Source organism: Hermetia illucens, chromosome 3 (assembly GCF_905115235.1).
Source record: "Hermetia illucens chromosome 3, iHerIll2.2.curated.20191125, whole genome shotgun sequence".
Lineage (NCBI taxonomy): Eukaryota > Metazoa > Arthropoda > Insecta > Diptera > Stratiomyidae > Hermetia > Hermetia illucens.
This window is the reverse complement of record NC_051851.1, coordinates 148,928,466-150,081,898: the sequence shown is the minus strand read 5'-3', so window position 1 is coordinate 150,081,898 and position 1,153,433 is coordinate 148,928,466. Positions and strand designations below refer to the sequence as shown.

The 1,153,433-nt window shown below is 43.1% G+C and overlaps 22 protein-coding genes across 47 annotated transcripts; 9 read left to right on the top strand and 13 right to left on the bottom strand.

The window, feature by feature from the left end:
* Positions 1-2,011: 2,011 nt before the first annotated feature.
* On the top strand, positions 2,012-20,862 carry LOC119653046 (centrosomal protein of 104 kDa). Of its 2 annotated transcripts, XM_038057508.1 has the most exons (10): positions 2,013-2,192; positions 2,246-2,368; positions 10,016-10,183; positions 10,249-10,696; positions 10,754-11,341; positions 11,529-11,667; positions 11,858-12,933; positions 19,610-19,752; positions 19,811-19,912; positions 20,000-20,862. In XM_038057508.1, the coding sequence occupies exons 2-10, from the start codon at positions 2,329-2,331 to the stop codon at positions 20,131-20,133; spliced, it is 2,838 nt and encodes a 945-aa protein (XP_037913436.1). In that variant the 5' UTR covers positions 2,013-2,192; positions 2,246-2,328; the 3' UTR covers positions 20,134-20,862. The 2 variants fall into 2 exon arrangements, with proteins under 2 accessions (XP_037913437.1, XP_037913436.1); XM_038057509.1 differs by having other exon boundaries at positions 2,012-2,368; positions 11,553-11,667.
* Positions 20,863-25,242: 4,380 nt separating this feature from the next.
* Positions 25,243-31,660, bottom strand: LOC119652737 (DNA-binding protein RFXANK). Its single transcript, XM_038057035.1, has 2 exons — positions 31,503-31,660; positions 25,243-25,919 (listed from the first exon to the last, which is right to left on the bottom strand). Exons 1-2 carry the CDS (start codon positions 31,544-31,546, stop codon positions 25,304-25,306), a joined length of 660 nt encoding a protein of 219 aa, XP_037912963.1. The 5' UTR covers positions 31,547-31,660; the 3' UTR covers positions 25,243-25,303.
* A 40-nt stretch (positions 31,661-31,700) lies between these two features.
* Positions 31,701-33,170, top strand: LOC119652738 (NADH dehydrogenase [ubiquinone] 1 beta subcomplex subunit 9-like). The gene is made up of 3 exons (XM_038057036.1): positions 31,701-31,897; positions 32,001-32,143; positions 32,916-33,170. The coding sequence occupies exons 1-3, from the start codon at positions 31,803-31,805 to the stop codon at positions 33,107-33,109; spliced, it is 432 nt and encodes a 143-aa protein (XP_037912964.1). The 5' UTR covers positions 31,701-31,802; the 3' UTR covers positions 33,110-33,170.
* Positions 33,171-39,997: 6,827 nt separating this feature from the next.
* LOC119651330 (dolichol-phosphate mannosyltransferase subunit 1) lies at positions 39,998-41,013 on the top strand. Its single transcript, XM_038054871.1, has 3 exons — positions 39,998-40,212; positions 40,278-40,488; positions 40,546-41,013. The coding sequence occupies exons 1-3, from the start codon at positions 40,112-40,114 to the stop codon at positions 40,954-40,956; spliced, it is 723 nt and encodes a 240-aa protein (XP_037910799.1). The 5' UTR covers positions 39,998-40,111; the 3' UTR covers positions 40,957-41,013.
* A 4,909-nt stretch (positions 41,014-45,922) lies between these two features.
* LOC119652176 lies at positions 45,923-46,662 on the bottom strand. The gene is made up of 2 exons (XM_038056121.1): positions 46,447-46,662; positions 45,923-46,384 (listed from the first exon to the last, which is right to left on the bottom strand). Exons 1-2 carry the CDS (start codon positions 46,627-46,629, stop codon positions 45,923-45,925), a joined length of 645 nt encoding a protein of 214 aa, XP_037912049.1. The 5' UTR covers positions 46,630-46,662.
* Positions 46,663-54,862: 8,200 nt separating this feature from the next.
* LOC119651925 (cytochrome b561 domain-containing protein 2-like) lies at positions 54,863-60,889 on the top strand. Its single transcript, XM_038055755.1, has 3 exons — positions 54,863-55,135; positions 60,094-60,289; positions 60,466-60,889. The coding sequence occupies exons 1-3, from the start codon at positions 54,977-54,979 to the stop codon at positions 60,762-60,764; spliced, it is 654 nt and encodes a 217-aa protein (XP_037911683.1). The 5' UTR covers positions 54,863-54,976; the 3' UTR covers positions 60,765-60,889.
* A 6,641-nt stretch (positions 60,890-67,530) lies between these two features.
* LOC119651821 lies at positions 67,531-68,794 on the top strand. The gene is made up of 3 exons (XM_038055611.1): positions 67,531-67,884; positions 67,946-68,141; positions 68,457-68,794. The coding sequence occupies exons 1-3, from the start codon at positions 67,708-67,710 to the stop codon at positions 68,759-68,761; spliced, it is 678 nt and encodes a 225-aa protein (XP_037911539.1). The 5' UTR covers positions 67,531-67,707; the 3' UTR covers positions 68,762-68,794.
* A 6,689-nt stretch (positions 68,795-75,483) lies between these two features.
* Positions 75,484-101,213, top strand: LOC119653176 (ADAMTS-like protein 3). 6 transcript variants are annotated; one of them, XM_038057725.1, is made up of 7 exons: positions 75,484-75,689; positions 94,136-94,294; positions 94,367-94,571; positions 94,860-95,053; positions 95,133-96,185; positions 96,241-96,391; positions 100,939-101,213. In XM_038057725.1, the coding sequence occupies exons 2-7, from the start codon at positions 94,259-94,261 to the stop codon at positions 101,091-101,093; spliced, it is 1,794 nt and encodes a 597-aa protein (XP_037913653.1). In that variant the 5' UTR covers positions 75,484-75,689; positions 94,136-94,258; the 3' UTR covers positions 101,094-101,213. The 6 variants fall into 6 exon arrangements, with proteins under 6 accessions (XP_037913653.1, XP_037913651.1, XP_037913655.1 ...); XM_038057723.1 differs by having other exon boundaries at positions 94,078-94,294; XM_038057727.1 differs by having other exon boundaries at positions 75,484-75,696; positions 94,244-94,294.
* Positions 101,214-101,720: 507 nt separating this feature from the next.
* Positions 101,721-176,532, top strand: LOC119650957 (myosin-VIIa). Of its 3 annotated transcripts, XM_038054200.1 has the most exons (16): positions 101,721-101,826; positions 101,902-102,446; positions 137,102-137,160; positions 157,272-157,532; positions 157,596-157,945; positions 158,007-158,207; positions 158,266-160,351; positions 160,409-160,714; positions 166,040-167,226; positions 167,283-167,546; positions 167,601-168,017; positions 168,074-168,310; positions 174,829-175,521; positions 175,589-175,735; positions 175,802-175,922; positions 175,986-176,532. In XM_038054200.1, exons 3-16 carry the CDS (start codon positions 137,143-137,145, stop codon positions 176,190-176,192), a joined length of 6,495 nt encoding a protein of 2,164 aa, XP_037910128.1. In that variant the 5' UTR covers positions 101,721-101,826; positions 101,902-102,446; positions 137,102-137,142; the 3' UTR covers positions 176,193-176,532. The 3 variants fall into 3 exon arrangements, with proteins under 3 accessions (XP_037910128.1, XP_037910127.1, XP_037910126.1); XM_038054199.1 differs by lacking the exon at positions 101,721-101,826 and having other exon boundaries at positions 101,888-102,446; XM_038054198.1 differs by lacking the exons at positions 101,721-101,826; positions 101,902-102,446; positions 137,102-137,160 and adding an exon at positions 146,269-146,387.
* A 28,872-nt stretch (positions 176,533-205,404) lies between these two features.
* LOC119652348 (suppressor of hairless protein) lies at positions 205,405-232,844 on the bottom strand. Its single transcript, XM_038056376.1, has 5 exons — positions 231,781-232,844; positions 214,317-214,865; positions 213,913-214,247; positions 213,626-213,833; positions 205,405-206,272 (listed from the first exon to the last, which is right to left on the bottom strand). The coding sequence occupies exons 1-5, from the start codon at positions 232,027-232,029 to the stop codon at positions 206,006-206,008; spliced, it is 1,608 nt and encodes a 535-aa protein (XP_037912304.1). The 5' UTR covers positions 232,030-232,844; the 3' UTR covers positions 205,405-206,005.
* An 8,765-nt stretch (positions 232,845-241,609) lies between these two features.
* On the bottom strand, positions 241,610-709,586 carry LOC119651713 (protein sickie). 7 transcript variants are annotated; one of them, XM_038055427.1, is made up of 17 exons: positions 644,402-644,535; positions 620,909-621,172; positions 610,247-610,417; positions 515,949-516,268; positions 445,354-445,484; positions 438,048-438,156; positions 436,468-437,985; positions 355,520-356,028; positions 355,308-355,452; positions 346,806-347,072; positions 346,626-346,652; positions 335,272-335,534; positions 335,040-335,191; positions 250,827-252,652; positions 250,491-250,746; positions 249,953-250,432; positions 241,610-242,967 (listed from the first exon to the last, which is right to left on the bottom strand). In XM_038055427.1, exons 2-17 carry the CDS (start codon positions 620,981-620,983, stop codon positions 242,848-242,850), a joined length of 6,369 nt encoding a protein of 2,122 aa, XP_037911355.1. In that variant the 5' UTR covers positions 620,984-621,172; positions 644,402-644,535; the 3' UTR covers positions 241,610-242,847. The 7 variants fall into 7 exon arrangements, with proteins under 7 accessions (XP_037911355.1, XP_037911357.1, XP_037911356.1 ...); XM_038055429.1 differs by lacking the exons at positions 620,909-621,172; positions 644,402-644,535 and adding an exon at positions 709,507-709,586; XM_038055428.1 differs by lacking the exon at positions 346,626-346,652.
* Positions 709,587-778,673: 69,087 nt separating this feature from the next.
* LOC119651714 (ankyrin repeat domain-containing protein 29) lies at positions 778,674-815,996 on the bottom strand. Of its 2 annotated transcripts, none has more exons than XM_038055434.1 (9): positions 815,858-815,996; positions 806,174-807,029; positions 806,000-806,129; positions 805,854-805,916; positions 795,941-796,051; positions 779,889-780,086; positions 779,725-779,823; positions 779,370-779,663; positions 778,674-779,202 (listed from the first exon to the last, which is right to left on the bottom strand). In XM_038055434.1, the coding sequence occupies exons 4-9, from the start codon at positions 805,863-805,865 to the stop codon at positions 779,011-779,013; spliced, it is 906 nt and encodes a 301-aa protein (XP_037911362.1). In that variant the 5' UTR covers positions 805,866-805,916; positions 806,000-806,129; positions 806,174-807,029; positions 815,858-815,996; the 3' UTR covers positions 778,674-779,010. The 2 variants fall into 2 exon arrangements, with proteins under 2 accessions (XP_037911362.1, XP_037911363.1); XM_038055435.1 differs by having other exon boundaries at positions 806,000-806,118.
* Positions 815,997-816,187: 191 nt separating this feature from the next.
* Positions 816,188-816,868, top strand: LOC119651715 (40S ribosomal protein S21). Of its 2 annotated transcripts, XM_038055436.1 has the most exons (4): positions 816,188-816,290; positions 816,369-816,426; positions 816,512-816,703; positions 816,771-816,868. In XM_038055436.1, exons 2-4 carry the CDS (start codon positions 816,377-816,379, stop codon positions 816,778-816,780), a joined length of 252 nt encoding a protein of 83 aa, XP_037911364.1. In that variant the 5' UTR covers positions 816,188-816,290; positions 816,369-816,376; the 3' UTR covers positions 816,781-816,868. The 2 variants fall into 2 exon arrangements, with proteins under 2 accessions (XP_037911364.1, XP_037911365.1); XM_038055437.1 differs by lacking the exon at positions 816,771-816,868 and having other exon boundaries at positions 816,512-816,707.
* A 7,291-nt stretch (positions 816,869-824,159) lies between these two features.
* Positions 824,160-825,614, bottom strand: LOC119652720 (tRNA (adenine(58)-N(1))-methyltransferase non-catalytic subunit TRM6). Its single transcript, XM_038057013.1, has one exon. The coding sequence runs from the start codon at positions 825,497-825,499 to the stop codon at positions 824,198-824,200; it is 1,302 nt and encodes a 433-aa protein (XP_037912941.1). The 5' UTR covers positions 825,500-825,614; the 3' UTR covers positions 824,160-824,197.
* Positions 825,615-825,635: 21 nt separating this feature from the next.
* Positions 825,636-832,860, top strand: LOC119652721 (PHD finger-like domain-containing protein 5A). Its single transcript, XM_038057014.1, has 4 exons — positions 825,636-825,824; positions 825,893-826,083; positions 832,620-832,705; positions 832,765-832,860. Exons 1-4 carry the CDS (start codon positions 825,773-825,775, stop codon positions 832,769-832,771), a joined length of 336 nt encoding a protein of 111 aa, XP_037912942.1. The 5' UTR covers positions 825,636-825,772; the 3' UTR covers positions 832,772-832,860.
* Positions 832,861-841,875: 9,015 nt separating this feature from the next.
* Positions 841,876-843,084, bottom strand: LOC119650941 (kynurenine formamidase-like). The gene is made up of 4 exons (XM_038054171.1): positions 842,895-843,084; positions 842,737-842,835; positions 842,465-842,678; positions 841,876-842,405 (listed from the first exon to the last, which is right to left on the bottom strand). Exons 1-4 carry the CDS (start codon positions 842,998-843,000, stop codon positions 841,937-841,939), a joined length of 888 nt encoding a protein of 295 aa, XP_037910099.1. The 5' UTR covers positions 843,001-843,084; the 3' UTR covers positions 841,876-841,936.
* Positions 843,085-843,281: 197 nt separating this feature from the next.
* Positions 843,282-868,589, bottom strand: LOC119650944 (kynurenine formamidase-like). Of its 3 annotated transcripts, none has more exons than XM_038054174.1 (4): positions 868,366-868,589; positions 849,314-849,412; positions 849,036-849,249; positions 843,282-843,819 (listed from the first exon to the last, which is right to left on the bottom strand). In XM_038054174.1, the coding sequence occupies exons 1-4, from the start codon at positions 868,475-868,477 to the stop codon at positions 843,375-843,377; spliced, it is 870 nt and encodes a 289-aa protein (XP_037910102.1). In that variant the 5' UTR covers positions 868,478-868,589; the 3' UTR covers positions 843,282-843,374. The 3 variants fall into 3 exon arrangements, with proteins under 3 accessions (XP_037910102.1, XP_037910104.1, XP_037910103.1); XM_038054176.1 differs by lacking the exon at positions 868,366-868,589 and adding an exon at positions 859,151-859,339; XM_038054175.1 differs by lacking the exon at positions 868,366-868,589 and adding an exon at positions 852,299-852,510.
* Positions 868,590-875,042: 6,453 nt separating this feature from the next.
* LOC119650943 (kynurenine formamidase-like) lies at positions 875,043-883,179 on the bottom strand. The gene is made up of 4 exons (XM_038054173.1): positions 882,908-883,179; positions 876,055-876,153; positions 875,776-875,989; positions 875,043-875,622 (listed from the first exon to the last, which is right to left on the bottom strand). Exons 1-4 carry the CDS (start codon positions 883,017-883,019, stop codon positions 875,178-875,180), a joined length of 870 nt encoding a protein of 289 aa, XP_037910101.1. The 5' UTR covers positions 883,020-883,179; the 3' UTR covers positions 875,043-875,177.
* A 7,248-nt stretch (positions 883,180-890,427) lies between these two features.
* LOC119650947 (kynurenine formamidase-like) lies at positions 890,428-901,987 on the bottom strand. Its single transcript, XM_038054180.1, has 4 exons — positions 901,630-901,987; positions 891,430-891,528; positions 891,138-891,351; positions 890,428-890,978 (listed from the first exon to the last, which is right to left on the bottom strand). The coding sequence occupies exons 1-4, from the start codon at positions 901,739-901,741 to the stop codon at positions 890,534-890,536; spliced, it is 870 nt and encodes a 289-aa protein (XP_037910108.1). The 5' UTR covers positions 901,742-901,987; the 3' UTR covers positions 890,428-890,533.
* A 4,803-nt stretch (positions 901,988-906,790) lies between these two features.
* On the bottom strand, positions 906,791-937,601 carry LOC119650946 (kynurenine formamidase-like). Of its 2 annotated transcripts, none has more exons than XM_038054178.1 (4): positions 937,289-937,601; positions 907,810-907,908; positions 907,533-907,746; positions 906,791-907,388 (listed from the first exon to the last, which is right to left on the bottom strand). In XM_038054178.1, exons 1-4 carry the CDS (start codon positions 937,398-937,400, stop codon positions 906,944-906,946), a joined length of 870 nt encoding a protein of 289 aa, XP_037910106.1. In that variant the 5' UTR covers positions 937,401-937,601; the 3' UTR covers positions 906,791-906,943. The 2 variants fall into 2 exon arrangements, with proteins under 2 accessions (XP_037910106.1, XP_037910105.1); XM_038054177.1 differs by lacking the exon at positions 937,289-937,601 and adding an exon at positions 913,175-913,364.
* Positions 930,197-931,393, bottom strand: LOC119650942 (kynurenine formamidase-like). The gene is made up of 4 exons (XM_038054172.1): positions 931,181-931,393; positions 931,022-931,120; positions 930,756-930,969; positions 930,197-930,699 (listed from the first exon to the last, which is right to left on the bottom strand). Exons 1-4 carry the CDS (start codon positions 931,284-931,286, stop codon positions 930,246-930,248), a joined length of 873 nt encoding a protein of 290 aa, XP_037910100.1. The 5' UTR covers positions 931,287-931,393; the 3' UTR covers positions 930,197-930,245.
* Positions 937,602-946,978: 9,377 nt separating the features above from the next.
* LOC119653199 (nesprin-1) lies at positions 946,979-1,152,935 on the bottom strand. 7 transcript variants are annotated; one of them, XM_038057765.1, is made up of 31 exons: positions 1,152,609-1,152,935; positions 1,150,207-1,150,995; positions 1,104,069-1,104,130; positions 1,096,931-1,097,203; positions 1,096,642-1,096,689; positions 1,096,357-1,096,529; positions 1,096,008-1,096,290; positions 1,093,356-1,095,950; positions 1,078,812-1,086,851; positions 1,073,588-1,078,747; positions 1,073,369-1,073,522; positions 1,066,907-1,067,067; positions 1,065,885-1,066,850; positions 1,065,528-1,065,701; positions 1,065,171-1,065,408; positions 1,062,329-1,065,108; positions 1,051,961-1,052,266; positions 1,051,402-1,051,553; positions 1,021,885-1,022,854; positions 1,021,559-1,021,771; positions 1,021,170-1,021,430; positions 988,066-988,194; positions 973,711-973,875; positions 967,801-973,647; positions 964,132-964,437; positions 963,747-964,004; positions 960,762-963,652; positions 960,050-960,673; positions 955,234-955,375; positions 954,351-954,424; positions 946,979-948,012 (listed from the first exon to the last, which is right to left on the bottom strand). In XM_038057765.1, exons 2-31 carry the CDS (start codon positions 1,150,910-1,150,912, stop codon positions 947,781-947,783), a joined length of 34,383 nt encoding a protein of 11,460 aa, XP_037913693.1. In that variant the 5' UTR covers positions 1,150,913-1,150,995; positions 1,152,609-1,152,935; the 3' UTR covers positions 946,979-947,780. The 7 variants fall into 7 exon arrangements, with proteins under 7 accessions (XP_037913693.1, XP_037913694.1, XP_037913690.1 ...); XM_038057766.1 differs by lacking the exon at positions 1,096,642-1,096,689; XM_038057762.1 differs by lacking the exons at positions 1,150,207-1,150,995; positions 1,152,609-1,152,935 and adding an exon at positions 1,124,362-1,125,658.
* Between the last annotated feature and the right edge of the window lie 498 nt (positions 1,152,936-1,153,433).

The following is a 1,153,433-nucleotide window of genomic DNA, read 5'->3' as shown; positions in this document are numbered from 1 at the left end:
TTCGTCCATCATATGTCACGTTTGGGAGTCAGATCGTGCTCCAGCCATCGGCAGACTTGAAAAAACCGTTCGACTCGGATATAATACGTGTATCCGAGAAAACTCCCACAGCGAATCCGCAACACACCTTTAATCCGTCAGTGAAGAATACTGGGTTATATCCTTGTAAGACGCCGCCACTCTTCTACTCTGCTCTGGTTGGAAACTCCACAGCAAAGTTTCTCGTGAAGTTCAGCTTGTGTGTGGCATAGTTCGTGGGGAATGCCCAGATTTCCGAGGTACTTTGTCTAAGATGTTACTATGGCCGAAGGGCTTTGCTGTCAAATATTCAGATTTACGCAGCCGTTCCGCTCGGGCGTATTTGATGTGGAGGTCTAGGGGGAGAAAACCAAGAAGTAAATTGAGATCGTCTGCCAGGCTGGACTGCAGGGCCCGTGGTCCTTTGAATCTTATCAAGCTTTGTTCTATTGTACTTTTCGCCCAGCGGTTGCCACTATACAATAGAACCATACTGTACGACACGATGTCTCACCGTAGGGTCAAAACTATTACTGTACAAGACAATGATCTTGCCAATCCTCATGTATTCCTCGGAAACTGGGGTTCTTAGCAAGAAAAATTGCGAACTCTTGGCCGCGTTCGAGAGAAGAATCCTCCGAAGAATTTTTGGCCCCCTACATGAGGATGGACGATTCCGTAGCTAACGACGAAATCTATAAGCGATACCATGACTTTCAAGTTATGGATAAAATCCGGCTCAATAGGTAACAGTGGGCGGGTCACTTAATCTGTATGGATGAGGATGATGCAGCCCCGAAAGTCTATAAGGGCGATATCTATGGTAGAAAAAGAAGACGAGGCAGACCCTGCCTGAGATGGAACGATGGCGTAAGTTAGGACGCCAGACAGGTTTTAGGGATATCGAATTTGTGGACCTCGACGCAAAACCGGGATGTCTGGAGTTCCTTATTAAGGCAGGCCTAGACAAGATACCGATTATTGCGCCGTTGATGATGATGATGATGAAACGATAGGACCTACCACAGAAGGAGTGCAGGAGTGCATCGAAGGATTTAACCCCTGAGATATTCTTGAGCAAGTTGAAAAGTCTTTACTGCAGGAAGTCGACAAAAGGGCAAGCAGGATAGATATGACTATAATCTGCAAGGATATAAATGAGGCCGCCTGGAAGGAAGAGATTCAAGATTGACATACTATAGTTAATAGGTGTGCTATAACCAGTAAAAGGACGCAGTACAACTTCATTCTGTGATACATAAACATATCTGGGATATTCCATTAGACGGGGGGAATCCAGTACAATGAACCATTTGGGTCTAACTGCTCCCCCACTTCATACAAGTCAAGGATTATAATTGTCCTTATAAGGACACTACTTAAGCGGTTATTATAAAAATTGGACCAAACAACATATTTGTCTTCAGTTTGGAATTGGAAGGATGCTTATATCGACTTCGTTCCAAAGGGATATTGACGAGATGTTGGCATAAATGACGAAGTACGATACAGGAGCAAGTAGCACATAAGATAAAAAGTTATACACAAATTAGCGTCAATTTCTTTAGAGGACCTGGGCCATTAGCTCCGGAATTTTGGAAGGCCCGGTTTCGCTCATTACTGATGTCCTGTTTTGGTTTCTACTCATGCAACCCCCTACAATTATACAATGTCGTAATTTTCCAGAAGTATATAGTTTAAGCATATGAGGATTCAGGATAACACGCAGGCCATAAAGAGCTGAGTTTTCTCTCCTGTGAATTGCCGCTTTTTAGCCTGAGTGCTCCATTGTTTGAAGGAACATTTCACATGTGCCGCATGAACAAATAAACAAACAACCGCTGAATATGAAGTACATCTGCCGGAATGCCATTTGAGTCCTTCTAAACCACCCCCTAAGTAATATGTATACAAGAGGGATACCACGTGTTTTGAAAATGTCACAATCATCTGCGGGGATCTCGCGCATGTCTAAACTCTTTCCCTTAGACATAGTTCCATCTTCTTGGGATATCACTACCAGAAATTATTTTAATCAATAACGGGAATCCATTAGAGAAGCTCAGACGCGTTTCTTATTACCTCAAAAGTGAAGATTATAAAGTGAAGTGGTTAAGTGATTGGGTGAGCTGATGTCGTAACCACTGTATAATGCGGGGTTGATCCTTTGAGAAGTTTGTGCCTGGATTACGCTTTTTCCGGTGGAATATAAAGTTGAATTCTGTAGTTCTAGAGTGCGGAGACGCAGTTCTGCCGAACGAAGAGTGAGTTATTAGTGGCACCAAGAGGTTCTCCTTGATTGAATGGAGGATGGCAAGGAAAATACCGTTTAATGTTGTATTCGCCTCAGGTGAGTTTGGATTCTTGCACATAACTCTAAGGGAATCCTGATTTAAAATTCAACCTGACCTACCTATGAGCCCACACATGCCGACCACCACTGAGGAGACAAATCGATAGGCCTCAAAATCAGCCCGCAAACGTTCAATTATTCAACAGATTTTAGTGTTTTGTCTCTTTGGGGGAAAATTCTGAAAAATAGCTGACCTTGCCTCTTGTTAATAACAATCCCGGCATTATGTATGCAGAGTCCTTTCAGAACGGCAATGCACCTTCCAGGTGCTTACATACATATTAATAGCGTTTTGTGCGACTTGATGATATCATCAGCGTTTCGACTCGTTAATAATTTACTTTGATTTACATGTGGAGGGGATATCACGTAATATTTTTTGAATAAACTCTTCTTTGGAACGGTAGCGAAATCCAGCAAGGAGGTTCTGTTTTGGGAGATGTTATGCAGACAATATTAATTATGGTGTGTTATGTAGTTTGAAGGAGCTATCAACAACACTTGGGGACTGAAGTGGAATCCCTTTATCTTAGTAGTGTGAGGACAATCGAAGCATGGTGTGAACCACTCCACGTTTTCAGTATCTTGAGGATAGTCAAAGGAAGGAGGTCGAAAAAAATCTACGATAGTCCCAACTTTACAATAGACACGTTTTCAACAACGTCCTAGAGATTGCCGAAAAATGTATGGAGCACTCTGGAAGTATCGCTCCTGATTCACCGCCTCGTGTTAATGAGTGGAATCTTTTACATAAGTACGCGTATGCAAGATACAAGAACGAACGCTTTTGAGAGGCGGCGGTATCTTCGGACATCTGAGGGTCAGACATAAGGTTTTTCGCGTGGATGAGAACCATTCGCTGATACACTTTTGCATTAGGTTCAGTGCCCCATCAAAAACCTTTATATAAAATAATTGCGCAATGCATGCTTTTATCACAATGCGGGGCTATAAAGCCCAAAGTGTGCACTCATGTACGAAAATGGAGGCTTGATAGTGAGTTTTTTCCACTTCATGAGTTTTAAATAATGTGCTTTGACGGTGAAAAAAACAACTTTAGAGAGTTTTCTTTGATTGATTAGATATTCGTAGCGATTGATAATTACAGAAGCAACAAAAATCGTAAATCCAATTCGAAATCGCCTTTTCTATTTCAATTATTCAGATTTCAATTTATATTATATTCAGCAATGTCCTTAGGCAATTTTTACTCCACACTCCAAGGTAGGAAAAGGTTACAGCAGAAATACTCTCCCAATCACAGTCTCCGACTGCTTATTTCTTCCTTCAGCAAACCCCTCTGTATTTTTACGATTGCGGAGCCAACCGCAAGCCAATTCTGCTTCGACGTGCCATCTCCGCAACTATATTTTCCTGGCTCGCCCTCCTGCCCAGTGCTTAATTCAGATTCTTCCTTCCCACTGCGAACTTTGGGGAGTGAAACATCACATGCTCTGGATCATCCGGTATGCCACCGCATTTAGGACAATTCGGTGAATCATCCAATCCTAAGGGATGCAGATACTGACTGTAGCAACGACCATGCTTCGTAAGAAACTGGGTAATGTCGTAGTTGCTCTCCCCAGGTTTCATCTCAAACTATACCCTAATGTTAGGAATAAGCCTGTGCGTCCAGCGACCTTTCGTAGACTCGTCCCATCTGCGTTGTCAGAGATCATTCGACTATGGACTTACCGCATTCCTACGTTCTGTGTGCCCTTCCATACCTCTTGCATGGTTCACCACACTCATATCTTTCGCCAGAATGTCAATTGCGGTTGTACAAATCAGTACTGCCAGTACTGCCTCTTCTGTTGCGGTTCAAGTGCCGCGATGGCACGGACTGCCTCTAGGTATTCCCTAAACCTTCCACTTCCATTTTCACAGTATTCTTCTTTCTGTGGCTCGTTAAGACTGCTTCTGCTTTCTCATCCGCCGAGACTACCCCAGTTCTTTTTAGCTAGGACTCTTCCGTCCTCACTGTTTCCGTCGCGTAGACCTCCACATCCTCTGGGTGTTTTGTTGTAGGTCATCCGTAAAGCCGACAATTGTAGTCTCCTCTGAGACGTGCAGAGCAAGCACCTCATTATATATGACATTCTGCAGCAGGGGATCCAGTACCCAACCCCCCGTTGTGACGATGTATTCTTTCACTCGAATAAGACCAGAAAGACCTCTCTAAAAGGTAGTTTTCGACCAGATTCGCTAAATATTCAGGAAAACTTTAGTCAGTCAACCACCCTTTAATTGGGTTCCAGTTGGTGAAGTTGAACACACTTTGGACATCCAATGCCAACACGACATAGCAGTTGCCAGAAATTAGCGCGCTTTTTGCCAGATTCGCCATCATGCTTATTGTATCTACTGTAGAGTAGGCACGCTGGAAACCCCATATAGGCACTTCGACAAAGCATTGCTGTCTTCGACGATGGGTAGGAGTCTGTTGTGGATGACTCTCTCCATCATCTTCCCCATTGTATCCAACAGACAGGTAGGACGATATGATGCTGGATCTCCAGGTGCCCTATTGGATTTGGGAAACAACACCAACTTTTGCTTTTTTCACTGAACAGGGAATATTCCTTCTTTTAGGCATGCTTCAAAGGTATTAACGAAAGGGTCGAGCCTAGTCATCACTGTCAGCCTCAAAGCTCTGTTAGGGATGCTGGGATGAGCTGTCCCATCGTTTGCTTTCCGCTGTTTGAATGGTGAGGAATCAGAATGGGAACAATCTCTTTCAGGCGGGGCAGGCAGGTCACTAAAAGCGATCCTTGCAACCTTTTCATCTACACCCTGTCTTGCGACTGTTCGAAGCAATTGTTTTTTACTACTCCGAATGGTCTCTTCTAAGCGGCCACGCAGTTATCTCCGTCTCTTCTCTCTACCATCGCTCCCGGGTTTTCTTGCCTTCTGTCCTTGTTCCGCCAGTAGTTGAGTTGCCTGCTGAGGAGCAGTCACCTTCTGGGGATAGCAGCATTGTATGCTTCTATCACCCATTGTGTGGTTTGGGTCATTTTTTCTCTTGTCGTACCATTCAGCGATATATCGAGCTTGAGTGCCGCGTAAAACGTGTAACTTCAAAATCGTTCGCACTAAAGTATCCCACCCAAATTTGCCACGCGACCCTACTGGCTACAACGGCGGGTACACTATAGACCCTACGTCCCTTCTTCTGTGTATGAGGTTCCGACATTCGCGAGTACCACATCTAGCCCCAAGCATGCTTCGGGAAGAACACGTCCTCTCACCTTTTTGTCCGAATATTTCATTCAAGAGCCTATGCATTAAAATCCCTCGCTATGATTTTCGGCCAATGTTTTCTTGTGACCAGAAACAAAGCGCGACGTACTTGGCTCTGACGAATCTATCCTCCGCATGCCCCATTATCTCCTGGAGGGCTTGCTTTCCGCCAGCCCATAGCGTTATTTGGTCTGACTTTTTCTATACATAGCCTCTAGCCGGCGCAGATCTTCAGAGTCAGCCCGTAACGTTTATATCCAAAGAATTGGTTTTCTAGTTATCACTACATGACTCTAGCTAGAGCTGAACAATCGCAAAGAAGATACCAGGTGGCCTCATCCTCTTCTCCGCAACCTTGACAATGCACATTAGAGGATATGCCCAGTCTAGTGGCTTCTAGTGGCCAGCGTCCCATGCAAATTGCTGTAATGTTGCACGCGCTTGCGCCCGTTTATCCAAAAGCCCCTGCGACCGAGTTTTATTTTAGGATAACCAGACCCTCTTTCACGTAGCGCAGGTAGTAACCCTTCGCCTAGGTTCTTTAGAGCATTTCTGTACTACTCCACGAGCAAGGAAGATGTCTTCTTTGAATACAAGGCTGCAATGGAGGCTTCGATTTCGGTCAGAATGACTATGTTTTGTTTGGAGCTCGGATCATGCTATCTACAGACCTCCAATATTGTCTTGGAATACACTGGCGAATCTTGAAAGATCGTACAACATGGCTATATTGTTCGTATCCAGGAATACTTTCTTTCAAAATGCCCAGAGTTCCCATGGTTACTTCTGTTGCCCAGCATCTCTCGCGCAGTCTGTCAGCACTGCATGATATAGCAAGTATAGTAAGAGCATCTACAAAGCAGGACTGTAGTGCCCAGGTAATACCTGCAAATGTGAGCCTTTGGATCGTATTGAGCTTGGCCCTATTGCATTCCTTGGATGGATGTAGGTACAACATCTCAACATCAAGTATTTCACACAATATGCGCACGTGAGAGTGCAACGAGTCGCAGATCATTAGCGCTTCATTACTCGCAGTGATACAATCCCGGCGATCATCAGGGAACGTGTTTTACTTGAGGTCATCCCGGAAACTGGTGACCAAGGGTCGATGGGGGCAGAGGTGGCGGCATCTACAACACCACGCCGCACTGCGGGCAATAGTTTTAATACACGCTGAAGCACCTTCCTTCACTGTCCGGCAGAAGTCTCCGCTGAAGTTCGCGACGCGTACCAAAGAAGTTCTATAGAGTTTTCGGTGTGGTGCAGAAGATTCGCTTTCTTGTTATTGGTTTGAGGGACCGAGATCCACCATAGAAAATTCATCTGGGACGTCGGCGGGACTCGCTAAAGCAGAACATTGCTAGGCTGATTCAAATCAAACTGGCAATGCCAACAGACGGGTGAAAAATAAAGTGCAGAAGGTTGACCGGAACTATGCCATCCTTAGGCAGACACCGACGGTTGAAATTCTGGATACATTGAAGCAGAAACCTCATGTCGTATACAGTCGATTATGACGGCATCACCCCAGACGTGTTCCAAATGTAACGGATGCGAGGAATCAGGAGATTTTTTTCAGATCTCTTAACGAATCCCAACAGAGCGTCCACACAGTGCAGTTTTCGGTGACAGTGCAGTTTTCGGTGACGGAAGCGAAAGAATATTGTGGTGAAATTTGGGGGAGATCCGCCCAGCATGCATCCGTCATACCAATACGCCCTGCATGAATTTTGTGGATGTTACCGAAGAGGAGGCCGACAAGCCATAAACAGCTCGAAGAACCGGAAGCGTCCTGGTCTGGATTGAGTGCAAAATTTCTGGTATAAAACATTTACCAATATACACAGTTGGTTGGCAGACAGCATAAATTAGGTCGAAGGAATTTCCACCTTTCCTCACTACCTTGTCCCTAAAGAGGACAGGGTGAAGGTCCCCGCGGGCACAAGACTTACTTGCTTATCATCCCTCTGCAAATTCATAATGTCCATTATTAATGAAAGGGTCAATACGCCCCTCAAAACCAATAACATTTTGTCCGAGGAGCAGAAGTGCTGCCGAGTCGGGTCAAGGGATTGGAAAGAGCAACTCATTATCGACTTGGTAGTTGTAGGACAAGCAACAAGGGGCCAAAGAAATCTGTTCAATTACTATATCGATTATACCAAGGCTTTCGACAGCGTTGCACATACCTGGCTAGTCGATAACTACATCTGTATCACATTGATTCCAAACTAATAAAATGTTTGGCGAAAGTCATGGAAGGGTGGCACAACACCTTATCAGTGCGTTCATCTGAGGGTACCAATACCCCAGAGCCTATCTGGATGCGCAGGGGCATCTTCCATGGGAGATTTGTCGAATTCCCTTTGGTGTTGCATGGCACTGAAACCCATTTCATGGCTACTGAATGAAACCAAAGAGCATGGTTTAATAAAGTATGGTCTACGTACTGAGTGCGAGCTGACATAATTGATGTACTTAGATGAAACGAAGCTGTTTGCTGGTAGTGAGGACCACCTTAGAAGTCTATGGCGAATAGTAGAAATTTTGAGCCGTGATATTCGGATGGAATTTGGATTGGACAAATGTCAAATCCAGGTCATCCACAAATGTCATTACAAGCTGCTTGCCGGACTTAGCGTTGGTGGTCTCCTCATCCAAGCTATGACCGAGACAGACTTCTACAAGTACCTAGAAATTCTGCAAGAAACCCATGCTCGAGTTGGTGATCTGAAGGATGCTCTGCTGTTTCCTGAATTCCCGCGACTTATAAAGTTGGAATTCGGAATATTGTCGTGGCCGAAAACCTATCTGGAAAACGTCCAGCGGCGGATACGGGCTACTATGTCCAAATTTCGAATGCATCATCTAAACTCTGCCGTGGAGCGGGTGAACCTGCCTCGTAACATCGGGGGTAGGTGTATGATTGATGTGACGGTACAACATCACCGCCAAGTCGATTCGCTACACGCTTATTTTTACAGCAAAGAGCAGGCGAATCCCTTGTATGTGGCTGTTTCTAAGGCATATATAGCACACTGAACTATTATTATCTAAAAAAAAAACACAAAAACGTTCCTGAACGAAGCTTTATTTTGCTTTATCCGATGGGCAACCTCCAGCTCAGTAAATAGAGGTAGAAAAAAAATATGCTCAATGAATGTCTAACAACGAATGTAACCAAAAGGTGATCGGAGAAGAGCTGAACTACCAAAGTTAAAAAAACTAAGCTATCCCAAATATGCTAGAAGGCGAAAATTGAGCAACCAGTTGACACGTTCTTAAATGTAGAATATGGAAAGGTCCTTTCGGATACTACACCCACCCCTTCACGTCATGTACAAAACTTCACGTATCATTGGGATCATCCGGAAAATTCATGAGAAGTACCAAAAAGCATACGCTCCACAAAATTGGGAAAACACACAAGAAAATACCTGGTCGACCATTTACACGGAGTTGAAAAACTCATACCCGGGTGCTGTCATTGAGGAGGGAAAATATAGGATGGATCACATCCTTATCCGATGTTTACTGAGTCTCAGATGTCGATGAAGCGTGGCTTAAGGGGCTCTCTTCCTAACTCGACATCTTCCGACCATTAATTATGGAGATGTCCCTTAGGTGCTGGTCGACCTGCATGGTAGGCGTTCGTCAATTTTACTGTTTTTGGGATAGCTCTGCCCATGTGGTTGACCATAGTCAGTTCGGACAAACATTCTGACCATCCTCGATATATACGTTCATTATAAATAGACCGTGAGGCGTATCTTTGGGCAGATTTAACGCCAGTGAGCCTGTGGAAAGTAACCGGGTCCAAACTTTCTTTTTGGTTTGTCGGGCGGGAAATGAGTTCAGTCTCTGAATTTCGTCCTCGACTGGGTTCGACGTGGATTTGACTTCATTTCCTTAGTTTTGGGTTGCCCGCCTTTTGTGTTGCTATGGGGTCATTTCTATTCCAGCAGACTTTCCTATCCTTTCTTGAATATGTTTAGCGAGAGATGCCTTCACACGCCGAGCACTTTCTTGCTCTGACCTTCATTTATGTTATGTTTGAGGCTTTAGATCTCACAACGAAGCCTCTCATAAGCATTGAGGATGCGGAGAAACTGACGTGCTATGTCTGTTAATTTTCTGAGTCCCACCAAAAAAGAAGGATGAAAAACAAAACATTTCCTTTGGAAGCGAGATGCGATGTCCGGCCATCCCCAATATTTTGCTCTTTCTCGTTCTGGATGTCGATCGAGATTTAAAGCAGAACAATTATGGTTTTATGTGAATATAAAATTAGGATCAAAATTGTTTGATTATTGACTGATTCTTAAGTGAGGATATGCAATGTTTCCCATTTTTGCCTTTTTATCTAAACTTCTTTACCTAAATTCTACGTTATATTTTTAGGTGAGGATCCAGACTTTCCAGCTAGCGAATTAAATACGCATGGTCCGACGGTGCATGGTTGGCGAAGCCCACCTGAAAGCGCAACTACTCCATTCGATATTATCCTGAGGTTCCAGAAGCCGGCGAAAATATGTCGAATCCAAGTCCTTGCCCATCAGTATTTGATTCGTAAGTGACCCTTTTTATCCTCTTTCGTCCACTAATTAACGACATCTCTATCCTTTTTTATTTAGCCCAAAAAATCGAATTATGGCTCCACTATTCACCAAAAAGCATGCCCAGTACTCCATCAAGTCAATGTTTCGATTATCTAGGATTCGTTGCATTATCAGATAATTCATCGACCAATTTCAAATCCCGCGAGTTGCAGAGTGTCACGGTATCTCCAAGGAATGGGACTCATCTGAAACTTCGCCTTGGACCGCCACATAAAAATGAATACAATACAATGGGGCAAGTGGCTTTGATAGCAATTAATGTTCTTGGAGAGATAATCGAGAAGCCAGAAGAAGGTTCAGAGTCTGCATCGACAGCAGGAGCTGCACCTCTTTCTGATTCGAATGAAAACGCTCTTGCGTCAATATGTGATGATTTACTATTTTCTATGTATGTTGAGGAGAGTATTGCAGATATTATAAGGGAAATGGAGCGGAAGAAAGGGAAGGCTGTTAATGATGAAAGGTTGTGTTATACTGTTCTGATTTTTTTTAAAAATAATTGAAATTTTTTTCGATACAGGTTCGAGTATGCAAGGAAGCTTAAACTATGTATGACTGCACTAAGGAATGCTGGTGAAAGGTTAGGTCGATATTCTTTGGCTAAACGACAGGCTGTTCAACAGGAAGACTTCACAACCGCTAAACTACGTAAGGAACAAATAGAGATGTATAGGGATTCAGTTCTAAAGCACCTAGAGACCGATAAACTGTTAGAGAAAAATGGAGTCCTAAGTGAAAACGATGAATGCTCTGACCTTTATTCGTCCAAGCCCACATTGCCGTCCCCGCCTAGTCTTCAGGATGTCGCAAACCTACTGGCCGAAGCACATTTTGCCGCGACTCTAAGCCCAAAAAGTCAACATGACGATAAATCTTCAACAGATGGAGGAAGTTCCAGTCAAACAACCGACACACATCCTTCGACTAGCCAATCTACGAAACGTTCCCACGATGAAATTCCTAATTCACCACAACTCAGCCGAATCGGGCGAAGTCCAAATCGAGGTTCACCAATCTCAAGCCAAGGTTCCTTACGTAGACGCAACAAAAGCGCCCCCAAAAATAGCTATGAAGACTATGAAGAACGAGCCATCCCAGCCCTGAGACAGTAAGCATCTATTTTTTGGCCTGCTGGAAACTGGATGTCTATTACGAGTAGATGATAGATGGATGTCGTGGTCATATGATTTCCTTTAGAATCAGTATAATATCTACGTTTATGTACTTTGAATTTTCATTTGGAATGCGCTCTATATTTCATTGTGTTCTTTCTCTTAATTTAACAAATATTTCAGTTCACATACTAATGAATTTTTAAGGGAATGTCAAGGTACCGCGCTGTTGGATAGCGATCCCAATCGAGGCAGGTCACGATTAAATGATCGCGAACGAAGACAGGCAGCGCTTCCGATTTTGGTGTTTGGAATCGATTTGGTAAGTAGTAGCAGATTTAGCCACGCTTTAGATTCCTTAGATACCTTTCTATATCGTAATGTCTAGCAAACATTCTTATTCAAATCTGTCCGAATTGCAGCTGAGATAAAACTACAAATCAAGATGTCTTTCTTCTCCTTTTTGTCGTTTCTATTGAAATGGTTTGACTATATTTGATTTTCCCTTTTAGGTTGAACAATTTTACTCCCGCCAATTTCAAGATCGTGAAGATGGTCTTGTTCGCCTGAGAAATTTTCTAAGAGGCCAAGAGGGCGACTATACAGCTGGTGCCAATAAAATAGCACGTAGTGCAGCCTTGCTGCTTCATCGCGCAGTCCGTGACGCGGTCTATTCTGTCTTCAGCCAAGCAACAGAAACCGTTCGAGTGCTCTTTCTTGAGTTTGTCCCAAGTCGGGTTTCTCCAAATGAAGTAGCACGCTGTGTTGACCGACTTCTTCCAGAGCTTTTGGCAAAGAGTGGCGACCCTTCGGCACGTATTCACACTCTAGCTCAGCACACAATACTCAGTATAGCCGCCTGCCCGGAAGTAAGAGAACAGCATCTTGTTGCACCGGCCTTGTCACGGACTGTTGGATCGGGAACTCATCCACGATTGGCCTTAAGTAGAATGCAAATGTTGGAGCAGTTGGTTCTGAGCCAAGGAATTAGCACGGATAAACAAAGCGGCTTAACCTGTCGAGCCTTATCTGAGTGTGGATGCTCTGGCATACACCATCCAGCTGAACCTGTGAGAAAAGTAGCTGAACGAGTCCTTCTCCTGGTGTATAAGCTCAATCCAAGACTAGTTAGAAAACAGCTTCCTCCGGATGACGATATAACCAGGCGCAACTTACTTTATCGGCAACTGTTCACGGAATTCGATAAACTTGATATGCAGCGCAAAAAGGAAATGCTGGAAGCGAATAAACAATGTGCGGGCAATGGAGGTGGTGGAAATAACCCAGCGTCACCCTCATCAAATCGCAGTGAGAAACAAGGCCTTTCACCGAACGAGCTTAAATCTAAAAATAATCGTAGTAACTTTAATTTTCAATCGAGACCACAGGATGCCCAGTCGAGTCCGATGCGACGTTCTGAGACACGCATCCTTAAAAGTAAAAGTGGTCATTCGATAAATGATACAGAGAATGGAACAGTGAATGGAAAGCAAGAATATAATGAGAAAGTGAAACAAACCATGAATTCACAGGGATCGAGGAAGAGTTCAAATTCGAATTCGGAGTCACTAGAGGAACCAGAAACAATGTAAGTCTGTTATATACGTAGCATTAGCATATACATATATTATATTCACATCAGCGGATCTTTCAATAACCTATAAACCACCACCATCAAGCCGTCGTATATCTCCCCCGTCTAACTGGTTAGCACTTCTTTAAACTACAGAATATTGGTCAAGTCTATAACCGGTAGGAATTTCGAGATGTCTCCTAGGTTCTTCAGCCTAGTGTCTGGTCTTAAGCACCCTCTCAATGGCCAAGAATACTAGGCATTGTGCCAGAATATGTATGGAGCTGTCATCACTCCCCCACAAAATCTTCAGTGGCTGTCTGACAGCTTCCCCAATATAATTACCAGTGAGTATTCTCATTATGATCCTAAGGAATCATCTTGGTGAGGTTTAAAAAATCCTGCGTGCGCTTAGATTCGTATCACGCCGTGGGCATCCTGGATTCCTGGTAAGTTCGCCCAGTGTAGTTTCCTCAACCGTTCCTCTTCATGACTGAACACCATGGCGTTGAACCCCTTCCGATTCCGCAAAAGGGTTTTGGTCCATATAGCCAATTTCTTTCTTGGCTAGCTCATCCGCGGCCTCATTAAATTCTAACTCAGTATGGCCCGGGACCCAGGGTAATCAGACAATATTCAATTTAATAAGGCATTCCCACACCAATTCAAAATTCACCTGGTTGGACCTAAGTGCTTTGATAACCGCATGACTATCGATCAAACTGAAAACGATAGTTTCTTGGAGCTTGAAGGAGGCACACCAATCTCTAACGTATATTTCCGCTTAAAATATTCTGGTGTACTTCCCTATTAGTTCAAAATACGTTTTCCTTGAACCAATAGCCCTCGTTCACTGTCCCTCTGCTGCGAGGGACTCGTCAGTACACTAGGCGATCAGTTACTGGTCCAAGCTCTATATGAATACCACGCTCTCCAAGTTTGCCCTGTTGCTCCATCGTTTTTCAAATTTTTTGTCGAAATAAAACCTGGTTGTCATGTTATCGCTTGTTCTCAACAATTCGGGATACTGCTTAGAAAGAATGTCAATCTTCCTTCAATTTAGGCAGGTTGCTTGATATCATCCTGAAGATTACCCTTGCTTCCTGCAATTGTATATATCCCAGAAGGACTTCCATGGATGCCTTTAGGTATGTCCTTATTAACCAAATAATAAACACACAAGCCATTTTTTGAAATTTATGTAACTCCCCGGCTATTGTGCGGTGTTCGGTTCTATCTGCGGAGATTATTGCAATTTGCCTACTATTGCAACATATATTCTGCGTTATATTATCGTGGTTCGTCCCCAATTCTTCCCTTTTATGGACCTGTAAATCATCAAAGCTCTTCTAACTTTCCGACATATGTTCCCAACATGTGTCTTTCAGAATAATTTTTGGTCTAGTATAATTCTCGTCTAACTTCTATCGCTCTCAAGCTTGTGCTTCCTAGTAAATGATGATAAAGTGGTCTTTGCTGGATGCGCCATAGAACAGGGTTCACTGAAGTGCACTTTAACTCCGCCCGGGACATCCCGAGATGCCTGCACTCCTCCTCTACTGTTCTGCGCCAAGTGTGCATGGCCTAGCTAGTAATGAAATTGTCGCCCCTACTTAATGTGCAGGTCTGTGTACCGACCAAGTTTTTCGTTTGAAATAGTATCAAGCCAGTATACTCTGATGATACATTACAGACATCGGACATCCAGTCACGATAACAAATCCCTCTGCCACCAGTGAGATTTGAACCACGACCTTTCGCTACGACAACGCAGCGCTTCAGCCTCCTGAACTATCCACTGAGATAACTGCACTTCCAAATTTTAGGAGAGTAGCGAAGGCGTCAAAAACCAAGTTTCCTAGATATACAAATTGATCGACTCCTTGGATGTTCTGCCCATTAATGTAGATAGAGATGACGCGCCAAAATGAGAGACTTGGTTTTGTTTGTGTTTATCTTTAGTCCAACTCCACTTTCCTCTCTTTCTAAATTCAGAGCCATTTTACAAAGTCCATGACCCGGTGAGAGTGTAGTCGAAATGTTTAAGGAAAAATATTTTGGTTCATTGAACTCCTCCTCGTCCTCCGGGCAAGGCACCATGAAAAATGTTACCGATGTCATTTCTTCTTGTTATCGGTGACGTTCCGGCTTCCTTGTCCCGAGAACGTGGAGGTTCAATTACTCTAAGAGAATGTCGCATTGCATTCTGTCGGTCAAGTTTTCGAGGAGTTCATTGATTATTTTAACTATTGTCGATGCGACGGTGTGGAAAACGCAGATGCTCCTTCAATTATTGCACTCAAAAAGGGTCCCCTTTTTTTGGAACCTTGACGATCATCCCCTTCTTCCACTCTCTGAGAAAAGTCTAGGGTTTCCAAAGTTTCCGTACAAGCAGCAGTAGTCAATTTATAGAAACTGCGGGGAGACGGTAAAGCCCCTTTTGAGAACATCAATGGCTGATATTATTTCTCTTCTGTTTAGAGGAACAGTGCGCATCCGCACGTTACGAGGAATAGCCATTCCATCCACAAAAGGCGGAACTACAGTTAAATATCGTGATGAGGTGTCGCTTCTTCTTTTTAAGCTGCCCGTCATCGTGGCTAAGTAGGCAAACGTTAACTTCCTCCACAGACCATCGAAATTTTGTGACCACATGCAAGTTTTTTCGTGATACGATATCCACTTTTCAAATTATGGCATTTTGCGGCATCTTCCGCTTCTCTAACCAGCGGTCCTAGGGGTTTAACGTGAGCACCTGTCGTGTACGCACAATCTCACAGTCTTCTTCAAATACTAATTGAATTGGAGACGACAATCAGCGTTCCACCATGACTGGCAGCATTCCTACAAGTGGATGCGAGGCCTATCTACCACCTCTACCGCAACTAAGGCGTACGGTGCCCGAGTTGAACAGTGCAACTTCATGCTTGAATCCACGATATAGGCACAACCAGAACGACTATGAAACTCCCACAACCGCAAATAACCGGACCAGGAGCGCATCATCCAGGATTTCTCCTGGAACATTTGCTATCAGTACCCACGGTGCCAACAACCTCTGAGGCTTCGTAGCAAGAGTTACTTCAGATGTGTCCCTTGTAGACGCGGGTCTGATCGTCCTTCTCGAGTACATTTGGACATTTGGCACTCTCCTATGGGTTGACTAGAATCAGCTGGGTGCGGAAAACCGCAACTAAACCTTTCTACCGCTCTACGTACAACACAACACGTAGGACATTACAAGACAACACTAACACAAAACACACGGAACTAGTCGCTGTCCACTATTGCCACTATGCCATTCGCCCATCATCCTGCAGATGAAGCACCGTGGAGGGACTACCTCCTTCGTCGGAAAGCAGCATGTCCGTATGCATTGGCACATCGAAGCGTATTATTGTTAGCTAAGTTTGGGGTAAAATCGCAGTACGCTGGACAGATACAGATACTGACTGGGTTTCGTGAGAAGAGAAACTCATTCAAGCTACTATGCCCTGTCAAGAGAAAGTCCACCTCAAGCCTAAAGACCACAACAGAACTTCCTTTGCAGACACACATTTGGGGTGTGCCCCGACCTTTCCCATATTCGCTCCATCTATGCTACCGCTTAGATGTTGCACCCTCGTCTAACAACCTTTTGACCACTAAGCGGTCCTAACTCTTCCACCTGGTCCGCTCTAACTAAATCAATTAGCAGCAAAGGTATACCCCTCTTAATACTGTAGGCCGTGGTACGCCGGGCTAATTCTAGATCATAAGGAGAAAAACCTGCGTGGCGTCGGTCGAAATGGTGTGACACATAGGAAGACACGCTAACAATGTTATTCGTTGACAAGCATGGGACAGTTTCCTGTCCTGCACCGTTATCCCAAATTTACACAACAACATATATGTATCTATCTTTTCTGGTAAGATCCCATTCAAGACTCATCACATAAATAATAATTCGATTAAACGCGTCGTAAGTTGGATCAGATGGAGGCACAAGTGCATTCGTTCCGCGATTATGACTCCCAAGTATGCCACTTTTTGTCGGTATTTCAAATTTACTCCGTTTGACTTTACTATGGGCGGATGACTAGGTTGGTTTTCAGCAACATCATAACGGTTTTCTCCGTTGGGATCGTGAAAACGACATTAAGAGACCACGCGTTTACGATGTATAATCAATACCCCGCTGCTCGAGCTCAAATCAGCTGTTCCCTTCAACAAGAATGAGGAGACCATCCCCGTAGACAACGCATTCAATCGCCGAAATAAGCTCACCCAACAGTTTATCTATCATCAGGTTCAAAATGAATGGACCTGCGATATGTGCCTGTGAACAGCTGCGTTCCACATTAATCCATATATGCTCACTGACACCTTGGACGAATACTTTACTACTATGGACGTAGCCACAGAGCTAGTTGGACCCTAATCTAGCACTTTGTCAGGGTCGGGGTAAAGATATAAACGACTGAGGATTAACTTTATCCTTCTCCTTCAAGAGCACAACCGCTCTGGCAGTCTTTTAGAATGCAGGGAAGTAACCCTCTCGTAAATAATTCTCAAGCAGACACTGAGATGGGATGGCCCAGCAGATGGCTTTGCATATCTCGCATGCCAGTCAGGTGATTTCCGAGACCTGAGCCTCTGCATGCTCCCCTCGATCTCATAACAACTCAGGGAAGGAATTTCTTCCTTGTGGTAGCCGTCGGAAACTCGACACCGTATTTGTGTCTGCTACCACTTGGCTTTGTAAAGTACAAAAGCAGATTGTCATTAGTGTAGCAAGAGGGAGAGGAGTATTCCTGAGAGTCCCACCAGCTTACTTGGAAATCTTGCTCAAGTTGAAGCGTAGAAGAGCGTGCGCACATTCCCGAAACCAATCATAGTCCATTATACCAGGGAAGGCTTTGACTGTATTTTTAAGCTACAACCGACAGGACGTAAGGGGAATTTCACGTTAGTTCTAATTTTGTTGTCCATGACCTACACTATTTTCAGTACAATTGGATTGTTGCGCCTCTCTGCTCTCTTTCTTGCTAGGGTGTTGCTCTAGAGTCCCACTGGGTCAGATCTTCAGTTCCAGCCGGTATCATTGACGCAGAAAGCAACTTTAACATTCTATAGCTAGAGATCTCTCTGAGATCCTCAAAGAGTGGTTCACCTAGTGTCCTTAACCTGGCTAGAGCTGGGCAATCGCAGAGGAGCTGTGGTAATGCGAATTATAGACAAATCCTCCTTGACTTTACACAGGCTTCTATCCATAGACTGTGCTCACTAAAGGAGCGTCAAGAGTAGACCCTACCTGGCCAGTCCGACAGCTCGCTTATCTTCCCTCTAAATTAAAATAGGATCCCCTCAAAAGGATATGTAGTAGGTTATGTCTGGTATCTCTTGCCTAGTTCTGGTCACGAATGACGACGTGTTTAGTACATTACACATTTCTGCGAATTGCTAAGGATAAATTCAACAAGGAACTCACCTTTTCGATTGGCGTCGCTGCTCCCCAGATCTTACGGTGGGCGTTGGCACGGCAGCCAGGACGGTCAGGAGATCTGAGTGGCCTAAGTATTTTAAATTGGAGATATTAATAATGCCAGCTCTTTCACAAGAGGAATACTTTCCCCCCCTTTCCGGATGGCTCAAGTTGTTAGGGTGCTGGGCTTTCGTAGCGGAAGGCCGCGGTTCAAATTTCACTGGTGAGAGAGGGATTTATTATCGTGACTGGTTATCGGTATACTCATTGCTCGTCAACCAGCACTATTCCATTGTTGTCCTTAGAAATCGTCCTTACAATTAGTGCTGACCATTGGCTCTATTAATGCTTGGAGATCTTCTCTAATATCGGAGTATCGTCCTCCTCTTCCGACATGGTACTTTCTTGTCACTCACTGTTCGCCTTGAACTTTAGGAGATTCAAGTCTAGGCCGCACAGCGTCTCTTTCTCAATGGGCAGTAGGTTCACTTTCGCTCCTTGATTTTGCCCTTTCGGCCTCTATGTCCTCCGCGACTCCTTTGGAGATCACGGTAGGTTTTTCACCCGATGTCCTCTCCAAAGTATCCTTTTTCGATTTTTTCTTGTGCGCATGGACCGGAATGTTACCGAATCTATAGTTGATGCAGCAGTTATGACTTTTAATTGCTTCTTGGGGTCGGTTGTCTACCCTGATCGTGAGGACTGTGCCTTTCCTCATATGTGAAAATTCTCATTTTGAGGGAATAGGAGGTCTACAAACTCTTCCGTTTCAATCGCTATGGATCTGGGAAGGTAGAAGGTAGGATATCATCCCTAGCGAATGATGACATTTCTGCTCCGTTCCGGCCCAGCAATTTAGGGACTGTGTGTGGCTCTGACACATTTGGCCGTGTCCTCCTTTATGAAGTTTACCACAGTATAAGACCTGGTCCAAAGCGTATGCCGGTGAACACAAGTTTGGCACTTCATCTCTTACACATCTGCATGATCATAAGGTCTTCCATTATTTCCTGCTCCTTGCGAGTGCGCATTTGCTTCGGAAATGGTTTTGGTAGTATGGCCAGTCAGATGTCTTTCATTGCATTAGCATAGTTCACGCTGGGTCTTCTGGCTCCTAAATTCGCTCCTCGCCTACCCTTTGGGTTCCGGTTTGGGGTTCTTCGGAGCATTCCCCTCTTGCAGATTAACCTTTGTAAATAAATTTATTAAAAACTAAACATTTTCCAGACGGTGCCCGTTTTGTGATTGGACCGGACATGGAGATCAAAGCTTGCTCGACAAACACTACTGGAAAGTTTGCCCATTTCTTACTAAATGTCCGCAATGCAGTCAGGTCCTGGAAGTTGCAGCGCTAAACTATCATTTAACAAGTTGGTATTACCCAACTATTGCTTGACCAATAAAAAATATTTACAATTATTTTTCCAGATGAATGTGAGGCAAAGGCGAACTATATCTCGTGTGAACGCTGTACGGAGTCAGTCCATAAAGGGTTGTATGAGTTGCACTTGATGGAAGATTATTGTCGAGGTAAAGCTAGATACCCTTAACTTATTTGGGCCTTATATTTTGGTATGCCATGGTGTCAACTGACCAATTAAATCATTTTATTTGTAGAAATTCGGACGGGGGCTGCTCGTTGCCCGCTGTGTCACGATGACGTCCACCTTCCCTTGGACGGTGGCTGGAAATTACATTTACTCAGCATATCCGGTTGTCCGGGTAATGCAAGACGAAGATCAAAAATTTAAAACCCAAACAATTGGAGGTAGATTACGCTGCAATTTGAATTGTACTTAGGGATCTGAGTCCTTTCTATTACTGCTGAGAAAACATTTGAAAATGCTCTTGCCTTTTTAAGAATATAAAAAATATGAATTCTAGGGAAATGTGCAATTTTACAACTATTTTATTATTAAAATTAAAATAAATGAAACTGAACAGTGTCTCCTCAGCGCTTCATAATCGGAACTAAAAAGGACGAACAGTTAACTTAGTTAATGTGAATTTTTTTCTATGTATGCGAATCGATTTTTGTACACTTAGTTAAATGTGGCATGTAGAGAGGTTGTAGGAATTTGTATGAGATTTAGTTAATTACAGAATATTAGCAAGCAAAAATTAGATACTTTCATGTAGTTCGAATGGAGTAAAAAATTTGAAGATGTACCCCAACAAAAACGGAGTTCCATTCAGTGACGCTGAACCTCAGGACCTAGTCCTCTTAACGCTGTCAAACTGACTCCTTTTATCGAACTACCTGAACGTGACCTACATCAATGTATTATGGTGCAATTAATTTAGATATGTTAGATTTGTTTAGTATATTTTATGGGAATTACAAGCAGGTTTGCATCGTACAATCTTGTTTTTAGTTCGTTTTTAAATGTTCCCTTTTTTATCCTAGTGATTGCAAAATAATTCTGAACATTGTTTTCGAGAGTAACTTTTTACATAAATAAAATCTAATATGAAATTTAGTGATCTTTTTTATATTTTCTAACTTAACTTATTCAGAACTACAAATAAATTTCACCGCTCAGAGCAATGAAACTCCATCCTCCGTAAGAACGTACTTGAAATTTTTGTATGCGGCCAGTTTTCCTCAACTGGCTTGCAGAGTTCTACTATACGTCCAAATGGCGTGCTTCAAACAACTTTTTTTCTCCATAAGCCTTGGTAAGGGGAACATTAGGTACTCCGGGTCCAGGACAGAGGCAACTCATCAGACGCTGCCCCCAAGCAAAAATCGCGACTTGTAGAACCTACAACGAGGAAAATGAAGACCCGTGGGGACCTTGCATACTAAGTACCAACTAGATGGACCGCATTGTACGGAAAGCGTTGAGGATTGCCCCCTTTTCACAATAAGAGAGCTCGAAGAAGCGGTTCTCACCATGAAAAACAAGAATATGCCAGGTCTAGATGGTATTCTGGCGGAAGTTTACAAACTGGTGTTCCGCCAACGACCAGACTTACTGCTCGGGGTATTCAACGCTTGCCTGAAGGAGGGCATTTTTCCTTATCACTGGAAGGTAGCGAGACTTGCGCTAATTAGCAAAGACCCTGAGCTGCCGTCTGCATACCGACCGCTGTGTATCCTTGATTTGGGCAAGAAAGTGTTCGAAAAGCTCATCCGGAGTAGACTCAGTGAAGTGATTCGTGCTACCAGGGCTTATCCCCAAGACAGTTCGAGTTCAAAGCAGGGAAATCCACGATACTGCTATGGAGGTCGTGGTTGCGGTTCATCGCGCCGAGGCACACAGCCGCCACTCTCGACGAATAGCGCTCCTCATAACGCTTGATGTGAGAAACGCCTTCAAATCCGTAAGATGAACAGATATGGTAGGCATATAAGAAAACTCATTCCACGTGCCAAGCTATCTGAAAGACCGCTCCCTGCTCTATGAGACGCCAGAGAGCCAGAGGACGATGCAGATCCATCCCAGGGCCGGACTTCTGGAACTTTTTTTTCCTTACGATAGTCTGCTAAAACTCCACATGCTATAAACGTCGCGCCTGGTCCGGTTATGTAGGTAACATTGGAGTACTTTTTGCCGAACGCACTGTTCAAAAGGTGCAAAAAGCAAATCTGGCATATTAATGCAACTAGTAAGCGGATGGATGACTGCTCATGGTTTATGTTGTTAACCTTGCTGCGCCATAGGAGGATCGACTGGAGAAAGTTTGGTCAAGTAATTACGAACAAACTCTCCGGTGCCCAAATTGGCAAGATTGGCACGACAGACGAACTGGAATCAAAAGTCGAAGCTCTGGAAAAGAATTTAAAATGTCACGCCCTGCTAAACACAGTAGGAAGACACTGCGAACGTGGTGGAATGAAGATCTCTCCAGCCTTAGAAAGCTGACCTGGGAAGTCTTCAACAGACATAAATATTGGCAGCTATGCAAGGAATGTCTGAAAAAGTACAAGTTGGTCATCAAAACCGCCAAGAGGCGGTCTTGGTTGGACTATTGTCAGAACATCGAAAGCAGCGAATCCGCGAGGAGCCTTGCTTGGTGAGTTTGCAACGACCTCAGCCGTGCGAGACTATCAAATCGATAATTACCGAGGATAAGATCGGCTGGGCTGTAAATAACTTCTCCGCATATAAATCTCCGAGCCCAGATGGCAGAATGCCAGTCATCTTACAGAAGTAGCAAGAAAAGATTGTGCCGTGGCTTGTTGAGATTTACCGCAGCTGGAGATTTGGAGAATGTATTCCAAGCAGAGGTATTAGTGATACTGGAAGTCTGTCGATGGCTGGAGCATGATCCGAGCTACAACATAGCTATTCCGACCGCCAGCCAAGCGGCTATTAAGGCCTTGTATTCAGCAACGACATCCTCCAGGCTGGTGGGGTAATGCAGAAACGCGTTGAACAGTCTTGGCGGCACGATCAAGGTCACCCTCCTCTGGGTTCCTGGGCACAGAAACATAGAGGGGAATGAGCGGGCTGACGGATTGGCCAGGCGGAACTCGGCTCTTGACAGTCCTTGGGCGGGTACAGTGGGTGCCTCGCTGGTGACAGTCAAGGGCGGAATCTAGTCGCACTACTTAACAGCCGGGGAGGCTTAGATGGCGAAAGCTTACCACCTGTGCCCAGTCATAAAAGATTTGACTCGCTTATAACATAACCCGACCACGAGAGCTCCTGTACCAGACGCGTGCAAATGTGTACAAGATTACGGCGGTCTGCACGGAGCACTGGCCCATAGGGAACCATGTCACCAAGTTCGGCATACCCTACGATTCGCAATGCCGAAGCTGCGGAGAAGGGGGGGGGGGGGGGGGGGGGGCTCAGGCACTTCCTCTGCGATTACTCAGCTCTAGCTAGACCCCGGCTATGAACACTGGGTAAACCATTCTTTGGGGACCTCAGAGAAATTTCTAGCCACAAGGTGGGAGAGTTGCTTTTCGTCGTGGCTCTGAAGATCTGTGCCAGCTAGACTCTACCTTTCTGCCCTCATTACAGCAGTTATGGTCTTAAGAGTTTGTGGCATCAAAACAGCGCACTACAGCGCTAATTGGACAACTCGAAGCGGCCATTGATACCTACCTACCTATCATATTATCGTGATGGGGCGATTCAAAGTTAGTTCATCTCTGCAGATCATGTGCCCATGTTAAAAATCATCCAGGAGTTATTCCCGCAACAAGAGGAGAACAATGAAAGCTTTCAGCGGCCTTTGGCAATACTGCCAGAGTAGGCGAAGTGCTGGAGATCTGCGGTAGAATTGGAGACAGCAAAGCTCCAGGTCTGGATGGCATGCTGAACAGAAAATCCTAGAACACGACCTCTCAGATCGGCAGTATGAGTTCCCCAAAGACAGATAAACCATAGACGTCATCAAATTCGTTACTGATTTGACCGAAGATACAGAAAATATTGTGTGGTGGTGACCCTGGACGTGAGAAATGCATTCAATTCGGCCAATTGGAACCTAATACGGAAATCGGTAGCAAAAAATGGTTTTCCCGCCTATTTCGCTGTTAGTGTCGATAGTTATTTACAAGAACGGAGGCTCTGATATGACACCTTTAACAGAACCCAGGAGTACGTTGTCCCCTCGAGTGTCCCACAGAGCTGTACTACGATGTTAGTAATCTTTCGGTTCCAGAGAACATAGCGGTGGTTGAAATTGCAAAGCTTTTTAAAGATGCTGAATTATATGCATGCGTAGCAATCAGTGCTGTTAAGGGTTGGCTAGAGTTCAGACTTGACGTTTGCGGAGGAAAAACGGAAGCGGTTCTCATCACCAAACACCATAAAAAAAATACGGCCATATTCAAATTGGGGATTATATCATCATTATCCAAGCCTACCATCAAATACTTGGAAGTGATGATATACGTGAAGCTTAGTTATAAGCACCAAGTGCAGTATACTTGTGATGTTGGAATTTTGCGGGATTTTCTTTATTAGACAAAGCCGGGTTCGATAAATGGTGGCTCGATGCAAAATATAAGAAAAAAACCTTATTTTTGTTCCAGCTGGTGATAGATTCTCGGTTCACTGTCTGGGTCGAAGCGTTGAACAACAGTATACCGGCAAGTCAGCTGACTAGGGGGCTTGGTCTGTTGCTGGAAGTTTTTAAAGTCGGAAACTAAAGCAGAGAGAGTTTGTTTCGGGTCGGTTGCGGTTTTTAAAATCTGAAACAAAACTAGATAAAATAGTGTAGGCTTGAAATTTGCTTTCAATTGATGTTGAGATAGTCGTAAAATGCTAGCGGCATTTTCCTAGAATTTTCGGGACTTAGAAACTGCGATCAGACGATGGAAGAGAATAAAAAGTGAAGAAAAGGAAATTGAGAAGCAAGTGGAGGAGTGATCGCGGAAATTGCCATGGGTTTCGTGGTCGTTTGCTTTAGCGAGTGGCCCGGAAGGGCTGCTTTAGCAATCAAATGAGGGCAATGAGTTCAAAAAAGTGCAGCGTGAACAAATTTTAAAACATTTTGATAACTTCAAAGCCTGATATTCACTTTATTATTGTGAGAGTGAAGGGAAATAGCAGTACACTGTTTCCGGGGAGGGGTCGCTTTTAGGCATATCTACAGGGGATTTAAGCGCTGAACACACCGCAGTGAAGGTGAATGAGCTTAATCAAAAATTCCATTCACCAAAAAGAAATGAAAGAAAAGTGACCAAAAATTTGCCAATTATATCTGCTCCTCAGCCAATATTGATCGTTACTCGTGAATTCTGCACCGGCAGGATTCGATGATTCTAGGTTAAGATTACATTTTAGTTTCATCTAGAATTTCTATGTACATACATTATGTACATATCCTAGCGAGAATTCAATATCCTGGCAAATAAATTACGAATATTACGACAATTTCATTCTTTCTTTTTCCAATTCAGTGGCAATTCAAAAACTTTATTACACCTAAACACATACATATTCTCAATTTTAACATTCATAACGACAACAACGCCACAATATAATGTTCAAGCACAGCTTGCGATAAATTACATCTATTCCTTACTGCTAAATTATACGCGGTCTCTCCATCTTCATTTGATACCGTCAAATCGGGATGATATGAAAGCAACTCATTGCAAGTATGGGGATGATTCCCAGCTGCAGCATACATCAAAGCAGTGTTTCCAACAATATCCATATGATTCACAGAAGCTCCCTTTTGCAGTAATAGACGCACGATTTCATGATGTCCTCCTGCAGCGGCAAGTAGTAGTGGAGTAACCAGATCTGGGGCGAGCCTGTTCACTTTGGCTCCATGCGATACGAGCAACATGGCTGATGAAATTTGTCCATAGTAGCAGGCCCAGTGTAAGGGGGTGTATCCATTCTTATCTGGTGTATCGAAATCTTTTTCAGCCTTTACTTGTTCCTCAGTTATTTCACCCTGACCTGCTCGTTCATGGAAGCTTAGACTGACCTCTGTGCAAAAGTTAGCTTCTGTATTGCCACGCTGGAGATTTGTGAGAACAGTTGTATGTGGTTTGTAGGGCAGAAAAGCACTTTTTCGTTTGCCACTTGTCAGGGAAAGAGGATGAAGATCCCAGTTTGATCTGTTATAGAGGAAATTGTAAATTAGGGATCCATATAACTAGATAAATCTTAAATTGAAACCTTAAGACATAATATTTAACATGCCAGACAAATCCTTTTAATTTCAACTTGCAAAGCTCTAAGTATATTAAACTGAGCTGATACGACACAGCAATCTTGAATCTATACGGCACAAGATAATTTTTATCATCGGCCTTTTCAATGGGAGGGATATTTTACATTGTATTTTGGCGTTCAAGGCCCATGGCCTATGCCTGGCCACCCTTTGCATATTAAACGACACTGAGCGGTACGAATCAACAACCTTTATTACCTTTTTATTAATTTAATTTCTTTTAAGATAGCCTAAGTTCGATGATCTTATTAAGAAATAGAGGAAACAGAGGACTGTCGCTCTGATAATAGCTAATAGTTTCTCCGGAATGCCCCTCCTGCATAGAGCACACCAAATACGCTTCTTGTTCTAAAATGATCCGTAAGATGTTGATGTGATCAATGCAAGAGAATCCGGAGCGGAAACCAGCTTACTCTCTGTCGATCAAGCCTTCCAGGTGTTGATGTGTGCCAGGATTTTTCTAGCTATTCTCTTTACACTCAAGACGATGCCCTGCTTTGGAATCTTAACGATCGTCCCCTTCTTCCACTCTTTGGGAAAGATCACGGATTCTCAGCATTTCCCTACGAAGGGAAATAGCAGATTTCCAGAAACTGTAAGTGCAAAAATGAATAACTCAGCAGGGAGACTGTCAACTTGTCTAAAAATGGAATGATGGCCTCATGCTACACAGTCTCAGATTGAATGTAAATAAAACTGAATTTTTCAGTCAATGAGGAACTGCCTGTTGCTTCGTGTATTAGCGCAACCTGGATGAAGTGGCTTTCAACAACTGGTGTTCTTAGTGTGGGCCGACAATAGACGGCGTCTTGCAATAATGGCGACGAAGATGTTATGTTGAACTAGTGTCGTGACACGCCTTGAACCGAAATAAGGATATGCACGATAGATATGAGGTTGCACGGACCGTAAAAAAATTGCGATAAAGGCGTATTTGATGGTATCTTTACGTAGTTCGTGCTAACGAAGAGCATGGGATCAAGCATAGCCAACGATTACGTTCACACGAAAATAACCAAGTCCAAAAATTGACAGATATCGCAAATATGACAAGACGATTGAAAAGTTTATTGCTAAATAACTTATTAACATAAAGGATAAGGATGCATAATGATGGCGGCCAAAGGGTAGTATAGGTCCCAGGGCGAAACGTAGACTGGTACCCACGATGGAGCATACAACCTGGGAAACGCCTGTTAAACCAACACCAACAGCTCTACTAGCAAACCCTATCTTCACCTCCACGTGGTGATCGCTGCGAGTTCTTTCTTAATGAAAAACTGCAGACAGAGAACGATGAACGCGAGTCTCCCGTGCCTAAAAAAGGGGCAAACTGTACCAATTGGTCCTCCAGGTTGGGGGTTGGGTAGGGCTGACAACCCTACACGGAAAACTGGAGTTACGAAGCGGGGGGGGGGGGGGGGGCAATATAGACCCAAATCACTATCTTGTTGGCATAGTGCTCCGTGTGTGAATTACAACACCACCTACAAACCCCTCTGACAACCCATTCTCTGTAACAACTATAAGGGGAAATGGATGCCGCAATAACCGCAGCTAAAAGATGTCTTGGAGATGAAGCATCAACAAATGATCTTCACAATCACCTGAAGGGCGTTATCATTGATATTGCCACAAAGATACTTGGCCGCAGCCGCAAGAAAAGTCGGAAGGGCTGGTTCGACGATCAGTGTAACGTAGCAACGGAAAGGAAGAATGCTGCATAGCGAGTAATGTTGCATTCTCAAAGAACGCCAACACGCGCAGAGACTTTACAGAAGTCCACCAATCGGAGAAGCGACTTCAAAGACGGAAAAAGGAAGCTTGCACCAGGCGTGGAAGTTTTCCCAATAAGTCAGCAAGATGAAGCCTTATACACCTCGATCATGCCGAGACAAAGAGGAAAATCTGATTTCCGACAGAGTGACTATATTGGAGCGATGGGTTGAGTATTTTGATTAACTGCTCAACAACTAAAATATCGGCGAGTTGGAGGTCCCGCCAACTGAAGATGACGGCCAATTGTTGCCACCACCAAGTATAGAGAAAAAGGCCAATGCAATCCATCAGCTTAAAAACATAAATCGCCAAGGGCCGATGGAATTACAGCCGAATTGGTTAAATGTGGAGGCGACCAACTCCACCAAGCAGTTCATCAACTGATTCTTAAGGTGTGGGACAACGAATGAATGCCTGACGATTGGCAACGAGGCATTATTTCTCCCATACATAAAGGGGGGATATCACGCAGTGCAGCAATTATGAAGGTATCATGTTGCTGAGTACCATCTATAAGATCTCCACTATCTTCCTAGACCGGATAGCCCCATACGCCCAGAACATCATTGGCCCATACCAAAAATGCTTCACTCCAGGTAAATCAACTACAGATGAGATTTTCTCTCTGTGGCAAGCGGTGGAAAAACTGCTGGAATATGGCCATCAGTTGCACCATCTTTTCATCGACATTAAAGCCGCCTGTGACAGCACAGTCAGTGTAAAACTGAACACGGCCATGAGAGAATTCGAACGACGAAATTGATAAGACTGACTAGGCTGTCCCTGACAAATGTCCGAATTCAGATAAAAGCAGCAGGATCACTCTCAAGACCATTCAACATCAACAACGGTATACGGCAAGGGGATGCCCTATCATGCGTCCTCCTTAACCTGGCCCTAGAGAAAGTGATCCGTGATTCTGAAGTAAATGCGAGAGGCACCATCCTCTAGAAGACTATAATTTTGCTAGTCCTTATTTATTCCTCGGAGACCTGGGTTCTCAGCAAAAAAAAAACGCGGACTCTTGGCCGCGTTCGAGAGAAGATTTTATAGTCTACATAACGGCGAAATCTATGAGCGATACCATGACCGCCGTCTTGTTGTGGACAAAATCCGGCTCAACAGGTTGCGGTTGGCCGTATGGAAGAGGAGGATCCAGCCCGTAAAGTCTGTAAGGGCAATATCTATGGTAGAAAAAGAAGAGGAGGCAGACATTGCCTGAGATGGAGCGATGGCGTAGGTCAGGACGCCAGACAGCTTTTAGGGATATCGAAGTGGTGGACCTCGGCGCAAAGCGGGAGTCTGGAGTTCCTTACTAAGGATACCGGTTTTTGCGCCGTTGATGATGATGCATACAAGCTATTGAACAGTGAATTCCTCAGCAGAACCAACCAAAGTATTGGGGTTGACCACAGGGTCTTCTTCCTATAAATACAAATCTCAAATTTGCAAAGGAAGCTGCTGGATGGGGAAATCCAAGACGTAGCTGAGCGAGAGGTGGTTTTAGAGAGTAAAAATCCCACTCTCTCAGGGCACGTGAACTCTGGGGCTAGTCTTCCGTAAATTTCTACCTCAGACACAATAGAGACAAAATGGCAAGATTTTAGTTTTCCTAGATGGAGTCAATACGATTGAAATTTTAGTGTCCTTGACGAAATAAACACATATTTTATAATATTTGAAATAATTAGACGGTTTTTGCTTTTTTGCTAATTTTGTTTTCATAATTCGGTAGTGCTAAACGTCGTGAAGGAAACAAGTGGATAACGAAATATAGGTATATGCGAATAAAATGAAAAATACTAGTCAAAGAGCAAAAACCGTCTAATTATTTCAAATAATTTATTCGTTAGGGACAACGCAAGATATATTTTACAGCATTGAAAGGTTGAAAATAATTGTCCCGAAAAAAGAAACAAATTCCAATTTCCTTTTAAGTCAATGATGTTTTTCTAATTCTTCGTATGTGTATTTCAGCAGCCACTTGAATCCTTCTTCAGGGGAGTAAGCCCAGAAATGTCCTTAATCGAAATATATGCTTTTTTAATATAATTAGCTTAATTGTTTCTTAATTTACATATTCCCTTTATGGTATCCGTGAATACATGAATACGTGAATACAGAGTGTTTGTTGTGTTGGTCCTCTTTGAGCACCGTTACCCTCTCCATTTTGTGGTCTTGTTCTATAATATGCCGTGCGACTGCAGAATTGATATGTGTTTTTTCTGTCCCGTTTTATTAGCTCAGCTTCTTTTAAATGTTCATTGATCCGACTGCTGACTAGTCGTTTGGTTTGCCCTACGTAGGTACATGGGCAATTTTCACGAGACATTTATTTATCTAATGAGGACAATACACAGAAAACAAATTGCTTATTACATAGCGTCCTCAGAGGGAGGAGCAAGTGAATGGCTTATTTTATGCTTTAAGCTAGAGAGGGAAATAGAATCAAATGACCCAAGACCCCCTCGGGATCGGTGAGTGGAAGTAAATCTCGAGTTCCGCGAAGGGTATATCAAAAATGTCCGCACTACGTGTGTTATGAGACGAGGCGATACGGAAAGTAATATCCGAGTTGGCGGAGCAGTCCATCAGACACTTGCAGAGTTTGGAAAGAGTACACATATGAAGGAAGATACGGCGTTGTTGCAGGGAGGGTGCGGAGTTGTGACGGATAATCTATCCGTGAAAGGTTCCTTTTGTAAAAAAGGGTCCGGGTGAATTTGCGTTGTACAATTTCAAAAGCGCGGCAGTCACGGATGTGGAAGGGGGACCAGACTACACAGCAATATTCAAGGATGTTTCTGACAAGGGAGTTGCAGAGTGTTAAGGATGGCTGAATTGAGGTAAAGTCGGAGGAGGAACGTAGGATAAAACCAGACATTTTGGAAGCTCTATTGATGATGTTAACGAAGTGAGATTTGAAACGAAGTTTGCCGACGCATATTATACCCAGCTCTTTGAAGGAGGTCAGTAGTGAAAGGGGTTGTCCACTGAGAGAATAGGAAAAGGATGTTGGCGAGGGTCTTGGAGAATAGCGCATCCAGTGGCATTTGTTGACATTCAGTGTTAGCTTGTTGACCGAACACCAACGCACTAAATTTTCAAGGTTGGCCTGTAAGAGAGCACAGTCCAACGGAGACGAAACAGAGGCAAACAATTTAAGGTAATCTGCGTAAAGCGTAAGGCGAGGTCATTGACAAAAAAACAGGAAAAGTAGCGGGCCAAGTATAGAGCCTTGGGGAACACCAGAGGAAGGAGAGAAGGAACGAGATGAGTAACCATGAAAAGAAACTTTGCGGGAACGGTATGAGAGATAGGAGGAAAGCCAGGAGATGACTGAGGGAAGGAAGTTGAGTAATGAAAGTTTAGAGAGGACACATCCTGTAGATGCCGTTTTTTCCTCTCATTAAGAAAATTACATTGAAATAGCATATATTTAGATTACGGACATTCCTGGGCTTATTCCGCTAAAGAAAAGCAAGTGCAAGTGGCTGTCGAAATACGTGTACGAGGAATTAAAGGAACATCATTAACTTAAAAGAAAATTGGAATTTGTTTGGTTTTTTCGGTCATGAATCCAGTCAATGCAAGCACACCGAGCACAACACTAAATTTTGTACGTTTCGCATACTTTACTATCAATATAAAGAACAATGCCTAAATATTTAAATATTGTATCATTTACCTGCTTTCCTCATTATCTGAATTTGGAGGTGTATACGATGACATTTTCAGCAAATTATCGTCTCACCATCTCAAAAAACCTTGGTAAACAAAATAGCCAGCAATATTGACAGTGACTTCATCCCTTCTTCAATGATAACAAAACCAGGTGTCTGTCTGGAGTAGTATTCTAGTGTATATTACACGCAACCAATCCACTTGGAACAACTTCGTCGCCAGTCACTGTCAAATATACGTCAATCGTCCCAGCCGCAAGTTCTTTGCACCGGATTTCATCTACAATCCCTTTATATACTCCGAAATGGCCGTTCCTACGGGCATAGTTACCCACAGTAGAAAGGTTTGCAGCCTTTACAAAAGGGCTCTGCGAAACCTGGAGGCGTGGTACGATAGACGGTGAGTGGAGACGATTGGACAGTGACAGACATGGAGTGCACTTACATAAGAGACCAATTTGCTTGGGTGTTTTGGAGCTAATGCAGGTCGTTTGTCCTTGCAGGCATATTTTCCGGTACCGCGCAGTATTGTTGCGGCAACGTTTCGAAGAGAATAAGAATGTCAACGACCCAGTTAAGGCCAATGAATTGCTGTTAGCGGGAGAGAAGGAACTGTTCGAAACACAACACTTCCAGCCAAAGAAATGTGAGTGCGACGTCCTATTGTGGGAAAGTATAATATTGGGATAAAAGTTTAGGATTAGTACCACGAAAAGTTGTTGGTATCAAGAAGCGAAGTTATATCATTTCAGAAGAGCGTACTATTTAGAAAGAACCCGTACAAGTTTTTCTTTAGGTTAGGTGGATGTATACATCCCACTCCAATAATTCCAAACAAACTTTTTCTCTTTTGGTGAAAGACGTCCTCTGCAGGCAGGCATTTCAATATTATCTTAATTAGCTTACTAATTTCAGGACGAATTCAAAAGTTACCTTTATTGTAGCTGCTTTAGGTTAAATAGAATAAGATGTTCCTTGGATAAATCTCCCATAATCCTAAGAAATGACCATTTACCACGTCTGAACTTATTTTGTATGACTGATATACCGAAGCATCTATTCAATATTTACACCCCCCCATTGTCCGCATTACTTTTAAAATTGCTTCCCAGCGTCCTTAGGGCGATATACTATGATCCGATTTACGAACTAAATTCAATATTTTCACCGATTTCATATTATGATTGGAATTGGTTGCCAATATGTTATTTGAAAGTCCTTAATAAACGAGTAGATTTGCTTTTATTAAGATACATCAGTATTCAGTATTCCAAAAAAGTTCTCGCCAGTTTTATTTTGAAATAAAATGTAAATGATAGCTTTCCAATTGCATTAAATCAATTAATTCCACAATTTGTATCTGTATTGTAGAACACATGAAACTACTAAGTAACATTTATTTAATTTCTTTATTCCAGTTGCAAACAGTCCCGGCGGTTGTGCATTTGAACGTGAAGTTATACCCCCAGATTGGGTACTCGACTATTGGCATCCACTCGAGAAGGCTCAATATCCCGAATACTTTGCTCGGCGTGAACAACGCAAGAAGGAATTCGTTGCATGGTGGGAGAAGAAATACGGAAAACCAGATCCAAAGGATCTTCATCATTAAATAAAGTGTAACTGTATAAAGCGGATCTTTAAGAGAAATATAGTGAATTTTTGTTCAGCCCCGACCATTAGTTGTTTTAATTAAATCTATCACAAGTGATCCACCTTCGTCATATGTTCCAATGAGTCTGATTTTCGGAAAAGGCTTAAAGTGAGTGTTACAAATGAAATAAAAAAGTATCTCAGACTGAGGCCAACATTTTGATGCTGTCTTCCGACTGAAGTTGGAAGGGAGGAAAATTAAGAGAACAGCGTGACTGAAGCGGTTCGCAGATGTTTAACGCTCGATTATATAATTCGCAGAACATGACATGACTACCAATTATATTGATTGCTCAGTAGTTTGGGCCAAAGCTTGGCCAGAGTTGAAATATTTTATTTGAGGATTGATCCACTTGATGTTCGACCGGACCAAATGGGGAGCAACGAGGGGTCCATGGACCAAAAAAAAAGAGGGAGTAATCCTCAAACAAAATATTTCAGCTCTGGCCAAGCTTGGGTCCAAAGTACTTCCTCCTTTAAGATACCAAATTCAGGAATAGATTCTCACAACATTTCCACATCCTAAAAGCCGAGGTATACGCTCTCAGTCTATCCACCAGAACCAGGATCTGCACTCCGTATTTAGAGTACACCAACTCGCGCCTCGCGAGTATTGTTCTAAATAGCGATGCTTCTCGCTAAATAAGAAAAACCTGCCGTGATCTCGGAAAATCTGCCCCCTCAGCCTCGATCCTTCCTCACGACATTTCTCCTCCTCCTCACTTGCAAACCACTTCTTCGAAGCCTACCATTTTTACTAACCCTCTCAAACCGAATCGTCCGCATTTCTAGCTTTTACTAAGCTCAATATGATTAAAAGCATCATACTTAAGACCAACAATAAACGCTCAACCGGCTTTGACCGCATGCCTACGATCGTCCTTAAAAAATGTACTAATTTCAGCCCTTTGCTGCAAATCCTAATAACTTACTGCATCCTGAATGCCCACTTTCCTACAAGCTGCAAATGCGCACGTGTCTTCCTTATTCTCAGAAAACTGAAAAATCGCTTCCAACCTAACAGCTACCGACCAATATCTGTACTCCCTTCCCTAGCAAAAGTCTTTGAACTTGCTATCAAAACGTTCATAGACGACAAGATCGACTCGAACAATTCCATGCCTGATTTTCTGTTCGCAAACCGCCCCTCACATTCGGTTGATCACACCTTCCTCGTCCTAAAAACAGACATCCTAGTCAGCCTTAACAATAAAATCCCCACCATAACTTGCCTTCTCGACTTAAAAAAACTTTCAACTCAGTCTGCCAGTACGGACTAGTTCATAAATTACAAGATTCCCTTCATCCTCATGTTTGCAGGCTGGTACTGAACTTCCTAGGTAATCGCTCGGCGAAAGTAGTCGTCCACGAAGCCACCTCTCTGTCCTACTCCAGCCCGGCTGGCATCTCACAAGGCTCAGTCCTAATCGCCAAACTTTTCTCTTTCTTCACGGCAGAAATCCCAAAGCCACTCTCATGCCAAAATACCATCTAGATCCCACAATATGCTGACGACCTCACTATCTACACCGCAACCAAGAAAATTCCACTAGGAGAATTCTGCCTATCTTGACGAGTTTTGTGTTTGACTAAATGGAAACTCGCACTGAATCTCATCAAATGGTCGACTGTGTTTAGAAAAATCTCCTCGTAAGTCAACCAAACCCCTCGGATTATCTTCGACCTTCTAGAACGTGGCAGCATAACATATTTGACCCAGAAGGGAGAGTCTCTCTCTTCACCGGCCCTTACTCCTCTTCACAATATGTGAAGTCCAATCCCTCTTCTTTTAGACGACACTAACCTCATTCTTCCCCTCTTTTTGGCACGCCTGTCCTTTCTCTCTCTGTTGCCTTTTCTCCCTATCTCCCTTTATTTTTCTTACCGTTCTCGCTACCCCAATTGGATGTTCCAAAAATCTCCCGCAATGTTACAGGTCTTTGTGTCAAGGAGTTGCCAGAAATCGTATTTCCTGGTATTAGGTCCACCAACCTGTAGCGTGTGAGCAGTAGGGAAATGAATCGCCGGGCCAGCGGAGATAATAGTAAGCTTCATCAACCAGCCATCAAATCGATTAATTTGTTTAATGGCGAAAAATTGACTGACGGTTTCGTCCAGAGCAGAGGCAACTCACCCACGGACTACACGAGAGGAAGTATGTTGCTTCCCAAGTGGTCCGGTACTTCACCAAGTTGGTGAGGATTCAGGACTTCTTCAACCCTCAAACAAAAGATCCACTTCGACCTAGTTTAGGTCTGAACACACGACGATTTGACCTGAATATAATTCAAACTTATGTCGTGTTTGTGATTGTACAGAACAGAGTAGAAACTTTAATGGTGGATAGTACTACTTGTTCAAGGAAAATTGGTGCATAGAATGGGCAATTTACTTTTTACCGTTCTCGAGTTATAGCGTTTTTTGTGAATAGTGTCAAAAAGCTTGACCTTCCCAACAAAATCACAACTTTACATTCCCTCCATCCTAGATTTGTAACCATTTTTGGAAACTACATAAAAATCATCACTTCACTTAACTTGAAAGAAATTTCAAAATCAATTTTTTATCTAAATTTCAATATGCATTATTGTAACGGTATTTAAACTTACAAACCTTTAAAGCTGGCAAAAATTGCCTCATTATATTAGCTTTCAAATAAAATCTAAAAATGGTGGGCTTAATATAGGAAATTTACGAATATTACACATTAAATGGAAGAAAAGGTGGTCTTGATATGGAGCAAATTCGCTTAGATATGCTGCTCCTCGGACACCACCTTGTCATGGTGGGGGAGCCTGTGGTAATTTACTACTACACTAAGGGTATCCAAGAACATATGAAGATGAAAGCAATGGATTATGACTCTCCAAGTGGCACTTCGAGTTCACCCGCTACTTTGATAAATCAGATCATGGCCAAGGCACGGATTTTGGATGCCACATCAACTGTATGTCCCCCAACCGAGAAATCTATGGAAGATAGGCTCTCCACTTTAGTGGAAAACCTGCACCTGATGTCTACGGTGCGACCAGCCATAGAGGAGAGTACAGCAACTCTCTTGATGAGAGAAACTGGAAACCTGACTACGGCCGGCCTGTCGGTGAAACTGTTGCCTAACTCTTCCAGAAAACGAGAGAAGGCAGAAGGAGTCTTCAGTCGGAAAAGAGAAGAGACTACAGGCTTGTGTGTGAGAACCTCCTCTTTCACTTTTACCATGTGGAAACGGCGACAACGGAAGGCCTTGCGAAAGAAAGCGAAGTTTCTTGAAAACGGGGAATATGGGTGTTGTTACACCACGAAGTGTAGCGATATCCAGAGAAATCGGACGCAAGAAAGCGGAACTTTCGGCGGAAGATGAGGACAAGCTGGTAACCCCGATAAGATCCACACTGGACGCAGCAGATTTTTCAGTGAGCGGCACTTATGTCTATAAACATATAGGTAAGTCAAATTAACCTACAGCATACAAAAGCCTCTTCCTATCTCCTGGCTACAAGGATTTGCAAATTTGCAGGACTTTATACTCTCATATATTTCTTGTCCACGAGGCATTGGTTTCGTTTTAACAAAATCTGTGATATTGGATCAGTAAAGGAGACTAGGATCCTCTTCGATGAGAGATCCTCGATACCGAGGGCCTGCGATCTGATGTCAAAATTGTTAGAGGCAACCATGTTGAGACAATTCTGTTCTCAGGAACTAGTTCCGATCAACGTACAATACCAAGTTAATGGAGAGGAGAAACATCACTGTTGCCTCCGCTTCTTTATCCTATGATTCTTTGTGTCCACCGCCGACGTAAGGGATCTGGTAGTGTATGCAGAATCAAGTGGCTTCGAACTCCTAATAGGTTGTGATGCGAATGCTCAGCATATTTGTTGAGGCAATAGCAAATGCAATCCTCGAGGAGAGACGCTATTTGATTTTATCACTTCAGCTGATCTGATGACCGCGAACGTAGGGTACGCCCCAATCCTAATAAAATGGATTGGACTTAATTCAATGGCAATAAGGCGCAGCTCCAGGCAGAAGATCAATTGGAGAAAGCTTGTCCTATTTCTCGTAGCCAAAGCGGTAGAATGGTTTCATGATGGAAACGAGAACTGCAAAGATTCAGAAAATCAACCAAACCAACCAACTTCTAAATCGTGCTTGCAAGAGCAATAAGAATGAAGACTGGTTAAACTTCTGGAAATCACAGTGTGAATATAAGTGTCTTCTGTTCACTCCTTGGTGGAGTATAGGGCATCCACACAATCAGATTTTGATTCAGTTTCACTATCATCACACTTTACGCTGTGCAAGTGATACGTTCACAACAGCGAGACAAACACAAGACGAACACAAACACCCATGACGACTAGGATTTCAACCAAAAGCAGCAGGATTGGGAGGCTGACGCTCTACGCCCTCAATCTATCCAGCAATGATAAAAGAGAGTATATAGCATTTAGCAACTTCTATTAATTATTTTCCGTGATGATGTTTTGCTCTGGCCTGCGTGCCTTCCTTTTGGCAGAAGGTTAAGGTAGTCTTCATACCTAAGTTTGGAAAACGTGAGTATTAAAATCCAAAGAACTTCAGACAAAAGAGTTTGATTCATTCTTCATGAAATCTTTGGAGAAACTGGTTGAGTGTCACATTCGCGTGAGGGCGCATTCACGAAATAAAAACCAATATACTTACCAGCATTGAAAGTCCTGTCAGTCTGCTCTTCTCTCAAAGATAGAGGACGCAGCTTTGAATGCGATGGGGATGTTCGTGGACAGTGAAAGAGCGTTTGACTGTGAGGCTTTCGAAAAATTCTGTGATGTCGTCAGAGAGCATGCTGTTAATGAAACTTTAATTAAGTGGATCTGTGCTATGCTAACGCAGAGATTGCTGTGTGCTGAAGTGGGTGTTAATCGCCACCTAAGAACGGAAGCGACGAAAGGCTGCCCCCAAGGAGGTGTGCTATCGCCACTTCTGTGAAGTATGTTGATTGACTTAGTACAACTGCGATTGTGGCGAGCCCTAAGGAGGCAGTACCTGTGCAAAATGAGGATGCTGCTATGTCCGCGGTGACAACATCGTCCATCGAATCCACGGCGACTCTGGCCGCTGCCGAGAGTGAAGCCATCATGTCGACGATAAGGTCAACGTTATGAAGGATCAAGTTCGTTGATCGATACATGAAAGGACTAGATTATTGTGTGTAATTTTGCACTAAAGGGAAGGTACTTTTTACAGAATAAATGCGCTATGGTGCGTAGACTTGGAGACTAATTTAATCCAAACGAGATCACTATATGCAGCTTATAATGGAGCGATATTTGATGTGTTAGCTGCAAGGACACCTTCGATCCACCCTGATGGGCATGTGGAATTTAGCTATAAATTTACTACTACTAACGGGGTAGATGTCCGAATCGGCTCAGAGCTGATCCTTCTCCGTTCATTCCTCGCGCGTTAGGTTTTGTGAGTTAGTCTTCTCCCTTATTAGGCAGTTTGGCAGTTTTGCTTCTTCTGGATTAAAACATTCGGTGGTATAATTTCGCCCTGATCCTTCACAACTTTAATAGAATAGTTTACCCTGGGTGGGTTTTGTTTTGTTGATTCCTGAGTCAAGGCACGTGATAAGGTTTCTGTGTCCTGCCTGTGTCCTATTACCTATATGTGAGAATCAAGAGCTCCCGCTCACGTCTCGACAAACTGCTAGCATTCGGGTTAGCTCCAGCACGTGCCATCGGGTTCCATATATTATCTCGCCCAGTCGGTGTTCACGACTGGGTATTATGGGAGTTTGGTTGGTTGACAGCTTTGGTGACCGTTTTGGTGCCAAGGGGATGCAACTCTGGACTCTCGCCGTAACAGAGTTGACGCGCCACAATTGTTGCATCCTTAACAGAAGTGGGCTTTTAAATTGAGAGAATATGCAACGGTCTTTCAGTCTGAAGTGTATACGGTCCTAAGGGCGGCAACTTGGATAATTTACGAGCGGATGACGGATAGGCGCATCACAATCTGAAGCGATAGTCAAGCTGCATGGAGGGCGTTAAGCAGTCCTTTGATTACTTCAAAAATCGTTCAGGAAGGTAGAAATCGATTGAACTCGGTTTCTAGATTCAATACTTTCGAACTACTTTGGATACCCGGTCATTTTGGTATAGAAGGAAATAAAATTTCGGAGTCTTTAGCAAAAGAGGGTTCAATTTCCCCCACACCCGGATCGGAACCAGTATTTCGGGGGTCAATAACATTGGCCAATACTGCTATCAAAAGCTGGGAACAAGCTTCCCATCATGGCAAATGGCAGTGTCTTAATACTGCGAAACACACCAAACTTTTTCTGTCAGAACCAAACAAACATATAGCAAAGAAAACTTGTTGTTTCTTTTTCGTTGGTGTGGGTATTTATTCTTGCAAATACCGATATTTCGGGAACCACTTGTTCCCTTCATCAGTGCAAACAAGTTTGCACTGATGAAGGGAACAAGTGGTTCCCGAAATATCGGTATTTGCAAGAATAAATACCCACACCAACGAAAAAGAAACAACAAGTTTTATTATTTCAATTAATTAATCGTTGGAAACACCGCATAATTTCACTCTGATATAGCAAAGGTTATCCTGTCGAAAAGCAGGAAGACTTGCAGAAGTATTGTGGGCATGCTGACTGGCCATAACGAAAAACGTGCATAGAAGGTTTCTCACACAAGATTCCGAGCTCCCGGCATTCTGATTTATCGGCTGTAATCCTAGTAGATTCTAATAGGTGGCGCTATGATCACTTAGTGGATTCTTTCCCAGAGGAATGTATGAAACCTCACACAAGCCTACAATTACTTGACCCCAACCCAATTAATCAGAAATGTCAAATAAATTCCATGGAACGTCAGAATTTGTATTGATAAGTAGATTAGGCTTTGGGATATTTGTTCAAAGTTGTGTACGTCCTGTTTGTTAAACAAATGTTGAAACAATGAGTTCTGAAAACAAATATTCCATATTGCTCCCGACTTACAATGAGAAGGATAATTTGCCAATAATCGTTTGGCTGATCGTGAAGTATTTGAGTGCGGAGTGAGTAGTACACGTAAACAATGTTACAAATCACGTATGCTTCATGAAAGTGCACTTATTGACAGAAATCTGAACTACGAGGTGATCATAATTGATGACGGGAGTCCTGACGGAACCCTTGACGTAGCCAAGGACTTGCAGAAGATCTATGGAGAAGACAAGATTGTCCTGAGGCCGAGAGCCTCCAAACTGGGGCTGGGGACCGCCTACATACACGGCATCAAACACGCCACCGGCAATTTCATCATTATCATGGACGCTGACTTCAGCCACCACGTATGCATTCATACCTAGAAACATTTCCCCAAGACACTCAGATAACTATATTTTCAGCCAAAATTCATCCCTGAATTCATTAGTCTGCAGAAAAAACATGACTACGATGTGGTTTCCGGTACTCGCTATGTTACAGGAGGCGGAGTATTTGGGTGGGACTTTAAGAGGAAGCTGATATCCCGGACAGCCAATTTCCTATCTCAGTTGCTTTTAAACATTTCCTCCTCCGACTTGACCGGGTCATTCCGTTTATATAAAAAGGACGTTCTGCAGAAACTCATTGATGGCTGTGTGTCGAAGGGTTACGTTTTCCAAATGGAGATGTTGGTGAGAGCCAGACAGTATGGATACACGGTCGGTGAAGTGCCTATAACTTTTGTAGATCGACTCTATGGCGAGTCGAAACTGGGCGGGACTGAGATTATACAATTCGCCAAGAATTTGTTGTATTTATTCGCGACCACGTAATATCAATTGCATTTGTTTTTTGTTTAGAGTCACAAATAAATAATTATATTTTCGTGATCGGATACTCTCTTATTGGACACAAATCATTTAGAAGGTCAATCAGTGAAAACACAACACCACGATCCAACTTCGAAGCAAATTAAACCGAGCAAGTTGCTGGATAGTTTCACACCAGAGGAACTCAGAGATACATTGCGAATTCTTGAGACTGCATAGTGCCGTGGAGTTAGTTAGATTAGGAATAGTGATTCTAGCAATTGTGTTCCATGAGCTCATATGCATAAAGGCGACAAACTCTGCTGTAGAAATATGGTTGCCATTTATCCCTTGGTAGGGTGTACCGCGTCAACCACACCTACAAACGATCGTTCACGATTACTTGTAATGCGATTTCCTGCGAAGTTCGCATTCCCTCTCTACTGTTCTGGGCCAAAAGGTTGAGAAAATTTAGTTTAGTGGGTTAGCCGCAACTCCAAGCACTTAGGCCTTTGTAAGGTTCAATATCGCCTGTTCCATGGCCCCGACTGTGGTCTTCGCGAATCTGAGAACATTCGCCAGAGGCAAAGAGTGCGCAGAATCCCCAGTGAAAAAAACTTGTCCGAGGTGTCTTCTTCTAGAGTCTGAGAAAGCCGGGCAGTGCAATATGCATATCCTCTTCCTCGCATTATTTCTATATGGTAGTTTAAGGGACAGTGTCCCGTGAAAGGCCTTCTAGAGTTTCCATGCCTCACTTTTTAAGGAACAACAAAAATGCCGCTCTAACGGCCCCACAAAGGGTTCTTTCAAAAAGATTTCAACCTACCGGCTAGAGTTCACATTCTTTCGGCTGCGTGAATCCTTACGACTTCACCCTTCCGAGTAGACTGGACAGTATATTGCACCACCATTGTGGATCGCGACCCTTGGGGAGCCAATTTGTCAGTTTCCTCATCGTCAGTAATGTTCGGGTGCCCTGGCAGTAGCAGCAACTGTTAGGAACTCCACACTATCTGGCTTGATATGTAGTTTAGGGCTTATAGCGCTAGCCGACTGTCAGAGCAGATTCGAATGGTGCAACCCCACCATTTTCGTCCAAGCATTCTTCTGCTGCAAATAAAATGGGGCGGATAAACAGATTTCCGCAGAACACTCCTGCCCCAATTCGTCCTCCATGACTGACCCTGTAATCCCCCGTTTTTCTCTTTTGGTGAATACGACAGAGTACGTCTGGATGAATCTGCAAAAAATATGATTAGGGGACATCAGAGCCGCTTGACGTTTGTCAAGGAATTTCGAGATGGACCCATGACCGTATAATTAGCTAACTTTCCACGCGCTAATGGTATCGTTGCGTCGTTGGCTACTTTCCGTTTACCTCCAAATGAAGGTGGGAGGGGGGTTGGATCTAGGATAGTTTTGAGTGGCGCGGTCGGCGTAGTACTCCTTGCTCCAATAATACTATGAATGTATATATTCAATGAATCTGTTGTGATGAAAGTCCCCATGTCTTATCTGTCGCACTGCTACAGCACCAGAGCAGGAGATGTATTTCTAAATACTTGACTATACCAGCTCGATTTCCGTTCCTGCTAAGTAAGCCAGCATTAAGCTGCCCCACCTGAGGTTCCTAATGAATATAACTAGTCTAGTCTTCCTACTGTTCACCGTGAGTTCGTTGCAGAGGCACCAACTGTGGATTACATGCAAAGTTGCATTTAAGCCGTCACATACTGTGTCCGCAAACTTGCCGATAAATATTCCAGCTAAATCGTCCGTAAATGCTTGTGCTTTGTGTCCTCCAGGAACTATAGCAAGGTGTCCATTATCAGGAGCCAAAACAGAGAAAAGAGAACCCCTCACTGTAGGCAGCCATTAAGACATTCTGCCTCAATAGACTTCTGGCCGACCAGCATATGTGTAGGATCCACCATCACGTGTAGGATCCAACTGATTAACAGCAGAACGATTCTATACTATCTTGCCGCGAATGAGGCATAATTGAAGGCACTTTCGATATCCATGTTGCTTCCTGATAGCCGTGTTGCCTTTAGTGAAGTGGTCACTTAGGAATGAACGTATCCCTTGAGAACCGATCTACTAGTCTTTCTAGTACTTCTAGTAGAAAGGACGTTAGACTGATCGGTTGGGAGTTTTTTGCGTCCGTGTAGGTGGGTTTCCCTGGTTTTGGAGTAAACCTTCACATTACGCCAGATAATTGGAATATAAGCGTGTGTTAGGCATGTACGTTATATGTTCGAATATGTAAACCCAGGGCATCCATTCCCTCTATTACTAACGCAAGTGCACTTCAAGCAATTGCTTTGCCGTTTTTTTCACCTATTCCAGTATACCGCCCGACTTGTAAATGTAGACAACCCAGCTTCTCGGTTCGTTTTTTGACAAGAATCCGCTTCAGCTTTGAAGTTGCAATGAGAGAGTTAATCTCCTCGCAAAAGCGTCCCCATGATGATCATTTTGCCGATCTTATGCTCTTCTTTAGAGGTTTCTGTGCCTCTTTATAATAATGGACCATACTTCAGAGCACGATTGAAGAGGAATCTTGTTGCTTTTCTCTGTTGCTCTCTGCTTGCTTTATTCAAAAGCTTCCCTCATGCTAGTTGTGATCACCTGGGTTGTTTTCTCAACTCCTCCCGGGGATCGTAACTCGGGCGCTCTATTTTACGCTTCTATTTTATGTATCGCCCAATCTGTCTTGCGCGGAATTCTGGAACTAATTTAGGATCGGCAATCATCTGATTAAAATGATTTGCCAATACTCTGTGGGTGCTCTTGAACCGCTTCAGTCAGAAGTTGTGAACCTTGTCAACTCCTGGCGCCTTCCAATTATTTGCCTTTTCAAGGGCTGCTTCCACATCAGCTTCAGTTACGTCAGGCATGGTCATTTCGGGCAGGGCCTCGCATGAACGCATACGGTGTGGGAGCCACGCTGCTTCTAAATTGCAACAGCTGGAGCGAAACACTTCTCCAAAAGTCTTCTGCCTAATCCAGATCGTGGTTATTTTCACGACCTCAGTTGGTGAGATTTTTATAGAATCCCCGTTGGTTTTGGAAAAACAAGGTGTTGTCTGTACTTCACTGAAAGCTTTTGTGATACCTATGGATGCGATTGGAGCATACCGCAAGTGTCTGCTTCAACACCTCGAGGATTTCTTCGATTGTCACATCATTGGGCAGATGGTAGTTTCCAATGATGTTGGTAATGCATCTGTGCACTCTTAGTGATGGATTTCCAAGAAGTGCTTGCGTGACTCGACCAATCTCCTTTCTCAACTTTTCGACGATTTTGTTGAGGCAAAATACCCAGAACGGTAAATTTCTCCTGCGCGTACCTCTGTTATTGGCTCCAAGATGTTGATTATTGAGACGAATAAACGTGGCAGCTGCAATGTAGATCAAGCTGTGAACCTCTGCCGCAAAATTTCGCTAGCCAAAAGATCAACCAAAATTCTATCAACGGCAGCATGATGTTGGTAGTTGCTGAAGTAAACTTTAGTTTTGGGATCCTTGGCCTAGCGTCTGGGAGAATCTCAGTATATTCTGGAACGCGGTCAATGCATCATTATAAATTGGGTCGACATCCCCAGTCACTAAGCTTCTCCTGGTTACCGGGTTCATGGAGTGCCTTATAGGTGGAGTATTCGAGTTGCTTCCTTGTTCAGCCCGGAAAGTTGATGACTCAAAACTGAGCTTAAGTGAAACTTCGTGGAAAATTGGACAACTCGATTATTTTTCACTATCACCCGCTATTGATTGACAACGTTCAGCTCCGGAACATGACTTAGTTCCGAAAAGCGGGTTATGAACGCATCATGGAGTCGGTGTCTGTACCCTGATGGATTCCTTTCCAAATCCGTGATACGGCAATAGGCACGGACGATAAATTCATTGAGTTGGTTCGTCCAAATCATATGACGCCTAGGTCTTCCGTCCCTGGTGGTTGACGGCATAATCGCTAAACATCCAAGGGCAAAGAGCCGCTCTGGTGTTGTTGAGCGGCTCTTAACCATGTTGGGAACTGTCTTCGTGTCCCTGTGGTCCTATTAAAAGAATTTAAACAAATGTCCCCAATGTTATTCCCACGAGTAATGGGGAGCCAGTCCGCCCTGCAACAGAACCCCAATGTTGCAATGCCCCATGGTTAATGAAGGTATTTGGAGGGAAGCCGCTGAAATACAGCGTAACGTCATCTGCAATTCATCCGATAGGCGCGTCGATTCCTTCGCCCCGAATTACAAATTCGAACAAATTCCTCAAGCTAGTACCAAGATCTAGTGATTCATAAGCACATTTGAATCGTTTATGGTGGACGGTGAAGCGATAAACGTTGGCAAGTGCTAGTAAAGACAGTTCCTAATACTGTAGGGTCCATAAGAAGAGTTAGAGACTATTTATAGAAGCTGTAATGGAAAATTTTTCGGATATGAAACAGACGATGATGAAGTCGAGATATGAGCTAATCACGCTGAGAAGGTTCAGTATATTTACGCCAGTTTCGGGTGAGGCAGTGTTATCCTTAGCGCTGTTACGCCACACACGCTGGTGCCAATATTTTCCATATTGTGTCAAAAGTCGTGAAATTATGGCGTCTCCATAACAGCCGTTCATTGGTGGTGGTTAATTTTATGATGCACGATGTAGGGCGGATATGCCCTGCGTCTTCAGCGCGACGGATGCCAGGAGGTAACACTACCTATTTATAGATTAATAATCTAAATAAGGAATCTTTTATGTGGTAGAGATGTTTATTCATTGTATTTGTTTGCCAACATGTAAAACACGCACATACATTCGACAGAAGGATTTTTTTTTATACAGTAAAGCTGAGATTTCAAATTTAGATACTTAATAAATAGCTTGCAGTCTCACACACTCTCAATGACTAAACAAATCATTCAAATTCAATAGAATGAAAAACGATTTGAATGGGCCAATCAAAGTTAAGATTATGGTAACGCCAGTGGAAACTTCAAATAGGGTCAACACCTCTCCAGATATATAGTACGGATACCCATAAAATAACGCCATGAGAGCAGACACAAATCCGGATATTCCAAAGATTGTGTGTAACGTTTTGACGGTATTTAATCCTATGATCCTTTCCAGTCTCGGAGAGGAATAGTTGCAAAGGCCCACCATTAAGTTCAGTAGTGTCGTCACTGTCGCGATGATGCCTAAAACAGGTAAAAGATGCAGATAAACTACAATTGGCTTTCATTAAAGCATTTAAATAACCTAAAACTCCATGCGTAGTTACGAAATGCTTCCGGTTAATCCTAGAAATTATCAGGAAAGCTCCAGAGACTCCTAAAATAGCTCCGATAACTTGGAGTATCCAATGAAAAATACGCTTGAGTTTAAATGGAATGTATCTCGACCAGGCATTTTCAGGATTCAAAATCAATATGCCTTCCGCCATTAGCAATTGAAACTAGAAAAGAAAAGCTCTAGAGGAAATAGGTATGAATAATCTAAATATTCTTTGCAACTTACTCCGCAAATGCACAACCAAGCGTGAAGAGGAATGACTGTTAAATTTCCATGGAAAATACGCCAGGACATGTAAACGGTGATTAAACCGATCAAGTTATGATTGATGGTGTTCAAGATAGATTCGAAAGTTTTTAAAAATTTTCTTTCAGTGGAGTTACGAGGCTGAATTTCAATGGAATCCATTGTGGAGATACTTCTTCTGACCGTAACGACCAATAAGTCTGAACTCACTGTTTACCTTTCATTATCCAACATTATCGGGACAATTATTCATTTGATAACATTCATTAGTACAAGCAGATTATTACGGTTTATCAGATCCAATTATGATTATCACTAATAGCGTTAAGAGAAATTTTGTATTCAAAGTAGCCCCTGATAATGGCTGGCAGATCTCAATGGATTTAACTCGGCTAGTTTAGATATTTTGGAGTGAAGAGGGTTTTTTGAACACTCCATTTTTGCCGAGAGCAACTGTTGGAAGTCACGTTCAATGGCCCGCCTTTCTTATCTGATACGTGCGGAATATAGCCAGGAAGCTACTTGAAGATTAATCAAAACTATCAAAACTGTCTTGTTATTTTATGTAGGGGAAAGTATACTTGAACGTGGTGCTTTTTGCAAATGAATCAGTCAGGAGTGGGCGATTATCTGCTACTGTCTGAGTTGGGCATGGAAATATACCTGTAACATAGAACAGTTATCGGAATATGATGATTGATAAATAAAGGTAGTGCTGTGATGTGTTGGATACATTTTACCATAAAAGATAAGAAATAGTGAATGTCGAGAATGGGACGAAAGTAATCAATCTTGTGTAAATCGAATGTCTTCTATTGAAATTGTCTCTCTCAACAGCTGAGGGTGTCCTAAAAAAGTAGAAAAATTCTTCGACCTGGTAAAATTATATTAGCAAGATACAACGACCGAGAGGCCGACGCTTGACCAACTCCATTGTAACTTAATCTGGGTGTTTTTCACTTCTGCAGAGTTTCCAATACACTGAACAGTTGCTTACAGAAAAGAAAGTTTGTAGATTTTGACCCGACACTCTTTCTTTTTGGAAACGACAAACTCAGATATGTTTGAGAAAGGACCTTTCATTTGATACCACACACGGCTACATAAGGAGAAAAAAATGTTACACCCTTTGCGCCACTCCCATAACTCCGCCGTGCTATTAACATAGTATGCTGGTCCCAAGCCTAGATAACGGAGGAGGGTTTGCGGCAACGTACTTTGTACTATCCTCAGTAAAACAAAAATAAAATGCTGAGAGAAAAAGATAAATAGACTATAGTTGGAGTTATTCCACTATGCTAAACCCTACCTGATCTCTCTTGGTGACAGGTCCTGTAACAAGTTGACCAAGAAAATGCATCCAACGTCATTAGAAACAAGATGATCGGATCGAGTAATAAGCCTCGGAAGAGTGCTAGGGCGTCTACCTCAGTCGACGGGGCAGAACGAGTTCCGGTCCTGTTGAGAAATGGGCAAGGGGTCTTGACGCATGGACGGCGTCAGGATGTAAGTAAGTCCGAACAAAACAAAAACGTGTCTGCACGCTAAATGTTGACACCCTAACTGGAAAGACCGAGGAACTCGCAAGAGCCCTTCGGAAAAGGCGCATTGATATCTGCGCCCTGCAAGAAACCCAATGGTTTGGTGCCAAAAGTTGTGACATTGAACGCGAACGCGGTGAAAATGGCTATAAACTTCTCTATTTTGGCAGCCCATCTCGGAAGGTTTCCGTGATGGCATTAAAGAAGTCGAACAATTTGATGATCGGCACTATTGACTTCCTTACCGCGTGCGTACCACAGACAGCTCGATCTGATGCCGAGAAAGATTCCTTCTGGCAACTTCTCGATGAAAAGACTTGTCATCACTCCCTCATGGTCATTTGGGTCAAAAGGCAAACGGTAGCAGGTGCTATGGGGAAAGGGGTTTGGAGAGAATTATACTTCAGGAGAATTCCTGTCGTATCTGACTACAGCTCGGTTGGTTGCGGTTGGCCCCCTAGTGGGAATTTCATGGGGGCTGTGGTTGTGCTCGAGCGAGAAGAGACCTTCGGGCCTCGACGTGGTGTTGCGTATCAACACGGGTGCCGTACTCCATAGTTCGGTAGAGATTTGGGTAATTCTTGCATCCACCAGTATGAATGCTAAGCCATGCACTTGGTATAGACTGATACCGTTGCGCTTGTCTGAGCGGGACTCTGATTGCGGTCACAAAATCAATCCGTGTCTGAAGAGGACCGTAGGATTAAGTCTCCACGATAGGTACCTACGTAAAACACCGAGGACTTCACTGTCAGCGCAACTGGTATTCAGAGGTGGCGGGGAGGAAGAAGCAACCTGTCGGCCGAACCAAAACCAAGTGGCCGAGGAGAACTTCCATAGTGGTGGCACCGGGAGACGGTGTGTCGCATTGGCTCGTCGGCCGTGATGCAGTAGGCGAATGCTCCAAAGGCCTAATTAGGGCGATCAGACCGGAGTCTGCACGGGGACTCATCTGAAGTGGCAATGGTCACGAAACCTTACCAGGGGTATACTGGTACCATGGGAACCGGGATTGCCCCTGAATTCACATACTTCAGGTGAACTCCTGTTGTATTTGCGTTCAGCTCGGTTGTTTCCGGTTGACCCCCTAGTGGGAGCTACAGGGGGGTTGTGGTTGCGTTCAAGCGAACAGAAACCTTCGGGTCTCAGCGTGGTGTTGCGTTTCAACACGCGTGCCGTACTCCTTAGTTCGGTAGAGATTTAGGCAGGTCTTGTATCCACTAGTATGAATGCTAAGCCATGCACTCGGTATAGACTGGCGGCGGGGCTCTGATTGTGATCACAAAGTCAATCCGTGTCTTAAGAACGCCGTGAGATGAAGTCCACGAGACAGGTACTCACATAAAACACGATGACGTAGCTGTCAGCGCAACTGAAGTCAAGGAGGCAATAAAACGAATGAAATCGGGGAAAGCAGCAAGACCTGACGACATCGCATTTGAGTTCTGGAATGCGAAGAGCTGGAACCCAACACTGTGAGTAAGTGAATTATTTAATTGGATTACTCAGGAAAGTAGAACACCATCTGGCTGGCAAGAAAGTACCACAGTTCCAATATGGAAAAAGAAAGGTAGCCCAAGAGAATGTTCAAATTACCGTCCGATCCGGTTACTTTCCCATACCATGAAGATTTCTGAACGCATTCTTGACAACCGTATTCACGAAATCGTTGAAATAACCATGAATCAAGCCGGATTTGTCAAAAACTGCGCACTTAGTGCTAGAAGAATTGATGCCACCACGATCCGAAAAGTATGGCGATGCTATCATAGGCGGCTTTAAAAACGATGAAAAGATTGCCATTATAGAATGTATTATTTGAGCCAATTAATCCAGAAAAGGCAAATGAAATTCCGTTCTCGTCGCGAGCCGCGGCCACTACAAAGATTATTTAAACATCACCAAGAAGATTCGTAGGATCATAATGAAAATACTCACGGCAGCAAGAGATATCTGTGGAAACATCTCAAAATTTCTGTCAGTTATATGCTTTTGTTTCGGAGGTGGAAATCTTCCAAAGACATTGGTACATATGTTCCAGCGTGTGGGATTTCTACCCACTAAAACCACCCCCTAAAATCTGTCCTCTTCCCCGCGGAACCACCACAAAGTATTTCATTGCGGGGTGGACATGGCTTTAGCCTCTACCTTTCCCCATCGATTGCATTCACATCCGTGCCTTTCTCGCCTCCTCTGCCTCTCTTAATCTGCACTGAATTCGCCCTACCATGTGGTTCACTGCATTCCAGCTCTCTTAGCACACAAGCATTTTTCCAATTATATTTTCCGGTGCTAGTGTTCCTCCCAACGTCTCCTCTAGACTCTGGCTTTCCTCAGAGAATCTAGGACAATGAAAGAGAACATGCTCGGGGTCCTCCGAAATATTCCTCCAGTTGGGTGAGCTGTCCAGTTTAAACCTATAGAGGTATTTACGGTAACTGCCATGTCCTGCGAGAAACTGCGTGAGTTCATAGTTTATTTCACCACGTTCTCTGCGTTCACTCCTTGATGCTGGGAATCAATTTGTGTGTCCATCGAGCCTTTCTTGCCTGTTCCCAGCGTTGCTGCCACCTGCTTAAGGATTCCTCCCTTTCGTCGTTTTTCATTTGCAGCTCATCGGCCAAAATGTCGATCGGCATTATTCCGGCTACTGCATATACCGCTTCGTCCAAGATGGTTCTATAACCACAGCACACTTTTAGGGCGGTCTTTCTATACACTGCGCTCATCTTTTGAGCATTGCATGCGGTATGCAATGCAGTTGACCAAATTGGCGCTGCGTAAAGTAGTATAGAACTCACTATTCTAGCTATAAGCAGTCTACGAGTGCATCGCGGGCCTTCAACATTTGGTATCATCCTTGCCAGGGCCACGCTAACATTGGACGCCTTGGTGCAAACATTTTGTAAGTGTTGCTTGAAATTCAGCCTCGCATCGATTATCACTCCAAGGTATTTAATTGCGCGCAGTGGTTTCCTTACGTCGCTTCGTGATAAGCACCGCCTCTGTTTTATCCTCTGCGAGTACAAGACCTGCATCTTTCAGCCACTCCTTTATAGCAGTGAGTGATTCCACGTTCGCCAGATCTTTTGCAACAACAATCACCGCTATGTCATCGGCGTAACCCACTATTGTGGCCGCGCTATCAACTGGGACGTTGAGGATATCATTATATATTATGTTCCACAATAGCGGTCCCAGCACAGAGCCCTGTGGAACACCCGCGGAGACAATGTATTCTTTGGTTCCATTATCTGTGTCGTACCAGAGCATTCTATCTGTTAAGTAGCTGTCGAATAGCGCAGTTAAGTAACTTGGTACACCAATCCCCGCCAATGACCTCCTTATATGGTTCCAACTGGCAGAGTTGATCGCATTTTGCACGTGAACGGTAATCACAGCACAATACTTGCCAGTGCCATCTGTTCCGTTGATTGCATTTTCAGCTAAACCAGTGACTGATTTGATGGCGTCGACTGTTGATCTGACCGTACGGAAGCCGAATTGTGGGTCTGGCCTCCCAGATTTTCTACAGCCGGGAGCAATCTGTTGTAAATTATTATCTCCAACATTTCGTCCATAGTGTCCAATAGACATATAGGCCTGCAGGAAGATGATTCACCGGGAGGCTTACCAGGTTTAGCCAACAACACCAACCTTTGGTTTTTCCATGTCTCTGGAAAGATCCCATCCGCCAAGCATGCTTCAAAGAACTCTACGAATATTTGTGGCCCCGACTTGCCAGCTTAAGAGCTTTGTTTGGGATGCCGTCGAGGATAGGGGATTTGTTGTCTCCCATTCTACCGCAAATCTCCAGCACTTCTTCCTTCGTTACTGGGGGTATTACAGCCACATTTAAAGGTGCATGTAGACTGTAACCCTTTGTGTTCTGAGGGAACAAGCCTTGAACGATTTTCCCCATCACAACCCTGTAGGCCCTTCCCCATGGGTCAACATCTGCCTCTGTGCAGAGCTGCTTGAAGTAGTCCCTCTTGCTTTGCTGTATAGCCAGCTTTTGGTTTATTCGAGCTTTCATGTAAGCTGGATATTTCACCTCCTTGTCAAGCCTACCCATTGCTCTCTGAGCCGTTCGTTTGGTCCGATGGCACACCGACTGGAGGTCTAACAATTCACTATTTCACCAGCAGTTGAGTCTTCTACTGGGAAAAGTATAACGTTTTGGCATCGAAGAGTCGCACGCCCTCGTGATACACTTTGGCTGTTTCCGATGTATAGTGTCTTGATTCAACCACACATCTATGAAAGTTTGCTCGTCAATAGCTGTCGCAGACCAACCTGACGATTTCGTCGTTATGTAGGCTACGGAATCGTCCATCCTCATGTACGGGGCCAAAAATTCTTCGGAGGATTTTTCTCTCGAACGCGGCCAAGAGTTCGCAATTCTTCTTGCTAAGAACCCAAGTCTCCGAGGAATACATGAGGACTGGCAAGATCATTGTCTTGTACAGTAAGAGCTTTGACCCTATGGTGAGACGTTTCGAATGGAACAGTTTTTGTAAGCTGAAATAGGCTCTGTTGGCTGCCAACAACCGTGCGCGAATTTCATCATCGTAGCTGTTATCGGTTGTGATTTTCGACTCTCGATAGGAGAAATTATCAACGGTTTCAAAGTTATAGTCTCCTATCTTTATTCTTCCCGTTTGACCAGTGAAGTTTGATGTTGTTGGTTGGTTAGTTTTCGGTGCTGACGTTGCCACCATATATTTTGTCTTGCTTTCATTGATGTGCAGCCCAAGATCTCGCGCCGCCTACTCGATCTTTTTGAAGGGATTTTGTACATCTCGGATCATTCTTCCTATGATGTCGATATCGTCAGCATAGGCCAGTAGTTGGGTGGACTTAAAGAGGATCGTACCTCTTGCATTTACCTCAGCATCACGAATTGCTTTCTCGAGGGCCAGGTTAAAGAGGACGCATGATAGGGCATCCGCTTGTCGTAGACCGTTGTTGATGTCGAATAGTCTTGAGAGTGATCCTACTGTTTTTATCTGGCCTCGCACATTGGTCAGGGTCAGCCTAGTCAGTCTTATCAATTTCGTCGGGATATCGAATTCTCTCATGGCCGTGCACAGTTTTTCCTCATTTTTGGACGAACATATTTCCAACCGCGTGACTTGCTCTTCAGGTAAAAGAGTATTGCCTGGGGAGCACTATGGGCATACTGTTTACTGAGGTTCCAGGACATATCGCGAGCTAGTGAAGGACTAACAAAGGTCAGATCCACAACCGATCCGGACCTCCCTTTCCGGTAAGTATTAACCTGACCATCGTTAACCAATATGGTATCTAACTGCGCGAAACCTCCAAGAGACAACGCTCTTTTATATTTGTCAGTGAACTTCCCCATTCTGTGGCTCATGTATTGAAATCACCGGCGATGACTTCTGCTTTCCGTCCTTTTGCATCCAGAACTAATCTGTTCAGCATGTCCTCGAATTCGGCCAACGTCAGGCTCGAAGGAACATAGCAGATGTAGACGTATATGTCGTCTATTTTTGGCCATACGAACCCACTCATGCATTCTTGTATGGTTTGGTCCCCGCATGCCCACAAGGCCGCCCCATACATTATGGTTAGGGTTTCGCTTATTATAGCTGCTTGCACCTCTGACTCATGGGTGTACGCACCTACAGTGATTGAGGTTGATGTGGACCAACCTCATTTTCTCACTGCACTTAGCTCCTTTTCGGACTCGCTATCCAGGCCCTCCGTTCCATCACACAACATGCATTTGGGATCCTCGTTACAATCCCGAACAATGTGACCTATTTCACCCCAACGTCTGCATTGGCTAGACCGATCAACCTCACTTGTGCATACTCAGTTATAGGCTTGATCAACAAACTACAGCTAATAGATACAGTTTAGTTCCTTTAGGACGCTGTCCAACTTCTCCCTAAAACCATTTTTATTACAGTAGAATGCCTATAATTCATACGGTCAAGGAACTGACTGATTTGGTACGAATTATCGGGATTACACTGTATTATGGATCCCATTGCTTGTTCTGGGAAACTTGACCCAATAGTTGATAGTATAAACAAGAATACTGGACGTAGCTAGTGTTAAATTTCTCCAAGCAGCGCTCGGCACCAATATTCTGAATGCATAGCGTAAACATGGGAATGGGAGTTTTCGCGACCATGGGGGCACGATGGAGGGACTTTCGACTAAGAGAAGACAGTTGATATCGCCGGTAGTGTGACTAATGGATTCGATATCGCAATGCTTACTGAATGATCCAGCTTTTGGGACTTTACGGGGTTTAGATTTCTTTGAAGATAAGTCCGTGATTTAGTCATTTCGATTGCTTCAGTGGAGTCCATTTGAAGATGCTGATAAGTCCGGAAGAAGACTATCGAATTATGAGTAACAATTTGATGGTCTCCTCTTGGTCTCTTAGCAGTTGATTCCATGGAATCATAACCCTCCTCGGAACATGCGAATAGGGAAGGAGTATGACTGGGATCCTTTAGCTTTCCTAGTTCTTTCCCATTCGCTGTTACAGTGACCTAAGTCTCCAGTATAAAATCAATTCATTATGATTAACGTTTCAGATAAGATACTGAAAGGTTGCATATTCATGCTCAAGATATCCATGCTTAAGATATCCATTTCAAGTGCGTAAACGTTTTTTCTCCGTTTCTCATTGAGTTATTTACGTTATTTAATTATCGTGGTAGACGCTCCATTTGATCGATTATTATATGACAAGACGTGCAATAATTTCTTATTTTTAAATATTCTTATCTGGTGAATCGTGTGACAAAGGTTTGATCGTTTAATATACGTTAGTCCACGATTGTTGGGGCAAGAAATAAAATGCTGACCAGACACGCTTTCGCTGGTCAGTTACCATTCATTCATTCACTATCGCGTACGTGCTCCTCGTCGTGCTCGAGTGTATCTTAAGATTTATTGTAGATTATAGTAAAACAACGTAAAAAATGGAACCTGATAGTCGTAGTATTTTAGAAAAATTGGAATTGTTATTAAATACGCTGAATCATATGCTAATAGGGTTTGTGTCAATCTATATGACGTGGTATGGCCTCTCTCATAATTTGAGCTCGGTACCGTTGCATGCTTGGTTGTGTACGATAGGGGTAAGGATTAAGGACGAAAGGAAAACAATTTTCGTTTTAGGGAATTTATCTTTAAGATACATTTAGTGATGGTGCATTTTGAGTTATGTATTCGCGCGATTTATCCATGTGCAATATTAATGTTCACGAGGCGAGCAAGGACTAATTAAGCACAAGGAAGTGGAATTGAGATGGTAATCAGCGTAGTCATCCACTTCAAGTTACATTTGACAAACCATGTGAATTTTCGTTAGTAAGTACGAACTTCTATCTATTTTATTCATCGTTCTCTGGGGTTCCGTTACGCTTCATCGGATCCTGTGAAGTGAAATGCCAAATGGAGTCAGCTCTCCTTGCCTGCCCTTTTTAAAGCTGAAAACTTTTCAAGGATAGATTTTCAATCCTGCTGGGTAGGATGCATGCCAAAATAGCCAAGTAACTTGGGAACGAATCTAGCTCCAAAGCCGAATTCAGTGTGAAAATGAGGTAAGGGGTGGCTGGCTATTATCCTTTAAATAGCTCAAAAAAGTTGATTGAAATAGGCCGATCAGGCGGGTCAGTTCTGTGTATATTTCAAAGAAGACCATGAACTGGCTTTTCTATACGTTTTTCTCACACTACCTGCTCTAGTACGAGCTTGAAACGCAAAATCAACTGACAATCAAAAAGGAAATCACAATATCAGTAATCGAGTCAGATCTACGAGTTCCAAGACCCAATTCAAAGTACCGGGTTGGCGAAATGAAGGAGAAAGGACTACATATCGCAACGAATACTTTGCCAACGTTCGGCTATGTTGGAAGTTCCTTGATTATCCTCTTAAAGTTAGGATATTCATCGTCGATTCCAAATTTAGCAGACATTGCCTCACCTCCGCTCTGAATTCAATTGTCCGGCTGACTTCTTCGTGCCTAAGCTTCTTATGGGTGACTGCCATCATCCTTTAGACTTCGGTCCATATTTCCCTTAATTTCAACATATATGTTCCATTATGTTCTCAGGTGTAAAGTGCTCCCCTGTTGTTGCTTCCAATGCAGCCCTCTGGGTTGTGAATCTCGGACAATGAAATAAAACGTGTTCTGCGTCCTCTGGAATATTCGGGCACTTTGGGCAATATGGAGAAACATCATGCCCAAATCGATAGTGATATTCTTGCTGAATTCCGTGTTCAGTCAAGAACTGGATTAGGTCGAAACCCACCTGGCCGTGGGGTCGCTCGATCAATTTTCGTATATCCCATATGATTCTCTAGGTCCAGCGGCCTTTTTCTGATTCGTCTCATTTCTCCTGCCATTCCGTGATAGTTTCAAATACTTGAGTGCAAACATGGAATGAATGCTTTTTATTCCAACTTTGATCTTCATCGACGTGCACTTTCTCCGCTTGGTAATAAGTACTACTCCCGTCTTATTTTCTGTGAGAAGTAGACCAGCATTCTCTAACCAGGACTTAATGTCATAGACTGCTTCATTAGCACAAAGCTTGACCTCTTTAAAAAGAACAAAACAACCGTCAAAACACGCCCGTGAAACCAATTTAGGCCACAACAGTAGCGAGGTTTAACGTCAGTACTTCGATATATATAGTAATCAAGACAAGAGTCGGCCAAAGACGGACCCTTGTGGAATTCCACATGTCATTCATTTCATTTTTTCATCTAATTCGTAGTATAGCAGCCTATCGATCAGGAAGTCGGTGCATCAGGTACTTTGGCCCGCCTAAATTGATTAGGGACTCAAGTATTTTGCCTCATTTCGCGGAATTGAAGGTGTATTTATATCAAGTGTGATCACTGCACGGTATTTGTCTTCGTCAAGTGCGACCTTAGCTGTGTTAGGCACCAGACGCTGCATCCATTGTAGACCTCCCCTTTTGAAAACTGAACTGATTCTGAGAGAGAGACCACCTTTTTTCGGCATTTGGAAATAATCTGTGACAGATTATTCGTTAAAATAATTTGCCAATATTATTTAAAAGGCATATCGGTCTGTATAAGGAAGGTTGACTCAGCGGTTTGTCGGGCTTGGGTATGAGAATCAGCCTCGACCTTTTCCATTCTGTGGGAAATGTTCCTTACCTAAGACATGCGGTGAAATACCTCGGTAAGCATATTTGGCGCTATATTCACAGCTGTCTTAACGGCCTTGTTGGGGATACTATTCAAGCCAGCAGCCTTAGTTGCTACTATTTTTTTTGCAGCTTCAAGGACTTCTTCCTCGCTTACCACAGGGATTTCGGCGGGATCCGGATTTTGTGGGAATCGGTTCATCACTATCTTGTTTAGTAAGTTAGGGCAAGTAATCGATGGAGAGCGTTTGCCTTTGATTTGTATAAGTGTTCGCTTTTATTTCGTTGACTGCGTTTCCGGGCCTTAAGGCAGGTCTTGCATTCTTCGATTTCAGGATTCTACTCGAAATTCTGTGTTCGTTTCTGGGAGCCAGTACACCGTGACATGGACGCGTTACATGCTCATTGTAATTTTTCGCCAATCTGGGAAGCCTTATCATTTGCGTTTCCTTCTAACGGTTACGCAAAAACTCAAGCCTTCGTGAACACTTGTTTGCGACGTATCATTGGGGTGCATTTGCCTGATACTATTTCAAACAAAGAATTTGGTCGGCGTACAGGTCATTTATCCGTGGACAACATGACTGCTCACATATCAAGAAGGAGCTGGTTACGCCATGCAGTTAAACCTACTCTCTGAAGAGGGCCGATGAGTGAGTCGTCCAAGAGCACATAGCGCAGAATATTTGAGAAAGAGCGCGGGTATCTCGGGAAGTCCTGGGGGAGCTGAAGTGCATTTCAGCGAACCGCGAAAGATCGCGCGTAGGTGTGACTAACGTGTATGAATGGAAACCGTATATATTGCCGAACTGCTGTGAGGATAGTTCCAAAAGACAATGCGGTTGAGGTTCACTTGAATCAACCGTGTATTCCCATTACTGTCGTTTTAATTTAAGAAAGTTATCGCTTCCAGCAAAGGACTTACACATGTCCTAGCTAACATGTCTTCCAATAGCTTCTGGATTGCCTCTGGTGTTGAGCGCCGCGTGTGTGTTAAAATATATTTTCTCGAAATCCGTAATCGACAACTCCTATAGCTCTTGCAGCTTGCACTGCTTCAGTAAGGCAATATGGATTCGTGCCTTAGGTGACAGGTACTTGGCTTTGGAATGATAATGTCCAAATGAAGATCCATGGAAAGAAACGCCTCTACCATCAATTTCTTGACGATAAAACGTTAGCCAATAGGCAAATTTACAAGAATGCCTACTAGGGAGCAAAGAAAACGATCGTTGTTACCGGGAGGGTCCATTACAAAGACCTTTGCGATAAACGGGGTTATCGGGACAGCGCATATGAGTATGTTCTAGGAGAATTTCTGGAGGCTATGCTCTCGGCCCTGTTATTTACGGTTGACCCTCTTGCGATAGATTCGTGATAGTTGTGTTAGATACGCCTTGCATCCACTGAAGCGAATGTTGAGCGTGCACTCAGTATACTAGTTCCGCTGTGCCAGTCATGGAGGGGCTCTGATTGCAGCCTTCAAACAAATCCATCGCCGAAGAGACACGGGGGATTATGCCTACTCAGCAGTTACTTACGTTAAATCCTCAGGACCTTCATGCCAGCACCGCTGAAGACGAAGAAACAATAAAACGAATCAGATCCTGGGATCCAACACTGTGGCTCAATGAGTTCTTCAGGAAGGTAGAACACCATCTGACTGGCAAGATAGCACCACAGTTCCAATATGGGAAGAAGATGGTTCCATTGAATTCATGAAACTTGAGTTCCTATCTCATCAGTTTTCTGTGAAGGTTGGGGTCTACCTTCATTTTGAAAGTTGATATCTCAACATAAGGTGCATATTTTAGAACTCTTTCCACTGCCATTAGATATTTTTGCTCGATGACAATACGTTTCATTGAGAATCAGGCTTGAATTTAGTTTAACAAAGTTTATGATGCCTACCTGACGTTGAAGAACGATCGCGCTTCGAAACGTAAGGTAACAGGAAGGTCAGCTGTAGAATGGAAGTTGGCACTGGTAGACAACAACTCCGCAAAAGAAACGTTGCTAGACTTAATGTTATCTCATCCCCTCTCTCTGCCATTTGTATAAGCACTGTTCATATACTACGTGCTTTAAATTTTAATGGATGGCAAAGGGTTTGAAAAAGTCAGTATTAATTAGGTTTCTTCTATTTGACTGACTAGTAAGTTGGTTTCAGAAATGGTGCTGTCGTTGTTATTGAATCCGTTTTGGGTTTTGGCCTTCAGAATACAAGCAGTGATGGGCTACCTTCTCCTATTAAATCCGCCCAGTGTTGGTTTTCTCAAGAAACCTTCGTATGTATATCGTTTTAGGTAGTTATTATCCATGCTTTGGGCATCCGGTTGATGATCGGGGGTACTTAGCAAGCAAGACGAGACCCAAGGTATCTGCGTAAACCCGATACAATATGAAAACCTCCAGATATTACTTTAGATCAAACGGGAAAGTTCTAATCCCAGTGCTGATAGAGGAATTTGTGTCGTCAGTGGATGTCGGATATCAGGAAATTTAACTGGAAATGAGTACCTGAATCAAATCAGGGTGGAAATCCTGGGCGAACCCAATGTTGACAACATTAACAGCCAATCGTCAGTTCATCCAGGGCGAGAAAGTTTCTCTTCAATTGGTCCGGTCCGCCATCCCTTAGTTGGCGGATTCAGGACCTCCTTAATCTCTAAACCCCTCCCCTAGTCTGCCGTTACGGAAATGAGATGTGCACGTTTCATACTCTATAGATCCACACTGGATTGTTGCGCTACCGATCATGATTGGAGTCTATAGATCTTGCCAATAATCTAGATGCCTTAGGTTACGTTAAATTACTGGACAATGTTGTAATCTGTTTGATATTCTGCCAAAAATTTACATAAATTTAAATGCGCACTATTAATTCAACGTTTAATTCTTTCGAAATTTAGTATCAATTTTTGATGGCTGAAGCGATCATGTGCTTTTATTCAGGTAACGCTTGGACGTCTCTACTTTCGACACGAGGAAAAAGGCATATCCATTGGGTCCTTCAAGTTTTGGGATCTGGGTTAGCACTGGCTGGCTTCATTATTATAGTAGTACACGTCACAGGCGAGCACTTTACTAGCATCCATGGAATTCTTGGTAAGATTTATATTTTTTAATGTATTTTATTACTATTAATCGAGATAAGCAGATTTACTAATGTTTGGACCATCTCACAAGTCCAAAACTTTTATTCAAAAAATGTTAATCTACTTTTTTGATAACAAACATTTTGAGAATCTAATCAATGACCTTTGACATTCTTCTCATTCCAGGTTTGGTCAGCACTATATTTCTACTGATCAATTTGGCTATGGGACTGGCGGCATTTTTCTCAATCAAATTAAGGAATTTGATTAAGCCCATTATATCTAAGACGTTACATGTCTTCTTGGGACTCACCGGCTTCGTTTTGGGAATGGTCACGCTTTACTACGGAATCATCAAACTTAAACGATCTGTCGATGAGACGTTTGTGACAATGCTTGCAGTTTTCAGTTTAATCACATTAGTTTTATCTTCGATTGGCACACTGAAAACATTATTTAGAAATTTAGTTAATTGTTGTAATTAAGTGCCATGATATACTCGATATGTACAGTATAAGTAGTATTGCTAAGTGTAAATACAGAAGAACGAATGATATCTACCTAGTGCGAACCTCGGTTTATACGTTCATTACAAATCTTTTTATTTGAATAAATCTTATTTTTATATTTTAATTTGTTTTCCTCCATTTCTATCTATCATCATAAAGGAAGCATGTGACCCTTCAAGAAAACTATACGCTAAGAGCATAATCGTCTGGAATAAAGTATCTGTATTTCACCTCAATCAACAGAGGTTATCTGGTACCATGGGACCCGGGAAAGCCCTCTGAGTTCATATCCCTCAAGAGAATTCCTGGGGTATGTGTTTTGAGCCCGGTTGTTTGCGGTTGGCCCCCAAGTGGGAGTTTCATGGGGGTTGCGGTTACGTCCACTCGTATGAATGTTGGATGCGAATGCCGATAGTCCCCACCAAGTGCTACAGGTATCTGGACTATGGACACACGTCAGCAGCTCGCAAGGGTCCGAACAGGTGGGCAGCATGCCGGAGATGCGGCCAGGGGGTTAATAAAGCGAAGACATGCAATGAAAGCAAGAGCAGGGATCGTGGCGCGTCCGGTGAGAGCGACGCATACTCTGCAGGCTCGTGACGGTGTCCGATCTTTAGGGCAGAATTGGAGAGAGCTAGGGTGCGAACGGCATGATCCGCATTTTACAAATTAACATGCACCGGGTTGCAACCGCTCACCAATTGCTAGCACAGTTCGCTGCGGAAGTAAATGTTGATCTAGTGCTGATTAGCGAGCAATACCGAAACAAGGGCTCGTCCTCGAGCGCGGAGGGACGAATCCTGGTAGGCCAGGGCTATTGAATGGGGCATGCCCCAGTCAGACTCCAGAGGTAAAGGGATTCTGGAAATGGTGACGAGAATCGGGCTTGTAGTTTTAAACACCGGATCCACGCCAATGTTTCGGTGCCCAGGCAGTGAAGGAATCATTCCTGACATCGCTTTTACGTCGAAATCTCTCATCGGTGGACGCCTGGCGAGTCCTAGAAGACTTCTCGGCAAGTGATCATCAGTACATTGCGTTCGAAGTGGTTAACGCTACTTGCTGGCGAGCACCAACGCGACGCTCCCCCTGTCTGTGGAGTCGCGAGGGTGAACATCGGAAAGTTTGTCAAAGCTCTTGGAGCAGGGAGGGCCGCGCTGAAGGGTGCTCCGGGGGTGGTAGTGTCGCAGCTGACACCGCCATAAATTCAGTACTGAACCTAAACCTGTGTGAGGCTTCCATGCCCCGGAGAGGTCCCAGACTTCTATGCACTGGTGGACGGTAGAAATTGCCGACCTACGGAGGGAGTGTCATACGCTCCGCCGTTGGGAAAACGTCAATGAGGAGGCATGTGCCATAAAGGCACAGTATAGATCAGCAAAAAGGAGACTCCGCAACGCCTTGTTAACGAGGTGAATGAGGACCTGTGGGGACTTGGCTATAAGCTTGTCACCCGGAAAATCAGGGCTCTCCGGAGGCCCTGTATACTAAGTACCCACCAGATGGACCGCATTGTGCGGGCATTGTTCCCCAGACACTCTGTACGGGTTGATGTAAATAGCGCGGGAAGCGTCGGGGATTGCCCCCTTTTCACAATGAGAGAACACGAAGAAGCGGTTCTCACTATGAAAAAGAAGAACGAGCCGGGCCCTGATGGCATCCCGGCGGAAGTTTACAAACAGGTGTTCCGCCAACGGCTAGAACTGCTGCTTGAAGTATTTAACGGTTGCTTGAAGGACCACATTTTTCCTTGCCGCTGGAAAGTGGCCACACTCGCGTTGATCAGTAAGGGTAAAGGAGACCCGGAGCTCCCGTCTGCAGACCCACCGCTGTGTATGCTTGACACGGCCGGAAAATTGTTCGAGAAGCTCATCAGTATTAGACTCGCTGAAGCGATCCGCGCTGCCGGAGACTTATCTGCAAGACAGTTCGGGTTCAGAACAGGGAGATCTACAGTGGATGCTGATATGGAGGTCGTAGATGCCGTTCACCGAGCCGAGGCACACAGCCGCCGATCTCGACGGATAGTGCTCCTCATAAGGCTCGACGTCAGAAATACCTTCAATTCCGTAAGATGGACAGATATGTTAGGCACATAAGAAAACTCATTTCACATACCAAGCTATTTCTTGCGGATATTGAGGGATTATCTGAAAGACCGCTCGCTGCTCGCTGAGACGCTAAAGGGCCAAAAGAGGATGGAAATCACGTCGGGAGTAGCACAGGGATCCATCCCAGGGCCGGACCCCTGGAGCGCTTCTTATGATAGTCTGCTGAGACTCGATATGATCGAGGAGTCGCGCTTGGTCGGTTATGCAGAAGATGATCCGGCACTTGTTGCCGGACGCACTCTTGAACAGGAGCAAAGCAGACTTGACATATTGATGCGACGGGTAAACAGATGAATGACTGCTCACGGTTTCAGCCTTGCGCTGGAAAAGCTGAAGTAGTCATCTTGAGCAGAAAGAGAATCCCGACCCTGCGTTCCATATCGATCGGCGAGTTGACTATAGACTCAAAACCAGCGGTGAAATACCTTGGTTTAATGCTCGACTCGAAGATGAGCTTCTTCGAACAAATCAAAGCAGCAGCGGACAGGGCTGCAGCTGGAGTTGCGGCCTTGAGTCGGCTAACGGCGAATGTCGGGGCCCTATATCAACTAGGAGACGTGCCTTTATGGGAGCAACGCAGTCGGTTCTGCTCTATGGTGCGGAGGTATGGGCTGATGCCCTTGATAAGGAGGAGTATCGTAAACGCCTTCCTCAAATGCAGAAGCGTCTACTTATCCCACCGTCTCCGAACCGGCTAGGACGGTGACTTGGGTTCTAGCAAGAAAAATTGCGAACTTTTGGCCGCGTTCGGGAGAAGAATCCTCTGAAGAATTTTTGGCCCCCCACATAAGGATGGACGATTCCGTAGCCTACACAATGACGAAATCTATGAGCGATATCATGACCGTCCGGTTGTGGATAAAATCCAGCTCAATAGGTTACGGTGGGCGGGTCACTTAATCCGTATGGATGAGGATGATCCAGTCCGGAAAGTCTATAAGGGCAATATCTATGGTAGAAAAAGAAGACGATGCAAACCCTCCCTGAGATGGAGCGATGGCGGAGGTCAGGATGGCTGACAGCTTTTAGGTATATCGAATTGGTGGACCTCGGCGCAAAACCAGGATGTCTGGAGTTCCTTATTAAAGCATGCCTAGACCGCAACCGGTTGTTGCGCCGTTGATGATGGTGATGAAACACTCCTTCACTTTTACGATTTAATGCGTTCTTTTGTATTTTATTGTTTGCCGGTAGCATTGCGGGCCACTTCCTTGACCTTGGAATATTTCCTGCGGTTATCCTTCTTGGAAAAATGCATTAGGGGCCGCAACCGCCTTCGTTGACCTGCGTTTCCCTTTCAGCTCATTATTTTTTGTGATGTTCCTGGTAAGATCTTTCTTTCTTGTCACATTTAAATTATCTGTAGCATTGGATGCCATGGTGGCCAAGTTGTCCACCACCGAGACACTGCGGCCGAGGGATAACGGCAGCCGGGATCTCGTTCGCTCACTTCCAAAAGGCGCGGGTACTGGGCAACAAGTCTAGTTTCTAGCTTGATACTGTCCTTTCAGCGTCTATGGTCTCCAAGATTACTTCGGGGACTTCTCCTTGTGAATATGCACAAGCACATTGTCAAATCTATAGTTGATATGCCAATTTAATCGTCTAATTGTCTCCAAGATTTTGCATAATTGCGTGTGAAGATCATCATTTTGAGCGATTAGGAGACCCATAAGATCCTTCTCCCAACACAAGTCGACAATTCTGCTACTTTTCCGCCTGGCGAATTAGGTAGTATGATGACAGTGTCCTCCGTCGCACAGTCTATCAGCATATAACCTGATCGAACTATGAACACGAGTGCCTTCGATAATTTATTGCTCCTCACAAGTGAATATTTGCTCAGGAAATGGTTTCGGCAGAATGGCTAGTTCAATGTTTTTGGCCGCACTAGCATAGCTAGTGCTACCGACTCCTGTCTTCACAACTGACTTACCCGGGATTTCCTCACTCTTGGGGTTTGTGTTTGTAGGAGCATTCCCCTCATGTAGGCTGAGTTACGCTGCTCTCCCCTATTCTGGCTTTGGTAATGAAGGTCTAGGTCTTTTTAAGATCCTCTTCTGGTTTTAGGCTTTCCTTTAGATAACGCAGGTGCCACTTAGAATCTGTGCCGCTGAGTCCCGTCTCTTTCTTGACGCCTAATATACTGATCTCAGACGTACTTTTGCTAGTCCTTGCTTTTTGAGCAGTGGTTTTTGTTGGTTGGAATCTTTGCCAATGCTGACTTTGGCTCCGCTAATTGATTCCCCAGCTTCTCCCTTTTTAAGTGTAATTACCTGGCTCCCAGTGTTCTGGAAATGTGCCTGCCTGGTGGACCAGTTTGGATGCGGTAGGTTTTGTTTGTTTGTAAATTGCCCGTTCATGTTTCTCCAAGCAGTATGGGGGTTAGGAGGTCTCCCCTGACATAGTGGATACAGTTCACATGACACCCTGAATTGGGAAGGTGTTTTTCGACTTCCCAGTCTAGACTCGTAGCATTTTGTTAATAGTAGGACAGCAGCAGGACGTCTTCTCGATCCCTGATGTTACCGAAGAGGAACTTTGGGAAATCTGAAGACGTATTGGGGACAGCAAGGCTCCGGGATTGGACGGAATTCCGAACAGGGCTCTGAAGGTGGCGGTCAAGGCCAGACCAAGATGGTTCGCAAGCACATTCGAATCGTGCATGGCGGAAGGAGTGTTTCCCGCCCAGTGGAAGAGGCAGAAGCTGGTGTTGTCACCGAAGCCCCGAAAACCACCCGGCGTGCCCTCTTCATATCGCCCTATTTGTCTCTTAGACACCATAGGAAAGATGTTGGAGAGGGTGATAGACAACAGGCTGCTCCCGTTCATCGGGCTTGCGGGTGGTCTTTCAGAGCGGCAATATGGGTTTCGGCGAGCCCGTTCTACGGTTGATGCAGTAGCAAAGGTCGTGGAATTGGCTCGAAATGCAACGGCCATGGGCAAATGCTGTGCTCTGGTGACGCTGGATGTCAAAAATGCTTTTAACTCAGCCAACTGGAGCTGGATTAAGGGCCCTTTGGCCAAACTGGGTGTTCCTAGCTACTTGGCTCGGCTCATCGAGAGTTACCTTTCGGACAGACTTCTCTGGTATGAGACGGACGACGGGCCGAAGGAGTACATTGTGACAGCAGGTGTGCCTCAAGTTTCTGTATTGGGACCGCTGCTGTGGAACATAATGTACGACGGAGTGCTTGGCCTTCGCGTGCCGGAGGAGACAACGCTGATTGGTTTTGCGGACGACCTGGCGGTAGTCGCAATTGCAAAGCATCCCGAGGACGTGGAGCTTTATGCAAATGAAGCCATTCATACCATCAAGTCATGGTTACGAATGGCTAAGCTGGACCTGGCGGACGAAAAGACGGAGGCGGTCCTCATTACCAACCGTAGGAAGAACAACACGGTTACCATCCGGATTGGTAATCGTGAGGTCGTCTAAAAATCGGTTGTCAAATACCTGAGGTGATGATCGATGCCAAGCTGAGTTTCAAGGGACACTTGGATTATGCGCGAGAGAAGGCAGTAAATGCCAGCTCATCCCTTGCAAGGATGATGCCTAACGTGGGAGGGCCGAAATATACTCGCAGGCTACTCATCGCGGGAGTGGTGAGGTCGATCCTGCTATACGCGGTCCCTGTCTGGGCGGGAGCGTTGAACCACGCTGTCAACCGGAGGAAGAAAAGTTCGGCATACCGGCCAATTGCGCTGAGGGTGTGCAGCGCATTTAGGATAGCGTCGCCGGAGGCAGTGTGTGTTATCGCAGGAATGATCCCTATAGATCTTCTAGCGAGCGAGGCACACTGGCTTTACGAAAAACGGGAGGCAAATCCAGCCGAGGTGAATGCGGATTTCCGAAAACCATCAGGAGAGAGTTGTGTGGCAAGTGGCAACAACGATGGGATAACCCCGACAAGGGCCGGTGGACCCATACGTTGATCCCCTGATAGGGTAGGATGATGATAGTAGAGTGATTTCGTACAGGTTGTGGATATCGTGGTCTTGGTAGGCGAGAAGGTTGACTCCTGAAGAGCCATATATCACTCTTGAAGAGAGACAGGTTCTCTCCCAGAGAGCTATATTCCATGTCAGTCACTGCCCCTACAAAGACGTTGCATACGTTCATTGTTAGTTGGCAACTTTACTTACTTTCGGAATTTTTCGGGGAATCACAGGCCCATTGTTCGAAAAAGCAAAAGCTGATGTTTACTGAAGCTACCCCTCCACATCGGCAAAGTTACGAAATAAAGCTTTCAATTTAAAAAAATTTCCATGGAAATTCTAAGCTTAGGCGCCGGAAATCAAAGTGATTATCGCTCACATGAAGCTTAGTCAAACCAATAAATTTTTACAACCAGAACCAGATACCGCAAATATGGCATTATCAGTCAAACTTTCTTCAGTACTACCAGTTCTTATCAGCGACATGAAGATGTTCTGCCTCTTCTGATGGTATACACCGTCCACATTACGTTTCTGATTATGTTTGGCAGAGGCAATAATGTGAGATAATTAATTAGTCAGTCAACGCCTCACCCATCCATTCCAAGCTCACTTATTTATCGATTCAAAGTACGTTTAATCTATGAATGTTTTATAAATTCATTTCGTAGCGCATCTATCAAAGTGGAGGATTTTCGGAATCTTATCGCGAAATTAATCATATTACGGTGGAGGAGGAAATTCTAGCTAGACACTGAGGCGATTCCAAAATGCCTTAGAGGTTCTTCTCTAGTAGTTTGCCACCTGACCGTCATTCAGGTGTTTTGATTTCGTCGGTGGCGGTGGTCAGCTGGTGGTTTCCAAACGCTATGGAGATAGATTTTCCACCGAGGGATGAAAGACATCCTTTGAGATTGAAGATAGAAATTTTTCTTAATACTTTGAATCATGTGTTTATTGGCTTTGTTTCTATTAACATGACATGGACGTGTTTTCAAAACGGTTGGACAGTGATGACCCTTCATGCGTGGCTTTGTACGATTGGGGTGAGTAGGCAAGGAACTTTTGCGATATGGGTTTGCTGAGCTGGTTTTCCTTTCGTTTCAGTATAACCTCCTCCTGGCGGAATCTATTCTTTGTTTCTATCCTGCAAATGTTTGGACTGACATGTATTCGGTTCGCGCCAAAACCGGAGTCCATTGGTTCCTCCATGTGGTCGGGTCAGGAATGGGTTTGGCCGGGGCTATTTTGATGATAGTACATGAAAAGGGACAGTTTCATTCGACCGTGCATGCTGTTTTTGGTAAGACTTGAGAGTGTCCTTAATTTTTTTTCAGAATTTGAGTGAAGTTTTTCTGGTGTGCTTCAGTGAAATTTTAATCCTTCGAGGTGTGTCAAATTGTGTGGTCTAAATAACTGATTTATCTTAAATAATATTTAAATAGGAAATGGATTCGCATATTGACAGTTATTAAATTAAATTAAATTAAAATTGACGGATATTTAAAAAAAAATAGATTTGCCATTCATGAGATTATGCAACAAATTTTGTACGCCTCTTCTGCCAAGCATGCCTAGCAGGAGACGTCTCTTAATGCTGACATTTTGTTATTTTCAGGATTTATTGCATCCTTTCTACTATTCTTCAATCTGGTTACCAGCGTGGCAGCTTTTTTCCACCATTGCCGGGGTCGAAAATTACACCCGTTCACCCACACAGCTCTTCAAAACTTCATCTACTCTTCATTTATGGCAGGAATGCTGAGTCAGTGTTTAGGATATTATTATATGGAATCCGTAGATGAGATCCTAATCAGATTAATGATCTCTTTCACAGCAATCACATTGGTATTAACCGTCCTAGAATATACTGTTTCATACGTAAAACAATGTCATACACCAGTGGAAGATTTAGAATTGTAGTTGATGTAGACTAATAAATATTTATTTATTTATTGAAAGTTGTTTTCTTTCGAGATAAGTCTGATAATTTGCTACCGCCCACTCGTGATCAGATTTGCGGATTATGCAACACCAAAGTCTAGGTATGAGCAGTTTTAGACAAAGTGACACTCATGATCGTATTTCTTCGGAGGTTTCGTCAAACGTAATAGCCTTGACCATAACTTTCTTGTGATAAGATATGAAAAGAAGAAAAATTCGGACATGGTTTTTAATTAAGAACAAGATGATTAGTGGTGCTAAGGTTAAGCTGTGTCTCCTAACCCAGATTCATTCTGCAAATTTTAGTTTTAATTGCCCTCCGTCGTGACGAAACATAACCAGGCGGACCAAAGTTAGAAAACCAGTTGAGCGGATGGTACTCCTCAGTTATGTGGTAGACAACCACCGGTCAAAAGTTCTACCGTAGAAAATAAATACCTTTTGACAGCTTTGGGGGTTCGAGCCTAATATGGCTCCATTTTTTGAACTCAGCAAGAAATGTCAACGACAAACTACTGGTAATCACATTTGGTATACCACTGTATACTCTGGTTTCACTAAACTACTCACTTATATTGTGTTAATTGCAGGAATATCAAAGCTGAGGCACAGCCTAAAATAAAGCATCGAGAGGCAATGTGGACGCTCGATTCTATACATAAAAGCAAGATGGACATTTTCATGTTTTCCGTCAATTGCCGGGTTTTATTTATGGTTTTCCCTTTAATTAAGAAGAACAACTCATCGTCCTGATATCATTCAACTTCCGGCCCAAACTCCAACTCCAATTACATTCCATCCAAGCGTGAACATTCTAACTAAAAGACTCGTAGAAAACAAGCTCCTAAAATAATATCAAAGAATATTGGCGCCTGATAAAGTAAGTCAATAAGAAAATTTAAAAATTAATTTTCTTCCCGCTTGGTTGCAAATTGGGTATTGATAGGGAAGTTTGATAAAAATCCAAATATAAATTCTTGACACTTATATTTAAGAACCTACGAAGAAAAGAATCGAAATGAGTCAATCCGCAGGTGAAAAGTTAAGTCAGCTGGTAAAGCTGGTCTTATCGATAGACGATCTCGACGGATTTAATATGACAAGTGGTTTTTCGCTTATTATTCATTGATTTGCAAAAAATGGACAGCGGCGTAGGGAAGCAGCATTCTGAAAGTAGAGGAATGCGATGATAAATAGGGATGATGATGGGAATGACCTGGTGTTTAAGAATTGGCTAAAAATGTTCTTGGCTTATCCTTAAAGGCGATTAAAAGCGGGTTAGCAATCCTCCAGGGCCCTGGAGTTTTCTTGGAGGCTTCAGTTTTCTGATCAGTCCATTCGATGTTGGGGATACAGGGCACATTTCCAGAAAGGGTGACAAGACCTCAAGTTCACAGGGGTTCTGACAGAAACGTACAGTGTTTTAAGAATGGCTTTGCCCATGACATCGAAAAAAAACTCTCTCTACGCACATCATAACATAGAGCTACAGGCAAGTAGACGTGAGTGAGTCTTGGCTTGCGTACGACTTTTTTGTGGCACTTCATTTTGGATTACATCAGCGTCCCCATATTAGGTGCGGACTAACTGTGTCATTATGGGCTGCTGGTGGATATGCAGTATAGGTCCCCGATGGACTTCATAATCTCACTTAGGTCGTCAGGGAAAATTTCAACTTGCCGATCTACGTATTCCAGCGCTTCTTCATAAATACCGCAACATCACTACCGAGCATAGTCTCTCTCCATTCCACTCATTCAAGACTTTACGTATTATTTAGCAAACTGTCGTATTTTCCCGACCTTACATCTCGCCAAGGCTTACCATCAAATCCCTGTAGCTTCCGAGCATATTTCAAAGACAGCAATTAGTACACCTTTTAGACTCTTCGTTCTCACGGATGACTTTTGACCTGTGCAATGCGGCGCAAAGCTTCCAGAGAATCATCCACTCTGCACTACGAAATTCTTCTATTCGTCTACTTAAATGACATTCTGGTTGCATCATCGACCGTGTCCGAGTATTTGGCACATTTTGAGTGCATTTTCCAACATCTCCTCGACAAAGGCCTAATTGTTAGCGTTGAAAAGTGTAGATTCCTCCAGCAGCAGGTGAAATTTCTAGACCATTCTATCACCCCCGATGACGTATAAACCGACCTAGACAAGGTGCAAGCGATCGCGAGCTTTTGTTGCCAGGGACCGTCAAAGACCTTGGAAGGTTCTTGGGTATGGTAAACTTCTACCGTCGATGCCTGCTCAAAGCTTTTCAACCCCAGATAGTATTTAATGCTTTCTGTTTGGTCCTAAGGGCAACGAATCGCGGGAGGTTGTGTGGTCTTTAGAAGCGGTCCAAGCGTTTGAAACGATCAAACAACACCTGGTAGATGCTACACTCTCGGTATTCCCTCAACAAGATGTACCTCTAACCGTGTTCGTTGATGCCTCAGACATTGCAGTAGGCGCTGCTCGTGATCAAATAGTGAACTAAAGTTGGCCACCTTTGGGTTTCGTCTCAAAACATTTGAATCCCGCTCAACAGAATTACAACGCCTGTGATCGTGAAATACTAGCTGCTTATCTGTACTAGTACTTTCGTTTTCCCCTTGAAGCCAGATCAGTTACCGTGTTCACGGACCATAAGTCTCTAAATTTTGCCTTAAAGCAGAAGCCCGCAAACCTTCTTCTCGCCAATTACGGTGCTTAACCTATATCAGCCAGTTTACATTGAACAGCCAACATGTGTCAGGTAAAGAGAACTGAGCCACTGCATTGACTCGGATCTCTGAGATCAACATCTCAGCCGCAGTCAATTTTTCCGCAATCGCTGTGGTTCAGAAGGATGACACAGTTCTTCAGAGCCAGCAGTCGGTCTCCAAACATAAGTTTAAGGAGTTCCCCATCTTCGACTCACCTTCATCTATCTATTGCGAGGTCTCCAAAAGGGCACCTAGGCCATTTTTTTCCGGCCGCTTTCCGGAGTGTTTTGCTCGCTGTAGGATCTTGCGCATCCTGGGATTCGGACAGCGAACCGGCTAGTCTCCAGCAAATATTTCTGGCCGTTCATGAACAAGGGCGTAAATTCTTGGGCCAGTGAGTGCCTCGCATGCAAGGTCCCTAGGTATGTTAAGAAGGAATTAGGTGTATTCCCTAAGTCAACAAAGTACTTCCCCCTCTCTGCGAGATTTCTGGCGCGGCAGGATTCGCGGCATTCGAAATTTATTTCGAATGTTGCGCATGGGAGCGGACAGATGACGCCACCGGCGCTTTCCACTCAGTTTAGACCTCGCCACAGGAGTGGAGAGCAGAGTGCCATGACTTGACGGCAAGACGTAAAAGAAAAGAATAGAGAGTCTTCTGTCTTCGAGATTGGTAATTGTGGCAATTAATATTAATTTAATTTCATGTTGTATATAATTAAGTGGTAAATATAATTTAATATCATAAAAAGATAAAGTATTTAGCTCTTAAAGATTCACGATCGTTGATCGGTTTACGCGATGGCTTGAAGCAACACCTTTGAAGGACATTACAGCACAGTCATGTGCTGACGCGCCCTCTGTCGAGAGTGGATTCCGCGCTTTGGTGTTCCCACCGCAATCATTACAGACAAGAAAATGCAATTTGAATCCACTCTTTTTTGAGGGCTTGGAAATCTCTGTGGATTTAAACGCCAGGGGATAACCATTTACCATCCGCAATCCAGTGGGATGATAGAGAATTGGCTTCGGACGCTGAAGGCAGCCATTATGACGCGTGATGAGCCGTCTAGGTCACAGGTCTTGGCTTTCATACGGTCGCCCACGAAAAGTTTGCTGCCAGCCCTGCCGATCTAGTGTACGAGATAAATCTACCATTACCCGGCGACTTGGTCCTCGACTAGAAAGATGGGCTTGAAGAGACTAGATTGTTGCGCCTGCTACGGGAAGCCGTTCCCAGAAGGCTATGCAACCTCGCTTAACCCCACAATGTCCAACTTATATAGTACTAGAATGTTCGCTGAAATTGGAGAAAGTGAGCATCGTAAGGATACTCGACACGATTGCCAAGGAGCGTACCCACTTTTCCACCGAAAAGTCCGTCGAAACTGAGAATCTTATTTTCTTAAACGAGTTTGGGGCTATCTTCGGCAAAGACCATATTATCATATCAACACCTTTTTCTTCTTCCTTGCCTTTGCCCTGTTCGGAGTCAAGTTGAGAGGCTCTCAAATTACTCTCTAGCGTATCAATTCATCGACCTTTTGGTTGTTTTGGATGTGATCATGACTTGTTGCGCCACTGATCCAGCGCACCATCTTCATCTCCATTACTACGAGGTACTGTTCATTATATTTCGTAGTTGGCGAGCACCCAGAATTATAGAGTTTGTTTCATTTTATACGGATCTCCCACCGGCAATCACTTCAATTTTCGACAAGTTGTTCGAGATTAGCTAACAAATTGTGAGACGTTGGGAAAACATCATTAGCTTAGAGCAGTGTTTAGAGCGTTGGATCTCTCGTATGGGAGTGCCCACCATAAGAACATAGAGGAACTTCCCCCGGACATCACCGTATTGTGGTGGGGTAGTCTGAAGTAGTTCACTCTTGCAGAAAGGGTGTCAAAACTCATGAAGATGAAAGCACCGGATTTCAACTCTTTCGGCAATCAAGTCGCCATCGAGGTACGGATTTGGCTCTGTGAGTGATATGACATGCACTCAGTGCCTACGGCGCGGTGATCCAGAAGGGAGAGTACAGCGACTATCATAATGAGGGAAACTGGAAACCTGGCTACGGGTAGTCTGTCTGTGGCACTGTTACCTAATTCTCCTTGAAAAAGGGAGAGGAAGGCTAAGCAGAAGGGGACTTCAGGTGCATAGAAAAGGAGACTGCAGGCTAAACGTTGCTTGTCAGAACCTTCTTTCCCGCCAACTACCAGAAAAAACAGAAAATAGGGAGGTTGGAGATGTGAACACAACTGGTCTAAGGTTTGTGAAAGAAGGGAAAATTTTTTGGTGATGAGGACACGGGCGGTACTGCACCACCAAGTGTGTCAATGTCGGAAGTTCGGTACAAGCTGATAATCGCGGCGGTGCCCACACTGGATGTAGCAGATTCTCCAGTTAGGGGTTTTCACATAAGACAACACATGTTTCTACAAACATGAAGGTTGGTCAAATTAATTTACAGCATGCCAAAGCCTCTTCCTATCTACTGGCAGTATGACTTATATATATCTGGTAAAATATTCATGGGTTCGATTTAATAAAATCTGTGGTATTGGATCAGTGGAGAGGACCAGAATATTTTTTAATGACAGATCCTCGACACAAAGAACTTGCGTTCTGATGTCAAAATTGTTAGAGGCAACTATGCTGAGGTAATTCTGTTATATTCTGGACCTAGTTGGAGCTATAATACAATACGAGATTACTGGCAACAGGGGAACTGCCCTTGTTGCCTCTGCTTCCTTACCTTATGATTTTTTGTGTCCTCCACCGGCGCAAGAACTAAGAGATCTGGTAGTGTTGTGATGCGAACACTCAACATAATTGTTGGGAGAGTAACAAATGCAATCCTAGAGGAGAGGAGTTATTTGATTTTATAATATCATCTGGTCTAATGACCGCGAAAGTAGGGTGCGCCCGTATGTTCGTAGAGCCAAGATGAAGTGAAGTAATTGACCTAACAATCTGCACTTTGAGATTGTTACGAGTTGATTAGCGCTGCTAGACGAAGTCTCACTCTTAGAGTCTCGCCGTTACATAGAGTTTGTTTGCCTATTGGGAACAGACTGTAATTCAAAGATCGAATCCTAGGAACTCCTTGGCAGCAGAGTGTAGCTCTCTCTAGGGAACTAAGGACTCCTTTGGAAACAGAACGTCAATTGGAAACTCTGAATCGCACACTTTTAGAGTGCTTTGAAAAGTTTTGTCTTATTTGCGATGAAACTGAGACTGGCTTATTGAGGTCAAATGGAGTTCAAAACTGGCGGACAACCGAAAGTCTGAAGCAGGTGCAAGGGTATAAAAAGTCTCTGTTAAAGAATTAGTACCATTCTGGAGTAAGTCACGACCCTATCAAAGTGCGGGAAATTTGGAAATTTTTAGAACTTCCAGTACTTATTTAAAAGGTATGAACTTTGATTATCCCAGAAAAAAACCTCTCCCAAGAAAAGTGGTCTGGTATTAAACTGATGTTGTCTTCAGCATTCTCTAAGGCACTGTCCGCTTCGCTAATTGTAAGGCTTTGTACAATTTACAGTAGTTTCGGAATCAGATATAATATCAAATATTGAATATTACATGACCTCCAAATGGAATTTTATTACATTTTCGTGTCTGTAAAGTGAAGTGGATGATATCAGATATTTTACGATTTTATTACAATCAATGAAAAATTTTGGATATGAGACAATGCAAAGGATCTTACAATGTATATAACCTCGAGAAATACTCCATCTTGTCTATCTGAAATCATACAGGCACTTGTTGACAATTATAATAAAAAAAGAATAAAAACAATTTTAGATACAATGATATAAAGAAAGATTTTAGTTTTACGATCAATAGTTCTGCATGCTTCAGATTCTTTTTTTCTCCAATCTACAGAACATCTAGATTCATAGGCAACTGAAGAACTTACTTTACATTAAGAAGTATCTTTCGTTTGCGCTTTTGTTCCGCAGTCTTTTCGCGGCGTTCGATTTAAATGGATTAAATTAATTTGTGGCGCGTTGGTTCAATTTAGTTAAGCAAATAAAAATTGCGATAGATTAGGAAAGTTTAAATGAAGAAGTGTTCGTTGCGGAATATAATCTGTTGGGCTTAAGGAGTGGGTTTTAATTTAACAGTTGAGTGTTAACGTTCAGCATAGCGCACGTATGCCAGTGTAATAAGTGTAATTGTTCTATCAACTGAATAGTGTGAGAAGTAGAGTAATTTCTTTATATAGAACTTAGATGTTACTATTTTCGCCTTCAAGCTACAAAGCTAGTTAGAATATGGACACGAGAAATTGCGTATCATGAATAAAATGGAGCCAAAGGATATTTCTACATGTGACGCGCTTATGAGGATAAGAATTGGTTGAAGTGGTTGAAGTTTTAGGCAGGATATTTTGCGAATATTTACCAAGATACACATGTTCCACAATACGATGAACCATCCCATCCTCCTTGCGATCTCGCCGAAAACCTACAATGCTTTTTTCAAATATTATTAGACTAAAATATTTCTACTTGGAGTGCCTGCTAATAAAAGGCTACCCCCAAACAGTCATGTTTCTCCGGAGAATATTTGGTGATATTCATTGCTCAAGTGGTGTAATCCGACTGGCGGAAAACCGATCCAAGACCTTCCTGACGTCCTGATTTGAAAATGTTTGTAGAGATCCAAACAGGACAATATGGTAGGCGTGACAACATATCCTTTCCAAACTATTAAAGTTTTGGGGAGTAACCTAACTTTTATGATATACAGGTGGCATTATATCCTAAATGAGACATAGCCCATGGATCACACATAAAATCGATTGTTATCGATTTGCCATATTATCATATATTTTAGCCCCTTTCATCTATTCCCTAGAAGCCCACACTCCTCCTCACGTATTGATCCACTCGTCGACCACCATGGAAAGGTTAATTCCTTTATATGGCATAGCCAGCAATGGAGTTATCGATCTTTATTAAAATGTGACCTATCCACTTCCACTTCAGCCATCTAGTCCACACGTTTACTGTTAAGTGGATCGTATACGATGTAATTTTTCGTTCGAGATTATGTCAGACCAGAGGACCTCGACGAATAAAAATTTTAAGGTTGGAGTAACGATGCGGTCTCTTTTCATGTGATACTTTCATAACTACAGAAGGAAAGTCGGCGCTGGGAGGTTGGATCCTCAACTCGATGTTGACCTGTTGGTTTATCTCCTCTTGTATAGAGGATTGCAGAGACAATCTCCCCCGTCGTTCTACAATGATCTCAAAAGGTGTCTGCTTGCTTGGTGTAGGTATCCAGAGTAGATGCCGGTCTACTTTGGGTAGATCATCTTTGGGATGACAGGAAGTACGCAAAGACCTTTCTAATTATTGCACTCAAGACAGGTGCCCTCTTTCGGAACCTTAACGATCACTCACTAGGAAAGATGTCACATTCTCGAATTTAAAGGGACACAATAATTCTGCAGAAACTTCAGGGGTTGTATAGAAGCGTTCCGCAAGAAACCCGTCAACCGACCTTGCTCCGTTTTAGTGTGTTGATGGTCGGAGAAGTAAGTCTTTATGCGTAAAGTGCTGACTTGATTTGCTACTTCATCCACAAAACGTGGGACTTCAACGGATGCTATACGGTCGAGAATCGGTATGAGGTGGTCCTTTTACCCCTTGAGCTGCTCGTCATCGTGGATGAGGACACTATTGTTAACATTACTGACCAAACAATTGAAAGACTTGCGTTTGCGTTTCTTTTATGATGCGGTACGGAAATCTGTCGTATTTCGTACAACATCTACCCGCTTGAGAACAATAATAAACTTTACTTTGCAAGGACATACGCTAATTGCCGCTTTCCCACATTTGCCGCGGTATCGTAGCTCAACCATGTCACATTCGCCTTCACTCACAGTGGAGATAGTTCCCGTTTATTCCGTTCGTTGATCCACTTCCAGTCAGATCTTTTGGCGCCCCTTCGGGACGTAATCGAAGAGTTCACTCGCGCCGCAGGTGTTGAATTTAGGAAGTCGGAGAGAAACGACCGTTAAGTGATAAATGCACTCGAGGCCGATGTCAGCATTTCACACACCCAGAACATAGCTCATGATCGCAATGCTTTCCACCTGCTTAGATGTTCGTTGTTGGACAGCTGAAACTCAAATAACCTTATGGAAGGCTCCGTGGAAACAACAAATAAGCAGTCGATAGAAGTTGACGAAAGCAAGATCGTATTCACTCCACGTTAGCATCTACCTATCACGAGGGCAATGTTACTTTTGGAAAGTGCCTCCCAGCAGCGTACTGTCGAGATGCTCTTCATTGTAAATAAAATTCTGCACCCACTATTTTGTTTGATGTCGGTTCACAGTATATTAGGCCGCGCCTGGTATCCGGTCTGCGCCTGCCTTAATAAGGAACTGCAGACATCCCGGTTTTGCGTCGAGGTCCACCAATTCGATATCCCTATAAGCTGTCTGGCGTGCTGACCTACGCCGTCGTTTCTTCTCAGGCAGGGTCTGCCTCGTCTTCTTTTTCTACCATAGATATTGCCCTTATAGACTTTCCGACCTGGATCATTCTCATCCATATGGATTAAGGGACACGCCCACTGTAACCTATTGAGGCAGATTTTATCCACAACCGGACGGTCATGGTATCGCTCATAGATTTCGTCGATATGTAGACTACGGAATCGTCCATCCTTATGTAGGGGGCCAAAAACTCTTCGGAGGATTCTTCTTTCGAACGCGATTAAGAGTTGACAATTTTTCTTGCTAAGAACCCAAGTCTCTGAGGAATACATGAGGACTGGCAAGATCATTTTCTTGTACAGCTTTGATCCTATGGTGAGACGTTTCGAGCGGAACAGTTTTTGTAAGCTGAAATAGGCTCTGTTGGCTGCCTATCTTTATTCTTCCTGCTTGACCAGTGCAGTTTGATGTTGTTGGTTGGTTGGTTTTTGGTGCTGACGTTGCCACCATATATTTTGTCTTGCCTTCATTGATGTGCAGCCCAAGATCTCGCGCCGATTACCGCCTGCTCGATCTGGATGAAGGCAGTTTGTACGTCTCGAGTGGTTCTTTCCATGATGTCGATATCGTCAGAATAGGCCAGTAGTTGGGTGGACTTGAAGAGGATCGTACCTCTTGCATTAACCTCAGCATCACGGATCACTTTTTCGAGGGCCAGGTTAAAGAGGACGCATGATAGGGCATCCCCTTGTCGTAGACCGTTGTCGATGTCGAATGATCTTGAGAGTGATCCTACTGCTTTTATCTGGCCTCGCACATTGGTCAGGGCCAGCCTCGTCAGTCTTATTAATTTCGTCGGGATACCGAATTCTCTCATGGCCGTGTACAGTTTTACCCTGGCTATGCTATCATAGGCGGCTTTAAAGTCGATGAACAGATGTTGCAACTGTTGTCCATATTCCAACAGTTTTTCCATCGTTTGCCGCAGAGAGAAAATCTTATCTGTTGCTGATTTGCCTGGAGTGAGCCCTCTTTGGTATGGGCCATTGATGTTCTGGGCGTATGGGGCTATCCGGCCTAGCAAGCAACTTATAGATGGTACTCAGCAACGTGATACCTCTATAATTGCCGCACTGTGTGATATCTCCCTTTTTATGTATGAGACAGATAATGCCTCGTTGCCAATCGTCAGGCTCCTTATATCAGACGATTATGTGTTCATTAGTTTCTCTAACTTTACAAGTGTTACAAATGTCCGAAACTATGTTTCCAAACCTCTTGAGAAAGACTTTATTATATGTGTGATTGGTTTGAAGACAAATCAGTAATTTTTCCTCGGAAGCTGTAAGTATACGCGAGGCCTCCGGTTTAATTAAAGGTAAAGTCGCGTGAATGTTGGCGAAAAAATGTCCTTTCATCCGCGACGTTGCTAAAAAGTCATCCTCCCACTCCTTGTATGAGTGTTCCTGAACGGCCTTTAGAACATCAACAGGGCGAGGACTGGGCCAATCTTGCGACTTGCGGACCTCTACATGGGCAAGTTCATTCAATGGGTGCCCCGCATGAGTCGGTGAGCAGAGATTTTTCAGTGACTTAGAACAGTAGTCAGAAGCCAGGGCATGTATTTTGCCCACTAGGTAGTGCGATCGCGAAGTTTGTTTATGTAATTTACACGTCTGTAATGAAGGCAACCTTCTCCTGGCTCATCCGGAAAGCCATCTCGATGGCCTGCAGGACAGCAAAAAGTTCAGCTGCCAAAACCGAAGTAAGATTTAAGGAAAAGCATGAGACCAAGGTCCGGTCGGGACCAACCACCGCACAGGCCGAACCATCACACTTGAAGGCAGAATCTGACGCCAGGGTCAGACGATCTCTAGATTTAAGGCCATCGGTCAACCTACCACAAGCAGCCGCCACCTGGGCCCTGCCACAGGTTCTTCCCAAATCATAATACAAGACAACGTCAACCTTATTTGAAATCACGGCAACTTCATTGAGAACTACAGTGTCCAACAGGTTCCGGAACGACCTACATATCGGGAGCAGACCATTGTCAGTATCCGGGTTTCGTACTACCAAATTATAGGTTTTAGAATTCTTTACCTTTAGTTTAAGAAGTTCTTTGGCTGCTAAGAGAAATCTTCTGAGACAGAGCGGCGGCTTCTTAGCTAAAGCAAAAATCTGGTCCAAGAGGGTGGTTCTGGTCTGCCCCAGGCATCTTCTCAGAATAAAAATCACTCTCTATTTTGTTTTCAAAGTATCTGAGCGGATTTATAGTGGACGTAGCTGCATACTCTAAGGTATAAGATATGATTAATGCAAGAGGATCCAAAGTGAAAGCCTGCTTGTTCTCTATCGATCAAGCTTTCGATGTGTTCTTTGATTCACTCTAGGGTTATTTTAGTTATTATCTTTCCGACGGCAGGAAGCACGCACATACCCCTCCAATTCCCACACTCAGAACGGGTGCCCTTTTGGAATCTCAACGATCATCCCCTCAGCACTCTCCGGGAACACGTTACGGTGACTAGCCAATTCATCCAAAGGAAGAGGAATTTCACCTGATATGATACGGTTAAGAACTGTGGAGAAGTGTTCTTTCCACCTCTTTAGCTATTCGTCATTGTGGATGAGAAGTCGACTGTTAACGTCCTTCTCAGGACTATTGAATGATTTGCATCCAAGTACAAGTTCTTTCGTGATACGGTGTACTATTCTGAAATCATTGTGGCATCTATGGTTCTTTGACCAGTGCAATAACCAATTCCCTTTTGTCAGGGCGCATACTACGTTGAACTTCTCGGGATTTCGCTCGGTATTGGAGTTCGAGCGCGTCACGTTCGCCATCATTGACAACGGTCAATAGAGCCTTCAATTCCTTCCATTCATCGATCCGCTTCCATGATTCTGACAGCCAGATTTTATGACACCCCTTCGGGACGTGGCCGACGACCTGTGTACCTGAGAAAAGAGTAATGGCAGCCCAATGCTCATCAATGTCCTTAGGCGGGTTACTCGGTATATTTGCAGTCCGATGAGCACGATAGCTTTCTCACTAACGAGCGACAGTTGAGTCATATAATGTCAATGTTGAACTTAGGGGGTTGCAGCTCCCCAACTCTGCGAAAAGTGGGGGTCGCAACAATGAAGCGAACGTAAGCGACCATCAGGTGGTGATCCCTTTCGAGGCCGATGTCAGAGCATCTCTTGTTATGCATGTCCAGGAGGCAACTGTTAAATCTACAGTTGCTCGTACGGTGTCTGTTTTTAGAAACCAAACTGATCTTATGGCAAGCTTTGTGCTCCAACAACAAGGCAGTAGAAGTTGCAGAGATCCACGAACCTCGCATCATTATCATTACGGTCGCCAAGGTCGTGTTTCCTCATTCAATGCCTGACCAAGGTGTTGTCAGAGCCGACTTTGGCATTCAGATTACCCATCACGATCACAATGTCATCTTTAGGGAGCCTCCCCTGAACTGTGTGTAATTGCTCGTAGGAAGCATTCTTCCCCACTATATCGGAAATCTCCATTGGTGCATAGCACTGTAAGATTGTGATACTCCTCAACCTGGACCGGAATTGTGCGGTCAGAATCCTGTCAGAAACCGGTTTCCAGGTCAAGAGAGCATGCCTTGCGTCAGTTCCTATTCCAGGCGTTGTTGACGTTTGGGTAACAATAAAGTTACAAAATTTGCATGCTGCTAGCCCACAATTTTCTATCCCTTTTAGCCGCCTCTTACGACAAGCAGGGAAGACATTGTCTGTACTCTCGTTGTGGAGAGCACGAGAGACACAGAAACGGCCAGGAAGAAGAAAAGGAAGAAAGAAAGGAAGAGTGCTAAGTTGAAATCGATATTAGCACGGTACATCATTGAGGACACAGCACCACATGCCTTTGGATAGCTTAAATTCTAACCACGACCTGATGTATCGTGTCCTCCCATTTTTCTCGTGGTTTCCCTCGTGCCTCGTTGTTGGCAGAACAGAACCTATTTCAGCTAAGAGCCACTGTTCCGGTTGAAACGTCTCATCAAAGAGTCAAAGTAAGTCGTATATTCCTCGAAGATTTGGGACCGTCGCAAAAAAAAATTGCGAATTCTTAGTCATGTTCCATAGAAACCTCCGTGGAATTTTTGGCCCCTCTCCGGAGGACGAACAGTTCCGCAGCCTATATAACGAGCAATATCTATGGTAGAAAAAAAGACATGGCAGACCCTGCCTGAGAGAGAGCGATAGTGTAGGCCAGGAGGCCAGACAGTTGTTGAGGATATCGATTTGGTGGACACTATCGCAAAACCAGGATGCCTGGAGTTCCTTGTTAAGGGAAACCTAGACCGGATGCCGATGGTTGCGCCGTTAGTGATGGTAGTGATTCCTCTAATGTCATGTATGCTATGTTGGATTGACTTTACCTGTAGAGTCCCTTCTGTGTACACGAAGTTTCCCTGAGAGTTAGGGCTTAAGAATACACTCAAAGTGTTCCCTGATTGCTGTAAGAGACGACTAAAAGCGGTAGAAATTTTTGGGCTAGAAACCTGTAAATTTTGAAACTTTATTGCTACCGAAACGTCAACAACGCGCGGATATGGACTGACTGATAGCTACTACTTCTGACTGTCGAAAACGAACTATGATTAAAAATAAAACTAGGTAACTCTCCTACAGATTAGGAGCAAGCTACCTAGTTTTATTTTTATTTAGAAGAACTACAAGCATCGGAACGATAACTATTTTGAACTATGATTGATTTATGCAATTCACGCGCTCTCGTCAGGTGCTCGATTTCTCCAACTGGGGGAACCAAAGAGTGGGAATTTCCACCATATGAGTTAGACATTGTGGACCTAAGCGTAGTAACATGTTGGGATTCTGGAGGGTATTCTTTTTCCTTTTGCCACAATTACGGCAATGGGCTTTTGTGCTCTGGAAAGCCAAGTGATAGCAGACGCAGATCCGATGTTAGGTTGTTTCTGACAACCACCGCAAGGAGCGCTCTCTTGAACTGGGAGCTGGTTTCTGACAGGATTCTAAATGCAAGATTCCGGTCCAGGTTAAGGGGTATCACAATTATACAACGCTACGTACCATGAAGACTTGCGGTATAGTAGAGAAGGATGCTTTCTATGAGCAATTACACGCAGTCCAGAGAAGGTTTCCTAAAGATGGTGACATTGTGATCGTGATGAATGATCTGAATGCCAAGGTGGACTCTGATAACACCTTGCGTGGACATGTGATGTAGAAGCATGGTCTTAGCACCGTAATAATAGCCGTTGCGGGTTTGTGGTTTTCGGTAGTTACTACCTTCTTGTCATTGGTGGCACATTATTCGAGCGCAGAGCTTGCCATAAGATCAGTTGATCGACCACTTTGCGATCAGCACTAAATACATAAGAGGCGCATGATATCGAGCTTCAAAGAAATCACCGTGGCGGCATTCAAAGTGATGATTCCGACTTGATCTGATCTAGTCTCCAAAAAAGAAGCTAGACCATATATTCCGGGCACTTTTCGTAAGGAAGTACTTCAATCGGTAGATGATCTGGAGCGCCCCATCATTCAGTAAGACGGAAGCAAATATTTTTGGCAACCCATTATAATTACAGAGCGGGAAATGCAGTTGGAATCCGCTCTCTTCTCGGTGCCCTGAAAACTCCCCGGTTTTAAATGACGACAACCGAATATCATACGCAATGCAATGGGCTGCTGGAATACTGTCATTAGACACTGAAGGCTGTGGAGGAATCCATACCACCATCTGATGGTTGCTTATGTGCGTTTGCGTGTTGCATCTATAACATCTAGCAGGTTTGGAAGCTGCGATCCGCCAAGTTTAACATAGCCCGATTACAAATCACAACTATTGTTCGAAAGTGGGAGCGGTAGAGCTATCTTGCTGATTGGATGACAGATACCCTGTGAAGCCTGCCTGCGGATATTGACGAGCACTAGGGCGTCATCGCAAATGATTTTTTCTCGGGTGCTACGCAGGGTGTTAGCCATGTCTTGAAAGGGCATCATAAGATTTGCGCCTGCGGATACGGACTGTTCCTTCAAACGAAAAAGAAATCATCTCGGCTATCAACACACTTACGCGTTCTCTCCGCATAGCTATTAACTGCTGCCCCTGCAGTTTCTGCAGATCTGCTATTTCCACTGAGTATTCGAGATTTTTCCTACAAAGTGGAAGAAGAGAATGATCGTTTGGTTCCAAAAAAGGGCACTCGTTTTAAGTGCGGCAAGTGAAAGGGTATATGCGTGCTCCTTTCCGTTGCAAAGATAACAGCTAAACTAATCGCGGAGTACATGAAGCTTGGTCGACAGTTCTGGACATCAGTTGCACTACTTTTTCATCAATTTTAAAACCGCCTATGACAGCATAGCTAGGGTAAAACTGTACACGGCCATGAGAGAATTCGGTATCCCGACTAGGCTGACCCTGACCAATGTGCGAGGCCAAATAAAAGCAGCAGGATCACTGTTGAGACCATTCAACATCAATGACAACAGACAAGGGGACGGCCTATCATGCGTCCTCTTTAATCTGGCCCTGGAGAAAGTGATTCGCAATGGAGATGTAAATACGGGAGGCAGGGGGAGAACAACCTGAGATGTACAATCTGCCTTCATCCAGATCGAGCAGGCGGCGCGAAATCTTGGGCTGTACATTAATGAAGGCAAGACGTAGTGTATGGTGGCGACGTTAGCGCCAAAAACCAAAGAACGAACAACATCGAATGCACTGGTGAAATGAAAACAATGAAGATAGGAGACTACAATTTTGAGGCCGGTGAAAATTCTCCTATCTAGGGTCGAAAATTACAACCGATGACAGCGATGACGATGAAACCCGCACACAGTTGTTGTCAGCCAACAGAGCCTATTTCAGCTTACAAAATGTTCCGCTCGAAACGTCTCACTATAGGGTCAAAGTTCTTACTGTACAAGACTATTATTTTGCCAGTCCTTATGTATTCCTCGGAGACTTGGGTTCTTAGCAAAAAACTGCGAACTCTTGGCCGCGTTCGAGAGAAGAATCCTCCGAAGATGGCCCCCTACATGAGAATTGATGATTCCATAGCCTACATAACGAGAAAATCTATGAGCAATACCACGACCGTCTGGTTGTGGATAAAATCCAGCTCAAAAGGTTGTAGTGGGCGGGTCACTTAATCCGTATGGATGAGGATGATCCAGCCCGGAAAGTCTATAAGGGCAATATCTATGGTAGAAAAAGAAGACGAGGCAGACCCTGCCTAAGATGGAGCGATGGCGTAGGTCAAGACGCCAGATAACTTTTAGGGATATCGAATTGGTGGACCTCGGCGCAAAACCGGGGTGTCTGGAGTTCCTTATTAAAGCAGGCTTCGACCGGTTACCGGTTGTTACGCCGTTGGTGGTGATGGAAGGTAGCCCAGCAGAATGTTCAAATTACCGTCCCATACCATGAAGATTTTTTAACGCATTGTTGACAACCCTATTCGAACGAAGATGTTGCGTTGAACTAGTGCCGTGACACGTTTTCATCACTTGTCAAGATTGATCTGAACATCAGCGTCGATAGTAAACGACCAAAAGGCCGACCGAAACAACGGTGGCGTGATACGCTGGATGGGGATTTAAATGCTTCGCTGAATCTAGATCAGGCTTTTGATAGGATCAACTGGCGAAACCGATCATCACGAGCTGATCCCGCTTGTGAATGGGAAAAAGGCTGGAGAAAAAGAAGAATGTAGTGGTGGACGACTCTGATTACTCCTTTTCTGTTACAGAAGGTGCACACGGAGGAGCTTTCCTCAGGCAACGTTGTCGGAACGATGCTGAGTGGCGATGGGAGACGGAGTCGGGTTGCTCTTGTTGCGAAGAAGATGCATCTCGACCAGTGGAGGAACCGGATGGCAAGGGGTTCCTTGAACTAACAATTACCTTCCTCATCTCCGCGAATGAACAAATTAGCTATAAATCTACTTCGGATGGTCGAAGGCATGTCCTTTTTTGGCATCTTTATGCTGGATAATTAAATTGTCTTTTCCCCGTTTTAATGAGCTTGTTTAGGTCCTGGAGTCAAAGGTTTTCATATAGTCCAAAGACCAAGGCTTTCCCATAGGGTGACATACGTCATTGATATATATGTTAGGTTTCCAATTTTTATTTGGTACGATATGCAATTCCAGGACTTTTTCTCTTCTACTCTCATCCATCTTTTTCAATTTCATAAATTCTAACTTAATTTAAATTTAGCACGACCCAATTGTAAATATTTAAATGATGTTGTAACATAACATCAAAAGTGCGCCTTCATGATTTCTCTTCCTTCCGCCATTGGAGCTCCGAAGTGTGGCCACGATGATAGATTAATTACGGAACCGCAGCATCCAAACATAAAAACATTTTATGGAACATCATAAAAATTTAAAAAAATTAGTCAACAAAAGTGGGTTCAGGCAAAAAAGTGTCTCAATCAGAAAATTGCTGTGTCTCAGATGAGCACGAGTTGATAGAGGGAAGAGGGATAGAGGATGATTGAATTCTTTGTTTTTAATCGAACATCTGCAAGTTGATTAAGATGCATAAATTAACTAATGCCATTAGTCCGATTCACCCACACATCAACAGCCGGTTGTAATAAAATTATCAAAGTATTTCCCAATCGAAGATTTGATAGATTTTGTAGAATTTTTAGGGATTTCTTGTGGAGGGTATCTATTTTGGAGGGCAGCCAGATACTATGCTCGCAAGCGGTTCGAAAAGATTTAGTATCGCGATAGATACTTCTGATTCATTAGATCTCTGGGATTTGTGTGCTCCAAATTTTTTGCGAATTACTTTTAGCCGTCAGTGGAAAATTCGCGGATTTTATGGAGCAATTTCAGGTCTTTTATTGACCTCTTGTGTGAAGACCAAAGGCCAGTACTTCACTTACCATATGGAAAGATAATTTTCATCGTCCTAAATTTCACAATTAAATTCACAGATCGGAATTCTTTGTTCTGCTCGTCAAAGATCAGGGACCGGCCAGACTGAATTAAGATAAGATGCTCGGCCGATCATATCCCACAAGTAATTTCTCGTGTTGGGGCAAGTAGCCCTGTCTAGTCTGCTGCTACCAATTCTGACAATTCCGGGCAGCAGGCCGTAAAAACACAACATAAAAGCTATTAGTCCGATTTGTTCTAGTTCACATTTCTACATTAAATTCGTTGTTAATGTATCTGACTCCACACCACGCAGATGGAAAAGTTTTTAGCAGGATTTTTTTATCTTTTTATCTTCGGGATTTAAATGTTAAGACTCTGATATTGTAAAAATCTACTCCACTACCGAACTTAATAGGCAGATGATTGATATTTTCAACATGAGATTAATGTTTGTTGTTTGGTGGATTTGTGTATTCCTAGGGAGTCCGTAAATTCAAGGCATTCGTTCTACATCACAAATTCGTATAATAAAAATGTCATTTTGGACAAGTAATTATTGGAATTTATGTGGGGTATCAAGGTTAAATGGTGGATATGTAAGTGGTGTAATGGGGTCTTTTTGGGCGGACCGTAGTAGCACTGGTGGCAGTTTGGATTGGCACGGGTTTAATTGCACGACAAATTGAGAGATTCAGCCTCACTTCAATTTTTAAATTTATTAATCTACTTTAGAATGTTAATTGCATTAGCAATATGTGCGATATAAGTGGCAATCTGATGGGAGCCACACTTGCTCAGAGAGCAAGCTCGTTGTTGTATCTTCTCCTCAAGAAATCTTTTTATTGAAAACAACAAGATAATAATTGCTCTTAAAAACTGGGCATGATGGGGTTCACTTGCAAAAAGCACTCAACTTAAGCCGATCACCGTTTTCTTATGGGAGAATGCTGCAACAATGTAGTCTGTCTTAAGTAAACGATTGTGTTACTTACCAGGTATTTGGACCATTTTCGTAGTGGGAATACCCTGTAAAGATAACATTGGAACTATTAGAAACAGCCTTATGCATATCCGAGTATATTTTATTGTAAGGAAATTCAAAAACCATGTAAGGAACGAAGGATTTTCAACATTTATTTGGATTTGACCCACCTCAGTACCTCGGGTTGGCTTGGAGACTGAGTGAGCACTTCATCTATCAGGACAACCATGTCATCTCTTTTGACACTGGAAACATAGGAAGTAACAATCGAAGGTACCTTCAAGGTCACGAGTATAGGATGGCTGGCCCGTCCACTGGGACATTCGAGGAGGACACATTCCTGGCGGCTTTACAAGGAGATCACGGCTTTAAGAGAATGACGATTGGAAGAAGACGTTTTACTGAGGCATGTGAACGCAAAATAACGATGACGTTTGCACGACAGTAGGTAGCAAGTAAATGTGAAGTTTGAAATCGGGTTGCCTTTGAGTAAGAAGGCTATGATAAGTCTAAGGAAACCTTAGAAGGACCACGCGAAGAAAGAAACGAGAATGGCACAGGAATCCGATTATAGAACTGGCCCGAGATATATGCCATTTCATTGGCAGCAGAAGAATGTCTGCGACAAAAATGGTCCCACCATTCGAATCTGTGCCGACAGTCGGGCGGCATTATCAGCACTAAACAGCAACGACATATCAAGCCAGTTGGTGTGGAGTTGTCATCAGGTGCTGCTGAAACTTGACCAACTGAAAGAAACATTTCTGATGTGAGTGCCGGAGCAATCTAACATCGCTGATAATGAGGAGACTGACAGACTGGCTTGTCGAGGGTCTGTATCCACAATGGTGGGGCCAGAACCAGCTTTTGGAATCCGCCCATCCACTGTCAAGTCTACTCTGAAGGGTAAAATTGCAAGGATTCACGTAGCCGAGTGGACAAATTTGGACTCTTGCCGGCAGGCGAAAATCCGCATTTTTATTGTCCCTTAAGAAGTGGGACATGAAAACCCTAGTAGGGCTTTTAACGGAACACTGCTCCGTAAACTGCCATATGGAGAAGATTGGGGTGGTGGTTTTGGCTATGTGCAGTCAATGTGAGGAGGAGACGGCCCTGTACTTTTTATGCAGCTACCCAGCCTCTTCAGATCTCAGACGAAGACACCTTCTTCAATGAAGAATCTGCACACTCTTTGCCTGTAGAGAATGTTCTCAAATTCCCTAAAGCCTGCGAACACCGTAGGCGGGAAGCCATTGAGTAGGCGATTTACGGGGATAGTACAATGGGCCTAACAATGGCCTGAGTGCTCGGAGCTGCGGCTCCCCCCAGTAAACTAAACTAAAGCGCCCTATTCTAATATGAAGCTAAATTAAACTAACTTATGAACTACCTTAACAGCTTAACTTAATCTAAGGACTAAATTAAGTTATCACTAGAGAAGTATTCTAAGAAAAATTGATACAATATTCTGGAATAAAACTCGAAAAAACCTCCATTTGTTGAAGTTAATATAAAAATGGTCGGACGGGGGAGGAGCTAGGATGAGGATTGGGGATGGGAAGCTAGGATTGGCGCTGGGGATGTGTGGGTTTTGAAAATTGTGATGAGTAATAGTTGCTGATGTAGAAGACTACTCTACCATCGGGGTCGAAAAGGTGGTTTCGGGTCTCAAGAGATAACAGAATTGAAGGGAACATATAAGTTCGCAGAAGATTCTCTTCGACGATCTTGATCCCTATGGCGTGGGAGATAAGGGGATTAGAATGAAACAGACATATTGAGAAAGTTAAGGGCATGACGGGGTAGGACGGTGTCGATGCGGGGCGTTTGGCAGGTGTCGTAGAGGATTCGATTGGAGATGTATTTGGAGCGGTCTTCGTTTTTGTAAATGCTGGAACAGTGACATAGGATTCTGCGCTCTTTGAGTTGTTCGATTTGGGTAGGGGAAGTTGGAGTTGGACTTGGGATTTCTGCCCGTCAAGAAAGCTAAGAATTAGCTTGCAGGGTTGCCGATGGGAATGCAGGACTTCAGAAAGCTAATAAACAAGTCCGTATTGCCATACGGAGTTGAACGCCTTCTTTATGTCGAGGAGGCAGGCTATATTCGGCGCCTTTCGATTGTGGCTCAGGAGGACGTCCGATCTGAGCACGCGGAGTGCATGCTCAACCGAGTGTTTAGGTCGGTTGGCGAATTGAAAATCGGGGAGTGAGTGGTTGGAGTCACAGTGCTTGTCGATGATTGCTTTTATAGTTCGCTCGAAGATCTAGGCGGAGGCTGATAGGATCGAGATAGGCCTGTAGCTATCGGAATTTAGAGGATTCTGGTTCTTTTTTTGAGATAGGAACTATTTTAGCACTCTCCAAATTTGTTGGGAAGTGGGCATTGATTAGGCAGTGGTGGATCATGGAGAACATGATGGGAGCAACGCTAGGAGCGCATTTCTTTAGGACGACGGATTTTGGCAAGTCCAGCTGATGAAGGGAACAAGTGGTTCCCGAAATATCGGTATTTGCAAGAATAAATACCCACACCAACGGAAAAGAAACAACAAGTTTTTATTACTTCAAGTCCAACTGATTTTTTATTTTTTGAGTTGGCGATGGACTCCATGACGGAGTCTGGACTGACAATATAGATGGGGAAGATACATTCACGCTGACTTGAGCCTGCGAATGTTTGATTGAAGGGATTTTGTGTAGGTTAAGGGATGTGGAAGGAAGGGAGGGAAAGGAGTTGGGAGATTTTTCCGCTTATCTCGTTGGCGAAACGTGGTTCAAGGTAGTGAAGGGGGATGTTTTGGAGTAGGACCGTGTTTTGTTGGACAGATTTGCTTAAGACACGGGCAGGTTTTCCTGAGTTACCCGTATGTGCCACGGTTCAGATCGGTGTTGGAGAGGTGGTTGTGGAGATATTGGGTGTAGAGGACCAGGACTCTTTCACGGATGGACCCGTCCAGTTCACAGATTTTGGAAAGTAGGTGAGAGGATTGTATTTTATATCGTTTACAATATCGTCAGGAAGGTTTATGAGGTTGCGGTAGTTTAAGGGACGCCCGGTAAGTGCAGCTTCTTCGAAATACATAGACGACCGGGTAAAAGCGGGATTCGTTATTGCGCGTCCAGAGGGACGAGAGGCAGTAGTGAGGAGCGAGTGGGTGAGAGGCGCAAGTTTCTGTGCATTTCTTATTGGACAATACGCGTGATGGATACAATCACGGCCGTCAGCTTTTTGATTTAATCCGCGGATCGCGGCTACCGATGTCGTACTCCTGACAGTGCTGTCAGATCCAGACTGCGAATCGGACTCGCAGTCGTTTGATAGGGTCGTCCGACGCAGTGTCGCCGTCGTCGGGCTATGTATCGTCTTCCAACGCTTTTTCCGCGTCACTTTCGTAAACCCGTCGGGCTGTAGAGCACTCATTTTGCTCTGCTATTAGTGTACAAGACAATGATCTTCCCAATCCTCATGTATTCCTCGGAGACTTGGGTTCTTAGCAAGAAGAATTGCGAACTCTTGGCCGTGTTCGAGAGAAGGCTCCTCCGACGAATTTGTGGCCCTATATGAGGATGGACGATTCCGTAGTCTACATAACCACAAAATCTATGAGCGATACCATGACCGTCAAGTTGTGGATAAAATCCGGCTCAATAGGTTACGGTAGGCGGGTCACTTAATCCATATGGATGAGGATGATCCAGCCCCGATTGTCTATAAGGGCAATATCTATGGTAGAAAAAGAAGACGAGCCAGATGCTGCTTAAGATGAAGCGATGGCGTAGGTCAGAACACCAGACAGTTTTTAGGGATATCAAATTGGTGGACGAAAAACCGAGATGTCCGGGAGTTCCTTATTCAGGCAGGTCTAGACCGGATACCGGTTGTTGCGCCGTTGATGATTGATGATGAAAGTTGAAACCACGAGCAGTCATACATCCGCTTACCCGTCGCATCGAGATGCTAAGTATGCCTGTTCGACAGTCCATCCAGAAACAAGCATTGCGACATCATCTGCATAATCGACTAGGCGCAACTTTTCTGGCATGTTCAGTCTAAGCAGTCTATTATGAGAAGCGTTCCAGAGATCATTTTTTCCCCTTGTTCATCAGCGCAAGCCTCGCCACCTTCCAACAAGAAGGGAAAATGTACTCTGTTAGGCAAGCGTTGTATGCACCGAGCAGTAGGTCTAGCCGGTATTGGAACACCAGCTTGTATGCCACTGCTGGGATACCATCGGCTCTTGGCACCTTTTTGTTTTTCATAGAGAGGGCTGCTTGTTCCAACTCTTTTATCGAGGAAAGTCGGCGCTCTCTGAGTCAACGTCATCATCCCGTGCGGGGCGCATAGAGAATAGTGCCCGTAAAATGCGGTTCATCTGTTTGGCCTTGAGTAAACAGGGTTTCCAGAGAGCACCGATTTTTTGGGTCACCAGTTTGTACCCAAACTCAGCAAGCAGATCCTGCCAGCGGTAAGCTTTGCTCCTATTTATTGCGCTGCGAAATCTCCTTGTGGCCGATCTGTATTCTGTGATTACGGTACATACACCCTCCCGGTCGCTTAGACGTTGTTTCAAACGGTGGAGTTTGTGACACTGCTTCCGAAGCTCTATAATTTCCGTCGTTCACCAATACAAAGAAGGTTTGCCACGTCTCTATGCCCTCCCAGGCATGGAAGCTGCACAGGCAGTCGTTATCAGGTTCATAACTGAATTTACGACAGTGTCAGCTGCAGCGCCACCACCCCCAGAAGTGTCTTCCAGTGCGGTCCCAACTGTTCCAATAGTTGCGTCAAATCTCCCGGTGAGCACTTCCGCGACGTTCCACGCATAGAAAGAGCGTCGGGTCGGAGCACACCGAGAGTTTGAGTCAACCAATTCGAAGGCAATGTATCGATGATTCCTTGTCGAGAAGTCTTCCAGAACTCACCATCTGTCTACCAGCGACATTAGTGACTCCGTCAGGAAGGTTATGTCACGAATGCTTCCCTCGCAGCCTGGGCGCCGGAACGTTGGGGTGGATCAGGTGTTTAAAACTACAAATACTGTTTTTGCCGGCATTGGGAAAATTCGTTTCCCTCCAGCCTGAGTGAAGCATGCCCATTCGATTGCCCTCACATTGAAGTCACTCCCGATCATGATCATCCCCTCTGTGTCCAAGATAGCGTCCTTCAGAGCAGCAAGCCTGCGTCGAGAGTCCGACATCGTCTCATTCGGTGTTAGGTAGACACTGAAAAACGCTACCCCTAAACACCGAATCCAGGCAAAGCCGTTCCCTCGGCATATGATGGTTTCTTCTACTTCGTTCTTTTCTGTGAGGCAGTCAAGGTCTCGGATTTTCAGTGAGCACGTAGCTTCTAGGCCCACCAATCCGACTAGGACTAGGACCCTTGCTTTTATAAATGAAAGACACTTCCGCTCCGCTATTTTCGGATTGGATCTTGTACCGTATTTCGCTGAGGATTTCCGCAAAGGTCTTGCCATCCGTCGGCTTAATAAGCACAGCTGGCGGTTTAGTTTTCCTTCGTCTCACCACCTTTTCGTTTAGTGCTCCATCCTTTTTGTCCGCCTTTCTTTTAAGCATAGTTTTTTTGGTGACGTGACGTGTTGTTGCCTCTTGTCCCTGTTCGCATTCTTCTTTTGAGCCCTGGGGAGTACCTGAATGAAGTTTCCTTCAGATGCCCTTTCCTTCTTTCGTGTTTGCTCCAGTGCGCTCCGCAACGGGCTATCTGCGATCCGTCTAGAGCTCGCAGACTTCTTAGTGGGAGACGGAGGGATTCTTTGTATTCTGTATTTAAGTTTTTGATAGCACATCTGTTATTATTGGTTCTGCAGGTGTTTTCTAGGTTTTATGCTCCATGCTCCAGGAGTTAGTTGCTTTCCACTTGGGCCGGTCCAACATTAACTGGATGTGGACTTGGGATCCCTCATGTTCCAAACAAAACTCCATTATAGGTGTCAATGACGCTTTCGCTCCCTTTGATCCTGGTATATGGATATGGGGAAGCTTTAATAATTGCTCAGTGGGGGTGATCCCAAATATTTTAGTGATATTCTGCGGTTTGCAACTTCGTCGACAATTTGTCACAATGAGTTCTAATTAATAGATAACATGGTTAATCCTGATCATTCCCAAACACCCCTTAGTATAAACTTATTCATCTATGATAGAAATGACTCCATTGACCAGTTCCAGAGTTTGAATTTCAGTTCATTTTATTTGCTCTACAGATCTACGTTAAAATAAGCGCAATTCAGATAATTAATTCCGCTCTTACCTACATACAAGTATCTGTCCTGGGTCTGCTCCACCAACGACAATGTGTACACAGATTTGTACATGTAGTGTTTGAAAAGTAAATGAAGCATAACATCAAATATCGCGAAAACATTACAGAGACAACGTTCCAGCATGCGGTATCAAGTAATTTTTTTCTGTTTAAATTTGGTAAGTTTTCATCTTTTCCACAGTCAAAAAGATAAATGTTTATAGATTGTAATTCCTTTCATCCACCTGCAGATAATTATATTAAATTGCTTTGAAGTGAGTACAAGTTCCAGTAACGGCAGTGATATCGTGAGTTGCGGAAGTGCGAAATGTCGGAAAATATCGGAGACGTATAGTAAAGCCAATCTTCCCCATGGATATCTGCAGATAGCGACAATACCAAGCGGCGCGTTAAATATATCTGTGAGACACTTGGGCCACAGTGGAAATCGTCTGGGTAAGCAAAGAAAGATACAAATAAATACTTTGGCTTGTGATGTAATAGTTTGCCAGCGTAAGAACAGAAAGATACCATTGTCAGTAACGAGGGAGTCATCTAACGTAGGTAGAGATGCTCAGCTCCGGAGAATATCTAAAAATTGAAATTGTTTAAATCTAATGAATAATTGCCTGAGTAATTTGCGGCTTTTATTTTCGACCAATATCTTTGAGCGTAAGGGGCATCTGGCGTACATAATTCAACCCAGCTGGCCTAAACATCGTTTGATTTTTTCTACCTTTGCAGTTATAAAGAGTGTGAATGATGATCATTACATAATCAACGGAGAAGGCGGCATATCCTCCAGTGGGACCTATGAATATGACGGCGTATCGTTTGATTACCAGTGGACAAACTTCACTAAATCGGGAAAATCGAAGAAAGAATCTTTTGAATCAATATTCGCTGCTGGACCGTTGCTGAAACCAGTAGATATTCTGGTAAGACGGACGGGACATCATAAGGATGCATCGACTGACATTCCAATCTTCTAACATTTTTTCTCACTCATATCCTTAGATCCTAGTAAAAGACAAAAACCCTGGCATCATCTTTGAATACTTACTGCAAAACCAAGTCGAAGAATCAAAATCCGAACTAGATTACTATGAAGACTACGAGAACCAGGACTGGAACGAACCAAACACTCCACAGGATTTTGTCAAATCAATTAAAAACAATGAAGTTCAGGAGGTAAACCAAGCAATCCCTGTCCCAAGAAAAAGACGACATAAATACATGTGGAAGATCATTAGCTTCAGCCCATGCAGTAAAACCTGCGGTGGAGGGATACAGGCTCCAATATTTCGATGTATCCGTGGTTCCCCAACTAGATTCTATCCTGCAAGGCGTTGCGCGCATCTTGAAAAACCAGTTTTCAATGAGAACATCTATAAGTGCAACATGCAACCCTGTCCGGCATATTGGTATGCAGATCTTTGGCAAGAATGTAATTGTATCCTTGCGGAAGGATTCCAAACGCGTGACATTCGATGTGTTCAAGCTATGGCCAATGGTGTTGTTGGCGAAGTGACAAATTCAAGTTGTACTGATCCAAAACCAGATGAGGTACGAAAATGTGAGTGTCGCATAGAAAGGAGAAGAGTCATGACAGGACGTCGCCACTATCCTTCTCCCCGGGGGAAGCACATCACTAACCCCAGCTATCGAAAAACGCCCAGTAACCATAGTATGGGCGTCTGGATGACATCCAACTGGTACAGCAATTGCACTGCAACCTGCGGAGCGGGCTTTGAATATCGATCGATTTTCTGTGATCGAACACTTTTACACTCAGATCGGTGCAACCCGACATTAATACCCGACACGGTACGTCCTTGTGTCAGCAAAAAAGGATGCGAAATTGGCGAATGGGCTACAACTGATTGGGGTGTTTGTAGCGGTGAATGCTTCAACTTGCAAAGAAGGCGTCAAGTGTTCTGCGTCAAGAATAATGCAATTGTTGACAATGTTGAGTGCAACTCAACTACGAAACCACCTGCTTCAATGGGTTGTACATTGGACGATGTAAAATATTGCCGACCAAGATGGTATTATTCTGAGTGGACAACGGTAAAGCTTGGATATTTTTAAAGGTTGTAGATGCTAATGTTTGGTATTTTCACAGTGTTCAAAAACGTGTGGAGGTGGTATGCAGCGGAGGTCTGTTAGGTGTTTGGAGATCAACCGAAAGGATAACATTCTGCAGGAGTCACAGAAATGTCTTTATGTTGAAAGAGAGCCTATTTATAGTACTTGCAATACAATGAAGTGCCCAGGTATGTATTGATACTTAATTGACACTGAGACTGAAATAATTCTGAGAGTGGAACCTAAGGTCTTTTTCATCTAGCTGAATGTTCTAAAAGGGATTTCAGAAATCCTCACACCTCAGACCTCTGACCATTCCTTGGAATGGTTGCACTAAGATCTACATTCTAAGCTGGTATCCGACAGCACAAACATAGAGTCTCTAACCGGCTATGAAAATTCTCGCTTGGGAGTGGTAGCATACAAAATACTAATTGCACGATTCCAATTCAGAATGAGAGCTTCAAACCCAGAAGCTCAAACCGATTCACTTGTAGTGTAGTTTGCATTATTTGACAGCAAAATGCTGTCCAAAATTCATGCAGGATTTCATTGGACCAAGACGTCATCTCGACTACGCTGATGACATCTATTTGGTCTCTCTCCTCTGGAAAGAAAGGTGAGCAGAGTCAGACTGCGGATAAAAAACACTTTTTATTGTTTTTTATATATATATTTTATAAGTGGTCATGGCAATCTTCCTATCTGCGGTAACACGCAGAACACCGAGGATGTCGATCAATTTGTCAACTTTGGTAGAGGCGTTTATGTGGATGATGGCACGAAGCTTGACGTCACCCGACACATTAAGACCCCTAAACCCGCCTTCCAAGTTTTGCCTTAAATTTGGTAATGCAGATATCTCAAGGCAAATATTAAAGCGAAGTTGTTCTGCGCCAATATTCTCCCAGTGTTGTTATATAAGCGCTGCATATCCTATGTCACCACCGCTGTTACTTGGAAGCTCTAAACCTTCGTCAACACCTCCTCCGCAGTGTCATCGAAGTACTTTGGCCTGAGAGAAACTCAAAAGAAGTGCTGAGTCGTCAGGTCATTCACCGATGCATGATTTAATTAGAGGGCGGAAGTGGTAACAACTGACAACACTGATGGCTATGCCATCAAATAGAACCCGCTTTTCCAGAGGGGGAACGATTGAGTCGCCCTTGGAACACATGGCACAGAACTACAGAGGAATAGCGGGAGTTTCTGGAGAAGATCGTATTTCATCGAACTTTCTTCGTCTGCAGCCTTTGTCCCGTTCTGAAGCGGGGTCGGGTCGTCTGTATCGGTTGCTCTATTTTGCTTGGTTATAGACCTGATCTGGATAGAGTCGTGAGGGTCTCAAATCACTGTCTAAAAGATCAACGCATCGCTGCTTCGGTCGGCCTTGTGGTCGTTTCAATGCTCAACTCAAATTGCTTTCCCTAATCCTAGCTGATCCGGAATAGTATGAAAAATTTAGAGATGCATACGTCGAGAAATGCTTTGCCAGCTGTGATAGACTTTTACTGGAGTAGTAATGCTACCGCTGGCGTTGGAAGCGCACGAAGGCACCATGATAACACTCAGATGCACATGCTCGTATCCTGATGATGGCAACACGAAAGTCTCCACTGGCTTGAGTACAGAAAGAACCACTTTTGATCGAAGACAATTTCTACAGTCGGTTTTGACGGAGTGTTAAATCGACCTTTATTTTACTAAGCTAGTGGTAACGTTTGCTTCGGAGAGGGATAGATGGTGCACGCGGTTCAACACGGTTTTTCGCAATAGATAAGTGATATAAGACCGGACGGATACAATTGTTGCAAGAAAAAATTCAATTCCAATGATCCGAAACACGGGATGACCCTCTTAACACAGAATGGCGCCACTGCTGCATGTAAAGGGAACAGCAGATCACACACTCTGACAAATTTTCGTGACAATCGGTCAAGCCGTTTCCGAATAAATCGGGTGTGACAGACAGATAGATATTTAGACAGATTGTGATGATTGTGATAAATCATCCACTGCTAGTATGGCCCTGGCGAGGATGATGCCGAACGTGGGAGGGCCACGGCATACCTCTAGGTTGCTTATAGCCAGGGTGGTGACCTCAATCATGTTCTATGCGACCCCAGTTTGGAGCGAGGCGTTGCGGATGTCAGTTAATACTAGCAAACTGAATACAGTCTACAGGAGAACAGCTCTGAGGGTATGCTCTGCCTTCAGGACTGTTTCAGATGATGCAGCATTCGTCATCTTTGGAATGATGCCGATTGACATCTTGGCAGATGAGATGGCGAATATATACCATGCGAAGTCAATCTTCCCCTTATTGCAGACGAAGAACGCTGAGAGGGAGAGATCCATAAATAGATGCCAAGAGCGGTGGGACCGCTCGGGAGAGGGGCGGTGGACTCACAGGCTCATTCCTGCCATCAAGGAGTGGTTGGAGAGACGACACGGTGAGATTAACTATAATTTCACCCAGTTTCTCACGGGACATGGAGGATATCTCCAATACCTTCACAGGTTTAAATTGGAGACCTCACCCGACTGTCCAAATTGTGAGGGAGTCCCAGAGGAACCAGAGCATGTATTCTTCCACTTTCCGAGATTTGTGGAAGAAAGGAGGAATCTAGAGGAGACTCTAGGAGAGGTGCTGGTACCAGAAAATCTGGTGCCGAAAATGCTAGCACATCAAGAGAATTGGGATGCGGTCAACTCCATGATCGCATCTACCCAAAACAAACTGCTAAAGGCAGAGGAGAGGAGAAAAGCGCGGTCACGTACGCCGCGTATAGAAGAAATGGGATTAAGCTAGAGTGAGCTGACTCCGCCCCGTGATGTAATACCTTATGGTGGTTCCGCGGGGCAGGGAGGGAGTCGGGGGTGGTTTTAGCGGGTAAAACTCGCACACGCTGGTGTGTCCAGACCAGTGTCTTCTGAAGATTTCCACTTCCTCCAAAAAAAAAGACAGACAGACAATGGTGGTAATAACAAAGCACCCGGTCTGGATGCTGTTCCCAATATAGCTCTTGAACTCGCTGTTAAGACCAGAACCCGACTGGTTTATCAGCGTTTTGGAAACATGCATGGTAGAAGGAGTTTCTCCGACCGGTGGAAGAGGCAAAAACTAGTTTTCCTCCCGAAGCTGAATAAGCACCCAGGACACCCATCATCATACCGACCGATTTGCCTCATCGACACGGCAGGAAAGATGCTCGAAAGGGTCATCTACAACAGACTGCTCCCTATCATCGAATATAAGGAAGGACTATCCGAGCGACATTTCGGATTTCGTCAAGCCCACTCAACGGTCGACGCCGTAGACGTTGTTTTAAAGCTGGCTCCAGATGCGATGTCGCCTAAAAAATGCTGTGCCGTGGTGACGTTGGACATCAAAAATGCGTTCAATTCCGCAAGTTGGGAGTGGATAAAAAGCTCAATGGCTAAAACGGGTGTCCCTAGTTATTTGACTAAGCTCCTCGATAGTTACCTTTCGGGAAAGACGCTTTGTTAAGACACGAATGAGGGATCCAAGCAGTACACCGTCACCGCAGGAGTACCACAGGCCTCAGTGTTAGGACCTCTCCACTGTACGTCATGTACAATGGGGTCCTTGTCCTTCCCATGTCAAAGGAAGCCACGATAAACGGTTTCGCAGATGATCTAGCTGTGGTTGTCGTCGCGAAACAACATGAAGACGTTGAAATGTACGCTAACGAAACCATTAGCGCCATAAAAGCGTGGCTGGAGATGATCCAGCTTAATCTTGCGGAACAAAAGACGGAGGTGGTCTTGACTACCAATCGTAGGAAGAGGAATACGGTTAATATTCGTGTTGGTCATGTCATCACTTTGAAACCAGTTATCAAATACCTAGGGGTGGTGATTGACGCTAAAATCAATTTCAAGGGACATCTGGACTATGCATGTGAGAAAGCGGCAAATACCAGCGTATCATTAGCGCGGATGATGCCTATACCGAAAGGCGAGAAGGCGAGAGTTGATGGAGAAGTGGCAGCAACGGTGGGACGACTCGCAGAGGGGAACGCAGAACCCACACTTTGATTCCACGTATTGAGGACCATGTCCTGACGCAATTTCTGTCAGGACATGGTGGTTGCAGGAAGTACCTGTACCAATTCAGGCTGGATGATTCTGACCTGACCTGACCTGAGGACCCGGAGCATGTTATGTTCCACTGTCCACGATTTTTCTCAGAAAGGAGGAGTCTGACCGACTCTCTGAAAACCAACCTAAGCCCGCAGAACATGGTCGGGGAAATGTTGAAGTCGGAGGGAAACTGGTGTGCGGTGAACTCCGGAGTCAAAAGAATACAGGAGGAACTTGGAAGAGCGGAGCGCGCAAGGAGGACGCGAAGAACGGAAGGGTTGGTCGCTTAAAGCGCCGTCTACCCCGCAAAGTAATGCTTTGCGGCGGTTCCGCGGGGAAGGAAGAAGGAGAAAGTCGTGGTGGTTTTAGTGGGTGAGAATCCCACACGCTGCTGCAACCTGGCGCGGCAGTGTCTTTGTAAGATTTCCACCTCCATCCATAAAAAAAGACAGACGAACACACGGACAGGCAGACCCCGTCTCGATTCTAATAAGGTTTTGTTTCACACAAAACCTTAAAAATAAGTCTTTTGAGAAACCTTGCGATTTTATCTTAGATTTAATTAGTTAGTCTGCAATCCTTATTTAAAGTTTATAATAATCATTTGATATGCTCCTTTCATTTCCAGAAATGCTGATGGATTCGCGTATTGACTTGGTTGAAAATCAAGTCCTGGAATGCAGTGACCTCTTCAAAAATTGTGGTTTAATAAACAAAGCTAAATTTTGTAAGTTATCTTACTATCAGAGACATTGCTGCTTAACCTGCAAAGGATATTTGTAATTACGTTGCCTTTAATCAAAAATCATCTATTTAAAAAAAAAACACTAAAATCTGTACAATTTCATAAAGATGTATCTTGTTTTTAACAAAAGATTTAATAAACATATAAACTTATCTGGCTTAACTTTGATTTTTATATTAAATTTGAGGAAAATATCTATTTGTTGAGGCGAAATTTGTATCTTATAATTGTATATTCGAACCATGGGGCATAACTACGCTAGGGGGCACTGCAGATACTCTATCTAAATGCTGTTTAATAAAGATTGCAGTGGTTTATTCTTGGCTGGTTCACTTGTATAATTAAGGATTACCAGTTTTTGGAGATGTTTTCCACTTTGTATCTCAGATAAGGTCTATATGTGGAAGTAACGATTTCGGGCGCCAAATTCAAATTTGTATCTGCGGCGAAAATCTGCCGGTCAGAGAACATACTTCACCTGATGGTTTTCCACTCACCTGTGGAATCATTCGGTAAACAAACAAATACACAGAAAAATACGCCGGCGACTGATAATATTGTGCATCTTCCCTGCCGCTTTGCACCTCAGAATCACCTAAACTTTTTACCTGAGTCGTTGATCGGCACTCGGAACAGGTGTGTGTATGATACGTTGGTGAGAATGCGACACGCAATCTATTTGGATTGGGAAAAGCCGCCGCGAACCGTGAAGCCGCTGGCTAGCTTCTGGGCCAATTAGGTGATGCAGGGTGGCACGGGGCGATAGCACAGGTAAGCAATAGTCCAGGTGAATGAAGAGTAACCAGCGAGAGACGGTTAGTTTTCTTTTCACCGTCGTCATTCCAGGTTGTGTATTCCGTCCAGATATCCGTTCAGACCAAGCTCAGCCTCAGTTCTTGGTCCGTTCTACTTTCTTCAGGTGATTCTTTTCCGTGGTAGTATGTGTATGTGTGCGCAACGGTAGTTTGATCAACAACCAGCCAGTCTTCATTAGGCCCCGACTTCCAACTATTTAATTTCTCTAATTAAGGCGAGACGAGAATGCGCGAGTGGTGATACGTGGAAAAGCGCAGTGAAAAATTTTTGCGATTTTCAGAAAAGCATTTTAGTGAAAAATTGAAGAAAGGAAAGAAAAAAAAATCGTAAGTGAAGTGCAACCAAGTTATCCGACATTGTGCACATTGAAGACGTGTGAGTGCGTTCACCTTTCATGCGCGAGGCAATCTTCTTTGGATGCTGAAGTTACCTGAGAGAAAGAAAATGGATAATTGAGTGCTTAGCAGCATTTTGAGGATTAATTAACGTGACCCTCTCTGATACCGCAAGATCAACCAAAGGATATAGCCTGGGCGTGACTTTTTCACTCTAAGGGTAAAGTCGCTTCGAAGAAGGTATGTAACCTATTCTATGCTTCCTAGACCATCTTATGTATTTCTAACCACATTGCTTAGATACTTAACTGTACACTTTGCGATTTTTTTCACCAGTCTATATGGTTTCGCTCTTTTGCTCTTCTTCTCAACGCTTTGTGGTGACCAGTGAATTGGAGAAAAGGCGTTTATAGCCAGTTAAATTCCTAATTTTGAATTCCAGCCTCCTCGAGCAGTCTATCTATACGGAACAGGTAAAAAGAGGTGCAAAAAAAGATAATAACAAAATGAGATGAATAGCATCATCGCCGTCATACTATAACCTCGTCATCGCCGTGTTATGTCGTGCCGTGCCTCACGGTCCACATCAACACATCACAGAGGTTTCTGTCTGTTCAACAACCGGCTTTGAAGGGGATTACTATTACTGGCGATGAAGCAACAGAGTTGCCATTGAGATCTAGTTCATGTTCTGTAGATACCTTTTAGCCCGGAACAAGTTCTTCTACAAAGCTTCGTTTATAAGCCACTCGGATGAGGAAGATTTGGTCAAAGGTTCCCTAAACCATTTGGGCCCATACATCCAAAACCCAAACTTACTCAAAAGTGAAGGTTCAAATTTGAGGCCCTGTCCGCTCTTGGAATACTCAACTTGGTACACATGTGGAGCGTGGTGTAGAGGCCTCTGAGCACTCAGACCTTACTGGTCCATTATGTTCTACGTAGAACAGAATCAACTGAAAGTACGTTGACCAGAATAGAACCTTCCAAAAAAGCGGAATCAATGAACCAGAACTAACGAGGTCCTAAACCGTAGGTTCCTCTTAGGCAAACCACAAAGGTTCCAATCACATTGTGAAGAATATTCTCCCATTAAAAGGTAACCGCAGCAACTCTGCCTGGTCATAATTTGCACTTCGAACCAGCCGCATTTAGCAGTCAGGCATGGCTTGTTCCATACGTGCCTGTTGGTAACTCAACACCTGGAATAGCAGCAGCAAGTTCACGAACACACCGGCGGAACACCTCAAACCAGTGTTTGTTTCGCTTCTCAATCTACACTCATATACCTTTCTTGGCTGCTCCTATGTTTGTTCTTCAGACTGACTCTCTCCCTTAATAGATTGCTTTAAGCCGCCAATCCTATCTAGATTGATGGAGGTAAATTACGAAAACAGGCTTCTAAGTATGGTCGTGTCACTGCACAATTTGGTTATTATTTACTGGATGAATCGGGGGAATGCGATCAATATTTGGAATAATTACGTAAGAAAAATATACGTCTAAGATTGAAGATATTTGCAGAGAATTTAAAGCCAATATCAATAATATCTAAATCTTTACACGATTTTAGATTCAAACTATTACATCCCCAAAGAGAAGCATCACTTCTGGCCCCTGTAATTTTCATTTATCTTCCTTGATCTCGAACTATGCGCACTTTGCGAACGCTTCCCTCAAGATCTCCAGTATCTTTAGTTGGTGCACAACTATTATCCGGTTTAGATGCCGTTATTATTGATAACTACTTAGGAAAATCGTTTTAGAGAGGTGGAAAAACTCAGATCATGGGCTCTCTTTACACAAGTACATATATCTCAACCTCCTGACAAGTTAGCTAACAGTAATCGCTAAATTGCTAAATATAGAAGTATCTATTCATTTTACCAAATGGTGAAGATATGTTTGGAGAAAATACACACACATACATATATCTAAGATAAGTGGGAAATGTTCTCAGCCGGACTTAACTCTGGCATTGGTTCAAGGTTAGGAAAAAAAAAAGTTGCAAATGATGCAGCAGCATCATTTCTTTTTTTTTTTGGGCGTGGATATCGGTAGATAGTTTGATTTTATTTAGATGATTTTCAAATTGAAGAAGAGATAAACTCATCATTAGATAAAAAAGAACAAGAAAATAGTATGATTTTCTCGAAAATTAGCGCAGTAGTAATAACAAATCACTTCCATTCTGGGGTCAAAACTGGTATTTTGGGAACCAGTTGCTTTCTTCTCAGTGATTTCTTCAACATGTTTTGAATGATCCCAAGTCTGAATGAGGAGCAGGAGCTGGAACGCCTTCTTATATGTAGTTAATGGGGGAAACCTTAGGTCCGGTGGAAAAATTAAATGGGGATGAAAGTATGCTCCAAAGGTCCCAAAGGTCCCAAAGGTCCCAAAGGTCTCTTCTGTGTCCAAACGCTTCTAGATAGCAATATCTAGATCGCTCACCAGTTTTGAGATAAAATTCCAGCCGCAGCAGCTGGACAGATTGGATCTGACTGAAATCAAATGATGGGATTACCTTGCTGGCGGGGGGGGGGGGGGGGGGGAGGGTTCTAGAAAGGAACCTTAAACTGAACAATAATTAAACCTCACGGACAACTTGACTACCGTGCTGTGGACTGAGTAGTGAATGGACTTAAAGCGTGGTTGCCAAAGGTCGCTAATGCTTTGGAAGTTCGACATCTTGGGGTCACGACGACTTGAAGAATGACTCCGCCTGCTGCAGCTGTTTTGCTACAATCTTTGGCGACCACTTCAGCAGGTTCTCATAGGTAGCGGATGAAGTGACTGGAAATGAACCTCTTTATCATTCGATAATACTACGAGATAACAATGACGGTGGTAGGTAAAACATATTACCATCCATTGTTGCACCAAAGATTTGTCGAGCGCTTCCCGGCCCGGAACAATCCCGGCCATCATCAGGGAACTTGTTAGACTCGAGGTTATCGCGGGAACTAGTGACCCGGAGTCGATGGAGGCAGAGACGGCATTAACATCACGTCACAATGCATGCAACAGTTTCAGTACTTGCCGAAGCACCCTTTTTCACCATTCTTTTGAAGCCTCCGCTGAGATTAAAAGGGGTAGAAATTTGTGTGCTAGCAACCTGAAAATTTTGTAACTAAACTGTTACCGAAACGTCAACAGTGCCTCGGATAAGGCCTGACCGGACGGCAACGACCTTTGACTATCGAAAATGGGCTGTGATTGGTTCCTGGAATGTGTGCACGCTCCTCCATAACGGTAGAGACGGTTCTCAGAATGCTAACTTTCTCCAACTTCTGCGGGAATTCCATGGATATAAAGTGGATATTTTGGGTCTAAGCGAAGTAAGATGGTGAGACTCTGGAGAGTACTCCTCTCCCTCTAGCGGCAATGTGCTTCTATACTCTGCAAAGCCTAGTGGTAACAGACGCGAATACAGTGTCGACTTGCTTTTGACGGCTACCGTAGGGCACGCTTTCTTGACCTGGGAGCCGGTTTCTGACAGACGATGTAGTGGAGAAGGATGCTTCCTACGAGCAATTAAACGCGGTTCAGGGGATGCTTCCTAAAGGTGTGATTGTGATAATCTGAATGTCAAGGTGGGATCTGATAACACCTTGCTTGGGTATATGGTGGGGAAGCACGGGTTTGGCGACCGTAACGGTAATGGTGGGAGGTTCGTGGATTTATGCAACTTCCATCGCCTCATCATCAGTGAAGAACTGTTCGAGCAGAGAGCCTGCGATAAGGACTGTTAGGTTTCAACTGACCGACGCTGTACGACCAAACAGATCGCCCATTTTGCAATCAGCAATAGATTTAGGAGTTGTCTGGATGTGCGTAACAATAAAGGCGGTGGAATCGGCCTTGAAAGGGATTACCATCTGATGATCGTTTACGTTCGCTTGCGCGTTGCGTCCGCCACTTCTCGCAGGGAGCTACGACTACCTAGGTTCAACGTCGACTGCTTGTACGACCCAGCTGTCGCTCGACAGTGGGAGAGCGATCTTGCTAATCGAGCGGCAAATCTACTAAGTAACACCCTTGAGAATATTGATGAGCATTGGGCCGCCATCAAAAATGCTCTTTTCTTAGGTGCTGCACAGGTCGTGGACCACGTCCTGGAGGGGCGTTATAAAATCTGGCTGACTACGGAGTCGTGGAAGCGGATCGATGAACGGAAGGGTTTGAAGGCTTTACTGACCGCTGCCAATGATGGCGGGCTTGACACGCTTGAATTCTGATAGCGAGCGAAATCCTGAGAAGTTCAGCATAGTATACACCGTGGTAGGAGAGTATTTGCTATTGCGCTAGTCAGGGAATTGGAAAATGCCGCAGATCGCAATGATTTCAGATCTTTTGATGGTGCAGTGAAGGACGTCAACGGTCGACTTCTCATCCACGATGATGAACAACTGAAGAGGCAGAAAGAACACTTCACAATAGTCCTTAACGTTATTATATCCGATGAGGTTCCTCCTCTTGTGGATGAAATGGCTAGTCACCGTATCATGCGGATACGGACTGTTCCTCCAAGCAGACGGCACAGATACCCCTCCAATTGTGAAAATTGGGGGGGGGGGGGTATCTGTGCCGTCGCAAAGATAATAGCTAAAATAATCCTGGAACGCATCAAAGAACATCTCGAAAGTTTGATCGACAGAGAGCAGGCTGGTTTCCGCTCCGGACCCTCCTCGATCGACTACACCTTGCGGATACTCCTTGACTACGATGGTGACATCTGGTTGCTCTCTCACCGGGTGATGGACCTTTGCTAAATGGTTCTGGATTTGTACAGAGAGTCAAATAAGTTTCGACTGAAGATAAACACCAACAAAATGGTTCTCAGTCTGATGATCAAGATCAAGTGGGTGTGACACGGAACGCCCCATCAAGGGGTGAATGGCAACAATAATGGGACCTAAGCTATAAAAGTTGCTGTTCCAAGAGTTCGTGCAGCCGTATGGAGAAATTTGAATACGTGGTGGTAGACAGACACTTTTTTGAAAGAAACGAGGCCGCCAGAGTGGCATTCCTTAAAAGGGGGACATGGAAATCATAATCGGACCTCTAGCAACACAATAATTCTTAAAATCGGGGTAATGGTATCGTCCAATGTGTAAAGAAGAGGATGCGGTCCTACAGCCGGCTGAACCGGCAGACGTTACGCGAAGATACACGTGCTATCTCTCTCTGGAAGACGATTTTCGATTCTCAAACATTGCAGGCAGAAGTCAAATAGTTTTTTCAGGTGTGCAATGGGTCCAGTGACAGCCGGCGACCAGCTCCATTTAAAAATTCAACGTTGATAGACTTGACACTTACTGAGTTGGGAAATAAATGCCATAACCGCATATTGACAAAAGCAAAGGCCACTATTGAGTCCATCCTGCAGGCAACATTGTTAATGGAACCTGGAAAAAAAGAAACGACTGGCTTGATGAGGAGTGCCAAGAAATAATGGATCAAAAATGAAGGTTACAGACCTACTAGATAAGATCAAAATGATGATCTTTGGAGAAAAGCCAGCAGAATACAAAGGGAAAAGAAAATAGACCACTTTGACAGCGACCTATGCAGCATTAACGACAATTTTGTAGGCACAAGACGAGTTAGCAAAGGATAAAGCTTGAGTTGAGAAAGATGGTAGTAGCATCACATACATATTTGGCGAGTAAGTTATCCAATGACGGAAACAAACAAAAGGGAGAACATAGTTTGCGGATAAATCATATTACTCGATCTTCCTCATCATAAGGCAATCATCCGATCTGCAGTATATGGTGGTTGTGAAACTTGATTGAATTAATTCAGGCTTTTGAAGTATTTGGAGACTACTGGAGTATCTGGTAGGAACTGAATTGAGGAAGAATATCAAACGATATGACGCTTTCCGATCATGAGCGCCCGAGTTACGATCCCTAGGAGACGCATCAAATCCACTGCTGGAATTGAGAAAACATCCCATGTGATCACAACTAGTAGAGAAGCTTTCGAAGAGAGCTGCCCACCTATGATGCCAAAGAAAGGTAAAACCCCGTGGTTTTTGGCGAAATAGAGGAGAACGACAAAGGTGGTCCTCAACCGAGCTCTAAAGTCTGCTTCAGCCCTTGGCTGGATTCGGTATAAAGGGGCTCAAAAAGCTCTAAAGAAGAGTATAAGCTCGGGAAAGCGATCATCATGGAGACGCTTTTGCGAAGAGACCAATTCTCTTGGGGCAACCTCAACGCTAAAGTGGATCCTCGTCAAAGAACGTAACCAGCAGTTGGGGTATCTACGTTTGCAGTGCGGGAGGTACACCCAAAGGGAAGAAGAAGCGCAAACCATTTGCTTGAAGTGGACTTCCCAGGCAGCATCAAAAATTTCATATTGGTCCCGACAGACACATGGTCCTCAACTGGAAGATCCGACTCTGGCATTCAAAGTAGTTTCACTGACACGAGTGAAGTGGACATTAAACTCATTTAACTCCTGATGGCGTTATTCCTAATCTAGCAATAGAGAGAATGGACGCCCTGGGTCTGCACATTCGGAATATATACAGTGCTTGCGTAGCACATGTTTATATTTCAACCAGCTGGCAGGATGTAACGGTATTCCTCATACCAGGCAAACCGACCTACATAGATGCAAAAAGCTTCCGACCGATCAAACTAACTACCTTTCTACTAAAGGGACTGGAAAGACTAGTAGATCGGTTCGTAAGGGTTACACATATCCCTAGGTGGTCACTTCACTGTAGGCAACATGCCTACCAGAACGGCAAAACTACGGAGATAGCACTCCATGAACTAACGGCAAAAATTGAGAAGGCGAAGTCCGATAAAGAATATGCCTTAAGCGCATTCATGGACATCAGAGTCGCGTTCAATTATGCTTCATTCGCGGCGATCTGCAACGCGGCAAGACAGCGTGGAGTCGATCCGCTGGTAATCAGTTGGATCCCTTACATGCTAGACTGGAGAAAGATCCACATATTGGTCGGACAGAAATCTATTGAGGCAGGGTGTCTTAGGGGTTGCCAACAGGAAGAGGTTCTCACTCTTGGATTCTTGTTATGGACATCTTGCTATGGCTCCTGGAGGAGACAAAGTTTTTCGCACATGCATTTCCCGACGATTTAGCCGTAATAATTTTTGGGAAGTTTGCGGACAGAGTATATAACCGCCTGATTGCAACACTGCATGTAATTCCCAGTTGGCGCCTCCATAATGGACTCACGGTGAACGTTAGGAAGACCGGACTAGTAATGTTCACTAGGAAGAGCTACCTACCTTAGCAGGCGCAGAAATCCAGCTAAACAGTCAAATATTTAGGAGTACATTTCGACTTCAAGTTAACGTGGAAACACCATATCCACCAATGCCAGACATCCTAAAGATTTTTCTGGTGCTGCAGGACTGCGATAGGTAAGACCTGGGGACTTTCACCAAAACTGATTCATTGGATGTATACATTCACAATAAAACCCGTTTTGATGTAAATTTCTTGGCAAACATCAGGTGGCTCTAATGCCCGCAGATCATATGGTTTGCAAATTCGCCCTCCGAAAGACATACTCCGTCATTATCACCAAAAGAGAAGAATGTTCGATAGATGGACATAAATCTTTTGGGATTACAGACTTTATAATCGTCACCGACAGTCCAGTCATAGAAAATGGATCAGGCGCGGTTGTGTTCTCGGAAAATCCGATTATGGAACTGGTTCGACTTCTTGACAACCATGTTTCAGGCGGAGATACATGTAATTTTATTGGCAGCAGAAGAATGTTTGCGGCAAAAATTCAGGGGTCGCACCATTCGAATCTGTTCCGACAGTCGGGCGGCATTATCAGCATTAAACAGCGACGACATATCAAGCCAGTTGGTGTGGAGTTGTCATCAAGTGCTGCTGAAACTTGGCTGACTGAACAAAATATTCCTGATGTGAGTGCCGGAGCACTCTAACATCGCTGGTAATAAGGAGGCTGACAGACTGGCACGCTAAGGTTCTGGAACCACGTTGGTGGGGCCAGAACCAGCTTTTGACATCCGGCCAGCTACTGTCAAGTCTACTCTGAGGGGGGAAATTGCAAGGATTCACGCAGCCGAATAGATAAATTTGAATTTCTGCCGGTAGACGAAAATCTTTGTGAAAGAACTCGGGGTCATTTTTGTTGTCCCTGAAGAAGTAGGGCTTTTAACGGGGCACTGCTCCTTAAACTACCACATGGAAAAAATCGGAGTGGTGGTCTCCGCCATATGTAGCCAATGGATGAGACACTTCGTATGCAGCTGCCTGGCCTCCTCAGATCTCAGACGAAAGGACCTTAGTAAGGTTTCCTTCAACGAAAAACGAAGTCTGCGAACGCTGTAGCCGAGAGGCCAACGAATAGGCGATCTCCGGGGATAGCACAATGGGCCTAACGAAGGTATGAGTACTTGAGGCTGCGGCTCCCCACCACTAAACTAAACTAACTAACAGTCGCCGCCGACAGCACTTCGTTATAAGGAAAAATAAGTTTGTATTGACGGACGTCATCATTGAACCGAGATGATTGGAGGCAACGTATTTGGACAACTACGGCTCAAAACGGTCTGTGACACTGTAGCAGTAATACTGGAGAACGCAAGGTGCAATACGGTTCCATTTATTAGCGCTTCTCAGTATCGCTCTAACAATGTTCTTCGGAGAGAGCTCACCTGCATCTGCATGTCTAAGCATCAAATGAAGTAATTTGTATCTGCTTGATGTGTTTGGCTTACAAATTTCTACCTCCTCCAGTTCGAGCTGGGTTTCATTATGGCGGTTATCTTGATTTAAATTTTTTTTGTACAAAACTAAGCCTATTTGTTATTGTTAATCGACAAAAATTATCATTTTCAACAAAAAAAGTTCAAATTTTCAGCTAACATCTGTAATTACTTGCAACGGTAATCCATCAAGCATCTTTCGCGCGTCTGCATTTCAATGATTTTGTCTTCATTTGCATATGCATGTTGAAAGTCCAAAATATCTTTAAATATTCAGTTATAATCAGGTGTAAATTACCATTATATTTTTCAATTAGCAACAAAACGGAAACATTTAAATCGCGCTCTCATTTACATTGTTTTGGATGTTTTTTATCGATTAGAAAACGGAGAATATACGAAAGATATTCAACAGAAAGTTACTATTATCTAAAGATTTTGTTAATTTTATATGCAGAGTTTTGGCCAGAATTGTTAATTTTATCTTTAAACTCTACGAATTAGAGTTTCACTTGGTTCCAGATGGCAGCTGGGTTTTATGCGAGTTTGTGCTTTTGTAAATTTATACTATTATGTCAAGTTATCAGCTAGCTTGATTTATGACCATTGAGTAACAGAGATATGATCAAATCAACTATTATTAACTTTATTTTGGCAGATATGGTTATGGAGGGCATTTTTCGGTTAGCTTGAAAATTTTTTCAGAATTTTCGATTGAGAAGTTTCTGAGAATGGGTCCGTGAAGGAAATTATCAGTTTCCAGTCCCAGCTTTCCTCCCTCTTGGATCAAATGTTCAAAATGCTTCGGAAAGTGCTAATCGAGTCCTGTCATTTGATACCTCACATGATTATACTCGGTGAAAAAAAATTTTACACGTCCCTATTGCATTGGGGGAACTCCCTAAGTTTAACGAAGTTATCCACTGCCTTGCCTTGAACCACTTGCCTTACGCAAAACCTTAAAAATGGATGTCCTGTGTTCCGCAACGCAATTGATAGAAGATAGAGAGAGAAGAAGAGAGAGAGAGAGGATGGAGAGATGTAATGTACAAAGTTACTGACCTGAGAAAAAATTCAGGAGACTAGTGTTTCGTCTAGAGCAGAGGTAATTCATCAGGTGAGTCTGATGACTTGCCCTCCACTCTCTACCCATCTGAATTTTCTTGAACTTTGAGTGCTAGCCCAAAAGTAGGAGTCCATGGACCACAAAAATTGGAAAAGGTCTCTCTTCGGTTGGTCGGGTCCGCCATTCGCCATCACAGGGCTTCCTCCATTCTTAACAAAAATTGATCTAAGAAGAAAATCGGAGCTTTGCCTCTAGGGTACATTGTTCCCAACTGTTCATTATTTCTTTCCAGGGTCTTACCAGTCGTGTTTCTTGGGTCTTTCCATCTGGTGTGTGCTTAGGAATTATTGTGCATCTATATCCTTCATATAGCCAGTTCACTGAGACTTTATCAATGTTATTATAATGGATGCAGCTGGGTCGTTATAAATATTTGACATCTCACGGTTGTACTGATGCATAAGGCTGATGTAACAGCGTTACAGGAAATGCGCTGGACAGAGACCGGCCATACAGTAAACCATATGTTCGGAGTAGACCTTTTAGTTAGCCAAAATATGAAAGAATTTCTCGTCCTCCCAAATCAAATTAACATTTTTCCAAAACAAACCCTAATCTAAACTATGTGTGAAAAATAGGAAAACTATATATGAAATATAGTTTTTTTTAGATTATGACATAATTTGGTCCTGTAAATTTAATTAGGAAAAATGTTGACTTTATTTAGAAAACGTTTAATTTGAAAAAGTTAATTTCATTTGGAAAATAGTGAACTTGATTTGAAAAGACGTGAATTCAATGTGGAAAGCCTTTAATTTCATTTGGAAAATTGTTAATCTCATTTGAAGTGGAAATGCTATGGATATAAGCCTTATCAACGTTCGAATCGGAGAAGGATAGCTTCTACGAGGCACTAGAGCGGACCCTCGAAGGTTGTCCCAAATTTGATATCAAAATCATACTGGGAGCTTTTAACAGCCAAGTAGGGACGGAGTCTGCCGATACGTTGACTGTGGATTATCCAACTAGCAGTTACACACGAAGTGGTTCCTGGAAGTAACTGGTTTGTGCCGAAAGCGGTCCACAAACAAACACAGGCTCCACCAGACGGGACCACTTTCAACCGAATTGACCGCGAACTAATGCGGCCACCTCTTAGCCTTAGTCAACAGAGGTCCTAGGGATGAGGCATCAAAAAATGGTCTTCATAACCATCTGAAGAACGTCATCATTTATACAGACACAAACATATTTGGCTCTAGTCGTAAAAGGAACGGAAAATGCTCCATACCGGGCAATGTTGCACTTTTAAAGAATGCGGGCTTGTACAGAGCCCTATCGTGAACTTCGTCGAACAAAGAAGCGACTTCATAGACAGAAAATGGAAGCTTGCACGAACCAGCAGGTTTTTGAACTCAAAAAGTACAGTTGAGCAACCGCACCAGCCGTGCAAGTTTTACCAAAAAATAAGTAGGATGAAGCCTTACACAGCTCGATGCACATCCTGTTGAGACAAAGAGGGAAATCTGATTTCTGACAGATAGGACATATTAGTGCGATCGGTTGAGTATTTAAATGCACTGCTCAACAACCAAAATATCGAAGAGTTGGAGGCCCCGCTGATTGAAATCATCATTGGCCAATACGAAAGGGGCTTCCCTTCAGCAAATCATCAGATCAGATTTTTTGTCTGCGGCAAGCGATGGAAAAACTGTTGGTCGTCAATTGTACCACCTTTTCATTGACTTCGAGGCCGCCTATGATACCAAAGCCAGGGTAAAACTGTACACAGTCATGAGAAAGCTCGGTATCCCGACGAAGTTGGTAAGACTGACTAGGTCGACCCTGACTAACGTGCGAGAGCAGGCAAAATCAGCGACGTCAATAACGAGCTAAGACATGGAGATATTTGCGAGAGGCACCATCCTGTTCAAGTTCACCCAACTACTGACCTATGATGACGATATCGACATTATGGGATGAACAACCGAAGATGTAGAAACTGTCTTTATCTAGATCAACCAGACGGCGACTGTTGCTGGATCTCGGGCTGTACATTAATGAAGACAGGGGAAAGTACAGTGACAGGCAACGTCAGAACCAAAGACCGAAAAAATAACATAATCAAATCGTGCTGGTGAAATAAGAGCAATAAAGAATGAGATCGTTGATAAATTTTCCTATTTAACGTCGGAAATCAAAACGAATTACAACTATGACAATGAAATCCGCGTACGGTTGATGGCAACCAGCACCATAGGGTCAAAGCTCTTACTGTACCAACCAATGATCTTGCCAGTCCTCATGTATTCCTCGGAAACTTGGGTTCTTACGAAGAAAAATTGCGAACTCTTCGCCGCGTTCTAGAGAAGAATGCTCCAAAGAATTTTTGCCCCATAAATGAGGGTCACCGATTCTGTGGCCTTATAACGACGAAATTTTATGAGTGATACCACAATCGCCTGGTTCTGAATAAAATTCTGCTTAATAGGCTGCGTCGAGCGGGTTACTTTATCCGTATGAGTGAGGATGATGCAGTCTGGGAAGTCTATAAGGGCAATATCTAAGATAGAAAAAGAAGAGCAAATCGTGGCAGACCCTGCCTTAAATGGTGCTGTTGCAAAGGTCTGGACCCCTTGACAGCTTCAGTCATAAATTTAATTAGAGACGCCGCTAACAATTCCTTTCCAGCTCAAGGTGTGTAAGGATGCATTGTACTGTGAAAAGGAACAAGTAGAATACGCAAGCACTGCTGAGAAAGGAGACCAGTTAACAAAAATGTTACCAGGGAGGAAGCGGTATCTCTAAATTAACGTCTCCCCCCTTTTTTTATGTAAACACCACATTAATGGTCATCAATTTCGTTTTATCCATTTCTTCTGCATTAGGCGCGTGCCATAATGTTAATATCATTTGCATATGCCACCAACTGAGTGGTCCTAAAAAGTAGCGTGCTGGACTTAGGCACATAGATACTAGCGCGCTAATTGAGTAGCATGGAGCATCATGCTCATGTTATTCATGCTAATTATAATATGTTAATGTGGATCGTGGGGTTTAAGACCAAAAGATGATAGACAACATACTTTATCGAAAAATGCAAACTGTAGGTGCAATTTTAAGATATATGTATATCACCAAAATCTACCGATGTTTGGGCTAGCCAAAATCGGTGTTCTGGTAATTGTGGTAGGACTTTAGGACGCTTTTTTCGGAGCAATAGGTTAGGTTTTGTTAGGCATATGATGGGGATTGCCGTTCCGAGCAGTCATTCCACCGATAAGTTTATTATACTATCCTAAGGTGCTTCTATTCAAACAGCTCCTCACCTGCGTCGGACACAGAACGTGTAGGTTCTTTCTTGAAAAAGATCGTCCAGAGATATCTCCTTATTAAGGACCGACTTCTGGATATAAAGTGCAGGGCCACGCCCTCTTCTTCTGCAAGTTGCGCAAGAGATTATTGAGCTTACGTCCCGATGTTTTCCAGGGACTAAATTAGGAAGCAGTGCGTAGTTGGAAGGGGCGTAGTACCCCGCGGTGTTCGTTTCAGTTTGTATTTAGACGAGCTTCACCGACATTCACTGAATTTCCATCGTTAAATTTTCAAAATTTTTTTTTTAAATGAAAACTGAGTATGGTATGGAGTATGGAATTTATGGATTTGAATTCTCCAAGTGGTAAAAAGTCACAGACTTCGAATTTATTCGCAATTATGAGTAGTCAAGACGCGAATTTGAGAGACCTCACCAAATTCGTGCCCTCGCACGGAGAAATCTATGGAAGGCGTGACTTAAACTTTAATGGAAAGCTCACATTTGGTGCCTAGCACAATAAACCGGTCTACGGCCGGCCGCCCGCTATAATACTTATATAATGAATCGACTTGTAGGCAGAAGAGGAAAGATCAGTCAGGGGGGAGCTACAGGCTACACCTTGCTTGTCAGAACCCTCTTCTCTACCCTTACCAGGAAGAGCGGGAAACGGGGAGTTGGTGTCGTGGCTGAAGATGAAACTCCTTGCGAATGAGAACATGGACATTACTACACGGCCCGGTGTGGTAATGGCCAGAGAAATCGGACGCAAGGAAACGGAATCTTCGGCCGAAGGTAACCCCCGGAGGGACTCATACACAGGAGATTATTCTGTTAGTGATAATGTGCGCAGGAAGTGTGAAATCAGCATATCTGTGGTTGGCAATACTCTATTGTGCTCCGTACTAGGGCTTTCATCCACGTTACCCGCGGGTGCTAGTATCTATGTGCTGGAGGGAAAGGAGCGATTTCAACGAAGTTCCTACCATAGGAATACGAACACGGAGGCGGAAAAGAAGAGGATGTATGCACAAGCTCCAGCCTAATTCCTGACTGCTACTGCGGGAACTTCTTTCAAAGATGGCAAAATGTTAGAAGTACAATTTACCATCCCCGGGAATGCCGGTGGAAAAAATGTTAGAGCCTAGCACGCAGCCAAGACAAATCATTTAGAGTGGCGATGGGGTTACCTTAAAGTGAATCCAGTAGGTGATCCCAGCTTTGAGTTCTGGCAATTGGTCAAAGTTCACTATTGTGAATATCGAGCTATGCACGATAGAACATGTCGAATGCTGGATACCTGGCAGGGGACATCATGCGTAAGCTCGGTGAACAGAACCCATCATTGTAGAGTATTGCGTGGAGCTCATATCTCCGCTAGACCTTCGGTTTATCGATTTTGAGAAAGCTTTGAACAGCGTCAACAGGGAGTATATTTCGAATGCCCTACCATATTATCAGAGCGACATATCATAATAATAATCGTTGGCACAACATCAGGGCCTTGAAGTGTGTTAGAGCACTTAATTCAAGACCATAACGGTACACTACAGTACACTATGGACATTATTACCCTGATTTGACTCATGTACTCATTCACAGCTGACACACAACTGGTCGGATACCATCCGTCAAATCGCGATACGAATCTTACTGCCACCAGTAAGATTCGAACCGTACGACAGCCTTGTGCTCTAACCAACTATCTCAACTATCCGGACACCGGATAGGGCGACATATGATGGCGCAAAATGTCACGTTCTGCATCGAGGTATTTCACGGTGAGCTATGACATCAAGAATTGACTGGTGTTGCTCTATCTGACGGCCTTATCCTTTGGATAATCCGAGGTTTACGCCTACGATTCTGCTTCGCGATTTCAAACAACTCCAGTTCCTTTCGACTTTTTTGGTTTGATCTTAACCCATAAGGTGTGCAGTCTCCTCTCTCTCTCTGGCATTGAGAGCATCTCTCATTCTGCAGGTTCCCAAAATGTTGCCCAGGATTTTAAACCAAAATCTAGATTTATTTCGAGGTTGACTTAACAAGGTTTTGGTTTCCTAAAAGTTTTATCGGGATGATCGTTTATAAAGCTGTTTTTCAGAGTCCGGTTGAGGATTGCTTTTAAACGAAAGAGTTTGCCAAATCTGAGTTCTGTGATGGTGCTGCTCCCTTTTTTGGGTTCACTTCGAAAATTCGTCTCCTGGGTCGTGCAATCAATTGCAAGATATCGGTTGACATCGGTGACTTCCTAACATTACACTAGGTATTGACATTGCAATTCCGACTAACTTCTTGCCTAGTCGCAAGCCGGACGATAACTAGATGGGATCCAAAGAGCATATTCTTAAGTAAGTATGCTATTACTTGGTTTCTCCTTTTAGAAAGGCTAATAGACTTGGGTTGCACTTAGTCCGGAAATTTTGGATGCTAATTCAAAGATTCTAAGGAGCATAGTGGGAATAGTGCCAGGGAAATTATGAATAAGGTATAGTATTTCAATAGGATGGGAGGCTGCCATTCAAAAGAGAAGCACTATCAAAAGTAGCGCTATAATTAAAATACGCAGTCTCTGAGGCTTCATGCAACTGTCAAAAATTTACTACGTTTTGTCCTTCAAAAAAGTATCATATGTGTCTGAGTCATATATTGAATTCCGCCGAACCACAACAGTTACGAAACTTTAGTTTCCTTCGAGGTTCTCTGAACTTGACATGGTCCTAATTTTCCGCAAAGTTCCGCCCTGTGACTGTGACTGGAGGACAGACCTTTTTTTAATAATTCATAAGTACTCACCAGTATATCATTCCTAACATATAATTAACATATCTAATAGCATTGAAGAGCACACAAAAGACCTTCAAACTTTTCGGAGATTCTTCTTTCGGCAAACATGCAATTGTCCAGTGAACTGATGCATGAAGGCCCTGCCTCTGAATGATATTTTTAAAGAGCTTTTACCACAAATTCCACCTGTATCGCGAGTAATTTAAACAACTTTCAACTGATGCAGCACTAATTCCACGTTGGGTATCGAATGGCCAGGTGATGTGCTCAGTTGAAAGTAGAACACGGGAAATAGGAAAATTGTAAATACAAACATACAAAGGGCATGGCTCGGCTTTATGTGGTGTTTTATGCATAACGTTTCAAGTGAGTATTGAATTTCGAAGCCAACTTTGTGGAAAGTGATTGTGTTGCCAACAAATACTCTTTAATGGTTGGAATGATTTGCTCAAGCTTCCTACATATGTAGCCACGTTTGTGATAGGTATACGCAGGCAAAAATATAGATATTGTTTTCATTTTCATGGAAACGCAAGTTTATTGTTTAAAATTAGATTTGTGGTTTAGTGTCTGTTTACATTGTTCAAATACGTCTCAAGCATGGAATGAAAGTGAAATTTCATTTAATGAACTTTCCCGAGAGCGGAGATAACGAAGCAAATTTTTCTACCAAATTTGCTTAGTTATCATCATAAATTCTCTACCTAAAATGTGGTAAAAATTGAATCTTCAACCCCAAATCTTCTTAGAGGGGTTCCCCTCTTCAAAGCTGATGAAAACTCGTGGGGGTCAAAAAGTTATCGATCCTCAAAGTGGGTTTTTTTATATCATCGTCGTAAAGTTTGGAAATTTAACCATACTCAGTGTGGGAGAGGGGATGGGGAGTATATAGTATGCACAAGAAGGATGAAGTTCCTCCATCTTCAACCCCGTTAAAAAATTGCAGCGGCTAACTTCCTTAAAACATTACGGTGCTCCAAAGTAGGGCTGTTTTCATGTCGAAACAGTAGGTACCTGCAGGGGCAAAGTGGGGTATGAAGGGAAAAGCGGAGGGGCCCGTTGAGAAACCGTGGCGGGCACCCCCTTCAAAATGTATGACACCGCAACTGATAAAGCCTGTTTTGCCAGCCATGCTTTCGAAAGGGATAAGGAGGGTGTATAAGAAGAAGAAAAAGATCCCATCGTTCTACCATCGCAAAAAACCTATACCCACCTCCCCCTACTTCTTAAAAAGAGAGCGTCCCGAATATTTTCTTATCATAAATAAGTTGCACCGGTGAAAAGGGGTGAAGAAACAAGACGGCGGCCGCCCTCTGTAATCGTGCATCGCGACGATTCGTGATATGAAACTAATCCCTTTTCGGGGTGCCATAACTTTTCCAGGAGGGATGACCGCCACAATCCTTCCATGGTGTTAGAAAGGGAAACCTTCTTTTCCCTTCTGCATACTTTCTTTACCCCCTCCCTCTCCGAGGTGACGCTGACAATTCAAGCTTTACCATAATGATATAACCCTCCACCTATTTGAAGTGCCACAACTTTTTAAGAGCAGATGACCGCCGCGATTTTTCAACGGGGTTTGAGAGAGAAGATCTTACGCTTCTCATATCACGCTCTCCTTTCCGCCTAAGGTGATGGGATTCGAAGCTAAGTACCACCATAACAACATGTGAACCCCCTTTGGGGCGCCCTAATTAATTAAGGGTTAAAGTCGAAGAACCTTCCCTTTCCTCTTGTATACCCTCCCTATCGTCTCTCCTGAATGCGGTAGGGTTGAAAATCCGAATGTACCATACTGAAAAACCCAAATTGAGGGGCCATCACTTTTTAAGAGGGGGGGGGGGGGAGATGACAGCCTCCAGCTTGCATCGGGTTTGAAGAGCTTCCTCTTCCTCACCAACTTCGGGATGCTTCAGTTATGAAAATATTAACGAAAATAATTTTTGTTTTCGATCCTAGATCCTATAGAACTATTTGAATGAAAGCAAGCTACCGTTTTTGAAACAACTGGGTTCTCTTAAATATTAAAAGGAAGAGTAATAAGTTGCCACAGCGGAAGCTTGTATCGTAGACTGAATGGTGGCTCAACTGTGAATGAGCACCTGAGTGGAGCCAGGGTAATAATCCAGATCGAGCATAATGCTGACTACATTTTCTTCTAGGGTATCATTACGGCCCCTAAATAAAGTGCTTTTACAAGTTTTAAGACCTACGTCCAAATTGGGCTATTCTTTTGATTAACATGGCTCGGAGAAATACTAGGCCATCCAGCAGAGTTTACTAGGCCGTGTGAATACCAGTCCTATTGAGGAATAATCATCGGTTCTCGATGTATCGCCCAAGCCACAAACCCGTGTCTGCACACTCAAAATTCGCGCGCTTACTGGTGAGATGGGGTACCCTGCGGGAGTTCTTTGGAAGTCAGGAGTCGATCTCAACTGAAACTGGAGTCATAGTGTTAAACGTTCATATTTGCAGTTTGCCTCTACTATTATTGGAACGGAGGAAGCTATGTGATAATTAGGGGATGCCACCCTAATATAGTAACGTAAGAAAATGTGACAGTTGTTAGCTCATGTGCAACCTATTGCGGATCGGTTTGCTAATCATAAGTCCACGCCATCCCGGGGCGTCGTTGTCAATGCGGATCACTTTAGTTCACCGCCAGCCTGACTAGTTGTTACAATTATGACGACACAACCGGCAATAGCCGGCATTTTTTAAAAGAGTGACAGTACACCACGCTGGCAACTAAAATGGGAGATTTTACTATAAATCCCTTTGCAAGAAGCGCGGAGCTACGATGGTCCTCCACCGAAAAGGTATTGCTCCAGCGGGAAGGCCAGTAGTGAGAAAGGGGTGACACGTAGGGGGTAATAATTCCAGGGCTAAAAAAATAAGATGCCATCGAGTTCTAGGTAGAATAAAAGACCTACGAGAAAGGATCGCAAGCTAGTGGCTGCGTTATAATCCCTCGTGGGAAGGAAGGATTCACGAATTCACCAACCAGGGCAGAAACGAAAGCCATCTCACTGGAGAGGATGGACCTCATTTAAAGACAAGAGAAGAAAGGCTACGCAAGAAGTGCCGGATAATCTAACAGAAAATAAATAAATACCACAGTCCAGCGAAACATCTTTATGAATGTACAAAATGGCAAAATGGCGATGAGGAAACTCTTGGACATTATTACACACCAGCGAAACTCCTGGAAGATATCGGAAGAAGGACTGAGTAAAACGCATGCCACGAACGCAGCTGACTAAAACGCGTTGCTCTCAGCCCACCTGAGGGGGGAAAAGCAATTAATAGAAGGAGATGCGGGGCAAATAAGGTAGATCAGCCACCAAGGAAGCAGTAAGAAGAATTACGCGAAGTGGCAACCAAATAGACCAAGCAGCGTCGAAAAACGCAAGATTTCAACAAAAACAACGTTGAATAGCGACCCGTGTACGCTGTAAATTGATGTCAACTATGATGGCAACATCAGTACCAAAGAAAAACGGACAACTGACGATCAGAAGCCCTCTCATTAAACTGTTTCAACTAAATAAAGGGGGGAAAGCCATTTTCTAAGCCTTGGGCAAGAACCCGAAATTGGGTGACGTCCCGAATCTAGATGGCAGCGGTACCCAATACGTTGAGATTTTATGAAGCTGGGTCCTTGGGTCCTCCGATATTGTCCGTTGATTAGCACTAGCTCAACTTCTACCTCCGCACCGGTTGCATGCCGGTAAATGTTAATTCGTAGGTCGCAGATAATGGTAGCCGGAAACCGGAAACCACTCTGAATTCGCAGTGTGCGCAATACTCTTAGCAGACGCGTCACGATTCCTGCAGAGAACGCAATTTTATTTTTCGTTCCATGTTTGCTTGGTGACCTACCTAATCACGTTCCTGGCAAGTTGCAGACGTGTGCCCGCCTGTAACACTTGGTGTGGGGGTTATTTGTGTTCGTATCCTAGATAGATCCAATTTTAATTTTCCCGCTGTTAAGGAGGTATTGTTCGGCGACTTCCACCACAGGCAGTGTTTAACCTCAAGAATTCATTGAAGTGATACCTACCCGGACATTGGTTACTTCCGGATATTCACGCTTGACGGCCTTCTTCACTTCGACTTTTTCTGTGAAACAGCTAAGATTTCGGATTTTTAAAGAGCACATGTGACTAGACTAGAAACCAGAGAATTCTTTCACAGAGCCTTTTGACCGCCTCGCTGAGTGTACTCTAGGTAGTTGTCTTCGGCCCAATTCAACGAGGACTCGGCTTCGTTCGTTTTCCGCATGGGAGATACTTCTGCTTCACTGTCTTCGGGGTTCATTTTATACTGCCGGTTTAAAGAGCAGAGCCGACGGTCTAGTTCTTCTTCGTTCTCTCATTTTTTCCGTTAGCGATTTACCATTCGTAATTCGTCTTGCCTCTGGACAGACGATTTATCTGACAACATAGCGTGTTATTTCCTTTTGAACATCTTTGCCTTCTTTTTTGGATCCTGGAGACTGCTTGGATGAAACCTCCTTTAGACGCGTCTTCATCTTTCTACTTTTTGCCCAGCTCGTTTTGCAGTGGGCTGTCTGCAGTTTGTTTGGCAATTACAGCGTTCTCAGCGGGAAGTGCGGTTGTTTTTGCTTTTCGCGCATCTCCAGTTGTTGTTAATTTTCGCCTGTAGAAGGAAATGCTGTCCAGGGATTCTTCTAGTTCCATCAGCCCATTGTTCACGCCTTTCTTGACATTCTTCTGGTGAATGTTACCGATCGCATGCGCTCCCCCACCGTCGCGCATTTCTGGACGAGCGTTTCCACTTCAGCTCTAGCAAGGACAGTCGATGGGCGTTCCCACTCTGCGTGTGTCTGACCCTTCCTCGTCAGGTTTAGTGATTTTATTTGAGCTTTTTTCCGGAACAACACACTGGCCGCACTGGCTGTCGAATTATTTTGCAGGAGTTTCCTTTTATTTGTGCGCATTCCGGTCTCTCGTTTCAGCCCTTGATGCCTTTTGCGCTGGGCGCTACGGTGAACGACACATTTTCGTGCTGTGCCCAAATGCAGTCACCTCTTTCATCGATTATATGAATTTTATTGTTTTTCTATTGCATAGATATTTTCCCAATGGACCGTGCGCTAGCGAGTGGGCTGCACTAGTCAGAAGCGGGTGTATCTCCGGGGCAAAGCCCCTAACCCAGTTGCCTGAGGTCTGATCTACGTTTAGCCGATCCCGGAACTCACAGATTGATCAGCATTAGCTTCAGGTGACGGTCTACTAATACCGGTTTAATGTATATTACCCGAACACATTCCGAAGGAGCTGACAACTTCTACCTTGGCAGAGCTAAGCTCACATCACCTCATAATCTGTGAGCTGTCGATGGCTCCGAGCACAAACAATATATCCTAACGTGTACCAGTCATTCACGATTCCCTTTTCACCGAGACGTTTTCTCAAAGCTACTATCTTGGGTGCCGGTATACAGCTAGCTAGGAGGTCAGTTACGGACCTGGTGGTTTAAAGTGACTACCTGACGAGTTGATTTAACCCCACATTCTTCTTAAGACAAGGGTTGATTTTGTGACCACAATTAGAGCCCCGCTCGTCAATACAGAATGCGTGGCTTAGCATTGGTGCTGGTGGATGGAAGATCTACTCAATCTCTACCGAACTGTGGAGTACAGCACTCGTGTGGAAACGGAACACCGAATTGATCCCCGAAGGTCTCTTGTCCGCTTAGACGTAACCACAACTCTCATGAGACTCCCACTAGTTCAGTTCCAAACATTCCGGTTTTGCGCCGAGGTCCACCAATCCGATATCCCTAAAAACTGTCACAATCTGACGGTCATGGTATCGCTCATAGATTTCGTCGTTATGTAGGCTCCGCAATCGTCCTTCCTCATGTAGGGGACCAAAATTTCGCGTTCAAGAGAAGACGCGGCCAAGAGTTCGCAATTTTTCTTGCTAAGAACCCAAGTCTCCGAGGAATACATAAGGACTGGCAAGATCATTGTCTTGTACAGTAAGAGTTTTGACCCTATGGTGAGACGTTTCGAATGGAACAGTTTTTGTAAGCTGAAATAGACTCTGTTGGCTGCCAACAACCGTGCGCGGATTTCTTTGTCATAGCTGTTATCGGTTGTGATTTTCGACCCTAGATAGGAGAAATTATCAACGGTCTCAAAGTTGTAGTCAACTATCTTTATTCTTCCCGTTTGACTAGTGCGGTTTGATGTTGTTGGTTGGTTGGTTTTAGGTGCTGGCGTTGCCACCATATATTTTGTTTTGCCTTCATTGATGTGTAGCCCAAGATCTCGCGTCGCCTGCTCAATCTGGATGAAGGCAGTTTGGACGTCTCGGGTCGTTCTTCCCAAGATATCGATATCGTCAGCATAGGCCAGTAGTTGGCTGGACTTAAAGAGGATCGTACCTCTTGCATTTACCTCAGCATCACGGATCACTTTCTCGAGGGCCACGTTAAAGAGGACGCATGATAGGGCATCCCCTTGTCGTAGACCGTTATTGATGTCGAATGGTCTTGTGAGTGATCCTGCCGCTTTTATCTGGCCTCGCACATTGGTCAGGGTCAGTCTTATCAATTTCGTTGGGATACCGAATTCTCTCATGGTCGTGTACAGTTTTACCCTGGCTACGCTGTCATAAGCGGCTTTAAAGTCGATGAAAGGATGATGCAACTGATGTCCAACAGTTTTCCCATCGCTTGCCACACAGAAAAAATCTGATCCGTTGCTGATTTGCCTGGAGTAAAGGCTCTTTGGTATAGGCCAATGATGTTCTGGGGGTATGGGGCTACCCGGCCTGGCAAGATAGAGGAGAATATCTTATAGATGGTACTCAGCAACGTGATACTTCTATGTGATATTTCCCTTTTTATGTATCAGACAGATAATGCCTCTTTGCCAATCGTCAGGCATTGATTCGTTGTCCCATACCTTGAACACAAGCAGTTGATGAACCACTTGGTGTAACTGATCGCCTCCATATTTAACCAATTCGGCTGTAATTCCATCGGCTCCTGGCGACTTATGATTTTTAGGCCGATGAATTGCACGGACTGTTTCCCCTATACTTGGTGATGGCAGTATTTGTCCCTCGTCTCCAGTTGGCGGGATCTCCAACTCGCCGATGTTCTGGTTGTTCAGTAGCTCACCAAAGTACTCGACCCATCGCTCCAATATGCCCATTCTGTCGGAAATCAGATTTCCCTGTTTGTCTCGGCTGGATGAGCATCGAGGTGTATAAGGCTTCATCCTGCTGACTTGTTGGTAAAACTCCCGCGTCTGGTGCGGTTGCTCCCTGTATTTTTCTAGTGCACAGACTTGTTGGTTCTTCCAGGCTTCCTTTTTCCGTCTGTGAAGTCGCTTCTCCACTCGACGGAGTTGGTGATAAGTCTCCGCGCGTGTCCGCGTTTTTTAAGAATGCAACATTGCTCGGTATGCAGCATTCTTCAGTTCCGTAGCTAGCTTATATTCATCGTCAAACCAGCCGTTGGGACTTTTTTTGCGGCTGGGGCCAAGTGTCTTTGTACTCGTATCAATGATAACCTTCTTCAGGTGGTTGTGAAGATCATTTGTTGATGCTTCATCTCCAGGATCTCTGTTGACTGGGTTTATTGCGGCATCCATTTCCCTCTTATAGGTGTTACAGAGGGCTGTGTTGTGAATGTCTTCAGTATTCACTCTCACTTGATTGTCAGAGGGGATTGTAGGCGGTGTCGTAATTCCAGCTCGGAACACCACGCCAACGAGATAGTGGTCCGAGTCCGCTCAACTGCCTCGTAGAAGGTATCCTTCTCCGACTCTGCAGTCTCCTCTGTAGGGGCATGGACGTTTATGAGGCTTATATTTCTAAATTTGCGACGCAATCGCAGAGTGCATAGCCTTTCGCTTATATTTTCAAAGCCGATAATAACATGTTTCATTTTTTGGCTGACTAAGAAACGTACTCCGAGCACACGGTTTGCTGGATGGCCGCTATAATATATGGTGTAGCGGCTCTTCTCCAGTAAACCGGTCCCTGCCCATCGCATCTCTTGCAACGCTGTTACATCAGCCTTATATTAGGACAAGGCATCGGCTAACTGCTGAGCAGCATTCGGTCTGTACAGGGAGCGCACATTCCATGAGAAAACGCGCAAATCGTTAATCTGTTGTCGTTGCCGGGTCCGTCGTTGTAAAATCCATCCTATCCGAGGCTCCTTTCGTGGCTTCGTAACATCGGTTTTCCGTGTAGGGTTGTCAGCCCTACCCAACCCTCAACCTGGAGGACCAGTTGGTACATTTTGTTCTGTTTTTAGGCACGGGAGACTCGGCTTCATCCTTCTCCGTCTGCAGTTTTTCATAAAGAAAGAACTCCCAGCGGTCACTACGTGGAGGTGGAGATATGGTATGGTAGTAGAGCTGTTGGTATTGGTTCAGCAGGCGTTTTTCAGGTTTTATGCTCCATCGTGGGTACCAATCCACGTTTCTCCCTGGGACCTATACTACCATTTGAACGCTACCCATGGTACCAGTATACCTTTGTTAAGCCTTCGAACAGTATAGCGTTTGCCGATACCAAAACGTGGATGTTCTCCTCGGGCACTTCTTTTCGGTCTGGCTGACAGAGTTATAGCCCTCGCCTTCCCCGACGCCACCTAAGAGCACCAGCGAGGAGGTTAGAACTTACTGGCGCACTTAGGGGACGTTTCTTCCGGTATCATGAGCAACCTTTTCTAGGTCGCAGACGATCCCTGGATATAATAATTCCCTCAGAAACAGCTTCCCAGTAATCTTAAATATTTGATCTTGAAAATTTGAGAAAATTTTATTATTTCACTTCACCTACGCCCACAACAACGCATGTCGCATATCAAATTTAAAAATATCTTCTTATCACAAGGCGAAATTGCTATTCAATTTATCATCCATCGGAGAAATCAACTTGCCGGTGAGAAGTCGTATAAACAAAGTTATACTAGGGAATTCCTCCACCGTTCCCAGATAAGGGGTTGTAATTGTTATTTTGCTATAAAAAAATGTCGGTGCATTATGTAAAACGATCGAAGAAAATAACTAGCAGGTCCGCGACAGATGATTGATTTGATTAGACCAGGCATATGATCGAGTGGCGTAATAGGGGGATGATAAGCGAAAAATACATTTAAATGCCGTCCCCAACATAAAGCCTGCAGAGCTATCGGAATGACCTTTAGATAAGATTTATTGCAGTGACGAAACTACAATGTTCGAGTGTAATAAACATAACATGATGCTTTATCTTCGTCGGATTAAAGATAGATAAGAATGATAGATATGCACAGAAAGAATAAAACGAGTGTGTGTTTTGTAGTATTGGAATGGCAATAAAGTTAAAACATTCCTGATTCGGAATAAATTTATTAATAAAGTCTGGAGTAAAGATGAAAGAATTTTGTGCTGCTTTTGGAGGCCAGCAAATTGAGATAGTATGAAGGTTTCGATTGTTTAGTTTATCAAAAACTAGATAATAAAATTCATACCGTTGGCAGGTTGGGTTTTCAGCTGCTCTTCTGGAAAAACTCGTCACCTCATTTATAATTATCCAATTGTTAGACTGTACTAGAAAACCCACCTAAAGAAATATTGTTTCGCCATTTCGTTCGCCATATCCATTCTACGTATGTACGAGTGTGTATAAATCCAAAGTTGGCAATAATAAAAGTAGAAATTCTCCAGATACATATTAGTCAGCTTTTTCGCATGTGAATTTTTGTCTCTTGCCACACGCATATGCTCATATTGTATCTAATTGCAACAGGCATACATATATTTGCTTTGATTAATAGATAGTTACACAGACAGCGACTGGAAACCTGTTCTAGCCGCAATTGTTAAGTCTCTCTCCCGACGCTATTAAGATTGAACCCAAGAGTTTCCTCCGCGACTAACAACGGCTACGTTTTCATTAGTAATTTCCTCCGTGGCTCGGGTCTTTGGCGAAGAAAACCAGAAAGGTGAAATACATATCACCACATCAAGTAAAATAACCTCAAAAATTTACCGCTAATTAAAATCTAGAGTAATGTCTACGACGGTTAATTACGCGCACACACGGAGCATTCTTCAGGTGCCCCTCAAGATACAGATACTTACCACGAAGATGGTATACTTAAAGTGATGGAACATGATTTTTCTTTTAATACTTTTGGCATAATTTTTGGTTGGAAATGTTTGGTGCCGAGAAGGAAAAATTTGGTGCAAAGTACAGCAAAATTCTCGTAAATATTGATTAAGACATTTAAGTGAAATTATGGTGTTTTCTCGGTTTTTGGGCTTTTGGAAAATTGGAATGTCTACGGCAGCGTATCATTGGTAAAGTGAGAATTTGTTAATAGCATACTCTCATCTATCTTAATTTTCGATTTTGTTTGAAGATCGTTGCTGAATCTTGTTTTGATTCTTTTTGTGTATTTTTTCGCCAATTAGATACAGACTTGAACGAGATATAACGGTAATTGCTTTTCATCAATGGTTGTAAAACTTGATATACGCGGTATCAAAAGGTTATTAGATAATGCGAACTTGTTATTGTTCCTGCCTTTAGTTTCGATGAAATTTTTTCGAAATTTTTGCGATTCCGTAGAGAAAGTGTGTGATGGAGCTCAATCAAAGATTTTTTCCACTATCTTTTATAGCTCATAACTTAACGAATGTTTGTCAAAATGATGCCACCTTCTTACCTGCCCTCTTACTGGGTCACACAGTGTTGGACTCCCGACGTCGTCGGACTAGCGACTAAACACCTCCCCATCGCCAGAGAGCTAGCCTTGTTTGTCACCGTTTGTCACATTACTTCGGGCTAGTCCCCGAACTCTCCCGCCTTGCGGAGCCTTCAAATCAGGGAATTCATTTCACCAACGAGAGGAGAGAGGAGCAAGGAAACTATCAGTTCAACGAACCCCCCGCCATCTGGCTCTTCCACCGGTCGAGCTCTATCTTCTTAGCGATGAGAAGGACTCGAACGTAATGGGCAACACGGCTCCACTTGTCAGCACTGCTCAGCATCTCTTCGACAATGTTGTCTGGAGAGAGATCCATGCTAAATAAAGCTGCTGACGAACCCCATTCCACCTTCCACAAGAAAAAAAAGTGTGATTGGCTCCATTGCAAAATACAATCCAGCGATCGCTCCTTTCCAATCTTGTGCAGTTAAGACTGAAAATGTCCAAACCCACTTAAAAATTGGGTAAGGAAATAGTTAGTCTCACCATGCTTCCGATTCAGCCACGCACCTAAGTTGCCGATGAGCCGCGCACTCCATTTGCCTCTAGTTTCATTTTTTCAAGAGAGCCGCCAATTGTCTAGAGTACGTTGCCGTTCTTCACGAGCAACAACCTCCCTTGGCTCATCTCCCTTGCGCTACTATATGGCATGACGCTCCTTAGCAAGGAGGACAACGAGGATCACGGTTCAGAAATAGCGCACTACGTAGACGCCACCCGCTCTGTACTTGCGCGAGACGCTTACGATATACTTCCCTGACAAGAGCGTCAGTCCATACCTTTACGCCGTAGAGCAGGACAGACTGCGTTGAACTCATTAGGAGACGCCGCCTGCTAGACGTAGGATCCCCAAGAGTCAACTCGAGGTACTTTACCGCTGGTTTTGACTCGATTATCGACTCGCCGAACGATATGGGACGCAGGGTCGGAAGTCAGGATGACTACTTCGGTTTTTTTCCAGTGCAAGGTTGAAGCCATGAGCTTACCCGTCGTTCCAATATGCCGAGTCTGCTTTGCGCCTGTTCTCCATAGCCGACCAGGCCCGATTCTTCTGGCATGTCGAGTTTAAGTAAACTATTATAGCTAGCGTTCCAGAGGTCTGGCCCTAGGATGGCTCCCTGTGCTACCCCCGACGTAACCTCCATCCTCCTCTGACCCTCTAGTTTTTCATAGAGCACGGAGCGGTTCCTCAGATAATCCCTCAATATCCGTAAGAGATAGTTCGGCACGTTGAAAGTATTGTCTAGTGTGCCTAGAATGTCTCTATATCTTACGGAATTAAAGGTGCTTCTGACGTCAAGCGTTACGAGGAGCACCACCCGTCGAGTTCGGCGGCTATGTGCCTCCGCTCGTTGAACAGCATCCAGGAGTTGCATGAGAGCATCAACTGTTGATCTCCCTGCTCTAAAACCAATCTGCCAGGGAAATAAATCTCCGCAGCACGTATCGCTTTAGCGAATTTACTTTTGATGAGCTTTTCGAGAAATTTTCCAACAGTGTCAAGCATACATAGTTTACGGTGTGAGGACGGCAACTCGGGGTAGCCTTTCCCTTTGTGGATCAGCGCAAGCCTCGCCTTCTTCCGACGAGCAGGGAAAATGCTCTCTGTCAGGCAAGCAATGAATGCGCCGAGTAGTAGTCGGGTTCTGGCGCCTTCTTACTTTCCATAGAGAGGACTGAATGTTCCAATTCTTTTATAGAGAAAAGTGGGTAGTCCTCTGCGCTCTCAGCGTCGACGTCATCATCTCCTACGGGGAGCGCAGGGAATAGTGCCCTTACAATGCGGTCCATCTGCTCGGCCTTAAGTGAACAGAGTTTCCGCAGGGCCCTGATTTTTCGGATTATGAGTTTGTAACAGATCCTGCCAGCAGCGGGCTTTGCTCTTGTTTATTGTGCTGCGGAGTCTCCTTTTGGTTGATTTGCACTCCGTCACTATGGGACATGCCTCCTCCTGGCGTTATGTTAAGTGGCGAAGCCTGTGACACTCCTCCCGGAGCTCTGCGATTACCACTATCCACCAATACCACGTCTCGTCATTATCAGGTTCATAACTGAATTTACGACTGTGTCGGCTGCAGCGCCACCACCCCCAAGGAGTACCCTCCAATGCGACCCCACCTGTTCCAAGAGTTTGGACAAACCTCCCGGTGTTCACTTTCGCGACGTGTCATGCACAGAAAGAGCGTCGGGGTGGCGTACACCGAGAGTTTGTGTCCACCACTTCGAGGGCAATGTATTGATGGTCGCTTGCCGAGAAATCTTCGAGAACTCGCGACCCGTCCATCAGCGACACCAGTGATTCCGACGCGAAGGTTACGTCTGGAATACTTCCTTCGCAGCCCGGGCGCCGGGACGTTGGGGTGGATCAGGTGTTTAGAACTACCGGTCCCGTTCTTGCCGTCATTTCCAGAATTTGTTCTCCTGTGGAGTCTGTGTGAGGCATGCCCCATTCATGTGCTCTAGCATTGAAATCACCACCGACCAGGATCCGCCCATCTGTGCCTAAGATAGCGTTCTCCAAAACACCAAGCCTGCGCCGAAAGTCCGGAATCGTCTCATTCGACGTAAGATAGACACTAAAAAACGTTATCCCTGAACACCGAATCCAGACAAAGCCGTCCGTCCTCCCTCGATCTTGGGTAAAAACCCTAAGGAGGCTTCCGTCCCGAACCCAGATAGCAGCGGTACCTGATATGTCAGGGTGCCATGAAACTGGGTCCTTGTTTTGATAGTGCTCATTCATAAGTACTAAATCAGTTTCGGTCTCCGCAGCGAACTGCGCTAGCAATTCGTGAACGGTTGCACTCCGGTGCATATTGATTTGTAGGATACGAATCATGATGACCGCGTCCTAGGTCTTTCCAATTCTGCTCTGAAAAGTGGACACCGCCCTGAGCCCGCAGTGTGTTGCCAACGTTCTCATCAGTCGTGCCACAGTCCCTGAATGGGACGCAGCTTTCCTTTTCATTGCACGTGTTCGCTTTATGGCTGACCGCATTTACGGCATGTTATCTTTCTGTCAAGTCCCCGACAGGTTGTAGATATGTGCCCATAATCCAAACATCTCTAACATTTAGTTGGGGCAGCTCGGACTTGTATCCTACACATTACCCAACCAATTCTTACTTTACCGCTGTTTAGAAGCTTCCTCGCGTATTGCTCGGCAACTTCCACCACTGCAAGTTTTTGGCCTCGGGAGTTCGCAGAGGTGATACCAATCCGGGCATTGGTTACCTCCGGACATTCGTGTTTGATGGTCTCTCCTACCTCGTTCTTTTCTGTGGGTTCCAGGCTGGAAACCCAAGCTTTTTCTCCTAAAAGCCCCTTGACTACTTCACAGAACGTAACCTTACTTATTGTCTTCGGGCCTAGTTCGAGTAGGACTCCACCACCCTTCGTTTTGCGAATGAAAGACATTTCTGCACCGTTATCTTCGGGTTTAATCGTGTCGGCTTAATAAGCAGAGTTAGCGGTCTACTCCGCATTCGTCTCCCCAACTTTTCTTTTTGTGCTCCGTCATTTGTGTCCGCTTTAATTTTACGCAGAGGTTTTTCTAATGGCGCGACGTGTTGTTGTCTCTTGTTCCACTTCGCCTTCTTCTTTTGAGCCCTGGAGAGTACCTGAGTCAAGTCTCCCTCAGATGTCCTTTCCCTCTTTTGTTTTTCCCCAGTTCGCTCTGCAATGGGCTGTCGCAGACAGCCGTTTGTACTCCGTTTGGTGCTCGTAGTGTTCTCGTTGGGTGGCACGGTTGTTTCTGCTTCCTGCGGATTTTCTCTTACTCTCCATGTCCGCCTATAATATGAAATCCTGTCCAGAAGCTCCTCCAGTTCCATCAGCCCGTTTGTCACTCCTTTGCTGATGTTTTTCTGGAGGAACGTCGCAGATGGCATGCGCTTCACAACTGCCGCGCATTTCTTAATAATCCTTTCCTCTTCAGCTTTCGCCAGAGTAGTCGAAAGCCCTCCCACTCGGCTTATATTCGAAACCATTTGGTTAGCTTCGGCAGTTTCCACTACGCGTCTTTCCGCAATTATAGCACTGTGTGGTATGGTCTGGGTTCCTGTCCCCGTTGCAGGTATCGCATCATTTTGCGAGTTCTTCTCTGCGTCTGCGCGTCCCGATATCTCGTCCGGTTTTTAGCCTTTGTTGCCTCCTTCGTTGGGCGCGGAGGCGAGCGGCGCATTTCCGTGCTGCGAATAAAAGCAGCCACTTCACCCTCCGCTTCCACTCTCTCCTCGTTTGATTTGTTTTTTGTCGCCATTTAAGTTGTTTACCAGTGCATCGTGTGCAAGGGAGTGGGCCGCGATAGTCAGAAACTTGTCGCGGACAAAGCCCCTACTCCAGTTCCTTAAGCCTAACCTAAGATTAGCTGATCCCGGAACTCATGGACGGACCAGTGCTCGCTCGGAGCAACGTGGTCTACTAATACCGGATCAATGCACACTACCCGACCAGTGTCCCGAAGGGGTTGGCTCCTGATAGACGCCACAACTATCACCTTGGCAGAGCTAAGCCCAGATGACCCCATTGACGTCGACAAGGAGTTCAGCAAAAATCAAGTCAAGCTGATCTGTCTGAAGTTCTTTGGATTAGAACTGTCATCTTTCCCAGGCCCCTTAACCTTCTGCCAAGAGGTAGGCACAAAGCCCAAAGCAAGATTTGCTAGAAAAATATTTCTTAGCAATCGCTCTAAATGCTCCATACCGTCCTTTAGCATTGCTGGATGGATGCCACCGATGCCAGGTGCTTTAAAGTGTTCAAAGGACAGTGTGGCAGCTTTCACCTTTTCATTGACAACAATCGCTTTGATAATGTTTCAGTTCACCTGTAGCATTTGCGTGTTGAAGGGGTTGCAAGAACCGTCAAGTCTCCCCCTACCACTTCTCTCACTCGTTCTCCCGGATGGTGTACTTCCAGGGGAGTCTGTACTCATTTCAATCTGGACCTCGTGAAAGTACCATCGGGGTTTCTAAGAGAGTCCAACTTGGTCGACTCATCAATTTTAAGGACTCTGCACAGCCTAGAAGTCTCTCTTTCGCCTTCCTTGTTTTCCACAGTACGCTTTAAAGGAGTCTTATTTGTATTATCTTTTTTTGAGTTTCGGAAGTTTAACCATTCTTCATTCTTATTGCTTTCGCAAGCACGGTTCAGAAGTCGCCTGGTCGATTTCCTGAGTCTCTGCAGTTCCCGGCTCCACCAAAGAACCGTTTTACCGCTTTAGCCTCGGGAAATGGGACAAGCCTCTTCATAGCAGTGTGCAATTCAGAGTTTCCAATTCATCTTTAAGCGCCAAAGGAGTCCTTAGTCGTACAGCGAGCTGTACTTTATTGCCAAGAAACTCATTGAACCTTGTCCAATCTGTTTTCCTAAGGTTTCGTCTTTGTACTGCAGACTGTTGGCCCGCAATAGTCAGATTGAATTGTAGGTATCGGTGATCTGACAGTGAGACTTTATCTAGCATCCGCCAGTCTCTAATCAACTCTAACACTTTTAAGGTACAGATTGTTAGGTCGATTATTTCACTTCTTCTTGGTCCCCCGAACGTAGGGGTGTCCCTACCTTTGCAGTCATGGGACCAACTGAAGTGATGAAATCAAATAGCTTCTTTCCTCTAGGATTGCATTTACTACTGCCGCAACCAATATGTTGAGGGTTCGCATCGCAACCTATTAAGAGTTCAAGACCACTTGATTCTGCATACGCTACCAGATTCCTTAGTTTTTGCTGCGGTGGAGGATACAAAGAATCAGAGGATAAATATGCGGAGGCAACTATGATGTTTTTCCTCTCGCTATTAATCTAGTATTGTACGATGACCTTAACTAAGTGCTGGGAACAGAAATATCTCAGCATGGTTGCCTTTAATCGGCTTGATATCAGGACACAAACTCTGGGTCTTGTGGATCTTTCATCCTAGAAGATCCTAGCCCCCTTTACTGAGCCAATGTCACAGATTGCAGCCACCTGCAACTGTTGCTTGGTCAGCCGCCAGCGGATAGGAGGAGGCTTTAGCACGCTGCAAGTTAATTTCACCAATCTCTATGTTTTTCGACATAAACTTTGCCTAATATGTAATGGAAGATTGTCAGAAGCGTATGCCGTGGTCCGCATGTGACGGGGTTTCCCTCACACCGTACCGCCAGAGACTCAATCTGTTGATTTCCCTGAGAAAAGCCGCACTTGAAAGTACTGCAATTCCCATGTCCTCAAAAATCTCATCACATTCCGCAGATCATTCGTCTGTTTTCCACTTAACACCTCCACTGGTTTGCAGTGTCCGGTTTGCATAGATTCGATCACTCGAAATGGCATCAAGTCAGTTCCTTTTACGTCTCGGGCTTCCTTTTATTCCGCCTGTTTTTTAAACGATTTAGGAAAAGTTACTGGCAGATAGGATTCACTCTGTAGTCCTTCACCAGTGCGAACCCCCATACGCACTATCCTCGGAGCACAGCTCCATTGTGAAAGAGCGCACCGAAGATGCTGCAATTTCCTCCATATTGTGTGCGTCGAAGATTATCATTGTTGTTCACTCTCAAAATGGAGATGATGCTCTATAGTTTCCTGAAATGATTGAATTTCAATCTAACTAGAAAAAAGTGGAGCACCATATGGTGACTTCCCCTGAGTACATACAGACTCCTTTGGTCCAGTTCGAAGGTAAACTCGACAGACGCCGGCTCACATCTGTCCTCCGAAGCATCATGATCTAAAGCAGCTACAGGTGTTGTTGACTCCGAATATATAAATTCAAAAACCTGAGGTGGGTATGGATTATATCGACCGTAAAACTCTCGGTTTGGACCTTGACTAGTTAGACGGAAGCCTAGAGGGCCCATACATCTTGACATTGAGATCAGCCATCATGATCACAATGTGCCCTTTAGGAAGCCTCTCCTGAACTGCATTGGGTTGCTCATAGAAAGCATACTTCTTCTATGTATTCCAAATCTTGATCGGTGCGTAACACTGTTGTGCATAATTGTGACGCTCGTTAGCCTGGACTGAAATCTCTGTCAGAAACTGGGTCCCAGGTTAAGAGAATGCCCTTGCAGCAGTCATCAGCAATAAACCAAGCAATATCGTAATAGGGACAGGAGCCTAGTGTTCTACTGCACTTGAGTCATTGGGAGTACCTAAGCCACCTAAGTGTAGGATTAATCCTACGGTCCTCTTAAGACGCGGATTGATTTTGTGACCACAATCAGAGCCCCGCTGCGACAAGCAACAACGGTCCCAGTCCCAAGTGTATGGCTTAGCATTCATACTGGTGGATGCAAGAATTACCTAAATCTCTACCGAACTATGGAGTACGGCACCCGTGTTGATACGCAACACCACGTCGAGGCCCGAAGGTCTCTTCTCGCTTGAGCACAACCACAGCCACCATGAAACTTCCACAACCGCCAACCGCAACCAACCGAGCTGTACTCAGATACGACAGGATTTCTCCTGAAGTATAAGAGTCCAGGGGTTACCTCGGTTCCCATGGTACCAGTATACCCCTGGTAAGGTTTCGTGACCGAAGCCACTTCAGATGAGTCCCCGTGCAGACTCGGGTCTGATCGCCCTTGCTAGGCCTTGGAGCATTCGCCTACTGCATCACAGCCGGCAAGCCAATGCGATACAGCGTTTCCCGGTGCCACCACTTGGAGGTTCTCCTCGGCCACTTGGTTTTGATTCAGCCGACAGGGTTGCCGCCCCGTCTTCCTCCCCGCCACTCGGAGCACCCGTAATAGGGGCAGCAGTAGAGTTCAAAAACCTCACTTCGATTAGGTCCAGAATGTGTAGCCTCATAAGTGGGATTCCCGAGCATGTTGTAGAGAGGGGCCTCTATGCCATTGCCGAGGACTGTGTGCACATTCCAGAACCCAATCATCCGCGGCGTTGTTGATAAGTTTCGTAATCTGCAGGGTACTAGCCAAATATTTATCCCTTTTAGTCTCCTTTGAAGACAACGAGGGAAGACTTTTAGTGGATTCTTAAACCTTAATTTCCATGGTAGTACCACATCAAAGTGAGCAATTAAATGCATATGCAAAATGAACTACGCACAATTGAAACAGTCGGCGAACCAAATATTCTGACATCAGAAATCCATTAAAAGGTTCCTATTTTCTTTCATTTGCTTTTTTCATTTAGGAAAAATTATAAAAACATCTTGAAAGTTCACTTGAATGAGTATTTTACTATCTTTTTATTTTTTTACTAAGTGGTATTAAAATATAGTTTTTATTATTATTTACAGAGCTACACCAGCATTTTTACTGTAGTCAATGAAGCGTGACAATGGTTATAGTTACACGGGTAAGTTATGTGGTAATAACAGTGTCAAGAAATGATCGTAAAATAAGTTGATTTGAAGATTCATGAAGTTTTTCAGAAATATATATTTTTGAATGGTTAGCAACTATCAAAACAATCGATTATATCCTGAAATACGTCACTTCGAAATTAAACCTGGTACATCAGATACATGCCGTACCAGGCGGCGTACCAGGTCTAGTCCTGCACTGAGTTACAAACGCGGCGCTACCCATGCCCAGTCACTTATTATGAGTTAAGGATAATGGTATGACCCATTGGATCAATTAAGAATTTCTGTGAATAAGTAGTCACGAAAAAGTAATGGGAATGAGAAAGTAACCCTTTCTGTTCGATTCCCGCTACCACTTTTTCACAATCCGGAGTATCCGATGAATTGGAATGCCATTGCGGATTTGTTCCATGGGACCCCAGTGATAAGAATACGATGTCCATCAAGGTTGAGAGTCTTGCAACAACATTTATGTGGAACTAAACTAATATCTCTACGATGATATCCGAATCACTGAAATCTTCGAAGTGATGAAGTGGACACTTGTGGTATGTTCTAATCGTAACCACAGGGATCAAGAGAGTAGAGGACAAGCAACACATACTAATTTAAGCCCAAATGACCACTAGGAAAATTTGGTTTTTCATTGATTTCCCAGACTAGCCTGTCAATTTTTTTGGCGAATCAACCGCTTGTGTTTCAGATGAAAAACAACTATAGATTTTTTGGTCACTGAAATTCCAAAATGCATCACAAGCTACCGCAGGACTAATGAAAGTATATAACCAAACATCCTCACGGTATGTAAGTGCCCTATATCATCATAATGTCTAACTGTACGAAAGACTAAATAAGGGAATGCCTGCCTACATTTCTAACAGGCTATTGCTATTACACAAAGTGAAGGAAGATGGTTTTGGAGGGGTGGCTATCGCCTTCAAAAGTGATATCGCATTTGATGAAGTTAAATACGATAATAACCAAATGTCATCATTGCGGAATCGTATAACCTTCAATCCAACATGGCTGTGGCATCGGTCTAATTTCCCCTCGCCCTTTAAAAAAGAAATTAGGAAACTAATTGCGTTTCTATTGAACCGTCCCAATACGATGACCCTTGGCAACCTGGACGCCAGGTCCATAGCCTTTGGGGATACTGTTAATTAGACAAAAGGTAACATACTACTAAGCGAGTTTTGTAATTGTGACTTTCGAGTACTAAATCGCGGAGATAAAACCTTTGCAGTGACAATCTTAAAAAGGAGTTTCAGGTCCTCAGTCCCGGATGTCCAACTCTCTCCTGGCGCTGGAAAACCTTAGAAGACACTTACTCAAACAGTCATCACAAGCCAATACTCCTATAAAGCAAATCATTTACAGTCCAACCGGGTTTCAAAATTGCCAGAAACAAACGAAATAATCTAATTGGAAATATGCAATCGCAGGACTCCAGCCTTCAACACATAGTATTGAAGAGAAAATCAAACTTGCAACATTTAAGACACGGAGAGGCACGAAACCCAAGGCTTGGTGGAATGGGGATCTAAAACCATACCTCTCAGAAAAAATTAGTTCCCTCAGGGATTTCAGGTGGCTGCCTAACTTCGGAACTTCCTCAGAACAAGAAACGCCTTAGAAAACTGAAGAAAAGAAATTAAGAAAGCCAAAAATAGAAACTAAGAAAGCCTAAATAGTTCCTGTTGGTTTGTTGAACATACCTGCGCATATCTAGCTTGCTTAGAGCCCCCCTCCCCCCACATATTGATTTTTGGATCTATCTTAGATAGTCGGCGCTACCCACTGCCTGTGGCGTGGCTCTTTTCGCCGAAGCCTCCACAACATCATTCCTCGCAATGCATCTAGGGCACATGACAGGAGACATATTCTATCGGGTCCTATAGACGGTCCACCCGATCTTGATTTTGCCAGTTTTCAATAACTTGTTTGTCCTTGACCATCTAGGCTTTATTGCGTGGATAATTCAGTCAGAAATTTGAAATTTGCACACAAATCCCTTTATACAAATGTCCTCTTTGTCATAAGTTTGTTTAGGTCGGTACACTCCACAGTTACTCTGTCGGTCAGTTACCTCTCCATGGCTCCTTTTATAAGGACTTACCTACCAAGCTCGTTATTGAACGGCTTTTAGTTTTATGTGTATCAAAGTTCCAGGAGGAATTCTCATTTTTGCATTCTTCTTATTCTTGAGATATTGTCGCTCAGGTGGCTTACCGCCGAATGTCCTTCGTTTTCGGCGGAATTCTTATCTAAGGCTCTTATTACCCTCGATAACAATCGCGCTCGGACCGGCTTCTTTTGTTTGATTTTTTTTTTCGTCTCCCCAATTTCTCAAACATTTGCTGTTATCCTCTGGGAATTGTTTTGTGAACCTGATTTGAATTCCAGACGTAATACTCCCTGCTGCCTCTTTGCAGCTTGTGCGCTATTTTAAAGTTGGACTCTCTCCTACTATATGCTCCATTATTCCTCCCCTTCTCTTCATCCCCTTTCCCTACCCCACACATTAGGTTTAACTGGATAGTTTGCTCCGTGGGTACCTTTTGCGATGAAGTCACTTTGGGAGTTCACAACAGGCCTGCATTTGTTTGCGTTGAAGCGTTAAACTCAGTTTGTTCACGGCCTTTTCCCAGCGGTATTTCATAATTAGGACCATTATCTTGAAGTAGTGTGCACGCGTACTCGACAAACTCGTAGAGCGTATTCAGTGTGTTACCCGTCCTGGTTCGTTCACTCCTTATCACATAAATCCTTCAAGTGTTCTTTTTTCCTTGGAACTACCAACCTAACACCAGAAAAATCGCAAAAATTTCAACTAAATTTTTGACTACCGATCCTAATGAAGCAGGCACTATCACTGCCAGTGACAGTGACCTGCCCAGAACTGAGCGATTTAAATATTTCGGATCAATCCTATTAGCCAATAGTGAACTGCGTTATGAACTTGTTTCATGGTTAGTGCAACCTGGCGTTTTTTGTGATGACGTATCAATGAACGTCCCAATTCGAAAATTGAGCGTGTCGTCCGCTCGACTAGAAAACAATGAACGTCGTCTCGCGGTAATAGAACTGAAAATGTTATGTTGGATCAGTTGCGTAACACAACTTGATCAAGTCCGAAATGAGCATATTCGCGATCGATATGGGGTGCACCGATCGTGGAAAAATTGCGAGAGAGGCGTCTTCACTTGCCAAGATTGGTGTGAACGACGAAGTTGATGAGAAAAGACCAAAAAACCGGAACAGCAGTGGCTTGCCATGCTGGGTGGTAATCTGAAAGCCTCGTGAAAGCATCCAGATCAGGCCTTTGACATAACAAAATGGTGCAGCCAATCAATGCGAACCGACCCCGTTTCTGAACGGAATAAAGGCTGAAGAAAAAGAAGAATCGCAAAAAAATTCCGCAGACCATATCCCCCTGTACGCCTCTTGAGTTTTATGGTGTAACTCAGGTGTTTCATCTAGTTTACAGTATGCTGCCTTAAACTGTGGTTCACCCGACTTGGCATTACGGCAAGTGACATGTTAGATTCCGAAACATGTAGGAAAAATTTCCCCAATCGACAAGTCAACGCATCGCCCATACGAGGAGGAACATGCTCATAACACTAGCCCTGTAGGTGGAAACTCCAAAGAAGCCAAATTGTTAGTGTACCACATTTTCGTAAGGAGCTTGCATAAATCGCTAGCAAACAGTTGTTACACATTACTTCTGAGTGTTTACTCCGAAAGTCCTTGCGGTTGCCAGCTTTGTCTACAAATGGTCCTGTTTCTGCTGTCCCACCGATGATCATATGATATGTCCATACACGCATACAACCACTATCAAGAGTTCCTTTATCCGCACAATGCGCCTAATGGGAGATCTGGCAACTGCACAATTGTCCGTCTGTTTGTCTGTTATATGCAATCTGTTCAGAAGTGGTTACACCTATTGACTGTGTTGAGTTTAAGGGAGGTTTCCCTTACATGTAAGGAAAAAGGGTACATTTTTTTCGCGGTGTATAGTTATGAGGGATATCAAATTAAAGCTTTCGATTAGGATATTACGCTGGTCGGACATAGTTAGTTTAGTTAACTGGGGGGAGTCTTAGCTTCTTCATTGAAGAAAACCTTGCCAAGGTGTCTTCGTCTGAGATCTGAGGATGCTGGGCAGCTGCATAAAAAGTGCAGGGCTGTCTCCTCCTCCTCCTCACATTGGCTGCACACAGCCGAAACCACTACCCCAATCTTTTCCATATCAGGATTTTCGCTTGCCGGCAAGAGTTCAAATTTCTCCACTCGGTTGCGTGAATCCTTGCAATTTCACCCTTCAAAGTAGACTTGACAGTAGATGGTCGGATTCCAAGAGCTGGTTCTGGCCCCACCATTGTGGATCCAGACCTCGGCGAGCCAGTATGTCAGCCTCCTCATTACCGGCGATGTTAGAGTGCCCCAGCACCCACATCAGGAATGTTTCGTTCAGTCGGCCAAGTTTCAGCATCACCTGATGATGATGACTCCACACCAACTGGCTTGATATGTTGTTGCCATTTAGTGCCGATAATGCCGCCCGACTGTCGGAACAGATTCGAATGGTGCGACCCCTCCATTTTTGTCGCAGACATACTTCTGCTGCCAATGAAATGGCATATATCTCCGCCTGGAATATGGTCGTCATTTTTCCGAGGGGTCGGGCTCAGTTCTATAATCGGATTCTACGAGAACACCCCTGCGCCCGATCCATCCTCTATGACTGACCCGTCGGTGAAGATTATTAGGTCTGTAATCTGAAAAGACTCATGGTCACTTGTCGACCATTCTTCTCTTACGGTGATTACGACAGTGTATGTCTTTTCAAAGACGAATCTGGAAACCACATGATCGGTCGGCATCAGGGCTACCGGATGTTTTTCAAGGAATTTCCAGATAGACGCATGACCGTTTGATTGGCCGCCTTTCCACGCCCCAATGGTATCGAGCCTATATGCGTCGTTGGCCGCTTTCCGTTTCACCTCCAAGTGAATGGGGAGTAAATTTAGGGTAGCTTCAAGTGCTGCAGTCGACGTAGTACTCATTGCTCCAGTAATACTTAGGCAATCAAGTCTCTGAATCTGCGTTAGCAGCTTCCTGCTGTTAACAAAGTTCAGTCTTGGCCACCAGACGATGCATGCATACATCAAAATGGGTTTTATTATGGATGTATACATCCAGTATATCCGTTTAGGTGAAAGTCCCCAGGTCTTACCTATTGCATTCCTACAGCACCAGAGCAATCTGCAGGATTTCTGATATTGTTCCTGGATATGGTGCTTCCACGTTAACTTAGAGTCGTAGTAGTAGTAGAGTACTCCTAAGTACTTGACTGTTTGTGCCAGCTGGATTTCCGCCCCTGCTAAGGTGGGTAGCGTATAGCTGCCCCACCTGACGTTCCTAGTGAACATAACTAGTCCAGTCTTCCTAGCGTTCACCGTGAGTCCATTGCGGAGGCACCAGCTGTGGATTATATGCAGAGTTGCATTCAAGCGGTGACATACTGTGTTCGCAAACTTTCCGGTAATTATTACGGCTAGGTCGTCCGCAAATGCTTGCGCGAAGACTTTTTTGTCCTCCAGGAGCCACAGCAGGGTATCCATCACCAAGATCCATAACAGTGTAGAGAGAACACCTCCCTGTGGCCAGCCCCTGAGACATCTTGCTTCAATAGACTTCTGGCCGACCGATATGTGGATTTTTCTCGACTCTAGCATGTAAAGGATCCAACTGATTAGCAGTGGTTCGATTCCACGCTGTCTTGCCGCATGACAAATTGCTGCGAATGAGGCATAATTGAAGGCACCTTCGATGTCCATGAATGCGCCTAAGGCGTATTCTTTTTCGGACATCGGCCTTTTCAATTTTTGCCGTAAGTTCATGGAGTGATGTCTCCGTGGATTTGCCTTTCTGGTAGGCGTGTTGCCTATGGTGAAGTGGCCACTTAGGAATGTGTGTGTATATCTTATGAACCGATCTACTAATCTTTCTAGTCCTTTTAGCAGAAGGGACGTTAGGCTGATCGGTCGAAAGCATTTTGCGTCTGTGTAGGTGGGTTTTCCTGGTTTGGGAATGAACAACACCTTCATATCCCGCTATTTGATTGGAATATAAGCGTGTGCTAGGCATGCACAATATATATTCCGAATTTGTAGACTCAGGGCATCCATTCCATCCATCGCTGGTCGAACATACTAAACATATCTACATTAAGAGCTACGTATAAATGGAACAATCGTACACATAAATATTCTTTCCTTATGAATCCACGAAGCGCCAAGTTGTGGTTTCAAATTTGTCTATATCAGGGTCTTAGCTTATTAGTTTACATCTGTTCCAAGGATGTCGGTGAGTAGTACTCAGTAGTCTCTCTTCTGCTCCTTTTTCTTTGGACATGATTCGGTTTTCCATGCTATTCTCTCTACTGTGTGTGATTTCGGGGACCAATAATGTTCGAGGGGTTCCTGACACTCGTCTTGGATGCATTCGGCCAATTAGGGATTTTTCCTACCAAAGGATACAGTAAGGGATACTTATTTCCATGATCAAATTTTGATGCGTGATTTTGGTTGTTTGCTGATTTCACTTTCGCTCTAGTTTTGAAGTTTTCCGGGAGATTATTACACCAGTACTTTCTATGGCTTTTAGAAGTGAAGATGACAGCAGGGTCTAAAATTGTTCCTAAATACTTGGAGCACGAATTTGTGTGATATTCCCGCTTATTTGCAGGTATTACTTTTTTAGCTTTCGATGATCAACTGTCACGCACTTTCAACTGATTACTTGGTACACTGACGGATCCCTCACTGCAGAGGGAGCGGGTGGCGGTGTCATTGATCCAAGGAAAATGTACTTTGAGCCAATGGGCAGGTACATTAGCATATTCCAGGCGGAAATATACGCCATAGACAGATGTGCCTCCTTTAATCTGCAAAGGAACTACAGGGGGCAGAACATAGCTATTATCACTGATAGCCAAGCAGCGATCAAGACACTTAGGACCAACCAGGTGAACTCTAAACTAGTGTGGGAATGTCTTGAGAGACTGAATACACTCAGCTCGTCCAACAAGGTCTGGATACTTTGGGTTTCAGGCCATGCTGGGTTGGAAGGCAACGAGGCAGCGGACGAACTAGCCAAGAAGGGAGCAAGGACGCCTTTACACGGGCCACAACCCTTCTGTGGAATCGGAAACGGTTTCATGGTTATGACTCTAAGAAATGAAGAGGAACGGTTGAGGGAACTATACTGCGCGGGCCTACCAGGGATGGAGCAGTCCAGGGTGCTTATTGGGGGATACGAACCCCTGCGCACAAAGGATTGCTTAAACCTCACCAAAAAGAACCTCCGAATCATAATGGGAATTCTCACTGGTCATTGTCGGCTGAACTATCACCTTAGGAAGCTAGGGATATCTACGGACACTGCCTGCATGTTTTGTGAGGAGTATGACGAAACCTCTATGTACGTGCTGGGACAGTCTCCAGCACTTGTGCAAAATAGGTCGAGGCATCTGGGAGAACACTTAATACCAGATGCAAAGCTGAAAGATCTAGAAGTAGGGAACATACTAAAGTTCCTGACGGTTATAGGCCTGCTTGATATACTATGATCAATAGGTACACTATAACCAGTAAAAGGGGCACAATAGTTCTTTAAGAACGCGGTGCAACTTTCCCTTAACAGAATAATGATAACTTTCACGTTTCAATGAATTCTCCTTTTCTTTCCCTATGGGTTATGAGGGCCTTGTTATTCAAGACCGCAGCGCTGGATTTCTGTCACTTTTATTATTAGCATCTGGTCTAGTTCTCCTTCCCCCATTGTCACTTTGGTCCTGACATGCACACCTTTGTACGTCGCCTAGCCAAGCGGCTCAGGGAAAAAAATATGATACGATAATCCTCATTCAGGTCTGCCATGCCGATTTTTGATAGTCCGAATATCCTTGCAATGAATTAATCTAGATTGTTAAGAAATTGATTCAGATCTTTCTTGTTTATCCGGTTTCTAATTGAAGATCGGCGTTCACCAGTGAAGAGTGCGTTAGCTTTCTATTGAATTTGAAAATTTCTCTCTTCACCATTGTTACATCCTGATGGATTCCCGCATCCTGAGAAGTGGGAGGGAGATCATTTGTGTTTGCATAGACATATATACTCCAAGTGTATCTCCCACAGCCAATCCCTTTTATTCTCTAAGCGTTATCACCACTATTTCCCAGCTTCTCGTCTCGTGATGGGAAAATATATGGAGAATGTAAAGGTAAACAATGGTGTCTTTTTTTGTCTGATAAGAATTTGAATAACTCTTTCCCCAACCACCAGGTACTACAATCTTGGCTAAATATTTAAATTAGATAAGTCAAACTACACTTTCATTGTTATATCCAAGTGCTAACATACACTCACGTACGCTAATGCATGCTCTTACGTAGTTACTTTTCATAACGCTGATCTGGTGGGTCTTTTATGAAAACTCATAAGTTGCGGCCCCCGAGTCTTCCGAGCCTGGGGGTCAGGTTCCACTCTCTGACGCTAGACGATTCGTCCGTCAGCGGGAGCAGCGTTTGCTAGTCAGTAGCAGTCAGCAGTTAGTGGTCTTTCTCGTTGTCGGTACATTAACCTGAGACACTCTTTTACAATACTCAGCTAACTGGAACCGATACTTCCGCTTATGCAATGCACGTAGAGCTTGTTACTTTTAGAATTTCATACAAATATGAATGCGGTGAACGTGATTTGGGGGGTTGCCAATTTGAAGGCCCAGGTTCCGACAGTTTATCGCCGAAAATAGAATATTTTTATGTTGACAATTAATAAAATATTGTTGTAGGAAGCGGCAGTGTAAGTGCGAATTGAACTTTCTCCGAGCACTTTCTTTTGTCTGCTAATGCTTTTAATTTCACATTTATTGAAGAACAGATTGAAGATTGCTTTCATATTACTCCTCGGGCACGCATTCATCAATTAGTGAGACATGAAACTTCAGTTACTTATATTGTGGCTTCAAAAGATGACGATCAGTTGACATTCACTCGGATAATTATACAAATTGCGGAGACAGTGATAGTGTGCCATTGTGTGAAATAAATGAATTAGTCCAGATAAAAATCTCAGATTTTAAAATGACTAAAGAAGATAGTGCCATGTTGGATGAGAATTGCAACTACATGTATCCGATACTCGTAAGTACAGTTAGGAAAATTCTCAAGAACCCAGGAAAAATGAAAAGTGAACCCCAGAAGGATCTTCTGATTCCTCCTAGCATGAGTGTGAAAAAGTAGCCCAAAATTGGTGTGAAAAAGCGATAAGAAACTGTGGCCACTAACAATGGTAACCCCAAATTTTGGAAAATTCCATTGAAAATATAAAGGCAGGGAAATGACTGCTCTTTATGCTCTTTCCTTTATTGAAAAAAAAAACAGATTATTTTACACTAAAGTGCGCTTGATTGGCACTCACTTGCCTTTGTGTGATTCATTTAATTGGGGCAGTTACCTTGCTGGTGAGTAAGAATTTAAGTGTGTATCCAGCTAGATTTTTATGGTGGCAAAAATGGATGATGGAGTTTTGAGAAAAAGAAAAAAAAATGTATAGAAAACTTGGAAATTTGACTCAATCGGGGCACATTTTTTAAAATTTCGAAAGGTTTGGATCAACTGAGAAGGGATTTTAATGTTTCTACGATCGATGCTTTTACTATTTATGATTCTTCCTGGCACTTCGAAAGGAAAATCCTCCGCCTCTCCGGAAAGTGAGATAGAAACTCGACGTGGAGATCAGTGAATAGTATAAATTTATGAAGGAATAAAAGAATATTCCCGAAAACACTTGGTCCTTGATGGTCCTGCCATGAAAGTATGATTTATTGACAACAAGACGAAGTAAATGCCAAAGCTGCGAATCAAAGAGTTGGGACGGGAGATCAGTAATTGCGTCCGTTTGAAGACTGTTGCATTATTCAGCCCTCCATCTCAGATAAATGATATGCCGCTGGGTGACGTTTCGTATTAATCAAAACCTTATTAAAATCGATTCAATCTCTGTCAGTTCGCCTCTCTTACAGTATGTCGAAATTTTATCTACTAAAATCGCCCCAACTTTCCCCCAACCCGCCTCACGTGAATCCATCAAGTGTTACATCATGGTGGAGAGCTATTTCTGACATAAGCAGTGCCACTAACCGTTCTGGCCTCCCCCGATTTCCGCAGTTTACATTGCATAGATCAAAACACGGATCTCATCCTACTCTACCTGGCATGCTAACATTCTTTGCATCTGATTTTTCGGTACCAGTATTTCACCTAGAGGTTCTTCATCTGATCCACGAGCCTGACACACGAGGAGAATACTTTATTTGGGTCCTGCGAGACTAGATTACAATTTGGACCATCCGTTCCAGTGGCTAATTGAAACCTGTAGAGATACTGACGGTATCCATAATCTTACGTGAGACACTGAGGTGAATCTAATTGATCTCTCCATACAACTTATAGTTCTCTCCCTATCGGCATTCTTTATCTGCGATAAAGGAGAGATAAACTTCACATTCTATATGTATCATTTGTATCATCACTTCCGAGGGCCATACATGTAGTGGATGTTTGCCACAAGGGCACTTCACGTCCTACTTACATCAAACTAAGCTTCGCATTTGCCATCACTCCTAACGCGGGCATAGTTTCTCTTACGGCACTTGGTGATGAGAACCAGCATCAATCAAGCACTCGCTAACCAACCGTCATTGATTGCTTTGCATAAGTACTACTCAGCATCATCTAGGGCAACCATACTAGTGGTATGTCATCTGCGTAACTCGCCACCGTGGCGTTTTTTGGCACAGGTAGGCTAAGTATTTTATAGTACATAATGTTCTCCAGCAGATAGCGCAGTGCCCAGTCTGATATGAGACATCCTTAGAGAATACGTAATCTTTGTGCCCGTTATCGGTGCCATATCAAAGCCTTTTTTTCTTCGACAATATCAGCAAGATAGCTGGGAGCACCAGTTGTCATTAGGGGCTGCCTGCAATTGAATGCATTTTTCACGACCAAGGTCACTACTGCGAAACATTTGCTAGCCTTACCCCTTCCGTCGGAGTCAGTAACCAATAGTTGACCTAAATTTATAGAATTCCCACTGCTGATCTCATGGTCCCTTGGCTTATAATGTCTACAAAACGTATGAGTCGATAGCTCGCCTGGAGGTTTACTTTCTGAGACAGGAGTGCCGGCTTCTGCCGCTACTATGATACTGGAAATATCTCGTCCGATATATACGAGTATGCTTCAAACAACTCAGCAAACATGTTCAGTCTAGACTTCACAGAGATGTTTAGAGTTTTCTTCGGTATTTCATCCAGGCTTTGATCCTTATTCTCCTCAATTCTACCGCAGATTTTCGGCAGTTTGTTCTTGGTCACTGCCCAATTTGGCGTCTTTTTCAAAAGCCTCTAAACGCCATCGGTGCTCCTCTATTGCTGGCGGAATAACCCAAGGCGAGTAACATGTACCCACATACCATGTTTATACCCTGAGAACGGCCTTTGAATTATCTTATCACAATTCTGTACGCACTTCCCCCCCCCCCCCCCCTCCCTCTGAGCAGACTTCCTTAAACAATTCTCTCTTGCTTTGCTGGACAGTCTGCTTTAAGTTGCCGTGTACTTCTTTTCAGGCATGCTCTTGTTGGTCGGTGCTACCTATCGTCTTATGAGCCATTCATCTAACTCGGTGGCAAGTCGACTCAGGTTAGGCGGTTAACTATTATATCAATAATTGGGTTTTCTGCTACGATACGTTTATCGTCTTGGCATGGGCGTGTTGCATTAGCGACGCATTGGGTTATATGAAGAGTGTTTCCTCTATAGGAGCTTGTCTTATCAGGGCCGCGATTTCGTCCAGGGCAGACGCCACGTCTGATGCGTTGTCTCTGTTCGCATGTCGTCTAATTTTGTAAATTTGGGTTTTAGTCTAGAACAGAAGAGTCCCTGAATTAGAAGCCGAGGAAGAAAGCTTCTTTCCAATTGATGCTATGCGCCATCAAGTTAAACAAAATTTACTACCATGAATATTTGCTCATTCCGTTGCTTCTGTACACCAATCTGATATTTTCCTCGGTATTGACCCCTCTTTCCTCCCTCTTTTTTTGTTCCGTTGACAAGCTAGGTCAGCTCGTCGTGATCGGCTGTACCACTTTGCTTTGCCTAGGCCTGATCTAGATGCAGTAGTGAGGCTTTCAAATCACCATCCAGCGAATCAAGCTACCGTGGTTTCAGTTGGACTTTTGGTCTTTTCCCGCACTACTTTTAGCGAATGAATTCTCGTTAGCGCGAATTATGTGACCATACCATCGAAGATGCCATTCTCACAATTTTTCCACGATCGATGCAACCCCATATCGATCGCAGATATCCTCATTTCGAACATGATCATGGCGTGTTACACTACTGGTCCTACCCAACATATTCGCCTCCACTACTGCGAGGCGCCATTCATTGTGTTTTTTAGTCGATCAACACTCAGAACCATAGAGTACGACATGGTTAACGACGAATTTTGGATTTGCAAAGTTCGTTGATGCGTCAATCACAATGAAAGCCAGTTATGGAATGCCACTTCATCTAAGTTGCGTTAATGTGTAAAGCAATTTCCTAACGCAATTCACCATTAGCTGATAGCAGTGATCCAAGATACGGCCCGTTTCATTAGGGTCGGTCGTTGAAAATTCTATTTTATTCAGATTCAATCTGAGACGGTGATGTATAAGGCGGTCATTAAATTTTTTAATAAATTGCACCCTTGCGCTCGTCCCTCTACTTCTGCACTCGAGGGCCCACGCGTTAAGGTCCTTACTTTGGAACGAATGATTGAGCTATTTTAAGTGGAATACGTAGACATTGTTGTGTGCGCTACAACACAGCGAGTGACAGTCGAATTAATTAATGTTTGCAAAGGAGGTGATTTCATCGCCCTAGATACAACCATTTTTGAGGTTGTGGGTAAAACAAAACTTTCAGAAGTTGGCTGGAAAACCCCCGTTTTTGTTTTTTTTTATTAGGGTAGGCGAATGCGTTTACGCACAGATTCTTGGACTCTCGCATCAGCACGCTGGCGGACTACCAACTAAACACCTCCCTGTCATCAGAGAACTAGCCTGGAACCGTTTGACACATTACTTCGGGCTAGCTCTCCCGGCTTTGGAAGCCTTCAAGTCAGGGAATTCCTTTCACCAACGGGAGGGGAGGGGATGAAGGGAGTTGTTGTTAGTTCAGGGAACTCCTTACCGTCCGATCCCTCCCCCGGTCCAGTTCAATCTTCTTCGTAATAAGAAGAGCCCGAACATAATGCGCAATACGATTCCAGCTGCCAGCGCTCTTCAGCATCTCTCTGACAATGTTGTTTGGAGAGAGCTCCCCTGTGTCTGCATAAAGCTGCTGACGAAAGCCGTTCCACCTCCCGCAAAAGAAAAGGTGTGTTCCGGGCCACCCGCCACTCCATTGCAGAAGACATAATCAGGAGACCGCGCCTTCCCAATCCTGTGCAGGTAAGACTGAAAACCTCCATGCCCACTTAGAAGTTGGGTAAGGAAGTAATCAATCTCACCGTGCGTTCGGTTCAACCACGGGTCTAATTTGTCGATGAGCCGCGCAGTCCATCTGCCCCTTGGCTCATTTTGCCAAGAAAGTTGCCACTCGGTAGGGGTGCGTTGACGTCCTTTACGGGCAACTACCTCTTTTAAGTTTTCGCCTTTACAGCGGTAGATAGCTTTGCGCTTCTTGGCAAGGAGGGCAACGGGGATCACTCCCGCGATAACCATCACAGCCGCAAAAGCTCCTCGCGTCTGCACTTGAGCGAGACGTTTACGATGCACCTCCTTGTCAAGGGCATCAGCCCATACCTCCGCACCATAGAGCAGAACCGACTGCATTGCTCTCATAAGAAGAGGAAAACCCCCGTTAAGTTCATCCTAGGAGTACTTATTCCGATAGCCCAGCATAGAGAAAAATATCGCGCAAACGCCTGCCAAGTTTCATGAGAATTGGGCTACTAGTATCAAAGTTACACCATTTCAAACTTTCCAATTTCGCGTGAATTTACTGCATCATGAGCCATGAAAATAAGATGTTCGAGTGAAATACTAAAATTCTATTCAATAAGAATCGACTTCTCCCCAGCCCTTTTTAAGGTTTTGTGTAAAAGAAAACCTTATTAAAATCGGTTTGCTGTCAATCTGTCTGTCACATGCATTTTTCGCGTAGACGGTTATATCAATTGATTCCTAATTTGGTGGAAAGGTAGGAATTATGAACGTTCACGCATACATTGAGTTACATCCTTCTGCGTCGCATTTTTTTCATTAAATATAGTCATGTGGGGTATCAAATGAAAGGCCTCGGTTTGTACTTGCCTTAGTTTTGAAATTTGTTGAAAAAGCGGTGAGTGGGAGGGGTGGAAAATGATTATTTCTTTAACGGATACATTCTCAGAAACAACCCAACCGGAAGATTTGAAAGAAATACACAAAACCTTTCGTACCTGAAACGTCCAGCTTCCGATTCCCCGACTTATTACATGTAGTAATTTCTGAGAACACGGGATCCACTCTATCATACCATTGACACAGTCGTAGGAAGAAAATAGAGACATGTTTCGAATTATCAAGATCTTTCTTCTGATAAACGACATGGGTATATTAGAGAAATTAGTGTCTTTGACATCCTCCACTCATTTGCTATATGAATGCGATTTCATAGTTCCAAAACGTCTTAGGAAGTTTTTTAATCGATGCATCCGTCAAAAGTGCATGTGATAGGCAGATGGCTATGTATGAAACCGATATAAAATCTCGGTTCACAGAGTCGTAATCACAGGATTTCCAGGACCTGCCTTATCGAAAAAAAATAATAGCCACCTTTTCCGTTCACTACGTAAACCGGGGAGTAAAATGAAGATGTCATCCAACGGTCGCACGATTAATCAACTCACCGTTGAGGAGCTACAAGAAATATGTAGGATGATCGGTAACAGTAAAGCTCTAGGTTTGAAAGTCGTTGACAGTGAAGAGTAGATCCATCCATTTCGCGAGTACTCACCAGGGGTGCCTAGAAGAAGGTATATTTCTTGCTCAGTGGAAAAGCGGAAATTGAAATGGTTACTCAAACCTAATATGTCATAAGGAGACCTAATAACCCGGTTTGCTTGCTGGAAAATGTTAACTACATTGGTACTGGCCTGTCAGAGTGTTAGTATGGCTTTCAAGCTGCCCATTCTACTTTGACGCGGACGGTTTGCCAAAAGTTTACCAATCACACAGCGACCCTTGCGTCAATGTTACTGAAAGTTAGCGGACATAATTGAGAATGAGCGAACCCTCATATTTTTTTGGCACACAATCAATTGGAGAGAAGTGTCTCCCACGTTGTTTGTGCCTGGATTTCCCTTGATCAGTTCTATTAAGGCAGAGAGCAGAGGTTACCACATGGATATTTCGATTATCTATACAGCACCTCAGACCGTTTAAGCTGACCTTCACAATAACTAATAATAAATTGGTTTCATTCCCTGCTGACCGATACCCCGGTCTGTATCCTACATAACCTTCCAAAGGCAACGGTTGATACAATAGCATGAAGATGAAAATTCAATACGAACCCAAGAAGTGACCCTTTAGAGGAAAAATTCTGAAATGATCCCTTGCGGATAACCGCCTATTTATTGTGGTAATAGTCGAAAAGATGCGAAACTAAATCTACAAAATAAATGATATTGGCACGTATAGGACCCTCGTTGATAAGTCAAAACATGGGTCAGTGGCAAGAAGAAGCCAAAATGGAGAACAGTTTGGGAAAGAAAGCATGATGGCCTCGAGTAGGTTGTTGCTTTGCCCGCACGTTGAATCTAATTTTCACCAGATCGTTATTCGTCAAGTGGTCGACACAGTTCCAAGAGTTCTGAAGTGACGTCTGAAGGAATCCACGATATACTTCTGAAACTCAAGAATACCTTGCAATTAAGGAATAGCAAGAAAACTATATACAGGCGGAGCAAACCCAGTGGCACAGGATTACGGAATGTCATTGTATATCTTTGGGGTAGGGACGAAATAGCTAACTGGCCGGTAACCCATGTGGTTATTGTATTAGTGTGCCGATAGCGCTTAGGTGGTTTTCTTGTGTTTATTTCTCATCCCATTGGGAAAAACTATAAGCAGTTGCGCCGTGCCACATGTCCGCAACCACGTAGGCGCACACCAATGCACTGGATCACATATACCAGACCTTATACCCGAACCTTTTCTCCCGCCATTACCGCCGGCAGTCGAAGATGCGCAACGACTTTTTTCCACCATAAATTTCGAACAGTGCGCTGGGAGTTGAATCTCTTGTATACAGTCTTCGTGAGGAAGAGCCTAACAAATCGATCACATTCCCTTAAATACTTTGAACCTACGCACGCTGCCGATACTGACGACAAAAAGGTACTGAAAAGAATAGATAGATAAGTAAACAAATACAGTGGTATCCCGATAATTCGTACGGTTAAGGGGATTGCAATTTAGTACGAATTACCAGGAGTACAAAATAAAGAAAATTAATGCTAGGGACCGGCAAATTCGTACGAGTATTAACAAATAATGTGAATAGACATCAAAGCGGCACGATTTCGTCAATCGGATAAGATTCAAGGCTGAAGAAACAAATAAATAATTGATAAATAGAAGACGCGGTAAAAATATGACAATCACCTCAATATATACATTTATGATGTTCATCATTGAGGGTGACTTAAAAAGGGTAATACCAGCTTTACGAAGGAGATTTTTTTGTCTACTTGAAAACGTTCGACCTTGGAAAATTTCCGAACTTGACTGCAAGTCCATTTAAGGAAGGAGAAGGGAAGAGTCAATCTGAATGGCCGTGAAACGATCAGGCGTCTCAGGGAATAGGTACAGAATTTTCATGAGTTGTTAATAGCAACCACTATTATATCAATGTTTCTTATGCATCACTGGTAGCGCCCGCGGATATCCGGAAGATTGGAAAGATTTGACTTTCGAATTTCAACAATGAACGCATATATGGTACAGCTGTCTTTCGACTGTTACAGACCTTTCCCCTTGATCGGATCCTAAATATGGAAGAGGCTAACTAGGGAAATTTGAAAACGTAAGGAACTGAAGATTGAGTTGATCGTTACGTTAAAAATTGCGTAGGTTATAAAGAGACCGTTACATGCGGATACGCACTGCTCCTCCAATCGAAAATGAAATCAGTGAATAGACGAATACGAACGCTGCGCATGACGGGGGCGTATTGTTTCTTGTATTTTCTGTTGTATTCCCGATTCGACTTATCAGAAAATCGTGGAAACTTTGAATATTTCCAGGAAGCGAAAAAGATGATTGTCAAGATCTTAGGGAAGGCCACCTGTCTTGAATGCAATAGGAGGTATTCGCATACTTCTTGCTGTCGAAAAGAGAAACGCTGAAATAATCTCGGTGCTCAGCAAAAAACACTTCAAAACGACAGCTTTGCTCCCCTTTTTCTATACTGACCACATCAATACCGATCATATCATCCACTTCAGGGAAGCTTACGACAGCGTAAACAAGGAGTGTAAAAGAAAACGAGGCAGACCCTGCCCAAGATGGAGGGATCGGATGGGTCAGGACGCCAGACAGCTTTTAGGGATATCGAATGGGTGGACCTCGGCGCAAAACCGGGATGTCTGGAGTTCCTTATTAAGGCAGGCCTAGACCGGATACCGGTTGTTGCGCCGTTGATGATGATGATGATGCAAACAAGGAGTGTCTCTGTGTGTCTCCATTCCGGAGAAACTAGTAGTTACTATCAGAGCGACATATGATGGCGCAAAATGACACGTGTTGCATCGAGGTAAAGTCTGGAAGAAATCTATCTGCATTAATTGCCCATTAATGCATTAAGTATCGAAGGCGCATATCGATGTTGCCTGATGCAGTTACCACAACACTAAAATCTAATTGAGACTGTTCTGTGTTGGTGTATTTTTGTGTTATTATATTGGAGTAACACATGGCAGGTGACCCCCAAGGTAACTCGAACATCTGCCTGTGTCGTATTATCGGAGTATGCTGGCTTGAGACTATTACAAAGGAAGAGCTTGGTTGGGGCACAGACCTGGTACTCGTAGGACATACGATTGGAAGGCGGAAGTATTGCTGGCTACGCCATGCAGTGGAATCCAATCTTCCAATACGAGTGGGTCCCCTCAAAAGCACTTGGTGCAGAACAGTAGAGAAGGACAGCGAGCATCTCGGGAAGCCTCGGGAAGAGCTGACGCGCTTTACACGGTCAAGGAGTAAATGGCAACTATATATGTATGCATCATTCGGAAATTTAGGTGCTTATTGTTCTGTAGAAATATTTCTCTAATACTTACCGAAAAGTTTGTTTGTCTACAGTTTCGCTGACCAGGCTAACGACTCGAGAATTCCTAAAAGAGCTTCAAATGAAAAATCGACGGCTTTAGACCGGTTAGGAAGCTGAAAAAATGATAGGAGAACGTAGTCCTTCATTATAGGTCATAGGGAACTGGCGGAAGTGTCATTGAACCGAGAGGACTATTGGCATGAGATTCAGGAACCCAAGGCCTGAAACGGGCTTTAGCTTTACGAAAAAAAGCATCGAAAATGGTATCCGACCACGGGAAGCTGTTCCTTCGAATTCTTCTATCATTACAGTGAACCAAGTTACCTATTTTGACGTAACTATAAGCTCTTTTGTTACATTAGTAGGGCACTAAACTTTCAAAGCCCTTTATCCCATTCTCCACCCCACAAACAGTTAATATTTTCTCTTTTAGCAGTCAATTAAACTGTTGATCACTTGATCATCACTTCAGAGCCGATGTCTCTCCTGGACATTCCAATTCTACAATTCCACAAATCCTCATAGCTTACAATTATTTTTTTTTGGACAGAGAATATAGACTACTTCACAAGCAAAGTGGTCCAGCATCCGAACCCTAATCTTGTCATCATCCATTACCTTTTCCACCCGCACGGTAATGATTAGAGGTTCGTCTAACTTTCCATCAAATGTTGCATTGATGTCGTTGTCGAATCGTCATTAATTCATATAACCGTCTAATTTGTGAGATTCGAAGGAGTGATTATATGGTTACCATTTACCCCTTGATAGAATATAACCATAGCTATGCGCCACCGCTCGCGGTTTCCTGAAATGAGCTTCAGCTCCCGCCATGACTTCTCGAGACGTCCACACTCCTCCTTTATTGTGCTACAGCAAGTGTTCTTGGGGCGACCCACTCGTTGGCCATCTTCGGAGAGTGGATTTCACGGTATGGCGTAGCCAGCAATGCAATCGTTCTCCCCTATATTTTTTGACCTATCCAATGCCATTTTTGATCATATCGCATTCGGGTGCCAGGCCTGTTTTTAGTAATGTCAGACTAGCGTACCCCGATAATACGACGCAGGCAGGTGTTGACGAAAGCTTGGAGCCTTTGAGTGATAGTGGGGGTCATTTTCCATATGCTACCCACCTATAGCAATATAGAAAGAACACTAGAACAAGACAGTCTCAACCTGATGCGGGTGTTGAGGCAACTGCAGTTCCAGGTTTTATACAAGCTAGCCAAAACGGATCTAGTGCTGTTAATGTGTCAGGCAATATTCAGCTTGGTACCACCGTCGGCAGGAACCACGTTTATAAGATATGCAAATTGATGAATACTCTGCCCATTAATGCATAGAGGAAAATTACGATGGCAAGACAAACTGAGTACTTTGGTTTTGCTGGTGTTTGTGTTCAGTCCAGCTCTACTTGCCTCTCTTTCCAAATCCAGACCCATGTGGCCAAGGTCCATGACCCTGTTAGAGAGCAAACAGAAGTCATCTTAACATAACCTAACGTCACGTAAAATATGAACAATGCAATAATTTTTGTTTCAAACCAGGTCAAGGAGATGATAATATTTTTCAGTCCTGAATGAAATATCAGGAATCCAATAAAACAACGGCTCTTATAACACTATATTAATCATTCATTTTATATAAACTTTCAGGGTGACTACATCTGGATCGAACCCGTATCGGGTAGAGAATTCGATGTAGCCATAGGAGCTCGTGTTATATCAGCTGAGGGAAGACGCATTCAAGTCCGAGACGACGACGGAGTAGAACAATGGCTATCACCCGAGAGAAGAATCAAAGCAATGCATGCCTCCTCCGTACAAGGAGTAGAGGACATGATATCATTGGGCGACCTCCATGAAGCTGGCATCCTAAGAAATCTCTTAATTCGCTACAATGAGAATTTAATATACGTAAGTCCACTAAACTCCTATAATTCTCATGAGAACTTGTCTAACTGAAACCTTTTATTTCAGACCTACACCGGTTCCATTCTCGTCGCCGTCAATCCCTACCAAATTCTCCCCATTTACACTGCGGAACAAATAAAAATGTATAAAGAGCGTAAAATTGGTGAATTGCCACCGCATATTTTTGCAATAGGCGATAACGCGTATACAAATATGAAACGATATCGTCAGGACCAGTGTATTGTGATATCGGGAGAATCGGGTGCTGGTAAGACTGAAAGTACTAAATTAATTTTACAATATTTAGCTGCGATTAGTGGTAAACATTCATGGATTGAACAACAAATATTGGAGGCGAACCCTATTTTGGAAGCATTTGGTAATGCGAAAACGGTTCGCAATGATAACTCGTCAAGGTGGGACCGTACCCTTGTTACCTTTAGATTGATCGTTTTCATATACTCTTTGTACTTCCAGGTTTGGAAAGTATATTGATATTCACTTCAGCGCAAATGGGGTTATAGAAGGTGCTAAAATAGAACAGTATTTACTAGAGAAATCTCGAATAGTGTCGCAAAATCCTAACGAACGAAATTATCACGTCTTCTACTGCCTTTTGGCAGGACTCTCCCCCGAAGAAAAGAAAAAGTTGGACCTGGGGGTCGCATCAAATTACAAGTAAGTGAAAATATGATCCCATCCCGCCTGAAATATCTAAAAAGACCTTCCTTTCTAGATATCTAACTGGAGGAAATTGCATCACGTGCGAAGGACGTGACGACGCAGCTGAGTTCTCAGACATTCGGTCCGCCATGAAAGTCCTATTATTCTCAGACCAAGAGATATGGGAAATCTTGAAGCTCCTAGCTGCACTCCTGCACTGTGGCAACATTAAATACCAGGCGACCGTAGTAGACAATCTTGATGCAACGGAGATTCCAGAACACACGAATGTGGAACGCGTTGCAGCTTTGCTAGGAATTCCAACTCAACCTTTAATTGACGCGCTTACTAGTAAAACTTTCTTTGCTCACGGCGAAACTGTGATTTCCACGTTGTCTCGAGATCAATCGGTGGACGTACGCGATGCATTTGTCAAGGGCATTTACGGGAGACTTTTTGTCCTCATTGTGAAAAAGATAAACAGTGCGATATACAGGCCACGGGCTACGTCCAGGAACTCGATTGGAGTGCTTGATATTTTCGGATTTGAAAACTTCGATCAGAATAGCTTCGAACAATTCTGTATAAATTTTGCCAATGAAAACCTCCAACAATTCTTCGTTCAGCACATCTTCAAGCTAGAGCAAGAGGAATACAATCATGAAGGAATCAACTGGCAACATATCGAATTTGTGGACAACCAAGACGCTTTAGATTTGATTGCTATCAAACAGTTGAACATTATGGCCTTGATCGACGAAGAGGCCAAGTTTCCAAAAGGTACAGACCAGACTATGTTGGCCAAATTGCACAAAACTCATGGAGCTCATAGGAACTACTTGAAGCCTAAGTCGGATATCAACACTAGTTTCGGATTGAATCACTTTGCAGGAGTTGTATTTTACGACACCAGAGGTTTTCTTGAAAAGAACAGAGACTCGTTCAGTCCTGATCTATTACAGTTGGTTAGTGGATCTACCAATAAGTTCCTGCAGCAGGTTTTCGCAAGTGACATAGAAATGGGTGCAGAAACAAGGAAGCGAACTCCTACACTATCCACGCAATTCAAAAAGAGTCTCGACTCTTTAATGAAAACTCTGAGCTCGTGTCAACCATTCTTCATTCGATGCATCAAACCTAATGAATTTAAAAAGCCAATGAAGTTCGATAGAGGTCTTTGTTGCCGTCAGCTGCGTTACTCCGGAATGATGGAAACCATTAGAATCAGAAGAGCTGGCTATCCTATTCGGCATGGATTCCGAGAATTTGTGGAAAGATATCGCTTCTTGATTAATGGTATTCCACCTGCTCACAAAACCGATTGCCGAACAGCAACAGCAAGGATTTGTGCGTTGGTTCTAGGAAAATCAGATTATCAGTTGGGCCACACTAAAGTCTTTCTAAAAGATGCTCATGATCTGTTCTTAGAACAAGAAAGGGATCGTGTATTGACCCGGAAGATTTTGATCCTGCAACGCTCTATCAAGGGATGGGTCTATAGACGAAGATTCCTTAGGATGAGATCCGCTGCGATCACAATTCAGAAATATTGGAAAGGATACGCACAACGCCAACGATACAAGCAAATGAAAGTGGGCTACATGCGCCTACAAGCTCTGATACGATCTAGAGTCCTAAGTCATAGATTCCGCCATCTGCGAGGTCACATTGTAGGTCTTCAGGCTCATGCTCGCGGCTATCTTGTTCGTCGTGAGTACGGCAAGAAAATGTGGGCAATTATTAAAATCCAGTCGCACGTTCGTAGAATGATTGCAATGAGAAGGTATCGTAAGTTGCGTGAGGACTATCGACAATATAATGAAGTCCTTCGGTTGAGGAGACTTGAAGAACAAGAATTGAAACACCAAGGCAACAAGCATGCGAAGGAGATCGCCGAGCAACATTATCGTGATCGTCTGCACGAACTCGAGCGTAAAGAGATCGAGAAAGAAATGGAGGAGCGAAGGCGTGTTGAGGTGAAAAAGAACATCATCAATGACGCAGCGAGGAAACAAGACGAGCCAGTGGATGACAGTAAGCTCGTTGAAGCCATGTTCGATTTTCTACCCGATTCAAGCAGTGAAGCTCCAACACCGCATGGAGGACGGGAGACGTCTGTATTCAACGATTTACCACACTCGAATTCCATAAACCAAGACGTATGGCAATTCGCCCACTTTATTCAATTTGACAATTAAATTATGTTCCATTTTCAGGATATTATCGGTCCAATGCATGTATCTGAAGACGAGGAAGATTTGTCTGAATTTAAGTTCCAAAAGTTCGCAGCCACTTATTTCCAAGGAAACATAACGCATCAGTATTCAAGAAAACCGCTCAAACATTCACTGCTCCCGCTACACACTCAGGGAGATCAACTTGCCGCTCATGCTCTATGGATAACTATTTTAAGATTCACCGGGGATTTGCCAGAGCCGAGATATCATACAATGGATCGTGATAATACGTCAGTTATGTCAAAGGTTACGGCAACGTTGGGGAGGAATTTCATAAGGAGTAAGGTGAGTGTATTAAGTATTTCTTATGTGGAACGAAAATATCGGGTTAGTCCAAAGAGTTTAACGTTATTAGGATATGTGGAAAAGGTCACCCGCGGTTCATCGATAAAGGTGCCTCTTTATTGTCATTTGACCCTGATAGCAGTATTAAAAAATATGTGCAGTCTAATAATCTAGGACCTAGAGAAGCATCAGATGGAAACAGCTCATGATGTATATTCTCAGCTTTCGTGGTGACAGGATTTGTTCTATGTTAGCCTTGATAAAAGCATTGTTCCAAGAACTCTTCTTCAGAAGGGGAGTTGTCGGTGTCGCAACTCTGAAAAATGCAAAAAAGTGTGTACTATTTGGTTGGAAGTTCGTGTAAGAAAGAAAAGGAGATTAGCTTCCTCGAATTTCAAGAGCACCGGCGAGCGCTTTCGGAAGTATTTCTTGAGATTCCAGTGAAGAAGATGAATTTGTCATACTGAGCCAGTTTTCGTAATTTCCATGAACTTTGACTAAATGCAAGATATCCTAGAGTGTCGATGTCGTCATCCTCGTAGACAACAGACTGCCAATAATATCATGGAGTGTTGTCGGGCTCTGCATCTGCTGCTTTCCACTCTTGGTTCACGGGGGCCCAGGGAACAAAATAAATTGACGTACACAGGCCGCGTGTTATCTACGTCATGGAACATGACGACATCATGTTAGCCTTGTGAATTGTTTACTAGACCACACGCGGAGTAGCATATTATTATGACACAGATATTATGACAAATCTCACCCCGATCAGTTTCTAGGCCTGAAGTAAATGGCAAAGGATGTCCAACTGAGGGTCATTGAGGCTACAATAGATCATCTAGACCCAAACAAGAAGGAAGACATAGGACTGACAATGGGAGACCATTACCTTAGTGCGCTAAAATGAAAATGAAACCTTCTGAAGCTGCATTGTGCTTGCCAGGGTGAGCCACTGGCGACGGAAAGAAAACTTAGGCGCACTATGAAGGACAGAGCATCTGGAAGATACACCTCACAGGATATTCTCGTAAGCGGTGGGGGAAGTCAGCTGATTTGTCGCACTAGCTACTGCTTGACTTCATTGAGCAGTATATATTCGTACTGTCCCGTTGAAAAGGAGGCACTTTTTTTAATATTCATTTAATTGTTCACGGTGCGGTGGAAGGCCAGCTCTGGTCCCATCATTGCCATTGCCTTACATACCAGTAAAGAGTTGGCAACTCTTCCCTCGTTAACGAAAAAAAAACGCCTCTGGCCCCACTATTATGGAACCACTACATTTTCCATACCAGCCAAGGGCCGGACCTTTCCTAACCAACCAATACTCCATTGCCATGAAACCAAAAAGTGAGGCTCGGATATCATCATCATAGTCATTAACGGCGTAACAACCGATATCCGGCCTAGGCCTACCTTAATAAGGAACTCCAGATATCCCAGTTTTGCGTCGAGGTCCACCAATCCGATATCCCTAAAAGCTGTCTGATGCCCTGACCTACATGATCGCTCCATTACAGGCAGGGTCTGCCCCGTCTTCTTTTTCTACCATAGATATTGCCATTATAGACTTTCCAGGCTGAATTATCCTCATCCATACGGTTTAAGTGACCCGCCCACCGTAACCTATTGAGCCGGATTTTATCCACAACCTGACGGTCATGGCATCGTTCATAGATTTCGTCGTTATGTAAGCTACGGAATCGTCCATCCTCATGTAGGGGGCCAAAAATTCTTCGGCCAAGAGTTCGCAATTTTTCTTGCTAAGAACCCAAGTCTCCGAGGAATACATGAGGACTAGCAAGATCATTGTCTTGTATAGTAAGAGCTTTGACCCTATGGTGAGACGTTTCGAGCGAAACAGTTTTTGTAAGCTGAAATAGGCTGTGTTGACTGCCAACAACCGTGCGTGGATTTCATCGTCGTAGCTGTTATCGATTGTGACTTTCGACACTAAAGGGAAATTATCAACAGTCTCAAAGTTGTACTCTCCTATCTTTATCCTTCCCGTTTGACCAGTGCGGTTTGATGTTGTTGGGAGGATTGGTTTTCGGTGCCAACGTTGCCACCATGTATTTTGTTTTGCCTTCATTGATGTACAGCCCAAGATCTCGCGCCGCCTGCTCGATCTGGATGAAGGTCTCGGGTCGTTCTTCTCATGATGTCGATACCATCAGCATAGGCCAGTATTTAAGAGAGAAGTTAAAGAGAATTGTACCCTTCGCATTTATCTCAGCGTCGCAGCCAGGTTAACGCATAATAGGCAGATTCAAGATCAAGAAATTCAGACGGAGTCAGTAGAAATTAAGCAGCAGCCGAAGAGAAAACGCGGACCGAACGCATTCAGGTTTCGCAATAAATCATCAAAGAGACAGATAAACACCGCGACAGAAATAACTGTTTGCATCGTCAACAGCAAACACAATTCCAACATTGGCGGCATTTTCACCATCTCGACACTCGGTTGTGGAGGATTAAAGGCAGGAAACAGAATCACAAACTCAAACTAGCGATGGCAAATTCTTCAACCATATACACTTTCGGCTATATGCAAGTGGACGTAGGTCTGAGATTTCGACCAGCCATAACTGGCGCAGACTATGTAGGCCACTATGGGTTGCTAGTGTATCTGCAGAATAGGTCTCTTATAGACCCCCAGGTCTTCAGGAAAACTTGCCACCTGCTCCACTGTCAGCTTCTCGATCATTTTTGAAGAGGAAGCTGACCCCCGCATTTGTGCGCTTCTTCAAAAATACAGCAACATAACTACCGAAAGTAGCCTCTCGTAGCAGCACTACTGACTCTCATATCTTCTCGAAGGTGCTTCCATTACCACCCCAGAAGCTCGCTGTTGCTACAATAGAATTTGACACGCTTTTAAAGCAGGGTATTTGCAGACCATTAACTAGTTGCTGGCTTAATCCAATGCACATGGTCCCAAAGTTCAACGGCGAATGGAGACCATGTGGCGAGTACAAACGTCTCATCATACCAGGTCGCTACCCTATACCACTCATCCACGACTTTGCTCATAACCTCGCTAATTGCCGTGTTCTCACGACCTTGGACTTAGCCAAGGCGTACCATCAGATCCCTGTAGCTTCAGAAGATATTCCGAAAACGGCAATATGTACACCCTTCGGACTCTTCGAATTTAGACGGAAGACTTGTTCTGCGCAATGCGGCTCAAACTTTTCAGAGGTCCATCCACTCTGGCTTGCGAAAACTTAACTATTGCTTCGTCCATCCAAGTACGGACGATGTTTTGGTCGCTTCTTCCTCTGAGCCTGAGCATTTGGAACATCTCTAATGCACTTTTCAACGTCTCCTTGAGGCCGGTCTTAACGTTGAAAAGTGCAAATTCTTTCAATAGCAGTTGAAGTTTTTAGACCACATGATTTCCCTTGAGGGAATCCAACTAGATCCAGACAAGGTTCACCCCATCATAGACTTCTCATAACCTAAAATGGTTAAGAATCTGCGAAGGTTTTTGGGCATGTTAAAATTCTATCGTATTCGTCGATGCCTCAGCCATCGCGGTAGGTGTTGCTCTTCACCAAAAAGTGAACCAAACCTGGCAGCCGTTGAGTTCCTTTTCTAAGAAATTGAATACAGTTCAACAGAACTACAGCACCTATGATCGTATATGGCAATAAGGTACTTCCGATATTCCTTAGAAGGCAGGCCGTTCACAGTGTCCACGGACCACAAGCCTCTTACCTTCACTTTTAAGCAGAAGTCCGATCACTTTGGCATCTGAGCTTCATAAACCAGTTTACTTCGGACGTACCGCATGTGTCTGGCAAGGATAATATATTTGCAGATGCTTTGTCACGCGTTTCAGAGGTTAAAACCCTTGCCGCGGTCGATTTTTCGGCAATCGTCAAAGCACAAAAGGATGTCGCAGTACTTCAGAGCCTCAGGGACAAATTTCGAGAGTTTTCCCTTTTCGGCTCAAGCGAAATAGTTTGTGAGCCCTCTGCCATATATTTCGGCTACTTTTCGCGAGGAAGTATTTTATGACCGACATTTACGCATGCGTAAAGTGTGCGCCGAGGCCCTTTGTCGTGAATGGATTCCACACTTTGGAGTTCCGACCGAAGTCTTTACTGACCAGGGAATGCAGTTCGAGTCTACCCTGCTCTCGGAGTTGGGCAAACTCCTGGGCTTCAAGCGCCACCGGGCGACTGCGTACCACCCGCAATCTAATGGGATGCTGGTACGTTGGCATAGGACACTGAAGACCGCTACAATGGCACACGATGACTCCTCGTGGTCGCAAATCCTGCCTTTCGTTTTACTTGGTCTACGTACAACCCATCGCGAAGAGTTTACTTCCAGTTCCATCGAGTTGGTAAGCGGGTAAAATTTGAAACTATGCAGCGATCCTGTATTCGACCCTTTCCACTTTTTTGGGTTTGATTTGGGTTCCTAAATTTAGCGGACCAGTAGTTGAATTTACCGCTGAAGTACGGTATTAGCTGTGGGTGGCATACTGTAGAGGCGCAAGTTTTACAAAATTGCACAGTAGTAATTTGAGATTACTGCACGTAATTTTCGAATACAAAATTAGCATTTCGGAGGTCCAGGAAACGATATGGCATGTTTGTCAGGCTACGAACTTACACTACTTTCAGCAGCAACAGATATACTGCACGTTGCAGACAGATGTTAACGAAAGTTTGGAGCTTTTGAGTGACAGTGGGGGTCATTTTCCACGCACTACTCTCATACCATAGAACATTAGCACAAAATGATCTCAACAACAGTTCGGTGCCATCGTCGGCTTGGACTAGGCTCCCTTGATATACAATTTGATCGGCATTTTCGATGCTCTACCCATTATAGAATATGAATTGCAATGACCAGTGAGGGTTAAGGTCTAAGTGCACCAGACTGACAGCCTCGATTTTGTTTATGTTTATCTTCAGTTCAATTCCACTTGCTTCCCTTTCCAAACTCAGAACCATTTGGTCGAAGTCCAAAACCCAATGAGGGGGCAAGCAATTGTCATCGGCGTAGTCGAGGTATTTGAGGAAAATTGTCATTGTCCATTGATCTCCTGGCAGGATAAAGAACATCACCGACAACAAGAAGAACAACATCGGTGACAAGGCGCTACCATGGTACACTCCGCTTGGACCTCAAATTCCTCTGAGGTTTAACCTCGCTCTAATAATAGTTGTTAGTTTCTCTGGAATGTCCCTTCTGAGTCGACAGGAGAATTAATAATTCACAATTTACATTTGCAGGGCGTTTGACAAAGAATCATCATTTACAACAACAACAAAATACTGCCCTCACTCACTCAATATATTTTTTTAGGAATTCCAAGAAGCACAACTTATGGGACTCGACACCGATGCCTTCCTGAAACAGAAACCCCGCTCTATACGTCACAAACTAGTCTCCCTTACTCTAAAACGAAAGAACAAACTCGGCGAAGATGTACGTCGACGTCTTCAAGATGAAGAATACACAGCAGACAGCTATCAATCTTGGCTGGAATCTCGGCCCACCTCCAACTTGGAGAAGCTGCATTTCATTATAGGTCATGGCATCCTCCGCGCTGAGCTACGAGACGAAATCTACTGTCAAATTTGCAAACAACTGACAAACAATCCATCCAAATCATCACATGCCAGAGGTTGGATTTTACTTTCACTTTGCGTAGGATGCTTTGCTCCGTCTGAAAAATTCGTAAATTATCTACGAGCGTTCATTCGAGAAGGACCTCCAGGATATGCTCCATACTGCGAGGAGCGTCTTAAACGGACATTCAATAATGGAACAAGGAATCAGCCTCCTTCATGGTTGGAATTGCAGGCCACAAAGTCCAAGAAGCCTATCATGCTCCCCATTACGTTTATGGATGGAAATACTAAGACACTTTTGGCAGATTCAGCGACAACCGCTAGAGAGCTTTGCAATCAGCTCTCCGATAAAATATCTCTGAAGGATCAATTTGGATTCTCCCTTTATATTGCACTCTTCGATAAGGTATCATCACTAGGCAGCGGTGGAGATCACGTTATGGATGCTATCTCCCAATGCGAACAATATGCCAAAGAACAAGGGGCTCAAGAACGTAACGCTCCGTGGCGTTTGTTCTTCCGCAAAGAGATTTTCGCACCGTGGCATGATCCAACTGAGGACCAAGTTGCTACCAATCTTATCTATCAGCAAGTTGTACGTGGAGTTAAGTTTGGAGAGTATCGATGTGATAAGGAGGACGATTTGGCAATGATAGCAGCTCAGCAGTATTTCATCGAATATGGAACAGATATGGCAATGGAGAGATTGTTTACGTTACTCCCTAACTTCATACCGGATTATTGTTTGACCGGAATCGAGAAGGCAATGGATCGGTGGGCTGCTTTGGTTCTGCAAGCTTACAAGAAGAGTTATTATATTAAGGAGAAAACTGCTTCGTTGAAGATCAAAGAGGATATAGTCAGTTACGCAAAATACAAGTGGCCGTTATTGTTTTCAAGATTTTATGAAGCGTACAGGTAGGTTTTCATCCATATAATCCCACAGCAGAAGTTTTTTCCAACATTTCTTTCAGGAACTCGGGACCAAATCTCCCTAAAAATGATGTCATCATAGCAGTTAATTGGACGGGCGTCTATGTGGTTGACGATCAAGAACAAGTTCTTCTAGAGCTTTCATTTCCAGAGATAACTTCCGTATCAAGTCAAAAGACGAACAAAGTGTTCACACAGACATTTAGTTTATCCACCGTTCGCGGTGAGGAATTCACATTCCAAAGTCCAAATGCCGAAGATATACGAGATTTAGTTGTATATTTCCTGGAAGGGCTGAAGAAGAGGTTTGTTGCCGCACTCCTGAAAGCTTCTGTATTGAAAACATTTTTTGATTTCAGATCAAAGCACGTTATTGCACTGCAAGATTATCGTGCTCCAGGAGAAGGCACCAGTTTCTTATCATTCCTTAAAGGAGATTTAATCATCCTCGAAGAAGACTCAACAGGAGAGACCGTCCTCAATAACGGATGGTGTATTGGAAGATGTGAACGTACTCAAGAGCGTGGTGATTTCCCGGCAGAAACGGTTTATGTGCTTCCAACTCTCACCAAACCGCCACAAGATATCTTAGCATTGTTCAGTGTCGAAGATGCTCACCACGGTCGAAGACTAAGTATGGTGTCAAACGGTGGAACGGAACCGCGTGATAGGCCACATACCTTGGTTGAATATGCATTGGATCATTTTAGGTTACCACCAAAGAGAACGATGTCGAAAACATTGACGTTGAGTTCAAAACGCGACGAAATTTGGAGGTAAGATTTAGAGTGAAAGCAGTTTTGAATTAGGCATGATGTGACGATTTTTTTAGGTATTCACGGGAACCTCTAAAGCTTCCTTTGTTGCTGAAACTTCAAGCTAAGGAGGAACTTGCCGAGGAGGCATGCTTTGCTTTTGCAGCTATTTTGAAGTATATGGGCGATTTGCCTTCTAAAAGACCACGAATGGGGAATGAGATTACAGATCAAATTTTCGATGGTCCCTTGAAACATGAGATATTAAGGGACGAAATTTATTGTCAGATAATGAAGCAGTTGACGGATAATAGGTAAGTCCTTGTGATATAAAGTTGAAATCATTACTATTTTTGTTTAAGAAAAAGCAATTCCCTGCGTTTGGCATACCTTTGGGGCAAAATCGGGCTAACTAAAAGCAAATCTTTCTTCTGGTCTACCTCAGCACATTGAAATCATGCGAACGCCGTACTTTCTAGGCTCGACCCAATTCCAGGAACTTCCTTTGTTTTGGGACTATTGTTATGTTTGCCACGCTCCAACTTGCTTCCGGCCTTACCATCTCTTTCATGAGGTTAGCGGTGCATACCGGGCGGTCGCGAAACTCGTCCAATCCAAAGTGGTGTAAATGTTGTACTTCCTACAACCACCGTGTCCCCTGAGAAATTGTCAGGTTATGATTCAATTCCCGGTGCTTTATCTCTCTCAATGCACAAGACCAGTGCATGGGTCCAGCGGCCTTTTTCGGTGTTATCAAACCGTTACTACCATCTTCTACACAGCTTCTTCCTATTGGCTTTTCGGAATTTCGTGGAGAATCCCTTCTACCTCCTTGTCTGGTAAAGACAGTCTACCTTATTGGATAAAAGATCCAAAGGGATGAATCCTTCAATGAAGCTTCTGAACCGGTAGGAGCAACCACGACATTTTAATGTGTGTGAAAAACTTTGTTGTCGGTTGTGCAAGCAAATACGTCTTTGGAATCTTTGTATTATAGATTTCAAAGGCGTAAGAGCTACCTCAGCTGATCATTAGTGTTGTCAAAACTTTGTGGGTGCGGTTGCCGGGAATTACCTCTGTGGAAGAACTTCCTCCATGGTAGGAAAGCATTCGTCCACAGTATCAGCGAGCGTGTGAGGGTTAATCTGGAGCGCGGTTGCTGATAAGGATCTATCGCAGGTTCATTTTAATGGAACTTGATGATGTATGGACTGTTGGGTGAGCTTACCTCCGTGGTTCAATGCGGTGATTACGCGGATGATTGCTTCGTTCCTGTTGGGAGAAACAGCCAACTCGAGCTGAAGCAACTGGGTACGCGCACCGTTTAAGCCAGTGTCACGGTCTTAACGGAAAATCCCGTCACGATGTTGCTGAAAGGCAACCTACATTGTCCGCCTCTAGTTAAGTTGAACGGAGCAAATTTAAAATACTGGCAGAAAGCGAAATACTTGGAAGTCAAGCAAATTAATATGTACATTCAAGCGTCCTCATAAGATGTGAATGTGGTCTTAGCAGGAGAGCTGCTGGATCCATATATGTGGGACTCTTCCTTCCATGTTTTAAGGTTCAATCTGTTGTATGATTTTTCAATGACAGCGCCCGGCAGGAAACTGCCCTATGCCTGTTAGCGAGTGGCATTGTTAGCTAGGTAGAGAGGGGCGTAGCTTTGTTGCTAATGGATTTAGCTAATGCTGATAAAGTAAAGACGTTAACATCTAACTGGCACCTTAGATGGAGCAAATATGGGCAAGGTCTGGTCACATATGAGTACGTTAAAGGTGTGTCTGCTAGAGGAGATTCTGTCCTGGATTTCGGGCTCGATATGGGCTTCCTCCTGACGGGGCATGGTAGATCGAAAGACTTTTTCTTCTCGTGGGGCAGATTCAAAGGACTGGTTTCATGATCTTTGTGTCTGTCCAGCGTACTGTGACATTTGCAATCTAGACGACCTGGGTGGGTGCTTCAAAGCTCTCATGCATACGTGCGTGCTGCCCTTCAGCGGCGGAAGGAGTTGCCCGACGCTACTTCATTTGAAGTATGATGGGCGAATGACCATAGTGGCCGCGGTGGACAGCCCCAGTTTCTTGTATTTTGTGTTTCATTGCGGTTCTTCGTACAGGTCTTGCCATTGGGGAGTATCGCCTCTACGCACTCGAGGGGGCGATCAGACCTGAGTCTGCAAGGGGCTCATCTCAAGTGGGTTTTGTCACGAAGCCTCAGCGTACGTTATCTGGTACCATGGGAACCAGGATAGATCTTTAAGTGCATAAGCTCCGGGAAAATTCCTGCGATTGTGCAAGTTTTACGGTGGTCGTGCCATTATCGCCGGCAGAGCTACTCCTGGACTTAAGCGCCGTGCAACTCGGGCATTGTACTCTTTAATTCAGGCAAAGGTGTTAGATAAGCCTCGCATCCACTAGTATCAATGCTGAGCCTGCGCCCAGTGTAAATCAGTAACCTGCCAATTCCAGTCATGGTGGGGATCTGATTGATCTGATTATGCCTATATGACAGGTACTCAATTTAAACTTTCAGGACCTCCATTCCCGCAATGGAAGGCTGAACTGAACTGCACAGCCTCAGTTTGTCATGATTGGCCGGTATGCCTAGTTCATCTTCTGCCGGTTTACAGTTTTGATCAACGCTTGTGCTCAAACAGAAGTCACATATGTATAATAGGAGGGATTTTACCACCCTGCGATAAGCGCCTGGCGGCTATATTGTTACCTGCTCTCTGCGCGATATCCGCGATCCTTTGCTTTCTAGTCCAAGTGCCTCGTTCAGCTCTACTTGCCATGGGTCGTCACTTCCAGATACCTAATGATCAATTTTGAAACGACCTTTTGTCTAAAAAGCCGAATTTCGGCGGCAACGTTTTTCCTGATGATGGTAACAGCGTTTCGCCGTCATTCGTCAGGTTCAGTTTAACTATTCGTCACCGTAATTTTATGGCATGAATGATTTTAATAATAATAATCGTTGGCACAACAATCCATGTTGGATAAGGGCCTTGAAGTATGTTAGAGCACTTCATTCAAGACCGTAACGGTACACTAAAGAACACTGTAGGAGGCAATGTGGTCAGCATTGCGCTCGCCCGAGATTATTACCCTGATTTGATTCAGATACTCATTCACAGCTGAGTGGACTGGTATCCGACGTCAAATCACGATACAAATCCCACTGCCATCAGTGAGACTTGAACCGCGATCTTCCGTACGACAGCCTTGTGTTCTTGAATGAATGATTTTACTTCTGCAAAGTTACACGTCGCCGCAGTGTTTCGAAACTATCACCATCTCCAGGTTGTCTGGAAAACCAATCAACCAATCAATCAATGTCGTCAAGCACTCTATCGTATATGATGTTCCATAGCAGGGATCCTATTGTGGAACCTTAGGAAAAACCTGCTGTCACAGTGAACTTTTTCGGCCCTTTGTGCGTTTGAAACCAGAAGGGTTTTCTGAGAGGTAACTCTTTATTAACCCAACTAAGTAACCAGGCGCATCCAGTTTGGTCAAATTGCTCCCAATTCAACCTGGCCGAGTTAAACGGGTTCCTGAAATCTAATGTTCGGCACCCCATAGTAGTTAATAACAAATTCTCCCGAGTCAGATCTATGACCATTGCTACCGTATCACCGTAAAGCGGGCTTGTTAAAACCCATACTATCGCTCCGGTAGACAAGCCACTCAGATATTTTTGGAGCCTCTCGGTAACTCCAGGGATCGAGTAGACGTTGTGTAAATCATTGTTCGAATACTACTTTCCCCTTGTTGCGAAGAAAGAACTGATCTATTTAGAATAAGAGTTGGGGCACGTCATTTAAGATGATTTTCGTGTATCTTAATCATTACAAGCTTGCAAGCAGCGCCCCACTGGTTAGTTCCTTCAAGATACATCTGCCTGTAACACTTCCTTCACCTTTGGATATATTCTGTTTAAGGCTACTTCGAAGATCTCGATATTCTTCTTGCCAGAAGCTGGCATCCTGGTTTTCTCTTGGTTTTTGACAAAGTCTTTCCGAGATTTCACGATTTCATAAGCAGTTCCGGCGTGGCATTGGCGTGATACAGCCCACTCACCTTTTCCAGCGCCGTTCTGTTCGGATGGTGATCTCCTTCTATAGCTGCCATGAATCTTTCCTCCTTGAAAGCCCTAGTGGACCCCACTACTATTGCGCCTTCGGTTGGCGCTCGATTTTTAATGACTGCCTCAAATTTTCCATCGATGCTTCTCAAAATTCTCAGAACACCAGCCGACTCGAAAGTCCACCCGTGGAAATCGGCAATTATTTTATGGATGCGATTCCTAGTGTCTAAACCAACACTGTCTAGTACCTCCTCATATTGTATATGGATGGACTGATATGGACTCCGTTGATTTTTCGCTTACAAAGTAAGCTCCCAGATTTCCCTTTTTTTTAAACATTTTTTCACTTGTCATTCACTGCCACTTCTATATTCGAATCTCGAATGGTTTATGAGAGCAAATCTCGAGTAGGCTTGCAGTGGTTGAGGTTGATTTACTGCTTATACATATCAGACACCTGCAATTACTTGTAAGGCTTCGTTGAAGAACATGCACCGTAGACCTCTAAATTTTCTTAGCACTTCCACCAGCTTTTCGATCTTTGACACTGACTCGTACATTCTGCTGCGAAATGTCCGACGTCGAAACGTCTGAGTCATCATGTCGAGGCGTCTGAGGCATCATGTTGAAATAGGTTGCGCCGGCATATGATCCAACCTATTTAAATTTGACAGTTGATTTCACCGGTATAGACGGCCCCAAGCCCGTTTGAGGGAGGAGCACGGAAAAGTCACTACAGTCTGAATGGCTGTCTACCACCTTGGCGTCTCAGGGAGTAGGTGGTGCCAAGTTCATCTGGACTAATTGTATGTACTTGTAAGTCGGGAAATTAGTGTTCTATAGAGGTAGTAACTCCCCTGTGAGCTGGGGATGTAGAATTCACCCAGAGTATTCCCTGCTTGTCGTAAAAGGTGACTAAAATGAAAATTTGTGGTCTAATAACCTGAAACTCTGAAACTGATTAAGCCTTGGAAACGACTACCACGCCTCAGAATTGGACTGATCTTTTGACTACGACTTTTTGTTTTAGTGAAGGGGTTATGATTGGTTTCTGAAATGTACGAACGCCACTCAACAACGCTGTCGACGTTTCCGAAAATGTTCACTTCATCCAATTGGCTGGACATTCTGAGGTTAAGAGATAAGAGCGGTTGCTGAGACTCTGTAAAGCACTTCTCTCCCTCTTGCGACATTAGTGTGAATTTGAGGTGGGAATAATTCTTACCGCGTTCGCTAGTCACGCCTTCATGTCCTGGGAAATGGAACTGTTCATCGCAAGTATAGCTTCATGTCCTGGGAAATGGAACTGCTAATCGCAGCTATAGCTGTTTCTGCAGATTTGCCGCTTCCACTACTTCGTAAAACGTGGGAATCTGAGATCTTTTCCAGTGAGTGGAAGAAGAGGATACTGATGATACTCTTGATTGATTTGGGGAAGGCTTTCAACACGGTTCGCAGGAAGTGTACCTGAAATGCTCTACGTAGTAGAGGCGATCCAGAGAAATTCATAGTTATTATCAGTGCGGCATATGAGAGTGCAAAGTGTTACGGCTATATTGAGGTAAAATTTCTTTAGAAGTTTCAGTGTAAAATGGAGTCCGACAAGGTTGCATTCTATCGCCGATAATATTACTTCTTGTTGTGTGACGTTCTCCATGTTTTCTTGCCCGGAGAGCAACGATATCTTTCCTCAGATACCTAGACTATGCTGATGACATCTGTTCGCTCTCTAACCCGCTCTTGGGCCTTGGACGAATGGGTTTCGATTTGGAAAGAGGAACAGGCATAGACCGAATGAAGATAAACACCAACCAAGCTAAGATTCTGACTGGTTATAACACTCTTCCAATCCGCATTAACGGGCAGAACCTCAAAGGTATCGGATCAATTTTATTGAAAAGGGTAAGATCTATCTTCCCTGTTTTGTCTTAAATCCGGAAATGCAGATACCTAAAGACCAACCAAGTAAAGGTTGTTCTGCGCCTCTATGCTGTTATATGGAAACAGAATAAGGAAAGTGACCTCCACTGTTACTCAAAGACTCCGAGCTCGTCACTCAACAACGCTATCCACGTTTCCCACAATGTTCACTTCATCCAACTAGCTGGACATTCTGAGGTTAAGAGATAAGAGCGATTGTTCGCTCCTCGTCTAGATCTTAGAAAACTATCTGCTGACTTCTCGCTAGATTTATTTAATTCCAGCATCAGATCCACTTTCGGTTTTCATCTGATATTGCGCATTCTACCCACCTAAGTCGACCAATTCAGGATCTGCTTTCATTTTTCGAAGGATATCGACATAAGACATCTTTTTTCCTAGAAATAAATATTATTTCCAGATGCATATTTTCTTTGTCCTTTTGTTGCTTTCTGCTACTCCTGCTTTATTCATTTCTCGGGATTGCAAGTTCGCGATTCTTTCAGTTTTGCCGGTGCTAAGGCCACCATGGAGGAATTAGCAACAGTTGAAGGCAATCTTCGCCAATGTTTTGCGATCATAGTTTAGTACTATCCCAGCGTGATCCGGCCAAAACAATCGATAGTCACCTGCCCCTATATTTAAAAAAGCCACGTAAAGAGCATTCATTACCGGATACCTGCCGCTGACTTGAGTGTCAGTAAGACAATCCCTAGGGGATGTCCAATGTCTCTAGACGCCCTTTCTCGCCCTTTAGCCCTGAAGTTGACAATAACCACTGTATTACTAAAACCATTTCCTTGAACTATTCTTTCTACAGGAATCGCCTATCTGAAGAACGAGGTTGGGAGCTCATGTGGCTTGCCACTGGTCTCTTTGCATGCAGTCAAGGACTCCTCAAAGAACTGACACTATTCCTGCGAACTCGTCGACATCCAATTTCACAAGATTCACTTCATCGTCTCCAGAAAACATTGCGTAACGGCCAACGCAAATATCCGCCACATCAAGTTGAAGTTGAGGCCATACAGCACAAAACTACACAAATTTTCCATAAAGTCTACTTCCCCGATGACACAGATGAAGCGTTCGAAGTCGATTCGTCAACTCGTGCCAAAGATTTTTGTCACAACATTTCACAACGTTTAAGTCTACGATCGAGCGAAGGATTTAGTTTGTTTGTGAAAATCGCTGATAAGGTGATATCTGTGCCAGAAGGAGATTTCTTCTTTGATTTTGTGAGGCATTTAACCGATTGGATTAAGAAGGCACGACCAATTCGTGATGGTTCGAATCCACAATTCACATACCAAGTGTTCTTTATGAAGAAGTTGTGGACGAACACAGTGCCAGGGAAGGATCGAAATGCTGATTTGATATTCCACTATCATCAAGAATTGCCTAAGTTGCTAAGAGGGTATCATAAGTGTTCGAAGGAAGAGGCAGCCAGGCTCGCTGCCTTAGTTTATCGAGTTGGATTTGGTGAGAACAAACAGGAGCTACAGGCGATCCCGTAAGTATTACTAAATGTTTTAATATGAAATATAACTGACAGACTGACCACCACCTACAACCAACAGGCAAATGCTTCGGGAACTAGTCCCAGCGGATCTTATAAAAATTCAAAGTGCGAACGATTGGAAGCGTTTGATTGTCGCAGCATATAATCAAGACGCTGGCATGACCCCCGAAGATGCCAAAATAACATTCCTTAAGATCGTATACAGGTGAGTTGTGGAGAGAATAGTCTCTATAAATTCAGAAAGTAATCTTTCGAACTCTTTAATTTCCAGATGGCCGACATTCGGTTCAGCCTTCTTTGAGGTCAAGCAGACGACGGAGCCCAATTATCCGGAGATGTTATTGATAGCGATCAATAAGCACGGAGTCAGTCTGATACATCCTCACACGAAAGTAAGACTGGACAAACTTTTATAAAGCTTTCAATGCATTTATCTGTTTCCTTTTTTTTTCCAGGATATTTTAGTCACACATCCTTTCACTCGAATATCGAACTGGTCATCGGGAAATACATATTTCCACATGACTATCGGAAATCTGGTTCGTGGATCCAAACTTTTGTGTGAGACATCGTTAGGTTATAAAATGGATGATTTGCTTACATCGTATATAGCTCTAATGCTTACAAATATGAACAAACAAAGGACTATAAGGGTTAACTAGGTATAGACTAAATTTAAAATTACTTATGTGTGTATGGCGCCACAAATAAGAGGTTTTTCTTCCGTCCAATAAAGTGCTATACTAAGAACTCCCTCTTCATCTCTGACCCAAACGACATATTTGACAATCATTCAATGCCTTTAACTTATAGTTTTTATCTTTACGACTTTCCGCTTGCTCCACTTGGTTTTCCCTTTTTTGTCGATTTTATAAAAGTTTTTAACTTGTTTTCACGTGTTTTGTTTACTTTTGTAAGTTAAAGCGATTGATTAGGTTAATTTAACGAGAAGAAAAAATGTAGTAATTTATATATATTAAAATGTTTATAAATAATGGAAAAGTGTTTTGTTATTCTAAATTAGGAACGCTATCTTAAATTGGTTTCGGCTACTCTCCAATGTCTGAATTGACTGAAAATTTCGAACTAAGGTCAATGCTACACAGTGCAGGGTTTGATAAGGACTCAACATTTCATTTAGCTTTTGTCCCGTTGGATTGCGGAGTCGGGTCATTTGAATCATATTTGCCATTTCTCTCGGTTGTATCTGGAGCTGCATCCAGGTGAAGTCGAAAAATGTTCGACCACCGTCTCCAGTATCAAGCTATCGCTGCTTCAGACGCCTCTTGAAATCTTTTCCACCGACTTCGATACTCAGGCCTATCTTTGCTAGCAAGTGATCCCAAAAATACCCTCGAGTGGTCACGACCCTTCCATTGAAAGTGCCTTTCTCGGATTTTTCTCGATGATGGGAGCAAGACCCTATCTGATGCAACGCAAGAAAGTTGTGTAGTGAAGCCTTTGGTAGCTGTCTAGCCCTCGGATCCATAGGTAGCTTGTTGAACCCAATGTAATCTCATGGACTAGTTCACTATTGACTGACGAGTAACTTGCTGTCACTGACAGTGGAGATACCAAGCGAACAAGGATTTCTGGTATTGAATATTGCTGTACTGGGTGGTCAAAGGGTAGTATAGGTCCCGGGGCGAAACGTGGATTGGTACCCACGATGGAGCATAAAACCTGGGAAATGTCTGCTGAACCAACACCAACAGCTCTACTACCAAACCCTATCTCCACCTCCACGTGGTGACCGCTGGGAGCTCTTTCTTGACGAAAAGCTGCAGACGGAGAAGGATGAAGGCGAGTCTCCCGCGCCTAAAAACGGGACAAATTGTACCAACTGGTCCTCCAGGTTGGGGGTTGGGTAGGGCTGACAACCCTACACGGAAAACAACCTGTTACGAAGCCACAACAGGAGCCTCGGATAGGACGGATGTTAAAACGACGGACCCGGCAACGACAAAGGAACAACGATTTGCGCATTTTCTCATGGAACGTGCGCTCCCTGTACAGAGATGAAGCTGATCAGCAGCTAGCCGATACCCTGTCCCAATATAGGGCTGATGTAACAGCGTTGCAAGAGATGCGATGGACAGGGACCGGTTTCCTGGAGAAGAGCCACTACACCATATATTATAGCGGCCATCCAGTAAACCATGTGCTCGGAGTAGGTTTCTTAGTCAGCCAAAAAATGAAACCTGCTGTTATCGGTTTTGAAAGTATAAGCGAACGGCTATGCACTCTGCGCTTGCGAGGCAAGTTTAGAAATATAAGCCTCATAAACGTTCACGCCCCTACAGAGGAGACTGCAGAGTCGGAGAAGGATAGCTTCTACGAGGCAGTAGAAAGAACCCTCGAAGCCTGTCCCAGATATGATATCAAAATCATACTTGGGGATTTTAACAGCCAAGTAGGGAAGGAGCCCGTATTCAGGCGATACGTTGGCTCCCATAGTTTACACGAAAAAACAAATGATAACGGACTGCGAATTATTCAATTAGCAGGGTCACACGAAATGGTTGTTGGAAGTACCTGGTTTGCGCGGAAAGCGGTCCACAAACATACGTGGGCCTCTCCAGACGGGACCACTTTCAACCAAATTGACCACGTGTTGATCGAACGCCGCCACCTCTCAGCCTTGATGAATGTCAGAACATATAGGGGGGCCAATATAGACTCGGATCACTATCTCGTTGGCATGGTGCTCCGAGCTCGAATAACAATACCACCTAGAATCCCCTCTGACAATCAGGTGAGAGTGAACACTGAAGCCATCCACAACACAACCCTCCGCGACACCTATAAGAGGGAAATGGATGCCGCAATAACCGCAGTCAATAGAGGACCTGGAGATGAAGCATCAACTAATGATCTTCACAACCACCTGAAGAACGTTATCATGGATACGGCCACAAATATACTTGGTCCCAGCCGCAAAAGGAGTCGGAACGGCTGGTTTGACGATGAATGTAAGCTAGCAACGGAACGGAAGAATGCCGCATACCGAGTAATGTTGCATTCTCAAAGAACGCGGGCACGCGCAGAGACTTATCACGAACTCCGTCGAGCGGAGAAGCGACTTCACAGACGGAAAAAGGAAGCCTGGGAGAACCAACAAGTCTGTGAACTAGAAAAGTACAGGGAGCAACCGCACCAGGCGCGGAAGTTTTACCAACAAGTCAGCAGGATGAAGCCTTATACACCTCGATGCTCATCCTGCCGAGACAAAGAGGGAAATCTGATTTCCGACAGAATGGGCATATTAGAGCGATGGGTTGAGTACTTTGATGAGCTACTGAACAACCAGAACATCGGCGAGTTGGAGGTCCCGCCAACTGAAGACGACGGACAAATACTGCCACCACCAAGTTTAGGAGAAACAGTCCGTGCAATTCATCGGCTAAAAAATCATAAGTCGCCAGGTGCCGATGGAATTACAGCCGAATTGGTTAAATATGGAGGCGACCAGTTACACCAAGTGGTTCATCAACTTGTGCTCAAGGTATGGGACAGCGAATCAATGCCTGACGATTGGCAGCGAGGCATAATCTGTCTCATACATAAAAAGGGAGATATCACACAGTGCAGCAATTATAGAGGTATCACGTTGCTGAGTACCATCTATAAGATATTCTCCACTATCTTGCTAGGCCGGATAGCCCCATACGCCCAGAACATCATTGGCCCATACCAAAGAGGCTTCACTCCAGGCAAATCAGCAACAGATCAGATTTTCTCTCTGCGGCAGGCGATGGAAAAACTGTTGGAATATGGATAACAGTTGCACCATCTGTTCATCGACTTTAAAGCCGCCTATGATAGCATAGCCAGGGTAAAACTGTACTCGGCCATGAGAGAATTCGGTATCCCGACGAAATTAATAAGACTGACTAGGCTGACCCTGACCAATGTGCGAGGCCAGATAAAAGCAGCAGGATCACTCTCAAGACCATTCGACATCAACAACGGTCTACGACAAGGGGATGCGCTATCATGCGTCCTCTTTAACCTGGCCCTCGAGAAAGTGATCCGTGATGCTGAGGTGAATGCAAGAGGTACGATCCTCTTCAAGTCCACCCAACTACTGGCCTATACTGACGATATCGACATCATGGGAAGAACCACCCGAGACGTTCAAACTGCCTTCATCCAGATCGAGCAGGCGGCGCGAGATCTTGGGCTGCACATCAATGAACGCAAGACAAAATACATGGTGGCAACGTCAGCACCGAAGACGAATCAACCAACAACATCAAACCGCACTGGTCAAACACAAGCACGAACAAGAATAAGGATAGGAGAATACAACTTTGAGACCGTTGACAATTTCTCCTATCTAGGGTCGAAAATCACAACCGATAACAACTACGATGATGAAATCCGCGCACGGTTGTTGTCAGCCAACAGAGCCTACTTCAGCTTACAAAAACTGTTCCGCTCGAAACGTCTCACCATGGGGTCAAAGCTCTTACTGTACAAGACTATGATCTTGCCAGTCCTCATGTATTCCTCGGAAACTTGGGTTCTTAGCAAGAAAAATTGCGAACTCTTGGCCGCGTTCGAGAGAAGAATCCTCCGAAGAATTTTTGGCCCCCTACATGAGGATGGACGATTCCGTAGCCTACACAATGACGAAATCTATGAGCGATACCATGACCGTCCGGTTGTGGATAAAATCCGGCTCAATAGGTTACGGTGGGCGGGTCACTTAATCCCGGAAAGTCTATAAGGGCAATATCTATGGTAGGAAAAGAAGACGAGGCAGACCCTGCCTAAGATGGAGCGATGGCGTGGGCCAGGACGCCAGACAGCTTTTAGGGATATCGAATTGGTGGACCTCGGCGCAAAACCGGGATGTCTGGAGTTCCTTATTAAGGCAGGCCTAGACCGGATACCGGTTGTTGCGCCGTTGATGATGATGTACTGGGTGGCTTGCAATCAAGCACCTCCTAGGTCTACGAAGACCCTATCATAACCGGGTACCCAGAGTAGTTCCACCGTATGGAATGTAGAAATAGAGTTCAAACGATTTCTACATTCCTGAACAAAGTGATCAAAGGACTGCTCAAAGCCCTCAATGCAGCTTGACTATCCCTACAGCTCGCGATGAGCCTGTTTTACTTCAGCCTAAAAGACCTCTGCATATTGTCCTGAGGAAAAAGGCCACTTCTCGTTTTCTCAAGAGGTAGACTCCTGTTCCAGAACCCTGTTATGTTTTTCAGCCATCAGTGTAGAAGACGTCAATATATCCTAACACGCATTCTTCCGGTTCGTCCCAGTTTTCTCTTCGTTTCAAGACAGCTTCATATTTTCTACCAAACGGATGATGTGCTCATGGCACCGGTGATACCACACAGTTCTTTGCAGTGAGGTTAGTTTACCGCCAATTTTTTTTTTGTTTCGCATCAACCCACTAAAATAAGAATCCATAAGCGAACATCGGCATAATGATAGCAACATATATTCACATTACTACCTGAGGCCTAAGTCCCCCTGTCGAGGCTAAGTTCCACCTACGCCCGTCAGCTATGAGAGCTCGTTTCATCTTTACCTCTACATGTTTGTTCCAGAGAAATTTCTTGTCTAGAATAACTCCCAGATATTTAAATTTTTCAGAGAGTTAACGGGTTGTATCCCTCATCTTCGTGAGGCAAATACTATTCAATTCCTTCCTTTTTATGGATAATACCATTGTGGTTTTATTTGGATTTACTGCCTGATGCACCAACTGTCAATCAACTCAATGGCGCGTTATGTATTTCTACATATCGTTCCGAGATCTCCACCAACAACTAGCACAACCAAGTCAACTGCATAAATTTGAGCGTGTATTGGCAGATTTTGCAGTTCGCATTGAAGTGAGTCGATCAACATACTCCTTCTTGAGGTCAGCCTTACGACGCGTCCGTTGTTAGGTAGCGATCAACACCTACATCAGCACAGCAATCTCTACGTTAGCATAGCATCTATCCACTTAATTAAAGTTTCATCAGCACCATACTTTCTGGCGGCATCAGAGAGCTTATGGAAAGGCGCATAGTCAAGCGCCCCTTCAATGTTCACGAGCCCCCTCATCGCGTACCCGCCTTTCAGAGTTGCCTCCTCTATCTTTGAAAACAAAGGGCAGACTCACAAGAATTTTCCACGCTGGTAAGTGTGTTCTGGCTGATACCTTAGCGCCTTCTCACGAATGTGACGCTCAACCAGTCTCATCAGACATTTCAACGAAAATATTGTTACGTTGATCTGTCTGAAGTTCTTAGGATTTTAATAGTCATCTTTCCCAGGCTTAGGTATGAAGGCTACGTTAACCTTCTGTCAACAGCAAACCCAGACCAAGATTGATAAAAGCTCTTTTAGCATCGCTGAATAGATGCCAACCATGCCACGTGCTTCGAAGTGTTCAAAGGATAGTATATTTATTTTTTCAATTAAGGCAATATACAGAAAAGTGAATTCCCAGTGAAATATTGTCCTCAGAGGGAGGAGCAAGGAAATGGTTTAGCATGCTCTTAAAGCTAAGAAAGGAGTCAAGCTGTAGGGCGTTGTAGGACCTGCATAGCCTTGGGAACCGGGAGTGAAAGTAAATATCGAGCTCCGCGAAGGGTACTTCAAAAATGGCCGTGCTACATGTACTCTGAGAAGCGATGTGGAAAATAATACCAGAGTTGGCAGAGCAGTCTATCAGGCAATTACAGAATTTGAAAAAAGTACACATATCAAGGAAGATGGGGCGATGCTGCAGGGAAGAGAGGGAGCCGTCGTCCGGGGTTGTTTGAAACAGAGGGTGCGGGTGAATTTACATTGTACAGCTTCGAGGCTACACAGCAATATTCAAGGATGTTTCTAACAATGGAGTTGAAAAGCGTTAAGGAAGGCTGACTTGAGGTAAAGTCGGAGAAGGAACTTAGGATAAAGCCAGACATTTTGGAAGCTCCATTGATGGTTTCAATGAAGTTGAAACTGCAGTGAAGTTTGTCATCAAAGATTATATCGAGATCTTGAAGGGAGGTCAGTGGTGAAAGTTGTTGTCCGCCAAGAGAGTAAGAAAAGGATATTGGGAAGGGTTTATATGAATAGCACATCCAGTGGAATTAGCTGACATTCAGTGTGAGCTTGTTAACCGAACACCAACGAACTAAAGAGCAATCCAGCGGAGACGAAACAGAGGCAAATAATTTCAGATCATCAGCATACAGTAAACATGGACAGGTAAGGATGGAGGGGAAGTCATTGATAAAAAACAGGAAGAGGAGGGGGCCAAGAATGGAATCTTGGATAACACTAGATGAAGGGGAGAAGGAACATGGTGAGTGTAGATGAAAAGGAACTTTGCAGTATGAAAGGCAGGAGGAAAAACTTTTGTTGAAGATAGTACATACAGGGAGAGAAATGTGTTGTTTACAGTTAACAAGGAAGAGGGTTGGAAGCCTAACGGGACAAGGTCCCCCATTGGTCTTAAGATTACCAATGAGGAGCTTAACTAAGGAAGGCGTGAGCAGAGGAATGGCAAGGGATTTAAAGTCGCCTCAATCAAGAACAGGAGTTAAGGGTGCAATGGTTGAGGGAGTAAACACGGAAGAGAAGTAAGAATAAAGAACGCCGCAGGATTGTTGTGGAGAGTTGGAAGCGAAATCACCAAAGCTGGTGAACAAGGGGAAGATTGCGTGGGGTTACGGGAATGGCGAGTGTGGGACGAAACCAATTTCAAGTTACCGCAGGCAAGGGCAGCCTCGACATTCAACAAGTGTGCTGTTTTAATCATTTACTTCACAGTGGAGTGCATAGCCTTGAAATGAGCAGAGTCATTCTTTGAAGTCCGAAACTTCTTCTGCAAAGAACATTTCAGGCTTCTGAGCGGGGGTGACTGTCAATTATGACATACGGAATGGACGAGGAAATAGAGAAATGTGGCACTCGGGGAGATTGGAAAGGAAGAGATCGAGAGTGTGGCCCAAGAAGTTTTTGGAGGTGTTGAAATTCAAGGCAGAACAGGTGTTCATAAAGGAAGAGAAGAGAAAGAAGGAGGAGTAGGACGACTAGACCAATTGAGCATGTGGAGGTTAAGATCTCTGCAGAGTCGCGGTCTCTGTCGCAGGGGAAAATGAAAAACCCTTCGGGGAGCTCCTTTTCATCAAACCAGGTTTCAGAAATACAAATTACATGTTACCAGAGAGAAGGGTTACTGATTATGTCAAATTTGAATGGGTAAGGGACTTTAAAAGAGACTATCATTCGGTCGGGGTTGCTGCCTTTTGTCAGTTTGATACAAGACAACGGTGAAAGTTCACCGACCTTGCTTTTTATGTAATCCAGTACCTCATCCGTAGAAGTGACAAACTTGAAACAAGCAGCTGTTTTGGTGGGGAGGCTATCTTTAATATGGGACCGCTGGCATGATTGAATGAAGTGCGAGGATTTAGAGCAGTAGCAGGGAGTGGAGCTTCGTCGGCAACGGGGAAGCAGCTGTCAGTTCTGGAGCACTGGAAGTTTAAGCAGTTTTCATTCTCATTGCTTTTAGAAGTCTGATTCGAAAATCGTCTAGTTGATTTCCTGAGTTTTTGCAGGTTATCGGTTTCACCATGGAACCGTTCTATTGCTTTAATATAATAATCGTTGGTTCGATAATCCATATTGGATCAGGCCCTTGAACTGTGTTAGAGCACTCCATTTAAGATTGTAACGGTACATTACAGGATTACATTACCTTGTAGGAGGAAATGTGGTCAGCATTGCACTCGCCGGAGATTATTAACCAGATTTGACTCAGGTACTCATTCACGGCTGAGTCAATCGCCATCCGGACTTTGGTCTCGGGCAATAGGACAAACCTCTTCAAACCACTCTAAAAGTGTGCGATTTAGAGTTTGAAATCGATCTGCCAAAGGAGTCCTTAATCGCTTAAGGAGCTGTACTTTGTTGCCCAGAAGTTCATTGAACTTTGTCAATTTGTTTTCCAAGGATTCCGTCTTTGTATTACAGACTGTTCACCTCTAATAGTCAAATTAAATCCTAAGTAACGACAATCAGAGAGTGAGACTTCTAGCAACTTTGTAGTACAGATTGTTAGGTTGACTACTTCACTTCTTCTTGGGGATATGAGCGTAGTGAAACGCCCTACTTTCGCTGCTGAAGTGTTTAAATTAAGCAGCTTCTCTTCTCTAGGATTGAATATGCTACTGTGCTGACAAATATACTGAGCGTTTGCATCACAATCAAGGGTCACTTGATTCAACATAAGCTACCTCCTGGATCTTTCAACGGCGGAGGGCACAGTCATATGATATACAACTATGACGTTTCTCCTCTGTAATTATGGTATTGTAAGGGGTTACAGGCTTACATCACTAACTTCCATTGCTCCCGCTTTTCCTGGCCTTCAAAGCCTGTGACTCGTTACCACTTGGAATGTTACAATGCATTGCTCCATTTTCATGTGTTTTCTACTCCCCCCGACAAGGTGGTGCCCGTGGGGAAGAACACACTGACACAGAACCATAAAGTCGACTCTTTTCTCGCAAAATCGCCATTTAAATCTAATAAATTATCGGGGGCTACCTGAACCATCCACAGTGTTTGTGATAAAGAAATAATAGGAGATGCGGTTATACGAACCGACCATCACGAGAAACGGAATATGATGGGGACTGTTTAAACAGTTTAGGCCATGAGTGTTCGCAACAGAGAATACGTGAATTATGGTAGCTGAAGAGATTAAATATGGTTAGCCAACTGCCGCTCATCTCCCGGAATATATGAGGAAGCAATAAACAATTGATTGCGTAGGTTTTATATGCACTTTTCACTTGCTTCAGTCGCTTTGCCTTGTTGTTCGACAGTTCCTTCATTAACGATGTTAGAGTAAAAAGCGGAACGAAAAAACATAAGCACCATCAACACTTTAGAACCTGATATAAAGCAGTGGCAGCACAGGGTGAACTGACTCAAATATAGGGTTTACTTAAGTCAGCCTCTCGTTCATGATGATCGTTAGGGTAATGATGAACTATATCCTGTGTGAGACGACCCTACTCTGATAAAACGATGCGGATTTAGGTTGATCTTGCCTAAAAACAGCTCTGCCAGGAATTGTACGAACCTTGTCTGTTAACTATTATAGCTTGGGATCGATGGTAATTAACTACAGTCCTGACCAGTTCAGTATGTGAACTTGACCTTAATGGTCCTCGCCGAAACTTTTGAATCCCACATTCGTCTCAACAAAATAAGGATGGGAACGAAAAAACCAACAAAAACTATGAACAAACGAAACTCAATACCGCGCATAAACTAAGTCATTAGGTGGCTACCAGGTTGACAACGATGATAGCCACAATATCATTCCCTAGAAAAATGAAGCTGGATCAGCCTTGTATTGGAAACAACTGACGACAGAGGCGAGTAAGACGTAAGAAAAAAGAGAGATTTTAGTAGCGCAGGAGTCAGATGGTATCTGCGGTATTTGAAAGTTACTGAAAAGTTGGAAAATTCATTAAGAAAATTTAGGAACCATCTAAGTATTCTAAGAGATATTAGCCTGCCTGAGGGAAGTATTCCCAATAAAATAACTCCTCCTTCTTCCACAACAGTGTAGAAACTTCACGAAATTTAGGACGAAAAATAGGAGCCAGGAAATCCGGCATCAATTATGGTTATAAATGCTAAGACAATAGATCTCCAAATCTCCCTAAGTCGTCTTACTCACAGCTACTTGTTATGAAGAGGAAAGGCATTTCCGTCAAGTAAATGTTTGAGAAGTAAAAGGCTAAACTTATGATTGCCGGTATACACTTTCGACGAGGATTAATATTGGCAGACTGTGCAACTGATTCCACAGTAGAATGACCTTGAGCCTTAGCTGTTAAACTCTCAAGATGGAAGCAGGCCGGGGTGAGGATGGTGTACTATATTGAGAGTGTTTGGACGTGCTGGGGAGCGCAAAGGCAAACTACTCATGATTGCAGTGGACACTTGATCGTTAGAAACAAGAGTGATAGGAATTTTAGTATATTCCCTACTTCTGAGTATTCCAACCTGGCATCTGGTATTAAGTATTCTCCCAAGTGCCTCAAGCTACTTTGCACCAGTGCCGGATACCGTCCCACAACTTCTATGGACGCTTCACCGTGGTCTAAGTGGCGAGCTACTGCGATACAAAGGCACTACCATTTCTATTCGGTTGGGCGCATCCACCCCTTAGTGGGGTATAGCACGTTAACCACTCCTACGCGCCATCTTTCGCAAGTACCTCAAATGCATTTTTGCTCCCTCTACGATTTCTAAAGACGCCTGCGCTCCTTCTTTACTGTTCTGCGTAGCCCGCAATGCAATTGTCGCCTCCTCCTTAATGTGTAACGCATTCACAACCTCTTCTGCCTTTCGATCACAGTGCGTTCGAGTGCCAGGCCTGTACGCCAACCAGGTCGTTCGTTTGTAATTGGATCAGATCAGCGTACTCCGATGATACGGCGTACACAGGTATTGACGAAAGCTTTGAGCTTGAGTAACAGTGCTGGTCACTTTCCATATGCCATATAACAACACAGAAAGAAGATTAGAACATAACAGTCCCAACTTGGTCTTACTGATCAGATAAATGCATTTTCAGATTTTAAACGAGGCAGTGAACGCGGATCTAGTGCTGTTAATGCATCGGGCAACACCCAGTTCAGTTCCACCGTCGGCAGAAACTCCGCTTCCTTTGTTTGTTACGGCACACACTATGCTGCTCTTCCTCATATTGTTTGGTATCAGAATCCGACCGCGTCACGGCCGCCATCACTCGCAGCGGTCAATAGACCCTTCAATCACCTCGGTGACTCTGTCCCAACACTTGATTGTATTCATTCGCATGCAGCCAGCTTTGGGTTTCACAACTAAACAAACGCAAGTATCCCACTTTCCCTCTTAATTGTGGTTTAAGAATACACTCAAAAGCCTTCCCTGCTTGTCGTAAGAGGCGACTACAAGGGAAAGAAATTTGTGGGATAGCAACTTGCAAATTTTGAGACCCTACTACTACCGAAAATTCGGATAGGAGCTGATCACACGGCAAAGACCTTGAGGGAGAATTTCAGCGATATAAACTGGGCATTTTAGGCCTAAGCAAAGTAAAATGGTGGGGCTCTGGAGAGTACCCCTCTCCTTATTCCGGGAATGTGTATTTGTACTCTGGAAAACCAAGTAGTAGGAGACGTGAATCCGGTGTTAGGCTGCTTTTGACGGCCACCGCAAGGGCTCTCTTGACCTGGGGGCCGGTTTCTGACAGACTTCTAAGTGCTAGATTTCGGTCCAGGTTAAGGAACATCACAATTGTATGTACAATGCTATGCACCAACGGGGACCTTCGATGTAGTGGAGAAGGATGCCTTCTACGAGCAATTTAACGCGGTTCAGGGGAAACTTCATAAGGTTGACATAGCAATCGTGATGGCTGATCTGAATGCCAAAGTGGGATCTGACAAAATCTTGCTCGGACATGTGATGGGGAAGCACGGTCTTGGCGACGGTAACGATAATGGTGGGAAATATGTGGATTTGTGTAACTTCCCCCGCCTCGTCATCGGTGGCATACTGTTCAAACACAGAACGTGCCATAAGGTCAGTTGGGTTTCAATTGACCGACGTCGTACGAGCAATCAGATCGACCACTTCGCGATTGGCAGTAGATTTAGGAGTTGTCTCCTGGATGTGCGTAACAAGAGGAGCGCTGACATCGGCCTCGAAAAGGATCACCATCTGCGTGTGTTGCATCCGCCACTGCTCGCAGGGTTGGGAAGCCGCGATCCCATAAGTTCAACATCGACCGTTTGTACAAACCAGCTGTCGCTCGACATAGAGAGCCATCTTGCTGATCAAACGACAGATCTGCTGAGTAACGCGCATTGGGCCACCAAAAAAAAATACTCTTTTCTCGAGTGCTGCTAATTGCGGAGTCGTGGGGGCGGATCGGTGAACGGAAGGGTTGAAGTCTCTACTGACCGCTGCGAGTGATGGTGGGCGTAACGCCCTCGAACTCCGATACCGAGCGAAATCCCGAGAAGTTCAGCGTAGTGTAGGCCGCGGCAAAAGAGAATTTGCTATTGCGCTAGTCAGGGAAACTGAATATGCCGCAGATGGAAATGATTACAGAACTGTATACCGCATTACGAAAGAGCTTGCACGGAGTCGCCAATTGTTCGATAATCCTGCGAAGGACAATAACGGTCGACTTCTCATCCACGACGATGAATAACTGAAGAGGTAGAAAGAACACTTCACCAGGGTCCTTAACCGTATTACATCCGGTGAGGTTCCTCCCCTTGTGGATGAAATGGCTAGTCACCGTAACATGCGGATACGGACTGTTTCTCCAAGAAGAAGAGAAATCATTTCGGCCATGAATGCGCTCAAACGGAGAAAAGCCGCTGGGTTTGACGGTCTCCCCGCACAGTTAGTTTTCGCTGCACCTGCAGTTACTGCTGATCTGCTCCTTCAACTCATACGAAAATCTTGAGAATCCGAGATCTTTTCCAGAGAGTGGAAGAAGGGGATGTTCATTAAGATTCCAAAAAAAGGTTCCCATTTTGAGTGTGACAATTGGAGGGGAATCTGTGTGCTCCCTCCCATCGCAGATAATAGCTAAAATAATCCTGGAACACATCAAAGAACATTGCGAAAGCTTGATTAACAGAGAGCAAGATGGTCTCCGCTCGGGATCCTCCTGCATCGACAACAGTAATATCTTACGGATCATTTTGGAACAGTGCGCATAATCTAGACCTTCGCTGCGCCTGCTCTTCATCGATATCGAGAAAGCTTTCGACAGCGTGAACAGGGGGTGTATTTGGAGTAATCTACGTAGGAAGGCAGAGAAACTAATAGCTATTACCAGAGCGACAGATGATGGCGCCAAATGTTACCTACTGCACCGGGGTAAAGTCTCGGAGCATTTTGAGGTGCAAAGCAGAGGTCGCCAGGGTTGCATGCTGTCACCGATATTATTTCTTCTTGTTATAGATGGATGAAAACAAAAAGAGGTAAGTAGAGTTAGACTGAAGATAAATACCAAAAAAACCACGTTCTTAGCCTGATGGATCATCGTATCTTCCGTATCTATGTTAATGGGCAGAACATCGAAAGCATTGATCTATTTGTATATCCAGGAAGCGTGGTTTCTGCCGCGGCAGCACGGAACTAGATGTTGTCCGACATATTAACAGCTCTTCATCGGTTTTTGTTGGGTTGTCTAAAATCTGGAAATGTAGTTATCTCAACACTAAGATCAAGCTGAGATTGCTCTGTGCTAGTGTCCTTTTAGTGTTGCTGCATGGGAGTAGCACATAGAAAGTGAACTCCACGGTTACTCAAAAGCTCCAAGCTTTCGTCAATACCTGTCTGCGTCGTAATTTGTCAGAGACAATTTCAATGTCACTCAAGGGAGTATTGGTGTCAGTATGTATTCCAAATCTTTACTTACTTTTCTTTGGGTATATATACCTCAGAGGATTTTAAAATTGGCTGTAATAGTTACATTTTTCCCGTCTGTAGATGGAATCAAAGATTTCCGAATCCTCCGAAGAATTTTTCGCACCCTACATGAGGATGGACGATTCTATGAGCGATACCATGACCGTCTGGTTGTGGATAAAATCCGGTTCAATAGGTTACGGTGGTCGAGTCACTTAGTCCGTTTGGATGAGGATGATCCAGCCCGGAAAGTCTATAAGGGCAATATCTACGGTCGAAATAGAAGACGAGACAGACCCCGCCTAAGATGGAGCGTTGGCGTAGGTCAGGACGCCAGATAGCTTTTAGGGATATCGAATTGGTGGACCTCGGCGCAAAACCGGGATGTCTAGAGTTCCTTATTAAGGTAGGCCTAGACCGGATACCGGTTGTTGCGCCGTTGATGATGATGATGAAAGATGGAGTCCATCAAGCAAGAAATTCGTCATATCTTACGTTTTTACTACCTGTGAGGTAAAAATGCAACGAAGGCGGTTGAAAAAAATTGTCAAGTTTATGGGCCCGATACCAACGATTCGCAAAGCGCGTTCTGGTGTAGCGGATGGATTCCAAAAAACGGGATGTTTGGGTGCCATACAAGTTGACGCAAAAAATCTCTTGGACCGAATCAATGCCTGCAATGCATTGCTGAAATGGAACGAATTCGACTCATTTTTGAAGCGGATGGTGACTGGTGATGAAAAGTGGAACACGTACGAAAATCTCAAGCGAAAAATTATCGCCAAGACCGGATTGGCGGCGAGGAAGATTTTGCTTTGTGTTTGGTGGGATTGGAATCATTCACTATGAGCTGCTGAACTTATGCCAGACCCTCAATTCGGTCCTCTATTGTGAGCAACTCGACCGTTTGAAGCAGGAGATTGACCAGAAGCCATCAGAATTGGTCAATAGGAATGGGGTTGTGTTTCACTAGGACAACGCTAGGCCTCACACATCTTTGATGACCACCCAGAAGCTATGGGAGCTCGAATGGGATGCCCTATCGCACCCACCGTTTAGTCCGGACCTGGTACCAAGTGATTACCATCTCTTCCCGTCCATACAAAACGCTCTTGGTGCTACTAAGTTGGCCTCAAAAGAGGCTTGCGAAAACTGGCTGTCTGAGTTTTTTGCATAAGGAGGGGGGGGGGGGGGGTATAAGGGCGGATAACGAAGTTGCCTTCTAAATGGCAACAAGTATGCGAACAAAACGGCGCATATTTGACTTAAATCAGATAATTCTAAGTATGTTAAATAAAGCGTCAAATTTCGATCACAAATACGACATTTTTTTTTCCCCAACACAATATATGAGACTGAATTGACTGAATTTTAGCAATTTATTTCGACCCCTTGCTATCTTCACCGAAATCCAAAGTCAAAATATGCGTTCGTATATTCCCTTACATATGACCTCTTATGCTGGTGTAACCACTAATTTGCATTGGACTGCCCCAATCATCATTCGTCCCCTAAGCGTTCCAAATGAGTGCGCACTTGAGTATGAAGATGAATACACTCATCGGAATTTCAACTAAAGTGGATCAAATCCAGAACGTCGTATTCCCAGAGCATCTAAGACATTTTTCTCAGGCTCAATTCCGTCTTCCTAAAACTATGAATAGAAAGCAAGTTCCGCAATTGTGATTGAAAGACAGAAAATGAACTAAAAATCAGAGAATTCAGAAAAAAATGAAAACAATTCGAATCACCCACAATCCCACGGTCACTTTGAATTATTATGTGAGATTTGACTTCGTTACTGAAGGGACACTGCATAGTTATTCATTTACTACCCCGGGCAAAAAATCGCATCTTAAAGATTTTCTCACAGTGATTAAGGCTGATGTGAATCTTAATTACTCCCATTGTTAGCGTGGAATAGGTGCTTTCGCGGGTGGAAACTGTGGGAAATTGAGAGTTCAAATCAGAGCTCAAAACAGGAGTCAGCGAATTGATGTTTTCATGGTAGTTTCACCTAGGCTTCACCGTTAGCAGAATTTGCAAAAATTAGGTGAGATCACCAAAATATATACGAAAAGGGGTAGAAATTGTATCTAAAATTCTTTGAATTTTTTACTCCTTAGAAATTGAGATTGAAAGCAAATCACAATGGTGGCGGACGCTGTAGGAGCTATAAAATGAGGCACAATTAAACTCAGGTGGGTCGTAAAATGCAAAGTTCAAAAATTTGCATTAATAACAGTTGTAGGAGCTGAATCTCAATAAAACTTGTACACACAACCACATCTGAGATTGAGATCCCTGTCAGATTTCCTCCCGAGGAAACGATGTTTTTCACATGAATCTGAAACAATAGAAATGATCTTATTTTTGCGGTAGATATCGCCAGTTACTAGCGCTGGGAAAAACTGAAAAATAATATCCAACACGCAAGATTTGCATTGAAATACACAAAACCTCGTACTCTGTAATTACAGGCGCGTGGGAAAAGTTGGGGTAATTTTTCTTTGGATTTGTTTGATGTTTGTCCGAGTTGTGGCTGTTCTTGGGTCAAATCACTGAAAATGACGAAATATCATTTTGATAACTATGTAGAAATGCTTTTGATGGATATTTGTTTAACTACGGTTTCCGGTCTTTGTAAAATTGTAATTGGGAAGCTGTTTTGAACTGGATCGTCTCTGACCGTTTATTCAGAGGGAGAGTTGACCGAAAAGCAAGCAATGCGTGCCCAAATGTGCTGTTATGCAGATTTATGTAAATTTTTACACAATTTACGATGTAAACTTTGGTCTTGATACTAATTAAAATTACAATCCGTCTGGTCCAAATATTACACAGAAGATATAGTGCACAATTTACCTGGGCCTTAAAGGGGATCTATTCTATAAACACCAACAGTACTAGGAATAAAAATAAAGCAACAACGGGACCTTGCTTATTGGGTACCTACGCGGCACCCTCGGTTCAAAATAGGGACACACTAGACGCACCAGACCCTTTAGTTAGCGTCGATTTACTATCTGATATAAAATTCGTCACATTAACTTGCTTCATGCCGAGGCATTCGATAGGATGATGTGAGCCTAGCCCTACCAAGGTGGTAGTTGAGGTGTGTATCAGGAGCCAGCCCTGGTCGGGTAATGTGGATTGATTAGTAGACCGCGTTGCCCCGAGCGAGTGCTGATCTGTCCGTGAATTTCAAGATCAGTTAAGCGTAGGTCACCCCACAGGGGGCGTCAGCGTCCTTTAACGGACGGTAGTAGCCACGAGAAAACTTCCCGGTGAAGAGCGAATCGCGAATGACCGGGTCACGTAAGGACACACGGGTAGTCTCCGGAGCCGTCGACAGCTCTCTGTCGACGTCAATGTATCAGGAGCCTTCCCGAATCTGGTCGGGTAGTGTACATTGAACCGGTGTTAGGAGACCGCGTTGCCCCGAGCGAGCGGTGATTTGTCCGTGAATGCCGGGGTCAGCTAAGCGTAGATCAGGCCTCAGGGAACTGGGGTAGGGGCTGCGTCCCCGAGGATACACCCGTTCCTGACTATTGCGGCCCGCAAAAATGCTCGTTCACCACGGCGATCAGTGAAAAAGGCAGCGAGGGCTGACATACCCGATGTGACACCTGGCGCCTAAATAAAGAGGAAGCCTTATCAAGTGGCATGACTGACAGTGCGGAGATGGCAACTCCAATACCTTGTAGTGCCCCTGTTTCCCTGAAGCCCAGTCAGAATCGCTAGTCTTCAGCAGATGAATTCGGACACAAACCGCTTGCAAGTGCATTCGAGTCTCCTAGCTAGAGCCGAAAAGGAAAAGCTCATCAGGAAATGCGCAACAATGGTGAAGTGTATGTTGTCGGCAACGTTAATCCAGAGGAACGTCAGCGAAGGCGTCAACAACGGGCTGATGGAACTGGAGGAATTACTGGACCGCATCTCCTTCTATAGGCGAACGTGGAGAGCAGCGGAAGACGATTGGAGAACAGAAACAACGACACTCCCCGCTGAGAACGCTGTTTGCGTCAAACGGAAGCGAACTGGGGAAAAAGCGGAAAGTGGACGTGCCTAAAGGAGACTTTATCGAAGTAGTGTCTAGGGGCCAAAGAAAGAAGGCGGAGGCCTCCAGAGACATGTCTGTCCAAAGACAAGGAGGCTGCAAAGCAAAAGCCAGGAGCAGAAAAAACGAGGAAACGAAAAAGGACTATATCGTCGGCTCTGATCATTAAGCCAACGGAAGGCGAGACATTTGCGGCAGTCCTTATTGAAATCCGCTATAGGATGAAACCCGAAGAAATCGGACCCTGTGACCCATATCGATTGGCGAGTTGACAATAGAGTTAAAACCAGCGGTTAAATACCTGGGTTTAATGTTCGTCTCGAAGATGAGCTTCTTCGAGCAAATCAAAGCAGCAGCAGATAGGGCTGCAGCTGGAGTCACAGCTTTGAGTTGGCTAATGGCGAATCTTGGGAGCTCTATATATACTAGGAGACGCCTCCTTATGGGAGCAACGCAGTCGGTTCTGCTCTTTGGCGCGGAGGTATCCGCTGATGCCTTTGACAAGGAGGTGCAGATGTGGGGAGCTTTACGAGTGGCGTCTGCTTATCGTACTGTCTCCGCCGTGATGGTGATCCTCGTTGCCCTCTTTGCCAAGAAGTGTAAAGTTATCTACCGCCGTAAGGGCGCGGACTTAAGAGAGGTGGTTGCCCGTGAAGAACATCAACGCATCCTTATCCAGTGAAGCAGATTCACACCGCTAGCTCTGCCTATTAAACTGCCGCCATAAGATAAAGCCGTCGAACAAGGTCTAAAGACAACAAAGAAAGCTACGTTCCGTGAAGCGGTCCAAGGGCAACTGGGAGAGAAGGCACTGGCGTCTAGCCTGGAACCCACGTGTACTACGAAAATTCGAGATGTTGACTGCCTCACAGGCCGAAGTAGAACAAACTATCAAGCGCGAATGTCCAGAGGTAATCAATGTCCTGATTGGTATCACCTTTGCGGATTCTAGAGGCTGAAAACTTGGTGTGGTGGAAATTTCCGTACAATACACGAGGAAACTCGCGTTGAAAATCAGAATGGATTGGGTTGTATATAGGATTCGGATTCGGACCGCTCCATCGAGTGTCACAGATGCTTAAATTATGGGCACAAATCTGCAACCTGTCCGGGACCTAATAAGAGGGCAACATGACGTACATGCGGTCAAGTAGGTCATAAACCGAATACCTGGAATGACAAGGAGAGTTGCATCCTGAGCCTCCGACTTATCAGGTACCACTATTATCTGGGTTCGAGACGCCACCCATCCGAGACCGAAGGGATGACTTTTTCTGGATTCGGTGCTTAGAGCAGCATTTCCAAGCGTACATATATCTAACACCGAATGAGACGACACCGGACTTTCAAAGCAGGCTTGACATTTTGGAGGATGCTGTCTTGGATACAGAGGGACGGTAGTTGGCAGTGATGTCAACACCAGCACATTTAACTCCAGAGGAAAACTGGTTCTCACACGGCATCCACTCCAACGTTCCACCGCCCAACCTGCGAAGGAAGAATTCCTGACGTAACCTTCGCGTCGGAATCACTAAAGTCATTAGTGGACGGGTGGCAAGTTTTGGAAGACTAATCGGTAAGCGGCCATCAATACATCGCGTTCGAAATGGTTGACGCCACCTCTCCGTGTACACCAGCCCGGCGTTTTTCCTGTATGTGGAACATCGTTAAGGTCAACACCGGAAGATCCGTCAAAGGTCTTGAAACGCTATCATTTAAGCCTGATGACAGCAGCCTGCGGAGCTTCTATGCCCAAGAGAGCACTGAGATGTATTCCTACATTACTCTGTTAAAACTGGACATGTCCGAAGAATAGTGCCAGGTGAACAGGTGCAAAGCAGACTTGGCATACTCATGCTGATGGATGATTGTTTTCAGCGTAGCGTTGGAAAAAATCGAAGTAATTGTTTTGACCAGAAAGAGAATCCCAAACCTGCGTCTCATATTTAGGTATCGGTGAGTTGATTATAGAGTCAAAATGTTAACCGTTGATTTTGACTTGGGTTGACATTTAGCGAACTTAGTACATGATCTAGTAGACCTATTATACGACATAGCCGAAATGAGCAGAATTTATAAGCTTGCCTTGAGTATTCAAAAGCATACAGCGAACGAGCAAGGAGGTTGGTCCCTATACGGTTCACGGAGCGCTTGCGGGGAAACAAAAGGGTGGTCGAATAGGTATCAGCAATTTGCAGGTGTTAGGAAAAGTACGAAACCTGAATCAACCATGTGCATATTTGTATGATAACTGACAGCTGGTACTAAGGCAAAAGGGAAAAAGTTGTTACCGAAATATGGGTATATGCGCCTCCTCGCCGGCTATCCTGAGATATAGTGGATTCCATGAGATGAGATAGTGGATTCCATGACATAACCCGTAATGGAGTGATTGCCCTTTTTCAATGTGTCACCACCACTTCCATTTTTTTATCAACACACCATCATCAGGGGTATTTTGCCCCTGTGCCAGATAAGTTCTTCATAATACCAAAATACCCCGATTACACGACGCCGATGTTAATTCTTGAAATCTTTGGGTTTCCGTAACGTGGTGTAATGGTGAATCTTCATGTACTATTCCAATGTAGGATACAGGAAACATTGGCGCAGAACAGTTTCAACTTGATACAGTTGTACTTCAAAATTTTGGACACACTAGTGATTTAGCATCGTTCAATATCAAATTTGGTGCTGCCGTCAGTAAAAACAACGTTTTCTAGATATACAAATTTATCAAGGTCTACGATATATAGGAAGCGTGGAATGATTTCGCTAGTGTTCATCTCAGTCTAACTGTGCTTTCCTACTTCTCGAAATTTAGAGCCAACCAAGGTGCACGACTCATTCAGAAACCAAGCAGTGGCCATCAGCGTAGTCGAGGTTTGAACGAAGATGATTCCTCAAAATCCTCCAGTTAGAGTAAAGTGAAGAACGTGACCGAAAACTATAAGAAATAATACCGAAGACAAGATGCAGTCGTGGTAGATTCCACTTAGGAATTCATATAGTCCCGAGATTTTACTTTGATGGAATACCGTTCTACGCAAAGCCTTCCGGATAAATTCTGCGTTCGCGCAGTCCAAAGCTAGAAGAACAGGTGATTTCTGCCATAGATATTGCCCTTATAGACTTTCCGGGTGGGATCATCCTCATCCATACGGATTAAATGACCCGCCCACCGTAACCTATTGAGCCGGATTTTATCCACAACCGGACGGTCATGGTATCGCTCATAGATTTCGTCATTGTGTAGGCTACGGAATCGTCCATCCTCATGTAGAGGGCCAAAAATTCTTCGGAGGATTCTTCTCTCGAACGCGGCCAAGAGTTCGCAATTTTTCTTGCTAAGAACCCAAGTTTCCGAGGAATACATGAGGACTGGCAAGATCATAGTCTTGTACAGCAAGAGCTTTGACCCTATGGTGAGACGTTTCGAGCGGAACAGTTTTTGTAAGCTGAAATAGGCTCTGTTGGCTGACAACAACCGTGCGCGGATTTCAGCATCGTAGTTGTTATCGGTTGTGATTTTCGACCCTAGATAGGAGAAATTGTCAACGGTCTCAAAGTTGTATTCTCCTATCCTTATTCTTGTTCGTGTTTGTGTTTGACCAGTGCGGTTTGATGTTGTTGGTTCATTCGTCTTCGGTGCTGACGTTGCCACCATATATTTTGTCTTGCCTTCATTGATGTGCAGCCCAAGATCTCGCGCCGCTTGCTCGATCTGGATGAAGGCAGTTTGTACGTCTCGGGTGGTTCTTCCCATGATGTCGATATCGTCAGCATAGGCCAGTAGTTGGGTGGACTTGAAGAGGATCGTACCTCTTGCATTTACGTCGGCATCACGGATCACTTTCTCGAGGGCCAGGTTAAAGAGGACGCATGATAGTGCATCCCCTTGTCGTAGACCATTGTTGATGTCGAATGGTCTTGAGAGTGATCCTGCTGCTTTTATCTGGCCTCGCACATTGGTCAGGGTCAGCCTAGTCAGTCTTATTAATTTCGTCGGGATACCGAATTTTCTCATGGCCGTGTACAGTTTTACCCTGGCTATGCTATCATAGGCGGCTTTAAAGTCGATGAACAGATGGTGCAATTGTTGTCCATATTCCAACAGTTTTTCCATCGCTTGCCGCAGAGAGAAAATCTGAAGTCATCACCGATCCTTAATGGGACACTTACGACATGGGGAACGACGTCCCTGAAGTGTCCGGACAAGTAATATAGTAGTGGTCCTAGCCAACACTATACCTGCGTCCTATCCTTGATAACCACTAGCGGCCGATACACGACGGGGCATACAAGGAACCATCCGAGACATCAACAACTCTTTACTAAATTCGATGGGATGATGTGAGCCTAGCTCTACCAAGGTGGTAATTGCGGTGTGTATCAGCAATCAGCCCTGGTCGGGTAACGTGGATTGATTAGTAGACCACGTTGCCCCGAGCGAGTGATGTTTCGCCCGTGAATTCCGGGATCAGGTAAGAGTAGGTCAGGCGTCAGGGAACTGGGATAGGGGGTGTTTCCGAGTGTACATCCGTTCCTGACTATTGCAGCCCGCTCCCTTGCACACGATGTGCTGGTGAGTTTTCCATAAATTAATAAAAAAAAAAATCGACGAAATAACTGGGAAGGAGGAAGAACTGAGTGCGTTTGGGCGCAGTACAAAAATGCTCGTTCACCGCAGCGATCAGCGAAAGAGGCATCGAGGGCTGATATATCCGATGTGACATCGCCTAAAAAAAGAGGAAGCCTTATCAAGTGGCGCGACTGACAGTGCGGAGGTGGCAACTCAAATACCTTGTAGTGCCCTTGTTCCGAAAGAAAGCCCATTTAGAATCGCTAGTCTTGAGCGGATGGATCCGGACCGAATGCAAGTGTATCCGACCGTCCTAGCTAGAGCCGAAGAGGAAAGGCTCATCAGAAAATGCGCAGCAGTCGTACATTGGCTACAAGATGAAACCCAAAGACAACGGAGCAGAGGTGTCTTCCATACGGGAAACGAGTAGTGGCGGAGTCCTCGTCGAACTGGGCCCGAACACAACTAGCAAGAGTACGTTCTGCGAAGTGTCGGAAATGCGGCCAATTAGGTCATCAAGCGAAGACCTGCAATGAAAGCGAAAGTTGCGTTCTCTGAAGGGATCGTGGCGGGTCTGGTGAGAGCGTCGGACATATTGCGGGCTCGGGACGGTGTTCAATCTTCAGGACGGAATTGGAAAGGACAAGGGTGTGAATGGCATCTCAACTTATCGGGTACCGCTGCCATCTGAGTTCGGGACGAAGTTCAATTTCGTGTTTTTGCTGAAGGCCAAGGAAACATGTTTGTCTGGATTCGGTGTTTAGGGATAACGTTTTTTAGCGTTTACCTGACGTCGATTACAGTTGGAGTCACGGGTTTGAGTCGGCTAATGGCGAATGTCGGGAGTCCTATATTAACTAGGAGACGTCTTTTTATGGGAGCAACGCAGTCGGTTCTGCTGATGCCTTTGACAAGGAGGTGCATCGTAAGCGCCTTGCTCAAGTGCAGAGGCGGGGAGTATTTGCGAGTGGCGTCTGCTTATCGCACCGTCTCCGGACCGGCCGTGATGGTGACCGCGGGGGTGATCCCGGGAAGATCACGGGAGAAGGAGAGGGAGCGTAAAGCTATCTACCGCCATAAGGGCGACAACTTAAGAGAGGTGGTTACCCGTAAAGAACGTCAACGCACCCTTACCGAGTGGCAACTCTCTTGGCAAAATCGGCCAAGTCGCAGTTGGATTGCGCGGCTCATCGACAATTTAGACCCGTGGCTGAACCGAACGCACGGTGAGATTGATTACTTTCTTACCCAACTTCTAAGCGGGCATTGAGGTTTTCATTCTTACCTGCACAGGATTAGGAACGCGCGATCACCTTATTGTGTGTTCTGCAATGGAGTGGCGGACGACACTGAACACATCATTTTTTCTTGCGAAAGGTTAAATATGGAGGCGACTAGTTACACCAAGTGGTTCATCAACTAATGCTCAAGGTATGGGACAGCGAATCAATGCCTGATGATTGGCAACGAAGCATTATCTGTCTCATACATAAAAAGGGAGATATCATACAATGCAGCAACTATAGAGGTATCACGTTGCTGAGGTTTCACGCCAGGCAATTCAGCAACAGATCAGATTCTCTCTGCGGCAAGCGATGGAAAAACTTGGAATATGGACACCAGTTGCACTATCTATTCATCGACTTTAAAGTCGCTTATGATAGCATAGCCAGGGTAAGATTGTACACGGGCATGAGAGAATTCGGTATGCCGACGAAATTGATAAGACTGACTAGGCTAACCCTAACTAATGTGCGAGGCCAGATAAAAACAATAGGATCACTCTCACTCTACGACAAGGAGATGCCTATCATGCGTCCTCTTTAACCTGGCCCTCGAAAAAGTGATCCGTAATGCTGAGATAAATGCAAGAGGTACGATCCTCTTTAAGTCCACCCAACTACTGGCCTATTCTGACGATATCGACATCATGGGAAGAACGATCCGAGACCTACAAACTACTTCATGCAGATCGAGCAGGCGGCGCGAGATCTTGGGCTGCACATCAATGAAGGCAAGATAAAGTATATGGTGGCACTTTCAGTACCAAAAACCAACCAATCAACAACATCAAACCGCACTGCTCAAACGGGAAGAATAAAGATAGGAGAATACGACTTTGAGACCGTTGATAATTTCTCCTATCTAGGGTCGAAAATCACAACCGACAACAGCTACGGTAATGAAATCCGCGAATGGTTGTTAGCAGCCAACAGAGCCTGTTTCAAGCTTACAAAAACTGTTCCGCTCGAAACGTCTCACCATAGGGTCAAAGCTCTTACAGTACAAGACAATGATCTTGCCAGTCCTCATGTATTCCTTGGAGACTTGGGTTCTTAGCAAGAAGAATTGCGAACTTTTGGCCGCGTTTGAGAGAAGAATCCTCTGTGAAGAATTTTTGGCACCTTACATGAGGATGGACGACTCCGTAGCCTATATAACGATGAAATCTATGAGCGATATCATGACCGTCAAGTTGTGGATAAAATCCGGTCAATAGGTTACGGTGGACGGGTCACTTAATCCGTATGGATGAGGATGATCCAGCTCGGAGAGTCTATAAGGGCAATATCTATGGTAGAAAAAGAAGACGAGGTAGACCCTGTCTAAGATGGAGCGATGGCGTAGGTCAGGACGCCAGACAGCTTTTAGGGATATTGAATTGGTGGACCTCGGTGCAAAACCGGGATGTCTGGAGTTCTTTATTAAGGAAGGCCTAGACCGGATACCGGTTGTTGCATCGTTGATGATGATGATGAAAGGTGGGACGGCTTTCGTCAGCAGCTTTATGCAGACACAGGGGTGCTCTCTCCAGACAACATTGTCAGAGAGATGCTGAAGAGCGCTGGTAGCTGGAATCGTGTTGCGCATTATGTTCGGGCTCTTCTTATTGCGAAAAAAATCGAACTCGACCGACAGAGGGATCGGATGGTAAGGGGTTCCCTGAACTAACAACTCCCTTCCTCCCCTCCCCGTCCGTTGGTGGAGGAAATTCCCTGACTTGAAAGTTCCCAAAGCTGGGAGAACGGGAGGGCTAGCCCGAAGTAATGTGTGAAACGGTTCCAGGCTGTTGCACCTGCACCTGGGCAATGGGCATGATACGCTTTTCTGACGCTTTATGTTCTTGTTTCTTGAATTGAACCCTTCCATTTCAGTCGAGTTTGTCAAATTTTCTATTGAAGCTCTACAACGTTTCCGAACTCTGCCATGTTATTAACATAGTATGCTGGTCCCAAGCCCAGTTAGAGGAGGATTTGAGGGACGTTCTTTATACTATTCTCAGTAAAAGAAAAATGAAATGCTGAGATCAGGGAAAGAGATAAATAGAGTATAGTTGAAGTTATTCCACTATGCTAAATCCTACCTGATCTCTCTTGGTGACAGGATGCCGAGAAAGATGTCTTCTGGCAATTTTTCGATGAAAAGACTTGTCACGTGCCTACTGACGACTATATTATCATTGCCGGTGACCCTAATGGTCATGTATTATAGGTGAAAAGGCAGACGGTAACAGGTGCCATGAGGGAAGCGGGTTCGGAGCGCGCAATGAGGGTGGCGAGCATATAATCGATTTTGCGAACACACATGACCTTGTACTTATGAATACATGGTTTATCAAACGATTGTCTCATCTTCCTACATTTTATAGTGGAAACAGTAAAACGCAAATCGACTATATTCTCATAAGACGCCAACATTTTACCACTGTCACTGATTGCAAAGTCGTTCCCTATGAGAACATCGCACCTCAACATCGACCATTGATTGCCGTCCTGCGAATTAAATCACCGATAAAACAGCGTGAGGAACGCACTGCACATTAAATGGTGGCGATTTCGTGAGGAGAAAGAAGAAATGATCTCACTCACACGATTGCCGACCATTACGAATATGGAAGGATCGTGCAACCAAATGAAAGACACGGTCTACAAAGCGGCCTCTGCAACCCTCGGGGTCACCAAGCCGGGTAAGCGGTACATCAACCGAGATACTTAGTTTTGGAATGATGATGTTGAAATGAAGGTCCGTCAAAAGAAACGCCTTTACCACAAATTTCTCGACGATGAAACACCGGTCAATTGGCAAATTTATAAGAATGCCAACCGGAAAGCAAAGAAAGCAGTCGCTGTCACCCGAGCGGACCATTACAAATATATTTACGATAAACTGGACACTCGGGATGGCGGGAGAGATCTGTATCGACTTGCTAAAAGCCGTAACGAACGTACACAGGATATCGAACACTTCTGTTGCGTTAATGGCAAAAACGGTACTTTGCTTACCAACCGTCGAGCCGCAACGGATAGATGGCGAGAATACTTCGAGCAGATTTCAACTGAAGAATTTGCTCATCATCAGCCACTTACACAATCATTGCCGATATTTGGACCAGTTCCACCTGTCAGCGCAACTGAAGTCGAGGAGGCAATAAAGCGAATGAAATCGGGGAAAGCCACAGGACTTGACGACATCGTATCTGAGCTCTGGAAAGCGGAGAGCTGGGACCCAACACTGTGGTTCAGTGAATACTTTAATCGGGTTATTCAGGAAGGAAGAACACCATCTGACTGGCAAGAAAGTACCACAGTTCCAATATGGAAAAAGAAAGGTAGTCCAGCAGAATGTTCAAATTACCGTCCGATCCGGTTACTTTCCCAAAACATGAAGATTTTTGAACATATTCTTGACAACCGTATTCGCGAAATCGTTGAAATAACGGTGAATCAAACTGGATTTGTCAAAAATTGCGGAACTACTGACGCAATACACGTTGCGCGGTTACTCATAGAAAGACACCGTGGGAAACATCGCCCTCTTTACATTGCATTTCTGCAACTCATCTGGTATGCTTTACGACGACACTTAGTGCCAGATGAATTCGTGCGCTGAGTTCAATTGCTCTAACACCATCCGAAAAGTAAAGTACGAAGTATGGTGGGTGTATCAAAACCGCTTCGTGTTTCTGTTAGTGTTCTTCAAGGAAGCGCAATCTCACCACTCCTCTTTGTTCTTGTTATGGATACCGTCACACGGGATATCCAACGTCCAGCGCCCTACAAACTGCTTTATGCAGTTGATGTTTTCCTAGCATCTGATAGCGAAAATGATCTCCAGTAACTTGTCCAAAAATGGAATGATCGCCTCATGCAACACGGTCTCAAATTCCATCTAAACAAAACTGAACATTTGACGACCGATCCCCATGAAACAGGCACAATCACTGTCAGCGGCAGTGATCTGCCCAGAACTGAGCGATTTAAATACCTCGGGTCAACGATATCAGCCAATGAAGAAATGCGTTATGAAATTGCTTCACGCATTAACGCCACCTGCATGAAGTGGCCTTCCACAACTGGTGTTCTTTGTGATCGACGTATCAACGAACGTTTCAAATCGAAAATCTACCGCAATGTCGTCCGTCCTGTCGTTCTCTATGGTACTGAGTGTTGGCCGACTATAAAAGACAATGAATGGCGTCTTGCGGTAATGGAAACGGAAATGTTGCATTGGACTACTGGCGTGACACGGTTTGATCACATCCGCCATCGTTATGGGGTTGCACCGATTGTGGAAAAATTTCGATGGTATGGTCACCCAATTCGTGCTAACGACAATTCACTTGTCAATATTGATCTGAACATCGAAGTCGATGGTAAACGACCAAAAGGCAGGCTACGCTTGATGGGGATTTAAAAGCCTCGATATTGCACCCAGACCAGGCATTCGATAGAGCTAAATGCCGAAACCGATCACGACGAGCCGACCCCGCTTGTGAAAGAGACAAAGGCTGAAGAAAAAGAAGTTCTATAGAGTTTTCGAATCGAGTTCTTGAAGCTCCATTTCTGGTTAGGATTTCCTAAGAAACTCGCTTAAATAGTGCAGGTAATATCACAAAAGTCATAACACTTTGAAGTGCAATATCACATTAGCATCACCGAGCGAAATAAAAAAAACACCAAAATATGATAACACCACTCAAATTATAACATGATCGCCTCACCACCCAGTAGAGAATTGATGATGATATTACTCTTATGATATCATATTACAAAATATCATCAAATATCACCATTCTTCGTAGTACAAGTGACGGTGGCTGTTGTCGGGTACCAAGCTAGAAATCTGATTTGTGAATTTGTTAGTGTTATGATCCCCAGTTCTTTTTGCTGGCATTAGAGTCGAAAAATGATTTCGGGCTTGAATGTGATAACTTTTACCTATGGGAATTCTTCCCAATACCAAGCAAAGCTGATAAATGACAAATAAAGCTCGTTCGTATTGATTTCTTTCTTCCCTTGCATGAAAAGCCATTTTCCATTTAAACTTACTTTACAATACCCTACATTTTATACTAAGAATGTGATGTGATATATGCAGAGTAAATGCCACTCTAACGATAAGTAATATTTAGTAATATTCGTTGCAATATGTGATGTTGGTGATGTAACATTACATGTGTGGTTAGGATAATGAAGGATAATGTTTGCGATGTTATTTGGAAATATCACTTTTCTCATGATGTGATATGATATCACATTACCTACTAAAGTGATGTTCCACGCAGGTCAGGTGAAGACAAGTTTTCGTTTGGCACAGTAACGATTGAAGGTAGCATTTGTCTTTAAAAAGACATCGAGAAGATGTTCGGAATTTTTTGGAGATTGATGACTGGAAATTACAAATAAAAATTTTAAATGCAGACTGTTTACCCTAGCAGAGGACACACGTTATACATACCTTGCAACTCTGAAATCCACTGGAAAACTAACACAAACAAATATTTATATTGAAAAATAATTTATTTCGTTATCAATATGTTGCAGTTTCTTTTTTGGAATTTTATATAAAACTATTTACAATACTCCTTAAATCTAATCCTATTCAGAAAAATAAATTGCCATAAATCTTTCATCTGCTAAGTCAAGGATTGAAAGAAGGGGTCTGATGTAAAGTAAGAAGAGATCTAGGTAAGCTGGAACAGAAAAGCGCAACTAACTATTCTTTCCATAAGAAGTATAGACACCTATGCAGCATTGCCGGGAAAGCGGGGAGTGACTTAAAAACAAAACGTTCATAAGACGTTTATGAGATTACCTAAATTGCAATAATACAAAAATCACTGTCAGGGCGTGAAAATACATCGAAATACAGTATAACCCAGAAAATTGGTAGGACAAAAGCTTAAACGTCGATAGAATAGAGCAAAATACAAAAATCTCTGAAGCAACACGGAATGTACTGACAGCGGCTGCTTCTCTCTCGCTAAATATTTCCACTAAAATAAATAATATATATTCGAGGTTAAACGATATTACTGTATAGTCTAGTGTTATAGAATATTTAAACTTAGTGTCGAGGTGCTTGTGGTGGTGGAAACGGTTTCATGACAGACCACTATGCGAGTTCCACGCTACATCCGATATGGATGGTAACGACTGTTGCTGTTGCGGACTGTTTGTCGAATTGTTATTGTTATTGTTGGCACTACTATTGTTATTGTTATTTTGTCGGGTACGCATCACACTTTCGGCTGGCGTACAGTGCGGCCGTGGTCCTGGCTCCGGAGTGTAGGTGAATGTCAATCCGGTTGCATAGATGATACCATCATTTCGCACTAATGAGATAGGCACTTGCGTTGGCTGACGTACCTGGTTTGAGTTAAGGAATCATGAGGAAATATTTGTTGAGCTCTATAAATTCTTGTAAGTGCCTCAAGAGGACTGTACAAAGCTTCAAGTGAGATTATGTACAAAAGCAGAACACCAAGTGAAATAGATACAGGATGAGGAAGCCAACTATTAACTGTGTTAATATGGTTTTATTTTCAGAACATAAATATGTACACTTCAATAATGAATGAATGGTAGATCTAAAATACAACAATTCTATAAGCAACACGTTGATCTATAAAAAAATTAGTAATAACGCTGAGCTACATCAAGCAGAAGAACTTAAAACCAAAGCAAAAAGTATATTGCTATAGTAGAAAAAAAAGTTAAGTAACAAATTCATGAAAGTTAGTTCTTCCATTACTCGTGGAACTTTTGACGAACGTTGAGTAAAAAGTACATATCACACCAAACCAACATTGATAACTTAGTTTCACTCTGACCACAACTTCAAAAGTTCTTTTCTAAATTTCAATGGAGACATATGGGGACAGCCTAACTTAGTATTAAAGAAGCAGCAAAATAGGGGCGCTAACACCTTTCAGAGATTCAATGTGACGACAACGAGAATTCCTGCAGTAAGCAGAGACGAGCTAATAGAGGTCTGCAGCAGAATAGGTGACAACAACGTTTCGGACCTGGACGGAATATCGAATAGGACCCTTAAGCTCGCCTCTAGACCGAACATGATCACTGAATTGTTCGGACCGTGCATGACTGAAGGGGGATATTTCCTGCTTATTTCCTCCTTAAGGCTGGTAAACCTCCAGGTAAGCCACCCTCCCATAGACACGTATGTCTTCTAGACACTGTGGGGATAATCATGGAGCGGATAAACCATAATAGATTGCTCCCGGTCTGTCAGATCGCCAGGTTCCGTAAAGCAAGACCAACCGGCGATGCTGTTAAATTGGTTACTGGTATAGCTGAGAATGCGATCCACGGAAAAAGTGGTACCATCAAATATTGCGTTGTGGTGACCCTGGACGTGAGAAATGCGTTCAATTTGACCAATTGGAGCTTTATGCACGATTGGTATTCCCACCTCTCTCACTGCTGCTGTCAATAGCTCCTTGCGAAAACAGATTCTCTGGTATAACACCGATGAAGGCCAGCAGGAGTACGATGTTCCCGCGACTATCCCAAAGGCCTCTGTACTTGACCCAACAACGTGGAGCATCGTGTACAAGACCATCATCACCAAACGGTATCCGGTCTAGGCCTGCCTTAATAAGGAACTTCAGATATCTCGATTTTGCGCCGAGGTTCACCAATTCGATATCCTTAAAAGCTGTCTGGCGCCCTGGCATAGGCCATCGCTCGATCTTAGGCAGGATCTGCCTCGTCTTCTTTTTTTACTATAGATATTGCCCTTATAGACTTTCCGGAGTGGATCATCCTCATTCATAAGGATTAAGAAATATATAGGCTAGCAACCTGCGAATTTCAAAAATTCGACTGATCCCATGTCGCAGTCCAGGAGAGGCTTCTACAGGTGACATTAGGGATCGTGATAAATGACCTGAATGTCAAGGTGGACTTTGACAAAATCTCGCTCGGTCCGTAATGACAATGGCGAGAGGTTTATGGATTTCTGCAACTTCCACCGCAACTTGCGTGGTGGCACATTGTTCGAGTACAGAGCCTGCCATAAGGTGAATTCGGTTTCAACTAACTGACACTGGACTAGCAATCACACTGACCGCTTTATGTAACAAGAGAGGCGCTGACATCGGTTTCGAAAGGGATCATCATCAGGAAGCTGCGAACCCCCCAAGTGCAACATCAACCCAGTGGATGATCCAGCTGCCGCTCGACAGTGGGAGATTTATCTTGCTTATTGGACGCCATATGCACTGAGTAACCCGCCAAAGAAATGCTGTTTTCTCGGGTGCTACACAGACCACCGGCCACGTTCCAAAACGACGTTATAAGAGCTGACTGACTGCGAAATCGTGAAAGCTAATCGATGAACGGAAGCATATAAATGTATTGATCGCTACAAGCGACGGTTGTGACGCGTGCGAAATCCCGAGTAGTTTATCGTATTAAGCGCCGTGATAAATTTGGGAATTTGTCATTGCGCGCTGGTTAAGACGGCGCACTACGCTATGATTTCAGAAATATATACCGCATTGCGAAAGAACTTGCATGTGTGAAGGATGTTAATGGTCGACTCCTCATCCAGGATGAGAAGAGGGGGGAAAGGCACCACGTTCGGTAACCGTATCAGTGAAGTTCTTCCAACATGTGGATGCGGACCGTTCCTCCAAGCAGAAGGGAAATTATCTCGGCCATCAATGCACTCAAATGGAGTAAGACTGTTCGACAGGATACCCGCAGATATTTATCGTTACACCTGCAGTTTCTGCTATTTCCACTCGTACGGAAATCCTGGGGATTCAAAACCTTTCCCAGGCAATGGAAAGATGATTTCGAGTTGTTATCGATGACCTTCTTCATGCTGCCTTGTCCGGAGGACTTGGAGGAGTTCAATGGGTCATGACATCTTTCTTCAAATATTTCGACTACGCTGATGACATCTGTTTACCCTCACACTAGGTTATAGATCTTGTGCAGAAGGTTCTGCATTTGCAAAGAAAGGCAAATGGACTTGGACTGAAGGTAAACACCCACAAAGCCAAGATTGAATCCACTTTTCAAGATTACCGACGAGTGGGTCGCCCCAAGAGCACTTGACGCAGGACAGTAGAGGAGTGCGGCCGTCTCGAGAAGTTCTGGGGGGAGCTGAAGCACATTTGAGGTAATCGCGTAGGTGTGATTGACGCGCTATACAATACCACGGAGTGAATGGCAAACATAGGATTTAGATGGTCTGTAAAGGCTTCTGAGCCTGTAAGAGGAACTTCGTGAGAAAATGCCGTTTTCGACCGAAAATCGTTCTCTGGATGTACACGCTGTTGTTCATCCCCCCCTAAGTTCTTCTTCTTTAACTGTTATCCCGTCCGGAAGAGAGGTTGGGCCGTATCGATCGATTGTGCCACTTTGCTCGGTCATAGGCCTGATCTGGATGGGGTCGAAAGGCTCTCAATCACCATCCTAATGTAAGGGTTTTATTGTACAATGCTCGGTTCTGAGTAAAAAATGTAATGAAGCTGAGCTCAATAGGATCCATAGAGCCGCATGTGCTACTGGGGCTCCATAGTCCTTCTCCTCCGGGACTACATTATTAAATCCGCAGTATTGTTAGATTCATTGAGTCTAGCTGTTGGATAGCGAAGCTTTACGAACATAATAACATCGATGCGAGTATTTTCTCGGATGCGCGCTGTACACACCAGTACAGCTGCTGACTTCAAATGGCGGAGGCTCACCCGGCAATCTCATCTCTATGGTTTTACGTGGATACCTGTCTCGCGGACTTAATCATACGCTTTTTTTACGACACGGTTCGATTTTGTAACCACAATCAGAGCCCCGCTGTGACAAGCTATAACGGTACCAGTCTATACTGAGTGCATGGCTCAGCATATTGGTGGATGCAAGACCCACTACCGTGTTGAAAGGCAACATCACGTCGAGGCCCGAAGGTCTCTGTTCGCTTGACCGTAACCAAAACTCCCACTAGGGGACCAACCGCAACAACCGAACTGAACTCATATACAACAAGAATTCCAATGAAGTATGTGAATCCCGGTTCCCATGGTACCAATATACCCCTGGTAAAGTTTCGTGACCTATTATCACTTCAGATGAGTCCCCGTGCGGACTCGGGTCTGATCGCCCTAGTTAGGCCTTTAGAGCATTCGCCTACTGCATGTCGACCGGCAATCCAATGTGATACAGCGTCTCCCGGAAGTTCCCCTCGGCCACTTGGAGGCTTACCCAGAAGGCAAGATTCGTTGCACATATGCAGTGAAACCATAGTCGAAAAAATATTTCCTACCTACCAAACATCTTATCACTCTGTATGTCCAACACAAAAATGCTGAAGGAATTCATATGTCACAGAATACTTTTAGCTACCATCTGCCAAAAGGCGGTAAGTGCCGCCTTACTATTAGGAAGTTTACAAACATGAGCGAGGCAACAGAGTGGTTGTAGCTGAACTAATGTGCATTATAGTATACTGATCGTTAGCTGGCTTTCTGAACCGTAAAGTTTGAGTTTCCTTTGAGTGGTCGGCGGATCGGGCCAATTGAAGGGAAACTTTCTCCCTCCTTTCTGGTCCATGGGTTTTAGCCGAAAAAGGAGGCCCATAGGCCAGAAATGAGGGAGAAAGTTTATCTCGAATTGGCCCGTTCCGCCATTCAGAGGGCGACGGATCTAGCAACCCCTTAATTAAAAAAATAAGTAACTAGTTTAGCTTCGGCCGGCTTAGACGAAAACTTGCATGCGGTTTTCAAATTAAATATAATTCGCACCCATGGCGTGTTTTTTAATTAATCTAAGTGAACAAACACCTTTAAAGCACTTCGGTCACGTTGCTCCCAGGCCAGACTTGAGGCAGCGTTTGGTAAGTTGCCTCTCACCTAGACAAAACCATAGTCCTGCGTCCAATGTAAGTGGTTCCATACACTATCAAACAAATTGCGCAACGCAGGCTTTAGCGCGATAATTTGCCAATTTATGGGCGTGTTTGCCGCGTTGTGAATAGAGTAATATCGTCGCAATGTGCAAGGAGGGCTACAGAGAGAACAGCCCTTTGCGTCTCCACCCACGAGGCGACGAGGCAGGACAGACCCCGATCCTGTCAAGAAATGGACAATAGTTATTGACGCATGAATGGGGTTAGAACGTAAATAAATTAGTTCGAGCAATACGTGTCTACACGCCAAATATTAGCTAGAGACCTTCGAAAAAGCCGCGCTACAAGAAACCCGATGATCTGGTACCAAAAGCTGCGACATAAGGTAGGACCCAAACGCGATAAAAATGGATGTAACCTCCCCTATTTTGGTAGCCCACATATTCAATAAGGTATTGGCACAGCCGTCTATGAGGGTTTCGATGATGCCCTTTGGAAACTTCTCGTTGCAAGGACCTGTATCGTACCTGATGATGACTATATATCATTGCAGGCGAGCTTAATGGTAATGTGGGCGAAAAGGCACATGGTTAGAAATCGACTATATTTTCATAAGACGGCGATATTTTACTGCCGTTAGATGGCGAGAATATTTCGAGCAGACTTAAATGGAAGAATTTGTTCATCCTCCAATTTCGCAAGCATTGCCGATATTTTTAGCAATTCGAATCCAATCGGGCTATTGAGAAAGGTTCCCATATGGAAAAAGAAAGGTAGTTGAAAAGAGTGTTTGAATTACCGTATGATCCGATTGCTGCCATCAAAATTTTTAAACGCATTCTTGACAATCATATTCGCGAGATCGTTCAAACAATCGTGAATCAAGCCGTTTTTCTATCAAGAACTAGCAAACCGTTGATGCAATATACAGTGCACCGTCACTCATGTGTGCCACACGAACTCATCTGGTATGCTCTATGACAACACCTAGTTCCAGAAGATCTGGTGCGCTGGGTTCAATTGCTCTATCACGATCCGAAAAGTAAAGTACGAAATGTGGCGGGTGTATCAAAACCGCAACGTGTCTCTGTTGGTGTTCATCAAGGAAGCGCCTTCTCACCACTCCTCTTTATTCTTATTATGGACACTGTAACACGGAACATCCGACTGTTTTATGCAGATGATGTTTTCCCGTCGTCTCATAGCAAAAATGATCTCAAGCAACTTTTCCAAATATGGAAGATCACCTCATGCAACACGATCTCAGATTGAAACTGAATTTTTGACGACCGATCTCCATGAAGCAGGCGTTATCACTGTCAGCGGCAGTGACCTGCCCAGAACTGAGCAATTGAAATATCTCGGAGCAACGCTATCAGGCAATGCAGAACTACGTTATGAAATTGCTTTACGCATTAGCACAACCTGGATGAAGTGACCTTCCACAACTGGTGTTCTTTGTGATCGACATATCAACGAGCGTCTCAACGTTGCAGTGTCGTCTGCCCTATCACCTTCTATATTTCTGAGTGCAGGCTGACTATAAAAGACAACGAACGCCGTCTCGCGGTAAGGGCGACGAAGTGATTGCGTTGGACTAGTGGCGTACACGCCTTGATTCACATTAGAAATGAGGATATGCGCGACCGATATGGGGATGCACCAATCGTGGAAAAATTGTGAGAAAGGCGTCTTCGATGGTATAGCCACGTAATTCGTGCTAACAAGAATTCATTTGCCAAGATTATAAGAAGAAGTAATTGACCAAAAGTCCGATCGAAACAGCGGTGGCTGAAAGGAGAGCTAAAAGCCTTGCAACTGCATCCAGAGCAGGCCTTTGATAGAATAAAATGACTCCGCCGATCATGACGATCCGACCTCGCTTGTAAACAGGACCAAGGCTAAAGAAGGGGAAGTGATGAAGCTACAGCAGCGGGACAATACAAGGCCAAATACAAACACCCATGATGAACCGGAATTCGAACTCAGGATAACGAAAAAAGAGTCTAACCAACCAGGCACCATACTTGAATTTCATCTCCAGTAGCCCTGGAGATAGCGAGGAAACGTTGGTTTATGAAAGTTAAAGTTAAGTGTTTTTAGTATAAACGCGAGTTTGTACTATTTCGTGAACAATGATTAGAAAAATTTTGCAATGCAATTGTAAAGTGGAGTTCATTATGAAGAATGAAGTTCAAAATAAAGGGAAGGTATGGCTTTGAAAAAGTGGTTAATAGTTAGTAAATGGAAGCTAGTGCTATGGAATCCTTGTCGCAACTGGATGATCCCGATTTACGAGTTAGAGCAGCGTGAGGCGCAGTAGCTCTAGCCAGGTGCGGTGGTAAACACGGGATCAGGGGCGAGCAGCTAAATAGCTTTAACTCGGCTTCCAGTGCAGGGTGGGCGCTGTAGCACTGGCCTGACCCGTGGGGAAGGTGGAGAAGCTAAGAAGTTATCCTCCTTATTCCAATCCTGGAGAAGCTGAAAAGCTATACTCCTTATGAGCAGCAAGAAAACTGTTTGGGCTCAGTTCCATTCCACAACACTAGATAGATACGACCTAGTGGCCATTAAATTACGATCCCAACAAAGTGTTAATTATTATTAATTATTTTCGTGGATATATTTACAAATGATAAATGTGCTACAACACACCAAAACATTGAAAGTATAAAAAGGAAAATAAAAGTACCAAAAAGCTGGATGCGCTTAATAAATACCATGCAAATCATCAGTCATTGTTAGTCCCAAAAATGTGAAGTTTTATGTAAAATGGGCAAGGGATGGGCATATCACTAGCAATATTATCAATCAACAAAACAAATAAAGTAATTCGGACTTACCCAGAGCCATTCACCACGAAATTGTGAAATTTCCGGGACGACACACAGCAATGTTTCAGTACATCTATACATGGTTTCGGCCTCAACATCTCCAAACCACACTTGCAAATGTGGCGTGAAATTATCACCACTTAATTCTAACATGGCCACATCGCCACCACCATTCAGATTCAGGGAATTGACTATTGGGACCGGTGTCACAGGTGATCTGTAACGAAAAAAAAAGAAAAAACGGAACGATTCTTTAGAATTTCCATCCTAGGACAAATTTTCAGTGATTAACTTACGATACAGGCCCCATGCCTTCGTAGAATTGATATTCAGCCTTGTCTGTTGATATAATCGTCCAGCAAGCACCGTCGTTGATCATTTCCTTGTTGGCTTCTTTTGGACATGGTGATGCTTGAAATTGGATGATTTTCTCCTGGGACAGGCAGAGATACATTCGTTCGGTGTCTTTCATGTAAAACGCGCATTTGTGAAGCTGCGACACAGGATCATCAGCTTCTAAGAGAGCCATTTGTTTGTCGACTTTACGTATGATGAGACGAGGTAATGCCATGCCAGTTACGGAGCACACCAGCTTCACCGTTGATCCGTAATGTACGTAGCCATCACGTACCTGTGAAATTATTGAAAGCGGGGCTTGAAGTATCTAACCTGAGGAATATTTGAGACAGTTTTGAATTACCTGAAACTCTTCCGATTCACTCTCGTTATCGTCAAGCAGATGAATCGTAAATGCACCCCATTGTGTCGAACTTGCATGAAAGTGTCCACTTTCTACATGCAAATATCGTGTCGAAACAGTCTGTGATCTCAAACGATTAAATAAAGCAACATTTGTTCCACTGGCTATGCACAGATCGGCATTTTTCAGTGATTGTTTCTTTTTCGATGGCTTCGATATGACTTTGATCCGTTTCGAATTGAATACGCCAATGTCATGACCATTGCCATAGAACATTTTCACTGACAGCATGAAATGCTTTCTTTTGTCCGAATCTGATATGTAGAGAGTTTTCGCGGCGCAATATTGTTTGCCATTGTTCAAATCGAGCTGTTGCATGTCCTGATCTGAATTGCCGATCCCGATGAAAGCGCACAGCTGAGCACCTTGCTCGCTTTCACCTTTGCGTAGCATCTCCTCTTGACGACGACGCCAACCGTTTCCGAAAAGGTATATACATGGAGGCGGGCAGAAGAAACGTTTTTCGTTGCCATAGGATTTTTGAGCGACCTGTAATGAAGGTTGATGTTTTAGAAGGTTTTAGAATTACATAGACTCAGAGACATTGTCCCTTTTCGGCACACAGAAAATTTTAAGGAAATAGTCTCTTGTAAACATTGTAAGTTGGAAACTAGCTAGAGTAGGGATGTATCCAGAGTAGAATTTCAAGCAAGTGAAGTCAAACAATTTGTTAACCCAGATACCAGGATTGAGCGAGGGAAATATTCGACGAAATATCTACCCCAGCTGTCTAGCTTGGCATTATCTTGTTATACTGAAATGATTTTTTTATTCTTTAATACTTTTAAGTTAAGCGCTTCAAATCAAAGACTAGTTTGGAGATAAGAATTGACATTCAAGGCACACGAGACATCACCCAACACAGGTTCTCCAAACCGTGCAGGCAGTTCAGTGTGATTCAATCGAGTAAATAAGTTAGCTGCGTCATATCCATCAGTTAAATATTTTAGTTGATTCCATGATTTGGATATTGTAGGCTCTATTCGGAGCATCTTTTTTTTATAAGGGTAGGTGAATGGATTTACGCACACAATATTGGACTCCCGGTTCGTACCGTCGTCGGACTACCAACTAAACACCACCCCATCGTCAGAGAGCTATCTTGGAACCGTTTGTCACATTACTTCGGGCTAGCCCCGAACTCTCCCGCCTTGCGGATCCTTCAAATCAGGGAATTCCTTTCACTAACGGGAGGGGACAGGAGGAAAGGAACTGTCAACTCAAGGGACCCCCTGCCATCCGGCTCCTCCGCCGGTTGAGCTCTATCTTCTCAGCAACCAGAAGGACCCGAACGTAATGGGCAACACGGCTCCACCTGTCAGCACTCCGCAACATCTCTTCGACAATATTGTCTGGAGAGAGATCGCATGTGTTTCAATAGAGCTGCTGGCGAACCTCATCCCACCTTCCACAAGAAAAAAACAGTGTGATGGGCGTCGTCCACAACTCCATTGCAAAACACACAATCCGGAGATCGCGCCTTTCCAATCTTGTGCAGGTAAGACTGAAAACCTCCATGCCCACTTGAAAATTGGGTAAGAAAATAATCAGTGTCAACATGCTTCCTATTCAGCCACGCACCTAAGTTGCCAATGAGCCGCGCAGTCCATCTACCTCTAGTTTCATTTTGACAAAAGAGCTCCCACTCGTCTAGGGTGCGTTGCAGTTCTTCACGAGCAATAACCTCCCTTGGCTCACCTCCCTTGCGTTCGTGCTCCCCGTCTCTGTACTTGCGCGAGACGTTTACGATATACCTCCTTGCCAAGAGCGTCAGCCCATACCGCTGCCCCATAGAGCAAGACAGACTGCGTTGAGCTCATCAGGAGTGCAAGGTTGAAACCATGAGTTGTCATCCATCCGCTTACCCGTCGCATCAATATGCCGAGTCTGCTTTACGCCTGTTCGATAATGCGTCCAGCAACAAGCGCCGCGGATGTGTGCCCATAATCCAAACATCTGTAATATTTAGTTGGGGCGGCCCGGATTTATAGCCTACACACTACCCAACCAATTCTTATTTTCCCGTTGTTTAGAAGCTTCCTCGTGTATTGCTCGCCATCTTCCACCACAGCGATTTTTGGGCCCCGCGAGTTCGGTTACCTCCGGACATTCGCGTTTGATGGCTTCTTCTACCTCGATCTTTTATGTGAGGCAGTCAAGGTCTCGGATTTCCAAAGAAGACGCGAGTTCCAGGCTGGAAACCAAAGCTTTTTCTCCCAGAGACCTTCACTGCTTCACAGAACGTAACTTTATCCTAGTTCGCCTAGTCTGTGAACTCGAAAAGTACAGGGAGCAATAATACCAGGAGCGCGAATTTTACCAACAAGTCCGCAGGATGAAGTCTTTTACACCGCGATACTCATCCTGCCGAGGCGAAAAAGGAAATCTGATTTTCGACCGTATGGGTATATATTTTTTTCTTTTTCGGGATTGGGTAGGTGAATGCATTTACTCACGGAGTATGCGTTGAACTACCAAATAAACACCTTCCTATCATCAGAGAACTAGCCTAGAACCGTTTAACACATTACTTCGGGCTAGCCCTCCTGCTCTTCCGGCTTGGGAAGAGGAGGAAGGGAGATAATAGTTCAGGAAAACCTTTGCCATACGGTCCCTCTATCGGTCAAGGTCAATCTTCGCAACAAGAAGAGTCCGAACATAATACGCAACACGACTCCATCAACTAGTGCTTCTCAGCATCTCTCTGGCAATGTTGTCTGGAGAGAGCTCTCCTATGTTTGCATTAAGCTGTCGACGAAAGCCGTCCCATTTTTCACAAGAGAAAAAGTTTGATGTTTGGCGTCGTCCACACAACTAGGAGATCGCGCCTTCCAAATCTTGCGCAGAAATGACTGAAAACCTTCATGCCCACTTAGAAGTTGAGTAAAGTAGTGAAGCGAAGAAGTAATCAATCTCACCATGCACTCGGTTCATTCGCGCAGTCCATCTGCTTCTTGGCTTATTATATATATTAAGAGATATATTATATTATATATTAAGAGAATTGCCACTCGGTAAGCTTCTCGTCTCTGCACTTGAACAAGATGCTTACGATACATCTCCTAGTCAAGGGCATTAGTACATATCTCCGCACCATCGAGCAGAACGGACTGCGATGCTCCCATAAAAAGACGTCTCTTGGTAAATACAAGGCTCCCAACATTCGCCATTAGCCGATTCAATGCCGAGATACCGGCTGCTGCTTTTCTAATTAGCTCGAAGAAGCTCATCATCGAGTCGAGCATCAACTAGCCGATCGATATGGGATGCAGGCTCGGGATCATCTTTCCTCTTTCTGGCCAAGATGACTCATCATCATCATCATCAACGGCGCAACAACCGGTATCCGGTCTAGGCCTGCCTTAATAAGGAACTCCAGACATCCCGGTTTTGCGCCGAGGTCTACCAATTCGATATCCCTAAAAGCTGTCTGGCGTCCTGGCCCACGCCACCGCTCCATCTTAGGCAGGGTCTGCCTCGTCTTCTTTTCCTACCATAGATGTTGCCCTTATAGACTTTCCGGATGGCATCATCTTCATCCATACGGATTAAGTGACCCGCCCACCGTAACCTATTGAGCCGGATTTTATCCACAACCGGACGGTCATGGTATCGCTCATAGATTTCGTCATTGTGTAGGCTACGGAATCGTCCATCCTCATGTAGGGGGCCAAAAATTCTTCCGAGGATTCTTCCCTCGAACGCGGCCAAGAGTTCGCAATTTTTCTTGCTAAGAACCCAGGTTTCCGAGGAATACATGAGGACTGGCAAGATCATAGTCTTGTACAGTAAGAGCTTTGACCCTATGGTGAGACGTTTCGAGCAGAACAGTCTTTGTAAGATGAAATAGGCTCTGTTGGCTGACAACAACCGTGCGCGGATTTCATAATCGTAGTTGTTATCGGTTGTGATTTTCGACCCTAGATAGGAGAAATTGTCAACGGTCTCAAAGTTGTATTCTCCTATTCTTATTCTTGTTCGTGTTTGACCAGTGCGGTTTGATGTTGTTGGTTGATTCGTCTTCGGTGCTGACGTTGCCAAGATGACTACTCCGGTTTTTCCAGCGAAAGGCTGAAACCATGAGCAACCATTCACCAGTTCATACGTGGCATCAATAAGCCAAGTCTGCTTTGCTGCAACGCCGTCTTCATAACCGATCAGGTGCGACTCTTCCGCATATCGACTCTTAGCAGAATATCGTAAGAAGCGCTCCAGAGGTTCGACCGTAGGATGGATCCCTGTATTACTGCCTCTAGCATCTCATAGAGCGGGGAACGGTCTTTCAGATAATCTCTCAATGTATGCCTCGGCTCAATGAACCGCATCCACAACTTGCATGACAGCATCAACTGTCGATCTCTCTGTTCTGAACCCGAACTACCTTGGGGGTAAGTCGGGCACTTTCCCGATCATGTCAAGCATATAAAGCGGTCGTTAGGCAGAACTAGTTCGTCAACAATAACCTTTAATGCTTTCGGGTACGTAATTGGAACTGCATTGATAATTTTTGGGGCTTGCACACATTGATTATTCCGAATAAGATGCTGGCAAAATTGAGGGTTTCCGTTGCAATTTCTCTCCACACACGAAGTGCATGTACTTCATTTCGTACTCCTTCTCGTACTTTCGGCGACCTGGTTTGATTATGCTTCAGGTTAAGATTGTTAATTCTTCGAGTCGTCAAACGACCTCCTCGATTTGATCGATGCAGCTTCGGACGAGCCGAGAGTATGTAGGGGCGTACTGGGAGTAGGTTCATCCAACTGACGAGGATCTGTTTGCCTGCTGGTTATGTGTTATGGGCAAGCGGGTTTGGCAGACGATGAACCGGAGCAACAACTCGGGTATTGCCCTTCTTGCAATGGAAAACGTGCTAACAGGACCCTAAAGCAAGACGGAACAGCATAGACCGAGAGCTATGTGGATTGGTCTTTAGTATATGGACTCTGAGCACCTTCAGTTTCAAATAAAATCATTATCCTAGTCATCGGGCTAGCCATTGTGAAAGTTTTCCCTGGATTACTAGTGGAGCTAAAATATGTACTGAAAAAACTAAACTATAAAACGGAAAATAAAGGAGGGGGAGATGGTGATGCCATCGGAGGAGACAGTAGCCATCAAGGGCACTACCGTTGGTGCTAGCGGTAGCACCGCTCTGTTCAAACCAACAACAGGAACCTTCGAGAGCGACTCGGTAGACGGACTAGCGGAAGTTTACTGAGTCCTGTTCAAGAACTAATACATATTCCGAGCAAGATTGTGAAAAATAGTAAGCCCGGTACTGTCGACGAGCGGGATAAAGGGGACATCGTTAAATACCTACTGATTGTCGAAAAATATAACAACAAACGCCTGGGGAGCCAGCAGAAGACAAAGGCCGCCGCCGCCGCCAATCGATCTAAATATAAGGTCAAACTGAAATACACACACTAAGCAATTTCTGCTAACAGGTAAGCCGGTCGACGAAGCGCGAACTGGGAAACCCTTTCAGGAATTACCTACGTGTAAAGCTAGCGGAAAGCGATTCCGTTAGCAGTAAACTGGCGCCGGAGGTGTGAATCAGTGTTGTTGGCTTGTCGAAGGTGGTCATCGAGGATCTTCTGGATGGCAAAGGGGAACCGGGGAGATTCATCCCCCGTTTTGAATCCTATTAAGTGGTTCGTGAGTTCCATGGCATAGAGATTTTTTCGGTTCGTGCACGCCAAGATCAGTGACACCTGGGAGGCCTTAAAGCTCGAAGCCATTTCATACAGAGAGATCCCCAGGAGACCGGTCGGCATCTGGTTGCCGGTGATCGGCATGGATAAGGGCAAGCTCGTGCAATCCTTGCGCTTTCAAAACCCCAGGATTCCATGGCCCATGGGTGGAAGTGGAACTCCAGGTGAATAATCAACCTTTTCTACTCTGCATAAATGGAGAGTATCTGGAAGCAATGGAAAAAGACAGTGCGATGTGTAGTCAGGAACGCAAAGGTGAAAGCATTCAATTCCGCAGAACCGGACGACGACCTAGATCCAGTCGATGTCACCGACGAGCTCTTGGAGAAGATGAAGATAATGCGGAAGGCCAAATCGGAGGGGGTGTAACCACCAAATATTACAATTTATTCCACAGCACAAGAGACTTTGATCGGGATAGACTTAGAGCATGTATCGTCGTCAAGAAGAGCGTGCAGACTTTTCTGTGTCCGGGCCTGACTTCCAGTGACCTAATCGGCGTTAACGAGGAGAAACCGGGAGCGACGAACGTGTACATCTTCACACTTATGTGGCTCACGGACGGCCATCTCCACCAGCGGAACTACAGCATTTGACGTCCACTATCGCAGCAAAGAAGACCAACCTTTTAATAGGCTGCGGAACCAATGCAAGGCATACGGTTTGAGGCAACCCGGAAATCAACGAAAAAGATGAGTCTCCCTTTGATTTTATTATCAAGACAAATCTATCTTTTTGAAAGACGGACAGTGCACCAACATTTCATTTTCCCAGAGAACTGTAACGGTTGCGGGCAGGTCTTTGATATCACTCTAGTAACCAACAATGGGAAAATTGAGAACTGAAGAGTCTAACCAGAGATCCTTCTCAGATCACAGTTGGATACTTTCAAGTCTAGATCTTACTGTAGGCGTCTCCAAGCTTTTTAGAGACCTCAGAAGTATCTACTGGAGATAATTTGGCCAAGTTATCAATAACAAGCTCCCCAGTCCACAAATTGGTAACAGTGGCACGACAGGCGAACTGGAGTCAAAGGCCGCGGCTCTGGAAAATGCTTTCGAAACCGCCTTCAAAGTTTCATGCCCTGCTAAATAAAGCAAGGAAACATTACCATCGTGGTCGAATGAAGATCTGTCTTGCTTTAGGAAGCTGATCAGGGAACAAAAATATTAGCAGTCATACAAGGACATTCCTGAAGAGTTGCAAGTCGGCCATCAAGACTGCCAAAAAGCGGTCCTGGCTGGACTATTGTCCGAACATTGAAATCACCGGCGAATCTGTGAGAGTTAGTAAGACTCTGGCCAAGAAACATAGGAGCTCATCCTTTCTTAAAAAGTCGAAAGGCTCATGGACGGAATCTTCTGGTGAAACCTTGAAGGTGATGGTTCAGATGCGTTTCCCCGCCAGCGAGGAGGAGTGCTATAGAAGCAGCACCTAAACACGACGGCTTAAGGCAGAATTATATTTGATTCTTAGCCCTTATATAGGGAACTCGCGAGTCTGAGTTTGACCAGAAGGAAGCAATTTTGATGCCAAATACTAAGGGACTGGAATTTAAGGGAAATTTTGAAAATGGCCAATTCGTGTGCTCTTCAAATGCACAAGTATTTAATGTAAGATGCCTTTCATCAGTAGTGGTATAACACTCCTTATTAATAGGATCACTAACAAAGAAAGGAGACCATGTGAAGGGTTCATACCCTTGCCCTGCACAAGGTGTACAAAAGAGCGAATTATATTGTCCTCTTTGCTAACTAGACTCTGCAATTAGGTCACTTCATCCAATGAGGTCTTCCGCTTTAAATATTCGCTTTTCATCAAACTATCACAAAACAAATACTCCTTCCTCCTCCTCCCTCCCTACTTCTTGCCCTATTTCAATTAAATCCGTCCTCGTGTGTAAGTGCCCCAATTCACCCAAGTCGCCACCAGCTGAAACCTGTTGTTAAGGCTCCTTAATGACACGTGCGCGTCCGATAGATGGTTTTTTCCACAACTCGACATAATGATTTAAGTAATTTCAATTTAAATTCTTCATGACAGTGAAATTGTTAGCTTCATCCCTCCGCCTCCTTCCCAGGATATACATTTCTCACAAAGGACGAGCATTAAACATAGAAGCCACGTACATCCAATGCTAAATTAAAATCAATAGAGAATTTTATCGGCAGCATATGTTTGTGTGTTTAGATGTTCTGAGAAAGTTTTGCTTCGAAAGTTCGATTAATTGTTGACTTGAATAATTGAAGGATCACCTGTTGGATTCGCGTTGGTGCATGTTGTGTTTGTGAATAAGTTATTTGTGTTGTCTTTATCGGGGCATTAGGGGTTTGAAAAACATGAAGAGGATTTGCTAGGAGTGGATGTAGATAGAGTTCTTGAAGGCGCTTTCGTAATTTGTGCATGTCCAAGTTTCTGTAAGAAATCTTAATTGAAGTAGAAAGATTTACGGGGCACGTACGCTTAACGACTTAGCGCTCTGCAAGTGAAATCATGAGTTCAAAACAACTTTTTTAAGCCGTCAAAAAAGGCAAAATCATGTTAAATAGGCATCTGTTTTGGCGATGACTTTCTCATTCGTCGTGAACCGTTGTCCACCCCAGAGCTATTTTTTGGATGGATTTCGTTTGAGTCCTAGAGAACTGTGGCTATAAAAAAAATTTAGATTTTGGGGGGGTCCTAAGTCTGCATTCATTTGATGTCGGGCCGGGCCAAACGCAAAGCAACTTAGTTCCACTCTTTTTAGGCTAGGGACTTCTTGTTCAGTCTTCATAAACTTTTGAACCTTAGGTGGTAAACCCAAAAATAGGGGGCGGATAACGTTCGATATAATTCGCACCCATGTTGTGTTCTGCGAATTATAGAGAGGAGAGAATAACACCTGCGAACCGCTCCGGCCACAATGCTTCCAAGGCAGAGGGGAGGCAGCGTTTGATGAGTTGCCTCTGCCCTGATACGAAACTGTAAGCTATCTGCATGCAAACTTCCCCGTCAATGGGTAGTGTAGGCCCCAGGGCGAAAAGTTGATGGGCACCCACGATAGAGCAGTTAGCAGTATCGCATGAAATGGTTATTGGAAGTACCTGGTTTGCGCGGAAAGCGGTCCACAAATATACGTGAGCCTCTCCAGACGGGACCACTTTCTACCAAATTGACCACGTGTTGATTGAACGGCGCCACCTCTAAGCCATGATGAATGTCAAAACATATAGGGGAGCCAGTATAGACTCGGATCAATATCTCGTTGGCATAGTGCTCCGAACTCGAATAACAACACCACCTACAATCCCCTCTGACAACCAGGTGAGAGTGAATACCGAAGCCATTTTACCAACAAGTCAGCAGGAAGAAGCCTTATATACCTCGATACTCATCCTGCCGAGATAAAGAGGGAAATCTGATTTCCGACATGATTTTCATGAACTGCTCAACAACCAAAATATCGGCGGGTTGGAGGTCCCGCCAACTGAAGACGACGGACAAATGCTGCCACCACCAAGCATAGAAGAAACGGTCCGTGCAATTCATCGGCTTAAAAGCCATAAGTCGCCAGAAGCCGATGGAATTACAGCCGAATTGGTTAAATATGGAGGCGACCAATTACACCAAGTGGTTCATCAACTGATGCCCAAAGTATGGGACAGCGAATCAATGCCTGACGATTGGCAACGAGGCATTATCAGTCTCATACATAAAAAGGGGGATATCACGCAGTGCAGCAATTATAGAGGTATCACGTTGCTGAGTAGCATCTATAAGATATTCTCCACTATCTTGCTAGGCCGGATAGCCCCATATGCCCAGAACATCATTGGCCCATACCAAAGAGGCTTCACTCCCGGCAAATCAGCAACAGATCAGATTTTCTCTCTGCCACAAGCAATGGAAAAACTGTTGGAATACGATCATCAGTTGCACCATCTTTCCATCGACTTTAAAGCCGCCTATGACAGCATAGCCAGGGTAAAACCGTACACGGCCATGAGAGAATTCGGTATTCCAACGATATTGATAAGACTGACTAGGCTGACCCTGACCAATGTGCGAGGCCAGATAAAAGAAGGAGGATCACTTTTAAGACCATTCGACATCAACAACGGTCTACGATAAGGGGTGCCCTATCATGCGTCCTCTTTAACCGGGCCCACGAGAAAGTCCCCTGATGCTGAGGTAAATACAAGAGGTACGATCTTATTGAAGTCCAGCCAAATACTGGCCTATGCTGACAATATCGACAGCATGGGAAGAACGACCCGAGGCGTAAAAACTGCCTACATCTAGATCGAGCAGGCGACGCGAGATTTTGGGATGTACATCAACGAAAACAAGGCATAGTATATGGTGGCAACGCCAGCACCAAAAACCAACCGACCAACATCAAACCGCACTGGTCAAACGGGAAGAATAAAGATAGGACACTACAACTTTGAGGCCATTGATAATTTCTCCTATCTAGTGTCGAAAATCACAACCGATAACAGCTACGATGATGAAATCAGAACCTATTTCAGCTTACAAAAACTGTTTCGCTCGAAACGACTCCCCAAACATGTAAAGGGAGGCTCCCCATACATGTAAAAGGGGATGTAAATTTTTTTTCATCGAATATAATCATATGCGAGTAAGGAGTGAAAATGTACACACTTAAAATGAGACAGGACTCATTTTCGGAAACTACCCAACCCAAAAATCCGAAAGAAGTCAGGAAGGTGCGCTTAGATGAAATCTAACCCTCAAAATATGTCCCATTCCGATATCTGCTCAAATAAACTTACTAATTGTGTATTGTCAACTTTTAGAAATTTACTGAAAAACCCGCCTTGAGTCCATCATGGGAGTACAAAATTCCACCAACATAGAGGACAATATTAAGCAATAAGTCTCTTCCTTGAATTGACAATCAAAATGAAATCATGTTACTGAATACCTGAGACTTTGACAATTATCTAGTGAGAAATTACGGTGTCTAAAAAAAACCCCTTTTTAGTGCCATAATCGCCTTCTCGTGGATTTGCTAAGGACTTATTGAACGCCTCTCGTATGACAATGCTTTCGATAATCGTCATACCACAAGTGGGTATACTCATCCCCCGTTCGTAAGGGTTCATTTCTTAAGCATTTGCAAACGCAAATTTTCATTGAGAAATTGAAATTCACCCCCTCAAAACGATCTTAGATAGCTTACTCCCGAAGAGCTGCAGTTGTCATTGGCCACCACTTTCGGCGTTAGGATTTTCAAACGGGAATTAACCACCCTTAGCTATTGAGGAATGCATCCAAGAAAATCCCGAAAGCTTGATCGACAGTGAGCAGGCTGATTTCCGTCCTGGATCCCCCTGCGCTCACCACATCAACACCATGGAGTAGTGTGTGGAATTTAGATCTTCGCTGCACCTGCTCTTCATCGATTTCGGGAAAAATTCCGATATTCGATTATCAGAGCGACATATGATGGTACACTATGTCACGTGCTGCACCGAGGTAAAATCTCAGAGGATTTTAAGGTCCAAAGTGAAGTCTGCTAGGGTTGCATCTTGTCGTCGATATTAAAGTGAAGTCTGCTAGGGTTGCATCTTGTCGTCGATATTATCTTCTGTCATTGATGACATTCCTCATGCTCACGGAGGACTTGGAGGAGGTCAATGGATCACGACATCTTTCCTTAAACACCTCCATTACGCTGATGACATGTTTGCTCTGCCACAATTGGTGTAAGGTAGCTTTAGTCGATTTTGACCTTATGAGCATAAAACTCTTTCTCTTAAAGTTATCTAATGTGCACTTTAGTTGTATTCTTCCATGATTTCATATAGCATTGGATATGCCTAATAAGAGGCTTGCCAACTGCATACAAGGAATATTATTATGGTCTTTTTTCTAAAGGGAGTCACTTTACTCTATTACCTACCTTGCGTAACTAAAGGAAAAAGTGCTCTGTCTGCTAGGTCAGAATGGTGGAAATCTGTTGACTTGAAGGCAGAGGTAGAAGTGATTAGGTCTCCTATCGAAAGGAACATCAGCAACTGGCCAAATACTTCACCTGAGCTCTTTAATCAACCCGATCTCAATGATCAGACCATCGAAGCCGTCGATCAATTTGTATATCTAAAAAGCGCCGTTTCTGCCGATGGCGCCACCGAACTGGACGTCAGTTGAAGCATTAACTGCGCTAGAGAATAACAAGCTCAAGTTGGGATTGTTGTGGGCTAGTGGTGTTTCGGTGTTCTGCTAGTGCAGAAAAATAGAGGAGTGAGGACTTCGACATGATCCTCGTAAGGTGGCTGCTGCGGTCTCTAAGATTCGCCCGTCCTAATTAGGACATGAAGACCGGAGTCGAGATCCCTGCGCACGTCAGCCACCTTTTTCGCCAGGTTAGCAGTTCGTGGTGGCGTCAGCTTCCTCACTGCGTCCTTGAGCATATGCAACAATCCAGTAGTGTTAAGGCCCAACCTAACATCGAGTACAGCATCGTCGATGAGTCTCAGATTCTCCCCGTGTATCAGTTCCGCGGAACTTGCAGAAAATTCTCCGCGATTGGCTGTTCCGGTGCTAAGTAGAACGGGTGGTAGAACTTGTGACCACTATAGTGGCCTTAGAGTCGATGCCTTCTTTCAAGCCTCTCATTGGATCGCGGGTGATGCGCGATTGTTTGATGGCTTGAAATGAAATGAAACTTCATTGTTATCACTTGGTATCAATAATTCGGGAAATCGCCTATATCAATATCAATATCAATCTTTTCCGATTTAGGCAGCTCACCGCTTCGCTGATACTCTGGGACATTCTTACTCTTCTTTCCTTCATTTGTATGTGAAGATGAAGGAGTCGCACCCAGAAGGACCGCCAGACATATCGTTGGGCGTGTTTTTATTGCGCCACTCATAAACCCGCAAAACAACCTTTGAAATTTGTGTAAATCCTTAACTTTTGTGCCCAGGTTGCTTTCGTCTGCGCAGATTACCGACCCATAGGTAATCAGTGACGTTTCGAATTGGGAAGCTTCGAAATTCAGCTTTAGTTTTGTCTAGCAATTCACAATAATAATCAGAATTTATCCCTCTTAGTTCGTAGAGGAAATCAACTAAAAGCATAGCATAACGGGCCAATAACCTCCGAAAAATTTCCAAACAGGCCTTTTTTTGATCAGAAGAAAAAATCCAAGGAAGCCATCGTGCTGAGATCTTTGAGAATCTAAGTTCATCCCTAGTGATGGAATGTACAGTCCCGTGATTTGGATCTACCGAAGAAACAAGTTCGTCGACGATGAGGCGCCACTTATTTTCTCATCTTTGAGAAGCACTTTTATGCCGGCGGCTATCCGGCTACTAAGAGAAGCAGCGCGCAGGGTCATAAGACCTCGCAGACCACCCACGAATCAGAGGTCCAAGTGGCTATAATAAGCGAACCCTATTGGAGCCCCAACAAAAATTTATGAATAGCCGATGCGACAGGTGGGGCGGCCTAGTGCGTGTGCGAGGACCAAGTCATACAGGAATGTATGAGGCAGTCCGCAAGTGGGTTGGTATGGGTAAAAGTAGTCCGGATATACGTTTACAGCTGCTATGCTCCTCCAAGCCTGACGTTGGCTGAATTCGAGGACATGTTGGAAAGATTGGTTCTGGATGCAAAAGGACGGAAATCAAAAGTCATCGCCCGTGATTTTGAGCATTGCCTTTTGGAGGTTTTCGCGCAATTAGATATCATATTGGCAAACAACGGCCAGGTTAATACTTACTGGAAAGGGGGATCCGGTTCGGTTGTGGATCTTACTTTGGTTAGTCCTTCATTAGCTCACGATATGTTCTGGATCGTCAGTAATCAACAGGCAATAGTCTTTGACCTGTAGAGCAAGCGGTTGGAAATTTGCTCGTCCAAAAATTAGAACAACGTCTGATTGGTCTGCGAAAGCAATCGACGAGCAAACATTCATAAATGTATGGTTGGACCAGAACACTATACCAGGTATATCCTTGGAAATAGCCTTTCATATGACGGAATGTATCGCGAAGACATGCAACTCATTGATGCCGAGTTGTTATACTGCCCCCAGTAGAAGGCCCAACTGCTGGTGGAGTAGTGAACTGTCTGATCTATGGTTGGTGTGTCATCGGGCCAGATGAGCGGCTCAGGGAGCAATGGGTAGGATTGGCTAGGAGGTGAAGTAGCGCGCTTACAACGAAGCTCGAAGAAACCCGCAGCTGGCTATACAGCAAAGCAAGAGGGATTGCTTCAAGTAACTCTGCGCAGAAGCGAGTCTAGACTCCTCACAGGGATATGAGGGGGAGATTTAGAGGTCAGGCAGCTCCGCAAACTACATGCCCCGATCTCCTACTGAAAATCGTTTAGAGTTTGTTCCTTCAGGAGAGCACCCTCAGTAATGATAAAAGAAGTACTGAAAATTTGCGGTAGGCTGAGAGGCAACAAAGCGGCAGGCTTCATCGGCATACCAAACAAAGCCCTTAAGCCGATGTCAGACATATTCGCAGAGTTGTTTGAAGCATGTTTTGGGGAATGAGGTTAGTGTTGTTGCCTAAACCTGGCAAGCCTCCTGGTGAACCGTCTTCCTACAGATTTACGCCTATTGCACATTATGGGGAAAATGTTGGAGCAAATAATCTACAACAGATTGTTCGCGGTTGTAGAGAGTCTGGGGGCTCATCGAACCGACAATTAGGCTTCCGTACGGCCAATCAACGGTCGACGCCATCAATTCGGCTAGTTGGAGCCTTTTAAGTTACTTAATTGCGCTAGTCGACAGCTATTTACAGATAGAAGGATCTGGTACGACACAGACAATGGAACCAACGAATACATTGTTTCCGGGGTTGTTCTTGGACCGCTATTGTGGAACATCATGTATAATGATGTTCTCAACGTCCCAGTTGCTAGTGAGACCACAATAGCGGGCTACGCCGATGACATAGCTGTGATCGTTGTTGCAAAAGATCTGGCGGATGTGGAATTATATTCATCCGAAGGAAGCACTGCATTCGCGGAGGATAAAACAGAGGCGGTACTTATCACGAAGCGGCGCAAAGAAACCACTACCCATATCATCATATCATCATCATCAATGGAGAAGCATATCATCACTTTAAAGTCAGCAATTAAATACCTTGGAGTGATGATACATGCGATGCTGAATTTCAGGCAATAATTGCAACATGTTACATGGCCCTGGCAAGGATGATGCCAAATGTTGGGAGCCTAGGATGGTTATAGCTAAAGTGGCGAGCTCTATATTATGCAGCGCCAATTTGATCAACTGCATTGCTACCGCATGCAATGCTCAAAAGATGAACGCGGTTTATAGAAAGACCGCCTTAAGGGTGTGCTGTGGTTATAAAACCATCCCGAATGAAGCGACCTATGCAATAGCCAGAATGATGCCGATCGACATTTTGGCCGATGAGATGGTACGCACCTATGATAGACCCGATACGTCCTCCGATTGGCACGTGGACAGCTCATCCAATTGTCACAGCTGCCACAGTATTCCGGAGGACACGTAGCATGTTTCTTCCATTGTTCTAGACTCACAGAGGAAAGGAGAAGTCTGGAGGAGACATTTTTAGGAACAGTGGGGCCGGAAAACATAATTGGGAAAACGCTTGCGTGCCAGGAAAACTAGAATGTAGTGAACGATATGGTAGGGCCGATACAGTGCAGGTTGAGAGAGGCAGAGGAGGCGAGAAAGGTGTGAAGGGAGAGGTTAGAGCCAAGTTCTACCCGCGGCGAATACTTCGTGGTGGTTCCGCGGGGAAGAAGATAGGAGTTAGTGGTTGGTTTTAATGGGTAAAAATCCCACACGCTGGAACATGTGTACCAGTGTCTTTGGAATATTTCCACCTCCGAAAAAAGAAACCGATAGACAGACAGTAAACTGATTTTTTTTTATACAAAATCTTAAAAAACGACGGTAGAAGGATAGGTGGTGACGCCAGGCGCATCATCGGAGGACGGGCTTCTGGCATCAAGTCTGGAGACAGTAACCATCGAGGGCAGTTCAATCGGTCAAAGCCAAAGCACCGTTATGCTGAAGCGTGGTCCTCCGGGACGAGATGACAAGCGATTAGTGATTTCCAGCTTGAAATCTGCTATTGTCGAGCTGAGTGTGATGGATGAGTACCAACCATAATACTCACAACCCAACATCGTCGACGTCGGAGATCCCCTCAAAAGTCAGAGTTAAGAAGAACGAAGACATCCTCTAAGGTCCTGCTCAAGAGCCAGGTGGTCCGTAGGTTCCACCTTATAGCATACAAGGACCGATTCTCCAGAGACTTTCTCGTTTCGTGCGTCGCTAAGATCAGCGACGCCTGGGAGGGCATAAGACTGAATGTCATCCTCTATAGTGAGAACCCCAGGAGACCGTTCAATCGTATCTGGTTGCCGGAGATCCGCATGGATAAGGCCAAGCTCGTTAAAAACCCACGTCTTCAAAACCCCATTAAAACCTTGTACTCAACGACGAAATCCTCCAAGCGGATGGGGCTATGTAGAAACGCACTGAATATTAGAGGCGAGCGCTAAAGATTGACTTGCTCTGTCTCCCCTGTCAGAGGAACTTAGGGGAATGAGCGGGCTGACGAACTGGCCAGGCGAGGCTCTGATCTTGGCCGTCTTTCCGTAGGCACAGGCTGTATACCACTGGGTATTGTTAAGGATGGAATCTACCCGCACAATTTAATAACCACGGACCTCAGATGATGGATGTTCGCCAGCTACGCCAAATTAAGGAGGATTTGGCTAGGCTACAACATCATCTAGCAAATACATACAGGATTGCGGCGGTCTGCATAGAGCACTGGCCTGCAGCGGATCATTCTCATTGTCAGAGCTGCGGAGAAAACGAAGACACCCTCAGCACTTTCCTTGCGATTGCCGAGCTCTACTCAGAGCCAGGCTACGGAAACTAGATTGACAATATTTTGAGGACTTCAGGATCTCTAGCTAAAGGATGGGAGACCTGATTTCCTTTGTGAAACTGGACTCTCACTCTTTGCTCTTATCGTAGAAATCGTGGTCGTACTAGTGTGCGGCATCAAAACGGCGCACCGCAGCGCTAATTGGGATCCTCGGAGGGGCCACTGATACCTATCTACCTGCCTTGCTGTCAGAAGTCTGTTAGTAATGGGCTCCCAGGTCATGAGACCGCGCCTTGCGATAGCCGTCAGAGACAGTCTGCAGCCACTTAGGTTTCCAGAGTCATCCAAGGGGTTGTGGACGTCTCGGCAGCACTTAAATTTCGAAATTGGCAGGCTCTTTCCCCACAAATGTCTACCCCTTTAGTCCCCTCTTACGACAAGGAGGAAACACTTTAAGTGGATTCTTCAGCCCTAACTCATGGGGCAAACCTGGAGAAGTCTGTCTAAATGTTTCCTAGGAGATACCAGGAGCGAACTATGGGCAGAGTCCAACAATATGTTAGTGAAAATATAACAAAAGGACCTGAAATATGGAACCAACTTTACTTAAACTTCGACCCAAGTGTCCAAGTCCCACCCAAGCGGAACGAGAAGCCTCGTGAGATCGCTACCTTGCAAACATCTCGCGACCAAGACCAACTAATTAACCGGCAATTTCCTCCCATTCTATTGTTGCCCACAGTTCGCGGCTCTAGCCGTCGACTCGAGGTTCCAATTATCTTATAATCACGTCGCCGATTAGAATTCGCGTCTAATTACCTTTGCATGCAGGATTACGATGACCATGTCGTTTCGCTCGCGCAGGTAGCGCTCCATTGCCTCGCGGGTGAGCCTCTTGTCCTCGATGGGTGGCCGGTACACGTTGGGGTTGGACAGCGGGCCGCCTGCAGCACCGCTCGGGACCAGGGGTCCGCCGCCCATACGCGGTATGAGGGCGCCGTGGTGCATTCCGGATGGGGGTGGACTCGGGGGCGACTGCGAGTACGGGCCAACGCCAAAGTGAGGCATAACTTGACGATTTCGTTGCGCGTCCAGATTGCAAGTTATTTCACCAGCGAAACGTGCATTTCCGCCTGCGGCACTATCAAATCAACTCCATCGCGCGAGCCGTCTAAGCACTGCACATGGTTCCGGCCGAATTACCACAAAATAAACAGAAACTTCGCGGAAACCAAAACAAAATGCCAAACATTCACCGACAGCGGACGTTGCACATAACCAAACTTTTGTACGTCAGCTGTCACTTGGTCGCGTCAGTTTCGAATGCGCTTGACACCGCTCCGCCAGGTGGACCGCCCAGTCCCGATCCTGCCGCCCTTTCGCGACTCCAAGGTCCAACTCTGATTAATGAAAACTCCCGCACGGTCAGTGGCGAACGTAAACACAATCTGGCCCGAACCGCACAAAACACAAACGTCCTCCAAGCACGGCGAACACGAAGCGTCTATCAACCGCGACGCGAACAAATTCTTGAATTCATCTCCGCCGAGGGCCCGTCGCGTAATTAATTGCAGCCGCGCGAAAGAGAAGGGACGTGGCCAATGAACTGGCGAAGGCAGTGGGCGCGCGGGAGTGAGCAGTTCCACCGGTGTTCCCGCGGACTGTGGGAAAGCACGCACACACTCAGCCAGCAGCGGCCACCTGTTTGCAACTGGAATTTTCCCACGGTCCTGGTGGCATGGGAACCGGGCGAAAAGCGACACTTTCTCCTTGGGGATGTGCAGATTTTAATTTCGGGCGGAGCTTCTTAGACGCCTTCGGGGGATTTTGACAGGATTTCGGGGGAGGAAAGACGGAAACGAAGCCAGGACGTACTCCGCGTATTATTTACTATCCCGTACCGAGTTTTGGGCCGTAGTGTACTTAGTGAATTATGAGAGAGCCCCGGTGAACTGCCTCTGTGATTTGGAAGCGGAGAGCGGCAGTGTTCATCCCGGAATGAATTCATTCTTAACTGCCAGCGCCAGCTGTTACGTTGTAGACGACTGGTAGACGCTGTAAATAGTAAACATAGGAGTGACCATAGGCGTAGATGATTTTGGGGTAGTCGAAGTGTTCAAGAAGAGTTTTATGGAGAAAAGAGTTGGAAAGTTTGCTAAAAAGTAGAGGAAGCTTCTATGTTATGCAAAATCAAGCTAACTAACTTAGACACAGGATTTTTAATTAAAATATTCTCACAAAAGAATAGAAAAGGCAAAATGGTTCTTGGGTTTTTATCCCAGAGGAACTCTTCAGAGCGAAAAATAAGGAATTTTCGCTAAAGCCATAGTTCTTTAACGGTGTTAGCCGCTTTCTAAGCTACAATTAATGTTCCAAAACAAAAAAGAAATCGAAGGGATACTAGACGCCCTGCCGGGAGTACTTTGTCCACAGATAGATCATCCAAGTCTATATTGGCCCCTATATATGTGGCGGCATTCAATTAGGACGTGATCAATTTGGGTTACCATTAGTTGCTTTATGCAAGCCATCGGAGCTGACATTTCGATTGAAAGCGGAGTCCGCTTCTACTTGATTATTTAAATCTCCAAATATAATACTTGGGACATGCTTCCAGGGTTCCTGTTACTGCCTCGTAGAAGGTATCCTTCTCTATCGCGAATACCAATCCACTTTTTCGCCCTGGGACCTACACTACTCTTTGATCGCGTTTTCCTTTACCGCGTTCCAATTTGCTTCCAATCTCAGCATCTCTCTCGAGATTATGGGGGCTCCCACCTATTCCCTCTGCCATCCAGATGAAGCTATTACCATCTTTGAAAGGCTGCATTCTGTCGATCAAGTTTTCGAGATGTTTTTGATGCGTTTCAAAATTATTTTAGTTATTATCTTTGCAACGCAAGGAGCATGCAGATACTCCTTCCATTGCCACACCCAAAACGGATTCCCTTCTTTGGGATCTTGACGACCATACCCTTCTTCCACTCCCTGGGAAAGGCATCGGGTTTCCAAGATTTCTATACGAGTGGAAGCAGCAGGTCAGCGGTAACTTCACAGGACCATCGAAAGATTTGCGACCACATTCAAGCTCTTCCGTGATGTAGTGAACATTCCTGAAATGATTACCATCTGTGGCATTTTCCGCTTCTCTGACTACCCCGCAGCAACCAATTTCCTCTTGTCACGGCGTACACTACGCTGAATCTCTCGGGATTTCGCTCGGTATCAGGATGGGAGCGCGTCACGTCCGCCAGCGCTCGGACTGGTCCGTAGAGCTTTCAACTCCTTCCGTTCATTGATCCGCTTCCACGACTCCGCAGCCCACCGGATCTCATAACGCCCCTTCAGGACGTGGCCTGTATAGCACCCGAGAAATGAAGACTTTTGCTGGCGTCCCAATGCTCAACGATATTCCTAGGCGGGTTACTCAGTATATCTGCTGTTCGATCAGCAAGATGGCTCTCCGAGTCTCGAGCGACAGCTGGGTCATACAAGCAGTTGATGTTGAACTTGAGGGTCGCAGCTCCCCAACCCTGCGAAATATGTCAGACGCAACATGCAAGCGAACAGCATGATGATCTCTTTCGATATCGATGTCAGCATCTCCCTTGCTACGCCGTTCCAGAAGACAACTCCTAAATCTACTGTTTATCACGAAGTAGATGGTATGATTGCTTGTAACGCGCCGGTTAGTCGAAATCCAACTAGGTTAATGGTAGGCTCTGTGCTCGAACGGTGTGCTATCCACGAGCCTCCCACTATTACCGCTGCGGTCCCTGAAACCATGTTTTCCCATCACAGGTCCGGCATTCACGGCAATCACAATGTCACTTTTACCGAGCCTCGCCTGAACTACGATCAATTGCTCGTAGATAGGATCCTTCTATACTATATCGGAAGTTTCTTTTCGTGCGTAGTTTTGTACAATTTTGATCCTCCTTAACCTGCATCAGAATCTTGTAGTTAGAAATCTGTCAGAAACTGGCCAACTGGTCAAAAGAGCGCACCTTGCTGTAGCCGTCAGGAGCATTCAGACACTGGAGACCTGTTTGATACCATTTGGTGCCATTGCCGCAAAAGGGAAAGGAGTACCCTTCTGAGTACCATAATTTTACTTCGCTTAGCCCCAGAATGCCAAGCTTATATCGCTGTAATTCCCGCTCAAGTTGGAGAAAGCGAGCATTCTGTGGACCCTCGCTGTTGTTTTCGATGAGTGCGCATATTCTAAAAACCAATCATAGTCAGTTTTCGCTAGTCAGACGTCGCGTCGTTGCCATGAGGTCAGTCCCTATCCGAGGCGCGTCAGTAGCAGTAAAGTTTCAAAATGGTTGCTAGTCCACAAATTTCTATCCCTTTTAGTCGCCTCTTACGACAAGCAGGGAACACTGACTGTATTCTTAAGCGAATCGCGGCTTATGGATAACATGTTCCGGGTCCTCAGGTGTAGCGCCGCATTCAGGACAGTTGGGGAATCGTCCACTCCGAAGTGATACAGGTAATTCCTACTTCCACCTTATCTCGGAAAGAACTATGTTAGGTAATTCGATTCCTTGCGTTTCTGCGAGACCCATGTCTCAATAGACGGGATCACTTTATTTGTCCAGCGACCTTTTCCTCCCTCCCTAGAGGCTTTTCGGAAGTCCGCAGTCATATCGGGCGGATTCGTCCTCCTTTTCTGGAAGGGACAGTGTGCCTCATATGCTAGAAGATCCAAGGGAGTCATTCCCGCGATGGCATACAATGCCTCACTCGATACTGCTTTATGTGCACTACACACCCTAAGCGTGATTGGTCGGTATGCCGAACTCACCCATCTCCGGCTCACCGTGTTGTCCAGTACTCTTGTCCAAGAGCCGCGCATAGCACGATGGATTTGACGACCCGATAAAGAGTTGGCGACTATATTTTCGTCCTTCAGTATGGGCCATCACCCTTGCTTTAAATGAACTAATCTTTGCTGCCTTTCCCGCACATAGTCCAAGTACCTTTTGAAGTTCAACTTGGCGTCAATCATTACCCCCAAGTATCTAATAATCGGAACCTGAAATTTGACAGTATTATTTTTCCTGCAATTGGTAATAAGGACCACCACCGTCTTTTCGTCCGCCAGGTCCAACTTAATCACTCCTAACCATTCTTGGACGGCATTAATGGTTTTACTTGCATAAAGTTCTAGGTCCTCGGTGTGCTTCGCAACTACTACCACCGCCAGGTCGTTCTCCAGGGGTCGTCAGCAACCTTCAACGGGTCGACTATGATGCAAGCAGTGACGTCCCCAAGATGTCCGAGCAAGTAGTTCTGACCCCTAGCTGGCAGTATACATGCGTCCTAGATAGTAGCCTGGAGAAAGCCTCTCCCCCGTGAATGACCGGTACACATCAGGACACACTGGGAGTCACCGGAGATGTCGACGTCAATGAGGTGATGTCGGTCTAGCTCTGCCAAGGTGGTAGTTGTGACGTGTATCAAGAGCCAGCCTCTTCGGGACCCTGGTCGGGTAGTGTACATTGAACAGCGAGCGCTGATCCCTCCGTGCGTTCCGAGATCAGCTAAGCGTAGTGCAGGTCTCAGGGAACTGTGCCCCCGAGGGTACACCCGTTCCTGACTATTACGGCCCGCATCCTTGGACACGATGTGCTAATGAATTTTCCATGGAGAATAATTCTTATTATACAAAAAAAAAATCGACGAAATAGCAGAGAAGGGGGAGGAGCTGTTTAAGTTTGGGTGCAGCACAAAAATGCGTTGCCCACCGCAACGACCAGCAAAAGAGCCAGTTAGGCCTGAAATACCCGATGTAACATTGGGATCCCAAATAAAGGGGAAGCCTTACGAAATGGCGTGGCTGACGTTGGGGGGAGCGGTGACAACTCCAATACCCTGTAGTGTCCCTGTTCCGGAAAAAAGCCCAGTCAGAATGGCTAGTCCTGAGCAGGTGGATTGGGACACGAATCGAGTGAAAGTGCAGTCGTGGTGAAGCGCATGCGGTCCGCAACGTTCCTCCAGAGGATTGTCAGCAAAGGCGTCAAAGAAGGGGCTGATGGAACTAAAGGAATTGCTGAACGTCATCCGCTTCTATAGACGAACGTGAAGCGCAGTGAAAGACGCTTGGAAAACAGAAACAGCCACACTTTCCTCTGAGAGCACGACGAATCGCAGATAGCCCACTGCAAAGTGAACTGGGGAAAAAGCGGAAAGAAGAAGATGTGCCTGAAGGAAGCTTTATTAAAGTAGTTTCCAGGGCCCAAAAAGCGAAGAAGAATAAAATGAAACAACTGGCTACGTCGCCAAAGACCCGTCTGTCTAAAGACAAGAATTCTACAAACCAAAAGGCAGTAGCAGAAAAGACGAGGAAACGAAGAAGTACTAGATCGTCTGCTCTGCTCATTAAGCTGACGGAAGGCAAGACATTTGCGGGTGGAGGACAGCATGCCGGAGATGCGGTCACGTAGATCACCAAGCGAAGACCTGCAATGAAAGCGAAAGTTGCAGAGATCGTGGCGCGTTTGGTGAGAGCGTCGTACTCACTGCGGGCTCGGGACGGTGTCCAATAGTTAGGACGGAACTAGAAAGTACTAGGGCGCGAATAGCATGATCCGTAATCTACAAATTAACATGCACCGGAGTGCAACCGCTCACGAGCTGCTGGTGCAGTTCGCTGCGGAGGTAAATGCTAATTTAGTGCTAATCAGCGACCAATACCGGGACAGGGCTTCTTGGCCGCGTTTGAGACAAGAATTTTTGGCCCCCTACATGAGGGTCGACCATTCCGTAGCCTACATAACAACGAAATCTATGAGCGATACCATGACCGTCTGACTGTGGATAAAATCCGGCTAAACAGGTTGCGGTGGACGGGTCTCGTAATCCGTATGGACGAGGATGATCCAGCCCGGAAAGTCTATAAGGACAATATCTATGGTAGAAAAAGAAGATGAGGCAGAACCAGTCTGAGTTGGAGCGATAGCGTAGGTCAGGACGCCAGACAACTTTTAGGGATATCGAATTCTTGGACCTCGGTGAAAAATCGAGGTGTCTGAAGTTACTTACTAACGCAGGCCTAGACCGAATACCGGTTGTTGCGCTGTTGATGATGATGAAGTACCAGCGCAGCGCTAACCAACCAAGCCTTAACAGCATTGATTGCCTCCCCACTGCAGGGTTTTCCTCATTGTGTCTAGAAGACATGTGGATCCATAGGAGATTAGTTCACCTGGAGGTTTACCAGCCTCAGACAACAGTGCCAGTTTCTGTCCCTTTCTTGGTGCAGAAAATATCCCCCTGCACATGATCGCTTTGAACAAATCGGCGAACATATCTAGTTTAGATTTCATGGCAAGCTTAAGGGCCGTATTCGGATTGCCATTCAGACTCGGGGTTTTACTCTTGCCTGTTCTACGGAAAATTTTCAGCAGCCCGTCTCTGGTGACTACTGAAATTGCCGTCACATTCATAAGTCGCTGGAAGTTTTCAGGGCTAATCCCCAGATGATTTCTAACAAGAAGAAAATGCAGATGATCTACGGAGTTGAAAGAGCTCTGAATCATCCCATCGTCCCAAGAGTTTACGTCTGCTTCCGAACAGAGCTCCTTAAATCATTCCCCTTACTCTGCTCGATGACGGACGATGAGGGTTTTGCGGACTGCCTATATGGAAGTGTTCTTTCCTCCCCAAAAGACCGATCTTATTTACCGCCCTCAAGACTGAGGAATTAGCACCTGCTATGCATGGACGTTTCACATGCATGGGACGATCACATGGACCTCTATGAAGGTCTGCGCATTCTAAGCTTTCGCATACCAACCTGAAATTTTTCTCGGTTTCGAGCATGCTGATGTTCTCCATTGTGGTTTCACCCACGAGGACATAATACGTGCCAGTGCAAGGGTGACAAAGCTCAGGTCTACGAATGAGGAGGAGTCTCCTTTGCGAAAAGTGTTCAGATCACCTTCGTTGGCTTCTAATAGACTGTGGCCTATTGTATTTGATTCTCTGCTATCTCACTCAAGGGTCCAAGCGTTGAAGTCAATCAATCACTTTTGGACTACGTCTCCTTGCGTCGAAAACGCACCATTATCTGTCTGATGCGTAGCATTTGTATGGTTTGCCGGTTCGTTTATATTGGCATTCTCCATCTCAGACTCGTGGGTTGTCTGCCCAAGTGCTGACTGTGCAATGATTGAGGTTTAGGTCAGTGCCTTCCTAAATTCCGGGCATTTACTACTTCTAGCAATATGTCGGTTATCCTGTCCCTCCTTTTCTTCGCATAATAGTCGTTTGGGGTGCCGATTGCATTCCCTGCCAATATTGTCTTTACCCCGCCGCCACGCGGAGAATTGAAGAGCTTCGCCTGAATGGACCAAACCCTTGATCTCGGAGTATCTCTTGCAGTCATCCTTCTTGGACAGATGCGGTGGGTGGCGAAACCGCCTTCGTGGGTCAACGATTTCTTAGCAGTTCGTTACTTTCGGCTTTCGTTATCGGTGATTTTGGCAAGGTTTTGCTTCACTTAAACACTTTTTCTTCTATATTTAAATCACTTGTAGCACGGTGGCTAAGTTATCCACCATCGATGCATCGAGATATATCGATGGTCGGGATCCCGTTGGCTCACTCCCAAAAGCCACTAATTTCGGGGTTGCGAGTCCCTGCACCGTAACTTAACCCCTTTTTTTTCTTCCCTGTTATATTTTCTGGGTATCCTTCCTAGTCATTTCGATCCACGCACCAGATGAGCAAACACGTGCCCATCCACAGTCAGAAAAGAAAGTACGTGAACACATATTTACACATCTATAAGTATGCTCCTATCCCCCACTTGGGGTCCCGTCTGATGGAAGATCTGACAAATCCTCACAGGTCTGCCTGTTGTCTGTCTGTCTGCCATATACACCTTCCTCAACAAGAAGAGACGGTCCTGCACTTCATATGCAGTCGCCCAGATCTCAGACGAAGATACCTCGGTAAGGTTTTCTCCAAAGAAGAATTAGAAAGTGAAGTTAGTTGAGATTTTGCTGTATCAAACTACCACCAGTTAGCGCTGTTGGTGTCGGATAATAAATAATAAATACTCCTACATCCACCCGGCGGTGGTTCGAAAAATTACGGTCAGGCGACGTAAACCTTCAAAATGAGTCACGCGAACATGCAGGACCATCGATTGACAACGACCTGCGTTTGCTAGTCGAATCCGACACACGTCAGTCTCGGAGAGATATTGCAGAGAAACTGGGCGTACACTATTCGACAGTTTCCCGGCACTTGCAACAACTTGGAAAGGTGAAAAAGCTCGACAAACGAGTTCCGCATGTCCTTACGGAGTAAAACATGGCGCCTCGAATGGAAATTTGCAGTTTTTTGCTCTCCCGCAACAGAAGCGATCCCTTTTTGCACAGAATAGTGACATGTGATGAAAAGTGGATATTATACGACAATCGTCGCCGATGAGCACAATGGCTAGATGCTGATGGGCTACCGAAGTTTATGTCGAAACCGAGGCTTCATCCGAAGAAGGTAATGGTGACTGTCTGATGGTCTACAGCTGGAGTTATCCACTATTCTTTTTTGGCACCTGGAGAAACGATAAATGCACAGAAATACTGTGCCCAACTTGAGGAAATGCACCAAAAATTGAGTATTCAACGGCCGAGATTAGGCAACAGAAATGGTGTGATACTCCTTCACGACAAGGCATGACCTCATGTATCCAGAAAAACGGTTCAAAAGTCGACCGAATTGCCTCATCCATCATATTCGCCGGCCATTTCGCCAACCGACTACCATCTTTTTAAGCATTTAGATCATTTTTAGGCGGAAAAACAATTTAGGAATGAAGAGGCTGTCAAAATTGCCTTCGACGAGTTTATCAACACCCGAAAATTGGACTTCTACGAAACTGGTGTACATATTCTTGTATCTCGCTGGGAGAAGTGTTTTGAATCGACTGGCACCTATTTTGATTAATTAAATAAATTTTTGTAAGCTTTACAGTCGTTTCAAATTTTAGTGCCAAATCGGCCATTTCATGTGCAACAACGTAATATATGAAATTTAAAGGGTTTCACTGCCAGGATTCGATTGAGGAGTTCATAGAAATGATTATTGCTTACCTGTCATTTTTGAATATTTTTCTATGTTTGTTAGTCAATCAAGCTCAAGTGCTGCCAGATTCTTCTTCTTTTCGAATTTATCTTATCAACTTCCTATAAACATGTTTTCGATAGGTTAAACAGGTCTTCATTCCATCCAGACCATTATTGAGTTGGGAATCAGATTTTTTATTCTTCAATTTATAAAATATATTCGGGAACCGAGAATGTCTCCTCAATAATGACTAACGCACTATAAGGTGGGATAAAAAAAGAAATAAAAATAAAATGTGGTGCTATTGCTGACAGGAGGACAACTGGTTGGACGGTCTCACGAACATATAATAATTTTGAATTTTGTTCAAGTTACTAACCTATTGGAAAGGTTTTATTTTGTTTTCAATGGCTATGAATTTCTTGAATAATCAATCGGTAATTGAGATCTGCTCGCTGGGGTATTATTTTAACCATGGGAAAAAGTTTCTTGTTTCTTCATTCTTCCGTCGTATTTAGATCCCTTCGTACTTATCTTTTTTTTTCTAAGAAAGAAAAGATCAAAGTTAAATATGAAATTCATAATTTTAATAATAATATATTATTACAATCGCAGTACACAATATTTTTTTTTTATCAATCGAATAGAATTATATTTTCATTTTATTTTCATCACTTCATTTATATAAAGTTGGCAAAAATACAATAGTACTTAAAACTCAGTTATTTATATATAATTTATTATTATTTGCCTTTAACGTCTGCCTCGTGTTTCAAATCATTTATTATCAAACCCTCACGTTGTTGTTAATAATATTCCTCATTGTTATTAATGCTTCGCTTTTTTATCTAACTATTCCCTTTAGTCGTAATCATGCGTAATTATATATTGTCTAGCCTACATAAAATACTTATGTCGGCCGAAAAGCGCGTTTTTCGTAGTAGTATAAGTGGTTGCTTTCTTTTTTCCCTATGAAGTTGTCATTATGTTTCTTTTAAAGGTTTTTAGAACTAGTCAATGTGTAAATGTAAAACGTGTATAAAAAATGGAATCATCTACAATTGTTTGTTTGATTTTCATGTTTTCATCTTTTCTTATTCAATCAAAATAACGAAAATGCGTTTTGCTGTGGTGTTACAGTATTTTAAGTGAGAACTATATTTACATTCTATATTTGACCTTGGAGTCGCCTAAGGGTTGTTGTTAATCTGTTAATCGTGGTTGCTTTACTTTATGTTACCGAGAAGTACCGATTGGTTATTTAGGAAAGAAATTGAGTTAGTTTTGTTTTTTTATCAGGACATGTTCATTTGTGGAGGTTTTCATTGCGATTTTCTTGCCATGCTTCATGCTAACTTTAACAATTGTTGCTTTCTTAGAGTGATCAATATATTTTCTTATAACAGTTGCAAAATATCAGTGAAAGCGTCTTCTATCTAAGATTAAGTATAATATTAAAGATAAATAATAATCGAGAAATTGTTGATTGAATTACTCGCTCGCAAAGTTGCTTTTAATTCCACGTCATTGCTAATTACCCGCTCTTTTTCCTTTTATATTAAAACGACAATGTCTTATTCGATTCCGCATTGAAACGTGTTCGTCACTGGTACCAAAAGCATCGAATTACTCATAAATTTCCACATTTTTCTCTTTAATAAATAACCAAATATGGAAACAATCTCAAACTCCATCCACAAATGACATATTCGACTTTGGATTTCTGTGTAGTGTTTTGGTTTCTTTATGTTTCAACTAACTTAGTTTGCCTCTTAATGTGAAGGCATTTCACACACCCTTCATTTATTCTGCCCCTGCCGAACTGTCCGGTGTTATATTTGAATCTAAACTGGCACAATCCGATTCCTGTTCTTGATTTCCTGAGTAGTTTGCCGCTTCCTGGAGGCGCATTAGCATATTGAGCTGAAATGAGAGGAAGACACAAGGGTTATAATTTATTCAGTGCACAATCGATCTTTGAAAATATAAACCAAACAAGTCGGAAAAAGGAAACTAGGGGATCAATTTAATCCACGAAAACATTATTAATAATAATAACCGCCGTAGCCGGTGCCAAGTCCGGTTGTGAAAGAAGGAGGAATGGATAGCTTCAGTGGCTGTACAGCACCGCAGCGTCTAAGGGGGTAGGTAAGGAAAGTGCAGGAACTTTGCAGATTATTTACTAAGGAAGCTATCACTACACCTGGCAGTTAGATATAAAATGCAAACTCAAAAATGAGAAGAAGACGAAATTTAAGGTTCGGTACGGATAACCGGCGGGAGTCGTCTGACTTGGTGCTTAGGTCGGGCTCCCATAATGGACGGCACGGCGTCGAAACCGCTAGTCGTGGGGTGGTTCGACGTCTAGACGCCACGAGGACCAGAAGCATTGCTCCGCCTGCTGCAGATGTTTCGCCGGAATCTGTGGCGACCACTTCATCAGGTTCGCGTAGGCAGTTAACCGTGACGCGACTGATGAGAACGTTGCCTATACTGCAGGCTCGGGGCGGTGTCCAGTCTACAGAGTAGAATTGGAAAAAGCTAGGACGCGGTCAACATAATTCACATCCTACAAATCAATATGCACCGAAGTGCAACCGCTCATGATTTGCTAGCGCAGTTCGCTGCGGAGACCAAAGCTGATTTAGTACTCGTTAGTGAGCAGTACCAAAACAAGGACCCAGTTTGATGGCACCCTGACATATCAGGTACCCCTTCCATCTGGGTTCGGGACGGCACCCTCCTTAGGGTTCCTACCCAAAGACGAGGGGACGGCTTTGTCTGGACTTGGTCTTCAGGGATAACGTTTTTTAGTGTCTATCTTACGCCGAATGAGACGATGCCGGACTTTCGACGCAGGGTTGATGGGCGGATCCTGGCCAGGGATGACTTCAATGCCAGGGCACTTGAATGGGACATGCCTCACACAGACTTCAGAGAGACACGAATTCTGGAAATGCCGGAGAGAACAGGACTACTAGTTCTAAACACCGGGTCCACCTCAACGTTACGGCGCCCGGGCTGAGAGAGAAGCATTCCAGACGCAACCTTCGCGTCAGAAACACTGGCGTCGCTGATGGACGGGTGGTGAGTTCTGGAAGGCGCTTTTTCTGTGCATAGAATGTCGCGAAAGTGAACACCGGGAGGTTTGTCAAAACTCTTGGAACAAATGGGGCCGCGCTGAAGGTCGTGTGGGAGCATATAGCCGCCGAACTCGACGGGTGGTGCTCCTCGTAACGCTTGACGTCAGAAACGCCTTTAATTCTGTAAGATGAGAACACGTTCTAGGCACACTAGACGATACTTTCCAGGTGCCGAACTCTCTCTTACAAATATTGAGGGACTATCTGAGGAATCGCTCCCTGGTCTATGAAACATTAGAGGGTCAGAGGAGGATGGAGGTCACGTCGAGAGTAGGACAGGGATCGATACATCCATCCATCCGACCTCTGGAACGCTTCCTATGATAGTCTTCTTAAACTCGACATGCCAGAAGAGTCGCTGGTCGCCTATGCAGATGAAGTCGCGGCGCTTGTTATTGGACTCACTGTCGAACAGCCGCAAAGCAGACTCGGCATATTGATGCGACGGGTAAGCGGATGGATGACTACTCATGGATTCAACCTTGCACTGGAAAAAAACCGAAGTAGTCATCCTGACTAAAAACAGTAAATAATCGAGTCAAAACCAGCGGTAAAGTACCTCGGGCTGATTCATGACTCAAAGATGAGCTTTTTTGAGCAAATCAGCTGGAGTTTCGACGTTAAGTAGGCCAATGGGGGACATTGGGGGTCCAACGTCTAGTAGGCGCATTGCTCCACCTGTTGCAGCTGTTTCGCCACAATCTGTGGCGTACCACTTCAGCAAGTTGGCGTAGACAGCGGATGAAGTGGACTGAGGAAAGGAACCTCTTCATCATTCGCTCTTACTACAAAATACGCCCCCGTGTTGCACCAGAGATTCATCGAGCGTTTCCTGCAATTCGCGCACGTGACTCTGCAGCGAGTCGCAGAATAGTACCACTTTATAACTTGCAGCGACACAATCCCGGCCATCATCAGAGAGCGTGTTTGACTTGAGGTCATCGCAGAATCTGGCGACCAAGAGTCGAAGGGGACAGAGGCGGCGGCATCAACAACTCCACGCCGCACTGCAGGCAATAGTTTCAGAACTCGTCGAAGCACTCTTCTCCACTGTCCAGCTGAGGTTTCCGCTGAGGTTCGGGACGAATTCCAAAGAGCGTGTATAGAATTCTCGCAAATGGATCCTTTGTATAGACCAGGTATTTCCAGGCTTTATGCATCTCCAGCAACCCCGAGGATTCTATCTCAAATCAATGATGAGATTTCATCTCGACTGTGTGCTGATATGTCGCTGCTGCAACTACACTTGGGTATTGTGGTGCAGTTGCCGCTGTCAGATTGCATGGTCTGAAGATTCGCTTTCTTGTTATTGGTTTGAGTGACCGAAGAGGTCCACCATGAAAAACGTCGACCGTCGGGAACGTCGGCGGGATTCACTAAGACAGGACATTGCTAAGCTGGTTCAAATCAGTTCTGGCAATGCCAGCAGACGGGTGAAGAATAAAGTGCAGAGGATTTACAGGAACTATGCCATCTCCAGTTACACACCCGTAATTGAAATTCTGGACACGCTAAAGCAAAAACTTTCTGTCGTATGCAGTCGGTTACGACGATATGGCGAAAGTCACTCCAGACGTGTCCAGAATGAAACGTACGCAAGAAACCAGCGCTGTTTTTTTTTCAAATCACTCAATGAATGCCAGCAAAGCGTCCAGACAGTGCAGTTTTCGGTGACGGAAGTGAAAGAATACTGAAGTGGGCTTTGGGGTTACCCGCCCAGCATGCTGAGTGGATCACCGTCGAAGACACCTGCCATTTCAATACGCCTGGCATGAATTTTACGGATGTCACCGAAGAGGAAGTTCGACGAGCCATAAACAGCACGAAGAACTGGAGGGGCCCAGGCCTGGATCGGGTGCAGAACTTCTGGTACAAAAAGTTTACTAGTATACATTGTCGGCTGGCACACAACATAACTCAAGTTAATAGTCGCCTGAAGGAATTTTCACCCTTTCTCACTGGAGGGATTACCTTCCAAAAGTACATAGAGAAAAAGTCAGTACGTAGTAGAAAAAGTCAGCCAGGCGAAACAAACAACGCCCGTTCCAAACACGAAAAAGGGAAAACCGGGTAAGACGCTGCATGAACGGTTGAACGAATCATCAGTCCAGCAAACCCCCAAAAGAAAAAAAAAGCTCAATTCGCAAAAAGTGGAGCACGTGAAGAGGACGACTAAAGGTGCAGGCGAAACTCAATGCCGATGGGGAAGAATGGCACCTCGAAAGGGACAAGGACGGAGGAAGATATAACTGGAGGTGATCATCATCTTCAAATGAGGCGAAGGGTCATACGTTGGCATTCTCAGGAAAGTGAACTCACTAATTTGGGAGACAATGCCAACCGCATTAGACGTCCCCCCAAGGATGTAATCATGAACCAAATTGGAAAGTTGTTAGGACACGAAACCGGCATAAGGGCTAGAAGACTGCAGATCACCATAGTCTGCAGCGATATAGATGAGATCACCACGAAGGAGGAGGATGGTGAGGCCTTGAAAAAAAGTAATTCAATCTTTTGGGACTGAAAGAATCAGCGGTGAAAACGTTAAGGAATAGAAACATACCTACGATCGAAGACAAACCACTATCATCAAACTGTTAGCAGCAGGGAGAGTAAGAAAAGGCTGGGCTATCTGTCCGAAAGCAGGCAGCAATAGCTGCCCGCAATTCAGGAGCCAATTCAACCTTACCCAATGCCAGGCGGCGCAAGAACTACTCCTGCAAAATTTCCGCGAGAAAAACATCGATGTGGCCATAATTAGTGATATCGAAATCACGGTGGTGGCATTTGGGTGAAAGATCAAACGGGCCAAGTAGCATAATGAGAGAACAAGCCTTCTAGGAATTAATAGAGTACCCGCAGGATGGATTTGTCAGAGTAAAAGTGAAAGGAATCCACTTAGATAGCTAATATGTTCCATCCACCGCTACAGTTGCTGAGTATGACCAGATGCTCAGTGTTGTCCGATAATCATAGCAGGTGCTTTTAATGCGTGGGCTCTTGAATAGGGCAACCGAAGAACGAATGTGAAAGAATAAGTTTTGTTCGAAGCATTCACGGTAAGCGGGTAACAGTAAGCGGCCAGGAGTCTATAGTGGACCTGACATGGCCGCTTTAGCCAGTAGAGTCGCTTGACAAGTCAGTAGGAGCTATATTCCAGCGACCACCAGGCAATCTGCATGGAAATCAAGAGCGAATCAATCAATGCTGGGTGGTTTGCCCGGCTGCAGGGTGAAAGCTTTTTAGAGGGACTCGTTTTCCGCAACGATCAAGTCTGATATATCCTTAGATTTTATGGTCAAAGAAAAGAAACTCCGAGTCACCCGGTGAGGTACATCGCATGGTGTGATGCTACTATGCCTAGAAAGCAACTGTTCCGAATTAGGCAGCCCAATTATTGGTGGAAAAAACGAAATCGCAAGTTTGCGAGCCGCATGTTTCCGGGCAAGAAGGTTTTATCAGAGGCTCAGGGGAAAGCCCGGTACCGACCGTCGGGAGGAGACATACAGGAAACTGCGTGGCCGCTTAAAGGAAACCATTAAAGTAGTAACAAAACAGCTTCAAACAGTGTGTGAGTATGCCGATATAAACCCTTGGGGTTGGACCTACAGGGAGGTAATGAAAAGGCTGTTCTTTCACAACGAAAACAGCGGAAGGCAAATAGTTGTCCAGCTCAATTAGGGCATAATACATCCAGTACCTGCGGAGGAGCTGCGAGTTGCTGTAAGTGGTAGGACCGTCGATGACAAGACCCCAGGTTTGGCATCTCTAACAGAGCTTTGAGTTGGCAATGACGACTGAGCCCAATCTTTTCGCTAAAACCTTCGAGGTGTCCTTAGAGGAAGGAATATTTCTGCTCAGTGGCAGGAATATTTCGTGCTCAGGCAATGATTCTGTAGCTTCGGCGCCAAATTGTTCGGAGACTAAAACCGTTCAGAAACTGGGAAATTATGGGAACCAAATTCGTCGAGGTGCTATGCATTTTCTGGAAACCGTATTGATGGTTGGAGAATTTAATATGAGCCGCGGACAAGAGGGTGATGGCCTTGGCACAGGTCCGACAAGAAGCCCTTCTTAACACCATCAAGCGGGCTGTTCCTCCTTGCCTGAAATTTCAACGAAAAAAGGGATAGTATAAACCCGGCAATATTTTCACTCCGCGCCCAGTTTTTTCGCATAATTTTTACCCCTGGTCCGGATTTTCTCTCTGCCCTGCCTTGATAGCCAATAATGAGCTGAAATTACGATAAGATTCGCCCAATGTTGCATTGCACGATTTTAACGGGTACTACACCCACGATCATAGCCGTTGCCTCACTAGGATTACAATTTATGTGGAACAGGCGCAAAACAGACGTGGCATATTGAATCGACGAGTGGACGATTGTTTATTGTTTCAGCCTTGCGCAGGAAAAGCCGTAGGAAAAAGTAGTCATCTTGACCAGAAAGAGAATTGTGACCTCGCGTCTCATATTAATCGGCAAGTTGACTACACAGTCAACGCCATTGGTTAAATACCTCAGTTTAACGCTAGACTCGACGAAGAGGTTCTTCGAACAATTCAAAGTAGCAGCGAACATGGATGCAGTTAGAGGCTCGGCCTTAAGTCGGCTAATGGCGAATATTCTTGTATCTAGCTGGAGACGTCTTTGTATGGGGGCAAAGCAATATTGTCTGCTCTACGACGCGGTACTATGAGCTACACTTGACAAGAAGGTGTATCGTAAGCGCCTTGCCAAAGTGCAGCGACGGGCGAGTGGAGTCCGTCTATCACGCTATCTAAGAATCGGTTTTTACTGAGAGTGGTGATCCCCTTTGCCTTCTTTGATAAGGAACCTAAAGTCATTAACAGCAGCTAAAGAGAAGGCTTAAGATAGGTGGTTGCGCATAAAGAACGGCAAAACACACTAACCGAGTGGCAACTCTCTTGGCAAAATGAGGCGGATGGACTGCGCGATTCATCAGCAATTTAGATCCGTGGTTGAATCGTAAGCACGATGAGATTGACTATTTCCTTACTCAATATCTAAGTGGGCGTGGATGTTTTTAGTCGTATCTGCATGAGACTAGGGAGGCACGATCCCCTGATTGTGTGTTCTGCAATGGGGTGGCGGACGCCGCTGGTCACGCATTTTTCCCTTGAGGAATTTGGGATGGGTTTCGTCAGCAGCTTTATGTAGATTCAGAAGAACTCTCTCGAGACAACGTTGTCAGAGAGATGCTGGGGAGCGTTGGAGGATACAGTCGTTTTGTACATTACGTTAGGGTCGTTTTTGCTGCGAAGAAGATTGAGTTCGGGCGGTGAGTGGATCGAATGGCAAAGGGCTCATTGAACTAACAACTGCCTTACTCCTTTCCCCTCTCCCCCTAGTGAAAGGATCTAACTTGAAGGCTCCCTAAGCCGGGAGAGTACCACCGACCCTAAAAATCTGCTATAGCAGTCGTAGGATAATGTCCTGATGGCAATGTCTTCTTGAGGACGCTGATCCTGCACTGTATGCAATTCCGTTTTCTGGCTTTTTCTGCTATGCTCAAAGTTTTTATTGATGGGTCTGGACCAGAATTTCGGTTTCGATTCGGTTTTACAACTGCAGAGCTGAGTGCAAAAGTATATAACTGGAGAAAGTGCGCACTATGGGACTCTCGTACTTCATGAACTTTACCACTGGATGTTGAACTAAACCATTTATCATTTTTTTAAGATTTGTTTTTTAAAAATCGCTTCCAATTTAGAATACAAATAGATTGAAAATTAAACAACTCACCAATGGATCTTGATTATCACTATTTCCTGGTGCATCTGCTTCCAAACCAACATCTTCAGCATTAATCTGCCTCAAAGGCGGAACTGAATCCGGTCCATATGGCCATGGATACGTGTCCCGAATAAATGTTGATGGATCATTCCAAGCGCCTCCTCGTCGACCATACAACTGCACACCTTCCCTAACCGCTTCCACTAAATACGGAGCCAAATGATAATTCCAAATGTCGGTAAACCAAACTTGGGATTGTTTTAAATCTAGTGGGCAGGATAAGAATAGTCTTGGACCGATGGTGACATCACTTGAGCTATGATTTTCTAGGAACCGATTAATGTGTTGCCAGACGGTGGGCAACCAAGCCAGCACCGAATTTAATTCGGGTTGTTGGGTGTGACTGGAGAGCTCAAGAGTGAAGAGACGTCTTCGCAGGAAGCGCCCCAGGAAACCTTTTACGGGCTCCATGTGGTTGGCGGTGAGAACCTAAAAATAAGGACATTTTAATTTAACCCTAGACTTTAATTTAGGCTCCTTTTCTCACCCATCGGAAGTTATGATGCAACTGTAGATTTGTTGTATTGCAGGTCGCTTGTGACATTGTCCCAATAATGCAGGGCAGTTTTGCTGCTGGTCCGGCACTCAGTAGGGACGAAAAGACATCACCAAGTGCGGATGCATGATGTAAATTATCTAAAATAATCACAGATGGAAGTTCTGAGGCTCCGTTGGACATTGAAGCTTGCTCGGCTATATGACCTAGATATTGTCGTAGCTCTTTGGATGATTTATGATCGACACTGGAAACAGGAAATCATTAATTAATTGTTCGTTCAGAAAAAGGATATGTATTAGTGATCCTTGGGAAGTTCAAACTTACTTGAAAGTAGCGATTGCTTCTGATAAGTTACCCCGTCCAGACCTGGCTACAAGAAATTCAGCTAGTTTTCGTGCTAGATACGATTTTCCTGTACCGCTCGGCCCGCATAGGATCAATCTTCTATGCTCGGTCAGTAGACTTATATACCTATGGACTATGCTTCTCGGGATTAAACTATCGAATGCTAGACAGCCGACTCCTTGCAAACAAATGTATAAAGTCCTTACATTCCCGACTATATAACCGCAAGGCAAAAGTTCGGGGAAACCCATTTCTGGTCCGCGCTTTGCTTCTCCCAAATGATAAGACGTTATTGAATCTGTATTGAGTCCTAAATTCGTTCCTGGGTCGACTCTTGATACATAATCCTTGAAGGTTTTTCTCACGATGTAATCTAGGTTCTGCCACGTAGTCTTTCCAGAAATATATGTGTACGCCACCACGAATTCATTCAAAGTTGGATCCGGGAATCGTTTCAAGTCCCGTTCTTCTTCGAATTCTCCATCATCGCCTTCAAGGTCCTCGCCCGAATGTTTGCTGGAGCAGTAGTAGTTATCCGATTCTAGTATTTCTTCGGCATATTTCGGGAAGGATTCAGGCTGTCCAAGGTAAACAGCTATAGAAATTTTCTTGCCGTCGGTATGATCGGTTACTTCCTCGACGGCTGTAGCATTTGGTAGATGCGTAGGGCTTGGAACTTCGATGGCAGGTGGTGGAGGTGTCAAGTCAATGTGGGAGGTTGGACTTAAAGGTGGAGGTGGAGGTTCAGGAGCAGGTGCTGGAGGGATGTTTTCTTCTTCGACTTCCTCTTCTAGACTTTTTGGAAGTTCCATTGGAGGTCTGTTTCCTCCATCTGCTAGACTGTACCGTCGACATTCTCCTATAGAGCCATTAGGGCTGGTTGCATTACCTAAAGAGGCCTCACTCCCAGCTAAGGATCGACTGGTCACTAGTTTCTGTAGCCGTTCGTTATTTTGTTTGAGTGTTATCATCTCGGCACGCATTTTCATTACCGTGTCTTTTAGGTTTTCGAGTTGAGACGCGGAACTTAAAGCCTCTAGTCGGATATCAGTGAGGACAAGATCCTTTTCGCGTAGCTGTTTTTTGAGGTCTTCCACAATTGGATTGTTCTGAACATCTATGGCATCTACAGGTTTTGCGTTTTCAATGATAGGAACGACTTTCTGCGGGCTCTTGGTTGGTGATGGGGGAGGAAGAGCTGCTACATTGTCGCTGGGAAGTTGTGCAGGGTTTGATCCTGCGTGCGAGTGATGGTGATGATGATGTTGTTGCTGGTGGTGCTGTTGTTCTAGACCACTCTGCGTACTACTCATATGGCGACTTGTTTTGGAAATTTTAGCATTTCGCGAGAAAGCTTTAGTGAATGAACTTCTCAGCCAACCTTTCTTCTTTTTCTTATCCTGAGCGGAACATCCTGAGCTCACTGAATTCAGGGAGCACATAGAATCCGAACTGTGGTGTCGCTGCATTCCTGCCGCATTTTGATTTCCTCCTGCTCCCATGTTAGCTATGCCTCCATTGGCTGTGATAGGTTGCTGGGATTTGGACTTGGCTTCAATTGATGTGGACGATGAGATTTGCGGGGGCCGGATCAGAGCATCTGCGGTCTGGCAATTGGTTTGCACTCCCATGCTTTGCATGTGAGCAGTCGTAAGACCAGCTTGAATCGACTGCTTGCGGAGTAGTTCAATTGTTTGACGCATGTCGGTAAGTTCACCATCCTTTCTCTCAGCAGTGGCTGTTAGTTGTTGAAGGCGTTGGGTCATGTTGGATAGACTTTGCTCGAAAGCCGCAACGACGTGTGCCTGAAATGGTAAAGCAATAACGGGCAATTAGAGAGATGTGGATTAGAAACGAGAAAATGAAGTGATTATTGATCCTGAGTGCCATCAATTAGGGTATTATCGGCCAATTAGCAGACAACTAAAGTAGAGGAGAAATTGCAGGGAAATATTGTAGCGAAAAGAAAGCACTTGCCAGACATGTTTATAAGTCGCAAAAGGCTGATGCCATTCCATTTGTGGGATGTAATTGGGTGGCATTTTACAAATTGCCATTTTACCGGACGTTAAAATATTCATAATATTAGAGGAGAAATCATCTATGATAATTTCTCAGCTATTCCAGCGCGCAAAAGCGTTTTTCTCCATTACTGCACCATTCATTTGTATATTGCCTCTAATTTAGCATGACTCCCATACTGGTCATTATAACTCACACTCATCAGAAGGCTCCGAAGATTGGCTGTTCCATTAGTGGCCAACTCAATAATTTATCATTTTATTAAATTACCAGCAATTAGAAACAATCAACAATGATGTCTTTTGCAGAGAAAGAGCCCAGAGAGCGGGCTTGAAAAACGATAGTTCAAATCAGTGGAAGATGGAGGCGTGCGCGGATAGGCGTAAGTATCCAGTAGCACTAAAGATTTCTTTCTTGACCAGCAACGACTGGCCCCCACATAAGTCGAGATCGATTGGGTTTCTTTTCTTGGGGTTTTTACGAGTCTAAGCTTGGACCATCTGAGTCTCCACGACTCAGATTGCAACAGATCAAATCAGATGATTCATGCCTCGTCCGCGGAGGGAATAAAAACCATAACGACCGACGACGTATTGCCTGCTAGGCCAAGTTAAGCCAAATTGTAACCCAAGCTCGGAGCTGGTGTATCTTGAAAGCCACAAAAGATTCTTTTCGTTTTAGTGTTGCTGTTGCTTGGTTGCTCCATTTAGTGGTTAATGCCCTTCCACAGCACTCAATCTAACGACATCGTACTGCTTCTAGGCAAGGATAGATGCTCTCTGCACACATCATTTGTTCACTGAATAAAATAAACACTTCGACAGCCAACTCAATCCATATCCAATTGTAAATGATAGGAAAAGAATTGTAGGAAAAGGCGCTCTGGGGCATTTCTATGACTTCCAAACAAACTGAATTGGAAATTATTGCTGGGCTTTGTTATTACAGACGGAGGATAATAGAAGAACTGAGACGACCATGAACATGATGACGATGACTTCCCTTACTGAATCGAAGATACATTTCACATATCATTCGCTAGTTGTGATTAGGAGGATTCAATTGTGCATATCGACGATGTGCGTGTACGAGTGCAGAATATGAGGATGGGACAATCACGACGGCTGGGCTTCTTCTGGTGTGGCTGAGTCATATGTCCTATATCCTGCAATGGATCTCTAAGCGTGTGGAAGGGAATTTTAAATTATTCCTGTCACAGGCACACACGATGTAATCAATATTCATGTGCATTCGTTGCTAATTTGGAGGGTATATAGCGAGGTTTTCGCAGTTGCATGTATAGATGTCCATCAGAGTTGATTCCAGCAATGAATCAAACTAACGATTGGCGCCTTTCCGTTAGAACGAGAAATAAGTAAATTTCTTGAAACCTTACAGTTCTCTGTGTGGCCTTTTTGGCCTCCCGATCCTATGGGGACGAATTTTAACCACTTTTTATTTTAATGACCTCACGTCTGTTGCGCGGAGTTAGGTCTTTCCATGTGCCGGAAGATCAAAGATAGTGGCTACGTGATAACAAGCTGACTATATTTAGTTAAATACCGACCAAGGTGTGGATGTGCGCCAGTGGAAACAAAGAAAGTCGGCGGTGTCTATTTCATTGGGACCTAAAAATCGCAGGGGAAGAGAAGAGCAGTAATACAAGTGAGGCCTTCCTAGGAGGTGCAGGCAAATCGAAAAGAGGAGCAAGGCGACAATGAATGGATATTCTGGGTTCTGGATGTTCTTGCAGAATATTTCGCCAGCAACAACAGCAGTCTCAACTTCTGCTTAAGGAGGAAGTCCCATTAAAGAGGAGCGCGGAAGCCTGCAACAAGGTTGAGAAAAGGTAGGGAAAAAATATCTGAAAAAAAAGATATGACATACGCGGATATTCCCTGAAAGTTCAAGATGGATTTGATGCTGGTAGACCGAATCTATCGAGGAAATCTCTCGGCAAGACAGTGGAAAACATCTCCTGTACCCAAATTGAAAGGCTGAATTAAGAGTTGGCCATTCAATATAAGGACATTGACGGATGCACAGCAAAGGAGTACATTCCTATCGGCTTAGAAAACAGGTTAGGAATGAACTGCTCAGAAAGGCTTCACGATAGTGAACTATCAGTTCACCGTCAGAAATAGATCTCGAATTACTCTCGACGGTTAATAATTTAAGAATAAGCTGTGTCTTTTTTCGACGCAGGAAGCTTGAGCAATCTTTCAGATTCCTTAAATTCACTCATATAATAGGCGTATGCATGGCCAGCAGTGTCAGGTCAAAAAGCTACAGGGTATGTGGAAAAGAAAGCTATATATTCAAGGAATGTAAAGAAGTGGGAGTAAATTCAGCACGTATGTATGTTGAACAATAATATCGTCCGGAAGCAATCTATTTTCAAAACATCCAATTCACGACAGACTGGATCAATTGGGGAGAAACTGTCTACTGGAAGCAAGCACAATTCCGCTTGGGTCTCGTGTTAGGCCACCAGATGTGTCGACGCCGGTTCAGTGCATCGGCGGTGGATGCGTCCCATGCGACGGTAATGTAGTGTGTAGTTCGCGTCTCCGCTGCGCTACTACATAACTCTAGCTGAAACCACGCGGGTTCATGGGAGGACTCCTGGACGTGATTCTGCCAATAGTGTTACCGGGCGAACTTGACGGTTCGGTGAATGGTTTTAGTCTTCACGAGTAGACCCATTTGGGTCCGCCCCGGACATCGAGCTTGAAGGAGTGTGCCCGTCGCTCCAGGAGTTTGAAAGAGCGCTCATATAGTGCTGACGGCAGCGTCTGAGAAGCGTCCACCCTAGTAAGGTCTCGCAATCATGTCTTGGGGTCCCTGGGGAGTTCGAACTCCGGTGTCGTGTCTCGGGAAGCTGTAGTCGGCTGCAGTTTGAAACGGCGTCCTTAAGTAGACGCAGTAGGCAGAAGTCGTTTACCCTATTTAGTCTTAAGTATAGGGTCGGCGGGGATCCACAGATCCTCCCCGTACACTATCTCCTCGGGGCTGGCACATGATTGTGAAGTAATTTTTGTCAGAGGTATTGCCTCAGGCCACCGTGTAAACCTGTCGATTGTGAGGCAATACTTGCGAACATGCCAGTCTCGCAAAGGGCCATTGTTGTCATGGTGGGTGCTATGGAAGTGGTTGTTTGATGGGGGGAATATGCCTACTTTTTACGTGTTTATTAATTTTACACCTCTCGCGTGCGATAAACTGTCTTGTCTAAGACTTTACATTCTCGTTCATAGACGGTCAGAAGTGTTTTCCGGTGATTAACCGGGTTTCGCAGAATAAGTAGGAGTTTCCACGGTGGTTCAGGTTGTTGGTGTTTCAGCATTCAATTCCACAGTGGTCAAATACTGCAATTGTGTTTTGTGAAAGCAGTGAAGTTGTCAAAAGCGATAGCGATTTGAATTCTACGTGCCAGGATGTAACAAACCCACCACGAATCCTAATGATCTTGACACCGGTGTCAAGAAATCAAGTCAACAACAACTACGACGACACAACCATCAATAGCCGACATTTTTAGAAGGAGTGGCAATCCACCAGGCTCATTGCTTCTTCTTGAAATGGGAGATTCTAATATAAATACCTTTGCAAAAAGCAGAAAGTTACGACGGCTATCAGTAGATTACGACGGTCAACAATAAGTGACCGTCGTAATTTTCCGCAAACAGAAGGAAAAGTCGACTAGCAGTGAAAAAGGGAGTGGCATAGTGTAGGGTAAGAGTTCTGGCGGCTAAAAAGGATGGAGGCCATCGTGTTCGAGGTCGAAAAAAAGGCCACAGGAAAAGATGCAAGCTCTGAGCTGCATGATACTTTTTTGTCGGGAAAAAAGACTGACGAACTCTCCAAGCAAGCGGAAACGCAAATCATCTATCCGAGAAAATGCACTTCATCAGAAAAACAAGAGTGGAGGAAAAAAGCTATTCAAGAGGTATGGGGTGGTTTTATGGAAAATTAAGGCTGCTACCATCGTCGTGTACAACATATTTATGGATGTCAAAAATGACAGAAAGAAGGCTATCACTCACCAGTGAAACTTCTGAAAGATAGCTGAAGAGGAGCTGAAGAAAAACACATCGCTAGTGCAGCCCCTAGTCGCACAACACACAATACCCTCGGCCCACCAGAAGGAGAACAAACAATCGAGATGAGGGAAAGCAGCGTGGATTTGTAGCCAAGAATGCGGCGAGAAGAGTTCCGCGAGATGGTAACCAAACGGACCAAGCAGCGTCGAAAAAAAGTAAAAATTCTTCGACAACAACGAAAGTTGAATAGTGACGGCAATGACTCTACGGCTGCAAAGTCAAGGCCAACTACGACGGCAACATCAGCGCCCGAGGAAAAGAGAAAGGGCAAAGCACAGCCAAAGGCCACTCTTACCAAGCCGAACAAAGAAAGATCTTTCGCGGGAGTTCTTCGAGCTGTCACCAACAATGACAAACCAGAAGATGCTGGGGTACAGATTAAATCCATTGGACGGACCCGAACAGACGGTACATGTACTTATCAAGCTTGGGTCGAAGATTGACAAGAAGAGTGCGTTCTGGGAGACAGTTTAGAGCGTTCTAGGCGCGGGAGCAGAACATGCATAGCAACTGCTCACGACCTAATGGGGGGCAGGTGGTGCAAGAAAGCAGAGCTGACTTGTTTTGCTCAACGAGCGATACCGAGTCAGGAGTCAGGGAAAGTGGAGGAAACAGAAGCTTGTGCTAATCCCGAAGCCAAATAAACCTTTGGGTAATCCTTCGTCTTATAGGGCTATATGTCTGCTAAACGGCATCGGCAAACTCTTCGAACGGGTTATCTTCAATAGGCTTGTACCAATCACAGAAAAGGAGGGTGGTCTCTAAGACAAGCAGTTCGGATTCCGAAAGGCAAGATCTACTGTCAATGCCATCAGCACGGTGACGGAAATTGCGGAAAAGGCAGTAGATCTTGTGCGGTAGTTACTCTCGACGTGAAGAATGCCTTTAACACGGCAAAATGGAGCAAAATAATTGCGGTTTTAGCCAAACTGGGCTCTCCTAAATACCTGGCGCACATGGTCAGGGAATTTCTCCGGGAGAGGATATTGTGTTACAATTTGGACGATGGACCTAATATACCTATCGTCGGCAATTAGTACGAAGTGAATCTATTTTAGAATGGTAAAAAAGATGGGATGATTCACCTAAAGGACGCGGACACACAGGATTATTCCAGATGTCTCAAAATGAATCAAACGAAGGCACGGTGAGGTTAGTTACCACCTAACTCAATTCCTAAGCGGTCACGGAGGATACCGTGCATACTTTTAACACTTCGAATGTGACGACTCACCATATTGCCGACATACATGATGATTCCTGAGGATGCGGAACATGTTGTTTTTAACTGCCCGCGGTTCGCAGCACACAGAGCGGAGGGGGAAATTGACGCCGGGGTACGGTTAACACCCGAGAATATCGTGGACCACATGCCAGCCTCTGAAACATTTTGGAGGGCGGTGGAAAAATTAATGAAGGCGATCCACAATCTGCTGAGGAAGGAGGAGCTTCGGAGGAAAGTTACAAATAACGACACGAGGGGCAGTTCGTAACTGATCCCGCCCTGCGAGGTAATACCGAAATGGCAGTCCCGCGGGGTAAGCGAAGGAGAAGGAGGTGGTTTTAGTGAGTAAAAGTCTCATATAACCGTATGGCAGGAGCCAGCGGTAGGTTTTGAACCTTTCCACCTTCCACTATGCGTTGGAAGGAAAAGACAGTCAGACAGTAAACCGATTTTAATAAGGTTTTGTTTTCCATAAAACCTTAAAAAGTGCAGGTCGGTTAGCATCAAAGTAAAGTTCAAAAGATACATCTTAGTTTTGACATTCGTTGGAAGGGTGGGGAGCGCGGGGGGTTGAAAGTGATCACTTCTTTAAGGGGGTCATTCTCAGAAACTACCAAACCGAAAAATCTGAAAAAAATCAGGAGGCTGCTACTATATGGTGCCTGGGCTCCGAAATACCTTCCATGCCGATATCTGTTTAAATAAAGTTAATAATAGTATATTACTACAATTTTTTGTAATAGGTTAGAAACCCCCCTTAAGTTCATCCTAGCACCATGAAATTTTGCAGTGGTATAGGCTATAATATAGAGCATGATCTTACCAAGTTTGGTGGAAATCGCACTATTACTAACAAAGATATAATTTGTTGCTTCTTTGAAAATTGAAGACTACGAATGTCAATATCACCCGAAAGTGGATACTCTCACATAATATATGGATATTTTACGTGCTACGTACTAAGAAATACACAAAACCTTTCGTACCTGAAGCGTCCAGCTTCCGGTTTCCCGACTTGTTTCTCTTTGAAACAGTGGCTTAAAAACCATTCCATATGCCATGGAAATTCCGAATTCAGATCGTTTCTTGGAACTACTGCGCCAGGACTGGAACATTTCCGGTCAGGAAGGAAGGACTTGTACTGATGAGGAGGAAATGAAAATTCAGCATCATGTACCATAGATTGCGCACATTTCAGGGGGAGATGACTACACATGTGCCTCCTAAGCATGACGTAACAACTTCAAGAGGTTTCCCAATCAAATCAACCAAAAAACTGTTTGATTGATTCCAAAAAAAAAACTATGTCAACTCCATATTCGACAAAATATCCATCTAAGTGTAATACATCACAATTTAAGATTGACATCAAGCCCATATGGAACTCCATATACCATAAACATGTTCAGCTTTCAATAACAATTAACCCTTTTTATGGACATAAACTAGTTTCCTATACCATTGTAGGCACTCCTCTATCACTTGACCATCGCATCAACTATTCAAAACGTTATTTGAATTGCATACGAACCACATTTTCGAATAAATGGGCAGATTGGTAACTTCTTCATATCCAAAAAGCCAAATGTATAATTTTACATTAGTAACAATGGGAGACAATGATTTCCTCTTCTGAATACGAAATGAATTTAAATGCGGGACAATTCATCGGGTCACACCTGCATGCATATCATTAAAATTTATGAAGATTTACCAGACAATTCGATGGCTCAAAAGTGCGGCTTTTATCTGAACTCCAAAGTGAAGTTTTCGTGCATCTGCATTGCTTCGAACGTAACAAAACGTCAAGAGATGCACTGGGAGAAATTTCAATTACTTGTCTTTTATAGCCAATCTATCTTCCAATCACATAAACGTATCTAAGTATCTTATGATAGAAAGCTTTAAAATTCTCATTTCATAAAGCAATTTCTTGGGACTTCTAGGTCAGCCCCTAAAATTTATCTCTAAGTGCACAGAAATATTTGGGAGTCATTTTCCCAGAAACCTTGATCAAAAATAGTTAATGAGCTTAGAACAACTTTTATGGTAAATGCTCGAAACTGACCTAGGTTTAGATGGAATACATTGAAAGATACACTTAGCGGACGCCTACGCTTCGACCCAGTAAGGAGACCTTGGAACGTCTAAGTAATGAATGAAATGCTGATTTGTTGCGCTCGTTTTCAATGGGTAATCAAAAAAGATGAATTGTCTCTGTGTAAGCGGCTTATTAAGTAAATATTTTGGCGGATTTTGTGATTGAAAGGTGATGAAATGACGGAAATAGGAAACATTGAACGCTGACAAATATGGAATATGATCTTGGATGAGGTTTTTACGTTCCGAGTTAATGCTGAGTTAACTAAAGTAGACTCAATGGGGACGGCGTACCCCATGATCGTGATTATATCTACTACTTGCAAACAGATTTTCCATAATAAGTGACAAGTTTAGAATATAAAGTTTCCATACAAAAGAAGGTTGTGACAATAATTTTAGGTCGTATTTTGATGTAGATAAATCACGTCCTTTCCGAATATCGAAACAAAGACCATGGTAAACAAAGGCAAGCACTCAAACTCCGGCAACGCTTATTATTAGTATCGATGGATGCGTTATGTTTCTTACCTTCATTAGCGAGAGTGGACAATTTAAAGATATTGGAGAAGTTAATGCCTTGAGATGTGGAACGTGTGGTGAAAAACTACTCCAAAGATGCGGTTGGCAATTAGGAATTGACTGAAAGCAGCCCTACTTGTAAAAAGGGTAAAAAACAGACAGCAATCCCTAAATTGCATAATGCCTTTTCTAACGAAACCTTATCTGGGCCTGGGATAAGGCCAGATATACCAGCTGCGACGTTCGGTTATGGTAAAAAGATGCGCAACAGTTTTCTGAGTTATGTCCACGCTCCTTGATAACGGTGTCAAAAGGTCCTAGAGTGCCTCCCTTGCATGGTTTAAGCCGGAAACCGAAAGCGGCTACCAATTAAAAAATCTGCGTTTTAATAAGGGTAGGTTGTAAAGTTCTCCCTCCCTTGTGGCGAAAACTGGGCGCTTCAGGTGTTATAGGTTTTGTGTATTTCTTTTATAAAGACATTTGTGTGCACTTGTCCAAACTTTGACCGAAATTTGGTGTGAATCGATGCAACCGTCTCCGAGAAAAATGTGTGCGACAGACAGACAGACGAACAGGCAGGCAGACATTAAACCGATTTTAATAAGGTTTTTGTTTTACAAAAAACTTTAAAAAGCAAGAGTGAAGCCAAGGGAAACGTCAACATCGACACCAAAACAAGATATTCACGGCAAGACACTTATGTTGTCTATCTTTTTTTTTTTGGAGGTGGATTTTTCAAAAGACTTTGGCCTGGGCACGCCAGAGTATGGGACTCCCCTTACCCCGTGGAACCACCGTTAGGTACTATATCACGGTGCGGAGTTTGCTTATTTTAGCTAGGTCGCTTTCCTCACATCTTCTGCTTTTCGCAGTTTATCCTGGATTGCTGCGATTATGGAGTCAATCGCATCCCAATCCTCCTGGCGAGGTACCATTTTCCGGATAAAATTTTCTGGTGATAGTACTTCACCTAGAGTTAGTTTCTTCTAGGTTCCTCCTTTCTTCCACGAATACGGGGTCCTCTGAGACCCCGCCGCAGTTTGGACAATCAGGTGATGTGTCCAATTTAAGCCTGTACAGGTATTGACGATATCCTCCATGACCAGTGAGAAACTGGGTGAAATTATTATTGATTTCCCCATGTTTTCTCTCAAGCCACTCCCCGATGGAAGGGATCAACCTAAGTCCAATGATCCTTTTCTGATTGGTCCCATCGCTATTGCCATCTGCTTATGGATCTCTCCCTTTAGGTTTTTTCACCTACGATAAAGGAGGGATGGACCTGGTATTATATATGTTCATCATCTCAGTTGAAAGGATGTCAATCGGAATCATTCCCGAGATGACGAACGCTGCATCATGTGAAACAATCCTGAAGGCTGTTTTTAGGAGGTTTATTTGTATTAACCTCGCACAAAATGCATGTGGGGTCCCTATTGCAATTCTTGGCAATATGTCCTTTTTCCCCACACCTTCGACATCGGTCGGATCGATTGATGCAACTGATGCGTGCCTTCGCGAAGTGCCTAAACATCAGGCATTTTAAATACCTCTTTAGAAAGATCTATTCCTTTAGTCGGCAAACAACCCATCCAATTCGAACCTTCCCTACAACCAACAACTTCTGTGCTGCCTCCATTGGCAGTCGCATTGTGGCCTAGGTTAGGGAACTGTTCTCCGTGAGCCTTGGCAAGATTATGTTGTCTATCTGGTGAGACCAGCAAGGTGTGCTGAGTCGCTGCAACCCAATGAACCTGTGGCAGCTGAACGGGAGCAAATGGTTGAACTTGGCACGCTAAACCTGCATAGGCCGAAAGACAAACAAATGTGACTGAGAAGTTTTGCCTCACCCACTTTACCCTCCGGACATGGTACCTTCGGACTATCATTTGTTTCGATCGATGCAAAGCGGTTTACAAGACCAGCACTTCAAAAACTACTCGAAAGCCGAAAATTGGGCCAGAATGGAAATTTTCTAACAGAAGGATCCATCTTTTGCCCGAAAGATGTGTTGAACATGATGATTACAAGTTTGCCTTGTACCTAAATGCAAACTTCAGAGCTTCGTTGAAGATACTATTCGATTCGGTGTTTTTATCCTTCTTGGATAAGACCGCTTCAAGTCCTTTACCATGAAGAAGGTATTCCGAACCTAGAACTTGCTTTCAAATTTTCCATGGCTATAATCCTCTCGAACTGACCGATGTCAATCTGATCTAGGTAATCTCGTTCATAACTTTTTTTTCTATTCTTTGTCTACACGACAGTCCAGATCATTCATTTTAAGGAAGGGGTTAGTCCCCAGTGTGTTCTGAACTGCTCGCAAAACGCGTAGCTCAACGATATACCACCACTTTGAGTCTGCGGGATAGATTTGACATTCAGTGTCTTCTGGTTCGGCACGATTTCTCGATGGAGTTCCGCAAAAGATGTCCCATCATTTGGCTTGATTATAAAGGTCCCTTTTAGTGGTTTGCCTTTCTCTTTTTCTGTGATGTAACTGTTGTTATCGCGATCGGCTTCAACTTTGCTCTTGGCCATTACGGTAGTTGTCGCAAGGGGAAAAAAGTCTTCCCTAGGAAAAGGAACTGGTTGTCTCATGTTTGTTTCAAACGACTTAAACACTAAATAGTTACTAAACAGCATTACCATCAACCTGCGTCCAAACAAAAAGGATCAGGAGGTGACTTAAAGGAAAAAAAGAGTGACAGTTCCTAAAGAAGGAGAACAAGGCCAAGTTCGACCATTGGCGAGCGAAGTAAAGCGGAAGGAAGTGGAAATGGTAGATGGATAAGGTTGCAAACCAGGAGGTGAAAGGTGCGGAATGATTCCTGATTTAAATAAAGTTACCAATGGTATCCTAAAAACAGGTTTAAAATAAAGAAATTTGTCTTAAAAGGTCAAAACGAAACAAATGTGGAAATATTGTATTTGCTTCGTATTAGTGAGGTCACATATGTAATTGCTTCGTATTAGTGAGGCAACATATTTTAAGTTTCGTTTCGCAGTTCGTTCTGCTTTACGGTGTAGAGCTATGGATTGACCCTCTTGGCAAGGAGGTGTAGCATCAGCGCCTTACCACAGTGCGGAGAGGAGGAAAGGATGGTGATCGCGGGAGTGATTCCAGTTGTCCTCTTTGCTGAGTAACGTGAAGCCATATACAGCCGCAAGACCGAAGATTTGAGAGAGGTAGTTGCCCGTAAAAGACGTCATCGCACACTTATCGAGTGGAAAATCAGCCAAGAGCAGACGGACTCCGCGGCTCATCGGGAATTTAAATCCATGGCTGAACCGGAAGAATGGAGAGATTGCCTATTTCTTTACCCAACTTCTAAATAAGCATAGAGGCTTTCAGTTTTATCTGCACAAGATTGGGAGGCATGATCTTCTGATTGTGTGTTCTCCAATAGAGTGGCGGACGACGCTGATCATACCTGTTTCTCCTTGGACAGTGGATAAGTTTCGTTGACAATCTTATGTAGACACAGAGATTTTCACCACACAACGCATTACGTTCGGTTTCTTTTCATTGCGAAGAAAATTGGGTTTGACTGGCGGAGCGACCGGACGACAAAAGGTTCTTTGTATTAACAACTCTCTTCCTATTCTCGCCGTTCGTTGATGAAAGGCATTCCCCGACTGGAAGACTCCCCAGGTTGGGAGAGCAGAACTAGCCTCGAAGTAATATGTCAAACAGTTCCAGGCTAGTTCTCTGATGATGAGGAGGTGTTTAGGTGATAGTCCGGCGGCGTCCAACACTACCTTTACCTACCCGATTCCAAATAAAAAATTTGCAGAACAGCCTCAATTCTACTGTATTTCGTAAGTTTATACGCTTCCAGTTCTGGGGATGCGGTCCAAAGAAAACGCTACGAACGAAATTAACAGCTGGTAAATCTCACACTTTTCCTTGTGTCTATTAACCGGTATCTGAGGTATGCTCCCTACTGGAGACAACTACATCTTTTTTCTTCCTTTTCTTTCTGTTCATATAGGGTTGTGCAATTATTTTTTGTCAACATCCTTTGTTTTTACCTATTATAATTTGATGGATCATCTTCCAAATTTTTGTTGCGGTGTTAGTGATGAACCTTCTTTAAGGAATATAGTTAATACTGTTCTTACTGTTGAAAGCATACCGAAGAAGGTGTAGTTACCGAAATGCGGATTTTGGTAAATAAATTATATCTCTGTGAATAAGTGAGTTACGCCTCCAGGTGATCACTCTCCTTCTTCCTTCTAAAAACTCATTCCCCCCATTTACCCGTCCCCCTCCGCGTGATCTCCAAAGAACCAAAGTAAACACATGATGAAGGACACGAAGAACATTTTTGAGGTCGCAAGATTGAATGGACACACCGATCGGACCATCAGCAACTCGGTCAGCAAAGAAAAGAGGATATTTAGTGGCAAGCACTCACCAATTTGACTCCGGATCGACAGCCCAGACGGCGAATATATTTGGAATTCAACGAAATTTCTTTTTCGTTGAAACCAAAACTGGGGGAAACATGGTTTGAACGTCATTTTCGGCAGTAGGTACAGACCAGCTCAAACTCCTTGATTCAAATCGGTTAAATGTCCTGGACGTACGAAATTCCCATGCAGATTCCAGAAAAGTATACATCTGGCAAATGAAAAGGAACGTGGAATCACGTCTGGGAAAATACCTGAAGGATGCAGAGTTGATGAAAGAAAGTATCTGACGGTCTTCAAATCAAAGGTAGCGGAACATATCGTCCAAAATAACAACATGGTTTCCTGAGAGAACGTAAGATTGGTGAAGCACGTAAGGGATATAAGGAAAGTTTGAAGGTTTATAGAACACAGAAAGATGAACTTCTTAACAAGGATTAAGGCAGCAGTTACTCCTGGCTTTTCAAACTCATCAGGAGGCGCACTCATGGGAAGAGTGAATGGGGGTTTAATTACCCCCAGATACCTAGGAGAATCAGTGTAAATACATTTCTTTTCCAAACTAAGCACTGAGGAAGACGACAAGTAGTCGCCAAGATATGTATATTTGCAACCAATAAAAATATTAAGTGAAGGAATCTAGTTTTTATTCTTGTTACAGAACTTTACTAGAACGCTTTAAACTTAGGATAAGCGGTACTTTTCGCAAGCAATCATCTGAAAGTTTTTATTGCGCTTGAAAACAACAATCATTGGCGCAACACTGTTTTCCAACTATACATGAATTCATAAAAGTTTTTCATTACTGAGATGTAACGCTAGGTAAAGTGAATTTGGTGGTACACAGCATGGGCATGAAATTTATAGGGAAAGCAGGAAAAGAAAATGATAATGATCATTTTTTTATGTTTAAAGTTTATTTATGTATTATCCATGGCTCGAGCTTCTTTATTCATATTGAAACAAGAAATTAAAAGCTTTTGCCAGTTATCCTTTTTGAAGAAAAAATACAAAATAAAAAGTTTTTCGTTAATGAAATATAGAAATTGCAGACAAATATATGGACTTTCACCAGCCCCGATTCAAGGCAATTACAATCCATCATCAATTTCAATTGAGATCTAATCGATGAACTTCAATTAACAAATCAGAACCATCTAGACGTGATCATTAAAGAAAACATGATGGAACCATATATGTAAGCCCGCGGGGTATGCACCAAACAATTATTGTATGTGATTGCGGTTATTAGCATAAATAAAGCCAAACATTCTATTTCATATCCAATTTGCAAAGTAATTTCAAACATTTCTTGTAGTTCTGTGGCCTGACTTGGCTCCCACTCAAAGAATAACTTTTCAAATTAATTTCTCAATTATTTCATTGAATCTTGTATCTACATATGTAGCTGTAGAAGTACATAATCAAGATCTTTCATTTTGCAAACAAGCAACGTCTAAGCTTCATTTTACGTTACGTTTGTGTATTCAGGAATGAAATTTTCATTCAAACCGAAGGCGAATGATGACATCAACAAATACATTATTGAAAACCAGTTGGAGTAGAACTAATGCGAGATTTAAGATCTGTTGTGTTTTTATTAGATTTTTTTCTCAGTTTTTTTTTCGCCTTAAGTAAGTGGATGTCACGTTAATAGTTGCCAAATGACTTAAGTCATCAAACATTTGTATTTTTTCATCGTTATCTAGATATTTACATGCGAATAGCTCTGAATGCTGTTGGCAGAATGCTACGATCAAGGTTTGTTTGGGGGTCTCGATCAGAATTTGCTTTTTGAATTTCAATCGATTGTAACGTTCTTTTTCATGTCATTTAGAATATATGGAAAGTGATGAGAGTCAGACTGGTGAAAAAATGATTTATGCGCCAAAATTGAATTTTTGAATAATTCACAACGTCTAGATTCCGGAGGCGTATACGAGCTTGTTCTAATATCGTTAATTATAATACAATTAGAATAAAAAAGATTGATATAATGGGTGGATGCTATTAGTAGAAGTCTTGCATGTTTAATTATGAGGTTTGAATTTTAAAGTCTTTTTTCTTAACGGAGCTTCATAAAAAAGGGTGTTTCTTTTATAAAATTTTGTGTACTGAAGTTCTTCTATAATAGGTCAACGAACGATCAAAGGATGATCATAAATTTTAGATAGAATTTATATTTTTTGCTGAAGACTATTTTTTACGAAATCACAGCAAGTTTGAATTCTTTGCAAAGGGTCTAGAGTATAGGAAAATATCCAGCCTCTAAATACAAAGAGTATCCAAGCTTAATTCCAGTCCAAAAAATGATCATACACCTTCGTCAGCACCTGTCTGCGACGTGCCATTGGGGCACGATTTAGCGGCGAACAGGTCAGTTATCCGTAAATGTGTTGATCAGAAAGTTGAAGTGGCAGTGGATAGGTCACCCGAGGAGGAGGAGTGTGAGCTTCTAGGAAGGTGATATAGGGAGCTGAAACACACCGCAGCAAACAGTCTTTGGAAGGAGGGGGGGGGATTGATGAGCTATGCGCCATTCAAGGGTAACTGGCAACCATATTAGTTAAAGGATCGATTGATTAGTGCGTTTGCTGTGTCGAAGGAAATGGGAGGCGCAGGAACTTTTGACTGGTCGCAAACTCGGTGATCAGCAACCTCCTATTCCTTTGCTTCTGTGCAGATTGCGGGAGGGCAGTGCTTCGAGAGTGTCCGAGCTTCTGAGCTGCTCCTGAGATTACTTTGGTTACGGTGTCTGCTCGAAGACAGAAGATCTTAAGAGAGCCGTAGGTTATGGATCTCACACAGTTAGCCTTGGTAGCGGAGAAAGTATACGAAGCGCGTGATGTGACTTACATAGCAACTATTAAGCAGTCGAAGTCACTCTTGGAATTGTCCGTTCTCCGTTCGGAGTTGGAAGAATTTAACTTTGGCCGAGATTTTCGTTCGTTGTCAAGGCGGATTCTGTTTTTACCATCTGCGATTTTGAAGATGTGCAGACCACTGTATAGGTGGTAAGAGGTAGGTTTCGGAAAACTAATGCCGAGACTGCCAACAGCGGGAATCAATAGCAAATATCAGCATTGCATGTTCTAGACAAATCTGCAGGCTACCTGTTCCCTGTCGATACCGGGATTAAACCTAAGATTAAGACGTCAGCACAACAATTGCTCAATAAATGTAGGCTTCCAGCGGAATTTGCCTTGGAAATTTCATGTGGTCACCGTGATCCGGTCTATAATCCATAATTTTGGTTTAGTGGTTGACCTCCCCACCTGTAGCTGAAAGAGCTTGTCGACCTACCCCTGACTACCTGCTTAAGATGGGTCATTGTCATCTGTCAAGCAGCCCTTGATCGGGTAATGTTCAGTTGGCTCGTAAAAAGGAAGGAATTCCGAAGGTTCCCCGAAACACTGAACTACTACCGCCGTTTCACCCCAAATCTGCAAGCCCCACTCAAAGGAGAAATGACAACGAGGCGATCGATTGGACTGGCTCCGCTATCCTATGCGAAAGCATGATTAGTGCCACATTGTTAGCCTACCATGAGCCAAACAGACACCTTGGTCTTAATTACTGATACGTCCACTATGGCAGTCGGAGTTCTTCTTGAACCAAAGCAAACTGACCGCTGGTTGCCTATTTTCAGCGAAAGATGCAACTGCAGCAAGTATCACCACTAGTTCCTCATGATGTACAACAATTTGCCGAGAGAATTTGGCTTGTGCTCGAAAGGTTTTTTGCGGTTTTATGCGCGCGGTTTTTTTTCGGTACTGTCGCATTATGCTGGAGAGGTTTTTACGTTCGCCTGATTCAGTTTGGATTTTTCATTATGTTCTACCGAGCACTACTGCCACCGATCAGTTTGAGCAAAGTTCGAGTCCGCCCTCCACAGGTCACAAGCAAGCCTAACAAGCTGTGGACGTACCCGTACCATGCCTTATTATGGACATTTATTCATGTGCTGCGAAGATAAAGCAAACTGTCTACCCTGTTGATTGGCCTGCGAAACAATGACAAGGAGAACCCGCTTGAATCGCTTCCCGAGTTAGTATTCAGAACTTCTTTTCGATTACCCAGTGAGTGGTTCGTCGAGGAAAGCGATACGACATCGTTCGAATTGACCTCATCTGTCACTCGCTGGGTTGTCCCAGCTGGTGTGTTTTTGTTGGACTCTCATTCCAGCTCGTTGTCAGATTTGGCTTGGATCTTCTTTCTAGCTATTGCTGGAGCCCAACCGTGTTGGTACGTCAGCCAATTTGTTGCAGCCACCTGACGACGCGAGTAAGCTTTGCAGGTGGAAATAGCAAAACTCCTCCAGAAAATTGTCCCAATTACAGCTCCGAGGACGATCGAGAACGCCACAACGAAACAACGGGAGGACGCGCAGTAGCTCAAAACCAAAATTGTACGATGGGTTCGGTTACTACCATCAAAAATTTGGCGCAGAAGCACGCAGATGTCACGCTGGGTGAAAGTCAAGCTCCAATCAGCAATCTTAATGGCGGAAACCGCTGCTGGCACAGCATTCCGGGTTTTCATCAACGATACATGGACAAAGGAGACATACCTAATCGACACGGGGGCAGCTGTCTCAGTCTTGCCACTATTCACCCCTGTAGCGACTGTCGTCGGCTCAACGCACTCACTGTATCTAACAGGTGCGGTGTGGCGAACATAGCGGACTTCAACGTGGGACTACATGGCAAACATATTTTCTTCAAGCTTGATCTGGAACGAGCTTACTTCCAGATTCCAATAGCCGCTGCAGACATACCTAACACAGTAATTATAACGCCATTTGGGTTGCTCGAATTAACTCAAATGTGTTTTGGCTTTCGGAATGCTGCACACACCTTCCAACGATTCATTCTATTTTCAGTGATCTACCCTTCGTCTTCGCGTACCTGGATGATTTTTTTGTTGCCCCAAAAAACGATTTAGAGCATGAGTAGCACCTCAGGATAGTTTTCAAGAAACTCTCAGAGCACGGAATCAACCTCAACCCTGGGAGAATGATCTTGGTCAGTTAGAAATCCACTTCCTATTCTACAATGTTACCACTACCTAGCAAAGTACAGGTCAATCCAGGACTACACATGCCCGAGGGCGATAATACAGCTCCGAAGATTTCTCGGGATGCTAAACTTCTACCGAGGATGCCTTCCACATGCAGCCACTACGCAAAGGAGCCGCTAAACACAGAACAAGTCTCCGATTCTCTGAACCAATGCAAATCAGGTCTTCAGAGGGCCACATTTAAAAAACATAAAGTAAAAATTTAAATTAGACTATGATGCCTCAAATCACGATATGGAAGCTGTACGAGTTAACGGAACTTGGCAACCGCTTGGGTTCTATTCAAAGGTATTCAACGAAGCACAGGGCAAGCACTCTACGTATGATAGAGAATTTCTGGCTATCTACAGTGCCATACGTCACTTTTAGCAGCGAGCGGAAAGCGGGCAATTTACCATCCGCACAGACTACAAAGCTTTAGTGTTCGTCTTCAACCAGAAGATAAAGACCGAACCAAGGAGAACCAGGCAACTCATTTACATTGACAAGTTCACCACCGAGAGGAGGCTCTAGAGCGGAACCAACAATACAGTCGGTGATGCACTTTCCAGAGTGGAAGAAATAAGTCTACCTAGAGATGCAACCAGCGCACAGCCTAATTCGAACCTTCAACTCCAATGGATAGACATTCTCGGAACGGTAACCTCTATTCTGTGTAAAACAACTTCAAAAATACGGTCCTAACTGCTAGTCGACTTAAGAAGAAGTATCCTCGACAGCCTTCATGAACTCAGCTACTCCGGCCTCCGAACCACTCGAAAGCCTCTTTCTCAACACTACTTCTGCGAGTCGTTTCGTGCGCGTCCACCTCGGCACCATAGGCCACCATAATAGGTAAAGGACCTACGTCCGAGGGAAAAGGGTTCTGCCTGACCTTAATCAACAGATGCAAACATTGAGCAGAAGCTATTCCAGTCGAAGAAACTTCAGCTAGAATAGCGTCAGGGCATTGTATGACCACTGGATAGTAAAATTCGGTGTACCTTAGCGCATTACAATGGACCATGGACGTTAATTCGAGGCGAACTTATTCAATAGTCTCGTCCAGTTCCAAGCCACGCCCTACCATCCACAGGCTAACGGATGTGTCTAATGCTGGCATCGATCGCTGAAAAGCGCTATCATGGCTCAGTCCGATGATTCGCAATGGATTCGATATTTGCCCACAGTTCTATCAGGCATTCGTTCCACGTCGAGAGAAGATACTACCACCTACTGACCCAAAGATCTCTCCTCCTGTAAGGACATCTTTCTACGAGCTGGCGTCAATAGACTTCTGGAACCACCTTATGACGGACTTTTCAGAGTTGTGAAGCGTTCGGAGAAGCACTACACTATCCAGCTATTTGACAGGGAGGCAACAATTTCAACAAACAGGTTTCAATCAGCGTATTTAATACGAGACCTAGAAGCGTATTTAATACGCCGCCAGAGCTAAGACTAAGACTATACTGCCAAGAGCGGTCAACGAGTCAAACCAAAGGTCCGCTTCAATGTCGAGCATGGTAAAGGCATTGGAGGGAGCCATCTGGCGGCCCCACTAATTCTCGGAAATGCTCCTAAGTAGCCCGGGGAATTCACAAACAGGAGCTTAACATTTAGCTACTACGAGTAAATAGCGCAACGATCACTAGTTTTCACTCACACCATTTTCTCCACACAACACTGTCAAAGGGGGCAGGTACCATTAGATGGAAAAAATATAAAAGTGCGGGAGAAAATCAGACCGGGGCCTGCTTTGTTTTAACTCGTTTGTAGATAAATTAATGTAAATAAATTTAAATTTAAATAAAAGTTGTTTCAACTTCTATAATATCATGATTTGACAGCCTCCCCTCCCCTCCTACTGGTAGGAAAGGAAAAAGGAAGAAGGGCCCCCTTTTAAACACCGTCGATGAATTATAACGGTCATTGGCGATCGGTTTTTGTTTTTTTTTGGCGATGGCAGAAAAGCCGGAACATTTCTTTCATCTATGTTATATACTCTCTTTGTCTTCTTTCCTTCCGCAGGTGGGGTTGACAAACCCAATTTTAGGATGACGATATAGAAATACTCCCTATTTGAACTACCATCAACTTTTCAAGAAGGTGACGGTCACGAGTATTCAATGGGGAGTGAGAGGACGTCCTGATTCTTTCTTCATACCTTCATTTATTCTCGCGCGGTTGTGGCGCCTACCGTTTTGAGATGAAAATAGCCTTATTTTGAGGCGTCATGGGTTCATGGCGAGGAGGGGGGTGGGTGACCAATAAGATTAGAATGGGGGGCACCTTCTCTTTCTTCTGCACATCCGCACCATCTTTTTTTCCTCATGGGGTAGGGTTGATACATCAAACTTTATCTATTTTTAAGGGGGCTGATGGCCATTAGGTTCTCTTTCTCCTCCGCCTCACTGGATGGGGTTGAAAATTCAATCTTTATCCATAATATTAAGCGGGTTCCATTAGAAGATGCGGTGGAAAGTGGAAGAGTGAGGTTGAATTTCGTCCTTTATTTTCGCATTTTTTGTCTGATGCATCCCTTTTTTGCAGTGGGCCTAACGGGAACATCGCGGGGCGTGGTTTAGAAACGCATGAAAGGTGTGTTATGAATAATCCTAAGGTGACCTCTTAAATTCGATAGAGGGCAATGATTCATAAAAACGTAAATATCGTATTAGGTGACCAATCAGTTTACCTCTGATGAAAGTCAAACCGAAGAAGCAGGTTGTGTGTGAATCATGGACCTCAGTACTTATTAAGCTAGATGGTATGTTTTTGATAAAAAATCGCCAATTTATCTAGTATTGTCATTTTAGTAAATGTTCAATTATTGGAGCCGTAAATTTAAAAATTGATAAGACTTTTTCTCGGTGCTAATCGGTATATTTCACGCTATCGAAGACTATTTACTTTCAAACCTGTCGTCATTGCGATTTATCTATAGAAGAACCAGACTAGGCCGAGATATATATCTATTTAGCCAAATATCATCAAATTGTTCAAGTAATTTTCGTGAAAATTGCCAAAAAAAATTTGTGTACAAAATTTATATCTGATTGATAAAGATTATCAACAATTTTTTTTTACCTATATCTTACAGATAAAAACTTACGTACATGTGTTGCAAAATAGATTAGATTGGCGTTAGGATTTGATAGGTCTGATTTCGATTTCGAAGTTGTGTCTTAAGGCCGTAAACATACTGACTCAATACGTTCGATTTAATGGGGCCTTAAATTTTTTACAATTGTTTCAGAAAAAGTATCAATAATCATCGAAGTAGTGAGTCTCAATCAATTCTGGTCAATTAAACAAGTTAGTACTGGGTTCCGTGGATTATAAAGATTAATGAGATTATCAAGAAAGAATAGGTTTTCGTAATTTACAATGTTATGGTTTTGATTTGGGGGAGCGATAATTTTCAGGTGATAAAGATATTACTTGGTTTTCTTGCAACATGTTTGCATACACGTATGGAAGCGGTGGGTTTCAAAATACGATTTTTGTGAAGCAATCGACGGCCTTAGAGGCCATCTTTTGAAATAAATTTTATGAGAATCAAATATCTTCCAATAATATGGGAAAAACCTATAAATGTAAATTTAATTTATTTCACATTCAACTTCGAGGTGTGATCTGTCTCCTAAATCATATCATTATCTTGTTTTGATTTACGTCGTTACTGATCAAAGCCTGCGTCACCATCGGCATTATCATGAATTCAAATTAAACTAATTGATAACAGGTTTCGGAGACTGATATAAGCAGTTCTATATTTATTTGCGAATATTCCAACCGCTTGCCATTTGCAATAAACAAAAAATTTCCATGGAAGGCCAACATAAGCACCAGAGATGGTGAATGAAAACTTGTACAAACAACGAAAATATATGTATCTATTTTTTTCCGTATCTTATGCTTTGAATCTTCCTTTCGAACGTGTCCGGTTTTATTTAGCATCTAATTTAGTTGATTACTGCATGTGGAGATAGTTTTGGAGAACACTAGAATTTCGTGAAACAGACAGTCGGGAAGGTTAATTAAATGTAAAGTGAGGTCTCTTGTCGTTGGGCTTGCAACTTAGGGAAATACATATGTGGCCTTTGGGGTTTCATGCGATACATCAGTGAGTGCCTCATTTGAAATTTAAATCTGATTAAGTTTACGTTTGATGTTCAGATCTAGTTTATGATAGTCACGAGAGATACGTGTAGCTTTTTGTTGTTTAGACGAGCATATGCACATGAGAAAATTTGGAGTAAATTTCCATTTTTTCGGGAAATTTGGAATCAGCTTAGAAATAGGTTCATCTGATTATCTGGGTGTTTCATATTTACAGCAATAGTCAGAAAATCTTCTAAAACGTGAAGATGGAAATTAATTTCTCACTATTAGAAAGATGATATGATTAGATATAGTATATTTTCAAAAATTATAATACTTTTCAAACCATAGGTCCAGGATGGCGTGTAGAGGAATAAGGCCTCCCGTCCTCTTACCAACCCATCTTGAAAATTGCGCCGATAATTGCCTTATCAATAAGCGTATTAAAGGCATGAAAGTAGCCCATTTTTGGGGCACCCAAACTTTTTAAGGCGGGGTGACTACCGTAAACTTTTAGTAGAACTAAAGAGGAGAACCTACCTCTTCTTCGTACATATTGTTCGTCAGCATCCCCCGACAGTAGGGTCGTTAAATCAATCTTTAAATCAATCAATTAATTATCCCGTCATTAAGACAGTATAACATTTTAAGGGGCGCGAACGCTGCAATTTTTTAACGGAGTTGAAGAGAAAGGGCATCCACTTTTCCCCCCATACTCTTTCCATCCTCGGAATGGATGGGGTTCAAAACTAAACACTTCCTCGACGACATCAAAATAGCATCACTTAAGGGCAAATGACCGCCGCAGTTTTTCTAAGGAGTTAGATGGGGAAGACTTTCACCTTTCATATGTACTCCCCGCATTTCCAAATAATGTCGAAACTAAGACTGGCATCGGAGAGTACTGATCAAGTCCTTTCATTTGATACCCAAAATGACCACATTCAGTGAGATAAAATTGTACACCCCCCGTTTTCCATGTAGGAGGACCCCCTTAATATCAACGTAGAAAGATGTCACCGTATGTCTGGGCGTTCATAGTTCCCATCTTCCCACTAAATTTCATGTCAATCGGTATGGTCGTGTCTTTGAAAAGTGTGTGTGACAGACATACGCAATTGTTGTAATAGACAAACACCTGGAGGATGTTATCTGGGCATGTGAGACTCCAGTTAGGCTGATCAAGGTTTGGTTGGTGTCATATAGATTAGAGTTGGCGGAACACAAAACTGAAGCTGTGTTGGTCAGCAGCCGTAACCTTAAAAAAACCTACGGTTTCGTGTGGGACAGCATGAGATAGAGTCCAAGTCTTTCATTAAATACCTCGGCGTTATGCTAGATTAGATTGAATTTCAAGGAACATTTGAGCTACGTGAGCACAGTTAGATACTAGACAGCTACCACATTCCCCCTTGCCCCTCAGCGGGGGAAATCAGTACGAGTACGCACGATTTCAGCTGTGTTTGACATACCCCCCGGACTTGCCAATGTATTGGTGAGATCGGCAAGTTTTTCCTTATGTATAAGTGAATACGTGAAACAACTTTTTGCTATATGGATGCGCACGAATACGATTTGACGAATGTTATGCCTTCTCCTTGTTTAGCGTCTCTGATGTGTACAGATAAGCTTCTGCAGCGCATTTGCAAGTCGGGTCATTTTAGTCTGGGTACTGCCTATAGTAGATCTACTGTGGTCCTGAGTGTATAACCGAATACGAGGACCCGGAGCAGATACTCTTCGTATGTACGAGATTTGCAAATGAGAGGGAATAGCTTCAATTTCTCTTGAGAAGGCCCTTGCAACTGGAGACGATCATTCCGTACATGCTCGAATCTCAAGAAGTGTGGGATGCGGTTTATGGTACCATGAGCTGTATTCAGGAGGAACTTCGAAGGTTAGAGGGCTTATGAAAAGCAGCAGGGAGGAAACAAATCTCACCGTAGGAGTAACCCGGTAGGGCTTTAACCCGCTCCACGAAGTAATGTCTTTAGATAGTTCCGTGGGCCATAGCGGGTGAGGAGAGGTGGTTTCAGTGGGTTAAAGTCCCACACTGTGGCTTTCGATTCTTTCCAGTTCTGTAAAAAAAACAGGCAGACATTGAACCAATTCGAATCAGGTTTTGTTTTGCAAACAAATGCAAATAGGGTCGAAAATCACAACCGATAACAGCTACGATGATGAAATCCGCGCACGGTTGTTGTCTGCCAACAGAGCCTATTTCAGCTTACAAAAACTGTTCCGCTCGAAACGTCTCAGCATAGGGTCAAAGCTCTTACTGTACAAGACAATGATCTTGCCAGTCCTAATGTATTTCTCGAAGACTTGGGTTTTTAACAAAAAAAGTGCGAACTCTTGGCCGCGTTCGAGAGAAAAATCCTCTGAAGAATTTTTGGCCCCCCATATGAGGATGGAAGATTCCGTAGCCTGCATAACGACGAAATCTATGGGCGATACCACGACCGTCAGGTTGTGGATAAAATTCGGCTCCATATGGGTGAGGATGATCTACCCCGGAAAGTATATAAGGACAATATCTATGGTAGAAAAAGAAGACGAGTCAGACCCTGCCTGAGATGGAACGATAGCGGAAGTCACGACGCCAGACAGCTTTTAGGGATATCGATTTAGTGGACCTCGGAACAAAACCGGAGTGTCCGGTCCTCATTAAGGCAGTCCTAGACTGGATACCGGTTGTTGCGCCGTTGATGATGATGATTTCCTCTGAAAAACGGAGAAGTCCCCGCGAGAAGAGGCCCTAGTACGAGTCAAAAGGCAAGGGATTGCCATTCTATGCAAAGACATTGATGAAGTTAAAATGAAGGCGAATATCCTCGAAGCTTTATGAAACGATTTGGACTGTTTCGATTGCAAGAGTTAGGAATCAAAGGCCTTACGAAAGCGTATGGACGCAACCAAATAGTAACCACTTGCATACTGGCAGAAGCAGCTTTCAAATTGCTGATAGTTAGTAAAATGGAAATAAATTGGTTTGGAGGGAGGGGCGATGAAGCGGGAGTATGCATTGATGACTGCAACGTATTGAAAAGGTGCAGAAAATATGGAGTGTAGATCAAACGTTGGAGGACTGTAAAGCTGTAAAGCCTTGCCAAAGGAAGAAGGAGGAAGCTCCCCAGGATATAAAAGAAACTGCGGCGTAATAAAGAAACGGGGTCGATAGAAAACAAACTCGATTATTCCCATGCAACGCAGGACCTATGTTCACCAACTATTATATCTATGAGAAGAAAGTGGGCATAATCAGTAAGCTAGGTAACCGGCTAAACAGCTATAGGGATGTTGGCAACTCCAGATATCCAAGAAATGATGACTTTCTCAGAAATAGGATTCATAAGGGCAAAAATAGTTGGCGTTTTAATTTTCAGCTGGTATGCTTGATCCAATGCGATGATGATACAATATGACGAAAAGCTGGGTGTGTTAGTTTTGGATGTTAAATGTCAAAACAGCAAAATCATATCGGACGTTTTTGAGGCGTAGGTTGTGGATTGGGACAGTCAAATTACTAACACCAAGGGCCTTGTACTGGTCGAGGCTTCGCAGAACTAGACCTAGTATTTGCAAAAACCAGAAATGCATCAACTTTTTGAGTGATAGGCTCCGGCTTAATAATCGATGTGACATCTGTATGTGAGTACCACATTGCAAGGAGAATGGTCTACTTTTCTAGCTAGCGCTATACTCATAGTGACCATTAGGCAATTTTCCTCCAGATTGAAGGTGGACCATGCAGTAGTGTGTATTCCTGCGAATGAGGAGCTGGAAATTAAGAATGGCCCCTGAAAACATTTGAACGAGATATGTGTGTGTGTGCTATTCGGAAGCAATGACCTCGATGGCGCGGCTCCAGAAAAGGTAGCAGAAATAATGAGGCGAATAACAAAACGAGATTCTCGCAAGAAGGATTTGCCAACAATTCGGAAAGAGATCAGACTTCGGCGAGAAACAAGAAGCATACGTGAACATTCAAGGTAGGCTAAAGCGGGCTAGAAGCATCAGCAAGCCGGAGTGCAGATGGCTTGGTTGCAGTTATCGTTATAAAACAACCAGAAGATGTTAAAGTGTGCGCTAATGGAACGATTGCCACCATTGAACCGGGGCATCAGATAGTGCAGCTTGACCTAGCGGAACAAAAGACGGAAGCGCTCTTGATTATCAATCGTAGGAAAACGGTGCGATTAGAATCCGCAGCACCGGTTTGGGAAGAAGCACTAGTATGTGAGAGCAATCAAAAGAGGGCAAACATAGCGTATTACCCAGCGGCGCTAAGGGTGTGCAGCGTCTTAAGGACATTCTTAGGCGAGATCTGGTGTATTATTGTGTGAATGGTCCGGATGGAGATTCTAACAATCTGCTGGATGAGAAGGAGAATGAATCTACGTAAAAAGGATACCGAAGAGCAAGGCGGGAGCCACTCGAATAGGGGTAGTGATAGTGGGGTGAAATACACTGATCACGCGGCGAAAGTAATTCCTGTCTGATACAACTCCTGTCGGGGCAGCGTGGTGCCAGGAAGTACCTGTACCGATTCAGGTTGGAAGATTCTCCGTTTCTCTCCGTGAAAGACTGTCTAACTTCGCAGAATAGCATTGGGGAAATCCTAAAGTCGAAGAATAGCTGGTGCGGAGTAAACTCCGTAGTAAGGAGGATTTAGGTGCTTAATATAATGGAGAGCGTAAGGAGAATGCGAAGAGCGGAAGGCTTGGTCATTTAAAGTACAGTCCTCCTCGCAGTCCTCCACCACTACACTACTGTGTCTTCCAAAGATTTCCAAAAAAAAATTCTCTCTAGAACAAGATAGCTACGAGAAGATGGTCTCAACTGGCCTATCCATGGCTCTTCCCCTTTATCTCTGTTCTTCCTGCCTCTGCAGTTACCGAAGACGGGGTAACAAGGATTAGACGAATTTCCGCGGTCAAAAGTGAAGGAAGCATTTAATGAAAAAGACAGAAATTGACCTCCCTTCCAGAATTTCGGAAACCACCCCGTTTAGCCACTTTTTGTCTCATACCACTCCGGCACTTTTTGAAATGTGAGAATTGTAGTTCCAGCATTTAAGGCTTCAGTAGACAGGAAATCTAAAGAAATAACTATTTTTCTCTAAAGACTGATGAGCATCAACACGGATAAATGTAGCGTAACTCTATATTCTGAAAGAAGTAAATTACAACAAAAAAGAAATTAAAATGAAATACCTCAAAAGGTGGACAACTCCTTCGATTACTACCTCCTCGCATAGTAGCCAGCTCATACCAAGGAATAAGCGGTTTACTTCTGAGCGTTGTCTGACATCCAATCTTCCAATCCAACGGATCTGCATACTCGTTGGCATTGAAATTCGATGATTCCCATGACTTAATAGAAGTCTGCGCTTCATACGGTAAACTCTTTGTATCTTTTCCTCGACCACGTGTGTGACCCAATGTGTGATATCTTCTTTCACCCATATTCATTGCTGTTGTCGCGGGAAATGTGATCCCAGCTTCGGGACAAGTTCTATGCCATGATGATGTTGTTGGTCCATGTTCAAGATTCTCCGCACTGGAACATCGATTGGTCACATCCGATGGACGGTAGTAATTTGTTGTTGGACTATAGAAATCTAAAGTTTTCTTTGGTTCGTACACACTTAATGGACTATCAGTACAGGATGTTGTACGTCGGTAGCTGAGAGTGTTCGATCGCAGTGGAGGTCGACGCAATCTGCTGTTCTGTGATAGATCTTGCAGCTCTAAGGAATATTTGGATGGAAGAGAGAGGGGTGGTGAGTTTGCTTCATGCATTGAACTCGATAATGAATCTCTTATCGATCCGCTTTGGGAGCCATCGTTGTTGGAGAATGATGAGGCACTTTCACCTAGAGTTGAATCTGGAGTCCTTGAATTCCTTCCGTTTTTCAAGGATTCGAATGAAGTCCTGGTCATTTGTTGGGCATTCTGATAGTCACTGAGGGTGCTGGGCACGGGTGGTCTAAACGTAACGTAATGCTGACTATGATTGGTGTATAAAGGCTCGGAGTAGGTTGTCGTATTTAGATAGATATCGCTGTTATCGGTGCCATTGTTACTACCGTAATTGAAGTCACTTTTTAACGATACGGTCCGATAGCGTTCATAGTTTTCTGCTCGACTTCGACTCCGATAGAGTCCTCGCGATCGTATTGTTGCAAATCCATCGTGGACTTGAGTTTGTTGACGAACCACAGGCATAATCACTGAATGTTTTCATACTTTTTGCACTCGATCTATAGAAATTTATTGGTTTATGGTGGATACAACATATCTGATTGTACGCGTTAGACTACGTGTGTTCGTCGTGAAAGGACTCATATCATTCAATTTCATTTTTTTTAGCACTGAGAGATATTTCGAGTCAAAAGTGGGTACGTGGTGTCTCATTTCATCGGAGGGAAAGGGATGCTTCAGAAAGGAAGTATTGGTTCCGGCTCACCTTTGGATAGGGAATACTGTGGATGTAGATTGGGATGCGATGGCCTCCAATCAGTGGGGTTAGATCAAAGATTTTCTTGATAAAATACGTATCTCAAGCTATCTGGCTGAGATTGACTAACTTTTCTAATACTTCAAAGAGGGACTTTTTTTATAAGACCTATATCCACATCGTTTTGTTAGTGGAACTTAAGGAAATTTAAATGGCTTTCGGGACGGAATTGTTGACAACAAATTAAATAATGAGCGATCCAACATTAAGCCGGTCTGCCAGTTCGTAGAGAAGAGCATATTGGAGAAAAATTTGGGGCATAGAAATCCATCACTGAAGGATCATTCAATGCAAAATTCAGATTGTATAACTTCGGTGAAAATTGCTGGTACTATCCAGACATTCCCAGGAACCGACGTAACTGTTTGATGAAGTCAGGTCGCCAAAATTCCCACTACCGATGTTGTTCCCAAAGTATCGAATCCCGTTCGTTACGCACTTGCTCCTTCAGATATTCAATGTATGTTAAGTACGCCTCATACAGAGCAGAAAATGTGGGCCGAAAATTTCTTTCAAGAAAAACAACTTATCTAGGCATACAAAGGTTTGCAATGCATTGCATACTCCGGAAAACAAGTTCAAGGACTAATATAGCGGTCGCCTTCGAACTATGAGGGTAGTTTTATCCTTTGACGCCTTATTCAGCAGAATTTGTCAGAAAACATCCATCAAATCTAGACTTATGGTGAATCTAGCTTCCGAGGAATGGCTGAAATTCCCTTGGTGAAGATAACCATGTTTCACAATAGCACTCTTCACTTCACGCGCAGTACGACAAAGATGCACTTTGTCAGATTTCACCACAAGGGCGACTGGGGAAAGATGCATCCAGCCTCTGATCGATCTCGACACGGAGGAGTTTCTCGATAGGGGAAGGGGCTGACAAGCGTCTTTATTTAGCCTCCTACTTCGAAGAACAGAAAACTGTCAATACCAGCATTGGTTCTTGCTTGTTTCTGTGTCATCAACTAATGCCGGATCAAGTCCTCGATATTTTTAACCGAGCATTGGTAGATGCGAAAAAGTTTGTGCGAGGTCAGCTTCAAGCAAGATCAGTATCAAGATACAAATTTTGGATGTACGACCGGAAAACGGAAATAATATAGATCCCGTCCAATCACAAAACGTGTTAGAAGACCACATTGCCTACTGTTGAGTAAGTCCTGAGACTGATGTATAACTCGTGCCATTTATTCCGACCGTCGTTATTTATTTTCTGCGTAAATTCAAAAGCAATTTGCAATGAAGATTGGGGCTTACGTACAAAAAACGGAAGTCATAACTGGCTGGTTGGTGAGATCAACGGAGTAGTATGCGACCCGCGATAGTTGGAAAATGTCAAGTCTGCATCTGTTTGTCGACTTTTCTCGGCTAGATGAAGTGCAACAGTATGGTAGCCGTCAAAATCTTCGATTTGACACTCATCAGCTCAAGAATATAACAACTATTTAATGAATCCGTAAATCCCTGACGATAAAGGGCCTTACGAAAAAAGGGAAATTCGGTTCGTCTGACAGTGCCAGTCCAATGCTCCCTGTCTGAATAAGATGTGGGCATGAGAACACAGCAGGCCAAAGTTATCCTGGCCAAATTTTTCACGCTGGGCAGAAACTGGTTGATTTGCTCCCCGCGTCTCCGCGCTAGCCTTTCATAAGTAATGGACCGTTTCTCGTATGCATAATTCAGATATTCTTCGAATTTAGGGTCCTGTGGATCATCATGTTTAGTTATCGGCTTTGAAATGATAGTGTGCTGACCAACTTGAATCTTAATCGTATTCATTTCCCGAAGGTTAGTAATCAAAATTACGTTAAGTTTTTATGGTGTATACTTTAATATCTTCAGGTTGCATCACACAGCAAGCAAAGGGAAGCAGGCCCGCAAAGAGAAAATCAGGACCCGGTTTGAAAACTATGTGGAGTACTAGGCCCCGGGGTGAAAGTTATATGGGCCTGAAGGACAAATTATACGACCTTCATTATGTATTTTTTCACTGAAATTTCTATTCCGGGTCCTCATGAAAACTTCCAACCTGGGAGGTAGCTCTCTCCTCTATCTACCTCCGCCCTCCTCCTTTGTAGGGCCTGCAACGAAGACTTTCTTAATTAACAAGAAAAACGCGGGTCACCCACAGTGGTATCTTGAATCTTTAGATACAAGACGGACGCGTATGCTCCTTATTTCCCCTATTCCGTATTCTCCCGGAGAGATAAATCTCGGTTCGTCCCGTCAAGTAGTATGCATATTAAGTGGGGACACTCATTGTAATTAATGAACTCCTACTCCACCTCCGGTCGCTTGAATTTAATGTATGTTAGGGGTGCAATCCACTAAAGCTCTTGGAGAGCGTTTCATTTTAAGCTAATTCCAACGTCATGTATATGGTATCAACCGTAGAATTTGTTTGTCGAAGATCAAATTGGCACTCCGTTGGATCCTTCCTAGATTTTGTGTTCTAAACAGTTCCTTCCAGAATTTTCTTTGTGGTATTAAGACGGTAGATCGACCGATATGAAAGCAAAATCAGTCTTACTTCTTCCATATCTTTTTCCACCATGCGAATCCATTAGGTATGGTCTTGCGGCGGGTTTAAGGAATCTGGCAGGAATGTCGATTGAACTGGGTGCTCTTTCCTCGTTTAGTATGCTCCCAGCCACTAGAGGTATGGAGAACGAAGACGTCCGCTGCTGTTTTATATTTTTGTGATACATTCCTTGCGGAAGAAAGAGGACCGTACGCAGGTCAGCTGGAATGTTGACATCATTACCTTCGTAGTCCTGCGTGCCGAATCTATCATTGTGCAAAGCACTTTAAAGCATTCTCACTTCTTCTGGCAGGGTTTTCTTGCTCGGAAGCATAAGCTTAGATGACAACAAAACCTTAAAAATGACAAACTTTTCTGGTATTCAAACGAGGGAAAGGGAAAACTCTGTTCTCCAATGCTGGATGAACGTTTAATCAAAAACTTTGAAGTGGATGTGGGACTCAGTTGAAAAACAACTTGAGGGAATGATGTCATTTCTATCGAGTAAACTAAAAATAAAATTGGTGCTGAAATAAGCTATCTTTTACTTTTTTTGGCGAGATTTGCAAAACTCGTTAGTTCTTCCTATTCACTCCTTAGTGAAGTATAGGGCATTCACATAGTCAGGCTGAATATGTTTCAGTTTCACTATAATCCACTTAACTCTGTGCAAGTGACAAACTTACAGTAAGGAGGAAAACTCAAGATGAACACAGACACCCATGATGGCAGACGCTTTACCCGCTGAACCATCGCGCCTCCTAATACCCGTTGATTTTGTTGATTGCAATCCTTTTTATTGCTGGTAATGCTGAAGACTGGACAAGTCAACTGATTGGTTGATTATGGAGAGGTATCCAGTTCAAAGAGTACATATGGTAATAAATTTTTTCATTCGTCCTAGACGGAACCTTGATACCATCCACAATTAACCTGCCAGGCGGCACTTAATATTGGAGAAAGAGTCACTTCGTTTGCTAACCTGAATGGGTCTCCATCTGGAGAAATTGCGTTAGTGCGTTTCCGCACACTAGTTCAGGCGCGATTTCAAATCTAGTTGACGAAGGTTCACTTCTTCAGTTGTTCGGTACAATAAGGAATCATAAAACGACACCCATTAAAAGTATTAACGATTATTGCAGATGTTTACAGACGGGGTGATGTCGCATTTCCCATTCTTCGAAAGTAACCCTATGGCTAGCCAAGCGGCAGCTACTTCGGTCGACCTTTCGGTTGTTTTCTATTGACTTTAATATTTAGGCCAATTTCAGCGCGGCTTAAGTGACCAATTCATTGAAGATGCCTCTATCAACATTTTTCCACGAATCCCATATCGACCATGGGTGCCCTATTTTCCGGCGTATTACGCCCCTAATCCAACGCAACATCTTTGTCTTCTTTAAAGCAGAAGTAGACGGGGAACAACTGGCAACATCATGACTGGCAAAAAAGCATCATACGCCCGATGCACGAGCAGGGGGCAAACTTCACTATGGTAACTAACATTTGAGTCCTGTGAACACCAACCAGAATCTTCGAAAGAAAAATTGAACGCATATACGGAAAAAATCCTTGATGAATGCCGAGGAGGGAAAATTAGACCAACTCCGTTATAAAGAAAAATACAACTCCAATTGGGGTGTCAACTACAGGCTACACAAAACTTCTATAACAGGTTTAATCAGATAACAAGATCAGACTAGGGCTTTCAAACATTTTTCTGTTGAGAGGAATATCCTGGTCTCCGTTTTGTTGGATTAGAGCTTCGGTCCCTTGCGAGTTGACACTGGCGACCACCTATCGGGTTTCCCTTATGTTTTAAGGTGGTAGAAGAATCACTGTGCTGTCAGCTGTTAGTATAACCAACTTATTGAAGTTAGATTCGTGATTATATACAAACAGACCAGGGGTTTCTGTTGCCTGTATTCATCATAATTTATCACCTCAAAGGCTTTCGAGATCCGGAAAGACGATGCAGACCACATACGATTAAGGATTGTCTGTCCTAAAGGAGTATTTCATTAGATCATTAAGCTACTAAGGGTTACCCTCTAGATAGAAAAAGGAGAAAGAGTCTGTCCAATGTGAATGCGCACTTCCGAAAACCACTGGTGAATGCATAGGCTTACCCCGCGTCTTGGGGAGTGTGTCAAGTAAAACTGATCACCTAGTGGAGACCCTTTTAGAGCAGCATAAACACTCTTGCCTTCTGATTAGATGAGCCCTCCGATCACCTTAAATGCTAGACTGTAAGATTGTAAGATCCCAAAATATAAGTAGAGACCCATTGAGGTCAGAATGTACGTTGTTCACAGCTAACGCTGCAAAAGAAAGAGGGATCTGACGACTGGATCGAGCTTGGAAAGTGTCATGACTACAAAACAATAATCTATTGGCCTAAATCGATAATCCCCGCTGTAAAGTTATTTTTCGCAATACCTATAATGTAAAAGTGGGTTGGGAGGGGTCGACCCGACGCTCCGGTGCAAAGTAGTGCAGCAACGCCTTTGTAAGTTTTCTACCTTTATTCATAAAAAAAAGAGTATCTTTTCCAAATTACTTCCAACGCCATAGATATTCTCAAAACAGATTGATTTTGTTGAATCGTGCACCTAGTCAGCTACGAAAATCGTGACTTGAAATTTTTACCAATCGAGTGAAACTGTTCTAAGTTGCAAGTGTAGCTTTCTAATCGTCGATTGTCGCTACATAGTTTGGTAGATTCAATAAAAAATTGAGGCATCCATAGTAGCATTTAAGATTTTCCGGTTCGGTTAGTTCTTCACAATTCGAATTTTTCTTAGAGGGCACTAACCGGGTCATCTTCTCTATTATTTATTCCATGCCAGATTTAATCTCTTAAAATTGAGTTAAAAGATGAAGTAATGAACTTGGAGTGCCGGATATCAGATAGCATCTAATACACTATAAGGCAATAATCATGACTATCTCTCCTCCACAAAACGGCTTACCAACAATTCGCTTAATGAAACTATCAACCACTAGGCTTAACTACAAGATAATCCATTGGATATAGATACAATACAATTTAAACAAATCTTCAAGATAAACTTCTTGAACCCATTCCCTGTCAAAATATTGAGTTTGTTCACCACAAAGACAGATCAATAATCCACTTTTGAATTACTCTCTTATATCACTGTATCTTTTGAACCACAATTTGAACCGTTACCTAAATCAAATATTATAATAGATAACGATTTGGAAATTGCAATGAAGTGCTTAGATTGGACTGGGGGGAGCCAAGAGAATCATCTCGTGCTCAAAAAGGCAGAAAGGTAACAATAGCCTAACAATTGCTTGTCATCTTTGTGACTCAATCTAAAAATCTACAGATGCATCTGGCAGTTGGGTTCGTTCACATCTAGAAAAAAAGGTTGGAGCAGAAGAGCTAAATCACGAAATAATTAATTTATTTTCGTTAGCGCTAATAAGAAGATACCTTCTGTGCTGATAATACCTTACACCTTCAATCTTGAATGGAGGTAGAGATGTAGATGGAATAAATGATGTACATTCATCAGCTTGACATCATGGGGGGTGCTCAATTGCTAGGTAATATGTCTTGGACTCATGTATCTTCTTGTATCTAACATTCATCAGGAAGAGTATAGAACAGTTAATTAAGTATTTTTATTAACTGCCTTGTGCAGATGATGATGATTGACCTGTGGATTGACCTATTTAAACGACAACCAACAGGTTTTCGAGTTTTATGGGCTTAGGATGTTTTGAGTGATGTATCTTGGTCAGATATATAATTTTTTGTATCTATTTTGTAGTACGGACTCAGTGCAATGGTTTACAAAAAAATATTCGATATATTTGGTCATAAAAAACTCCTATAAATGATTTTATCGAAAGTTCCAATTATGATGAAGTTAATCGTGTTTATTATCTTATTTATGTTAAAGGATTTTTACGAGCAATAAACTTGAGAATTCTTCCCAATTTCAAGCATTTGTTGGAACATTTTATGGACATTTTAGAAATTTACTTTTATAGTAAATCAATTCATTGTAGGATTTTCCAGAGTATAGAGAAAAAGTTCCGCCAGTAAAAGGAGGAGAACTTTCCAAGCAAGCAAGCTACCCTTAGCGGAAATGTATTGAGGGCCAGCGGAACTTTTATGAAACGGAGTCGTTATCATCATGATGATCATAAATTATTAGATGAGGTCACCTCACCTCGGCTGGGTCGGTTATGCTTCAGGTTGAAGCTGGAAACTGTCTTCACCCATTGGGGCAAATTTGGAGTTAGTTAATCTAGATGGAAAGGTTCCATTTGGCTTTTGGTCATGTTTTAGGGGCAAGTGGAACTGGTGGATGGATGAACTGAAGCCACAGCTCAGGGAATGCCCTGTTTGCCTCACGAAAAGTGCTAAAAGGCCCCGAAGCCAAGGTGAAACATCATACCACCAAGGGGGGAACTTGGAGGGCCAAAGGGGAACTTAGTCCTAGTATGTGGACTCCTCAAGCCCTCGGCTTCAAATAGGACCTTTGAGCCTTCCTCCCAGAACACTTATGGGAACCGATTTGGTTTCTATTTTAAAAATCACAAACGAAAGGGGGCATTAGGCAAAGGAGAGATGATGGCCAGGGACATAATTGGAGAACGAGTCAGGAGACAGCGGAAGAGAAGTTTTACGGTCGGTTTAGAGTTTGAAATCGGCAGTCGTGAAACTGGGTGTAGGCGAACTAACATAGGAAAGGACTTCAGTCATTGTCGCCGGAAGCATTGAAATCGAAAAAAGTTCGCTAGAGTCCTTGTCAAAAATCAGTACCAGAAAGAATATAGCTGATATTCTGAGCAAAACTGGCAAGAATAGAGAGGTGAGTACGCTCGATGAGCGGGATGAAAAAACGGAAACCACATGCCGGGCAATTCCTAGTGAAATCGAAAAATAAGTGCCTGAGAAGCCAACAGAAGACATGGTTCACTGTAGCTAAACGACCGATCTCAATAGGAGATCGATCACACTAACAAACCGAGTAAAGTATGCAAGATTACGAAAAACAGGCGACCTCATCGAAAAACAAGGCAACCAGGGTCGCTCAGTAGCGCATGCTTGTTGAAGCCCTGCAGCGAGGTGGCTAGGCGACACCTACAGATAGCATTAGTGAATGGTAATTTCACTATTGACAAACAAACAATTCGTCAGAGTTTTGGAACAGTGTAGAGATCAAGCTATATGAAGTGGTCATCTAATATATTTCTATATTGAGTTGGAAAAATAGAAGCTGATACCATGCCTTGGCCCCACTCTGAAGGTCTGATTATTGGGTGTAACATGCAAAAACCAGTTCTCCTCGAATTTTCTCAACTCATGCATCGCTAAGATCAGCAAAGTGTACTGATTATCTAAATCCCGTATCATAAGATTCCAAGGCAAGTCGAATTTGGTTGCCAACTATCTGCATTGAAAAAGACAAGCTCTTCCAACGTTTGCATCTAAAAAATCCCACGGTACTAACAGACAACTGGGTAGTATCAAACAAGTAACAACCCAAGAAGAGTTATCCGCCTTTCCTCCTCCTGATTGATGGAGTTTGTTTGAAGGCACTGTAAAACGGGCACCATAAACCACGGTTTTGGACTACCAACGCTAAGATCATGGTGTTTCTATTTTCGAAATTAGATGACAACCTAGAACCATTCCAGCACACTAAGGAGATGTAGTAGAAAATGAAATGAACCTTTGCTTTCTGAGTTCAAGGGTATGTAAGGATTGTGAGGAAGCCATTGATATCACCTTATTTACTAACAATGAGGTCTTCAGGGTGCAGAGCTGGGGAGTACTCAAGTAGGGGCTTTATATGGATCACAGTATGTGGAGTAGGTATAGGGTATCCACACAGTCTATGATGAACTGAGGTTCGAACTAGGGGCAAGGAGATCGAAAAGCTGGCACTCATTGGATAATTTTTAATATAAATCTGAAGGTAAAAATTCCCAAATCATTCACGGGAGTAGGACTGAAGGATAGAAATTTGACTAGGGCTAAATGGATGTTCAGCATTCATACCATAGCAAAACTGAAGTGAAAGATTGAGATATCAGAAAAGGCAACTGATCTTCTTTTTTCTTTCTTTAGCCTTTGGTTCATTCACAAGCGGGGTCGCTCGTCTTGATCGGTTGGGCCATTTTATTTTATCAAAGGCCTGATCTGGATGTAGTCATGAGGCCGCCATTAAGGCCGTCTCATTGGTCGCGTACCATCAACTTCGATGTTCAGACAAATTTTGCCAAGTGAATTCCCGGTAGCACGAAGTACGTGACCATAACATTGAAGACGCCTTACTCACAATTTTTCCACGATTCCTGCAACCTTATATCGATCGGGGTTATCCTCATTTCGAATGTGATCACAGCGTGTAACGCCACTAGTCTGATGCAACATTTTTGTCTCCTTGACCGCAGCGGATACTACTATCGAGATGGGAGGAAGATCTGTCTAATCTTAGCAAGATTGACAATATCTGCTACAGGCATAAATAGAGCCAGCCATGCCAAAACTGTCTGAAGTTGTTGAAGAGTGAAATCAGGACGCCAAGAGACGGTCATGGATGTCAAAATCTTGAAAGCATCAGCAAAATTCAGTAGGATTCTGGCCAAAGAAAGCAGGAAATAATTTTTTCCGACGATGGTTTCTGGACGGAACTTTTTGGAGCTTTCAGTTTAGCCCCACTTTCGGCAAGCAAGAACTTTTTTGGAGGTTATGCAGTCCCGGTTACCAGGAAACATGGGTAGGGCTCTCTCAACAAAAAAAAAGAATTAGTTGGGCAAGAAAAACCTTTTCACCATATAAATTTCGTGACCTAGACGAGATATCAATAGCTATGTTAAGCTTGTGAAGCAGCAAGCCCCAATTATTCGGTAGCTGCTGAACATTTACTGGAGTTGCTCTGTACTCATCGTACTAAACACCTAGAGATGCGTGCGGATCACTTTCATATCGAAGGTTGGCAGATGCGGTCAGCAATAAGAGGATTTTAGGCCAATCGATGGCACTTAATTAATTAAGGATAATTATGGGAAGATGGTCTCTTTGCAAACCTCAACAACCGCTTTTCATTAGATAATAAGCACGATTTAACGGAAGGTATACCACAAGCAAGAAATCTTATTTCTTTTTCTGGCCATAGAGGGAATATTCAGCAATCAAGGCTATTTAGGATGGTCTTACTAGAACATGGTTAGAAGGGGTGTTACCTATTGGATATTGCTAAGAATAAGAATAATCCACTCAGTGATGGGGAAAGTGAAATAACCAAAAAAGTGAGCAGAGAGATGCCCCAGAGCGGTGTCAATTCAACGATGCTCTGGTTAATACTCATGAATAATACAACAAGGAAGCCATATGCCAATGATGTGGTAATATTGATATCGGAGATGTTACCCACCATTCTCAACAAGACTTTGGAGAGAGCACTGGAAGAAGTGGTCCTATGAGCGACTGAATGTGAACTTGACAGAAATCTAATCGAAAATGCTTTTCAGAAAAAAGTTTTATTTCCATCACGCGCAAAGGAAGGGCTAGATACTGTCATTTTCTTCTAATGTGAAGTATTTGGTACTGGATGCCAAGTTAAATTGGAGACCAAACATAAAATAGCGGGCTAAGAAAGCCGACACAATTTTCTACGTTCGCCAAAAGGCTGTTCAATCAAAAATAGGGACTTCGTCCGAAAGTAGTTCGTTCTATGGACGTACATCATAGTTCGTCCGATCCTCAACTATGGTTCTGTTGTATGATAGCTTGCGCTGAGCAGGGAGGACTAGCCTTAAAAGATTCAAAGAACCGCTTGTGTGAGTACTGTTGCGACCTTGTTCCTTGAAGGTATTCTTTTCACTTTAACTCACTATCGAATAAATTTTATCGTGTAGTCCGGACAGGGAGGGGGGTAGAATACTGGACAACGAAATTTTATGGTTACTGTACCCTGATAGGCCTGCTACGAAAAGGACTTCGGGCTTCCCAAAAAAAAGCGCTGTGCGTAATTTGGGTTTCAAAAGGATATTTGTTATTTGTTTTTAACTAGGGCGCAGTATTTTTCACCCGGGGATCTAAAGTTGGTATCGAGTTGAAACGGGAGCTTTCTTGGATACACAGAATACATCTAAACCGTACAGACTTCAATGGTATTCTAAGATATTTCAGGCGGTGATATTGGTGGGTTGAGGTCTAATCCGCCTCCTAAGCGAAATATAGCTACTTCCGACAATAAAGTGGTCCAAACTGGTGGGCCAGTGCCGACACGAACTGATCAGTCTGAGTGGTTCGATCAAAGTCTTTCTCCTCTGGGTTCCAAATACAGGAATAGAGATCTGCACGGAGAGCACCCCTGCCACCAGGCTCGGCATACTCTATTATAGTACGTGCCGCCACAATTGCTATGAGGAAACCGAGAACCTCATGCACTTCCTTTGCGATTTTCAACCTCTCCCTGGAACCAGGCAACGGGCAGTGTGTAAACCCTTCTTGAACGACTCCATGGAAATCTAATTGTAGGGTGACTAATCTAGAATTTATAATGGTCCAACTTATTCGATGCATGAATTAATTCACGGAATCAATGCAACATGCGATGCAAGCACGTATGCCAGACGCTGATTCTCCAAACTCTTCCTGCCTCTTCCGCCCTAAAAACACATGACGCAGAATAGTAGAGGAAGAGTGCAGGCATCTCGCCAAGTTCTGGGGGGAGTTGAAGCTCATTTCAGCGAACCGCGAACGTTGCCGCTGTACTCCACCAAGGTTTAGATAACAACCATATATAATCCCCACTAACGAACATGACAGTAGTCAAATCCTGAAGTTTTATAACCTTCTTCCGTGCGAAAAAGGGTGTTTTTCTTTGTGCTGCTGTTGATTCTGAGGTGATCAATTACTGAGGCGGCGATCTTTGCCATTGGAATTGCAACCGATACATCCCTCATTCAGATCTACATCAATCAACTTTTCAGAGAGTGCTTCCTTGCCAATCAGTCCCATTAGATAATGTAATAGTGACTTCCACTACAAACCTCCTCCTCCCTTTCACTTTAATAATAGAAAGAAATTTTGAGTTAGCTATCGGATTTCAGGGTTTTCTAAGAAAAAGTCATTTACGTTTTGCTTTCTATTTCCAGCCATGAGAGTATCTAAAAAATCCCACCATGAGTGGTACCATCATCTTATACAAGCTTTCTGATGTCATATTTCTAAATACCGCATCACTATCACAAAACCTTTGACATGAGTGAAAGACGTAAGGCTCACACATGATTATTGAAACTAAATAGCCCGCCTTGCAGCTGACACACTTTTCATGCCCTAAGCAATACACATGATATGTTTGTAATAACAACCACATTCTTGATAATCATGTTGATATGACAAGCAACATCACAATCTCCCTTAGAAATCAGTTGTAAAAAACTATACTTTTTATGTACCTTTTTCCCATATCTCCTTACATGTAAGATGATATTGAACTCGAGGGTCATTCAGTAGATTACAAGCAAGCAGCATTTGAAGATAGCACAAATATCAATATTGCAGTATCAGTGCCCAGCAGTCTATCAATTAAGCTTTCTAAATGAAAATCAACGATTTATTAAACTGAAATTGGACCAATTAAACTATTGAATCGAAATGCATCTAGTGTGCTTGGTAAATTGATAGCGAAAAAAGGAAGAAATTCCTTCGTTAATGGGAGACTGCTAGAAGACGTTCGGGATTCTTATCATGATCCTCATCGCGGTCATTATCGTAATTTCCGATGGCATTTGCCTCGTACCTTTTCATTTATTTATTAATGAAAAAAAATTAGCGTTCAATCATGGACTATGCAATTAGAATATCAAGTGGTTCACTTATTTAGATTTCTAATTACGGAGTATCTGAGCTTGGCGGATGGATGCGCTTTAATGATAATTTGTAATGGACTTTCTCTTGAAAGTTCAGAAGATGCTGATAATGAAATGGGGAAAGGCACTCCAAGTGAGTATTGTAGCTGGGTATGTACATATGTATGATATATGCATGTTCACATATGTGTATAGTTTATGCAATGTTTATTCAGTAGCCGCTCAGCACTTGACTCGAGAAAGGGCGGCACCATCAGAGGATAGTCATAAAGTATTATGAAAAAAGAAACACTTGTTAACATGTCTTCCGATTGATTGGTTTCGTAATATCGTCTGTGGAATCGAAAAATGGTTTATTCTTTTGAATCGCGGAATATGCAATATGAGAGTAGACAGAGGTATCTCAACAGACCACGGTTGAACCCAATTTTTACTCCCGCGAAACCAGAAGGAAATAATACGTCCTCGCTGAGAGAAAGACGACAACCAGCGTACTAAATATAAGAACCGAGCAGCTAACTGCGACTCGGACGATTAACTCGTGGAAGATAGGTTGGTGCTGAAAAGAGATTTCCACAACATAGAATGAGACTCAAACTATATGTTGACAGCACAAAGGCTATCTATATAACGACCTCAAGGAAGGCTCTCAGCCAGGCTTGCAGAGAGGGGCGGGGGTGATTCTCCTTGGGTCAAGAGGCATAGAGACTTTAGTTAGATAAATATTTTAATGCTACAGAGGGGGCTGACAGGGCCTTAAGGAGGGTTCATATAATATTCATATTGGTGCGAGTGCCAAACGCGCAGAACTCAGATAGCCCTTAACTGGAGAAGAAAAATAAAACCAGTTCTGCTTCACCGTTTGAAGAAGTGGGCAGTATTTACATTCTGAGACTACTCTCGAAGCGCTAACGCATAGATTGCAAGCTAGTGCAGCACGGTACAACAAAGGGGGGTCTATATGTGCATAGCTGCTAAGATCCTCTAAGTCATATTTTGACAGTGTTCGAGAGCATGATTCGGTAGCTTGCTCTCCGACGCCTGTGACTGCTGATAACCAGAAAAAAAAAAGCGAACAAAGTACATTGTTTGCTTTTGCAGCATAAAATGGGGTGCTGACCATCGACTGACATTCATTAGCGCTATGTTGGTACACTATATGACTTAGCACTTAAATGACTTATATTATGGTATTGAGCATTTGAGCCACCTAAGCCAGAGGCCACCCAAATCGGCCGAAGAGAGCAGAGTTATTCTATAAATCTGAAGAGATTACAAAATTGATCGTGAAAATCTGCCGCAAACTTGCAGGCAGAAACTTCCATACTTCGTTTTTGCATTCCCTCCACGCTCGTTACCGTACAAGAGCCACACTTCACAGAGCAAAGAAAATTATACACTCCTTTCCTCAAATAAGTTCTCAATCAATTTCCCCACAATCTCAGACCGTATCGCCAACCGTCTTCGCAGCAATACTCACATACACCAATTTTTCGCAGTTGCCCGAGATGAGGCGCTGTACAAAAAGCAGTTGCTAATACACAACCTAGACATGTATATGGCCGGACAATTTAATTTATGGAGAAAACAAGGAGAAAAAGTGTTACTCACAATTTATAGTTATTTGAAAATTTTTTGTTTCGGATAATGTAAAGGCTTTCTGAGGATTTTGCCATTAAAATTTTAAAAGGGCCTCTAACCAAAGTAGATCTGAAGGAAGGCCTGGAACCAAAGAGGCCAGAACATCAGCCCACAAGAGGAGAATGCCACTAAGAAACCAAAACCCGAATTCAAGAGGGAGAAAATAACAGGTAGGTTGGGATGTAGGGAATAGCCTGGAGGCCCGCCATTAATTATGCTATTGTGGTCAAACGCATTCGATTGGTCGGAGCAAATACACACTCGTGAGAGGCAGGCAATTATCGAAGACCTTATCGTCAAGCAAGGTGAAGAAGAAGACAAACTCCATCCCATCAGGGTAGATGGCCGACCCCTAGAACCCATGAGCATCACTAGGATAGACCAGGTAAACCTCCACCATGAAGCAGTTTAATGTGCAGTGACTACAAGGGCAACCTCCGAGGACATAATTGGAATAGGCTAGGTAGATGAGGCTGAAAAGGCAGGATAAGGCAGGGAAGTTGAACGACTTAGACCTGCATCTTCCAGGGTTCAAGGCGGACAGCGATATGCTGGAAAGCGTCATAACTCTAAACACTAATGGAACCAATGATCAGCACTAAGATAGCCCAGGTAAACCGCCACCATGCAGGAGCTTAATATGCAGTGACTACAAGGCCATCTTCCGAAGACAACATTGGAATAGGTTGGGTGGGTCTACCGTTTGCAGATTCGTAGTCTGCAAGGCGAAAGTCTGCAGGTAATTTGTGGCGTCTCTTGTAAAAACCAACAGTTCGCATCATTCTCAAACGCAATTTAAAATATATATATATATATATTTTAGAGTTCCTGGTAGGAGAGCTTCAAGTTTCACTGGAAGTTACTTCCCAGCAGACGACATCTGGATCTGGAGTTAGTTGTTAGACTATTGAAGCTCTGAGGAATAAGGCGCTACCTCTTTTCCTCGGCTGCACACCGCGAAGACTGGGAAAGCAGCAACACTAATCGAAAAGGTGACTACCTTGTTGAATTTATTTGTAGTAATAAGTTAGAAATATACAACTTAGGTAACACTCAAACCCTCGTAGCCAGCACTAGACAAGCGGGACTAGAGATAATTCCAGGAAAAAGTCTGGTGAAAGGACTGGTGTCGGGTGAGCCCTCACTGTCGGATTACAAAATGATCAGATTCGGCTTTGAGGGAAACTCAGAAATAAAAAAAAAAGGCAACGAACCCAAGGAGACCAGAATGGGACTCCTATGCAAAGCATTTGAACTGTAATATGGCTCCTCTGCCAAGGGGGCAGTGATATCAGGGGCGAACTAGAAACAATGATGTAAGACCGCAATAGAATTGCATATGAATCCTGCTATCTGACTGAGATAGTTATCTCATCAGAGGATATACCCAAGTATAACAGGAATATAGCCAACACAGGTCCGGAAACTCTACAATTGGACAAAACAAACAGGCGATTAGTCGAGGTACAAAAAAGAATTAACCACGTTTAGTAACGCGATCAGGGAAGCAAACCAGAGCATTCAGGCCATACAAAGCTATAGCCAAAGACAGGGCAATATTATCTTCCTATCTGAAGAAGGAAGATGCGAAATTTACCGAGAATGTTGAGGAGAGATACATTCGCTTTTCAGAACTCATTTCCCGGGACCCTTCCGCACGGAGGAAGAAGATAACATTCTTTCTGATATCCTAACAACAAATAGAAGGGAAGAACAGGAAAACTGAAAACTAGCAAAGTGGTATGCTCGGAAGCTAGTGCAAGATGGACACCGCGGAAAATACCCGGAGTAGAGTTTCCCAGTACTACTTTAGAGAGGTCTAGAAATCGTTTCGTCTCGAAGAGTAGCAAGGGGCAGCATAAAGTTGGGATATGTACCAATGGTATGGAGGCTTTATTCTGAAAGCGGGTAATATCCCGAATTACTGACAAAAAAAAGATCGAAACGCGTTGGAGTAACAGGGCAAACTGGGAGAAGGTGGCAATGACCTACGACTGAAACCAGCAAAGACTATACTGACGGATCTTTCATAGGAGAGGAAGCGGGCGCCAGGATCATTGATCTCTGTGATCCAGGCCATGGTAGATTAGAAGTAGCGGACGAGTTTGGCAGGAAAAAAGCGCATTGCTCAAGTGCGGCGGGGAGCTTTGCAAGTGGCGTCTGCGTATCGCACTGTCTCCGAACCGACTACGATGGTGATCGCGGGAGTGATCCCCATTGCTCTCCTTGACAAAGGAGCGCAAAGCTATCTACCACCGACAGGGCGAGAACTAACGAGATGTGGTTGCCCATGATGTCAACGCACCCTCATCGAGTGGCATCTTTCATAGCAAAATGAGCCAAGGAGCAAATGGACTACGCGGCTCATCGAGAATTTAGACCCGTAACTGAACCGAACGCACGGTGAAATCGATTACTTCCTTACCTCGCTTAGCGCATGGAGGTTTTCAGTCTTACCTGCACAGGATTGGGAAGGCGCGATATCCTGATTGTATGTTCTGCAATGGAGTGTTTGACAACGCTGAAGACACCTTTTTCTCTTGCGAGAGGTGGAACGGCTTTCGTCGGCAGCTTTATGCAGACACAGGGAGAGAGCGCTGGCAGCTGGAATCGTGTTGCGGATAATGTGCGGGCTCTTCTTATTGCGAAGAAGGTTGTACTCGACCGGCAGACGGACTGGATGGTAAGGGGTTCTCTGAACTAACAACTCCCTTCCTACCCTCCAATCCCGTCGGTGAAAGGGATTCCCTGACTTGAAAGATCCCAAAGCCGGGAGAGTGCGAGGGCTAGCCTGAAGTAATGTGTCAAACGGTTCCAGGCTAGCTGTTTGATGATGGGGAGGTGTTTAGTTTGTACTCCAACACCGTAACGTTGCGGGAGTCCAACACTCTGTGTGTAAACGCGTTCACCACCACGTTGGGAGAAGGGACTCCAAAAAAAAAGATTGGTGTTGTCGGGTGAAGTAGCACCTGATGAGTATCTCCTTCTGTAAGCAGGAGTGCTTTTGCTATATTCCCGTAACTTCAACTAAAAACTTTCTGTATCTAATGACAGACATTAGCATGTCAGTTCAATAACCTCACAAAAAGCACTATCCAAAACTCTACTTCTTATCTAAGTAAGTGGTTCACATGCAGCTTTGAGCAAATCCTTTATTCTCTCTACAAAAAGATACCACCTATCTGATTTCCAACTATACAATGTGTAATGGAATATTCACAACTTATGATTACGCAATACCCATGCATCCATGCACTTGCTATGCTCTTCCACATATCCGTGATTTTGAATAAAAGCTGCATTGCGATAAAAACTGTATACACAAAGTATTATTAGATTGTAACCAGACCGATGCAACGTACTAAGTAAGTACTATTAAAACAATCGTGTCTCCCATAATCGTTAGTGTGTGTTTTTATCATAAATATTATGTATCTTTGCAGCAGTTATCCATGTTAGCTTTGCTGGTGAAACGAGGCAAATAAACGTGGACGTAAAGAGTTTGATATGTAACAAGGAAAATTAGGTTCACGTTGCCTACGAATTAGCTCCTTCCATATGTTTATATAATGGCCATCCTATGGTTATGTTGTTTCTAATTAGACCCAGATGAACTGAACTCACATGAGATATCAGAAAAAGACAACAGAAATCCGGCAGCGAGAAAAGGTCCGTCCTAACCAATTATTGTATCTGCAAAATAATTGCCTCAAGCCATATCTTTTCAATTCTCCGAAAATTGTGTTACGGCAGGAAGGTGGGTGACACATGTGTTCCAATTCCTGTTCATGTTATGTGACTTCTTTGGTAAAGCACTAAACACAAATGTGCCGGTGTAACGCACATCATCACATTACGACCTTTCATCCTCCCGGCTGGTCATCTGTAGGAGAGCAGGAACCGGTTTGTGGCAGGTGTCAGCAGGTGTGCCGTGATGTGAATGGGAAAAGGACCTTTCCCATTCTGTTGGGAAGTTATAGGCGATCTCATGAGAAATAGCTACCTGAAGTGGCCGTGAACAGTGCGTATCTATAACAATCCAAGGTTATTTTTTTTAACAATTGGAGGGTGATATGCATGTCTTTATTATGTGTTAGAAGGGGTGACTAAGGATGTCCGTGTTCAGAAGAATCGATCCTTTCATCTGAGAATCGGTTGCGAAGTTCTGAGACTATTTGAAATAAATAAAATACTTATTTTTTCTTATTCGCTGGTGTTGATATTTTTATTTTTGCAAATACTGATATTTCGGGAACCACTTGTTCCCTTTATCAGTGCTAACAAGTGATGAAGGGAACAAATGGTTCCTGAAATATCGGTATTTGCAAAAATAACAATATCAACACCAGCCAACAAGAAACAAGTCAGGAAACCGGAAGCTGGGCGCTCCGGGTATGAAAGGTTTTGTTTGCTTCTTCTGTGAATATATTTGAGTGCAGAACTATCCCATTTGTACGTAGCCCGTTATGTATATGTATTTAGCATGTCTGACTACCCACTTTAGTGTGATATTGATATTTAGTTGCCGTTAATTTACACGGTAAAGTCAACTTTGAGCTACTGTAACTTTGTTAGTAATAGTATGATTTTGATCAAACTTGGGGATAATATGCTTCATATTATATTTTACACTATTATCAACTTTTATAACTCCGCAATAAACTTAAGGGGGGTTTTACTCAATTTCCCCCAAAAATATGGTAATATACTATTATTAACTTAATTTGAGCAGATATTGATATGAAGAGTATTTTGAGGCTTGGGCACCATATAATGACAGCTTCATGAATTTTTTTTTAGATTTTTCGGTTGGGTAGTTTCTGAGAATGGATCCGTTAAAAAAATCATCACTTTCCAGCCCTCCCACTCCCCGCCTTTCTAACAAATCTCAAAACTAAGACCGGCTTAATCGAGATCTTTCATTTGATACCCCACATGACTATATTGGGTGAAAAAACATTTTACAACCCCCTTTAACATGTTTGGGGACCCCACTTCAATCTCAACGTAGAAGGATATCACTCATTGCATGTTTGGGCGTCCACAGTTCCCACCATCTCACAAAATTTCGTGTCAACCGGTATAGTCGTTTCTGAGAAAAGTGCGTGTGACAGACAAACGGACAGACACACAGACGGACAGACATTTCAAGCGGATGTGTACTGAAGCTGACTCTGACCCAAGGGGTGGCGCATATAGGTCGGTGATGTCATCACTAAAAGGGGAGCGCTTCCCACCGATTACTCGTCCAGAATTGTTGCAGAATATAGTGAACACACACACACACTTTAAAACCCGACGAAGTTCCGATAGTGGTTAATGGGGAGGTTCTAGACGCAGCAAAAAGGTTGACTGAAAAAAGACTCCAGAACCGGATGGAATCCCCAATATTATTGTCCTGAAAGTAGGCGCCAGGTACGTTTGCCCAAGTTTTCACGGCATGCCTTAGGGAAGGAGAATTCCCCGAGCAATGAAAGCTACAAAAGGTAATACTCATTCCGAAGGTAGGTAAACCATTGAGTGACCCCTCCTCATATAGACCGATATGTCTGGTCAATACCATTGGCAAACTATTTGAACGAATAATATATAACAGACTGCTCGCTGTTGCGGAAAAGGGAGGAGGCCTTTCCGACAAACAATTCGGATTTCGTAAGGCAAAATCAACTGTTGGCGCAATCAGCATGCTGACTGGCTTGACTGCAATAAAAAAAGGAAAATGCTACGCAGAAATAACCCTCGACGTAAAAAATGCGTCCAATAGTCCAAAATGGAAAAAAATTATCGAGGCACTCGACAAGATACAGGCCCCGAAGTACAGTGTACGCATTGTGGTTGAGTTTCTCCTTGGGAGAAGACTTTACTGCGACTCGGACAATGGGCTAAAAATATTCCCGATAACTTGCGGAGTGCCACAGGGTTCTGTCCTGGGTTCCTTGCTGTGGTTGGTTATGTATGATGGCGTGTTGACGCTATGCCTACCAGATAACGTGACAACTATTGGCTTCGCCGATGATATCGGAATAACAGTGGTTGCAAAGCACCAAGACGAGATCTAGATCTATGCAAATGAAGCGATATGGGAAATCCATTTCTGGTTGAGAAATTCCGGCCGTTCACTTGCTGAACACAATACAGAAGTAGTTCTCATTAGCAAGAGAAGAAAGAACACAACTGTCAAAATCAAAGTTGGCGAAAAAACAATTTACTCCCAACCATCGTTCAAATACTTGGGAGTAATCATTGATAGAAGACTCAACTTCAAAAGACACATTGAGTACGCCGCAACTAAAGCGTCTGCCATGGCTGCAACGATCTCGAGGTTACTACTGAACGTTGGTGGGCCAAGACAAAGTCGGCGTGTTCCGCTCTGTAGGGTAGTCAGCTCTGTGCTACTCTACGCAGCTCCAGTTTGGGCAACTGTTCCGAATAAGAAAGTGGACTGCCGAAAATTGGGAATGGCGTATCGGCTAAGTGCACTCCGGGTATGCAGTGCGTCTCGGACAACATCAGGAGAAGCAGCATATGGCGAATGAAGGCCGGCGACTCTACGACAAAACATATGCAGCTGAAGAGTCTAGCGTATTTCGACAGCAGCTGGCACGGTGGGAATCTATCGAAGGGCGGCAAAAGCGATGGGACGAGTCACAAACTGGTCTTTGGACATACCGCATCATTCCGGATATTCGGAGATAATTTGAACGAAACCATGGGGTCAAACACGGCCATGAGTGAATTCGGTATCCCGACGAAATTAATAACACTGACTAGGCTGACCCTGACCAATGTGCGAGGCCAGATAAAAGCAGCAGGATCACTCTCAAGCCCATTCGACATCAACAACGGTCTACGACAAGGGGATGCCCTATCATGCGCCCTTTTTAACCTGGCCCTCGAGAAACTGATCCGTGATGCTGAGGTAAATGCAAGAGGTACGATCCTCTTCAAGTCTACCCAACTACTGGCCTATGATGACGATATCGACATCATGGGAAGAACCACCCGAGACGTACAAACTGCCTTCATCCAGATCGAGCAGGCGATAATCGGCGGCTAGATTTTGGCCTGCACATCAATGAAGGCAAGACAAAATATATGGCAACGTCAGCACCGAAGACGAATCAACCAATAACATCAAACCGCACTGGTCAAACACGAAGAAGAATAAGGATAGGAGAATATAACTTTGAGACCGTTGATAATTTCTCCTATCTAGGGTCGAAAACCACAACCGATAACAGCTACGATGATGAAATTCGCGCACGGTTGTTGTCAGCCAACAGAGCCTATTTCAGCTTACAAAGACTGTTCCGCTGGAAACGTCTCACCATAAGGTCAAAGCTCTTACTATACAAGATAATGATCTTGGCAGTCCTCATGTATTCCTCGGAAACTTGGGTTCTTAGCAAGAAAAATTGCGAACTCTTGGCCGCGTTCGAGAGAAGAATCCTCCGAAGAGTTTTTGGCGGCCTACATGAGGATGGACGATTCCGTAGCCTACACAATGACGAAATCTATGAGCGATACCATGACCGTCCCGTTGTGGATAAAATCTGGCTCAATAGGTTACGGCGGGTGGGTCACTTAATCCGTATGGATGAGGATGATCCCACCCGGAAAGTCTATAAGGGCAATATCTATGGTAGAAAAAGAAGACGAGGCAGACCCTGCCTAAGATGGAGCGATGGCGTAAGTCAGGACGCCAGACAGCTTTTAGGGATATCGAATTGGTGGACCTCGGCGCAAAACCGGGATGTTTGAAATTCCTTATTAAGGCAGGCCTAGACCGGATACCGGTTGTTGCGCCGTTGATGATGATAATGGGGAATTAAGCTACGGGTGAACACAATTCTTAAGTAGACATGGAGGTTATCATGCTTATTTACATCGATTTAGTCACGACAAATCACCATGTTGCCCAAGATGTGGCAACGTGGCTGAGAATGCGGAACATGTCATATTTGATTGCCCCAGGATCACCGCGCACCGAACAAGAATGGAAGCGGTCGCAGACAGGCGTTTAACACCCGAAAACATTGTGGAGTTCATGCTGGAGTCAACGGATGCCTGGAACCAGATTGAAAGGGAACTGCAAGCTATTCACCAACAGCCTAGGCAGGAAGAACTACGACGAAAACAAGGAAGGGAGGGAACCATAATGAGCCGCAATTAAAAGCTGATCCAGGCCCGCGACGCAATACTTTATAGGAGTTCCGTGGGGAGAGTGGAATGAGAAGGAGATGGTTTTAGTGAGTAGAAGTTTCACATAACTGCGTGGCAGGAGCCAGCAGTAGGTTTTGAACCTTTACACCTTCCAACGCCGAAAAAAAAAGACGGACAGACAGACAGACAGATTGAACCGATTTTAATAAGGTTTTGTTTTGCAAACAAAATTAATCGCTGGAAACACCGCATAATCACACTCAGATATTCTGAGACTAGTTTCGCGCGTACTTTCTCCTTCAAAATCTTAAAGATATCTGTTTTGGAAAGCAGCGTCAATTCGTCTGTAAGAAGATTGACCGTTAACGGTTTGCATTTCTATGATAATCGTAATCTGATATTCGAAATAATTATGCAATCCCATTCAAGATTTTAGTAATACTCAAGAGTTTTTTCTTAGAATTCGCATGAAGCAAAAACTTTATGATAGTCTCATGGCCGTTGAGATTAAAGAATTAAAATGCCAGATACACGGGTCCACTTAAATCCGTTCGCTTCTTTCAGGAAAAGTCTCATACACTAGAGTTTTGGAAATTTATGATCTTCTTCATCTTGACTTCAAACTTGTTTAGATTGTCCATTTTATCTTTTTAGCGTTCTTCATATAAAAAGATGAAGCTCAGCTATAATTTCTTTATGTTTAACTTTTTGCCGGATTTATCCAGAGAATATATGGACAAAGATGCTCACATAACAACAGAAATAGGTACTGAGTGCGTTTGCATCTTTAAATTTTAATCTCCAAGACCACCAAATAACAATGCTAGCCTAATTCAACCAAAAGTATGGTGAGTATCTATTGCTAAAAAAATGACAAGTAACCAAGAACTTTATGGCTGGCTTTTTAGTCTTCAACCGAAAGTAAACAAGTTTCAATTAAGTAAATAAGTAAAATGCGAAGAAAAAGATACAGACGGTCTTAAATATTTAATTGATAGCCACTTGAAATGAGAATGGAAGGCAAAAAAAGCTGGAAATGCCGAACCAAATTGAAAAAGCTTTTATACGGACACAAACTGCGTGTGTCTTTGGAAATGTTATTGAAAATATTAAAGATAGATGCTTGCTTCTACTGTAATTATTTCAATTGAGGGAAAATTGCAAAACGCACGTCGTCCTCAATTGAAATATGTGAGGCGGATGGACGACCCAACGGACGGACGGACGGACGATGAAGCACAAGTGTTCAATGGTTCAGTTATCTGTTTACAAAAAAGGAAATTGTATCTTTTATATCGATCCGTACTTTGAGAATGCTACTTTTCTCTAATTTCTAATGAATTTTCTTAACAGACTGGTAGATAGTGTTGTCGATTGTATGGAGGAGTTTCAACCAGCCTTGTATGTCCATAGCCTTGTCATCCGTTTGGCTGCATTTTTTTTGCATAGGCGTGAAGAAGTTCCATATGAAGCACGAGCATAGTCATAAAGCATGTCCTTATCTATACTTTCTTAAGTTTCACTTCAGGAAAAAACACTCGACAACACCATCGTATCGTTAGTATGTGAAAAGCATGTGGAAACAAGAACACAATGCAGAATTCAAGTAATGCGGAACTATTGTGATACATTGTGAGGTTAACCAATCACTGGCTACAGTCGAGCGGTGCGCTAGGTACTTGCGTCCATTCTGTGGCTCGTTGGTCATCTCAGTTCAGCATCATCCTCGGCTACCAACTTCCCAACTATCTATCATGAGGAGGAAAAAAAGGGTTCATACTTGCACGTATGCACACATATGCATCCATTCTGGTCCATGGTGGTATCTCAGTTATCATCCTCCATGTCTTTTTTCTTCATATCCACTCGTCGTAATACCAAGTACAAATGGGGAAAATGGCTTGATCTGTTGGTGCACCAAGCACACCAGCATCACAAGAAAACAGGCAAACGACAATCGCCTGATTAATATTTATGACATGATGTTGTAGATAGAGATACAGTACCACCGCGCGAGATGCAACTGCAAAAATGTTATATTATCATTTTGACATCATTTATCCATCCATGAAGAAATGATTAGTGTGTTGAGTAGTTGACAATGCCTGAATTGTTTCCTCTCGATAAGATGAATTTATTATACGATCTATCTGTATCTGTGTGCAATGTATCTACCAGCATCTTGCCTTTATAATGCAATACTTTAAGAAGAACTACAGATACATTTTTCAATGCTTCATTGATGCCGTTATTTGCATTTATTTTTCTATTTAGATTGATTGAGTGACCTCAAAGAAAGCAGAACTGGAAGTAGTTTTTCCTTGCACCCACGACAAGTTCAAGAGAAAATAATGCAAGTTGGAGAATGTAGTGGACCAGTTGGGTCAAAAAAGGTAGCTTGATTTGGTTCGCATGAAAGTCATACCAAATTTGGCAGGAACTATGGGAATGGACACAGTTAGACGGTGCTTCGTGCTGAAATGAAGCATTCTCTTGATGCCGGGGATGGGTTTCACCTATAAAGTACGCCCATCTGGACTTCACGAAGATAACTTTTTGATCTAAATGGAATTTCTCTTTTGCAAATTTGCTGTTCTTGTCACCTTGGCTATGGACTGCTTTTAGATTCTTGGAGAAAAATTTCTGAGAAATGATTCTTCTTGCTCTCCGTTAGATCTTACTCGCTTTATTGCTTACACAAAATTCAGCTGCAATCAACCCAGGACTATAAAATACTCATGTAATACTGTGTTCTCTTCTTGCCTTTGTGTTGATCAACATTTTTAGGATTTGTCTCCTCGTCCAATAACCTGAGCAAATTCCCGGGTGCTACCCGACCAGTTAAAGGACTAACACGAGGTATATAAGAAGAAATTATCTTCCTACATCTTTCCTGAACGCAAGTTGTTACTATTCTGATTCACGGTTCAGAACGGCCAAGTAGGTTCCACTGCATGGCGTAGCCGCTAATGCAATTATCGCCCCTATTTAATGTGTGACCTATCCACTGCCACTTCCGCCTTCCGGTGAGATCGCCCACAGATAACCAGTTTGTGCCCCGACCAATTGAAGTGTTTGAGGAAAGATATCATTGTCCACTGAACTTTACCAATAACAAGAAGAAATAATATTGATGCATCCCTGAGGGACTCCACTTTGGGTCGCAAATTCTTCTGAGATTTTACCGCGTGGCAGGATGTGACATTTTGCGCTATCATATGCCGCTTTGATAACAGCTATTAGCTTCTCCAGGATACCCCTCTGCGTAGAGCATGCCACATACACTCCCCGTTCACACTGTCGAAAGCTCTCTTGAAATAGATGAAGTTGACATGTAGGGAAGGGGTCATTTTGATGTGGTCAATATAGAAGGATCCGCGTGGAAACGAGGCTGCTTTTTGTCGATTAAACTTTTTAAAGTGCCCTTTCATGCATCTCAGGATTACTTAAGCTATTATCTTTGCCATGACAGAGAGCACGCAGATACCTCTTCAATTGGAACACTCAAAACGGATGTACCTTTTTGAAATATTAACAATCATCCCCTTCTTCAACTTTCTGGGAAAGGTTTTCGATTTCCAAGATTTCCCAAGTTGGAGATATGCAGAAACTGCAAGCGATAAATAACTCTGCGGGGAGACTGCTGAGCCCAGCGGGTTTACTCGGTTTGAGTGCATTGATGGCTGAAATGTTTCCGCATGTTACGGTGACCTTCCATTTGATGTGAAGTATTTCGTCCACCTCTTCAACCTGTCGTCATCATGGGTGAGGAGTCGACGGTTAACGTCCATTACAGGTATCGATAGGTAAACATTTCTGAAATCATTGCATTTTGTGGCTTCCCCCGCTTCCCTGACCAGCGCTATAACAAATTTCTTTTTGTCACTGCGCACACTACGCTGGACTTCCCGGGATTTCGCACGATATCGAAGTTCGTGAGCATCACCCCTGCCATCGCTGCGGTCAGTAGAGTCAATCCCTTCTTTTCATCGATCCGCTACCACAATTCTGCAGTCGGCCTGATCTTATGACGCTCTTTCGGTACGTGGCCAAAAAACCTGCGTAGCACCCGAGAAAAGAGCACTTTTGGTGGGTGCCCAATACTTATCGATATTCTCCGGCCGGTTCCCAGGATACCTGCCATCCGATTGGAAAGATAGCTCTCCCACTGTCGAGTGGTAGTTGTAGCATATAAGCAGTCGATGGGGAAGTTGGGCGGGGTCACAACTCTCCAATCCCTCGAATAGTGGCGAATGCAACTGACAAGCGAACGTAGGCCATTATCAAATTGTGATCTCTTTCGGAGCCCGTATTGCCGCATATCCAGAATTCCGCTTCAGATAACCACTAAGTCTACTGCTGATCGCGAAGTGCTCAATCTGATTGTTCATACGGTGTTGGCCAGTTGAAATTCAATTGACCTTATGGCAAGCTCTGTGCTCAAACAATGTGTCACTAATGACAGGGTGGTGGAAGTTGAAGAAATCCAAAAACTATCATCATTATCGTTACGGTTGCCAAGACCGGGTTTCCCTATCATATGTCCGAACAAATTGTTGTCAGAGCCTACCTTGGAATTCTGATCTTCTATCACGATCACAATGTACCTTTAGGAAGCGCCTCCTCAACTGAGTGTTATTACCCGTTGGAAACACTCTTCTCCATTATATCAGAAGTCTCCGTTGGTGCATAGTATTTTACAATTGTGGCGCTCCTTAACCTGGACGGGAACTTTGCAGTGAGAATCCTGTCCCAAACCAGCTGTCAGGGGAAGAGAACAATCCACAGTCAGATTCGTGCCTGCTACCACTTGGCCTTCCTGAGAACAAAAGCATATTGACATAAATGCGGCAAGAGGGGGTAGGCTGCTCTTAAGAGTTCCAACATCTTATATTACTTAAACCCAGAATGTCTAGCTTATATAGTTGGAATTTTCGGTTGTTGGAGAAAGCGAGCATTCTAAGGACCTTCGTTACCGTTGCCGAGGAGGAAAAACCTATCGTAGTTCGTTTTTGATAGCCAAAGGTGGCAGCTGTGTCTCTACCCGAGGTGATTTTGTAGTTGAAAAGTTTTGAAATTTGAAGATTGCTAACCTGCGAATTTCTGTCTCTTTTAGTCGCCTCTTACGACAAGCAGGGAAGATTTTGAGTTTATTCAAAGCAGCAACTCACGCGACTGGCATTAAATGCATAATATTCATCGATCGATCGATTTCATAAAAACTTCACACGAAAATCCTGATGGCGTTGACCAGGGACTGGCGACCTGCTTACCTGTAGTTTTCCGATTAAGTTCGGGATCCTCGGTTTTGGCCTAATTTCTATCCAGCAGCTATTTAAATCGTTTGAAAGCCTGTTTTGAATTAGCGATTCGGAACGCAAGTCAGTGGCCCTTTCAATGCTAGCTCAAATTTACTTTACCAAATTTACCATCTCAAGTCAGTTGGTCTTTCAACAATTTGTCCACCATTCTCTAGAATTCATTCAGATATTTAGTACGATGATCAATAATTCGTCAAATTACTTAGCTAAACATTCACTTTATATTTGATGAAGCTCATCGAGACGCGTTTGCAATACCCTTTTTAACGAGAAGCCTCAAATAATGATCATGTATAAAGTCAGGTTTTACTGACCACTGGTGCTGAAGCCCTAAAAACCACTTGACGTACCTTTTTCACATCAACTTATACTTTTAGACACTACCAATGTGGAAGATGTTGGAGAGGACTGCTACCCTTTATCGAGTTTATGGGTCAACTATCAAAGCCACAGTATGAATTTCAATGAGCCCGTCTCTGGTCGATGCGTTAGCAGCGTCATCGATTGGGCTGGGGAGACGATGTCCGTTGGTAATTGCTGCCCGATTGTGACCTTCAATGTCGAAAATACCTTTGATTCGGCGAACTGGGGTTGGATTAAAGGTATTTTGGTTGAATTAGGAGTTCTTTGTTATCTAGCTCGGTTAAACGAAAGTTACCTCTCGGAAAGGTCTGATACGAGACGGACGAAAAACCGAAAAAGTATATTGCGACAGTGAGTGTTCCTCGAGGTTAGCGATGGTTGTAGTTGCGAAAAACTTCCAGAACTTGGTGGAGGTGAGGCAATTCATGCCATCAAATTATGATTACGAGCAGTTATACTGGTTTTGACGAAGGAAAAGATGGAGATGATCCTTACGATAACAGGGTCTTCGTAAACTTGGCCCAATTTCACAATTATATGCAGAAACCAAACCGGGAGATCGACGATATTAGGGCAATGTCGTGGAGACCATGAGAGAGGACCAGAAATTATACCAAAGTGAGCTGTATTCATATACTCTGGTGCCCGACGCGGGAGGTCAAAACCCACAAGTCGAAGCTAATGATTTCTATGCGTGGGTCATTCAGGCAATCGACCGAGCGAATGTCAAAAGGAAGAGAAGTTAGAAAGAGACGCTTAAGTCTTACCCAGGTAAACCTTAGCTACCTAACTTCTACTTTGACAAAGCGAATTCTTGGTGTTTTAGTAAGCTTTATTGCAGATTAGATGTGCATAGAGGGAGAAAATAATGGCTCAAAAATAAGCAAAGGGTTACTGAGTTGGAAAACGGTGGTTTTGGAGGCGGAAACGCCCCCAGAGAAGTAACATAGATTACCTAATGTTACAAGAAAACATGCATCCATCCCACCATTCCCAAAAGGGTTGCGCTTCCGACTAAATTAACAAACTAATACGGAACAATAACAACCTTATTTTATGTAAGGCGGTTTTACCAGAAATTCGAATACTTTTTTTTCTTCAGCTATTGCGCTGTTCTGTTGAAGATCGATTCATTTAGGTCGTCTTCAGATCGTTATGAAGCATATCAAAACACTATTTCCTCGAGCGACTTTAGAGCCTTTTTTGTCGGTTTGGATATTGAATCCTATTGACTTGAGAGAGTGAATTGACTTGGTCCGACGATGGAAGGCCTTTTGCAGGTAACCTCCCCCTCCCCTCGATTGGCGCAATGCTCTCATTCCAGACGAGGTAATAGTAAGTTGTATAACTCGCAGGCGGTGTCTGTCAGGTCTGCTAAGACTTAGAGCTACAGAGTACCGCATGGCGAGCATATTCGTTTATACTTAAATTGCAAGAAGAGTTATGGAGTGCACTCCATTCAGGTTTTCGAAATCTGTTTTGGCACAGTTCACTTAATTGAGGGCAGAGCAATATTGAACACCATATTCATTCAAGCTCCTTTCCTTCTTGCAGCCACAAGCGTGTCAGATGGCATAAATTTAAGGGGTCAGTTGACATAGTGACACCAATAACTATGAATCGGTCTATAAAACCCGTTCAATATGTTTGCCATATAAAAGTATCTAATAACGAACATAGGCATCCCTTTATGATTTGGGTTTCATTGAAACAGATTACATAGTTGTCATAAGAAAAGCAGCTAGCAGCATTCCTAACATCATATTGTATCCTAATTCGCATAGTGACTCCGAATGGCATCTATTAATAGCGAGATACTTCTATCTCTAGTTCCGATAACTATTTCATAAGGGCAAAGTAGCGATGCTGGAGAGTAAGATGCAATGGCAGTAGGACTTTCAAATTTCAATCAAACGAGTGAAAAGCGACTTAACCCGATTGTCATACAGGAAAAACTGCAAGATTGCTTTGTACGAAACACTTTGAAGGATTCAGATCAGACATGTAGATCCAATAGCAAAAGAAATAATAGGACAGGGACAGGAAGGATACGATATTATTGGATTGACTACAAATGTGCAGACGTACTTAACAAATGTGCAGACGTACTAAACAGGGAGAACTAAGCCTACAATCGATACATAGCAAGACCAACACGGTGGAAAATGCGACAATACCACGAACTGCAGCTATAGCTACCAAAGTGCGACAAACAAATCGAATCCAAATTAGCAGCTTGAATCAGTCTTAGCGGCGTGAATCAGTCTTTCCAAAAACGAGGTGAGACACATCACCGGCGACTAAAGAGACTAAAGGTTACCAGAATATTGCTATAAGTTTGTTAATCAGGTTCCAGCAATCATCTCATAAGGAGAAAATTTGTATAATGTCAAGATGGTTATAGAAAGCTGATGTCGATTTCATAAGTTGACAAGGGCGAGTCCTAACTTTAGCAAGAAATCTGATCGGGGCAATAACTCTGGATGCAAAAGGAATGCAAAGAGAAATAATAGCGTATTCTGACGATGCAAGAATTGCGTGCGTCCCTTTCCATACGTCAAAATGTCTCCAAAGTTTTCTTGAATCTGGAGAGTTGAAAGAACGGAACTAAATGTCTAGCTAAAATAAAAAAGGTGGCACCAACAAGACAAAATTTGATATTGGGACATTATCTCTCCACCTTGGGATAAGATTTCCGGAGACGAGAAACCAAAAGGATATCCCAGTCTTTTCGGTAATAAAATCGAACAAGGTACGCAGGATAATATACAAGATTACGCGCGATCGGCACGAGGCACTTGCCTATAGGGGAGCATGTCGTCAAACTTAACATCACCTACAATTCGCACTGCCGAATCTGCCGAGAAGAGGGAGAAACCGCTCAGGCACTTCAGCTCTTGATACGGACACTAGGTAAACTATTCTTTCAGGACCTCATAGAGATAGATCTTTAACAAGGTAGGGGAGCTGCTTTCCTTCGTGAATGCTTCGGACTGGCTCTGAAGATTTGGGCCGGCCAGACAATAAAGGGGAACTAACCTGTCGCCTTCATTACGAAGTTTCGAATTATGCTAACTTCAGAGGTGAATAATGGCAGATAACATACCAGTAGGGAAGCCATGAACATGATTGGATGATTTAATTGATGACGATACCCATATCTGGGCTGTATCAGTCTTCCAGCCGCATTCTCCACTTGGTAAGCCCAATCAAAAGTGGCTACTGCCATCAATGAAATCCTCCAATCCAACTTCCTTACTGGCATGACATCTGTCATTATCACACTAGAGGCGACGTGTCTTCGGAGGCGCAGGTTGAATTTGGGCTGTTGCGTCATGGATGGCGAACGTGTAGAAAAGAGAGAATAGGAAGAATGTAACATATATGTATGTTTAGCTTACGGATCGGCTAAGTATTCCCTTGCGATGACTGAATTCGATTGTCAATGAGAGTTTTTCTGTAGAACATTGATGTTGTTTTCGGCAACTTGTTTACCAAAAACCTTATCAGCTTTTTCTATATTGAGAGTGACAGTATGTCGTTTTGCTTTTGAACAGCAAACAGAGGATCTAATATTAACTCTTTCGGTTCTCAGCTGAGTAATAATGCCATTCTGTGAGCCATCGTAAAGCCAACAGTTTTTTTAACTAACAATATTTTTTTCTCTGATATCTGACACCTTTTAAAAAAATGACAAAAATAAGGACAGTGAATCCCACGTTGGGCGCCAATTTGAAAAATTAACTCAGTAAGGATTCTTCAGTCGTCAACAAGTGGAGGCTGTACCAGCATTAAGTGAACTTTTTGAGAGCTCAAATTTAAAATGATTGACTTAGGTCAATAAAAAGCGAGTACGTATGGCTTGATGCAGATGCTACTATGCTAACTCCAAGTCCATATGCTACCAATGTTGGATAAAATTGAAAAAAAAAATGTCAAGTTATGATAATATCAATTGGATCAATCTCGGCAGCTGCCCTGTTTGTAAATAACCATTTCAGGCTACCTTCTTTCGGGAACATAGGAGTTTGTAAACAGTGTAGCCTTATCATAGTCCAAAATGACCAAAAATCCCATTGGCTTTCCACCTGCCACCCATATCTTATGACTTTGGTCAGTAACTTCGTTATCTGTTGAAAAGGAAATGCCGAATTGCTTAATAGCTTTAAATCTTGATATTTTTTGGAACTCTTGTTAATTAACTTTTGTTCGGGCCTATATCCAGTTCTGTGAAGTAAACCCCATAAATTAGTGAAAAAAAGCCCAATTTGTATCCTCTGAATCCAGAGACATCACAACAGTGGTCCAATCAGATATGTTGCATACACTCTTTTCCACTTTCTTTAACAATCTTCTCATATGTTCATATGGGGCACGGTACTATCTTGATCATATCTCATAAAACCACTAGAACATTTCCAACAAAATCACTATCACATAAGACGGCCGATTAGAAAATTGATCTCATAATTGATTATTAGCACTCATGCACACGTCCCAATTGATTATTTGGAACATTGGACGCAACACTGCGAACAATATGTTTCCTATTTACGTTCGTTCACACGGGGTTGGAACACATACCACGTACTACGCATTGATGAATAACAAACATTCAACGGACTCGGAGACATTCAGACGTACTAACAAACAACAAACTCGCCACAACAAAATACTAAAAGAGACTGAGGGGCACTGAATCCGAAGCCAGACAAGTGGCGCGAATGTTTGGGAAGTCGTAAGAATAGCGTAAGTACGAGCATGGAGAAAAGATAGTCAGTCAACTTGATTTCTTATCACGTCCTTGCCCGTTCTCTTAAGAGCATAGTCGTCTGCTCGTGGTGAAGTCTTAAGACCCCGCGTGACCGTATCTTTTTTATTGAGCATAAAGTACTTCGATTGAATCATGTTTCGGTTTATAGTAAAGTGGTGGAGAGAAAACTCATCATCATGTTCTCCCTGGGATTAGGGTAGAGATGGCTGCAGAGAGGTATCGATACCTGAAAATATGTCTCAATGTAGTGAATAGCTGTAGGACCCTGAATATGTTGAAGATACAGATTTTTTTGGGCTTCCTAGCAAATCAAGAAGGGAGTTATTTTGAAAGAGGTAAAATTATGTTGATTCACAAATAAAGCCTGTTTAAGAAAAAAGTTTATGCTCTGTAACATACGCTTACTGGCATCTTATCACAAGCATTTTCATTTTTAAGGTTCTGTGGGTTTACCGTCTGTCTGTCTGTCCGTCCGTCACACGCCCATTTCTAAGAGACGACTGCACTTATTTATATAAAATTTAGTGGGAAGGTAGGAACTGTGAACTCCACGTATCTAGTGAATAACATGGCTTTACGCGGAGTTCAGGCGGTTCTCATACATAAGAAGGGGGTGTAAATTCTTTATCTCCGAATATAGCCATGTGGGGTATCAAATTAAAGGTCTCGATTAGTATTCTTCGAAGCTTACTTCGGACATTTGATGCAATAGCGAGATGTGCGGGGACTGGTAAGTAATCATTCTTTCTCACGTACCTATAATCCAATCGAAAAATCTTCAAAAGACGAAGAAACTCCGAAAAATTGTCCACACCGATATCTGCTTCGATAAGGTAAAACAAGTATACACTCTAGGACTATCCCGGTGGCACTTTTCAAGTTTTGACAGGTTAAAGCTTATTAAAATTATATTCTATTTGAGACTATATCTAAGTTTTGAGGAGAGCCGGAGCATATTGCTACAAATCGCCGTTATTGGCGCGTACACGTGATTGGTGTATTGTCCTCACAAAGAGTTCTCCAGTAATTTTATATGTGGAGTCCGGCAGCTGGACTATCCTATGCTTCCAAATATGAAGTCAGTTAGGTTCTAGAATATACCAAATGTTCAGACTTCTCTGGGGTCCTAAGTGCACTCGAAAAAGGAATCTGGTGAGTTCTTACAAGTCAAAGTTTTCGGTAGAAGCGGTGGTCGGTTATCACCGAAACTCTGGTAGGTATGCCAACTATTATGAGGTTAATTTCTTTAAATTGTTTGAATAATGTCTCAAGTTCTCTCTTGTAGAGAATCATTTTCATCATTCGAGTATAAAATTTATTCCTGAGGGTGATTTCAGGGTTTCCTATTAGCTGCAATTGCGTGGTAGCAATCTCAGATTTTTAGTTATCTGCATTATTTGAGGGGCCAAAATTGATTAAAAGTTTATGGAAGAGATCATGGTCCAAATTACATCGAGAAGATACTCGTTTTTGGATTTGATAATATGATATTTTAAAGAAATGTGATCACCTTAATTATTTCTTAAAAGGCATCAATCTAGAATATGGCACTACACGAAACTCGAGTAAATAGTCAAGCAACAAAAATGAATGAGAGTCCCTATTCCGTCTTCATGTAAATGGAGATTTTTGTTGAATCTGCCATATCGTTGTTTTTTTAGTTAGGAACGTTTGTTTACTACCTAATGAAATAAGTGAATTGGCAAAGAAGATAGACTAGGATCTTGCAACAGCCCCATAACTTCTAGTGTCCATGGCTTTTTTGCAACACAAAAACTCGGCGATTTGGTGCCACATACGTTGAGCGACAGAACCGAGCAATATGTATATGATCAAAGATATATCTTCAGAATTTTTCTGGGAGATGCGATATTGTGCCTTTAAGTCAGCATAAAACAATAAAAAAAATGGATCGCATTAGGAGACATACCAAAGCCTAGAGTTAAATAGGATCTGCGCTCTGAGCCAAAGAAGATCATGGCCTGCATCTGTTAGACTGGAGAGATGTGATTTTTTGAAATATATTGCAAAAGAACAAGACTGTCGACAAGAATGATTATTTCATCCAACTGCACTGCACGTATATGACCATGTCGCAGAAAGGAGCTGATATACATGGCCAAGTTACCCCCTCTTATGGCAACATGATACCTCACCCAGCATTTATCCATAAAGATGCTTTCAAGGAACTTGAATTATATGAATTATGATATTTTACCGTATCTGCATCCACAAAATCAACTGAAATGGGAAGCCCTATAGCATCTACCATCTTTCCCAGATTTTGCGCTGGAGAATTCTTAACGTTCTTTGCTTCATGCTAAACCAAATAAGGGATGCAACAAGCAAGGACAAAAAAGAAGCTTCACAACTTCTTCTTCCCCCGACTCACTGATTTTGGCGAAACTGGGCCAATCAATTAGTGGGAAGATGAGACCAAGCTGTGAGCAATAATGGAAAATACATAACTGATTAAGGCGCTGCTTTCATTTTTAATTTCTTTTTGCTGAAAGAAAAAAACTTATCTTTCTCTCTAATTTTTTTGGACTATATCTTCCTAAAAACTACTAACGACTGGAGAGATTTGTCTCGCAGCTTCTAGCAAACCGGTATTTTACCCTTAAAAAACTTGACCCTTAAAAAACTTGACCCTTTAGAAGTTGACTAGGTACAGATTGAAGGACTCATGGATGGCAGTTTGGTTTTCATGTCTAAACCACCTCTGGGGCCTGTGCTCCTATCACTATATTGCTTTTTCTTCGTCAACCTTTGTTTCGGCCAGAAGCGAAATCGATTTATCTTGATTGGTTGCGCCAATTTGCTCCGTCAAGGTCCTAATTTGGATGGAGTCCCGAGGCTCCCAAATCACCGTCCAGCGTTTCCAGTCACCGTTGTTTCGGCCGGCCTTTTGGACGTTTCCCATCGACTTCAATGTTCACACCGAACTTGTCAAGTGAGTTCCCGTCAGCGCGAATCACATGTCCATACGATCAAATACACCTCTAGCGCATTTTTTACAAAATCGGTGCAACCCCATATACATCGCGGATATCCTTATTTCGGGTGTGATCATGGCGTGTTACTTCACGAGTCCCATGCAACATCTTCATCTCTATTACCGCGAGGTGCCGTTCAATGTATTTTATAGTCACCGACACATAGAATCATAGAGGGCGACAGGGCGTACGACACTGCCGTAAATTTTGGATTTGAGGCCTTCGTTGATATGTCGATCACAAAGAACGTAAGTTGTGGAACGCTATTTGAACCAAGTTGGCTATTTTTAACTCAAAATTTGCGAATGTGAAACAATGAGCTTTGGGGCTATATCACAGTTTTGGCCTTGGTTTATACTGTGAAGACTTCTAAATTATCTCCATCTAATGGTGGCAGCCCAAGAGCAGTTGTGAACGATATTTTTTTTTGTGTTTGGGGATTCTAAGTCCGCCTTTAAATGATATTCGAGCTGCCGCAGAGGGCAACTTGCTCCCACTATCTTGGTGCACGGACGCCTTTTTTGGGCTTATCAGCCAAATACTTAAGAAAAGAAGAAGAAGACCGTCGGAAAGAGGCGGTTGAAGTTCTCCTACCATATGATAGAGCTATCTCCTTTCTATTGCTTGTGGGGGCTCCCGAATTGGTGTTTTTTAACCCAAACTTCGTGAAGCTTTCTAATTAATGCTAAGTGATGTGATTCCCAGTATTACCCTACCATGCACCAATCCAGGTTCCTTGAGAAATACCCCATATTTCAGCCATGTTATCATATGATGACCTCACTGCAATAGTGGGTGCAGGCAAGTGTAAAGCGGAAGGAGTGGGGAATGGAAAGATGCTAGAAGAGAATAATAAAAGCAGGCGGGATGATTCAACCCCCAGTTGAAAAGTATGAGGAAAGTATAAACTGATGCACACCATCTTTGGGAAACCTCTGAATGGGCAAAAGGAAATTTTAAGGTGACACAGAGGAAGTTTCAAGTGTCATGACATTAGTAGTCAGGCAATAGCGAAAAAACAGAGGAAAATTAATGAAGAATTAGACAAAGCAAGAAAAAAGGAGGATCTGGGAAGTTAAAGAACGGAAAGAGGAAAGACGAAGCATTTTCTAAGGTATAAACTCGGTCAACTAAACCAAGTGATCCTAATATGGATTTCGAACATTATCGATAATAAAGACGTTGGCAGATTAGTTTGCCAAGGATCTCGTTTCACCATAGTGGGATAAGACTTAGCGTTTAGTGTCTTGCCATCCGCTATCAAATCTGTTCAGAAAGAAGTGGTCGTGGGGCTTACCACAATTGGATGAAAATATTTGAACTCCAGTTTGGAGCCAAAAACCCAAACGCTCTACCAGCGGAAGGAGGCTAGTGCTGCTAGAGCGATATTTTTTGACTCTGCTAAAAAAAGGGACATGCAAATTCTAGTAGTGTTTTCAATGGGATGCTGCTCATTAAACCATTACTTGAAAATGTAGGTTTGACTATTTGTTGTATTAAGCGATTGGATATATGACTCCTCAATTTTTTGAGCCTGATCTGAGGTATATGTTGTAATCACAGTTAAGACAGGCATGTACCATAAAATTCCCAAACCCTTTATGAAAGGTCTAACTACCAGCAGTGATAGAAGAAAACAAATGGAAAAGATTTGAAATGACTATAATCAGAAAAAAGCGAGCATGCTTTTCCAACATGACTGAAAATTGAGTCGACTTAGAGATATATGGCAAAAGGAAGAGTGTCAGCTTCTCCGGAAATGCTGCGGAAAATGAAACACATTGTCCGAAACCAGCTATCTCTATATAGGGGTTTATGGCAACCATATGTATACCTTAAGAAGAAAAATTACATATTCATTTCGCTTTTACGGAGAATTCCTGGCTCCCTTCTTGAAATCCGGAAAAAATAACGTCCAATACATGCACGGAATTTCATAGTTCCACCGGTCCTACGGAATTCCATGACAATCTGCGCATTGAACGCTATGTCTGGGGATGATCAAATGAAAATCAGAAAATTGAAGAATTTTTTCCGTTTGGGTCCACTCCCATTTAATTGCAGTTCCTCTAAAGTACCCGTCAATGTGCGCTAGATAGCCCATTTGGGAGTCTGGTCCTTGGGACTTCGGTTTGTCATGCGCCTTTATTAAAAATCGCATGTCTAGCATCTGACGTACTGCAGTTAAACTTTTCTACCTTTTGCTATCTTTTTAAATTGAAACGCCCTTTTTGGGATACGGGTCTTACCCCTATCTACCTTGACACAGCCAGACAAGGGTCTTCGTGAATGAAAGGAGTCAGATAAACAAGCGATTTTTTGAAATATAATTCGCTTCATTAAAAAAAAGAAAGAAATTGTAAAGGTAGAAATAAGATGATCGAATTCCTATTGAGGTTAGGAAAGCAAAAGAAATAATAGAAAAAAAAAAACAAAATTAGAAAAGCAGCCAATTTTGCTAGCCCCTCCAGGAAAATCTTCCCGATAGGAGTAACAATTCAATCGAATTATCAGCCAACACACAAAAGAAACGTGGAACATCAAGAGCTTTTCATTTTGTTTGCCATGCTCCAGTCTTTTTATTCCACAATTGATAGTCTGATCCTCTCACAAATAAAGCAACGAAACTGTCCAAACACATGTATTACTTCTGCAGGCTGAAGTTTTTAATAATAATCGTTGACACAATAATTCAATTGGATCTACCCGTTGAACCGTGTTAGAGCTCTTCATTCCAGACCGTGACGGTACACTAGGAGTCAGTGAGGTCAGTTATATGCTCGCCCGTGATTATTATCCTGATTTGACTCAGGTACTCACTCACAGCTGAGTCGCCTAGGATCCAACATTTAATGGCAACACAAATCTCTACGCGTGACAATTTAACTTTTTTATTGTTTTGCTATTCAAACTGTTACCAAAAATGGTAATCATCTTTCGTTACTCCTTAGCTTCCTGTTTTCTATGAACATACTCCTTTGGATTTCTTTCTTAGTCAGAAAAAGAATCGTTATTGTGATAGTTTCTCTTCAATAAAGAGGCTGATCTCCCCTCAAGACAATTCGATTTTCCTCCTGGCGCTGGTCGGTCATGAAACATAATCGCATATGCTTATTGCCGTCATTTTACTATCCATCGCTAGTCAATATCTTCACCGTCCAGATAGTTGACCGTAACACCAGCAATAGCATAGACAAAAATGATTTTTTGTACAGAATATAGGGAGTTTTGTGGATTATAAAACAAGTGGATACTATAATACATTTGGCTGAAAGTTTCTGGGTAGGTTGCGAGCAGATAGGCCATATATGTTTGAGGAGGAGAGAGGAGGGAGCGAGGGCGCATCGAACTAAAAGAAGGCTTTTACAAAAGTTTGATTGCATATTGCTACTCCAACTGTTATGCTACCCAAATCAAAGTTCTAACTTTTTGGTGTTGGTGGATACCTTTCGGGTTGTTTTGGCAAAGGGGTCCAACATTAGCCTAATTTGAAATCCCACAACGTATCTATGAATGCTTTCATACACGTTATATAAAACGAAATTCTAGGAAATAAGGATTGCTGGATAAGGAATCTTCATTCTATTTAAAAATCTTTTTCATTGAAAACGCTGTCGAGTCGGAGCGCTTCAGAAATAAACAATAGTCGATGAGGGACTGGACTTTCCGAAAGATGATTTGAATTATATTCTCTCACAGAATATATAACACAATATACCAGATGCCATTAACATATCGGGAAAAACTGACACAATTCTATGATATATACTAAAACTTTCGATACTTTCCATCGACTGCATCACCTTCGCCTCCCTTGGTTGCATAATTCACATGTCCAAACTGAATTACTCATATCTTCCTGTGTATTTTCGTGGCTTCTGGAGCCATCTAAACGATAAAACCTCTTACCCTGGCTTTTTTCCAGATATTCCTTTAGTAGACTAGTAGTAGATTGTCTAGGTCTTGGAGTGTTCATTGGCGTCTATACTCCATTGGAAATAAATATCTTTTATTCCTTCTCCATGCTACGTGCATGTCTAAATTGATTTTCTTCTTTAAAAGTTTTGATTTGTGACAAGAAAATGTTCAGGAAAAAAAGCCGATTTTGGTATACATGAATAGAGAGCTTAAAAAGGTGTATATGTGCCTGTTTTGAATATGACAATGCAGACTTACTGCAATGTATGAAGATAAAAGATATCATACTATGAGAAGTTTACCAAAGATTGTTTTCGTTCCAATTTGATGTATTTGATATTCACACATGATAATTGAAAGATAGTGTGAAGCACATGTTTTCTAGGTGAAGATAGCAGTATACCCCCAAATGCTACGATATACAATAAGAGTGTGAACGGTTGAATGAGAATGACATGTGATCAGTTACTTGTTAGTATCTAATCAAAGAGATTCAAATATCTCTTCTCTGGCTAGCATTTGATAATAAGCTAGACTATAACTGCCTTAGTATCTTCACTTTCATTTCGAAGAGCGTGCTTGAAAAACTTAACGAAGCTTCATTATATTTCTTCTGCAACAAGATATACTTCTTTACATGTAGTTTGTGGTTGCGCGCACATAAATACTATACCACATACAAGAAGATTTAATTGTATGTTAGCCTTAGAATTCCAATTTCAATTTGCTCCAATTATTATAGAGTGGTGAGCATAAACATCATCGTCTTACAGAATAGCCAAACCGCAACTTAGCACAATAGATGTGCGAATAAGATACAGATTAGGTAAGTCGATACTCGAGAGTCGAGATAAACTGAGCTTGTGGGGCTTTGTATGATATGAATCCCATCCAATTTAGGTTAGAAGGTTATTCGACTGCGAACCTAATCATGAATAACAGCATCATATTCTCGAGATGGCAATGAGAGATATTTACGAGCAGTTTAATAACAAGAGAAAGGACAATGCACCCACGCTATGCAACATTGGCTAGTTCTTACCACAAAGAACAAAGGAGAATACAATACGTTTCCAGACCAATACTTGTTGATGTCTCCCAGCTTCTGATCCAGAAATCTTAAGACAAATTAACTTGTTCTGTTGATATGATAATGATATTACTCAAAATATGTAGAAGAACATAAAATCCCAAACGAGTCATCATCACAAGATACACTCCTATGCAATGAGAATATATTATTAAAATAAGATTTTTGTTGACGCGTCGCTTTGGGGTGCTTAGATCTAGAGCACGTACCACATTACTCGGTTGACGAAAAGATTTGTAAACAAATCTTTAACGACATATCTTTGCGTACACAACTCGGTCATATTTAACAACTGATATGAAAATAATGACAATGACGAAATTATTTAGAGCATAAAAAAAGTTATTTTTTTTTGGGTGGGAAAGTTGGAAATGTATCTGAAAGAGGATTTTACTTTTTTGTAATTTTCTTTTTTCCAAATAACATTTTTTATTGGTTCGGATATAAATTTTTTTATTGGTCGATTGCATGGATGAATATTTGGCGTGACTTATTCGTAATTTCAAAAGTTTAACCAGAAATAAAAGTACGAGTATTTTGATAGAAAGGATGACGTTGATCGTAACGTATGTACTCTAGCATTTCCCTGTATTTTTTCGGAAAAAAACCCAGAGCAATGTGCGCTGTTTTATGGTTTTTTGGAGTATTTCAAAAGTTGTGTCATTCAGCAGACATCCAGGCTGACTTTATGTTTCCTGGGCAACTCTCTCTCTCTCTCTGGGCAAACATCACAACTTCCAGGGGCCTTGGAATGTATTCCAATTCTCACATCAAATATTTATGCAGAAGTTCTGAAATTATTGATGCAGATGGAACGCGAAGTTTATGTGACTGCAGAAAATCACCTGAATTAGGGGCAGCGAAAACAATATTCTGTTAAGTGAGTGGCTAAAATGGGCTAACAACAACACTAACAAGTGAAAGAGGCAACTTTATACCATTACAACTTTGTTAATGATAGTAGGGTTTTCACCAAATTTTCCAGTATGGCGCTCCATTTTATAATTCTAGGATGAGCTTTAAGGGAGGATATTTTCGTAAATTTAAAACTTGAATAAGTTATCGGGCTTAGATGTCATATACAGTCACCATGAATATTGTTTCAGATTTTTCCGTTTGGGTAGTTTCTGTGAAGCTGCTTAGAAAAGGAGATGCTTAAAGCCAGTACGCTCCGATCCATAGAAAACTTATAACGAATGTGCAGAAGGTTGCTCCTAGGGAAGAACGGTCGGCATCCGGTAATAATATCAACCGTATCTGATCGTACGTAGGGTCTAACAAAAGTTCGATAAATTGGCACTTTCATTTCTAATTATTGCTGGGATTGTTGGGTTTTTATCAAGGAATAGGAACCAACCTTTTCTGTTCCGCATAAATGTAGAGTGACTGGAAGCACGGGAAAAGATGAATGATAAAGTATGGTTCAGTATGGTATGGTTCAAAATCAGAAACGCAAAAGTGAAATTGGTCCGCTCCGCGAAACCGGATCTGGATCCAGTTGATGCCACCAACGAGCTTTTAGAGGAGGTGAAGGTCGATGGTCCGATGGAGACTAACGAGCTCCCTACAATAGCAGATAACGCTGATGGTAGCGCAGATAGATCTCCACCACAGGAAGCGCGCCAGCGAATCTGCTGATTTTCCACCTAGAAGAAGACATCAAAGTCGCATTAATAGAGGATCGGAGGAGGCCAAACCCTGTGTAAAAGGGCATTACATCATCCTTCGATTTCTCCAGCTCAGAGAACTGGGACCGTTGGGAGCAAGTCCCACCGTACTAATCAACAATGAGACTTTTAGGGTGGAGAAGTAGAGAGTGTTTGCCCAGAGTTAATTCTTAGATCACTATTACATACTTTTCAGTTTAAATCTCGCTGTAGAGGTTTCCAACCCCAGGAGGATCGACTGAAAGAAAGTTGGTCAATTTTTCAAGAACAGACTTTTCGGTGTGCAATTGGAATGACAGAACAACTGGAGTTAAAGGACGGGATTCTGGAAAGGCATTCCAAACCGTCTTCAAAGTATCGTAAACTGCCAAATACAACAAGAAGACATTGGCAGCGGGGAGGATGGAACATCTGGCGAGCCTAAGGAAGCTAATCAAAGGTAGTTTCAACATCTACTAAAGGGACATCCAGGAACTGTCTGAAGAGACACAAGTCGGCCATCAAGACTGCCGGGAAGCGGTTCCGGTAGAAGGCCGGCTTAAGGCCCCGGTGAATCTGCGAGGCTCAATAACATTCTGGCCAAGGAACATAGGAGCCCATCATTTCTTAAGAAGTCGGAAGACTCCTGGACATAATCTTCTGCAGAGATTCTCGAGCTGCTAGTTCAGACCCACTTCCCCGCCAGCTTGGAGGGGATAAAATCGGTCCAACCATAAACAGCTTCTCCACATATGAATCTCCGGGTCCAGGTGGCATAATGCCAGTCATACTATTGAAACAACAAAAAAGTGCTGTACAGTAGCTTGTCGCAATTTACAAAATTTGCTTGCAGACAAGTCAAAAAGGAACTTCGACGCTACAATCCACACCAAGCCGCTGCGTTAGTTTACACTGCTGAAAAACCAATAACTTTTTCGTGCTCTACCCATTGAAGAAATGCATTAGAATCAACGGAAATTAGGTAGAAAAATCATTAACTGAGAAAAGTAAAACTTTTGTTAGTCCCCTCTTAAAAGTTCACAGAAGGCGCCTTCGATTCCTTCGATATGTAGGATGGCAGGAAACGTGGACTAAAAGCGCTTTCTAAACATTTCAAAATGTGAAGCAGAGCAAGAATTGAGGTCACTCTAGCGCAAGTTGTTGATAAGAAGTGTAACCTAAAAACGTCATTCTTCCTTTTGCTTGGGTGCTGCGCAATAAGTCGCGAAAGGATGAGAAAGAATTGAAGAAAAGTCAAACATAACCGTATACCCGCATATATGTGGCCGAATTAAAGGGTATGGGGAAAGGAGGAGGAACACCAAAGCAACCAAATGTGTGGCTAAAAGCTTCGTAGGTAGGAAAATAGTGCCCAAAACGCAAACACCAGCAAGAGAACTGATGTTCAATCGAAAAGAGCGTGAGAGTTGGACTACGGTTGAGCCGAAAAAGGCTAAAAAAGGAAGGTAAAAAATGAGATTTGTTCCGGGAAATAATTTTTAACACGAGCAAAATATCATAAGCAGGCATACTGAAAGTGAAGTTCCCTTTCAAACTGGCCCCATCCTAAAGATTTGGAGGTAGTGTCATCGGGTCCGAAAAAACAAAATTAGGTACTCACACTGGAGCTGAAAACGCCTGGTCAGGGAAAAACCGAACATTTCCGCAGTTAAATGAGGAATTTATTTGACAAAAGTGCTGCAGTGCGTTCTCAAAAGCATGAAATTTTTATCCGGTGCCAGGAGCCAAACGGGATCACTGCTATGGCAAGGATTTACATTTAGAAAAGCGGTTTGGGCTGTAGGATGTACAGAAGATATCCATTGTTGGTCACCGTGACCATCCGACTACAAGCAGAGACAGAGCAGGAAACTGGAAAGGTCCTTATAGGATAGGTAAACCAGCAGATTTTTTTGAGGAGATAGTCTCTTTTGTACGAACATTTAACGAGGCCATATATAAGGGCTGCTGATTGGTCTGGCAATACAAACAGTGCAGGGAAAAGGATTACATTGCCCGAAAATATGACATGAGCTTCAAGTGCATGCTGTACAGTAGGAAAGAGAGGCTGGATTGCAGGCATAGTCCAAAAAGCGGCAAGTATGCTAAATTCAAAAACGCAGTGTATACGGTGGAAAAAAAAATGATTCAAATCAGACTCAACCACTGTAAGGCCGCTCAAGATTTGTTCCCGAAGACCATCTGTGAATCGGAGGTGTAAATGGTTATACCAAGCGAAATCCATAGAAATCCTGGGAGAGATGTATAAGATAGCCTGCAAGTGGCTTTATATGGACAAATATAGGCAATAAATATGTCTATAGTTTCTATGCTGTTGGACAGGTTGGTCCTGGAGCCGAAAGGATGGAGAACGAAAGTCATTACCGGTGACTTTAATGCATGCGCCACAGGAGAGGAAGTTCACTGATGAATGCGAGAGGACGTTGTCTCTTAGAGGCCTTTGCGCAGTTATTGGCTAACAATGGTTAAGTTAGTATATGTCAGAGGGGATGAGGCTCGGTTCGGCTGGGGACTTTCTAATTATTCACAAGCTTGCGTTATGTCCTACAATATTAGTGAACACTATACCTCTGTATTTAAACCGGAAAAGCAGAAGGCAAGGTAGTGCCTGCCAGTCCAAGAATGAGGAGCACGAGAGGTCGGTCATGCAAAGCCATTGATAATTCACAGAAAGGAATGGTATAAGCAAATTTTGCACAGGTGCTTACCTTTCGATCTCGGAGAACCTAGAGCATATCTTCTTCCATCGTCTTGCATTCAAAGAAGAAAAGAAGAGTCTAAGAGAGATTTTAGCAGGGACAGAATCACCGTAAAGTCTTGCATGCCATTAGAACTGAAATGCAGAGAGAAGTAGGAGAGGCTAGAATGACGCACTGAATAACTTCAGAGGAAACTAGAGCGGTGTCCACTTTGCGGTTGTTCCAGAGGGCAACAGTTTGGCGGTGGTTTCAATGGGTAAAGATCTCACGGAACATAAGTATGTGCTAGCGTCTTGTGAAGTTCTACCTTCGGTGTCATTCGCGGAGCAATTACATGTCAGCGCTATAGCACATTTCTCCTACTAAAGTGCGTAATGGAAAAACAGCCGTGGCATTATCTTGTCAAATTTGAACTGAAATATGCAGATACAACGGTCAGAATTCACCGAAGCCTCCGAGGCTTCAAGATGTCATTAATGTTGAACCCGCGTTAAGTTGTCTGAGGCATCAGGGCCCGAGTGGCGTGAGGGTTGGACACGTGCAAAGCATAAATGAGTACAGAGTGTTTAAAAAATAAAATCTTAGGAAAACGGTCTAGAATAGCAGAAGGTGGGAGGACATAATCCACGCGGAGAGCGAATCGTTTTTAATATTGTCCAACTGGGTGATGCGGCCATTGGACGGAGAAAAGTTAAAGCAAATTATCCTGAAGGCTAAGGGTCGATTGGCCCTCTTGCTCCATTGAAGAAGAAGAGAAGTACTTATATTTGACAGGCCGTACTTTTGCTATTTTGAGATGCATCTGCTGGAGATGAAAAAAAGAAACTGAAATATTAAGATTCTTGGCCATATTTTTAAAGTGATTATCATGGCAGCATGAAAAAGCGTGTGAAAAATCTCATTGGACTGCAGTAAGGTGCTGATAGGTCTGTATTCCATTTTCCATCCGGCTAATGTGATAAGGCAACTCTAACGTTTTACGAAAAATTAAAATTCAATACATTTCCTTGGGAAATTCCTTCTGAAAAGGAAGGAAAAGGAGGAATGGTCGCTCGGATATATTTTTGATGAAAGTAAGATAGGGTAGACGAATTTCTTATCCAGTCCATTTTTATTCTACAATAATAAGCGATATAGCGTGCAGACATCCGGCATATTACAAGCTTTTTGAAGAAGCAACTTCTAGAAAAAAAAGTCTACTCCCATAGCACCTAATTACATATTTTCTTGGATGACTTTGCAAGGTTCATTGACAACTAGCGGGACCTTGCACAAGAGATGAGGATATCGCATCTAACCATTTACCACAGAAGTGGGTTCCAACAATTGACTAAATAGACCTTGGACGCATCATTTATTTTAAAAAGCGAGAGCAACATTGCTTGGACAAAGTCATTAACGGAGTTCAGAAGTGGATCATAAATAGCAGGTTCTTTAACAAGGTGCCCGTTGTTTCGGCCGGTCTTTTGGTCGTTTCTCATCGACTTCGATGTTTAAACCAATCTTAGCAAGTGAATTTTCCTTAGCGCGAATTACGTGACCATATCATCTAAGACGCCTCTCCCGCAATTTTTTTCACGATCGGTGCAATCCTATATCGTTCAGGGCTATCCTTACTACCGATGAGCAGGGTAAGTCAATAGTACAACGCAACGTTTTCGTCTCCATTACCGTGAGGTGCTCGTTATCTTTTATAGATGCCTCAGAACCATAGAGAGCGACCGCGGGGATGACTCTGCGATAATCTCTGGATTTGAGATTTGATGCATCATCCAGGTTGCGATAATGCGTGAAGCAATTTCATTTCGCGATTCACCATCAGCTAATAGCATTGATCTGAGATATTTAAATAGCCCAGTTCTGGGTAGATTTGGCCTGTTTCATTAGGATCGGTCCTCAAAAATTCTGTTTTATTCAGATTAATGAGGCGATCTTTTCATTTTTGAACAAGTTGTCCGAGGATAGCTTTGCTATGAGACGTTAGGATCACATCTTCTTCATAGAGTATTTTGTAGGGTGCTGGGCATTGGCTGTTCCGTCGGACAGTGCTCATAATAAGAACAAAGAGGAGAGTTGAAAGGACGCTTCTTTCAACATCGGCAGAGACACAGTTTTGATATACCTGCGACACTTCGAACGTTACTCTTCGCATTCAACCCAGCGCACGAGTTCCTCTGACACTAAGTGTTTCCGCAGAACAGACAAGTTCGCGTGGCATATTGTCAAATTCTTTCTCTAGATTTGGAAATGCAATGTAAAGAGCGCAATGTTTCTCACGATGCTCCTCCATGAGTAATTGCGGACCGTGTATTACCTCAGTAGTTCTGCAGTTCTTAACAAACCAGGGTTGGTTTACGGTTATTTGTATAATACCGCAAATACAATTGTTAAGAATGCTTTTAAAACTCTTCATGGTATGGGATGGGTGTGAGGTACTTCAGACAAACTTTCCTTTTAGTTTATTTTTACTCAACAATAAAAAATAAATCGCGCTTCAAGTATGAAAGGTTTTGTGTACTTCTTATATAAGAACATTTGAATGGACATTTATCCCATTTGTGCGCAGGTTGAAATGTTTATGCGTATATATAATATTAGGTTAGATCATTCGCTTTAGTGTGATCTTGATATTTAAAGTTTTAAATTGCAGTAAATTTTCACAAAAAAGGCAACAGGATTATGCCCCATAGCACAGTCCATATTACTCCAACTTTGATGATACTTGGATGAACGAGTCTTCTAAAAAGTATAGTTATATATTATTACTAACTTTATTTGGGCCGATATCGGTATAGAGGGTGTTTTGAGCCTGGATTCCGCATAGTAGCAGCTTCGTGATTTTTCCAAATTTTTGGGCTGCTGCGAATGGATCCATGACAAAAATTATCAATTTCCGGGACTCATTCCTTTTGTATGAAATATCAAAACTAAGGCCAGCGTTGGAAAGTATAAAGCTAATCGAGACCTTTCATTTGATGGCCCGAACGACTATATTCGGTGAAAACAAATATAAGAATACACTCCCCCCCCGAATGAACCTTCCTTCAACCTGGTGAATACTGTTTGTCCCTCGGTTCGTTTCGCAAGGGTTAGCTCCAAGGAAATTAACTTTAGACCTCGCCATTCGTTTCCAGTGAAAAGGAGTTGGACAGTTGCTAACTTAACAAGAAGTTTACTACAGTTCAACCCTCAAAGAATGAGAGATAGCAGATAGCGGGATGCGAAAAGGATGCGAAGCGTTCATGATGAGGATAACCATACATTGAAGAGGTTTAAACGGTAAGCTGTTTTTGTTGTTGTACAATTGCTTCCCTAGTTACAGCCATCTTGAAAATAACATTCTTCCGAGTCCAATGCGGAGACGAGACCATTGTATAGTAGAAGGACGAGCTTCCATTACTTATGGTAAGTAACTATCCCCTCTTGAAGCACCAAAAAGAAAGCTTCAGATAACGATAAAAATCATTAAGTTCAAGCGTAATGACCAAATAAATTGTTTAGTAAATTCTGAATATTATGCAACAACTAATAGTGGAGGTAATGCTTAACAAAGAATTCAACATGAATAATTTCTTTACATTGGCTCTGAAGGTATCTTTCCTTCAGAAAAGGAAGGTCAACTCAGAGTGAAAAGAAAGAAATACCGCGCAGAGTATCTTTGTTATACTTCACAGGGATGAACATTTTTAGAGTGTAGAATGCTTCGTAACCTCCTTCTTTCTTTGTTAGAAGCTATGTTCATGTTTCATTCATTCAAAAGTGGAATGGAAGCAAAGTTCCATAGAAACTGCCGGGTTGGAAACGACAAAGCCCAAGGTTCTACCGAGTGTCCATCGAGCAGCCCCTAAAACAACGAAAATTGAATGCTATCCTTCTCCAAGTACTCGTAGTTCCCAAAGAATATCCGCTGACCACACAGGCCAAGCACTACATTTTTTGTGTGTAAATACAAACATCCCACCAGGAGATAATTTCAGTCATTAGGTGAAAGCAAGGACCTCTCATTTATTCACAACCATTACAGATATTGAGGTCAAAAGTAGTTCCTCATTAAAAAAATCGAGATACTTTCCAAAGCTGTGAAGATAAACTCAGTCACAGACAGCGTGGGAAGCTACTGTCAATATGGTAAAATATGAAGTAAAATGGAAAAATTTAACCCCAAAAAATACTTCACTTCCATTACCATAATTACCACTGAACTATTTGCCAGAATTCTACCATTATCCACTTTGTCATAACAATAAAATCAGATCCATTTCCTCCCTCGTTTCACTCTCAAAATCAAAAACAACCAAAAGCAAAGAATGCAACTGGAAAAATATCAAAAACGTGCACTGGCACTTATCCAATTTTCCATATATCCGTTGGAAGAGAGAATCCTTACTCCAAGTTGCCAAGAATATAACAACCCACTCGACATCTCCTACCTAACCAAGGATATTCATTTCAATAACAAGAGTAGTAGCAGCAACAAAAAAAAACAAAACAAAGGAATGAAATATAAAAAATGAAAATAAAAATTTGTTCTCTGCAGATTTTCCGTCGCGAAGTGGAGTGAATGCAGCAAAAGAAAAACTTCAATTACGACAGGACACGGTCAAGGAAAAGCCAATGTCGAGAATTGCCTTGAAGAGCTGGAAAATGCCATATACGAGTACATATATACATGCCTCAAGGGAGGATAAATAGTTAAAGGGAAAAAGTTGAATTTATAGCGGGCAAACCTATAAATTGACGGAGATGTAAGAAATATGGCGCCACCGGTATGACTTGGGGACGAAAGTAGACTAGGAGTGAAAGTTTCACAATGTGTGAGTGATACATATGGAAATACCAGTTTAAATTTGCATTTATTATTGATCGTTTTTAGATTGATGTGACAATAATGCTTTGAAAGTGGTCCTTTAAGTAAGTTACTGTTGTTCACAGTGATTGTTCTAAATGACCATAAAAGTTCATCTAAAAGGGTTGTAACAGTTTGAAAGGCGTAAAAATGCGGAAATTCGGCCTAATTCTGCTGTTATCTTCCCTTTTGAGGTTTTGTCTAAAACAATGTCTTAATAAAAATCGGTTCTGTCTATTTGTGTGTCTTTTTTCGAAGGTGGAAATCTTCAAAAAGCACGCAATAACACAACTTAAGGGGGATTCGCCCTACACCCGAAAAAGGGGTAGACGTTTTTTCACCGAAAATAGCCATGTGGGGTATTAAATGAAAAGTCTGAATTAGCACTTTTTGAAACAGGTCTTCCATTTTAATATTGGTTGTAAAGGGAAGGAGTGCGGGGGACCGAAAAGTGTTAATTATTTCAAGGACCCGTTCTCTGAAAGTAGCCAACCGAAAAATATTAAAAAAAAAACCATGATGATCCATGCATGTGGTCTCCACATCTCAAAAAACCGTCCCTTTCGATACCCCTTTAAATTAAGTTAATAAAAGTCTATTACTGCTATCTACCCCCCTCCCTTTTAAGTCCATCCTAGGTCCATAAAATTACAGTGACATAGGTTTTAATATTGGGACATTATTCTAGAAAGTTTGGTGGAAATTCAACCATAATTAACAAATTTACAATGGGTCAAGGGTCCCTAAGATCAATGGTAAGAAGAGCTAAATGCATTGTGGTTAGATCCATATAGAACCTGTCAATTAGTTCAACCCTACGCGGTCGAAGATTATTAACACTATCATTAGGCAGCTTGATGTGATTAGGAGCATACACATGGTTTACATGGGATTACTTCACATAGTATAGACTTCAAGGAGGAATTACTGCGGCACTTGGATCCAAACCAAAGATCTAAGATGAAGTAAGCAATCTCATCTGTGGAGGGAGTGGAAAGTTTATGGAGAGGAAAGGGGGCGGCGTTCCTTCTTCAAACCCGATGAAAACTCGTTAGTACCCCCCCCCCCTTAGAAAGTTATGACACGTCAAAGTGGGTCTTTTTTTAAATAATTGAATTTTCAACCGTTCTCCGTGAAGGGGAGAGGATGGCGCGGGTATGTTAAACAAAGGGGAAGATCCTCCCTTTCATATACCGCCTTTCTGCTTCCGATAATAAGCCATAACAATCACTAAAAGGAACGGCTCTTCGAGAAGGGACTATTTTCATACCATTAATAAGCTTATTGGTAGGGCACCCAGGTTGCAGAGGAAACCACCTATTGCACATCGCGATGAAGGTTATTAATAATACAGAAAATAGCCGCCCCAATTTTTTTCAACGGTACTATAAAAAGGGAGTCCTACACACCCTCCTTTTCTTTCCTCCTCACACCCTCTTTTTCCTTCCTCCCCCTTCTTTCCTTTTTCAACAGAATTTGAGGAGGGAATTCTTAGCTTTGAAAATTAATCAAAAATCACTGGTAACTAGAGAGAGTATCATAGGTAACAATTTCCGCATGCTATAACTAGATATAGCTTTAGAAAACAGCCAGAAGTGAGGGTTAAATTGTCAGCCTCTCCCCCTGAAGGAGTGGGGTGTTTACGGGGGGAACATCTCCCTCTTCAACCGTGATGTTACCTGGTGGCGAACACATTTTTTGAAAAGTTATGTGTGTTTTTTTTTTTTGTATAATCATTGGAAAGTTTAAATTTTTACCTTACCCCAGGAGGAAGGACGGCGGTGAAGGCATGTAAGAGAAAAGGGAAGATCCTCTTCTCTCTAGAATTGTGTCGGCCATCCTCCCTTTAAAAGTTAAGGTATTTCGAAGTAGAGTTAATTTCATATCATAATGGTAGGGTTTAACTTTGAACACCATTCCCGCAGGGGGAAATTGGAGGAGGTCCTCAATCTCCCTAAAAAAATGTGACGCTTCAAATGGGGGTGTTTTGATATTATTATACTAAAGTTTGATTTATCAGCGCCACCTTTAAGAGAAATGGTGTAGAGAGGGTGTCATACCACTCGCATTAAATATGTCTGGATATGCATCGTTGGAACTGATATCCAATGAAGTCTGAGTTCTTTGAAAAAAATAGGTTCGAAAGACTGCAAATGATAGGCTGTTTATGCTCTTATCACGCACATCCCATATTTCCTCACATTAGGGGTATTTTTGGGGAAACATTCTTCTGGTTTCCTGTTCTTGTCTTTAGGATGGCCGTCGATTACCAAGAAACTAACCTGTTAATTTGTCAAGAGACGTAGGGGCATTCATCTAAACTGGCACCAAGCCCGGTTGTAAAAGGAGAAGCCATAAATAGCTTCAGTTTGAATGACTGTAAGCCTCCGCAACGTCTTAGCGCTTAGTGCTTAGCAGCCTTATAGATTACTCACTGAGGAACCTATTGGCAGTTAAGTGTAAAATGCACACCTATTAAATGAGAAGACGGAAAAACTTAAAGTTTTGTATAGATGACCTGTTTTAAACAGTTTGGCATCAAAGTCAGTGGGGAGGCTCGGGTACTGCCGAAAAGGATGGCGGTTTCTCCGATAATCAGTTCGGTTTTCGAAAGAAGAAACCTACAACGGATGCAGTTGTCCTAGTAGCTAAGACCGCACCTGACAAGGACAAATATTGTGCAGTGATTACACTTGATGTGAAGAATGTCTTCAATTCCGCTAGATGGAGTAAGATACTTGAGTAACTAATCAACTTAGGCGTGACGAAGAATCTGGGGCGTATCGTCGCCAATTTCCTAATCGATAGGGTTCTGCCTTGCGAATCAGATGAAGGAATGACATTATACCAAACGACATGCGGAGTTACACAAGGGTTCGTTCTAGGGCCACTCTGGTCGATTATTATGTATCATATAACGGAGTACTGACGCTAGAGTTTCCTACTGGTGCCTCCATTGGTTTCGCGGACGATATTGGTGTGACAGTTGCTGCAAGCCTTCACGAAGAAGTCGAGCTTTATGTAAATGAAGCAGTCTACGAGATTAAACACAGGTTAGAGAATGATGGTCTACAGCTCGTAGACCATAAGACGGAAGTAGTACTTATTACCAAGCGGAGAAAATGCACTTCCATGAAGGTCAAAGTTGGAACGCAAATAATTCATTCAAAGCTTGCGCTTAAGTACTTAGGCGTAATGATTGTCCAGAGGTTAAACTTCAGATTGCATGTGGAGGGTGCAGCAACCAAGGCATATAACATCGGAGCTCTGGTTGCGAGAATGCTACCAAATATAGGTGGCCCAAAGCCAAGCCGTCGACTCCTTATTTCGAAGGTGGTCATTTCGATCCTATTGTTGGCAGCCCCAGTATGGCCAGGTGCCCTGAAAAATACAGCAAATAAGAGAAGGACTGGAGCTGCGTATCGCATAAGTGTACTCCGAACATGTTGCGCTTACAGAACAATATCCAGTGGAGCAGCTTGCGTGACAGCAGGAATGGTCCCGATTGAGAATCTGGCGAAAGAAAGACAACGATCGAGCGTATCTCACTGGAGAATATCCTGCGCGTCAACGACAGTTCGCACGAACTGAAAAGGAATGGCAGGAGAAGTGGGACGAGTCAGAAAAAGGCCGCTGAACTCACAGAATGGGGATATGGGATATCTGGAAATGGATCGAGTAACCCCGCGGCGAAGGGAAAGGAAATATCTTTTATTGATTTAGAATTAATTAGGAAGTCTAATTATATGGATCAATTGATATAAATATGACAGTAATGTTGAATGGGGTATTTTCAAATTTTGCATAGCTTTCGTTCGATTCCCGAAAGGACACCAAGTTAAACTGGCTTGTTCGGAAGGGTGATGCCCTTCTATATTATCCTGAAGTTTTGATCACGTTAAAAAGTTAACTCCTGTTTTCATTATAGCTACAAGATCCCCAAATTTCGAATAAGCTTAAAGTCAACTGGGAGTCGTCTTCTGTAATTACGCCCCCAACTGTTCTATCTTATGTGCAAATTTGAAGTAAATTAAATTCTTACTCCATCCTTACATGTCTGTTCAGCAAAACATGGAATACCAGCTCGTAATGGAGCATTCAACTGAAATTCGCTTACAGCCCCCTATCTCGTGTGCTGCCAGACATATACCCTTCCAGTTTCATCTATTTCAATAGCACAATTCAATCAACAACAACTTTATCGCTAATACTAACTTTAAATTACAGTCAAAATGTACTCACGTTTGTTGATAGCTGACTCGACAAGCTCATAACTTGGTCCCTAGCATCAGATAATTCCCTTTTCAGCCGGCGAACTTCATTCGCTTGTCGTTCCTCTGCCGAGCCATACAGGGAACTTCCACCTGACAGCAAGGATGCAGCACTTCCATGCACTAAAAAAAAGCAAATTTGAAATGTTACCCATTCTAATATCCACCCAGGCACATTGCATGGGAAGCAAGGATCGACTTACCTTCGTCATTCTTCTTGGGATATGTTAAACGATGACAGCCTGGCATTTGACCCGGAACAGCATGTGTAGGCGACAAAGGTCCGGTGAATCCTCGATTCGGTGGTGTCGGAGAGGTTGGCTGGCTCCATGGAACTACGCCGCCACCATGATGTCCATTTGTCCCGGGTTGAACTGTGCCCACAGGCAAGCAATAGTATGGCTCAATTTCCACATCCGGACCACGATTTAACATCGAAGGATACATCTTTTCCGATTTAGTTGATCTGGAATAGTTTGGAGTTTAGATGGTGATAAAAAAGTATATTGAAATCGATAAGGATTTTTTTTGTACAAGTTTTCGGTGCAATTTTGGATGAAAGGTGCCGATAAAGTTGAGCATAATGTGGACAACGGCCGCAAATAATACAGAAAGAAGCAAATGTCATTCGGCTTAAGCGGGTGCAAGTAATGTCCTTAATTGCGTACCTTCCCCAAAATAATCATCAAGAAAATATAGCCAACTAATGGGTGACAAAAAGACGAGAATATGCCATGACAATTCACAATTTGATGAGGATGACCGCTCTGACCCGCGGTCATTTTTTCGCTGCAGTTAGTGCACACAGAATTGCATTCTTGACCAAGCAGTGCTCACTTGCCCATCAACTGAAAACAGAGCGAGGAGCAGCCTCTGCCTTTGTTAAATTTAGAATTGCAGTGATTGGACAATTAATCTTTAGTAACAATTTGAATGGTTTTAATCGTCCGTGAATGCATGTATGCCAGCAAGTTGTAAATAACTCTTTCTCCGTCCGACAAGACTTATCACTGCCAGAGATCTGATGAGAATCAATTTAGCGTAAAAGGGGAGGCCATCTCGGCCTCCTCATTCATTAACTGAGCCTTTCATTGCATGTTTGCATGTGGATATTTATTAAAGCCAAACTAAAATGGGCTGTCCAAACAAAACAAACATCAATAGCACGAACGTCCATACTATCCAGACTAAACCCTGCAACACTCAGCCGTAATAATGGGTGTCCTGCATCCAAGTGCAATTCTTGTCGTAGTCGTCATCGGTTGAAAAATATGCACTTGCACTTGTTATTTTAACCCTCTCGTAAACAAGAAAGTGCTCGGTCTTCCATGGGATTTTGTGATATTGTATTGTGTTCCGGAACATCCCGAGGCATTTTGCAATTATTTATACGGGTCAACGCCACGGGGGAATGTGATTTATGCGAGAGAATGGAGCTGAGTGTAAATGATGACTAGAGTAAAATCAAGGCTGCATGGACCGGAGCTTGGTGTTTAATTTCGGGCAAGGAAGTACTTTCGCCAAACCCAAAATGAAAAATTGTATAATAAATGTGCGGAGTCAATGTGTCAGCGCTAGTTTGACTGCTTTTGTTTGCAGTCGACGCACTGGGGGATGATGTAGTTATTGATCCATAATGGAAAAGGACCAAAATGATTTGTAATTTATAGACATAGTAGCCACTTACCCCTTTGGGGGTATAGCGCATCTACCCAACCTATGTGTCATGCCCGCGGTTAGCTGAAATGCGCTTCGATTCCCTAGGACTTCTCGAGATTTCCGTACTCCTCACTTGTTCTATGCCAAGTGCTCTTTGGGCGGCCCACTCCTCGACTGCATTGTGAATTCCACTGCAATTTTCACCCCTCTTTAATGTGTGACCTATCCACTACCACTTTCGTCTTCCGATTGCATCGATGTCACAGACAGGTCTTCACTAAGGTTTGGAACTTATGAGTAACAGTGGCGGCCACTTTCCATGAGCTCCACCTATAGAGTAACACAGAAAGAACACTAACACGAAATAGTTTCAATTTGATCTGGTGGCATTTGGCTTAGGTCCATGACCCGGTGAGAGAGTAATGTCAGATGTCATCAATGTAGTCGAAGTGTTTGACGAAAGATGTCATCATCCACTGAATTCCTCCACACCCTCCGAACGAAGCAGCATGAAGAACGTCACCGACAACAAGACGAAATAACATCAATGGCAAGATGCAACCCAGACGGACCCCGATTTTCACCGGAATGCCCCCTATGCGTAGAGGATGACATGTTAGACTGGGGTACTCTTCCAAAATGATCCGTAGGATGTTGATGTAGTCAATGGAGGAGGATACGGAGCGAAAACGTCTGTTCTTTGTCATCACGCTTTCGAGATGTTCTTTGATGCGTTCCAGTAATATTTTAGCTTCTATCTTTATGACAGCAGGGAGCATGCAGATCCCTTTCAATTTTCAAACTCAAAACCGGCGCCCTTTTTCCGAATCTTACCAATCATCTCTTCTTCCATTATCTGGGGGAGGTGTCGGATTCCAAGCATATCCGCATGAGTGGAAGTAGCAGATCTGCTGTAGTGTGTGCGGATGGACCATCAAGCCCAGCAGCTTTACTCCGTTTGAGTGCATTGACCGGAATCTCTTCTCTTCTACTTGGAGGAACAGGCGCATTGATATCTGCGCTCTGCAAGAGACGCGATGGTCTGGCGCCAAAAGTTGCGCCATTGAACGCGGACGCGGTAAAAATGGCTAAAACTTCTCTATTTTGGTAGTCCACACACTCAATATGGTGTTTGGCATTGCCATCTTAGAGTGTTTCCATAATGTAATTAAAGAAGTCGAACGCTTTGAGAATCGGTTGATGATTACATCAGCAGATCGCACTATTCAGTTCTTCACTCCGTACGCACGACAGACAAGTCGACCTGATGCCAACAAAGATGCCTTCTGGTAACTTCTCAATGAAAAGGCTTGTCACGTGCCTGGTGACGACTATATAATCATTGCCGGCAACCTTAATGTTCATGTGGATAAAAAGGCAGGCGGTAACAGGTGCCACGAGGGAAAGGGGTCCTGTGAATTAAGCCACCGATCAAACAGTGTGAGGAACGCACTGGCCCACCGCGCATTAAATGGAGGCGATTTCGTGAGAAGAAAGAAACAAGTCGGGAAACCGGAAGCTAGACGCTTGTGTATTTCTTTTAAAAAGAGATTTGAGTGTGCATTTGTCCCATTAGCATGTAGCACCTAAAATATGCATATATTATGTAAAAATAGCCACTTTCAAGTGATATTGACATTCATAGTCTTGAATTTGCAGAGGAGCGACAGTTTTGACTTAGTATAACTTTGTTAGTAACACTGCGATTTTCAACAAATTTGGCAGGATCATGCTCTATGCTGTAGCCCACATTGTGATTCTAGGGTGAACTTAAGGGGAGTTTTCCTTTCAATTACTAAAAATTATAGTAATGTACTATTATTAACTTTATTTGAACAGGCATTGGCATGGAGGGTATTTCGGAGCCTAGGCACCATATAGTGGCAGCCCCCTGATTTTTTTCAGATTTTTCGGTTTGGTAGTTCCTGAGAATGGGTTCGTTAAAAAAAATTTACATCCCCCTTTTGCATGTGTGTTTACACAAAACCTTAAAAATGATTTCACTTACGCGATTACCAACCATTAAGAATATGGAAGAATTGTGGAACCAAATGAAAGACACGATCCACAAAGTGGCCTTTGCAACCCTTGAGGTCAGGTAAGCGGTACATCAACCGAGATACTTGGCTTTGGAATGATGATGTTGAAATGAAGGTCCGTGAAAAGAAACGCCAGCGTTATTGGCAAATTTATAAAAATACCAACCGGGAAACACAGAAAGCGATTGCTGTCACCCGAGCTGACCATTACAAAAATCTTTACAATAAACTGGACACACGGAATGGCGAGAGAGATCTGTATCGATTTTCAAAATGCCGAAACGAACGCACACAGAATATCGAACACTTCTGTTGCGTTAATGACACAAACGGGATTTTGCTTCCCAATCGTCGAGCCGCGACTGATAGATGACGAGAATATTTTGAGCAGATTTCGACTGAAGAGTGTGCTCATCCTCCATTTCCACAATCATTGCCGACATTTGGAGCAGTTCCACCTGTCAGCGCAACTGGTGCTCGAAGGTGGCGGTGAGGAAGACGGCGCGGCAACCCTGTCGGCCAAGTGGCCGGGGGGCCAGGGCGATCAGACCCGAGTCTGCACGGGGACTCATCTGAAGTGGCAATTGGTCACGAAACCTTACCATGGGAACCGGGATAGCGCCTGGACTCATATACATCAGGAGAATTCCTGTTGTTTGTGCGTACAGCTCGGTTGTTTGCGGTTGGCCCCCTAGTGGGAGCTTCGTGGGGGTTGTGGTTGCGTTCAAGCTAACGCGGGTCTCAGTGTGGTGTTGCGTTTCAACGCGGGTGCCTGACTCCTTAGTTTGGTAGAGATTTAGGTAGGTCTTGCATCCGCCGGTATGAATACTGAGCCATGCACTGGGTATAGACTGGTACCGTCGTAGCTTGCTTCGGCGGGGCTCTGATTGTGGTTTCCATGACAAGTACTCACGTAAAACCCCTAGAACTGACTGTCAGCGCAACTGAAGTCGAGGAGGCAACAAAACGAATAAAATCGGGGAAAGCCACAGTAAAGCAAAAGCTGGAACCTAACACTGTGGCTCAGTCAATTCTTTAATGGGGTTATTCAGAAAGGTAGAACACCATCTGACTGGCAAGAAAGTACCACTGTTCCAATATGGAAAAAAAGGTAGTCCAGCAGAATGTCCAAATTACCGTCCGCTCAGGTTACTTTCCCATACCATGAAGATTTTTAAACGCATTCTTTACAACCGTATTCGCGAAATCGTTGAAATAACCCTGAATTAAGCCGGATTTGTCAAAAACTGCGGAACTACTGACGCAATACACGCTGCGCGGTTACTCATGGAGAAACACAGTGAAAAGCATCGCCCTCTTTACATTGCACTGCGGGATCTGGAGAAAGCGTTTGACCGTGTGTCACACGAACTAAACTGGTATGCTCTAGGATAACACTTGGTGCCAGAACTTATTCAAAAATAGAATGATCGTCTCATGCAACACGGTCGCAGATTCGCGCGCCAACCGTACCTACGCGCCTTCGCTGGCGGTGCGCTAAAATCTACTTTTCGTCTACTGTTCTGTGCCAAGTACTCTTGAGGGGAACCACAATCATCTTGGGATTGTGTGCTCCACTGCAATTGTCGCCCTCTTTAATGTGTGACCTATTCACTGCCACTTCCGCTTTCCCATCATGTCGCGTCCAGGTGACAGGACTGTGTACTGACCAAGCCTTTCGTTTGAAATAGTACCAGGCCAGCGTACTTCGATGATATTTCAGGTATGACAGGTGTTCACGACGGCTTGGAGCTTTCGAGAAGCAGTGGAGGTCACTTTTCATCTGCTACTCCCATACAGCAACACAGAAAGAATATTAGCACGGTCATATTGAGATAACTGTATTTCCAGATTTTAGACAATGCAGTGAAAGTGGATTTAGGGCTGTTAATGCGTCAGGCAACATCCAGTTCGGTACCACTATAGGCAGAAACCATACTTCCTGGATATATAAATTGATCAACTCTTTCGATGCCATGTCCATTAATGCGGAGAGGAAGGGCGCCATGACCTATCTGACTTAGAACCGTGGTTTGTTGGTGTTTATCTCCCAAATCCAGAGCCGTCTGGCCAAGGTCCATGACCGGGAAAAAAACAAGCAGATATCATATGTGTGTGTTAGTGGTGGTGGAGAAACATAGCCTCTGAGTACTCAGACGTGCTGGCCCATTGTCTTCGATTCCCTATATTCAGAGTAGTCAGCTGTCATGTCCAATTGAATTTCTTCATGCCCTCCGGAAAGGCAATATGAAGACTTTCACCGATAACAAGAAGAAATAATATCGGTGACTAAAAGCAACCCTAATGAATTACCTTTTAGACATACAATTAGTCTGGGATTTGACCTGCGCCCTCATATGTCGGTAACTAGCCATTTCATCCACGAAAAGCAGAACATCACCGGATGTAATAGGGATAAGAACCGTGGTGCAGTGTCGTTGCACTCCTTAGCTGAGGAGTCGAACGTTAACGTCCGTCATAAGACTATCAAAAGTTCTTGCTTCTGTAACCAACATAATAACTAATTCTTTTTATGCGGTGAAAACTACGCTGAACTTCTCGGCACTTCGCACGGCATTGGAGCTCGAGCGCCTCACGCACACTATCACTCGTAGCGGTCAATAGAGCCTTCTCCCATCGGTTAGTGGCAGCTGGATCAAATTTGGGGGGTCACCGCTCTCCAGCTGTCCGAGAAGTCGAATGGAACGGAAGAATGCTGCATACCGAGTAAAGCTGCATTCTCAAAGAACGCGGGGACGCGCAGAGGCTTATCACGAACTCCGTCGAGCTGAAAAGTGACTTCACAGGGGGAGAAAGGAAGCCTGGGAGAACCAACAAGTTTGTGAAGTCGAAAAGTATAGGGAGCAACCACACCAGGAGCGGAAGTTTTACCAACAAGTCAGCAGAATGAAGTCTTATTCACGCCGATGTTCATTATGCCAAGACAAAGAAGGAAATCTAGTCTCCGACAGAATGGGCACATTGGAGTGATGGGTTCAGTATTTTTGATGAACTGCTCAACAAGCAAAATATCTGCGAGTTGGAGAAGACAACGTGCAATTTAGGGGCGTAAAAACCATAAGTAGCCAGGAGTCGATGGAATTACAGTGGAATTGGTTAAATATGGAGGCGACCAATTACACCAAGCGGTTCATCAACTAATGTTCAAAGTATGGGACATCGAATCAATGCCTGACGACTGGCAACGGGACATTATCTGTCCCATACAAGGGAGATATTACGTAGTCCAACAATTATAGATGTATCACGTTGCTGAGTACCATCCATAAAATGTTCTCCACTATCTTGCTCCCATATGTCCAGAACATCATTGGCCGATACCAAAGAGGCTTCACTCCAGGCAAATCAGCAACAGATCAGATTTTCTCTCTGCGGCAAGCGATGGAAAAACTGCTGGAATATGGTCATCAGCTACATCATTTTTTCATCGACTTTAAAGCCGCCTATGACAGCATAGCCAGGGTAAAACTGTACACGCCCTGAGACGAAATAGAGGAGATTGATTAGGGTAATCCTGACTAATGTGTGAGACCAAATAGAAGCAGCAGGATCACTCTCGAGACCATTCAACCTCAAAAACGGACTATGATAAGGGAATGTCCCATCATGCGTCCTCTTTAACCTTGCCCCGGAGAAAGTGATTCGCGATGCAGATGTCAATAGAAAAGGCACCATCCTCTTCAAGTCCACTCAACTACTGACCTCCGCTGACTATATTGACATTATGGGAAGAACAACTAGAGATGTAGAGTCTACCTTCATCCAGATCGAGCAGATGGTGCGAGATCTTGGGTTACACATTAATGAAGGCAAGACGAAGTAGTTGGTGACAATGTCAGCACCAAAAACCAAAGAACGAACAGCGTCGAATCGCATTGGCCAAACGAAAACAATAAAGATAGGAGACTACAACTTTGAGATCGTTGAAAATTTCTTATATCTAGGGTCGAAAATTATAAACGATAACAGCTACGATGATGAAATCCGCGTAGGGTTATTGGCAGCCAACAGAGCTTATTTTAGCTTACAAAAACTGTTTCTCTCGAAACGTCTTACCATAGATTCAAAGCTTTTACTGTACAAGAAAATGATCTTACCAGTCCTTATGTAGTCCTCGGAGACTTGGGTTCTTAGCAAGAAAAATTGCGAACTTTTGGCCGCGTTCGAAAGAAGAATAATAATAATCGTTGGCGCAACAATCCATGTTGGATCAGGGCCTTGAAGTGTGTTAGAGCACTTCATTCAAGACCGTAACGGTACACTAGGAGGCAATGTGGTCAGCAAGAATCCTCCGATGAATTTTTGGTCCCCTACATGATGATGGACGATTCCGTAGCCTACATAACGACGAAATCAATGAGCGATACCACAACCGTCTGCTTGTGGATAAAATCCGGCTCAACAGGTTGCGGTGGGCAGGTCACTCAATCCCAATCTATAAGGGCAATGTCTATGGTGGACCCTGCCTGAGATGGAGCGATGGCGTAGGTCAGGACGCCAGACAGCTATTAGGGATATCGAATTGGTGGACCTCGGCGCAAAACTGGAGTGGCTGGAGTTCCTTATTAAGGCAGGCCTAGACCGGATACCGGTTGTTGCGCCGTTGACGATGAAAGTCAACGGCGATTATTCTGGTCCAAGTTGTGCTCTTTGGTGATGTTTGAATGACAATCGGTGTTAGTAATGTGATATTACACTTTAAGGTGATATCACGTTTGTGATATTATATACATCATCTATCTATCCCTAATATTTCACTTAATTCAAGAAAGAATACCCAGAAAAGTGAATTTCTAATTCCGAGTTGTCCTCAACAGGAGGAGAAATAAGCAGCTGCGAGCTAAGGAAAGAGACAGAATCAAAGGTCCCAAGTTATAGGACGTTGTAGGACCAGCATAATCGTGGGACCGGAGAGTGGAAGTAGCTGTCGAGCTCCCTGAAGAGAACTTCCAAAAAGTCTGCACTACGTGCACTACTGGAGGCAATGCAGAATTTGAAAAGGCTACACAAGGAAGATTCGACATTGTTACAAGGAAGAGAGATTGAGACTGCGAAGCCAAGAAGGATAACGCATACGTGGAAAGTGCTCTTTTAAGAAAAGGAATCCAGTGAATTGGCGTTGTACAGCTTCAAGAGCGTGACAGTCATAGCTGCAGAAGGGAAATCAAATGATTGGGCAATATTGAAGAATGTGTTCAGCAACGAGTTGAAAAGTGTGAAGGAAAGCTGGATTGAGATAAACTCGGAAGAGGAACGTAGGATAAAACTAAATATGTTAAAAGCGCGGTTGATAAAACCGAGTTTTTCATCGAATAGTACATCTAGGTATTGAGTGGATCTTAGTAATAATAGGGGTTGTCCCTCAAGATAGTACGAAATGGAGACGAAACAGAAGTAAATAATTTAAAGACATCTGTATTAACAAATACCGGCAGGTGAGGATAAAGTGAAGGTTATTAATAAAAGTTAAAATAGTATGGGGTAGAGGTGTAGAGCTTACAGAGGAAGGAGAGAACGAATGGGATGAAAAGGAACTCTGCAGGAATGGTTTTATATGTAGGTAGGCGAAGAGCCATGATTAAGGAGAGGAGGTTTAACAGAGAAAGTTTGAAAAGTGGAATATTGTGATTAATGGCACCAAAGACTTTAAAAAATTCGGCGAAAATGCCGTGAACTAAGTCCCTTAGCAACAAATTTGGTAAAGTTCAGAAAGTTGGGAGAAGTCGATTTTTCAAGAAACCATGCTGTTGCTTCATTACGAGGCCCGCGTGGTCAACCAGTTGTTGACGTATCTTTCGAATATTTTTGAGCAAGGAAAGAGGAGGGCGATCGGACGTTAGTTCATAGCTAGAGTAGGGTCTCCACTTTTAAGGATAGGGATAACCAGGGCTTCTTTTCAATAGTGAGTAAAATAGCATTCTTTGAGACTTTGGTTGCAGATTTTCACAGGAAGAGGGTGATGTGTTTTTGTAGTGTAGAAGAGGTCAAGAAGTCTATCAGGACCAGGTCCGTAATTGTTATTAGGTTTACTAATGAGGAACTCAATCAACGAAGAAAAAAGGAAAGGAACGGCGAATGGCTCGAAGCAGTCTGCATTTAGAAGAGAGTGTAGGGATCAAGCAGGTAAACACGAAAGGGAAGAGACGAACAGGGTAGGTCACAGGATTGTCGTGGGGAGTTGAGAGTGGAGTCAGCAAAATTTGTGGAAGTGGGGGAAGATTAAGTGGGCTCGCGGGAGTAGCGAGCATAGGACCAAGACGGTTTCAAATCACTGAAAGCACTGGCGACTTTTTTTAAGGATTAACTTCACAGAGGAATGCATAGTGACGCGATCCTAATTCAGTGATGCTAAGGGAAAGCTGTGAGCGAAGTTGGCTCTGCTGAAATCTAGTTTCGCTCATTTTCTAGTTGAAATGACAAAACTGGATAACTGAGGAAGACAGACCGGGGAAAAGAGGGCACATTGACAAAAACTAATTTCATAAGTGAAATGGATTTGTGACGTTACGTGTTTGTCTTACTCTCACGTTAAAAAAATGTATAACGACGAGAACGTGGTGATACTGGTTAGGTAGACATGGTTTCAGCCGCTAAAGTCCCGGATTGCAGTTTTCGATGTTTTCCTCCTCTTTAAAAAATGAGAGAGATAAAGAGACAGTTAATCGATTTACATAAGGTTTTCTTTGGGAAAACCCAGAAGCCTGTTGTGAGGAATCTGGCCTCACAATGAACCCCAAAACATGTTGGCTTCCTTTGAAATCATGAACACCAAACGGAACCTACATATACTCGCATATTCACCAGTACAAGCTATATATATGTAAATTGATCAAATATCATTGCTGTTCGGATATACTACCTCCATTATTATTATTTTTTATCGACACAAAAAAAAACCCTTCAGGACTTTCATACAAATTTTACATTTACCTAACCTACGTAGTTGAGCGATGAAATTCGCTCCGGTGTCAAATCGATGAATATTCATTAATTTTAATGGTATTGGAGTGCTTCATTATCATTGTTCATCGTATAAATTAAGGGATTACCATAATCAGGCATCAGAAACCGAAATAAGCTTTAGCATAGGATTCAGGACATTTCACTTTATCTGTATTTGCTTGACAGTTATTTTCATATTGACTCACCACTAACCCCGTAGAAGGTCCCTGAATTCAAGAAGTTAACTCAAAGTAATTGAGGAAAATTCGTTTTATATTATGAAAGTGGATCGAATCACTTAGCACTAATGTTTACACAGGTATCGGATAGTATCAAACATATCAAGAATTCTAGGCGCATGTAATGAAGAAGCCAAGAATAAAACAAGCCAGGAAGTAAGAATCATAACCAATTACTCTAGACCCCTTTCCTCCGTGAGCTTGCGAGCATACTAATAAAATACCGACAGGTTGACTGACAGCGTTAAGCACTTACATAGCTAAATAGAATTAGGCATTCAAATTAGATATCTAATAGGTTTTCCATGCATAATGTATGATAAAATAGAAACAGAACAATGCAAACTGCACGGGAGCATTCGAAGCATGAGTACTTATTCCTATGATTAGTATAGCCTTTAATAAACTAAATTAAACAGTAAATTTATTATCATAATCAAGTCAATTTTTCTTTTTATTGAAATGTTATTTAAATAAGTTAACTGCACGCCTACGATGGGTATAATGAAGCAAAACTGAAGAGCTCATGTGGAGATGGCTTCGGTGCAACAAAAATGCATAATGCTTGGATAATGAACAACCACAAGAGCTGAATGAAGCTATCTCTTGTTAATCATATAATCGACCAATACAGAAATCAATGTCCTTTTATTATACCTGGGATACGTCCTTTCTTTGAGATAGCTTTTATTTGTTTTGTTTTATTCGAACGAGCGGGCGAGGGTTTGAAAATGAAACGAACAAGAAGAGAAACCAAATCGATAAAGTTTTCATTTAAGGACGAAATCCTGGACGGGTTTCATTCGGGTTTCACAACGAGGTCAAACAAAAATTTACCTGATACTATTGCTCCTATTCAATCGTGGACTCTGCATATATGGTGATTCGCCACGATGTAGTAATTTATGTCCGCCGTGTCGTGTCATTCCGGGCGAACCAATTTGTAGGCTTTCCAGAGAATCACCTTCCGACAGGCGACTACTCGCCGTATTACTATGCTTCAGCCACATGGCATATGAATTATATTCAGGCTTGACTTCCGCATACGTTTGTGTATCGGATAAGCTTCCATCGATTATTTTGCCCGAACCGCGACTTGAAATTCTGGAAGAGAAGAAAAACAAAAGTTTGGGAAAAGGACGAAATGCAATTTAATTTGAATTTGATTCTCGGTGTCGGAATGTGTGTGTGCATGTACGAAGTGGCTTCTATTAAGCAAGGTACCCGAGTAAGGACGACGAAGGAATATAAATTGCTGAACGCCTACCGTGAACGGAGGAATGAAACCGGTTCGATCAGAGCCCAAGAATTTTATATACGAAAATTATGCCAATCGGAAATTCATAGAAATGAAGAATATTGGAACAAAAGGAGGCATCCATTTCATTGATGCCTGGTAATTTCCGTTGATTGTCCTTGGCTGGAATACTCATTTACGTAACTCATGCGACCTTTGCGAAGGAAAGGCTTCCATTGAATAGGTAAAACAATAACTGCTGAACGACCCTGTCCAAATATAATGGAACCCAACTAGGCTTGATGGAACTCACAGGATATTTACTCGTTGCTTTCATTATGACACAACCCATAAAAATACGCCTGCGACTGAGTGGCAGTACTTGAAAGCTGTGGAAGTGTCCTCCTGCATTGCATGAGGCTACCCTGTTGTCCTTAATAGTATAATATGAAAAGTTAGCTATTACAAATTCTTTCAAACACGCGAGACATGAACATGCTATTGCTCGCTTCAAAGTTAAACATGCATTAGATGGGAAAAGTTAGTATGAAAGCCGAATGCAGGCAGTTACCAAGTACAACCAGAAATTCACACTTTGTGAGTAAAGGACAATGTCATTTGATGGAACATGCTGGAGATGTGCTACTTTCAAAGTCTGTTTGTCAATAGGATCACCGTTTTCAATTAGACGTACTATTTACAAGAACATCCGCAATTCTGACTGTATGACGAGATTTTTTTGCAAGTTTCCTTGTCTATTTTAGTTCGTGATGATAAAGCTGAATTGGATGCTTGTAGTGGAAATAGGATTCTTTTGAGATAAAAGGGTTTGTAGTGACTTCAATTCTCCGAAAAGGGAATGCCGTAAAACAGACCTGACGAGAGAGCGGTGGGAGGGAGAGGGGAATTCCCCCGAGCCCTAGGTTTCTTAGAAGACAGAGAATAGAAAATTTTCCCAGCACTCGTATCGTTTCCACCCCGGGCCTAGTTTTTTCCCCGCAATTTTTACTCCGGGCCTAGTTCTTCTCACTACAGACCTGCGTAAAAAGCTTCAGTAATTTGGTTTTCGTAAGCTATTCGATACAATCTTACAGTTTCTGAATTAACCAAAAGAAATAAGCGCTCAATTCATATCTGATGAAGGGAAATCAAATTACGATATCAAAGAGTTGAGGAAGAATTTTGAATGGTTATAAAGTAGGTCCTATACATACTATGAAGATGGCAAGATTATTTTATTAAACTCCATAGGCCAAATAACGTCAAACAGGAGACATCCAGCAATGCATTTCTTCCATAGGTCATCTAACACCTCTGCAGTTTTGAGTATCGACACCGACTTAAAAAAGAACCAGAGCCAACAACGGCCATAAATTTCATACTTCCACAAACAGAGCAACTACAAATAACTAGTCAGCAAAGTCCTCTTCTGGACGGCTTCCTCTATTTCTCTGCTACCAACTCAAACCTGAGGGAAAGATATGCGTCGTACTTCGTTAATCTCCTCAATCCCACGGGTGCAATACCAATAGGTGATTAGGAAACCCCGCAAACACAGAAGACTGACAGACACTGACATGACCCACCATCTCCACAGGAGATTGACGCAATGACAAAGGTCTAAAAGCAGTCACAGGATAGGGAAAATATGATATACCCCCAAAAACCATTGCCTGAAAACGCGACCAAATATGAAGAAGGAAAAAATTTCGGTGGCAACTTAATATTTTTTTTTTTGTAAAAGGTCAACCAAGGTCAAAAGGTCAAGGTGAAGCTTCTGAAAATAGGGTCGTGAAAGAAATAATCATTTGCAAGCCCCGCCCTACCCTTTTTGCATCAAATGTAACAGCTCTCGATTTCCCAACGGATTTCATATCAATAGGAGTAACCGTTTCATATCAATAGGCGTAACCGTTTCTTAGAAAAGTCGGTATAACAGACGGACCTATGAGAAGTTGCCAGATCTCCTAGCAGGTGCAACTTCAGGTGGCGGATATTGTTGTGAAAACATGTGTTCATGCAATTTGTATTTAGACTATGTATGGACACGTGTTTGCTCTTCTTTGGTGCGTGAACCAAAATGGCTATGGGAAAATTACCCAGCAAATAAAATCAAGGGGATGGGAAACCCCAGTACCGGAAGTTTTTGCGAGTGCGAAAGTGCGTTCCTGGCCGTAGATATCTATAGGTGGCGGACAACGTGGCCAACGTGGTATCCAATGCTACAAGCCTTTCAGATTTGGAAAAGGAGGTGTTCAAACGAAGCAAGACTTTACCAAGAAAATCAAAGACGAGGAATGATGGGCTGAAAGGTGATCGCTGGTTGATACTCAAGGCATCTGCTCAAAAGGTACTGCAAGATCAAAAAATTCAGGAGAACCTCATAAATTTTAAGATCTCCTGCGATATCAAAGACAGCAAAAGAGAAAGCTCATAGAAACTCAGCAAATCATAAAAGTGAAAGAATTATATGAATAGAATAATCCTACCTAGATTCTTCGCGAATAAAGCCCTAATCCGGAAGCAATGTCTTGCATACAGCTTGGAACTAAATTGGTTGAGCTGGTGAGGTGCGAGCTATTAGGGTACTTTGTGACAAATCAAAGAAGGAAGAAAGAAGACCTATAGGAAAACCGAAATCTGCTGCCCTAACAGTATTACAGGCGACCCAAGTAACACGGAATCGTATGACAATCCACCTCCACAAAGTAAAAGAGTGGTAGAACCTCTGTGGAATCAACAGGCGCGGGGTAGAAAAAAAGGCACACTAGCAGCTCCGCAGAACGGAACTAGAAGTACAGGAGAAACCCGAAGTGCGATCGTCAGGGAAATCTAGGAGGAACCGGAAATGATGGATGGATTAAAGTCATTCGCTCAGAGGCAATGGTAATCTCCAGCAACGGCAATCTTTCGTACGCGGAAATATTGAAAAAGGTCAAAGCCGACCCCAACTTTAAAGACCTAGCCGGAAATGATAGCAAAATTCGAAGGATATAGAAAGGAGATCTCGTGTTTCATCATCAAAAACACAACAACCGGTATCCAGTCCAGGCCTGCCCTAATAAGGAACTCCAGACATTCGGGTTTGCACCGACGACCACCAACATCAACTCCCTATAAGCTGTCTGCCGTCCTGACCTATGCCATTGTTCCATCTCAGGCAGGGTGTTCCTCGTCTCCTTTTTCTACTATAAATATTGTCATTATAGACTTTCCAGACTGGATCATCCTTATCCATACGGATTAAGTGACCCGCCGACCGCGACATATTGAGCCGGATTTATCCACAACCAGACGGTGATGGTATCCGTTATAGATTTCGTTGGTATGTAGGCTACGAAATCGTCCATCCTCATGTAGGCAGCCAAAAATTCTTCGGAGGATTCTTCTCTCGAAGGCGGCCAAGAATTTGCAATTTCTGTTGCTAAGAACCCAAGCCTCCGAGGAATACATGAGGACTGGTACGATTATTGTTTTGTACAGTAAAAGGTTTGACCTTATGGTGAGGCCACCAGTGCATAGTACCAAATACCAGAAGCACCAGAGGACGTACCGAAGAGAGGCATTATCACCCCTTCGGGGTTTTTGAATTTCGGTTAATGGCGTTTGACCTAAAAATCACGGCCCGACTTTTCAGTGATACATAGACACCACGTTCAGAGGTCTCCAATTCTGCTTCGCATACATCGATGATATACTGATGTACTGCGATACGCAGACCAGTGAAATTTGCCCGTATATCCTTGCTGGTTTAAGAAGGAATATGGCCCACGGTGCCGCGTATCCTAGTGATCGCTTTACGAGGGAACACATCCAGAAAAAGTATGTTTGGCCATCAATGTACAAGGACATAAACTAGTGGGTCTGTTGTTGTTTGCCATGACAAAAAGGTAAAATTGGAAGGCATATGAAATTGCACCCTTTACATATAAAAATTCCAGATAATAAGCTCCAACAAATACACATTAGTCGGTTCCATGACAAAGTCGCAGGATTACAGCCACGTCCTTATGATGATAGATAGTATACCCATTGGCCAGATGCAGTGTCGATTAAGGACAACTGAGACAATTGCGGACACGGTTTTCCCCACTTGGGTCCCGCGATTTGGATCTCCAGCAATGTAGCGTTGCTCTTTAAAGTTCGGTAAGTTAGTTGTTAAAAGAATAGAACCGCGGAATGAGACGTGTTAGTCCGATATTCAGTGCATGCCACCATCGCGGAAGGATCTTTGTCTACAAGGACCTAGATACGTGCTCACATAAATGTCAATATTTTCTGACAATCGAACTTTTAGTCCACAGTAGTAACGTTATCCTTCTTATTTAGAAAACCATGGAAAAAGGAATTTCAAGTGATTATTGATTGGAAAAAATATCATCGAACAAAAGAATGGGTTGGCAAAGGTGGCTGTCGGTTTGTTAAATTTGAGCGTGCGTGTGTGGAAGTAGTGGCTCATTGTGTTCGATTTCCCCGTTTAACAGAATATCCCAGATAAGTTTATGTATCGCAGGATTTCCGTTAATGGACGTGTTGCTACCCGCTGCAAGCGGAATATATCAGCATTTGATGTGTTCGTAGGCGGGCGATTCAAATAGAAAATGCTCTATGGGTTCCGCTCCCTCATTACAGGAGGGACACGTATTATGTTGTGCAATTCCTATTCAGAACATACTCGTATGCCCAAATAGTAATTTATGGTGAACCAGAATGCTCACAATATTTCCGCAAGTCTTCGCGCTTTTCAAAAGGATAAACTATGTAGTATGTTTGGTTTTGACAGAAAGTGTTTGGTGTATCTAGTGGCATTTGCGCTCTTCTACATATCCTTATGTTTTCTCGTTCGCGGTGTTGAAACCAGCATTGGCCAATGCTCCTGACACTTCAATTTATGGTTCTCGTTTTTATTTTGAGAGATACAATACTGCTTCAGGACCCTGCTCTGTGTTTGAGCCATTAATGCAGAAGACTTCAGTACAACTTGCCATGTGTTCTTCGGGTTTCAGGGTAGTTTTCTTTATGTTTCAGGGTAACTTCATATCTTCTACCAAACAAACAAATGTTCGGCGACCCGAAAATCGCAAGTCATTGTAAAAACTGGATCCAGTTCCTCCAACAGTTCTTCCGATGCACAGAGCCCCTCATGTCCGTTGTTCCGCCATCGATCTAAGCGAATTAGTCTATGAACTGTCCTCCTCGCAGTGCTTTGAACATTTACATATATATCCGAGGGCTGCAAATTTAGTAATGCATCTGGAGCTGCGGAGGATTTGGTGCTCAAGTTGAGACTGTTCTGTGCTAGTGTTCTCTCTGTGTTGTTATATGGGAGTAGCACATGGAAAGTGGACCTCAGTGTTATTCAAAAACTCCAAGCCTTCGTCAACACCTGTCTGCGTCGTTTCATCAGGATACGCTGGGCTGATACTATCTCACATGAAGAAATTGATTGGCGCACAGGTCTGGCACTCGTACGAACTGTGATCGCAAGGCGAAAATGGCAATGGATAGGTCACATATTAAAGAGGGGCGGCAATTGCATTGCGGGCTAGGCCATGCAATCGAATCCACACGGTTAAAGTGGCCGACGAGCAGGTCATCCCAACGGCACTTGGCACAGAACAATAGAGGAGGAGTACATACGTCTCAGAAAATCGTGGAGGGAGCTGAAGGGCATTTCAAGTAATTGCGAACGATTGCGCGTAGGTGTGGTTGTGGCGCAGACCCTTCCAAGGGGTAAAGGATAACCATACCGCCCAGAAGAACCGTCAACTCTCCCCCTTCCACTTTTATGACCTGTTCTCCCGGATGGTATACTTCCAAGGGAGTTTGTACTAAAACAGGAATTTCATGGGATGACCAAGCATTGCTTTTTTGATCGAAAAAAGTACCCATCCAAAAAAAAGGAATGGTTTAGCAAACTACTCCGTTGAGATCCTTATCTGATAGTTGCTTAAGTTCGCTTACGTACAATTTCTAAGAGATTAAATTTTTGTCTGCTATTTGTAGTCTAGCCTAAAATTGATAGACCAAGGGTAGCTTCCTCCAAACTACAATTTTTAGTTTTCAATGTAAATATATATTTCGGGAGCAACTTAAACCCTTCATCAGTACAAAGCTACTAAAAACAATTGCGATTATAATTATAGCTGCGGGCGGGCTGACGGATTGGCCAGACAAGGCTCTGCTCTTGGCAGTTCCTCGCCGAATACAGTCGGTGTTCCGCTGCCGAGATGGCGAAGGCTTAAAAGCTGTATCAAGGAGAATTTGGCCCGCTTATAACATAGCCCGATCACGAGAGCTCCTGTGCCAGACGCGTGCAAATGCATTCAAGATTACGGCGGTCTGCACGGGGCACTGGCCCATAGGGGACCATGCCGCTAGGCTCGGCATACACTACAATTCGCATTGCCGAAGCTGCACTTTCTTTGCGATTGTCCAGCTCTGGCTAGAGTCAGGTTGCGGATACTGGGTCAATTATTCTTTGCGGACCTCAGAGAGATTTCTAGCTGCAGGGTGGGAGAGCTGTTTTCCTTCGTCAATGCTACGGGCTGGCTCTGAAGATCCGAGTCGGCTGGACTGTGCCTCCCTGCTCCCATAACAACAGTCACGGTCTTAGGAGTTTGTGGCATCAAAACGGCGCACCAAAGTGCTAATTGGGCTCCTCAGAGCGGCCACTGATACCTACCTACCATAATTATAGCTACCCCTTGTCTATCAATTTTTCGCTTGCGTTTTGCATTCACCACGGAGAGCTACGAACTCCCAACTTCAACATCGACCGCTTGTATGAGCCAGTTGTCGCACAACAATGGGAGAACTATCTTGCTGATCGGATGGCACATACAATGAGTAACCCGCCTGAGAACATCAATGAGCATTTGGACTACCATCAAAACAACTCTTTTTCAGGTTCCCCGTCCCGAAGGACCGTCATAAGATGTGTTTGTTAAGATTCCAAAGAAGGGCACCCGTTCTGAATGTGACAATTGCAGGGGTCGGAAATATAATAACTAAAATAGTTCTGGAACGCATCAAAGAGCACCTCAAAAGTTTACACGACAGACTGCAGGCTGCTTTTCGTTCTGGATCCTCCTGCATTAACCACATCAACACCTTACGGATCATTTTGGAACATGGAGTTTAGATCTTCGCTTCACCTGTTCTACATCGATTTCGAGAAAGCTTTCGACAGCGTGGACAGGGAATGTATTTGGCGTGCTCTATAGTGGAGGATTATTATCAGAGCGATATACGATGGCGCAAAGTGTCAGATGCTACATGGAGATAAAATCTCAGAGTATTTTGAGATCCAAAGCGAAGTCTGCCAGGGTTGCATCTTATTATCAAATTATTTCTTCTTGTTATCGATGACATTTTCCATGCTGCTTTGCTTGAAGGATGTGGAAAAGTTCAATGGACTATGACATCTTTCCTGAAATGCCTGGATTACAGACTAGCTCTTTCACCGGGTCATGGACCTTGGTTACATGGCTCTGGATTTGGAAACAGAAGTGCAAGGAGTTTTACTGAATATAAACACCAACAAAATTAGAGGTTCTCAGTCCGACGTGTCCTGCCGCCCTCTCTATTAGCATTAAGGAGAAGTGTCTCGAAGGTATTGATCAATTTGTGCGTATAGGCAACATGGTTTCTGCCGACAGTGGCATCAAACTAGATGCCGCTCGACGTATTAACAGCGCTAGATCTGCTTCCGTTGCAACCCCCCACCGCGTGGTGTGTTACTCTTCAATGGGCTAATCCAACTGTTATCTATAAACAAATGTATCTACTACAACCTTATAAATTTACGTACAAGACCGCAAATTATATATTAGCCTTACTAGAGAAGTGATAGAAATTTGATTGCATCCATTTAGCTTTCTAGTGGTATAATTCACCCTTCAAAGTGAAGTAATTTCAAAATGTGCTAGGGAAAGAAAGTCCTATTTATGTGCATATTGGAGAAAAAGGAAAACACTTAAAAGAAAGTCCTGATCTCCTCCGGAGCTGTGCCCGAAGACAATGATGTAACATCAGTCTTGGGATATTTGTCCAAATGTATGGATTTAGTGTTGGATAATTAAAAACAAACGATACTTTACCGATGTTGGAAGACGTGCATTTCAGCTCCAGTTTTCGGCAAACTGTGGGTACCCGATGACAGTCTCTCGCGTATCGATTGACTGAGTTGCGTAGCACCGGGTCCTGTTAATGAGAAGCTGCGATGTTGATTATTTGGTGGTACTTCTAAAAAGTAATAAAGAAATCGTTAGTACTCCGGAAAGTTGGTCCTTTAAAATTTATCAAAACTTACTTGTTTGCAAATCAGAAGTGCACGTTTGAGTTCCACCGGAAACTTTAATTTTCCCAGATCTCGGAACGGCCGAAACATGTCCGGTCCTTCCACCTTGATGTTGTTGCTGTTGATGATGTTGATTCATTAAAAGGATATTTTGTTGATCAGTGGCCGTTATGGTTCCTGTTGCTGAACCATTTGAACGTTTCACGTAACCAAAACTTTGCGGAACACCTTTGGTACGACTGGATGACGATGATGATGATTGCTTGGTAGATGATTGAACAGGACCGCCTGAAGATGATGCATTACGTCGCGAATGGCTCGGTGATGATTTGTCCTTACGTCCTGATGTTGGGCTTAATGGCTGTCCGTGACCATTCATTGGTTCAGGCATTTTATTCCAATTGTCACGACCATTTCGAGATGATGATTGTGAGCGGCCGGGACTACCATTCATCTCCATTTTCGGAGATTCAGATGCTGTGGTGCCGATACTATCGAGACTGCCGCGACTATTACGAATTCTGAAAATGTAAATAAGTCGAAGTTGTATATTATTTTTGCTGATTACAGGAGCTGATATTTATGGACATAAAGAGGAAATCATATTCGCTAATGGTTCTGAAATTACTTAACGAGCTTCATAGTTCCGTTTGTATTTGCGTGGGTTCATTGTAAGAAAGAGAACCTCCTTCATCCCTAATCATGAATTCATTCAATCAATTAAATTTTCATGAAGGTGTGAAAACCTTTCAGTTATGAAAAACGTGAGCTTTTCCAGCCTGGAATTTCGTCGATGGTAAACACCATCACCTTTTACTTCCCTTTCGTTCGTTTAAGAAATCAAAACCCTTACAACTGTATCAACAAACCCAAAAGTCAGCACTCAATACGGGCGTATTTGGGATCAATATACACCCACGTGTACGAGTATGTGACGCATTTGAGATACGATACCGTATTTCACGTCCCATTATTCCTTTCACTCCTATAAATAGTAGAAATTTTAATTAGAGGACTTCTCTGGTATCCGAAGAACGATTTCTCAGCCTTTGGTAAAGTAAAAAGGTATGCGAAGGACACTTGTACATAGAGCGGAAAAATACTCTTCGAGCAGAGTGAAATGTGCAAATGGAAGAGACTTTCAATGAAGGATGACCTCGACATGATTTTGCACCTTTTACGATTTGGCTGTAGATTTTTTTCTCAGATTTACAGAATCTTGAGAGTGATTGGGTTGGCTTGGGAACGGCCTGCACTTGATCCATATTCCGATACAGTTTGGAATATTTATGAACACAATGGAATCCATTAGGAAATCAACAAAGAAGATTACAGGAAATCCGATGGCCTACATCATGCAGAGTATCTTCATCATCATGATGAAGTCCTTTCATTGATTTTCGAATCAAGTTGTATACCAACAAATCCCTGTATATTATAAACACGAAAACTCACACGTCATATTGCGTGTTGATAAGGGAAAATATGCATGGAAAAATTGCAAAATGGGTTGAAAATCTGATCTAGGTGTGATTTTGAAAAGGTAATGGGAGGGGAGGTAATGGGGTCTCTGTCTATGGATGTATAATAAGCGCAACGAATAATACTTACGCAGGCCAGCAAAGTAGTTTCACTAAAGATACAATTGGCAGAAAATCGTTCTGTTGGGGAATATTGTTCTCTGGAAGCCAACCTATCTGTCATGTTTTTATGTGTCTCCAGGAGCCGAGCCTCTCATTTAGCAAGACCGTTAGTAGGTGGTGGCAGCCAAACTCTGCACGATTTAATCCTACTGTTAATAAAAAGAGTATGAATCTAGTCTCAGGAGCAAAACCACCCCTCGCCATTCGACTGGCTATACTGCCAAAAGCATTTTTGGGGTAACTACTTACTCGTGAAAGCATAGATGACAAATCGAAGACCACCGTCATGAAAATGTGCGAGCAATGGAGCAAGGAACTCGTGTTCACAGGCATACGCTCTCGACCAGGTCTGCTACTGGTAGACTGCGTGACGAAGCACACGGTTCGCCGTGTTTAGGATCATAATCCACTAATTGCCCGGCCTAAAGAGAATTGTCGACATGTCTGGGGATGATAAATCAGAGACACACATGGTGACGGTCTACGTTCCGAAAAATGCAGGCGTAGAAGTTTCAACGCCTCCTAATCATTCAAAAAATAGATCTCCACATGCAACTATGGAGAGTTTTAAGAAGCAAGGAGAATGACAATGGCAAACTTTCTAAGATCAGGGTAGATGACCGATCTTTAAGGGCAGTTAAACATCGCAACTGCCTTATCAATTGCGGGTCCGACGGAGCACATGGAGAAATCAAAGAGAAATACTTCGCAGGACTTACCGGTTGGAAAGCCTACCGAGATCCCTGAAGCAATCGCAGAAACCATAGAGCAGAGCCTAGCAGGGAAGTAGGCCTGATGTCCTCAGAAAAGGAGAAACTGGGCGTCCTAGACCTTACATGGCTCAAGTTAGATAGCGGTGCGGAAGGAAATGTCCTGTCGAAGGAGGAAGATGACACTCCGATATTGAAAAAGAGCTCCAAACCTTAATGGAGCCAAAGGCCAACACTGAAATAGTCCAGATAAACCTACTTCATGCCACAGCTGCATCTGCAGTAATCGCAAGAGCAATTACCAAAGATAACATTGGAATAGTGCTGGCTCAAGAACCCTGGAAGTACCAGGAGCAGATTTGCGGATAAATCATGCAGGGGGGGGGGGGGGGATTTCTCTTGTGAAAAAGCCAGAATTTGTATCGTTCTTCAACGAAATTTTCGTTCAGAGTTCCTGACTGGAAATCTTGTGGCTGTCCAAGTCTCACTGGAAGTCGGCGGAAGAACTCGGGAGGCAACCGAGGCATCGGGATACTTTCCAGAAGGACGCACATGGACCTGGCCGGAATTAGCTATTAGACTTGTAAAGTTCTACGGGAGGAAGCCGCTACCACTTCTCCTCGGCTGCAATGGAAACAGCCACCTTGAGATTTGAGGAAGGAGCGAGATACATATCGAAGAGGTGAGCAACTTCTTGAATTTATCCTTAGCAATAAGTTAAAAATATGTAATGTAGCGAACATACCAACATTCGTGGGCACCACCATTTAAGAGACACTAGACATAACTCTGGGGAACACTCTAATGAACGGGTTAATCAAGAATTGGAAGGTTTCGGATGAACCCTCTATGTTGGATCGCAGATAGTAAGACTCGACATTCAGAGCAATTCCAAAGTACAAAGCATAGTTAGGAATCTCAGGATAATGGATTGGGACTCCTGGAACACCTGAGTGACAACAAGACTCATTTTTATGTGGACGATGACATCAGGAGTGAAATAGAGCGGAAAACAGTGGAAGCATTTAAGGCCAGTTGTACGGCTAAGACAATCAAATCATCAAGGGATATACCTTGGTGGAACAGGTTTCTAGCCAGAACGAGAACGGAGGAATGAAAACTCTTCACCCGGGCGAAACAACCCGGGGCTGGTGGAGATACAAAAATGCACTGACCACGTATAAGAAAGCGATCAGGGAAACAAAACGAGACTGCTTCCGGAAGTTCTACGAAGGGATTGAATTTATCACAGGAGCATCCAGCCTATACAAAGCTATAGCCAAAACAGGGCAATATCTTCTGTTTGTCCGAAGGAGCATGGGCTTGTACCGAGTATGATGAGATCAGGGTACATTTGCTTCTCAGAATACATTTCCCAGGTTGTTACCCTACGGTCGAAGACGACAATTATAAATCTGATACCCCAACAACAGCTAAAATGGGAAAAGTAAAAGTTAAAGGAATACGGGCAGTGGTAACCTTTAGATCACTGAAATCACTTGGAGTAGATGGCACTTTCCAAGCACTACTTCAGAGAGGTCTTGAAAAATCCCTCGTCAACGTGAACGCCCAACACTCTTTCGTCGTTGTTGTTATCACCCATCTAGTGGCGCACTTCTTCAAAAATACCGCAACATCACTACCGACCGTGAACTCTCTGAGCCAGTTTAGCATGATGTTCAGCGCCACATCGACACTACTGACTTTCCTATATTTTCTAAGAAGCATCCATTACTATCGCAGAAGTTTGCAGTTAGGCGAAAGCACGGTATGGTACTAGGAGCCCTTCAGATAGCTACCAATCTTTGCCACTTCACACGATCCCTAAAATCAATGACGGAAGGAGTCATTGTGGCGATTATAGACGTCTAAATGTTCAGATGATTCCAGATTGACACCCCATTCCACTGATCCACGACTTTGGACAGCCTATCGCAAACTGCCATATTTTCTCGTCATTGGGTTTAGTCAAGACATATCATCAAATTCCTGTAGCGCTTAAAGAATCTTTGAGTTAACTAGGATGATTTTTGAAGTATGACGTGAATCTTTCAGAGGTTCGTCTACTCTGTGTTACGGAACCTACAGTTTTTTTCCGTATATTTGAATGGTGTTCTGGTCGAGCCTTAGAGCACTATTAGTGCATTTTTCAACGTCTCTTTGAAGCCGGCCTAGTACTCAATGTTGAGAAATGTAGATTCTAACAATCGCAGATGAGATTCCCCGGCCAGCTGATTACTGGACCCAGTCAAAGTGTAACCGATTGCGAGCTTCTCACTCCCAAAAATAGTTAAGCATTTGAGAAGGTTCCCAGGCACATCGAACTTCTACTGTCGTTTCTTGGACAAGGTCGCCCACCATTAATCGATCCTTAACGCCTGCTTGTTGGGGCCGAAAACCAAAGACTCCCGCCTGTTAGGTGAATCTCAGAGACTGTCCGGGCATTTGAGAAGCTCAAGCAACAGCTAATGTGGGCTAGACTTCTGGCATTCTCTCAGTAAGATGTATCCCTAGCCGTATTCGTCGATGCCTCAGACGTTGCCATAGGTGCTGTGCTTTACAAAAAAGTGACTCGAATTTGGCAAACGCTGAGCTTCTTTTCCAAATACCTGAACCCCGCTCAACAGAACTACAGCACTTACGATCGTGATTTATTAGATATGTACCTTGCAATTAAATGCTTCCGATATTCCCTTGAAGGTAAACCGTTCACAGGGTTCACGTATCATAAGCAACTCACTTTTGCTTTGAAGCAGAAGCCCCGCAAAGCATTTCCTTGTCGACTTCAACACCTAAGTTTCATCAGCCAGTTTACTTCCGACATTGAACACGGGTCAGTAAACGTAAATATAGCTGCTGACGCTTTGTTACGTGTCGCAGAGGTCAAGTTCCCCGCCAACATTGATTTTCCAGTAATTACAGAAGCGCAGGAAGATGACACAGTTGTTCATAGTCTTAGGACGAACTCCGAATACACATTTAGGAAGTTTCCTATCAGCGGCTTAACTTCTAGTATATATTACGAGACCAACAACATTCTGTCCGAGAAGCAGAAGGGCTGCCGAGTTGGGTCAAGGGATTGCAAAGAGCAACTCATTATCGACTCAGTAGTTGTGGGACAAGCAACTAGAGGCCAAAGAAACCTCTTCAGTTGCTATATCGGTTACGCCAAGGCTTTTGATAGCGTCCCGCATACCTGGCTAATCGATATCCTACATCTGTATCGCATTGATCCGAAACTAATAAAGTTTTTCGCGACATTTATGGAAGGGTGGCATACCACCTTATCAGTGCGTACATCTGAGGGTGCTAATACCTCAGAGCCCATCCGTATAGGGGCATCTTCCAGGGGAATTCGTTGAGCCCCCTTTGGTTTTGTATGGCACTGAACCCCCCTGGCTACTAAATTAAGCTAGAGGGCATGGTTTTGCAATAAAGTGTGGCCTACGTGCTAAGTGCGAACTGGTACATTTGATGTTCTTAGGTGACATCAAGCTGTATGCTGGTACTGACGACCAAACTTCTGTTGCGAATAATAGACATGTTCAGCCGTGATATTCGGATGGAGTTTCGATTAGACAAGTGTCGAATCCAAGCCATCCACAAAGGCCATCAGGAGCCGCATACCGGACATAGCATTGGTGACCTCCACATCGAAGCTATGACCGAGACAGACTTCTACAAGTACCTAGCAATTCTGCAATGAACTCATGCTCGAGTTGGTGATCTGAAGGTGCTGAAATCGCATCCTACGGGGAAGAATAAAATAAGCGCGTTGAATCTATTCGCTATTCCTTCATTGGCTTATATATTCGGAATATTGCCGTGGACGAAGACCGATCTGGAAAACGTCCAGCGGCGGATACGGATAACTATGTCCAAATTCCGAATGAATCATCCAAAGTCTGCTGTGGAGCGGATGAATATCCCTCGTGATGTCGGAGGTAGAGAACGGAAATATGTGGAGAAGAAGGTGAACTATGAGCCGTTGGATCCGGAAATCAAAGAAATTTGGCGTCTCAAGCGGGTGGTTATAGTTCCCATAATATTGTCAGCTATAGGTATTGTACCTAAATCCCTCACGGTTTCCCTTGATGTCCTCCAACTTTCGCACTGTCTGGTTCAAACCATGGAGAAGTACACCATTCTGCATTCGTGCTCGATGCTGCGGGGAGTTCTCGACGGATTCTCCCATTGACCTACCACCTGCGCCACTTTAGTTTTTAAGTAGGTAGGATCGTCCGAGCCTAAATGCTTGGCACTTAATGCTAGTATTAGGTAAAATCCAGCATTTGCCGAGATTATGATAACTCGGAAATAAAAGTTCGTTCTAACAGATGTCTTGTTGTCTTGTTTCCACCTTCCAATTGTTGACGTCATGACCTAGAAGAATCACTTTTCAGAATCTGAACGTCTTTCACTTCCATAAATATATAATAGCATTTGCATTTGTTTCGTATGATTTCCAGAATTCGCCTTAATTAAGGAGGTAGACCCTTTGTGTGCTATTCAGAAAGGCTTTTCCTAATTTGCCAAAGAAACAAACCTAGCCATGCATCCTTTCAGATCGATTAGACAGTTGCACTTAAACGAACATATTTCCCAAATAATATAACCCCGGAATCTTCGTCCTCCATGTGACTCTAAAAGCGAACGAGCAGGATGAGCTACTATATTAACCCTCTTCCTATATCATGACTATTGTCAGATTTCGATTCAAAACCATCGTAAAGATACTCATTTCTAAGATGACTGTAACGAATTTCCTGCTTGAACCGCTTCCGCAGAATCGATACTCGAAGGATGAAGTTTGTCTTTCGAAAATTTGGTATAAGTGGCAGCTGTCAGCTGTCACTTCTATAGAAAGCCTGAGTTTACTTCCATTCAGGTGTGAATTTTCCCGAGAAATAATTTAGTATATCTTACTCGAATGTGCGCATACCTAGTTTGACAGATAAAATGATAACAGAAAAGCTATGAAATTGAAAAATCAATTAATCCTGGCTATGCAAGTCCTGGACATTTCACTGAATGAAAGACACGAACAATGGGCATGAGATATGAATAATGGGAAAGGAGAAATACGTATAAGCATCTCCATGTTCTCTGACGTGCCCTGTACAACTAACAACCCTTCAAAGATTTCGCATCATCTTTTGTTTATTTAGGAAGATTGAAGTTAGTCTGGAAGGAATGACTTGGATCCGATGAATTCCTTCTTTTATCGTCATCGTCGAGATAATGGCTGAAGAAACAATAGGAAGGCTTTGTGCAAGAGAACCATGCAAACTGAGATGCCTACAAATTTGGCAAAGGCCATGCATATGCAATTCCTGATATGTTCTTGGGAAAACTCACCGTAACTAAGTCAAGCGTAATTCCAGAGCGATTAGAGTTTTAGCATGGTTAGCAGAAATCGAGTTCTAATGATAAAGCAAATAATGCGAATATCCAACGCCGACGGTTTAATTGGTTTGTTCATTCCAGAGACGAATGTACTTAAATAATGTGATCCCATCATGTCGGGACAGCCTAAACACATTAATTGAGCCATAAAAGAGAAAGGGCCTGCAACCATCAATTGATCGAATTGTTGTAATCAATAACCTCTCAAGTGGTAGTTCAAGCGACTAAGTAAGTATAGTACATAAACCCATTCCGTGTAAGGTGGCTCATGTGCTGATACCAATATTGGCCTCTTTGATAGCGTTTGTTCCTATGACGTGAGCCCATTGAGATATTTTGTTTCTTTAAATGGACTAAGGTTTTTTATGAATTGTTTCATCAACCAATAGAGCAAACAAATCAGCAGATATACTTGTAGAATATCCACAGATATGAGCGTATGTGGATATCCATATGTGGACCAACTATGTAACAAAGAAGGAATAGAAGCTGAAGAAGTTCTCGTTTTGCAGGCAAGGAGTAATTTAAAACCCCAGCAGATGTTTGTGATGGCTTGAAATGTACGCATATTATGCGGTTGAATCAGTCATAACATTGTAGACGCGACAATAAATACTACAGAGGAACGTTCGCTAATGAACGGTTTCTTATTCTAATTTATATCCAGTCAAATGGGGCATTTATAATGGTGACCCAATGGAAGACTTAGCATGCAGGAAATTAATGCTAAAATGAGCTCGCGAATGTTTTTGTGATCACACGCACTCATGCATTGACGTAAACCTACTATTTCGCACTAACAGGGATGAATTATTAACTTTTCCTTCAGTTTTGAAATAAAATAACACAACAAAGTTTCACCCACATTACAGAGCACTGAACCTCTAGCGACATTTTTACGTCCCCGGTGAACTCCCCATAAATCCAAAACACTATAAAGCTCATTCAAAAGTTATTGAGTTCAAAATTTAATCCTGTAAATCCTGGTTCATTCCCGTGACAGTATTAAAATTAAATTTTCACGAAAAATGAATGAGAACTTTTCGGAAAATTCAATTGAAAATTTCCGTCGTTATTTGAATGTCAGCTAAGTACGCCTGAAATTCGCCAACTCCTTTAATTGGATAACGAATGGAAAACAATGAAACATTTTCCAACTTGCAACGAGGGAGAGACCGAGGAGCAACAATAACCGTCCTTTTACCCAGTTTCCATTACACAATTCATGAACGACAAAAGCGCTGAATAATGAAATAAAGGATAATGGAGCCAGGAGAGGTTGATGGTTGATGTATTGTTTATTAGGTGAACTGGATGTTGTTGAAAGCCAGATTCAATGGTTTGGTTTGTTTTTGAAAACTAGAAAAGGACTAGTTCAAAACCACGTTTACGCATTGACCTAAATTATTCTTTGAGCCTCTCTCCCCCCTCCCCCCGTGAATGCGATGACAATGTAAAGGGACTATAAAAAGATTGCAATCGGCTCTGGTTTTGGTTGCCATTCGACCCTTGGTAGGGTGTAACGCATCAACGACTAGGTCAAGTTAAGAACCGTGGTGAAGTGTTCTCTTCACCTCTTCACCTATTTGTTATTGTAGATGAGGAGTCGGCCATTAAGGTCTCTCACGTGACTATCAAAAGTTTTGCGGCAACGTGCAAGATTTCATATGTTATACACTTCTGAAATCATTGCAATCTGCGGAAGCTTCAGCTTCCCTAACCATCACCATAACAAATTCCACGCCTACGCATCATCGTTCATCGCTGAACTCTCCACAGGACTTCCCGAGACGCCCGCACTCCTTCTGTACTGCTCTGCACCAAGTGCTATTTCGGCGACCCACTCGTCGGCCACTTGGGATAAGAGATTCCACTGCATAGCGTAACCAGCAATGCAATTGTTACCCTTCCTTACTGTGTCGACCGATTAACCGCCATTTCCGAAATCCGATCACATTGCGTACGGGTGACAGGCATGGGCGCCGACCAAGAAGGCTAAGAATTTTGGTTTGTTGGTGTTCGTCTTCTGACCCTATTTGTCTCCCTTTCCAAGTCGAAAGCCTTTCTTTACAACTCCAGAGCCAGCGAGCAGACAAATGTTGTTAGTGTAGTCGAGCTGTTTGAGGAAAGATGTCATCATCCATTAAATTCCTCCACATCTTCTGTACAAGACAGCATGAAGAACACCACCGATAACAAAAAGAAATAATATCAGGATACAAACCTGGCAGACTGCGCTTTGGACTTGAAATTCTTCTGAGATTTTACATCGATGCAACACGTGACATTTGGCGCCTACGTCACCCTGATAATAGTTACTAGTTTCTCCGGAATGCTTCTCCTGCGTAGAGCACGCCAGATACACTTCCTGTAGACGCTGTCGAAAGCTTTCCTCAATATAGATGAAGAATAAGTAAATCGAAGATTTAAGTTCCACGCACTGTTCCAAAATGATCCGTAGGTTGTTCATGTCATGTGGTCAACGCAGGAGGATCGGTAGCGGAAACCAACAGGCTCTCTGTTGTACATGCTTTCGAAATGCTCCTTGATGCGTTCCAAGATTATTTTAGCTATCATTTTTGCAACGGCAGGGAGCACGTAGATACACCTCCAGCTATCGCACTTGAAGCGGGTCTCCTTCTTTGCAATCTTAACGACCATCCTTTTCGGCTACTCTTTGGGAAAGGTCTTACATTCGCAGTATTTCCGTATTAGTGGAAGTACCAGATCTGGAGAGACTGAAGATACAGCGATGAAACACTCTCCGGGAAAACCATAGAGCCCAGCGGCTCTACTCCTTTTGAGTGCATTAATCACCGAGAAGATTTTTCTTCTGTTTGGAGAAACAGTTCGTCAAGCCTCTCCAAGGAGAAGTGGAGGACGTAATATACAAGCTAATCTAAGCAAATATCAGATGGTGATCTCTTTCAAAGCCGATGTCTACGCCTCTCTTGTTACGCACTTCCAACAGACAACGCCTAAATCTGCTGCTGATTGCAAAGTAGCCCATCCGATTGCATGCCCAGTATCGGTCAGTTGAAATCTAACTGATATTATGGTAGGCTCTGTGCTCGAACAATGTGTGAGAGAAGACGGGTCAAACTACAAAAATGCATAAACTACCTACCATTATCATTACGGTTGCTAAGACCATGCTCTTCACTCACATTTCCGGGCAGGGTGTTGTTAGAGCCCACCTTGACATTCAGATCCCCCATCATGATCACAATGTCACCTTTGGGAATTCCCCTTGGGAAACGTGGATTGGTCCACGATGGAGCATAAAACTGGAAAACGCCTGATGAACCAACACCAACAGCTCTACTACCAAACCCTATCTCCACCTCCACGTGGTGATCGCTTAGAGTTCTTTCTTCATAAAAAACTGCAGACGGAGAAGGATAAAGGCGAGATTCCTGTGTCTAAAAACGGGACAAATTGCACCAACTGGTCCTCCAGGTTGGGGGTTGGGTAGGGCTGACAACCCTACACGGAAAACCGATGTTACGAAGCCACGGACGGAGCTTCGGACAGGATAGATTTTACAACGACGAACCTGGCAACGACAACGGATTAATAATTTGCACATTTTCTCATGGAACGTGCGTTCCTTGTACAGACCGAATGCTGCTGAGCAGCTAGTCGATACCGTGTCCCAATATAAGGCTGATGTAACAGCGTAGCAAGAGATGCGATATGTTGGCTCTCATAGCTTACATCAAAATACAAATGATAACGGACTGCAGATTATTCAATTAGCAGTATCACATGAAATGGTTGTTGGAAGTACCTGGTTTGCGCGGAAAGCGGTTCCTGGTTACCTGGGTCTCTCCAGACGGGACCACTTTCAACCAAATTGACCACGTGCTGATTGAACGCTGCTACCTCTCAGCCTTGATCAATGTCAGAATATATAGGGGGACCAACATAGACCCGGATCACTATTTTGTTGGCATAGGCTCCGGGCTCGAATTACAACACCACTTATAATCCCCTCTGACAATCAGGTGAGAGTGAATACTGTAGGCATTCATAACACAGCCCTCCGTAACACCTATAAGGGTTAAATGGATGCCGCAATAACCGCAGCTAACAGATGTCCTGGAGATGAAGCATCGACAAATGATCTTCACAACCACTGAAGGGCGTTATCATTGATACGGCCACAAACATACTTGGCCCCAATCGCAAGAAAAGTCGGAACGGATTGGAAAATGCTACATACCGAGTAATGTTGCGTGCTCAAAGACGCGCAGAGTCCTGCCAAAAACTCCGCCGAACAGAGAAGCGACTTCACAGACGGAAAAAGGAAGCCTGGGAGAACCAACAGGTCTGTGAATTCGAAAAGTACAGGGAGCAACCACACCAGGTGCGGAGGTTTTACCAACAAGTCAGCAAAATGAAGCCTTATACATCTCCATGCTCATCCTGGGCATATTGAAGCGATGGGTGGAGTATATTGATGAACTACTCAACAATCAAAATATCGGCAGGTTGGAGGTCCCGCCAACTCAGGCCTTTTGTTAGGCTTATTTCACTATCCCCTCAAAGGCTTCCCGCCAATGGCGTTCCCACGCTTCAGAATATTCTCCAAAAACAGAAAGTGCACCGATACTTCGTTGAACAAAAGCGTTACCGGGCTATCTTCCTGTGAAATCTGAGGAAGCCGCGCAGCTACATATGAAGCAAAGAGCCGAGAACACCACCTAAATTTTTTCAATATGGTATTTTAAAGGGCAGTCCTCTTAAAATCCCAACCAGAGTTTTTATGTTTCACTTCTTAAGGGACATATATTATCGGCAGGCATCAGAGGGATTGGCAGATGTACACATGACTGTGTGATTGGTAGTATCAAGGTTATATGCGTTGTTATCCTCATTTCCTATTCACCCGCAAATGAATGGTCTAGTAATACTTAAGTAAGCGAACCTTTGAATCTGCGCCAACAGCGTTTTACTATTAGTAAGGTTCAGTCTCGGTTGTCACACGATGTGTGCATACATCAAACTGAGCTTTATTATGGATGCATACATCTAATGAATCCGTTATGGTAAATCTCCAGGTCTTACCTATCGCAGTCCTATACGACCAGTGCAATCTGCAGGATTTCTAATATTGTTCCTAGATATGGCGCTACTTTACCGCTTTGAGAGGAACTCACTTCCGAAGCACATAGATAAACGCAATAATAAAATTAATTGTAGTAGGAGACCCACTGGCTTTTTTGTTACTGAACTACAACCAAAACCAGCTGGATAGTGTGCAGCTACACCATCTAACGTCCTTAGTAAACATATCTAATCCAGTCTTCCTAACATTCACCGTGAGTCCGTTATGGAGGGACCAACAAATTACACGCAGAGTTACATATTGGTCACATATTGTGCCCGCAAACTTGCCGATAATATACGAGTATATCGCCCGCAAATGCTTGTTCAAAAATGTCTGTGTCCTCCAGGATCCATAGTAAGGTGTCCATTTTCTGGGGTCATAGCAGAAGAGGGAGAACCGCATTACAAGTCGCGGCAGGGTCCTTCGGTGGACTTCAACTAAGAAAACTATTTCAAACGCGTTCTGAGCAAAATATGCCTATGCGCACCTAAAGTGAGCAAGAATATAAATTACATACCTAACTGTGTGGTTAATGCGATCTACGAATCCCGAACAAACCGAGATGTCATATGCAGGAGGCCGCGAGCAACGGCAGGATTTGGAAGGAGTTGATGGCATCAAACATCTGGCTGTATGCCACCGCCAGTTCTCCAACAGATAAACCAGATTCGATAAGCCTCCCCCGGAATTCGGATCAACGATACCCCCACCTAAGCATCACCATCATCATTTCAGCAGCAATCCTTTTAATAGAAAGGAAATTAGACTGATTTTTGCTTGCATGAAGGTGGGTTTTGTGGTTCGGGAATAAGTATGACCTGCACATCACGCCAATTAATTGGAATATAAGCATGTACTAGGCATACACGGTATATATTTCTAATACATAGACCAAGACCTGCCCTCCCCACTCCCAGCATGCCATCTCGGTTGAAAACTATATGCACATGTTGATCGCGAACTGTCACCGATGTCGATGTTCTCACGCCTGGCGACGTTGAATAAAGTGTGTTCATTACCAAAATTAGGGATCTGTAATGCAGTTTTTGTAAGATATTCTAACAATATTGAATCTCTCGGGCTGTTTTTGAATTCCTCAAATAGAATTAGTGGTCATTAACCTCACATCCTGCTATTACCCCCATGCCCTTTACTTTTGGTCTCTGGACAGCTCTGATGAAAATTCCACTGGGAACTTTACGTTGATTTTTTATGCTCAGTTTGATCATTGTGGTGTCGCCATCACATAGGTCGTTCGTTTTTTAAATCACCAGGTAGGGGCGGGCTCTTGTACTTCCATCCGTATGCATCATTTCGGAAGTTTAAATCCCTGATTCCATATCAATAGCTCATGGATTTTGTATGAGGTGTATAAACGCTATTCATCCAACGACTGATTAGTGCAGTGGCCGCTGTGAAAGGATGCCAATTTTGACGTACGAGCTTCTGATGTCCTCCTTGCCTCCTCTTCAAATCTCGAGATGTGAAAGAGTAAGCTTTTATATGGGTATTGAAATCTAATACAAACTAAGAAGTTCTATCCATTCTTTCTATTTTTTTTATAATTGTGTTGATTTATATTTTGCAAATACCGATATTTCTGGAAGCACTTGTTTCCTTCATCAGTGCTAACAAGTCCTTGTTAACAATGATGAAGGGAACAAGTGGTTCCCGAAATATCGGTGTTTGCAAAATACAAATGAACACTAGCTAACAAGTCCTTGTTAGCACTGATGTAGGGAACAAGTGGTTCCCGAAATATTGGTATTTAATAATAATAATCGTTGGCGCAACAATCCATATTGGATCAGGGCCTTGAAGTGTGTTAGAGCACTTCATTCAAGACCGTAACGGTACACTACAGTGAACTGTAGGAGGCAATGTGGTCAGCATTGCGCTCGCCCGAGATTATTACCCTGATTTGACTCAGGTACTCATTCACAGCTGAGTCGACTGGTATCCGACGTTAAGCCACGATACAAATCCCACTGCCACCAGCGAGATTTGAACCGCGGCCTTCCGTATGACAACCCAGTGCTCTAACCACTGAGCTATTCGGACACGGAAATATTGGTATTTGCAAAATATAAATCAGCGCTAGCGAATAGGAAAAACAAATATACAAATATAAAAATACCACGTCCTTACACTCAGTGAAAATGGATTTAGCACTCTTAATACGCCGGGGCATCGGTTTTGGTATCATCGTCTTCAGAACCAAAACGGCCCATATATACAACAACATTGATGCAGGTAAAAAGAATACGATAACCCGTTAGGCTGAGAATTTTAGTTTTGTTTCAGGATTGAGGGAGCCTTAAGTCAGCATCCAGTTGATATCGGGCCGGAAAATATGGAAGAAAGTTTCTTCCACGTTTGCGGTCCACGTACCCATCTTTTTTTAGCTAAATACCCGAAAATTCAAAAAAGTGACTGACGGTTTCGTCGAGGAGGTAACTCATCAGGCGCTGCCTCACCTCTGCCATGGGAGCAGTGTGACCGAAAGGCTACAGATGGTAACAGCTCCTTTATGTAAGTCCTCCGAGACTTCTAGCCAAGACAGCATGGAGGGCGTCTGCATTAGAGATGGGGAATATTTAGAGAAGTTAAAAAGATATTTCGATGTTAGCTTGACAATCATCTTCTAGTCAACCGTACTGTACTGCATTTTAAGAAATTCTTTTCCAGCACAAGGATCAAAGAAGAGGAGAAAGCAGAGATGCATTTTATGTAAAAAATAATGGAGTTAAAATCGGCGTTCCTAATAGAATCATAAAAACAGCGGCCTAGGTTATTCGCCAGACTACAAAGAACTGCAAGAAATGCATTCAAAAATCGACGAAGTAACCAGTAACTTACAAACCATCTTTGTAAAGAAATAAGATACTTTTGGCCATTCTGAATTGACTTTCACCAACTACTAGGCCAGCTTATTTTCTGGAATCGGCGAAAAGTAGCCGTGCAAGCCCGTCTGTACGTATAGCAAAACTATTTCCTTTTTCAACGGAGTCCTTGAAAAGGATGACAATGTTTGCGACAATGCTAGTAATGGACACCGCAAGTGACTTCATAGGTTTCTGAACTTTCGGCTTGCATTGAATTTAACGCAGTCAGCTCAAACCAACATACAGATGTGTATGAACGTATAGTTTTGGGGAGAGTACTTGATACTTCGGTCCTTTACACGTCGCTAAATTAAATTCACGTGCCAACCTAGACAAGCAGCCGATGGAGCTTCCATAAAATGGCAATGAGAGACGCAAATATTCAAAACAGAAAAAGGAAAATAATTTTGGTGAGAGATCCCAAATTTAAAGTAATAAATCATTCTAATAAAAGCATCCTTCAATGCTTCCAACAGATACAATTTATTTTGTAAGTAATTAAATCTTGATTACTCTGAAAAGAAAGTGAAAACCTCTCAATTAAAAATAAACTCGGGCCATAATTTGATTAACCACTGAAACGCTCCAACACCCTTCGCCTCCACGAAAGTAATTTATAAATTAAAGATTGAAAGAATCTCGCAGAAGGGACTCACTGAGCCACTTGAAAAAGTCACTCCTGGTCTCGCTGATTTCTAATTAAATTACCCTTGCCAATCTTTTTTTCGATTGTTATCTTCAGCTTAGTCGCAATCCCATAAAAAGGAAAATTTCATAACTTGATTCTGCTAAGAAGCTTTTAAAAAGGTATTTTCGAATGATTCCCATTAGGTTCGCATTTTGCGCGGCATCAAAAGAGAAAAGATTGAAAGGACGAACAGGAAAAAACGAAATCGATATCAAAATTTGATTAATTTAAAAGCCAATAGAAAGGATATGTATATGCAAAGTACATACACTTGCAGATGGCATGGAGGCGCCAGTTTGTGAATCATCTGAAGCTCGACAGATGATACCCTCGTCCTTATACTGCTCAGCTCCCTTGATAGATTTGCTAAAAAGCACTGAATGTGCATATTTGAAATGTTATGTGCATTTGTATTGGATACCATGGTATGATATCCACCACGGGTCCTTTACATGGGGTAGTGTGTAGTTCTATTGCAATAAAGATGAAAGTTCCACTGATTCGTTTGAAGATTTTTTTTATGGCATCCCTCTTGTCGCATTGAGTGTAAATTTTCATTTCATACCATTGGATATGTATCCAATGGACGCAAATGAGAAGGATTAAACCCGTGGTAGAAACGATTTCGCAATGAGAAAAAAAAATCAATATAACCATCGAGCGGAAATTTTTGGCAAACGGTTTGGAACGTCTGAATGGCGCTGATGATTTTTTGTCGGTACCGAATTTTATTGGAAAACTTGAGTTGATTGGTATGGAAGTGAGAGATGGGAAACCATATGAAAATGACATATGTAACCGCATATTCATGTGTAGGACATTCAAGGAAAAGGCTCAAATTGAGTCTATCTGCTCGTCCTAATGGAAAAAAAATAATCCTCTCTAATGGGTTAGTGATTACTGGGAAAACCATAGAAGTGGAAGGATAGAGGGATAGAAAGCAATAGCGTAGACTGAATTGTCGCCCTGTGTTAGGTATTAAACAGCAGCAAGATTGCCAAGTATGAGCAAAGGTAATAAGCAAGAGGAACGAGGGGCTATCAGCTATTTAGGAACGGATATGAACTTTGGCATTTCTTGCCAAATTTTTTTGGCAGGCTATCCAACTGAGCATAGGCGGCCAAAGGATAATACAGGTCCCAGGGCGAAACGTGGATTGGTACACACGATGGAGCATAAAACCTGGGAAACGCCTGCTGAACCAACGCCAATAGCTCTACTACCAAACCCTATCTCCACCTCCACATGGTGATCGCTGGGAGTTCTTTCTTCATGAAAAACTGCAGATGGAGAAAGATGAAAGCAAGTCTCCCACGCCTAAAAACGGGACAAAATCTACCAACTGGTCCTCCAGGTTGGGGGTTGAGTAGGGCTGACAACCCTACACGGAAAACCGATGTTACGAAGCCACAGAAGGAGCCTCGGAGAGGATAGATTTTACAACGACGAATCCGGGAACGACAACGGATTAACGATTTGCGCATTTTCTCATGGAACGTGCGCCCCCTGTACAGATCAAATGCTGCTGAGCAGCTAGCCGATACCCTGTTCCAATATAAGGCTGATGTAGCAGCGTTGCAAGAGATGCGATGGACAGGGACCTACACCTGGACCTGCTACACCATATATAGCGGCCATCCAGTAAACCATGTGCTCGGAGTAGGTTTCTTAGTCAGCCAAAAAAATGAAACCTGCTGTCATCGGCTTTGAAAATATAAGTGAAAGACTATGCACTCTGCGTTTGAGAGGCAAGTTTAGAAATATAAGCTCCATAAACGTTCACGCCCCTACAGAGGAGACTGCAGGGTCGGAGAAGGATACCTTCTACGAGGCAGTTGAGCGGACCCTCGAAACCTGTCTCAAGTATGATATCAAAATCATACATGAAGATTTCAACAGTTAAGTAGGGACGGAGCCTGTATTCAGGCGATACGTTGGCTCCCATAGCTTACATAGGGGTACCAATGATAACGGACTCTCCAGACGGGACCACTTTCAACCAAATTGACCACGTGCTGATTGAACGCCACCACCTCTCAGCCTTGATGAATGTCAGAACATATAGGGGGGCCAATATAGACTCGGATCACTATCTCGTTGGCATAGTGCTCCGAGCTCGAATTACGACACAACCTACAATCCCCTCTGACAATCAGGTAAGAGTGAAACCATTCGCAACAGAGTCCTCCCTATAAGGCCGAAAAACGTTATCATTGATACGGCCACAAAGATACTTGACCCCGGTCGCAAGAAAAGTCGAAATGGCTGGTTTGACGATGAATGTAAGCTAGAAACGGAACGGAAGAATGCTGCATACGAGTAATGTTGCATTCTCAAAGAACGCGAGCACGCCCAGAGACTTATCACAAACTTCGTCGAGTGGAGAAGCAACTTCACAGATGGAAAAAGGAAACCTGGGAGAAACAACCAGAAGATCGGCGAGTTGGAGGTCCCGGCAATTGAAGATGACGGACAAATACTGCCACCACCAAGTATAGAAGAAACAGTCTGTGCAATTCATCGGCTTAAAAATCATAAGTCGCCAGGAGCCGATGGAATTACAGCCGAATTGGTTTGGTTGGAGGCGACCAATTACACCAAGTGGTTCATCAACTGATGCTCAAAGTATAGGACAGCAAATCAATGCCTGAAGACTGGCAATGAGTCATTATCTGTCGCATACATAAAAAGGCGGATATCACGCAGTGCAGCAATTATAGAGGTATCACGTTGCTGAGTGCCATTGTAAGATCATGGGAAGAACGACCCGAGACGTACAAACTGCCTTCATCCAGATCGAGCAGGCGGTAATCGGTGCGAGATCTTGGGTTGCACAGCAATGAAGGCAAGACAAAATATATGGTGGCAATGTCAGCACCAACAGCCAACCAACCAACAACATCAAACCGCCCTGGTCAAACGAGATAGGAGACTACAACTTTGAGACCGCTGATAATTTCTCCAATCTAGGGTCGAAAATCACAACCGATAACAGTTATGACGATGAAATCCGCGCACGGGTGTTGGCTGCCAACAGAGCCTATTTCAGCTTAGAAAAACTGTTTCGCTCGAAATAATGGGGACTATAGTTCCTAGCACTGATATCGCACATATAAGGATATCGTGCCGTCTACTGAGAATTTGCAAGGACTAAGATGTGGCCGCAAATGGTGAACTTTGGGTGCCGAGCAGCCGTCAGTTTCAACGGGCCTTCTCTCGGCAAAAAAATAAAAATAAAATAGACATTTGACAAATTCCTCAGATATAAATCTACGGACACAGATGACATAATTCCTTACCAACAAAAAATTAATGCCAGGTCTTGATATTTAGGTGATATCTCCTCCAAAACCCGGAGATGTACTCTCTCTTTGTTATGGCTCCTGGTAATGGAAACCTTGCTACGATTCTCGGAGAAAACAAAGTCTTTCGATCAATCTAATCTAAAAGGTGAATTCGTAAGGATTCACGCAGCCAATGGCAAGATCGCCCGAGGAAAATTTTTGAGGTGAGGTGAAACTGAGGAGGAGGCGGCCCTCTCAGACGCTAGACGAAGCTACTTCGGAAAGAAAATCTGCACACTGTCGACCTCTGACAGATGTCCTCAGATGTACATCGCAAAAGCTTGCGAATGACACATGCAAAAGGTTATTGACTAAGTGATTTTAGAGGATAGTCTAATGGGCCTAGTAAAAGGTCTATGCACTAGGAGCTGCTGCGCCCTCCTGTCTTTCAACCTAAACTAACCGATCGCCTGGGGCGGTGTTAAATTAATGATGCAATATATATCCCACGTTGTAGAATCTCATTCGATGATAGGTTGTACTACAATTCAGTTCAAATCATGGCTTTCAAATGGGTTGGTCCTTATTTCGAGTAAAGATGCGACTTCAGTGTCGATTAAACTGACCCATCATTTTTAAGGTTATGTGTAAAACAAAACCTTATTCAAATCGGTTTACTGTCTCTCTGCCTATCTGATTTTTTTCCAAAGACACTGGTACAAATGTGCCAGCGGGTGGGATTTTTACCCACTAAAACCCCACCTAACTCCTGCCCTTTTCCCCATGGAAGTATTTCTTTGCGGGGTGGACATAGCTCTAGCCTCTCTCTTTGCTTATCGATTGCATTTGCAACCGCGCCTTTCCCGCTTCCTCTGCCTTACTGAACCTGCACTGAATCCGCCCTACCATGTCGTTGACTGCACTCCAATTCTCCTAGCACGCAAGCATTTTCTTAATTATATTTGCTGGTGCTACTGTTCCTCCCAATTTCTCCTCTAGACTCTTCCCTTCCTCTGCAAATCAAAGCAACGGAAGAAAATAGGCTCCGAGTTTTCCAGAATACCGTCGTAGCTGTGATAGCAGGGTGAGCTGTTCAGTTTAAACCTATAGAGGTATTTACGGTAACCATCATGTTCCGCGAGAAACTGCATGAGATCATAGTTTATCTCGCCATAAGTTCTCTGCGTCCACACCTTGATGCTGTGGGTGGGTTGATCGACCCTTTTTCGCCCGTTCCCAATGTTATTCCTTCGTTTTATAGGCAACTCCTGGTTTCTTCGAGCTTCCTTGTAAGCTTACTACTTCACTTCCTTCTCAATCCTACCCATTGCTGTCTGGGTCGTTCCTCTGGCCCGATGACGGGCCGACCGAACATCAGACAATTCACTGTTACACCAACAGTTCGGCTTTATACTGGGGAAAGTATAATGTCACGTCATCGATGAGCCACATCCCGTCGCAAAATCGTCCGTGATATGGAGGGCTTTTTCTAAGGGTGTACCTGGTATAGTGCCCTGGTCCAACCACACACTCGTCCATTACTTTCATAGACCAACTTGACATTCTCCTCATTCTTGGGCGAGCAGTTTTGCAACCGTACACACAGAAGGAGACAATGCATCGCCAAAGCATGTGACGCGTCTATGCATAAGAGGTGCTCATTCCCCAGTAGAAGACCAAACTACTGGTGGAATGATGAACTGACCGGTCTCCGATCAGCCTGCCCCCGAGCCACAAGAGCGGTTCAGAGGGCGGTAGGTAAAGTCCATCACGGGCAGAAAGAGTGCGGCTATAAGACAGCACGTAAAACCCTCAAGCTTGCCATCCAGCGCAGCAAGAGGAAATGCTTTAAGGAGCTCTGCTCGGAAGCGGACGTAAAACCGTGGGGGAGTGCTTATAGAATCACGTGTCCCATCCTCTTGCTGAAAATTATCCAGGGGTTATTCCCCCAGCAAGAGGAGAGCACCGACACATTCCAATCACCCATGAATGTGACGACAATTCCGTCAGTCACCAGAAGCGAGCTGCTGGAGATCTGCGGTAGAATGGGAGACAATAAAACCCCGAACTTGGACGGAGTACCGAATAAGGCCCTTAAGCTTGTAGTGAAATCCAGACCGGACATGTTCCCTGACTTGTTCGAAGCGTGCATGTCCGAGGGAATATTTCCAGCGACATGGAAGCGGCAGAAGTTGGTACTTCTGCCTAAGCCTGGTAAACTTCCAGGTGAACCATCCTCATACCGACCCCTATGTGTTTTGGACACCGTGGGGAAAATGTTAGAGCGGGTAATTGATAATAGCTTACTCTCGGTTGTTGAGAGCCAAGGCGGCCTTTCAGAGCAGTATAAGTTCCGTAAAGCCAGATCAACCATTCATGCCTAGCGAAGGTTGGCATTCCCGCCTATCTCGATGCTATCGTCGATACTTAGTTAACTGAAAGGAGACTCTGGTATGAGACTGATGACTGAACCCAGAAGTACATTACTTCTGCGGGTGTCCCGCAGGGGTCCGTATTGGGCCCACTACTGTGGAACATCATGTACAACTATGTACTTAATCTTCTAGGGAGGCGGCAGTGGTGGGTTACGCTGACCGCCTAGCGCTGGTTTTTGTTGCAAAGCATCTCGAAAATGCTGAGTTATACTCAAGCGAGGCAATCAGTGCTGTTAAAAGTTGGCTAGAGAGCTCTGGTCAGACACTTGTCGAGGAAAAAATAGAAGCGGTTCTCATCACTAAGCGCCGGAAGAGAAATGACGCCTGTATTAGAATCGGGAATCATATCATCACTTCCAAGCCGATCATCAAATACTTGATAGACAGGAAGCTCAGCTATAATCAACACGTACAGTATGTTGGCGATGAATAATCCACTGTTAGTATGGCCCTAGCAAGGATAATACCAAACGTGGGAGGGCCACGGCATACCTCTAGGTTGCTTATAGTTAGGGTGGTGACCTCAATAATGCTCTATGCGATCCCAGTTTGGAGGGAAAGCGTTGCGGATGTCAGTTAACACTAACAAACTGAGTGCAGTCTACAAAAGGACAGTCCTGAGGGTATGCTCTGCCTTCAGGACTGTCTCAGATGATGCAGCATTTGTCATCTTCGAAATGATGCCGATTGACATCTTGGCAGACGAGATGGCGAATATATACAATGCGAAGCCAGTTTCTCCCTTATTGCAGACAAAGAACGCTGAGAGGGACAGATACAGATCCATAAATAGATGGCAAGAGCGGTGGGAACGTTCGGGAAAGGGTCGGTGGACTTACAGGCTCATTCCTGGCATCAAGGAGTGGTTGAAGAGACGACACGGTGAGGTTAATTATAATCTCACCCAGTTTCTCACGGGGCACGAAGGATATTGCCAATACCTGCAGAGGTTTAAATTGGAGACCGCACCCGATTGTCGAAATTGCGATGGAGTCCCAGAGGACCCAGAGCATGTATTCTTCCACTGTCCGAGATTTGTGGAAGAAAGGAGGAATTTAGACTCTACAAGAGGTGCTAGTGCCAGAAAATCTGAGAGAAAATGGTAGCACAACAGGAGAATTGGGATGCGGTCAACTGCCTGATCGCATCTATCCAAAATAAACTGCGAAAGGCAGAGGAGAGGAGAAAAACGTGGTAACGTACGCCGCGTATAGAAGAAAGGTGATTAAGCTAGAATGAGCTGACTCTGCCCCGTGATGTAATACCTTAGGGTGGTTCCGCGGGGCAGGGAGGGGACACGAACCGATTTTGATGCATATCCCCGCGACACTTCGAAATTTACTTTTTGGATCGTGGTAGAGGAATTTAACCTGGAACACAATTTCTTCTGGTACTAGGTGTTCTCGTAGTGCGTACCAGATGAATTGGTGTGGCACATGGTCAAATATCTTCACTAGGAGTTTGCAGCTGCAAATCAATTGTAAGACCTGCCTTTTGCTAAGGGGTAAAGGATAGACCATCATGCATACATTTGAGAAAATGAGAAAATTTGAAAAAAGAGGGCTGCCGAGAATTGTCGGGACGAAGTGTGATGGAGAACAGTGGTCAATGAGCCAGCAGTTTTCACAATAATCGAGATGTAAAAGTTACGATTGACTGGTCATGTTCAACGCATGGACAATACGTGAATATTTCAAAAGATAAAGGGTCCATACAAAGTGAAAATGAGAGGATCATCGTCATTGAGGTTCTGCAGCCCGTCTCGGGCCTCATCCTTGTAAAGGGTATTGACTTCTAAAGCCTCGAACTTTGAATAACATTACACAATAGACAGAGGTACCTATTCTGTGAACTAGAGTAATTTTATTGAAGCATCCATGCAGAGCAGATAAAATGGTAATATTAAGGCATGTACTTCAGCAGGTGACTTAAATGGCTAAGTACATCCAGAAAATGCCAAATCACAGTTCGTTTCGGCTTTGATCTTCAAAGCTGAACTTAGAATGTACAATACAATTTTCAAGACACTCTAATCCAACAACAATTCAGAAACAGAGTGTGCATTAACCATACCTATGCGCCATCGTTGTCGCCCATACAATGTATTTCAGCTTCTTGAATGACTTTCCGAGAAGCTTGCACCTTTTCTCCCCTATTCAGCATAACACATGACTAGGACGATAACATGCCATGGTGCTTATTCGGGCAAAATTGTAAAATGTATCCAGATTTCAACGTTCCAACGGCTAAGGAAATGGTCGAAAATCAGGGCTATCCAAACATACTTGTGAGGCAACTCTATTAAAATTTAGCAAATTTGAGAAGAAACCTTTAAGGCTCATTATTTGCTCTAAAAGGTGAATAAATCTTTTTTTCTCCGAACCAATATTTGTGGAATAATCATTCCTACTTCCCAGATAGAGACCGTGCTAAAAGCACTTAATTGAAAACTGGTCCTGAAAAATGCTTGCAGTCTTGAAGGGAAACAAACATTCCCGTGCTAACGAAGTTAAGTAAAAAGTTGCGAGTGAGAAACTGCTGTCATTCCGCATGTGCTATCATGAAACTTCCCAGAAAGTTCCATTACTTCTGCCTAAAGTTTACTTAACGTCCTCGTTCGCTCACAAGTATTTCACAATTTTCGTCCTAGTGGACAAAAATGTCACCGAATGAGGAGAATATAAATGTAACAGCACGTGAAGAAATAAGGACAACGATTTGGTTTGCACAGTTCTGATGTTATGAATTAATAATATTAATTAAAGGTTTCAAAATGAACCGCAAAAAGGTGGCTTTATCCTTTCCAGGAAGGACTGGAAATAAAGGCAATGAAATACCACACAGGGAAAAAATAAAAGCAAAAGCGGTTAGAACCACTGTTCAAATATCTCAAAGAAATGCATTTGCTGATTGCCTCAAGTCCTCTGGCAACAGTTGAGTTACTGCTGAGAGTAACATAGAAACACCGGGAAATTTCCTTCAGGTCCTCGCACCACATTTCTCTCTATTTGCTACAACGCTTAACACTGTTAGACTGACTTTACCACACTTCACCGGCAATCAACTAGATTAAAGGAAAACGCTCACAATGTGCACTACACCTGAAGAATAATGTACTCGTTTACGAGTATATACCATTTTAGAGTTCTTCCATTCGAAAAAATTAGGTGGAACCTTGAAAGCATCGACCGCGTGCCCTTGAAACGCGCCATACTCCCTAAAAGAATCTTCAAAAACACTTACCTACATCGCATATAGCTAATTACATTTCACCAAGTTCACGGAAGAAATGTCAAAACGATTTGAATAAATAAACTGACAAACACAAAAATTAAGGGCACGTACGACGTTTTCACTTAGAAATAAATTAATTCATTAGTGAATGAAAGGGGGTTGTTTTGTTACTTTGAGAATGCCAGGAATAGAGACTGTCACGGGGGGATTGAATGTACGAAATATGTAAAAATAAGTAAACTAAAGTGAATAAACTCACTGGCAGGAACGACGAGGGTCCTTTTCATTGTACAATTGCATACAGTCAATGTTTGCGTACATTAAGAGTAGGCGGAAGGAAAAAGGATTTGTGGAGGCACCTTTATGTTGTGAATTGACATGCAAACAAACGAGGAGATTTTATAATTTGTATGCACAGACATAACATGCAGGTTATTTTGGATGCAGAGTGGAAAGCTCTTATAGTAGATGCTAATACTACTCGTGGATACTCCTGGAAACGTGACTACGCATCCAGTTTTCCGCATAGTTGACATAAACTTTCACCTTCGAAACTATTGTCAAAGTGTTTTTTAGAAAAAAAAATTAGAGAGGATTGTGCGAATCAATATCTCCAAATTGCTGAAGGTGAAAGTTTTTTTTAAATAAATAATTAAAATTTTGAGTTCTCATACTATGAGACTATGACTGAGTTGAACGAGGAAGAACAATGTTGAATATGCTGGGATGTTGATACTGGGAGATACATAAAGGAAATTTTGTTAAAAGGCATCTATATAATATGCAGATATCGTTTTTGGACCTTCTGAACCATTCTGACAAACGAACTATTATCTACAGCAGGTGGCTAGTGGGACTTCCAAGCAATCAGCATGTGGACCTTTGACTGCTCTCAGATACTTCGGGAGGATCCACAACAAGAATTGTGGCATGCAGAGGCCATGGGTTGTTTGGGACCTGCATCACTGGAAAGAAATTCGTGTGCTTATCGATGAAAATAACAAAGCTTACTCTGCCAATTATCAACAAAAAATCTCAAAGGACTCATTGAAATCCTCAGCCGTTTAGTAATTTCGCTGTGATAGTTTTATCCTCTAACAGGATTAACAATCAGTTCACCCTACTAGAATAACAAGCTGATGCAGCCAAAATCTCTTCCCTGCTTTTTAGGGGAATGATATTTCGATCGTAATAGATTACTTAAATATCACTAACGTTGAAGCATTGAGGTTAACGCTAAGGGGGGGGGGGCGGAACCGGAACACTGAAGCTTATCTTACTACTCAGAGAAGTACATGAACTAAATTCCACCTAGATCAAAGTAAAAAAGGAAGAATCAATTGCATCATCCTTGTATATATATATATGAGCAAGTCCGATTATTTACGTCGACGTAATAATAATTTCGTAATTTTGTTAATAATGGTAGGATTCCCACCAAACTTTCCGGTACGGTACCTCGCATTATGACCTATATTACCACAGTTGCGGTTATAAGACGATCTCAAGAGGTTTTGCAGTCAATTTCCAAAATCTATTAATATACTATTTTTGCCACTAAACTAACCACTTTTGATCGTATGGATACTCCTCCTTTTAAAGTCAACAAACATCCTTCCTAGCTGAAGTAGCATCAGACTACCGCTTTTTCGGTGGAAGACTATTATTTTCCCAGTGAAGGAAAGAACAAAACGGACCTAGGAAATTCCAGTAGTGGATTGGATATCCAGGAAATTTGGTGATCGACGAAGGACCATTGCAGGAGACGACGGTAACGGAAAACACAAAAGTTGTCAACTATGTGACGCTAAAGAATAACTTCCGATGGAATTCAGAAAAGTTTGCCTTGAAGCCAGGAGACACAAGAAATCTAGCAGGAATCGACCTGAATTTGAAGATTTGACCGATGAAAACAAAAAAGGTGACAAAAGATCTGCAAGCAGGCATATCAAATAGTATAACTAGGCATCTCAACAGACTATACAACGATTTCCGATCAACGGATCGAGGGGATGATAGGGGTACCTATGGTAGGTATGTTATCAATCAAGAGCAAACGCTACCCACAAATCAGCAACCCTGATTTACTACAGGATGTTATTAGAACTTCATCCCATAAATTCCGAGTAAAGCAAACCTTCTTCCTGATTTGGGTAAACACCCACGAAATGGCTAGCATAATCACGATAGAAGTTCTTGAGTCGCGAAGAACATTAACACAAATAAATTTCCAGGCTTAGGTCATTGCGATAGTTCCTGGTTTGATTTCTCTTTATACAACTCCTGTCTGGGTTTTGGTATTGGAGAAAAAATCATAAAGAAAAAAGTAGGAGCTTTATACTGAACAAATGGACATCTTTCATCTAGCGAACAATAACAGATGAAGCAGAATGTCTGATAGCGGGGATTGTCTGCTCTCCAACAACATCTTGGCAGATGGCAGTCGACGCCTCCATGACCCAACTTTTGCAATCGGCAAGTTCCATACAAGTCGTTGGGAACTGAATTCATTCTGGATTCACGAAAAAGGACGTTGGATCAAAAAAATTATCCCCAATTTTCTAAAGTGGAATAAACGATGACATGGAGATGCCAGATACGAACTTACACGATTCTCCATATTACCTGCCCCGCAAAGTAATATTGCAAGGGTAGTTCCGCAAGGTAAGGGGAGAGGAGACGATAGTTTTTTAACCATTCTACCTTTCAGCGATTAAAAAGACGGGCAGACAGAGTACTGCTTTTAATAAGGTTTTGTTTTCTACAAAACTTCAAAAAGGAGCGATCTGGTGGGCTTGAGTCAAAACGCCACATGTATAAGGCATACATATACGGTGATCTAGAGCTCAAAGTGGGTGAAGGTGGATCTATAGGCTTGCGAAAGAAAACCTCAAAGTCATTGGGTGATGCAATGGAGGACGAAATAAACAAAGCTTCGGTGATGATCGAGTACTAGGAAGAAATCATCAGGAAACCCGAGATTGCAGACAACAGTCGGACAGACGGTGAACGAATTCAACGTACTCCGACTTAGCATAGCGGATAATGACGTACAGATAGCGGCGATCATTTTTATAATCAACAACAGCATCGATAAAAAGGACAAAGCCCTGTGCAGAAATACTGCCAGTTTGATCACATGCAGAAAAGACAAGACACCAGAAGGACAAGGCACTGAAGGTATTGAAACCCAGATAAAAATGATTCGGCAATCAATATAGTGACTACTGGGCTGCGATGGAAGGAGATAAATCGTGCGCAATGAAAATCCTTAATGTAAGGAATGCTTCAAACTGCGCAAAGTGGTACAAAGTTATCGAGTCGTTAACCAAACTACAGACGCCAAAATACATTCTATGCATTTTCATCGATTTTTTCATTAAATAAAACTGCACGACAAACTGTGGCATCCAACAAGATTCAATCTCAGGTCCTTCACTATGAATAATTGTGTACCAAGGAATATTGTCACTACATCTTCCTATCGCCGATAGTACCACTGTCCTCATGAATTAGTATTGCAATAACAATCGTAGTAAAACGCTTCGATGAAATCGATAGTTTTGTAATCAAAGTGATATAGGAGACCTAATACTGGTCAAAAAATACTGGCATGGACTGTGCTGAATATAGAATTGCAGTAGTACCGATCAGGAAGAGACGAAAAGAAGCAACAGGGAAATTTTTTTCGCAACCAGCGCTTAGATATTTCAGAATAATGATCATCATCAACGTGATCTAGATCCACCTTGTCAGGAATTCCAGACATTCTGACTTTGCGTCGAGGTCCGTCAAACCTCAACGGGAAACAAGCTTTCATGAGTCCAAAGCCGAACGAAAGAAGCAGAAAGGAGGCGTGTCAAACAGGGCAATGAAATTCTTAATACAATAAAAAAGAAATGGTCGAAGTCTGAAATACCATTGGGAATGGAGCTCACCTCGAAAACAAAAGCTGCAGAAGGAGAACGTCTCGTAGGTAAAAGCGCTTGTTCCCCTAAAAATGGCAATGTTCGGTGGGAAAACTTAATTCCGAGCAAAGTAAGATGGAACAGGGAACTTGAGGTGTAACCACTCCACCTGAAAATTGAAAACATAGGATTCAAGAGTGACGAATGAAGCACCATTGATACCAATTGAGATGAGGATGAAATAAGCCTTGTGTTATGAATGGTTGACGATAGTCTGATGGCTGCTTAAAACCACGGATAGGCAGCTGTAAGGAACCCAGGTCCATTTCAGCATAGTGGGCAATGGTTGCCTAATTAGGTAGGATAAGGAAGCACAAGCAAACTGAATGCAGATGGTGGAACCAAACCCATGCCATCCCGCGGCAGAAAACATGCCGATTGTAGAGCAAGGGAGCAGGTAAGTGGAAGGATCAAACTAACCAAACAGTAAAATAATCCGTAAAAGAAAGTGGAGTTTGTGGAGGGAATTCTATGAGGAACTCAAAGCAGTATGTGCTGCAAAGTTCCGGAAGGACAAACCCAAGAGCTGGGGAAGAAGTTGAGGAAACCCTTCTAAAAGTCCACTTCTCAGATCGCGAGTGGTGCCAATGTCACACTTGGCTACATATACATGGAATGGAAGCAGGTTAATGTGATTTGTCTAGCAAAGCTATAGACCAAAGCTTATAGGCTAATTAGTCGAAACTTTGGGAAAGTTGGTTGTAGCACAAATGAGAAAAGGTCGATATCCGACTATTTGCACCACAACCAGCATGCTTGTTAGTCTAGTCCTGCCAGACCGCTTGATCCAGGAAGGCCCTCTAGCTCAAGTGCATTTATGTGGTGAAACAATGTAACCCGGTGATTTCTATTACACTATTATGAGACCTTGATGTGGAAGAATTGCCCGTCTTACTAACCAAGGTCAAGGCAATAGGTATAGAGGAAGTACAGACGTCAATAGCTCAGAGGTTATTATTATATTTCACCTCAACCCAAATCTAAATCAATGTGGAAATACCTGCAAAACCCGAAGATCCTGATAACAAATATCGTGGCATAAAGGTGTCAACACTCGCAAAAATGGTGCCTTACTATTTGTAGGACCCGAACATGCATTTGGAGCTAGTAAAGCCATAACCGTCAAAACCATAAACGAATGGGAAATAAAACTAGTTCATCGATGAGAAATAGCAGTGGTTTATAGCGAATTGAAGTTACAGGAGGAACATCGAATCAAATCCTGGAACTAGATAAGGAGATGAGGACACTGTTAGGAATATTATCCTTCAGGCAACCTGATGTGTGTCTGTGTGCAATAAAGGGGCCAAGACGGCTTCTCACATCATCCCAGACTGTTCTTCACTTGCGCGATAGAGGTGCACTAGCTGGAGAGTAACAAACCTTAAAGAGATGCTTCGCCAAGTACACCTAGTCAAACATCTTCTGGATCCAGGAGGGGGAGGGATAACTAACTTTAGCGCAGTTTCGAAGAAAATATTATAAGTCAACGGGCAGTCGTATTGGACAACAAAACTTGATTTTATTTTAGAACTTTGATCGAGGCATTCTACAAATACGATTTGGTTCACATTGATTAATTTCTGAAGCAACCAGTTCACACTTTTCTGGTCAAACATCACAGCCTCTCGTAGTTCTTTCATCCCCCCCCCCCCCCTCTCTCCTAACTCGCTAGTTCATCTCACCGTTTTCCACTTCCATCAGCAATTATTTGTCTTCTTAGTAACCTCAGAATTTCTTTATTTAAGGATCCTCATTCACTCGATGTCGATGTCAGCCCAAATAGCAAGCAACCTACTCCCTCTATTTTGGAAACATGAATGCCTCGTTACCGGCTTAGCACCCAAGTTTGAAAAGTGAGCGAGGACGACTTTATGATTTCGTATCAGGGGCAATTGGCCAAGGATAACTGTCTCACCTCTGCCCTGGGAGCAGTGTGACCGAAGCGGCTCACAAATGTGAAACGCTTATATAATTCACAAAACACGACACGTCTGCGGATTATATTGGGCGTCCATCCTCTGATACTTTAGGCAAAAGCTTGGCCAGAACTAAAATATTTTGTTTAAGGATTGAGGGTTCCTAAGTCTACATCCACTTGATGTCGGGTGGGACCAAATGGGGAGCAACTTATTCTTACTTACTTTTTTTTTGGTCCCCCTCGTTTCGGGTTTAGCACCCAAGTTTTTAAAAATATTTTCTCTCTATCTCTTACCAAACTTTGACCTAAAGTATGATGTGCTATCTTTGGCTTGGTATGAAATTGGTTGGTTCCCATTCCTTTAGCTGTTAGCTTCGATACCAGCGTCTAAACGGGGCCTGATAGTCTTTCAAACCTTCCCATAATCAGAATTAGGCAGCCCTCTCTCAAACTAAAGGAAGTAATGGTGTAAAAATGGTCATTCTTGAAGACAACAATGCCGTTCTTATCAGGCCAACGCACCTGCCCACCCCACAGTAACTATCTTAAATTACAAAGATAAATTTAATTAAAATAGCGCTTGTTTCTATGCTGGATTCTTAGATAACCCCCTAAGAGAATCCTGGACAGGCTCCCGCAATCTTTTGAAAAAAACTGAAAATTGATATTTGAGAAACAACATCGTCTTGCCAAAACCACCGAAATATACAAATAAAATATCCTTCTCAATTTCCATTCCCCCTCCTCAACATAAATCAAACTGAAACCTACCCTACACTAAGCAATAATTTCTTGTATATGGAGTGGAAATCCCAAACAGAGAAATGTTCTCGTTTCTTCTCCTTGGAACAAAATATCCTTGTAAAATTCCAGAAGCGAAACGAGGAGGACATCTTTTCAATAAACATCAACAACACAGACAGGATGTCGCCTATTAAAGTTTTCAGGCCTCGCCAATCGATGAATGTCCTCCTTACTTTGTACAACAACTTGTTCAGCGGCAAACCATGTTTCGAGAGTTTGCTTCGAGTGGCATTATCATTGTCGTCATCAACTTTGATAACTACTATAGGAGATGACTTTTAAGTATTCTGTATCTTTGAAGCGATATAGAATCACTTGGTTTTTGTATATCCTCCGTAAATACATGGCTAGGAAAAAAGGATACCATTGGAAGATGAGAGAACTTTTCACTTAAGTCGGGGATGGTGTAAGCACATTCACTTCTGTGTTAGTCCTAGAAAAGCATAGGATCTTGTTACGTGGAGCATGTGGAAAACATGTCGACTTATGTTAATAACGTGTCAAGTTCTTTAACTTGTGATACAAAACGAGGAAAGTAGACATATATAATTAAGGAGGAAATTAAGGCTAGTCACGTACAACATGCAAAGTACAGTCCTCATACCAAATGTGCCTCGACGATAAGAAAATAGGATATCCAAATTACTACTGCTCCCTCCCTTAAATCTGCTTTGTTATAATGTTATTGAAAAAGGCCGCAGATGTTTGTTTGAGGCCAGGAAATTTAGACGAGGACAAAATTAGAAACCATGTGACTCCCATCATCCTTTCCAGTCAGAAGGTTTGTTTGTGGTTTCCGAACAATATTTCAACATTCTTGTTCCGCGTGGGGAATGCCCTGAGGGCCACTTCCATCCATGTCTTGTAGCTCTTCATGTGCATCGAGCATATCCTCGTCCTTACTACATCCCCTCATTCCCGCGCCATTGTCTGTATCTTGAAAGCTATACATTATGAATACGTACCGAGTACTATGCAATCGTATGAAAGGATCCTTCCTTGGTCGTGGCGTTTTGCGTCATTTCCTTATAATATTATGTTTGAGAAAAGCGAAGGAACTACTTCCACTTCGCTTTGCAGCGCACTCCTGCACAATGCAATTATCCTTTTGAATTCACACCATGCACAGCGTTTTCAATTTGGCCAGACACAGATTCACGAACTTGTAAAAAACAAACACCCTTGGAAATTCGCGATTTTAGTGAGTCCGGGACACTGCACTCGGCGGGGGTGACTACCCCTACCCCTACCGCTACTGTCGCGCACTCGTATCGGTTCAGAGCAACCGGTCGGACAGATGCGCCCAGCTGACCGTAGTCTTTTCAGAATTCAACGATGCGAGTTGAGTTCAGAGGGGTTGCATTTCGATGTGATTATACGCGGCGAGCACATAGTTCACTCCACTCCGCTGCGCCACCCTCGCACGTTCCATTCACATCGGAGTGATTTGTTTTCATTTGGGGGTTGTTTGGAAATTAAACAACAGTTAAAGCACAAAATGTTTAATTACAACGAACAAAATCACAGCCAATTGGCAGGGTATCTACTCCTATCGTAAAAATATTATTGTTGCTCTCACTTTTGGCTAGAAACGTTCTCTCTAGAAAAGATACTACCCTTAATCTTATTCACGTACAATATTGCATTAAAGCCAACTTACGAACTAAACTTTGTAAAACTTTAGCGAAATTTTTTAAAGCACTTAGGGTTGCAAAAAAACACAGACAACAGACAGTGGTTGAAGCTGTTCAAGGGAGTTCCGAGTGTCGGAGTTGTCCTTTCATTTTATTTTCTGAAGAAAATTACGGGACAACGGCGATCCCATGAAGGACTTTCAGTAGCACTTTGGGAGCACAAGCAGTTTAAGCAGGGTTAGGGTTAAAACTGTGCGTTTGACCGACCGGACAAGGGAGAAAGACAAGGTGAAAAAGGCGATGAACGAACGGCACTAAACTTGGTCCGAGAGTGTAGGTTGTAAGGGACGAGGGTGACGATAACGACCCAGACGTTACAATTATATACAAATTGTTCACATTTCTGTTGTGAGCTCCGTCTCTTTGATGTTTCCACGAGGCCACGAATTGCAAGGATGCGAGAACCGTGAATTCTTTTCACCCCATTTATGAGTACTGGCTCTAACGAAAATTAGCCCCGACAATCGACCGACACCATGTCGACTTGGACGATGACTTTGACGACTTTGAGGGTGGTTTCCGTTTTCTGGTTTCTCATGGTTGTAGTTGCCGCTCGAAAATCGAAAGCTTTTCAAAAGTCTTCTTGGAATGTGTCGGGTCTTAGCCGTACGCCATACAGTGGTGAATATATTGGTGAATGGTTTGGATGCAACGAATTGGCTGGAGAGGCAACGAATTGAAGATTTCCCGAACAGTGTGACTCATCGCCGCTGGGGGAGGAAAAGCTTGGCTAGAAGCGGATGCTTTGAACATGCGTATTGCGATGTCGTGGTGGATAATGGGTCTTTGTCAGAGAAGCAACAAATGGGAATGATATGATATAGGCTGACACAGTCACACAGTTATGCAATGTTTTTTGTTTGTGGAAGGAAAGAAGGACGAGGGAAACAGGAGAGCGCAGGAGGAATCTAGTCCCCGTTCAGGTAGAAGGATTACAGGTAATCCTTTTGTCTATTATTCTACGGTAAAATATAAAGCGCCTCTAATTAAGTTGAACGTATGTGGAATATGTAGTAGCGAGAAAGGATACAAAAAGTAGGCGTGAATTCTATCCTCTTAGTATCGTCATGTACGTTAGGAACTCACTCTATGTCTTGATAGAAACTTCACTCTTCTATGAGCATATTAAAATTAGCAGAGTCTGAAATTACATACTCAAATGTTTTTGCATTAATGCCAAGATTTCAGCAACTTCCTTTAGAACTTTCCCATCGGCATTAAAGGGGGTCAAAAGTGGATGCTCCAAATTTTAAGGACGCTGTTGCAAATCCCGACCAATTAAAACCGCTTCGTTACGCTACGTTAACCTTTGCCATCCACTTTACGGTTGTTCTTAAAAAGGAGCCCAATTAGATGGATTATTTTGAAAAGTATGTGTCAACCCTAATCCTCTAGGTGGGACGCAGTACGATATTCACACTTAGAGATCATCGTATCTAGGATATATGCTTTAATACGCGGTAATGTTTGCAATCTTTGGCGAGATAAATTTCAATGTTGCTCACCTGTTGTCCTTATTGAAGAAGTAGGTCTCACTACGTAGTATTATCAAATACCCCTTTCCCGTTGGCGCGACAGTCAAATTGTAGGAAGGCCTTGAAGCGTGCTAGAATACATTCAAGACCGTAGCTCTATATTTTATACAGTACGAGGCTATATGATCAGCATTGCGCTAGTTCCTGATTATTATCCTGTTCTGATTTCGGTACCCATTTACGACATTACGATACAAATCCCTCTGTCAAAAATGAAGTTTTAACCCCGACCTTTTGCTACGACAGCCTAGAGTTTCCGCTATTGAGCCGCCCGGATATCCCTTTCAATATGCTCCTTACAAATTCCAGCACTTGTTTAGTGCTGGAAACCGGGAACCGGGAGAAACCTCAAGCTGGAAGCTTCGAGTATGAAAAGTTTTCTTTAGTATTTCCTATATAAGAATATTTGGAAGATCTTTCGCCTCATTTGCAGTGAGCTCTTTATATGTATGTCCATAGTATGTCAGACTATTCACTTTAGTGCAATCCTGATTTTCAAAACCTTAGATTGTAGTAAATTTGCACAGAAGCGACACATTTGACCTATTATAATTTTGCTAGTAACATTGCAATATCCACCAAACTCGGCAGTATCATGCTTTGTATCACAGTCTACATTACTGCAGAATTTTATGATTCTAGAATGAATTTAAGGGAAATATTCAGTCGATTTCTAAGAACTAGAGTAATATATTATTGTTAACTGTGTTGTATGAAACTGTATGAAGGGTATTTTCACGCCTAGGCACCAGATAGTGGCAGCTTTGTAGTTTTTTTTAAAATTTTTCAGTTGAGTTCTTTCCGTGAATAGGTCCGTGAAAGAAATGCAAACTTTCCAGCCTCGCAGTCCTCCCTCCCCTTCTCAAATCAACAGATTTAAAAAGCACTAATCAAAATCTTTCTTTCATTTGATCATGTGGGGTGAGCGCATTCGTTGAAAAAATTCACACCCGCCTGTTCTGTGTATGTGGACTCCCCCCCCCCCCCCCTCCTCTTTAATCTCTTAATCTTAAGGTAAAGATTCACAATTCTCACTTTCCTACCAAATTTCTAATCAATCAGTAATTTTTTCCAAGAGGATGTTTGTGAGAGATGGGTAGATAGATACGCAGACTTCTGTCTGTCGTGCTTAAAAGCCAAATTGAGGTTGCGATCATATGTGAATATAACGGAGATCTTCACATTGGTATTTCAAACCTGAAGACGGATTCACGTTGGACCAAGGTATGCGTCAGCCACATATCGAACTACTACGCTCCGCCAAGCCTCACGCTAAATGAATTCGTATTGATAGTGGAGAGATTGGTTTCCGAAGATAGCTAGCAACTTTCAAGACTGGGCCGAAGATTGTGGTAGCCACGAAACAAATGCAAGGGGTCACGTATATCTCAAAGCACTTTCACGCCTGATTACGCCCTTCTGGCATATACCGGTTGTGCCAAAACATTTTGGAGACGGGATATAGGGTCCGAGGATTTCCAATGATAAGCGAGGAATATACTCACAGTGATCATCACTCTATCATTTTCCAGGTGGAGTATAGGACGAGACAAAACATACCAAGAAAACTGCAGATTGGACATTCAAAAAATTTAATAAGGAAATGTTCGAAAAAATGCTAATACTGAAGATGGTGCCGGTGGGAAACGCAGTAGAAAAGACAACGTAGATTGTTGAAAAAATCCAAAAACCATGTGACACTTTCATCTTACACCGTTCTGTGTTCAAGAAATGAATGTCCAACTTCTGGTGGATTTCCGAAACCGAAGAATGCTCCGAAGTCTGCCTTCTAGCCAGGGGACACAGCTGATCTCGGTCTAAGAAATTCCACAACCAATATAGAATGGCAAGGAAAGAACTGCAAGTAGCCATTTCGTGAAGTAAAACTTAGCACTTCAAAAGGTTATGCTCGGAGGCGGATTCCGACTCATGAGAAGGTGCTTACAAAGCAGTCATGGCGTCAATCAATGATCCCTGCCGGTTCCCAACCCTGATTTGCTGCACCATATCATTAGTATTCTCTTCCCAAAAGGTTCAAGTGAATCGAACTCGTGAATCGAATTCTCGAGGTAATCATAGAAAAAATCATTGAAGTCGCGAAGAAGATTTTCGAAAATAGAGCTTCGAACTTAGCCGACATTCCGAATGAAGCTCTAGTAGTGATCGACAAGACAGTTCCAAAGGGGTTCACTGAAACATTTGCAGCGTGCTTCAAAGAAGTGATTTTTCGGAAAAGTGGATGCAACAGTAACTAGTGCTAATTCCTAAGCCAAATAAGCCTCTGAGCGATACTTCGTCAAAGAGGACTATATGCCTGACATACGATCTTCGGTGCTCGGTTATCTTCTGTGGATAATAATATACAACCAGTTACAGTTCGCCAAAGGGGTGACCGGTCTCGATTTCCCAGATGACATCGGAGCGGCTATCGTGGCACAAGATTTTGACAAATGAGGAAATTTAGGAAATCATATCTTCGCTAGAAAACGCTTGTCTGGCGCTCACAGTGCATAAAAGCAAAGTAGTTCTTACCACTAAACGAATGATCCAAACATCAATAAAGATTAGGATTGGAAAAAACACGTCATACAATTGCAACCAGCGCTCAGATACCTAGGAGTCATGGTTAACCAATAAGTAAACTTCAAGCCACATCTTGAAAGTACTACTGCATTGTTGGCAAACATCTTATTGAAAAAAGGCGACCAAAGACTAAGGTGTCGGCTCCTTACCTTGAAAGTTGTTGGCTCCCCTTTGCTTTATGTAGCTCCTGTCTCAGTTTCGAGATTGGAACAATTAGGCGAAGAGGCACGTGCAACAACATGTGCGCCCCTCATTGGCATCGAATCCTATAATTGATAGACCAGTAGCTTCCTTCAAACTGTAAACTAGTCTATCAATTTTAGGCTAGTAGATAGTTTGGAGGAAGTTCCTGATCTATCAATTTTAGGCTAGACTACAAATAGCAGACAATATCTAATCTCATCGAATCCTATACCGACGACAATTGGCACGAACCGAGGAAATAGAGAAGAGTTACAGAAGGAATGGGACGACTCACTTAAAGGACGCTGGACTCACAAGATCATCCCAAATGTTTCAAAGTGAATTAAACCATGATATGGAGACGCTAGCTACGATGTAACCCAATTCCTAGCGAACACGGAGGGTATTGTTAATATCTTCATCATTTTGTGCGTGATAACCCCGCATATTGCCCGACATGCGATATAATTCTGGTGGATGCGAGGCATGTTGTTTTTAACTATTCGAGATTCACCGTGCACATAGTGAAGGTGGAAATTATCATCGAGACGCATTTGTCACCTGAGAATATCGTGGACGAAAAGTTCCTGATTAGGACTGCCATCATATGCTAACATAACAGTTTAAATATGCTAAGCGGGAATTGAAAAGGGCAAGGAGACGGCTTTCTTTCCAAGCCCAGAGTTCCGAAATAAAAATTTCAATAAAGTAAAGGGTATTTGTCCACCTGAATCCAGTCGACGCCGTCAACGTCATATTAACACAGGAGCCCAGGATCGGATCAGGCCAAGTCATCAAGGGGCTCCAAAATAAATATAAAAAGTTATTCCACAGCACAAGGGACACTAATCGGGATAGACCTAAAGTGAATTTCCTCGACAGGAAAAGCTTGTACGCTTTTCTGTGTGCAGATCTGATTTCCAGCGACCCAAGCGAGGTCAAAATGGAGCAGGCGGGGTCGGAGAAGGTGTATATCTTCTCGGCTTATATGACGCAGGAAACATCAGCTCCATTAAAATAACTGCAACATTTGACGACCATCATTGCAGCAAAGGAAGCCAACTTGTTGACAGCCTTCGGCGCATGCGTTTTGGGGCAGCTCGGAAATCACCTCTTGACTTTATTGTTTACACCAACTGTCCGTTTTCTTAGTTCGGAAAACTGTAACAGTTGGGAGGACGTTCTTAATATCACCCTACCAACCGAAAATGGAACTTCGAACTGGAGACTATCTGATCAGGGATTTTTCTCAGATCACAGTTTGATACTTTTCAGTCTAAATTGCGCTGTAGAAGTCTCCAACCCTTTCAGAGACCTCAGTAGGATCGACTGAAGTAAGTTTGATGAAGAAGAAACAAACTCTTCAATATGCGAATCGATAGCATTGTCACGACAGGCGAACTGGAGTCAAAGGTCATGGCACAAATATTGGCAGCCATAAAAAAAATGGCTGGCAAGGTACAAGTCGTCCATCAATACTATCAGTAAGTAAATAAGATTGTGGCCAAAGAACACAGGAACCCATTCCTTCTTAAAAAGTTGGCCAAGTAGCCTCATTTCTTTTGTATTCCAGGCTTCAGAGCGAGTCCTTGACATCCGTTTAAGGACGATCATGGAGAGAACGTCTTTCTCCAAATCTTATCACGTCTACCTCAAAGGCAAAACTACAGAAACCGCTCTTCACAAGCAAATTCATCATCATGATCAATGGCGCAACAAACGATATCCGGTCTAGGCCTGCCTTAATAAGGAACTCCAGATATCCCGGTTTTGCGCCGAGGTCCACCAATTCGATATCCCTAAAAGCTGTATGGCGTCCTGACCTATGCCATCGCTCCATCTTAAGCAGCAAATTAGCAAGGTTTAGTGGTAATTACGTTACAAGCAATATACCTTAGATGCCTTCCTGGGTACGGGGGGAGGGCATTTAACTGTTAAAGGTATTAGTAAAACCATCAAGAAGCTCTAACCAGAATATGATTCGAGGGGTATCTTATGCATCCATGCTAAAAACTAGGGTAATGAAATCTGATCTGGGTGGTAGCCACTTGACCAGAGCAGTGAGGAGAGGTACGCACTGGGGTAGGACCATCTCTCCGATGTTTTAGTTGACAGTGATGGATTAAATTGTGGCGTAAGCCGACAACTTTATGATATTAGTGTTGGGGATGTTTCTCTCGGCTACGAGTGAAATCATGAAAGGCGTTCTGTGAAAGGTATGCCTGTGAGCTGCGAAATGTGGACTAGGTATGAATCCAACCAAAGAGAAACTGATGCGTTTCACCTCCGCAACTAAATGAATAGAGATTAACTCTTTCCTCCAATGTAAAGTGTGATCTTGGATTCTAAAGTAAATTGGAAACTACGACTTCAAGAGCCGAGGATGGTTCTCTGGATGTATACAGCCATGGTTGGCCTCATGATGACGTACGGTTCTATCGTGTGGTGAAAGGCACTGAGCTAGAACCAATAGAACCAAGCTTCAAACGATTCAAAAAACAGGATATGCAGGTGCTGCCGCGGTTCTATAGTCCTGGCAGATGCTTTCAATATGTACACTGTGGCGTGCAGTGCTGTTTGATCTGGTGAGTCCGGATGTTGGACAACAAAGCGGTACGGCCATAGTAACATCCTTGGCAATGTTGGGCTTTTCCAGGATATACACAATGTAGCCGAGTCGTACAGTTTTCCAGGATTCGCCAGTGTATTCCACGAACTATTAGCGATACTGGAAGACTGTCGAAGGTTGGGCATGGCCCGAGCCCCAAGTGAAACATAGCCATTCTGCCCGACAACCAGGCGGCTAGCTTTGTTCTCAGCAACAACGCCCCACGGGTGGGGTAGGCAGGGATTTGGGTTCCCGATCGCCAGGACTTTGGAGTCAGTTGCATAGAAATGCGTACGATAGTCTCCACGGGGCGTATAAGGGACCATGCCGCCAGACCTAGCGAAGAGGAGGAAGAAGCCCTCAGGAACTTCTCCAGCTCTAGCCATAGTCAATTCTTTAGGGACCTGAAAAAATCTCTAGTTGCAGGGTGAGGGAACTGCTATCCTTTGTGAGTGCTGCGGCCTAGCTCTGACGATCTGAGTTGGCTGGACTCTGCTTCCTTACTTCTTCCACGGTAGTCATATTCTTAGGATTACGTGGCATCAAAACGGTGCACCCCAGAGCTAATTGAGCTTTTCGAAGATGCAACCGATACCTACCTACCTACCCCTTAAAGACTGGCTGTACCTTCGGCACTTTCTTTAATAATGTACGCTTTCACGCAAATAATGGGAATAGACTACGAGAATGACGCCGCGTCTGTGCATACAACCGATTAGAGAAAAGATGGAAAAGCGAGAGATTAGTAGTGATAAAAGCGATGGCAATGTTCGAGAAAAAGAACGGTTGCTCCTTTGGGTTGATCCCTACTTTCAACAAATACACACGGAAAAATTGGAGCAAAAATAAGATTTCTTACAAAACATGGAGCGTAAACTTGTACCCGCACAGACTTGAATTAATTATTTAACTTGTTCATGAATGCTTCATTGTCCGAAATAGTAATACAAAGTGAAATGGTCAAATGGAGGTAGATGCCAGATACCAAGCTTAGAATGTGGTTAGTTCCATGAGTTGGATGCATCTTCCAGAAGGTGGTAAGTATAGTTGTTTAAAAAGAAGAGACCAAGCTAGCCCCAGCACTTCACTTCGTGATTTGAAACTTTACGATAGCTTCCCGAGAAAGTAGGGGATGGTCTTGCGAAGAGTTCTACTTCTAGGAAAATAGCATCATTAATTCGGTTTGCATAAGGTTTTAAATCATATAAAATCCTAAAAGATATACATCGAACCAAGGAGGAGGCTCAGAGGAATGACAACCATTGAGCAATGATTACTTAGTATTTTTATTTGATGTATTATGAGGGCGCACTCCCCTTCTTGTTAAAGACAACATTTAATGTAATAATCATCTCGTTGGAAATATTTGCTAAGAAATAAATTTATCTTTGACTATCCAGATTAGATGGGGATAAAAATGCACATTTCGCATCGTATTGCATCGCACCATATCGTACTCAACAATCTCGTGGTGAATATCTTATCGTTCCCCTTCCCAAAAGCTCACACCCATCTCAGCCGATTCACTTCATTCAAAATGCAAGGCCAGGAGGCACCAAACAAAACGAAAACATTTTTCCGGCAAAGTCAAGCATGAAAAGCCTCCCTTTTATACTATTTAACTGATTCATCCTCATCCCGGCGTCCCCACCTTTACGCGGCCTTGCATGGTTTCAGGTTGCATATCCGCCATCCGAAGCGCCCGTTCAGGCGAGAAAAACTGGAGATTGTCCTTCCTCCGGCAGGTTCCAAGTCCGCAGGCTTTCCGCACGATGGCACTGAATACAAAGCTTCGACGTCGACGGCATTCAACAGGATTCCATTGTCTCTTCGTTTTTCTCCACGACTGAACAGTTTTCCCGATATTCAGTTTCCCGCTGAGGACTTGGGGTGGCTGGGGGTGGATATGTCTGACGTTAAATGAGGAATTGTGGCAGTGGCAAAGGAGGCTCCGGTTGAGTTCTCACCTGCTGTGTTTGCCTTGTAATCAATTTAGTTTAGAATATTGGATGAATGTTTGTTCGCCAAATTTCAATTAGGGATGTGCCAAGGGAGGATTTGAGGGACGGGGAACATGATTCAGTTCTTCTGCGGTTGTAAGTTGGAGGCAAGAAGGTGATTCCGGGGTTGTTTCAAAGACTTCGGATTCATTATAGCCTACACTGACTGATGAAGATTTTCCAGTTTTCCTAAGGAGGACAATAGACAACAAATTTTGACCAAGGCTTGGGGAAATCCGACCAAATACATTGGATGTTCATTGGGACCACCGGAAGCACTTCCGATATTCCCAAAGCTACTATTCGTTCCTATTCTACGGGAGCTACTCCGAGCTATGAAAACGTGCGGTCCATTTTGGTGTTCTAATCTTGGCTAAGACACAAGCCGGCTGTCCGCCCATTGAGCTTATTATTCGTCAGATAGTGCACATGGCACCGAGAGTGATTTTCAAACTGATTAAAGCATTTAGTTATCGTGCCCGAAGCTATGCAATTCGGATTGGGTGGTGGAAACGCGTTCATGGAAAGTTCCGTATTGTGGTGGGAATTGAGCACTCCACGGTGTAAGTGACAGCATCGGCATTTGATGCGGGTGGTTTTTATTGTCCCTGTTTTGGGAAATATTCTGCAAAGTTAATGGGGATTGGAGGAAACGAAAATGGGAGCCTATCTCCAAAGTGATACTTTCACAATTAATGGTCTATGTTGAAAAACTTACAGTCGTAGCTGCTTCAACCTTGTTTACATACTTGGGTTTGATGGCTGTTATTATTAAAGAAAGCTGAAAAATGGGTGAAAGAATAATAATAATCAATGGCGCAAACATCCAAATTTGGATCTGGGTTAGAGCACTTCATTCAAGATCGTAACGGTATGCTAGGGGCATTGTGGTCAGCGTTGGGCTCGCCCGTGGTTAATATGTACCCTGATTTGACTTTGGTACTCATTCACAGCTGAGTCGATTAATATCCAAATTCCAGTCATAATATAAAACGTCCCTGTCAAAAATGCGAATTGAAACGCGACCTTCTATTGTGACAGCTATTCACACATGACGAGCCTTTATTGGAGTGGAATATAGCAAATCTGCTAGTTTGCCAATATGTATAGTGAGAAACCAACTTCATCATCATCAACGGCACAACAGCCGGTATACGGTCTAGGTCTGCCTTAATAAGGAACTCCAGACATCCCGGTTTAGCGCCGAGGTCCACCAATTCGATATCCCTAAAAGTTGTCTGGCGTCCTGACTCATGCCATCGCTCCATCTCAGGCAGGGTTTGCCTCGTCTTATTTTTCTACCATAGATATTGCCCTTATAGACTTTCCGGAAGGGATCATCCTCATCCATACGGATTAAGTGACCCGCCCACTGTAACCTATTGAGCCGGATTTTATCCACAACCTGACGGTCTTGGTATCGCTCATAGATTTCGTCGTTATGTAGACTACGGAATCGTCAATCCTCATGTAGGAGGCCGAAAATTCTTCGGAGGATTCTTCTCTTGAAAGCGGCTAAAAATTCGAAATTCTTCTTGCAAAGAACCCAAGCCTCTGGGGAATACATGAGGAGCTTTGACCCTATGGTAAGACGTTTCGAGCGAAAGAGTTTTTGTAAGCTGAAATAGGCTCTGTTGGCTGACAATAACCGTGCGCGGATTTCCGCATCGTAGCTGTTATCGGTTGTGATTTTCGACCGCAGACAGGAGAAATTATCAACGGTCTCAAAGTTGTATTCTCCTACCTTTATTCTTTACGTTTGACCAGTGCGGTTTGATGTTGTTGGTTGGTTGGTTTTTGGTGTTGACGTTGCCATGATATACTTTGTCTTGCCTTCATTGATGTGCAGCCCAAAATCTCGCGCCGCCAACTCCATCTGGATGAAGGCAGTTTGTACGTCTCGGGTCACTCTCTCCATGATGTCGATATCGTCAGCATAGGCCAGTAGTTGTGTGTGTGTGTGTGTGTGGTGGGGAGAAGCTACAGCTTCTGAGCACTCAGGCCGTGGTGGCCCATTGTACTCGCGTCCCCCGTCTAACGGAATATTCCGGATTCGTTAACGTATCGTAGGATTTCCGTTAGTGGATGTGATGCTACCCGTCGTAATTGGAGAACATCGGCACCAAAGATTTGATGCCTGATGCGTCCATAGGCGGGGCATTCACATAGGAAATGCTCCGTGGATTCCGCTTCCTCATTACAGGAGGGACACGTATCATCTTCGGTAATTCCTATTCTGAACATATGCCCAGCTAGTGAATTATGGCCTGTCAGAATGCCCACAATACACCTGCAAGTCCTCCTGCTTTTCGACAGGATAAACTTTGCGGTACGTATGTTGGGTTCTGGCAGGAAAAGTTTGGTGTGTCGAGCAGCATTAAGGCTCTGCCACCTGTCATTATGGGAAACTTGTTCCCAGTTTTTGAAAACAGATTTAGCCAATTGCTGGCTCCGGTCCCGGCATAGGGGAGATTGACCCCTCTTTCGCTAAAGCGTCCGAGATTTCATTTCCTTCTATGCCACAGTGACCAGGTACCCAGAGTAGTTCCACCGTATTGAATCTAGACATAGAATTCAAACGGTTTCTGCATTCCTGAACGATTTTCGAGGTGATCAAAGGACTGCTCAATGCCCTCAGTGCAGCTTGACTGTCACTGCAGATTGTGATGCGCCTGCCCTTCAACCGCTCGTCAATCACCCAGTTTGCCACCCTTAGGATCGCATAAACTTCGGCTTGAAAAACCGTTGCATATTGTCCCAAAGGAAAAGCCCACTTCTCGTTTTTATTCGAGAGGTAGACTCCGGCTCCAGAACCCTCTTCTGTTTTTGAGCCATCGGTGTAGAAGACTTCCGTATATCCCTCCACGCATTCCTCTGGGTCTTCCCAGTCCTCTCTACGCTTCAGGGTAACTACATATCTTCTACCAAACAGGCCAGTAGTTGAGTGGTATTAAAGAAGATCGTACCTCTTGCATTTACCTCAATCAGCATCACGGATCACTTTCTCGAGGGCCAGGTTAAAGAGGGCGCATGATAGGGGATCCCCTTGTCGTAGACTGTTGGTCTTGAGAGTGATCTTGCTGCTTTTATCTGGCGTCACACATTGGTCAGGGTCAGTCTAGTCAGTCTTATCAATTTCGTCGGGATACCAAATTATCTCATGGCCGTGTACAGTTTTACTCTGGCTATGCTATCATAGGCGGCTTTAAAGTCGATTAATAGATGGTGCAACTGGTGTCCATATTCCAACAGTTTTTTCATAGCTTGCCGCACAGAGAAAATCTGATCTGTTGCTGATTTGCTGGAGTGAAGCCTCTTTGGTATGGGCCAATGATGTTCTGAGCGTATGGGGCTATCCGGCCTAGTAAGATAGCGGAGAATATCTTATAGATGGTACTCAGTACTATCGCTCGACGGAGTTCGTGATAACTCTCTGTGCGTGCCCGCGTTCTTTGGGAATGCAACATTACTCGGTGTGCGGCATTCTTCCGTTCCGTAGCTAGCTTTCATTCATCGTCAAACCAGCCGTTTCGACGCGTTTTGCGGGTGGAGCCAAGTTGTTTTCCATGTAGGGTTCTCAGTCCTACCCAATCCCCAACCTGGAGGAGCAGTTGATACAATTTGTCCGGTTTTTTAGGTGCGGAAGCCTCGCCTTCATCCGTCTCCGTCAGCAGCTTTTCGTTAAGAAAGAGCTCCCAGCGGTCACCATGTGGAGGTGGAGATAGGGTTTGGTAGTAGAGCGGTTGGTGTTTGTTCAGCAGGCGTTTCCCAGGTTTTATGCTCCCTCGTGGGTACCAATCTACGTTTCGCCCTGGGACCTATACTACCCTTAGACCAATCAACTTGGAGGTTTACAATATTAATCAAACTATGTCAATAATACCTCCAGGAAACTGAAAAAGTGTAATACAAACGAAGTCATCTCTATAATTCTCTGGATTTAAACCGTATCCAGTAATACCAAAAATGTTATCACCCCGCAAACTATTATCACCATGGTCGACTGTCAGCTACTGTTCCCATTTACAATGATGGTTTCCTGACAGGATACCAAAAATTAACCTTAAATTGTAATATTATTGTATCAAAAACCAATACAAAGCGTTACAGAGAGGAAACTCTAGATTTTCCCCTCGTAATAGGCTTCTAAATCTTTAAAACAGACAACTGGAAAGGGTCAAGCAAAGGCATTTTTTCGAATCCCAACTGGATATTCGTCGATACAAACATCACGAGAGAGATTCCAAAGAAAATTGACTGAATGAAATTTGGGCACGTGATCAACTCCAAGTTGCCAAGAACAATCAATTCAGGCAAAGTAGCAGCCTGAAGAAAACAATGTAAGTTGCCAATACGGTTTTCAATTTCAAGGAAGAACTCGCGTTCAAATTGTTTTTCGGCATGTTGAAAAACTGCCATTTGATTCCTCCTTTTCAGAATGGGATCAATTCTTCTTTTTCTTCAGCCTTTGTCCCGTTGACAAGCGGCGTCGGCTCCTCGTGATCGGTTTCACCATTTAGCTCTATCGAATGCCTGATCTGGGTGCAATCTTAAGGCTTTTACATCCTCATCCAGCGTTGTTTCGGCCTGCCTTTGGTCGTTTACCATCGACTTCGATGTTCAGACCAATCTTGGTAAGTGAATTCTCGTTAACCCGAATTGTGTGACCATACTATCGAAGACGCCTGTCTCGCAATTTTCTCCCGATCGGTAGAACCCCATAACTATCGCGGATATCCTCATTTCGGGTTTGATCAAAACGTGTCACGCCACTAGTCCAACGCAACATCTTTGTCTCCATTACCGCAAGACGCCGTGCATTGTCTTTTATAATCGGCCAACACTCAGAACCATAGAGAGCGACAGATCGGACGACATTGCGGTTTATTTTAGATTTGAGACGTTCGTTGATACGTCGATCACAAACAACAGCAGTTGTGAAACGTCACTTCATCTAGGTTGCGTTAATGCGTGAAGCAATTTCATAACGCAGTTCTCCATTGGCTGACACGGTTGACATACCTCGGGTCAAATCGCTCAGTTCTGGGCAGATCACTGCCGTTGACAGTCATTGTGCCTGTTTCATAGGGATCGGGCGTCAACAATTCAGTTTTGTTTAAATTCAATCTGAGACCGTGTTGCATGAGGCGATCATTCCATTTTTGAACAAGTTGCTCGAGATCATTTTTGCTATCAGATGCTAGGAAAACATCATCTGGATAAAGCAGTGTGTAGGGCGCTGGTCGTTAGATATCCCGTATGACGGTGTCCATAACAAGAACGAAGAGGAGTGGTGAGAGGGCGCTAACTTGATGAACACCAACAGAGACACGAAGCGGTTTTGATACACCCGCCATACTTCGAACTTTACTTTTCGGATCGTGGTAGACCATTCACCCAGCGCACGAGTTCTTCTGGTACTAAGTGTTGTCGTAAAGCATACCAGATGAGTTCGTGTGGCACACGGTCAAACGCTTTCTCTAGATCCAGAAACACAATGTAAAGAGGGCGATGCTTTTCACGGTGTTTCTCCATGAGGAACCGCGCAACGTGTATTGCGTCAGTAGTTCCGCAACTCTAAAATCTATTTGCTGATGGTTATAGTTACGAAATGTGCCGAAGACATGTAGCCAAATGCAAGTTCAGTCCAGTTAGTAGTTATGAATGGTAAAACTGGACCTTGTGAAGAGGAACTCGGAGGCGCTCCTTATCACCAACCTCAGGAAAAATGAAACTATTATCCGGGATGGAAATTATAAGGTCGATCCGAAATGAATCATTAAATGCTTGGTGTGATAATCCTGCCAAGGAGAAGGCAGCAACAGTTAGCTCATCTTTAACAAGGATAATACCTAATATCGAGGGGATAGGGTAGAGCGTGATCGAAATAGTGCGATCCATTTTGTTATATTCAACTCTTGGCTGGGCAGAAGTATTGGCCAACACCGTGAACAAAAGAAGAGTAGACTCGGCGTATCTTTCAATTTCGCTGAGATTGCGAGATAAGAAAGAACTGTACAGCACATGACAACGAAATTGGTCAAACCAGAGCCTCTACTGTCGTTATGGTATTGATTTGGGTAAGGTAAATATTGCGTTTGACTTGAATGCGTCGCTATACCGGAAAAACTAAATATAGAAGAAAAGTGAACTTTGGGGAACATTATGAATGTGGATACACATACCACAGTTTATTCGACGTGATGTTAAGATAAAATAGGAACTAGATAACGTCGATAAGAAGACCGTGGAGTTACGTTTGAATGGCGGGCATTCACGTAAAACCACCAGGACGTAACTGCCAACAAGGACGACGTTAAATTGACATATTCGCTATGCTCTGCTTTGCGGGGGTAACACATGGAAAGTTACTGTCATTACGATTCTAGTTCGTATCATCGGAGTACTGGCTTGAAACAATTTCCAAGGAAGAATTACTTTGGCGTCAGGGCTATATGTATACCCAAAAAATTGTTTAGAAGGCAGAAGAGATAGTGCATAGGGTAGCAATTTTATTGGTGGTTATACCATGGAGGACCCCAGAACTGCCCCAGATTTGCTAAAGGTATCAAGAGTGGGGTGAATTTGGTCATTGATGCTTTCTGTAGCACACAGTGGTGTATGTTAATCTGCCAGAAAGAACCACCTGTAAATTTCAAAAGCACCATTCCTTATGAGTTGGGACTTAAATATATACTGAAAATTCCCCCTGCTTGTCATAAGAAGAGAGTAAACGGGATAGAAATTTATAGGCTAGCAACCTGCAAATTTCGAAATTTTATTGCTACAGAGACGTCAGGAACTTCTCGGATGATTTCACGGATACTGTCTTTGGCTCGGATTAAGATTGATTTCCGCAATGTGCGCACATTCCTCGACAATGTTGTCGAGAGTTCCCAAAATGTTCGCTTTCTTCAATTTGAACGAGAGTTCCAACGATGAGACCCTGGAGGGGACGCCTCTCCTTCTTACTACACTTATGGCAATGTGCTTTTGTACTGTGGAAGCCCAGACGCGAAACAGAAACGACGTCATCCTGTTTCTGACGGCTACCACAAAACGCGCTCTCTTGATTTGGAAGCCGGTTTCTGATTCAGGAGGTTAATCTTTACCGTAGCATCACAATTGTAGAGTACTATGCACCAACGGAAGGTAAGGATGCTTTTATAAAGAATTACATACAGTTCAGGAGAGGCTTCCTAAGTTGGAATTGTGATCCTGTTAGGTGATCTGACACCAAGGTGGATTTTGATAACCCTGTGTTTGGGGTGATGTCTGCAACTTTCGCCGCCCCTATCCATCGACAGTAGGAATTGCCTTCTGAAAGTATATAATAAAAGAGGTGCTGACATTAGCCTTAAAAGGGACCGTCAACTTATTGTCCTTCGTTTACGTGTCGCTGCTGTAGATGAACAGAGCATGGATCCCCAAGTCCACAAACTCTAGACATCCTAGACATCTAGAACATTGGTGAATACTGGGCTTCCGTCAATAGTACGATTGTCTCTAGTGCGGGTCAAGTTTCTGGTCTCATCCGCAAAGAACACCGAACCACAAAGTAGACTGCGGAAACATGGAAACGAATCGATGAACGTAAAAAGCCGAGCACTCTGTGGTTAGCTGGGAGCAAGAGTGAGTGCCACGCTCTGGACTTTAGTTACCAAGATTAAGTACGGGAAGTGGAACATAGCATACGCTACGATAAAAGGAATTTCACCAACTACAACCACACTGGAAGAGCTGAAGAACTGAAAAAATGGAAGGAGCACTTCACAACCATTTTGAATCGCATCTGCAGAAGCTCCACGTTTTGTGGATGATGTGGCTATCCATTGTAATATGCGTAGGAAAACTGCTCGTTCAACTAGCAGCGGAAGTATCTTCGACGTAAACAAGTTCAAACGGAGCAAAAACGAACTTAACGCTCCCCTCGTAAAAATGTTTCTTACAGTTGTTATTTGGGTGCTTTCCGCTGTTGCGAGGAAACTAGCAATAATCACCCTGGAGTCTTTTCGACGGAGAGTTGTTTCCATTATCGATCCTTCTGTATCGATCACAATAATCGGATCATTGTGGGGCAGTATGCAGACTTTAGATCACCGCTCCACCTCATTTTAACAACCTGGGCAGGAAATGTGTCTGAAGTGATTCAAAATTCTCAGTCTGACACGTTATCAAACTCCATGAATGGTCGGAATATCAAGGTATCGAACAGTCTGTATACTGTGGAAGCGTTGCTTCCGGCGACATTGGCACCGAACTTGATGTCATGTGACGTATTAACAGCGCTAAATCCGCTTTCAATACTTGGTCCAACCTCTGAAAATGCAACTACCTGAACCCCGACAGTCGTGGGTGTTCCGCGCAAAAATTGTCAGTATTTATGTATTGTCATCGGCGTACTTTAACCTGAGATAATATTAAAACCTTTGTCTACGTACGGACCAAATGCCCATGGAAGGCGGAAGTGGCAGTGGGTAGGTCACCCATTAAGAAAGGGCGGCACATTGCATATATGTCTTAAAGACTCAATCAAAACAATAACGACTTATTAAGCGCGAGAAAAGCACATCCAAAGAATCGGTTTGTGAAGTTTTATATCGACCAGATATAACAGGACTGCACAACTATAGGCAAAGAAAGCAAAAAATTGCAGGAATCTGCTGAAAGTAAAGTTTTAACTTTACACTTCACTGAAAAGTGAACCGTCTGGACTTTCTCCATAAAAAAACTTGAACAATGAAATGAAAGTTTTTTCACATAAACTAACTTATCAGCTTTCAAACTATTTCCCACAAAACAAACGACCAAAGTTCCGTTTCATAATTTTCCAAGCGAAATTCCTCTCATTTCTCAACCATACCCAGACGGTGAAAACTCCTCTCACCTCATTACTTAGCCAAACAACTCTGAAAGTATTGCCCAAATAAAGTATCCCTGTTGCATATAAAGTCAATTAAACTTCACATAGCAAAATAAACGACCCACGACCTTTAGTCCACCCCGTCTTCAGCACTAATTGAAAAGTTTAGAGAAACTTTACACAACTTGGAATGGAGGTAGGGTAAGAGACCTCCATTCGCTTTGTGATGGTCCATGATCTCGACAAATACTTGGGGGTCCTTTAAATTTCAACTCCATCTTCATGTACTGCACATTCAACGAGCACAGACTATGTCGACGAATTTTCACATGATTCATTACAGAGATGTGATTATGAATTTATAAGAAATATTTAATAAATGTACTTCGCAGGATATATTGTACACACGACACATCCGAAGGAGCTCCTGCGAGTTTACGCCAGACTGGAATTCAGAATTGCTCCATGCTGTTCTTCCATGGCGGATGTTTTTCTCTGGAAATAGGTGATTCAGCAGCAAGATTCATTGTTGTGTGGAATTTTGTCATGGAGGACTCCTTCCTTCCCCTTTCGCAGGCATAATAAAATATGTTCCTAAGTATAGGAAATCATATGATAAGGATAAAACATGACTAGATTGCGAGGTGCTCTCATAAATATTTAACGAAAAGGATTCAGACAGGGTTTGCGGTCTCCTTGAAACAACATCATCGATTTTTGGGGATTGGTAAGCAAAATTCAAACAACTCAGTCTCATTGTTGACATTTTCGATGTCCTTATCCTCAACTCCGCATACAAATAATCATTTGTTTATCCTTTTCCTTATTCCCAGCGAAAACTAAAGGTCCTTCGCACAAATCCACACGACAACACTTTAAACCTTATTTGCAAAAAGGCAAGACACTTAGTGCCTACTTCTTTAAATTCCATGTCCTTTGCCATTTTCCCGGGCCTTATCAAACCGGCATACTTGTTGGGTGTGAAAGGTTAATGCAACTAAATGATGTGGAAGACACAGCATTCAATGTACTCAACGATAACATAAATACCATCGTCCTTTTTTCTGCTTTCCAATAGTGATATCAGTAACGAATTGAAGGGAATATCCCATGTGGAATAACCACGTTGAAAAAAATTGCAGGGTCCCGTGACAATGTTTGTCTCTTTGACAATTTGAAGTGAAGGTCGGGACAAAGGAGGGAAAGTTTGCCATTTCAGTCCCCTTCTTGTAAAAATTCAAATCATCCTTCAGATAAACGTGTGTGCATCTGCCAGATAGGAAAGATACCATTATCTTTGTATATGGTTGGCTTTTAGGTTCAAGAAAATGGAGATATGAGACTGTGTTTTATCATATGTAATCAGGACTTTGGTTTGTTTTTTGTTGTTGTAATATTATTGAAATTGATCCCTTGAGAAGTAGCGAGGGAGTATCAAATGGAAACAACGGAGAAGTGGTTACTTTTGAATACGTGCAGTAAATTCGAATTTGCAGGAAAAGTAAAAATGCACATATTTCAATGTAAGGCAAAAGTAATCTTTGGCTTTCTGAAGGGAGACAATTTACTTGTGGCTTTGGAGCTGGGATGTATTTGAAGGAATTGTCCCGGTGATCATTTTACCTCGAACCAGGTTTCTTCTTCTTTTTGTGTAAAACCAGTTAGCCTTCCACCTGTCAGAAGAAGTTGCTAAATGTGGATTTTCCTTCAAGATAAAAAACTTTTACACCAATCCCTGCCTTCAGTAGCCGTTTCAATAACCGTTTCTGTGAATAGTGCATGGCAGACAGACAAACAGATGGAGCAGACGGAGAGACGAATAAAAGGATAGACGGTCATACAGACGGACAGACACCCTGTGAGGAATTGATAGTTTTCCAACTCGAAGACTACGAAGGAATAAAGTCACGATGCAGGAGCTCAGAACCCCAGAACCGGCGCTTTTCGAGACTGAACAAACGGACTCCTGACCGGAATATCGACGACCGCAGTGTTTCGTTGGTGGACAACTTGGCCCCCGTGGCATCTAATGCTACAAGTATTTTAGATTTGGAGAAGGATGAGTTCAAACAAAGCACAACTCTAGCATGAACACCTAGATCCAAGGCTAAGAATTATGGATTGAGAGCAAACACCTGTCAAACGAAGGGGATTTCGACACCCACTGCAACTATTCAAGAGGTACTCCAGGACCAGGAAATGGACTCATTTGGGAGAAGCTCATCAATAAGATTATATCAAATGCCAAAGACGGCAAAAGAGAAAGCTTAGCAAATGATAAAGGTGAAGGAGTGTGTAAAAGGAGTAATCCAGCCAAAAAATATCAAGAACAATGCTTTAATCCGGATAGAGGGGGAATCTTTAGGAATTCAATAGAATCAAAAGAAAATGAGGCGTTTTCGCAAATCCAACAAACGGAACTAAAAATCCAGAAAGCGAAAAACATTTACCCCAATTGGGAACTTTTGATAGCGAAGCGAAACCTAAAGGAAATAAGAACGTCAGATGGACCAATGTCATGAACAAAAGGAGGAAGAAGAAACCAAAGGTGCAAATTCAGTTGTAATCTCCAACAAGGGAAATTTATCGTTCGCAGAGATACTAAAAAAGTCAAAGCTGACTCCGACCTAAGAAATATACGCGAAAATACGAACAACACCTGAAGCACTCAGAAAGTGGATCTCTTGCTTCAGCTCAAAAAAATTAAATTAAAGTATAAACTCGCTTGAGGAAGTGGGGATGTGGCGGTACGTTTGGAAAGCATGAGATCGATATACAGACGGAGAATTTTGATGAGGTGATATCCGGAGAAGGAACCGCAATGCCTTGAAACAACAATTCAAGTTGGAGGAATTGGGATTTTAATATCTACCGCGGTCACTAGGCAATTACCTTTGAACTAACAAGGGAGCCACAGGGCGGGAGACTAGCTACGCGCCATGTTCACAGCGGTGTGGTTAGACTAGCCTAATAATGTAAGTACCTCCAAGAATAGAACTCTTCATATAGCGCAATGCATCGCCAAAGCAAGTGACACATCGATGTCAAGGAGATATCTGTTTCCCACTAAAAGATCCAACTATTGGTGGAATAGTGAACTGGTCGACTTTCGATCGGCTTACCACGCAGACAGACGGACGGATATAAGGGTAGGTAGGATCGATTATAGGTAAAGCAGCATGCTTATAAAGAAGCCCGCAGCTTTGCTCGAAGGAGAATATAAACATACGGAGAGAGAGTTGTAATTTGACGATTCAGATGCCGTTTATTTCCGTAGATCATGTGTCTTTCCTTCTTGTTACATATCATCCAGAGGTTATTCCTCCAACAAGAGGGAGGCACTGACATTTTTCAACCATCTCCGAATGTTACGGTACTTTGGCAGGCCACCAGAAACGAACTTTTGGAGATCTGCAGTAGAATAGGCAACCGAATAAGGGCCTGAAGCTAGCGGGGAAAGTAAGACAGGACGTTTTCGCTGAGTTGTTCCAAGCATGAATGTCCGAGGGGAGTGTTTCCTACAACATAGAACCGGCAGAAGTTGCAACTGCTACCTAAGGCTGATAACCATTTAGGTGAAGCCTCCTCCCGCAGACCCATAAATCATCCACTATGCGGAAAATGCTGGAATAATTTACAATAAAATACTTCCAGTTGTCGAGAGCTAAGGAAACCTTTCAGATCGACAGTACAAAGTCAGATCAATCATTGATGCCATCAAATTGATTACTGATTTGGTTGAAAATACAATTCACGGAGAAGGTGGTGATACTGAACGTATGGAATGAATTCAATTTGGCCAATTTGAACCTTGTACGAAAGTCTCTGATGAAGATAGGTATTCCCACCTAACTCGCTGCTATTGGCGATATGACACCAAGATAGAAAAAAGGAGTAGATTGTCTCCACTGATGTCCCACGTGGCTCCGTACTGGATCCAACACTGTGGATCATGTACAATGATAGTCTTGATCTTCTGGTTCTGAAGGAGGAGGTGGGTGCTGTCGATAACGTCAAGCGAAGCAATCGGTGCTGTTAAGGCCTACTTAAGAAGCGCTAGACTGACACTTGCAGAGGAAAAGAAGAAACGCTTCATTCTAATGCAAGCGTAATTCCGTATCATTAGCTCCAAGCCTTCCGGCCAGTAAATATTTGGAAGGAATAATAGATACAAAACTGAATTTTAAGCCGCACATAGAGTATATTGCGAAAAACTATCCTCTACGAGTATAGTTGTAGCAAGAATAATGCCGAATGTAGGAGGGCCACCGCATATTTCGAGGCTGCTCATAACCAGAGTGGTGAGTTCCATCTTGCTGGATGCAGTCCCAGTTTGGGAAATAGCGCAACATGTTGTATGTAACGCGCATTATATGAGTACGGTTTACAGAAGAACAGCCCTTAGGATGTGATCTGCCTTCAGGATCCAGCCATGTCAAAGGACATCAATATTTGGGCATGATGTCGTTTGTCATGTCAGTTGAGTAACACTGGCAGCCACAGCCCTGTTACTATATCAACACATTAAAATGTCAGACAGCAGGTTCGAGTACATTAACGTCGCATGTCTTGACTATATGAATGACACGCAATGGCTAGAAGGAGTTCCGATCAAAAATATAATTAAAAAATTGGCAGAAACAGGAGCAGATACTTTCTTTGCTACGTGGGTTTCTAGGTTCGAAGTACCAGCAATAAAGGATCGCAGATCAAAGCAGTATTATTTACGGCCCTCACTGCGCTGATCGAATGCGAAAGGACTCGGACTACGGCGTATCACCTCGCCTCGAACGGGACTTCGAAGCCACGGTAGGAATCATGACCGGTCCAGGATCCATACATCCATTCCGACGGTTTTGCTCGGATTCAGGAACGCAATGAGGGAGCATTTAGGGGCATCGTGAGTAGAACTCCGCCGTGGATTCAAAGATTCTTGGCGGAGAGCCCATTACCAAATCTTTAATTGCTTCTGGAAATGTTCAGAATACAACTGAGGCGGCTATGTTCCATCCCCCATTGGACGGCTCATTCAAAGCAATCGCGCGTGCTTTGGAGCGAGTTTTCACGATAGATTTGCGCAAAAAACACATTAACGTTAGTGTGGAGCGACCTACGTTCCTGGAAGAATTGGTAAATGTCGAAGTCGAGCAGCCGGCTTGTGTTCCAGCACGCCTATCAGAGAAGGCATATTCTGGCACTTCACTTATAGGGGAGTGATGCGGGAACACAGCAGCAACATCAACAAAACATCAGTGGTCAATCAACCAGCAACGTGTCAACGTTGGTCGCTCCCCACAGGCATGACCATCATACTTATAGAAAACATATTATAACTTTCAGAGGGTGGAGAACGGCCAGTATAGTATGTGTATTTCGGCCATTTTGTATTGCCCCGATACAATATATGGACACCAATACACGTATAGATGATTCATTAGAACCTAGCATACAACATGTCCGGCTCGCCGATATAAATCGCAGGCAGTACTGGATAGTTGTGGTTTGGGATCGACTGATCGCCATATTCTCCACAACATACCTAGCGTTCTACTAGTTGACAATACGGGTCGCTCCTCGTTCAGTATTGATATTATTGTCCTTTATATAACAACATTGAGCGTTTTGTCACTATTACCAGCTGCAGATATTTCTTACGATTTTTCTAGATGTTTTGAGGCTCTCACATTGACTAAAATTATGCAGAAGTACGCTAATTTGCTCGATGTTTCCTCACCAATAAATAAATATATCTTTATTTTAGTATTTAAAGTAGCTCAATTAACAACAAACTTTTTATTTCCCTAACTTCATAGTTTCGTAGTTTCCAGCATATATGCATGGTGAAATCCGCCAATCAACCAAGTAATGTGAGAAGTGGGAATGGTTCAAATTATCACAAGAAAAAGTTTGTAATGTCGGCCGGCTTCACAGCATGCAGATTAGCTTTGTCCAGTGACAAGCGGACGAGAAAATTCATTTACTAACATGCAACATTTTATACGTTTAACCTGCCTAGCAACCCCATTACACTTATAGTCTCCTATTTCTTATCCCGACATTCATTTCTTTGAAAATATAAATTTAAAAATGATTAGTTACCCTATTATCTTTTTATTTCCTTCAAATACCCTATAATTCATTTAAATATCTCCAAATTTTAATAGAACAATTTGTTCTTGCTCCCACATAAGTCTGCTCATACTACATATTATCAAACGCATTTCTAACGTTTGTCTCTGCCTAAGGTGAAATGCATACGAATGCAATGAGGTCGAATCGAGACAAGACGGCTCCATAGAAGTTATGAAAAAATTCGTGGCTGCTTCTGGCTGTTGTTGTCCCAGCTGACGAGGAATTTCAGGTTCAAGGTCTGGGTCGAAAAATTAGAGGGACAATGGACAGATGAGGATGATGAACTGGGAATCAGCTGATCCAAAAAAGGTTTGTTCCGGGCCTTTAGTGAAGTAACACGGGTGATAAATTATAGAGTGCAACCAAGTAGAGTAAAGGAAAAATAAGTTTTGTGATCTACCGATTCCGCTTAAAGAAGAGAACTTCGATTTTTAAGAGTTTGAGAGAGAATTGTGCAACTGAAAATTATTTAAGACGGATTGTATGTGCGAGGCGATTTTAGACCAAATTTGCGTGAGTTTATTCGAGGCTTGCTGTACTTCAATATTGTGTTATCCTTTATTCGGTATTCTAACCAGCGGAAATCTTAGAAAGAATAAAAATTTAAGATTAATATTTCTTCGTTATGCGACTTTGAATTCGAAACTTAATAATATGGATTAATTTTTGTGTAATTTTTCACGAATACAATTAAGAGATTCAGGTTGAATAGGCGGCTGCTACCTGAAATGAAAGTGAACGCTGAAAGAAAGGCGACACACAAAGCAGCAAGAATTGTAAGACGGAGCGTACAAATCGAAAATAGGAGAATAGCAGAAACGCATCTAAAGTATATATAACCATTTTCTATGCAATATTATTGACTATTAGGACCTTTGAGTGTGAGGATCAATGCAGCTTTTGAAGAAATCAATGAAATCATAGGATGCCTCTAAGATCTGTTCTTCGCTATTTTCTTTTCGTTTTTCTTGTATTCGGTCCTTCTCCTTTGTACAAGATTATAATGAAATGAAAATAAACCAGCTATTTTTGATTGGAGGACTACCTCTTCTCCCCTCCTCTCTAACTCGCATGACTTACTGTAAATAAAACGGCATCCTCCAGTATAATAGCCTGAGGATACCAAGGTAAGGTCGGCACTACAAAGGTCACGCCTCATGGACACCCGAGGCTAGAGAAGCGTCGATTGAGAATGTGGTCCGTTGTGGATCTTCCTATCGATCGCGACACTCGAGTCCAGAGTTTGACAGCTCGACGCACGTGGTCGAGCTGTTATTTCTTAAGGCTTTGTGTAATACCCTGTCTATCCCACGTAAAATATAATCATATGGTTATCAAATGAAAGGTCTCGGTTAGTAATTTTTCAAGCCGGTCTTAGTTTTAAAATTTGTCGAAACGGTGGGTCGAAAGTGGGTTTTTCTTTCACGGACCCATTCTCAGAAACTACCCATTCGAAAAATCTTAAGGAAATCAAGAGTTTGCCACTTTCTAGTGTGCAGGCTCCGAAATATCCTGCATACCGATATCTGTTTAAATTAAGTTAATAACAGTGTATTACCATAAGTTTTAGCAACTACAGGTTCCGGTACGGACCAACACATCGACGAGAAGGACCTTAGAAGTATCGTCATATGACACCAAAGAGACCAAAGTTTCCAATGGGTCCCGCACATTCCGGAACCTGTCTAGTAAAGAAGCAAGCAAACGCGAGTCGGCGGAACATTCCGGTACAACTTGAATATTTATGAGTCATCCTTCACAGTAATTTTCGCAAACTTTTTACGTTATTGGGATGGCTCTTTCCTTTTAGTTAGCTCTGGCCACATAGGATGGTCTTTCGGTCATCGCCCAACCCACTTAAGTCATCGCAACTTATGTACTGATAACTACAAACCTCTGTACCAAGTCAAGTGCGTTCAAATCCTGCGAATCCCATAATACGAAATCCTGAAAAGGACCGTGTCAAATGTGATTAGGTCAGATGTAGTCTGTATAAGGATATACATACATCCCAGTAGTAGGAAATTTTCTTTTAACGATCGAAATATCTAAGAAGCACTACCTACAAAATATAGTTCTGAATTTTTAAAAATAGCAAATAGAACCACCCCCCTTCGAGTAGTGAATCACCCTCTAGGATCCAAACTACCAACAGGAAAATTTATAGTTAACGCACCTGATTTATAGCAGAAATGCATTAACTCAGTGACAAATCTTGAAATTATGCAAATAAAATATATATTGGACCCATGTGTAAGGTTCAATGCTGAAAGGCCATTCGTTTAGATTAATCCAAAATTTGCCATACGACTCGGGAAACAAAAGCCTTTCAAGTAGATTTACTGCAAATTTCAGATTACATTTGCAGTAAATCTTCCATTTCGGATATACATATGTACTCCATTCGTATATAGGAAAGAAAGATTTATTCCATTATTAGGAAAGGTAGAAACAGGGGTGCATTTCAAATGCATCCAGAATACAGAAGAAGAGATTTATGAGCAATTTCTCATGTTGCGAATCATGTGTCCATACTTGAGTACAATAGACGTGACTCTTCATAAAGTTGATTAACTTTTTATGGAGACAGATACTTAAAGCTTTCGTTAAGAAGTCACCCAAATCAATTTAATGCCACTTGGGTGCCTAACCAACTTAAATTTCCCTCCTTGATGTACGAGTATATCTTCATAAACCCTGAATATTGAAAATAACCACCATCGAGACAAATCACGTTCGTTTTTTATGATAACCGCCCCGTCTACTAATTACTCTTCAAAAAATGCGTAGCGAACAAAAAAAGGACTTCAATACATCATCTTGGAAAAATAGCCACCCTCTTGAAAGTAGACAATCCGCAGGGAGCAGAGATCTTGTCTGGCCGACATACAAAGCCCAATAATCTGTAATTTTTGTTCCATTCAAAACGGATAAAACCCCTGTCTCTCGCATGCTATGGATGTGAAAGACTGAATTGTGGTGGGTGCATTTGGTCGTGAAAAAAGAAAATTGCACCCTCGAGCAATACGAGTACAATCGGCACGTTGATCTTAAAAATTAATTCCGAGGAGCATCCCACCGCGAAGGAGGATTACTACGAAATACTATATAATATTTTATTATGATGTGGGAGATGATGAGCAATGAATCAATGTGGAAAGTGCATTTTGAGGAAAGCGGATCAGTGGCGGATCGTTAAAGTAATGGGGCTGTAATGGAGGGTAGTTTGGATAGGTTATATACACAATTTATTTGGTAAAAGATCTACTAGAAAAGTTGCAGTCAGGTCTCTCATAAAGACTCCTACATTTTCATATGAGATAACGAATGATTGGAAAATATCTAACAAATAAAAATGATACATGTTTCTAAGGGTCCCAACTCAACTTTCATTAATACATAATTTGAATTTGGATATTTCCACCATGCATTATTTCATGAAAATAAAACGTACTCGAACATGGTCTAGGAAGTGTTGAAAAGTTACATTATTACTTTCGAATGAATTTCTATTTGAAATCGAGCCTTTTTAGTTAATTCCAAGGTAATTGCTTACGTACTTTGAATTTAGATTATTGAAATATCCTCAGTTCGAGAAAACCAAATCCAACACCTGCTGTATGGATATATATGGTTGGGGAAAAAGAAATATCGTATTTTGTCAATAGATGGCGACACTTAAACATATATTGTGTCGTACTTATCGCAATGGGTCATACTATACGGCGATTTGATGACAACAATCTGCGCTACAAGTGTCTCTATGACAGTGTTGTGATCATACATTTCAGTCTCAAGTTATAGCGTCAAAGATGGAGTCAACCAAGCAAGAAATTCGTCATATTTTACGTTTTTACTACCTGAGATGTAAAAATGCAACGAAAGCGGTCGAAAAAAAATTGTGAAGTTTGTGGGCCCCGATATTGTAACGATTCGCATAGCACAGCGTTGATTCGATCGATTTCGACAGTTCAACCCCGTACTGGTAGGCCAATCGTCGTAGAAACCGAAAAAATCGTCGAAATCATCCAAGTAGACCGGCATGTGAGCATTCGCTCGATTGGCCAGGAACTGGGTATAGACCATAAAACCGTTTCGAACCATTTGCAGAAGATTGGATTCCAAAAAAGCTGGACGTATGGTTGCCACACGAGTTGACGCAAAAAAATCTCTTGGACCGAATCAACGCCTGCGATGCACTGCTGAAACGGAACGAATTCGACACATGATGAAAAGTGGATCACGTATGACAACCTCAAGTGAAAAATATCGTGGTCGAAGCGCGGCGACCCGGCGCAAACCATCGCCAAGCGCGGATTGACAGCCAGGAAGGTTTTGCTGTGTGTTTGGTGGGATTGGAAGGGAATCATCCACTATGAGCTGCTCAACTTCAAAGTTTTTTGCAAATAAGGAGGGGGGGGGGGGTGGTTATAAGAGGGGGATAATGGAGTTGCCTTCTAAATGGCAACAAGTTTGCGAACAAAACGGCGCATATTTGACTTAAATCGGATAATTTTAGGTATGTTAAATCAAGCGTCAAATTTCGATCACAAATACGACATTTCTTTTTCCCAAACACATATTGGGTAGAAGTAATATTTGAATAAAGAATTAAAAGATTGTTTCTTAGTAAGGCAGAATTTTCAGTCTAGATCTCGCCGCAAGGGTCTCCAAACCCTTCAGAGACCTCAGAAGGATCGTCAAAAATATTGGGAGCCATGCAAGGACTGCCTGAAGACGTATCAATCGACTATTGTCAGAACATCGAAAGCACAAATGAATCTGAATCTGGAATCTGTCCAAGGTACATAAGAGCCCATCCTTTCTTAAAAAGTCGGAAACCTCCTGGACGGAATCTTCTAGCGAAACCCTGCAGCTGCTGGTTCAAATGCACTTTCCCGCCAGCAAGTAGAACTGTGAGTCAGAACCTTGCTTGGAGGGTTTGCGGCCACCCCTGCTATGCGAGACTATCAAATCGGTAATTATCGAGGATAAGATTGGCTGGGCTATAAACATAAACAGCATATAAATCTGTAGGCCCTGATGGCATAATTCCAGTCATGTTACAGAAACAGCAGGAAAGCGTTGTGCCGCGGCTTGTTGAGATTTACCGGAACTGCATCTCTTTAGGATACGTACCACCGTCCTGGAGACGTGGACCAGTGGTTTCCATACCAAAAGCGGGCAGGCGTGGTCATGAGTCCGCGAAGGACTTTCGACCAATCAGCCTGACCTCTTTCGTGCTGACGACCCTAGAGCGCGTCGTGAATATTCACATAAGGACTATTATGGAAAGAATGCCTTTCTCTAAGTCCTTCCATGCCTACCTCAAAGGAAAATCCACAGAAACCACGAGGTAATTGGCATGGTTAAGCGCCGCCTTCTTGGGTAACGCCATCAAGGAAGCCTTGACCAGTATTGGGTTGGAGGGGTATTTTACGCATTGGATTATATTCATGCTAAGTACCAGGATAATCCAGTCAAATCTGGGAGGCGACCACTTAACCAAAGCTGTGAACAGAGGCACGCCCCAGGGTGGCGCCAACTCATCGGTGCTCTTGTTAATAGCAATGGACGAAATTTTATGAACATAGGACAGCAGCGGGGTGAAGGTGGTGGCGTATGCTGACTGACTGACTTGGTGATATTAGTATCAGGGATGTTTCTGTCCATTATGACCGACATCATGGAAGGAGCGTTGCGAAAGGTGTGCCTGTGGGCCGCAAGATGCGCACTTAGCATAAACCAAACCAAAACGCAACTGATGCTATTCACCACCAAGACAAGGACACCTGAATTCCATCTACCAAGGTTGAATGAACAAAGATTGGTTCTTTCCTCTAATATAAAGTATCTGGGTGTAATCCTGAATACCCATACCATGCAGATATCGGGAGGCAATACTTTTTCGATGCCTACATATCGTATAGAAGCACTACCATGATTTTTTTCAGATTCTTCGACTGAGTAATTTCCGAAAACGACCCCTTGAAAATAAGTAATCACTTCCTAACCCCTGTACTCGCTCTTTTACAATCGGTGACAAAAATATCAATCGTGTGGGAAAGTTCTATGCAAGATATTTCATTTGATACCCCATATTAGGAAAAAAAATTTCACATGTATACAGACCCACCTAAAATAAATATTGAAAGATATGATATGAGGTTATCAGAGTTCCAACCTTTTCGAGAAATATCTTGTCAATAAGTGTAACCGTTTCTGAAAAAGTGCATGTGACAGACGGACACCGAATCGAAGCGAAATCCAAGTGGAACGAAAATGGGGGATGGACTAAAGTGGGCATTCGCCTAGAGTCAGTCCCCCAAGGGACATGCCGTAAAAACGTCAAAGCTGATCCCGGCTAGGTGGAAATATTAACAAGATCCGAAGGACCCAGAAATTCGATTTCAAATTTGAGCTAAAATAATTCAGTTCGGACAACTCTACTGTACTTGAGGAGAATGTCGCTGTACGTGCCAAAAAGTATCAAATCCACTTAGAAGTGCAGAAATTTAAATAAAGCGACATTGTCAAGGCTCTGAAGCCCATTTCGAGCTTTGACCTTCAACCATCTCGATCCATCGCTCGCGTTAACAGAATTTGTCCAGGGCTTTTAAAGTTTTCCTACCGATTTTCGTTATTCTGTTATCCCTTCGAACACTCTTTTACCCACGTGTAGTCGCGCAACGGACTGGTTGCACTTTCTACATTTTGATCAATTTGAAGACCCCAGGGAGGTTAAATATTTGGTAAAAAACCTGGTGGTATCTGATTCGTCATTGTTTGCCCTCCCGTTAAACTTCTCTTATTCTCCTCAGGACTTCGTCTCGAACGTATTGATTAGAGTTTGGGAAATTTATATTTGTGTCCCGATGGCTCAAGTGGTTAGAGAACAATGTTCGGGGAAAACATACCAACAACGAAGGATACAGCCACAATAACATCCAAATTGAGGGCATGGATTCAGACGACGTCTACAAACACCTCGGTATATTGCAAGCAACAACGCCTGCCGTGGCAATAATTAAATCTAAGTTGCTGGGGGGGATTTGAACGGCGTCTGGATCTTGTCCTTAAAAGTGAACTGTTCGGGAAAAATAAAATCATGGCAATCAACACCTTCGCCATTCCCGTCCCAGAGAATGGGATCCCATGTCCAATGTTACTTCAGTCCAATATAAGATCGACATGTGGAAAGAGAAACCTATTCACGGACGTCATATTAAAAATTTGTGGTTGTCAGGCATTGACATCGAAGCCTCCAGCAAATGGTTAACTAATGTTGTATTTTTCTATGAGACTGAAGCATTACTAACTTCAATTCAGGATGCTTCGCTTCCAACAAAAAATTACAAACGGTATCCTTCATGACCCCCCCAATCACCAACTCCAGTTATAGGTTATGAAATTGTGAGGAGGAGACCATCCAGCACATAAAATTTGCATGTAGGATATTGAGCAGTACCAAGTACACCAATCGTCATAAATCCGTTTGCAAGATTCTCTATCTCCACTTATCATCCTTATTATAAGTATACTCCTCAGAGAATCTTAGAAAATGATCGGGTAAAACTACACTATTGTCACCAACCACAGTTTTAATCACAACAGACCCGATCTAGTTCTGCTTCTGAAGGAATGGGGGATGTAGCTCGGGATGTAGCAATACATTTTCGCATGGTCGCACACACTTTGGATGTTGCCTTCAGCCCATCCTTAGGTCGGTCACTCCTCGGTTCGGTTGGGCGGGAAGAGGGTCCGTGGGCTTTTTTAAATAGATAGGGTTGCCATTAACTCCTTGGTATTGCATCACCCACACCTACGCGCCATCGTTCGCGGTTACTTGAAATGCGCTTCAGTTCCCTCCTCCTACTATACTATTTTGCGCCAAGCGCTCTTGCGGCTACCTACTTATCAGCCGTTTTGGGAGAGTGAATTCCATTGCATGGCAGAACTAGCAACGCAATTGTCACCTTTGTATAATATGTAACCTACCCACTGCCCCCTCGGCATTGTGATCAAAATGCGTACGGGTATGGGTAATAGTTTGGTTTTGTTAGTGTTTATCTTCAGTGCGACTCTACTTGCTTCTATTTCCAAATTGAGAGGCATTTATCCAAGGTCTACGACCGGGTGAGAGAGCAAACAGATATCATTAGCGTAGTCACAGTGTTTGAGGAAAAATGTCGTAGTTCGTTGAACTCATCCATGTCCTCCGCACAAGGAATCATGAGGAACGTCAACGATAATAATAGGGAATAATATCGGTAATAAGAGTCAACCCTAATGGACTCCGCTTTGGACCTCAAAATCATTCGGGATTTTATCTCGATGCGGCACGTGGCATTTTCCGCCATCATATGTCGCTCTGATAATAGCGATTATTTTCTCCGGAATATCCCTCTTGTGTAGAGGCAATGCAGTTACGCTCCTTGTTCACGCCGCCGACAGCTTTCTTAAAATCAATGAAAAGCAGGTGAAGCAAAGATTTAAACTCCGCGCACTGTTCCAAAATGATCCGTAGGGTATTGATATGGCCAATTCAGTTGGATTGGAACCAGCTCTCAGACCAAGCTTTCGAGATGTTCTTTGACGCTTTTCAGGATTATTTTAACTATCATCTTTGCGACGGCAGTGAGCACGCACATGCCCCTCCAATTGCCACACTCAGAGCGGTTGCTCTTCTGGAGGATCTTAACAATTATCCACTTCTTCTGCTCTCTCGGAAAGGTCTCGGATTCGCAAGATTTCCATACGAATGCGGCAAGTGGGGGAGAGATACTCTCCAGAGTCCCACCATCTTACTTCGGTTGGACCCAAAATGTTTAGCTTAAATCATTGGGATTCCCGCTCGAGTTGGAGAAGGCGAGCATTCTGAGGACTCTTGCTATCGTTGTCGAGGAGCGTGCGCACATTCCAAGAACCAATCACTCCGTCTTCGAGAGCCAAAGGTGTTTGCCGTGAGGTTAGTCTTTATCTGAGGCAAAGTTTAAAAATTTGCTTTTAGACGCCTTTTACGACAAGCAGAGAAGACTCTGAGTTTATTTTTATGTCTCAACTCAAAGGGCGTTAGTTATACACGTAAGTGTATAGGCGACAACTAGGCTCCGGGTCTGGACAGCACACCGAATAGGATCTATAAGTTCGTAGTAAAATCCAGACCAGACAAGTTCGCTGAATTGTTCAGGACATGCAGGTGATATTCCACGCAGCATAACAGCGACGGAAGCTGATTCTGCTACCTATGACTATCAAGTCTGTAGGTAGCTCGTTCTCCCACAGGCAAATATGTTTCTTTGATATTGATGATGAGATGAGGAAAAATCTGTTCTCTATAGCCAGATCCATAATTGATGGTGTCAAGTTGATTAATGGCTTGGAGCGTTTGTCCTCTCGGGACTGAAACCAACTAACATATTTACAGATGAGATGATGAGCATATACAAGGTGAAGTATATCTCGCTTTTCAGGCAAACGAAGGACGCCAAAAAGGAAAGGTCTATAAATAGATGGGAAGAACGAACATACGAGCTGATCTCTACCATCAAGGAGTGATTAGAGTGAGTTTAATGCCACCCAGTTTCTTATGGAGCTTGAAGGATATTGTCAGTACCTCAGTAAGTTTAAATTTGACAATTCATCCCATTGTTCAAACTGGGATGGAGTTCCGAAGAATCAGAGCATCTATTTTTCCACTATGGAAGATCCATGGACGAGAGAAACATCCTAGAAAAAGCTCTAGATGAATCGTTGATACCGGAAAATGTTGTGTAGAGAATGCTGCTATATAAGGAATATTGGGATGCCATTAACTGGTCAAAGGGTAGTATAGGTCCCGGGGCGAAACGTGGATTGGTACCCACGATGGAGCATAAAACCTGGGAAATACCTGCTGAACCAACACCAACACCTCTACTACCAAACCCTATCTCCACCTCCACGTGGTGACCGCTGGGAGCTCTTTCTTGACGAAAAGCTGCAGACGGAGAAGGATGAAGGCGAGTCTCCCGCGCCTAAAAACGGGACAAATTGTACCAACTGGTCCTCCAGGTTGGGGGTTGGGTAGGGCTGACAACCCTACACGGAAAACAACCTGTTACGAAGCCACAACAGGAGCCTCGGATAGGACGGATTTTAAAACGACGGACCCGGCAACGACAAAGGAACAACGATTTGCGCATTTTCTCATGGAACGTGCGCTCCCTGTACAGAGATGAAGCTGATAAGCAGCTAGCCGATACCCTGTCCCAATATAGGGCTGATGTAACAGCGTTGCAAGAGATGCGATGGACAGGGACCGGTTTCCTGGAGAAGAGCCACTACACCATATATTATAGCGGTCATCCAGTAAACCATGTGCTCGGACTAGGTTTCTTAGTCAGCCAAAAAATGAAACCTGCTGTTATCGGCTTTGAAAGTATAAGCGAACGGCTATGCACTCTGCGCTTGCGAGGCAAGTTTAGAAATATAAGCCTCATAAACGTTCACGCCCCTACAGAGGAGACTGCAGAGTCGGAGAAGGATACCTTCTACGAGGCAGTAGAAAGAACCCTCGAAGCCTGTCCCAGATATGATATCAAAATCATACTTGGGGATTTTAACAGCCAAGTAGGGAAGGAGCCCGTATTCAGGCGATACGTTGGCTCCCATAGCTTACACGAAAAAACAAATGATAACGGACTGCGGACTATTCAATTAGCAGGGTCACACGAAATGGTTGTTGGAAGTACCTGGTTTGCGCGGAAAGCGGTCCACAAACATACGTGGGCCTCTCCAGACGGGACCACTTTCAACCAAATTGACCACGTGTTGATCGAACGCCGCCACCTCTCAGACTTGATGAATATCAGAACATATAGGGGGGCCAATATAGACTCGGATCACTATCTCGTTGGCATGGTGCTCCAAGCTCGAATAACAATACCACCTAGAATGCCCTCTGACAATCAGGTGAGAGTGAACACTGAAGCCATCCACAACACAACCCTCCGCGACACCTATAAGAGGGAAATGGATGCCGCAATAACCGCAGTCAATAGAGGACCTGGAGATGAAGCATCAACTAATGATCTTCACAACCACCTGAAGAACGTTATCATGGATACGGCCACAAATATACTTGACCCCAGCCGCAAAAGGAGTCGGAACGGCTGGTTTGACGATGAATGTAAGCTAGCAACGGAACGGAAGAATGCCGCATACCGAGTAATGTTGCATTCTCAAAGAACGCGGGCACGCGCAGAGACTTATCACGAACTCCGTCGAGCGGAGAAGCGACTTCACAGACGGAAAAAGGAAGCCTGGGAGAACCAACAAGTCGGTGAACTAGAAAAGTACAGGGAGCAACCGCACCAGGCGCGGAAGTTTTACCAACAAGTCAGCAGGATGAAGCCTTATACACCTCAATGCTCATCCTGCCGAGACAAAGAGGGAAATCTGATTTCCGACAGAATGGGCATATTGGAGCGATGGGTTGAGTACTTTGATGAGCTACTGAACAACCAGAACATCGGCGAGTTGGAGGTCCCGCCAACTGAAGACGACGGACAAATACTGCCACCACCAAGTTTAGGAGAAACAGTCCGTGCAATTCATCGGCTAAAAAATCATAAGTCGCCAGGAGCCGATGGAATTACAGCCGAATTGGTTAAATATGGAGGCGACCAGTTACACCAAGTGGTTCATCAACTTGTGCTCAAGGTATGGGACAGCGAATCAATGCCTGACGATTGGCAACGGGGCATAATCTGTCTCATACATAAAAAGGGAGATATCACACAGTGCAGCAATTATAGAGGTGTCACGTTGCTGAGTACCATCTATAAGATATTCTCCACTATCTTGCTAGGCCGGATAGCCCCATACGCCCAGAACATCATTGGCCCATACCAAAGAGGCTTCACTCCAGGCAAATCAGCAACAGATCAGATTTTCTCTCTGCGGCAGGCGATGGAAAAACTGTTGGAATATGGACAACAGTTGCACCATCTGTTCATCGACTTTAAAGCCGCCTATGATAGCATAGCCAGGGTAAAACTGTACACGGTCATGAGAGAATTCGGTATCCCGACGAAATTAATAAGACTGACTAGGCTGACCCTGACCAATGTGCGAGGCCAGATAAAAGCAGCAGAATCACTCTCAAGACCATTCGACATCAACAACGGTCTACGACAAGGGGATGCGCTATCATGCGTCCTCTTTAACCTGGCCCTCGAGAAAGTGATCCGTGATGCTGAGGTGAATGCAAGAGGTACGATCCTCTTCAAGTCCACCCAACTATGGGCTTATGCTGACGATATCGACATCATGGGAAGAACCACCCGAGACGTACAAACTGCCTTCATCCAGATCGAGCAGGCGGCGCGAGATCTTGGGCTGCACATCAATGAAGGCAAGACCAAATATATGGTGGCAACGTCAGCACCGAAGACGAATCAACCAACAACATCAAACCGCACTGGTCAAACACAAACACGAAGAAGAATAAGGATAGGAGAATACAACTTTGAGACCGTTGACAATTTCTCCTATCTAGGGTCGAAAATCACAACCGATAACAACTACGATGATGAAATCCGCGCACGGTTGTTGTCAGCCAACAGAGCCTATTTCAGCTTACAAAGACTGTTCCGCTCGAAACGTCTCACCATAGGGTCAAAGCTCTTACTGTACAAGACTATGATCTTGACAGTCCTCATGTATTCCACGGAAACTTGGGTTCTTAGCAAGAAAAATTGCGAACTCTTGGCCGCGTTCGAGAGAAGAATCCTCCGAAGAATTTTTGGCCCCCTACATGAGGATGGACGATTCCGTAGCCTACATAATGACGAAATCTATGAGCGATACCATGACCGTCCGGTTGTGGATAAAATCCGGCTCAATAGGTTACGGTGGGCGGGTCACTTAATCCGTATGGATGAAGATGATCCCACCCGGAAAGTCTATAAGGGCAATATCTATGGTAGGAAAAGAAGACGAGGCAGACCCTGCCTAAGATGGAGCGATGGCGTGGGCCAGGACGCCAGACAGCTTTTAGGGATATCGAATTGGTGGACCTCGGCGCAAAACCGGGATGTCTGGAGTTCCTTATTAAGGCAGGCCTAGACCGGATACCGGTTGTTGCGCCGTTGATGATGATGATTAACTCATTGATTGGATCTACCCAGAGTAAACTGCGTGAAGCAGTGCAGACCACGAAAGCCCGGTTACGAATGTCGCGTTTAGAATAAAGGAGATCGAGCTACAGTATGCTAACTCTGCCCAGTGTTGTACTCTCTTAAGGCAATTCCAGGGTACAGTAACCTCTTTAACAAAAAACAAAAGCACAAGCAGACAGACAGACAGACAATGAACAAAGTTTTGGAAAAACAGAAATTAAAAACAATGGTAAATATTTGAATGTTGGAATTTTCCAATGGAAAAAGGAGGATTATTTCTAAATTGGCTAGATTTAAATTGCGTTATTAAAAACTCTCTGAAATGAAAAGATCGAAAGGTCGACCCTTCGGGTATGAATTTTGGTAGATTTTTCTATATAAGAATATTTGGTGTGTTTGATGAATAAAGCTTGTAGTCGAGAAGACTACATACAGGAGATTCATCTGCCGGGGCATTGCTTGAATTTGTATGGTAGAAGGAAAGCATTGCTCATGTTCGACGTTCTTCAATCAATTCATGAATGTGATGCATGAAATGGGGGAAAATGCACAAGAAGATCATGCGTCAGTTAGCTATCTCGTACCTAACCCGCGTATAAGCAATATAATTCCATGCCGCGTAGAAACTCGATTTGCTTCTCCTTCTTGCTGGTATTGTATCAAACTTTCAAACGTGTTTCCCTATTTTTTTAGGCCCAAATTTCATCATGATTTTTTCAAATGTTCATTTGATTTTATGTATGGCTTCGCAATTCCAACCGTTCCTCAAAATTTCGTATAAGTAGGCATGGTCCTTTCTTAAAATAGCTGACAGACAGATGGGCAGACAAATAGACAATGAACCGATTTAATAAAACTTTATTTTCCACAAAACCTTAAAAACTGTTCCATTGACGCCATTTAGACTTCTTAGTCTTTCGGATAAACATAAAAGCATTCTCATGTCTATAATAAAAAGATAAATCCCTAAAAGATATTCATGACATTACTAATATCTTCCTATAATCTTCAAATGCAACGATTTCCATTTTTAGATATCAAAGAAATCTCCCAGCTCCTTAGAAACACTAAGCAACAAGTGGTGGTTGTAAATGCGAGTACTTTTATATGTAAATCGCCATGTCATGTGTTGTCTTATACACATGTCTTAAGATAATCCCTCCGTTTTAAATGCTTTAGGGAATTTCTTAAACGATGTGCACGTAAAAAATGTTAACACGGCTTTGGAGGTATGACGATGATGATTCATTCGATAAATGGTCATCGTAAGAGGAGGGAATGCAAGTGAGTCACTGCTTACGCAGCGTGGGACCTTAATTAATGAAAAGGATTAGGGACGAAATTGTGATCGAGGAATTTCAATTTATGAATTATGTGCGATAAATATGCAATGAAGATTATGAGTAATACAGACGATTTTCTGACTCTTCTTCTATATGCCTCCCTTATTGAATCCACATCAGATAGGAATATTCTTTTCTTTTGTGAATTTTCTGAAACACTCGGTTGCTTGTAAGATATTAATATTCAACCCCGGAAGTGCTCATTAAAATGTTTATCTACTCCCAATTTTATTATCATTAATGCATATCTTTTCAGTGGGAAGAGTCTTGTTCTCCGACCTTGATGGGTGGGAGACAGAAGTGTCCTCATCAAAACCCGATACATAGACTCCTCGTTTTGTGCAAAAGAATCAAGTGGGAGGTAAAAAGTCGTTGAAATTTGAAGGCAAGAGCTGGAATCTTGCAGAGTATATGGAAAGTTTATTAGGTCATTAGGTTGTTAAGATATTCTGCACCCGAAAATAAGAAGAAAACAGCCTCTAATTCCAAAACGATGAATGAACAATGGGGCATGCAAATTTTTTTTAATTAAATGACTACCGAACTGTGCCTTACTAACCGAAAAAAGAGGATGACAATTACAGTCAACTCGGTGACGGTGAATCCGGAAAAAAATACTAGAAGAGAATTTTATACCAACAGGCTTAGGAAGATCAACAGGAAACATGTTCCTTTGTCGCAATAATGCTATAAACTTCTATGCGAAGCACTGCACGTTAACTACCAGACGCACCATTTTTGTCAATTTCTTGCAATACACTTCAGTTCCCCGAGAAGCTTGCACTCTTTCTCCACTGTTCTGCACTTTAGAGCGAACTAGCGGTGGACCATTCTGAGATGGTTTATTTTATTACATGGCGTAACCTGCAATGGAGTTGTTGGCTGTTCCCAATATGTGAGGTAATCACTGACACTTTTGCCTTCTCAGCATCCCCTCGACGAGTACCTGGCTCGTACGACGACTCAGCAAGCACAGAAAAAACATAAGCACGGGACAGTGTAAACTTGATGTTGGTGTTGAGATAGTTACATTTCCAGATTTTGGACACATTAGCGCATAAGAGCAATGCGATGACCTGACCCGTCAGTGTAAAAACGCTGGTGTTAATCAGGATTCCGAATCTGCTTACCTCCTTTCCAAATCTAGAGCCATTTGACCAAGATCCATGGCTGTATGAGAGAGCACGCAGACGTCATTAGCCTAGATGATATGTTTGGGGCAGGATGATATAGTCCATTAAACACAGTGCCCCTGACAAGGAAGCACGAAAAACGTTCCCAATAATGAGGACAAATAATATTTGTGACAAAGTACAATCATGTCAGACTCTACTTGGACTTCAAATTATATCTGTCTCTGTTAATAGCTACTAGTTTCTCTGGAACGCCCTTGCAGACCGGAGTACTCCGGATATACTTTCTTCCTATATATGCTGTTCAAATCCTTCTCGCAATCGACGAAGAGCAAGTGGAGCAGAATTCAGTGCTTCACTCCAGTTATCCGGAAGGCGTCATTGTCATCGGTGCTAACAGATCCACAGTGACCTCCTATTCTTCGTCATTCAGGCTTTCGATATGTTAATTGATCCGTTTCAGGATTATTTTAATTATTAGCTTTAAGACGGTAGGAAGCAGAAAATTATCACACTTAGGGACGGAGCATTTGCTACACTCTCTATGGGCTTACTTTAGGGTCTTCTATATGACCTACAATAGCCGAATTGAACGATGCCTGCCGGATTACGGGTAACGATTGCGAAAAGTCTATATGGGGCAAACAATGCGGCTTGCCACGCAAGACAAGGAACAAATGAAGGAAATATCTCACGGTGGAGGACGTGTCGTTCAATCATTGGTAGCGGCACAAGTAGCTAATAAAAAAAATGCAGTTTGAACTGCATGGAGTTGTTAGGACGCCTAAGTAGGAAAAACACCCTAGACCCTTGGGAAAGTTCATTTGATCCCTTGCTTCCACTTCTTAGGGAAGATCTCAAATTGCTAGGATTTACGGAAAAGTGTTGGAGAATGTAGAGTTAGACGTCCAGCTTAGTTAGGATAACTCCACCATACTACATCATACCTCATCATACCCCTTCATCAAGGGGGCTTAAGACAATTGACCTGGTCCTCTAAGCTAGCCATACAATTCATCATCAAGCAAAAATCAAACACCTTGTACAGAAACAGGGTCAACAGCCTCAGAAAGGATTGACACCACGAAAACGACTGCGCAAACGAATGAATGACTACACTTTTGGATCCTAGAATGTTAGATCGCTAAACAAATGTGGTGCTACCACAGACTTACTCCAACAGGCCAGGAAATACAAGCTCAGGGTTCCAGTAGTCCAGGAAACAAATTGGCATGATTCCGAACGAGATAACCAACATGAGGTCGCACATAACCTTCAAAAGTTATCATAAAAACCTGAGTTTCAAACCTTTCATAGGATGGGTAGGGACTTTAAAGCAAATTTTATTGAAAGATTGCGTGCCGTTCGCATCAAAGCTTGGCAACATACATGCACCAACTGAAGAAAAGATGACCAAATGAAAGAGCAATATTACAATAGCCTGGGAAGACTACACGATATACGGTAATTTCAACGCCAAGGTTGGGAACGAGGAGACACATTGGGGTACGACCAGGGGGCACAATCTCCTTGATATATCAAATGATAACAGCCAACGTCTCATTGACTTTTCAAGTGGCAGAAATTCAATTATAAAATCCCCACAAAAGCGTATTCACAAAAGGACATGACCGTTTCCATATGGTATTACCTTCGACCAAATATACCACATTTTTCTCACCAAAGGATGGTCATCCACCATCCTCGGCATATCATAGAAATTGTGACAGCCGAAGCTGAAAGTTCCACGGAATAAAAACCAACCCGTTTCAAAAAGTTGAAGTTGGATAACTAAAAAATTATTTAAGAGGGGAGAAGTCCAAGGCAAAACTGGAAGAACGATCAGATCCTATTCTCCAGAGTCTACTGGGGGAACCGATAGATGGCACCTGGATTAAGTAGTTTGATTTGAACCCCGGCGCTGGAGAAAGGATTGGTTTGATGATAAATGCCAGGGTGCGGTTGACAAAACAAATGAGGTTATCAAGCAATATATAGAACGAGACATAAAGAGGATATTCAGGGGAAAAGGAAGGAAAACATTTTGAGCAGCAAGACAAGCTCACAAAGTAGAGAAGAGCCTGAGACGTAAGTTCCCTGGGTCAAGAACCATCTTTTTTAAAAGCAAAAACGAGGCAATCATCGGGATCGAAAATGATGCACGTGAGAGATGGACGTCTTATTTCAAAGAAGTCATCATATTGAACATTGAATTGCCATTGGAAAAAATAGAGTCAACTATCAAATGTCAAAAAATGAACAAGGCGTGGGATTAAGTGGTCCATGGATCATGAAATCTACCCATAATTTTGTTTTCTCCATATAGAACAAGTGTGGTCAAGAAGTGTCATATGCCATATCCAAAAAAAGTTGACACGTTGACAGAAGGACAATCATCTCACTACTTTGTACATCTTATCACATTTCCACGAAACAACGGATGGATTAACGTTGAAAGTCGGCTCTGATTCCACCATTATAGAACCAGACTGTCAACAAGACTGTCAACCTGTTCATTACCAACGATGTTCAAGGGACCTGTGTTAGAAGACTTCATTAAAGACCGTAACGGTATACTACAGTACACTGTAGGAGACAATGTGGTCAGCATTACGCTCGCCCGAGGTTATTACCCTGATTTGACTCAGGTATTCATTCAAAGCTGAGTCGACCGATATCCGACGTCAAATCAAAATACGAATTCCATCGTCACCAGTGAGATTGAAACTGCGACCTTCCACCACTCAGCTATCCGGACACAAGCTCGATGTTAATTGGCTTGTCGTCCGTTACTGCCGAAAATACCGCTTGATTGCCGGGATGGAATAGAATACTGACTGCCGGGATAGAATGGCATGACGCAGGCAAGCCACCTAATATGGTCGACGATAGTCAGCGCCATATCTAGTTCCGCAAATGTCCCTAAGCCGGGTTTCTTTTCACGACCGACCAGTCGATAAAGACTAACATATTTTCAAAACTCCCCAAGATCATATGCCGACTATTTTTCTCATTCGATGACGACGACGATTTTGTTGCGCAAAGACAAACCTGAAAGTCAAATAATTCGCAAATGTCAGAATCACTTCATATTTGCCAAGGGATCTCCAAAAAGCACATGTGCATACGATTATGCGCCTCTCTCAGAGACATTAATTTCAAGTCAGTGCCACCAGTTAACTGTTTTTTGATTTGATATAACTGCATGCAGCGGTTTCCATATGTACCTCTAGCGAATCTGTTCTTACAACAGCCCAAATCCAATTTAATAAACCTCGGATTCTCCCTATTGCAATCGTATGCCACAAGAACACCTCCTTCATCCTCTGGTGGTTATAGAATGATAGCTGCTACCGGGCACCATAACAAGAGAGCCACCTTCCTGTGACCTACAATTAGCAACTAAATGGGATAGAAATTTGCGGGTTAGTAACCTCCAAACTTCGAAACTTTACTGCTATCAAAACGTTAACTCCGCCTCGGACTACTGACCTCAAGGCTGTGACCTTTGCCTATCAAAAGTCACGGATGATCGGTTTCTCGAATGTATGCGCTCCCTTGGACAAGGGTATCAAGGGTGGCAGAATGCTTGCTTTCTCCAACTCCAGCGAGAGTTCCTGGAAATCCTGGCCTAAGCGAAATAAGGTTATCGAACTCTAGAAAGTACTCCTCTTCCTTTTGCCACACTAATGGCACTGTGCTTTTGTACTTTGGAAAGCAAAGTAATAGTAGATGCTAATCCGGATTGTTATTGACGGCTACCGCAAGGCACGCTCTTTTGACTTTAGAGCCGGCTTCTGACAGGATTCTGACTGCAAGGTTCCAATCCAGGTTAAGGAGCATCACAATTGTATACATCGGAGACATCCGATTTAGTGGAGAAGGATGCTTCTTACAAGCAATAACATACAGTTTAGGAGAAGCATCTTAAAGGAGGCATTGTCATCGCTAAGGGCAATTTGAATGCCGACGTTGGCTCTGACAGCACCTTGTGTCAGATGGAGAACCATAACAATAATGGTGGAAGGTTTGTGGAATCTTGAGGCTTTCACCACCTCGTCATTCGTGGTGGGTTTCAGTTGTCCCACACGGTACAAACAATCAGATTGATCACTTTGTGATCAGCAGAGTTGTCTTCTGGATTTGTGTTTCAAGCGGAGCGCTGATATCAGTTTTCAAAGAGATCACCATCTAATGGTCCGCTGCCTTCGCATGCATGATAAGCGGCAGACAGCTTATCGTAGAGTTGGAGACCAATGACCCCTCAAGTTCAATATCGACCGTTTATACAAGAAAACTGCCGCTTGACAGTGGGAAAGCTATTTTGTTGATCGATGGCAGGTTCATAGCTTGAATAACTCACCTAAGAATATTGATTTGCATTGGGCCACCATTAAAATTGGTTTTTTCTCGAACGATTTTCAGGGTACCGAGCCACATTTCGTGGAGATGAGAGATCTGGCTGACTGGGGAATCATGGAAGCAGATCGATGAACGGAAAGGATGAAAAGTTGTTTTGACCGCTGCAAATCCCTCTCCGATACCGTACGAAATCCCAAGAAGCTCAGCAGAGTGAACGTTGTGACAAAAGGGAATTTGTTATTGCGCTAGCTGGGGAAGGGGAAGATGGCGCAGAACACAATGATTTCAGAAGTGTATACCGGATCACGAAAGAACTTCCATATGGTCGCAAGCGTTTCAATGATACTATGAGGGACGCTAAGGGTTGACTCCTTATCCACGATAGCGCACCATGGTTCGCAACCGTGTCACAACCGGGGAAGTGCCGCCTCTTATGGATGCAATGGGTAGTCACCGTAATATGTGAATACTGCTTCACTGTTCCTCCAAGCAGAAGAGCAGTCATGTCGGCCATGAATGCACTCAAACGGAGTAGAGACGCTGGGCTTGACGGTTTCTCATCGATGCTCCTACAGTTTCTGCATATCTGCTACTTCCGCTTAAACGGAAATCCCTAGGAATCCAAAATCTTTCTCACAGAGTGCCAGAATGGATAGATCATTAAGATTCCGCAAAAAGGAAGGAAGGAGAGGTATTTGCGTGCTTCCGCTGTCGCAAATAAGCCTGAAATAATCCTGTAACGCATCAAGGAACATCCTGAGGGCTTGTTCGGTAGAGAACAGGCTCGTTACTGCTCTGGATCCAATGATAAATGCAGCCACATCAACATCCTGCGGATCACTTTGAAAGAACACCCTGGATGCAATGATCTCATTTGAAATGTCACGTGCTGCACTGACTTAAAATCTCAAAATCTCAAAGGAATTTGAGGTCCAAAACGCAGTTTGCCAGGGTTGTATTTTGTCACCGATATTATTTCCTCTTGTTACTGGTAACGTTTTTCATGATGCCTGCTCTGGAGGACGCAGAGGGCTGCAACGGATCATAATATCTTTCCTAAAACATCTCGACTATACTAATGACATTTGTTTACTGTCTCACCGGGTCGTGGAGCTTGACCAAATGACTTTGGATTTGGAAGGGAAGCAAATAGAGTCGAACTGAAGACAAACACCAACAAAACCAACGTTCTCAATTTGACTTGTGGTCGCGCTCTCCCCAACTGTTTTAATAGGCAGAGCATCGAAGGCGCCGATCGGTTTTTATATCTAGAAAGGGTGATTTCTTTCGACGGTGGCACGGAAATAGACGTTGCCCAATGCATTAACAGCACTAGATCCGCCTCCGCTACCTTGTCTGGAAATCTGGAAATTTCAAGATCAAGTTGAACCTGTTCCGTGCTAGTGTTCTTTCTGTGTTGCTATATGAGAGTAGTATTTCAAACGCTGCACAAGCATGTCTCCCGTCCACGTTGTAATTGGAAAGCGGAAGTGACAGTAGATAAGTTGCACATTACGGAGAGGGACGTGTTGCCGTACAGTGGAACCTACTTTCCCAAGGTAGCCGTTATCCCCAAGAGTACTTGGCACAGTTCAAGATTACGGCGGTCTGCACGGGGCACTGGCCCATAGGGGACCATGCCGCTAGGCTCGGCTTACCCTACAACTCGCATTGCCGAAGCTGCGGAGAAGGAAGGGAAACCCTCATGCACTTTCTCTGCGATTGCCCGGCTCTGGCTCGAGTCAGGCTGCGGACACTGGGTAAACCATTCTTTGGGGACCTCAGTGAGATTTCTAGTTACAGGGTCGGAGAGCTGCTTTCCTTCGTGAATGCTACGGGCTGGCTCTGAAGATCCGAGCCAGCTGGACTCCGCTTCCCTGTTCCTATAACAACAGTCACGGTCTTAGGAGTTTGTGGCATCAAAACGGCGCACCAAAGCGCTAATTGGGCTCCTCGGAGCGGCCACCGATACCTACCTACCCTACTTGGCACAGAACAGTAGAGAAGGAGTGCAGACGTCTCGGAAAGTCCTGGAGGGAGGAGATGCGCCTTTCGAGAAACCATGAACGATTGTCCATGTGCTATACCCCGTCCAGGAATGAATGAAAACCATATTAATTCAAGGCTATGCATTTGTCAGTTCAATTAGACGAAATTTACCTAAAAAATCAACATCGAAACTGGAAGAATTTTTAATATGACTCGAGTTAGTTAGACCACGATGGCGTATGTTGTGAAACTAATATCACGAAGATGCTTACGGGATTTAAACTGAAATTGGTACCAAAGTAAGTTGAGCGTTCTATATAGAAGGCAGCACAGAGTTATGCTGACGCTACTCCTAAACGATTGCTCATGCTATAGGAGTGGCTTTCAAATTGGAACCGGGTTGTGAGATTTAAGTCCATTGTAAGGAACAGTTCAGCGATCTTCAACCCCAAGAATGCTTCCTGGCACTCGAGACATCTATAGCACCCCTCAAAGCAGATAATCTGGTCAGTTTTTAGTCTACCCCGAGAAGTTTTAAAATGAAAAGCATTTAGAATGATGATTCACTCAATGAATGGTCAATGACCGAACGCAGATGATTCACTGCTTACGCACCATAGGATATAATTTGGAAATGTCAGTCGTTGTTACCAATAACCTATTCCGACAAGATATGCTTTCTAGCAAACAAAGATCGATTATCAACTTTTCTCTTCCGTCCTGAAGAAATGGTTGTCCTAAAGTACTCAAGGTGAACAGAGCGCGTTCCGGGAATGCGGATCCCCATAAATTAATTTAAAAAATCTAATTTTGATAAAGTCCCTATTCTGAGTCCCTGACAAAGCATTAGGTTCAGCGGAGAATCGCCTCCTTTCCCATCCTCCCTCGTCAGGATTGACGGCAAATTTTTATTGTTGCGATTCAGATTAGCTGGGGAATTCCCCCAATCTCTTTGTAAGAGGAGGGAGACCCTACATTGATAGGATTCACCCTTACAGATAAAGTCATCCCCGTTCGACACTATTCATTCCTCTAACGTCCAAATATTTGAAAAAAAAATGAAATACAAAATTATTCATGGCATTCGAGATATAGCTGGCTCCTCAATGGCTGACAGGGTAGTCTACATTGACTATTTGTTCTCGATAGAACTAACCGAGCATGAATCATAACTCCCAAATGATCTCCTAATGGCATTTCGTATTTTCCAGATTATTTACTACATGCATAAATCCTTGCTTTCTACCAAAAAAACGTTGATATGTGTACAATATTACTTACCGCTCCTCAATAGTAGTTGGAAGTTGTGTTCTAGCTCGCATCACACTTAAGAAATGTTTACCATGAACCGCACCACTGCCCTCTGACAAATATCCATTATCAATATCATAGAAACGTGTATGATGTCCAGGACGCCGTAAAGCATCACCATCACTACAATATCCTCCCTGTCCGATATCCGTTTCGCAATAATCCGCAACATAATGTTGCGCTCGGGTGCCTCTTGTTGGCAATGTTACATGACTATTGTATCCCCGTAAGAGGGGCCTCATAGGGACTACATTTACAGGTTTATCCTCTTCATAAATAGTCCCGACTGCCCTTGAGGGGACCGTGTGGAATTTGCTATTTGTCGTTGAGCTCTCATCGTTCGTATGAATTATACGATTGTCCTTGCGATTCGGTATAGGATTGTTACTGGATGCGGGAGGCAGCGGGCGATTATTTTGATAGTAAACGTCCGAACTGGATTCGGAACTAGGGCGATAGATTACACTGGACTCGCTTGAGTTTGAATGAAGGCCACCACCGCTGTGAGTAGAACTTGAATGCAGGCTGTCACTCATTGACATGCTACTGCTTTGCAGCAGCTTATTCATATGTGCCGGATTGTTCTGGAAACCTTCCACAACGGATACAGGATTAACGATATGCATTCTTTGATTCTGATTTATCTCTGATATGCTCCCATGATGATTACTGGATATGTCACCGCTTTTTTCCGCTTTCACCTCATGGACTTCTGATCTCTTCTCTATGGTGGCAGTTTGTTTTGTTGTGCCCTTAATAGCAGCCATGGGTTTGGGGATGCCGGTCCCGGTCGTAGTCATTAGTGGCTTCGGAATGGGACAAGCCAGATTAGATTTGGATTCTGAACGTGTTTCTAATTTATTTGATGATATATTTTTGGAAGACTGTTTCGCTCTCGACATAGTATCTTGCTTTGTAACCATAGCTGCCTTTTGATTTCTGCTTGTTAACTGGCCAATTTGCGAGTCGAAGGACTCTTCTTTGCGGGACGGGCTTCTATCTTTTTTCTCATGTTTTGCATTTGATTTTATGTTCAATGTTTCACGTGAAGTGGCTTTTTGGGAGGCACCCAGAAGTTTTGATTGCTTTCCACCCTTGATTTGATCTTTGCTTTTCATCGTGCCTGACCCTGAGAGCATAGTGGGTGGCTTAATATGTGACACATGGCCATCATTAAGACTCAGACTTGAATCACTTCTTTCACTGCGAGCTGATGAAAACCCACTACTGGAACTTGTACGTTTCGAGACTTGAGATTTAGAGGATGATGATGATGTATTATTGGAAGACGACGATTTTTCCTTGTTAAAAAGTTTTAATTTATCCAGCATTGAGTGCTTGGTTGTGCCCACTGTGTTTGTGGCGGGGCCATTGCAGTTCGTAATAGCGGCAGCATTTGTTGTGGTTGGATATTGAGTGTTATTGTTTCCTTGAGTGCTGTTACTACTGTAGGGACTAGCAGGAATTTTGCATTGTGATTGACGTGGTCTGAAAAGAGAATGGGTTTTATTGGAGATTCATATGAGGGATTGAAAAACTTTTGTACTTACACATTGCTCCCCTTTTGATTTGATGCCGTATAGTTGATATGGTTTTGAGGCGGGCTCCCTGGACGACTATTTGGATTTATTTCAACCGTTTTCGTTAGCCCAGGAATAGCTACAAGAGAAAACAATTTTTTCAGTAAAGTTTTAGTTAAATGGAATGAATTAGATGGAAAAATATTGTATATCGAATCCTGTGTATTATATGGATTGCGAGGTATGAAGCCGATACATGTTCAAGACTTGGAGCGCTTGAGTTTTTTAGTCAGAGAAATTGATCCTTACAGAGTCAAGTTGTCTAGGGACCGGATGCCGGCAGTTTCGCTGTTGGCGAAATTGATATGGCCTCAAATAATGTTCGAACTGAGGCGTCAAAAGCAAATTGTTCAAATAAAGTCGGCGCCTAGACTAGAAGTGAACAGTGACTGCACCGCAATTACCAACCCAACATGTGAAAGTCATCACTAATTTAGACAATGTACGGATACTTCGGAACAGCGTGGATCCTAATGTATTTGGAAGATAACACTTAAGAAAGTTTAAAAGTATACTTTTCTTGGTTGCATAGGAAACATAGGAAACATGGATCTTCTCAGAAATCTGATTGTAACTTTATTTTTAAGCGACTTAAATTTGGATTTAGAGTATTTAGGGAAATATGGTCCAGCTTGGAAAGTCTATAGGGGACATATCTATGGTAGAAAACAGGATGCGGCAAAGCTAGGCCGAAGGCGCTGTGAGGTGCGGCGACAAAGATTGGGGAGCAACCCTACCGGGCAGATCAAAGCCTAGTGGCCCAGGAAAACCTCCACATGGTGGTATCGGGAAACGTTGTACTCACTTTGGCTTGCTGGCCATGATGCAGTAGGCGAAGGCTCCAAGCCTTAATTAAGGCCATCAGACTCGAGTCTGGACGGGAAGTCATCTAAATTGGCTTCGGTCATGAGACCTTGCCAGGGGTACCCTGGCACTATGGGAACCGGTGTAGCCACGGAATTTACATATCTCAGGACAATTCCTGGTCCATGTACCTTTAGCTCGGTTGTAGCGGTGGGCTCAATAATGGAAGTTTCATGGGGGTTATATTTACGTCCAAGTGAACAAAGACCTTGCGTTTCAACATTTCCTCTCACTTATATGGAAATCGTAGGCATGAAAGATCTTCGCCTACTAAGCTCTAGCCATACTTCCACTAGTAATTGCTAAGATTCCAAAAAAGTAGACTAACCTCCAGCGAAAAATGTGCTTCATCCTTCATCAAGACCCTGCGACGAGGAGGAACTAAAAGTTGTCACCTATGTCATGCCTTGCACCGACGTAATACCTCACGAGGATCTCCACAATGGAATCCGTCAGGATAGCATCTTATAATCGATAGGGTTTGAATGGTCCATGATATCTTTCCTCAAACTCCTTGACTACGCTGACGACATCTGTTCTCTCACCGAGTCATGGACATTTACCAAATGACTCCAGATCTGGAAAGAGAGGCAAATAGAATTGGACTGAAGATAAACCCCAATAAAATCAAGGTTCTCAGTCTAGCGGGTCGTCGCAATCTTCTGAATTGTATTAATGGGCAAAGCCTCGAAGGCGTTGATCAATTTGTATATCTAGGAGGGATGGTTTGTGCACAAATGCATCAAATCTGGAAGTACAGTTATCCTAGCACCAAGATCACGTCCAACCTGAAGATATCCGTGACCGATATGAGGTTGCACTGATTGTGTAAGAATTGCGAGAGGTGTCTACCATCACGTAATTCACACTATCGCGAATTCACTTGTCAAAATTGGTCTGAGAATCGATGGGAAAAGACCAAAAGACCTGTCGAAGCGACGATGGCTTGATACCCTGGATGGGGATTTGAAAGTCTCGCGATTGCATCCAGATCAGACTTTTGATGAAACAAAATGGCGCAACCGATCACGACGAACCGACCCACTTGTAAACGGGACAAAGGCCGCTAGCATAATGATATCCAAGCGGAAGGAGAAGGTTTTTCTGAGGATGAAGACATATATGATGACGCAACTCTCCGAAATATTTAGTGATGTTTTCAAGGTTTTGTGTGAAACAAAGCCTTATTAAAGTCATTCAGATTCATTGTCTCTCTGTCATATCCGATCTACTCTAAATAGGTAGCACGACTGAAGGTGTTGATATGAAATTTGGTGAGAATATGTGGTCTCTCTTTACATCCAACGGCCAACGCCGCATTTACCGTGAATGAGGAGAACAAAGTATACCTGCTTCTCAGAACTCAGTTCGTGGGAAGGCGACAACATTCTGCCTGACGCCTCAACAACGAATGAAAGTGGGAAAACTAGAAACTAATAAAAGAGGTATACTCGGAAGCTAGGGTAAGGTGGGCAGTGGGAACTTTTAAATCGCTGAAATCACCCGGAGTAGATGGTATCTTCACAGCACTAATCCAGAGACACCTAGAAATCAATCTCTTGTAAGGATGGTAACGGGCAGCATAGCCCTGCCATATATACCAAGGGTGTGACGGCGGAGTGTCCGGATAGCTGAGTGGTTAGAGCACAAGGCTGCCGTACGGAAGGTCGCGGTTCAAATCTCGCTGGCGGCAGTGGGATTTGTATCGTGATTTGACGTCGGATACCAGTCGACTCAGCTGTGAATGAGTACCTGAGTCAAATCAGGGTAATAATCTCGGGCGAGCGTAATGCTGACCACTTTGCCTCCTACAGTGTTCTGTAGTGTACCGTTACGGTTTTGAATGAAGTGCTCTAACACACTTCAAGGCCCTGATCCAATATGGATTGTTGTGCCAACGATTATTATTATTATGACGGCGGATAAAAGGGATCCTTTTTACCCCAAATGTTTCAGACCAATTTGCCTAAAATCGTTTATACTCAAAACGGTGGAGAAGGTCATAGACAACTATATTAGAAATAACGTTGTAGTGCATGATCCTCTGCTTCAGTCCCAACACGCATACCGAACAGGACGGTCAACTGAAACTGTTCTGCATCAGCTGACGGATGAGAGAGTGGAGAGTATCAAACGATATCACACTGTCGGATCGCAGACGCATTGATTTCGTAATGGGCATGGATCCACCTCCACCAATTCAATTTCGGAATCCACGAAAGACAGACTGGGCGACGTATAAAATAGAACTGATTACGGGATGCCATAGAAACAAAAGAAATAGCACTGTGTGCGCGTTGGATATCGAAAGAGGGTTCGATAATACGTCGCAGACAGAAATATAAGATACCCTGATCCGCAAGGTAATGGAAAACACCCTGGCTTTGTGGATGAACAAAATCTTACCGAGTAGGCAAATATTGCCATGAATACTACTCAGGGTTGTCCACAGGGCGAGGTACCATCACTGCCTATATGGTGTATGGTAGTAGACGACTAGTGAATACTGGAATACAGGTCAAGCGTTAACCTGTAGGGGCAAATATGAGAATACTTGATGTGATAGAATCCAAACTGGATTGGGAGTTACTAGTATCTGGTGCAGAAAGGCGGAGCTGCGTATCAATCCAGCCAAAATCACCATAGTATCATTTGCTAGGAAACATAAGCTTGATCACCTGAGAGTCATAAGGTTACACGGCATGGAGATGAAATGAGAAACAGAGGTCAAATATTTGGGAATTACGCTAGACTAAAATTACTGTGGAAGACGTATGCTAAAAACACTTGTCAGAAAGCTACAAGGGCTCTGATGACTTGCTGGGCCTGAAAAAAATGGGGTCGCACCGCGAAGGTACTACTTTGGATGCACATTGCAATAGTAAGGTCAATAATTACCTATGGGGTGGCAATCAGAACTGAACTCAGCATACAAGCCAGGAAGTTACACAAATTCCACATTGCGTGTGTATCAGTGGGGCCATGAGGACAAGCCTAACGGCATCCCAGGTGTTCATACAAGGATTAACCCCTCTCCATTTACATACAAATGTGGGCAATGAGAGCAATCTTCAGGATGGCCGGGAGTATCGAAGGCGATACAGCGAATTATTGATGCCAAGAAGTAACATGACAACGAGGTTTCACTTCGATAAGAAGTTTGAAACACATTGGGGTAACAAGGCAAACTGAGAGAGCGTGGCTGTGACATAAGGCTTAAATCAGCAACTGATTACTTGGTATACTGATAGACCCCCCACAGCAGAGGGAGTGGGTGCCGGAGTCATTGATCCAAGTAAAATGGGTAAACACACTAGCATATTCCAAGGGGAAATATACGTAGTAGACAAATGTGTCTCCTTGAATCTCCAAAGGAACAACAGGGGGCAGAACATTGCTACTATGACTAACAGCCAAGGGGCAATCAAAGCACTAAGGTCCAACCAGGTGAATTCTAAGCTGGTATGGGAATGCCTTGAGAGATTGAATATGTTCGGCTCGCACAATAGGATCTGGATACTCTGGGTTCCAGGCAATGTTGGATTGGAAGGCAATGAGGCAGTGGACGAATCGGCCAAGAAAGGGACGTCTTTACACGGGCCAGAACCCTTCTGTGGAATCGAAAACGGGTTCATGGCTATGACATTAAAAAATGAAGAGGAACGGCTGAGGGAAATATGCTGGGCGAGCCTACCAGGAATGTGCTTATTGGGCGATACTAAACTAAGCGCACAAAGAACTGTTTAAATTTCACCAAGAAGAACTTCCGAATCATAGTGGGAATTCTCCCTGGTCACTGCCGACTAAACTAGCTAGAGATATCTATTGACACTGCCTGCAGGTTCTGTGAGGGGAATGTCGAAACCTCTATACACGTTTTGGGACCGTATCCGGCACTTGTGCAAACTAGGTCGAGGCAGCTGGAAGAACACTTGATAAAAGATGCAAAGCTGAAAGATTTGGAGATAGGGAATGTACTAAAATTCCTAACGGTTATATGCTCGCTTGACATACTATAGTTAATAGGTACGTTATAACCAGTAAAGGGGCGTATTGGACCACCTTATCCAAAGAAAAACATCAAGTTCAGACTGTTTCGCGCCAGTGTTCCCTCTATGCCGCTATATGGCAATAACAGATGGAACGTGACCATTATTGACTTCACTTGGTCGTGTTATAAGGTTACTCTGGCCTTAAAAATAACAAATGAAAAAAATTCGTGGATATTTTGATAAGAATGTGGATGTGACAGTGGACAGGTTACACATTGAGGAAGGGCGATAATTATATTGCGGGTTACGGCATGCTATGGAACCCACTATTCTAGAATGGCCAATGATCAGCTCGTCTTAAAGTTAAATGGCACAGAACAGTAGAGGAATAGTGCAAGCTTCTCGGATAGTTATGGGGTTAGCAGCAATTGACAATGATAACATGTAGGTGTGGCTGACGTGCTATGCTGTAGGATGTACACCGGTTTATGGTATCTAAACCATTATGAGTTGGGTACCAAGTAGTCAAAAGCTTAGGACATATCAGGAAGCAAACTAACATCATCCAGCTCCTCAACAATGGTATGCATTGGAGAACCGAGAAAAATGTTTAGGATGTATGTGATGAAGCATTAACGAACTAAATTTGGGGAACCTATTGTTCTCAGAGCTAACACTCCGTGGGATGTATATGATCAAAAATGCTTTTGAAACGGAAAAGCATTCCAGCAATGCCAAAACAGTTGCAAATGTTATCTTGGGTCGTATTTGATTTTGGACCTTCATTCAATCTTTAATTCAGAGAAATTTTATTATGTGTTTACTAAATTTGCTTCTCAATTGTTATCTTAGTTTACCATTCTGATCGTGTTTAAGGCAAATAAGATAGAACAGTGTTCCATTCCGACTAGAAACCATTTATAGCTTTTTTATTACACATAGCTCCCGTGAAACACAGTCATAACTTTCCAAATTCAGTTTCTGGTCACGCTAGATTTTATGTCTCCCGCAATTGTCTTTCCTGGAGTAGTGGATCTGTTCAGCTAGAAGATAAAAGAATTAAACGTAAGCCATCCATGGAGTACGTTTATGCTAGTATAAAGAGAACATTTGGAGGAAATTACCCCCGAAAGTTTTGATGAAAATAAGTAGAGGAAAGTCATTCAGACTGCATTATATAGTTCTAAGTAGTGCTTACCTTTCGGACATGGAAAACCGCAAAGCTGACCCTGTAAAGTGGAGGGAGCAATGCAATACCTAAAGAGAATCTATGATAATAGGATGAATTATCTCCATAGTATCTTTCGTTGCCTGGAGCTGGAATTTCTCCTATCTAGGGTCGAAAATCACAACCGATAACAGTTACCATGATGAAATCCGCGCATGGTTGTTGATAGCCAAAAGAGCCTATTTCAGCTTACAAAAACTGTTCCGCTCGAAACGTCTCACCATAGGGTCAAAGCTCGTAATGTACAAGACAATGATCTTGACAGTCCTCATGTATTCCTCGGAAACTTGGGTTCTTAGCAAGAAAAATTGCGAACTCTTGGCCGCGATCGAGAGAAGAATCCTCCGAAGAATTTTTGGTCCCCTACATGAGGATGGACGATTCCGTACCCTAAATAACGACGAAATCTATGAGCGATACCAGTTGTGAAAAAAATCCTGCTCAATAGGTTACGGTGGACGGCTCACTTAATCCGTGTGGATGAGGATGATCCAGCCCGGAAAGTCTATAAGGGCAATACATATGGTAGAAAACAAAGACGCGGCAAACCCTGCCTGAGATGGAGCAATGGCGTAGGTCAGGACGCCAGCCAATTTTTAGGGATATCGAATTGGTGGACCTCGGCCCAAAACCGGGATATCTGGAGTTTCTTATTAAGGCAGGCCTAAACCGGATACCGGTTGTTGCGCCGTTGATGTAGATGATGATGGAGCTGGAATTCCTAAAGAATGAAGTCGTCATTAAAAGTACAGGAAGCCATTTGCAACCTTGCTTGTTCAATGTGTGGCTCCAGACAGTTTCCATAATTTAACTCCGCCATAATTCATTAATCAATATCCCGCCTATAATTTTCCATGATCTATAACCAGTTAAGGTCGATTATCATATCACCTTCAACGTCAATCTATTTTCTGAATATATCAACATTCCTGAATGCACTGGTCTCCTCGCATTTGTATATCCGTAATTTCATATGCAAATGCACATAAACTAAACCAGATGATATTCCATCAAAACAAAAATGATTCAGCACCTCTCCTTCACCGTTCATATACGACAATCTTAAAAGATGCGTATCTCAAGGTGGAGGTGAAGAAGGTATCATAACAAACACCGGAACATTTCCAAGATTTTCAAAGCGTTCTGGAGTGCAGCAGACTAAGAAGCGTAGGTAGCATAGGTAGGTACTTACAAGGCGCATGATTTGGCGTAGGTGGCAGTGGTCGTACTTTGTCTGGAGGGCATCTTCGTTGTACAAGAACAGTTGCCGGTAATGGGATCGCTGTACCTCCATTCGCTTTCGAGTATGGTGCAGGTATTTGTCTGGAAATAGAAGAAAAGATGAAAAGTAGTAAGAATAAAATCATCATCAGCACAATAAAACTATGCAAGATCTAAAGAAATGGCAATGGCAGCAGCAGCACAACGACAACTCTCAACAATGGGAGCACAGCTAGAAGAAAGCTAAAGAGCCCTGGCTCTAAAATGTATCCTACGTATCCTATGTACATATATATATATATAAAAATAAACCTGGAGGAGTTATGAGTTCTGTCGTTGTGCATGTCGCTAGGTTCTTTCTGTTGGTGCAAGACGACAATGACGACGCTCTATTCAGGTGCGAAAATGAAACTACAACATATGGCGTTCAGCAGCATAAATGCTAGACAGGGAGCTTTGCAGGTAGTCAAGGGTAGGAGCTGTAATTGTTTCTGCTGCAAAACTAGCAGGAACGCCACACGAGCACAATGGATATTTATAGTGCTGTGCCATTAAGAGACGTCAAAGTGATAAAATGTAGCAATTTCATGATTTTAACGAACGTTGCTAAGTACATATTTTAATGTTTCAAATCTCAAAATGGGAATTTATGATGGTAACAATTGTAGCAATTGTTTGATTGCAACATAAAGGAAAATAGTTTATTTGGACCAGGTCAGGGTCTGTTGTATATTTAGTACAGAAGGTTGAGGTATAGAATCGGAATTAAACCTCGAATCCTTACCGGCATAATCTTCTATAAGGAACCGAGTAAGAAGCATCAAACCAGTATGACTTCAAAGGACAATCCAAAGTAAGAGTCTGCAGGCGTACCTACTAGAAGGATCCCGTCGATGCCACCAGCCGCAAAAAAATCTTGTCCACAGGCAAACAACTGTATCCAGGCAAAAGCCGCTCCAACATATGAACTGCGTTAAGGCAAATCACTTCTGAAATAACTGGCTTCAGGTAAACCATAACCATCGAATGCACTAGCCCTAACGGGAAGGAATTCTACGAGACATTTACAACCAAAGATAAAACGATACATTGACGCACTCAGGCTGTTTGATGAGACCCTGTATGATGATATCAACCCATCATACGATGATACTGAACTTTGCGAACATCAGGACTGCCAACATTGCAAGGCTTTAAACTTCCAGTTAATACATTAGGTTTCTACGCTCTTCCTTCAAGGATGCTTGAGGAAGAGTCCATGCGTAAAAGTTTTTCAGGTTCAAAGGGTTCTTTCTTCTGCTTTCCAAGGAATAGTTTGGTGTTCACTTCAAAACCTGACCGCGAGATGCAAATAAAAGGTAGGATTCAAAAATAAATTAACACCCTCCAGGGTCAAGCAGTGGACTACAAAATTGATTGATGCGGAATATAGGTCTCTGAAAGCAAACTCCTCTCTGTGCTTGATATGTGGCTCTTCAGAAGCTAAGCCTCTCGTGTACCAAGACCACGAGTGAGTGGTGATAACCACATCGTGTACCAGGTGACCCTTCTTTTAACAAAACGTTACCAATCTAGACTGTGGAGTCGAAAAGCACCTCCTCCGATCCGGCGATCATTGAATAGTTTACAGCCGAGGGTAATTCACTGTATTCGAACGGAGCCTTACTGATACGTGGTCACTCAGTGAGTAACCTTGATCTTACCTTACTAAGGGGAGCTATGTGGCACGGTGGACTTGAACCCCCAAGGTGGGACCCCAAACCGCTCGCAAACTCATCCATCCGGCGGAGGCACATTTCCACAACACAGAGAACTGGGTGACTTAGTTGTAAGGGAGAAGTTGGGAAGTCAAGCAATGGAGCTAAGGTCAAGATTGGACTATTGGGAAGACCGCAACCAACAAAGGATCTTAGTCAAAAACATGGAAAAGTGATCTCAGTGTCGTTGGTGCTAAATCATAGGTAGGATCCAGGAGACATCCCATTAGCTATGCTAATGCGGTAACGAGCATTCTACTGGCCATATTGAAAGTATTTCATATCCACTCTTGTGCCGCAAGAAATCGTTAGGGACCTCATCGCCATGGAATTGTGTGAGGATGGAATAAGGAATGCGTGTTCACTAGCATACGCTTTCGACTAGGTCTTATACTAGTAGACTAGTGGGAGCAGCATTCAAACCGTAGCAGCAGGGATATTAAGAATAGGCTGGGTTATGTGTCAGCTTAGGGAGCAGGCGGCACTGAAGCGATGCTTTCATTTCACTTTCTTTGCAAGGGGAGTCGCCATTCCAAATTACAGGTCGAAGAAATGCAAGAGATGCGGAACGGAAGGCCATCTCAGCATGGATTGTGGAACTGACCCAAATTCCTTACTGAACAAAGGAAAGGTGGATGTACCAAGGCCTCATCAGAAATCACAGATGAGATTGATACAAATCAACCTCGACCACTGCCAGGCGACGCAGGAAATACCTTTGCAAACTATTCGCGGGGAAACTTCTATATGGTTATAATTTCTGAGTCATATTGAAACGCTAATGCCATGTTAGCGTTTGAGTTAAAGACCAAACGAGCCAAGCAGCCCTATGGGCTTGTGGGAAACAAGCCTTCCTGGAAATAGTGGAACATTCGGAAATAAGCTTCATCAAAGCGAAGATAAAAGGAGTTCACATCTAGAGATGCTATGCTTCACCCACTGCTCAGCAAGTGGAGTATGAGCATATGCTGAATACAAGAGGACGTTCGCCGATAATCACAGCAGGTGATTTTAATGCCTGGACTCTTGAATTGGGTAACCGGACAACAGATTTGTATGGATGTGTTCTGCTCGAAATATTCGTAGAGCCACGTCTAGCTCACGAATTTTTGGATCTCATACACATTCAGGGGAAGGGGCCTATAGTGGACTTAACTTAAGTGAGCGCCATTTTAGCCAGGAGAGTCGCTTGATAAGTTAACGGAAGGGAAAAAATAGTTGTCCAGCACAATGGGTACTTAATACCGCCAGTAACTGTGGATGAGCTGCGGAAAATATGTGATAGGTTCCGCCCAAAACAAACCTCTAAGTTTGAATGGTATCTGTAATTGAGCTTTGAATACGGCAGTGAAGACTAGGTCTGACCTTTTCGTTAACACCTTCGAGGTGTGCCTAAAAGCAGGAATATTCTCTGCTCAGTGAGTGGAGTAGAAGTTGGTGTTGTTTTCCAAACCCAACAAGTCATCTGGAGGCGCAGGATCATATCACACGATCTGCTTGTTGGATACAATGGGGAAGATGATGGAAAGAGTCATCTACAACAGACGACTACCCATGTCGAAAGCAGCAATGGGTTGTCGCAGCGAAAGTATGCTTTTTGGCGCGCCCCTCTACGGTGGACACAATAAGCCATACTTATCTGCCAGAAAAGACTCACTGGTACGGGACGGATGAGAGCCCAACAAAGTGAATTGTTCCTTGTTATGGAATATCATGTATAATGAGGTGCTTGCTCTTCCCGCGGGAGGGGCTACAGTTGTCGACTTTTGCGGATGATCTAGCTGTGGTTGCTACAGTAAAATGCCTAGAGGATGTGGAGGCCTATGCGACGAAAACAGTAGGAGCGGTAAAGTTTTGGCCAAGAAAAACCGAGCTGACTTTGGCGGACGAGAAAATAGAATTGGTCTTTATAACAAATCATTGAACAACGAGCACTGCTAAAGTCGAAGTCGGTGAATATACGATCGTGTCAAAGGCGGCTATCAAATACCTAGAAGTAGTAATTGACACCAAACTGAGCTATAGGGAGCACCTAGAGTATGCATGCGGAAAGGTGGTCAGTGCCACCGGCGCACTTGCAAAAATGTTGCCGAATATTATTGGGCTGAAACATTGTCAGAGGTCGCTTCTAGTCGGAGTTGTGTTATCCATTCTGCTTTACGCATAACTTCTGTGGGCGGAGGCAGTTGCAAAGTCTCACAGTCCGAAGCAGGTAAGGCTGATCGACTGACGGTTGAGGGTTTTGAGCACTTCACATGAGGCAATTACTGGTAATGAAGAGTATGGACTCGACGTTATGGCGAAAGGAATGAGCATGCTATCTCATGTAAGAAGTATTACGAGGCAAACAGAACACAGGAATGCGCAAGGTCAGAGTAGAATGATCTCCGGTAGCGCAGATAGAACGAGTCCACGAAGGATCGGTGTACGTACGGCCTCGTTCCCAACATTACAGGCGACTTGAGCGGAAACATAGGAAGACGATCTACCACATTACCCAGTTCCTCACAGGAGAGAGGGGTATCTGCACCACTTTGGGTTGGGTGACTCACCATATTGTCCTATATGCGGTGGCATACCGGAGGATCCAGGATGCGCCCAGTCTACCTCCAATATTTTTGCGGAGCTTGAGCAAAAATGTCTTTCTATGATATTTCACCAGCGTGTACCTACACAAAGAAAGATGGTAAACTGGGCAACGCAGTACACGACAAACTGGCTTAGGACCATAGTTCCTCAATTGCCAGGTTTGAAGGGAACAGAATTGTTGACATATTCTGGGGATGATATACCAGGGGCGCACATGACGATCGTCTACGTTCCCAAAGTCGCAGCGATTGAGACGAGAAAGCTCTTTTGCCTGTCCAGCGCTCAAAACAGAATCCCTTAGAAGCAAGGAGAAAGGCAAAGCCAAACAAACCCCTCACCATCGGGGTAGTGACCAATCCTGTGGATGTACCGATGGCAGATTCGCGATCTGCAGGTAATTTGGGTTTGCTTTTGTGAAAAACGAAGAGCTTGCATCATCCTAAAATAATATATATGCCTTTCAGAGTTTGTCCAATTCTCTTTGGAAGCCAGAAAGTCAATCATAGCATCAAGCCACTTCCCAGGGAACGACACCTGGATTCCCTAGGAATTAGTAGTTAGACTGGCGTAATTCTGAGAGTAAGGCACTACCACTTCTCCTTGGTTTCGATGCCAACGCTCACAATGGGATTTGTGACCAGCACCAAGCAAGAGGTACTCGACATAATTTTAAAAAAGATTCTGATGAATAGGGTGGCCAATGATTGGAGGGTGTCGGATGAGCCCTCTACGTTGGATCACAGAATAATCAGGTTTGGCATTGAGGGAAATTCAGAAGTAGATAAAATAATAAGGAATCCCAGTATAACAGACTGGGACTCTTACAAAAGACTCCTGAGCAACAACATCATTTTTAAAGGGTTGGTGATATCAGGAGTGAACTGAAACTACAAACAGTGATGGAAAATCTCAACAGACTCGTCATCGATGCATATGAGGTCAGCTGCCAAGCAAAGACAGTCAAGTCATCAAAGGACATACCCTGGTGGAACAGGAACCTAGCCAGAACGACAAAGGAAATCCGAAAACTCTTCAACCGATCAAAGTAAATCGGGGACTGGGAGAAATGCACTGACGACGTATAGCAAGGTAATCGGGAATCAAAACGAAACAGCTTGAGGGAGTTATGTGAATGGATAGGATAAACTACAAAAGCTTCAAGGCTACACAAAGCTATATCCAGAGATAAGGCAATGTCTTCTGTTTGTCTGAAGAAAGACAATGGGACATTTGCCAAGAAAGTGGAGGACGGGGTACCTTTGCTTCCATCGCGAAGGGAAACATTATTCTGCATGACTCCCTAACAACGAACAGAAGGGAAGAATTAGAAACTAGCGAATGAGTGGGAATCTTTAAACCACTGTAGGAGTACTGGGATAATGCCATCTACTTCTACAAGTCATTTTCCAAATACTGCTCAGGGGAGGCCTCGAAATCATGTCAGGATCTCTCCCAAGGGTGCAAAGGGGCAACGTAACCTTGGGATATATACTGAGGACTTGGAGACGGGTAAAAGTGGCCTTTATTTCGAAAGCGAGTAAAAAGGATTCTTTTCTCCGCAAGTCGTTTAGAAAATCTGCTTGATATCGTTTGTAATTAAAGCGGTGGAGGAGATCAAAGACAACTATATCAGGACTAACGTTCTAATACGTAATCCCCTACATTCATGACAACACGTTTACCGGGAAGGATGGTCAACCGAAACTGCCCTGTATCAGCTGACGGATGTGGAACAGAATGGATAGAAACAAAAGGAATAGCACTTGTACGTTTTTGGACATCAAAGGAGGGTTTGACAACACATTGCACATAAAGATAAAAGATGTCCTGACCAATAAGGCACTGGGGGCCCTGATCGTCTGGTTGGATCAATGCCTTCGATTCCTTTATGTGTAATGTGGGCGTTTACGAACTTCTAGGAAAACTAACAAATACTGGAATACAGATTCAGTGTCTGTTACACTGATGACATTGTTCTAGCATAATCTGCAATGGCAAATATAAGAATACCCTATGTGACAGAATCCCAACTGAACTACGAATCACTATGACTTAGTGCAGGAAGACGGGACTGCGCATTGATCCAGCCAAGGTCAATATAGAACCATTCACTAGGAAGCGCAAGCTTTGCCACCTGAGAGCCATGGCATGGAAATGAAAGCAGTAACAAAAGTCAAATATTTTGGAATCACACTAGACCAAAAACTACTCAGCAGGACACATATCTAAAAGTTACAAGGGCTTTGATGACTTACAGGTCCATGTCAGGGAAAAAATGGGGATGCAACCCAAAAATGCTACACTGCAATAGTAAGGACAATGATTATGATCTATAGGACGGTAATCTGAATAGACTAAACGGAACTCAGCACAGCTAGGGAATTACACAAACTTGAAAGACTGACGTGTGAGTGAATCAGGGGGACAATAAGGACACCGCCAGTGACATCCCTATATACATCCAGGCAAAGAGGGCGATCTTTAAAATGTCTGAGAGTACCAGCGAGGCGGGGGGCCGCCTAGATCGAAGAAAGATCGATATTCTTTCTAAACAGTATCTCGGTTTGCTGATACGAAAGGATAACATGACAAGAAGGTTTCATTTCAACAAAAAGTTTCAAACAAGTTGGAGCAACAGGTCAAAATGGAAGAGCGTAGCAGTGACCTATGGCTCAAATTAGATCCAACCTATGGCTCAAATTAGATCCAGGTGAATTCCAAGCTGGTGTGGGAATGCTCAACAGACTGGACAGGCTTGACTCGCACAATAAAGTCTAGAAATTTTGGATTTTCTAGTCACATTGGATTAGAAGTTAATGAGGCGGGGGGCCAGAGCCATTCTGGTTCATGGCTAATATGCTAAAAAACGAAGAAGAACGGCTGAGGGATCTGTACTGGGCGAACTTATCAGGATTGGAATAGTCCAGATTGTTTAAACCTCACTAAGAGGAGTATTCAATTCATAGTAGGAATTCTTATAGGCTACCGCAGGTTTAATTATTACCTGCGGAAGCTAGGGATATCTATTAACCCTGCAGATTTGTGAGGAGAGTGGCGAAACCTCCACGGATGCTCTGGGTTAGTGTCTGGTACTACCTGTTGGTAACCTGTGCTATCCTACAGGTGCTGGGAAAGTAGTCATTTTTGGTGCATCTATTAAAGACTACGAGAATAAACTTCATTGAGGTCTCTGGTAGATTTTTAATGACCAAGTTAGGGATTTCATTTTGACTAGTTGATTTTTTACCGTTGAAGCTTTTAGTAAGTTCCATGAGTTGACATAAGCTCTGAAAGCTCGTCATGTCAGACGTTTTGTTGGATGAATTCAAGGTAGAGAAGCTTGTCAAGTTATCCATATTTCCAGAGACGAATGCTTTGACTGTAAAATCAACAATCAATGGTAGCCGGATTGGTACAAATTTAGCATTGGTGCTAAGTCTGACTTGAATTTGTCCCAGTTGGTATGGGCAAAGGACATAATTGTTTTGAGTACTCATTTTTAAGGTTTTGTGTGAAACAAAACCTTATTAGAATCGAGACGGTGTCTGTCTGTCCGTCTGTCTGTCTGTCTGTCTGTCTGTCACACCCGATTTATTCGGAAACGACTAGACCGATTGTCACGAAAATCGGTGAGAGTATGTAATCTGGTGATCCCTTTACATGCAGTAAGTGGCGCCATCTTGTGTTAAGTTTAAGGGGGACTCCCCATACATGTGAATGGAGGGTGCAAATTTTTTTTTCATAGAATGTAGCCATGTAGGATATCAAATGAAAGGTCTCAATTAGTACTTTCCGAATCTGGTTCAATATTTGATATTAGATGAAACATAGGGGAGTGAGGGTTCAAAATATGACCCACAAAAAGTGTAACAGGTCTCGTTCTCAGAACCTATCCAACCGAAAAATCTGAAAAAAATCACAGTGATGCATCTCTACGAAATCTAGGCCTCAAAATATATCCGGTTCCGATATCTGCACAAATAAAGTTAATAATAGTACATTTCCACCCGTCCCGTAGTTTGGAAAAATATGAAGGATTATGTTGGATTTGTAGCTATATACGGACAGAAAAATGTGCATTGAAGTTTCTCACATAAGGTGAACACAAAACCTTTATACCCGAAGCGCGAGCTTCCGGTATTCCGACTTGTTGTAGTTGTGAGGGGAGAGGCAATTTCAGTTGAACTGCAAAGTGGTCAGAGATGCCTGGAATTGTTTTACATAACTGCGCTTAAAAAAGGTGTCTGGTTTCCTCAGACAGCAGGAAATAGTCAAGGATAGACTAGCTATTGGGTCTCGTGGGTGTATCGGGTAGGACCATCTTAAGCTCGTTGATTGGATGCTGGTTGTGGATCCACTCAAACCCTGTTCATGATTATTTGAGGTATCACGCGAGGAGATGTACCTTGAATTGAAGTCGCCACCGAAAAGAAGGTACTTGGACTTTAACATGAGGTTTAAGTCATGTCCCAATTGGTCACTTGGAGGGTTGCATTTTATGTAGACAGAGACTAACAATATCGGTAGTTCTGACTAGTTCTGCTGCAGCGGAAAAGAATAACAGGCTGTCGATGACGACTTCTTCAAATTTCTAGTCTTTCGGATAATGTCATATCCGGTGGATTTCATATTATGCCTACTCTTTAGGTGTGTCTCTGAAACGTAAAAGAAATCTGCTTTCAGAGAATCGAACAACACTTGGGCTGTAGCACGTTCGGCATGTGAGACCAGCTATGAGGAGTTGAATGTCAAGACATTTAACACCATCAATTTAAGATGCCCTTAAGGCAGCGAAATGCGCTGTTCATTTATTTGGACTGAAGTAAGGGCTTCAACTACTTGTTCGAAAACTGTAGAAGTTGGAATGGGGATAGGTTGGGTTGTGGGTGAAGGAACTGCTTTCTTAACGGCTTGAGCATATGATACGCCGGGGCTGGTAAAACTTTGTGACAGCTGCGACACAGTTTGCATGACTCGAGAATGCTCTCAGATTTGGAGGGGTTCGAGTGGTAGTGTTAAGCCCATCGATCTTCTTCAATTTTCGTTTTATATTTGAAAATTGAACCAATTTCTACATCTATTTCCGGAAACATTTTCTAGATGTTTCCTTCAGATGACCTCCCATGTTACATTCACTTTGTTACATCGATTTAGCTTATCAACTTTGTCCTAAAAGCAAAATGCAATAGACTCCACTATTTGCATTTTCGTCTCAAATTTCTTATTTGTTCGCTTATTCTGAAACATGGCTTAATCTTACAAACCGTCGATTGCAGATCCTAATTGGACGTGCACTATATACTTCGATATTTATGACTGCTAGTCATTATCTGTAAACAATTTGCTGATACCCAGCAAGCAATCAACCATTTTTTTGTTCCAACATCCTATGCAACCTACACACAATAGCCACAGGAGCCATTGCACTCAATACAATGGAATTACTGAGGAATGCTTACAATTGATAAAGAATCAATTAAAATTAAATGCCAACTGTACTATATGGCCGGAAGTGATTGATAGCATCATGATTCACCCAGAACTGTGAGCTTCAACCACACATCTCAGTTGCATTCTGTGCTAATCCCACTGAAGGAGTTCGCCCAGCTCTCCAGAGTGTACTGCAAGCAGCAGAGGTGGTTCGCCGCCAATCTTCGTGACGGACCCCAACAGCTCCAACAACAACCAGAGCGTTTGGAACGCCAACATTTTATCGCCTAGCACTATCCGCGTATCATGTACAAGTGTCAAGTTCGATGCTTGACATCATGTTTTGATTGCAAATGGCATTCACATCCACTCTTGTGTTCGGAATGGGTTAGATATGGAAGATAGTGCACAATGCATTCGTATTACATTCATCCCCTCATTCCATATGATATGTGTAGCCCAGAATATCATGAAGGCAGGCGACACGCACAGATGGTTTGTCACGAGCCCAAAAGATAATTTGATGAGTTGAGAAACGGTCATAAACCGAAACATCAAGTTATTTATAATTTCCTGGAGAGATCCGGGACCCTTTGAGAAGCGAGCGTGGATGCAACTCGATTCCATTCAATTATAACGTGCGTTAGTCAATTTATTATCTCATTTTTTGGTTGCATAAGCGTTGAGGTAATGGCACGTGGTCATAATGTCGTATTTATAATTGCATTTGATGGAGTGGATGATCATAAATAAGGGCCGCCCATAATGAAATTGTTTGGACTATAAAAATGGAGTTGTCAGTCTATTGTGTACAAGTGCCACCATGAAGCTGGGAACGTGATGAATTATGATGCGTAGCTGGAAGAGTTTCCGTAAGGTTACTCAACCTGTAGATACTCAATCATTGCTCGAAACAGACAGTTATGAGGACCAACTAGGCTCCTGGTAAGCATGTATCTCTAGTTTTCAACAGTGACGAATTTGCTTTAACTTCATTTTCAGATACACAGAACCTACCTCACTGTTTCATAGTCATCTTCCAACAAATATTAGAGTACATAGGAACGTATCCCATCTTTGATCAGATGTCTACGAGTATCTGATGCTGACTCAGGTTGAGCGCAAAGAATAAGTCAAGATTAAAGATTACATCTCTAACGCCTTTGCGGCCTAGCACGCGACAAACCCGCCGCAACATCTATTTCCATCTTCCACTCGAACCAATCCTCCGAATAAAACGCAACACAATATTTCAATGCTATTTCGGGAAACCAATTTATCATCACGAACAGAAAGCACCAGCATGGAAATTACGAAAATTCAGGCTCTTCAAACACTATCTGAAACGTAGATCTTTCACAAGATCAGACAACACCGAGAAGATAGACGATAGATTTGAGTTCTGGCTGCCACGTAAGGATTACCATGGTTTTAGATGGATAGAAAGATACAAATGATGTAGCACTATATGTGTGAGAATAAAAGATAAAAGTTAGATGTGCAAGAGATGGAGATTTTCAAAGATAATCGCGAGGAGTCCAACCAGTTGCTCGTTGCAGAACTTGTCCTCTACCCACCATTTTGCCCTCTTGGTTTGAACGACGCGCCTACCGCCTCGATTGAGGGCACTCACCGCTATATAGTGTGGTTGGTAAATAGAACAAACAGCTTAATGATGGTTGTGGACATGTTGGCGGTAATTCGCCAATTTCAATGTAAACGTGCTAAAAACAAATAAAGTACGCGATACTTGAATTGTAAATTCAATTTTGCTATGGAAATGATGCTGGTGGTTAGTGGAAAGAGGATGTGAAATCAGCGATTGGCTTGCTAAAGCGGCGCATGAGGCTGAAAATTGTTTTTGTAGCCACAAACTTGGAAGACCATGATTGATGTGGGAAAGACAAGAGGAGCAGAATCTGGTCAGCTCAGATCTTCGTCACCCTAGGACCAGCGATCTCTTTGAGATCGCTAAAGAACCGTAGATCTAGCATTCGCAGTCAGGTTCCAGCTAGTGTTGTGGAAGGACCTCCCTCTTCTCTCTGCAGCTTCGTCAACTTCAATTGTAGAGTATACTGAATCTGGCGACATGGTCCCCCATAGGTCAGTGCCCCGCGTTAGCCGCATATAAAGCTGAACGCGTTTGGACGCATTTTCCCCAAAAGGTCACCTGTTCGAATTTTGTTTTGTAGGGCGTCAAGATTCTCCTTGACTTGACACCAAAAGGACTACATACAGGAGATTCTTCTCCCGGCGCATTGCTTGAATTTGAATGAAGGTAGAAAATCATTGCAAATGTTCGACGTTCTTCAATCACTTACGAGTGTAAAATTTCTAGCATTTCCTCTGGTGTTAGCGTTATATATGCGATGCGTGAAATGGGAAAGGATGAACAACAAAACTACTTAGGCGCCATGGACACATGCGCCAGTTAGCCACCTCGCACTTAAGACGCGTATTTGTAATGATATTCCGTGCCGAATAGAAACTCAGTTTGCTCCTTGTGTATGTAGTCTTCTTGCTTGACAACATCTGGAGACAAAGCGGCAAAAACGGAAGCCAGTCTGGCCAATTTGTCGGCTTGCACATTCCCCTATCCCCCCCTATCCCGGGAATCCAGAGGAAGTAGGTTTTGGGTGTGTTGTGCAGACTATTCAGTGGTTTTCTACACTGTTCCTGGAGATGCCACTGAGTACATGGCTCTAGTAGCGACTTGACTATCGATCAGAATGACTATGTTAAGTTTGCGGTTCGGACCATGCACAAGTATCGCTAGTACCTCCGCTTGGAATACACTGGTGCATCCTAGGAGATCGAACGACGAGGCTATACTGTGTGTATGAGACAACACTCCTCTTGCTACTTCACAGGCAAATTTTCATACTTCGGTAAAGAACACCGTGTCGTAAACCCGCATCATCGGCCTTCCATTCTGCCCTGTTTCAGAAACCCACAGCAATATTTCTTGATGTGGGGTAGTCCGTTAAAAGGGGGAGTTAGGAACACATGAAGCGCACGTGCTTAGTAGAATTCCTGGAATCCAGTAGCATCTGCACATGTGATTCTTTAAAAACTATTAAGTTTGGTTCTATTGTATTTCCTGCTCAGTCGTGCCAACAGACGGTAAAAGCGTCCGTTTGGATGGGATGAACCACGGTTGTGAACATCCAAAGAACTATCCTCAACCAGTGATTCTGCTTCCACGCTTAGGTTTTTTTTGCAGGAATAGGAGGCTATACAAGCCTTCTTAAACCTCAGCTCTAGGTTTAGTTTCCAATCTAATTGAGAATCCACGATAAGCAAGTACTTTACATTGAAACAAAATGTCAACCTTTATCTATTTAGACGCGTTTTGTGGAATTGAAGTATCTTGTCTGGTATAATTCATTGGTTTGTTTTAGTGGGTATTATATCGAGCTCATATCCTGGAGCAAAAAGACATACGTTTCCCAATGCCTGTGATTCACGGACCCCTCTTTTTTGGGCTAGACCCTCACGTTTTTTACAAAAATTGACTGACGATTCCGTCTAGGGCAGAGGCAACTCATCAGACCCTGCCTGATCATCATCATCTGCCTCAATAAAAAATTCACTTTGAACTAGTTTAGGGCTGAACACTTCGCGCTCATGTCGTGTTTGCGATGTTGTCGCCACTTTCTGTCGTGCTGCTTCCAAGGCAAAGGTGAGGCAGCATCTGATGAGTTGCGACTGCCCTGAAGAAAACCGTTAGTCAACTTTTTTAGTTGAATCCCGCTCAACGGAGCTACAACACCTAAGATCCTGAACTATTAGTCACGTATCCGAACATCAAATATTTCCGTGTTTTCCTTGAAAACAGGCCGTTCGCCTTGTTCACGAACCATAAGGCTCTTACATATGCCTTACGGAAGAATTCCCACAAACCGCTCCTCGGCACCTGACATTTATAAGCCAGTTTATTTCGGACATTCAACATATGCCCGGCAAAGACAACTTAGTAGCCGACGCTTTGTCCGCAATCTCAAGAATCAGCATCCTAGTCGTTGTTTTTTGGCTAGTCGCTAACCATTGGTTGCCCTTAGGTTTTTGTATGAAAGCCATGCGTAAACGTCTTCAGAAGTACGGTACATCTTTGACCAACAGTTCCGATAAATTTCTAGAAGCCACAGCACAACTCCTTCTTCGGCAACTACGGTTTCATCCAGGGCAGAGGTGAGGAAGCGTCTGATTAGTTGCCTCTGCTCTAGACGACCATCGTGACCAAAGTCGTTCTTAAATATTGTATTATTCGGGTGGGTGCCAATCATATTCAAACGGAAAAATCGCATCGCCTAAAAGCTTTCTCTTGCTGTTTCTGGGCCATGGCTGACTTTAAGTCATTGGGGCCCGGGGATTCGCATGCGGAGAAGATGTTCATAGACAAGCTGATTTTATTATTTATATATTTTCAAACGACTTGGACTGAATAACTTCCGAGCAGAGTTCTGACTCACACTCCTCCTCGTTAGTAGTAAAGAGCGTCTGGACTAGCATGGCTTTTAGATTCCATACCGGAGTTCTTCGTATTTCTAAGAAAGGATGGGCTTCCATCTTCTTTGTCTAGAATCTTGCTGGCACGTGTAGAATAGACAGTACTTTCGATCATAATCATCAAAGGCGCAATAACCGGTCTGGGCCTGCCTTAGTAAAGAACTTCAAACATTCCGGTTTTGTGCCAAGGTCCACCAATTCGATATCCTTAAATGCTGTCTGGCGTCCTGGCCTTCGTCATCGCTCCATCTGAGGTACACCCGTCTACTTCTTCTTCCACCCCGGCTTGAGTCGGATTTAGTATCGCTCATAAAATTCATTGTTATATAGACTACGGAATGGTCGAAAACTAGTCGGAGATTTCCTACTTCGAAGGCGGACAAGAGTCCTCAATTTTTCTTGTTAACAACCCAGCTTCTGGGGAGGAGGACTGGAAAGATAGTTGTCTTGTATAGTAAGAACTTGGACCTGCTTTTTTATGATTAAAAAAAACCTTAATCATTGCAAGGTGGCATTGGATTTGGCCGCGCAGACCACTTACGCATGGAGCATTACCATGATAGCTGAACTATACAGACAACTTTACTATAGTGTATGGGTCACAGATTCGCCCGGTGGAGCATCGATATGGGTATGCGATCGCCAAATCATGCAATACGGCATGAATGAGGCAGCTAGTGGCTACGTTTGGGTGAAAATAAGTAGTGTATTCGTGTACACCTGCTACGCTCCACCAAGCTTCCCATTGTTTGAACTTATTAGACAAATTTGTCCAAAGCCTATAGCTGGTGATTTCAATGTGGGCGTAGTTTATTAGAAGCGTTTGTCCAATCATTGGCACAACGAAGATGATGTAAACACCTATCGGCAAGGGGGTTCAATTGCAGATTTGACAGTTGACAGCCCTAAGTTGGTGTGTGATATGTCGTTGCAAGTTAGGGAGGACTTTACGTGTACTGAACATCAGGCAATCACATTTGAACTGTGGGGGAAGTCGTAGGGCAAGAGACCTGCATGACGAAAGCTAAAATCGAAAAGAACGTCAGGATGGTCAGCAGAACCGACATTCATAAAGGTGTCGCTAGACCAGCCCAAAAAAGCAAGTACGGATAGAGCCAAACCAAACAACGTATCGATGCCTAGAAGATGATCATTCCTCAATAGAAGATCCAACTACTGGTGGAATAGTGACCAGCAGTAGGTAGTATCTATGTAGTTTAAAACCTGGCTGGAAGTCTACGGCAGAACAGGCGACAATAAATGCCCGGGTCTAGATGTCATGCCGAATAAGGCTTTGAAGCTTGCCGTGAAATCTTAACATGACATTTTCGCATAATTATTCAAAGCGCACATATCCAAGGCAATCCTTCCTGGATCATCGAAGTAGCCGATATTGATACTGAGACCTAAGAGTGGTAAACCTCCTCGTGTACCATCTTCCTACACCCCTATATGTTTTCTAGATACTGTGTGGAAAATGTTGGAATGGGTAATTTACACTAGACTACTCCCGATTGTCGAAAATCAAAGAGGCTTTTCAGATTGAGGGGTCAAAGAAGGAAAGGGTAGCAAATATTGTACAGTGGTGACTCTAGACATAAGGAATGAATTCAGTTCGGCCAATTGGAAGCTAATTCAAGAGCCTCTGGCGAAGATTGTTCTTCCCACCTATCAAAGCAGTATTGTGGACAGCTACTTGCAAGAACGGACGCTCTGGGATGACACCGTTATAGACTAAAGGAAAACGTTGTCTCCGCAGGTGTCCTATAGGGCTCCGAATAAGGCCCACTACTGTAGAACATCATGTACTATGATGTACTTAATCTTCCGGTTCCAAAGGAGGCCATGGTGGTAATCGCGAAGCAAGTTGAATCCGCAAGTCGCAGCATTGAATTCTTGACCCCATTTATAAATATGATTATGAAGCCGATGCAAGAATGCACTTTCAAGACTACCGACTTCAGTCGCCACTCACACCATTCAAATCCACTTATATGCAATGAAAACGACCCTTTCTTCGCCTCCTTCATTTTCTCGTTAAGTAAGTCAGCGGATCGGATTGTGATGTTGTGTGTCCTCCATATAGTACTTCTTGTGCATCATGTTTTTGCACGTTCTTCACTCCACAAAATTAAATAAAATTCGTACTAAATAAAATGAAAAAAGTGAATTCTCTTTCATATGGAGTTGTCCCTGCTTTTCTGTGATTCACGCATATGTTACCAGAATTTGCATTCATATTAAGTCATGCCATTTTGGTATCGTCAACGTCAATTTTACTTGCAAAAGATTTACGACCTGTGTATTTTCTGCTTTGTTAACGCAATTCGGCCCCTTCTCCAAGAGGTAGATGCCACGAAAAGCCGGTCTAAAATTATAACTTTGTAAATAAGATTGTTGAGATAATGAAACTAAGATTGAATCATCTGATGATCCAATGAACGGAATTGTTTATTGGGAATTGATCATGGGAAAGCATTTGAACTTCGGGGTTGGATTTTGGAATTTGCGGTTTTCACGTGAGAAAATAGTAATTGTTTGACTCACTAGATAGGATTGGGCTAATAGAATAAATAGAAAAGATTCATGTTTTTTTGGCTTGTGAAAATCTAGGCTCTCTTCTTTTCTAATAAAGACATAGTCAGTGGTCGTCTTTCGAACCCCACAGCGCAATATCCTTGCAGTTCAATAGGGACCAATAATTTACTCTCTGTAGTGGAGCAGCATAATGACGGCAATCATACTGGACTCAAGATGGCATTAAAATATCTTTTTACCTTGATTAATTCAAGATTGATGCGACTGAGGTTATAAGTAGAGACAAAAACCTTGCCATGGAAATAATGGCTTTAACCTTTTGGTCACAAATGGATGAAAGTGTTTAAAATAAAGTTAACCATAGACTCCAGGTAGAGAATCAAACTCTGCCCAAAAACTCTGACTGTAACATATGCGATCGCACATAATGTTCTCAGTTACAGGTTGCCAGAGAGATAACATTTTCGCTGTATCCGCAGCGTTAGTGTGGGCATGATTATCCTATTGAATCGATTAATCCTGAATTCACCATCGAAACTTTGTTTACAATTTACTTCTATAGTTGTTGCTGTTATGCTATTGCTGTCAGTATACACAGCTAGATGAGCGGTAAAGACATTGTATATTCGGGTTGATAGTTGCAATCTAAGGAGATAAACTGTGTGCAAGTGGAATTGCCCGTGAGAATACTTTACTGATCGGTGGACGAAAATAATGGACTTCGTCTGCCGCTCAAATGTCAACAATCAGTTCAACACAAAGACCTGAGTTAAGGACGTTTTCCATAATAAATTAAATTTTTAATCACAGAAGGAAGTCAAGCCTCTATAGTATTGAGTTGCCAAAAAATGTAAATCTAGTGTTGACACAAACGGACAGAAGGGAAGGGATTGATGAATGCCATATTGCAACTTTTGAGAAATCTTAGCAATAAGAGCCTGATTAGAAGTGGAAATTTAAAATAGACTGGTATTATCAGCGTGAAACCGAGGAGAGAATTCCTGAAAGTGTTAGCAGTTGGTTAGGTTATAGCTGAATTAAAACCAACTGAATGGGAGAGTATATAAAATGTCTAAGCCAAAGTTAATTTAGGAAACTGAGAAAAAGCAACCAGATTAGAGGCTAAAATCGGCAAAAATTATTTATACCAAAGGTATGGAGGGTAGGAGGTATCTTGTTGACTCAACCGTTGCTAATTGAAAGTACTGTGCTTTTATGGACTAAGTTTACCATTTTGTTTTATTCTTTGGCATAGGGGACGGTCTATTGATAAACTTGCTTTGCTAATAGGCCAGTTGCCAATATCTAGTCAGTAACGAGCGTTGAGTTCTAAGAAGTTTATATATTGACCGAGCAGGCGTCAATTGAACACGCCTATACCTTCTTATGGCACCAACGTTAGGGTAAAGTAATTTCAGATTAAAACCACCTGACTCATGAGGCCACAAACAAAATAAGGTCACAAAAAAGGTGATAAGGCGAAGCAAAATGCAGTCGCAGAAGATGGCTTTAAAGTATTAAGTATTAAGAGTCAAACAGAAGGCGACAACCAAAGGCTTTGATGGTAATAAACCAGAAGAAATACAGCAGACAATGCAAATAGTGACGGTCAATCACATACTACACGCCAAACCGCCCACAATAAATGCAAGACGTAACAGAAATAAGCAGCTTCCAGCAACAAACGAGTTGAAAAATTCAGATGAATTTTACGTAGAATTAAAGCTGACACGATGGAGCAGAGAAACATCAGTATTGATGTGGAAGACGACATCAGTCGACTTGAAGATTTTTTTAATATCGTTCACTAATCTCAGAAATCATGGTGGCGAATAGAGAAGGAGGCAATACAAATAAACACAATAGCGACCCCAATACTGAATACGGGGAAACGAGTCACCAACAGGGCCAAACAGACCAGCCTGTAGCCCCTTGGATGTGACGATTGGTAAAGAAATCGAAAAGTGGCAGAGGAGGAGGGGGAGGGAAGAAAGGGAAAAATAGAGCAGCAAAATAAGGGGGAGGGAAAAGGACATAATAGGAGCGAAGCAGTGCTTATCTAACCAACCAAAGAATACCATTCCGCTGAAGTCTTAAAAGGTCTGAAAATTACAGTTCAGCCAAACAAGACTGAAACGGTCAACGCTATCAGGAAAACACGAACTAGTTTCCTTCTTCTAAACTTTGAAGAGGAAGAAAATGTTAAACCCGAATTTCTGGAACAGAGTAGGATTCCCTCAATTCTAAAATGATAATTAGATGTAAATGGTGATCTGAACAACCTAAAGTAAATCAATGAAAGTCACAGCGCCTAATGGCAGAGTACAAATATGAATATTTGTATCATTAGCCAATGACAGGCCCGAGAATTATCCAAGTTAAGAGGTACCAAAGATGGCTAGGCAAGATCCAGAATGCGGCCCTACTAGAAAACAACAACTGGTGAAAATTATTCAAATGCTCGCGAAGTGTAGTCGATAGCGCTGAACATATTCAAAGCGGAAGCGGCACTTCAGCCTTAAGGACCAATGTGTTGAAGATGACAAAGCATACTTTTGAAGTCCGCAATGTTTAGCACAATCAAGGAAGCGCCCTCTGATCACTCCTCTTTGTTGCTGTTATGGACGTCCAACGTTTTATACATATCTGATATCAAAGCTGATTGGGATTCGTTCAAAAATGGGTGGATCGACTCATGCAACACAGATGGAATATGAGTAAAACAGAATTTTCGACGACCGATATCAGTGGCAGTGATCTGTCCAGAACTGAGAGATTTACATATTTCGGGATAATGCTATCAGCTAGTGCTTCACGCATTAGCGCAACCTGGATGAAGTGACGTTTCAAAACTAGTGTTCTTGTGATCGCCGCATATCAACGAACGTTTCAAATCTAAATGTTACCGCAATGTCGCCCCCTCTGCCCGACTATAAAAACAATGAACCGCGCCTCGCGTTATTGTTACGTCCAAAATTAGGATATCCGCAATCGATATGGAGTTGCACCAATCGTGGAAAAATTACAAGAAAGGCAACTTGCCAGGATTGGCCTTAACGTCGAAGTCAATGGGAAAGAACTAAAAGGCTTGATACGGTGGATGGTGATTTGAAAGGTTCGCGACACCATCGAAATCCAAGTTTTGACAGATCAAAATGGTGCAACCAATCAAGAGCCAACCTTGTTTCTGAGCGGGGCAAAAGTTAAAAAAGAGGACAAGAATTTAAGCGTGAAAATGTCAGATAATATTCATCTAATGAGGCACGTTCATAATACTGCAACCACAATCTCTACGCACAATTCGGAGGGCACGAAATCGGCCATGCTGTTTTGACGGCGTCTCCCAAATCAATTGCTTACTATTCGATCACTTTCACAAGTAGCACGGCTGAATACCACGTCCAAATGATAAAATTTTATTACCAAAATAGACGCGTTGTCCCTTGAAAGTTAATCCACAATTCGGTGGGTAGGTTTGAAAAGATCGGTCGATAAAAAATCAACCAATACACGTGCGTCAAGGAAACATCAGATCGGCCGAAAACATCGCCGCTTTCGCTGAAATGTGGAGAAGAACTCGAATTCCTCGCCAGCACACGAACTTCACTTATTGCAGATTTCAACTGGTGAATTTTCGAAAAGAACTCGAACGTGCATCCGTGTCTTAATAATCATAGACGTGATATGTTCACTGACTGGACTTCGAGGTATTTTCAATAAAACCCCATTTTGGCCGAAAAATTGGCATATTTTTGAATGAACAAGCAAAATTGGCATATGTGGGACCATGCCAACCCATACGAGCTCACCAGGTGACAATGCAATGCTTGTTCCAGTGCCGCAAAACAAAATATTTAAGATGGCCCAAAGCCATAAAAACCAGCAACTCATTGACATTTGTTTGGTTAATGTGAGAGATCGATGGCCAAAAGATCATTTGAGTGGTCGGAGTTAATCAAGAGGGGAGAGCTATGCCAAAAACCTAAACCGGTGCGGAACTACGCATCGGTTTAAGGGCACTTGAAATTTTGTAAAATGGCACGTGAGGGACAGAAGTGTTTAATTCTTTAGCTTGGGGAGCAAAAAGGCGAGCACGTGCGCGTTACGGAACACTTCGGTAGAGCTTCAGTAATTTCCTCACAGTCAATTTCGCCAAATTTTTGGGTTTTAGGCTGGCTTTCCTCTCTAGATCGACTCCCTCCAGTCAAGATGGTCTTTAGACCATCGCCAATAATCTAATGATTCATTACAAGCGTTTGGACCGTTCGTCTACATCGATATCACCATTTTTCTTGGTGGCTTGTGTGGAATCGAAAACCTCGTAAGTCAGCTATCTAGCAAATCAGGCCTTCAATGTTTCGGTCGGTTTTTTGTCGTTTTTGGAGTTGATTATTCATCGCTGACAATGTGAAACTATTCTAGTGGAAGTGCCTAATTTTCGAAGATGTTACGGAATAATCATGTATAAATTTTCCTCAACTATGAAATTGGCTTAAATTGCAGAATTAAGCCATGGATACACTTCTCTTTAAGACTCTGATCACATTTTCAAAAAAATTAGAAATCGCAAATAATATATTTCAGGAACCAACTATCCCTTCCATCATTGTGAGGAGAACACATTGATGGAGTCGACGGTTGATTCCCGAGGCACAGTATTTATGATTTCCAACCATTAATTCCAACTAATAAGGGAAGACTCTTCTAGCCTTCCAGCAGCGTGAAAAAAACATGCAACTTTTAAGAAATTTTTAAATTTATCCAGACATAAAAAAGATCCGATCATTGAAGGAAACAGATCAGGAGTAGGAACGCCAACAGTGACGAACTATATAAATTTATTCGGTCCGTTTTTAAGAGATGGTTGTAGTGGACATTAATGTTTCATATTGACAGCTGATTTTGATTATGCTATTATTATCTGTCAATAATATACAATGGATATTGCTTTAAGTTTTGCAGTAAGTAGGCAGCATTTGCGGGAAGTTTTATTTTTCTATTTCAATTACAAAAAAAAGTGCAGCTGAAGTAGGCTGTGGAAGTGCATGGTGACAATACTGCAAATGATAAATCACGTTGGGAATGGTTTCGACGATTCAAGGATAGGGATTCTGGAGAACTGAAAAAATTTGAAGGCGAAGAATTAGTCGCATTACTCGATGATGTCTGTGTCAAATGCAAGATGAGCCTGCAAGATCATTGGGAGTGACACAGGAAGCAATTTCATTACGATAAAAATCGATGTGATTGATCCACAAACAAGAAAACTGGATACCTTATCAACTTAAACCGAGAGATGTGGAAAGGCGATTGTGCATTTGCGAGTAGCTGCTTCAAAGGCTGATAATCCCAAGAACAAAAAAAAATACTACGCTAGGCCCGGTCACCCGTTACCATCGACCTCAACATCAACACCAAAGCCGAATATTCATGGTTCGGAAATCATGTTATGTATATGGTGTGACCAAAAGGGAATTGTGTATTATGAGCTTCTGAAACCTGATGAATATATTACGGGCAATCGGCATAGACTGCAATTGATTCGTTTGAGCCGAGCATTACGAGAACTTCTTGTCAGTTACCTCTAAACAGCAAACAGGTAACCGATGACCGAAACGAATCAATTCCGATTGTACAGGCAACCGGTGATCTATTTAAAAATCATTCGGTCAGCCAGCTGACTTAAAGGGAGTTAAGGCAAGCCGGTACGTGAGTGAGAAGAGGGGCGCGACTGACAGTCGCCGGCCATCTCGGTAGTGAGCGTTATGTTCACCATATGAATTTTATAATCAAAGTTTTTCACGGCCAGGGTACAACTGTCTTCTGGCTTTCCGGAACTTGCATAGTCTTCGGTTCATGAAGCGGTTGGTTGGAATATTCAGGTGTAACTGACAGACCTGTCCGGATGTGTTTGGCTGGCTGGTTGAATTTATTCTGCAATGTAGGCAGGGTGTTTTCAAAATAGACAGATAAAACAATAATCGTCATCATCAACGGCGCAACAACCGGTATCCGGTCAAGACCTGCCTTAATAAGGAACTCCAGACATCCCGGTTTTGCGTCGAGGTCCACCAATTCGATATCCCTAAAAGCTGTCTGGCGTCCTGATCTACGCCATCGCTCCATCTTAGGCAGGGTCTGCCTCGTCTTCCTTTTCTACGGTAGATATTGCCCTTATAGACTTTCCGGGTGGGATCATCCTCATCCACACGAATTAAGTGACCCGCCCACCGTAACCTATTGAGCCGGATTTTATCCACAACCGGACGGTCATGGTATCGCTCATAGATTTCGTCGTTGTGTAGGCTACGGAATCGTCCATCCTCATGTAGGGGGCCAGAAATTCTTCGGAGGATTCTTCTCTCGAACGCGGCCAAGAGTTCGCAATTTTTCTTGCTAAGATCCCAAGTTTCCGAGGAATACATGAGGACTGGCAAGATCATAGTTTTGTACAGTAAGAGCTTTGACCCTATGGTGAGACGTTTCGAGCGGAACAGTCTTTGTAAGCTGAAATAGGCTCTGTTGGCTCACAACAATCGTCCGCGGATTTCATCATCATAGCTGTTATCGGTTGTGATTTTCGACCCTAGATAGGAGAAATTGTCAACAGTCTCAAAGTTGCATTCTCCTATCCTTATTCTTCTTCGTGTTTGACCAGTGCGGTTTGATGTTGTTGGTTGATTCGTCTTCGGTGCTGACGTTGCCACCATATATTTTGTCTTGCCTTCATTGATGTGCAGCCAAAGATCTCGCGCTAATTGCCGCCTGCTCGATCTGGATGAAGGCAGTTTGTACGTCTCGGGTCGTTCTTCCCATAATGTCGATATCGTCAGCATAGGCCAGTAGTTGGGTGGACTTGAAGAGGATCGTACCTCTTGCATTAACCTCAGCATCACGGATCACTTTCTCGAGGGCCAGGTTTAAGAGGACGCATGATAGCGCATCCCCTTGTCGTAGACCTTTGTTGATGTCGAATGGTCTTCAGAGTGATCCTGCTGCTTTTATCTGGCCTCGCACATTGGTCAGTGTCAGCCTAGTCAGCCTTATTAATTTCGTCGGGATACCGAATTCTCTCATGGCCGTGTACAGTTTTACCCTGCCTATGCTATCATAGGCGGCTTTAAAGTCGATGAACAGATGATGCAACTGTTGTCCATATTCCAACAGTTTTTCCATCGTTTGCCGCAGAGAGAAAATTTGCTCCTTTTTAAGTTTGTTTTTATTTTGGCTTTAGGCCCTGACAATTAAAATATAAAAAAATCGGTCTTTATGGTACCATCTCAAATCGAAAGTATAAACTAATCCCAAGTTTGTAACAAATAAAAGGTTATTTGAGTAAGATAGAACGGTTCATAAAACCCTGGATTTTTAAAGCGCTAGCTACTAATTTCTGACTTAATTACCTGCGAACATCTGGTGAATTCGGTAAACTCCGGCATTTTCGACTTTTGTTATGGGACGACGATGAATTTCCCATGATCACAAACAATTCTAACCACTTCCTTTTAACAAAATTTAGTCCATTTTATCAATTTCTTTGAAATTTCCATAACACTTTACACTGCTAGAGACACCAATAAAATTTCCCGCACTACCCCTGTTTTAAGAATAATTTAACTTCATGGAAATATTTAAAAATATTTGATTTGAAACCGAACAAGCTTTTAGATTTTTTCTAAAAAGATACGCAATATATTTACTACCTCCCCTGAACCTAGAAACAACTTTCATTAGCTAAGATGCTCAATCTCATAATTTCCTTCAAGAAATGTAATTATATTCATTATTCACACCAGCTAACTGGAAAAGATGGCAATTAGTCCTTTAGAACGACATTTGTCAGAAAATATAATTACATTAGGTTGATTTGAATCATGCTTCGGATTCCATTAGACCACGCTTCAAGTGGCGTGCAGAAAGGATAACTCATCGTGTTTGATATATGATATGTGGTGAGTATATATGTATGTGCTTTCTGTTTAGTACAACACAAATGAGTAATAACGACCCTTTGGTCAAGGACACAGGGTGTATCTAAATACAGTCTGTTGAATATGGTACTGCGATTTGAAAGAAGATATTCAAAGTGTTTACCTAATATATACATAGATTAATATTCATCAGATTTTTTATAGAAAAATATTTTCAGAAAATAGCACCACTTCTACTTTTGAGGCTAGATTTATAGATAAGTATATGGTATAGATAAATAATTGCAACACCCCACCATCCTGTAAGCCGAGCATCAATTTTCCTTTATGATTTTTACTCCTATTACCCCCGAGGTACTTGTATACACCCAGACCAACCACCATCACCACTTCTCACAACCCTCAATTCTCCCTTCATATCATCTATGAAGTATTTTGAATTTTATTGAAAAATGAGATCATATACAAGCAACTGCCAATTGCAGTCATCCCACCCATCTGTCTTTAAACTCAATTTGTTGTGTCCTGAGCGTGTCATGTCTTAAACGAGATGGTGATGGATGTTACAACTGAGACTTCGGTCACGTGCTGATCCAGCAAGGAGTCAGAAAAATGGGGGTTCTACTACTCCCGATGGAAAATTCGTGAAGGAAAGTAGTCTGTCAAGAGGTAACAGTCAACAGTCCAACTCTTGCTCCCCCTGTTCGTTATGTACTCGTCTACAGTTGCAGGGAATCTTATCGGTTTCGTAGGGTTGCATATCCTTCATCTCCACCGTTCTGTTTTTTACTCTGTTTGCTCTCGGTGCTCTCCAGAAGGACATCAATTTTTCCCTGTCCGATCGGTTTCTATTTACCCAGACTGAAACTACTATGTCTGTCTGTTTTCCGATAATATGAAATCAAGTGGAAATACTAAGGAATGATAGGGTGAAAACTGGCTTCTAATGGATTAGATTGCAATATACCTAATATTAATAAATCCTGTTACAGGAGGAGGTAACGTGAATGCGCATTCGAATTGTGTATTTATGGGAGATAAATGAGGAAATTAAGTTAAAAAATCGATTTTTGTTTGTTTCTATAGAATTTGTTGCTTATTTTCTACCCCAGGCAATACGGATATTTGGAAATAAAAGATTTATGCACGGGCATGGGTAAGATTTGTAAAACTACCCAAATTTGGATGGATGAGTATTGAAACAGTCAATTTAATAAATCAGATAATAATAAGAAAAAAAGATATATATTATATCATGTATGTTCTGAAGTAAGTTTTCTTAAAATTTCCATTTTCAGGACCTTCCCTCACTTCTAAATGTGAGTCAACCAAGATCCGCAGAGTCAGATTATGCTTCAGTTCACTATCATCACACTTAACACTGTGCAAGTGATAAGCTAACAGCACCCACCTAAGCACAAGACGAACACAGACACCTATGACGATTGAGATTCAAACCCTGAGCAGCATGATTGGGGGGCTGACGCTCTACTCCCTCAGCCATCGCGCCGTCATTTTCAAATTTATGCGTGATACTATTGTAATGGAAAGACTCTCAAATAGCCGTCCCCGAAAATTGATATAAGGACGATTGCTAGATGAATGACAGTGGCTTTGCTTTTTTGAAGCGCCTTCCATAAAATAACGGTTGAATGAATGTTGATTCCGGAAAAAAATAATTAATATTGCACTATTAGACGAGCCTATATAACGAAGAAATTTATGAGCGGTTGTGGATATAATCTATGGATGCCAGACATCGTTTATAGACATCGAATTGGTGAACATCGGTGCAAATCCAGGATATCTGGAGTTCCATACTAAGGCCTAAACTGGATACCGGTGGATGCGTCGTTGATGATGATTAGACGAAAAGTTGTAAACTTCAAAAGATCATCAGATTTTTCGTTAAAGAAAATTTTACCGAAGTGTATTGGTTTGAGGAGATCGAGCAGCTACATGTGATATGCAGAGCCATCTCTTCTTCTTTTTCTCATCGGCTGCATATACCGAAAACCGACATCCCATTTTTTTCATCTGGTAGTTTAAGGACCAGTGTCCAATCAAAGCCCTACCATTGTTTCCACTTTTTAATAATAATAATAATAACAATGGCGAAGCCGGTTCCAAGCCCGGTTGTGAAAGGAGGAGGGATGGATAGCTAAAGTCTGAATGGCAGCGTCTCAGGGGGTAGGTGAGGAAAGCGCAGGAATTTTGCAGTCTTGCAGATTACTTACTAAGGAAGCTATCCCAACACCTGGCAGCTAGGGATAAAATCCACCACCAAAAATGAGAAGAAGAAGAAATTTGAGGTCTGCTACGGATAACCGGCGGGAGTCGTCTGACTTGATGACTGGGTCGGGCTCTCGTAATGGACAGCACGGCGTCGAAACCGCTAGTCGTGGGGCGGTTCGACGTCTAGGCGCCACGATGACCAGGAGCACAGCTCCGCCTGCTGCAGCTGTTTCGTCACAATCTGTGGCGACCACTTCAGCAGGTTCGCGTAGGCAGTGGATGAAATGGACTGAAGAAATGAACCTCTTCATCATTCGTTCCTACTACGAAACAACGGCGGGGGCGGGTACAACATCTTACCGCCCCTTGTTGCACCAGAGATTCGTCGAGCGTTTCCCGCAATTCGCGCACGTGGCTGTGCAGCGAGTCGCAGACCAGTACCGCTTTATTACTCGCAGCGACATAATCCCGGCCACCATCAGGGAACGTGTTCGACTTGAGGTCATCGGGGAAACTGGTGACCGAGAGTCGATGGGGGCAGAGGCGGCGGCATCAACAACACCACGCCGCACTGTAGGCAACAGGTTCAGTACTCGCCGAAGCACTCTTCTCCACCGTCCAGCTGAGGTTTCCGCTGAGGTTCGGGACGAATTCCAAAGAGCGTGTATAGAATTCTCGGATATGGATCCTTTGCATATACCAGGTATTCCCAGGCTCTATGCATCTCCAGAAACTCCGGGAATTCTATCTCAAATCAATGATGAGATTGCATCTCGAATGTGTGCTGATATGTCGCTGCTGCAACTACAATCACTTGTACATTGTGGTGCAGTTGCGGCTATCAGATTGCACGGTCAGAAGATTCGCTTTCGTGTTATTGGTTTGAGTGACCAAAGAGATCCACCATGGGAAATTCGTCTGGAACGTCGGCGGGACTCATTAAGGCAGGACATTGCTAGACTGATTCAGATCAGCAGAAATAAAAATGCATAGGGTTTACCGGAACTATGCCATCCCCTGTGAGACACCGGTAGTTGAAATTCTGGACACACTAAAATAGAAACTTTCTGTCATATGCAGTCGGTTACGACGGTACGTCGAAAGTCATTCCATACGTGTCCAGAATGCAACATACGCGAGGAACCAGCGGAGTTTTTTCAGATCTCCCAACGAATCCTAACAGAGCGTCCAGACAATACAGTTCTCGGTGACGGAAGCGAAAGAGTATTGGGGTGGACTTTGGGGGTTACCCGCCCAGCATGCTGAACATGCTGAGTGGATCACCGCCGAAGGCACCCGCCATGCCACGCCTGGCATGAATTTTGCGGATGTTACCGAAGAGGAAGTTCGACGAGCCATAAACAGCTCGAAGAACTGGAGGGGCCCAGGTCTGCATCGGGTGGAGAATTTCTGGTATAAGAAATTTACCAGCGTACACAGTCGATTGGCACGCAGTATAAATGAGGTCATGAGTCGGCCGGAGGAATTTCCATCCTTCCTCATTGCGGGGATTACCTACCTTATCCCTAAGAAGGACACGGTGCAGGACCCCGCAGACACAAGACTGATCACTTGCTTACCAACCCTCTACAAATTCATAACGTCCATTATTAGTGGAAGGATCAATGCGCACCTCGAGACCAACAATATTCTGTCCGAGGCGCAGAAGGGCTGCCGAGTTGGGTCAAGGAGTTGCAAAGAGCAACTCATTATCGACTCGGTAGTTGTAGGACAAGCAACTAGAGGCCAAAGAAACCTCTTTAGTTGCTATATCGATATCCTACATCTGTATCGCATTGATCAGAAACTAATAAAGTTTTTGGCGACAGTCATGGAAGGGTGGCATACCACCTTATCGGTGCGTACATCTGAGCGTGCTAATACCTCAGAGCCCATCCGTATACGGAGGGGCATCTTCCAGGGGGATTCGTTGATTTCCCTTTGGTTTTTTATGGCACTGAACCTCCTTTCATGGCTACTGAATGATGCTAAAGGGCATGGTTTTGCAATAAAGTATGGCCTACGTGCTAAGTGCGAAATGACACCCTTGATGTACTTAGATGACATCAAGCTGTATGCTGGTCTTGACAACCATCTTAGAAGTCTGTTGCGAATAATAGACATGTTCAGCCGTGATATTCGGATGGAGTTTGGATTAGACAAGTGTCGAATCCAAGCCATCCGCAAAGGTCATCTCGAGCCGCATGCCGGACACAGCAATGGTAACTTCCACATTGAAGCTATGACCGAGACAGACTTCTACAAGTACCTAGGAATTCTGCAAGAAACCCATGCTCGAGTTGGTGATCTGAAGGATGCTCTGCTGTCCGAATTCCTGCGACGTGTAAAGCGGGTGCTGAAATCGTATCTCTCGGGGAAGAATAAAATGAGCGCGTCGAATGTATTCGCTATCCCTTCACTGGCTTATGCATTCGGAATATTGCCGTGGACGAAGACCGATCTGGAAAACGTCCAGCGGCGGATACGAACAACTATGTCCAAATTCCGAATGTATCATCTAAGGTCTGCCGTGGAGCGGATGAACCTGCCTCGTGACATCATAGATAGGGGCGTGGTTGCCGTGGCGGCGCAATATCATCGCCAAGTCGACTCGTTGTGCGCTTATTTTTACAGCAAAGAGCAGGCGAGACCCTTGCATGCGGCTGTCTGTAAGGCAGACTGTGGGCTGATTCCACTTAATTTGAAGGATCGATCTTTCAATCCTCTGAGTGGGGTGAAGTCGGACCAAGAGCGGTTCGATGAATGGAAGTCGAAGGCAATGCACCGTAAACACGTGAATTGTCTTTGGCAGCCATTTGTCGATTTGCATTTGTCGAACAAATGGCTATGTGCTGGGGAGCTCTTTGTTGAGACGGAGGGGTTCATGTGTGCCATTCAGGACGGCGTGGTCGCCACCCGAGCTTATAAAAAGCTCATCATGAAAGAACGGGTGGAGAACGACCAGTGCAGAATGTGTGGTTCAGCGTTAGAGACGTTGGACCATCTCATTTCTGGCTGTACGGTTATGGCACCGGTGCCATACATCACCAGGCACAATGCTGTATGTAAGGTTATCCATCAAAACCTTGCATACAAGCATGGGTTGATCACGGGAACATGTCCGGTTTACCGATATGAGCCGCAAGCAGTAGTTGATAGTTCTGCTTACAGCATGTATTGGTACCGTCAAGTTCTGACTGATCACCACATTCCACACAACAAGCCTGATGTACTGTTAGTTGACAAGACGGGTCGCTTCGCGTATATTATTGATGTTGCTACCCCCATAATAGCAACATTGAACGGAAATACGTGGAGAAGAAGGTGAACTATGAGCCATTGGCTCGGGAAATCAAAGAAATTTGGCATCTCGAGCGGGTGGTTGTAGTTCCCATAATATTGTCAGCTACAGGTATTGTATCTAAATCCTTCACGGCTTCTCTTGATGTCCTGGGACTTCCGCACAGTCTGCTTCAAACCATGCAGAAGTACACCATTGTGCATACGTGTTCGATGTTGCGGGGAGTACTCGACGGATTCTCTCACTGACCTACCACCGGCCACCACCACCAGTTTTTAAGTAGGTAGGATCGCCCGAGCCTAAATGATTGGTACATAGTGCTAGTATTAGGTAAAATCTGGCATTTGTTCATATTGTGATAACTCGGAAATAATAATAATAATTGTTGGCACAACAATCGATATTGGGTCAGGGCCTTGAAGTGGGTTAGAGCACTTCATTCAAGGCCGTAACCGTACACTACAGTAGTACACTGTAGGAAGCAATGTGGTCAGCATTGCGGTCACCCGAGATTATTACCCTGATTTGACTCAGGTACTCATTCACAGCTGAGTCGACTGGTATCCGACGTCAAATCACGATACAAATCCCACTGCCACCAGTGATATTTGAACCGCGACCTTCCGTACGATAGCCTTGTGCTCTAACCATTCCGGACATTTTTTAAGGGGCAATAAAAATATGGCTGCGTGAACGCATGCAACACTGTTCAGAGCAGACTTGACAATGGATGACCTGATATTATCCTAGCTTTGGTCGCACCCCAATATAGACGCAATGTTTCTGAGAAGTCGGATTAGTTCCCAGAACACTTCTGAGCCCAATCCGTCTTCCAGGGCTACCCGGTCGGCGGGGATTATTAAATCTGTAGTGCCTAAGAACTCCTGGCTATACGTCGTCCATTCATCGTCTATGCTTTTGATGATTACAATAGAATAGGTCTTCTCAAAGGCAAACCTGGAAAACTCATAAACAGTGGGCCTCAGAAACAAGGAATTCCCAGGTCGATACATGACCTTATGATGAATTGTTTTTCCACAAGTTCATTTCCGTTTCACCTTGAAGTGAATGCGACCTAGATTTAACACAAATACGAGTGTCGCGGTCGCCATAGTGGTCCTTGCTGAAGTAATATTTAGGCAACTGAGAGTATGGGTTCAGTTTCGATCAACAGACGATGCATACATTGATCCCAGAACTTACCTATCAAAGTCCTATAGCAACAGAGCAATATACAGGATATTCTCCTTGGGCATGATTTTTCCATGTTAGCTTGAAGTCGAGGTGTATTCCCAAAATACTTCGCTATTGCATGCTATGCATCAGCTGGATTTTCACTCCCATAAGGTGGAACGCGTGTAGTTATCGTATTTGAAGTTCGTAGTAAACATAACTAGTCGAGTCTTCCCAACGTTCAGCGATAGTCCTTAGACATCCTGCCTCAATAGAGGATTTGTCCGTAGAAGCACAATGTCTTCTGAATCTTTCTTCATTCCAACATGTGAAAAATCCAACGAATGAGGCTTAGACAAGGCATTTTCAATGTCAATGAGTGCGCCGAAGGCCGCCTGGTGAAACTCGAATTTGACAAAGCAGAGAAAAATGACAAGGCAACCTACAATGAAGCTCTAAGGAACAAATCAGCTTCAAAATGGAATAAATTAGTAAGAGGGTAAGATCGGCTGGACCATCATGAAGATGCTTTTACGAAGAGACAAACTCGTTGAAAGCAACTTGGATGTTAGAACGGCACCTATTCAAAAGAGGGGGTAACAGGTACACTGGAACCAATGAGGCAATGGCAGATCATCTGGATGAAATGCATCTCTCAAGTAGCATCCAAAGCCATAACTCTGAGCAGTTAGTTGTTCATAATCATCCACACAGAGACCGGTTTTTGGCACACATGTTATTCAAATAAGTTAAATAGACATTTAACTCGTTGCAAATCTAAAGGCCTAGATGATACCAACCCTGCCTTGATAACAGAAAGAATGGATGTCACAGGTCGACGTACATACATGTATTAGGAATATATTTGAAACATGAATTGGTGGACCTCGGCGCAAAACCGGGATGTCTGGAGTTCCTTATTAAGGCAGGCCTAGACCGGATACCGGTTGTTGCGCCGTTGATGATGATGATTTGAAACATGCTTGGGACACAAAAATTTCAATAAAAGAGTTTGCTCATCCACCGTTACTGAAAGCACTAACATCGGTTAAAGCAGTTCTATTTTGAAGATGAGCCATTGTAATATCGGTCACATTATATGACCACATGTGTGCAATTTGCAAAGCAAGGGATACTCTCCAAATGGATCTATGGTTAGTGATATGAAAACCAAATCAGTTATATTCGCTAAGAACGTTAAATGGAGTAAATGCACGCTAGCTAGTACAAACAGTTCAATATGTATATAGAAGTTCGGCCTCACCTCCGAGTCTGACATGGACACACCACATCCAAGAACTATCACAGTCTGGCAGATTCCTGTTTGCCCTAAATTTTTCAAGTTCGGCCCCACCTTCCCACCTCATCCCCATCATATATATGTTATATGGTTACCAATCCTCTGTACAGGGTGTAGCGCGTTGATTGCTGGCAATGGGCTCAAACTCTTACCACGACCTTCCGAGAAACCCATTTGTCGGTCATTCAGTCCAACTCTGCTTATCTCCTTATCCAAATTCAGAGCCATTTAGATAAAATCTATGATTCGATATTATGCAAAGAGATTTCATCAGCCTAGTCGGTTTGTTTGAGGGAAGATCACATAGTCCTTTGAAGCCATCTGCATCCTCCCGTCAAGGACGCATGGAAAAAGTTACCAATAACGCGTAGATCGTACCGGTGACAAAATGCAAACCAGGAGAACTCTGCTTCCGACTTGAAATTTCAACTACATTTTGCGTGACATTTTGCGCCATCATATCTCGCTTTTAATGTCTCCGGAATGCCTCTCCTCCCTCAAGCGTTTGCTGTTGATGCTGTTGAAAGCTTTCTCGAAATTGCTGAAGGGTAGGTGAAACGGTGATCTAAATCCCGCAAACTGCTTCACAATAACCCGAAGGGTGTTAATGTAATCGGTAATAGTAGATCCAGAGTGGAAGCCAGCCTCTCTGCTGATTGAGCTTTCGAAGTGTTCTTTGACGCGTTTCAGAATGATTTTAGTTATTATCTTCACGATAGCAGAAAGAACTCAAACACTTCATTCAGTTGTCACATCGGAGACGAGATGCCGAAAAAGAGATCTTAACGATGAACGCTTTTTCCATTCATTGAAAAATGTCTGAAATCCCAAGCATTTACGAATGTGTAGAAGGAAGAACTGTTCCGTAGGGAGATCGTCAAAACTGGAAACTTTACTCCGTCTGTGTGCGTTGATGGCAAATATTATTTCGATGCTGTTTGGAGGAGCATACCGTATCTGGTTTGCGGCTTACGGTGGTTATTATCCTCAAAAACTGTAACTTCACCGGATTGTTAAGATTCGAAATAATAATGGAACCTTCCACAGCGACTAAATCTGAGGACATAGATATGTTCAAAATATACTACATATTGTTGAAAAAGAAGTTTTCCGTATCATGACAGCGAATGCAAAATTTGGTACCCTATGATACCCAGAAAATGAAAAACCGTAGACTACGATAGGCAATCCAGCAATATCATCGACGTATTCAAGTAACAAGGTAACAACTAGGCACATAAACTGAGAAGTGATGGAAAAGATTCTGGATTTGGAATTCCACTCGATGAATGAAATGTTTTTTCAATACTTTTCGTTTGCCATATGATGTCTCTGACGCCATGGGTAAACAGTAGGGTTGCGCGAAACATCACCTTAGTAGGTAATGTGATATCACATCATTTTTGAAAAAAGTAGTATGACAAACATCACCATTCTAACCGTATATTAAATTCGGTAACCGATATTAAAAAAATATCACTACTTGATACTAAGTGATCCCTCTGTTTATCACGTTTTCAGCATAAATTGCGCGCCAGCAATAAGCAGACAATGAAGGAATAGAACTTTCTTGTGGCAAAAGAAGTAAAAAAAGCAAAATTTAGATTATTTCCAGATATTCTCACACGCAAAGAACAGGGAGCCATGATTATTGTGAACATGTGTGTGTGAGCAAAGAATTGTCGTAGTTAAAATGTTCATACAAATCCAGAATCATAACAACGACAGATTTGTAAGCAATCGTCGGCGTTAAAATCCCGTATTACTTGGTGATGTTTATTGATGTCTTGTGCAGTGATATTACATCGCCACGGATACTTATCACAATAGTAACATCACCGTTATTTCTATACTGGGTTGTGAAGTGAAGTGATGATGTGATGTTTGATTATGCCAGTAATGTGAAATTATATTTTAAGGTGATATCACTTTTGTGATATCACAGACATCACCTACCCATCTATCCTAAAGACTATTATTAAAAAGGATCCATTTGTGAAAACCTCTCAACAAATGTGACATTTTTCGAAGTGGAATTCACCCTTTACCAGAAAAATGTGAAAAGGTTGAAAAACTGAAGATTAGGGCAAATAATAGTTGAGACCTTCATCTATACAACCCTATGGCGTCCAATTTTCAAATTGACAAGTTTTTTGCCCATTTCAAAGCAAGTTTATCCGATTGCTCATGCGAAGAAACAACTCCAACTACTAGGCGGTCTCTTTTAGTAAAAGTGGCCCTTTGACATATAATGCCCACCCAACACCTAGTTCGATTATGTTTTGATTGAAATGTATGACAAATGGATAATAAAGATTTCATAACCGACACCGGGATTAACTCGAAACAGCATGAGAACATTATGTTCACCACCCGCTTTCCATTTCAACTGACACCAAGCTGAAAGGCTTTAGTTCATCCAGAAAACCAAATAAAATTGTTTCCAGTTGGTTGATTTCAAGAGAATTATCTTTTTCCAACACGAGCTATAGATACAGTACGTTCCATGGTATATCCATTCTGGAATAAAAAATATGTAGATTTTTACATTATGCTGCACCGGTTTGAAATGCCTTTTTTCCGTTAGATATCTTTAACAAATGGAGTTGTCGATTTGAATTTGTTTTGACCCAGAGTTGGAAGAAATTTGATGGTCTATGCAGGAGTTAAGTTAATTTAATTTTTGGTATTTAAGATGGTCTTATGCAAGCATATGTAGTTGACGTTCATTTAAAGTATCTAAAGAGTCAGACAGTCTTTAACTGGTTTTTAGAAGACCCAGATCTACAAGGCAATGAAGACAGTAAAGGAGTTAAACAGCGTGTGAATGTTCGGTGGCATTGAAAGAAGTTTTGCAACAAGTCGCAAGTGACGCAGTATCTAGACAGGTATAAGAATGTAAAGGCTAAAGATAAGATTCCAAGAAAAGACTGTCTCGATGGATTTCAATTAAGGGGGGTAGAGATACAAAATTCCAGCGTTTAGATTCGTTTCAGAGGTCTGGCATCGGCAACACTCGAAGTGCATTCTTACTTCATTTGATTTACTGGACATACTGTGGGGAACTTGTTAACGACTAGTGTGGGCTGACTGCAATCTGTCTGTCCGACCGTCTGTTAGTCTACCCAACACTCCTCGTCTCCCATTATGCACAAGAACTTGAATTTCACGGTTTCTCGTGTTATTTCCGTGTCAATATTTACTGCATCACATCGAAAAAACCAAACAACACACGGAAGTGATAGTTCCAAATGAATGCGCTCAGCAAGCAAAAGATAAATCCGCCGATATACAAGGACTTGCATCATACATAGTTTTTCAATTTTCGCCACCAGCTCTGACCATATGGTATTTCGCAATGCGTACGTACTGCACAACACACAGTACTCGCAGTCAGCTCTTTTGAAATTATATTTATATTATTGCCGTGTAAATAAATCTCCTCAATGGAAGATAATGGTTGCGGCATAAATTCATCATCATCATCGTCGGCTTAACGAGCCCCCAAAAAGAAGTGAAGAAGATCTAAATTTTGGAAAATTGTGAATTCTCCCCGTTTGCATCATTAAAGCTCATTTTAGGGGCTATAAAAAAACGCATCAAGTTGGAAGTCATTACATGCAATTGTTCGCAGATGTGAGGAGGTGATTATTGTTGGATGCTTGTTGAGGGAAATGATCTCATCTTTTGGAGATTATTATCTCTGCGGCGCGTTAGATAAGAGCAGTTGAAATTCACAACGCATTGAGGAGAGGTTGGAAAGTCTTTGACCTTAAAAAATATTCAAAGGACCTAAATATAAAGAGAAATTATTATATGCAAATTACTCATAACAAGTCGGGAAACAGAGAGCTGGACGCTTTAGGTATAAAAGATTTTGTGTATTTCGTTTATAAAGATATTTGAGTGTGCATTTGTCCCATTAGTACCTAGCACGTAATATATGCACATATTATGTAAAAATGTCCACTTTCGCGTGATATTGGAATTCATAGCCTTGAATTTGCACAGAAGCGACAAATTTTACCTATTATAACGTTGTTAAGAATGATGCGGTTTCCACCAAACTTGATAGGATCATGCTCTATATTATAGCCTACATTGCTAGAAAATTCCGTTGTTCATGAATGAACTTAGGGGGGCAGGGGTTTGCAGCCAATTACTAAAATTATAGTAATATACTATTATTAGTAATATACTGTTATTAATTTTATTTGAACTGATATCGGTATGGAGGGTATTTCGGAGCCTAGGCACCATAAAGTGGCAAACTCTTAATTTTTTTCAGATTTTTCGGATGAATAATTTCCGAGAATCCGTTGAAGGAACGATCACTTTCGACCCCGTACACTCCCCACCTTTCCAACAAATGTCAAAACTAACACCGGTTTTGGAAAGTACTCGAGACCTTTCATTTGATACCCTACATGACTATATTTGATGGGGAAAAAATTACACCCTCCTTTTGTATGTATGGGGACCCCCCTCCCTCCCCCCCCCCTTAAATTCGACATAGAATTATATAACTCGCTGTATGTGTGAGCGTTCACATTTCCCACCTTTCCACCAAATTTGGTATGAATCGCTACAACCATCTCCGACCCCCTACACTCCCCACCTTTCCAACAAATATCAAAACTAAGACCGGCTTCGAAATCTGGTGTCAATTGCTATCAGCGTCTCCGAGAAAAATGAATGTGGCAGACAGACAGACAGACAGACGGACAGACTGACAGACCTTTAAGGCAGATCCAACGATGAAGGAGCTTAACGGCAATGTAACGCGAATTAGAGGAGGGTTGCTGTTCGGAATATCGAAGGAAAAGAAAGATAATGATGACCTACAAAGGAATATCGAGGCTTCACTCGACGAGCAAACAACCGTCCGCGTAAGTCGGCCAATGGTTACAATGGAGTGTAAAGATCTTGACACCAAGGAGGAAATTTGTGCAGCGCTCAAACACCAATTGAAATTGGATGACGTACAGGAACTGGACGGAAGACGCAGACAGCGACCCTAACTACGTCTGTTACTTCAGCTACAAAAGCACTGTCTGCGGATCAAGCCCGCATCGGTTGGGTCGTGTGCAGGCTACGCGAGTAAATTCCATTAAAAAAGTGTTTCAAATGCTTTGGATTCGGATATATGGCAAAGTATTGCACTAGCACCACTGATAGATCCAAACTGTGTCGAAGATGTGGAGGGGAGAATCCTTTGGCGAAAGATTGCAATAAAAACCACCACTGCCTTCTATGCAGGGAAATCAAAGATCGCGATAACGAGAAGCCTACAGGTTCGCTTCAAGTACCCTACATAAATGAGAGTCATTCAGCTGAATCTCAATCACTACCAAGCCGCCCAGCACTTGGTAGTATAGAAAGTGTATGAAGCGGAAATCGATGATGCTATTGTCTGCGAGCAATACAGAAGGCTCCATCAAGGCGTTTGGCAAACATACATAAACAGAAAGATTGCGGTCTGGCTTGTCGTAACCGAGCCTTTCAGCAAGCAATAAATCATAGCGAACACGATTTTGTGACGGTTAAAATAGATGACATCTACATTTACAGTTGTTATGCCGTTTCAAGTATAACAATACCAGAGTATTGCAATATGCTAGATAGACTTATGAGAGACGTCGAAGATCGCAACTCCAAAATTATTGCTATCAACTTCAACGCTTGAACAATGGTGGGGAATCCGGGAAGCAAATGAAAGGGGAAGAATCTTACTGGAGATGTTCTCCTGTGTAAACGTCATCACCATCATCATCACCAACGGCGCAACAACCGGTATCCGGTCTAGTTCTGCCTTAATAAGGAACTCCAGACATCCCGGTTTTGGGACGAGGTCCGCCAATTCAATATCGCTCCATCTCAGGCAGGGTCTGCATCGCCTTCTTTTGCTACCACAAATATTGCCTTTATAGACTTTCCGGGCTGGATCATCCTCATCCATACCTATTAAGTGACCTGTCCACCGTAACCTATTGAGCCGGATTTTATCCACAACTTGACGGTCACGGTATCGTCCATAGATTTCGTCGTTATGTAGGCTACGGAATAGTACATCCTCATATTGGGTGGCCAAAAATTCTTCGGAGGATTCTTCTCTCGAACGCGGCCAAGAGTTCGCAATTTTTCTTGCTAAGAACCCAAGTTTCCGAGGAATACATGAGGACTGGCAAGATCATATTCTTGTACAGTAAGAGCTTTGACCCTGTGGTGAGACGTTTCGAGCGGAACAGTTTTTGTAAGCTGAAATAGGCTCAGTTGGCTGAGAACAACCGTGCGCGGATTTCATCATCGTAGCTGTTATCGGTTATGATCTTCGACAATAGATAGGAGAAATTATCAACGGTCTCAAAGTTGTAGTCTCCTATCTTTATTTTTCCCGTTTAACCAGTGCGGTTTGATGTTGCGGTTGGTTGGTTTTTGGTGCTGACGTTGCCACCATATACTTTGGCTTGCCTTCATTAATGTGCAGCCAAAAATCTCGCCTCAATTGCCGCCTGCTTGATCTGGATGAAGGCAGTTTGTACGTCTCGAGTCGTTCTTCCCATGACGTCGATATTGTCAGCATTCGCTAGTCAAGCGTCTACACTGGCATGTTAGCGAAGAATATACGCATAGCGAATACCAGGCGATATATATTACTATTGATAAGGGACCCAGAATAATAAATCCTCATCTGAAGAGCATTTGATAAGAATACATTTCTGGGAGGTATTGCAGTGGAACTCTGAGTTTACTGGAACGGCCATAGAAAAGGCATCGCAGCTGCCCTAACAGATATACCGAGCATGTGACGTTTCCATACCAGGACGTGCACACTCCCAGAAGCCCAACGCTAACTACTGGTAGAACACTGAAATAGCAAAGTATCGTACGGAATCGCTGAAGGCCAGAAGGCGGAGTCAACGCTGAAGAAACACAGCAGAGTATGAAGAGCGGTACATCAAATATAAACAGGCGCGCTAAAAGTTACAGTGGGCCATCACAAAAAGTAAAAATTATTTCTTCAAGCGATCCATTGGGAGGAGCGTACAACTCGGTTATGTCTGCAACAAAAGGCAAAAGGCCCCTTCCTATTATGTGCCCTAGATTATTATGGGAGATAGTTTCGACATTGTGTCCCCAAAATTCGGAAGGAATCTTCCCAATGATACCAAAGAGCGTTGAAGACATTCCTCCAGTAACCATAGACGAAGTCTTGGACGCAGTAAAAAGGGTCCGGGATACCGCAGCCCCCGGCATTGATCGAATCCCTAACAAGGCGCTGAAACCGGCAATGAGAATGGCACCAAGCATGTTCGCACAGGTATTTAGAGACTGCCTAAAAGAAGGTTCATTCCCCACAGAGTGGAGAATACAAAAGTTTGTATTGAACATGAAGACAGGTAAGCCGATACGTGAGGTCAATAGACCTATCTATCTTCTGCGAGCGGGTAATCTATAACCCGCTATATCCAATAATTGATAGTGGCGGTTATTTATCAAATAGGCAGTTTGGCTTCCGGAAGGCACGGTCAGTGGTTGATGCTAGCCAAAAAAGCCTACGACGAAGGGAAACACTGCGCACTGGTGACTCTTCACATCAAACGCATTCAATTCTCCCAGATGGAATCATATCGCACCAATGCCAAAATATATATTAAATTCAATCTTCGACTACTTCTGACAGCGCAAGCCACTTCATAATTCGGACCAAGTGTCGAAGATGCACTCGTATGTAATAACGGCAGGAGTTCCGCAGGGATCTGTTCCGGATCTCCTGCTATGGAACTTAATGTATGATGGCGTTTGACAGCTCCCAGTAGCCAAGCAAGCCGTTGTCGACGGATTCGCAGATGACGTTGGAGTGGTCATAACATCCAATCACCCGGACGAAGTTGAGATATATGCGAACGAGGCTATACGGACGATGAAGTCTTGGCTTAAAGACCACGGGCTGAAACTAGCCGAACACAAGACGGAGTTGGTGCACTTTACAAACCGGTGGAAATAGAAAACTGTTGAAATTTGGATCGGAACGTTTGTTGTTAGCTCTTAGCCATCGCTGAACCCCACTTAAAGGTTACTGGGCAGAAAGCGGCGACTATCAGCGCAACACTGGCAAGGATGCTTCCGAATATAGGCGGTCCGAAGCACAGCTGACGGTTGCTTTTATCGCGGGTCGTCAGCTGTCCTTTTATACGCGGCATCAGCATGGACGTCAGCGATAAAAATCACTAAACGTATGCGTGATTGCGTGGATGATCCCAGTGTATATTCTAACCGATGAGCCAATTGGGTTGTACGAAAATGGCGAAGCGAACCTAAAGAAGCACAGCGAGCGTCTGAGGTCATTGGCTGCATGGCAAACAGCATGTGACCAGGGGGAGAATGGCCGGTGGACACACAGACTTACCCCAGACATAAGTATGTGGACTATGCGGAGCCACGGTTAGACGAGTTTCGATCTGACTCAGTTCTTAACCGGACACAGTGGGTATAGGAAGTATCTCTGTAGGTTCGGTCTCGATGAATCGCCCGACTTTTCTACGTGTGCAGGTGCAGCCGAAGATGTAGAACATGTTTTGTTCACCTGTCCAATATGTAAAAGCTCAAGGCGAAATCTTGAAACAGAACTAAATATGCGTTTAAGGCTGGAAAATTTAGTAAGGTACAATGGTGCAATGAAATACAACATAAGCCCGGTAGTTGCAATTGTGAAACGGATCCACCAGCAGCTAAAAGAAGCAGAAGCGCAGCGAAGGTATAGAAGGGAAGCTACTGCAACTAACGCCAGGCAAAGCGATAGCAGCTCATTTAGAGTGAACAGCTAAGAACTGAAAAGCCCCGCGAAGCAATATCAGAATGGTGGTCCCTCGGGGAGAGTGTGGAGAAAATATGGGAGGTTTTATAGTCCGGCATGCGTTCCAGATGACAGCCAGTGGTCAAATAGACATTGACTCGATTTTAACAAGGTTTTGTTTCACATATTGGGTAAAATATTTGGGTGTCACACGGACTACAAAGTGAATAAAAAGCGAAAGATACATTGGGGATTCCTTCTAAGTTCTACCAAAATTAATTTCCTTACATAATTCAATGGAATACATCCAATAAACATGTTTCCTGTTGTGTTTACCATCATTTCACTTCCACTATTCACACCTTCCATCCCAAAAGACATACCCACGACCCTTCCACCCGTAAATCGACTCCGAGCACGTGCTATTGCTGCATCTTCTCACACGAAAACAATAAGGGAAATATCGTCTTTCCTGCATTTCAAATGAATATGCAAATCATATTCACGAAATTTTGCATTCGAAAGTCGTAACGGAACTTTGAATTTGTCTCTGCAATTAAAGCTTTATTACGATAAATTAAATTTTTTCAATGGTTAATTGTCCTTCAGGGAGTTTTGTCACGTTCAGTCAATTTCAAATAATAAAAGCTACAGAAAAGGAAGGGGTTCATTCATCCGAAATAAATTAATTACAGCTCAACGGGTTGTAATCGCTTGGGCCAATGAATCGATTTAGATACGTATATACATATGTATGTGTGTAAATATGTTAATTTGAAACCTTTTCTCACTCATATTAGGGAAATTTTAATGACGCACAATAATAGGTTTAAGGCAGGTAACTAGAAGGTTTAAAGATTGCGGGTGGCATTTAACTCCAAAGGGGGAGAAAATTAGGATAGGGCCCCCGGGTTGAATACAAATAGGGTATAGTGTCAATCAATGCCTTTCTTACATGTGTAGGACGGAGAAAACGTGCCAGTGTCAATCCGGCACAAGGGAACTTAAGAGGAAGACCTTTGCCACAGCTTAAAGAAAGTTAACGTAAATTTGCTTCGAACTGAATTATGTATGTCGATTCAAAGTATTTCCCGATAGGACCCGCGTTTAGAGATTCGTTATTGAACTGATAAATTAAATACAATCTAATCATTAAATCAAAAAGGTAAAGACTGAGAAATATGTGTTCAAGGTGATAAGAAACTCATGTTGGCCCTAGGATGCGTCGAATCTTAAATGTAAGTAAAAAGGATTTTGAAGAAGATTTGTGCTTTCAATGAGCTCCTTTGATTTTGAAGCAGTTTCACTCCGTACAAAGGATCACTCTCCTTCATTTGGCCTGTTGCAGAGAGACTACAGAAACTTACATCTAGTTGACCACATTCCTATCTCCTTTTCCCATAATTTGAGATTTTCATTATTCTCTTTAGCCCAAATTCCTAGTTCCTCCATGATCTCAATACAATATTATTACAATTCACATTTACTACCACCCCAAGTCCCATTAATCCTCACGCTGCTATAAATTAAAATATTTATTGGTTTTTTGTTGTTATGCTATGTATTGTCGTATTGGCAATTGGATGGCCTCAAGGGTAAAAATCAGATTCATGGTTGCAGTTGAGGGAAATCAATTAGACACAAAAACAATGTCATCCCAAAGTATTTGAGCCGGCAATACCAAGACAAGAAATGGAAGAACTGGTTGTGGCTGGATAGGAAGCGTCAAAATGAGATACAAAAAAAAGAGGAAGACACGGCGAGACAATTCACGATTCTCGAGAGGAATTTCGTCAAAAATCTATAGTTTCTTAAAACTGAAACGTATAGGAAAGTTTCTTTTCATACTATGTGATCCTGGAGAGGCACGTCGTTAAGTGTGCTAAGGCGATTATATGATATGGAAAATCGGGTCGCTAGGACTATTTTGTTTTCCGGGAATGAGGATGAAAGTAACCCATCAAGGAAGACAGTCAACGTTGGAACGGTTTTAAGGTCCTTTATACAAAAGAGGCTCCGTATTCTCTGGGTAGCATTAGCGATTTTCATGCATGATTGTCAATCAGTCAAACTTACGCGAATTTCATATCGCAAGATCCTTTCGTCGAAGGAAGCTGAGCTTACGAAAACTCCGGGAAAGGTTGGTAGTTTCTCGATTACGGCCTCAACAATAACAAGATCGGTAGTTTGTAAGGTCAAGCAGTAGGCAATAGTGAACAGTAAGAAGTTGCAAAAGGGGAAACAGCCGAAAATATTTCTTCATATTTTTTTCACACTTTAAGATATATGTATTTTGATTCCTAGATTTCGTGTGATTTTTTTTCAGATTTTTCGGTTGGATAGGTTCTGAGGACGAGACCTGTTACGTTTCTTGAGGGTCATATTTTGAGCCCTCATTCCCCTACATTTCACCCGATACCAAACATAGGACCAGCATTGAGCCCTTTCATTGGATACTCCACGTGGCCATATTTTGTGGAAAACAAATTTGCACCCACCATTCGCATGTATGGGAAGCCCCTCTTCCCCTAAAACTCAATACAAAATGGTGCCCCTTGCTATATGTAAAGGGATTCATAGACCACACATTCCCACCAAATTCCGTAACAATCAGCCTAGTCGTTTCCGTTGATTGTATCCCCGGCAAGGCGTTGAAACTGGCAATGAGAGTGGCACCAAGAGTTTTCGCACAAGTATTCACAGGGTGTCCAAACGATGGATCATTCCCCGTGGAGTGGAAATTACAAAAACTTGAATTGATCCTGAAACAAGGCAGGCCGATGTGCGAGCCAACACTTTACAGACCTATCTGTCTTCTGAATACAATAGGCAACGTTTTCTCGAGCGGAGAATATGTAACCGGGTATTTTAGATAATTGATAGTGGCGGCTATTCATCATTCGATTCCGGATCGCTCGGTCAGCAGTTGATGCCAGCGAAGTGGCTTTTGAACTAGCCAGCAAAGCCTTTAACGAAGAAAATCACTAAAATGTAGTGGTAATACACAGTAATGCTATTAGAGCGGCAAAGTGGAGAAATCCAAAAACTTTGTTAAGGGCATTTGAGCATTTTACAGAAGCATCGTTAATGGAACAACTGGCAACAACAGAAGAGACTAGAGGGTAGATGGACCGTCCACCGAAAATAAAAAGGACAAAGTATAAGTACTTTTCAGCAGTCAGTGTACAGAGTCCTATCCTAGCCGGGGAAATAATACCTCATTGCGAGACACCCTGGTATAATTTCTCTTAAAAGAGTGGGTGGGGTCCTGAGCCTACTCCTACTGATTTCGGGGGAATTTTTCTGCCACTTTTCTTGGTCCACGGACCCTTCTTTTTGGGATGCTTTTAACATAATCGATTGAACAAGAATACTATTAAGATCTAAGCTTTGAAGAGTATTAGAACATCATTTAAGATCCACTAGGAGATAATGCATTCAGCATTGTGCTAAGTCGAAATCATTACCCTCATTTGATACAGGTACTCATTTACAACGTCGACTGATATCTGAAATCCAGTCAGAATACAAATCTGTTTGCTGTTAATGAGATTTGAATTGCGACCTTCTGTTACGAAACCACGGAGACTGCCACGACATTAGAAATTCTTGGACTTACAATATATTGCTTCTGAGCGTCAGATGAGACAGTGATGGAGACTGCGAGCTGGGCGCATCTGTCACCGGAGAAACAAATCGTGAAAGTGGTCTACATACAAAATGCGTATTTCTGTCATCATGCGATAGTATGTCATAGAGAACTCGTGCCGATTGAAATTGGTAGTGCGGGGATTAACCTTGAGAGTGCGCTATTTGGCAGTAGTCTGCTGGCTTTAGTTGAGGCGTGATCATCTGCAGAGTGGACGTGCAAGTTCAAAATGCAGCCAAGCATTTAATAGCGTCAAGCAGTCAAGTTTTGTGCTCGGTTTGGGAAATATTCCTTTGCGATCTACGTATCAACGACCTTCTCAAATCTAAAATTTACCGGAATGTCGTCCGTCCTGTCCCTTTCTATGGCTCTGAGTGTTGGCCAACTATAAAAGACAATGAACGGCGTCTTGCGGTAATGGAGACGAAGATGTTACGTTGGACAAGTGGCGTCACACGTTTTGATCACATCGGAAATGAGGATATTCGCGATCGTTATGGGGTTGCACCGATCGTGGAAAAGTTGCGAGAGAGGCGTCTTCGATGGTATAGTCATGAATTTCGTGCTAACGAGAATTCACTTTCCAAGATTGGTCTGAACATCGAAGTCGATGGTAAACGACCAAAAGGCAGGCCGAAACAACGGTGGCTTGATATGCTGGATGGGGATTTAAAAGCCTCAAGATTGCACCCAGATCAGGCATTCGATAGAGCCAAATGGCAAAACCGATCACGACGAGCCGACCCCGCTTGTGAACGAGAAAAAGGCTGAAGAAAAAGAAGGAGAAGGTGAATGATTCGGAAAGAGTCCGGTAGTCAAAGCTTAGCACAAACTCAAATTTTTAGGTGGCACAACAAGGTTTAAAGAAGGTCAGAACAGCGTGGAGAACAAATTCTTCCAGCCAATCCTCTCAACTGAAGACGACAGAGATTTGTGGAAGACAGATATGCGTTTAAATGTTCATAGGAACGCAAATAACCTAGGAATCGGTAAAATGGTTACGCAAAAAATCATCGGAAAGGATCTTGGGATGAGGCAGATTTGCGCCAACAAACCCGTGAGGCCGTTTCAAAATATCTTTTGGGGTGCATTGAAGCCACTACGGGAGATGAAACCCATTACGACCCTGAAACAAAACGGCAAAGCAGCCAATAGTACACTCCGCAATTGCCACGTCAAAAGAAGGCTCGCATGTCAGAGTCCAAAATCACAAGAATTCTGATTGTTTTTTTTACAATAAGGATGGAGTCTATTCGGAATTCGTGCCGGAGAGACAGACAATCGATGGTACCTTCGAGATGGAAGTGTTAAAAAGATTGAAGTAACGGGTCAATCGAGTGCGACCAGCAATTGCTTCCAATTAGAAGCTCTATCACGACAATCTCAAACCTGCTTCGTGGTTGCCCATCATCTGACAAGAAAAAGCATTGGAATGATCTCCAGCTTCCTTACAGCCCCGACGTTGTCTCAGCAGACTTCTTCCTCTTCCCAAAAGTGAAAACCAACCTCGAAAGGATGCCCCCACAGGAATTTGGAGACTATTAAAAGGACTTACACGCATGCTCTGAAGGACACTTCAGTTGCTGAATTCTAAGGAACGTACGCAGAATGGAAAACTCGCCAGCAAAAATGCACTGATATTTAAGGAAACTATTTATAAGTTTTATATCGATGTCTTCAATAAATTTTATTTTCCGGTATTATTATCATCAATACACAAAATATACAGCCTATATCCCCAAAAACTTCGGATGACGGATGGCTCAAAACTCTTCCGAGATCAACCAATCGGTCAAATGTGGAATATACGAAATTTCTTACGCCCGTTGCAATAAAGTACACATCAGGCGCACAAGAGGGGAAGTGGAAACATATCCCGGAGAGCGCCTGAAAGAGGCAGAATTAGCAGGAAAAAGAGGATCGGCCGATTTCAGATCGAGGGTAAGGGAACACATTGTCATCGCGAACCCTTCCATTTCTAAGGAAGACGTAGAACTAACGAAACACATAAGATCGCTCCCTTCCCTCTCCCCTTGCAAAAACAATCAGACGTTACCGAAAGTATGCAAATTTATAAAACCCAGAAAGAAGAACTTTTTAACAAGGACGAAGGTAACAAACACTCAAGATTTTCAAGAAACGTACTGAAGAGGCGAAATATAACTATCCGTTTTAGGTGGAGGGCTCAATTACCCCCTATCCCCCAAAGAAGCATATTTACAAAGAAGAAACATTGCTGCTAAACCAAAACGAAAAGGATTCGAATTTTTAATTTTAATTATTGTTACGTCGTGGAAAGAAGAGCCATGGTAAAGAACAACAATAAAAGAGGCAGTTGATCATATCGTAATGGCAGTCCTGCGGCCTCTAGTACTTTACAACAAGTCATTACTTCTTCTCCAGGACTACTAGACCATCTTAATCCATAAGATGAAGCCTACTCAAAGATCCAGACACTAGCTGTGAAAATAAATGACTTGTTTTTCAATTTTTGCGTCGGAGAGTGCATCTTTCTAAGCCCCTCTAATAAAAGGTGGAACCATTGCAACCATCGCCGCGGCCACAATAACTGGTGTTAGGTCCAGGCGTGTGTAACAAAAAACTCTTGACATCCCAGTTTTGCGCCACCAATTGAATATTCCTAGCAATTACGTAGTGTCCTGGCCTAGAACACTGCTCCATTTAAGGCAGGGTCTACCATATTTTTTAGGGTTTTTATAAAACACAACCTTATTAAAATCGGTTTATTATCTGTTTATTTGTCTGTCCGTCTGTTTATCTGTCACACCTTATATATCAGAAACAATTACTCCTTTTGATATGAAATTTGCTAGAAAGGTGGGACCTATGAATCTCACTCCATTCAGTGAGTAAGATACATGCAAAAGTTGGGTGTATATTTTCTCACCCAAAAAGAAATATGGTGGTCCATGCACATGGTATCCCGACCTCAAAATACTGTCCACACTGATACTTGTTTAAAGAAGGCTAAGAATAGTATTTTTGCTTATTATTTATTATAAGTATATTTTTTGAAAATTGACTGGAAACCTCCTTTAAGTTTATCCTGGAATCATCCAATTTCGCAGTAGGCTATACTATATAGCATAATTTTATTAAGTTTGGTGGAAATCGCACTATTACTAGCAGAGTTATAATAGGTCAAAGATGCCATTTTTGTGTAAATTTTTTAGATTCTAAGACTTTGAACGTCAGTATCATACTAAAATGAATGCTCTGACAAACTAAATAGAGCTAGGTACAAATGCCGACTCAAAAATCATTATATAGGGAATACACAAAACATTTCATACCTGAAGCGCTTAGCTTTCGGTTTCCCGACTTATTTTTTCTACCATAGATATTTCATCACCCTCACCCATATGGATTCAGTGACCCACCTATCGCTGCCAATTGAATCGGAAAACGGTTCGTGTGACTTCTGGAAGAAATATGAACTTCTGCACACTCCTCTCTGAGAAAATAATTGTGTCTTTTTCTGGAAGATTTTTATCTTTCTAATGTTCTCTATGAATAAGACAATGCAGAGTTTGAAGTAAATATCAAAACAACCCCCCCCCCCCCCCCCTCCCTCCTTTCTAATGCGGCCTTCCTTGTTCTTCCACTACATTGTTGGCAATTAATTTTGAAATACTTCAAGTTAAGTGGTTAAGGTAAGAATTGTGTAGTAACTACAGCATTCATCCAAGGAAACCCCCATCCTTTGAATGTTTGGATTTGACGAATTTTCTCATAACTTGAATCCTTTGCTTACCTCACTTATCGGAAATGAGTATTCAATGGCAATAAATCTAAAGTCCTTTCATTGTAATATGTACCTATATTGCCGACCATGATTGAAGGGACTGCATTCGACAAAGCTATTTGCTTTTTTCAAGTCCCGTGACTTAAGTGGACCTAACTTTATCAGTAGATCTTCGTATCTTAACTCTGCCTGAACGAGAAACATTTCTGCAATCGGAGTTTCAAAAGGATATTTATCCGCTCATGTGGAGGATAATTAATACAATATGGTCCAAATTCTTTTCAGAATATATTTTGAAGTGTTGTTCAGTATTCCTAAATAAGGGGGAAGTTGTAAGGTTCCAGTAGTTATGCTTACTTTCTGGTATGAAGATTTTAGAGTGAAGAAATTTTCCTTAGAAGGCAAGTTATGTGGACTTCATGGATCCTTCATTAAGATCTTTATGAAGTAGCATCCGATACGATCTTTATTTAAGGTTAAAGAATATTTGAAGAGCCCTAGAAAAAGGTAAATAATGGGGTTTGATGTGACTTTTCACTAAAATGAAATTATCGCCTTTCTTAACTTTCTAGTCATCTTTTTGAACAAAACCTAACTTACTGCCATTACTATTGTTGCTACCAAACCTAATTTCTTTCGTTATTAGAGAAGTTTCTCAAGCGAAATGAAGAATACTCAAGTAAAGATAGAAATCTTAGATAACACCTAATTCTGAAGCACCCCGTAGTTATTATGAGCCCCGAGAAGTTTTCCCACTTGAAAGTTATCGGTCAACGATTGAACCTGCTTCTAATGAATGCCGAATCATTCACCCATTAAAAGCATGGCGCAAAACAAAAACTGAAAGTTCTGAAGCGGTCGGACCAGCATCTATTCTTGTTTTCACTATCTCAAGTTGCCACTTAGCCTGGAAACTCTAGTGCAAAACTGGTCTCCCCGAGCCGGCACTACTTTCTAATCTTTAAATCGTCTTAAAGTGTTCGGAGCCATGTACCCATTCTACCCGTTCTCAAGTCATTGGGTCTTTCGCCACTTTACCTACTCCACTCGGTGCCACTCCATTCTAAACGCTCCAAATACTCTAAATTAGAGTTGAGATGCTCAACAAATCGAGTACGAATAAATTTCCATGGCATTAACGAGTGGCATCAGGCCCGGGTTCCGTACAAAGGCACGACCTCCTCTCTTCATAAAATCTAAAAGCTTGTTCGGTTGTTCATTGTTATTGTGCGCTAGCAGGGCCTCCCAGGCCAGCAAATTGCTTAAATAAATTATTCGAAATCATACTGAAGATACACGATTTTACGGTTTCTACATCTATTCTTGCATTTGGGTCTTTAATTTTCTTTTACATTTTTCATAAGTGCGACCGGCAAAGTGGCGTGTCGTTGTAAATCGTTGAGTAAACAGAGTTGGAGCTCCATCTCGCCTCGCTGGCTGGGTGGCAAGGTCCCCGACAAGGAGCGGTTGTCGGCCGAGGAGCAGGGGTCTATGAACCCCCGGCTGAGTTACGACCGCCGCTCCTGATGATCCTCTTTACGATGCTGCACAAACGTTACTGTTACCCAAGCGTTTCCGTTTGTTCAGTTCCTTTCACTTCACGACTGAACACTTGCCACTTCACTCACAAAACGGGGACGCATCCTGAAAACAGGATTGTACTTTTCTCAATGGGAAACAAACTCACGGAGCAGGGGTCGATGTCCTTTATGCATGTACACTGCGCCGTGAAAGGACACTGTTTCCGAATCGAGACAATGGACTTTTCTTAACACTTCTTGCAATCGGGACCACATAGGGTTTCCAAATCCGCGTAAGGACACCTGAGCATCACTACATTCAACACGACCTTCATCCTTTCTTCACCCCGTCCATTACACGCACGTAACTTGCGTGCTGCGACGCGTGCTCCCTAGCCGTAGAACGCGTATCGCGACACTCTCACTTCTTCGGCTGGCGTTCAACTGATGCCGTGCTGCACCGTTCTTGTGATGGAAGTATGGAAAGGCCACGGCGACCTCACCATGCCGCCTCCGACCCAACTTGAGTGCATTGAAAGCGTGCTACCGGCAACAATATTGGAGCTGGCCAGTTGAGGATTTGCTACTCAGGCGGGGGTGTTCGGCAGAGGGTAGCACCGGCACAGCGTGGATGGACCACTTTCATCTCGTTTGAGAATTGAGATGAATGATGCTGATACCATGGAGTTTGTGGATTATATGAGGTGAACGAATTAGGATGTGTGTATTTTTGCAGGGGAAGCAAAATCGTGGGTAGTTTATTTTGAAATGCTTCTGTTCGAAAAAGGTAAGATATTTAAAGAGAATTCTATTTGTAGCCAAAAAAGTAGACCTTGTTGCAAACATCCCCATGTAGAGAGCTATGCTTAACCTCTCCAGAACTTGATGGGAAAAGGCTCTTGATTTTGAGACAAAGGTGTGTTCCCTGTTTTTTATTTTTTTTTTCCAAAAACATTTCTTGTGAATCTCAACTAGTTTTGTTGTTTTATTCATTAAGTAAAGAACACTTAGACACCTCAGTAAACAAACGAGGCTAATATCTGGATACAATGACCAACAGTCAGGACGAACTAGCCAAGAAGGGGCAGCATTTACACAAGTCAGAACCCTCCTGTGAAATCGGAAACAGGTTCATGGCTATGACATTAAAAAAAATGAAGAGGAACCGCTAAGGGATATATACCGGGCGGGTCTCCCAAGAGTGGAGCAGTCCAGGGTGTTCATTGAGAATACGAATCCAAGCGCACAAAGGACTACTTAAACATCACCAAGAGAAACCTCCGAATTATAGTGGAAATTCTCACTGGTGACTGCCGACTTAACTATCAGCTAGGGAAGTTAGAGATATCTACGGACACTGTCTGCAGGTTCTGAGATAGTGTCCGGCACTTGTACAAAGTAGGTTGAGGCATCTGGGAGAACACTTAATACCAGATGCAAAGTTCAAAAATTTGGAAGTAGGGAATATACCAAAATTCCCAACGGATATAGGTTTGCTTGAGATACTATAGTTAATAGGTACACTATAACCACAATTCCTTAAGGACGCAGTACGACTTGTCCTTAACAGAATAATAATAATAATAGCCAAAAAGAAAAATTCTTGATTGACGGTTTCGTCCAGGGCAGAGGCAACTCATCGGACGCTGCCTCACCTCTGCCCTGGGAGCAGCGTGACCGAAAGTGGCGGCAGGTGGTAATCGCTCCATTTATATGTAATCACAAACACGATATGAGTGCGAATTATTATATATTGAAGTGAAATGCGTCCTAAATTCAAACCTGCACCACGCCGATATGATTTTTTTTTTGTTGAGGATGCACTCATGTCGTGTTTGTGGTCATATATAAATGGAGTGATTACCACCTGTCGCCGTTTTCGGTCACGCTGCTTCCAGAGCAGAGGTGAGGCAGCGTCTGATGAGTTGCCTCTGCCCTGGACGAAACCGTCAGTCAAGATTTTCTATTTTCGAACTTGGGTGTTTAACCCAAAAAGAGGAGTGCGTGGACCACAAGTAATTCGCTTCCCAAGTGGTCCGGTTCGTCATCAAGTGGATGCGTAGGGCCCTCTCGCCCTCTTCCAGGTTACATCACTGGTTACATATAGCAGAGACCCATCACCCCCATTTTTCATATGCAGTAGAAGAAGTGTCCTATTAAAAGTCTTATCAGAGTTTAGTTAATCTTTCAAAGGACAACAAAGGTGCCTGTTGGCAGAAATTCATTCTTCAAAGGCTACCTCTGGTCCCATCAGTGTGGATCCATGCCTTTGACGTCTGTCAACCTTCCCATTACCAGCAATGTTCCAGTGCTCTGGCACCCACTTCAGGAAAATTTCGTTTAGTTGACCAAGATTCAGTACCAACTGGTCGCAACCAACTGGTTTACTATTTAGTGCTGATAAAGTTACTTGACTGTCGGAATAGTTTCGAATGATATGACCTCGCAAATGGCATAGATCAAATAGAGCCACCTGAAATATGGTCGTTTCAATTTGTCGAGAGGTCGGTCCAGTTCTATAATCAAGTTCAAACCTGTGAGCCCGATTCGTCTTCCGTCCGTCCTTTCGGTGAAAATTACTAAGTCTGTAATCCCGAAAGATTCCTCTTCCCTTCTCGTAATTACTAAACCATATTATCGGCACTTATCAAATGTACTTGATGTTTGCTAAGGGATTTTCAGATAGATGCGTGCTCCTATGATTAACCGCCTCTTCACGCACCAATAGTATCAAGTCTAACAGATATACCTACCGCTTTCCGTTTCGCTTCCAAATGATTGGAAGGTAGATTTAGGAAAAAGTCGGGTGGCGCAGTTCGCGCAGGATTCATTTCTCCAGTAATTCTCGGGCAACCAGCCTTTAGATCTACCCCAGCAGCTTCCTGCTTTCGGCATACCTAATTATATACCATCAAATGATGCATGTCTACATCAAAATGGGCTTTATTATGGATGTGTACATCCAATAAATTCGCTGTAATGAAAGTCTCCAAGTCTTACCTTTCGCAGTTTCGCAACACCAGTGTTATCTGCAGGATTTCTGACATTTCTGGATATCATGCTTCTACGTTGAATTGGAGTCGAGGTGTGCTCCTAAATACTTGACTGTTTGTTCCAACTGGATTTTCAACCCTCATAATATGGATCGCGTGTAGCTGGACTACCTAATATTCCCAATGAGCGTAATTAGTCCAGTACTTCTAATGTTCACCGTAAGTCCGTTCCGGAAACACCAACTATATATTAACTACAGAGTTGCAATCAAGCGGTCACATACGGTGTCCACAAATTTGATGGTAATTACCACGCGAATGCTTATTCAAAGACTTTGTTCCAGGAGTTATAGCAAGATGCCTATTGACAGGAGCTAGAGCAGAAGAGAGAGAATTCCTTCCTGCGGGCAGTTTCTAAGATGTCCTGCTCCATAGACTTCCGTCTAACCAGTATGTGCATCTTTTTCCAATCCAGCATGGAAAGAATCCAACTGATTACTAGCAGATTGACTACTGTCTTAAAAGGTCAAAAATCGCCTAACGTGGGCTGCTTCCTGATAAGCATGTTGTCCACAGTGAAGTGGTATGTATGTGTGTGTATCTTTTATGAACCGATCTACTAGTCTTTCCAGTCCTTTTAGTAGAAAGGAAGTGAAACTGATCGGTCTTGTGTTCGTGTAGGTGGATTTCCACGGATTGAGATTTTTTGTAGCCAATAAAGCCTATTTCAGCTAACAAAAACTGTTCCGCATCAAGCGTCCCACTATAAGGTCAAAGCTGTTACTATATAAGACAATAATTTTTCCAGTCGTCATGTATTCCTCGAAAACCTGGGGACGATGGACGCGTACCTAATCCCTTTGGGTGAGGATGACCCATTTCGGAAATAGACTTTCCGGGCAATATCTATATTAAAGAAAATAAGAGGCGGGAGACCCTGCCTTAGATGGAGCAAAGGTGTAGACCATGATGCTAGACAGCTTTTAAGGATAATAAATTGGTCGATCTCGGCGCAAAACTGGATGTCTGGAGTTCCTTACTAAGGCAAACCGGATACCGGCTGTTGTGCCGTAGATGATGAAGATGATGAGGATAAATATCACTTTCACATCACACCACATAATTGGAATATAAGCGTGTGCTAGGTATGTACGGTCAACCCAGGGCATCCTTTTCCTCTATTACTAGACCAGAAAATAATGACATTTAGGCCCGCAGACTTGAAGTCATGGAATGAGTTAAATACCCATTTTATTCGATCAAGTGGGCATACTAACCTAGTCTAGTTTCTCGGTTAAAGAATGCTTGTGGCTGTAAGCCCTAAGCTCTCAAACGGTGGAGAAGGTTATAGACAACTATATTAGAACTAACTTTCTAAAGCGTCATTCCCCACATCACTGTCAACACGCTTATCGTGCAGTACGGTCAACTGAAACTGCTCTATATCCGCTGACAAATATACTACGGGATGCCATAGAAACAAAAGAAATAACCCTGTGTGCGTTTTTGGATATCGACGGAGCATTTGACAACACATCGCACAGGTGAAACGAGAAACAGAGGTCAAATATTTGGGAATTACGCTAAACCAAAATATACTCAGGAAGACACATGTCGGAAAGCCACGAGGGCTCCGATGAGTTGTAGGTCCATAGCAGGAAAAATGGGGTTGCAGCCCGACGATACTACTTTGGTTATATGCTGCAATAGTAAGGCCAATGATTAGGGAATTATACAAACTCCAAAGACTCCAAAGACGTTGGAGTAACAAGGCAAACTAGGAGAGCGTGGCTGGGACATACGGCTTAAACGAATAACTGATTACTTGGAACACTGACGGATCCCTCACAGCAGAGGGAGCGGGTGCCGGTGTCATTGGCCCAAGGAAAATGTACATGGAGCCGATATTCCATGCGGAAATATACGCCATAGACAGATGTGCCCCCTTTAATCTCCAGAAGAACTACAAGGGGCAGAACATTGCTAGTCTCACTGGCAGCGATCAAGGCACTTAGGTCCAACCAGGAGAAGGAGAACTAGGGGAACTGGTATAGGAATATCTTGAGAGACTGAATACACTCGGCTTGCCAAACCAGGTCTGGATACGCTGGGGTCCGGCCTATGCTGGCTTGGAAAGCAACGAGGCAGCAGACGAATTAGCCAAGAAGGGAGCAGGGACGTTCGGTTGAGCTCCGAAGTTGAGGCTATAATAATGTCGGGCTCGCTAGAGGACATCAAAGAGACCCTCATAAGGTGGGTGCAGTGGCTTCCGAGGAGCGTCCGTCCTAATAAGGACGTGCGTACAGGATTCGAGATCCCTGGACACGTCAGTCACGGCTTTCGCGTAGTTGGCCGGTGGTGGCGGCTTCAGTTTTGACATTGCGTCCTTGAGCAGACGCAACAGTCCGGAAGCGTAGAGTGCCGACCTGATTTCGAAAAGGGGGTCCCTGGGGAGTCTTAGGTTCTCCTCGTATACCAGCTCCACGGGACTTGTAGCAAATTCTTTGCGATTGGCTGTTTGGAGCCCCTTGTCTGGATCCCAGGGTGCGCCAGATAGTGAACGGTATGAAATACTTCCTTTTGGAAATCGGCCGGAATATACTTGGCGATTGCCAGAAAATCGACGGTGGCAGGGATCTTGACGTCAGCAACCACGTTATCTTTTCCAGACACGGGTTGAATGTCGGAAGTTAACTGGCTGATAAAGTTCAAGTGTCGAAATTGGCGAGGGGACGCTTTGTCAGGCTTTTGTTTCAAAGCAAAAGTGAGTGGCTTATAGTCCGTGAACAATGGCTTGCCTTCAAAGGAATACCAGAAGTTTTTAATCGCGAGATATGCGGCTCACGTATCTCAGTAACTCACGATCATAGGTGCCGTAGTTCCGTTGAGCGGGATTGAGTTGTTTGGAGAAGCTCAGCGGCTACCAGATTTGATTCACTTTTTGGCGAAGAGCAGCACCTACGGTAATATCTGAGGCATCGAGGAATACGACTTGGTGTGCATCGTGCTGAGTGAATGCTAGTAGTGTAGCATCCACCAGATGTTGCGTGGTGGTCTTAAGTGCCTGGACAGACTCCGGAGACGGGAGTCTTTGGTTTTGGGCCCAGACAAGAAGGCGTTAAGGATCAATTGATGGTGGGCGGCTTGGTCAAAACACGACGATAGAAGTTTAACATGCCCAAAAATATTCTCAGATCTTTAACAGTTTTCGGAAGCGGGAAGCTCGAAATCGCTTCCACCTTGACTGGATCCAGTTGAATGCTTTTAGGGGTAATCAGGAGGCCGAGGAATCTTTCCTGCGATTATAGAAATTGGCACTTTTTGACGTTGACTACTAGATTGGCCTCAAGGAGACGTTGAATAACACACTCTAGGTGCGAAAAATGCTCGGACTCGGATCAAGGCTCGACCAGAACATCATCCAAATATATGAAACAGAAGTGGAGGTTTTACAGTATATGAATGATGATGATGAACCTTTGAAAGGTTTTCACAGTCCAAAAATCATCCTAGTGCAATCGAAGAGTCCAAAAGATGTGCATATCGCCATTTTCGGAATATCTTCGGAAGCTACAGGAATCTGATGGTATGCTTTGACTAAGTCCAAGGTTGAGAAAACACGGCAGTTAGTGAGGTTGTGCGCAAAGTCTTGGATGGGATATGGGATGTATGGGATAGCGGTCTGAAATGGTCTGAGCATTCACGCGTCCGTAATCACCACAAGGTCTCCATTCGCCATTGGATTAAGGGACCATGTGAATTGGCGAAGACCAACAACTATCTGAAGGTCTGCAAATACCTTGCTTAAGAAGCTCTTCGAACTATTTCCGTGCAACTACGAGCTTCTGCGGTGGTAATGGGCGCACCTTGGAGAAAAATGGAGAGCCAGTAGTGTTGATGTGGTGCTGAACATTATGCTTAACGGACTCAGAGTATTGTTGCGGTATTTTTGAAGAAGTGCGCATATACGTGCGTTGGAAACGTCTTCAAAAATGATGGAAAGAGTGCTGGGTGAGCAGGATGTGATTTTCCTGATGACATAAGGGAAGTTGTGAGGTCAATGAGGGACCTCAAACTCAAGTCTACCTGCCTGTAGCCACGAGTGCGGATCGACGAAGAATTAGCTGCCGCGAGTTTCAATGATGGCAGTAGTAAATTGTTATGCTGGGAAACGAGAAGAACCGAGACTCCAGTGCCTTTATCGACCAGGTAGTTGCGCCGGCTCAAGGAGTCGTAGATTCCTGCTACATTTCGGATAGCAGTCGCTAGAATTCCTGGCAAATCTGATTTATTTAGTGAGAAATTGCAGGAGCCGGTACATTTTTAAGGTTTTGTGTAAACACAAAACCTTATTAAAATCGGTTTACTGTCTGTCTGTCCGGCACACGCATTTTTCTCGGAGACGGTTGTAGCGATTGGCACCAAATTTGATAGAAAAGTGGGAACTGTGAACGTTCACGCATATAGTGAGTTACATCGTTTTACGTCGAATTTAGGGGGGGGGGGGGGTCCCCATACATGCAAAAGGGGTGTTGTAATTTTTTTTTTCATCAAATATAGTCATGTGGGGTATCAAATTAAAGGTCTTAACTAGTACTTTTCGAAGCCGGTCTTAGTTTTGACAAAGGTGGGGAGTGCGGGGGGTTGAAAGTGACAATTTTTTTAAAGAACCCATTTTCAGAAACTACTTAACCGAAAAATCTGGAAAAAAACAGGGGGCTGCCACTATATGGTGCCTAGGCTCCGAAATACTCTCCAGACCGATACCTATTCAAATAAAGTTAATAATAGTACAATACTATAATTTTTAGTAATTGACAGGAAAACTCCCCTTAAGTTCACCCTAGAATCACAAAATTTTGCAGCAATGTAGGCTACAGCATAGAGCATAATCCTGCCAAACTTGATGAAAATCGCAGCATTACTAACAAAGTTATACTAGGTCAAAACTGTCGCTCCTCTGCAAATCCAAGACTACGAATGTCAATATCACTTTAAAGTGGATATTTCCACATAATATATGCTATTATACATGCTAATGGGACAAATGCACCCTCAGATCCCTTTATAAAAGAAATACACAAAACCTTTCATACCTGAAGCGTCTAGCTTCTGGTGTCCCGACTTGTTTAGTCTTTTCAGCGAACCTACGATAGAACAAACATGCCCCGGTACTTGCTGAAGGTTCCGACGACCTACTAAGCGATCGCCCTTTTTGAGGGCCTTGATCTAGTCCTACTGCCTGAACGCAAAGCACCGACGGCCTCTTCCAACTCAGGGACGCTAGCTGTTAATGTTGCCACTATCTGCTGTAGCTGAGCCACCTGGCTTGAGTTGTCACAAGACACCACGCCAATCATGGGTCGCACGTGGACCTCATGGATTTTGTCCGCGATGACGGCTAACGTATCCAGAGACTCGGGATCCGTACATGCCAAAATGGCTTGTGTGCCGCAAAGATTGTAACAGCTCGGTGTCGTTAGCTCTGTCAGTAAGAGGTTAAATTTAGCCGTCTCACTGACAGGCGTTTTACGAGCTGCTCGTTTACTGGTTAGAGGATGCCCAGCAGACTTTATATTATTGAATTGCAAATTCAGCCCATGTGACGCAAATCAGAAAATTAATTTAATTGAAAACTCTCCATTGAATCTCCATACTAATGACTACAGATTCACTTCGTGAATCATATAAAGTTGGGTCAAGCGCTTGCATATTATTCATTCTCTGAATGAAGCAGACTTTTCATGATGAGTAAGTTGTCGACTCCCGTCCACTCTCAGATTTTCCAAAGAAAAAAATTTCTGTGAAATGTAAAAGGAAAGGGCATAGACCACTATCGTCCTGCAATCAAAGGCTCGTTAGCCACCCTCAGACGCTTATTTAAACGCGAACCCTCCTTTTCAACGACCGGAGAAATAACTTATTCAAAACTCCACTTGATCTAAATTCCTTTTCCTTGGATATGAATTCAAAATGCTACGCGAAGGATGCATTGCCATAGCAACAGCTCCAGTATAAACACCAAAACCACTGTGACAAGTTTCCCTTTCAAACAACCCTGACTCTCACTATGCACATCGTAAAACTTGTATCCAGACATACTCGCTCCCGCCCAAATTCACTTCACGCTTTCAACAAAAGCTTCCCAACAATGTCGACTTGGTTTGTACACTACACATACAACGGTAGCCACTTGGAAGCTAATAGGCTAGCATGAAAGGCAGCATAAGGGTATCAGCATTTGAGGGGGTGAATAGACGGATACAAGTTGTCGCAACCGAGAGTAATCCTCTCATTGATAAACATCGAATTGGACTTAACGACCAACGCTTGTACCTGAGCCATAATTAAACCCCGTGGGCATGGGAATTACATCCCCGCATATAAACAGAATGTAGATTTTCTGTCGAAACCCCTATTTGTTATAGGAAATGCGAATTCAGAAGCGCACATGCTGCTAAGCTATCCGGCTCTTGCCTGGAGATGAACGGACACATTAACGAGTCCATTATGCTGCAAACTTCACCCACTTCCGTTGAGCGTTGCTGATTTTAATACCGAACACTGTCCAGAGAATCAACTAATAATCTCTAGAGAGCGCATAGGGGAGATGAGGGTCCTTTTTAAACTTCCTGCGCTTGATTGAACGAGTTTTAATTAGGATTTATTTGTGTGTTTCCACCTGCCTCGAGCGATTAATTATTTTCAACGGTTTGCCATGGAATCGCTCCTCAAAGACATCCTTTAAGAACTTATCCCCGTCGAAATTTCCAAGGAAACCTTCAAACCTCGCCTTTCTCCGCTATGCACCTATGCACGAGCATATTTATGTTCTCTAAAGCAGCTACCACCCTTCGGTATTCCAGCTCCTTCCGTTCCTCCTGTATCACTCGTGCCAAGATGATAGGCAAATATAATTCAGGGCAAACAATGCACCATGATTCAGGAACCCGGAGGGTTGTAGTGTAGCAGCAGCCTCTTTTCGTGGTATCGCCGTAACTATTTATGTCCTGAATGGCTCGTGTTAGGGGTTTGTTTTCAGCCGTTCCGATATACGTAGCTACGTACGAAATCGCCACCGCCACATTCAAAACATCCGACGAATCTGTGTTTAACGTACACATGCCACATGATTTACGGCATCCTTTCCGGTCGTTGGGGTGAAGCCGTTTCTCTTCAGCATAGAGAGAGTTATTAGGGAGTACATTTTGGGCTGGAAATAGCATGCAGGTACCTTTGATCCTAGCAGCAACGACGTACTCGCCTCACATTCTTTTCTGACGAATTTATTTTGGGAACATACTGTATGACTACCCCTCCTACTACGTATTATCCTTTTTTCAAAAAATATTCAATGGCAAAATCGTAAAGGACAACGTTTTTCAGTTATTGTTGCACTCTCATAACTCCATAACTGTGACAGGGTGAAGCTAATGGACCCGAGACTGAGTCGTTGAAGCAAGGGTAGCAATGCGATGTTGTTCGTTCATTCGTTCGTGAGGGAGACTGATGGGATTCGAAACGCAGATTCAACTGCAGGGTGGAAGCAATCAGTTGCATCCATTTCGATATTAGCACAACCTTCGAAAAGGCTTTTAGCAAGTTGTTTGTAATTATACTCTTTCTCTCCGGAGAAGACGTCTCTCGGGGGAAATTCCGAGGTTTCGTTACGCTTATTTATTTGCTGCGTTACGTATGGTGATTTTAGGGGATGTTGAAGTGGAGGAAGGAAATAGATTTTCGTCGTTGACCGAGAAGCGCATAATAAACAATAATAATAATTATCGGAAATTGCACCTTAATATATAGGGAAGAATTGAGCTGGGGATTCTCTGGAGAATTCAAAGTGGAATATGAATATTTACCAGCTTTGAGCTGGATTGAGGGTTATCAAATGTCGGTTAATTCCAATCAAAAAACTTAAATTCAGAAACGACTCCCTCTCAATTAATTATCTGCCGAGCATCATCCACCGTCCGCCAAAAACAATAAATATTGAGAGAACTAGACAGTTTCCAGGCCCATGTCATGCCATGCCATGATCCAAAAAAATTTACTGGTCTGAAAACTCGGAGGTCTGTCTCAGTCTTAGTACGCTTTTTTGTCCCTTCGGACACCAGTCGCAAACTTCGGGTCTACCCGCCGCTATGGGTAATCAAATAGTAGCCGAGGGACTTAGTGCCTAAGGCATAGTCAGCCAGAAGAGAGAATATGGCAGCTCTTTCTACAGCCGGCATATCCTCGGCACTATCGCCCAAAATCGTACAGAAAACGAATGAGGACAAATGGGAACTTCCGAAAAAACGGAAGAAAGGGAAGCTGGTGGTATAGATTGGATACCGTGAACCTGAAAAAGACACCAGTTCCCCCACAGGAGAAGGCTCAGTGAAAGAAGGGGAAGCTCCTTTGTAATGAGAGCATGGCCCTTGCTGTATCACCAGGCGTGACAATATCTAGAGAAATCAAATTCAAAGAAGAAGAACCTTCGAGGAAGACCGGGACCAGGTGGCAAAATCGGCGAGACTCTCATTGGACGCATTAGATTCTTCCATCAGACTGTAACACCAACATATCTGTGGTGGGCAACGATTTGATATGCCTAGAACTTGGGCTTTTTGCACCTTTCCACGGTGACTAGGTGTGGGTGTGATCAAATCAGCGACAGGAATTTCGATGGTCACTCCCATAGGAACGCTAACACGAAGGCGGGGAGGAAGATGACGTTAAACAGGCAGCAGCTTCATTTCAATTTTCGTGGGAGCTTTATCTTTTCTTCTTTTTCTTCAGACTTTGCCCCGTTCACAAGTGGGGTCGGCTCGTCGTGATCGGTTTCGCCATTTGGCTCTATCAAATGCCTGGTCTGGATGCAATCTCAAGGCTTTTAAATCCCCATCCAGCGTATCAAGCCACCGTGATTTTGGCCTGCCTTTTAGTCGTTTACCAACGACTTCGATGTTCAGACCAATCTTGGCAAGTGAATTCTCGTTAACACGAATTGCGTGACCATACCATCGAAGACGCCTCTCTCGCAACTATTCCACGATCGGTGCAACCCCATAACGATCGCGGATATCCTCATTTCGGATGTGATCAAAACGTGTCACGCCACTAGTCCAACACAACATCTTCGTTTCCATTACCGCAAGACGCCATTCATTGTCTTTTATAGTCGGCCAACATTAGAACCATAGAGGGTGACAGGACGGACGACATTGCGGTAAATTTTCAATTTGAGACGTTCGTTGATATGTTGATCGCAAAGAACACCAGCTGTGGAACGCCAATTCATCCAGGTTGCGTTGATACCGTTGATTGAGCAATTTCATAACACAGTTCTCCATTGGCTAATAGCGTTGATCCGAGATATTTAAATCACAGCCGCTGACAGTGATTGTGCCTGCTTCATGCGGAGCGGTCGTCAAAAATTCAGTTTTGTTTAGATTCAATCTGAGACCGCGTTGCATGAGGCGATGGGAAAATGTCACAATGACAATTCGCCATCTCTCCATCCTGCGGAAGTGTCTGTGAAACAAAACCTTTCGAACCTAGATCAGATCAAAGTGAAGATTTAATACTCAAGGCTTTCATAAGATTTGGAGTGCACTGATGAAGTTACCTTAAAGCCGGTAATCCCAGCTATAAATTCTGGCACACACAATTGTGAAAACCAAAACAGATCATGTTGGATACCCGACCCCACGAAGAAAGGCAAGAAATATTATTCGCATTCCGGGCTTTGATCTTGAGCACTGGAGGATAAAGTTCATGAATGCTAAGAAGGATTAATCAACAGATGTTGAGGGTTTCGGCTTGGAGTTCGAACTAGACGAAAAGAGGCAGAAGAAGTCTGCTCAGAAACAGTCATCAAATGATGCTTCACTTTTTTTCCTGGAAAGGTTGAAGTTCAATGAAGTGGAGAACGTCTTTGACTTATACAAGAGAGAGCAATTTGCAATGTCTTTTCCGCAATAAACCCAGGTGCGAAAGGTAGTGCATACATGGATAGGGCCCCTATATGGGGACTCCCATGAGAAGCTAAATTCTACCCTTTCGAGCCTCCTCCTAAACCTTGAGCGAAAGAAACGGCAAAAAGTGAAGCTAGTGATATGAACGAAGCTGGCTAAATATCAGTTTGCGGAATCAGATCTGTGTTGACCAGATACTGCGAACCAGAGAAAGCACTAAACCGAAAGTAGAACAATGCTTTCCTTCAAAAAATAAAATCCTTGGTGAATGGAGACCACTGACCAGTGACCACTGCTGCAACACTAAATCTGACAATTCTCAGAGAAATGGGTCGAAATGGGCCCTAATCTTTGAGGGTAGAATATGAGGGAAACCCGGTGACACCAGTGAACTCTAAACTGACCGACAGAGTATATTTCTAACTATTTCCCATTGTATTTAAATCTACTCTTATATCAACATAAACGTTGGTCAAATCAGCCTACATTAAGTCAAAGCCTTTTCCTTCGTACTGGCAGTAAGGCTAACATAGCTTCAGGACTGCCTTATATTTTTCAGGGACAAAAGCTATGGTTTCGGTCTAATAAAATCGGTGGTATTGAATCAAAGGAGGCGGCTACGATGGAGGACCCACGAGACTAGAGATCTGTATCCTAATGTCAAAGTTGTTAGAAAAAACCTTCTTCTTTTCCTTTAGCCTTTGTTCCCTTTACATACGAGGTAGGTTCGTCCTGATAGATTGCACCATTTCTATCAAAGGCCTGATCTGAATGCAGTCGAAAGGCTTTCAAATCCCTCTCTAGCGGATCAGGCAATCGCTGTTTCGGCCAATTTTAGTCGCTTGCCACCGACTTCGATATTCAGACCAATCTTGGCAAGTAAATTCTCGTCATTTTCCCAATTTTTCCTCGATTCGTGCAACCCCATATCGATCACGGATATTCTCATTTCGGATGTGATCAAGGGCGTGTTATGGCACTAGCCTGAATAAAATCTTCGTCTCCATTACCGCAAGCCGCCGTTCATTCGGACGACACAGCGGTAAGTTTTAAATTTGGCACGTTCGTTGATATGTCCATCACAATGACCACCAGCTGTGGAACGCCACTTAATCCAGGCTGCGCAAATGCGTGAAGCTATTTCATAATGCAGTTCTCCATGGTCTGATAGCATTGATCCAACGTATTTAAATCGCTCAATTTTGGGTAGGTCAGTGCCACTGACAATTCTATATACGAAACTAGCTGCGATTATCCTGCAATACCATATTAATGGCAAGAAGAAAAGCGTCATAGTTACCAAGTCCCACTGTCAGACCGCCCTTATTTTAGAATTTAATCTATTTCGGGCGAACAGACTGTAATTCAAAGACAGGATCCTAGGAAACAATAAGATACAACTTCCAAGGTCACTAGCGACTTCTTTGGCGATTGTGGCTCAATTGGAAACACTGAGTCACATACCTTTAGAAGATTTTGGAGAGGCGGAGCTAAGAACTGCTAATTACCCAAAAGACTTTCAAATCCTACTTGTAAAAGCAATGAGAATGAACAGTGAGTAAACTTCAGGAACTCCTAACGTTGATATTGTTATATCAACATGAGAAGTTCGAAACTACTCTTTTTTAAAACGTATTATTATGAAGGGAAAGGCAAAAGAAGGACATCATGGCTGTACAGAATTTTCAATATAGAACTGCGCGTTAAGAAGACCTGTATAGCCTTCTACGCCTACAAGAGGATCTTTGCAAAGAAATGGCGTCTCCAACCGAGAATGGTTCTCTGGATGTACACAGATATGGTACGTCCCACCCTAACATACGGCTCTTTTGTATGGTGGCAAGCTTTGAACAAAAGTAAAATAGAACGAAGCTTAATAGGAGTCAAAGAACCACGTGTGCAGATGCTACTGAGGCTCTGCAGTCCTGCCTGGCAGGTGCTCTCAATGTACTCCCACACCCCCTACCCCTAGACCTTCACATTAGATACGTTGTAGCGTGCAGTGATACAGGGCTGCGTGGGCTGGACAGGGAAGCCCTACCATAGTAACATCCTAGACGAAGTACCTTGGGAACTTTGAGCATTTCCCACTGACTACGCCACTCGCAAGCCTAACTTTACGAGAAAGTTTGTGTTGGACAGTAAAACCAGGGCAGAATGGAGACCGGCAGCATGTTGCAAGGCTATGACACAGTATTCTTCACCGACGGATCAAAGATAGTCTGTGAAGTTGGTGCGGAAGTGGGTTTCTCCAGTACGCACTATGTATCCGAATCGTATGGCTTTCCAGATATCGCCAGTGTATTCCAAGCAGAAATACAGGCGATACAGGAAGCCTGTCGATGGCTGTTGCATGGTCCGGGTCCCAAGCGTAAAATCACCATTCTGACTGATAGCCAAGCGGCCATTAGGGCGTCATATTCAGCGACGACAAATCAGCCGTCGGGTATAGCCTAGTTACCAGAAATCTCGGCGTCCATCGATCACCCTGCTCCATGGAAGTAGTGAAAATGAAAGAAATCATATAGGAACTTTTCCCGCCCACCTCAAGGATTTTTTTTTTGTAAAGAGGAGGAAATCTTCAAAAGACTTTAGTCGGGACACGTTAGAGTGTGGGATTTTTACTCATTAAAACCACCACCAATTCCTCCCTTTCTATGGAACCAGCATAAGATATTACATCACGGGGCGGAGTTAGTTCACTTTCGCTATTTTTCCTATCTTCCATGCGCAATGTTCGCGACCACGCCTTCCTCACCTCTTCCGCTTTTCGCAGTTTGCCCTGAATTGATGCGATCATTGAGTTGATGGCCTTCTGCGGTGTTAGCATTCTCTAAAGTTTCTTCTAGGTTTCTTCTTTCGTCCATGCTTTTCGGACAGTGGAAAAACATGTGCTCTGCATCCTCGGGTTTGGACAATTGGGCGAATTGTCCAATTTGAACCTGTAGAGGTACTGGCTTTATAGGGGAGTTATCTCCCATGCCCCGTCACAGACTGGGTAAAATTATGATTAATTATAATCCCCATGCTATTTCTCCAGCCACTCCTCGATGGTATGTATAAACCTATGTGTCCACCGGCCCTTTCCCAATCCTCCTGCTATCTATTTACAAATCTTTTATCTTCTTGGAAGTGGTGATGTAATTACCGATTCTAATTCGGGCATAATTTCGCTGCCGGTGCTTTGTGATAAGAACCGCTTTCGTTTTTTCCTCCGCAAGTACCAACACAGTGCCAGGCCTTAACAACACTGGTTGTTTCGCAAGAGTATAACTCAGTATCCTCTAGATGCTTTATGGCTACAACCAACGCTATATCATTGGCGTAACCCACCGACGTGACAACCTCCGAAAGGTTAAGCACATCATTTACATGATGTTTCCACAGTAATGGGCCCAGTATGAAGCCCTGTGGAACGTCCACGGAGACAAAGTAGGGTGTCATACCACAGCTATCGAGAATAGTTGCGAGGTAGGTGGAAACACCAATCGTCGTCAGGGACTATAGTATAATTCCAATTGGCCGAATTAAATGCATTCCTCCTCGAGAATTGCATTATTCGCCAAGGCAGTAACCATTTTGATGGTATCAATGATTGATCTGGTTTTATGGAACCCAAATTGTCGATCTGAAAAGCCTCTTTGGCTTTCCACAATCCAGAGTAATCTATTGTAAATTACCCGGTCCACCATTTTCTCCATAGTGTATAGAAGATATATGGGCTTATAAGAGGATGGTTGACCTGGAGGTTTACCAGCTTTAGGCAGCAGTGCAGCTTTTGCCACTTCCATGGTGTAGGGAATATTCTTTTGGACATGCAAGCTTCAAACAATAGCGTGGGAACATATTTGGTCAGGATTTTAGGGCGATCTTAAAGGCTCTGTTCGGCATGCCATCCACTCCTGAAACTTTTTTCTCACCTATTCTGCTGCAATGCTAACCACATTGCTCCTACAGGGTACTGTAATCCTGTAATATATCCTTACAGTCTTGAATGAAGTACTCTAACACGACGATTATTATTATTATTCTGCTGCAGATCTCCCACAGTTCGTCCGTGGTTACTGAAGGAATTTCTGCTACATTGAGAGATCCCTGAAACATGTCAGCGCCCCTCTCCTGCAGGGAGAATAACCCCTGGATGATTTTCAACAAGAGAATAGGACACGTGATCTGTGGGGATGGCCAGCCTGTCAATCGTCTCATCACAATTCTATAGGTGCTCCCCCAAGGATTTACATTCGCTTCCGAGAAAAGTTTCTTAAAATATTCACTCTTGCTCCGTTAGCGGAGTGTGAATTGGCCAGCCTTCGATCAGCCTGACACAGAACCAGACGAACGCTTCAGAGGACGGTAGTAGGAGTGATTTCCTTTAGAGGAAAGCTTGAGATTTTCACGGGCTACCTTATAAATATGCTCCTTTTGTCCCTGATCACTTCTACTACCGTCCTCTGAAGCGTTCGTCTGGTTCTGTGTCAGGCTGATCGAAGGCTGGCCAATTCACTATTCCACTAGTAGTTGGGTCTTCTACTGCGGAATGAACACCTCCTAGGCATGGACGCGTCACATGCCTTGGTGGTGCATTGTGTGGCATGCAAAGCTCTCTTTTTGGGCCGGCCTTAGTAAGTTGGCTGGGAGGAATAACCACTCTTCAACAAGACGAGTATTGGAATGTATTTCCAAAGAAGTGCTTAAATTTAAATTCAAATATATACTTTTTCCCTCCCGGTGAAGGCTATAAAGCTTGTAATGATAAACGAGAACAAAGGCGACTCGGAAACGCCGCAAGCATACTCTCCATCCCCATAGCGGAAAAACTGCTTGAGATGCTCATTATGGGAAAACTGACTGACACAATACGTGCTGCAGGAAACTTTTCACTAAAACATGGTTTTAAAGCTGAGTGATCGACAATTGATACAGGCAAGGAAGTGGTCGAAGCGGTGAAATTGGCTGAGGCGCACAGTTGCAACTCTTGACGGTAGGGCTCCATGTGGTGTTAGAAGTAAGAAACACTTGATGCGCTGAATAATCGCTTCCATATTCCAGACATCCTCTTGCAGATATTGAAGGACCGCTACCCGCTCTATGAGACGCGTGAGGCGATATGAAGGTCATATCAAAGGTGGCTCGGACCTTTGGAACGGCTTATAGGACAGTCTGGTATGACCCGAGATGTCTTATGAATCAAATCTGGCCAAATACGCGGATGATGTTGAGCACTAGCTGCCGGATACCCGGTTGAGCAAACTGAGCGCACACTGGGATCGATGACGCAGCGAGTTAATAGATAGATGACTGAGTATAGATTCTCCTTAGCTCTGGAAAAAATCGGAGTCGCCGTCCTGACCAAGGAGAGGATTCCCAATGTTCTCCATATTCAGGTTGATGAAATCATAGTCTCGTCGAAGGGGGCGGTGACATACTTCGGCGGCATGATAAGCACGAAGATGAGCTTCTTCGAGCAGAATCGCAACATCGCAGACAAGATTGCGGCTGAAAAATTTTCAATTTGCTAGCAGATGTCCAATGGCAGAGGTCCTTTATCCAGCAGGAGTCGATTGTTGATTAGTGGGCTGTCCTTCTTTACAATTCCGAAGTATGAGCTGACTCCCACAGTAAGAAAACGCAACCCAAACGCGTACCTCAGGTACAACAGCGAGGGGCTTTGCGAGTTGCGAGATCGCTGTGCACGCTGCGCAGAAAATGCAAAGAAAATAAAGATACCATCGCTTTAGGAGAGAGACCATCTACTGTTTGCGTACGGTAGAAATCGTGGGAAAGCGAAACCAAGGGTATATGGACCGCGTATCTGTGGTTCAATGGAAAGCGGTGAGATAGACTGTTATCTAACCCAGCTGCTCAGCGAACACTGGTATTTTTATTGTTACCTACACACAATCGGGAAACCATGGTCGACCGAGTGCATTTATTGGAAGGAAGTAGTGAATGATGGCTGCCACAAATTTTTCTTCTGCGGAAGGTGGGATTGCCATAGTCATCACCTTTCGGGGGAAGCCGTCAAGTGTTCCAGGACACTATAATTGAGGAAATTCTGGAGAGCGAGGGCACGTGGAGTCGAGTGGGATGTTACACTCAAGGCATTCTTAAGGAAAAAAAACGGAAATGGATAGGAGAGATACCAGGGCAGCTTAAGTTCCACGGGGTTGTGCTCCTATACTAAATAGGCCTTGCCTAAGGTAATGTGTCAAATGGTTCCAGGTCAGTGTCCTAGATGCAACAGGGTGTGGTTTTAGCCGGCACTCTATCTGAAATAGGAATTCGACAAAAATTAAAGGGGTAAGGAGACCTAGGCCCTGAAATACCTAAATGTTTTTAGTGTCTACTCTTTTTTGAACTTTAAGCAGCACTTTAAGGCAACCGAGTATGAGAAGGAGTCGCCATAGCTAAAGTCAAAGCCAGTAATCTAACTTTCAGACAAGAATATCATAACCACGTTTTTCGAAATTCAATGCGTGGATTTTGTGTGAAAGGTCTCACGATATCCTGTAAAAAATACTGCCAGCAATGAAAATTGCAAACGTGGAATGCTCCAGTAATAACCATATTTTCCTCGTAATTGCCAGATCACAAATAAAACAGGCAAATTTGCTAATTCCATTTGAGTCAATTTTTGCTTTTAATGGAAGAACTCCTAGAAACCATGACATGATCATGACCAACATCAGTGATGACTATCGCATTCAGACGTCCATTTTATAATGGGCATGACCCGGTTTTTGAAAACTGATTATTAGATACATTTTTCCAAAAGAAACGCGTTTTCCCAACAGAAGAAGTTAAAATATCAAGCTGGCACTTACCTTCCTAATTCCAATGCTACTGGCAAATCAAGATATTAATAGGCAGATTTTCGGGCCATGTTGAGTAACTGAAATTATTTTCTGAAAATGCAACGCTTTACGGACTTTAACCTGAACCCTCCATCCCTATCCATTGAACTGCGACAACCATAGCAAAACTTCAATCAGTATCCAGATTCCCACCAAAACTGTTATATTGAGTCTTTTTCTGCATTTAGTCAAGACCCAACTTTGTCGAAAAGTATCCTAATTGTAAGTTAAGTTTCGATAAGTTAGCAAATCCACTTACCGAGTTGCCATTGCTTCGGTGCAAACCGACTGTGGTTGTTGTATCGCTTGCGGCGGGGCCTGTGGTAGTAGTGGTTGTGAACTGTGCTGCGGGTGCTTCTGCTGAATTGGTGGTTGCTGTTGCTGTTGGTGAGTCTCCGCTTTGGTGTGATGCGCTGAGCACTTTTGCTGCTTCGACTGTTGTTTGTATCGACTAAGAGCGAAAAATAACGCTAGTACAGCTTTCAACCGACCATTCGAGATGTCATTCGCGGTGATTGATTCTAACCCGCCTACAGAGTGCACTCGGAGCACTGCTAAACAGGAATTGACGTTATCGAACTGAAAGAAGAGATAAAGGATGTGATAAGACGTCCAGGAGCAGACATGTAGCACTGATGAAGAGAACAGATGGTTCCCGAAATGTGAATAAAACAAATATAAAATAAATATATAAATTATTCCAAATATTTGCTAGCCTATTTATCAGAGAGGAGTGCGGTTAATTGCAATCTTAATTGGTAAATATAGAGTTAAACGCCTGTTGAATGCTAAGGGAAAAGAAAGAAATTGCATAATACTACGACAACTGTTATCTCATGTGGAAGTTTACCATATAATGCCGCTACCTTCAAATTAGGAGAGATGGATAACTATTCGGTTATTGCAAATGAAATGGCCAATTTAGCAATCAAGTGAAGTTAGTTGCAATTTTGTCGTATCAAATTACCACCAGTTGGTACTGTTGGTGTCGGATAATGAAGTATAAATACTCCTACATTTAATCAGTGAATAAAAAGGAAAAAAGGATGGAAAAGAGCCAAAAACGTATACTTTTTCTGTATGAGTTCAAAACCGGTCATAAAGCAGCGGAGGCGACCAGGAACATTAACAGCGCATTTGGATACGGTAAACGAACGAATCACACAGCACTGGTTCGAAAACTACCGGTCAGGCGAAGTAAACCTTCAAAGTGAGCCACGTGGACATCCAGGACCATCGATTGACAACGACGAGCTGTGTTTGCTAATCGAATCCGATACACGTCAGTCTGTGAAAGATATTGCAGAGAAACTGGGCGTACACTATTCGACAGTTTCCCGGCACTTGCAACGACTCGGAAAGGTGAAAAGGCTCGACAAATGGGTTCCGCATGTCCTTACAAAGCAAAAATGGCGCTTCGAATGGAAATTTGCAGTTCTTTACTCACCCGCAACAGAAGCGATCCCTTTTTGCACAGAATGGTGACGTGTGATGAAAAGTGGATATTATACGACAATTGTCGCCGATGAGCACAATGGCTAGATGTTGATGAGCCACCGAAGTATATGCCGAAACCGAGTCTTCATCCGAAGAAGGTAATGGTGACTGTTTGGTAATCTAGAGCTGGAGTTATCCACTATTATTTCTTGGCATCTGGAGAAACGATAAATGCACAGAAATACTGTGCCCAACTCGAGGGAATGCACTAAAAATTGAGTATTCAACGGCCCAGATTAGTCAAGAGAGATGATGTGATCCTCTTGCGCGACAATGCACGACTCATGAATCCAGAACAACGGTTCAAAAGTTGAACGAATTCCAGTATGAGACTCTGTCTCATCCACCATATTCAGCGGACCTTTCGCCACTTTTTCAAGCATTTGGATCATTTTTTTGCGGAAAACAATTTAGGAATGAAGAGGCCATCAAAATTGCTTTCGACGAGTTTATCAACACCCGAAAATTGGACTTGTACGAAACTGGCATACATGCTCTTGTATCTCGCTGGGAGAAGTGTTTTGAATCGACTGGCACCTATTTTGAATAATTAGATAAAGTTGTGTAAGCTTTACAGACGTTTCAAATTTTAGTAAATAATTCGGCCTTCAAATCACCATCTGCGTGTCAAGTCATCGTTGTTTCGGTCATTTTTTTACCGTTTACCACCATCTTCGCTGTTCAGACCAATCTTCGTAAGCTAATTCTCTTAAGCGCGAATTACGTGACCATACCATCGAAGACGCTTCTCTCGCAATTATTCCATGATCGGTGCAACCCCATATCGATCGCGGAAATTCTTATTCCGGATGTGATCATGGCAACTGGGGTCATCGGCAGTGAAAGGATACTAGCTGGCTGGGACCACTGCGCAGGATTCGTTGAGGTCTCTGTCCAAACACTATTGGTATTCGATGTATCATCATCTTCGCCCTACGCGCGACCCAATTCAACCTCATTCTGTACAGATTCCATTCGTCACAAGAAGGAGGAAAAAGGGCGACGTCGAGTTGACTTAAACAACTTAAATGTAAAGTTTTGAGTTTCCGCCAAAATGTGACGACGAAGGAAAAAACCCCCCATTTTTGTCTATTTACAGCGGAACAGGAACGGGTTCAAATGTATTTGCAGGGCAATGTCCTGACGCGAGGGGTCCATAGCTGACAATGCGATCTTCGCCGGTACAAAAACAAAGTCAATTATCGAGCGGATTTGCCGGTCGTGAGCAAGACGGTCAAGGAGCGATAACCAGCGAGGATCAAGCAGACATTGGTATGCAACACCTGCGCATGAACTTTGAATTGCTTCAAATGGCTGTACAGGAAGGATATCTAAGCGAATAAATTAAAAATCAGCCACTAGTGTCAGGTACTCCTACTTTGCTTAATCAGTTGGTTGGAGGCCGCACCTCCGTTCTGGATCTTCCCTCTCCATCGCGTCGCCCGGGTCTTGGATTTTACAACTCCAACGTATATTCAAGCTGGCATTTTCCTTTTATTTTTCGCGTTTAACTTCATGTCCGTTGCATTTCAACTTCGCACGATATCCCTTTTTTATATTTCACGTTCCAGTGCGGTCTCATACATCAGCTAAAGGACATGTAAAGTTTTGATAATGACGTGATAGGAGCTGAAGTGTTCTAACGGACCCCCCAACTCAACATTTCCGAGGCTGCCTGGTACAGAGACCTGCAATCGGGCGTCGACGGGACAGTTTAGTGAAGTTACAGTATTTGTGGGCGGACCTTGGTGGCAACTACTGGTGTTACAGCTGAAACTATTGGAATTATGCTAGCCTATGTTAAGTGTACTTTTAGACGCTAGAAGAATTGGAACCCCTTTTTACTGTAAGCTTGCTTACACAATGGATACCAACTTACTATAAATTCGTTCAATGCCGTCGAATGTAAAGTTCTACGTCGGTTACAAGCAAATACCTTAATAATAATAATAATCGTTGGCGCAACAATCCATATTGGATCAGGGCCTTGAAGTGTGTTAGAGCACTTCATTCAAGACCGAAACGGTACACCACAGTACACTGTGGGAGGCAATGTGGTCAGCATTGCGCTCGCCCGAGATTATTACCCTGATTTGACTCAGGTACTCATTCACAGCTGAGTCGACTGGTGTCCGACATCCAGTCACGATAACAAATTCCTCTGCCCCCAGCGAGATTTGAACCGCGACCTTCCGCTACGACAGCCCAGCGCTCTAACCACTTGAGCCATCCGGACAATACCTTACAGAGTATTTAAAGGCACACACGAAGGACGCCGCCCAATGGGATAGCGATGCGTAGTGAAAAGTTTCTTAAATTTTCCAACTGGAGGACGAGATCGAAGGATCGAGATGATTGGAGGAAATCTATCTTGGAACTCAAGGGCCGATCTGGCCAGCGCTTTGACAAATTGCAATTGTTCTCCACCCTGCGAAGTGAAGACCGACATGGCTCAGAAAAAGTGAGAAGGATAAGGAAGCGGCTGCTAGTCATTTGAGAGCTGGCATTCAAGTACATGACAGCAATTTTGGGAGAGTAAGAATGGACCACACAACTCATTAGAGATCCATTTTTTTTAAATGTCGAGTGAGTGGATAGTGAGATGAATTGGTATTATACCCACACAGTTCTATTGGCTTAGGAAAAACTATATAGTCAAAAGGTTCTAACCATTCCTGAGCATTTGCTGACAAGATCTTCCAACAGTTGACAGCTAATTGCGATTTCGATTTTGACAGCGATTCCTTATTTTGGTGTAGTAATGGGCAGAGCTAACAATCTTAAACGGACACCAACTTATTACGAAGTCAGAAAGGTGCCTCGGGCTGGATGGATGTTACTATGATGAAACCGGCAACGAAAAGGGATGAACGATTTGCGTCGAATGGTGCTCAGCTCTCAGCTCTCCAGACGGGACCACTTTCAACCAAAGTGACCACCGGTCGATTGAATGCCGCAACCTTTCAGCCTTCAGGACTCAAATCACTATCACGTTTGCACGGGATCCCGAGCTCGAATAACAACACCACCTAGAATCCCCTCTTACAATAAGGTGAGAATTAATACTGAAACCATTCACAAGACAGCCTATAACGCTTATAAGAGGGAAACGTATGCCCCGATAACCGCAGTCAGCAGAGGTCTTGGAGATGAAGCGTCGGCAAAAAGGCGGAACGGTTGGTTAGACGATGAATATAAGCTAGGACTGGAATGCTTACCCTGCCAAAATAAAGAGGGAAATTCTGCCCATTCTGTCTGTTCTGTTTCGACAGAATGGGCATAATGGAGCGGTAGGTTAAGTATTTTGTTGAACTGCTCAACAACCAAAATATGGTCGAGTTGGAGGTCCGGCCAACGGAAAGTCACGAACAAATACTGCCACCCATAAGTATAGAAGAAAGAGTCTGCGCAATTCATCGACTTAACCATCATAAGTCGCCAGGTGCCGATGGAATTACAGCCGAATTGGTTAAATATGGAGGCGACCAATTACACCAAGTGGTTCATCAACTTGTGCTCAAGGTGTGGGACAGCGAATCAATGCCTGACGACTGGCAAAGAGGCATTATCTGTCTCATACATAAAAAGGGAGATATCACACAGTGCAGCAATTATAGAGGTATCACGTTGCTGAGTACCATCTATAAGATATTCTCCGCTATCTTGCTAGGCCGAATAACCTCTTACGCTCAGAACATCTTTGGCCCATACCAAAGAGGCTTCACTCCAGGCAAATCAGCAACAGATCAGATTTTCTCTCTGCGGCAAACGACGGAAAAAACTGTTGGAATATGGACAACTGTTGCACCATCTTTTCACCGATCTTAAAGCCGCCTATGATAGCATAGGCAGGGTAAAACTGCATACAGCTATGAGAAAGTTCGGTATCCCGACGAAATTTATAAGACTGAGTAGACTAACCCTGACCAATGTGCGAGGGCAGATAAAAGCAGCAGGAACATTCTCGAGACCATTCAACATCAACAACGGTCTAAGACAAGGGGATGCCCTATCGTGCACCCTTTTTAAACTGCCCTCGAAAATGTGATCCGTTATGCTGAGGTAAATGCGAGAGGCACCATCCTCTTTAAGTCCATCAATTTACTGGCCCATGGTGACGATATCGACCATCATGGGAAGAACGACCCGAGATGTACAAATTGTCTTCATCTGGATCGAACAGACAGTGCATAATCTCTGGCTGCGCCTCACTTAATCCGTATAGACGAGAATGATTCAGCCCGGAAAGCCTGTAAGGGGAATATCTACCGTAGAAAAAGAAAACGAGGCATACCCTGCCTGAAATGGAGCGATGGTGTAGGCCAGGACACCAGACAGCTTTTAGGGATATAGAACTGGTGGACCTCGGTGGAAAACTGCGATAACTGGAGTTCCTTATTAAAGGGGGCCTAGACCGGTTAGCGGTTGTTGTACCATTGATGATGATGAATGGATACGTTAATAAACACAGTAGCCGGAACTTCATGTGCATTTGAAGAGACTCATTCTTTCCTAAGAAGTTTAGTGGGGGTAATGGTCGATGTTAAGTAAAGTTTGAAAGGGCACTTGGGCAACGCAAGAGGGAAGGCAGTAAAGGCTAGTTTGCCTCTAACGGAGAGCTAAAATACAGTTATTGGCTTCCTATCGCAGAGATGATGAAATCCATGTGGTACTATATGCACTCCAGTTTAGGCGCAGTGGAGAGCTCGGGATATCGGCCAATTGCGCTGAGGGCGTCCAGTCTGTATAGGGTAGTTCCAAGTGAGGCAGTGTATGCCACCCCGGTGATGATCCCTTTTTATTTTTTAGCAAATGAGACGCTCTATCCCTACCAAAGGGGGAAGTCGAATCCCTCAGAGTTGACTGCAGATTTCCGAAGAGTCAGTAGGAAGGAACCGTATAGAAGATGGCAGAAACGGTGGGATGATTTGGAAAAGGATCGCTAGACCCATAATCTCGTGCGTTGAAAGACAGGTCAAACGAAACGCGGAGAATTAAATTAATTTATGAGACAGCGTGGTTATAGTAAGTATTCGCATCACTTCAGATTGAACGAATTTTTCGACTGCCGAAATGCGCCACTACAACCGAAGACCCAGAGCGTCTTATGTTCCATTGTCCAAGGTTCATGAAGGAGAAAAGAAGGTTGAACGATACGATAGGCATACATTGGAGCCCATAACCTTGTAGACGAAATGCTGAGGTTAGAGGCAGATTAAACCATAGTAAATGCCGCAATGAACACGATTCAAAAGAAGCTACAAGAACTGCAGGAAGCCCGAAAAGCGAGTCTCCCGGATGACCTAAGCGTGGTGGTGTAGACCAGAACCAGATCAGGCGTGGTATTAAACCGACGCGTTTTTAGGAATTCTCAGGGCTTAATTGGGCTATTCGTCTTTGAACATTGATAGCTTTAAATATTCTTCAATTTGCAATAAATCATTCCATAGTGCCTTACGTAAACTCTTCCCAAACAACAGGGAGCTGTCGAACGAGGTTGCTATACGTACAAAGGATAGGAAAATGGGATGAGATGGTTGCAAGAAACTTCCACTTATTTATGAGTAATTAGAAAAACATAAATTCGTAGATTTATAGCAAATTAAGTTGTGCAGTCTCTCGCCCCTAGACACATGCGGTGTTAGTGAAATTATTGAATGTAACGCTCCATTGGTCGACGCTATCTCCGAGCCGGGAATATATCTCGACGAAACAAAGTATGCGAAACACGCTTGTCCATAATTAAATACTTCGAGTTAGTGTGACTGGGCCATTAACACCCGACAGCAATCGGCCATGTACCATGTTAGTGGGAAAGGGCACGTCACGTAAACTAATTAACGGATTGGTGGCCCCACTTGGACTTCCGCATTGATTGTTTCCAGTTCGGTTGGGCTCAGCTCCACGCTCGAGACTCCTAATCTGAATGCATCCGATAGCAATGTTGCCGAACCGAAAGTCAAATAAACAAACTCTTGAAGGCACATAAAATCTAGATATTCGCAAACTGGCTCATGCCCGAGTGCACTCACATGCTAATTAGGGGTGTTGGGCCGTTAAAATGGATTTGCGCCTAATGTGATCCCTGGGCTCGTAGAGTCAAGTGATGGTAAACATTATTGATATGAAGGTCTATCGGTGGAGCCAAATGGTTTATGCAAATAAGCGCCAATGACCGTAACCTGAATGCTTCGTTGCTTACTTTTAGGTAACATGCAGATATGTTAACATGCATCGCACTGCACTTGCAGTCAAGTGTGGAAGTCAGAGATGTTCATCCAGATAAGACTAGAACAGTGGAAATGTGGGAATCTACAATGTTTGACGGAAAAGATAGGAATGTATGGATAATTACGAGCGAGCCCTTTAAAAGAAGATAAAAGTACTCAACAGCCCTGGGGGCAAAGTGCTCCTCCACCACCCTCAACTGCAACACCCTTTCCGAATCAGGGAACATATCTATCTTCCCATCCATCTGGAATCTTTTCAACAACTCGACCAAAACTCGAATGCATCTTTCCGCTAGAGTATCTATGCCAATTGTAGCATTCATAGCAGCCTCCAAGATGAACCGAGCTTCACTTATTCTCAGGAAGGCAGGCGAACAGCCGGCCACCGGACATCCATTTGCATAGTCATGCGAATATGAGGTCATCGTTGATTAAAAACTGCCGGTACTTGTCTGCGGATGCATTAGCAAGTGAATAGCATCAGCTCTACCCGCAGAATCCCATTTCGCAAATGGAAATGGTCTGCGAGGAACTCCACTAATTTGACCTTGCCATTATGGCTGATCATGAATGCCATAATTTTCAGTCTTAAGTTGTTAACATCTTTTATCTGCTTAAGAATATGAATTGAGGTGTTAATTTACTAGTGCGGCGGGGTCAAATGCAATGAAAAGGATGAGAGTAATACAGAGGAATCTTCGCTGTCCGGCAGGTATAATTTATGCGTACAACGATGGTCAGTCTTGGAAGCGGACGATTAAAATTATTGCGACGAAAAGATATTAATTTCAGGAAAATTTATGAGGGGATGAATATGAAAATTAAATTTTGAAATTTTAGTCTTGGTCAATCTTCTGTTCTGTTATATAGAGCACAAATGTAAATGTGATGCTACAAATCTGCTTTATTAAATACATAGTAAGCGAGCGACGTGATTTGTTGTTATTTTTCGCTCGACTACTTTCTTTAAGATACAACCTAATTGTAAAACACAGCAAGGATCATGCTATTTATTAGTCTGGGGATTTATTTTCGCGTATAAATGTTAATTAATCCCGGCGGAGCAGAAAAGAGGAGAGACCAGTAATGAAGGGTAGGGGAGGTGGGGAACGAGGAAAGGGGTGGAAAGAAACAGCGAGACGACAGAAAGAGCTGAGGACAGTTGGAAAGAAGAGGGAGAGAGAGGAAGGGAGAGGCCCCCCCACTTTTTTTTCACCTCGAGGAGAAGGAAAGAAATTGAAGAGAAGATCAGGAGGAGACGAGAAGAGGAAGATGGAAGACGAAGAGAGAAAAGGACGAAAACGAAGGGAGGAGTATGGGAGCGTCGGAGTGGAGAGAGCGAAAAAGGACGAGGAAGAGAGAAGATATGGACCCTAGATGTTTTCCGAAAAAATGCCCCATTTTTCTTGTTGGAACAGGCTTTACGATTTCACTACTCTAAACGCACATGAGGGACAAGAACTGGTTCCTCTGAGGGACCCTTTCAGAAGAAGTTGTTTGTGGAAAATCATAACCGGAGATTTTAACCTGTAGGCTCTTGGATAAGGCAGCCGGATAACGAATATGAGAGAAGGTCTTCTGTTCGAACCATTCGCAGAGATAGACGTGGTACTCCCGATTGTCAGGACTTCATACACTTTCAGATGCCGAGACCTGCGGTTTACAGTGTACTTGACGTACGTGAGCGTCGCTTTAGCCAGAAGCGTTACTTGGTAAGTCAGAGGTGAAAAGACTCCTCGAAAAAGAGCTTTCGCAAAATGGGGAGTTGCGCGAGGGAACGAAGCTTTTGAAGCGGAACAGTGTTCCATGGCACTCAGATTCGACATATTCTTGGATGACCGGGGCAGATAAAAAGTTACCCCAACCATCAAAGGGTGATGGAAGCATGCCATGCTACTATGCCCAGAAGGCGACTGCTTCCCGGTAGACACTGCAGGAACAAAGGAATCGCAACTCTGCGAGTCGCATGGTTCCAGGGAAGAAGCTCTACCACAGGTATAGGGGAAAGCCCGCTGGCAACGACCCAGAAGAGACATACATACACGCAACTACAGGGTCGTTTAAAAAACTCATTCGGAGGAGGAAAAGGAGCTGCTTTAAACAGTTGTGCGACCATGATGATATAACTCTTAGAGTAGGGCTTACAGGGTGACAATAAAAACACTACAGGCTGTTTCCTCCCCAACAAAACCGCGGAAGGTAAACGGTGATTCAATTCAAAGAGTGCCTGACACTTCCAGTAAGCGAGGACGAGGTACGGGGGGTATGTGGTAGGGTCGGCTACGAAAAGTACGCAGGCTGTAGAAATGTCAAGATCGAAGGAAAGCTGCCAGTTACGATTTCCTTCAGCACTTTTATGTGATTACCTGCCGTGTCGGTCTAACCTGATTTTCGGGCACAGATTATTGTGCAGACCGCAATCAAAGTCCCGCCGTAACTGCCGCAGCGGTATTGCATTACACATTACAGTAGGTGCGAGGACCACCTAAAGCGGCAACCGCAACGAAGCGGTGCGGTGCCCGAGTTGTGGGCACAACTCCATGCCCAAGCCCACAAGGAGCTCTGACGGCGACAAGGGCAGCTACCATGAAGCTCTCACAAAGAGACCAACCGCACTTAGCCTGTGCCCCAGAAATTCTCCTGAAGGCCATCCCGGGGTTTCTGTCCCATCAACTTCCTCGCCGCCTCTGAGTACCAGCAGCAAAAAGCAGAATCACAAGTGCCTAAAGGCAAACCCACCAGCGAAGTAATACCTAAACGGTAGTGGATTTTACTGGGCGTGGATTCCAAGCGCGCCTGCTCTATCTCCGATGTTCGTGCCACTGAGCTGACACAGACGTGCTTTGCTGAGATTTTTACATCTCCGTGTATGAACAACAAAGTAAATTTATGTTTGCCATTATGCTCTAAATGGGGCATAACATGTTAACCACATCTATGCACAAAATGTTGGTGTGTCGATATATATTAAAGACCTGGAGAGAGTCTTTAAGGAGTGGCTACACATCTCTAAATAAAAGTGGAAGTAGGCGCTCTGCACGAACTGCAAGGGTTATTATTGAGATTGGGATATTTCTATGGACTGGATAAATTCATAGAAGTAGATATTTTGTCTGATACCAATTCCCGGAAGTTGAGAAGGCACCTTGTGGATGTAGTAAGTCTCAATCTGACATCAGACTCATGCTTCCTTCCAGCAAGCTTTTCAGAGTACAATAATATAATCCCGCAAAAGACACAGGGGTGCTTCGCAAAGCCCGACCACCTTACCACGTCGAACTCCAAAATTTTGATCCTATCCCGCTGGAATTCCTGCTGAAGTTGGAGCATGCGAGCATTTTGCAGTACCTTGGTATAATCATCTAGTGGCGTTCATATATTTCGGAATTCAGTCATAAACCGCTGTCAAACGATCAAACCGCGTTCGTAGTAAGGCAACCGTTTCCGAAGCAATAAACAATTCGAGAATGCAGGCTGCTGACCCACAAATATCTATCCTTTTAGTTAGTTTTTGCGGCAAGCAGGAATCAGTTCAAGTGAATTCTCCATCCGCAAATATCGAGTGACACACACTTAGCTTGCTTTTTTTGGTTAATCAGCCTTAAAGTCGCGGCTCTGTTTTCGTTATGTTGTGGAGGGTTTTTATCAACCCTCAACTTAGAGCAATTTAAGTATCTGGGTTCAATTTTATCATTCCAAGGTGAACTGCTCTATGAAATAAATTCACGTATTAGTGTAACTTGGATAAAGTGACGTTCTATAACTAGCGCTCTGTGTGGTCGATGTATCAACGAACGCCTCAAACGCAAAAACTTCCGAAATGTCGTCCGCCCTGACGCACTGTATAATTGTCCTTCACCTCTATAGCCGATTATTTAACGTAATGAATGCCGCTTCACGATAATGAAGACGAAAAGGTTTGTTGTGGCATAATACGCTATGACCATATCCAAAATGAGCACATCCTCGATCGATGTGGGGTTACACAGATCGCGGTAAAATTGTGAGAGAGGCGTCTTCGATGATATATCCAGCTAAGATTAGCCTAACATTGCAATCGATAGGAAAAGACCAAAAACTCGAATGACAGCGATAGCTTATACTGAATAGACCCGGGCTTAGTCCGTGGCAGAGACATTTTGGATATTCGCTCTTAGCTTTGCCAATGGTAAAGGGGCGTTAACATACGGAAATGTGGTTGGACTCTGGAAGCAAGAAAAAAGGCAATCCATAGAATCCTGACTTATTCGGCCCAGTATATCAAATATACTGACGGAAAGCACTTTTAGCAGTCATTTGACCACTATCCATTATTCAGTAAGAGAGCATGCAGTTGTCATCAGAATATCGATGTCTCCTCCTCGTCCTCCGACGAAGGACCTCATCAAGGAGGTTGATATCACCCTACCAAGCGACAATGGAATTTTCAGAGTGCAGAAGTGAAGTGTGTTTGACTAGAGATCCTTCTTATATCGTAGTTTGATACTTTAGAAATTTCATCGTAAAGGTTCCTAGCCCTTTCAGAAATCCCAGTAGGATCGACTGGAAGAAATTTGCTCGTTATCCAAAACAAACTTTCCGGTCCGTAAATTGGTAACATTGGCACGACAAACGAGCTAGAGACAAAAGTTGCGGCTCTAGAAAAGGTATTCGAAACCGCTTTCAAAGTTTAGTCCCCTGCTAAATATAACGAAAAGATTTTCCCACCGTGGTGGAAGGGAAATTTGTCTAGCCTCAGGAAGATCTTGAACATCTACTACAGATTCAAATACAGTAATACAAGGACTGCCCAAGGAGCCCCAAATCAGCTAGCTGGACTACTTAAAAGCGATCCTGGTTGGATTATTGTCAGCATATTGAAAGCACCAAGAAATCTACGAGACTCAGTTAGATTGTAGCCAAGGAACATAGAAGTCCTATCTTTCTTAAAAAGTTGGAAGACTTTTGGATGGAATCTTCCGGTGAGACCATGGAGCTGCTAATTCAGACGCATTTCCCCGGCAGGGACGAGACTCTGAATCAGGGTCTTGTTTGGTGGGTTGTGAGGTTATCAAATCGGTAATTTCATAGAATAAAATGATTCTCGTTCCCCGTATATAACTCTTTGAGCTCAGATGGCGTAATGCTAGTCATTCTACATAAACAACAAAAAAGGGTTGTGTCTTGGCGTGTAAAGATTTACCGGAGCTGCATTTTATTCGGATACATACCACGTGGACTTTCGACAGCCTTTCGTTCGTCACGTTCGTTCAGCCTTACCTCTTTCGCTTAGGGGCGATTATGGAGAGACCGCCCCTCTTCAAATCTCAGCACGTTTACCTACAAGTCAAATCCACAGAAACTGGTTTTCACAAGGTTATTAGCACGGTTAGGCAGTCGCTACAGCGCAAGCAATGTACTCTAGCAAGGCAAAGGCAGCATTCAATAGCGTTACCGAAACCACTAAGGAAGCTCTAACCAAAATAGGATAATATTCACGCGAAAAACTAGAATAATCCAGTCTGATCGGAAGCAGCCCCTTGACCTGAGCTGTGATCAAAGGTGCGCCCCAGGGTGGTCACGTCTCTTCCCTGCTCCGGTTGATAGTGATGGACGAAATTTTACACATATCAAACAGTAACGAAGTGAAGATGTCTATGCCGAGGACTTAGGGTCTAAGTGACTTGGGATGTTTCCACTCGTTCTGAGTGGGATTTTGGACGGAGCGTTAGGGAAGGTGTACCTGTGAGCTTCAAGATGCAGACTTGGCTTAAACCCAATCAAAAACGGAGCTGATTCTAGTTGCCACCTGAACAAGCGTACCGGAATTCCATCTCCCGCGGCTAAATGAACAAAGATTAGTTCTCTTCTTCAATGTAAATTATCTGAGTGTGATCGTGAGTTTGAAGTTAAATTGGACAATGAGCGTAGAGCTGAGAGTTAAGAATGTTTGTATAGGTTTCTAGGTCTGCAAGAGCACCTTTGTAAGAAAATAGAGTATTCGGCTGAGAATGGTTCTCTGGTTGTACACAGCCGTTGTTCGTCCCATCATAACCTACATACTTCACGAGGAATTTCGCTGTGTGTTTTCCAACCAGGACAGAGTGGAGGACCGATGACGTGTTGCAAGATTAAGAAATAGTATTTTTGGCCAAAGGATCAAAGATGATCTGTGGAGTCAATACGGGGGTTTTCTCGGATGCAGACAGAGTAGCCGAGTCGTATGGTCTTCCAGGATTTGCCAGTGTGTTCGAGTGGAAATACTGGAGAAACTACACACCCTGTCCGTAGCTGGGGCATAATGCGCGCCCCAAGAATAACAGCATTTTGAACGCCAGCCAAATGGCGCATGAGGCTTTATACTCAGTGGCAACATTCTCCGGGCTGGTGGCGCAGTGCAGGGACACGATGAACAGTCTGGGCGACACGCTCAAAATTGTTCTCCTGTTGGTTCCCGATCATAGAAACATTGAGGGGAATGAGCGGGCTGACAAACTGGCTAGACGAAGTTCTGCTCTTGGCAGATACTCAGTAGGCACTGTCTGTGTCTTCCAACATACAACTACAACTCGCAATGCCGAAGCAGCAGAGAAGGGGTAGAAATCTTCACGCATTTCCTTTGTGATTACCTCATTGCCCCTCACCGGCCACAGGCTATGCAAACTAGATAAACCGTTCTTTGAGGAGCTCAAGGAAATCTATATTTACAGAGTAGGAGAGCTGCCATCTTTCGTGAATGCTACGGGCTAGTTCTGAAGATCTGAGACGACTGGACTCTGCTTTGCTTGCTCTTACCACAGCAGTCATGGTCTTAGGAGTTCGTAGCATCAGAAAGGCGGACCCCACCGCCAATTGGGCTCCTCGGACCAGCTACTGATACCCACTTACTTACTTATCCATATATCACCTGATCTTCGTTAGTCACCTTCGTTGCGAATTATGCCAAAGTGTGCCTTGGTGGTGCTGTACCGCTTATAAACGATATATTGAATCGACTCCTGGATCTAGGATTTGTTTTAAGTTTAGTTCTGAAGTAAGACCGTGTGCTAGAGTGGTTAGTTTGGTGGGCTCGCACGCCTCTTTGGTAGACCTTGTGTGCGGGCCTCATCTGAAGGATACATTCTGATAAAAACCACTTAGCGAAGCCTTCATGGTGCCCGGACAGTCAGTTTATCAGTTTTTTCAGCTCTGCAATGTCATGGTCCCGAGATTGCCTTTGTAAAGTTTTCGTGGAATACTGACGAGAATCAAGCATGGAGCCAAGAACCAATAAACCATCACACCCTGTGTCAACTGTGGGATTTTTGAACTCATTTGCCTTGCAAAGGAACTTATGGGATCCAGACGCATAAGGCCAATCTGTTTATCTAAAGTTGGATCTGTACCACCACAGCGTAAACTTTATTGTTAAAGTTTCAATTTGCAAACCATGAATCAGGAAGAAATCTCAACTTTATTGCAATTTGTCTGAGTCATGCCTTGATCCCTGGGTTTCTGCAATATCATCATCCGTCTCAGCTTCCCATTTCATAGTGACATGTGAAAATATACGTTATTGACTTATCTAAAACTGAAAGTACCTTTAAAATGATTCAAATAAATAAATCCATTTTGATTGAATGGATTAATATGTACAATTCCAAAGAAGCGATCATGCCAATCATCCGCGGGGAATCTCAGCAACATCTCGAATTTGATGATACATTAATTTTGCGCGTGGAAGACCTGGATAAGAAATGAGGACTCATGCTGAGTGTTGATCGAATATCTGCTATTTTGCGTATAAATATTTAAGCAAAATTCGATGAAAGCTCTTTATAGATAAATTTATTTGCTATTGTTGTTTGTTTGGCTTGTTTTGATTGGAGATACATCAGCAAGTGATAGATAGGTAACCGCAGATGAACTTCGAAGAAAATGTCAACAAAGAAGATACCAAAGTAGCAGAGTAGCATCAATGAAAAATGGACGCACTTCACCATTGTTATTTGTAGTCACTTCTTGAGGGAATCAAAACAATGCCTCATGTGTAGGAGCTAGTATGTGTATCTAGACGTGGTTTATTATATTCTCGAAGGTAGTGCGCGTTCGCTGTTGTTGTCCTTGTGAAACTCTATGAGTAACTCTGAGCTGAAGGTAGTGAAAATATCTTGCAGATGCGAGGGTACTATTCCCATGACTCGTAACTTCTTGAGAAACCTTGTCCCTCCGCATACTTTCTTTCTCGCGGTTCCCATCAGCTAACCAACAATGATCTCGGAAGTGCTGTCTTTCAGTTCCACCAGCACCGAGCCAACGACCACTCTGGGCATCCATACGATATAATAAATTGATTCGAGAGCATAAAAAACTCGTGCAGCATAAATGGCAAAGACAAGTTCACCTCATCTCATAATCCGTAAGGCGCTCGGCTGCATTTGTTGTGCAGCTCGTGCAACCCTTTCGGAGACCTTTTAAGGAAATCTTTATGCATACTCGTAGCACTCCACTATGCCACCAAGAGCATGACAAAGTGGCCTGAGTTGCTTCCAAGTGCACGAAAAGTGAATAATGTAATTCACTATTCACTTCCCGATTAGGCAGCGACCAAGACAACCCGCCAAACAACAGGTATAGGTTGGCAATTTCTTTCAGACTATGACAGAACTTCACCTTCGCGAGATAGATGGGAGTTTTGTGGAAAAATAAAATTCCTATGAACCTCCCGGCGCAACAGCCTGGCCGATGACGACGAGCAACATCAAAGTGAGTCATGTCCAATGAATTTTCACAGGAAAACCTCTTGTTTTCCTCGCGAGGCCACCGGAGGGCATGTCGTACTACTATAATTAGATTTGTGGACAATAATTCAGTTTCGGTGGATTTCGTAACAAGATGCTTGATAGTAATGGAACGGTGTTACGATGACAACGTGGCTCTGGCTTATTTGTATCTATAGAAATGCCAACAATTGCGCCGAGCTGACTAATTCTGGGGTCCATTGATCCGCTAATGAAGTTCCGCTTGAGTGCACCTACCCAAGTATTCAGCATCTGAAATGGCAATGGCAACCGAGAATATACAAATTGCTCGTATTTCAGAGCACGACCGAATGGCGATTTGGATGGAAATTATCTAAAAATATTTTGATAGGCTCAATTCAATTTATCTCACTTATGGAACGTTGTACCAACAAAGAGAAGTTTGGTTGCAATATTCGTAACATTTTTGAAAGTTTTATCTAATATTGGGTAAGAAGTGCGGAATATAACGTTATCCCACTGGGGACAAACATTACTAATTTTTGTAGTAATAGATTGTAGAATGCACAAAAAAAAGATAGTATTTTGCTCGCACTAGCTGAACTTTTCAATGGTTTGTGTGATTTTCTTATATAAAACACCTTGGGTGCGCGGTGGTTCCGTTTGTATGTATCTAGCTAGAAATCGTGTACTTTTTTCCAAAGTTCATTCTCTTTAATGTAAGACTGGCATTTGCAGCTTGACACGAAACAATTTTGATTTATTGTGACTTTGTCAGTAATAGTAGGATTCACACTAAACTTTCCAATATCGTTCATTATTCATGACTTTTATGAAAGAATTATGGAGGAGGAAGGTAGAGATCCAGTCACTCCCACTTCAAAAGTTATAGCGCTCCAAAGTCGCGTTTTTTGGTATCATCATGGTGAAATCGAATTTTCAATCCTACTCCCGGAGAGGAAAGAGATAACTGAATTTACGACAGTATCAACTGGGGCACCACCACCTTCCAGCGCAATGTCATCTGTTCCAAGACCTTCCTGGTTTTCACCTTCGTGACGTTTCACGCACTGGAAGAGCGCCGGTTTGGTAGCGTCTACAATGTATTCACGGTCGCTTGCTGAAAAGTCTTCTGGAAGTCGCCACCCGTCCAGTAACAAAATCAGTGAATCTGATGTAAAGGTTACGTCGTGAATACTTTTTTTGCAGTCTGGACCGTTTCGACAATATGTCTCCCTGTGGAGTCTGGGTGAGCCATTTCCCATTCAAGTCCCCGGTATTGAAAACATCTCCAACCAGTATGCTTCCGGAGGAGGAGTAGGTAACAAAGATACATAAAAACAAGAGGAAAGCCCTCTTTAGCGCCTTTTGTGAAGTTTCTTTATTCTTAAAAGTTCGTCTCAAAATGTGGATATTTTTATTCAATTTCGCTATGATTTGTGTATTAATAACCCCTTCTGGGATGCCATAAGTTCATAAAGGGCGAGCGATCACAAGTTTTCAGGGGCTTTCATATTTTTTTTAGGTAGGATAGATGAATGCATTTAAGCACAGAGTGTTGAACTCCCGCAAGGATACGCCGTCGGCCTCCCCGGTAAAAATTTGGTCGTCTTTAGAAAATTACCCTAGAACCGTTCGACACATTATTTTGGACTAGCCCCCTGCTGTCCTGGCTTATTATTATTATTCTGTTAAGGGAAAGCCGCACCGCGTCCTTGAAGAACTATTGTGCCCCTTTTACTGGTTATAGTGTCTGTCCTGGCTTAGGGAGCTTTCAAGTAAAAGAATTGCTTTCACTAACATAAGAGGGAAAAGCGGATTGTTAGTTGAAAGATCCCCCTACCATTCATTCTTTGTGACAATAAAAACCCGAACGCGGCTCCACCTGTCAGCGTTCTTCAGCATTTCTCTGACAATGGCGTTCAGACGAATCCCATTCCACCTTCCAAAAGAAATAAAGGTATGATCGGCATCGTTCACAACCCCATTGCAAAACACACAGTCAGGAGATTCCCAATTTTGACGGAGGTAAGAATGAAAACTCCTGCGTCTACTTAAAAGTTGGATAAGGAAATAGTCAGTCTCACCATGAGTTGTTCAATCCGTGTGATTCTGGCCACTCATTTGGTGTTCGTTGCTGTTCTTCACGTGCAACCACTTTCCTTAAAACTTCTTCCAGGCGCTTATATATGGCTTTACACTCCTTACCAAGAAGAGCAACGGGAATCACTTCTGCGATCATCATCACAACTGGTTCAGAAACAGTGCGATTGGCAGACGTTGCCCGCCAAACTTCCCGTTTCTGTACCTGTGCAAAACGTTTATATTGTACCTCCTTACCAAAAGCATCAGCCCGTACTGATTAGAAGACATCGTCTGGTAGATGTCGGAAAAACAATATTTGTCATAAGCCGATTTAAGGCTGAAACTTCTTTTTGATTCACTCCAAAAAGCTAATCTTCGAGTCGAGCGTCAACCCAAGGTAGGTTATTGTTGTCTTTCACGCGATTATCGACACACTGATCGATATGAGGCACAGGGTCGGGACTATCTTTAGTCAGAATGGTTACTTTGGTTTTTACCAGCGTAAGGCTGAAACCATGAGCTTATTCGACGAATCAATACGCCATGTCTGCCTTTCGCCTGTTTAACAGTGCGTCAAGTGCTGCAACATCGTCTGCATAACCGGTCAGGCGCGACTCTTCTGACATGTCGAGTCTTAGCAGACTATCGTAAGGAATATCCCAGAGGTCCTAAAATGAATCCCTGCACTTCGCCTGATATGATCTCCATCCCCCTGCGACACTCTAGCGTCTAACCTATACCTTGTCTCTTGGGGGTAGAATTGCAATCCAAAGACCGTAACGGTACATTACAGAATTACAGTACCCTATAGGAGATTATTACTCTGGTTTGACTCAGGTATTCATTCACAGCTGAGTCGGCCGGTATCCGACGTCAAATCATGATACAAACCCCACTGGCACCAGTGAGATTTGAACCGCGACCTTCAGTACGACAGCCTTCTGCTCTAACCACTCAGCTATCCGGACACTGGTAGATAAAGCCGCGAGTTTTATTCGGGATTGAATAGGTGGGGACCTTCCCTCTCCGAAGATGAGGTTGAAATTTCAACCGAACCCATTTTTTTTTTTAAATTCAACCGTTTTCAATTTTTGTTGCTCCTCTTTGACCATAAATAGCTGGTCAATTGTCGATCTCCCAGTCCGAAAACCTCCTTTTCGTCCCATCAGCGTACAGTTTAATTGTTCTCTCCAGTATTTTTGTAAAGATTTTATAGAGCGTACAAAGAAGTGAGATGCCTTTGTCGTATGGCAATTTGCCACCTTTTTTTGTGGATAGGGCATATTACACTTTTTGACCACTCTTATGGAATCTGTTGCTGATTGCAGATGGAGGGAATTAAGGATAGTTTCCATGGTCCGCCTGATTAAGCCATGTTCAGTTTTAGTCCTTATGTTTCGCTCTACATGTTGTCTGTATGTTATGCCTCATTTTTTTTTCTCTATGGTTTCGTCAAACAATCTTTCCTCCGCGATTCACATCTAACTACTTCTTCCGATGTCGTTGTGATGGCGTGCTATAGGTCATCTCAAGTGTCATCTATAGGCTTCCTCGTGAGATTCTGGATAATAGGAACCAATCGCTCTTCCAGTTTTGCTATGTATTAAATCATTTTTTAGTTTTCCCACCTTAAATTTTCAAAGCTTTTATTTCGAGAGTTTCTGAAATTCGGCACCTATAAACGCTTTTTACCATGAAGTGGTCGAAGTCATAATTTGTTCCTAGAAATGATCACATCGAAGATGTTAAATGGTCTATCTGGTTGATGGTAATGCCATCTGGGGACACCCATGTCCTTTTGTGAATGCGTTTGTGTGGAAGGCAAATCAAATTGATCACTAAACTTTCCGCTGCTTGCAAAGTTAATGAGGGATTGACCGTTGTCATTTGATATTGATATTGGATATGATGCCCCCCCTCCCCCGTTTCTTCCTCAATGTGCCTCCTCGTGAAAAGCATGACGCTGAAATCAACGAGTAATATCTTGGCATCATTCGTAGGCAATGAGTCGTATAGTCTTTCCAGACTGTGGTAAAATTGTTCTTTGATTTCGTCATCATTTTCCTCAGTTGGGGTGAGTTGGGGTGAGTATGGGATATCGAATTGGCGACCCTCGGCACAAAACCGGGATGTCTGGAGTTCCTCATTAAGCCAGGCCTAGACCGGATACCGGTTGTTGCGTCTTTGATGATGATGATGTTGACAAACTACACATTAAAAAGCTTTGCTTGGATGCGAAGGGCACAGAAACTTTCGTGTATACATAGATTTGAATGCAATAACATTTTCTTTAAAGTCTTTATCCATGATGAAAACGATTCCAAATTCACGTTTCGTTGATAGCTTCCCACTTTTGAAGATTGTGTGCAACCTCACGCCGGTTCATTTCCTGGACTGCTACAATCCTGACCTTAAAGTTGCTCGTCTGCTGAAGTAAGTCGTTGACAACACCAGATTTGTTTAGAGATATAGCATTCAGGATTTAAATGCGTAGTCATTTTTAAGGTTTTGTGTAAACACAAAACCTTATTAAAATCGGTTTGCTGTCTGTCTGTCTGTCTGTCCATCACACGCATTTTACTCGGAGACGGTTGTAGCGATTGACACTAAATTTGGTAAAAAGGTGGGAACTGTGAACACTCACGCATGCAGTGAGTTACATCCTTTTACGTTGAATTTAAGGGGGGGTCCCCATACATGCAAAAGGGGGGTGTAAATTTTTTTTTCATCAAATATAGTCATGTGGGGTATCAAATGAAAGGTCTCGCTTAGTACTTTTCGAAGCCGGTCATAGTTCTGACATTTGTTGGAAAGGTGGGGAGTACGGGGGATTGAAAGTGATCATTCCTTCAAGGGGGCCATTCTCAGAAACTACCCAACCGAAAAATCTGAAAAAAATCAGGAGGCTGCCACTGTATAGTGCCTCGGCTCCGAAATACCTTCCATAGTGATATCTGTACAAATAAAGTTAATAATAGTATATCACCATAATTTTTAATAATTGACTGCAAAACCCCCCTTAATTTCATGCTAGCACGATGAAATTTCACAACAATATAGAGTATAACATAGAGCATGATCTTACCAAGTTTGGTGGAAATCGCACTATTACTAACAAAGTTATAATACGTCAAAGTTGTGGCTTCTTCCCAAATTCAAGACTATGAATGTCAATATCATCCGAAAATGGATATTCTCACATAATATATGGATATATTACGTCCTACGTACTAAGAAATACACAAAACCTTTCGTACCTGAAGCGTCCAGCTTCCAGTTTCCCGACTTGTTTCGTTTGCACGAAGCTGCTTATCCTACTTCTGTTTGGTTTTTCTGGTGGAAGACAGTTTCGAAGCCTTTCGTTCCGAACTTCCAACCAGGAGTACCAAGTCAACTGCATGAGACCTTCTTGATGAAGGATTGTGATCAGATAGAATTCAGTATAATGGAGTTAGAATTTGTTCAACCCGAAGGCAAACATTACGTCTGATTCAGCCGGGTTTGGTGGTCTGAATCATGCAGTTGTCGCACTCAAAATATTTCAGGTAGAAGAGAAGCAACATCTCACATATTTCCTTTGCTGTGGAAGAAACCGTCAATTACCGCGGAGAAAGAAGAGCATCGTCACACTGACATACGTTCATCCTAAAACTTCTAAAGGCATGTGTAATACGCCTACTAAAAGCCGGAGAATACAATTTTGGCACTTATATACATGAGGAGAGCTCAATTTTGCTGCATGCGTCAAAAGGTAAATTCAGCTTATTGCCTGATGATTCTGATGATCTGGACAAAAAGCGAATTAATCGACTTACTTGTATCAGAAATGTCATTTAATATACATATGATGATATGTATATACGGATTTTTAAACACTCCGTCTCTTTCCCAAAGTTTTCCGAGACCAACAAATTCAGTATTTATCTTCAATGGGATAAATGAGATTCAATAGATTAATTGGCGTACAGGCGTGATCTGAATGCTTCTGGAAACGTTAGTTCAAAAATTTTAGTTTTTTCGGTCATGTCCATCCACAACCAATACTTATTCGTCTTCTCCACTCTCCCATTATCTGTTTCCTCTGTCAGTCAAGTTCCCACTGTCTCATATTTCCGGAAATAGACTCTTAGAAAATTACCTCCCACTTCCAACAAAAAACTTATTAAATTTCATGGAAACTTCAAGTTGTTTCGGCTGAACAACACTTGTGAGATCATAATAACAGAGTGAGGTGTCAATTAATAGAAGCCTTCATTAAGTGGCCCGAAATGTTCACAAAAAAAGAGTTGATAAGTTCGGTCCAGTCGCCGTCTGTAACCACATCCATTGTTCCATGTGGCCTCAAGTCTGAGATGACACACCGGACGTCTTTGTATCTAAAATGAACAATATATGCTCGCATATCTATACATATCCTCCTACAAAGATACATATGTAACGCCTGCATACCATAACAAACCCGCCGAATTTTTATTCAGGTGCGACTTGATGGGATCGGTCTACGGTAAAAAAGTGGTTCGACCTTTATGGAGGAAGCCTCCGTTTGAAATTTTTTGCATTTTAAAGGCTTGTTCGGAATTTTTCAAAATGATGGATGAAGGCGAGCCGAGAATTTAATGTGGAAGAATGAATAACAAACGATTCAAGTGGAAAGGTGTCAGATTACAAATGATTCTCAGATGGAGTAACATATTCTCAGATACAGATACTTGGGGAGCTGAATTTGAAGTGTCTGAAGACGAAGATTAGAGTTGATCTCAAATATGAGAAATTATATGTGAATCATATAGATTCATGGAAAGATTTATGAATTGATAAATAACTCATGGGAATACAATAATTTTTATGAGGAAATGATCAGCCGTAAATCTGTTACAATTACTCACATCTACCGTAAACTTACTCACTTGTACTTACTCAATTATGATATTAACTTGACTCACCTGTAAAAAGAAAAATAGATACAATTAGTATTCAAGCTAAAAATGAAACGGAACAAATAAGGACCTAACGAGATACATAAACGCTCTGGGAATTATAATAGTTCCCCATAAAAAAATTACAATTGACTTAATATCACTTTGAAGTTCGCGGAATAAAACAACAATTTCCTTTTTCAGACTTTTGGTAGCTGAGGAGGACTATAGAATGCATTTTTGGCAAATAATCATTCTTTATTTAGTTTCACCGAATGTCAATCTAGACCCATTCAAAAAACCAGAGGGATGTGTCATTATAATCTGAATAGACTGAAAAAACCATAGCGCCAAAGGAAGACGGTAGAATTCCATACTATGTTGGAATATGGATTAATCTCAAGATTTATATAGAACACAACTGTCAACATGGTCAGCGAATTCTGACTTCATATCAATGGAAATTAAGCTAGTTTAAATGTTCAGTTCAATTGACCCACTTTAACTGTCTATCAAAATTTTTACCTAAAAGCCATCAACCTTAAAATCCACCATCACCTAGAAACTTTTTTAATGATCACATAATTATATAATATATTTTCGAAAAATTAAAATGAGCACTGATCTATTATTTTCGTGTAAGTAATATTGATGTGCTATGTACCTGCCAATGGTAACGTTCAATTACACGTACTTTTGCTAAGCATCCCTCCAAAGTAATGGCGAAACATTTAAGCATAAGTAGTTGTGAAATTGAGCGCTTTAGTTACTAAAAAGTGGTCGTCGGAGGCAGTAGTTACTGAAAGGACGAAAAGATTGCTGTTCCTCCCAGTTCGTGATTTTGCTGCATTTTATTTTAAATTATTGAGAGCTCTATTTTGAGGTTGGGTTGTTAGCATCTTGCAATTGAAGCGCGTTCTATTCCATAAGATCTCTCTCTCTCTTTCTCTCTCTTGGGACGGGGTTTAGTTTCACTGAAGAGCCAAGAAAGGAGTTATCTAGGATTATAGCAGTAGTACAGTGTACGACTTGTAAAGCGGATAGTTGACGGACATACAATACTGTATGGTTTCCTGGAACGATTTAATTTCTAAAGCTGAATAGAATAAAATCAACCCTGCTCGCCTTTGACTATTCTGATAGTCAATCAATCGTCCTACAGTCTGTCAAAGGACCTTCGCATGGGACAAGGCTTCACCGAATAGAAACTATTAGCACGTAATAGAAGCTTCATTAACTGTAGGACGTTCCAAGCGAGTTAGGCAAGAAAAATTGTGATGTGCCTCAGTTAACTTTAGTACCTTTATAACTAAAGTTAACTTAGGCACATCACAATTTGAGCGGAGAGATGACAGCTTGATCACATTCGCGCTTGTGTTTCTATCGCCCCATACTGTCCCATAGGAAGCCAACAAAAAGCGTCTAATATCGCGTTTGCCAAAGAGCGCCCGCTCTCACCGTTCGTTCATGTCCACTCTTCTACTCTTAGTAGTTGTCAATAGTTGGTCAGCCAAATAAATTTTTCTCAAATAAATTTGCGATACTGTTAGAATATCCAATAAAAGACTTATTGGAGCCACTAAAAGTATCTCACATCTGCGGCACAATAATCTTAATACCGCTGTGATCACAATGTATTGACGCCATTAGTTGTCCTGGATGCAGTTTTCAGGGACAAATACGCTTGTTACAGATTTACTTTTTCGTCATCGGATCCTGTGCATCTCGAAATAAAGCAGAATACGCATATATCAATGGTGCCAAATTTCAGGACTTAATTATTGATATTACCTAAGAGTGGTAAAGAAAAGTTAGCGAGTATATACATGTGTTGCAGGTCAATAAAGTAGGGCGGACTAGTTTTTTGACAGTGAAAAATTGAAGCTTGCAGGATGTTTCTTTAATGTGACCTCATTTCATTCATTTTTAAGGTTTTGTGTAAAACAAAGGTCTCGATTTGTACTTTCCGAAACTGATATTAGTTTTGGCATAAATTGCAAAGTGCGTGAGTAATGAGTCAAAATGTACGCACTTGAAGTGAGACAGGACTCATTTTCGGAAACTACCCAACCTAAAAATCAGGGTGGTGCGCCTAGATGAAATCTAGGCCTCAAAATATGTCCCATCCCGGTATCTGCTCAAATAAACTTACTAATAGTATATTACTACTTTTTAGAAATTTACTGAAAAATCCCCCTTAAATTCATCCTAGGACTTGTACCAGCATAGAGGACAATATTCTGTGTATACTTGCAAAATTTCGTAGAAATCTGGCAATTAACGCCAAAGTTATAGCAGTTCAAACTTAGCAATTTCGCGCGATTTTACCGCTTCCAAAGCCATGCAAATCAGATGCTGACGTCATAATTACCCGGAATAATTGACATTCGCGTGAAATATTAAAGTCACATTTATGAAGAATCTATTTATCTGCAGCCCTTTTTAAGGTTTTGTGTAAAACACTTATGTGAAATCTAATCTTCGAGAGATGTCCCATTCCGGTATCTGCTCAAAAAATTTACTAATAGTATATTATCAACTTTTAGAAATAGACTAAAAAACTCCCCTTAAGTTCATCCTGAGTGTACTAAATTTGGCACCGACATAGAGGACAGCCTCGTGTATACACATGCCAAGTTTCATGAAAATCCAACTATTATTGGGAAAGTTATAGCAGTTCAAACTTATCAATTTCGTGCTAATTAACAGCATCCTAAGCCATACAAATAAGATGCTAACGTCATAATTAACGAGAATAATTGAAATTCGAGTGAAATATTAAAATTCCATTCAAGAAGGATCTAATTCTCCCTAGCCCTTTTTTATATTTGATGTTGGTTAAATTGTTGGCATTTGCTAATAATATAATATTAAACTCAGAGTGTGAAGCGTATGAGGTTGACTATTTCAATACAGGGCTTTCCATCAAATGATTTATTTAAATTACTTTCTAAAAAAAAGATGCCGATAGAATTTTTAACTATGTGACACGGAACTGTCAGGCTCACCGCTCCTCACATCTTCTTCTTTTTCTTTAGCCTTCAGTTCACAAGCGGGGTCGGCTCGTCGTGATCGGTTTCGTCATTTTATTTTATCAAATGCCTGATCAGGATGTAATCGCGAGACCTTCAAATCCCCATCCAGTGTATCATGCGACCATTGTTTTGGCCGGCCTTTTGGTTGCTTACCATTGACTTCGATGTTCTGACCAATACTGGTTGCTGAATTCTCGTTAGCGTGAATTACGTGACCACACCATCGAAAACGCCTCTCTTGCAGTTTTTCCACGATCGTTGCAAACCAGACGTAATCAAAACGTGTCACGCCACCAGTGCAATGCAACATCTTCGTCCCCATTACCGCAAGACGCCGTTCATTGTCCTTTACAGTCAACACTCAAACTATAGAGAGCGACAGACGGACGACATTGCAGGAATTTTAGATTTGAGACGTGCGCTGATAAGTCGATCACAAAGAACACCAGTTGCGGAATGTAACTTCATCCAGGTGGCGTTAATGCTTGAAATATTTCATTACGCAGTTCTCCATTGGCTGGTAGCATTGACTCGAGATATTTAAATCGCTCAGTTCTTTCAATGGCAGTAATCTGCCCCTCCAGATATTTAAATCGCTGAGTTCTGGCAATGGTGGTAACCTGCCCAGAACTGAGCGATTTAAATATCTCGGGTCAATGCTATAAGCCAATGGAGAACTACGTTATGCTCCTCACATAGGGAAACACAAAACCTTTTATACCTGAAGCGTCAAGCTTCCGGTTTCCCGACTTGTTTTTAATTTTCCGAGTTGTCGCAATCTCGGTATATGCCGGATTTGACCTAATACTAGTCAAATGCTAAGCATTTAGGCTCGGACGATCCTACCTACTTACGAAAAGTAGGGGCTCTGGTGAGAGACCAAGAACCCCCTGCAATATCGAGCACGTTTGCAGCATTGTCTTTGTTTGACCCAGACTATGTGAGAGTCCCAGAGGATCTTGGAAAGCCTTTACTATTATTTTTGTTTTCTCGCATAAATTTATTAGTTTGTTTCTCTCGCTTACCGCTTAATGGCCGCTTTGTTACTTTCTCTCAAAGCATTACTCGCCCTCGCCCTCCCATAAAATCAAAACGGAATCTCCATTATTAATGGCAGATATACATCAAGGTAGAGACGGGATCTTAAGGGTCATGGTTCCCAACTTAGCTTCGCGAAATTTTTCCCAACTTAACGTTTCCAGTTCTGTTATAGTTTCGGCTCGGATTAAGGATACGAGAAATTTTGTCGTGTGTGGCAAGAAAGTGTCAAAAATGAATGAAGCTAGCATCTTATATAGCCGTCATGTCCAGGATTTTCGCACTGATTGTTCGATAGCGTAGTTAGGATGCCTATGGAATTTCGAAACAGAATTCAATTTTAAAGAACTGCATAGATTTCCAGAGAAAAATTAGGAATTTGTCAGCTGAGTGAAAGGGGAACATGGAGTCCTCAGACTTAGTTTTCAATAATTTTTAGCTTTAACAATCAAACATCCAAGCAGATGTTTGGATTGCCTACGGTAACTCCAATCCAGTAAAGTTTTATATATTGGCAGCAGAAATTCCAATGTAAAATCAGCTAAATTTCTCCTTCCTTCTTTCTGCGCTACTTTATGAGGTATAGAAAATACTTCCCACACCCCCCTTCCCCCCTTTTGAAAGTTTCAGTCTTCGGTTAGCATCCGTATCATTTCCTGGTCCACGATGACAAGTGGACAAGGAAATTCATTTAATAATATAAAGCATAATTGTTTTTCACAATTAGTGTTTCCATTACACTCTTTCCGACTTCCTTTTCCGCAGTATCAGCTTGCTACAAAATTAACTTTAAAATGATAATTTTCAATCTCAACTCAACCTCTTACCATTTAAATATTTTCAATGTTAACATACAAATTTTCTACCTCTTCGAATAACGATCATTAACCTTTTTTGTTGTTGTTTGTACATAGATTTAATCACATTACATATTAGAAAATACATAACTAACACTGACTAGATAAGGCTAAATTTTGTGCATCCAATTACCAATGATGGGATATAGCTGAACTCCTATTGGGTGGGTGGCAGCTCGATGAAGTGGTGCCTGGGCTGAGGAGTTAAATGAAGTAACAGCGAGTAGTCGTTTGATTGTTAGTGCGGATAAAATCATATTTTATTGGAAATTTTTGCGGGCTACACGCAAAAAAAACTTTTGTTTATGTGAACTGACTTTTGATGTGAGCGATTCGATAATGGTGACTCGAGGAGCGGACAGCAACAGTATCTGTGAATTTTTTTTGGGTGCAAGCAGTGAAAAACTGACGATTGGGTGTGATTTATACGTAAGTAGTTACAGTTCTAACGTGACTAATTACACTACAAAACTAACTACGGAAGCGTTTTCCGTAGTTGTCAAAATCGTCATCATCCCCGTGTGGTGGTCGCTCGCCGATCGTTTCGAAGCAGAATTCCTCTGCAACTCTGAAGACAATGATCTTACTGAAAGAATTTTCAAAGGATCAGCGGACGTAGCTAGCAAAGGGGCGTGCCAACGCTTGTCGATGAAGCACCTCAGTGGATTTCTAATATTGTTAACAGATCTTCGCGGCTAACTTTGCCAAGTTTACAACATAAAAAAGTTTTTGGGACAGCTCTTTCGTCGGCCAACGAGGCTGGCCCTCTGATCATCGACCAATCTGCAACGTTCAAAGTTCAATGAACAAAATTTTCTTCGAATATATAATAAGCTTGAATCTACGTAGAGGACCTGGAACCTTTTGAATAGTCTTAAAATTTGAGGACTGACGAAATTGATAGTTAATGGTGATTCAAAACAGATACCATATTTCCTGGCTATTTGTTTGCATTGTGGAAAGTAGACTAAAGGGCATTTCGGGTTACTGTGTCGAAGTCCCAGGGGGATCGTACAAAAACAATCTTAGAACGACTTTAGCACTTTGAAGAGTATAACAGTTTCTTATCTTCAAACTATCCAAAAAAGGGAAGTCGCTTGAAAGCAGATTCATATTGCTTAGTATTCTATTCACGGGTAGTATGCGACCACAATCTATAAGTCTTGAGACGTATATGCATAACACAGAATCAATACTAATGTGCAAAATATGATAAATCGATAAGTCATATTTAAAGTAGATTTACTATTAGGTAAATATAATATATGATGATTTCATGATTGGTGCTTTGAAATGGAAATGCTATTAGGAATGGTATATATACAAGGGATTTACAGAAAGTTTACAGAAATTCAATTTTCGTAAGGATAATTTCGATGGTCTGATCTATGCCGTGGAAGCAATCAACCGGGGTGGCATTATGACTTTATTAACGTGCTATCTAACATGCTTCCTAGTTAGGTCCCCCCTGCTTTCGACAACAGTTTATAATTGAATTTTGCCATATCTCCACAGTGCTCGCTTGCTCCAACTTCAGCGACACAGGGTGGATATTCTGCGGTTAAGTAGAAGAAAACAGTTGGACTCTTGAGAGCCCTATTCTCCCTTTTGTGGCACTATGCTATTATACAGGGTAGAGGTAGAACTGGTTTTCTCCCGAATGAATAGGAAAACGAGAAGCGGCCTTCGTGCGTAGGATCGGTGGAGAGAAACAGCTCGCAGCCGTTGAAGCAGGTCGGTTGATCACAGAGGTTCAAAGAATCTTTACTGGAACAGTCATATGCGATCAAATTCGGGTGTCCCTGAGTGGCACAAGTTGCTTCGAGAGAGTAGAGAAAGAGAGGAAGACAACAACCGCTCTAGGCGCTCTTTCACCAGCAACACCGACGAAAATATGTCGCAAATGAAAAATTTGCTGAACAGTGATGGTAGGAAGAGTATCAAAATGATAACTTATGACTTGAACATGTTTGCAACATAAGTTTTTGAGATCGTGACATACAGGCAGTGTGTAGATGCAGAAGAGTGCTACTCTGACAAATTCTAATCTAAAATTTTGTTTAAGAATTCAAGGATTCCTAAATCCGCCATCCACTTAATGGCGGACCGGACCAGCTGGAAAGCAACATGCTTTCACGGTTGTGGTTTACGGAATTCTCCTGGAGCATATGCTCTCAGAGGGCCATCCCGGTTCCCATGGTCCCAGATAACCTCCGGTGAGGCTTCGTGGCAAGAGCCACTTCAGATAAGTTCCTTGCAGACTTGGGTCTGATCGCCCTCATCGAATACGTGGGGATGAGTAATAGGGTGAGAACAAAAGTAAACTCAAATATCCATGACGCGACCGGGATTTGAATCTAATCCTGAGATTAAAAGATTAATGATAGGCCAACTCGGCCATACATAAAAGAGTGCTCCGTGTGAGTTGGGGCTTAAGAACAGATCTAAACTCTTCCCTGATCATAGAGGGCGAGTAAAAGGGATAGAAATTTGTGAATTACCAACCTTAAAATTTTCAAACTTTACTGCTACCAAATCGTCAACGACGCTTTGGATGGGAACCGATTTCACGCCGAAAACAAAAAAGGACTATGATTGGTTTCTGGAATGTGCGCGCACTCCTTGACAACGTATCAATTGTCACCAAAATATTCGCTTTCTCAAGCGAGAATTCCAACGATATAAGCTGGACATTCTGGACCTAAGCGAAGAGAGACGGTGGGACTTTGCGAGCACTCCAAGTGGTAGCAGACGTGAATCCGGTGTCAGGCTGTTTCTGATGCCTACCACAAGTTCTTTTCGCTGGGAGCCAATTTCTGACAAAATTTGGATTCTGATCCACGTTAGGGAGCATCACAGATGTACAGTGCTATGCACCAACGGAGACTTCGATATAGTGGAAAAGGATGCTTTCTGTGAGTGATTATACGCAGTCCAGAAGAAGCTTCCTAAAATTGACGTTGTGATCCTGATGAGTGATTTGAATGCTGGGACATGTGATGGAGAAGCACGATCTTGGCGACTGGATCGATAATGGTGTGAGCTGTAGTTTTCGTCACTGGCGGCACATTGTTTGAGAAGATAACTTGCCACAAGGTCAGTTGAGTTCAACTTACCGACACTAACCCGCTTGGTCACCTTGCGATCAGCAGTAGAGTAGTAGTATCCAGATTGCTGAGTGGTTAGAGCACAAGGTTGTCGTACGGAAGGTCCCTGTTTAAATCTTACTGATGGCAGTGGGATTTTGGGTCGTGATTTGACGTCGAATACTAGTCGACTCAGCTGTGAATGAGTACCTGAGTCAAATCAGGGCAATGATCTCGAACGAGCGCAATCCTGACCACATTGTTACAGTACACAGTATTACTGTAGTGTACCGTTACGGTCTTGAATGAAGTGCTCTAACACACTGATCCAATATGGATTGTTGCGCCAACGATTATTATTATTAATAGATTCAGGAATTTTCTTCTGGAGAAGCGGTGACATCGGTCTCAAAAGGGATCACCATCGCTTACGTTTGCTTGTTTGTTGCGAACCCCAATTCTGGCATGGGCTGGAGAGCTGCGATCAACCAAGCCCAACATCTACCGATCCGATGGGAGGAGTATCTCGCTGAACGGACGGTGGATGTACTGGATAACCCGCATGAGAATACCGATGAGCATTGAGCCGCCATCAAAAATGCTCTTTTCTCGTGTGCTGTGCAGGTTGTCGACCATATCCCGAGGAGGAATTCACAAGATTTGCCTGATTGCGGAATCGTAGAAACGTATCGTCGAACGGAAGGTATTGAAGACTCTATTGACCGCTGCGAGTGATAGCGAGCCCTTGAACTCAGATACCGTGCGAAATATTGGGAAGTTCAACATATGGTGCACCATGACGAAAAGAAAGTTGCTATTGCACTGATCAGGGAAAAGGAAAATGCTGGTGAATGCAATGATTTCAGAAGTGTACGCCGCATGGCGAAAGTCGTAAATCTTTCGATGGTTTTGTGGCGGACGCTAACGGTCGACTCCACGTCGGCGATGACGAGCAGTTGAAGGCGTGGAAGGAACACTTTACCACCGTCCTTAACAGTATCATATTTGGTGAAGTCCCGCCTGTTGTGGATGAAATGTATAGTCACCGCAACTTGTGTTTGCAGACTGTTCCTCCAAGCAGAAGGGAATTCAACTCGGTCATGAGTGCTCTTAAACGGAGTAAAGCCGCTGGGCTGGATGGATATCTGCACCTCCTATTTCTACAGAATTGCTGCTTCCACCCATACTCATCATCCGAGATCTTTCATAAAGAGTGGAACAAAGGGACGATTGTTAAGATTCTAAAAAAGAGCGCACGGTTTGACTATGATAATTCAGAGGATATCTATGTGCACCCTGCTGACGCATAGATAACAGCTAAATTTATCCTGGATCGCATCAAAGAATATCTTGAAAGCTTGTTTGAGAAAAAGTAGGTTGGTTATCGCTCAGGATCCTCGCTTTACCTGGTCTTCGTCCATTTCGAGGAAGAGAGGGACCATATCTGCCGTACTTTACGCAGGAGAGGCATTCCAAAAAAACTAGGAGCTATTATCAGAGCGACATATGATGGCGCAAAATGTTAGGTGTTGCATCGATTTAAAATCTCAGAATAATTTGGCGTACAAAAAGAATGAGTCAGGGGAGCAGCACCTTGTTAGTGATATTATTTCTTTTTGTTATCGGTTACGTTCTCCATGCTGCCTTGTTCTGAGAAAGTGGAGGAATTCAATGAGCTATGATACCATTCCTCAAGCACCTCAATTATGATGATGACATGCGTTTGCTCTCTTAACGGACCATGGACCTTGACCAAATGCCTCTGGATTTGGAAAAGGAGGCAGGTATGGTTGAAATATAAACATTAAAAAAGCAATCTTCTCACTCTGGCGGGTCATCGTACTCTCCCTATCTAGAATAATAGATAGAGCATCTAAAGCGTCGATTAATTTGTATGTCTTGCGTGGCTTCTGGCAATAGTGGCAGCGGACTGGATGTCATCTGACGCATTAACAGCACTAGATCCGCTTTCGCTGCCTTGTCTAATATCTGGAAATGTATTAATCTCAGCACCAAGATCAAGTTGGCACTGTTCTGTGCTAGTGTTTTTTTCTGTGTTGCTACATGGGGGTAGCACATGGAAAGTTACCATTACTGCGACAATTGTATTGCTAGTTACACCATGCAGTGGAACCACTCTCTTAATGAGGCCGACGAGTGGGTCGCCCGAAGAATAGTATCGGAGTGCGGGTGTCTTCGGAAGTCCTGTGGGGGCTAAAACGCATTTCAGCGGACCACGATGGCGCGGAGGTGCGGCTGACGTGCTGTATCCCACCAACCATATACACCTACGAAATGCACTTCAAGCAGATAGTTCTCTTCCTTTTCCACTCTTTAGATCGATCGGTTGCTGGGATGGACGGTCATGTTTTGACCATTCTTTTCATTTTCAGCAAGACTGCGTTTGAGCTTCATTATTACCAGATTTCATGTTATACAAGTGACTGCCTATATTAACAGGGGGAACACAAAAACAAATCCAAACACCCAATGCGCAACTGGGATTTTATCATGGGTTCGGAATGGGAAGGCTAATGGTCAAATAACTCGACTATATTCTAAGACAATGATTAATTAAAGCTGATGAGCTTGGATATATCCCTTATGTAGCTGCTTTCTGTTCCTGTAAATAATTCAGCTTGGGAAGATGTCCTTTTGTGATAATAAAAGTAGTGAAGGGACCTATTAACGCGATCAAATGGATAGTGAATAGTACCCTACAATTTTCGTACATTTAGTCACATATCTCGAAGGGAGGAAACCTTCAATTATCACTGGATCAGGATGGAACCCGCAATCCTTCAAAAATACTGAATAATCTAAAAGACTTAGAAACCAGACCCTCATCACTAGTGCTCAGTTGGGCTTAATTAGAAAGAATCCGAATGAACTCGGACCATAATCACCAGTCCATTCGAAATCTCATCCTTTGTCCATTCCCATAGGGATATCCAACGGATGTCAATCACACTAATCAATTCACTGCCTTGCTCGCAGTCAACCGAAGTTATTGATTCTCTCTCAACGTAACAAAATAACCAACCAGAAATCCGTAGCTTGTCAACTGAACTATAGGGTGCTGACGTATAGTACCAAATTATCCTGTCGTTCTATTTGATAGGATGGGATTTCATAAATTGCCACTAATTTGACAAGTTTCCCTCACATGTTATCACAATACAGGCAGGTGTATCGGCGTCCAAGGACTAAATAGAGGAGTGTAGGATGTTTTCGGAGAGAATGTGGATAAGGGTATATTTTAGGGTAGGTGGGTTGTATTTGGGCTTTTTGAGGCCTGCAGAGCAGAGTCGAGGAATTAGGGATACTTTTGATGGAATACTAGTTACCTAAGGAAGAATTATAAGTGCGTGAATACAAAGATATCTGGGGAGAGCTACTATATGTATTCAATACGACTGCACCCTTTTCTCCTATCCAAACATCCCTTCCTTATCTGAATTTTATCGATTCATGATTTCCGTACTTCCGCATTTCCAAACCAGATTCCCGAACAATGCATTGCTGAAAAATTATTAATGCGGCGACAGTGACTTTCGCGTACATGTTGAAAGTTCAATAACGTATGACTACATAATCTGCAGAACGTATGCAAAATATTATCATTCAGCACATCTGGTCATCGAGAGCAAATAAAGACATGTGGGACGCTATCAAAGAATCATTTACCAGGCGACGGTTTAGGCACCGCACCTGATATCTTTCCCGTAGCGCACCTGTACCGGTGCACTTTTTTGGCTTCCCCCTGGCATTTGTTTGTTTGTTTTTTTTCGGGTATGTTTCCAATCGGAAGTGGTCACTTCGAAATTGTACTGATTAGCGGAGTTGACGGTTAAGTTTTTTTACGAGCCTAGATCGGCTTTGTGGAGTGAATGCGAAATTACTGTGCGACCTAGCGCACGTAGTTGATAATTGTCCGATGACCAGATGGGAGGCATATGTGAAAGAACTGATTGTTTCCCATTGAGGAGGTGATTGTTGTTGTCGGATTTCGAGCTAGTTTAATCTGAAAAGTTCAGAACTTTGAACCCCGAGGGTGATTGTTTGGAAGGATATCTTTGAAGGTATTACAATTATACTCGTATATTTGAGTACACCTCATTAAATTTGCAGCATTGTAAAGCGGCGACTGCACTTATCAGTCGTCGGATCAATAACTGCAAGACATCTATATACCTCAAACAAGAACCGTGGGTTGTTGGTGGAGTAGTCAGGGGCCTAAACTTCCAACATGCTGACCTATTGTATGCCAATGGAAGCGATCGACCCGGCACCTGAATGGTAGTCTCCAAAGACTTCTAGGCAAATTTGGTTAACGACCTATATGAGGGCGACACCACATCGGCTAAGTTAACCATAAAAAGTCAACAAGGAGATAAAGAGATACTATGGTGCCCTGCATATTTTCCCTACGACGCAGAAGACATTCCCAGTGGAACATTCATCAGAGCTATCCAATATGCCAAAAGTAGAGGCATGGTGGTAATAGCAGGATGTGATGTCAACGCTCAGACGTTCGAACATAAATGCAAGAGGATCGAGACTACTGGAGTATCTAGTAGAAACCGATTTGCAGATCCTAGATGTGGGTAATGAACCCACTTTCTCCGATCAGAGCCGCGATGTCAGGAGATGCCACCGTGATGTCGGTGGGTGGCATCTCCTGACATCGCGGCTCTGATCGGAGAGTGGAGAGTATCAAACGATATCACACTCTCGGATCACAGACGCATTGATTTCGTTGTGGGCATGGATCCACCTCCACCCACTCCATTTCGGAATCCGAGGAAGACAGATTGGCCAAGTCACGATCCCTGGGAAGCGCATCAAATCCATTGGTGGAATTGAGAAGACAACCCAGATGATCACAACTAGCATGAGAGATGCTTTCGAAGAAAGCTGTCCACTCAAGATGCTGAAGAAGGGTAAAATACCATGGTGGAACTCGGATTTGGCGAAACAGAGGAGATGTTCCTCAATCGTGCTCAGGGTGAATCAGGTACTAGCTGGAATCACTATAAAGAGGTACAGAAAGCACTAAAGAAGAGCATAAGATCGGTTAAACGATCATCTTGGAGACCCTTTTGCGAAGAGACTAACCTACTTCAAGCAACCTCAAAGCTGAAGCGGATTCTGGTCAAAGAACGTAGCCAGAAACTGGGTTATTTACGTTTACAGAATGGGAAGTACACAGAAAGCGATGAAGAAATGGCAAACCATTTGCTTGGAGTGAAGTGAATCTAATCTCGGGGTCAACAGGTGCATACAGCCCTCAACCGAGAGACTGGAATCTGGCATGAAAAGTAGTATCACTGGAGCGAATGAAATGGGCATTTAATTCGTTCCATAGATACAAGCCTACAGGTCCGGAAGGCATCATCCCTCCGCTAGTAATAGAGGGAATGAATGCCCTGGGTCTACACATTCGGAATGTATATCGTGCATGCCTAGCACACGCTTATATTCCAATTAAATGGCGAGATGTGAAGGTGTTATTCATTCCCAAACCAGGAAACCCCACCTACACAGACGCAAAAAGCTTTCCACCGATCAGCCTAACGTCCTTTCTGCTAAAAGGAGTAGAACGACTAGTAGATCGGTTTATAAGGGATACACACATTCCTGAGTGGCCACTTCACCATAGGCAACACGCCTATCAGAAAGGCAAATCCACGGAGACAGCACTCCATGAACTAACAGCAAAAATTGAAAAGGCGATGTCCGAAAAAGAATACGCCTTCGTCACATCGAAGGTGCCTTCAATTATGCCTCATTCGCAGCAATTTGTGATGCGGCAAGACAGCATGGAACCGAACTGCTGCTAATCAATTGGATCCTTCACATGCTAGAGTGGAGAAAAATTCACATATCGGTCGGCCAGAAATCTATTGAAACAGGATGTCTCAGGGGATGCCCACTATGCCACTGTTATGGCTCTTGGTAATGGATACCCTGCTGTGGCTCCTGGAGGACAAAACAGTCTTCGCGCAAGCATTTGCGGACGACCTAGCCATAATAATTACCGGCAAGTTTGCGGACACAGTATGTGTCCGCTTGAATGCAACTCTGCATGAAATTCACAGCTGCTGCCTCCGCAATGGATTTTCACTAGGAACGTCAAGTGGGGCAGCTATACGCTACCCACTTAGCAGGGGTGGAAACACAGCTGGCACAAACAGTCAAGTACTTAGGAGTACATTTCGACTCCAAATTAACGTGGAAGCATCATATCCAGGAACAATATCGAAATCCTGCAGATTGCTCTGATGCTGAAGGATATCGCATTCCTTCTGGGGACTTTCACCAAAACGGATATATTGGATGTATGCATCCATGATAAAACCCATTTTGATGTATGCATACATCGTCTAGTGGCCAAGACTGAACTTTGCTAACAACAGGAAGCTGCTAACGTAGATTCAGAGACTTGGTTGCCTAAGTATTACTGGAGCAATGAGTACTACGCCGACTGCGGCACTTGAAGCTATCCTAAATTTACACCCCCCCCCCCCCCCCCCCGCCCCCTATTCACTTGGAGGTGAAACCCAAAGCAGCCAACGACGCATATAGGCTCGATACCATTGGGGCGTGTAAAGGCGGCCAATAAAAAGGTCACTGAGTCTATCTGGAAACTCTTTGAAAAACATCCGGTAGCCCTGATGCCGACCGATCATATGGTTTCCAGATTTGTCTTTGAAAAGACATACACTGTCGTAATCACCGAAAGAGAAGAATGGTCGACAAGTCTTTTCAGATTACATGACTGACCCCTCAGTCATGGAGGATGCTCCGGGCGCAGGGGTGTTCTCGAACAATCCGATTATAGAGCTGACCCCCCCTCGGAAAAATGACGACCATATTCCAGGCGGAGATATATGCCATTTCATTGGCAGCACAAGAATGTCTGCGACAAAAATGGAGGGGTCGCACCATTCGAATCTGTTCCGACAGTCGGTCGGCATTATCAGCACTAAATGGCAACGACATATCAAGCCAGTTGGTGTGGAGTTGCTGCTCAAACTTGGCCGCCGACTGAACGAAACATTCCTGATGTGGGTGCCGGGGCACTCTAACATCGCCGGTAATGAGGAGGCTGACAGACTGGCTCGCCGAGGGTCTGAATCCACAATGGTGGGGGCAGAACCAGTTCTTGGAATCCAGCCATCTACTGTCAAGTCTACTCTGAAGGGTGAAATTGCAAGGATTCACGCAACCGAGTGGAGGAATTTGGACCCTTCCCGGCAAATGAAAATCCTCGTGAAAGAGCCTAAGGCCAGTAGAGCGGAATTTTTGTTGCCCCTTAAGAAGTGGGACATGCAAACCCTAGTAGGGTTTTTGGCGGGACACTGCTCCTTAAACTACCACATGGAAAAGATTGGGGTAGTGGTTTCGCCTATGTGCAGCCAATGTGAGGACGAGGGGGAGACGGCCCTGCACTTTTTATGCAGCTGCCCGGCATCCTCAGATCTCAGACGAAGACACCTTGGCAAGATTTTCTTCAATGAAGAATCTGCACACTCTCTGCCTCTAGAGAATGTTCTCAGATTTGGTAAAGCCTGCGAACACCGTAGGCGGGAAGCCATTGAATAGGCAATTTACAGGGATAGTGCAATGGGCCTAACAATGGCCTGAGTAAAATAAACTGAACTAAACACCGCGTTAATCTAACCAGGCAGGCTCTTGGTGTACCAGCTTAGAAATCCTCTTTGGTCTAATATGCTTACGATTTTTACCCTATTACAACAATATGCGAGTATAACATACTTAGAAGTCCACTAAAGCGAAATTTGAAACGGCCATGATATTAAATTTCAACATAAGAGAGCAACCCGTTCCCGGTTTAGACATGGATTCTTTGAGCCCCGATTTCACGGTCAATAGCCTTCTCTAATGATTTGTCCCATTAACATTAAGACGTTGCTCTGTCCGTCTTGTCTCCACTCTGGTCTGATTTTTATGTAAAATTTAATTCTTTCTCCTTGTAAAAAGGTCAGAAACGTGAGAATATCAAACAATTCCGTATTCCAAATTTGAATAAATGTTTATGCGAAATGATGGATTGCTGCATGGAAACAGAGTGAAGAAAGAAAGCGGATACCATGTTCTCTAACTTTTGCTGTAAAAAAGATACTTTATCATGATTAACTATAAAAGTCCCAATTTTAACGTTTTTCGTTCAAATTATCTGTTACGAGGAATAGCTTTTGTGGGACCGCTTTAGTCAAATAGTTTTAGCGTTTGGCTGTGAATAAGCGAACTTCGCAAAATAGCTGCGCGTACTAAATACCTAACTTCGAAGCAAGCAAACGTTTCCGTCAGATCATCATTAGCATATAAATATGTTAATTATTGATAAGATGTGTGAGGTCCACCGCGGGTTCAAGTGGTTAAGCCGGCATAAAAGTCTTACTCAGAGAAGATCGGTTTATTACTAGCTGAACGGTGTGTCTCGAGTTCCAGCAAACAATTTGCCATGGATGTTTATCTTTAAGATATTTGATACGAAAATTAAGTAGAATCTACTTACAAGCTTCAAAGCAAATTGTTGCATACCTCAGAAGATGTTGTACAATCTTGCGTCCGTAGAGGACTGTGCATCTTTTTATGTTCACTTAACAGACATACTTGGTAACTATGCAGGGCCATAGCTTTCTCACAGTTGCAAATGCATATTCGCCTTCATTATAAATAGAATCAAAACGTTTATTAGATAATATACCACCCACATTCACCAGTCGACCACCGTTTGATTATATTTCACAATAATTCCATTCACCTAACAATAATTCTGTCAATAACGTCTCCATTGAGTGCTCTATAAATTACATAAGATTTCTCGGAAGCCTAACTTGGACAAATGCAATCTACTTGCCTTTGACTAGATACAAGATGCATTGCCATACGCACCGGCTTGGATAGCAGTTGATATTGGAAAGATGAGCCGCGACAGTGAAATCTGATATTTAGAATGAAATGAAAAAAAAAGTATCTAAAGGTGATGAAAAAAAGTGAACGGAAGCCACAGCGAAATTATGGTTGGAAATATATGAATACAATACGGAGATGTTGCAATGAACAAGGTATGTCAGCAATGGTAATTGATTGAACAAGGCAACAACAGAAGGTGAGAAAGAAAGATACTCTTTTTGTGGGTTCAATAAGCGGAACCACAATGGAATTGGAAGCGCATTGTTGGTGAGTCCAGGTGAGTTTTCTTGGAAAGCTAGAAGAATGATCAATCAGAGAGCTAGAAAAGGTTGTTGAAACACCGAGATTAACATCAAATGAGCTGAGAATCTTGGAGATAACACATCACTGTTCCCGATATAATGAACAAGTGCTTGAAGAGGGAATTAATACAACATCATTTCGAAGAAAAATAGCTTCCTTCATAACTATTTGATTATATTCCTAATCTCAGAAGCTAGACCCCTTAATAAACTCATGTTTCGTTAGTTCATAATCAACTTCCAAGGTTTGGTACAACCTTGTTCGCTGCCGGCCTTAAATAGTAGAATACATTGATGTTTTAGGCTTACTCGTAGTGAATATTATGCGGCCTCTTCTGTTATCTATTCAACTTTTGCTATCTCACTGCCTATCCCTTTTTCAGGTCCCTAGGGAAATGACGACCCCCCTTCCTTTTCGCCACAATTCAAATCAACTACAACAAGGATCACATCCTCATAGCCAAAACTTAAATTAGCAGATTCAGTTTCAACCTGGATGAAGTGGTGTTCCACAACTGGTGTTCTTTGTGATCGACGTATCAACGAACGTCTCAAATCCAAAATTTACCCCAATGTCGTCCGTCCTGTCGGTCTCTATGGTTCTGAGTGTTGGCCGACTACAAAAGACAATGAACGGCGTCTTGCGGTAATGGAGACGAAGATGTTGCTTTGGACTTGTAGCGTTTTGATCACATTTGAAATGAGGATATCCGTGATATCCGTGATCGATATGGGGTTGCACTGATCACGGAAAAACTGCGAGAGAGGTGTCTTCGATGGTATATTCACGTAATTCGCACCAATAAAAATTCCCTTGCCAAGATTGGTCAGAACATCGAAGTCGATAGTAAGCGAACGAAAGACCGGCCGAGACAACGGTGGCTTGATACGCTGGATAGGGATTTAAAAGCCTAGAGTTTACATCCAGACCAGGCATTTGATAGGGCCAAATTGCGAAATCGATCACGACGTGCCGACCTCACTTGTTAATGGGACAAAGGCTGAAGAAAAAGCAGAATTTCGAGACAGGTGATCCGTGCTATGGTCGTTATTAACTCTTCACTTTCAACGAATTTTATTCTTTAGCATTTCTAACTTCTTATCTTTCCTCAAATGCCTCGACAATATTGATAACAAACTCCTCGTTCTTACCGCAATCAAACATTGGCCAAATTGCTTTGAATTTTGAAAATGTGGTAACCAGAGTCGGACTGAAAAAAAAAACCAACAAAACCAAGGCTCTAAGTCATATACATCATGCACTTTCCCTATCTGCATTAATGGCCAGAGCACTGAATATGTCTTTGCCGTATTCCTCAGATAGGGCATAATGTACCAAACCACATTTAGGCATCATTTCGGTAGGGAACCGGCGATGAGTTTCAGTTCCCTCCAGGGTTTTCCAAGAAGTTTACGTAATTCTTTACTCTTCTGCGTCGCGTGTTTCTGAAGTGAACCACTCGCCTTTGGGCTAGCGCATAGCTTGTTGTAACCAACAATGGAGTTGTCGTCCTTTTTTAAAGTGTGACCAGTACCTGGTTCGTATCCCGATGCACTTCTTCATTTCAGATTTTACCGAGCTAGAGTACCCGGATGATATGGTGAAGGCAGGAATTAGAAAAGGGTTGACATTTTTGAGTAGCAGTGGCGGTCACTTTCCATGCACGCCTCGCATTTGACAAGACAAGAAGATGGAGCTGCCCCAAAAACCAACCCGCAAAAACTGAAGGTTCACTGCGATACGGGCTTGCGCTGTACTAGCTGGGTTCAGGTATTTGGTGGATTGGGTTTTTTTAACACTACAGTTCCTTCCGTGTCCGTGACCGTACTAGATGATTCTAGTAGTAGATTTGGTAGTCTGTTAGCAAATCTCTTTTTCACGTGTCTCTTGGACATCTGGCTACGTCATGCGCAAGTGTTGGTGATCCGTCTGACCGATACAAACCTTGTGGGGAAACTGCTCAAGCTGTCTAAGAGCGTAACAAGAATCGCATGTTGCGCGATGAAAAGGAGAACCTAGACAACGGGAATGTTGCTGGAAACGGCAAGAGTCCTGAAAAGGCGCTAAATATAGTGGGAAAATGTAGTTGATCCAAATCACAATCAATTTTTCTTGTTTACAATGGAGGGGACCCTGAATCCGCCATCCATTTGATGGTGGACCGAACCAATTCGAGAGAAACTGCCTCTCACTTTTCTGGTCCATGAGCTCTTCATTTTGGGTTTGCGCCCAAAGTTAAAAAGTTTTTTTTTTTTAAAGACGACTTTGGTTTTGTCCAGGGCAGAGGCAACTCATTAGACACTGCCTCTGCCTAGGGACCGAACTACATCTGCTAACCGCTTTGGTCACTCTGCTCCCAGGGCAGAGGCCGCCTCTGATGAGTTGCTTCTGCCCGGGACGAACCTGTAATCGTCTTTTTAAAAAGGGGGTCTCTCAAGACTAGTGTTGTCATAAACGAACCCTAGGGTTAGGGTTTCTAACAATAATGTATGGGTAGGCCTTACCATAGGTGGTGCGGTTTTGTGGGCATACGAGAACCAAGCCATACAGAAATGTATGATGCAGTCCACAATTGGGTTCATCTAGGTAAAAATAGGCGGCATATACGCCAATAGTTGCTATGCTTCAACAAGTCTGCCCTTGGCTGAATTTGAGGATATGTTGGACAGATTTGATTCGGACCCAAAAGGACGGAAGACAAAAGCTATCGTCAGTGACTTCAATCATTGGGTCACATAATGGCGAATCTTACTGACAAATCCAAAAGGGCGTTGTCTTTTGGAAGCTTCGAAGTAATCAGATCTCAAACATACCAGAAAGGGCGATCCGGTTCGGTTGTGGATCTGACTTTTGTTAGTCCTTCATGAGGTCGTGATATGTCTTGGAACGCCTGTGAACACTACATCAACATTAATCACCAGGCAATGGTCTCTGACTTGAAGAATGGTTGGAGGTTCGCTCGTCGTAAAATTAGCAGAACGTCAGATTAGTCTGCAAAAGCAATTGACGAGTTAACATTCATGGATGTGTCTTTAGACTAGGACACTATATCAGGCACAACCCTGGGAGGAGCCTACCTGATGCTGAAACGTTGCACTCAGTAGAAGGCCTAAATTCTGGTGGAATAGCGAACTATCTGATCTTCGGCTGGTGTATCATCAACGTTGCACTCAGTAGAAGGCCCAAATTCTGGTGGAATAGCGAACTATCTGATCTTCGGCTGGTGTGTCATCAGGCAAATGAGCGGCTTAGAGAAGAATGGGTAGGATTGACGACGAGGTGAAGTAGCGCGTTTACAAGAAAGTTCAAAGGAACCTCAAGCTAGCTATACAGCGAAGTAAGAGGAATTGCTTCGAACAACTCTGCATAGTAGCGGATATAGACCCATGGGGAAGCGCCTAGAAGGTTGCAATGAGTGGATTAGAAGGTCCCGATCCCCTGCTGAAAATTATCCAGGGTTTGTTTCCTGAGGAAAGTAGCAGCAGTTGTAGTTTCCAGACATCTGTAGACGTGGTTGTAACGAAAAAATAAATAGTGGAGAGTTGCGATAAGCTGGGAGACAATAAAGGACCAGATCTCGACGGTGGCTGTTGAGTCGAGACCAGACATATTTATAGAGTTGTTTGAAGCATGTTTAGTAGACAGGACCATGTCTAAGACATGAAAACGACAAAAACCAGCCAAAGTAATCATCTCCCTATAGACCTATATGTATACTGGGCACTAGGAGAAAAATACTGGAGCGAATAATCTATAGTAAATCGGTCCCGGGTGCAGATAGTCTGGGCTTATCAGATTGACAATTCGACTTCCGTACGGTCAGATCTACCCGTGGATCGGCTCAAACTGGTTTAGATGAAAATGCACTTGCAGGAATTGCGCAATGATTGCCCTCGCCGTGCAGAGAATACATACAATAGAATAGACCCAGAGAACTTCTTTTCTCCGCCGGAATTCCACAGAGCACACCCTGCTGGGACCGCTATTGTGCAAAATCATGCATAATTATCTTCTGAAAATCTCCGTTCTTGCCGAGGCAACAATAGTGGACTACGCGGCGTAGGACAAAACAGATGCGGTGTTTATCATAATGCGGCATAAGGAAACCACTGCTTCTATCAGAATAGGGAACCACATCATCGTGTCAAAACCAGTAAGCAAATACCTTGCATTGATGACAGATGCAAGACTGAATTTGCACTAAAGCGTTCAATGTTAGCATAGCCTTGGGAAGGATGATGCCAAATGATTGGGGCCCGTGATGTAGCTGGACGCTGTTTATAGCTAGAGTGGTGAGCTCTGTACTACTCTACGACTCTACGCAGCGCTATTTTGGACAACTGCACTGTATAACACATGCGATGTTCAAAAGACGAATGTGGTTTATAGAAAGACTGACTCATGAATGTGTTACGCTTTTAGAACCATCTCAGGTGAAACAACCTACGTGGTAGCTAGAATGATACTGAAACAACAGGTGAAACAAACTACGTGGTAGCCAGAATGATACTGATCGACATTTTGGCCGACGAGATGACGCGCAACTATGGTGGACCCGATTCTTCTTCTGATCAGCACGTAAACAACGCCAAAAGAGAGGAATCGTTAAGCAGGTAGCAAGAACGATGGGAAAGGGTCGGTCAAAACACAGAGAACGCATGGCAAGATAAACTTGATTTCACGCAGTTTCTCATGAGACATGGGGGATACCGTACCGGGTGCCTGTATAGGTTTAAACTGGACAGTTCACTTAAATATCCCAGCTGCGACGGTAGTCTGAAGGATCCAGGCCATGTGTTCATCCTTTGACCTACTTTCGCAGAGGAAGGAAAGAGTCTAGAGGAGACATTGGAAGGAATAGTAGCACCGGAAAGTTGAATTGCCAGGAGAACTGGAACGGAGTTAACCATATGGGTGGGCGAAGAGAGATTACACTTTGCGGTGTTTCCGCTGAGAAGAGGACAAAGTTAGGTTGTGGTTCTAGTGTGTAAAATGCCACACGCTAGAACATGTGCACCACTCTCCTTGAAAGATTTCCTCCTCCGGAAAAAAAAGAACAGAGAACGGAAGACAGAAGGTAGAGAATATAACACGGAGAATAGACTGCTGAAGACGAAAGAGAAAGGTCAGAGAGTAGAACACAGTGCATAGTGAACAGAGGACGAAAGATTCAGATTCAGGACAGTGGACAGTGGTCAGAGGACATAGGATAGAGTAGCAAAGATGGAGGACAAGGAATAGAGGATAGAGGACAGAGTCCAGAAAATAGAGGATAGAGAACAGAGAACATAGGACAAAGGACAACAGAGAACATAGAACAAAGAACAAAAGAGAGGGGATAGAGAAACCTTCCCCATAACATGTTTAGATTTTATTTTGCCAGGTCTTTTTGAGGAAACTTGTAATGAAAAAATACTGCTCTGAGTATTCTTTGATCTTCCATCTCAAAATTATCGAATTTGTGCATTTTTTCCAATGCAGCCCAGATTCGTATATTATATTCGTCCTCGGCCCAGACTTTCGGGCCAGAATACCTCTTAGGCTTTGTTTATATGTTATACACTATCAAGCCGATACGTGTACATTGTATCTTCCAACTCTCAACACATAAAGTGTCACTAAAAAATGACCCCATTATATAAAGTTCCATACTTTTCCTGGTGCTATTTATTGTTTAAAATATGAAAGACATTTCAAGAAAATTCGCCAGATCTTTGCAATGCTAAATGTGTTTTTCGTGACGGAATGCTTTGTCGCCTAGAATGTCTCAAGTCCTCGTATTCGTGCCTTGGATCTTAAAAGAGTCTCCCCAACATGCCTTACTACCTCCAAGGAATTCAATTTCGTTGTGTTCTAATTCGAAACAAGTACAAAGAATAGAGAAAGGAAGTTGAAGATTGTAACTATTCAGCTGTCGACTGGGCATAGTTACCTACTTTTTACATAAAAGTACATCAAGTACGTACATTCCCTACATGTGGGGTGGCCCAGCTTTTGATTTAATTACAACACATGCGGATTGTGCCCCTTTGTAATGACGTCATCTAATAAACACTTTAGAGGCATCTAATGAATGGAATAAAAGTCAAGAAATTTGTGGAGTTATGAGACTTGAATACAAAACAAGGAGTCAACCACTTAATTATAAATGCAGTGCAAGTATCTATCCAGACGTAAAACTCTGACTTCTTGACTATTATTGTCTTCTTGTCATGTTCGCTGTGTGCTGAACGCATGCCGTTAAACAGAATTATCTAAAGTGGAAAGGACAGTGGAAAAGATATACTTGGGTAACGTGTGATCGCGACAGATCTTATCTGTGTAAAATTGCTTGCTTATGAGGAGAATATGAATATTAAAAAGAAGAATGGACAAAACTGAAAGTAAAAGATAGTATTGTGGGTATGTTTTGGTGTTACTGTGTTAATTTTATGTAAACAGTGGCAAATTCATGTTAATTAGATAGTCCCCATTTTCGTCGATGCTTGAGTGAATCGGTCAAAATTTCTGGTAGCTCGATCGGCACCAAACATGAGGTATCCTACTGGTGTTAATTTCAAGCTTTTTATTTACGAAGAATTGGAAAACAGAAGTCTACCTCGATCGCATAAGTGCTAAATCATTTTTGCAATAAAAGACCGTATTCCGCAGAAATTTAGTGCTAATAGAAATGTTTGAACATCCATAAACTCCATGGGAACAATAAATAACTTTTTACACTGGTCATTGCCCCTTCCTTCTCAAAAAACCCATAAATTTTCACCAAGCACACTTCCAATGACTAACTAATATTCAGTTCTTCACTCCAGCTCCATCTTTCATACATTTTTCCTGGCACTTGTTGACACTGTACCAAGATTAAGGCCCAATAAGTCCATTTTGCTTCTTTTTCATGCCATAATAGCTGTGATGTGTCTTCAACTTAACATTTTTTTTTCAAGATTTTGCTAATGGATTGTGAATACGGAATCAGTTCTCAGTTAGTCCATTCTCTACAAGGAGAATAAGAAGAGCCATATCCAAGTCAGAACCATTCAGATTGCCATCGTAATGATATTTAAAAGGAGAAAACCAACCCGAGGAAAAAAAGATTTAGATTCGATTGAGCTCGTCGTGCTCGTGTTCGGACAGGGAACCCCTGCGGAGAGAGTTCAAAAGTTATGAATATAATGCTAAAGAAGGAAATTCAATACTCTTGAGGAGATGAACACAAAAAGCGGTAAAGTTCATCATAAAGATAGATTTCTAAGGAGATTAATTCTTAAGAAGGACGGGATCTCTTTCTTTTGATAAAAGCCAATAGTAGATAGCATCATTCCATTCCATTCAGAAGGAGAGGACAATTTAGTGTGTATTGCGGTAGGTCATATTCAAATATGTATGTGAACCGGAAAAATGGTCTTAAAATTGAGTAAATCGATCGGGTTTACATTTGCATATTCAAGTTGTATTGGCTGTAATATAGTGAAATTGCCTGATGTGAATAGATTCATAGATATTCATAGTCGTAGTCTTGAGAAAATTCAATTTAGAAAGGGAAAACATAATTTGTTGTGAAATGAATAATTCAAAATTTATATGAGATTATCTTGCAAATAACACGACTCAAGTTTTCTAAGTACCAGGGATCAGATTTGTATCAACTAAACTTCTTCTAGAGGTGATAATGGTTCACTATGAAGCAATGAAACAGACGGGGAACGCGAGTACAATGGGCCAACACGGCCTGGGTGCTCAGAAGCTGTAGCTTCTCCCCCACCCTACACACACACACAAGCAATGTGGTTAACCGCATTTACGGGCCATTGTTCCGGTAGCTTGAAATGCGCTCCAGCTCCTCCCCCACGATTTTCTGAAACACCTGCACTCCTTCTCTACTATTGTGCACCAACTGACCTTGGGGCGACCCACTTGTCGCCCATCTTGGGGTAGTGGATTCCATTGCATGGCGTAGCCAATAATGCAATTGTCGCCTCTCCTTAATGTGTGAACGTGCGTCTTGCGATCGCTACACGCACGGGTGCTAGGCCTGTGCGCCGAACAAGTTCTCCTTTGTACCACGATGATAAGATCCAAATAGATACCGTCGAAGGCTTAAAGCTTTTGAGTAACAGTGGGGGTCACTATCCATTTGCTCCCCCCCAACAAAGAAGGAACACTTGCAGGAGACAGAATCAACTTGATTTTCATCATCATCGTGGCACTACAGCCTCACGTCGGGCCTTGGCCACCTGGATGGTTGTCCTCTAATTACATCGGTCACGTGACCGCGTCCTCCACCCTTGGAAGCCCAGTAGTTGTATATATATATATATAATATATATATGTATATATTGTACTTTCTCTCCATGTTCTTGATTTCCTCGTAGTCTTGCTCCGTCGACACATCGTCCATTCATATCCTTTCCGGGTATGCGATCGTCGCTCATTCGTAGAACATACCCTGCTCATTGAAGGTGTTATAGTCTCACGAACTTCGAAACTTCTAGGTAATCGTTCAGTTCATACAACTCATGGTGGTACCAAACGCGCCATCCATCGCGGTCGCGAACTGATCCGAAAATTCGCTGAAGGACTTTCCTTTCGAATATGTTTAGCAAATTTTCAGAGGCTTGGGTTGACACTGGTCGAATGATGGTTCTGTATACGCGGAGCTTCGTGTTTCTATGCATATGCCACGATTTCATTATGGGAAGGACCGAGAAGAAAGCCTTATTCGCTGGCTGTATCCGTCACTTGATTGCCACATCAAGATGTCTACCAATTCAATGTTGAGGTCCCCTACGTTGATACTCGAATACATATGCTGGCGTCCTATTTCTTGATTACATCATTATTTTTGTTTTGTCCTCATCGATGCTTAGTCCAAGTTCTTTCGCAGGAGCGTCAAGAGTATGCAAAAGGTCTTCTGGGTGGGTCAGTTTTCGAGACACGATGTTGATGTCATCTGTATACGGGAACAATTGTCGTTTGGCGTAGGGTCTTATTCTACTCTCCAGAATTTTCGTCACAAAAGCATTTCACTAGTCTGTTCGTCCTATAAGAACAGACTAGTGAAATGCTTTTGTAGTTTTCACTACGCAATCTATCTTCCTGTTTGTGGATGGGACAGATGATGGTCCTGCGCCAGCGGTCTGGGATCACCTCCTCCTCCCAGATTGGCAGCAGTAATTGCGCGCTTTGCTTGATTTCAGTGACCACACGGCCAAAACAACGATTTCTGCTGTCGGAGACGTGCAGTTAGGCCAGGATCATCGGTACCGCCATCCACATGGGCAACTTGCATGGGGCGCTGGGAGAAGCTCTTCAAAATAAGACGCCCAGCGTTTGTTGATGTTGTCGACATTGTTGATGATGTTTCCATTTTCGTCTTTGCTGAGGCTGGTCCTAAGTTGATAACCGTTCTTAATTTTATTCACTAGTTTATATTCTTGTCTTCTGTTTCTATTAGCTAGGTTTTCATTAATGTTTAGCAAATGCTCGTCAAAATATTTCGTCGGACTTTAACGCACTTCACAGAACCATCGAAAGATTTGCGACCATACGCAAGCTCTTTCGTGATGCGATATACAGTTATAAAAACTTTGCGCTCTGCGGTATCTTCCGCTTCCCTGACTAGTGCAATAGAAAATTCCGTTTTCATAATTGCACAATCAGCTTGACCTTATGACGCCCCTCTGGGACATGGACGACGACTTGTGTAGCACCCGAGAAAAGAGCATTTTTGATGGGTGCCCAATTATCCTCGATATCCTCAGGCGGGTTAGCCAGTGTATCTGGCGTCCGGTTAGGAAAATAGCTCTCCTATTGTCGAGCGAGAGTTGAATCAAACAAGCGATCGATGTTGAACATGGGGGGGGGGGCACTCTCTAAAACCGTGCGTGGCGAATAAGCGATCATCAGATCGTGATCCCTTTCAAGGCCGATGTGAATGGCTCTCTTGTTACGTACATCCAAAAGACAACTCCTAAACCTGCTGGTCGCGAAGTGGCCGACCTGTTTGTTCGTACGGTGTCGGTCAGTTGAAACAGAACTGACCTTATAGCATGCTCTATACTCGAAAAATGTGTCATCAATGACAAGGCGGTGTAAGTCGCAGAAATCCACAAACCTTCCATCATTGTCTTTATGATCGCCAAGATGGCCTTTCAGCCAGAAGTCTGTTAGAAACCGGCTCCTAGGTTAAAATACTTCACTTGGTTTTCTAGAGTACAAAAGCAAATTGCCATAAGGGTGGCAACAGGGAGAGCCTAACATTTGGCTTCGCTTAGCCCCCCCCCCCCCCCCCCCCCCGCTCGAGTTGGACAAAGCAAGCACTCTGAAGACCTTCGCTACCATTGTCGTGGAGCGTCTAGAAAGCAATCATAAACCGTTTTCAATAAACAAGGATCTAAACTGTGAAGTCTGAAGGACCATCCGCCAGCAGGGACCTGATCATTTTTTCTAACCGTATCAGACAAATTAATCCAAACAATCAGCCACCAATCGATGAAGGCATCTATTCGGGCATAGCAAACACCAAAACAAGTTTGTACAAACATCAGTTAGTTTGGTTTCCAAAAAGAAAACTAATATCTAACTCGCTTTCTGACATTGACACGCCAAACCGTGAAAACAGATTCAGGATTCTATCACAGAATACTATCGAATTTGACCTCGATACAGCACTATGTAATCGAACAGCCCCAAGTGCAGGAGCTTCCATTCCAACCAAACAATCCCCAAGTAATCCGGTACAATTAAGTTAACGCAACAATTTGATGAGGTTAGCCTGGATATAAAGCAATCGAGAAAGGAGGAGCCTCGCGGGAAGGAAAGAGCTCCTCCATTTGTGATATAGCCATCAAGGTATGGTCCGAATTGGAACCAATCCTCAAGGACGTTGCCGTTAGTATCGTCGAGAGAGGCTCCAAGCGCGGTGTGTCTAAGGTCATCCGCTAAAATAAAGTGATCGTAGTGGGATTTCAACCACCAAATTAATGGCTTTATTGAATTGATGCGGCGCCCTAGTTTTCAGTTTGGAAATAGAGTGATTCAATGAGATTCGAAGATATCTCGTATGTTGATCCTAGTAAGGAGATCTAAATGTTAAACCAGTTATTACCAGTAAGGCCTCTGCCATAATCGTTGCGATAAATTTTGAATCGGGAAAAGTATGACTTAACTCTCGCTAAGTCTAGTCTTCAAGGAGTCTGTCTAGTGCGACTCTCCTATCGTGCGAGATAAGGGAATTGGTGTTTTTGATGTAATGACTTTCATTTTATTTCCTGATTAGATTGATTAAAATCTACAGGTAAGCGCCAGATTTGTCCTCGGCCGGTGATGTTGCCCTAAAGATAAACGAAGAGAGTTTTAAATAGAGGGTAGAAACTATACCATACTGACCCTTGTCTTCCTGATTTGTTTGGAAAATGTTCGGGGTAGGGCAAGAAGCATCATTTCACAAGTTCAGATTACTGACCTAATTTATTTGAGTTTCTCTTTCTCTAAATTTAATTAGATTTTTACTAGCTGCTCATTTTGAGAAATTAGTGAGCTGCCTCATTTTCCCGCAGTTAACAAACTTGAGATCTGCTGCAGATTCGGTGCCGTTCATATCCTGTTCCCTACTTCTCGAACGGATCCTAGAAGCGACCAACTTTTGGTTGCTGAAGACGAAGTGAATCAGGCGACTTAAGATAAAAAATTTGGACTTATACCATTCTCTGCATTTAACGCAACGGGGTTATAACCAAAATTAACAGGCATGTAATCATATCACTGGAAGCTGTAGCATTGATCGCTTCATCGCCGCTCGTAAATAGTTGGAAACGATGCATCTATCGTTTAGCAGCTGGCAGCTCCACTACACATGGTGTCCAAGGACAATGGCGATTGGCGACCGTGTGGGGATTATTGAACTCTCAAGCCACGCAGTATTTCCGATCGCTATCCAGTACGACACATAGCTGACTTCACGCAGACGCTCCGTGCAAAGAAAATCTTCTCTAAAATCGACTTGGTGTGAGCGTTGAACCAGATACCGGTGGCAGAGGAGAAGATTAAGAAGCCGGCATTCACGACATCAATTAACCTGTTCTAGATACCGTATATGACCTTCGAATTGCGCTATTCAGCCAATACCTGGTCGACAAGGTTACCCGACGACATCCTTGTCTCATCCATAGATGAAGAGCAGCAACTGAACCACCCGTGTATCCTATTTCAATGCCTCAACGACTACGGGCGAAAAATACTCTTTCTTGGCAACCTGGTCAACGCCGGAGAATGTCAAAGCTGACAGCAGCTATCTGAAGCCGAATACCACCAAAGATTTACGTCAGCTTCTTGGCGACATCAAATTTTACAGGAGTTCCATGCCGGACTATGCAAAAACACAAGCACCACTCATTGGCCACCTTGCTCGCCAATCCCCAGGCTGAAACCTTACTTGCGCTGTTCACCGTTGCCCATGATTGTGGCGTGAGCAAGCCGCTGGTGTTCTCCTCAAAGAAGTTTAGCCCTGCGCAGACATAATCGCTATGCCATGGTCAGAGAGCAAACGAGATTGTCTCACGTATTTAGACGGATTCTCTTGCTGGCCCGAAACGTCCCCGATATCGGACCAAGAAGCTGACACCGTTGTTTGGGCAGTCTCTAAAACGACTGTATTTATCGCCTTGACTCGCCACTTCCAGTGACATCTGATCAGGGAAGATAGTACAAATCGCACCTATTCAAATTACTTAGTTAGTTGGCAGGTACCACTCATCTCCGTACAGCTCAGACGACAACTTAGAGCTGCTATTCCATGCCACGAGAATGTGTAAAGGACGCGCGTATTATCAGTTTTTCTCGGCATTCGCACAGCGTGGCGCAAGGATTTAGAAGTCACTGCCGCTGATCTTATTGACGACCAACCTCTCTGGCTTCCTCATGAACTGCTTACGTCGTCAACTTTCAACAACCAGAATCCGGTTGTTGAGATTTGACCTTCCGTTCGTCAACGAACTCCGTCAATATTTCCAGCAGTTTATGGCAGCGACTGATCTTGCCTGTACGAAGCATGCCTTCCTAAACCACGACGTCGTCCAAGGTATGAAGCAAATGCAGTACGATGGTCGTTTCCCGACCATCAGCAGCTCAGAGAAGGCTTTCCTTGTCAACATTCACCGCAAGTCGGTAAACATCTCTATCGGCCGTTTGAAGCCTACCTACATACTTTGGAAGAAACCAGATAATGAGCGGCGAGCCATCGCCTCCGATGAGGAGCAAGCTTTGCAAGACGACCAGCGACACATCCAAGAAGATCTATGAGACGTGTGCGTTTTACCGATCGCTATCAAGTCAATTTCGCCTGATTTACATCCCTTTCGCCCTTTAATGTAAATTTTTATTTTTCTCTGGAAAACAAACAGAGACGGCCACGCGACGGGTATCGATAACCGCCCGAATATTTACTTACTTGGAAGTTTTCCTAGTAATAAATATAAACATTATTTCAACAAGTAAAAGTGGAGCGCGTAATCTGAGTTGCCTCCATATTAGTGGGGAAACAATCTTGAACCCCAAAGGTTCCTTACGGACTAAGATCTGACCGCCTTTCTCGAGTACATGTGGGGGGCATTTAAAATGATAGTCTACGCACACGGAGTACTTGCCATAGAGACCGTAAAGTTGGATGAAAATGGCTGGATAAATGCGCCAATGTTGGAAAATACTATAATTCAGCATGCATGAGTGTAACCCAATTCCCACCTTTTTCGACCCCAGATCAAGCGCACAGACGGACGAAATCCAAGGTAGAAGTGAAAAAAAACCTCAAAAATCTTAAGAAAATTCAGAATGCACAACTAGAATTCCACCATCAACCCAAAGTTGAATTTCTAGGATGTTTGGGATATTGAAGTGCCAACTGGCTAACAATTTAGAGTCATGTTATTCAATTACTGAAAATGTGGGTTCGAAGCGGGACTCCAGTGATGAATCGACTCTAAAGAGAAATGGACCCTTGAAATGGTGGCAATGACTGGGATCGTCTAAAATATCAGATTCTCATCAATGTTCCCCCGCGCAGGCTGCAGACGTAATCTTCACGCCAGAATCCCTGGGTTCGTCGTTAAAAAGGCGATGATTTCTGATAAGCGGCCTTTAATATATCGCGTTTGAAGTGGCCGACAAGGTCATTCCGGTGCTCTCTCCAGCCTTAGAGCATCGCGAAGGTGAAGAAGGAGATTCGCCGAAGTTTTTTGGGCAAGCAGAACCATGCTGAAAGATACTTCGGGAGGAGAAGAAAGGGACTGCATCTGACATTGTCATAAACGCAGTTCATAATGGCTCCCTACAAAACCTCTATGCCTAAGGCAGCCGTGACAAACCTTTGATATATTAGAGGAAATTTCCATGCAACGGAAGGAGTGTGCTAAGCCTATCGCAATAGCGTTCAAACGACTAGGAGGCGGAATACACCAGAATAATTGAATACAGATCAGCTAAAATAAGGCTTCGTAGCACAATCAATAAAGGCAAAGCTCGCTTCCGGCAGGGACGAGCTCCATTACCCGAAAAAATCGAGTCATTGTTGAAACCTTGTGCACTTAATGCTGAAGATTTGTTCCGTAACCTATTACGTGATTGTCCACTTTTCATCGTGAAAGAGGTCGCAGAGGCAGTCCTTTCTATGGAAAATAAAAACGTGCTAGGACCTGACAGTATCTAGGCAAAGGTATACAAATTGCTATTTTATCATTAGCCCGACCTGCTACCCGCCGCATTCAACGCTTGTCTGAACGAGGATATATTTCCTCGTCGATGAACTCGCAAAAATTGGCATCAAGACTCAGTGCAACCGAGGGAAAGTATATGACACTCTCAACGATATCACAAAAAGTACCATATGGGTCTCAACTGACTCAAATTATCCCGGACTATACCAATTTTAACGTTCAACGAGAACAAGGAAGCTATCGAGTTGATTAAGAACAGTACCTACGGACATTCAACTTGTAAGATTAGAATATTGCCTTTCTGATAGAATGTAACAAAATTGCTCTATCATTAAATATTATCACCTCAGCCGGTAAAACAATGGTTAACTTTCTCACAAAGCGTTTTTAGTTCCAGGATTTGAGTGTTGTTTAGAGAAGATTAGATTTGGAATATTTGTAGCGTGGAATTAATAGAAAGAAGATAAACATTTTGAGATCAATGTTGTGTAAACCGCCTATCTGACTACATAAGTCATATCTCAAAACAAATCCACAGAATGTCATTAAATAATTCAGAATTCCTAACCGCCATTGAGCATCCAGATTAATTACAAATATCCAGCAATTGCAAGCGTTTTTATGGCTAGAGACTGATAAATGATGTATGTAATATCACAAAGGTGATAGCACCTTAAAATGTAACATCACAACATCACTTAACATCACAATGTCATTTGACATCATGCGTCACTATTGAGTAGAAAGAGAAGTGGTAATGACATTGTTCTTGTGACAAGTAATGTTTTGTAATGTCCATGCCTTTGTGATATCACATTACAACACATCATTGTTCCTAGTACAAGTGGCGGTGGTGGCTGTCGAGTGCCGATGTTGGTGCCGAATATCGCTAGCGAATCTGTTAGTGTTCCAATTGGAGGGTTGTGCACAATGCCAAACAAAGCAATAGAAAATGCATATACTTCCATGTGACGAGTAATACCCGTTTTCAAGAGCTGTTCCTTGCTTACGAAAAAAGCTTACGCAGGAATTTTTTGCTTTTTTTTCTTCTCTTGCCTAAAGTCATTCTCCAATCAAACTACGGCTGCTGCCGTACAATTTACGCTACGAATGTGATAAACGCAGGGCAACTATTACGCTGGTGATAAGTAATATTTGGTCTTTGCCGAGTGTAAGATGTGATGTTAGTGATATTACATCGCATGTGCAGTGAGGGTAATGGTTGTAATATTACATTGTAATGTCACTTTTCTCAAAAAGTTATGTGATATCACACAGGCAATGCTCTCCGCATCTCTACTTGTGACAACTCCGAAGAGTCGAAACTTTAGACTTTTAATCCGGCGAAACAACCAACGAGTATCAAACCTATTATAGATGGTGTCATACTCATTGGAGAACAGGGCGATGTCCTTATGTAGAGAAATAAATACACAAATTCATTGCTAATGAAAGGATTACCAATGCTACCGCCTATCCTCCAGTAGACATCAACTATCAATAACGGACAGTATTCAATGATGACCAAAATCCTCTCTTTCTACGAAAGCAGCCCTTCGCAGCCTTTTTCCGGTGTATGCAAATGATCAACGGGCAAGACTGAATAGACGCCTAATGTTTACAACTCCGGAAAGACAACATGAAGCAAATTCAAAAATCTTCTAAACAAATAGATACTTTCAAGCTCATCCTGCTATTTGAAACACTGCTATCATCCGTAATACTACCCAGCCTATAACGCCGGAAATGGGGACATTTTGTAAACAAAAGATATGACACAAAACCAATCAAAGGGAAATACATTAACGAGATACATCTGTTTATCCATTCAAATGTGTATTACCTCATTTCATCTAGCTCAAACTCATGTTGACTTCTTGGGAGCAGCATACATATCCCTTAGCTAACACTGTCAACAACATCCACTTTGAGTAATCACATAATGCTTTAAAAAGCAATATATCACTTTAAAACTGATCGAAGTACACCAAATAATAACGAAAATATTCTTCACTCTGCTAAAAATGCAACCCCATATTCCTAAGATCGAATACGAGTTAAAGCAAAGTTTAGATGAAAAATTAATTAGCTCCAATTAATGCCGGCCAACGACGGCGGCCACAACTCAAATTGATAAGCTCCATTAATTACGAGCCTTAATGGGTTCAATGCGAGGTTGGAGCCGTTTAAGTAAAAATAGAAATATCGATCACAACCAATTACGTTCACCCCCGCACATTCATTCAAAAGCCGGCCTAGCCCGTGACCGGCACACTTTTTTTCCGAACAAATGCTCAAGAGCTAGATGAAAACTACGCACCAACCACCAACCACACTGATATCGCGCGAACACCAAACTGCTTCAACAGTTGGTCAACTACTGACTGATCTCGGATTGTTGGAGGCACCAAATAACACAACATTGGTCATGGTTCTAACGCGATGGCATACTCGTATCTACAAGATACTTTGAACACCGGGCTATCTACGCTATCTGGGACGGGACACGTGAGATATGCTACCTTGCTCCCATCTGAGCGCCGACTGATCGATCGATCCCATTGGAATCCGGAGTGTTTTTGGAATAGTTTGATTACGTAAAGTTCAGAGGAAATACCCAAATCAGTGGGACATCTAGCCTAATTACAACTTGAAGCAGCGTTCGTACGTGTTTTTGTAACACTTGAATGATCTCCACGAGTACCAGCCCACCAGCCCCTAGTATCTGCAGTACACGATCTGAAACCATCGAGAACCTCAGAGTTCATGAAATTCCCCCACAATTGCATAATATACACCTTGGATGTGTGTTATTTTCGTTGTACGCGATGTATCTGATCGATCGCGCACTTGTTCAAGAATTCACATATGCTTCTGGAGGATATTGCACAAACCCAAGCCCACAGTGGACGCAAGTTAAGGAGCTTCTTTGGCTTCCCATGTAATCTTCCATCTGTTGTTGGGATTTCTTAGTTTGAAATGAATCTGTGCTTAGATTGTATCTGGAAATTGAGGTAAGTATGAACGATCTGGAATTTATCGAATCTTTTTTGCAATGATGAACCATTTTTGGCGGAATTGATCGTTTAAAAAAATACAGTAACGGTACAGATAATATGAGCAGATAAATCAAGCTAAGGCCAATCATATAGGTATATCTTATATCTTCTTTAGTGCTCTCCGAGTTATCTATGCTTCAATAAGGAAAAGATAGAGCTACCAATCATAGCCAACACGACTTGTTCGGATAGTATCTTTTATCCAATTGATGGCTTGCAGATAGCACCACAATTTCAGTCAGTTGCATATCTATAAATTCAATTGTGGTTAAGATCCCAACAAAAAAACCATTGACACCAGATGGTTCTGGAAACGAATCTGTCTAGACTTTCTAAACATCTAATTTTGCTTTCATACTATCCAACCCCAGGCCAATCTCGACTTAACTTATAATTATTTTGTGTGTACTATTGCGAATCTTCATCTAAACCCAGCCAAATCGTCTTCCTCCACACCAATCTATACGCCCCGTTGTATCTTATTGATATTGATTTGAGGTTGGCATTTGCTCAAATTATCTCCGCACGTTTTTTTTTTCAAATAATTTACTTATTGTTACTTATCTTTTTTCCTGTATCTATAAACAGTTAGGAGAAAATGATGAGGTTACAATGAACTCTTAATTGTCATAGTGAAATAGAATTGACGGAGGTGCGCACAGTTTGGGCCCCCATGAGTTGCGAAATTAATCACTTTTGATAGGTGTAATAATTATGTGAGCGATTGATATCGATATGATATTAATGACGTACTTTACAGTTATTAGTTTAATTGAATGATGCGGACGTGATATTCGGTCTTTAAATCTTGGTGTGATGACAGACAAGTAATGAGAAAATAAATTGAGAATTGTTTCTTGTGGTTACAAAAATGGAATATAGAAAATGTAAGGCGGGGTGCAAAATGTTTAGTACGCTCCCTGGTATTCTTCTTCTGCCTTAGGGTTTGTCCTGTTTAGTAACAAGGTCGGTTTGTGCAGATTGGATGCACTCTTTCTCCTCATGCCAATCTTAACTAGGGAGCTGCCATTAGCACGGATGATAGGATCATACTATGGCAGGGTCTTCTTGATCGTCTTTATTCCAGATGTGTCCACAAAGGGGTATGCCACCGATCCAATGCAACATTTTTGTCCCCATAATCGCGAAGCAGCGTTGATTGTGTTTCGTGTGTACCTAGCACTCGAAACCATAAGCATGGGCCTGGAAAATAGGCTTTACATTGCGCTAGTCCTTTTAAGAAACTTAGACTTCTCGTTAACTTTCTGTGCTACCATGTCAGAAGGGGCAAGCAGTGGACTATAAGGTAGACTGACGCGAAATATAATTCCCTGGGAGGTAACGTGTCTCTTTCGCTAATGGTGATATGTAGCTCTACGAGGTTAATATGTAGTTCTCCCAAAGCCCTCACCTACCAAGACCGTTAATGACTGGTGGAAGCCACATCCTGCACGAAGTGACCCAACTATTAATAAAACACTGCGGATCTAGACTGGGGGTTGGAAAACATCTCTCCAATTAAGGGTATCACGCGAACCGTGCCCATTGGATAATTTGCAGTTGGGATTAACTGACTGTACTCGAACGGTGCCTCACTGATACTAGGTCGCCTCAATAAGTAAGCTTGATCTTAAGGTACCAAGAGAGGTTATGGCACGGTGGGTTCGTAAGAAACAAATCAGTACACCTATGGAAAATACCCCAAAAGCTAACAAAAGCGGGACCGCCTACCACATACAAACTGGCTAACCAGGCGGTGGCACATGTCTGAAACACTGAGAGTTAGGTGATTACAACAAAAAAGGTAGAAGTTAGTGCGTCACACACTGGAGCCAAGGTGAGCTGGGCTACTACGAGGACCACAACCAACAAAGGCCGCTGCTCAAAAAGCAGGAACAAGCTAAAAGTACGTCTGAGATCAGTATATCGTACGTTAAAAAGGAGACTGGAATATAGAAGCGGCGTTATCTGAAGGAAGGCGTGAAATCAGAAGAGGGCCGGAAGAAGACTCAAGGCAGACCCAAGCTATCATTATCGGAGCCAAACAAGTGAGAAGCAATGGAGATTAGTCCACATGACAGGAATGCTTCAAAAAAATACGAAACCTGAAACCAAAAGAGGGGAAGCCCCGGGTAGGTCATGGGTCAAAGCAGGAGTCTTGAAGCCCCAACATTGACTATGCCAGTGCGGTCAAAATCATTCGGCTGCTGAAAGCGTTTCCGGAGTAAATACTCACTCGTGAGGAGCAGGAAACTACCGACAGCCTTGTCGTCAGTCAGATATGCAAGAAATGGAGCGCAAAGCTTGTTTTCATCGGGACTGTCGCTTTCGACTGGCGGACTGCACGACGGAGGACTATAGTCCCTAAATTGCCAGCTGAGGAAGGAATAGTAACGGTGGAGATGAGGGCTCTTATGGGCCTCTTAATTGATCCGAATGATGATCTCCATACGTGATTATGGAGAGTCTCCAGAAGCAAGGTGGAGGGCAAGGTAAACTCCTCATATTGTCTTAGATGGCCGATCCCTGGAGTCAATCGAACGTAAAAACTGTCACATCAACTGTGGACTTGGAAACATACCTGTGGCTCCCCATTTGGTCCAGTCCGACATCAAGTTGATGCGGACTTAGGACCCCACAATTCTCAAAAAAAACACTAGGCAAGATATATTAGGCTGGTTAAGAATTGGAAGGGGTCAGATGAGCCTTCTCTTCTACAGAATAATTAGATTTGATATTAAGTTGCCTTTAATGGCTTTGAAATAAAAGGAATAATAAGAAATCTCTGGAGAACAGATTGGAACTCCTAGACAATGCATCTGAGCGATAGCATGGCTCATCCACAAAGGGGCGATATCAGGACCGGACCAGTGGTAAAAAAAATATTAAACGAAGTTGTCATTGACGTATATAAGGACAACTGTCTGGCTAAAACATTTAAGCCATTAAGCAATGTACCTTGGTGGAACAAGAACCTAATCAGAATGAGACTGACCAAGGCACAGAAATGCACGCGTATAGCAACGCGATCCGGGTTCAGCATCCATACCAGCGAGGTCATCTAATTCGTCTACCGCAACTAAGGGGTATCGCGTCCGAGTTATACAGAACAACTCTCAACTTAGTCATCTGTGTCATTAGGTTACACGGCATGGGGGTGAAACGAGAAGCAGACGATACGTTACACTTAGTGCTTATTCCGAAGGAACGCACAGCAAAATTGTTCCTTATTTTTTCTCAACGATTCAACCAGCGTATTTTCTAGAACTTCCATTTGGCCTGTAAATTATAAAAGGAGCAACGGATGATTCTTACATCTAAAGAACCAACTTCTGAATAATTTGCAGTAAGACATTGGTATACGCGGTCTACAATGATGTATTACCTAGGCTTGGCTCACGTACTTCCGCAGTTTCAGTGGTCTTCTGTAAAGAGGGAGAGAGAGAGAGAGGGGCGGGGGGGACTCCCGAAGAAACTCCGGGTCCGGAGAATCCCACTTTTCAATCCCTCCTGTCAGGCTTGCTTCTCTCTGTTGCTTCCATTGTAGGTTTGAAGACGATGGCCCAGGTATAGGGGTATAGCCAATGTCTCGTGAACAAACATTCGGTTCCTGCCTAGTATTTTGTACAACTATGCAAAAATTTCGAATAGACTGCACTCAGTGTCATCTAGTGCAGTACTGTATTGTACACTCTACAAACACGAGTGAAAGTCACTGTGGGTTTCCTCCGGCATTGTCGACATATCCATTGCTTCCGAAATTTTTGAATCCATTGGATCCTTCACGGCATAATGAGGTGAGCTTATTGGAGGCGTTCATATTCATCCCCAAATTAGCGATGATCCTGCTGATGCATTCCAATTTTGGGACCATTTTGAAGCTTCATTTCATTTTATTTGCTGAGGTTAGCACCTAAAGTTACAGTTTCCTATATTCCCAGAGTTTAGCCTTCCTATTTTTGAACAAGAATTTTTATCTGTTTGAAGCCTTATCTTTTTTTCGTTAAATTTCGTGTTACATGTGATAATGTCAGTAGAAGCGAAGTACTTCATGAGGCCGGTAGACTTTAAAAGGAGTACAAATTTCGAAAAAAGGCACTACCTTATTGTAGTTAAGGAGGATTAGAGGATTATAGAGGGACAGGCGTTTTTCCTAAAGAAAAGGTATCGGGTGAATTTGCATCGACAAGACAATATATTGGGGACTACACAGAGCAAAATATCGTATGTCACTTATGTAAAGCGCGCAAGTGCAAGTCAGGGGAAGTGGAAGACAAATAATGAAAAACAAAATTAGCAAGGGATCGAGAAGAATAAGAGGGAAAGGAACGGATAATAGGGGCCATCTCCCTTTTCTTCAGTCTTTGTCTCATTCAGAAACGAAAGAGATAAGGAGAGTATTGTATAAGACATGAAATAGGCTGCACCCAAACAGGGGAGTGAAGAATAAAGGGAGGGGATTACAGACCAAGTGTAGTTGATTTGAAATCAGACGAGTTTGATGTTTCTGCATGCCAATGGGGCTGGCTAGACTTAGTTATCAGTGACTTTACCGAAGAATATCGAAATGATCAAAGTCCGCATGGTACTCTGAAGACTCCTATTTCTTCCTTGTTGCGAGTTTCAGACTGAGTTTGGTCAGCCATTGAGTGAATAAGAATGAAATCCCAATAGCCCCTGGGGCTGAAAAATTGGCTTGTCGAAAGTTTAACTTAGCAGACTTGCAGAGTATTTGAGCATTGAAATTAAATGCACGATGGAGGGTATTAGAAACAACATAAAAAGGAACACTTGGGAAGATGAAGTTAATTAGAAAGTTGCGCACAGTGATTTCTGGTGAAATCTAACTGGGGAGCGGCACAGGGAACATCTTTGGGAGGCGCATAAAGGAAGAGAAGAGTTGAATGAGTTATTAGGAGAGAATAAACAATCGGGAACGTTAGATCAGATAAGAATAGGAAAATTACATTTATTTCCAAAAATTAGGGGAAGAAAAGGAGAAGCTACAGTTCAAATATGCGATAACCGGTGAGATTCGCGTTCTGAAAAGATGTGTTAAATACGAAAGAGTAATGAGCAGTAATCAGGATGCCTTCTCCAGTTACCTTGCTTGAAACCGCGTGGTCTCTATCACAACGAAGGACGAAAATTTGGAAAAACTCAGAATTCAAAATTTTGTCATCCAGCCAAAATTTAGCTTGATTCTTAGAACTGAGAAACTGTTATGGGAAAAAGTCCTAAGCTGATAAAACAAGGCACTGGAATTTCCCCGTGGTTTGCTCTTCTGGTAAGGCGAATTGCTGTCAAAAGGAAGATTCGAGAGTGACGTCGAGGTCATTAGTACGCTCCATACCTATAACCTTGCCACTTAGGTAATTCCGATTGCTACGATATTCGGGATCTTATGAATGAATTGAGAATGATCTTCAAGGTTGCAAGCCGGTTTATATATCCCAGGATCTAATAAACTGGCTTAATGATCTAAAAGAGCAATTCAGATTTGGTCCACTCCGTAGGCTCATTTTCAGACCTCCAAGTAATAAAGAGTTATCGGGCAGAATTGGATGATAGAAACATACGAGTATTCACTTCCTTTCTCTGCTAACGCTGCTAAATTATATACAGAAATATCATTACTTGATTTGCAAGCTAATAGAGAATAAAATCTTTCTCATCTCTAATTTGTTGTCTGCCGTGAAGAACTATTTAAAGTATTCTGTCATCCGAAAAGATTCTGTTTTTCGAACAGTTCCAAGGTAAAATCTCAGAGGAATCTGAAGTCAAAAGGATGGTCCAGCAGGGTTGCATTGCATCTTTAGGACATGGAGGAGCTCAATGGAGTATTACAAAACCAAGGTCCTCGCTCTAATTATACCATGCGCTCTTACTTTTTGTATTAATGGCTTGAACATCAGGACATGGGTGGGTAGGTATCAGTGGCTGCTCAGAGGAGCCCACTTAGCGCTTTGGTGCGCCGTTTTGATGCCACAAACTCCTAAGACTGTGACTGCTGTTATGGGAGCAGGAAGGCTCGGATCTTCAAAGTCAGCCCGTAGCATTCACGAAGGAAAGCAGCTCTCCCACCCTGTAGCTAGAAATCTCTCTGAGGTCCCCAAATTATGGTTTACTCAGTGTCCGTAGCTTGACTCTAACTAGGGCTGGGCAATCGCAGGGAAAGTGCATTAGGGGTTCCCTTCCTTCTCCGCAGCTTCGGCAATGCGAATTGTAGGATATGCCGAACCTGGCAGCATGGCCCCCTTTGGGCCAGTGCCCCGTGCAGACCGCCGTAATCTTGGATGCATCTGCACGCGTCTGGCACAAGGAGTTCTCGGGAGCGAGTTTGTTATAAGCGGGCCAAATTCTCTTGACTTGGCGCAGCTCGTAAGCCTTCGCCATCTCAGGCCCGCGGCTACTAGGTAGTGCAGTAGACTCTAACATCTGTTTGCTAGTTTTCAAGAGTAGCATATGGAAATTTACTGGCACTGTTACTCAAAATCTCCAAACCTGTTTTAACTCATGCTCAGCTTATTATAGCAATATCAGCAATATTAAATGAAAGACATAGTTGACGGATGGACGTTTTGATGAGAAGGCTGAATTGGCAGCCGATAGGTCACATGCCAAAAAAGGGTGATAACACCTTTGCGAAGTATGTCATGCAGTGAAACCCACTATCTTAGAATGGCCCAAGAACTAGGTGGGGTAGAACAGTGGAGGAAAAATGGAAGCTTCTCGGAAAATCGCGATGGTAGTTAAAGGGTACTGGCAGGAGCCAGTAAGACAACGTTTGCTGCAATTATAAAAAATTCAAACGAGCAAAAGTAATCATCTCGAATTAGCTTGTACTGTAAGTGTAAGGTAACATAATACACCTAGTATCCGAGAAAAACGTAACGTTACTAATTTAAAAAAAATATGCAACCTAATTCTATACACAAAGCGTAGCCTACTGGACCAGATGCTTGTTATGTAATTCATGGCCTCCATTAAAGAGAGATTTATGGAAAAGCATTTATCGATTGTCACCCCGAATTGTTTTAATATCTCAATAAACCAATCGTTCAGTTAACCACAGAATTTCCCAATAAAAAATATGAGTCCAGGCCGCACTTTATTAAATTTTATTGCCCGAAAGGCGTAGATGATTTAAATTGCCACAGAAAAAAAAAATTAATTGCAATTATGGCCAGACAATTGTTTCGAAAACGTTGCCATTACGCAGATATCTAGGACCATATCGATGACCTTTTGTGGACTGAAATAATAGGTTGAGCGGCTGACAAATTACAGTATTTTACGAAAAGGTTATTTATTGTTTTCAAAGCGCTTGACATGCAATGTCGTTATCAATGTTTCAGGCAATTTAAAGGATATTATAGGAGGTAAGAGGCCGCTGTCATTTCATGTAGTAACGTAATATTTACTTGCACAAGAGATGCCCATGAGTCCAGTTGCGGAGTGGGTTCAAAACTGGGCATAATTAACGGGAAGGCTGTGTGTTCTGAAGGCTTAAAGGATTGAATATTATCTTTGCATCTAAATATTATGAAGTCAGCACTTTCTGTTTCAGTATTATTCTGGGATATAGCACACATGTGAAAAAGAGTGATAAGAAGTAGGCTCCAATAAATCGGGTCCAATTCTTGCCTTAAATTGGTACCATGAGAGATACTAATTGAAATCGAAGATGTCACCATAAATCACCATTACTTCCGCAGCAAAGTATCTTTTATGTAACTGCGTGCGGTCAACTACTTACCAATCCAATGGCTTATCAATATTTTATTACTAGGTCAAATGTCCGTGCACTTAAAAATACGATTTCATTCAATGAAAGCCACACTGTCAATATTCTACAAGAAAAGAAATGGATCACGTGAAGTAAAAACAAATCTCACAATGCAATGCGGAAGAAGATGGTCTCAAAGAATGTTGTAATAGAGAAATGCATGCAGCAAACAATCTTATCTCCTTCACCTAAATTTTTTCAGGCATGCACTATCTGTGGAGCGCTTTTACATCAATTATGTTGTGTTTTATCAGGAATATTGACATTATGTGGAATCAGTGTTGTTTGCTCATTCTGAGATTGTGAAATTTCGGAAATTTATATGTAGCCATTGAAGAATGGACTTAGAGAAGATAGAACCATGCGTTAAAAGTTTACAGGCCCCTAATTCCAAAACAGGTCATCAAAAAAGGTGCATGTATCTTGTTCTGCTGAAAATAGCGAGACCCATTTAGGAGATTTAGGTATAAAATACGGTGGTAGACGGTTCGTGATCGAAAGGTAGCAGTTAGCAACTGTGCCAGTCAATTAGGAAATGGTGATGACCTTGGCTTGACTTCACAGGAGAAACGAAGGACCTAAGGAAAATAGAGACTTGCGAAAAAACGGTGATAGGAACTATTATACTTTCGAGTATGAGAATCCGCGTTATTTCGTTCTGTTTGTTCTTCTAGCCAGCATATTTCCTTTTCTCCTTCTTAGCTCCCTTCAACATCTGCATTACCCATTAATTCCAAAAATGATATTTTATTCATTTTACATTCAATACTATCTCCAACAAAAATTTTCTGACATTTCAAAAACAATCATTAACCTTTTTTTATTGAGGTTGCTGGGAGTTCTGAGTCCGCACGCACTTGATGACGGACTGGACCACTTGTGAAGAAACTTACTTCCTCTTTTGTGGACCACAGACTCCTCTTTTTGAGTTAAACACCTAAGTTTTTCAAAGAAAGTTGACTGGCGGTCTCGTTCAATGCAGAAGAGCATTAACTTTTTTTATTGTTGCTTTTAATCATGTTGCATATGACAAAAGGCATTATTTACATTCTTTTCTGGCTAAGGCGAGACATTTTGTGCATGCAAATGCGAATAATTGGGCATAGCGGTACTGCTATTAAGTGGATGCCATAGCGCCAAAGAAATAGAAAAGGGGAAAACTTCGCGTCAATTTTTCGAGCAGTCCGCAACAACGCTGAACCAGAAGAAATCTATCCAGCCAATTCGAAGCGGCGATATACTTGTCGAGCTTGGGTCGAAGACCGATAAGAAGAGTACATTCTGCGAGTCAATCCAGAGCACTGTACGCACGAAAGCAGTGGTTTTCGGCCAAGAACCCATGTGCGCCCAGAAAAGGTGGAGCAGATAATAAAAAGGGATTACCCAGATGTGAGCAGCCGTAAAATAGGAGTTACGTCTATAAACTCCAAAGTACAAAAATTGACCATCGTCACTGTCCCTGAAGATCGGGTAGATAAGTTACAGAGTAAGTTCCAACTCATTTCTTTAAAGTCCTGGGCCATATAGCAAGGGCTTGCAAAGAGCAGGACAGAACAACTTTGTGTTACAAGTATCATCAAAAAGCAGTAGGCTTTGCAAGAACCACGGTTTACAGAAAGATGATGCGACTCATATTTCTATTTCCGAACGGTGCCAGTTCTTTAAAGGGTTATGAAGAGAGAAAAGCGAAGCACCATGGTCCACATCCTGCATGCGAGCACGCATAGGAGTGCAGCTGTTCGCAACCTGATGGGGCAGGTGATGCAAGAAAGAAGAGCTGACTGGTTGCTTGTCAGCGAGCAGTTCCGAGAAAGGAGTCTGCCATCGTGATATGCCTATATATCAGACACTGTTGCCATGTGTGTGAGATATTATATTATTATATTAGCTCGCTAGTGTAGGCCCATGGGCGACGAGATAGCTTCGTTTGAGTTCGCTGTGCAGAAGTGACGTTTTTTAGCGATAACCTCACATCGCCGCCTTGGAGAGCGGGATTAGAAACACAGAAGGTAGAGTTTTAATTGGAGGAGACTTTAATGCCAGAGTCCCGAATGGAGCGTACCTCTACTAGATTCTTGAGGAGATGGCCGTCAGGACTGCCCTAAATATCGGTGCCACTCCGATATTCCGACGCCCTGATTGCGAGGGAAATAACTCTGAGGTAACCTTTGCTACAGAGTCCATAGTGCCAGCGGTCCAAAGATGGAAAATACTGAAGGATTTCACGGCCAGTGATCGTCAGTATATTTCCTTCGAAGTGACAAACGGAACCCCCAATGTTCTGACATCCAGCAAATACCTATCAGGTAGAACTGGCAAAAATCGGCGTTGAAAAATTTTCTGAAGCTCTCTCTAGAAGGGTAAATCAGCAACAAGTCCCAGACGTAGACAGGAGAACTGCGACTGTATCGATAGTTCCTTCAACAATGAGCCTTGTCATCACAGCGTGTAACGCATCGGTTCTCAAAAAGGAACTGGGTCCCGGGAAATTACCTGTGTACGATAGAAACAGCAAGGAACTACTTCAAACTTCGTCGGATTGCTCAGGTTGCAGGAGGACGGGACGATGTGATCCTTAAATCCGAAGAATAAAACAGGGAAAGAAAGGAACTCCATTACGAAATCAACAGCCAGAAGGCACAACGACGTTAAGAGTGAAGAAATCATGCAGGCCTTTTTTTCTGTCCACCCAATTGAGCTCAGTTCTTAAGGGAATGAGTCCTAAGGAAGGCCTACTGTTCACTGTAAAGGAACTAGAAAAGGCGGTCTTATCAATGAAGGGTATTCCCAGCGAAGTGCTGAAAGTTGTGTGTAAATGTGTGTGTAGATTCCTTTTTTATTTCCTCCCGCTGCAAGGTTGCAAGGCTTGTGCTGGTAGGCAAGAGCAAAGGCGACTCCTAGGCACCATCTGCGTATCGTCCTGTCGGTATGTTCGGCATAACGGAGAGAAGTCTATCAAGCTAGGACAGGACTGATTAACGCAATACGCGCTGCAGGAGACTATTCACCCAAGAAATATGGTTTTAGAACGGAGCGATCCACAATTGGTGAGGTTAAGGTAAACAGTCACCATTGTTGGAAAGTAACGAGTAGCCCCAGACGTAAGAAACACCTTCAATTCTGCGTGATGGTGTAACATGCTTGAGGCACTGGAAAATCGTTTCCCCACTCCAGAATACCAATTACGAATATTGAGGAATTATTTAAAGGACCGGTGTCATGCTCTTCGAGACCCGAGAAGGACAACGCAAAGTAAAGACTATATCGCGGTCGGCTCATGGATCTATCCTTGGCTCCGACCTTTGAAAAGCCTTATACGAAGTCTTTTATGACTCGAGATTTGCCTTATGAATAGCGTCTGTTCGGATACGCGAATATATCATTCGCGTATTCCAGGTGAATTTGCGTTGTACAGCTTCAAGAGCGCGGCGGTCACGGATACGGAAGGGTGGTCAGACTACACAGCAATATTGAATTGAGATAAAGTCGGAGGAGGAACGTAGGATAAAAGCAGACATTTTGGAAGCTCTATTAATGATGTCAACGAAGTGGGAATTGAAACGAAGTTTGTCATCGAATATTACACCATGTCTTGGAAGGATGTCAGCAGTGATGAAGGATTGTCCACTAAGAGAATAGGAAAAGGATATTGGAGAGGGTTTAAGCGAATAGCACGTCCAGTGGCATTCGCTGACATTCAATGCAAGCTTGTTGGCTGAACACCAACGGTCCAGAGTATCAAGGTTGGAATGTAAGAGAGTCCAGCGGAGATGAAATAACCCAAATAATTTAAGGTCGTCTGCGTAAAGCAAACACAGGCAGTTGAAGATTGAGGCGAGGTCGTTGATAAAAAACAGGAAGAGTAGGAGGCAAGTATAGAGCCAGGAACATCAGAAGAAGGAGCGAAGGAACAAGATCAGTAGCAATGGAAAGAAACTCGGCAGGAATACTATGAGAAGGAGGCGGAAAGCCAGGAGATGATTGACGGAGAGAAGTTGAATAGAGAGAGTTTGCAGAGGAGAATATTATGGTCAACGGTATCAGAGGCTTTGGAGAAATCAGTATAAATAGCATGTACCTCCTGTCGTAAATTAAAGCATTCATCAACGAATTTGGTAACGACCAAAAGGTTTGGATCCATAGTTCTATGTTTTACGAAACCATGTTGCGTTTTGACAATGAGGTGACCGAAGTGCGCAGTCAACCAGTGGTTGATGTATCTTTCGAAGATTTTGGATCAAGAGCAGAGAAGAGAGATGGGGTGGTAGATCACAGCAAGAGAAAAGTCTCCGCTTTTGAGGATAGGGATGATAAGGGCCTATCTCCAGAGATCGGGAAAGTAGCATGCTTCTAGATTTTTATTGCAGATTATACACAAGGGGACGAAAATGTGTTTTCTACAGTTAAGAAGGAAGAAATTAAGAAGCCCATTGGGGCCAGGTCCGATATTGGTGTCAAGATTAGCAATGAGGAACTCAACAAAGGAAGGCGTAAGGAGAGGAATGGCCAGAGATTCGGAGCAGTCTACAGTTATAAGAAGCGTAGAGGGTGGAATGGTCGAGGGAGAAAGCACGGAAGAGAAGTAGGTGCAAAAAAGGTCGCAGGATTGTTGTTGGGAAACGACCGTGGAATCAGAAAAACTGATAGAAGAAGGGAGAGATTGGATGGGATTACGAGAATAGCCAGTGTGGAACCAAAAGGGTTTCAATTTGCCACGGGCAGCCTCGACGGTCAACAAGTACCTTTTGATCCGCATTTTTAATCATCAACTTCACAGTGGAGCGCATAGCCTTAAATTGAGGAAGGTCGGCGTCATTCTTAGAAGCCTGAAACTTCTTCCTCAGTGCATGTTTCAGAGTAATGTTATTAAGGATCTCCTTTGTGAACCAAGTTCTGCTTCAAATTTAAGAGATGGGTGGTGAGCGTCAGTTTTGCCATACGAGGACGTGCAAGGAAATAAAGAGAGGTGGCATTCGGGGAGGATGGAAAGGAGGAGATGGAGAGTGCTGCCCAAGGGGTTTTTGATGGTATTAAAATTCAGGGCAGAGCAAGTGTTAATAAAGGAAGAAAGTAGAATGGAAGAATGGGAGAGGTTTTTATAAGGAATTGGAAGGCTAGGATGATTAGAGCAGTGGAGAATGGGTAGGTTAAAATCTCCGCAAAGGAAAAAAGGAAGAGAAGGGAATCTGACAGTAAAGAGTTCAGACAAACTGTCAACCAATTCTTCGTACAGGTGAAAAGGGCAATCACAGGGGACGTACATACAAGATACAATGAACGAGAGGGAGTTGGGCAGGGAGACACGAAGGGCAACACAGAAGAGGAGGAGACGAGTTTGGTGCGGAGTATATCTCACATTGCAATTAGCGTCACAGTGGAAAGTGGGATACCTTTCGGGAAGTTGTTTCGGTGTTTAATATCGCATCGTCCAGCCAGCTTTCGGAGATACAGATGGCATGTTGTTGCTTAGCCAGCGCGGATAAATTGAAGGTTCCCAGCTTGGCTCTTAAACCCCTAACATTCTGATAGAATAGACGGAGAGTAAACAGGGATCCGGTTCCATCACCTGACAAGGCAGGGGGGTTGTCCTGAAATTTACCCGGGAATTGGTGCACTTATATGGCTTCAGGCCAAAAAACAGGGCTGCCGATGACATCAAATTCGTGAGGATAAGTGACCTTGAAAGATGCAATCACTTGGTCGGTGTTGTTGTCTTCTGTAAGTTTGACACAGCACAGCGGAAAAAGTAAACAAACTTTACTCGTTATGTACTCCAGTACATCGTCCCTAGAAGTTGCTAACGCTAGTCTGAAAATAAATAGCTGTTTTGATGGGGACGCCACTTCTAATCCGGGGCTGCTGGCATGGCTGGATGGAGTCCAGGGTGTAAAGCAGCGGCGGAAAGTGGAATTTCATTAACGGCGGGAACAATTTCAAAAAGTGGAGCGCCTGTGTTCCGAATGTTCCACTGAAGACGCGATGGAGCGAGACAGGATCGGAGGCTCGGTGGGCTATAATTCGTCGCATAGGGACAAAGTTAGTTGCCAGTTGAAGCAACCCTGATGTAGGAAAGCATTGCAGATGAAATCAACTCAGATTGAGAGGCCTATTTTACCAACTTCTAAGAAGAAGGTATCCTTTGTTCCACCACCCATTTATAGAGAAACTCGTACCAAGTGTGGCAGCTACACCAAAACCACTCTCTCTGTCGATATTCATCATAGAAGCAACGTTGGATATCCCGTGTGATAGTGTCCCTGAGAAGAACAAAGAAAAGCGGCGATTCTTCGTTCTTGTCATGGACACTATCACACGGGATATCCAAAGTCCTCCGCTCTATCCAGTACTCTACGTACAAAGATGGTGTTTTGGTGGCGTCTGATCTCGAGCAACTTGCCAAAAGTGGATTGAATGCCTCATACAGCACGGTCGGAAAATGAATCTGAGCAAATAAAATTTTTGGATGAGTGAATGATTTCGAATCAATAGTATCAGCCAATCGCGAACTACGGTATCCACAGCTGCCGCCCTCTCATCGTTTATTGTTCGCCGACTTACAAAGATGATGCACTGCGCCTCGCTGTAATGAAGACAAAGATGTAACATCTGGGCCAGTGTCCGAAACATGCCATGACCACATTCGAAATGAGAGCATTGGACATCGATAAAAGGTTGCACCTATCGTGGAAAAATTGCGAGAGAAGAATCTTCGATAGTATAATCATGTAATTCACGATGGATTGAACTCATTTGTGGTAATAGTGGATGTGAATTCCACTATTACAATCCCCCGCAACAGCGTATTTCTAAGATTTTTGCCCCCGCCACCCATAAATTCGAAATATTGGTTGCAAAGGTCCAATGATTCTGGCTATTTCGTCTTGATATGCAGTTTCTTGTAGTAATTGTTAAACAAATCACCCGGAAATAATACCATATATTGTATATCTATGTATTCCCGGATCTGGGGCATCTGAACCTCTTTAATGTTAGATCGTTGAACAGGTATCGTACCCGATCCTTTTCATAGTTCTTCACGTTCACATTTTCCCAAACACAAAGTAGGCATTTTACCAGGAGAGCTTAAAAGGTATTTGACATCGGAGCCAATAGTATGTCCTTAATGTTTGTTATAGTTTGCTGAGTGAGACTCCATGAACCGTCTTGGGAGCTAAGTAACCCCAGCTGAATTTCAGGAACTATACCATATGCCTCTGCAATTACTTCTGCTACTTGACCCAACTACAACATCATTTTGCAACATTATAAACTACATACATGGATCAATAATAAAGTTACCACAATCCAACAACGCACATTGATGTGTGTAACTTGGATTACCATAAAAGACCAAGAACTGCTGGAAATGTTTCCTATGTTGATAGTTGACCGCAATATACAATCATAATTGGTTGGTAGACTCAATCAAAGCTCAATATTAAAATCGTTGAGGTTCCAACACGTATATGTTTTTATGTTTACAAATCCCATGAAACGATTAATGCAACTCTCAGCAACTTGAGGAAACATTACGCAAACATCCATACATTTCTTTCTCCAAGTCCCAATCTTCGATTTCTTAATTCAGTGCAGCTGTTGATACAACCGACTTGTACGACATCGTCCATTCCAATGTCTTCTTATTCTATTATTGGGATTAAGGGCTGCCAGTTGAATGGTACCACAAAGTACATGTAATTGCACATAGGCATAAGGAGATGCAAAAAATGTAGCTTCTCTGAGAATCTCTGAAATCAGCAGGTTTCAGTGGACATATCACAACGCTCTGAATCTTTGTATTGTTCCAAACTCCAGGATTAAAATTTTTGGAGTCAACATTTCTTATTCTAAGGACTGAGAATTTTTATGGAGGATTTCCAGGCAAAGTTCCAGTCTTCTTGTATGGAAATTTCTTTTTCAAAATCGGCCCAATTCAAAGTCGATAACCCCATTCCCAATAGAACTCAACAAAAACTAATATTATGGAGTGAGATCAGCGATCTTTTATTTATTATTTAAAAAGCCAGAAGATCGGAAATACGCGAATATTATTTATTTACTTTTCCCCGACTTTTTTGTTTGCTTACGCTTCAAGTCTAGTCGAGAAGATTGTGTGCTCTGTATATTTAAAATGCCATCATTTCTCCGAGTATATATTTATTTGCTTTGTGACTCGAATGTTCCATTAAGGATTTTCTATAACATATAATCATATCAACTTCTGAGGACCATCCTGCTTCCCCCTGAATGATGGAAATTGGATAGATTCTTTGTTGTATCATCACCTGCAGCATTGATTGTTTGGGACGAAAAATGTCCATGTAAACAGGATAACAAACGGATATTGTTCAGGATGTATGTATACGGGAAAAGATAAAAGATACGTGGAAGAGTCTTCGCTGCTCTCTAGATTTAACAAGAAATTAGATAGTATGAAGTTAGATACAATACAAAAACAGTGTAAGGACAAGACCAACAAATTGTGATGAAGGCTACATAGAGGGACAGAAACTAGGTAACCAGGAGAGAGTTCGATTGCAGAAAATTTGAAATCTCAGCAGAATACAGAACACAGATACAAAGGCTGTTAATTATTGTTCAAATTGAATTTAACTTCTTGGGACGACGCTTGAAATTGTTCCTAATTTCTTCTACATACATGTCTCACCATTCCAAGACTTTATCAATTTTCATCCCACATCTCCCATTTTACATACCTTGAGTTCTAATAGGCCAGAGAATGTTTACGAAAACATCAAGCATTCATGTCTCATAACGCAACACCGTTGAAATCTGACTGGGGCGGGAAACATCCAGGTTGGCTCCAATTTTAAGACCTACTTTTCAACTAAAGGTACTCAGATCGCCCAGAATCTTTTGTAATTGATTTTATTTTTAGGTTTTTACTATTTCCCGCATAGGTGTACGTACGCTGAGCACATAAAAGCGCGTAGAGGCATGGGGACCTGCTCCATTCATTCTAGGCTCGTAATAAAGCGTTTTTGTTTACAGCAAGTGGAGTCCAAGAAGATTCGGATGAGTGATTGATGCATCTAGCGTGCATAGTATATGCAATATTGCCTACTTGATGAATTTCAGATTCCCTAAATTCATTTGAAATTGGATAGTTTGTGTGGGGAAACGTATGCGGTTGGTGGGTGGCGCAATATTGAAAATTTTAAAAAGAAAGCTCATATTTACTTGCCATATGCATAAACATATGCCACCCCCGAGTGATGGTAGTTTCCTGGCAAATGATATGTAAAATATGTTTCCTAATGGTGCTTTGATTTTATAGGAATTTCAAAAAATAGATCATTTGAAGTGACTTTTTAGGAAAATATTGAGGAGTGTCAAAAGTTTTCTGAAATCGGAGTTTCTAAGCGGTAGATTCCAGCCTTCTTTGCTAGAGGAATACACAAAAGAACTATTTCTCGACAACATACAACGATAGTCCTGCCCTACAGAGCATCTTAAAAGCGCTCTTGCATTGCTTAATGTTGAAATGCCCTCAAGCATCTAAGTATGGTTGCCATAAACCTCTATATGGGCACACAGCATTAATCACACTCACGCGTCATTATTGTGGGTTCCAGGCAATGTGCTTCAACTCACCCTATAAAGCCACCATTCTGAACCGTGTATATTTTGAGCAACACACTCGTCGTCATACTGGGATAGTAGGTTTCAATGCATGGCATAACCCGCAATGAAGTTGTCACCCTATCTTACTCATTGTTACTTCTTCCGTCATTTTAGACTTTGTCTCATTTGAAAGCGGGTTCGGCTCATCTTGATCGGTTGCGTCATTTTGCTCGATGTGATCGACGGACGGACGGAGTCGGAAGGTTCTCAAATCACCATTTAGCCACAATGCCATTAGCAGTCAGCCTCTGGGTAATTTTCTCCCGACCTCGATGTTCAGACCATACTATCGACGACGCTTCCCCTGCAATTTTCCCACGATCGGTACAACTCCATACCAACTGCGGATGTCCTCATTTCGGATGTAATCATGATACGCTACATGCTGTACCAGTGACGCAACATCTCAGCCTCCATTATTGCAAGGCACCGTTCATTATCTTTGATAGTCAGTGAGTACTCAAGACTATAGAGTATGAGAGGGTGAAGACATTGTGGTAAATTTTCGACACAAAGAATGCCAGTTGTGGAACGCCACTTCATCCAAGCTGCAATTGCATAATGCAATTCACCATTGGTTGACAGCATTAATCCGACATAATCAAATCGCTCAGTTCACAGTAGATGCTACTGGAAGTGATAGCTCCTGAATGGCACTCTTTTAGAACGAAGTCTGCCAATACAGGCCCAAGCTTATGCGGATGACGTGACTGTACTAGCTGTACGTCAAGATCTAGGACTCCTGTATAAAAATATACAAGGCGCCTTAGATTTGATTGATAGTTGATTCCTCAAGCATGACTTTTAAATCAATCCAAGTGAAACCCTCATGCTATTATTAACAAAATAAAAGGAAGAAATTGAATGATCTTTACCTTCCAGAGATTTGGGGTGCCACCTTTCAACCCTCCGAAAAAGGAAAATATCTGGTAGCTCTTCTAGCCAAAAAACAATGGACGCGAAGAGCACACAGCACTGGAAGTGTTATTGGGAGAACTGAATCGGATTTTCGCAATGCCTTCTGATGCTTGGATTGCCATACAATATATGAAGTTATCCTGAAACATCAACAAAGCCGGGGTGAACGAGCAATATACATGGCAGGATATACCGACGTTTTCTAGACCAGTGGCTCAAAAACAGAACCGAATTCCGGAGCAGGAGTCCATCTTTCGTATAAAAACGAGAAGTGGTCATTTTTCTCTCAGACAATATGAAACGGTCTGTCTTTCAGACAGAATTGTATGCGATCTTAAGGGCCGCGACCTGCGTGATTGACGAGCGTTTGAAGAGCAGGCGCATGCCAATCTGGAGCGATAGTCAAGCTATCCTTTGATTACTAAAAAAATGTAGAAACTGATTGAACTCTGCTTCTAGATTCAATATGGTGGAACTACTCTCGTACTACTACTGTGTTGTAAAGGGAAAAGAAATCCTGGGTACCTTAGTAAAAGAGGGTTCAATTTTCTTCATGCTCGGACAGCAACGCCACCCATTTTGAGTGTACCACTTGAAGGGTACTGGGTACTTAGTGACGTCGCAAAGATAATAGTTACAATAATCCTGAAACGCACCAAAGAACATCCCGAGGGCTTCATCGACAGAGATCATGCTATTTTCCATCCAGCATCCTCCTGCATTTATCACATCAACACCCTACGATCATTTTGAAAAAATGCGCGGAATTCAAATTGTCGCGCTGAAGCGCACCTTGGGTAACCGCGAGAGATTGCAGTGGCTGATACCCCACGAAGGGATAAATAGAACTAATATATAAAAAAACGAAAACAAAGAAAAACATTTAATTTCAACAGTATGTGGGAGGGGGCACAACTAAAACTGAAGTGAGTCTATGAGCTGCAGTCGTTCAAAAAGTACTTTTTCCGTCTTCCAGAGGCGAAGCGTATAATGCTAGGCAGTAAACGAGACTGGAGAACCAATAGGCCGGACACTTTTCTTACAACCGGCGTTCCTGAACCGAATTTTAAGAAAGTTCAAGAACAAATGGATTTCCTGCTTTACTGCAGGCTTGGGATCGACACGTTGCAACTGTCGGCGCCTAAGATAAGTGAAAGGGATGTATAGCCTATGGAACGATATGTTTTCGCTTATATCTCTTACGTGCTTCGTCAATCTCATGCGTTCCCTGGAAAACATGTGGCTATTTAGGACGATATGTTCTGCCACCTTCCATTTGAAGATCGTCGTACCTTTTTTTTCAGAACGTGAAAACACTTCTGGGGGGCACCTGAAGGAAGCAGAATTAGCAGAAAGAAAGAGGTACGACTGTCTTCAAATCGAAAGTAGCAGAACATATCGTCATAAATAACCACATGGTTTCCAGGGAGAGGGTAAGATTGGTGAAGCACGTGGTGAGGACAAGCTGGTAGCCCCGATGAGATCCACATTGAACGCAGCAAACTATTCAGGTAGCGGCTGTTTTGATATTAGACTGCATTTAGGTCTAGAAACATAAAAGTTAGTGAAATTAACCTCTAGTTGTCAAAATCTCTTCCAATCTACTGGCGGCAAGGCCGGCAAAGTTGCAGAACTGCCCTTTTATATTTCTGATTGAAGGGCCCTGGGTTCGTTTTAACAAAATCTGTGATATATCAGTAAAGGGGTCTGTGTTCTTTGACATCAGAAGCAACCATGCTGGGACAATTCTGTTCTCAGGACCTTATTGCAATTAACTTACAATACCAGGTTAATGGTAAGAGCTTACTGCTTACTTATTCTATGATTCCTTGTGTCCTCCGCCGACACAAATACTAAGGGATCTAGTAGCGTATGCAGAATCAAGTGGTTTCCAACTCTTAATAGGTCGTGATGTGAACGCTCAACATATTTGTTGGGGAAATAGCAAATGCAATACTAGAGGATAGAAGTTGTTTGATTTTATCACTTCAGCTGGTCTGGTGACTGCAAACGTAGAATGCGCCTCTACGTTCGTGGAGCCAAGAAGAAGTGAAGTAATTGACCTAACAATGTGCACTTCAAAGTTGTTAGAGTTGATTAGAAACTGGCATGTCCTAGAGTCTCACCCTCAGGTCACTGTTACTTAGAATTTAGGCTGACTATTGCAGGTGAACAGTCTGTAATACAAAGACAGAATCTTAGGAAAACGGATCGGACAAAGTTCCATGACCTTCTTGGCGACAAAGTGGAACCCCGTAAGCAACTAAGTACTTCTTTGGCGATAGAAGATCAATCGCAAACACTAAATCGCACACACCAATGCAGTGAAACAGGTCCATAGCGGAATCGAAAACTGCAAAGACTCAGGAAATCAACCAGAAGACTGGTTAAACTGTCGGAATTCACAGCGTGAATATAAGAGGCTCGTAAAACGTCCGAAACGAGACTCTTTTAGGGCATACCGTGAGGAACTGGAAGGTGAAAGGGAGACTTCCAGGTTATGCAGAGTCCTTAATAAGGATGAGTCGGCCAAGTTGGACTCTCTCAGAAAACTGGACGGTACTTTCATGAACTCCAGAGTTCAGTCTATACAAACTCTCTTGGAAGTACACCACCCGGGAGAGCAGGTCTCGGAAGTGGGAACAAGAGAATTGGCGGTTTCTACAAACCCTTCAACACGAAGGTATTGCAAGGGAAATTGGGACACTGCAAGAGCGGTTGTTATCAATTAAAAAAACGAGAGCTGCTATACTATAATTTGAACACTTCAAAGCAGCTGGTATGGATGGCATCTACCCAGCGATGCTAAAGGAGGGTATAAAGTATTTATAGCAACTTCTAAGAAATATTTTTCGAGGGTGTTTTGCTCTGGGCTACTTGCCTTCCTCTTGGCAGAAGGTGAAGATAGTCTTCATACCAAAGCCTGGGAAAGATGACTATTCTAATGCAAAGAACTTCAGGCAAATCAGTGAAGGGGCTTTTGACTGTGCGCCATTCCAAAAGCTCTGTGTTGCCGCCAGAAAGCATGGTGTTGACGAAACTCTAATAAAGTGGATCTACGCTATGCTAACGCAGAGGTTGTTGTGTGCTGAAGTGGGTGTTGATCGCTACTTAACAACAGAAGCGACGAAAGGCTGCCCTAAAGGAGGTGTGCTATCGCCACTTCTGTGGAGTATGCTGATCAGCTCACTACTATGCGAACTGCAAAATCTGCCAAATCCACGTTTAAGTTTATGCGGATGACGTAGCTGTACTGGCAGTTGGTCGAGATCTCGGAATGGTGTGTACAAATACACAACGCGCCGTTGATTTGATTGACAGTTGGTGTCTCAGGCATACACTTTCAGTAAATCCAAATAAAACCACGATGGTATTATTTACAAAAAGGAGAAAACTGAATGGTGATTGCCTTCTAGAGATTAGGATTGCATAAATCTATGAAGAAGTGAAATATCTGGGACTAATTTGGGGGACTTAGTTATTGGGAGAACTGAACCCAGTTTTCGCAATGCTTTTTGATTCTCGGATCCCCACACATTTGTTTGGTAGAAGATATGAAGTTATCTTGAAACGAAGCGAAAACTGCCACGAACCGGAAGAATGCGTGTCAGAATATACTGACGTCTTCTACTCCGATTACTCAAAAACAGAACAGAGTTCTGGAGCAGGAGTCTGCCTCTCGAATAAAAACGAGAAGTGGGCTTTCCCTTGGGACAATTTACAACGATCTTTCAGACTGAAGAATATGCGATCCTAAGAGCAGCAAACTGGATGATTGACGAGCAGTTGAAGGGCACGCGCATCGCAATCTGTAACGATAGTCAAGCTGCATTGAGGGCGTTGAGCAGCCCTTTTATCACTTCGTTCAGCTGAAGATGGAGGTGGAGCTACTCTGTACTCGACCATTGTGCTGTAAAGGGAAATGAAATCTTGTACTATTTCAAAATCAATTCAAATTTTTACAGAAGATCTAGTGAGAAGGATGACACTATGAATTTGAACTTTTGAGTATTTGGGTGCTCAAAAGTTCCTAAAATTTGTAGTATGAGCGAACCAGGAAACTCCTCAGTTTTCCGTTAACGACTGCAGTCTAGCCTTCTTCAGCTTTTCCAACTTGTACAGAAATGTGAAGAACTACTTGAGAACCATAGGCACCTGCTCATTTGGGGAACTCTCATTCATTTCTTCATAATAACTGGAGCTGACGTCTGGATTATTCCATTGCAATTAATAGATTTTTTCACCCAAGCTCATGAATTGCATCTTAGAAATATCTGTTGCTGAATATATCTTGAGATAGGTACACTCATGTACCAGATGCTTTCTTCTGCGAAATATAATGTGGGGCGAATTTTTATCTAAAGACAAAAGTGCTGGTATTTCTAGGAATACATTATGATTTGCAAATACAGACTTACTAGAACGGAAGCTTTCTATCCAATCTGGTCGCATGAACGCACTTGAAACCACCATCTATAGAGAGCGTGTCCATGAATCTAATTAAGATATTTACTGAGTCGTTTCAGTTTCGAAAACATTTGCAAAATTGTCATGCAAAACTTCTTCTCGAAACTGCTGATTGGACACTACCAACTAAAAAGCTTACTAATTGTGAGTAATTTAGTTTGCGGCGTGATCGTCCGAGTTCTCGGTGGCCCCAAGTATGGTACATCATCCAATGAGCAATTTTCAAGAAATGCAGAATTATAATTTTTGATGAAGCGATTGTTCCGATGAAAATTTTAGAAATGATACAATTACATCGCCTCAAAAGAATTGCGTGGGCAGTTTGACCAGCAAGTGAAGCAAAATATTTTGTGCAATTGGACGTAGCCCATGGCCGGTGTACGTATTGGGTTGGGGGTTTGGAGCTGTACGGTATTGTTGGGCATGCTCTTTCCACATACTACCCTATGGGGGACGATACAGGCGCCACAATTGATAAATAACGACATTGCAATACTCGTTTTTATCATTCTTTTAATGCCTGCCGCGTGAAATATTACTGGAAAGTTTAGTCTGAGTTCTACCAACCGTTTTAAATGGGTGAAGAAGGAGCGTGATGCATCTTGTGGCTCATTGCATAAATTAATTGATCGCATGCATGCGATTCAACATTTATAATAGTCATTCATTGTTTATAAATAAAATATGGCCAATTGCAAAAATAGATTTTTCAGACCTCGACTCTAGATTGGTAAGAGCTTGTGGGTGATGCAAACTGCGGACGGGAAGCTGACAAATATTTATTGAAATCTTCAATGAGTAGATCCCAAAATGTCCAAGTCATAACTAGGTTCGCTTGGTCTTGTGCCTCGCAGAGATCCACTCTCATTTGTGTATTTGTTATCTTTCTGATTCAACACCACTTGATCACTGTAACTTTTAAAGTTAAAAAAAGTCAAACACAAAGATACACTACTTTAAACGCAAGGAAAGCAAATGGTGCCTACTCTAGAGGGTTTCCAAATACTACAATCTCCTTTGTCAGTAAGTAGATGGGCATGCTTATGCGGAAACAAGACGAGCACTCCTAGATAAAAATTAACTATGGAAACCCAGTATCGACGGTTTTTAGAAATTGGTAAGCGGGCACCCGGCGGGCGAAATCCAACCACCGCAGTGCCTCACTAGTACGAACCTTGGCTACTATGGAATCCAATGCCGTAAGTTCGTAGGAGACACACGAGCTGATTCCATCGATTGTTCCGTCCACAAGCCCCCAGTATGAAATTTGTAGCGGGAGGATACAAAAAGGAAGAAACCTTGACACCACATCACTCGAGCGATGTAAGATACAGCGACCAACGGGGAGCTGCATTTATTGCACTGGGTGACAAGACCATGAAACTTGAATGAATAACCAGCCAACCCCGAAAAGAAGAAAAGAAGCTGGCATTGCCTCAAGTCGCCGAAATTCCAGGAAAAGGGACTGAATCTCTCAGTGAGGATGTGGAAGCCTAGAAATAGGTAACACTTCGAAAAAGGAAAGATCGGAGGAAGATAGAACCAGACGAAGACATCATCTCTAAATGAACTCAGAACTCACCAAATTGGAAGATAATATTAGCCACATTAGACGGCCCCAGAAGTGAGACCTTATGTTGGAGTTCAAGAAATCCAAGGACAAATGCTTGCGCCAATTTGGAAAGTCATTAGAGCAGAAGGTCGAGAATCACTATAGTCTGCAATTATATAGATGGAATCACCACGAAGAAGGAGGTTTGCGATACATTGGAGAACCTATTAAACTTTATTGGACTGCAAGAATCAGCGGTGAAAACTCTATGGAAAGATTACGGTGAACACAAACCGCTATCATCAGTCTATCAGTAGAGGCAGCACACAAGCTGTTGGCAGCAGGAAGAGTAAGAATAAGCTGTGTTATGAGTTATGTCGTTTTAAGGAGCAGGAAGCATCGAAACGATGCTTTAGATGCCTTAACTTTGGTCGTATTGCAAAAGTATGCACCAGTTCAATTATCAGGGCAAAGTAATGCAGGAGATGTGGAGCGGAAGGCTATATCCACAAGGAATGTGGAGCTGACTCACATTGCATATTGCGCAAAGAGAACGAGGGTATGGACTATCCGCACATTGCAAGCAGCAGCAAGTGCCCAGAATACAAGAGAGTCCTCAACGCAAACCACAGATGAGGTTGATACAAATCAATCTTAACCATTGTCAGCTGGCGCAGGAGCTACTTTTGCCAACCATCCGCGAGAAAAAAATCAATGTGGTCATAATTAGTGAGTCATATCAAAATCACGGTAGTGGCCTTGCGGAGAACAAAACCTCTAAGAAATAATGGCGCACCCGGAGGATAAAGTCATTAGAGTAAAAGTAAAACGAATTCACATATATAGCTGCCATGTTCCATCCAGTGTCACATGAGCGAAGCAAAAGAGAATGTTGGCTAATAATCATAATCGGGGATTTTAGCATGTGAGCTCTCGAATGGGGTAGCCGGACAACGAATGTGAGAGTCTTCTGTTTGAGGCAACTGCGCAGCGAGATGTGGTATTCGCGGACTTCATATACTTTCAGAGGAAGGGGCCTGATATGCGTAAACTCCGCTTTAGCCAGTAGAGCTCTCACAGAATGTCGGGTGATTTGCCTGGGTGGATAGCTAAAGCTTTCGGACTCACACCCGACATATTCTCAGGTGGTGCGGTCAGAGATAAAGTCGCCTAAGTTGTCCGATCGGTGACAGAAATACGCGATGCTACTAGGCTTATATTATGCTCACCAGTAGGCAACTCAACAACTGGTGAAACAAGCCGCATGTTTTCTGGCAAGGAAGGTTAACGAGAAGGTTAAGCGAAAGCCCGGTAGCGACGATCGGGAGGAGACAGACAGAGAACTGCATGGCTGCTTAAAAGAGGAAGAAGTAAGAAGAACTGTTTCTAACAGTTGTGCTATCGAACCGATATAAACACTTGGGGTGAGGCCTACTGGTAGGCCTGACGGGAGGGGGTGGAAAGGGGGCGATTCCCCCGGGCCCGGATTTTCTCTCTACGCCCTGCCAACATGGTACTAATAAAAAGGCTGCGGAGATCGCCTCAGGTGACCTGCCAACAACTCCTGAAAGAGACCATTGCCACTCTGTTTCTACCCCGCAAAAACACCGGAAGGCAAACGGTGGTCCAGCTCTACGATTGCGTAATACCTTCAGTATTTTTTTGTCTTCGACTAAGCCAGGATCTGGGGTCTTCCAAAGACCTTAACAGAAACCGCTGACGAGCACGATTCGCGAACGTAAGTCCACGCCTACGTACTAAACCACATCCGTGCATTCTTCAACTACTCTCAGGGAGGATAACCTACCCCTTTTGGAAAATGCAGGCGGAAGGCTCCATCATACATGATGTCCCACAAGGGTGGACCCACTACCGGCCCTTAGGGACTCCAGGTGGGACACGGTAGTAATTTTTGCCTTTATCCCCGAATTGCCCTGTATACAGTGGTATACCAAAGGATCCAGAGCATGTGATGTTTCACTGCCCAAGATTCGCTATGGAAAGCGTGAGTCCGGGGAACATAGTTGCAGAGATGGTGAAGTTGGAGGAGAACAGCCTTACGATTCTCTACGCATTTGTAAAAATACAGAATGTGCTGGTGAAGCAAGTAAGGAGGAGGAAAGCTCAAAGGACGAGAAGGCCGAGTACCTACCATAAAAGAAAATCCACTCTGCAAAGTAATACCAAAATGGTGGTCGCGCAGGGTTGTGGCCAGAGAGACCAGCGGTGGTTTTTTTTATGAGTGCGAATTCCCCACGCCCCGCTTTAGCTCACTTACTCATACGGCGGAGGTGGAGCGGACGTGCCTTCCTAAGATTTTTACATTTCCGTGTACGCACGAAAAAAGTTACTAGACTGGGAGGGAATGGAACTATCGACAGGTGGTAGCGGCGATATACCAGAGCATACGGGCTTCCCAAAGCTACAACAATGGAAATAGAGGAGGTGATTGCTTAAAAGTCTTCGGACGCAGTTGTTTAACGCGCTTAGAAGCAAGTGCCGTATTGACTCTAGATCTCTCTCGGTGCATGTACGCAAAATGTAAATCGAACGAGATACCTAAACTAATTCCAGGGATTATGGCGACCTAAAAGGCAGGGCCGAGTATGTTGTGGGACGAACTAGCTTTACACCTACAGCTTAAGAAGAAAAACAAGTCAGAGACGAGTGCCATGTAATAGGAAGAGAATGACACTAAGGCATTGGAAAAGACCTCAAATATTAAAGAAATGAATGGCCAGTCCCAAGATAGTCCAGGTGACTGCCATTGGCTCACATCAAAAGGCTGGTTAAGTATTCCAGGAGTATGCATACCGCACACAAAGCGTTTGCAGAGGCAATACTTTTTTGAATTTGTTCTTAATAAGAGTAATCGATTAGGAATTTACAATTAAACGATGTGATCATTCTTGACTAACAACAGAAACATATCACTGGGGAATATTCTGATGAGAGTGTAAGCTAGGAACTGTAGGGTTTCGGATGAGTCTTCGACGCTGGAACAGGGAAGTAAAGAGAAACAATTTCAAGAAATCCTGCAATCCAATCCTGAAATCGAACAGACCACAAAAGCATTTGAGACGTTATCCTCCATCTGTCTGAAAAAGGAAGATAAAACATTAACCACGAATAAGGAGGATAGGGTACACTCACTTACGAAATATAGTTTTCAAACGATCTTCCCACGGTGGAGGACCAAAACATTCTCTCACCCCGGAAGCTAACACTCCGATGGCAGACAAGGTAGGAATTAGGTAGAAATTGGAAATGAAGTAAGATTAGCAATTGGGACTTGCTGCTGGAGGAGCAGCATAAAAATCAAAATTCACATCGACCAAAAAAATAGAAGCGTGAAATACAAACAGGACAGACTGCGGGAGTGTAGCAATGAATTACTGCTTAAACTGGTTAACTGGTATGCCTACGGATCCTTCACAGCAGAGGAGGCGGGCATCACCGTGTAAGGAAGGAGGATTTTGCGTAGTAAGCACGCCAGTGCATTCCAGGTGGAAATAGATCCCGTAGGTGTGCCTCCTTTAATTTCGAGGCAGAATATTGGATGTCTAACTGACAGCCAAGATAAATAAATAAATAAACACCAGATGCGCTACTAAAGAAAGGAGCAGTAACTGAGGAAAAAGATGCTCACGGTAATGAAAATCCGGGAAGAGGAGGAATGGCTGAAGGAACTGGGCGAGGTTACTAAGGAGGGGACAGTCGAGAGTACGTATGAGGACGTATGAAAGGGGGTGGGGGAAGGATTGTCCGAATCTACCCAAAAATAATCTTACAATCATAGTGGGAATACACACAAACCATAGCAGGCTAAACTAACAGCCCGGAAAGTTAGAAAATCAAGGATATTTTCTGCAGTTTATCGTGGGAGGATATCTAATGTCCAGTCAGTTATGGGGCTGATTTATATACTGATTTTACACTTTATGCTAGGCACATAATGACCACTAAAGGGGGGTTCGTGGGTCCAGTTTTATTTCTCATAATTTTCTCTACTTTTCGTATATTTTTAGATCGCTCTCCTTCGCAACTGCTTCAAGCTTAATCAGGTCATCCTCCTTCGATCATGCCAGGATTTGACACTATACTTTTTTGAGAAGGATTCAAACCTTTCGTTTATATTTGGCAGCATTTTATAACATGTATAAACAATGATGTCCCTTTATAGCTCGTCAGTTCCCCGTCTGGAATGCAGGCATATCGTGGAAGATCGTACTACCCGCAGACTCAGCAAATTATCATTAATCCACTCACGCCTTTGCGCAGACTTCCTCTTGAAATTCGACTTACATGTCCTGTTCTTTGCAAATGTCCAGAGTCTAGGATGTTACTGTAGCCAGAAGGTTTGGTTGTTCAATATTCCGACTCACGAAACCTAACACCACACGGTGGGGAGGGAACGAAGTGTAGGACTACAGTAAGGCATACACTGGGCGGGGTTGCATACGCTAAGCACTAAGTAGCATCTGCGCATACGGCTCATTGGATCCTATTTAGTTTGGTCCTATTGCATTTCTTCCACAGCGCCGGCCACCAACCAATTACATTAGAATAGGAAGGTATGCAAATCATGCGGGCGCATCTTCAGGACTATAGCACATAGTCGAGTGAACAACCTTTTCCTGCTATTTCTGGAGCATGACCTGACCCGACTGGGCCTGGACACTTTTCTGCAGCGAAGCGCTAATCTCAAACGAGTGGGGCTGCATAACCTCCAAACAAGGTCCTAACTCATAATTCTCTTCGCTGCCGGGGAAGTTCGTTTGGGGATCACAAAATTCCATCCAACATTCTTTCGGCTTTTTAAGAAATAAGGGGCTCCTATGTTTCTTGGTCAGAATCTAGATAGTATTCCAGCTAGGAGGGTTCCCTGGTGGCCGACATACACCTATTCAGGCAGTCCTTGTGACCATATAGCCAATATTTTTCCGCCTACTGTCTGGGGAGGATCACTGTACAACGCGGTGAACCGCATAAGCGTGAGTTCAGCCTACGGGATATTATCGGGTGAGGTAGTAGATCCAACATCGCGTGAATGATAACCATGGCTCTTCAAACGAATGAGGCGCACTGTTTCTACCAGAGAAGGAGGGCAATTTCGGCCGATCTGACTAAGAACGTCTAAAAAGCTACTAGGACGGAGTTGTACAGGTGATGATATCAACGCTGGGATCATTTCGGAAGAGGGCGTTGGACCCATATACTGATATTTTGTATTGAGAGATGGGCCAAACGAAAACGCGGATACAGTTCCCTAAGGCGCATGACACGAAGCATTTGCATCGCTTCTAATTGGACGAGTCCCTCGTTATCGGACCCGATAATCTCGTGGAAGAGACGCTGAGATTGGAAGTAAATGGCGCGCGGTAAACGCAACAATAGATCGGGTACATGAAATGCTCCAGGAACTAGATCGAGCCCCGGTAATGCCGCGGGGATATAAGTGGATAAAGTGATTTTAGTGGGTAAGGAATCCCCCACTCTGTGCCAACCTGCGTCTTTCAAGATTTCCACCTCCATTTGTAATAAAATGTCCTCTGCAATTCAAGTCCCCAAGCACGTTGCTATAATATTCCATATTTCCATTTTATTTCATTTAGTCCTTTTTTCAATAACTCACGTGCAGCCACCCAGAATGCATTCATTAATTCTTTCATTAAGACCGTAGACAACAAGACCAAGAACAATTTTAATTAAAAAAAGCCCAATAGAAACCATTCTGCCATGAATTCACTTCAATTAAATTCAACTCACCAATTCAGATCCAACCACATTTTCCTGTCCCACTCTTTGATTTGTTTAGTCGATGCATAAATTTCAGACCATTTTTTAAGATGTCTTTATAATTTAAATTGTCTTCTCCCTAAGACACCCGCACAATACAACAGAACTGGCAAGAATAACAAGGTCTTATACTAAAGATATTTCTGCGGAATTCCAACAATGCTTGGCATAAATGGAATCCGGAATTAATTGGATTGGGACAAGCGACAACACTATCTATTGGGATAACAATTAGCTCAATGGAGCTCTTTAAGAACATCATCAATTTTATAAAGATTTGTTCGGAAGTGAAGGAGGTGTCGGAGTTTGGGTCGCATTAAAGGATTCAGTGGATAGACACTAATCATGGTTAATAGTGATTGCAGGATTAAGGCCACAATTTATAATAGAATAAGCTGTTCAGATACTTGACATCTAGTTCCGCTTTAAGCTGGAAGATGGAATGCAGAAATTTTCAAGTGTGATGAAGACGAAAAGTTGAAAAATATCTGAATCTCTTATATTACGGGGAAAAAGAAAGTTTCGCAAACTAACTTCCCACATATAAATAGTGAAGAATAGCCAAGAACCAGCTACAGAATTCGATCCTTTGCAATGGAGCCGTTAGTTTTGAAAGCAATCTTTTCGAGATTCTGCAGCAATAAAGTCGTCAGAACTTTCTAACAAATGTGCGGTCAGTAGACTATCCAGTTACTTAAACAGACTATTCGGTTTTGGGAGTTTAAATGCACTTTTCCTACTTTTTTGCTAGAAGAGATGGTTCTTCCGGTGGCCGGCTAGCTTCCGACTGTAAAATTGGACCTTGGGGAGAAGATGTATGTGAATCAATTTAAATTTGCGCTGGAGCCAGATAATCCTTTAATACTTCCTAGATACACTTTCATGTATATTATGTACATGTACATATATATCCTTTGTGGATTAGCCCGTGCAAGTATATGTGGATTAAGAAGATAAATGCACCACGACACAAACATTAGAAATGACTCAACATCTTAGAAACATACAGAAATGAGAAACCATTTGAAACCCATTTGAAGCTATTTATTAATTCCCATCTAAAAATTCTGCGGAACAACACAATTTGTGATTCAAATCTATAAATTGCACCGCGGCTTTGTTATGCCGGTCGTTTATTTAATGAAGGCTTAATGAGCACTATACACTTAAAAAGCACAAATGTTTCACTATCTCCTTTATGATATTATAGCCCACATATGATGCGATATTTGTCGATAGACAACATGCATACAAGAGAATATACTTTTTCTTCGGCACCACATGTTAGCGTGACGAAACAATAATCATAAAATTGTTCATAATTCTTTAATGACGCAACAATAGGACACACCTTGTAGCAATGAATAGTAAATTACCGCGATCTGCTATGCTTTGAATGGGACTTGTTACGTAGGCGCTTTGCGAATCATAGGTTTCGCATTTACCAGTATCTTTTCTTGCAAAGTTGATTTACATATTTAAATTAACAAATCATTTGACATAGCCAATCTGAACGGCAATAATTCAAAATGCTGCTTTTGAAAGATAATAGAACGTCAGTAAACAACAGGTTAGGGAGGTAAGAGTCTGTGAATCTCAAGTACTTTCAGGGGACAGAATAATATTATCGTTAAATTGGATTGAATTCGTGCTTATACGTCAATGGAATGCGCCATACTCTGTTTTTACTAGAAGATGAATTGCACTAGTGAGTAGGGACAGGGGAAAGACTGCCTTGGTACACATCACTTTTTGGGAATAGTGATATTGTAAACTAATATCACGAACATTACCTTTCATCACTCTAACCGTACATGTGATGTTATATCACCAACATCACATATTAAACTCTTCAAAGTGATATTTCCCCTGCACTTAGCACACTGGCACCCTAAAAAGTACGGCAGCGCAAAGCAGGTAAGAATGAAAAATGAACCTTTCATGTAATAATGGCTAAAAAATAAAAATTTTCATATGCAAGATAAAAGATATTTTCAAATGCAAAGAACAGAGAATCATGGTTATTACAAATGAGCAATATTTATCACTTAGAAGTATATATATTTTCCATGACATTACAAAGAATATTTATAGTTGAAAGTTATAACACATCGTCAAACTCGCAACCGGTAGTCGGGAGTTCGATGATGCTTGGTGATATCTCGCAATGTGACACCACATCCGCACGGACATTATAAAACATTACTTAGTAATACCACCATCAATTCTCTACTGGCTGGTAATGTGGTCGTATTGCGATGTTGTGATATTTGATGATATTTGGATATGGGCCCGGCGATGGAAATGTGATATTACACTTTTCACTGACAATGTCGTCTGGAAAGAGCTTCTGACGAAAGCCGTCCCACCTTTCGCAAGTGAAAAAGGTGTGTGCAGCGTTGTCCGCCACTCCATTGTAGAATAAACAATCAGGAGATTCCCAATCCTGTGCAGGTAATATTAAAAACGTCCGATAAACAGACGCCACTCCGAAAGCTCCCCGTCCCAGCACTTGAGCAAGGACGGGGTCGACGAATCTCCTTGTCACGGGCATCAGCCTATACCTCCGCGCCATAGAGCAGAACGGACTACGTTGCCCCCATAAGAAGACGTCTCCCAGTAGATATAGGGCCCAATACTCTTCATTAGCCGACTCAAGGCCGAGACTCCAGCTGAAGTCCTTTTCGTTGTTACTTTGATTTGCTCGAAGAAGGTCATCTTCGAGTGAAGCATTAAACTAAGGTATTTAACCGCTGGTTTTGACTCTATAGTCAACTCTGGACGGAGGGTCGGGATTCTGTTTCTGGGCAAGATGGATACTTCGGTTTTTTTCCAGCACAAGGCTGAAATGATGAGCAGTCATCCATCCGCTTACTTGTAACATCAATATGCCAAGTCTGCTTTGCGCCTGTTCAACAGGGCGTCCGGCAACAGGTGCCGCAACGTCGTTTGCATAACCGAACAGGTGCGACTCTTCGGGCATACGAGTCTCAGCAGACTATCCTAGGAACCTGTGCTCTAGGATCCCTGTGCTACTCCCGACGTGATTTCCATCCTCCTCTGGCCCTCTAGCGTCTCATAGAGCAGGGAGCGGTCTTTCAGATAATCCCTCAATATCCATTAAAGATAGCTTGGCACGTGGAATGAGTTTTCTAATGTGTCTAGCATATCTTAATTCAAGGCATTTCTGACTCAAGCGTTATGAGGAGCACTATCCGTCTAGGCCGGCGGCTGTGTGCGTGCCTCAGCTCGCTGAACCGCATTTACGACCTCCATAATAACAATAAGTCGAGATGCCATGAAACTGCGTCCCTATTTCGGTATTGCTTGCTGATTAACACTAGATCAGCATTTAACTTCGCAACGAGCTGCGCTAGTAACTGGTGAGCGGTTGCATTCCGGTGCATATTAATTTGAAAAATGCAGATCATACCATTCGCGTCTTAGCCTTTCCACTTCCGCCCTAAAGATTGGACACCGTCCCGAGCCCGCAGTGTGTGATATTACACTTTACGACTATATTACTTTTATGATATTACATACGACACCTGCACATCTCTACTTATGAATCTTGAAACACACTCCCAATTTAAAACCCTTTTGGCTGACATTGTCTTCAAAATTTCAGAATTGAAAGTACCACACTGTACTTTAAACTTTGGGTTATCACAAATCCTGTCTTATACCTATCAGTTCAACAATCGTGTTCTGTAGTAACTTATATCTAAAAAGGATGATGACACTGGCGACGTAGAGTACGGTCGCCTATTGTGTTCTTGGTTTCTTGTCGAAGCATTGATTCAAGGTTTTCCTGGAATAATCTTTCCAAAGGCGTTAAGCAGCTTTCACGAAACCTGCTTTGCAAAATTATCTTAGACGAATAGCAACTTCCAGTGTATGTACATATTTCGACTTTGCAATTTCGGTATCTGAATAATGCGCCGAGCTGCATTTTCCTCTTTTCTCTCCTTTCACTTGCTATTTCATGGAGCTCAGAATTAAGGTTTCTTTTGTCGCCTAGGGAGGAGCGTACCATTTTTTTTGTGATCGGTGTAGACTGAACTCCTCATCTCCTTTTCTTTAGTATTTTTCCCATTCATAAGGATGGTCGACTCATCTTGATCGATTGTGCCATATTGCTCGGTTATAGGCCTGATCTGGATGGAGTTGAGAGGCTCTCAAGTCACTATTCAACCTATCAAGCTGTCATCGTTCGGTCTTTTGGTCCCATACACCTTAATACTCAGACCAAACGTAACAAGTGAATTCTTGCTGACGCGAACTACATCTCCATACCAACGAGGACGCCTCCCTTGCAATTTCTGGACGGTCGGTTCAATCCAATATCGATCGAGGATACCTTTATTTTGAATGTAATACCACGATGCAACCCGAAATTGTTGTGTCCATTACCGCGATGTGCCGTTCATTTTCTTCGATAGTCAGCTGCCTCCCGTAGATTTGTTACTTCTACTCGTATGGAACTCCTGGGAATCTTTCCCAGGTAGTGGATGAAGGAGATGGTCATAAAGATTTCAAAGAAGGGTACATGTCTTAAATGTGATAATTGCAGGGGTATCTACGTATCTATTAACGGTGATATTCTTTTACTGGCTCGTCCGGAGGAATCCAATAGAAACACGACACCTTTCTTCAAACACCTTGACCACGCTGATGATAGCTGCTTGCTCTCTTACCGCATCATGGACCTTGTCCAAACAGCTCTGAATTTGGAAAGAAAGGAAAGTAGAGTAGGCAGCGTGCTTTCTGTGGTGGCATTATCAGTCCTAGATCGGCTTCCCTGCCTTGTCTAAAATTTGGAAATGCAGTAGTCTCAACATAAAGATCAAGATACAAACGAAGAACTCGATCGGTGCACAGGCCTGGCATCCGTACGAAACGTCATCGAAAGGCGGTGGATAAGTCACACATTTAGCAGGGGCGACGATTGCATTGTTGGCATCGCCATGCGGTGGAATCCACCCTCCCTAGAAAATTCTGAAATCGATTTGAAACAGTCTGCAGCAATATAATTGTCGCCCTTCCTTAACGTGAGCTCTGTCACTGCCATTTTCGCCTTCTGACCAACACGTCCACAAGCATCTGACCTGTGCACAGGTGAAGTTTTTCGTTTGAAATAGTATCAGAGCAGCGCGAAGAGGTTGAGTAAACCATCTTCAGTAAATTTGGTCAAAAGAGACAACTTTGATCGATGATAACTTTGTTAGTAATAGGTCGATTCGCACCAAACTGAGTAATACTATGCTCTTTATTAGAGCCAACATTACTGCAATTGATGATTGCAGAATAAACTTAAGGGGGTTTCTAGCCAATTTAAACAGATATCATTATGGAGAGTATAAGTAGCAGCTCCGTGATTTTTTCGAGTCTTCTGATTGAGTAGTTTCTGAGAACGGGTCAGTGAAAGAAATTGTAACTTTCCAGTTCCTGCCTTCCTCCTCTTGCATCGGATGTCAAAAATTAGACGAACTTTCGAAAGTGTCTTTCATTTGATACCCTACATGACTATATTCAGGGAAAAAAATACCACCTTCCTTTTGCTTATATGAGCACCTCCTTCCTTAAACTCATCGGAGAACCATGTTACTACATGCGAGGGGATTCCCACATACTACCATCAAATTTGGAATCAATAGGAGTAATCGTTTCTGAGAAAACAGACAAATATAGAGACAGACAGCATTATTTTAATAAGGTTTTGCTTCACACAAGACCTTTAAAACCTAAAACTCATTATGATTATCGAATGAATAACTTCCAAACCATGATGTTTCGAAAAAAGGTGACGGCTCTTCATTCGCCTACGTATGTGCCTTTCATCTGCAAGATCAGCTACTCTAATTTGCAGAATAAATATTGGAGTGACATACAATATGCTACGGAACTTACCATTTGTTGTTGATTTTTTGGTTTCTTTATTAAATCAGGTACTTTGAACGTTGTTACAGCTTCGATAACGTCTGCTAAGAGTAATCCATCACGACAATCTGTCGAGAGATCCGTGACCTTCTTCTTCGATCGGACTCTCTCCAGATAATAGTTCGCCCAATCGGTGTAGATCTGTAATAGAAAAAAATCTGCTAAGAAAAAGTCAGTAAAAGGTAAATGAATTGAAGTCGGTCGACTCTACTAGGGAAGTCAGCTCATTTAGTAGTGGATGAGGATGACGAGGAAGTAATGGCCATAATCCTCCAATAATTGATAAAGGCCTTCGATGAACTGATAAGGCAAGCGAGATGAGTTAGGTTAAAGGTTAAAGAAAATAAAACAGAACTCAATATCCAAAGAGAAAACCTGCCAACTGGACAAGATACTAAAATGAAGCACCAACAAATCAAACAAAATTGACGCAGACTGGTGTCAAGGGGCCAAGGTAGGGAACAAATGTATAAGGGATGGAATTCAAACTGGTATCCTGCAACATACAGACTGGACGACGAAACACTCGGCAGAATGACCTACGAACTTAGTCCCTTAACTATCAGGGTGGGTGCAGAAATGTTGACAAGTTCTGGAAACGATATAACATGCCCACACCTGGTAACAATGTACCCTTCCAAGGATGCAATGAGAGGACAGATGAGCTTCTAAGTTTCATAATAGCGCGAAATGAGGGTCTACGTACACAACTTAGAGGGGTTAGAAACAAAAAAGAGGGCAAAAGAAAACTGCTCATGAAATGCACGATCTGCCACAAAACAGTATGCAGGTCTTTTGGGATACCCTTTTGATAAACCAAGAGTTTGATTCATTCTTAAATCCACTCATAAATATTATATAAAAACAGATCTTTCTGGGATCCTCACCTTTGATCCCGTAGTAACTACCCAGGTTGCAGTGGAAGCGGCAGAACCAATAGTAAAGAGATCGTGGGGCTGAAATACTTCACAGGAGATTACACCTGGACCCCACGAGAGCGAATCGGCAAACTGGTGAAGGAATACGAGAGTAAGTCACAACCACTACTTCTCGGCAGAAATGCTCTCGCACATAATGAAATTGGGGTAAGTAGATGCACAACATTACCACGTCCCTTGTCACTCGATTTTACTCTAATTTTTCCATTTTCTCACCTCGCCTCTCTGCTCTCCCGGAAAGAGGTTCCAGCTGCAGGCTGTTCTAGGAGTCAATGGTCAGGTGCATAACGAAATTTGAGTAAGTGGAGACACAACATCACTAAGTCTCTAGCCATCCTCTATAATTTCATTTTTCAATTCTCTCCCCTCTCTTCTCTCTCGGCAAAAAGGAGAGGTGCTGCTGCTGGCATCCAAACAAGAAGCCGTGGCTGTCGATGGCAGTACAGCAGTTTGCAGTGACAGCTGAAAACAACAGCGACAACTTTCAAAAACAAGGCGGCAGAGGGATTAGCGGACCACTCTATAAACCATTGTCTTTGAGGTTCCCTAAGAAGCGATGCAAATGCAAATGCCAGCTGCCCGAAGCCGAAGAAGCGGAAATCAGACGGAGCTCATCAGAGGGTTGCCCACATTTTGAATTAATTACGAAAAATTATCGCCTAGCTAAATTTGCAGAAGCTCTGACAACAAGCAACACCTGAAGATTCAGAACTGCAACGGTCAGCAGACTCACTGTCAAGCTCTTCAATGTTGTAACCAGGAGTAAATTACGACTGGCACTGGCGGGTGGCATATTCTAGCCCCTTCTGGTGGGAGAGTGGTGGATTAGCGTTAAGGCCAAGCTGTCGTAGCTGGTTATTGCTGCTAGCAAGGTAAACTGGGAGGACATATCGTCTGCTTCGGTAGCTTCCAGCACATCATAGCATGCGAGGACCATTTGTCCAGGGATTTACGCAGTTCGTGCGTGACTGAAATCACTAACGCCTAGGAGGGCGTGCTGCTGAGGACTATCCTATACCACTAGATTCCCAGAAGATCTGTTAGACAAGCCGTCCCAATCCGTGCGCCTGCAAAATCTCAAGATCCACATGGACTACCAAGTGATGACCAATTGTTTCGTTGCTTGCAGAGATTTATCACTTGAGGATGATTATCATCAGTATGTCTACTGCAAAGCCAAATTGACAGAGACCACTCTTCGAAGGTAATCAACATGGCTAAGTGGTTGTTACATTGCATGCAATAAACCTTAGCTATCTTGCTGGATATAGAAGCACCATTTAGCAACGCCAATACCAAGGATTCTTTACAATGGATAGCGTCTATTTTAAGAGCCAGAATAACCCAATGTGATCTAGGAGGTAGGCTTTTGACCAGAGCTGTGGGTATAGGTGCAAATGTAGAAAGGGTTATGTAGAGGCACCAGACCATAGGGGTCCTGAAATACTGTTTTGTCGAAGCTACAGAGAAGAGGGAGGCAAACTCAGGCACTTCCTTTGCGATTGCTCAGATCCAACTAGAGCCAGGCTGTGGACGGTAGACAAAAATTTATCCTGCAACGAGTTGCTATACCTTGCGAATGCCACAAGTTGGCTTCGAAGGTCTGCGTCTGTTGGAGACTGAATCCCTTGTCCTTCGGACAGAATTCGCGGTCTTAAAAGTTTGTGGTATCACAGCGGCGCCCCGCAGGGTAGCCATCCTTCTCATTGCAAAGGAAAGGTGAAGAATATTTTAATTAGCCGAAACAAAATTAAACTCGACAAAGAACCCTTCAATTTAACCTTCTCACCGGTTTAGTCAATAAATACCACTCTCAGCAAATGCCATATGCAAAGAGACCCTTCAATAAGTAAAGTCTCCAAAAATCAAACAATTACAGATGCTCACTTCCAATCCAGCAATTATCAGCCACTAATGGACCGCAACTGAATAGCCCGCATTCTGCTTCCACTAAACCATCCTCTCCACTACCTTCTAATTGTAATGCATTATTTGCGCCTGATCCATCTTTTAAAACACGCTGGATGTAATCATCTTTTAATTGACCCAGATAGCGTGAAGTCGGCAGCTGGAACTTGGCAAACAGCAGAGAATAGAAAGCACCATCTGCTGTTCATTACAACGGAAGCCGTGAAAGCATTTCTAAACTCGTTACCTCTCGCATTGCATACTGCCCTCCATTAGGGTTACATTGGTGAAGCGCTTCAGATGAGTGTGGCTTAAAGAGAGGGATGGCGTTTGGGAATGTTCTTTTTTGCATTTTTGAAATTCAGATTCCAATTAATAAATAAATGGATGTTCTACTATATCCAGTTCAGTAGGAAAGGATATTTTTCAAATCACAGGGCCGAACTGCAAAGTGTGTCTCTTTAAGATAAGCCTTTGTAACTATCGAGACCGGACCAACAAATATGAAGTGTGATAACTTTAAAATGGGGAGGAAGTATACTTTCGAAGAAACTAACTGCTGCCTCCATCTTTTTCTCGTGCAAGGCATCCCTTAATTACACAGGATAGAGGGCAGTTTGAAACATTCCATCATTCACCACGAGAAGCGTTTCTTCCAGTAAATTTAACAAACGACTCGCACCTCCTTAACCCCATAAAAGACACTTCAAAACCGGATAGAAGAGCCCTTTCAACCCTAATAACAGCACAGGAGCATCGAGTTTCTAAGCACGCTTCCACCCAATAGACTTTCTCGTTACTTCGCGATGCACTTGTTACGCTCAGTGAAATTTCAGGATAATGAGTTTTTTGATTTACGTCCGCTTTTGTTTGGTTTTCAGTAAGCATTTCCAGTCAGTGATGGACTCGAGACACAAAAAAAGGAGAACCGCCACCAAAACAGAAATGAGTTTACTCCGTTTTACACAAAAGGATCCAAACTTTGCATTAAGTTTAAAAGCTGGAAACGAAGCTATAAAAAATGGATTTTCACCGCTCAAGGATATTCGAAAACTGTCGGGTGAAGTTATTATTTTTTTCAGTGGCAGTGAGAAGTGAGCATACAAAGTGAAATGGGGTTAAGCAATTTTCCCGGGAAATTTATGACTTTTCCCGTGCCCAAGGGAACGTTTGAAAGTGATGGCCCGGTAACGCCGGATCGATCAATATGTTAGTTTCAACGCAAGTTATTTGGTGGGAAGTGCTGCGTGGACGATGTTTTCGGTGCTGAATTTTAATCTTTTGAAGTGCTTCATCAATAGGCCAAGTGGAACTTGTGAATTTTGTATTGAGTAATTGATTAGTTGGTTTTTATGAGCAAAAGGACTCGGGTGGCTATCATAAAATTTATTGGATGGCGATGGGGTTGTTTTTGGCACTTGTGGAAATTCAAGATGATAAAAAATTAAAGCTAGAAAACCAAGAAATGATAAAGTAGAAGCTAAGGACTAGTCCCTGGAGCACTTAATCGAAGTCTGCCTCGCTAGAGGCAGCTATCAAATCGAAAAATTTCAGGGTCGTAACTAGTAATTTCCTGATGAAGGGGGGAAACTCCAACCAGCAAATATTTTTGAAATCTAAACAGGACTACACCACCACGAAGGACCTTTTCATGAAGAACAAGGCGAATGCCTTCACGTAAACTCGAAATTTCAAAAAAACATTTCCCTTATTATTCGTGGCCAACGAGTCGGTCATGCAGTGCCTGGCTGCCACCTGCAATATCGCTGCCACAAATATGACACATGGGCTAGGCAAGTGTTCCAAAATGGCAGACGAAAGTCTCAAGTGCGGAAACTGTGGGGCAAATGACCACCCCCCCTCCCCTCCCTTTCGAAAATGCCCCAACTTCGTCAAAGTGATGCCCACACAAATGGGCACCTCCTTCTCGTACCAACCCAATCCCATCCAGTAGACCGAGTGTGATTTTAACAACTTCTAACGAAGCCATCCCCGTTCTCTGAACTTTCGCTGAGCATTCCCGGGAGTTCCACGTGATATCAAATTTTATAGTCGGGTGGGCTCGAATTGTTCCTAAGTCAATACAATCCCCAAATTGTGTTCCTGGGTGAAACTAGACTGCACTATCGATACAAATCCACCTTTCCAAATTTCTAACTATACGGCACAGACAGACACAATCCAATATTTACCACCGCGTACTTTGCTGGAAGCACGGCGATACCGGTCTCCAACAAATTCCTGGTAACACTCTTTCTTCCTACTAATGCCCTTAAATCCCTAAAGGTTATCATTACTTGGATCAAAACCACCTTCGGCTGCATATACGTTGTTTCTCTTTACTGTCTCAATCAACTTTTAGATACAAGCCACCTATACATCTCCAAATCCTTTTACGTAGACTAAACCCGCCCAGCGGGCAAGTCATGATCTCTGATTTTACGGAGCTCTGGTTGGACTCTTACATCAATGATAATGGTCACAAACTGCACCGCTGGTTGACCACATATCCCGCTACATTACAAACAATGTTAGGAGCAGCCACTCATACCTCGGCTACTTTCTGATAAGCAGCAACGTCAGCGTAAATCCCAATCCAAACACCGCCTCTTTCTTTGAAGCCGTACCTGGCACCAATGACCACGACGCCATCTTCCCGATCGTTAAAGAGTTTCCAACGATACCATTGACATTGCAGCTCGTCAATATACTGAAGCAATTTAAAGGGCTGTGTAACGAATTCGTACCAACAACCTCTCTAAACTTCCGTAACCTTATCTCGCTTCTGGAAAATATCCTTCAACACATCCACTACAAGAAAACTTCACGGCGGAGCCTATTTAGGAATAGATATTCTCCTTTCTCAAAAAGGAGATCCATGATATCGTCACCTGAATGCCTGGAAGGATCTTCACCCTGTATACTAACCTTCAATATTAATCTAAACTCAAACATGTACAGAGCGAGTCAGGCAAACGCCGCGATTTGGCAAAACTGCCAGCCGTATCAGCATCCTTCCACAAATTATATCTCCTCCCGAAAAACAAACGACCTATTTCGTCAACTCCCGCCATTCTCCACATGCATGACCAACAGAAGATGAGTTCAATGCGTCAATTAACTTCTTTCTACTCTCAAACAGTCAGCCTGATTGGAGTTACTGATTCAACCCCGCCAAATAACTTTACTAAGTCCAAGATGGTGAAAATGTTCACAAAGCAGAGCACGAGCAAAAAGTCGACCAGACTTGGCAAAATCCCTTCGATAATTCTTCCCCTGTCCCTTCCCGTCAACATTATTCAACCGTTGCTTGCTGAACACTCATTTCCCCTCGAGCTCACACCCGCCCCAAAGAAAAAAGAAAATCATCTTCCGGACAACCGAAGCCCTATTTCTATTCTTTCAAATTCTCGCAAAATCTTCAAGCGGACCATCAAGTTAATGAAGGATTAGCACTTTGATAGAAGTAACTCTATTCCAGACTTTCAGTTCGCCAGCCGAACAGGTCATTCGGTTCCTTGTCCTCCTTAATCGCAAGATACGTACGTTAACCCGTTTCCTTCACATAAGTAAAGAATCGTTTATGAGCCAAACTACACTTCCTTCCGAACCTCTGTAAACTGGCTTTTTTATAGCTCCAAGTACAAGTTCAGCAGCATATGTCCTCTCATTACACCAATCTAGCTGGAACACCACTAGGCTCAGTCCCGTTCACAATCTTTTTCCTACTCTTTAAAGCGGATATCCGGATACCTGCTTCTACATCCCCTCCTATCAAGATCCTTCAGTATGTTGATGACCTTATCGGCGGGACACGTCTGAATTCATAATTGGATGAGCTTTACCGATACTTAACTAAGTGGAAACTAGAACTCAACCGAAATTTCGCACCTAGCCCATCACATCAGGACCCTCCCAATAACCCACAACAAATCCTCCAGACTTAAACGATAAACAGAGTTCATGGTACAACACCGCCAGTAGGTTGGCCAACAGGTTCGCCCAAAATTCCTTCTCCCTCCAACTAACCCTCCCTTCCACGAATCAAAACTTTCTATCTTTCTAGGTTCTAACATGCTATCCTACATCGGCCCCTTCGTGGTAAACAAAAACCTTCTTACCTAGTCCTACGGCATCAACACTCCTCTAGCCCTTTTAACCATCCCAGGCTTCAGTGACTTAGTGGTCAGTGGTGTAACGCGGGTCATCAACAGAACGGCTGCATAAAACCCAAACTAAACTCCTTCTAAACTATTCTATCACTAAATCGAAGCAACCTAACCAGCGACTCGCGGACAAACTGTTTGCCGTCTAAAGGAACAAATCTCTTCAAAGAGATTCCTTAAGTGCCTTAAGTTCGGACATTTCGCGAAGCCTGGACTAGCAGCATTAATCAATCTGATCGGGGCAGAAGGTATGAGGAGAAAGGCCATATTGACACGGAGTGCAATAGGAACCCCAAATCCGTATTGTGCAGATTAAAGAAGGGACGGGATATACGACATATTGCCGGAATTGCCAAATGCCCAGAGTTCAGGAAGGCTTTGATTGCAATGAGAAAATGACGTTTCTTCAAATAAACCTCAATCATTGCAGGATAGCTTACTTGAGCAGACCACGTAGGAATCTGAGATGGAAATTGCCATCAGAAGTGAGCCGTATAGAAACCATCACGGTGGCGTATGGACCACAGATTCAACACGTGAAGCGACGATATGGGCTTGCGGTCGACAAGCCATACAATGTACTGCTAGTCAGACAGCTAGTGGCTGGTTAGAAACCAAATGCAAAGGGGTACAATTCACTAGAAGCTGGGTATAGTTCTGGAAAACGAAGAAGACCACAAAATGGAATACTTTAAGGAGCTCTGTTGGAAAACGCACGTAAACCCGTGGGGGAGTGCCTATAGAATCGTGATTGGGCGATTTTGAGGCCGTTCATTTCCGCAGATTACGTGCCCTGCCCTCTTGTTAAAAAATCAGCCAAGGGTTATTCCCCTAGCAAGAGGAGGGCACTAAAAGCTTCCAGCGACCTCTGAATGTGATGCCAATACCACCAGTCAAAAGAAACGAGCTTCTGGAGATCTGTGACTCAATAGGCGAGAGTAAAGCCCCACGCCTGGACGGAGTATCGAATAAGGCCCTTAAGTTCATCGTGACATGTAGAGCAGCCATGTCTGTTGAGTTGTTCGAAGCTTGCATTTCTGAGGGAATATTTTCTGTAGAAGTTGGTCCTGCTACCTTAGGCTTGTAAATCTCCAGGTTAGTTATCGTGTTGTAGGCCTCCATGTCTTTTAGACACTATGGAGAAAATGTTGGAGCGCGTAACCTTGAATATTCACCCCCGGTTATTGGAAGACAACGAGGCCTTTCAGGTTGGCAGTATGGGTTCTGTAAAGCCAGACCAACCGTAGATGCCACCAAATTGGTTACTGGATTCGCCGAGAATGCACTTCACGGAAAGGGTAATTGCGTGGTATTAACCCTAGGCGGAAATCCATAGCAGCGATTGATGTTCCCACCTACCTCGCTGATATTCTCTATAGCATATTTAGAAAAAACGAGGTTCTAGTTGATACCACTGACGGACGGCAGGGACTCGTTGTCTCTGGTGGTGTCACACAGAGCGAGAGAGAGATTTTCTCTGTGCGGCAAGTGATGGAAAAACTGTTGAAATATGGACATCAGTTGTACCATATTTTCATTGATTTCAAGGCCGGCTATGACAGCATAGCCACGATAAAACTCTACACGGCCATGAGAGAATTCGATGTCCCGATGAAATTGATAAGACTGACTAGGCTGACCCTGACCAGTGTGCGAGGCCAAATAAAAGCAACAGGACCACTAAGACCGTTGCCTATGCCCTATCATGCATCCTCTCTAACGTAGTTCTGGAGAAAGTGATTCGCGATGTAGATGGCACGATCCTCTTGAAGTCCACCCAATTACTGGCCTTCGCTGACGATATTGATATTATGGGAAGAACAACCCAAGATGCACAGTCAACTTTTGTCCAGATCGAGCAGGCGGCGATTGGCGCGAGGTCTCCGGCTACACATTAATGAAGCAAGATGAAGTATATGGTGGCAACGTCAGCGTCAAAGAATCAAGAACCAGTAACATCGAATTGTACTGATCAAACGAAAACAGTAATGATAGGAGACTGCAACTTTGAGACCGTTGAAAATTTCTCTTATTTGGGGTGGAAAATAACAACCGATAACAGCTATGACGATGAAATCCGCGGACAGCAATTGGCAGCCAACAGACCCTATTTCAGCTTACAAAAACTGCTTCGCTCGAAACGTCTCACCATAGGGTCAAAGTGTTTACTGTACAAGACAATGATCTTAGGAGTCCTCATGTATTCCTCGGAGACCAGGGTTCCTAACAAGGAAAATTGCGAACTCTTGGCCGTGTTCGAGAGAAGAATCCTACGAAGAATTTTTGACAATCTACATGAGGTTAGATGAGCCTGGAAAGTCTATAAGGGCAATATCTATGGTAAAAAAAAAGACAAGGCAGACCCTGCCTGAGATGGAGCGTAGGACAGCATGCCAAATAGCTTTTAAGAATTTCGAATTGGTGGACTTCGGCACAAAACTGGGGTATCTGGAGTTCCTTATTAAGGCAGGTCTAGATCGGATACTGGTTGTTACGCCGTTGATGTTTAGAGGATGCTGAGTTATTCTTATGTACAATCATTATGAAGCAATTAGCGCTGCTAAAACCTGGTTAGAATGCGTTGAACTGACATTTGCGTGGGAAAAAATGGATGATGCGTGAGATACGAAGCTAAGTCTTAAAGAAGACGTGCAGTATGCTTGTGACAAAGGACCTACAGCAAGTATGGCCTTGACAGAAATAATGCTGAACGTGGGAAAGCCGCAGTGTACTTCCAGGCTACTTATGGCGAGGGTGATAGACTAGATTCTGCTTTATGCTTATGCAATCCGCTTAGACTGAGTTCGGTCTATAGGAGGACAGACCTAAGTGTATGTATTGCTTTCAGAACCGTCTCAGATGAGGCAGCATTCGCATCTCGGGAATGAAGTTAGTCTCTCTTTTGTCAGAGACGAAGAACGCCGAAAGGGAGAGATCTGTAAATAGATGATAGGAGCGGGAAGAGTACTTGGGCGGAAGGATCGGTGGACACACATGGTGATCCCTACCATCTAACAGTGGCAGCATGATTCATTATAATCTCACCCAGTTTCTTACGGAGTATGGAGGCTATCTCCAGTTCCTTTATAGGTTTCAATTGGACAATTTACCCAATTGGAGGGGGTTGGGTGAAAATCTTATGCTTTGGCGTCTTCAGACCAGAATGTTTTGAACATTTCCACCTCCTTAAAAAAGCAGAAAGTCAGACAGACAGTAAACCTGTTTGAATAAGGTTTCGTTTTCAGAAAGCATATATCCAACTAGGTCTTCTACGAAGCTTCTAAAGCAGTGTTCAGTGTCTCGGGATTGAGATCAGTGATGACAACCACTTCCGACAAATTCCCTTTCCTACTAAAGTGGTCCTTACCCAAGCCTGTCCCCAACTCTATTTTAGAATTGCTGGAAAGAACGATTGGAGGTTTTTGTAGTTTTCCCACAGGTAGCGATTCATCTGCAAACAACAACTGCAAAGATTATTAGGGTAAGTTCCAAAGTTTTAACCTTAAATTAAGGTTTTTGGTAAGGTTTCTGTTAGGTTTAGTATCTTTTAAATTGTGATGTCCATATTTGTTAATCAAAAATGTGTTAAAAATGTTTAAAAACTTAAATAATAAACAAACCTTTGCATAGTCATAAATTGAAACTGAAGCGACATTTTCATTTGATCCTTGGGCGCCTACGCAGCCGCCCAACATTCCTTCCCCTTGATCCAATTTAATCGAAATTTTGTTTAGATTGATGCTATTATAACGACAAGCATAAAAATAAGAACCACCTTCGATACTCCACACGAAAACATTTTTTCCGATGTATTCTCCTTCTGTCTCGTCTCACACCAAAATGAGGAAAGCTCTTTTCCGGAAATTCCGAATTCTAAAAGCAAACTGAAAGTAATCACGTTTTATGAACCGTCTCCAAAAAAAGAGAAGAAAATATCCAAATGCAGACAGTGGTAATGTGTTGAAAATTACTTTGGGCGAAAAGAATTCAATTTAGATAAATGGGTTCCGGGGATTCACTCGATAAGTAAGTAGCTCCTGAGAATCTCTAAACATTTGCTTACTGACAAGGAAGCAGTAGGAACAATACAACTATAAAATTTCATTTAGTTCTTCCATGCTTAAGAGTTGATCTCCAGGCTCTTCCGTCATAAGGCTTACTGCAGAGTGTACAGACGGAACTTTCACTTTCAAAAATATCCAATTTTCCTGCTCAAGCCAACAAAATCCACCACCCAACCGTTGCTAATTTATGATACGGAAGAAGATGGACTACAGAGGGTGTTTGCAAAATTGAAAAAGATCAATAGATATGGTTCGGTAATACCACGACGAGGGGCTGGGACAGGACAGAGCTGTGAGTTCAGGGGTTCGAAATTTGCAACATTTACTATATACAAAGAAAGTTTCGCTCATTAATGAATATGAGAATGATGCAAAATGAGTAACGGCAAGCAAAAATGTATCTATTCTTAAAAGCTTCCACTTGGCAGCAGTTAGATCTCAGAAAGACTTTTAAATAAAAACAGAAACGACCACCCACAAGAAACTGAGTCATGCCTGCCCCTTGGGGCTCACTCCGAAAGATATACGACTACTATTTCCGCTAGTGCTTAAGATACGCATCCACACTCATTAAATTTTACAAGAATGGCTTGAGAAGTTTACGTAGAACTGGCGCAAAATAGAAATTGCATGCTAATATCAAAATACCACACCTCTCCTTATCATGCCCCCCGTCCGCCCCTTCAGACGACACGACATCCACGTAGTAAAAGCTAGCGTAAACGTAGCGTATTGCAGCCCTCACAATTCCCATTCAGCTCATCCAATATTTGTTTATGACCGGGGGTTGAATAAACACTTGGTACGTTAGCTTGAGAAGTCATTTAAGGTTGGAGCTGATATGCCGACAGGCTTTCAAATAAATTGAATTGGATGTGTCACGGGTGTCGCAACTCAGCCGCACTCATATATTCACCGGGAAATTGACTCAATTACCTATGAAAGCTTATTTTTTGCCATAAGGAGTTAATATACCTGGGTTACATTAACGTGTGTGAGGGTGAGTGAATGCCGCTCCATATGGGACTCGTAAATGGCACATCTTCTTTTTCTTGTGCAATAATACTTACTTATCATCGTCTTGGCGTGATGACAAAGTGCCACTCAAGTGTACATAAGATGGTGTAAGAGTGTGGAGAGAGGGATGGGAATTTTTCAACGGAAATGGGTTCACTTGCGTATAAAAAACGAAGAATGAATGAAAATGTAAACATCATTCTGGTTGTAAGAAGACAAGACGTCGTGGGCATGTCCTTGTCTGCGTCTGTGGTTGAAATCTGCAATTTTTTTTTGCGAAACTTTTGCAGAAATGAACAGCAGCATATACTTCTTTGAGCCTTTGACACCTTAGACAGATCAAAATCTTTAAAAGTTTTTTTCCTATGGAAGGATCCTCCCCTACACCCTTATTTACTCTTGGGGTCTTTTGCTCTGACTACCATCCCATATTCGATGGAATCTTTGCAAGCAAAGATTGTTCTTTGGCGATTGCTAATTGAAGTATATTTCGCGTAAAGCCTTCAGGAAGTCTACAAACCAGGAAGAGGAGTTCAATTTCGAAGTTCTTTGGCCCTGAGTAAAGAGATCGTATCAAGTCTGAAAACGGAAACTCGGCGCTTCAGGCATGGAAGATTTTCAGATTGTCTTTTATTAAAAAGGTTGGATGAATATCCCATTTGCATTTCTATCTAGGATCCGGTTAAGTCGGCAAAAGAAAGGTAGCGTCTGATGGGCTACTTTCGCTTGGGTGAAACCGTAAAAAGAGCCATGGATAAACAAAAAGTTGATCCGGTGGAATATCAAGTGAATGCCGATTCTCAATCCTTAAACAAAAAAGGAAAAATTGCTGTGATAAGCTTTTGAGTCGTTCGTCACCCGTATTGAATCGTTCCGACCCTTGCAATGACTTATCCTCTCCCCTAGGGCTCCGCTGCTGAGAATAGCAAGTTTATGCTGAGGATGCAATTCCAGGCTAGCAAGGCACTCAGTTATAGTAAAAGGGTGTTGATACTCCCATCATTCACCACACGTTGCCTAAGGACGATAAGGTGCACTGAACTCCTTATCGGGAGATCTTGTTATTCACCCCTTGTGTGATAGCATGTCAATCACACCCACACACCAACGTTCGCGGTTCGCTGAAATGCATTTCAGTTCCCCCAGGACTTCCCAAGACGCACGCACTCCGACCCTACTGCCCTGAGCCAAATGCTCTTGGGGCTTTCCACTCGTCGACTAACTTGGGTGGATGGGTCCCACTGCATGGCGCGAGCTACCTACTGCCAATTCAATCACATTGCCCACAGGTGACAGGCCTGTGAGCCGTCCAAGCTCTTTGCTTGAAATAATATCAGGCCAGCGTGGCGTATCAGCGGAATTTTTGGAGTAACAGTGGTGGCCACTTTCTAGGTGCTACTCCCATATAGCAGTACAGAAAGAATACTACCACGGAACAGTTTCAACTTGATCTTGGTGTTGAAATAACTTAATTTCCAGTTATTAGACAAGGCAGAGAATGCGGATCTAGTGCTAGTTAACAGCCATTTGGCTAAAGTCCATGACCCGGTGCGAGACAAAACAGATGTCATCAGTGTCTCAGGAAAGATGTTATAGTCCTTTCAATCCCTTCACGTCCCCCGGACAAACCAGCATGAAAAACGTCACCGATAACAAGAAAAAATAATATCGATGGCAAGATGCAACCCTGATGGACTCCGCTTTGGACCTCAAGTTCATCTCGAACTTTGCCTTAATGCGCCATCATATGTCACTCTGATAATAGCAATTATTTTCTCCAGAATGTCCTACTGCGTAGAGTACGCAAGATGGACTTACCATTCATGCTGTCGAAAGCTTTCTCAAAATCTATCAAAAGTAGGTGAAGCAAAGTTCTAAACTTCCTGGGATTTCTCACGACATCGGGTCGGATCTCGTCATGTCCGCCATCAATCACTGCGAGCAGCAAAGTCTTCAGCTCCTTCCGTTCATCGAGCCGCTTCCATGACTCCATAACCAGACTGGCTGACGACATGCATAGCACCCGAGAAAAGAGCATTTCTCATAGCGGCCCAATGCTTTTCGATATTCCCAGGTGTGTTATTCAGTGCCGCCCGCTCAGTGGGTTAAGCAAGTGGTCGACATTGAACATGGGGTGTGGCATTTCTCCAATTCTGTGAGAAGTGGCGGACGAAGCATCTCTACCATCTAATCATCATCATCATCAACGGCGGAACAACCGGTATCCGCTCTAGGCCTAAATCTACCGCTGTTCGCAAAATGATCATTCTGATTGCTCGTGCGCTGTCAATCAATTGAAACACAACTGACCTAATGGCAAGCTCTGTGCCCGAGCAATGTGCTAATAATGGCGAGGCAGCGGAAGCTGCAAAAATCCACAAACCTCTAACCATTGTTGTTAAGGTCGCCAAGACATGCATAGCACTGTACAATTCTAATACTCTTTAACCAGGATCAGTATTTTGCAGTCATAATCCTGCCAGAAACCGGCTCCCAGTTCAAGAGAACGCACCTTGGGGAAACCATCAGAAACAACGCAATACAAGAATGATATCTGCTACCACTTGGTCTTCCAGAGTACAAAAGCGCATTGCGATTAATGTGGTAAAATGAGAGTCCGAAAAATAAAAAAATCAGTCCGATTCACCCAGAAACCTTCCATCGTCCAGAAAAAAATGTGCCTCAAGCATGACCGTCATCCTATCCTCAATCATTAACCATTGCCTCCACAACGCCTACTTTCCTGCTCATTGGAAAAGTGCTCGCATTGTCCCGACTCCCTGAGAAAACGAAAATCCCCTTGATCTTGATATCAAGAGGCCATCTGGATCCTGTCTCCCTCCGTCAAAATCTCGAAGCGGAATATAGAAACTCACATAGATTAATACTCTGATGCCAACAACTCAATCCTCGACTTCTAATTCGACAACCGACCCAAACACTCAAGTCAGCATGCCCTCCTTATACTGAAATCGGTCGTTCGGGACTTAACTAGAAAACCACTACAATCTCTTCCTGATCTGAAGAAGACTTTCGACTCCGTATGTCATCACGGGCTCGCTTTTAAGCTTTCCATCCGCACCTCTGCAAACTAAACCTTACCGTTCTAGATGGACGGAAATTCCAAGCTCACATACAGTCACACCTCTCAGAACCTTATTCATGTCCTGCTGGGATCCCACAGGGATCAGTCCTTTCTACCACCCCCTGATTCTCCATACATTCACAAAAATCATTCAAGCGGGAAGCTCGTTTGAATTCTTATTTAGACGAGCTTCACAAATACTTCTCCAAATGGGAACTATCCTTCAACCCCCAGAAATGTTTCATGGAAACATCCACGTGACGCACAAATGCAGCCGGACATCTTTACCCTGCTCCTAAAAATCTGGAGCACTCCCATCCCAATTGGTAAAGAAGTCACCTATCAAGGAGTGATCATGAATTCCCATCTGTCCCCCGTACCACGGCGTTTCCCGATCCCTATGTCCTATCATCAAATACAACATACGCCCCGTCCTCATTTTTGGCTTTATTTTCGAGTCCGACTCTTCCCCAACAGAAAATGAGCGACTACGGTGCCACGAGCGCGAAGTTCTCCGTCACTATTCTAACACCTTCAGAAACGAAGACCGCTCCAAATACATCTCCAAGCAGATCCTGTACAACTCCTGTCAAACTCCCCACAACAACGCCGTCCTAACCCATCAGGCCCTCAACTTCCTCACCAAGTGCTAATCGCATCACAAAGCACACACTTTACCCAAGCCATGCAGATCGAGATCGTTGAGGAAAACTTTTTGTGAGCCCATCTGTTCCCTCAGTTGCTCCTTAGTTTCCAATCCCAAAACCGACTTTTTGATCCCCAAGAGAGAGTAGTCTTCTACACGGGTAACTACTCCCAATTTTGCAAACCCTCCCATCCTTAGCATCCATCCCTGCTTCCAATCCCAAAACCCACCCACCTTAAGCCCAAACTCACAGGCCACATTCTCTTTGATCAGGACCAATTTATGCGGGTATAGTAGTCAACATTGAGCGATTTGCTCCCTGCGAGGAAATTGTATCTGCGGAGCATAATACCCAAACAATTATTGTACCAATATTTCCAGCAAGGGATCAGAAGATGGGTCGATCAGGTCGATAAGCAAATGATGAAACACGGCACTCTATCGGTAGAAAGGCAGGATGTTGAAAGGCTTTTATATGAGTTATGATGAGCGATAATCTTTTAAACTTTAACGCTCATCCGGACAATCTACCGTGAAGGTCTCACAGGTTCATTAACCATTTGACTGAAGTACGTAGTTCCGCTCCGATCCTGAGTAGACTTCTTGGAGATATACGCTATAGAAATCTCCCTTCAGTATCGCACTTAGGCTATGTTGGCCTACGTCACAATGTATTGCAAAAGGTTTAGAGAAGTCAGGAGTCTGCAAGTCGCGACGCAAAGCATCGAAGGCCAGAAAATCTTCAAATCAGCGGAATTTACTCCTCTTCTAAAGCATGTCTGTCAACGTACAGTCAGCGAAGCATAACTCGGCAAAAATGGCTCATACCTCACACAGACTCCTAGGATTCGCCGCAATTGCTTCACGTTTTCGGGCGCGAAAAATCATAGTTGCCCCGCACTTTGTTTTCCCATTACCAATTATGTGCCCCCAAGAATTGAATTCCCCCCATTGCAAATTCGGTCTTCCAGATGTTCAGCCTTAGACCAGTGCGTGTCAAACAGAGAACCATTTCGTTGATTTCAGGATAAGGAGCAGGTCATCGAAGTACACAAATACTTGATGACGCAAGTGGGTGAATATGACTTTAGCCATCCGCGGCTGCATGGTCACGTATTGGTAGAGCGGCCGCCCTGAGACTGTGAAAGCGATCTTAGACACGTCATCCAGTGAAATTTGCAAAAACGAGTCTTTCAGGCTTAAGCTGGTAATAAATTTACTACTGCAAGGATAAGTATCCTTTCCAAAGCACTTAACTAGATTTCACCGCAAGTGTGTCTATCAGAGGCAATATACTTTGCAACTTCTCGATTGCTTCCAAGGTACTTTTCAGTTTTTTAATTGTTTACTCAGCTACTCTGAAGATTCTTTTTCTACACGGCTGATACCAGTAGAGTCTCACTTCCCACGGCATCAGAACTGAAATCGTCTGTTCTTTCGAAATTATAGGTAGAAGTCGGGGTTGCTAAAACTGAGTTGGTCAAAATTAAATCCGAAGAGACAGAGGAATGCAGTAGTCATAGTTAGTTCCACTTTTCTTCGTGGATGTTGGAGTCGAACACGGACGGAATGGAAGAGCATTGTCCCTCCCCCAGAGTTTGCCTCATCACTACTTTCAATCCAGACAGGAAGCATGTCTCCAGCTCGTCATATTATGGAATAGGTGAGGTAAGCACGACTCGCACACCTTCTTCGCCAGCAAACAGAGAAGCCAGTACAGAGGAGTCAATGGTTATGTGATAGGAGGACTACCCTTCTTCACGTTTAAAGTGTCTCCCTTTGGGTTTACCCCTTGTAAGTCATGACGGATCCCCTGCTCCAGCCCTTCTATCCTCAACCATGTCTGCATGGGTTTATTGTGCGAAGCATATAGAGTGGAAGCCAATAAATTTGTCTGAACTGTCAAAGAATGATATAAGGCAAGGGACCTGGAATACACAAGGCAGGGGCAGCGCTTATCAGCAGGGGGAGGGAGAAAGAATTCCCACAAAGTCGAAGTAGGAGAACGATTGGTCTCGTGAAGGCCCTCAATAAAAAATTTTGAAGTAGAAATACATGAAAAGCTGGCTTTCGAAAGCCACCTTATGGCGGTGACTATCAGACATCAAGACAAGTACTGGTGAAACAAAGTAATGAATAGCCCTATCTAAGGTGGCCACGTCGATAATGTTGTACGTAATACCTGTTTGAGAGGCTGTCACACTGAAAACTATTGGCAACGGTATACCAACGAAAAGCCCTGAGAATTGTAAGACAACGTCGGAAAGCGCAGTTTGCGCTATAACAGGAGTGATATCAACTGACATTCCCTCGGTACAGAGCCAGACTACAGGATCAATGATTTTACGAGAAAAGTCGTCTATTCAAGTGCTCCGTTATCTTGGCGATCTGTTAAAGGAAATAGGGTTCAATGAAGAAAGGAAGTTTGAGACAGCGAAAGATGGAATTCCAGTTGATGCGCAGTCGTGATTATTATTCTTCTTCTTCTATTAGCTACAATCCGATGTCCTTGGTCGAACGAAATCATCGTTTCCACGAAGTTTCTAAAACGATAACACGTTGACTCAGGGCGGCGTTCGGAGGTATTTACTGGCATAAATGGCGCTCCAATTACTGACGGCAAGCATAATATTATACCAATTGCCGACTTAGAAAGTAGATGTCCCTCAAGCGTTGTTTTAGATGTATGGAATTTAGTTACTGATTTCAACAGATCAACAAAGTACAGAACATATGGAAGAGATCGTACTCTGAAGAGCATATCGGCTGCCAAATACTTATGAGTGTTCAGTGAGGTCAAAGTTAAGAATGAGGTTAACACAACTTGAACCATTGCGAGGCAGTGCATGACCTACTCTCACTGGGCGGATGCGACCTATTCAAGAAATTATTAACTTCTCGGAAGCCGAATTCATCAGGGGAAAAATAGCTAGCGTTTTTGTCATTATCTTAGGAATGCCAGAAATTGAAACCTCACCTCCTTTTCACGATTTAGGCTGCCCTGGATTAAGACAGTCGAGTTACTAGCCTGAATTCATTCGCTGCTGCTTAACGTACGGAAAATGTACCCACTTTCTTTCGAGTAGACTCGGGACCAATAGGCGATCTAACGCACGTCAGTAGCACATGAGCGAAGAGCATGGTCCCATGGGTTAATGAGCACTATACTCATAGCGACCACGGCCAGGCAATTGTTCTCTAGACTGAGAATGGACCATTCATCAGGGGCGCTTTTTCTAGGCGGGTTCGCTGAAATTTTGAGTTGATCCGTGAAGGCAACGGAACGGCAATGCAACGGGGATGTGCTCGTAGAAATGCTATTAGAAGCTGACCTCAAAAACGCAGTTGCTGAAAAGGTAGCAGCTTCTATACCGATACTAGTTCTTTCTAAAATAAGGTCAAACAATTGGTGGAACGATAACAACGCGGAGTCACAAGCTTTATGCTTTCGAGCAACAAGACTCTGTCAACAAACCAGTGGGATTTTGAGGTAGATGGTAAAAGGCACACAGTCTTATTCTGCATATATTGACCGTGCTCTACTCCCCTCCGATTTTTGTAGGTCTTACCACTTATCGCTTCATGTAGAAAAAGATTCTTACTAATATTTTACAAGAAAAAGCATAATGAGTCCTTTCAATCTACGAGTAATTTGCATAAGGTCTTGGCAGGACATAAGCATACATGAAACTTTTCAAAATTCAAGAAGGTGAATTTAGTAATAGCTCCGTCGTTCTCTAAAAATGAAATGCTCTATTTCGAATTGAATACGTAATGAACTCCCTAATTTTGATCCCTCGAAAATAGCATATTCAACGTGCTCATATAAATCACATACTATAACCCCGACATTAACTTTTTTCGGTGGTTATTGAAACCTTCATATCACGATATCTCCTTCAGAAAAAGTATGGATCCGTGACTAAGCATATGTGCTCATTTCTACTATTAACATGTGGATGACAAAGACATAATTGCCAAGAAGTGCGAGAACTATTTTAGGTCGAAGTGTGACCTGAAATTATGGTTTATGCGAATATGAATTAGGCACGACAACAATATTTATATATAGTACACGCGTGCCAAATTCATCAACAATAACAGTTGCTTCGGAGGTGGCCTTAAGTAGCTAGAAAAATAGGACGCGTGTATTGAATGGAAGCAAAATTTAGAGCAGAAACGAAAAGGTTGATTTGAGGTTGATTTTTGTTCTTCTTTTTCTCCAAGGAAAGAGTGTTTTCACTAGGTAAGACATTTACTTCTTTACTCAAAGGACAAGCATACATTCGAAAACGGTACGAATAACATCCTGAACTCAACGAGATGCTTAAACATACTGTAAGTTCGATCAGGCTTATGGACCTTAGAAAAGATTGCACCACCAAGCACTACAATTAAGCTTACTCTACAAAGTCCTTATAGGACCCTTTCTTTTATGTGGAGTTGCTAAATCTCCCATCAGTTGCGTACTACGCGCGCACGTTGAAGGAACCAAGAAGTCAGCAAACCCCGCAGAGACAAAAGGGCTCAACTTGCGAAGACCACGTGAGGAGGACGACTAAAGCAGCCAGCGAAACTTACGTAACCGCGATACCGTGAAAAAAAGCGGATCTCTCAAGAAGGATGTGAAAACCTAGAAAAAGGTGACACCTTGAAAAAGAAAAAAATTATCACCCCTCCAAAGAAGGTAGGTCATATGCTGACATGGAGGCAGACCCTGAACTCACCAATTTGGAAAATAATGTTAGCCGCATTAGACCCTCCCAAGGAGACCTTACGTTAGAACTCAATAAATCCAAACGCGAGCAAATTTTTGAGACGAATTAAAAAGTCTTTAGAACAGGAAGTCGATATAAAGGTTAGCAGGCCCGAGATAATTAAAAAAAAATCTGTAAGATGTATAGATGAGATGACTCTAGTCTACAAGGAGGCCCTTCCAACTCAAGACGACGAATCGCACTGGTCAAACGAAACCAACAAAAACAGGAGACTTTGACACCGTCATATTTAGAGTCGAAAATCACAACCGATTACAGCTATGACGATCAAATCTGCTCAGGGTTGTGAGTAGCCAACACAGCCCATTTCAGTTTACAAAGACGCCATAGGGTCAAAGCTCTTACTGTACAAAACAATGATCTTGCAGTTTTCATGTATTCCTCGAAAATCTGGGTTCTTAGCAAAAAAAAACTGCGTTCGAGAAAAGAATCCTTCGAAGAATGTTTGGCACCCTACATGAGGATGGACGATTCCGTAGCCTATATAACTATGGTAGAAAAGGAAGGCGAGGCAGACCTTGCCTGAGATGGAGTGATGGTGTAGGTCAGGACGCCAGACAGCTTTTAGGGATATCAAATTGATGGACCTCGACGCAAAACTGGGGTGTCTGGGGTTCCTTACTAAGCCAGGCCTAGATTGGATCCCGGTTGTTGCGCCGTTGATGATGATGATCCACCGCTACACTTTCTGAGTACGAGCACACACTCATCACTCTGGTTCTGGACGCGAGAGGACGTTGACCAAAAATCATAGCAGGGGATTTTAAGGCGTAGTCCCCTCAATCCGGCTGGACAGCGAATATGAGAGGGCGGGTTCTGCTCAAAGCGTTTGCGGAGCCGGTGAACGGCGAAAGATTTTGAGGGGGACATGTTTTCTGTGCGTTAAAGCCAGAAATATACCTGAATGATATGGCCAAAAGAAAAGCCATCCAGATTATTATTATATTATTATATTATGCCCAGAATACAACTGGTCCTTACTAGGCAACCCAACTTTTGGAGGAACAACGAAATCGAGAGAAACCAGATAAGAGACACACAGACAGTTGGGGGTGGTTTAAAACAGACGATTTGAAGGAGCCAAAAAAATGTTTCAAACAGTTGTCCGGCCATGCCGACATAAACCCTGGGGTGGAGCCCATAGGGTGGTAATGTAAAGCCTACGAACATCACTTCAGGTGACTTGCGTGCACCTCCTGAAAGGGAGTCTGGCCGCTCTGTTTCCTCACCATTCCAGCTCAAAGGATAATATCTCCAGCAACTGAGAAAGAGCTACAGGAAATATGTGTCCGGATCCGTGACAACAAAGCCCCAGGCTTAGATCATATGCCTAATAGACTTTTGAAACTGGCAGTGAGAATTAGGCGCGACATTTCGCTAACACCTTCGAGGCGTGCCTCATTGGAGAAAGTAAAAGTTCATCTTTCCTCTCAAACACAATCAGGAGATCCAGCTTTATATCACCCGATTTGTCTGTTAGACATAATAATGGGGAAGATGATGGAGAGAGTCATTTACAACAGACTGGTACCCATCGTCAAAATTAACAATGTCGAAAATGACCTTTCAGAGAGGGTTGCCAAGTATAAGACGAATACAGGCCCCAAAAAGTATATCATATAGTGAGGGTACAGTAGGGCTTTATACTGGGATCCTCGTGTCATGTATAATGGAGTGCTTATTCTTTCCGTCCCAGAAGTGGCTACGATTGCCGGCTCGCTGACCTCGCTGTAGTTATTACAGCAAAATACCCAAAGGATATTGAGTTCTACGCAACCTTGCCATTGAGATTATTAAAGTCTTGACTGGAAATAGTCCGGCTGATCCTGGTGAGAAAACGGAGCGGTCTTAATAGTGAGGCATAGAAAGAAGAACATTGTGAAAGTAGAAAACGGTAAAGATATGGTCGTTGTCGAAATCGACTATCAAGTACCTGGGGGTGATGATTGATGATAAACCTGACCTTAGGGGAATACCTAAAGGATGTATGTCAGAAGGCGAATAGCAAATGTTGTTGAATGTTGGCGGACTGAATCAATGTCGTAGATTGCTTCTAGCTAGAGGGATGTGATCCGTTCTGTTCTACGCTTCACGTTCGTAGGACGGAAGCCGGTGAATTCACTTTCCCATTGGTATGACTGTTGAAATTGCACTCACTCTGTAAATTTTGCAATGGAGAGGAGAAGTCTGAACTAAATGTTGGGTAGGAGCGTGACCGCGGAGAATATTGTTGCAGCGATGCTGAGGTCGAAGGAGAACTGGGTTATGGATTTTTCTGCAAACCCACCTCGTGAAGTAATGCCTAAATGGTGGTCCCGTGAGGCCGGGACTGGAAGAACAAAGGGTGGTTTTTAATGGATGCGAATCAAACTTGCGCCGCTTTGACCCCGACGTACGGACGGGCGTGTCTTTCCCAGATTGTCATTGGCAACACTATGGGAGCCAACGTATCGCTTCAATACGATTCCCATCCCTACTTTGCTGTTAAAATCAATCCCAGAATGATTTGGATATCATACCTGGGGCAGGTTCCGAGGGTTCGCTTCAAACCCGATAACAGCCGGCTGACTTGGAAACGTACCCCTGTATCACCGATATAATATATAGTGTGGTGCCTCTTCTCCAAGAAGGGTATCGGCTAACTGCTCAACGGTTCCTATTTGTTTTGTTGCCAGATCCAGTTCGAGACTTCTTCCATGTCTCCCTAATATGTAGTTTGTGTAGGGTGATCACTCCTGTGCGTGTTGCGCCAGGCGTATTTACATTGACAGAATGCATCTCCGAACAAACAAACAGATTCTACTTTCCTTTTTGTCAATAATTTGAGATATGAGTGCTACTGAGGTTCTTTTCCAATGAAGAAATTCTTGTAAAAGTCCAATTTGTTGCACTCGATCTCTTTCAGCACCGTTACCCTCTCCATTCTATGGTCCTGTGATGATTGATATGTGTTTTTCTGCTTTGTTTTATTAGCTCAGCTTCTGTTAAATGCTCCTTGACCCGAGTCTTAACTAGTCGTTTGGTTTGCGCTACGTATGTAAAAGGGCAATTTTCACAAGACATCTTGTAGATGCGCGGAAAAGGTACTGAAGGCATAGCTAAGAATTCTTAACCCGGGCCTCCCGAGAATTAGGTATCAACCAAAAATTTACAAACAAGGCAGATACGAACTCTCCAACTTAGAACATAGCCAAATGGGTGATATGTGAAATGCAGAAAATTGATAGTATTTACAACACCACAACAGTAAGAAACACACCAGAAGTCGTAGAGAGATTGAAGGAGTGTCGTGTAGAGGACGACGAAACCTTGGTCTCATACGATGTAAAGGCACTATTGCCGAGTATTCCGGCGAAACAAGCCCTACAAAAGCTGGAAGAAGGGATCGAACAACACGATAGTACTCTGGAGGGTAAAAAAAGGCAAACATTCTATATCAAACTAGCAGTGACATGTTTGTCAGAAAATTTTTTTACTTTTCGGGATAAATTCTATAAGACGACCAAAGGGACAGCGATGGTAAGGGGTTATCCCGACTATTAAGTGAAATTTTCATGGCAGGCCTAGAAAAGAAAATGGAACGACAGATGACCAAACCTAGAGTTTGGTTACGCCATGTAGATGACATTCTGGCCATTGCAAAAGGGGGGATAAGCAAGATTTGTTCGACCAAATCAATAAGTGACACCCTAATATAAAGTTCACGATGGAAGAGGAATCAAACGGTGGCATCCCCTTCCTCGACATCAAAGTACTAAAGAAGAATGACGGCCTCGAATTGGATATATATAGGAACCCATCGACTACACAACGTACCATTGTCAGGACGTCTAACCACTCACATCACCATAAAGTGGCCGCCTACCGATCCATGGTCCACAGACTTTTGTCTATACCACTTACTAAAAAAAGGTTCGAAAAAGAGAAGGTATAGATCATGGATATAGGTACAAACAATGGATTTCGGCCAACTCTAATCCAGAGCTTAATTGGAAAGATACGAAGTACGAAGGAACGAAATCGCCTGACAACTTTGTTTGAACAAGAGAGGATGAAGATGAAGATACTCAAAAGAAATGTTCCCAGCTTTGCGACGAATCTTGGCCAAAGAAGGCAGCGAAGCCGTAGGATCAAGCAGGATTCACACGCTCAAAACGCAATTAGGCAATGCAAAAGACCCGAAGAAGGAAAAGGAAAAAAGCGCATCTAAAGTCGTCTTGTGAAGATTGCCCTTGTACATACAGTATGTCAAGAAAATCTTTGCAAAGAAAAAACAGTTATATAGATTTCACTTCGATATGAAATAAAATGAATAAATGGTAAAATTCTTAAAGTTTAAAAAAGGGAAATTGTTGGTTAGTTTGGCAATCACCTACTTACACAATAAACACATATACTTCATTTCAAAAGGCAATGTAAATACGCCAAAAGTAATCGTGATCACATTTTCTACTGTCAAAAAATTCTTTGCAAAACACACTGTAATACGTACACGCATGCATATAGCGACAGAATTCTCTAGAATTCTAGATGGTACTATTCGGTATCGCATTGATATGTTTATGTTGCTGCATTCAAAGTGAAATCCGTTTGCAATCGGTTGGATTTTGTTTGATTGTTCATTGAAAATTTTTTAAAGTCAAAATGCCTGGAAGCAGAACACTCGACAATATTATTCAGTTAGTGTATTTTCATTATTGTAAAGGAAAAACTGCAAAGGAGCTTGCGGAAATGTTTTCAGTTAAATTGAGAACCGTTTACAATATAATAAATCGCGCTGAAAAAGAAGATAGGATACATTTACGTTGCTCACAAGGAAGGCCGAATAAGCTTACTCCTAGAGAGGTAAGAAACATCATAAGAAAAATCGATGAAAATCCTTACACTTCCACAAGATCGTTGGCTGTTGAACTAGAAAAGGATTGTGGAGTTCAAATCTCACATGAAACAGTGAGAAAAGTACTCTTAGAACATAAATATTCTTCGAGAGTAGCCAGGAAAAAACCGCTGTTATCAACATTTAATATAAATAAAAGATTTTCATTTGCAAAAGAGCATGTTTTATACCCCATCGAATACTGGGATGACGTTATTTTTTGCGATGAGACTAAAATTATGCTCTATTACAATGAGGGCCCAAATAGAGTCTGGAGGAAGCCTCTTGAAGCTTTATGTTATAAAAATATTATACCAACAGTAAAATTCGGGAAATTGTCGGTCACGGTTTGGGGATACATTTCATGAAAAGGAGTAGGCATATTAAGATTTATTGACGAAACAATGGATAAAGAGTATTATTTAGATATTCTGAAAACAGAATTGGTTCAAAGTGCCACAAAATTTGGTTTTATCGATCCTAGTAATCGTAATAAATTAAATTTCAAACTATACCAAGACAACGACCCTAAACATAAGTCGTATTTGTGTAGATCTTGGGCGCTTTATAATTGTGCGAAAGTTATCGATACACCAGCATACAGCCCGGACTTGAACCCAATCGAAAATTTGTGGGCTCATCTTAAAAAAAGAGTTGCAAGGAGAAGTCCGAAGTCAAAAGAGCAGTTAAAAGCCTTTATTCAGGAGGAATGGGAAAATATACCAAACGAATACGATGTCAAAAAATTGATATCCTCTATGAAAAGGAGACTGCAGGCTGTGCTTGATGCTAAGGGTTTCCATATTAAATATTAAGAATGAAAAATATTAATTTAATTACTTTTTTTATTCACTTTTTTATTCAATAATGTATTTTGCAAAAAACTATTTGACATTGAAAGAAATGTAGTTTTTTATTTGTAACGCTTTCAATCTTTACTCTAAACAAGTTTTATGTTCTTTTATTTGTAAAGTATTAGCTAATATTCCAATAAAACATTACACTTTAAGAAATTACCAAAAAATGTATTATTTTGCTTTTTACCATCTGTCAAACAGAAATATTTCTAGTTATTTTCCGTTTGCAAAGAATTACTTGACATACTGTACGTAGGGCAAAACAAACTAGTCAACACTCAGGTCAAAGAACATTTAAAAGAAGCTGAGCTAAAACGGGGCAGAAAAACACATATCAATTCTGCCGTCGTCCGGTATATTGTAGAACATGACCATAGAATGCAGAGGGTAACGGTGCTAAACAAGGTCAAGCGCAACAAATTGAACCCTTAAGAGAACTTCTTCATTGAAAAAGAACCTCAGGAGCACCGGTCGTATACAGATATGGGTAACGTGCATCCATATCTCGAATCATTGACAAAAAGGAAAGCAGAATCTGTTTGTTTGTTCGGACTTGAATTCTGTCAATGTAAATACGCCGGGCGCAACACGCGATACCACGGTGATCACCCCTTTCCAACCCCTGAGCGCAAAAAAGTACAATCTCACAACTTCCATTATTTCCAAACCCCCGACAATTTTCCTAACAGCCCTTAATTCAAGTTCTCCAATTTATCAATTTTTCCTAGCATGAATTCTATCTTTTCCTGAATCTTTCACGGCAAATTAATTTCTTAAAATCCAAGGAACAAAAACAATACAAAACAATGTTACGTTACCGCAAAATCAATTCATATAAATCATATTCAAATAAACGATTAATCATACATTTCATTCCACTGAAACAAGAACAACAGAAAGATACTCCTTCAGCCAATAAATCAGCTGTTCTACAATAAACAGATACAACATTAGTATTCAGTTTAGGTTTCATCATATCCACCCCTCGGAATATAAACGAAATTCACATAAAATGTGTATTTTCTTTCCTTTTCCCGAAAAAAAAATAAAACACATAAAAAAACAAAGTCGGGAAAAACTCCCTTTTTGAAAACAAAACCAGAAACGGAAATCGTGGCGAATGGAAATTAGAATTCCAGTTTTCACGTTTTATTGACAATTTTTATGAAAGCGTACCCAGTAACTGGGTTGGTTGGTTTGTATCTTGTGTTTACAACTAAAGCAAAGTATGGGGTGCTGCGGGCCAGCGTGAAAGATACTTTATGAGCTTTTATTAGCCGTTATATGATCTATTAACATTATTCTGTGAGTTATAAAAGTGGATGTTTAATGGAAAGCTGTTTAAGGAACCTCCTTCGTTTCGGAAGATACGAGCATGTAGCAGTATAGAGTTTCACACTGTCAGAGATGTCAGAGAGTTATTCAAAATTGTGATTCTTTGGAAAAAGATATTTTAAAGATGACAAAGCTTTCAATTCATACATTACGGATATCTGTTTATAAATTTGCTAGTTCCTAAAAGTTTAATGTTGACACTTCAAGATACTCGACAAAGGTGGCTCGGAAACGGAGTAAAAAGAAGAAGTCAAAGTCAATATGCACAGCGAAACGGATGGAAACAACCATGTATGACAACTCTGCTCCCAAACGAAAGTTCTGTCATCCATAAGCCAGAGTGGGCCACCAACCTGCACCTAGCTGAGCCCAACTTTGACATAAAGGCAGGGATCGATATGATCCAGGGAGCGGAAGTCTTCGAAAAAATAATTGGACCAGGTATGAAAAGCGGCCAGCCGTTTCTAGCTCAAGAGATAAAACTGGGCTGGATAGTGTCAGACAAGGTTCCGCTTCGCAACACTAGGGTTAACGCTTTCATATCCAATAACTCCATGGCACATTTCCAAAAGGCACTCCAATGTTTCTTCGACTCTGATGACATGACCGAAAACATCCCTTCAAATGATGAATATGAAATTAGTTACCAGAGTTCGGTAATCCGCGATGAAGACGGTAGATTTGTGGGAACCCTTCCATTTAAGGACGATTCTAAAATCGCGCCTCTGGGAAATTCCAGAAGCAAAGCGTTCGCTTGCTTTAAGCAATTGGAAAGCCCCTTGTTCGGGATCCGGATCTTCGGCGTTCCTACCACGAGGCAAGAATATATCGTTCTGCGCCACATGCGGCAAATACTCCCATATATTGGAGAAGATAAAGGTGTGTACTATCTTTCTCACCACCTTGTTATAAAGTTAGAGAGCTCCACCAAAAAGGTTCGACCAGTATTCAACGCTTCTTCAGTAACAACAACAGGGATCAACTTGATAAGTTGCATTCCGGACCTAAACTGCAAGATGACTTGCCAAAGATCTAAGTAAAAGCATGAATTCGTGATCTCGTCTAATATTAAAAGATGCCCAATAAATGGTTAGGATGCAACCTTGCCATCAGGATTTTCAACGGGTGCTATACAGGCCATCGAAGGATATGCCAATCCAGGAGTATGTACTCATAACCGTTTGTTTCATTTGGAGAAGTCCGTGTTACTTTCCTGTCCATCAGAACGACATCATCGTGGATGAGAAAGCAAGGTTCCCACTTGCAGCAGTTAAGGACGGATGTGGTCCAGGCACTAGACAAGGAGCGAAAATTCTGATCAAACAAATGACGGGGATGTTGAGAACCGGAGGATTTAACCTACACAAGTGGAGATTAAATCATGCTAGCCTTTTAAACAAGGTTCCAAAGGGTTCTAAGGAAGTAGGATTGTACGAGTTTGTACAAGAGTCTACGATAGCCGCTCTTGGCTGTTATGGCACCCGCTGAAGGACAACTTTCGATTGAAAATAATTAAATATGACCCACTAAGAAAGCAAACAAAAAGATGCCTTCTATCAAGCATCGCCAGTATTTACGACCCAGTTCACTGCCTGGTGCCCATGACAATCACAAAGAAACTTTAGATGCAAAGAATTTGGCAGTCAAGGATTGGATGGAATGAAATCTCCTCTGAAGAAATCCTAACACAGTGAAAAAATTTCGAACATTTCCTGAAAAGCATTCGAATTCCTCGATGAATCCATTGTGCCAACGGAAATCTTTGCGAACTACATGGATTCTGCGATACCTCTGAATTGGCGTATGCCGTAGTAGTATGCAGTAAAACCATCAATACAAGTGGTGAAACGACAATATCACTACTCTGCGCCAAAACCAGGGTGAAACCACTGAAAGCTAAAATAACTTTGCTGAAACTAGAGTTGAACGGTGCCTTGTTGCTAGCAGAACTCACGCATCTCGTAACATCAACGATGAAATTGAACGAGTCCGGGAGATGCTGCTGGTCCGACTCCACGATCGTATTAGCATGAATAGAAAAGGAGCTATGGCAACTGAAAAATTACGCTTGAACCCGGGTTGAAAAAAATCGAAAGTTCAGTAAAGAATCCTGGATGGGGGGTCACATCAAATCAAAGGAAAATCCTGTCGACTGCGCTTCGAGAGGTATCACACCCTTTGAGTTATTGGAAGATCGGTGGCAAGGTGCGTCCTGGCTACTGGAAGGACGACACTCTGACTAAGCAGCTTGTTTTACTGGAATTACCGATGAAAGCCGTGTACTGCAACGATATTCAACGTTTTCAAAGCTAGTATGAGTCGTTGCCTACCTGTCCCATTTTTCTACTCGCTTGAAAGGAGCGACAAGCCGGCCGAATACGAACAAGCTAGACTCTGGGATCTACGGTTACTTCAGAAAGCGAAATTTGATAAAGAACGTCTGATCACGAAGAAGTTATTTAAAGTAAATCCATTTATTGACCAGGAAGGTATGCTTCTACCAAGAGACCATCATGTCACCAAGCTAAGTATACGGGAGCGATATCATAATACGATGCATGATAGCACCTCCACGGTTTAGAACTCCTTGAGGGGGCGGCATTGGATCATAAAGGACCAGAAGGTGATACATAATGAACTGGGTAGGTGCATTACCTGTGTCAAGCACAATATCCGGCGGAATCAACAATTAATGGGTGATTTCGCTGCCTTTCGAATCTCATCTAGTCCACCTTTTTTACACTGCGGCGTTAACTATGCGGGCCCTATCGAACAAGGATGTCGAAAGGACGATCTACAAGTACCTTGAAGGGGTATGTATGTGTCTCCGTGTGTATGGTCGGTTTGTTGCTAAATAAGGTCTATGCTCCGACATGTATAGCGATCGCGGATCCAACTTCGTCGGAGCTAAGCACCAAATGGATAGAGAGATGCAAGAGGCAATATTAATGGCATCAGAGAATATCGAAGCAGTAACAGCAAAAGAGGGCGTAACTTGGAAATGGATTCCGGTTGCTACCCCGAATTTTGGCGGCCTATGGAAAGCAGCCGTTAGATTAGAAAAGCGATAATTAAAATGTGTGTTTGACGAGACAAAGATCGTTCCTACTTTTGAGGAGTCTATGACAATTCTCTGCCAGATTGAGGCATGGTTAAATTCCAGACCGCTCCCTCCGTTATCAAATAATCTAGATGTTGAATGTTGAGGCTTTAACTCCTGCCCACTTTTTAATTCAACGCACACCCGGAAGCCGAACAATCGCACCGCGATCCCTATGAGTGCTGGCAACAGCTAAAAGCGCGTCACCAAACATTTTGGAAAAGGTGGTCACAAGAATATTTACATTATCTGCAGGTAAGGATCAAATGGAACAAGTTCGCACAAATGTGAAACCCGGCCAGTTGGTGATGGTGAGAGAAACCATGAAGTTGCTATGGGCCCGTATCTACGAGATCCACCTTGGAAGCGATGGAGTCGTCCGAGCACTGACAGTCCAGTGTCATGGTTGCCCGAAAAAGCAAGTGGTGAACCTCTGTCCCCTTCTGGTTGAAGTTCCGAACGAACCAAGCATTTCTCCTGAGTCAATACCGGCCAAACAAAAACGACTTGGTTTAACCCCGGCCCCGAACCCCGCGAAACGAAAAATACATTGCAATCTAGCGACACTTAATCCAAGCTATGGCACGGCCAAGCGTAAAAAAAAACCAAGGGTAGCTCCATGGGCAATGGCATAGAAACCTATTTTTTTTCTTAAAAAAATCGGATGGTCTCTGAATGGACTGTTGTAGCGACAATTTGGGGCTATTAATTCAGACACATTCTCCCAAGAGAAAGGCAATTTGTGACCTAGAACCCCGCTTGGAAGTAAATCAGTTCCGGTCCCGGAAAACAATCGATCTGATCTATAGAAGGGATGAATAACCGGGACAATAAATTCCTTCTCACCATATAAATCTCCCGGTTTAGACGAGTCAATACCATCCATGCTGCAGAAGCAGAAATATAGAGTTGTTCGGCCGCGGGTGGAAAGTAATCAGAGTTCCATTGTATCCGGGTACGTACCACAAAATTGGAGTCGCGTGTAGATACCTAGGAAGCTCCAACCAAAATAGGATTGGAGGATTATCTTACCCGATAATATTCAAATCTATGCTACAAATCTGGATAATCCAATGAGATCCGCAAGATAGGCATTTAACCACAGCCTTGAGCAGAGGGATGCGTTATAGCGCCGTTTTTTCTGCGATACTCTGATTAATAGTTCTTGATAAAACTCAAATAAAAGTGGATAGAGGCGGAATGAAGATGGTAGTGTAAGTCGACGGAAGTGTTGATATCGGTATCAGGAGCTATAAAACATTCAGTTATCAGCGTAATTTTGGAGGAAGCACTGTGTTATGATGATGACTTCTTACAGGATATGCCAATTGTAATGATTCCACAGGGAAATATTGACTCTAACTTAGGGAGGAAGGATGCTAACAGATCCTTTCTTTTTCCTTTGTCGGTACTTCAACTCCTCCGCCTTCTGCTGTCTTTTACATTCCAGGAGATCTTCCTTCGCCTTTTGACTGGCTTCCTTGCTGCTCGCGTGCTTCTTGAATAAGCAGAGCTTCTGCCGCTTCAGGCGTCACTTCTTGGTGGACGAGAAAACGTAGAACATACATCAGTGATTACTGGAAACGCCTGGTGTCAGGCTCAACACTCCTCAAGCGTGATCGCCTTACAATTAGTGAATCCTGGGACGAGATCGTTGGCTCTGAGGTCACCCTTTGATACATTCGAGATTGTCAAAGGTAGAGAAGCCGACGACTGATGAGGATGAAAAGAAGAAAGTCAAATACCAGACAATTCTTAATAAGCACAACAACAAACGCGTGGAGTATAGAAGAAATAGCTCAATGCAGCTAAGTATTACCACAATAATAATATTAGCAAAAGGAGGGAAGGCTGCTTAGTTACGAGAATTGGTAGCACAGGGACAAATTCAAAATAGTGAATAATGAATCTGTCAGTAAGTAGGAGATTTACTTGAAGACTGATTATGAAAATAGACAGTTGTGGCAGCCGAAATATCATACGCCAATCCGCAAACTATTGTATTCTAGAGCCATAGTAGATCCAATGTGAATAATGGTGGTGTCACTGCCTTGAATGATCAAAATTAATACACGATGTGATGTGATCAGAAGGCGGAATTGGCAGTGGTTAAGTCATTCATTAAGGTGGGGCGACAATTCTATTGCAGTGGATCTCACTCTTGCAAGATTAGACAGACAACTAGGCTGCCCCAAGAGCACTTGGCGCAGCACAGTAGAGGAAGAATGTGAGCGTCCTTACAAGTCGTGGAAGGGGTTGAAGCGTATTTCAGTGGACCGTGTAGCGTGGCGAACTATCAACTCAAAACTGACTGCGACCTTTTTCTAAAAGTGAAGTCAGACAAAATGCACTGGTTTCTTGATGTCATAAACTAAACAATGAATGCAATATTAATGCAGGGGTCCTTGGAGAACAGATGGTCAGAATTGTTTTGTCTAAAAAAATGAATTTTGACAATGACGTACTGGGAGTTCTACTGAAAAAGGGTCATCTCCTTGTTTAGATTACCTGAAATATCCTGATTTTCTCTTATAATGGCATCTAACTATCATATTTAGATTCCTAACCAAAACTTTGCTATCTGTAAACATACGATGACGTACTGTGTTGATTCGATACTTCTAGCAGAAAAAGGTAGACTGACCTACGGGTATCCTAGCTGTTCTTAGGCTGGCTATAATACAGATTTACGCAAATGTTGACTAAGAGACCCCTAGCTGGTGGAATGAATGGAACAAATGGACTACGTGTGCTGGAAAACCACTTAATGATGACAACTCCCACAAAAACTGATTGATTTATCTAAATATTGAATAGATCATGAATCTCCAGCTGGAGAACAAAATAAAGCAGCTATTTCCGTCTGTACGAATTCCACATGGTACATCGAGTCTATTTTCCTCAATCCAGATGACATGCCCCCAATTGACCCACTGCAGACTTTTAAAAACAGAAATAAATCCCTCAGACCATTCTATCCTCGGAACTGAAGAAAAAACTGGAAAATATCAACCCAAGATCGCGAATCTCACATTGAATCACTTCTTTTTCACAACAGAGACATCCGACACGACCCAAAACTCTGGAATGATTTATTATCGAAGCAATTGCACAGATGTTCCTTCCTCTTGAGATCAAGAAGTTCTACGGAGTCATCGCGTGCTACAATCGGTCGCCTCACAGCAAGGGATCGTTGACACTGAAATGCTCCTTAAAATAGGGTGCAACACCGTCTCAAGACATCTGAAGGAGCACATATGCTAAAACTGTAAGGCACACACTAGATAGGAATTAGAACAACACATTTCCACTATCCGCCGATAATTTGTTGATAATTGGGATGCTATAATCTCACTTTTGTTTATTGTTGTGATATGTGCACGCGACCGATCTAAATCCGTACGAGGGACTCAGATACTTCGAAACACACGTTTTCCGATCTACGAATAAATTATTGAACGGATTGAATGATTCTTCCGACGCTAGATCGCATCTGATCTAAACTGATACGACTAAGCGAATGTGGTCTTGCTTGGGGCTATACCCTACGAAAATTTCAGTTCTAGTTTTCCATCCAGATTTTCACAAGATTTTCTTTTGGTGAGAAACTAATTAGTCAAAGCCATGCGCCACGCAAGCGTCGATTATTTCGTTTTTCGGAAAAATGCAACAGACGAGTGTTGTGACAACATTTTGGGTCTGAAGAATCAGCTCTGTAATGAGTAGCTCGCGTTGTGCCGTCATGCGTGTGCCAAATAGTCATGATGAGTTTTCCGAGCGAGTTTTCCTCCAATTAGGGGTAAGTGAACTTCTGGGTAATATCGATATCTTGAGTTGGGACGATTTTTCCGTTCTTCTTAGAAGGGCAGAGAGCTCAGATTGTTTTGCAACACAAGATGCAGGATACTAAATTTGGGGCTAATTTTTAGATACGGACCTATCCTGGCCTCCCACGGCGGAGGACCCTACAGCATTACTCCTACTCTCACTCCCCTAGATTGTACCTATCCCTACCCAACCCATTGATACCATCACCTCAACTCCCAACACACTAAATTACGTTGAAAACAGAAATAAAACTAACATCTTATTTACGTTTCCGTCTTTTTCCATTTTCCCCATCTTCACTTTGAGGACGGACATTTCAAAATTGCCTCAACTCTGTCCATGGCTCCCCGTCTTTTTCGTGTTGTGTGTTGAATTAGATACAGCCGCCGTCGTCGTGGGCTAAGCTAAGATTAAACAAATTAGATCTGCTCCCTAAAATAGGGTCGCAACAAAATGTAGAAAGACTTCTGGTCCAGTTTTTGATGCGGTTTTTCTTAGCAAATAGTTCTCTAAAAAGATCATTTAATTTATACTAAACGATGTGATTGCGAGGTGTTAATGAGTGATAAGATGAGAGACAGAGGAACATATTGGAAGTGAAATTTGTAGCTTTCTGAATGAAGTAGGTTAAATGGTTTGTAATTTATGAGTGAAGCGGGATTTCAACACACAACAACGGAATATTTTTTTTGTCTGCACTTTGAGATATGAGTTTTGAGTTTGTAAAGGAAATTACAAGAGATCCACCTCAACAATTTGAACAATACAATATGATTTGCTTAACGCATCTTATTAATTGGGATAAAGGTTGATTTTCAACCCCATCCCCGAAGGGAGTGAGGTGTTTATGGAAGGGAAGGGAGAACCTCATGGCGGTCACCCACTCCTTCAAAATGTATGAATCCCCAAAGTAGGTTTTATCATATCATCATAGTCAAGTTTCAATTTTCAATCTTACCCTGAGAGGGGGAGAAAATGAGTAAGGATCCTTGTTTTATTCCCGTTGAAGAATTGCGGCGATTAACCCCCCTCCCCCCTCTCTCCATTGAAAAGTTATGTGAACATGTCAAAACAATAGTGTTTAATTTTGAACCTTAGCGCCACAGGAGTTAGAGAGAATGAATGGCGAAGGTCCCCTCTCAAGTTCCATGGAAAAATCCGGGCAGCGATTCCCTGTTAAAAAGTTATAGCGTTGCAAATGGGAAGCATGACATCAAGCATAATGTAAACGTTCGATTTACCAGTCCCGTCCCCGAAGGAGGATAGAAAAAATTGGGTACTTAGGATGAAGGTTAAGGTCCTCCATTCTAACACCACCAAACAACCGTGGCGGCCGTCTCCTGTTAGTAGATCATAGCACCCCAAAAAAGCGCCACTTTTGTATTAATAACAAGCTTATTAATAGGGTATGCATCATTACAATGTGTAAGGGGGCGGTCCCTCTCTGAAACCTCTCTTGCATATTGTGACGATGGTTACCCTACTAATAAGTTTATTAATTTTCGGGGCACCGAAACTTTTTGAGGGATATTGACCGCTATAGGTTTAGGATTAGAAAGGCGGGACTCTTCCTTTTCTCTTATGTATCCTCTTTACCCTCCCCCTCTCTGTTGGTGGCATCAAAATGACCCACATTTGAAGTGTCATAACATTGGTAAGTGAGGTGGCCACCGCGATTTTCCAACGGGATTTAAGAGAGAGGACCTCGAACTTCTTCCTGCATTAACTACCTTTACGCCTGCGAGCTTAGGGTTCAAACTTAAACCTTAACGTTGGAGGAATGAAGGTTTTCAGTCTTACCTGCACAGGATTGGGAAGAAGATTGAACTCGACCAGCGGAGAGATCGGATGGTAAGAGATTCCCTGAACTGACAAGTCCCTTCCTCCCTTCCCCTCCCGTTGGTGAAAGGAATTCCCCGACCCGAAGGCTCCTAAAGCCGGGAGGGCGGGATGGCTAGCCCGAAGAAATGTGTCAAACGGTTCCAGGCTAGTTCTCTGATGACAGGGAGGTGTTTAGTTGGTAGTCCGACAGCGTACTGTTGCGAGTATCCAACACTCTGGGCGAAAATGCATTGACCTACCCTACTAAAAAAAGACCTTAACATTTTGACATAAAAATAGTTCCATTTTGAGGCGCCATGGCTTTCTAGGGCAGGTAAACCCGCAATTCTCAAAGCTAAGAGAACTAGAGCTCTTTTTGACTATTAAAATCAAAGCTATTAACACTCTCCCTTTTACGGCCCAATTATTCAAATTTGTAGTTACAATGACAAGTGCTGGGATACGGCTAACATGATCCGCATCTAGATTGGTTTGAGGAACGGCAGCTCCAAGTACTCAGGCCTTTTGTTACGTCCATGTACTATCCCCGGCGATCGCTTACGGCGTTTGTCGGCTTTCGCGAATCTAATAACATTCCCCCGCGGCGAAGAATGTGCAGACTCTTCTTTGAAGAAAACCTTACAAAGGTATCTTAGTTCATTTAATGGGGGAGTTGCAGCTAAAAGCACCCCGGTCATTGATAGGCCTATTCTATTCCAGAGGCAGATTCTTTATTGAAGAAAAGCTTATCAAGGTGTCTTCGCCCGAGATCTGAAGAGGCCGGGCAGTAGTACAGGGCATAAAAAGTACAGGGCCGTCTCCTCCTCCTCACATTAGCTGCAAATACCACCACCCCCATCTTTTCCATATGGTAGTTTAAGGAGCAGTGTCCCGTTAAAAACCCTACTGGGGTTTTCATGTCCCACTTCTTAAGGGACAACAAAAATGCCGCTTTGACGACCCCAGGTTCATTCACATGGATTTTCGTCTGAGTTCAAATTTCTCCATTTGACAGCGTCAATCCTTGCAATTTCACCCTTCAGAGTAGACATTACAATGGATGGCCGGATGTCAAAAACTAATTCTTGCCCCACCATTATGGATCCAGACCATCGACAAGCTACTCTCTCAGCCTCCTCATGACCAGCGATGCACCCATATCAGGAATGTTTCGTTCAGTCGGCCAAGTTTTATTAACACCTGATGACAACTTCACACCAACCGGCTTAATATGTCGTTGCTGTTTAGTGCCGATAATGTTGCCCGATTTGCGGAATAGATTCAAATGGTGCGACCCCTCCATTTTTGTCGCAAACATTCTTCTGCTACCAATGAAATGGCATATATCTCCGCCTGGAACATGGTCGCCATTTTTCTGAGGGGTTGGGCCAGTTTCATAACCGGATTCCTCGGGAACGCCCCTACACCCGATCTGCCTTCCATAACTGGCCCGTCGGTGAAGATTATTAAATCTGTAATCTGAAAAGACTCATGGTCATTTGCCAACCATTCTTCTCTTTCGGTGATTACGACAGTGTATGTCTTTTCAAAGACGAATATGGAAACCATATGATCGGTCGGCATCAGAGCTACCGGATGTTTGTCAAGGAAATTCCTTTCCACGCTCCAATGGCGTGGAGCCTATATGCGTCACTAGCTGCTTTCCGTTTCACCTCCAAGTGAATGAGGGGTTGATTTAGGATAGCTTCAAGTGCCACAGTCGCCGTAGTACTCATTGCTCCAGTAATGCTTACGCAACCAAGCCTCTGAATCTGCGTTAGCAGCTTCCTGCTGTTAGCAAAGTTCAGTCTCGGCCACCAGATGCTGCTTGCATACATCAAAATGGGTTTTTATTTTGGATGTATACATCCAATGTATCTGTTTTAGTAAAAGTCCCCAGGTTTTACCTACCGCATTCCTACAGCACCAGAGGAATCTGTAAGATTTCTGATATTGTTCCTGGATGTGGTGCTTTCACGTTAACTTGAAGTCTAAATGTACTTCCATGGTGAAGTGGCCACTTAAGAATGTGGCTCTACTAGCCTTTCTAGTCATTTTAGTAGAAAGGACGTTAGACTGATCGGTGGGAAACTTTGGTTTGAGAATAAATATCAATTCCTCCGCCATTTAATTGGAATATAAGCATGTGCTAGGCATGCACGATATATATTCCGAATATGTAGACCCAGGGCATCCATTCCGTCTATTACTAGAGCAGGAATGATGCCATCTGGACCTGCAGACTTATAAGGTATTTTAGTCTGAGTTCTGAGGAGCCCGCCCGGCTGCATATGAAGTGCAAGACTATCTCTTACTCCTCCTCCTATCGAGACCACCTCCCCCAATTTTGAATGTGACGGTTGAAGAGGAGTGTCCCTTTAAAAACTTGGTTAGGGGTTTATCTCCCACTTCTTAAGGAACAACAGAAAAGCCATCCTAGGTCCGGATGCTGGGTTCCTCATTATCAGCGATGTTCGATTGCCCTGGCACTCACATCAGGAATATCAATTCCAACAAGTTACTAAGGTAGCTCCTTCCGGAAGTAAAAGCTGATCTGGACTAGAGCATTTCATTCAAGATAGTAACGGCACACTACATGACTACCGATAGCTGTAAGAGGCAATGTGGTCAACATCACGCTCGATTGTAATTATTATCTTGATGTGAGCACCCGGAGTCGATACAAATCCTTTCGCCGCTAGTGGGGTTTGAAAAGCAAACTTCTGCTGCGATATCCTAGCACTTTAACCACTAATATATCCGGACGGTGTTTAAGGATAACGTTTTTCAGCGTCTATCTAACAAAGAATGAGGCGAATCGGAAGCTCTGAAAGATGCTGCCTTGAATATGGCGTTTGGATTCTGATTGAGGAAGACTGTATTGCCTGAACACTTAAACTAGGTATGCTCCAGCCAGACTCTAGACGGAAACGAATGCTGGGAATGCCGGAAAGGATGGGGTTCGTAATTTTAAATACCGAATCTGATAATCACAGTTTAGGGGGCTTGAAGGGTGCAAAGCCGTGACCAGCGTTTTACGCATTTGTAGGCAGTAGTAATTGCCTGCAGAAGGACTGTCAGAAATTTTGACAAAGTAGAGGTTACCTAAAAAGAGGTTCAGAAGCGCAATAAATAGAAGCAAAGTTCACTGCTTCTTCTTTTTCTCCAGTCCCGTTCACAAGCGGGGTCGGCTCGTCCTGATCGGTTTCGCCATTTCGCTCACTGCTGCCGCGAAGTAATCGATGAGATGAAAGCAGATATATATGGGTTCACACTGATTACTCGAAAAATCGAGGCACTGCAGAAATGTTGCTCACTGAATACCGGAGATATATCGTCCGGCTCAAGCATCTCGTTCAGATTGATGTGAATAAAATGAAAGACCCCGAGAATTGTCACTTTTTACTATGAATGAATTGGACCAGGCAATCCTCCTTCTTTCAGGCAGAATCAGACAAATTAATGTTGCACCATCGAGAGGACGAACTGCTGTGCACATTCAAATATTGCGTGAAAGAGGGGACAAAGCTCGCGTTGATCAGCAAAGGCAAAAGAGAACCTGACCTGCCGTCTTGCATACCGACCACTTTGTATATTTAACCAAGGCAGGGGATGCCCGAAAACCTCATTAGGGGTGAACTTGCCGAAGCAATACATGCTACCCGGGACATTTTATATTCTCAAGGAGGTTCGGATTTAACGCAGGGAGATCCACAGTTAATGCTGCCATAGCGATTTTGGATTTTGTTCGTCGAGCTCAGGCGTACCGATGTTGGATTCCCTTGGAGCGAGAATGGAGTAAAAAGAGATGAAAACGAACTCTTCTAAGAAACCGTCTTCGGGTGGGCAAATAGTGTGTAGGGCCGGGCTGCTAGTAGGCTTATCCAACTGACGAGGATCTGTTTGCCTGCTGATCATGTGTTAGGGGCAAATGGATCTGGCGGGAGGATGAACCGAAGCAACAGCCCGGGACTGCACGAGAGAAGGTGACAACAAGCTCAAGTGGAACAGCATATGTTGAGAGTTGCGTGACAAAAGGGGAACGTACTCTGAATACACTGGGCACGTTCAGTTTCAAATAAGACTCTTGCCTACTCGTGGGACCAAGGCATGGACTAAATTAATAGAAAACAAAATAATAAACCGGCAAGAGAAGAAGAGGTGGTGATGCCAGGCGCATAATCGGAGCCAATAATAAGGAGGCTGGTTGACAGTCAACGGGCGGGATGAAAAGCACCTCGCTAAGTACCTGGCAATTGTTGAGGAATATAACATCAAACACCTGGCAGACAAACAACAGCCGAAGCCCACCGTTCTCAAATGCAATCATTCTCAAGATGAGGTCCAAGAAAAACACAAGTGGAGCAGAATGGGCTAGAGCTCGGACGCTAAGTAACCTCTGGAGAAAAATAATCAGCAACAGCCAGCCGACGAGTCACGAACTCCTTCAGCTACGTGCCAAGAGCCATTTATGTCTGGCCCTGGCGGATGGCAATTCTGCTATCGGCAAACTAGTGCCGGAGGTGTGGACCAACGTAGAGGCCAGGCTATCGGAGAAGGTCATTGAACCTCCCCAGGACGCCAAAGCCTTTCTCAGGTAGTCCGTTCCATGTCATAGCGTGCGAGGACCAATTCTTCAGGGACTTTCTCAGCTCGCGAGTCGCTAAAATCAGCGATACAGGCGAAAAGTCATCTACTACGACGAGATTCTCAGCAGACCGGTCGCTCGCATCTGGTTGCCAAATATCCGCATGGAAAAGAATAAATCACGAGAACGTCCAATCTCTGCGCCTTAAAAACCCAAGGATTCCCATGGATGGCTGGGTAGTTATCAAAGAGCCCCAGATGAACAGCCAAACTTTTCTGCTCCTTATAAACGGAGAGTGCCTGGAGGCACTGGATAAGGTGGACCATAAAGTGCGGTTCGAAGTCAGGAACGCAAAGGTGAAACTTTTTCACTCTGCAAAACCGGACGGCGACATGGATCCAATCGACGCCGCCAAAGAGTTGTTGAAGGAGATGAGGATCGACGATCTGACGGGGACTGACGAACTCGCCACGCCAGCAGATCACGCTGAGGATAGGCAGATAAATTTGCAGCACTCGATGTGACTCCAAAGCAAATATTATAATTAATTCCACAGCACAGGAGACGTCGACCAAGAGCATTTATTCTCGCGAGGATAAGTCGTAGAAAAGCGTGCATTCTACGGCCGGATCTGTGTTCCAGCGATATAGTCGTGGTCAAATTGGAGCAGGCGGGGGCAGACAACGTGTATATTTTTTCGGCAAACATGGCTCACGACCGATCAGCTCCGCCAGAGGAACTACAACATTTGACGACCAACAAAAAAACAAAGAAGGTCAACCTATTGATAGGCTGCGACGCCAATGCCAGGGGTACGTTTTGGAGCAGATTGAAAATCAACGAAAGAGGTGAGTCATTCTTTGATAGGTATTATTAATACAAATCTATCGGTGTGTAACAGGGGCAGTACACCAACCTTCCATTTTCCCCACTCAGAGAACTGTGACGGTTTGGAGGAGGTACTTGATATCACCCTAGTAACCGACAATGGGATTCTTAATCAAATCTCATCGCATAGGTTCCCAAATCCTTCAGAGACCACTGAAGGATCGACTGGAGGGGGTTTGGTCAAATCATTAAGAATAAACTCTCCGGTGCGCCAATTGGCAAGACTGGCAAGACAGACGATTTGGAGTCAAAGATCGGGGTTTTGGAAAAGGCATTCGATTCCGTCTATATAGTCTTGTGCCCTCGTAAGTAAACCAAGAAGACACTGCCCCTGAAGTGAAACGAAGCTCTGGGCAGCCTCAGGAAGCTGATCAGGGAGATATTCAACATCTGCTACAAGCACAAAAATTGGCAGCCATGCAAGTATTGCCTGAAGAAGTAAAAGTCGGCCAGAACCGTTGCGAAAGGTATGCCTCGGCATCAGCTCAACCAAAACGGAACTGTTGCTACACCAAGACGAAGGTACCTGAATTCCGCCTACTGCGGCTGAATGAAAAAATATTGGTTCTTTCCTCCAATGTAAAGTATCTGGGTGTAATCCTGGATCCAAAGCTAAATTGAATATAGAACTGAGGGTCTGTATAGCCTTCTATGCCTGCATGAAAACTTTTCCAAAGAAATGAACCGAGGATAGTTCGCTGGATGTATACAGCTGTGGTGCGTTCCATCCTAATGTACGGCTCTGCTGTAAGGTGACAGGTTTTAAGCAGAAAGTCCAATAGAACGAAACTTAATAGGATTCAAAAAACCGCGTATGCCAGGCGCTACAGTATGGTCTACCAGGTTTCGGAATTGTCGCGATACTGGAAGCCTGTCGATAGCTGCGACATGATCCGAGCAACAAGCGTAACATACCCATTCAGAAATACGCTGAAGAGTCTGCGCGGCACGTTTAAGGCCACCCTCCTCTGGGTCCCCGGTCATAGGAAGATTGAGGGGAACGAGCGACTCAATGAATTGGCCAGGTGAGGCTCTACTCTCGGCAGTCCTTCGGTGCGTACAGTCGGTGTCTCACTGGCGACTGTCAAAAGCGGAATTCACTCGGACGCGGACCTCAGATAACGACGGTTCACCACCTGTGCCAAGTCAAGGAGGATTTGCCCGTTTACAACAAAACCCGATCACAATGGGTCCTGTGCCAGACGCGTGCAAATGCGTTCAAGATTACCGCGGTCTGCACGGGGCACTAGCCCGTAGGGGACCATGCCACCTGGCTCCGCATACCCTACAATTCGTATTGTCAAAGCTGCTGAAAAGAGAGGCGAAACCCTCAGGCACTTTGTTTGCGATTGCCCAGCTCTAGCTAGAGTCAGCCTACGGACACTGAGTAAACCATTCTTTGTGGACTTTGAAGAGATTTCCAGCTGCACGATGCGGGAGCTGCTTTCATTGGTGAATTCTACGGGCTGGCTCTGAAGATCTGAGCCTGCTGGACTCTGTCTCCTTGCTCTGATAATAGCAGTCACGATCTTAAGAGTCTGTGGCATCAAAAACCAATCATATCACAGCGCTAATTGGGAGCGCGCGGAGCGGGGGGAGCGGCCACTAATACCTTTTACTTGCTTTATTTCCGCAGAAGGGTCGTCAGGGTAAATTCCTAAGAAAGTAGTAATAGCTTACAGACATGACCGACGCTGTCTAGTCGTTTTCAATAATTTCAGATTAAATTCTCCAGAATAGATGGGAAAACAAATATCGTGCTGAGCTTCCATTTCCAAGTACTTTCAAATATTCAAGATAAAAATATTGTCTCTGGATTTTCAATGAAAAAGGATGCACAATGCGGAAAAAGCATATCCTTAGAAGAACAGCTTTTGTATCTATGCCTTCTTTCACTATCAGCTACAGATAAAACAATACATGGTGCATTTACCCACATAGTTGAACCTACATTACTTAGCGATTGTTATAGAGAAAATGAATTTCACTTCCTAGCCAAACTCTTTCACTTATTTGAAGAACAAACTGTTCAGCGATGTAAGAAGAGCCTCATAAGGGTTGCGACGATAGAAAAGCAAAACTCCTCCGATTTCATTCTTTGCAATATCGTTTCCGATTCTGGCATCTATAAAAGTCAACAACTGTGAAGGGACTTCTTTTCCTGACATTCAAGCAAAATGGCAAATCCAACTAAATGCGCTGAAGTCCTAGTCGTCGAAGTCATTCACGTTGGAAAAATACAGCACGAACTTTCGTGAGTTTAATGACTGGGTCGTCTGTTCAAATAGAGTCTAAAATGCCGCACGTATTTCATCGCGGTTCATATTAGGGATAGGATACGCTAGATTTTCATTTATAATGTCTAGGGTGTAACCGTCCCCCCTCTCCCCGCCTGGAACATAATTTCCAACCCATCCGACACTACCTTTCGTCTGTGACTTAATTTTTCCGTATATTTACACCTGGTGTAATTGCGGGGGGTCCTGCGTGCAAAATTGAAAAATTGTAGCATGTCGAATTGTTCGCGTGGGTCGAAAAAGGGGTTCAACTCGAATTCATGATACACTCCATATTACATACGGTCGCAGTGCGAATTACGGGGATGAAATTCGTTGAGTGAGTATAATTTTATTCTGGATTATGAGAATAAATATCGGCCCCGGCTTGGCGATTATGTATGTGGATGGAGAATTGTGCAAAGGATATTTCCTTTCCTGGGATATATTGTCCCCCAATTGTGGATATATTGATCGATGAAATGTTTGGAAGAATTGGATATTTTTAAGATATGGAAAGGACTAATGGAAACCTTCCGAAATATTATATTCGTAGTAAGAGAAAATTGATGGGTTTACGTTCAAGTTGGTGATGTTGGTAGCATTGTATCCTTTTATCGTGAGTCATGAATCTTCTAGCAATATTGGGATCACACTGCCTGCTTTATGGGCATACATTTGATGTTGAAAGGAATTTTATAGAAATTGGCAATCATTGGACCTTTCGCTTTTAATCTACGAAACATATGTAGGAAGGAATTACTCAATTTTTTTTTTAGGAAAAGCCGTACTGAGTAGAAGAAGACATTTTACGTAAAGCTACATCTTCGGCTTCCTAAACTGGCCACCTTAGGTCACAAATAAATGACTTACCTGAATCGGCAATGTTTACGTCATAGAGTCTCTCCAAAAGGCGTTTAAATGGTTATCTGTCCTGTTTGTACCGGTGCTCAGAGGTGGCGGTGAGGAAGACGGGGCGGCAACCCTGTCGGCTGAACCAAAACCAAGTGGCCGATGAGAACCTCCATAGTGGTGGTACCGGGAGACGCTGTATTCACTTTGGTTTGCCGGCCGTGATGCAGTAGGCGAATGCTCCAAAGTCCTAATTAGGGCGATCAGACCCGAGTCTGCACGTGGACTCATCTGAAGTGGCAATTAGTCACGAAACCTTACCAGGGGTATACTGGTACCATGGGAACCGGAATAGCGCCTGGACTCTCATACTTCGGATGAATTTCCGTTGTATGTGAGCACAGCTCAGTTGTTTTCGGTTGGTCCCCTAGTGGGAGCTTCATGGGGGTTGTGGTTATGCTCAACCGAGTCTTAAGAAGACCGTAGGATTAAGTCTTCACGACAGGTACCTACGTAAAACACTCAAGGACTCACTATCTTATTTGTACCTAGCAGTAGTTTCCAGCCTAGAACCCAAGTGCACCGTGGAAATAAGGGATTTGAATTGTTACCCTAATACGGAAGAGGTGGAGGAAGCTACAAAAAGGAATTATTTGCCGAATAAGCCGAAGGGCAGTTCCAACCCGTTGTTTTAAGGGCTGGGCATGCGAACATATAGTAGGGGCTTGTAAGAGGCAGTGGAAGCACTTTTTGTGACAAATTTCGTGAACCCGGCCCGAAAGCGAAGACTTGTTTCCTGTGCAAGGACCGCGGTCTGCAGAAAGAAATTTTCAAATTATCAAATATTTAAAGAAGAATTACAGAAAGTGAATAGTCAAGCACCATGATTCACATTCTTCAAGCAAACATGCATAGGCGTGCAACTGCTCACGACCTGATGGGACAGATACTGTAAGAAAGAAGAGCTGATTTGTTGCCTCTACCAAGATACCATCGTGGTATGCCGATATATCTGACACTGGTGTCATCTGGGTGAGAGGTACGGTTAACTTGCAAATGCGGACCCATGGCCGAGGGGATGGCTTCGTTTGGATTAGTTGTGCGGTAGTGTGTTGTGCGTTTACTTAACACCGAATGAATCTATGCAAACTTTTCGGAATAGGGTCATCACCCAGGAGGGCGAGATTAGAAACACGGAAGAGAGAATTCAATTCAGAGGAGACTTTAACGTCAGAGCCCTCGAATAGGGTACGCCTTAACTAGATTCTTGAGGCACAGGGCAGGGCTTATTGTTGTAAATACCGGTAGCACTCTGACATTCCGACGGTCTGGTTGCGAAGGCACTCTCCCTGACGTAACTTTGGCTACGAAGTTCTTAGTGTTCATTAGATCCGCAGAGTATAAGAGTAGGAAAATGGTACTCCGTCACGAAATCAACAGGCAGAAGGTACGCAGCTGGCAGGAGCCGATCAATGACAACAACAGAGGGCCATGGGCGCCCAGGTATAAGCTGGTTACCAAAAAATTCGGTGCCCATCGGCCACCGTGTTCTATGGATGCAGCGGAGGTGGGAGAAATTACGCAGACCCTTTTTCCAGTTCACCCAATCCGAGCTGACGCTGTCGATGAAGGAGTAAGTACTGAAGAATGTCCGCTCTTCACTGCAAAGGAACTAGAGGAGGCAGCCTGTCTATGAAGGACAAAAATGCACCAGGACCGGATAGTATTCTCAGTGAGGTATTGAAACTCGCATGTAAATATTATATAAGCTGAACTTGGTACTCGGCGCATTCAACGCATATTTGGCACCGAGTGTTGCGAGACTTGTGTTGATAAGAAAGAGAAAAGCGACCCCGATGCGCTGTCAGCGTACGGTTTTTGAGCGGGTCGATTCATAATTAATGCCATTGAGGAGGTAGTCCAACCAGTAAAACCAGCTGAGGCACACAATCACCACTATCGGCAAGTGATGCTCCTTGTGACCCTAGACGAAAGAAACTCCTACAATTCTGCGAGGTGGTGCCGCATGCTTGGGGCCCTGGAAAATCGTTTTCATATTTTAGAGCCAACAGTAATGGTAGTAGCTTGAGATACTACGATCAGTCTACATGCTGCCAAGTGGAGGCTTATATACCTCAGAAAAGGCAAGGGAAATAAGGACGCTGTTGCTTGTAAAAATAAAACTCGTACCTTCTGCGCATAGCAGCGATCTTAGGAAAGAGAATCGACCGGTAGATAGACCGTGCATCTCATAAAAGACTCGCGGCTGTGGTTCAACCGAAAGGCCCCAATTTTGCATCTAATAAGGTCGACTACATCGCAATTTAGAAGCGAGATGTGAGAATTGTCTTCTGAATGCACGATACGAAAGAGGAACTGTCGGCATCTTGCCTGAGGGGTGGAGAACCTCAACCCCGAAGCTAAACACGATTCAATTAGTAGGTAAATAGCTTCTCGGTAGTGGATTACTTGGCCACCACTGGAGGCTACTGACCAGGAGAATTAGGGGTTTAAAAAGAGTAGATCACTCTCCAGAACATCCGTTGCAAAGAAAGATGCTTCACAGACTGGACATTCGTCAGTTTATAGTTTGGTGACTAGACCCATTTAGGAAAGACTCGACAATCCTACAATCTTCCCCTAAGACACAGCCGGTGAAAAATGGAAATCAATGGAGCGTAGGACCAAAACGGGCGGCCTTCACGCTTAACAAGTGTATCTTATAGGCTCTGAAATGAGAAATTTCGACGTCATTCTTAGAAGTCCGCCAAATCCTTGTTACAGGCGGATGTTTTTATGGATCTCGGTGGTGAACCAAGATGGGTAACAACAGAGAGAAGGGACATAACAGGAGAGACAATCGGTCAAGAAAAAGTATAAAAGGTGCTAAGAGTTTGATCACACGTTAAGTTAGATAACACGTGATCGCAGTTGATTCGCGTTTAGACTGAGTTGCGAAGTTGGCAAATTTGGAGTTTGAACGAAAGAACTCCGCTTCAAATTCAAGCGGGGGTTGGTGAGCGTTAATATTGACATACGGGGATGTCCAACGAAATAAAGAAATATGGCGCTCGAGGAGGCAGGAAAAGGTCGAGAGCGCGGCCGAAGGAGCCTTTGGTCATGCTGAAATTCATGGTAGAATAAATATTCATAAAAGAAGAGAGTAGAAAGAGAGAATGGGAGAGGTTGTTGGAAGGAATTGGAAGGCTTAGATGATTAGGCCAGTTGAGCATGTGAAGGTTAAAATCCGCGCAAAAGAAGAAAAGTAAGGAAGGGAACTTAACAATGAGGAGTTTCGACAAACTATCGAGCATATATAACGTATATATATAAAGGATACAATTAACCGGAGGGAGTTGGGTGAGGAGACACGCAGAGCAACAGAACAGAACAGAAGATGAGTTCGGCTCGGCGTGAATTTTTTATTACAATTAGGACCTCAACGCCAGTGGGCTTATATGATACGGCCCCGTCCTTTTCGCAGCGAAGAATGAAGAATCGTTCGGGGAGCTCGAAGTTTAATATATTATAATCCAGTCTGGTTTCGGAGATACAAACGCATTCTTCCGTTTGCCCTAAATGTGGTTGCAGACTCGAAGACTCTGAGCAATTCCTTCTCTATTGTCAATCCCTGGTACTAAGGATAGGATAAGGATAAGGTGGATAAGGAGATGAGGAGGATAAGGAGGTGATAAGGAGACTGGAAAACTCACCACTGGGAAGATCGTCGAGAAAGTGCTCAAATCTAAGGCTACCTGGTGCGCGATGAATTCTGCAATCCAAAGTATTCTGGCTGATCTTGTAAAAAAGGACCGAGCGAGGAGAGCGCACAAAAAGCGGAAGACTCGGTCGCTTCAAGCGCAGTCCTCCCCGCGAAGTAATATTTTGCAGGTGTTCCGCGGAGTAGAAAGAAGCAGAAAGTGGGGTTGGTTTTAGCGGGTAGAACCTGGCGGGACAGCAGGATTTCCATCTCCAATGAGATAGGCTTGAACTAATGGCGTGTAAAATAATAAAAGTGTTCACATTGTTACAAATTTATGGTCAGATCTCCTGAGATGGTCATTGAAGAGGTTTCCCTATAGAAACCCATTACTTCCCATGAAAATCGCATATCCTTTTCCAACTCTGTATTCTAATTTATCACGAGCTCTTAGTTTTCCCATAAAGAATTGCTAATTAAATGACCAGTCTTATGCAGAGATAGAAATTAAGTCCAGGTTCGTTGAGTGCCACCACTTGTTGGCACCTAATGAAGTGTTTTAGGAAAAGGGTAGCACATTCTCACAACATAAATTGTTTTTGGCTCATTTAACACGGATGGAGTTTTACTAAAATTACCGAGAAATCCCATTGATTGCTTTAAGCTAAAAGATGCAATGGCGACCGTCTGAACTGGCAATAATTGGAGGTGCTACTGTTGGTGTTGTTGGTGAATGTGGTGTCCTTTTTGTTGGGAAATTAGATGAGAATAATGGATTAATCCCAAAATTTACTCTGTTTTGGTGTATAGACATAGAAATATGGGATTACTACGTGCTTACTCTTTGGCCTACTCGTAACTTCTCAGCTTAAGTTGTTCGTTAAGAATTGTCTTTTATGTCTTTTCTCGCAACACTCCTCAGACACGAAACAAGATGTTTGCTTCTTCGGATCCCACAAACGTAATTATGCGATTTTATGCACCACATACAGTATCTAAGATCAATCACCTTATTTGATACGAAAATAGAGTTGACTGTTTACACGCTTTATATGTCTCTTCTATTTATGCGCTAAGAAAGCGTTCACGTACGTTTCTACGTACAAAGATTGCCGTCCAGTAGATTTTCGGTTCATTAATGTCTACTTTTCACGCACATCAGCATCACAGGATGAAGTTAGTCTGTCATTGCAGAGCAATTCTAAAAATACCATGAAAGATGTTTTGTTGGCTATCCAATTCTGTCACGGACCACCGAACCACGTAGCCAGTTTCCATGGTACTACTGAAATCGTCTGCTATAGTGTCAGACGTCGGCAAGCTTGGAAACCTCATGAAAAGCACAATTCAATCAAAAATGGAACACAGATAAGAACTCGTCCTTGCGGGTGGATAGTGGCTGGATGTTCATCTTTTTTGTTATGTTTCATTGGAGGGAATATCTGATTTCGGTATCTCTTGGAGATGACGGATGTTTTCAGAAGGTGGGGGCTTTTTTCCGGAATTATTGTACAGGACTAGCGAAATGCTCCCAACCATTAAAATTTATTGATGTTAAATTTGGTGGAGCAGTGGTAGCCAGACAGAAACGTGGGTGGCTTTAGGTAGAAGAAAAAAACATCTGAAACATGGAACATCCTTGTTTTGCTTTTCTGATAATCCTATTAGTTATAGAATGCAATTTCTCCATGCTTTTGAGGGTCGAATATCTCCAATTATTATTAATCATTCACATCATTTCTGTACTATCATCATATTAGTCCTTACCGCTACATTTTAAGTCAAAATCTCATCATTTCGAACATCCTTGAAATATGATATCCCTCAATTTAGAATTTATCGATTCCTTGTGTTTTTCCCATAGATAGTGCAGAAAACAAAAGAGACATTTCCTTGAAACTGTGATAAACACAGCATGGTACCTGCCCTAGTAAACAGAGTAATTTGATACCCCCAATAATGGATTTTCAGTAGCAGGTGGACACAAATTATATTTTTTTTCAGTTTCCGCGTCGCACACAATTTTCCTGTACAATGCAAACATTTGACCCAGCAGTTATCCTCCCAAGCATTCACGCTTATGGAATTTAAGCCACCCTCATTCCAACATTTGAGCAATCGACTGCTCACTTTTTTCAGTCGCTGAAAAATTACTTTAGAACGAATGAGTACGCATCGCACCCCATCTTGCAGAAGTATCATTACGTTGCAATGCACCCTTAAAAACTGTGTTCTTTGGCAGGAAAATACACAATTAAGCGACCTCATGTTCCTACATCCTTGCGTGGCGACCCTTTTTTCAATACGGGCAGTCGCCGTCGGCAGCATGTCTTTCGTGAAAGGCTCTCTACGCAATCAACCCTCGAGCTTATATCCTATCAAATCTTGAATCCTTGCCTACCCCATGGGATTTGAGTGTCGATGGTAATCTCTCATTTGAATATTTTGCAAGTGTAGGAATCTGTGTACGATTGGTGTCCTGACGCGCTACTGCACTTGTCCGAAGCTATTTTAGTGATTACAAGTAACATTTAATGTTTCAACGCATTCAGATGGAGTCATCCTTGTGATTCACCCGCCAGTTTCCCATTGAACGATCGATATATACGGTCTGAATAATTTGAAGGGAATGCGACATATGCGTTATCCTGGGGGATTGTTATTCGAAGTAGTTTAGCTTAAAGAATTGATTAGGGATGGTACAGTGTGAGACGAAATTGATTAAAATCTAAAAAGAGCTGAGTAGGATTCATTCCTGGGTAGAGCCCTTATTGAGATGCTAGTTTTAGATAAACACCTGGTACCAGTTGATTTCGGTTATATGCTACATACCATGTAGTCTTGAGGGTGCTCAATACGGAAGATTCTCTAGAGAACCGGAGGAGTGACGGCCGTTCCGAGGGCTGAATGATCACAGGCGTTAAGATGAGGTTATGAGTGGTGAGCTATGGGTATCAGGCGACCCCCAGTTTTATCGACTCTTGTCTCAACAAAAAGGGCCTCCGTCGAAATCGCCTTACTTTCCCGGGTGAAACTAAGGCCATGGCAGCCAATTCCAAAATGCAAAAGCTAAACGAAAATTAAATTTCGATCGCGATGATCCAACCTTAAGCGAAGGTTCAACCCTCAGCTCATCGATGGAGAACCTGAATCTAGACTCAGACCCTACACTTACTCAAATCAGAACCAGGATTCAATCCTTAAGGGACAAATCGAAGCATGCTCCTTCTGTTAGCAATCCTGACCGCAGGTTCCAGTCGGCACCACCTACTAAGGGTTGAGCCTTACCCACGAGTAAGAATCTGCACTCGAGCAAGGTAAATCGCCTTGTGACAAAATAATACCTCTGAGCAAACCACCTTAAAGTAATTCACCTCCGGGTAAACCACAACCCCAGGTTGTGCCAAGGTTGGGGAGAAAGGAGCGTCCGGGGCATCTACGGCTAAGGTCAAATCGAAGCGACAACGATCCTCCGACAATGCCATATCTTAGGCTCAAAGGACGATAAAGAGTATTCGTTTACAGCAAAGCTATCTATATGCGGAAAGCTTAGGAAGAAACTCCTACTAGCTGTAAGGACTCGCAGGGTATTAAGCTTCGCTTGATGATCGATTGATGAATACCTGCAAGATATTTTTATATCCCATACAAAAACCATGGGGGTTGTTGGTGGAGAAACTTACGACATGGTAACCTGCTGTATGCCAAAGGAAGTGATAGACCATTGTGACTTCAAAAGATCTTCAAGGTGTCTTCAATAACAGCCTAAACCATAAAAAGTCAGCAGGGGGGTAAAGTTAGTCTTCGGTGCTCTCTTCCTATGACGTAGACGAAGTTTCCAACGGAATATTCATCAGAGCTATCCAATATGCCAAAAGTAAAGGCAGGGACGAGAATGTGATGTTAACGCGTATTATGTGTGTTGAAGAAGTCTCAACATCAACGCGAGAGGATCGTAACTAATGAAGTATCTAGTAGGAACGGAACTGCAGATCCTCAATTTGGGTAATGAACCCACATTTTTCAACGTACAAAATAAAGGTGCGCCTCCTACTTATAATCTCTGGGAGACGCATCAAATCCATTGCAAGAGAGAGAGAGCTTCTCACTCAAGACGCCCCAGAAGGGTAAAACATTATGAGCAACTTGGATTTGGCGAAACAGAGGAGAACGACTGAATACTCCTCAATCGAGCTTTAAACTTTGATGCGTTGATACGTTGGCTGGAACCGGTACAAAGAAGCTCAGAAAGCTCTAAAGAAGAGCGTAAAGTCGGCTAAACAATCATCATGGAGACGCTATTGCGAAGACACCAACTGTCTTGAGGTAACCTCAAAGCTAAAGAAGAGCCATGACAAAGAACGTAACGAGAGGCTCGGTTATCGAGGTTTAAAAACCGGAGGGTACATACAAAGCGACGAAGAAATGGGGAACCATTTGCTTGAAGTACACTTCCCAGGGAGCATCTAAAATCTCATCTCGGGGGAGACAGATGGATAGGCAAGACAGACTGCAATCGATCCGCTGTTGATCAGTTGGATTTTTCACATGCTACTATACCAGGTTAACCCGCAGGGGGGCATTCTCTCCGCTTCGTTATAGCTCCTAGTGATTGACGCCTTGCTATGGCTCGTGGAGGACAGGAAGGCCTTTTTACGACCATTTGTGAACTATCTAGCTGTAATAAGTATCGACCAATTTACGGGCACGGTATGTTACTGTGTTAATGCATTCATAGTTGGTGCTTTCGTAACGGACTCACAGTGAATGACAGGAAGATTGGACTAGTGATGTTCACTGGGTTGCCAAGTGATACGCTAGCCGCCGGCAAAAATCTATTTTGATGTCTGCATGCATATTCTCCTGGCTGAAACTGAACTTTGCTAACAGCAGAAACTACTGGCGCAGATTCAGAGGCTTGATTGTCTACATATTATTAGAGCAATGAGATCCCTAGCTATGAGCAAGGGAGCTTCCAAGCTATCCCAGATCTAGTATGAAATTGAGGAAGTTTGTTTTTCGAAGAGTGAAATCTAAGAGGAACGAAAAGAGTTGATGCACCTAGTCGTTAACGAAACACCGAAGAAGGAAGTAAAGGTGGGATTTCGGTGCGAATCAATTGTTATCTCGAACAAGGGAAATCTCTCGTATGTGGGGAAATTCAAAAAGGTCAAAGCTGATCCCGGCCTAAAAGATCTGAGCGGGAACGTCAACAGAACCCGAAGAACACAAAAGGGATCTCATGTTCGAGCTGAAAAGATCCAGCGTAGGCAAAGTTGATGACTTCCGCAATCACGTTAAAAACTCATTGGGGAGGATACAACAGTATGTGCTCGGAACGAAGGGAATTTAAGAAGGCGTTGACTACAATGAAAAAATGAGATATATTCAAATAAACCTCAGTCATCGCAGGGTTGCTCTTTACTTTAGCAGGCCACCAACAAATCTGAGGTGGAAATTACAATCATAAGCGCACCATACAGAAACCGTCGCTGTAGGGGACGGGTCACAGATTCAACCGTTGAAGTAGTAATGTCGACATGCGATCGTCAAGCTGGCTTTGCACGGAGGAAAGTAAGCGGTGCGCTATATACCCTACCCAACCTTACATTATCTGACCCTCGAATGGAGAAGGAGGGTAAACAACCCAAAAGGTGGAAGTCTATGAAATTTTTTTTGGGCAATTAGATATAATTCTGACCATCGAAGGGTGCCTCAGTCGTAAACCTGACCTTTGTCAACCATGTATGGAAGTGTGGCTAGACCAATTTACTAAGGCTGACGGCCCCGCGGAAGAAGCTCTCCATGTGGCACAATGAAAACCTAACTATTGGTGGAATAGTGAACTGGTCAGCCTGCCATCGAGCCAGACGAAAAGTTCAGATTACGGATTACGTGCAAAATGAGCATGCAGTAAACGATTGCTGCCTATTCTGGAGGGTCAAGAAGACATTTCAGATCGACAGTATGGTTGCCGTAAAGCGAAATCAAACATTGATGGCATCAAACTGGGTACTGACTTGATCGTTCGTCGGCGTGAAGAATGTATTCAATTTGACCAATTAAAGCCTTCTACAGAAGTTCCAGACGTTTGGTGTTCACACCGATCTCGATACTGTTGTCGATAGTTACTTGGAAGAGCAGAGGCCCTGATATGACACGGATGGAGCCAAGGGGGGCGGGTTTTCTATAGAGCTCCGTACTGGGCCCACTATTGCAGAACATCATGCACTTAATCTTCCGGTGCAGGCTTCCTCCTTATTTAAATTGGATAACTGCTGATGGGGTCCCGGAGGACGTATTCTTCCAACACCGGAGGTTCGTGGAAAGAAGGAGGAACTCAGACGGCAGCTCTAAGTAAAATGCCATTATTGGAAAATTTTATCTGGAGAATGGTAGCATGCCGGGAAGATTGGGATGCGATAAACTTAAAGATCGCAACAATTCAGGGTAAACCACGAAAGGTTGCCAGCATGAAGTGGTTATGAACGCCCTGCATAGAGAAAAAGGAGACAGCAAAAATGAGCTAACTTCACTCTGTGATGTAATACCTAACGATGGTTCCCCGGGGCAGGAAGGATGTCTTGGATGGTTTTAGTAGATGAAAATCCCATACATTGACGGGTCCAGATCAATATCTTTTGAAAATTTCATTTCCTTTAAAGACAAAAAGACAGACAGACAGACAGTGAACTGATTTTTATAACATTCTTTTTTTTTAAGGTTTTATAAGATTTTTTACTTAAGGTTCAAGAAGGCAAATCAAATAATATACTAGTGTGGTACCCAAAATCTCCCATGGGTTACTTTTTGCAAAGAAAAAAAAATCTTAGGAGTCAATTACGGTATAGTAAAAAGTCAAGCATTACAATAAAGTACACCACCGGGTTTCCTATATGCCACGTATTATCAACGGAGGTATCGCCCGAAAAAAATACCCTTCAACAATTGTTTGGCAAAGCTCATATCTACTTTTAATGGTCAAGCAAAATAAGGATTATTTAACTAAAAGCACCCCAAATTTCTGCAGCTTCATTTCGATTTTTGTTAACGCCTCATACAGGGTACAAGCAAATCTGCCGTCCTTTGGTACAACTTAACGTGGACCACGACGTATCACGGTTATTTAGATTTACAAGAAAGTCTTCAACCATACATTTATCAAGCCTTGAAGATTTTTTGATTTTGAGTCTCTAAGGGTTAGGTTAAGGAACTCGGGTGAACCAAAGCTCTAAACCCTTGGGTCTTCTGAATTAGGTCCACTGTATCGTCTTCTGAAATATATTACGAAAAAACTTGATAATTGCGACGCAAACAGGCAGTCCTGTGATTCTGGGAACGACTCCCAAAGGAGGGTATTTTTGCCTAAAGTTTTAGTAAACCTAGTAGATGCATATAAGATGAAGGGCTGCCTTCTTCTTGAACACATCAAAGCGACTGCATATAACCGAGACAATCACTCCGATTCTCTCCATGTGGTGATTTACGGAGCACCGTCCCTTTGAAAGCCCTACGAAGAATTTGAGATCTTAGCTCCATCTGTATGTAATCCCTAGCTTACTGAGGATATAAGACCTTTTTAACAGAAAAATCATTTTGATAGCTGACCAGAAGAATACAAAATACAAAAAAATAGGTGTCCTTAAAAGTGTTTCAACGGATATGTCCATCGTTATAATGCTACGTGACAAAAAGGGCTTCCATGGACAATCCTCAAAAAAGTAACTTCCTGTCACTAAAATTTTCGCACCCTATGTCAGTGTCAGTTCATCCACTCAGCAAACTGCATTGACTCGACTCTTGTATGCGAAATCCCTTTTAGGCTGCAATTGCATTTCAGGGGGACGATAACGACTCTTAAGGATTTTAATCAGACGTGAAATAAATGTTTTGTGCGTGCACGTGCTAAGACACAGGGACCGAGAAAAAGGACACAGCATTGACATACGGATTTGTATGACTGTTTGATTTATGATTGTAATAAACGCGAGGTAATTTGATTGTGTTTTAACGGCATTTGTCAGCAACTGAACCTTGTAAACGAAAAAAGGGTCTTCCAGCAAAACGTGTAATATACGAACAACTAAAATAATGTCTCCGATAGGGAGTATCATTGCACGTAAAAATGCGTGAATAGCTCTCATCAAAGTCTGTCATTATTTTGGTTTTGTTTATTGAGTACGGAATTTGGCAACCTTTATAGCTCTTTGTTTTGCGGGGTGAATAATCGATTTCCAGGAAGTTTGTCTAGCATATCTAGAGTACCTATTTCTAGGCAAAAGAAGCACCTAATTAAAATTTCGTATCCTTCCCTACAACCTGAAAGCACAATGGGTTCATGTAAATAAAGTTTTCTCCATGAAAAACCTCAGGATTCGAAAAGGCAGGATTTGTGTCGGGGACATCATTATTCTCCCTGATTTATGTTCAGCAACCCTTGACAATGTGTCATGACAGTTTCTAATAATGAAAACAGCTCCCAAGTGAGTCGTTCAGTGTGAAAAACAAAAAGGAGCCTACACATAATATTCTGAAATTTGTGATGATATTTCAGGCTTATGGGGAATGAAGAGACCATCCGTTCGTAATTAAATTGTGAACTTTAAATTTCGAGCAGATAATAATCAAACCCTTCTGATATGTTTGCGTACGACTCGCTAAGGGTGAAGGCTAGTACGAGAGAACAATATATTCAAAACCTAGAATGTCCTTAAAATTGATCAAGAAGATAAGTGAAAGCCGACTATGGAAATTCGCAAAGATTCGGGGGTAATTGAAACGAATCAAATAACTGGCTTCAGAAAAATCCTCCTGAAGAGAATAACTTGATTTAGGGAATAGCTTCCTCTTTCATTGCCTTCTCCAGCACTACATTATCTGCCTGAGTTGCTTCTGTTGTACAGCCCGCCTTAAGATAAATTTAAGAAGTTCTCCATCCTAAGAAAATTGGATCCAAATGTTTGGGACAACAGAAGTCGGGTCTAAGTAATGACCTCTTTCTTATGCCTGGCAAAAAGATATTGCTTCTATCAAAGATAAGACTTAAGTGGATGTGATAGTAGCACAAAGAGGATACACTGAAGTAACAACATCCAAACACTATTATAAAGCCTATCTCGGTGCTGCACAGAACGTAGAATGAGTCCCGATTCCATTTCAGGCGATCTCTTTATATAATACCATCTCTCCTAGGATATGGCTGAGTCAAAAGCCCGCAATTGTTTTATATTACATTGCAGTAAATTGGGGATAACCATTTCGAAGGATTAAAATTTTATTCAGTTGGATCCCATTCCCCACATTCACTATTCCCGGAAATACATGCACACATAAAGAGGCAAAGGATTGCGTGGAATGTTATATCCTTAGAAATGTTAATGTCTCTCTTTCACAGATTCGGGGCTGACAAGTGAGATGTGAGCTTTTATCGTCAGACCATTCGTTGTAATTAAATGTTACAGGACTTTGCTTTGAGTGAGTGCCGGTATCATTACATGTATCTTATCTCGGAAAAAAAATCCCCAACATACCAACAGTTTTGCATGGCTAAAAAATTGGGGATGTCAAAGCAGATAACTAAATTAAAATTCTGCGCTGGGAGAGAAGTTACGAGCGATCCTTTTTGATAAATGATTTCGGGAGTTGACGCTTCTTCCTTTTTAGCGTATTTGGAAGGATGCATAGGACAGCAAGCTGGGCTATGTCTAACTAAATCATATTGCAGATGTTTTCAAACACTGCAGTCATGAGTGCAGTGGATTTTCAACTGCTGCTTTAAATTTGAAAGTTTTTAAACGATAGTTAGTGACAAAGCTAACAAGGTCGTGCAGGCAATGTGCTTTCCCTTTTTCTTAGTAATTTTTCTGATATTAGGAACTGAAAGATGAAAGGTGCTAGATGAAAGAACATCATATATTGGGAGTCCCTGGAAAATGCTAGCAATAGAGATTTGAATCAAGTTTTCTCATTAGTTACGTATTTATTTTGTGGCCATAATCAGCTGTACGAGACGTGGCAAATCTTCTATGTATTGGTGGACAGTGGAAAGTGCAAAACTCCGGAAGGAGCATCACAGGCTCCACCGCTTAACGCAACGTCTAAGCGACCGGGAGGACGCATGTACCATAGTGACGGAGTACAAATCAACCAAAAGGAGAGTCCGCAGCGCAATAAACAAAAGCAAAACTCGCTGCTGGCAGGATCTGGTCGACGAGGTGAATAGGGACCCGTGAGGCTCGGTCACAAACTGGCAACCCGAAAAATAAGGGCTCTGCGGAAACCCTGTTCACTTAAGGCCGAACAGATGGAGCACACCCCGTATGGGATGATGACGTCGGCGCGGAGAGCGTAGAGAGCTGTCCACTTTTCTCTATAAAAGAGTTGGAACGGGCCGTCCTCTCTATGAAAAGTAAGAAGGCGGCAGAACCCCATGGTATTCCAGCTGAGGTATACAAACTAGTATTCCAACACCGGCCAAATCTACTGCTCGGCGCATTCAATGCTTGCCTGAGAGAGGGCACTTTTCCTGCTAGTTGGAAGGTGGCGAGGCTTGCACTGATTCACAAAGGGACAGGCGACCCTGAGTTTACCGCCCACTATGTATGCTTGACACTGCTGGAAAAGTGCCCGAAAAGCTCATCAGAAGTAGACTCGCTGAAGCGATACGCGCTATCGGAGATTTATCTCCATGGCAGTTTGGTTTTAAAACAGAGACATCCACAGTTGATGCTGTCATGCAAGTCGTGGGCGCCGTTCGACGAGCGGAAGCACATAGCCGCCGAACTCGGCGGGGAGTGCTTTTCGTAACGCTTGACGTCAGAAACGCCTTTAATTCCGTAAGATGGAAAGACATTCTAGGCACGGGGATAGCACAGGGATCCATTCTAGGGCCGGACCTCTGGAACGCTACCTATGATAGTCTACTTAAACTCGACATGCCAGAAGAGTCGCGCCTGGTCGGCTATGGAGATGATGTCGCGGTGCTTGTTGCTGGACGCACTGTCGAACAGGCGCAAAACAACCGCGGCATATTAATGCGACGGGTAAACGGATGTTTGACCACTCATGGTTTCAACCTTGCACTGGAAAATACCGAAGTAGTCATCCTGATTAAAAAGAGAATTCCAACCCTGTGTCCCATATCGTTCGGCGAGTCGATAATCGAGTCAAAATCAGCGGTAAAGTATCTCGGGCTGACTCTTGACCCAAAGATGAGCTTTTTTGAGCAGATTAACGCAGGAGCGAATAAGGCTGCAGCTGGAGTTTCGGCGTTAAGTAGGCTGATGACAAACATTGGGGTCCTATGTCTAGCAGGCGACGACTGCTGATGAGTTCAACGCAGTCTGTCCTGCTCTACGGCGCAGAGGTATCGTAGACGTATCGCTCAAGTACAGAAACTTTGCGGACAGCGTCTGCGTACCACACTGTCTCTGAATCGGTCGTGATGGTGATCGCGGGAGTGATCCCCGTTGGCCTTCTTGCTAAGGAGCGTCAAGCCATATACAAGCGCAAGGGAAATGAGCCTAAACGAGTGGCAGCTCTCTTGGCAAAATGAAACTAGAGGCAGATGGACTGCGTAGCTCATCGGCAACTGAGGTGCGTGGCTGAATAGGAAGCATGGTGAGACTAATTATTTCCTTACCCCATTTTTAAGTGGGCGGGGAGGTTTTCAGTCTTACCTGCACACGATTGGAAAGGCGCGACCTTCGGATTGTGTGTTTTGCAATGGAGTTGTGGACGACGCCCATCACACTTTTTTTTCTTGTGGAAGGTGGGATGGGGTTCGCCAGCAGCTCTCTTCAAACACAGGGGATTTATCTCCAGACTACATTGTCGAAGAGATGTTGAGGAGTGCTGACAGCCGTATTGCCCATTACGTTCGAGCCTTCTCATTGCTAAGAAGATAGAGCTCAACCGGTGGAGGAGCCGGATGGCAGGGGGTTCCTTGAATTGACACTTCCCTTCCTCCTGTGCCCTCCCGTTGGTGAAATGAATTCCCTGGTTTGAAGGCTCCGTAAGGCGGGAAAGTTCGGGGACCAGCCCGAAGTAATAAGACAAACGGTTCCAGGCTAGCTCTCTGACGATGGGGAGGTGTTTAGTTGATAGTCCGACCACGTAGCGAACCAGGAATCCAACACTGTGTGCATAAATGCATTTAGGTACCCTACCCAAAAAAAAATCAGCTGTATATACATTAAATACAGGATGGCCACTCCGAGAAGCTGAAATAGGACTGTGATGTACGTAATTCTCAAAGAAATATTTCCACGTTAGCTTAGAATTTAAATACTTGACTGTTTATACTAGCTGTCGATTACAGGAAGAATTATATTCACCTTCACAGTATAGATAATCAAAAATCAGACTCCGCAGCGCGATAAATAAAAGCAAAGCTCGCGGCTGGCAGAACCTGATCAACGAGGTGATAAGGACCCGCGCTGAAGCGCTGCATACTAAATACCGACCAGATGGACTGCATTGTACCGGCAAGTTTCCCCCGGAACGCTGTACGGATTGGTGCCTGGTGGCATTCCAGCGGAAATTTACAGACTGCACCAACAGGCAGACTTGCTGCTTGAAGTGTTCAACGCTTGCTTGAAGGAGGGCATTTTTCCTTGTCGCTGGAAGGTGGCCAGAATCGCGCTGATCAGCCTGGGTAAAAGAGTCCGGCCGCTCCCGTATGCATACCGACCACTTTGTATGCTTGACACGGCCGAGAAAGTGCTCGAGAAGTTCATCAGGAGTAGACTTACTGAAACAATCCGCGCTGCTAGAGACTTACCCCCAAAGCAGTTCGGGTTCAGAACAATGAGATGCACAGTGAACGCTACTATGGAAGTCGTAAATGCGGTTCATCGAGCCGAGGCACACAGCCGCCGATCTCGAGGGATAGTGCTCCTCATGACGCTTGATGTCAGCAATGCCTTCAATTCCGTAAGATGGACAGATAGGACATTTGCGGATATTGAGGGATTATCAGAAAGACCGTTCTCTGCTCTATGAGACGCTAGAGGGCTAAAGGAGGATGGAAATCATGTTGGGAGTAGCACAGGGATCCATCCTAGGACCGGACCTCGTGAGCGCTTTCTACGATAGTTTGCTAAGACTCAATATGCCCGAAGAGTCGCGCCAGGTCGGTTGAGCAGACGACGTTGCGACACTTATTGCCGGACGCAACAGGTGCAAAGTAGACTCGGCATATTGATGCAACGGGGAAGCGGATGACTGGTCATCGTTTCAGCCTTGCACCGGAAGAAAACTGAAGTAGTCATCTTGGCCAGAAAGAGAATCGTGACCTTGCGTCCCACATGGATTGGTGAGTTGACTATAGAGTCAAAACCAGCAGTTAAATACCTTGCTTTCATGCTCGAACCAAAGACGAGCTTCATCGGGCATAGAGCTACAGCTGAAGGTGCGGCTTTGAGTTGGCGAATGTTGGGGTCCCTATATCTACTAGGCGACGTCTCCTTATGGGAGCAACGCAATCGGTTTTGCTCTATAGTATGGAGGTATGGGCTGATACCCTTGACAAGGAGGTGCATCGTAAGCGCCTTGCTCAAGTGCTTTGCGAGTAGCGTCTGCTTATCGCACTGTCTCAAGGTCGGCGATGGTGGTGATCATGGGAGTAATCCCCGTTGCTCTCCTTGCCAACCCCTGTAAGAGCGAAAACTTAAGAGAGGTGGTTGCCCGTGAAGAACGTTAATACACCCTTATCGAGTGGCAACTCTTTTGGCAAAATGAACCAAGAGGCAGATGGACTTTTCGCCTCATCGACAATTTAGACCCGTGGCTGAACCGAACGTACGGTGAGATTGGTTACTTCCTTACCCAACTTCTAAGTGGGCATGGAGGTTTTCAGTCTTACCTGCACAGGATTAGGAAGGCGCGATCTCCTGATTGTATGTTCTGCAATGGAGTGGCGGACGATGCTGAACACACCTTTTTCTCTTGCGAAAGGTGGAACGGCTTTCGTCAGCAGCTTTATGTGAAGACAGGGGAGCTCTCTCCAGACAACCTTGTCAGAGAGATGCTGAAGAGCGCTGGCAGCTGGAGTCTTGTTGCGCATTGTGTTCGGGCTCTTCTTATTGCGAAGAAGATTGAACACGACCGTTGGAGGGACCGGATGGCAAGGGGTTCTCTAAACCAACAACTCCCTTCCTCTCCTCCCCTCCCGTTGGTGAAAGGGGTTAGCTGACTTGAGGACTCCCGGGGAGAACGGGAGGGCTAGCCGAAATTAATGTGTCAAACGGTTCCAGGCGAGTTTTCTGTTGACAGGGAGATGTTTATTTGGTAGTCCGACAGCGTACTGTTGCAGGAGTGTAACATTCTGTGCGTAAACGCATTCACCTACCCTGCTCCCAAAAAAGAAAAAAAAGCATGTGAAGGATCCAAGTGGTCAATAGCGGATTGATTCCATGCTATCTTACCGCGTCACCAACCGCGAATGAGGCATAAGTGAAATCACCTTCGATATCAATGAATGCGTCCTAAGGAGTATTCTTTTTCAGGCATCGCTTTCTCCATTTTTTCCGTGAGCTTATAGGGTGGTGTCTGCGCGGATTTGCCTTTCTGGTAAGCATACTACCTACAGTGAGGAGGTCATCTAGGAATGTACATATCCCTTATGAAACAAACTACTAATCTTTACAGTCCTTTTAGTCTACACTTATTCAGGAGATCTTTATTTTAATCGAAAATAAGTGAGTACGTAGTGGTAGTTTTTGCGCGTTCAAAACTTGATTGACTAAGGATTCAATCCAAAACTTTCTGATGAAAATTGGAGCTCAACCAGTAAATTTCAATCAATTGGCACTATTGTTAGCTAGAAAGTATAATATGGGCATAGGAAGGGAAAGCCTTTCCCAATTTCAAAGAAGGCCTAAGTCATAATGTCATAGGGCCAATAATACCTGTTTTTGTTCCTTACAAATATTCAATAAACTTCAAATAAAACAAAACTAGGCAAACACTACAAATCCACTTAAACCTACCACTTACCACAATATATCCTTGTATGCTATCACATTGATCCAAAACAACCATTTCCGGATTGAATTTCAACTCGTCCGGTGAAACAGGACTCAAAAATCCACTATCGGCATCACTATGCGACAGAGCCGAAAGCGGTCTAGGTTTTTTCACTTTATATTGAACATTACGACTAGGCACCGGTCCAGGTTTGAAAAGGACATAATTCGATTCGATAGGCATCGTTCGGTTTCGCAGGAGCAAATCATTTTGAACTAAAGAACCAGAACGATTGGTACGTAAGGAGTTCGTTTTGTGCGTTGGAAGACTTCCGATAGTCTTACGTACACTAACCAGTGGGGACTCGCTAAAATCGTGAGCATAGAAACCATCCCGAGGACACTCCTCAAGTTCCGGGTCAATTGTAAAGTAATTATTCTCCTTTTCATTATTGTCATTGTAGATAACTTCCTCAACAGGCTCTTCATCATCATCAGCTTCGTCAGTTGAACTCTGCACTTCTTTCCTATCAGGTACAGTCTCGGTTCGTTTGAGTTCCTTTTCATTTATAAAATCGACACTGGGATCAAAAAGGCAATAGTTTTCCAAGTGTGGGATTCCTCCCTTTCGAGGGCGTACCGGGATGTTCTTAAATAAACTCGAAGTGAATTCAGGTTTTGCCAGAATATCGTCTTCCATTTCACTTTTCGTTTTATTTTGAGAAGGGTTGTAGAGGACGTATTCATTCGTATTTGTCGGAAGCGTTTCGTCCTCTTCCGAACACTTTAACCCTTGGAATGGAAAGAAGCCTCTGCTATTTATCCGTGATATACAATTTCTAATTTCCAGCACACGCTCTTTGTATGTGCTTTTTTGTCGGTCATTTAATGCTAGCTGGGATTTAGAGCTGAGTTCGTCCTGCGGCGGTTTTGGCAATGACGAAGGGTTAATCGCTTGACAGGGAGCCGGTTGCGGCTGAGCACTCTTCACAGACACTCGTCCGGCACCTGTTTTGATTAACCCTTTCCTTTGTTGTTTGATGCCGGATTTTATTTGTTGCCTTTCACTATTTTCACAAGATGTTAAGTGACTGACTCCGGGCAAGGGTGGCGGTCTTGGAGGATCTCTGTAGGGTGGCGGCGGCTTTGAGTTTATTGAATGATTTCCAATAATTTCTGTTGATTCGTAGCAGGGTGGAAAGTCACAGAACAGTTCCTTAAATTCAGGACTGCATGGATCATGTGGATAATTAGAATTACTCCGACTCTCCGGGGTCGGATTTTGCTGTGAATGCGAATTTTCAGACTTCCTTGAGTTCGAAATACATTTCACTCCTCTTCCTGAAGACGGTTTAGTTATTGTGTCCACAGGGCGAGGAATGCGTAGCTTTGTTGGTTTCCCCTTCAACTGCAATGGCGTTTTCCCTGGTAATTGTTGTGAATCATCCCGTTTTTGATGTGCTATGCGTCGGCATTCATCTCTATTTCTTTCATCATTCGACTGGCAATTTCCTTGTACAACAATTTCCTGAGGCGAAATATGATTACTGGGAGTCACCGGAACATCCCTTTTTATACTCGAACTTTGCTTACTATTATTATTTGTAGTGGATGTTCGGCTATGCGAATGGTATTGTACGGATATAGGTTTTCCGGCTACTGATGATGAATTTGGGGATGTTGCTGTGGAGGATGGGCGCCTCTTTACTGTTCCCGTAAATGAACTTGGGGAGTCCCAGTCGTATAGAGAGGTTTTGATGTTGTTAGTGTTATTGCTAAATGTACGTTTGGGGATCATTTTTACCAAATATCCTTTGCATTATAGCACTTTTCCAGCACTTCGTATTGCACTTAATTATAATTAATAAAACGATTATGTTGCTCTCAGAATCACACTAATTCTAATTAAAGTATTATCACGAATGTTTCCTGAAAGAGAGGATATCCCTTAAATTTTAATTGTCGGCCTTTGTTTTTGCGATCTGCTATCACGCCAAGTACGAATCTGACCCCGATTAAATCACCTCAAAAAAAAAATAGCTGAATCTGATAAATAAAGAAATTTATAGTCACGAAATGACTTAATGGAAGGTTAGGCTGACAAAAGATGGGTAGTGTAAAGCGGTAGGAAAGTAGGTAGTAGCTGAGTTGAATACGCGGAAACCTGTGCTTCAGTTTTTAGCAGGACTTTCAATATTTAGCACTCCTTTTTAACCAACCTGTATCACACATTTTTGGGACGAACTAATTGCCAGCCTTAAATATAGCCAGCACTAGAAGAGGTTTATTGAAAAGAGGATCAGGCCAAAATAAGCCCTGCATATTTTGACCCCTTGCCCTGCTATTTTAAGATTTACGTCGAAACAAAAATCTGCTCGTGAAAGTACTAGTTATGACCTTTCATTTGAAACCCCACACACACGGGTACATTGGGAAAACCAATTTTTTGCATGCCCCCTTTAAAAAAATGTATATCACTCACTATATGCGTGGGGCTTCATAGTTCCCGTATGTCTAAAAAATTTCAAAATTTCTCGAGAATCGACGTGAGAGCCAGGCAGATCTTTACGAACTTGCCAAATATCACATCAGGCACGCTCCTTCGTGCAGGTAGGGGAATGCCCCGCCGAAGCCATGTGCACACTTCTGGGCATCTTGAGGTGGGTATGCGCATAGGTTTACACGCAAGGTAGGTTGGTGGAGGAAAACACCCACCCGTGGACAAAAATGGCACACCTAGAACAATAAACCAATTTGGAATAAGAAAGGAGATTGGTACATACGCTGCAGGGCTCGGAACCCCAGTGATGTCGAGGAAAAGCAAATAGGTGCCCGGGCTCCGATATCCCTCTACTACAGTGCCACAATGGGGGATTACTGGGCCACCGTTGCATTTAATACTACAAGAAGTCTGGAGACAGAGGCGTTTAAAAGGAGTACATCAATTCCGAGAACACCCGTTGCAAAGATACAGAAAGATGCTTCCCAGGTTGGGCATTTCACAGCTCACAGTGAGGTGAATATACCTGGTAGGGAGATGTCGAAGGAACTTTTGCTACACTCATTTGGGAGAAGTTCGGCGATCCCGCTATCTCCTCCAGAGGTGGAGATGAGGTGAAAAACGGAAATTAGAGAAGCTATCGGAAAACAGAAATTTTAGAAATATGCAAACGGAGAGTGGAGATACCAAGCAGAGGAGCAGTGCCCAATACAGACGAATCATTGCTCGCCCTGCTCATAGGACAACAAAATAAAGTTAGCCGAATTCATAAATGAGAAACCCAATGTACACCAGATCATAAGACACATGGTCAGAGTCAAGGACGAAAAAATGTCTCTCAAAAAGCAAACGTCACGCTGATAAAACCGTAAAAACCAAAGAGCGACAAATTGAAAAAAAGGGCAGAGAAGAAGCCAAAGATTCTTTTGGACCCTCGACGCAACAAAATAGCAAAAATTGTGGGAACAACGGCACCTGCTTCAGTAAATTCAAGGAAGATAAAGCCCCAAAAAGAAGGCAAGCCAGTGTAGACCAAGGTAGGCGCAAACAAAAACGCGATATGCAAAACAGGATTACGACCCGAATTGATCATCACCTTCAAAAAAAGTGATATCACATACACTGATGTTCTCAAGAAGATCAAATCCGATCTGGAACTGGAAACTTGGAAAAATTGTTAATCGATCAGACGTCCCCAAAATCTAATGCTGGAGCTAAGAAAATGTCCCGCCAAGACGACTGAAAATTTCATCAATATGTGGAAGAAGTCCTTAAGGGAAGAGGCACAATTACGGGCCAAAATGCAGAGAATTGCTGTAAAATTCAAAGACATTGATGAAGTTACGACTAAGGAGGATATTCGAGAGGTCGTAGAAAAATTGTTCGGACCATTCGATTTGGAAGATTTTGCAATCAGAGGACTCAGGAAGGTGCATGGAGGCATGCAAGCAACAAATATCAGTTGGTAAGGTGAAAATAGATCAACTGATGCCTTGAATTCAGCCACATAGCGACGATATACACATGTGACTGTGATAGGAAAAAGAGGTGTAGAAAAAATTGAGGAAAAGGCAATATATTCAAGGAATGCAAGGCTGATACTGAATGTACGCTTCGCAATGGGGAAACGTCGTCGATTGTCAACACGTCCCAGCAGTAGAAAATACCCAGAATTTAAAAGAGCCTTTAATGCGATGAAGAACTGAGGTTGATTCAAATCAACCCCAACCGTCGTGAAGCAGTGTAGGACCTACTTTCCCATCTATGAGGGGGGAGTTGCATTGACCATAATCAGCGAGCCATGATATAAAAATACCAGTGGATCCTGAGACAAGGCAGTAATCTGAGTAATTTCCTGGAAATAAACCCGTCCACGAAGGGATGGAATTTTCGGAAGTTCGATTCGTCAGGGCAAAAGTAGCTGGTATTTACATACCAAGTGCGAAAATGGCACAATACGACAAAAAGTGGAAACTCGAAAATAATAATGAGTGATTTCGCAAGCTGCCAATTGGAGCAGTCGAACTGGGAATATCAGAGGACGCACTTTGGTCGAGGCTTGCCCGGAAAGTGGATTTTTCGAGGGACATGTTCGGGCTCAATAGGGGGGCTCACATATGTTGATATGAGTACCACATTCGCGAGGAGAATGGTCTGGTTTGTCAGTAAACACTTATACTCAAAGCGACCATCGACTAATTTCCCTCCGGGTCGAAAAAACGGCCGTATGTGTTCTTGCGAATGAGGAGCTCGAACTCAGGGTTGTTCTGTGAAAAAATTTGAATGGAATGCTACTGGGAGGCCATGATCCCGATGGGGTTGCCTTAAAAATGGTAGTGCAGCGAAAGAATACAATGCTGGCATACCGAGGCGGCAAATCCCCGCCAATAGGCGATTAAACTATTGGTCGAACGAAAAGATTACCGAGGTAAGGGCTGGGTGCTTTCTAGCAAGAAGAATTTGTCAACGATTTACAGGAAGACCAGAATTCAGCGAGAGACAGGAAGCATAAGCGAACCTTCGAAGTAAACTTAAGCAGGGTATACGCACCTGCTGGCAAGAATGCTTTAAAGAATTTTGAGCCGAAGTAAACCTTCTCCTGGTGGAGAGTGCAGAGGGTCATGAGGAAGATGAGGAACACTACAATTTCCCCGCCAGCATCTTCTTCTCGATATAATAACGGCGCTCTTTACCCCCAAAAAGATACAAAGGTACAAATAAACGTTGGATGCCGTCATCGTATCTGCGGTGAGTAGAGAGATTTTTGGATATTCGTCGAATAATCAGTGATAATCCTGTTTTGGGTGCCGATTCCAGGAGAGACCTTAACCTCGTTGCTAAGACGAGTATTGCCGAAGCACCCATGGTAGAAAGAATGTTCCCCGCTTAGTGGAAGAGGCAAAAACAAACTGCGAAACCTAATAATCCTAATAACTTAATCATGCCGTCCGATTTGCTTATGGATAGGACAGGAAAGATACAGGAAGCGCCCCGTTATCATGAAATATAGGAATGGCCTTTCAGAGCCGTAATTTGGTTTTCGTCAAGCTCATACTTCGATCGAGACCATTGATGCGGTTTTTAAGCTCGAGACGCGATGTCCTGCAACAAATGATGTGCTCACGTTCGACGTCAAAACTGTACTCATTTCAGCTAGTTGGGGCACCGAAAACTCGTTGCTAAAATAGGTGCAACTAAAGACACTTAAATAAGCTGTACGAAATTTATCTCTAAAAAAGGACACTTTGGTACGATATAAATGAGGAGCCTAAATAAAGTCACGGCAGGGCTCAGGGCAGGGTCATCTTCTGTGTCATGTGATCTGCAATGGGATCCTTGTGCTTCCCGAAGGAGGACGTTATGATGATCGTTTTCGCGGATAATCTGACTAATCTTGGTGGTCCCGCCATCACACAAAGCTGGTTATTGAATACCTGAGGGTGATGATTTCCTCGTAGATCAATTTTTCTTTTTTTTTTCCTGTGAGAAAGCGGCAGATACCATATACTATATATCTAGCATTTGAACCCCGAGATACAACCGCAGATTAATTGTGGCTGTAGTGGTTTGATCTACACTCTTATAGGCGCCGTCTGAGTGGGAAGAGTAAACGTAACTCATTGTTTAGCGGCGCTAAAGGAGTGCAGCGCCTTCAGAACCTCAGACGAGGCAGCATGTCCTGATAAGACAACGGAGGTACAATGTTTGTACTGAGTAAGTAGAATAAATCTATTTGAAAAAGATACGGAATACCAAAAAGAGGCAAGGTGGAAGTCAATGAAAAAGTAGCACCAACGGCAGCATGATTCGCAAAGGGGTCGCCGCACCATAATCTGCGTATTAAAGAGTGAGTCCAACGACGACACGGGGAGATTAACAACCACTTGGCAGAAAGTATCTGTATGAATATGAGTACCCACCCGAGGACCCAGAGCTTGTCGTGTTCTACTCTTCATAATTCCGCCGAGAAAGAAGGAGCCTGGAAGACTATCTAAAAGTCATCCCCAGCCCTCAGAGGAGTGAGTGAAGAAATACTGAAATTGGAGCAAAATGGAGGAAAATGCACGGTGAATTTTATAATAAGGAAGATTCAAGGCACTTCTTTCGATATTGTCCACTATAGTACGAAAATTCACTCCACAATAATGAGGAATCGAATGAATACCAGATGCGGTTGATACATATATACGTGAGCCACATCGATGCCGCCAAAGGTAGAACTAAAAACAACATAGGCAACAGGTTCAAGATAGATGGGATAGCGTTTGATAGATTGGAAGCTGCCCTAGCGTCTTGCAAATATTATAATAAGAGGCAGAAAGTATCCGGAGTTCATTTTGTATGTTACAATGTTGCTATAAAATAGTGAAAACAGTGAAACATGGCTCACTAAGAAGTTCACCATTAACAAACTGTGAGTGTCTGACCTGTAGGATATACCGGCCAAAGGTGAATTAGCAGTCGTTCAGGTATCGAAAGTGACGAAGGAAGAGCCGATAACTGTGTAGTTTGCTGGCTCAAACGGTGAAGGATTCGATACACTCTGCCGGGTCAATAAAAATCCTAACAATACAAGGCAGTCTAAATTAGCAAATAAAAGCTGAAGCATGTGTGTAGGTCATCTACCATATAAGAAACAAGTTTAATAAAAGGGTTCAAAATGAATCATTGAAACTGGCAAATATACCCTCATGTATGCAAAACTGTTCAATTGCGCAGTTTCTAAGCTTCAACTTCACCCCTAGAGCTGATATTTCAGAATAAAGTCAACTTTATCGCTTCCCAGAAAGGACCACTCAAAAAGATAGAATTCGAGGTTTGCCAACATGGAAATTACTCATTCTCGTGACTTGGAACACTGAAAAAATATCGAATAGTTTTTTTGTACAACTACTATTAGATTCCATGCAAAAAAGGTTGGATCTATTGATTCATAAAAGCTCAAGTGATTTGTAGAAATCTACAATCCATACAGATATCAGCTCAATAAATTTCAAGCAGCATGCTCCCCTCATTTCGCCGATAAAATCTCTCAAAAAAGTGTCTGTACCTATATGTCTCTAAAGAATCCCAAAAAAATGGAAGGTTATGTTTGAACTTTCTACCACTACACATCGTTGAAAATAGTAGGATTTTTACCAAACTTTCCAGTATGGTGCTCCATATTAGAGCACATATTTTTGCATTTTAGGAACCTAGGATAAACTTAAGGGCGTTTCGCAATAAATTAACAAATTATAAAAAGATACTATTATGACTGTTATTTGAGCAGTATATGGTGACGAAGAGTATTTTAAGGGCGAGATACCATACGCGTGGCCACCATAATTTTTTTGCGACTTTTGGGTTCGGTAGTTTCTGAGAATGGGACCTTGGAAAAACTGACCTATTTCTAGCCCCCGCTCTCCTCCTCTTTACAGCCAATATCAAAACTAAAATTTCCTTCATTGAAACCTTCCATTTATCATAATACCCAACATGGTTTAATTCGGTAAAAAAACTTGCATCCATCTTGTACATATATGGGAAGCCCCTCTCCCCCTTAAGTTCAGCATCGAACAGTGGAATTCAATGTATGCATATAGGGGAATCAACTCTAGCCTTTCCAGGGTGATGGGCGTAACCATTTTTGAGAAAAGTGTGAGCAGATGGCAAACAGACGAACAGACAGTTTCATTTGCCACGAAACCTTAAAAAGATCATTTTGACATTATAACTAAAGAAATAATAAATTTCAGATGCCATTAAAATAGTACCTTTTCGGCAATGCAAACCAATTATTACGAAATCCTTCGAATTCACCTTGCCCAAAAGTCAACAAAAAAGGCAACGAAGTCAGACAAATAATCAAATCAACAAATTCACAGTGAGTGGCTTGTGGAAGAACTGACAGGTTAGGTCTAAAAATAAGAAAACGTGTACAGGAAACAGGAAAGATGATGAAATACTAGTATCCTTTGATCTGAAAGTGTTGTTCCCAAGCGTACCTAAGGTAGAAACTGAATACATATTCGAGGAGTGAGTTAAGATCCACGAAGACCCAGCTGACTAGGGAAAGCCAAGCCAAACTGTACAGAAAACTGGCACTCATATGTATGAGTGAGTCTCACTTCTTATTAAGGAATGCATTCTACAAGAAAACCTTTCGGAGCAGCAGAAAAACCTGGAGAAGACCTACAGCAGACTTCGAAACAACAAAATTCCGCATTCATCAGAAAGAGAGGAAAGAGAGGAGTGGGTAGAACTAACTTACTGAGAGTAAGACACAGGAACCGAATGCAAAAAACGGGATCCCAGGTTGCCTCTCTCAACAGACCCTATCTTCTTAGGACACTGTTGTAATCCATCAAAGTTAAAAAAAAAAGCACTGAGAAGAGCGGTTTTTACAGGATGGCTATATAGGACAAACCAAAAGATTGGTCGGGTACTGTTCCTTATTAAAGAGGCTACTCCCACCAGGGACAAATACAAAATGCGCCGGGAACCTGGATAGAGGTTCATTTAGCCTTATCTGTTTTGTAAACGTCAAGCAACTTGACTTTTGAGCCCCCGCATGTGACGGTATACAGATTTTCTTCGCACTGATGTGCCTAGGCCAGGTTACTTTCTAGAAATAATTGTAGAAGTTTTTTCTTTCCATTATTCTCGTTTCAGAACCTGAAAGGTTTTCAAGGAGGATTGCTAGGATTTCCTTTCTAGTTTTTGTTTGAATTCCGTTGGGCCTTGGTTCGCCGACCTTTGTCATAGTTATTTTTGTATACCTTTTCTATGGTAGCTTCCTTTTTCATTATTCCATGAAATATTCTGAACTACAGAATAGAATTTTTTAACACCACACCGGGTGGTTTTTCTAGAATGAAAAAAACATTCTATTAAAAAAATTGAGACTTGTATTCAAACAAAAGTCCATTTTAAAGGAAGCGCGTGATTCAAGCTTATTATTCGTCAAAAAGGAAATAGAACTGAGAACAAGCAATAAGGACTAAAATCCACCCCAATATTCTTTGTTTCTGCGACATTTTGAAATATGTGAAGGCCGAAGCGTTAGATTAGTATAATTCGCATACATGTAGGCATCCATAAACACGAAATAGAACTATACGGGTTGTGGACACCCTGCTGCGAAATAGTAGGCACAAACATATATATCACACAATCCTTATTTATTACTCGTCTCAAACATTACAATAAGAAATATCGATCGAATTGCGTCACTTATTGCAATATAAAATATAGGAGTTAATATTTAGGACCCTTTTCACTTTACGAAGGAAAATTGAAAACTTGGGCAAAATACGTAATCCTACCTTCCTTAGTCCTTAAGAGGTGGTATGCGTGGACGTGTTTTCAATTACAATATATCATAATATTAACCCCATTTTATGTAATATGGTATGTTCGTAAAGACAAGGGTGGAATCAGGGCACAGTGCCTATATCCATAAATACGTGAGCATAATGTGAGAAGGGGGTAAGTAATCACAGGTATTTAGAAGGATTTTATCAAAGGTGAAAATAACTGAAATATTAAGGAGATAAGAGTTTGTTCACTGGGTGGTAAATTTAAGGGTATAATACGGGTTCTGGCTCAAGTTAAAAATTAATGATTTCACGTTAAAGAGAAGGAGTCAATTTGAAATACTGTTGAGAATAAGATATGACTCGTGGTGCTCATCCCCGTTGCTGTACTCAGAAAATTAAGAAACCTGAGAATTTTTTTGAACAATATTAGTGTTAATTACAAAGGAGCTTATTAAGCTTATCAAATTTTTTGGGCTGTATTGTACATGCATTGAATATATCCACTATTCCCTTCAATGCGATACTGACATTCTGTTCGCATATGAAGTCGTAGGATGCAGCAATTCCAAGCAAAAGAGGTAACTTTATCTTATTATAAATTTGTTAATAATCGCAAGATTTTCACCAAACTTTCTAGTATGGTGTTCCATGTTAAGACATAGGTTAGTGCATAGTTAAGTTGAGCAGATATCGGGATGGAGAGTACTTTGCTGCCTATATAGATGACATATATGGGCACCACTATGATCTTTTTAGATTTTCGGCTAAAGAGCTTCCGAGAAGGGACCCACGAATAAAATGACCAGATTCTAACTTTTTCTACCCCCACCCCTCCTTGGAAAGTAATGTCAAAACTGGGGTGTCCTTCGAAAAGTAGTAATCGACACATTTTATTTGATATTCTGTCCACGCTTCCCACACAATTGCCTATATGCATATGTGGAGAATCCCCCGTCCCCCAGTCAACCAAACGTTGAACGATGTCGCTTACTTCATGCGTAAAAGTTGAAAGCTTCGCAGGATTACATCAACTTCCATGTCAACGGTGCAATGCAAATAAAAGACATCCACTGTTACTTATCTTGGAAATCCGCGACAAAGGCGAACTTCGAATAGAAGTATGTAAGTATGTAAGAGTACATTTACTCCTGCAAGTAGTCCATATCGTATATCAAATAACGCTCAATGTGAACTCTATCAATTTATCACACATTCATAAAGAGTTTGTTAAGGAAGTCAAAAACACGGTTTAAAAATTAATGGCTTCAGTTTCATCCCAGCTGATAGATAGGGCTACTGATATTGCAGTACTATCCATTAGTTCGACAGGTCAAAACCATCTGATAATTAAAGTGGTAGAAAAGATTGGAAAGCGTGTTGGCGACTTACAAAAAAGTCAAAATCAGTTGACACACCAATTTAATCTCAACACGAACCAGTCAGGCACTGAGTAAGTGATCCTGGCTACTCTTTCTTGCTCCAAAATTAGGACACTAACACTCTCATGTTCAATATATTTCTCCCTTAGGATTGTAAATGGTAGCTTCACTATTCTATTATCGATGTAAGGCATGTTTCCCTATACTGTTCAAGACAGGCAGGAACTCAATGAATATACCGAGGTTTCAAGCAAATTCTAGTTAGATGTCATAAGACGATTGCTTAAGGGTAGACGAAGGTCCTTTCGGATTCCTTGACCAAATCGCCGAACATAGACAGGTAAGCAAGATTTTCCACTCTACGGTCTTAATCTTGCCTGCTTGATCAACCAAGATAGTAGCTAATACGGAACCTCTCTCATGTAAGCCATTGCTTTTTTACCTTCACATGGATAGATAGCCTAATGTCTGTAGGGTCAGCACAGCCCTGAACATCAGGTATTTGGGTGCCAAACACTGGCTACTTTTCATGTTTAGTCGTTAGTATCTAAAGATTCTTATACCCCACACGGCAGGTTTATTCTCATCTTAAAATAAGCAAAAAAGAGATAATAGGCGTAAGCAATTAATGGCCATGGTGGTTTTAGTTAGCTGGGTCAGAAATCGGGAAAAATGGGAAAACCTCGTCTCAATTGGCTACCACAAATGGCGGAAAACGGTTTAGAGCACGCAATGAGGGTGGCGAGTGGTACTCATAGCCTTGTGCTTGTGAATAGATGGTCCATGAAACTATTGTCTCTCTTTCAACATTTTATAGTGGGAACAGTAAAACGCAAATCATGTATATTCCCATAAGATGCCAACACTGACTGTAAAACCTTTCTCTATAAGACCAGGCAACTCAACATCCGCCGCTGATTGCCGCATTCCGAATCAAGCCACCGATAAAACAGCATAGATAACACATTGGTCGCCGCGCATTAAATGGTGGCCATCTCGAAGAAAGAAGAAATGATCTCACTTCCAAGATTACCAGCCATTACGAATGTGGAGGAATCGTGGAACCAAGTTAAAGGCACGATCCATAAGGAGACCTATGCAACCATCGGAGCCACAAAGCCAGGTAGGCGGTCCATCAACCAAGATAGTTGGCTTGAGAATAACAATGTACACAGATGAAAAGAAATGCCTCTATCACAAGTTTCTAGACAAGAAAACGCTGGCCAATTGGCGAATTTACAAGAATGCCAATCAGGAAGCAAAGAAAACGAACGTTGTTACCCGACCGGAACAATTTGTTCAGCCTGCACTTCCACAAACATTACCGACAATTAGCGCAATTACACCTGAAGTCGAGGAAGCAATAAAATAAATGAAATCGGGGAAAGTATCAGGACCTGACGACATCGCAACTGAGCCCTAGAAAGCGAAGAGCTGGGACCTAGTGTGTGGCTCAGTGAATTTTTTAATCGCATCACGAAGAATCACCGCATTACCAAGCATTATCGCATTACCTAGCATCATTGCATTACCAAGCATCATCCCCTTACCTAGCATCACCTCATTACCTAGCGTCATTCCATTACCAAGCATCATCTCCTCATCATTTCATTACGAAAGTGATGTTGTAATATAGTATCGGGCTGGCTTTGGGCTTATTTTAAGTTGGCTACGGGCTGGCTTTGAGCTGGAATCAACATTTGGACATTTGGACTAGTTGCGGACTGGCTTTGGATTTCCTTTAGGTCGGATCCGAGCTGGATTTTGGATTGTTTTCGGATTGGCGTTGGACTTGCTTTAGGTTGGCTTCGGGCTGGTTTTGGACTGGCTTCAGGCTGGTTTTTGGATTGTTTTCAGGATGACTTTGTTCTTGCCTTAGGTTGGCTTCAGGCTGATTTTGGACTAGCTTCGAGCTGGTTTTTGGATGGTTTTTGAGTTGGTTTGAGCTTGCTTTAGGTTAGCATCGGGCTGCTTTTGGGCTGGATTTGGATTGTTTCCTGGTTGGTTTTGAGCTTAGTTTAGGTTGGCTTCGGGGTGGCTTTTCGACAAGTCTCGGACTGACTTTGGGCTAGATAATGATTTCGGGTGCATGCACATATGGGAATGCAAATTCTTGGCTTTAAGTTCCAGATTGTAATTGAAATGTCGGCTATATGGCGTTGGTCTACATAATAAATCCTAGTACAAGCGGTTGAGGCAACTATCGAGTGTTCCCTCGGCCAACTTTGATGTGGAAAGGTAATTTTGATTTTGAGTGTGGCAGGCAAACTTTAATCATACCAAGTAAAGATAACATCTAAGTAAAGTAATGCTCGTTCTTTGCATGTGAAAATATTGTACTATCTATTATCTTATATCCTTATGAGATCTTTTGTTATTGGTTATGCATGGAAGGTTCATTACTCCTTCAATGATACTTTTTTGATGCTGTCGTATCCTTTACGTTTGGAATGTAATAAATGCATTCCAAATTATTCTAGTAATTCTGCAGAATATTACTATTCAATCTTGACGATATAACATCATATATACGGTTAAGGTGATAAAAGGTGATGTTTGTGATATTACTTTGTAATATCAGCTTTTTTAATAAGTGATATGATATCGCAGTACCTACGAAGGTAATATTTTGCCCACCTCTAATTTAAATATCTCGAATCAATGTTATCGGCGAATAGTGAACTGTGTAATAAAATGATCGATTCACCAAGGATGGAGACGTCCTACAGCCTACCACAGTGTCCGCCATATCGTTCAAAACGAAACAAGATTTTTCGGGTGTCTTCTGAAAGGAAAGGAGGACTCGGTCACCAACGCCGTAGTTATTTAAGTTTGACCATATGGCCGAAAGATGTAGGGACTTATTTTTAAGTCCGTTCACGACGAAATAGGCCTGTGGCGTGTGAAGAAATCTATGAGCGATAACAAGACCGCGGGGTGGTGAATAGAATCCGACTCAGCAAGTTGCGATGGAGAGTCACCTCATCCATATAGATGAGGATGATCCAGCTCGAAAAATCTGTAACAGCAATATCTATGGTAGAAAAAGAAGACGAGGCAAACCCTGACTGAGATGGAGCGATAGCATTGATCAAGACCCCAGAAAGCTTTTAGGGATATCGGATTGGTGGAACTCGGCGCAAAGCCGAGGTGTCTCTTGTTCCTTACTTACGCGGACTTGGACCGGATACCAGTTGTTGCGCCGTTGATGATGAAGAAGTTGTAGTGGAGACATTTCTGTCGCCCAAAAGTCGGAAGCTCCAGCATACTAAGCTGTTGACTACCGGTCTGTAAACAATTCCATGAGTTGACACCCGCTAAATCTAGTCGAAGTCGACTGAATAGTGTTTCAGGATTCTCTTAAGTATCTTTATGAGATCGTTCAGAATACTGAATGAATAAATTTCTAAAATATTGATATTGATTTCCCGGCCATCGAAGCTATTGAAGTTTTCTAGAGCAAAATTGAAAACGAAAAAATACGACTTGATCTCCTCTAAAGGACACATGCTGGAAAAAAACTGCGGACAAGTTGTTATCCAGTTGAAAAGTAGACATGTTATGCATTTAAGTTAGTTACATTAAGTTAAGTTTATATGTCAAAGATTTCGCACCTTGTGCTGGATTTCATGCTTGGAAAACCAGTGGAAGCCACGACGAAATGAGGACCCATGGTGCTGCTATGCGAAGTATTTTGTTGCTTGATTTTCTTTTTATTTACCACTAGAAACACCGGGAATATACAGTTAGATTTCAAGATTACGGCGGTCTGCACGGGGCACTGGCCCATAGGGGACCATGCCGCTAGGCTCGGCATACCCTACAACTCGCATTGCCGAAGTTGCGGAGAAGGAAGGAACCCTCATGCACTTTCTTTGCGATTCCCCACCTCTGGCTAGAGTCAGGCTGCGGACGCTGGGTAAACCATTCTTTGGGGACCTTACAAAAATTTCTAGCTGCAGGGTCGGAGAGCTGCTTTCTTGCGTGAATGCTACGGGCTGGCTCTGAAGATCCGAGCCGGCTGGACTCTGCCTCCCTGCTCCCATAACAACAGTCACGGTCTTAGGAGTTTGTGGCATCAAAACGGCGCACCAAAGCGCTAATTGGGCTCCTTGGAGCGGCCACTGATACCTACCCATACAATTAGATCATTAGAATTTCAGAAGTTGTTCTGTTTTTTGGGTTGGGACCACCCCGCGACCTTGTTTCTATCGCCGGTGGTCCAAATTCGAAGTCATTTGAAACAGCCTTCATTATATTATCCAAAATCTTGAAATACAGCTATCACACCATTCCGCGCCAATGCTCCGTCTGTGTAGAAAGCTGCTACTTAAAAGCTACAAGGTTGCATCTAGCTAGATGCGGAGTATGAACCAAACATCCACCGAAAATGTAATTACAATACAAGTCGCAATGGATAGTTCACAGCTTGAAGAAGACCAACGAAATCCATTTAGGGCTGTAAAATGTAATGGAACCCATTTTCGCAGGATGATCGACGAGTGAATGGAGAAGTATAGAGGCTCGTCAAAAAGCCTTGCGAGGAGCTGAAGCGTTTTGTAACAAATTGAGAGCGATGACATTTAACTGTGCTTGACGTTCTGTGCCTCACCAATTTCAGTTTTAAAATATATTATATATGGCTGCCATTAACTCCTGGGGTATAGTGCGTCAACCACACCTACACGCCATCGTTTTCGATTACATGAAAACCCTTTCAGCTCCCCCCACGATTTCCTGAGACGCCTGCACCCGTCGGCCATCTTGGCGGAGTGAATTCCACTGCAACGCGATTGTCACCCCTCTTTAATGTGTGACCTATTCACTGCCACTACCGCCTTTCGATCTCAGTGCGGTCGAGTACTAAGCCTGTGCGCCGACCATGTTGTTTGTTTCAGATAGGGTCAGGAAAGCGTACTCCGAGGACACGGCGACGACAGGTGTCCCTCCCGTTAATGAAAGAATCTCCTGTATTGAAAACTCCCAAGGACGGAAGAGAGAAGGACTAGCCCGAAGTAATATGTCAAATATATCCCGGCTAACTCTCTGATGAGGGGGAAATATCCGGGAGTCCGCATTCTGTGCGTGAAAATCTTCAAAGGAAAAAGATGACGAAACCTTTGTATACAAGCTTAAAGTCGAGATTTAATATCTCATTAACTTCCTGTCCAAACCTCTTTCCATCTTTATGAAAATGTTTAGTAGATTTTGAAAGTTTCCCAATCAATGCATAATTTTGTAGAGAAATTTTCGTAAAAACGGAGCCAAGTTTAACGTATTGGAAGCTTCATGAAAATGTAAGATAACGTACTTAATTATTATTCTATCCAGACAATGTTAATTATCAATTTTGAAAACTCCTGGAAGCACATCACGTCACATTTCCATTATTTCTGCTCCACAAACTCCATCAAAATGGAGCAAAGGAACCAGACAAACTTAGCTCGAAGTGCACAATCAATGAATATTAATTTTATCCCTAAACTCAACGCGTTCACCGAAATCCCGAAGAAATCCATTAAATTCAAATTTGTAATGAATATCCTGGGTAAACATGATTTTGCTTACTTAATAAAATTATTCATCCAAAATCTACATAAAAACCAACGTGACTGACTCACAGTCTGCACGATTTCGTATTGAATATGCTAATCAGGCTGGCAAGGATTTTCAGTCTGCCGAAAAAGCTTCCCTAGACATCTTGATAATCCTCGGAGACGGCGAATACTGTCTTAGTTTCGATAGACTGTGTAGGAGAGGATATGTTGGATGTTATTAAAAATTTACATCCACTTTGATGTGAAGCGCCTTTTTGCCTTTCTTTGACAGAAACAAACATATTAGCCACCTGAGTAAATGGATGTCGTTGTCTTGTTGACGAGTCATCCCTTGTTCAGTCCTTGTTCGTCCTTACTACCCTACTTTCACTTGCTGGGAGACAGATACTACAACCACCACCCACAGATCAAATTAGGAACCATTTCCGCAATCCAATAAAATCTAAGACGCAGACATCAGGCCGCCAGCGAGGAGGATTTTTCCATGACGACCAGATAGCAACAATAATATTGCTGTGTTGACAACGTGGCAAACAAGTAGTGAATTAAGGGTAGGCTGCAGTTGGTGACTAATTTAAAGTAGAAATTTAAGGCATATTTAGGTCAGTAACCCTGCCTTGTGGAAGAATTTGAATTTTTGTTGTGTGATGGCAAAGAGATTCTTAGGAGAGTTGGTATTAGTTCGTCCCCGAAGATATGAAGTGAAATCAATACAGACTTTCGACAAATAGGCTCCAGGGAATAGGACAACGACCTGAAGGATTATTTCTTAGGTCCAGCGATAACAAATGGATTGTGGACGGAAATGAAAATATTGAGAAAGATATTATTGGAAAAAACTAATGAGATAGAAGAACTAGATACCGATAAATTGAATCAGATGCCTACTATGATACTTGGAAGGATATCAAGCAGAATACAAATAACTGAATCAGAAATGTTGGTTGAAAAAATAAGGATCACATGAAAAAATGGAATTATGCACGGAAGCCAAGCCCCGCCACTTTTGTCTGGAACATAAGACGGAAGAAGGTAAACAACGAGCCACTTCCATTAAATAACAACACTCTATAAGAGATAGAAAGGAGTCGATAAAAACCAATTAGGGATTTGAAAGCCTTGCGATTGCATCCAGATCAGTCATTTGATAGAACGACATGGCGAAACCGATCACGACGAACCGACCCCACCTGTGAATAGGACAAAGGGTGAGAAAAAGAAGAAGGAAGGGCTAAAAATTACCTTTCAAGGATATAGATACCTTTGCATAAATCTGCAGAGTGATGTGGATAAGCAGGTGCCTAGTCGGTGCCACCCAGCGACTGTAATGGGATGGCGTTGGGGACCAACTTGCCGCCTGCCGTTGATATACTACTACTAACTACAAACCTAGGAAACATTGTCGAGGCGACAAGGTAAAGGAAACTGCTTTCAAACTGTTTTGCTGCCCAGAAAGAGATGAAACGGCCCGACTAAAGCAGGGCCACATGGTATTTCGAAAACAGCTAGTAGATTAATCAAATTTTCCAAAAAACAGGCACTCACCATACAACTGATAAAATTCGTCAAAGAGAAAAATAATGTGCATCAAAAAATCGAAACCTAAATTTAGGCAATGAAATCCACCTTCAAAATTGTTATCAGAAACTGTTTCATCTCTAAATTCCCGAAAGGCTACAGTCTGGGTAACCGTTATTCAATTTAATAAATTTTCAAATATCAAAATAATTATTAGCCCCTTAATATATTTTTTCCGTAAATTGACTGCCCGGCCATGCAGCAAATGCATTTTTGCCTAGCGGACCGGTTCAGGCAATTGTGAAACATTTATTAATTTATATGTTGCCGCGAAATGCATCAACGCAAGCAGCAGCCTGGAAACTTGAATTTAGGCATTTCGCATTGATTATTGCTGTAGATGCAAGGAAGGGAATCTTTAAAATATCGAGTGAAATTTATGACGAAATTTTATTGGAATTGTATTGGAGAGGATTGCAATCCAGACAGTTTTTGAAGTTTAAATTTAAAGTTCGTACAAAAAAAAGGAGTGAGCTTAGAAAACTTATCTAGTGTGAATTTGGCTGAATTTCGGGACGTTTTCGGAAGAGAATTTAAACATTTTAAAGCCTCGGCTCGAGAGAAGTTTGGTGCCAACGTGATTTTTCTCAAATTTTGCAGGCAATTTATATTGCCAGGAATTTCGTATTTTATTGGAAACTAAGGAAAAACTTTAGATATTTTGACGCTCATAGTGTTTATAGAAATCAGAAGAGTTTTGAATAAGACTGGAATTGGTGGTTTCACAATTTAATCTGCACAAATTATTGGTGACGCGCGTAAGTTACCAAACAACCCAAACTCCCCCAGTATTTCTTTTTCTGAATACTGGTTTGGTCGGCTCAAACATGTTATGCAACAAACGTCGGCCGGTTGGTTTCGAACAACACAAGCATCAAATCTATCCTCCTGCAAGAGTTGTCAGTTTGACCCACTTGAGTTGCTTCAGGCACATCGCAGGTATCGGACCAGAGAAAAGTGTCAATAATTTTGGTGATGAGAGATAGATGTTCAAGAAAACAGCTGAAAGAAATTGCAGGTTTAATTTGCGGTTAACCCACGGTTTACTATTATGATGAAGCACGTGGAAATTCTGCTTTGTAAATCACTAAGCGATAGTAATAAGGTACTCAATGCATAAATCTAAATATAGCTGTCATTGACATATACGCCGATAATAACGTTGAAAATGGACTCTCACCTATAGTTCTTAGGTTTTCATTCTATTTAGTTAATTTTCTTTGCTTGTTTTTTTTGCTCTTCTCTTTATTTTCATGATTTTTTGGATTTTTTTCTTTGATTATCGGTTGTTTTTTCTTATATTGTTAATTATTATTTTTTTTTCTTCTTTTTTATTTTTTTTTTTCTTGTTTGATAAAAAACTAAACTCAGGAACCAACTAGTTTATTTTAATTTGGGGAAATACGTGTGTTTGAGAAAGGGGAGAAGCATATCTTCTGAGCACGTAGTGGCCCATTGCACTCGACTCCACCGTCTGGGATATTTCTCAGATACGTTTATGTATCGCAGGATTTCCATTAGTGGGTATGATGCAACCGTTGTAACTGGGCCACATCAGCACCAAAGATCTGATGTGTGATGCATCCATAGGTGCGGCATTCACATAAAAAATGCTCCGTGGATTACGCTTCCTCATTATAGGAGGTACACATATAATGACCAGTCAGAATGCCGCCTTTCGACAGAATAAACTTTGCAGGATACTTGTTAGTTTTTGGCAGAAAAATTTTGGTGCGCTTAGCAGCATTGAGGCTCTATCACCTACTTTGTGGGGAGCTTGCTCACAGATTTTGAAAACAGCCTTATCCAATGCCACTGACACTCCAATTGCTGGTTCCGATCCCGGAGTGTAAGAAATTGAACCCTCTTAAGATATCCTAGATTTCATTTTCTTCAACACTACAGTAACCATGTACCCAGAGTAGTTCCGCTGTATTGAATCAAGAGATAGAGTTCAAACGGTTTCTGCATTTCTGAATGAATGATTCTCGAAGAGCTCAGTGCAGCCTGAGAATCGCTGCAAATTCCGATACGCCTACCCTTCAACAGTTCATCAATCACCCAGGTTAATCCCCTTAGGATCGCATACACTCCAGCGTGAAAAACCGTTGTATATTATCCGAAAGGAAAGGCCAACTTCTCGTTTTTACTGGAGAGGTAGACTCAGACCCCAGAACCCTGCTCTGTTTTTGAGCTATCGGTGTAGAAGACTTCCGTATATCCCGCCGCGCATTCTTCTGAGACATTCCCCCAGATTTATAGGGACCCTAGAATGGGAAGGCATTGTAAGACCTAGATTCAGTTCTCCCAATAACTGTTCCAACGCTCAGTGCGCCTCACGTCATACAAAAGCTGTCTGCGGCGACAGCTTTGTCTCCTACACTAGATGTAATTACAAGCCTTAAGATATTTTAAATGAATGAGCAGCAAAAATGAGGAAACCAAGCTTGCTGCTATACCGAGCACCTTTAGGAAAAGACGAAACATTCTGCACACGACCCGCTTGACGTCAATATGATATGTCGAAACTTCTGAAACAGATGAACCTACAAACGTGCGGTACACATTGTACAACGAAAAAACTTGATGAAAGCTACCCAGCAATACTGATTTTAAAAGTAGCAGAGTTATCAATAACCAACTCAAAATTCTCCCAAGTTGCTAACCCACGGTAAAAGTCCAGTAAGAATCCACGTTCCTTTAACGGGTTCTAATACGATAAAGGTTACAACCGCAAAGATGTCTCAACGAAGCCGCAAGCAACCCAAGTCAGCTCCAACAAAATTCCACGTTTTTGGAGCCTGACGTAGAAATGACAGAAAAACATGTTTTTGCTATACAGGCCAAAAACAACGCTAACACCTAAATAAGACATCTTCCCCACAGACAAAATAGATATTTAAGGATGATGACTCAACAATCGATGGTGACAACTACACACAATCTGACAGATCAGTTTCTGGAAGAGTTTATCACAGGTTAACGCGACAAAAAAAGGTGCCTGACTTATGAGCACAAATAAAGTGGGCGCGCAGCTAATTCTTTGGCTGATATCATATGGTTTAAAGTTTAGTAATTTCAAAGTTAAGAAACTCATAAATTTTCACGTCCAGCAATATGTGGTAGAATCAATGGTAGCGTCTAAGAAATGCATCATGTGCAGCAAAAAATCAAAACGGTGTCATAATTTAAGATATAGCTCTAGAGTTGATATCGGAAACCACCGCCACCAAATTAGCTTCGAGCACCATTCCAGCGGGCGGAAAGGAGGATATGAAGAGAGATCTGTATTTTAGATACAATGGGAGATAACATTCTCAACCCCACGGTCTCTCCGAGTGGCAATATGGTTTTTCTAAAGCCCTTTCTACAATTTATGCATTAGCACGAATCATGACTCTAGCTCCTCGCTGCAATAGCTTCCGACAAATATTGCATGGTGAAAGATGTCTAAAATGATTTTAGTGCCGCCGAAAAAAGTGCAGTTTAGGTCCCAGGGCGATAGTGGCGAATTCTTTCTAAATGAAGGGTAAAGGCGATTCTCGCGCGGCTTGACACGGGACCAATTTAACCAACTAGACCTCAAGTTTGGGGGTCCTGTAGGGGTGACAACCTTACCTGGAAAACCCGAGTTACAGGACCACAAAAGAGGCCTAGGACTGGATGGATAACGGACTCGCCAATGGACGGACGATTTGTACATTGTACATACGCTTCCTGTACAGAAAAAGAACTGCCAAGCAGCTAACTGACACCATGCCCCAGTAAAAGGATGAACTGGACAGAAAGTGGTTTCCTAATCAGCCAAAATCTGCTCCTATCGTGCTATGCTCTCTGCGTTTGCGAGGCGAATTTAGAAATATAACCCGCATTAACGTTCACGCCCCTACAGAGGAGACTGCAGAGTCGGAAAAGGATACCATCTACGAGGTAGTAGAACGAACCCTCGAAACCTGTCCTAAGAATGATATCAAACTCATACTTGGAGATTTTTATAGTGAAGTAGTGACGGAGCGCGTATTCAGGTGATACGTTGTCTCCCATAGCTTACATAAAACTACTAATGACAACGGACTGAAAATTATCCAACTAGCAGTGCCGGACAAAACGAACTGGTTTGCAGACAGCGACCCACAAAAATGCATTACCCTCTCCACACGGAACCATTTTCAACTAAATTAATCAGGTGTTAAGCGAACCCCGCCACTTCTCAGCATTGATGAATATCAGAACATAATGAGGAGCCTAAATAGATTCGGATCACTATCTCGCTGGCATGGTGCTCCGACCTCAAATAACAATACTACCTCAAATTTCCTCCGACAATCAAGGGAGAATCAACATGGAAGCCATCACAACCAATGCTAACGTTTGTTAGCAACCAACAGAGCCTGTTAGACATTACAAAATGTATTCCGCTCAAAACGTGTCACCACAAGTGCAAGACAACGATCATGCCAGTCCTAACATACTCCTCGCAGTCTTGAATTTTTATGAAGCAAAACTACGAACCCTTAGCCATCTAGAAACATTACGGTTGTGAATAAAATGCGCGGCAATAGGCTACACTGGGCGGGTTAGCTAGCCCGTATAGGGGCAATCCTGATCTGACAAACCATACCACAAATGCAGCTATGGCATAGGCCAGAACGAATTAGTGTACCTCGGCAGAAAACCGGGATCTTAAGTTCTAAGTCGGACTTTGGGTTGATGTATACGTAACTGAACTGAATGGCAGGTTAATGCCCTTAGTAACCCTAAGTAACGGTAGTCGTTGCAGAAGAACTTCATCAAATATCAAAAGCAGTTGAAAAAAAACTATAAATTTGACGTCTCACTCCGAATCGAATTCAGAAAAACAGCCGAAATTCATGGTCACCTACCTGGAGAAGAATGAAAGCCAAACATTGGTATAGAGTGCGACGTCAAAACCGAGGAAATTCAAGAAAAATCCTAGGGTACTGAATCTTAGGAAAAGGAATAACATTTATCAAGAATTCCGCGTAGCCACCTTTTAGATCAAAATGTTTCGTTGACTATTTGCTGCTACAGATGCCGTCGTACTACATCTTAGCTATCTATGAGCCATAAATCGAGGACAGTAGTTTTTCTATCGCTTTCATCCCATCTGCCGAAGTTTGCGAGAAACCTTTACTCTGTACCTCTATTGAACCAATCAAAAACTCGGAAAATCAAAGCAGAAATTTACAGACTGAAGGACATAGTTGTCGGTTCGTATAATCAAATATGGTACTTTCATCAAGGTAGACGTTAATTGGAACTCTCCCCTCCCACTAAGCACTTAAAATAGCTGAAGCATGTACACCATGGCTTCAGTCTGAATATACAAGCACTATCACTGTCAATGGCAGTTGCCGGGCCAGAACTGAGCGATTTAAATATCTCGGGTCAATGCTATCAACCAATGGAGATCTGCGTTATGAATTACTTCACGTAACCTGGACGAAGTGACATTCCACAAATGGCGTTCTTTGTGATCGACGTATCAAAGAAAGTCTCAAATCTAAAATTTATCGCAGTGTCGTCCGCTCTGTCGCCCTCTATGGTTGTGAGTGTTGGCCAGCTTTAAAAAACAATGAACGGCGTTCTGCGGTAACGGAGACGAAGATAAAGCCTTGGACTAGTGGCGTAACACGCCATGATCACATACGAAACGAGGATATCCGCGATCAATATGGTATTACACCGATCGTGAAAAAATAGCCTGAACATCGAGATGATGGCGAAAGACCCAAAAACCAACCGAAACAACGATGACTTGATACACTGCATGGTCATTTGAAACCCTCGCGACTGCATCGCGATCAGGGCTTTGGCAGGGCAAAATGGTGCAACCGGTCAAGATGAGAGAAAACGAAGAAAGAAAGAGAAGAAAAGCAAAGTAAGGATGTGCCGTCCCAAATAAAAAAAAATTTCGCATATACGAAACTTCAATCCATCGGTGGTTACTTGGAAAATACCACGTCCTTTTAGAGCTAAACTTCGTCAAATTCAGTTAGGACTGTGTTTCAGCAACGGAACATAATGGAAATCATTGGGATTTTGTCAACTTTAAAATTGCTTTTTAGAGAATTGATACCACTTTCGACCACGTTGCTTCCAGGATAGAGGTAAAGCTTCATCTTGTAAGTTACTTCTGCCCACATTAAACCATTTTTATGTTTACAGAAGTAAAGATTAGGTGAATCATAAAACACTCAGTAAGAGATAAGAAGGAAACAGGAAAATGCGTTGACTGATTACTAGTCAAGGCCAAATCTGAGGATCTACTCCAAAAAACTGCAAGAGATAGCGAATCCTCGATAGGAACTGCTCAGGATATAATTTCATATATATGTATCCGCCTGCAAGGTTTACCAAAAGCAAGGGAAGAAGTCATTCAATGTAAAATCAGGATTTATCAATTTTCATTACCAACACTTAGTATCTACCTTTTCTCCCCTTCCACTCAGCACCTACCCTTAAAAAGATTTCTCAAAACTCCACGCTTTAATGCCTTCATGCATGTAAACAAAAAGGTGAATTCATTTACACACTTTACATAACTTCCGGTCTACGGAATCCACACGAGACTACAATTGATTTCCCATACTCGCACCTGCTCGTCGCACAGGTAATATCCCTTTAAGGATTTAACCAAACAACAGAAACAGAACAGCAGAAGATTGCACAAAAACAAAAGCCCACATCACTCCCTACGTATTCATTAAGACACACGGGGGCGGTCAGAATCCTGCCGCCAACTCCGTAGAGGCAGCTCGTAAAGTGTTCACAAAATCCCACCTTGCAAGGATACCACATCCAATAAAAAAAATCCACTAACACCTCTAATATCTTCCTTTTTTCCGAAAAATTTCACTTTTTTCCACTCTCATTCACTTCTCCCATATCACTGGCTACACACTGGTAATCCAGAAATCATAATCCGTATGAAGGACCGATTACGCAAATTCCACCGTCGCGGCACAAGTCAAAGGATCATCCAACGTGGAACACCACGCGGTCGTCTGACGAGAAATACATCACCGGAACGCGCCGGGTTACCCGTGCCACGATAGCAGTGGAGCGAACGATATCACGGTTGGAGCTAAACTGAATCCGTATTCGGTAGAGGGTGGATTTCACAATGCGATTTACATCCCTCGGCGCCCAGCATGGAATCCTTCGCAAGGACTTTTACCCTAAAATGTGTAATTTCCTTCCGTCTGACCTAAAAGGAAAGCTTTTGCGCGCCAAATCCTCTTCACAGGGATGGTAGCCGGCTACGTCACACTTTTCAGGGGTAGGATACGAAAAAGGGGAGTGTGGAGGGATGCGCAGAAATATGAAAGTTTTCGAAGGGGTGCATCCAGTTTGATCTTTTCGCCTGCCGTATTCAACCTTGTCCTCGGCTGTACGGCATGCAATAGCAGTCCGAGAGGGTGTGGAGGGTGGAAAACTGGCTTGTCACATGGGAATTTCGTTTACTACGTGCCTCGAGACAAAGCCCAGACAGGGACGAGAACCGATGCCGATAAAGTGCACAAGATACAAAAGTCTCGTGACTTCCGTGTTGGGGGATGATTGTAAGGCCGAGGTGAGTGTTATGTGGATGTGACTCATTGGATTTATCGGGAACTTATCACCTTTTGAGGATAGGCCGACAATATGCCGGTGAATAATTGGATTTGGGATTAACAGGGTAAAGCCGGAGTGCCAGGATGTATAATGACGTGGTCTGGAAGGCAGCTTTCATGAATCAATGACCGTGTTAGTTGCAATTACATTTGGTTCTGGAGACACATTGTCTATGTACGTATGCACGGATTTTGTTTATGAGATCGTTATCGGGGGATGCGTTAAGCTGCAGCCACCGCGTAAATCCCGCAACCCATTGAGCAAGGCGCCTTCTTAGTGCTTTCAATATTTATCTTGGTCGGAGTTTAGTTAGAGGGAAGCGTTCGCTTTTATGTGTCTTAAGGACGCTTTCACCTGCATTTCCATTTAATTTTGGTTCAGTTTTATTGTCTTAACAATTAGTGAGGTGGCAAGGAATACAGAAGTAAACCAATCTCGAACGAGATCAGAGACCTATAAAGGATGTCGGACTTGATTATTCTCAGCTTCCTAGCTTTGAATTGCAAATGCATTTGCCTCGATAGGAGCATTATGCAACCTTTCACCTACTTTCCAATGGTATTATAGAAGGATCTGTTCCTGAATTCAAGCGTGGCTCCAAGGCCGCCATCCGTTTTTTGTTACATTTGAGATACTCAACTTAAAAATAAAATAGCAAATAAGAAGGAAATGTATCTTACCGCATCTACGCATTCCCATTCCTCCCCAAATCCACTTAAATTCACATTTCATCCAACAATTAACACAACATCCTCCCCCATAGCCGGTCTTAACGTTACTGAGACGCCATTCATGAGCGCCAAACAAAGCACTATTGTGAATTGATATTTACGGTTTGTATCTAGGCTAAAGCTTTCATACTGTCGGGGTTAATATAAAGTTTGGTAAAAAAATTCGGAATCAGGAAACAAATGTTTTTTTATACAGTTGTTTCGCGTCGAAGGAAGCGACGAGTTGGAAGGTAGAGTGTGGGGTTTAGTGAGAATGAATAATTACAATATTAGCGGAAATACATTATTTTAGAGGACGAAACCATGGCAGCTGGAAGGAAAAGGTCGGAGTAAGTATCATTAATTCGTTACAAATCAATCTTTTCTGCCGTAATATCGCAAAATCATATGTAGAGGGAGGCACTGAATCAAAATGACATTGCAAATTTGTTATACCGCAAAATACAGGTTGATAAGGGACGACCGGGGAACACCTGAGTGCATTCGACATTGCGGAATTGATGTCGAAGCCTTAACTTCATATTAAAATCTTCGCTACGCCACCCTTAGAAGAAGTATTACATTCAGCTTCCCCTGCCAATTTAAAGGAATACGAGGACCATGTGGAACCCACATTATTATGGAATTATGCATCGCATATGTTCGACATCCTTGATTTCTTTACAGTTCAAGATCCGCTTGTATGCAGATCTTATGGATAAGCTTGGGGTGTATCAAATATGTTAATGAGGTCCCGAGGATCCTGAAATAAGGTCCAACGAACTATTGACTATACTAAAAGTTTACTAGCGACAAATTGCATAAATATATGTGGTTGCCTTTCACCCCTTGGTAGGATATAGCGTGTCAACCACACCTACGCATCATCGCTCACGGTTATCTGAAATGCACTTCAATTCCCCCTACGACTTCCCGAAACGCTCGCACTCCTCCTCTACCGTTCGGCACCAAGTGCCCCTGGTGTGACCCACTCGTCGGCCGTCTTGAGAGAGTGGATTCCACTGCCTGTCGTAACCCGGAATGCAATTCCCGACACTTCTTAATATGTGACCTATCCACTGCCACTTCCGTCTTCTTATCATATTGCATACGAGTGCCAAACCTGTGCGCCGACCAAGTTGTTCGTTTGCGGTATTGACAGACCAGCGTACTCCGATAAGACGACGCAGACAAGTATTGAAGAATACGTGGGGCTTATGGGTAACAGTGTAGTACACTCTCCATGTGCTACTCCCATATGGGACCACAGAAAAAACACTAGCACAGAACAATCTTACCTTGATCTTATTGTTGAGATAACTGCATTTCCAGATTTTAGACAGGGCAGCGAAAACGGATCTAGCCCTCGCGTCGCGTCGAGCAACATCCATTTCGGTGCCCCCGTCGGCAGAAACTAGGATTCCTAGATATACAAATTGATCGACGCTTTCGATGCTCTGCCCATTAATGCAGATAGGGAAAGTGCGATGACCCGTCAGAATGAGAACCTTGGTTTTGTTGGTGCTTATCTTCAGTCCAACTCTACTTGCCTCTCTTTTCAAATCCAGAGCCATTTGGACAAGATCCATGATCTAATAAGAGAGCAAACAGATGTCATCAGCGTAGTCGAGGTATTTGAGGAAAGATGTCATAGTCCATTGTATTCCTCCATTTCCTCCGGACAAGACAGCATGAAGAACGTCACCGATAGCGAGAAGAAATAATATCCGTGACAGGATGCAAACCTGGCGGACTCTAAAATATTCCGAGATTTTACCTCGGTGCAACACGTGACATTTTGCGCCGTCATATGTCGCTCTAATAATATCCATTAGTTTCTCCGGAATTCTCCTCCTACGTAGAGCAAGCTTCCTGTTCACGCAGGTGCAGCGAAGATGTAAATTTCGCACACTGTTCCAAAATGATTCGTTGGGTGTTGATGTGATCAGTGCAGGAGATCCCGGAGCGGAAACCAGTCTACTCTTTGACGATCAAGCTTTCGAGACGTTCTTTGATGCGTGCCAGGATTATTTTCGCTATTATCTTGGTGACGGCTGGGAGTACGCAGATATCCCTCCAAATGTCACACTTAAAACGAGTCACTTTCTTTGGAATCTCAACGATCAACCCCTCTTTCGCTCTCTGGGAAAGGTTTCGCATTCCCAAGATTTCCGTACAAAAGAAAGCAGCAGATCTGCAGTAACTGCAAGTGCAGCGATAAATAAATCTCCGGGGAGACCGTCAAGCCCAGCAGTTTAATCCGTTTGAGTGCATTGATTACAGTCCGTATGTTACGCATATCCAGAAGACAACTCCTAAATCTACTGCTAATCGCGAAGTGGTCTGTTCTGACCTTATGGCACGCCCTGTGCTCAAACAGTGTGCCATCAATGACGAGGCGGCACAAGTTGCAAAAATCGACGAACTTCCCACCATTACCGATTACCATTACCATTGTCCGAGCAAGGTGTTGTCGTATCTCACCTTGGCAAATCGCCCATTACCTTTGGGAATCTTCCCCTGAACCGCGTTTAATTGCTCATAGAAAGCATCCTTCACTACATCGGAAGTGGTTGGTTTGGTGCTCAGAGGTGACGGTGAGGAAGATGGGTCGGCAACCTTGTCTGCTGAACCAAAACCAAATGGCCGAGGAGAACCTCCATAGTGGTGGCACCGGGAGACGCTGTATTCACTTTGGCTTGCCGGTCGTGATGCAGTAGGCGAATGCTCCAAAGGCTTAATCAGGGCGATCAGACCCGAGTCTGCACGGGGACTCATCTGAAGTGGCAATTTTGTCAGGAAACCTTACCAGGAGTATACTTGTACCATGGGAACCAGGATAGCCCCTGGACTCTCATACTTCGGGTGAACTCCCGTTGTATGTGAGTACAGCTCCGTTGTTTGCCGTTGGCCCCCTAGTGGGAGTTTCATGGGGGTTGTTGGTTATGCTCAAGCGAGAAGACACCTCCGGGCCTCGGCGTGGTGTTGCGTTTCAACACGGATGCCGTACTCCTTAGTTCGGTAGAGATTTAGGTAGGTCTTGCATCCACCAGTATGAATGCTAAGCCATGCACTTGGTATAGACTGGTACCGTTGTAACTTGTCTCAGCAGGACTCTGATTGTGGTCACAAAATCAATCCGCGTCTTAAGAAGACCATAGGATTAAGTCTCCCTGACAGGTACCCACGTAAAACCCTCAAGAGCTCACTACATCGGAAGTCTCCTGGGTCTGTCAGAACCCAGCTCCCAGGTAAAGAGAGCGCGTCTTGCTTCGGATTCGCATTCGCTATTACTTGGCTTTCCAGAGTACAAAAGCACATTGCCGCAAGAGGGAGAGCAGTACTCTTCAGAGTCTCACCATTCCACCCGTTGGAATTCACGCTCAAGTTGAAGAAAGCGATCATTCTGACGACCTCGCTACCGTTGCCGAGGAGCCTGAGCACATTCCAAAAGCCAATCATAGTCCGTTTTTTATAGCCAAAGGTCGTCACTGTGAGGTCAGTCCCTATCCCTATTGATAAAGTCTCAGTAGCAGTAGAATTTCAAAATTTGCAGGTTGCTAGCCCACAAATTTCTGCCCCTTTTAATCACTTTTTACGACAAGCAAGGAAGGCTTGCCTATGATAGCATAGCCAGGGTAAAACTGCACACGGCGATGAGACAATTGGGTATCCCGACGAAATTGATAATATTATACTAACTAGGTTGACCCTGACCAATGTGCGAGGCCAGATAAAAGCAGCAGGATCACTCTCAAGACCATTCGACATCAAAACGGTTTACGACCAAGGGATGTCCCTTCTTGCCAGTCCTCATGTATTCCTCGGAGACTTGGGTTCTTACCAAGAAAAATTGCGAATCCTTGGCTACCTTCTAAAGAAGAATCCTCCGAAGAATTTTTGGCCCCCTACATGAGGATGGACGATTCCGTAGCCTACATAACGACGAAATCTATGAGCGATACCATACCGGTTGTGGATAAAGTCCGGCCCAATAGGCTATGTTGGGCGGGTCACTTAATTCGCATGGATGAGGATGACCCACCAAGGAAACTACATGGATGAAGTCTGTTTCAGGCACGTTTTCCTTCCCCAGCTCGCTTTGCCGTGGGCGACCTGCAATCTGTTTGGCGTTTGCAGTGTTTCTCCTTTCCGCGCATTTCCCGGTGCTCTTCACGTTTGCCTGTAGAAGGAGATGCGATCCAGTAGTTCTTCCAGTTCCATCAGCCCGTTTGTGACGTCTTTGCTGATGTTCTGCTGGAGGAACGTTCCCGAACGCATGCGCTCACCACTGCCGCGCATTTCCTTGAGCACAGACGGTTTAGGTAGTGTTTGAATGATCACAGATAAAAATACCTTAAATTTGCTTGTCAGTGCCTTTCACAGCTAGAGTTGAACAGACGATGCGTCTCGGTTGCTGATGTAGTCAGTTTTTACCAATATTTCGTTGTAAATTTAGTGCCAATCATCCACATGTAAACTAATTGGAAGGATTTGTTTAACACTATGCACCCGCAAACGTACTTCAATATTTTGCGACTGTGTCGCTTCGCGGCTCGCCGACTAAAAGACCGTCTTGTGGTCCAATCTAGCGATGAGGCTGTACCGCGAATTTTTCTTCGCTGAACCGGACACTCTGAGTGGGTGCCGCTCTAGTACTCAGCTGCAATCAAATTTTACACATCGGTAGATCCTATTAGAGCGATCTCCACAGCATTGCACCCAGGTGGAACCGCGAGATTCAGCGAAAGTCCGAGGCGTAACTCCCTCAGCGCCGCAAGTTGAACTGGACGCGCTGCTGAGTTTTCCCCCAGAAAAAAGATTTTAGGCGAGAGTAAAGTTGTCCAGATCTCGATCCAGGACTTTGCGATGTCCGTTTTATGGTTGCTGCAACGACCTACGGAAGGTGTCGATCCTTATCAAGATGTACATGCACGACTTAAGATCGCTAAGCACGCTGGCGACGTTTTTCGCATAGTTGGTGAGTGGCGGTGGTTTGATCAGTCCCACGCTGTCTCTTTTAGGAGAATTGTCTCACCGCGTAAACCAATGGATAATTGTGAGGCAATACCTGAAACCGTGTGAGTCCGTGATTGTCAGAAAATCGATTGTGGCGGGGATCTTGACCTCTTGAATGCGTGACAGCATCTTCGTTGTATTTTCCCGACATGTGTTGAATGTCCGAAGTGAACTGTCTTTCGAGGAGACGCTGTGTCGGCTTTCTGCTTTAAGGCAAATATAATAGGCTTTTGGTCCGTGAACACTGCGAACGGCCTGCCTTCTAAATAGTGAAAGTATTTTGTTGCGAGATACGTGGCAAATAACTCACAATCGTAGGTACTATTGTTCCGTTGAGCGGGGTTCAACTATTTTGAGAAGAAACTCAACGGCTAACAGGTTTAGTTCATCTTTTGGTGAAGAGCAGCACGGCTAGGGGTGCATATTGTTAAGGAAGTGGAAGCCTGGCGTCCATCAGCTATTGCTTGGTTGACTCAAATGCGTGGATTGCCGCTGTGGACCTCTCAATCAGTCGCGTGTCTTTGGTTTTCGGTCCGAACAGATAATTGGGCAAGAAACGACGGTAGAAGTTTAGCATGCCCAAGGACCTTCTCAGATCTTTAAGTTTTCGGAAGCGAAAAACTCGCAATTGTTCCTTGTCCGCATCTGGTTGGATGCCATCAGGGGAAATATTGCGGTCGAGAAATCTCGCCTGCGGTTGGAGGAATTTGCACTTTTCAACGTTGAGAACAAGACCAGCTTGAAGGAGACGTTGGAAAATGCAGCCGAGGTGCTATATATGCGCAGACTCCGAAGAGGAGGCGACCAGAACATCATCCATGTAAACGAAACAATAGTTTAGGTTTCGTAGAACAAAATGGATGGATCTCTGAAATGTTTGTGCCGCATTGCACAGTCCAAAAGTCATCCTGATGAACTCTAAGAATCCAAAAGGTGTACATATTGCTGTTTCTGGAATGTATTCAGGAGCTACAGGGATTTGAGGGTACGCCTTGGCTAGATTCAAGGTAGAAAAAATACGGCTACCAGCGAGAGAATACGCAAAGGCATAGATGAGATATCGGACCGGAATAGTTTAAACGTTAACGTGTCTATAGTCGCCAGGCTGTCGAGTGGCGAAGACTAACAGTTGTCTGAGGGTCTGCATATACCCTGCTTGAGAAGCTCTTCAAACTCTTTCCCCGCAACAGCGAGCTTCTATGGTGGTAGTGGACGTACCTTAGAAAAGATAGGAGAGTTGGTGCTGAACATCATGGTTTACTGACTTGGAGAGGATAGCTATGTTGCGGAATTTTTGAAGAAGTGCACTAGCGCATGGGTCGACAACGTCTTCGAAAATGATGGGTAGAGTGTCGAATGGGCAGGTGGAGACCGTCTCTGATAACGTAAGGTTGGTTGCATTCCAGATTCACTAACAAACGATAGGTGGCACAGGAAGTCTGCGCCAAAAATGGGAGTGCTAACGTCCGCTATAATGAAACGCCACGAATACATCGGCCGAAGCCCCTAACTCAGGTCTACTTGGCTGTAGCCCTAAGTGCGGATCGACGATGAATTTGCTGCCGCCAATTTTAAAGACTGAGTTATTAAACGATGGTACTTGGGTACCGGGAGAACCTAAACCTCAATACCTATGTCAATCAAATAGTCGTGTCTGCCCAGGGGGACGTAAACGGAGGGTCGACATGATGTTGCGCTTCGGGCAGCTGTCGCCAAGACTACCGGCAAGTTTAGATATTTGTTGCAAAGGTCCAAGAGCTGGTACATTTTGTGGCTTTTCCCGCGAACGTTCGGTGGTACCAGCATAATCCAGCACCTGTCGAGAGTTCTGACGACCTACTACCCGAGTACCTATAGAGAGCCGCCACGGTGTCGGCAAATTTTGCTACGGTGCTACGGTGAGTTCTGCCAGCAACTGATTTAGTTTGGTTTTCTCGGATACTGACAGATGCCGTATAAGATGCATGGGTGGTTTATCACGATGGCTTGGGCGAAAAAGACAGCAGCTCCGCATGGTAGGCTGTTCGTATTCGGGATCACCGCTGTAGTTAGGCTGTGCAGCCTCACCGCTAGATGCAACGAATTTTTCTTCGCCGGACCGGGCTCTGAGTGTGCGCCGCTCTAGTAGTCCGCCGTAGTCAAATTTAACGCGGAGGCAAATTCTATTACAGCGGTCTCCACACCGGTACGTGGATGGTGTTTTGAGTTGCACAGGCGGCGGAGGTGGATTGTTCCGTCTTAACTGAGAGGCCTACCAAAATGTGGATGGCCGACCAACGGATAATTTCCAGCGGTTAGCACAGGTCCAATTAAGGCCTGCCGGGACGCCAGTGTCATAGTGCCACAGGCTACCACAGTATAGTGTATGTTAATCTACAAGTAATACCTACCCAACTCCCAGTCCATAGCGAGCACAAAGCCCTAGGTTCATTAATTTATCTTTTCATTCCCAAGTCATTAGTCTCTGATGCATACCCCATTACAATAAATCGCACCCATTTGAACCAACCAATTACCTCTGAGTTGGCACTTGAAAAAAAGTGGATAAAACATTAACTTGAAACAACAAACAAATACAATTGAATGACCAATTTTCGCTCTCACTTCCTGCAACCCATGTATCCATTCCGGCTTGGAAATACCCGACACAAATGCCTATCATGACCAACAATCCCTTGAATCGATAAAGTCTAAATAGACCACCCACCCCCAGAAAGACCCAACACAAACTGGAAAGTTACATCACAACAAAACCCAGTCGGAGTCCTCCATAAAACAACGGAAATATTCGAGTTCAGGAAGTCAAGAGTTAAGGACATGAAGCAACAAACACACAGTCGGAAAGGTGCCCTCATTCCCTATAATTCCGTTGTTACTTTTTGAACTGTCCACATCCAGAGACAATTTCTTTTCCATTCTGCAAGTTTTTTTTATCAGTGTGACAGTGAAAAGTATCGATAACAGAAACCATTAAATAAAAAGCTTTATGGAGGAAACTGTGAAAAGACTCGACTATCTGATCCGGCAATCTGAGAAATTCAAGTTTCACCAAGGCGAACCGGAATTTTTTTCTGAAAGGGATGAATACGATAGTCGGAAAAAGGGCAGTTGCAGATGGAAGTATTGGAATGCCAGAAGGTTTTTTAGATAAAGTTTCACAGATGGTAGAAGCCTTGAAGGTGGAGCGTTCGAAAAGGCAAACCTTGCTTCTAACTGAAATATTAGTTCAGATAGAAAAAAAGAGTCTTGCATTCTGTGAAATCCAAGTTTCTTCCTCAATGCGTATCTTAACTGTGGGGAAGAAAAAGACCATCCGAATTAGGCTGGATTAGCATACACCAAGCCGGTATCTATTCCCTTCCAATCAAATGATTCAATCAAGTCATCCTTGAATAGGACAATCATTCCACATCATAGTCTAATAAATTGCTTCCCTTTCCAATCCTCTCTTAGAAAAAAATTCTTGTCAAAATAATCGAGACGATGCTCATTCAACTGTAATGCTATATACCAAGGAATCTCGACAAGTGGGGGTTGATCCCCAATCGAAGAGAAAAAGCATGTGACCGGTGAAGGGGATGAAGCCGATTCATGATTCACAAAATGGGAGAACCAAGCCACCAGACAGCTACTTGTCGTATGTGTAAATATTTTGCCGACACCACGTGCGTTTCGGAGCGCTTGCGCTCAAATCCTTAATGTGAAATCCATAATATTAATTTAGTGCCAGTTGGAGATGGTTGAAACGGACGCATCCTTCCAAACTTCGACATAACGCTGAACGGTGCCGTCTGCAGGCGCTTAGCTTGCTGGAATCCAAAAACTATTTGCATATTTCAAAGAAAAACAGAAACTTACCTGAATGGTTTCCTGTGCTGAATACTTTCGGTTGTCCCCCATGATGCTGAGCTGCACTTCTTAGACGAGGCACTTTCCAGAATAATTAGGATAAATTGTTTCATTATTACTCAGCGTTATTACCATGTAGCAAGCGAGGGTCGGGTTCATCGCTTCGTAGTAAACTTTTGATAGAAAACCTTATCGCAGCCGGTATGGGGACAAAATTCTGGTGGTTTTCTTTGAGTTATGTTTCTCGTTTCGGGTCTGAATGGGCTCGAGTTGATTCAATTCCCTTATCAAAATTGTCACGTATACGTTTCTCTGTTGTCGAACAAGGCGGCAAGGACGACAGCAGTCAAGCAAGTAGTCAATTTCGATGCGGCGTTTTCTCTGGTACAGTTTACCACCCTTCGGATTTCGAATTGAAGTTTTGCTTCATCTAAAAATTTATCCCACAACGCGACGAGTTCTTGGAGTCCCTTTTTGGAATCCCTTTTATTTGCTAATACGGAACGTATTTTGCCCGCGCTCCTGGCAGGCAGCCCCCCTCTGAAAGGAGGGAAAAGAATAGTACGTGCCTAGACTAAATTTATTGCCTCCCCTGTGGCATCTAGCTACAATCCGACCCTGGCTTCTCGTTCGTCCTTCGGTACGATTTTGTAGGATACAATGGGAATAACAACTGAACGATGGGGATTAGGAGAAATGTTCAAGTTTGGTTATATCTCATAGTTTATACTTTTCGGGACGGGCTAGTCGTGTTGTTGTTATTATTGGCCTTGTTTAATGTTGTTGTTCATTTATACACCCAAAATCCTTGTCGTTTTCCTTACTAATTGTTATGGCACAAAACTCCTATCTAAATATTCACTTAGTCACTGTATCACATTTAAACCGAATTCAAATTAAGGATGTTAGGTTACTAATTCCGCTAAACCAGAGCACAGCACTGTGTTCCACTGAAAGAAAAGGCACTTTTAGGATCATGACCCGAAACGAACTGAGCGAAATTCATATAAAACGTCTTATTCTTGAGAGTTTCCCGAAATTTTTCCAGTATTTCTCTCGGAACGGATTTTACGGTCCTGAGCCAGATGTGGACAGTATCCATTTATTTGCAGAAATGGCTATAAAGTCGTCGTTGAAAGTTGATTGGAGCTGATATTCAAATTTTAAGAGGACATTTAAAATATCTTTCCTGTTTCTATTTCAAGGAAGAAAGCCCCTCATTTGTCCATTAGGATTCATCTGCAATTTGTCTGTCCTTTAAATTACATGAACAAGTTAAGCTGTGCCCAACAAGTAGGAATAGATTGTATTCTTTGCGCAAGGAAGCTATTGTACTTCTGTGGACAATAGATAATTTCCGCGGAAAAGGGCGAAGACTGTTATATGTAGGACTCTCAAAGTAAATAGGAAAAGAGAGACTGTTGGGAGATCATTTCGAGTACAAAAACCACAGAGGGTGTACCGTAATTATATACCCTTTTCATTAACTCCAAGAGAATTTTGTGAAGCAATGGGCATAATATGCACCTGCAGAAAAAAATTCAAAGCTGTTACTAGAGCGGTTGATGCAAAGTTATAACCTACCACCGATACCAGCACTCCTGATATCATTACACAATTCAACCACATTAATACCAACAATTACGGCCAATAGGCGATAGTTACCATTTTTAAAGGAAGGCGTAATATGCCTCCTGGAAACTCCTCGAAACTTACTGTACGGGAGTGGAGCAAAAAATGGTAGCCCAACCTTTAGCTGCACGTGAAGAGAGAGAGCAGGCGACTGATAGGAAAATACGAGGGCAAAACGACGAAAAACTGCCGCGAATGATTCAGCAAAAGGAAGTCCGGAAAAAATAAAAGTAACCAAGCACCTTCAAAAATGCAACAACAAAACTCGTTGCGTCCTCACCATAGCAAATTTGAATATGACAACAATAGCAGCAGCTATATCAGTGCAGAAGAGAAAAAAAAACAACGTCCAGAGGGCCTTCTTATCAAACCGTCTCAGCCTTCCTATTCTTTGCAAAAACCTCTTCCACACTTCCTCTCTACTCTCTTCCTTTATGAATACTTGTTTTGCCCTAAATTTCAACACCTCCAGAAACTTCTAGGGTCACACTCTCGATATCTTCCTTTCCAACCTCTCCCTACTTTCTCGCTCATCCCCCTTTATCACTTGCTCCCCCTTGGACACCACCTTATCGTGGTGGGAAACAAAGGACTGTACTGTACCAGAAACAAGTGGTAAGAAGTCACAGAATTCGAATCCACCCGCGACTTTGAGAAATCAGGTCGTGCCTGGAGTACGGATTTTGGAGGCTTCACCAAATTCATATTCCCCTACGGAGAAATCTGTGGAAGACAGGCTCTCCATTTCAGTGAAAACCTACACCCGGTGTCTACGACTCGGTCAGCCAGAAAGGATAGTACAACAATTCCCTTAATGAGAGGAACTGGAAACCTGACTACGACCGACCTCTCGATGACACTGTTGCCTAACGCTTCCAAAATACGGGAGAGGAAGGCTCGGCAGAAGGAAACTTTACCCGCAAAGGAGAAAGAACTACAGGCTTGCCTGTCAGAATCTTCTCCTCCGCCTGTACCAGGAAAAATGGAAGAAAGGGAAACTGATAATGTGTCCTTATATATTTCTGGTTCAAGAGCCATGGGTTCTCTTTAACAGAATCTGTGGTATTAGATCCGTGAAGAGGACTAGGATCTTCTTCGATGAAAGATCCTCCAAACCGAGGGCCTGCGTTCTGATGTCAAAATTGTTGGAACAATTCTGTTTCCAGCACCTTGTTACGGTCAACTTGCCTCTGCTTACTTACCCTATGATTCTTTGTGTCCGCTGCCGATGCAAGATCTAAGGGATCTGCTAGTGTATGCAAAATTAAATGGCCTTGAACTTTTAATAGGTTGTGATGCGAAAGCTCAGCATATTTGTTAGGGCAGTAGCAAATACAATCCTAGAGGAGAGAAGCTGTTTTATTTTACGAACGGAGGGTGCGCTTCTACGTTCGTGGCGTCAAGAAGAAGTGAAGTATTAACCTCACAATCTACACTTCAAAGTTGCTAGAGTTGATTAGAAACGGGCGAGTACTAGATTATGTCTCTCTCTCAGATCATCGTTGCTTAGAATTTAGTCCGACTATTGAAGGCACAGCCTGTAATACAAAGACGAAATCTTAGGAAAATGGATTGGACAAAGTTCAATAAACTTCTTGGCGACGAAGTTGGGCTCCTTAGGCTACTAAGGACTCCTTTGGCGATTGAAGATCAATTGGAAACTCTGAATCCCACACTTTTGGAGTGCTTTGAAGAGGCTTGTCATATTTCCCGAGGTCAACGTGGTAAAACGGTTCCATGGTGGAACCGAGAACTACAAAGACTCAGGAAATACTGCTTGCAAAAGCAATAAAGATGAAGACTGGTTAAACTTCCGGAATTCACAGCGTGAATATAAGAGGCTCGTAAAACGTTCGAAACGAGACTCTCATAAAACATACTGTGAGGAACTGGAAGGTGAAAGCGAGACTTCCAGGGTGTGCAGAGTCCTTAATAAGGATGAGTCGACCAAGTTGGATTCTCTTAGAAAACCGGATGGTACTTTCACGAACTCCAGAATTGAGTCTATACAGACTCTCTTGAAGTACACCACCCGCGAGAGTGGGTGTCGGAAGTGGGAAGAAGAGAATTGGCGGTTTCTGCGAACCCTTCAACACGAAGGTATTGTAAGGGAAATTGGGACACTGCAAGAGCGGTTGTTATCAATGAAAAAGCGACAGCTGCTATACTATCATTTGAACACTTCAAAGCACCTGGATGGATGGTTTCTACCCCCCCGATGCTAAAAGAGGGTATAGAGGACTTAGAGCAACTTCTAAGAAATATTTTTCGAGGTTGTCTTGCTCTGGGCCATATGCCTTCTTTTTGGCAGAAGGTAGAGGCAGTTTTAATACCTAAGCCTGGGATGATGACTATTCAAATCTAAAGAACTTCAGGCAAATCAGCTTAACATCATTTTCGTTGAAATTTCTAGAGAGACTGGTTGAGCATTACATTCGCGGGAAAGGGCTAAGGTCGCACTCACTAAATGAAAACCAAGATACTTATCAACGTGGAAAGTCCAGTGAGTCTGCTCTTCATTCTTTGGTTTCAAAGATAGAGGACGCAATTCGTGCATTTTGTGTACCCAAGGTCCTATGTTGCAGGGTACACGTAGGTAGCGGCGGCTTAGTTAATCGTGGCATTTTGGGCAGTACTTCAGTATTATGATTACAGAAGGAAATGAAACAGTTGATGCCGCAGACAGGGATATCAAGTGGCAACGATACTATTGATGAAGCTTTAATACGCTGTATGGCGGATAGAGTCGTAAACTATCGCTATTTTGGCCGGACTTGTCCGTCTTGATTAGTTTGAGAGCTCCGGGTTGTCAGTCCACTAATACCAACCTTTTTTCTCTTCATGGTAGCTAGCATGGCTTTTTTCCGATGATCCTTGCTTTTTTTGGTGTGGTAGTTTCTGTTCGGATGCGTTTCCCTTTCCTGGTAGTGGTGTCTGCCGTGGACTCAACCGGAACCAGGCCCACCATGTGGATAGGTCGCTTTACAGTGCGGACCTCGACTACGTTGATGAGGTTGTCGTTTCCGGAGAACGTTTGGATAATTTGGCCTAATGACCATTGAATTGGCGGAATATTGTTCTCTTTCAGTAACACCATCAACTTGCTTCCACTTGTAGCGTTGCTGCAGTCCGTTCAGGTACTCACAACACCATCTTTTCCAGAACATGTTTTTTAAGTGTGCCACAAGCTTCCATCATGTTAGGCGACGTGATTGGGCTAAACCGTCAGCACCATCAGGAGGTGCGTTGAGGGGATCTTCTATGAGGAAATGTTCTGGAATGAGAAGAGATAAATCGTTTTGGTTGAAAGACAACGAAGTTATTGGGCGCTTCGACGTCTCCAGCTCCTCGTAGATCAAAGATGCTGCCGACGTTGTAAAAAATGCTTAACAGATTTGACAGCCGCTTCCCAGAGCCCTCCAATATACGGTGCTCTAGGAAGGATGAACTGGAACTCGATGCTTTCGAGCTGACACACGCTATCGATTTGATCCTGTAATTCTTTTGACAGTATAGGTTGATGTAATTCGCGGAGTTGATTACGAACCCCATGAAATTCCGCGCCTCTCCATGAAACACTGCAAGGCTCCTATGAAGACAGCAGTAATTAAATCCGCAACTTCTTCCAGGTTGACAGCTTTCGTAGCGAAACAGCAGATACGGCTACGTAAGTTTTTTGGTGTTTGTTTCCGCGCATCTTGTAATGTGTCCAAATAGGTATGGAAATCCAATCCTCGCATTGTTGAACGGACTCGACGGCTTTATTCTGGGAGGCATTCCCCTTTATCTGGAACAATAGCTTGGGTTTGAATCTAGTGCATCACATATATCGTTGGACGACTGCCCGCTCTGTAACTTTGCCTTTTATTGATCAGTAGCGTTGTCATGTTATCTGAGTATGGTAACAGTATGCGGTGCTTCCTGTCGTAAGCTATCTCGGCAGCTTCCAGTTTTCCTCCGGCGTGCATAATGCTGTTGTAATCTATGAATGGAGCTAGGGTTGTTAACGGGCTGTTTTTCGCCACCTTATTATAACGAATGAAATCCTTCAACTCATTGGGGAAGTGCTCTTGTTGCATACACCCCGTAATGACAGTGGTCCCTCCCTGCAGCTCTGGAATCGACAGTCTTTGGGAAGAGTTTTTTTCCTTCTTCGAGACTGTGCCTGGCAATTTCGAGTCACCGAATCATATAGGCCACTATTCTAACCAGACGATGATATGAGTCGCCGTATGCTGTTAAATATGTGTATTTGATCAGATTAAGCAAAGTTCGTACGTTTCTCTAGGGCGCTGATTTCGGGAGGTGTTACGTATGGTGGTCATGCAGACTCTTTTTCTTGCTGGAAGATGGGTCCATAAAACTATAAGCTGCATTCTTTGATCTTTTCCGGATTAACGCGTTGTGTTTGGAGCTCACGTGCGCCATTACTGGGCTATGTTGTAAGTTCGAATGGCGGATACCCAAGGTGTAGCATCACGAGGATGATACGTTGAGCTACACTGGGGCAATTTCCGAATCAGTCTGGTACAATGAGGCTGTCTCCTTCACCCGGACTACTGAGTCTGTCGCAATCTTGGCGGGGCATAGTTCATGTCTAGGCAACGTAATTTGTTTAAGGGGAGCCCTTATTATACGTTATTGATATATGCCTCGTTTATAGATTACCCCATAAGCCGTTTCAAAGGCGTCGGAAAAAGCATAAATTTGGTGGTGAAGACGTTGGGGCCAGTTAAAACCCTCTTTCCAGAGCTGTTGTATGAACATCTTCGCAATCACGATAACCGGGCCCATGATCCCGAGAGAGTCAAACAGTCGGTTCATATTTGAGTATATGCTTCGCGTTTTGACGGTGCCGAAGTTGCTCCATGAAGCTCGAACCCGGAATACATCAAGTTTAAGTGACAAGCCCAATCCTATGGCATTTCACTGTTGGTCTCCATCGTGATCAAAGTCAATGGGTAATTCGACATCTACCATTGGGAGCGCTAGCTGGGGATGGTTGCCGGACCGACCATTGGTGTTGAGTTTCGATCGCTGTAATTTTACCATCAATGGAACAAAATTAATTCTAGGGTGTTTCCAACTATCTTAGCATTGGACTATTACACATGTTAGGACATGCCGCAGAGAAATTTGAGCGAAATTCGGCAAGAGGAACTTCTGGGAATGCAAAAACCCTAGTATATCAGCCTCTGGTAAATCCTCCTATCCCTATATTCCTCCGCTCCTTATATTCAGTGCAAAACCCTGCGAATTCAAGTCTAAGCCGGCTGAGGCTAATCTAAGTTTGTTGTTTCGAATATGAGGAGTCCTGAGTCCACCATCCACTCGATGGCATAGTTACCTCCGACGTGTATAAAGCTGCAAATCGTCTATATTTTTTCTTAAAAACTTGTGCGAAAAGCCTAAAGTGAGGTGTTCATGGATCAGAAACAGAAGAAAAAAGTTTTTCCCCAATCGGTTGGGTCCGCCATCAAGTGGATGGTGTCTTCCACTCCGCGACGTCTCCAAACTCTCATAGGCTTCAGTCTACCAAAAGTACTTTTCATCTGGTAGGCATATTCGGAGGAAACAAGCTCAATTGATGATTGACTAATGAGTTTCCGTCGTTTCTATGAAGTAGCTTCTTTCTCGACTTCAGCTTAGCGATTCAACATTCAAGGGTCCCCAAAGATCCTGATGAATCAAGAGCTGAGCTGGACAAGTAATATGTGAGGCTTATGGCAAATGCACCACTACTGTTCGTGTGACAATGTAATTGATCTCCCTCAGAATTTTCCGAGAAGCTTATATCCTTCATAGACAATCAAGACAGCAGTAGTTAAAGGTAGATTTTCACGGTTAATTTTATCATTTCCTCAGGGTTGGATATATTTTTGCCATCGCGGTCGATTTCAGTCACCTCGGAACATCTTTTGGTCATCGATCTATTCTTCAAGTCAATATAAATGGCGCCCAAAGTGAGGTCTATCAAACATTAAGTTCTCGTGCGGTCTCGACACGATTCAATGATTCAAGGACACGTGAAATTAAACACTGTAATGTCCGAGCAAACGCGTTTCGACGGGGCACTTTGGTGAAGTTGCAGTTTTTGGGAGCTGATTTCCACTTTCATTTCGCCATCTCGTCAAGTTTTTGGACACTTTAGTGAAGCTGCAGTTTTTGCGGGCGGGTTTTCAGAGTGAATTCTCCATTCACTCCGTCCTCTTGATCGACTTCCACCAACTTATATGGTCTGTGGCCATTCGGCAATCACTATGTCAGGAGGCAGGACACTCGAAAGTCGGTGAATATCAACTTGTTTGGGACCTAAATTTAACAGTTGAAGTAAAGGCAACATTGTGTGCTCAACAAATGACAGTATCTACCACACAACAGTAAGAACAGCGCATCTATTTGGGGAAATGTTTTAGGTGATATCATTATTGCAGGGACTAAAACCAAGTAGCCACCAAAATTACGAACAATTGACGACGAGCATCAGCGATTAACTCCTGCAGAACAAATAACTTGGGTTGTTGAAATGATGTTATCTCCAAAGCGTAGCTGCTTCCATACAGAAATCTGAATGACATCTCTATCGACCAACAACAATTTAAAGCAAACCAAGACGACTACATTCAATCGTGTCCCTCTGAAGCTACCCCATAGCCACCAAATTTCAAATACATGGAATAATTAAAAAAAACTCTCTTCAAGTTCGTCTCGATATGAATTTCGCTCTCTAAAATCAAGTCCCAACAGTCAGCATCCCACTCGATTTCAGATACAACTCAACCGTTAAATTTTACTATGTTCCGCTCCGCGACGAATAATTGCATGAACAGCCCGACGCATATCGATTAATAATTAAAGCGCGATAAAACAACATGACGCTGAACAAGGACTCTGAGAGGGCGCCAGAACGGAACCGGACGCAATAAACACCTTTCAATATGCCATACGATACGCATCTTGGCGCGATAACAGAAAAAAAATGTGTTCCATTAACCGAGTGCAGTCATATCCTGTTCTTCTTCACACCCTCAGTCACCCACTCCCACAATCAGGACGTGAGCTCCTTCCCAGAACATATGGAGATATTCCACCCCTGTAATATTTCGCTTCACTCTCATCTTGCATACCTTCTCTTTTCTCACCCTCGTTCCAAGCGCGCGGGTACTCACTTAACGACCACGTGGAGAGGCTAATGTTATCCGGAGCTATGTATCAGGACGACACCCCCCATAGATTACAAGCCACTGAGAATCATTGGAGTTTGGGGGATGTGTGGTGTCGGTCGGGACCAGCTCATGGCGTTCTGGATAGGTTTCTGATGCGTATTCTGTAACTTTCGAACGGGGTGCTAGGTCCAAAGGAAGCAGCGAAGCAAAATTTAGCTCAACGCGCCAATAACGTTTGTTCCGAGTTTTGATCCTTGAATGTATCTTATGTAATTTCAGTTGTAGCATAGAACACTAAAGAATGATTCCTGTACCATGAACACAAATCACAACTTTCTGGGTACCGGCTAAACGCAAAAACTCACTCAACCCGGAAAAAGCTCGCACCTATTGCACTTCAAATGACGATTTACACCTCGTCAAGGATAACGAATAGAAAATTAAACTATCTTCAAACTAATTTGCTACTAATTGCGCGCTAAAACACTTTCACATTGATATCTGCAATCTAAGTATAAACTAGCGATAAAACACATAAAAAAAGAACCATCCGCACCGATAAACGAATCGCAACTACTACCCCAAAGTCCACAATGAGGCTAAGGTAACAGGAAAATCCTCCCTCGTCGCAGACGACGACGGTACACCTTTTACGTGGAGCCAAAGCTTCCAACATGCAATTCACAATTTCTCTGAGCACCACTAGCAGTCCTACCCCGAACAGCGACTTCAGCTGCAGGATCTCGTATGTCTCTTGAACATGCGCTCCCTCCGGAAATTCCTGCCCTCCATGATAATTTCCAAGGTTGAGGCTGATTACTCCCGTACGGGGGCGGTGAACAGGGAAAACAGCTGATGCTGCTGGTACTCGAAGCTGGTGGATTGAAAATATTTAGGGAAAAACCAGACAGGAGTTGTCATCCTTTTGAATCCTTGCTTTTGAACTATTTCTTCGTACAACTGGTTAATTGGAACGGAAAAAGTTGGAAGTCCTTTAGCAAAGTAGATAATTTCAGGTGATAAGCGAAACGGTTTGGAAATCTGTCCCTCATATTGAATACATGTCGGACTTCAAAATTTACCCCTGAGCAATCCCTACTTGCTTCGATTGGTAACCCGTTCAACCACCCACAACTTGTACCCTAAGAATGGGCGAGATATCCCGGCGGTGACTATCGGTGTCACCTGAATCCGTTGCGGCTTTTTGAAGTCGCTTTTCTTTACTGCCTCGTGCGTTGATGCGATTGTCTCGAGCCTTTCAGCCGTTCCTTTAACTATGGTCATCACTGGTAAATGGGAGAGAGTCTCATGAAGGCTCATTGTTATGATTGTCATTGTTGTTGTGGGTTTGCGGTTGCAGGACGTGTTCAAGTGACCCTCGAGACGATGTCTGCCGTCGCTGCTGTTGCTGCCAATGTGCCTGTCGCTTCCATGACTGTTTTAGGTGAGTTATCGAAGGACCCTTTTTAGAACAGAACGGGCATGAATTGATTGATAATTGCCAATGGGAGATGACTAATTGATGGAGGAAATTACTCTGAAATTTTTATGTCAGGGATGAAGCTAGAAATTGGGAAAGTATTCAGATTAATTGCGTTTTATGGATAAGGAGATGATATCATTGGTGGTGATGCTTTGTAGAATGTTTACCAATAAAATAGACGAGACTCAATAAAAGATGATGTTTTCAGGCGAGACAGAGTCTATGATATCATTATTTAAATTTCTTGATGTCTCGACTGCTTATATTTTCCAGCACGTTTCACTTATTCACTGATATAACTAAAACATTTCTTAAATAATTCTGTGTGCTGTCAGATATTCAAGAACAGAGATCTGGGAATCTGCTTCTGACGAGGAGTGCACATTTATCAAAATTAATGGAAAGGAACTTAGCTCCAAGCACTCAAACTACAATGAGTTCATTGTATCACCTCTCAGAGCACCAATACAACATTTTTTACCTGAGTCATTTGAAGGATATCACGAATTTTAGGACACCCCCTTTAAAAAAGAGGTAGGGACCGTCAAAATGTCGCCCTAGCAGTCAGGGACTCATATTAACCCATTCACATCCTTTCCCGTTCGCTCTTAAGAAGACTTTTGCCAGCGAATGACCCGAAATGAAAAGCTGATTCTGGCAACATCATTTTGCCGTTCGACGCTTGATAAAGTCAATCTTTTGACAGTTGCTGCAAAAAAATATTTCCCATAGTGACTTAACTGTGGCACCGTTTCTAAATTGGCGGAAATGGTCGGTGCTTTGCGCTCGAGAAGTTCTACTAATTAGATCACATTCTAGATCCGACCCCTGGGGCCATTGGGTTGTAGGTCGTCAGGACCCTTGACAAGTACTGAGATATGTACCATCATAACCTCGCGGAAAAGGCCAGAAACTATACTAGTCCCTGCAGTTTCTTAACAAAAATTAGGATGTCGAGTGCTCTGGCAGTGGCTACCCGAAATGCAGCGCCCGTCGCCTGACAATTTACGATCTCTTGCGCCGATGCCATTACTTTGTCGATACAGGCGCTAAAGTCTCGGTTCGTCCCGCAGAATCATAAGTTAACTCCGCAATTGTCAAATCTCGTGGCAGGGAATTCCTGATCGATCCACACATATGGCTACAGGCAAGTAGACATGAGAACTTCGATGAGCCCATATCAGCAGTTCTATCTTAGGTGCAGATTTCCTCTGCTATTGTGGATTGCTACTTCATCTGCACAAAGTATCCCTCTTTGACTCCTCAAACTTCCTCAGCTCATCAGGAAGAATCTCAACCTGCACGCCCAGAACCCTTTCCATCGTTTTTGAAGACGTTGCCGATCTACGTATTCGCGCATTTCTTAATAAATACTAGTCTTTTTTGGTTGCTCAGCACTACATTAACACCACCGGCTAGTGTCGTTACTAAGGTGCGTCGATTACTCCCGCTGACGCTGAGTAGTGAGAGAATTCGAAGATCTCGTTAAGCATGGAGATTTTGCTCGCCCCTTCGTATTCTTGGCGCTTCATCATAGCAAATATAAGCACTCCCATCTCAAATTCAGACTTCCTGTCCCACTGAGAACTGACTCTACACAACATATCCTTCATTGACCCCACAATCTCCGTTAGATAATCAGCATGAATTTCAATAAGCTCGCACGACACTCTTTTCAAGGTTTGTGAAGATATTACCGTCCCACGTATTCGGGCACTTTTCCGAAAATACCGCACCATCACTACTGAGCGTAGTTTGAGCTAGCTAAGCAGCACCACATCAACACTACTAGTTCCCCTATCTCCTCTAAAGTGCGTCCATTACCATCTTAGAAGAACTCGCGGTTGTACGGAAAAAAATTCAAGGACTTCTTAAGTAGGGTTTTGGCAGACCCCCAGCTGTTGGCCTTCGCCACTTCACATGCTCCCTAAACCCAATAGCGAATAGAGGCCTTGCAGCGATTACGAACGTCTAATTGCCCAGACGATTCCAGACCCCCATTCCACTCATCCACGATTTTGCGTACTCTATCTCCAACTTCCGTACTTTCTCCACCTTGGACTTAATCATCCGCGCTGCCGGGGACTTATCCCCAAGACAGTTCGGGTTCAGAAAAGGGAGATCCACAGTGGCTGCTGTTATGGAGGTCGTGGATGCGGTTCATCAAGCCGGGGCACACAACCGCCGATCTCAACGGATAGTGCTCCTTATAACGCTTCATGTCATAAATGCCTTCAATTCCGTAAGATGAACAGATATGCTAGGTACATTGGAAAACTCATTCCACGTGCCAAGCCATCACTTGCTGAAATTGCGGGATTATCTGAAAGACCGTACCCTGTTCTATGAGGTGCTGGAGGGCCAGAAATAGCGTAGCGTAGCAATCCTTCCTACGGCCGCACCTCTGCAACGCTTCCAACGATAGTTTGCTGATAGTCGATATGCCCGAAGAGTCGTGGCTGGTCGGTTATGCAGGCGACGTTGCGGCACTTATTGCCGGACGCACTGTTGAACAGACGCAAAGCAAGTTTGGCATAGTGATGCGACGGGTAATGACTGCTGATGGCTTCAGCCTTGCGCTGGAAAAAAAACCAAAACAATCATCTTGACCAGAAAGAGAATCCCGAACCTGCGTCCCACATCGTTTGGCGAGTTGACTATAGAATCAAAATCAGTTGAGATGGGCTTCTTTGAGCAAATGAAAGCAACAGCGGACATGGCTGCAACTGGAGTCTCGCCATGAGTCGACTAATGTTGGGCGTCCTATATCTACTAGGAGACGTCTCCTTATGGTAGCAATGCAGTCGGTTCTGCTCTATGGCGCGGAGGTATGCGCTGATGCCCTTAACAAGAAGATGCATCGTAAGCGCCTTGCTCAAGTGCAGAGGCGGGAAGGTTTACGAATGGCGTTTATCGCACTGTCTCAGAATCGGCCGTGATAGCAGTCGCGGGAGTGAGCCCCGTTGGCCTTCTTGTGAAGGCGAAAGCTTAAAAGAGGTAGTTGGCGGTGAAAAACATCAACGCACCCTTACCGACTAGCACCTCTCTTGGGAAAATGCGCCAAGAGGCGGATGGATTGGGTGCCTCGTCAACAATTTAGACCCGTGGCTGAACCAAGCACATGGTGAGATTGATTACTTCCTTACCCAACTACAAGCGGGCATGAATGTTCTCAATCTTACCTGCACAGGATTGGGAAGGCGCGATCTCCTAATTGTGTGTTCTGCAATAGAGTGGCGGACGACCCTGAACACACGTTTTCCTCTTGTGAAATGTAGGGCGGCTTTCGTCAGCAACTTTATGCAGACACAGGGGAGCTCTCTCCCGGAAACATTGTCAGAGAGATGCTGAGGAGCGCTGGCAGTTGGCGTCGTGTGGGGCCTTATGTTCGGGCTCTTCTTAGTGTGAAGAATATTGAATGCGACAGATGGAGGTACCAGATAACAAGGGGTTCCATGGACTAACAACTAACTCCCTTCCTCTCCTCCCGTAGCGTTAGTGAAAAGGCATTCCTTGACTTAAAGGCTCTCAAAGTCGGAACAGCGGGAAGGCTAGCCCGAAGTAATGTGTCAAACGATTCCAAGCTAGTTCTCTGATGACAGAGAGGTGTTTACTAAGTAGTCCGACAGTTTACTTCTGTGCGTAATCTGTACGTAACGTACCCTACAAACACAACAAAAGCTATGCACACCTTTCGAACTCTTCGAGTTCACTAGGATGTCTTGTGGACTGTGCAATTCAACGTAAACCTTTCACTTTTTTTCGCTTTTTTGGAATCTGAGCATTTCAAGAACCTGAAAGCATTTTTCAACGTTTACTTAAAGTCAGTCCAATCGATACTGAGAACTGCAAATTCTTGCAACCACGGGTAAGATTCCTCGACCACCTTATTACCCCTTTAGTAATCCAACTAGACCCAGTCGAAGTGGAAACGATTTTGAACTTCCCGTTTGCGAAGATAGTAGAGAATCTGACGAGATTCGTGAGTATGTTAAACTTCTATTGTCGTTTCTTGCCCGAGGCCGCTTATCATCAATGGATCTTTAACGCCTACTTGTCTGCGCCGAAAATCAAAAACTCCCTGCTGATTGCGTAGTCCCCAGAAACTATCAAAGCGTCTGCAGCAAGTAATAGTTTGCGGAAACTACACTTATTAGCCGCGCACCTTGCAATTAAATTCTTTCAGTATTTCTTTGAAAGCAGGTCGTTCATAATGTTCACGGTCTATAAGCATTGCTTTGAAAAAGAAGCCCGACAAAGCGTCTCTTTGCCAACTTAGGGATTTCAACTTTATCAACCAGTTGCGACACACAACATATGTCTAAACAAGATAATTGCTAACGTTTTATCACGTATTACGAAGGTGAAGACCTAGGCCATGGTTGATTTTCGGGCGATCGCAGAAGCACAGAAGAGGGACGCAGTTCTTCAAAACTACAGGATCAACTCCAAATAAATATTTAGGCATTTTCCTATCTTCGGTTCAACGTCCAGTATATACTGCGAGACCTCAGACAAGGCTGTAGAGATGTATTTCGCAACGTATTTCTGACCGTCCATGAAGAAGGACCTTGAGCCAGCTAGCAAGGAATGCAAAACTGCCAAATATGTGAGGAAAGAAGTAGGCGTGTTCCCTCGTGTTCCCCCCGCTTCCACCTAATCCATCTCGACTTAAGTGGTCCTTTGCTAGTTTCACACGGTTTCAAGTATTGCTTCACAATCATCGTGTTCTCCAGTTGTGGCCTAGAGCGACATTTCTGAAAGACATTTCTGCACCAAAAAAGTTGTCTCACTGTCTTCTCAGCGACAGTGGCTAATTTTTGCGCTCCGGGATTGACAAGTTTAGCTCCCACCTTGAGATTGCTCGCTTTTGGGAAATCCCTTTTTCTAAATTCCTCCACTTCTTTTGTATATGTGAGACAATCCCTTATTTCAAGGGTGTACTTTGTGTGTGGCGAACCCAGGCACAAAGCGAAGACTTGCAAGTCAGAAAAATGCTGCTTTCTTTACAAGAACCGCGGTCAAGAGTGCACATTGACTTTAGGCCTTAAATCATTGGTTTCATGCCTTCTTGTGAGTCTTCTACCCCAGTTCAACATGTGATATACTTATTGCTGGTTCGAGCTCGGATAAATTCAACGTCTGCACCAGCATCTTATGGTTTGCCGGACTTCTCGAAGAACTTCCGAAAAGATCTTTCTTCGTTCGGCTTGATGAAAATGGCCTCTGACCGTGGTTTGCTCCTTCTCTTTCTCTTTGGCTCTGATGTTGTCGTTGTATTTGGCCTCGACTTTACTACAGTGGACGTCGTTATTCAACTTTATTGTTGTTATTGTTGAATTTGAACATTTTCCGGACGCTGCTTGGTCCGTGGCGAAATTCTTCTTGCTGCATCCTTGGCGGCAGATCCACGTTATTCGCCGCTCGTCTTCTTTTATCAATTGTTTGCTCCCCCTCTGGTGGACTGAGGACACTGCTTTTTGTGCAGCTATGAGCTACGTAATGTTTTTATTTACCTCAGCACCTCTTCGGTTTTCTTCTTAGACTTTCGCTTGTGTATAATAAGACTGAGGAGTTCCTCCATCTCCATTGCGCCATTTTTAACAATCATAGAGATATTTCGCTGAATAACGGTAGCTGATTTTGTTTCCCGTAGGACCTCGCACTTCTTAAGTTGCTTTTCTTTCTCTACCCTTGTCTTTCAGCTGAGGTCCATCCTCCCCGAAGAAATAACATGCGTTTCCTCCTGGTTGGTGAGTTTGCCACTTTTTTTCCGACAAAGAAGTGTCACGTAGCTCCGAGCTTGCCATCCTTTCTCGTGGCCCTATTTCCGATCTCGAACTCAAAGCCGTCTCTCCTTTCTGGCCGGCATGTTGTCACCCATTTTTTCATTACTAGTCCCCTTCTCCCTTGGAACTTTGGCCCTTTCTACTTCTTCAGTAGGTGGCTGTCATAACTTTGCACTTCTTGCAAAGTAAATTATAGTAAGATCTCTTGAATGTTATTGCAGCCCTACCAATATTATTATCGGGACGAAGGCTTTTCTAACATTAACCCGAAAGCCTTTTCCAAGTGATGCCACTCTGGTGTCATGAGATTGCCACAGTTGTCAGCTTCTGTGTAGTCTGTCTATCCAAGCCCATTTGGACCTATCATGGTGCAACCATCACATGAATTGCTAATTAAAGTTGGTAAGACTTTCGAAACTACCAAGCAGACGGTACACTAGTCAAAGTGGATGAGGCGTCGTCAATCAATCAGTCAATTCCAACAACAAATACCTACTTTAGCTTCGGTCGGCATCGGGCTGAACTTCTACGTGGTTTTTAAGTTGGATATAATTGGAATCTATGGCGTATTTGCCGGGGCAGAGGTGAGGACACGTCTGATGAGTTGCCCCTGCGCTGGACGAAACCATAGTCGTCTGTTTTTTCAACTTTGGATGTTACCCTAAAAAGAGTGCTCCATGGATCAGAAAAAAAACGAAAAAAGTTTATTTCCAACTGGTCCGAATCACTCAATTCCGACAACAAATGACTACGCAGATGATGTTACAGGGTTGCACCACTAACTGTCAGGGAAGATTTGATTGAATTAACATTCTGAGTACTACCTTTGCAGGATCAATAATAGCAGTCCAATCAAAATGCGATTCAAGCCATACTGTCATTTGTCAACCTATAATTATAATACATATAATATAACATCAATCTGAATATTGAAATTAAATCTTGCGTTCCTCCCCCAAATTAACACCACCAAGCATTTAGTGGTGATATTTTGCCCTATCTACTTTTAGCATGCATTCCTTTCAATTGTACGACATTCCACTACACACTACTTACAAAACCATTCAATTTTCCCACAATTCCTTCCTTATTCAACCCATCTAAAATTCATCCCCTAATCCAGGTGTTAAATAACTGACGTGACACGCCACACTAATTAGAATTCCGCATTGAAGCATGAAAGAAAGTCTGATGGTCTCACATTAAGCCGTCGAAGGCACTAGCTACCCTTATTGTAAAAAGGCCAACCGAACACTCCTATCAACCGGAAGATCTCTTATCTTTCCAAATCGTTGATTTCCCTATTTCGCACGTGCCAATGTTATGTTCAGGAATCAGTGCAAAGGAAAAGGACTCACATTTAATCGTGTTAATAACTAAATTTGTTTATTGACACACAAGTGTCGGAGGCGTGATTAGCATTTAGATTAAAATATTCTTTTTGAAATGGAATTTTGAAGGAAGGGTTCAGATGGGTGAAGTGTTGTGTGAAATTTTTGACATTATTGATAATAGCAATATTTCCGCGTCAGTTTAATCCTCGCGGTTGGAAGATATTGATGAAGAGGCCAGCGATTAATTGATTACACCGGAAATGTTTTCTGGTTTGTGGTACGGATTGTTTGGTATGAAATCCTTGGCAGGATGGATAGTTCTGCCACGAATATTTATATATTACTAATACTCTGGCGAATTCCTCCTTCACCATAGAAGGGGTTAATCAGGCCCCAAGCTAAGTTGGCCAAAGATCCCACGGCCATGGAAGAACTTGATTTTCAGTACGCCTGAGGTGAGGTTGTTTGTTTCATTTAAAACCTTTTCCGTGGTGACCGAGATTACTTCTCTTCTGGCGAACTCATAGAGTCTAACATGGAGCCTCACTTTAACCCTACGACGTTAGTAGGATAGAAGGTGATTGCCCCTAGCATCCTTGGGGGACAGTCTCTCAGAAGACAGTCACTATCAATCATAATATTAACATTGACATTTGAAGGTGTGAAAACGAACAGCCCATTCCCAGCCCAGAAATAATTACCTTCAAAATCGACATAGTGGGAGCCAGCCATTATGCAGCTACATCGAAACCGTTCACATCAGAGTTCTCAGAAAATGAAGGAGTATTCCTAAAAAATCAACATCAGTATGTTCGGTATATCCTGAATAAGATCGAAAATAATAACAATGCCTGTCCACCTAATTGGTGGGACGAAAAGGATGTGACTAACTGCCAGCCGATTACTGATGAGTACAACAACAAATGTTTGGAATACCAACGGAAACACACAAAACCGGCTACATATAAATGTAATCTATCGCAGTAAACGGCCGAGAACGGAATCATATCTGGGACAGGTTTCGAGGGTTCGTTCTACTGCCTCGTAGAAGGTATCCTTCTCCTGTAGGGGCGTGAACGTCAATGAGGCTTATGTTTCTAAATTTGCCTTGCAAGCGCAGAGTGCATAGCTGTTCGCTTATATTTTCAAAGCGGATAACAGCAGGTTTCATTTTTTGGCTGACTAAGAAACCTACTCCGAGCACATGATTTACTGGATGGCCACTATAATATATGGTGTAGCGACTCTTCTCCAGGAAACCGGACCCTGTCCAACGCATCTCCTGCAATGCTGTTACATATTGGTCCCTATATTGGGACAAGGTATCAGCTAGCTGCTTGGCAGCTCCATTTCTGTACAAGGAGCGCACGTTCCATGAGAAAATGCGCAAATCGTTATTCCTTTTTCGTTGCCGGGTTTGTCGTTGTAAAATCCATCCAGTTCGAGGCTCCTGTTGTGGCTTCGTAATAAGTTGTTTTCCGTGTAGGGTTGTCATCCCTACCCAACCCCCAATCTGGAGGACCAGTTGGTACAATTTGTCCCGTATTCAGCCGCGTGAGACTCGCGTTCATCCTTCTCCGTCTGCAGCTTTTCGTTAAGAAAGAGCTCCCAGCGGTCCCCACGTGGAGGTAGAGATAGGGTTATGTAGTAGAGCTTTTGGTGTTAGTTCAGCAGGCGTTTCTCATAGAGCATACTTGCGAGAAAGCATCCACCACGGGTATGGCTCTGGCAAGGATGATACCGAACGTAGGAGGAGCGCGGCATACTTGTAGGCTGCTCATAGCCAGAGTGGTGAGTTCTATCATGCTGTATGCAGTCCCACTTTGTAGAAAAGCGCTGCAGGTTTTAGGTAATGCACATAAACTGAGTACGGTTTATAGAAGAACAGCCTTAAGGGTGAGTTCTGCCTTCAGGGCCGTCTCAGACGATGCAGTGTTCGTCATCTCGGGAATGATGCCGATTGACATCCTGTAATCGAAATGATGAACATTTATAACACCAGGTCCATCTCTCCCTTATCGCAGGTGAAAAAAGTCGAAAGGGAGAGATCCATAAGCAGATGGCAACAGCGATGGGATCAGTCAGAAAAGGGTCGTTGGACTTACAGGTTGATCCCTTCCATCGGGGAGTGATTGGAGAGAAAGCATGGGGACATCAATTATAATCTTACCCAGTTTCTCACTGGCCATGGAGGATACCGTCAATACCTGTACAGGTTTAAATTGGACACCTCACCTAATTGTTCAAATTGCGACGGGATTCCAGAGGACCTTGCGCACGTATTCTTCCAATGTATTATGTTCGTGGAATAAAGCAGGAACCTAGAACAAACTCTACCGGAAAATATTGTCCGGAAAATGGTAGCTTGTCTGAAAGACTGGGATGCGACCAATTTCATGATCACAGTAATCCAGGATAAACTACGAAAAGCAGAAGTGAGGGAGGCCCGGTTACGAACACCGCGGGTAGACGGACGCAGACCTAGCTAAAGTAAGCTAACTCCGCCCCGTGATGTAATGCCTAAGGGTGGTTCCACGGGGTAGGGGGGAGGGAGTCGGGGGTGGTTTTAGTAGGTAAAAATCCCACACTCTGCCGTGCCCAGGCCAGAGTCTTTTGAAGATTTCCACCTACTTAAAAAATAAAAATAAAAAAAGTATAGACACTATCCTGATGCTAGACCAAGAAGTGTGGAGGCTTAGCCAGAAGCTGTTGAGAACTTGAAGCAGAGTTGACTTCACCTGAGGGTTTAGATAGTTGACTTGTTTGTTTTTTTTTTTGGAAGACGAAGTGCGTGCGAAGAGCTGACTGTTTCGACAGTACGTGACTGAACTATGGAGAAAGGTTAGAAGTTGTGATGGGAGCGATGACATTACGATGGGGAAATTGAAGGGATTCAGGAAAAACTTGGTTGTTTGAATCCTTTCAAGCAAAATTGGTGTCCCATCCTTGATGAATGTTCTAATGTTTACGACTGACCGCTAGAATTGATACAAGTTGCTGGATTCGCAGATTTTCTAAATGATCTGCAAACTGTTCGTTTGTTTTTGAAATGGGCTCTTAGGTGAGGTTTCCATCCGCCCTTGGGAAGTCAGGGAGCACCTACTTGGCTGTAGAATTTCAGTCGTTATGGTCCCTGGATTAGGAGATAATCTAGCTCTAGCTTTTTCGCTAAACTAGACGTATACTCATAGTTGAAATTAGGAGACTGGTTGTTACCATGTAGTTAAAAAAAATAAGCAGGTTGAGGAGAGTGTTTCTTTTATTGGTTAACATTGTATCATTAAAGAGCACATAAACTGTATTTCCGGAAACAAACAGCACCTTCTCCTTGGTATGCTAGTCCCTTGAAATTTCCTTTAAATGGAACTAACAGGTTACAATTTTTCTGCTTGTATCAAATTCAACAATTGATATTCTTCTTCTGGTTGCTCTACTATACATTAAAACGTGTATTACCTTCACTCATTTTTACAAATGCATATACCCTCCCTTCAAAGGTGCTCAAAATAATGCATCTCTATCTTTCCCCCTTGTCTATTTGCCTCTAATTTAAAGAATTCAAATTTTTTCAAATGAACAACACTTGCATCTACATGACCTTCTACCCTGAATACCCCATCGTGTTATTCAAATCCTCATGCAGGAGCCCAGTCATCACTTCTAAGGAACAAAACCATCCGGCACAGTGGCATTTCCATATCAATGGACATGGTGTAGTGTTCCTAGCCCTCGAGTCAACATCTGTTTACATACTCGTCGTCACCGGCGTTATCGCACAACCACCAGTTCCTACTTTCAGAAACAAGGAAACAAGGATTCTGATTTGAAAAATTTATGCAACTTCCAAACTGAATTTGGAAGACGCCAAAGGGCGAAGCTCAGCAGAACAAACAGAAATCAACGAGAATATTGGAAAATTTAAAAGTAACATCAAAATGGTAGTACCCAAATGAGGGGGAAGAAATAGTCGTATATGCTGGAAAACAGCTTTGGGGCATTTGGGATATACGAAATTGTATTTGGGGATTTTTGGGAGAACTTGTGCTCTGTAGAACAGAGAAAGTACCTGACAAGTCAGGAGGAGTTTGCTAGTAGTTCCAAGATTAGGAATTATCATTGCAGGGTTTACATATGTAATAGGATGATGGTTTGTTTTTTTTTGCTTTTACTCTAGGAAACAGTTGTGAATATTAAAACAAAAAAAAATTAATTAACAACCCCAGATTAAATTGTTTGCGAATATAGAGCATTGCCTGCTACTAATGTAGGGGAAAAGTGAAAATTTCACCAATCTATTTATCACATGAGGAAAATATATTAAACCTGAGATCTTTACGGCTACCTAAATCAGCAAATATGAAGCTTGAGCCATCGGAACTTATTGGTGCCCAAAATCTTGAAAAGATTTAAGTGACTATCCCTCCGTACTTAAATTTCGAAATTCTCCCTGTTTATGTTAATCTGCCTCCTTTGTCTTGAATTAAGAAATTCGAACTATTACTGTCGTGTTACTGTTACTGTCGTGGAATGTTTCGTCGTATGGAATGTTTAGAAACCCAGAGTATCCAGACTTTATTGTGCGAGCCGAGCGTATTCAGTCTCTCAAGGTATTTCCATACCAGTTTAGAGTTCACCTGGTTGGACCTAAGTGCCTTGATCGCCGCTTGACTGTCAATCAGAATAGCAATGTTCTGCCCCATGTAGTTTCTTTGGAGATTAAAGGAAGCAATCCCAAAACGACCTCCAGGTTTGCCGGCGGGCATGCCCTCATTGCCCCACTGAAACACAAGCCAGCCTTTGGAGTTACTGTCACTCCTTGTCTTATGTGCTATGTTCAGTTCTTTCTTCTCAGATTACCGCCCCATAGGTGATCATTGGCCTTACTATTGCAATGTATATCCAAAGTAACACCCGAAAATGGCTGCAACCCCATTTTTTTCCTGCTATGAACCTGCAAGTCATTAGAGCCCTCGTAGCTCTGCGACAATTGTTTTCGTCATATGTCTTCCAGAGGAATTTTTGGTCTAGGGTAATTCCCAAATATTTGCCCTCTATTTCTCGTTTCACGTCCATGCCATCTAACCTTATGGCTCTCAGGTGATCAAGTTTACGTTTCCTAGTGAATGGTACTATGGTGGTTTTCGCTCGATTTATAGACAGTCCCGCCTTCCTGCACCAGGCACTTGTACTCCTTAATCCAGTTTGGATTATATCCCATAAAGAATCCTCATCTTTGCCCCTACAGATTGAAACAATCTCGTCATCGTTACTCTAGACCTATATTCCAGTGTTCGTTAGCTCGTCCAGGAATTCGTCCACTACCATACTCCACATAAGTGGTGATATTACCCCGCTCTGTTGTCCACATAGAGAATAGTATTCATGACAATAAAATTTGTACCTGGCGGTACTTCTATTTGCCTACTCTCTAACATTTTGTCCATCCAGAAAACTGTTTTCCACTCCTCCACTCCACTTCTCCGATATACAAAAACATACACAATGCTATTTCTTTTTTCAATGGCACCCCGAATACATCCGTCAGTTGATAGAGAACAGTTTCGGTTGATCGTCCTGCTCCGTAAGCGTGTTGACATTGACGTTGGAGGTTACGCATTAGAACGTTAGTTTTACTATAGTTGTCCATGACCTTCTCCACCGTTTTAATGCTAGGCAAATTTACGGTGAAAGGGATCCTTTTCACCCGCTTTCGGAATAAAGGCCAGTTTTGCCTGTCTCCATGCCCTTGGTATATTTCCCAGAGCTATGCTGCCCTTACCACCCTTAGAAGACATTCTAAGATGATTTCTAGGCGTCTCTGGATTAGTGCTGGGTAGATGTCATCTACTCCGGGTGATTTCAGTGGTTTAAAAGTTCCCACTGCCCACCTTATCCTAGCTTCCGAGCATACCACTTTCGCTACCTCTCTTTTTTTCACCTTTTATTCGTTGTTAGGGTGTCAGGTAGAATGTTGTCGCCTTCCGCCGTGGGGTAGGGCCCCGAGAAATAAGTTCTGAGAAGCAGGTATACTCTGTCCTCCTCATTCTCGGTTAATGTCCCATTTTACTTCTTTAGACATTCAGAAGATATTGTCTCGTCTTTGGCTACAGCTTTGTAAAGCCTGGTTGCTTTTGTGATTTGTTCGATCCCTTCACAGAATTCCCTGAAGCTGTTCCGTTTTGCTTCCCTGATCGCGTTGCTATACGCAGTCAGAGCATTTTTGTACCTCGACCAGTCCCCAGTTTATCTTCCCGGTTGAAGACTTTTCGTACCTCTGTTCTCATTCTGGCTAGGTTCCTGTTCCACCAGGATACATCTCTTGATGACTTAATTGTTTTAGCCGGACCGCTGGCCTTATATGCGTCGATGACGCCTTTGTTGAAGTTTTCCACTACTGTTTCTAGTTCCAGTCCGCTCCTGATATCGCCGCCCCTTTAAAAGTGAGCCATGTTGACACTCAGTTCTTTTGCATAGGAATTCCAATCCGTTCTTTTGCGATTCTTTATTATTCCTTTTATTTCGGAGTTGCCCTCAATGTCGAATCTGATTATTCTGCGACCAGACGTAGAGGGGTCATCCAACACTCTCCCAATCCCGATCAGCCCATTTATCAGAGCATTCTCTGGAGTTATATCTAGCACCTCTTGTCTATTGCTCGTCACGAATGTTGAAGCGTTCCCTATGTTATATATATTTAACTTATTGCTAATAATAAATTGAGGACTCTCCTACTTCCCCAGACTTCATGATGGACGTTGGCATCACAGTCGAGGAGAAGTGGTAACGCCCTCCTCTCACAGTATTTCACCAGTTTAGCGACTTACTTTGGTGGGATCCGGATCTCGTCTCCTACGAAGTAGCCCGATGCCATGACTGCCTCTCGAGTGCTCCTCCTGGCTTTCAGTGAGACTTGGATAACCACAAGGTCCCCAGTCAGGAACTCTGAAAAGCATATATATTTTAATTTATCTTTAAGAATGATGCAAGCTCTTGGTTTGGGTGGTTTTTTTGCAAGAGGAGTCCCAAATCACCTGTATGCTTCCTCCTTACAGACCGCGAATCTGCCCCCGGTATTCCCAGGACTCTCGAACCAGTACTATTCCAACGCTCCTCTGATAACTATGTCTGAATCGGGCTCTTCCATGTTGCTGACAAAACGCATCCCACGTTTCACATGAGAAAGAGGGTATGATCGGCGTCATCCACCACTCAATCAGAAGATCGTGCCTTCTCAATTTTCAGCAGGTAAGACTGAAAAAAAGCACCTAGTACCCATAGCAAAGCTAGAATTAGGTAATCAGAACGGAAGTTCCTGGTATTTTCTGTCTCCTCTTCGTAGCTTCGACAACGCGAATTATAGGGTATGCCGTGTTTGGCGGCGTTTTCCTCTATATTCCAGGGTTCCGTGTAGATTTTCGTAATTTTCTATGCATTTACACGCGTCTGGCATAAGACCTCTTGCGAGCTGTCCTATTATAGGCTGGTAAAATCCCCCGGAAGTCGCCAGGAGCTAAGTAGTGTAAGCAGATTCTACTCCTGAGAGCCGCCAGCGGAATGTAGACTATTCGATGTGAAAACCACCTGCTCACGTCTCCAAGAATATAGTACGTACCCCAAAGGGATGCAGCTCTTGTAAATCTACTAATCTGCTACAGCATTACTGGCAGTATACCACACATTTCAAGTAAGGCATCGACTCACAGTCCTGCTTGCTAGCGGGGAAGGCCTATGGATTGGCTGCTGCAGGATCTCATCAGAAGATTCCGTTTAGTCTGAGAAGGATCTCTGGTTAGACGCTCTCAAGTGCTTCAATCTAAAAGCCCCATTGCCGGTTGGCACCGACTGTACTACCCTCGACGGCTTCTGTATCCTAGCTGGATGCAGCTCATTTTCTGATGATGGGCCTGGCATCACCACCCCGTCTTCCTCTAAAGTATAACTAACAAATTGAAGAGCATCATCACGGAAACGAGTACTGAAGATTAGAGTGATTTCCACTGGTTTCTGAAAACAAACTCATGGAGATGAAATATCTGAAACACAGTCGTACCATATAGTTTAGCTAATCGAGTGACAACACCTCTGGAAACTTTCAATGCACACATTCTGTTGCCACCATTTCGCCCAAGTGGATGATTGAAATGTTTCCCTTAAGTAGCCAACAAATCAAATTTATATTTGCATTTCAAATGAGCGAAAAACTTCCTATCCTAGCGGCGAATACCTACTCGGTCATTGCACGGAAGCCCAGTGTCACCACTCTATCCCGGCACCCACTGGAACTTGAACTTAGCATCAAAAACAGTGTCCTTTGTAGGAGTATCGTTGTTCCAGTCGGTTGACAATGATTAACTTCTAGTCTATTCCGCACTGACGGTCAATTTGTTGCTATATTTGTTGTTGTCATGGCCGCCTTGTAGAACACGCTAGACAAAGGCCATTGCAACACTATAGACATTGAACAATTAATCAAGTCCACGTAGCGATAAATGCCATTACAGGGAATGGGATATTTTGCATAAGTGCCTCTCTGGATGGGAAGGGTGCAATGGAAGTTTCTTTCTCGAGTGCGTTGTTCAGTCGTGGGGAAGGGAAAGTGTTAAAGGAAATATTGGATTTCGAATTAACGTGTTCAATATCTTTGAACTTTATGAACATTGAACATGGAATGTAATCATTAATCACATCGGGATTAAATATTTATTGCTTCAGAAATAATAATTACCGCTGCTAATATAACCTTGGCAAGGATACCTTAACAGAAGATATCCAGTAGACGAGGAAAGTATTTGGATAGGTTTAATTGAAAAGGAAGACTGTGTATGAGGACTCTTTGACCATGATAGTATTTTATCCTATGGTTTGAAATTAAGACTGGGTAAGATTCCGTCACGAACAGCGTACGTTAAAGGGTTCAAGAAACTACCCAAAGCTGAATTTTGTCAACCACTTGGAAAGAGTCATACATAGGACTCACAGTCCTGAAAGCATCAAAAAATAACCATGCTAGCCTACCAGTACCTAAGTGCACCTCCGAAGAGACAATTGCCCTCTCCCCCTTTTGCAGTTCAGATGGAAGAGACCAGTCTTCTATCTGATGGCTTAACTAATTCATTCAAAAGCAACTATCATAATTTGGGTTCTTCTTTCAGAATTCAAACTGTCCAAACCACTGTTGTGAAGTTTAATCCTCCATAATCAAACTGTCAATTCAAGCAAAATTGTAGATCGACCAGTCTTTTTTTTACGATGGACCGTATGTTGGAAATGTGGTAGATATAAGTTTTCCTCTGATTAACATACTCGAAGCTCGTCCAACGACTGAAAGTCGTTACACTTCAACGTCTATCTGATCGACCTACCTTACTGGCTGATGAACCAATTGATCAAAATGAAGAGTGAATCCGCTTCATCACTCATTTGGTCAGTCTTGGTTGTCTAAATAATGAGAGAGGCTAAAGAGTGCATCATGATAAACTACGGAGTGGTATCAATGGCAGCGTTGAGATTTATTCGTTAGTGTGGCATCACCTGTTGTTTATTCAGCAGCTTGAATATTATCAAAGAAATAAATGGAAAGTAAGAAAAAACCGTAAAGTACTGATTGTGTGAAAGCCATTCATTCATTCAACAGGAGAGACATAGCTTTGGTTCCACCCCAAAATATGATGCCAGTTGTGGCACCCATTTCTAGCTACTATTTTAAGGTTTGCTTCCTATCCTCCTTTGTGTAGTTCAATTTTCAGAAAGGCTGCACATCAATCTATTCATTCTAGGATTCAAAAGTGAACCACCAAGAGATCTATTCTGCCTTTTAAACGAAATCATGAGTCCCAGAGTAAACTCTGCGAACATTCTGCTGCAAAGAATTCCTGAAGTTCTGCCATCAAATCCTGGCTTAATCTCTTCAAAGGTAATGCTCATTGCTAGATACTCTGAATCTGAAAATAATAATAATAATAATCGTTGGCGCAACAATCCATATTGGATCAGGGCCTTGAAGTGTGTTAGAGCACTTCATTCAAGACCGTAACGGTACACTACAGTATACTGTAGGAGGCAATGTGGTCAGCATTACGCTCGCCCGAGATTATTACCCTGATTTGACTCAGGTACTCATTCGCAGCTGAGTCGACTGGTATCCGACGTTAAATCACGATACAAATCCCACTACCGCCAGCGAGATTTGAACCGCGACCTTCCGTACGACAGCCTTGTGAATCTGAAAAGCAGGGAGATAAGTCAGGTAGATAGAGAAAACCAGGATCATCTATATTAATACCCAATCTGTCCCAACGTCAAGGCTTATCATAGTGTATAGAAACCCCAATAATAACTTCAAAAGGAGATTTAGGATATTAAGGTTATCTACTGCAAAAAAGGGGTCGAACAAAAACCGATCGTGGCTAGGCCTACCGACGATTGTAACAAGAAGCAATTTTAAGTAAGTGACATTTCTGCAGAAATTTTAGGCAGAGGGTCCTTTGGACCTGGGCGAAAACGTGAACTGAACTAGACCTACTGAAGACGGTTTATTATAGTTGGCTTAAACCTTTCAGAAAAGAGTCACACGAGTTCTAACCGCATTCGGAAAGCTCGAAGCTCCAGCTACGAAAGTTTTTATGTGTTTTTTCTGTAAGGACATTTTAGTATGGAACTGTACCACTGTGGTGTATATGCATTTACCATGCCAAATGTCACTTTAATGTGATAATGACCTTCAATCTTTTAGTTTGCAGTAAATTTAGATAAAAAAGGCAAGTTTGACTACTCTAACTTTGTCAGTAGTAGCGCTATGTTTACCACCAAAGGTCCGTGAAAGGTCCCTTAATAATTAATTAATTAAACTAATACTGGATTCGAAAAGTACTAATCCAGACCTTTCATTTGATGCCCCATATGACTATATTTGGGGTAAAAAAAGTTACCCCTCCCCTTTTGGTTGTGTAGGGACCGCCTCTTAAACTCATGCGTGGGCATTCACAGATAAAATCTTCCCACCAAATTTCATATAAATCGCTACAGCTGTTTTTGAGAAACGTACGTCTGACAACATGCGCATACAAGCAATGTAATGTGATTCAGACAACCACCAGGTTTGTGTGGGCGAAAATAAATGAGGTATATGTATGCGGTTGCTACGCCCCACCAAGTATGACACTGTCCGAATTCGAGGAAATACTAGACAGTTTTATTCTCGACGCAAGGGGACGTACTCCAAAGGTGATTGCCGATGACTTCAATGCTTGGTTTCTTGAGTGGGGCTGTAGAGAAGGAATTAGATGCTTTTGCCCAAACTATTAGATACAGTAGGTGATGTAAACACTGTTCGGAAAAGGTGATCTGCCTCAATCATAGACCTGACCTTTGTCAGCCCTGAGTTACGCGTGGTATGTCATAGTGCGTCAGGGAGGGCTACGCCCACAGTGGCCATCAGACAAACATCTTTGAGCTATGGTCAGCGTACACGAAACGGAGAAAGTTTTCAGACTAAGCCTTGGATGAGCAAACCTTCATAGAGGTGTGGTTAGACCAACCTAATAAAGCAGGCGCCTCTACGGAAATAACTGTACATGTGGCACAATGCATCGCCAAAGCGTATCTGGGAGGAGCTCATTCGCTAGTAGAAAACCAAACTACTATTACTACCCTCTTGCTGAAAATTATCCAAAAGTAATTTTCCACCAAGAAGAGGGCAATGACATCTTCCAGCGGCCTCTGAATGTGGCGAAAATTCCGCCAATTACTAGAGACGACGACCTGCGGAAGAATAGGAGACAGCCAAGCCCCTGGTCCTGAATGGCATACCGAAATGAAATGCAGACCGGATATGTTCGCTGCGTTGTTCAAAGTGTTCATATAATAATAATAATAATTGTTAGCAACAATCCAATTGGATCAAGGCCTTGAAGTGTATTAGAAAACTTCATTCAAGACCGTAGCGGTACACTACAAAACAACTGTAGGAGGCAATGTGGTGAGCATTGCGTTCGCTCGAGATTATTACCCTGATTTGACTCAGGTACTCATTCACAGCTGAGTCGACTGGTATCAGTCAGATTAACCATTGATGCCATAAAATTGGTTACTGGCTTGGCCGAAGATGCAATCCACGGAAAACGCAGTACCAGCAAATGTTGCATGGTGGTGAGTCTGGGCGTGCGAAATGCATTCAATTTTCGTAAGTAGAACCTAATACGGCAAACTCTTGTAAAGATTGGTATTCCCGCTTATCACGCAACTAAGAAAAACTTAGGCTATGATATGGCACCGATGACCAACCTCAGGAGTCCGTTATCTCCGCGGGTGTCCCACAGGACTCCGTGCTGATCCCACTGCTTTGAACATTACGTACAACAGTGCTCTTAACCTTCCCGTTCCGAAGCCACATTACTTCCAAGCTTGTCTTCAAATACTTGGGAGCGGTAATAGTCGTGAAGCTCAATTGTAAGGAACGCGTGCAGTATGACAAAACATCCACTGCAAGTAAGGACGATGCCAAAGCGAGAGCCCCACTATATAATTCTAGGTTGCTTATAACTAGGATGGTGACCTCAATCTTGGTCTATGCAGCTCCAGTTTGAAGAAACTCATTGCAGGTCTCTTTTAGCGCTAACAAACTGAATGCAGTTTACAAAAAACGGCCCTAAGAGTGTGTTGTACGTTCAGGACTGTTTCAAATAATGCTGATGTTCTTCATCGCTGGAATGATGACGATTAATATCCAAGCAGATGAGACGACGAACATATATAACATCACGTACACCTCTCCTTTATCACAAACGAAAAATTTTAAAAGGGAAGGATCAGTAAATAGATGGCCAGAGGTGTAGTTGGAGAGATGGCCCAATGAGATAAATTACAATCTTACCCAGTTTTTCACGGGGCATGGAGGATACAGGCAAAAGTTTGGATGAGGTTATCACGAAAAGTAAGGCGTGATAAGGCTATGATATGCAGTGGTATTCAGGTTACCATGATGACTCTTCTTCAATTTGGACATATTGCGAAAAATTGTGTCAGCACACGATTAATCCAAGTTAGTCCAGAGATGGGGCCTGGCTCGTCTGGATTGACTTCATGACTTTTCTCGTTTGTAAAATTGATCTGGATGGACTCGAGTTCTTTTCAAGTGACCAGCTAGCATATCAAGTGGGCTTTATTTCAGGCGGCCCTTGGGTCGCCTTCGATCGACTTGGATGGTCAGGCCAATCTTAGAAAGATACGAACTTCTGCTTCCCTGTAATGCTCCTTAATTTGGACTGTAATCTTGCAATAGGAGTCCTGTCGGGAACGGGCTCCCAAAAACAGAAACAACCCGACACCGAAATCTCGTCAGCTACCATTTCCCTATCACAAGTCCCGCCATCTTACCGCGCTTAGGCCCAGAGTGTACAGCTTTAGTCGTTGAAGAGAGTTGTTGGCGTTTCGGTGACAGTAAAGTTTCGAAGTTTGCGGGCTACTAGTCCATCAATTTTTATCCCTTTCAATTGACTTTTCGACAAGCAAGAAATCATGTGGTGGATATATATGGTCGTCGTTACAGTTCAGTTCCCTTCACGCCTCCCAGAGAAGCGTGCACTCCTGCTTAAATATTACGAGCCACGTGCTTCTAGGGCAACCTTTTCTCCTGCGACTTGTCTACTGCCAGATCTGCCTTGCATAAAGTACTCCAGATACACTCCCTCACGCTGCCTTCAAACAAAAAAAGTAGTAGCTGTCGAAAGCTTTATCGAAATCTGTGAGGAGCACTAGAAGCAGAGAGCTCCGCTTACTGCTATAAAGTGAGGGTGGGAGGGGAGTGATGTGAGGAAGGCTACAGTGATCCAGAGCGGAAACCAGTCTGGTCTATTTCATTCAAGCTTTCTTGGTGTTTTTTTATGCATCTCAGGAAAATCACAACTATTGTTTTTATGATATCAGTGAGCCCGCAAATACCCTTCTAATAGTTGCGCTCAAACCGTGTGTCCTTTTTCTGAAACTTGGCAGTAATCCTATTCCTGGGTAAAGAACTCGGATTCCCAGAATTTATGGATAAGTGGACTCGTTAATGTCCGAGGCCAATGTAAGCGCCTCTCTTGTTTTGCACTTCCAAATGTAATTCCTGATGGGGGATGGTGGTAATCGCGACTGATGGAAACATTTTTAAAAGCAAGCAGCTTAGTCCCTTACATTTGCTCGGAATAGAAATGCATGCAAAATGTTTTATCTGTCTGCGTTTACCAAATGTGTCTAGCGTTCTAATGACAGATATTCAGGCAAATAGCACAATAGGATCCATAGACAAAAATATTTATAGTAATTCATTCAGTGTTACCGAAGGAAATTCCTTTTTTGTCAGCCTTTGAATTTTCCTCGGTCATAAGTTTAATCTGAGTGGAACCGAGAAGCTCTCATATCACCATCCAGCGTATCAAGGCATCGTTGTTTCTTCCGGCCTTTTGGTCGTCTCTCATCAACTTCAATACTCAAACCAGCGTATACACCATTGATGTGTATAGGGAGTCAACTCCTGCGTAAGGTTACTGCACGACTAATTTCGTTGAAAATTAACTGAAAATAAGTCGAATATCGTAAGTTCCACACTTTTAAACGTGATGATACCGTTTATAAATAGTTCGGATTGCACATGCAATGAGTACTTTCTGTTATCTAATTTAATGTGATACTGACATTCTGCATGTGGGTGCAGTAAGCTTACGCGAAACAGACAATTTTGACCTGCTAAAAATTGGTTAATATTGATACGATTTCCACCAAACTCTCCAACTTCCAAATTTTATGATTCTAGTACGAGAAAGGTCCAACAAAGGTTCCAACAAATTAACATAATACTTAACTGCTTGTTGCCATATACAACCATCGCCATGATTTTTTCAAATTTTTCGATTGGGTATTTTCTAAAAAAAGGCCCTTGACTTAAGTGATTAGTTTCTAACCCCCTACCAACTCTCTTTTGGGCCTGAAGTCAAGGTTAGGACCTGCCTCGAGAGAACTGATTGAATTGACCTTTGTTTTAATTACGCCCACCATGCGTAGTCAAAGGGACTAGAAAGTAACACTTCACTACTTGTGAAAGATTCCTTCATTTTATTTGAATGTTTTAGTTTCTTTCTTATCACGTTTACTGTTGTGCAGGTGATAAGCCTAGAGTAGCGAGATAAACTCACAGAACCCAAATATCCATGACACAACTGGGATTCGATCGCGTTGCTCAGAGGTTGACTCCACCTAACTCAGCCACTACACCAAGAGCAGATACTTTTATGTGATCTACTAGTAGTAGTTTTTTAGCTTAGCGAGTGCACAGTGGCGGGCAGTCATGCTTTACACCTCACCTTCGAAACAGGCAGCTGATACCCGTTTTAAAACTGTCAATCAAATATATTCAAATGACAAAATAAGAATATACTATCAGTGTCACTTTCATAACACGTCCTTATCTCAATAACTCGTCTGATGCTGAAACTCCTGCTACTATTACCAAAGAAAATCGATGAAATATATCATACTATGTAGGACTTTCTCAAAATAATTTGTAAGTGGGATCTCATCAACAACACTATTATCTTAATCAAAATTTTCAAGATTCCCCCCCCCCCCCTTAACTTGAATCCTTCAAACATTGTATTTATGTAACTAATATATAGTAAATATTGTCTTCATACTCCACATTCACTCCTACTATATAAATATCTTCTAGATCCACTGTATTCGGGACAATGTTAATTACCCTTACGCTACCTTTCATTTGACATGACATCGAGTGGATTCAAGATTGGGGGAGGATTCCAGCCAACAAGCCACAAGCTTGTATGACAAATTACAACGCAGATCAGCATCAATTCCAAACTAAATATTGTACAAACACAAAACTACTTTGTCGACTAGACTAAAGTCGAAGACTTAGGGATGAAATTGTTGTTAGCACTTGATCCAATTATTGTCCTAATCAGGTGGTTCAAGGGAATCGATTCGGTGAACGAGTAGAATATCCTCAATGACTGAAATAGACACAGATACCAAATTGAAAATTACTGTTTGCGTGGCTTAATGAAATTATCTTGAGTCGTTTACTCCCCAGGATTCTGTGTATCTATGTATCGTTCACTCTATTTATTGGGGACTCAAGAAAATGGAGTTCCGGTTTAGATTCAATCCTGCTCCCCAGTGGCAGAATCAATAATTTGGTTGAAGGATTAAAATGTATCTTAAAGTTACAAGCAATTATAGAAGCCTGTGTGCTTTTATAGAACAATAATGGGGATAATTTGAGGAAGTCTAAAGATGTTTGTAAAAGAAGGAAAGTGTTATTTTCGAGAAATGGTGATTTATTGATGTGGATGAAGAATAGGACTGCCAAACTAAAAAGGGCGCATTTCGTTTGATACTAACGACCATCCTCACCAATTGCACAACAACTGGTATCCAGTCTAGGCCTGCCTTAATAAGTAACTCCAAACAGCCTGGTTTTACCTCAACGTCCAGCAATTCAATATCCCTAAAACTGTCTGGAGTCCTCGCCTACGCCATCTGAAGCAGGGTCTGCCACATCTTCTTTTTCTGCCATAGATACGGCACTTATAGACATTCGATCTGAATGAAGCCAATTTGTACGTCCCGGGTCGTTCTTCCCATGTTGTCTATATCGTCAGCATAGGCCAGTAGTTGGGTGGACTTAAAGAGAATGGTACGTCTCGCATTTACCTCAGCATCACAGATCACTCTTATCCTGGGCCAGATTAAAAAGCGTATAAGATAGAGTATCACCTTGTCTTAGACAGTCATTGATGTCGAATTGTCTCGAGGGTGATCCTGCTGCTTTTATCTGGCCTCGCACATTGGCCAGGGTCAGCAGTGTAACGAAAATTCAATCCAGTGTGCAATGCGCACTGACGTGTACTTTTGCTTTCCATTCTTTCTCCATTTCTTTCATTTCATACTTCACTACTTCTCTTCAACCCTGCAAACTTTCCACCTATTTTCGCATTAGAGTACGCCACATTCTTTTTTTAGCTAGTTTTAATGACCATCATCGACCCTTGCTAGCCATGTCCATTGTTGTGTTTCCTTTGTGCAAACTTCTCCAATAATGAATTATTCATTGCACTTTTCAACTCAAGCGAACATAATATATTGCTAACACTTCCGGCTATACTCTTTCTGGACAAAATGACAACATACTCTCGAATCTGCAGTACTTTATGCATCATCTGCAAGTAACCTAAATCATCACGATCGAAGCTTTTCGACTGCGTATATTAAATATCTTGTGATATCCGTGCGGAATTTGCGTCCAATATGCACCAGTACTCAAACATATTAACAAGACTCCTTTTAAACTTCATCGGGTAACAACATTCAGTGATCCTGGAATAACTTTTATGGCACCGTGAGGCATCCACAACCAGGCGGTTTTCACTCAGGCGCCTCACACGCTTCTCTCATCTACATCTGCGGCTGCCAATCTGCTGTCCAAACTGCAGCCCCGCCTGCTGCTCAGCCTACAACACAGCTTGTTCCACAGCTTGCCATTGGAGCTATTCCGAACTGAAACTATTTTAAACGAGACAATATTCGCAACCTCCTCGACAGGTCACGAAAAGCAACACAGCAATCCAATCTTTGACATCAGCTACTTCATTCTTGCCAGTCCCCGATTCAAAGGTGCCAATCAAAAAACTTTTTTGTCTCCAGACTAGCGAAAGTTGGCTCTTCTTTACCACTGTCTTGAATTAAACTTACAAAGGGCGCAACTCCAACTGATTAGTAGTTTCTTTCAAAATGACTTATCCCCACGAGTTTGACTCAATCGCCGATCCTTCTTTCTGACCTGGAGGTGTGTTCGTCAAGTCGTACAACACACACCAAGTAAATTTGAGGACAGCTCACCTGCCTCGCTGATCAATGTAGTTGATTCCGTGTTCACTGTCCGCTTATTTAATGCTCGTGGTTTAAGAACCAAGTTGAGAGCCTTCAATTTATCTGCGCAGGGTCAGCGACACCATAGGATCCGTGTTTCTGAAAACTACTGATGATAGAATATTAAAGTCCTGGCTCCCCCCTGCGCCAGGATCAGGCTGTATCACGTAAGTCCACTAGCGGTGGGTTCCTAATTACAATTGAACATACACTTTGCATCGAGCCACTCTTCTCCTCCTCTGGATGCCCTTATGATTGTGCTGCCTCACGTGTTTCTCCATCCAATTTGGTTCTGTTCATCTTGTATCTTGTGTATGCTTCCCCTGCAGTTGTCCCATCTCATCAGCATGAAGAATTATTTGACAGTGTATCAGGTTCCCTGCCCTCCTTTTCTCCCTCTGCGTGGATTTAACCTCCTCAAGCAAAACTGCCTTAATCATCCTAAATTTCCAATCCCGTCCAACAACCACTCTCGCTCTTCCCTTCTACTCTCCTCTTTTGTGTGTACTTCCTGTGTCCTACGATACACCACCACCAAAATCTCCACTCTCGGATCTCTTCCTTTCCAACCTGCCCAAACGCCACCTCTTCCTATTTCCTTACGTAAATTGACGCTCAACATACCGCATTTGAATTTAAAGCAGAGCTGAATCGTTGCAATTGCAAATCTACGCGTAAATCAGCTAAATTCAATTTCTTTGACGTCTTCCTTTCAATTAATTGCCTAATTTTTACAAAATTCCATCTGATCTCCTCCCTTGTTACGCCCCTTTTTCTCCTACTTGCCTGTGCTCTTCCCCAATTAGACCTAACCACAGGAATCTATAAAAACATGCGCCTGAAGCATGTGCTGTGAAAAGAATTTCTGCCTTCTCAAGATGTCACCGAGATTGATCATTTCAGGACCACGCGCTCCACTATGAAGTCAATGATTACAAAAGCGCATAAGCAATAGTTGATGAGCGTCGAAGTCCCGCAAACATAATCAATCAATCTGTTCCCACTTTCATCAATTTTACTAACTTCACTGCCCAATCTTGCGACCTACACTGCCCTTACTTCTCTTCTATGTTTCGCCGTTTTCCTTACTTGAATGAGTTCCTCACGAGTAATCTTGACACTAATTTCGGACCTGCTTCCTACAGGCTTCCTAATGTCTTCCTTGTTAATTGCATATAATTAATCTCCCATCCTATCTCTATAATCTTCAACAAATGTCTCGAAGGATGTTGCTTTCCTCATGTCCGGAAAGAAACCCTTATTATCACTATCCTCAAGAACGGTGACCCTACTCTAGCCGTGAACTACCATCCTTTCTCGCTTCTCTCCTCTTGCTTTGAAATTCTCCACTGGTTAACCACGCACTTCGGTCACCTCATTAGTGAAAAAGCAACATGGTTTTGTTTTGCTCCAAACCTTCTGGCCTTTATCAACTTCGTTGCTAATGCCTTAATTCACAGCAGGAGGTATACACCATTTGCATTGATTTTTCTAAAGCCCCTCCCCCCCTCCCCTCTACTCAATAATTTCATGCCTCTCTTCTTACATCTCAAACTTTTCCTGCTGAGTTTCTTTTCAAGGGTGCTCATCTCGTTCTTTTCCTCCTTCCTCTGGTGTTCCCCAAGATTCTACACTAGATTCTCTATTATTCCTATTTTTTCTTAATGCTATTCCCTTCGTCTTTACGTGGTATATGTACATGACCTTGAATTATTTGCCTTTATTTCGATTCCGCTGGATTGTACTCGCTTGCAATTCAAACTGATACTAACTGTCAGCAAATGTCACTCTATATGCTGCTCCCTCCAACCGTCCCCAACATCCTTTACATATTCTCTTGGACAATCCCTATCACCACTGACCCCCCTTTTAAAACATGGGTGTAATCTTCGATGAATAACTTCATTTCAATTGCCCCTTCGCTGATATCATCAAACGCGCCAAAATGTCTGACTTTATTCAAAGTTCCTCCTCCGACTTAACCTCAATCGGGTCCTCCTTAACCTCTTTAACTTCCTTGTTGGAAACATCCTTGAATATTCGTGCATAGTCTTATCTCCCTTCTATAACTGTGACTGTTGTGCTCTTGAAGCCATTCACCTAATCCTTCTATTCCATAAAGAACTTTTCCCAGTCTAGACTATCCTTCCTGGCTTCGCACTCTCAATTTCCCTTCCCTGCTTGATATGTGTACTCTTTTCAAACTCAGTAATTGTCAGACCGCTCTGCCACTTCAAACACCCACTTTAATTCCCCGAGATTATGTCGATCTCACAACGCCCTACAGCTTGGGTCCTTTGCCTCTGTCTCCTAAAGGTTAGTTACCCCATCTGAAAGGAATATTTGCGTAGACCTCGAGATGGTCAGGATAATTGAGCTGCCAATTTATATATATGATATATTTTGCAACTTCCTAGACATAGAAACGCTAGAGGCTGGCAAAAAGCTCTAGAAAATATTAGATTCAGGAGCTACCTTACTCAATGGGTAATATCTATGTGAAGAACTTGGATAATTATGACCAGCTTGCAGGACAATCAACTGACCGAAAAAGTTAGCAAACAACGCCGAGAATGGAACTGTAGCGTTCGTAGACGATGTGGTGGTACTACTATGTTGTTTCAGGATTGTCCCTTTCCATCATCGCTAAGATAATGGAAGTTAACTTCGAGAAGGTTTGCTCGCGTAATGCCAGCTGTAGCCTCAGTATAAATCCAAGTAAAGTGGACTTGATACCGTTCGCGACGAACATTTAATAGCCAGAAATGGGCACTATCCATTACTTCGACCTGATGGCGCATGCGAAACTTGTTGGAAACAACACAAAACTGCGAACTGCCTTATAGCTTACCATACCTGTAACTGCATCCATGTTAAGTGCTATCCCGAAGCTGAAAAGAGGGGACAGAGCACAATGGACCGGTACCGCAGGTAGTTGACAGTCATCACCTACGAACCACCTTCAACTTTGCTACCAGGAAATATAGTCTGTTGGAAATCTGGGAGTGGTGCTGCAATTCGTATGGGCAACCGAGCGGCTGTAGAAGCATTTGAGCCCTATAATTTGTCGCCTCAGCTAACGACATGGTGTAACTCTGAACTAAACCATCTATGTGATCTCTTCTACTTCATCTGGATCCTCAGCGATAAGGACACCACAACACAAGCTTGACACAACGAGTAGAATTCACAGCCACCATCGTATACAACTTAAGAAAAACGAAGGATTTAGTGCATGCCATTAAAAACCAGATCACGAAAATGGAGGACGCACTGTTGCAGTTGTTTAAAAAGAGAAGGAAACCCATACATTTATTTGTGTTTTCTGTAGGTGCCGGTGCTGACCTGTAGTTTACTGGCAAACCTCAAGAAAAATTGGCTCAAGCTTATGAACAATGGCAATCTTATCTTCGAGCTTGGCCTTGAAGGCATGATCCGTCACCCTCTCTACAACCTTGGCAAAGTGCTTATTACGTATTCTCCAGCGACTTCCTAACCTCGCCGACGCGCAGAAATACCCTGTTTAATGGTACAAAAATGTTGGCGTAATATGCAGTTGACATTCCAAGAACTTGACAGAAATTCTGACTGATTTTTTTCAGGAAGAATACTCAATCCTGCGCCATATTCTTGGTGTCAAAAAATTTATTAGGAATTCGAAAAACTATTCCATACATGGTCAGCCGCTGACAATCCGTTGCCCTCTATCATACAGGTGCATAAACCAACTAAAATGGTGGGAGATATGTCTTGTGACACATGAACACTGCTTCCATGATGGAAACTGTCTGTTGTTTTGTCGTAGCAGGCCCTCTTTGCCATTGCCTTGAAAAGCCAACCTAGATTTATGGTGCACAGTCTGTCAAATGATTGTAACTGGGGTTCTGAAATAGGCAATCCATCCTATCTCAAATAGGTCGTATGTAATACGTCTCGAGTTTCGATCGATCATCATCAAAATGAATCGATACTCTCGTATTTTTGAAACGGTCTCACCATGACCAGATGACCGGGAGGAAGCATTTCTTCGAAATATCGATGTATTTCTGTACATCACTGCATATTTTTCCTCTTTGGTACGTCCCCAGTTCTTGATCATGCTTCGGAATTCTTTATCAGACAAACTGTTACGAGATCATTGCCCACGTGACTTTTCACCTATTTAGTTGCGAAAGGTTGTATGCCATGAACCAAGCCTTCCTTAGGAAGAGCCCAGCAACATAACACCGTCTCGCTTCAATTTACGAGTCACAATAAACAACTATCAAGATCTCCCTCTTAATTGTTTTCCACGACCGAAGAATGCCCTACAGTTCCTAGCAGTATCCTTGAATATAGGCCAGGTCCTGCATAATAATAATCACGAACATGCTCAAGTTGTGTATGCGCAACAAGATGTCAACTCTAAGACTTTTGTTTGCTTGACCATAAGATATGTTAGTCGTGCATTAACTTCGACTAGTTGATTAGTTCGACACGACAACAATGTTGCGTTCTTCTCCCCTCTTTTAAAATAATGCGGTTGGGATCCGGACAGATAATTAACGAGTGTCCTTCCATCATGCATTCGAAAAAATAGCAAGCTAAGGTTGGCTTGAATCTTCCAATAATAAGCGACGTAGTTCATCTGTATTAGGCTGAATTTCTTGAAGAAGACATCCAGCGACTTCTAGGTCCCACTGTTATCTTCCTGCTAGTTCATTCCCATCGCTGTATTTGACACGTACGAGAGTTCCGCCTGGAATGTATTGACTTAAAAGCAATGCTCTACCTCTCCCTCGAGGATCCATGTGATCGGTGTCTTGTCATTCTTCTTGACGCCCTGCAAGTACTCGTTAAACTTACTAATAATGACTAAGAAAAAAAGAAAGTTCTCTGACGTTGTTTGTTCTTGGACATTTCTCTCAAGAATTTTGGGAATTCTAATGCTTGAATCGACCATTCACATACCCTCTGAAACTTCCTTGATATCGATACATGCATGACAGGACCCAATCCTCTAAGAAATTGATCAAAGTTATTTGGAACATTCAAACAGGCTTAATAAAATAGAGACTACAATCTTGGTTATTTCCTTCAGTGCAACTGATATCTTATTTGGTGGTATGCTCTTGCCGAATCCAGTATCGTGAAAGTCGTGGTTCCACTGAGCAAACGGTGGTAATCATGAATGTATGTCATCAAGCACTTGTCAAGAGTTTTCAAAAAATTCAGTGTTCGATAGTCTCAGTTTAGTCATTATTCGTCTCCTCCGTAAGGTAGCAGAAGAAGGCTGATGGTCTATTGGGAGGTCTACAGATCCTTTGCGCGATGATGAGCTCAAAAACTCTCGTAGCGTAGGGGCGGCAGTTGTCATACTCATTTTATAGCTGTTGGGTTTTCAGCAGTAATGGGTCGACGTACGTTTTTCAGTTACAGCATTCCAAACTTAGTGATGTCCTTCCATTTTTTCAGAAAGCCCTGGTACTTGATACTTTTTGGATCGACAAATTGCTCTACTGTGATGTCGGTATAATTTGTAGGGCTCCATTATTTGATGTTAATAGGAATGATAAAAAGGTCCAACACGTCGGCTCCTAGATTGGCGTTAATGACGTCTACAATTATGAAGACTCCGTTCAAAAGGTATCTAAGACTAAAGTGCGGAAATAGTCCGAAAGGCCAGTAGGAGTGTTTTTTGCTGCAAATAATTGAACCGGCTTTGTGCACAGTCTCTGCTTTTATTCTCACTTGCACTTCAGTTCGTCACACTAGAGGCCGTGTTAGTGATAGATCTGCTGCTGCGAAACAAGTACAAGGATGTACACAAGCATCCATGATGAGCAGTCCCCACAAAAGAACTAAAACTGACACAAAAATCAATTTCCGTGTTGATCAGAAATCTCGAACCATTCGTTTTGTACGGAATGGTAGTACCAGTATTTCCAGGCTCATCATTCTCTCTCTTGTCAAGGTGAGAGGTCATCGCTAGTTCACCGAAACCGTGCGCTCTGTTTTTGCACTTTTCGGCTTTCGGACCAAAACGATTAAAACAAAGTTCATCCCGCGTTGCGTGGTTGCGAACGTTTACATTTCAGGCCCCAGGATCGGTCCCGGTGTTGCTAGTTGATATCGAACTCCCGTCGATCTATGCAAGCAACCAGTTGACGGAGACCGTTATTGTTCTCGGAATTCCAAAGGTAAAGTGTGCACCCTGAGCGTGTTATCCCATGAGATTCCTGTCCTCTTCAGTTTTGTGGACGTACCGTTTTTCCGGAGAATTTGCTCCAAGAAAACGGATCTTAGGACTACCTCACTGACGATGCTACCCCACTATGCATAATTAGCTTCTGGCTGGCTATTCGTTCAGATTCTTGCCTTAAGGGACGCGTCATATTATGGCGTCCATCCGAAACTGTTGGGAATCTTCTTCTTAGGAGGTTCGTACATCCCCTGTTCTCAGAGGTTCTTACTAGACACACAATATTGCGAGAAATCTCCTTCGGAGAGCAGTGCGCAATGCAGTCGGGCTTGACCTTTGATGTCACCAAGGTAGCCAACTCGAATTATGCCATCCAAGAGTCCAGACCTTCCTTAACATTTTTGGAAAATTTAGGTATCCGAAGCAGATTGGTGCTGCTATTTTTGGAATTGCTATGTTCAGCTCTTCCTGTTGATTCAGTCCAACTTTGCCCCCAGTAATTAAAGGTTGCTTTGTCCCCGTGAGTTCCCAAACTACCTCTGGTGTTGAGCTACGCTGTACATCCTTCTCAGAATTTCGGAAGAATATCGTCCTAAATCCTTGAAAACTCCTTCGTATTTTGACTTTTTGGATGCGGCAAATTTTTCGGTCCCTTCTTAACTCAAAATGTGCTGCAAGATACCAAACAATTTTCGTCTTCAATATAGCACTTTCTTACATAAGGTCATCTGTCGACACTAGGTGACCTCTATCGATAATTTTCTACTGCGTGTACAGGTAAAACCCCAAAAATATTCTATCTGGTGTTCGACTATTGACTGTCTCCTTGCAATTAAGGCTGGGATTCGCAGATTCCTATGTGAAGAGCATGCCTTTTTCACGTATATTTACACCGTTTAATGTTTTCTTTGTTTTTGAATGCTAATAGATAGATGAAAAGCTATTTGAAGTGAAAATCTCTATTATAACGGCTGAATACAAATTAGCTTCTTCCTTCTCACTATTCTAGGCACAAATTTATCCCCAAGGAAGCTTTTCACACATTCAATTCTGGTTGAAATTTTGTACATTGTTAGCTATAATTCCACATAAAAAACTACATTATTTTTGATAAAACGATCTCGAGCATCCTTGCACCAGCTAACTAAGCCCGTTGGACTGTTGCCAGAAGAAATCCTCTCTGCAATGTCCATAAAACGCAAATGCTTCGCATCTTCCAGTATCAAATAAGGAAAGGATAGATATGATTCCGTATGGAAAAAATTGCATTTGGATGCGATTTTAAGGGAAACGAAAGTGCTGATGGTATTGATAAAAAGTGTATGGGGGCGGAATGTACTTAAAAGCTAAGCGAATTTGAAATTTTCATTGCCAATTTAAATAAGTGGGTTTGATTTATTGGTCAAGAAAATAATTTATTTTTTGAAAGAACGTACTTTAAATGTCTGAAGTAATAAAAAGGATACTGTTCATATTTTCGGGAAATAAGTATCCACGATTTTGAAGAGTGCGGAAACCAGGTTCCCAGGTATGAATGTACATTCAAAACATAATTTCTGTGATATCTGGTATCAGATCAAGATCGTAAAACCATTACCTGACTTATTACGCAAGAGGAAGTCGATACTGGCATTGGACAATCCAGTGAAAAAAAAATAGCTTCCGCGTTGAAGTCAACATGGTGCTGTGTCATCCAACCATGGCACAAGTTCGAAAGCAAGGAGTAACTACAAAATAATCTACGAAGTACTCGGAAAGCAATCAGACCTTGGCAAACTGCCATAAAGGGTCTAAGGAACTCAGACCGTAGTTGCTAGCTTACTGGTCGAGTAACCTCAACTGATTGCTGAGGTTAAAATAAGGACAGGTTGAGTCATGTTTAAAAATATTTTGGATACCTTGAGTTTGGCCACTTTGCAGCAGTATACACCGGCAATCTATTATAGATAAGTCAGAAAGTGTGATTAAAAAGGACACGCCATTAAGACTTGTCTAACTTTGTAACCGCGAAGATTAAGAGCGTCCACATTTTCAGCTACTACAGTGCTTTAATATCGCAATGCAAAAGATATTCTTGAGTTTATTACTGATGGTTAGAGATGGTGGTCAAAGGGTAGTATAGGTCCTAGGGCGAAACGTAGATTGGTACCCATGATGGGGCATAAAACCTGGGAAACGTTTGCTGAACCAACAACAGCTCTACTACCAAACCTTATCTCCACCTCCACGTGGTGACCGCTCTGATGAAGGCGAGTCTCCTGCACCTAAAAATGGGACGCATTATACCAACTGGTCCTTCAGGTTGAGGGTTGGGTAGAGCTGACAATCGTACACGGAAAACAACTTGTTACCAAGCCACAACAGGAGCCTCGGACTAGACTGATAACACAACGACGAACCCGTCAACGACAACGGAATACGATTTGTGCATTTTCTCAGGAACGTGCGCTCCGTGTACAGAGATGGCGCCGCCAACAGCATTGCAGGAGATGCGTTGTAACAGCCTTGCAGGAGATGCTTTTGACAAGGATCGGTTTCCTGGAGAAGAGTCGCTACACCATATATTGTGGCCATCCAGTAAACCATGTGCTCGGAGTAGGTTTCTTAGTCAGCCAAAAATGAAGCCTTATTAATGTTCATGCCCCTACAGAAGAGACTGCAGAGTCGAAGAAAGATATCTTCTACGTGGCAGTAGAAGGAACTCTTGAAACCTGTCCCCGATATAATATCAAAATTATTCTTGGGTATTCAGGTGATACGTTGGCTCTCATAGTAATAATAAAAATAATCGTTGGCGCAACAATCCATATTGGATCAGGGCTTTGGAGTATGTTAGAGCTGAGTTAGAGCTCTATTCACAGCCACCAGTGAGATTTGAACGATTTAACGACTCAGCTATCCGGCTTTCATAGCTTACATAAAAGTACAACTAAAAACGGACTGCGGATTACTCAACTAGCAGTGTCACACGAAATGGTTGTTGGAAGTACCTGGTTTGCGCGGAAAGTGGTCCACAAACAAGGCAGACAGATGGAACCACTTTCAATCAAATTGACCATGTAATGATCGAACGCCGCCACCTCTCAGACTTGATGAATGTCAGAACATAAAGGGGGGCCAATATAGACTCGGATCACTATCTCGTTGGCATTGTGCTCCGAGCTCGAATAACAACACCACCCAGAATACCCTCTGACAATCAAGTGAGAGTTAACACTGAAGCGAGCGATTTCGATGGGTGAGCCGTGAAATGAGATTACCCTAACCCTTATCAATACCTTAACTCGGTCAAGAAGGGGAGGGAACGGTAAGTCGAGATGGAAACCCCGGGACCGAAACCATCCCGAGGAGGGGGAGGGCGGTAAGACAGGAGAGAAAGGACGGAAACCTCGGTCCTGGAACTGTCCTAAGAGTGCCGTGTTAAAATTTGGTTGATCAAGCAATTTGTAGGGATATGGTTTTTTTCTACCTAAAACGTGTCTGTGGCATGAGGAAACGCCTGGCAAGTTACAAAGTACTACACCTATAATAACTACCGACAGATGAAGGAAATTCGTTCTCGGAACAAAAAAGTCGTAATGCATGGCTGGTCTGCCGTTTGATCAGAAAACCTTTCTGGTAGGTTAAAAAAAAATTGGTGATCCGGAAAGTGTGCTAGAGTAAACACAATAATTATCTGACCAAGACCAAGAAATTGAAATACTGGGTGGGGAAACCAAGGGCAAAAGCGCGCTAGAACGTGTAGTGGCCGCGACGAGAGTAGATTTTTTGTTGCCTTTTTCGGGATTAATTTGACCAAATAATGCATTCTATAGTGTGCAATTACCTTAAATATCGCCGCATATTGCACATTATTGAATGCATTTGACCGAATTGATCATAACAGAGGGGAATGATCTGCCACCTCTGTCAACGCATATTGCTACCAGCTTCAGTATTTGCTGGCGGACCTTCACGGTCAATTTCGCCCACTTTTTAGATTTTTGGGATGGCTCTTTTCTCTAGGCCGTACTCGGTCACTCAGGATCGCAATCCCTTTATTTCTTTACAATCATCATCAGCTAGAACAAGAATACCCGGATCGGATGGCGAAGTCGTCTTAAACCGAGAATGCGACTCGAAACTGTATCTTACCAACCCGCGAGTTATTACCTTTCTGCCTCGATTCGTGAAGAACACAATTACCAGGAATAACAAAGCTCAAAAGCTGGATGTAATTACCAGCATTTTTGGCTTGCCTGAAAGACAGCGGCAAGTACCCTTGCACCTTTTCCAGCTCGACTTCTACACCAAATACGTTGGTTTGTCTAGTACCTTCACGTTCTGGAAATCAGATACAAGGCGGGGAGCTTTGGATATCTTCAACGAAATACGCTGTACGCTGAACTTCAAGGAAACTTATTTACGGTATTCCCAACAAGGACGAATCGGAAGGCAGATGATTGCAGCAAAGTTATGGCAACGTGAATTTCTGCGAGAAATCAAAAATGTACTGTGGAGTTGAAACGGTAGTTTTTTCGTCTACGAGTATATACAACATATCTCAATCTTAATCGCACAGTCTTCTAGGCTATACAGGGGTTTGCCGCCAGCAGAGATACTATTGATACGAAAGGCTTCTAGAGAGTCACGTATCATGACCCAACTCTGAATCGAAATATAGTACAAAGACATATAATATAATTTTTTTAACTGACAGTCATACGGCAATCAAAGTTTAGAAGTCGGTGCTGACATCCTTCAAGTAGATGAGTCAATGCAGGGGCAAATTCAACAGTTTAGACGGGTCGCTCAGGCCTTGAACATGCAGAATCACGGTATACCGTGATGTAGCTTTTAATACATCCTGTTGTTGTTGCGAAGAGGAAGACGACAGTCTTATATGCTGCTTTTACAAAGGACACTAGGGAAACCATACTTTGACCATACTCGTAGTAGAAGCAACAATCCGGTCTTTCCGAGCCGTCTCTCTTTTCGAATACCAGATCCCCAAGGAGTGGTAGATTCCCCCGGTAGACAAGCTAAACAGAGCTGGTAGCGAACTCCTCGCAGATGGCTATACGCAGGCCAAACCGCAGAGGTGCATCCTGTCGAGGAAACGCCAAAAGAGCAGCACCTACCAGCTATTGTTTGGTGGTTCTAAGCGCTTGGGCGACTTTCGTAGACCACACAGCCTCCCGTGATTCTTTGCTCTTGAGACCAGACATGAAGGCGATAAGTAAAGCTTGGTAGTAAGCAGTTTTGGGCAAGAAACAACGGTAGAAGTTTACCTTACCCAAAAACCTGGTGGTGGTGGCCTTGGGAAGATCCAAAGTCGAGAAAATACGACAGTTTGCTAAATAGTGCGGAGCCTTAGATAAGTAGAATGGGGTACCGATCCGGAATCGTCTAAGCATTCAGGCGTCTACAATCTGCCTAAGGTCTCCATTCGCCAGTGGGTTTAGGAACTATGTGAAGTGACGAAGACCAACAGTTGTCTGGGGGTCTGCTAATACTCTGCTTAAGGAGTTTTTCGATCTCTTTGCGTGCAGCTGCGAATTTCTGCGTTGATAATGGGTGCGAATACGTTGGTCGGTAAAGCCTTCAAAAATGTTGGAAAGACTGTTGACCGTTGAGATTCTTCCTAATGACCTAACGTAGATTATGAGTTCAATGAGGGATATGTTGTATAGATCCACTAGCAATCCATAGTGGCACAGGAGGTCTGCGTCTAAAATAATAAAGCACCAAGAAAGTACTCGTCGAAGCCATACCTGTGGATCAACGCACCCTGCCGCGAGTTTTAACAATTGCAATGTTAATTTATGACTCTAGGATGCTGGATGAACTGTGACTTCAGCACCTGCATCAACAAAATAGTGGCGTCGAATCGAAGGTTCGTAAATCGTTAGGGGACGTGATGCTGAATTTCGGGAAGCCGTCACCGGAGCTCCCGGGAACACCAGTTTTTTGTCGAAAAAGCGCAGGACTAGTACAGTTGATGCTTCTTTTGACGAACCTACGGTGGTAACAACATGCCCCGGTACTTACCGAGTGTCCTGACGGCTTACTACTGGGTCGCCTTTTTCGGAAGGCGGTTCTAGACCATGGAATAGTTCTGCTTTGGCGAAGCGAAGCAAGCTGCAAGGGGGGAAGCGAAAGCTGAAAATTACAGAGCCGGAGGATTCTGAGTGAAATGCCATCAATAAAAGGATAACTACTGCCCTAGTTACAAACCTCGCAAATGAATAAATTAGGACTATTTGCAGTAATCCCGTAACAATTGTAACTTCCCCGAGCTGGTTACAATCCTTGAATGCAAAATGCGCTTCCAAAGTAAGGATCCTTATTATAGCTTTTCTTTTACATACACAAAATCCTACCATTTCTCGATAGACGCAATCGGCAGTGAATAATTTAGTTCCTTGAAACAGAATAATCCTATCAAATGTTATTGTATATAGACTGCTTAATGTTTGTGTTCACAATCGATTTTTGTACTCCATCTTCTCCTTTCAATAAGATTATGTGCTATTATGAATGAGGATGTACATATAGTACGTACGGATATGGTACTTGATATTCGAAACATGTTCAATGCCGTACTCAACGACAAAACAGACAACAGAGTCAGAATAAGGAGCTTAAAATGCAGTTTACTCTTCGCTCGTAACATTTCCTTTCATGACGACATATGGGATGAAAAGCATTTGGAAAATTTCTAAACGATATATTGGCTGACAAATGAAGAATGTTTTTCAGATATGGAACTCCAGAAAAGATTGACTTCCTCCCACTTTATGGAAAGAAGCAGAAGGAAATCAAAATTTTTCTTCTTCCTTGGTCGAGGTTTCCGGGGCTTTTTTATTATTCATAAATCCTTTCAAAAAATATGCTACTTTCAGATGTAAATATTCTCGGCAACATATTAGGCTTCTCCACTTAGCCTTCCAAAGCTTCCGAAATCACGTTCCTTAAGTGAATTTTCCGACACCTCCTTGATGGCTATAAAATATTAGCGTGCTAGTCAAACGTAACAGCCATAAACCCGAAAATATTCCGTGACAAGGCATTTAAATGATTCCCAAAACAATACTTGAATCCTTCGTAACGTGTGTGAAGTGTTAAAACACTAATTAAATATGGCATTTTCATCATGATCCGCAGACATTATACTCAAGTAAGTTTGTTCAACATATCCTTCAGGCAAAGAGAATATTATCCACTCCGAGCTATGGAGTGTTTCGGGAGGGAATTAATAAGCTTATCAAATTTAATTACAGGCAGTAATAAAGACCCGAAATAATTCAATCTCACTCAAGCGAGTATGGAATTGAGTCCTTGAAGTGTGAGTACTAAGTACATTGATCTTGATTTTCGTAGTACGCAAAAAGTACTACACGTGAAAGGCGAATGGAGGCTATGGGACCAATTATGATTTTGGAATTTTTGGCGGAAATGTCGTGCCTCCTAACTACTATCTTAATCTCATTCCACTTTTAGGGTAAACTTCCTTTTGTTGGTATAGTTCTACATTAGAAGCCCATCTACTGCTCATATCGCTTTTGGTATCTAGAATTCGTATTCGTTTTTAAGGGTTTGTTGAAAACAAAACCTTATTAAAATCGGTTTACTGTCTATCTGCCTCTTCGTCCTTTTTGTTTCAATGGTTAGAAGTGGAAACCTTGGAGACACCGCTGCACCAAAATGTGTGATTTCTAGCCACTAAAATCACACCAACTTCCTCCTTCCTTCCCCGCGGGGCCACCTCAAAGCATTACTTTTCGGGGATAATTGCGCGTTAAGAGCTCTTGTCGCCCTTCTTACGCGCTCCGCTTCTCCAGGTTCCGCCTGTGTCCTTATGATTACTAAATTAACCGTGCACCAGTTTGCTTCAGATTTCAGCGTTTCCCCATGATGTTCAAAGGGCTTATGCTGATTTTAAGAAAGTCTTCCAGGAGCCTCTTTCCAGAGAAAAATCGTGAACAGTAGAAAATGGCATGCTCCGGGTGTGCAACCACTTTCAGGGCAAAAGGGTCAATCATCCAACCTGAATCAGTGCAGATACTTCCTGTAACCACCATGTTCTCACAAGAATTGGGTCAGATGGCAGTTAATTTCGCCGTATTGTCGTTCAATCCTCTCTTCAATACGGGGAATCAGAGTGTGGGTCCAGAGATCCCCCTGCAAGTCATGCCAACGTTGTTGCCACTTTTTCAGCAAATCCCGTCTTCCTGCCTTTCGGTATTCTGTATCCTTTACAGGTAGATTTATTCTCCTTTTCTCGTACAAACATCGTATCTCACTTGCCGTAATAACCCACGCTGCCTCGCCTGAGATTATTCTAGAGGCGGTGCATAACCTTTGCGCCACTAAGCAGTAAGTCGTGTTTACTCTCCTCCAATTGCTCTCACACGCTAGTGCGTCCCCCCAGACCGGTGCCGTATATAACAGGGTAGAGTAAACCACTCCGGTCATAAGCAGTTTGCGGTTATATCTTCGATCTCCAATATATTTGCCGTTCTCTCACAGGCATAGTACAAGTGTCCATTGAAATTGATCTTCGCGTCCGCCCCAGGTACTATAAATATGGCAGCCGGCTTTAAAGTGGTAATGTGTCCACTAGCGCGAATACTAATAGTAGTCCGTTGTTCCGCAAGGTCAAGTTGAACCATCTCTAGCCACACTTTTATGGCGCTACTAGTTTCGCTAGTTTCGAACAACCAGAACATCGGCGAGTTGGAGGTCCCGCCAACTGAAGACGACGGACAAATACTGCCACCACCAAGTTTAGGAGAAACAGTCCGTGCAATTCATCGGCTAAAAAATCATAAGTCGCCAGGAGCCGATGGATTTACAGCCGAATTGGTTAAATATGGAGGCGACCAGTTACACCAAGTGGTTCATCAACTTGTGCTCAAGGTATGGGACAGCGAATCAATGCCTGACGATTGGCAACGAGGCATTATCTGTCTCATACATAAAAAGGGAGATATCACACAGTGCAGCAATTATAGAGGTATCACGTTGCTGAGTACCATCTATAAGATATTCTCCACTATCTTGCTAGGCCGGATAGCCCCATACGCCCAGAACATCATTGGCCCATACTAAAGAGGCTTCACTCCAGGCAAATCAGTAACAGATCAGATTTTCTCTCTGCGACAAGCGATGGAAAAACTGTTGAAATACGGACAACAGTTGCACCATCTGCTCATCGACTTTAAAGCCACCTATGATAGCATAGCCAGGGTAAAACTGTACACGGCCATGAGAGAATTCGGTATCCCGACGAAATTGATAAGACTGATTAGGCTGACCCTGACCAATATGCGAGGCCAGATAAAAGTAGCAGGATCACTCTCAAGACCATTCGACATCAACAACGGTCTACGACAAGGGGATGCGCTATCATGCGTCCTCTTTAACCTGGCCCTCGAGAAAGTGATCCGTGATGCTGAGGTGAATGCAAGAGGTACGATTCTCTTCAAGTCCACCCAACTACTGGCCTATGCTGACGATATCGACATCATGGGAAGAACCACCCGAGACGTACAAACTGCCTTCATCCAGATCGAGCAGGCGGCGCGAGATCTTGGGCTGCACATCAATGAAGGCAAGACCAAATATATGGTGGCAACGTCAGCACCGAAGACGAATCAACCAACAACATCAAACCGCACTGGTCAAACACAAACACGAAGAAGAATAAGGATAGGAGAATACAACTTTGAGACCGTTGACAATTTCTCCTATCTAGGGTCGAAAATCACAACCGATAACAACTACGATGATGAAATCCGCGCACGGTTGTTGTCAGCCAACAGAGCCTATTTCAGCTTACAAAGACTGTTCCGCTCGAAACGTCTCACCATAGGGTCAAAGCTCTTACTGTACAAGACTATGATCTTGCCAGTCCTCATGTATTCCTCGGAAACTTGGGTTCTTAGCAAGAAAAATTGCGAACTCTTGGCCGCGTTCGAGAGAAGAATCCTCCGAAGAATTTTTGGCCCCCTACATGAGGATGGACGATTCCGTAGCCTACACAATGACGAAATCTATGAGCGATACCATGACCGTCCGGTTGTGGATAAAATCCGGCTCAATAGGTTACGGTGGGCGGGTCACTTAATCCATATGGATGAGGATGATCCCACCCGGAAAGTCTATAAGGGCAATATCTATGGTAGAAAAAGAAGACGAGGCAGACCCTGCCTAAGATGGAGCGATGGTGTGGGCCAGGACGCCAGACAGCTTTTAGGGATATCGAATTGGTGGACCTCGGCGCAAAACCGGGATGTCTGGAGTTCCTTATTAAGGCAGGCCTAGACCGGATACCGGTTGTTGCGCCGTTGATGATGATGACTAGTTTCGCTATCCTACACTTTGACGCCTTCAGGCAGTTCGCGACGGCAACTATGGCTAGATCATCTAAAACTAATTATCATGGCCTCCTTTGGTACGGGAAGGACAAGGACCCCACCCAATGTACATCACGTTCTACAGACCTAACACTGAACCCTGTGATACTCCTGCTATGACAGTGGGCTGCTTGGGATTCTCATCCGCATCGTACCAAAATATCCTTTCCGAGAGGTAACTTCCATTATTTGACTAAGAACTACGTACATCCATTTTAGCTAATGAGCTTTCTCTCCACCAACTGAATTGAACGTATTTTTGACGTCTGACGTTATCATGGAACAACATTTACTAGAGGCGTTGAATGAGCTTGACGAAAACCAAACTGTCGCTCCGATAAGCTATCCCTGATAGGGAAAAGTCCATGCTTTCGAGCACCTTTTCTACCGTGTCTATAAGGTAAATCGGACTGCATGATGATGGATGGATAATGTTCTGGTTACTTATTACGCTTTGAAAGCAAAACTAGTTTTTGCAACTTCCACTGATCGGAGAAAACTCCTTCCACCTTGCCTGCCTTAAATACGTTAATAAACCAGTCGGGTCTGGTGTTAAGTTTAGGGGTTCTATTAAGAATAGCATACAAAACAGAAGCTTTATTATCATTAATTCTCCGGCAAATCTCCACAAGTTCTCCCCGGTTGCTACAGGTATGGTAGCTACGTCCATATTTGTTTATATTTTGTTCTTTCCCCTGTATGTCGAGGAAACATATCGAGAAGAAAATTTGGGCAGGTCAGGGCGGGTGTTCGCCCTCTTATCTTCTTCTTAACAGCCCTGTATGCTGTTCCCCAAGGGTTTTGACTCGGCTGTGCAAACCTCCTTAAAGCATTCTCGCTTACTGTTCCATATGACCTGCTTAAGCCGCCCTCAAAGGTTCGCGTATACTTCCCGTTTCTCGTTAAAGTCTGATCTTCCTCTAAATCGTTGCCAGGATTTGATCGTCTCGCTTGGAAGCATGCAGCCCACAACTGCGAGATTTCTTTATTACACAAATAGTTTGACCACCTATTGTTGAGATTTCACAGTCTCGGCATTGCAGCATCACAGTCTCTCGATATGCGCCTCATTATCTGTGCTACCTTTTCCGAAGTCATTCGATCGGGATCATGACTTCCCAATAGCATCTCTGTGAATGTGTCCTCTCCAAAGATTTTCACGGACTAGCCCTGATTTCCACCACCGCGGGAATACACCTCGCTGCGTAGCCCATTTTCGATCTAGAGGACAATAACCTATTTGTCGCTAAGAGTAATAGTACTCACTGACGAACCACACCATTTTCCTCATGAATGTGGTGCTTGGATATGTCAAATTAATTACTGAACCCGAGCCTCTCCTTCGAAAAGTGGATACATTTACGATGTTTCCAAGCACCTAGTTCAGCTCTGCAAAAGCCTGGCGCGAAATACGTCCCCTGGTATTCCTAGTTCGACTGCCTCTTTCCACGGCCTACAAAATCTCCTGGTATGATTTTTAGGGTTTCGACTTCATGCATTGAGGCTCAGTTTTACACTATTTGAATATATGGCCTTCTCCTCCACAATTTCTATATCTTTCGAACCTATCGCAATCACCTATGCATTTCGCTGCTATATGACCAAATTCTAGGCATATCAGCACTTGAAGGACACCTGCTCTCTGAGCCGGCGAACAACCCAAACTATATTTAATTTACCAGCCGCCACCAGTTTTAAAGCTGCTTCAGCCAAAAAGTTTATAGTTATGCCTTTCTGAGTTCTCTGATTGCGGACTCGTTCAAACCGAGTTGTAGGAGCTGCTCTTCCAGGGCCTCGCGGACGTCCACCTTGGTAGTGACTTCATCAATGTCTTTACATTGTCACAATCTTCTGCTTTTTAGCCCGTACTTATGCTTTTTCAGCGTTCAGCGCACAGTCATGGCCTCCTCTGGGACAGGAAGCTTAAAAATTCTATTATACATACATCATATTCCACATTAAGGGACCTAATTCCGAGTCTTGAATATCTTGCTGTGAGGTTGTTTTTCCCTGAATCAATCATCCCTTCCATTCTCCCCATCCTCTCTCACAGGTAATATTCAGCCAACCTTGGGACACTTATTGCGGTCACTGCGTTTTTAAATTTCACATCTAGCCCACATCTCACATCCACTGTGAAATGGCCGCATGTTTAAACGGGTAAAAGACTATTTGGAACACCAGCAATCTTGACCACATTGCTTCCTAGTATACCATAATGGTCTTGAAATTAAGTACTCTCAGATGCTACAAGACCCAACTTCAAATTAGGGTGCTCTTTATCGGGTAGGAAAGTGAAATTGCACCGGACTCCTATCTTAGACATCCTGCCGGCTAACACACTCCCCTGGAGCGTCTAGGACTCTAACCCGCTTAAAACATTACCCCAGGAGCAAAATCCCTGTATCCCCCAACCAGTACCATTTGGAGTATCTCCCCAATGACATCTATTGTGGATCGTCCCTGTTTAAAATCATATTGTCTGATTACATCGTTCATTAGCTCCTGCAGCAGCGCGCTTTCTGCCTGTTCATTTCGTGGCGGAATTTCTTTTCCCTTACTAATATTCTACGGATTTAAGTTTGACCTTTTCCAGCCACGCTGACCACTCCGCCGAAGTCTGAAGCATAGGCTTTCAGTTTCAGTCGTCCACCAGTACAGAGTTAATCACCCTGGATGCGGTTTCCTTTTGGGAGGCGATACACTACAAGCGGTGGTGATACAGCTTATTGTTGAAGAAACTAGCCATTCAGTCACAGTTCTTCTGTCTGCGCCTTGGACCTATCGCTGATTGACCCTTCTAGAGAGAGCTTCACCCATTTTTTCACCATCCATTTTCTCGATGTTGCACCGGTAGATATTTGCTGAACGTCACAACATAGGGAGGAACCATTTGTCGCTACAGAGGAGATATACTGATGATCACTAGCAGCGAAATCTTCTAGTGCTGTCCATTATTGAATCCCTGACTCTAAGGACTTTCAAATGCGGGTGTCGAAATGTCGGATTGCTACCGATATTTATTGTCCTAAAATCCTGCCCTGGCAGCCATCTCCAAAACCTGTGTGCCTCGAGAATCTGATTGAGGCATACTCCACTCGAGGACTCTGGCGTTAAATTTTCCACCGACGAACCTATTCCGAAAAGCGGGCACAGATTCGTTTGGTGTGAGGTAAACGCTGAAAAACGTCACTTCCACATAACGAACTCAAACGAAGCCATCTCCTCGACCATTCATTCATACTCGCAAGTTAACCGTGTCTCTCACCTAGATGGCAGTAGAGCCAAATATATCGGCATGCCACAATGGTGAGCTCCTATCTTGGTATTGCTCGTTAAGGAGCAACCAGTCAGCTGTTTTTTTTTTTTGCGCCATTCGCCCTATCAGATCGTGAGCAGGTGTACTCGCCACACTTCTAACAGAAAGTGCTTCTGTCCTGCCTTATGGCCGCATGAACAGCACTAAAAACAGCGTGTTGGATCTGCCTTCGCCGTATTCTCTTTGCCTCGCTGTTTTCTCAGAGCAGTGACAGACGTAACTCCCACCTTAAGGTCGCTCACATCTGGGTAATCCCTTTTTATTGCATCCTCCAACTCTTCTGTGTTAGTGAGACATTTGAGATACCTTATTTCAAGGGTGCACATGGGTTTCAGGCTGGAAACCATTGCTTTCGTGCCTAAAATTGTCTGGACTGTCTCGCAAAACGAACTCTTCTTCGACCCAAACTCGACAACTATATCGTCGGCCCGAGTTCCCCGGATTGACTTAGCTCCAGAATCTTCTGGTTTGGGGATGTTGGAGACTTCTCGAAGGACCTCCGCGAAAGACCTCCTTTCATTCGGCTTAATGAGAATGGCCTCTGATCGTGGCTTGCCCTTTCTCTTTTTCTTTAGAACTGATGTTGTCGTCGTAGTCGACTTCGACTTTGCTACAATGGAGCCACTGTTGTCTTTATTCAACTTAGGTTGTTCTTCTTGAATTTTCTCCTTTTTTCGATGCTACTAGGTCCGTTTGGTTACCACCTCGGGAAATTCTTTTTGCTGCGTCCTTGTCTGCGGATCAACGCTGTTTTCCCCTCGCTTCCCTTTGTTGACTGTTTGCTCCCCTTTGACGCGCGGAGGGCATTATGTTTTGCACGAATGGGAGCTGCACGGCTGTCTACCAGGAGTTTCGTTGGGAGGAAGCTAAAGGGAATCTGCAAGCTGGTCCTCTTATTCTTCATATATTGCTTTACTATTTAATATGGGCAGTGACTGGCGTCCAAGTTGAAAAACGTGTACTGTTATGGTCTTCAACGGGGTGGCTGGGGGAAAATCTCTCACAAACCTAGGAGTTAGGTCCTCGTGGCACAATTAGAACCCTGCTGTCACAAGCAACAACGGGACCAGTAAGTATACTAATTGCATGGCTCAGCATTCATACTGATGGAAGTAAGACCTAACCAAATGTTTACCGAACTAAGGAACAGAACGCCCGACTTTTAAGCACAAATTCACCCTTAAGGTTCGAAGGTTTCTTTTGCGCTTGGACGTTACTACAATCCCTATAAAACTCCCACTAGGAGGCCAACCACTAATGGTGATACGGACTTAAAACCTCAATGGGTGAATATCCATCGTTTAGTCCTAACCCCACGCTCTTCTTAAGGCACGGTTTGATTCTGTGACCCCGGTCAGAGCTCGGCTGACAGAAGCAATCATTGTTCAAATCTATACGGAGTGCATGGCTCAGCATTTACACTGCTGGATACAAGCCATACCTAAATCTCTATCGAAGGAGTACCTCACTTCAAACGAAACTCCTATTTTGAGGCCCCGAACATCGCACAACCCCCTTGAAACTCCCAGCGGCCAACCGCTATAACCGAGCTGAACGCACATGAGGCAAGAGCGCTCCTGAAACATATGAATTCAGAAGCTGTCCCGGTTATCATGGTACCAGTTTCCCCCTGGTAAGGTTTCATTATCTATTGCCGCTTCAGATGAGTCCCCGTGCTGACTCGGTCTGAGCGCCCTAATTAGGCTTTTGGAGCATTCGCCTATTGGAGCACGGCCAGCAAACCCCAGTGAGTACAGCTTGTCCCGGTGCCACCACGTGAAGGTTCTCCTTGGCCACTTTTAGTCCGGTTTTAGTCCGGACGACAAGGTCGCTGCGTTGATAAGGTGTATATTATCTAGGGCGTTTTGGTTATATTTGTATGATTGGGAAAGTCTTCAAATGACTTCACCACGGTGGCCGCTGAAAACCGTCTTCGGATGGGCCGAAAGTGTTCAGGGCCGGGTTGACAATAGATTTATTCAATCGATGAAAATTTGTTTGCCTGTTGGTCATGTTTTATGAACAAGCAGATCTAGCCGTAGTGAACCAAAGCAACAGCCTGGGGACCATCCACCTTACACTGTAAAAAATTCTAGTAGGACCCCAAATTAAGTCGATGCTTATTTCCAGTATAGAGACTCTGGTTATCTTGGCCACCCTCCACTTCAATGGCCGGACTAACAAGGGCGGTTTTTTCCCAGATTAATCCTGGACTTCAAATACACACAGACGACGGTAGCAGAAGCAGGGATATTAATGCCAGACGTATCATTAAAAGCAAAAGTGCTGCTACCCAACCAGGGGACTGAGCTCTCGAAGACAACTCAGTGGGTGCAGCCGAACTAACAGTAAAAATCTCAGTGAACGAGATGAATAGATTAGCGGTTTCCAGCTTGGAAAGTGTCAAACTGAATGTGTACCAGCCATAGTATCCCCGCCAGATCCCCATGGATGGCTGAGCGTTGATCAGGGATGAGGAATCGCAGATGGAACAGCCAGGAGAATGTGAGAAGATACTTTAGAAGGCGGACTACATAGTGCAGTTTGGAATCAGGAACGCATAGGTCAAAGTGTTCCACTCCCCGGATGAAGGCTTAACTCCCGTCGCCACCGTCACCGAGCTATCGGACGAGAAACGACAGTCCTCCTACAAAAGCAGACCATGCTGAGAATAACGCAGATAAATCTGTTGCATTCGAAGTTTACCTTGGTACACTGCTGCTGACTTCACACTAATAAAGGAACCTTGGTTCGAAGGATGCCAGATAATCGATGAACTAAAAACAAATATTACAGTTTGCTCGACAGCGCTAGACAGCATATACCTTCGATAAGAAAACCCCTCTCGTCTTCCTGTGTCGTCACCTGAGTTCCTAGCGGTCAAATTGAGACAGACCGGAACGAAAAACGTGTATATCACCTCCAGTGACCTAACTCACGACCGATCAGTGACGCATGGAAAGTTACAACGTCTGATGTCTAGCATTGCAGCGAAGAAGGCGAACGGATTTATAGACTACAGTGACAGTACGAGACGGATATTTTGAAGCAATTCAGAAACCAACAAAAGTCTCCCCCAGCTTTGTTATTTACACAATTCTATAGGTGAATAACAGGAGTACTACACTAACCTTCCACTTCCCTAGCTCGGAGAATTGTAATAACTAGGAAGAGGCCATTGAATGACAATGAGACTTTTAGGGTAGAGAGCTGGAGAGTGCTTCATCAGAAATATATACCGCTGACTGGCGAAAGTTGACCACCTACACTAAGTCGTGGAAAATCTGGCCCTCTTACAACAAAACTCGTTCACAAGAGCTTTTGGTCCAGATGTGCGCAAGTTCATATAGGATTGCGACGTTTTGGACGGGACCCGGTCTAAAGGAGACCGAATCTCAGCATATCCTTCAATTCACATTGTTGAAAGTGCTGAGGGTAGGGAGAGACCCTCAGCGACTTCTTTTGCAATTATCCACCTCTAACTAAAGCCAAGAATGCTAGGCAAAAAATTCTTTGGTGACCTCAAAAGGGAACTGCCATCCTTCGTTCAAACCATCGGTTGACTTAGTAGATCTGCGCTTCATAGATTTTGCTGCCGTTATCCTTCCCACAGCAGTCATAGTCTTAATAGTTTATGGAATCAGAATAGCGCTCCTTTGCCCTCAGGCCTCCCACCTACACATATATCCAAACATCACCTTTGCTTTCGGCAAGACTAAGGATAAGTAGTTTACATAGTGGCCAATGGGTATCGTAGCCATTTGAACTATCACTTCCCAGTTAATCGTAAGAAGGTGCCCCTTCTGGGTACTGACTATTTGAAGATTCACAGTTTCTGTTTATTCTCTGAAACTACTTCGTCTCTACTGGTAACCAGGACGTCCTCCAAACAATAATTTAGCTATCTGAAGAGGTAGTGTCAAAAGGATCCCCTACAGCTAGAGTAGTCCGCTCGTCTTACTCTATTCAGTAGCGCTTACTAATTAGGAAGAACTGGGAAGTTGAAGAAAATCAACACATCTCTCATGTTGCTCGTATTTTGAATGCCAATCCTGCTTAGGGGCATATTCCGACAGGTATCCTATTGAATTTCCTCAAAATCTGCTCTTAAAGTGGTTGCTTAGCAAATTCAAAACTGGATCTAAACTTACGACACTTCTTTTGGAGCGATTTGCAGCAATCAAAAAGGAAGCGATAATTAATTAGAAACCAACCCCCTACTATGTAAGGCTAACAAGTATACGGATCAGTCGAACCTGAATAAATAACCTAAACAAGAAATACCGAAGCTCTTGCATACATAAACGACATCGATAAACTAAATTGCATTGAAGGTTTGCATGACTCCTGTGCATCTAAATCTGACTGAATGCACTAACCCACCTCCTCCATTCTCCTTTCCAAAATATCCTACGTCACACATTGACGGGGAATCATTCTTTGCGCGCAGCATTTGCATTTTCTATTCCCTCCAAAACTCCAACTGCTTTCACTTTTCAGCCCCGAGGCAATATCGAAACATTCAAAGGATACGCTATATCCATATCACATCCACAAGCGTAGATATATTAAAAGCTCCGTACTCCCTATGCTAGGTAGCAGGATTATTATCCTTATGGGGCTTATAAGTACTTAAAGCGGAAATATTATCTTTCCGCTTGGTACGCTTAAATGTATTTTCACGTATCCTACGGAGATTCATTTCAGGACGAAAAAATGAAAAGTTTCGTGCGTAAACTGTCGCTGACATCCTGGTCGACCGCAAAAGTCGAATCTCACGGCAACTGTAGTAAAATTGTTCGAGTGAAAGGAGTTGAAGTCGTAAAAGTTTTTGCTTGGAAAGTTGAAAAACATAATATCCATTTTGGTAGCATGTTGTTGCTGGATCCCATTCAGGATGAAAATGAAAATGAATTGTATTTAGGCAGTGAATTATGGTAATTATAGTACACATATGAAAGGGATCCTGCTGTGGTAGTATTAATTAATTTTTTGCCATGTTGACGTGACATAAATCCTCAATTATTCATTTTAGTTTGAAATACTCACCGCTCATTCCTTAAGGATAATGTCTTTATTTCATTAGGGGATTTGCAGTGTCTATGTAAATATTGCCTCCTTATGACCATTGGGACGACAAGTTGCCCAGGAGTTTATGTAGGTGATGTTTTTCATTTGATGAATGATGGAGTTAGGCTAGCTCGTATACAGAGCAAGGCAAAGTATCATATTTTATGATTGATATGAGACGTTGACCTCCTTCCATCCGGATTCGGTATATGATCCTCTCATTCCAAGTGGACAGAACGTTTTTGAAAAAATAAAGAGATTTCTGTCTCGTCCAGGGTTAATAGTTTTAAATGTTCGTTTTACTGGACTGAATTGGATAAAGGATTTTCTCTCTCATGCTACATTAAATGTTGTCTGAAGTACTGAAGCAATTAGATGTGAACCTCGTCCTCTGTGAGGAGGTTTGATTTGGAAGCAAGCAATTCCCCGGGTCATCTACTCCTAACCTCTAGTAAGAATTGGTACGTAATATTACCATCTTACCGTTGACACTATGCTTCGATAGCTAAAGGTGTGGTGTCAGATACGCTTTTCTTAATCTGATGCTAACGCCAAACGTGCAGCTAAATTATGCTTCCTCAACCTAAGGCGAATTAGACCCAGCAAAGATCTCCACATTTTATATGGTAATATCGATACCTCTAAGTAGCATGCGTTCTATCTCTTGCAAAACCGAAACCAAACCCCTGTAAGATACCGAAAAGAAATCCTTCCCATTGACTTTATGTAGGGCATACCGCATCAACTGCACCTACTGGCTATGGAGATGCACTGACATGAGTTTCACCTTCCTCCAGAACTACCCAGGAAGTGTGCACTCTGCTTCTAGACCAATCCTCTCGTCAGCCATCCTGAAATAGTAAATTAAATTGCATAGCGTAACCAACAATAGAATTCCCAACCTTTTTTGAGGTGTCACCTATTCACAGCCATTTCCACCTTGTGACCATTACGTCTGCGGATTTCTAACCAGTACTAACGTAATTGTCCGTTTTCTTAACTTTTTTGCTATTTATATACACGTCAACTCTCTTTGCCTCCTTTTCTAAATCCCCAACCAATTGGCCAATATCCATGACTGATGGATGCATGGGCAAAGAGACAACAGATGTCATGGATGTATTCTATGCATTTAGAGGTAAACGGCATAGCCCCTTGACCTCCTTTGCGTCATTCGGCAAGTCAACAATAACAGGAAGATATAACATCAGACTTCAATTTCTTCAAAGGTTTGACCTCGGTGTAACATGCGACGGGTTATATTGTCATATACCGCACTGTGAACAATCCCTAATGTCTGCCAAATGCACCTCCGTAGAACACTCCAGATTTACACCCTTTGGACACTCTAAATCCTTCTCAAAACCGGTCAACATCAAGTAGATTGGGGATTCCCCGCATTGCTTCACAATGGTCTGAAGGACCCTTGCGTGTTCAATACAGCAGGATCCCTGCAGATGGAATTATGCAATCAATCATTGCCTTTGCGACAGCAAGAACAACTCAAATACCTCTAGAGTTATCATACTCAAGACAGACTCCCTTCTGTGATATCAGATTATTCCAATTGTTGAGCCGCAAAAACAGTAGACCATCAACCTCAATAGATTTACTTCTCTCCAGTGCATTGCATTGATGGTAGAGATAAGTTCGCTTCTATTTGGAGGAGCAGTCCGTGTCATCGATCCTTACGTCACTTACGATACGAAAAGTGGCGCTTCCGAGATGCCGAAACAAGTAGCTCTGATCCCCAAGGTAGCAGTTATGGCATGTATCACAAGCCACCTATTCGGAATCCGGGTAGTGTGCATTAAACCGGTATTAGTAAAACACGTTGCCCCGAACAACCGCTGAAGGCTTTGTTCCTGGGCATACCCGTTCCTGACTATTGCGGCCCCCTTTCACACGATGCGCTTTTATAATTTCCATGAAGAAAAAGAATTATAAAACTGAAGAAATTGAAGAGACGAAAAAAAAGGAAAGGGTCCAGGAGCAATCGCCAAAACCGGGCCTTTGGATATAAGCCGAATGGAAACGTGGTCGACTGTCCTTCCAAAAGCCGAAAAGGAAAGGCTTATTAAGAAATGCATGGCAATTGAGAAACGTCTTCCAGCAAGCAGCCTCCACCACGTGTTACAAGTGCATAGATTACGGGCGCACGTCTGTGACCTGTCGAGGAAGTGAAAGGAAGGCAGCATGTAGCAAATGCGGCGAATACCTTTAACGAAAAGGAGTGTTGCGTTCTCTGCAGGGGCCGTGGCGCGTTCAGTGCGAGCGTTGTACATACTGCGATCTCGGGGCGGAGCCCACTCTTCAGGATTTAACCGGAAAGAGCTACGTTACGGTTAATATGATTTGCATTCTACAGGTCAAGATGCACCGAAGTGCAACCCCTCATGAGTTACAGTTTACTACAACGCGGGCTTGATAATCTGTATTGTACTTGGACATGGAAGGGTGGACCATGATTGGAGGTGACTTCAATGTTAGGACACTTGAATGAGGCGAGCTTAACCCAAAAGCCAACTTTCCGGCGTGAAGGGAGCATTCCCGACATAAGCTGCACGTCGGAATCACCAGTGCCGCCGGTAGACAGGTGACAAGTTCTGGAAATCTTCTCGACAAGGGACCATTAATACACGGCGTTCGAAGTGGTTGATGCTACCTCTCGGTGTCAACCAGCCCGACGTTCCCCCTGTGGGTGGAAACTCTCGAAAGTGAATCCCGGAGACTCACCCAAGCTCTCCGAACAGGTTCAGCCTCCCTGGAGGGCACTCCGGAGGGTGATGGTGATAACGACAGTCTGCGGACATGGTAAACTTTCAATAAATTGTTCAGACAGAAGCAGCGCGAATGGCGCCTCTATGAAAAACAAGCAGGGGCAAGGACTCGATAGTATTCCGGCAGAGGTAGACAAACTGATGTTGCACCATCATTCAGACTTACTGCAGGATGCATTCTACGGTTGCCTGAAAGACGGGATTTTTCCTTCCCGCTGGAAGGTGACGAGTTATGCAAGTCGTGGATCAGGTTTGTCAAGCTGAGGCATATTGCCTCCGATCTCAGCACCATGTAGTGGTTCCCGTAATGCTTGATGTCAAAAATGTCTTTAATTCTGTAAGATGAAAAGACATTCTAGGCACACTAGGCAATTCATTCCAGGTACCTAACTATCTCTTACACATATTGAGGGATTATCTGAGAAACCTCTCCCTGCTCTATAAGATGCTAGAGGGTCAGAGGAGAATGTAGATCACTTCGGGGATCATACAAAGATCCATTCTATGGTCGGACTTATTGAACATAAAAGAAGAGTCAGTTGGTCAGTTATGTGGATAATGTTTCGGCACGTCTTGCCGGAGGTACTGTAGGCGCAAAGCAGATTTTGTATATTGATGCGTCGGATAAGCGGAAGTAGTCATCCTGACTAAAAAGAGAATCCCAACTCTGCGTACCATATCGATCGCCGAGTCGATAATCCAACCAAAACCAACGGTTAAGTACCTTGGATTGACGCTTGACTCAAAGATGAACTTTTGCGGGCAAACCAAAGCAACATCGAAAGAGGCTGCAGATGGGGTCTAGGTTTTAATTCGGCTAATCGCGAATGCTGCGGGGCCTATATCTACCGGGAAACGCGTTCTTATGGGAGCAACGCAGTCTGTTCTGCTTTACGACACAGAGGTTGAAGGAGGAGGCAAGTAAGTGTATCTTAAGCGCCTTGCTCAGTGACAGATACAGAAAACTTTATGAATGGCGTGCCTATCGCACTGCCTCAGAAACTGCCGCGAGGGTGTCCGCGTTGCGCTCCTTGTTAAGGAGCGTAAAGCCATTGTCAGCTACAAGGAGGAAGATTTAACGCAGGTGGTGAAGAAAAACAACGCACACTAACTGAATGGGACCTCGTTTGGCATAATATGTCAAAAGGCAGATGGATTGCGCCGCTCATCGGCAATTTAGATTCGTGGCAGAATCGAATGCATAGTGAGGTTTCTAGTCTTACCTGCACAAAATCCCCAAATTGTGCATTCTGCAGTGGGATGGGATTCGAAGTTACTTTCTTCAGACAACACTGTCAGAGAGATGCTAAGTCGCAATGACAGACGGAGCCGTGTTGCTCATTACATTCGGGTTCTTCATGTTGTGATGGCAGGGGTTCCTTGGACTAACAGCTTCCTTCCTCCGCTCCCCTACCGTTGATGAAAAGAATGAAGGAGAGCGAAAAGGCCAACCGGAAGTAATGTGACAAACGATTCAAACGACGGGGAAGTGCTTAGTTGGAAGTTCGACAGCATACCGTTCCGGGAGTTTAACCTACACTTGAAATTGAAGAACGTTCATGAGTCTAGCGGACCAAGCTGCAATGTGTTATAACACAGACTTGGCCTCGAAATCGGGAATAGGACATAAAGACCAAGCTCCGCGAAAGCCACTTCGAGCATTTCGGCGTTGTGCGTACTATCCGTCTGTAAAGACGGAGCAGTTCATCTAGCCAGTAGAAAGGAAATCTAAAGAGAGGCAGGTTCTACGTAGTTTTAAGTGAAAGTGCTTAAAAAAGTGGAGTCGGACCTGCTACATACGAATTACTTGGAAAGTATTATGGAGGGTTGTATTGAATTAAAGTCAGAGGAGTTATGCAAGCCAGATATTCTGGAAGCGCGATTGCAGTGCCGAAGCGGAGCTTATTGTTAAAAGTTCTTCGATGAAGCTTCGATATAACGAAGGGTGGCTGCCAAGTTTGAATGAGGTGGCACGCAATCTTCAGGATAAGCTACAGATAAAAAGCTTACGATCAAGCGATCAGCCAAGCGAGTTTGGGGTGGAAGAAAAAAAGGAGGAGAGAGTACTTACAAAGTAAGTCACACGGTAACGCTACGATTCAGCAGAAGAGCCTACAAACTTGATAAAGCTGGGGGACGGCTAGAGGGGATTGCGGTGTTGTTGATCGGAAATTAAAAGGGCTTGAAGTTTCCTCGACAATAGCCAGATACTCTTTCCTGGAGTTATACATCAGCACTACACCGAAGGAGTATTATCTGTGTCCCAACCTAACGTACTTTACTCCATTTTCCGGAATGGACGACATTTTCTTCACGTTAAGTGTTATCAGTGCATGGCATTTATCCTCAGTTGTGGCTTTAGCTATGTTAGCCACCAGGTTAACTGCATCGATCATAGACTTATTCTTTCAAAATCAACTGGTTCTCAGAGAGATCACCTTCTTCCTCCGCAATCAGAAGCAGATTATTAGGCCGAGGTTAACCTGAAGGTTTTATTTTAGCTTGTGAATGAGAATTAGCATCTGCTTCTTCCACTCAGTGGTTGGAAATGCTTCTTCCCTAAAATATGCGGTGAATACCTTGGCAAGTTTTGCCGCCATTTTGACCGTTGCCTTAAGAGCTTTGTTGAGGATGCTATCCAACCAGGAGCCTTATTCTCTACTATTTTCTTTGCGGTTTCCAAGATTTCCTCCTCCCTTAGCATTGAAACTTCGATGAGGCGGTGGAAAGTTTAGCAGGTCTCTTGGTTGCGCGTAGCAACCGTAGATGGATATATCACCTATTTTGGCTCCCGTGAAGCCTCTCCCGAGGATCTTCGTTATTCCTTTTATTGCTCGATTTTTGCATGTCTATCTTTTCCGCTATTATCCGTAAATCAAACTCCTGTTTGTACTGCTCGCAAGCCCTGGCGACGTCGATTTTATGTTCAGCCATTGTTTGGGAGAGCAGATCCTGGGCTGATTTTCAGTATTTCAGATTTAGCTGGAAGAACCTTGTTTGCGCATTGTTTTGAATGCCTTTCTAAACACCTGATATGTGTTGCTATTTGTGATGTAGGCGATATCAATATCATTTATTTACTTGCAGAACAGGCAATTGTGTCTTTCATCGCATCATCCTTCCTTAGATTTATCCGTCCGCCCGTCTGTCTGTCTGTCGCACACATTGTCCAATTGAAACATTTGAAGAAAAAAGTGACAATGCTGTCACTATACGGTGCCTAGGTCTCAAAATACCCTCCATACCGATTTCTCTCTTTAAATGAAATTGATAAAATAATTTATTACTACATTTTTTAGAAAGTGGCTGGAAACCCCCTTAAGCCCATTCCAGAATCATGAAACTGCAGTAATATAGAGCATGATACTACATAAGTTTGATGGGAATCCACCACCATTCTTGACAAAGTTATAATAGGTCAAAGTTATTGACGTTTTAGTTCCATTTTTCAGGGTAGGCAACATAGCTTATTTTTTTGGCACCCACTGGTTGCCTGAATTTACTCGCGCCTTTTCGTGAACAATAAGTCGACGGCGCTAATATTGTAGAAACAGTTGTTGACCTTGCCTTCATTCCGTATCTTCCTTCTGCGACTTGTATCGAACCTTGCGACTCTTACCATATTCTTAATTACTTTTTGCACTTCGTGCATTCCCTTAGTCAAATGAGACAGCTCAATAGCTGGAACACTAAGCAGAATGAGAGGTGATTTTTCGAAATCACAATTCTAGTCTTTGGCAAGTTTTTGCAACTTTCCTGCTTCCTTATATTTTGGGAAGTTCAGGGAACTTCCCTGACCTACATCTCGTTTCCCTCTTGATATTGGAGCTAAATCGATGAGTTTCTCTTAAGTGGATCCAGCGTGAAGTCCTAAATTGCCTCCTGTGAAATGCAATTGGAGAGAATACAACTTATGTCTCCCAACGACCGAAGTTGAGGAATATCGACAACCGAGATCCTACTTGAACATTAGCAAAAGCGGTTAGTAATGTCTCCTCTTCCATGCTGGTTCTGAATTCTGAGTGTCGTCATAGCCATTTTGATCTATACACAAAAGATTTGCAAACACCTGCCAATGCAGACTTTGAAAGAATTCTGGTCGAACGTCAATGACCCTCTGGGGTCACTTCACAAAAAATTGATGTTAACAATTCAGGGAAGGTCATTTCTAGTTTAACCCAAAATATATTCACCAGTATCTCAGAAGACAGGACTTCTTTTTTTTCAGCCTTTGTCCCGTTCATAAGCGGGGTGGGATCGGTTTTCCCATTTGGCTTTATCAAATGCCTGGGGGTCCGGATAGCTGAGTGGTTAGAGCACAAGGCTGTCGTACAGAAGGTTGCGGTTCAAATCTTACTGGTGGCACTGGAATTTGTATCGTGATTTGACGTCGGATACCAGTTGACTCAGCTGTGAATGAGTGCCTGAGTCAAATCAGCGTAATAATCTCGGGCGAACACAATGCTGGTCACATTGCCTTCTACAGTGTACTGAAGTGTATCGTTGTGGTCTTGAATGAAGTGCTCTAACACACTTCAAGGCCCTGATCTAATATGGATTGTTGCGCCAATGATTATTATTAAATGCCTGACCTGGATGCAATCTCGAGGCTTTTAAATCCTCATCCAGCGTAACAAGCCACCGTTGTTTCGGCCTGCCTTTTGGTCGTTTACCATCGACTTCGATGTTCAGACCAATTTTGGCAACTGAATTCTCTTTAATGTGAATTGCGTGGCCATACCATTGAAGACACCTCTCTCGCTATTTCTCCACGATCGGTGCAACTCCATAACGATCGCGGATATCCTCATTTCGGATGTGAGTCCTATGAGGTTTTACGTAAGTACCTGTCTCGTGGACTTAATGCCACGGTCTACTTAAGACACGGATTGATTTTGTGACCACAATCAGAGCCCCGCTGTGACAAGCAACAGCGGTACCAGTCTATACCGAGTGCATGGCTCAGCATTCATACTGGTGGATGCAAGACCTACCAAAATCTCTATCGAACTAAGGAGTACGGCACCCGTGTTGAAACGCAACACCACGCTGAAACCCGAAGGTCTCTGTTCACTTGAACGCAACCACAACCCCCATAAATCCCCCGCTGGGGGCAACCGCAAACAACCGAGTTGAACGCACATACGACATTCTTCTGAAGTATGTGAGTCCAGGGGCTATCCCCATTCCCATGGTACCAGTATACCCCTGGTAAGGTTTCGTGACTATTGCCACTTCAGATGAATCCCCGTGCAGACTCGGGTCTGATCGCCCTAATTAGACCTTTGGAGCATTCGCCTACTACATCACGGCCGGCAAGCCAACGCGATACAGCATCTCCCGGTGCCACCACTATGGAGGTTCTCCTCCGCCACTTGGTTTTGTTTCAGCCGACAGGGTTGCCGCCCTGTATTCTTCCCCGCTACCTCTGAGCACCTCATTTCGGATGTGATCAAAACTTCTTCTTCATCTCCATTAACGCAAGACGCCGTTCATTGTCTTTTATAGTTGGCCAAAACTCAGAACCATAGAGAGCGACAGAACGGACAACATTGCGGTAAATTTTAGATTTGAGACGTTCGCTGATACGTCGATCACAAAGAACACCAGTTGTGGAACGCCACTTCATCCAGGTTGCGTTAATGTGTGAAGCAATTTTATAATCTAGTTCTCCATTGGCTGATAGCGTTGACCCGAGGTATTTAAATCGCTCAGTTCTGGGCAGATCACTGCAGCTGACAGGGATTGTGCCTGTTTCATGGAGATCGGTGGTCAAAAACTCAGTTTTCTTTAGACAATATGTTAGGGCTATGTGTACCGTATTTTGTACGCGCCTCAAGGAATTACTAGATAATAAGTGAATAAGGACACACCCGGCGCTCAGAGGATATTATTCAGGATAATGAACTACGGAACAGAGCCGTAGACCCCAAATGAATGCAGACAGCATGTGGAGAAGCCAATGATCAGCTACGGCAATCTGGTATATAGTTGTACTAGTAATATGGCTAGTTCCAGGCCATCTGACATGGAAACTAGAGGGTGAAATTCAACCAGGTATCCCACATATCGTACATACATAAATAACACAGGACTCAGATTATCAACAATTTCTTTTATTATCAACTTGAAGTATTATCCTAGTGTTAACATTCTTCATTAATTAAAATATATTAAAACTACGCTTATTGCACATTTAATTGAACCATGTAAATAGTGGAGAAATTGTAGGGAAAATGTTTCTTCCAAAAGGCAGGACAGTATACAAAAGTGTATAGTGCGTCAATTTCTGACTATTTTAGTGATTTTTACAACAATTCAAACTATCCTACTAACAACAATATTTGAGCTTGTAATGTGTGGTTGAGATTTCTTCCAATTGAGCTATCTACAAACATATATATATTCGCGTACACATATGTACAAAAAAGTATTCATTAAACACCCATACTCTTGATTCGATCTTTGAGGTATTCTACGATTACAACATATTTCTGCAACGAGGCTACTTGTAAGGCAGTCAGACCATCTTGATTCTTCAGAAATATATCACTTCCGGCTGCTACCAGTTGCTTGACTACTGCTAGGTGTCCAAACATAGCGGCTGCATGCAGGGCTGATTCGCCATTCTGTGAAAAAGAGAAGTTGTCTAGAGTCTTATAATTAGGCGTTTGATAAAAAATGAGAAATTTATATAATCCTGACCCTCTCTTATTTTTTCAGATGACTGCACTAACAACACCAGGTGAGTAAACATGCAAAATCTTCTTCCAATCCCAGAAATCATCCAACTTACCGGCAATATTCCAAGATTTGGCCTAAACTTAAGTAGTTCCCCCGTCACCGCTGAGTATCCTTTATGTGCAGCTTTGAATAATGGAGTTGCTCCATCACTGCGAACGGCATCAACTTCGGCATTGTTTTGCAGGAGGACTTTACAAATGTGATCATGTCCCATCTGTGCTGCAATCCATAAGGGCGTTGCTCCGTCATTACGTCTAGTATCCACTGCAGCTCCGGCAGCAAGAAGCATTAATAGAACACTACGATGACCGTTTTGTGACGCTATAAATACAGGCGTTGCTTTGTCCTGGAATATATCAAGCTTGACTATTTTGATACTCACTGAACACTGCTAACTTGGAACTTACTTTCATACAAGAATTTACATTTGCCCCGCAGTTTATCAGCTCCTTCACCAGACTAACATGCCCACCTTGGCAAGCAATGAATAGTGGAGTTCCTCCGTCCTGAAAACAAAGGAAATAAGCAAATCCATTAGAATCATTCAGTGTTAACTAGTCAATTCTCATACAATAGATGCGCTGTCTACAGGAGCGCCTGCTTTGATCAATATTTTGGCAAGTTCCGTATGACCCCCTTGCGCAGCGAAGAATAGCGCTGTCGTCCCTGTACTTCTTTTCGCATTCACATCCGCTCCTTGCTCCAATAGCTCCAAAACGCAAGGAGTATGACCTCCTGCTGCCGCAAGTATTAATGGAGTTGTGCCATCCTATAAAAGAAGGAAAGTATGTCAACGTTACTTAAAGGAAGGTCAAGGATCAAATATAGCAATTTTAAACCAATCATGCACCCAGGACAGAGTTTTTGAGAGTAAGAAGTAGATGATTGAAAATAATTATGTACCCCTGGTCTCATCCTTACTTAAAGTGGTTTAACTCCTTACTTTAAATGGTTTAACTTGATCCCTATACTAAAAGCCACCGGACACAGTCACAGTTTCGTCCTTCAAGGGATGTTTTTCCACGATTCTACTTTCAAATAGGAAGTTCGTCAATATTATCCACACATCACAGCATTTTCATGGCATACTCTCTAGAATTTAGCAGTGATACAGATACACATCAATATGATTTGAAGATTCCCAATCAGATTGACTATAGCCAACCACAAAGGCATATCTGTCCCAAAACCTAAAGAAAAGTAGCGATATTGACCTGTGGATCCACCAGGACCCAATTACACTTCTACTACTACACGCTTACACATCTCAGTTCTAGCCAGGCTCTGGAGTCTCGTTTTGGACCCTTCAGTTCCTCCCCCAACATCATGCCGACTATCTGAGAAACTTGTAGTTCTTCTTAGATACTACCGAATCTGCACAGTCAACTGCCGTTTATTATTTTTTGAGAATTGTGGGGTCCTAAGTCCGCATCACTTTAATGCCGGACTGGACCAAATGAGGAGCAATTTACTCCCTCTTTTTTGGTCCACGGACCCCTCGTTTAGGGCTTAGCACCCAAACTTTCAAAATAAGCCGTCAATGCCTAATATGCCGTCTATTTTCTCTAGGTTTTGGAATAGCACTACCTTGGTTGATCATAGTCAGCACCACCTACGCTCCATCGCTCGCGGGTCACTGAAATGCGGTTCAACTCTCCCAGGACTCCCCGAGTTGTCCGCATTCCTTCTCTACTGTTCTACGCCAAGTGCCCTTGGGGGGTCCCACCCGTCGGCCATCTTGCGAGAGTGGGATGCACTATATAACATAGCCAGCAATGCAATTGTCGCTCCTCCTTAAAGTGTGACCTATACACTGCATTTCCGCTTTCCGATCACTTCGCCCACGGATAGCTGAGTTGTACGCCGAGCAATTCTTTGTTTAAAATAGTATCAGGCTAGCGTATTCCGATGATATGGCGTAGACGGGTTTTGACGAAGGTTTGAGTGACAGTGAGGATTCACTTGTCATGCGCTATTCCCATATAGGAACACAGAAACAACACTAGCACAGAACAGTCTCAACTTGATTTTTGTTTTCAAAAAACTGCATTTCCAGATTTTAGACAAGGCAGTAAAGGCGGATCTAACGCTGTTAATGTGTCTGGCAACATTCAGTTCCTTTGAAATTTTACCTTGATACGCTGATGACATCTGTTTGCTGTCCCGACGAGAGTCGTGGGCCTTGGGCAAATGGCTCTGTATTGGGGGAAGGAGGCAATCATAGTCGGACAAAAAATAAACCAAGGTTTTCAGTCTGACTAGTCATCTCACTATTCCTACTTTCATTAATGGGCGGAACATCGAATCGTTGATTGTATATCTAGAATGTAGAAACGTTTTCTACCGACGCGGCAAAAGACTTAATAAGGTTAAATCCTTCTTTGTCTAAAATTTGGCAATGTAAATATTTCAAAACTAACATGAAGTTGCATGACAATAAATCAGAATACTACTAGGTGGATACAACGGAAGGGTCGGGACTTTTGGAGGCAATACGTTCTGAAAGAAAAGGCTCGAAACGAACAGTAGAGCCTCAGCCACAATGACGACGTACCCATTAGAGAAAGTGGGAGGCCTGTGCAAAATCACATTTTGACGTGGATCTCTTTATTTGAAGGCAACTCATAGTGCAACTATACTAGAAAGCTAGAAAAATGCCTGGAGGTTATTCTGAGATTTTAGGTACAAGTTATTTCGAAGATCATCGCGGCTTAGTTGTTCGCGTCTCCTCCGCCACACAAGCAGAAAATCAGCAAGAGGGTGTTAAAGTAACACAAGAGCTCCGCGAATGCAGTCTCAAAAACACCAAGGTTTACAGATCAGAGCTGTCTATTAAGGACACATACGCATACCTGACAAGAGGGGGTGGAAAGGTAGGAAACCCTTCTGAACCCGAGGTTTTCTTGCGGACCCAGATTATAAATTTCAATGGGAAAAAGGGATAATAGGGGGGTCAATAATTTACCCGCGGGCCCGGATTTTCACTTACGGCCTTGCGCATACGTCAATCAATACCAATGCTCAGGAGTGGGTATCATGAATCCATAGGAGAAACGAAGTATAAAACCAGATATTTTGGAAACTGAACTGAGCGCGTCAATGTAATGAAGACTAGCTGAACCCGGCAAATGTTGTTTGCCATTTGCATGCCACTTAGTATTTCCGAATAGCTGGAGTAGCTTCAGCAATATGAGTTAGAAGTGGCTCTGGCGGCTCAGTCAGTGTTTCTCAATTGGCCCTGCCAGTGGAATAGCACATATCGGGCATTTCTTACTGAAATTTCAAAGCACGTCAATATAAGCATGGTGTACATATACCCGCTTTTCTCATGTCTCAGCTCTGATTCGTTCTATTTCCAGTCGCAAGTCTTGTTGTTCAGAAGCAGAGCAGCTCTACTGGCTGACAGTTACCGTGCATGTCTGGTTGATTTTCCGACGTTCAATTTTCAATAATTTTCAGAATTTCAGCCCCACCCCACGAGGGCCAAAAACTTGATGGTAGAGGAAGAGCAGGTCTCCCCTCTTCAAACCTGATAAAAACTCGTTGCGTTGAAAAAACACAGCGGCCCCTATCCTGGAAAAGGCGCTGCAAATGGGGAATATTTCAATGTCATCATGGTCAAGTTTGACTTGCCAACCATACCACCGGAAAGGGAAGAGGTAAGGGGAGAAAGAATAAGAAAGTCTCTGCTTTCTACCCCCGCAAAAACCCGCAACGGTCACTTCTTATTAAAAATTTGCAGTGCCTTGAAGAGGGGCTATTTTCGGAACATTTTTAAGCTTATTGATAGGGCAATCATCATTGCAATGTGCAAGGAGGATTACAGAGAGCCCTATGCCGTGAACGGCCGGCACATTCCAGGTAGTTCGGCTTATAGAAGGGAAATAAATCACGTGACTAAATCAACCTCAACCAATCCAGACAACCAAACCAAACCAGTTCCTAAAGGTGGTTCTACCGAGGCATTCGACGATTAACGCTTTCTTGAAGTAACGCCACAACATGTGTAAATGAGGACTAATGGTTTCGTACAGAATAGAGGCAACTCATCAGATGCTATCTCACCTCTGTCCGGAGAGCAGGTTGAGATGGATTCGAAGTGGAGTCTACTTCGAAGAAGCTTAGCGACTACCCTCGCGAAAGAAAAGTAGAAAAAATCTGCATCCGTTGATATTTGAAGAAAATTCTTGGTGGAAACAGGATAGGAATGGGAACAGAGCACAGGATATATTCAGGAAACGGTTGGGGATTAGACGCTTAGGAGTGATATACTAAAGATAGGTAGGTTTTGCAGATCGAGGCTTAGGGTTCAGAGACGTTTTTGGGACTGTAAGGATGAGAGAAGTTGCGGAAGCAGTACAATGTTCTCAATTTACATGATCTGGATGATACGGGGTTGGAGTGTGTCTGGCATTTGATTTGAAGGGTAACGACGTCAAGGTCTAGGATAGCACGATGCGGTGAGTTTGGTAGAAACCATATATAATTTGCTTGAAAATGTATTTGAAATGTTCTTCTTTCTTGTAGATATTAGAGCCCTGGCGAATTTAGGGATTTACAGACACTGTTTGCACCATTTTGTGCCTCGTCATTTTCGGCGTCACCCTCATGTTGCTGGGAAACACAATTATTTTTCATCTCTGGGGATATAATAATTTCCAACGGCAAGGTGACGATAAACCTCGTCCAAATAAAAATTCAAACGAATCTGGCCAAAGGAAATCTTTTTGGTGGACGTGTCAAGAATCAGGTCATCCGCGTATTGTAGGAGGTTGTTGAGGTTAAGGTTAGGAGCCGATTTAAGAAGGAAAACAGAGTTGCTAAAAAGATTTAACCTTGAGGTATGCCTCCTGGGCATATATAAGGGGATGTAAGGTGTTGTTGGATGTTGATTTGGGATTTGCACCCGTCTAGTAAGCTAAGAATTAGCTTAAGTCTAGCAGACAGCCTCTAGTCGGAGTCTTCCAATTAATATATGTTTCCGTTGGTCAATTGGAAGTCGGGAAGTGTGTGATTGGAGTCATACTTCTTATAGATAATGGAATTAATGGTCCGCTCGAAGATCTTGGCGAGGAAAGAAAGATGGAGATAGGCCTGTAGTTGTTAAGGATTAAGAAGGCTTTCATCTCTAGGGATGGGAGGGAAATGGGGGTTTGAGGAGCAGCTGTTGCTAATTTAGGCAGCAAAGGTGGAAATGCTGAAAGCACCTTTTGTTAGGACTATTGATGGACCTATCGATTTCTTGCTTTTAGACATCACGAACGACGTCATGACGATGTTCACCGTGATCAAATGGATGAATAAGAAATTCTCCCAGTGAACCAGGTGATTGACGGGGTAGATGAAGAAGTTTTGGGTCGATTAGGTGCGGTCAAATAATGGAATCCATCCGACTCGAAAGACTGATTCACTGACCGCGGTTTCCGAAACTTTACCGTGGATGTGCAGTGTGCTATGGTATGTTTGAAGGAAGTATTTTACCAGAATGCTAACTTTTTCAGACAAGGAGACGCTTTGAGATAAAGATGAGGGTTTATTGGGCTGTTTTGGTCAGGCGAGGCCAAGTTTTTTTTATTTGCCTGAACGTACTAGGGTTCGGCTCGATATTGGAGGGGCATTTGTGGAGGTAGTCTATATATAGAGTTAGAATTCGGTGGTGGATGTGCTTGTCAATGTTGCGGAATTCTTAGGCTAGTTAGCGGGGCGGTCTGTGGAATCAGGTCGTTGTATACTTGCTGAATTGTTTCAGTGTTTTGGCGAACTGTCCGCTTGATGGTATCATTGGATACCATGCTATTGAATGGAAGCAGTAGTGGAACAAGTGTGGGAATACGAATCTAATTAATGAGCTTCAAGTTCGACTTCTGGAAATCTGGGAGTGAGGATGAGGTGAGACGGATGATTCATTCAGGAAATTTGATGTTGAGAATTACGGCATCATCGTTCCTGATGCCGGATCTAGTTATCAGAAAAGGATATGTATAGGAATCGAAGTTAACAGCAATGTCTTATTATGAACTAGTTCAGATGTAAGAGATAATAAACTTTTTTAAAGGTGGAAAGGGCTGAGCTAAACTGCGACAAGTTTATATTGAGATGAGCGATTGTTAGAAACCGATAGAGTCTTTCCCCATTCAGGTTCAACGATTCATCGAACCAAGACTGATTTCTGACATTGTGGGCTCCATCTATTATTAGGTACTAGCCTTTACTTAGGTACCTTAAGCTTTTCATCGAGAGGCGCAAAAGGAATGATTCCGTTGGAAACCGGGGGTAACGAGGGACTGGTCAAGATAGTAAAACGACAGCAACGAAGCCCGGGGACGATTATGTTTCAAAAAAATGCGTAGCTTCCGATAATTTGAAGGTGGTAGGGAAGAAAACTCTATACAGGAGATTCGCCTCCCCGCCCATTGCCTGTATTTGTATTTTGGGAGAAAGGCATTGGACATGTTCGTAGTTTCTTTGCGCGTGAAAAAAAACCGCATTTATGTATAGTGTTAGTGTCATGTAAGGAGACGCGGAAACATACACAAGAAAACCATCTAGGGGTCATCGCCAAACGCAACAGTACCTAATCCGTGTATATGCAATGACATTCCATACTGCCTAGAAACTCAATTTGGTCCTCCTATATGTTTTTTTTTCCGGTGATAAAAATTGATGACACAGAAACTTCTCGGTGATACGGATGGCTGTACCGACACCGATGGAGCAAGGATTGGATTGTGGGCGGTCAGCATAAAAAAGGAAGACGTTGGGTGGGCTGGGTTTATACTTATGGTGCAACCTAGTTTCACGCAGCGAACTATGCCGGGCTTGTGTTCGTCAAGGAATAACTCGACCTCGTACCTGCAGCTCAGCCGATGATAGAGTTGGTGTTTAACTGGTTGATCCTAATGTCCACTGATGAAAGTCAGGATACCCACCATCATGTTGAACATCTCAAGAAACGCTTTCGATTTCTTGACCAACAGTCGAGTTGGTCCGGATTAGATGCGTTGATGGGGTTTACTGGGTGGAATTGATTGATGGTGCAGCGCCACTTTGAACGGTATCTGCTAATGACAAAGACGGACGTGCGAAAGTCGGATTGGACAGCTTCGAGGCTCGAATGGTTTAAAGGGGAGTGGCCCGAGGAGAGGGTACATGTTTTTTTCTCGACGCGATCTTAGTGAAACTAAGGCAGTTCCGGTAGTTTGTGTAGAGGTCGTTAGCCCCGCATTTGACGCAATCACTTAAAGTGAAAGCCTGATAACTCGCAGTTGGGTTTTCACATGAACCCCACACTACTTCACCTTCTTCTTCTAGTTATCTTTTCTAGGGAAAGGAATGTAAGTTAAAAACTTACCGCCACGAAGATTTACTTCGCCATAGAATAGTCTCCGGCGGTTCCAGTTATAATTTGGTGGGGAAAACCAGACTGCTTGAACAGGTAATTATCGGAAAGGACAAAGGAAATGTTTTGCTTGATTTGATTGAAATCACTGCGAGGTTCTACTACAACGAGTGATGGAATTCTCTAGTTAACTTCTTGCTTTTAGTCACTGGCGGTTTTGCTGAGGAGGATTCCGTCGTTGCCTGGTTAGTCGTCTTAGCACAGTTTTTCAGTCGCAGTTGCTTTTGATGGGGCCTCTGCACAGGGTGCTTGCTCAATCATTCCAGGTTGTTGTTTTGCGGCTGACCTTGATTGATTAGGATTAGGTCCTCCTAGGACTTGTTTCTTAAGAGCGTTTCTTCAAATTTCCTCAGGAGTCGCGAATAATAGTTCCTAATCAAAGCTAGTTCCTTCTCGGCCGCTGTGAGTTCATTTTTGACAGTTCCGTCGTAGTCCTTTACAACAAGATTCGTCAAGCTATATTAAATGCTCATTTTGGACTAATCTTGAAGTGAAGGTTGTTGAAAACGGAAAGGATCTGATATGTTACCGTGAATCCAGGCACAGTATTAAAATCAACCCACTATCTTTGAGCTTTTAGCAATGTCTCCTCTGGTCGAGAAATTTGCAAGGAAAAAAGTTTCACTCCTCTAAATTGGATTGGAGTCTCCCCCAATATTTTGCAAATACTCACAGGCGTTACAAGAAACTCACATTTTGCATAGGTATGGGCTCTCAAATGTTCTATTCTTATACCCTATCTGGTCCATATTCTATGGTTGGAAATTAATATGTTTAAAGCGAGTTATTCAGAGACTTTAAAGGATAGATATTTTCGAAGATGTTTATGTACCGATTCTATATCTACATTCGCAGTCTTTTGCCGAAAATCTGAGAAACTGAAAGCCTTAGACAGAAATAAATGCTTCTCTTCTCACTGCTTCCCAACTACGATAATTCCATTCTCAATTATAGTCACGCAGACCTAGTCTGGCAAGGGATCACAAAATTAGTCACAATAAACAAAGCAACAACTATTAAAGACTCATCAATTTATTCACCAACTAACGAAGTCTCTCCGCAATGCAAATGAACTTCCAATCGACTAATATGTGATGAATATGAAGAGGTTCAAAAATAGCCCTCACAACTATCAATGGAATCTTATCGTCTGCAACGCTCCACTGACCCGGCATTAATTCTTTCATATGCAAGTGGCGAATACTCCGCAGCACTAAATGGTTAATAGGAGCACATTAGAGCGAGCACCTCGTCATCTTGTGGCTAAATTTGTTGGTCGTTTGTCGGCAAAACTTTAAGAAAGTGCTTTCCATTTCTCCCAAAGTCTCCAAGTAGTTTCCAATTCGTGCATGAATTCAGCTTGTCATCGGAATTAGCAGAAAGCAGGGCTAAGCTGGTATTCAATTAGTTCCAGCGGATAATGGCTGGCATGACTTGGATATCGTCTGAGCTTGATATTGGGCTCATTACCATTGCCAATTAGCTGGTGGGCGTGTTGTAATTGGCATGAAGACAGTGATGCTATGAGCTCATGAGCTTCGATGACGATAGGTTTACAAATAAGACATTGGTTGCGTGATTGGCGATTCGTTACGGTTTCTAAATAGGGATCTAATGCAATAGTCCATAGCGACTTGCATACTGCACTTTTCGTCATGCAACTCAATTTCGTACGAATTTCCAATAAGGTATCTAGAAACCTTCAATTTAGGTGGAATGACCCGGTATAAAACCAAAACAAATGACTTTTTCTTGTTTTGGATGTAGGCTTTCCCGTAAAAGATACTCCACAGGGATAGGAGGTATAGCGAATGAGGCAACCTACATTTGGCTCTGTAGGTTCTGTTGCTTGTATCCATTTCGGATAGTCATTCTAAGTAAACGTAAAGAGTCATGGAAAACATGGTCTCCCAATCAATTCTAAGGTGTAAAACTTTCCTAATTACAGTTTATAATTCTTGGAGCATTTTGTGCCATGCAATGCATTGACTTTTGCCGGGAAGTTTTTCATGATCACGAACTTCATACCAAAATTGCAACTTCGTAAATGAGACTCAGCTAGAAATGAATGCTTTGTCATGGCTGTCTTGAACAGGGACATGGGGCAAGCCGTGTATCTGGAACGAAATTGTGCGGAAAGAGGGTTGACAAGAATACTCTGAAAGTGGTTGGTTCAAACCAAATGGTATCAATAACTTGAAAAGTTGTTGGTAAATGGCATGGAAGTTAACCAGTGCCAATAGTTGAGTAGTGGTGGTTAAAATGTGAAAGAATGCCTCCTTTACAGGTTAGTTCGGAAAGCGCGTTGGTGGCCTTTCCAAGGAATTGCAGTGAGTCAGATGCCGAAGAATAACGGGGCAACTTTTTGTGGAGGTATCCTTGATAACCTGTGATGAGCTTCCAAGACCGAATGACCCCAAAGGTGAACCTTATTGTGGCTGCATTTGAAAATGGCCCAGAAGGAAACCCCAAAATTGATCGAAACTAATTTTTTTGTGTAGTAATTGGAGGAAAAACGATTCTGCCATCTATTTTCTGACAGATCGGACCAAATCGGAAAAACTCTCTCACTGTTTTCGATCAAGTCACTAAATTTTTGAAAAATTGTATCCTAACCGGGGCTCCAGGACCAAAACCCATAGAAAGAAGCTTCTCTCTATTCAGGGCGATGGCGGACTCAGGAGACCCTCAATCTCTAAACAAAAAATGTTTAGGTCTGAACTTGACTAGATACTATGGTACGATATTCCAACGTTGGGGGGTGCGTAGTCGGATTTAACGTTGATCATGCGTTCAACAACAATGATTAAGTTCCACCGTAAGCAAGAACAAGTTATTCTATAGTTTTTATATTCCGTCTATCAATGTAGCTAGACGCGCCGAACTCGCTGGCTCACAGCATATTAAACGGTGGCAATTTTGCGATAAAGGAGACGAAATGGTCTCTCTGGCGACTGCCACCAATTACCAACGTTGAAACATCTCAATGATAAGTTTCCCATGGATAAAACGCTATCCAATTGACATATTTATAAGAATGTGAGGTGTGTAGCAAAGAAGCAACTTCTTTTGCCCTAAAAATGATTTATACACTTTATAAAGTCGACACCAACGTACACAATATTATCATCATCATGAACGACGCAACAACTGGTATCCTATCTAGGCCTGCCTTAGTAAAGAAGTTCAGAAGTCCCGATTTTGCGCCAAGGTCCACCAATTGGAAATCCCTAAACCCTGTCTACCAGGGTCTACCATGTCTTCTTTTTCCGCCTTAAAAATTGAGCTTACAGACTAGATCATCCTCACCAGTATGAGCAAAGGCAGTTTGTAAGTTTCAGTTTGTTCCTCCCATAATGTCGATATCGGAAGTATTGAAGAAGATTACGCCTGTCGCATTAACATCACCATCATGGATTACTTTTTTCAGGGCCAAATTATAAAGGATGCAGGGCCTTCATCTTGTCTAAGACCGTTGTTGATGATGAAAGGTCTCAAGAGTGATTCTACTGCTTTTATCTGGCCTTGCCCATTGATCAGAGTGAGTTTAATCAGCACATGTACAATTTTGCGTTACCATAGGTGGCGTCTAAAGAACGATGAAGAGAGTGCAACTGATAGCCGTGTTTCAGCAGTTTTTCCATCTGATCTGTTCCTGATTTGCCTGGAGAAAAGTCTTTTAGGTATTGGCGGATGATATTTTGCGCGTATGTGGCAATTCGACCTAACTCGACCTTAATCGCTAATCGTCAGGCATTGATTCGCAGTCCCACACCTTGAGCATCCGTTGAGGAACCGCTTGATGTTGGTCGTCTGGACATTTAACCAGTTCGACTGTAATTTCATCGGCTCCTGGCGGCTTATCTTTTTAAGCCAAAGAACTGCCTGGACATGCTTGGTGGTGGCGAAATTTATTCGTTCTCTTCAGTTTACGGGGCTCAGTTAGCCGATATTTTGTTTGTTGAGCTGTTCATCAAAGTACAAGAGCATCGAGGTGTATTAAGCTTCAACCTGCTGACCTATTGGTAAAATTTCTGCACTTAATGCGGTTGCTCCCTGTGTCTCTCATTTTCACAGGCCTGTTCGTTCTCCCAGACTTCCTTTTTTGTCTGTGAAGTCACTTCTCCGCACGAGTTTATGATAGGGGGCTTGCGTTTTTTTGAAATTGCTGCATTAGTTTACATTCACCGTCAAACCAGTCATTCTGACTGTTTTACAACTGAAGCCAAATACCATATGTATGCGGGCGTACCAATGAAGACCATTTGCCGCCAATTCGTCTCCAGGACGTTCTTTTGGGAGTAGGGTAGGTAAATGCGTTTACGCACAGAGTGCTGGACTCCCGCACCAGTACGCTCGGACTACCAACTAAACACCTTCCTGTGTCCTTATAAAACTCCTGACGAAAGCCGCCCCACCTCTCGCAAGAGAAAAAGCTGTGTTCATTGCTCCCATAAGGAGACGTCTCCTAATAGATATAGGGCCCCAACATTCGCCATTACCCGACTCAAGGCCGCAACTCCAGCTGCAGCCCTGTCCACTGCTGCTTTGATTTGCTCGAAGGAGCTCATTTTCGAGTCGACCATTAAACCAAGGTATTTAACAGCTAGTTTTGACTCTATAGTCAATTCGCCGATCGATATAGATGCAGGGTCGTGATTCTCCTTCTGGTGAAGACGACTAGTTCGGTTTTTCCAGCGGAAGGCTGAAACCGTGAGCCGTGAGTCATCCATCCACTTACCCGTCGCATCAATATGCCAAGTTTGTTTGCGCCTGTTCAACGGTGTGTCCGGCAACAAGTGCCGTAACGTCGTCTGCATAACCGACCAGGCGCATATCGAGTCTCAGCAGACTATCATAGGAAGCGTTCCAGAGGTCCGGCTCTAAGATGGATCCCTTCCATCCTCCTTTGGCCCTCTAGCGTCTCATAGAGCAGGGAGCGGTCTTTCAGGTAATTCCTCAATATCCGCAAGGGATAACTTGGCACGTGAAATGAATTTTCTAATGTGCCTAGCATATCTCTCCATCTTACGGAATTGAAGGTATTTCTGACATCAATCGTTATGAGGAGCACTATCCATCTAGATCGGCGACTGTGTGCCTCGGCTCGATACCGCACCTACGACCTTCATAACAGTATCTACTGTGGATCTCCAGAACGTCAGTGGCGGTTATTATGCATCCATTTTCCCCTTATAGTCGATACCGAAAAGTTTGGGCTTCAGTGTTCACTCTTATCTGATTATTAGAGAGGATTCGGGATGGTGTTGTTCTTCGAGGCCGCAGCACCATGCCAATGAGATAGTGATCCAAGTCTATATTGCCCCCCGACCCCGGTACGTTCTGACATACATCAAGACTGAGAGGAGGCGGCGTTTGGTTGGCTTGTTTTCAATTTGGTTGAAAGTGGTCTCGTCTAGCGAAGCCCATGTTTGTTTGTGGGGCGCTTTCTGGGGAACCCAAGTACTTTCTGCAACCATTTTGTACAAGATTGCTAGTTGAATAAAAGGCCGTTGTCATTGATAGCTAATTGCATAGCTACGAGAGCCGACGTCAGCTCAACACGGGCTCTATTACTACTTGGCTGGGGCAGTCTTCGAGAGTTCGTTCCACTGACTCTGGAGGTAAGAAAGTATCCTTCTCCGACTCTACAGTACTTGAACAGAACAGAGTGCCCATCAGTTCACCTACGTTTTCACTGCCGATATACGTAGATTCATTTTTGACTGATAAGGGAACTACTCCTAGCACATGGTTTACTAGATAGCGACTATAATATACGTTGTAGTGGCTATTCTCTAAGAAACAGGCCCCTGTTCAGGGTGTCTCTTGTACCGCTGTGATACCCGCCTTATTTTGAGACAGAATATCGGCCATCTGCTTGCCTGCTTTTCTGTACGGGGAGCGGACGTTTCATGACAAAATGCGTAAGACACCCCTCCAATCCTATTTTGGTAAGAGCTTCCTTGATGGCTTTCATACTAATCCTGTTAAATGCTCACTCTATAAGTAACTAGAGTTTATTGGTTTTAATGTAGCTCAATCACGTTAATTGCATCGTACAAAGTGGTTTTTGTGGAGGTAGGCGTACTGAGACTTGGAGAAGGGTGTCCTCTCCATTATCGTCCTTAAGACATCCAGGTGGTATTCAACACGAAAGAGGTGAGGCTAATTGACTCAAACTTCCTCGTGAGATCATAACCGCACCTGTCCGCTTTCGATATTAAAACCGGTACATATCCGAAAGAAATGCAGCTCCTATAAATCTCTCTAAGCCACTACCCAAGTCTTTGTTATTATTTCTAGAGCATGACCGACGTTATGCCATCTTTGGTGTTCATCAAAGAAGCGCCCTCTCACCACTCCTCTTTGTTCTTGTTATGGACACCGTCATACGGGATATCCAATGTCCAGCGCCCTACACACTGCTTTATGCAGATGATGTTTTCCTATTATCTGATAGCAAAAATGATCTCAAGCAACTTGATCAAAAATGGAATGATCGCCTCATGCAACGCGGTCTCAGATTGAATTTAAACAAAACTGAATTTTTGACGACCGATCCCCATGAAATGGCACAATCACTGTCAGCGGCAGTGATCTATCCAGAACTGAGCGATTTAAATACCTCGGGTCAACGCTATCAACCAATGGAGAACTGCGTTATGAAATTGCTTCACGCATTAACGCAACCTGGATGAAGTGGCGTTGCTCAACTGGTGTTCTTTGTGGTCGACGTATCAACGAACGTCTCAAATCTAAAATTTACCGTAATGTCGTCCGTCCAGTCGCTCTCTATGGTTCTGAGTATTGGCCGACTATAAAAGACAACGAACGGCGTCTTGCGGTAATAGAGACGAAGATGCTACTTTGGACTAGTGGCGTCACACGTTTAGATCACATTCGAAATGAGGATATCCGCGATCGCTATGGGGTTGCACCGATCGTGGAAAAGTTGTGAGAGAGGCGTCTTCGATGGTATGGTGACGCAATTCGTGCTAACGAGAATTCACTTGCCAAGATTGGTCTGAACATCGAAGTCGATGGTAAGCGACCAAAAGGCAGACCTAAACAACAGTGGGTTGATACGCTAGATGGGGATTTGAAAGCCTCGAGATTGCACCCAGATCAGGCATTCGATAGAGCCAAATGGCGAAACCGATCACGACGAGCGGACCCCGCTTGTGAACGGGACAAAGGCTGAAGAAAAAGAAGAAGACTGACGTTGTGCCATCTGGGCCGGGAAATTTATATGCGGAGAAGTTATTTGTACCCAACCGATTTTATCTTCAATAATAACTGATTTGATAATCTCACCAGACTGGGGCTACTTACCCTCCAAAAGAGAGATTCTGCCTCACAGTCCGTCTCGCTGGCAGGGAAGTGTGTACGGATTAGCACCTCCAGACTCCAGAAAATTCCGTCTAAGAGCCTTCCGACTTTTTAAGAAAGGATGGGCTCCTATGCTTCTTGATCAGAATCTTACTTAGTCTCACAAATTCACTGATGCTTTCAAAGTAAGGAGGTATCTGGGATCTTCTCCCAACCGTCACAGTTGTCCAATTTGGGGAAATGCAGAACTGGTGTCTTCTTTTATTCTTTTTCTTTAGCTTTTGTCCCGTTCAGCATCGGGGTCGGCCCGTTGTGAACGGCTGCGCTATTTTATTTTATCAAAGGTCCGATCTGGATGTAATCGTGATGTTTTTAAATCACCGTCCAGCATATCAAGCCACATCGATAGGTTTTTATTGATAATAAAATCATTGATTGTCGAGCTATTCCAAAGCGTATACCTCGCATTGGCGTTGCAGCTTATCAACAGGTTGGTCTTCTTTGCTGCGATAGTAGTCTCCGAATGCTGTAGTTCATTTCGTGGAGCTGATCGGTCCTGAGTCATGTAAGCCGCGGATGCATACACGTTTTTAACTTCTGCTTGTTCCAAGTTGGTTACGTAGCTGAAATTCAGGTCTGGGCACAGAATAGCGTGCAGATTCTTCCTGCTGAATATTCATGGTCTAGGTCTGTCCTGATCAGTATTCCTTGTGCTATTGAGTAAATTGTAATACTTGCTCTGGAATCCTTTCATAATACGGCCTCCCCCGATCCAGGGCTACCATATTAATCCGGTGTCCATGTCCAAGACCAACATATTAGCCAAGACGGACTTTTGAGTGAGTGAATGAGTGGTACAGGTTTATCTGCGCTAGCTAAGCACGATCTGTTTGCTTGGGAGGATAGTTAGTCATCCTCGGACCGTCGATTTTCATCTCCTCCAGTAGCTGATTTGCTGGGCGGTTAAATAGCAGAACATTTTTATTTTTACATGCCTAACTTGGAACATTTATTCGAAGAAAAAAGTTTGGCTCTTCATTTGGGGTTCCACCATAAGGATCCGGTGCTTTTGAGGATTGGGTTTGGGCGAGATTGTCTTTACCCATGCGACTAGCCTCCTGGAAGTCTCGTCGTATGGGATGAACTTGAGCTGCATGCCCTTTCTGATGACGCATGAACCGAAAAGGCCTCTGAACAATTGGTCATCACATGTATGGAGCCCACGAACCACCTGGAAGGAGTCAAAGCAGGAGCCCTGTTCCCTTTTGCCATTCAGGAGATGCTCGATGACTATCTCCGACAGCCTGGCCTCAACGCTGGTCCACACGTGATTTTACTACTTTGCCAGGAGAGCTGTGAGGAGTTCAACTTGTAATATCTTCTGGTTGCTCCTTATGAATTCATGGACTCGGACCGAATCGCTGAAATCAAACCTAGATAAGCAACTCAAGAGTGCCCACAGATTCTAACTATGAACATTCAAAAACGCCAATTAAAATTTTTCAGTTAATTTTTTTCAATCGCCATAAATCCAATCATCCATCCAATCCAATCACGAGTGACATCATTCTGCTTATGGAAATCATAAATGTCTTTTAATTCAAAGTCTAAATTTGTAATTTTTTTCTATTAGTTGTCTTAATTAACTTTTATTACTCCAGAAATAGTTAATAATTTCTAAATGAATAGAAGCATTTTAACGTGCAAAATAGATGTGGGAATGACTACGCCATCAACCGAAGTGGACCCCCATCAAATGGCTGACAAAAAAAGACAAAAGAGAAAACTTGGCCGCTAAAATTCTAGCATTTACGTATTGGAACTTATCCGAAAACAGTACGTAAGTCAATGCTAATGATTTGGAAATTTATTGGTTTGTTTGGCCTACTTACATCGTCTTTGCAGTCAACGTGAACTTTCCCGCTGTCGAGAACTCTTTTAAGCGTGATATCATCACCTCGAAGTGCGGCCAAATGGAGTAGCACATCCGATGGCGTTTCTTTCTGTAAAAAAATGGATAATACAAAATTTTTAGCACATTTTGGTAAATAATAGTCAAGTGTGTTTGCAGAACATGGTGTTGCTGTCAAACAAAATATGATAATCACTTGGGGGAGATAGAATAATTCAATATTTACGTCGGAGCCAGTTGATAGCTATGTTTGCACTAAGAAAAATATTTTGCATTAAATCATCTGAATTTGACGAAAAAATTCCAAAATTAAATTCTTCAATAAATTGAACTAAATGTCAATACCAACTCCATAACAAATTTGCTATTCAGCTCAGCACATTTTGACATGGAAATGAATCTGGATTTGATACAGATAACCAACTTTTTCCTTGAAAAAGTAGCAGAAACAATCTCTTTCTACGTTGGTTGCCATACTTCCCTAGCTAATTTTTACAAACCCTGAATACTAAGCAGTTCTGCTGTCATGTAGTGAATACAAAATGTGGAGCATCTTTATTCAATCATTCATAATTGAATATCAGTCTCACTCTCCCAACTGTCATTAACACTTTGTACTCAGTGGCGAGATCCTCTAGGCTGGTGAGACACGGCACATGTGCGTTGAAAAGCTCAAAGCCACCCTCCTCTGGGTTCCTGACGGAATAACCAGGTGGAGCTCGGATCTCTACAGTTCCTCGATGGGCGCAGTCAGCATCGCATTACTTGACAGCGGTTGCCTTGAGATGGTGAAGGTTCACAATCTCCGCTAAATCAAGGAGGATCTAACCATCCTAAAACAAAGCCCAAACGCAAGAACTTCTGGACCAGACGTCCGCAATCACATATAAAATTAAGCCCGTTTGCCCAGGGCACTGGCCTATAAGGGACCATACCACCAGACTTGACATACCCCCATCCAAGTTGCGAAGGTAAGGGCAAAGCCTTCAGGAACTTTCTTGGCGATTGCTCAGTTGTACTTAGGTTCAGACCGCAAACACTAGGCAAACAATTCTTTCGAGATCTCAAAGATATCTCTGGCTGATGGAATGAACTTCTATCCTTCCGAACCAAACACGCCAACCCGTGGACGAAAATTGGCAATAGGAAGGAAATAAAACTAAACATGCAGGAGCAGGAGAGGAATAAAGTTGTGATGCAAGGCTTCGGAAACCCAGTGCTGACGATTTTTGGATTGGGCAAGCGGACCAGTAGTGGACACTTTAGCTACTGTGGCATCTAATGTTACAAGTACGCGGAAGGTGCTAGAAGTGGCCGAAGATCGAAGGTTATCATTATCTTCTAACGAGGTGAAGGGCCATAGCTGACGTTCTCAGGAGAGTGAAAGCAAACTCCGAACTCACTAATTTGAGAGATATGTTAATGTTAATGGCATTTGACAGTCCCAGCAAGGAGATCTTATGTTAAAGTTTGAGCCAAATTGGAAAGTCTTTAGGACAGGAAGCCGACATAAGTACTATCGAACCGGAAATAACTGTAGTCTGCAAGGATATAACTGACATCAGCATGAAGGAAGAGGTTCGCAAGGGTTTGGGAAAGCAATTCCAGCTTATCGTCCTACAAGATTCAACAGTGAAAACGTTAAGGAAATCTTACACTGAAATATAAACCGCCCTCTCCACAGTGAGAATACGCTGGGCTATGTGTCGGCTTAAGAAGTAGGTGCCACTGAAACGATGCTTTAGATGCTTTAGCTTTTGTCACATTGTGAAGGTACGTTGAAGCATCGCAGGAAATGCGGAGCAGAAGGCAATATTAGCAAGGGCTGGTTGAAGGAGGGTACAAACCATCGGTACATTGCAAGCAACAGCAGGTGTACGGAATACAAGAATACAAGTGTCAGCGAAAGCGTTGCAAACACTCAGGTACAGAGGCAAATGAATTCGGTTAACCGACTAATGGCTTCGAGCGTTTGTATCGTTTTTAGAGCCACATCAGAAGAGACAATAGTACTGTGGAGGAAACCGTAAGCCAGTTCTTCTCCTAAATCAGCTTCTCCGCAGCTACATTCTCCGTGTTTTGTTCAGACTCCTCCTCCCCGCTGCGAACCTTGGTGTGAAATATCACATGCCTTGAATCCTCCGGTATGTTCGCACATCTAGGACAATTCGGTGAATCATACAAGCCAAAGCGATGCAAATCCTGCCTGTAGCAAGCACCGTGTACCCTGGAGAATTGAGTAATCTAGTAGTTGGCCTTCCCATGTTGTTTGCTCAAACCACACTCTAATGTTGATGCTGTGCATCCAGCGACCCTTCGTAGACTCGCCCCCTCTTTCATGTTATTGTGGAAAATTTCACATGTCCTTTAATCCGTGAAATCGCACCAGCATTTCAAATGCAAAAAGAAACATCGCGGGAAATTAAGCAAGCACTATCTGAAAGTTGAAAAACATTTCGGTTCGAGAGCCGGAAAACTCATTACCGGAGTGGTCCTATCGAGGAGAAAGTTCCCCAATGAATTGAATCCTCAGCCGACGTTTCCCCTGGGTCAAATTTTGAAAAGGCCTAGCTTCTACTCCATTTTTTACCCGCGGGACATCTTGACCTTTGAATTCTAACCGATCCGGTTGATTCTCAGACCTTTTTTCTCGTCAATCTGAGGATTGCTACTGAGCACCGTGACATTTAATGCTACAAGTTAATTGAAAAAAGAATTGTTTAAACGGGACCCTGACAGTAAGAACGAAGAAGGATACATCAAGGAGAAAACCACAAAAGAAGCTGCCTACGCCCAATCGCATCTGACGGAGAAAAAGCTCAGCGATTTCGGAATTTAGGCAAGAAGAGCTTTGTGTACTACCCGAAATCTAACAAAGAAGAAAAAAGGTCAGCCCATTTCAGAAAATAGCTAAAGAACTGAGTTCTCTGGAGAAGCTACCCTTGTTGAAAGCCATCAGTCGCTAAAGAAAGAAAACGAATCAAAAGAAGGATCTAAAACTACTCCCACGACCGTATAGTCAATAGCACCATAAAAGTGGTTACCTACTTCACTGAAAATGCATTTCAGGGAGAGGATAGTGTCAAGGATTGCAAAGTGATTACCTTGGACGGGAAAATTGCATTCAGTTTGAAAAATTAGAGCTGCACTTTCTGACGGTTATTTAACGGAAAGAAGGCTTTAATATGATACTAATGACAAATGAGCCGTACGTATGCATACTGTTTGCACTTGCTCTTACGAGGATTGCCCCAAAAGTTTATTGAGCCCTCAGGACCGCCTCGTACCACGCCAACGACGCTATTATGATAGCATTCGACATTTTAATTAAATCACGCGCATCTATTCTGGTAACAAACATCCAAAACAAGGTTGGACAGTTACACATAAATAACAGCCCCCCGGCCGCGCGAAGCAATATCTAACGACAGCTTTCCATGGTGAATGTGGTTCAGCAGGTAAGCGTGTATCTTCCATCTACAAATCGTGTAGGTTCCATATCTGTGGGGATTAGCCAAAAACGCGGGATATTTCCCTTAGACTGCGTTAAGATCCCTTCTCTTCTGCATAGTTCATGTCTCTGTCGATTGAGGCTAGTGTTCAAATGGTTTGTATCAATGATTAAAAGGTTATCACACACAAACCCGGAATCATTTTTCCAAACCAAAGCCAGCCAAAGGGGCAAGATTCGCACCGATACTTGGCATCGGCTTGGCACTGGACAACCGCTAACGCCCCGTGTACTAGAGAGAATGGTGATGTTTTATAATCTGATACCACATCAGCAATATTACTGATCACTGAATAATATCATTATTGGTCAGCACAATGCCTCCTACAGTGTTACTGTAGTATAGCGTTACTGTCTTGAATGAAGTGCTCTAACACACTTCAAGGCCCTAATCCAATATAGATTGTTGCGCCAACGATTATTATTCGCTTTTCTACTGGTAGCGATGCGGTAATGCTGTGATATTAAGCGATATTGTGACGTGTGGTGATGTGGTGTGTGGCTTGCATCGCGCTCAGTGATAAATTTGCTCACTACTTTGAGGAGTATATGGCATCTATTTAGTCTCGTGTTTCAGTGAGACTGTGTTTTAATTTCATGATCATCACACAACACTGCGCAAGTGATAAGCCTACATCAGCAAGACAGCACGAATACGAACACAAATATCCAAAACGAGATTCTAACGTGGTAACGCTCGGTAATGGTAATGTGATATTATACTATAAGGTGATATTAAGGGACCGATAACATGACGATCTTTTGGATATGCGAAACATTGGCCTTGAACAAGATCAACACTGGATGATGGTGACTAGCCTTCGCTTGTAATCTAGAGACCCTCGACCTCCGGAGTTGAACAACGTCCGCTTTCAGGATCCGATTGCCATTCGGTGGTAGGGAACTATCTGTCTGACCGAAAGACAGACATATTGAATAGCTCGGCCAGAGAATATTGATGACCATTGGACCACCATGGAAAGTACTCTTCTCTTAAGCCCGCATTACGTTGTTGGGGAGGTCCCGAAGCGATACCATAAGATCCGGCTGACTGCTGAAACTTGAAACTGAAGGCTCTTACTGTCGCTGAGGAGTAAGTGTATCGCAGCAAAAAAGTTGAATTCCTTATTGCCCTGGTCAAGGAAGAAGAAGCTACCGCAAATGATGATGATTACAGTATAGTATACCACATTACGGAAGACTTGCGATGGTTTGGTCAGGAAAGTTGTTGGTTGTCTCCTTATCTAAAGTGGCGAACAAGTTAAAAGTAACATCATCATCAACAACGCAACAACCGGTATCAGGTCTAGGCCTGCCTTAATAAGGAACTCCGGACATCCCGGTTTTGCGCCAAGGTCCACCAATTCGATATCCCTAAAAGCTGCCTGGCGTGCTCCATTTCAAGCAGGCTCTAACTCATCTTCTTTTTCAACCATACATATTGCCGTTATAGACTTTGCGGGCAGACGATCACGATATCGCTCATAGATTTCGTCATTATGTTGGCTACGGAATCGTCCATCCTCATGTAAGGGGCCAACAATTCTTCGAAGGATTCCCTATGGTGGGACGTTGTGAGCGGAACAGTTTTTCTAAGCTGAAAAAGGTTCTGTTGGCTGCCGACAACCGTGTGCGGATTTCATCGTCGTAGCTGTTATCGATTATGGTTTTCGACCCTAGATAGAAGAGAAATTATTAACGGTCTCAAAGTTGTAGGGTCCCATTTTTATTCTTCTCGGTTGGTTTTTGGTGCTGACCATGCCACCATATATTTCGTCTTGCCTTCATTTATGTGTAGTCCAAGGTCTTGCGCCGCCTGCTCGATCTGGATGAAGGCAGTTTATACGTCTGAGGTTGTTCTTCCCATGACGTCGATATCGTCAGCATAGGCCAGTAGTTGCGTGGACTTAAAGAGGATCGTGCCCCTCGCATTTACCTGAGCATCGCGGATCGCTTTTTCCAAGGCCAGGTTACAGAGGGCGCAGGATAGGGCATCCCGTTGTCTTAGACCGTTGCTGATATTGAATGGTCTCGAGAGTGATCTTGCTACTTTTATCTCCCCTCGCACATTGGTCAAGGTAAAGCCGTTCCCTATGAAACCGTCGCACCTGAACATCGCCCGCTGATCGCCGTCTTGCAAATTAAGCCATTGAAATAACAACGTGAGGAACGCACTGGCCCACCGCGCATAAATGGTGGTGATATGGTGAGAAGAAAGAAGAAATGATCTCACTTACGCGGTTACCAACCTTTACGAATGGGAAAGGATCGTGGAACCAAATTGAAGGCACGATCAACAAAGCTGCCAAAACAACCCGCGGGGTCACCAAGCTAGGTAAACGGTTCATCAGCCGAGTTAGGTTTTGGAATGAAGATGTTCCAATAAATAGAAACACCTCTTCCACTAGTTTCTCGAGAATAAACCACAGCCAATTGGAAAATTTATAGGATCACGAAACAAAGGAAACGATCGCTGTCATCTGTGTGGCCAATTATAAAGATCTTTACGATAAACACTCACATTTGGGATGGCGAGATAAATCTGTATCAACTTGACAAAAGCTGACACCAACGCATCGAACACTTTTGTTGCGTTTCTTACCGACTGCCAAGCAGATTACAACGGGAGAATTAGTTCATCACTTCCACAAGCATTGCCCATGTCAGCGTCACTAAAGTCGACCTGACGACATAGCATCTGAGTTCTTAAAAGCAAAGAGCTGGGACTCAACACTGTGCCTCAGTGAATTCTTCAATTGGGTTATTGAGGAAAGTAGAACACTATCTTGCTGGCAAGAAAGTACCACAATTCCAATATAGACAAGCCGGGAAACCGAAAACTAAACGCTTCAGGTACGAAGGATTTAGTGTATTTCTTTTATAAAGAGATTTGAGTGTACATTTGTCCCATTATTATGTAGCACGTAATATATACATATATTATGTGAAAATATTCACTTTCAAGTGAAATTGACATTCATAGTCTTGATTTTGCACAGAAACGACAGCTTTGACCTAGTATAACTTTGCTAGTAATAGTGCGATTTTCGCAAAATTTGGCACCGTTATGCTCTATGCTATAGCCTATGTTGCTACAATTTCGTGATTCTAGGGTGAACTTAAGGGAGGTTTTCCTGTCAATTACTAAAAATTATAGTAACTTTATTTGAATAAGTATCGGTACGGAATGTCTTTCGGAGCCTAGGCATCATATAGTGGCAGCCTCCTGATTTTTTTCAGATTTTTCGGTTGGGTAGTTTCTGAGAATGGGTTCATTGAAGAAATGATCACTTTAAACCCCCCCCCCCCCCCGTCCCTACCTTTCTAACCAATGTCAAAACTAAGACCGGCTTCGAAAAGTGCTAACCGAGACCTTTAATTTGATACCCCACATGACTATATTTGATGAAAAAAAAGTACACACTCCTTTTGCATGTATGGAGACCCCCCCCCCTTTAATTCGACGTAAAAGGATGTAACTCACTATATGCGTGAGCGTTCGCAGTTCCCACCTTTCTCCCAATTTTGGTGTCAATCGCTACAACCGTCTAGGAGAAAAATGCGTGTGACGGACAGACAGACAGTAAATCGATTTTAATAAGGTTTTGTGTTTACACAAAACACAAAGGGGATATCGCACAGTGCAGCAATGATAGAGGTATCACGTTGCTGAGTACCATCCATCTATAAGATATTCTCCGCTATCTTGCTAAGCCAGATAGCCCCATACGCCCAGAACATCATTGGCCCATACCAAAAAAGGCTTCACTCCAGACAAATCAACAACCGATCAGATTTTATCTCTGCAACAAGTGATGGGAAAAGTGTTGGAGTATGGCCATTAGTTCCACCATCCTTTCATCGAATTTACAGGCGCCTATGACATCATAGCCAGGGTAAAACTGTACACGGCCATGAGAGAATTCGCTATCCCGACGAAGTTGATAAGACTGATTAGGCTGGACCTTACCGGTGTGCGAGGCCAAATAAAAGCAGCAGGATCACTCTCGAGAATATTCAACATCAACAACGGTCTAAGACAAGAGGATCAAGCGTCCTCTTTTACCTGGCCCTGGAGAAAGTGATCCGGGATGCTGAGGTAAATGCAAGGGGTACGATCCTCTTTAAGTCCACTCAACTACTGGCCTATGCTGACGATATCGACATCATTGGGAGAACAACCCGAGACGTACAAACTGCCTTCATCCAGATCGAGCAGCGATGAGAGATCTCGAACTGCACAGTAATGAAGGCAAGACGAACGACACGGTGACAATGTCAGCGCTAAAAACCAAAGAGCCAACACATCAAACCGCACTGGTCAAACCAATGCTGGGAAGAATAAAGATAGGAGACTACAACTTTGAGACTGTGGAAAATTTCTCCTATCTAGATTCGAAAATTACAACCGATAACAGCTATGACGATGAAATTCGCGCATGGTTGTTGGCTGCCACCAGAGCCTATTTCAGCTTACAAAAAGTGTTCCGTTCCATAAGGTCAAAGCTCTTACTGTACAAGACGATCTTGCCAGTCCTCATGTATTTCTCGGAGACTACTACGAAATGTATGAGCGATGCCATGATCGTCAGGTTGTGGATGAAATCCGGCTCAATAGGTTACGGTGGGCGGGTCACTTAATCCGTATGGATTAGGATGATCCAGCCCGGGAAGTCGATAAGGGCAATATCTATGGTAGAAAAAGAAGACGAGGCAGAGCCTGCCTGAGATGGAGCCATGGCGTAGGTCAGGACGCCAGACAGCTTTTAGGGATATCGAATTGGTGGACCTCGGCGCAAAACCGGGGTGTCTGGAGTTCCTTACTAAGCCAGGCCTAGACCGGATACCGGTTATTGCGCCGTTGATGATGATGATGAGTAGGTAACTATCTTTCTAACTGAACGACAGACATATTGAGTAGCTCCGCCAGAGAATATTGATGAGCACTGGACTACCATTAAAAGTACTCTTTTCTTTAGTGCACATTAAGTGGTTGGCGAGGTCCCGAAGGGGTATCACAAGATCCGGCTGACTACTAAAACTTGTAACTGAATGCTCTTACCGCCGTTCAGGAGCCATATTTGGTAAGGACACTTTGCGTGTGAATCGACAATATGCGTGTGAATCTGCGCGCAACGCAACGTTACGTACCACTCTATATTCAAACAGATTGCGTGCAGATTTTCATGTAGTTGGTCAGGGTACAAATTGGCGAGCAATTGGTTCTCTGCAGATTTCCATTCACATCAGCTGGATAAGATGTGTAACAACCGTCCGCTGAAGGAACAGTTGCTCTGTATGAGTAATAGCCAGCTGAGTATCCTATCTTGGACCCCACTCCGAACTGGTTAGAAAATATATATTATATCTCATCTCTGCCACAGTAGTCAACTTGGCTTATCAATTCATCATCCCCCAACTTCCCTTTCCCTTTTATACAGAAGAGCTCTCAGGGTTTTTGTTCAAGATCTTACTTCAATAAAACCATAAAAAAGTTGATTATCTCGGCATTCCCCTAAAGTAAAGAATATCTCATTTGTTTCGAACAATCTGAAACTCACCCATTAATCTTATCTGCATATTTTATAAAGCGCAAACCAGTTTTTAGAAAATATTTACGATTCTCATATTAAAATTGTAGAAATATCGCTCGAGTGTGATTTCTTACGTACAATAAACTGCCTATCTGCATGGTAAAGATAACTGAAATCACAACACCGGAAAAGTATCTTTTGTTAATTTCTAAGACATTTTACCCACGCCGGAACTGTAGCATTTATGCAGATACATCGCAGATCTTAAAGCTTAAATCGCCTCATATCTCATCAGCCTTGAACTATTTAAATTGCTATATCTCCGACATAAATAGATTTATTTATAGATTGCCATAGCCGAAGGCATGCCCTCCAAGCTATGATATTTCTGCTGTTTTGCTCCATTCAAAATTGTGTTTTCATCTGAGTGTGAACGATAAAATCTGCGCTGAACCTACGCAACACATTCGGCGTTTATGCATGAAAAATGCGCGAGCTCAGATTCAAAATGAACAACTCATTACTAATAGCGCATTGCACATAGCGCACACCTGTTTCGCCCGGGTATGTAGAGCAACCTGAGATGGTCTTGTGCGGTTACTGCTTGCACCGACTCAACTTTTACTTTCAATTCAGATTGAAAATTCTCATTTGGATAAGGTTACCGTCGACAACAATGTTTGTTTGTGGGTAAACATCAAGAGCGAGGAAAATAGGTAATAAACCTTCTTTTTATTGTACTCGACATTCCACGGGGTCTAATTACAATGCATTCAAGATATATCAACGAGTATCTAAAGATACCGGCTACGAGTATGCAGATATGTTCACTATCTAACGTTGCTCACCTTAAGCGACATTTCTCCTTCGTCTCTCCGCTTCCTGGCTCGCTGATGAGTAGTCAACTGATACTATGGAATGATAGAGGAAACATCCATTTACTCCACAAATTTTTCACATTTAGATACATTTTTCGATTCACGCATTCACTTACTCGCACTATCGTCGAACGTTATCGTTCCGGCGACATTTTTTTCTTAACTAAGAATTACTCCGGATCGAATTGACGTCATAAATCACATTACCCGTTCGTTTATGTGTATCTTTAGGTTTCTATAAAGATACTACTCGGTAGGATTAAAGATATACAACTTCAGCACTAAATTACTATCACTCGAATAAAAATAGGAACAAGCTTTCACACGAAGGAGAACGGTTACTTAAAAACTTGTTATGATTTTCGATCACAAGCAGAATGGATGGATTCGATTAGTATCTTTTACATAACTTTATCGGAACACTAACTAATCTGCACTGAACGCGGCAAATCCGCTACAATAAAAGCGACCTGGAGGGAAGCCAGCAATCGTTCGAGTCACTGAATCTTAGATAAGCGACCAAATTAGTTTCTCTGGCGTACGACGACGCACGATTGAGAAATTTGCACTATACGTAGTATATCGTCAAAGCAGCCCAATCTTGGCGGCCAACACCATTTCCAAGACGACCTGGGTAACTATTTCGAGCCCTGCGATCGCTTCCAAACGCCACCAAGTCTTGAACTATTCTACTTCAGCAGCCCACTAATGAGTATCTGAAAGTCTAAACGATAATTGCATAGATACCGATTGCAAGTCAGTCCGCTCGCTGTTTTCTTCAACTTCTCAACTGGCTTCTTGGTCGTCTGATAAACACTGCAGATACGATTCTCTAGCCATTCTACGATCAGTCACTAGACTACCTAGTAATACCGGTATCTTATATCACTGGCATGAGGGGCTTCTATCCCACGGAGCCCCGCAGTCGGAGGGTACCATTGCGTGTCAATACAAATAACGAGTGCATAAAGCGAGGTTCAGTGACGCGGCTTCACTCCGTGTTGCGCTTCTTCAGATTGTTATCTTCTCCAAGTCACCGTGATGCTCCTCGGTAAGCAGCGAAGAGACCCGTTCAGGTAAATAAGTTTTTTTTTTCTTCTTAGCGATTTCTAGAGCTCAAGAAAACAGCTCCGGGCAACATTGCAGCTGAAATGATAGAAGATTCAAAGTAAACATGAGAAAATTCAATTCGACAGTTCGTTAGAAGCTGGAGTTAGTTAAGATTGGGCTGTTTGGATTAGATAAACAGAGGCTCGCAACGTGAGGTCTGTACTCAGGAGAATGTACTTCAATTGTTCAACCATTAATGAGGGGATCATGCTACCAGCGTAAGCGAAGTAGAAACAAAAACAATCACTGAGAAGCCGAAACTTCTCTGATTCAATGGACACTACTTGCATTCCCTCCAAATTTTAATGTTACTGAAAGAGCTTCGAGATATAACGTCCTTGTGGCACACAAGCCAAGGAGTTACACAAACTTCAAAGACTGGCTTCCGTTCGTATCAGTGAGGCATTGAAAATAGGCCCAAAGTTATCGCTGAGAGTCTTTCTGGGATTAAGCCCTCTAAATTTGCACATACAGATGCAGGCAAGGATGACAATCTTCAGGATAGCCGGGAGTATCAGTGAGGCGAGGAGCTGCCTAAATCGAAGGAAGATTGATATTCTTTCTAGGCGGTACCCCAAACTTTTGATACCAAGGGATAAAATCACAACGAGGTTTCACTTCTATAAGAATCTTGAAACACATTGGCGTGGGTAACGAGGCAAACTGGGAGAGCGTTGTTGTGACATACGGCCTAAACCAGCAACGGATTACTTGGTTCATTGACGGAATCCTCACAACCGAGGGAACAGATTCCGCGGCCATTGGTCGCTTACGATACGGGTTGTGACGCCCACGAAATGGCTGAGCAAATAATTCTGACCGCCTAGCTGACATAATACCTGCGTCCTAGGTAGTAGCCTTAAGAAACCCTCTCGGTGGAGAGCGAACCGCGAATGGCCAGTTCACGTCAGGACACACTGTGAATCTCCGGAGCCATCGGCAGCTCTCTGTCAACGTCGAGGGGTGATGTGAGTCTAGCTCTGTCAAGGTGGCAGTTGTGACGTGTATCAGAAGCCATCCCCTTCGCTACCCTGGTCGGGTAGTGTGCATTGAACCGCGTTGCCCCGAGTGAGCGCTGATCCATCCGTGAATTCCGAGATCAACTAAGCGTAGGTCAGGCCTCAGGGAACTGGAGTAGGGGCTGAGTCCCCGAGGGTGCGTGCGTGTGCGGTGGGGGAGAAACTACAGCTTCTGAGCACGCAGGCCGTGTTGGCCCATTGTACTCGCCACCCCTATCTAACGGAATACTCTGGATTCGTCAAGGTATCGCAGGATTTCCGTTAGTGGATATGCTGGTACCCGTCGGAACTGGAGAACATCGGCACCAAAGATCTGATAACTGATGCGTCCATACCCACGGCATTCACATAGGAAATGCTCGGTGGATTCCGCTTCCTCATTACAAGATGGACACGTATCATATTGAATAATTTCTATTTTGAACATATGCCCAGCTAGTGAATTATGGCCTGTCGGAATGCCCATACTCCTGCAAGTCCTCCTGCTTTTCGATAGGATAAACTTTGCGGCACACATGTTCAGTTTTGAGAGGAAAAGTTTGGTATGTCTAGCAGCATTTAGGCTCTGCCACCTGTCATAGTGGGAAGCTTGTTCCCATTTTTTTTAAGACAGACTTAGTCAATGCTACTGATATTTCAATTGCTGGTTCCGGTCCCGGCATGGGAGAGATTGACCCCTCTTTCGCTAAAGCATCGGAAATTTAATTTCCCTCTACGCCATAGTGACCAGGTACCCAGAGTAGTTCCAGCGTATTGAACCTAGAGGTAGAGTTCAAACGGTTTCTGCATTCCTGAACGATTTTCGAGGTAATCAAAGGACTACTCAACGGTCTCGATGCAGCTTAGCTATCACTTGCGATGCGTCTGCCCTCCAACCGCTAGTCAATCACCCTTTGCCGCCTTTAGGATCGCATAAACTTCGGCTTGAAAAACCGTTGCATATTGTCCCAAAGGAAAAGCCCACTTCTCGTTTTTTTTCGAGAGGTAGACTCCGGCTCCAGAATCCTGTTTTGTTTTTGAGCCATCGGTGTAGAAGACTTCCGTATATCCCGCCACACATTCCTCTTTCTTCTCAGTTCTCTCTTCGCTTCAGGGTAACTTCATATCTTCTACTAAACAGATGTATGGGGACACGAGAATCGGAAGGTATTGTAAAAACTGGATTCAGTGTGCCCAGTAACTCTTCCAATGCTCTGTGCCCCCCACGTCCGTTGTTTCCCCATAAATCTAATCGAATAAATTTATCCAGGAGCTGCAAATTGAGTAGTGGCTTTAGAGCTGCGCCGGATGTCGTCCCCGAGGGTACATCCGTCCCTGACTATTAGTGGCGCTGGTGAATTTTCCATGGAGTATAAATCTAAACAAACAAGCGTATGTGGTCGGCAACGTTCCTCCAGAGGAACGTCAGCAAAGGCGTCAACTGGAACGCATCTCCTTCTACAGGTGAACGTGGAGAGCAACGGAAGGCGATTGGAAAGCAGAAACAGCCGCACTTCCTTCTGACAACACTGCTAGCGCCAAATGGACCAGACATAGCCCCCCGCAAAGCGAACTTGGGAAAAGCGGGAGAAAAAGACGCGCATAAAGGAGGTTTTATCAAAGTTAATTTCCAATGCCCCAAAAAATACGTATAAGAATAAAAGGAAACAACTGACTACGACGCCAGAGACCCGTCTATCCAAAGACAAGGAGGCTACAAACCAAAAGCCAGTATCATAATAGACGAGGAAACGAAGAAGGATTAGACCGCCGGCTCAGCTCATTAAGCTGACGGAAGGCAAGACATTTGCGGAAGTCCTTAGTCAAATCCACTACAGGATGAAACCCGAAGACAATGGAGCAGAAGTGTCTTCCATACGGAAAACGAACCGTGGCGGAATCCTCTTCGAACTAGCCCCGAAGACGACTAGTAAGAGTACGTTCTGCCAAACGGTCAAGGGATTATTGTGGGAGAAGGCTCTTGTTTCTAGTCTAGAGCCTATGGACTCTCTAGAAATCAGAGATCTTCACTGCCTAACAGAAAAGGTCAAAGTAGAGGAGGTCATAAAGCGCGAATGTCCAGCGGCAGTAGGTACCACCTCTGTAAATGCTCAATGCCAAAAACTCACCGTGGTGGAAGTCCCCGAGCAATATGCGAGGAAACTCCTCAGCAGCGAGAAAATCAAAATTGGATGGGTACAAATGCGGATACTCGCCAGCAAGAGCTACAGATGTCTGGACTATGTACACACGTCAGCAACTTGCAAGGGACCGGACAAGAGGACAGCATGCCGGAGTGTGGTCAGATAGGTCACCAAGCGAAGATCTGCAGGTTCGTGGCGCGTTTGAGGAGAGCGTCGCACACACTGCGGGTTTGGGACAGTGCCCAATCTTTAGGGCGGAACTGGACCCCCCGACTTGTCGGGTACTGGCGCCACCTGGGTTCGGGACGAAGTTGGCATTCGTGTTCTTCCCCAACGCCGAGGGAATGGGTTTGTATGGATTCGGTGTTTAGGATAACAGTTTTTAGCGTTTACCTGACGCCGAATAAGACCATGGCAGACGTTCGGCACTGGCTTGATGTTCTGGAGGACGCCATTTCGGGCACGGAGTGGCAAATCCTGGTAGGCTCTGATTTTAGTGCCTTGCCCTTGAATGGGGCATGCCTCAGCCAGACTCCAGAGAGAAACGGATTATGGAAATTGGGGCGAGAACTGGGTTCGTAGTTTTAAACACCGGATCCATAGGTGGACGGGTAGCGAGTCTTGGAAGTTTTCTCGGCAAATGATCACCAGTACATCGCATTCGAAGTGGTTGACTGACCCGAATCAACACTGGTAACTGTGTCGGCGCATATCATGAATTCGAATATTAGCCGACCTAAGGAATATCCACCCTTCATCGCTGGGAGGATTACCTACCTTATCCCTGAAAAGGACATGGTTCGGGACCCCGAGACCAATGACATCCTATCCGAGTTGCAAAAGAAGTACCGAGTTGGATAAAGGGATTTCAAAGGGCAACTCATTATCGACTTGCTAGTTTTTCGGACAGAAAACTATAAGCCAAAGAAATCTCTTTGGTTGCTATATGAATTACACCAAGGCATTGGGCAGAGTCCCGGACAAGATGTCCTACATCTGTATCGTGTTGCAATTAAATATGGCCTGCGGGAAGGAGTACAACTGACTCCATTGACGGATCCATTCAGGAAAAGCTCGATTCTTCGTAGATTCCCACCCTCCCACTCAAAACTCGGGAGAGGAGAAACTGAGAAGGAGGCTACATAAACGGTTGAACAAATCAGCAGCAAGCAGGAAACCCCTAAGGGAAAAAAGTGAAAGCAAGTAAGGGGACGGCTGAAGCTGCTGGCGAAACTCACGTAGCCGCAATTGTAGAGAATTGGAGAATGGACATAACACGAAGGATCTAGAAGCCTGGAGAAAGGTCTCATCTCAGGAAAAGAAAAATCGGAGGTTATCATCATTTCCAAATGAGGGAAAAGCCCATAAGCTGAATTCTCGGGAGAGTAAAGGTAGACACAGAACACGCCAATTTGGAAGATAGCCGCATTAGACGGTTCCAACCGCGGACAAATTCTTGAGCTGAATTGAATAGTCTTTAAGACAGGAAGCCGACATAAAAGCAAGTAGACCGAAGGTCTTTATAGTCCCCAAGGATATAGATAAGGTCACCACAAAGAAGGAGATTAGTGAAGCCTTATCACTCAAACTGTTGGAAGCAGAGAAAGTAAGAATACGTTGGCATCCGCCAACATTATGAAGTGTGAAAATCAAAATTGGATGGATAGTATGTAAAGTACGAATCCGGATAACCCCCAGAAAGTGTTGCAGGTACTTGGACTATTAACACATTTCTACAACTTGCACTCCATTGGGGGAGAACATACCGTAGATGCGGTAAGAAAAGACTTGCAACGAAAAAAAGCAAAATATTATGCATCGCGGTTCGCTACGGAGTAAAACTGATCTAATGGTAGTCAGTGAGCAATGGCGAAACAAGAACCCCGCTTCATGGCATCTCGATTTATCGGGTCCCGCTCCCATCTGGGTTCGGGACGGCATTTAACTTCGGGTTCTTGCCCAAGTTCTAGGGAATGGCTTTGTCCCGATACGATGATTAGGGATAACGTTTTTTTAACATGTAGCTAACGCCGAATGAGACTATGCAGGACTTTCGGCGCAGTCTCAATGCTCTGGAGAACGCGGTCTTGGGCACGAAGGAGTGAATCCTAGTAGGAGGTGACTTTAATGCTAAGGCCTGTGAGTAGAACATGCCTCACACAGGCTCTATAGAGACTCTCGTAGTTTTAAATATCGGATCCATGCTAACCTTCTGGCGTCCATGTTACGAAGAAAACATCCCTGACGTACCTCTTACGTCGGAATCACTGGCGCCATCGATGGATAGGTACCGATTTCTAGAAGACTTCTCAGCAAGTGATCACCAGTACATCGCGTTTGAAGTAGTTTACGTTATTTGTGCGCGTACACCAGCCCCGCGTTCCCGCTGCACGTGGAGCGTCATGAGGATGAACAGTGGAAGGTTCTTCAAGAATTTTAGAACAGACAGAGTCGCGCTGGAAATCTCTTTGGAGGTGGAGGCGTTACAGCTGACGCTTTCGTAACTTTAGTGATGAAGCTGACCGTCTGTGAAGCTCCCATGCCTCCGACATGCTCCCAGTCGTGGTAAGCCTTCTATGTACTTGTAGACGTCGAATGTTACTAACCTACGAAAGGAGTGTCATAAACTCCGCCGTTTAATACAACGTTTACAAGCCCGGGAGGAAGAATGCACCACAAAGGCAGAGGACAAATCAGTTAAAAGAAGACTCCGCAACGCGATAAATAAAAGAAAAGCTCGCGGGTGACAGAGGCTAGCCAATAGGACTGAGTTATAAACTTGCCATTATTCCCCAGACATCCGGTATGAGTTGATGGCAATAGCGTTAAAGGCGTTGAAACTGCCCACTTTTCGCCATGAAAGAGTTCGAAGAAGCAGTTCTCACTATGAAAAACAAGTCGGGAAACCGGAAGCTGGACGCTTCAGGTACGAAAGGTTTTGTGTATTTCTTAGTACGTAATATATGCATATGTCCACTTTCGGGTGATATTGACATTGATAGTCTTCAATTTTCAAAGAAGCAACAACTTCGACGTATTATAAATTTGTTAGTAATAGTGCGATTTCCATCAAACTTGGTACGATCTACATTATAGCCTACATCACTGCACAATTTCGTGCCGCTAGGATGAATTTAAGGGGGGTTTCCAGCCAATTACAAAAAATTATAGTAATATACTATTATTAACTTTCTTTGAATAGATATCGGTGTGAAAGGTATTTCGGAGCCAAGGCACCATATAGTGGCAGCCTCCTGATTTTTTTCAGATTCTTCGGTTTGGCAGTTTCTGAGAATGGCCCCCTTAAATAAATGATCACTTTCAACCCCCCGCACTCCCCACGTTTCCAAGAAATGTCAAAATTAAGACCGGCTTCGAAAAGTACTAATCGAGACCTTTAATTTGATACCGCACATGACTATATTTGATGAAAAAAAATTTTACACCCCCCTTTTGCATGTATGGGGACCCCCCCTTAAATTCAACGTAAAAGGATGTAACTCACTGTATGTATGAGCGTTCACAGTTCCCACCTTTCCACCAAATTTGGTGTCAATCGCTATAACCGTCTCCGAGAAAAATGCGTGTGACGGACAGACAGACAGACAGACAGACAGACAGACGGACAGACAGACAGACAGACAGACAGACTAGCACATCAAGAGAATTGGGATGCGGTCAACTCGATGATCGCATCAATTCAAGGTAAATTGCGAAAGGCAGAGGAAAGGAGAAAAACGCGGTCACGTGCGCCGCGTATAGAAGAAAGGGGATTAAGCTAGAGTGAGCTGACTCCGCCCCGTGATGTAATACCTTATGGTGGTTCCGCGGGGCAGGGAGGGAGTCGGGGGTGGTTTTAGTGGGTAAAAATCCCACACGCTGGTGTGTCCAGACCAGTGTCTTTTGAAGATTTCCACCTCCTCAAAAAAAAAAAAAAAAAAAAAAAAAAGACAGACAGACGGTAAACCGATTTTAATAAGGTTTTGTGTTTACACAAAACCTTAATAAAAAGGTGCCAGGTCCTGGTGGTATTCCGGAGGAAGTATGTAAACTGTTGTTCCTCCGACAGGCAAAATTATTGCTCGACGCGTTCAATGCTTGCCTGGACGTGAGCATTTTTCCTTGTCGCTGGAAGGTGGTGAGGCTTCCGCTGTTGTTGTGAGTATTGAGGAACTATCTAAGAGACCGCTCCAGGGTCAGAAGAGGATAGAGATCACGTCGGGAGTAGCACATAGATCCATTATAATGTTGGACCTCTGAAACGCTTCATAACATAGTCTGCTAAGATTCGACATGCCTGAAGATTCCCGTCTGGTCGGTTATGCAGCTGACGTTGTGTCGTTTGTTACCGGACGCACTGTCAAACAGGCGCAAAGCAGACTTGGCATATTGATGCAACGGGTAAGCGGAAAAAACCGAAGTATTCATCAAGAAAATACCAACCCCGAAGTTATGCTTCTTCGAGCAAATCAAAGCAGCAACGGACAAGCCTGCAGCAGGAGTTTTGGTCTTGATTCGGCGAACCGCCAATGTTAGCAGACCTATACCTTTCAGGAGACGTCTTTTTACGGGAGCAACGCAGTCTGTTTTTATCTACGTACCGAGTTATGGGCTAATACCCTTGGAAAGGTTGTGTATCGTAAGCGCCTTGTCCAAGAGCAGGTACGGGCAGCTTTGCGGGCGGCGTCTACCTATCGTACTGTCTCAGAACCGCTGGAGTGATTCCGGTTACTCTCCCGGTTAAAGAACTTAAGCCCATCCACGGCCAAGATGAAGACTTAAGAAAAATGGACGGCGCGTTAAAAGCATGGTGAGATTACCTATTTCCTTAGCCAACTTCTAAGGGGCATGGAGACTTTCAGTCTTACTTGCACAAGATTGAAAGCCACGATCTCTTGATTGTTGCGTTCTGCAATGGAGTGACGAATGACGTCGATTACACATTTTTCTCGGTGGGACGGATTTTATCGGCAATTTTATGCATACACAGGGGAGTTCTCTCCAGACAATATTGTCAGAGAGGTGCTGAGGAGCACTGACAGATGGAGCCCTGCTGCGCACTATGTTCGAGTTATTTTTATTGCCAAACAGATTAAGCTCGACCGGTGGGAACTAACAACTCCATTTCTCCTTCTCCCCTCTTCTGTTGGTAAAAGGTATTCCTTTCTTCGGAGGCTACTTAAGTCGAAAGATCATGAGGGCTGTTTTCAGGCTAGTTCTCTGATGACGTGGAGATGTTTATTTGGTAATCCGACGGCGTATCGTTGCGGAAGTCCATCATTCAGTGCGTAAATGTATTCACCTACTCTGCTCCCAACAATCGTTGAGTTTTATCGTCTTACGATATATGTATTTCTTGCCTTGCCATGACATATTGTATAATAAAGCGTGGAAAGTTGCCAGAAGCAAGGAGGAATAGATAAAAAGAGAATATAAAAGCAAAAGCTGGACCACAATTGAAAATCGCAGAGAGGATTTAATAACATTTGTTACGCAAACTGGGGAAAATTTATAGGAACCTCTTCTCTAGAACAAGAAGCAACCTTTTTGCAGGTTGCTTTTATCTAAAAATTGCATAGGTAGGAATTTAAATTTGAAACTTTTTAGATAAATCGGCAAAAGTTAAAACTTTTAGATTTTAGATATATTCAATGCTCGATGAATAACCACCGAAGAGTAAGCATTTTACTAAAGTTAAATTTCAGGCGATAATGGAACTTACTATTATTTTGGTTATCTTCAAACAGTTTTGTGTAACTTATGCAAAGAAACTACTAATGCTACGGTAAAATTTGCTAATAACAACAAATATGCGAATCTCCTGTCTTATGACATTTAGGATTTTGATTAAGGACGAGCATGCGCAATTTTTTTCAACATAATGCAACTTCAATTTTCTTATTTGTTTTATAAATTTGATGGTGCTTCGTGTTATAAATATCCATAGTTTTGTCAAAATCTATTTTCAATATTTCGACACTAATAGTTTTGAAATTTCAAATAAAGATTTCCACTCGACTGCGTTCGTTGTCCTCTAGTACAATCATCACAGCTGAAATGTGCACCGCTTCATTCCATTTGGTCAGGGCTGTCAACGTTCTTTTCAAAAGTGACTTTGTCAGGTGTGCTCATCTTCCAAGTTTCCGCCGCAAATTGTACGTTTTTTGGCGATAATTCGCTTGTAAATTCCATCTTAAACTGTGCACAGGTCTAATGTGATGCCTAATTTTCAGAATACACAATGGAAAACGACTCCGGTGAATTCGTTGACTTGTATTGCCCACGAAAATGGTAAGCAACTGCGCGGTCCACGTGTTTGAGCTGTCACTCGGGTGGCCGATTCGTGCGAATTTTAATTGAATGATCTCCTTTGTAGCTCTGCCAGCAACCGCATCATTCACGCTAAGGATCACGCATCCGTGCAATTGAATATTGCCGATGTGAACCCGGAAACTGGCCGCATGTCAGGAACCTCGAAGGTGTACGCCATCTGCGGCGCCATCCGCCGTATGGGAGAGTCTGACGATTGCATCGCTCGTCTCGCCAAGAAAGATGGACTTTTATCCAAGTGAGTTGGACTGGGGACGGGAGTTAGTAGAGAGGTGGACGCTGATTGTCGTTTTGTTCATTTTCAGGAACTATTAAACGCTCTGGATTCGACTTCTGTTCGGACCGATAAGTTAACGCTTTTAATTTTCTATGGATTTAAGTAAATAAAAAAACTCAAAAACAATTGTTAACTTTTTTAATAGTGAATGCAAAGCAAATGTGACTGGATTCGATCTACTTCGGGGGATATGAAAGTCAGGAATATGTTCGTCAATTCAGGACTAGTTAGGAGACCGACGGCCGCACTATCTTTCCGATGCAGCTCCTAATAACAAGCTCTCCCTATCCGCGTTAACAGTAGCATCTTAACGCTTCCTAAACATTTCCTACCAAACCACGACTGTTTATCCTATTGTTGTGCCTGTGTTTGGCGAGGCTCACTGTCATTCCCAGATTTCACGATGGTAGTTTAGATAGCTGAGCATGTTTCGCCTGTGACTTCTTTTTCGTTAGCGTTTGTCCGGTTCAGAAGCGAGGGCGGTCCATCTTAATCGGTTGCGCCGTTTCGCTCTGCCAAAAGCCTAATTTGGATCCAATAGCGAGGCTTCCAAATCACCTTTCGGTCGTTTCCCATCCGCTTCAATGTGCAGACCGATCTTGGAGTGAGTTGTCTTTGGCGCGAATCACATGACCATCAACCGGTATCCGGTCTAGCTCTGTCTTAATAAGGAACTCGAGACATCCCACCAAATCAAATATCTCTAAAAGCTGTCTAACATCCTGGCCTAGGCCATCGATCCACGCACTACAGCCCAAATCTACCCCCAAACGGAAGAGGAAGGCTCGGCAAAAGGGAACTTCGGCCACTAAAAAGGGGAGACTACGGGCTGAATCCTGCCTGTGAGAACCTTTACCGGGAAGAGCGGAAGAAAGGGTAGCTGGTGACGTGGATGCTACTGGTTTAATGCTGGTAGGTGGAAATGGATTCAAGCGGCCCAGACATCGTGAACCTGGAAAGGCCCCAAGTCGGCGTCAGAAGAAGGCACTGCGAAGGAAGATGAAGCACCTTGGGAATGAGGACATGGAAGTTGTCGTACCCCTAGGGGGGTACCGTCCAGATAAATCGGTCGCAAGGAAGCGGAGTCTTCGGTGGAAGGTGGTCATAAACTGATATCCCCGGTGAGATCCACAATGGATGCACCAGAATCTTCTGTCAGCGGTAATACGCGCAAGAAACGTAAGACCAATACATCTGTGGCGGTCAACGCTTTATTTTGCTCCGCACCAGGGCTTACATCCACGCGTCCCGCGGAAATGCCTGTGCGAAAAAATGCTGGAGCCTGGAACGGAGAAGATTTGGCTTTGATCTCTGGCGGTCGGTCCAAGTTCACTATGTGAACATTGAGCTGCGCAGGACACAACATTTGGGATGTTGGTTACCGGCCCTCAAAGGAAGGCAGAGGACATCACCCGCATGCTGGATGAACAGAACCCGGGCATGTACTTTGGGACAGTGGAGGGTAAAGTTCATAAATTCCAAGAAGGACAAATTTACAAACGTGGAGGGTTTCAACTTGGTATTCGAACTGTACCAAGAGTCTGAATGTGCTCAATGGAAACCACCATATGGTGCTCCACTATTTCCTAGATAGATTGAAATTCAGTCATATCAGGAGACTATAGGGCATCATCTCCATTTTGAGAACGAAGAACAATGATAGTCTTCGACTCACACAATATAGCAAATTGCAGCATCTTCGGTGCACTCGTCCACAATGGAGCTGCGTGCGGAGGATAGCGCATACAGTTGCGGAACCCCCGTATGGTGATTCGCACTGGTGAAGGGACTACAGAGTGAATCCTACCTGCTAGTAACTTCTCCTACACCTTTCAAGGAACAGACGGAAGAAAGGGAAGCCCGAGACGTGAACGGAACTGACTGGATGCCAGTTCGAGTAATCGAATCTATGCAAACCGGACACGGCAAACCAATCAGCCAGTGCTAAGTGGAAAACAGACGAATGCTTTGCGCTATAAGGTGAGATTTTTCATGGATGCGGTACCCCCAAGTGGGGCTTTTCTCAGAGAAATCAAACACAAGGGGATCGAGTCTCTGGCGATACGGTGTGGGGGAAACCCCGTCACACGCGGACCGCGGCATACGCTTCTAACTGTTCTCCATAACACATTTGACTTGTTTATGTCGGAAAACATAAAGATTGGTCAAATTAATCTGCAGCATGCCAAAGCCTCCTCCTATCTGTTGGCAGCGAGGCTGACAAAGCTGCAGGACTGCCACTACATTTTTCTGGTGCAAGAGCCATGGGTTCGATTTAATAGAATCTGTGGCATTGGATCAGTAAGTGGACCTAGGATCTTCTACGATGAAAGATCTATAAGACCAAGAGCTTGTGTCCTGATATCAAGACGGTTAGAGGCAACCATGCTGAGACTGAGCACTGACGCAAGAACTAAGAGATGCAGAATCAAGTGGTCTCCAAGTCTTAATAGGTTGCGATGTGAATGCTCAAAATATTTGTTGAGGCAGTAGCAAATGCAATCCAAGAGGAGAGAAGCTATTTGATTTCATCACTTCATCTGATCTCATGACTGCAAACGTAGGGTGCGCCCCTACGTTCGTGGGATCAAGAAGAAGCGAAGTAATTGACCTAACAATCTGTACCTCAAAATTTTTACAGTTGCTTACATACTGGCGAGTGCTAGACGAGGTCTCACTATCAGATCACCGATACCTAGAATTCAATCTGACTATTGCGGGCGAACAGTCTGCAGTACAAAGACGGAACCCTAGGAAAACGGATTGGACAAAGTTCAATGAATTTCCTGGCAATAAAGTACAGCTCCCTAGGTGACTATGAAGAGGCTTGTCATATTTCCCGAGGCCAAAGCGGTAAAACAGGTCCATGGTGGAACCGAAACCTGCAAAGACTCAGGCAGGAGCAATAAAGATGAAGACTGGTTAAACTTTCGGAATGCACAGCGTGAATATAAGAGGCTCATAAAACGTTTGAAACGAGACTCCTTTAGAGCATATTGTGAGGAACTGGAAGGTGAAAGGCAGACTTCCAGGCTATGTAGAGTCCTTAAAAGGATAAGTCGGCAAAGTTGGACTCTCTTAGAAAACCCGATGGTACTTTCACGAGCTCCAGACTGGAATCAGTACAGACCCTCCTGGAAGTACACCACCCGTGGTGAACGGGTGAAAGAAATAGGGGGGGGCGAGTTGACGGTTCTTGCAACCCCTTCAACACGCAAGTGCTGCAAGGGGAACTGGAACACTGCGAAAGCGGTTGTTGCCTATGAAAAGATGGAAGCTGTCATACTGTCCTTTGAACATTTCAAAACACCTGGCATGGACGGCATCTATCCAGCAATGCTAAAAGAGGGTATGGAGCACTTAGAGCAACCTCTAAGAAATATATTTCGAGAATGTCTTGCTGTGGGCTACGTGCCTTCCTCTTGGCAAAAGGTTAAGGTAGTCTTCCCACCGAAGCCTGCAAAATTTGACTACTCTAATCCAAAAACTTCAGACAGATCAGCTTGACGTCATTCTTGCCGAAAGGTATGAAGAGTCTGATTGAGCGTCATATTCGTGGGAACGCACTTAGGTCACACCCACTTAATGAAATCCAACATGCTTACCAGTGTGGAAAGTCTTGTAAGTTTGCTCTTCATTCTTTGGTTACAAAAATAGAGAATGTAACTCTGAAGTTTGTGAACATTGAAGGGCGTTTGACTGTACGCCTTTTCAAAAACTTTGTGATGCCGCAGAGCGCATGGTGTTGATGATGATCATCATCAAACCGTCGGAGGTGTGGACCAGTGTTGAGGCCAGGCTGCCGGAGATGGTCATTGAGCATCTTCTGGACGCCAAAGGCGTCCACGATCCAATCGAGGTCGCCAACGAGCTATTGGGGGGATTGACAAACCCCCCACGTAAGCAGATCATGTTGATTGTAACGCAGATAAATCTGCAACATTCGAAGTGTGCATCAGTTCTACCGACCTAGTCCTGGTCGAACTGGAGCCAGCGGAGGCAGAGAACGTGTATATTTTTCGATTAACATTACAACATTTGACGAGAACCATAGTAGAACCAAGAAGGCCAACCTGTTGATAGGCCGCGTCGCCAATGCAAGGTATACGCTTTGGGGTAGCTTGGAAATCAACGAAAGAAGTGTAGTTCTTTGACTTTGTTATTATTATAATACAAATTTGTCAGCGTGTGGTAGTACACCAACCGTCCATTTTCCCAGCTCGGAGAACTGTAACGGTTGGGAGAAGGTCCTTGAAATCTAACTGAAGACTGTCTGACCGGAGATCCTTTTCAGATCATAGTTGGATACTTTTCAGTCTATTTCTCGCCGCATAGGTCTCCAAACCATTCGAAGACCCCAATAGGATCGACTGGAGGAAGTTTGGTAAAGTAATCAAGAGCAAACTCTCCGATGCGCAAATTGACAAGATTGGCACGACAGATGAACTGGAGTCAAACGTTGGGGCTCTGGAAAAGGCGTTCGATATCGCCTTTAAATTCTCGCCAGCGAGAAGGACTGTGAGTCAGAGCCTTGCTTGGAGGGTTTGCAGCCATCCTAGCCGCGCGAGACTATCAAATCGGTAATCACCAACGATAAGATCGCCTCGGCTATAAACAGCTTCTCTGCATATAAATTTCCGGGTGCAGATGGCATAATGCCAGTCATGCTACAAAAGCAGCAGGAAACGGTTGTGCCGTGGCTTGTCGAGATTTACCGGAGCTGTATCTCTTTAGGATACGTACTACAGTCTTGGAGATGCGCACGAATGGTGGGCTGGCGCGGCCATGAGTCCACGAAAGATTGTCGACCAATCAGTCTCATCTCTTTCGTATTGAAGACCGTAGAACGCGTCTTCGACATTCCCTTAAAGGCGGTTATGGATAGAACGTTTTTCTCCTAGCATTCCTATCTCAAAGGCAAACCCATAGAAACTGCCCTTCACGAGGTAATTGGCACGGTTGAGCGGTCACTGCAGTACAAGCAGTAAACCCTAGCTGCCTTCTTGGATATAGAGGGAGCATTCAACAATGTTAGCACCAACACCAAAGGAAGCCTTGATCTGTATTGGATTGGAGGGGTATCTTACGCATTGGATTATATCCAAGCTAAGTATCAGGATAATCCAGTCGGATCTGGGAGGCAAACATTTGGCTGGAGTTTTGAACAGAGGCACGCTCCATATCATAACCCACTGATGAAGGTAGCCAGTTGCTACCGAAAGGTATATTTGGAACAATAAATCGCTCACAGACTTAAAAGGAATAATTTTGGTTTTTCTATAGAACTGAGGGTTAAGATGGCCTGTATAGCCTTTTTTGCTTGTAAGAGAACCTTTGCAAAGAAATGGGGTGTCCAGCTGAGGATAGTTCTCTAGCTATACATAGCTGTGGTACGTCTCATCCTAACGTACGGCTCTATTGTATAGTGGCAGACTTTGAGCAAAAAGTACAATGGAACGGAGCATAATAGGATTCAAACAACTGCGTGTGCAGGTGCTACTAGGGCTTTGTAGTCATGCCCGGTAGATGCGTTGAATGTACTCTTGCAACTCCTCCCCGTAAACCTCCACTTTAAATACGTTGTATCGTGCAGTACCATCAGACTACGTGAGTCCAACGGTCACAGTAATATCCTAGACAAAGTACCTCGGGAAATTTGGGCATTCCCCAACGACTATGCCATACGCAAGCTGAACTTCACGAGAAACTGTGGACTTTCCAACCAGAGCAGAGTTAAAGACCCGTGGCGTGTTGCAACACCATGACACAGTATTCTTCACTGGCGGATCAAAGATGGTCTGTGGTTACACAGTGTATCCAAGTCGTATGGTCTAAGAGGTTTCCCCAGTGTATTCCAAGCGGAAGTACTAGCGATACTGGAAGCTCGTCAATGGCTGGGTCATGATCCGAGACCTAAGCGTAACATAGCCACTCTAACCGACAACCAAGCGGCACTCACCGACGACATCGTTCAGGCCAGTGGGACAGTGCAGAGACGCGCTGAACAGTCTGGGCGACACGTTGAAGGTCACCCTCCTCTGGGTTCCCGGTCATAGGAACATGGAGGAGAATGAACGGGCTAACGAATTGGCCAGGCGGGGCTCTGCTCTTGGCAGTCTTTCGGCGGATACAATCGGTGTCTCGCTGGAGACTATCCAGGGTGGAATCTACTTGCACTACTTAACAGCCGCTGACCTCAGATGGCGAAGGTTCACCACCTCTGTCAAGTCAAGGAGGATTTGGCCCGTTTATGACAAAATCCGATCACGAGAGCTCCTGTGCCAGACGCGTGCAAATACATACAACAATACAACGGTTTGCGCGGAGCACTGGCCCTTAGGGGCCAGCAGTTACGGTCTTAGGAATTCGTGGCACCAAATGGCGCCCTACAGTGCTAATTGGGCTCCTCGAAGCGGTCACTGATACCTACCTCCCTAACCGCTCATCAAATCGCTCGACTTCTTTAATGGCATCACGGAAACCATCAGAGGTGGCGATGCCAATGTATGAGCCACCAAAATAAAGAAGTATATATTTTTGACGTGTTCATGTTTTGTGTCGTAACTTTTGGCACCACATCAAACATCATCGAGTTTTTGTAGAGCGCAAATATCAATGCATTTTCGTCTCTGACCCGCAACATTTAGAGTACATCGAGTGCATTTTTCAACGTCTCCTTCTACCAATTGCAGATAAGATTTCTCGCCACTTGAAACTCCTGAAGTGATCCAACTGGACTCAGTCAAGGTGCAAGCGATTCAGAGCTTTCCACGGCCAATAATTAAGGATCAGAGAAGATTCTTAGGCATGTTAAACTTCTACCGTTGTTTTTGAATGGGCGAACTTGTACTCGACCTTAGGCCGGGCCCATGAACATTATATATAGAGTAGATTCAACCCCTAGCGCATTGTTCGAATTTTTACGGTGGAGAAAAATCATCGCGCATCTTTGAGTGCCAACGGTAATTGTGAGAGAAAAATTCCGCCCAAGAGGCCTGGGGTTAGCATCGTGTATGTAAGGCCGTAGAGAGAGAATCCTTGCCCATGGTGGAAATTGTGCGAAAGACAGGGCCCGCGGTGAAAATTATCAAAGTCGGGGGTGAATATTATGGGGCCTCTTTGTCGCTGGATTTGCTCCCCTTGTACGCAGTCTTCTTTGTCGGGCTTTAGGACCAGTGAATTCTTGCGTCTGTTGAAGGACGCAGTGCAGAAGCTGAAGTCACCACCACCCGTCAATCACGTGAAAGACATGGCCAGGTATCTCGACCCTTGCACGTATGTCCTAATTAGGGCAAACGACTCCCAGAGGTCTCTTAGTCATTTTACAAGGTTCAGGTTCCCGGTCTCCTGCTAAATAAATCCAAAATTGGGGGTTTCTGCGACCCTCTTCCTTCAATCGTTAAAAACAAGATAACAATTCCTGCTATTCTAAGATTCTAATAACGAAACCTTTATTCATGAAACAGAATAACCAAACATTATAAATCCACTATTCCCGTTCATATTGACCTCGGGATGCGTCCGATTGGGGAGTATTTGATAAGAACGGAGCCAGTTCGAAGCCAGGCGTAGCCCATTCACCTCACCGGAAGCTTTCAAGTCCACGTAAATATCCATCAGCACCTCCCGACAAGAGTTGAATATGACCAACGGTCGCGAAGGCTTAAGAAACGGTAACAGCGCCTTTATTATGTTCTGAGGATGCTCCTTGGCAGCTATCACCAAGCAGTCGAACTTCCCCTTCATCAGCTCCACGGCTCGTTCGTTCTCAAGCTGCCACTTAAGTTTTTTGTCAGTAGGTTCGGTTTTAGGCTCGATGGTTACCATCTCCGGGTTTGGTTCCTCCAACCGTTGTCGCTTTTCCTCGACTGGAGCGTTTTCATCATCGTCCGGCTTTCGCTTGCTCCCGGCTGCAACGGGTTCCGTTCCATTGAGTGTGGTTTCCCCTTGGTAGTACTGTCGCAGAACAGAGTATATGTTCACGGAAACACAGCGGCTTGCCTGCTCCTGGGGAAATCCTAGTGCGAGGAAGGCTTGTTTCTGGGGCTCATTCCCTGGATGTAAGTTAACAAGTTTCGCTTCAGTTCCGGCTCCTATTGAGTTGAGCATCGTGGCAGCCAGAAGTCCATTCGACCCAGAATCGTACAACAAGTAGTTCCCAAACGCCGAGATCCCCGAGTAGGAGACAATCTGGGACAACGTGTCCATTCGGATTCCCATAATCTCCTCGGGCTTCTGTCGATAGTAGATCTCAGATAGAAGACGAATTGTTGGCTTGCGGATGCAGATAAACTCACAATATTTTTTCGACTTTTTCTTGAGATATTTCTCCTGCGAATACTGTGTTTTGCTCGTGAAAGTTTTTGAGTTTTCCACGATTTTTTCGATAAGTTCGGTCGAGCCAGAGCATTCTCCGCGCAACTTGTCGATGTCGTCAGCTTTGAGTCCTTGGGATTCACCGTCATCGAGGATGTTTCTGTTGTCCGTGCCGCACTCTTGGACGTTCAGGGCGTCTCGGAGGTTTTTTGCTTCAGCTTCTGAACAAACTTCCAGACTGAAGCCCGATTTTGGGTTCTTTTCATTTGGGACCATTTTGAATGTGGTGAAGTATTTCTGGCCGGCGATGCTTCGTAGTGATATTTTCTGCTTGCCGAGTATAACTATTGAGTCTAATGAGCCGTATTTGTGTAACTTTGTATACTTTTGTCGCTGGATAACGACGTAATCCCCAACTTTTATTGTAGACGTCTCAGTCATTTCGCCGATTCCTGTTTCGAATGTAAACACTTTGAGAAGGCTGAGGACGTTGACAGATCGACATGTGGTGCTGATGTTTCCGCAACATCAAATCGTCTAGTACGTTTTGTTGCAATAACGCTCTGCAACAAACTATACGCAGCAACATTCTCGAACAGCTGATGCTACCCCGAAAACGCGGCTTCCATTCCTGACAGCGAGTGTTGTTTTTGATACTTTTCCTCTGTTATTATCATAAACTGCTTTGAATTTAACACTTCTACATAGTTACAAATGGCTAAGCATCATCCTGATTTGATTTTCTGCCGCAAACAGCCTGGCGTTGGTAAGTTTGTTATTTGGAGCATTTTGGTGGGAAAGTGGCTTTAAAAACAGATTTGATTATTTTCCTAGCGATTGGTCGGCTCTGCGAGAAATGCGACGGCAAATGCGTGATTTGCGATTCTTATGTGCGTCCCTGTACCCTCGTTCGGATTTGTGATGAATGCAATTATGGATCTTACCAAGGACGATGTGTTATTTGCGGTGGCCCGGGAGTCTCGGACGCGTACTATTGCAAGGAGTGCACGATAATGGAGAAAGATGTAAGTAGGACGTTTTTCGATGGGTTTCCTTTTGCTATGTGAGTTGGAGCTTAACAATACATTCAAAGTCTTCCTTGCTTGTTGTAAGAGGCGCAACAGAGGACGATCTCTGGCTATCGGAGCGGGCAATAATTTGTTTCTGGAATGAGTCGCCGCTCGACAACGGTTGCGACGGTTCTCAGAATGGTCACTTTCTCCAACTTGAGCGGAAATTCCAGCCATATAAGCTTGACATTCTGGGTCTAAGCGAAGTAGAATGGTGGAACTCTGGAGAATACTCCTCTCCCTCTTGCGGACTTTTGTCTTCTGAAAAGCCAAGTGGTAGCAGATGCGGATCCGGTGTCTGGTTGTTTCTGATGTCTACCGCAAGGTGCGCTCTCTTGACCTGGGAGACGGTTTCTGACAGACTTCTAACTTCAAGATTCCGGTCCAGGTTAAGGAGCATCACAATTGGAGACTTTCGATGTAGTGGAGAAGGATGCTTTCTGCGAACAATTAAACGCGGTTCAGGGGCTGCTTCCTAAATGTGTTATTGTGATCGTGATGGGTGATTTGAATGCGAAGGTGGGACCTGAAAACACCCTTCCTCGGACGTGCGATCAGCTGTAGATTTAGAAGTTGTCTTCTTGATGTGCGTAACAAGACAGGCGCTAATATCGGAATCGAAAGGTATCACTATTTGAAGGTTGCTTGCGTCCTGTGTCCGCTATTTATCTCAAGGTTGGGGGGACTGCGACCCTTGAGTTCAACATAACCTGTATAACCTGGTTGTCGCTCGACAATGGTTTGGTATCTTGCTAATCGGACGGCAGATATACTGAGTAATCCAACTGAGAATATCGATGAGAATTGGGTCACAATCAGAAATACTCTTTTGTCAGGTACTGCCCAGGTCGTCGACCACGTCTCGAAGGAGCATCATAAGATCTGACTAACAGTGGAATGGTGGAAGTCGAGCGATGAACGCGAAGGGTTAAAGGCTTTACTGACCGCTGCGATTGCTGGCGGATGTGACGCATTCACACTCTGGTACCGAGCGAAATTTCGAGAAGTTCACTGTAGTGTACGCGGTGACAAAAGAGAATCTGCAATTGAATGACCAGTTCAAGCGGAAAATGTCGCAAATCGCAATGATTTCAGCAATTTATATCGCAACATGAAAAAGCTTGCATGTGGTTGCAAACAGAATAGTGTTCTGGAGCAGGAGTCTACCTCTCAAATCAAAGCGAGAAGTAGTCTTTTCCCGTGGGACAATATATAGCGGTCTTTCAGGCTGAAGTGTATGCGACTCTAAGTGCTGAAACCTGGATGATTGACGAGCGGCTGAAGGACAGGTACATCGTAATCTGTAGCGATAATCAAACTGCATTGCGGGCGTTGAGCAGTCCTTTGATCACTTCAAAAATTGTTCAGGAATGTAGAAATCGATTGAACTCTGTTTCTAGATTCAATACGGTGAAACTTCTCTGGATGCCCGGTCAATTTGGTGTAGAGGGAAATGAAATCTTGGATGCTTTAGCAAAAGAGGGTCCAATTTCCCCATTGGGCTCATTGGCTAATGCTGCTATCAAAAACTGGGAACAAGCTTCCCATAATGGCAGGTGGCTGAGCCTTAATACTCCTAAACACACCAAACTTTTCCTGTGAGAACCAAACAAACAAATTTTATCCTGTCGAAAAGCAGGAAAACTTGCAGAAGTATTTTGGGCATTCTGACAGGCCGCAATTCACTAGTTGGGCATACGTTCAGAATAGGAATTCTCCAAGATGATTCGTGTCCATCCTGTAATGAGGAAGCGGAATTCACGAAACATTTCCTATGTGAGTGCCCCGCCTATGGACGCATCAGACATCAGATTTTTGGTGCTGATGTGCTACAACTATAGTGGGTAGCATCACATCCACCAATGGAAATCCTGCGATACATAAATAAACCGATATTTTCCGTTAGACGGGGTAATCGAGTGCAATGGCCCACTAGGGTCTGGGTGCTCAAAGGATTTGCCTCTTCTACACCTCAAACACCCACAGACACATGTGGTTGCAAATCTTTGGATGGTCTTGTGAAGGACGTCCACGGTCGACTTCTTATCTACGATGATGGACAACTGAAGAGGTGGTAGTGAAGTTCCTCTTCTTGTGGATGAAATGGCTAGTCATCGGATAAAGACTGTTTTTTTCCAAGCAGAAGAGAAATAATTTTCGTGTATAAACCGCTGGGTTTGATGGTCTGCCAGCAGAGTTATTAATCGATGTCCCTGCAGTTATCCCTGATCTGCTACTTCGACTTATACGGAAATCTTGGGAAATCCTCCGAGACCCTTCCCAGGGAATAGAAAAAAGGGAATAATCATTCAAATTTCAAAGAAGGGTATCCGTTTGGAATTTAGCAATTGAAGGGATACCTGGGTGCTGCTTGCTTTCGCAAACATAATATAATATTTAAAGTAATCCTGGAACGGATATGGTTTCTTCTTGTTATTGGTGACGTTTTTAGTGTTCTCTTGTCCGGAGAATATGGAGGAGTTCAATAGACGATGACATCTTGCCCAAAATACTTCGACTACGTTAATGACATCCGTTTACTCTCTCACCACGTCATGGACCTTGGTCCAATCGTTCTGGATCTGCAAAGAGAGGATCCTTCCTGGGTAGAGTATGGGAGGCGTTGATCAATTTGAATATCTAGTGTGGTGGTGCAAATTAGTTCCAGACACTTGCCTGGCATTAGAACCAGTAGAAGAGGCAGTCTATTCACAGCTCTCACTTTGTGAACATCACAATGAAAACATTCGACTTCTGCTATCAACCTAACTTATCAATTCTCAGGTTGTTGCCCCCGAATTTCAAAAAGGAAAATTGCCCGGTTCAAGGTAAACGTAAAAGTAGTGGCAACGAGAATGTCGAGAACACGTAAACTGTTTACTAAGTTTTCCAGACTTCAATTACCACGACCCTAAGATTTGATTTAGAATTGTGAAGCCAAGCTTTGTGAGGTATAACATAAAAAATTTGGAAGTCATAGCGGTGCGGCCACCGCGATATGTCATCGAAGTGCGCGATATAATTACGGATTCCATAACAACAGCACATATAACCGCTTACGTGAGAAATTAATAAAGCCCTTCTGTGCTTGCCAGGAGAAAAAAACAAAGCAGCTCATGGAGAGCCTTCCCAATTCCTCCACCGCCTGCAGCGTTTTGGCGGTACTGTAATTAAAGAGACGTCAATACGTAGTCTATGGGTAAGACGCTTACCATCTACTTTTCAATCGATTATGGTGACAACAGATGACCAGCGTAGCTGACAAGGTCTACGCTGCACTTCTCTTGGCATCATGCATTGCGGAAGCAACGTCAGCAATACGAACATCATCGCCTTCAGCAGCAGAAACACGCTTAATACAGCTGGTTCAGCAATTGTTAAGTCTGCTCGCAGAGCTACGAATGGAGATACGCGCAGTTAAACGGCAGATTTACTCCGTGAATCCATCCAAGGGGAATTCTCAACGTTCTCGGTCCGGGTCACGTACACAGCGCAGTTCAAAAATCTTCGCCCGAAGGGGATATTTTTGTACCACTGAAATTGGAGTTCCGAAGCCATCAAATGCACGAAACCTGTATTTGGGCATCGGTGAATGCGAATGGCCTCGTTTTATCCCCATCGCAACGCATGTCTGTGTCCGACCGAAATACAAAAATGTGGTTGCGATATAAGCATTATATCGCAAGCATATAAAAAGAGAGTTTCCAAGGCAGCGAAACGAATTCAACAGGATTAGCAAACTCCGCAACGATCACGTGACCAAGTTGTGCAAGCAGTGGCATCAATGTCTCAGCAACTGATTCAACAATGCGCGTCGCAAAACAAATTCACACACAGTGTTAGTAGTCTTGAGTTTTGCAAGCGCGTCTATTAATAACATCGGTGGATACAAATCTTCTCACGCGATAGCCAACGAAATCGGAGGAAACCCGATCTCGAATCAATACCAGCAAAACATCGTGATGATACACGGTCCAGAGGGAGACATCTCGAAAACCGCCCGAACAACAAACTGCGGTGGTAAACTCAATGAAATCTGACAGACGAGTTAGATTTGCTGATGGTTATCAGTCAAGACTTCAGTAATTTCGTATACCACCAGCAGTTCAACAATAACAACACCGCAAACCCTCATCGCGTCACATCACGGTACGACTAGCTGAATTATCAAAGTGTGCTTGCATTCAATCACTGGCAGGGCAGTGCTGTGGCGGTAGTAATTACTTCCAGACACTTGCAATTCCAAACTAGGAGGCCGACGGCGGCACCGAACTAGATGTTGCCCGACGCATTAACATCGCTAGATGCAGTTATCTCAACACCAAGATCAAGTTAAGACTGTTATGTGCTAGTGTTCTTTTTGTGTTGCTATATGGGGGTTCAACATGAAAGTGTCTTCCACTATCACTCGAGGGCTCCAAGTCCTCGTGGACAACTGTCCGCGTCGTATCATCGAAGCTGATGCTATCACAAACGAAGAACATTGGCGGTGCATAGGTCTGAGGCCCGTACATACTATGTTCGTCCTTTTACACATACCAAGTCAAATGCCTTTTCCAAATCTAATGCGTTGATATGGGACATAAGGTCCGGATTCTCTTTTTGGTCAAAATGACTACTTCCGTTTTTTTAGTGCACGGCTGAAACCACGAGCGGTTAGCCATCCGCTTGCCCTTCGCTTCAAAATGCCATTCTGCTTTGCGCCGGTTCAATAGTGACTCCGGCGAAAAGTGTCGCAACATCAAACGGATAATCGACCAGGGGCGACTTCCTTCTTATTGAGTCTGAGAAAACTATTGTCGGAAGCTTTCCAGAAGTACGGCCCTAGGATGAATCCCTGTGCTACCTGTATCCTCCTCTCGCCCTCGAGTTTCTCATAGCATAGGAGATGGTCTCTCATATAATCCTTCAATATCCTCAAGTAATAGCTCTGCATGTAGTGTACCTAGCATGTGTATTTGTCCATATTATGGGATTGGAGCTATTTCTGACATGAAGCGTTACGAGGGGTACTACAAGTCATGATCGGCGGTTGTCTGCCTCAGCTCGATGAACCGCGTCCACGACCGCCATGAATCTCCCTGCACTAAAGCCGAACTGTCCTGGGGGGATAAATCCTTTTCGAGCATAGTTTTCGGTAAGCAGACTGCAGCTTAGGGTTTCCTTCCCTATGCTTACCAATGCAAGCCTCGTCACCCTGCAGTGGAAGAGAAGCGTTGAATGCGCCGAACAGTAGTTTTGGCCAATGTTGAAACACTAGTTTATATACTTCTTCGGGGATACCAACAGGATCTGGAACCTTCTTATTTTTTATTGTGAGAACTTCTTCTTGGACCTCTTTTATGGTGAAAATCGAGTAGTCCTTGACATCTCAAGGCCCATCTGCTCGTCATTATGTGATCATGCCGGGTTTTCGAATAGTTCCAATTTTCCATGGGGGGCAGGTTTGGAATCAAGTCACCATGGATCCCCGTTCACCTCGTTGACTAGATCATGTCAGCAGTGAACTTTGCTTGTGTTTATAGAGCTGCAGCGTCTCCTTGTAGCTGATCTATACTCTGTCATTGTGGTACATGCCTCCTTCCGGGTGTTTAAGCGTTGTGCCAAACGACGAAGCTTATGATACTACCTCTGCAGGTCAGTAATTCCGTCATTCACTTATACATAGAAGAACTGCTTGGGAGCTCCGCGGGCTGTTATTGTTAGGTTTATCACTGAATTTATAACAGTATCAGCTGAAGTGCAGTTCTGGTTCATGCCGACAAATATCCTCGAACCACTGGTCACTTGCCGAGAAGACTGCCAGAACACGTTACCTGTCTACCGATGTTACGAGTGATTGCGACGTAAAGGTTACACTGAGAATGCTTTCTTCGCATCCTAGCCGCGGATGGTGGCGTAGATCCGTCGGTTAAAGTTGCGAGGACGGTTCTCATCGGCATTTAAAGGCTCCGTTCTCCGTCTAAGGTCTGAATGAGACATACCTTCTTCAAGTGCCCTGGCATTGGTGTTACCGCATACTAGGGCCTAAGCCAAAACAGCGTCCTTCAGAGCATTAAGCCTGTGGTGAAACTCCCGCATCATTTCATTCTTACCCGAGGATTCGCAGAGGTGCTATCTACTCGTGCATTTGTTCCCTATGGACATGAACGATAAATGGCCTCCTCCACTTCGACTTTTTCTGCATTGCTGATTATGCCATTTAACCCACTATCTCACTGGCTGACAAGTGACCTACTCTAGAATAGTGGAGGAGGGGTGTGACAATGATGATGCCTAGGTGTGGTTGACGCATTATGCTCTGCATAGAGGTTTAAGGCAATCATTAATTAGGTTCCGTAATTAGAGATCGTCGTGATTATTTCGTCGGATTTGGGTGATGCTTGTGGGCAGAGGAAGACGATCACACCGTCCTCGGCTACTAACGTTGTTAAGCATTATTCGAATAAAACAATCATCTCTCGATTAATTCCATTCAATTTTCTTTTCAGAGGGACGGTTGCCCGAAAATTGTGAATTTGGGAAGTTCAAAAACAGATTTGTTCTACGAAAGGAAAAAATATGGATTTAAACAAACGTAAGGAAGCTTATAAATTTTTAAGGTCTAAACTGATGAAGCATTTTTTTCTATTCCAGGTACTAGTTGTGTGGTATGTCTTTATTATTTTTAATTCTACTCCTTTTTTTTTTATAATCGAAATAAATAAACTTGAAATTACACTTTAAGAGAAAGTGACGTTGATTTTATTCTCATAACTCATACTCATAAACCATCAAGCATCATATTTTTACGTAACTCACTTCAGTTTTTCCTTTGATTGCGTATTAAATAAAGCGCAATATGTTCTCGTGAAACGTTGATAAAAGGGCACCAAAATTGGTGGTTACCGAAGCAACCCCATCCTTGAGATCTCAAGGAGCTCTGTTCGTGATATGACCACAACCATAACCATCATGAGACTCTCACAAAAGGGCCAACCGTGAATAACCGGGCCAAGAATAATGCTCCAGAAATTCTCCTTGATCATATACTCTGAGGGTCATCCCGGTTGCTATGGTACCAGGTAACCTCCGGTGGGACTTCAGGGCAAGAGTCACTGCAGATGAGTCCCATTGGAGACTCGGGTGCGATTGCCATTATGGAGTACTTGGGGGCGGGACTCCTCAACTGGTTGACGGGAATCTACCTCTACGTATGGCTTGCAAGAAGCTATCGATAATAACCACGAGGTAGATTGGAACAAAAATCATCGGCAGGGACTTCCGCATAAAATACTAATTATTCGAATTGAATGCATTCTTCACGTCCAGGGTCGTTACCATGCTATATTTGCTAGTGCTACTTTATCCGCAGGCAGGGATTGAAGGAAGGTTGGAGCTTCTGGATAATAGTGGAGTTCACCCTCTATGTGCTACTCCCATATAGCAACACAGAAAGAACACTAGCATAGAACAGTCTCAACTTGATTTTGGTGTTGAGATAACTGTCATTGTCAATATCTGTCTATGTCGTGTCATCAGAGTGCGCTATCTCAAACGAAGAACTTGGTCGGCGCAAGGCCTGCTACTTGTGCACATTGTGATCGGAAGATGGTAATGGCAGTGGATAGGTCACATCTTAAGAAGGGGCGACAATGCAGTGGGATCCGCCTCTCCCAAGATGGCCGGATCGTTCTTCTGAAGGCTTACTTGCCTTAGGCTGCAGTATCAGCTTTCTACTTCCATTATGCAGAAAATATCTCCTTTTGCCATTTCCATCAGTGATTATATCCGGTTTGGGTTAAGGGCCTTATTGGGTATGCCGTCTAAATCTGATTCTTTGCTATCGGCTATTCTGCCGCAGATCACTAGCAGTCCGCCTTTGGTGATCTGCCGGAATTCCTGCCACATTTAGGGGTCGCTGTAAGCGCCAGTGCTTGTCTCTTGCTGGAGGAAAAACCCCTAGAAGATTTACATCCAGATAGGGCACTTGATCTGTCGAGGTGACCGGCCTCTGAGTTGCCCCATTACAACTTACAGGCGTTTCTCCACGGGTGTACATCTGCCTCCGGGCAGGCCTCCTTTAAGCATACCCTCTTGCACCGCTGGATGACTAGTTTGAGGGTTTTGTGGGCTTTTTATAGACCTGCCCTTTTCGCCTTTGATCGATCCCACCTACTCTTCTCTAAGCCCTTCGTCTGGGTCTATGGCAGGCTGATCGAAGGCCTGCTACTTCACTATTCCGCCAATAGTCGGTTCTTCTAAGGGCGAATGTCCATCTCTTAGGCATGGATTGATCATATGTTTTGACGATGCATTGCGTCACATGGAGAGTTCTTTCTGTGGGCCCGACAGTATTAGTAGGTTGGTCTAGCTACATTTCTATGGAGGTTTGCACCTCTTAACATTTCTGTAGACTAGCCTGATGTGCTTCTCGGTTTTGGATATGCTGCCTGAGGTAGACCGTTCTTTCCGAAAGTATTTACACTACCTTCGTTGGCCAGAACTATATCTAACTGTACAAAAGCCGCTAATAGACTTCGAACCTTTGCATTGTTCTCTCTGCTTGTGCATTTGAGGGTTAACGCATTAAAATTACCAGCAATTACTTTCGGACTTCGTCTCCTTCCTTCCTAAACAAAGTTGTCTAACATGTTTTCAAATTCAGACGATGTGAGGTTCGGTGGGGCATAGTAGCTGTAGATGTACACGTTTATTTTCGGTCACTGATCGACTAACTCAGTGGATTATGTAGCTTGACGACAGCATAACCATATTGTCGCTCCCATAAATCCGGTGCGACCCTGCGGTGATTAAGGGTTGCATAAACCTCATTTTTTTTATTGCAGTCAATGCTCACCTAAATTCTGGGCATTTACCACTTCGGGATTATACCGGTTATCTGGACTCTTCTTCGCACAATCGGCATTTGGGGATCCTTTCGCATTCGGATCGATCGGATCGATCAATGCGATTGCGCATGGCTTTGCAAAGTATCCAAACATTAGCCACTTGAAGAAACTCTTTAATGAAGTTTGCTCTCCCAGATAGCAGACAACCCATCCGATTTGAACTATTTCGGTTGACAATGATTTTTGCGTTACCTTCACTAGTAGTTGCATTGTGGAAGTTTGAGTGTTACCATAGGCTTCTTCCAAACTCACAAGGATTCTTCGCCTTCATTGCGTTGTATATAAATCTCTTGTTTTTAGGCCGGTACTGTGACAATCTCCCCTTTCAACTTGGTTGCGAAAGCCGTCCGATTTGCCTAACCTGAGTTTTTTTTTGTCAGCTTGAACATGGGACCCTTCCTTATCCGCGTAGGACATTTTGCCTTTACTGGATAGTAATTGCCTAATGCTGAGATCAAGGAAAGAGATAAATAGAGTATAGTTGAGCCATTGCTTCACGCATTAACGCAACCTGGATGAAGTGGCGTTCCACAACTGGTGTCTTTTGTGATCGACGTATCAACGAACGTCTCAAATCTAAAATTTACCGCAATGTCGTCCATCCAGTCGCTCTCTATGGTTCTGAGTGTTGGCCGACCATAAAAGACAATGAACGGCGTCTCGCGGTAATGGAGGCGAAGATGCTACGTTGGACTAGTGGCGTCACACGTTTAGATCACATCCGAAATGAGGATATCCGCGATCGTTATGGGGTTGCACCGATCGTGGAAAAGTGGCGAGAGAGGCGTCTTCGATGGTATGATCACGCAATTCGTGCAAACGAGAATTCACTTGCAACGATTGGTCTGAACATCGATGTCGATGGTAAACGACCAAAAGGCAGACCTAAACAACGGTGGCTTGATACGCTGGATGGGGATTTGAAAGCCTCGAGATTGCACCCAGATCAGGCATTCGATAGAGCCAAATGGCGAAGCCGATCACGACGAGCCGACCCCGCTTGTGAACGGGACAAAGGCTGAAGAAGAAAAAGAAGGATAGTAATTGCCTCTGGGCGAATTCACGCCTTTCTTTTTCTTCTTCGTCTTTTAGTCCATGGATCTTTTTCGGTGATTCGATTAGTGACGCTTGCACACGGGGTACCGATTTTCTCCTTTTCGTACTTTTATTTCGGTTCTCCTGAACTGCTAATGTGCTTTATTTTCCTCTTAGACGACTGCTGATTCCATAGAGACTCCAATTTCTTCCCTGCACCTTTTTATTAGATGGCAGGTCAATGACACTACTGGGACGGCTGGTTTCGGTTTTGGTTTGGCGCAGGTTTGGCTTGTTCTTTATAAATTCAGAGCTTTGCTCTCTATGACCCTGGCCGGATGATTGCACTTTCTTTTAACCTTAGCATTTGATGTGCTTTCTCGAGTTTTAATTTTTGTCGTGTTTGGTATTGGTGGATATTGAAGAATTCGAGATCTTTACCCGAATGGGTAAATTTCTTGATTTTGGAGTACCTACTGTGGTCGTCAATTTTGGATAAATGCGGTGGGTGTCGAAACTTTTCCAGTCAGCCAGCGATATTCTTTCAACTCATCATTTTCCACGTTCGTTATTGGTGTTATTAGTAGCGTTGTGCTTCGCCTAAACACCTCCTTCAAACACATGTAATAGTGAATGCCACGGTGGTCAAGTTACCCACTATCGATGTACTATGGTCGATGGATTTTGACGGCCGGGAACCCTCTTCCTCACTTCGAAAAGCCACCGGTGTTGGGATTCTGAGCCGCCGCACCATAAGTTTCCTTCTTTTTTCTTCTACTATTTATACCATAGCTATTTTGGTCCACAGACTAGAGATAAGCGAACACGTCCCAATACACAGTCTGCAGAAAAAAATACATGAACCCATATTTGCACATCAATAGATATGCTCCTATCCTTATTCAAGATGACATGTTCTATCTGATTTCTAACTGATTGCCGAAAACTCTTTTCCATGATTTTTTAGTGTTTCACGATCGAATACGAAGGTGTCAATGTGGATAATGACGGTGCTTGTTTCTGTCACCTTATCCTAAATTATGAAAGGGAAGTTTCTTCCGTAATTGCTGGGATCATCTTCGTTTGAGCTTGGTTATAGATGTTTTTTATGTTTCACCATATAGTATTTATCTATTCCTTCTCTCAGGTATATTCAAGGCTTCTTAAAAAATATTGATTTATCTAAAAACCTTAGGCTTGTTTTGTGACCATCATTGTTGAAGTGTGACTCAAAGTTAAGTTTCGGGTGGATCGTAGCTTTAAGGTATTTTATTGATGTCAGAGCACAGATAATTCATCTGCTTACATCAACCTGAATTAATATTCCTTCACATCGCTGATTGTGTTCAACAAGGCGTCATAGAACTTTGATAACTTGTAGAGTCCTTGGCTTGCAGCATGCGCAACACTTCGTTCTCTTTACCCGGTGATAATCTGATGAGTTTAGTTTAGTGTACTGGGGGGAGGCGCAGCTCCGAGCGCAGGCCATTGTTAGGCCCATTGTAGTATCCCCGTAAATCGCCTATCCAATGGCTTCCCGGTTTAGCGAATCTGAAAACATTCTCCAGACGCAGACCGTGTGCAGATTCTTCATTGAAGAAAACCTTATCAAGATGTCTTTGTCTGAGACCTAAGGAAGCCGAGCAGCTGCATATAAACTGCAGGGCCATCTTCTCCTTCTCCTCACATTGGCTGCACATAGCCGAAACCACCACCCCAATCTCTTCCTCTGGTAGTTTAAAGAGCAGTGTCCCGTTAAAAGCCCTACTAGGGTTTTCATGTCCCACTTTTTAAGGGACAACAAAAATCTTGCTCTGGCTACCCCAGATCCTTTCACAAGGATTTTCTCTCGCCGGCAAGAGTTCAAATTTCTCCACTTGGCTGCGTGAAGCTTTGAAATTTCACCCTTCAAAGTAGACTTGATAGTCGATGGCCGGATGCCAAAAGCTAGTTCTGGCCCCACCATTGTGGATCCAGACCCTGGGCGAGCCCGGCTGTGTCTCATTATCAGCGATGTTTGAGTGTCCTGGCACCCACATCAAGAATGTTTCGTTCAGTCGGCCAAGTTTCAGCAGCACCTGATGACCACTCCACATCAACTGGCTTGATATGTCATTGCTGTTTAGTGCTGATAATGCTGCCTGACTGTCGGAACAGATTCGAATGGTGTGACCCCTCCATTTTTGTCGCAGACATTCTTCTGCTGCCAATGAAATGGCATATATCTCCGCCTGGAATATGGTCGTCGTTTTTTCGAGGGATCGGGCCAGTTCCATAATCGGATCCCTCGAGAACACCCCTGTGCCCGATCTATGACTGACCCGTCGGGGAAGATTATTAAAATCTGTAATCTGAAAAGACTTATGGCTATTTATCGAAAATTCTTCTCTTTTTGTGATTACGACAGTGTCTTTTTAAAGACGAATCTGGAAACAATATGATCGGCCGCTATCAGATCTACCGGATGTTTGTCATGGAATTTCCAGATAGACGCACGACCGTATGATTGGCTGCTTTTCCACGCTATAGTCTAGAGTCGCTAGAGTCTATATGCGTCGTTGGCTGCTTTCCATTTCATCTCCAGGTGAATGGGGGTAGAGTTAGGATAGCTTCTAGTGCCGCAGTCGGCGAAGCCTCTGAATCTTTATTATAGATGTATACATCCAATGTATCCGTTTTAGTGATAGTCCCCAGGTCTTACCTATCGCAGTTCTACAGCACCAGAGCAATCTGCAGGATTTCTGATATTGTTCCTGGATGTGGTGCTTCCACGTTAGCTTGGAGTCGAAATGTACTCCAAATAGTCAAGTTTGTGCCAACTGCTAAGGTGGGTGTAGCTATAGCTTTCCCACCTGACGTTTCTAATGAACATAACTACTCCAGTCTTCCTAGCCTTCATCGTGAGTAAATTCTTTTTTGGACATCCCCTTTTCAATTTTTGTCGTGAGTTCATGGAGTGGATTTGCCTTTCTGGTAGGCGTGTTGCTTATGGTGCAGTGGCCACTTAGGAATGTATTCCTTAAGAGCCGAAGGACGTTAGATTGGTCGGAAGCTTTTTGCGTCCGTGTAGGTGAGCTTCCCTGGTTTGGGAAGGAATATCACCTTCACATCACGCCAGTTAATCGGAATGTAATTGTGTGCTAGCCATGCACGATATATATTGAGTTAAATGTCCATTTCACTCGCTCCAGTGATACTACTTTGCATGCAAGATTCCAGCCTCTGGGTTAAGGGAGCCTGGAAAGCGCATTTCAAGCAAATGGTTTGCCGTTTCTTCTTCTGCTTTCTGTGTACCTCCTGCTCTGTAAAAGTAAATAACCCAGCTTTTGGCTACGTTCTTTAATAAGGATCCGCTTTAGTTTTTAGGCTGCCTCAAGAGAGTTAGTCTCTTCGCAAAAGCGTCTCCATGATGATCGTTTAGCTGATCTTATGTCCTTCTTTAGAGCCTTCTGTGCTTCTTTATAGTGATTCCAGCCAGCGCTGAATCACACTTCAGAGCACGATTGAGGAGCATCCTTGTCGTTTTCCTCTGGTTTCGTTTTCCTCTGTCCTCCGATGTTCTGGTTGTTCAGTAGTTCATCAAAGTGCTCAATCCATCGCTTTAATATTCCCATTCTGTTGATTTCCCTCTTTGTCTCGGCAGGATGAGCGTCGAGCTGTGTAAGGTTTCATCCTGCTGTCTTGTTGGTAAAACTTCCGCGTCTGGTCGGGTTGCTCCCTGTACTTTTCGAGTTCACAGACCTCTTGGTTCTCTCAGGCCCGTCGGAGTTCGTGATAAGTCTCCGTGCGTGGCCGCGTCCTTTGAGAATGCAACATTACTCGGTATGCAGCACTCTTTCGTTTCATTGATAGCTTACATTCATTGTAAAACCAGCCGTTCCGACTCTTTTTGCGGCTGGGACCAAGTATGTTTGTGGCCATATTTATGATAACGTTCTTCAGTTGATTGTGAAGATCATTTGTTGATGTTTATCTCCAGGATCTGTGTTGACTGCTGTTATCGTAGCATCCATTTCCCTCTTATAGGTGTTGCGGAGGGTTGTGTTGTTGATGGCTTCAGTGTTAACTCTTACTTGATTGTCAGAAGGGATTCTGGGTGGTGTTGTTATTCGAGCTCGGAGCACCATACCAACGAGATAGTGATCCGAGTCTATATTGACCCCCCTATATGTTCTGACATTCATCAAGGCTGAGAGGTGGCGGCGTTCGATCAACACGTGGTCAATTTGGTTGAAAGTGGTCCCGTCTGGAGAGGCCCATGTATGTTTGTGAAAGCTTTCCGCGCAAACCAGGTACTTCCAACAACCATTTCGTGCGAAACTGCTAACTGAATAGTCCGCAGTCCGTTATCATTTGTATTTTCGTGTAAGCTATGGGAGCTAACGTATCGCCTGAATACGGGCTCCTTCTCTACTTGGCTGCTAAAATGCCCAAGTATGATTTTGATATCATATCTGGGACAGGCTTCGAGGGTTCGTTCTACTGCCTCGTGGAAGGTATTCTTCTCCGACTCTGCAGTCTTCTCTGTAGGGCCGTGAACGTTAATGGGGCTTATATTTCTAAATTTGGTGGACATAGCCGTTCGCTTATGTTTTCAAAGCCGATAACAGCAGGTTTCATTTTCTTAATCCGTTGTCGCTGCCGGGTTCGTCGTTGTGTTATCAGTCCAGTCCGAGGCTCCTGTTGTGGCTTCGTAACTTTGGTTTTCCGTGTGGGGTTGTCAGCCCTACCCAACATGGAGGACCAGTTGGTACAATTTGTCCCGTTTTTAGGCAGGAGACTCGCCTTCATCCTTCTCCGTCTGCAGCTTTTCGGTAAGAAAGCTCCCAGCGGTCACGACGTGGAGGTGGAGATTGGGTTTGGTAGTTGAGCTGTTGGTGTTGGTTTCGCAGGCGTTTCCCAGGTTTTATGCTCCATCGTGGGTACCAATCCACGTTTCGTCCTGGAACCTATACTAATCTCTGATCCTTTGGGGTTTTGTCCTAGTTTTAATTCATACATTTGCTGTGTTTTTCGATTTATATGAGGGAGCAAATGTCACCTTTTAGCCACTTCGGTCATACTGTTTCCAGGTCAGAGTTGAGGCATCGTGTGATGAGTTGGCTCTGCTCTGGACGAAACCACAAGACACATAATTTTGTAACTTGGATGCTTGCCCAAGACTGAGGGGACCGTGGAAGTAAGTTGCTTCCCAACTGGTTCTTCGAGCTGATGACGAACGCAGGACCCTCTCAATTTCCTAAACAAGATCTCGTTATTTTTTGTTTTGTTTTTACTTCCCAGGTTAAGCCTGCGTGTTGATCTTTCGTTAGGTTCGCACGGTTTCCCATGTTGGCTGGTTTTTCAAGTTTCAGTGCTTTCAAAATATCGGTAAGGACACATGAAGTTTTGTACAATGGCAGGTGAGGGGCTGAAGTGTTCAAAAGACCACCCACATTCCTGTCTCCGGAACACTTGGTGGGAGGTTCAGTATTTGCGGGCGGACCTTCACGGTCAATTTCGTCAACTTTCTCGGTTTTGGGATAGCTCTTCTCTCTTGGTCGTCGCCAGCCACTTAGGATGGGCTTTAAATCATTGCCAATCTCATTATGTCATTACAAACTGAAGTCTCTCTCTTTCTGCCTCGGGATTGGTTTTGGAACTCTTGTAGACTTTTGTTTTCACTTATATTAGAGATCACTGAAGTTTGAGAGAAAAACTCTTTCGTTGAACACCAAAACTGTGTGTTCCACTTGAGGTCATTGGTCACTCTTTATTTCCTTAAAAGCCTTTTTGTATGGCTATGTATATTGCTTTAGTCTATTGGTTTCAAAATATGGAATTGTACTTCTGTAGGATGAACAACTTTACAAATTTATTTTTAATTATTTTTCTTAATACTATTACAGGGACTGAACTCCATTGGATTTTACTTGCTTGACAATTTTTCTTGTTATCTCAAAGTCGCTCTGGGCCAAGTTCTCGACAATATCAAAATGATCGCAGACAGGAACTATTCGTAATTTTGAATGAAGATTGTTGCATAGAAGATGCTGATGAAAATTTTCCGATTGTTTTATGAAAGTTGGACTATCATTCTCCGCCACGTAGACATAAAATTTGATCTTGAACCGTTTTAGATGTTTGTAACAATGAAATATGGGCGAACAATTGATCACATTCGTGTGGTCCAATGAGAGCATGTTGTTGCGGTTAACTGTCGTCCTTCGCAAATCGGTCAAATCATAAACTCCGGAAATCAGGAAGACTGAAACGAGTTTGTCTAGGTTGGGGATGTCTTGAGTATATTCCTCTTGCAATACGGATGCCGCAAGGTGAGCTCCTGCTGAATGTCCTACAATTGTAACGCTTCTGAAAGTTAGAAGTACATGTAGGGACGTTTGGAGGGTATGTGTTTAGAAGGATCATACTGAGCATCACTGCTTCCTGCGTAATCGAACACGAACTTCATAGCCTTTCGAATTTGCTGCACAATTTCTTCAAGCTTCACATTTGGACAGAGGTCATAGTCGAGTATGATTACTCGGTACCCATTTTCTATAAGTGGTGACACACAATATGCAGATTGATTCTTGGTGAGTTCCTGCCAATATCCTCCATGGATGTAGACTACAATAGGACTTCCTGTAATGTGTAACTTCCTAGTCAAATGTTTTATTCAATTGAGATAAAGAGGGGGAACCTTCCTCAGTGTTGTAGTAAATATCCATTTGCTCCATTTCTCGGTCCCCATATCGAATATTCCTCTTGCAATTGTACTTTTCCAGGTTGCGTTCCGTTTCTATATTTGAAGTGATTAGCGGTAAACTTTATTTCTACTTTTAGCGATGATTTTTTTACCTTCTTTCACTACTTTCACGTGATGCCTTAGGACTTCCTCGCCCGTTTGAAACCTCTTCGTCCAATGACTTGGGGAATATTCCTTATTTAGCTCTTCTGGCGACATAGCTCCAAACGACTTGGTGTGTACACGAAAACTAATTGAAATTTTCTTATTAATCCGCACAATCAGACAAAGCGTGGCGGCTTCCCTATCTCTTGATACCTCTGTAATGGCCAGAGTAACTACGGAAACCCATCAATATGAATGCGAATCGATATCAAGTTTCAAATTTATGTGGTTTCGTGTGATGGCAATACACGAAGACAACTGTGTCGTAAATATTTAGGGGGCTTTGGCCTCATAGGCGCCCTCCTCCTAGGAAAATTAAAAATGAAAATTCCAAGTTTATATCTGGACGTTTATTATCATATTTTCAGCGGCAACAGTAATGTAGATAGTAACCAATTAACGTGCCCAAGAAAGCATCAAGAGCTACTTCAGCGCAATTCTTGCAAAAGCAAATTTGTCAATTCGAAATTATTTTTTCCGAAACTTTCCATAACTTCAAAGTGATCCACGCCCGAGATAAGTTTGTACTTGGAGTCAATCTGGAACTTTTCCAATTGTTTGTTCATTCCTTGACTTTGCTCGACGAATAAAGGACTATCGAATTCTGCTGCGACCACGTTAATTTTCAATTTCAATCCCTTAAGATGGCTATAATCGATCAACATCGGAGAAAGTTGTTGAACATTCGATTCGTCTAATGTCAAATCATTATTGGTGTTAACAGAAGAATTGATAAGGACTCTCAAGTCATAAATGCCAGCTACAAGATATAAGGACTTCACCAGGTTGATGGTTGGTAGTCCCACTGTTTCCTTATCCAATGCAGCAATGGCCAAATGGGCTCCGGCGGAATGTCCGATAATAGAAACTGCCCTGGAATAGAAGAGAGTCTGATAACTACCATTAATTCTTAGGAAATAAAGGATGTTTTTTTAGAGGCGGAGAACTTTAAATTGGCGTCACGCAGCGCAACAAATAAGAGCAAAGCTCGCTGCTGGCAAGACCTCTGTCGACGATGAATGGGGATCTGTGGAGGCTCGGCTAAAAACTGGTAACCCGAAAAATCGGGGCTCTGCGGAAACCCTTTTCACTTAAGGCCGATCAAATGGACCGCATTGTACGGTCACTATTCCCATCCGCATCCCATACGGGGTGATGACAGCAGTGCGGACAGTGCCGAGGACTGTCCACTTTTCTCTATAAAAGAGTTGGAAGAGGCACTCCTCTCTACGAAAAACAGGAGGGCGTCAGGACCCGATGGTATCCCAGCGTTTGTCTGAAGGGGGGCTTTTTCCCTTCTTGGTGGAAGGTGGCGAGGCTTACGCTGATCAGCAAAGGGAAAGGCATCGCTGAGCGGCCGTCTTCATACCAACCACTTTGTATGCTTGACGCTGCCTTGAAAAGCTTATCAGAAATAGACTTGCCGAAGCGAAACGTGTTAACAATAATAATCGTTGGCGCAAGAACCCATATTGGATCAGAGCCTTGAAGTGTGTTAGAGAACTTCATTCAAGACCGTAACGGTACACTACGGGATTACAGTACTCTGTAGGAGGCAATGTTGTCAGCATTGCGCTCATCATCATCATGAACGGCGCAACGACCGGTATCCGGTCCAGGCCTGCCTTAATAAGGAACTGCAGACATCTCGGTTTTGCGCCGAGGTCCACCAATTCGATATCCCTAAAAGTTGTCTGGCGTCCTGACGTACGCCATGGCTCTATCTCAGGCAGGGTTTGCCTCGTCTTCTTTTTATACCATAGATATTGCCTTTATAGACTTTTCGGGCTGGATCATCCTCATCCATACGGATTAAGTGGCGATACGGATTATGTAGGCTACGGAATCGTTCATCCTCATGTAGGGGTCCAAAAATTCTTCGGAGAATGATGAGATGAAGGCAGTTTGCACGTCTCCGGTGGTTCTTCCCATGATGTCGATATCGTCAGCATAGGCCAGTATTTGGGTGGGCTTAAAGAGTATCATATCCTTCGCATTTACTTCAGTATCGTGGATAACTTTCTCGAGGGCCAGGTTAAAGAGGACGAATGATAGGGCATCCCCTTGTTGTAGATCGTTGTTGATGTCGAATGGTCTTGAGAGTAATCCTGCTGCTTTTAGCTGGTCTCGCACATTGGTCAGGATCAGCCTAGTCAGTGTTATCAATTTTGTCGGGATACCGAATTCTCTCATGGCCGTGCATTGCGCTCACCCGAGATTATTACCCTGATTTGACTCAGGTACTCAATCACAACTGAGTCGACTGATATCTGACGTCAAATCTCGATACAAATCCCACTGCCACTAGTGAACCGCGATTTTCCGTACGACACCCCTGTGCTCTAACCACTCGGCTATCGGGACACGAAGCGAAACGTGTTGCCAGAGACTTATCTCGGCTTCGTCATGCACGTCATGGATGCCGTTCATCGAGCGGAGGCTCACAGTCGCCAAGCTCGAATGGTGGTGCTTCTTCCGACGTTTGATGTTAGAAATGTCTTTAATTCCGTAAAATGGAAAGACATTCTAGGCACCTTAGACAATACTTTCCACGTGCCGAGCTATGTCTTATGGATATTGAGGTATTATCTGAGGAACCGGTGCCTGTTCTATGAGACGTTAAAGAGTCAGAGGAAGTCACGTCGGGGGTAGGGATAGGGATAGGGACCCATTCTAGGCCCAGACATCTGGAACGCTTCCTATGATAGTCTGCTTGGAGTCGACATGCCTTCTAGCAGGCAACGTCTCCTGACGAGTTCAACGGAGTCTGTTCTGCTTTATGGCGCAGAGGTATGGCTGACGCTCTTGGCAAGGAAGTATATCGTAAGTGCCTTGCGTAAATACAGAAATTCGGAACTCTGCCGGTGGTGGCAGCGTACTGCACTATCTCTGAATCGGCCGTGATGGTGATAGCGGGAGTGATTCGTTCTTGCGAAGTAGCGTAAAGCTATATACAAGCGGAAGGGAGAAGAGCAAATGGATGTGGTTGCTCGTGAAGAACAGGAACGTACACTAGATGAGTGGCAACTCATTTGTCAAAATGAGACTAGAAGCAGATGGACCGCGTGGCTCATTCGCAACTCAGGTGAGTGGCCTAAATGGGCATGAAGGTTTTCAGTTTTACTTGCACAAGATTGCGAAGGCACGATCTCCTGATTGTGTGTTTTGCAATGGGGTTGTGTACAACGCCCATTACATTGTTTTTGCGGAAGGTGGGATGGGGTCTGTCAACAACTATATTTAAACACGGGGTAGCTCTCTCCAGACAATATTGTTGAAAGGCGGTGTGGAGCGCTGACAGGATAGCTTGACTGGTGGAGGGGCCAGGCAGGGGGTTCCTTGAACTAATATTTCCCTTCTTCCTTTCCCCTCTCGTTGATGAAGGGAATTCACTGATTTGAAAGCTCCATAGTGCAGGAGAGCTCGGGGGCTAGTCCAAAGTAATGTGACAAACGGTTTCATGTTAACTCCCTGATGAAGGTCGGGGTGGTGTTTAGTTGGTATTCCGACGGCATATCGTTGCGGCAGTCCAACACTCTGTGCGTAGACGCAATCACTTACCCTACCAACACCCTGCCTCCTACCATCCTTTTCTCGGTCAAGATCACATGTTGCCGTTGGTTTGCTATTGACGTTTAGTACTCACGGTATCCTGGAGGTAGCTCAGATTGATGGTTAGGAATTATGTTAACGAATCCGCAATGCTGGACCAACTCGATTGTCCATGCTCCAAGTTAGATAGTAAGAAAATGGGCCTATAATTCTCTAGTTCGCTAGAGACACCCTTTCTACAAATGACAATAATTCTAGCTATTTCCCAGGTCGATAGGAAGCAACCCTTATTTATGGAGTTGTTGTAGATTTAACTGAGACCACGGGGATGTTTCTTATGACGAAATTGGAATTTCGTCAGGCCCGGCTGACTATTCACCTTTTAGGTTTTTTGCCAGGGAGATGAGTTGTGATAAACTTAGACAATTGCACGAACTCGTAGGTTTAATTGATCAATTCATTGAGGAAAAAATGGTGAACTTATAGCAAATTTTCGAGATGGATTATTTGACTGTTGCTTTTCCAGCGTCACTGCAGATAGGTTCTTTGTTCTTAGTCAGAACGAAGTTGTGCTTCCCGGTGAACCTATTTATGTCTTGGAACATACTTGACCCGCGAAGTGAGTGGTACTGGAACCCATCAACTTTAATAAGCTTCTGCGTGTGGCCGTATTAATGGCGTCTGTCATCAAAACGATTTATTCATTGCTTTTTTTATCCGACGAATGGCGGATCGTTGTGATTTCTGTCAAGTTCATCCTTGGTGCCAAATTTGACTTGAATTTATCCCAGTGGCGTCCAGATAGCTGAGTGGTTAGAGCGCAAGGCTATCGTACGGAAGGTCGCGGTTCAAATCTCACTGGTGGCAGTGGAATTTGTATCGTGATTTGACGTCGGATACCAGTCGGCTCAGCTGTCAATGAGTACCTGAGTCAAATTAGGGTAATAATCTCGGGCGAGCGCAATGCTGACTACATTTCCTCCTAGTGTACCGTTACAGTCTTGAATGAAGTGCTCTAACACACTTCAAGGCCCTGATCCAACATGGATTGTTGCGCCAACGATTATTATTATTATTATCCCAGTTTGTCGTCTGCTTTTGCAGTGCGGAGGTGGAGAACAGTTTGAGTTCCATTGGATAGTGGTCGAACATGCCAGCTTTTTCTTGTTTTCTCAGACAGCAGGAAGTAACGAAGAAAGGGTTGGCTAAGCCCATCTCAAGGTCGGGAGGTGTGAAAAGATCGTGGAACCATTTGGGTAGGGCTTCCCTATTGCCTCGAGGTGAAGTTTGCACCGAAAATAAGGTGCTTAGATTTTAGCTTGAGATTGACCAAGACTTTCAGGTCTTGCTCCAATTGCTCAGTGTAGGAGCTGCATCTGTATCTGCTGCTGCAGGGAAGGAGGCGAGCAGGTTTTCATTGACAATTTCCTCAAAATGATAGCCTTTGCTGTCTAAAAGGGCAGCGTCAGCGGTACTGTCATTCCGGATAATATATCCGGTAAATTGAACATTGTTCCTGCTCTTAACATGGGTTTTCCAAACGCAGTAGATGTCTGCTTTCAGAGCGTCAATCAACACTTGGGCAGTGGCACGTTGAGCGTGTCAGGTCAGGGACATGGAGTTCAAAGTTACAATGTTTAACTCCACAGGTTAAGAATTAGTTTGATGGCAGCGAATTGACGCTTCTCGCTGGTGGGTGCTGAAGCAAACGCTTCAAGCAATTGGCGGCAAGCGTTGGTGGGTGGGTTGCGCGGCTTTGCTTTAAGAGACTCTGGGACTTGCAAAGCTTTGTGACAGTTGTGCCACCGATTTTTGACAGCCTTCCTAGTGGTGTACAGCGTAGTGTTGGTGATAATCCCAGTGTGTCAGTTCTTTTCTTCAATCGTGTCAATAATCAGACTTGATGATAATCCGGAAGATATTGTGGACACATCTAGAAAAAGCCACGTTTTGGGGTGTATGAGGTGGGCCGGTGAAAGCATTGGTCCATATATTTTCAAAGATGTTGATAATCTGAACGTTGTAGTTTACGGTGAGCACTACAGGGACATGTTTACTAACTTTTTCGTACCACAGTTAAAAGGCATCAACGTTGCTGGCCTGAAACATTTGACGATTGATTAATTTTATGAAATGGACCTGTTAACTGGCTATCTCGTTCTTGTGATTTGACTTCGCAATATAAAGGGGCGTGTTTGTGCCAATGGACCAGAAACAAATGAACATTTGGAAGGCAACATTCGACCGGTGCTCCCGGAATACAACCTCATTTAGTGGGAATAGTGTGTGAAAATTCAACTCCCAGATTACGCGGCAGTTGCGGAGGTCACATACCCGAAATCATATTCAAACATTAATGTCACCTGTCATCTGTCACATAAGGGCGGTTTTATCGATATTAAAAGCTCTGTTTTATTTCAACTTAAAGTTCTACACCTCTAAAAACGCTCTATATTATTCAGGAATTTGAAAGAAACCAGCGCTCTAACTGGGGTTGAGTTTCGAAGGATGACTTCTACTCAGCCATGTATACTTACTTAGCATTTGTTTCTGCTGCGTATTGAAGACAATACTTCAAGCCACCTTTAATCTCATCAACTAGTTCACTCAGGGTCACGGCAGGACATAAATCATATCCCATCAAAATAACACGATATCCATTTTCAAGGTACGGAGTTACCCAAAAGGCTGACAAATCTTTGCTGAATTCTTGCCAATAACCACCGTGGATATACACGATCACGGGCGCACCTACGAAATAAAAGGAAATTGGAAACAATCGTGATGGAATTGATTTTTATAAACTTATTATTACCTTGTTCTTCGCCTTTATAATAAATGTCCAGTAGTTGTTTCTCCCGAGGACCATATCTGACGTTAGCCTTTTTCAAGTATTTCGCATTTTTTTCAGTTTCTGCAAAGGGGAAATATGAAAAACTTCAAGATCGTATTTTTATAAAAAAAACCCTCCCATCAGGCATGAGAATAGTTTCTTCTCAATTTCCATGGGGATGATCTCATATCCGTAAATTTTTAAGTTTCTCTAGAGATTAAGGGCCTTTTCGAATACCACTCGTGCTGGAGTAGCCTGTAATAGTTCGTTAATTATTCAAAAAATGAAAATGGAATTTAGGGATATTGCCACTTCAAATGATAGAAGGGAGGCACACTTTTCGACTATGGGTACACAGATCATGGCGCGCATTTTGGAGCCCTCACCAAATTGACGTTTCGCCACGGACAAATCCACTTCGATGGAAAGCCTGCATTCAGTGCCTATGGTTCAACCTGCCAGAAAGTAGAGTACAGCAACCATCATCATGAAAGAAACTGGGAAGCCGACTGCGACTGGTCTGCCTGCTGCACTATTACCTAAATCGTCTAAGAAGCGTAATAGGAAGACTCGGCAGCTACTGAGACGGGGGGCTACAGTTTAAGTTATTCCCGCCAGAATGTTCTCCGTCCCTTCTAATTTTACTATTAGCGGAAGAAAAAGAAGGAGGTGAAATTGTTTAATACTTTCTTATTTTTCTTCAGTTTGCGCCGCTCAGAAGCCAGGTCGGTTCGTCTATCGGTTGCACAATTTTGCTCGGCTTGATCTGAAGTCGAAAAATCGTCAAATCATCATTCAGCGCATCAAGCCATCGTTGTTCCGGCCGGCCTTTTAGTCGTTTCTCATCGAAATCGATGTACAAGTTAATCTTGACAAGTGAGTTCTCGTTAGCGTGAATTCCATGACCATACCACCGAAGACGCTCGTTTTGCAATTTTTCACGATCGGTGTAACGCAATATCGATCGCGTGTATCCTTATTTAGGATGTGCACAACATTTCGCCTTCATTATCGCCAGGCGCCGTTTATTGTATTTTATAGTTGGTCAACACTCAGAAACATTGAGGTCCACAAAGCCAACGACATTGTGGTAAATTTTGGATTTAAGACGTTCGTTTATACGCCACAAAGAACTTCATTTCATTCAGGCAGTTTACTGCCACTAACAGTGATAGGGACTGTTTCATTGGAAGATGAAACAATCGTTTGAGAAACCATGCATTGACAAGTACAAAGTCGTGAGTGTCCGCAAAATTGAAAGTATGCTCGCCACCCTCATTGCGTGCCCCAAACTCTCCTCCCCATGGCACCTGTTGCCGTCTGCCTTTTTACGCACATGACCATTAAGAGCGCTCGCAATGACGATATAGTTATCGTCAGGCATGTTACTGGTCTTTTCAAGGTCTAACACCGGTATGTGAAAACGGATCGATGTGAATCGGGCGTTGTTGCATCACCAAGTGTGACAACACCCAAAGAAGCTGCACGCGAGAAAGCGAATATTTCGGAGAAAGGTGGAGACAAGTTGGTAATCCTGATGAGATCCACAGTAGACGCAGCAGCGATAAGGCGCTCAAAAAGCGTAAGTCTAACATAGTAGTGGGCAATTTTTTGATGTGCTCCGCACTAAGACCTAATGTCAAAGATTTCATAGGGCTAGAACCAGTGAATTGGGAAATTATCAATTTAGCGAGGGAGATTTCAGCGAAGCTAGAATACTAACACGATGTCGTTAAAGAAGAGGGCGTAAGCGGGCACTGCTGTCTTGTTTCCGATTGTTGTTAGAGTAGTTTCCTATAAGGGTGACAAAATGTCAGAGAAGAGTCTGTTTACGATCCTGCGGGAGTGCTTGTGGTAAAAAAGTGTTGGAGCGCGAAGTGTTCCTCCATTTTAGAGGGTACCGCTGAGGCTATCTTGAAGTAGCTCCAGCAGGCAATCTTACTGATTATTTCAGTCAGCTGACCTAAACTTACCCTAATGAGCACTGAACAGAGCAGCAGGCAGCAACCCGAAGGGTGAAGGGTTTCAGCTTATTGTTCGAACTAGACGCAAAGGGTTCAAAGATGCTCAGAGACAGTCACCATATGATGCTTCGTTTAAATATCCAACGGAAGAAGTGGTAGGAAGGAAAATTAGTGACATGAACGCAACTACTTTGATACTACTACTACTTGCGGAATCAGATTTATGCTGACCGCACATCGTGAACTAGTGACGGCGGAGAACTGCAAATGGGAGGATGCTTTCTATAAAGGACAGGAAGTAGCGATAGTTGACCATGCAGGTCAAAAAGCACTACAGTGCGCCTCCTCTGAAATGTCCTGTCAATATGCACTTGTGCGTCTTTCTGCTAGCTAAGCTCGGAAACGTTGGGGTCCTTCTGCATACTTCAGTCCCTCACAAGAAATGTACAAAACTTCTCGAAATAATTATCTTGATTTCGATTCGCATCTTTTCGAATCAACGGTCGACCCATTTGTACTGTTTATTTTTCAGCATGCCATACATATTTTCATATTACTTTTTTCGGCCCCCTTAGGTGCAATGCATCTAATTGTACGCAAGCATGAATTTACATACATAGCACTTCAATGCTAAATTATAAAATGGTCGATGGCCATGCACATAATAGTTTAATCACTATATAGTATTTAAGGTTGCGGACAATTTTGGGGTTAAATGGTTTTGTGTGAAAAGTTTAAGTTAAACTAACATGATAAATAACCGGGGGATGGGTTGAGAAATTTGCAGACGATATAATGGAAATTATAAGAACTGCTATTTAGTAATTGATTAGGTTTTAAGTGCTAAAAATTGGGTTGGTGTTTTCAAAGCTTAATTTAGAAATCAATAAGATGCACTAAACTCAAATGGTCTTCAAAATGGATTCACATGAAATAAATAAATTGATTGCCAATCAATAATATTAACAAACTCGGACGATATACAGCTCCTTGCTTGACTCACCTTCCTTTCCCTTCTTATGTGCATAATCAAAAGCACTTTGAACGGAACTAAACCGATTAGTCCACCTCTTCGGGTTTAAGAGTTTGTCACTGTCACTAATTTGCAAAGGCATGGTCACTATTACTGTGGATGATTACTTTTGGAGATCTGACTCGTATGCAGAAATACCGCGTCTGTTCTGCTTTGATTTCAAATTTAAAATGAGACCCGAATACTTTTAGATTGTCTTACCGGAAAACTACCTAAAATTAATCTGAAATTCTATCAGCTTCCAGCCGCTTAACAACAATTTGGCAGGTTCTTACTTTCTATGGAGACATAAAACGAGAATCGGTTGCCCGGAATAGACCGCGTTATCACAGTGAAAAGACAACATGGAAATTTTGTATAATTTGCTTTGTCCTTATCTTTAACTCAATGCACTCTTTAGTAATTTATCATGTGCCATCATCATTTGTTTGAAATTGTACATATGTTGTTTGCTTCCATTAAGTTATAATTATGTAAGATATTGGAAGTCTAGAGAGCCCCTCCCCCCTAAGCTACTGTGCTCTATATTCTAGTCTAGTGGTAGCACGTACGAATCCGGTGTCAATCTCATGAGCTGGCAACCGGTTTCAAGCAGAATTTTGACTACCAGATTCCGGTCCAGATTGAGAGGCATCATACCAATGGAAAATTCTCGTCTAATACAAAAGGATGCTTTCTATAAAAATCTGGATGCCAGGGTGGATTCTGAAAAGGTTTTATTTAACCACCACGTTGTGGACTTAGTTACAGTGTCAATAACAGTGAACGATTTCTACATTTCTGCAATTCCACTGAACGTCAGTGAGCAGCCAATTAATTGTGGTCATCAGTAGATTTGTGAATTTTTATTTGGATGTATGTAAGGAAAAGGTCGCAGACGTCGGCCTCGAAGAGGGCGCATCCTTTGGTGGTTACCAAGCAGAACTTGAATCATGTCCGCATCTATTTGCAAAAATGTAAAACTTTGGTCTCCCAAATTCAACACCAGCACTCCCGCCATTCGACTATGGTTCAGCAGTAGGGGACCCAAGATGTAGGTGGTGGTTGGCCTTCCGATGCTCCGGCGAAGGACGTAATCGGAAGGATTCTTATGTGTGATAATGAACAGCTGAAAGGGTAGAGGGACGAAATATTACGATTCTCTATAGTAAAGCGTCCGGGAAAGTTTAATCTTATGTCACCGTAGCCTGCGAGTACGGATCACTTTTCTAAATAAAAACGAGATCATCTTCGCGGCCAGTCCACTCAAACTGGATAAAGATTCCTTATAGTCTCGCGTGCCACCGTATCAGCAGGGGATGATCGATAAAAACCAGAAGAAATGCACTTGTTGTATCGTGAAAACTGGTGAGATATTTGGATGCTCCCTACTGTCGTAAAGATAAGAGTTGAAATAATCTTGAGATACATATATGAATGCCTTACCGAAAGGAGTGGGCTGGTTTTCGTATTGACCGCTCCTATACCGACCACATTAACGGCATTCACATCATTTTGAGACAATGCTCAGAGTTTAAATACCCGCTCAACCTGTTTTTCATCGATTTTTAGCAGGTTTTCATCAGTTTCGCCAGGGTATGTAGTTGTGTGCTCGAAGAAGTTTGATAGCACAAAATGTCACGTGGTGTATCGCGGTAAAATCTCGGAGAGTTTTGAAATCTAAAGCAGAGTCCGAGCGTATCCTGTCAGTGATACTATTTGTCTTTGTTATCAATGACGCTATTAATGCTGAGTTAACTGGAAGACGTGGAGGGTTTCGATGAACCATTTTTCAAACAAATCGACTACGCTGATGACATCTACCTGCTTTCTCATAGATTAAAAAGGAGGCAAGGAAAGCCAAATTGAGGATAGATATCAACAATTCGAAGGTCCTTAGTCTGGCTGACCTTCTGGTATCCGGATAGCATTGCTTTTGTCGATGTTGGCAAGAAATTCGAATGTTACTCGACACATTGACAGCGCTAGATTCGCCTTTGCTGTTTCACTCAGAATTTCAACATCTCAACACAAACATAAGGCTGATGCTGTAGGTTGTATAGTAAGAAAGGGTGGAAATTTCCCAGAATGGCCAACGAGCTCTGCGCCCTCGAAACACTCCGCAAAGTCTGCAAAACGAGACAATAGCCTAGAATCGCGCTTCAAAAGCGACTAACTCCGATCCTGCAAAAGATCACGAATAGGGGCAGGACTGAAGAACTTACTAAAAATTACAATGGAAAAATTGATTTGGTATGAATCCTGGCGTAGAAGAAATAATTGGTTGGACGAGGAATGCGAATGAGAAGAAAATTGAGGGGTATAGACATTGTACGAATCACAAGGACAAAAAAGAACAAACGGCAAAGTGGCGATCTTTTGTCAAAGTACAGAGGAAAATTCATGACAACTTAAAAGGTAAATTGCAACTCGGAAGTGGCAGTGGATAGGTCACACATTAAAGAGGGGCGACAAGAGGAGCTATGTCAGTCAATGGAATCTACTCTCCCAAGATGGCCGACGAGTGAGTCGCCTCAAGGGCACTTGGCGCAGAACAGTAGAGGATGAGTGCGAGCATCCCGGGAAGTCCTTTAACGAGCTGAAAGGCATTTCAGCGAGCGATGGCGCGTAGGTGTGGTTGACGCGAAACACTCCACCGAGGAGTGAAGGGCAACCATATATATAAATAGCAACATTAGACAAGCCTACAAAGTAACGAGAAACCTGAGATGCGTTTAGAAAACGACATCCTGTGAAAGGAAAAATGGGACGACTATCGTTAACGAAAGGGCAACACAAAAACGGTGGGCGTCATCTTTTAAATAGCTGCTCAATTTTCCACAGATGGGTTGCAAAAACGAGACTATGGGACGATCCTTCGACTCTGGAAGATGCAGGATCAGCCATCAAGCGCCAGGAAAACAAATTGCTAATTGTTGATTTCAGCAGAATCTATGCAACAAACTAGCCAATGGATCAGAAATGGCATATACAAGCTGGTCCGCATCATATGAAATCAAGAGCGGCTGCGTACGAGTGATCAAAGGGAATCACGCGATCACTATCTTGTAAGTGCTAGAAGGTCTTGATATCAATATTCGAACGTAAGATCAGGGTATACGAAGGAATGCTGTTCCACAAGTCCAAATAGTGGCTTAGGCAGACGACATTTACATCATGTCGCGACTCTTGACGTCTGCGAAAGAAATGTTTATTAATGTCGACACCACAGGAAACGAAATTGACCTATGACTCAATGAAAAATATTGAGAGTTTTGTTAACGTAGATGCACAACTGATGCAAATTTTAGTGGATCGTTAAAGGTTAAGGGATGAAAGCAGCTCGCAAATAAAGTGCTCTATTCGGTCCTGGTGATTTTGAAGGCCAAAAAAGCACCAAGCACACACACATTACAAATTGTGTTAAGCCTTGAGGTACGAAGCGCGGGCCTTTATGCAAGCATCTGAAAAAATGCTGAATGCATTTGAAGGAAAAGTTCTGGGAAGAATTACCAAGTGTAACAAGTACAACCATGAGTTCTTTGAAATATTTTCAGAGCCACAAGATTCGAGGATCATTAAATTACAAAAGCTACAATGGTCCGAATACGTCCAACGTATTCATAGTACTCAAATACCTAAAAAACACCTACCTAAACACATAAAAAATCATTCGAGGGGAACCCGAAAAGACAAATTATTATGGTTATCATTCACCCCTTGCTGGGGTATAGCGTGTCAATTACACCTACGCGACGTCGTTCGTGGTTAACTGAAATGCGCTTCAGCTGCTCTCACGACTTCCTGAGACGCTCGTACTTCTCCTCTACTTTTGTTCATCAGGTGTCCTTAAGAGGACCCACTCGTTGGCCATCTTGGGAGAATGGACTCCATTCCATGGCGTAATTGTAGAATTTCCTTAATGTGTGACCTATCTGCTGCCACTTCCGTCTTCCGATCACAGTGCAAACGAGTGCCAGACCTGTGCGCAGACTAAGATGTTCGTTTGAGATAATGTCAGGCCAGCATACTTCAATGATACGACCTAGACAGGTATTGACGAAAGCTTGGAGTTTCTGGGTAACAATGTAGTTCAATTTTCATGTGCTATACTCAGAATGAACACTAGCACAGAACGATCTCAACTTGACCTTGGTGTTGAGATAATTTCATTTCCAGATTTTAGACCAGGCAGTGGAAGCGGATCTAGCGCTTCTCATGCGTCGGGTAACATCCTGTTCGGTGCCACCGTCCGTCGGCAGAATTCAAGCTTCTAATATATACAAATGGATCGACGCCTTCGCTACTTTGCCCATTAATGAAGATAGGTAGAGTGCGATGACCCGTCAGACTGAGAACCCTGGCTTTGTTGGTGTTTGTCTTCAGTCTAACTCTACTTGCCTTTCTTTCCAAATCCAGAGCCATTCAGCAAAGGTCCATGGCCCGGTGAGAGAGAAAACAGATGTCCTCAGCGTAGTTGAGGCATTTGAGGAAAAATGTCATAGCCCGTTGAATTCCTCTACGTCCTCCGGGCAAGGTACCATGAAGAAAGTCACCAATAACAAAAAGAAATAATATCGGTGACAGGATGTGACCCTGGCCGACTTCGCTTTGGACCTCAAAATTCGCCGAGATTTTGCCTCAGTGCAGCACGTAACATTGTGTGCCACCATATGTCGCTTTGATAATAGCGGTTGGTTTCTTTGAAATGCCCACCCATTGCCCATCGAATGCTTTCTCGAAATCTCAGGTGCAACCAAAATCTAAACTCCGGACACTGTTCCAAAATGATCCGTATGGACATGCGGACAATGCAGGTGCATTTGAAGCGGAAACCAGCCTGCTCTCTGTCGATCAAGCTTTCGAGATGTTCCTCGATTTGTTCCAAGATTATTTTAGCCATAATCTTTGCGATGGCAGGGAGTATACAGATACCCCTCCAATTGTTGCACTCTAAACGCGTCCCCTTCTTTGGAATCTAAACGGTCATCCCCCTTCTTCCATTCTCTGGCGAAAATCTCGGATTCCTAAGATTTCGGTACGAGTGGGACCAGTAGATCTGTAGTGGCTGCAGATGCAGCAATAAATAACTCTGGGGGCAGATCGTCAAACCCAGTGGCTTTACTCCTTTTGAGTGCATTTATTCTCTTCTGTTTGGAGGAATCGTCTGTAGCACACGAGAAAAAAGCATTTTTGATGACGGTCCAATTCTCATCGATATTCTCAGGCGGTTTACTGAACATATCTGCCGTCTCATCCGGATATCGACAACCGGATATTGAACTCCAGCTCCCTAACCCTGTGAGAAATGGGGGATGTAACAGGCAAGCGAATCTAAGCGACTGTCAGATGGTGACCCCCCTCAAAGCCAATAGCAGCGCCTCCCTTGTTACACGCATTCAGAAGACAACTCCTAAATCTACTTCTGATTGTAGTCCACTTAATTGCTTGTACGGCGTAGGCCAGTTGACCCCTAAATGCAGACTCTGTGCCTGAAAAATGTGCCACCAATGACGAGAGGGTAGAAGGTGCAGAAATCTACGAACATTCCACCATTATCATTGCGGTTGCCAAGACCGTGTTTCTCCATCACATGTCCGAACAAGGTCCTCTCAGATCCCACCTTGGCATTCAGATCACCCATTGCAATCACAATGTCACTTTTAGGAAGCCTCCTCTGAACTGCGCACATTTCTATCTCTTTTGGTCGGCTCCTACGACAAGCAGGAGACTTTGACTGTATTTTTAAGCCCCAACTCACAGCGCATAGAAGAAGACAAAGGCCAATGCCAAAACCAAGGAAATACCAGGCAGACTAAGCAGACGAATATTTCGCATTACTGCTCGGAGCTCGGGGTTGGGGGATGCGATCGAAGGAAAGAGGCTTTTAAGAGCAATGTATTCTAAAGGCTAATACCCGGAATGCATTTTTCAAACAATTCGGCAACAATGGTGTGTGGCTGGGCTGTGATTTTCACGCCCTTATGTGTACGCATTGAGGAACAGGATACTGATGTCTTCGCCAACTAAGTCGGCCTTAGCTGGACTGGAAACATAATAGACAGTGACTTCCCTATCGATTTGTTGAAGGCTTGTATTTGGTATAGTCTTGGTTAGTATTGTTAGAAGTCATATAATCTTGATAACAAACCACATAATCTGTCGAAAATCAGGTTGTGGCTTGGACACCTTCATGTGATATGTTTGCTAGCAGTTTATCTAGAATCTTAGTCGTGGCAATCGTTTAAATATACTGGAAAACAAGAAGAATGGCTCTGAGATTTTGCATACAGCGTCTCTTAAAAAGTAGCTCCCCTTTTCCTCTGTCATAGAAGCAGAATGCAAGCAGTAATACAGTAAGGGGGAGTTGAAGTAGCGCAATAGCACCGTGAATCTAATCTCAAAAACATGACAGCTGCGAACATTGTGTGAGGTGAGGAAAGCAAAGTATCTTGACAATGTATTTTGATCTATAATTTCCGCATTATGTTGCAAATTTTAGACTCAGTCGTTTCGGAACAAAGTATCTATGAGATGTCTACAGACAGGCAGATAGACAGGTTAAGAATTCGTAAAAAACACTGCGAGTTAAAGTTGAAGCAAAAAAAAGTATCTTAAGACCGTAGATGTGAGCGCTTGGAATGGTTATGGGAACGAGATTTAAACGTTAAAAGACTGGATTGGAATTTTACCAAAGAGACAGCGGCTGGAATCTCAAAAAGAAAGATTCGATTGATTCATTCACTCTCTCAATTGGAAGAGTACTATGAGACAAGTTCTATTTTCAATTGTAGATGTGAATGGAACCATATCTTAATATCTAGAACCATTCACGAGACTCACCTTCCTCTCCCAACTTATGTATATATTCTAGAGCACTTTGAACTGAACTAAACCGTTTAGTCCATTTAGCTGGATCCAAATCTTTCTCATTTTCACTAATATTCAATGGCATTGTCGGTTTGTATCTATAGTCACAAATTTTATACAGAAAGATATAATTTAGCGTCTGTATCGCTTTGGTTCCAAACTGGTACTGAGATCATGATGCTTTTAGATTTTTCTTCTCACCTAGAACTTGCTCAAAATTTATTAATTTCCGCTGACCTTAAGTAGTTACACTGGAAAGTACGTTAGGCGTTTTAATTAGATATGCATTGGTTTCTCTTAGTATGCGAAGAATGGAACTGAATTGAAAATCAATAGCGAAGAATATTTAATGGTGGGGAATTAAGGACACGATAGTATATATGTTCGATTTTCTTCGTCATTCATTATTTGTACTCCGCAGTATTCCCAATGTGTTATGATTATGTGTTAAATTTTATGGTATTTGTTAAGTTTCTCAGGATGCAAAGGACCTTGAGAAGAAGTAGGTTTCAGTAAAAATTCCCGGGCTTCTTTTTGTCATCTTGTTTTGTCTCCTGTTCACACTTTTGTGGAGCTGTATTATCTTATCGTATTGTTATTTTTTCCCCTTTCATATTCAGGGAGGTTGTGCTTCGGTTTCTTCAGCATCACATTAAATACTTCGCATACAATAAGCTTACAACCGCGGGCCGAGCACAAAGACAAACACGAACATCCATGACATAGCTGGGATTTTAGTCCAGGGCACGAAAACGAGAGGTTGAGTCTCTTTCAATTGGACTAATCACATTGTCTTGCTTTCGCTAGGCTGTTTAGAAAGCGGCTTAGGTTCCAAAGATATCTTTTAACAATTGAATGAATCGTTATCCAAACGAGTATAGTGTTTATTGATGACGCGTGGTCCCTCATAGACACTGATACATGTACCCTTTGAAATTATCATCTTTTCCTTAAATAGGCCGAAGGGCTTTCACAGCATGAAATAAGACCAGTATTGCCTCTACTGGTCCTATCTCCTGTTCTTATTCTAGGGTCAAGGATATTCGTTACCATAGCCTTTTTTGGAAAGTGAGCCTGTATTGGATTTGTAAACCTCCACACCTTCGCTGCATTTAATTTCCTTATATCTCTTCTAGGCTTTACAAAATTTCATATCCTCCTTGGAAACGGTGTGGTGAGCCAAGATCACGTGCTCGGCAACTTTCGATCTGAAGTCCATCAATCCTTTCTACCAACCCTACATCCTGGAGGCGCTCACCGAGGTGTCTTCAAACATTTCCTCCAGTCTATGCGATGCAGGTGCTCAGACGGGGCGGCAACTCTGTCGGCCAAACAAAAACTAAGTGGCTGGGAATAACCCCCGGGAGCCGCTGTATCACATTAGTTTGCTAGTCATGATGCAGCAGGCGAATCCTCCAACGGCCTAATTAGGGCAATCAGACCCGAGTCTGCACGGGGACTCATCTGAAGTGACAATAAGTCACGAAACCTTACCAGAGGTATACTGGTACCATGGGAAACGGGATAGCCTCTGAATTTGCATACTTCAGGAGGTTTCCTGTTGTATGTGAGTTCAGCTCGGTTGTTGCGGTTGACCCTCTAGTGGGAGCTTCATGGGGTTGTGGTTACGTTCAAGAACAGAAACCTTCGAGCCTCATCGTGGTGTTGGTTTCAACACGGGAACCGTGCTCCTTAGTTCGATAGAGATTTAGGTAGGTCTTGCATCCACCAGTATGAATACTGAGTCATGCACTTGGTATAAAATGGTACTGTTGTAACTTGTTACAGCCGGGCTCAAAATGTGGTCACAAATTCAATCCGTGTCTTCAGAAGGCTGTGGAATTAAGTCCCCAAGACAGGTACCCACGTAAAACCGTAAAGACGAGATGAGTCCATGCGAAGCATAATTTATTGCCATGGACGCAAGAAATCTTTTATATGCTAGATTTGGCCATCTAGTCGATGGAGTTCGTTTTTATCCTTTTGGATTGTTGATCTGGATTGAATCATCATCATCATCAACGGCGTAACAACCGGTATCCCGTCTAGGTCTGCCTTAATAAGGAACTCCAAACACACCGGTTTTGCGCCGAGGTCCACCAATTCGATATCCCTAAAGCTGTCTGGCGTCCTGACCTAGACCATCGCTCCATCTCAAGCAGGGCCTGCCTCGTCTTCTTTTTCTACCATAGATATTGCCCTTATAGACTTTCCGGGCTGGATCATCCTCATCCATACAGATTAAGTGACTCGCTCACCGTAACCTATTGAACAGAATTTTATCCACAACATGGTATCGCTCATAGATTTCGTCATTGTGTAGGATACGGAATCGTCCATCCTCATGTATGGGGCCAACAATTCTTCGGAGGGTTCTTCTCTCGAACGCGGCCAAGTGTTCGCATTTTTTTTTTACTAAGAACCCAAGTCTCCAAGGAATACATAAGGGCCGGCAAAATCTTGTACAGTATGGTGAGACGTTCCGAGCGAAACAGTTCTTGTAAGCTGAAAGAGGCTCTCTTGTTGGTAAAACTTCCGAGTCTAGTGCGGTTGCTCTCTATACTTTTCTAGTTCCCAGATTTGTTAGTTCTCTCAGGCTTCCTTTTTCCGTCTGTGGAGTCGCTTCTCCGCTTGATGGAGTTCGTGATAAGTCTCTGCGCATGCCCGCGTTCTTTGAGAATGCAACATTACTCCGTTCCGTTGCTAGCTTACATTCATCGTCAAACCAGCCGTTCCGACTTTTCTTGCGGCTGGGGCTAAGTATGTTTGTGACTGTATCAATGATAACGTTCTTCAGGTGGTTGTGAAGATCATTTGCTGATGCTTCATCTCCAGAATATTTGTTGACTGCGGTTATTGCGGCATCCATTTCCCTCTTATAGGTGTTGCGGAGGGCTGTGTTGTGGATGGCTTCAGTATTCACTCTCACCTGATTGTCAGAGGGAATTGTAGGAGGTGTCGTAATTCGAGCCCGGAGCCAACGAGATAGTAGTCTGAGTCTATATTGGCCCCTCTATATATTCTGACATTCACCAAGGCTGAGAGGTGGCGGCGTTCAATCAGGAAGTGGCCAATTTGGTTGAAAGTGGTTCCGTCTGGAGAGGCCCGCGCATATTTGTGGACCGCTTTCTGCGCAAACCAGGTACTTCCAACAACCATTTCGTACGATGCTAACTGAATAATCCGCAGTCCGTTATCATTGGTATCTCTATGAAAGCTATGGGAACCGACGTACCGCCTAAATACGGGCTCCGTCCCTACTTAACTGTTGAAATCTCTAAGTATGGTTTTGATATCATACTTGGGACAAGCTTCGAGGGTCCGCTCAACTGCCTCGTAGAAGGTATCCTTCTCCGGCTCTGCAGTCTCCTCTGTAGGGGCGTGAACAGCAGGGCAGGGTGCATAGCCGTTCGCCTATGTTTTGAAAGCCGATAATAGCAGGTTTAATTTTTTGGGTGACTAACAAACCTACTCCAAGCACATGGTTTACTGGATGGCCGCCATAATATATGGTGTAGCGACTCTTCTCCAGGAAACTGAGCTGTGGCGGCGGAGTTTGGCGGCTTCGAGAATATGGCGGTTTTTGTCATTAAGCTTCGATATATCAACAACAAAATAGTTTACAATTAATAGGTAAGATGAAGCAACACATGAGCCTAGTTAGAATCAGCATGGAAAAAACTTCTTAATCTTTAGAAGTGAATATTAGAATCAGTTGAAAGGAGCTTCGATAAGTGACCCCTCGCCCCCTTTAAATAACGAAATGGGCATTTCTAAATTGCAAACAAAGTTAGCTTAGACAAGTCCGATGTCTAGATTTTGGAGGAGATATGTGGACATTATTAGTAAAGAGGATGTTGAAAATATTCTGATCTTTTTCAACAATCTACATGAGCATATAGAATTCGCTCTTGAGGTGAAAAAAGAAAGACGCTACCATTTTTAATAGTAATATTAGACCTAGAGAAAATCGACGAACATCAAACTTGTCATTCCAAAATGTCTAGTCACGCCTATGTCAGTACAAGGTCGTCTCTTCCAATGATACCCTCCCCACATCCTCGGACGGCTTGGTGAAAGAGATTGATTTTCTAAAAGTTCATATACTTAACCGGTACACCGACCGGGTTACCAAAGATCTTATCGACAAACGTAATTGCATTGTTCACGGATAAGCACTCACGAAGCTTACTTCTGATCTACAACCCTCTTTCACTGAAGCAAAAATGATAAAAATATACTTTGGCATAATTTTTATTAATAGGAATAACCAACTTCAAGCTTTTCTAGGATCAACCAAAAAAACAATCAAGCAATTCACCAATTTCGGGGTATATGAGATTTTTTACGCTCATTGCTATTAAGTGTACATCAGACAGACTAAAAGGAGGATATCCGCGATCGTTATGGGGTTGCACCGATCGTGGAAAAGTTGCGAGAGAGGCGTCTTCGATGGTATGGTCACGCAATTTGTGCAAACGAGAATTCACTAGCAAAGACTGGTCTGAACATCGAAGTCGATGGTAAACGACCAAAAGGCAGACCTAAGCAACGGTGGCTTGATACGCTGGATGGGGATTTGAAAGCCTCGAGATTGCACCCAGATCAAGCATTCGATAGAGCCAAATGGCGAAGCCGATCACGACGAGCCGACCCCGCTTGTGAACGGGACAAAGGCTGAAGAAAAAGAAGAGACAGACTAAAAGGAATGGTGAAACACGGCTCAGTGGGCATCTAAAAAAGTTGGTGCAGAAAAATAGGATCGACAGGTTTTAGGTCGAAGGTGGTGTGGTCCTATCATACCATTTCTATAGCAACTTCTGCCATAGCCTAGTTAAATACATAAGAGACATAAGGAAACTAGACGTAGCTGTATGGAGGTTTATAAATCTTCCAGCTGATATCCTTTTCAAGATTTTTTGACAAACGTGAAATCAACCCTCTGAACGCAAAACATTTCACAACCTCCAGGCGAACACCCTACAACAATCCTAACCCCGATGTTATCCTTCAAATCGCACCTATAATCAATTCCACTCCTTCATTTGGCACTAAGAAGGTTGCGATCCTGCAAAAACTAATAATTGCATCCAATTTCCCTAAAACTTCTCCTCTCTACCGGTCGGTTGATTGTCATGTCAGTCGAGAATGGAAGAGTGGGAGTGGTAACCTTCGTAGAGGACTACCCTTTAATACGCGGTGTTTTGTAGGTTTTATAGAGGATTTGGTTGGATATATACTCGGTACCATTCTCGTTTTTAAATATGTCGGTACAGTGGCAAAAGAAATCCTTCTGATGAGGAGATGTCGGGCCAGTAGATGGAATCGGAAGTGATTAGTGGTCGAATCAAAAGCTTATAACAGGAGATCGTGATCTTTAGTGAAGTGTTATAGCGGAGAATAGAGTACAGGGATCTGAAGACACCGTTTACACGGTTGAGTACCTTGCTGATGGGAGGGTTTTTGGATAGGTTTGAATTTATGGCGACACCATGGTAGATAAGGTGGTTCACGGTAGGGTTGCGAGAAGTGTAGAGTTTTAAGGATAGGTTTCTAATGCCGTATTTATTTTCGGTGGTAGATTAGGGTATGGAGAGGACAGCTGCTGCTAAATCTTTACTTGGGGTTTCCCTCCTTCTAGAAAGCTAAGCTTGCAGAGGTGCGGATGGAAGTGAAGGATATTGCCTCACTTAAAAACCAGTCTGTATTGCCGTATGGACTAAAAAGCTTTCCTGATGACAAGGAGGCAGGCTATTGTGGCTGCCTTGCGATTAATCCCGAGCAAGCCGAGCTGAGTTGATTACCCTTCCAACCTGTGATACAGAGCATCTTAAGGAGTGGCGGCAGGATCTTGCCAAGCCCGGTCGACTTTTTGTTTTACCCTGTTTGATTGACATTGCGGTCGTTTTGGGCTTGACAAAGTTAGTTTACGTGATTAAACCAGTGAGTTTGTTCGGGAGGAGGGGATGTTGGAACAATCCAGTCTGCCTAGTTGTTTGTGTGTAAAACAGTGAGGATTGAAGGTACGGTTGGGAGCTTTGCCGTATCGTAGGAATATTGGTCAGAGTTTCCTATACGTGTTTGATCTTGGTTGGGGCTATAGATGAAAATGACGTATACAAAACCGAACGTGGTTTCAATTGACGCAATAGCAACTTCAAAGCAAATTTAAGGGCGTTAGCGGGGAGTATTGCGGTACCTCCGGCAAGGTATGTCTGGGCGGAAAATTTTGAAATTCGAAAAAGTGGGCCTGTAACTGTAGTGCAACCTGGTTTCAGATAGGAGCACTATTTGTAGATCGTGTTAACCGAGGAACAATTCGAACTCGGGTCTACGAGCCAGTGACTGTGTTTATCTCGTACAGTCATGCAAATGCAGCGTACTCTGCTTCCACTGTGCATTTGACACGAAGATCTTCAGTTTGACACGTACAGGCAATGCGGTAGCCATTTTTCGACTCCTCGATTAAAAGAAATGCGGTTAACTCGGTATGCCGCATTCCTCAAACGTGTTCGTGGAAAAATACCGGAATCTTTTCTTAACCGATGAAAAAAAACTTTACAATCGATGAAAAGGTTAATAAACCAAATGATAGAATATACGTCCGAAGTTGTTACAAAGCAAAAGAATGAATACCGCGAGTCCACCGTGGTTACCACCCCAGTTGCTTACCATGGGGTTGCCGATATTCACTTCTGTAGAGCTGGCGTGAAAGCGAATTTCAGCGTATACCAAACCATGTTGAAAGAGGTTGCTGAATATCTTGACGATACCTTATTTGTCGGCCGAAATTGATTTTTCCACAAGAGTCAGCGCCAACACCAAGCGTATCTAGCAATGGCTGACAGATCATGTCTCCGATTTCATCTCCGCAAATGAATGAATTTCTGGTAGTCTCAATTTAAATCCACTGGACTATCAACTGTGGAACAAGCTTGAGGAGATTGCGCATGTCGACATGCAATTTTGAGTGGCTGAAGACAAGTGTAGCAAAGGCTGCGCGAGAAATTGTCGCTCGGTATTGTCCGTGAAACTATCGACGCTTGGCCCCAGAGACTTGTCGTTTCTGTATTGATTTCGAAGAAATTTCTCTATTGTTTTGTGGGAAATAAAGATTTGTTTGAGTGGCAGAAGTTATGGCTAGACTACATAAAATCCTTCTTTATTAGCAACGATATCATCAATTTCCTCATTAAGCATTTTTGAATAAAATTCAACAATATCCTGTGATAATTCTCTTCACCGATGGACTTTTCTTAAAAATACAATCTTTTAATTTTTGAATTAGTATTTAGATTTGACATTCAGGTCTGTGCCTTTTCTCTGCCTTGGGTGCAGAAGTGTCGTCTACAATTTCCTTATTTGCGTCGCTTGATCAACAATTGGCCGTAGTTATCATAAATGTAGCCCTCATTTCCATTGAAACTTATTACTCATCTTGTTGTTTCAGAAATACTCTCTGAGAAAATTCCGTCTTCCAATGCTGGAACTAGAATTATCAAACCTTGAATTAATTATTTAACAGTCGCTGTTCATTTTCATTTTCTCAGCACCAGGGCCGTAGTGAGGAAACCCGGGCCCAAGGTAAAAATTTTGTCAAAAAATCGGGTCCGAGGCAAGAATTATTCTCGTCTGAGGTGAAAATTATGCCGGCCCTCACATTATCTATTTATTTTTTATTCCAGGGTTCCGAGAAAATTCCGAGCCTCTCCTCTACCCCTCTCTCGTCAGGCCTTCTAAGTCAGCAATCCTATTTTAATTGTCACGCTCCTAAAAACATTGAAAGCGAAATCAGCCAGACACTAGATTACCATAATCATCAGGTGAACTACACAAACTAGTCATTATCAAGCCACTATCTTTGATTTCATCGCCAATGCTCGATAGGTCTGCCACTATCTTACTTATCTGAACCATGTAATTTTCCATGTACTCAAAGGTATATACGAATATGACTACTTTGCGAGTGTGACTGTATGGCACTTACTGTTCTTTGGTGCTATATTTTTTTAAATTTGTCCCAAAGTTTCTCTGTTGGTTTTCCCTGCTTAAGTAAAGCTTCCTTCATAGTACCACAACTGTCTAAAATACACCTTTCATCAGGGCAATCTTACGTTGATCAGAAGAAGTGGCAGTGGCTAGGTCACACATGCAATGCAACCCACTATCCCAAGATGGTCGGCGAATGGATTTGCTTTAGAACCAAGCGTCGTAGAACAGTGGAGGAAGAGAACAAGCTTCTCCAGACATCGCAACACATTGCCAGGAATTGACAGGGCGTAGTTGTCGTTGACGCTCTATGTTCCACATAAGGGTTTATGGCAAATATATGTAATCCACTATACCACGCTTCGACGCAAAACTTCCTTACTAAGGCAAGCCTAGACCGGATACCGATTCTTGCGCCATTGATGATGATGATATGTATTAGGGCAATCTTAATCTAATTTGACTATCAAGTAGATTTAGATTTAGTTGCTGTTTTGTATGTCTGGCAAAAAAAAAACAAATGGATTAAGGTTTGTAAAAACAGTAGCCCACGGTAGTAATCTATTAAGGTTTTTCTGTCACTACGTTCAGTAATTTCGAAATAAGATATATCAAATGGTTGATTGTATATGTATCTTTACGATGCCATTAAAGAGTTCAGTAAAGAAAGATAGGAAAAAGTCTTGAATCTTTAGTGAGTGAAATTTTTGCTTACATTTAGATTGAGCCTATTAAAACGTTCCACTTTCAAATTGCACACAAAACCGCCAAGCTAAGAATAGATTTCCTGACTTAGCAGAATGTCAGCGAAGATAGAGGTCAGACGTGAGAGTGAAAGCGTCTATAGAGAAGCTGAAAGTGGGATTAGCCACCTGATAAGTGAACCATTAAGTGCATAGATAAGAATATCTGTAGATAATAAACAACCGATTACCCGATCAAGTTCTGCGCCAAAAAAACCGGACTGTTATCTTATCAACCCCATATAGATACTGATAAAGTGAAAGCACCTACAATAAAAGATAATAGGACGGTTCGTTTATTCTTTCTCTTCATTGTGATTGCAGCATTATAAACATTGTACCGTGGGTCAAAATTCGAATGCAATGTTATGAAATTGATTCCCCATCAAAATATCTTGTCTTGGGGTAAATAGTATCAACAAACACTGAAAACCTGCAGCTCTTCACTGGACTCACCTTCCTTTCCCGTTTTCCGAGAGTATACAAAAGCACTTTCAGCGGAATCAAATCGTTTGGCCCATCTCATTGGGTGCAAAATTTTGTCACTTTCACTAATATTCAAGGGCATTGTCACGGTTGTCAGTCACACTATTGCTGAGGGTGATTACTGTCACAGATCTCAAGCAGGAATTGTACGCCTATTTCACTTGGGATTCAAAATCACACTATGCCGGAAAGTTTTTAGATTATTCTTACGGCTGGAAAAATACTTCAAGTTAATCTGAAACCTTATCAGCCTAAAGTTTCTTAACAATGAAGTTTGCAATCAGTCTAAGCGTTTGAATATGATTTCAAAGATTCGTACGCTCAGTGCAAAAATATAACGAAAATCAGATGCGCCGAATAAGCCAGATTATGACAGTGACGATATGACATTGAAAATTTGCTTGATTCGTTTGGTTTTTATCTTTCATTCATTTGTGATTAAAAATTGTATGCTATCTGTTTCTCTGTTCAATTATGTGATGGTGAACCCCTTGACAACATTCATCTCCCGACTGTGGCACTGTACTTTTGTAATACGAATTGGGGATCCCAGCAGCCTTAGCCCACAGTTTATGCTCTTATGATCTAAAAGCCGGTGCCAGACAGCTATTTGACCACAAAATTCCAGTCCAGATTAAGGAGCATCACAATCCATACAAACCCTGGAGGTTATAATTCCTTTTATTCGAAAATTCTGGAAATTTGACATCTTTTCTAGGAAAGTAAAGAAAGGAATGATATGGAAGATTAGGAAGGGAAGCACTTGTCTTGAGTACCATAACTGATAATAAAGATAATAGCTAAATAATCCTAGCGGTTCGTCCAAAAGGAGAGTGATCGTTTCATGCAGCACAGTCTCTGAGTGAATCTGATATAGTCATGGGGGGTACCAAATGAAAGGTGTCGATTAGTACTTTCCGAATCAGCCTTGGTTTTGAAGACGATTGCGGAACAGGGGAGGGAGTTGTTCTCTTAAACTAAGGGGCGGTTCTCAGAAACTACCCTCCAGAAAAATCTAAAAAAAATCATGATTCCTCCTAAAACCCTTCCTATTTGGGAAAGACCGACAAAGCGTCTCCTCGCCAACTTCGGCATCTAACCTGTTTAAGTCTTCGGATATTCAACATGGGTCTGGTGAAGACAACTTAGTCGCCGACACTTTGTCCTGGATCTTAAAGATCAACATCCCAGCCGCAGCGAATTTTTCGACAATCGTTGTAGTCCACAAGGATGACAGTTTCTTAGAGCCAGTAAGACACCAAATACACGTTGACGGAGTTCTCCATCTTCGGCTCTCTTTCCTCTGTCTATTGCGAGATCTCTGAAAAGGGAGATAAGTAGTATAAAAAGCATCTCGCTCGGTGCACCATTTTGCGAACCCCGGAATTTGGAGAAAGAATCAGGTACTTTTGGCTGTCCATGAAGGTCTTTAGGCATATTAAAAAGGAATTAGGTATATTCTTTAGATCAACAGAGCGCTTCCACATCATTCATCCTAATGTCATAGATCATTGACCTGAGGCAATACCTTTGAAGGACATTACACGACTTCCGCTGAAGCCCTTTGTTAATGCTCCGCGTTTGAGTGTCCCAGCCGTCAGCTTGGAAGGATCCTAGGATTCAAACGCCAGCGGACAATGACATTGATGCCACCTCTGTCATCTCGTCACGCGCAGCCAGTGCACGCATATCCTGGAGACGACTAATATCGGAGGCTGCTGCAGCGACCATACCAGGGCCTCTATAAAGTCCAGGAGCGTGGAGAGCACTCATTCAGACTCAATTCAGTACGTCTAGTACGATCTACTTAGTCAGGCTGAACCCTTTCTTCCAGAGGCGGGCGTTACTGGGCCAAGTAACCAGATCAAGAATTTTCTCGATCCTAATATAATAGTTTGCAACGATAAACGGTATACCAGGGCCATAGAGACAAAATTCCTCCCCGGAGTGAAAACTATGCGAAAAATCCAGCTACCGAAAAAACTTCGGCATCGAAGAGAATCATCTCACCCCATCTTCTCTCCGTCAAGTCTGACCCTTGACTTAGGTTTCATTTTACATAGTCTGTCTTTTTAAAGTTACTGGTGATATCCCTAGCAGTTCTTGATGTATCTGGAGTGCACTTAGTAGTAGGGCATTTCCAAGATACTAATACATGTTCCCAGAGCGACGTATAATGTCATGTGCTGCATCGAGGTAAAATCGCAGGAGTCCGTTAGGATTGTACCGATTTTATTTCTTCCTGTTATCGATGACGCCCCTCATGCTGCCTGGCTTGGAGGACGTGGACTTCAATAGACCAACGGACGTTAATGGACGTTTTTCCTAAAACACCTCGACAACGTTGATGACAGCTGCTTGCTCTCTCACCGAGTCATGAACCTTAGTCAGGTGATCGGCATGAAAATCGGGGAAAATAAGTACCATGCTTGTTTTTGCACACTACATTTTTCTTCTCTCGCCCCTTTTTTCAAAAGAATGTGCTCAGTTGGTGCGTTTTATTAGACTAAGTTTTAAATTTACTTTTGTGAAGAAAGTGTTTTTCTTAAGATTTTGTGTAAAATTAAAATCGTTTTACTGTCTGCCTATCCGTTTGTCTGTCTGTCTTTTTTGGATGGGGGACATCCATCATCCAGAGTCTTACCGACTAAAACCTTCCAAAATTTCTCCATACTCTCTCCGCGGCACCACCGTTTTGGTATTGCTTCGCGGGGTTGTTCAGTTGTCAACTGAACTTTCAAATCTTGGGTAGATGAAGACAACGTATTCTGCATCTCCGGCCGCACCTACACGGCAATCGGCTGATTCATCGAAATCGAGCGTGTAAAGATACTCCCGGTACCCACCGTTTCCGGTTAAGAACTGACTTAGATCGTAACTAGTTTCACCGTGGTTTCGTCTAATTCATATACTTATGTTTGGTATAATCCTGTGTCTCCCGCGGTTATTTTACGCCTGATTCCATGCTGCGTAGTGTCCTCATTAGGTCACTTTGCTTGTTTTGGCTTGGTTCCTGCTTCTCGTAAAAGCGGCTTACTTCATTGGCTAAAATATTCACTGAAATCATCCCGGTGATTACGCATGCTGCATTTTTGCTAATGCTGAGCTGATGGTTATCCTTTTTCGCCCAGTAAGCTTTAAGGGCGGTTTAAAGCTGAGGTTGGGGTCAAAAGTTACATACTATATATACGCATATGTGCGCCAATGCAAATCTGAAGAGCTTTCTGTTTCCATAGTTTTATAAAAAGTGCCGATTCCGTTTTCTGTTCGACAACCTTCAGCCCGATGTCTTCAAGCCAAGACTTTATCATCCAGATAGGTTCGCTCGTATAGATGTCTACTCCGTTGGGGCGATTGGATGTTATGATTACTCCGACGTCATCTGCGAAGTCAGCAACAATGGGTTGCTTAGGTACTGGGATCCGTAGAATAGACCCCTGTGGAACTCCTGCTATTAGATCGTACGGTCCTTCGTTTGATGATACCGTCACATCTGCAGAATTGAATGGGTTCTTGATGTCGATAGTGCTGATTATTGATTTTCCTCTCGAGAACCTTACCTATGGTATTCAGAAGGCAGGAAGATTTATTGGTCTGGGTCGCTTATTAACGGTGATATCTATTGCCTGATGGTCGTCATGCATGTACTCTTTGCTAACATCCGACATTGGCTAGGGTTATGTTTAGGCAGGAAAACCCCTTGAGTAGAATTTTTCGCCTTTCATTTGTTTCCGGACATCGCCACTTCAGTTATAATTTTTAGGTTGTGCTTTTCGGCGTCTCTTCCTAGTCTGTCTAGCATATTGCAATACTGTGGTATTGTCATACTTGGAGCAGTGTAACAGCTGTACAGGTACGACTCCTTATACGCTACGCGACGCGACACTATATTCAGCAATTTAGCCAAATGACTTATTTGTATAAGGTGCTTAAAGTGATCCTGTAGGCTGGACACCTGGTTGCAATCGGGATGTTTGATTACTCTACCTAAAGGACAGTGAGGGTTCATAGGGCAGTCCTTCGCCAAGTAATATCTCCCTTCACGTCTTCGAAACAGTATGGATATATCGGTGGTACTAGTACAGTCCTTTGCCATATGTCCGAACCCGAGGCATTTCAAGCACTTACTGTCTGTCTGTCTATCTGTCACACCCATTTCCTTAGAAACATTGTTCCTATAGATACGAAATTTGGTTTAAAGGTGAGAATTGTGAATCTCCTCGCATGTAGTGAGTGACATCCTTCTACATTGAGTTTAAGAGGGGGGAGGGCTCCCCATATATGCATATATATAGTCATCTGGGATATCAAATGAAACATCTCGACTAGTACTTTTCGAAGCAGATATTAGTTTTGACATTGTTTGCAAAGAGCAGGAGGGGGGGAATTCGAAAGAGTCAATTACTTCAAGGACCCGCTCTTAGCAACTCTTTAACCCAAAAATCTAAGAAGAAATTATCGTTGTCCAGGCGCAGGTTATCTAAGCCTCAAAATACCTTAAGTTGCTCGAATAAAGTTAATAATACACTGTGTGTAGAGAGAACTTTTTCGGTCACTGAATAAGACCTGAAGCTAATCAAGTTAAACTATGAACATAGCATAAGACGAATTAAAAAATGGCTATTACTCTTACGTTGTTCCAAGCTTATGCCATGTTGCTTTTTTGAGTGAAACAAAACGTGATTAAAATCGATTTAATGTCTGTCTGTCCATTTTTGTAAGGAGGTGGACACCTTCAAAATATTCTGGCCTGGACACGCCAGAGTGTGTGATTTTTACCCGCTAAAACTTCTCCCGACTCCCCCCCACACACAATTGGGCGAAGTGTCCAATTTGAATCTGTAGAGTTATTGGTGATATCCCCCATGCTCCGTCAGAAACTGGGTGAGATTATATTTAATCCCCCCATGCTGTCTCCTCAGCTACTCCTTGATGGTGGGGATTAGTCTTTGTGTTCACCGGCCCTTTTCCGAGTAGTTCCAACACTCTGTTTACAGATCTCTGTTGAATCTGTTTACAGATTTCTTCCTTTCGACGTTCTTTGTCTGCGACAAAGGAGAGACTGACTTCAGATTGTATATATTCGTCGTCAGATTTCAATTGGCATCATTTCGGAGATGGCGGATGCAACCTCATCTGAGTCGGTTCTGAAGGCAAAACACACCCTCACAGCTGTCTTCCTATAGGCCGCACACAGTTATGAGCATTACATGATATGCGAAATGCCTTTCCCCAAATAGGGATGACATAAGCAAGAGCTCACTACCCTGGCAATAAGTAGCCTACAGGTATACCGTGGCTCTTTCACGTTCGGCATTATTCTTGCTAGGGCCATACTCAGCATATTGCACGTGTTGTATCAAACTTAACTTCATATCTATCATTACTCCTAAGCATTTGATGGTCGGTTTGGACGAGACGATGTGATTGCCGATGCTAATTCGGGCGTAATTTCGGTTCCGTCGCTTTGTGATCAGGACCGCTTCCATTTTTTTCTTCGCAAGGGCCAGTCCAACGCTCTCTAGCCAGGCCTTAACAGTACGCAAGAGTATAACTCAGCATCTTCTAGATGCTTTGAAACCACAACCAATACTATATCATTGGCATACCCCACTACCATGGGGTCCATCCTTGGGTCCATCGTCGGTGTTATACTAGAGGGTCCGTTCTCGCAAATAGCCATCAACAATAGTAGCGAGATAGGTAGGAACATAAATCGTGGCCAGGCACTTTCGGATTGTCTGTCCGTCTGTCACACGAGATTTACTTCAAAACGGTTGGAGTTATCGCCACGAAATTTAATGAGAGTATGTGGTCAGTGAATGACTACGGCTACAATGAGTTTCATCATTTTGTTTTGCGCCGAACTATGCCGCAGGCGCATGCCTTCGCGAAATGTCCAAACATAAAATACTTGAAACATCTATTTAATGGAATTTGCTGTCTCAGACGCCAGACAACCCATCCGATTCGAATTTTTCTTGGCGCTAACAGTTTCTGCGCTGTCTCCACTGGCAGTCGTATTGTGGCATTAGCATACTACCTTAGGCTTTCCTTAGACTCACAATGGATTTTTCACCCAGTTCCTCCAACTTAAATTGCTCTTTCAACGTAGTGTCAATTTCTTTTCTGGACGTTACTTCGTCGAGATTCTTGCACTGTATGTAGATCTTGTGTCTCCTGTTTCTCCTCAAGTGAGTTCTCAACTTGGTTATGATGACTGCTTTTACTGAAGCTAGATTTTTTCAACGCCAAAATGAGATCGTCCGTCTTACATTTCTTAGGTTGTGGTCAGCTTTGACCTTTTTTAGTATCTCCGCATAGGACAGGTTGCTCCTTACTTTACATAACAATTGATTCTGGGCAAATTCGCACCTTCGATTTCTTCGCTTTTGGGGATTCACTTTGGTCCATTCATTATTTTTGGTTCCCCTAGGTTTTGCTTTAGTTGGAGAGGTCTCCATATACCTAAAAGAGGGATGCAATTTTTTTCCTCACCGAATATATCCATGTGGGGTATCAAATGGAAGGTCTTGAGGAGTAGGTATTAATTTTGACTATTTTTGGTTTCATACCTGAACCGACGAAATTCTGGTATCCGACTTGTTTTTATACTAATGCAGGGAAATTGGAAGTGAGAATTTTAAGTTTACATTTAGACCTTTATTATCATACGTCTATGTTGTGCAGTAACAGTAATGTAAATAGTGGATAATTAACGCAACTATTCTGGCTTCTCTAATAATTTGTTTTTTACCCATGACTGGGCAAAGAGCCTTCATCTAATTCAATTCTTCCAAAAGCAATTGTGTCAATTCGAAATCATTCTTCCCAAGCTGTTCCAAAATGTCTAAATGATCGACCCCCGATATAAATTTGTACTGAGAGTCAATGTTAAACTTCTCCAATTGTTTGTTCATTCCTTCTGATTGTTCTATAAATAGTGGACTCTCGTATTCGGCTGCGATCACATAAATTTTCAGTTTGTGTCCCCTTAAGTAGGTATAATCGAATAGCATTGGAGACAATTGCTCAACATTCGATTCATCTAATGTCAATTTATTATTTTCATTCACAGAAGAATTGATGAGTACTGTCAAGTCATAAATGCCAGTCACAAGATATATGGACTTCACTAGGTTGATGGTTGGTAGTGTCAATGTTTCCCTATCCAAAGCCGAAATCGTCAAATGGGCTCCGGCTGAGTGTCCAATAATAGAAACCGCCCTGAAATAGAGTCTGGTAGTTAGATATGAAAGGGATATGAAAAGGATTGAGGCTTCAGATGTATTACTTTGGAATTCGATAGAAACCAGCGCTCTAACATCGGTTGAATTCCAGGAATTGTCTTTGGCACTCGGCTACTTATACCATACTTACTTAGCATTTGTTTCTGCCGCGTATTCCAAACAATACTTCAGTCCGTCCTTAATTTCATTGACTAGTTCGCTTAGGGTCACAGCAGGACATAAATCATAACCGACCAAAATGACACGACATCCGTTTTCAAGATATGGAGCCAACCAAAACGCTGATATATCTTTGCTGAAGTCTTGCCAATAACCACCATGTATATAGACAACAACGGGCATCCCTATGAAATAAAATGAAATAGGAAATTGGAAATATTGAAATATGATTATCCTATATCCTCCTTACCTTGTTCATCTTCTTTATAGTAAATGTCCAGTAGTTGTTTCTCCCCAGGTCCATATTTGATGTTCGCCTTTTTCAAGTATTTCGCATGTTTCTCGACTCCTGCAAAGGAAGATGTTATGTGTACTGTAGTTATATTTCTTGGTAAAACGATGGAAAGGGGTATGATCATATTTGCAAAATAACTGAACTTCAGGTGGGAAGGTCGTTAACTATGAGCGCAGGTTAGGAGTCAGTGCTCTAACTCCTAAGTTGTCGCAAAGGAACGTCTCGGTTCAAATCTCGCTGGTAGCAGAGGGATCTCCATTGTAATTTAAATTCGGAGACAAGTCGATCAGCTGTGAATGAGTACCTGAGTCAAACCAGGGTTCATCTCGGGCGAGCATAATGGTGAACGCATGGTAAAATAAATGATGTGCTGACTGAATACTGAAAATATCTCACAAGCGTAGATTATTGCGTATCTACTTTAATTTATGGAGAGATTGTAGGCGACTCTATTTGTCAAGTACTCATTCAAGGTAAGGCGAAATTATCTAGCATAATGTTTGCTGTTCACTCCATAAGTGGAGTGTAGGGCATTCACCCAGTCAGCTTGTACTTTAGTTTCATTAGCATCACATTGAACATGTTCAATTGGTAAGCTCACCGCGGGCAACCACAGGACGAACGCAGATACCCATCACATTACATCCTGAATTTAGAACACACCACCAACTGTAGATTCTGTAGACCGCACTCAGTTTATGTGCCTTGGCATGCAGTGCTGTTCCATAAACTGGGACTGCTTACAGCAACTCATAGCCAGATAGGTATGAACAGCCTGCAAGTATGCCCCGCCCCCTCTACGTTCGGCATAATTCTTACTAGATCCACACTCATGGTGGGTGTTGCTTAAAACTGAGTTTTGCGTCTATCATCACCCTCAAGTGATGATGATATGATTCCCAATTCTAATGCGGTCGTAATTTCTCTTCCGGCGCTTGGTGATGAGAACAGCTTCTGTCTTTTCCTCCGCAAGCGCCAACCAAGCGGTAACCAACCAAGCCTGAACAGAACCGATTGCTTTGCTTGAGTGCGACTTAATATTTTCGAGATGCTTTGTGACTACTACCAGTGCAGTGTTGTCGGCGTAACCTACCACCGGAGCCTTCTTCGGAATCGGAAGGTTAAGTACATCATTGCACATAATGTTTCTCAGTAATGGGGTTTATGGGACATCCGCCTAGAACACGTACTCCTGGAGTCAATCATACGTGTCATACTACAGTGTCCGTTCTCGCAAACAGTTGTCCACAATGGCAGCGAGATAGGTCGGAACACTAATCGTCGCCCGAGACTTTCGTATAAGGTTCCAATTGGGTTACCATTACGCAACACTTGCTGTTACAACCCCCTCCGCAAATTACATTTTCGGTCAACCTAGCGACCATTTTTAAGGCATGAATGGTTGATCTGACTTTATGGAACCCATACTGCCTCCCTGGTTATCGACAACCAAGAGTAATCTATTGTAAAGTACTCGCTCCAACATTTTACTTATAGCGTCTAAAAGACATATGGGTCTATATTAGCTTGGCTCACCTGGAACCTTCAGTCTTAAATACAGTAGTACTATCTTCTCGGGCTTCCATGATGCAGGAAAGATCCCCTTGGACTAGAACTTGGCTAGAACTATATACACCTGGACAAAAGCATCCAATAGACTGCACCCTCTTGCATTGTCAATCGCCAATTACCCTTGGACTACGTCCCTTTGGGTTCAAAACAAGGTTGTCAAGCATTTTTCCGAATTCAGACAGTGTTAGACTTAGTGAGGCGTAACAGCTGTACACATATACTCCGTTTATTTCCGCCATGCCGCTGTCTGACTCGCAGCACATTATATGGTTTGTCGACTGCATGCCCATATCGCTGCTCCACCAGTCGAATCTGTAACCCATACACCACCATAACGGCTTTTTCGCTTATGATGGCAATTTGCATCTCAAGTTCGTAGGTAGTCTATTCAAGTGCATCCTGAGCGACCTTGAATAAACCTCACTTTCTCATTGAAGTCAACTTCTTTCTAAATTCTGGGCATTTAGGACTTCGGGCAATATACCGGTAATGTCGTCCCTTCTTTCCTTCGGATAATAAGCATTTGGGGTCTTTATTGCCTTCTTTGGCAATATGACTAATCTCCCCACACCTTCTGAATCGATCGGCCCGATCAACGCCCTTGCTACATGCCTTCGCGAAATGACCAAACATAAGGCACTTAACACATGTTGATAGCTCTCACCATGCTCTTAATGGCTTGTTGCACGTTGTGCTTGTCCTTGATAAATTCGGACTACTATTTTAGCTCCAAGTTAAATCAAAGGCAGTTATTCCGGATCAGGGCTCTGTTCTCGGTGAGTCTTGGTCGGATGTGTCCTTTTAGAGACTGCTTTGTCTCGCCGTTTTTAGTATTGGAGGAGATCTTAAAATTGATAAATTTCTCCTGTATAGATCTAGTTGCTGTTCCTCGAGTACATCTTGAACAGATGCGGTGGGTGTCGAAATCGCCTTATTTGACCAGCCGTTTCATTTCAGCTAATCATTTTTTGCCTTTGTTGTTAGTGTTCTTGGCAGAGTTGTGCTTCGTTTGAACACCTTCGTCTCTAAACCGGTCTGTCTACCCTTTTTTTTATGGACAGAAATGAAAATCTTTAAAGGACACGTGGCAAGTTACAGCAGGGTGTGGGATTCTCATCCACTAACCTACATCTACTTTCTCCTTCTTCCTTTCCCGACAGGATCGCTGCAAAGTATTACCTCGTGCGGAGGACTGCACTTTAACGACTAAACCTTCCGCTCTTCGCACTCCGCTCCTCCAAGTTTTACTTGTATCCTTTTAATTGCGGATTAACCGCGAACCAGTTTGCCTGAATCATACAATTTGAATTAGATGCAGATACTTCCCCTGGCCATGCCCTGACAAGAATTGAGTCAGGCGATAGTTAATCTCGTCACTTCTTGGATGCCTTGACTTCCATACGTTGTTGCGATAAGGCTTGCTGACTCTGTTGTTTGTGAGAGTATCAACTTCGTTTCTACTTTGCCGCCCAGGCTCTCTTAAAAACCAGTCATCTGCTGCTGCCTATGACATGCCGACAGTCGACGCTCTTTTTCCCTTTGCAAAGAGTTCATGCGGTATCAGCTTTGCACTTCTTGAATATATGGGTTTCGCCTCCACATTTTCTGCATCCTTTTGACCGACCCCAATCATCGGTGCGTTTCTTCGCTATGTTGCCAAAATCGAGGCACCTAAAGCGGCGCTTGAGGGACATCTGCTCTATGAGTCTGCAAACAACCCAACCTATTTTTATTTTATCTACCCCTGGTAAGCTTATAGTTGCCATTTGCATGCTTCCATATGCCTTCCTGAATCGTTGCTTCGTGGAAAGCTCGTGTTCCGGACTGTTTTTCTAGGATCTCGCGCATTGCTTTCTTGACAGTGACTTCATCAATATCTTTACATTGTATAATAATCTCCTGCTTTTTAGCCCGTATTTGTGCCTCTTCTCCTAAAGACTTCTCTACCTTGCTGAGGAAATTTTCTGTCGTTTTACGCGGAGACTTTCAGGCATCAAATCGTCTTTTTGGGAATGTCTGATTCGGCTGATGCTTTCTCCAAGGTCCATCGGTCCCGGGTCGTATTTGACCTACTTGAGGATATCAGCGTATGCCATATTTCATTTTTTAGAGATGATGATTAATTCAGATCATAATATTCTTCTGCGTATTGCGTTCTTGTTTCTGCCAACCTTGATCCATGCTTCACCGGTTCCTTTTTGAAGCCGGCGCCGCTGTTTCCACGATTTTGGCCACTTCTCTTTTCCAAAGAGGGGCCCTTTTGCTTCTTCGCGCCCTGTGGGCAACCAAAAGAATCATCTTTTCCCGCTCTACTCTTCTTTTTAAGTTTTCCGCCCTTTGGGTTTTAAGGGGTGTCACTTCTGTTGCCTGAGTGATGTTTGCTTTCTTCAATGCATTTTTATCGTCTTTGGCACTGTCGTATCGAACCTGAATAGCTGTGACGATGTTATTGATGGCTTGGTGCACATTATATTCGTCCTTTATGAATTCCAACAACTTCGAACAACCCTCCGAATAGGGCACTATTCTTCCGTTTGGTTCTCCTCCATGTACTTCCACATTTATTAGCTTTTCGAGAGATTCCCTGATTTCCATCCTTCAGCGACGTTGACTTCGAGAGAGATCGCAGGATCGATGAGTTTCTCCTAAATGGACCAGGCACTGGTTTCTGCGAGATATCCCGACTAGGTGTAGTCGGCTCACTATGAGCTGACGAATGCCCAGTCTGTCCATTTGTCTGTCTTCCTGTCACACGCACTTTCTCAGAAACGGTTATGCCTACTGATACGAGATTCGGTAGAAAGAACTGTGAATCCCTACGGACGCGGTGAATTACCTCTCATACGTGAAGCCTCTCACCTATAAGAGGGAAATGGATGCCGCAATAACTGCAGTCAACAGAGGACCTGGAGATGAAGCATCAACAAATGATCTTCACAATCACCTGAAGAACGTTATCATGGATACGGCCACAAACATACTTGGCCCCAGCCGCAAAAGGAGTCGGAACGGCTGGTTTGACGATGAATGTAAGCTAGCAACGGAACGGAAGAATGCCGCATACCGAGTAATGTTGCATTCTCAAAGAACACCGGGCACGCGCAGAGACTTATCACGAACTCCATCGAGCGGAGAAGCGACTTCACAGACGGAAAAAGGAAGCCTGAGAGAACCAACAAATCTGGGAACTAGAAAAGTACGGGGAGCAACCGCACCAGGCGCGGAAGTTTTACCAACAAGTCAGCAGGATGAAGCCTTATACACTTCGATGCTCATCCTGCCGAGACAAAGAGGGAAATCTGATTTCCGACAGAATGGGCATATTGGAGCGGTGGGTTGAGTACTTTGATGAGCTACTGAACAACCAGAACATCGGCGAGTTGGAGGTCCCGCCAACTGAAGACGACGGACAAACACTGCCACCACCAAGTTTAGGAGAAACAGTCCGTGCAATTCATCGGCTAAAAAATCATAAATCGCCAGGAGCCGATGGAATTACAGCCGAATTGGTTAAATATGGAGGTGGCCAATTACAACAAGTGGTTCATCAACTTGTGCTCAAGATGTGGGACAGCAAATCAATGCCTGACGATTGGCAACGAGGCATTATCTGTCTCATACATAAAAAGGGAGATATCACACAGTGCAGCAATTATAGAGGTATCACGTTGCTGAGTACCATCTATAAGATATTCTCCACTATCTTGCTAGGCCGGATAGCCCAGAACATCATTGGCTCATACCAAAGAGACTTCACTCCAGTCAAATCAGCAACAGATCAGATTTTCTCTCGGCGGCAAGCGATGGAAAAACTTTTGGAATATGGACAACAGTTGCACCCTATGTTCATCGACTTTAAAGCCGCCCATGATGGGGGTAAAACTGTACACGGCCATGAGAGAATTCGGTATCCCGACGAAATTAATAAGACTGACTAGGCTGACCCTGACCAATGTGCGAGGCCAGATAAAAGCAGCAGGATCACTCTCAAAACCATTCGACATCAACAAGGGGATGCGCTATCATGCGTCCTCTTTAACCTGGCCCTCGAGAAAGTGATCCGTGATGCTGATGTAAATGCAAGGAATACGATCCTCTTCAAGTCCACCCAATTACTGGCCTATGCTGACGATATCGACATCATGGGAAGAACCACCCGAGACGTACAAACTGCCTTCATCCAGTTCGAGCAGGCGGTAATTGGCGCGAGATCTTGGGCTGCACATCAATGAAGGCAAGACAAAATATATGGTGGCAAGGTCAGCACCGAAGACGAACCAACCAACAACATCAAACCACACTGGTCAAACAGGAAGAATAAGGATAGGAGAATACAACTTTGAGACCGTTGACAATTTCTCCTATCTAGGGTCGAAAATCACAACCGATAACAACTACGATGATGAAATCCGCGCACGGTTGTTGTCAGCCAACAGAGCCTATTTCAGCTTACAAAAACTGTTCCGCTCGAAACGTCTCACCATAGGGTCAAAGCTCTTACTGTTCAAGACTATGATCTTGCCAGTCCTCATGTATTCCTCGGAAACTTGGGTTCTTAGCAAGAAAAATTGCGAACTCTTGGCCGCGTTCGAGAGAAGAATCCTCCGAAGAATTTTTGGCCCCCTACATGAGGATGGACGATTCCGTAGCCTACACAATGACGAAATCTATGAGCGATACCACGACCGTCCGGTTGTGGATAAAATCCGGTTCAATAGGTTGCGGTGGGCGTGTCACTTAATCCGTATGGATGAGGATGATCCCACCCGGAAAGTCTATAAGGGCAATATCAATGGTAGATAAAGAAGACGGGGCAGACCCTGCCTAAGATGGAGCGATGGCGTAGGTCAGGACGCCAGACAGCTTTTAGGGATATCGAATTGGTGGACCCCGGCGCTAAACCGGGATGTCTGGAGTTCCTTATTAAGGCAGGCCTAGACCGGATACCGGTTGTTGCGCCGTTGATGATGATGATGATTAATCCTTTGATAAGGGAGCCCTTGGGGACAAAGATGTTAACATCTTTAGATGCTGACTAACTGATGAATTTTTACATTCTTCCTATTAGGACTCAAACTTTGCAAAGGCTACACTGTGGATCTGAATTCGCACTAATGTTGTGGAATTAATTGTCAGTTATAAATATGCTGGTATGGGGCTATTAGTTTTGATCGAGCTACGGTGGTTAAGTGATACCAAAAAACTGTCAAGATATGCAACTGTTCACGAAACTCACCTTCTTTCCCCATTCTATGAACATATGCTAAAGCAATTTCAGGTGAGCTGAAATTTTTGGCCCACCTCATCGGGTTTAAAATTTTGTCACTTTCACTAATATTCAGAGGCATGGTCACTATGGCCAGTTACACTATTGTTGTGGGTATTTACTGTTGCAGATATTATGCAAGAATATTGCGTCTGTTCAGCTTTAGTTTCGAAATACGACTGGACCCGGAAAACTTTTGAATTGTTCTAACTACTGGTTACCTCCTTGAAAGCAACCATTTAAATGTGCAGCAGTCGTTTATTAGATTTCATAGACTTTTTCCCTTAAAGCAGGAAAATCGATTGTGCGGAAGAGGCCACGTTATCATAGCAAGGACATGACATAGCAACTTTCTGCAATTTGGTTTGTCTTTTGTATCTAATGAAATGCACTGTATAGTAATTTGCAATGTGCCACCATCATTTGTTTAATATTACATGATATTTGTTTTCTGTTCAATTGTATGATGTATTTTGAGCGATGATATCAACTAGACATTCTGGGCCGGCGAAGAGTAAGGTGGTGGTATTCTGGAGAGCCTTTGTATTTTCGTTAGCTGATACTGTGAAATGATTTCAGAGAGAATTTTGACTGATACCCATTAAGGTTAAGAAGCGTCACAATAGCTTTCGATATTGAGGAGAAGGGTTCGTTTTTAAGCTACAGCACCTAGTTTAAGGGAGGCTTCCTTTATTGATCACATATCGAACAAAGATGACAACCCCATTGATAACTGATGACTATGCCCTATTTTCTATGTCATCCCTATTGTATTGTCTTCTACTTCTCCAAGAAGAGGAAATAGGCCTACGGCCGAGGATTGTTCTTTGGATGCAATCGGCCTTAGCTTCTATCCTTGCTGAACGCCGCTGGCTGCTTTCCAAGACCTGGAAGAGTGAGCTCCTTGCCTTCCTTCATCCCTTCACACTTCCTTCATGATCTTAGGAGTTTGCAGCATTAAGGTTCCCCGGGGCAACCAGGTATACGTACCTACCTACATATTCCTGTGACCATGTGAAAATAAACCACTACGTTTGCGATTGGTTCAAACACCGAAGCCCCACCACCGAAGCAACTATCCGTGTGGAGGCTAACCTGCTCCACCCTTTCGGAACTCAACTCTATCACTTCACTCGTGTGTGAAACTGACGAAGGATGGCTCTCCCGATCGAGTGATAGCTTCCTTCTAAGTGACATATCCCCACACTTTCGATACTATCACCCAATCTTTCTTTTGACCGCAAGGGGTCTTCATCAAGCCTTATTAGAGGGTCAAGTTCCGAGAAAATTTACAGCCTCCCTCCGCCTGCTTCGCCGATCTGGAACCATTTTGCAAATATAAGACCTTTTTACCAAGATGTAAGGCGTCTAAGGACTAAGTTATCGAGTTTAGTTTTAGCATTTTAACATCACGCCAACCTGTTTAGATGATAGGATTTTAGATTTTGAGGTTCACGAAGGTTACTCTGCTTTTCTTTGTGATAGAGATGGCACTAAGTTTGGCTAGTCAACTGGTGGAGGCGCCTTGATAGCTTTTACGTCCTCTTTCCTCGCTGAAACAATCTTTTCCCCCCTCCTCTTCCACTTCCGATTCTGTCACAAACGAGTCTTTCCGCCAAACGTATGTCTATCATATCCTCCTTTCCTGTACGAAGATTTCTCTGAAAGACTACCGGCAGTCCTAACCGTTTTATTCTCCTCTCTTCCTTTCATCCTCTGTCGATAATTTAATTTTTCTATGTTCTCTAGGCCTAGTACTCCTGGCCTCCGTTCCTTCTCCAGTAACTCCTGGCTCTCTTCCTTTCCTTTATCCACTCTCATGAACACGCTCATGTCTCTTCTTACGTTACTCCTGATCTCGAGTTTGATGCTCAGATCACCCGACTCCATTCCCCTGTCGTAAGCAAGCTAACCAAGTTTAACGCGCCACTCTATCTGTGAAACAATGGTTAGAATCGTTACTGATTGTGCGCTTACAGTGAGTTGATGGAAGCAATGGAATTTTTGTAATCTTCTCCACCTCTCTTGTGAAGATTACCCTCTCATATACCCTTTCTTGATGCCGGACCGCATCAAATGGAGAGCAACTTACTCCCTCATTTTTTGGCCCGCGGAACTTAGCTTAGCACCCAAACTTTAAACTTGAAAAATAATAATGTGCGAGCCGCTTCGGTTATGCTGCTCCTAGGGCAGAGGTGAGGCAGCGTCTGATGATTTGCCTCTGCCCTGGTAAGAAACCGTAAAGCCGTCATCGCCTAATACTCTCTTATGCTCCGAGTCTAATTACTCTTGGGTATCGTCTAGTTTGTAACATATTTATTAATAATAGTGAAGACGTTGTTCACGGTTCTTATCCATCCCCTGGTAGTTGATTGTCCTCCAATCACCTTTCGAAACATAACCTGGATGAAGATCACCCTATTTTCAGAAATAACTTTGCGGTGCTGTATCAGTAAACGGGTCGAGAAGCTCAAAGTTAATTTATCTTCCTCAGAAACCAGGAGCCATAGCAAATGACAGTCTAATCCTTGAAATCTTCTGCGTCGACGTAGTACTACCGATATTCTTGGAGCAGACTTTACCTCCGATTTTAGAATTGTCAAAGATCTGCAAGATAATGAGATCATAGATGAATTGACACGGGTTTCCGTCCATACTAACGCAGCAGTTTGCCTACATTTTCTTCATTTGATTGCATCCAACCCTACTAGAGTTCTCTCATTGACTTGATTGATATTACACATCTATTGCAACAGGACAATAAAAAAACGCAATTATCATTTCTTTTGAACTTAATGAATTCAAAGCGATGACATTTAAATTTCACAATGTGGCCCAAACTTTTCAATACGCTACGTTGACACATGCTTGTGAAGACTCAACATTATTTTTACGTCTATCGATGGCAGCCTGATTTTCTTGAAAATCCTCGAAGAGCATGGGCAGCATCTCAGCTGTGTTCCGACGCTGCGTGATTTCAGACTTCCTAACAACGGGGCAACGTGGGTCCTAGAGCCTTTCTAAAATCGACTACTTGACACCATATCACTCCCCAAGTACCTGTACGGTGACTTAATCCCTCGGTCTTCGTAAGACACGGATTGATTTTGTGGCTACAATCAGAGTCCCGCTGAGTCAAACACAACGATATCAGTCTATATTGGATGTAAGGCCTACCATTCATACTGGTGGATGCAAGACCTACTTAAACCTCTATCGAACTAAGAAGTGTGGAACCCCAGTTACAACGCAACACCACGTTTGAGGCCCAAAGATTTCTGTTCGCTTGAACGTAGCCACAACCCCCATGAAGCTCCCACTAGGAACAAGAACTTCCCTGAAACATGTGAATTCAATGACTATCTCGGTTCCCACGGTGCCAGTATCCTCTTGGTAAGGTTTCGTGACCTACTGCTACTTTAAGTGAGCCCCCGTGCAGATTCGGTCTGATTGTCCCAATTAGGCCTTTGGAGCATTCGCCTACTGCATCACGGCCAGCGAACCAACGTGATACAGCGTCTTCCGGTGCCACCAATATAGAGGTTCTCCTCGGCCACTTGGTTGTCGTTTGCCCGACAAAGTTCCTGCCTCGTCTTCCTAAACGCCACTTCTCAGCACCAACACTTGTATCTCCAGAGTTAAAAAGGGAGACAGCCACCGGGGCAGTGAATAATGTATCCCAGGCTTCCAAACATCAATTCCCCATTGCAGCAATCTACCGACAGGTTAAGCGAGAGACGCGGTTTTCGGCCAACTTTATAACAGAAATTGGTAATTTCTATGGATCTTCTCTTAAAAATTCTGCAACACTCAGGGAAAGTACTTTTTCACTCTTGAGCCACTTACGTGATTTCGTGGCTGAAGCCGCGCAATTTCACTTTATCACGCAAATCATCGAGATCATCTCTTCAACAAGATTGACAATTCAATTGTAGTAGTTATTTCGATGTTTCTATGGATGCCTTTTTTCGATGATGGCCCAATTACAATTATCCTATTGGTACTGAAGACAGCTAAAATCGAGCTGAAACCCATGCTTGAAACCAACTTAACCCTGAAATTTTTAAAACTGAGAGCTGATCCAGTCTACTGGGACGCTCTCACAGAAGTGGTCGTCGCTACGTTATTGCGTCTCTATACAGTGGCATCCGAGTATGGTCAATGAAACCGCTCATTAGAACTGAACTTGGTTTGCCAGCGCAGCAGTGCTTACCTGCATTGACTGTATCACCTGTTGACGTGGTGTCACTCTTTCCAAGAAAATCGACAAAAACACTATATTCCGCTCTCCCATGGTCGCATGGATTTCATATTTTGGTGCTCTGATGGTAACCAGACATCATCTTCCACCCTCTCGTTAAACACATCGGCTCTAAAAAGACAGAGAAAACTATTTACCGCCCAGCGGCATGAGCTGGACGAACAAATTCGTGTTCATCCCGGAGTGTGGACCGCTTTGAAAGACGATGTTGAGGCTTTTGCAGTCCATCTTTGCTTTGGAGCAGGTCTCTATCTTCCTGGAAAATTTTTCTTCGAAGCCGAGATAGCATTCGTGCAATCCAACCTATTTTTGAAGGTTGACACTACCAAATATGCTCTTCGACAGGCAATGAGGAGTCAGTGAATTTGAGTTGCCTAGCATTTGCAAACGTTGAAGCCAACCGGTTACCAATGCGGATACAACTCCTTCAACATCAGCTAAAGGAATTCCACACACCGAATCTCCGAAACAATGGGACCTAGCAGAAAAAGTCACTTTCACTTACGCAACTTCATAATTCCGCTCACTGGTAAGGGGGTAGTGTGGCGATTAGTATCACCAAGTCATTCATCACTTCAACGTTCACGGGGTGGTGATCGTTAAGATTCCAGAGAAGGGCACCGGTCTAAGCGCTTTAACTGGAGAGGAATTTGCATGCTTCCTATCATAGCAAAGATATTAGCTAAAGTTATTCTGGAACGCATTAAGGAATACCTCGAAAGCTTTGTCAGCAGAAAGCAGACCCGTTTCCTCTTTCGATAGCGAGGTAAAGTCTCAGAAGGCTTGAAGTTGAAAGCGATCGGAGCTTATTATGGGCCGGCCAAATCCTCGTTGACGTTGCACGGGTGGTGAACTTTGCCATCTGTAGTCAATGGATGTTAGGAAGTACTAGTAGATACCACCTTTGACAGTCCTGACCTGACTTCACAACTTTACTTAGGATTATGAGTATCTCCAAACGAACTTCTACAAGCCATGGCACAATCCTTTCTTAATATTTCTAGAGTATGATTGATATTATGCCGCCTGATCCCGGAGATCTTTATGCGGAGAAGACGGACAAGACTGGGGTTGCATAACCTTCACACGGAATTCTGAATCAGAGTTCTGCTTATGAACTCACCAGAAGATTCCATCAGGAGCCTTGAGGCTTTTTCGGAGAGGATGGGTTCCTATGTTCGTTGGTCAGAATCTAATGTTCTGACAATACTCCAGTCAGGATCTTTTCCTAGCAGTCTTGACGGCCGACTTGTACCCCTTCTGCCAGTCCGTGTATGGCTGCCAGTATTTGTGCTGCAGCTTCCTGAGATTGGCCAGATTTTTATTTTCTCTAATTATGCACTCTTCTGTTCTCCACCCTGAAAGCTTCGTTGTCAATTGGCTCGTCCCAATTGTCTTAATTTTCCTAGTTCAGGAAATGAAGGTTTTTGTACTGGCCCTGTTATACCCCGATTGATTTGTGTTAATGGCAAAGCCAAAGAGAAGCTCACCTCTTTAGTTGATTTCCGAGCTGTCAAGACTCGTATGTTTGTCATTTGAATCCCAGTCTCACAACAGGCTCCTTCTGGCGAGGATACATGCCCTAGGTCCATCCGGACCACTGTCCTTTATGTTGTGGAATAAATTATAATAGTTACTTTGGAAGCCTTTGATGGTATGGCCTTGTCCGATCCAGGGCTCCTGTACCAATGCGGTGCCGATATCTTCCTTGTAGAGGAAGTCCAACAAATTAGCCGGGGCGTACTTCGAGTGGTCCAGATTATTTTCCGCTACCATCAGCATGATCTGCTTGGGTAGGGGGGTTCGACAGTTCCCATCGGACAGTGGATCGTCATGTTTTTTAAGTGTTCGTTGGTGGTGTCGGCTGAATCCTAAGTCGACGTCTGGTTTCGCGGAGTGGAGCACTTTACTATTTGCGTCCCTGAATTTAGTGCCTTTTTTAGTGCTTCCAGGTGCCGTCCGGACAAGTAGTAGAAAGTTGGGGTTCCCTTGACCACCACACATTGGTCCACGAGAATCGGTGGTTTGAAGACGCAGGCGTTGGACAAGTTTGTCATTATTCATGCGGATCTTCGGCAACTAAATAGGAATCACCGGTCTCCGTGAAATCTCGCCTTATGGGAAAAACTTGAGTTTAACGTCCTCCTAGGTGTCGCTGATGTTAGCGACGCAGGAACCTAGAAAGTCCCTGGAAAATTGGTGCTCGCATGCTGTTACATGGTATCTGGAAAGAACCAAAGCTGAGGATACATCTCCCTTTGTGTGTTTCTTTGCGTAATTTCCATCCCTTTCTGTAGAGTAGAGTTTCCTTCCCATCCCCTTAATAGTATACCAAAAGAAGTTTATCATTGGCTGTGTTCGTCCTAAGACTACGCATACTCGCAGTTATCTCATTGGACATAAAGACCACTCTGAGCGTTAGCATAGACCTGAAACGTCTCCTTGAAGCCAACTCGACATTGAAGTTTGTAAAACTGGGAACAGATGATCAGATCTACTCATTTCAACCATGCATACATGGGGGATGTTGAGGTTTCTGTAGTCGATCTATATTTTTGAGCAGCTCTCTATGTTTTTGGAGAATTTTTCTTCGGCATCGCGCAATTCAATCTACCTCTGAAGTTTAACACGATTGGTAAATCTAAATTGTATTGGTTGAAACCAACCGGTGACCAGCACAGATACAACTCCTTCAGAATTAGCTCGAGGAGTCCTAGACAACGCCTCTCCGCGATTGAGATGCTGTGGGACCTAGCAGAAGAATGTCATTTTAACGTAGCTTTATAATTTCACTCAGTCGTAAGGGGTAGTGTGGCGCGATTTCATTTACCTTAGTTACGAAATTCACCACGTCAACGTTTACGGGGTGATGGTCGTTAAGATTTCGAAGAAGGGCACTGGTCTCGAGAGTGACAACTGGAGAGGTATTTGCGTGTTCCCTGCCTTAGCAAAGATACCAACTAAAGTTATTCTGGAAAGCATCAAGGATTACCTCAAAAACTTGGCCGACAGAGATCAGACCGGTATCCACTTTCGACAGCCTGAACAGGGTATCTGGAACTCTCTCCACATGAGAGACATTCCGGAGAATCCAATAACTACCTTCAGAATGACATATGACGGCGTAAAATGCTATGTGCTGCGGGGTAATACCTCAGAGGATTTGGAGTTGAAAGCGGATTTCGTCAGGGTTGCATTTGATCGTCTCTCCATTTAGATAGACAAAGTGTACATTTATAGACATTTATTATCATATTTTGTAATGTAGTGGGCAATTAACGCATTTATCGTGGGATTTCTGTTCATTTTCATTTTTTGAGCGTGTCATGACTCGTCTAACGTAATTCTTGCAGAACCAATTGTGTCAATTCGAAATCATTTTCGTCAAATTTCTCCATGATTCCCATGTGATCTATGCCCGGTAAACATTTATACGTGGTGTCAATTTCATATTTTTCCAATTGGTTGTTGAATTCTCCTGCTTGCTCTACGAAGAGGGGGCTATCGTATTCGGCTGCGTAAACGTGAATTTTGAATTTAAGTCCCTTTAGGTAGCTAAAATCGAACAACATCGGAGAAAGTTGTTGAACGTTCGATTCATCCAGGGTTAATGTATTATTTTCATTCACAGAAGAATTGACAACTAGGCTCAGCTCATAGATGCCAGCGACAAGATGGACGGACTTCACCAGGTTAATACTTGGCAGCCCCACAGTTTCCTTATCCAAAGCACAAATGGCCAAGTGGGCTCCGGCTGAATGTCCGATAATAGAAACTGCCCTGGAATAGAGAGAGTGTGGTAGATAAATATGAAAGTACAATAAAGTGCAAGGATATTCGTGATGCTGTGCGGATATTATTTAGACTTTCGATTGCAACCAGTCCTCGGTCGAGTTTCGGGGGTTCTTTTATGGACTTAGCGACGTAACATATACTTACTTAGCATTTGTTTCTGCCGCGTATTGCAGACAGTGCTTCAACCCATATTTAATTTCATCAACTTGTTCGCTGAGAGTAATAGCAGGACATAAGTCGTAACCCATCAAAATAACACGATATCCATTTTCAAGGTATGGGGTCATCCAAAAACCTGACCAATCTTTGCTTGCTTCCTGCCAATATCCGCCGTGTATGAACACGATAACGGGCGTCCCTATAGAATGAAAGCGATTGGAAATATTAGTTTCCCCATATTATTGTATTTCGATGTAAATAGAATTTATGTCACTACCTTTTTCATCGTCTTTGTAATAAATGTCCAGGAGTTGTCTTTCCCGAGGACCGTACTTGATGTTTGCCTTTTTCAAGTATTTCGCATTTTTTTTAGTTCCTGCAAAAAGAATGTGTGTGTGTTATCAACTTATTTTTCGAATTTTAAGATTATATCCTTCTGCAAAGAATGGTCTACTCCTGGCTTATTCTCGTTTCAGAGCCAACGTTAGGTTGTCCCATATCTCATGGGCATTTTTGGCAAATTTGACTGTGGTAAGGTCAAGTTAATTGGGCGTCGGTCTCCTCATTTGGTTGCTCCGGGTTCGAACCTCAGCTCAACATAGAATTTAGTTTGCTATTTGCCTGCTTCAATTTAGGAGAGTTGCTGTGTAACATGTGATCCTCGGTCTTTGTCAGAAATTGTGCCAAGGAAAGGGAACCACTAACCCCGCCTTTCTTCGATAACCGTGCGTTACCTGAGAGTCATATCGTTCAAAGAGCGCATGCAGTAAAAAAGTTTCACTGGAGTAAGTTTTCAATATTTCTTTCATTTTTTAAGGATTCGGGGTCCTAAACCCGCATCCCCTTGATGTCGGACCGGACCCAATGGGGAGCAATTTATTCCCTCTTTTTTTGGTCCACGGCCCCCACGTTTAGAGTTTAGCACCCAAAACTTCAAAAATCTTAGGCGTAGGTGGCGGTTTTTTATATGTTCTGCGAATTATTAACATCATTGGCCCATACCAAAGAGGCTTCACTCCAGGCAAATCAGCAACAGATCAGATTTTCTCTCTGCGGCAGGCGATGGAAAAACTGTTGGAATATGGACAACAGTGGCACCATCTGTTCATCGAATTTAAAGCCGCCTATGATAGCATAGCCAGGGTAAAACTGTACACGGCCATGAGAGAATTCGGTATCCCGACGAAATTAATAAGACTGACTAGGCTGACCCTGACCAATGTGCGAGGCCAGATAAAAGCAGCAGGATCACTCTCAAGACCATTCGACATCAACAACGGTCTACGACAAGGGGATGCGCTATCATGCGTCCTCTTTAACCTGGTCCTCGAGAAAGTGATCCGTGATGCTGAGGTGAATGCAAGAGGTACGATCCTCTTCAAGTCCACCCAACTAGTGGCCTATGCTGACGATATCGACATCATGGGAAGAACCATCCGAGACGTACAAACTGCCTTCATCCAGATCGAGCAGGCGGTAATTGAGGCGAGATCTTGGGCTGCACATCAATGAAGGCAAGGCAAAATATATGGTGGCAACGTCAGCACCGAAAACGAATCAACCAACAACATCAAACCGCACTGGTCAAACACAAACACGAAGAAGAATAAGGATAGGAGAATACAACTTTGAGACCGTTGACAATTTCTCCTATCTAGGGTCGAAAATCACAACCGATAACAACTACGATGATGAAATCCGCGCACGGTTGTTGTCAGCCAACAGAGCCTATTTCAGCTTACAAAGACTGTTCCGCTCGAAACGTCTCACCATAGGGTCAAAGCTCTTACTGTACAAGACTATGATCTTGCCAGTCCTCATGTATTCCTCGGAAACTTGGGTTCTTAGCAAGAAAAATTGCGAACTCTTGGCCGCGTTCGAGAGAAGAATCCTCCGAAGAATTTTTGACCCCCTATATGAGGATGGACGATTCCGTAGCCTACACAATGACGAAATCTGAGCTATACCATGACCGTCAGGTTGTGGATAAAATCCGGCTCAATAGGTTACGGTGGGCGGGTCACTTAATCCGTATGGATGAGGATGATCCCACCCGGAAAGTCTATAAGAGCAATATCTATGGTAGAAAAAGAAGACGAGGCAGACCCTGCCTAAGATGGAGCGATGGTGTGGGCCAGGACGCCAGACAGCTTTTAGGGATATCGAATTGGTGGACCTCGGCGCAAAACCGGGATGTCTGGAGTTCCTTATTAAGGCAGGCCTAGACCGGATACCGGTTGTTGCGCCGTTGATGATGATGATGAATTATATAAAGGAACACTTAATATCTGCGAGCCGCTTCGGTCATGCTGCTCCCAGGGCAGAGGTGAGACAACGTCTTACGATTTGCCTCTGTCCTGGTAAGAAACCGTAAAGCCATTTTCGCCTAAGATTTCTTCCATGTTTGCCGCTGCAAGCGTCACCTACTTGCAACCCTAAGTCTCATTCACTTCAGTGGCTTTTCGGCCCCACAACCTTGGTTTCCAGATTGACAATGTCTGGTAAGAGATAAAAACCCTCTTCGTACTGAAGCTTCTTTCAAGGTGATCCATTTCTAGGATCTTGAGGGCTAAAAAGGCAACTGGAACTTCAATTTATCTGCTCTTGATTTAAAAAATCACGTCATGTACATTGCTGATAGCTGATGTAATGAAATGACTGCTTACGATAACCAAGAAACCATTTGAATTGGCTCGAAATTACAAGGAGCGCAGAACTATCCTCAGGGATAGAAAAAAAGTGGACCTTGCAAGTCATCATGCTTACTTTCACTCTCTTGTGCTAGCTAGGCTTAGGAAGACGAGTTGAGTTCTTTGGCCACTTCAGTATTCCTCATTCAGCCGTAGTATTGGGATAGGATTTAGTTGTGACAAATATTGAGTCCAAGCCATCCGCAAAGATCATCATGAGCTGCATGCCAGCCGCCTGTACGTCGAATTTATGAACAGGACAGGCTTCTATAAGTACCTACCGTGTTCCAGTTGGTCAGTTGACGGATGCTCTGCTATCTGAAATCCTGCATCGCGTTAAGTTGGTGCTCAATTCGCATCACTTGAGAAGGCAGCTATCGGTGGTCGCATCAGGGAGCCCAACTAGCGCTGTGGTGCGTCATTTTGATACGACAAACTCCCAGAACGATAAGTGCCTTGGGAAGAACAAAAGCTGGATTCAGTCCAGTCGGCTTAGATTTTCAAAACCAGAACGTACCATTCCCGAGTAATAGCAGCTCCTGCACTCTGCAGCTAGAGATCTCTTTGAGGTTCCAAAAGAATTGTTTACCTAGTGTCCGTAGGCGGGCTCTAGTTGAGAAATTCCAAAGAAAATACCTCCCTCCTCTTCGTAGCTTCTGAAATGCGGATTGTAGAGAACGCCGAACCTGGCGGCATGGTCCCTTGTAGACTAGTACCTCGTGCAAACCGCCGTAATCCTATAGGCGTCTCTTACGATCAGATCTTGTTAGGTTAAGTAAACCTTCGCGTGCGCCGGTTTTAGGAAGTGCGAGTAGACTTCACCCTTGACAGCTGCCAGCCGGATGCCTACTGCGCTCGCTGGGGAATGTCAGGAGTTGAGCCTTGTCTGATCCGCCCGTCAACCCGCTCATTCTCCTCGATGTTCCTATGAGTGCGGACCCAGACGAGGGTGACTTTAAGCACTTGGGCATGCGTCTAGACTGTTCAGCGCGTAACTGCACTCTCCCACTAGCACTAGGATGTCGCCACTGAATATAAAGCCTTAACGGTCGTTTGGCTGTTGGCCAAAATGGCTGTGTTATGCTCACTTGACGTTTTTCCAGTACTTCCGGTTGGAATAAACTTGCGAACCCTAAAAGACAGTACAGCTTAGCTACACTGTGACCCTCGTTAGCCCGTCCGTGAAGACTATTGTGTCATAACAGAACGACGCTGGTCCTTCCATCTGCTCTAGTTGGAAAGCTCACAGCAAACTTCATCTTGAAGCTCGGTCTGCGCGTGGCATAGTCCATTGGAAATACTTACAAGTTCCCGAGGTATTTCGTCTAAGATATGTTACCATGGCCACAGGGCTTCGCTTTCCAACATCCGAAATCACGTAGTCTGATAGCACTGCATGCTACAGCGTATTAAATCTGGTGGTCCAGGAGGAGGAGCTGCAGGAGTATATTAATGGCTTCTGTTGTGCAGCGCTGCAGAGGCCTAGTAGCACCTACAATAATGGTTCTTTGAATTGTAATACTTTCTCAGTGCCTGCGACCATACAATTGACTGTACGTTAGGATGGTACAAACCACGGCTGTGCACATCCAGAGAACCATCCTCAGTTAAAGACTCGAGTTCCTAACAAAGATCCTCCTGCTAGTATATGGGTCTTCTTAACGTTCAGTTCTATGATCAGTCTACCATTATTTTAGAATCCAGGAGGAGGAAAGGTGGAATATTTGTTCATTTACCCACGGGAGGTGGAATTCGGGTAACCTTGCCTTGGTGGTGAATGGCATCAGATCCGTTTTAGTTGGATTTATGCGAGTTCTGCATCTTGCACCCAACAGGTAAACTTTCCTCTCCACCCTCCATGCTTTTACTCAACTGAGGGAAACATTTTTGACACCAATATCATCAAGTTATCGTCATACGTCACCACTTTCATCCTGCTGTTCAATATGCGTAGAATTTCATTCACCATCATCAATCAGTGAATTGGAGGAATGGCTTCACCCTAGGGGGTTCCGCTGCATATAGCTTTTTTCAATTAGCTAGCTCCTTAGCATGGATTGTATCCAATGCGTAAGACAACCTTCCACTCCCATCCTGGTTAGAACTTCTTTGATCAATTTGGTTTGTTGTTAAATGCTTCTCTTCCACCCTTGTAGGCAGCTGGAGTATAATGCTGCGAATTTGCCTTTGAGGTAGGTGTGCTGAGACCTAGAGAAGGGCTTCCTTTCCATGATCGTTCATAAGTGCATGTCCAGAACATTTCAGTAAATCTCTACAAGCTGCGGCACAACCCTTTCTTGCTGTTTCTCCAGCATAACTGACATTGTTTCTATGCTGAGACCCGCTGTATATATCCGGCTGATACCGAGGAGAAAGGTAATTACCGATTTGATATTTTCTCGCAACTGGGGCTGCATAACCCAGCAAGGCTCTGATTCACAGTTCTCCCCGCTGATGAGGAAGTGCGTAAAAATTAGCAGCTTCAGGATCTTACCAGAAGATTACGGCCAGGTACCTTCCGACTTTTTCAGAAAACATGGATTCTTATGTTCCTTGGTCAGAATCTGATTGAGTCTGACAGACTCCCTAGTTCTTTCAATGATCTGACAATAGTCCACCCAGACTCGCTTCCTGAGGTTGGACACATCTTCATTCCATCACGATAACAATTTTTATTGTGCTTTGCAGGGGTGAGACTTGGAAGACGGTTTCAAATGCCTTTTCCAGACCCCCGATCTTTCATTTGAGTTTGTCTGTCGTGCCGTCGTCTAGTCGATCCTCCTGGGCTCTATGAAAGGGTTGGAAACCTCTACAGTGAGACTTAGACTCAAAAGTATCCAAGTGTGATGTGACAAGGATCTCTGGTCAGACACTCTCCAGTTGTTGGTATCAAGGACTTCCTCCCAACCGTCACAATTCTCTGAGCTGAGAAACTTTAAGGTTGGTACACATCGATAGATGTATTCCTCGTATTGGCGCCGCAGCCTATAAACAGATTGGCATTCTTTGCTGCGAAGGTAATCGTCAAATGTTGAAGTTCTTCTGGTGAAGCTGATCAGTCGTGAATCATGAAAGCCGAGGGAATATATATATTCTCCGCTCCTGCTTGTTATAATTTCACCACGGTTAGGTCACTGGAACTCAGGTCCGGACCGAGAAAGGCGTGCAGGCTCTTCCTGGGAAGGAGATATGCTCCAGGTTTGTCCCGATTATTGTCCCTTGTGCTGTGAAATAAATTGTAGGGGAAGCACGAAATAAGCACAGTGAACGTGTTCACCATTCCATCACTGCCATATGCATTCTGAATATTGCCGTGGACGAAAGTCGATTTGGAAAGTGGCGAATACAAACTATTTCGTCCAAATGTTAAGTGCATCACCCAAATTCTGCTGTGGAGCGGAAGAATTTGCTTTGTGAGATCGGAGACAGGGTCACGGTTGACTTTACTGCATACCATCATGGTCGTGGTATGTTTATTTTTACGGTAAAAAAGCAGGCGAGTCCTTTGAATGCGGTTGTTTGTAGAGCAGAGCGCAGGTTATCTCCATCTAACTTGAAGGATCAATCCTCCGAGTGGTGTGAAGTCTATTTGTCTAGTTGTCGTTGGATCATCTCATTTCCCGTTGCAGTGTTAAGGCGTCGGCGCAGTGTTGTCCATCCTCAAGTCTATAGGTTGTATGTCCCATTTGAGGCGATGTAAGCTGCTCTTGTGGTGTTTGATTCTGTGGTCGATGGTTTATGTTCGAAAGTTGGAACGAGTTTATGCGGTAGGCTCAGTTACATCTGTACTTCTATGACGTTTGCTGGCTTCATTGCTTAAAGTTTCCTTTTTTCTGAGGAAAATGTGGATTATTTTTATGATGAGCTGTGGGGGATCAAAGCGTTTCCTTTTCACTCTTCATTAAGCAACTTTCATTCTTGGTCCGATCCATCAATTTGATATACGTAGTAGCTCCATCTGAAGCAGGGTCTCCCACGATACTTTTTCCTAGCATAAATATCGTTCCCATGAATTTTCCTAGCTGAATCATCCTCGCCCATACGCCTTCGTTATAATCAAAGGCGCAACAACCGGTATCCGGTTTAGACCTGTCTTAGTAAGGGACTCCAGACATCCCGGTATTGCGACGAGGTCCACCAATTCAATACCCCTAAAAACTGTTAGGTGTCCTGACCTTCACCACTGCTACATCTCAGACCACATCTTCTTTGTTACCATAGATATTGTCCTTGTAGATTTTCCGGGTTGGATAATCCACACCCATACCGATTAAGTGACCTATCTGATGTGTAGATAACGAACAGCATCGATCCTAGTACGCTTCCTTGCCGTACACCAGCATTGATGTTGTGGTCACGCCCGGTAAAACTTTTGTACCGAATTCTAAACTTCTGCCCAATTAGATAGGATTCAGGAATCTTGTGAGCAGGAAACAGGAAACAGTTTCTTAATTTTGTACACCAGAACTCCGTCATATATTCTATCAAATGCATGTGTTACCTCAAAGGACATCGCAGAATAATATTTCCTCTCCTCTGATGCTCGGTTAATTACCATCTCTTTGTGGAAGTCAAATTGATGTTTTGGAATTACTTTTTCGTCAGCAAGGCAAGGTGTGAGTTTTCCCAGGAGCAGGCTCTCGGAAAGCTTTAACACTGTGAATAGCAAACTGATTCGCTGATATGAGCTTGTTGGCGTTAAATTCTTGTTAGCCTTGGGGATCGTTGTAACCAGCTATGTTATCCAGCTTAGTGGGAAGTAACCGAACTCAATTATCCTATTGAATAACTGATCCCACCCGGGGATAGCGATAGTGAGTGAGTCTTTGACCATTTTGCCGGAAATATTATCAAGGCAAGAAGCCGTCTACAGATTGACTTTCTGCAATACGCAGTTGAGTATGCCTGTGCGAACCCTGCTTACTGACCTAGCAGGGGTAATTTGGGTGAAAGTGGATCACTACCCTAGGATTTTGTATATAAGTTGCAAACACCACTCCTTTATCGGTATCGCTCCTCACCCAGATTCCATTAGCAAGCCTTAATGGTGGCTCAGTCTGTATAGTCGCTTCAGATTTTTGGTCGCCCTCCATAGAGAGAAGTCGCTGCTGTGATAGGGACTTAGAATGCTCGTGAAGTGTTGGAAATCACTTTCTGTTTCTGCTCTCAGAGCATTTCTTAGCTTCTTGGTTGATTTTGCGATGTTCCTACGGGCATTGGGTCGACCCAGTTGTGAATGAAGACCTGGGTCAAATCAGGGCAATAATCTCGGGTAAGCGCAATGCTCACCACATTGCCTCCTATAGGGTACTGTAACCTTGTAGTGTACCGTGACAATCTTCTTCGTTTGGAGTCAGAATAGAAAGAAAGGATGAGTCCATCAAGGATTCATCTTACCCGTTACTTCATCCCTACGAAGAAGAAACAATATTAAATTAAAATAATTCTAAAAAATCTGAAGCGAAGTGATAGCCATTTAACATAAAAGTAGGGAAGAACACTCCACACAAGCTCGGAAGGCAACATCTTTCAGCATATAGCTGCAATGCCCGCAGATCCAGAGACTTCTGGAAGACAATCACCTAAGAGACGTTAAGTTTCCAAACCATACACAACAAACAACTAGATCTTGTGGTGTACTATCTAGGATAGGGCATAAAACTCTACAAGGTGGGAAGGAAAATTGCTTCTGAGGGAAACGGCGTGAAACCTAAAACTAGAAATATGAAGCCAAGTGCCAAGTGAAACATGAAGCCAGATGGAGCCTAGCCGGAGACAATATTGAAAAGATTTTGATTCTCTATCCAACACACCAAAACGAAGTTGTGAGCCGGAATAGGCTATCTTCCATTGGTTCAAGTTATTAGAACCTGGGAAATATCGGGACCCCACGTTGGGTACCATTTATATTGACTTAATGGATTTAGGGATGGTCAAAGTATTCAAAGGACCGCCCCCATATTCCCGAGCCTGGGTAGCACAGAGGCGTGCAAGCACGTGTTCATGGAACATTTCAATGGAGCTTAAGAATTTGCGGGCGGACCTTCACGCTCAATTCAGCCAATTTTTTTAGGTATTTGGGGTAGCTCTTTCCTCTAGGTCGTCTCCAGCCACTTATGATGGTCTTTTGATCATCCATAAATCCATTAAGTCATTACATAGGAATTGTAGAATTTGTAATTGGTTACGCATCATCTCCTGGAACATGGTCTGCATTGATTTCATGAATTGCGTCAACGTGACGAGAAGTCCCTCTAAAGTTTGCGAAGCAGGGCTCACTATTGCTTGACCTTAGGAAGTCGATTGGATAGCTAACGGCAGGCTGCTTGCTAGGTGTTGTAACTGGCATCCGCCCAGTTCTGAAAAATGATTTGGTAATTTCATATTTATTAATGGGTTGCTGACGTGGCTGGGGTCGCATCTTTCGCTTAAAATCCGTGTACAACGAATAGCTTCTATAGTTAGCAGTATGTAGCCCACCGTAGTTACTGCAAGATTTGGCACTTGAGTCGTCCTTGATTGTAGTGCACGTAGCTTGTGTAAATCTCAGCAGATAACAAAAACACTCGGTATTTTGCAATATGGTTTCGTATGGCCAAATTCCTGGCAATTCTGGCATTGCAGGGACCCATTCACTTTATGAGATTCTTCAACCAGAATTTTTCGATGGAGGAGATATTTCAAGTTGTAGATTTTTTGCGCCCCGCCGTTTTTTTAGCTTTTTCTGGTCTGATTCCAGTACGGCATGATATAGGGGTTGTGGAATTTTATTCCGGTTAATTATATTGTATACCGAATTAACCTTGAATCCTTCATTTTCCAATGCTTTTTGGATGTCAGTCACTTCTACCCCTGATTCAATACCTTTCAGTACAAGACCTTCAGTACTTTCCTGCTGACTTGTTGGTAAAACTTGCGCGCCTAGTGCTTCCTGTACTTCTGGAGTACACAGACTTGTTGGTTCTCCAAGGCTTCCTTTTGCTTTCTGTGAAGTCACTTCTTCACTCGATAGATGATAAGTCTACGGGCGTGCCTGCATTCTTCAAGAGCGCAGAATTGCCTGGTATGCAGTATTCTTCCGTTTTGTTGCTAGTTTATATACATCGTCGAACCAGTCATTTCAACTTTTTCTTGTGGCTGGGGCCAAGTATGTTTGTGTATCAATGATAAAGCTCTTCAGATGATTGAGAAGACCATTTGCCGATGCTTCATCTCCAGGACTTCTGTTACTTACGGTTATTGCGTCATGCATTCCCACATTATACATAGTGTTATGGAGGGCTTCAGTTTTCACCTGAATATCACAGGGGATTCTTGGCGGTATTGTAATTCGAGCCGAACGATATGGTGATCTGAGTCTATCAATCATGGACAACTGACCGGGAGTGCCAATACATAAGCACTAAACCGGGGCTCATACCAATGGATAACTTACCGGGGGTTGGTAAAAGCGTGCTCAGGAAAAAGCTCACTGTAAGACGCAGATCATGGAGATCTTCCAAGCGAATATTCACAAGAGTAAAACAGCTGACGAACTCTCGAACCAATTGGTTTTAGGAAATGAAATCGAGGGGGTGATGAAACTCCATCTTCAAGAAATAATCGAGAATGCGAAGGGTCTCTGGCCCAGACAAGGTGTCGAAGGTGGGCAGGTTGAAAGCTGCTGATTACGACGTCTAGAACTCCATATCTTTATAGCCTTATAAACTCTACACCGTCCACAAGAAGATGCATGCAATAGTTTAGAATTGATTACAAGTCTAAATGTGTATTACTATTGACCTCACCTTCTTCTCCCGTTTTGTAACAATATATAGAAGCACTTTCAACTGAACTAAATCGTTTGGCCCAGGCCATCGGACTTAAGATTTTCTCTCTTTCACTAAGATTCAAAGGCATGGTCACTATTCTGGAGGGTGAGTATCACAAATCTTCGGCAGAAAAGTATCTTTTGGTGCCAAAATGACACTAACACATTCGGTGTCAAAACAACACTGAAATCAGATTGTTCTTAGCACTCGAAACTTATTTAAAATTACTCGTTATCTGAAATTTTGTCAACCTCACCCGGCTTCAAAAAAAACCGTTCAGAAGTCAAGTAGATATTTGAATGAGATTTCATAGATTTAATTGCTAAAAGCAAAAAAACCGATTATCAGGTTATCTTAGCTTGGGTATGACACAGTAACTTTGTTGAGATTGTTTTATTGTTATCTATAATTCAATAACTGTACAGTAATTTGCGATGTGTTGTAATGATTCGCTGAATACTGCTTGGGTTGACGCATAACTAGTATTTTTCTGCAAACTCAACCTTTAACACGAATAAATAATTTTTTTATATTTCAAGCACGCTTCACGTTTTCCCGTATGTGAGATATACCGTCGTGGACATAGAAATGTTAACACTTGAAAAAAAAATCATGTTTTCTTATGTTTCTCTGTAATTACTCAAAAGAAAGCATCATAAACGACACAACAACCGGTATCCAGTCTAGGCCTGCCTTAGTAAGGAACCCCAGACATCTCGGCTTTACGCCGGGGTCAACCAATTCCGGGTTGGATCATCCTCATCCATATGGATTAGGTGACCTATCCACCGCAACCTGTTGGGCCGGATTTTACCTGAGAGATGCAAGATATTTCACTCAGAAACGACGCTTGGTAGACACAATAGGTGTCGATCGACCTTCTGACCGTCTCTGAAAAACTAATTTTTGCTGACTGTCAAAAATTATTTTTCGAATCATGGCCGACTCTTTCTACTGTGTTCACTTAAAATTGCTCGCTCCACCACAAAATGCCGCTATGATAATAGCTATTAGTTCTCCTGAATACCCTTCGTACGTAGAGCAGGCCAAAGACGTTCTCGATATCAATGAGGAGCTGGTGAAACGGAGATCTAAACTCCGTGCATTCCGTCCGTAGAGTATTGATGTGGTCAATGCAGGAGGACCCAGAGTGGAAGCTAGCCTCACGGATTGCTTTGGATGACAATCACAATTGTTAATGACATAACGGTACTAGCTTGTAACTGTAACTTAGCTTTTCTTTGCATATCCGGTAGACCTTTCCCCAAGGGCCAGCACTATGCTCATCGACGAATAACCTCCGGTTTTCTTCCTTCGCCTGCTTGAACATTTTCTTATAACACGGTACAAAACAATTGACAACACTTTGACGACACACCCTCTTAGGCGAAGACGCGAAATCAACTCAGATGCACGATATACTGCTCCAGGTCATACTTATGCAAAACCGCCGACCCAGATGTCCCGTGATTGAGACACATACGCCTCACTCATTAGTGAAACTATCAACAGAGACACAGGCAACTGCTCAGTATTTTAGCAACATGGCAACGCAAATGTCGTGCTCACGCATGTGCAGGTTGATATAATTCATCACGGAAGTTGCTCTAGCACAATTCAACTACAGCAATGTGACCTACATGGCACTCAGGGGGGGGGGGGGGGGCAATAACACTAGTCACCATGACGGTGTAAACAGAGCAAAACGTCGATCTTAGTGCATAGATCTTGCAGTGCAACTTGCTGTTGCAAGATGAAACCATATTGCCACCCTGCGAGCAACGAGCGCACACGTCATCTTTTGCTTTGTAGTCAAAGACCCTGTGATCGAAACTTGGGCACTTGAATCACGCAGGGGACATGCCGTAAGATCTAACCCCATAGATAAACATACACATACAACATTCACCCACTTAGCAGTTGTCAGCCTATCAACCGCAGCTGGAGTTTCGTCTAGAACTACATTGCTGACCGCTTTAGGGCAAGAAAAGATCGACCCACTTGGAATTTTTAGCTCTCTCTTAAAATTTGAAATGCCATGTTGTCGGCGTGAGATATTTCTTCAGCGCTAATACTTACAACAGCAAACATCATAAATATTCACAAATCTTTCCCATTTCTGGGCTACTACCACCTCTAGCCCATGCTCAGAGAACTTCCATTCGCCGTTATCTTTTTTCTTTCCTTCTCGGAAAGCACCCTTAAGACTGCCACCCTCCCCCGGAGTTCACCGTATGAACCCTCACTCCCAATAGGGGAGCCACCTCCTCCATCACTACTTACCTCACTTCCTTAGGCGACGTCTCCTTATTGTTGTTTCTCACTACAACCGACAATGTCTCAGCTTGTTTAGACTTCGCGGGTATACCAGTGGTAATAGGAGAAAATTGCTGCCCATTAGCCGTAAGTGATATCGCTGCATTCTAGGCTAATTGAGCGCCTGTGGCAGGACCATCTTTTCGGTCATCGTAGTGTTTACATTGCTGTACTCTAAAGTAAGCCTGTTACTTACTGCAGCGATCGTCTCAGACAGTGTACCGCTTTTGAGCAGAATGCTGATACGCTCTCGGCTCATAATTCTGATCTCCGTGACTTCGTCTGTATGAACCGCATTCGCAGAGCTTTTTCTCCTTCTCGTAGCTGGACTCCCTATCGAAGCTCTCTTCCTGAGCTTCGCTAACTTGTCTCCGACCGCCTTTTCTTGATAGGGCCATACCTACACTTACCGTCTTTTTCAGAACTGGGGCAGGCCTGTAGAGCCTCGGTAGCGCCTACATGCAGGTTTCTTGGAATCCTATTAAGCTTTGTTCTCTTGCCTTTTTGCTCAGCGTCTATCACCACACAGTAAAACCGTACGTTCGCAAGTGACATACCACGGCTGTGCATATCCAGAGAACCATCCCCGGCTGAAGACCCTATTTCCTTGTAAAGGTCATCTTGCAGCCATAGCAGGGTATACAGGCGCTCTTAACCCTCAGTTCTACGTTCAATCTCTAATTTAGCTTCAGATCCAGGATTACACCTATATACTTTACATTGAAGATAAGAACGAATTTTTGGTTCATTTAGCCGCCGGAGGTGTAATTCGGGTACTCGTCTCTTGGTGGTGAATAGCAACATTTCCTTTTTGGTTGAATTTATCCCGAGTCCGCATCTTGTGACCTAAAGGCACACCTTTCCCAACGCTCACTCTATGACTCATAACGAAGTGAAACTGTGCACTATCCGTAGAATGTGGTCCATCACTATCAACCAGAACATCGAAGAGATGGTGGCACCTCTACTTGCAGCTCAAGTCAATTGGCTAGATATTATCCAATGCGTAAGATACCCTTGCAATACAATAATGGTTAAGACTTCCTTGATGGCGTTAGTGCTAGCGTAGTTGTATTCTCCCTCTATACTCAGGAAGGTAACTAGAGTATGCAGCTTGTACTATAGTGACCGCTCAACAGTGCCAATTATCTCGTGGAGAGTGGTTTCTGTGAATTGCCTTTGAGGTAAACGTGCTGGGACTGAGGGAACGCCTTTCTGTCCAATGGATATCCAGGAAGTGTTCTAGAGTCCTCAACACGAGAGAGGTGATTCTAATTGGTCGAGAGTCCTTTGCGGACTATTGGTCGGTATCCCAAAGAGATAGAGTTCCGATTCGACTAGCCACGTCACAAACCTCTCTTGCTGCTTTTGCAACAAAACAGGCATTATATCATCTGGGCCGGAACCAAACTTATCCTCGGTAATTGCCGATATGATATTCTCATAGGGCTGGGACTGCATGCCCTTGCTGGCCAGGAAGTGCGTTTGAACCAGCAGCTTCAGGGTTTCACCAAAAAAATCCGTTCAGGAGTCTCTGGTCTCAGAGATTCGCTGACGCTTTCAATGTTCTGACAATAGTCCAAAGAGGACCGCCTCTTGGCAATCTAGATGGCCAACTTGTACTTCTTCAAGCGGTACTTGTATGGCAGCTAATATTTGTGAGGGTAGCAGATATTGAAGATCTCTCTGGTTTGCTTCTTGAAGCTGGACAAACCTGCATTCCACATTGGTAGCAATGTCTTAGCGGGGCGGAGGCTTCAAAGGCGTTTTCGAATGCCTTTTGCAGAACGTTTGATCGATCTTCTTAGGGTCTCTGGGTCAACTGGTTCAAGACTGAAAAGTATCCAACTGAGAAAAATCTTTGGTAAGACACTGTCCAGTTCTCTACCCTAAGAATTCCATTGTAGATGAGTAAAGTGTTGTCAAGGACATCTTTCGTGCTATAGCATCAAACCTATGAACGACCTAATGGGAATCGAAGTGGGGAAGCAATCCCCTTGTTCGCCTTTGTTATTCGGGATGATGAGCATCTCCGATAGTCTGGCCTTAACACTGGTCCACACATCCGGCTCTAGTTTGTCGCTTGCGAAATTACCACCCGCCAACGCCGTACGTCAGTGACTCCCGGCCACGTTGAAGGGTTTCGCAGTTTGTGCGCCAGTCGTTGCCCCGTCCGTTTCTCTGGGACACTGCTCCCTTTGTGTTGTTGTTTGACCTTGTTTTCTAGGCGCTTGTTGTTATATTCTTCGATAATCATCCCCCTTTATTCGTCGCAATCTTGCTCGATTATGTAGGAACTTCTGGTGCTCACTCTTGAGCAAGATTCCACTGAACTTCCACTTCTTTGCCGGTTTCTGTTGACCGATCTTTTTGTCAGCCCTTATTTTGAAAGTACCCTTGACGTCGGTGGTTTCGGATCAGGGGTACTATGACTGGTATGCTTCCTTTCATATAGCTAGGGGCAGTTTTTCGAAGCGAGACAAGGGGGATAACTAGGGTCGAGAATATGAAACTGAAGCCATTCATTCCATTGAAGCCAGGCTATGAGTGGTCGGATTTGATTTGGCCAGAGAAAGCAGTTCTTATTATAAATTGCAGGAAAAACAATTCTGTCATCCTCCGTCATTGATTGTTAGGTATCGAGAGCAAATGATTGATGTCAAACTGAGTTTGAAGGGGAGAACGAAGGGATCCAAACGAAAATTCTTTCACTATTGCTGGAAATAAGTTCTGTAAAGACAATATATGAGGACAACTGTGTCATCTATACTAAGAGGCCTTTCACGCCCGCTTCCGTCTCCTAGTTAAATCATAAAATAGGTTTCGGGGAAAATTGCAAACGAAGGTGGTGAGTTTACCTTCGGACGTTTATTATCATATTTTGTGCAACAACAGTAACGTAAATAGAGGACAATTAATGTATGTATTCTGTTCATTCAGTTTTGACTCGTTGGCGTAAAAAAATCAATGTACTCTAGCTCAATTCCTCCAGAAGTAAATGTGTCAATTCAAAATCATTTTTCTCGAAATTCTCCATAATTTCAAAATGATCCACACCCGGTAAACATTTGTACTGGGAATCAACCCCAAACTTTTCCAATTGTTTCGTCATTCCTTTTGCTTGCTCTATAAACACAGGACTCTCATGCTCCGCTGCGAACACGTGAATTTTCAATTTATGTCCCTTCAAGTAGCTATAATCGAACAGCATTGGAGAAAGTTGTTGAACATTGGACTCGTCTAATGTCAGTTTATTATTTTCGTTCACAGAAGAATTGACGATTACGCCCAAATCGTAGAGACCAGCCACAAGATATACGGACCTCACTAGGTTGATACTAGGCAGTCCCACTATTTCCTTATCGAAAGCAGCAATTGCTAAGTGGGCACCGGCCGAATGTCCGACAATAGAAACTGCCCTGAAATAGAGACAATTTGGTGAAAGGGCAATGAAATACTAAAATGCGGGGCCTGGGAAATATTTAGAAATTTGGTAGAAATCAACGCTTAAACTGAGTCTGAATTTCGGGGGCTGTCTTTTGGATTCAATCACGTATACTTACTTAGCGTTTGTTTCTGCCGCATATTGCAGAGAATACTTCAATCCGCACTTGATTTCGTCAACTAGTTCGGTTAGGGTAACAGCAGGACACAAATCATACCCCAGCAAAATAACACGGCATCCATTTTCAAGGTATGGAGTCAACCAAAAGGCTGATACGTCTTTGCTGAATTCTTGCCAATAACCGCCATGTATGAATACGATAACGGGTGTCCCTATGGAATAGAGGTAATTGGAAATAGTTAACTTGTAGTATTTTGATGGAAATTTGACGTTACCTTCTTCATGGTCTTTGTAATAAATGTCTAGTAATTGTCTTTCCCGAGGTCCATATTTGACATTAGCCTTTTTCAAGTATTTTGAATTTTTTTCGGTTTCTGCAAAAGAACAAGTTCTGTGTATTGCAAGAGGTTTCAATTTTTTTTCTCAAAATGTAATATTGTTTCCCCTTCAAAAAAGGTTTTATTCTCGGTTTATTCTGCTCCTTCGCCTACTTCTTTAATATATTTTCCTTTATTCTTATTCTGCTTCACTGAAGGTAAAGTATGTATATGATTCTTGACGAAAGTTCCCCTGCCATTTTCGTCATTTTGTTTGTCGCAAAGTGTTTTCAGTGGATAAAAATTTCATACTTATAAATTTACGACCAGGAGAAGTTGTGAACCCGATCGAGAACCAGAGCCCCTAGTCCGCTTCCAAACATGACTGCTAATTATTTGATCACTCTGAACGAGTTTCCTAAGGACCCGTCTGCCAAAGACTAAAAGACTCTCCTAGCGTACTTGGCAACGTTACTACAGCTTTGAACCGGAAGCCAAATGCGATGCCTTTGCTGATAACAAGTGTCTTCTATATAAATATCAGTTCCATCTTTGAGCCGAACTTTCCTCAAATAACTGGTCCTTACTGGGATCCTTTTCTAGACAACTTTCAGATAGAAAGAAACACTATTGCATTTATGGTCGGGAGCCCTTCGCTGTTTTCACTATCATTAAGCAGTTACACCTCTATCTGGGAGATCCCTTCTCCACAGTTTTTATCGACCATCGTCCTTTAGTCCGCGAAAAACGGCACCGCTTTGACAAAACTTTGCCTATACGAGGTCATAAGTTTGAATACATCCTGAAGCGCCTGGTACTCCCAAGTATATGAAGGGGGTGCACAACGGAATACCAGATGCTCTCTCATGAAAGCGTGTGGTCGCTTTACCTTTCACAATCAACCCTGAAGCCATTAATGAATCTCCAGGAGATGCTCCATTTGTGCGACACCTCGAAAAAACGCAGACCTTGTGTGCCAATGTCATTACGTACGACAGTTTTCGTTCACAATTTGACTCATATCAGCCTGAAAGCCCCTGCAAATACAGAAACATACCTGACCAGATATGGGAAAAAACTTCGCCCATACCAAGATTTTAAAATCCACTATCACGATCATAGGCATCTAGGAAGTTCCGATACTGAGCATCCATGATTTGCCATCTACACGTCGACCTAGTTAAACTGCTGCAATTCTATGGGTTCCAATGCTGCCTTACAATCATTGAAAGGTTTTCAAGGTGACCGCTTGTTGTATTATTGCTTGACCAGCGAATTTTGATCGTAGCCGAAGTTTTATATTCACAATGGATCTGTGTGTTCGGTTTGTGGCTCCTCTAAAATGTTTAGGGTTATTGAGCTGAGGGAATTTCTTTTTCAATTGAAGTCAGAGGCTCCCTTTATCGTTTATAGAACACCTACTCGAACAGGATATCAGTTCCAGTTCCCAGGCATATTGCTACGTAGAAGCCCCTTCGTTCTCAAGGACATAGAAACATGCCCAAATATGTTCGAATATGTCCATTCAATCCAGGAGCCGTTGGTGCAGCTTTATCTCAGGCCACAAAGTCATTCATTGACAACAATGGCTGAGTTAGTTGTTTTTCGCCCTGAAACTCGCGCACCTTGCATCGCTACTACATCAATTTTTCCATCTCCATCAGGTTCTGCGATTTACAGCAAGACAAACGCTACTGCAACAATAAAGTTGCTTGACACCGCTGGGTTTTTCTTCAAAAGGGTTTTCGCAGTACAGTTTATCAAAGAAGGGAAGCCAGAAACGACGCGATACTGACATTCTATGCGCATACATACACTCGCTGTCTTAAAGTGCAGTAAATTGTTACTGAGTTGGATGATATTACTACAAAGTAAGAAAGCTGTCAAGCTTTGCCGCCCTAACAAGGACTACAGTCATTTCAAAAATGCTACAGACGTATGGTGACACATGACTTCTTCGATAAAGTTAACGTTGTTAACAAAATCCAGATCATTTGGGACATCTGTACACTGCATGAGTAGTAATCTTCAAAAAGATGCTTTAGGTGTTTGGAATTTTGGTATATGGTACATGCTACAAGAAATAGTGACGAATATGCTAATCTCTTCACTGTCCCGATAGCTCCAGATAAACGTTGAAATTCCAATGATAACGGGGAAAAATTTCAGAGGGTGCAGAGAAAGTAGCCAAAATTAGGTGCCTAATTAGGATAGTTCCCCCACAGCTCTTAATACAGCTGTCAAGATAGTGCCAAATATGTGTGCGCAGAGCTAATACCGGAAGGAGCGTTTTGTACTCGGTAGAAAAATATATATGGTTCCCATTCACCACTTGGTGGGGTATAGCCAATAAATCACACCTGGATGTCATCGTTCGCGGTTTGATGAAGTGTGCTTCAAATCCACTAGGACTTCTCGAGATGCCCGGGTTCCTCCTCTACTGTTCTGCCAGATGCTCTGAGAATGATCCACTCGTCGAAATGGATTCCACTAGGTGGCTTAGCCAGCAATAGAATTGTTGAATGTTTGATCTACCCACTGTCACTTCCGCCTACCTATTATGTATGGATGACAGCTCTGTATGCCGAGCAAGTTCTTCGTTTGATGTTGACGAGGGCGCCAATAATATAGATAGGAAGAGTTCAATGACCCATTGGACTGAGAACATTGGCTTTGTTGGTACATATCTTCAATCCAACCCTATTTGCCTTTCTTTACAAATTCAAAACCGTTGGGCCAGGGTCCATGATTCTTTGAGAGAGCAAACAGATGTCGTCAGCATAGTCGAGCTGTTAGGGGATGTCATTGTCCGTTGAATTAATCAAACGTCTCCCAGAGAAAGAAATGCGAGGAACATATCGATGAAAAGATGCGAACCTGGCGGACTCCGTTTTGAACCCTAAATTCTTCTGATATTTTACCTCGATGCAGTAGGTACTATTTTGTGTCATCATATGCTACTCTGATAATTGCTATTAGCTACTCCGGAATGCCTTTCTATTCACGTTGTCAAAATCGAAATCAATGAAGCGAAAATCTAAACTCCGCGCACTATTCTAAAATATTTCACCGAGTGTTGATGTGGTCAATATAGGAAAATCCAAACCAATCTGATTTCTGTCGATCGAGACGTTCCAGGATTATTTCAGCTGCTATCTTTGCCATGGCATGGGACACGTAGGTACCCCTCCAATAATCGCGCTCAAAACGGGTGCCTTTCTTTGAAACTTTAACGATTACCCACCTCTTCTTCTCTCTAGGAAAGAGTTGGTATTTCCAGGATTTCCATATAAGTGTAAGTAGCAGACATGCAGCCGTTGTGGGTGCAGTGATAAATACCTCTGCGCGAATTGCGCGAACAGTCTTTATCCGCATGTTATCTTCAGCTGCTCGCCGACCGTTACATCGTTCATCATTTTTTATGATATGGTATTCAGTTCTGAAATCATTGCTATCTGGAGTAGCTTCTGCTTCCCTAAGCAGCACAATAATAAATTCCCTTTTGTCAAGGCGCACACTATCTCAAACTTCCCGGAGCTCGAGTGCTTCACTTAGACCATCGCTCTTATTGGTCAATAGAGCCTTCCGATTCTGTGATTACGTAATCAGCCACAACACCGAAGAGGCATCTTAAACTCCTTGAGGCGTGGCCGGTGGTCTGTGTAGCACCCGAGAAAAGAGCACTTTTCTGGGCTGCCCAATGCTCATAAATATTCCCAGTGGGGTTTGTCAGAGTACTTGATGTTCGATTAGCAAGATAGCTCCTTTAATGTCGAATGACAAATGAGTAATATAAATGGTTGATGTTGAACGCGGAGGTTCGCAGCTCTCTAACCCTGCGAAAGGTGGTGGATGCAACACGCATGACGAAGGCAAGGGACCATTAAATGGTGATCCCATTGACGCCAATGTTCTCAAACAATGTTCCACAAATGACGAGGCGGTCGAAGCTGCAGAAATCCACAGATCTTTCACCTTTGTCGTTACGGTCACTAGAGGCATGTTTTTCCCATCGCATGTTCACTGCCTAAATCGAATCAAACTCTGAATTACTGATACCAATGAATAACATGACAACGAGGTTTCATTTCGATAAGAAGCTCCAAAAGAACTATAGTCGTAGAACAGAGCTATTTCGACCGATATTTAAGCGGAGATCAAGGCATTTAGGTCCAACCAAGTGAACTCCAAATTGGTGTGGGAATACCTTGAAAGACTAAATGCGCTTGGGTCGCACAATAGGCCTGGGTGATCTGGGCTCAACGCCATATTGGGTTAGAAGTCAATGAGGCAGTGGACGAACTGGTCAGAAAGGTAACAGGGACGTCTCTACACGGACCAGAAGCCTTCCATAGAGTCGCAGACGGTTTCACTGCTATAATATTAAAAAATAGAGAGGAATAGCTGAGGGAATTTTACGGGGCGAACTTACCAGAAATGGAATAGTCCAGAGTGCTCATGGGGAGAGACGAACCTAAGTGCTCGAAAGATTGTTTAAACCTCACCAGGAAGAACCTCCGGATTATAGTGGGAATATTCACTGGCCACTGCCGACTAAACTATCACCCGGGGATAAGGATATCTACGAACAATTCCTGCCAGCTCTATGAGGTATGCGACGAAACCTCCATACACGTTCTAGGACAGTGTCCGGGACTTGTACAGGGTAGATTGAGGCACCTGGGAGAATACTTAATACCTGATGTCAAGTATTGAGTATATTAAAATTCCTGTCCGCTGTAGGCTTGCTTGATATACTATAGTTGACAAGTAAACTATACTCAGGAAAAGGCGCAATAGTTCTTTTAGGATGTAGTGCCACCTCCCTTAACACAATGATAATAACGGGCGAGACAATTAGTGGCAATGAAGATGGTTCGGAAGAGTTAACAAATGTGCAAGCTCATTTCCAAGAAAAGGAAATGCTGGAGTTTAGTTTTTGAATACTGACACATAAGGACCCCATTTTACACTGAGTTGATTTTGTCAGCCTTTCTAGATGGATTAGCATTCAAAGAAACTCTGGGTCCTTTTTTAAGTTGGCGTTAATCAACATATATGATAACTACATTTAGGAAAAAATCTGAATACTTGGGCGTATGAAGTGGTTATGGGATCGAGATTCAGATGTTGAGAACTGGTTACAATTTTCACAGGGAGGCTAAGGGGCTGGAATCTTAACTAGCAACAAAAGATAAATTCAATCATGCTCTCAATTGGCAGTGCAACGCCCTTAAATTCCATTCAAAATTGTATAGTGCCAAAGGTCAAGGGATAAATTGTGGAGGTGAATGCAACATCTATAACCATCCATCAAACTCACCTTCCTCCCCCGACTTTCGGACATATTCTAGAGCACTTTTGTCTGAACTAAACCGTTTAGTCCACTTAGCCGGATTCAAATCTCTATCATTTTCACTTATATTCAAAGGCATTGTCGCTTTTGTATCTACGGTCACGAATCTGCAGAAAGATAGACTGTTGCGTCTGGATCACTTTGGTTCCAAAATGGTACTGAGATCGGGATGCTTTGAGTTTATTCTTCCCAGAAGCAACTTGCAGAAAATTTACTAAATTTCACTGACCTTGGGTATTTGCACTTGAAAGTACATTAGGTGTTTAAAGTAGTTATCCATTGGTATCTGTGAGAATGCAAAAAGATGGCGTTAAATTGAGAATCAATAGTGCAGAATATTTAATGTTGATGAAAAAGGACACGACGGTAATTATTTTTCAATTTTCTTTCCTTCGTAATATATTACATACAGTTCCCAGTAATTTGCAATGTGGTATCACCATTAGCTAAATATTTTATGGTATCTATTTCTTAACCCAGTATGCAATCAACCTTGACTAAAAGCAACCTTCAGGAAGGATTTTGCGATTTAAAAAATTAAAACATGACCGAAATTGGTCGTTCAAATTGGAGAATATTAGTGTTGCCTTTTAAGAAACGTGTTCAGCGTACATTAGGGGGAGTTTACTATTCTCTTTGTAAAGTGGGGGACGTCCTAAAGCTTCATTTATTTAATCCGAAACCTTGTTTGATGATGGGGAAAGACGTTCGTAGCGACTGAAACGATAATGGTGGGAAGTTTGTGGATTTCTGCAACTTCCATCTCGGCGTCATTGGTGGTAGATTGTTCAAGCATAGAGCTTACCATAAGTTCAATTGGGTTTCAAATGACCAACACCATAGGGGCAATCAAGTTAACCACTTTGCAATCAGCAGTAGATTTGGGAGTTGCCTTCTGAATGTGCGCAACGAGAGAGGCATTGACGTCGGCCCGCAAAGGGAGCAGCTCGTTCGACATTGGGAGAGCTATCTTGCCGGTCAGACGGCGAATACACTGAGCCGCCCTCAAAAATGTTCTTTTCTTGGATATTACTCAGGTCGTCGGCCTCGTCCTGAATAAAGGGCATAAAGTCTGGCTAACAGGGAAATCGTGGAAGCTCGCGCGAATGATCGCGATCGTGATGCGGTTGAACTCCGATGCCGTGCAAAATGCTCAAAAAGGAATTTCTTATTGCGCTGGCCAGGGAAGCGGCAGATGCCGCATATCGCAAAGATTTCAGAAGTGTATATCTTATTACGGAACACCTTGCATATAGACGCAAACTTTTTGATAGTCTTGTGAAGGACGTTACCGACAACAAGCAACTGAAGAGGTGGAAAGAGCGTTTCACCATGGTTTTTAATGGAATGGCATCCGGTGAAGTTTTGTCATTTGTGAATGAAATGGTGAATGCATTTACGCGCAGAGTGTTGGACTCCTGCAACAGTACGTCGTCGGACTACCACCTCAACACTTCCCCATTGTCAAAGCGCTAGCCTGGAATCGTTTGTCACATTACTTTGGGCTAGCCCCCAAATTCTCCCGGGATGCGGAGTCTTCAAATCAGGGAATTCCTTTCACCAACGGGAGGGGGGAGGAGGAAGGGAACACTGCAACGGGAAGAACCCGAATGTAATGCGCAACACGGCTCCATCTGTCAGCGGACAGATTCCACAAGAAAAAAGGTGTAATGGGCATCGTCCACAACTCCATTGGAAAGTACACAATCTGGAGATCGTGACTTCTAGGTAAGGAAATAGTCTCACCAGTGCCGGAATTATTTTTTTTCATTCACAATTGGCAAGGTTGAAACCATGAGCAATCATCCTTACGTTTACCCGCATCAATATGCCATGTCTGGTTTGCGCCTGTTCGACAGTGTGGCGACATCATCTGCATAACCGACAAGGCGCGACTTTTCTGGCATGTCAAGTTTAAGTAGATTATTATAGGAAGCGTTCCGGAGGTTCGGCCTTACGATGGATTCCTTTGCTACCCTCACGTGATGTCCGTCTTCCTCTGACCCTCCAGCTTTTCATAGACCAGGGAACGGTTCCTCAGATAGTCCCTCAATATCCGTAAGAGGTAGCTTGGCACGTGGAAAGTATTTTCTAGTGTGCCTATAATGTCTTTCTATCTTACGGAATTAAAGGCGTTTCTGACGTCAACTGCCGTGGCGACAAGTCTCCGGGAGCGCTTATAGCTTCAGTGGGTCTACTGCTAATGACTTTTTTGAGCACTTTCCCAGCATATAAAATGTCAAGCATACAAAATGGGCGTTATGAAGACGGCCTTTCTCTTTGCTGATCAGCACAGGCCTCGCCACTTTCGAAAGAGAAGGGAAAATGCCCTCTTTCAGGCAAGAGTTGAGTGCGCCGGGGAATAGGTTTGGCGATGTTGGAACACCAGTTTGTATTGTATACCTCTGCTAGGATACCATCGGGTTCTGGCGCCTTCTTGTTTTTCATAGACGACACTCTCCGCGCCGACGTGATCATCTCGTACAGGGTGCGCAGGGAATAGTGCCCGTACAATGCAGTCTATCTGCTCGGCCTGAAGTGAAAAGTTTTTCCGCAGATTCTAACTGAAAACCTACGGGTCCTCATTCAACTCGTCGTCGAGATCCTGCCAGCAGCGAGCTTTGCTCCTGTTTATTGCGCTGCGGAGTCTCCGTTTAGCTGATCGGTACTCTCTCATTATGGTACATGCCCCCTAGCCGTCGTTTAGACGTTTGCGGCGGAGTATGTGACACTCCTTGCGAAGCTTTGCAATTTCCGTTGTACACCAATACATAGATGGTTTGCCACATCTTAATGCCCATCTGGGCGTGTTCACCTTCGCAACGTTCCATGCACAGAAAGACCGCCGGAGTAGCATACACTGAGAGTTTGTGCCAACCACTTCGAAAATAATATATTGATGAAGAGAACTCGCCACCAGCGACACCAATGACTCCGACGCGAAGGTTACGTCTGAAATGCTTCCCTCGCACCCTGGGCGTCGGAACGTTGGGATGGATCTGGTATTTAAAACTAGTTCTGTTCTCGTCGCCATTTCGAGAATTCGTCTGGAGTCTAGGTGAGGCATACCCCATTTAAGTGCCCTGGCATTGAAGTCACCCCGACCAGGATCCGCCCATCTGTGCCCAAGATAGCGTTCTCCAGAGCATCAAGCCTGCGTCGAAAGTCTGGCATCGTCTCATTCGGTATTAGAAGGACACTGAGAAACGTTACCCCTAAACAACGAATCCATACAAAGTCGTTCCCTCAGTCTTGGGCAAGAACCCTAAGGTGAGTGCCGTCCCGAACCCGGATGGCAGTAGCACCTGATATGTCAAGTTGCCATGAATCTGGGTCCTTGTTTTGCTACTGTTTACTGATGAGCACTAAATCAGCTTTGGTCTCCGCAGTGAACGGCGCTAGCAACTCGTGAGCGATTGCACTTCGGTGCATATTGATTTGTAGGATGCGAATCATGTTGACCGCGTCCTAGCTCTTTCAAATCTTCTCTGTAGACTGACTACCCCGAACCCGCAATGTCCGCAACGTTCACATCAGACGCGCCACGGTGCATAGGACACAACGCACCTTTTCGTTACAGGTGTTCGCTTTATGATCTGCCTGATCGAGTTTGCGGCATGTTGCCCTTCCGTCAGGACGTTGATAGTGTGTCCATAATCCAAGCATCAGTAACATTTAATTGGCGTGGCCCGGATCCGTATTCTACACAGTACCCAATCAATTCTGATATGTTTACAAACTTCCTCGCGGATTGCTCCGAAAATTCCACCACTGCGAGTTTTTGGCCTCGGGAGTCGGCAGAGGTGATACTAATCCGGACTTTGATTACCTCCAAATATTCGCGTTTGATGGCCTCTTCTACCTCTTTCTTTTCTGTGAGGCAGTGAAGGTCTCGGATTTCCAGAGAGCACGTGGGTTCCAGGCTAAAAACCAAAGCTTTCTCTTCCAGAAACACCTTGCCTGCTTCACAGAACATACCTTCATTTGTTGTCATCCAACCTAATTGGACTAGGATTCCACCCCCCTTCGTTTTACGAATGGAAGACACTTTTGCTTCGCTATCATCGGGCTTGATCTTGTAACGGATTTCACTGAGGATTTCCGCAGAAATGTTGGCTTCCGTCGGGTTAATAAGTAGAAGTGACGGTCTAGTCCTCCTTCGTCTCCTCACCTTTTCATTGGTGCTCCATCCTTCGTGTCCACCTTAATTTTGAGTAGAGGTTTTTCTGATAACGTGGCGTATTGTTGCCCCTTGTCCGTCGCCTTCTTGTTTTGAGCCCTGGAGAGTACCTGAGTGAATTCTCCTTTCAATGTCTCCTCCTCTTTTCGTTTTTTCCTTAATTCTGTCTGCAATGGTCTGTCCGTTCGCATCGGAAGGCGCGGTTGTTTCTGCATTCCGCGCGTTTTCTCTTACTCTTCATGTCCGCCTGTAGTACGAAATTCTGTCTGCTCGTCGGGTATTTTAGCCCTTGCTGCATCCCTCGTTGGGCATTGGGGCGTCGACTGCATTTCTTCGAGGCTTTGAATTCTACACGGTCATTTTTGTTTTTAACGACTTTGAATGAATTTTCTTGGTCTGCTTTCCATCCATGGGATCTGTCATGAAGAGAGTTCTGGTAGGATTTTGTATTAGAGGTGGATAGGTGATGTATGTAATATTACAAAAGTGATATCACCTTAAAGTGTAGTATAACATTACCACCGCCGAGCGCTATCCAAACATTATTAAACATTACAACATTACCAAACATTATCATTATTACCAACATTATCAAACATAACCTAACAACACCGCATTATCTGACATCACCTTATTACCAAACATCACCGCATTACCTAACACTGCCGCATTACAAAAGTGATGTAATATGATGTTTTTGGGTTAGCAAATGATTTTCAGTTCATATGAATATGTAGATACACATTCTTGGCTTTAAGTAATTGACTATGGATTTGAATTAATATCGGCTGCCGCTTGATGGGTGTATGGCGTTGGTTTACGTAATATCGAGTGCTCATACCGAGTATCGGTTGCGAATCTGTTCTCTCGGCTATCTTTGAAGAGAAAAGATGATTTCAACTTTGTGTATGATAGGTAAACATTTAATTAAGATAACTTCTAAGTGAAATAAAGTTCATTCGCAAAAGTCTTTCGTATGTAGAAGGTCCATTAATTCTTCATTGATACCTATGTGGTGCTGTTTCATAGTTTACGTAAGGAATGTAATAAATGCTGGGCAAGTGATTCTGGTAATAAATAATATTTGGTACTATTGTTTGCCGAGTGCTAATATTTGAAGTTGATGCGATAATACCATATCTACAGTTAAGGAATTAAAAACTGGTGTTTATGCTATTACTTCTCTACACAAGTTTATTCCAAAAGTGATGTGATATCACATTACCTACTAAGATGATGTTTTGCGCACTTCTATTTAGCATAATGGAATAACTGCTGCTGTTTTTTTATCTTTTACCCTAATTTCAGCATTTTGTTTTCTTTTTACTGAGGATGGTACAAAATACTTTGCCTCAAACCCTCCTCCCTTATCTGGTCACCCCAGCTATTTCCATATAGAGTTCTTGTACTGGACGAATAATGGAATCATCCATTATAAGCGTCTCTATTCATCAGTACTCTTAAAGTTGGTGCACAAAAGTCAATCTTTCTCTATTGAATTCAATTAAAAAGTCATTCCAACAGATTTATTCAATTTACATAGTAAAATACTATTGCGATTGTTAAACTTGGAGTGACAGCCTCGTTTACGCACTTCACGGTCATTGCATCATATTCCGGTTGACCGTGAATTTTTTTTTATCTAAAATTGTCAGGGTGCCGAGCGATAAAGATAACATTCATTGATGACTGATTTGAATTATCTTTGCGATCTGCATTGATAACAACTAATTGGTAATAACGGACGCATCGGTTGATTTACTTGAATGATATTCGATAGCTTACATTTCAAAAAGTTTATTTTCCTTCAGGTCAGATAATAATGATTAGATTTGGTGCTATCGGGTCAATCCTAAATTGCCTCAATTTGTGGGTGTGTTCTGGGAAAAAATCCATTGAGCGAAATTAATAGACATCACGAGATGTATTCATCATAACATGTTGACCTTTTTAACTATTATCAATCCAGGCAGGCATTATTTTGTTGGTTAGATTTATTTTTTGGTGGAGACAGAGTGAATTGAGAGAGTGAACTATAGTTTTATCTTGATTTTTTTCATAATGGGCCACCAGCAAGGAATGATTTCAAAATCAATTGTGAGTACGAACGAATCTCTGCTATAGGATGCCTTCAAGAAATCAACAAGTTCGGAAACTGGACGCTTCAGATATGAAAGATTTTGTGTATTTCTTTTATAAAGACATTTGAGTGTGCGCTTTTCCCATTAGTATGCAGCACGCAGTATATGCATATATTATGTGAGAATATCCACTCTCCGGTGATATTGACACTGAAAGTCTTGAATTTGCAAAGAAGTGACAATTTTGACCTTTTATAATTTTGTTATTAATAGTGCAATTTCCACCAAACTTGATAAGATCTTAAGGGGGCCTCTATAGCCAATTACTGAAAATTATAGTAGTACACTATTATTAACTTTATTTGCACATATATTGATAAGGAGAGGATTTCGGAGCCTAGGCAGTTGAGTAGTTTCTGAGAATGGGTCCGTTAAAGAAATTATCACTTTCGACCCGCCGCACTTCCCACCTTTTTAAGACATGTCAAAACTAATTTTATACCCTACATGACTTTATTGGGTGGGATCCCCCCCGACCCTCTCCCTAAATTCGATGCAAAAGAATGTAACTCACTGTCTACGTGAGCTCTCACAGTTCACACCTTTTCACAAAATTTGGTGTCAATCGTTCTCCGAGAAAAATGAGTGTGACAGACAGACAGATAGACAATAAACCGATTTTCTATGAAATATTTTCTTTCTCTAAAATGCCAGTGTGTCGATTATATTTCGGTTGAAGATTGATTAAGTTGGAAAGTTCCTATATCTTAAAAGCCTTCTTCCAGGTCTGTCCGTATGAAAGTTAGATGTCGTCTGAATTTTACCACTTTTATCTTGCAAGCTTGAACCGTCTACAGTATTCAAACCTGACGAGAGGAAGGTGTTAATGTGGAGATTCTCCCGGGACCGGAGTTTCCTTGGGGGCTGAAATAATTTTCACCGCTGGCCCGGATTTTCTCTCTGCAGCCCTGGCAACTTTCTTTCTATTATCCCTCAGAAGCGTTATAAGTAAGAATATAACCTGTGTATCGATATCCTGTACTGCATATTGACTAAATTTCATAAAAAGTTACCCTTCCAAATAACTGCTCACCTATGTTTCCCTAGGTTGTTCAGGTGGAACACTCCGGCCCTCAGTCGTTTTGCAGGTTGAAGCTGCTGTCATCGAAGTGCTAGAAAATTCCTGGTGGTTTCGGGGTTGTTTTTCACATTTCTGTCGTGCAAAACTAAATGAGCTGAGGACTCCACAAAAAGCTCCTGTCTATGAACATATTACAGGGAGAATAATTCTTTGAAAAGAAAAAGTTCTAGTCAAATTATTACAAATAATTAATACAGGTTTTAAATTAAAATACGTCCCTCGACAATGGGAAGTAGCCGAAGTTACAATGGTGCCCAAACCAGGGAAGGAGCCATGTGGAGTCGAATCGTATTGACTAATATCGCTACTCCCTATTACAACCAAGTTATTTGAAAGGCTTCTCCTTAAGAAACTCAAGCAAATCATTGTCGTTCGAACTTTAATACCACCCCGATGATTCGGTTTCAGCGAAAGCATTCCATAATCCAACAGGTGCACAGGATCATGAATCCAACAGAAAATGCATTGGAAAAAAAGCAGGTTCTCTCAGCCATTTTTCTCGATGTCGCCCAAACGTTTGATAAGGTGTGGCATAAAGGTCTGTTGTATAAATTGTATAAGAGTCTCCCAGAAGAATTTTTTGCTATCTTAAAATCATATGTTTCGAAGCGCCTACTAAGAGTGAAATACAAAGGAAGCTGAATTGAAAAAAATTGGAGCTGGTGTACCGCGGGACAGTCATTATAAACGGACAGGTGAGTGGGGTCAAATATTTAGGTATGGCACACGATGCTAAGCTTAGCTGGAAAAGCCACATCCTAAGAAACAAGGATGAGCTAAATACAGATACAGACCGATGTACTGGCTATTGGGATTCTTCCCTAGCTGACCATCGACCATAAGTTCTGCCAAAGAATCAAATCTGAAGATAATACAAACGTTCCAAAATAAAGTGCTTAGAAGCATAGTAGACGCTCCCTGGTTCATTCGTCATGGGGATCTGCATGGAGACCTGAAAGTACAGTTGGTTACTGAGGTCATCAAAGCAATAAAACATAGCCACCGACTACCAACCAAAGTGCTGGGGAGGATTACAGGCTCTTCTTCCAATAAAAACGAAACCTAAATATGCAAAGCAAGCTGCTGGATGGTTTGGCGAGAGGTGATTTTAGTGGGTAAAAATCGCACACTCTCAGGGATCGTGAACTCTGAGGTTAATCTTTTGAATATTTACACCTCTTAAAAAAACGGCCAACCACATCTCTTCACCATCACGGCAGATTCTGAGAGAGTGCATAAGCAGACGCCACTCGCGAAGCTCCCTATCTCTGCACTTGCGCAAGACACTGACCAAAGGTATCAGCCCATATCTCGGCGCCATAGAGTAGAACGGACTGTGTTGCTGCCATGAAAAGACATCTCTCTCTCCGAACATTCGTCATTAGCAGCGACACCTCGAGCCTGCGGCTGTTGTCGCGTCAAGCACTAAACCAAGATATTTAACCGTTGGTTTTGATTCTTTAGTTAATTCGTCGATCAATGTGGGATGGAGGATCAGTATTCTTTTTCTGGTCAATATAACCATCCATCCCCATACTCGTTGCATAAATAAGCCAAGTCTTCTTTGCGCCTGCAGTGCATCCGGCAACAATTACCGCAACGTCTTCATAACAGACCAGGCGCGATTGTTCTGGCAAGTGGAGTCTTGCCAGACTAACATAGGAAGCGTTGCAGAGGTACGACCCTAGGGTGGATCTTTGCGCTACACCGACGTGACCTCCATCCTCATCTGACCTTCTAGCGTTTCATAGTGCAAGGGGCGGTTACTCAAATAATAATAAATAAGATAAATTGACACATGGAGGCAATTTATCTTACGAAATTGAAGGCATTTCTAATATCAAGCGTTATGGGAGCACTATTCGTCGGCTGTTTTAACAACATCCACCGTGGGTCTCCCTGTTCTCAATCTAAACTACTTTGGGTATAAGTCCTCGATAGTACGGATTGCTCATCGGGGTTAAACATATACAGCGGTTGACTTGCAGACGATAGCTCAGTGTTTTCTTTTCCTTTGTTGAAGTTTTTCTTCAGTGCGCTGGCGCTTGTGGCGCATGTCTCTTCGCGCACATATAGATATGGTGCCAAACGGTGGAGCTTATGACATTCCTTCCGTACGTCGGCAATTTGTCCCCTAGGATCCTGAGGGAGGTACACAGAGTCAACTATAACATTTCTCCTTCTGCCACTAACCTTATATTGTAAGGTGAATGCAGTTGGATCCTTCAAACAGAGGTCAGCATGGTAGCTTCTCGGCTCGGCTCAGACCTGTAATGGCAAGAGAGACGTCTTCGATAGTCTGGTCATGTGATATTCACGCTAATAGGAATTAATTTGCCAAGATTGGTCTGAATATCGAAGTCGATAGGAAATGACCAAAAGGTCGGCTAAAGCTTCAAACGTTAAATGGTGATTTAAAAGCCTCGCGACTCCATCCAGATCAGGCCTTTGACAAAACAAAGTGGGGCAGCTGATCGAAACGAACCCAAACCGCTTCTGACCGGGACAAAGGCTGAAGGAGAAGAAGATTACGGAAAACCCTAGCCCCTTAAATGATTTCCATAGATTTGGTTAGTTTATCTAGTTAAAAAAGCCCACGGACCCTCTTCCCGCCCAACCGGACCGAGGGGCGACCAACCTAAGGATGGACTGAAGGCAACATCCAAAGGCCCGCATCACAGCGATGATGCGTTTTAACGCAAAGTGTGTGCGACCATGCGAAAATGTATTACTACATCCCGATTGTCGCAAACACTTCAGCCAATGACGCGGAGGTTCTACACTACAGAGACATGGATCTTATATCGAAGACAGTGCGGATCAAGACTGAAACCCATTAGGTCAGATTGTTACCGAACAGAACTCTTCGGACTATAGCACAGGTTGCAAGGATAACCGTTTTTGCATCTCCATGTATAGTCCAGCTCTAAGATGGAGCGTTTTCAGCGCTTTATGTAAGTTCTGCGGGACTAATCCCGTCGCTGAAATTACTACTGGGACTACTTCGATCTTTTGTAGTCTCCAGGTCTGCTTCATATCGTCTGCCAAGGGGCCGTAGTTCCGGATTTATTCGTGCTGTTTTTCAACAGTGTTCCGGTCCAACGGTACGGCTACATCGATTATAAAGCACGCTCGGTCTTCCTTCAGAAGCAGAACTAGATCGGGTCTTATATGATTAACACTGTGGTCGGTGGCAATAGTGTGAGCCCACAGTAGTTTGACCCGATCATTTTCCAAGATTCTCTGCGGAGTATACTTATAGTAAGGATGGTAGGTTGCCACTAAGTTATACTTCAACGCAAGGTTTTGATGGAGAATCTTGCAGACGGAGTTATGACGATTGGTGTACTCGGTACCGCTCAACATCCTGCACGCAGATGTTATGTGTTGGATGGTCTCCTCTTCACAGTTGCATAACCTACAACTGGAGTTGGTGATTGAGGAGTCGTGAAGAATGTACCGTTTATAATTTTTTGTTGGGAGCGAAGCATCCTGAATTGAAGTTAGGAATGCTTCGGTCTCATAGAAAAGTACACCATTTGTCAACCATTTGTTGGAGGCTTCGATGTCAATGCCTGACAACAACAAATTTTTTATATGACCTCCGCGAATGGGTTTCTCTTTCCACATGTCGATCTTCTGTTGGACTGAAGTAACATTCGACATGGGATCCCATTCTCTGCTTCTCAAGTTCAAAGGAGATACTTTATTATCTGCCATGACGGTAGCCTGATGTATTTGGCTAGAGGATTGTTTCTCATAGAAAAACTCACGAAGAGAATGCACTTGATTGTAGTGCAACGTTTTTAAATCAAGTACCCCCCTTCCTCCCTGATGACGTGGGATAGTGATCCTCAATTTTTCGGCAGCTCTATTGTGCATGTTGTTGTTTGCAAGAACTACCCTTACCCGTCTATTGACAGCTTCTAAATCAGTATTACTCGACTGTATCACACCGAAAGTGTATAGAAGGACGGGAATGGCGAAGGTGTTGATTGCCATGATTTTATTTTTCCCGTACAGCTCAGTTTTAAGGACAAGATCCAGACGCCGTTCAAATTCCCCCAGCAACTTAGATTTGATTATTGCCACAGCAGGTGTTGTTGCTTGCAATATGCCGAGGTATTTGTAGACGTCGTCCGAATCCATGCCCTCAATTCGGATGTTATTTTGGCTGTATCCTTCGTTGTCGGTGTGTTTTCCCTGAACAATTGTTTTTATGCGACATTTCTCCAAACCCAACTGCATGCCGATATCCCCGCTGAACTGGATGGTGATGTCCAGCAAGGAGCGAAGTTGGTTCTCGTCTTTGGCATACAATTTGATGTCGTCAATGTACATTAAATGGCTTAATGTACATTTCGACAATATGCCATGCTTGACTTGAAACCCGTATTTGCTTTCATGCAAAAGATGGGATAGCGGATTCAAAGCCAAACAAAACCACAATGGGCTTAGAGAGTCGCCTTGGAAAATGCCACGCCTGATTGGTATCTCTCCTGATGTTTGTGAGGATACCGATAGCTTCGTGCTCCAATTCTTCATTACTGTTCTCAGAAGAAGAACAACATTCGGGTTGATTTTATACAAGCGTAGTACTTACTTGTAGTAACCACGAATGTGATATGGAGTCAAAGGCTGATTTATAATCGATGTAGGCTGTCGAGATGTTTCGTTTTTGGTGGACAGCCTGCTTTACAGCTACCGTATCGATTATAAGCTGTTCTTTGCAGCCTCGGGAGCCTTTTGCGCATCCTTTTTGCTCCTCAGCTATCAATTTATGAACATCAAGATGTTTTGAGATGTTCGCGCACAGAACTGAAGTGAAGACCTTGTAGATGGCAGGAAGACAAGTAATTGGTCGACATTTTGAAGGGCAAGAGACACCCTGTTCCTTGGGGATGAGGAAAGTTATCCCCTTGGTGAAAAATGGTGGAACTAAATCAGGATCGGCAATCATCTGATTAAATTGATTTGCCAATATCCTGTGAGTGCTCTTGAACCGCTTCAGCCAGAAGTTGTGAATCTTGTCAACTCCTGGCGCCTTCCAGTTACCTGCCTTGTCAAGGGCTGCTTCAACGTCGACTTCAGTTACGTCAGGCATGGTCATTTCGGGGAGGGCTTCGCATGAACGCATAAGGTGTGGGAGCCACGCTGCTTCTAAATTGCAGCGGCTGGATTCGCTCCAAACGCTTCTCCAGAAGTCTTCTGCCTGATCCTTCGCTGAAAGCTTTTCTGATACCTACGAATGCTTTTTCTGCGTTTCTGCTTCAGCACCTCGAGGATTTCTTCGATTGGCATATCATTGGACAGATGGTAGTTTTCAATGATGTTCGCAACGCATCTGTGCACTCTTGGTGATGGATTTCCAAGGAGTGCTTGCGTCACACGACCAATCTCCTTTCTCAACTTTTCGACTCTTTTGTTGAGTCGAAACACCCAGAACGGTAAAGTCCTTCTGCGCATACCTCTGTTATTCGCTCTAAGATGTTGGTTATGGAGACGAATAATCGTGGCAGCTGCAACGTAGATCATACTGTGAACCTCTGTAGCAGTAATCTCGCTAGCCAAACGATCAGCCAAAATTCTGTCAACGGCAGCAATGATGTTAGTAGTTGCCGAAGTAAACTTCAGTTTTGGGATCTTTGGCCTAGCGTCTGGGAGAATCTCAGCATACTCTGTGAATGCGGTCAAAGCCTCATTATGAATTGGGTCGACATCCCCAGCTACTAAGCTTCTCCTGACTACTGGATTCATGGAGTGTCTTACAGGTGAAGTACTTGTGTTACTCCTTTGACTAGTCCGGTAATTTGATGACTCCAGCCCGAGCTCAAGTGAAACCTATTGGAAGATTTGTTGCTAATTGGTAAGGCAACTCGGTTGTTATTCACTATCACCCGGTACTGGTTGACGACGTTCTGTTCCGGAACATGACTTAGCTCCGGAAATCGGGTTATGAACGAGTCATGTAGTCGATGTCTGTACCCTGATGGATTCCGTTCCAAATCCGTTACGCGGTAATAGGCGCGGACGATAAATTCGTTAAGTTGGTTCGTCCAAACCATACGACGCCTAGGTCTCCCGTCCCTGGTGGTTGACGGCATAACCGCCAAAACATCCAAGGGCGAAGAGCCGCTCTGATGTTGTTGAACGACCCTTAACCGTGTTGGGTACTGTCTTCGTGTCCCTGGGGTCCCATTAAAAAAATTTAAATTGTTTTCCCCAATTTTATTCCCACGGGTATTGGGGACGCAGTCAACCCTGCAACAGAGCCCCAATGTTGCAATGCCCCATGGTTACCTCCAAAGGTAGGGAAGGTATTTGGAGGGGAGCCGCTGAAATACAGTGTAACGTCACTGCAATTCATCCGGTGGGCGCGTCGATCCCTTCACCCCGGATTACGGATTTGTTAAGGAGGTTTACTCTCCCTGAACGGGAAGAATCGGTAAGGGAGGACGAACACAAAGGGAAACGTTCTGCTTGTCCGCGGCTACTTATTTACAAGATTAACTTGCGATATTCGTAGCTGACCCGGTGGGTCATGTCATTATCCGCAACCCATGACACGCGCTTGGTCGCATGCAGCTCTGCGTTTGCAACTCAGGTGAGGATAAACCTGGTACGCTATATAATTCAAAAATCCCACGGACCCTCTTCCCGCCCAACCGGACCGAGGGGCGACCACATCCATGTCTCTGTAGTATAGAACCTCCGCGTCATTGGCTGAAGTGTTTGCGACAATCGGGATGTAGTAATACATTTTCGCATGGTCTCACACACTTTGCGTTAAAACGCATCATCGCTGTGATGCGGGCCTTTGGATGTTGCCTTCAGTCCATCCTTAGGTTGGTCGCCCCTCGGTCCGGTTGGGCGGGAAGGGGGTCCGTGGGCTTTTTTATATATCCATGGCTCTTGTATCAACGTCTTGCTGTCAAGAAAAAGGAAGAGGGTTTGTTAAGCTGCACGTGAATTTAACCAATCTTTATGTCTTTTCACATAAGTATAGTGTTATATGTGATATTAAACGTCAGCTGATCAGGAATTCTACTGCATTTAGTCTGTGCCTCATCGACGTTACTAGATTATCCCTAAGTTCCGCTGAAAGTTTCGCTTCCTGATGCCCGATTTCTCTGGATGTTGCCCGCTTGGTGGTGGAGAAACGTTAATGTAATCAATGAGTTTTGTTGTCTCTCTCAGTATTCTCCTATTCCGTCAGCTGGAAGCCTTCTGAGGTTTACAGTGCCTGATCCGGATGGATTTGTTTTCAAAAATCGGTCCACTTTACGAACTACCCCTACTTCCGCGTTTTCTGATAGAGCTGGAAGAGTTGTTTCTGACTGGCAATGTTTAGCCGTCCGGATAGCTGAGTAGTTAGAGCGTAAGGCTTTCTTAGGGAAGGTCGCGGTTCAAATCTCACTGGTGGCAGGGGGATTTGTATCGTGATTTGCCGTCCGATACCAGTCGACTCAGCTGTGAATGAGTACCTGAGTCAAATCAGGGTAATAATCTCAGGCGAGCGCAATGCTGACCACATTGCCTCCTACAGTGCACTGTAGTGTACCTTGAATGACGTGCTCTAAAACACTTCAAGGCCCTGATCCAATATGGATTGTTGCGCCAACGATTATTATTATATACATGTGTGGCAACCATCACATTTCTAGTTCTGCTGTTAATCTGATATTGTACGGTGAACAAGTTGAATCCTTGAAATAAAATTCTCTTAGCGTGGTAGCTTCTCCGCTCGGCTCACATTCATATAGATCTATAATTGTAAGAGAAGCCTCCTTGATGGTATGGTCATGTAAATCACGCTAACGAGAATTAATTGCCAAGATTGGTCTGAACATTAAAGTCAATGGGAAGGCCGGCCGAAGAAACGGTGTTTTGATATGCTGGATCGTGTTTGGAAAGCCTCATGACTCCATCCAGAGTAGGCCTTTGACAAAACAATATGGTACAACCGATCAAGATGAGCCGACCCCATTTCTGAACGGGACAAAGGTTAAAGAAAAGTCTGTGTCTCATCGAGGTTATCAGGATGCCCCTACTTTCTGCCAAAGGTTTTCTGCTTCCTTACGTCTGATTTCTCTGGATGTCGTCACGTTTGGTGGTGGAGAAACGTCGATATATGTACTCATGCACAAGGGGTTTTGCTATCTTTCCCAATGCCTTCCCATTTCCTTAGCTGGGAGCTGTGTGAAATTTCCGGTACTTAATTTGCATCGATTTGCTTTCAAACACCACCTGCGTTCACCTTATCAGCCCTACCCGATCCCTACTTCCGCGATCCCTGATAGAGACGGAAGAGAAGTTTCTGATAGGAAGGATTTAGCTCGTAAACTATCCATCTTGGTGGCTGAAGTGTCCTTTTGTCAGCCTTCTTATTCCGTTTTCTGCACGATTTAGGTAATATTGTTACAGACGGATAGACTTTAGTCGGTTTTTTAGTTGTTCCTTCATGTGAGTTGCTTTACTCTCCTTCTTAGCTGACTACGCCGTAGGATGAATTAGGTGAGGCCTCCAAAATCCGCGACTAGATTGCGTGGTGGACTGGAAGTCTGTGGCTTCTTGTCACTTGTGGAACAAAGATCCTTTGGCTCGACAAGCATGTTGTAAACACTCTTAATGTAGTAGTGAATTACCACCCCACCACGAAGGTCCAAAGGTAACCTTGCCTTATATCCGTTTCTGGAAAAGGAGCTTGGAGATTGTTGTACATCCAAATGCCTGTGCTTATCGATCGAACCTCTGTGGAGTCCGGGCATCCGTCTGTCCTCAATCCCCTCACCGCGTGTGCAGGTGCTAACAGTGCTCTGAAGTCTAGCCCGGCAGATGTTCTCAATGTGCTCAAACATCTTCGCTTCCTAGACGTCCGCGTTGCAGTGTTGTCAGACTATGTGCGAAGCCCTATGGTCATAGTAGTATCGCAGGTGAAGTATTTTGAGAACCCTGAGTATTCCCGCCGACTACGCCACACCCAATCAAAACTTCGCGACAAACTTAGCTATACTCAGCGGCGACTTCCTGCAGGCTGGTGGAACGGTACAAAAATTCGCTGAATAGTCTGAGCGGCCTGCTCAAGGTCACTCTTCTTTAGGTTTCTGGCCATAGGACAATAGAGGGTAACGAGTGAGTTGACGGACTAGCCGAGTGGGGCTCTATTCTTGGCAGTCCTTCGATGGACACAGTCTGTGTCCCGCTGGCGATTGTTAAGGGTGGAATCTATTCTCACTACCTAACCTCAGATGGCAAAAGCTTACCACCTGTGGCAGATCCAGGAAGGTATGGTCCGCCTATAGCAAAACCTGACCGCGGAAGATATTGTTCCAGACGCCTGCAGATGCATACAGGCACTTCCTCTGCGATCATCCAGCTTCAGCTAGAGCCAGGATGCAGACACTAGGTAAACCATTCTTTGAGGACTTCGGAGAGGTTTCTAGTTGGATGGTTGGAGAGCTGTTTTGTTTCATGATGGCTCTGAAGATCTGATCTCCCCTGCTCTTATCACAGCATTCATGGTCGTGGATTTATGGAAAAAGGGCCAAGCCTGCTGAAATTTGGCGAGACTATCAGGAAAATTTACGTAAGATATTAAGAGTTATTTCTTTTATATCGAAAGCAAAGATATCGATATCAAATAACCACTGCCTGTTCAATGATTTTCCGAATTATCTCAAAATCACTGTGTCTCAAGTTTTCGACAATATCGAAATGATCACAAACAGGAACTATCCGCAATTCAGTTTGCAGACCGCTGCTTAGAAGATGATTATGAAAGTTTTCCGATTGTTTAATGAAAACGCGGCTATCATTTTCGGCCACATAAAGATAAAACCTAATATTTAGTGACTTTAGATGTCCGTAATCATGAAATATGGGCGAACACTTCTTCACATTTGTGTCATCCAATGACAGCAAATTGTTGCGGTTGACAGTTGTTTTTCGCAAGTCAGTCAAGTCATAAACTCCAGAAATAAGGAAGACCGAGACTGGTCTGTCTAGGTTGGAAATGTCCTGGATTTCTTCCTCTTGCAATACCGATGCCGCGAGATGCGCTCCAGCGGAGTGTCCAACAATTGAAACGCTTCTGAAATTTTAAAATTATGAGGACATTTGCAAGGCATGTTTCTTGGAGGATCATACTGAGCGTTAGAGTTTTCTGCATACTTGAAAACGAACTTTATGGCCTTCCGAATCTGCTGTACAATTTCTTCTAGCTTCACATTAGGACACAAGTCATAGTCGAGCACAATTACCCGGCCCCCATTTTCTATGAGTGGCGAAACACAGTATGCAGATTGATCTTTGGTCAACTCCTGCCAATATCCTCCATGAATGTAGACTACAATAGGACTTCCTACGATGCGCAATTATTTAGTCATATATTTGCTGATATTATCGGAGAATACCTTGCTCGGTATTGAAATATATATCCATTCGCTCCATTTCTCGGTCCCCATATCGAATATTCCTTTTGCAATTGTATCTTTTTAGATTTCGTTGCGTTTCTGCAATTGAGATACTTTACGTTAAACTCTGCTTCCAATTTTTTCTATGAAAGTGTTCACCTTCTTCAACAATTTTGAAGTGATTTTGCAGGACCTCCTCGCCCGTTTTAAACCTCTTCGACCAATAACTTGGTGAATATTCCTTATCCAGCTCTTCAGACGACATGGCTTCGTATGCGCTCACGTCTCCATCAAAACTGATGGGAATTTATATAGGTAAACCTCGGAATTACAAAAGTTATCAAAATTTTTTTATATAGTATGTTTCTTCTTCACTAATCAGTAGAGTATGGGGCATCTATGCACTCTCTACTTTTCTTATTTTTTGCAATGCGACTCTGCTTCAGCCTCATCAGCATCCATACTCAACCATCTCATCACTGATGGAATGTTTTGCTATTTGCTATCTGGAGTCATAGGTTAGTTTTTCCGAATCGGTCTTTGCTAGATTATCAAGAATAAAGTTCGGTTGCCTTAATTGTGGATGCATGCAAAGAAAACACATGAAAGCGATTCTATTAGAAAGCTCTTAGTCTGTTTATATCTAAAGCGTTTATTCTAGAATTTATAAAGTTTTATAATTGAGTGAAGTTAAAGATTGAGGAAGGACTCCCTTAGATGACAGCCTAGATCAATTGCAGAGGAACTTGCTCTCATTTTGTTGGGCCACGGATTCCTATTTTTGAGATGTGTATCGGGAAGACCGACAGCTTCGTTCAGGACAGAGGTAACTCATCAGACACCGCTTCACCTATGCCCTGGAAGCAGCGTGACCTGAACTGGTTATAAGATGTTATTTGCCTCCGTATATATATCTGCAAACATGATATGGGTCCAAATTATAACCGGAGCGAAAACAGCCTTGTTCAGCTTCCCCCAAGCAATTTTCTGAGCTAGTCCTGAGTCCGCATCTCGTAGATGACGGAACGGACTAATTGGAAAGAAAGTTTTTCCGATCTGATCCGTATGGTGTTGATGTGGTCAGTGTAGGAGGATACAGAGCGGAAGCTAATCTACATTCTGTCGATCAAGCTTTTGACATGTTCTTTGATGCGTTCCAGAATTATCTTTGCGACAGCAGGGAGTACGGGTGCTCTTCTTTGAAATCTTAACGATTACCCCTTTTCATTTTCTGGGAAAGGTTTCGGATTCAGAGGATTTCCGTACGAGGGGAAGCATCAGATCTACAGAAACTGAGACAGCAATACAAAATCTCTGCGGTTTGACCGTCGAGCTCAGTGGCTTTACTCCGTTTGATTGCATTAATGGCTGCGACGATTTGTCTTCTGCTTGGAGGAACAGTCCGAGCCCGCATGTTACGGTGACTAGCCATGTCATCCACAAAAGGCGAAACTTCATCAAATGTGATGTGGTTAAGAACCTTGGTGAAGTGTTCCTTCCACTTTTTTAGCTGCTCGTCGTGTTGGATGAGGAGTCGGCCATTGACTTTCCCTACCATCGAAAGACTTGCCACCACATGCAAGTTCTTTTGTAATGTTGTATACATTTCTGCGGTGTCTTCCGTGTCCTTGATCAGCGCAATAACAAATTCCTTTTTATCACGGCACCCACTACTGTAAACTTTCCGGAATTGCGTTCGGTATCAAAGCTCGAACGACTCACAACCGCCATCATTCGCAGCGGTTAATAGAGCCTTTTGTCCATCAATCCGCTTCCTTCCATGGATTTGCTGTCAGCCAAATCTCATGGCGCGCTTTCAGGACGTGGCCAGCGACCTGCGTATCAACCGGGAAAGGAGTGTTTTTGATGACATCCCAATACTCATTGATATGCTCAGACAGGTTATCCAAGGTATCTGCTAACTGATCAGCAAGATAATTCTACCATTACCGGACGACAAGCTTGGTCTTACAGTAAATAAACACAACTTGGGAGGTCGCAACTCTCCAACCCTGCGAGAAGTCGCGCACGCAATACGCAAGGGAAGGTAAACGACCAGCTGATGGTGATCACTGTCAGGGCCGATCTTAGTGCTTCTCTTCCACACAACATATCCAGAATAGTTGTACGGACGATTTGCAATTATCACCGTCCCAGTTGCCACGAGACGAGTCGAAAAAGGTTCCTGGAAGCAGTGAATCAGTCGAAGTAGACGAAAGGCAACCACTCTTGAGAAGTACCGGGCCCATCTTCAAACATGACCAAGAGGAGGACGAAAGGTTTCAAGGTGCTGGAACGATAGGTACTCTTTTTGTTTCAGGAGTACAACAATATCGAGGATGCCGAACAGCAGGCGAAAATCGACTTAAAGGCATTGAAGGAGCAGTAGGAGGTTAGTGAATTGGAGTGCCAGTGTCAAAAGAAGGACGGAAAAGCGAAACCTCCTCCTCCCACTCTCCACTAAGGCTAGACATCGATGTTTGAATTCTTCCAGGCGCAGAATCGGGTCGTCCAACATTGCAAGTAAATGAAAACTAACAATCCATAACACCACCAATGACGAGGCGGTGGACAGAAATCTATGAACCTCGTGCAAGGTTTTGTCGCCTTGATAGAACCCCATTATATATCTCGTTTCTCAATAGAACTGAGCCCTGTGAGACCCTTGTCTTGACGGTGTACTCCTTAGGTTTCTCAACTATGTCATACCAAATTATGTTTTTAGAGAGATAACCCTCGATCATCTCAATTAAGTAACTAAGAAGATCAGTTTTAGCCAATAAGCTTATAATGCGTCTCTAGCTAGCGTAATTAAAGACACCCCAATGATCCAATATTTGCTGGAGAACGTATCGTCTCCAGTTACCTGTACGATGTCTGGTAGCCTGTAGAGAAAAGTAATAGTATAGGGAAAGGTCCTCTCTAGCATCTTCTTTACAGTATCTATGAAGCAGATTGGGTGATACAGTGATGAGTCTCTCGGTTGATAATTGCATTTTGGGAACAAAGCTAGCCTCTTTCCATCACGCTTGTCTCAAATATGCTGATAAAACACATGATTTGGTGTGTTGAAGTACTGGCTTTCGAATTACTCAAAAATTGAAAATTTGATCCTGTACATTATCTCTTAGAGTTCATACTTTGAAGAATTCCTGCTTGCTGGTACATATAGTCTGCTTAAACCGATTCCGAAGATTCGTGATTCTGGTTTCGTGCCGAGCTGGCTAATTGCCAAAGTCTTCTCGCTCAAAAGCATGGTCTCTGCAACTTGGCTATCTCATGATTCCATAAATAGTATGATCAGCTCTTCTTTCTCTGTCTTCCTCTTTAGTCTTTATCCTTTGGCAGAGAGTGAGCATAAAATAATTTGTTCACCTATTGATGAGAATGATGAGAATTTACCGTCTCCCAAACGGAGATCGTTTGGTCTAGTTTGTTTGCAACTACGACAACGGGATGCCCTATCATGCGTCCTCCCTATCTAGGGTAGGAAAAGAAGGCGGGGCAGACCCTGCCTGAGATGGAGCGATGGCGTAGGCTAGGACGCCAGACAGTTTTTAGGAATATTGGATTGGTGGACCTCGGCGCAAAACCGGGATGTGTGGAGTTCTTTTTTAAGGCAGGTGTAGATCGGATATCGATTGTTGCGCCGTTGATGATGATGATCACTGAGGTTTCGCCTGTTGCTTAGAAAGTGCGTTCATTTCCGGTTTTTGCAAGTAGTGTTCCGAGAAAGGTGCCAACAAGCATTGACTGCAGCATGTTAAGCTCGACCGCTCCAATCCATGGGACAAGCTATAGCTGCGCGTTTGGTATTTTGCCTTTGACGATTTCAACGGGCAGCAATTCCGTCATTTGTTGGATAGCTCGACTTTTGGACGTCTATATTACCGCCGTGCCACTTACATCTTCGACTTGCTGTGGTATGGCGCCACTCTTATACATAGTTTGTAGGATTGGGTTCTGTCTAGTTTTGAGGGTAGCTTAGCATTCCTTGAATATGTTGTCTTCTATGCACATTTTTTACACCTTTCTGACTTGATCCATCAGTGTACATTGCCGTTACTAAATTCAAAGCATTTGAAAATCCTCTCGCAAAATACTTACTTGTGTGAATAGGCAAATGATCCAGTTTATTTTTGCCTTACCTGTCGTCAGCAGTTTGAACATTGTTTTTGGCGGTGAGTCGATGGATGCCGTTTGCGTAATCCCTCACGCCTTTTACAGTCATTTAATTGTCAATTTTGCGGTCTGAGCGGTCCAAATTGTTTTTCTAAGGTCTCATGGATTTCTGACTTTGTAATATCGCTAAATTTTATGGCGATTTTCTATAGCAGAAATTTTCCTACGTCTCCAACTCCACCGCCATTATCGAATTTCCTTTTGAGTCTACAGGAGTCACTGAGCACGTGGACTTCAAATTACTGTCATACTCGCAATGACAATCCATAGGTGAGGGCAAGACGGAGCCCCACTACCTGAGCTTTACAGAAAAGAAGTGATCGGAGTCAAAAACAACATTGAGGGCGAGCCATTCATCAAAACTTGCTTTTGAAGAATTCTAGGGTTGGGTACCCCCACGTAAGAACCGGCGGATAAACCACATTTGTGGAGACTTCCTCTTAACTCCGGGATATAGAAAGGCAGTCTAAAGAGCTACTTTATCTTAGATATGTGGATGTGAATCCACAATTGGGCCTATGCTCACGAACAGCTGTACACCTGGACAAACCTATATCAACGTAACCTAAACCTGCCCAGAGTAGCAGGTGATGATACCGCAGATTGCTAGATGATACCATTTTGCTGGTTTGCAAAGCTCGAGAGGTGGACAGAATAAATAAAATAGTGGTATATATATCAGACATAAACATTTTAGATGCTTATTGTCCCGAGAAGTAGTGACCAAGAAGAAAATCCAAAACCTAGGGACGGATCGGCATTACCTCTCCAAACGAGACGAGTCCAAAATGGACTTCATCCTAGGAGTGAATGACAGAAGTCTGAAGGCGCTGAAAGCCAGGATTTGATAAAGTTATCTTGTCTTCTTTTTGTTAAGCTTCGCTAGCTAATTGAAACCGTGGGTCTCAATATAGTACTAATCTAAGAAGCTTGTCTGATGACAATAATCCTACACAAGCTACTCACCCATCCATCGGTGTTTTGACTCCTTCAAGTAGTTACACCTGATGCGGACTTAAATTCGAGTGCCACTTTCTTTCCTTTCGCAGTCTTCTTCTTCTTCAGTCTTTGTTCCGTTCAGAATCGTGGTCGGCGCATCTTAATTTGTTCCGCCAATTTGCTCTGTCAAAGACATGATCTATATGCAGTCGCGAGGCTTTAAAATTGCCATCCAGCATATCAAGCCACCGTTCCTTCGACTGGCGTTTTGGTTCCTTACCATCGACTTCGATGTTCAATAAATCTTGGTAAGTGAATTCTCTTTGGCGCGAATAACGTGACCATATCATCGAAGATGCCTCTCTCGCAATTTTTTCACGATCGGTGCAACCTATATCGATCTCGAATATGCTCAATTCTATTGTGTTCTTGGTGTGTTACGCCACAAGTCCAACACAACATTTTCGTTTCTGTTACTGCGAGGCGCCGTTCATTGTCTTTTATAGTCGAACAACACTCAGAGTCATAGAGGGGTAGGAAAACATTCTCTGCATAAAGCAGTTTATGAGACGTTGAACGTTGGATGTCCCGTGCGAGAGGGTTTATAACAAGAACAAAGATTATGGTATGAGGGTGCTTACTTCTGTAGATGATGTAGTTCCGAAAGGAAATTACTATAGCAATATCTACCCTGATTACATGCAATAATGCCACGGATATAGATAAATTTCATGACTTATCGAGCCGAATTTCGGTTCAGAGATATTCGCTGAAGGGAATGGGGGGAAAAGTCAGTATAGGTAGGAAACACGTTACATTATCCACATTAAGATACCTTTCTTACTAACGCAAAGAAACTATATATGTTTGTATCACATAATAATGCTGCATGCATGACGGGAAGCTGAATTAACGGATTTCAGAAATCTAGATAGGTCTCATCAACAATATGCACACTCATGATTTATCTTAGAAATGCGAGATGCTTTGAGTGAACCTGTGAAGAAGATAAGTAATGAAACCCAAAAGACTCAGTGATCCCTGGCAAGCTGCACGAATGCTTGCCATTATTAACGTGCTTCACCACTCTTGTTCGTAAGCAATTTTATTTGGGATCTATTTTCAAAAGTAACATACTGTACTCACCTTTTTGAAAAGATGGAAGATAGTGTTCCAATGCACTTTCAGATGAACTAAATCGTCGAGTCCATTGAGACGGCATTAGATATTTTTCGTCTTGACTGAAGTTTGAAGACATTGCATCTGTTGCTCACTGTATTAATTATTTTACGGACAATTTCTTATCAACTTTATTACTGATGTCTTTTTAGTATTTTAGATTTCACGAAGGAAAATCAACTTGAGAATCTGCGCCAAAAATAACACTGACATGAAGATACTTTTAGACTGTTCTTTCCATTTCCAAGCCACTAAAGCAAAACACACAGATCGTCCACGTATATTACTGTTCAAAGCTGTTCTACTTTGAGTATCTAGACCGGTTTAGTAAAAGCAAGTGGAGAGATAGTAAATATCTGAAGTTTGGATTTATTTAGTTTAAAAGCGTATCTCATTAGGAAGGAATCAGCTGAACAGATAAGTTGAAGATCATGAATAAGTTTCTAGATTTATCAAGTTTATAATGATACATGCTTTCACTTAGAAGATAATTGCAGATTGAAGTACGCAAGTACTTATTTCTTTGGCTCCTATAGCTCCTGTCCGGAGGCATCATCGGACCATGTTGTCAAATATTATGGTAGCGGAATGTATTACCAGATGGTAAAAGGAATTGGAGAAGTAAGCAAGAGTTTGGGGTTGTACCCAAAACTGAGAGAAGGGGGGAGGAGGGCTTACATCTGTCGGTTTAGAGCAAAAGTCCGCATTCCACAAAAGTTCATTTAATACTATCTCCACCAGCAGTGTCGAAATGTTCCGTTTTGTCTAAATTTCACGCCATCATGCCAGCGTGTTTTCTTCATTCGGACGAGAGGCAAACCGACAACACATCAATTAACGGACGGGGTGGTCCTGAGAATTGATTACATGAGAAAACGCTGACGAAACTGGAAATTTAAGGACTCTCAAACGATTGAAAATTTAACGGACATTTATGAGGTTGTGTAGCTTTCAGTCCGCCATTCCTGCATTTTTCCTCCTGAAATCACAGGAGATATAACACCGACAGTTAACCTGTAACTACTTTTTCCTAACATCATCTGTCCTTATAATTTCTCCTTTCGGATATCCTCTCCTCCCATCAGCTTTTGTTGGACACATCCTGTTAAGTCCCGAATGGTTCCAATTCTCTTGGTATGTGACCATTTCCTCCAACTTATTTTCTAATGTGAACTTGCGGAAATCGGAATTGTCTAGCTTTCATCCATAAATCTCAAATTTATTCTAGATTTTCCAGGTCCAAGTATTCAGGCCATTTGTTAGGCCTATTAGACTATCTCCTAAAATCGGCTATTTGATTTCGCAGATACTTCCTTGAAGAAAACTTCACCGAGATATTTTCGTCGCCATATGAAACGCAGGGTCGTCTCCTCCTCTTCATCCCATTGACTACATGTATCTGAGACCACCACCCCAATTTTTTTCCATACAGGAGTTTAAGGAGCAGTGTCCCGTTAAAATGGTTTTAATGTGCCAGCTTTGAAGGGGCAGGGGGTTTTTTTCACAAAAATGTTGGCCTGCCGAGAGAAATTCCGATTTCTCCATTGGGCTGCACGAATCGTAATTCCACACTTGACAGTGGATGGCTCAATGCTAAGTGCTTGCTCCGGCCCCACCATTGTGGATTCAGACCCTTGGCGTGCCTTTCTGTCAGCTCCACTGTCGATTCTTCGACTGATAGAACCCTGCCATAGTGAAACTGAACCGTCGGTGAAACTCGTTGGCATTTAGCGAACATTATTCTCTCTTGGGGATTACCACCAATTAAAAAGTTGGACAGTTACTGCAGTTCACTTTGAAGTCAAATAACTCGAAAAGCAGATAGTATTTTTAAATGGCTCCGTTTTTCGCAAAACAGGTGGTAGTCGAACTGTGAAAACTAGTCGGAGCAAACAAACCGACAGATTTTGCGAAACATAGGAAGCAAGTCAAAGCCAACTGCAGTATCTATTGTACGAATTTTGGCACAAAGCTGTAGTAACAGGTTTTCCTAAAACCGTTCACAATTTTCTTCACAGAAAAGGATTAAAGGCCTACACTCCAAAGAATAAGCCATCGCATTCCCCCAAAAAAGAGTCAATAGTCAAATTCTCATTTTTTATGACGAGTCTAAATTCAATATTTTCGGTTCCGATAGGCCTCCAATTGGTATGGTGAATGGTGGTCACTCCCTTAGTACCTCGCAGTATTGAGCTAACAGTCAAACACGGCGGTGGCAACATCATAATATCGGGTGGTATGGCTTCCAAAGGACCAGGATTTCTGCATATAAACCAAGAAAATAAATTAACTTGACATATCAAGCCAGGACATATCAGCTACGGTTGTCATATTGGGCTTGTCATCTGATATGTTAGATCATTACAATGATCCAAAACACACATCCAGGGTTGATAAGGAATGGGTTCTCTATAATGTCAAAAGGACTCTTGTTCAGCCACCTCGGAGCTCGGATTTGAATCTGATAGAACACTTGTGGCCACGCATCCAAAAAGAGCTACGCAGAAGAGAGGTGAAAGGCAAAAATGGCCTGAAGAATCACATAAAGGGTATCTGGATGTCTATTCCTACAGAACTTAATGGGTCTTGTCTAAGTCCGCCCACTATCAACAGGTTTTCAACGCTTACCTGTCTGAGGGAAAGATCGAAGATCGCCTGATCACGTAGTGTGCAGAAACTGTCAAGACGTTTGAGTTCCTCAAGCAACGGCTGATTGAAGCTACACTTCAGGCGTCCTCTCGGTAAGATGCATTCACATAGAGTTTCTTTTCCACGCAATTGAACTCCGCTCAACAAAACAACAGCCCTTGCGGCCGTGAGCTATTAGTCGCGTATTCAGCAATTAAATACTTCCGGTTTCCCTTGATGGCAGGTCGTTAACAGTATTCCACCTTTGATTTGAAACTAAAGCTCGACAAAGCGTCCCCAGTCAACTTCAGCACCTGGACTTGACCAACCAGTACACTTCGGAGATTCAACACGTGTCTAGAAATAGTTGCCGACGATCGCGTTCTCCACAAGTCAAGACCTACCCCATCGTCGGTTTCCCGGTAATCGCGGAGGCACACAAGGACGAAGCAGTTCTTCAGAACTTCAGAACCAACTACAAATATACATTTAGGGAGCTTCCTATATTGAGCTCAATGTCGAATATATTCTGTGAGGACTCAGACATGGAACCAAGGCCATATATTTCGGCTGATTTCTGTAAGGAAGTACTTCACGTCGTTTTGCGGAGTGTTGTGGCGGAACGAGCAATTTGCATGACGAAGGCGCTGAATTATGAACGCTATGAAAAGAGTCGGTTTGTCATAGCATAAAAAAAATAATACTAGTTTTCACATCATCATCATCAACGGAGCAACAACCGGTCTCCCCTCTAGGCCTGCCTTAATACGGACCGCAGACATTCCGGTTTTGCACCGAAGTCCACCAATTCGATATCCCTAAAAGCTATCTGGCGTCCTGATCTACGCCATCGTTCCATCTCAGCAGGGTCTGCCTCGTCTTCTTTTTCTATAATAGCATAAATATTACCCTTATAGACTCTCCGGGCTGGATCATCGTTATCAATACGGATTAAGTGGCCCGTAGGCTGCAAGATATTGAGCCGGATTTTATCCACAACCTGACGGTCATGCTATCGCTTATAGATTTCGTCGTTATGTAGGTTACTAGTTTTCACAGTTGGAGTCAAAGAGAATGATTCCGGCGAAAAGACCTAACCTCCGCGCTCCGCACAATTGGTTAAAAGATTCAAAAAAAATTTAAGAAACAGTGATCGTTTGTGATTGTATATTCGGAAAAATAAAATAGTCACATGCTTGTCTGCCTTGCTTGTCTAACTAACGATAAATTGCAACATATTGAGTGCAGACATGCTTCGTAAAGGAATCCTTTTTCCAAGCAAGGCTGAGTCTTTGCAGCTAAAGGTTGCATTTACAACCACATCCCCGGAGGGGGTAGAAAGTTTATGTAGGTGGGCGGGGAGTTCCCCTCTCTTGGAACCGGATGAAAATTAGTGGTGGTGGAAAGTTTATGGATGGGGAGGGGGAGTTCCTCTCTCTTAGAGCCGGATGTAAATTTGTGGTGGAGACCTCCCCCTTATGTACCCTCAAAGTAGAGGTATATCATCATATCATCATGGTAAAGTTTCAAAGTTTCAAAACAGCAAGATTTAACTCCAAACTCCATCTCCGCAGGGGTGAAGAAGGGTATGGGAGAAGGCGGAGGCCCTCTCTCACAAACCCCCTAGAGAAATCGCGGCGGCCGCTCCCTAAAAAGGTCTGGGGATTCAAATGGGTGTTGCGGCTCGACGGTTGGTAAGTGAAGTACCGTTCTTGTTATTAACGCAACAGTAATGTTCGATATCCTGTATGCGTTCGTTACGGCTTTTACCAAGTCGATACAGATCTCTCTCGCCATCCCGAGTGTGCATTTTATCGTAAAGCTTTTTGTAATGGTCCGCTCGGGTGACAGCGACTGTTTTCTCTGCATCCTGGTTCGCATTCTTATAAATTTTCCAATTGGCCGGCGTTTTATCGTCGAGAAATTTGTGGTAAAGGCGCTTCTTTTCACGAACCTTCATTTTAACGTCATCATTCCAAAGCCAAGTATCTCGGTTGATGTACCGCTTACCCGGCTTGGTGACCCCGAGGGTTGCAGAAACCGCTTTGTGGATCGTGTCTTTCATTTGGTTCCACGATTCTTCCACATTCGTAGTGGTCGGTAATTGTGTGAGTTAGATCATTTCTTCATTCTTCTCACGAAATCGCCACCATTTAATGCGCCGCTAGCCAATGCGTTCCTAAAACTGTTTTATCGGTGGCTTAATTCGTAGGACGGCAATCAACGGCCGATGTTGAAATGCGATGCTCTCATGCTTATAAAATGTCGGCGTCGGGTGAGAATATAGTCGATTTACGTTTTACTGTTCCCACTATAAAATGTAGGAAAATGAGATAATCGTTTGGTGAACCATGTATTCATAAGTACAAGGTCATGGGTGTTCGAAAAATCGATTATACGCTCGCCACCCTCATTGCGCGCTCCGAACCCCTTTCACTCATGGCACCTGTTACCGTCTGCCTTTTCACCCACATGACCATTAAGGTCGCCGGCAATGATAATATAGTTGTCAGCAGGCACGTGACAAGTCTTCTCATCGAGAAGTTGCCAGAAGGCATCTTTCTCGGCATCAGGTCGACGTGTCTGTGGTGCATACGCGGTGAAGAAGTGAATAGTGCGATCAGCTGATATAATGGTGAGCTTCTTCAGCCGATCATCAAATTGTTCGACTTCTTTAATGGTATCACGGCAACCCTCTGAGATGGCAATGCCAACACCATATTGAGTGTGTGGGCTACCAAAATAGAGAAATTTATAGCCACTTTTACCGCGTTCGCGTTCAATGTCGCAGTTTGTGGCACCAGGCCAGCACCCCCTAAAAAGGGGTATTTTGATATAATCATGGTAAAGTTTAATTTGCTAGATTAAGCTATGGAAAAGACAGGGGTAAAGAGGGTGTGTAAATGTTCGCGGCTTGCATTTCGCGACAATAATTGCCCTATCAATAAGCTTATTAATGGTGTGAAAATGACCCCTTTGCGGGGCTCCATAATCTTTTAACGGACGATGATCACCAGAGGTTTTCAGCTTTGTTAGAGAGGGGGAATTTATTTCTTCCTCCTATACACTCTTTATCCTCACGTTCTCTGAGAGTGGCACTGATAAATCAAATTTTACCAGGATGAAAATAAAATAAATCCCATTTAAAGCGCCTTGGCTTCTTAAGGGTGTTTACCGCCGTGATTTTCCAACAGACTTTGGGAGAGAAGATCATTCGTCTCTCCGTTCATATCTTCTTTTTCACCTGCGCGGAGGAAAGATCTCCGTCTGTCCATTGCGTACCCTTTTCATTCCCTCTCTTTAACGGGGTAAGCTTAATAATTCAAACTTTACTATGATGTTATAAAAAAAAATCCCATTTTGTGGGCCCATAACTTCTTAAGGAGGGAGGGGTGACTGCCATAAGTTTTGATCGTATCTGTAGAGGGGGGATCTTCCTCCTTCCCCACCATAAACGCCTCCACTCTTCCGGCGATGGTGTTGAAAATGCTACTTTTACCACACATAGTTCTAAACTCTGATATCGATAGCTTACTGAACTGTGGAGAAACTGTCGTCACTTTTGGACTACAATCTCCTCTCGGCGCGGGTGACCATGTCGTGGCCGTGCTTCCTTAAGGGGGGCATCCCGTGTGAAGGCCGTTTTTTTTGCCTTTTTTTGAAAAATTATTTTGGAGGACTGGATAAAGATAGAAACGTGATTTTTTCACCATATGTTTATTGATGTCTCTGGTATATGTGATAAATTTTTCAGCTTGATAGCGTAGCTAGTTTTTGGAATACGTGTCAATTTATGCACCATCTCCAAAAAAAGGTGTTTTTCTCCTGCCACACTGGAGGGCGCTGTGTTCATCCGAGCAAAAAAAAACTAAACGGCATTTTAATGTGGACAATATTCCACGGTCTGCAAACTAGGATAATTAGAAAATATTAAAAGGTAAATTTTTGGTGGGTTTTTAAACTTAATTTTTTGGATTTTGGTGTTTTTTTATGGCTTTTTTTATGAATAAAAAAAAACGACCCGTCCGATTGTAATTATCCTAGTTTGCGGACCGTAGAAATATGCATTAAAGAGAAGAAGTCGTGAAAATTTCAAAGAATTTGGTTGGATAGATTTTGAGCTATGGTGGCAGCCGATTTTCAAGATGCAGTTTCGAGAAAAACGCATTTGAAAATTTAAATGTGATTATCAACAGTAAAATTTCAACTCACTCACCTGCTGTAGCTGGTCCATAGAGAGCACCCTCCGTTTCTTCAAAAAAGTCTTGTAAGGCCGATTGTTGCTCTCTGGTGTCAATTGTGGATCTTTTAGCGAGGTCAGTCGATCGTCGTTCGGACCGCCAAATTCGCGCTTCATTACGGTGGTCAACATAAACCGAACGTATGTGACCAACTTGACATCCCATTGTCACTAGGATCTTGAGAATGCCATTGAATCCGTCATTGAAAATACAGCCAGAAAAGTGGCTATTTCTACGACCTTGGCCCCAGAATGAAGGTGTTTAGGAGCAAAAATCCAGATCAACGCATTTAACGACTCATTGTTATCCTGGGTCTCTGCTCCTAAACATCTGTTCAAGAGATCATCTCGTGACAAATCTTCGTAGATTGGTTTGATGACTGTTTGAACTTCTTCAGCGGAAGGTGCTTTCTCGTGGTGGAAACTATTCAGTTCTCCTTTAGCTTCACTAGCAGCACTTTGCGCCATTTGCACCAACTGTCCTCGCCTGCTGGACAATTTTGATGCTGAGGATTTTTGTCTGCAGAACATTTATGGAAGAAAGTTGCCCTAATTTCTTGCTTCATTCCTTCTATCGAATTTGCGTGTCGACCAATAGCTAGCCCAAAAAATGTAGTGAGGTCGTAATAACCTTAACCCATTTTCCACCAATGCCTTTGTGATTCTTCTTTGCATTTCTAAGCCGCGTTCCCATCCTTTTTTCGACATGTCCTACGCATTCCTTTTTTACTACTACGTATATTTTATTATTTGCAGAAATACCGGAGAAAACTTCTGCAAAATCCAATATACAATGTACAAAACTTGTCGCAATTGGAACATCCATGTTCATGCTTGCTCAAAGTTTCTTTGCTGATGTTGATACGAAGTCCTTTTTCTTTTCTGATAAGTATCGATTCCCATGAAATGCTCTTTTTTTAGTGCGAGCATGACGTTGCACGTTAAAGCGATCTGCCTTCGTACGATCCATTTAAAAAATCACTGAACACACAAACAGCACAATACTTATAACAAAATATAACTGAGTATAACATGAACGCCTTTCAGTGCTCACTCTAGACTGGATTATCCTTTTTATTCCAAACAGCAAATAAGTTTAGACAGTTGATTGGTTTTCCATCTTTTTATATTTATACCTGTGTTCGAATTTATAAGGCTCAGGTAAAAAACTAACAGGTAAAAAAAGATTCGATGCTCTTTCTCATCGAGTACTCTAGCCGCGGCTGCAAACTCCTTACCTGTTTAGCACTGTAATTTCTGAACGACTGACTGACTGAATATCGGAAAATCCCTTTGCCCACATATTCTCCACTATATATAGATACAATTCATGCAAAAAAAATTGATTTCTCCAACCCGACACACGGAATGACCCCCTTAATTGTATATTAAGAAAAATAAAATAGTTACACGTTTGTCTACCCGTCTATAATGTATTGCTAGATCGTTCTGGCTCGATATACTATACATAGTTACTCACGATAAATTGTTATATATTGAGTGAAGACATGCTTCGCACAGGAATCCTTTTTCCAAGCAAGGCTAAGTCTTTGCAGCTAAATTGTTAATAGAAGGGCTGACAAAAATAGAAGCACATAGGGTAAAGGTTGGATTTTCAACCACATCCCCGCAGGGAGTGGAAAGTTTATGGAGGGGGAGGGAGAGGTTTCCTCTTTTGGGACCGGTTGCAAATTAGTGGTGGTGGATAGTTTATGGAGCGGGAGGGGTTGGTCCTCTCTCTTGGAGCCGGACGAAAATTTGTGGTGGTGGCCTCCCCTTATGTGCCCTCAAAGTAGAGGCTTTTTTATGTTATATCATCATGGTAACGTTTAAAAGTTTCAAAATGACAAATCTCTCCAAAATGGCCCTCTCACAAAAACCTCCTAGAGAAATTGCGGCGGCTGCCTCTAAAAAGGTCTAGCGATTCAAATGGGACTTGGCTTGCCAGATCGGCCTCCGGAAAGGGAGGGACAAAGAGGGCGTGTAAGAGAACACGACAATGATAGCCCTATCAATAAGCTAATTAATGATACGGAAATAACCCATTTTCCGGGGTGCCATAACTTTTTAACGGAGGCTGATTGCCAGCGGTTCTTCTTCCTCCTGCATACCCTGATTATTCCCTCCCTCTCCGAGGGTGGCATTGACAAATCAAAGTTTACCATTATCATATCAAAATAAACCGCTTTTAAAGCGCCTTGATTTCTTACGCCGTGATTTTCCAAAAGACTTCCTTTCAGACCCCTCTTGAGAGACCTCTCCCTGTCTATTACATACCCTCTCTATTCTTTCTCTTTAATGGGGTAAGGTGCGGGTGACCATGTCGTTGCTGTGCTTTCTTAATAGGATCTAATATGCTGCGCTTTATGTTTTGTTTATGAATTGCCAGTTACCCCTGCAGTATAGCGCGTTAACCTCCTCTACACGCTATCGTTGACTGTTTGCTCAAATGTGTTTCTGCAGCCAAAGGGTCCCATTGCATGGTGTAGCCAGCCCTCCTAAATTTGTGACCTACCGACTGTAATTTATGCCTTCTCACCAACAATGGTTAGAACACCAACCTGTCAAAGCAAAAGTCACGGTCAAAATCTCACTGGTGGCGAAGGAATTTGTATCGGGACTGGAAGTCGCAAACCAATCGACTTAGTTATGTATGAGCACCAAAGTCAAATCGAGGTGTAATAATCATGATCGTCTTATTTTCATGACCTGCCCTAATTTCTCTCAATCCTCCTACCACCGTCTGTCTCCTCCTACTTTTTAAAATTATTTTAAATGAAAGGCGACAATTTAACTGATTTTTATAGATATTTTATTGCGGTTAACTAATCGAACATAATTAAATGACTAATTGTGAAAACAGATATATGTATATAAACAGAAGATGTTAACAACATTAGAGCTTACGTTTACGCTCATATCTCATAACAGTACACAAAAACATATTTTCAGAGTACTTCGACGCGTATAAAAATGTTCTTTTTATCGAGTAACAAAAGATAACTTACAGCTTTAACAAAAAAAAAACTTATAGAAAGGCAAGAAGCTATGTTTTGCCCCGTTCGATTTTTTGTTCGAAAGGAATATTAATACAGGTCTACAAAACTCACGTGATTTTTTTTCATTTTATCTTTTATCTTAATAGTCGCGATTTGCTTAAAAAAATTTGATTTGCATAATTTTTTGTGTCGGTGAGTTTGTGTTAAAATGACGTTGGGGGTGTGAAAATTATTTCGAAATACAGCATGTAGTTATATGTATAGTGTCTGATGATTATCCTATTCAGTTTAAAGCGCTATCGTAGTATGATACAGTTGAGAAAACCCACTACCAGTCTGATATAAAATCGTAATTGATATACTTTGTAAGGAAACACTGAAAAATACTGAAAATGTTGATTATAAATTCATATTATATTAACTATTAAGCTGCTCCTTGTTTGCTATACTTCCGAGGATTCTTAATGACATCACATTACATCACTTGTTTATTTTTTTTTATTTTTAAGACTTCTCATAAAGAAGACACTTCGTTTTTTGTAGTTTTCTTTTCATAGTTCCATTTTTCGTCCTTCTCGTTTGTTGGCTAGTTTCACGTTGGAGGCGGACCATTTGGATATGTTAGCATCGGTTCCAAACTTCGTGCGAATGTATTCGAAAACAGGCAAGAATAGTCTTCACCTCGAGGTACTAGTGTGGCAACACCTAAAAGTAACAGAAGGAGAGCCTGGATAGGCAAGGATGCACGCGCTACTCGACCTAAAAATCGATAGCTGCGTGCAAGGATTGTTGTGTTGATCTGTTCGTTGGCATGGAAATCGGCACTGAAAAAGATGTGAAAAAGATATTTTTAGTCAGTTGTCGGTATATTCTTTCCAAATTATATACTAGATCCTAGATATAGTACTTGGTGAGTTTTTAAGCAGTTACAGCTACTGTGGCTAACTTTAAACGTGTCTTGTTTGAAACTCAACACTATCTGTGCAATTTCTGAATACCTCATTCTAAAATCTATTTCAAACGACATTTGAAGAAAAGGAATATGAAGCATGGTGCGGAAAGCGAAAAAGGACTTCGTAATATGGTTACCCCATGAAACAGGCCGAATCACTGTCAGTGGCAGTGATCTGCCCAGAACTGAGCGATTTAAATACCTCGGGTCAACGCTATCAGCCAATGGAGAACTGCGTTATGAAATTGCTTCACGCATTAACACAACCTGGATGAAGTGACATTCCACAACTGGTGTTCTTTGTGATCGACGTATCAACGAACGTCTCAAATCTAAAATTTACCGCAATGTCGTCCGTCCAGTCGCTCTTTATGGTTCTGAGTATTGGCCGACTATAAAAGACAATGAACGGCATCTTGCGGTAATGGAGACGAAAATGCTACGTTGGACTAGTGGCGTCACACGTTTAGATCACATCCGAAATGAGGATATCCGCGATCGTTATGGGGTTGCACCGATCGTTGAAAAGTTGCGAGAGAGGCGTCTTCGATTTTAGGGTTACGCAATTCGTGCCAACGAGAATTCACTTGCCAAGATTGGTCTGAACATCGAAGTCGATGGTAAACGACCAAAAGGCAGACCTAAACAACGACGGCTTGATACGCTAGATGGTAGTTGGCGTTGTTACGTAGACGATGCAGTCTTGAATGTAAAAGTGACACTAGTCTTTTCAGACATAGAGTGGAAACTCGAATCCTTGATTGACATGGGCTAATCTGAATTCTTGCAACAATGAACGCAATGTCCAAAGGATCATGGTGGATACGCCTGCTGAATATAGCTTGCCATTACAGTAACTTTTCCTACTCCGGCTTTGGTACACGTTCCAGGGGAGTTCATAGATGATGTCTGTTGAAGTTAGTTAGTTCGGCTTTGGCAATTACTGCCTTCCTGCATCTGCATTACCGAATAAGAAGTTGTGGAGACAAGTTCGGGAACTTCATTTATTTAAGGGCCTTATAAAAATGTTGAAGTAGTGCTGCTTAGATATTGTTGCTATGAAACTGCACACTTCTTCTAACTCATGGAAGTCCATAAATCAGTCAAGGAGGAAAAGACAAAGTATTACAAAATAGATATAATCATGACCTGGAGATAGGTCCTCGCTAAGCAATACAGGATAATGGAAGTTTTCTCTTTTCCAACGAGGTTCAATGGGATTAACTTTCGGTAGACTAATTTCGATCGGCTCTTGCCCTGGGAGCAAGGGATTTCGATTGGTATTCGCCAAGGGACCAAGGAGATCCTCACCCCTTTCTCTTAATTTTTAATGGGCTTGCATACTTGATAGGGATTCTAGGACTGATTCAGTTAGCAGCAGATTTTTCTTTATATTTTTACGCACGCTTATTAGAGTTTGATAAATAGTCGCTTTCGAAATTTAGTATATAAAAGATAGAGAGCGTTCGGCTTTTTTTTCAAGCTTTCAGCCTAATTCTCCCGCCTGGCGCAAAATAAGTAATACGCAGCCTCTCGTTGGCAATCATCTTTTTGTATCGGTGGAATAGGCCCTATCTCAAGGCATCATTGAAGTTATGTTGATCTTGAAAAAGGACCGTGATTTGTGTGGATAAGTAAACACTTCCTATGCTTCTAATCCATTGTTTTATTGTCTTCCGACACAAACGAGACGTAATCTCACAAATTGACTCCTTTTTAGATGGAAAACTACTTGAATTGCGTCAAATCGTATTAAAAAATGAAAATAATTTCGTCCTGCAGGATTTGAAAGTGCTACATGGTATTGAAGTCGACCGGTAGAAGCATAGAAGTACATCCCTCAACCCGTAAAATCTCGAGAAAGAAATTTATCTGGTCGTTCTGCTAGAGGTCAGTATAAGGTCACTCCAAGGGGTTCATGTTCATATTATCGATGTAAACAGAGGAAAAGTCTACAAAAAGAGAAGGTAGATACCGGTTCGAGGAAACATCCACATCCAACCAAAACATCTAGCAATGAATTTCTAAGAGCCAAAATTAACGAGGAGTATTCCTATAGTTGCATGATCCATAAGCGGTGGTAAGCAAGGAATCTTAGCAACTGATGTGTTAGACCCTTCCTCTTTCGTCGCTAAACTGTGGTTGCCAACATCATGCCTTCCGCGGAGGAAGGATAGTCTCAATTATATATATATGTATATACATATTTGCTAAGTATAGCGCTTATGTGCAAAATGATTTGTTGGGCTGTCAGTACTGTACACAAAGGACCAGCAAGTTATTCATTGTAAGCTTGTGGAGTCTCTTTGCCAAGACTCAGAAATAATGGCTATAAAGTGGGATCCTCGTGGAATGATAAAGTCAAACAACTGGAGGCTGAATTTCTGCAAGCAAGAAGGAACTGTTTACGCGGGAATATTATTGAATGGAGACGGGAGACATACAAAATTGCCGTAGGAAGTTGTGAAAAACGAGCGTGAGGGCAAGGAAAATTCCTTTAAGGAAATGTACGGAGAGACCGACATTAACCCGTGAGGAGGAGCTAAAAAGGAGTTAGGCCTAAGTACAAAGGAGGCAGAGCCCCGCAAATCAAAAATTATAGTGAAGCATCTGTTTCCTCACTGCAATCATAAGAGAGCCTTCTACAACGTATATTCTAACCGTGATAGAAAGAGAACTTAGGGTTTCCTGCGCATACTTAGTAGCCGGACTGGAAGAAATACTCAACGTGGTTTTTAAGGCAACAAGAAACGCAAGATTGGAGTGGGTCATTTCCACTTTCAACACCTACTTTGAAAAGGGTAGCTTGTCGAGTTTGGTCTTTTTTTACTGGACAACACGGTCAAGCGGCTAGTGCTACTCCCATCTGTAGATTAAGCAAGAAGCATAACCAACCTGATCACCAGTGGATACCTCAATGCAGTTGTCAATCTAACAGAGGGAGCAATGCAGATAAAAGGTGACAGGCCTGCTATGCTACCATTGCCTTCGATTGAAGGAGTGCCGTCAACTCTGCACAATGGCAGTATATTATAAGATCGCTAAACCAACTGGATGTGCAGACGTATATTCAACGAATCATAAGGAATTATTCCGTGGATAGGAAGGTACTCTATGACACTGATGTAGGTGCAGTTGAATATTGGACCATCGCCGGTATGCCTCAAGAATCGATACAGGACCCAATACTTTTAATCGTGATAGCTATCATATGCTACAGATCAAACGTCTGTGACAAGCTAATTGAAAACCGGATGGTATCACATGGGCTACAACTGTCTGTCTGTTGGGCAGATTCTAAGATATACATCAAATACTTCAATGAGCGAGTGAGAAAACGGGGAAAGAGGGATGATATCCAACATTGTAGGACTCTTGCCACTGGAAAAGCTACTGCTAGTGAGAAGGTGCATATCCATGTATTTGAAGAAAGTTTGAGGCATAAGAGAGGAAACTGTTGGCTTTATATCGTCTGAGATGCGTTAATTGTTAGCATATTTCAAATAATGTCAAACAAGCAGGGTCGGAAAATTCGGACCCGAAGTGAACATTATGCGAGCCTGGGGTACAATTTTTTTCAGGCCACAATATAATGCCATTTTTTTTAAATTTCTGTTTCCCGGATAAAGTTTTAGGCCAGACGGGATTCCCTTCTTCACACACTCTGTCGTACGCATTGGAAGGTTCGCGGTGATTTTTATGAATGTCGCCGAAGAGACAATCATAAATAAAATCATGGTGTGACAGAAATGTTGGGATAATGCTTACAAATGCTAGTGGAAACACAGGCGGATTAGCCGCGTTTCATATAGCGCTCGTACCGTTAACTACGCTACCAAGAGACGACTGGACTTCGCTGGCGACAACTCATATCTGGCGTCCTTGCTGTCAATTTGACAGTTCCCTTATCATCGGAACAAAAGTGTTGGGGGGGGGGGGCGAATTAGTTGAGTTCCCTAAAAACACTTTGAACATGCCATGACAGTTCAGCCTGAAGTGACATTTGAATCAAGAATTTCAAATTCAAATAAAACGTGATCATCAGGGTGGAAAGGAACGGTATTTACATCGGTTTAAAGATTGCAATTCCCTTTTGGTCCTGAATGTCATAGTGACTTGCTAAGCGGCCTACATGCCTGTAGTTAAACTGCGCAGTTTATCACGTGTGACGCCAAATTTTTTAGCTGTTCATGCAGGTTTTTATGCAAACCGGTGGACTGCGCTAGTGAGTCGCCGTTTTCAACGATAAATTGCGCAGTTCATTGAGGTAATCACGCAGTTCTGTCACAGACAGTCTACTAAACATGATGTCGTGGGTTGTGTAGTGTTGTTGCGTTTTTATGGCGTTCGGAATGAATAAGACGGACGCGCTGTTAGGCTTCATTGAAGCATATCGTAACTTCCCTGAACATGGGGTGAGGAATCTCTCTCCAAAATTAGTCTACACAGGTCAACAGAACTTACAGAACTGAGAAGGCAGCTGAAGTAGCTCAGTTCAGTTCAGATAACTGCACAGCTTTTTACGTACACCGATACCTGCACAGTTAAATTGAAAGATTGTAGGTCGCTTTAATGAGAACGAATAACCTGAACTATCCTTGTGCGAAGCCCTACGAGTAGAGGCGATTATGCCATAAATTTTCGAACCCCAAGAACTATGACATGCAATAACTGGCACCATAAGATTCAAAGGATGGAACGCCTGCGAAGAAGCAGCACGGAGAGAGAAATTCTTACCGTAGAAGCGTAGAACTATAGCAACGAGTCGTGCCTCACGATTTAATATCTATAGGTAGTGTCGTGGGCATCATGGTTGAGAATAGGTGGCTTTAGTAGAACTAAGGCTGAGGCTTTCGATGCCTTGCACTTATATAAAAAAAAAAATAGACAGACAGACGGATAGGCATTGAATCGATTTTAATATAGTTTTAATTTACACGAAACCTCAATATGAACCACGCAAGACAACATTAAAGGGAATTAACGTGGAAGAAACGAACTAAGACTCCCCCTTCGGATATAATGATGCAGGTTAAAACGCTTAATTTCTGGAAGTCAAGCGGGAATTAAAACGATATAAGTTGGACATTCTAGGCCTAAACGAAGTAAGATTACTTCGCTGTCCGTAGAGATTGGGTCCTGGATGTGCGTAACAAGTGAGGTGTTGACATCGGCCTACGTTCGCTTGTGTGTTGCGTCCGCCGTTTCTAGTGGAGCCCCCAACTGTGGAGAAGGGGTGCAAACTTCTCAGAAAATCGTGGGGGAAGCTGGAGCGCGTTTCAGGTAACCGCGAAGACTAATGAAATTTACAGAGAAAAAATGAGGAGTTACTGTTCGTCTGCAGCATACGATATTATCATGCATCTATTATGGAAAACCCGGAGTTTGTTTTGAGAAATAGATGCGATTGGAAAAAGAGATAATGACTCCATTTCATATAATGATCCAAAGATACCCTTTTTGCTTTCCACCTTACATTTATGGGCTCAGTTTGTATCTAAGATTAGAAATAACGAATGTAACTAGATAGTGCTGAGATACTCGTTGATTGATATCACACGATTTTACTTTTTTGCTTAAAAATGTCTAAGTCTGTGGACTGTGAGTGAGGTTTTTATACTTAATTCTAAGAGATCATATCAACAATTTTATTTAATTATCAAATTGTCAATATTTGAAGATAATGTGTGAGTGAAACTAGAATTCAAAAAAGGAAGAAATAGATAGTGGTTTCGGAATATGTTATTAATTTGAGTTAAATTTTTTAGTTTATAAACGAGGAACCTTTAAAAATTGATTTATATTTTTTAAGCATCTTTTTTTATTCGATTTTAGAAATAAAATATTTTTTTGGATCAAAGTGGGACATATTTTTTTTTTATTCTGAATATATTGATATTCCGGGAGCAAGATTGCATTAAAAAAAGGAATTCGGGACCTGAAATATCAACATATGCAAAATAGAAAATAATTGAATCTGATTTTCAATTTAAAAAAAAACTTTTATTCCCAAAAATGTTTTATTTCTTTGTTTTCAATGAAATTTGGACACCCAAATCTTGTTAAAGACCCAATAACAAACGAATTTTCCAACGTATCTTTTCTTTCGAATAAATCATCTTTCCGAACCACTCAATTCATTAGTCTACTTACTCTTACTTTCGCATTGCTTAATAATAAATAAAAAAAAAATTAAATAAAAATATTTACTTTGCATTATCGACACTATGTGCTGACGCTCCGCCGATTGGAGATAACACTCTGGATTCAGGCTCCTCCAGAAGCTGATTTTGATACGAAATAGAAGTGGAAAGAAAATACAAATTAAAAATCACAAAGCAAATACATTCTACATTAAAAATAAAAGGAAATTGTTCATGAAAAATCTTTAATTTTGAAAAATAAAATAGTTCATTTTAGGTTTTCAGGGCAGTCGCTCTGACAGTCTTAAATTTGCAAACTTTTATCTATCAAATTTATCTTAAAACGATTATAATTTTAGACCGCTTTTAAATGTGAATTGTATATTGACGTTATAGCCGACATTTATGGCTATTTCCAATGTTTTTTTTTCAAAATTGAGGAAAAAACAGTAGAGATACCCTTAAGACTTTGGAATTTCGCTACTTCTATTGAAGATACTGTATTTCAGGAACCAGTTGCAATACTCTTAGTTCGCGTGTTCTTATGAATAGTGTTCTGTTAATGTGAATATGTTTTATAGTACAATTGATTGATGAATAACAGTATCTACAATAGAAATAGAAGGATCTTAGAGTTAAGAATGGACTTCTAATAGAGTTTGCCGAATTAACTAATAATTTATGCTTGATTTGTCAATATTAATATTCGAAAAGATAAAATAGAAAGATGGTAACGAAAAAAAAGTTGATAAATTGTCCATGATACGTGTTTATGAAGACTAAAGTGCATTTGAAATGTGCTAGATTAGATACTCCATGACTAGATCACTCGAAACTATAAATTCTACTCAAAAAGTTTCAAAAAAACAAATCTTTCAGAATGACTGCGGATAAAATCCATGTGATAATATTAGATAATTGTAAATTATTCAAACTACAATTCAACTTACCTCATCTGAAAGTACATGCAATGGTACGCCTAAATTATCACCTTCATATCCAAGTACAGCTCCCAATTTTACAATGTAAATTCCAGCTAAACGTCTTAGCGATTGTAATCTTAGTCGTAGATCCGTTAGTCTGAAAAGGGTTCTTCAAATTAATGATTGTAACATTTTAACTGAACCCGTTCAAGGGTATCCATGTTTTGGGCGGTTCGAAGTATGAATTTGTGTAAGTGCAATTCTGCAATTCTAGTCTTTTTAGCGTTAATAACATCAACTGTTACTAGAAAAAGATCAAATCAACCAACTCAATGGTGTTAGACAGTGGTTGACCCAATAAAGTGGAGTACCTGCTGCCTTGGTAGCTAATTTCAAATCTGAAATTTTGTAGTGATCAAGTTAGATGTGATGCAGATGCGCATGGGATCGCACATTGCATCCAACACCAACTGTATCTTGTGAAATGTCTTATGTTTGCTGTGATCAAAAAGCTTTGAAATTGTGTAATTAAGCCATCAAATCATAAGCTCAAAGTTGTAAGTTCTTAAACTAAGAAAAAAGATACAACAATCTATTAGTTGTGTTGTGTAATTTTTACAGTGAACCAGTTAGTCATGCAGGTGAGTTTGCTGCTTACCACCATTTCAAATTTAAGTTCACAAGTTAACCAATGTATGTTGTTGTTCTGGTGAGTTCAAGAGAAACAGGAGATACTTACCGCTAACATCTCTATGCCCCTTTTCCTTCAAACTTTGTATGTTTTTTCTGTCAGTATATGGTCCGAGAACTACTACAATACTTTGCCAACCCAATATTTTGTATCCTTAAAAATTGATGAAAAAAAGCTAATACTGTATTTCGGGAACCAACTGTCCCCGTCTTTTAGAGAAGAGAAAATACTGAAGAAGGGGACAGTTGGTTCCCGAAATATGGTATGTTTCTTTTATCAAATTTTTAGCCAATAAAGGAAATAACCTTCCGAACCCGCAGATCTACACTTGCTTGTGATTCCCTTAAAACCTAGCCCATGGGTGTTCACGATTATAGGAACACTCTCGGGAAGGAAAAGGACTTCTTTCAGTATAATCTTTGCGGTCTTCTTAAGTCACCTATTCAGGGCCAGGACACATGTTAATAGTGGAATGACTTAGTTTTGGAAATAATTACTGAAAAAAAAACGCCGAACTAGAGGGTTTCTATTTACTTCAGTTATCACGCGAGCTTCGTCCACTATATAACTTAAATGGAAGTAGAGCTACGGAAAGCAAGCAACAAAAAATCTGCAGGTTCAGATTTGATTTCGACTTCCGTTCTCCAGAAATGTATTAGACCCTTATCGATTTCTTATCTAACAAAACGTTCCACATACAAATCGGGCAGCCAACGCTCTTCAGATCTTCCAGACAGACCCCCTAGGGATCAATAATCGGTCCTCAATACACTGAATAATCCCAGAGATAACATTAAATATTTTTGACTAGAGCGACATTACCATACATAAGTTCTCGCCGATTTGACTAACAGACGGCGCCGGAGAAAAAATCACAGCCTATTGATTTGACACTTACGCCATTTTGCTCGTCTGACAGTATTTATTTTATCGTTCAGTGATCATGTCCAGTTCTATTCTTGGAAAAGAACATTTCCGACACGCATTATTTTTCTTATTCCACCAAAAAAGGCTGCTTGCTGATAGAAACCCAGGAAAACACGATCCTTCGATGCAAACATGTGAGCAAGAAGAATTCAAAAGGGTCGATTTTAATGTGGAAGACAAGCAACGCTCTGCTAGACCAGAACAGTACGACGAACAATTGCGGGAACTAGTGGATGAAGATCCAATTCAAATTTAACAGAAATTGGCAGACGCATTAAATGTGTCACAGGCAGACGCATACGAGCAATGGAAAGATCAATAGAGTCGGTAGATGGGTTCCCCCATAATCTGAAAGGATGTCAAATAGAAAATCGCACAGTCACATGTGAAATTTTGCTTCATGGTAACGAAAGGGAATCATTTTTGCATACAACTATGACGAAAATTTAATTTATTTGGAAAATCCGAAGCGTAAAAAATCGTGACGAAACCGGCTCTTCAACGCCAAGGCCACTTCGCTTCGGCAAGAACACCACGCTCTGTGTCTAGTTGAACCATAGCGGTTTTTGTGTATTATGAACACTTGAAGCCCGGCGAAACCATTAATACAAAATCCTATCGACAACAAAGGGCTGGCAAAGTGACTTCTTTTTACACGACAATGTGTCGTCTCAGACAGCAAATCCAGTGAAAGAAACCTTGAAATCGCTTGGATGGCACATCCTTTGGCATATGCCGTACTCCCGAGACCTGATGACATTTAACTACCATCTCTTCGCACCAATGGCGCTCGCAGAGTAGCACGTCAGAAATTTCAAAGAAGTTGGAAAATAACTTGGCGAATTCTTTACCACAAAAAACAAGCAGTTTCTTTGGAATGGTATTCAAAAATTACCTAAAAGATGGGCGAAATGTAAAGAAAACAAAGACCAATATTTCGAATAAAAGAAGTTAATTTCCTTTGAAAATTACGTGTTTTTCAACAAAGGAACGGTGCTTTTTCTCACAAAAAAAAAACTGTAGAAACTTATGTCTATGCCTGCTATCTAAAGCCACCAGCTGGAGCCAGGCTATGAACACTAAGTAAACCATTCTTTGAAGACCTCAGAGAGATCTCTAGTTGCATGGTGGGAGAGCTGCTTACCTTCGTGAATACTACAGGCTGGCTCTGAAGATCTGAATCGACTGGACTCTGCCTCCTTGCTTTTTTAACAGTAGTCATGGTCTGGGAGTTTGTCGCATCAAAACAGCGAACACCAGCACTAATTGGGCTCTTCGGACTGGCTACTGATGTCTACCTATCTTCCTCCAAAATGCTATGTTACAAGACACTTATTAGACCAATCTAAACATTTGGTTATCCTGGGAATCCGTGTCCCTTCCCAGCGAGTAGATGTCACGTGCTGCACCGAGGTAAAATCTCAGAGAATTTTGAGTACCACATGGAAAATGGCTAACATTGTTACACAAAAGCTCCAAACCTTCGTTAGCACCTGTCTGCGTCGTATCATCGGAATACGCTGACCTGATACTGTTACAAACGAGAAACTTGGTCGGCACACATGGTTGATATCCGTATGCGTTGTCATCGAAAGACGGAAGCAGCAGTGGATATGTTACAGATTAAGGAGGGGTGATAATTAGATTATTGGCTATGCCATGCAATGGAATCTACTCTCCTAAGATGGCCAACTATTGGGTCGCCACAAGGGCACTTGGGGCCGAACAGTAGAGGAGGGGTGTAGTCATCTCAGGAAGTCGTACGGAGAGCTGAATTGCCGTAGAATCCACTCTCCTAAGATGGTCAACTACTGGTTGGCTCCAAAGGCACTTTGCGCTGAACAGTAGAAGAGGAGTGCAGTCAACTTAGGAAGCCGTAGGGGGAGCTGAAGCGCCGTGGAATTTACTCTCCTAAGATGGCCAACTACTGGGTCGCTCGAAAGGCACTTGGCGCAGAACAGTAGAGGAGGAGCGCAGTCATCTCAGGAAGTCGTACGGGGAGCTGAAGCACATTTGAGGTAACCGCGATCGATGTGCTCACCAAGGCGTGAATGGCAACCATATATTGTAGTTGGTCATTATTAATGGCCCCAGGAAGACAAAGTTTTTCACTTGCTCAAAGTCATAGTCATCCAGTGTTTTTTTGTTTTCTTCATCGTTAGACTATATTTTCAGGCCTAGTTGGCCTTGTTGTTTCATCTAGTTTCATCAAGGTTTCTTTGGCATAAGATTTAAGTAATACCAGAATGTTTATATCCAATTGTATAGGTCATTATTTGAGACGTGTTGCTCAGTTGGATGCTCTCCATGACTGATGAAAAGTTAAAGTTGTTCAATGGAGGAAGTCATGCTCCGCCCATATGGAAGCACAGGGAGAATATTTTTGAAATGTGAAATTCAAAGTTACTATCGACGAGTTACTTGGATTGGACAACTGAGTTGCTAAGCAATTTATTAGTGTATTCAGTTTTGGTTCCCAGTGATTGAGGTCTCAGTATGTGGAGAAGGAATTCATTATTTTTTTTTCAATCCATGGAGTTCAACAACATTGGATCGACAAGACATATTCCAGCAACGAAACTCGGCTTCCCAATCGAACTTCTAAAGGTTCTTAACTGAGATCTTATATGTAGGCAATTGAGTAGGATCATAACATTTCTATCGGTTGTATAATATACCATGGTTGTGGCAGCCATACTATAATCACGAAAGGGACACGGAAGTTCTTCAGAATGGAGTCCATATCCCCTTGGTTATTATTATCTAGAGCTATTGGGATTGATTTTCTGACTGTTCTTAAGGTGTTCTGACTTCTGTCCCAGGAGTATCGAAGTATCAGAGGCTAACTCATCCGGAAGCAATTCCTGAAATGACGCTGTGCATAATGAGCAGGTACTACTTCCTTTCTTATATAAAGGGTACTTCGGCGCACAAGCCATTGATTAAGTGAGATTTTCAATTGATATCCAGGTGCATCAGAAACCGGGTCCACTCCATCTACTGCCTAGTTTTTTTCCTGATTGACAAAATTCAATCTAGCTCTTCCAAAGCTCGTTGACCGTTGGCTCAAAGAGCTCTCCCAAATTCATCTCAACCCCTCCCTAGAAAAATTCGCCATGCATCACACGCGATCAGTTTTCAACACAACCACCACCGCCAACACCATTGCTTATAAATATTTCATACTTCAATCCGCCCTGTAAATTTCAAGTGACCGCAACTTACCTTCTGTATGTTTCCGCACATTCCTCCGAGTCATCAACTGATCTAAGTAATTGATCAGCAGCATCCTGCAAACTCACCACCCGAGGTTCACATCTTTCCAGTTCGGCCCTAAGTTCCTTGAATTTCCTGAATTTCGTTTCCAAAGCTGATCGGGGCTCTGTCAAATCCAATGGTTCCGATAGTTTGATAGTTTGTTCAGTCTTTTGTAACCATGCAACCAATTCATCGATGATTTGATGGAATTCTGCATTGCCCATTAAGGCAGTTTGCAGAAGGCTTTGTCTTTTTGCGGCGTTTATACAAACGGTATTCCATCGATTATTGTCGGATTCAAGACGATCTCGGAGCTCTTTAGCTTTGTCGGTGTCCAGAGTGTGTGTGGTGAGATGCTCACCAATGACATTCAGGGATGTGACAATGTTCTTATGACTCTCCAAGTCCAAGAGGAATTCACGATGGTCCTGAATTATATCCTCCAGGAGCTCTATGTTACTGGGTGGTGCTTCCTGAGACTGTTGGATGCCTTCGGCGAATTGAAGCCATTGCTCCAATCGCCAGAGGTCGTTGTCAATTTGGTGCCAGTTGCGTTGTGTGCAGAGAGGGCAGGTCAAACTGCCGACTTCGCTGTAAATGCGAAAATACAAAACATGAGTACCAGAAGTAGAAGGAGGAACTTCAAGCTGAGATTACTAATAAAAGCCGTTTTCCTTACCTCACATTTGCATTGTGTTGCTGTTTGGTCTTCCATTGAGTTTGTAGTGTGGCAAAAAGTAAGGTCAATTCTAAAACTATATCTGAAAGGGCCTCTTCACTGGTAGATCCACACTCTCCAATCAAAAGTGTGCTCAAATGTTTGATCAAATCTATGGACGATTGACAGCTTGATACAGCCTTTGACACCTTCGTAGACACCGGTTTCTTTTCATCCCTAATTAGAGTCTGCAACTTATTCAGTGAGTCCCGGCACTCATCGACGGCACTCGTCAGTTCCATTAAGTAGGCATCCTTGGCTGTGATCAGTTTCGGCTGATCGAGGGTGTTGACCTGAACGGCCGAAACTTGCTGCATATTAAGCGTATTCACTTGAATGCTTTCATCTATTTGAATTTTGCTGGCAGTTATTCGCGACTGAATGTCCTTGAAGAGATTGTGATATTCATTGATCATTCCATCGATTTCATCCTTATTGGCCGCTTTCTTTTTGACTTCAGCTCCAAGCTTGTCTGTCTTTTCGATTATTTTGTCTACTTCGTGTAGTTCCTTTTGAAGTTGATCCAATTTGTTCTTTTCATCTGTTGGGCTAGTGTCAGGTGAGGCCAGATGCTGTAGCTGTGTGAGCTTAGCATCGATTTGGGTTAGAGTAAATATGATTTTACCGCGATTGTTTACGAATTCTAAGTAGATTCGCATGTCCTTGCTGAGTGTTTCCATTATATTGTAGGCGCGGGTTACTAGGGTTTGCCAGCGAATGACAATTTCCTTTGCTGGTGAAATCAGTCTTTCAGTAGTTTCACGATCTAAGAAGGTAGTTGTCGCTAATTTGGCAAACGACTGTCTAAGACCGTTGAATATGGGCTCCTTGGATTCAATTTCGCGGATAAGGTTTTCTACTTCTTTCACATGTTGCTGAGCATTGTCTTTCGTTGTTCTGCCTAAAGCTTTTTCGAAGGCATCCACCGCGTTTTCCTGTTGGATCACCCATTCAGAATTTTCTGAGACTGAAGTTCTGATTAATTGCAAGATGTCCCAGACGATGGTGATGTTCTTCTTTCGTTCGACAGAGGAACTGCAGACTCGCTTCCATCGTTTCTCCAGGTTGTCAATTGCGTTCTTAATACTGGACATGTTCAAATTTGTCTTTCGAGCATCATCATCAGTAAGAAGCATTTCGCAAAGGTTCAGCACTTCACCGATATCACTGCTTTGCTGCTCGATAGATCTCTGCATCTTTTCATGGTCTTTGATAGCAGTCTTAAGTGCTTCGGGTTCTAAGGATTCAAAGGCCAGTGGTTTTGACAATTGTATTTCCATTTCAAAGAGCCACTGCCTGATCGCAGCTATCCTCTCCTCTAATTTGAAAATAGTATTTCGAACTTCTTCCACTTTAATGGTTCGCTGGCTATAAAGATATTTCAGTCGTTCCCAGCGTTCAACTAAAGTGTGCAGTGAAATTTGGAGATTTTGTCGAATACCTTCAGTGGCATCACCAGTGTAATAAGAGAGTAACTCACGTCCTGTGAGCAGGAGCCATTCCCGTTCTTTTTCTCGTAGCATGATTTCGAGTTGAGTATCACGTTCTAAGCTACGAATCATTTCCTCAGGATTTTGATAGAGACCGGAATCAGGATCAGAACAGGCCTTATTTTCCAGTTCTTCTATCCAGTTCATGATTCTTTCGTAGCGGGTTGAGAATGCGGCTTGCAGTGCCAGTCTTTCTTCGATGGCATTGATGAGAACAGACAATTGAACATCGAGGTCGTGTTGCTGTTGCCAAAGAATCCAGAGGGAATGTCGGAGTGATTTGATATCATGCGGGCTTAAACATTCTTTCAGTTCTTCTTGAATTAGGCCGAGATTTTCCAGTTTAGTGACAATTCCTTTGAGTTTGACTTTTTCGCTTCGTAGGTTCACTAAGATATTCTTTGTTGTGTTGGCGTCAGTAGGCATGTTGGTGTTTATATTTTCAATTAATGTTTGAAGGTCCTTGAATTGTGACTGAATTGCACCTATTTCGACCTCGTAGCTCTTCAGGAGCTGCACAATTCTTACGAAGTATTTGTTCCAGCTTTCAATAGCGGTCCTGAAGTTGTTAATTCTTTGGATGATCGTGTTGTATTCCATTCGTACTGAAGTAGCAAAAGCATCATCACTAGTGGACAGTAAATTGTCCTGTTGGTCCTGCAGTTTCTTGGCCATGGCCTCTCCAGTCGGGATGGCGTTCAACATCAATTGAAGCCGTTGTAGTATTTTTGGAATTCTCTTAATTTGGACATAGTGGAATTGTAGTTTAGATCTTTGTTTCTCTTGTTCCTTGATCCATTCCTGGAGTGCTGCTTTCTCTTTGCGGTAGGTTCTCCAAGCGTCAATGCGGTCGGATATGTCCTCCTTGCGTTGCGTTACTTCGGAAAGGATATCATTGTGACGACTATTTAGCGTTTGGTATTGCTCCAGAAGAGAATCGTCGGTTTGTTTTTCACAAACCATTTGGATGTGCATTGACAGGAGTGACTTATGGCTACTGAGTAGGTTTTCATGAACATCACATAGTTGACGGTGCTCTTTCAATCTGGTGTAATCGGCAGGTATTTCTGTGGATAAATATGACTGTACATATTCAAGATATTGCTTCAATAGATCCAGAACTCGTTTGTCCTGATTGTATGGCAGCTGAGAGGATAGTTTTTGGTACTCTTCAAATGTTTCACGGTAGATCGTTTGCCAGAGATCCAAAATAGGATCGATATCTAGCGTTTCTGAGGAGATGCTCTTTTCTCGTAAATCTTTCAGATTTTCCTCTGTTTTGGAGAGCGCGAAAAGTTGGTCTCGCAACTCACTAAGCTGTTGTTCGCTGGAAGAGTCTTTCGGTTTCGGACTGTGGATTTCCTGCAAGTGGAAAGGATTACAGTTTATTAGAATAAGATGAATAAATACTGTGGAAACCTTAGCGGAAGTCTCTGTTGATTTTGAATGCACTCACCTTTTGTACGTTTGTCAGGTAGGCTTGCGTTTTCGTCGCTACTTCATTGCATTGATTCTCATTTTCGACGCGACGTTCTGCAGTATCCTTCAGGGCAGCAGCACTGTCCTGAATATTTTTCAGTCGTCGACCAAGCGCATCAATTTCATCGGATAGCAGATTACATGCTTCTGTACCCACTATCGAAGCAATTTGATTGGCGATTTCTTTCAATTTCATCAGGTCATCATTGTGAGTAGCTAAAGTTGCTTCGCGCATCTGAGGTGATAATAAAAAGGATATTTTTCTGGATGAGTAAACATGTCTTCACATAGTTTCCCAATTCTACTTGGCATCGCCATTCCCATCGCACCCTATCACCCTCAGTCTTAGTACTATCACTCACCTGGATATCTTTTAATGCTTCCAACGGTTGCTTTAATTCATCAATAGTTTCCATTTGTTGGTCCGACCAATTCTTGACTGCTGCAGAAGCCTCCCGGTATCGTTCCCATAGCTGGACGGCACGTTGGTACTTAGAGCAAAGTGCATTCAAATTGTCGAAAGTTTCATTCCATGCAGTTAAAGTTTCCTGAACGAGGTTTTCTATTTGTTCAGCAACTTGTGATTCGCATGTTTCAATGAGAGGTTTCGATAGGGTTTTGAGTTCTTCCAAAAGCGTTGCACTTTCTTCTAAGCCACCGGATAGTCCCTGAAAAGAGAATTTGAGATATGAGTAAATTATGAGCTATTTTGACCACGAATCATTACGGGGTTAAAAAAGTCCTAGACCTCCTGTAGACAACCCAGGAGGTTTTTAACAGAATTTGGGGAGGAGCGTTTGGCGGTTTGACGTCCAAAAACTCGCTTAAACATTTCAGAGGTAGGCTAGGATAGAGGTAGAAGAGAACCTATTGATAAAGATTGAGAGCGAAAAGGGACTAAGAATAAATTCTAAGGATCGTCTGGACAAGAACAAAATGGAGGCAAACCACTGAGTATAGATGGCCAGATTGACAGATGTCAAAACTCAAAAAAATTATACTAGGATTCATTCTTGGTTTTGGTTTCCGTGGGCAAAAGCAAGAAATTAAAGGACACGCTTGTATCTGCACATGGTTAGAGATCTATATGGGGCGGAAATAACCAGAACAGGAGAGAAAACATTACTTGATGAGATACTTTACCGTGAGCCAATAATAAGTCGAGTTAGGAGGGGGGAGGGGGTATCTCTTTCAACATTGGAGGTACTGTGAATATTAAGAAAGTGAGAGTACTAAGAAAGAGTTGTTTACAAACGAAAGTGATCCTTTTAAGAGGCGCGTTAGAGTAATTAAATCGTCAGCAGCTAAAAATGGGTATAATGATGCCAAAACTGATACACTTTGTAGATTCCCAGCAGAACGTGCCTGTCGAAATGTAAAACGAAGCAGGGGGCGTGGAATGAAGTTATTCATTTTAGGGAAAGGGACTCGACAATGGAAGAAACAATACGAGCATTTCTGAAATCATTATTCTCAGTAAAAATATGGACCAGTGCGGAAAATCGGGTCGGGTGACGAGGGAACCTCCGAAGTTTGGGAACGGCTCTAAAATAAAAGAGGAAACCACCAAAGCAATCAAGGTTTGTAAAGGCGGTTTAGCTAATCATCCAAGGAAACGTATCAAAGACTATACTAAAGTAAAGAGAAAAGGAAGGCTGCGAAACACATGATGACTGCACGAGCCAATTGTTGCAGGAAGAAGTGGACTCAGCTACGCTAAAGTCTTACGGAACGTTAAAACACGGGCCTTTTGGACCTGGGTGCATGTGTGAGTCAAGTTCAAATTCGATGAGAATAAGTCCCATGATCTCTATGAGGAGATCGAATTGTCCCTATGTGAGGTAGCGGATGTAAAGGGCGATGATAATTGAATACAACGACTTGGATTAAGTCATCATAAAAACGGGGATCTGTGAAATCTTGGGAATCACAACCCAGGTCCATATGGTAGTACTCAGACTAAGACCCAAATAAGCTTCCAAACGAAGCAGCGAGAAATTCATTGCAGTTGACAAAATCCGGATTGGCTGAGTCAGCTGCCTACTGCGAGAACAGGTTTTAGTTATGACGTAATAGACATTAGATGGGAGTGGCAAAGCGGATATTTGGGTCTGCGGAAACCAGAAATAAGGACCCGTGGAAATTCGCAATAAGGACAGGAAGATCCTGGGGGTTTTATGTAAGTACCTGCAGGCATAGTACCTCTACGATTGGCAATTAACGCAGGCGGTGTCTATTTTAGAGTGGCAAAAGAGATGTAAGGAATTGCCAAAAGGACACTGAGATCAATGGGAACCGCAGGAAGAACTCCTTGTAGACTCAAAGCGTACGTTGGAGGGTTATAATTTGAGGGCGTACTTCTTAATTGCGGCAAAAGTATTAAATAGGCCCCGCATTCATTGGTATGAATGCTGTGCCTGCACCCAGTCAGTACCGTTGTGCAAACGACACCAGAGCTCTGATTGTGGTCGTGGAGTTATGCCTATATGGCAGGTATTCACGTTCACATTGAAGTCACAAAATCGATTGCCAAAAATGCAGCTTTGCGTCATTAAGGCAGGGTCAGATTTGTTTGCTCAAACAATTACGACGTGCTTGAAACAGTTTTCCCCGCATAGACAAAACAATACAAACTGGTATTAATTCCAAAGACTTATCTTGAAGGCCTAAATGGGTTATTTACAGCGTGCTACCACAGCAAGAAATGGTGGCCCCTCGGACGACCACTTTGAATTCCAAGAAGGGAGACCTACTATCAATGGAAAAAATTGCGAAGAGTGCAGTTGACGCGGAGGGTTTACTAACCCTTGATCTGAGCTATACCGACTTCTGTGAAATGGCGCAAAATATTCGAGGGTTTGACCATGTTACGTGCTTAGTAACACAATTTGCCTTGTAGGGTCTGTCATGCTACGACTCGGACGATAAACTGTGGATAATCATGCAGTATAGCATACTGATGTTATGGGTTCCTAAAGCCGCGATTATCATTGGCCATGCCGATGACACTCCAGTGCTTATTGGGGCAGAACACATCGGCTAGGTCGACATCCTTGCAATTTGGGAATCAGGTCCTGATTGGAAAAGGTAGAAGATGACGTAGAGAATATTGTCCATAAACACTTAAGGGCTGGGCTGGGCTGAAATGGAGCCTGTAGCCTAGGCGCTACTGACACAAAAAAAAATATTACTTGAAAAGCGGTGGAAATGTTTTGAGGATGGCGAATCTTCAAAGATAATCATGGGCATCCGGAACTTTCGCTTGTAGCAGGTCAAACTGGGCCCTGTTCGTTACACTATTGAAACTGATCCTGATCCTGATCCTAGGAGTCAGCGAGATTCTATTGTTAGGGAAACAAAATAGCCAAGTTTGAAGTTATTAATCCACAGCAAATTCAGGAATTTCTCCTGCTTGCGGCAGATTTTGATCGGGAAGCAACATCAGATCTTGAATCCTTCAAATTGGCCTTTATAGTAAGCAATAACGATATTGATTAAAAGGTTTTTATGTGCTCAAAGTGGCGATGAGGAACACAGAAGACTAGTTAGTCAAGGAGTTGTATTCCCTTTGACTTGCTGGTCGTAATCCAGTAGGCGAATGCTCCAAGGGTGATTAAACTAGAGTCTGCACAGGGACTCATCTGAAGGGGCTTTGGCTCTGAAACCTCACCAGAGGTGTATTGGTACCATGAGAACCAAGATGGGTCCCCTAGTGGAAGTTTAATGGGGGTTGTGGTTAGCTCCAAATGGACTAGAGACCTTCGGATTTCAAACGGGGAGGAGTTTGTTGCTGTACTCTACAGTTTGATAGAAATTTAGGTAAGTGTTAGATTCACCAGTATGGATACTGATTCATACACCCAGTATTGATTGGTATTGTTGTTGCTTGTCACAGAGGGGCTCTGATTGTGGTCACAATATCAATCCCGGTAATAAGAAGACCATGTTTATTGTCTAAACGAGCGTGATGAACCTTTAAGGCTTTTCCAAAAATGCAAAAATTTAAAAGCAAACTGATCTCGATAACTCACCTCTAGACGCTCTGTAGCTTTCCTCAAACGCTCATAATCCACATGTCCATGAATCTGCAATACTTCCATCATGAAGTCAGTTTCCCTGACATTCTGTTGCACTAATTCCAGTTGTCGATTGAAATTATTCCACAGCTCCAAGCGATGTTTCAATAGTTCTCCAATATTACCACAACGCGATTCCAAGACAGCATAATCATCTTGTAGTTGTGAAATATCGCGTTCTAGTTTCACCGGTGAAACTGACACCCGAAGACGCAATGGCAACGTATGAAGCAACTGTCTCAAACGCATAATTTCCTGCCATTGACCACCGAGCGCACTTCTGATTTCGTCGCACTCATTCACTGCCTTTTCAATAGCAGTACTATCCAGTTTCTCGGCATTCTCACACTCATCCAGCAATATTGACATGTTGTTTTGACTCTTACGAATATTGATGATTCCCTCGTTAATGGTGTTCAAACGATCCTTGAGGACAGTTGACACTTCTGCCTCCTCAGCAATTGTGGACGAGATCCTATGAGAAAGAGCAAAGAGTTTGCCAACCTTCTCAGGATCGGCTGTTGGATGTAGTCCAACACGTCCTAACTCATTGCTGATTATACCAACGCGGTCGTTAAAGACCTGGATGCGTTCGATGTACAAGTCAAGCTCCTCCTCGTTCTTAATGATACCCTTCACGCTGCTTATCGCGGAAAGGATTTCTTCCAATTCACGTTCGAGAAGATTCAGCTTATCATCGACAGGAACGTCTTGTGACGAAATACTGTCCACTATGGAATTTTGAATACTTTCAATCCTATCAGCAAGTCCACTCCAGCGATTTTCCAACTGAGCATGGAATTGTCGCTGCAATACTTCATCTGCGAGCGATATCACCTGCAGGGATTTTTCAAAGTTGTTACTAGCCTCAATGCGCATGTTGTTGTGTAGTTCAAACTGAGCCTTGATCTCCCAGAACTGTCTCAAATTTCCAATAGGTAGTTGTCCAGGTGACAGATTGATTTGATTCAAATCATGTTCAGCATTTCTGATCCAGATCTCCAGGCGTTCAGCCAGCATTTCATACCGTGTCCAAGTTTCGCGGAAGACTAGAATTCGTCGCAAATACAATGCAACTTCCTCGCGAAGTTTCAGCAAAATAATTATTGCTTCGTTGTTCTCCTCAATCAGACTAGGCGCGCTAACCAGATCCTGAAGCTTGTGAGACATGTTTGAAATTCGCATCATGTTTGTGTGATGATTTGAAATGTCAGAGCTCAAGGATTGGTATAGAGCCGCATAGCGATCATAGTCGGCTGAAGTGACGGCAGAGAGGTCAGGGACACGTTGTTGGGCCACTTGCAACCACTGACGTTCGTCCTTCATAGCCTTTTCTATTATGGCCCATCTGGATGCCGCTAGAGCGAGTTTTTGTGCCCGGTCAGCTGCCTTTTCCAGGATCAATGTAGCGCGGTTGTATAGGTCGGTATGGAGCTCTGCATGCTTTTCCTTAGTCTCTTTATCGATGTTACTTTCCAGAGACTCCAGGATGCCACGGCAGTGATTCAAATTCACGAAGAACTTCCGATGTGTTTGCAGTTCTTCATGAAGCTGCTCCAATGACGCATTGTTGACAGTACCATCGACTAAACGATCTGCTATGAGTATAATTTTGGCAAACTCCTTCAGGGTTTGTTCGTAGTCCTCAGCCAATTGTTGCAGCTGGAGCACCCTTTCTCGTTCGAGGTTGATGTTCTTCTCAATATTTATGCAATTTTCATAGGCAACGTATATCGACTCTGGGATTTTCTTGCCAGGGAAGTCTCGCATGAAGCTTCTCGTTGAGTTCAGGAGCTTCGAGATCTTCTCTTTTTCCTCCTGGTTCCGTGCTTCCAAGTCATCCAAGTTGGCTAACTTGTCCTCGAAAGTAGAGTCTTGGAAAATTAAGGTTTCGTATCGCTCTTGTATCTCGGTCAGGTAGATTTTGGTAGTCTCAATCAGCAAAATATATTCATTCCACCTCTCAAGATCGCTCTTGTCTTGCTCCTTATTTTCCTTTGTGGTGTCCTCAATCGCTTTGAATTGTTCATTGAGACTGTGAATGCAGTTTGCGATGCTGTCCCTGGTGCTGTCGTCGCCAATGCCTTGTGTTTGTTTGAAATCACCTTCGAGCCTCTGAATGTTGGTCTTGATGGTATCAAGCTCGTGGTTCAGTTTATCGTATTCTATCATTTTTTGTTCACTGGGGCCGTCGCTTGATTGCTGACGGATTAGATACAAACGATATTCAATGGTCTCCAGCCATATGGACACTTGCTCGATGATAATTTTGACACTCCTTTCAACCGTTGTAATATTCTGAGTTGCGATAGCTTCCTTGAGATCGCCCTGCGCGGATTCAATGGTTTGAATGCGATTCTCGACGGGCTCTTCTGTGATATGATCTCCAAGGGTTGCAATATGCAGAACGCTACTAAGGTGACGTGGTTTGGAAATGTTTTTCAAGTGTCGACTTCTTTCATTGATGATATCAATTGTTTGAGTCCAAACAGGTTGGATATACTGCGTGACAGTTGTTACTCCACTACCGCTAGGTGCTTTGCTAGCTAAATTCATCCACAAGTTTTCAGAAGTGGTAAATTGTGGACTTGCAATTGCGTCTGGAGTGACTTCAACTGGCGATAGGACTTCCTCAATCAGAACAGGTGATTTTGGCCTTCTGATGTTCTTTTGTTTGGTTTTTGTTTGAGGTTCTCCGAACTGTTGTGATACAACTGTTACTTTCTCCACCTTTTCGCTTAGAGCTGGTTTAGTTTCCCTTTCTTCTGGCTTAGCAGGACTACTTTCCTCGCCTAATTCTATTCCTTCGCTTAGCTGTGCAGCTATTTGAGGATCGATTTCAAGGCTAATGCTAACTTCTGGCAATTTTCCCGTTTTCTCTTCGCCACTTGGAGCTTTAGGCATCTCCACACTCTTAGAAAATTCATAGAGGACTTCTTTAGAGGGTGGCATCATTATGGTTCCTTCAACTTCAATGTCATATGATTCGCTCGAAAGTGGTTCAGATGATTCAGTATCCACAGGTTCAGCTTCAATGGTAGACACCTGAACTGTGCTATCAGTGGTAGGAATGACATCCGTGGAAACATCTCGGTCAACTCTGTTCTTCTTCACCAAATCCACTTCAACTTTAGTGACTGCTGACTGTAGGATATTCTCTACAACTGGAGCTACCACATCAGCGATGGTGATTTCTACCCCGCCAGAAGTTTGGAGATCTTTGTCCTTCGTCTCCACCACAACAGTTTGACTTGATATTTCTTCTGTTTCTGGGGATTCTTGAATAGCCTGTTCGACACTCGGCACAGGTGATACATCAGTTTGACTTTCCGTTGTTGTAAGATCTTTCGGCTCTGCAGCAGGGACGACCAGTGACTCTGCAGGAGATTTTTCTCTAGGAGTTGTTTGGGTTTGAATTTCTTGAATATCAATAACTGTTTGAGATTCTTGGTTCTCCAGGGATGGCAGGTCAATACTTGTTTGAAGCGATATTGATTCGACTGGTGGCTTAATTTCAATTGGCTCTGGTTTAATTTCAGCTGGCTTTGGATGGTCTGGGGAGCGCGGTGAGGTTTGTTGTTCTGCATCGCGTAATTCTTTTTCCACAGGTTTTTCAATTGGTTTGATTTCGATTGTTTCAGTTAGTTCGGTGATTTGTTTAGTCGGTTCAGTTACAGGTTTTTCATCATCTAGTTTGGGTTCTTCCTTTTTAACTTCTTCCTTCGGAGTAATGTCTTCTTCAATCTTTAGCTCGATTGGTTCTACGATTTCAGCGGGAATGGTAGCTGGCTCCGAAGGTGGTGAAGGTTGTTTTTCTACGACCGGTTGTTCTATGATCGATTGTTCTACGGCTGACTCTTCTATGACCAATTGTTCTTTTGGCTTCTGTTTCTCTTGTTCATATTCATAAATTTTCAGATCGAAGGAAGAACCTATATCTTGATTGACAGGCCAGATGTCCTTCTGCTCCTTGTCATCCTCTGAAGGAATGAATGTTTTCTGTACATCGGTAACCGGTGCCTCACTTTCACTGACCCGAACATTTGGAATTGCCAATTCATATCCAATTGGCCATATTTCTTCGATATTTTCTGTTTTTACATCTGTAACGTGAGGTTTATAAGCAATAATAGTCTGTGATACTTCTACTGGTGCAGTCAACTCTACTCGTGCTGGTTCAGAATCAAATACCTGCTCCTCCACCTCTACGGAAGTAGTGGTGTCTTTAGGTTCGTCTTCAGGTTTTTTGACTTGTTGGGTTTCAACAATTTCCGCTGGAATTGTTGGAGATTCTATTGGTTGAGCTGGGAGATCCTCAATTTTCAAAGTTTTGATTACGATCGTTTGGTGTGAAGTAACTGCATCAACTTGCTCGCTGGGCTCTTCCTGCTGGACCAACCCATCCCTCACGTCTTTTTCAGGTCTTTCAATAATCGAAGTTACCGACTCTTGAGGTTTCACAACAGTTGTCTGAACGATATCTACCTGCGGAATGGGTTTTGCCGGTAAGGTTTCGGTAATGATTTTCTCGACAACCTTCTCTTGTTCTAAGACAATTGGTTGGATCTCTATTGACGGGGTTTGCGGCTCCTGGGAATCAATCGGCGTCTGCTCAATAGGTTCTTCAACTACAACGGTGCTAGTAAACGTTTGCGGTTCCGAGGAATCTTCTTCCACGGTCACCTCATCAGGTTCTTCAATAACTTGCTCAGTAACGTGCTCCTTGCCGTCAATAATAACGACATGTTTGATAATGCGACGTTTCTTGCGAATCACCTTCCTAACGACGTGCTGCGTGACTGTTTGAATATTGGTTTGAAGATTCAACTGAGCCAGTTGGGATTCTGTTAATTCCATAGTTTCAGGTGTGAATTCAAATTGCTGAGTAGAAGGCACTACACTCTCTGTGACAGTTTCAGTTACCACTGGCTCCTGTCCTTCGGTAATTAACTGTTGCTGGATTCGGTGTTGGACGTGTTGTTGACTGGTCACAACTACCTTCTTTATGATGACTCGTCTTGTACCGTCAGCATCAATGACTACCTCGGTGGATGATTTGCTTGGCTCTAAGAATGTTGTTTCTACAGATGAGGGTGTCTGTTTCAGTATTATCTCTGAAGTTTGAGTGCTATCATCTGGGACGGATTGAGTGTGGACTGTTTCGACGAACGTATCGCTGGTAGTGTCTTCGTCGTCTGGTATAGTGGTGATCTGAATAGTTTCTTTACCACCATCAATTGTCTGCGAAATGGAAATACTTTCCTTAGGTTTCTGAGTCTGAGAGGAGGTGTCAACGGTTTGGACCACCTCTGTAAGAGCCTGTTGTACAGGTACGACGACTTTTTGTGGAATTATTTCGGGCTCTTTGACTTGTTCCGGAGAAGGCAATTTCTCTTTAGGTTTCTCCTCAACAACTGGAGTTCGTGCAAGCTCCATTTCCTTAATTCTGACGGTTGTATATGTGATCCTCTCAGTAATGATGATGAGATATTCAGTGAGCAAAGTAATGGTCTTCTCTATTTGCTGCAATAGAATTTCGCTCATTTCCTTCGTATCCTCGTGCTTACTTTGTTCTCGTACATTATCGGCAATACCCTTCAGTGTACTTATTTTTTCCTCAATATTTTGAGAAAATTGTAAATACTTTTCAAGCTCCTGCTTTACGCTTTCATCGCTATCAGATTTGACGGGTTCTGCTTTTAATTCGTCGGCAATTGACTGAATCCAATTTTCAGTTGCAGCCAATTGATCTTGATAGCTCTTTACATTCAAACGTTTTTGTTCTTGCTTATCCATTGTTTTCTAAAATTGTAAATGTTCATGTAAGGAAATGTTAGTCTTATCCTAAGGCACAGTTATTCTTACCTGAAGCATTACAATGCCCTCTTGTGTACGAAGAATCAAGATATGAATTCGTTCTTCGATTCTTTGAAGAGTTCGCTGAAGGTCTTGATTTTCCAGCACATTTTCACTTTCTTTACGCAATCGTTTTGCTTCTGTTTGATGACATTCGAGGTTCTTCAAAACCAACTGTAAGAGAAGACAAAATTGTTCAGATTTGTGATAACAAAAGAAAGCAGCAATTTGATGAAAAGTTTGGCTAACTAAAATCCTGAACTACTTTCTGCTAGCTTGAAATGTATACAATCTATCTATGTCAGTAAGTTGATTGAGAAATTCCTTCGCAATGGCGCTAGTTACTTACTGTCGATCTAGATACTCCTGTTCTCAAAAAGATCCCTACCTCGGTAAAGCAGCGCGCCTGTAAGGCTTATGTTCTGGCCTAATTTTAAGGCAACCAGGACATTTGAAGAAAACGACATTTCAAGAATCGTTTATTTCCTTGAAGCATTGTTTAATGTAGGTGTATAATGTGGAAGAGAGCTGCTCACTTCGAGGGAGAAGGCACCACTGGCGGATCAAGGCACAGCGAGTATCAGCTGTGTTGAACGTGTGCCAAACCGAACGGTGGCGCGGCAGATACTAGCCCCGTGGACCAAGCTACCCCAAAACCTTAAAAAAGGAAAGATAGAGAAATTTACCGTATAAGTTCACCCGCACATACTGAATACTGATGTCGACCAAGCAGTCATCCGTTAGAAATGACGCCCAACGTGGGACCCTGCATTTCCGACTAAGTAAATCTCAACATTGCGCCCAGCTAGCACAGTCGCTAGAGAATGAGATTCCTAATCTCAGGGTCGTGGGTTCGGGCCAAACGTTGATCATCGTTTGTAATGACTGACTGCGATAAACAGCTCCATCTTCATGGAGCTTCAGTATATGCGGACGAACCTTGAGGGTCAATTTTGTCATCCTTCTTTTATTGGGTTTTAGGAATAGCTCTCCTCTCTTGGTCGTCTTCGACCACTTAGGATTGTCGTTTGGCCATCGACGAAAACATGCTCCAGTGATGTGGGTGCCGAACAAGGACCAGATCGCGCTATTGTATGGCTGCCATAGACTATAGAGATCTACATCTAACATCCTTTGTTTCATTTTTCGAGTAGTTATCTGAAAATATCCTATAATGACCCTCTGCCTCCTCATTCGGATTGACTACTATTAGGCAACAGTTAGCCATGCAGGTTCGTCAGGACGTAGATACACATCAATCAATTGGTCTTGTCAACGATAGTTAATTTGGACAGCTAAAGTTACCATTCGCATAGTCAAAACTGTCAATCCGGATCGCCAAAGTGGCGAAATAGCTATTGCTAACGGGACACATCAGTTGAGCTGAAGGTGCTGGTGAATCTGCATGATTAATCGCTCTACTCTCATGACTGACCATAATCTATCTGGATCTTCAACTGTCATAGTTATCAAAAACTGCACCCAATGTGGGGCTCTTAAGTCATCAATAATTTATTGCAGCTGGAAACTTTGTTTTCATCTGCTGAATAGGGATGACATCAGACTCTTAACTTGTTTGAGCTCATCTTCAAGTATTGGTCGCAGCCTTTTTCTCTAAAAATCAAGTATCTATTCGCGTCCTTCCTATCTTACCTTGTAGATGAGAGTTTCCTATTCTCTCTTTGATACCATTCTGCCAAAGTCTTGTCATTCTTTCGAGTATATTTTATGAGTACTTGAAGGGTTTACAGGCAAGCTTCTGGAGTCCTTGTTCTAGATACTGTCTTGTCCTTAGCTTTGGCAGTGTTTTGTTTGAGGCTTTCAATTTCACAGGGGAAACTTCCAATAGTCCCCAAAATATGGGTTTTTGTTTGGGAGGCAGAAAGATTAGATCGCCTGAGTGATACACATTTGGGTGCAGATTTATCCTTACATTTGGCAGGCTCATTTTCTACGAGCCTGCCCTGGGAGTGGTGTGATCGGAAATTATTCCTAGGTGTTGCACAAACAGGACATGGGTGTGAATCAGATTAGAACGGAAAATTATCAAGCCAAATATTAACCGATCGAAGCAGAACCAATCTTACTTATAGGATTGAGGCAGCTCTGTGTCCGCCATCCACTTGATGGCCTCCTTCCTATATTTAACCACCTCCTTCACGAAGAAGAGCAACTGCGATTCATTTGTACATCCTGTGCCAGTTTTTTTTAATTGCACTGGTATCTAGTAATTGACGGGTTTTCCAGGTACGCAATTATTAGAGCTCAACGTTTAGTAGACGAGGGAAGCGCACGATCTTCCTATCCTCGATAGGGACGTCCAGGTTTTCGTTTCCACCCGCCGGTTTTCCGCCATGATTCACGGTTCTACCCTCGCCCTTGGGCTAGTATTTTTTGCTCCTTTGTTTTAGCTTTTCACTCGGTTATAAGGATCCCAGCTTCTCCGATAGGTATGTATTTTTAAATCCATTTTGGTAAAAGCCTCAAATGTACCAGGTGTTAAAGACACCTGGATTTTTTTTACATGGCATGGAGGCGCTTAGAATGTTCAGAAAACCGAGCCTGGTTGACAGGATACTTCATTGGAGATACACTTAGGCAATGGCAGATTTGTAAAATCAACTTTTGTCTTGTTCAATATTTAGGGATAACGCTGCCCTGCCGGTTGACAATAGTCAATCTGCCAAAATCAATGGTATTAATGCCCTTGGAACTTCCTCCGTTAGGAGGTGGCTTAACGATTCTGCATATGGAGCTTCGACAATTTTGAAACTCACTCTGATCACTTACAATATTTGGAAAGAATGGACGGCTATTCTGGTATTTTTTACTCGAAAATGAAAAATCGACATCGATAAAGACTGTAGGAGATGGTATAGTTTCTCTATTCAGATACTACCAAGCAGGATGCAATGCCACTTAATATTTAGGGAAGCAAGGAATTCTTCTCTAGCTTTAGTTTTAACCCTAATATCTCCTTCTATTTGAGTGATTCGGAATCGAAACTAGCACGTTAGAAAGAGTTGCTTGAAGTTAGTGGCGTAGTGGCGATAATACCTCAGGAGAGAAGCCTGTAGAACTTGAGTTTACTCAGTACAGATGAAAACCGCTAGTCTTGTGCGGTTTTCATTGAAAAAAGTGGTGAGGGGCATGTCTAACAAAATTGACTTTCGTAATCGCCTACAGGCAGGTGTTCATATCAGAGGTAGCGTTTGATGGAGCTCTGATACATGACTAAGTTTTGTGTTAAACTTCGAAAATAGGTCGCTGATACGGCGGATATGAGTAGAGAAGTCTGCGAGGATATATCATGTATGACGTATGAATTAAGGAATGACAAAAACAGTTCCCGCATGACCGATCCGTACCTCATCGTCCTAAATTAGTGAAAATATAGATAAAAACGCAAAAAACGCTAAGTGTTGGAAAAATAGTGGAAGTTATAACTTGCAGACGAGAAACGTGTTCGCTGAAGTTTTCCCAAAGGTGTTGACCACCGACTAATAGGGAAAACAGTTTGTTGAATGATCCGGGGATGGAGCTTCGTGAAAGATTCTCAATCGAAACGGCGAAGCAACGGGTGGTACGTTGAAGTCTTCCCAAAGAAAAGGCGTATGACCAAATCCAGGGTTAAGGCAATGCGAATTTGTTCTAATTAAATATCATTATTGACAACAAGTTTATACTTTAAGGAAAAGCAGTAGATAACATAACCAATATCACGTTGAATTCCACAGTTGTAAGATAATAGCTCGTCGGTAGGCCATTTTGTATCAGGACAATATGCTGTGTCAGCCTCCCTACCCCGTTTGTACTAAAGTTTTTCACTAGGAATGGCATCACAGCGTTGCGCCAACATGGTATAATCCAGCTGTGTCACTACTGGACTTCTTCCTCTTTCCAAAATTAATAATTAGCTTGAAGGGTCGCCAAATTGTCATTGAAAGAGCTTATAGCGGCTTCAACGGTCCGTTTCAAGCAGATCCCCGTAGCCCTCTTACTGGGACTCTGCAGGGAACGGGCAAACCACTGACAATACTATTTCAATACAGAGATATCTTTTTCTTGGAAGAATTTTGAAGTTTTTCCAGACTGTCGTCATTGGTTTCAAAAAGTCTAGTGGCGCATAGTTGGCTCACAAAAATCATCATCAATTATGTCAAAAATGCAAACCATCCATAAAAAATAGGAACATAAAACAGGAAGCTGAAAAAAGTCTCAAGGGGCCACGAAAAGGATCCTAAATCATACTCATATAGTCGAAGAATAGTATCGCTGGAAGTACACAAAGGAGGAATCCGGGACTAGAAAATGGGTAAATTCAAAGAGATGATGTAACTCGGAACTGAAGGATCTCTAAGAGGAGGTGAGAATGTCTGGAAACCAACATGATGACCTAAATAGTATGCGAATCACTGCTGTGTGATATGTTCTTGAAAATTAATGGTAAAAACTAAAAGAAGTTACTCTATATTAGCAGAAGGGTATGCGATTTGGGTTTTGACTGTCTTAAGGTTATTTTTAGTCAGACTTCGTTTTAAGTTAATTATCATCACAGTTAATGCTTTGTAAGTGATAAGCCCACAGTGCAAGAGAAACACAAAGATGAACGCAAACATCCATGACGATGGAGATTCGAACTTAGGGCAACGAGTTTGAGAGTTTGGTCATCTATTCGCTTAGTCACCACGATGTTGAGTATGAACATCTAAGTTCAGATTACGTTATGAGCCAGAGGGCACTACAATTATTTATACGCTCTTCATTGTCTGCCGCTGTCACCTTCAGAGTAAGTTATCGCATGAAAAAATTATTGCATGAGGGTAAACCAGACTAAGTGGTGTCCATGAATCTTAACACTAAGCGCAAATTGCTTTGTTAATACAATTATTTGGAACCCAGGCTCCAGGCTTCAATTCATTGTGAAAATTCTACCCTTAGGGGTGTTCCGGACCCAAGGGAGAGGGACGGAAGGAACATTCATAACATTCGCAGACATCTCGAAAAGAAGACGGTGGAAAACTTCTTCAGAGGACTAGACTTCATACCTTCGTAATCCGGAGCATGTCAGCGTATTTCAGGTAAAGATGCTGACAATTCGCAAGAACTACCGGCCATAGAAGTGCAATCCAATCCGACCCCAGTGTAATACTGCTATTTTTACAGGAAACCACGCAATTTTCTAAACTTTGCAGTCGGTTAGATTTAATTAAAGCTGAAGGAATAGAGTCGATTCTAGATATTGTGACTTACGTTAGATACTTGGGTCATATTCAAGAATATGTCCGGAAAAGCTAGGAAAAAATTAAAGAGCATGTCCTTCTGAGGAGCACCTATGATTCCAGAGGTTGCACGAGTATGATTTCCATATCAAGGACTAGCAGTAGAATTTGTTTTGTGAGGTTTCCCGTAATACGAACTAGCGAAGTCACAAACGCTCAGATGAGTGAGAGAGAGTATCTCACACATTTTCTCCTCAGTGAGTCAGCTTTATCCAAAATCAAGAATTGGGGAAAGAATAGCCCTTTTTAATAACTTCAAAGATATTCTAGCCTACAAGGACTATGAGGATGACATAAAATTAGGTCATCTTCTGTGTATACTAATCAGCGAACTTCCAAGATATTCTATTTTCACTCCAGAAAGATAGAACTGTCTAGATATTTTCATGTGAAGTGCAATTCAGTGGAACCTTGCTACTACCTACTACGGAACCTTGTTGTGTTGGATATAGGTGACATCCACGCGTAAATGTCCTATCCAGGAGCAGACCTTCAGGTACAACTGGATGATTCACTGAGGTTTCTGTTACATGTAAGCACTTTGGTGGGCTTTTTGGTCAATATTTGGCTAAGGATTCTAACTTGATTACGGGGGATGATTTCGAAATGAAAAAGGAGCACAGATTCAAAAATGTTTGTCGCCTACGCTCCGAGGGAGAGTTCAGGAAATCAGGAGGAAATCACTCTTAAGTCCACTTTAGCACCGACATCTTTGGGAGTATGGCGGTTAGGTATTGTTTCTTACACTTTTCTGTTTTATGTGAATTTAGATTTCAGCATTTGTATCTCCATAAATTAGCAGTTCTACACTTTAGAAAATCTCACTTTTAAAAACATTAATTTTTCGTTGATCTGATCACTGGCCATTGAACTCGTACTTTATCATAGACGCACAAATCACAGAATGAGTCAGTACCCAAAATACTAATTAATTCACCGAATTTCTTGAATTAAAATAGAACTGACAATGTTCATGTCGATTTCAATTAAAAAGTCAATCTTCCATCTATTTCGATAGACCTAGTTCGCGTTAATCTAGCTACAATAGAAAAGTACCTGACCTCCGAATAGGTTGTGGTCTGATCCTCTGTTAGGGAAACAACACGACATCACTTGATTAGTTCCCTATGCTCTAAGGCGAAATTGTTTGAGCTTCGGTTTTCAAACACAAAAATTTAATTCTGTTTAAAGAGAAGGGAGTACCTAATTGGTGGCTATTTATATCCCATCGCATCTAACATTAAAATAGGGAATATCTTGATATTTAGAATGCTTCTGTTTGTGCGGTTCGTCACTGTAGCACTATTTCGGTAATGTCTATTAGCACAGTGTGTTATAGGCCACCACCCAGCTTGGGAATACTTTTATCGCTGTCTTTCCCTCTCCATGAAAGACGGGGGAAGCATTTGCATTCCCAAATGCACAGATAAAATGTTCGTCCAGGGCATAAGAGGAGGGGGTACATATTGAAAGAAACAATTTCAACATCTGAACGGCAAGAGATACGCTGTTCGATGGGGAACTTTCAAAAGTTTATGGGGCTGTATGAATGACTTTTCGCGATTGAAGATCCAAACAATTTAAGATGTTTCCTTTCATAGCGAAAGATGCATTTACAATATTCCAAAGGGAAATTAAGGGAACCTTGGTACGCTAGTAAGAGAACCAAGAGGATACGTGTGAATTCAAGGATTTGGTTGTAAAGAGAATTTGGAGTGCTTTTACAAAAGTGTGCTGAGGGTCCTAGAAAGGTAGATACCAGGTAAAGCAACGGATGCGAATACCAACGATGTTGAAAATGTCAACCAAAATCAGTTTACGACACACCAGCGAACAAGGCTTGATGCTGTCATTGGGAGTTTTCCGTTCTTCGATTCGGAGGGCTTAGGGCGTACAAGTCTTACGATACACGTCATCGATGTGGGTAATAATAAACCGATTAAGCAAAGACATCTCTCAATCTCTTCCGCTGTTGAGAAGCTCCTCTATGAAGAGACTCTGGCTTTGGCAATCATCGAGGAATCGCAAAGCACCTGGTCTTCACCCGCCACCCTTGTAGTGAAACTGGGTGAAGTGCATCTTTGCCTTGAAGGGCTGCTTATCCTTCATCTATCAACGAGGGGATTTTCAGCCGTCTCCCAAAGGCTAGATTTACACAAGTGTACGTCTGAAGGAAACCTGGCAAATTCCACTGGATGAGGCTTCCAAGGATAAGACTGCCTTCAACGCTTCAGGGCAACCACTCTATCAGTTCGTGACCATGCCATTGGGGATCGGTAATGCACCTCAAACCATGCAAAGACTAATGGACAAAGCCATCCCTGCTCACTTGGGCCATCAAGTTTTTGTACATATAGATGACTCGTTACTCATCACAGAGAATTGGCTCTGTGTATGTGAACTTGATACTGAGCATCCGGAAGAATAAATTTGTCTTGTACAAGATCCAATACTTAGTGCACAACATTGTACCGATCTTGACAAGATACATGCCATCAAAGATTTTCCGCGTCCGAAAACTTTCAAATAGCTAGGGCAGCTTCTTGGAATGTCTAGGATCTGTGCCAAATTACGTTTCGCTGACTACAGCGTTGACAGACATGCTTCAGTAGAAGTCTTAGTTTGAGTGGTCAGGAATTCATCTTGGTCTTCGAGGCTCTGAAAACGAGTGTCTCCTCGGGTCCAATCCTGCATAGCCTCGACTTCTCCCAACCTTTTGCCATCCACTATGGCGGAAGTCAATATGGCATAGGAGCGGTGCTGATGCAGAAGGCAGAGGATGCAGGTGAAGTTTCTATAGCGTACGTGTCGAAGAAGTTCACTCAGCCTCACCGAAACTAAACTGTCACACAAATGTTTGGCAACGGTGGAGATAGTGAGAAAATTTAGAGCATATATGGAAGGTTTAACTTTTCAAGTGGTAACCGACCACGTTTCGTTCAAATGGCTGGTGAAACACACGAGAGTAAAACAGATTGAGTGGTGCGCATGGATTTTAACACTAACGCATTTGCAACTGGTTCGCAAGATTTTAATGCGAACCAATCTATTCATATAAAACCTAGACTGGAGTTTAAGGAAAATTCACTATGAAAATTCCATCCTGAGGGATGTTGCCGATCGATGGGTTATTGAAAGAATGGGACATACTACTCATAACATTCGCAGACAACTCTAAAAATAGACTGCGGAAAACTTCTGCCTTCGTAATCCGGAGCATGTCAGCGTATTTCAGGTAAAGATCCTGACCAGTATGGCCGTCCTAATCAATGAGATTAGAATAACCAGTTATGATCCATCAACTGTGTTCTTCGTTCAGCGAAACAGGTCTCGATAGAGACATCCCTCTATAATGTCATTTTTGGTCAAAGCATGGTCTCCCATGGGAGTATCTACACTCTCTTATGACGATTGAACGTCTTGCATGATACGAACCTGGAAGTCTGTTGTCAGGATAAATTTGCTGTTTTCAAAGTTGAAGTCCAGAGGCGCATTCTCCAAGCAAGCGAGACACAGGAGAAGGATTACAACCTACAATCTTGAGCTCGTGAATTTTAGGTCGAAGATATTGTGCATAAGCGGCTCTTCAACTTAAGCAGTGCGACAAAGCGGTACAATACCAATAATTTACCGTATGGGTGAAGGTTCACTGTTTCCACCTTTCCACCAAATTTCGTGTCAATTAGCATAGTCGTTTCTGAGAAAAGTGCGTGTAACAGACAGACCGACCGACGGGCAGAGAGTGAACCGATTTTAATAAGGTTTTGTTTTGAACGAAACCTTAAAAACGACAGCCCATGAAGGAAAAAAGTGCCTAACAGGCGCGATAATGTACCAATTGAGACATCTGAAAAGGTAATGACTAAATTGAACGATCACGAGTACGAAGTTTCTTCCCAGACATGGCACTAGACGATTAGCTTTTCCTTCCGAATTTAAAGAGGTGGCTATAGAGCGGAAGATTTTACTCGAATGAAAAGGTCAAACAGGAAATAGAGGCTTATTTTACGGTGCTTGCCAAATTTGACATTACGGAAAGTGTTGAAACGCTGGAGAAATGTTAAAAAAAGTGTATTGAAGAAGATCACGTTCAGCAGTAGATAAAAATGATTACGAAAAAAATATTTTCCAGTTCGAGTTTTCAGAGACTTTCACCCAATACTTCATTATCTATACGTGGCTTGGTACAAACTATTTACTAGTCAATGGGGCCAGAAACACTACCATCAAAATAGTTAGGCTGGCCCGATAAAATAGATCTTCGAGCCAGGAGAAATGATACCAAACCCTTTCGACCTATCTCACTATCTTTCCAGTTATTCGTTATCCGAACTACAAAGAATCTCATGTCGCTGACCAAATCTGTAGAATACGAAGAGCTCATCAACCACTTTTGAAAGTGGAAATAGGGAGATAGGTACGAGGGACGAGATTGGTCAAGGGCAGTTAAAGGGTAGTATAGGTCCCTGGGCTCACGATGAAGCATAAAACCTGGAAAACGTATGCTGAACCAACACTACTAGCAGTACTGTCAAATTCTATTTCCATCCCCACGTGGTGATCGCAGAGATTTCTTTCTTAATGAAAAACTGCAGATGGAGAATTATGAATGCCAGTCTCCCCCGCCTTAAAACCGGACAAACTGTCTCAACTGACACTCCAGGGTTAGGGTTAGGTAGGGCTGACAGCCCTACATGGGAAATCAAAGTTAGGGAACCATGAAAGAAGCCTGGAACTGAACGGATTTTACAACAACGGACCCAACAACGAAAATGAACAAACGATTTCCGAATTTTCTGATGGAACGTATGCCTTTTGTACAGAAAAGGAGCTGCCAATCAGCTAGCCGATATCCTGTCTCTCCTTATAAGAGATACGCTGAACAGGGACCGATTTCCTGACCATGAGCCACTACATTATATCATATATTATGGGTTAGTGGTCATCCAGTAGTCAGCCAAAAAATGAAACTTGCTGTTATCGGCTTTGAAAATATAAGCAAAAGTTTGTGCACTCTGCGTTTCCGAGGCAAATTTCAAAATGTAAGCCTCATTCACGTTCACACCTATATAGAGGAGACTACAGAGTCAGAGAAGGACTGCTTCTACGAGGCAGCAGGTGGGTTCTCGAAGCCTGTCCCAAGTATCATATCAATATCACACTTTAGAGACTTTAGCAGCCAATTAGAGATCTAGTTCATATTCAGGCGATACAGCGGCTCTCATAGCTTGCATAAAGGTACCAACGACAGCAGACTGTATTCAACTGGGAGTGTCGGAAGAAATGGTTGGAATTCGAAAATCGCAACCGATAGCAGACGATGCAGCATTCGGTCGAATCGTCTCACCATAGGGTCAATGCTCTTACTGAATACGAGAGTTGGGTTTTTGGCAAGAAAAATTATGAACCCTTGGCTCCGTTCGAGACAAGAATCCTACGAAGTAATTTTGGCCCCCTACATGAGGATGGATGATTCCGCAGTCTTCATAATGATGAAATTTATGAGCGGTACCACGACTGTCTGGTTGGGGACAAAATCCGGCTCAACAGGTTGCGGTGGGCAGGTCACCTAAACCTTGTGTGTGAGAATAATCCAGGCTAGAAAGTTTATGAGACCAATATTTATGAAAAGGGAAGACTTGGCAGACCCCACCTCAGGTGGAGCTATGGCGTCGGTCAGGACACCAAACAACTTTTAGGGGTATCGAAGTAACTGTAAAACTCAGTTTTTAGAAGCACGTGGAGTATGTATGCAAAAAGGCGTCCACAGCCAGAATGGATCTAGCAAGAATGATGCCGAATGTATAAGGTCCACGGCATCTTGTTGTTGCAGCTCCAGTTTATCTAGCGGGCACAAACTGAATGCGGTCAAAAGAAGAATAACCCCAAGGGTTTGTTCTGCCTTCCGCACCATCTAAGATGATGTGGTGTTCGTTATCTCGGGAACGATATCGGTTGACATCTGGCAGGTGAGATGACGAACATACACACTTGACATTATCTACTGTTTACTCTCCTTTATCGAAACCGAATAAAACCGAAAGGGACGGCTCTATAATTAGATGACAATAGCGATGGAGCCACCTAAACAAGGGTCGTTGGACACATAAGCCGATCCTTAACATCAGCGAGTGGGGGAGAGTAAACATGGGGACATCAATAATTATATCATCTAGATTCTCATCGGCCATGGTGGATGTTTAAACTGGACACCTCACCTGATTGTCCAAACTACGATGAGGTCCCGGAGAACTCAGTGCATGTATTTTTCCAATGCCAGAGGTTCGTGGAAGAAAGGAAGAACTTAGAGGATATTAGGACTATCACCAGGAAATTTAGGAAGCTTGCCAGGTGGATTGGGATGTGATTAACTTCATCAGCGCAACGATCCAAATTAAACTGCAAGAAGCGGAAGAGGTGAGGAAGGCGCGATAACGATTGCTGCGGGTAGACGGAAGAAGACCTGGCTAAGCTGGCTCCGCCTCGTGATGTATAATAATACGGGGGGAGTAGAGGGGGTGTCGGGGTGGTTTTAGTAGGTAAAAATTCTATACACTGGCGTGTCCAGACCAGTTTCCTCCAAAGGGGGGTAGGTAGGTATCAGTGGCCGCTCCGAGGAGCCCAATTAGCGCTTTGGTGCGCCGTTTTGATGCCACAAACTCCTAAGACCGTGACTGTTGTTATAGGAACAGGGAAGCGGAGTCCAGCTGGCTCGGATCTTCAGAGCCAGCCCGTAGCATTCACGAAGGAAAGCAGCTCTCCGACCCTGTAACTAGAAATCTCACTGAGGTCCCCTCTTTCCTCCAAAGACTTGCTTCGTTTTGATTTTGTTTTACGCAAAACCTCAATGAAAAGCTTTCGAAAAATTATAGTAAAAATACGTAAGAAGCAATTAAATGAGTTACTTTAGGCTGACAACTCATGGGTGAAATGGGAGGGTTTGATTTCAATATGATACAAGATACTCTTGATAGATTACGAAAGAAATGCCTTACAGTCATACGAAAATTTTCGCCAGCATAGTAGCGAAATCTCTCTTCATTTGGAAGTGAAAGCAAAATATTATAGGTTAGGTATCATTGCCACTGTGGAAGGCAGTAGGACCATCTGAAAATCGCTACTGAGATAGTAAAATAAAACATATTCCACCGCTGTCACCGAGATAGAAGAATAGTTACCAGATGGACACTGGGTATTTTTACCGAAGGAACAGTCGAGAAAGGGGATGGACCCAGTAATATTTTTAAAAAAATTGACAATGGAACTGCGGCAACTTCTCAGAAAAATGATGTCCAGGCCAATCTATTCGGAGCAGGAGAACATATGTTTGTGGAGAAGCTCGCAAGGTTTGGAGGTTTGGATTTGTTTCAACAGTCAAGTGGCGGGAAATACCATATTAAAGTAGTTTGTCTTCTTCATCTTTAGTCTTTATCTCGTTCGGTAGTGGGGTTGATTCGTTTACGTCGGGTTCACCATTTTTCTCGATTATAGGATTGGTCTGCATCAAGTGGAAGTATTCTCAAATCACAGTCTAGCGTATCAAGCCATCAGTGTTCTGGCTAATATATTAAGATACTTGAAATGGAATTGTGAAGAGGGGCTGCTTGAACCGGGTCAACTGAACGAATTGATCCCAACATAGGTGCCAGGAAGCTTGAGGGTCGTTTGTAATGAAGGGTCTAACAAATTGGCACGCCAAGGACTGGTGGTGGTGGGAGCAAAGCCAGCCTTTGCCGTCATGTGATCCGTTGTTAAGACTGTTCTAAAAGAAGAGGTTTCATGCATTCTCATTTTAACTAACTGCCATCAATGGCGGAATCCTTTGCAAGGGAACTTGATGCACTAGTGTGTCATTTTGTTCTCCCTCAACAAGTGAATACTTGGAAATCTTTTTAATTTTTTTTTCTCTGTTTGGTACAGTGATTCGATTCGATTGCGATTGCTAACCTTTATTAACATTACAAGTTCACGGGGGAACAAGTGCTTGGCGTATGTGGGTCGGGTCTCAATGACTGTTTTGTTTGGCAAAGACGAGTTTTAAATGAGAAAATAGCAGATTTTTTTAGAAGAGGGTGAGCCCTGAGCCCGAAGCTTTTTCTACGAAATCATCAAGAGACTATAGCTCTGTAACGGTGGTATCACCATACTACCGTTTGGCTGTGGATAAAATCTAGCTCAATAGCCTTGGTAGATGGTCACCCAACCTACATGAGAGAAAGGATCCATAACGGCAATAGGGAAAAAAGACGTTGCATACTCTGTTTCAGATGCAGCAATGGACCTCGTTAGAAAACCAGAACCAGTTCGTTTTAGGCAGGCGTTGGCCATCGACCGGTTGTTGCGGTGGTGCTGTAGTGACAAAGCTACAGAAGCGAGGCAGCCCAAAGGCAAACACAAACATCCATGACGATCAATGATTCAGTTTATCGACATCGAGAGACCGATGGTCAACCAACTTAACGATCTGTGTGAATGGCGAATCTGAATTCAGAACTAGGGTTCAATAATCTATTTTTCTTTGCGTTATTTTATTGTCTGTTTTTTTCTGAATAATTGCGGTCATTTGTTTTAAAATTACCAAAGTTTTCCGAATAATGATGGACTGGAGTAATAGATAATGGCGGTCAATATAAAAATATATCTTAATTAAACTAAACAGAATACCAAGGGCAAATATTTTGTTTTTACTTTCTTAAAAACTATTTTATAAATTTCACTGAATGTTTTTGTTTTTGAATTAAAATTTTAGCTTTAATGTAAAAATAAAACTAGAAAGAAATTTCGAAAGCAAAAGCCATGATATGAAGATGTTACGAAATGAATGAAATGGAAATGTCTTCTTTGCCATTGGGAATCTGAAGATACAATCAGGATTTGAATTGACAACTGTTCTAAAATAAATGCCTTATTTGGGATATCATTATTTTTGTTAACCACATCTTTAAAAACGTCCAAATGCCAAACTTCTAAGTTTGTTTGAAGATACTTTTGTATCTTTTGCATTCAGGACGTTTTAGATTAGCATTTTAGTTATTTTATATTTCTATCTGAAGGAATTATCTAATAAGGAGATGACACTTACCTTAAGTCCCTGAAGCATTTTCTCAAGACTTTCATTGGGCAAATTATCAATCCCTTCTTCGCATGATGTTAGCGATTTGAGCAATTCATCTATTTCTTCTGACAATGGTTCCTGAAGGACAGTAGATTTCTACATTATGAAATTATGTAATTAGTGGAGGAATTTTAGTTTTAATTTAAATAAATAAAAAAATAAAAACATATCTAAGAAGCGAGCATTTTAAAGTATTTATAATAGGTCCCAGATGCAATTTCGATTTTAGATTTTTAAGTTTTACTGAATCAAGATATTTTGGAAGCAGTTTATTCAATCGCTTGATAAATTTTTGCTATTTTTTGCAGGAAGATTAAGATTGTTTCATGCTTTCACATTTAGATTTTGACCCATTGAACTTCCTGCAATTATTGGAACCTACAAAGCTATTTAGGGGCTGAAAATTAATTCATGCTTTAGCCACGAATGGAAGCTTTTGGAATAAAACATTTAAGGGTAACATTTTTCTCGAGACCGAACGTAAACATTACTAAGAGTAACATACATAACAAACATTACAGATGTATAATATGAGTTTTTGACATAACTACAATGTTAAAGGAACAATTTATAGAAAATATCTATATTTACCATTCAAAAAATATTTAAAAAATCGCCCTAAATTTGTTCTTATTTACTAAAAATTAAATTAAAAAAAAACGTCAAAATCTGCTTGTAAAGATGCAAATACTGAGGTTGACCCATTATAAATAATTTGAATGTTGGCAACAAAATTCGATTTAAACATTTTCATTAGGCTCAGATTTTCAAGGTGTCAATTTTTGAGATTTAAACAAAGCAACAACTACTCAACCCGCATAAATACTTAAAATTAGCGAAAATTGTAAAGAAATGTTGCAACTAAATGAAGCATGCAAGAGAAAATTTACAGAACAACAAAAAAAGATCTAACGACAAAGACAAAAACATGCAAACTACACAATTAACAAAATTTAAAAACAAACTTTTTTTTAAATAAACATTTCACCTTGTGTTCTTTGTTGGTATCGTGAACATCAACTGCATTTACCTCCATCAGTTTTGTCGCTGTTGGTAGTAGTTCTACACTAGAAATAGTTGAAATGCTATGTGTAGGGGTGGAAATAGGATACGAGGGAGAAGAAGAAGCAGTTATTGAAAGCTCAGCACGTTGCTTGTCGTATTTAGGTTCATCTGGTACTGACAGGATCGTAGTCTGTTCGCTCTTGAACACTGCAGTATCAGGAGCCTTACCAGTAGGCTTTCCTTCCACAATAATGGTTTCAACCTTAGGTTGTGGCACTGGTGAAGGCTCTACTGACAAAGATGCAGTGTCAGTCTTCACTTGGGGTGATTCTGTGATTTCAGGTAATTTCGATGACCTAATCTTATCTGAAATCGTTAAGAAAGCTTGGTATTGAATTTCCGCTAACTCGTAGGGTTTGCGATTTATCCATTTGTTAAAGTCAATCAGAATGTTAGCCAATTTCACTGCACCGTCTAATGCTGATGTTGTCTGTGGTGTTACATTTAGTTGAGACGAGTGATGTTCAACTGGTGTTGGTTCTTTAGATGGAATGTCTTCAGATTTAGTAGTTTCTACAGATGGCTTAGGTTCACCTTGTACCAAACTCCAATTAGTTTCAGGTTGTTCCGTTTTCAAATCAACCGAAGTTTTGACAAATTCAGTAGTAACTTTTGGTTCTTCTACTCCAGGGAATAGTGTATCGACGCTTTCCTTAATTGAGAGAACAATAGTAGCTTGTTCTGGTTTAACCTTAGCTAATTCTTCTGGTTTTTCTATCAAAGGTGCTGGGGCAATTTCTTGTGGGCTCACTTCAGGTAATTCCGTTGAAGGACTCTGCTGTCCTTGTATCAAACTCCACTTAATCTCAGCATCTTCATAGGTTGGTTTATTCTCCCAGTAATGTATGTCAATGAATTTATTCTCAATGTCTGGTTGTTCTGTCTGTAGAGTTGCCGGAGTGTCAGTGATAACCTCAGGTTCCTTCACTTCAATCGAAGTAACAACTACGCTTTGTGGCGAAGTCTCAACCTTGGGTGTTTCAATATATTTCTCTGGCAAGATTTCACTTGGTACCTCCTTTTTCTTCACTTCAGGGAGCTCAGTTGGAATGAGATCAACCTTATCACTTTCAGAAGTTGGCCGACTGCTTTCGGTTTGAATTAAACTCCAATTAAGCTCAGCATCGTCGTAAATCGGCTTGTTCGCCCAGAAATGTATGTCTGAGAAATTGTTGTCAATGTAGGGTGACTGTATTTCTAAACTGACCGGAACTTTAGGACTAGGTTTTGGTTCTTCCGGCTTCTCTTCAACTGTAGTAGTAACTATCGTTTGCTTTATCTGCAAACTCACTGGAATACCGGGGCTTACTTCTGGTTCTTTAACTTGTTCCTCAGCTGGAGGTGCAACTTGTTCCAATTGTGGTGCAACTGATTTTTCTATAGTCTTCTCTACCACCTGTGGTTTCTCCACTTCAGGCAGATCGGATGCTGGAATTTCCTCTTTAACTGGTTCTGCACTACGTTGACTTCGCACCAAACTCCAGTGAAGTTCAGCCTCTCCATAGTTTGGCTTGTCCTGCCAGTAGTCTCCATCAACAAACAAATTGACAGTTTTTAGCAGTTCGGTATCTACCTTTGGTTTTTCAATTTCAGGAGATGTCTTTTCTTCGACTGGTGTAACTGTGACAGTTTCTTCTTTGTCAATTTTAGGTGTTTCTATGGTTTTCTTAAGTGGAATTTCAGCACTCATGTCTGGTTTGTCCAAAACATCGATAACCTCCCTTGAAATTATGGTAATAGTGGATTGTTTCACTTCCTCCATTTTGTCCGGGGATTGTTCCTTAGTCAACTCTGGTTTCACTTCCTCGATTGGCTTTTCTTGAGTTTGAACGGTTTTAACTTGTTCTTTTACCTCAAATGTTGGTTCAGGCAACTTGAGTTGCTTTTCTTCCACTGTAATTGTAGTGACAACTTTTTGGTCTGGAATTTGAGGCAGATCACTTTCTTTCGGCTTTTCAGCTGGAATCTCTGTTACAATTTGTTGAATCTCCGTTGGTAGTGCCTCTCCAGTCTCTTCTTTTTGAGGAACTTGAGTTACTGTCTCAATCACCTTAGTGACAATTTGAGTAACTGTTTCTCGGCTATCAGCTGGCTCCATTTTCACTTCCTCCTTTAAGATCGGAGTTTCAGGAACGACTTCCTGCTTCTCCGCTTCTGGCAACGTATCTCCCTTCGTCTCTACAACTTGGGTGATTGTTTCCTGCACTTCAGTTGGTGTTAACTTAGCTTCTTCCTTCACAACTGGAACCTCCTTAACCGCAGGTACCTTTGCTTCAACAACTGAAACTACTATAGGTCCCACTACTGACAACGTTTCTGAAGTTGTAGTGACAACCTTTTGGTCTGGAATTTGAGGCAAATCAATTTCCTTTGACTTTTCAGCAGGAATCTCCGTCTCAACTTGTTGAACTTCCGTTGGCAGTGCCTCTATTCTCTCTTTTTCTTGAGGAACTTGAGTAATTGTCTCAATCACCTTAGTGAGAATTTGAGTAACCGTAGTTCGACTTTCAGTTGGCTTCTCTTTTACTTCTTCCTTTACGATTGGAACTTCAGGTATGACTTCTTCCTTCTCCACTACTGGGAGCGTGGGTTCCTTGGTCTCTACAATTTCCGTGATTGTTTCCTGCACTGCTGTTGGTGTTAACTTAGCTTCTTCCTTCACAACTGGAACCTCCTTGATAATTTCCTGATCCTTAACTGCTGGTACCTTTGCTTCAACAACTGACACTACTATAGGGCCCATTACTGACAATGTTTCTGAAGTTATAGTGTCAACCTTTTGGTCTGGAATTTGAGGCAAATCAATTTCCTTCGGTTTTTCAGCTGGAATCTCCGTTACAACTTGTTGAACCTCCGTTGGTTTCGGCTCTTCTGTCTCTTTTTCTTGAGGAACTTGAGTAACTGTCTCAACCACCTTAGTGACAATTTGAGTGACCGTTGTTCGGCCTTCACTTGGCTCCACTTTCACTTCTTTTTGTAGGACTGGAACTTCAGGAACGATTTCTTCCTTCTCCAGTTCTGGCAACGTAGGTTCCTTGGTTTCTACAATTTCTGTGATTGTTTCCTTAACTTCAGTTGGAGTGAACTTAGCTTCTTCCTTCACAACTGGAACCTCATCGATAATTTGCTTATCCTTAACCGCAGGTACTTTCGCTTCAACAACTGAAACCACTACAGGACCCACTACTGCCAACGTTTCTGAAGTTGTAGTAACAACCTTTTTGTCTGGAATTTGAGGCAAGTCAACATCCTTTGGCTTTTCAGCCAGAATCTCTGTGACAATTTGTTGAACCTCCGTTGGCAATGGCTCAACGGTCTCTTCTTTTTGAGGAGCTTCAGAAACTGTCTCAATCACCTTAGTGACAATTTGAGTAACCGTTGTTCGACTTTCAGATGGAGTTTCCACTTCCTTGATTTCTTCCTTTTCTTTTGATGGTATTTCAACAACCACTTCTTGTATTTCAGATGCAGGAGACTTCACTAAGATTTCAAAGTTGATTTCACGACGCTCAATTTGAGGTTGCTCAGGTTGCACTTCCTGTGGTTTTTCTGTTTCTTCGACAAATTGTTGTACAGGTTTTTCAGGAGTATCTTCTCGTTTCTTCAATTTCATCGAAAGGCTCGAAAACAGAGAGGTATCTTCATCATCATCACAAACATCCGCCCATCGACTAACCGTGGGAGTATACGGAACATTGTCTTCTACTTCAGAAGATTGGTCGCTCTTGACATGTTCAGTTTCGACTACAGCTTTCGGCTCGTCGACTTCAACCGGTTTTTCTTTTCGCTCTTTCTTCTTCTTCGGTTTTTTAGGCTTCTTTTGTTTGGTAGTTGGTTGTTGTGCAAGTGCTTCCTTTTCCGTAGTCTCTGGAGCAATTGGATGTGGTTTGCGCTTGCTATGCTTTGCGTGTTTCGAATGATATTCTATAAAGCCATCCTCATCAGCATGCGCTGGTTCTGCTTTGGGTTTATCCTGGAATTCTATATCCTCTTCCGCTAGGGGTATCCATGAACTGGTCGATGAAATAGTAGTAGTAGTAGTCACTTGCGGTCGTTGTTTTGGCAGGACTTCGACTACGGTTGGAGATTCTGGTCGTGGAATATGTCTTGGTTCCTGTTGCAAATGAACACCAGACTTGAGAACCTCAGCGTAGCTGTCAGCCCATGATACTGTAGTAGGCTCTGGTTGGTATCGTTGCTCCCACTGTGATATTTTATCTGGATGTTTTGCCTCAGACACTTCTTTTCGATGATGCACTTTGGGTTTTGTTTTAGGTTTCCTTGGGTGGCTGACAGGAATAGTTTCTTCAGTTAGTTGCTCCTCGCTATATTCTGGTACAAACTCAAAATCTTCTGTCGTCCTCCAAGGAGTGCCATACTCTTCCTGCTCAACATCGGTAGAACTTGTTACTTTAGGTTCTTTGTATTCTGTTACCGTCTCCGTTGTGGTCTTTTCTCCCGGAACAAAAGTGTCAAACTCTGGCCTATACTGATCTTGTTGGTAATACGGGCTTGCGGTTTCATCCAAATCAGTAATCATTACCACTCTCGTTGTGAAATCGGATAAGACTTCTTCAAGTTGAGGTTGATAGGTATGCACTTGTGGTTCAACTACATCGAAAGTTACATGTTTGGTTTCAACGGGCTGTTGTTTGGCATGAATTGAAATTTGCGTAGTCGTTGTGTATTGGTCCCCAGGTTCTTCGTATTCTGGAGCACTTGGTGCAGCGCTTTGAGAAATAATGGTTGCCCACGATGGAGTCAAAGAGATCGCCGAAGTAACTTGCTCTTCTCGCCTTAGATATTCTTCCATCAGTTTGGTTTGTTCTGCTTCTTGTTCTTTGGAATCTTTTGATTGTTCAATTTCCGGAACCTTTTCGTCCTTTGGTACTTCAGGTTCCGGAATAGGAGCGGTAGTCCATGTATCCCACGATTCCGTTACTTGTAATTTCGGTTTGGTTTCGTATAGCTCACGAGGTTCTTCGATATCAGAGACAACTGGTGAAGCCCCATGGGTAACAATACTAGCCCATGATGTTTGTAGCAGGTCCGTCGAAGGATAAGTATATTCTGTTGTGGTTATTGTTTTCCTAATTGTTGTTTGGTGCGATGGTGGCGATATTTCGTCATCACTAGTAAATTGCTCTACAGGCTCGCTATGTTTTGTCTTTCGTTTTTTCTTGGACTTCGGTTTAGGCATATGTTCAACATCTTGAGGTTTTTCGGGTGAATGTTTCTCTTTGGGCTGTTCTCGTTTAAGCTCAGCAGGTTCTGCTTTAGATAAACGTGTGAATTCCCTTCGCTCAGGCTCTTCTACATCGGAAGCATTCGGTGATACACCTGAAGCGACAATACTTGCCCATGTTGGAGCTAGTGAAGTTGGTGCAGATAAGACCTGTTGAGGTTCCTGGAATATTTCCTTTTCTTCTGTTACTTTCTGAGGCTCAGGGGCAATTTTTTCAGTTGTTTTGTACACAGTAACCTGCTCAGTGATTTTAACTTCTTCGTGGGCCCTAGGTTGTTCTGGACGATCCTTTGGTTTCTTCTGTTGCTTTTTCTTGTGTTTGCCACTTGGTTTCTGATCCATTTCTTTACTTTCAGGAACATTCTCCTGTACTTGAGGTTCAAAACTGTACGTCTTAGATGTGATGGTCACAGTTTTGCTCAACTTGTCTGCTGGTCGAGAGTCTGGTTTCGTTGTTATAACTTGTTCCCGAGTTTCAGTTGATGGTGCGCTTTCTGTCACAATTTTAGCCCATGACATTTGTGGTTCCGTGGAAGGTAGGAGTTGCTCAGAAATGATTTCTGGAGCCTTTGGTTTTTCCCTAGATGCAGGCTCATCAGTGGCTTTATCAGGCAAACCTTGCTTGGGTTGATCACCCTGTTCTGCAATAGTTTCATATTCTGAGACAGTTACTGTTTCCTCAGTTGTAAGGATATGTTCTTCCGATTTGCTTTGTGGTTTCTTCTTTGCTTTACGCGGTTTCTCTTTTTGTTTTTCAGGTTGAGCGGGAGTAGGTGCCGGCTCTGTTGATTCTCTTTCTGGTTCAGAGACCGAAGTTGGTACCACTTCAGAAGAATCAGGCGCAAGACCTTGATTTACAACAGTTGTCCAGGACAGATTGACCGTTCCGGTAGTTGGTAATGGTTGCTGAGAAGCTCTGACTTCCTCTCGAATGAAGTGCGTCACATCTCCGTGCTGTGGAACTACAATTTCCTTCGTGGTTGACAGTTCCTGTAAGAGTGTATCCGGAGTTGTATGCTGCTTCTTTTTAGGTTTACCAGGTTTTTGCTCAGACTTTTCAGTTTTGATTGTAGTGACTGTTATGGTGCTAACTTGTTCCGAAGTAGAAGACTCAACTGACTTCTTTTCTGGCTCGGATTGAAGCTTTTCCGGTACAGTGGGTTGACTCAGAATAGCTGCCCATGTTAAGTTTGTTGTGGTTTCCGGAAGAACTGAATCTTGTGGAGTTGTAACTGGTTCTGCTACCTCAAGTTGTGGGGCTTGGGTTACAATTTCTTCAGTGATTATCATTTCCTTAGCTGGAATAAGCTTCTGCGGTTCTTCTGGTTGTGGTTTGGGTTCTTTCCTGGGTTTCACTTTTGGTTTGCGATCGACTTTCGTCTTTTCATCAGTCGTCGGTTTTTCAATTTCTAGTACAGATGAGATGATTTCAGTCGGCGTCTCCTGAGGCACCTCTGCTTCCGGAGCAGTTGGTTCTACACTCTGGTGTACAATAGTCGCCCACGATATGTCTGTCGAGCTAGCTGTAGGCACTGGATGTTGATTCGCCCTAATTTCCTCTTCAATCAATCGCTTTGTAGCATCCAACTGATCTTCCTTAGGCATGATTGGTTCCAGTGGTTTCTTCTTGGATTTCTTTTCAAGCTTTTCTTTCGGCTTCTTCTTCGTTTCAACGTCAGCTTCTGCCTTTTTGTCTGGTATGGGTTCTCCGGTGTAAGGTACACCTTTAGTTTGTTGAAGTTCAACCGTAGTAACTGTTGTGACTGTAGTGTCAACTCGGTGAGTAGCAATCTGGTCTGGTTCCTCCTTCAGGGATTTCTCCATAACACTTGGTGTTTGTGGTTGAAGTAATTCCTGTTCTGGTTGATCTGGTGCAATATTTTGATTCAGAACAGCTGCCCATGTTAGAGTCGTTTGAGTTGTAGGAAGTACTGGGTCTTGTGGAAGTTTAATTTCTTCTACCACAGGTTGCGTCTCAATCACTTGCTTCGACACTACAACCGGCTTAGTTGGAAGTGTTTCGACTGGTTCCTTTGGTTCCGTCTTAGGTTTTTTCTTGGGTTTCTCCTTGGATTTAGGATCAACTTCAGTCTTTTCAGCTGGCTTAGATTTTTCACTTTCTTCCAGAGTTACTGTTGTAGTAGTATCTACTTTGGGTGTGGGCTCCTTAACTGGTTCTTCGAGAGGCTTTTGCTCTTCCGACACAATAGTTGCCCAGGAAGCACTCACTGAGCTTGACGAAGGCAGTGGTTGTTGTGAAGCTCTTATCTCTTCTTCAATTAGACACTTTGTGGCGTCCAACTGTTCTGGAATCACAACTGGTTCTACCTGAATGTCTGTCTTCTTCTCTGGTTTCTTTTTAGGTTTCTTTTCTGGCTTTTCCTTCGGTTTTGTCTTTGTGTCACTATCAGGTACCTTCTGTTCAGGTAAAATCTCTTCCTTCAGAGGTGTATGTACAGTTTCTTCAGCTTCAAATTTAGTAACCGTAGTAATTGTTGTTACTGTAGTATCCACTTGTGTAGTAGTAGCTTCAACTGGTTTTTCCTCCAGTGGATCCTTCACATCTGCCTTTGGTTGCGGTTCCTTTATGGCAGGTTCGCTTGGTACAGTATCTTGATTGACAATAGCTGCCCATGTGAGATTCGTGTCGCTCGTTGGAAGTGTTGAATCTTGAGGAGTTGTAATTTCTTCTTTTATCACAGGTCGGTTTTCATCTCTGACAGTTATCACTTCCTCCGAAATTACTACCTTATCCGTTGGTTGCAGTGGAAGTTCCGGCTTCGTTTTGGGTTCGCTTTCGGATTTCCAATCAATCTTCTCTACAGGCTTGGGTGCCTCAATTTGTTCCTCACTCGGCACTTGCGTAGGCGTTTCTGGTTCCGGACTATCTGTCACAATACTTTGGATAACAACAGTGGTGGTTGGTTGTATCGGTTGATGAGAAGCTCTTATTTCCTCTTCGATCAGACGCTTTGTAGCATCTAATTGTTCTGGAATAACAACCTGTTCCTTGGCTATGAATGGTTCTGGCTGGATGTCTGCCTTTGCCTCCTGCTTCTTCTTTGGTTTCTTTTCTGGTTTTTCCTTGGGCTTTGTCTTCTTGCCAGCTAAAGGTTCTTCTTGCTGAGGTTCATCCTTTGTTTCAACTGTTGTCGTAGTCACAGTTGTGACTGTAGTATGTACTTTCTGAGCAGTAGTTGTGACAGGTTCTTCTTTTGGCGACTCCTTCAAAACTGGTTCTGGTTGAGCTACCTCAATTTTATGTTCGACTGGAGCGGCTTCTTGACTGAGAATTGCAGCCCATGAGAGGCTCGTAGTAGTAGGGAGGGCTGGTTCCTGTGGAATTGTAATATCTTCTTTCAACACAGGTTGGTCTTCAGCTTTAATAGTAATTATTTCCTCCGAAATTTCTACCGTCTCAGTTGGAAGCGGTTGCAATGGTACCTTCGGTTCTGTTTTAGGTTCCTTTTTGGGTTTTGCTTTAGATTTACGATCAGGTTTCTCATCAGGCATGAGCTTTTCGACTTCTTTCGTAGTAGTCTCCACAATCGATGAGGTGGTCTGAACTGGTTCTTCACGAAGTATTTCCGTGGTCTTCTCTGGTACCGGAGTATCTGGTGCAACATTTTGACCTACAACTGCTGCCCAAGATACTCCCGTTGAGCTGATTGATGGCAATGGTTGTTGAGAAACTCTTATTTCCTCCTCAATTAGACGTTTAGTGGCATCCAATTGTTCCGGGATTACAACCTTTTCCTTAGGTACGAATGGTTCTGGCTGGATGTCCACCTTTTCCTCACGTTTCTTCTTGGGTTTCTTTTCTGGTTTTTCCTTAGGTTTTGTCTTCTTGTCGGGAAGAGGTTTCTCTTCCTGAGACTTATGCTCTGTTTCATCAAGTTCAACAGTGGTTACTGTAGTAGTGACAGTTGTGACCGTAGTATCCACTTTCTGGGCAGTGGTTGTAACAGGTTCTTCCTTTGGCGACTGCTCCAAAACTACTTCTGGTTGAGTTGCCTCAATTTTAGGTTCGATGGGTGCAGCATCTTGATTAAGAATATCAGCCCATGAGAGGCCCTTAGTGATGGGGAGAAGTGAATCCTGTGGAATTATAATCTCTTCTTTCAACACAGGTTGGTTATCAGGTTTAATAGTAATCACTTCCTCCGAAATCACTATTTCCTCAGTTGAGCGTGGTTGTTCATCAGGCGTGGGCTTTTTAACCTCTTTGGTAGTAGTCGTAGTCTGCACAATAGTTGAGGTGGTCTTAACTGGTTTTTCACGGGGCAATTCCTTAGGCTTTTCTGGTTCCGGAGCATCTTGTGGAACATTTAGATTTACAACTTCTGCCCACGATATACCCGTGGAGCTAACCGATGGCAGCGGTCGCTGAGAAGTTCTTATTTCCTCTTCTATCAACCGCTTTGTAGCATCAAATTGTTCTGGAATCACAATCTCTTCCTTGGTTATAAACGGTTCTGACTGGATGTCTGCCTTTGTTTCCTGTTTCTGTTTGGGTTTCTTTTCTGGTTTTTTCTTGGGTTCTGTTTTCTTGTCTGGTAAAGGCTCTTCTTCCTGAGGTTTCTGTTTTGTCTCATCATGTTCCACTGTGGTGACCGTAGTGACCGTTGTAATAGTAATATCCTTTTTCTGAGTAGTAGTTGTGGCAGGTTTTTCCTTCGGTGATTCCTTCACAACTGCTTCTGGTTGAGCTAACTCAATTTGTTGTGGTTGATCATCGTCTTTGACAGTAATTACTTCTTCTGAAATCACTACTTCCTCAGTTGGGAGTGGTTGCAGTGGTACCTCCGGTTCTGTTTCAGGTTCTTCTTTAGGTTTTGCCTTTGATTTGCGATCAGTCTTCTCATCAAGCTTGGGTACCTCGATTTCTTTTCTAGTAGTCGTAGATGAAGTGGCCTCAGTTAGTTCTACAAAAGGCACGTCTTCAATTTCTGGAGCGCTTGGCGCAACGTTTTGGTCCACAACGGATACGGGCACGCTGATTGGCAACGGGCGTTGGACCACCCTTATTTCTTCTTCAATCAAGCGCTTTGTAGCATCCAATTGTTCTGGAATAACAACCTCTTCCTTAGTTACGAATGCTTCTAGCGGGACATCTGCCTTTTCTTCCGGTTTCTTCTTGGGTTTCTTTTCTGGTTTTTCCTGGGTCTTTGTCTTTATCTTATGATCATCTGGTGTCTTTTTGTCCATTATTGGCTCTTCTACCTCTGGTCTTTGCTTTGTTTTTTCAAGTTCAAACGTAGTGACTGTAGTAACTGTTGTAACCGTAGTATCCACTTTGTCAGTAGTAGCTTCAACAGGCTTTTCCTCCTTCACCACCGCTTGTGGTTGAGCTTCTGCAATTTCAGGCGCGCTTGGTTCAGCTCGCTGAGTCAGAATGGTTGCCCATGTGAGGTTCGTTGTACTGGTAGGAAGTTCAGAATCTTGTGGAATTGGTACTTCTTCTTTTATCACAGGCTGGTCTTCCGATTTGATAGTAGTCACTTCCTCCGAGATCACTTGTTCCTCAGTTGGGACTGGATCCAATGGTACCTTCGGTTCCGTTTTAGGTTCCTTCTTAGGTTTTGCCTTTGTTTTACGGTCAGTCTTCTCGTCAGGCTTGGATTTTTGGATTTCCTTTTCAGTAACAGATTCAACTAACTCTTCATGAGGCACATCCTTGGGTTTCCCTCCCTCCGGGGCACTTGGTGTAATAGTTTGATCCACAACCGTGGCCCAAGATATGGCCGTTGAACTCACCGGCGGCAATGGCTGCTGAGCGGCTTTCATTTCCTCTTCGATTAGCCGCTTTGTAGCATCCAAAGGTTCCGGAATCAAAATTTCTTCCTTAACTGCAAATTGTTCTAGCGGAACATCTGGCTTCGTCTCTTGTTTTTTCTTGGGTTTCTTCTCTGGTTTCTCCTTGGGTTTAGGTTTGGTATCTTCCTTTTTGTCAGGTAAAGGTTCAACCTTAGAGATTGTTGTGATCGTAGTGTCCACTTTGTGAGTAGTTATTTCCACTGGTTCTTCTTTACGCGAATCTTGTACAACTGGCTGTGGTTTAGGTCTTTCGATTTCAGGTAAACTTGGTGCTACATCCTGGGTGACAATTGTTGCCCATGTTAGGGTAGAGGGAGTTGTCACCTCTTCAGTCGTTACATGTTCCTCTGTTATAAATTGTGGCATTGGTTCCGCATCCTTCGTTGTAGTCGGATATTCAGAAATAACCACTTCCTCAATTGGCAAACGGTGTATTGATTCCACTGGCTCCGCCTTGGGTTTTTTCTTTGACTTCTTTTTCGGTTCAGGAAGACGCTCCTCTTTAGTGGTAGTTTCAACTATTTCTTTCTCTGACTTCAGTGACTCAGGTTGTTTAGGTTCATCTGAAGGAGTACTTTGACTCAGAATGGTAGCCCATGTGAAGTTAGTTGAACTGATGGAAGGCTCTTCTTGCCGGATGGTTACCTCTTCCTTAGTAACAACCTCCTCAGTTGGTGATTGCTCCAAAGGTTCCTCTCGTACCAGTTTTGTCTTTCTCTTGGATTTTGCCTTGGGCTTGCGGTCAAGCTCAGTCTTTACATCAGGCGAATGGTCATCTTTTTGAGGTTCATGTTTAACTATTTCCTTCCTCGGAACATCTTGAGGTTTCTCCTCCTTGGTGTCCGTTGGCGGTACGTTTTCGCTTACAATACTTGCCCACGAAATTCCTGTTGCTACGGGCTCATGTGAAGCTTTCACTTCCTCTTCAATAAGACGTTTTGTAATGTCCACTGTTTCCGAAGTCACAACTTCCTTAGTTGTAAGCTCCTTCAATAAACTGTCTGGTTTGGTCTGTGGATGCTTCTTAGGTTGAGTCTCTTTTTTGGGTTGATCCTTTGTCTTAGGTTTGGATTCCTTTACAGTTTCCTGTTTGGGCTCCTCTTGAGGCTTCTGTTTCTGTTCAACCTTAACGGTGGTTACTGTCACTGAAGTGTCAACTGGTTTCTTTTCCTCTGAATCCTTAGGTTTTTCCGGTTCTGGAGCAATGGATTCAACACTTTGGTTTACAATGGCTGCCCATGATAGAGACGCTGTGCCAATTGGTGCTGCCTCCTGAGAAGGAATTTCTTCTTGGGCGATTGGATGTGGCAACTGCTCGTCAACTTTTGTCGTAATAACATGTTCCGAAATCAATAGTTCCTCAGTTGGAAGATCCTCCAATGGTTCCTCCGTCTTAGGTTTTTTCTTGGATTTCGTTTTGGGTTTACGTTCAGGTTCCTTTTTGATTTCAGTGGTGTCTTCCTCTTTCTGAAGTGGTTGTTTAGATTTTTCAACTTCAATTGTTTTGATTTCACGCACTGCCGGTTTCTTTTGCTCCCTTTGAAGTACATCTATTGGTTTTTCTGTCTCTGGAGAGAAGCTCTGTTCCACAATTGTCGCCCAGGATACACTTGTTGATCCGAACGAAGGCACTGGTTGTTGGGAAGCCTTCATTTCTTCCTCGATAAGCCGTTTTGTAATATCGACTTTACTTTCCGAAAGTGGAACCTCCTCCTTGCCAGCAAATTGGGACAACAGATCGTCCGGTTTTGTTGCTGGCTTTTTCTTAGGTTTGGGTTCTCGTTTTTGATCGGTTTCCTTCTTGGCATCAGGCAAACTTTCCTCTCTAAGTGGCTCCTGCTTGGGTTTCTCGAACTCAACTGTAGTGATGGTTGTTGTTGTTCTCTCTTCCCTTGTTGTTTTTACAACTGGTTCTTTTTGTGGTAACTCTTGAGGTTCAGGAACGATTGGTGCAGAGTCTTGTTCGACAATATCTGCCCATGACAGGCTTATTGAACCGGTTTGCGGGGACGAATCCTTTGGAGGTGATACGTCTTCAGATCGTGGCTTCTGTTCCTTAGGAAGCACTGGAATTACCACATCTTTAGTGATAAATGATTCCGGTTGTTCAACTGGTTCCTCCCGTGGTTTATCCTCCGATTTCGGTTCCTGTTTTTCAGGTACGTCCTGCTTGTCTGGATAATGTCGGAGCTTTTCAAGTTCAGTTGTAGTGGTAATAGTTACTGTCGTGAACACCTGACGGTCGGTAGATTCAATTGTTTCAGTTTGTGATGTTTGCTTTGTTTCCTTTCGAGGAATCTCTGCTCCCGATATTTGTGTTTGGAGATCTTCATCAACAATATCGGCCCATGACAGAGTTGTCGAGTCGGCGGGATGCGCTGGAAGTTGGTCAGTAACCCCTGCTTCCTCAGATAACGGCTCACTTGGAACCACAATTTCTTCAGACGTAATTTTCGTTGGTTCATCCACATGTGGTTTCTTCTTCGGTTTCTGTTTTTCCTGAGTCTTTCGCTCCGTTTGGGGCACCTTAGGCTTGGATGTGATGTCAATCTCCCAAGTGGAAATTTCTTCCGGGCTTTCCTGAGACCAAAGAGTAGTGCTAACCGCTGGTTTCTCTGGAATCTCTGGTTCTTCTATCTCGGAAGAACTCTGTGGGGTCGTTTGGCTGAGAATATCGGCCCATGTTAAAGTTATCGAACCAGTCGTAGGTTGTTGTGGTTGTGACAATTCCTCGATTTTCGATTGTTCATCCCAACTCAGGGGCACGGTTTCTTCCACTTTTCTTTGTGGTTTTTTCTTGGGCTTGGGACTGATTTCCTTTTTCTTCTCGGGCTCTCGTTCTTTCTTATCTGGGACTTCTATGGGCTCAACGATGACTTCAGTTGAGCTGACTGGTTCCTCCTGCTCAGAAGTTCTGCTTGGCTTCATTTGTCGTGTTGGGAACGATTCCGATTCAGATACAATAGCTGCCCAAGAAACTCCAGTCGATGGTTGCTGGTAAGCCTTAACTTCTTCATGGATGAAGCTCTTTGTAGCATGCGTGACATCTGGTCTGGGTGTGTCCTCCTTGATTACGAATTGTTCCAAAAGCGTATCAGACTTTGGATGTTGTTTTTTCTTGTGCTTCGGCTTATGCTTATGATCAGCCTTTTCGATAACTTCAGGAGAATGATCCTTTTTGTGCGGTTTCTGTTTCGGTTTTTCCGGGACAATTGGTTCTTCCTTTGTTTGAACTTCCTCAACTTCAGGTGGAATGTTTTGGTTCACAATGCTTGCCCATGACAGACCCGGTGTGCTTACTGTTGTTGTTATATGCTCAGTAGTCACGACTTCTGTAACTGACTGTTTTGACAAATTTTCCTCCTCATGCTTTGGATGTGTCTCTTCACGTACCACCACTTCCTCTTCACTAGTAGACTCAGGTGACAACGGGATTGGCTTCGGATGTTTCTTTTTCTTTGGCTTCATTTTGGTTTTATGACTTATTTCCTTCTTAGCCTCAGGCAGATCTTCTTCTCGGTGAGGTCGTCGTTTTGTTCGAGACTCGAGAGTAGTCGCGGGTTCTGCTTCTGGTACATGATGTGTCCTTAACGGTTGCGTTTTTATTTCATGTCGGATAATTTCAGGTTCAGCTGGTACGTTTCTTGCGACAATGCTTGCCCAAGTTAGATGGGTTGAATCCGTTGCAGGTGTAGGTTGCTCAAGGGTTGTAACCTCCGGTTGCTCAATTGTCGGATGCTCTATTATTTCCCAATCATCGATTGGTTCTTCCCTATTAATTACTTCCACATGCTCCGAAATCTGGACTTCCTTTTTAACGGGAGGTTTATGCTCGATACGTTTCTCCTTGGGCTCTTTCTTATGTTTTCCTCTGACATCGTGGTCGACTTTCTCCGGCACTGGTTCTGGCAGTATCTGATCAACCTCCTCGTCTTCAAGTGAACTTGGCGGGGTAGGTTGATTTACAATGCCTGCCCAGGTGAGGCTTGATGAATCGGTTGAAGGTAACGAATAGTCAGTTGTTGTAGTTTCAACTTCAAATTGTTCTTGAACAGGTTCTTCATGCTTTGTCGGTCGCTTTTTCTTAGGTTTCTTTTTAGACTTATGAACAGTTTCCTTGGTATGTTCTGGCAGGCTTTCCATTGAGTGAATTTCTGTTTCAGTACGTTTGACAGTCACAGTTACATGTTTCTGTTCTGGCTCCTCAACTTCAGATGAACTTGGGGATGTTGTCTGTTGTGTTACGATAGTTGCCCAAGTTGGACCTGATGGAATTGCTGGCTCGAAACTTTCGGGTTGACTTGGTTCTTGTTCTTGAACTGGTTTATCCTGACCATGGTCGACGATTGGCTGTTCATCTTTAACCTTTGGTTTCTTTGATTTCTTACTTGGCTTCGTCTTCTTCTTGGTCTCCTGGCGAACTGTTGTTGTAGTCTGCTCAATGTTTTCCGGAATTTGAGATGGAGTTTCTGGTTTGATTTGAGGTTCTCTTTGTTTCTCGTGCACGTGCATTGCCTCATGACTTTGCGGGAATCCATGTTGAGATCTGAGAGAAAATAGGACTTCAGCATATGTCTTTCCATTACTATCGGTGGAAATTTCAGTTGGTTCTGATGGAACACTTGTGGGATGCACAATTTCTTGTACAGGCTCCTCCTTTGCGATTGGCTGTTCGAATGGTACACTAGCTTCCTTCTTCGGTTCAACGAAAGTATCTACAGTTACATCTACAACTTGTGGCTGCACGAAGCTTGGAGTTTCAGGTAGGCTTTGAGGAACTTCGACTACTTCGGGCTTAGAAGGCAGAGTGGGTGTGTCATCGAAAACATACAATTCTTCCTTCGTCGTTACTTTTGGCAATACCTCGCTCGTTGGACTTTCAACCTGAGTCAACCGATGCATAGGTCTGAATTCCGGTGCATCGGCTGAGAGATTTGAGATGAAAGTGTTGTCATAAGGAATAGGATCATCTAGAACAACAGACCAAGTGTTTATTGGTTTCTCCGATCCCGGCTCTGCAATATCGAAGTAGGCGGATTCTCTGTAAATTTCATGCTCAGGTTGCGATATTTTCGCTTCAATCCTGTACTCCTCGATGGTTTGCTTGTCAGGAATCGTTTGAGGTTCTTCCGGCAAGCGTTTTGGATGGAATTCCTCTACATCTGCCGACTTTGCAACAATTGAGGCCCAAGATGATGTGAATTCTTGTGGTGTTTGGACTGGCAATGGTACTGACTCTGGTATCGCCGGTGTTTCAGCCGCCGGCTTTTCTGGTATAAAGGTTGGTTTGGACAGTAGAACATCTGGTTCTTTCGCTGGTTTTGGCTCTTTCTGCTTCTTCTTCTTGGGTTTTTCTGGCTCTGGTTCTTTTTGAGCTACCGGAACCTTTGGTTGTTCAACAGATTTTTGAGGTTCGACTGTAGATACATGTTCGGTAGTCGTAACTGTTTTAATAACTTTCGTTGTGGTTTTCGTTGTTTCAGTTATTTGCGGTTCTGGTTTGACTAGAGTTTCTGCCACTACAGTTTCTGTTACTGAAGGTATTGGCTCCGGTTCCACCTTATCAACTGTTGGTAGATCTGATGGAGTTTCTTTTATCTCTTCCTGAACGGTAGTTGTAACGACTTCAACATGCTTCTCGCTTCGTTTACTCGGCTCTGGTTTAGTTTCCTTATCCTTCTTGCGCGGCTTAGGCTCCGGTTTCTTCTTTTGTTCCTTCTCTTTCTTAGGCTCCTTCTCCTTCTCAGGCTCCTTCTTTTTCTCCGGCTCCTTCTCTTTCTCAGGCTCCTTCTTTTTCTCAGGTTCCTTCTCTTTCTCAGGCTCTTTCCTGTCTGCCGCCTTAAGATCTACTTGAAGTTCGACCAAATGCTTGGTTGGCTCAACTGGTATTTCTCTATTAAGTGATTCACTTTCAATGAAAAGTCTCGTCTGCTCAATGGATTTGTCTAAATCAGGTTTTGTAGGTGTTTCAAACGTTGAGATAACTTTGGGGGCTTCGTCAATTTGATCGGTACTCTCAGTTGTGGTTGTCGTGATTGTTTTTACTGTGGTGACCACAACAGTTTCCTTTCCATCTTTTTGAACTTTCTTTTCCACTGTTTGCTCAGCTTTCTCCAGAGGTGAAACATCAGGTGTTTTGGGCTCCTTTTCTATAGGTTTAGGAAGTTCTTTTGTTTCAACTACTTTCTCTACAGGTTTCTCTGGTGTCCTCTCCTTTTGGATGACAATTTCTGAAACAATCGGTTCATTTTGTTTGATGGTTTTTGTAATAATCTCTGTAATATGTTGTATGCTTTCATCTGCAGGCAATTCAATTTCCACAGTTTCTGCTTCATCAATAGTTGGAGACGCTGGTACTGCTTCAGGTCTTGGCTTTTCCTTGGTTGGAGTCACAGTTTGTCCGGGAGTTAATTCACGTTCAATGAAAAGTTTCGTTTGCTCGGGAATTGATGGTGTCTTGGGTTCTTCCTCATCCAAATCAGTGATTTGAACCTTCTTTGTTGTGGTTTCCACTTTTGGTAGGTCAGTCGTTTTGTCACCATATTCAGATGAAGTAGTTGTTGTCACTGTTTTCGTTGTTGTAATCACAATAGTTTCTTGCCGGTCTTTCTGCTCTGCGTGATTTGCCACAGGAATTTCAGCAGTTGATACAGGAATCTCAGGAGTTTCCACGGGAACCTCTGGAGTTACCGCCGCAATCTCAGAAGCTGCCACAGGAACCTGGTCGTCTTTTGGTTCACTACTAATGATAATTGTGGCTTCACTCTTCTGAGATTTGACAGTTGGTTTTTTCAGTTCTTTCGCTCGTTCTTCAGTTACAACCAAGCTAGAGCTAACTACCTTGGGTGATTTAGGGACTTGCTTTTTAACAGGGGGTGATGAGATGGATTCAGTTTCGATAAACAATTTCGTTTGCTCGGCCAAAGATTGTTTTGGTTCTTGATCTTTTGAACTGATCGGTTGAACAGGCGAAGTTTCTTCTGGGGAAGGAGCTGCTGTTTTTTCAGTGAGTACAGGTGTTATTGTTGTCACTGTTTCCGTAATTTTAACCTCTGGTTCTTCATCATCCAAGTCAGTGATTTGAATGGGGAGAGCCTCCTCCTTAGTTGGAGTTCCAACTTTGGAGGTGTCGGTTGAATGACCTGTGAGCTTCGACAAAGTTTTCGTTACTTTCTTTAGAGTTTTACTGACAATTGAACCCTTTTTGTCCTTTTGTTTTGGAGTGTCAACTGGAGCATCGAGGGTTTCCTCGTTGATAATTAGGGAAGCTTCACTTATATGAGGCTTGACTTTTGGTCCCTCTAATTCCTTACAACGTTCTTCGGTCACAACTAGACTGGAAGTCATTGGTTTTGAAGGTTCAGTTTCAACAGGTTTATCAGTTTCTTTGCTTGAAATAGTTGTTATTGTTTTTATTGTCGTCACGGCAATCATTCCCGGAATATCTTCTTGGATTACCTTTTCTTCGGTAGTTGTTGAAACCGGCGGTTCTTCCTTTTGAGGTTCAGGTTTTGGTTTTCCCGATTTCTTGCGAGATTGTTTGACTTCGACCACTACATCTTCCTTTTGAGGTTCATGCTTGGGTTCTTGCAATTTTTTTGAAGGTTGTTTGACTTCGACCACTACATCTTCCTTTTGAGGTTCAGGTTTTTCTTTTTCCAATTTCTTTGGAGCCTGTTTGACTTCGACCACTACATCTTCAGCTTTTGGTTCTTCCACAACAACAGGAGCTATTTCTTCCTGAGTTTCGGGTACTTGGAATTGCACTCGTTTCTTTGTAACAACCGGAACGGGTCTAACTGATTCGTTGTCAATAAAGAGTCGTGTCTGTTCTGCTAGGGAGACTTTAGGCTCCTCGTCTTTCACTTCAGTAATTTGAACAGACTCGACTTGTTCCTTCGGGATAACTACTTCTTGATGTTCGATAATTTGACCACTGCTGTCCGTCGATCTAGTTGTGACAGTTTTCACTGTTGTAATTGTAACGGTTTCCTTTCTGGTTGTTTGTTGGGATTTATCGTCGCTTGTTGTTGTTGTGACAGTCTCGAATTTTGTGGTTTTTGGTAGTTCTTGTACTTCAGAAATGACTTTCTCTAAAATTTGAGGTTCTGGTTTCTTTTCTGGTATATTCAAATCCTGTGGTATATCCTCTGGAATAGTTGCTTTTGTGACTTCAATCACTACTTCAGCTGGCTGCTCAGGAATTTCTGTGGTATCCTTTTCTACCTGCTCGCGTGTGGGTTCTGGAGCCGAAACAGGGACAGCTTCAGGAGTTTCTTCAGGAGTTAATGGAGCCTCTTTAGGTACCAATTCTTTCTCAATGAATAATTTGGTCTGCTCGACAATTGATGGTTTTGGCACCTCGCTCTCCAAGGTTGTAGTTTGTTTCAATTGGGTGTCTTGGATTGGAGTATCAACTTGGGAAGGTTCAACAGTTTGACCTATTTGTTGGGTTGAAGTTTTTGTGATAGTTTTAACCGTGGTTACCACAAGTGTTCCCAAATGCTGAACAGTATCCTCCTTAGTTATTTGTTCAGAAACATGTTCTGTAACTACAGGGGACACGTCAGAGGGAGTTTCTTCTACTTTGCTAGGTTCCTTTGGTTCTACTGGCACCTTTTCAGTTTTTTCGGATAAAGGAGATTGGATTTGTTGCGGAGACGATTCCGGCTTAGCTTCTTTAGGCTCTGTAGGTTGTTCTACAGTATCCTTGCTAATTTCTTCCTCTGTAACCACAGTTGCAATCGGTGTAGGAACTTTCTCAGGTTCACTTGGTGCTTCCGGTTTTTCTTCAGTCTTTTCAGAGAGGGGCAATGTTACTGGAACCACTGGCTTCTCTTGAACTTCCTCTAATTCCACTGGTTTTTCAGGTTGAGGAAGTACGGTTTCTATTTTTTCAACAGTCGTAGTTGTAACTACTTTACTCGATGGAGCGAGCGGTCGTTCCGTCGTAAATGATTCTCCTGCGATGAACAATTTTGTTTGTTCAGCTAAGGAGAGTTTGGGCTCCTGGTCTTTGACTTCGGCAGTTTGAACGAATGGAACTACCTCCGGGGAAGTTGGTTTTACCTCGGATGGTTCTGGTACTTGCTCGGTACGTCCGGATTGAGTTGTTGTTGTTTTCACTGTTGTAATTACTGTGGTTTCCTTAACCTTGGGTTGTTCTGTGGTGTCGTCGTTCTGAACTTTACCGACAGGTTTTTCTTCAGTTAAGGTTACCGTTTCCACAACCGGGCTATCTTTAGGTTTACTTTCTAGTTTCTCAGATTCTACCAGAACTGCTTCCGGAGAACTTTGTTTTACTTCGGATGTTTCTGTTACTTGTTCAGTACGTCCGGATTCAGTCGTGGTTATTGTTTTCACTGTTGTAACTATCGTGGTTTTTTCAACCTTCATTTGTTCAAGGGTGTCGTCCTTCTGAAGCTCACCAACAGGTTTTTCCACGGTTTCAGTTGGAATTTGAGTGTCCGCAATCGGGCTTTCTATAGGTTTGCTTTTTGGTTTCTCAGGTTCCTCCTGAAGTTTTGCAACCGCTGGAGTTTCTTCCAGAGGCTTACTAGGTTGGATTACTACAGTCTCAGATATGACGGTTTGCGTTTCAGTAGGAACTTGTTCTGTGGGCTTAAGTACAGGCTTTTCAGCTGGGGATACCTCAGGTTCTTGCGCTTTCACCGGTTCACTAGGTTTCGCGACAATTGACTCATTTTCTATGAAAAGTTTTGTTTTCTCGGCCAAAGACGGTTCTTCTGGGCGAGATTCAGACGTGATTTCAGTCGTAGTTGTTTTTACTGTTGTCACTGTGACAGTTGTTGGTTCAGGTTGACTTGGCACCACAACCTTAGACGGAGTTATTTCGACTTGCTTTTTCGGTTCACTGATTTCTTTTGTTACCACTACATTTTGTGTTGTAGGAACACTAGGCAACTCTACTACAGAGCTGGGTTTAACTTCCACACTAGATTCCTCACTGACATTAGACACTTGAGAATCACTGAATGGCGAGCTAAGGAACAAATAGTAACTGCGTTCGGCATCACTCATTTGACCCAAATTATAAGCGGGGACCTCATAATGTGAATACCTGAATTCTGTAGTAGCACCTTCCGGAACAGTGCTAGGCTCCGATACCTGGGGTTGCTTCTGTGCTGGAACTGTAGGGATGGTTTCCTTACACTTGACCACTGGCGCTTCTATTTGTTTTGTTGTTACAACTTGACTACTAGATGCACTTATGGGGATTTTATTATTTTCAGAGTTAACTAAGTTAGATTCTGTTATATTTGTTATTAGGGATGATTGGATTATCTCCGGTTGACTTAGGGACACTTTAATCATGGCAGGGACATTTTTCTGAATGGATGTGTGTGTGTTTGTGATTATTTGATTAGTAACTACATTAGGCTGTTGCACTTCTTCTTTATCGCTTAAACTAGGTTCAATTTTGGGTGACTTAACAAAACGATAAAGATTACGTTCGGCATCTGAATATGCCGCATAATTACCCCGCGGAATATCATTTATAAGCTCCTGACTAAGGTACATTAACGCTTTCATTGTATTATCTTGTGTTTCACGTTTTGGCAATTGTTCAGTTGGTAGTCCTGTGTCTTCCGGTTTGACGGAAGCAGGTTTGGAATCACTTTCAAGTACGACACTTTCTGGTTTGCTTGGTTTTATCCTAGGTTCTGGGACAGGTGGCTCGGAACTGACAGACTCAATAGGTATTTTGATTTCTGCGGAACTAATAGTTTCAACAACCGGTTCTGATGCAACTGGCACGATTTCATCCTTTTCTGGTTCTTTTTCACTAGCCTTTTCGGGGATATTTTCGTGTGACTCCAGTTGTTCAGTTGTTGGTGTTTCTACCTGATGCGACCTATCTGCCTTTTCGATAATTTCAGTCACGGTTACAATTGATTCAGAAGGAAGTTCCTTGGTGGAAATAAAGGACTCAGTTACATGACTCGATGTTTCCGTCGGTTCAGTGGAAGGAACACCTTGATCGCCTTCAGCCCTTATAAGAATGAGTTCCGACTCGTTCGATGACTCAATGTTGGTTCGAACGATACTACTGTGTTGTGTGGTGTTGCGAATGACATTGAAGGTCACTTGTGGGAATTCCATCTTCATGTGAATGTTTGGATGACGCAGCCGTTCCTCATGAGTAATCATTGCAATTTTTTGCATCTTGTCAGCAACAGAGATCTGACCAAGTTTTGATCCCGTGAAGAATTGGTCATCTTCCGACTCACGATCTCTGTCCTGACCCATTTGAGAGAAGGAGGAGAATGTTTGGGTTTTTGTGGTTACCATCGTGGATGAAGATGTCACTCTTCTACTGGTAGTTTGGACTGTTTTTGATTCTGAGTCACGAGCACCAGTCATTATGGTGGATTCTGAGTGGGTGACCGTTTCCTCTGGTTGATTTTGCTCCGTTACTGTTTGATATTCTAGTAGAGTAGGTGATGCCGCTGAGATTACTTTGTAGTTTATAATTTGTTCGGGGACGGTTTTTACAGTTGTAATAATCGTACGCTTATGACTAGTCGAAGATTCAGACTTTTCAGTGGGAATAGTAGTTTTTGTGATGTGCACCTTTGAAGTGTCTACAGTTTCGTCAGGGAGGTCAGTTGACTGAATTGTATCCCGATCGATATTGACGCTATCTACGATTTGAGTTGGCTGTTCAACGACGGACGTTACACTTGTAACTGTATCACAAATAGTTTTATCAAGTTGACTAGTTTCCGGTTGTGATACTGCTATCACTCCTTTCGGTGTCGGGAGGTTGACTTCTATCACTTCCGTGATGGTCTTCGTCTCAGTTGGTTCCGATATCTCCTTAATTGGACTTTTATTCACAGTTGACTTAATAAATGGAGCTTCCACCACCACTTGCTTCTCGATTGCAGGGCTCTGACTCTCCTTGAGAGGAACTTCTGCAACAGTAGGGGTCTCCACGACTGCTCCTTTTTCAATCACAACACTATCCTTGGAGGGGACTTTCATAGCAACGTCAACTGGCAATTCTACCGTAATTTCTTTTCCAATTACAGGACTTTCAATAGGCTTGGAAGGAGTATCAATAACGGGGGGTTCAACAACAATTTGCCGTTCAACCACTTTTGTAACAGTTTGGGTTACGATTGGTTCTGATTTCTTTGAAGTTTTCTTCACCGTGGTTGATTTGACAAATGGAGTTTCCACAATCACTTGTTTTTCAATCACAGGACTTTGACTATCTTTAGAGGGGATTTTACCAGCAGTTGGAACCTCCACGGTTACTTGCTTTTCGATCACAAGATTCTTATCATCCTTGATAGGAATCGTCACAGTTACGTCAACTGGAGCTCCAACTGTCAGTTGTTTTTCAACTTCAGGGGTTATTTTGTCCTCAGAGGTAGTTTCCGGAGCATGAGTGACAGGCATTTCCGTCACAACTTTTTCAGGTGGTTGAGGTACAGTTTCTACTTTTTCAACAATCGTAGTTGTAGCCACTTTACCCACTGGAGCGGACGGACGTTCTGTCGTAAATGATTCTCCTTCGATGAACATTTTTGTTTGCTCGGCTAAAGAAGGTTTGGGCTTTTGGTCTCTCATTTCGACAGTTTGAACGAATGGTTCTACTTCCGGGGAAACTTGTTCTACTTCCGATGACTTTGTTTCTTGCTCGGTACGGCCGGATTCAGTTGTTTTTATTGTTTTCACCGTTGTTGTAACCACTCTAGTTTTTACAACCTTCGTTTTTTCGATGGTATTATCCTTCTGAACTTCAACGATAGGTTTTTCCACAGTTTCAGTTGTAGTTACAGTTTCCACAATTGGGATTTCTTTACGTTTGCTTTTTGGTTCCTTGGATTCTTCCGGAAGTTTTTCAACTGCTGGAGTTTCCTTTAGGGGTTCACTAGATTGGGTTACTACAATCTCAGATGTGACGGTTTTCGTTTCAGTAGGAACTTGTTCTCTGGGCTTAAGTACAAACTTTTCAACTGAAGGTACGTCAGTTTTGGGTGCCTTTTCAACTATTTTAATCGTAGATATTGGCTCTTTCACAACTACTTCTTCAACTTCAGGACTTGTTTCATCCTTGGGTGCAGTCTCTACAGTATCAGTAACCGGAGCTTGCACCACAACTTTCTTCTCAACCACTTCTGTAACGGTCTTTGTTTTACTTGGTTTTGATTTCTTTGAGCTCTTATCCACGGTGGTTGATTTGACAAATGGGACTTCCACCACCACTTGTTTCTCGATCACATGACTCTCTTCATCCTTAGAAGGATTTTTCGCAGTATTATCGGTTGTGATTTCGACAGTTACTTCTTTTTCAACTACAGGAGTTTTGCTTTCCTCAGTAGGAGCTCCGGGAGCATCAACAACTGGGACCTCCATTACAACTTCCTTCTCAACGACAGGACTTCTTTCCTTCTTGGAAGGTTTCTTCTCACTGTCTTCATCTTCCTTCGTATGCCTTGGCACTACACGTTTAACACAGATGGGTTCATCAACCACTTCTTTGACTTCACTGGCAGGTTTTGGATGATGCAATTTTTGTATTTCCACCTCCTTTTGGTATTGTTCCTTCATGAATTCCTCGAGCGGTTCCAATTCCTCAGGGGAAAGTTCCCTGGATATGAAAGCTTTTGTGGTAGTAGTGATATCATCGATTGGTTGTTTTTTGATTACGATCTTTTTCATGATCGGCTCTTCGACGGGAACTTGTTCAGGAGTAGGCTCCATGTGGATTTTCTTTTGTTGGATTTTTTCAGGAAGTATGGCTTCCGCGAATAATTTCATTAGTTCGTCTTCCTTTTGTGATGGTTGTGGATGTGATGTAATTGGAGTAGGTCTTCTGATTGGTGCCGATAAATCTGGCTCATCTACTTTGTGATGTATTTCTTCAATTTGAATGTTTGCCTCTTCGGCAGGTATAGGTCGTGATTTGTCAGGTTTTTCCGGTTCATTCATTTCTGCTACAGTCTCTTTGCTTCTGTCGGGCTTTTTACGTGGCTGCTTTTTGGGTTTTTTGTTTTTGTGCTTATCTTGACTTGTTTTCTCGTCTGGACGATCATCCTCCTTAGGTGATTTGGGTTGATCTTGAGTGGTTATGTCCTTGCTTGGTTCTCCTTGTTTGGAAACCCTATGTACGGTTGTGACTTCGACGGTGGTAGTCACTTTGGGAGTAAGTTTTTCCTGCTCCTTCTTAGGGATGTCTTGTATCTTCACTTCAGTTCTTGAATCCTCGATTGGTTTAATCTCAGTTGTCCTTTTTGTATCGCTAACTACGACAGTTTGCGTGTCCTTTGTCGGGACTTCGCGTTCTAAATCATCATTTTCAGTATGTTTCACTTTACGCTGTTTCCTCTTATTGTTAGTTTTCTTTTCCAAAATTGGTTCAGCGACTGTTGTAACATTTTCTCCTAAAATGTTTACATCTTCTGTATCCTTGTTAGTATCAGACTTTTCATGTTTTCTCAACTTATTATTGTCGTCGGTTTTCTTCACTACGAAACCTGTCGTTTTTGACATTTTCGTAACAGTTTCTTCGATAACCTTAGTTTCAGGCCCAAGGTGCTTAAGCTTAGACTTTTTCGCTCGTCCCGCTTTCCTGTCTTCACTTCTACTGACTAATCCTGAGTCATGAGAAGAAGACTGTCGCGGTCTTTGAGTAAAAATGTCATCGTTTGTAGCCGTTGGGGCTGATTTGCTGGATTGGAAACCTCTAGCTCTTTGCCTTGTATCCAATTTTGTTTCTCGATGTTGGGGTTGTGCTTCATAGGGTTTTTCGCTATAATCGCCCGAATATGAGGGCATGTTATCACTGGATGGCTGGAAAGGTATATTTCCAATTTTTCCCTGAAATAGCACATCTGCATAAGTGGTGAAACCACGTTGTTGTGTTGGTTGTGTTTGTCTTATCTCTTCGATATGCTCTTCCACTTTTTGTTGTGGTGCTGGAGCGGGTGGCTCAATAACAGCTGGTGGAGTGGGTTCTGTTGGATAGTTTATTATATCCTTTTCGACAGTAATTTGTCTTTCTTGGGGGATTACAGTGGGCTCTTGGACGGGGTTCATTTCGCGATAGAATTCTTGTTCGTTGAACTGGCCAAAGGTGATGTCTGCGATGCCTAGATCAGGTATTTGAGGTTGGGGCTGGGGTTGTTGCTGTGGTTGCAGCAATAAATGTTCATTTGCCAATGTCACTCTGACATTCGTTTCACGTGGTTGCTCATATATTTCGTGTTGGGAATATTGTAAGGGCAGATAGCTACGATTATAGTCGACCGCATGGCTTTGTTCGTGCACGGGTTGGTGTTGGATTTCTCTTGACAGTGCTATCATTTCGTGCCTGGTCTCCTGGGCTGGCATGAATTCAGTGATTGTATGCTGGCCGATCGTCGTCGGTATTTGCGTTTCCAACTGAGTTACCTCAGGTTCTCTATGATCAATGGGATAAGTAGTCGTGCTATAGCTGAGGTGGACGTTGCTAGTAGGGGGTATCACTTCAGATTGAATATTGTGTTGCCATTCATATGATGGATGCGTGTATTGTTGTTCCGTTTGGATATTCATCTGAGGCTGAAGGTTTATCATCTCAGTGTGCTGAGTAGTCGTGGCATAATGCGTCTGCATATCCGGCTGGGGCATAGCGAATTGTTGCTGCACAGGGACATGTGTTTGGAACGCGTGATGCTCCTGACCGAACAACATTTCAGCGTACGTAGTTGAACCCGGCACCCAGAGGGGGCTTCGAGATCGTGTTCGATTAGATTCAGCTACCTGTAACCGTGCCATACCACGTCCACGTTGGGAATCATCTGAAGGATGTTGCTGATATTGATGTGTAGTTTTCTTTGTCTTTCTAGACTGGCGCCCTTCGCTGGGATGTTGTGGTTTCACATGCGGTCGACCGCGGCCCTGGACATGACTTGGCTGATTAGAGCCCTGATCATCATGCTCGTGGTATACCCTAGAAGATTCGGTTTTAACTATCTGCTTTCTATGCACAGTGTTTTCCGTGGGTGCTGTTTGCGAATTCACATTGACAAATGTCTGAGTAACCGTTGAGCCTAGCGGATATTCGCCGGATATATAGGTAGTTGTCACCACAGTTCGAGGGACTTCATTTGGATTGGCTTCTGTAAAGACAGTTTCAAATTGTTTATTTTGAGAAATTACGTTTTCCGTCTGGTTGTGTTCAATCGGCATTGACTGCACTGGTACTACGTAATTTTGTTGTTCGTCACGGTAGATCGTGCGTGATTCAGATGGAGGATTAGTCAATTCAGCTGACACATGCGTGGGTCCAGCGTATGTTGTCACTACTGCGGGTGTTACATCTTCACCAACAACAGGACTAGCTCGACCTGATAATACTTCGGCGTATGTTAAGCTATGTTGCGATGGTTGTAAATTAATTGTTGGCATAGATGCTGTTGATGTAATTGAGTACGCATCCAGGTTGAAAATTAATGTCGCCAGCATATTATATTTTTGTTCCAAGTGTTCGAGTGACGCTTGTAGAGCCTATCATAAATGAGGATTGGCCATATGTATAAAACGAGTTCGATTTTTGTTTTTTGAGAAGAAATTTATTTTAAGAATTTATTTTTGGTTTTTGTTTTTTTTTTCTATAACTTTGTAGGCATATAAATACAATATAACTTCCTACACATTCTCATTTCATGCCTAAAGGTAAAAAAAGATGCAAAATTTTGAGGAATTGCCTAGCCAGAAAATAGTCTATCATTTGAAATAATGCTTTGTAAGGGTATAGAGAGCAGAAGAGCCCCTTTCAGTACAATACTACATTCATAATTAGCTTAATATCAGTTCATCATATCTAAACCTATTTATTTCAACATTCCAGAGCTATTCTAAGATTTATCTTTCAGATAAAAATATCACTAAATTTCCAAAGATTCATCTGGAACTCCGCGGCTTATGAGAAGCTTAATTCGTTCATTACGAGCTGAAATTTTTGTCTGTAAGGACTTGATACGTTCTCGACAGGACTAATATATGATTCCCGTGAAAGTAGGCATATGTATGAAAATAATTAGACCCGTAAGCACCCAAATACCAGAGAAGAAGGCAATTGCGAATTGATACACAGTAAATGTTACGTAACATGCAGTGCACAAAATTTTGTTAGTAAATATTAGGGTTCGGTCAATGTAAAAATACGACAAATATCGAATGTGTTAAAAGAGAATCGTTTAATATCCAAATCAATACCAAAGAATGTGTGATAAAATGATATGTGATGATATTTGTGTACGTGATGTTGTGGATAATATAAGTAACGTGATGTAATTTAGTTTTCGATTTGTGATGTTCAAATCGATTGAAATTTTTCAAAATAGTGCAGCAGCGCATGGTTTTACATTCAGTGAACAGAAATGTAAAGGAAAATAGAAAAAAAAAGAAAAATATGCATGTAAATAACGTGTTGTAAATAGAGATAATATTAAGATGAAAATATGATAAAACTACTTTTGAAACTTAAATCTAAATTAGAGAATCTACGCGTGATAACCTTACAACCCAACTAGTAACCCTCCACCAGAATTTCAATGAAAATGGATAGAATAGCAGATACTCTTAGGATAGATATATATATATATATGCCTTTTCAGCGTGCATGATTTCGTATAATTTATTAATAATTATGATGGGAATAATTTGTGTTTTAACTTGGATAAATGATAAAATATTTGTGCTAATTCTAATGTGATGTCAGGAACTCAAAATAATGACTGGGCGAGCCAACAATGTTTCTTTGTTTTTATTGCTAATCTAAAAATAGTTTACCCTAGTATTCAGTAGTATTTAGAGAAATTTAAATATAAATTAGCCTGATTTATATAACCAAAAAAAAATATAAACAAATTCAAATCACAATCACTTTCTCATGTTTATGGGAAAATGCACGTCACGAACAGAATTGTAATGAACCCCAAATAGATGTGAATGGTTTGTTTACAAAACAGTAAACAATTATCTATATGTTATGCATTATGACATGATTATATTTATAATTTGCGTTTTTAGAGAACAAAAGACAAACAAGAAAATAATGCACTAAAATGATATTGGGTGTTGGAATATTTGATTTTTTTCCGTTGTTTTCTTTAAAAAAAAACTGTGATGACTTAGTTTAAATACGCCGCGCTTCATGAACACTGTTGTCGCATAAATGTATTATTCCTAGGCCACAATTCAGATAGTTAAATCTGTTATCACACTGTGATGTGAGGATGTGTGGATGCATTTAGTACTTTATCCATGCCGAACCCTACTGCTGCCCTTATGTCATTCAAACATCCAGAAAAAGCCCCAGAAAAACTTTGTGTTCATTGAAAAATTGTGAAAAAAGCTGACAATTTCACTGATATATTCTCAAGTTTATACCGATTGTGAAGTACAGCTTATCACACTTCATGGATCATGTTTTCGTCTGAATGTATTGTCCCTAAGCCAGTTATCACACTGTGATGTACAGATGTGTGGATGTATTTAGTACTTTACCCATACCGAACCCTACTGTCTGTCATTCAAACATCCAGAAAAAGCCCCATCAGGCCCGTACCGCTTGTGATGCACAGCTGATCGAGCTTCATGGACCCTGTTGTCGCGTGAATTTATCACGTGTACGCCACACTTCAAAAATATTTCAATTAGTCATCACACTGTGATGTGCGGACATGTAGATACATTTAGTACTTTATCTGTACCGAATTATACCTGCTACAATTATCATTGAAACATTCCGAAAAAAAAACCCAAAAAACTTCATGTATTCATTGAAAAATTGTCAAAAAGGGATACCTTCCGATCAAGTCCACGCCGTTTGTGAGGTACAGCTGATTGCATTTTTCGGTTTGTCTTATTCATGGCCAAGATCGGAGCAAAATTGTCTGCTTTGACTTTGTTTTTCGTTGTGGTGCGTGGAAAAAGTTGAGTTATAATTAGCTCCTGAAGTACGTTATTTGCGTAATATTAAAAAAAAATTAACCAGGAATGGAAGAGAATTGAAACTCAACACCGTCTGCGTTGCAAGTAGTAGTTTTTGTCCTTTTCAAATACCGTTGGATGTCTATCTAATTCAACACACGACACTGAAGGGGGCAACAATTTATTCCCGAAATATAGGTTTTTGCGGAATAAAAACTACTACTAGTGACAAAGATGGTGTTACGTTTTAATTCGTCAACTTTTTAGCTAGAAGCACTGTCAACACACATGTACTACCAGGAATCGAAATTATGCTCCCAGGACAGTTCCCGATCTTCTAAAATATTTCTTCAAATTTCAACTATTTAAATCATCATTTCTTTTCACAAGTGTATTTATTTTTACTGCACATATTGGTATTTCGCAACCGGGCATCTGGTCAGCATTGAAGACGAGGACAAATGGCTCCCGAAGTATCGGTGCATGCAATAAAAAACACACTAGCGAATGGTGACGATTACTGCAGTCGAAACTTGCTAGCCAGTGCCACGAGCAGAGTGAAGACAACTTTCTTTCTCAGTTACAATTTTTCGTTGATATAATATTACACAAATAGTGTATTTCGGGAACTATCTTCAGAAGAAAACTCCCCCCCCCCCCCCCCCCCCCCCCAGTTGCCAGTTGCTCTTTCAGTGATTGTTACAAGCTGATTTTAACAACCACTGACGAAGGGGGCAATTATCTCCCAAAATGTCGATATTTGCAAGAAACGTATATCAGGTCTGTTCTTAATTTCCCTAAGACAGCTGCTCGCTTCCTCAGTGCTTGTTACAAGCTGATTGTAACAAGAACTGAGCTTCCTTTCCTCAGTGCTTGTTACATGCTATTTGTAACAGGCACAAAGGAAGGGAGAAACTGGCTCCCGAAATATCAATATTTGCAATAAATTTATTGGTTTGTCCCTAATTTCCCTTAGCCAGTTGCTCTCTACTCCAGTGCTGGTTACAAGCTCCCCAATTTCCGTAAGTCAGTTGCTCCATTCCTTAGTTCTTCTTACAGGCTGATCGTAACAGGCACAAACCGAGGGACTAACTGTCTTCCGAGGTATCGATATTTGCAATAAATACACCGAGTTTGCCCCTAATTTTCCTAAGTCACTTGCTCCCTTCCTCAGTGCTTTTTACAAACTGATCGTAACAAGCATTGAAGAAGAGAGCAACTGGCTCCCGAAATATTGATTGAGTAGGCTTAGAGCAATTATGGTGTTTAAAAAAGAACGGGAACATTCGGAAGCTTTTTGTCGTTCTCGACTAAAGAATATATTTACCGTATTTCGGGAACCATCTCCCTTCTCCAGTTCAAAATCCTCTGAGGGGTTCGCTATAAGTCACGTTCGTTTTTATGCATAAAAATCAAACAAAATATTCCAACGCCCAATATTACTTTTAGCTAGATGATTGAAGTGCAAGACAATCTACTCAATTCAACTAAATTTCTAGTTTTTTTTCGTATTTTTTTCCTCAAAAATTTGTTCGGACATCAAATGGGACTCACAAAATCTGTGTCACAAAACATGAATTTAGCTTACTTGGAGGGAAATTCCAACATAAACTCTAAATAAAACATCAGACACTAACACTTCAGGGGTTGATAACTCAACACGAGAGTCTTCTTCTCGAAGTGAAACCTATTTCCGAAGCAAAATATCCCTAGAAATTGTCATTTGTATCTATTGCTCCTATATCCATCTATCAATTATCTGAAACCTGAATTTCCTGCCACTACTACTCATATCAGTGCCATTCAACCGAAAATTTCACTTAAATCTCCATTGGTTTGGTTTACTTGCCTACAATCTCAAAATATCTACGCTATGTTCTCTCATTTCAAAAAAAAAAAGAAAAGAATCTAGTGCAACTGAACTAATTCAACTAAAATATATTAAATTGTATCTTCTACTCAATTTGAATAAATAAAAAAATCCACTCACCTGTTGTTCAGCCATTGCCTTCTCACGATCATGTGGCAAATATGTTGGTGCCATTACGGCTCTCAACTGTTGTTCCTCCTCAATTATCTTATGCCTTAAAGATTGCATTTGTTGTTGATAAACATCAATTTGTTGAAGAACACTTTCTAAATTTTGAACTTTAATTTTAATATAAGCGCTCAGTTCGTCTAGTATTCTTAGGACGTCGTCAACGTTTTGGCTTAGACGTGCATCACCACCGATTCCAGAACGGAAATGTACCTGTGAATTTAGATTGAAGATAGGAAAAAAAAAGATGTTGTTTGGTTAGAGGGGATTGAAGAGAGTTCGGCGAGTGTCAGGTTCAAGGTTGTATTTTTTAAGTAGGAGCCCGGGGGATGAATACTTACTTCCAATTTCTCAATAGATAGTGAGAGTTTTGTCTTCTGTGCGTTGATGTCGGATAGTAATTTTTCACAGTATCCTAGTTGATCTCTTAGGGGTTTTCTCTTTTGTTGTAGGGAATCTAATAGTGTTTTGGTCTTGTCGACCCAAACTCGAATATCTTTGATTTTCTTCTCACATTGATCCCATTCTTCAGTCGTTTCTTGCAACAAGGCATGCTGGAATTGGCAATGGAACAAAAAGAAAAAAACAAAGATATTATCCCGGATATGCAGTGAAAGATGTGACCGTCCAATATGTTATGACGAGTAGAGAAAAAAGCTCCACCTACCCTTTGTAATAACACAGCCTCCACAGACACCTTTGCTTCTTCAGCCTGTTGCAATTTAACCTTAAGACTATCCGCCGCAGTCACTTGAATAATACGATCTAAATCCTTATCCATTTCGCTCAGATGCTTGACAATGGGTTTGATACTCTTAACGGCATGCGAGTAACTATCGAATTTCTCGCGACATTCAGGCAGGGTTGACAGTGTAAGAGGTTCATTTAGGAAGTTCTTCTTCTCTGCCACCCATGTCATCACAATTTGATATAAATTCAAGAAACGTGTCCATGCATCCAAACTATCATCAGCCAATTGTTTCCTTTCATCCAACCACGTTCGCACCTGACTCAATTGTTGTGTTAGTTGGTCCAAGGTGTTTTCCACCAGTTCCTTTTCATTTAGGCTACGACTATTTTCAATTATCACTCTGCCATTGGCCTTTGCACTTTCCAATTTTTCATAGGCGTTTTCTATTTCCTGGCTAAGTTCGCCTAGAATTTCTCGGAGTTTGATTGGTTCTAGGGTTCTGTCATTTATTTTAACCTCGGTTTTTTGTATCCATGTGCGAATTTCATCGACAGCGGTCAGATATTCCGTACGCACCGTCCTGGCCCGTTTTATTTCATTCTCCTTATCATCCATGGCTCCTTGTAAGCGTTCGGCTAATAGTTCTAACGCTACTAATTCTTGAGATATATCGGACGGAACGATGTTCTGTTCCTTGGTATATGTTTTTTGTGTTGTCTCTATGAAATTCTTGCTTTCACGTATATTTTCGGCTGCTTTATTTTTAAAATCAGATAATTTTTTCTCAATAGGTTTAAGGTCCTCGTCGTAAACATTGATCTCGTTCAGATCCTCTAGTAGAGCGTTAAATGTATCCTGCAGTGTCGATATCCTCTTGAAGATCGCTTCAATATATTCCAAATCCTTTAGTGTTTTGCTCTCTTTTTCCTTCAATAAATCGTTTAGTCTGGAAATAGAATAAATTAAACGAAATCACTTGAGTATAATATCTAAAATCGTACTCTCCTTAGCGAGATACAATATTGCGAATACACACAATTGAAATCTTGTGCAAAATGAAAAATTCCAATACGTATCCGAATGCGAGCGCCTTTTCAATCAAAATAGAACTCGGTAAAAATAGCCCCGCTCAGATCATCGACTAAATTTGTGGGGAACATGTGACAATTGAAAAACACGCAGATTCCGTTCTGTGTAAGTCAAGCATGTGCTTTATTTTTTTTTATTCAAAAAATTCTTATAAATCAAGAAAGGAAACTAGTTTTCAATGGCACGCTTTCCATCTATCTTGGCAAAAACAAGATGAGTTACGTGAAAATATTCAGAAAAATCAACACCGAGCCCTAGTTTTCGTTTACAGAAGAACCATATCCGCGTGTATATCTACACGAAAACATTTAAAAAAAAAGATATATTTTTAACAGACCTTGACACAAATGACCAACATATAATATTTCTATAAATTTACGAAAGGAGATCGCGTTAAACTTTGGAATGCTTTCCAATAAGAAAAAAAAGATTCACTTTTCTTTTATCACTTGTATCGCTCTGTGAATTATAATAAGTTCGTGATACGACTCTTTAATCACTTTATATACAAATATCCTTTATATTTTAATTTTTTAGCTTTCCAGCCATCCAGCTTTGCTAGCTTACTCGCTACAGTTTGGTTTCAATCTAATAACTGAGCCGCTGCCGAGCGCTTCTCAGATATTTTCTCATGGCGTTTTTTTTTTCTTTTTTTTTGCATGTTGATAAACGCAGCAGCGAGTGTTTGATTTAAAAATAGCACTAATTCGCTTCACCATACTCTATGATTCAGTTCTTGAAACACCAGCTTCTGAGGAGTTTCGCGAATGTGACTAGGGGTATTGTACAAGCAGTGATGACTCGCTTGAAAAAAATTAATCTTTATAATCTTTTTATTAGTAAAATCATGGATTCTCGTATTGTTCTCTCCTAAAATTTATAATCTGGAGAGATCTGGAAAGATAACATATATAATTTCGTCCAATGGTCCACAAGATAAAAATCCAAAAATAATAAGATTGAAAAGACCATAAAAACCGAGAAAATTCATGAAACACCCTGGTACCAAGCAAAGCTGACACCCCTGGCAATCGGAAGTTAAACCAGCTAACTAGAAGCTGATTATGGGCGAATATACTCAGCCGATTGAATTTATAGCAACCAGTTCTGAAACCTCTCTATCTTTCAACCATCGACATTGATTTGCATAAAACCGGCCACCGATTACGTCAAAACAACCAAATGTTTATCTATTCCTCATTTATATGGAAAACTATTTCCTCCAACACCATTGAAATCCTCCAAACATATTATAAATTGCCATGAATAACTCGGAACAACTACCAGAATCTAAATATTGTCTCAGAGATATGCAAAACCGCCCGCTACCCAGTACATGTCACCTACAGAGTTTCGCTCTCGAAATTTAGATTGTATCTGAAGCTGATGTGCACAGAATGAAATCATAGATTTCTTGACTCATCTAGAACAACATTCAGTATTTACACAGAAAGGGAAAGAGTGGGATCTGAACGATCTTTCTCAGCAAGATCTCAAGATATTGTCGCTTCAGGCTCTCAATAGTGAGCTCTGAGCAAAGCTTCCGGACTGAAATTGCTCGGTTAGCAATCTATAGTTTTCCATTCAATGTCGTCATCTTGAAAAGTTGTTATTTGCTAGTAAAAATGATGTAATTGTTGATATTTTTAGATTGGGTGTAGTAAGTTCCATTGCTCTAATCGAATTGCCTCAATTCATTCGTGCGTCGGCCTGTCACGCAGGGGGATATCTACTATATTTCTCTTGTTCAAAAGATTGTCTATCTTCGAGGGAAGTAAGCAACTTGTTAAGTAGATTGGATTAGGAAGTATTGGACATATGCCAGCAAAGGTGTATTTTCACTACAAAGAGTTTGAGGAGGCAGACCCTCTTTACGTGGGAGGGAGAGGCACATGCATACTTTAGAATCCAATACTCAAGGCTGTTCAGAATAGTGTCAAAAAACACAATTTTGCACGATCATATTTCGAAATTGAGTTAATTTTGCCACTTGGAACAAGACACGTTGGAGATCCACGCCTGGGAGCTGAATAGCTCGGGGAGTGTCGTATATAATTTTGGGTTTGCATGCACGCGAAAACGCTAATCATAAAATGTTTTGGCGTCTCTCTGCTTCTACATCATTTCCTCATTCTTTGATATTTTAAAATGAAATAATTTTGCGCTGGGAATTCCATCTGGAGCTGTTAGAATAATTTTGTCAACAATGGTAGCATTTGTATCAAACTTTCCAGTTTTATCGGAAATGTATCTGATGTCCTATGCCTCCGAAAACAAGTCGGAAATCGGGAGTACGAAACCTCATTTATAAAAGGTTTTGTTGATTTTTTATGACAGAATATTTAGGTACATCGTGGTTCTATCTATACATAGTTCGTATTGTGTATAGACTGTATATATCTGATATCTATTTCCACATGATAAAGAAAATTTTATATTCTAAAGAGTAGTACTTTGATGCAAAAGATCCAACTATTGCCTATTATAACTTCAGTAATAATAGTAGGATTTCTACCAAGTTTTTCAGTTTGTTGCTTCCTAATAAAGCCTATATGACTTCAATTTTATGGACCACTGTATTTTTTTCAGATTTTTCGGTTGGATGGTTTCTGAGAATACGTCTATGAAGTGGTTGACCCCTTTTGGGCCCCCGCACCCGTTCCATTTGTAACCATTGTCATAACTAATACCCCATTTAAGTTCAATGTGCAGCAATATAATTTACTGTATGCGTGCACATAGTTCCAAAGCTTCTACCAAATTTTACGTCAAAATGTGCTAATCGTTTTTGAAAAAAGTGCATGTGACAGACAGACCGACAGTCACACTGGACCTCCTGTGAGGAGTGGCCAGATCTTCCATCAAGTGCGACCCCGGTTGGCGAATTGGAGCATATCTATTGATGTGTAAATCTGTGTTCTTGTACTTTTCTTTTCTGACTGTACATGGGCTAGTGTTTGTTCATCTCTGCTGCGTGGACAAAATGGTTATGGGAAGGATATCCAGAAAATAAAACCAGCATGGAAGAAGAGAAAAGAAGGGAATTTACGGTACAGGGGCTCGAAACCCCAGTACCAGCCGCTTTTGGGAGTGAGCAAGCGGGCTCTCAGACGTCAATATCCCTCGATATCAGTGCTTCGGCGGTGGATAACTTGGCCACCGTGGCATCTAATGCTACAAGCGATTTAGAGTTGGAGAAAGAGGTGTTCAAGCGAAGCAAGAGCTTGGTAAGGCAAAACATGGTGGGTTGAAAGGAGATCACTGCCCAATTAAGGCGATTTCGACACCCACCGCATTTTTCCAAGAGGGGCGATCACTCCGCGCTCAAGAAATTTACAGGAGAAGCTCATCGATCCTTCGATCTCCACCAATGCCAAAGACGGCAAAATATTAAACGCAAGGAAGCAGGGAAATTCATCGAGGACAAGCACAACGTGGACCAAGCTTGTGCTCCAAGTGCAAGTGTCAGCAATCGAAGGAAAACCTGAGGAGAACCAAAATGGTGGATGGACGAAGGTAGTTAATAAAAAATAATCTTGCTCTACTCGAGCACACGATATGGACCCTCATAAGGCGGTTGCAGCGGCTTCTGAACGGCATCCGTCCTGACCAGGACGTGCGTACATTTATTGAGCTCTTTGGGTGCGCTGGCTACTGTGGATGCGTGACGGGTGGATGGTGTCGGTTTGATACTTTTTAAGTTTTCTCTCAGCAAACGCAGCAATCCTGAGTCTGTGTGACTTGATCTTCTGTCAAAGACCGGGTCAGTCAGGAACCTCAGGCACTCTCCGTACACCAGCTCCGCGGGGCTGGCAGCAAACCCTTCCTCCTGCCCAAATGCCTCATTTCACGAAGCAATTGGCTGGGGGTTCGATCGCGCAACGTTAAGTCTGCCAGCAAGTGATCCAGTTTTGCTGACTCACTTACTGACAGGCTTTTGATCAATTCGCTCTTGAGTTTAATATACAACGCATCTTTGACTATGTCGGAGACGAAGACGATGGTCTCCTCATTTAAGCCCACCATTGCGTAGTTAAACCGGGTTGCGTCTGCCGTGATTCCCGACATTTGAAATTGTGTCTTCAAGTAGACGAACCATAGCCAGTGCTGTTACTTGCGGGTCTGATGGGCTTGACGTGTCTTTCTGGTCCGTAGACATTTTTCAAAAACTCACTACGCGATAAGTCGCGGACGTGGGCTTCAAAGATTTCAAGTAAAAATACTTCCTATGCATGAAGACCATTAAACGTTTACCGAAGCCCAGTTACACGGTTTCATGCATTTGGTGGTTTCGGCATTAAATCTCCAGTAATACCAGCCTATACTTATGGACGAAGACTTCCGCATCTGGGCTGTGAATGCGATCGAGAATGAGAGCGTCGACGTTTACCTCCGAACGAATTCTCGGGTTAGGACTGCTGTTTGACCAACTCCTTTCGCAGCTTTGCAAGCTGACTTGCTGATTGCTGAAATAGCTGCGTTAAACTGGTTTTCGCTGCTGAAGGCGCGATACTTGACGGGGGTGTGGCGTAGACCTTATCAGCTATGTCGGCTGCAGTTCATAGTGGCTGACCATCCATCGTCACAGATGGCAAGCGTCTTAACTATAGACTTCTCATTAGCGACTCCGGAAGTGTAGTACCGCCGAGATACGGCAGGCGGCGGAGGAACTGGGAGGGTTTCAGGTCACCCATATATATATTTTCTCCTCCTGGCTGGCATACAACCACTTTACTAATTGCTTGCGTAAGCGGTTAAATGAGCTGGATGTCACGGACTCCGCAATTATGTTGCGAATTTCGGTGACATATCGCGGTGGCAGCACCGCTATGACTTGCAAATATTGCTGTTGTGGATCTTTTATGTTATACCTCACAAAGCTTTCTTCCACGATTTTAAACCAAATCTTAGGTTCGTGGAGGTTGAAGTCGGGAAAACTTGGTACCCAGTTTACCGCGGTCGGAGACATACTCTTGTCTGCAGGTGTGTTGCGTGTTCTCGGTATTCTCATTGTCACTCCTTTAACGTTTACTTTGAACTCGGCAATTTTCCTTTTATAAATTCGGGGTCACCACTTTGGTAATGCATTTCATTTGTCAGACTATTCATTTTAGTATGATACTGACTTTCAAAGTCTTACAATGAACAAAATTTGCACAAAAGTAAAAACTTTGACCTATTATAAGTTTGTTCGTAATAGTGCGATTCCCACCAAAGTTGGCAGTATCATGCTCTATAGTATAGCTTATATACCTGCAAAAGTTAATAATTCTAGGGTAAACATAAGGAGCGTTCTCAGTCAATTTCTAAGAAATATACTTATAATAAATATGGTAAGCTACTATTATTAACATTATTTGAATCGGTATTGGTATGGAGAGCGTCTAGATATCATGTGCATGGACCACCATATTGTTTTTCAGATAATTGTGTTCGGTAGTTTCTGAGAACGGGCCGTTAAAGTAACTGATCCTTTTCGGACCCCACACTTCTCCCCTTTGCAACTAATACCGGATTTGTAAAGTACTAATCAAGCCCTTTCATTTGATACCCCACGTAATTATACTCGGTGAAAAAAATTTGACACCTCCCTTTTACATATATTACCTTGAACTCAACGTGGAACTATGTTACTCCCTGCGTGCAATGAAATTCACAGGTCCCACCTTTCTACCAAATTTTGTATCAATAGGATTAACCGTTTCTCATATATAAGGTGTGACAAAAAGACAGACATACACACGAACGGACAGAGAGTAAACCGATTTTAGTAAGGTTTTGTCTTACACAAAACGGTATCGGTACCACTCATATATACAGGGCTGTTGTGTATTCTCCCGGTCTCGGCTTGGGCCTGCGAGTGGGGTAGCAGAGAGACAAATGCAAGGGGCCGCAGTCTTTCAGAAAGGGGGGTCTGCCTCAATCGTAGACCTAACTTTTGTCAGCCCTGCACTGGCACGTGGTATCTCCTGATGCGTCAGCAAGGACTACACCCACAGCGATCACCAGGCAATCTTCTTTGGACTATGCGTGGAGTCACCGGGCAGAAGACCATCATGCCCGAAACCGTGAAAGATGTCAGATTGGTCCACTAAAGCTCTGGATGAGCAGACCTTCATAGAAGTGTGGTTAGACCAACCGGATAAAGCAGGCGCCTCTACGGAAAGAGCTGTCCATGTGGCCCAATGCATCGGGTCTGGATGACGTGCCGAATAGGGCCCTTAAACTTGTCGTGAAATTCACGCCAGGGAGGCCTCTCAGATCGGCAGTATGGGTTAAATAAAGCCAGATCAACCATTGATGCCACCAAAATGGTTACTGGCTTGGCCGAAGATGCAATCCACGGAAAGGGTAGTACTAGCAAATATTGTGTGGTGGGGATGTGAGAAATGCTGTCAATTCGGTCAATTGGGACCTAATACGGTAATTTCTGGCGAAGATTGGTATTCCCGCTTATCTTGCAGCTATTGTCAACAGCTATTTACAAAAACGGAGGCGAATGACGGACCCCAGGAGTATGTTGTCTCTGCGGGTGTTCCACAGGGCTCCGTACGGGGCCCACTGCTGGGGAACATCATGTACAACAATGTACTTAATGTTCCTCTTCCGGAGGAAGCCACAGTGGTGGGCTACGTCGACGATATAGCGCTGGTTGTGGTCGCAAAGTACCTCGAAGGTGCTGAGTTATACTCGTGCGAAACGATCAGTGCTGATAAGGGTTGGCTAGAGAGTTCTGGTCTGACACTTACGGAGGAAAAAATGGAAACGGTCCTCATCATTAAGCGCGTAAAAGAAACTTTTCCCGTATTCAAATTGGAAATCATATCTTCACTTCTAAGCCTGCCATCAAATGCTTGGGAGTGATGATAGACGGGAACCTTAGCTATAAGCAACACGTGCAGTATGTTTATGACAAAGCATCCACTACAAGTGTGGCCGTGACAAGGATGATGCCGAACGTGAGAGGGCCACGGCATGCTTCCAGGTTGCTTATAGCTAGGGTATTGAATTCAATCCTGCTCTATGCACCTTCAGTTTGGAGAAAGGCATTGCAGGTTACATTTAACGCTAACAAACTGAGTTCAGTCTACAGAAGAGCAGTCCTAAGGGTGTGCTCGGCATTCAAGACTGTCTCAGAGGATGCAGCATTCCTTATCTCTGCCCATTGACATCTTGGCATATGAGATGACGAATATATATAATGCGAAGTCTATCTCTCCTTTATCGAAGATGAAGAACGCCGAAAAGGAGAGATCTCTAAATAGATGGCAAGAACTTTGGGAATGCTCGGGAAAGGGTCGGTGGACAAACAGGCTCATCCCTTCCATCAAGGAGTGGTTGGAGAGACGGCACGGTGAGATTAATTATAATCTTACTCAGTTTCTCACGGGGCATGGAGGATATCGCCAGTACCTGTTCAGGTTTAAACTAGATACCGCACCCGATTGTCCAAACTGCAATGGAGTCCCAGAGGACCCAGAGCATGTATTCCTCCACTGTCCAAGGTTTGTGGAGGAAAGGAAGAACCTAGAAGAGACTCCAGGCAAGGTGCTCGTACCAGAGAATCTTATACGAAGAATGTTAGCGTGTCAGGAAGACTGGAATGCAATCAACTCGGGGGTCATATCTATCCAGAGCAAACTGCGAAAGGCAGAGAAACTAGAAAAGCGTGGTTTCGTACGCCGCGTAGAGACGAAAGGGGACCAAGCTAAAATGAGCTGACTCCGCCCCGTGATGTAATATCGTATGGCGGTACCACGGGGCTTGGGGGAGTCGGGGAGGTTTTAGTGGGTAAGAATCCCATATGCTGGCGTATCCAGATCAGTGTCGTTTGAAGATTTCCAGCTCCTCAAAAAGAAAAGACAGTAAACCGATTTTAGTAAGGTTTTATCTTACACAAAACGGTATTGGTACCACTCTTATATACAGGGCTTTTGTGTATTCTCTCGGTCTTAGCTATACGAGATTGGTTAATTTCAGTAACGACACTTAGTCAGTTTCTGTCATAAATGGGGAAATATTCAAACCTATTTAATCAAAGGGATCATGTTTCTTCGGAAAACTTAGTAACTTTACTGAGGACGATGGAGATATCTAGGATTTCAAAGCTCTTTGTTTTGTTTTAATTAATTTCTGATATTATTACCAATTCAGCGACTGCCAGCCAAATGACTCAATCGTCGGAATGAAACTAGAAATAAAGTTCCAATGACTCAAGTGTAAAATTTCAATAATTCCATGGGGCTGAAATCGCATACTGCGGTTGTCTCATGACCATGAATCGAATTCCAAAAAATTAAAAATTAGCCGTTGATTCAAGCGAATTTGACCTTGTGAAATTGCTACTACAGCAAATTAACTAATTCTATTTAAACATAAACAATAATTGTTACTACGAGCAAACCTAATCTAGTCGCACTAACATAGATGATCTAATTTTTAAGATATTCCATTTCCTATCAACCCCAACTGTGTGGATATTCTTCTTCTGGGTGATGACGTCTTAAAGATTGAGTGAGTTCGTTTAAGATATCAAGACTGAATAGATACCATTCACTGGAAGAAACAATCTTGAATAGTTTGTCAGAAGTTCTACAAAAAAAACTAATTTCTGAATTATTTTCTTAATCCCAGTTTGTGTTTTCTCAGTTCCAGGTGCTCCCATACGAGGAATTTCGGAGGTAGCTCATTTCAAACAGAAATGTGAGTATTCAGTCAATATTTGCTTAAAGATTTGAATTCATAAATCTAAATGTGAAAAAAGTACTGTTTTCTGCTACACTAGAAATCAGAGAAGTTTGACGACCTGTGCCAATCTATCTCAGGGCGCAATCAGGTGGCTGAGTATCTCAAATCTTGGACCATAGGCTATTTCAGTTTATCGTGTGAGAATATCGGCTATCCTATTACATACATTGTTTATAATCATGGAAAATTTGATAAACACACGGCTATCTTTTCCTTGTGGAGAAAAATTTAGCGATAAGATTTCATATTTGGAATAGTCTAAAGTTTCATGACATCAGCAATAGCGAACTTATCGCCAGTCAGTGGTCGCAAATGACCACCAGGAACTTTTGTGTGGGTTTATTTACAGTGCGTTCAGCCCCCTTCAATTGATATCTCAAAAAGTATATTTATTCAAAATAAAGATAAAAATGCCAATAAATGAGCGCAACGGATATTGTGAAGGTGCAACCTTTATATCAGGAAATTAAAGCTCTTATCGGATCAATTTCCGACGGAAAAGTAAATATACGAAAACGTTGACTAATGTCTCTGTAGTATGTCGAGACAGATATAGTAGAATACAAACTATCTTGAGACTTCAAGACAGCATTGGGCCTCACACAAAAAGATAGGCTCGACATATGGTCTTGAAGTTAACCTTGAAGTCTGCCAAATATCGATCAAAACGTGACCACAGCTGAATGTGCGTCTTAAGGGGCACCCTTTTCATACTAATGGGGCTTTGTTTGTAAATGTTAATCAGCTTAGAGAGACGCTATATGCTGCCTACATGGTATGTCAAAAGATATCAGTTTCAGGCTTAATGAGAAGATAGATTACATTTGATAAACTACAAAAAAAAAGTTTATAGCTCAAAACTGGTTTTAGCAAATCCGAAAATGGAAAGAATGCCTAAAAATAGCTCATTTGTTACTTCTCGAAAAATGCTGTGATTCGCATTTCGTTAAGAATTTGAGTTAATTGATAACATGTAGATATCAGTTCACGAAGTTTAAAAACGTTTTAGGCCTATTCCGTTGACATAACATTTGGGAAAGAACATCGAATGAAAGTAAGGTCTGAAGCTTGAGTTTTGGGGGTAGAATCTAAATTCAGATTCTTTCACTATTCACCATGATCAGAAATGAAGGAGTACTTCGAGGAGGATAGCTGGACGCTGGATGACAAGTGCTGAAAAAGGGAACAACTGGTTGCCGAAATACTGTATATGCGGAAATAAAAAAACTTTTGACCGAAAATAAAATCATTTTTGTTCGAGAAATGAGCTAGCCCTTAGTCCCTATGCGCGGCCTGTGCCAGTTGGAAAGCAACTGGCTCCCATAGTTTTGAGTGCGAACCTGTACTATCTGTTGCGCATAATCTGTTGCTATTTCATTCCTTTTAGGGCATATAGATGTCTCTACTTAGTCGTCATATTCACTTTTTTTGTCAGATCACTCACATCTCTCTCCACCTGATGCCCCGATTAGAGGTAGTCCGTCAGTAAATGTATTGCAGACTAAAGATCAACGCATATAAGAACCATGGGTGGTTGGTGGGAATTCAAGGGATTAAACTTCCGACCTGATAGTTTCAGAAGGTCTCCAGACTATCTTAGTTAACGACATATATAATAACGACACCACAACCACACCAAACTAACCATAAAACGTCAATAGGGAGATAAGGAGATTTTGGTGCTGCTCTTATGTACGTCATATGATAAATCCTTATGGCGTACACGAGGTTCCCAGTGGAACATTCATCAAACCAATCCAATTTTCCAAAAGTAATGGCAGGATGTAATATTAAAGCCCCGGAAGTTCCAACTTCAACGCGAGAGGATGCAGACTATTCGAAGCGAACTGCAGATCCTCAATTTGGGTAATGAACTCAGTTTCTTCAACGTGGTCCGACGAGAGGTCATCGACATCACTCTTGTCAGAGAGTGGAGAGTATTAAATGATGTAACATAATCAGATCACAGGCAACACAGATTGGGCAATGTACAATATAGAAATGAGTGCCCGCTTTACAGACTGGGAGGAGCACCAAATCTATTGGTAGAACTTAGAAAACAACCCAGACGATCACAACTAGCATGTGAGGAGCTCTCAAAAAGACGTGTCCACCCAATGTCCAAAAGAAGGGTAAAACGCTGGGATGGAACTCGGATTTAGCAAAACAAACAAGGTGCTCCTCAAGCTCTAAAGTCTCATTCAGCTGCTGACTGGAATCGATGCAAAAAGACTCAGAAACTCTAAAGAAAAGCAAAAGATCATCATGAAGACGCTTTTGGGAAGAGACTAACCCTGAAGCTAAAGTCGATCCTTGTTAAAGAAAGTAGCCAGAAGCTGGATTATGTACGTTTACAGAGCGGGAGGCACACAAAAAGGGATGAATAAACTGCAAACCGTTTACAGAAAGTACACTTCCCAGGCAGCATCTAAAATCTCAGCTCAGGACCGACAGATGCCTACTGTCCTAAACCCAGGGGTTCTGTGTGTATGTGTTTGAAGTGGGGGAGAGGCAAAGCCTCTAAGCACTCAGACCTTAGTGGTCCATTGTACTCGATTCTCCCATATAAAGGAATATCCCGGATTTGTTTATGTATCGCAGGATTTCCGTTAGTGGATGTGATAATATCCGCTGCAGTTGGAGCACATCAACATCAAATATCTGATGTCTGATGCGTCGGTAAGCGGGGCACTGACATAAAAAATGGTCCGTGGATTCCGCTTCCTCATTACAGGATGGACACGTATCATCTCAGATAATTCCTATTATGAACATATGCCCAGCTAGCTAGTCGGAATGCCCACAATACTTCTGCAAGTCTTCCTGCTTTTCGACAGGATAAACTTTGCAGTATGTTTGTTTGGTTCTGACAGGAAGAGTTTGGTCTGTCTAGCAGCATTAAGGCTTCGGCACCTGTCATTATGGGAAGCTTGTTTCCCAGTTTTTGATAGCAGCATCAGCCAATGCTACCGACACCCCATTCCCCCATTCCTGAACGATTTTTGAAGTGATCAAAGTACTACTCAACGCCCTCAATGCAGCTTGACTATCGCTACAGATTGCGATGCCCCTGCCCTTCAACCGCTCGTCAATCATCCAGGTTGCAGCCTTTAGGATCGCATACACTTCAGCCTGTAAGACCGTTGTGTATTGTCCTAAAGGAAAAGCCCGCTTCTCGTTTTTATTCGAGAGGTAGACTCCTGCTCCAGAACCATTTCCTCTCTTTGAGCAATCGTTGTAGAAGACCTCAGTATATCCTGACATGCATTTTTCTAGTTCGTCCTAGTTTTCTCTCCGTCTCAAGATAGCATCATATCTTCTACCAATCCGATGTATGGGGATCTGAGAATCGGAAGGCATCGCGAAAACTAGATTTAGTTCTCCCAATGACTTTTCTAATGCTTTGTGCCCCCCACGTCCATTGTTTTCCCATAGATCTAATCGAATTAGTCTATGAGCCGCTCTCATTGCAGTGCTCTGAATAAACAAATCCAAGGGCTGCAAATTGGGTAATGCATTCAGAGCTGCGCCGTATGTGATGCTCATGGCACCGGTGATACCCAGGCACACAGTTCTTTGCAGTCTGGCGAGTTTACAGCGAAAACTCTTATGTTTCACCTTAACCCACCACACTACGGTTGCATAAACGAATATCGGCCTAATGACATTACCTGAGACCTAAGTCCCCATGTCGAGGCAAAGGTCCGCCTACAAGGCCTATAAGCTGTGAAAGCTCGTTTCATCTTTACTTCTACATGTTTGTTCCAAAGAAGTTTTTTATCTAGAGTGACTCCCAGATATTTCACTTCTTCGGAGAGTTGCAGGGGTGTACCCCTCATCTTTGGAAGGCAAAGACCATTCAGTTTCCTCCTTTTTGTAAATAATACCATCGTGGTTTTGTTTGGATTTACTGAAATTTTAAATTCAACTGTCAATCAAATCAGCGGCGCGTTGTGTATTTCTACACGCTACACGCAGATCTCGACCAACAGCCGGTACAGAAAACGTGTATCGGCAGTTTTAGCACACCTCCTTGAGGGCAACCTTTCGTCGCTTCCATTGTTAAGTAGTGATTAGCACCCACTTCAGCACACAACAGTCTCTGCGTTAGCATAGCGTAGATCAACTTTATCAGAGTTTCGTCAAAACCATGCTTTCTGGTGGCATCACAAAGCTTTTGGAAGGGCGCACAATCAAAAGCCCCTTCAATGTTCACGAACACCCCCATCGCGTACTCACCCTTCAGAGTTGCATCCTTTGCCTTTGAAACCAAAGAATGAAGAGCAGACTCACAGAACTTTCCACGTTGGTAAGCATGTTGGTTTTCATTTAGGGGGTGCGGCTTTAGCGCTTTCTCGCGAATGTGACGCTCAACCAGTCTCTCCAGACATTTCAGCGAAAATGATGTGAGGTTGATTTGCGTGAAGTTCTTTGGATTAGAATAGTCATCTTTCCCAGACTTTGGTATGAAGACTATCTTCACCTTCTGCTAAGAGGAAGGCACGTAGCCCAGAGCTCAAGAGCTCACGCAAAAATTGAAAAGAGGATATCCGACAAGACAGTATGGAATCGATCCGCTGTTAATCAGTTGAATCCGTCACATGTCGAGTGGAGAAAAATCCACATACTGTTCGGCCAGAATTCCACTGGGGCAGGTTTTAGGAGTTGTCCATAGGGAGGGGTTCTCCCTCTTCTTTTATCGTTCCTGAAGGACATAAGGGTCTTTGTACCAACATTTGCTGACAATATAGCTATAATATCATAGTATGAATGCAACTCTGCATGTATTACACAGTTGCTGCCTCCGTGACGGACTCACAGTGAACGCTAAAGTCTGGACTAATTATGTTCACTAGGAACGTTAGGTGGGACAGCTACAGGGTCGGAAATCCTGGTTCAAACAGTCAAGTATTTTGAAAAATATCTCGACTACAAATCAATCTGGAACCACCGTATCCAGGAACAATATCAGAAATCCTGCAGATTGCTCTATTGTTAAGGGACTTCGATAAGTAAGACCTGAGGACTTTCACCACAACGGATTTATTAAATAATGTATGTCTGCCTCGTCTGGAAGCCAAAACTAAACTTAGCTAAAAACAGGAAGCTGCTGGCGCAGATTTAAAGGCTCGGTTGCCAAGTATTACTAGAGCAATGAGTACTACCCCGATCATGGCACTAGAATTTATCCTTGGTCGTTTGGAAGTGAAACGCAAAGGAGCGAACGGCGTCTGCAGGCTTGACACCATTGGCAAGTGGAATGGCGCCCAGTCGTACGGTCATGCGTTCATCTGGAAACTCTTCTGTAAAAATTTCATGCTTGGCGATCATATGGTTTCCAAATTCGTCTCTGAAAAGATATTCTCTGTCGCAATCACCAAAAGATAAGAATGGTCGATAAATGGCTACAAGTCTTTTGGGATTATGGACCTAATAATCTTCTTCGAGGGGTCAGTCATGGAAGATAGATGGAGCGTAGGGTTGCTCTTTGAAAATCCGATTATGGAACTGGTCTGACCTGAAAATGGCGACCATATTTCAAACGAAGATATGTATATATAATTTTATTGACAGCAGAAGAAGGAGAATCTATTGCGACAGTCGGGCACCATTATTAACATTAAACAGCAACGATATATCAGGCCATTTGGCGTGGAGTTGCTAACAGTTGCCACTGAAATTGGGCCGACTGATAAAACATTCTAATGTGAGTGCCAATCCTAGCTCGATAAAGATCTGAATCTACAATGTTGGGGCCAGAGCCAGCTTTCTTCATCCGGCCATGCACCGTCAAGTTTACTATGAAGGGCTTAATTTGCAAGGATTCACATAGACGAGTGGTGTAAATTTAACTCCTGCCGGCAGATAAAAATCTTTGTGGATGAATCCAGGCCGCACGAACGGCATTTTTGTTGCCCCTTAAAAAAGTGGGACGGGAAAATCTTAGTTGGGCTTTTAACGGACACTCCTCCTGAAACTGCCAAACGGAAAAAAATGGGGGGAGGTTCGGTTATACGCAGCGCATGCGGGGAGGAGATGAAGGCGACCCTGGACTTTATATACAATTTCCCGGTCTTTCCAAATCTCAGACGAAGATACCTCGATAAGGTTTTCTTCAACGGAGAATCTGCGCACTGTCTGCTCTGGAGACTGTTCTCAGACCATCTAATAGGCGAATGTCGAGGATAGACAACGGGCGAAAAGACCATCGCAATGGAACTGCGGCTTCCCTCACTAACCTAAACTAACAAAGTATTATGAATCTAATCTTTAAGCAGAGATAGGTGTCTATGTTCAGGTCAGCCTAAGCCGGGACCTTATGGTTTATGAATAAATAACAATGAAACAAATATGGTAGAGGTGAACCACCATCTGAAAGGTTGCTTTTATTCTCGACGAAATCCTTAACTACATTTTGATTTTTTTTAAAAAGGAAAAATTTGGTTCAATTTTTTCCCAGAGCATAGTTTCTCATATCATTGTATTCAAAACAAAAGGAAAATTTTTTGAAAGAGTCCTTTTTCCGACTCGAAAAAACAAAACACTAAGCCCAAATAGTATCCCTAGGGAGGTGGTTGAACATCCATCAGTGTGTTCAACTGGTAGACAGCGAAGGTTTCGTCGTGAAACTTATTCTGATTTGCGAATTAATGGGTCTCCTGAATTATGTGCCGTGTCCCTTCTCGGTGTACTCGGCATAGCGAGTTTAAACTTTTTTGGCAGAATAATCATACCCTAACTCAAATAAGGTGGGAACTGGGAGTTTTGCATCAAAGCGCTGAACAAGCTTTTCGTTGGTATAAGCTGAATTATATATATAACTACATCACACAGACAGAATGCGTAAAACCCTAAATGGCCAAGAAGACAAAATATCGGCGTCATCAAGAGGCACAAATTATTGGGAAGAGGATGCTCGTGTGTGCCGTGAAACTTACTTTCAAGTAAGAGTCTGACGGTGTAGCATCACTCGGTTGAACGTCAGAATTGACGATATGAGACAATTCCTGAAAACTACGAGACAGTAGCAAAGGGTAATGTTTGGATCACCCCCTGTCGATCTTTGTGTCCTAGAAGGTGACTTTGGAATTTCTATCCCAATCCTCTACGTCACATGCTCCTTGCCCAATGATAATACAATGACCAGTCGAGGAGCGGGTTCAGAGAGCAGCGAAGTGCAGATTACCAAAGCAGCCACTCTGTTGACATATTCGTGGAAGAAAATTAAATTTGCAAAGTGCGGGGGTCCCCTATACCAATATATAAATTAGCCAAAGCCATAAACTCTAAAATTGGGTATGGCGCGTCTACCACATTTACATGTGAACGTGATCACTTGCTGACATGCGCTTTTGAGCTCTTTTTTAGAATTCCCGAGAAGGTTGCTCTCTTCCTCCACTGTTCTGCGGCATGTAGCTTTCGGAAGAACTGCTCGTCGGCCATCCTAGGATAGTAGATTCTATTATACTGCATAGCCCGCAAAAAGTAGTCGCGATGATCTAATCCTCTTTGTTTGGAATCTGAAAGCAAGGGGTCTTTGAATTGCGCGGGCAAGATAGCACATTATAGAGCGAATGCCCTTGTGTTTCCAGTGATGATTAACCCTGCGAGTATGCACACCATAATAGCACAGAAGCACAATGTATCATACTTTTCTGACGTGGCATTCGCGACCTAATAATTAGTTAGAGGCCTGGGGTTTTTCATCGATGCTGATATTGTTTAGTAGAAAGGTTTCTTTAACAGTATTCGAACCATTTTGTAAATCAGAGTTTAAAGCTGTTAGAAGAGGAATATTTGGTGCAAATCGAGTCAGCAACAGTAGTTACTAGAGGTATACCAATCATGTGGGCAGAAACACCTCCGACAAAATAATTGGACTGAAATTCCAATCCTATGCGCGGCCTATGTGTATGAGACCAGATGGGAATTTGGACCGTTTGACACGCTCAACTACGTGGACCATCAATTTTCCTACTGAAGTAGTAGAAAGCTATTCTAAAATTTTGAGATATTGTAAGGAAACCTGCCCGATTCCTCTTATGATTCGCTTTATTTTACCCGATAGCTTAAGAGAATAAGGTCCAGAGCTTCATATTATGGGAAAAGAAAGATAATTATGAGTATTGAACTCTAGGGGAAGCAGATTGTAGATTTATTTGCACCTAACCGGGATTTCTTTCGAGGGCATCAGCAGTTGCGGTGTACAATCCCTTTTGAAACTTAATTTCTGTGGAAGAGACTGACGAAACCAAATTATCACCCTCATTACTACCCGCAAGACAACCTTGGATTTGAATGTTTTTTTGAAATTCACTTATTACGTTTATCTTTATATAATATTCAGTTATCATTTTTATCATTGGTTGGAATTCATTTATTATATCCACCATTGTACGAAATTCACTTAATATACTCATCACTATATGAAATCACTTTTTATATTTATTACTAGATAAAATTTCCTCTCTTCACTTATCACCATATGATCGCTTGTTGTATTTGTCACTGAATATGCGATATATAAAAAGAAAAAAAAAAATTTCTTTTAATAAAATGAATTCGAGATAAATATTTTTCTTATTTGAGGGCCTTCCCTTTTTACTCACTTCTTCGTTTCACCCTACTTCTCTTATACAAAATCAACTAGAGTGTGCTCTTTTTAATGATCCATTTCGTGTCGATGCAAGACCAGCTGCACCCTGATATCAGGCAGACTGTGAATGACGTAATTTTGTATGGAGTTAAGGGCGGGGGGTCGAAAAGGGGGTATAATTTTTTTTTCTCCGAATCAAACCGTGCGATATATCAAATGAAAGGTCTCGATTAGCACTTTACAGCTTCAACATGGGCTGTAAAGTGGTGGAGTGAGGACTGAAAAGTACAACTCAAATTCTGACTAAGAAAATTTGATGGCACCCTTACGTAAAATCTAGACCTCACACCATTTTGTTCGAATAAAATTGATAATAGTACATTACTGCATTTTGCAATTATAGTGGATTACAATCTAGGATTACATTGATATTGGAAAATTTGAAGAGAATCGCACTGTTATTGACAAAGAAATAGTAGGTCAAATATATCTATTTCGCGTGACTATGCCCTACAATTGCGTAGAATGCCAACATTACCTGCAAGTGAATAGTCCAACCTATTGGCTATTGAGGATATTATAATAAAGTTTTCTGACGATACCAGAAGTAGAGTATTAGTAAGAGACCCAACTAGAAGGCGAATCACAATTGATTATATTTTGAAGGGCGGGGGAAGAGAAATTAGACAACGGGGCTGGCTCGTTTGGGTCAGAGTGCTAAATTATTCGGTGGTGAAGTCCAAGGGTTTAATGGCTTCAAGTTTACAAATAGCTTGCATATTGACGCTAAACTTAAACACAACGCCCAAACGGCCGGAAGGAGGCCTGCAGCATAATCACAAGGTACAGATCAACCAAAAGAAGACTCCGCAACACAATAAGCAGGAGTAAAGCTTCTTTGACGAGGTGTATGGGGATTCGGTTACAAACTGGTAACCAGCAAAATCACTTAAGGCCGAGCATATGGACCGCACTGAATGGGCACTATGCCCTGCGCACTCCAAACAGAATGTTGATAGCAGTGCGGTACCGTTCATCGAGCGGAGGCACACAGTCGCGATCTCAACGGATCGTGCTCCTCGTAACGCTTGACGTCAGAAATACTAGAAAAACTAGACAATACAATAAGTGCCAAAGTTTCTCCTTTGAGCTGGTATCTAAGGAATCGCTTCCTACTTTATGAGACGCTAGAGGATCAGAGGAGGATGGAGGTCACATCGGGGGTAGCGCAGGGATCCATCCTAGGGCCGGACCTTTGGAATACTCCTATGATAGTTTGCTTAAACTCGACATGCCAGAAAAGTCACGCCTGGTCGGTTATGCAGATGATGTCGCGGCGCTTGTTTCTGTCGTACAGGTGCGAAGCAGACTTGGCATATTGATGAGGCGGGTAAGCGGATGGATGACAGCTCATGGTTTCAATCTTGCCATTGGAAAAAACCGAAGTAGTCATCCTGACTAAAAACAAAATTCCAACCCTGCGTCCCATATCGATCGGCGGGTCGATAATTCAAGTCAAAACCAACGGTAAAGTACCTTGAACTGACTCAAAGATGGACTTTCTCGAACAAGTCAAAGGAGTAACAAACAAGGGTGCAGCTGGGGTTTCAGCCTTGAGTTGGCTAACGACGAATGTTGTGGGCATTACATTTACCAGAAAATGCTTCCTAAGGGTGCATTGCGTCTAGCAAGCGATGTCTTCGGATGAGTTCATCGCAGTCTTTTATGGGTTGACACTCTTGACAATTAGGTATATTGTAAGCGTATTACACAGGTATAGTGATGAGTAGCATTGCGGGTGGCATCTGCCAACCGCACGGATTGTGAACTAGCCGTGATGGTAGTCTCGGGAGTGATCCCCATTGCCTTTCTTGCTAAGGAGTATAAAGCTATATACAAGCGCAAGGGAGAGAAGAGAGTCAAGGCAACGGCAACATACACTAGATAATTGACCATTCTCTTGGCAAAATTAGACTAGAGGCAGATGGACTGCGTGACAAATTAGGGGCGTGGCCTTGTTTTCTTGTGACAGGTGGAGTTGTGTTGCGTTCGAGTTTTTCTCGTTCCAAGGAAAATAGAGCTCAACGGGTGGAGGGGGGATGGCAGAGGGTTTCCTGAACTAACAGTTCCTCTCCTCCTCCCGTTAGTGAAAGGAGTTCCCTGATTTGAAGGTAAGGTGAGAGAGCTCGGGGGATAGCCCGAAGTAATGTCACAAACGGTTCCAGACTAGTTCTTTGACGTTAGGGAAGTGTTTCGTTGGTAGTCCGACGACGTACCGTTGCGGAAGTCCAATACACCGTGCGTAAATGCATTCACTTCTCGATGAACTCTTGTAAAGTACGGAGTGTTGAGACAGCCACCGATAGAGATGACGTAGTCAGGGCACCACGATCCATCTAGTATCTTTTAGACCTACTGCTCTTTTACTACCTACTAAACGAAACCCTCATTCCATAAATTCTCTAAATAAATATTTTTTCATTGCATCAACAATTCACCTAACGGATATCCATTCAAATCAGGAAACTGCATCATATGCAAAAGTGAAACTACCGAAATTAATTGTCCACAAAGAATACACAAAACTCTTTATGGTTCACAAAATTTTGTTGACTCCATACATGGAATATACACAAGGCCAAAGTTGTTGGAATTGAAGAACTTTTTGTAGCTACTGGAGCTTGAAAAGAATTACATAACACCCAATTAGAGAATTGGCGCTAAACTTGTTACTATAGAAAACGTTGTAGATATAAAATTGATTACGAGGAAATGACCAATAACAAATTTGGAAATGTTAGAAATATTACGCCTCCAGAACACCAAAAAGAACTGAAATTTGAGTGGAATCGTAAAATTCGACATCCATGAAGAAAAAAAGATTCGATTTTTAGTTCCTAGAAGCGAATTGTCAACTGAATCCATCTAAATTTGTTCAATATTAACGAAGTATTCAAAATCAGAGTCAATGGGCCGCGGTTCTGTCATTTTTGGCAAAGGTTTTTAACGGTCATTTTTTTAGAGGAGGAAAGGCCTTAAAAATTGTATGTAGGTTGAGGGAATTAAAGCACTTAACGCAGGGTTGAGTCTGCAAGGGAGTCATCATAAGTGCTGCGAATCTCGGCTGAAGGACCAAAGGTTAGCTGGTACTATGGAAACCGGGATGGTCCTCTAAGAGCATATACTCTAGAAGATTTCCTGGAGGATATGCTTTCACGCCAGTTGGCCTTCTTGTGGGAATTTCATAGTGATTGTAGTTACGCCTATATCACGAGCAAAGTTCCTTGTGAACTCAACGTGAGGAGTTGTGATTTAAAACCCAGTAGTTGTACCCGTTAATTGCGGCAGAAATACTAGATGGGCTTCGCATCCGGTGGTATGAATTCTGAGTCTGCACTTGATAAACCAGTTGTGCTATTAACGACAAGGCTCTGATTTTAGCTCCAAAATTAACTATGTGCACGCGGGAGGTACTCTTGTCAAATCCCCAAGACTGTCATAATCTGACTGGAGAATCTTGCTGATTTTTGCTTAAATATTGAAGTTGGTGTTCAGGAAGGAAGGGGAATCAAATAAACATATTCAGGACTGAGTTCAACGAGCTATCCGCTTCAACAAATAGACACGCTTTATAGAAGTAGTACTACGGAGAAAGATTTGAGTTTTTTAGGGACCAGGTGGTAGATGTATTTACCATACCTGCAAAAACTGATGGGCAATTTTTGATCTGCAGGAAAATAGGCGATTGTGAATTTTCCGATTTAGTGGACGTTGCTAATAGAGTCCTCCTGCTTGCTCACAGAGTCTTTAGATAGTGTCAGTAGATATCCCTAGTTTTCCCAGGTGATAGTTTAGCCTCCAGTAACCAGTGAGTATTCCCACTATAATCCGCAAGTAGTAGTAGTAGTAACGTTCAAACAGTCCTTTGCGGACTTGGGTTCGTATCCCCCATATTGACCGTCGACTATTCCATTCCTGGTAAGTTCGCCCAGTACAGTCCCTCCGCCGTTCTTCTCTTCTTCTCATTTCTGATTCCTTAGAGAGGCTCTAGTTCGTATAGGGGCTTCGCTGCTCCTCTGACCAGCTTGTCAGCTGCCTCATTGCCTTCTAATCCAATGTGGCTTGGAACCCAGAGAATCCAGGCTTTTTCAGCGAGCCGAGCGTGCAATCTGTTAAGGCAGTTTGGAATTTACCTGGTAGAATGTAAATACCTTAATAGCCGATTGGCTGTCGGTTAAAATAGCAATGTTCTGCCCCCTATAGTTCCTTCCGTATATATCCGCCTGAATATATAAAATAAAATATATAAAAAGTACGTTTTCCTTGGACTAATGGCCTTGTCGCTTACTTCCTATGCCGTAAGGAATGCGCCAGTGTACAAGGTAACCAGTTGCCACGCTCTCCCGGTTGATCCTGTTGTTTCAACGTGGTTTCAAACTTCTTATTGAAGTGAAACCTCATTGTAATGTTATCCCTTGGTGTCATTAGTTCGGGATGCCGCCTAAAAAGAATATCAATCTTTCTTCCATTTAGGCAATTCCCCTCCCCCTTTCGTATATTCTGAATATGCCCTCCTTGCCTACATCTGTATATGCAGATGAAGAGGCGTCAATCCCAGAAAGACCCCTAGAAATGTCATTGAGCATGCTCTCATTGCCTCACTGATTCACACGCAAACCAATCCTTGAAGTTTATGTCACCCGCTGGCTGTTGTGTTGAATTCCCTTCTATGTGCACTCTCTAGGTATTCATTGGCCTTACTATTGCCGATTATATCTAGTGCAGCATTCATGTTCGGACTGCATCCCCATTTTTCCCCTGCTATGGAAACTCAATATCGACAAATATCTGTCGCATGGTCCCCGAGTTGAAGGATCGATACAAAGTCCCGGATTACTAGTGGTCGAATAAGAGCTCGTTGCACTTTTTGTACGCAGAATCGGTAGAAAAAGGGAGAAAACATTAGTGTCCTCAACAAAACCATGGTTCTCAATCTGACGGCACCCCCGTTATTTATGCCGACAATGGCACCGTACTGAATGTCGCTGACATATTAACAGCGCTAGATCCGCTTTCACTATATTGTCTAAAATATGGAAATGCAGCTATCTCAACACCAAAATCAAGTCAAGACTATTTTGTGGTAGAATAGTACATGGAAAGTGACCATCATTGTCCTCCACGCTTTCGTGTACACTTGTCTGCGTTGTGTCATCGGAGTATGCTGGTCTGATACTATTTCAAACAAAGAACTTGGTTGGTAACGCATTACGTTACGCTATACAGTGAAACCCACTCTTCCAAGATGACTGACGAGTGGGTCGCCCCAAGAGCATTTGGCGCAGAACAACAAAGGAGAAAGGCGAGCATCTCAGAAAGCCCTCGGGGAAATTGAAGCGCGTTTTAGTGCAACGTGAACAATGTCGCGTAGGTGTGGTTGACGAACTTCATCTCACTAAGGGGTGAATAGCAACCATACACCTCATGTGTCACCTATCCACTGTCAATTCTCTCCCCAATCAATACGCATTTAAGTGTCCGACCTGTAGGCTAACATGATAGCTCCTTTGAAATTATATCTAGCCGAATTTTCATATGGCACGTTGCAAATAGAACAGAAATAATAAAATGAATTGTGGTAGCGCATGACACTACATTTCAATGAGTGTGTGTTTTTGATAAAAAACTCTTTGTCAGCAACGATGCCGGTTTTTGGCGGTCGGACATGGATCTTCAGAGGAGGCTCCAATAAGCCATGTGCATCAAGCAAGTTTAGTCGTCCAAAAATTGCAGATGTTCTTCATCTCCAAAACGCTATCTGATGAGTACTGACGATAAAATCTAAAATTTAAGGCCGGAGGTCAAGCTGCATATTATTCGTGGCCAGAATTGTTACCCCTACGCGCTCCCTATGTGGCACATGTCTGAAAGGAAGCATTAGTATATGAGAGCATTCACAGGAGAGTGAAGCTGCTTGAAGACAAGAGGAAGGATCTAGATGATGTTACATCAGGGGAGGATATTTTTGATGCACTAAGGGAACAACTCAAACTTAAAGGAATGGAACAGAGGCCGACAAAGAGGATGAAGAAGTATGGAAGTACACAGGCCGTCATTATTTGCTTGCCGATGGAATCAGGGGATAAACTGATTACCGCGGGCAAGGTAAGAATAGGTTGGGTTGTGTGCTCATTTAGGAAGCAAGTATTTCATACAAGGAACTATGACATTCACCGCCGCCGGCTTCGTAAAGGTAAAAGTCAGCGGTGTCCAGCCGGTATGCCCCTCCTAGTGCAACATTAGCACAATGTCAGGAGATGTTTGATGTTACTTTGGTTTTGGACGCTAGAGACTACAGCGTTAAAATTATTACCGGAAATTTCAGCAGGTGAGCCTTGGACAGGGGAAGCCGAGTGATGAATATAAGGGGCCAAAACCTGCTTGTGACCTTCGTGATGTTTACTAACCAACGTTAGATGCGTGTCCACCTTCCGATGCAAATGGTTAGGCTCGATCACCTGATCATTGACGTGAGGGATGGTCTGCGAATCAATGAACATTACTTCCGCAATTGGATCTGGAATTGGCTGCTTAAATCAGGACCATATAGTTCATGAGCCCATTTGAATGGTGCATGGTGGAAGGGGTGTTTACCGCAGAGTGGAGAAGTCAGAGATTGGTACTTCTACCGAAGCGCCAAAAACTATCTGGCGAATGTTTTTCACATTGCCCTATCTGTCTTTTAGACACCATTGGGAAGATGTGGGAGAGGGTGACACACAGCAGGCTGCTTCCGTTCGTCAAGCTAGCGGGTGGTCTAGCACATGGAATATAATGTATGACGGAGTGTTTGGCCTTCGCGTGCCAAAGGAGCCAACGTTGATTGGTTTTGCAGACGACCTAGCAACGTGAAACTTTATGGAAGTGAAACCATTTATACCATCAAAGCATGGGTACAGATGGTTAAGCTGGACCTGACGAACGAACGAAAAGACGGATGCAGTGCTTATTACCAGTCGCAGGAGGAACGTTTTAAAATCGATCATCGGAGATCAGGGGTAATGATCAATGCCAAGTTAAGTTTCAAGGGGTACCTGGACTATGAAAGGAAAAGCCAGCAATGGCTAGTTCATTTCTAGGGGCCAAAATATGACCGCCGGCTACCTATCACGGGGGTGATGAAATCGATCCTGCTATACACGACTCCTGTCTGGACAGGAGCACTGAACAAATGAATAATCGGAGAACGGTGAGTTCGGCATACCAGTCACGCAGAGGTGAAACAGTGTGTATCACCGCGGGAATGATTCCCTTGAATTTTCTAGCGAATGAGGCACACTGTCACTACCGGAGGAGGGCGAATCCGTCCGTTGTGTCTGTAGATTTCTGCAAAATCACTAGGAAGGAGCTTCGCAATGCTTCCGTATATTGAGAGATGAGTCGAGCGAAAATACGAAGAAGTGAATTACAGCCTAACACAGTTCCTTAGGAGACATAGTAAATACACAAAGTACTTGCATCGCTTCAGATTTTATGAGTCCTCAGATTGTTGCAAATGCGCTGCTAGACCTGAGGACCCGGAGCATGTTATGTTCCATTGCCCGAAATTCGAGAATGGTAAAGAGTGATTAAATGACGCCCTAAGATCGGAGCAAATTGGAATAGGGTAAACGCAACTATAACTGTGAAACATGAAAAAGTGCAGCAACTGGATTGGGCTTGGAAGTCGCGAAGGATGCGTGACTTAAGGGTGAAAGGGTTGAAACTAGAGCTTTCCCGGGGAATGATGGACGGAGAAATGGGCAAAACACCAACATCTACCAAACAAGTCGGGAAACCGGAAGGGCGGCGTTTCAGATATGAAAGGTTTTGTTTATTTCTTCTGTGAATATATGTAAGTGCAGAACTATTCCATCGTTATGTATATGCATTCAGCATACCAGACTACTCACTTTAGTGTGGTTTGGAGATTTAGTTGCATTAAATTTACACGGTAAAGTCAACTTTGAGCTACTGTAACTTTGTTAGTAATAGTATGATTTTGTTCAAACTTGGTGATAACATAATAATAATAATCGTTGGCGCAACAATCCATATTAGATCAGGACCTTGAAGTGTGTTAGATCACTTCATTCAAGACCGTAACGGTACACTACAGAATAGTCTGTAGGAGGAGGCAATGTGGTCAGCATTGCGCTCGACCGAGATTATTACCCTGATTTGACTCAGGTACTCATTCACAGCTGAGTCGACTGGTATCCGACGGCAAATCACGATACAAATTCCACTGTCACCAGTGAGACTTGAACCGCGACCTTCCGTACGATAGCCTTGTGCTCTAACCACTTAGCTGCCCGGACACTGGTGATAACATGCTCCATATTATATCCTATATTATTACAACATTATATAACTCTAGAAGGGAGGCTTTTACTCAATTTCCTCAAAAGTATAATAATATACTATTATTAACTTAATTTGAGCAGATATCGATATAGAGAGTATTTTGACCCCTGGACACCGTATAGAGGCAGCTTCATGATTTTTTTCTGATTTTGCGGTTAGGTACAATAGTTTCTGAGAAGGGGTCTGTCTTCCACATCCTGTCTTTCCACTAAATGTCAAAACTAATATCGGCATCGAAAAGCACTAATCAAGACCTTTCATTTGATACCCAACATGATTATATCCGGTGAAAAAAAACTGTACATCCACCCCCCCCCCTTTTGCATGTATGGGGACCTCCCTTAATCTCAACGTAGAAACATGTCACCCACTGCATGTCTGGGCTTTCACAATTCCCACCTTCTCACCACAATTTCGTGTCAATCGGTATAGCTATTTTTGAGAAACGTGCGTGTCACAGACAGACAGTTTTATTTTGCAAATAAAGCCTTAAAAAGCCCCCAAAGCTTTAGGGTTGGCCGTAACGTCTTTTAGGTTGGTGAATTATTACGGGAACGAACGGAAACTTTCTTCTTTGGGTTCGTGGGCACGACATGGTTTCGCGCGAAAAGTTTCCACCTCCTAGGACAAAGCGGCGTGGAGATGGTAACTAATAAGCTAGAAACATGTAAACGCCTACAGAATGACTGCGCTCTGCATGGGAAACTGGTCAGTAGGAAACCATGTCACCAGGCTCGTTATATTATATAAAATGTACTGTGAAAGCTGTAGCGAGGAATTTAAACAGAACCACGCAAAAGAGTCTAAGTAAAGTACTCTTCGAGGGGCTTGGCACTTCCAGGACCTGCCGGGTTCTACTTCCCTTGCCTCACACAAAAACCATGGTGTTAGGAGTTATAGTTTTAAAATAGCACAATACAATGCCAATTGTCCCCTGCTGTTACATATTGAGCGAAACTGCTTTGTTCGAGGACAAAAAACCCAGAGATCATCACACCACACATTAGACGCATTGGATCCCACATTGGGCGCCGTTTTCAATAAGCATAAAATCCGGAGTTATTTGCTACCCAGCAATAAGGTATTATTAATTCTAACATCGAGGGCTACATTTAGGATATCTAAAGGACAAATGAAAGACTCATTTGAACCATCCTCTGCCATGCTGAAATGTATACAAGCACGTTAGACGTTTATGAGTCTTCTATTCGGAGAACATGGTTGGCGTATTATGACCCAAATAGGAGTTTATGTCGTCAATGCTATGTTCAGGAAAAACATCTTTTTATCACAAAAGGTGTTCACACAATACACACAAATGTAAATGTTATGCAATAGGATAATCAGGCGTATATGCTGGAAATCCAACTGCAGGTTACATCCTCGTCTCACCGATTAAAAGCGCAGATACAAGCAAATCTAAAAGATACTTTGCAAAATTGTTGCTTATCACGCGATCGAAAAAATCAATTCGCTATTTATCAAATTAATTTCCATATTGTATTGTATCTTTTCCTGGAGCTTTGCCGTTCAATGCCTGTAGAGCAAGTTTGACTCGGAATACAAGCGTGAAATGTGTCCTTGTTTATTTTTTTTTTAAATATTCAACTGTGTCGACAACCCTATATGGTATTTTGCATATTAAAATTATTTAATTATTCAAAAGTTTGTTTATCACGAAATACCAATTGGTGCATTGTCTATTAATAGATTGACTCATCTTTTCCATTGAACATTGTAAAATTAAGTCGCGTAAAACATTTATTTCTGATTATCTTTGATTGCTCGATTTGGGCGGAGTTTTATTCGCGGAAGATTATTTCAAGCAAAAAAACTCCAAGGCGTCCTTGACTCGCCTCTTGATTTTAACATTGAATTGTTGACATCAGCACTCAGCACTTTACGTCTGGTCTAGGTCTTTTTGGTTGGGAACAGTCGCAGATCGCAAATTTACGAATGTAGACTTCCCTTGCAACTGTTCAAAGATAGCTTAAGTAAAAAGATACTCAATGAATTCGCAATGGCCGCTGAATCTGTGAATCTGCACATCACCGAGCGTAGATAGGTTCGGAGATACTTTTACCAAAAACTAGCTAAACTCGGTTGAAAAGTATACAAAAAACCAGTTATTGGGTCAAAAACTTATAGAACGTTCGGGTTCTCATACTGCACATTACCGAAGTTAGCCGGCGTTCTAGTATCAATCACTATCTAGTTAAGGCGTTGACTGGTCTTATATACAGAAAGATAGCTATCTTATGTACACATGTAGTCGTTTAGCGAAAAAAACGATCTATTATTGTTATGCACTGAAATTTGAAACAACTACGCGTGTGCAACAGAGCAAACACTGAAACCGGTTGCCGATGGGTCTCATGAGGATACGTTTAAGGTTAAGTGAGGCCAATGCGAGGTTAAAAGTGTGATGCATTGCCTTCGTATTGATGAATTGCTAAGCACTCTCGCACTAAAAGGTAAATGGAACACACTTTGCATACAAAGACACTATTCAAGGGCGGTTACTTCTGGAGGGTTGCACCTGCAATCAGGAAACCCGACCCTAAGTAGGAGTGTCCGTGGGTAACCGGAACTTGTGCTTCCCATAAGGGTCACCAGCGTATAATGTACAATAGTGAAGTAATTGGGGTACTTACCGATTTTGTTGTGCGGCTAATTCTCCTAATCTCTTCTGTATGGCCTCTGTTGGCACCTTGTGTTCGCTCCCCAAAAAGTTGAGAATAGTTTGCGATAACGCTTCAACCTCCTTATACGATGGTTTCTGTGCTTCGAATTCAACAATGATTTCCTGTCACGATCAGATATAATAGGCCGGTTAAGATTGTCGTGTTTTATTGTAAATTTTTCATGCGAGTGACCGAGACACAGTCGAGCCGATGCGAAGTGTGCTGCTACGCGGTACGAAAACTCTGGCTTCCAAATTAATGCAAAACACATTAAACCTCGAGCCCCGAGACTCTCATATCACAAAACAAGTAGATGACATAATCACTAAAAATTTCAAAAGCTTACATGGGAGTTCTGTGGTTTTTTTTCGAATTTCGGCTTCCAGAGCTCGTCTCAACGTGCACTTAAGCATTCAAGTGAGTCATATGGAAAGCAATTCTGCTCTCTTGTGACTTTTTATCACACCGTTTCGTATCAACTCGATATCTGCCGCGGAATAAAATCTTTGCAAAACTCCAAAAACTGTACCTGAATTGCATTCTTTGTCTCTTCCAATTGCCTCCTAGACCGGACGACTAGATCCACATGCCTAGCCCTCTCCTCGAGGCGAGTTGCAGATTTTTCCAACGAATGGAACTTATTTTCCAACTCTCTCCAAAGGTCGGCGATGTTAGTGAAGGACTCGAGCCGGTTCTCAAGATCGCCGACTAGGTCTGTCCACAGTTGATTCAGGGCCAGATTTTCCTTTTCGATAACAGTGCGGTTACGGGAGTCCGCTTGGCGAATCAGGTTCTGAGCTAGCTGATTGATAGAATCGATGTCTCCGTGATGACTCTGCAAGAATAAGGACGAACACCCCGTAAGAACGTACTGACAATGTGGGTTCACTTTTCCAGAAAAAAAACTATAGCTCCGTCAATCATACGAGATACTTGTCTCACAATCAACTAAAACATTCAAGCCACTATTGTATCTCACACGCTCCGAAATTTTGTATCTATCACGATTAATATGCTACACCTATAGATTCCTTCAAAAATTGTTTTGACTGGTCTCCGGTTTGAGATGTTAACACATTCTCCAGCAAATAACTTCTACACTGCGATCCAAAATACAATCGCGAAACCAACTACGGAGTATCTTTCTTGTTTATTTTGCTTCGTATCCAGATTGAGAATTGAAGGCAATATGTCTATGCTTCTGTAAGCCGGCATTCGTGTTTTCACGGCTCCGAAATATACTCTCACTGCCCCTCACATGGTGGCCATCATTTTGCAGCTATTATATAGCGATGTCGTCATCGGCGCCGAACCATATCGGCACAAACCAATTGACAAAACTTTTATTCTACGTACTTTTCGCCAACCAATACTAACAACCTGGCCATATGGAAGTACCGGAATAATAAAAAGCTTAAGCTCGTTCTCAGCCGCACGTTCGCAAGAGAAGAAGCTTTCTGGTAGTGTTGTCGTGAGAGCTACTGGAGGTGGTGGGTTTTGTTTTGAATTGTATCTGAAACGTACGTGACAGTTGAAGAAACAATTGAAAAATGCCGCGGAAATTAGAAAAACGCAAATAACAGGTAACGGTATGAGGCACCCTCACGAGGGGCTGCATAAGTCAGTCGGAAGATGTTACCGGTCCCCTTATATACTCATTCATTGAAACGAATCAAATTCCACTTTACAAAAATGCCTGGCGATAACGGCTTTACGGTTTCTTACCAAAAAAACAAATTCCACTTTCTTTTGAAATATCTTCTTTTATCCCTTATAAAACGTTGACATTTACATCCTTTTTGACAATTCTACAACTCCACACGTGGCGGAAACCTTCTCAACTTTCCTTTCATCAATTTCACCACCACCCCTTTCTGACAAAAAAGTTGAATCCTTCTAATGAAAAAAAGCTACAAACTCCATCCCATCTGATATCCTGACTTTAATCCACTTCGTATAAAGTTAAATAGATTCGTTATTGGGATAGTCCTCAATGTTATTTTGAAGCTTTCACAATGTGAAAGTATCTGTCAGAGAATCAGAGAAAGTATCCGCACTTTGAATACACCCCACGTGGTAGATTGTGTTGAATGTTTTGGTACAATAAATGTAGAATCGCAGAAGGGATGCACACATATAATGGAGAAGTTGGTGAAAGGTACTTTTGTACCTCAACGTTGGATGGATAGTTGGGTTTAATATTAGAATGACGACCCAATTTATAGAAAGAAATAAATCATTTGAAGGGTACGTACTTCAAACGTAATATCCTTACGTTTGAAGGCACATTAACGGCAAGGGGGAATGTCCAAATTTCCGACTTCTACATTTAAAATTTCGTAGGAAAAGCTTCTGATTCCAAACTTCACATATTGTGATCCAGTTGTGTCCTTTTGAGGACAATACCTTGTCAAATGAATAGGAAGTGATTTGTCTTTACTTGGTACCATTAATGGAGATGGAAAAAGTAGGGTGTTGACCTGTACGGGGAATACGAGAAATATCCTTTGTGTTGTCCTATGTGTTGCGTTCAAAAGATAGAGTTTCCCTGAGGAATCGGGTGGGAGAAAAACTGAACTGAAGTAAAAGAGGACGAGCTGATGAAGATGCCAGAATGATCTCCGCCTTGTTCCTGGATCACTGTGGATCGCATATACTTGTAATAATAATAATAATCGTTGGCGCAACAATCCATGTGGGATCAGGGCCTTGAAGTGTGTTAGAGCACTTCATTCAAGACCGTAACGGTACACTAGGAGGAGGTCAGCATATACTTGTAACCAGTCCGGAAATCGGAAGCTGGTCGCTTCAGGTATGAAATGTTTTGTACATTTGCCGATTAATACGTATCACGTAATATATGCATATATTCTGTGAGAATATCCACCTTCAGGTGATATTGACATTCAAAGCCTTGAATTTGCAAAGAAGTGACAACTTTGACCTATTATAACTTTGTTAGTAATACTGTGATTTCCACCAAACTTGGTAGGATCATGCTCTATGTTATAGCCTACATTGCATATGCAAAATTTGATAGTGCTAAGATGAACATAAGGAAGGTTCTGCAGCCAATTACTAGAATTATAGTAATATACTATTATTAACTTTATTTGAACAGTTGTCGGTATGGATGGTATTTTGGAGCCTAGGCATCATATAGTGGCTGCCTCTTGATTTTTTTTCAGATTTTTTAATTGGGTAGTTTCTCAGAATGGGTCCGTTAAAGAAATGATCAATTTCGACCCCCCCCCCCGGACTCCCCGCCTTTCCAACAAATGTCAAAACTGAGACTAGCTTCGGAAAGTACTAATCGCGACCGTTCATTTGATACCCCACATGACTATATTTGGTGGAACAAAATTTACACCCCCCTTTTGCATCCCTTAAATTCGACGTAAAAGGATGTAACTCACTGTATGCGTGAACGTTCACAGTTCCCACCTTTCCACCAAATGTAGTGTAAATCGCTACAACCAAGAAAAAAGCGCGCGACAGGCAGACAGACAGCAAACCGATTTTAATAAGGTTTTGTTTTACACAAAACTTTAAGAAGCTGGATGTGATGCTTCGAGGGGGGCCCAATGATAACCGAAATTCATTATAGAAAATCAATTTATCTTTTTTACAACATTCCTTCAGTCGTAAACCTTGAAAGCACTATGAGTGTTTCTGTGTTTGAGGTGGGGGAGAGCCGAAGCCTCTGAGTAGTTAAACCCTAAGGGTCCATTGTACCGAAATGTATCGGATTCGTTTATTTACCGCAAGATTTCTGTTGGTAGATGTGATGCTATCCGCTGCAGTTGTAGCACATCAGCACCAAAAATCGGATGTCTAATGCGTCCATAGGCGAGGCACTCACATAGAAAATGTTCCGTGAATTCCGCTTCCTTATTACAGGACACATATCATCTTGGAGAAATCCTATTCTGAAAATTTGCCCAGCTAGTAAAATATTGTCTGTCAGAATTCCTACAATACTTCTGCAAGCCTTTCCGCTTTTCGACTGGATAAACTTTAAAATGTTCATTTGGTTCTGACAGGAAGAGTTTGGTGTGTTTAGCAACATTAAGGATCAGCCACCTGTCATAATGGGAAGCTTGTTCCCAGTTTTTGATTTCAGCATTAGCCAATGCTACCGATACTTCAATTGTTGGTTTCAGTCCGGGAATGAGGGAAATTGAACCCTCTTTTGCTAAATCATCCTGGATTTCATTTCCTTCCATACCACAACGACCGGGTAGCCAGAGTAGTTTGAACGTATTGAATCTAGAAACAGAGTTCAATCGATTTCTATGTTTTCCTGAACGACTTTTGAAGTGATCAAAGGACTGCTCAACGCCTTCAATGCAGCTTGACTACCGCAACAGGTTGCGATGCACCTGCCCTTCAACCGGTCGTCAATCATCCAGGTTGCCCGCTTTAGGATCAGGCATACACTTCAGCCTGAAAGACCTTTGTAAATTCTTCCAAGGGAGGTAGAGTTCTGCTCCAGTACGCTGTTCTGGTTTAAGTCATCGGTGTAGAACACGTCAGTATATCTTGACACGCATTCTTCTGGTTCGTCCTAGTTTTCTCGCCGTTTCAAGATAACTTCATATCATCAACCAAACAGATGTATGGGGATCCGAGAATCAAAAGGCATTGCGAAAACTGAATTCAGTTCTCCCAGTAACTATTCCAACGTTCTTCAAAATCCGTGCCTCGGCCATGACCTGACTTCTCAGAGTTGCGAGTGGATTCGAAGCCTGTGACTTCTTACCACTTGGAGAGTGCTTGCTTCCATCTTCATGTATTTTTGGACACTTTTAGTGTAGTTGCAAACTACTACAGGCTCCCCCCGCCCCCACGACAACGTGGTGTCCGACGGGGAGCAAAGTACTTGCCATTAGATGTAATACACTTGTCAAGTCTTTTTTCCCAATGTTTGAAAACCCTCTGAAACTCTTTGATATTGTCTTCACCGTTGTGCAACTGCTTGTATTTTGACCACCTCCGCACCATCACGACGATCCCCTTTTCAATTTTTCTTCTTGTTCAGAAAGAAAACAAGTCGAAAACCGGAAACTCAGTGTTTCCGGTATGAAAGGTTTTGTTGATTTTTTATATGAGAATATTTCGCAACACGGTGGAATATGTACTGAATATACCTGATATTCAATTCGATGTGGTACCAACATTTTATCTCGGGGGTGTGGTAATTTGACGCGAAAGAAATGCCTTTGATCTACAATAATTTTTTAATAACAGTAGGATTGCTCCCAAACTTTCCAGCATGAAGTTTCCGACTGAAGTCTATCTTACCGTAATTTTATGGATCTAGGGAAGCCCTTAAGGGAGATTTGCGGTAATTTTTCAATATTCGTATACTATTGTTAGCTTTATGTAAACAGACATCGCAACGAGGAGTATTTTGAGCCCTAGGTATCATGCGCAGAGGCTACCGCAATGTATATAAAGGGTTGACTTGTAGATGTCTGAGACCTGGAAAATAATCTCACAAACATCGGAAAGGAAGTTCTGTCGAAAGTGCAGAATTTCCCTAAATAAATGTGCGGGAAAAATTTCACTTATTAGCAAGAAGTGAGTACCTGGCACTTGGATCACCCCCAACTTAATCCAGGATCCATACCATCTGTTTGTATTTGTAAGAAGCGGAAGTGTCAGGCCTAGAATTGGAACTTTTTATGGCGTTCCTTATCTACCAAAAAGTCAACTAATTGCTAGAGGATTAAGTACAGCAGTCACTCGGTAGAAGGGACAGTCTACTCACAGCTCTCACTCTGTGAACACCACAATGAAAAACAGGATTGAAATGGAATTTAAATAAACTTGCTTTCATCGAACTTCTGCTATATACCATCAACCTGACCTGCCAATTCCCAAAATACTTCAAACTGTGCTAGAGTGTGAATGTGCTTCTCAAATTTGATTTTAGAAGTCGGGAAGGAGGTTCCTGGCCTGCTTTGAAAAACATAAAAAGTGGTTAAGGTCCAGAAAAGAGCTCATAACATTTTTTTTTAGGAAATTTGAACTGCCTTTTCATAGGTTCTAATGTCCAAAGAGGGTTGAGCTGGTTAAATATTGAGCACAAGTTCGCAACCACGGAGGCTACCTTTCTTTTAGATTTGGCACTCAGTGGCTGTATAGCGCCTTTTGCAATGGAGTCCAGCTCTATAGTAGCGCCAGATGATACGTGTTTGCAAGTATTTATGGTTGCTACTTTGATAATGTCGATGGGATTCCGATTTTTTGCTCCTTAACGTCATAATAAGAATGGCGCCCAACGTGGGGCCTGAAAAGAATATGTTCCATGTAACTAATGGGTGGTGAATATTGTTGATAACATGGAGGTAGCTAGTTGAAGTTCCACCGTTTTTGGATTACATAATAATAAAGAATAAATTGTGTGTGTTCCTTTTGATTCTTACTTGCCATATCCTTTAACCCGGGATGATGTCTAACTGGTTTTCTTTTCATACGCCTTGTGAGTTGGTGGTTAAGAATACACTGAAAGTCTTCCTTATGTGGTTGCTCTTGGTGCGGTACAGTAAGTCAACACACCTATGCAAAATGTGCTCCAACTCCCCCCAGGACCTCCTCTACTGTTCTGTGCCAAGTGCCCTTGGGACGACCCACTCGTCAGCCAATGAAATTGTCACCTCTCCTTAATGTGTGACCAATCCACTGCCACTTCCTCCTTCCGATTGCATCGTCCATGGGTGACCGGTCTGTGCGCCAACCAAGTTCTTCGTTTGTGACAGTAGCCACGTTCCCCAATTTGACATCAACAGGTGTTGACATGCGAGAAACATGCGCTACTTCCATCTAGCAATTCCAAAAGAATACTAGCACAGGACAGGACTTGATCTTGGTATTGAGATAACTGCATTTCTAGATTTAAAAAGGCAGCAAAAACCGATCTAGCGCTGACCATGCCTCGGCCGACATTCCGTTCAATACCACCGTCAGTCGACAGAAACCACCCTTCCTAGATATACAAATTGATCGACACTTTCGACGACTAAGAATCTTCATTTTGTTGATATGTATCTTCAATCAAATTTTACTGGCCCTTCTTTCCAAATTTGGAATCATTTGGCTAGGGTCCATGACAGTGAGAAAACAAACATATGTCATCAGCGTAATCGAGGTGTTTGAGGAAAGATGTCAGCGCCTATCGATCTTCTCGACGTTCTCTGGACAGGGTAGCATGAAGAACGTCACCAACGAAATAATATTGAACTTAAATTCCTCTAAGATTTCACCTCGGCGCAGCACATGACATTTCGGGTTATCATATGTCTCCCTGATAATCATCATTAGTTTCAATGGAATGCCCTTCCTGTGTAGAGCATGCCAGATGCATGAAAGTTTTCTCAAAATCGATGATCAGTCATAAGCAAATAATGTGTCGATCAAACTTTCGAGCTGTTCTTTGATACATTCCAAAGATTACTTTAGCTATTATCTTTGCGATGGTAAGTAGCAGCTACCCTCCAAGTATCGCACTCAAAACGAATGCCCATCTTGGGATTTAACGATCACCCATCTTCTTCTTCCACTCTCTGGGTCTCGGTTTTATCGGTATTAACTTTTTCACGAATTGTGTCTTCGACCAAACCAGTACTAAATTTCATGGCGTCAGTAGTTGATCTGGCATTACGGACTCCATACTGTCGACCTAAAAGACCTCCTTGGATCGTAACAGCCGGGAGTAATTTATTGTAGATGACCCTTTCTAGTATTTTCCTCCTAATGTTCAGAAGATATACGGATCTGTACGAGGATGGCCCACCTGTAGGTTTACCAGTCTTGTGCAGCAGTATCAACCACTTTCCATGCTACAGGACATGCACACTTCAAACAACTCAGCGAGCATGTTCAGTCTGAATTTTTACGACGAGCTTAAAAGCCTTATTTGGCATGCCCTCTAGGCCCAAAGTTTCACCGTCTCTGGTTATTGCGGGAATTCCATTTGCATTCAAGGGTTGTTGGAGGCTGTAATTTCCGCTATCTTGCTAGGGAAGTAACCCCTAGAAGTATTTCAACATGAATTGCGGAGTTGGACGTCTTCCGAATTGTTGTATCACGATTATATAGGCGCTTCAAGATGGGTTTACGTCCGCTTCGGAGCAGTGCTCTTTAAAATGTCCCCTCTTACTCCGTTGGATGGCCAACTGGAGGTTGTTATGCCCCTCTTTAAGTCCGCCATCCACATTCGGTTCGGCCTGTCAGTTAAGCCTGAAGAGTTTTTTCCGTGGAGGCATCTGCCCTATTAGGTTGATCTAGCCACACTTCTATGAAGGTTTCCTCATCCGAAGTCTTTGTAGACCAGCCTGACGTCTTTCTCAATTTTCAATGTTCTGATTTCTTGCCCTGTAGTTCCCTTTATAGTTCAAAGGAGTTTGCTTGGTAATGGGTCCTTTCTGAGTTGACCTAAATGGGTTGCTAAACTTTATAGCTATCTAGTGGTTCAGTTTTCAGCACGACCTTATCCAAGGTAAACTCATTCTGTGTACTTGGAATAGTTAACCTTCGCGTTTTACCGGAGTAATATTTCGTTTCCTATGTAGACACCAGTACTCACTCTCTGTGGCAGATAAAGTGTGTCCTTTTTCAGTGTTACCGCTATTTTTACCGACGTTTGGGTGCGTGGTGGTACCTTCATTATTTGCTCGAATTCTGTCAGTAGATCGTTTGTTCTACTAAAATTTACAAATAGCTTTTCCTATTTGTTTGCAAATAGATGATTTTATCACTGATATTTTGATATTCCCCAATGACCTCTTTGCTATTTAGAGTGTTGACAATACGTGCACTTCTCCGAGCTACTGCCCCCGAGTGCGGATGGTTCTTTGTCCACTTTCTGATTACAAATGCCAAGTGTTAGCCAGACATTGGATCACCAATGAGTGTTGTTTCTTTCCGGATTTATTCAACATTCGTAGTGCCCGATGCTGGTTAAAAATTGCTTAAAGTTATCTGGGGTGGCGTGATATTGGTTCTGGTTTTTGGAAACATCAGGTGTCCCTAGGGTCCTGCCATATTGCAGTGTTCAGTCAAAAATTCATTCCTTAACAACGCATTTACTACTATGTATGTATACCAGGCATATCCTGTAACCCCTGGAACTCACCCATTATGTCAGTAACTCCCCATTTCCCTAAGGATTTCCGTTTCCCAAGTGGGGTTTGCAGTATGCGAGCCTCTGCACGATTTATTTTTATTCCTTTTTTAAAGAGGTCTCCTTGATGAGATTTCCGTGCGGTATCTAAGACAAATTCCACCTCCTCTTGTGCCGTTGTATCTAATGGTACAGATACGGATGAAACCGTCACTCGAGATGTTCGATTATACCCTAATAACTATGTATAGCATGTTGTTAAATGTTGGTGGTTTTAATTTGACGTTTGCGCGCCTCTTTCGTGCTTGTCGTAATAGGCAACTAAAAGGGATAGAAATTTCTGGACTAGCCAACTTTCGAGGCTTTACCACTGCCGAAACATCACCAAAGCCTCGAATAAGGACTGACTTCACTATGATCGGTTTCTGGGAAGTGTGCACACTCCTCGACATCGATAGCGAGGCTCTCCAAAATGATCGACTTCTCCAACACGCCCGACAATTCCATCAATGTAAGCAGGGCATTCTGGACCTAAGCGGAGTAAGATGGTGGGACCCTGGATAAAACTCATTCTGTACTCTGAAAAACCTGGTGGTAGCAGACGCGAATCCGGTATCGGCTTGTTTTTGACATCTACCGCAAGGCCGGCTCTCTTGACCTGAGAGCCGGTTTTTAACAGAGTTCTGATTGCAAGATTCCAGTCCAAGTTAAGAAACATCGCAATTATAAAGTGCTCTTCAACAACGGAGACCTCCGATATAGTTAGACGCAGTTCAGGATGGGCTTCCTAAAGTTGACATTATGATCGTGATGGGTGATTTGGATGCCAAGGTGAGCTCTAAGAGGTTTGTAAATTTCTGCAGCTTCCACCTTGTCACTGGTGGCACCTTGTTCGGACACAGAGCCTGCCATAAGATCAGTTGGGTTTCAACTGATCGACACCGTACGAACAACCAAATTGACCACTTTGCGATCAGTAGTAGATTTAGGCGTTGTCTCCTGGATGTGCGTAAAAGAGCCGTTAACATCGGCATCGAAAGGGATCGTCTGATCTGATGATCGTTCACGTTAGCTTGCGTGTAGCAGCCGCTACATTTCGCAGGGTCGGAGTGCTGCGACCCCCAAAACTCAACGTCGATCGCTTGAATGGTCCAGTTATTGTTTGTTCTTGCTGATCAAATGGCAAATACACTGGGTAAATCGCCTGAAAATAACGACGACCATAAGGTCGTCGTGAATAATGCTCTCTCCGCGGCGTTCATCACTTACTTCCGTTCATACGGAAATGCTTGGAGCTCGACACCTTTCCCAGACAATGGAGGAAGGGGATGATTGTTAAGATTCCAAATAAGGCGCCCGTTCTGGGAGTAACAATTGGAGGGCTATCTGCGTGGTCCTTGCTGTCGTGAAGATAATAACTAAGATAATTCAAAGCATCAAAGACATCTTGAAAGCTTGATCGACAGAGAGCGGTTTCTGCGCTCCCTACCCTACCCTAAATCTTCGCTTCAGTCATTCTTCATAAATTTCGAGAAGCTTTCGACAGCATGAACAGGGAGCGTATCTGGTGTGCTCTACGCAGGTTCCAGTATGGTCCTTTTCTTGAGGTCCTGGTGTAATATTGCATAGTGGATCCAGCTTACCTGGATCGGTTTCCCTAAGTTTTCCGGATATATTTTTTCGGCTGATGAGTTCATTTTCCACTCATTCACTCATTCATTCCACTAACATCAAAAGTCGAAACATCAGAACTAATCAAAATAAACTCACCTGAATGTTGGCCAAATTCTTGGTGATCTTCTGAATATTAAACTGCAATCCAGCTACATTCGTAATTGAATCGTCGGGAACCTTCGAGCTTTCGATAAACGCCTTCAATTTATCGCATTGTTGTTGATATTGCTGCCACAATTTGACCTCCTTCTCCATAAGAGACTGCTGTGAGTTCGCTGAAGTCAAAATGTCATTCAGAGTGTCAGCAAAGCGACGAGTTTCCCGTCCAAGTTCCTCTTGTTCGATATTATTCAATGATGGCCAAATTTTATCAGCGGCTTCTTGAATTTTCTTTGTGACCAAGTCTTTGATGGATGCCTTATTATCGAAGAATCGTTTGTGCTCCTCTAGGTCCTTCACCAGATTTTCGTAGTTCACACCATGCTTGGCATTCTGGAGACGATTTTCAGCCTCATCAACCCAAGCATTGAACTTGGAAACGAGGGTCATGTAGTCCAAACGGAGCTGTTTGTTAAGAGTGAGATATTTGCTTCGTTCCTCTAACTCAGCTGGGAGACTTGCTAGAAGTGAGCGCGCTTCTGACATCATTTCTAGTAGAGAACTTGGCATTCCAGAATCAGCTTTGTTACAAACCTTTTCGACCTTTTTGAGATGTGCTTCAATTTCCTTGGCTAAAGCGTTGTGTTTAGTAATTTCATGCTCTACGGAATCAGGGTCACGATCGAGGAGTGGTCGAGATTTGACTGTTCCTTCATTGTCATGCAGCCAGTCCAAAAGTGCTGACAGTTCCGTAGATATGCTCAAGTGTTCGGCCAAAGTGTTTTGATGTTTTTGACGTTGAGCTTCGGTAGAACGTCTCAGATTTTGCAGTTGATTTTTCAAGGATTGAAGTTGCTCGGTGATGCTGTTTCTGTCTGCAGTTGTTCCTTCTGAGGCAATCTTTTGACCTTTGTCAGTTGCAGTCGCCAAGGACCCTTCGCAACCTTGAATCTTCACAATGATATCGTCATATCGGTTGATCTTCTCCTCGATGGTAGCAGGAGATTGTTCAATTTCGTTGATGATGTCGGTGTATTTCATTATGAAATCGATAATTTCATTGATGAGAGTGATGAATTGCTCCCGAAGGAGGAGAAGTTGTCGGAGATGAGTTAGTTGCTCTTCAATAAGCTTAATCAGATCATCGTGCTTGTCGAGAACACTTTGTAATTCAGGGAGGTCATTCACATCCAAATCATTCATCTTGTTCTTGTTATCCTTGAGTTCTTTCAAAATTTGTTCGTAACCACTGAACAATTCCTGAACGTCTTCGATTTTGCTTCCAACTGGCTTTTCTAGACCTCGCAGACGACTTTGAATAGCAGCCAAATTCTTAACACATTCATTGAACTTCTCCTTCGCTGCTTTCTTCTTTTTAATTTGATCCTCAATGGTCTTGCAGCCATTCTTGATTTTGTTCATTACTTTGCTGAACCTATCCTTTAAGTTCTTAATCTCATCACCAAGTTTCAGCTTATCAGCATTGGACACTGTGGGAGCAATTAGCTTTCCTTGCTCTGCAATTTGTGTTAAGATGCTCTCGCAAGGCTTAGCGGAGTCCTCCAAAGATTTGTACTTGGCGAGTTGCTCCTCGAGTACTGGAAGATTGGTATAGCGAATCTCCCCAGCGACGCTTGGTTCAGCCTCATTAAGCCAGTCAGCAACCTTCTTGCAATCATTTTCGAACTGTTTGCGTGTGTCGAGAAGTTCAGACAGGGCTTTTCCCTTGTTGGCAATTTCTTCTTTCAGAGTGTTAAAATCGTCGACGACACTCGCCAGAAGGCTCTCAGGGGTCTTATCGACTGCGTCTGGGCATTCTTTCAGGATATTGTGAACTTGTCGTTTGATTTCCGCTAAAGGACCTTCACCGAACTTCACAACTTCTTCATCGAACTTCTTGTTCGCCTGAATTTCATCAGCGATTCCCGATGAAGTGAGTGGGTAGTAGCTAGAGGCTTTTCGGACCTCAGCTAGTTTGGTTCTCAACCAAGCCTTGACTTTCTCGAGATCAACTTCGAAGTCCTTGCGATGTTTAGCTGCCTCGGATATTTTTTCCATTTTACGTTTTAGTAGATCGTTGAGATCCTTTTGTGATGATTTCAAGTTTCGTAAGGATGACTCCAATTGAGTGTATTCGATTGGTTCTAGTTCGTGGTTCATGTTGGAAACGCGTTTTTCAAGGGTCTCTGTGAGATTTTGCTTGGCTTCGGCTTCCTTCTGGATTCCTTTCAGTTGTTGTTGGAGTTCATCAACTGCTTTGACACTATGATCACTTGGTGTCAAGTTCTCTACCTCAGTCATTTTTTCCTTGACCCAATCCTGGATTTGACCTATTTCAGCCTTCGCTGCCTCTACACCTCTGTTCGTGGCATCAAAGAGTTGAGTCTTGCGATCGATACGCTTGTCAATGTCAGCATAACGTCTTTCGATGGATTTCATCTGTTCTTCCACCTGTTGTCCGTCTAAGTTGCTTATGATATTTGCCACATCCGCCGCTCTTTGCTTCAATTCGTCAATTTTCTTTCGGCCATCGTCTTGGAACTCGTTTTTGATTGCTTGTATGGCAGATAGTCGTTGTGCGCATGTTAGGCCACTGCCTTTATCGAAAACATCGATTCGTTTGACAAGAGTGTCAAACCAATTCTGAATTGCTTGGAGGTTATCACGGTAGGCGTCGATGACGTTCTGACCATTTTGTTTTTTAGCGATAGCGTCCATTAGGTCGGTCTCGAGATTATCCAATAGTTGTTCGATGTCACTGGTATCCTCGTCAGATACTAAAATTAAAGAGATTGCACTTTAGTTCTACCGAAAATATATAGTCCAAGGATTTCCTTACAAGTTCCTGTCATGCTGGTCAACAGTTCCGTACGTTTATCTCCAATCGTGTTGAGGATATCAGTCATTGCCACTAACTCCTGTTTAGCGGCTTCTGGGCGTAGTTTGCTTGGCTTCGATAACCAATCAGACACAACGTTCTGCTGCTTTTTGACCCAATCCAGTAACTCGGCTTTATGCTTCTTCTGTTGCTCTAATTCCCCAACTATTGATGATAATCCACTGAGGTGAGTCTGAACCTGCAAAGGAGGGCAAATTTGGATGCCTTATTTAGAACCTTCTTGGCTTGCCACGAGGAACTTGAAACCATCAGCTAGTACTGATGACAACTTGATTCCCTGTCGAAGATTTTTCTTACCTGGTCAATAAGGTCTTCAAGTTTTGCTCTCACGGTCAGCTCGCGTTCGGGAATGGGATGGATGCTAGCTTCCAATGGTGAGCTGGGGCGACTGATGGAAGCTGTCGCTGCTTCACACGCTTGAACTGCTGCCGCTAATCTCGATTTTTCCATTTGAAGTTTATTATGCAATTCCTGGTGAAAAAAATGGCTTATTATTACCGATGAAATGTAAAAAGACTTGTGAATTTGACAGCAAGGTGTCCTTAAAGGGCTCCTCACTTGATAGGCGAGCATAAACCTCTTATAAATTCAATCTCGCTTTTCCAATCCTTTACCAAACATCATGCTAGGAAAAACGCAAACCTGAAACATTACCTGTGCCTTCTTCAATTGTGCTTCTGCCATAGGCAAGCTCGTAGTCGGTGCATCAAGTTCTGACTCGATAATCGGTTCATACTCCTCCAAATTCTTCATGATACTATCCAATGTATCTTCATATTCTTGGAACTTGGCCAAGGAGTCATGAAGACGACCCTTAATCGTTAGGGAAGTATGCAACAGAGAGTCATAACTTTCTTGTATATTTTTGAGTTGTTCTTCGATTGTATTTTTTATATTTGGTGTTGCCTTGTATCGATCAATCTGTCTTTGTCCTTTAGCGTTAAGATCATCTAAGTTTGTCCTGTATTTTTGAATTTCACCCAATAATGCTTCGTGCTGTTTGATTTGTTCCAATGTTTGCTGACGGTCAGAAATATACAAGGAGTTATGAGCCATCAGTTGGAAGGATATTTGCAGAAGCCATTTCTCTACTTCTTGCAGAGATTGATGGTATGATGAGCAGTCGTCAATTTCAGCTTCAATGTCATTAATTCTAGAGTTACAATCGTTGTTTACTTTATCCCATTTTGATTGCAAAATGCGGATTTCGTCCTGGTCAGCATTGAGGTCTTTAGCATCATTGGCTAATGACTCAAGATCAACACTTTTTCGTCCAATATCAGCCTTGAGGGCCTTATAACGTTCAAGGAGGGTCTTCATTTCGCTCAATTCACCCTTAGTATCAGGTTTGGGTTCAAGAGCCTTTTCAGTCTCAGCCAACCATTGTTCCATGCGTTGCTTGTTAGCAAGGAATTCTGTCCAACTATTCTGAGTTCGTCGAGCATCTGCAAGTTTCTCTTTAACATTCAAATTGAGGGTATCCCAATCGCTTCGCAAAGTTGTCATTTGATCGCGTAATGCATCTTGTTTGTCAGTAGGCACGGTATCCATGGCCTTGTTGTAGCTATCTTGAACCATGGCAAGCAGATGCTGACCTTCTGGAAGACGGTTGCTCAGTGACTGAAAAAAAGAGACATGTGTGAAGGGACTGAACATTGTTGAAACACTTGACTTACATTGAGCGTGTCGATATCTTGTTGAACCTTATGCATATCCCCTCCGACAGCACAGCCATCCAAAATTTCGGTTGCTTTTTGAATCCAGCTGTCCATTTCTGCTTTATATTGAAGGAAGTCACTTTGGTCTGACAAGTTCTTCTCAGCCTTCGCAACAAGACCTGTAATGAAAGAAATCATGAGAAAATAAAATCTCCATGCTGTGATTTTTACGGGGGTTGACCACATCTATGTATATAAATTAGCACTTCTTTTTATAGCACTCCCTAGCCAAATCTAAATTAAACCCTCTTACAGGATGTGCTGATACTATGTTGACCGAGCTACTTAAATATCTGCCTCGGGATTCTCATGCTCTGAGTTCAAATTCTGTTCTCAGGCATGAATCTAAGTGGCGGCTTAAAAGGAACGAATTCGGGAAAAGTGGGGTCAGCTAAGAGTTTGTTAAAAGTGTGTCTGCCAGAGGAAGTTCTGTTGAGGACTTCGAGTTCGAGATAGACTTCTTTCTGAGAGGCCATAGTAGATTGAATAAGTTTTTCCTTTTCATTATCATGGCGCGGTTAAGGACATTAACTACAGGCCCCCATCCATTCTCATGTTTTGTATTGACGTAGAGCGGTAGCCTGATTACAGGCAAGCCGTTCAAGGGTGCCGTCCCCACGTTCTCAAGGAGAACGATAAGACCCAACTCTACAAGAGATTCATCTGACGTGGCTACTGCACGAAGCCTCATCGAATGTTATCCGAGGATATGCTCTAGGAAAGTTCCTGGAGAATATGCTCTCGATCCGATAATCTGCCGGCTTTGCTTTACTGTATCATTTTACGGAATCTCTTTTTAATTGTACCTTGTGGTTGTGATGTATAGCAGAATTTAGCAATTTGGAGAAGAAGCTCAAAGGCTCAAGTGTAGCATCCACCAGCTTTTGCTTTGTGGTCTTAGATGCCTGGACAGCCTCTGGGAACCACACAATCAGGCGGGAGTCTTTGGTCTTCGGCCCCGACAAGAAGGCGTTAAAGATCGACTGATGGTGGGCGGCCTTGGAGCAAGAAACGACGATAGAAATTTGACATGCCCAAGAACCTTCTCAGATCCTTAAAGGTTTCGGGCTCAAAATCGGTTGCACCTTCACTTGGTCCGGTTGAATGCCTTCATTGGTAATCAAGTAGCCGAGGAATCTTACCTGCGATGTCAAGAATTTGCATTTCTCACCGTTATGTACTAGATCGTCATGAAGGAGATGTGGAAAAATGGACTCGAGGTGATCTAAATGCTCGGACTCAGAGGAAGACGTGACCAGAATATCATCCAAATAAACAAAACAGAAGTGGAGGTTTCACCGCACAGAGTGGATGAATCTCTGAAATGTTTGCGCTGCGTCACACAGTCCAAAATTATCCTAGTGAACTCAAAGAGTCCGGAAGGTGTGCATATCGCCGTTTTCGGATTTTCTTCGAAAGCTACAGGGATTTGATGGTATGCCCTGATTGAGTCCAAGGTCGAGAAAATACGGCAATTTGGCATGGGTATCGGTCTGGAATCGTCTGAGCATTTAGACGTCTGCAGTCGCCACAAGGTCTCCATTCGCCATTGGGTTTAGGGACCATATGAAGTAGCGAAGACAAACTCCCTGAAGGTCTGCAAATACTCTGGTTAAGAAGTTCTTCGAATTCTTTTTGTGCAACCGCGAGCGTTTGCGGGGGGTAATGGATGCACCTTAGAAAAAGTCGGAGAGCCGGTAGGGTTGATGTGGTGCTGAAAAACGTGCTAACAGGCTCAGAGAGACTACGTTCGGTAGTGATGATGCGGTATTTTTGAAGAAGTGCGCGAATTCTGGGTCGACAATGTCTTCAAAAACGATGGAAAGAGTACTGGGCGAGCAGGATGAGATTATTCCTGATGACCGAAGAGAAGTTGTAGGGGAAATGGAGGACCTGTTATATAGATCCACTAGGAATCCATAGTGGCACAGGAAATCCGCGCCTAAGATGGGAATGTTGATGTCCGCGATAATGAAGCGCCAAGAAAATGCTCGTCGAAGTCGCAAACTCAAGTGTACCTGCCTGTAGCGTATGTGCGGATCGACGAGTTTCAACGATTGCTATATTAAATTATGATGTCGGGATATGGGAAGAAGCGCCTGTATCGACCAGGTAGTTGCATTGGGTCAAGGGATCGTGGACTGTGAGGCGACGTAGTGCTGCATTTCGGGAAGCAGTAGCCAAAATTCCCGGCAAGTCTGTTTTTTTGGTAAGAAATTGCAGGGACTGGTACATTTCTTAGCCTTTTCGGTGAACTAAAGATAGTACCAGCATGCTCCGGTACGTGACGAAGGTCCTGACGACTTATTATCCGATCGACCACTTCGGGAGGCGGATCTAGACCTTCATCTATTCCTATTTCCCGAACGCAAAGCAAGGATGGTCTCTGTTAACTCAGAGACCGTAACTGTTAATGCTGTCATCATCTGCTGAAGCTGAGTCACCTGTCGCACGTGGACCTCATGAATTTTATCGTGGTGGCGATTAACAGAAACCCCGAATTGGTGCCGACTTTATGACCAACCATCTGCTGCATTTCGCGCAGCAGTTGGCTTGACGCACGGTCAGTGTTAGCTAGTGTTGGCTCTGTCAGTAAATGGTTAAGTTTAGCCGTCTCACTCACTGACAGCCGCTTTATGAGCTGCTCTTTTAGTCTCTTGTAAGAGCAGTCCTCCCGAACCTCGAAGACAAGCTCAATAGTCTCCTCATCTAGCCCGACCAGCACGTGTTTGAAGTAAATGGCGTTCATTGTGACACCGGCCAAACCGAATTGGGCCTCGAACTGGAGGAACCACGCTGCCGGTCTCAAGCATGAAGTTGCGCTGAACTCGATCGCCGCATCCCTCAGTTGCGGGAGAGTTGTTAGGTAGGCGTCGCCTCCACTGGTATAAATTCTAAGCGAGCACTCAGTATAAACATGTACCGCGGTGCCGGTAATGTCGGGGCTCAGATTGTGGTCCTCAAATCAATTAATGTCCGAAGAAGATGGTGGGATTATGCCTAATTAGCAGATACTTATGATCTTAATCTCAGGTATGAATGCGTGTGCTTGTGTGGCTGGCGTAAGGTAAGGGAGTAGGCAGCTACTACGCGCTGGTTCAAAACCTTGCCCTTCCCACAGTAGTCACGGTCCACCACAGCACTAATTGGGCTTCTCAGAGCGGCAGCTGATCGACCTACATTTCGGCCATTAGAAGAAGTATTTTTGCCCTCCCTGCTCTTGTAAAGAAATAGTCTTAGAATGAATTAATCAACACCTTGAGAACTTTATCGACCAAGAGTAGGTTGTTTTCTGATGGATATCCTTCTGTATCATTGACTCTAACAAGCTTGGAATCGTTGTAAAACAACGCATGACGTTTAAATCCCTGATTAAATTACCCTTTATTGATTTGGACGAAGCTTTCGATAATATCAGCAGTAAAAGTAGCACTCGCGGTCGCAGTCCAGTTCCCCAGCTTTGTGAGGTGTGGTGCATACAACAGGCAAGCGAACATAAGTGACCCAGTGAGACCGATGTCAACACCTAAGTCTCTCACCTCAGAGAACAGACTAGAGCGATCTTCAGTAGCAGCTACATGTACTAATTCTGGCAACCTAAGAACTGCCTTAACTTAAGTAAGGAGCCCATCAGGAGTATCAAGAAGAGGTCCTGATTGGAGGCTGCAACCAAGTACGGGTCTTTGAGTGAACTCAGCTAGAAGCCAGAATATTCCATCTTCATTTATGGCTTTATTGTTTGGCCACCTGCGTCAAGGAAAGGCTGCAAGACAATCTAGCTCAGCAAACTACAAAAAACAGCATGCGTTGGCTCCACGTACTTCATCTACAGAGGCTCTAAATGCGCGATTAGACTTCCTTTTCCTCGATTCCCATCAAAAATATGCCGTAACGTAAAATATTGTCCGACCGCAACAATGTCTTGGAAGGCTGCTCAGGAGAGCTGGAAGCGTCTTTGATTGACTATATTACAAGAGCTAGCTTTACTAAAGGCTTCACAACCAAAGGACCAACTGGAAAAATATGGAAGAATGGTGTTGTGGCAGGAAGTTTTAGTACTGCCATTTTCGTAGATACGCCATGTGGGTGGTGGCTTAAGAATACACTCAAAGTCTCCCGGCTTATTACAAGAGGTGACTAAAAGAGACAGAAATTTGTGGGCTAGCAGACTCGAAACTTTTCGATATTGTGTAGAAGGGTACTTTCTACGAGCAATTGCACGCAGTTCAAGGGAGGCTTCCTCAACGTGTGATGAGGAAACACGGTCTTGGTGACCGCAACAATAACGGTGGGAGATTTGTGAATTTTTGCAGTTTCCACAACCCCGTCATTGGTGACACATTGTTCGAGCGCAGAACTTGCCATAAGGTCAGTTGGGTTTCAATTGATCGAAACCACACGAACAATAAGATTGCTCACATTGCAAAAAGCAGTAGATTTAGGAGTTGTCTCTTGGATGGGCGTTAAAAAAAGGCGTTGACATAGACTTCGAAAAGGATCACCATCTGATCGTCGCTTAGGTTCGCTAGTGTGTTGCATCCGCCACATCTCGCATAGTTGCTGCGAACTGTGACCCATTAGGTTTAGCGTTGACCGCTTACATAATCCAGCTTCTGCTCGACAATAAAAGAGCTATCTTGCTGATCGGATAACAGATACCCCGAGTAACCCGCCTGAGGATACTGATGATCACTGAGCTGTCATTACAAATGCTCTTTCCTAGGGTGCTACGTAGGTCGTCATCCACGTCCCGAAGGGGCCTTATAAGATCTGGCTGACTGCGGAATCATGGAAACGGATCAATGGATGGAAGAGTCTGAAGGGTCTATTGACCATTGCGATTGATAGCGGACGTAACGGGCTCGAACTACGATCTTTTGCGAAATCCCTGGAAGTTCAACTTGGTATGCATCGCAACACAAGGGAATTTGTTATTGCACTGGTCAGGAAGCGGAAGATGCCACAGAACGCGATGATTTCCGAAGTGTATACCACATCACCAAAGAACTTGTATATAGTCGCAAATCTTTCGATGGTCCTCTGAAGGACGATAAACGTTAACTCCTCGTCCACGATGACGAACAACTGAATCATATCCGGTGAGATTCCCCCTTTTGCGAATGAAGTGGCTAGTCACCGTAACGTGCGAATATGAATTGTTCCTCCAAGCAGAAGAGAAATCATTTCGACCATTAATGCCCTCAAACGGAGAGAAACCATTGGGCTTGACTGTTTCCCCGCAGCGTTATTTGTTGTTGCACTTACAGTTACTGCCGATCTGCTACTACTCCTACCATAAATTTCGGTATACCGAGGCGTTGGAAGCAAGGGATGATTGTTAAGATGCTTTAATTTGAGTGTGACAATTAGGATTTGCCGCCGCAAAGATACTAGCTAAAATAATTCTGGAATGCATCAAAGGACATGTCGAAAGCTTGATCAGCAGAGAGCAAGCGGGTTTCCACTCCGAGTCCTTATGCACTCATCACATCAATACTTCATTTTGAAACATCTTCGCTTCATTTGTTCTTCATTGATTTCGAGAAAACTTTCGATAGTATGAACAGAGAGTGTGTCTGGAGTACCCTACGCAGGAGGGTCATTACGGAAAAATAATCACTATTATCAGATCGACATATGATGAGGTAAAATGCCACTTGCTGTATCAATGTAAAATCTTAGAGGATTTTGAGGGGCAAAGCGGAATCCGCCAGGATTGCATTTTGGCACCTATGGTATATTATTTCTTCTTCTTGTGGATGACCTTGTTCATACTGCCTTATCTTGAGGACATGGAGGAGTTCAATGGACTATGTTACCTTTCGTCAAACACCTCCAGAACGCTGATCACATCTATTTGCTCTCTTAGGAGGTCCTTGACCTTGGCCAAATCGCTCTGGATTTGGAAATAGAGGCAGGTAGAGTTGAGTTGACGGTAAACACCAGTTTAACCAAGGTTCTCAGTTTGACGGGTCATCGAACTCCCCCTATTGGTGGGCAGAACATCGAAGGCGTTGGTAATTTATATATCTAGGAAGCGTTGCTTCTGCTGATGGTGGCACCAAACTTAATGCCGACCGACATGTCAACGGTACCAAATCTGTCTCCGTTGTTTTATCACAAATTTGAAAATCCAACACTAAGTTGCCATTGGTCCGCGCTATGGTCCTATATGAGGGGAAAGTCGTTATGCCACTTACTGGAATCCTCTATCCCAGGCTGTCCGAAGAGTTGGTCCCCTTGAAGCTACGTGATGCAGTGAGAGAGAATCGACGCTAACTCATGGTCATATTTAGTTATATGTTATTACCCATGACGTAATTAGAGAACTCTGATACTCAGGAAGGGTGGCCAGTACATCACATGACATGACATTAAACAAGCCTTTCTAAGTGCAACAAATGTGAATCGTCTACATACCTTGGGCTGCAGTCAATAGTTTTGTATAATTGGCCTGTACTTCAACGGCTTGATCGCGAACCCCAACACAAGCACTCTGTTCCATGAGAGCTTCGCAGGCGTCATTCAAGCCTTCAACAGCGTCCTTTTCAGCCAATACTTCGTCCAGGAATTTCTGCAAATAACCGAAAAAGATCCATTCAGCATAACCGACTTGTAACTCTACAACGAACCACTCACCTTGCACCGGGCCAAATCCTGATACATTTTTGACTCCGGCTCAGATTCCTTCTGGACGAATTGTAACATCGATTCGATACGTTTGTTTGTAGTGGAATATTTGTTGAGGAAATCGGCCCATGCTGCCAGGCATTCTTCCAGATTCCTCTGAGTGTTCTTCAGCAATACTTGAAGGGCATCCCAGTCAGCATGTAGTTGTTTGATCTCCTGTGCAATGATATCTTGGCCTTCACTACCGCTTGTGGCAATGACGTTTTGACTCAAGGACTCGGCATTGTCAAAGATTGACTTAGCCGCAGGAAGAGACCTTTCAATCTCCTTGAGTTTTTCCAAACGGTCTGTGACTTGGTCCTTCTCACCATGGCAATCGGAGCATTGCTCAATTTCTAGTCGAGTCTTGCGGAACCAATCCTGGATTTCTTGGTAGGCTTGTTTGTACTTCTCATGATTGTTGACTTGGTTTTCTAGGTTCTCTACAGCTTTGCCAACGGTTTCTTGAAGATTTTCGAATTTAGTCAATCCTTGACTGAAATCCATTCGATCGAGAGTGGTATCTGTGGCCAATCTGGCATTAATCTTCTCGATGGCGTCGCTGTGGCTGTTAATATCGCGCTGAATGCCACGGAATTTTTCCAAAGCTAGACGTTTTTCACTGAGGTCGTTCAGATATCCTTCAGTGCTTGGCATATTAGATTCGATTTCATCCAACCATTCCAAGAGAAGTTTGTAAATTTTATAGATTTCTTCGAGCTGGGCGGCACGGTTTGTCAGCGCTTGTCTTACTTCGTTGATTTGTTCCAGTAGTCGATCGAAGTCTTGTTTCAGGGTGTCGGTATCTTCTTGAACCTTGGCAGCGCCATTTGGTTCTGTATTGATGACAACCTTTTCTTTCAGTTCCATAAGATAACGAACCTTATTTTGACCTTGCTCGAATCCTTGGCGGATTCCTTTGACGGTACTGAGTTTGATTTGGACTTCACTGAGAGTGTTGGGAATATCTGCACAATTGTTGAGTTTTTCTTGTGTTTTTTCGATCCATGTCTGACATTCTTCATACAAGGCATGGTGTTGTTGATGTTCTTGGTATTGGAGCTCCAATCTGCGCATAACTTCCTTCGCCAATGTAAGAAGTGCATTGTACTTGGTGGTAATTTGGGTTATGCCGTTACTGATTCGGGTATCGGAGCAAGTTTCCAACAGTGTTTGGGCTTTGACATTAAGACGATCAAGTTCCTTCTGCCAATCGAAGAGGGTTTGCAAATGTCCTTGGAATTGTTCCAATGCATTCTTCTTCTGTGCCAAACTGTCTTGCAATTTAGTGTAGGATTGCACCAATGCTTCGGTTTTCGTCAACCATTCCAAGGCTTCGGCGTACTGATCTTGGTAGTCTGTCCATTTCACAATGCCAACTTCCAAGTAAGATTTGGCATTCTTCAAGGCTTCCATGTATGCATCGAATTCTTCCTGTAGAATAGCTACTTCCTCTTCAATTATCTCACGATCTTCAGGTTCAGCGACACGGCATGCGATCTCGCCTTGTTGCAAAACTTTCTCGAGTATTTTCTTACCTTCTGGTGCTTCACTTTCAAGGATTTTGAGTTGGGACGTTTTGGTGGCTAGTTCCTCCTTATCTCCTGTAGGTTCAGAGCACTTGCTCAAACGCTCCTTAGCATTACGGAGCCATTGGGCGAACTCGTTTCCAGCATCGAGAAGGGCTTGATGACGATCGATTGCATCCTTTTGCTTCTCGTAGAGATCCTTGGCTTGTTTGCTAAGAGTCTCGTATTTGGTTGAAATTTCACTGGCCGGTAAAGCTTGCTGCAAGTCAGATGCCTTTGACGTGACGGATTGAATCATAGGCTCAAACGATACAATGTCCTGGACAATGTTATTTGTCTGTCTGAGATTAGCCTTCCTTTCGCTCAGCCCACTGATGAGTCCCGGTTGTCCTTTCTTTGATTTGGCAATCTTCTGCTCGCAGGCTTGTTGGAGCTTAGCTTCACGATCGGTGATCCATTGTTGCAATTGGGTATAACTTGAACTGTAGTCGGCCCATTGGAGTAGACCCGTCTCGATGTGGACCTTGGCAGTAGACATTTTCTTGATGATGCGTTCCCATTCGTTTTGAAGGTCTCTAATTTGTGTGTTGATAACTTCACGACCATCTGAACGTGTGTTTCGCAAAATTTTCTCGCTGGTGTTGACTGTCATGTGGACTAAACTTTGTCCTTCATCGCGCTTCTTGATTAGGTCTTGAATCTGGTTCAAACGTTGGAGCAATTCGTCCTTGGAAGTGGCGGTTGAAGATTCACTGCAGGCACGGATGACTTCCTTAGCATGGTCAATCCAGTCATGAGCGTTTTTAAGATGCGTCTCGTACTCTTTATGCTGTTCGTAGTTGGTCTCAACTTTCTTGAGGACGTCTTTAGCCAAGTTAACTTGGACTTGGTACAACGAGTTCAAATGTCGCAATTGGCTGTTAACATAGGTATCCAAATGTGAGGTGAGTAAGGAACTTGCTGCTTTGTTGAAATCATCAATCTTAGATTTACCGCTCTCTAATTTGTTCAAAATTTCACGCATGTCTGCTACTTGCTTTTGTTTTTCGGGCAGGTTTGGTAGCAAGTTGACTTTATGATTTTTCACAAGAATATCAATTTGTTGAAGCCATTCAAGCAGGCGATCATATTCGTCCTTGTAAGTGCGCCATTGGGTTAGCGTCACCTCGAGGGATTGCTTTTGCTGGATGATTTCTCGGAAGAGCTCCTCGAAGCTCTCTCGCAACGAGCGAATATCGTTCCGAATCATGTCCTTGCCTTGTGGAGAGGTACTGGCCAAAACAACTTCGCCAGTATGGATTAAATGCTCCACAAGAAGTTCACCTTGAGCCTTTTTGTTCAGAAGAGCTTCCGTGGCAGCAACAGCGTTCTCAATTACTAACTTATCACTTAAGCTGCTCTGTTTCAGAGACGGGAACTTCTCACGTGCGCGTCCTATCCAGCTGCTGAGGTCATCATAGGCTTCTTTGTAGAGTCTGTGATCACGATATTGTTCTTCCCTTTCAGCAAGCAGTTTCTTAGCTTTATCTGACAATTGATCGAATTCATCGAAGATGGCTTGAGCTTGGAATGCTGCTTGACTTTGATGGGTACTCTTGAGCATCTCGGCCGCTTGTTCCTTCAAAGCATCGACTTCAATCTTTTCAACGCGCACCTTCTCTTCCACTGCCTTGATGCGATCTAATTGAGAGCGCTTCTCGGACATGGTGGTCTGGAACTCAGACAGTTCATTCAGTGCATTCTCAAGCCAATTGTTGGTTTTCTTGACGGCTTGAACTTGGTCCAAGAAACCGCTCCATTGGTTGATTGAATCATCCAAGTTTGCCTTGATATCAGCCATTCGGAGAGCAATGACCGACCAGTCCTCTTGGAGTTTTGCTAGACTCTTGTTTATATCAGGATGTCCCTGTGGTGCTGTGTTAGCCAGAACATTTTGGGCATGTTCGACAAGATGCTGGATTTTAGATGATCCTTCATCTTTGAGTAAGATCAGTCCTTGGATTGTAGCCAGTTTATTCTCCAAATCTTTCTGGGAGGTAGCACTTAGATCAGAGCAATAGTCGAGTTTCGATTTAATGTTGTCCATCCACTGAGCTGTCTGATCCATCTCATTATTGAAATCTTGATGAGTGGCAACGTATTCTTGCCAACGATTGACAAGGTCCTTGACCTTGTGTGATATTTGCTGGTACTTCATAACAAGCTCTGAAAGGTGTGAGTTGCGTATGTTTGCAGGATTTTTGTGAAGCTGCTGCACCTTTTCAGTTACGTTGTCAATCTCCAGCTCCTTGGCGCGGACGTCTCCTTGCAGTGTTTTCAATTCCTCAAGTTGGGCCTTTTTGTCAGGCAATGTGGGTTTCAAGTCAATAGCATGAAGTGTGTTGTCCACATCACGAATCCATTGTAGACATTGATCACGTAGGGCTTCATATTCCTTCCAGTTCTGCAATCGGGTTTCAATGGATGCCATGACTGATTCAATGGTGGACAGAAGTCCTTCCCATTCTTGCTGCGTGTTGTCAATCTGTGATTGGATGTTGACTTTTCCACTTTCAACTGTTCCAGGGATAACTTTCTCGCCTAGCATGCGCACTTGAGTTACTCTGGGGTATTCATCAGAAAGACTGGCTTGAAGATTCTTTAGACGATCCAGATTGGTATGCAAGGATACACATTCCAAATCCAAGTCACCCCACAGGTCAACAGTATTGTGGGTGGCCTCAATGAACTCTTGAATGTCCATAACAGCTTTGGAGTAGCTTTGATGATCATTCACATATTCTTCGTATTTATCTACGTAAGATTTGGCTCTATTGAAGTACTTGTTGAAGTTTTCAGTGATCGACTTAAGTTGTTCTTCAACGGGGCCTAACTTTTCAGGCAGGTTTCCGACTATATCTTGCAAATGGGACAATTCAGATTTGTGATTTTGAATGTCGTTGAAAACATCCCTGTAAGATTGTAACTTCGCCCGCTTCTCATCGAGTGTCGTTTTAAGTTCAATTTCAGCTGGCAACAGGGGCTCCAATGTACTCAGCCATGATTGCAACTTTTCGGCAATCTCGTCTAGGCCGCTCCACTTGTAGAGCTTCTCTTGGATGAGTTGCGATGTACTTCCCATATTATCGAACAAATGGTCGAATGCTTCCTGCAGTCCTTGCAATTCAGTCCGAATAATATCGCTACCCTCAGTTGTGGTCGTTGGGTAGCACTTCTCACCAAATTCAATGGCTCCATTGAGTAGCAAAGCCGCACTGTCCTGTTGAGCTTGAAGTTCCTGAATGGCTAATTGATTCTTCAGGAGGACCTCTCGTGATCCATTGGCTATGTCAGAGCAGCAGTCATTATATTTAGCTTGCGCAGTGGCGATCCAGTCGGAACATTGTTTGTATTTGTCAGCGTAGGTTTGATGATCATGGAACGCTTGTTCACACTTTCTCAAAATTTCCTTTGCAGTGGCGTGGATTGATTGGAATCGGGACGAGACTTGTTGTACACTTGCGGAAATCCTAGTTTCGCCACTGCTTTGGATCAAGTCAGATGACTCTTCTTTTAGTTTCTCGAACTCTGTCTCATTTTGTCGAATGTTGGTCATAAGATTCTGAAAGAAAGGGGAAAAAAACATTAAAACTTTCCATATTACAACAACTAAGCACGTATCTTACCTGGAACTTGTTGAGCTGCTCCTGTTTCTCCTCTAAAGATGACTTTGGCGAATAGCTCTTCAGGTCATTCTCTGTCGATTCTAACCACGAAATTAGCCGGTCTAAGTTAATCTCATGCTCATTCCACTGTCGAACGCGATTATCCAATCCATTCTTGAGGTCATTAAGAGCGATCGTGAATTTCTCAAAGTCCATCTCGAGATTAGCTAGATCCCGTTTCATCGCCTCTTGCGATCGGGGCGGAATAATATTCACGTTTTGAGAGATACAATCATCGAGCTCTTGCAATTTTCTTTTGCCTTCACCAAGTGAGTCCTGAATTTCTACGACCTTTGCTAGACGTGACTGTAAAACTGGCTTATTTCCGGAATAGTCAGAGAAGCTTGCCAGGCGATCCCAAAGGTTCTTCTGATAGTCTTGTTGAGCCTTTTGGAGGTCAGTGAATTGTTGGTAAACGTCGAATGCGGATTCAAGTTGTGCAAGTATTTTCGCGCATTCTTCGCTAACTTTCTTATATCGGTCACCGATTTCAGCAAGAGTTGCTTTCACTTTGCTGTCCTCACCTGGGCTAGTACCTTCCAGAATTCGGTTCGCCTTTTCATTAACATTTTCCAGAATTCTTTTATGTGAGTTTATGTCCTGATTGACTGCTTTAAATTTCAATAGCTTGGAACGTATTTCCTGGGCAGATGTCCATGTGTTTGGCACCTCGTTCTGAACAGTCTTCTCGACAGATTCGAGCCATGCCAAGGTTTGTCGTAGAATATCTTCGTAGTTGCTCCATTGCGTTGCTCGTGTCTGTTGCAATTTCTGGAGATCCTTAATTTGTTCGGTGATCTTTTCCCAGCGACTACGAACATCTCTTTCTTGCTGGCGAAGTACCTCTCGGCCAGCGGTCGATGTTTCGGGCAGCACCTTATCTAACCAGCCGTCCAGTGATACCAACATCTCATCTCCTTGTTCGCATTCCGATACCAAAATCTGTAGAAGGTCAGGATTGAAGGAGTCATCTTTAGTGACGTTCTCCAAATTTTTTTCGATTGATTGAAGCCAAAGGTCAAACTCATTAAGTTTGTCACTGAAGTTCTGGTGGTCCTCAGACAGTGCTTGCCATCTGTTCACTACTTCTTTGCTGAGAACTTGTAGGAGATTGTAGCGATTGGTTAATTGGGATACCAAGGTCTTTACACGATCTGCACCGCAATTGTTAAGGAGAGTGTGTGCATTGTCTGCAAACTTATCTACCTCCTTTTCCTTCTGTGCAAGTTTTTCACGTTCGTCCTTATAGGTGGTAAGTTGGGCGAGCTTCTCTTCGAGGGTGGATTTAAGTTGTTGATTGCGGAATACGCCCTCGATAGCGCGACACCACTTCGTAAGTTCATCAAGGGATTTCTCAAAGTCATTCCACTGGTTGAGCAAGTCCTTTTGTTTTCTTTCAATTCCTTCAACATCCTGGAAGTGACTTGTAATTGTTTGTTCAAGATCGGCGATTTCCTTCTCGATAGCTTCAATTCCTGCTGGTGAAGTGCTCTTCCGAACGATTTTGAACTGCTCCTTTATATCGTTGAGCAGCTTCTCAATTTCACTCTTATTTTTCATCATATCGTTCAGAATGGCTAATTTCCTGTTAATATCAGACTTCTCACCATAAGTGTCATCGCATTCAAGAAGACGCTCCTTCTCCTTTGTTATCCAGGACTTTGCGGCAGTCATCATGTTATTCAACTGACTATGAACGTCCACACAATTCTCCAAGTTATCTAGAAGTTTCTTCGACTTCTCGGCAATGTTCTTGAATAAATCCTTGATAGATTGGAGATACGAGTTCAACGATGTATCCTTCGTTTGTTCAACCAAGACTCCGGCTTTGTCACAAACGCTATCGACCAATGTATTATGGGTCATGATTTCTTGGTGTACCAACTTGTGGTTTTGCAGTTGGGCGCGCTTTTCTTGGAGGGTAGTTTTCAATTCTGTGTGAGTGCGCATTGTCTTCTCAATGTCCTTGAGCCACTTGCTGAGTTGCTCCTGGGTCATAGTGAATTCACTGAATTGTAACATGCAATGGTCAAGTTTTTGTGCTGCTGAGTGCAAATCATCTGTGTAATTGTCCCACTTAGTCCTCAAGTTCCTCAACTGTTGTCTGATGATTTCTCGGCCGTCAGGACTGGTGTGGGCGTATAACTTCTCACCACGATCCAAAATGGCTTCAAATGCAGAAGAGTCGGCAATTCGTTTCTCTGACATGTCCCGGATTTTATTCTGACGATCTTGCAAAACATCCAGATCACCTACGATCTCGTTGTTCTTCGCCAAATCTTCTATGTTTGCTTGAAGTTCCTTATCGAACTTGTCATACTCAGCATTGAAGTTCTTATGGTCCTTGACGTAGTTTTCGTACTTATTGATAGCCTCCTTGCACATGTTCTTCAAGGCTTGGTAACGAGTATTGAGGCGAGATAATTTCAGGTGCAAATCAGTTTCATTCTCAATCTCGTTCCCTTGATTCACTAGGTCAGTGATGGTAGGAGCGTGCTGGTCAATTTCCTTAGACAAATCATGGAGTTTCTTCAAATGAGCTTCCTTGGTCTCCACAGTGCTCTTCAGACTTTGGTCCTTAATGATTGCTTCTGCGTTCTTCAACCAAGTGTCAATGCTGTCAATGACTGTTTCGAACTCATCCCATTTAGTACACAACTGGCTCAATTTCACTTGCGAATCTTCACATAATGTTATGAATTCAAGCCATGCATTCTTTGGCTCCTGGAAGCTGTTGATTAGTGGAGGATGTCCGCTTGGGTGTGTTTGCTGAAGGACTACTTGGAGTTGCTTTTCGCATGCGTCAAAAATCTTAGCTCCTTCAGGCTTCTGCTGAATCAAATTTTCTACAATCACCAATTTCTCTTCCGCGCCTTCTTTTTCAAATGTAGTCTGACTGAGAATGTCAAGCGCCTCAGATTTGATTGTGTTAAGCCAATCCTGTGCCTTCTCCAGGATTTGGTTGTACGCTTCGTGGTTGACAATATATTTTCCTAGCGTCTCAATTCTGTTGTTGATCTCATTATTCAGTTTCTCGTATTCATTGATACTTTCCTCAGCTTTCCTTTCAGATTCGTCATCGGCCAAACTTGCAGCCTTGTCCTTAAGATGTTTAAGAGCATTCTTATGCAACGCAATCTCTTGAGCTTGAATCTTATAATTCTGTAGTGCATGTTTCTTAGCAGCCAAGGTAGGATAGAGTTCAGGTTCCTTGGACAACTTCGCGCTGCTTTGCTTCAGCCAGTTCGAAATTTGGCCGTAACTTTCATCGACAGAAGTCTTTTGAATAAGAACAGATTCTGTCTGTTGAAGAAGCGCATTTCCTTCGTCAACCAGATAGTCAAAGTTTTCACGCAATTTTCTCAAATCATTTCGGATTTTCTCCCTGTTCTCCACCGCGATCATCGGGAACAAGCTTTCACCGATTACGACGGCATTATTCAGGAGCGCTTGGCCATTTTCGAAAGTGTTGACAAAGTTTTTGATTGTCTGCAACTGTTGAGCGGTCGCTGAGCTTGAACCAGGTGATCCCATACGAGCCAACTCGATGAACTCGACCTTCGCGTCATCCAACCAATCCGCGCAGTGCTTGACAGCATTTTGATACTCGATGTTAGCCTTCTTCAGCGCATTGACCCGGTCGATATGCGCAATCAAGTTTTTACCAGCGTTTTGGTAGCGCGTCACCAAGTGTCCAACGAACTGTCCAATCCTAGCTTCAGGATTTTTCTCCATCAACGATTTCGATATCTTCTCCAACTTCTCAATTTCTGGTTTGTGCTGCTTGATGTCAGCATCCAAAGCGGCCAGGTCAGCCAGCTTTTTGTCAGCTTGCGGTAAATCTATCTGGTTTGCAGTCTCCAATTTGATCTTGCCCTCTATATCCCTTAACCAAAGTGAATTGATCTCACTGATGGTATCATATTCACTCCATAAGTCAACGTTTTCATCAAGGACTGATTTGATTTGGTCATAGTCCGAACGAAGCTTATCGATATCTTCATTGATCTTATCCATTTCAGCACGAAGAGCCTTAACATTTTCTGGGGAATCTATTTTCTCCAAATTCTTCAGAGAGTCTGCAACATTTACTCGAATTGCTTCGCATTCAAGTAAGCCCTTTTGTGCTTCCTGGAGAGAGGATTTCTTTACGTCTAGGTTATACTTGTCACTTGTGGTCTCTGGGGTGCACCAAGCAATCTTTTCTTTCTGTGCAACGATCATTCGCTTCACCATACCAGCTTTGTCTCCATGGAACTTTTTCAAGAACTGGAGAAGTGAATTTTCAATTTTCTTAGCATAGGAGTCAACGCCTTCATAGCGTTTCAGCACGTTATTCAGCTCCTTAGGTATTATGGATTCAGAGAAAGTTGGATACACGGCTTTCATCTCATCAACGCGTATCCTTAAGTTATCAATTTCATCTCCAGAATTGTCTAGTTCTGCTTTGAGTTTTCGGCATTGCTGTAAGCGTTCAATCACTTGATTATTATCCCCAGACATGTCATCGTACTTATTGAACAACTCTCTGAATTCACCCACTTTATCGCCGGCTTGTCTGATCTTCTTTCTAAGATCCTCTTCTTGCTCGTTGAATGAGGACGTAACAGACTCCAAGCGATCGGCATTATGCATGACTTCAGCAAACTGTTCAGACAATAATTGATTAAGGGCTGTAAGCACCGGTATTGGTGCATTATTGTTAAGTCTAGCCAACTCTCCAGTCTTCTCTAAAACGCTCTGCCTCAACGCCTGGTATGTCGGAACCTCGGCCTTGTATTTAGTGAGGCGCATCGGACCAGACTCAATTTCAATTGTATTATCGGCAGCGTCACAGAGGGACTGATTGGTATCAGAGAGCCAGGATTGCAATTCGTTCTTAGCATCTTCGATTTGCTTCCAAATAACAGACTGCGTGTCGTAGACGTGCGCCTTTTTGGTGGCTTTGTCATGCAAGTCTTGCCATTGAGTCTTCATTTGGTCCACTTCTGATTGAATCTCAACAGGGACTACTTCACCGACCATATCGAACAGTCTTCCGATGCTCGTTGTTTTGCGGTCAATATCATCCAAGTGGACCTTTCCTTTCCTCACTTGTTCTTGGATCTTTCTGATTTTCTCAGCTGCCAGTCGCAATTCGGTTTCATCCTTCATTTCTGTGGGTAAAGTGTTGTACATGTCTTCAGCCTTTTTGATTTCTGTATCAAATTTGTTTTTCAACTGGGCGTAATCCTTCAGGGCTTGGCTGAGGAGACCATACTTTTCAATACGATCATTAATCTCCTGTTGAAGCGCACTCCAAGTTTTATCCAGAGCTAATAAAGTCTCCTGAATCAAAGGCATGTTCTCAATATCATCTCGCATGAGGACAGTTCCTTCGTCGTTGATTTTGTCCTTGAGGTTTGCATGGCTCTGAATCGCATTGTTCAAAGTCATCAGGTCGGAAATGATCTGATCAATATTCGACATATTCGGCTTCAATTGTAGTATCTGATCCAACTTATTTTGATTTTCAACAAGTTGCTGAGCCAGGACCTTTTGCAGATCGGTAAACTTGGTCCTTCGCTCATTCATGTCATCAATGGCGCGTTTCTGGTTGCAAGTTCTTAGTTTCAAATTTTCCACTTTACATTCCAAGTCGTTGATGCATTGCAATGCGCTCAGAGGCTTACGATTTACCGAATGACAGAGCTGAAGCACTTGACTATTGTCAACCTCTCTCGCTAAGTCCTTCCAGTAGGGAATACTCTTCTCGATATTCTCGACTTCCTCCACGATGGTTTTAAGGACAGAGCTGTCGATTTTGCCCGGTTTTTCAAGCTGTTGTCGCAAATGGTTGAGGTGATTTTCAGTTTCATTGTTCCAGCTGAGAAGTTCGTTCCATTTCTCAAGGGAAGCTTTCTTCTGCTGAAGATCATTGTCTAGATCCTGGAAGCGACTCACCAGTGTTGCATAAGAATCTTGTAGTGCATGGGCTTCTTCTGGGGTGGCACCAAGCGAAAGATTCTTCACTTCTTCATAGATTGCGTTGAAGACATTCCTCTTATCTCCATGCTCCTGCATAAGTGCATGAATAGTCAGCAACTTGGCTTCTACCGATTCTGGATTAATTTCAGAAATTTGTCCCGTTTGGGCGCGGATTTGGTCCATCCAATCACTGAAGTTCGAGATCTTGGCATTGAAATCTTGTCTCTCCATGATAGCATCCGAAACTTGGTTGATTTCAGCACGAGTTGCTTCCGACAATTTATTGAGTTTGGCCTTCATTTGGTTAACGCGCTCCTTGACTTGAACAGCACCTTCGGGGGTAAGGTTCAACGCAATATGGTCGCCATGTTGACTGAGAGCAATGAGCTTGGCTTGTTGCTCGGAAATTTCATTGTTGTAGGACTTCAATTTGACTAGCTCTTTCTCTAGTTTTTCAACATGTGGGGTGTTGACAATTGAAGGCCGTTTCGCCATAAGCCTCTCTCCATTATCCAGCCAAGTTTGCAGTTTATGGGCATCGGCATCAAAGGATTGCCAATTGACGACCAGTTTATCAAGTTTTGTCGTAGCTTGTTTGGCATTTTCATGTACAGAAACCCAACGCGAGTGGAGGGCATCGAGTTCGTCCGGTGCATTTGTTTTGCATGTCATCTTATGACCAATCACCGCGATATGCTGCAAACGGTCAAGTTGTGCCTTGCAATTGTTTTCAAACTGTTGCGCCTGCTGTTGAAGTTGTACAGCTTCTGCAAGCGACTGCGGCCTGGTTGGTATATTGATAACTTCAATTTCACATTTCTCAACCAAGGGCTTAACATCCTGGATTTCAGCTTGATATTTCTTCCAGTGCAGCAGGTCCTCTTGTATAGCATGTGATTGAGAGTCAACACTGCGGTTAATGGCACTCAAAGTTTCTTGTAGTTTGAAGATTTCACTCTTGAGGCGTTTCGCTTCCGCCATGTTGCCTTCTTTTGGTGCCAGTTCGCTTGCGCTGGCTCCTAGATCGTCGCATTGCTTCATCTTCTCAGCAAGGATTGAACGGAATGTATTGACTTTGACTACCCTCTCCTCAGGCATTAGGTTTTCAGCCTGCATTTCTTGAATCATCTTGGGTGCCACTCGACTTGCCCACTCCTTGAGATCAGCCAATCGAGATTTGTAGCTGTTCCACTTAGCACTGTAGTCTTCCAAGTAAGCAACGCGATCCTTCACATTCTCCATTGTATTGAAGAATACCTTCTCAAGCTCAGTGACTTCTTTGGCGATCGCTGGTCGTTTGTCAATGGCTGCTAGTGGCTTTAATTGTTCACTCAGTTGGTGGAACCTCGGAAGTAGCTCCACTGATGCATGTTGTAAGGAAGCATTAAGCTCTCTCTTTTTAATCAAATCAGTGCTAACGTTCCTTGGATCTGTTTGCAAAGGCGTGATGGATCGAAGCTCAGTTTCAGCATTGCGGAGGATATCCAGAATACTGTTTTGCTGATCAACGAAATCATTCCAAACAACTTGTGTACTCTTGAGTGATTTCAGATGATCGACAGTTTCAGTGTAGGTATCGTTCCAGCCAGTTTCTAGCTCCTTGACCTTATCTTGCATGAACGATGGAGCGTGGACGTCTTTACTGAGGTCCTTTCCTCTTTGCAACATGGACATGATATGTGGTCGTTGATGGTCCAATTGATCGATAGCGTATTGCTGTTCTTGAATCATTCTGTTCACCTTCTCCAGGCTGTCAGGTTGTGGAGCATTTACGGTTTGATCACGAACTCTTTCTAGCAAACAGACGACTTCATGGACTTCACGTCTGTAGGTGTAGCATTTGGAGAAGACTTCTGTTTTGACCATTGTAATTTCGATGGTTGGAATCAGGTTTTTGTATCGGTTTATGAGAGCTTCCAATTTCTTTTGCTCCACGGCAGATTCCTCCTCTGTTGCGTAAGATAGAAGCGAGTCTAGAGTCTTCACTAACCACTTCATATCTTCACGCTTATTCTCAGCATCGTGACAAATTTTCTGTAAAAGAAGTTATTAGATGAAACAAATTGGAGCGAAAAATAAATATTCAATTCCGAGCAACCAAGCAGTGTTGCCAAAAGTTCTATCAAAATTTTATAGTAAGTGGATCCATGCAAGCGAAAGATGCTCTCGTTCGCGGGTTACTGCAGAAAACAATTGCCCTACTTCTCTGCGAAAACAAGTGAAACTGCAGGCCGTCTTAAGATACGAGACCAGCCAGGGTTGACTGTATAATTCACAAGAGGGAAGAATGCACGACTGACCGAAGCCTACGACTACTTTAAGAAAGCCATAATCGTAAGGTGGCACCAAAAAGCTGCAAACTATGGCCACCGCTATACGTGGAAACACTGACAGTAACATGCTTAAAGGGAGGGAAATCCTTTGAATACTTCGATCCTTTACATATCACTTAACAAAACTTCACGTGACGCATGGATCCGCACCGTATCCTGAAAAATGACAGGTACGAGACTTCGCGGGAACCTACTGACAAATCAACACCCGAGCTAAACCTGGAATTGAAACAAAAAAAAAAAAAATAACGGGTCGAGGCCGCGCGTATGGAGCTATAAGACTGGACTAGAGTGCCGTGATCGAGAGGAAAGATCCACGTAAGATCGCATGCTCAATCGGGGTTTCTCCTTACTTAGAGGTATAATGGATGCGGCGTTTTAAATTCTCTTCTTCACCAACAATTTGAATGATTTAAGGATGCCTCGCGCCTCATTGTCTATCTGAGGCAGGAGAAACATCTATTGAAGATCGGGGATCTTCCCTCTCGATCGCGGGACTCGGGTCCAGAGTTCTACAGCTCCACGTGCGCATCCAGCTGTTACTTTGTTTTCAATTCCAGGTTTAGCTGGCGTTTTGATCTTTCGCTAGATTTGTTGTTAGTTTTTAGGATCCTACGGAATACTTTGATGGAGCTTTAATATATGCAAGCGGACCTTGAAGGTCAATTTCGCCAACTTTCTTTTGTTTTTTTTTCAGGTTTTAGGATAGCTCTCCCTTCTTGGTCGGCTGAGCCACGCAGGATGGTTTTTTGGCCTTCATCAGTTTCATTTAGTCATTCCTTTACAACGCAGGCCCCGTCTGCGTCTGTGTTCAATTCCAAAATCTCTAACCAGTTGCATCCCTTCTTGCAGATAAGTATTAACGTGGACATACATGCATCCAGAGGGGTGGGTATAGGTATGCTTTTACACAGACCTGAGAGATAGGAGCAAAACGATTACCCATGATAAAAATTGGCTATCCCAAGGATACCAAGAAATGAAATAAATAATGAAGGTTGAGATAAGTGAGATAATTCAATATCCGTTGTTCTTGGAAGTAGACAAGCCTAACCAATCAAATTCTCCGAAAAGTTGGATTTTTAAATTTCCCAAGGGACACAAATGAGAACCATTCTAATTATAGAACGGGGAAAACCAGAGAGAAGGCTGCCTGAACTGTTGACCAAATTAACAATGGGAGAGTTCCCAGGAGGCGGAAGAAGTTAACTTCCAAAAATGGCAAACCGAGTCTGAAGTACATTAGCCGTGCGGAAACCAGACCTTTCAGGAAGTGATAAAACACTTTTAAGCAAAATTCATGAAGACAAAGGTGGAAGAAATCCTCATATACAGGTGCTGTGCTAATCCCAACACCACACTTGTCAAATATGGACCAATTCTGAACGCTCTGCTGCTGGACACGCGAGTACGTAACCAGAAAATTATAGTAATGGATTTTGACGAGCGGGATCTTAAGTGGATCAGACGAACAACAAATGTCAGACACGTGTTCTGCTTGAAGCATTCGGGGAGCTGTAGGTGGAAATGGAATTCGTGAATATTGGAATTTCCTACACCTTCCGAGCAGGAAGCCAAAAGTCTGGTCTGGAGTAAGACGCACAAAAAAGTGGCCTTTACGAAGGACTTGTCACAGCAAAGACCGCAAAGCGGAAGCAAGAGATCTAGTCGCTGAATAGTAAAACGTGTCTGCAAGGGGTTGAAGTGATCCTCGCTGTGAAGAAAACCAATGCAATCTTCATTACGGACACTATCAAGTTAAAGACGTGGTCAGAGTAGATGATGTAATGTTCCATTGCCTGAAATTCACGGGCTGAAGTCTGAACGAAGCTCTGAAGATAGACGTGAGGCCGAAGAAGATAATTGCGGAAATTTTCAGGTTAAAGGAAAATTGGCTTACAGTTACCTTTAGAATTGTAGAGATTCAAAACGAGCTGCAGAAGAGGAAAAGCAGAGAGCTTATAGCCAAATTGGCTACCCGAAGTAATGGAATTAAGAGGGCATGGTTGGAGGAAAAAGGGATGGTTTTTAATGGGTGCAAATCTTACACCCACCCGCTCTGGCTTCAGTGTTCATTCTACCGATCTGGAGTGTGCCCGCCTTTCTAAGACTATCACATCCCCAGGTTTTAGCCTCTTCACATAGGAAATACCTCAGATAAAAGTTATCCAATGATGAAGCCTAGACAATCACTATATGTATATATATGGTTACCATTTAGGGGTATAGCATGCCAACCACACCTATGCGTCGTCAGTCGCGGTAACTTCAAATGGCCCTCAGCTCCTCCATGATTTCCCGAGACATCCGCACTCCTCCTCTATTGTTCTGCGCCAAGTACCCTTGGCGTCAAACATGTCAATCATATGCCACAAAAGCGAATGTGAATACCAGTTAAACTCTATATGCATCGGGACGCATATCTAGAAGAGCTTCGTAAGATAGAAGCGTAAGAAAATTTAGGAACCGTCCGCACAATTCCAATGGCTCATCATGAGAAAGGTGAAACTCTCATACACAAAAGCTTTCACGCTTTCATTCATATCTATAGGATCAACAAGCATCTTGCACATTCTTATGAAGACTCTGGAAAATCCTAGAGCGAATCACCCACCATGCTTACAAGGTGTTTTGAGAGCCAGGAGACAGAGTCCAGCCGGTTCACATCTTCAGAGCCAACCCGTAGCATTCACGAAGGAAAGCAGCTTTTCCACCCTGCAGCTCTCGGACGCCCCCAAAGAATGGTTTACCCAGTGTCCGTAACCTGGCTCTAGCTAGCGCTTGGCAATCACAAAAGAAGTGCCTGAGGGTTTCCCCTTCTTTGCCGCAGCTTCGGCAATGCGAACTGTATGGTATGCCGAGCCTGGCGGCATAGTCCCCTATGGACTAGTGCCCCATGCAGATCGCCGTAATCTTGTATGGATTTGTCATGATTAGGTTTTGTTATAAGCGGGCAAAATATTCCTTGACTTGGCACTCTAGGTAAGTTTGCGACTATCTTGATTTCGACAGGAATCAGGAGCCCCACGACAAAGGAGGTTAAAAAACGCAACAGCCAATTGAAGTCCTGACACTTCAAAGATCACCCTAGCATCAGTGGCCTGTCAAGAGAAAGTTTACTTCTTTCAGCTCTTTAATATCTCATTATTTATCACTCCGTCTTGGTTCAATTTTAGGACATACAGTCGCATACAGACGCAGTGAGGCGACATTACTTTGATTTGTCAAAAAGAATTTAAAAAGTTGTTGGCCTCTTTCCACCGTTCGAAGCCGCGGGTTCAGAACGTTTCAATCTTACGATCCATGTCAATCGCATTAGCAAACAAATTTAATTAGAAATACTTTACAGTTTCTGCTATTATCAAAAAGCTTCTTTATGCTGAGATAGATTGGGTACTGATCCTTCCAAGAATCTGGTCGTCGCCGTCTAAATTTACCTTGGCGAAATACTACTTGCTGCAATCAAGTGAAGTAGCTCCCTGTCTGAAGCGAGCTGGGCTTGGGTTCTGACAGTTATGCGCGGCCATTTTCTGGAAGCGTTGTATAACTCTAAAATTGATTTTGGAGGTTCCACAGACTTGAAAAAAGTCTGTGAAAAAGAAGGGGAAGTCCAGAACTGAGTTCTTTTTGTCAGTAATTTCAAGAAAATTTGCAAAACTCTGTAGCCGATGGAAGGGGCATCTTTTGGGTTTTATGTTAGATCAAGGATTCTCCACTTGGGCGACGGCATGTCCTGAACAAAATTGTCTGTGCTACATTTTTTTTTTACTGTGAAGCATTTGATATGTGGTTTCTAAGAGTTCAGATCACACTTACTTATTTATTTTGATGGAATCGCTGAATAGAAATTTTATGAGCCGCATCTGCCCAGGCAAGGAGGGATAACCCGAGGCTTGGGGGAGCGACCGGTAGCAACGGATGAGAGGAGACACTCAAAAAATTCTAAGGCTGTTTAAATGAAACCATTCCGAGGAGTAAAAAGAAGTGCTTCAAATAATTGTTCGACCACGCCCATATAAACCCTTGGTATGCGGTCTACCGGGTGACAATGAAAAGGCTGCAAAAATTACTTCAGGTGACCTGCCCGCGCCACCTGAAAGAATTTGTTGCCACTCTGTTTCCTCACCACATAAGTTGCAGAAGAGAAATAATGGGTCAGCTCAACGAGTGCGCATTACCTCCAGTAGCTGAGGACGAGCTACTGGAAATATGTGGTAGGATCAGAGCCGTAAAGAGAAAATCCGGCCCCGGGGTAAAATTATGGACAAAACGGCGCCTGGGGTGAAAATTATACGAGTCTAAATAGAAAGGTATGTGGTCCCCCAAATTTCTTTCCAGGCCCCTGAGGAAAATCCAGGGGAAATTTTGCCCTTTCCACTTCCCCTCTAGTCAGAAAAGACTAAATTTTCCTGAAATGCCGAATAAAAATTTATATTTCTCATACACCAATATTTCGAGGTTCAGTTGTCTTTTCCCCAGTGAGTTTAGTCTTATACAGCTTCGAGGCTTACCTAAAAGGAAAAAATATTTACTCCAATAAGCCACGTAGAGGCCGAGTATCATATCGTCCGATCTGCCGGGTGGATACAATGGGGAAGATGATGGAGACAGTCAAAAGATTTCTACGGCAATGGCTTTGGTGCACCCAGTCTGCACTAGATACAATATGCACGGTTGTGAATCTAGTGAAAGGTGTACTGGGTTCTATCGGCTGTGTGCCGTGTTGGCGTTGATTGTCAAAAATCAATTCAACTTCGTCAACTGGAACTGAATTAAAGGGTCGTCAGTGGACGTAGGTGTTTTCGGAAATTTAGCGAGTCTGGTCGAGAGTTACTTCACAAAGAGAGGACTCTCTGGTACGAGAGGAATGAGCGCTCCAAAGAATACGCTGTTACAGCGGGGTACCACAGGGCTCAATACTGGGTCGTGTGTAATGTAGTTCTTACTCTTTTCGATTATCGACCTTGTGCAGTTTGAGGATGTAGGGGTTTACCTCACGAAGACCGGGACAGCGGTAAACTTCTGGCTTGAAATAACCAGGCTGACCTTGGCGGATGAGAAAAGAAAAGCGGTCTTAATAACGTAGAAAGAAGAACAGTGTGAAAGTGGAGTTCGTTGGACGTATGGTCCTCACAAAGCCGGCTATCAAATATCTGGAGGCGATGATCGATGCCAAATTGCCAAACTGACCTTTAGGGGGCACCTAGAGTATGTATGTCAAAAAGCAGCTAGTGCCCACGCGGCACTTGCAAAAATGTGGCGGTTGCTTCTAGCTGGAATAGTGCAATGGTTTCCTATCGGTGTAGAGACGCTTGCAAACTTTCAGAGAAGGAAGCACATGAATTGGCTCTGAGGGGTTGCAATGCTTTTAAAACCGCATCAGATGAGGTAGTACTGGTGGTGACGGACATGATTCCAATCGACGTCTGGCGAGAGAAATGACTGTGCTGTATCATGGAAGAGGTATGGAGGAGCACGTAGAATGCAGGTATGCGGTAAGAGTTTCATGATCTCCGGCAATGCAAATAAGACGAGGCCGACGAAAGGTCACTGGACGCACAGATTCATTCAAAAAAATTAGGGTGTAACAACTACATTATCTATTATAGTTCCTCACAGAACATGGTGGTTGCTACAGGCAGTATTTGAATCGTTCTGGGTTATATGATTCGCCATTCGTGGCATAGAAAAAAAAGCAGGTTCTAGAGCATGTGATATTTCGCTACCTAAGGTTTGCGATGGAGAGAAGGAATCTGAACGAAGCAGAAACGCGAGTGTCTACAGACAAATTCAACCCGCTAAGTAATACCTAAGTGGTAGTTTCGCGGGGCTGAAGCTGGAAAGACCGCGATTGATTTTTAAGGGTGTGAATTCCACACACACTCGCTCCAGCTCCGATGTTCGCGCGACTGAGCTGGAATGGGCGTGTCTTTCTAAGATCGTTACTCCTCAGTATACGAACAAAAAAGGAAAGAAGTGTTGGGTACATAATGCGAAGTATAATAATTTGGGAGGGATTTGAGCGCCTCAAGAATATCTGGACAGGCTTATTTGATAGAACTTTTGGCGAAGTCACTAGCGTGTGGACCAAATCTAAAAGAACCATATTTTAAGAAGCTACTATTTACCAAGAGTTCCTTTAGCTGCATGCGCATAAATTATAGCTGTTAGTAAACCTTCAAGTAATCTAAGACTATTTACTCACCTGAAATACAACTCTCTCCTTTTCGAATTCCTCGAAACTGTTGACTTCGTTCACGATATTCTTCAATGACTTATCAACCATATCCATCCAGCTTTCCATTTCACTGAACCTCTCACGATACAAGTCCCACTTGGCTGGAATTTGCTGCAAGGTCCTGCGAATATCATCAATGCGTTGACTCATCTTGTTACGAACACTTTCAGCCTGCTTATATGCCTCGGAAAGCGAAGTGTCCTGGGGATTTCGCTGAGTATATGTGGTGGAGAGACGGTTCATGCTGTCCAGATGTCTCTCAATGTTTGTAATATGCCATTCATGGCTGAAGTACTCCATATTACGTTGCAGGATTGAGTCAACATCCTCACTACGACTGAGCGCCTGCTCCTCAAGGATGATCTCTTTGTTGGCTTCTTCAAGTTTTTCATAGAATTTGTTTTCAATAGTTCGGAATTCCATCTTCAATAGATGAGTAGGGATTTTGTGCAATACATCCTGCCATTTGGACTGGATTTTCTCGACATCTCGGGTAATTGTTTGTTGTTCGTCGGCTGGGACGGATTTCAGAAGATCATTAGCAGCTTGAACTAGGTCAGATATCCACCTTTGGTTAGCACCCTCAAGGAAGCGTTTCTCTTCCTCATTGTACTGGACGTGCCTGTCGGATAGCAACATCTCAGCCTGCGACAGCCACTCAGATACGAGTCGCTCGCTTTCGTTGTAATGATTCCAGCAACGAATGGCTTCCTGCATTTTTTGCTCCCATTCTTGGGAATGTTTGGTGACATAGTCGAAACGTTCGTTTAGTTGCTGCATTTTATTGGCAGGCTCACTTGGGAAAGCCTTGTTCTCACCTTCAACACTTTGGGCCAGGTTACGTAAGATTTTGTTCTTGCTCTCCAGCATCGATTTGAAGTAGAATGTCCGCGAGAAGAATGTTTTGTGCGCATGAAGCCTTTCATTGATTTTATTCTTCCCACCTGAAAGTGAATGACTGGCGAGCATGTTCTCGGCTTCGTCCAACCATTGATTTATCTCCTTCTGGCCACTTTCCAGCGACTCTTGTTGGGTAAGGAGTTGGTGGAATAGATGAAGTTTAACTGGAATTTCGGTGCGGACGCGAACTAATGCCTCCTTCTCTTTTTTCAGTGTGTCCATCATGCTATCCACTTCGTCACGTGATAAGTTTTGGATGATTTTTTGAAAGGTTCTACTGATACTTTTGAATAACTCCTCCATGCTATCAATTTCGACGGATAATTGCTGTAGCTCGCCACCATACTGTTTGATATGCTCGATGTCCCCGAAGGGTTGCATAGCGAGAATCCTTTCAGCATGTCTTAACCAGCTGCTCAGCTTCTCAATGCCCGATTTGTATTCCTTACGAGCACGAAGGGTGTCACCAGCGTGCATGTAGTGTCCTGTATTGGAGAACACGCGCTGCCATCTCGTATCCAATTGGCGCAATTTATCTCTAAGCTCGTTAGCGATCTGATCCTCGCAGGAAGCTATCAAATAGTTTGTCGTATCTGAAAGTTGGCTGTATTTGGTTTGCCATAGGCCAATATCTTGGAAGAAATCCAGTCTGTCATCTTCAGGAGCGCCCAGCATTTTCTCTGCTTTTTCAAGCCATTCAACGAAATCCTTTTCTAGTGGAATCAAGCGCTCCCAACAAGCTATGACCTCTTCTAATGTGCTTTGACAGTATTTCAACTGCATGGAGGTACGCTTCCAGCGCTCCTCAGTTTCATTCATAAATTTATCTACTTCGGCAATCTCATTTCTGGATATGTTGCCGTCACGCTTGTATTCGCCAACCACCTGCTGCATGTCGACTAGCGCTTTGTTGAATTCTTGGAATATCTTATTTTTGGACACGAAGTTCTTATACTGTTCTAAGATCGATTGGGTTTGCTCCTTGTAGCCGTACTTGCCACTCCAATTTTTCAGTTTGTGCTCAACTAAATTCAAAAAGGCTATCAAGCAGCATTTATGCTCCAGGAACTTAAGCTTGACTCGTCTCTCTGTAGCTTTGGGTCCAATCTCATTAAGTCGACGCTCCATAATTCGCAGCTGCTCTGGATTAATTTGACTCGCCAGTGGAGAGGCTTTGGCATGTTCAAAAAGTTCAATTATTCTTGGTAAGTTAGCAAAGAAGGCTTTATGCTCTTCTAATTTACGGCTAATAATCGCCGCTGTCTCTTCATTCATAGCTGTTGGTAGGTCCCTATCCATGATCAATTTCTCTGCGTCGCTTAACCACTTGCCAATCTCTCCAAAGTCCCCAGGCAAATTCATGTCTAGGAACCAGAGCCACATCAACATTTGTGTATCTAACAAATGCCATAGTTCGTCGATCTCTTCCCAGGTCTTCTTAGGCATTTGGCTGAAGTTCTGACTTGAGGCCAAGTGGTGGAGCTTATTATATAGGACACTTCGATCATTGACATTTATCTTTGCTTTCAGATACAACCCAAAGTCATTGGGAAATGAGAAGTTCAAAGCCATTGGCTCATAGTAGCTCGTCTGCTCCCTGAGCCACTTCAGTAAATCTATCACTTGGTCTTGTAAGGACATTTCCGCGTCTTGTCTTGTAGCCTAAAGATACAACCAAATAAGCGCATCTGAATTTAAAACAAAGCTAAGCCAACTAACCTTGGGCTCAGGATATTTATGTAAAAATTGTGCAACGTATGTCATTATACTCTTCTCGTCAGGTTTGTCAACGTCTACATCTTCAGCATCCAAAAGTTTTGTAATTCCCAATTTAGATTCGGCAACATCAAAAGCGGTTTCCAATCTGGCTCGGTTCGTTGTTGATGCTTTCTTCAGTTCAGCTAGATTGATCAGATTGGCTTTGATTGCATCGATAAGTGCCAGGAAAGCGACACCGTCTCTCCAGCTAGCACCAAAATCTCGTACCTCAACACCCGACTCTCTGTAAAAATCCAAAGATTAATTGAATCTGTATCTTTTCAATGGCTTAAAGTATCTCTGGGCATACTTTGGAAGGGCGTTTGTAACCCATTGTAGTAAAGTTTTCCTAGCACCTTGTTTCCAGCGTTCTGCTTTTGTATCTGTGGCCGACGAGGATCCTTGAGTAATACTATCCAAGGAGCTCACCGATCCGCTTATATTTCGACTAAGATATTCAAGGGCTCGACTATTTTCCTCAATCTAAACAAGACAAAAATATTTGATTATCCTTTGCATTTTATGGGCGCAAGATTCAAAACTAAAATTAGAAGAAAGCAGCAAAATACGAGTGACGAAATACTCACAAACTCACCAATGAAGTGTATTCAGGACTAGCTATTGATTTCCTACTAATTTGTAGCTTGTATAGAAAATTTTGAGATATTACAACTTAGAGTGGATGAAATTAAACAACTACCTGACTAATAATTCGCTACATTGACTAATCTAATTTACTTGCGAACTCAGTTCTTTATTACTTAATTCTGGAGAAAAGCCGAAATACTACGTGAATATTACTTTGAATATCAAGTTACCATCGCGCATATACGCAAGCTTTTTTTTGCATCTTAAAAATAGTGCAATCTTAGCTACTGACTTACCTGGAAGTATAAAATAATTGTCCATATCAGGCCAAGTACAACGGGGGGTCGTCCATCCACTAAATCCGCTGGATTAATGTTGACCAGCTTAATTTTTTTGCTTGCAAGGAATTGTAGTGCTGTATTGGCATTGCTCAGGAAATGTGGACGTCTTAAAACGCGTCCTTTCTCTACAGGTAATTTCTCTCCAGAAAGTATCTCTAACAAGGCTAGAAGTTTTGTACCATCTCGAAGATCATTTATTAAATCGTCCACACGAAGTGGTGGAATACGCTGGAAAAGGATAATTTATATATTAATGAGAAGCAGACATAAATATATCTTAGATTATTAGATAGAATCTAAAGTTAAAAGAAGCTCATCCATTTGAGATCTGAGATTAAATTTTAAATAAATGAATATGGTAGGTAGGTATCAGTGGCCGCTCCGAGGAACCCAATTAGCGCTTTGGTGCGCCGTTTTGATGCCACAAACTCCTAAGACCGTGACTGTTGTTATGGGAGTAGGAAGGCAGAGTCCAGCCGGCTCGGATCTTCAGAGCCAGCCCGTAGCATTCACGAAGGAAAGCAGCTCTCCCACCCTGCAGCTAGAGGTCCCCAAGAATGGTTTACCCAGTGTCTGTAGCCTGACTCTGGCTAGAGCTGGGCAATCGTGAAGAAAGTGCATGAGGGTTCCCTTCCTTCTCCACAGCTTCGGCAATGCGAATTCCCCTATGGACCAGTGCCCCGTGCAGGCCCCCGTAACCTTGAATGCATTTGCACGCGTCACGGGCTATGTTATAAGCGGGCCAAATTCCCCTTGACTTGGCACAGCTTGTAAGCCTTCGCCATCTCAGGCCCGCGGCTGCTAGGTAGTGCGAGTAGACTCGGCCCGCGACAGCTGCCAGCGGAACACCGACTGTATTCGCCGAAGGACTGCCAAGAGCAGAGCCTTACCTGGCCAATCCGTCAGGCCGCTCATTATCCTCTATGTTCCTATGCCCGGGAACCCAGAGGAGAGTGACCTTGATCGCCCCGCCCAGAAGGTTAAGCGCGTCTCTGCACTGCCGCACCAGCCGGGAAGATGTCGTCGTTGAGTACAAGGCCTTGATGGCCCCTTGGCTGTTGATCAGGATGGCTATGTTACGCTTGGGGCTCGAATCACGCTCCAGCCATCGACAGACTTCCAATATCGCCAATATTTCCGCCTGGAATATACTGGCGAAACCTGAGCGACCATACGACTTGGATACACCATGTGTATTCGAGAAAACCCCCGCGCCGACTCCATAGGCCATCTTTGATTCGTCCGTAAAGAATACTGTGTCATACTCTTGCAACACGCGGCCTGGTTGGAGGGTCCACAGCAAAGTTTCTCGTGAAGTTCAGCTTGCGCGTGACATGTCCGTGGGGGATGCCCAGATTTCCCGAGATATTTCATCTAGGATGTTGCTGTGGCCGTAGGACTTTGCTGCCCAGCATCCGGACTCAAGCAGTCTGATGGCAATGCAAGCTGCAACATATTTAATGTGGAGGTCTAGGGGGAGGAGATGCAGGAGTACATTGAGAGCATCTACCGGGCAGGACCCGCATACGCGGTTCTTTGAATCCTATTAAGCTTCGTTCTATTGTATTTTTTTCTCTAAGCCTGCCACCATACAATAGAGCCGTACGTTAGGATCGGACGCACTACAGCGGTGTATATCCAGAGAACCATCCTCGGTCGCAGACCCCATTTCTTTGCAAAGGTTCACTTGCAAGCATAGAAGGCTATAGAGGCCTTCTTAACCCTCAGTTCTATGTTCAACCTCCAATTTAGCTTAGGATCCAGGATTACATCCAGATACTTTACATTAGAGGAAAGAACCAATCTTTGTTCATTCAGCCGTGGTAGATGGAATTCAGGTATCCTTGACTTGGTGGTGAATAATATCAGTTGCTTTTTTGGTTGGGTTTATGCTGAGTCCGTATCTTGCGGCCCACAGGCATATCTTTCGCAACGCTCCTTCCATGATGTGGCTCATAATGGACAGAAACATCCCTGATACTAATATCACCAAGTCGTACGACACCACCTTCACCCCGCTGCTGTCCAATGTACGTAAAATTTTGTCCATTACTATTAACCAGAGCACCGGTGAGATGGCGCCACCTTGGGGCGTGCTTCTGTTCACAGTTCTGATGAAGTGGTTGCCTCCCAGATCCGATTGGATTACCCTGGTACTCAACATGGATATAATCCAATGTGTGAGATACCCCTCCAATCCAATACCGGTCAAGGCTTCCTTGAAGGCGTTGGTAGTGCCGTTGTTAAAATCTTCCTCTATATCCAAGAAGGCAGCAAGGGTATACTGCTTGTACTGCAGCGACCGCTCAACCGTGCCAATTACCTCGTGGAGGGCGGTTTTTGTCGATTTTCCTTTGAAGTAGGCATGCTAGGACTTAGAGAAAGGCGTTCTCTCCATAATCGTCCTTAAGTGAATGTTCAGGACGCGTTCTAGGGTCTTCAGCACGAAAGAGGTCAGGCTGATTGGTCGAAGTCCTTCGCGGACTCATGACCGCGCCTGCCCGCTTTCGGTATGAAAACCACTCGTGCGCACCTGCAGGACTGCGGCACGTATCCTAAGGAGATGCAGCTCCGTTAAATCTCAACAAGCCACGGCACAACCCTTTCCTGCTGCTTGTGTAGCATGGCTGGCATTATGCCATCTGGGCCTGGAGACTTGTATGCGGAGAAGCTGTTTATAGCCCAGCCGATCCTATCCTCGGTAATTATCGATTTGATAGAGTCGCACGGCTGGGGTTGCCGCAAGCCCTCTAAACAAGGTTCTGACTCACCATCCTCCTCGTTGGAGGGTAAATGCGTTTGAACCAGCAGCGCATTCACTTGTGCTTTCGATGTTTTGACAATAGTCCAGCCAAGACTGCCTCTTGGCGCTCCTGATGGCCGACTTGTACTTCTTCAGGCAGTCCTTGTATGGCTGCCAATATTTTTGCCAGTAGCAGATGTTGAAGATTTCTCTGGTCAGCTTCCTGAGACTAGAGAGATCTTCATTCCACCACGGTGGCAGGGTTTTTTTGCTGTACTTAGTAGGGCACGAGACTTTAAAGGCGGTATCGAATGCCTTCTCCTGAGCCGCGACCTTTGACTCCAGTCTGTCGTACCAAACCTACTAATTTGCGCACCGGAAAGTTTGTTGTTAATTACCTGATCAAACTTTCTCCAGACGATCCTCCTGGGGTCTCTAAAGGGCTTGGAGACCTCTGCGGGAAAAAAAAATGAATATGAATCCACAAAATGTAATGTAGTCCTTTTTGTGCTGAACTAAATTCTGAATCAATGGTATCTCTATGTATCTAGAAACCTCACGGTTATTTCCTGCATTTCCCATTAAGTATGCCAGTGTGTTTTTTTGTGTTGGGTAGGGTTGGTGAATCCCGCAATGGTACGCCGTCGGACTATCTACTAAACACCTCCTCATCATCAAAGAAATAGCGTGGAACCGTTTGGTACACTACTTTAGGCTCGTCCTCCAGCTCCTCCGACTTAGAGAGTCTTCAATTCAGTGAATTTTTTTCACCAACAAGAGCAGAGAGGAAGAAGGGAGTTGTTAGTTCAAGGAACCTCCTTGCCACCCGGTGTTTACACCGCTCGAACTGGATCCAAACCCGAGCGTCATGCGCGGCATAACTCCAACTGCCAGAGCTCTTTAACATTCCACTTTCCAGGAGAGAGAAAGGTGTGATTGCCGATCAACATTAGTGCAATAGAGCAAAACCGACTACTTTTCATCCATAGGAAGCGTTTCCTGGTAGACGGAGGGTCGCCAACATTCGTCTCTAACCGACATAAAGCCGAGACGCCAGCTGCAAGCTTCTCCAGTGCTGTTTTAATTTGCTCAAAGGAACTTACCTTCGAGCCGAGCGATAACCCTTTGGTTTTGACGGTATAGCCAACGCGCTGAACGATATGGAACCTATTGATCAAGACGACTACTTCGGTTTTTTCCAGCGCAAAGCTGAAATCTCCATCGAAAATCCGGTACCGTCTCGTTCGATGTTAGATAAACGCTAAAAAGTGTTATTCTTAAACACCCAGTCTAGAAAAAGATATCCCCTCGGCCTTGGATCATTAAGATGTGAGAATTTGGATCCCTGTTCTGATATTGTGGGATGCATATCATATGATGATTATCTGTGAATCGTAGTTTAAAAGTACGCTCAAAGTCTTCCCTCCTTGTCACAAGAAGCGCCTAAAAAGCATAGACATTTGTAGTTTGCAAATTTTGAAACTTCATTGCTACCGACACGTCAAAAACGCTTGACCTCATTGCTACAACCCTTGGCTGACGAAAACGGATAATGATTGGTCTTTGCAATGTGCGCACGATCCTCGAAAACGGAGGGGTATGGGGTTCCTCAGGACGCTCGTTTTCTAAGCCTAAGGGTACTCCTGTCTCAAATGCAGCAATGTACTTTTGTACTCTGGAAAGCCAATTGGTACCAGACGCGAATTCGGCGTCGGTTTGTTTCTCAAAGCTACCGCAAGGTGCGTAATTTTGACTTGAGAGCCGGTTTCTGACATATTTTTGACTGTCTTCTGAGATTCCGATTTGGTTTAAGAATTGTAAGGTACATCGAACACTTCCAATATACTAGAGAAAGATGCCTTCTGCAACCAATTTCACGCAGTTCAGGAGAAGCTTCTTAAAGATAACATTGTGTGTCATGGTGAGCGATCTGAATGCCAAGATGGACTGACAGCATCTTGCTAGGACATATGATGGGGAAACACGGTCTTGTGGTTCCCTTGCGTTTTACGTCCACCGCTTCTCGTCAGGTGGGGAGCCTGCGACCCCTTCAGTTCAACATTGACCGCTTGCACCATCCACCGGACAGAAGATACACTGAGGATATCAACGAACAGTGGGCCGCCATCAGAAATGCTCTTTTCTCGGGTACTATACAGGTTTTCGGCCACATCCCGAAAGGGCGCCATAAGATCTGTTTGACTGCAGAATCATGAAAGCGGATCGATGGACAAAGCGGGTTACAGGCTTTACTGTCCGATGACGACCGGTGCTCAGAGGTGGCGGTGAGGAAGACGGACTGGCAACCCTGTCGGCCAAGCCAGAACCAAGTGGCCGAGGAGAAACTCCATAATGGTAGCACCGGGAGACGCTGTACTCCCGTTGGTTTGCCGGCCGTGATGCAGTAGGCGAATGCTCCAAAAGCCTAATCAGGGCGATCAGACCCGAGTTTGCACGGGGACTCATCGCTTATCGCTTAAACCCCGATACTGATCGAAATCCCGGGAAGTTCAACGTAGTGTGCGCAGTGACAAAAGGGAAGATGCCGCATAACGCAATGATTTCAGAAGTGTATACTGCATCAAGAAAGGGCTTGCATGTAGTCGCAGATCTTTCGATGGTCATGGGAACAACGTCAATCGTGGACTTCTCATCTGGGATGATGTGCAGTTGAAGAAAGGGAAGAAGCACCTCACCATAACCGTAAGACATCCGGTGAAATTTCGCTTCTTGTGGATGAAATGGGTAGACATCGTAACGTGCGGATATAAACTGCTCTTCGAACTATAAATTATAGATAAATTAACTGGGCCATCGATGCACTCAAACGGAGTAAATCCGCTGAGTTTTAAATTCTCTCAGTGGAGCTATTCATTGCTTCTCCTTCAGTCTCTAAAAATCTTCTACTTCCACTGATACAGAGATCCTGAGAAAGCAAGGCCTTCCACAGAAAGTGATCTTGAAGATTCCAAAACAGGGCACCCGTTTTGAGTAAGATCGTTTATGGGGTATCTACATGATCCATGTCGTAGCAAAGATAAAATAACCCTAAGAACTAAAATAATCAAAGGACACCTTAATTGACAGAGAGCTGGTTGGTTTTCGCTCTTTCCCATTAACATGGTAGGGATTATTTTGGAACACCGCGTGGAGTTTAGATCTTTTATTTCACCTGCTTTTCATCGATTTTGAGAAAGCTTTTGACAGGAATTAACGAGCAACGTATAATATCTGGAGTGCCCTATGCAGGAGGGAAATTCTGGTGAAACTAATAGCTGTTATCAGGGCGACATATAATGCCGCGAAATTTTATGGGCTCCGCCGTGATCGAATGTCAGTGCAATTTAAGATCCAAAGCGCAGCCTGTCGTTCCTTAAATACCTCATCTGCGCTGATGAAATTAGCGTGTCATGGACCTTGTCAAATAGCTCTGAATTTGGAAAGAGAGGCAAGTAGACTCGGACTGAAAATAAACACTAATAAATCCAAGGTTCTTAGTCTGACGTGTAATCGCACTCTTTCTATATGCATTAATGCGCAGAACGTCCGTGACGCTGGTGAATTTATTTATCTAGGGAGGGTTGTTTCTGCCGCCGGTGGCATCGAACTTATGTCGCACGACGCATTAAATGCGCTACATCTCGCTACCTTATCTAAAATCTAGAAATGCAGTTATCTCAATACCAAAGTCTAATTGACGCTGTTCTGTGCTAATATTCTTCCTGGGTAGCACATAGGAGCAGTCCGTGAGCAGGCGCAGCACATCAGTGTCACTTAAACTCGACCTGATGTTGAGCACCGGGTCGGCGGGCAATCTTAAGTTCTTCACGCACGCCATTCCCCCGGAGCTGTTCGCGAATTGCTCGCGAATTGCTCTCACTGGGTTGTTCGGAGGCCGAGTAGGACGAAAAACAGGGTTCGCAGCCAAGACGCATGGTCGCGAGCAGAAGTGCTTTCCCTGCGAAAAGCGGTCGGAATGAATGTCCTTTATCTCTTTTTCCGAGGTCTCGCAGAATTGGTGAGAGTTTGAGCCGAAGGTAGGACACTCTCTGAATCCATACTTGGAATTTGTCCTTAGGCTCTGAAGTCCACAGACAGGCCCAAAGGCAGACACAAACATCCATGACAGAAACCAGAAATCGAACGCTGGGCGCAAGAACAAGTCCCTTAGTGCAATTAGGTAAATACCCTTTAAAATCCCAGACAGAGACTTTGTACCCTTTGAATCTTGTTCCCTGAATTGTAGTTTTGAATCTAAATCCTGAATCAATGCGAGGTTAAGGGAGAATGAATTCATAGAATGGGAGAACAGTTTGCTTTCATATATTTAATTTAGTTTCAAATATTTACCTTTGATAAGTAGGAATTGATCCAATTCACGAACGTTTTTTTCTGTACTCTCTCTTGTTCCTCTGTAAAAGAAAACCAAAGCAAATTTAAAGAAAAGTTCGATAAAGTTATTAAAAATGTGTAATAAAAAAAGGTCCAAGTAAATTTGATAGAATTTATCGATAAAACAATTTTATGTAACAATGCTTGGGCCCACGATAGTTCAATGTGTACATAGCGGCGGGGTGAGGTACAAGCAGCATTAGCTAATGTTTATTTCAAAGAAGCTTCTTATCTAGATGTTTCACCTGCACGGAGAGGTGCCCTGAAGCGGTCAGAAGGCAGACGGGACAGCAACCCTGCCGACCAAATCAGGACCAAATAGTCAAGAAGAGCCTCCACGTGGTGGTACCGGATTAGCCCTCGGAGCTTATATGTCTCAGAAGAACTCCGATGAATGTGTTCTCGGCCCCGTTATTTGCGGTTGTGCTTATGTCCACATAGTAAACAGAGTCTTTTGTACAACTCGGGTGCCGTACTTTCTTAGTTGCAGTAGAGACTTAAGGTAGGTCTTGCATCCACTAGTATGAATGCTGAACAAACGGATACCGTTGGGTTTGCCAAATCAGGGCTCTGATAGTGGTCACAAAATCAATCCTTGCATAGTATAGATCCGCTTAATTAAAATTTCATCCACACCATGCTCTCTGGCGAGATTATAAATTTTTGGTAAGGCACACAGTCAAAGGTTCCCTGAATGTTCACGAACACCCTCATCGCATACTCGTCTTTCAGAGTTGCGCCGTCTATCTTTGAAAGCAAAGAGTGAAGAACGAACTCATTTTCCACGCTGGTAAACATGTTGGTTTTCAGTTGGTGGGTGCGACCTTAGCGCCTTCTCGAGAATGTGACATTCAGTCTCTCCAGTCATGTTAAGCTAATTTACCTGAAGGTCTTTGAGTTTGAATAGTCATCCTACCCAAGCTCAAAGTTGACGACTACTAAACCTTCTGCTAATAGGTAACCATCTACCACAGAGGAAGGCATGTTAGAAAAATATTTCCCAGAACTCGCTCTCTCTTTTAGCTTCGGTGCATAAATATCATATCATCTATGCCTGGTCTTTGAAATGCTCTGTAACTCTTGATTTTTCCATATTTGTATGTATTACAAGCAATAGTCAGACTAAACTACAGGTGACCTGAAAATAAAACTTCGAGTAGTACCCTGCCAAGTCTCACACATTTGAAGTGCAAATTGTTCGTTCAATTACCTGCCTGGACGAACCAGGTGAAGTGATGAAATCAAATAGTTTCTCTTCAGGTTTGCGTTTATTATCTCCGGCAGAGTGGTTGCTTCTCCAACTCAAGCGAGAATTCGAATGAAGTAAGCGAAGTTAGATATTGGTACTCTAGAGAATACTCCTCTTCCTCTTGTGACAATCTACCTTAGTTTTCTGCAGACCCAACCTGTGTCGCAAATAAGTGGTAGGGCACCCGAATTTTGGGGAATCCTGCTCGCGATAGAGGCGCAACCACCATGAATCTTCTACAAGAGGGGCGCCTGCAAATAACCGAGTCGAGAATACAAGCCCCAGGAATTCTCTTGAAGGATATGCTTTGAGAGGGCCATCCCCAATGCCATGGTAGCAGATAACCTCCGGTGAAGCTCCGTGGCAACAGAGACTCCAAATGAGTCCCATCCTCGCCCATCCGATATAGTAGAAAAGGATGATTTCTATGAGCAATCACATGTAGTTCAGGAGATGTTTCCTAAAAGTGACACTGCGATCGGAGTGCGATGGCCTCACACTAACTCAAAAGAAGAACTTGGTCGGTAACCAGGCCCAGCACTCGTACCACTGTGGTCGGAGGACGGAAGTGGAAGTGGATAGGTCACACTTTATGGAGGAGTGACAATTGCGTTGCGGGTTTCGCCATGCAGTGGAATCCACTTCCCCAAGATGGCCGATAGGTGGGTCGCCCTAAGGGCATTTGGAGCAGTAGAGGAGGAACGCCAGCGTCTCGGGAAGTCGTGGGGGGAGCGTAGGTGTTAGAGCACTTCATTCAAGACCGATCGACTCTAACTTAAACTTCCGAAAAACCGGTCAAAACCTTCGGGGGTCCTGAGGAGAATAATAGGAGCTAAAGGAGAGGACGACCAATGGCGAATCAGATACAAGCATGAATTGTACTAAAAGACCCTGAAGTCTCCAAGTTAATAAAACTTTGGATGTATGGACAACACTCGTGTTATTCGAAGGAAGGCAGAAGGACGAACACCAGCAGGTAACCCACTGTTCGGGTTTTAAAATTGCAGGACGAGATCGATGGATCGAGATAGCTGAAGGAAGGACATTCTGAAGGCTAAGGCTCGAAATGGGCTATAGAGCCTTGATGATGACGACACTGTGGGAAAGATGTTGGAATATGACGAATTGCAACAAGGAGATGGACAGGTACTTCCACTGTATAATCTGCCACTAAAGCAATCTGTCTGTTCAAAAGTTCCCTGTGGACACAAAAGGCATGCTGCTCTATAAGTACAGCGGAATTCAACAGGTTGCTTCCGCTCATTGAGCTAGCAAGTGGTTATACCGGAATAGCAGTGTGGGTTTCGACGAGCCTGTTCTATGGTCGATGCAATAGCAATGGTTATGGATCCAATTCAGTAGTCGTCGGCCGTTGATGAATACCATGCGGTAGTGATGCTTGATGTCAAAAATGCTCTTAATTCGACCAATTGGAGTAGGATTAAAGGGGAACTTGTCTAACCTGGGTGTCTTTGGTTACTTAGCCCGGATAATCCACAGTTGCCTATCGGAGGCACTTCTTTGGTAGGAGGCAAATGACGGGCCCATAAAATATGTTGTTATAGCAGGTGCTCCCCAATGCTATGTGCAGAGGATCCTATTATGGAACATAATGTATCTTATAGTACTTGGCCTCCGCGTGCCAAAGGAAGAAACGTTGATTGAATTTGCAGACGATCTGGCGGTTGTGGTATTTGCGAAGTACCGGAAGAAGTGGAACTATGAAAATGGAACCATTTATGCTATCAAAGCATGGTTAAGAATGATTAAACTGGACCTGCCGGATGAAAAGACGGAAGCAAACAATATTGTCAAAATCCAGGTCGCCAAGTTGAGCTTGAAGAGGTACTTCGATCATGCATGAGAAAAGGCAGTGAAGGTTATTCATCCTTCTATACGCGACTCTGGTTTGGTAGGACCACCGGACAAGGTGAGCCGGAGGAGAGTCAGGTTGGCATACCGGACGACCAGGTGAAGCCACCCGACGTGACTGTAGACTTCCAGAAAACCACTAGGAAGGAGCTGTACAGAAGAAGGCAACAACGATGGAATAATTCCGGAAAAGGTCGTTAGACCCATGCATTGATTCCGGGTATTGCGAAATTGGTCGGGTGAAAACACGGAAAATTGAATTACCACCTAACACAGTACCTTATAGGCCACGGTGGATACAGGAAATACTTCCATCGCTTCGGATTGGATGGGTCCCCAGGCTGTCCCGAATGCGCTGCTACGCCTCAGGGTCCGGAGTATATTATGTTCGATTATCGGAAATTCGGGAATGAAATAGGGAGACTAACGGACGCCCTCAACGCAGTTATTGGAGCCTATAATCTCGTCGAGAAGATGCTGAAGTTGGAAGCAAATTGGAGCGCGGAACTCAGCTGTGTCAGCAGGCAACATACGATTCTACAATGGCGCCACGCTGTTTCCAGTTGCAAAACAAACTACTGGTAGAATCAAGAAGTATCACCCCGGGGTTATTTGGGAGAAACTACTACTATGGATGAATTGGGGATAATAAGAATCCAAGATTGAACGAGGCTCCGAACAAAACCCTGAAATTGACTGTTAAAATCAAGTGCACATGCTTCATAAGCATATTTGTATTGTGCAGGAGTGTTTTTCGCCCAGGAAAAGCCAGAAGTTATTTTCACCACCGAAGTCCCAAAAACCACTTGGCGCGCCTTCTTCATGCTGCCCTATTTGTCTGACACTATGGAAAAGATGTTCAAAAGGGTGTTCTATAGGCTACTTCTGTTCGTCGAGCTAACTGGTAATCTATTGGAGGGTAGCGGCAAGTCTGTTCTATGATCGATTCAGTAGAAACGGTCGTGGATCTGGCTCGTGAGGCGTCACGTAAGTGATGTGCAGTGGTGATGCTAGGTGTCAAAAATGCCCTTAATTCGGCCAACTGGAGTTGGATAAAGGACACTTTAGATAAATCGGGTGCCCTTAGTTACATAGCTTCTATAATCGAGAGTTATAGAAAGAATATGTTGTGACAGCCAAGTCCCGTCTTTGGGCGCCTGCTGTGGTACATAATGTATGAGGGAGAGCTTGGTCTTCATGCGCCAAAGGAGAAAATATTGAATGGTTTCGCAGCAGGTAGTGGTAGTTGCAAAGCACCCGAAGATGTGGAACTTTATGGAAGTGAAACCATTCATGCTATCAAAGCATGGTTACGAATGGTTGAACTAGGCTTGCCGGAGAAAAAGACGAACTAGTAGTTACTACCAACGCAGGAAAAATAATATTGTCAAAATCCGGGATGGTAATAACAAGATCGTTTTAAAATCGATCATTAGACACCTGAAAGGATGCTATGCACAAGAAGGCAGTAAAGGTCAGTCCATATCTAGCGAGAATGACGTTTAATATTGGAGGGCCAAAATATAGTCTCCAGTTCCTTATCGCAAGGGTAGTGAAATTCATCCTTCTATACGTGGCTTTGGTTTGAGTGGGAGTACAGGACAACGCCGTGAACCGGAGGGGGGTCACATTGGCATACCGGACAATCGCGTTGAGAGTGAGCCAGTGAATGATTCCCTTCGATCTTCTGTCGAATGAGGCACATTGCCTCTATCAAAGAAGGAAGGCGAAACCAGCCAATGTAACTGTTGGCTTCCAGAAAACCGAGGAGCTGTAAAGGAGAGCAACAATGGTATAATTCCGGAAAAGGTCGCTAGACCCATGCACTGATCCAGAGTATTGAGAGATGGGTCAAGCGAAAACACGGAAAATTAAATTACCACCTAACACAGTTCCTTACGGGGCACGGTGGATACAGGATCTCGCGGAGGAGATGCTAAGGTTTGGAAGCAAATTGAAGCGCGGTAAACGCAATAATAACTGCGGTACAAGAAAAGTTACAGGAAGTGAATTGAGCTGGGAAAGCACAACGCAGAAGTGACTTAATCGTGTCAGTGTAGGCAGGAGCTCTCCCTGCTAAGTAAATAATAATAGGCAGAGAATTGGGGCTGATTTTAGTGGGTGAGAACCCCATAGGCTGCTGTAACCTTACTCTTAGGAACAAGGACTAACCCCAAAGGGCCATTTTTCCCTTTTTCTAAATACTACCAAGAAGAATAAAATTATTCCAAATGGATAAATGAAATTTCAGAAAAATGGGGTGCTGGTGTACCACTGAAAGTCGGGTGACGTAAGCCAGAAAGATGGTCAATACCAGGTGAAAATTTCAGACGAATGGCATTGTCTATTCATGCATAATTAATGAAGTGCCAACTACTATCGAACGACTTTGCTGTAAATGGACGGAAATGCCATTGTGCATCTTTTCCAAGCTGCAGCTGCATCGCTGCACTGTCAGTAAAGTTGTTTTAAGTCGTCTTGAATGCGAAAACTATGGAATAAATCTTTTCAGAGTTCGGGGTTTGATTTGTTGTAGCTTTCAAAGTCCATTATACAACCTTAATCGTCAGAATACAACCTGAAAGGAGAAACTTGATTCTAAATCGATATAATTACCAATATTTATATGTTTGCCTCGATTAGCATTATTTCAGTCGATTACAAGCGCCAATCGTGTAAAAACTATCTGGTTAGGAGCCATTTGTAGACCTAATATAATAATTGCCGTGTTGACTGAATGTCCTCCTAAAATAAACATTTTTTTCAGTCACCATCTGAAAACTATCTATTATGTCACAATTAATTTGTAGATACTTTGCTAGTCATAGTCACGTACAATTCTGTTCAGTCAACACTAATGGCAGTTCTGCGCCATGTTTGAGCCGGCATTACATAACGATTAAATCAGCATTACATACACAACGACTCATAATCTGAATTGATATTTGTCCATCGCATTTCAATTGCTTTTGCTTTCATTTGCTCGAATCGTTTTAATTATCTTTAAACGTCTAGAAAGAGGAGATACTTTCGCAAGACTATAAATAGACTCTTAGGGGATGCCGACTGCTGATATTTTGGCTTCTGTGATTTACAAATCGTGCGTGTGGATAGAGAACAGGAGAAGGTTCTAAAGTAAGTCAGTAGTTCTTCATTGCGCAAGTATCTATCTATCAATCGAATGTAACAGAAAAAGATATTTATGCCGTTGTTGATAGTAAATTTTTCCCGGCAACCGGCTCAACTTTAGTAACAGCTATAGATACTCATTTAGCAAAAGGTCGCCTCAAAAACTTGCTACGATTAGTAACCAGTTTAAGACCGTGTTGGACTAGTCAAAGAAAGGTAAAACTGAATAAATTTCGGCTGGAAAACCCCTCGAAATGCTAAAAATATGTAAAACTTTCAGTCTCGCATTGCATCACATTAGAATGTTCGTGTATAAATATGTTTACTATTATGCAAATGTGATTTTGCCGAAACTGAAAGGGTAACTAATGAAAGTATGTGGAGCCGATACAAACACTAGCGCGGAATTTCAATAAACTCATGGCCCACCAGTATCTATAGATACAATTTCGGGGGATTTTGAATGTCGATTAGCACGTCAAGTCCACTAATGAAATTGGCTATTTGGAAGAGCCAATCGTTTGGAACGTCCGGTCCATTTGAAAATGCGCACAATAAAAAGATACATTTTTGAGCTGAGGCTTTTAATGTAAAGTGCTAGCGAATTAGCGCAGAAATTCGGAAATTAACGGGCGATAAATGCAAAGTAACACTGAATAAATGCAATCATACATAGGAAAGATAAGTTAATAATTTCAAGATTCGTAGATTGGAGGAAAAAAGACGAAAAAACCTCAGAATCTAACTTTAGATGCACATCAGATGCTCTGAAGCATGAATGTTGCGGTCCCCAAATTAGTAATTTTTCGCACGTAGGACCACTCCAGCTAGTGCAGACTGAACTGCAAGACGATCAGTCTATAAACGGATCGAGCCCAGAAGTACACTCAGATTACTGAAACCTGATCCGCTTCCAGACGTTTAGGTTAGTAATAAAGACGTGATGTGATTCCAGGATTTTTAGGATTAGATTGTCTGAAATTCTAGAAATACTAACTCGAGAACAAGCGATTCATAGAATTTTCCTTTTGATGTATCTATGTTGTGTGTAGGAAGAAAGAAATCATTTGAATCAGATTTATGGAATTGGAACTTCCTTGGGGAGGGAACTTCAGGGATGATGGCAATATTATTTTGATAAAAGTGATTCAGAGGCGACTCCATAAAGCTGTTTACGTTTAAGATTCCGAGAAATAATGTGACGCGAAAATGAATTATCTATAAATCTGCAATCATAGGATAGGAGTCAAGCTATGAATAGCTCGTTGAATGGGTTCTCCATCGGGGTATAGGACTACAAGCACTTTTTACTCTTTTCAGAAATTCTTTAGAAATGACAATTTCAAGATTGATAACGTTTCAAAATTCTCGCAAGCACTTGAACTAGGTTTGGGATGTTTTCCACCAAGTATAGATAGAGACAATATTTTTTCTTTGCAAAAAGATAAGAATATTTGCGAACATGATTTCAAAGATGACTCCATAAAAAGTGAAATGCAAAGTAAAACGAATTTTTGTCACTATCAATAGAAGATGAAATCATTTCGTGTTTATTCGACCATTAAATGAGCAAATTATAGCAAAACAAATCTAAAAACGAAAATTACTTGAATTCTTATTAATATTTGGAGAAATGAATGTCGCAAATGCGCAATTTGTGCTCATCAACGACTTAATGTGGGCAGAATGGCACATACTATTATCAGTATTTTTAAACCACGCACAGTTCTGAATTTTTCTGCACAAGGTTTGAGATTTCAAGGTAAACTTGTTTCTATCATTCCGATAGGTGTCTATATTTGGCAAATTTCCGGTTACAGCATTAATTATGCTCGCTGGGATGATATATCAGATATTTTCCTACATTTTCAGCATCTATCGATTCCATGATCTCTTTAGAATTCAAAACTCGTACTTGTACACACGCGCTAACATGCCCATGGAATATCTAGTGCGGTTAATGCGTGGAGCTCTTGCTCTACACGCTATACATTTAAAGATTTTGGTTGGTATCGTAATCGTAACAAGACACTACATATACCACCTTAAATAGTTAATCCAATTGAACTCAGCGGTTTGCTCACATTAGTAGTACTAACACTTTAGTTGGCATTACACTCCTAGGTAGAAGCCTTGAGAAAATTTCTCGACATAGAGTGTACCACGGATAACTGGTATATTCCAGACACATTGCAAGTCTCCGCAGCGATCAAGATTTTCTCCCAGCATCAATGGGGTAATATTAACCTGGCTCTGCCAAAGTGATAGTTGTGGCGTATACCAGAAGCCAGCCAACTCGAGACCATGGTAGTTCCAGTAACTCAGTGCCAGTAGACCGCGGTCCGCGTTCCCTTAGGGGTCACGAGCAATTTTTAACGGATCGCACACGAAACGAGAGCTACGTCTTCGAGGTGCCTAAATAGCAGTTTTGACTCACTAGCTGGCAGTTTACCTGCGTGCTAGGTAGTACCCTTAAAGGGGGCCACCTTGATGAAGAGATTCAGGAGCCGTCGTATCAGGAGCTAGCCCCTTCAAGACTCTGGTCGGATAGTGTGCATTTAACCAGTATCAGTAGACCGCGTTGCCCCGAGTAAATGCTAATCCGTTAGCTTCGGGATAAGCTAAGCGTAGGTCAGGTCTCAGGGAACTAGGGTAAGGGCTTTATCCCCGAAGGTACGGCATTCCTGATTATTGCGGCATGCTCCCTTGCACATGAAGCGCTAGGGAAATTCTTATGGAGAACAAAAATTAAAAAAAATTAAAAAAACGACAAAAATTTCAGGGAAGGAGGAAGAGCTGCCTACGTTTGAGAGCCGCACGAAAATGTGTCATTCACCGCAGCGTCAAGCGGAAGAGGCAGCGAGGGCTGAAAGCCCTAATGTGAAACCAGGACGCCCAAGTAAAGAGAAAGCCTTAAAAAGTGACACGGCTGCCGGTGTGGAGACGCAACTCCAATACCCTTTTTGTGTTCCGAAAAAAAAAACTCAGTCAAAATCACTAGGCCTGAGCAGATAGATTCGGAGATGAATCGAGTGGAAGTGTAGTCGACCGCTCTAGCTAGAACCAGAGAGGAAAGAATCATCATGTGGTCGGCAAGAAGTCCAAAAGAACGTCAGCAAAATGGGCTGATGGAACTGGGGGAACTACTGGCGCGCATCTCCTTCTGCAGGCGAACATGGCAGCAGAAAACGCGCAAAAAGCTGAAACAGTTGCACTTTGCACTGAGAGCACGATTAACGCCAAACAGATCGTAGATAGCCCACTGTAAAATGTACTGGGGAAAAAACAGAAACAGGAAGACACACTTCAAGGGGACTTTATCGAAGTAGTTTCCAGGGTCCAAAAAAAGAAATCAAGAAACATACAAAGAGCAACACGCTACGCCATCAAAGACTCGTCGGTCCAAAGACAAGGAGGCTATAAATAGAACAGCAGTAATCGAAAACGAAGAAGGGCCGTCGCTTCTGCTCATTAAGTCGACGAAAGGCAAGACATTTGCAGAAGTCTTCAGTGAAAGCCACTAGAAAATGAAACGGAAGTGTCGGAAAAGGAAGGCCGGCGGGGTTCTCGTTGAATTAGGCCCGAAGACGACTACGCATGTGCGTTCTACGAAGAGGTCAAGGAGCTACTGGTGAGAAAGTTCCCATTTCTAGTTTAAAGCCTATATGCTTTCTAGAAATTCGAAATCTACATTAATAATCGTTGGCGCAACAATCCAATTGGATCAGGGCTTCATTTCAGTCAAAAGCGTAACGATGCACTACACGATTACAGTACCCGATAGGAAGTTAGCATTGGGCTGCGAAATTGTCATTGCCTTACAGAAAAAGTCGAAGTGGAGGCGACCATAAAATGTGTATGTCGAAAATTAATCAATGCCCTGATAGGTATCATTTCTGTGAATGTTTGCGGCAAAAAACTCGCTGTTGCCGAGCAACACGCGAGGAAACTCCTTAACAGCGGGAAACCCAAATTGGATGGGTGGTATGTAGGGAACGATTGCCGATAACCCCCACCAAATGCCACAGGTGTCTGTACTATAGGGACACCTCAGCAGCTTGCGATGCACCCAACAGAAGAACAGAATGCCGCAGATGCGATCAGGTAGGTTACGAAGTAAAGACCTGCAACGAAAACAGAGAACAGCAAGGATTGCGGCGCGTCCGGTGAGGGAGTTGCCAATACTGCGGGTTCGGAGCAGTGTCCGATCTTCAGGGCGGGACTAAAAAGGGCTAAGACGTGGTTAGCATGAACCACTCATGAGCTGCTGCCGCAGTTCACTGCGGAGGAAAATCTGATCTAGTGGCGCATCGGGAGTGCAACCACTCACGAGTTGCTAGCGCAGTTCACTGCGGAGGTAAAAACAGATTTAGTGCTAGCTTATAGGGTGCAGCCATCTGGGTTCGGGACGGCATTCAACTTTGTATTCTTTCCCAAGGCCAAATGGCTTTGTCTGTTTTCGGTGTTTGGAAATAAGGTTTTTTTACTGTTTGCCTAACGCCCAACCATTCGATGCCGTACTTTCGCATGTTCGACGGTCTGGAGGATGCCATTTCGGACACGAAGAGGCGAATCATCTTAAGCGATGACTCTAAACTTCAGAGAGAAACAGATTCTGGGAATGGCGACGAGTCACAAAGAGTGAATGAATGCTTTTCCCAGTTAGTTAACCTTCAATAGGCAAATCTTCAAGGCTTAGTCTAGATGTTGGTAAGCAAGCATTCATTTCATCTGGAAACATAACAAGTGACGGTCAGTTCTCTCAAATTTTTTTTCATGAACAGTTAATAAGTATAAAAATTTGTATTACGAAGGGAGTGCAAAAAGTACAAAAATTTGTATCCGAAGGGAGTGGTGTTGCTCGGGAAGAGAAAGGGAGGGGTCCCCCTTAAAAACCTCTTTGAAGTTTCCTTTCTGTTCTTCAGCCCCTGAGGACTGCCAATCCCCAAAGGGAATGGGATAGTTAGGAAAAAGGAAGGACGATGTCCCTCTTTAAAATCACTTTGAAGTTTACTGAGGGTTGCCCTCCTTAAGGAGTTACGCCGCCTGAAAATGAGAATTATCCATATTATGTACGGGAATTTTGAATTTTACTCGTATGTCAATTATTCTCGTTAATTATGACATCAGAAGATTATTTTTATAGGTTAGGATGCAGTGAAAAGGTTGGATAAATCAGCAAGTCCTCATACGATCTCCTCGTGGTGGCCACTGGAAATCGTCTTCATACAGGCCAAGAGAGTGTCGGGCCGGGGTTAGAGTAGGTTAATTCAACTAGCTAGGATCTGTCTGCTTGGTGGTATTGTCTTAGGGACAAGCAGATCTGACGGACGTAAAGCTTAGGTCATCCCAAACAACGAGATTCCCTGGAGATCAGTCGCTAGCATCTGATTATCGGAAATCTGCATTGATAAGCATAGGCTCGTCCAATCTTGGTGTCTTCAAATCCCGGGATTTCCATTGAATATTGGGGGATTGTCAAGGAGGGAAACTTTGAGTAAACAGCAAAACCATTCTGCTCCGTATGAAGAGGCACTGAAAAGGACGGATTATAAAGTGCGCTTTGGAGTCAGCAACGTGAAGTTCAAAGTGTTCTGCCTCGCGAAATCGTACGACGACCTGCATCCGGTTGACGCTGCCAAGGAGCTGTTAAAGGGGATGGAAACCGACCGTCCGACGGGGGCTGTCGAACCCCCTACGTAAGCAAATCATGCTGAGGGTAGCGCAGATATATTTGCAGCGTTCGAAGTGCAACATCGCATCGATACTAGAGGAGGAGGCCTTCAGGGACAGAGCTAAAGCATGTATCCTCTCCAGAAAAAGTCTGCACTTTTCTGTATCCTGAGCTCAATTAACCTAATCTTTGTCAAACTGGTACACGGATAGGAAAGAAGGTCAACCTCTGAATATACTACGATGCCAATGTAAGGCATACTTGCCGGATCAGCTCAGAAATCAACGAAAGAGATTTTATTACTAACAGAAAGATATTGATGTGTAATAAAAGCAGTGCACCAACCTCTCATTTCTTTAGCTCGGAGAACTGTGAAGGTTGATATAAGGTCCTTGATATCACGCTACTAATCGATACTGAGACTTTTAGGGTGACGAATTGGAGAGTGTCCGATCAGAGATCGTTCTCAGATCACAAATGGATATTTATCAGTCTATATCTTGCTGTGGAGGTCTCCAACACCGTCAGAGGCCCCAGGAGGATCGACGGGAGGAAGTTTGGTCAACTTATCGAGAACAGACTCGCCGGTGCACCAAATTGGAACATTGATACAACAGTCAGGGATCTGAAAAAAGCATGCGAAACCTCCTTCAAAATCTTGTGCCCTGCTGAACACAGAACAGGTGCAATGAAGAGTCGTCTAGCTTCAGGAAGCTGACCATTGAGGTATATAACATCTGCTACAGTCACTAATACTGGCAACCATACAAGGACTGCTAAGAAGCGGTCCTGATTGGACAGTTGTCAGAACATTGAAAGTTCCTGCAAAACTTATTAAATTGGCTAAGGAACATAGGAGCCCATCCTTTATTGAAAAGTCGAAAGGCTCCTGGATGAAATTTTCTGGTGAGATCCTGAAGCTACTAATTGAGGTGCACTTTCCCGCCAATGAAGAGGACTGTGCGGGGCAGCAGCTAATACATTCTTCCTACTCACGAAATTAATAAGTTTGAACTGCTATAATTTTTAATGCTAATAGTCGAAATGACAAAAAGTATGGGCAAACCCTCAGGCACTTCCGTTGCAATCGCCTATCTCTAGCTAGTGCGAGCTGGCTCTGAAGATCTGAGCCTTCATGATCTTAAGAGTTTGTGGCATGAGCCCTTTCTGACGTTACGCTTGCATATTTTGCCTCCTCACCCCCCTCTTTTTGCAAACACGTCAAAACAAAAATCTATCTATGAAAATATTAATTGAGATCTTTCATTTGATACCCCACACAGATACATTAAAAGTAAATACATCCCCCTTTTTATATATAAGGGGCCCCTCTTTAAACTTCACGCAAATTTATGTCCCTCCGACCAAATTTCGTTTCAATCAAAGGGTGTGGCACAGAGAGACAGACAGAAAATTGAGGTTTTGTTTTACCCAAAACCTTAAAACCAGCTTTCACCGGGGTTGCAAACTTTCCCTTTGTAACATTTCCACCGCCTCTGAGGATTGGATTGAAAACTAAACCATTACCATAGAAAAAGTTGAAGAAAGAAAATGAAGGAAATTTACTTCATTTATATCAATGCTCGTTTATCTCCGTTAAAATAATATACTACAAATATCGGAGGTATCTAATTTGCAATCATATACCGATTAGCCAATGGGTTTCATATCAACTTGCCCTTGAAATATATGCCAATATCGATTAGAAATATGTATATACAATACACACTTGTATATATGCATTCTATTCATTCATGGAACCGAAAGTCACTGACCTCAACTATTTAGTCGAAAAAACGCAAGTACAAAAATAGTTAGCAGGTGAAAATAGACCTCAAAGTACACAGTTTACACCCTACCTTATGTGTTAACATCATTCTTATCGAATTTCCTTTCGCTATCTCGATATCATTATCAAATTGGAAAAAGGGTGAAATTACAAATCCAATCAAGTAAGTTTTATCTTATCTAAAAATTAACATTGCATTGCCATTACCACTGTACGGTGCGCAATAGATAAATATTGCCCAATGCAGTAAACAAATATTGCGTAACAGACTGTAGTTGTAAAGTTTAGGGGAAGTACCGAGTAGTCCGTCAAAAATTGATCAAAATTCAAAACTTGTGTTTGTCAATTTGCAAAACATTCAAATCAGTTGCCGGTAAAGTGTGTCATGGGGTTCAATTGGCGCTGACTGATTAGACTATCTAATCTTTGGTGAACTCAGTACATTTGTACATGTTTTGCAACATTCGCTGCAATTGCGCTAACCATTATGGAGGGAGGCAGGTATCGTAGGTGGACAGCTTATATCGCTTATAAATTATGCGATAAGAAAATTCCGACAATTTTACGTATCAGTGAGAAAGTTAATTGTGGATCAAGGTGTGTCTATGAATAGAATTTTGGGGGAAATTATTAAAATTTGTTTATTCTGGCATTTTTATTGATGCTTCTTTCTTTTTATTCTTCTTCTCAGCGATCAATCCAACAGCTAATGGGTGAAGATTCAGACAACTTCCGAGAGATTGGAAAGCTGAATATCAAAAGATGCAGAAATAAATAAGCTGAAAAATCAGATTTTTGAAAAAAGCCATTGGCAAAGGAAACTTTTGAATTAGGTATGTATTTATATGTGCATGTTTGATTTTGCAAACTTTCTCACGACTTCTATTCGTTGCTGTTACTGCAGTGCTCTTTTGTATATTTACATTATCATTCCATATCATAATAAGGCTCTTTGAAAAATACCAAAACAAACAAAACGAGAGAGCTTTCGTTGCCAGGAAGATTGATTGCATATCATTAGAAATCCGAATGTACTAACGAGCTAGGTTTCAACGGTAAATCAACGTAAACCGAAACGAAGACGTGGGTTCCATTGCAGTGGAATTGCCGAACTTCTTTAATGTGTGACCTATCCACTGCTACTTCTACCCTCCGATTACATCGCGTACGGTTGACACGCCTGTGCGTCGACCGAGTTTTTGGTTTAAATTAGCCTGTGTACTCGATGATATGTCGCAGACAGGTGTTCACCAACCCTTGGAGCTTTCGAACAGCAGTGCCAGTCCATGTGCTACTCTCATATAGCAACAGAGAAAGAATACTGGCATAGAACAATCTTAACTTGATATGGATGTTAAGATAATTGTAGATTTTAAACAAAGTGGGGAAAACCAATCTAGTAGTACTGTTAATGCGTCGGCCGACATCAACTTCGGTGTCACCATCAGCAGAAACCACGATATACAAATCGATCGACGCCTTCAATGATCTGCCCATTAATGCAGTTTCCCATCACATGTCTAAGCAAGGTGCTGTCAGAGCCTTCTGTAGCGCACATTCGGATCACCGATCACAATGTCACCTTTTGGAAGCCTCCCCTGGCCTGCGTTTAATTGCTCGTAGAAAGTATCCTTCTTCACTATATCGTAAGTCTCTTTTGGTGCGTAACATTGTATAGTTGTGATGTTGGATCGGAATTTTACCGTCAGAAATCGGCTCCCACACCTTGCGGTGGCCGTCAGAGGCGACACCAGATTCGTGTCTGCTACCGCTTGGCTTTCTAGAGTACAAAAGCAGATTGCCAGAAGAGAGGTGTACTCCCCAGAATCCTACCATCTTACTTCGCTTAGGCCGAGAATGTTCAGCTTATATTCTTGAAATTTTCGGTAGAGTTGGAGAAAGCGAGCATTCTGGGGACGCTCGATATCGTTGTCGAGGAGCGTGCGCACATTCCAGAAACCGATCATAACCAGTTTTGCCAAAAGTAGTAGCCGTCTGGTCAGTCACTATCCAAGACGTTGGTGAAGTTTGGGTAGCAGTAAAGTTTCAAAATCCGCAGGTTGGTGACCCACAAATTTCTATCCTTGTTAATCGGGTTTGATGACAAGCTGGGAATGCTCACAAATGTTGTAGCGCGGGTTGGTTAGAGGTTGTGTCGTGTATACAGCGAGAAAATCTTGCCAGCACTGCACAATAACCGGATCGCGGAGACGAATTTGGGGGTCGACACTTTATTCCCCTGCGAGCAGACGCAATAGCGATAAGCTAGCGAAGATAATGGTCCCCGCCAAGTTCTATATCAGCACCCGTTTTGTCATGTACATTCAGAAAACAATTCCTAAATCTATTGCTGATATGGTCAAATTGATGAGTTTGTCCTCGAAGAGTGGTGTCGTGGAGGTGAAATTTGCAGAAATGTTCGAACCTTTCCGAAGATGTATTCTCAGAGCCCGTAATGCGTGACGAACACAACCGCTAAGCTGAAATGGATCCTTGTCAAAGAACGTAGCCAAAAGCTGGGTTATCTACGCTCACAGAGTGGGAAGTACCCAGAAAGCAATGAAGAAATGAAAAACTATTTGCTTGATGTGACATCCAAAATTTCATCTCAGCGCCGTCAGGTACATACAGCTCTCAACTGAGGGACTGGCCATTTAACTCGTTCCATATATACAAGTCTGCTGGCCTGGATAGCATTGTTCCTGCTGCAGTAATAGAGCGAATGAATGCCCTGGGTCTATATATATAACGTGCATGCCTAGCACAAACTTATATTCCAATTAACTGGCGTGATGTGAAGGTGATATTTATAGATACTTATTCCCTAATCAGAGAAACACAGCTACACGGACGCAAAAACTTTCCGACCGACCAGTCTAGCTTCTTCTCTATAAGAGGACTGGAAAGACTAGTAGATCAACTCATAATGGATACAGGCATTCCTAGGTGGTCTCTTCACTGCAACATGCCTATCAGAAAAGCAAATCTACGGAGATAGCACTCCTGGAGCTTACGGCAAAAATTAAGAAGGCAATGTTCGAAAAAGAATACACTTTAGGTGCATTCATAGACATCGAAAGTGGCTTCAATGGTGCCTCATTCGCGATGATCTGTAACGCGGCGCTGTTAATCAGTTAATCAAATGCTAGATTAGAGTTTTTTCGGACAGACGTCTATTGAGGCAGGATGTCTTAGGGGCTTTCCATAGGGAGCGGTTGTCTCTCTGCTAAGGCTCCTGGAAATGAAAACCTTGCTATGGCCCCTAAATGGCACAAAGTTCTTTACAGAAGGATAATCATCGGCAAGTTTACGGACCGCTTCAATGCAATTCTGCATGCAATCCACAGTTGGTGCCTCCGTTACGGACTTACGGTGAACAGTAGGAAAATTGGACTAATTATATTCACTTGGAACGTAAGGTGGGGCGGTTACACTCTATGTACCTTATCAGTCAAGCAGTCAAATATTTAGGAGTACATCTCAACTCCAAGCCAACGTGGAAGCGACATGTCCAGGAACAATATCAGAAAACGTGCAGATTGCTCTGGTGCTGTAGGACTGCCATAGGTAAGATCTTGGGACTTTCACCAACACGGATGTATCGGATGTAAACTTTGTTAACAGCAGGAAGCTTCTGGCGAAGATTCAAGGGTCAGTTGCTTAAGTGGTACTGAAGCAGTGAGTTCTTCTCCGACCGCGGCACTCGAATCTACCCTCATTAATTTCAAGGTAAAAAGGAAAGCAGTTAACGATGCATATACGCTTAATACCATTGGCCCGTGGAAAGACTGCCAATCATATAGTCATGCGAACTTCTGGAAATTCCTTGGCAAATATGAGGTGTCTTTGATACTTACCGATCATATGGTTTCCAGATTCGTCCTGGAAAAAACGTACTCTGATGTATTTACCAAGAGAGAAGACGGTCTATAAATGGTCAGGAGACTTTTAGCATTGCAGATCTAATAATTATCACCGACGGGTCAGTCGCATCTTTCCAATATGTTCCAACTGTCGGGCAGTATTATCAGCACTAAACAGCAATAATATATCATGCCAGTTGGTGTGGTGTTGCCACCAGTTGCCGCTGAAACTTGGCCCACTGAACGAAACATTTCTGGGTGCCAGGGCACGCGGACATCGCCGGTAAGCTAACAGACTGCTTCCCCCAGGGGATGGATTCACTATGGTAAGGTCAGAGCTAGCTTTTGTCATCCGACAGTCTACTGTTTACGCTAAAAGGTGAAATTGCAAGGATTCTCGCAGCCGAATGGAGAAATTTGAACTCCTGTCGGCAGAGAAACATTTTTGTGAAAGAAGCCAAGGCCGCTAGTGTGGTATTTTTGTTGTCCTTGAAGAAGTGGGACGTGAAACCCCTAGTAGAGCTCTTAAAGAACAGTGTCCTCTCCTTAAATTACAACATGGAAAAATTGGAGTGGTGGTTACAGCTATATGATGCCAATGTGAGGAGGAGGAGATGGGCCTGCGCTTCATATGCAGATGCCCGGGCTCCTCAGTTCTCAGACGAAGAACTGGATTTGGGGAAGATGGCAAGCAGAACCGGATTAAAGATAAATAGCAACAAAAGCAAGGTTATTAGCCGACTGGTCATCGCATTCTTTCTATCTGCATTAATTGGTAGAACATTGCCGGGTTGAACAATTTTTATGTCTATGAAGCGTTATTTCTGCTGACGGCAATATCGAATTTGACGTGGCTCGACGGATTATCATCACTAGATTCACCTTCGTTATTTTGTTCGAAATTCGGAAATGCAACTATCTCAACCCAACTTCAAGTTGAAACTGTTTGAGTCTGATATTCTTTCTGTGTTATTATATTGAAGCAGCCCATGGAAAGTGACGAATCACTACTGTTACTCGAAAGGTCCAAGCCTTCGTCAAAACTTGTCTGCCTCGTTTCATGGGAATGCTGTGACTTGAGTCAATTTCGAACGAAAAACTACTTCAGGGTGCAAGCAAGTTAGCCGTGGATGTGTTCATCAGAAGGCAGAAGTGGCAGTGGTTAGGTCACATATTAAGAAAGGGCGACAATTCCATTGCTAGTTATGCCATGCAATGGAATCCACTATCCAGGATGACCGACGAATGGGTCGCTCCGGAAACATATAACAGATACGTACGGGGTTGAGGAAGGTAGAGAAAGAGTGCAAGATGGCAGCGATGGCACGAAGGTGTGGTTGACACGCTGTGCTCTATTTAGTTGGGTGGATGTCTTAAGAATGATCAAGAAAGGAGCTTTGATATACCAACATACGATCGTTTCAGGAGAAATGGGGAATGTTCTTACTCTTCCAGCCAATCTTGGACTTTAACTGATTGCCGATAGACTGGATTATCTTATGTGTGATCATGGTTTTTTTCACCGGAACTCAGTTGATTTCTAGCCTCGCGTTGAAGCCTGCACAAACTTTCTAAATGAAAAGACCTCTCCAATATAAACGAAGTAGTTTTTTTCCTTCGACATAATCTATTTTTACTGTTTTTGCCCATGACATAATACACTAGAAAATGTTCACTTCATAACAGTCAATAGTCAGAATATTTTTAGTATGTACATACGTGCATATTGTTGCCAATTTTGGTAGAAGTGGCCTCCATTGGAGTTTGAGTGTTTCTATGACTATAAAAATGTAAGCAAGCCAAGCTTTTCTAATGCTATCGTCCCCCTAAAAAAGTTTAATTGAATACATAATAAAAGCCCCCTGATTCAATTGCTGCTTTCTAGCGCTGTTTTCTTCCAAGTGAGTCCCAAACAAATAATTTATCCACAACAGCTGCACGAGTCACAATTCAAACTTTCAGTTAACAATTACGAAATACAGCAAATATCAAATAAGCAGTAACACTAAATGCCACCCTAAGCCTGAACCGCGTAGCAAATATTTACTCTTCTCTCTCCACTTGTTCGGGAAAACAACATTAAGAATTTTTCTGTGCAGCTCCGAATATCTAGTTTCATCTATAATACTTCTTGATAATTCTCAAGCGAGCACAGAGCGAACAAGCCAGCTCTTAATACACAAGGTGTAATCTAAGTTAACGCGAAAAGGCTCTAATCAAGAAAGTATACGTGCATATATACATATGCCGCGGCATTCCTGAATTCATGGGCGAGGCTGAAATATTGTAAATAAGTTTCGCAGGTTCTCATCTACTATTTTTCCGAACCACTTCCACCTCAATCGATATCCATACTTTCTACCCAGCGAATATATGAGATTGGGGCTCACTGCATTATGTGCAGTAAGAGGTTCGAAAAAAGATTTTCTGCGCCAACGAATTTATCTTTTAATTTTTGCAATTAAGATAAGCTAGCGTTGGAGCGTTTTTTACTGCGAGGCTAGCGATATGAAACCGTGAACTCTGATATTTCCGTCAAAATTTCTGTTTATTGAAAATCGATATGGGGCTTAGTAAGGTATTAACTACACGAAACCGAAAAATGTGGTCTGCAGTGTAATTTAATTAGAATAGAATAAATGAATAGATAAACTCTGAATGTTTAGTGCTCTCACCTCTAATTTCCTTAATATGATTATCGTATTGCGAATTACTCCGTGCAAACCGTCCCACACTCATTATATGCAAGGAATGGTTCAAGAACTCACTATACCACACATTTTCGGGGGTATTCAATTCTGCACTGCCTTCGCGATTGCTATCCGTAGAACTACTGTCCAACTCGGGGCGTAAATTGGGCTTATTGTCTTGCAGGGTTTGTTGATATCTATTGCCATCGGCAACCTGAGTTTCAGTTATAGAAGTTTCCTTTCCTGGAATTCTCCCTTCTTTAACGAACGCAATTCTTTTTCTTTTAGGTGTATCGGCATTCGGTTGAAATACTATGGAAGCATTTGTTTCGTAAACATTGCGTTCACGAGCCACAGGATCGTCTCCATACGTCGTTTCTATAGTTACGTCAGGATTCGTGGATCCCAACAAACGTTGAGTATGCAGTTGTAAGGGAGTCAAATTAGGCCGTGATGAATCACTAGCATAGTGCGGGTCTAGCTGGAAGCAGCTCTCACGTGGTGTGGAGCAGTCCCAGTCAACGGAAACCTTGTGAGTTGATACGTTACCGTCACTTTCATGAACATCTTTTCTAACAAATATTTGTTTTTTATGTATCACTCGTCGTGTGCGGAGCGAAGTAGATGGAGAATCTGTACAGTCCAAGGCGCCGCTATTATCCTGCTCCGATTGGATAAACTCAACAGTTCGTCGCTTGGCATATCGGCTTTCACTTGGATCTGTGCTAACACTTATGGCGCCAGCATCGGGACCAAGTGCGAATTGCCTTATTTCCGATGTCGTCCATACTCTTCGCTCGAAGTGAACGCTTCTTTCAGCTTGCTCGGGGGTTGATGTCAGGAGTTGGATATTACGCTGTCCAGAAACATATGCCGCAGCACCTGCTTCTGGGGAAGGCTCCTGAGAATTCGAGCCATCGTCATCTTTATCCGAATCCATGATATTACGTCATTGTCTAATTATATCCACCAAGGTTGAAGCATATTATTAAGTACACAATCAATTTATAACTTCTCATATAGACACTTGTAATGTTTGCAAACAATGTTATTGCAGGAACGTTTGTGTAAGCACTCAATTGTGTTTATATCGTCATTTTAAACCGTCCAGCGATTGCTCGACTACGTTAACTTCCTTTCGAATCGATTATTTTGGCTGAATGTCCGAATTCAACGAGACTACCACTCTCTACTAATATTCGACTATACTAAACCGCGTTACATTTATTCCAATAATAGGCATTACGCAATTAAGATACCCATGTTCACCTTCAGCCAGGTCAGCTGATATTAAACTGCTCTGACAGTCCCCAAAGCTGGCGAAGAAATATACAAACCGGGGCTATAAACAAAAAGCCAGTGTTACCACTTGGGGATCCCAGTTAATACTATCTGTACGTATCAAAAAGATACTCTCCAAAGTACATGACTGACTATGACCGCTAGTACAAAATCTCAAAGCTCAGAGCCCATGCTACGCACTGTATCTGAAAGAATGATTCAAGACATGACCATAGTACTCGTATCAGCGTCTTCTAACTTACAATTGAAACTCTACCCTATTCATTATATTCCCTAACAGACTTTTACATTGCCGAGTATCTGAGCACTTTGTGTACCGGTTTCACGAAAGCATTTCCCCTCGTGAAAGCAATTCAGATCGATAGCTTCGCGCAAGATAGTCCTCCATTCAACCGGTTTCCATTGATTTTATAGCGGACTTTTTGCAATGGTTAATCCATGCTATAGTCCCATTTGTGAGAGTTGATTGCGTGGTCCTTTTAATATTACTGTAACTCTGTAACTATATCAGAAATTTATGTATCTTTCGCGATGACTTACTACTTTTGTAAAACTTGTTTCTTTGGAAGACACGAAGTTAATCCAAATTTGCCGGCAAAATTTTAGATGCAAGTATGTAGGAGTCGAAGGAAGCCGGCGAAACCGGTTATTTGTGGTAAAGTAGATGACTGAGGAGAAATGGATAATGGCAAGAAGTTAAGTTGAATGTGGGACGATTGTATTGTATATAAGATTTTCAAAGATTTCGCTATGTAATTTGCTTATGAAAATAAGAGACTGACTAGCAGGGGAACCGGCAACATAGGCTCATTTTTTTCTTCAGATTGTCGTACAGTGAAATCGGAGACATTCTAAATTTATATAGATATCACTAAATAATTTGAAAAAGACCAAACGAAGTGATATCTCATATATTATGGAACAATTGTATGGAATTCGATCCTTCTTTCGAATTCAAATTGATACTATATATGTATATATGTATCAAATCAAAAGTATAACGGATATTGTTTTCAGTTTCGAGAAACATAGAATTACAAAATAGATGCCTCCTAGAACTATAGTCTTCCGTTTTTCTAACGAATTCTAACGAACCTTCAAACGGATCACAGGACCATCGGATTCAATGCTCCTAAATCTTCATGGTTGCCAATATCCACTAAAAAGCGCCTAGCGCCTTCGACGCGTCATTGTTGCCGGTTCGCTCAATTGTGTTTCAGTTCTGTCCAGATTTTCCCAAGGAGCCTACGCTCTTTATCTACTTTTCTGCACTATGTGTTTCTAGGGCGATCCACTCGTCCATTCACTCTCGGAGAAAGTGGATTCCATTGCTTCGATAGCCGGCAATGGAATTTTCACCCCCTTTGTAATGTGTGACCTATTCACTGTCAATTCTGCCGTGCCCACGGGTTCATACCTTAACGTAACTCTTCGTTCGAAAGTGTGACAAATATTGACGGCGGCTTGGATCTTCCGACAGTGGATGGTACTTCTCATATGCTACTTCCATATAGCAGCACAGAAAAAATATTGGCGCGAAACAACCTCAAGTAGGGGTGAGGTAATGCATTAAGCGACATCAAGTTGGGTGGCATCCTGACAAAAACAAGGTTTCTTAGATACACAAATACAGTGGGATCGCGTTAATTCGTACCTCAGTAATTAGTATTTTCGGATAATTCATACTAATTTCTTCATTTTGTACTCCAAATAATTGGTAATCTCGATAATTCGTACTAAAACATTAGTCCGTCCATACAAATTATCGGGATTGTACTGTAGATCAACGCCTGCTCTAGATCAAGCAGATCTCATCCACGTAATCGAGGGTTTGGAGGATAAATGTCATGGTCCATTGAAGCTATCCACTTCCTCCGAACAAGGAAGCATAATAGCCCGCAATGCAATTTTCGCGCCTCCTTAATGTGTGACCTATCCACTGCCACTTCCGTCTTCCTATCACATCACATACGAGTGCCAGGCCTGTGCGCCGACCAAGTTGTTCGTTTAAGATAGTGTCAGGCCAGTGTACTCCGTTGATACAACAAGTATTGACGAAAGCTTGGAGCTTTTCAGTAACAGTGGAGTTCACTTTCCATGTGCTACTCTCATATAGCAACACGGAAAGAACATTAGCATAAAACAATCTCAGCTTGATTTTAGTATTGAGATAATTGCATTTCCAGATTTTAAACAAGGTAGAGAATCCGAATACAGCGCTACTAATGCGTCGGGTAACATCCAGTTCGTCGCCATTGTCGGTATAAACCACGCTTTCCAGACATACAAATTGATCGGCGCCTTCGATGCTCTGCCCATTAATGCATATTGGAAGAGTGCGATGACCCGTCAAACTGAAAACCTTGTTTTTGTTGGTGTTTATCTTCAGTTCAATTCCACTTGCGTCTTTTTCCAAATCTAGATCCATTTGGCCAAGGTCCATGACCTGGTGAGAGAACAAGCAGGTGTCATCAGCGTAGTCGAGGTGTTTGAGGAAAGATGCCATAGTCCATTAAACTCCTCCATGTTCTCCGGACAAGGCAGCATGAAAAACGTCATCGATAACCAGAAGAAATAATATCGGTGACAAGATGCATCCCTGGCGGATTCCGCTTTGAACCTCAAAATTCTCTGAGATTTTACCTCGATCCAGTAGATGACATTTTACGCCATCGTATGGCGTTCTGATAATAGCTTTTAGTTTCCCCGGAATACCTCTCCTGCACTCCAGACACACTCCCTGTTCTCGATGTCCAAAACTTTCTTGAAGTCGATGAAAAGCAGATGAAGCGAATATTTAAATTCCGCGCACTGTTCCAAATTGATCCGTAGAGAGATGATGTGGTCAATGCAGGAGGATCCGGAGCGGAAATCAGCCTGCTCTCTGTCGATCAAACTTTCGAAGTATTCTTTGATGCATTCCAGCATTATTTTAGCCATTATCTCTGTCACATTTAAAAAGGGGGCCTTAGATTCGAATCTTAACGATCATCTCCTTCTTCCAGGGCTCTGAGAAAGCTCTCGAATGCGCAGGATTTCCGTACGACCGTTACCGTTCCTCACAGAACCATCGAAATGTCTTCGACCACATGCAAGTTCCTCCTTGATGTGGTATATATTTCTGAAATCATCGCGGCTTCCTCGACTTCCTTCGACAACGTAAATTCCCTTTTGTCACGGCGCACCTTACACTGAACTTTTTGGGATTTTACTCGGTATTGGAGTTCGAGAGCGTGACGCTCACCATGACTCGCAGCGGTCAATGGAGCCTTCAGTCCCTTCGGTTAATCAATTCGCTTCCACGATTCTGCAGTCAGCCAGATCTTTGGGACCTGGTGACGACCTCCGTAACACCTGAGAATAGAGCATTGTTGATGGTGCAAAGTGAATCGAAATGTGGTAAAAATTCGAGACGCATCATCATCTTTTCCTCATCTCCTGCCAGGGTTGCATTTTCATTTTGGAAGATAAATTTTATAGGCCTACAGTAAATGGTAGACGATGGACGCGGATTGACCCACACTACTTTTGCTGTTTTTTATCCACCGATTTCAGTAAAAATAAAACTAGGTAGCTTGCTCCTACTACAATATATTTTAATAGTTAGTAAATACGTATTTCGAAAGCTACTTACTTTCTTCCTCAGTACTTAAGCTACCTGGCTACCATGGCTATAAGAAATAAATATTCGTCGGCACTTGATGGGTCATTGTAACTTGCAATTACCAATATACTCTGCGCTGTTAATTGCGAAAGTCACAAGAGAATCTGCACAGCAGAAATTTTGTCTGCAACGTTTTGATGTGCTAACAAATCCAACTCATAAATCTACTATCGATCATGATGTGGCCGATCTGATTATATGTATATACGTTGCTGGTGAACTGACCACCCAGGTCACCCAACTGATCTTATAACAGACTCTGTGCTCGAACAGTGTGTCATCGATAACAAGACGATGGCAGCGGCAGTAACCCGCACTGTAACTACTCACCATTGTTATTTCTGTTCCCAAGACATATCCGAGCAAGGTGTTATTAGACCCCACCTTGTCATTCAGATCGCCCATCGAGTGCAATGTCACCTTTAGGAACTCTCCCCCGGACTGCGTTCAATTACTCATAGAAAACCTCCTTCTACCTGGCTTCGAAAGTTTCTGTTGATGTGTAACACTGCACAGTTGAGGATCTCGATCAGATTTTCGCAATTAATACTCTATCTGAAGCCGTTTCTCAGGGTACGAGTGTGTTTCTAGCGGATGTGGTGGGCATTAATTCGCATTAGAAGAAAGGTACCTTCTGGCAACTTTTCGTCACAAAGACCTGTAAAGTGCCTGCTGACGACTATAACGATGTTGCGGACACCCATGACCTTGTAATTGTGAATACATAGTTCATCAAACGATTGATCTTTGTACATTTTATGGTGGGGACAGTGAAACTCAAATCGACTGAATCTTCATAAGACGCCGACATTTTATCGCTGTCAATGATGCAAAGCCATTTCCTATCAGACCATCACATCTCAACATCGGCTGTTGATTGCCGTCTTACAAATGAAGCCACCGATAAAACAGCGTGAGGAGCGCAGTGGCGATTTCGTGAGAAGAAAGAAGAAATTATCTCACTTTCGCGATTCGTGGAACCAAGTTAAAAACACAATCCACAAAGCGGTCTATGCAACCCTCGGAATCGCCGAGCCAGGTAAGAGATATGAAGTTCCGTGAAAAGAAACGCGTCTACCAAGAGTTTCTCTACGATAAAACGCTGGCCAATTGGTAAATTTACAAGAATGCCAACCGAGAACCAAAGAAAGCGATCGTTGCTGCCCAAGCGGTCCATGACAAAGATCTCTACGATAAACTGGACATTCGGGATGGAGAGGGAGATTTGTATCCACTTGTCAAAAGCCCACACCAAGGCATTGAAGTCGAGGGAACAATAAAAACAATGAAATTGGGGAAAACAATAGACCCTGACGACATCGCATTTGGGCTCTGGGAAGCGAAGAGCTGGGACCCAACACTGTGGCTCTTTGAATTCTTCAATCAGGTCATTGAGGAAGATAGAACACCCTCTGACTGGCAAGAAAGTGCCACCGTTCCAATATGGAAAAAGAAAGGTAGTCCAGCAGAATGTTCAAACTACCGTCCGATCCGGTTATTTTCCCATACCATGAAGATTTTTGAACGCATTCTTTGCAACCGTATTCGCGAAATCGTTGAAATAACCGTGAATCAATCTGAATTTGTTAAGAACTGCGGAACTACTGACGCAATACACGCTGCCTGGTTACTCATGGAAAAACACCGTGAGAAGCATCGCCCTCTTTACATTGCATTTCTGGATCTAGAGAAGGCGTTTCACCGCGTACCACACGAACTCATCTGGTATGCTTTACGACAACACTTCGTGCCAGAAGAACTCGTGTGCTGGGTTCAATTGCTCTACCACGATCCGAAAAGTAAAGTTCGAAGTATGGCGGGTGTATCAAAACCGCTTCTCTGTTGGTGTTCATTAAGGAGGCACCCTCTCACCATTCCTCTTTGTTCTTTTTATGGACCGTCACAAGGGGCATCCAACGTCCAGCGCCCTACACACTGCTTTATGCAGATGATGTTTTCCTAGCCTCTAATAGCAAAAATGATCTCGAGTAAGTTGTCCAAAAATGGAATGACCGCCACATACAACACTATCTGAGATTGAATCTAAATAAAACTGAATTTTTGACCGATCCCCATGAAACAGGCACAATCACTGTCAGCGGCAGTCATCTGCCCAGAACTGAGTGATTTAAATACCTCGGGTCAACGCTATCAGCCAATGGAGAACTGCGTTATGAAATTGCTTCACGCATTAATGCAACCTGGATGAAGTGGCGTTCCACAATTGGTGTTCTTTGTGATCGACCTATCAACGAACGTCTCAAATCTAAAATTTACCGCAATGTCATCCGCCCTGTCGTTCTCTATGGTTCTGAGTGTTGGCTGAATATAAAAGACAATGAACGGCGTCTTGCAGTAATGGAGACGAAGATGTTGTGTTGGACTAGTGGCCTCATACGAAAATGAGGATATCCATGATCGATATGGGGTTGCCCCGATCATGAAAAAATTGCGAGAGGTATTTTTGATGGTGTGGTCATGTAATTCATGCTAAAAAAAATTCACTTGCCATGATTGGTCTGAACATTGAAGTCGATGGTAAACGAACAAGAGGCCGGTCGAAACAACGGTGGCTTGATACGTTGGACGATGATTTGAAAACCCCATAACTGCATCTAAATCAGGCATTTGACAGAACAAAATGGTGCAACCGATCACGATGAGCTGACCCCGCTTAAGGTCGGGCGAAGGATAAAGAAAAATATGAAGAAAAACTCAGGTCTCCGAGGAATACATGAGGACTGGTAGTACAGTAAGAATTTTGAGCCCATAGTGAGATTTTTCGAGCGAAACAAAGACGATGCATGATAGGACATTCCCTTGTCTTTGTCCCTAAATGGTCTCGAGAGTAATCCTGTTGGTTTTATCTGGCCTCCCACTTTGTCTTATCAATTTGGTGGGAATATCGAAACTCTCGCATGATCATATAAAGTTTTACCCTGGCTATGCTTTCATAGGCAGCCTTGAAGTCGATGAGAAGATAATGCAACTGATGGCCATATTCCAACAGTTTTTTCATCGCTTGCCGCACAGAGAAACTCTGTTTCTAAATTGCCTGGAATGAAACTTGTTTGGTGTGGACCGATGAAGTTCTGGGCGTATGGGGCTATCCGGCCTAGCATATAAATATATCTTATAAATGGTTTCACAAAAATGGACGACGGTTTCATTCAGGGCAGCGGCGTTACATTACGTCTGACCAGCGGAGCAGAGTGACCGAAGCGATTACAAGGTATTGTTTGCCTCTTTATATACAATTCATAACACGAAACTTAGATTTGCCTCCGGCGGCTTAGACGGTTTTCGTTTTGAGTATAATTCATAATCTTGTTATGAATTGTAACCACTTTGTTCACGCTGCTCCCAGGACAGAGGTAAGGCAGCATCTTGAGAGTTGCCTGTGCCCTGGGTGAAACCGTTGTCTATTTTTGTAAAAACTTGGGTTCCAGCCTAGAACGGAGCGTCCGTAGGTTAGAAACAGAGAATGAAAGTTTCTTTTCAATTGACCCGGCGGACTCAGGATTCCCCTTGAATTCCTAAACACAAATCTATAGATGGTACTCAGCAACGTGATACCTCCACAAGTGCTGCGCTGGGTGATATCCCCGTTTTATGTATAGGACAGATAATGAATCCTTGTCAGTCGCCAGACACTATTCGCAGTCTCAGACATTGAGCATTAGTGGGTCACCTTCATATTTAACCAGTTCGCTCGCATTTGTCCGTCATTTTCGGTTGGCGGGAACTCTAACTCGCCGATATTTTGATTGTTGACCAGTTCATCAAAGTACTCAACCCATCGCTTCAATATCCCCATCAGCATCCATAAACGGCCTTCAAATAATTTATATAAACACATTTCCAACAAACAACAATAAATCAACAGTTTTTAAACGATATTTACACAGAAATTTACCGTGAGGCTAGGTGGCCTTCCAATTTACTCTGGCTTTCAAGGTAGGTGATCTGTCAAATTCTAAACTATTCAGCGATCTCATACTTTCGTTTGTCATCTTGTCATCATCTGCTGGGATAATTTAAGTGTTTCGGTAACTGAGAGAAGGAAGGCTTTTTTTTGCAAAAATAGGAGTTCGATCATTCATCACTCTATCAGTCAATGTGTTAACACCACCCAGTCTGACTGATTCATTCAATCATTTAAGGTCGCTCATAAACATACGATTTGATAATAAGAATTTTGTTTGTGGTACTGAGGTGATGAACGCTTAGTAAAACTAAGACGAACAGCGGTGCTCGTCTTACTAAGGTTTTTTTCTTTTAAATTTCCAGTCCAGGCTATCTAAATAATTAATTTTGCCGAATTTATCTTATTGAAGTAAATATACACAGTCTAGCAGGGAAGTATGATGGAACCAAGGAAGTGGGTGAAAGTATTGAGGTTCCACTGTACTTGAAAAATTCACTCTTTTGATTACTTCTCACAACCATTCAGTATTGGTTGTTGATATTCTGTACCGGAACAAATGAAAGTTTCTGCCTTTATCCTGCGAGATTGTGTGCTGGATTTGTAACACCGGACGTGGAGGTTACATTTATTGAGTTGATTTCACTAAGTTGTACGACTGCAAGGTCTTTCATCGCAAGGGATTAATAACAACATCTAGAGAATGTTCATGTAAGAGTTTGTTGAGAAATTTGTTAGGCACTGATTTTAGGTCTGCAGGTCTTTGAGGTCCGTTGTTTTCTCGACGAGTATTCAACAACAACGTATACCAAATTCCTGACAAACATGTATTTTCTTCGAAGGAATAGTGAAGTGCAGGAGGATTGACATAAAGGGAAACGTCCGATTTGTGTGCAGTTACTGCTTTATATGCTTGGCTTGTGATGTACTCAACAGTCTTGAAGGGTCGTATTATTATCTCAAACTGCGTTCATCGCTCAAACCCGAATCAGACCAACATTTCCATTGTTATTTTTTATATAATGTTTAATAGTACCATTGCCCTCTTGAAACCAACTCTTTGAAAATTATGGAACGCTATCAACAACTTTATTCATCCAGATATTGAGGTGACTTGAGTTTTGAAATTTGAATCTCAGATCAAAATTGAGTATTTTTCTAGGAATGAATTTTAAAGAGCTTTGAATAAAAAGAGAGGCCCGCCGTTTTTCATAACTAGTGCATTTATTCGTGTTGCATATACCGATATTTCGGGAACCACTTGTCCTCTTTCTCAGTGCTGGACGTCTTCATCAGCCATGTATAGAGAACGAAACGGCAAAATTCATTCATAGTAACTTGAGACAGACAAAGCTTCAGCACTGAGGGAGGCAGAAATTGGTTCCCGAAATATAAGTTCACGCAATACAAAGGAGCAGGAAACGTCCGTTCTGTTTGATTTATTTCTCCATTAATTTTATCAAATGAGATTAGTTCCAAAAATTATTAATTGAGACGTTTCATTTAGTATTCTATACTAAACAAGACAATTTTTAATGCAAAAGGAGCTACTCTTCAAGGCGCTCATAAAATTCCCTTGTTTCCACCAAATTTCATGCCAATAGGTTCGCCCGTTTTCGAGTAACCTGTGAGCAAACTGCATATAGCACTGTTTGTGAATCGACTTTTATAAAACTCCAAAAAAGGCAAATAAAAATTTGCACTAAGTAACACTGAATTAGATACTCAATAGCATACGTAATTGCGTAACTTTTTTTTTTCATTTTGAAGATATTGTATGAAAACCTGTTTGCAGCTACGCACAAAGTGTACTTAGATGAGCGCTCGCAAAATAAACTTGGCGCCAAAGATAATTGAAATCGATTCAAACACCTTCACAATCGCTATCTTATCTGGTGCTATTGGAAATGCATTTGTTGATTCATGAATTGATCTTCAGATTAGGTATCACTGTTGGAATGCATTTGTATGTGAATGGGATTGTGTGCAATCAACGGGGTTAAAGACATGGTACGTTGAAAAAATTTAGTTATTAATGCCTACTTCAAGTTAATATTCGCTAATTCACTAGCAGACTCAGTAATCATGACACTTGATCTGGATTTAATCAATGGAATTTTAATGAATCAAATCGAAGAATTCGAACTAAATGGATTACGCTCTGGAGTTTAATGCGACTTAAGGTGTTTTCCAAAGTAGATATTGTGGCTAAGTTATCGTGCACATTTCAGATATTTTGAGACCATTTCGCAACGTTATATGGAATGATGTTTTTTCGTATATGCAGAACTCCATATGAACAGGGGCCGGTTTAAGGTTGCGGAAAGCATTCCAATCAATTAACTTCACCACGAATATCGCAGCTTCATCTAGAACTGAGTAGCTGCAGTCAAACATAATATTCCCTTTTGCGTAAATACACTAGCATCATCAATCTTTTTGCCGATGGGAATTAACTTCCAAACCATATTTGTAATCTGGGTAGAAAGAAATCAACGGACCATCCAAATGAATTGTGCTTACGTTATCATGGATTGTAAGTGGTAAGGAGTCACAGGCTTCAAATCCATCCGCGACTTTGAAAAATCAGGTCACGATCGAGACACGGATTTCGCACCGTCAGATTCATGTTCCCCCACGGAGAAATCTATGGAAGACATGCTCTCCACTTCAGTGAAAAGCCTTTACACAGTCAGCAATCAGCGAGAAAGAATAGTGCAACAACTGCCTTATTGGGAGGAACTGGATACCTAATTATGGCCAGCCTGTTTCTCTTGCTTAACTCTTCCAGCAAATGGCAGGATAAGGCTCAACAGAAGGAAACTTCCCCCGCAAAGAAAAGGGGACTGCAGGCTTGCTGTCAAAACCTTATCGTCGCCTCTATCTGGAAAAGCAAAAGAAAGCAGAAGCTGGTGATGTTGTCGCAACTGGTCTAATATTGGTATATGGAAACAGATCCATGCAGCCTGGACACCGTAAACCTGGGAAGGCTACCTGCCGATAATAACGGTAGGCATTGCGAAGTTTCTTGGGTGTCATCACCAAATGTGGCGATATCCAGGGAAATCAAACGCAAGAAAGCGGAACTTTCGACGGCATTTAATCAGTAATCAGGATTCTAGGCAGTAGCAAATGCAATCCTAAAGGACAGAAAGGTGTGCTCCTACTTTGAAGTAATGAAGTGAAATAATTGACCTAACAATCTGCATTACAAAGTTGTTAGAATTGATTAGAGACTGGTGCGGGTTAGATGAAGATCTTACCCTCAGATCACCGTTACTTAGAATTTAGTCTGACCATTGCAATCCTAGGAAAGTGAATTAGACAAAGCTCAATCAACCTCTGGGCGACAAAGTGCAGTTTCTAGGCAGCTATGGACTGTTTTGGGGATAGAAGATCAATTAGAATCCCTGAATCGCATACTTTTAGAGTGCTCTGAAGAGGCGTGCCCTATAAACGGTTCTATGGTGGAACCGAGAACTGCAAAGGCTCAGGCAATCAACCAGATGGCTTCTGAATCATGCTTGTAGCTGCAATAAGAAACTTAAACTCCTTTAAACTGAACAGAAGTCACCGTTTTTTCATGGGTGACTTCTAGGGTGTGAAAGGATGAGTTGGACCCTCTTAGAAAACTGGATGGAACTTTCACAAGCTCCAGAGTTGAGTCTGTATAGACTCTCATGGAAGTACACCACCCGAGAGAACAGAAGACGAAATTGGGAGGGAGAGAATTGGCGGTTTCTGCAAACTTTTCAACACGAAAATGATGTAATGGGAATTGGGACACTGTGAGAGTTGCCATACTATCCTTTGAACACACTAACTACAAAGAAATATTTTTCAAGATGTTTTGCCAGTTAGCCCAGCTACATGTCTATTTCTTGGCAAAAGGTTAAGGTAGCCTTCACACCTAAGCCTGGGAAAGATAACTATTCTAATTCAAAGAAATTCAGACAGATCAGCTTCAGATGGTTTCTGAAAGGTTTGGAAAGACTGATCGTGCGTCAAATTCATGGGAAGGCAATTACCTAGGTCGTACCCCTTAAATGAAAACCAACATGCCTACCAGCGTGGAAAGTCCTGTGGGTCTGTTCTTCATTCTTTGGTTTCCAAGATAGAAGATGCAACTCCGAAGGGTGAGCACGTGACGGGGGTGTTCGTGGACTTTGAAGGGGTTTTTGACAGTGCGCATGATGTTGATGAAAGTTTCATTAAGTGGGTTCATTCTATACTAACGCAGAGATAGCTGTGTGTTGAAGTGGGTGTTGATCGCTACCTAACAGCAAAAGCAACGAAAAGCTGCCACCATTGCTATCGCCACATCTGTGGAGTGTGTTGATCGACTATTACTATGCGAACTGTAAAAGTTGCCAATACATGCCCAAGCTTATGCGAACGAGGTGGCTACGCTAGCTGTTGATCAAGATCTGGGAAGGGTGTGTAGAAATATATAACGTGTCGTTGATTTAAGTGTTTATATCTCAAGCGTTAACTTTTAGTAATTTAGTTTAGTTTACTGGGGGGAGCACTGAGGCCATTGTTAGGCCCATTGTACTGTCCCCGTAAATCGTTTATTCAATGGCTTCCCGCCAATGGTGTTCGCAGGCTTTAACAAATTTGAGAAGATTCTCTAGAGGCAGAGAGTGTGCAGATTCTTCATTTAGGAAAATCCTACTAACGTGTCTTCGTCTGAGATCTGAGGAGTCCGGGCAGCTGCATAAAAAGTGTTGGGTCGTCTCCTCCTGCTCCTTATATTGGTTGCAGATAGCCGAAACCACCACCCCAATCTTTTCCGTATGGTAGGTTAACGAGCAGTGTCCCGTTAAAATCCCTGCTAGGATTTTCATGTCCCACTTCTTAAGGGACGACAAAAATGCCGCTCTGGCGACCCCAGGTTCTTTCACAAGGATTTTCACCTGCCGGCAAGATTTTAAGTTATTCTACTCCGCTGTGTGAATCCTTGAAAATTTCACCCTTCAGGGTAGACTTGACAGTGGATGACCGAATGCCAATAGCTGGTTCTGGTCCCACCACTGTGGATCCTGACCCTCGACGAGCCAGTCTGTCAGCCTCCTCATTACCGGCGATGTTTGACTGCGCCAGCACCTACATCAGGAATGTTTCGTTCAGTCGGCCAAGTTTCAGCAGCACCTGATATGTCGTTACTGTTTAGTGCTGATAATGCTGCCCGACTGCCTCAACAGATTCGAATGGTGCGACCCCTCCATTTTTGTCGTAGACATGCTTCTGTTGAATGAAATGGCAGACGCCTGCAATATAATCGTCATTTTACCGAGGGGTTGGCCCGGTTCCATAATTGGATTCCATGAAAACACCCCTGTGCCTGATCCCCCTTCCATGACTGACCCCTCGGTGAAGATTATTAAGTCTGTAAACTCATGGCTGCTTATCGACCATTCTTATCTTTCAGTGATTATGACAGTATATGTCTTTTCAAAGGCAAACCTGGAAACAATATGATCGGCCGCCATTAGAATTACTGGATATTTGTCGAGGAAATCGTAGTCCTCATTGCTCCAGTAATACTTAGGCAACCAAGCCTCTGAATCAGTGTTAGCAGCTTTCTGCTGTTAGCAAATTCCAGTCTCGGCCACCAGACGATGCATGAATATATCAAAATGGGTTGTATTATAGATGTATACATCCACATACTGAGTCCACAAACTTACCGGTAATGATTACGGCTAGATCGTCCGCAAATGCTTGGGCAAAGACTTTCTTGTCCTCCAGGAGCCATAGCAGGGTATCCATTACCAGGAGCCATAACAGAGGAGAGAGAACCCCTCCCTGTGGGCAGCCCCTAAGACATCCTGCTTCAATAGACCACTCTAGCATGTGAAGGATCCAACTGATTAACAGCGGTTCGATTTCTTGCTGTTTTGTCGCGAATGAGGTATAATTGAAGGCACCTCCGATGTCGATTTTTTTCAGACATCCTCTTGTCACTTTTTGTCGTAAGTTCATGGAGTGCTGTTTTCGTGGGTTTGCCTTTCTGGTAAGCGTATTGCCTATGGTGAAGTGGCCACTTAGGAATGCGCCGATCTACTAGTCTTTCTAGTTCTTTTAATAGAAAGGACGTTAGACTGATCGGTCGAGAGCTTTTTGCGTCCGTGTAGGTGGGTTTCCCTGGTTTGGAAATAAATATCACCTCCACAATACGCCAGTGAATTGAAATATAAGCATGTGCTAAGCATGCGCGATATATATTCCGAATATATAGACCCCTCTATTACTAGCGCAGGAATGATGAACTGCAGACTTGTATCTATGGAACAAGTTAAATGCTCATTTTATTGGCTCCAGTGATACTACTTTGCAGATTCCAGTCTCTCGGTTCAGGGCTGAGATTTTGGATGCTGCCTGGGAAGTGCACTTCAAGCAAAAGGTTTGCCTTTTCTTCATCGCTCTCTGTGTACATCCCGTTCTAAACGTAAATAACGCAACTTCTGGCTACGTTTTTTAACAAGTACCCGCTTCTGCTGATCTTATGCTCTTCTTTAGAGCCTTTTTCGCCTCTCTGTCTTCCGCGGATTCCAAAATGAGGTGGGTGGAGGTGGATCTATGCCCATTACGAAATCAATGCGTCTGTGATCTGAGAGTGTGATATCGTTTGATACTCTGCACTATCCGACCAGAGCGGCAATATCAGAGGATGCTATTCCAGTAGTTGGAAATTTCCCAGCGTATGTGGTGAGCGTTGACATCACATCCCGCTATTACCCCCATGCCTTTATTTTTGGTATATTGGATAGCTCTGATGAACGTTAGACTGGGAACTTCTTCTGCGTCATAGGGGGAATATGCAGAGCACTATAGTATCTCTTTACCTCCTTGTTGACTTTTTGTAGTTAGTTTAGCCGATGTGATGTCGCCATCACATAGGTTGTTAACCAAATTAGCTTGGAAGTCTTTTGAGACTACCATGCAGGAGCGGGGCCGATCACTCCCATCGGCATGCTGGAAGTTTGGACCCCTGACTACCCCAATAACAACCCACGGTTCTTGTATGAAGTAAATCTAAATAAAACCAATAATATTAAATGCCGGTCGCTCAAAAACAGGACAAGGGTCTACCTCTCGAATAAAGACGAGAAGTAGGCTTTTCTCTTCAGACAATGTTCAACGGTCTTTCCGGCTGAAGTGTACCTACTCCTATAGGCGGCAACCTGGGTGATGGATGAGCGGTTAAGTGGGAGGCGCATCACAAGGTCCATGCTTGTATGCAAGGTTTTGATGGATAACCTTACATACAGCGTTATGCCTGGTGATGTATTGCACTGGTGCCATTACAGCGCAGCCAGAAATGAGATGGTCCAACGTCTCTAACGCCGAACCACACATTCTGCACTGGTCGTTCTCCACCCGTTCTTTCATGAGCTTTTTATAAGCTTGGGTGGTAACTACGCCGTCCTGAATGCCACACATGAACCCCTTCGTCTCAGCAAAGAGCTCCCTAGCACACAGCCATCTGTTCGACAAATGGCTGCCAAAGACAATTCACGTGTATACCGTGCCTTCCCTTTGACTTCCATTCATCGATCCACTCTTGGTCCGACTTCACCCCGCTCAGAGGATGGAAAGATCCATCCTTCAACTTAAGTGGGGTCAGCCCACAGTCTGCCTTACAGACAGCCGCATGCAAGGGACTCACCTGTTCTTTGCTGTAAAAACAAGCGCACAGCGAGTCGACTTGGCGATGATGTTGTGCCGCCACGTCAAACACGCCCTCACCTCCGACGCCACGAGGCAGGTTCATCCGCTCCACGGCTGACTTTGGATGATGCTTTTGGAATTTGGACATAGTGTCCCGTATCCTCCGCTAGACGTTTTCCAGATCGGTCTTCGTCCACGGAAATATTCCGAATGCCAGTAAAGGGATAGCGAATACATTCAACCCGTTTATTTTATTCTTCCCCGAGGGATGTGATTTCAGCACCAGCTATACACGTCGCAGGAATTCGGACTGCAAAGCATCCTTCAAATCACCAACTCGAGCATGGGCTGCTTGCAGAATTCCTAGGTACTCTGTCTAGGTCATAGCTTCGATGTGGAGGTCACCAATGCTATGTCCGGCATGCGGCTCGTGATGACCTTTGCGGATGGCTTGGGTTCGACACTTGTAAAATCCAAACTCCATCCGAATATCACGGCTGAACATGTCTATTATTCGCAACAAACTTCTAAGATCATCGTCGGTATCAGCATACAGCTTGATTTCATCTAAGTACATCAAATGTGTCAGTTCGCACTTAACATATAGGCCATATTTTCTTGCAAAACCATGCCCTCTCATTCAGTAGTCATGAAAGAGGGTTCAGTACCATACAAAGCCAAAGGGTACTGAATCCCCCCGAAAGATGCCCCTCCATATACGGATGGGCTCTGCGGTATAAGCACCCTCAGATTTACGCACTGATAAGGTGGTACGCCACCCTTCCATGACTGTCGCCAAAAACTATTGGTTTCGGATCAATGCGATACAGATGTAGGATACCGATTAGCCAGGTATGCGGGACGCTATCAAAAGCCTTGGCATAATCAATATAGCAACTAAAGAGGTTTCTTTGGCCTCTAGGTGCTTGTCCTATAATTACCGAGTCGATAATGAGGTGCTCTTTGGGACGCCTTGATCCAACTCACAGCCCTTCTGCTCCTCGGGCAGAATGTTGTTGGTCTCGAGGTGCGCATTGACCCTTCCACTTATAATGGACGTTATGAATTTGTAGAAAGTTGGTAAGCAAGTAATCGATCTTGCGTCTGCGGGGTTCTGCACCGTGTCCTTCTTAGGGGTAAGGTAGGTAATCTCCGCAGTGAGGAAGGGTGGAAATTCCTTCGGCCGACTCATGATCTTATTTATACTCTGTGTCAACCGACTGTACACGCTGATAAATTTCTTATATCAGAAATTCTGCACCCGATCCAGACCTGGATCCCTCCAGTTCTTCGAGCTGTTTAAGGCTCGTCGAGCTTCCTCTTCGGTAACATCCGCAAAATTCATGCCAAGCGTATTGGCATGGCATATTATTATTATTATTTCGTAGGAAAGAACCAAGAATGGAGTCGCATATTGTTTGATATGCTTTTGGTTCTTTACCCGAGTCGCAGGAAGCCCGTCTACCCACAAGCCATCTGGTATATCTGGCTTCATTGATGAGTTTGCAATTCGATTTTATTTTGCAGAATTGGCTGCATTTGTAACCCTAGGGCTGGGAGATGTTTGCCAACCGTCGAGCATCTCTTCGCTTACTTAGTTTGTCAAGGTTCGTTGGATAGCGTGGAGATTTCGCATTTTGCGGGACTAGATCCCGAATTACTCTGTGCCAGATTTAATTTCTTTTTCTTTTTGAAGGGTCAAAAAGGGGGAGGCACTGAAAAATTATATTTCCGATTTAAAGACTTCCATTTCATGGTGGTGTTCAGTTTCAAAAAGGAAAACATAGGTTTTTTCAACAGTACAATGACCAAAATTCTTACTAAATTTATTTTTATATTAAATTTGTATGAACGAATAAATCCAACATAAATAATGTTTCCGGAAAATGAAAGTTTTCCTTACGCCAACGTGGTACATACCATTCAAAAATTGAAAAATAGCGTCAGAAAGCGAATCTCTAAAAATTAGTTTATTCATACAATCAACTGTGTCCATCTACTAATATTTTCGGAATACTTTTGCCGGAAAATGTCAAATAAAGATTGCATCACAAACGTGCAAAAAATTGGCGCTGGTCCAAAAGTTTTTCTTTGGTAACTAATTTTTAGAAATTAGTTCAATCAATTAGAAGGAAAGCAACAATTTATTGCATTCTAATTATGTGCTTGCCTATTATGACTTGTAACCAAGAAAGTAATTTTAAAAAATGAGATACTATTGGAAATTATGTATCCGGGAAGGCGCATTTATAAGATATTTCTGGATTAATCAGTATATTGGCAGCCAACAAAAGTGTCAGTCTCGGTCGATTCAGATCAGAATTCGCACATGTGTATCGTAGGAGCGCACAAATACAGATATGTGGACAGAGAAATGTTGAAACGTTTTTTCCGCCCCTTCAGCTTATTCTTGCGTTGAAAGTGAATCCAGAAAGTGTAATGAGGATATTTTTAATTTTGAGGTTCAAATTTGTTTGACTGAAATATAAAATTAAAGAGTAAATAATGTTTGGGAACATGTGGATCAGGGTGACTTAGATTTGCTCGTTTTTCATTCTGATTTTATCCAATTGAATATTGGCCTTCGTCGTTCACATATGTTAGTTATTGAGTTTTCATATATATAAAGATATGGGACATCTGCAACCCTTATATCGATATATTTGAATGTAGCCCATCAATTTGTGCATAGTGGACTGTGATTGTATGGTCTTTTCTCATATATGGAAAGCCCCTTTCTAATAGTATTAATCAATTATATACATGGTTGCCTTTCACCCTTTGATAGCCTACATGCCATCGTGCATAGTCCGCTAAAAGGCTCTTCAACTCCTTCCTGGACTTCCCAAGTAGCTTACACTCTTCCTCTATTGTTCTGCGCCCAGTGCTCGAATTATAACCTACATACATATAAATTGACCCGACAGCAGTAAAGACTGAAGGTAACTGATATTATTTAAACCACACATAGTACGCTCACTTGTAACAGTTGGTTCAAATTCAAGAAAACAGGCAATGATAGCATCGAACCTAATCTTCTATTATATAAAAATGGAACCTGTCGGTATCCGTTTCTGATCGATTGGCTCCGAAACTGATCAGCCGCCATGAAAATTGGTACATATATATCCTTTTGAATAGAGAAGTTTTATATGGTATGTTATATACGTTGCTATAGGCGGTCAAATAGTAGTATAGGTTCCAGAGCGACAGGATGGAGCATAAAACTGTATTACCAAACCCTATTTCCACCTCCAATTGGTAACCGCTGGGGTTTTTTTCTTAATGAAAAACTGCAAACGGAGAGGCGTCTAAAAACGGATCAAATTGTAGCAGCTGGTTCTCCGGGTTAGCGGTTGGGTAGGGCTGACAACCCTACACAGATAATCAAAGTTACAGGACCACGAAAGAAGCCTCGCACTGGATTAACAACACAACCACGAGCCCGGCAACGAAAAGGGACTAACAATTTGCGCATTTTCGGAAGGAACGTGCACCCCCTGTAAAAAAGGAACTGCCGGGCAGCTAGTCGATACCCTGTCCCAATAAAGGGCTGATGTAACAGCCTTGCAAGAGACGCGGTGGACAGGGATCGTTTTCCCGGAGATGAGACACTACATCATATACTATAGTGGCTATTCGGTAAACCATGTGCTCGGAGTACGCTTTCTGGTCAGCCAAAAAATGAAAGCTGCTACTATCGGGGCCAAACTCCGAAACTTAACTCTCATTAACGTTCATCCCTCTACAAAGAGAGTATAGAGTCGGAGAAGAGTACATTTTGTGAGGCATTAGAACGAACTTTCGAAAGCAATCCCAAGTATGATATCAAAATCATACTCTATGGCTCATACAAAATTACCAATAAAAAAGGATTAAATAAATTCGATAAAATCCAGCTCAATATGATAGGTTGCCGGGTCGATTTATCCATGTGGGTGAGGATGATCCATCTCGGAAAGTCTATAAGGGCAATATTTATGATGTAAAAGGAAGGTGTGACAGACCCTGCATGAGATGTTGCGATGGCGTAGGCCAGGATTCCAGATAGCTTTTGGGGTATCGAATTGGGAGACCTCGGCGCAAAACCAAAACGTCTGAAGTTCCTTACTTAGGCGCCACTGCAAAAGATCAATTTCCATACTATTCACCCGATTGCCATAAAAATTGCTAAAATTTATATTTTCAACCCAAATCTTCGTAGGTGGCGAAAAGTTTATGCAAGGGAGATGGGCGGTCCTTCTTCAATCCTGATGGAAGCTCATATCAGTCATATGCTCTGGAGGACGCTGTTTCGGGAACGGAGGGGCGAATCCTCGTAGGCGGTAATTTTAATGTTAGGGCCCTTGTATGGGGCATTCCTCAGCCAGACTGCAGAGGGAAACGGATCCTGGAAATTGCGGTGAGAACTAGGCTCGTAATTTTAAACACCGGATCCACGCCAATGTTTCGGTGCCCAGATTGTGAAAGCATCCCTGATATCACTGTTGCGTCGGAGTCTCTGGCCCCATCGGTGATCAGGTGACGAGTCCTAGAAGACTTCTCGGCAAGTGATCGTTAGTACATTGCGTTCGAATTGGTTCCGCGTGCACCAACCCGACGCTCCCCCTGCATGTGGAATGTCTCGAGGGTGAATATTGGAACGTTCGTCCAAGATTTTGAAACAAGAAGAGTCGTGCTGGGAGGCGCTTTGGGAAGTGGTATCGTTATAGCTGACACTGCCGTAAACTCAGTGATGAACCTGACAACGGCAGCGTATGAAGCTTCCATGCCTCGGACGGGCCCCAGCCGTGACAAGCCTTCTATGTACTGGTGTACGGCAGAAATTGCTGACATACAGAGGAAGATCGGGAAAGTGCACGCAGAGCTCATCAGGTTTAGACTCGTTGAAGCGATCCGCACTACCGGGGACTTATCCTCAAGCAGTTCGGGTTCAGAGCAGGAAGATCCAGGGTGGATGCCGTTATGGAGGCCGTAGATGCGGTTCACCGAGCCGAGGCACATAGCCGCCGATCTTGACAGATAGTGCTCTTCATAACGCTTGGTGTCAGAAATGCCTTCAATTACGTAAGATGGACATTAGAAAACTTATTCCACGTCCCAAGCTATTTCTTGTGGATTTTGTGCTATTATCTGAAAGAAATTTCCCTGCTCTGCGTGTGAGATGCTAGAAGGCCAGAGGAGGATGGAGATCATTTCGGGAGTATCATAGTGATCCATCCTAGGCCCAGATCTCTGAAACGCTTTCTACGATAGTCTGTTAAGACTCGACAAGCCAGAAGAGTCGCGCCTGGTCGGTTGTGCAGACTACGTTGCGGCACTTGTTGCCGGACGCACTGTTGAACAGGCGCAAAGCAAACTTGGCATATTGATGCGACGGTAAAGCGGATGGATGACTGCCCGTATTTTCAGCCTTGCGCTTGGAAAAAACGAAGTAGTCATCTTGACTAGAAAGAAAATCCTGACCCTGCGTCCCATATCGAAGTGATTATGGAGTCAAAACCAGCTGTTAAATACCTTGATTTAATGCTCGACACGAAGGTAAGCTTCTTCGAGCAAATTAAAACAGCAGCTGACAGGGTTGGGTCGCCTAATAGTGAATGGTGGATGCCTTATATCTACTAGGAAACGTCTTCTTGTGTGAGCAACGGAGTCTGTTCTGCTCTATGACGCGGAAGTATGGGCTGATTGCCTTGATAAGCGTAAGCGCCTTGCTCAAGTGCAGAGACGGGGAGCTTTTGCAAGTAACATCTGCTTATCACACTGTCTCAGAACCGGCCAGATCGCGCCAGTGATTTCCATTGTCCTCTTTCCTAAGGAGCGTAAAGGTAGCTAGCGACAACTTATGAGAGCACGCACTCTAGTAGCAACTCTCTTGGCAAAATGAGGCAAAACGCAGATCAACTGTGGCTCATTGACAATTCAGATCCGTGGAAAGATTGATTTCTTCCTTACCCAGGTTTTCAGTCCCACCTGCACAAGATTGAGGACGCGCGATCTCCTGATTGTGTGTTCTCAATGGAGTGGCGGACAACGTTGAACACACCGTCTTCTCTTGTGGAAAGTAGGACGGCTTTCGTCAGCAGCTTTATGCAGACACGGGGAAGCTCTCTCCAGACAATATTGTCAGCAAGATGCTAAGGAGTGCTGGCAGATAGAATCGTGTTTCGCATTATGTTTCGCAACGAAGTTGGTAAAGGCCAACCAATAGAGCGGTGTTTCCAAAAACCATGCTGATCTTTCGCAATAAGGTGACCGAAATTCGTACGCACCTCTCGAGGATTTTGGAGCAAGACAAAATAAGAAAGATGGGACGATCATTCACAGCTAGGGAAGGATCTTTGCTCTTGAGGATAGGGCCATCCCTCTCTCTCTTCCCTCCATCCGCCCTAATTGCATCTTTCCAAAGATAAGGAAAGTACCATTCTTCTAAACTTTTATTGATGATAATATACAGAGGGAGGGAAATGTGTCGTTTACAGGTCGCAAGATTGTTGTGGGGAGTTGACAGTGGAATCAGCAAAGTTGATGGAAGAAAGGAAAGATTGGATGGAGTTACGGAAATGACAAGTGTGGGACCAAAACGGTTTCAATTTACCACGGGTAACGGCGGTCTCGACCCCCAACAAGTATCTCCTATGCGCTATTTTAATCATCGACTTCACAGTGGAGCGTATAGCTTTAAAGTGGGCAAGGGCGGCGTTATTGTTTGTCTGAAGCATCTTTCGCAAAGCACGTTGCGGGCGGATCTTATTAAGGGTCTCGGTGGTGAACCAAGTTGGGTAGGAACGAAGACAAGTAGGAGAAGAAGGGACATAACAAGGGAGGAGACCGAACAGGATATTATAAGTGTCAAGAGCTGGATCACACATGGTGGTTAATAATATATGATCCCAGTTGATTGACGCTCAGGCTGAGTTGAGACCGTCAAAGTTGGCTTTGCAGAAGTAGGACTTAACAAAATTATGCACATTTTTGGCGGCTGAGCGTGGGAGCTTTGCACCAAATTCAAGCGGGGGGTGGTGGAGGTCAATTTTGACATAGGGAGATGCGCGAGGAAATAGAGAAGTGACGTTCAGGGAGGTTGGAATGGAATAGATCGAGAGTGCGGCCTAAGAAGTCTGTAGGTGGTGAAATTCAGGACAGAACAAGTGTTCATAAAGGAAAAGAATAGAAGGGAATGGTGGAAGAGGTTGTTGGACGCAATTGGAAAGGCAGGACGACGGGACCGATTGGTCATGGATAGGTTGAAACCTCCGCAGAGGAAGAAACGGGGGAAGGGAATTTGATGGTAAGGGGTTCTGTCAAGCTGTGAAACAATTCTTCATATATGTGGGAAGGGGAAACAAATACAAGATACAATAAATGGGTGTGAGTTTGGCGGGGAGAAACATAGGGCAACACACTCATATGGTGAGCCAGAGGAGTTGATGTTTAATTGCAATAAGGACTCCGTCTTCAGTGGACTTACACGACGCGGCGTGATCCCTGTCGCAACGGAAAATGAAATATTCTTCGGGGAGCTCATTGTTCAGTTATATTGCCATCAAGCCAGGTTTAAGAAATGCAAATTACATGGTGTTGCTGAGCCAGCGCCGTTAGATCGAAGGCCCCTAGCTTGATTTTTAAATCCCTTGCATTTTGATAAACAGACGAATAGTTACTTTGATCGGCGAGGCAGGCGCTTGTACGGTTTACTAAACACACCTTCAGACCAGAAAGAAGGATTGCCGATTGTGTCATATTCGTATGGTTAAGTGACTTTAAAAGAAGCTATAACTCAGTCGGGGTTGCTGTCTTTTGTCAGTTTGACACAAGACAATCTGAAAGTGCACTGACCTTGCTTTTTATATAATGCAGTACCTCGTCCGTAGTAGTGGCGAACACAAGTCTTGAAACAAACAGCTGTTTTGGTGGGAAGGCCACCACCACATTCGTTGTGTAAACTGTAGGCAATCGCTAAGTAGGTATAAACGAAGTACGAATTTTTCTTGTGGGGGAAGAAAAAACGCAAGATTCCCAATACTGTTGTAAAATATTTTCACATTATGATACATTACTTATCGCATAGAATTATATGCATGCTCTATTGCTTTGCTCGGCATTGGAAAGAATTATCACAGTCAAAAGTTATCACATACAAATCCGAAATAATTTTTCTAGACTAAAGCTAGCCAAGAGTAAAGGGAATCATAACACTAACAGATTCATGAGCGATACTTAGCATCGGCACTCGACACCCGCCACTTTGTACTAGGAAAATAGCATCATGTATTCAACGATACATTGCAGTATTGTCCGGTGATGTTTGATGCCTTGTAATGCGATATCACAACGGCAGAGACATTTAAATACGAGTTATCATATCTCGACTGGATGACAATGTGGTAATTATTAATTATTGGGTGTTAAGGGATGTTGTGATGTTTGGATCACATTCGGTGATAATCATGTGATATTAAACTTTCAGGTGTTGTTACTTCTGTAATATTGCATACATCACCTACCCATTTCGCTCGAATTAGCAGTTTATAAAGTTTGATTTTCCGAGTGTATACCTTACTGTAGTTTTGTGGTGTGTGGTTGTATTCATATGCTTTGTTATTTGGAGGATAGGACATTAATGACTTCTTCTTGAGGGCAAAGGGTATCATTTATGATTTCAACAGTTCAAAGAATGGTATCTGGTGACATTTTGTGATTTAATAATTATACTATTCTCCATCTTTACAAAAACCTGTGCTTGTTTGTGCATCCGAGAAGCTATGGAGTTAATCCCCATTATTCCAGCTACACATTTTAGTTAACTCGCCTAATTTGTAGTACGATGATGTATAAGTGGTAAGCATACGACAACAGATACACAAACGGCCATGACCGATCTACGGTTGGGAGTAAGAGCATGAGGTAAAAGGTTATCACTATTCTGAGAATTGAAGAAGTCACGTTTTAGATTCTACGTTACTTTCAAATTGCTTTATAATTGGGTAACTTTCAGTTTTTTTTAAAGGCCACGTGCATATCTGAGGAGTCCTATATTTATAGATGACAAACTTTCGGCCGATTCGCTAACCGCGTGAAGTATATGTTGACAAATATTTCTCTACATAATTTCCTTGTTTTCGTACAGTGACACAAAAGACACCCAAGCATCGTTCTTGAATTTGTTTTGCAATATTTTTATGATGAATGGATAGTCGAAGAAAATCGTTTTCTTTTTTGTTTTTCTATGAAATATTCAAATGAAAAAATGGATTATGCTTACCTTGAAGTTGCAAAATAGTCATTTGGTATTCAGCCAACTTTTCGTCTATGTAATCCTGAGACTGATTGGCAATAATTTCGGCAGTTGAAGGTCCTTGCTCCTCTTCATCGTCGTAAATAACATATGATCTAGGCTGTGGAGGCTCCAAAGGTATTCCAATATACTCTCCATGCTGAGGTGTTTGATTGCCGTAAGTTTGAGTGTTATAAATATAATCCATAGGGCGTTGCAGGCACACAACCGGTGATGGGGTTGGAGACAGTTGAAACGAACTGGTTGGAAGTGGACTGGATGCATGCATCGGCTGGAATGGTTGCGGGCCATTCACTCCTCCATAGTTTGGCATAGATGTTGGTGAAACTCTCTGAAAAGTTGGCGTTGGAGGATGTTGATTCTGGTAGAACGGTTGGGGTTGTTGTGGTGGTGGTACAGGCCATCGTGGTCGAGGCTGAGTCAAGTTGGGACCACGTGTACCTCTTAAACCGGACGATCCTGTGGGTACTGGCGACATTGGGGAATATGGCATTCCAGGACCGGGTGATTGCATGGGTCTCGGTGAATTCGTAAATGCCGGTCGTGGTCCTGATATAAGTGGGGGCGGTGATGGTGCCCAGGGCGATGGTGGTCGATAGTGTATCGGAGATGGTTGTTCACGACCCCATCTACCAGGCCGGAAGGGGGGCGGATTTTGCGATTGATCGGACATTTTCTAATTATTAGCGCGTATTTCCTTGCTTGATTTTGCCTATTTCGCAGTTAAAACAGTTTGTAATAACACACTTAGAGCACCTAAAAAGAAAAAAAAATAAATTGTTTTATTATTTTAAATACAAAAACTAAAGATTCATAAACAACGTCTTTTCATTTATTTTTCAGTACACACAGCAGAAAGGATTTAAAATTGAAATTTAAGCCAAGTTTTGAAGACTCCAAGTTGGTAATACTACAACAGGATCAAGATAAAGCCAAAATGTCAGGTGATATTGTGCCTAGTTTTTTGGAAGCAAACATGTGAAATCACTTTCTATTATATGAGGTAAGTTATATGTTTAACTGTATTCGTTTTTGGCAGTCTTCCTAATCACGCTTTTTCGTGTGGTCAGCCACCGGCACAGAAAGTTGTTGTCTGAGGCTGGTCATCGATTTTTTTAACGTGATATCACTTGGTGGTAAGCGTGTCGACCCGCATGGAAATAACTCAGAGAGTTCTGGAGTTTATCTAAATTTCGATTGACTAAAGATAATACAAGATACTGCACTAAGTAAAAACTGGGACGATATCCAAACTGTCTCAGTGCTCAGAATTGCTCACCAGATATCCAAGCTTTGTGCAAATGCTCTTCAATTGACGTAGAAAATCTGCAACGTATTTTTTTCGCTGAGAGTTAATTGCCGTGCAAAGCAAGAAAAAAGTCATGGTTCGCAGGGGATAGTTTACATTAAATTCTAAATAAAAAAGTATTATTTATAAGCAATTTCTATTTCTGTGCATAATGCATCACCCACTTTTCCGAGCAGAGCAGACTCATGCGTGTAAATTCGAAAATGTGGACACAAAATTTATCTGTGGCCCCACCCGGTCGGCTCCTTGGTTCTTTGAATGAATAACAGTAGGAAAAGCTCGAGAGATCTTTTGCAAAGTTGAATCAAAAAAACAATCTGAGATTTATCCAATTTCAATTGGTTGAATTGGACAATTTTTCTTTGGTTTTTCGGAGTCTTTGCTTTGAGATCATGTGTGAATGTCCGTTCTCACACGCGTAGAGGTTTTGAGGTTGAATTCAGTCTCGGTGGATATAGGGATAAAGGAGGACCAATAAATTACAGTAGAGATACGGAAAGTCGTTATGCATGTTTTCAGAATGATCCATGGAAAAAGTGAGACTTCAGGAGGATACAAGGAAGATGCCTTGTACGCGTGGTAGGAGCCGTCTATCACCGGATAAATTTTCCGGTATCACCAAGTGATAAATCATAAGATTCAAGAGAAATGGAAAAGCGGCGTGTGCGGGAAAATTTATTTTTGAGATGTTGCTGACGGAATTCCAATGAGTCTGAAAGGATGGTTCTGGGTTCCGCGATTATCAATGTATACGTGATTATCACCGCTATATCTATAATGTATTAAATTTTTATTTTCTGGTTCTGATATCACTCGAAACGTATCATCTCCAACTTTCCATTTCTTCGCCGTACACGTTTTCCGACCAGTGAAAATAGGAAATGATTACAGTTTTAAAAATAGATGTGATCACATGTGGGGAAAATCGAACACAATCATTATGATCAGACCACAAGCGAACGAAGATTTTATTCGGCGGAAAATCTCTGGTATGAATGTAAGAAGTTTCGAAAAATCGGAAAAATGCAGTAAAAATCGTCAAAATTAGATTTATACACACCCACTAGGTTTGGGGGGAGCCGGTAACTTTCAGATCCTTTAAAATTCAAAAACAACATAAACACAGTACTCGCACGAAAATTATATAATTAGACGTGAGAAATCGCATTGCTTTTTTCGACGATATCTTATTCCGAATTTTCCATAGGTAGGATTGCCGGCAATGGACAGATACAGGTAGAGTCCTTAACGTTCTTCACTACTCTCTTCTCACCCAAAATTCAAATTTCAACAAGGTATTTCCGTACTGAGGGATACGCGCAACTAAGTTCGTCTATGGAAAAAAGTGAGTGATCTTTGAAATTCACGAGACCCGAGATCGAAACTAGGCAACGACAAAATATAAACTGTTTGCAAGGAAGCTTGCTTACAAAATCCGCGAGTGCTAGGCTTAAATATAAGCGAGATGCAAGGAGAAAATAGCCATATGATGTTGGCTGGCTGATTTTCGCTTAAGTGATGTGTCGCGACCTCAAATTTCCCCCGAGCAAGCGATCATCTCTCCTGAACGCATGTAAAATTAACACCAAACATTTTGAGAGTACGACGTCACTTTGATCCACTTCTTGGATGTATCTTTGGCGCTTGGACTCTCTAAAGGAAATAAAAAATAAATCGTCTAAGAAAAAATATACAACAAGGAGAATAACGATGAGTGGTTCCGTTTCTTGGGCTACGAATTTATTTATACAATTTGTTGTATGGGGAATGGGACTGCGGTTTCAGACAGTACATGGCGCTCATTTGGGAGAATAGACTGGAGCTAGGGATCTGCCTGCTTGGTCGAGTTTGGGTTATTCCATTGTTCCTGACGAATTATGCTGTT

Coding starts and splice junctions, on each gene's coding strand:
- LOC119653046 (XM_038057508.1), top strand. CDS start 2,329: ATGGCAAGGAAAATACCGTTTAATGTTGTATTCGCCTCAG. Junction 10,697..10,753: donor AAGGCTGTTAATGATGAAAG/GTTGTGTTATAC, acceptor TTTTCGATACAG/GTTCGAGTATGCAAGGAAGC. Junction 12,934..19,609: donor CTAGAGGAACCAGAAACAAT/GTAAGTCTGTTA, acceptor AACATTTTCCAG/ACGGTGCCCGTTTTGTGATT.
- LOC119652737 (XM_038057035.1), bottom strand. CDS start 31,546: ATGTCATCGTATACACCTCCAAATTCAGATAATGAGGAAAGCAG. Junction 25,920..31,502: donor TCAGATAATGAGGAAAGCAG/GTAAATGATACA, acceptor CCTCTATAACAG/ATCAAACTGGGATCTTCATC.
- LOC119652738 (XM_038057036.1), top strand. CDS start 31,803: ATGGCCGTTCCTACGGGCATAGTTACCCACAGTAGAAAGGTTTGCAGC. Junction 31,898..32,000: donor GAGGCGTGGTACGATAGACG/GTGAGTGGAGAC, acceptor TTGTCCTTGCAG/GCATATTTTCCGGTACCGCG. Junction 32,144..32,915: donor ACACTTCCAGCCAAAGAAAT/GTGAGTGCGACG, acceptor TCTTTATTCCAG/TTGCAAACAGTCCCGGCGGT.
- LOC119651330 (XM_038054871.1), top strand. CDS start 40,112: ATGAGTTCTGAAAACAAATATTCCATATTGCTCCCGACTTACAATGAG. Junction 40,213..40,277: donor GTGAAGTATTTGAGTGCGGA/GTGAGTAGTACA, acceptor ACTTATTGACAG/AAATCTGAACTACGAGGTGA. Junction 40,489..40,545: donor ACGCTGACTTCAGCCACCAC/GTATGCATTCAT, acceptor CTATATTTTCAG/CCAAAATTCATCCCTGAATT.
- LOC119652176 (XM_038056121.1), bottom strand. CDS start 46,629: ATGGATTCCATTGAAATTCAGCCTCGTAACTCCACTGAAAGAAAATTT. Junction 46,385..46,446: donor CTTGGTTGTGCATTTGCGGA/GTAAGTTGCAAA, acceptor TTTCTTTTCTAG/TTTCAATTGCTAATGGCGGA.
- LOC119651925 (XM_038055755.1), top strand. CDS start 54,977: ATGGAACCTGATAGTCGTAGTATTTTAGAAAAATTGGAATTGTTATTA. Junction 55,136..60,093: donor CTTGGTTGTGTACGATAGGG/GTAAGGATTAAG, acceptor TTCGAAATTTAG/TATCAATTTTTGATGGCTGA. Junction 60,290..60,465: donor TAGCATCCATGGAATTCTTG/GTAAGATTTATA, acceptor TTCTCATTCCAG/GTTTGGTCAGCACTATATTT.
- LOC119651821 (XM_038055611.1), top strand. CDS start 67,708: ATGGAGATAGATTTTCCACCGAGGGATGAAAGACATCCTTTGAGATTG. Junction 67,885..67,945: donor CGTGGCTTTGTACGATTGGG/GTGAGTAGGCAA, acceptor CTTTCGTTTCAG/TATAACCTCCTCCTGGCGGA. Junction 68,142..68,456: donor GACCGTGCATGCTGTTTTTG/GTAAGACTTGAG, acceptor TGTTATTTTCAG/GATTTATTGCATCCTTTCTA.
- LOC119653176 (XM_038057725.1), top strand. CDS start 94,259: ATGCGGTATCAAGTAATTTTTTTCTGTTTAAATTTG. Junction 96,186..96,240: donor ATTATTCTGAGTGGACAACG/GTAAAGCTTGGA, acceptor GTATTTTCACAG/TGTTCAAAAACGTGTGGAGG. Junction 96,392..100,938: donor CAATACAATGAAGTGCCCAG/GTATGTATTGAT, acceptor TTTCATTTCCAG/AAATGCTGATGGATTCGCGT.
- LOC119650957 (XM_038054198.1), top strand. CDS start 146,328: ATGACTAAAGAAGATAGTGCCATGTTGGATGAGAATTGCAACTACATG. Junction 160,352..160,408: donor CGAATTCCATAAACCAAGAC/GTATGGCAATTC, acceptor TTCCATTTTCAG/GATATTATCGGTCCAATGCA. Junction 168,311..174,828: donor AAGCAGTTGACGGATAATAG/GTAAGTCCTTGT, acceptor TTCTTTCTACAG/GAATCGCCTATCTGAAGAAC.
- LOC119652348 (XM_038056376.1), bottom strand. CDS start 232,029: ATGCCTCACTTTGGCGTTGGCCCGTACTCGCAGTCGCCCCCGAGTCCA. Junction 214,866..231,780: donor TCGTAATCCTGCATGCAAAG/GTAATTAGACGC, acceptor CCTTCATTACAG/GTCGCTCAAAAATCCTATGG. Junction 213,834..213,912: donor GAAGGCATGGGGCCTGTATC/GTAAGTTAATCA, acceptor TTTTCGTTACAG/ATCACCTGTGACACCGGTCC.
- LOC119651713 (XM_038055427.1), bottom strand. CDS start 620,983: ATGTTGGGCGGCTGCGTAGGCGCCCAAGGATCAAATGAAAATGTCGCT. Junction 252,653..335,039: donor CGAGTCAGCTATCAACAAAC/GTGAGTACATTT, acceptor TTACCATTTCAG/GCACACGTCGTTGCGGCTTT. Junction 250,433..250,490: donor TGCATCATAACTTCCGATGG/GTGAGAAAAGGA, acceptor CCTTATTTTTAG/GTTCTCACCGCCAACCACAT.
- LOC119651714 (XM_038055434.1), bottom strand. Junction 779,824..779,888: donor CTGTAGACAGCGCATCTATT/GTATGAGAATTG, acceptor CTTTGTTTTCAG/GACGGAGGAACTCCACTATT. Junction 779,203..779,369: donor CAAATCTTGGAATATTGCCG/GTAAGTTGGATG, acceptor TCTTTTTCACAG/AATGGCGAATCAGCCCTGCA.
- LOC119651715 (XM_038055436.1), top strand. CDS start 816,377: ATGGAAAACGACTCCGGTGAATTCGTTGACTTGTATTGCCCACGAAAA. Junction 816,427..816,511: donor TTGTATTGCCCACGAAAATG/GTAAGCAACTGC, acceptor TCTCCTTTGTAG/CTCTGCCAGCAACCGCATCA.
- LOC119652720 (XM_038057013.1), bottom strand. CDS start 825,499: ATGACTGAGACGTCTACAATAAAAGTTGGGGATTACGTCGTTATCCAG.
- LOC119652721 (XM_038057014.1), top strand. CDS start 825,773: ATGGCTAAGCATCATCCTGATTTGATTTTCTGCCGCAAACAGCCTGGC. Junction 825,825..825,892: donor CCGCAAACAGCCTGGCGTTG/GTAAGTTTGTTA, acceptor TTATTTTCCTAG/CGATTGGTCGGCTCTGCGAG. Junction 826,084..832,619: donor GCACGATAATGGAGAAAGAT/GTAAGTAGGACG, acceptor TTTTCTTTTCAG/AGGGACGGTTGCCCGAAAAT.
- LOC119650941 (XM_038054171.1), bottom strand. CDS start 843,000: ATGTCGCCAGAAGAGCTAAATAAGGAATATTCCCCAAGTCATTGGACG. Junction 842,836..842,894: donor CGTGAAAGTAGTGAAAGAAG/GTAAAAAAATCA, acceptor CTTCAAATATAG/AAACGGAACGCAACCTGGAA. Junction 842,406..842,464: donor GCAGGAAGCAGTGATGCTCA/GTATGATCCTTC, acceptor TCTAACTTTCAG/AAGCGTTACAATTGTAGGAC.
- LOC119650944 (XM_038054174.1), bottom strand. CDS start 868,477: ATGCCCTTGAATATTAGTGAAAGTGACAAAATTTTGCACCCAATGAGA. Junction 849,413..868,365: donor TCGGAAAACGGGAAAGGAAG/GTGAGTCCAGTG, acceptor TCCCCTTTGCAG/AAACTGAAAAAAATGCGAAA. Junction 843,820..849,035: donor GCAGCAGAAACAAATGCTAA/GTAAGTATACAT, acceptor CTTCTATTCCAG/GGCAGTTTCTATTATCGGAC.
- LOC119650943 (XM_038054173.1), bottom strand. CDS start 883,019: ATGCCTCTGAATATTAGTGAAAGTGACAAAATTTTAAACCCGATGAGG. Junction 875,990..876,054: donor CTATAAAGAAGATGAACAAG/GTAAGGAGGATA, acceptor TTTATTTCATAG/GGATGCCCGTTGTTGTCTAT. Junction 875,623..875,775: donor GCGGCAGAAACAAATGCTAA/GTAAGTATGGTA, acceptor ACTCTATTTCAG/GGCGGTTTCTATTATTGGAC.
- LOC119650947 (XM_038054180.1), bottom strand. CDS start 901,741: ATGCCTTTGAATCTTAGTGAAAGAGAGAAAATCTTAAGTCCGATGGCC. Junction 891,352..891,429: donor TTACAAAGACGATGAAAAAG/GTAGTGACATAA, acceptor TTCATTCTATAG/GGACGCCCGTTATCGTGTTC. Junction 890,979..891,137: donor GCGGCAGAAACAAATGCTAA/GTAAGTATATGT, acceptor TCTCTATTCCAG/GGCAGTTTCTATTATCGGAC.
- LOC119650942 (XM_038054172.1), bottom strand. CDS start 931,286: ATGTCGTCTGAAGAGCTGGATAAGGAATATTCACCAAGTTATTGGTCG. Junction 931,121..931,180: donor CTTCAAAATTGTTGAAGAAG/GTGAACACTTTC, acceptor TCTCAATTGCAG/AAACGCAACGAAATCTAAAA. Junction 930,700..930,755: donor GCAGAAAACTCTAACGCTCA/GTATGATCCTCC, acceptor TTAAAATTTCAG/AAGCGTTTCAATTGTTGGAC.
- LOC119650946 (XM_038054178.1), bottom strand. CDS start 937,400: ATGTCTTCAAACTTCAGTCAAGACGAAAAATATCTAATGCCGTCTCAA. Junction 907,747..907,809: donor TTACAAAGACCATGAAGAAG/GTAACGTCAAAT, acceptor TCTATTCCATAG/GGACACCCGTTATCGTATTC. Junction 907,389..907,532: donor GCGGCAGAAACAAACGCTAA/GTAAGTATACGT, acceptor TCTCTATTTCAG/GGCAGTTTCTATTGTCGGAC.
- LOC119653199 (XM_038057762.1), bottom strand. CDS start 1,125,316: ATGGATTCGGATAAAGATGACGATGGCTCGAATTCTCAGGAGCCTTCC. Junction 1,065,702..1,065,884: donor CACAATTGAAGAAGGCACAG/GTAATGTTTCAG, acceptor TTTTTTCACCAG/GAATTGCATAATAAACTTCA. Junction 955,376..960,049: donor TGTGCGGAAACATACAGAAG/GTAAGTTGCGGT, acceptor ATTAATTTGAAG/AACCCTTTTCAGACTAACGG.